Raw genomic sequence first — 1153433 nt, 5'->3', positions numbered from 1 at the left:
TAATTCACTTTCAGTTGATAGATATATAATTATTCAAATAAAAGAGAAAATTAATGGTTCAGAATCCACCAAAAGCTGTTCTTCTTCAGTGAAATCTTGGAAAGTTCCCCAGGAGCCTCCTAATTTCACATTATGCACATGGATCATCTCGTAGTGCCACTGACATGGGCTTTCTTGCCATCACTCAATCACATTAGTCTTTTTTGTTTAACAAGAGATTTTAGATGGAGAGGAAATTCTATGATTAAATATTCTGAATGAATAATGTTAATGGTGTGAGCACATGTGTATATTTGAGAGCAGGTTATGTGCATTTTTTATACACAGGAATATCAGATATTAATAGTGAGACCTTTCAGAGTCATTCATATTTTGTGAACTTGAGTCTCTATAAAAATGTGCCTAAGGAAGTTACAGGCTTGGCTGTAGGGCTTTTGGCAGCAAAGAAGAAATTGAATTTGCCCCTAACAGGCTATTTTCTCGCAATTTTAGGAATGAGAGTAGATGATTAGGGTCATGGTGTTTCAGGTTTACTCTCTTTCCTTGGATATTATTTCTGAGAGCAGCTCGAGTTAGAACAGCAGGTGAAGAATGAGTTTGTCAAAAATCATTTTTGAGGCTATTTTATTATAAGCCTTTAAGGTGAGAAAAGCACATGGAGTATCTCAGATATCTCACACATATCTGTGTGCCAGATGTTGGCACACAGTAGGCACTAGAACATTTGATTTTCATCTGTCTTGCTTAAGTACACAAACAAATGTCTAGGGAGTGGGTGAATTTCATATGCATTGGGACGGTAAACCAGTATTAATTTTAAAAGGGTAGCTTGGTGTAAATCTCTGAAGTTCAGAAAGCATGGATTTGCAATTCTTGCCCTTGGCTTTGTTGTAGTTTAATTAAATTCTTAACCTACCTGGTGGGCTGTTCTTTTTCTGTAGCTACAGTTCTTAAAGGGTGTCAACTGTTCTTTAGAAATGTCTCAGAATACAGTAACTTTTAATCCCAGTTGAATTCTAATCTGACCAAACTAACAAAGGAAAAAAAATATCTAAGGATGTTATAAATGATCAGTAGTTTAATTTTTAAAACTAATGAAATAATTTTCATAGAAAACTTGGAATCAATTTTTAATCCATTCTCCTCATTTCTGTTGCCTCTGCACAAAAGTTTGCCTGAGTAATTCGAGGCATTCTAGAAATAAAAGAGATAAGTAACCTCAGCAAGGTCAGCCCCATTTATATCTTTTTGACAAATCCGGACCTATGTTTGTACACGTGTGTGGCATAAACACTCCCTTTGATAAGGGAATAGTTTATTTATGACAACCTTCAAAAACCTTCTATCTTCTCAGAAGGTGGTAGATTACTTAGTTAAACCAGAAGTAGAAGAATTTCTAATAAAATTATATGGAATGCCCGAAGTGGTTTGTTTCCCCCATAAAGCTGTGTGATTTTGGTTGTTAGTAACAGAAAACTTGGGAATCTATTATTTTAAATGTTCTTATTTGTCTTAACAGTCCTACTAACTGCACATTGAAGACATCAGTCATTCATAGCATATATATACACACATATAAACAGTTGGTGTGATTTGTAATCAGTGGTGACTAGTGTTTACATGACACCATTGTAACCAGTTTCGCTTCTAATTAATTGTTTCTAATTGGAGGTAACAGTAGTACCTTTTTACTCATCCTACCTCTTCTAAAAGTGTGTGTTTTCTCCTCCTCCTGTACTCATACCTCCTCCCCATTCCTCCCACTGATGACATTTAATACTCTTGTTTCTAATGGTCATGTGTTTCCTTACAGCTGGCTTAACTTTGCAGATTCCAATTTCTTGTACCCCTTAATGATATAAATTCCATGTATTTATCAGAGATTTTCTAAGAAAATTTGCCCAACTACCTGGAGTTGATTGGGGTGATGGAGCTCTGTGGTATTTGTTTCTATTATAATCCTTGAGGGATGACATTACACCTCTTGAGGTTTAGGACTTCACTTATATTGATTTCACTTACATTGGGTCTTTGGTTCCTGGCGTATAGTCAGAGCTAAATAAATTGTGTGCTCAATAAATTCGTCATTCATGATATTAAACATGCAAGCATATTTCCAAACCAGGGCCTTCACTCCTGAAATTCTCTCTGCTCAAAATGTTTCTTCCTTATGTATTCCAGTGGCTCATTTTCTCATTTTATTAAGATTTCTGCTGAAATATCACCTCCAAAGAGGAGCTGTCCTAAACAACCAAATCCTAAAATCTTAAATAGCATGCACTCACACATAAATCACACATACTCTCATCACTCCCTTGTTTTTTGTTTTTCTAATAGGATTTGCCAGTGCCTTAAATGTTATTTGTTTATTTATTGTTTATCTCATTAGAATGTGAGCCATCCCAAGGAAGGGAGATGTATTCATTGCTAACATGTAAAAGAAGTCTAGCATACTGCAGTCATTTGATAAATATTAGCTCAGTGAGTGAGGAAATTGATTAATCCCTACCTCTCCCCCCCAAACACATACACACATATACTGGACTAAACATTTCATGAAAATAAGAAACAGTATCTTTCCTGTTATCATTGTATCCAGTGTTCAAATATTTATTTGTTAGATGAGGGAATGAATGAGTGTTGTACATGTGACTAGTCAGTTGCTTTGCAGGCATGTTTTGTGCACTATTTGGGATTACAGCCTACCAGGTAGTTTCTTTTAATCATTACTGCGCTAAAAGGAAATAATTCCCTTGCTTTGCACCTTTTCTTGTTTTTGTATGTTACGATGAAATTTTACGGAGTGGAAAATTTACAGAATTGTCACACTTGACTCCCTGGGGGAATTTAGTGATTTACTTCACATTTTCTTTGTCCTTTATTACCCTGAAAATGATAATGAGATTTACAGCTTGTGTACAATCTTCAACCCCAATTCTAAAACCCACCACTGCACCCTTACTCCCTCTCCCAGTCCTGACTCAAACTTGGATTCTTACAAAACCTTATTTGCTAGGGGCAAATGGCCCAGTTCTCTTCCCCTCAGATCCTTCTCCAGTGCATCTATTTCCAGGGTCAGCTGCTGGAGGGTGGACATTTCTCTGTCATGATATAAAGAACAGGAAGCCCTGAAGTACTCCGGGTAGCTACAGGAGACACTATAACAGAATAAAGAAGAAAAAGGTCCATGAATTTTTTACTTAGTGAGCTTTCTTTCTTATTACCAATTCTCCTCCTACAACTGCATTTAAAATGATTTTAGGATTTTAGGTGACTACAACTGAAATTGGGAACTTTCTCAGACTGGTGCCTTTTTTTGTTTGTTTTTTGTTACCGTATCCTTGGTTGTTCAAATTTAACAAGTTTAGTTGGGTATACCATGCACGTTAACATCTTAGGTGCTTATAATTTTAAACGACGGACAAACAGAAATTTGATACTGGCAATTGGGGCTAGCTAGCACAAAAATGTGTGTATGTATTTTGAAACGGTAGTGTTATTTTAATTATAATTCTGCTCCAAGGCGCTTAGAAGGAGGGTGGAACGGGGGAGAGGGAGGACCACCTGCCTGTAAGACTCTGCTCTGAGTGTGGAACCGCTGGACCCCGCCGCCTGGGGGATACCTGTGCCCATCACTACGCGGAGGCGCAGGCTGCGTGCGCTGATCCGTGCAGGCGCCCGATCATTGACCGGGCGCCGCGCCTGCTCATTGCGCTCGTGCGGGTGCAGTGAGCGCAGGCGCAGGCGTACGACGTCTATAGTCCACGCGAAGACAGGGCTTCCGGCCTTGGAGACTCCACCTGAGTTTCCTGCGCGCGTGGAGCGGCTTCTCCAGGTTCTTTCCCTGGGCTAAATGTGGCCCTGCAGCTTGTCAGGGCTCTGGGCGGTGCTTGTGGCCTCGGGGAACTGGGTGCCCGCGTGTCTGTGGTACACCCGAACCAGGGGTCTGTCTAGCTTCTTTCGTCAAGTCTCCAGGTAACTTTTTTTTTTAAACATCTTTATTAGAGTATAATTGCTTTACAATAGTGTGTCAGTTTCTGCTTTATAACAAAGTGAATCAGTTATACATATACATATGTTCCCATATCTCTTCCCTCTTGCGTCTCCCTCCCTCCCACCCTCCCTATCCCACCCCTCTAGGTGGTCACAAAGCACCGAGCTGATCTCCCTGTGCTATGCAGCTGCTTCCCACTAGCTATCTATTTTACATTTGGTAGTGTATATATGTCCATGCCACTCTCTCACTTTGTCACAGCTTACCCTTCCCCCTCCCCGTGTCCTCAAGTCCATTCTCTAGTAGGTCTGCATTTTTATTCCCGTCTTGCCCCTAGGTTCTTCTGACCATTTTCTTTAAAAAAAAATTTTTTTTAAATTTAGATTCCATATAAATATGTTAGCATACGGTATTTGTTTTTCTCTTTCTGATTTACTTCACTCTGTATGACAGACTCTAGGTCCATCCACCTCACTACAAATAACTCAGTTTCGTTCCTTTTTTTTTTTTTTTGCGGTACGTGGGCCTCTCAGTGTTGTGGCCTCTCCCGTTGCGGAGCACAGGCCCCGGATGCACAGGCTCCGGACGCACAGGCTCAGTGGCCATGGCTCATGGGCCTAGCTGCTCCGCTGTATGTGGGATCTTCCCGGACCAGGGCACGAACCCGTGTCCCCTGCATCAGCAGGCAGACTCTCAACCACTGCGCCACCAAGGAAGCCCCAGTTTCGTTCCTTTTTATGGCTGAGTTATATTCCATTGTATATATGTGCCATATCTTCTTTATCCATTCATCTGTTAATGGACACTTAGGTTGCTTCTATGTCCTGGCTACTGTAAATAGAGCTGCAATGAACATTGTGGCACATGACTCTTTTTGAATTATGGTTTTCTCAGCGTATATGCCCAGTAGTGGGATTGCTGGGTCATATGGTAGTTCTATTTTTAGTTTTTAAGGAACCTCCATACTGTTCTCCATACTGGCTGTACCAATTTACATTCCCACCAACAGTGCAAGAGTGTTCCCTTTTCTCCACACCCTCTCCAGCATTTATTGTTTCTAGATTTTTTGATGATGGCCATTCTGACTGGTGTGAGATGATATCTCATTGTAGTTTTGGTTTGCATTTCTCTAATGATTAATGATGTTGAGCATTTCCAGGTAACTTTTTGATGGAGGACGTTTGATGAGGCCGCAGGTGAAATATATCTCTTGATTGAATTTATTTTATATACGTATGAATTCCCCTCAGCATATCTCTTGTAAGTGAGGCTCTGTGGAGACCGTTTATGAGAGGGTAGTGAGAGTATAGCCAGTGCATCCAACTGTCTTGAAATTGTAGTTTCAGCTAATTGAATGCAATTCTGAAAAAAATGAACTATATATGCCTTTGATTATCAGCCAAATTAGACACATTCAGTTAGTGACCTAGCATATTTGCCAATTTAAAATTGATGTTTTAATGTTCTATGAAATTTATGCAAGTTTAAGGACTAAGAATAATATGTGCCTCATAAAAAGTCACTTAATCTAGAATATACCTAATATATTTAAAATTAATATCAATGTTCTCATTATGTTTGTAATTAAAAAAACTAGCTCGTTAATGACAATTTTAAGGCTAGATGTTGCAATGAAGGCCTAGCTTTTATAGTAATAGATGAATACTTAAACACACCTTTTCCCACTTTAGTGTGAAATATGCCATCAGGCATAGACCCAGAATGTATTAATATTAATATCTCTCCTCATGAAAGAAACTTGTCTGAATTACTAAAAGTTACCTAGAATTCCCTTGAGAATTTTGAGATTTTGTTTGTTTGTTTGTTTGTTTGTTTGTTTCACTAATAAACTCTTTGATTTTTCTTAGGGAAAGCCATTTTTTGAATTCCTACAATGGAATGGCATTCATTCCACGTTCTACACCTCTGATAACCAGATGTAGAAGATATGCTTGCTCTTCAGGGCACAGTTCAGGTATGCAAGATATATTTGTGTGTATGCACATGTATAAATTTTTTGTTGTTTTTCTTATTTTAATTCTTAATTCTATCTATAATTCTTTTATAATTCTATTTATAATTCTTACATATTTTATATCTTGATTTGATATCTATTTGTAGTCTGCCAGTCTGGCAGGGTGGAAGAAATTAGAGAAATAGGTGAGGGAGATTAAAAGGTACAGACTTCCAGTTACAAAATAATTGAGTCATAGGTATGAAATGTACAGCATACAGTACTGTAGAGGGGAATGCAGTCAATAATAATGTAATATCTTTATATGATGACAGATGAGTTATTGTGGTGATCATTTTGTAATGTATAGAAATATTGAATTACTATGTTGTATACCAGGAATTAACATTGTGTTTGTAGGTCAATTATACTTCAAAAAAACCTAAACAAAGAAACAAACTCATAGCCCAGAAGGAAGGGGTGGAGGGAGGGGGAATTGGATGAAGGTGATCAAAAGGTACAAACTTCCAGTTATAAGATAAATAAGTACTAGGGATGTAATGTACAACTTGATTGATATAATTAACACTGCTGTATGTTGTACATGAAAGTTAAGAGTAAATCCTAAGAGTTCTCATCACAAGGAAATTTTTTCCTTTTTTGCTTATTTTGTATCTCATATATAGTTATATGAGATAATGGGTGTTCTCTAAACTTATTGTGATAATAATTTCACGATGTATGTCAGTCAAATCATTATGCTGTATACCTTAAACTTACATAGTGCTGTATGTCTGTTATATCTCAATAAAACTGGAAGGATTAAAAAAGAATCCCCTCTACTCTCTCTTAGGAGAGTAGAATCTTCATGTCATTGGTCCTCACAAATATCTGCATCGATGTCCATCTTCCTACCTAGTCCTTAGTCCACACAGGTCATGTCTGATACATCTCTCTTTCCTGTCCAGTTGGCCCCTTCAGTGGTCTGTGTGGACATATGGGATCCCATGCTGTGTAGAGGCACTGAACTCACCGCCATGTTGACACACATCTTTCCATATTCTCTGTGCATCTTCTTCTCTCTGGGATCTTGGTGACTCTCCAGAGATTTGTCTAGAACAGGACACAGGGCCCAGAAATCAAGGCTCATATCACTTTTCCTTGCCCCTTCCACTCTGTGTCTGATCCCTACACTCTCATCACGTCCCCTCCAACTCTCTTTCCTTTCTTTTTTTTTTTTTAATTTTTCTTTATTTTTTATTTTTTTTGCTTTATAACACATTTAATCAGTTATACATATACATATGTTCCCATATCCCCTCCCTTTTGCGTCTCCCTCCCACCCTCCCTATCCCACCCCTCCAGGCGGTCACAAAGCACCGAGCTGATCTCCCTGTGCTATGCGGCTGCTTCCCACTAGCTGTCTACCTTATGTTCGGTAGTGTATATATGTCCATGCCGCTCTTTCACTTTGTCACAGCTTACCCATCCCCCTCCCCATATCCTCAAGTCCATTCTCTAGTAGGTCTGTGTCTTTATTCCCGTCTTACCCCTATGTTCTTCATGACATTTTTTTTTCTTAAATTCCATATATATGTGTCAGCATACAGTATTTGTCTTTCTCTTTCTGACTTACTTCACTCTGTATGACAGACTCTAGGTCCATCCACCTCATTACAAATAGCTCAATTTCGTTTCTTTTTATGGCTGAGTAATATTCCATTGTATATATGTGCCACATCTTCTTTATCCATTCATCCGATGATGGACACTTAGGTTGTTTCCATCTCCGGGCTATTGTAAATAGGGCTGCTATGAACATTTTGGTACATGACTCTTTTTGAATTATGGTTTTCTCAGGGTATATGCCCAGTAGTGGGATTGCTGGGTCATATGGTAGTTCTATTTGTAGTTTTTTAAGGAACCTCCATACCGTTCTCCATAGTGGCTGTACCAATTCACATTCCCACCAGCAGTGCAAGAGTGTTCCCTTTTTTCCACACCCTCTCCAGCATTTATTGTTTGTAGATTTTTTGATGATGGCCATTCTGACTGGTGTGAGATGGTATCTCATTGTAGTTTTGATTTGCATTTCTCTAATGAGTAAAGATGTTGAGCATCCTTTCATGTGTTTGTTGGCAGTCTGTATATCTTCTGTGGAGAAATGTCTATTTAGGTCTTCTGCCCATTTTTGGATTGGGTTGTTTGTTTTTTTGTTATTGAGCTGCATGAGCTGCTTATAAATTTTGGAGATTAAGCCTTTGTCAGTTGCTTCATTTGCAAATATTTTCTCCCATTCTGAGGGTTGTCTTTTGGTCTTGTTTATGGTTTCCTTTGCTGTGCAAAAGCTTTGAAGTTTCATTAGGTCCCATGTGTTTATTTTTTGTCTTTATTTCCATTTCTCTAGGAGGTGGGTCCAAAAGGATCTTGCTGTGATTTATGTCATAGAGTGTTCTGCCTATGTTTTCCTCTAAGAGTTTGATAGTGTCTGGCCTTACATTTAGGTCTTTAATCCATTTTGAGCTTATTTTTGTGTATGGTGTTAGGGAGTGATCTAATCTCATACTTTTACATGTCCCTGTCCAGTTTTCCCAGCACCAGTTATTGAAGAGACTGTCCTTTCTCCACTGTACATTCCTGCCTCCTTTATCAAAGATAAGGTGACCATATGTGTGTGGGTTTATCTCTGGGCTTTCTATCCTGTTCCATTGATCTATCTTTCTGTTTTTGTGCCAGTACCATACTGTCTTGATTACTGTAGCTTTGTAGTATAGTCTGAAGTCAGGGAGCCTGATTCCTCCAGGTCCATTTTTCATTCTCAAGATTGCCTTGGCTATTCGGGGTCTTTTGTGTTTCCATACAAATTGTGAAGTTTTTTGTTCTAGTTCTGTGAAAAATGCCAGTGGTAGTTTGATAGGGATTGCATTGAATCTGTAGATTGCTTTGGGTAGTAGAGTCATTTTCACAATGTTGATTCTTCCAATCCAAGAACATGGTACAGCTCTCCATCTATTTGTATCATCTTTAATTTCTTCCATCAGTGTCTTATAATTTTCTGCATACAGGTCTTTTGTCTCTTTAGGTAGGTTTATTCCTAGATATTTTATTCTTTTTGTTGCAATGGTAAATGGGAGTGTTTCCTTGATTTCACTTTCAGAGTTTTCATCATTAGTATATAGGAATGCCAGAGATTTCTGTGCATTAATTTTGTATCCTGCTACTTTACCAAATTCATTGATTAGCTCTAGTAGTTTTCTGGTAGCATCTTTAGGATTCTCTATGTATAGTATCATGTCATCTGCAAACAGTGACAGCTTTACTTCTTCTTTTCCGATCTGGATTCCTTTTATTTCCTTTTCTTCTCTGATTGCTGTGGCTAAAACTTCCAAAACTATGTTGAATAAGAGTGGTGAGAGTGGGCAGCCTTGTCTTGTTCCTGATCTTAGGGGAAATGGCTTCAGTTTTTCACCATTGAGGACGATGCTGGCTGTGGGTTTGTCATATATGGCCTTTATTATGTTGAGGAAAGTTCCCTCTATGCCTACTTTCTGCAGCGTTTTTATCATAAATGGGTGTTGAATTTTGTCGAAAGCTTTCTCTGCATCTATTGAGATTATCATATGGTTTTTCTCCTTCAATTTGTTAATATGGTGTATCACATTGATTGATTTGCGTATATTGAAGAATCCTTGCATTCCTGGAATAAACCCTGCTTGATCATGGTGTATGATCCTTTTAATGTGCTGTTGGATTCTGTTTGCTAGTATTTTGTTGAGGATTTTTGCATCTATGTTCATCAGTGATATTGGCCTGTAGTTTTCTTTCTTTGTGACATCCTTGTCTGGTTTTGATATCAAGGTGATGGTGGCCTTGTAGAATGAGTTTGGGAGTGCTCCTCCCTCTGCTATATTTTGGAAGAGTTTGAGAAGGATAGGTGTTAGCTCTTCTCTGAATGCTTGATAGAATTCGCCTGTGAAGCCATCTGGTCCTGGGCTTTTGTTTGTTGGAAGATTTTTTATCACAGTTTCAATTTCAGTGCTTGTGAATGGTCTGTTCATATTTTCTATTTCTTCCTGATTCAGTCTTGGCAGGTTGTGCATTTCTAAGAATTTGTCCATTTCTTCCAGGTTGTCCATTTTATTGGCATAGAGTTTCTTGTAGTAATCTCTCATGATCTTTTGTATTTCTGCAGTGTCAGTTGTTACTTCTCCTTTTTCATTTCTAATTCTATTGATTTGAGTCTTCTCCCTTTTTTTCTTGATGAGTCTGGCTAATGGTTTATCAATTTTGTTTATCTTCTCAAAGAACCAGCTTTTAGTTTTATTGATCTTTGCTATCATTTCCTTCATTTCTTTTTCATTTATTTCTGATCTGATTTTTATGATTTCTTTCCTTCTGCTAACTTTGGGATGCTTTTGTTCTTCTTTCTCTAATTGCTTTAGGTGCAAGGTTAGGTTGTTTATTCGAGATGTTTCCTGTTTCTTAAGGTAGGATTGTATTGCTATAAACTTCCCTCTTAGAACTGCTTTTGCTGCATCCCATAGGTTTTGGGTCATCGTGTCTCCATTGTCATTTGTTTCTAGGTATTTTTAAATTTCCTCTTTGATTTCTTCAGTGATCACTTCGTTATTAAGTAGTGTATTGTTTAGCCTCCATGTGTTTGTATTTTTTACAGCTCTTTTCCTGTAATTGATATCTAGTCTCATAGCATTGTGGTCAGAAAAGATACTTGATACAATTTCAATTTTCTTAAATTTACCAAGGCTTGATTTGTGACCCAAGATATGATCTATCCTGGAGAATGTTCCATGAGCACTTGAGAAAAATGTGTATTCTGTTGTTTTTGGATGGAATGTCCTATAAATATCAATTAAGTCCATCTTGTTTAATGTATCATTTAAAGCTTGTGTTTCCTTATTTATTTTCATTTTGGATGATCTGTCCATTGGTGAAAGTGGGGTGTTAAAGTCCCCTACTATGATTGTGTTACTGTCGATTTCTCCTTTTATGGCTGTTAGTATTTGCCTTATGTATTGAGGTGCTCCTATGTTGGGTGCATAAATATTTACAATCGTTATATCTTCTTCTTGGATCGATCCCTTGATCATTATGTAGTGTCCTACTTTGTCTCTTCTAGTAGTCTTTATTTTAAAGTCTATTTTGTCTGATATGAGAATTGCTACTCCAGCTTTCTTTTGGTTTCTATTTGCATGGAATATATTTTTCCATCCCCTTACTTTCAGTCTGTATGTGTCTCTAGGTCTGAAGTGGGTCTCTTGTAGACAGCATATATATGGGTCTTGTTTTTGTATCCATTCAGCCAATCTGTGTCTTTTGGTGGGAGCATTTAGTCCATTTACATTTTAGGTAATTATCGATATGTATGTTCCTATTCCCATTTTCTTAATTGTTTTGGGTTCGTTATTGTAGGTCTTTTCCTTCTGTTGTGTTTCTTGCCTAGAGCAGTTCCTTTAGCATTTGTTGTAAAGCTGGTTTGGTGGTGCTGAACTCTCTCAGCTTTTGCTTGTCTGTAAACGTTTTAATTTCTCCATCAAATATGAATGAGATCCTTGCTGGGTAAAGTAATCTTGGTTGCAGGTTTTTCTCCTTCATCACTTTAATTATGTCCTGCCACTCCCTTCTGGCTTGTAGAGTTTCTGCTGAGAGATCAGCTGTTATCCTGATGGGGATTCCCTTGTGTGTTATTTGTTGTTTTTGCCTTGCTGCTTTTAATATGATTTCTTTGTGTTTAATTTTTGACAGTTTGATTAATACGTGTCTTGGCGTATTTCTCCTTGGATTTATTCTGTATGGGACTCTCTGTGCCTCCTGGACTTGATTAACTATTTCCTTTCCCATATTAGGGAAGTTTTCAACTATAATCTCTTCAAATATTTTCTCAGTCCCTTTCTTTTTCTCTTCTTCTTCTGGAACCCCTATAATTCGAATGTTGGTGCATTTAATGTTGTCCCAGAGGTCTCTGAGACTGTCCTCTGTTCTTTTCATTCTTTTTTCTTTATTTTGCTCTGCAGCAGTTATTTCCACTATTTTATCTTCCACCTCACTTATCCGTTCTTCTGCCTCAGTTATTCTGCTATTGATCCCATCTAGAGTATTTTTCATTTCATTTATTGTGTTTTTAATCGATGCTTGATTCATCTTTAGTTCTTCTAGGTCCTTGTTAACTGTTTCTTGCATTTTGTCTATTCTATTTCCAAGATTTTGGATCTTGGATATAGACTCTTGGATCATCTTTACTATCATTATTCTGAATTCTTTTTCAGGTAGACTGCCTATTACCTCTTCATTTGTTAGGTCTGGTGGGTTTTTATCTTGCTCCTTCTCCTGCTGTGTGTTTTTCTGTCTTCTCATTTTGCTTATGTTACTGTGTTTGGGGTCTCCTTTTTGCAGGCTGCAGGTTCATAGTTCCCGTTGTTTTTGTGTCTGTCCCCAGTGGCTAAGGTTGGTTTAGTGGGTTGTGTAGGCTTCCTGGTGGAGGGGACTAGTACCTGTGTTCTGGTGGATGAGGCTGGATCTTGTCTTTCTGGTGGGCAGGTCCACGTCTGGTGGTGTGTTTTGGGGTGTCTGCGAACTTTTATGATTTTAGGCAGCCTCTCTGCTAATGGGTGGCGTTGTGTTCCTGTCTTGCTAGTTGTTTGGCATAGGGTGTCCAGCACTGTAGCTTGCTGGTCATTGAGTGAAGCTGGGTGCTGGTGTTGAGATGGAGATCTCTGGAAGATTTTCGCCATTTGATATTATGTGGAGCTGGGAGGTCTCTTGTGGACCAGTGTCCTGAAGTTGGCTCTCCCACCTCAGAGGCACAGCACTGACTCCTGGCTCCTCAATTTGGGATGATTTGTTGTCTATTCATGTATTCCACAGATGCAGGGTACATCTAGTTGATTGTGGAGCTTTAATCCGCTGCTTCTGAGGCTGCTGGGAGAGATTTCCCTTTCTCTTCTTTGTTCTCACAGCTCCCGGGTCTCAGCTTTGGATTTGGCCCCGTCTCTGCGTGTAGGTCGCCGGAGGGCGTCTGTTCTTTGCTCAGACAGGACAGGGTTAAAGGAGCAGCCGCTTCGGGGACTCTGGCTCACTCAGGCCGGGGGGGGAGGGAGTGGCACGGAGTGCGGGGCGAGCCTGCAGCGGCAGAGGCTGGCGTGACGTTGCACCAGTCCGAGGCGCGCCATGCGTTCTCCCAGGGAAGCCGTCCCTGGATCCCGGGACCCTGGCAGTGGCGGGCTGCACAGGCTCCCGGAAGGGCGGCCTGGACAGTGACCCGCGCTCGCACACAGGCCTCTTGGCGGCGGCAGCAGCTGCCCCAGTGTCCCACGCCCGTCTCTGGGCTCCATGCTTTCAGCCGCGACTTGCGCCCATCTGTGGAGCTCCTTTAAGCAGCGCTCTTAATCCCCTCTCCTCGGGCACCAGGAAACCAAGAGGGAAGAAAAAGTCTCTTGCCTCTTCGGCAGCTCCAGAGTTTTCCCGGACTCCCTCCTGGCTAGCTGTGGCGCGTTAGCCCCCTTCAGGCTGAGTTCTCGCCGCCAGCCCCAGTCCTCTCCCTGCGCTCTGACTGAAGCCCGAGCCTCAGCTTCCAGCGCCGCCCGCCCCGGCAGGCGAGCAGACAAGCCTCTCGGGCTGGTGAGTGCCGGTCGGCACTGATCCCCTGTGTGGGAGTCTCTCCGCTTTGCCCTACCCAGGTACGTGGGGAGTTTCTTGCCTTTTGGGAGGTCTGAGGTCTTCTGCCAGCATTCAGTAGGTGTTCTGTAGGAGTTGTTCCACATGTAGCTGTATTTCTGGTGTATCTGTGGGGAGGAAGGTGATCTCCGTGTCTTACTCTTCCGCCATCTTCCCCGGAAGTCTCTCTTTTCTTTCTTTAACAGAGGAATGTTTTCTGTCTAGTGACTAGAGGCAGAATTCTTGTCTATTATTGTTTCTCTGAGTTTTGAGATTAGGAATAGTCTCCTTAATTCACCAGCTCCCGTCAGGACCTTAGGCTTTTGGAAAGCAGAGTTGGGGAGAGACTTTGTTTTTCCCTTAGCCCTGCCATATCCCTCTACTTAGTCATTGTGGAGGAAGATGGGGCAGGGGACCAAAATGGAAGAAAAACATGACTTAATATTTCAAATATATTAGTCTACTCAAAGTTACTAATAAAATGAAGGTCCTGGATTTGAGACTGACTTGACCCAGTTCGTGTCCCATGGTATGTAAAGTCTGTAGCAACACAGGAACCAGCTCTACACGATTAACAGTTCTATCACAGACAAAGATCAATAAGACCAGTGTAATTAGGGAAGGAACCTGGGATATGACAGCATAAATCAACAAAAAATTACAAAAAATAACAGTACATTCTCTGCCAAATTGCCCTACTAACCTTAGCCCTCATTACTCTGGGCCTCTTCCTTGGCCCTATATTTTTGTAAAAATTATAAAATTAAGTTTTTTTTTAAACCATCATCATATATCTCATTTTCCTCTCTGACAAGTGACATTAGAGTGGCTGCAGGCATTGCTGGGGTCCAGCTAAGGGGAAGTTGAGTTGGGCATACAATTGATATTCGTGGAATGGAGGAGCAGGGTTCATATGAGTGTGTCTCACAGCGCTTGAAACAGGAATTATGAGGGTAGTCGGGAAGAAACAATGTTTGAGATATAAAGCACCAGAAGCTAATTTATGGAAAAGTATTTTAATCACCAGATTATAAAATTGTAACTGGAGGATGTGGTTTCCATGGATGACTAATTAGAATAGAAATGCTGTCTTATCAGGAATATACTTGATAATACATCATATAACAATTACATAATAAAAAGTCTGTCTTTTCTGATGGGAGTTATGTAAAATAGACTTATTATATTTTCTGTGTTTCAGCAAGAAACTTATAATATGCTACAAAAATTTATATGACATTACCAATAATGAGCTGTGAAGTTGAAATAAACATTTCTAGATAACCAATAATAGTGAAAAAAAATCCACAAATTTTGATCAACCATGTCAGAGGAAAACCTGAATTAAAACTTTTTGCATATAGAAAACATGGCCAAATAATACAAAATAATTTTCATAGTTGTTAGAGTATGTAGTCAAAAGATATAGTAAAGAATGGGGCTTCCCTGGTGGCGCAGTGGTTGAGAGTCCGCCTGCCGATGCAGGGGACACGGGTTCGTGCCCCGGTCTGGGAAGATCCCACATGCCGCGGAGCGGCTAGGCCCGTGAGCCATGGCCACTAAGCCTGCGCGTCCGGAGCCTGTACTACGCAACGGGAGAGGCCCCAACAGTGAGAGGCCCGCGTACCGCAAAAAATATATATATATAGTAAAGAATGAATTGTAGAGGGACTTCCCTGGTCGTGCAGTGGTTAAGAATCCGCCTGCCAATGCAAGGGACACGGGTTCGAGCTCTGGTCTGGGAAGATCCCACATGCCGTGGAGCAACTAAGCCTGTGTGCCACAAGTACTGAGCTTGCTCTCTGGAGCCTGCGAACCACAACTACTGAGCCTGTGTCCCACAGCTACTGAAGCCCGCATGCCTAGAGGCCATGCTCTGCAACAAGAGAAGCCACCGCAATGAGAAGCCTGCACACCCAAGGAAGAGTAGCCCCTGCGCACCATAGCTCGAGAAAGCCCGCGTGCGGCAACGAAGACCCAAGGCAGCCAAAAATAAATAAAAAAATAAATAAAGAAAGAATGAATTGTAGAATGTGTTAGGAAGTTAATTAACAAAAAGATTATGGCATTTTCCTGAATTTTGTGATTTTTTGAGTGTCAGCTTTGTAAGATTTATTTATTTTTCCATTCTAAATAAGTATTAATAGGCATCTAATTTTTAAATTTGTTTATAATAATATTAAGGTTTCCTTTACTCCAAGTAATAAGTATTATCCATTGTATATAAAAGTTCATTCTACTGTTTTAAGGAAAGGCAGTTATTCTTTTAATAAGCATATTTTTGAAAAGAAAGAAAAAGAATTTATTAGTATTACTCAGCTTGTGTAAACTCATTACGAAGAAATTTGAATTTTCATTTTTAGTACAGGGAAGACATATTTCTTCAATGGCATCAGTTTAGTCCTCACTTGAATCCAGTGAGATACCAGAATTTCAGTATTTTATGGATATTACCATGAAATTTAAAGTACCTCCAATTTTTCTTTGTTACTAATGTGAAATCAGAGAAGATTTGCCTTTTAAAGATGATAGAAATGAGAGTTTTGCATATGTCTAACATTGAAAGGCATAGATTTCTTACTAGATACATGTGCTCTCACCATTACCAGAACTTGGAGAATTATTTAAGGGCAAGTCCATGGAAGCTTTTCTTTGTCCTTATTAAGAAGCACCCTCCATGCTATGCTATGTGAAAAGTTCAAAATCTCTAACCCAGGTCATCTTTGGTAGTGTGCACAGGCAATGTGTATCCAATTTCGTATTGATCGGTTTTGTGTGTTTTATTTTACTTTTTAAAATGAGGGCCATGAAAAATTTTGGGCCCAGAGTTATTGAATCTGCCCATATTAACTGATATTTTTGTATGTTGAACTGTTCACATGTATTAAACTGTTCACATGTTTCTTTTGTCACCTTCCACATATGTATCCTCTATACATGCAGAAACTTTGTTTTTTCCTTAACTGTATCTCCAGCACATGGAACCATGATAGCACACAGAAGGCACTTGATAAATATTTATTGAATGAATGGATGAATTATACCATTGACTTCAAAGGATGGGTTATACTATTTTTTCAGTTATTTTGATAATTCTTATTGATGGCTTATACTATGAATTTGAAATAGCCTGCTTCCATTAAACATACTAAATTAAAATAAGAGTATTTTTTGTGTTCCTTTCATAAAGAACCATTTAGTGTGTATTTAATAGAAAAAGAGGTGAGAAAAACAATGTTGCTATTAACTCAATTCTTGCTTCCCATCAGATCATTTTATGCAGACAAAACTGTACTCATCAAACCTGTTTAGTGCTCAAATCAATCATAATCAAATTGAGTAGAAATTAGCCAAGACCACCAATTATTTCTTTAAGTGTTTATTGTATATCTGTTTATGTATATAGCACAGAGGCAGGCATTTGGGAAGATAGGAAATTATTATATTTACATAAGCCTTGATTTCTTCTTTAAGAGCAGGAATCATGTCAGTTATGTCCTACATACCACATGTTCAGTGTGATGGCTTTTTGATGTTAATTTGGCTTGACTGAACTACAGTCCCCAGAATTCTCTATCTCGTATGTGTCTGGGTAGGGCAGTTTGCAAAAGATATCCCCTCATGAGAATATGAAGACAGTGGTCATTTTGTAGCATATGCATAACTTCTAGTCATTAAAATGCTAATCTGGGTGTTGCTGTGAAGGGATTTTGCAGATGTGGTTAAGGTCCCTAATCATTAGAATTTAAATTAATAAAAAGGAAGAATACCTGGGGTAGGCCTAAATTAATCTGAGTGAAAGCCTTTAAAAGAGGACTTAGGATTTCCCTAAAGCCAGGACTCCACATAGCTTCTGGCTCTGTAATTGCTCCCTTCCTTCTGGATCTTCCTTCCTGACCACCACCTGTGAACAGAGAGCTTCAGTTTGTGCCGGTGGAGTTCCCGCCTGCCTGTCATCTTCCCTTCCTGACTGCCTGTCTTATGCACTTTGGACTTGCTTAGCCAGCCCTCACAATTGTACTAGCCAATCCCTTGTAATAAAATTGAAAAAAAAAAATCTCATGGGAGAACTGGTCCATGAAGATGAAAGCATAGGCAATAATTCAGTGTCATCTTTAGTTATAAGGTAAAATGTGTGATACCAATAGGAAGCGCTGTAAGATGGCAGGATCGTGAGAGGTCAGTGTGGCCAAAAATTAGTGATAAAATGTAAATGATAAAAAAAAAGAGAAAACATTTTGTCTAGTGTTAGCAGAATTATTGAGAATATATGTGGATGCAGAGGATGGTAAAGTGATTTCACTTTCAACCAATAGCCCACTTAAACTTTCACCTTAGTTGTTCCTCTACAAACAGCTAGAAAATCTAATAATGTCTTTAAATTATTGTGAACTATTACCAAGAAAATGTCAAGTATTCAACCTTAACAATCTTTAGTTAAATAGCACTGTTAATTTTTACTGTAATTTTTCAGAGTAAAGTCAAGAATCCTGGGTAAAATGGGGTCTTTTGTAAAAGAAAAAAAGCTCAGGAGCAAAGCAACAAAAACAAAGATTTCCCTCCTTGCCCCTTCAAAATAATCTTTAGCTTGAGGACAGCCCTTCAAAGTCTCTGGGGCATGAGTTTGTTGAAGAATGAGCCAGCACATGTTTATTGAAAGGATCAGGAGAGACAAAGATGTCAGGCGTGTGTGTGGCTTGTGTGTGTGCATGTGGGAAGGGTCGTGGCAGAGAAGGAGCATCTGTCTACTAATATTTGAGGAAAGGTGTTTCCAGAAGATAAGAGTTTATTCTGATAGAAATCCTGGAGGTGTTAAGGTTGCCGTGCTAGTTCAAGAAAGATTAGCTTTGTTTACTGAGAATACGTTTGAAGAATCACTTAGAGCATATGTTCTTGCTGTAAATATATTTTTTCATTCTTGTTTGTGAGCATGAAACAGTTCTTTGGGGTAAAACGGAAAAAAGGGTCTAAAGTTTTCTAGTAATTTCTTAATTTTAGGAAGCAAGCACCATGCTGGCAGTTGTACGAGAAGTAATAACATATTTAACATAATAAATAGTATGTGTATAGCATTTTGTAGCTTATAAAGCACTGACATATTTGCCACATAATTTCCTTCTAGGGTCAATAGAAGCTCTTGGCAGGTCACAGCAACTCTGTGGTATATATACTGAGACTGTATTTTACACATACGGAGTTTAAGACTTTCATCTCTCTGATTAGAATGCTTTCTTCCTGGGATGGTTTACCAACTGTTAAACCCTTGAAATACTTCTGTGTCAATTCATAAATAGTTTCAACCCCTAACCTACTGAGTATTCCCCACCTCTCATAGCACCAAATTATATAACTGGGGCTTTTGACTCTCCACCAGCCATCAGTGAAAGTGTTACTTTCTAGCCCAGTGGGGGGCTACCAAGACCTAGCTCTAAACTTTCCTGGTTTCTCCTCTGATTGGCTATTGCCCAGGTCATGCTAATTGTTAAATGTCTTAAATCATATTCCCTAGTTACTGATTTTACATTTATTATCCATCTTTTAAAACTGTTAAAATCTGTCATCTCTGATGTTTTTCTTTCTAGTTCCTTTAGTTTTGGGGGCTTGTGCTTGAAAAATTCCAATCTGGTGATTTCAGTAGAGTGTCAGGAGGGAGAAGAGATAAATGCGTTCGTCAGTATGCTTCATTTAACCGTTCGATTAATAATCTTGAAGGATGCTGAAAACATGCGCTGGAATAGGGTTTATATAAAAGCTCACTGTGGAACCTTGTTAAGAAGTGCTACATGAAAAGAAAAAGAACTCTTTGATCCGATAAGTGTGGAAGTGTTGAATTAAATAAAGTCAAACATGTTTTTCCCTCCTCAGCTTTTAAGTGCCTTTTCTATGCTATCGTTCATTGTTAATTTCCAAAGCCAGCGTTAAAATATGCTGTGTTTCTCACACTTTTTTTCTCCTCAGAATCCTCTTCCCTTTTAAATAGAACACAAATGTCCTTTTAAGGCAGTAACACTTTATCATGAGCATTATTTTAGAAAGTGATGCATAATTTGAGGGGGACTTATGCTGTACCATCTGCAGTCCACTGGGCATCGGACACTCCTGTCTAAAGTCGCATCTGAATTTAAGCAAAGAAGCTGGGAACCATATTTCCCAGAATCCTCTTCCTTGTGGAGTCCCAGATTTGAGCTTTCCCATGAAAGGACATATTCCCATGAAAGCTCTTGAGAACCACCAGCTAAGTGGATTCACTCAAAGTCAATTCATAGGACCTTCTCGGAGATACTATAGTATTGCAGCAACTTCTAGGCAAAACCTTTTATCAGTAGCTTTAATGCTTTGGGCTGAGACAACCTCTCTAATTTTCAGAGGCAGCTCTCTTAACTTTTTTTTTTAAAAGATTTATTTATTTTTGGTTGTGTTGGGTCTTTATTGCTGTGCGTGGGCTTTCTCTAGTTGTGGTGAGTGGGGGCTACTTTTCATTGCGGTGCGTGGGCTTCTCCTTGTGGTGGCTTCTCTTGTTGTGGAGCACGGGGTCTAGGCATGTGGGCTTCAGTAGTTGTGGTGCACGAGCTCAGTAGTTGTGGCTCACGGGCTCTAGAGTTCAGGCTCAGTAGTTGTGACACACTGGCGTAGTTGCTTCACAGCATGTGGGATCTTCCTGGACCAGGGATCAAACCAGTGTCCCCTGCATTGGCAGGTGGATTCTTATCCACTGAGCCACCAGGGAAGTCCTTCTCTTAACTTTCGGTGGAATCTTCCCTGACCTCTGTTCTCCCATTTCTTCTAAGAAAAGTGTAAGTCCCTGATTCTTCATAAAACCCTTTAGATCCATGATTCATAGGGTGGCTTCTGTTTTCCCGATGAACAACAACTGATTCAATACTAATCAAGAGTGTCAGTGAGTTAATCAGAAATGGCCAAGTAGCTACCTCTTCAGATATTAGAATAACCACTTAGGATTTCATGACATTTACTCAATTTCATGAAGCCAATGTTGTGAGGATTTCTCTATAGCCTTTTCCAATTTGGTGCTGACCAGTGTGACCAAAAATAAAGCTGTTATTCATGTAGGCAAGTCTTTTTCCAAAGGGTTTGAGTACAACTTAAATCACCAAGATCTTGGCCAGTCTATGTAAATTGGACATTAAAAAGGAAAATTATCTAATATAATAACCTGCAGATGCTATATCAAGTTCAGATGATTTTATTGAATTGGTGAGCTTTCTTGTTGGAAGAAGATCCCTTTTTGAAAACTGGTAGAGTATGAGGACTAAACTGAGATTAAAGGGCAAAAACAAAATAAGCAAAGCCAAAACAAAACAACATTTAGAAAAACACAACAACTTCATCTTCCCTACATCAGGGTACATAAACAAGTTCCCTGACCTCTCTCTCCCTATCCACTTCAATCATGCATTCATTCAGCTTCAACCCAAAGCACATTCGCCTTTGACCATTGTATATTACTATCACCTTATTCTTTAATAGTTTTGATTCCAGAGACCAGAATTCAGTGTACTGTAATCTCCTATAGGGCCAGGACCAGGCCCCCCTTTTTTTCCTTTGTATAGAAACTTGAACAACATACAGTTTAGTGCTATAAATGCTTCTTTGTGTAGATTTTGGGGGTTAGATGTTGACTTGTCATTTCTGTTGTGTACGTATCTTGCTTCTGCTTCATTTGTATTATGGAAGGTCAGGTGTACAGAACTGCTGATTAGTTAAATCTAAGTTACATAGCCTGTCTCTCAAGCCAAAGAAGGATGGACAGAACAATCAAGCTGGACATTTAGGCACTAATCTTTTAGTTCTTGGTCGAATGAATAATGTGTTTCCTGAACTATCCAACCTGTAAAATATAAAGAATCACACAGTTCATTTACATGTCCGTCAATCGATGAGAATGTATTGGACACTAGCATTGTATCTAGCATTGTAATAATTACATATTATTTTCATTGTCAATAAGTAATGATATTTTTTTGGCCCTCACATAGAATAAAGTATATGAAAGATTCAATTCTTTCCCTAGCAGAGTCAAAAATATATTGCTCTGAGTGAAGTTTTAATGCATATCAGGTCATCATAAATTTTTGAATAGATTTTTTAAATTGAAGTATAGTTAATTTACAGTGTTGTGTTAGTTTCAAGTGTGCAGCAAAGTGATTCAGTTATACATACATATATATATGTTCTTTTTCAGGTTCTTTTCTATTATAGGTTATTACAAGATACTGAGTATAGTTCCCTGTGCTGTACAGTAGGTCCTTATTGTTTACCCATTTTATATATAGTAGTGTGTTTATGTTAATCCCAAACTCCTAATTTATCTCTCCCCCACCCTTATCCCCTGGTAACCACAAGTTTGTTTTCTGTGTCTGTGACTCTATTTTTGCTTTGGAAATAAGTTCATTGGTATCATTTTGTTTTAGATTCCACATATAAGTTATATCATGTGATATTTGTCTTTGTCTGACTGACTTCACTTAATATGATGATCTTTAGATCCATCCATGTTGCTGCAAATGGCATTATTTCATTCCTTTTTATGGCTGAGTAATAGTCCATTGTATGTACATATATACCCCATCTTCTTTATCCATTCATCTGTTGAGGGACATTTAGGTTGCTTCCATGTCTTGGCTATTATAGATAGTGTTCTGTGAACATTGGGGTGCATGTATCTTTTGAATTAGAGTTTTCTCCATATATATGCCCAGGAGTGGGATTACAGGATCATATGGTAGTTCTATTTTTAGTTTTTTAAGGAACCTTCATAGTGTTCTCCATAGTGGCTGTACCAATTTTACATTCCCACCAACAGTGCAGGAGGGTTCCTTTTTCTTCACACTCTCTCCAGCAATTATTATTTGAAGACTTTTAATAATAGTTATTCTGACTCGTGTGAGGTGATACCTCATTGTATCAATAGTTTTGATTTGCATTTCTCTAATAATTAGCAATATTGGGCACCTTTTCAGGTGCCTGTTGGCCATTGAACAGATTTGTTTTAATCTAGCATGGGGCATAGCAGGCTCAATATAACACATCATTTCTCATCACAAAAATATGTCTGGTCTTGTTTTCAAGGATAGCCTGGGAAATTCTACAGTCTCAAAACGTGGATGACATATGGTAGCTGAAATGCCACCAACCACCCGAACAAAGAAGAGACCTTTGCAAGGCCAGAAATCAGTTGTTTGTTCAGTTTTCCAAGCGCAGAAATGATTTAGCTCTGAAAAGCAGTCAGGGAGAAGTTAGTTTAAAATGCAGCCTAGAAAGAGATTTCAATTTTCCCAAGTTCTCAATCAGCTTAGGGAGGTTGTTAACAAGACTTTCAGACTCCTAAACCTCTAATAATCAACATTTTCTAGTAAAGCCTGGGATTGACAAGCCTCATAAATGGTGTCTGGCTCAGAGTTGGGGGCCTGGCTCTGAATGATTTCTACTTGGTCTTTTTATTCTTCTAGTCACTCACTACCAAACACCCTAATGAGAAAAACAAAACAGAAGAAAGCAAGCTGTCTTTGTTACTCAGTGGAATAGTTTTGTGTAGATTGAAAAAAAGGGAGAAACTCGTAAAACAGACAGTAAGTTTTATTAAAGGAATATAGAAGCATAATATTTAAGCAGTTTCAGAGAATTCATTGCTTCAATTTGGGGGTTGAGTTTAATGGAGAAATGAGCAAAGATAAATTTTGAAAGTGGAGTTCAAATTGACTGCCATTTATAAAAAGATTGAATTTTTACCTCACTGTAAAATAATCCATTTGTTGTTTAAAGTGATATGAACCTATGTGAGGTTACTAGCTGATATGATTACTAAGGAGTATATATTATATGTTATTGCTGGTTTGTTTATAAATACATGTTTCTGATTACACAGCTGAAGAATCTCAGAACACAGACAGGTCTGAAAGTCTGTTACTGAAACTGAATCAACAATTCAAAATTCATGTTCTGTTAAGAACATGTCATCTCAAAGATACGAAAGTCAGTGCATATTCAGGATGAATGAATTTAAGTAGAGTGTTTTTATATTTACATATATGGTCCCGGAGGTTTTCTGTGCTACTCTGGCATGTCACATCAGTCAGTGTGTTCTTGGTCAAATGATTCAGAGCAGATTTAAAACCAAACTTTGTTACTGATTTTTACCATACTTAAAATGAATAAAGTACAGTAATCTTGAGTGTCAGTTCAAGGAAAATTTTACACACATATCCAAGTGATTACCACTTAGATCAAGATATAACATGGCCATCACCCAAAGCTTCCCTTATACCCTCCTCAATCAAATCTCAGCCTTCTCAAGTTACCACTATTATGATTTCTGTTATCAGTTTTGCCTGTTCATTCATTCATTTCTTTCTTTCTTTCTTTTTTTTTACTGCTATGTAGTACTCCATTGTATGAACTTTCACAGCTTATGTATCCATTCCCCTATTGATGGATAGTTCAGTTGTTTCTAGTTGGGGGATATTATGAAAAAAGCTTCTGTGGACATTCTTGTACACATCATTTGGTGTAATCAGATTTACTCTCTTATTAATGCTTACTTAGGCAAGATATTTATAATTATTCCTCCTTTATAAACAAACTCAGGGTACCTAGTCAATTGTGAACCATGCAGCTTCCTCCAGACCAGGGTGCTTCTAGCCCTATAGCTGAGCTTAGCAAGGATATCATTTGTACTACCCCAGAGAGAACAAGTCACATATCCTGGGCTCTAGGGGCCACATAGAATAGTGCAGTGAGACCAGCCTGATACCATTACTCTTGGCCCCATTGATAGACTGACAACAATTTTCAGGTCCATAATTTATTCATTGTTACTTTGAGCAATTTGCTTTACCTATACTATGTACAGTTGTTACTTATAAATATAGGATAATAATAATCTACTAGGATTTAAAATGTGCTTTGTCTGTTGTGCTTTGTGGTTATTAAATTTTAGTACTATACTTTATTTTCCATCCTTCCGTTTTTGAAAATTGGCATTTCAAATAGAAACTCTAAGTGATATGTATGACTGTTTTCAAGATTCCTCCCACTGGGTGTTTTCTTTATTCACATGGTTGCTGTATGTATTTAGATAATCAAGTGTCAAAAAAACCATCCCTCAAGGCTGCTTATAAACTATATAGTATGTTGGAAATAGACTCACCTGCCTGTCAGTTGTGAAGGCATGTTAAGCCTTCTGTATAATTTATTGCTTTTACTATTCTTACTTATCTACTGGGCTTTACAGCCAGATAAGAGGCCATCTATTCGTTATGCCCATAATGTTTTTTTTAACAGTATTTTAAGAGCTGGGCAGATGTTCCCTGGGAAATGGTTAAAAACCAAGTACCTTGTAGAGGTAAATGGTCATAATGATCAATGTTTTCTCATAATTGAATCAGGAATAGAAGAGACTAAGCCCAACATTAGCTTTTTGGGACAGACCATGGTGGAATGAAATTCTGTTTCTTTCATAGATATTCATAGTTGATCTTCATTTTTAAATAAATTCAGTAGTCTTTGTATTTTGTCAATCAAGAATATCTAGTTGTAAGTGATAGAAATATATTTAAAATCGCCTATGCACAATACAGGTAGGATCAATAATAATAATTTAAGTTTGCTGACTTCCAAAACCACAAAGTCCAGGAGTCTGTTTGGCTTTAGGCATGGATTCAGGTGTAATGTGGAGCTCAAATGATGTCATCAGTATCGGTTTCACTCTATCACTTGGAAGTGCTGGACAAATGATGGCTAGGGGTCCAACAATCTCACCATTTGCTTAGCAGCAGTCACAGGTTGCATTCTGCATAAGGAGATACAAAGATGGAGTTTGTGGTACATGCTGTTTATTAGGAATCAACACCTGTGAGAGGAAGAGGGGGAAACAGGATTGGGCAGAGGGAGCTGTCAAGCTGAAATTCAGCTCTGGCAAAGCCTCAACCAGTCTGTTGAGGAAATTTGGAGTGAGTATTGTCTTCCAGAGTTGTCTCACATCAGGCCCCAATAGCCGGGCCTTTATACCTCAGCCTCACTCCGTTACTGGAAGCATGCTGCCCTGGAAACTGTGTGACCTCTGGCAAGGTGGATCTCTGTGGCTAGAGAGCTGCATCAGACCCTGAAGGGGCTGACGGCTGGAAGATGTCTACTGACTGTACTTTGTACAATCGGGCAGAATTTTTGCCCTCAGAGGGGATCTTCATGTCTGCTACACTTTGCCTGTTGTCCAGCTCAGCTCTGCTTCTTAAACCTACATTTGGGAGAGTGTTTAGTGGGAAGAACCACAGCCCCTGCCACTGACATTGGTCTCGGGGGGTCATAATTGGTCCTTATTTCTCCCTCCTCTAGTATCCAACCTAAATTCTTCTTAATCTTAGATACCATCTGTGCTCACCTTAATGGCCTGCCTATAGTCGTGAGCCAGACCTTCGATCTAAGGGGTCTGGGTCGTGGGTTGCCATGTTGTTTTTAGTCAAACTAGGATTCATGCCTGATAAAGCCTCAAGCCTACTGAGAACTAAGAAACATAGTTTGTCAGTTTCCCACTTTCAGTCAAAATGAATGAGCCTTTATACCCCCCACCTTGCTCAGTCACTGGATGTAGGCTGTCTGGGAAGTACATAACCTCAGGTGGAGGTGAGTTTAAAAACTTAGGTAAGATCCTGAAAGAACTGGTAACTCAAGGCTGTTTGCAGACCACAGACCTTGTGCAAATGTTTTTCTCACAGTAGGATCTGAGCAGTGCATCTTCAGGTCTGCCATAGCAGATCCATTGGAAGAGGCCGTCTTTTCCAATAGCTATGGCAGTCATAATAGTCCAGCATGGGGATAGGATTATGGGCTCTGACTAGCCTGCTTGTTAAATTTGCCAGTGTCTTACCCAATCACTGTGGTCAGAGTATGGGCTTTTCCCACTGGCCTAGTTCACGTAATATGACCACCATTGTGGTCAGGAGAGGAGGAGTGGTTCTTCCATTCAGCATATGGGATCAGTTCACTATAGAAAACCTATCTTTAGTTACCAGACTCTAGGGGAAAGAATTTTGGTCAGCCAAACATAACTGAAGTCCACTGTTTGTAGGAATCAGTAAGAATTGTCGAAGCTGTAAAACATCTACAAAAGCAAGCTAGTATTAAAGTCAAAGGCTCTAGGAAATCCTGGGATCAACATTTTTAGGTCTTTCAGTTCAAACCTGCAGGTTAGAACAAAAATAAGAGAAGCACAGTTTCCTTTTAGCAAGTGCAGAGTCCATAGCAGTGGAAGTGAAAACTATGAACAAACCCCACAAACGTCATCTAAAGGGAGTACTCTCACTATGTGCTGATGAAAAATAAGCCTTTTGCTTAGCAGGAAACTCCCAGAATTTCTTTCTTTCTTTTTTTTTTTTTTTTTTTTGTGGTACGCGGGCCTCTCACTGTTGTGGCCTCTCCCGTTGTGCAGCACAGGCTCCGGACGCGCAGGCTCAGCAGCCATGGCTCATGGGCCCAGCTGCTCCGTGGCATGTGGGATCTTCCCGGACTGGGGCACAAACCCGTGTCCCCTGCATTGGCAGGCGGACTCTCAACCACTGTGCCGCCAGGCAAGCCCCAGAATTTCATTTTGTTGTGTATTTTTCTTATGTAGAATGATTGTCAGAGTCCATCTAGGAAAATAGAAACCTGTCCAAGTGTTTAAATTAGAAGTAGTATATGCAGGGCATCCATTAAACATGGGATAGAAGGCAGACGGGATGGTGAGTCAACTTAGGTGCGTAGTAGGAGGAAGCCACAACCACCAGTATTAGGGTAGAGCAGTAAGGGGAGGCAGCAGGATTAAAGGGGTCAGAGGGTTGGAGTCACCCAGTTAAACCCCTGCAGACCTGTTTGATGAGAGCTGAAGCCACATAGGAGATGCAGTTAATGCCAGAGACATTACCCAAGTTTGAGTGGGAAGGGGATGGAGCAATATCCTGGCTTTCCCTTCTATTACCTTTCCAGTTTCCCTGGTGCCTCTGAATAGCATAGCTGAGCCACACCAGCTGATTTTAATCAATAAATGGATGCAATGCATCCTGTTGTAATCGGTCCTGCCTCCATGTATTGCAGAGGCTGGAAAGGATGAAGAATGCCCTGGAGGGCAAGGCTCAGGAATGACATTTTTAGCCAGGATGAAAACGCTATCAGTGTTAGACTAAATGCCTTAAATTTGAGGTGAAGCAAAGAAAAGGTGGTTCAGAGACTGAAATAGATGCTCTCTCCTTTCTTGAGTAATTCTTATCCTTCAAAGTCCCCAAGACCAGTAAACTGGTCTTGATAGTTATTTCTCCAGGTCTCTTATTTGTGACAAAATAAGTCTCTTTTCACTTTCCACAAGATTTATAACCTGGAAAACCAGCTATGTATTAGTGTTCTTGACTTCTTTATCTCATAGGGGTTGGGGAATGCAAGCAGTGGAACAGTTTAGAAGTACAGCATACTAAAAGCAAAATTTACAACTGAGGAGGTTTATTGGAAGAGCAACTGCTGGTTTATCTGGAAATGAATCCTACAGCTTAAACTCAGTCGTTCCTTAGAAATCACATGTATTTTAATCTATGAAATTGTAACACATAAAAGACCTGATGGAGATAAAGCTCATTAAAGCTGAATTCTGTAAAGGGAGCATTTTGACCATTCTTTGCCCATCTGAACTCTAGACACTATTGGCTACTAAGGGTCTACTGGATCTCAGTGTAGCAACATCCAGAGAGTGCTTCAGTTGAAGAAGGGACTTGCTGAGATGGCTTAAAATCATGCTTTATAATGAAAATTATATATTGTTTTCTATGTATACTTATACAAAATTGGTCTTGAACCTAGCTTCCAGTTTCTATTCTCTAAGTAACTATTATTCCCTGCAAATCATGTGAGCTAGTTCTGTTTGGACTTTCTTTAGAGTATTCATCATTGTTCTGCTTGATGATGGAATGTCCCTTTCTCACAACAAGGTCTTATTACTTAGATTGTTTTAATAACTGTGGTTTCATTGGATATTCTTTAGGTGTAGTAGATTACATTGATTTTTAAATTTGAGCCAACCTTGCATTCCTGGGATAAAGCCCATTTGTCATAAAATATCACTCTGTTAATATATTTCTGGGTTTGGTTTGCTAATATTTTGTTGAGGATTTTTGTATTTATATTAATGAAATATATTTGTATATGATTATTTTGTCCTGTAAAGTCTTTATCTACTTTCTATAAAAGGACTGCCACACTCTGCTTGGGTTGCTCCTTTTTATACCATTGTCAGAAAGTTGTTCCTGGGCAGAGAGCTGGGACATAAGTGGGATTTTACGTTCTTTCAGAGATTGTGACATGTCACTATCTTTTGTACAATGTCTGAAAACATTTACCTTATTTATTTGTTCCACTTTCATAGTTGTTTATGGTGGGAGTACTAGTCTGGAATATGTTACTCAGTTATGGTAGGTAGTGGATAACCTCATGGAATATTCTGATATATGATAGGCTGTTATTCATTTTCAAAAGTATGTAGGCTCTTGTTACATACTTATTACAGATTACAGATAATTACTTGGATTGTATTCATTTATTTATTCAATCAATTTATAGTTATCAGTCAAGGGCTAGTTATGTGCTACCAGCAATACCAAGTACTAAATATAGGGTGAAGAGTGAAAGAGAAGTGATACTTGATTTCATGTGGTCTACATACACTTTAGAACTGACTTATAACATTAAAAATAAACTTTATATTTTAATGGATTTACTTCTATTTATAGATTAATTTGGGGAAGATATCTTTGCAATATTTCTTCTTACATTCCACAGAGATAATTTCAAATCACCTTTCTGTCCTTGAAAAAGTTTTATAAATTTTGTCTGTCTTTTTTCTTAGATATAGGACTTGCATATTTCTTGTTTAGTTAACCCTAGCTATTTTAGGGGATGGGTATTGTTGCTATTGTCAGTGTGCTATTTTTCCCCCCATTACACTCTGGTGGTTATTGCTTGTATAAAGGCAAGCTGTTGCTTTTTGTATGAATCATTTACTGATCTCTCTATGAAATCCTAATAGTTGTTTCCTTGGGATTTGCCAGTAGAGCTTACTGGATCTTTATTTCCATGAAATATGCTCTGGAAATTACTGGTTATTGCTGTGAATTAGTATAGTGTGTGTGTTTATCTAATGTGAGCAGGCTGTATATGCATTTTCTGTGCAGGGATTTGTGTTCAGTGTAGTGTGGCCATAGGAGATTTAAACTTCTCTTGGAAAGATCAGCCACTTCCTGCTTAGAGTCAGTGTTGAAAAAATAGAATTCCCATACATTCAGCATCATGTCCTACCCTGTGAAATACCAGTAAACATCCTCCTGGCCATGGTCCCTTAGGACAGGCCTGCTTAACCGTGTAAAGCTACATGGTGGTCAGGCTAGATAATTTTCATCCGGCTGTGAAAGTATAGGAAGAAGCCACATTTCACCATAAAATATGTATATTTTGTATGTCCATCTGCAAACTCATGCTAGCCTTTAATAACATATATTTTAAATTCTGAAATGTTGACATAAATACCATGTCCAACCATCATATTTTTCCAAACATTAATAAAAATATAGTTGAAATCATCAGTAATTGGATGAAACATCATTATTGTATATAGTATTCCATCACCTCAAAACACTGTATTTCTTTTTATTTTTAAAATATATTTTCATATATTACATTCTTTCTTTTTATTTATTTATTTATTTATTTATTTATTTATTTATTATTATTATTTTTTGTGGTACGCAGGCCTCTCACTGTTGTGGCCTCTCCCGTTGCGGAGCACAGTCTCCAGACGCGCAGGCTCAGCAGCCATGGCTCACGGGCCCAGCTACTCCGCAGCATGTGGGATCTTCCCGGACCGGGTCATGAACCCGCGTCCCCTGCATCGGCAGGCAGACTCTCAACCACTGCGCCACCAGGGAAACCCTACATTCTTTATTTAAGACTGTTAATGGCACTCTTAACGTCACCCAGATTTTATTTATTTAAACGTAGTTTCTAATAGATTTTGTTGTTGATACTTATTGAATTTCCCTACCTGATAGCATTAAAATAATTTAAAATTAAACTAAAGAAAATACACGCACATCATAGGGAATTTTCATTCTCGAAATATATGAACACGTTTTGCAGCTGAATTGGATAAAATGACTTTTCTTATTGTCTGGGTTGTTTTAGAAGATAAGAGAAAAGAGAATGTTGATTGGCTAGTCTAAGTACACCAGCTATGGTTTAAAAAATACTGTGAAAAACTGATAAAGGATGACTCTTCTTCCTAAGAAAAACGTACATACACAGAGAATTTTATTTTATTTTATTTTATTTTTTTAAAGTCTTTATTGAATTTGTTACAATATTGCTACTGTTTTTTAATTAATTAATTAATTAATTAATTAATTTTTGGCTGCGTTTGGTCTTCATTGCGGTGTATGGGCTTCTCATTGTGGTGGCTTCTTGTGTTGTGGAACACCGGTGCTAGGTGTGCGGGTTTCAGTAGTTGTGGCACGCGGGCTCAGTAGTTGTGGCACACAGGCTTAGTTGCTCCACGGCATGTGGGATCTTCCCAGACCAGGGCTCGAACCCGTGTCCCCTGCGTTGGCAGGTGGATTCTTAACCACTGTGCCACCAGGGAAGTCCCACACACAATTTAACATTCAACTTTGATTTGGTCCAGCCTCCTCATTTTGCAGGTAGTAAACAGATACAGGGAGGAAGTAAGCCACATGATTACATAGAGGTAAATTCTGGCTTAGAATGCCTTCTGATCTAGTCTAATGCTTTCATGATGCTATAGAATAGCTAAATGAGAAAGGGGCAAAGGGGAATAAGCAGAAGTGAAGTGGACAGATATGAAAGGGATGCAAACAGAAGTAAAGAAATACTTAACAAAGGTATTTGACTGCCTAAGTGAATGACAAAAAAGGAAGTAATATACAAGTGACAATATAACAAATAAAATAATTTTTTCCTACTTGAGTATAAGACCTCTTTAGTGCTAATGTTAAAAACAAACAAGAGGCAAGTTCTATCACTAAGACACTTAAAACAAGTAGACTATTAATATATTTACATAGCTAATTGTTAGAGATTAAATGTTCAAGGGGAAAGTTGTCTGTGGCTCTAGAACTTGAAGGTTAATGTATGTGGGTTGGACCATGCCCTGAATGTGTGTACATATATATTATATACACATAATAAATAAGTGTTTACGTAGTAAACTAAGTGTTTACTTATTTATTATGTGTATATAATATATATATACACACACTCAGGGCCTGACTTTTATTATTAAATTTGTTAATAGCAGTAACAACTAGGTATTAATAAAGGGTCTCCAGTACGGACTGTATTCTGTTTTGCAACCAGCTGGAGGACAGACAGATTCTCTTTGAAAGATAAGAGTAAAACATCTAAAAGACAAATTTATGTGGCAGCAGCTTAATGAAGACAAGATCTGATAAGGCAGATTTACCATGCATAGACACAAAGGAAGGCAAACCTGTTTTCAACTTATCACCCAGCAGTATTTGATGTTTGCATGCCAAGGTTAGTACAGAAATCTGATTTCAGCCTAGGATCAAGTTCATGGACAACAGTTGCTCTTTTTCTTTTTTCTTTAATGGTTTTACTCTCACATTACCAGTTACATGTTCAACTTCTAGAAACACATCAGTTGGTCTTAAGGAAGCCTCATGACTAATGTCTTTAACAAGAACAGGGTTTAAAAAAAATGTGGTACCTAATTCCAGTGTTATAAGAACACTTCAGCTCTGGGAAAAGTTCTTGCTATTCCAGGCTGGTCATTTGCCCCCAGCGTAATCCTCATCATTTCTGCTGGGAGCAAATTCGTGGCCTGGAACTTGGGGAGGTCAAGTACTGCCAAGTTCAGGTCAGGGCACAATGGGAGTGGGGTGGTTGGGGATGAGGAGTAAGAGCAGCACTCTAGCACACCATACTACTCCCCATGAGGGCTTCCTCTGTGTATCTAATTAATGCAGCCTAATTAATAAGAGCTCTTTCCTGGAGTTGCCAGCTATCTGTTGGTCAGAGGAGTGCAATAGATTTTAGTTTCTCTTGTTTAATTTTACCTTTTTCAGTTGCTGTTCTGAGGGACAAAATGGTGTGTCACTGGCTTCTCAGATGGAGTTGAAGTATGTTTGCAAAGATCTTCAATTGACTATACAGTGACTCAATAGGATTTTATAAATCATAAAACCTTTTAGAAAATAGTACAACCAATAAATTTTTATTCAAACCTGTACTGTTTTCAAAACTATGGCTAATAAATGAAAGATAAGGAAGTATGTTTGCTAAGTTATAAAGAAATATAAGGAAAGGTTAATATCTGGAAACTAACATCAAAGAGCTTGTTGACTAGTTAGGGAGAAAAAATTGATTCTCACTCATTCATTCATTTATTTCATCCATTTTTTCACTTTTTCAGGTAACAAAGCTCTTTCAAATACTTCCGATGAATTAGGAATCATGATATGTGTTGAAGACGCAATTGTAAATAATGAACAAATAAGTGGCACAAATTGTAAGAGCTTTTGGAGTTCAAGGTGCGCCTGTGAAAGGGTACATAGAGAATGGGAGAATGAATTTATGAAAGGGAGCATCATTATAGTGAATAGCCATAGTGGATTATATTTTTGTTTGATTTTTTCTCTCCTTCCTTGCTCTAGATGAGCCTAGGTAAAGGAGCAGCACAGAGAACTAAGTTAAAAAATGAGTAAGAAGCTTTAAGTCAATCTGCGTCTGCAGTGGAAGAGATGTATCATCTATAATGGATTTGTTGTACAGAATCTGGTTGACTTTGTGAGAGGATGGAAAAAGCAATTGTCACATCTCCGCTCCCCTCTCGACTCTTTTTATTTCTTGAATAAAGGGAGCTATTTGTTTATACTCACCTGCTAGAATTTAACAGCTAAGAATATGCTGGAACATCAGCAGTTTTGCCCTGGCAAAGAACATTCTGTGAGTGACCCTGCTGACACACTTGTGTTGTCCTGACTGTAGCACAGCTTGCATTTGTCACAGGTGAATGGGCTCAATTAGTAAGAGAGAGAGAGAGTGTTTCAATCGTTAACAAAAATAAAAGGCAAACAAAGAAGAAAACATTTTCCTCTTTATGAGTTCTAAAAGAGAGGTGACATTGTAGCATATAATTTTTTTCTTCTTGGGTTTTACAAAGAAAGCAACTGAAGCAAGAAAACAGCACATTATTTAGCACTGGCAAAGTTATTTGAAACAAAACTGCAGGACAGAATCCTCAAAAGACATTAATAAGGAGTATGGTTTTCCGTGGTTATTAATGTTGTTCTTACACATCATAAACTTATATGCCTCCCTGTTATACTTATTAAAATCTCAGGGGAAGTATTAGGCATTTGCTATGATCTATATAATGAAGCAGATAACCCCAGTTTTGCTTGAACTTATGCAATTTCCTAAGAGGCATTACTTCCTTCAGCTTATGGGATACTATTTCGTACAATGAAAAAATTAACTTTTTAGATAGTATCGTGATGGGTTGATTGAAAATCTCAGCCTAGCCACTAACCAGTTAGGTGAGTTATGTGTGCCTTAACTGTAGTGATGACTATCAATTCCCAGAGTGTTGTGATCCAAATTAGATAGAACTATGAAAACAGTGTGACAGACACCTCAATATTAGGAAAGGGGATAAATTGGCATTTAAAATGAAACTGACTATATACTATCTCAAGAAGAGTTGAGTATTAAACTTAGAATTAAATTATGAAGAGTAAGGAAAATCAGTGTTCTAGAAAATAGTACAGAGATGGAAAGAAAAGGGAAAAGATCGGAAAAGAAAAACCAAAATGTTGACTGTGGAACCAGCTTCCAAGGAGAAGTATCAAGATCTCCTTGCTTCTCTGTAACCTCTAGTTCATTTATCCATTTATTTAATCATTTAATAAACAAGCCTTCATGGAACTCTTCGTAAGTGTCAGGAAACAGAGTAGGTGTTGGTGATATAATAATATGTAAGACATAAACCTGTCTAAAGAAATGTTGATCTAATAGCAGAGATAGATGTTTAAACAAAGAAATACAAGGTTAAGATAGGTTGGGTTCTAAAGGTAAGTAGAAGTATGTAAGGAGCAGAAAGAACAGGGTGAATAACTTTGCCTAGGTCTAAATGATGCATAGTGTTGAGCAAGGGACACCTCTTACTGCCTCCAGAGGAGGGGTCCTGCTGTGTGGAGGACAGTAAAGAACTCAACAGTGCCCGCCACCAGGAGAAGCAGCCCCCAGATGTCAACGCACTGCATGGTTTGTGGGTGTTGAGGTGGTAGGAAAGACCCAGCTCACACAGGCACTGGATGGAGGAGCACTACTCACAGAGAGGAGAGGCAGAGCAAGGTCAGCTTCAGCTGACCCATCCCCCGGGGCCAGCGGGTCTCCCCCCCCCAGGGGGATGGTCTGCAGGCACACCTCTGTGCTTCAGGTGAAGGACTTCATTTCCTCCCACCTGTTGGGAACAGATAGTTGGCCAGGCCCCATGTGACACACACACTTAAGCAGAACAAAGAAGTACACATCAAGCCTGGAATGGGGAAAGATATGTCCAAGCAAGGAGACATGTCCAGCTGTGAAGGCTCATTATCTCTTTGTAAGGAAATGTTCCGGGCCCAAGGCTGCTCGGTGCAAGGGGTGACAAGATGTACATGACTGCCTTTCCCAACAAGTAGAGAACTTGTGTGGCAGACAAAGTGGAGAAGAGATTTTCGATAAAAGGAACAACGTATGCAAAGTCATAGAAGAATGAAAGAGCAGAGCATGTTTGGGGGTCTGTATATGGTAATTGTTTGTTTATTTCCCACATATAAAGTACAGAGTCACCTTAAAAATTACTTCAAGAAAAAATGTCCAGGTAGAAGGACAAGAGGCAATGTGTAAGGCACTTGGTCCTGTATAGTTAATAACATTTAGCTAAATTTTTGGTTATCTGATAGTCAAAACAAATGGAGCAATGTAATAAGTTACAGTGCTGTCCGTTGTCCTCCCAAGAGAAAACTGCAATTTCTTCAGAGGAAAAAAACCTTTGCTTAAGGAAGGAGGAGGGGACATCTCTGTTTTTTGTTTGTTTGTTTGTTTTGTTTGTTTATTGGTCTGATTACTGATTTATTGCTTCTGTCACTCAATCTGATTGGTGGGAATGTTAATTGTGTGTTCTCACTTCTTCTTACCATAGAGGGTGGGGCATGTTGTGACCCAAACTAATCACATAATTTCTTTCAGAAATTGGATTTTTTTTTTCAGGTCATTACATTTCTTTTTTTTTTTTCATTTTTATTGGAGTATAATTGCTTTACAATGTTGTGTTGGTTTCTGCTGTACGACAAAGCTATATGTATACATATATCCTCATATCCCCTCCCTCTTGCGTTTCCCTCACACCCTCCCTATCCCACCTCTCTAGGTGGCCACAAAGCACCAAGCTGATCTCCCTGTGCTATGCAGCAGCTTCCCACTAGCTATCTATTTTACATTTGGTAGTGTATATATGTCAATGCTACTCTCTCACTTCGTCCCCGATTCCCCTTCCCGCCCTGTGTCCTCAAGTCTGTTCTCTGTGTCTGCATCTTTATTCCTTCCCTGCCACTAGGTTTGTCAGTACCGTTTTTTTAGATTTCATATACATATGTTAGCATACGGTATTTGTTTTTCTCTTTTTGACTTACTTCACTCTGTATGACAGACTCTAGGTCCATCCACCTCACTACAAATAACTCAGTTTCATTCTGAGTTATTTTTAGGAATTTGATTTTTAAAACGTGCAGAATATGAAATGGCTCATCAAACATGCTGATTAATTCCACGTCAGAATCAGAAAGTGGCTCTTCAAGGGTCCATGCTGTTGAGATCCCCATACTCATCTTTCCTGAGATTTGACTACTCACCTCTTTCTTCAATTCTGTGAACTCCCCACTGTGCTTCCAAGAAGTACCCATTCCCCCAACCCCACCACCAACTTTCATTACCTCGAGTTAGTGTGTTCTAATTTGAACGAAATATCATGAACCTTCTGGGTCAGAAACAAATGACTTTAATACTCATGACAAAGAAGCATCATGAATATTGTTATTTGTGTCAGTTCACCTTGCCCCCAGGTCCCACAGATGCAGTGTGAAGATAACCAGGTAGATGCTGCAGACAGAGTGGGTGTATGTCACAGCTGAGTTACCCTGAGTTTAGGGAACCTGAAGCTTGTATGATAGGCAGTAAACAAACTTGCCTTTGCTCTGGAGAGAGACATTGTCTTCCAAGGCTGTTCATTATACAAACACCTCTGAAAAAATATCCAGATAGAACGTCAGTTACATCCTCTGCTCATATGATATGCAGCAGCATGAGAGGCCATGATGAATTATCATCTCTCAGTACAGTATTATTAGGACTTCAAGGTTGAAATGTTATAGATAAGTGGCTACTTATATATAAACTCACTCTTTTTAAATACTACTTGTCTTTATTCAGTATTATGCTATTTCTGCTTGGCTGATATTGTTCCTCAGATTCAATGGTGCACTCAGTGAAAATCTGAAAATTTGTCTCCAAGTGTCAACCTCCCCTTCTCTGTTCTGTTCTGCTGTTATTATTGTTGCTATCATTATTATTTTGCTCAGCCACATCGTGAACTACTACAAAAATACTGGATAAAAGACAGTAAATGGAAGATGGGTCAGCAGAATATATTAAATAAGAATAAATAGCCATAATTATGATATATGCTGATAATGTTTTGTTCCAATACTAATAAATTTAAGTTACAATATCCAACTATTCGTCTATTGGGAAGTTACTTTGCCTAAGACGGTGATACTGATATAAGCAGACCTTTAAGTCACAGGACGTATTCTCAATAAATTCACATCTAGAAGGAAAGATAAGACATGTATACAAAAATCAAAATGCAATATAATGCTAAGTGCCATTTAAAGAGATACGGATGAAGTGTATCCTTGAAGAGTTTATAGGAGAGGTTCCTTCTGATGATATCAGGAGGAAACATTTGAAAAATGTGTGGAATTTTTATGCCTAGAAGTTGAATGTGGGTGTAAGGAGAGGGAAAGAATGTCCAGTTTACAGGAAATACATGAACAATGACAAGGAGGCAGGGAAACAGTGTGTGTGTGGTGGAGAGCAAGTGGTCATGATTTGCTCTAGAATAGTAAGGCTGTAAAGATACTAGAGGACTTTGAACGTCAGATGTAGAGCCTAGGGTAGTAACAGTGGGATCAATGGGAGAGCCACGGCTGTTGAACATGAAGGGAAAAAGTATGAGAATATAAAAACTCAATGAGAACTTAACAAAACTTAAGATAAAAAATTAAGCAGAATGAGTCTTCATGGCCAGTCTTTCTACACTCTCCTCTTCCACTGGGAGCTCCAAACCTGAGAAACAGAGTGGTACCCCTGCTTCAGACCCCTCCATTTGTTCTACACTCCTGATAGACTTTTACTTCTTCCCTTGGTTGGTCCATGTGAAAGAGACCTCTTGCATCATACAGCCTGCCTTTTTTGTACCAGGTACAGCACAGGTCTCTCTTACCTTCTTTCCTGTTCTTGGAACTAAATGTAGTACCAGTTCAGATGGAGTGGCTGGCTCCACCCTTAGCTGCAGCCCAGGTTCCTAGTAAATGTATTGTTAAGTACTTTCTTTTTTATAAATTGAAGTATAGTTGATATGCAATATTATGTTAGTTTCAGGTGTACTACATAATGATTTGATAATTACATATATTATAAAATTATCACCATGATAAGTCTACTTACCATCTGTCCCCATATGAAGTTATTACAATATTATTGACCATATCCCTTATGCAGTATATTATATCCCTGTGACTTATTTATTATATAACTGGAGGTTTGTACCTGTTAATCCCCTTTACCTATTTTACCCACCCCACCCACTTCCCCTCTGTATCTGTGAGTCTGTTTTTATTTGCTTGTTTTGTTTTTTAGATTCTGCATATAAGTGAGATCATGTGGTATTTCTCTTTCTCTGCTTGACTTATTTGCTTAACATAATACCCTTTAGATCCATCCATGTTGTTGCAAATGGCAAGATTTCTTTTTTTTATGTCTGAGTAATATTCCATTGTGTATATATGTGCCATACCTTCTTTATACATTTGCCTGTTGATGCACACTTCAACATGATATAGTTGCTTCCATATCTTAGTTATTCTAAATAATGTCACAGTGAACATAGGGCTGTATATATCCTTCTGAATTACCATTTTTGTTTTCTTTGGGTAATTACCAAGAAGTGAAATTGCTGGATCATATGGCAGTTTTATTTTCAGTTTTTTGAGGAACCTCCATACAGATTTCCATACAGGCTACACCAGTTTACAATCTCACCAACATGAGATTATGCATCAGGGTTCCCTTTTCTCCACATTTTCCCCAACACTTGTTATTTGTTACCTTTTTTTTTAATTTTTGAATTTAATTTAATTAATTTATTTATACAGCAGGTTCTTATTCGTCATCAATTTTATACACATCAGTGTATACATGTCAATCCTAATTGCCCAATTCATCACACCACCACCACCACCACCCGCGCCGCTTTCCCCCCTTGGTGTCTATATGTTTGTTCTCTACATCTGTGTCTCAATTTCTGGCCTGCAAACCAGTTCATCTGTACCATTTTGCTAGGTTCCACATATATGCGTTAGTATACGATATTTGCTTATCTCTTTCTGACTTACTTCACTCTGTATGACAGTCTCTAGATCCATCCACGTCTCCACAAATGACCCAATTTCGTTCTTTTTTATGGCTGAATAATATTCCACTGTATATATGTACCACATCTTCTTTATCCATCCGTCTGTCGATGGGCATTTAGGTTGCTTCCATGACCTGGCTATTGTAAATAGTGCTGCAATGAACATTGGGGTGCATGTGTCTTTTTGAATTATGGTTTTCTCTGGGTATATGCCCAGTAGTGGGATTGCTGGGTCATATGGTAATTCTGTTTTTAGTTTTTTAAGGAACCTCTATACTGTTCTCCATAGTGGCTGCATCAATTTACATTTCCACCAACAGTGCAAGAGGGTTCCCTTTTCTCTGTACCTTCTCCAGCATTTGTTGTTTGTAGATTTTCTGATGATGCCCATTCTAACTGGTGTGAGGTGATACCTCATTGTAGTTTTGATTTACATTTCTCTAATAATTACTGATGTTGAGCAGCTTTTCATGTACTTCTTGGCCATCTGTATGTCTTCCTTGGAGAAATGTCTATTTAGGGCTTCTGCCCATTTTTGGATTTGTTTGTTTTTTTAATATTGAGCTGCATGAGCCGTTTATATATTTTGGAGATTAATCCTTTGTCCATTGATTTGTTTGCAAACATTTTATCCCATTCTGAGGGTTGTCTTTTCGTCTTGTTTATGGCTTCCTTTGCTGTGCAAAGGCTTTGAAGTTTCATTAGGTCCCATTTGTTTATTTATTTTTTTTATTTCCATTATCCTAGGAGGTGGATCAAAAAAGATCTTGCTGTGATTTATGTCAAAGAGTGTTCTTCCTATGTTTTCCTCTAAGAGTTTTGTAGTGTCCGGTCTTACATTTAGATCTCTAATCCATTTTGAGTTTATTTTTGTGTATGGTGTTAGGGAGTGTTCTAATTTCATTCTTTTACATGTGGCTCTCCAGTTTTCCCAGCACCACTTATTGAAGAGACTGTCTTTTCTCCATTGTATATCCTTGCCTCCTTTGTCATAGATTAGTTGACCGTAGGTGTGTGGGTTTGTCTCTGGGCTTTCTATCTTGTTCCATTAATCTGTGTTTCTGTTTTTCTGCAAGTACCATATTGTCTTGATTACTATAGCTTTGTAGTATCGTCTGAAGTCAGGGAGTCTGAGTCCTCCAGCTCCGTTTTTTTCCCTCAAGACTGCTTTGGCTATTGGGGGTCTTTTGTGTCTCCATACAAATTTTAAGATTTTTTGTTCTAGTTCTGTAAAAAATACCATTGGTAATTTGATAGGGATTGCATTGAATCTGTAGATTGCTTTGGGTAGTATAGTCATTTTCACAATATTGATTCTTCCCATCTAAGAAAATGGTATATCTCTCTGTCTGTTGGTATCATCTTTAATTTCTTTCATCAGTGTCTTATACTTTCCTGCATACAGGTCTTTTGTCTCCCTAGGTAGGTTTAATCCCAGGTATTTTATTCTTTTTGTTGCAGTGGTAAATGTGAGTGTTTCCTTAATTTCTCTTTCAGACTTTTCATCATTAGAATATAGGAACACAAGAGATTTCTGTGCATTACTTTTGTATCCTGCAACTTTACCCAATTCATTGATTAGCTCTAGTAGTTTTCTGGTAGCATCTTTAGGATTCTCTATGTATAGTATCATGTCATCTGTAAACAGTGACAGTTTTACTTCTTCTTTTCCAGTTAGTATTCCTTTTATTTCTTTTTCTTCTCTGATTGCTGTGGCTAGGACTTCCAAAACTATGTTGAATAATAGTGGTGAGAGTGGACATCCTTGTCTTGTTCCTGATCTTAGAGGAAATGCTTTCAGTTTTTCACCATTGAGAATGTTTGCTGTGGGTTTGCCGTATATGGCCTTTATTATGTTGAGATAGGTTCCCTGTGTGCCTGCTTTCTGGAGAGTTTTTATCATAAATGGGTGTTGAATTTTTTCAAAAGCTTTTTCTGCATCTATTTAGATGATCCTATGGTTTTTATTCTTCAATTTGTTAATATGGTGTATCACATTGATTGATTTGCGTATATTGAAGAATCCTTGCATCCCTGGGATAAATCCCACTTGATCATGGTGTATGATCCATTTAATGTGTTGTTGGATTCTCTTTGCTAGTATTTTGTTGAGGATTTTTGCATCTGTATTCATCAGTAATATTGGTCTGTAATTTTTCTTTTTATGGTATCTTTGTCTGGTTTTGGTATCAGGGTGATGGTGGCCTCACAGAATGAGTTTGGGAGTGTTCCTTCCTCTGCAATTTTTTGGAAGAGTTTGAAAAGGATGGGTGTTAGCTGTTCTCTAAATGTTTGATAGAATTCACCTGTGAAGCCATCTTGTCCTGGACTTTTGTTTGTTGGAAGATTTTTAATCACAGTTTCAATTTTATTCCTTGTGATTGGTCTGTTCATATTTTCTATTTCTTCCTGGTTCAGTCTTGGAAGGTTATACCTTTGTAAGAATTTGTCCATTTCTTCCAGGTTGTCCATTTTATTGGCATAGAGTTGCTTGTAGTAGCCTCTTAGGGTGCCCTGTATTTCTGTGGTGTCTGTTGTATCTTCTCCTTTTCCATTTCTAATTTTATTGATTTGAGTCCTCTCCCTCTTTTTCTTGATGAGTCTGGCTAATGGTTTATCAATTTTGTTTATCTTCTCAAAGAACCAGCTTTTAGTTTTATTGATCTTTGCTATTGTTTTCTTTGTTTCTATTTCATTTATTTTTGCTCGATCTTTATGATTTCTTTCCTTCTGCCAACTTCGGGTTTTTTTTGTTCTTGTTTCTCTAGTTCCTTTAAATGTAAGGTTAGATTGCGTATTTGAAATTTTTCCTCTTTCTTGAGGTAGGCTTGTATAGCTATAAACTTCCATCTTAGAACTGCTTTTGGTGCATCCCGTAGGTTTTGGATCGTCGTGTTTTCATTGTCATTTGTCTCTAGGTAGTTTTTGATTTCCTCTTTGATTTCTTCAGTGATCTTTTGGTTATTTAGTAATGTATTGTTTAGCCTCCATGTGTTTGTGTGTTTTACATATTTTTCTGAGTAATTCATTTCTAATCTCATTGCGTTGTGTTCAGAAAATATGCTTGACATGATGTCAATTTTCTTAAATTTACTGAGCCTTGATTTGTGACCCAAGATATGATCTATCCTGGAGGATGTTCCATGCGCACTTGAGAAGAAAGTGTAATCTGCTGTTTTTGGATGGAATGTCCTATTAATATCAATTAAATCTATCTCGTCTATTGAGTCATTTAAAGCTTCTGTTTCCTTATTTATTTTCATTTTGGATGATCTGTCCATTGGTGTAAGTGAGGTGTTAGAGTCCCCCACTATTATTGTGTTACTGTCGATTTCCTCTTTTATAGCTGTTAGCAGTTGCCTTATGTATTGAGGTGCTCCTATGTTGGGTGCATATATATTTATAATTGTTATCTCTTCTTCTTGGACTGATCCCTTGATCATTATGTAGTATCCTTCTTGTCTCTTGTAACATTGTTTTCTTTAAAGTCTATTTTATTTGATATGAGTATTGCTACTCCAGCTTTCTTTTGATTTCCGTTTGCATGGAATATCTTTTTGCATCTCCTCACTTTCAGTCTGTATGTGTCCCTAGGTCTGAAGTGGGTCTCTTATAGACAGCATATATATGGATCTTGTTTTTGTATCCATTCAGCAAGCCTGTGTCTTTTGGTTGGGTCATTTAATCCATCCATGTTTAAGGTAATTATCAATATGTATGTTCCTATGACCATTTTCTTAATTGTTTTGTGTTTGTTTTTGTAGTTCCTTTTCTTCTCTTGCATTTCCCACTTAGAGAAGTTCCTTTAGCATTTGTTGTAGAGCTGGTTTGGTGATGCTCAATTCTCTTAGCTTTTGCTTGTCTGTAAACTTTTGATTTCTCCATCGAATCTGAATGAGATCCTTGCCGGGTAGAGTAATCTTGGTTCTAGGTTCTTCCCTTTCATCGCTTTAAGTATATCATGCCACTCCCTTCTGGCTTGTAGAGTTTCTGCTGAGAAGTTACCTGTTAACTTTATGGGAGTTCCCTTGTATGTTATTTGTCATTTTTCCCTTGTTGCTTTCAATAATTTTTCTTTGTCTTCAATTTTTGTCAGTTTGATTACTATGTGTCTCGGCGTGTTTCTCCTTGTGTTTATCCTGTATGGGACCCACTGTGCTTCTTGGACTTGGGTGGCTATTTCCTTTCCCATGTTAGGGAAGTTTTCTACTATAATCTCTTCAAATATTTTCTCTGGTCCTTTCTCTCTCTCTTCTCCTTCTCGGATCCCTATAATGCGAATGTTGTTGTGTTTAATGTTGTCCCAGAGGTCTCTTAGGCTGTCTTCATTTGTTTCCATTCTTTTTTCTTTATTCTGTTCCACAGCAGTGAATTCCACCATTCTGTCTTCCAGGTCATTTATCCGTTCTTCTGCCTCAGTTATTCTGCTATTGATTCCTTCTAGTGTAGTTTTCATTTCAGTTATTGTATTGTTCCTCTCTGCTTGTTTGTTCTTTAATTCTTGTAGTTCTTTGTTAAACATTTCTTGCATCCTCTCGATCTTTGCCTCCATTCTTTTTCCGAGGTTGTGGATCATCTTCACTGTCATTAATCTGAATTCTTTTTGTGGAAGGTTGCCAATCTCCACTTCATTTAGTTGGTTTTCTGGAGTTTTATCTTGTTCCTTCATCTGGTACATGGCCCTCTGCCTTTTCATCTTGTCTGTCTTTCTGTGAATGTGGTTTTTGTTCCACATGCTGCAGGATTGTAGTTCTTCTTGCTTCTGTTGTCTGCCCTCTGGTGGATGAGGCTATCTAAGAGGCTTGTGCAAGTTTCCTGATGGGAGGAACTGGTGGTGGGTAGAGCTGACTGTTGCTCTGGTGGGCAGAGCTCAGTAAAACTTTAATCTTCTTGACTGCTGTTGGTGGGGCTGGGTTCCCTCCCTGTTTGTTGTTTGGCCTGAGGCAACCCCACACTAGAGGCTACCTGGTCTCTTTGATGGGGCTCATGGCAGACTCTGGGAGGGCTCACGCTAAGGAGTACTTCCCAGAACTTTTGCTGCCAGTGTCCTTGTCCCCACGGTGAGCCACAGCCAACCCCCACCTCTGCAGGAGATCCTCCAACAGTAGCAGGTGTGTCTGGTTCAGTCTCCCCTGGGGTCACTGCTCCTTCCCCTGGGTCCCGTTGCGAACACTACTTGGTGTGTGCCCTCCAAGAGTGGAGTCCCTGTTTCCCCTAGTCCTGTCAAAGTCCTGCAATCAAATCCCACTAGCCTTCAAAGTCTGATTCTCTAGGAATTCCTCCTCCCATTATGGACCCCCAGGTTAGGAAGCCTGACTTGGGGCTCAGAATCTTCAGTCTAGTGGGTGGACTTCCGTCATATAAGTGTTCTCCAGTCTGTGAGTCACCCGCCCAGCAGTTATGGGATTTGATTTTATTGTGATTGCACCCCTCCTACCGTCTCATTGTGGCTTCTCCTTTGTCTTTGGATGTGGGGTATCTTTTTTGGTGAGTTCCATTTTCTTCCTGTCGATGATTGTCTAGCAGGTAGTTGTGATTCTGGTGTTCTCACAAGAGGGAGTGAGAGCATGTCCTTCTACTCTGCCATCTTGGTTCAGGGCCCTATTTGTTACCTTTTTGTTGATGGCCATTCTGACGGGTCTGAGATGGTACCTCATTGTGGTTTTGATTTGCGTTTTTGTGATGGTGAGTGATATTGAGCATCTTTTCATTGTCTGTTGGCCATCTGTATGTCTTCTTTGAAAAATATCTGTTTGGGATCTCTGTTCATTATTTAATTGGGTTGTTTGTTTTTTTAGATGTTGAGTTGCATAAGTTCTTTGTATATTTGGATATTAACCCCTTATCAGATATATTGTTTGCAAATATCTTTTCCTGTTCAGTAGGCTGCTTTTATATTCTGTTGATAGTTTCCTTCCTGGTTCCAAAGCTTTTTAGTTTGATGTAGTCTCATTTTTTCCCAGAAGAGATGTATTTTTGAGATGTATTTTATTTTTTTAATTTAATTTTCATTGGAGTATTGTTGATTTACAATGTTGTATTAGTTTCTACTGTATAGCAAAGTGAATCAGTTATACATATACATATATCCACTGTTTTTTAGATTCTTTTCCCATATGGTTCATTACAGAGTATTGAGTAGAGTTCCCTATACAGTAGGTCCTTATTAGTTACCTATGTTATATATAGTAGTGTATATGTTATATATAGTAGTGTATATGTTATATATAGTAGTGTATAGTAGTGTAGTAGTATATGTCAATCCCAATCTCCCAATTTATCCCTCTCCCCATTTTCTCCCTTAGTAACCATAAGTTTGTTTTCTACATCTGTGACTCTCTTTCTGTTTTGTTGACAAATTCATTTGTAGCCTTTTTTTAGATTCCACATATAAGCGATATCATATGATATTTGTCTTTCTCTGTCTGACTGACTTCACTTAGTATGATAATCTCTAGGTCCATCCATGTTGCTGCAAATGGCATTATTTAGTTCTTTTTTATGGCTGAGTAACATTCCATTGTATAAAAGTACCACATCTTCTTTTTGCTTTTGTTTCCCCTGCCTGAGGAAACAGGCCTGCTGGTGAGTGGTGCTAGGTCCTCCACTAATTTGGAGGACTCCAAAATAGTGCTCTTGTGTCCTCTTGGTCCAGTGTCCTCCTGGTAGAATGAGCTCCCCAAAATGGCTGCCACCAGTGTTTATATTGCTGCCATCAGTGTTTATATTCCCTGGGGAAGTCCAGTTGCCTCCTACCTTTCCAGGAGGCTCTTCAGGATCAGCAAGTGGGTCTGACCCAGGCTCCTCTCAAATTATTGCCTCTGTGCTGGGATTCTCAGTATGTGATTTTGCACTCCCCCTTTAAGAGCAAAGCGTCTATTTCATACAGCCCTCCACCTGTCCAGAAAGCAAGCCATGCTGGCCTTCAAAGCCGACATTCTGGGGACTGTATTCTTGGTTCAGGATCTCTGGGCTGGGGAGTCCAATGTGGGGCTCAGACCCATTGCTTCTTGGGGAAGACCTCTATAATTGTGTTTATCATCCCATTTGTGGGCCACCTACTGGGGGTGTGGGTCTTGACTGTTCTATACTGTGTCCTCCTAATGGTCTCATTGTGGCTTCTTCTTTATATTTTTAGTCATGGAAAGTCTTTTCTGCCTATTTTCAGGTTGTTTTCATAGAGATTTGCTCTATAAATAGTTGCAGTTTTGGTGTGCCCATGGGAGGAGGTGAGCTCAGGGTCTTACTACTTCACCATCCTGGCCACACCTCTCATACTAACTTTCATATAAAATTATCTTGGGGGATTATATATATTGACCTATAAACTGCTTTTTGATTATTGTTATATGGATATATTATGATGTGATAGAGGTATAGAAGAGCACATACTTGATACATGGAAAGATATATTTTCTTTATCACCATCATAAGCTAAACATGGCAAATCTGATCCAACTAAACGAAGGGCAGTTATCAAGCAAAGAAACAATCACAATTTTTGTTTAATATAAAGCTTACTCCCCAATAATAAAAGTGTTTCACCTAATTTATTTATAAATCACAGGCAGAGTAGAGGAATATGATTTATGCATATGATCTCTCACTTCTGAGGATCAGTGGAAAGAAAAGGGACATACTCATTCAGATACTAAACACTTTTTGTCTCCTCACAGGTATAAAATTCTGGCTAAGAACTGCAAAGCCTTTAATAATGACTCCCAAAGATGACTCCTATATAACAAATATCTAGGATCCTTGGAATTTCAGTGAGTCTAATAAGAAGTGAAGTCATGAACTTTGGACCTTTATGATGTATAGAGATATCTAGACTTTAAGTGTACAGCCTTTGGGGAAGAGTATTATAGGATTGAAGCTGTCAGAAGAGATCAAGCACTGCCTGATGAACATAAAAAGCTGTGCTAAAGCTTACACAGATTAAGTGTCTAGGAACAGTCTACTCTTCCATAATAACTTGAGCCAAAAATAGTTAGCAGAAGTAGATAATATAATGAAGTTAAATGTAAAGTAAAATTGGCTTATAGCAACTAGACCTTTTTCATTATCACCAAGTATTTTTTGAGTAGCTGCTTGAATAAGGTACATGGGTTGCAAATAATGAAACTGCACTCTTCCCTTCTCTAGATGATGAGACAATCCAGTTAGGCTTCTAACATCCTGCAGTATATCAACAAAAATAATAAAGGCCCATACTAAAGGTCAGAAGAAGACAATCCTATAACTTGTTGAGGGGGCAAACCAAAAATCAGACTCTAGCATTTCTACCTATTTTTCTCAGTGTAGTATCCTTTTCTGTTCTCTGGAAAGAAAAACACCACCATTTTCTGAGGAACTCATACTTCTTCACACATTAGGTTTAAGGTGGGGCTGGTATTCAGTGATTTCTCCCTTTCTCATCACACTCAAAATCATAGGAGAGTGAATTTAACCCAGTTTTTAAATCTGATCACAGTGACTGAGGTAGTTAGAATCCTTTCTGAGCCAGGTAGAGTCTTCCTGGGATTTTATATGTAAAAGTCGGGTGAAAGAAATGTCTCTTTCTCTGAGTCATAATCTAGGATGATATAATGTTGGAGTTACTTCTGGGCATACACCACCCATCTGTTCTCATGTTGGAAGCCATCTGAAGTAGGAGAAAATAGTCAGAACCCAGAGAGCGGCCAGGATTTGAGAGTGAAAGATCAGAGAGCATCGTTTAAGTCCTTGGACTCATGTTGTCCTTCCTGGTTATATTATACCTCTCCCACTCCCTCTCCTTTTTTTCATTAACTAGTTTGGGTTGAGTCCTGTCTAACATATAGGCAGTGATCCATTAATTGTTTAATTTCAATTTTGATGAGTAATGCAGAAGTTAAAAGTGATACCATACAATGATTTGATATTGTGCACAATCCTATATAAGTTAGACGCAAGTGTCCCCAAAAAAGAAAATGTTTGAGAGGGGGATTTTTAAAATGCCTATTTTAAGTGCTTCATTGCATAAATGGGTAAAGTTATGGACAACAGTGTATCTCCTATCGTCAAACAGCAAGTCAATAGAAGACCTGAAATCCAAATCTGCTTGTAGTTCAATAACCTTTTTCCTGCATTGCTATGCCAGTGATGAATTTCAACACTGTCTAAGAAACTGTATTGGAATTGCAGCCTTCAGTTATGTCTAGACCAAATTATAACAATAAATTCAGTATTTAGATTACTGAAGGGCAGAAACAGATAAAGTCTTCTTCAGTGGACTTGTCTCTTAAATACAGGTCAACAGGAAAGTAAAGGAAAAGTGGTTTGATGGAAAGAATACCTGGGATTTAAATGTTTGTTAGTTGCAAAAAAAAAAATGACATTCACTTTTTCTGATGTTCAGCTCATCATTAGTCTTATTGTTTCTATTAAAAGCTGTGATGACAAATAGACAATATTATCCATAGAATGTTCTGCCAGTTTTGGGTTTGCTGAACCTCAGTGTCATTCAGTCAGTCAAATTAAGGGAGAGGGGGAGTCCCTTAATAAGGATGAGCCGGTATAATGTACTTATTAAAGTAATTTGAAAACTCACAGTTTGATTCTCTGGAGATAGCTAGTTGAAAACTTGAGAGATGTAACATACAAATTGATCATAGACAGTGATTAAAATACTTGCACAGCAAACACTAAAAATGTTATGAAACAGATTTTAATCACCACGGAGTGGTGCTCAGTTAGAAATGGATTTTTATCAAGTAGTCAAATACCTCCTAATATAATTGGGGATAATGAACAGTACCTCAATATTCTTTGTCAAATTGATTATTGAAATAATAGACTTAGGAATCAGCTGGGAAAGAGCATGACTTTCTCTTAATACCATCATGGCCTTTTCTTCTAAATGAATGGTCACCAGCCTCTCCTACCCCAGCCCTAACATAGGCAGGAATAAACTGCCCAAGTGTGACATGAGCGAGGATGGCAGGCATAGGCAGCTGGAGAAAGAACATTAGTGCTGAATCCAGAATTTCCACCCCCACTGTCACCAGTGCCTCCTGAGCTATATCCACGTAGAAGAGAACAGAACATGCACAGGGAAGAAACTTCTTTTTTCTCTCTGCATTAGATAAGAGGCAAATAGATATGAATTATGTTTTTTTAAAAAAGCCTTAAATAAAAGGAATTTGGGTGGAATAGAGGAGAGAGAGAGGCACGTTGGGAGAGGTTTAGTAGCTGAAAGGAATTTTACCCATTGGAAACATGGAATTCATTCTTGATGCCTGTCTGGTTATCTCCTACATTTAATTCATAATTAAGTCCTGTTTTCTCTCTCTTTCTCTCTCTCTCTCTCTCTCTCTTTTTTTTTTTTTTTTTTTGGCTGCACCACGTGGCTTGCGGGATCTTAGTTCCCTGACCAGGGGTTGAACCCTGGGCCCTCAGCAGTGAAAGTGCAGAGTCCTAATCACTGGACCACCAGGGAATCCCCTATTTTCTCTTAAACTTCTTAAATTTGTCCATTTCTTTTAAATACATCTGCAATCACCTGTTCTATTCCACCAGGCCACCATCTGTCTTGCCTGGACAGCTACTGAAGCCTCTTGACTTTTTTTCCTGTTTCCACTCCTGTTGCCCTACAATCAGTGGTATGTGTTACAGCTGCCTTTTTCAGGCTCTCAAGAGCCAGTCGTATACATCACTTTCCAATTCCACCTTTAGTGATACATTGGCAGCTTGAAATTGACCATAGTGGGAATATTTACACAAAGAAATTGGAATATGCTATAAATCAGGACTTTTATTTATTATTTTTTATTTTTTTTGGCTGCAGTGGGTCTTCATTGGTATGTGTGGGCTTTCTCTAGTTGTGGCGAGCGAGGGCTACTCTTCGTTGTGGTGTGCGTGCTTCTCATTGTGGTGGCTTCTCTTGGTGTAGAGCATGGGCTCTAGGCACGCAGGCTTCAGTAGTTGCAGCACGTGGGCTCAGTAGTTGCAGCACGTGGGCCCTAGAGGGTGCAGGCTTCAGTAGTTGCGATGCATAGGCTCAGTAGTTGTGGTGCATGTGCTCAGTAGTTGTGGCTCGTGGGCTCTAGAGTGCAGGCTCAGTAGTTGTAGTGCGTGGGCTTAGTTGCTCCGTGGCATGTGGGATCTTCCTGGACCAGGACTCAAACCCGTGTCCCCTCCATTGGCAGGCAGATTCTTAACCACTGCGTCACCAGGGGAGTCCAGGACTTTTAAATATATATTTTCCAGCCATCTAGTTGAAACATTTACTGGCACACCGCTGCCTACAAGTAGGCATATTCTCCTATATAGCTGCAAAATGATATTTTAAAAACATAAATTATATCATGTCTGTCATCCTCCTGCTTTAAAGTCTGTAGTGACATCCTATAAAATCCAAATTACTTACTGGATTCTCTAGACCCTAAGATATTCTGACCTCAGCCTAACCTGTACCCTTGTTTTCTTCAATAACCAATCTCACTACAGTCCAGCAACGCTTGTGTCGCTTCTGTCCTTCCAGCATACCAAGTCCATGGTATTTGCATGGTAGGGCTGCTCTTTTCCTGGATCTTTGCGTAACTGAATCATTCTCATTCAGGTCTCAGGATAAAACTTACCTCCTCAGAGAGGTCTTCCATGACCATCCAAACTTCATATTATATTGTCTTCTTTTCTTCATAATACTTATGTGAAATGTTATGTATTTCTTTTCTATCTCCCCTATTATATAAACAAGGGTCATGCTTTTTAGATCCTTTGCTGTATTCCCAGTGCCTAAAAAATGCCTGGTTCAAAGTAGCAATTCAACACATTTATTGAATTAATTATTAATTGGATGTATGTATGTAATTCACAACTGCACAGCATAGTGTCTGATGTAACTATTTATTTGAATAAATGAATGAGTGAATCATTAAATATATTAAGTTAAGAACTAATGATTGAAGTCTTATTTGAATCTTATCCCATTCTCTACTTATATATCTATCAAACCCTAAAGAGGAGAAACCATGCCCAGTGATAATAGTGAGACACTTATGGTCTGAAGCTCAGGAAATAGCTCTCAATTTCCTGGAGGAAAATCTAAAGATAGCCCCAGAGCTTTAATCTCATGTTATTGATTCTGCAGACTTGTAAGTTGTAGAGGCTGAAACGATCTATGCCCTAAGTTTAGATTGTTTTGTTCCCTAAAACATTATATTTTAAGAACTCTCTTTTAATTTTGATTTAAGAAATGAGATATCAAAAAAAACCTTTTTTACAGAGTATTTATTTATTATAAGCATTTAGAATCTCTATAAGATTTCCTGACATTCATGCCGTTTTGACTGCTTCTAATGAGTTTGACAAAAACTAAAAATGAGAATCACAGTAAGTTTTGAAATATATATGCACGATCCTATAAGCCATCCAGATATACAGAGGTTACACCAGCATCTGGGCATATGGCTCTCTCCCCCCACTCTAAGGTACATCCCGTATGTTGGCCACTTTTGAGCCTGGAGTGCTCACCCTCTCATGCACTGCTTACTCACTGTTCCTCTGTTAGGAGGGTGCCCTTCTGACCTGCACCTTTAGCTGGGCTCACTCTCCACTGCCACCTGCCACCTTCACATTGAAGAAAGTAAACTCCACACCCTCAGGGTGCTTGCTACTCCTCTTTCTCAGAGACCAAGAGTGGTGCCACTTCACTTCACTAATTTTAATATGGAAAGCCTTTGGCGTTGAGACCTCTGGAGGCTACCACAGAGTTGGTCACAGTTACTAATACCATTTTCATTATTTAGAAATCACAAAATAGAAGAGGAAACATCTTCTTTGGAACAGATGGGCATTCTAGTATTTAGTTTGAAGGTCTGCAGAAAGTACTAAAATCTTGCAGGCTTTTCTGAAATTTTTCCAGTGATATAGATCAACTTTTGTAATTGGGATACAGATCGGAGTTAGCAAGACATTGGCATATAAGGCATCTTTCTTTGTATATCTGATCACTTATTTCTCCCCAGTCCTATGCCTTTGAAATGAAAGTCATGACAGAAGACGTCAACTTCTTAATCTCTAAAAATTGGTGCTCAATACTAAGTGCTCATGCATGCAGACATTGCCTATCAGGGAAGCTAGAATATCGGTTTCAAGATTTTTGAAGTTCAGTTATCTGTGATACTCTTTTCCTGTATTTCTGTGACTAAAGGTAGCAGTGATAGTAAGTGCTTAGATAGTGTTTACTATAATGCCAGTCCATTGTTTTAAGTGCTTTGCATGGATTTATTTTATCCTCCCAATAACTCCGTGAGGTAGGTAATATTATTGTTCGTATTTGCAAGTGGGAAACCCAAGAACCGCAGAATTTAAGTAGCTTGCCCTAAGTTACACAGTTAGGAGATGGGGTAGCTGGAATTTGAACCTCGACAGTAGGGATTCAGAGCCACTGCTCCCCTGCTAATCTCTATGCAATCTTGCCTCTTAAAAATTGTCCATGGTGCCTAGTGAAAAATAGAGCGGAAAATTGCGGACTCTTATACTTCTTCACTTTTGCAACCTGGATATAAGGGAGGTTGCTTGTACTCTTAGGAATCAAGAATACAGTGGAAAAAGCATTTGACTGAGAATAAAAGGACCAGGATTCTACTCTTGATGTTTTTACTAATTTACCTTCTGACCTGTATAATCAGCGAGTAAGCGAGTAATCTGTGAAGTGATACGCTTGGACTAGAGCTGCAGTGTTCAAACTCTGCTCCTATCTGCTTTTGGGATTCTGCACAGGGGTAGCGGGGCTGGCTTTGGGGTAAGGGAGTGCCAAGGATGCAGAGTTCCTTCTTGGCACTGAGAAGTGTTTCTTCCTTTTGCCTTCTGCCATGTTTTACCTTGTTGAATTGGTTCAAAATAGATCTTGAAGAAGGCAGGATTCAACTTTGAAGCCACTTCCTTGCTATCCCTTCTAGCGGTCTTGCCTTACTTTCCTGTGTCTGTTATTTAATCTGATGATTTTATCACCTTCCAGAGAGAGTTAAGGGTGGCTTCAAAATAACATGCCTTTCTATTGACTTTTGGAGGGAGGCAGTGTTCTTATTTTCTTTGACGCTAATGATGAAATTTTAAGCCACATGGCATGGGAAAGTATTTTCAAAGCAGGCAAGAAGTGCCTTCCAAATTATAGCACATAAATGGCCAGTCATATTCAGTCTGTGCATGTTCCAATTGTGTGTGCACACACACAATGCTAGTAATACTTTTCAACTAAGTATTGCTACTTATTACTCATATTGAGGGATGCATGTGCACGCGCGTGCACGCCCACACACACACACTTTTTTGTTCCTACCAGCTCATGGTGATCCCACCTTCCTCTTCCCGTAACACTCAGCAGGTGAACCCACCCTAACTAGATTCAGGTACGAAGCACTTGGATATCTGCTCTAGGCTCTAACAAAAGGCAAATCAGTTATACAACAAATATGTATTTAGTATTCAGTACTCTAGTACTCAGACCCCTTGGGAGTTTACAAAGAAACTCAGGACACCCATGTTCTCTAGGATCTTAAAACACATGAAGAATTAGCAGACAGCATATAATAAAGGGTTAAAATGTCTGACATAGGCTGTTAAGTGTAGTGGGAATTTCAGAGAAGAGGAAGAGAAATGAGAGCTAGTAAAGTCAAGTAAGACTTTAGGGGAGGTGAAACTTGAGCTAGATCTTTAAGGGTAGGTGTCATTTTAGTTGGCAGAAAGAAGGTGAGGCGGAAGTTCCTGTTCTGGATCTGTCTATTATAGTAACTTTAATGACTTGATGTACACCATAGGGAATATAATTTGAGAGGCAAACAGAAAGTTCTCTGTCTCATAACATATGAAAAGATTCTACTCTTAGATATAATGTAATGTTTGTCTTCTAAAATATAAATATTTGGGGCCATTTAAATACATCAGGATGGGTTACTTTTCTTTTATACCTTAGCTAAATACAATTAGGATAATTTATTTCCACTGAATACTTAACTGTAGCATAACAAGGACTTGATGTCCCATGTCTTAGTGTCTCCTCTAGAGAGGCCTATCGAGATTTGTTTTTATGTTCCAAGACTCAGTGATCAGAAACAATTGGTTTTCCAAGATGAGCTGCTTTTGTCTCCTTATGAGAAAGAAGAAACATATATCTGATTAGTTTGGTAGTGGTGGAAACTTTAGCTTGCATTTCTGCCTTCTAACTTTCCCATAAGTTTTGGCCTCCTATGTATATACAGCCCAATCATCAGACTCCTCTTACCCATTTCCAGGTTCACCGTCTTATGGTATATTATAGAGTTGAAGGGAAAATTAGTCTCATTATTCTTCTGAGTCATCCAGGCATTAGTTGTTCCTCACCATCATGCTCTCCTCAGGATCAGGTTTGACACACCCTTCCCATGGCAAAGACTGCTGGTTGTCCCCTGTTTGTTTCCTCTCCTTCCTCAGTATTAGAACCTTTGGGTTTTAGCTACGTAGATGTCTGTGTATAATAAAGGCCACTTTCCCAGACTTCCTTGCTGCAGGTATACCCATGTGATGAAATCCTAGACAATGGGCTGTAAGCAGAAGTAGTGTGTGCAGTTTACAAGAAGTATTCCTAAAGGAAGCAGGCATGCCCTTCTTTGTTGCTTCATTCTTGTTAGAATATAATTGTATAATCAGGGTTTTTAGCAGCCATCAGGGACAGTGGGATGACCCTGGGAATGTGGGTCACCTGTGGAGAGCAGTAAGAAAATATAGTACCTCTCTCAAAAATGGACATAAAGAATAATGAAAAGAATGCATTTTTTAAATTTTAAATTATACATATTTATTTCAGTTCAAATTTTCACAGATTAAAAGACCGCATGTCATTAGAGTCAATCTGCAGCAATTATTTCTCATGAAAAAAAAAGACAACAATCATTCATATTTCAGAGGTGAACGAAACCTCTTCCTGCAAAAACAAAGCACATGGAGATATTCCCACCAATCCAGAAGCAGCATCTCGATGATGAGTTGAATCAAGACATGACACCTGACGTCATGCCCAAGGTAGGGTAAGGCTTGAGGCTGCAGGCAGCACATGTTCTGGTAAAGGCGAGATGCAGGTGCTGCTCACGCAGCCCTCCACAGGCACACCACGATGAGTCAGTGGTTCCCTACTCTCCAGTGTGGCAACGATGGACACAGGGTGCTCTCGTTATAAGTGAATGCATTCAGGTTCGGGAGACTCTTTACAGACATGACAGGGTTCAAAATAAGTTTGTTTAGGCAGTGTTTATCACATTAAAAATTGCTCAATAAACATATGTTGATTTCAGTTTAGGTTGAATTCTGACTTCTGTGGAAGGGCTGTGTGTGTGTGTTTTTTCCAACACTTAACCTGTTGGGTATCAGAATAATGTAAATCAGGCTTGCACTCAAAAGGAGCCAGACTTGGAAAGACCACATCCACTGCACTGTGCCAGTGTTGGTTCCAGGACATTCAACTAGATTGTCTAGGTCAGATTCAGAGAAATGTGCTGCAGAGGAATAGAGGTGGATCTGGAGAGAGACCAACCTCTGAGACTGGAAGGGCTAAGTTAAGCTTCAAGTAATAAGGACTCAGAATAACACAGAGCTTAAAAAAAGACAGCCATTTGTTTCTCTTTCATCCGAGGATTAGTGTAGCCACTTTAAAAAACCTGATGAGGTTTTTGGACAGGCCGCTTTTTCCTGTCTCTGGGGAAATTGCAGTAGGGGTGTCATTCTTGCAATTAAGTACATTTTTTGGGGGGGTCTGATTATTAATTTTTTTTCTACTTCTGAAAACGTACTTTCATAAGCCTCCTTAAATCATTGGTGGACTAAGGTGGGAGGATAACAATAAAAATGGAATTAGAACTGAGGAACTGTAGGATTTAATGGGGAGAGAGGGCAGGAAAAAGCCTCTCTAAAAGCTGAAGTCGTAACACGTGATCACTGAGACTGGCTGGAGTGCCCTGAGGAAGCATGAAGGCATTGGCCTAGGTGTCGTCAGGAGGCCTGAGACATGAAGGGGACCAGGACCCTCCATAAGCTCTGCCTGTCTCCCTATCACTTCTCCGGATTGGGCTGTTGATGGCTGTTAGATTTTTTTATTTGTTTATTTTTTTGTATTAATGAGAATTTCCTTAGTACAATATCTGTGAGAGATTTTCAACACTTACCGAGTGCCAGCATGGTACACATGTACAGGTATGTTCCAAAGGAAAGAAAAGGTTTTCCTAATCCTCTATTGTGAAGGTCAGTTCATTTGTTTAGACTTAAGGAAAAATAATGATGCATCCTTTAACAAGCTTTCTCTTCAGAATCAATGTGCAGTGTGCGAGTTCTAGTGAGCATTTAAGGACTAAGAAAAATAGTAAAAATAGGAAGGGAAAGCATAAACATGAAGCAGGTTCATTAGCTAATAAAAATCATTGTGTTTACTTAGTCCCTTATGGAGAATAAGACAGGCCAGCCCTATTCTTCTATGCTCAGCAAAGTACTGAGAATCTAATGTGTTTTTCCCAATTTTACTCTCTGTAAAATAAAATGGAAACTAAGGATAGTCTGAAAGTGAAAAGAATTTGTGGGTGGAGATAGAGGAGGAATCTGCAACCCCCCATGACGTGGCTTAGTGAAAGCAGCCTAGTTCAAGTCCCTGCTTTTCACATATATTGAAGACTCTTCTTTTTAATATCCATTGGCCTCCTTTGTATTAGGTAAGAGTATCAGAAACTAAATTAAGCTAGATTAAGAAAAAAAGGAGGTTTATTCTGAGAAAGCCAGGGCCATTAAGGACAGGGATGAAGCTGGGCTTCAGGAAACACTGGGAAGCAGGAAAGGCAAGGCATCAGGGTCAGTGCAGAGCCTGCTTCTCTTCTTGACTTGACCGCTCCTGTCTGAGCTCGTGCTCTGGTCTCCCCTTCTCCATCACATGGCAGAATAGGCCACCCCAGTGGCTCCTATGTTTCTGTGTCACAGTTCTTGCACTTGTGGGTGGCTGCTTCATTGACTGAATTAGGAATCTGGGAGAGAAGTTAAGCAGTTTGAAACAAGGTCCACCTTTGGTCCAAACAGCTATGGGTAGAGGTGAGGGACATTAAGGTCATATAGTAAAATAGAGCTGCCAGGGGCTCACCTCATTATATTCATGGGGTTACTCTCAAAGAAGGTGACTTGGCCCAAGGTCTAGGCAGACACTTTATAAGGTAAACTGTGTTTATTTAGTGCTCAGCGCCTAAGAAACTGCTTAACCCCTTGTATGCTGTTCTGAAACAAAGTGGTAAATAAAAATAGAGTTTTCCATTTACCTCTTTGTATTGACCTCAAATAACATCTAGCTATTCTAAGTCAGTGTAAAGGAATAGTTAGCTTCTATTAATTTGGCATATTTGCTTTGGAGAGTAAATTCTGAACTACCTGATCTCCCCATGTTTGAAGATAACACTCTAGGTAAATTTAAAGCAAATGGATAACTGAAGATAGGCAATTTATTTCATAGATGTTTTTAAGCAGTTGGGCCTGTGATGCATGTATTTATAACCCATTATTGATACCCAGGGATGGGTGTAGGATCTCCTATAGCAATTTCCCTGTCATCAAACAACTTCTCAGACCATATTGAAAGAGAAAAGAAAACTGGCAGACAGCATCTAGTCACCTTGCGGGTGTGTTTACAAAAAAGAATGCAGTGATGGGCCTTTGTTTGCGGAATGCACATTTTGCCAAAGAATTCCTCTGAAGTCTTTGGATTGTCTGTATTTGGTACTGAAGACTCAGAGTCAGTCTCTAGTGAGGTTAGTCAAAATGAGGAAAGCAACTGCAGAGCCATTATTTGGATACTGGATCATGTCAACAGTCTTCTGGGATCTGAAGGAATGACATTGTGCACAGAACCAGCATCTTCAGGCAAGCAGGGAGCAAATCTCAAGGGAGATACTGCTTAGTCTTCAGAAGAAGATTGCCACTCACAGATCATTCCTGGATGTGAGACCCCCTCCCCTCCCAACTATTAAGACTGAAAGAGTTTCCATTAACCAAGGTTTTTTTTTTAAAAATAGGGGGTTGGTGGTGATGGTCTAAGTTAATTGCACATGGGACAACCAAGATACTGTAGATATACTGAAACCTTAGAAATGCATCTTGGGGGGCTCTTTATGTCTCAGCACATAAAGTATTCAGCGAGAGGCAAAGTGTTAGATAACGAGTTATTAGAATAGAATGCTTGTGAGGTTTACAAGTGGGCTGGCAGGAGGGTGCAGCCCCAAGAACTTAGTGGGCTACAGTTTTATAATCAAAGAAAAAGTGGGGAGGGGGAGAAGACCACCTTCTTCCTCATTCTTGAGTAGATGTCAAGCTTCCATCATCAACTCCTACATGTCAGGTGGGGGAGTTTTCTTGTCCCTACATGGTCCAACTGGCCCTGTCCTGGTGCATTGAAAATGAGCAAAAAGGTGGTAACATATACTAAAATGCGGTCAATTATCTCAGATTTCAGTATAATATCACCTTTTCCTTATATTTTTGCTTTTATTGTGTGCAGAGAAGCATGTCCTAGGAATCATTAACTGACTGACCTCACTGGGCAGGATGTGGGTCTCATTCCACCATTGTTTTATTGTTTTGGGGCATGTCTCATGCTTCTGTTGCATGGTTTTGTTGCTAAGCAAGGCTGCTTGTTTTTTTTGTTTTTTTTTTTTTAAACAGGTAATCTCTCTGAATAGTTCCCAAATACAAGCATATGGAAATGTACAATTTTAGACTTTCTTACTAATGAGACACAGAGTTTCGACTAATATTCCTAATGTTCTTTTTCCCCCCATAAATTTATTTATTTATTTACTTATGGCTGTGTTGGGTCTTTGTTACTGTGTGCGGGCTTCTCGTTGTGGTGGCTTCTCTTGTTGCGGAGCACGGGCTCTAGGCGCGTGGGCTTCAGTAGTTGTGGCTCGCAGGCTCTACAGTGCAGGCTCAGTAGTTGTGGCACACGGGCTTAGTTGCTCCGTGGCATGTGGGATCTTCCCAGACCAGGGATCGAACCCGTGTCCCCTGCACTGACAGGCGGATTCTTAACCACTGCACCACCAGGGAAGTCCCTGCTTGGCTTTTGAGGTTAAGCAAACCTGCTTTCTTGAGTGAAGTATGGGTCTCCCATACTTTTTCCTTTCTTTATGATCCCTTAGTGGGATTAACTATTTAATCACCTACTTTGTCCCTTTACTCTGTTCCTATCAATACCACTTTAAATTTGGACAAATTATTATGCATCAATAAATATTATATAGCCAGTCTCTCCAACCCCCAAATAAATTAAAAGGTATCAGTTCAAAAAACCAACTTGGTGATTTCTAAAAACAATATAAATCTTTAAATAATAACGAGCTAGCTGATATGAGTTTGCTTTAGAGTAATGCAAGAAGTTACTGGAGGATTCACATAAAACAACCTTTTCTTCTACCCACCCCCTGAACTGATAGAGGCCACTTGATTTTTTAAAAAATGTTTATTTATTTATTTTTGAGCTGTGTATGGGAGTTAAAACATTTTAAACCACTTTACTGAGGTATGACTGAAATATAAAACGTGGTACGTATTTAATGTATATGACTTGATGGTTTTGGAGCGCTTGATTTTTTTTCTTTCAAAGCACACCCATTTAAGGAAGAAAGTATGGTTGTTTTTGAAATATTGCTTTTTGGATTCTATTTTTTTTTTAAAGCACATAAAGTGTTAAAAGTTGCATGGAAAATAGGATTTTACTGGATCTCAGCCTGATGAAATGACAGTCAAAATTCACTAGATTGACAAGACACAAGGAAAGGATAAAAATGCATTCATGGGTAACACGAGGAACAGTGTGGTGAGGTAGTCAGGAATGATTCTAAAGCTATTGCCTAGAGTGTGTGTGGTGGTGGAGGATATATGTTTTTCTGAACCTAAATGGCAAATAAGAATAAAAGTTTTTTTCATTTCTGTGTATTGACTTAAAATAATATCTTGACTCTCCTGCTATTCTGAGTCAGAGTAACAAAATAGCATGATTTTATTTATTTTGATATATTCTCTTTGATACTAAATTTATGGCACGACATTTATTATCCTACTCTATTAAGAATTTTTGGTATGAGGTGTTCTGAAACCTTTACCTTTCTTCTGAGACAGGGCTCTTAAATTAAAAAATGACTAATTTCATATATGTTCAGAATCCATTTTTACTTTGAAATTTCTCTACATAATATTTTCCATTCTCTTTCTCTCTCTTCCTCTGCATATTTCCCTTTTCTTCCTTCAACTCATACATCATTAGGAAACTTATAAAGCTCAGATGAACAAGTGTCTGGCTTTACATGCAAGTGAGAATTCCTGTTTTTTCTTGACTTTATACATATGTGTATCCTGTCATCAGGGTGTGATTTCATCATATTGATTGCCTGCAAAATTTACAGTACTCTTACAAATTTGTGGTTGGCTCAGCATGGTTTGTGGAATGAAAATGCTTTGTGTTCTAATTCCAGATATTGATTGACAATGTGTTACTTTGCGAACAAGAGCTGACTTGTTTCCTTAGCAGGATAACGAGAAAATTACTGACCTCCTCTCAAGACAGGTTTGGCAAATAGAGAATTACAAAATGCTTTGCATTAGAAGGGCTAAGTATTCTTCTAAGTGCTTTCATTCTTCTTGGCATAGCAATGTTCATTTGTGGACTGTTTTAGGGAAAGACTTTAACCAGGAAGTACGTGTGACTTTGCTTTAGCCACTGAAAACATCTGTATATTGAAGAGGACCTGACCAAAAAGAGAGTTCTAGAACTATAAAAATGCCCAGACAGAGTCTGACCATGTGCCCATAAATGAGGACACTAAGAGCTGCCATGCCATATTTTCCAGATGGATTCACTGTAATGCCTTCAACTTAGCCAATCTGAATCCTTGCCTACTCACTTTTAGACAGTCTCCTAATTGGGTCATTACTGGGAAAGGTAGAGAACAGTGTAATGGAGATTAGATGGGACTCTGAGCACAGTGAAGGGGATCTCAATGCTGCTGGTGGCGTGGCAGTCCAACACAACCAGGGCTGTTAGTATTGGCAGACAATTTAAAAATGAAATAAATGGGGGATCAACCAGCATTTCATTTGTCACTGTCTCAACAGCTCAAGGCAGAGCTCTGATTTGCCAGCTATATTTTTAGATGGAAGCATGCATTTCAGTCGCATTTGTTTTCCTGACACTTCAGGTAGTGTAAGGTTCCACAGGCCAGCCTTGGCTTGCTTGCCCTCGGCTGGCTCACTGCTTCTCTATGGTGCATCTTCACAGCCATTTCCTCATAGCTTAGAGTTTCCAAGCACGCTGGGAATTTATGTTTATAAAATATTTAGTTGCCCTAGAATGTGAGACCTGCAAGGGTCCCTAGGGAGAACTGAGCAGAAATCATTCTAAAGAGATAGCTGCTTACCCTCTTGTAAAAGAAACACACACACATACACAGACGTACGCATGCACACATGCACACATGCACGCACGCACAGTAAACTAGAGAATTGCCATAGCCTCACAGTCTACATGTGAAGGCTGTAGCTGTCAGTATACTTAGCTCCCCCATCCTCACTCTCACACCATATGTAAGTAAGTTCTGGCCTCAGTTCTAAGACCAGGCATATATTCTTTTTTTTGACAGGCATCTATTCTTGGGCAAGTCATCATCTCTGAAAGACACAGAGTCCTATGACTAAAATAAAAATTAAAACCTCTCCTCTGGTCCACATTGATCTCAGGTATTTTTGAGATTTGATTAAAATTATACAGTCTTTGGGGGCGGGTGTGTGTGTGTGTGTGTGTGTGGAATTGACTTCAGCTGATAATTGTTGAAGTTGGGTGATTGGTACATGAGGGTTCCTTATGATATCCTCCATATGTGTATTTGTTTAAAGTCTTCTATAATACAAAGTTTAAAAAAATATATAGTAGTTGAAAATAAAAACCTGCTCTACCTACTTCTCAGCAGAGTTATAGGTGAGAATCATAGGAGACACTATATAAAAGTGTTTTGTGAATAGTAAAGCATTAGATCAGGTATATCTCAAAAAGTATATCTTCAAGGTGAGTATATCAGACTCACCTTGTATACTAATTAAAAATATCGTTGCAGAGTTCCACAGACCTATGGAATCAGACATGATGGCAGTCTATCCCAGAGGAATCTCTGTTTTTTGTTTTTTTTTTAGCTGCGTTGGGTCTTCGTTTTTGCGCGTGGGCTTTCTCTAGTTGTGGCGAGCAGGGACTACTCTTCTTTGTGGTGCGTCAGCTTCCCACTGAAATGGCTTCCCTTGTTGTGAAGCATGGGCTCTAGGCATGCGGGCTTCAGCAGTTGTGACATGTGGGCTCAGTAGCTGTGGCTCGCGGGCTCTAGAGTGCAGGCTCCGTAGTTGCGGTGCATGGGCTTAGTTGCTCCGCGGCATGTGGGAACTTCCCGGACCAGGTCTCGAACCCGTGTCCCCTGCATTGGGAGGCAGATTCTTAACCACTGTGCCACCAGGGAAATCCCAGAATCTCCATTTTTAATTAGTCCTTTATACCTCCCATCTCAGATGATGTTTCTACATTATGAAATTTGAAAACCACATACTACACGAGTCCTTCTTGACATTAGTAAGGTCTTTTTAATGGATGGAGAAATTGCTTCTAGTGGGGTTGAGGATCTGTTTCCTATAAAGCCCAGGAATCTCTGTGCTAACCCCTCCCCCACTTACAATTTGTTATTTGAACCCTTCTTTTTTTTGAAATTTTTTGTTTTGTTTTGAATTTTATTTTATTTTTTATACAGCAGGTTCTTATTAGTCATCCATTTTATACACATCAGTGTATACATGTCAATCCCAATCTCCCAATTCATCACACACACACCCCACCACTTTCCCCCCTTGGTATCCATATGCTTTGAACCCTTATTTCTAACTGTTGATTAAACCTCAAGTTCATGCTCTCTGCTGTCCCTACCTTGGCCCCACTTGGTTACTGAACCTTAAGCAGGAGTTGTCCATTACATGCTGGGCTCTCTTGCTTATATATCAGTTTTTGGCCTCAGTCTCATCATCACATGATTCTGCGTAGACTTCGGTCTGCCCAACTACACCTTTTGCCCAGACACTGCCAAGGCACTTCCTGGGTTCATTCAGCCTCAATTCTTTGTTGAACACCTTTTATGTAATAGCACTCCTCTAGGTGCTAGCGAACAATATAGTTAAAATCCCTTGTCTCATGTAATTTGTTCTGTAGATTTGGAGATTTGTCTTTCAGCAACTAACTAAATAATACAACTTCAGATAGTGCTAAGTACCAAGAATAAAATAAACTGGGGGAAAAGGGTTTAGAGTTACAGTTGTCAGGGAAGGTCTCTCTAAAAAGGAAATATTTAAACAGAGACCTAAGATGAGGAGAATGTGGTAAAATGAAGTGGCGGAAGAGATGAAATAGTAAGTGCAAAGGCTCTGTGGCAGCAGTGAACTTATTACTTGAACTTAGAAGTTCAAGTAATAGCAAGGAGGTCACCGTGACTGCATCATAATGGTCAAGGGTCAAAGTGGCAAGAGGTGAGGCTGGAGAGGGAGGGCCAGTGGCTAGATCCTGTAAGACTTTGGAGAACGTGATAAAGAGTTTGGATTTTAAATACTGGTTGTGGCTACTGAGCATGTTTTCATCAGTCCCATCAGGTGTTGCCATCTCACCTGAGGCCAGATAACCCTACAGAAGCTGCATCTCATTCCACAGTCCCCTATAGTGCTCCAAAGAAGGGCAGTCATAGTATGTAAATTGTTTCTATTTCCCATAATTCATACTCAGGAAAAACAGAGAAAAGCTGCTTTTTCCATGTTCTCCATCATACTGACGGCTATTTTTCACTGAACATAATCCTTAAAATCACCAGGAAACGATGTTAAAAATGTTGCCCTCACCCCCAACTGTGCAAGCTTGTGGTTACCATATTTGACCACTAGATGGTGGCTGTATATCAGTACCTAGAAACAATGAGTTTTCTATTTGACAAAAGGTATTAAAGTATAAATTAATGTGTTAAAGACACAAACAAAATATATGTGCATTTAAAATTCCTTTGGTTGAAAAGATCAACAGAAAAAGAAATAGAAAAGGAGTCAGGTCCTGCAGCCTGCTTTTTGTTCAGTTATATTTTTCCTTGGGTGGATTTTCAGTTTCTTTGAGAATGGTCTTGGGACATGGAATACTTATATATGTAAGACAGGAACCCCATGGGTCGTGGCTGTGACTATGGAACAGATTCCTCCTACTCCTCATTCACCCTACTCCTTATTTGGGGTTCTCTGGAATGTTTTCTTCTTGCCCTCTTATATTTTCTCTGGATGATTTCATTCACTCCCATGGCTTCAACTATGAAGTGTTTATGCTAATGATGTTCCAATTAATATCTTCATCAAGTATTCTGTAGACCTCCAGACCTATAATTCCAACTGATTTTAGATAGCAGATAGATGGCTTTCGGTACTTGAAACTTAATAAACTTCAAACCAAACTCATAATCTTTCTTCTTGACTACTTCCTTCCCTTGAAATATTTTTCTTCTTATCTCAGTTAATGGTATTGCAACTTCATCAGTTGTCTCGAAGAAAAATCTCTGAGTTATTGATTTTCACCTACTGCTCACTCTCTGTATTCACTTTGCTTTGAGGTACTGTTGATTTTACCTCTGAAATGTCTTGCAAATGCACTTGTTTCTTTTTATTTTCTCACCTCCATCATGGTTTCCATTCCTGTAATAAATCCTTAACTAAAGTATGTTTCCATTTTGCAGTCCATTGTCCATATATCCTAAGGAAAAATCCTGTCAAAACTTAGATTTGAACTAGTCACTTCCTTGCATGAAATTCTTCTGCTCAGAGAATAAACTCCAAACCCCATATTCTACTATTCAAAGCTTTCAAGTTGTGGCTCCACTGACTTCCCAACCTCTTTCTGGCTCGTCCCAGCCACACAGCCCTGTTGAGTGTTCAGAGTCCTTGGTGGGGCATGGATTCTCATGTGTCCATGGGAGTGTGTCCCTTTTCACGTGCTTCTTGTCCTAGAACTTCTCTATCCTCCCCTGTGGGCCTCTAATTTCCCATTTTAGTATGCTTGTTGTAAAGCATTATCCCTTCCTTCCATAAAACTCTAAGAAGCAGGAGATTTTCTTGTCAGTGCTCGCATTGTACCAACATCCATTGTACACACATCGATTATAATGTTTGTTTAATGGACTGTACTTATTCATTTATATGTCTGCACCCCACCACTGAACGGAGACTTGCTTTCCAGCAGATAGTGTTCTTTTTCCATCTTTATGTGTCTAGCAACTTGATTAAGTCTTGGAATATCTTAGATGCTCAATAACTCTTGTTTTTTGCGGTACGCCCTCACTGCTGTGGCCTCTCCCGCTGCGGAGCACAGGCTCCGGACGCTCAGGCCCAGCGGCCATGGCTCACGGGCCTAGCTGCTCCGCGGCATGTGGGACCTTCCTGGACCGGGGCACGAACCCATGTCCCCTGCATCGGCAGGCAGACTCTCAACCACTGTGCCACCATGGAAGCCCACTCTTGTTTTAATGAATGGAAAAATGAACAAATTCTGATATCCTCTGCATCTTCTCCAGAAGGCAGGAAAGGCCTTTCCCTGTTCCTCTTTCTCTTCCAGTTGTGCTTATGAATAATTTCACATGAGAAAGGAAGGAAAAAGGATGTCTGGAGATACTAGCTTCCAGACACAGAAAACAGACCATCCTAGAAAAGGTAATCTTTAGGAAGAGGTGGGGGATGGAGCCATAGCTAGAATCATCAAAACCCAGAATCCCAAAAGGGTCCCCCAGTGCCACACCATTCCATAGTCATAGCCATAATAATCATGACTATTATATAAGCAAGTGATTATTATAAGCAGTGGAATTAGGTTCAGATGTTAATTTACAGATTCCCCATGTCTTTTTCTACCCACACTGTTACTCACCTGTGCTAATATCAGTTCATTAAAAAAGGTGGCTTTTGGGTGAGAGCTAGTTCCATAGTCATAGCCATGACCTGTGGGGTTCCTGTCTTACATATATGAGTATTCCTTGTTACAAGACCATTCTCAAAGAAGCTAAAAATCCTCCCAAGGGAAAATGTAACTGGACAGAAAGCAGGCTGCAGGCTGTGATGCCTCTTCTATTTCTTCTTCTGTTGCTGATCTTTTAAACCAAAGGAATTTTAAATGCACATATATTCTGCTTGTGTTTAATACATTAATTTATTCTCCCTCCCTTACTGCACACGTGATGGTGGCACTGATGGAGGATGAACCTTGTGAACTGGTCAACTAGGAGGTTACCTGAGGCTAAGGTACCTGACTGTATGGTTCACCTCTCTCTTCTCAGTAATTGGTACTCTGGCTGGCATAGAGCAGGTGCCTCATAAGGGATCGAATCCCCACTGTTTATTTTCTTACTGGCAGACTTCAGTCTTTAGTTAATGTGTTATCTAGAACTGTTCATAACTTTGGGGGTAAAAGGTGCAAATATGAGCAACTCTGACGGTATTGAGGTGTCTGTGGAGGAGCTCATAGCCAGACTTTGCTTCATTAGATAATCTGAATGTCTGTGGATAGAAATCTGTGCATTACATACATGCCCTTCGCTTGAAATGTGTGGCTCAGTCTGGATGCTCACTGTGTTTCTTTATTGCTTCACACAGAAGGAACAGAAAAGTAACTTCAAAAGTAACAAGTTAGGTCTTCCCTGGTGGTGCAGTGGTTGGGAGTCCGCCTGCCGATGCAGGGGACGTGGGTTCGTGCCCCGGTCCGGGAAGATCCCACATGCCGCGGAGCGGCTGGGCCCGTGAGCCATGGCCACTGAGCCTGCGCGTCCGGAGCCTGTGCTCTGCAATGGGAGAGGCCACAACAGTGAGAGGACCGCGTACCACAAAAAAAAAAAAAAAAAAAAGTTAGAATTTCTTTCTCTTTTTATGGCCAGAAAAAGTATATATTTCTGTCTCTAGTCCAACAGGTACGTCTGTTTGGTAAGAGGTAATAATAGCCGCACATGGATTTCATTCATATTTAAATTTTATTGAAACAAATTTCAAGCTCTTTAGCGTGGATAGACATTCTTTGTAGGGCTTCTCAGATATTTCTTTAAACATGTGAACCACCTCAAATACCCAAAGATTCCTGCTGTGATGGTGTTATTTTTGGACAGGAAGTTACCTGAACCGTCATCTGTCTCCCTGCTCTTTGTGACTCCTGGGAGGAGGATAGTTACCTTATTCTCTGCCAGCAGTGCCCTTCTAGCTGTCCTTCTTTACAAACTCTATCTCCAAGTGTCAATATAAGAATAATAATTACTTATGTTTGTATATGGCTTTGTATTGTTCCAAGTATTATATACAGTTGTACTCATTTGATCCTCATAACCATAAATTATGAAGTACTATGGATTCACTTTAAAGATGAGAAAACTGAGGCTGAGAGATATTTTTAAGCCGAGTTCATACCAATAACAATATAAGTGATGGAAGTAGGTTCATGTTTCAGTTTTCAGATTCCCCATCTCTTTTTAACCCACACTGTTGCTCACTTTTGCTAATGTCAGTTCATTAGAAAAGGTGGCTTTTGGGTGAGAGCTAGTTTTATTTAGCACATCTGGAAATGGCATCCTAATAACAATATTCCTGCTAATAACCTTTTTTCTTATTCACGGAATAGAGAAGCTCTTATAATTATTAGCCAGTGTCTGCTCTGTACTCCAGGCCCCTGACAATGAGCACATGGGCACGGGTGTACTATTCTTGGGAAGAGCATTAATAATTAGATATTACTTGGGGAAAAGGGCAATACTTCATCAAAAGACAAAGTGCTAGCTTTGATATCTCTCTGTGCAGTTGCTGGAACACTCCTAGTGCTTGCTTCTAATCTGAAGACTACCTGGCAGCTGAGCCCTTTTTCTTGTGAAATATCTGTTCTTACGGGAAACCAGTACCAACACATATTGAGAATTTTTATGTCTTATTAAAGGTTGTTAACTGATATTTGTGGGATTCTGCAGCACCTACCACATTATTACCAGGCAAATTCTAAATTTACTCAGAGAGAAATAATATTATGAAAAGAGTTTTTCAAAATTATAAGGGATTGCACTACGGGGTGACCATCTTTGCCACTGAAAAAGTCTCCTGTGACACTTTTTTATTGCTTTGAAGTGGCTTGGAGTGGGCCTTGCCTCAGAGCTGGTATTTTAAGAGGAAAGCCTTTAATATCACTGTTGCAGTATATTCAGACAAAACTGGGCATGGATCATGTAGCATCAGAAGACTGAGTAATGGGAGGGTCAGTTCACATTTGGGGCAAGAGGAGGGATACATATCTCTGCAGATACTCAAAGCTGTCTGATCCTGCAAAAAACAAAACAACCCCTCCCCCGCAAAACTCCACATTACTGCACAGATTCTGCATACCCCTTGGTGTCCAAACGATTGTTCTCTATATATGTGTCTCTATTTCTGCCCTGCAAACTGGTTCATCTGTACCATTTTTCTAGGTTACATATATATGCATTAATATATATTTGTTTTTCTCTTTCTGACTTACTTCATTCTGTATGACCGTCTCTAGATCCATCCACGTCTCTACCAATGACCCAATTTTGTTCCTTCGTATGGCTGAATAATATTCCATTGTATATATGTACCACATCTTCTTTATCCATTTGTCTGTTGATGGGCATTTAGGTTACTTCCATGACCTGGCTGTTGTAAATAGTGCTGCAATGAACATTGGAGTGCAAGTGTCTTTTTGAATTATGGTTTTCTCTGGGTATATGCCCAGTAGTGGGATTGCTGGGTCATATAGTAATTCTATTTTTAGTTTCTTAAGGAAACTCCATACTGTTCTCCATAATGGCTCTATCAATTTACATTCCCACCAACAGTGCAAAAGGATTCCCTTTTCTCCATACCCTCTCCAGCATTTGTTGTTTGTAGATTTTCTGATGATGCCCATTCTGACTGGTGTGAGTTGATACCTCATTGTAGTTTTGATTTGCATTTCTCTAATAATTAGGGATGCTGAGCAGCGTTTCACATGCTTCTTGGCCATCTGTATGTCTTCTTTGGAGAAATGTCTATTTAGGGCTTCTGCCCATTTTTGGGTTGGGTTGTTTTTTTTTTTAATATTGGGATGCAAGAGCTGCTTATATATATATATAATCCTTTGTCCATTGATGTGTTTGCAAATATTTTCTCCCAATCTGAGGGTTGTCTTTTTGTCTTGTTTGTAGTTTCCTTTGCTTTCCAAAAGCTTTTAAGTTTCATTAGGTCCCATTTGTTTATTTTTGTTTTTATTTCCATTACTCTAGGAGGTGGATCAAAAAAGATCTTGCTGTGATTTACGTCAAAGAGTGTTCTTCCTATGTTTTCCTTAAGAGTTTTATAGTGTCTGGTCTTACATTTAGGTCTCTGCTCCTAGAGAAAAAATCTTGAGTTTATTTTTGTGTATCATGTTAAGGAGTGTTCTAATTTCATTCTTTTCCATGTAGCTGTCCAGTTTTCTCAGCACCATTTATTGAAGAGACTGTCTTTTCTCCATTGTATATCCTTGCTTCCTTTGTCATAGATTAGTTGACCATAGGTGTGTGGGTTTATCTCGGGGCTTTCTATCCTGTTCCGTTGATCTATATTTCTCTTTTTGTGCCAGTACCATACTGTCTTTACTACTGTAGCTTTGTAGTATAGTCTGAAGTCAGGGAGTCTGATACCTCCAGCTACATTTTTTCCCTCAAGACTGCTTTGGCTATTTGGGGTCTTTTGTGTCTCCATACAAATTTTAAGATTTTTTGTTCTAGTTCTGTAAAAAATGCCATTGGTAATTTGATAGGGATTGCACTGAATCTGTAGATTGCTTTTGGTAGTGTAGTCATTTTCACAATATTGATTCTTTCAGTCCAAGAACACGGTATATCTCTCCATCTGTTGGAATCATCTTTAATTTCTCTAATCAGTGTCTGACAGTTTTCTGCATACAAGTCTTTTGTCTCCCTAGGTAGATTTATTCCTAGGTATTTTAATCTTTTTGTTGCAGTGGTAAATGGAAGTGTTTCCTTAATTTCTCTTTCAGATTTTTTCATCGTTAGTGTATAGAAATGCAAGATATTTCTGTGCATTACTTTTGTGTCTTGAAACTTTACCAAATTCATTGATTAGCTCTAGTAGTTTTCTGGTGGTATCTTAGGATTCTCTATGTATAGTATCATGTCATCTGCAAACAGTGACAGTTTTACTTCTTCTTTACCATTTTGTATTCCTTTTATTTCTTTTTCTTGTCTGATTGCCATGGCTAGGACTTCCAAAACTATGTTGAATAATAGTGGTGAGAGAGTTGACATCCTTGTCTTATTCCTGATCTTAGAGGAAATGCTTTCAGTTTTTCACCATTGAGAACAATGTTTGCTGTGGGTTTGTCGTATATGGCCTTTATTATGTTGGGGTAGCTTCCCTTTATGCCCACTTTCTGGAGAGTTTTTATCATAAATGGGTGTTGACTTTTGTCAAAAGCTTTTTCTGCATCTATTGAGATGATCATATGGTTTTTCTTCTTCAAGTTGTTAATATGGTTTATCACATTGATTGATTTATGTATATTGAATAATCCTTGCATCCCTGGGATAAATCCGACTTGATCATGGTGTATGATCCTTTTAATGTATTGTTGGATTCTGTTTGCTAGTATTTTGTTGAGGATTTTTGCATCTATATTCGTCAGTGATATTGGTGTGTAATTTTCTTTTTTTGTAGTATCTTTGTCTGGTTTTGGTATCAAGGTGATGAAGGCCTCACAGAATGAGTTTGCAAGTGTTCCTTCCTCTGCAGTTGCTTGGAAGAGTTTGAGAAGGATGGGTGTTAGCTCTTGTCTAAATGTTTGATAGAATTTACCTTTGAAGCCATCTGGTCCTGGACTTTTGTTTGTTGGAAGATTTTTTAATCACAGTTTCAATTTCATTACTTGTGATTGGTCTGTTCATATTTTCTATTTCTTCCTGGTTCAGTCTTGGAAGGTTATACCTTTCTAAGAATTTGTCCACTACTTCCAGGTTGTCCATTTTATTGGCATAGTGTTGCTTGTAGTAGTCTCTTAGGATGCTTTGTATTTCTGCCGTGTCTGTTGTAACTTCTCCTTTTCCATTTCTAATTTTATTGATTTGAGTCCTCTCCCTCTTTTTCTTGATGAGTCTGGCTAATGGTTCATCAATTTTGTTTATCGTCTCAAAGAACCAGCTTTTAATTTTATTGATCTTTGCTATTGTTGTTTTTTGTTTCTATTTCATTTATTTCTGCTCTGATTTTTATGATTTCTTTCCTTCTGCTAACTTTGGATTTTGTTTGTTCTTCTTTCTCTAGTTCCTTTAGGTGTAAGGTTAGGTTGTTTATTTGCAATTTTTCTTGCTTCTTTTTTTTTTTGCGGTACGCGGGCCCCTCACTTTTGTGGCCTCGCCCGTTGCGGAGCACAGGCTCCAGACGCGCAGGCTCAGCGGCCATGGCTCACGGGCCTAGCCGCTCCGCGGCATGTGGGATCTTCCCGGACCGGGGCACGAACCCGTGTCCCCTGCATCGGCAGGCGGACTCTCAACCACTGCGCCACCAGGGAAGCCCTTTCTTGCTTCTTGAGGTAGACTTGTATTGCTGTAAACTTCCCTCTTATTCTCCACACCCTCTCCAGCATTTATTGTTTCTAGATTTTTTGATGATGGCCATTCTGACTGGTGTGAGATGATATCTCATTGTAGTTTTGATTTGCATTTCTCTAATGATTAATGATGTTGAGCATTCTTTCATGTATTTGTTGGCAGTCTGTATATCTTCTTTGGAGACATGTGTATTTAGGTCTTCTGCCCATTTTTGGATTGGGTTGTTTGTTTTTTTGTTATTGAGCTGCATGAGCTGCTTATAAATTTTGGAGATTAAGCCTTTGTCAGTTGCTTCATTTGCAAATATTTTTCCCATTCTGAAGGTTGTCTTTTGGTCTTGTTTATGGTTTCCTTTGCTGTGCAGAAGCTTTGAAGTTTCATTAGGTCCCATTTGTTTATTTTTGTTTTTATTTCCATTTCTCTAGGAGGTGGGTCAAAAAGGATCTTGCTGTGATTTATGTCATAGAGTGTTCTGCCTATGTTTTCCTCTAAGAGTTTGATAGTGTCTGGCCTTACATTTAGGTCTTTAATCCATTTTGAGCTTATTTTTGTGTATGGTGTTAGGGAGTGATCTAATCTCATACTTTTACATGTCCCTGTCCAGTTTTCCCAGCACCACTTATTGAAGAGGCTGTCCTTTCTCCACTGTACATTCCTGCCTCCTTTATCAAAGATAAGGTGACCATATGTGTGTGGGTTTATCTCTGGGCTTTCTATCCTGTTCCATTGATCTATCTTTCTGTTTTTGTGCCAGTACCATACTGTCTTGATTACTGTAGCTTTGTAGTAGAGTCTGAAATCAGGGAGCCTGATTCCTCCAGCTCTGTTTTTCGTTCTCAAGATTGCTTTGACTATTTGGGGTCTTTTGTGTTTCCATACAAATTGTGAAATTTTCTGTTCTAGTTCTGTGAAGGATGCCAGTGGTAGTTTGATAGGGATTGCATTGAATCTGTAGATTGCTTTGGGAAACAGTCTTGCACTGCTGGTGGGAATGTGAATTGGTATAGCCACTATGGAGAACAGTATGGAGGTTCCTTAAAAAACTACACATAAAACTACTATATGACCCAGCAATCCCACTACTGGACATATACCCTGAGAAAACCATAATTCAAAAGGAGTCTTGTACCAAAATGTTCATTGCAGCTCTACTTACAACAGCCCAGAGATGGAAACAACCTAAGTGTCCATCATCGGATGAATGGATAAATTAGATGTGGCACATATATACAATGGAATATTACTCAGCCATAAAAAGAAACGAAATTGAGCTATTTGTAATGAGGTGGATAGACCTAGAGTCTGTCATACAGAGTGAAGTAAGTCAGAAAGAGAAAGACAAATACTGTATGCTAGCACATATATATGGAATTTAAGAAAAAAAAAAGTCATGAAGAACCTAGGGGTAAAACAGGAATAAAGACACTGACCTACTTGAGAATGGACTTGAGGATATGGGGAGGGGGAAGGGTAAGCTGTGACAAAGCGAGAGAGAGGCATGGTCATATATACACTACCAAACGTAAGGTAGATAGCTAGTGGGAAGCAGCTGCATAGCACAGGGAGATCAGCTCGGTGCTTTGTGACCACCTAGAGGGGTGGGATAGGGAGGGTGGGAGGGAGGGAGACGCAAGAGGGAAGGGATATGGGAACAGATGTATATGTATAACTGATTCACTTTGTTATAAAGCAGAAACTACCAAAAAAACAAAACAAACAAAAAATAACTTGCCTTTTAGAACTGCTTTTGCTTCATCCCATAGGTTTTGGATCATTGTGTTGTAATTTGTCTCTAGGTATTTTTTGATTTCCTCTTTGATTTCTGCAGTGATCTCTTGCTTGTTTAGTAACTTATTGTTTAGCCTCCACGTGTTTTTTTTTAATGTTTTTTCCTTTAACTGATTTCTGATCTCATAGCGTTGTGATCAGAAAAGATGCTTGACATGATTTCTATTTTCTTAAATTTACTGAGGCTTGATTTGTGACCCAAGATGTGATATATCCTGGAGAATGTTCCCTGTGCACTTGAGAAGAAAGTGTAATCTGCTGTTTTTGGATGGAATATCCTATAAACATCAATTAAGTCTATCTGGTCTACTGTGTCATTTAAAGCTTGTGTTTCCTTATTAATTTTCTGTTTGGATGATCTGTCCATTGGTGTAAGTGAGGTGTTAGCATCCCCCACTATTATTGTGTTACTGTTGATTTCCTCTTTTATAGCTGTTAGCAGTTGCCTTATGTATTGTGGTGCTCCTATGTTGGGTGCATATATATTTATAATTGTTATATCTTCTTCTTGGATCGATCCCTTGATCATTATGTAGTGTCCTTCCTTGTCTCTTTTAACAGTCTTTATTTTAATGTGTATTTTATCTGATATGAGTATTGCTACTCCAGCTTTCTTTTGATTTCCATTTGCATGGAATATCTTTTTCCATCCCCTCACTTTCAGTCTGTATGTGTCCCTAGGTCTGAAGTGGGTCCCTTGTAGACAGCATATATATGGGTCTTGCTTTTGTTTCCATTCAGTGAGCCTGTGTCTTTTGGATGGGGCATTTAATCCATTCACGTTTTAGGTAGTTATTGATATGTATGTTCTTATGACCATTTTCTTAATTGTTATGGGTTTGTTTTTGTAGGTCCTTTTCTTCTCTTGTGTTTCCCACTTAGAGAAGTTCCTTTAGCATTTATTATAGAGCTGGTTTGGTGGTGCTGAATTCTCCTAGCTTTTGCTTGTCTGTAAAGCTTTTGATTTCTCGTATCTGAATGAGATCTTTGCCAGGTAGAGTGATCTTGGTTGTAGTTTCTTCCCTTTCATCACTTTAAATATGTCATGCCACTCCCATCTGGCTTGTAGAGTTTCTGCTGAGAAATCAGCTGTTAACCTTATTGGAGGTCCCTTGTATGTTATTTGTCGTTTTTCCCTTGTTGCTGTCAGTAATTTTTTGTTGTCTTTAATTTTTGTCAATTTGATTACTATGTGTCTTGATGTGTTTCTCCTTGGGTTTTTCCTGCCTGGGACTCTCTGCACTTCCTGGACTTAGGTGGCTATTTCCTTTCCCATGTTAGGGAAGTTTTCGACTATAATCTTTTCAAATACTTTCTCGGGTCCTTTCTCTCTCTCTTCTCCTTCTCGGACCCCTATAATGCAAATGTTGTTGCGTTTAATATTGTCCCAGAGGTTCCTTAGGTTATCTTCATTTCTTTTCATTCTTTTTTCTTTATTCTGTTCCAGGGTAGTGAATTCCATTATTCTGTCTTCCAGGTCACTTATCCATTCTTCTGCCTCAGTTATTCTGCTATTGATTCCTTCTAGTGTATTTTTCATTTCAGTTATTTTATTGTTCATCTCTGTTTGTTTGTTCTTTACTTCTTCTAGGTCTTTATTAAACATTTCTTGCATCTTCTCGATCTTTGCCTCCATTCTTTTTCCGAGTCCTGGATCATCTTCGCTATCATTATTCTGAATTCTTTTTCTGGAAGGTTTCCTATCTCCACTTCGTTTAGTTGTTTTTGTGTGGTTTTATCTTGTTCCTTCATCTGGTACATGGCCCTCTGCCTTTTCATCTTGTCTGTCTTTCTGTGAACGTGGTTTTTGTTCCACAGGCTGTAGGATTTTAGTTCTTCTTGCTTCTGCTGTCTGCCCTCTGGTGGGTGAGGCTATCTCAGAGGCTTGTGCAAGTTTCCTGATGGGAGGGACTGGTTGTGGGTGGAGGTGGGTGTTGCTCTGGTGGGCAGAGCTCAGTAAAACTTTAATCTGCTCGACTGCTGATGGGTGGGGCTGGGTTCCCTCCTTGCTGATTGTTTGGCCTGAGGCAATCCAATACTGGAGACTACCTGGCTCTTTGGTGGGGCTAATGCTGGACTATGGGAGGGCTCATGCCAAGGAGTACTTCCCAGAACTTCTGCAGCCAGTGTCCTTGTCCTCATGGTGAGCCATAACCACCCCCTGCCCCTGAAGGAGACCCTCCCACACTAGCTGGTAGGTCTGGTTCAGTGTCCTATGGGGTTACTGCTCCTTCCCCTGGGTCCTGATGCACACCCTACTTTGTTTGTGCCCTCCAAGAGTGGAGTTTCTGTTTCCCCCAATCCTGTTGCAGTCCTGCAATCAAATCCTGCTAGCCTTCAAAGTCTGATTCTCTAGGAATTCCTCCTCCCATTGCCGGACCCCACGTTGGGAAGCCTGCCGTGAGACTCAGAACCTTCAGTCCAATGGGTGGATTTGTGTGGTATAACTGTTCTCTAGTTTGTGAGTCAGCCACCCACCAGTTATGGGATTTGATTTTATTGTGATTGAGCCCCTCATAGCGTCTCACTGTGGCTTCTCCTTTGTCTTTGGATGTGGGGTATCTTTTTTGGTGAGTTCCAGTGTCTTCCTGTCCATGATTGTTCAGCAGTTAGTTTTGATTCCAGTGCTCTCGCAACAGGGAGTGAGCTCACGTCCTTCTACTCCACCATCTTGAACCAATCTCCCACAAGTAATGTATTTGAAGGGGCTTTGAGTATTATAAAACACCAAATAGTCATTGTTCATATGTTCATCTGATGACTAGTAAGGATTTATTTTCCAAATGCTGCACCTTTTATGGTCAGTAATGCTCTTTTGTCCTGCCTGTGTCTCTAGATGTCCATTTTGAGTGCACACTCCCATGCTGCCATGGAACAGTCCAAAACTTTTGGTCTAGGAGTTGCTGAATAAAGTGCTTCATCTAGCTTAGTCACACTGAACTGTTCCCACATGGAGAGAGAAATTGTGGAGGAATTTGCTGGCCCCCATTCCCTTCAGTGTGTGTGTAGGGGGCCAGGATTTAGCTGTAGTTTGAGAAATAAATGCCTGAAGCTTAGAGAAAGAAAGAATGCCAGGACAGAGCGAGTTTTAGGTTATTCTTGCAGCTCAGGTATAATTTTAACTACAAGGAAAAATGGGGAAGAAGCAGAGTGACCTCATTCCAAGTGAGAATTTTTATGCAAAGGCAGTAGCTCTCCAAACAGAGGATACACATAAAGAGGGAAGCCTTATAGACTGAGCTAGAGGATCTGCAGTGGAGCTGTAATTATTGATCAGGCATATTCACCTTCTCCTACCAGTCCCATTTACACAGGCATATCCAAAGCTGATCTTTGGCTAGGGAGAGCACGGGCAAGGGGTGACACCAGCGAAGAGGGGACCAGACCACCAGGGCTGCCCCTCCAGAAGGAGGTAAAGCAGACCTGAGGGGACAGTCTCCAGGAGCTTCCTAGAGACTTATCCCCAGGGAATACTTGTAAGGCATTTAAAGACTTGGGGACATCATGAGCTTTTTGGCTATTTCAGTTTTGATGTTTGTCAGTTACTTTTCCTTCTTTTTGGAAGCATGCTTGCAAGAACTACTTGGTTTGTATTGATTTGACTGTCCAAAGAATAGGTTTTTTTGGGTCTTTGAATGTGGGTTTAAGACAAAAGAGATATGACAGCCTAAAGTAATATAGATTTTCATTATTGTCATTGTTTTGGTTTTCATTTTTTTCCTGGTTCCATCTCCCACACTAGGCTTGTATGTGTTAATCAGTAGTCTGGTTCTGAATGTCTGTTGAATTAATGTTGATTGCCCAATAGGTATTCATTGATGTGTTAAGTGCTACCAGGAACTTTTTAAAAAATGAAAAAAAAATATGACTCTGTCATTCAAAGAGCTGGGAAAACAAAGCATAAGGAATGATAATTTACAAAAAATTAAAAAGAAAGAAATATAGATCTTTATATGATTAAAAAGTCCCATGTCATCTCTTCCCTTCTCTTATTTATATTTTGTTGAATTTCCTGTCACAACACACACACATACACAGAGTCACTCAAGAAAGTTCCAGTAACTATGGACACAGTAAAACAGTAAAACTCTTAAGAGGCCAGCTTCAATATTAATAGATCTATGATAAGGTAGTGAATAATTAATTCTAAAATTAGTAAGATGAACACAATACTGGATGAAAACAGGGGAGGATGAATAATGGCTAAAATATTTTAGGACCATTTTATAGAAGAGGTAGAATTTAAGCTAAGCAGTAAATAATGGATAGAATTTGGTTAGGAGGAAGGAAATGAGAACAGTGTGAACAATGGTGTGGAGAAGGAAAAGGCCAATAAATAAATAGATGAGCAGGGGTAGAATGGAGAAGATTAATACTTGGAAATGAAATTGAAGGAGTGTGAGGCTTGCTTTTGGAGGGTCTTAATACCAGTTTAGGAAGAAAGCAAAGATTTATGAACGTGATACCCTTATTGCCATTGTAAAGAAAATTTTTCCTAAACATGTGAGTATGTGTGCATGTTCACAGGCACAAGGGTGCACATGTCGATAACTGTTGTAGTAACACGAGCTACTACCACCCATGTTGAAAAATACCAGAATAGTTATTTTTCACTGATGAAGTAAACTGGAGCTGTCTTAAAAGAGGATGGGTGGATGTTGACCAAAAGTGTTTCAAGTTGGTCTTAGACATGCCCCTAGTGCCAGCACATCCTAGTCAACACTGTGATATGATATGGTTCATGTAATAATCAACAAGCAATGATGCCAGCTAAATGTTAAGAAGTGCTTTCAAATGTTAACATAATTTTGAAGATGAACGTGCTTCACAGTAGAATTCTAGCTTGTCTGCTAGTTGATGAGGTTTGTAAACTCTTAAGAGAAAATGATTAACCTAATTAATTATTTAATACCTAAGGATGAAAAGGGAGGGCTCTAAATTGTCCTGCCTTCAATATTATTATATGCATCATATGTATTATTACAATATACTTTGTGTTGCATTTCTGTATATATTTAACCAAAAATACTATCTTCTTTTATGATTATTAAATTATCTTGGGCTGTGGATATTAGCTAGATAACTATTCTATATTAGAATCAACACTTGTCCCTGAGTTATACCTATTATCAAAAATGAAGCCTAGATTTGTGCCCTTCAGTATATATTTATAAACCGTCATTTGAAAATAAGTCTTTAAGGTTCATTGAATGACATGCTGTCGTATAGGCTTTTAAATGCAGAAGGCTGACTTTTCCTTTCTTCTCTGTTCAGAAAGCCATTTGGTAACTTTTTCATCCCCTTACAGGAAGTATGCCTGCCTTGTTTGTGGTTTTCAGTCACTAATTTTTTTTTAAAGGGGAATTAAATGTAAAAGGCCACATCCTTAGAGATTAATGTGACTTATGAGAGTCAAGTAAAAATCTAAGGCTACTTCTGCCCCTGGGTTCCTTTTGACTGCAGGTAAACTAAGAAACACACTTAATCTGTGAAATAGTAATTGTACAGTCACCTTAGTCAATTTGTTTTCCTAATACTGCTTGAAACTTTCCCTTTAATTTTCCACCCCTCACACATTCCTTTTATAATGGCTCATCCTTCCAACACTATTTCTTATTGAATAGTCTATATTTCTTTGCTGTTTTAAAAGTGCATTCTTATCATATTTATACATGGGCTTCTTCTCATCTCTTTATTCTCATATTCTCTCCCTCTCCCTCCCTCCTTCCCTTCCTCTCCCCCCTCACCACCCCCACACCCATCTCAGAAGAGGAGGGGGTGTTTGTCTTTGGGTCTCACATCCCCGTCTCTTCTCAAAGCTTGACTCCCCTGACTGGGGGCACTGAGAGGGCACCTGAGAAAAAGGGAAAATGGTCTCTTCATTTAACTCCTCATGTTTGAGGTTTCTGTGTTTCTCTGCCAACATCCGTGGGCCACAGATGTTCTCTTTTCAACATCTATGTCAGTCAGATTCTCACTAGAAAAGAGAGGTCACACTGAAATTGAGACCAGGAAGAAGAGAAAAAACAGATTTTGGTGAGGAGCTATAAATTTCTGCAACATAGGGTACATACATTTTGAAAACCGAAGTCAGGTAAATCAATCAGTCATTGAGATTACAATTTACATAAAATAACCTGGGGAAGAAACAGCCACCATGAAACAAGTTGTACAGGATTCTAGATGACACCAAATGCCAGTGCCCAAAGGGATTGTGATCTTTTAGCTGCTATTTCTGAAAATGTTTTTTTGCACCTTTAGAACTCCTGAAAGCTAAAATTTCCTTCAGATATCTCAACCCCTGAAGGACTAGTGAGGCACTTGTTTGGGGGCCACATGGTGATCATGCTCTGATTTAGTTCTGGCTTTTCGCAATGTAACAGGACCAGCTGCTTTAGGGGTTTTTGCTGGTTATTTGTGATGGTGCAGCTCAACCAACTGTACCATCCACCAGTGCCCGCCTGTGCCTGGCTGCCAGGCCAACGTCACCCCATTCTAATCTTGGAGATGCTTTAGATGAGATACTGAGTAATGCTGGGCCAATTACAAAAGATAAATCAAGTGCCGAGAGGTCAGATACACATTTCAGAAGCAATATAGAGGAAATTAGAGAAAAATATAGAGAGGAAATGGAGGCAGTTCTAAATTATGATCAGTAAATGTTATTATAAGTTATTTCAGTATACTGCCAGTCTCTGTGAGGTTACTTTTTAAAGATCAGGCTTTTTTCTAGCGATGTTAATTGATACATGTTGTGGATGCCACTAAAAACTGAATTAAGAAGGTGGTTTATGGTATCCATGGAGGCCACAAGAAACTGCTGATGTCCAGGATTACATCAGTGCTTGAGAGACCCATGGTATCCTCTCTTCATTCATGCCATTCTCTTTCTTGCCCACTTCTGCCTTCTACTGGAACAGAAATTACTGGGAAGTATACAAAATGATAAGCAATGTGACTTTAAATCTCACTTGACAGAATTTCTCCAAGTCATCTCACCCATTGCTGTGCTAACATTTAGAACCAGACATACTTACAGATCAGTAACACCAACAGACAGGAGGCAGGAGCCCAGCATCTTAGTCCTGGCTTTGCTGCTGCTTCACCAAGTGGTGAATCTTGGACAGTTGTTTCCCGTCTCAGTTTCCATGTATTAACTCAGGCGTTGGATATAGATGCTTTTAAAGACCCTTGTATTCTGTGATGTGAACTAACAATTCACTAATGCAAAGTTAGGGAAACAAACTCAAGTCACACTGCTTTTCCCATCTGTCTCTTTCATGATTTTCTTTCATTCATTCTGGCAGAATATATTTTTGCCTAACAATATGGCCAACAAGACAAGGCAAGAGGATGAGGCAGGGGGTGGACCTATCCTTTACACCAACATAATGTGCCCGGAAAACTGGGTGACAGGAGTCTATAACTGGTATAGATCTCATAGTTTACCTTGGCCATATTGTAAGATTCAAATAAAGAAAAAGTGGCTCAGGAAAGTGAAGTGACTAGCTTAATGTGAAACACTGGCAAACTCAAGAGCAGTGTCCTTTTTTTTTTTTTTTCCTTTGAGTGCATCTTATTTTTTATCGTGGTACAATGTATATAACATAAAATTTACCATTTTAACAGTTTTATGTGTGACATTCAGTGGCATTACATATACTCACATTGTCTTAAGAGCAGCGTCTTGTCTGTTCAGGCCGCTATAACAAAATACCTCAGGGTGGGTGGCTTATAAGTAACAGGAATTTATTTCTTACAGTTCTAGAGGCTGGAAGTCTGAGATCAGGGTGCCAGTATGGTCAAGTGAAGGCCATCTTCTGGGTGGCGGACTTCTCCTTGTGTCGTCACATGGTGGAAGGGGAGAGGGAGCTCTTTTGGGCCTCTTTTATAAGGGCACTAATTCCATTCATGAGGACTATGCCTCATGACTAAATCACCTCACAAAGGCCCCATCCCCTAATATCATCAGGTTGTGCATTAGGATTTCAACATGAGAATTTAGGAGGAACACAAATATTTAGCCTATAGCAAGCAGGAAATACAGCCCATGTCTTTTAACTATTAATTCTGTGATGTCTTTCTTTATGTCTTACTCTGCTGGCTTTCTTCCCTATATTGAAAACATTATAGTAAATTAAGAGCCAAGTGTGGAAGCAAGGGACGCAGATCATACATATGGTAACTTCGTCTGCAGACAGATATAGCAAAACTTGCTAAAATTATTAAATTTTATACAAGAGCAGAGTTTTAGATTGTTGTAATTGTTGAGAGTTAAGTGTTAATTAACCACAAAGTGACTCAAGCTATTGCTATACAGTTTTCATTAGTTTATAGTCAGAAGGTGATAGTTCTTTTAGAAAAATAAGATGCTGATTGTTACCATTTACACATAGAATTCAAAATTATTTTCAAAATATGAAAAACTCATAAAATCCTTAGACTATATTAAAATGTTTTAAATATTGTTTACAATGTGGCAATAGCAAAAAGTTCAGAGTGCCTCTTTTTTTTTTTTTTTTTTTTTTTTTGTGGTACGCAGGCCTCTCACTGCTGTGGCCTCTCCCGTTGCGGAGCACAGGCTCCGGATGCACAGGCCCAGCGGCCATGGCTCACGGGCCCAGTCGCTCCGTGGCATGTGGGATCCTCCCAGACCAGGGCACGAACCTGTGTCCCCTGCATCGGCAGGCGGACTCTCAATGACTGCGCCACCAGGGAAGACCCCAGAGTGCCTCTTTACAAAATTATATTTTCTTCTTCCATAGGTACTTTTTACACATGTATCAGCACTGCATGATTGCAAATATTTAGATATAAAGAAAAACCCTGTAGAGCCAACAGCACAATTATGTTTTAAAACCATGTCTCTTTTACTGCTCTTAAATGAATTGTAAATGTTTAATTGCAGCTTACACAGAATGACTCTGTGTTGGAAGAAGCATGTAATCAAAGTACTAAAATGCTTCCCCTCTTGTAATGCACAGCGATGCCTTGAATCACAGATCCTCTGAGAATAAAGTTGGTCTTGGAATCTGGCCATGTCAGTGTTGGGTTGGGAGCAGTGATGGATGAAAAGGAGGATGCAGCAGAATAATTTTAAATATATTTTTTGTGTGGGAGCGCCAGAGCTTGAAGAAAAATAAGAGGAGGACTACATTCCCCTCCACTCCAATTTTAAGATCCTGTTACCTGAAAATGGAGGAACTGCCTATCTCTTTGGCCATTAGCAACTATAGATTCTGTTTTATTGAGCAAAGGATCATCTCAGGGTAGAAAAGAATGTCTCCCAGGCAAGCCAAGTATTCTAAGTAAACTTGATTGGAGGGGAATAAATAATAATAACAGCTACCCCTTTTGAGCACATACTCTGTGTCAAGCACTGTGAAATAAGGTTTATTATTCCCAAAAAACTTATGTGGATGTTATTGTCTCCCATTTTATTATAAAGTCAGAACAATTCATTGAGGTTGAATAAATTGTCCTAGCTCTCAAAACTATAAGTAAACTGGGAATTTATCCTAGGTCTGTGTGGTTCAAGAACTCTTGCTTCTGTACTGTGTACTGTGTACATGGCGCTGAGGTTTAGAATATATTATTAAACTAAATATTATTTTTACTCTCAGTAGTTTTCTGAAACTGAGGGGTAGCATTGGTATATAATTTTTATAATGACTTTTCTGATTCTATCATATAGTACAGTATAGTAAATATCTCACTTGTCTTCCAACCTTGACTTTTAATTATATTCACCTTTGGGACTGCTATTACCGTACACTAAGACCAGAGACCTTGGTGAGTTAATTATGATCCTTTCTGCCTTATGCACCTTAGAGAGAAAAATAATCTTCTTGTCATCAAGGCTTTAAAATTGCTTTTATATTTACAAATGGAAGCCTTGAGAAATTTCCTATCTTCAGGTCTGTTGTGCAAAGTGAGGAAGCCTTGGTCATTCCTGCCACACTGTGTATCTTCAAGGGATTTCAGTAATCCTCATAACCTGATATCTTATCATCACTACTCCTTTTCCTCATCTGACACCCCTAGGCATTTTCTAACAGGGATAGATGCACTTTATAACATGCTATTCAACATCTTTCAGCTGTGCCTCATGGGATTCCTAATTAGAACTTCCCTTCTTACTGTATAAAGCTAAGAAAAAGTTACAAGAAGTCCCATACACTCAGCTAGCAAAATCATAGATCATTTCTGTGTACTGACAAGGGTCAAACAGGCGCAGGAAACCCAGATATAACCCTGCCAATTAGGGAAGGGACATTCATACACGAAGATCTGTGGGATTTAGATGATGACTGAATAGCCAAATTTCAAGGTCTGTTAAGAAATTGAAAAACAAAGAACTTGATCTTGTCAAAAAAGAGCAAGATCTTGTCACTTACAAAGAAAGAATTTGAGATGAAATAATATCAGTAATATAGAGCTGCTGAGAAGAGGAGGTTATTTTCACCTGCCCGACCCCTTATTTTATATTGTTCTATTGATGAACCGCACGTCAAGATGTCTGGAGGCAGATGCTGGCTATTGCCTTGAAGTCTGAGGTCGTAGGTTTAGGTCTTAGCTCTGTCATGTATTTAACTTTGTGAAACAAATGTCTTATCTTCTTTGAGCCTCCATTTACATAGCTGTAAGACAGAGACAGTAAAACCTGCCTTACCTACTTCACAGGTATTTGTGAGAATAATGTGAGGTAGTGGATTGGTAATGTATGGGAATTAACTTTGTTAATTGTAAGATAGTATTAACATAACTGGCTGCATAATTTTTGGGGTCCAGTGCAAAATAAAAATGCTGGCCCCTTGTTCAGAAACTATTAAAAATTTCAAGATGTCGATACCAAAGCCTTAAATCGAAGACAGGGTTCTTCTAAGCACAGGGCCCTGTGTGACTACATAGGTTGTATGCCCATGTAGCCAGTCCTGAGTGTTCATAGTAGTATAGGATACTCCTCCTTGCTTCACTCGTCCTACTGCAGCTGTAAGAATTGAGAGAGTGCTCACTTTTATTATTGTAGCAAGACTGCTTTGTCTTTCTGATGTCCTGCTGCTTGTAATGCATTTGCCCTTGGAAGCAGGTGCTTAGGAATGATATAAGTGCATAGGAACTTAGACTTAGTTACCATCACACTTCTGGTACAGTAGGGGTTAAACAAGCTTGATCCAGGCAATACTTCTCTGATGATAGTTAATTATTGTTAATGGTTAAAATCTTTCCACGGGGAACTGGAATTTATGAATTTTCACTCTGCAGCTTTTAGAACACAGCCTACTCTTCAGTTGGGAACTTTCTGTACTTTTCTCCAGCAGACTGGCTGCCACATTAGGAGAGAATATGATAGTTGCCTGAAAAATTCCAGTTCAGCTTTCTCTCCAAGGATATTTGATCCTTCCACAGGGAAATCATTAGTTATCCATTTGTGCCCAGAGCTGCCAAGAGCACTAAAAAAGTCTCTGGAAAGTTGTGGTATAGACAACAGAAGGAAGTAAATAAGAAATGGAAAAAATCCAATAAGTTGATTCCCCTATGGGATGGTACAGAATTGTATACCGTAACCTCGGTCTCTTTCTAGTCTACTTTTATATAAAATTTCATAAGCTTCTTCTAGGTCATGAAGTTTTTTTCTTGCCATTCAGCAAAAAAAAAAAAATTATTTATTTTAAAAAGTATTTCATTGCACAGACTTACATCGCTTGCATTTCTACAAATCTTGTTTTCTTCCTTAGTATTTTACATCCCATGTATTTACAGACTTCTTTTGGCCCTTCTCAGTAACTGTAAAGACTAGATACTGTGCAAATTAGATCTTTTTTCTTTCTCCATCAGTCAGTCCTGCCATATTCATCACCATTACTCATCTGGGAACACGTTCCTGTCTATCACCTGCTCTATGTTGCTGAGCTGGTCCAAAGAGAATGAAAACTTTTGGTTCTTTAGCTATAGAAAGCTGCGCATATCTCTGGATTTTATTTTGAAATGGCACCTAAATAATTTTGGCCATTTTTTTCTGTCAAGGTTACTGCTATGAAGTAGTATACATACTGGGTACAGTCTGGATTAGCTAGAAGGGATTGATCGGCAGTATCCACATCAGAAAGTTCAAGCAAGAAAACCATGCCTTGAATTTTACAATTAGGGAATCAGTCTCATCAAATTCTCTTCAATTAGCCGCTGTTGAGGCAAGGTCTCTGTAGGTGTGGGAGTCGTGGAGGTGCCCTGCTTGTATCTCCCTTCAGGAAGAAACTTATTTTTAAGCTGTGAGACATGTGGTTAGCTAACAGCAACCAACTATAGCACCTTTGGGATCCGCCATGGCATTGGGCCAAGATAACCATCCTCTTAGGTGGCTTTCAGCGTGTCACTGAACATGTTAGGGGTACTAGGGTTTGGCTATTTCTGCCTAATGTGGGACTCCTCCAGTGGGCAGTCTTTGTTCCACAGCATCCTATGGGAGTTGGCTTAGGCTTTGTCAGACCTGCATCATATCCTGAGGCTTAGCTGGACCAGTCCTGCTTCCTTCCTTCTTTCCTTCCACAGGTATCAAATCTGCTGAATGGCTGAAGACTTTTCCTACTCAGTTTGCTTCCTCTTGTTTTATCTTTATATTTCATTAGCCTTATCACAAAATAATCCACTTATTTCTGAACAGACGTGGAAGGGATTCTATGACTGACTCGGCATGGACCTCACTTAGCCACCTGTTGTGGTAAAACTCCATTGTTTCAGTGACCACCTTCATGATGCCTGTGAGATCCATTACCACAAATAAGGATCTGGCTCCTCTCACCACCTCCTGCCTCGAAGCACCCAGGTGACGGGCATAGGATCTGGCTTCCCCAGCATTTGCTGAAGGGGCAGGTGATGCCCCCAAGATGTGGGGCATTAATTTCCCATGGTGTGAACATTGACTCTTCAGGTGACAGGAGTCAGGAGGGAACAGCAAAGAAATTCCTTCTTATCCCTGTTCTGTGGACTGTTTGGAAACACAGTAGTCTTACACACCTCTCTAAGGCTGCTATCCCCCGAGCCTGAACAATCAGTGGACCATGCTACAAAGCTGTGACCAGTTCAGTAGTATACTCCCTTATATGTTCTCTCCCTCATTTAGTACCTTTTTGTTTTACCCATGCTTCTCTGGAATTGGTCTTTCTAATAAGTTGTTAGCAGTAAGCTTTTGACTTAGTCTTTCTAGGGAAATTACACTGAGACAGGCATTCCTGAATAGTTGCTATTATTATTGGTATTATTCTGTCTACCTGAGACTCTGTAAGTCACTACTTTATTCATACCATCTTGCTATGCAGCCCAGCATAACCTCTCTACTTGTTGTAAAAGAGCATAATGCTCATAATATTTTAGAGACAATCTAACAGAGCAGGATTCAAAGACATCTGCTACTGACTAGCTGTATGTTTGTGTAACAGATTCTCAATCTGATTAGGCAAAGAATATCGTACTGTGGTTTATAATTTGTATTAGTAGATTTTGATCATCATTTTAATTGCAGATTTTTCATTTTTATTCCATCCACATGTGTATATTGAGAGTGGAGGGTCTTCAGGGTCCTAGCTTAGAATTTGAACATTTTCCGTGGGCACTTAGGAGTCACTGGAGGTTATAGAGAAGTGAAGTGACATGATCAGAGTAAAGCTTTATGGGTATTTGTCTGGAGGTGCATGGGATTCAAAAGGGAAGAGTAGATGTCACATGTGAAAGGCTATGGACAGCTGGACATTAGTATTAAAACAAATCCCTGTAGAGATGGGGAGGATGCCAAACAATCCTCTAACTTGGAAGTAAGTAAGAGAAGGGAAGCTGGAAGAATTTAGTGATTGAACCCCAAGGAGTCACCGTAATAGTACAAATCTTCACTCTTCATTCCTTAGTGGTGAGATGAAGACAATCGTATATTTATTTGAACATTTATTAAATACCAGCCATGTGACTGTGAAAGGAATTGTACATGTATATTCACATTTAGCCCTCTTAATCTGTAAAGTATGCATTCTTACTCCTTTTCATAGATGAGGAAAAGTCATACTCAAAGTGTTAAGAGCTCAATGTTGCATACCTCCTATGCGGCCAGGCCAGAGTTTAACCCAGAGTTTACTGACTCTGATGCCTGTGCTGTCAATACCACACCACACTCCCTGTCACATATACTGTCCTGTGTGGTTGAAGACCCAATGAATGATAGACACAGTAGAGGACCATACAAGGTGGTCTAAAGTCAAGATGTCAGAGTTGGCTAAAGATTTTCTTCTATCTTCTCTTCTCTTCTTCTAGGTATAAGAAATGTCTACCTTTGATATGTGAAAAATAGGTTATTTTCCAGAGCCTCCATGAAGACTGACAGCATGTTTATGGCGATGGTTTCATACTTTAGGACCAACACATCTGAGCAACGTTGGTCTAAAATATAAGAAGAAATTATTGTAGCTCTAACATGCAGTTTCCAGATGTAAAGCTCATTCCTTACCATGTTGTATTTACTGTCTTCTACCTTGGTAATTTTTTTTTCAGTAAGTTTATAACAGAGTTTACTTAGCCACTTCTTCTGCAGCAGCAGAGATGCTGCTGTGTAGGACACTCATGGTGTCATTACTTTAGCTATCATGTGACTCTCTTGAATTTAGGAAATATTCTAAGAATGAGTGAAATTGTTTATAGGCATTCCAGTGCAGCTGCAGTGGAGTTGAAGTAATTTCCCATAGCATCGTACTAAATGCGTTTTTACTAAAGTAAGCACACAGTTAATAGAATTAAACTGTATTCCTTTTTATTCTGTCAGGAAAAATTATCATAATTCTATAAGCTAGCATTTATATTCAGGCTGATACTAGCGTGCTATTCCACAGTGTGCTCATACTTTCAGAAGAGTGAGGAAAACATCCATCTCTGGGAGGGAGCCAAATTCTCTCAACTTTTGCTGAAACACATTACAAGCTTCCTCTAATTCTTGCCTTTAACAATTCACTACATTATTATTTAATTGCATTACAGATTCATCTTACTCTGAATAAACCATAAAGATAAGTTATGAAACTGATGAGAGACTACGACTCCTTACTTTGCATGAATGTTCGCTATATAATGAGTTAAAGAGTTTACTGAAAATAGATTCTCTTTGTAAAAACATCTGTTTTGATGTCTTACTGGGAATACTAGCCATCCTTGACATATCAGTGATCCATGTATATGAATTGGTGTCCATAGCTTCAGGAGCCACTGGGGAAAGTACCAAAGTAGGCAGGAGGTCTGCTCACTCTTTCACTCTTGTCTTTGCTGCTGGATTCCATATTGGATCTTCCTATCCCTACAAATCATTATCCCCTTACAGAACTCAGTTGGCTGTGTGTGTGTGTGTGTGCACATGCGTGCATATGTGCACAGTGTGTCTGCCTTTCTTCCTCACTAGAATATAAACTCCATAAGAGTAGAGTCTATGAATGGATTTGCTGATTGTGGTGTCCCTAGAACCTAGTCCAGTATCAGATACATGGAATATATTCAGTAGAGTTCTGTTAAGTCCATTAGTTTGTTTGGTTACTCATTTGGTCATTTATTCTGTAATTTATCAAACATGTATTGAGTGCCTTGTATAAAATATTCACTGGTTTAGGCATTGGAGTTAAATGCGGTATTAAAATATATATATGTATGTATGTTTGTGTATATATATTTTCTACAGCTCCAGATTCAGGTGCTTCTGAGGAATCTGTAGCATTGATCCTAAAGGCAACAGCGTAGGAACATGTGGTAGCTCAAGTCACCGATGGAGTTGTTATCACTGATAAACTATGGGTGAGGGAGCCTCTTTTCTGGTACCAGTGGGGATAGTCTTTGGATTAGAAGGTTAAATGTATTCTTAGAATCTAATTTTAAAGTATAAATTAGTCCTTTTTTTAGAAATAACATTTAAAATTGCACTTGAATATTTTAAGCCTAGTAATAGCAGGGTAAGCTCGCAACACACTACTCTCCAAAGGGAGTTCCAGGTATGGTGCTAGAAGCAAAGGGTCAGAGGTTCGGGCACACAGGAGCTGTGGAAGGGATTGGCGAGGATCTGGACTGAGTGACCACAGAGTCCCTGTATCAGGACTCTTGTTATTATCACAGAAACGTATGGCAGGGGTGAAGAGAAAATGAGCCTATCTCTATTAAGATAGGGGCCTAGAGAAGCTTAATTTAGTTAATAAATGGGCCATAGCCTTATTCTGATACTTCAAGACAAATATTTGCTAGACTGAACTACTAGAACTCAACTGATTCATACAATGGAGGCTGTTTGCTTTTCTATTTTGTAAAGTGAGGCTCACCTTAACAGTTTACATGTTTACAGTAGCACTTTAACAAATGGAATAGTGAAAGCGCCCTTCTTTCTTCTTGATATAACCATCTAGAGTTAGGAATTCATTGTCATAGACAAACAGTCTGTTATATGTAGGACTAGATTTTCTTTTCTATGCCTCATTCTAATGGTGTTTGATGAAATTTACTTTTGCTTAGCAGGCATCAAAATAACTGAACACTTGGACTTATGCAGAAAAAATTCAGGCAGAGGGTTGTTTGGTGTAGGGAGATGAGCCCTTATCACGCAGGATATGTATTCTATGAGAACAGGGACACAGTAGAAGTGTAAGCCTGTGAATCCAGTGTATGAACATTTATTGGAGCAGAAGCCACTAAGGTGACAATTAGCTGTAAACAGACTGTGTGTTTAACTGGAAAAGGAGCATGCAATTTAGCATTTACAAGATAAAAGCTATTCTTCCTTGCTAAACTAAAGAATATCTTCAACTGTGGAATTCGTTTTAAGTTTTCACCAAGGTTATTAATGATCAACCTGCCTGCTCTCTTTATTGGCCTTAGACATTATGTGGGAGAGAAAAGAAGTGGGAAGCTCAGTTTTTGTCCCTAAGAAACCCACAGTACAGGTGAGGACAAACATGATGTACAACATGGATCATCAGTTGTTTGGTGGGTCTGCTCTGTGCCAAGCATTGTACTAGATGTTTTGCTCCTAGGATAAAATTTAATACTCACCACAGAACTGAATTATTATTCTCATTTTTAAAATGAGGCTCAGAGAGACAAAATAGTTTGGTTATGGTAAAACAGCTTGTTAGTGTTCTGTTAAGGATTCACATCTGAACCAAAGCTGTCTTTTTACTAAACTGAGCTGCTTGTTAAGAAAAGTGTCAAAAAGTTTAAAATCCAAATTGATCTGAGACTAGCAGAAGCATGCAAATACTGTCAGAAATGCATTTTTAAAAAGCTGTGTTTGAGGAAAAAGATCAGTAAGTAACAGTGTGTTGATTAGGGCCAACATTACAATATTGATAAGAAATACAGAGAAGCAGAAACCCTCAACTTTTGTTTTGCTTTTGTCTTCTCTGTCACATAGAATGATCCTCACACCATAGGGTAAAACAAATATTGGTTCCAGGGGAATTTAAATCTATATGGGTGAAGATTTTATGAGACAGCACCTAATGGATCTAAATTAACTCAGGTCTCCTACTAGATGAAATAGGCCCTTGAAGACTAGGACAACTTCAAAAAGATCCATACACCTGTTATATTCTCTCATAGCACCCTGTAAGGCAGTGTATGTTATGATTTGTAAGTATATGTTTGTGGCCATTCCAATGATTACTTTTCTATCTAAACTCCAAGTGCTGTGTCTGTTGGTCTCCCTGCTGTTTGCCTGGTGGCTAGTACAGTGCCTGGGATGTAGTTGGGACTTAGCACACCTTCAAGGAAGAAAGGAGTTTACTACGTCCTTGTAGATGACCTCTGAGGAATCACTGGGAACTGAAGAGGATGATGACATTCTGATTTTGAAAAGGGTGTGATGGCAAATAGGGGCACTTTTGATAAGAAGTCACAATCTGGTTGCCCATAGGACAAATAAAGCTGGCAAGAATCTGTTGACTGGTACAGAAAAAGTTATTAAATCTGAATACTAAGTTAGGGGATATGTGTTTCATAGTTTATTACAGTTTCCACCTCCTCTGCTCTCCTCTGTGTTCCCCAGTTTTATTCCCTGGTTAGTTCTTGGAAGCATTTGTGCTTTAGAGTGCAACAGATTGTTGACATGGATCCTATGCAAAGTTCTAGAATATATCATTGCAAAGATTAATGGTTTGTAAATAATTGGAGAGAAAAGAGTGAACAGTGAACTCTAAGCCATAGGACAAAATCTTTTCAATTAACACCTTTCTTTGACACTATTTAACCGAAAAATACAATAAATTGAGACAGTGGAAAGCTAAAGGATTCTGTCAGCACTGTAACCTGTTCAATCTGTTTATTAATAATTAGTGGCATTGATGAATCATGTTCAAATGGAATTTTCCAGCATCTTTCTAAATAAAATACTTGTATGGCTATTTTTAATTAATTAATTTTAGCTCCTGTTTTTAGGCTTTCTGTTTCTGCAGGTGAGGATCTAGTACTCTGAACAGAATCCAGGATAACATTCATGATCTAATATATTACATGATTGGGGCAATGAGCTTCTTAAAACAGAGTAAAGATAGAAGTTATCCTCCCACAAAAAAGATGTCTTAAAAAATAAAACAACTCTCCTACATAAAATATGGACATGTTTAAAAATTTCTCTAGATTATCACAATCATTTCCACTCCTACTCAGTTTTTCCCATTCAATCTGTTTAAGGAGAGTTTAGAGCATCTTAAGTTCCAAAGCAAAAGGGCATATATTTCCTCATCTTTTTGCCACACTCTGTATAAAATTAGTATACACAGGATAGGATGCTAAGGGTCTGATCACTATGTATGGTTCTAACTATAACTTAGGATGAATTTGATGATTCTGTTGGTATTGTATAAAGACCTTTGAAAGGCACTGGTCTGTGTGATCTTGAGAAAAAGGTGTCTGTGAGCCTTTTCCTCCTTGGGAAACATGGCGTTAATATTGCCTACCTTAAAGGGTTGTTCGAGAAGTGCATGAGATTATATATACATCTGCCTTATACTGAATGCCTTATACTGAATGTGCCAACATTGTGTTAAGCTTAGCAGGTGCATTATTTTGTATATAATCAACAGTAAATCAGGATACTTTGCTGCCCCTCTAAGTTCTAGAAAAAATCAAATTTCTAAATCCAAAATCTTTCTAAGATTTCTGCTCATTTTTAAGGAGCTTGTTTTCTAAGGACTAACTCAGTCTATGGGTTCTTTCATCATTTGATACCAGCTATGTTTGAAAGAATGACAATTCCTTCTTCATTTTTTTTTTTTGTTTGTTTTTGGTCAGAGATCACTCACTGATCTCCGGGTGTAGAATATGTTACTGATGGTTTTGCAGTGTCACAGGGAAGAATTATGTAATGTGTGGCACAAAATGTTACCGTTTTGCTGGCTACTGCCCATGACTTCTCTCTGCTGTCTCCATCTTTTTACTTTCATTTTTGTTAGATTTCCCTGGAAACTTCAAATTGGTTGTCTTCTATCATGCAAAACTAAAGTTTTGATATCTGTTATCCAGGCTCTTGAGATCCCACTTTCTACACCATCACTTACCAAAATTATTTTCTTTTAAAAAAAATTCTACATTTATCAATGTATTGCATTCACATAGTTAAAAATCAAAAAGGACTAAAGGGCATATTTTGAATAAAATATAGACTCCTGTCCCATACTTCCTCATTCTCAAGTCTTGCTCTCCTAATGTATCAACTTCAGCTCTTTTACAGATATCTTGTAGATATCTTCTGCAGTTTTCCAACATCTTTATAAATATTTATATTTGTGCTGCTGTTCATTAGTCTTTCAATCTTAGTGTTTTTAGGCTTCCTGTTATGGTAATTCAGGATTTATCATTCTTAATACATGCCCCTCCACATGTGCACATGGGTTCTCTCCGTGTAATTTAGCATATATTTAATTAACTCAGTACTCAGTTTTTATGTTACTGAGTAGTTAAATATTATTTACTACTGAGCCAAGTAGTATACCATGTTTCTTCTTTCCCAAATTTACTCTATTGTTTTACTATATTTATTATTGCTTATATTTCTCTATTTTGCATTTCTTCCAAAAGCGCCAACAAAACTGTCAAACACTTACTAATATATTTTCAAATGTTAAGATGTAAGAGATAATAAATCAGTTTCTTCATTTTTTTTTTTTTTTGCACTAGAAAGCCCTCCTCCCATTTGTCTATCATCCTTCTCTGGTCTCAGCTGGTTACACTTTAGGCATCATGATCAGATGTCCTCCTGGAATTCCCTTCATTCTTTTTCAGTGTTTGATCCTGTGTCTGGGATGCCATGTATTACTCTCTTGGTTTATTCCCTTATTTTGTGGAGCTCATCTTCTAGCATCTCTCTAAGAAAGGGTGATGGCACTTATTTGAATTTGCTGCATGTCTGAAAATATTTTTATTGTACTCTCACATTTGATTGATAATTTATGGAATAGTACACATCTCTCATTTGATGGGAATAATGGCTGCTGAGTTTCTCTCAAACATTCTCCTTATATTTTTATGACTTCCCGTTCTGTGAATTCTGTCTCTACAAGGTACAATCCAGAATACTCCTTTCACCAACCTCCTTTGCAGTTATGGTGCACTTATGTGAGTTCATCTTATCAGACAGTCCTTACCGGTACAGGATTACATTCAGAAGCAAGTAGCTTTAGTGTTATAGGAAGAAACCATTTTGCTGGTGAAGGTTCAGAGGCATGTGGATTTTAGGGGCACTAGTGTCACTGGTGTCATGGGAGGAGAAATTGCAGTGCATGGTTGGCGCAGTAGTAAAATAAAATGGCTCTTCCATCAGGGTGGTTCTGCAGTGTAGTTCTGGGTCTTGGTACTGGAACCCTGATCTTGAGCTTATTTCTCCAGCGTTCCCAATGATTCAGTGAGCTGTCTACTATCCTTTAAAAAACTCAGTTTTCTTTGCTTACAGGGTACATCCTCTTGTTTGCAATGAAGACTGATACAGTTAGTTTGGAATTCTAGATTAAGAATAATTTTGTATCAGAAGTTGAGAGGTTCAGCTTTGCTGTCATTTAATATCTAGTGTTGCTCTGATGTATGTAATGCTTATTATTTTATAAAGCCGGTGTATGTGCTATCTTATAAACTTTCAAAATCTTCCCTTACATCTTGATAAAATTTCTAATGGTGTTTCTTATTGTTCTGGGCAATCCTGAGCACCCTCTTTCAGGAAAATTATTTATTTCAGTTCAAGGAAAACTAATATTATTTCTTTGATAATATCTGTATTCAGGATTTCTGGAATTCCTATTAAATGTCAGAAAGCACAGTGCAATGCTCTTATTTTGTTATGTCTTTCCTATATCTATGTCATTTTACATTTTAGTCTACTTTCCTGGATTTCCCAACTATAACTTCCATCTCTGCTTTTGATTAAAAAAATCAGTTATAATATCTTTCATTTTCAGGAGCTCTTTTAAAATTTTTTTTTACATCGTTATTGGAGTATAAATGCTTTACAGTGTTGTGTTAGTTTCTGCTGTACAACAAAGTGAATCATCTATATGTATACATATATCGCCATATCCCCTCCCCCTTGAGCCTCCCTCCCACCCTCCCTATCCCATCCCTCTAGGTCATCACAAAGCACCAAACTGATCTCCATGTGCTATGCAGCGGCTTCCCACTAGCCATCTATTTTACGTTTGGTAGTGTATATATGTCAATGCTACTTTCTCACTTCATCCCAGCTTCTCCTTTCCCCCCGTGCCCTTGAGTCTGTTCTCTACATCTGTGTCTTTATTCCTTCCCTTCCACTAGGTTCATCAGTACTGCTTTTTTTAATTCCATATATATTCATTAGCATATGGTATTTGTTTTTCTCCTTCTGACTTACTTCACTCTGTATGACAGATTCTAGGTCCATCCATCTCACTACAAATAACTCAATTTCGTTCCTGTTTATGGCTGAGTAATAGTCCATTGTATATATATATATATATATGTGCCATATCTTTATGCAGTCATCTGTTGATGGTTGCTTCCATGTCCTGGCTATTGTAAATAGAGCTTCAATGAACATTGTAGTACATGTCTCTTTCTGAATTATGGTTTTCTCAGGGTATAGGCCCAGTAGTGGGATTGCTGGGTCATATGGTAGTTCTATTTTTAGTTTTTTAAGGAACCTCCAAACTGTTCTCCATAGTGGCTGTATCAATTTACATTCCCAGTAACAGTTCACAAGGGTTCCCTTTTCTCCACACCCTCTCCAGCCTTTATTGTTTGTAGATTTTTTTGACGATGGCCATTTTGACCGGTGTGAGGTGATACCTCACTGTGGTTTTGATTTGCATTTCTCTAATGATTAGTGATGTTGAGTATCCTTTCATGTGTTGGCCATCTGTATATCTTCTTTGGAGAAGTGTTTATTTAGGTCATCTGCCCATTTTTGGACTGGGTGGTTTGTTTTTGTGATACTGAGCTACATGAGCTGCTTGTATATTTTGGAGATTAATCCTTTGTCAGTTGCTTCCTTTGAAAATGTTTTCTCCCATTCTGACGGTTGTCTTTTCGTCTTGTTTATGGTTTCCTTTGCTGTGCAAAAGCTTTGAAGTTTCATTAGGTGCCATGTGTTTATTTTTGTCTTTATTTCCATTTCTCTAGGAGGTGGGTCAAAAAGGATCTTGCTGTGATTTATGTCATAGAGTGTCCTGCCTCTGTTTTCCTCTAAGAGTTTGATAGTATCTGGCCTTACATTTAGGTCTTTCATCCATTTTGAGTTTATTTTTGTGTATGGTGTTAGGGACTGTTCTAATTTCATTCTTTTACATGTAGCTGTCCAGTTTTCCCAAAAGCACTTATTGAAGAGGCTGTCTTTCCTCATTGTATATTCTTGCCTCCTTTATCAAAGAGAAGATGACCAGGCTCCCTGACTTCAGACTATACTACAAAGCTACAGTAATCAAGACAGTATGGTACTGGCACAAAAACAGAAAGATAGATCAATGGAACAGGATAGAAAGCCCAGAGATAAACCCACACACATATGGTCACCTTATCTTTGATACAGGAGGCAGGAATGTACAGTGGAGAAAGGACAGCCTCTTCAATAAGTGGTGCTGGGAAAACTGGACAGGGACATGTAAAAGTATGAGATTAGATCACTCCCTAACACCATACACAAAAAGAAACTCAAAATGGATTAAAGACCTAAATGTAAGGCCAGACACTATCAAACTCTTAGAGGAAAACACAGGCAGGACACTCTATGACATAAATCACAGCAAGATCCTTTTTGACCCACCTCCTAGAGAAATGGAAATAAAGACAAAAATAAACACATGGGACCTAATGAAACTTCAAAGCTTTTGCACAGCAAAGGAAACCATAAACAAGACCAAAAGACAACCCTCAGAATGGGAGAAAATATTTGCAAATGAAGCAACTGACAAAGGCTTAATCTCCAAAATTTATAAGCAGCTCATGCAGCTCAATAACAAAAAAACAAACAACCCAATCCAAAAATGGGCAGAAGACCTAAATAGACATTTCTCCACAGAAGATATACAGGCTGCCAACAAACACATGAAAGAATGCTCAACATCTTTAATCATTAGAGAAATGCAAATCAACACTACAATGAGATATCATCTCACACCAGTCAGAATGGCCATCATCAAAAAATCTAGAAACAATAAATGCTGGAGAGGGTGTGGAAAAAAGGGAACACTCTTGCACTGCTGGTGGGAATGTGAATTGGTACAGCCACTATGGAGAACAGTATGGAGGTTCCTTAAAAAACTACAAATAGAACTACCATATGACCCAGCAATCCCACTACTGGGCATATACCCTGAGAAAACCATAATTCAAAAAGAGTCATGTACCAAAATATTCATAGCAGCCCTATTTACAATAGCCCGGAGATGGAAACAACCTAAGTGTCCATCATCAGATGAATGGATAAAGAAGATGTGGCACATATATACAGTGGAATATTACTAGCCATAAAAAGAAATGAAATTGAACTATTTGTAATGAGGTAGATAGACCTAGAATCTGTCATACAGAGTGAAGTAAGTCAGAAAGAGAAAGACAAATACTGTATGCTGACACATATATATGGAATTTAAGAAGAAAAAAAAATGTCATGAAGAACCTAGGTGTAAGATGGGAATAAAGACACAGACCTACTACAGAATGGACTTGAGGATATGGGGAGGGGGAGGGGTAAGCTGTGACAAGGTGAAAGAGAGGCATGGACATATATACACTACCAAACGTAAGGTAGATAGCTAGTGGGAAGCAGCTGCATAGCACAGGGAGATCAGCTCGGTGCTTTGTGACCGCCTGGAGGGGGGGGATAGGGAGGGTGGGAGGGAGATGCAAGAGGGAGGGGATATGGGAACATATGTATATGTATAACTGACTCATTTTGTTATAAAGCAGAAACTAACACACCATTGTTAAGCAATTATACTCCAATAAAGATGTAAAACAAAAAGAGATACAAACAGTAAACATTTTCAAATAAAACATATAAATAAAAAAAAAAGAGAAGATGACCATAAGTGTGTGGGTTTATCTCTGGGTTTTCTATCCTGTTCCACTGATCTATATTTCTGTTTTTGTGCCAGTACCATATTGTCTTGATTACTGTAGCTTTGTAGTATAGTATGAAGTCTGGGAGCCTGATTCCTCCAGCTCTGCTTTTCTATCTCAAGATTGCATTGGCTATTCGGGGTCTTTTGTGTTTCCATTCAAATTGTGAAATTTTTTGTTCTATTTCTGTGAAAAATGCCAGTGGTAGTTTGATAGGGATTACACTGAATCTGTAGGTTCTTTGGGTAGTATAGTCATTTTCACAATGTTGATTCTTCCAGTCCGGGAGCATGGTATATCTCTCCATCTGTTTATGTTATCTTTGATTTATTTCATCAGTATTTTACAGTTTTCTGTGTACAGGTCTTTTGTCTCCTTAGGTAGGTTTATTCCTAGGTATTTTATTCTTTTTGTTGCAATGGTAAATGGGATTGTTTCCTTAATTTCTCTTTCTGATCTTTCATTGTTAGTGTATAGGAATGCAAGAGATTTCTGTGCACTAATTTTGTATCCTCCAACCTTACCAAATTCATTGATTAGTTCTAGTAATTTTCTGGTGGCATCTTTAACATTTTCTATGTATAGTATCATGTCATCAGCAAAAAGTGACAGTTTTACTTCTTCTTTTCTAACTTGTATTTCTATTCCTTTTATTTCTTTTTCTTCTCTGATTGCTGTGGCTAGGACATCCAATACTATGTTGAATAGTAGTGGCGAGAGTGGACATCCTTGTCTTGTTCCAGATCTTAGAGGAAATACTTTCACTTTTTCACCATTGAGAATGATGTTTGCTGTGGGTTTGTTGTATCTGGCTTTTATTATGTTGAGGTAGGTTCCCTCAATGCCCACTTTCTGGAGATTTTTTAATCATAAATGGCTGTTGAATTTTGTCAGAAGGTTTCTCTGCATCTATTGAGATGATCATATGGTTTTTAATTCTTTAATTTGTTGATATGATATATCACATTGATTGTTTTACATATATTGAAGAATCTTTGCAGCCCTGGGGTAAATCCCACTTGATCATGGTATATGATCCTTTTAATGTGTTGTTAGGTTCTGCTTGCTAGTATTTTGTTGAGGATTTTTGCATATATTTTGATCAGTGATATTGGTCTATAATTTTCTTTTTTTGTGATATCTTTTGTCTGGTTTTGGTATCAGGGTGATGGTGGCCTCCTAGAACGATTTTGGGAGGGTTCCTCCCTCTGCAATTTTTTGGAAGAGTTTGAGTAGTATAGGTGTTAACTCTTCTCTAAATGTTTGATAGAATTCGCCTGTGAAGCCATCTGGTCCTGGACTTTTGTTTGTTGGGAGATTTTTAACTACAGTTTCTATTGCATTACCTGTGATTGGTCTGTTTCTATTTTTAATTCTTCCTGGTTAAATCTTGGAAGGTTGTACTTTTCCAAGAATTTGTCCATTTCTTTCAGATTGTCCATTTTATTGACATATAGTTGCTTGTAGTAGTCTCTTATGATCTTTTGTGTTTCTGCAGTGTCAGTTATAATCTCTCCTTTTTCATTTCTAATTTTATTGATTTACATCCTCTCCCTTTTTTCTTGATGAATCTGGCTAATGGTTTATCAATTTTTTTTATCTTCTCAAATAACCAGCTTTTAATTTTATTGATCTTTGCTATTTTCTTTGTTTCTATTTCATTTATTTCTGCTCTGATCTTTATGATTTCTTTCCTTCTACTAATTTTGGGTTTTCTTTTTTCTTCATTTTCTAGTTGCTTTAGGTGTAAGGTTAGATTGTTTATTTGAGATTTGTCTTGTTTCTTGAGGTAAGCTTGAATTGCTATGAATTTCCCTGTTAGAACTGCTTTTGCTGTGTCCCATAGGTTTTGGATCATGTTTTTGTTGCCATTTGTTTCTAGGTATTTTTTGATTTCTTCTTTGATTTCTTCAGTGATCTCTTGGTTATTTAGCAGCACACTCTTTAGCCTCCATGTATTTGTGTTTTTTACTGTTTTTCCTGTAATTGATTTCTCATAGCATTGTGATTGGAAAAGATGCTTGGTACGATTTCAGTTTTCTTAAATTTTCCACGGTTTGATTTGTGACCCGAAATGTGATCTATTCTGGAGAATGTTCCATGTGCACTTGAGGAGAAAGTGTATTCTTCCACTTTCAAGTGGAATGTCCGAAAAATATCAATTAAGTCTCTGTGGTCTCTTGTGTCATTTAAAGCTTGTGTTTCCTTATTTGTTTTCTGTCTGGATGATCTGTCTATTGGTGTAAGTGGGGTGTTAAATTCCCCCACTATTATTGTGTTACTGTTGATTTCTCCTTTTATGGCTGCTAGCGTTTGCCTTATGTACTGAGGTGCTCCTGTGTTGGGTGCATAAATATTTATAATTGCTACGTTTTCTTTTTGGATTGATCCCTTGATCATTACGTAGTGTCCTTCCTTATCTCTTGTAACAGTCTTTATTTTAAAGTCTAATTTATCTGATATGAGTATTGCTACTCCAATTTCTTGTGATTTCCATTTGCATGGAATATCTTTTTCCATCCCCTTACTGTGTCTGTATGTATCCCTAGGTCTGAAGTTGGTCTCTTGTAGACAGTGTATATAAGGGTCATGTTTTTGTATCCATTCAGCTGGTCTGTGTCTCTTGGTTGGAGCATTTAATCCATTTTCATTCAAGGTGATTATCGATATGTATGTTCCTATTACCATTTTCTTAATTGATTTGGGTTTGTTTTTGTGGGTCTTTTTCTTCTCTTGTGTTTCCCACTTAGAGAAGTTCCTTTAGCATTTGTTGTAAAGCTGGTTTGTTGGTGCTGAATTCTCGTACCTTTTGCTTGTCTGTAAAGGTTTTAATTTCTCCGTGGAATCTGAAGGAGATCCTTGCTGGGTAGAATAATCTTGGTTGTAGGTTTTTTCCTTTCATCACTTTAAATATATTCTGCTACTCCCTTCTGGCTTGCAGAGTTTCTGCTGAAAGATCAGCTATTAACCTTATGGGGATTCTCTTGTATGTTATTTGTTGCTTTTCCCTTGCTGCTTTTAATATTTTTTCTTTGTATTTAATTTCTGATAGCTTGATTAACATGTGTCTTGGCGTGTTTCTCTTTGGATTTATCCTGTATGGGACTCTGCACTTTCTGAACTTGATTGACTATTTCCTTTCCCATGTTAGGGAAATTTTTGACTATAACATCTTCTAATATTTTCTCAGACCCTTTCTTTTTCTCTTCTTCTTCTGGGACCCCCCATAATTCGAATGTTGGTGTGTTTACTGTTGTCCCAGAGTTCTCTGAGACTGTCCTCAATTCTTTTCATTTTTTTCTTTATTCTGCTCCCTGACAGTTATTTCCACCATTTTATCTTCTGACTCATTTGTCCATTCCTCTGCCTCAGTTATTCTGCTATTGATTCCTTCTAGAGTATTTTTAATTTCAATTATTGTGTTGTTCATCACTGTTTGTTTGCTCTTTAGTTCTTCTGGATCCTTGTTGAATGTTTCTTGTATTTTCTCCATTCTGTTTCTGAGGTTTTGGATCATCTTTACTATCATTACTCTAAATTGTTTTTCAGGTACGCTGCCTGTTTCGTCTTCATTTATTTGGTCTTGTAGGTTTTTATGTTGCTCCTTCATCTGTTACAAATTATTTTGTCATTTCATTTTTTTTTTTTTATATATATGTGGGGCTGTATTCCTGTTGTTTGGCTGGAGACGTCCAGCACTGGAGTTTGCAGGCAGTTGGATAGAGCCGGGTCTTGGTGCTGAGATGAGGAACTTGGGGAGGCCTCACTCTGATTAGTATTCCCTGGGATCTGAGGTTCTCTGTTAGTCCAGCAGTTTGGACTTGGAGTTCCCACCACAGGAGCTCGGGCCTGACCTCTGGCCTGGAAACCAAGGTCCCACAAGCTGTGTGGCATGGAGAAAAAAAAAGCAAGGAGCAATACAATAACAAAGAATAAAAAACAAAATAAAATTAGAAAGATAAAAAATATATTAGGAAAAGTAAAAATATAATTGAAACAACTGCAACAAGGTAAAATAAAACCACAATAGAAAAGAAAAAAAGCCTTGGCTATAGGGGGCAGAGTTTAGGTGGAGGTGGAACTTCTACAGGGGCGTTGTTTAGGGTGGGACGGGATCTAGGTGGGTGGGGGGTGACGTTTGAGCCTGGGGTGGGGCCTAGGCCCAGGATCCATGCAGCTCGGAAAGGCCTTGGGGGCGGGGGCCTAGGCGGGGCAACATTGAAGTGTGGGGTGGGGCCTCTGCTTAGGACCTGCTGGGAAGGGGAGAGGCAGCCTTGAAAGGGGGGCCTCTGGAGTGTGGAGTTTTGGAGTTTGGAGGTAAGGCCCTGGGTGAGGGTGTGTGGGTGGGGTTTAGGCCCAGCACGGTTGGAGGGGGTCTCAGAGGGGTTCTCCGAGTGTAGAGGTAGGGCCTTGGGTGGGGGTGTAATGGTGGGGCTTGGGCTCTGCACAGCAGCAGGGAGGCTCCAAGGGCAGAGGATTAGGCCTGGGAGCCCAATAGGCTCCCTGGCGCCTAAGTGGACAGGAAAAGCGCAGGCTATGTTCCCTTCTGTTCTTTTGCACCCCTCCCCCACCATATCCCCCAGTGTCTCCCCCATCCCCTCTGGACCCCTAACCATGGGTGGGTCCTGCTAGGTGTAGGAACTCCTCCCCTCCCCCAGCCCCCCCTCAGGGGTGCCGGTCCCGGAGGTCCAGCCTTTATTTTTCCTCCCCCTTTCCTCCCCCCCACTCCCTCAGGACCCGCACGGCTGGAGTGGGCCTCGGTGCTTAGAGGATCAGGCCCGGTATCTCAGCAGGCTCCTGGGGGCCCAAGTGGGCAGGGGAAACCTGGCCACTCTCCCTTTTGATCCTCTGCCCTCCCAATGGTCCCCCAATTTCACCCTTTGGGTGTGGGATCCCTTTCCCTCCCCCAGCCGCCCCTCAGGGACACCAGTCCCATCCTGCCTCCACTCCTCCTCCCTGCCACACCTCACATCCTACCCAGTCGCTGGGGTTTCCTCCCATCCCTTAGTTGTCCGTGGTCCCCCACTGTGCCTGGCAGGTGCCCTAGTTGTGAGGAGATGCAAATTCTGCATCCTCCTAGTCCACCATCTTGACTCTGCCCCCAGGAGCTCTTTTTTTTCAAATTCTAAGACAGTCCTTTTTTCATTGCATTATTTTTCAGTTCTAGAGAAAGAGTTATGTCTCTCTGAATATCTTGCATGTTGTGTTGATTTTCTTCTTCATTGCCTTCTATCCTCTTTTTTGGTTTCTGTTTGTTTTGATCTTTCACTTTGGATACCTACTCAAATGTCCAGTAACCTTTAACTTTCCATTGATATTTGTCACTAAAATTCTGGTCAGAAGTTCTGTTTAATGGTAGATGGACTTGTTGCCTGATGGCCTTCAATAGAAAGCCAGTTATTTCATTGAGGGTCAGTCAAAGGTCAATATGTGAACTGTTTAGTTACCTAAACAAAAATCGTCTAGTTTTCTTCCTGATGAGGATTGAGTTCTAACACTCCTGTAGTTCAGTATGTGAACTTATGCATAGTCCCTGCTTTTCAGTACCATGAATCATCCCCTTTTCCATGTGTCTCTTGTTCCCACATTAGGAGGACCCTTACTGACTCCATTTCTCCACAGGAAAACATATCCCCTCTCTCACAGAGCTGAGGTTGAGGAACAGTTGCCTGGGTACACAGAGTGAAAAAGAGAACCTGGGTGGAAAGGTCTCCATGCCACTTACTATGAGTATAGATCTTAGCCATTTTCTCTTTGTTCACCCCAGCCCTTCCAGTTTTAGTGCTGACTGGTTCCAAAGGCTGAGCTTCCAGACGTTTTGCTGGGTAAATTGGCTAGCTTCTTTTTTGGTACCCTCTGATGCTGATGTAGACTTTAGCTTCCTGTATTCTGATATGTCAGTTACCACACCATTTATTTGTCATCTCTCAAATATTTGTTGAAGTGATTCTTCTCACTGTTTCCTCCTCTCTCATTCTCAACGTTATGGGTTACCAACATGCTAACTTCTCATTTGTCATTTTGGATTAATTTTGGGAGGATTAAAAGGTAAAAACATGAGGTAATCCTTTATGTAATCAAATATTCTTCTCAATTTTTCCAAACAATGACAAATCTTACAATAAGGAATTCTCGTGTCAGTTAAAATAATAAAGTGATCAAATCATCACTATGAAGGAGGTATACTGTCTCTTTAACATTTGATGGAATGAGATTCAAAGGGGTTAATTAACTTGTCCAGAGTGATATCTATTTAGTAGGTGGCAGAGTACAACTTGAATTCCAGACCATTGTAATTCTGAAGGCCATGCTGTAACTATTAAACATTGTTTAGTACATCAAATGCGTGACACATCATAGGTTCTGAATGATGGCAACTATTGGTAATGCATAGTATTCAGTGTTTTAGATGGATGTTGTTTCTAGAGTGAGTGGGGTAATAGGATCATCCTTATAGACAGCATCTAGAATAATTTAGGTCTGACAGCAGTAAGTAACATAATTAGCATTTTTAAACTTATTGTGATTGGTAGAATAATGCCCCCACCTCCCAAAGATGTCTATATCCCAATTAGAAACTGTGGACATGTTAGTTTATATGGCAAAGGGAATTAAGGTTACAGATGTAATTAAAGTTGCTAGTAAGCTGACTTTGAGATATGTGGGTGGGCCCGATGTAGTCAAAAAGGTCCTTATAAGTGGAAGAGGAAGACAGAAGAGAGAGAATTTAGAGGATGGCAGCATGAGAAGGACTTACTTTAATGATGCTGGCTTTGCAAATGGAGGAATGGGGCCACTAGCTAAGGAATGCAGAGTCTCTGGAAGCTGGAAAAGGCAAGAAAACTGGTTCTCCCATAATGTCTCCAAAAGAAATGCAGCCCTACCAACACTTTGATTTTAGCCCTGTGAGACTTGTTTCAGATTTCTCATCTCCAGATCTGTAAGGTTGTTTTTGTTGTTTTATGCCACTAAATTTATGATGATTTATTATAGTAACAGCAATAATAAATGAACACATTTATAAGTAAAATAAAAGTGTGTGTGTATGCATGTAGCTTACAAGAGGAAAAAGATAGTAAATGCTTACTTGAGAGGACTAGGCAAAAGGACATGGTGGCCTGCAGCTTGTCAAGGAAGGAGTGATTGGAGTTGCAAAGGCACCACTCAGTGGTTAGGGTGGAGGGAATCCATTTTCATCCTGGACACAGACAGGACAGTGACTCTTCTTGCCCTAAGGAATTTAAAAGGCCCCTAATTGTGCTACAGTGTTCAGAGTAGAGACCTTGTCACAGGACACCCAGGTTAGGGAGAACCGATGAATGGAGGAAATAAGCAGAAGCCAGTCCTGGTGGGATGAGAGAGTTAGGAGCTGGCATTTTTCTCTGCAGAGTGGAGGAGGTAAATCTCCAAAGTATCACCTAATAAGCACTGTTCTTAAAGTGGCCTTTTCTCTATTCTAGGCTTCAGGGCTGGAGGTCAGATGTGAGGCAGTCCCAGTAGTACCAATAGGGAAGTGAGACAGAGAAGGGAGGGAAGCTGATATTCTAATGAGACGATCATTGCAGTGACACAGCAGGGCTTAGTCCTATTTGGCACCTCCGGGGAGTGAGTGCAGGACACACCTCTCTTTGTCAGCTTTTGAAGGCTGCTCCAGAGACATCACCTTTCTGCCACCTCTGGACTCCCCTGTGCATGGGCTGAGCATTTTTGGCAAGTAGATAAAGCCCTCTATTAAGAGCTGCAAATGCTTTAAGTAAGAAGCCTGCAGCAGGTTTGGGAATGGTGGACGCCAAGGATTTATGTTCTGCTTTCCCACCTATCATGACACAGAGAGCATGACATGTAAGGCATAAGAATCTATGAGATATCTGGAATCTAGACACCAGTGAGATCTAGGAGAAGGAAAATCAGACTTTCCACAATGGAAACAATTTTTTCTTGGCCACACTGATTAATAGTCAGTGGAGAAGAGGGATTCAAAATTGATATAAAAAACTCTTTTTGTTCACATTGCATAGCGATGTTAACTATATAGGAATCTGTATATAGAGATGTAGATATGTAGACTCAAACTTGAGTGTTGTAGCCAATATGTTGGTGCCCAAAGGAGTCAAACAAGATAAAAAGCACCAAGTGTGCATTCCAGCAAGGTTTACTGTGTTATGCATGTATCCCACATTTCACTTTTCTAAACACACAAAAAAATCAAGGCCCCAGTAGGCACACTTCCCAAAATATGCAAATTGCAGGTCCACAATATGTGGTTGAGAACAGAAGTCAAGGAATTGGTTGTACCCACCTTCTTTCTCTGAAGGTAGAACCGTTGGGAGCATCATCTTCATGCACTAAGAACTACCATTTAAAGTAATAGCAGTCTCAGACTGTACAGGTTCACAGCAGGCTTAACTAACCATGGCAGATGTAATGGCTCAGAAATGAACCATGTAAAAAATAAGTCAAAAAACAAACATTTGAACATAACTTATATTTGAGGACTATAGTCAGTTATATACCAAGATCTGGCAAAACACAGATGAAAAACTGTTCCTTTTTTGCATGTTGTATTCTCTGATCTCCAGGAAAGAAGCATTAAAAAGAAAAAATTTCAAGAGCTCTAGCTTTGGAATCAGATGGGGGTGAAAATGCTCTTATTTTAATGTTTGCTAGCTTTGATTTTGACCAAGTTATTTGAGTCTCGATTCCTTCATCTCCCAGAAGGATGATACCTTCCTCAGGTAGTTTTAGTGAGGGGGAATTGGGTTAATACATAAAGCTTCTCTTTATTTTAGACTTTGAATTGAGTTTTCATCCTCATTTCTCCTTGTGCAGTCCTGGGCTTTCTCAGAGTAGAGGATATTTGTGTCGTTGTGATTAAGTTCAAGATTATTTACTGATGCTCTTTTGAGTTATAGGTACTCTACTAGCTACTGGTGATACCAAAAAGAATGGAACACAGATCCTGTCTTTGAGGAGTTCAAAATATAGCGGAGGTATAGACAATAAATCATCTCAGTACATTGTGTGTTACATACTACAGTAGAAGAATATACAAAATATTAAAAGACCTCAGATAATGGGGTAATTGATTCTCCCATGGAAATGGAAGAGAAAAGAGAATGCCAAAGAGGGGAAGTAATATTTGAGCCGTGCCTTGAAGAATAAGTAAGATTGTTTATTTTAAAAGGGAAAAGAGAGAGCCAACTCCAAGCATAAGGACATCTTAAGAACTGTGTTTCAAGTATGTTTATAAGCAGCTGCGTGAACAATCTCTGGGGCACATGGTTGCTCTGGGCTTTTGGAAAAACCTTCACAGACTATAGCCTGAATCATTTTGTAGAGAAAGCCAACACTTGTTTTTCATAACTATTATATGGGTGACATGACTGATTTTTTTTTTTTTTTTGCTGATTATCATTTTGAATGTATTTGGACTCTACACAAGGGTGCACTGAGTCAGAGACCCAACTTCAAACAAGTTTAACCATCTAGAATTAGCCACATAATAGAAAATGGTGAAAACTTATAGAAAGCCTGAGTAGGGAAAGAACCGTCATGGATTCCATGGGTTTAATTTTAAATTTATTTTTAAGTTACAGAAAATATACAAGTCAATTATCAATATATAAGAATTTAGAATAAGAAATGAAAGTTGAGATTTTTGACTAAATATAGCAGATTTTTGGCTAAGTATAGCACGAACATTTGAACTCACGATTCCTCTTAAAACCCCAGTTTTAGAACAATAAGGTGATTTTTTTAAAGTTTTAAATCCACAGTGTCAAGGAAACCATAGAGGAGGTGGCAACATAGTAGATGGACGAAAGCTGAAATCAGCAGACCAAAGGAAGTTGAAATGTAGTTTGGGTAGGGAGTGGAGCTCAGTAGCAAGGCAGTGTGGGTCACATGGAGACATGAGAAATCTTTGAAATAGGACTGTGAGTAGGACTGAAAAGCAGGATTATTATTAGAAAAGCTGTTTAAGAACTTGACCCCTAGATTTCCTCCTTCAGCCCACACTGTCAGGTACCCACTGCTCCCTTCCCTTGAATGAAGGCAGGTGGATTTTCTGGAGAGGTGGAGTCAATGAAATTCTTTTTTTTTTTTTTTTTTTTTTTGCGGTACGCGGGCCTCTCACTGTTGTGGTCTCTCCCGTTGCGGAGCCCAGGCTCCGGACGCGCAGGCTCAGCGGCCATGGCTCACGGGCCCAGCTGCTCTGTGGCATGTGGGATCTTCCCGGACCGGGGCATGAACCCGTGTCCCCTGCATCGGCAGGCGGACTCTCAACCACTGCGCCACCAGGGAAGCCCGAGTCAATGAAATTCTGAGTTTAAGACACTTCAGTGTCAGGGAAGGAAGGTGTGAATGTGTATGTGGGAGGAGGATCAGAGGTCTGTTGAATTTGTTTTTTTTTTAAGTCTCGTAGAATTGTTTAACAACATAAATAACTATGTAAAAGAAAAAAAATTAAGGGATGTTTCCTCTCTCCTCACTGAAGGACTTGATGATTAAGAGATTCTCTCAGGCCCTCACATGGAATCAAATTTATTTTGGGTCCATATGAGTATTACAGTGTAATTTATATTCGAGTATTACTTCAGTATTCTGGAGAGAAGGGAAGGATTTGTATGATAAAAAGGAGATGCATGAAAAAAAGTTTTTTTCTTTTGATCATTTTATAATATATTTTTTTCAATAAAATATCAAAATAATCAAAATTCAATTTATTACAAACACTGTTCTGATTCTAGGTGTCAGAAGTCTTAGAATAGAACCAGGGATTTAAAAAGGCTCATCCTATCTCTGATTCAGCCTCCTGCAAATAATTCAATGCCTTATGCTCAGTTTTCTGAAATGTAAATAAGGTTTGTGTCTTGTTCTTTCAGACACATAACAATGTTGATTTAGTGCCCAGCAGTGAGCTGAGCAGTGAACAGATCCTTCCTTGCACGTAATGGCATCTTATTCTGAGGCCTAATGTGAAGTGTTTTCTTATCACCAAAGCATTCCTTACTCCCAAGATGAACTTGGCATATTGAATGTATGACTGAAAATAATCTAATATTTTTCTTAATCTAGAATTTTTAGTTTCAAATGAGTGCTGTTTTTTTTTCACAGTATTTACCTTGGAAAATTAGATACTAATAGTTAAGTCATGTTATTTTAGAATTCTTCCTTTGAATTTCTTTCCTCTGGAACCTGAAGCATGGTTTTTATCCTTATCTTAAGAATAAACCAAAAGCATTTAAAATTAAGTCCAGGGAATAAGTTAGATTAGAAAGTCATTAAGTTCCATTTTGGGAAATAAAGTTGAGGAGGGGCAATATAGAAATGCCTCTGAGTTTAGTGTGTGACCACTGAACAATTCTAACAGCTGAACATTTTTCTCTAGGTGACTATTTCAAAAGAGATTATCCATTAGATATATAGATATTAATAGATCATATAGTTCATGGCTAAACACTCAATAGCTTCCATCTTACTGGTCAGATGTGTTTTAATTTAATGTTTTTTATTCTTTTTTTGTATGTGTAGATGCATTCATGGCGGCTTCATTTATCTTAATTTGTTAACTCCTGTGAAGTCATTACTCTGTAGACTTAGTGCAGTATCATAATCAATCAGGTAATTAAACTATTTTTTTTGGTAGGTGATGAATTTAATAATAGAGATAATGTACATGCATTCAGGGACTGCTGGAGTTTGCATAGAACATGAAGCAAAACACAACACATCTTCAGACTGTGTGGACAAGCACACAGTTAAAATCCTGAGGATTATAGCAATGATGGGGGTGGTTAGAGCGATGGTTAGAAGGCAAATTAGATGAAGAAGGATTCATGAAATCAAGGGATGTGGGCTTTTCAGATCCTTTAGTCAAATTCCCTGATTTTATAGAGGAGTAAACAGAGGCCCAGGGAGGTGATTTTCCTAATACAAATGGAAGAGCAGGACTCTAATTCCAGGATTCGGGACTCTTTTTTTCTTTATGGTCTCCCTCCCTACTCCAAGCTTCAGGATAAGTTTGAAGTATGTAGTTTGTCTTTAATGGTTTCTTACCTAAAATCTCATCCCTCTTCTTTTTTCTCTTTCTTTTCTAAGCCTCTGTACTAAAAATTTCCCCTCACATTTCTTTCCTCTCAACATGAAGTTCTTTTATATAAAAGGGGGAAGGTTCTGAAAGCCTCTGATCTAAGCTGGCATACAGCTGCTTTGGAGTGAGATGAAAAGCTAAGAGGAATTTGCCTTCAAACCTTGATGGCAGAAACCACTGTCAGTGAAATTTCTAGCGTTCATTTCTTTTGGAGAGGTCTTCCCAGCCCCTTGGTGTAATAGAACTGCAGTAAAAATATTGAAAGGTAAGTGATGAGACCCTTTCTCCTCTGTTATCAGGAGCATTCATTATGCTATTTGGATCATGGTTCTTTATTGTCTGATTAGAGTCATGGATGGAGAAGATAACTGGAGGAAAGTGAGCAAACTTTATTTACATTCTCAGCCTACACTTAGGCTTGGAAGAAGAGAAAAAGTTCAGAAGCAAGAAGAGGGCAGCAGGAAAGGGGATGGAGTAGTGAAACCAAGAAAGTTTGGAGGAATTTTGAGGTTGGGTGAGAAGAGTTTTACCAGCTCCTTCCTCTACTGGAAATCCAGGGAGAGGCAGATATGGGTAGAGATTTTAAGACTTTTTTTTTTTTTTTTTGTATGAGTCATTAGATACAGTTCGTCTTTTTTTCCCTCTACAGGAGACTTCCCTGTAGGCATACTGCTTTTCAAGTCTTTGAGGAGTTGGATTTTTGTTTTATTGGGTTCATCACCATGCTAAAGATGGGCCTCAAAGTTGGAGCAAAAAAAACCCCAAAAACAGTTTCATTTGGAAAATTCAGGTATCCATTTTTGACACCTTCCTTCTTTCCCACAATGCCTAGCCCAATTTTTTCACAATCTGCATTAATAGGAAAAATGACTGTGTGTCAGGAACCAAAAGGATGAGATCAGATATAAATTTAATTGATGCTTATAAACAGCTGAGGGGAAGAAATGGCGACCAACATGCTAAGTGCTTCTGCTGTCGTCTCTTTTTTGGAAATGTTATAAAGATTAACTATGGCCAATGAAATCTGTTGACTCACTGGGTAGTTAACAAGTCCAGTCCATGACCAATGACATTAAATTTTCCAATAGCACTTTCAAGACACTGTCATTAGTAGATTATCCCATAATCTGGCTATTTTATTTGTAAGTGAAGATAAGTCCTAAATGCGCTTATTATACAACCTTAATAAATACCTGGGGCAGCATTGGAGATAAAGAACACCTTTCACTCTTCTTGGGGTCCCTTTTCCAATCATAACTCTACCCCCCATTATCTCCTGGTCTAGAGTGTGACACTAATCTAGAGGACTGTTTCATTGCGGCCTTGTTTTTTTAGTCACAACACAAACAGAAGTGGCAGGATATTAGAGACAAAATGGATAGTGCTAAAAAAATTACAGTTTAACTTCTCATTTATCAATGTAATTGAAAGTTACTAGCAGGGTGTGTGGTGCCAGTGTTTCTATCAGGGCATGAGTAATCTATTTATGCTGCATAATTCATCCTTCTGAGGTTCTAATGAGAACTGCTTAATTCAGGTTTTAATCAAACCTGACAAATCATCGTTGAAGTTGGCAATAGGCTTCTTCACAGGTGCCATTTTCCTGCTAGTTTGACATAGCTTAGATTCATCTTCCTCTCTGCATGGTCCTTTCAGGCTTCACTTATTATCACAACAAAAAAGGACCGGTTTTCCTTCAACACCAAAATGCCAAATGTTTCTGGTCCTTTTTTGGACTCTTCAGTGCCATTAGTAGCAAGCTATTTTTATTTATTTTATTTTTAATATTGGAAATAATGAAGAGGAAAAAATGATTTTTTCACATACACATTTATCCTGTTTTACTAAATATATTCATTCCTTGAGCATATATTCTTTGAACAGGTTCATGTCCCAAATCTTGCTCTTATCCAGTAATCCAAATCACTTAGACAAGATCCATCTGCTGATGACGGGTGGTGGAGGATGCACCAGCTCAGATGCACTTAGGAGCTCCAGAGCCTGAAATCTGACATATACTTTGAAAAATAACACCAGTCTCTTTCTGGGAGAGACTACAAAACAGATGGGAGATTCATAGCACACAAAAAAATGGTGGCTTTAATGTATGGATCTTAATATTGCAAAAATGAATGTCGGAGCCTATAATCTTTGCTGTTAACATGTGACATGGAAAAGATGTTTAATCAGTTAGCTCCTTGCCCCAGAATAGGATTATGACCTCTGTAAAGAGTTCATATTCTGCCTACTTAAGTTTCCCCCTAAAAACAGCTTTATAATTACATGTAGCCTTTCTGTTTCCAAATTCCTTTGACATGTATTAAATCATTTTTCTTCATAATAACCTTTTGAAGCAGGTAATACACATAACAACATCCCATTTTATAGCTAAACCAACAAAATCAGAGAGGGTAATTTATTTGCCTAAGGACATACAGTTGGAAGTAATGGAATCTGACCTCCAATCCAGTTATGTCAACTCTGAGATTTGTGTCCTTTACACTGTTACACAGTACCTCATGGACATCAGGGAAGACCAGCCTTTGAAAGAATTCTTGCTGTACCCAAAATGATCTTCACCATGATCTGGGAAATAAGACTCTTTATTTAGGCCACCTGTAATTCTTTGGAAGGTTGTATAAATGAGACAACCCCTAAGGCTTTATTTGTAATTCCAAACCATTTGCTATTTATCAAGCCTGTCTTTCATTATAGACTATATCAAATGTTGACACTTTTGACTTACATGGATACTAAGTCCTCACTATGGATACCAAACACACTGCTCTATTATCAGATGTTTCCCTTCAAGCATTATGGCAAATCTCAGTCTCATTCTTTTGCTGTAGCTCATAGAAATATTTATCTGGGAGGACCTAAGAGAACACACAGAAAAACATAGTTATTTAAAGCAAAAGAACTGAGGACCAGTGAGTTTAAGTATTTTATTTAAGAGTGATAACTATGAACTGCCAGAGTCTCTCACTTTTTAGATCGTCTGTGTCAACAATCATTGCCTCTGTGGATGCATTTAAAAGATTATTTACCAAAGTTCTACTGTAGGCATTGAAGGTGGTTTCGCTCAGAACTGGGACGGGGAACTCTCTGGATGGACTTGCTCAAGCATTGGAGGTTGAGAATCAGAGCTAATTAGAGATTAAGCTGGGCTACAGCCTCATCTTCTGCATCTGGCGTTGTCCTTATCCATTAAACAACATCACCCAGAAAAACTGTTTCTTTAATAAAAAAAAAAGTTGCCTTCATTTTTATCAAGGATACGGGTAGGATCTTAATAACTTGGCTGCTAGCCTATTAATGCTGGACACAGGAGAAAGTCCATGAGCTATGATGTAGAGTTGAGTAACGTATGGAGGAGGTAGACTGGGCACAGTGAAGTCAGGCAGTCTCAAAGTTTGGAGCAAAGGCTCCAGTGCTTATCTGACTTTTCCTGATATTATCCCTCATTACCATGACTTTGGGAGAATGCTAAAACAAGGAAGGGATGGTGAAGTGTGGAAATCAGAGAAGGTATTTTAAAACTGCACGTTTTATTTATTTTTTTATTTAAAATATAGTTGATTTACAGTGTGTTAATTTTTGCTGTACAGCAAAGTGATACGGTTGTGTGTGTGTATATATATATGTATGTGTATATATATGTGTGTATATATATATATATATATTCTTTTTAATTTTTTTTCCATTATGGTTTATCACAGGGTATTAAATATACTTCCTTGTAGGACCTTGTTGTTTATGCATTCTATATATAATAGTTTGCATCTTCTAATCCCAAACTCCCAATCCATCCCTCCCCTACCCCTCCTTGGCAACCACAAGTCTTTTCTCTATGTCTGTGAGTCTGTTTCTCTTTTTTAGGTAGTTTCATTTGTGTCATATTTTAGATTCCACATATAAGTGATATCACATGGTATTTATCTTTTTCTGACTATATATTCTTGCCTTCTTGTCATATATTAATTGCCCATATAAGTTTGGATTCATTTCTGGGCTCTCTATTCTGTTCCATTGATCTATGTGTCTGTTTTTGTGCCAGTACCATACTATTTTGATTACTGTGGCTTTGTAGTATAGTTGGAAATCAGGGAGCATGATACCTCCTGTTTTGTTTTACTTTCTTAAAATTGTTTTGGCTATTTAGGGTCTTTTGTGTTTTCATAAACATTTTAGAATTATTTTTTCTTGTTTTGTGAAAAATGCCATTAGTATTTTGATAGGGAATGGATTGAATATGTAGATTGCCTTGCATATGTAGATTACCTTGCATAGTATGGTCATTTTAACAATATTGATTCTTCCAATCCAAGAACACTGTGGATCTTTCCATCTGTTTGTGTGGTCTTCAATTTCTTTCCTCATTGTCTTATAGTTTACCGAGTTCAGGTCTTTCACCTTCTTAGTTAGATTTATTTCTATGTGTTTTGTTCCTTTTGATGCAATTTTAACTGAGATTATTTTATTAATTTCTCTTTCTGCTAGTTCACTGTTAGTGTATAGAAACACAACAGATTTCTGTATCCTGAAACTTTACTGAGTTCATTTATTAATTCTAAGTTTTTTGGTGGTGTCTTTAGGATTTTCTATATAGAGTAGCATGTTGTCTGTTAACACTGACAGTGTTACCTCTTCTTTTCCAATTTGGAGTATTTTTACTTTTTTTTTTTTTCTGATTGTGGGGCTAGGACTTGAATACTTTGTTAATAAAAAGTGGTAAAGTGAGCAACCTTGTCATGTTCCTGACCTTAGAGGAAATGCTTTCAGCTTTTCAGTGTTGAGAATGATGTTGGCTCTGTGTTTGTCATATATGGTCTTTATTATGTTGAGGTACATTTCCTCTGTGTACCCACTTCATTGAGTGTTTTTATCATAATTGGATGTTGAATTTTGTCAAAAGCCTTTTCTGCTCTATTGAGATGATCATATGATTTTTATCCTTCAATTTGTTGATGTGCTGTATCATAATTTTGTTTTGTGGGTATTGGAACATTCTTGCATCCCTGAGATAAATCCCACTTGATCATGCTGTGTGATCATTAAATGTATTGTTGAATTTGTTTTGCTTATATATTGTCGAGGAGTTGTTGCATCTATGTTCATCATAGATGTTGGCTTGTAATTCTCTTTTTTTGGTGGTGTCTTGGTCTGATTTTGGTATCAGGATCATGCTGGCCTTGTAAAGTGAGTTTGGAAGCATTCCTTCCTCTTCAGTTTTTTGTAATATTTTGATAAGAATAGGTATTTAACTCATTTTTAAAGTTTGGTAGAATTCACCTGTGAAGCCATCTGGTCCTGAACTTTTGTATGTGGGGAGTTTTATTTTTTTATTACTCATTCAGTTTCATTACTTTTAATCTGTCTCTTCATTTTCTGTTTCTTCCTGATCAGTTTTAGGAGATTGTATGGTTCTAGGGATTTATCCATTTCTTCAGGTTGTCTGGTTTATTGACATATAAGGTCATGGTAATTTCCTATGATATTTTGTATTCCTGTGGTGTTCATTGTAATGTTTCCTCTTTCATTTCTGATTTTATTTGGGCTCTCTCTCTTTTTTCTTTTTTTTTTTTAATTTTTTGCTTTATAACAAATTTAATCAGTTATACATATACATATGTTTCCATATCCCCTCCCTTTTGCGTCTCCCACCCACCCTCCCTATCCCACCCCTCCAGGCGGTCACAAAGCACTGAGCTGATCTCCCTGTGCTATGCGGCTGCTTCCCACTAGCTATCTGTTTTACGTTTGGTACTGTATATATGTCCATGCCACTCTTTCACTTTGTCACAGCTTACCCTTCCCCCTCCCCATATCCTCAAGTCCATTCTCTAGTAGGTCTGTGTCTTTATTCCTGTCTTACCCCTATGTTCTTCATGACATTTTTTTTCTTAAATTCCATATATATGTGTTAGCATACAGTATTTGTCTTTCTCTTTCTGACTTACTTCACTCTGTATGACAGACTCTAGGTCTATCCACCTCATTACAAATAGCTCAGTTTCATTTCTTTTTATGGCTGAGTAATATTCCATTGTATATATGTGCCACATCTTCTTTATCCATTCATCCGATGATGGACACTTAAGTTGTTTCCATCTCCGGGCTATTGTAAATAGGGCTGCTATGAACATTTTGGTACATGACTCTTTTTGAATTATGGTTTTCTCAGGGTATATGCCCAGTAGTGGGATTGCTGGGTCATATGGTAGTTTTATTTGTAGTTTTAAGGAACCTCCATACCGTTCTCCATAGCGGCTGTACCAATTCACATTCCCACCAGCAGTGCAAGAGTGTTCCCTTTTCTACACACCCTCTCCAGCATTTATTGTTTCTAGATTTTTGGATGATGGCCATTCTGACTGGTGTCAGATGATATCTCATTGTAGTTTTGATTTGCATTTCTCTAATGAGTAAAGATGTTGAGCATCCTTTCATGTGTTTGTTGGCAGTCTGTATATCTTCTGTGGAGAAATGTCTATTTAGGTCTTCTGCCCATTTTTGGATTGGGTTGTTTGTTTTTTTGCTATTGAGCTGCATGAGCTGCTTATAAATTTTGGAGATTAATCCTTTGTCAGTTGCTTCATTTGCAAATATTTTCTCCCATTCGGAGGGTTGTCTTTTGGTCTTGTTTATGGTTTCCTTTGCTGTGCAAAAGCTTTTAAGTTTCATTAGGTCCCATGTGTTTATTTTTGTCTTTATTTCCATTTCTCTAGGAGGTGGGTCAAAAAGGATCTTGCTGTGATTTATGTCATAGAGTGTTCTGCCTATGTTTTCCTCTAAGAGTTTGATAGTGTCTGGCCTTACATTTAGGTCTTTAATCCATTTTGAGCTTATTTTTGTGTATGGTGTTAGGGAGTGATCTAATCTCATACTTTTACATGTCCCTATCCAGTTTTCCCAGCACCACTTATTGAAGAGACTGTCCTTTCTCCACTGTACATTCCTGCCTCCTTTATCAAAGATAAGGTGACCATATGTCCGTGGGTTTATCTCTGGGCTTTCTATCCTGTTCCATTGATCTATCTTTCTGTTTTTGTGCCAGTACCATACTGTCTTGATTACTGTATCTTTGTAGTATAGTCTGAAGTCAGGGAGCCTGATTCCTCCAGCTCCATTTTTCGTTCTCAAGATTGCTTTGGCTATTCGGGATCTTTTGTGTTTCCATACAAATTGTGAAATTTTTTGTTCTAGTTCTGTGAAAAATGCCAGTGGTAGTTTGATAGGGATTGCATTGAATCTGTAGATTGTTTTGGGTAGTAGAGTCATTTTCACAATGTTGATTCTTCCAATCCAAGAACATGGTACATCTCTCCATCTATTTGTATCATCTTTAATTTCTTTCATCAGTGTCTTATAATTTTCTGCATACAGGTCTTTTGTCTCCTTAGGTAGGTTTATTCCTAGATATTTTATTCTTTTTGTTGCAATGGTAAATGGGAGTGTTTCCTTGATTTCACTTTCAGATTTTTCATCATTAGTATATAGGAATGCCAGAGATTTCTGTGCATTAATTTTGTATCCTGCAACTTTACCAAATTCATTGATTAGCTCTAGTAGTTTTCTGGTAGCATCTTTAGGATTCTCTATGTATAGTATCATGTCATCTGCAAACAGTGACAGCTTTACTTCTTCTTTTCCGATTTGGATTCCTTTTATTTCCTTTTCTTCTCTGATTGCTGTGGCTAAAACTTCCAAAACTAGGTTGAATAAGAGTGGTGAGAGTGGGCAACCTTGTCTTGTTCCTGATCTTAGTGGAAATGGTTTCAGTTTTTCACCATTGAGGACGATGCTGGCTGTGGGTTTGTCATATATGGCCTTTATTATGTTGAGGAAAGTTCCCTCTATGCCTACTTTCTGCAGGGTTTTTATCATAAATGGGTGTTGAATTTTGTCGAAAGCTTTCTCTGCATCTATTGAGATGATCATATGGTTTTTCTCCTTCAATTTGTTAATATGGTGTATCACGTTGATTGATTTGCGTATATTGAAGAATCCTTGCATTCCTGGAATAAACCCCACTTGGTCATGGTGTATGATCCTTTTAATGTGCTGTTGGATTCTGTTTGCTAGTATTTTGTTGAGGATTTTTGCATCTATGTTCATCAGTGATATTGGCCTGTAGTTTTCTTTCTTTGTGACATCCTTGTCTGGTTTGGGTATCAAGGTGATGGTGGCCTCGTAGAATGAGTTTGGGAGTGTTCCTCCCTCTGCTATATTTTGGAAGAGTTTCAGAAGGATAGGTGTTAGCTCTTCCCTAAATGCTTGATAGAATTCGCCTGTGAAGCCATCTGGTCCTGGGCTTTTGTTTGTTGGAAGATTTTTTATCACAGTTTCAATTTCAGTGCTTGTGATTGGTCTGTTCATATTTTCTGTTTCTTCCTGGTTCAGTCTCGGCAGGTTGTGCATTTCTAAGAATTTGTCCATTTCTTCCAGGTTGTCCATTTTATTGGCATAGAGTTGCTTATAGTAATCTCTCATGATCTTTTGTATTTCTGCAGTGTCAGTTGTTACTTCTCCTTTTTCATTTCTAATTCTATTGATTTGAGTCTTCTTTTTTTCTTGATGAGTCTGGCTAATGGTTTATCAATTTTGTTTATCTTCTCAAAGAACCAGCTTTTAGTTTTATTGATCTTTGCTATCGTTTCCTTCATTTCTTTTTCATTTATTTCTGATCTGATTTTTATGATTTCTTTCCTTCTGCTAACTTTGGGATGTTTTTGTTCTTCTTTCTCTAATTGCTTTAGGTGCAAGGTTAGGTTGTTTATTCGAGATGTTTCCTGTTTCTTAAGGTGGGATTGTATTGCTATAAACTTCCCTCTTAGAACTGCTTTTGCTGCATCCCATAGGTTTTGGGTCGTCGTGTCTCCATTGTCATTTGTTTCTAGGTATTTTTTAATTTCCTCTTTGATTTCTTCAGTGATCACTTCATTATTAAGTAGCGTATTGTTTAGCCTCCATGTGTTTGTATTTTTTACAGCTCTTTTCCTGTAATTGATATCTAGTCTCATAGCACTGTGGTCGGAAAAGATACTTGATACAATTTCAATTTTCTTAAATTTACCAAGGCTTGATTTGTGACCCAAGATATGATCTATCCTGGAGAATGTTCCATGAGCACTTGAGAAAAATGTGTATTCTGTTGTTTTTGGATGGAATGTCCTATAAATATCAATTAAGTCCATCTTGTTTAATGTATCATTTAAAGCTTGTGTTTCCTTATTTATTTTCATTTTGGATGATCTGTCCATTGGTGAAAGTGGGGTGTTAAAGTCCCCTACTATGAGTGTGTTACTGTCGATTTCCCCTTTTATGGCTGTTAGTATTTGCCTTATTTATTGAGGTGCTCCTATGTTGGGTGCATAAATATTTACAATTGTTATATCTTCTTCTTGGATCGATCCCTTGATCATTATGTAGTGTCCTTCTTTGTCTCTTCTAATAGTCTTTATTTTAAAGTCTATTTTGTCTGATATGAGAATTGCTACTCCAGCTTTCTTTTGATTTCCATTTGCCTGGAATATCTTTTTCCATTCCCTTACTTTCAGTCTGTATGTGTCTCTAGGTCTGAAGTGGGTCTCTTGTAGACAGCATATATATGGGTCTTGTTTTTGTATCCATTCAGCCACTCTGTGTCTTTTGGTGGGAGCATTTAGTCCATTTACATTTAAGGTAATTATTGATATGTATGTTCCTATTCCCATTTTCTTAATTGTTTTGGGTTCGTTATTGTAGGTCTTTTACTTCTGTTGTGTTTCTTGCCAAGAGAAGTTCCTTTAGCAATTGTTGTAAAGCTGGTTTGGTGGTGGTGAACTCTCTCAGCTTTTGCTTGTCTGTAAACGTTTTAATTTCTCCATCAAATCTGAATGAGATCCTTGCTGGGTAGAGTAATCTTGGTTGAAGGTTTTTCTCCTTCATCACTTTAATTATGTCCTGCCACTCCCTTCTGGCTTGTAGAGTTTCTGCTGAGAGATCAGCTGTTATCCTGATGGGGATTCCCTTGTGTGTTATTTGTTGTTTTTGCCTTGCTGCTTTTAATATGATTTCTTTGTGTTTAATTTTTGACAGTTTGATTAATATGTGTCTTGGCGTATTTCTCCTTGGATTTATTCTGTATGGGACTCTCTGTGCCTCCTGGACTTGATTAACTATTTCCTTCCCCATATTAGGGAAGTTTTCAACTATAATCTCTTCAAATATTTTCTCAGTCCCTTTCTTTTTCTCTTCTTCTTCTGGAACCCCTACAATTCGAATGTTGGTGTGTTTAATGTTGTCCCAGAGGTCTCTGAGACTGTCCTCTGTTCTTTTCATTCTTTTTTCTTTATTTTGCTCTGCAGCAGTTATTTCCACTATTTTATCTTCCACCTCACTTATCCGTTCTTCTGCCTCAGTTATTCTGCTATTGATCCCGTCTAGAGTATTTTTTATTTCATGTATTGTGTTTTTAATCGATGCTTGATTCATCTTTAGTTCTTCTAGGTCCTTGTTAACTGTTTCTTGCATTTTGTCTATTCTATTTCCAAGATTTTGGATCTGGGAAATAGAATCTTGGATCATCTTTACCATCATTATTCTGAATTCTTTTTCAGGTAGACTGCCTATTACCTCTTCATTTGTTAGATCTGGTGGGTTTTTATCTTGCTCCTTCTCCTGCTGTGTGTTTTTCTGTCTTCTCATTTTGCTTATGTTACTGTGTTTGGGGTCTCCTTTTTGCAGGCTGCCGGTTCATAGTTCCCGTTGTTTTTGGTGTCTGTCCCCAGTGGCTAAGGTTGGTTTAGTGGGTTGTGTAGGCTTCCTTGTGGAGGGGACTAGTGCCTGTGTTCTGGTGGATGAGGCTGGGTCTTGTCTTTCTTGTGGGCAGGTCCACGTCTGGTGGTGTGTTTTGGGGTGTCTGCGGACTTTTTATGATTTTAGGCCACCTCTCTGCTAATGGGTGGCGTTGTGTTCCTGTCTTGCTAGTTGTTTGGCATAGGGTGTCCAGCACTGTAGCTTGCTGGTCGTTGAGTGAAGCTGGGTGCTGGTGTTGAGATGGAGATCTCTGGAAGATTTTTGCCGTTTGATATTATGTGGAGCTGGGAGGTCTCTTGTGGACCAGTGTCCTGAAGTTGGCTCTCCCACCTCAGAGGCACAGCACTGACTCCGGGCTCCTCAATTTGGGATGATGTGTTGTCTATTCATGTATTCCACAGATGCAGGGTACATCAAGTTGATTGTGGAGCTTTAATCCGCTGCTTCTGAGGCTGCTGGGAGAGGTTTCCCTTTCTCTTCTTTGTTCTCACAGCTCCTGGGTCTCAGCTTTGGATTTGGCCCCGCCTCTGCGTGTAGGTCGCCGGAGGGCGTCTGTTCTTCGCTCAGACAGGACAGGGTTAAAGGAGCAGCCGCTTCGGGGACTCTTGCTCACTCAGGCTGGGCGGGAGGGAGGGGCGTGGAGTGCGGGGCGAGCCTGCAGCGGCAGAGGTCGGCGTGACGTTGCACCAGCCCAAGGCGCGCCGTGCATTCTCCCAGGGAAGCCGCCCCTGGATCCCGGGACCCCGGCAGTGGCGGGCTGCACAGGCTCCCGGAAGGGCGGTGTGGGCAGTGACCTGCGCTCGCACACAGGCTTCTTGGCGGCAGCAGCAGCAGCCCCAGCGTCCCACGCCCGTCACTGGGCTCCGCGCTTTGAGTCGCGACTCGCGCCCGTCTGTGGAGCCCCTTTAAGCAGCGCTCTTAATCCCCTCTCCTCGCGCACCAGGAAACCAAGAGGGAAGAAAAAGTCTCTTGCCTCTTCGGCAGCTCCAGAGTTTTCCCGGACTCCCTGCCGGCTAGCTGTGGCACATTAGCCCCCTTCACGCTGAGTTCTCGCCGCCAGCCCCAGTCCTCTCTCTGCGCTCTGACCGAAGCCCGAGCCTCAGCTTCCAGCGCTGCGCGCCCCGGCGGGCGAGCAGACAAGCCTCTCGGGCTGGTGAGTGCCGCTCGGCACCGATCCTCTGTGTGGGGATCTCTCCGCTTTGCCCTACCCAGGTATGTGGGGAGTTTCTTGCCTTTTGGGAGGTCTGGGGTCTTATGCCAGCGTTCAGTAGGTGTTCTGTAGGAGTTGTTCCACGTGTAGCTGTATTTCTGGTGTATCCGTGGGGAGGAAGGTGATCTCCGCGTCTTACTCTTCCGCCATCTTACCCGGAAGTCCTCCGCCATCTTACCCGGAAGTCCTCTCTCTCTCTTTTTTCTTGATGAGTCTGGCTAAAGTTTCATCATTTTGTTTATCTTTTTTTTTTTTTTTTTTTGGATTCGTGGGCCTCTCACTGTTGTGGCCTCTCCCGTTGCGGAGCACAGGCTCCGGACGTGCAGGCTCAGCGACCATGGCTCATGGGCCTAGCCGCTCCGCAGCATGTGGGATCTTCCCAGGCCGGGGCACTAACCCGTGTCCCCTGCATCGGCAGGCAGACTCTCAACCACTGCACCACCAGGGAAGCCCTTTTGTTTATCTTTTTAAAGTTCTCAGTTCCATTGATCTTTTCTTTTTTTTGGTTTCTGTTTTATTTGTTTTGCTCTAATTTTTATTCTTTCTTTCTACTAACTTTGGGTTTTGTTTTTCTTTTGTAGTTCCTTTATGTTTAAGGTTAAATTGCTTATTTCAGATTTTTCTTGTTTCCTGAGATAGGCTTTTCTAAACTTCCTTATTACAACTGGTTTGCTGTGCCCCTTAGATTTTAGATTGTTGAATTTCTGTTTTCTTCATCTCTGTGCCTTTTAAAAAAATTTCCTCTTTGACCTTCAATACCCATTGGTTGTTTAGTAGCATATTGTTTATTCTACATGTGTTTGTGCGTTTTGCAGTTTTTTTCTTGTAGTTGATTTCCAGTCCCATAGTGTTGTGGTAGGAAAAGATGCTTGATATGATTTCAGTCTTCTTAAATTTACTGAGACTTGTTTTGGGGCCTAGCACGTGATCTATCCGTGAGAATGTTCCATGTGTACTTGAAAAGAATGTATTCTACTGCTTTAGTTTCTTTTTTTTAAAACAGTATTTTATTTATTTTTAAAACTTATTTATTTATTTTTTGCGGTATGCGGGCCTCTCACTGTTGCGGCCTCTCCTGTTGTGGAGCACAGGCTCCAGACACGCAGGCTCAGTGGCCATGGCTCACGGGCCTAGCCACTCTGCGGCATGTGGGATCCTCCTGGACCGGGGCGCGAACCCGTGTCCCCTGCATCGGCAGGTGGACTCTCAACCACTGAGCCACCAGGGAAACCCTAATTTATTTATTTTATTTATTTTTGGCTGTGTTGGGTCTTTGTTGCTGCACGTGGGGGCAGTGGTAAGCCCCCTGGCTCTCTGGTTGTGGCGAGCGGGGGCTACTCTTCATTGCAGTGTGCGGGCTTCTCATTGCAGTGGCTTCTCTTGTTGTGGAGCATGAGCTCTAGGTGCGTGGGCTTCAGTAGTTGTGGCATGCAGTCTCAGTAGTTGTTGCTCATGGTCTCTAGAGCGCAGGCTCAGTAGTTGTGGCACACGGGCTTAGTTGCTCTGCAGCATGTGGAATCTTCCCAGACTGGGGATCGAACATATGTCCCTTGAATTAGCAGGTGGATTCTTAACCACTGTGCCACCAGGGAAGTCGCTCTACTGCTTTTGGATGGACTGTTCTTTAGATACGTATTAAGTCCATCTGATCTAATGTATTGTTTAGGGCAGTGTTTCCTCATTGATTTTCTTTCTATATGATCTGTCCATTGATGTAAGTGAGATGATAAAGCCACCTACTGTTATTGTGTTACTGTTAATTTATCGCTTTATGTAATATTTGCTTTATGTATTTAGGTGCTCCTATTTTGGGTGCATACATATTTACAATTGTTATATCTTCTTGCTGGATTGATCCTTTTATTATTATGTAATGTTGCTCTTTGCCTCTTGTTGCAGTCTTTGTTTTAAAATATATTTTAATATTTTTGTTTATGTATATTATTATTTTAAGGTGATGATCTCTTAAGTTTGAATGCATTCGAACAAACCTGTTTTTACTCCACCTTTTTATGTTTTACTCACTTTTAATGTTTTGACATCATATTTTACATCTTTCTTCATGTATATCCTTTAACTTTTTATTTTGAATATAGATAATTATAATACATTTGTCTTTTAACCTTCTTACTAGTTTTATAAGTGACTACCTTTACTGTATGTTTGCCTTTACCAGTGATATTTTTCCTTTTGCGAATTTCCTATTTCTAGTTGTGGTCTTTTCTTTTCTGCTTGGAGAAGTCTCTTTAACATTTATGTAAAGCCAGCTTAGTGGTGCTGAAATCTTTCAGCTTTTGCTTGTCTGTAAAACATTTTATCTGTCCTTCAAACCTGAATGATAACCTTGCCTGGTAGAATATTCTTGGTTGTAGTGTTTTTTTTTTTTTCCTTTCATTGTTTTGAATATATCATGCCACTCCCATTTACCCTGCAAAATTTCTGCTGAAAAGTCAGCTGATAGCTATGGGAGTTCTGTTGTACATAGCTAGTTGTTTTTCTCTTACTGCTATTAAGATTATCTCTTTATCTTTAATTTTTGCCATTTTAATTATAATGTGTCTTGGTGTGGACTTATTTGAGGAATCTTGTTTGGGACTCTGTACTTCCTGGACCTGGAAGTCTGTTTCCTCTTCTACATTAGGGAAGTTTTCAGCTATTTTTTTTCTTCATATAAGTTGTCTGTCACTTTCTTTCTCTTTTCTACTTCTGGGACCCTTACAATGCAAATGTTAGTAAACTTGATGTTGTCCCTGAAGTCTCTTAAATTATCCTTATTTTAAAAAATTCTTTTGTCTTTTTTGTCTTTAGTTTGAGTGATTTTTGCTATTCTGTCTTCCAGTTCACTGATCCATTCCCCTCTATCATCTAATCTACTGTTGATTCCTTCTAGTATATTTTTTACTTCACTTATTGTATTCTTCAGTTTTATTTGGTTCTTCTTTATATTTTCTAACTTTGTTAAAATTCTCACTGTTTTCATTCTTCTTTTCTGTTTTTTGAGCATCTTTATGATCATTATTTTGAATTCTTTATCTGTTAAATTGCTCATCTCCTTGTCATTTACTTCTTTTCTGAGGTTTTGTCTTGTTCCTTTGCTTAAAACATATTTTACTATCTCCTCACTTTGCCTAAGTCTCTGTGTTTTTTTTTTTCCCATGTATTAGGTAGGTGGGTTACATTTCCTGATCTTGAAGAAGTGGCCTTCTGTAGGAGATGTTCTGTAGGGCCCAGCAGCACATGCCTCTCTGGTCACCAGGGCTACATGTGCAGGGTTGCCCTCTATGTGGGCTGCATGGACCTTATTTTGTGGCACTGACTAATGTGAGTCTGTTGGTAGGCAGGGTTGGGCCCTGACCTGGTTGGCTGCCAGGCTCTGCCTTGTACAGTTCTCTTTGCCCATTGGTGGGCATATCTGGGTTTCGGTTCAGCTGGCTACATTCCCTGGGCAGTCTCAGGGCTGGTGCCAGCCTTCTGGTAGGCAGGACCATGTCCTTGGCTGACTTGCTCTGTGGCTGAGGGGTCCTGTGTCTGGTACCTGACCACTGGCTGTGAGGCTGGGCCATGGGGATGCTGGCTGTAGCATTCGAGAGGTCTTGGATCTGGTGCTGGCCTGCTGGTATGTGGGTCCAGGTTCTGGGGCAATTGCCTGCAGGGCCTATGGGGGCTAAGGGCTGGTGCTGGCCCACTCATGGGCAGGGTTGGGGCCTGAGAAGCTACCTGTAGGACCTGGGGGAGGGGCTGGGACTGGTGCTGACCCACTGGTGTTGGGGCTGGGTCCATGGGGTGCCTACTGTGGGGCCCAAGTGTGTTCCCTGGTGCTGGTGCTAGCCCACTGTTGTGTGGGGCTGTGTCCTGAGGTGGGCCCTGGAGCTGGTATTGGCCTGCCCCTGGCCCTAACAGACTAGAGGGAAGACTCCAAAATGGCACATGCCAGCATCAGTGTCTTCATGGTAGAATGAGCTCCCCAAATTGTCTCTCATCAAATCTATGTCCCAGGGGGAGTCCCAGTTGCCTCTCACCTTTCCAGGAGGACTCCAAGATCAGCAAGTGGGTCTGACCCAAGCTCCTTACAAATTACTGCCTCTGTGTTGGAACTTAAGCATGTGAGTTTGTGCATGAGCCTTTAAGAGAGGAGTCTCTTTTTCCTACAGACGTTTAGCTCTCTCATATGCAAGCCTTGGCAGCCTTTAAAGTCAGACATTCTGGGGTCTCATCTTCCCGGTGCAGGACCCCTGGGCTGGAGAACCCAGTGTGGGACTTGGACCCCTTGCTTCCTGGGGAGAACGTCTGCAGTTGTGTTTATCCTCCCATTGTGGGTCACCGGCTCAGGGGTGTGGGTCTTGACTCTACCTCCTCTCTACCTCTCCTATGCATCTTGTTGTGGTTCCTTCTTTATATGTTTAGTTGTAGAAAATCTTTTCTTCTAGTCTTCAGGTCATTCTCATAGATAGTTGCCCTGTAAATATTTTAAATTTTGGTGTGCCCATGGGAGGAGGTGAGGTCTTCTTACTTTGCCATTTTGGCCACACTGCTCCATGTTAATTTGTTAAAGTGTACCTTAGGTAACATTCTTCCCCTTAGTTCTTCACATCCCTCCTTTTATGGAGCTTCTCGGTTTAGAATTTGCTCTAGGACAATGTGCTAAGAATGCCTTACCAATTAACAGGCTCTGCATATAGACATAGTTCTTATATTAAATACTGAGGATGAACAGAGAATCAAGGTAGACCCTCAGGTAACTAGACTTTTGTAATAGGTAGATAAGGAAAAAACTGCAGCTTCTTTTAGACATAAAATATACCAATATTTGTCACTTCCTCAGAACTCTCCTTACATGGCAAACTTGGGAGTACTTAGCCTGCCTAGGCACACTAAGGGGAGTTTATCAAGTAGCTCACCCTATGCATTTCTAGAGAACCTATAGTTAGCACCCTTTCCTACCATAGAAGACAGGAGAAACATCAGAACCACAAAGTAATCTCAAATTGCGTCCTTAGATTAACTAATCTAGATCTTTGCATATAAATAGGAATAGAAAATGAAAAATCATCAAGCATCTGAGATAAATCAATAGTATAGAAAGGAGGACAATATGAAAAAACAGGACCAACTTAAGTAAAAACAGGTAATTTTGGAAATAGGTTATAACCTCACACAAACTTATTTTTTAGTAATTGCAGAGATTGGGAATAATTTAAAATTCATAAACAAGACCAAGAGACTATGAAAAATGAGTAATGAGAAGAGAAATAACAACAAAAAAATCAAGGGAAAGGCTAAAAATTTGGATGGCTATTGGTGAAGAATAAGTTGTTGATCTGAAAGTTAAATTTGAAGTTTAATGTAAGACCAGAAAGAAGGCAGGAAATAATCAAAGAAATGTAGATGAAAATTTTCCTGAGCTATAGAAAGACTCAAGTCTTTAATTTGTAAAAACTCACTGTATACTAAGATGGGAAAAATAAAAATATACATCTACATAAGTTCTGGTTAAATTTCTGGACTGTAAAGAAAAGGATAAAACCTCTAAAAGGCTCCAGGGAAGATGACAACAACAAAGTTACTTTGTTTTTTTTTTTTTTTGAAAACATGATTAATTATTTTTGTGATATCCATGAGCCACTTCAACTCCTCATATTCCCAGAAGGGACTGATCTCACAGAAAATAGCATGGCTTGAAGTAATGAATTTGCTAAGAAGAATGGACTTCAGAAATATGAAAATGTCTTAACATCCAAGAACTACAGGCTTTACTTTTGTAGTAGACCGTCTAAGAGAAGGTAAGAGCCTGGACGCTGTCCATGACGTCACGGTGGCATACCCTCATAACATTCCTGAGCCAGAGAGGCACGTCCTCCTCAAGGACTTTTCCAAGGAAATCCACTTCCATGTCCACTGATACCCAGTGGACACCCTCCCCACATCCAAGGAGGACCTCCAGCTCTGGTACCACAAGTGGTGGGAGGAGAAAGAAGAGAGGCTGTGCTGCTTCTGCTGGGGGAGAAGACTTTTTACTTTATGGGACAGACTGTAATTCCACCTTGCAAGTCTGAGCCCAAGATCCTTCTGGTCAAATTGCTCCCTATACCATACTGGACCCTGTTCAGCCCTGCAGTGTGCCTGCTCATCTATTTGTACAGTCTTGTTAGGTGGTATTTTATAATCATCATTATCATCTTCATGCCACAGGAGAGAGTATTTGGTGGACTAGAGATCACGGAACTTGCATGTTAACATTTTTTAGACAAACAGCCACATTTAAATGCAAAGAAAAATGGGTAAGATTGTAAGGTTCACAGTCTAAAAACCTAGGGGATATTTTGTAAATGTTCTAAGCCTTTGTAAAATGAGATGCAATTTTGCATGACTACGTCTAATATTTCTTACTACCATCATTATTTGTTAAAGATATTTTACACTTAGTTTTGTGGAAAAATATTGCTACACACACAATTTCTTTTTAAAATCTCTGAATGTAATTTCAACACTATGTAGCAGGGAGCAATCCCTGTGAAATAACTTAGGCCAGAGTATTAGTAACAAGAGATATTGTGGGTTTAGTTCCAGACCAACACAATAAGCAAATACTGCAATAAAGTGAGTCACAGGAATTTTTTGGTTTCCCAGTGTATATAAAAGTTTTGTTAACACTATACTGTAGTCTAAGTGTACAATGCATTATGTCTAAAAAACGTACATGCCTTAATTAAAAAATATTTTATTGCTAAAAAAATGCTAGCCATTGTCTGAGTCTTCAGTGAGTCCTAGTAGTAACATCAAAAATCACTGATCACAGATCACCATAACAAATGTAATAATAATGAAAATGTTTGAAATGTTGTGAGAATTACCAAAATGTGCCACAGAGACATGAAGTGAGCAAATGCTGTTGGAAAAATGGTGCTGATAGACTTGCTGGACATAGGGTTGCCACAAATCTTCAGTTTGTAAAAAATGAATTATCTGTGAAGTGCAATAAAGTAAAGCACAATAAAGCATGGTATACTTGTGTACTAAACTCTTAACGTTGATTTGCCTCTGAAGAGGTTAATAGGAGTCATGGTTTTGTGAAAAGGAATTTGTATTTTTGGTAATCTTTATTATTTAAAAAATATGTTATAGTACATTATAAAGTACTGTTGACTACTGTATCCCCAGTGTCCAAAGTGTGTGATACATAGAGTAGGTGTTCAATAATTAAATGTTGAATGAATCAAAGAAAAAAAGATATTTTAAAATGACCCATAGTCTACTGTAAAGGTATCCCTGGTTATTTTTGCTCTGTTGGGTCTCGTTTCTGTGCGAGGGCTTTCTCTAGTTGTGGCAATCGGGGGCCACTCTTCATCGCAGTGCATGGGCCTCTCACCATCGCGGCCTCTCCTGTTGAGGAGCACAGGCTCCAGACGCGCAGGCTCAGTAGTTGTGGCTCACGGGCCCAGCCGCTCTGTGGTATGTGGGATCCTCCTAGACCAGGGCTCGAACCCGTGTCCCCTGCACTAGCAGGCAGATTCTCAACCACTGTGCCACCAGGGAAGCCCCCCAATATTCTTTTATCTAAAGGTATTCACTAAGAGTTTATTTGTACAAAAATGTAGCTTTACTCAGTGCCTTATTGATGCATTTTTTCTTTTGTTTTATTGTTGTAAACAAGGCTTTGATGACTATTTTTAGATTGGAATTCTGACTACTGGAATATGCATAGGGTTAACTTTTAGTAGATGAATTAGTAGATCATATGACATAAACATTTAAAATTTGATAGTTATTGCCAAACTGCTTGCTAGAAAGGCATTCCAATGGTATATGAGAATGCTGAGTTGTCAGTATCGTCTGTGGAGTCATCAGGGTTTTCCAATTTAAAACATCCTGTGGCTGTTTTAATTGGGATTATATAAAATAGTTGAGTAAATTATGGAGAACTCATAATCTCAACAATACTGAGCATTTCTATCCAAGAGCATGAAATATCTTACTTTAATTTTTTTTCTTCATTTCCACCAGTTGATTTTTATAGTAGTTTTCTTATGGGACCAGCACCTTTCTTAAATATATTTCCATCTGTTTATTGCTATCATAAAGGATTCTTTTTCTTTTCATATATTTTGTGACAAATTCTTTGCATATTTGATGTTATTGATTTTTATATATTAATTTTGTAATCAATTGCTTTACTGAATTCTTTTTATTTCCTATATAGTTGATTCTCTCAGTTTTCTACATATGTAATCCTACCACCATTAAACAATGATGATATTCCCCAATATTTTTAATCTAATTTTCTTTGATAACTTAATTGGATAGGATTTGAGAACAAGGTTATAATAATATTTAAAATAATGATCATTCTTGCCTTGGCTTTAACTTTTTACTCCGTACATATTGCTTGAGTCAGTACAAAAGCTGTGCATTGCTTTTACGTTTAAAAGAATACTTAAAATTTTAAAAAACATTTTCTTGTCTCCAAAATTATATCTTTGACTAAGCCTAAGAAATCATAGCTTTCATGCTTTACAACCAAACATTGTAACACTGAGTAAATATCATAAATAGCATTCTGCAAACCATTCCAGTCTTCGCTTTTTTTGTTGTTGTTGTTACCACCAAATCCTGACACTAGCAATGGGCATTATAGTAAAGATTAAAAAAGGTAATCACCTCCTGGGGAACAGGATATAATTAAAATAGTATATTGTTGTTAACATACCTACTGTCAGTGTAAGAACTGCAAGAAGTGGAAGTTACTGCCATGGTTCAGAAGTGATCAAATATGGGCATTAAGTGGATGGCCATTAGCAAAAGATGAGTAAAAGGGTAGAAAAATGGAGAGCGCTTAACTCCAGTGTTCATGCGTTCTGTAAAATAGTTGCCCAGGTTTGTTTCAGTATTTTGGGTGCTAAAATCAGAGCCATTACCAAACCTGCATCCCAGAGAGAAGATGGGCCTAAAGAGTGTAAGTAATTCCATCATGGAGAAAAACATTCTAAAGCTCTGGATTGGAAAGTTGATTTAGTTTATTACTTTGACTATCAAACATTTTAGTTTAAGAAATACTACATTTGAGGTAAAAAACACATGTTCCTCTTATACTTAGTCATTCACAGTGGCACTCAGTATTCCAAAATATTCAAGCACTTTTTATCCATCTTTTCTTCCATTACCTGACCACTTTATTTTGCCCTGCAATATAATGGAAGATGTAGGGAAAACTTGAGAATCAAGTTTGGCTCAGAAGGTGTTTTAGACAGAATGGAATAATATTCCTTAGGAATTTATCCTTACAGAATTGTACAATTACTTAAAGATAGTAAGATACAATGTTTAGATACCAAATCATAATTTGCAGGACTATTTTCAAGAAGTGATGTTTTTGATTTTGTTCTTCAGGATAAAGTAACAAGCCAGTCTTTATCAGATAAACTTAAATAAAGGCTGCTAACTACATTCTGCTATAAACAGATTATTATGTCTCTAATTTATTCTCGAGCTGTAGGTGTGCAGAAAAATAATTAGTAATAATTATATTGGAGAATTCTTTATCCATTTTTGTTAGAAACTAATTTGTCTCTCCAAGTACCTCTTAATTGTGTTTTGAATACAAAACTGTTTCAGTTTATTACCTAGGACTTCATACAAGAATAAAGGAATAGAAGACTGCCATCAAAATTCTTCACTGTGAATTTCATGTGTGTCCATGAAGGAGTCCTGTCCGTCCTCACCTGGAACTCATAGGTCCTTTAGCACTACTTGGCATCTCATTGGTGCTTCCTGCTGAAACTCTTCTGCTTTCAGACCTACCACAACCAGCTGTGTGAGTGCTGGCCATCGAGCTGATTTTTCCTGGGTTCCTCTACCTCTAATCAGGCACTGTTTGCACTCTGCATGGTGATCACTATGCTGTTGCTGACTTCTTTGGAGACCACAGTGCACCGAAGCCACCTTGCTTTCCATGCAGAGGTTGGGAAAATGCTCCTTTCCCACCTTTCCCTTCTTTCAGTTCAACTTTGTTACTAATACCAAGCAGATCTCTTTGTTCCCCGTATTTGTTTCAAGTTGCTGCCGTAACAAACTTAGTGCCTTTATAACAACACAAATTAATTTTCTTCTAGGTTTGTAAATTAGAAGTCTGATCCAGGTCTCCCTGAGCTCAAGCCAAGGTGTTGTCAGGGCCATGTTCTATTCTTAGGACTAGGGAAGCAACGTTTCCTTGCATTTTCTGGCATCTAGAGGTTGCCCACATTCCTTGACATGTGACCCCCTTCCTCCATCTCCAAAGGCAGCAACATTGCATCTTCGATCATTTTTCCATAGTCACATCCCTCTCTGACCACACAAGGAAGTATTCTTTACTTCTGAGAACACACGTGATTAGATTTGACCCACCTGGATGATCCAGGATAACCTCTCTATCTCATGGTCCTTCATCTTAATCATATCTGTGAAGTCTCTTTTGTTATTTGTTGTTTTTCCCTTGCTGCTGTCAATAATTTTTCTTTGTCTTTAATTTTTGCCACTTTGAGTACTGTGTGTCTCGGTGTGTTTCTCCTTGGGTTCATCCTGTATGGGACTCTCTGCACTTCCTGAACTTGGGTGGCTATTTCCTTTCCCATGTTAGGGAACTTTTCAACTATAATCTCTTCAAATATTTTTTTGGGTCCTTTCTCTCTCTCTTCTGCTTCTGGGACCCTTATAATACAAATGTTGTTGCATTTAATGTTGTCCCAGAGGTCTCTTAGGCTGTCTTCATTTGTTTTCATTCTTTTTTCTTTATTCTGTTCCACAGCAGTGAAGTCCACCATTCTGTCTTCCAGGTCACTTATCCGTTCTTCTGCCTCAGTTATTCTGCTATTGATTCCTTCTAGTGTAGTTTTCATTTCAGTTATTGTATTTTTCATCTCGGTTTGTTCTTTAATTCTTCTAGGTCTTTGTTAAACATTTCTTGCATCTTCTCGATCTTTTTCTCCATTCTTTTTCCGAGGTCCTGGATCATCTTCACTATCATTATTGTGAATTCTTTTTTTTTTTTTTTTTTTTTTTTTTTGCGGTACACGGGCCTCCCTCTGCTGTGGCCTCTCCCGTTGTGGAGCACAGACTCCGGGTGCACAGGCTCAGCAGCCATGGCTCATGGGCCCAGATGCTCCGCGGCATTTGGGATCTTCCCAGACCAGGGCACGAACCCGTGTCCCCTGCATCGGCAGGCGGACTCTCAACCACTGCACCACCAGGGAAGCCCCATTATTGTGAATTCTTTTTCTGGAAGGTTGCTTATCTCCACTTCATTTAGTTGTTTTTCTGGGGTTTTATCTTGTGCCTCGTTTGGTACATAGCCCTCTGCCTTTTCATCTTGTCTATCTTTCTGTGAATGTGGTTTTTGTTCCACAGGCTGCAGGATTGTAGTTCTTCTTGCTTTTGCTGTCTGCCCTCTGGTTGATGAGGCTATCTAAGAGGCTTGTGCAAATTTCCTGATGGGAGGGACTGGTGGTAGGTAGAGCTGAGTGTTGGTCTGGTGTGCAGAGCTCAGTAAAAGTTTAATCCGCTTGTCTGCTGATGGGTGGGGCTGGGTTTCCTCCCTGTCGGTTGTTTGGCCTGAGGCAACGCAACACTGGAGACTACCTGGGCTCTTTGGTGGGGCTAATGACAGACTCTGAGAGTGCTCATGCTAACAGTACTTTCCAGAACTTCTGCTGTCAGTGTCCTTGTCCCCACTGTGAGCCACAGCCACTCCTCGCCTCTGCAGGAGACCCTCCAACACTAGCAAGTAGGTCTGGTTCAGTCTCCCCTGGGGTCACTGCTCCTTCCCCAGGGTCCCGTTGTGAACACTACTTTGTGTATGCCCTCCAAGAGTGGAGTCTCTGTTTCCCCCAGTCCTGTCGAAGTCCTGCAGTCAAATCTTACTAGCCTTCAAAGTCTGATTCTCTAGGAATACCTCCTCCCATTGCTGGACCCCCAGTTTGGGAAGCCTGACGTGGGGCTCACAACCTTCACTCCAGTGGGTGGACTTCTGTTGTATAAGTGTTCTCCAGTCTGTGAGTCACCCACCCTGCAGTTATGGGATTTGATTTTACTGTGATTGCATGCCTCCTACCATCTCATTTTGGCTTCTCCTTTGTCTTTGGATGTGGGGTATCTTTTTTGGTGAGTTCCAGTGTCTTCCTATTGATTGTCCAGCAGCTAGTTGTGATTCTGTGGTTCTCACAAGAGGTAGTGGGAGCACATCCTTCTACTCTGCCATCTTGGTTCAGGCCCCCAATAAGCTTTTAAAGTGAGGAGCTGAGTCATAAACACAGGAAATTTTTAGATAGTTGTAGAAGTAAAGCTGTGATAATCAGTTAATAAATAATAAAGTAATTGGTTACAGAGCTTCAGAAATTGCAACTTGACATCATTAAGACACTCTTGTGGCAGAAACAACTACATACGCAACAAGAAGTAATATAATTCAGTCAGAACAGCACTCAAACATTGGTTAGAATTTTGCGTGAGTTCAGGGTCAACCTGTGTTGGATTTCCATTACTACTTAAGAATTTGCCCTTGCTCTCCTGTACCTGACCTGCTTTGTTTTCCATATTTTTGGATTAAGTTTTTTGTTACCCACCTGGTAAAGTTATAGAAGATACAATTCATAGTGATAGCAATGGCTACTGTCTACTTAGCACATATTTGCCTCGCTCTCTGCTATGTGAGTTATATTATTCTTACAGTTATCCTGAAAGAAAAACATTATTTACATTTTATAAGTTAAGAAAATGATCATTTTAAAAATGAAGAAAATGGGGATCAAGGTGTTAAGTAAATCTCTCTAGGACACAGAGCTAAGCGAGTGGTGAAAGTGAGATTCACACAATCCTGTGTTGAGTTTCAACGCCTACAGTCTTGGCACTGTACTTGGTGGAATTTAAAAGATGGAGAGGTTACCATTGTTTGGGGATGACTAAAAAGAGGTGGCATTACTGTCATCCTTTGAATGAAGAGTAGCTTTTTGACAGGTGAGGTGGATGGAATTCCAGGTGGAGGGAATATAATGGATAACTTACTATACAATGTTTGGAATGAATTTGAGAAATAATGCCCACTTCAGTAATTCTACGGGCAGTAAAGTGAGATAAGACTTGTGTACATATATGGTAGAAATTCTTTGTGATCATTTTGTTTTCTTAATTTTGTGCATGATGGGAAAGTTTTGAGCAATAAGACATGGTGATATGAGGATTACTTTAAAATTTTGAAAGAGCTTATTGGAGATTTTGTTTTTCCTGACATTAATTAGAAAGGTGTTAGAGAAAAACTCCACTTTGAAGACATTGAAGGCAAGATCCTATTGAAGATTAGCTGGGGTACTCAGAGGGCTTCACTTAAAAGGGAAAAACTTGGAGCTACTGGGTTAGTCTCCCTCAGAGAAGGAAGGTGAAGGCACCCTTGAAGCTTTTGAGAGGGCCTTCACGTGCATAGCTCTAGATTTGGAAATGGGTGTCATTTGTACTTTTAGAGTGCCCGAATGCAGACGTAGTCAGGAAATTGACCAGGGAAGGAGGTCAAGGTTTTGGGTTTATAAGGTGGCAGTTGCTAAGTCCACATTGATCTCAGGTCTCATGGCTGGGGCCAAGCATATGACCTGCGAGATAGGTGAGCATTAAGACCGTTCATAGAATGGGTAGATCATTTAGCTCTGTTAGCTCTTTGAGCTCACATTAGCGTCTTTAGGCAGTGTCTGCAGCACGTCTTCAAAAGCAGCCTGCTTAGTGAGCTGCTGTATCTGTTGCTAGTGCTCACTCCCTGCTCTCAGCTGAACATTTTCCTCTTCTCTGCACTTACCACTAGAGGTTGCCCCAACAATCAGGAAATTCTGTGAGGCTGAAATAGTATCATTGTCATCTAGTGTCTAGAATTGCCCGTTAAGCAGCCCTTCATTACTGCTATGACTGTGTGGTGTTGTTATAACCAAGTCCTTTGAGAATCACCTTTGGCACTGCGTGTCTATAGTATTAGGGGAAATGTGTGCAAGTAGTAATAGTAGGCCACTTAGTGTTCAAAAATACCAACCAAATGGGGATGGCTTCATGTAATTTTTATTTTCTTCTGGTAGAGGAAGACCTCTGCTCTTAGTTCCTTCTACTCTAAGAGCATACATAAAATTGGCATTCATTTTCTGTTTAAAAAGAATTGTTGGATAAGCAGCTAGAGGTTCATGAGTGGATAACAGAAGAAAAAAGAGGGGTAGAGCTGGATTTGGATCATCCATATTAGGCTGCCACGTAAAAGTTGATAGGTTTGCAGGGCATGTGGACTACAGTGTAAGTGGGCCATGAGAGTTGTGCACTGCACAATCTGACCAAACTCATGCAGGGGCTGTATGCCACAAGAGGGATGGTTCTGTTCAGGGACATTTACCGAGGGAGAGAGTACAGAGAAGGAATTTTGAGAAATGCTCACATTTAGAGGGTAAAAGGAAAAAGAAGATAAGCCAGCAAGGAAAAGAGGAAGGAGAAATCAGAGAAACACAACTGGTCCAGAAGAGTACAGTTGCCATTGTCCTGTCTGTTCCTCTACGTGATGTCCAAACCTTTCAAAGAGAAGGCAGTTTGTTGCCTTCTACTCATGATGTAAAGTCAGTCTCTCTCTGTGACTCTCTGTCCCTCTCTGTGTCTGTGTGTCTCTTTCACACACTTGTTCATTAGTATTTGTCACTCTCTCTGTCAGTTCAGATCAGTTTATCAGAGCTGAACTATCTTTGACAAATCATTGTTTACCCACGGAAGTGGTGGCTCCCACTTAAATTGATGGTAGGAAACTTCATTCCCATTCCCCGTCTGTATAAAAGATTGATCTTAAAGCCTGATCCTCCACTGAGGAATTACATCAAACCATTGAAATGTTATGAGGAGACTATTTTGTAGTCATTCCACAGCCATGTCTACTTATGTTATCTCTGTAAAGGATTATAGGTATTTAAAATGTTTATCCTTATTTTAAAGTTTAAAACTATCCTATCAGCAACCAATCATCATAATTTGATTCACTGTGTTGAGGTCTTTGGTTCAGAAGTTGTATTTCAAAAACTCTGTCCTTAGGGACATTTTCTTTCTGAAGGAATGAAATAATTCGTTCCTAAGAAATAACGCAGTCACACGTTGTCAAGATGATTAAGGGTGCTGCTGCCAAAGTCAGACGGGCCTGCACTCCTGTCCTCCTGCCTGACACCAGACCCAACATGTGTGTTGCTTATCATTTTACAATCACCACTGAGAGAAGCTCAAGGAAGCTACTTGAATCCCAGGAAAACCGTAAAATAAGACTGCCTACCATCCTGGCCATGACCCCGATATTAAACCATAGTTATTTAGTCCGCCCCTACCACTTGTCTTTTGGAGCAATGTACAATTACATAGGAATTCATGTTTTCTAAAAAAAAAAAAAAAAAAAAAAAATCAGAAGAGCATTTTCTGTGGTTTGGACCTGTAATCAGTGATGATGTATAATAATGTGGATCATCATCAGTGAAAACCAAATTTGATCAGCATCTTCTGTTTTTAAGCTAAGCCCTAAGCAAATGGTGAATAGATTTGTATTGTGTATCCTTGGCTCATCTTCATCCACCTTTACTCATCTCTGTTATGGTGTGGGATAGTTATTTTGGGCTGCACATAACAGTGTTTCCATCATTGCCTCTCTTCTGGTATCAGACTTCACCCTCATGGTGACTGGATGGTATGGGGGGGTATGACCAAGCATAGTGACCCCAATTCCTGGACAGCAGTGATTGTGATGGGAGCTTGACCCAAGTATGTAGGGTTGCCAGATAAAATGCAGGATTCCCACTTAAATGTGAATTTTAGATAAACAATGACTAGGAGCCTAGGTTATGCCTTTTTTTCACATCTGTAGAAATTTTGTCAGGTATTGAATGGGACGTATTCATACCGATACAGGCTTACACTCAAGTAATATTCATTGTTTATCTGAAGTTCAGTTTTAACTAGGTGTCCTGTATTTTTGTTGGCTAAATCTGGCAACCCTAAAAGTAGAATCAGAGCCCTCTCTTTTTTTTTTTTTTTTTTTAATGAATGCCAGGAGAGAGAATTTTTTTTCTGTTTGGAGGTAGGGAAGAGGGTTAAAGACAGACCCATCTGACAACCAGTTGCCCTAATGAATAAGAGGGAAGAGTCTTTTTAGAAAAGTAAGCCAAGTAGAGGGAAGCAATATTTGAGTGGCATAAGAGATAATGGCCTCTGAGTTCTAGCTTCCATCTACTGGCCCTGGTTCTAAACTTTTCTTTTATGCTATGCACTATCCCCAGCATCCTTCCAGATATGTGAGCTAATGAATTACTTTTTCTTGCATGAGCAAGTGTGCGTTGGGTGCTGTCACTTTTAGCCTCTGTATTTTCCACACTCCATTAGAGTATGTGGCACTCTCACACTGCCCCCCTTGCCTCCTCCGGCTTTTGCTAGAGAATGTACATTCTGTGCTGCTCTCATGTTTGCTGGTGTACGATAGATCCCCTGATACCTCAGCACCACAAAGGCCTTCACTGGCAGAGTCCTTCGTGAATAAAACTGGAAGCTGGAATACACTTTCTTTTACTTACTGCATGGAGAAACAGTGGTATCTGCAAGGAAAGTAGTCTTTATTTAGGAAAACAGTGGAGTCCAAATTTACCAAAGTATGAACACTGGAAGGCAAAAACGTGCAGAGGTATAGGAAACATAAAACTGGACACTTTGCTTCATGCATATATCAAGTAATGTTAAAAATCAAAGAAGAACTAAAATTGTCAGTAGGGGTCCCCTAGTCAAGAAAGAAATCCTCTTAAAAGATGCCTTAAATAAGGAGAGTAAACAAGTAAAATTGAATGAGAAAACAAGTAAAGTGTATACTTTCTTGTAGGTTTTGAGCCCCTTTTGGATTAACTGTCAAGCTCAGTCTCCCATGAGTAAGTGGGTGTACATGGCAAGGGTCTAGCACATGGGATTTCCTACCCATCAATAGTTTCAGCTTCTTGGAACATTAGTCATAAATGTGAAAGCAGTGTTTTAAATTGGCCATAGGTTGCTCATAAAACTCACTTAAAAAATTTTGCCATCCCCTCCTGGAGAAAATAGGAGATACAACAGGATGAATTAATAGGCTAGGCTAAGGCCAAATACCAAGGGTCCTGGTGTTTCACAGAGTTACCTCATTAGGCAGGTCTAGAGTAGGTAACAAAGGCACAGATCAGTATCTGAGTCTCATAAGACCGGACAGATTCGAGAAATCAACCCTTCTGGGCCAGAGACTTCCATAGTGTGAAGTAAATAACTGCCCTTGACAGCTAATATAGAGACCAGAACCCACTACTCAGGGTCATGACAAAGAGAATAAGAATGAGGTTGATCTCTACAGTTTACCCTGAGCAGAATCTAACATAAACCGACTTCTTTTGTTTACATTTTCTATTCACTTCGTTATGTAAGAACATTGTAGTCAAGATGGAGGCAGTTAGAGGGGATGTGAGGTGAGGAAGAGGTGGAGAAGGAAACATGGAGATAAGGGTAAACAATATTTGTTGAATGCTTTCTAGGAGGGTTCAAAAACACTGGGAATAATAATACATAATATGCATTACTTTTTCTTTAAAAACAATTTTATAGACTTAAAAGTATTCTGTATCTAAAATCTTCACAAGATTCTTAACAAAAATATATGAAGTAAGGTACATTTGATGAAATTGGTCCTCAAGAGATTGAGTGACATGTTAAAGTCACCTGAATAATAAAAAGCACAGCCTGGACTCCAACCCAGAGTATCTTGAGTGTTTTTATAGGAGTCTTTTCACTGTTGTGCCTACTTAATTTTAATATCTCATTCCTCTGGAGACATGTGATGTGACCTTATGTTTATTACCATATGTCTGGTCTTCTCTTTAAAATAAAGAGTAGCAGAGAGATGGGAAAAGGGAGTATCCAGAATGCCAGTATTAAATTAGGCATCAGTAGAGGCAATTATACAGATGATTGGAAAAGACACTGGGACCTTAGAAATGGCATTTTAGATGTTACCAAACAAGACCACTTAAAGTGAATTTTCAAAGAGTTGTGGAACCAAAGAGAACATTAGAAAGTCACATAAATATAAACACCTTCAGTAATGGTTAAGATAAATGAGATTGTTCTTGGCAATGGCTATGAACTAAATCTGACTGGAGAGAAAAATAAAACAACACACGAGGTTGTCAATAAATTCTACAGATGCATCTCTTAATATGGAAGGTAGTTACAAACCAGGTAACTCTCCTTAATTTCTGTCATTTTAAGTTCTATAACATTGTACATTTACTTATATTCTCTATTGCATATATGCCCAGACACAATTAATGGTTAAAATCTTGAAAATGTTAAGATTGTAACTCAAAAAAGTGATCACTCACAGTTGGGAAGCATACACTTTTGTCAACAAAACAGGAACAAATTTGTTGGAAATTAGTTTTAATTGGGATTGTTTAAAGGAACTCTGTAGGGTCGCATTGCCTTACATATGAGGAAAATACTACTCTAGCTTGTGGCTTTAATGCTTGTTTTTCTATGGACTTGTTGCCAATGATTCTGGCCCATGAGACACACATAGAAGTCTGTTGTTGGTATTTTTCTTCCTTCTTTCCTTTTTCTGCTTTGAAGCCAAAAATAAACAATGTTGTATTGGACTTAGGAGGGAAAGGCCAAGATAATTTTTAACTTAATTTTGACATTGCTGAGCTACTGAGTTAAGACAAGCAACTTCTTACTTTCAGATTTTGTATAATGTGATAAAACACCCTTTATTGTTTAAATTACTCCTAGTCAGATATTTTATTACTTGCAGCCAAAAGCACTCCAAACCAAATCCTGAATTGCTATCTATTTTGTTTTCTTTCTTTCAGCTTATTATTGGTCTGTTGTGGAAATTTTTAAGTCTTTTCAGCAGTTTAGCATTTGAATCCCCTTCCTATGTGAAATGAGTCTTAATGGGAGACAGAGCCAATTTTAAACTATAGAAACTAAAATTGCCAGATACCTTCTCAGCCTCATTTGAAGCTAGGGCTTAGGCAAATAAAGCTTTCTCAACTGGATGTATGCACGCCAGGTTTTGAGTGCAGACCTAGTGATGCAGAGAAACATGCAAAGTGGATAATTCCCTTATAAAGAAAGTGGGTTTAGCAAAATTGCGCTCCTGGCATATCAGTGACAGTAGTATCGAGGACATTCAGTATTCTAGTCCTTCCAGAGACAGAAGTCATGTCTTCATAAGCCCAGTTTTGCAGCCTAATTTGTGGTGGTGTTTCAAGATGCACAGTTATAAGCAAGACGGTCCAGATCTCCTGGTGACTCAGAGAGCTACCCAATAGCCTTTTAAATAAATTCTTCTTTTCCTTCCCATTTAATCTGTCATGGTTAGTTTCTCTTGCTTGCAACTAAAAACCCGGCCTGATACATTTTCTATCTCTTATGCCAAAAGAATAGAGGTCAGAGGAGATGCAGACTAATCAGTAGAAACACTTCACATTTTTTGCTGGAGTAATTGGTCACCTTTCACGAATGAAGTAGAACAGTAAATAAGCTGATGCGAGAAAAGAAGAGGAACAGGAGAACCTCACCCACATTTTCTGAATTAAAAAAATCACAAAATTTATGGCTTTAAGAGTCTGTATAAAAACTATTGGAAATGTTTCAGGCTAACTTTTTTTTTGAGTTTATTTTTGTGTATGGTGTTAGGGAATGTTCTAATTTCATTCTTTTACATGATTAGTGATGTTGAGCATCCTTTCATGTGTTGGCCATCTGTATATCTTCTTTGGAGAAGTGTCTATTTAGGTCATCTGCCCATTTTTGGACTGGGTTGTTTGTTTTTGTGATACTGAGCTGCATGAGCTGCTTGTATATTTTGGAGATTAATCCTTTGTCAGTTGCTTCCTTTGAAAATATTTTCTCCCATTCTGAGGGTTGTCTTTTCATCTTGTTTATGGTTTTCCTTGCTGTGCAAAAACTTTTAAGTTTCATTAGGTCCCACTTGTTTATTTTTATTTTTATTTCCCTTACTCTAGGAGGTGGGTCAAAAGGGATCTTGCTGTGATTTATGTCATAGAGTGTTCTGCCTATGTTTTCCTCTAAGAGTTTGATAGTGTCTGGCCTTACATTTAGGTCTTTAATCCATTTTGAGTTTATTTTTGTGTATGGTGTTAGGGACTGTTCTAATTTCATTCTTTTAAATGTAGCTGTCCAGTTTTCCCAGCACCACTTATTGAAGAGGCTGTCTTTCCTCATTGTATATTCTTGCCTCCTTTATCAAAGAGAAGATGACCATATGTTTGTGGGATTATATCTGGGCTTTCTATCCTGTTCCATCGATCTATATTTCTGTTTTTGTGTGAGTACCATACTGTCTTGATTACTGTAGTTTTGCAGTATAGTCTGAAGTCAGGGAGCCTGATTCCTCCAGTTCTGTTTTCTTTCTCAAGATTGCTTTGGCTATTCAGGATCTATTGTGTTTCCATACAAATTGTGAAATTTTTTGTTCTAGTTCTGTGAAAAATGCCAATGGTAGTTTGCTAGGGATTACACTGAATGTATAGAGTGCTTTGGGTAGTATAGTCATTTTCACAATGTTGATTCTTCCAATCCAAGAACATGGTACATCTCTCCATCTATTTGTATCATCTTTAATTTCTTTCATCAGTGTCTTATAATTTTCTGCATACAGGTCTTTTGTCTCCTTAGGTAGGTTTATTCCTAGATATTTTATTCTTTTTGTTGCAATGTAAATGGGAGTGTTTTCTTAATTTCACTTTCAGGTTTTTCATCACTAGTGTATAGGAATGAAAGAGATTTCTGTGCATTAATTTTGTATCCTGCTACTTTACCAAATTCATTGATTAGCTCTAGTAGTTTTCTAGTAGCATATTTAGGATTCTGTATACAGTATCATGTCATCTGCAAACAGTGACAGCTTTACTTCTTTTCCTATTTGGATTCCATATATTTCTTTTCCTTTTCTGATTGTTGTGGCGAAAACTTCCAAAACTATGTTGAATAATAGTAGTGAGAGTGGGAAACCTTGTCTTGTTCCTGATCTTAGTGGAAATGGTTTCAGGTTTTCACCATTGAGGACAATGTTGGCTGTGGGTTTGTCATATATGGCCTTTACTATGTTGAGGAAAGTTCCCTCTATGCCTTCTTTCTGCAGGGTTTTTATCATAAATGGGTGTTGAATTTTGTTGAAAGCTTTTTCTGCATTTTTTGAGATGATCATATGGTTTTTCTCCTTCAATTTGTTAATATGGTGTATCACATTGATTGATTTGCGTATATTGAAGAATCCTTGCATTCCTGGGATAAACCCCACTTGATCATGGTGTTTGATCCTTTTAATGTGCTGTTGGATTCTGTTTGCTAGTATTTTTTGAGGATTCTTGCATCTATGGTCATCAAAGGTATTGGCCTGTAGTTTTCTTTATTTGTGACATCTTTGTCTGGTTTTGGTATCAGGGTGATGGTGGCCTTGTAGAATGAGTTTGGGAGTGTTTCTCTCTCTGCTATATTTTGGAAGAGTTTGAGAAGGATAGGTGTTAGCTCTTCTCTAAATGTTTGGTAGAGTTTGCCTGTGAAGCCATCTGGTCCTGGGCTTTTTTTGTTGGAAGAATTTTAATCAGTTTCAATTTCATTACTTGTGATTGGTCTGTTTATATTTTCTATTTCTTCCCGGTTCAGTCTCGGAAAGTTGTGCATTTCTAAGAATTTGTCCATTTCTTCCAGGTTGTCCATTTTATTGGCATAGAGTTGCTTGTAGTAATCTCTCATGATAGTGTGTTTTTCTGCAGTGTCAGTTGTTACTTCTTTTTCATTTCTAATTTTCTTGATTTGAGTCTTCTCCCTTTTTTTCTTGGTGAGTCTCACTAATGGTTTATCAATTTTGTTTCTCTTCTCAAGAACCAGCTTTTAGCTTTATTGATCTTTGCTATTGTTTCCTTCATTTCTTTTTCATTTATTTCTAATATGATCTTTATTATTTATTTTCTTCTGCTAACTTTGGGGTCTTTTTGTTCTTCTTTCTCTAATTGATTTAGGTGTAAGTTTAGGTTGTTTATTTGAGATGTTTTGTGTTTCTTCAGGTAAGATTGTGTTGCTATAAACTTCCCTCTAAGAACTATTTTTGCTTCATCTCATAGGCTTTGGGTCATTGTGCTTTCATTGTCATTTGTTTCTAGGTATTTTTTGATTTCCGCTTTGATTTCTTCAGTGATCTCTTGGTTATTAAGTAGTGTATTGTTTAGCCTCCATGTGTTTGTATTTTTTACAGATATTTTCCTGTAATTGATATCTAGTCTCATAGTGTTGTGGTTGGAAAGGTGCTTGATATGATTTCAAATTTCTAAAATTTAGGAAGGCTTGATTTATAACCCAAGATATGATCTATGCTGGAGAATGTTTCATGAGCACTTGAGAAGAATGTGTGTTCTATTATTTTTGGATGGAATGTCCTATAAATATTAATTAAGTCCATCTTGTTTAATGTATCATTTAAAGCTTGTGTTTCTTTATATATTTTCAATTTGGATAATCTGTCCATTGGTGAAAGTGGGATGTTAAAGTCCCCTAGTATGATTGTGTTACTGTCGATTTCTCCTTTTATGGCTGTTAGTATTTGGCTTATATATTGAGGTGCTCCTATGCTGGGTGCATAAATATTTACAATTGTTGTATCTTCTTCTTGGATTGGTCCATTGATCATTATGTTGTGTCCTTCTTTGTCTCTTGTAATAGTCTTTGTTTTAAAGTCTTTTGTCTGATATGAGAATTGCTAGTCCAGCTTTCTTTTGATTTCTATTTGCATGGAATATCTTTTTCCATCCCCTCACTTTCAGTCTCTATGTATCCCTAGGTCTGAAAGGGGTCTCTTGTAGACAGCATATATACATGTCTTCTTTTTGTATCCATTCAGCCAGTCTGCGTGTTTTGGTTGGAGCATTGAATCCATTTACATTTAAGGTAGTTATCGATATGTATGTTCCTATTCCCATTTTCTTAATTGTTTTGGGTTTGTTATTGTAGGTCTTTTCCTTCTCTTGTGTTTCCTGCCTAGAGAAGTCCCTGTAGCATTTGTTGTAAAGCTGGTTTGGTGGTGCTGAATTATCTTAGTTTTTTCTTGTCTGTAAAGGTTTTAATTTCTCCATCAAATCTGAATGAGATCCTTGCTGGGTAGAGTAATCTTGTTTGTAGACTTTTCCCTTTCATCACTTTAAATATGTTTTGCCACTCCCTTCTGGCTTGCAGAGTTTCTGCTGAAAGATCAGCTGTTAACATTATGGGGAATCCCGTGTATGTTATTTGTTGTTTTTCTCTTCCTGCTTTTAATATAATTTTTTTATTATTTTTTTATTTTTTTATTTTTTGCGGTACATGGGCCTCTCACTGTTGTGGCCTCTCCCATTGCGGAGCACAGGCTCCAGACGCGCAATCTCATTGGCCATGGCTCATGGGCCCAGCTGCTCCGCTGCATGAGGGATCTTCCTGGACCAGGACACGAACCCGTGTCCCCTGCATCGGCACTCTCAACCACTGCGCCACCAGGGAGGCCCTATTTTTTTAAATTTTTGATAGTTTGATTAATATGTGTCTTGGCATGTTTCTCCTTTGATTTATCCTGTATGGGACTCTCTGTGCTTCGTGGACTTGATTGACTATTTCTTTTCCCATATTAGGGACGTTTTCAACTATAATCTGTTAACATATTTTCTCAGTCCCTTTTTTTTTTTCTCTACTTCTTCTGGGACCCCTGTAATTCGAATGTTGGTGCATTTATTGTTGTCACAGAGGTCTCTGAGACTGTCCTCAATTCTTTTCATTCTTTTTTCTTTGTTCTGCTCTGCAGTAGTTATTTCCACTATTTTATCTTCCAGGTCGCTTTTTCGTTCTTCTGCCTCTGTTATTCTACTATTGATTCCTTCTAGAAAATTTTTTATTTCATTTATTGTGTTGTTCATCATTGTCTGTTTGCTCTTTAGTTCTTCTAGGTCCTTGTTAAACGTTTCTTGTATTTTCTCCATTCTGTTTCCAAGATTTTGCATCATCTTTACTATCATTACTCTGAATTCTTTTTCAGGTAGACTGCCTATTTCCTCTTTCTTTGTTTGGTCTGTTGGGTTTTTTCCTTGCTCCTTCATCTGCTGTGTGTTTCTCGGTCTTCTCATTTTACTTAACTTACTGTGTTTGGGGTCTCCTTTTTGCAGGCTGCAGGTTCGTAGTTCCCATTGTTTTTGGTGTCTGCCCCCAGTGGGTAAGCTTTGTTCAGTGAGTTTTGTGGGCTTCCTGTTGTAGGGGACTGGTGCCTGTGTTCTGGTGGATGAGGCTGGATCTTGCCTTTGTGTTGTGCAGGCCCTCATCTGGTGGTGTGTTTTGCGGTGTCTGTGACCTTGTTATGATTTTAGGCAGCCTGTCTGCTAATGGGTGGGGTTTGTTGTTGTCTTTCTAGTTATTTGGCATAGGGTGTCCAGCACTGTACCTTGCTGGTCGTTGAGTGGAGCTGAGTCTTAGCATTGAGATGGAGATCTCTGGGAGAGCTTTCACTCTTTTATATTATGTGGAGCTGGGAGGTCTCTGTTGGACCAATGTCCTGAACTCGGCTCTGCCACCTCAGAGGCACAGGCCTGACACCTGGCTGGAGCACCAAAACCCTGTTAGACTCATGGCTTTTTGGAAGTCTGAGGTCTTCTGCCAGCGTTCAGTAGGTGTTCTGTAGTTGTTCCACATGTAAATGTATCTCTGATGTATTTGTGAGGAGAAGGTGATCGGCACGTCTTACTCCTCTGCCATGTTGAAGGTCTCTCCAGGCTAACTTTTAAGATGTTAACCTAATGTGTTTTTCTCTAGTTTTCCATTTATATCCTCATTCAAGTAGGTAGCCAGGCTCTGTGCTTTCTTGTCTCAAGGAAAATTTGGGTATGATAAAACTGAAGTTTCACTTTCACCCAGATTTTTGTTTTCTAACAATCTAGGTCTTTTGATGAGATTATGCTTGATGCTCTTGAAGGAGAGGAGGGTGAATGCCTCATGAGAGAGGTGAAGGGAAAATGATTAATTTTCCTCCTACTACAATGAATATACTACTTACAGGGGTGCAAGGGAGGGATTATTATAAGGATACCTCAAGGGTCACATGAGACACCCTGCTCACTGTCAGTGCTGTGGGTAAGGAAGCAAGACCTCTGGGAGGAATGTTGTACAGATCCCAGGCTTGCATATGTTCCTACCTCCCCACTGTGGTAGACAGAAGCAGCAGGTGGGAAGAAGGCTGGACCCAGAGGGACCATGTGGAATATGTCTAGGTAGTATCCAGAGAGGTTACTCTTTGTCACACATCCTCCTAATGTTGGGATGATCCCCAGGAATTGCTGAGATTTACACTGTCTTGGCAAGGGGTGGGGAAGAAATCAACAGTAGGGACATTTATAGGAAATAAAGAAATTCACTGTTGTGTTAGTTTGCTAGAGCTGCCGTAGCAAAGTACCAAAGACTGGGTGACTTAAGTAACAGAAATTTATTTTATCACAGTTCTGGAAGGTAGAAGTCTGAGCTCAAGGTGACAGCTGAGTGGGTTTTTCCTGAAGCCTCTCTTCTTAGCTTATAAATAGCTGTCTTTTTCCTGTGTCTTCACATGGTCTTCTCTCTGTGTATGTCTGTGTCCTAATCTCTTCTTCTTGCAAGGACACTAGACATATTGGATTAGGGCCCATCCATATAACCTCATTTTACCTTAATTACCTCTTTAAATGCCCTGTCTCTAAATGCAATCACATTCTGAGGTACTAGAGGTTAAGACTTCAGCATATGAATTTTGGCAGGAGAGTAGAGACATACAGTTCAGCTCATCACAACTATCTTTTGTCCAAATGACTGAAATTGTGTGAAATAAATTTCTCTGTATGATGGTGTTACTAATAATGATAATGTTGCTAGTAATATAAATAATAATAGTAAATGTTCCCCATATAATTGCTTATATAGGATTAGGCAATTTCTAAACACTGTATGTGATAACCTATTTAATCCCTACAGTAGACTAATATAAGAGATAGCGTTATTCCCATTTTATTAATGAGGAAGCTAAAGAATAAAACATTTTTATAACATTTATAAGCACTATGCTATGCTGCTTCTCAATAATAAAAATAATACAATAATTATTAAGCCTGGAAATCATAGCATAATTGATCCTCCATTTGGGCCAGGGTGAGGATTTTTGCTTATGATATCCTTCCACATTTTGTCCTTGGTTCTTGAAGGCTCTGTTTTATCATTTAACATGGGTAGCAGTCAGAAATGCCAAAACTGGCTGGCTAGGAACCATTGCTGAGGTGAAGCCTTTGGAATTATCTCCATTTTTATTCTATAGATATGTGTCTCTCTACTGTCTAGGTTATAGATTAAATACAACGAAATACCGTGAGTCTGTAGTCTTAGTTTTCATTTAATGGGCCTAGATTTGTTTCTGTAGTAAAAATATCCCCTGTTCTAGCTCAGTAATGGTGTGAAGTCCTTTCTTTTGAAGTATTTTGAAGTCTTATTCCTTGGCTTTTGGACCCATCCTCCTTGCTCAGTTGGTTTGGTTGTTTCTTATGCTCTTTAGGTTTTGGGTTACTTTGTTGGCAATTCTGAGAATCAGGGTCTACAAGAGATTGATTTAGGACTCAATTTTTTTCTCTAATCACTACAGGAAAAAGCTCTATCCTAGTCTCTGGCCCCTGTGGAGGAAGAGCTGGACTGTGCCAGCTTATTTTAGAGCTTAGGACAGATCAAAGAACTGAGCATAGTGGTGATGTAACTGAACAAGGCTGGTACCAAATCCAAGTTCGCCTCCTCACTGCTCAAAAGGCCAGTACTCGAGAGAGATGTGTTGGTGGAAAAGGAAATGTTGCTTTATTCAGGAGGCGGGCAATCTGTGAAGATGGTAGACTAATGTCCTAAGACCATCTCCAAGTTAACGGTTGGGAGACAGATGTTTTAACGGTTGTGTGAGGTAGGTGACTGTAGGGTGTGTGAGCAGCTTGTGCATAATTCTCAGATAGGTTGGCATCAAGGTCAAGTTGTGAGTGTCACCAGTTTTCTGCTTTCAACCGGTCTGGGGTTTATATGCTTGTGGTCAGCAGTTTTCATCTGGTGGGGGCTGCTTCCTGTAAAAACAACTTAAGAGTGTGTGTCAGACCTTTATCTGTATCTTTCAGGAACTGAGAGTTTGCTTTAAGTCTGGCTAATAGTCTAAGTTATTGCCAGTTTCCTGGCCCATGTCCTTGAGGTTGGTATCTGGAATTAAGCAAGTAAGGTTAGTTCTTTCATAGTCAATTAGTCATTGTTTAAAATAGTTTTAAGTCATGTGTGGGTCAGCAGGAATGGAAAATAAATGTTTCAAATTTTGTGCTTTTCAAATTGGGGCAGCTTATGCTCTTGCTACAGTGAGTCATTTTGACCAGAGACCTAACCAAGGATGGTCTATCATCTTAGTGGGAGGTCTCATCATCTGCAAAGCGGAAAAGCAATCAAAACTTTCTTAATAGAGTTGGTTGTTATATGAAAACACTGTAAGGTACAAATAATAGGCAAATAGAGTTTGTTTCTATTATTATTACTTTTTATTATTCTACTTCTTTGGTATAATCCAAGGATTACAGATGTAAGAGTCATTGGATAAAAACTGAGACCAAAAAATGATAACTATTTATTTGGAAAAATGATACAAAAACATTTAACAAAAAAGCTTACAGCAGTTCTTCTCAATTCTGGCTACATGTTTGAAGTGCTAGGAGGCTTCTAAGTAATAATGTCTGGCTCTAGTAAGTCAGTTAAATCAGTAGCCCTGGAGGTGAGGCCCAAGAATTAGTAGTTATTGAAAGTTTTTCAGGTGATTCTAACATAAATTTAGGACTAGAAACTAGTGAGCTATAGGAAGGGACATCAGGATTAGTCAACTACCAGATACATAGAAGTAAAACAGGATTAGTCAACTACCAGATGTAAAACTCTTGAGTAGCAGTGTATTAAATAAGAACGTTTTTTTTCTGTCACTGCAAAGAAGTCTGGAAGTAGGCAATCCAGTGTTGGTGTGGTGGCTCTGTGGTGTTATCAAGTACCTAGGATCATAGAATCTTTTTCTCATATATGGATTCATTCATAAGGTCACCTCATGGCAAGCCTTACTATATATTTATTCAGCCAGTATTTATTGGGCACCTACCTTGTGTCAGGAATTGTTCTAAGATCTGATTGCATTTTAGATGGTGTGGCTACAAAATATCTTGCCAAGAAGGTGATATTTGAGTAGAAAACTAAAGAGCAGACATCAAGGAGTAAGTGATAGATATCTGAAGCAAAAGTGTTCCAAGCAGAGAAAAGAAACATCGAAGTCCCTAAGGTAGGAATGAGCCTGATGTGTGTATTTGAGAAAAAGCAAAGAAGTGAATGTGGGTGAATGGGTGCAGCAGTAAGCAGGATGTGAGAGAGATTGTGGGTGGGTTAACATACTGAGTACGCTTTATAGGCTACTATAAAGATTTTCAATTTAGCCTGAGGGCAGGGAGGGACATTAAGCAGAAAAGTGACATGATATGATTTATATTTTAGTTTAATCAAGATCACTTCTTCTTGCTGTGTTAGAGAACAGACCCACTAATTGACCAGGTGGAAGCAGGGGAACCAGTCAGAATGCTGTTGTAATTGTCAGGGTGAGAGATGATGGTGACTTGGATCACTATGGTAGTTATAAATTTGATAAGAAGTAGATTGATTTCAGATTTAATCTGAAGATAGAGGCAACATCGTTTGTTAATATAATGAGTGTGGCATGAGAGCAAAAGACCAGAGTCAGTATGGGTACAAAGGTTTTGGGCTGATGAACTGGAAGAATGGAGTTGGCATTTACTGAGATGGGGAAGACTGAAAGTGAAGAAGGTTTGGGTCAAAATCAGGAGTTTGGACATGTCAAGTTAAAATGCTGTTTAGACATTTGCTTCTGTTTGCTTCTCAGTTCCAATATATGCTCTGTGATAAACAACAAAATTTTTCTAAGCATTTCTCCTTTAAAGTAAGCACAGTGTTAAGCTTTCTTAGTAGAGGGCACTGGTGGGACATTGCAGGAGGAAGAGGCATTTCCTCCTGGCGTTTCTGGTGGAGACTGGACATTGGCATTATGGATGTGAGGACATCCAGTGGAGTTGCTTCCCCCTTGGGACCAGGATTTGACCGCTATATGACTTTGGAGCCTCGGCCTGGCAAGAACTATTTTGTAGCCCTCTTGAAGTGAAAACCAGAGCCCCCACACTCTCTGAAGGCCTTTTTCATCTGCCCACACCCTGACTCCCTTTGCATGTCAGTGGTGCTGATGACTTGTTCCCATCTGCACCTCAAAGAGTAGCCTGTTACTTGTCCAGCAACTCCAGACTCGTTCTGGCTTTCTCTACTATCTGGTAGGCTGAGCCACATCTTCTCCAACAAGGTCTGAACCTCTTCTAAGTTTGCCTTTCCTTGGGTACCCTCCCTACGCCCTATGGTACCACATGTGTCATAGTTACTGTTTTATAATAGGTCATAATTTTTATTTTAAACTTCCCCATTTAACCTGCTACATGGTTTCTCTCTTCTGGTTGGACACAGACTGCTGTAAGCTCCAAGTGGAGAGGTGTGGAGGCAATTGGTTATGTAAGTTAGGAGCTCACAGGAGAGGTCTAAGATGGGGATACAAATTTGGAACCATAAACACAAAGGTAATGATAAAAGCCATGAGACATGAGTAGCTTGTGAAGGGAATTAATATAGAGATAAAAGATACAAGACTGAACCAAAATTTAGAGGAAGAGGAAATAAGGAGAAAATAGCAAAGGAGGCTGAGGCATCCTAAGGGGAAGGAGAGAGGATGGGAGGGAGGGAAGGGGGGATGAAGGGATGAGGAGAGAGAGAGAGATGGGAAGGAAGGGGGGAAGGAAGGAAGAAAGGAAGGAAAGAAGGAAGGAAGGGAGGGAGGGATGAAGATGGATGCAGGAGGAGAATATGATCAACTGTGTTAGATGTAGCTGGTTGGTCAGTTAGAAAAATGGTGGATAATTGGCCATTGAGTTAGGCAGTGTGAAGGTCTTTGATGATAACAATAGTTTTGGTAGAATGGAAGGAGTTAAATTCTAATTGGAGAGGGTTTGTGGGAGAAGGTGACCATGAAATTATAGACAGTGAGTACATAAACTCTTTTAAAGAGTTTTTCTTTGAAACAAAGGAAAAAATAAAGGTTAATGGATGGAGGAGAGTGTGGGGTCAAGGGGAGGGTTCTCTTCCTTTAAGTGATAAATTAAAATACCATATTTTTAATGCTAATTGGAAAGTTCCAGTATGAGGAAAAAAAGTGATGATGGAGGAGAAAAAGGGAAGAACTCCTAGATTCTGGAGCAATGTCTGAGAGAAGAGAGGGGATGGAACACAGTATGCCAGTGGTAGGGCTCATCTATAGTAACAGAGGAGAAGACAAAATACCTAGGGACAGATGCTACTGCATAAGCAGATACAGTGGTGGAAGAATGTAGAATTATTCTTTTGATTAAATACATTGAATATTTTGTTAGTGAAATAAGAAGTGAAGTCATTAGCTGAGATTAAAGATGTACTGGCAGAATCTGTTTGATGAACCTATTTTGGAACTCTGGAGTGTATTGAAAGCTTGAAACTTCCAGAGGATGGGTTATACAGCAAATCATGGTTATTTTAAGTCAATTTTAGCTCTTAGTTCAGTAGTGGCTCTCCATCTGTCACCCCTAGCCCCGTGGCAGACAGCTGCACACAAATTCTTGGAGCAACTTGCATGCTGCTTGCAGGAGCCAGTGTGGGCCCTGTCCACCATAGCAAGTATTTATGCTCTGATGCTGATTGCTGCTTCTGATTGCAGAGGCACAGGTGCAAAGTCAGGAAGCCATTGTTGCACTCCCACTCCCCCATTGTTGTAAGTACCTTTCCTAACAGCTGAAGTGACTACCAGGGCATTGAAGAAATTGTCCCCCTTCATTTTTTACTTTGTACCCTTTTGGGGACCATATATGTTTGTTCAAAAGCATCAATATATAATGGGAGGTTTAGAAGGTCACCATGTATGCCCAGGAAAGCACAGACTCAGAAGAGACCTAGGAAGACCTTAAATCTACACCTCAGGCTGATTACTGGCACAGAGACACCATAAAACAATCAAAAGTGAAACGAAACAAAATAGCAAACCCTGGAGAAAAGGGAGAATCTGATCTTCAGAGTTACCACATTATAGGATTCAAATGTCCATATTTTAAAGAAATCACAAGGCTTATAAAGAAATAGGAGAAAAATAAATCAATAGAAACTATCCCTGAAAAAGAGCAGATGGCTGACTTACTAGGCAAAGACTTTCAAACAACTATCTTAAAGATGCTCAAAGAGCTAAAAGAAGATGTGGATAAAGTCAAGATAATGATGTATGAACAAAATGGAAGTATTAATAAAGAATAAAAATATAAAAAGCTAAAAGCTTATCCTGTAAAATCAGGAACAAGATAAGGATGCCCACTCTTGCGACTTCTGTTAACATCGTATTGGACATCTTAGCCACAGCAATCAGAAAGAAAAATCAAAGGCATCCAAAGTGGAAGGGAAGAAGTAAAACTGTCACTATTTGCAGATGACATGAAACTATGTATAGAAAATCCTCAAGTCTCCACCAAAAAACTATTAGAACTAATAAATGAATTCAGTAAAGTTGCAGGATACATGATTAATATACATGTTTATTATTGTTGCTTTTCTATACACTAATAATGAACTATCAGAAAGAGAAAGCCAGAGAACAATTCCATTTAAAATTGCATCAGAAAGAATAATATACCTAGAGATAAACTTAAGCAAGGAGGTGAAAGACCTATACTCTGAAAACTATAAAACATTGATGAAGTAAATTAAAGATGATACAAAGAAATGGAAAGATATCCAGTGTTCATGGACTGGAGTAATTAATATTGTTAAAATTACCACAGTACCCAAAGCAAGCGACAGGTTTAATGCAATACCTGTTAAAATAAATGTGACATTCTTCACAGAGTTAGAACAAATAATCCTAAAATTTATGTGGGACCACAAAAGACCCTGAATAGCCAAAGCAATCCTAAGAAAAAAGAATGAACCGAGGTATTATGGTCCCTTCAGACTATACTGCAAAGCTACAATAATCAAAACAGTATGGTATTGGCACAAAGCAGACACATAGATCAGTGAACAGAATAGAGAGCCCCAAAATAAACCCATACCCTTATGGTCAATTAATCTATGACAAAGGAGGCAAGAATATGCAATGAGGAAATGACAGTCTTTTCAATAAGTGGTGCTGGGAAAACTGGACAGCTACATGTAAAAGAATGAAACTGGAACATTTTCTCACAGCATATACAAAAAGTAAACTCAAAATGGATTAAAGATGTATATAAATATAAGACCAGAAACCATAAAACTCCTAGAAGAAAACATAGGCAGGATACTCTTTGACATAAATTGTAGCGATATTTTTTTGGATCTGTGTCAGGTAAAGGAAACAAAAGCAACAATAAACAATTGGGACCAGATAAACGTAACAAGCTTTTGCACAGAAAACTACTGACAAAATGAAAAGGCAACCTACTGAATGGGAGAAAAATATTTGCAAATGATATGACTGAGAAGGGGTTAATACCCAAAATATATAAACAGCTCATACAACTCAATATCAAATAATTTTTTGTCTATTTGATTATTATGTATCTTGGTGTGTTCCTCCTTGGTTTATCCTGCCTGGGACTCTCTGAGCTTCCTGGACTTTGGTGATTGTTTCCTTTGTTTCCTTTCCCATGTTAGGGAATTTTTCAGCTAATATCTCTTCAAATATTTTCTCAGGTCCTTTCTCTCTCTCCTTCTGTGCTCTCTGTTATGCAAATGTTGGTATTTTAATGTTGTCCCAGATGTCTCTTAGACTGTCTTCATTTCTTTTCATTTTTGTTCTTTATTCTGTTCCATGGCAGTGATTTCCACCATTCTGTCTTCCAGCTCTCTTATCTGTTCTTCTGCCTCAGTTACTCTTCTATTGATTCCTTCTAGTGTATTTTTCATTTCAGTTATTGTATTGTTCACCTCCGTTTGTTTGTTCTTTAGCCTTCTAGGTCTTTGTTAAACATTTCTTGTATCTTCTCGATCTGTGCCCTCATTCTTTATTCTGAGATCTTGGATCATCTTCACTATTATTACTCTGAATTCTTTTTCTGGAAGATTGCCTATCTCCACTTCACTTAGTTGTTGTTCTGGGGTTTTATCTTGTTCCTTCATCTGGGACATATTCCTCTGCCATCTCATTTTGTCTGACTTTTTGTGACTGTGGTTTCTGTTCTGCAGGCTGCAGGATTGTAGTTCTTCTTGCTTCTGCTGTCTGCCCTCTGGTGGATGAGGCTGTCTAAGAGGCTTGTGCAGGCTTCCTGGTGGGAGGGACTAGTTCCTGCCCACTGGTGAGTGGAGCTGGAACTTGTCCCTCTGGTGGGCAGGGCTGTGCTCAGGAAGACTTTAAGCAGCCTGTCTGCTGATGGGTGGGGCTGTGTTCCCACCCTGTTGGTTGTTTGGCCTGAGGCTTCCCAGCACTGGATCCTTTAGGCTGTTGGATGGGGCTAGGTCTTGGGGAGGAATTGGCAGCCTCCAAGAAGGCTCACTCCAATGAGTGCTCACCAGAACTGCCACTGCCAGTGTCTGTCCCCACAGTGAGCCACAGCCTCCCCCTGCCTCTGCAGGAGACCCTCTAATACTAGCAGGTAGGTCTGGCCTAGTCTCCTATGAGGTCACTGCTTTTTTCCCTAGGTCTTGGTGCACACAAGACCTTGTGTGCACCCTCCAAGAGTAGAGTTTCTGTTTCCCCCAGTCCTGTGGAATTCCTGCAATCTAACCCTGCTGATCTTCAAAGCCAGATTCTCTGGGGTCTCCTCCTTCTGTTGCCAGACCCCCAGGCTGGGAAGTCTGATGTGGGGCTCAGGACTTTCACTCCTGTGGGAGAACTTCTGTGGTATAATTATTTTCGAGTTTGTGGGTCACGCACCTGGCAGGTATGGGATTTGTTTTTATTGGGATTGTGCCCCTCCTACCATCTGCCTGTGGCTTCTTCTTTGTCTTTGGATGTAGGGAATCTTTTTTGGTAGGTTCCAGTGGGTTTTTTGTCAATGATTGTAAAGCAGTTAGTTGTGATTTTGGTGTTTTATAAGAAGGGATGAGCTCATGTCCTTCTACTCTGCTATCTTGCAACTTCCTCTCAATATCAAATAAACAACCTGATTGAAAGATGGGCAGAAGACCTGAATATCCATTTTTCCGAAGAAGACTACAGATGTCTAACAGACACATGAAAAGATGCTCAGTATCCCTAATCATCAGAGAAACACAAATCAGAACCACAATGAGATAGAACTTCACACCTGTCAGAATGGCTATCATCAAAAAGTCTACAAATAACAAATGTTGATGAGGATGTGGAGATAAGGGAACTCTAGTACACTGTTGGTGGGAATGTAAATTGGTGCAGTCACTATGGAAAACAGCATGGAGTTTCCTCAAGAAAACTAAAAATAGAACTACCATATGATCCAGCAGTTCCACTCCTGGGTATATATCCAAAGGAATTGAAAACGCTAATTTTAAAAGATGCATGCATCCCAATGTTCATAGCAGCATTACTTATAACATCCAAGACACGGAAGCAACATGTGTTCATTAACAGAAGAGTGGATAAAGAAGATATGCCATATGTGTGTGTGCGTGTGTATACACACACACACATACATACACACAATGGAATATTACTCAGCCATGAAGAAGAATGAAGTTTTAGGGACTTCTCTGGTGGTTCAGTGTTTGAGACTTTGTCTTCCAATGCAGGTGGTGTGGGTTCGATCCCTGGTCAGGTAGCTAAGACATGCCTCACGGCCAAAAAACCAAAGCATAAAACAGAAGCAATGTTGTAACAAATTCAATAATGACTTTAAAAATGGTCCACATCAAAAAAAAAAAAAAGTTTTGCCATTTGCAACAACATGGGTGGACCTAGACGTATTATGCTTAGTGAAATAAGTCAGACAGAGAAAGATAAATACTCTATGTTATCACTTACATGTGAAATCTCAAAAGAGAAACGAATTAATGTAACAAAACATAAACAGACTCACAGGTATAGAGAACAAACTAGTGGTTATCAGTGGGGAGATGTAAGAGGGGAGGGGTTAGACAGAGGTAGGAGATTAAGAGATACATACTACTACGTATAAAATGAATAAGCTACAAAGACATATTGTACAGCACAGGGAATATAACTAATATTTTTATAATAACTTTAAAAGTACAATGTATAAAAATATAGAATCATAGAATTGCTATGTTGTACACCTGAAACTAATATAATATTATAAATCAACTATACTTTAGTTAAAAATATAAAGATAAATATTCTAGGACATTGCCACAAAATTCAGAAACACCAAAATTTTAGTGTTCGTTTTCTCAGGTGAAATATCAGAGGGATTTATATTTTTTTTGTTAAAAATTTCAATTTTGTTTGATTTTTTAACAACAAACATCATGTAAGTAATAAACATTTTTTTAAAAAGAGATAAAAACATAAAAAGGAACTAGAAAGAAATTCTGGAGCTGAAAATTACAATAACTGAAATGAAAATCTCAGTAGATGGATTCATAAGCAGATTTGAAAACCCAGAAAAATCATAGAACTTGATGATAGGGTGGACAATTGAAATGATCAAGTTTGAGGTACAGAGAAAAAAAAAAGATTGAAGAAAAATGAACGGAACCTGAAGGACCTTTGGTACACCATCAAGCAGACCAACATGCACATTGTGGGAGTCCCAGGAAGAGAAAGAGAGAGGAATGGGAAGAGAAAAAATAATGTCCCCCAACTCCCCAAACTCCGTGAAAGGCGTGAATATAAACATCCAAGGAATTCAACAGATTCTAAGCAGGGTAGATTCAAAGAGACCTACGCTGAAGCACATTGTAATCAAACAGTTGCAAGCCAAAGCCAAAGAGAGAATCTTGAAAGCCACAGAGAGTTACATACAATGGAATCCCCAAAAAGGTTATCAGCAGATTGTTATCTGAAACCTTGGCGGTCAGGTGGCAATGCATTGACGTATTTAAATTGTGGAAGGATAAAAGCTATCAATCAAGAATGGAGCAAAACTATCCCTCAAAAATGAGGGAAAAATTAAGACATTCCCAGATAAACAAAAGCTCAGGGAGTTCATTACCACTAGACCTGCCCTTGCAAGAAATGCTAAAGGGAGATCTTCAGTTTGAAATGAAAGGACTCTAGACAGTAACTCAAAGTTGTATAAAAAAATAAGGGTCTTTGGTAAATGTATTCACATGGACAATTAAATATTATTAATTTGATTTGTAACTGTATTTTTTGTTTTCTGTGTTATTTAATGAATAAAAACAATAATTATTAGTTTATGTTTTTGGACACACAATGTGTAAAGATGTAGTTTGTCACATCAATAACAGAAAGGGGGTAGGGATAGAGCTGTATTGGAAGAGTTTTTGTATGTTATTGAAGTTAAGCTGGTATAAACTCAAATTAGAATGTTGTAACTTTAGAATGTTAAATATAATCTCCATGGTAACTATAAAGACAGAAAGTAGAATAATGGTTGCCTGGGGCTGGGGAGAGTGGAGAATGGGGAATTATTGTTTAATGGGTAGAGAGTTTCAGTTTTGCAAGTTGAAACAAATTCTGGAGATGGAAGGTAGTGATGATGGTTGTATTAACAGTGTGAATATACTTAATGCCACTGAACTGTACTCTCAAAAATGGTTAAAATGGTAAACTTTAAGTTATGTATATTTTACCCCAATTTAAAAAATAAAAAATTAAAATAGAGTTGGTAATATGAATTTAAGATGAGAACATTCATTATGGTTTTGTGTCTTTTGTGTACTCCAGTTTATTTGTGTGGATGCAGGCACAGATTCAGTGAAGATCTGAGTTTCTCAAGGTGTAAGACAATGAGGTTATGTGAGAAAAGGGTCAAAGAGTTTTAAGAGTATGCTAAGGATGATGTTAGTTACTGATCGTGGAGTATAAGCTGATCACTAAAACTCTAGCCAGGCTGGTAACAGGAGGAAGTAGGAAACAGCAAAGAGGCGATGACCCCAGTGAATCCACTTCCTTTAAAAAGTCTTCCTGGAAGTCCCAAATACTTACATTTTAATGGCCAGACTTAAGCATGTGCTATACATAGCTGTAAGGGATTCAGGAAAATCTATTTTTTTATTCTGAGGAGCAATGTGTCCTGCTAAAGCTCCTGCTATTTAGTAGGGAAGAAAGGGAGAATGCATGTAGAAAGCCACCAGCCTCTTCTGTCACAGTATGAAATAGTGTCCTGCTTAATGAGTCTCTTTGGGAAAAAGGATTACAGACACAGTTGATTTAGCTTGGGGGGAAGGGGATATTCTCCTTTAATCAAAGCTAGGCACAAGGCCATTTAGGCAAAAAATGTGAGTTACAGTTATACAACAGCATGTTTTTTGCTCATCCATTTGTCATCTTCTCCCTCAGGCATATTTGTCTTTCAAGTTATAAGTGTCTTCATGTATTTCTTATCTCTTTATTTATAGAAGTTTCTTTCAGGAAAATATCTGATAGACCCAATTTCATTATAGCTTAAATGACCTGTAAAGTTTAGAGTCACTCATCTGAACAATTAAACATTTTGAAAGGGGATGAAACCTTAAGCTAAAAGGTATGACATCTCACTAGAGTGGGTCCCTAGCTTAGGAAGTAGGAACAGTTTAAGAGATATGGGGAGCTTCCTGTACCCTATGTAATGATGCCACCTTGGCCATTCCCTGTCTGAATGTTCCTATGGATATCACTGGCCAGAGCTACATGGTTCCATCTTTCAGACTGTCAGCCTGGCAACAGCTATTAAATTCAGTCTGAGACCAAATAAAATGGAGTATTTTGCCTTTAGATTTAGTAAAGGTTAATGGCATGAAAGATTCAGAACTCAACTATCAGATAGCTGTGGGACCCAGACTTTTCACAACTCAATCAGTGAGTGCTGGGTAGTTGAGTTAACCTCAAGGTATCCAGCAGAATTAGCTTAGGACAAGTTTTTGCTTGTGACAGAAGCACATTTCCTTTTCTGCTCATTGAATAGCCAAATAGAATTGACTGATGGTTTGCCACATGCCACCAAGAGATATCTTAGTACATCTGATAGACTACAGAATAGGAATGGTGCTTAACATGAATTTTATTGCATCTCAGCACCTGCTCCAGCCAACAGTTATTACTGTCAAGGGGAGGCTGTGCTCAGATAATCATTATTCCTGTATCTTTGCATTTGTGTTCTGCAGACCACTGTGCAAGGTAAAATTGATAAATGGAGGCACTGATTGTGAGTGGCAGAAACCTGTGGCTGCAAGTCCTTTGCAAGCCTGGAATATTAGGAGAGGTTGGGAGGGGGGCATTGTTTATGTAATTGGAATCATTGTCTAGATACACCAGCCTTTCTCTCTCCTCTCTGATTCAACCTTCTTCCCTCCCATCTTCCCTCCCCCATCTCTCTCTCTGTCTCTCTTCTCCCTTAATTTTCAGCAAGATCTTTTATTTTAATAAGAGACAGGGAAAATAGGTAATAACCAGAACCAAAACCACTAGGTCCAAAATCCAAATCTCCAGTCAATAGGATAAGTGCTAGAATTGTATCAATAGAATCCCATGTATTAGACACAGGGATAATATTCACTCAGATAACCAGAACCGTTGTTAAGATAATGAAATTCCTCCTTACCAAATGGTATATATCTGCTGACCCAAGCCTTCCAAACATATCCTTGCCACAAAGTCTCTTGTTGGGTCCTAAGACACTTGAGACTGCCTCTTTATCTAGAAACTAAAGAGTTAGACCTTGGCATGGCTGGGGGCCCGCAGGAAGGAGCTTCCGCTGTCTAATCTGATTGTTCCAAACCCATGTTATATCGGTTGTTAACTGCCAGAATTTTTAACTGCTCGAATGCCCTCCAAAGACTCGAACAGAGAAGCTGCTGTGGGGTAGGAAAAATGAAATGAATTGCTCCTATGTAATGCATGGGCTTTTTGTTCTTCGGTGCAAAACCAGGCATTTAGCTCTCTTGGGCCTTTGGTGAGGAGCTGAATCAGTATTCTCTCACTTATCACACTGTTTTTAGGCAAAGAATAGCAACTCTGTCTGAGTACATGAGATAAAGCAAAAGGACATGCTCAATTCATGGGTCAGGGATGCCTGCAGATCATTTTGTGTAGCCTATTGTAACCCTTGCACCCTTGGCTTATTAATCTGTAAAGTGGATTTACTACTACATATCATTATTTGTAGGTGTCCTCTTATTGAGAAGGTCCCAGGGGCTTCCAGAGGAATTCAAATTTTACCTGTTGCATATTTCTTTCCTCCAAAATTCAATAGGTGTAAAAATGTATCCTATCTATTTAGCAAGATCCATGTCTTTTCAATCACAGTTAACAATGCTATTCTTGACAGAAACTGCATCCTCAGCCGTGTTATAATGTGCATATCTTTGAACCATTTGTATGTTGTGTGTAATTGGGTCTGTACAGATTAAAATAACACTGAGAGAGCCAATTTAAGCCCTGAGATGAGTGAGCCTGAGCATGAGAGACATTCTGGCACACACACACACCTAGTAAATACCGTTGTTCACAGTGGTTGTGATGGAATGTGCAGCTCAGGCACTTTACCCTCGTTAGTGCAAAAGTAAATTGTCAGGGCTCTCACACAGCTCCAAGGGGATTAAAGGAGAGGGAATGGAAAAGACTTTGTGAAATCTGATAGCTACCCCCCTTGGTACCCTGAGATGCAAATATACCAGTAAAAAAGGCTAACATCTTTGCTGATTTTAGCCTTGTATGCTAATTAAATACATGCAGTTGTTTAGTGAAAGGAAATCAGAAAGGCTTTCAGCATGTTCAAAATGGGATAGGACTAGAAACAAGTCTGCTATAAATAGTTCATGGATAAGATATGGTCAATGACAGGAAATTGCTGAAGATTAGGCTCATGATGTCATCATGGTAATTAGATATGTATTTTCCTCAAAAATTCATATTAAGTAACAAACATATTAGCATGATATGCTCATCTGTTAGAGCAGTTGTTCTCAATTTTGTAGGGACAATCTCCTGAGGAGCCTTAAAAATTACTGACACCTTAGTCCTACCCAAAGAGATTCTGATTTATTTGGTCTGGAGTGGTCTGTGTATCCGAATTTTAAAAATCTCCCTGGCAAATTAAAAAAAGATTTTTTCCGCCTTTATCAAGGTTGTCACTGACAAAGCTGATACATTTAAAGTACAATGTAATGATTTGGCATATGTATACACTGTGAAAAGATTGGCACAAATTAATATATCCATCACCTCACATAGTTTTTGTTGGTTTCTTTGTGTTTTTCTGTTGAGAATGCTTAAGCAAATTTCAGTTATACAATAACAGTATTCTCAACTATATTCACCATGCTATACATGAGCTCCTCAGAATTTATTCATTTTATAACTGACAGCTTATAAACTGTCAGTTTACCAACCTCTCCCCATTTCCCCCAAACTCCAGCCCCTGGCAACGACCATCCTAATGTCTATTTCTATGAGTTCCTGTAAGTGATACCATGCAGTATTTGCCTTTCTTTGTCTGGCTTATTTCACTCAGCATAATGCCCTTGAGGTTCATCCATGTTGTGCAGTCTGGGTTGAGAACCACTGGGTGAGAACCACATTGAACGATTTAGTTCAGAATAAGGTGTCTTATTGACACAAATGCTTTAAAAAGTATATTATAAATATACATATATTTTTATATTATATAGTTGCATCTTATACATATGTTTTTCAAGCTATAAGTGACTCAGAAAATAATTGTTTAAAACTTTTAAGGCTTAGAAACATTTGAATTCAAAGATTGAATTTTTAATGGAAAATATCTAGAAATATTTTCATAGCTTAGTTTAAAATTATAGTGCATAAAGTTTATAGAAATTCAGAACTGTATCTATTTTGGATTTTATAGTATCTTTAAGAAAGCAAAATTTCTGAGCACACACAGTTAGTTATTTTAATGAGGAATGTTCTCCTGCCGGCACTTAGCAAAAGCAAAAGTATTTCTATGTAACAAAGTCATATTTGCTTCTCATTGGAAGAGAGGCAGTAATCGAGATACATTGAAGATAATAGCAGATGAATGCTGATGAAGGTTTGACTGATTTAATTACAGTTAATTAAGAGCACATTTTTTCTGAGATTCAAACCTGTTCTATCTCAGAGGTGATGGTGATCATTTTGACACATCAAAAAGTCTGAGTTGAGTGAAGTATATTGGAACTTTGACGTCAGAGAAAGGCTTTGATGTGATTATCATTGCTTGGCTCCTGGCCTAAAGAATAAAGTCACTTCATTAGCAACTTAAAACGCTATTGGTGGGGCCTATTTAAAATGTCTATTAAAAAACATTGTAAGACACTTTTTTTCATCCAGAAATAAAATCAACTTTCTCACCATTCTTGAACAATCTGAGTAGCAAAAATGTGAGTATGTATGTATTTATTTGTTTACTTTTTAAATTTTCACAAATTAATCTTTTTTATTGAAGTATAGTTGATGTATAGTATATAAATTACAGGTGTGCAGTATAGTGATTCACAATTTTTAAAGGTTATACTCCATTTATAGTTATTATAAAATATTTGCTATATTACCTGTGTTGTACAATATATCCTTGCTAGCTTATTTTAAACCTAATGGTTTGAATATTTATTTAAATTTTTTCTTCTTTTTTATCTAAGTATAGTTGACATATAATATGTTAGTTTCAGGTATACAATATAGTGGTACAACATTTATATTCATTATGAATTGATCATCACAATAAGTCTATTAACGATCTGTCACCATACAAAGCTATTTCAATGTTATTGACTATATACCCTATGTTGTACATTACGTCCCTGTATTTTATAACTGGAAGCTTGTACCTCCTAATTCCTTTTACTTATTTTACCTAACCTCCACCACTCTCTCCTCTGGTGATAACCAGTTTATTCTCTATATCTATGAATCTATTTCTGTTTTATTTGTGTCTTTTGTAGATTCCACATATATGTGAAATCATATGGTAATTGTGTATCTCTGTCTGACTTATTTCACTTAGCATAATACCCTCTAGGTCCGTTCATCATTCATGTTGCCATAAATGGCAAGATTTAATTCTTTATGGCTGAGTAATATTCCATTGTGTGTGTGTGTGTGTGTGTGTGTGTGTGTGTGTGTATGTATAACATTTTCTTTATCCATTCATCTATCAATAGACTACTTAGGTTGTTTCCATATCTTGGCTGTTGTAAATAACGCTGCAGTGAGTGTATAGATGCATGTATCTTTTCTAATTAGTGTTTTTATTTTCTTTGGATAATTGCCCAGAAGTGGAATTGCTGAATCATATGGAAATTCTATTTTTAATTTTTTGAGGAACCTCCATATTGTTTTCTATAGTGGCTACACCAGTTTACATTCCCACCAACAGTGCACTAGGGTTTCCTTTTCTCCATATCCTCGTTAACACTTGTTATTTCTTGTCTTTTTGATAATAGTCATTCTGACAGGTATCAGGTGGCATTTCCCTGATGATTAGTGATGTTGTGCATCTTTTTATGTGCCTGTTGGCCATCTGTATGTCTTCTTTGGAAAAATGTCTATTCAAGTCCTCTGCCCATTTTTTTTAATGAGGTTGTTTGTGTTTTGATTTTGAGATGTACAGTTTCTATGTATATTTTGGATGTTAACCTCTTATCAGATATATCATTTGCAAATATCTTCTCCCGTAGGTTGCCTTTTCATTTCGTTGATGGTTTCCTTCACTGTTCAGAAGCATTTTTAGTTTGAGGTAGTTCCACTTGTTTATTTTTTACTTTGTTGCCCTTGCCTGAGGGGACAGATCAAAAAAAATACTGCTAAGATCAGTGTCAGAGAACATGCTGCCTGTGTTTTCTTCTAGGAGTTTTATGGTTTCAGGTTGTACATTGAAGTCTTTAATACATTTTGAGTTTATTCTTGTATATGTTGTGAGAAAGTAGTCCAGTTTTTTTCATTTATTCATTTTATTCATTCAGTCCAGTAGTCCAGTTTGCTGTGTACAAACTAGACAGCATGTGGCTGTCTAGTTTTCCAAATGGTATTTATTGAAGAGACTATCTTTTCTACACTGTATATTTTTGGCTTCATGGTTGTAAATTAATTGAGCATAAAAGCATTTATTTCCTGACTCTGTATTCTGATCCATTGATCTATGGGTCTGTTTTTGTACCAGTACCATACTGTTTTGATTACTGTAGCTTTGTAGTATAGTTGGAAATCAGGGAGCATGATACCTCCAGCTTTGTTCCTCTTTCTTAAGATTTCTTTAACTATTCAGAGTCTTTTCTGTTTCCATACAAATTTTAGAATTATTCTAGTTCTGTGAAAATGCCATTGGTATTTTCATAGGGATTGCATTGAATCTGTAGATTAACTTGGGTATTATGGTCATTTTAACAATATTAATTCTTCCAGTCCGAGCTCCTTTCAAATTACTGCTTCTACCCTGGGTCCTGGAGTGTGTAAGATTTTGTGTACATCCTTTAAGAGTGGAGTCTCTATTTCCCACAGCCCTCTGGGTCACCTAAAAGTAAGACCCCACTGGTCTTCAAAGCAAACGTTCTAGGAGCTCAACTTCCTGGTCCAGGACCCCCAGGCTAAGGAGCCCGATGCAGGGCTCAGACCCATTGTTCCTTGGGGAGAACATCTGCAATTCTTATTATCCTCCTGTTTGTGGGTCACCCACCTGGGGGTATGGGTCTTGAGTATATTCACCTCCACCCCTCCTACCTGTCTCGTTATAGTTCCTTCTTTATATCTTTAGTTGTAGAAGATCTTTTATGGTAGTTTTGGTCTTTCTCATCAATAGTTGCTCTGTACATAGTTACAATTTTGGTATGCCCATGGAAGTGAGTCCAGCATCTTCCTACTCTGCCATCTTGATGAGGCCTTTTTATTTTTGTATATCTGTTATAAGTTTCTGGTTTGTGGTTACCATTAGCAATTCCACTCCTGGGTATATATCAGGAGAAAACCATAATTCGAAAAGATACATGCACCCCAGTGTTCATTGCAGCACTATTTACAGTAGCCAGGACATGGAAGCAACCTAAATGTCCATCGATAGATGAATGGATAAAGAAGATGTGGGACATATATACAATGGAATATTACTCTGCCATAGAAAAGAACAAAATAATGCCATTTTCAGCAACATGGATGGACCTAGAGATTGTCATACTAAGTGAGGTAAGTCAGACAGAGAAAGACAGATATATGATATCACTTACATGTGGAATCTATAAAAAGGGTACAAATGAACTTATCTACAAAACAGAAATAGAGTTACACATGTAGAAAACAAACTTATGGTTACCAGGGGGTAAAGGGGGGGGATAAATTGGGACATATACACACTACTATATATAAAATAGATAACTAATGAGGACCTACTATATAGCACAGGGAACTCTACTCAATTCTCTACTTATACTCTGTAATGGTCTATATGGGAAAAGAATCTAAAAAAAGGGATATATGTCTACGTATAACTGATTCACTTTGCTGTAAACCTGAAACTAACACAACATTGTAAATCAACTATACTCCAATAAAAATTAAAGAAAAAAAAGTCTGGAGCTGCTAGGTGCCATGATCCTTTCTGCATGCAGAGAGCTACTTTGGGAATGAAGCCATCCCAGAAGAATGCAGGGTCTAGAGACAGAATGTGAGACATAGTTCATGATGATCTTGTTTGATTACCTGCATCCAGCCATTTCTGAATCTTAATATAGCCATGAAATTTTCAGTTATGTGAACCAATAAAGTCCCTTTTTATTTCTAAAAGAAAAAAACATATGTATATAGCTGTCTATTTTAAGTTGCTACTCACTTAAGTTTGAGTTCATTCCAAAAGCACTACATTTTTACTGTCTGCCACACCCATTATATATATATATATATATATATATATATATATATATATAGTTTTTATTGAAGTACCATTGGTTTACAATGTCATGTTAGTTTCAGGTGTACAGCACAGTGATTCAGTTATACATATATATGTATATACATGTAAAAGAATATATATATATTCTTTTTTCAGATTCTTTTCCCTTGTAGGTTATTACAAAATACTGAGTATAGTTCCCTGTGCTATACAGTAGGTCCTTGTTGATTATCTACTTTATATGTAGTAGTGTGTATATATTAGTCCCAGCCTCTTAATTTATTCCCCCTGCTTTCCCCTTTGGTAACCATAAGTGAGTCTCTTTCTGTTTTGTAAATAACTTCATTTATATCTTAAAAAGTTTTTTAAAGAGTCCACATGTAAGTGATATCATATGATACTTGTCTTTCTCTGTCTTGCTTACTTCACTTAGTATCATAATCCGTAGGTCCATCTATATTGCTGCAAAAGGCATTATTTCATTCTTTTTTATGGCTGAGTGATATTTCACTGTATATATGTATACACCACATCTTTTTCTATTCATCTGTTGGTGGACATTCAGGTTGCTTCCATGTCTTGGCTATTGTAAGTAGTGCTGCAATGAACATTGGGGTGCATGTATCTTTTTGAATTATAGTTTTCTCTGGATATATGTTCAAGAGTGGGATTCTAGGATCATATCATGGTAACTCTATTTTTAGTTCTTTAAGAAACCCCCATACTGTTCTCCATAGTGCCTGTACCAATTTACATTCCCACCAATGGTGTAGGAGGGTTCCTTTTTCTCGACACCCTCTCCAACATTTATTATTTGTAGACTTTTTGATAATGGACATTCTGAGTGGTGTGAGGTGATTCCTCACTGTAGTTTTGATTTGCATTTCTCTAATAATTAGTGATGTGGGCCATTTTTTTCGTGTGCCTATTGGCCATCTGTATGTTTTCTATGAAGAAATGTCTGTTTAGAGCTTCTGCCCATTCATTTCTTGATTGGATTGTTTGTTTTTTGATATTGATTTGTATGAACTGTTTGTGTATTTTGGATATTAAGCCCTTTTTGGCCACATTGTTTGAAAGTATTTTCTCCCATTCTGCAGATTGTCTTTTCTATCTTGTTTATGGTTTCCTTTGATGTGCAAAAGCTTTTAAGTTTAACAAGGTATCATTTGTTTATTTTTGTTTTTATTTCCATTACTCTAGAAGATGGATCTGAAAAGATATTGCTGCAATTTATGTCAAAGGGTGTTCTGCCTATGTTTTCTTCTAGGAGTTTTATCGTATCTGGTCTTACATTTAGGTCTTTAATCCGGTTTGAGTTTATTTTTGTACATGGTGTTAGAGAATGTTCTAATTTCAATCTTTTACATGAAGCTATCCAGTTTTCTCAGCACTACTTATTGAAGAGACTGTCTTTTCTCCGTTGTATATTCTTGCCTCCTTTGTGTTAGATTAATTGACCATAGGTGTGTAGGTTTATTTCTGGGCTTTCTATCCTATTCCATTGATCTGTATTTCTGTTTTTGTGCCAGTACCATACTGTTTTGATGACTGTAGCTTTGTAGTCTGAAGTCAGGGAGCCTGATTCCTCCAGTTCTGTTTTTCTTTCTCCAAGATTGCTTTGGCTATTCGGGGTCTTTTGTGTTTGCATACAAATTGTAATTTTTTTTGTTCTAGTTCTGTGAAAAATCCCATTGGTAATTTGATAGGGATTGCATTGAATCTGTAGATTGCCTTAGGTAGTATACTAATTTTAACAGTATTGATTCTTCCAATCCAAGAACATGGTATATCTTTCCAACTATTTGTATCGTCTTCAGTTTCTTTCATCAGCATCTTATAGTCTTCTGAATACAGGTCTTTTGCCTCCTTAGGTAGGTTTATTTCTAGGTATTTTATTCTTCTTGATATGATGGTAAATGGGATTGTTTTCTTAATTTCTCTTTCTGATCTTTCACTGTTACTGTATAGAAATGAAGCAGATTTCTGTCTATTAATTTAGTATCCTGCAACTTTACCTAATTCATTGATGAGCTCTAGTAGTTTTCTGGCCCCATTTTATATTTTTGATGTCATATTTTACATCTGTTTATTTCATGTATATTTTACTATTTATTTTAGATATAGATGGTTTGACTACTCTTGTCTTTTAACCTTTTATAGGTGGTTTATTCACTATATTTTGTATATATTTGTGTTTACAAGTGAGATTTATTTCTTTCATATTTTGCTGTTTCTAGTTATGGCCTTTTCTTTTTCATGTAAGGAAGTACCTCTAACATTTCCTGTAAGGCTAGGTTAGTGGTGAATTCCTTTAGCCTTTGCTTGTCTGGGAAACACTCTATCGCTCTTTCAATTCTGAATGATAACCTTGTTGAGTAGAGTATTTTTGGATGTAAGTTTTTTTTTCCTTTCAGTACTTTGAATTTATCATGCTATTCCCTTCTGGTCTATAATGTTTCTGCTGAAAATCAGCTGATAGTTTTAAGGGGTTTTCTTCAAATGTAACTAATTGTTTATCTCTTGGTGCTTTTAAGATTCTCTCTTTATCTTTCACTTTTGGAATTTAAATTATAATGTGTCTTGGTGTGGGTCTCTTTGGGTTCATCTTTTTGGGACTAGGTGCATCCTGGACTTGTATGTCTGTTTCCTTCACCAGGTTAGGGAAGTCTTCAGCCATTATTTCTTCAAATAGTTTTTCTCTCTTTTTCTCTCTCTTTTCTCATTCTGGGACACCCATAATGCAAATGTTAGTACATTTAGCCTTGTCCTAGATGTCTTTCAAATTCTCCTTATTTAAATTTCTTTCTTTTGCTGTTTGGAGTAATTTTCGGCATCATGTCTTCCAGATTGCTGATCAGTCCTTCTGCATCCTTTAATCTGCTGTTGGTTTTCTCTAGTGTATTTTTTATTTTACTTCAGTTATATATTCTTCAGTTCTGATTTTTTTAAAACACATTTTCTATCTCTTTGTTGAAATTCTCATTGACTTCACACAATCTTCTGAGTTCAGTGAGTATCTTTGTGACTATTACTTTGAACTCTTTTTTTTTTTTTTTTTTTTTTTTTTTTGCTGTACGCGGGCCTCTCACTGTTGTGGCCTCTCCCCTTGCGGAGCACAGGCTCCGGACGCACAGGCCCAGCAGCCATGGCTCACGGGCCCAGCCGCTCCGCGGCACATGGGATCCTCCCAGACCGGGGCACGAACCCGTATCCCCTGCATCGGCAGGCGGACTCTCAACCACTGCGCCACCAGGGAGGCCCACTTTGAACTCTTTATCTGGTAAATTATTATCTCCATTTTGAGTAATATTTTTCCTGAGGTTTTGTCTTATTTTTCCATTCAGAACATATTCCTTTGTCTCCTCATTTTGCCTAACTCTTGGTGTTTCTTTTTTTGTGTTTATTAAGTAGATCATCTCCATCTCCTAGTCTTGAAAGAGTGGTGTTATGTAGAAGGTGTCCTGTGGGGCCCAGTGGTACAATCCCCCTGGTCACCAGAGTCAGGTGCTCCAGGGGTTTCCCCTGTGTGGGCTGTGTGTGCCCTGCTGTTGTTGTTGGGCCGCAGTTGCTGTGGGTGTGTTGGTGGGCAAGGTTGGCTCCTAGGCCAGCTGGCTGTGAGGCCCAGCTGCAATTGTTTTGAGTGCTTTGGTGTGTTGTGCTGACCCCCTGGAGCAGGAGTTTCTTTGAAGAGGTACCAGTGCTGGTCAGGGCTGCTTGCCTAGTGGGGTGGCCTGTAAGCCACCTTGGAGGAGGGCCAGTGTGGGCAGGTTGGGTGGGGCTGGTACTCAGGGGAATACAAGGGCAAGGTGCACCATCATGTTAGCTATGTTGATAGAGAGTGACAGAAATAGCACCAGCCAGTGCCAGGTGAGCTAGGTAGGAGTGTAAAAATATGGCACCTACCTTATAAATTCACAACCTGTCATTGAGCTTTGTCTTAAAATTCCAAAGAAGTTGAAGGTCGATAATCTCTTTGATTTGTGGAAATTACTAGTATGTGAGGAATTAGAAATTGTACAGTCTATTGTATTAAATATTTTTTTCTGAATGTATAATAACTTCATATTGATCGTGGAAGAAAAATGGCACCTACCAGTACTTTTGACTCCAGAGGAAGTTCCACTAGATTTCTGCCCCTCTAGCACATGCTTTAAAATTTGTCAGTGAATCTTCTCATATGACCTAGCTGCCTTTCAAGCTGCTGCCTCTGTACTAGAACCTGGAGCAAGTGTGTTGTATGTGACCCTTCAAGAGCAGGTTCTTGGTTTCCCACAGCCATCCAGCTCTCCTGGATGTAAGCCTTGCTGGTTTCCAAAGCCAGACGTTATGGGGGCTCATCTTCCCAATGAAGGTCCCCTGGACTGGGGAGTTGAACATGTGGCTGGGACCCCTTGCTCCTCACCTTGGTTGTGTTATATTTCATGCTTGTGGGCTGCCGCACCCAGGGTGTGGGTTCTGACCAGATTGTGTCTCTGCTCCTCTTACCTATCTTGATATGGCCTTTTCTTTATATCCTTAGTTGTAGAAAATTTGTTCTTCTAGTCTTTAGGTCATTCTCAGGGATAGTTATTCTATATGTTGTTGTAGTTTGGTGTGTCTGTGGGAGGAGGTGACTTAAGGATTTTCCTACTCTGCTATCTTGATTTGGTCCTCCAAAAGTGTGAATATTTAAATTGCATTTTCATTCTCCATTAAGACAGTAAATTCCAAGGCTAAGCATTCCTAGGCAGCCCTCATCTGCCAGGGATCTACTTCCATCCCAGCATTGCTGAGCAAAAACTTTATTAAGGGAAAACTATATACCACTTTACACTGTGGAATGGCCTGATGGTTGATGGACAGTACTCTTTCAATGTTGTCTACAAACATGTGTTTTAGAGCTAAAAATAGCTCAGTTTTTTAGAGTGCCATTCCCTAATACAAGAGGTTTTTGATTTATGGGTAGTTTTGAAACAAACTCTTGATTTTACAAGTCTCAGTATGGGGTGTTGCAAGGCATTTTTGTAAAGCTTATATTATTGTCTCCAAAGTGAATCCATAAGGACAAAGTGAATCCCTAAGGATTTCAGTTTTTTCTTTCTTTCTCATAATAAAATTCTACATTTTATTTCCTCAGCTTATGTGAAGGTTAATTTTAGGTGTCAGCCTGCCTGGGCTAAGGGATGCCCAGATAGCTGGGAAGCCAATATTCCTGGGTGTGGCTGAGAGGCGTTTCTGGGAGAGGTTAGCATTTGAATCTGTAGACTGAATGAAGATCGCCCTCACCACTGCAGGTGGGCATTATCTAATACACTGGGATCCTGAATAGTGACAAAGGACAGAGAAAGGGTGAATTTACTCACTTTGGTTGAGCTGGGACTTCCGTCTTCTTTTGCCCATAGACATCAGCCCTGGCTCTCAGACCTTTGGACTAAGACTGGGAATTCTACCATTGGTTCTTCTGGTTTCATAAGCCTTCAGACTCTGAATGAATTACACCACTGGTTTCCTGGTTCTCCAACTTGCAGATGGCAGATTGTGGGACTTCTCATTCTCCATAATCCAATTCCTATAGTAAATTTCCCATATATATCCACCTATAAGATATTTGTTCTATCTCTCTGGAGAACTCTAACTAATACAACTTACACACCATAAAAAAATCAGGACCCTTGAACATCATTCTGAATTATCTCTTGGTTCTAGACTGACAGCATCTAAGCCTTGCACATTGTAGGTTCTCAACAGAGATCTCTTTGAATAAAGAGAAGGAGGAGTAAGCCAAGATTTACAGAAATAAAGAGGGAAAATTTGTGATTATCAATAAGGGACCTTCATCAACCTATTACCATTTCTTTTTCTTCTTTTAATGAATTCCAATCCTCATTATTCTTAACTGGACCATTCCTGAGACATAGCAAGTGCTATTTCTCTGTTTCCCTGTACTTCTAAACATTACTCAACACTAATTTATTTTATTCCTTCTTGTAGTCTCATGTGAGGATTTTTATTTGGCCACTCTGCACAGACCTTAGTTCCCCAATGAGGGGTCAAACCCGTGCCCTCTGCAGTGGAAGTGCTGAGTCCTAACCACTGGACCACCTGGTAATTCCCTCATATGAGGATGTTTAAATGTCTTTACTCAGCATCAAAATGTTAGAAGTTAGGCTTAGGAGAAAATCATGAGATAAGTTTTTAAAGAATGTAGTACAGATGATCTTCAAGATGGCAGAGGAGTAAGACGTGGAGATCACCTTCCTCCCCACAAATACATCAAAAATACATCTATGTATGGACAACTCCTAAGTAACACCTACTGAACACTGGCAGAAGACCTCACACTTCCCAAAAGGAACAGATACCTGAGAGCGACCTACATGCAGAAGTGGGGCCAAAACCAAAGCTGAACCCCAGGCACTGTGCGAACAAAGAAGAGAAAGGGAAATTTCTCCATGCAGCCTCAAGAGCAGCAGATGAAATTCCCACAGTCAACTTCATGTACCCTACATCTGTGGAATACATGAATAGACAGCAAATCATCCCAAAATTGAGGCAGTGGATTGTGCGAGCAACTGTAGACTTGTGGTTTGCTCTCTGTGACTGGTTTGTTTCTGATTTTTATCTTCATCTTAGTATAGTTTTTAGTGCTTGTTATCATTGGTGGATTTGTTTATTGGTTTGGTTGCTCTCTTTCTTTTATTATTACTTTTTAATTTTTTATTTTAATACTTTTCTTTTAATAATTAAAAAAAGTTTTTTTCTTTCTTTTTTTCTCCCTTTTCTTCTGAGCCATGTGGCTGACAGGGTCTTGGTGCTCTGGCCTGGTGTCAGGCCTGAGCCTCTGAGGTGGGAGAGCCAAGGTCAGGACACTGGACTACCAGAGACCTCCGAGCACCTAGTAATATCAGTCAGTGAGAGCTCTCCAAGAGATCTCTGTCTCAACGTTAACCCAGCTCCACCTAATGGCCAGCAAGCTCCAGTGCTGGATGCCCAATGCCAAACAACTAGCAAGACAGGAACACAACCCCACCCATTAGCAGAGAGGCTCCCTAAAATCATACTAAGTTCACAGACACCCCAAACACACCGCCAGGTGTGGTACTACCCACCAGAAAGACAAGATCCAGCTCCAACCACCAGAACACGAGCACCAGTCCCCTGTACCAGGAAGCCTACACAAGCCACTGAACCAACCTAACCCACTGGGGGAAGACACCAAAAACAACTGGAACTATGAACCTGAAGCTTGGGAAAAGGAGACCCCAAACACAGTAGGTTAAGCAAAATGAGAAGACAGAAAAACACACAGCAGATGAAGGAGCAAGATAAAAAGCCACCAGACCTAACAAATGAAGAGGAAGTAGGCAGTCTACCTGAAAAAGAATTCAGAGTAATGATAGTAAAGATGATCCAAAATCTTGGAAGTAGAATGGAGAAAAACAAGAAACGTTTAACAAGGACCTAGAAGAACTAAAGAGCAAACAAACAATGATGAACAACACAATAAATGAAATTAAAAATTCTCTAGAAGGAATCAGTAGCAGAATAACTGAGGCAGAAGAATGGATAAGTAACCTGGAAGATAAAATTGTGGAAATAAGTACTGCAGAGCAGAATAAAGAAAAAAAAATGAAAAGAATTGAGGATAGTCTCAGAGACCTCTGGGACAGCATTACACGCACCAACATTCGAATTGTAGGCGTCCCAGAAGAAGAAGAGAAAACGAAAGGGTCGAGAAAATATTTGAAGAGATTATAGTTGAAAGCTTCTCTAATATGGGAAAGGAAATAGTCAAACAAGTTTAAGAAGGGCAAAGAGTCCCATACAGGATAAATCCAAGGAGAAACACAAAAACACATATTAATCAAACTATCAAAAATTAAATACAAAGAAATAATATTAAAAGCAGCAAGGGAAAAACAAAAAATAACATACAAGGGAATCCCCATAATGTTAACAGCTGATCTTTCAGCAGAAACTCTGCAAGCCAGAAGGGAGTGGCAAGACATATTTAAAGTGATAAAAGGGAAAAAACTACAACCAAGATTACTCTACCCAGCAAGGATCTCATTCAGATTTGACGGAGAAATTAAAACCTTTACAGACAAGCAAAAGTTAAGAGAATTCAGCACCACAAAACCAGCTTTACAACAAATACTAAAGGAACTTCTCTAGGCAGGAAATGCAAGAAAAAGAAAAGACCTACAATAACCCAAATCAATTAAGAAAATGGAAGTAGGAACATACATATCAATAACTACCTTAAATGTAAATGGATTAAATGCTCTGACCAAAAGACGTAGACTGGCTGAATGGATACAAAAACAAGGCGTGTATATATGCTGTCTACAAGAGACCCATTTCAGACCTAGGGACACATACAGACTGAAAGTGAGGGGATGGAAAAGGTATACCATGTAAATGGAAATCAAAAGAAAGCTGGAGTAGCAGTTCTCATATCAGGAAATATAGACTTTAAAATAAAGTCTATTACAAGAGAAAAAGAAGGATACTACACTTCCTAACACCATACACAAAAATAAACTCAAAATGGATTAAAGACCTAAATGTAAGGCCAGACACTCTTAAACTCTTAGAGGAAAACATAGGCAGAACACTGTATGACATAAATCACAGCAAGATCCTTTTTGACCCACCTCCTAGAGCAATAGAAATAAAAACAAAAATAAACAAATGGGACCTAATGAAACTTAAAAGATTTACACAGCAAAGGAAACTATAAATAAGACAAGAAGACAACCCTCAGAATGGGAGTAATTATCTCAAAATGAAACAGCTGACAAAGGATTAATCTCCAAACTTTACAAGCAGCTCATGCAGCTCAATATCAGAAAAACAAGCAACCCAATCCAAAAATGGGCAGAAAACCTAAATAGACATTTCTCCAAAGAAGATATACAGATTGCCAACAAACTCATGAAAGAATGCTCAACATCATTAATCATTAGAGAAATGCAAATCAAAACTACCATGAGGTATCACCTCACACCAGTCAGAATGGCCATCATCAAAAAATTTACAAACAACAAATGCTGGAGAGGATGTGGAGAAAAGGGAACCCTCTTGCTCTGTTGGTGGGAATGTAAATTGATACAGCCACTATGGAGGACAATATGGAGGTTCCTTAAAAAAATAAAAATAGAACTACCATATGACCCAGCAATCCCACTACTGGGCATATACCCAGAGAAAACCATAATTCCAAAAGAGTCATGTACCAAAATGTTCATTGCAGCTCTATTTACGATAGCCAGGTCATGGAAGCAACCTAAGTGTCCATCGACAGGTGAATGGATAAAGAAGATGTGGCACATATATACAATGGAATAGTACTCAGGCATTAAAAAAATGAATTTGAGTTATTTGTAGTGAGGTGGATGGACTTGGAGTCTGTCATACCAAGTGAAGTAAGTGAGAAATAGAAAAACAAATATCATATGCTAACACATATATATGTAATCTAAGAAAATGGTTCTGAAGAACCTAGAGGCAGGTCATGAATAAAGAGGCAGACGTAGAGAATTGACTTGAGGACACGGGGATGGGGAAGTGTAAGCTGGGACGAAATGAGAGTGGCATGGACTTATATATACTACCAAGTGTAAAATTGATAGCTAGTGGGAAGCAGCTGCATAGCCCAGGGAGATCAGCTTGGTGCTTTGTGACCACCTAGAGGGGTGGGATAGGGAAGGTGGGAGGGAGATGCAAGAGGGAGGTGATATGGGGAGATATATATATATATATATATATATATATATATATATATATATATATATATATATATATATATATATATATATATCTGCTTCACTTGTTATACAACAGAAGCTAACACAGCATTGTAAAGCAATTAAGCTCCAATAAAGATGTTAAGAAAAGAAACAAAAATAAAAATAAAGAATGTAGTACAGCATATGCAGGTGGCAAACCCTTAGTAAATAGTTATTATTATCATATGTGATATCACCATAGTTTGATCAGTCTCTTACTTTATAGCCAAGTAAACTGATGTCGTGTGAGTTAACAGAGTTGCCCAAAGTAAAATTATGAGCTATTCTCAGAAGTAGGATCAAATATAGGTCTCCTCAAACTTTTCCCTATGCTTTTTTAAAACGTGTTCCAACAACTTCTTTCTTAGCCACATGCTAACTTGTGACAGAGACAGTGTTATGACTCTTAGCAGATTCGGTTTGATATTCTAGGCACACAGACTATATTTTTCAGTGTTCTAGATTGGGAGCATGGATTAACTTTTGGACAGTGGGGTATGGTCAGAATTGATTTAAGCTAGTTTCAGGACTTATACTTAAAATACCCTGTATGATCTTATCCCCAAGCTTCCTTTTCTTCTGTGGTGACCTTAGACACTGTGTCTTTCAGATGGTTTAGCTACATTATGGCAGGGACCCACATCCCCGAGTTACAACGTGAAGGAGAGCCATTGAGAAGAACAACCTAGATTTCACTGGTAATAAAAGAAAAATAAAGTGTGTTGTGTTAAACCACTAAGATTTCAGTATTTCTTTGTTATTTCAGCATAGCCTCTTGTATCTACACAGCCTGTGATAAGATGTGGTTTTCAATCCAAGTGTATTTTTATCTACTATATAAAACTTTTTTGTCCCCTTTGCTTTCAGTAGTGAAACAACCCATGATTACTTTTAATTATAAAGAACCCTGATTACTTTGCTCCCTGTTTCTTTATTTTTCTGTCTTTTCTTTATTTAACTTAGCTATAGATAAACTCTGACCTTGGGCAAATTTCTCATGGACTCTTTGCCTCAGTTTCCTCAATATGAAATAGAAATAATGTTTCCCTACTCAAGACTGTCAAAAAGTGAATGAGTTGATAATTATTAGAAAAGAAGTGTATAAGCATAGAGCATTATGTTATTATTGTGTTAGTCTCATAAGAATAGTGAAGTGTTCTGTGCTATAGATCTGGAAAATGTTATGAAGGAAAGATTTATTATTTGTTCAGTGATTTGTTTTTCTTTGTAAAATTAGAATAATTCCTTTAGGTTACATAAATAATCTACTTAAAACTTGAAGGCATCTAAACATGTCCACATGAATATTTAAAATGCTTCAGGGCACTGATATTTAAAATGTTCCATGAGATAAAGTGACTGATATAAAGAAATGCATGGGTAGCTTTTCATGCAGTTTCATATTGCAGTACAAATGTTCAATTGTTTCTAGCCTAGACATAAATGAAAAATAGTTACAATCCCTAGGGGCTTAGTGAACCTTGTTAAAAGATAATATGAATAATGGTTGATCTTACAAGGAGATCAGACTTTAAAAAATTTAATTCTTAATAAAGCATATGTTACATTTTAAAGCAATGTTAATATTTAACCATAAACTTAGTCTTTAAACTTAGGTGATTATTGTAAAGCATCCTTTAAGATCTTTTGAACCATAACTTAATTATGCAAGCTATATTTATTTTTAACTTCGAGACACTCTTTAAGTGTCCTCAAATATATTTAATCTATAATATATTTAACCATATTAGTCCGGGGTTAAAAATAGAGTAATAGGATTAACCACAAAATAATAGTTCCCTTGTTTCATGCATCCACCTGATTTGTAGAGGAACTAACTTTCCTATAATTTCATGCAAATGATTCTTTTAATCCTTACAAAGTGGCCAATATATGCTCCACTGACCCCTGTGCTTGGCAACCCCATGACATTGGCCTTTCCTCCTCTTCATCATTGGCTCACTTGGTGATGTGTCCTGTCTTGTTGGTATCCAAAGTAGGAGCCATGCTACTAATAGCCTCAAGGTGCCACCTGTTCTGGTACTGATGCCTGTCAACATGCTCTGAGGTTGCTAATGCATGATGCTTAGGCCACTAATGTTTGTACCAATGGTCTTTGTGTCCAGTGAACCTTGGTATGAAGAGGCTTCTGCAGCCAGTGCTGCTCAAAGTCTCATGATGGCAAGAGTTTCATTACTGTGGGTGACAGCCAGGATCTCCACTTAGGCTGATAATGGCTAATATTGAAGGTATCACTTTTACTACAGAGACTGTGGTAAAACAGCAAAACAGCTCATTCAGATTTCCCCCCTTTTTGCTATAGTTCCCATTATTGACAATTCAGGAATGAGTCCTTAGGACAGGGCCCGGGCAGAGAACAAATCTAATTGGTAATAACCATGCTTTCTTCAGAATCCCTCCTTCAGTCTGACTCTCACTCTTCATCATGTGAGCAACCTCAGTTCTCTCTTCCTTTTGGGGAATTCATAGTTTACTATTCAACCTTCTTTATTTTTGGAGACCTGAAAATGATGTGGATATGTAATGATTACTAGGCAAATGGGAAATCGAATGTATTAATCTTGATAAGCATTTAAGCCTCCTCCTGACCTTCAGGAAAACTACGATGAAGAATGTAAATTAGCTAGAATCTCAAGTGGGGCTTCCCACCTTTCACCCTATACATGTCTCTTAGGATGTACACTTTCTTGTAGAAGTAGATGGGGGGCTACTAGAGGAGTGTAGGAGCCAAGGAACATTTGTTTTGGTGTGCTTTAAAGATGGGTTATGTGAAACCATATTTGAATGTTAATGGGAATTACTCAGTAAAATAGTCAAGGCTGAAGGTGCAAGAGGGAGACTGGAGAGCCGTTGGAGTACATTCCTCGAGACTGGGGAATAAAAGTGAATGACAGTCAAACTCAAAAGATGGATATGTGCAAAACAGAGCATCTAGATCATTAAAAAAACATAAACACAAAGGAATTCAGTTATCAGTAACCTTTACAAGTAAGTACAAGAACAAAAATAATCACTAGTTTCAAAAAAATGCCAAATGACAATGCCAGCTATCATAATTATGGAATTAGGGCAAAGGAAAAGAAGATTACACAAGTGAGCTTTTTTATTGTTACAATGACATTGTTATTCAATGATTGGGTTAAAGAAGTTGCTTAGAAGTGGCAGTAAAAAATAAGGAGGTTAAACCCAATAAAATTACTTGGTTTTAATGAATTGGACTGATTTTTGGAAAAATAAGGTATTATTTCACAATTTTATAGTACGTTCTTCAATTTTTATTTTGACAAACATGAAGCTTGAAAGTTAGCTATAATATTTTGAACTCAATGGTGTTTCTGATGGCATCATATTTACTGCAGTTTTTTTAAAAAAGCGTGAGTTTCCTAAGTATCATAGGTGTATTTGAAGTAATAAATGAATGACAATAGGAAACTCCTTCCAGAACAACAAACTCCTGTTGGCATTGGTAGAAGCTTGCCTCCTCTCTTCCACTATGCCTGAGGTTAAGAGAGGAATGCGTATTGGCATTAAGGCTGCAGTGTTAACTCAGCTTTTCTAGAATACAGGTTAAATCTCTTGAGATATGTAGAGAAAAAAGTAATCTAAAGCAAGGTGTCAGTTTTCAGTGATAAAGCTCAGTCATGTGAAATTGGCCTATGTTCCCAATGATGAGATAAGAAAATCTGGTCAAAGAAGGTCGGAGTACTAGTGGGGAAAGAAAATATTCCCAGCAAGGTGATACAAATATATGGTTTCAACCTGATGCCCTCCAGTTACACAGAGTTGTTTTCATAATGCAAAATGATGCTTTTAAAATTTAGAAAACTATGTAAGTCTATACTATGAGAAATTATTTAGACCATTTACTAGTATTAAATAATAACCTAGAAGTAACAGGTAATGTTGAGATGCTGGGTTTTAAATGATAGGGTGGGTTTTAGTTCTGTTGCTTACCAGCTGTGAGACTCAGGCTATGATCTTTAACTTTTCTGGGTTTTAGTGTTATTTTCTATGAAGTGAAGAGATTAAGCTAGATAAATGAAGAAACCCCAAAGTTCTATAAAGCTGTGAAATTTATAAACAGAGCAGGCATTAAACTGGTATTTCTTCCTTGCATCAACTTCATCAGGGTTTGGAAGTGGTATAAGGTGTACAATATTGAGCCTACTGTATTGCCTCAAAGTCACACGTTGTATATATTCCAAGTGATTTCTGCTTTGTACATCTGGCCCATAAAATATTGAGTTATCAACTTTGATAAACACACTTAGATTCATTAGATGAGCTCACATACTAAGACATATGGTAGAATTGAGTTCTGTTTTTCTTGGTCTGAGCGACAATTTATATTGCAAATATTAAACACTTTTCTTCCCAAAGATAATGAGAATTAATTTATTTACCCCCAATCAAACTTTTAAGTTCCAGGAGAGGAACTTTGAAAAAAAATTGTTTTTAAATCTTGAAGTCTTTCTGAGTCCCCAAGGGTAAAAAGGTATAATGCCATTTAAGTGATGGAAAACCATGTACATTTCATTTTACTCTTATGTGTACGTAAATACTACTTCAGGGACCTTAAACTTTAAGCAAAAGATTTATCTCAATTTTTGCCTGAGTAATGTTTATAAAGATTGAACATAGGGCAGACTGCATTTGGAAAATCTTGAGCAATTTTACACAGGACACCAAAGTTTGTTTTTTTTTTAAATTAAAATCTACACTCTCTCTCTCTTTTTTAAATTATGGTTTTAAATTGTTACCATTATGCCACTCAAAGTTCCTTATTTTGTAGATCTCTGTTTGAGTTAAATGGTAAGTAGCCTGGAGATGAATATGTATGCATTTTGTTTTTAGAAAGCCCTAACAGACTTCTCTTTTGCCTTAACTATTGGAACATGTAAAACCAAATTTAGTGTCCATTTGAATTGCATTTATTGCCCTTTCTCTGTAATGATATATAACTTAGCTTTTCTAACCATACGTGTAGTTTTTGTCCTATAAAAAATGGGATTTTCTTTCCTTACTTTGTTTCAATAACTTAAACTAGTCCTTGAAACTTGTGACTTGCCAACTTGTCATGTAATGAATGCTTGTGTCTTCCCTAAATTCATATGTTGAAACCCTACCCTCCCATCCCCAATGTGATGGTATTAGGAGGAAAGGCCTTTGGGGGGTAATTAGGATTGGATGAGGTCATGAGGGCTCCACCCTCGTGAGTAAGGTTAATGTCTTTATAAGAGTCATGAGAGAGCACCTTCTGTGTCCTAGGCTCTGTGCAAAATTCCAAGAATATCATGTATAACAGATAAGAGAAATTATCTTTATGCTCTTGAAACTTAGAGTCTAATAGGGAATTAGGTAGTTATAAAACATTTTTTGAAACTAAAGAAAGTGGAAACAAGTATTGTGAGGTTTCAGCAATTGGTATATAACTTTTTCTAATTAGTTATTTTCCCTTTTATCTACTAATCTATTTTTGTTATACAGAAGTAAAACTAGCATTAGGGTCTGCCTAAATATAGCCCTTTTAAATGCAAAATAACTGAGTAATGTGTAACATCACATGTATATTTAACCAAACTTTTTACAAACAAGATAATATGGCTATACTATAAACTAGTCAGTGTAGAGTCTATTGCTTGCTTTCTAAATCGAGTGATATTTACATGTAGCACAAATTAACGTATTAGCACACAAAACAGTTCTCCAAATGAAAGAAGGTTTGCTGCCTAAGTGGTTGTAAAACAAATGTTACCTTTAATGTTATAAATAAAAAAATACAGTTGCTTGCATTAAGCTACCTTATGTTTATACAAAGTGGAGATAATTGACTTCTATTTAAGGGATCATAAGGATTACAAAAGATTATACTGACACTCTTGTAAGCTATAATTATCACCTTTCATTAATGATAACATGAGTTTACGTAAGTATATTTCTCTGCTAATTACCTATAAGTGACATAATAATCCATGGGATAAATGGATTTTTTTGTTAAATCCCATACAGCTCCTCAATACATACTTTTTCATTTTATAGTATAAGCTCATTGACTGGTTTATGTACTAACTACAGCAAGAACTGATTTTTTCATTAAGCACTAGTGACTGCTTTCTGGAGTGAGGCAAACAGGAAGCAGAGCTGGGGATCCCAGCTCTTGGGGAGGCCCATCTGTTCAGCAAAAAGGGTGAGATGGACAGTGACTCTTAAGGAAAAGGCATATGGATATATTCACAAGCTAGAGTGCTAACTAATCTAAGGGCGGGCAAGCTCATCAGAATTAACTTCTTTGAAACCCCCAGTTGGATTATAAGCATTTCCTTTTCCTTTGATACTCAAGTTACCTACATCTGCAGTGTTGTCCACCTGAAGAAATCAGTTTTCAAGTTATTTCTCCAGCAACTGGGGTGTTTTGTTTTGTTTTGTTTAAACCGTTTTCCTCAGAAAAATCTAACCATGTATTGGCCAAGATAAAAATAAATAAATAAAGGTTTATAAGGTTTATAGTGTGAAGGTGATAAGAATTAATGATGTAGCAGACTCTCAGTTATCGCAAAACAATTATTATTCCAACTGTGAATTCATATGGTCTCTCAATAGCAAAGGGAAGATCTGGAATGATCATAATGGATGATATTAAACATTAAAGAGATGAATAGTCATGAATTTCTTAGAATTGGTTGAGAGGAGAAAATTGGCTGAAAAAGGCCAGTTATGGTATTTTCAGATAATTTGGGAAAGCATGCCAGGTTTTCTGGCTAGAAAATACAGAGTGTCCTTAGGATATTAATCTAGAAGGGCTAATGTCAGGGCATGTAGATATGGTCCTGATGGTAGATGATGGCAGAGAGATTCTTGCCATCTCTGCAGATTGCTGTAATTTTCTGAGTTTCTGTTGTTTGCTAGGCGGGTTATTGTTAATCCTCAGAAAAGTCCTTATGTTGAGAGGCTCAGAGAGGTCAAGTTGCGCATACAAGTTCTCATATATAGGATATGGGGAAGCTAAGATTGGCTCCAACCAATATACTTAAAACCTATGAGTGCTCCTTCTACCATAGTACATAGTATCTTTTGATCAGTTCCACCTAAGGCTCAACCAACTTCTGTCATTACTTATGTATATGTACTGGGCATTTGTAATATTTTTGACTGAAGAGTAAATATTCAATCCTGTAAGCCTAATATCCTGATCTCCCTTTGGGGTACACTTTTATTTGTTTATAATCTTAGAGTGATATTTAGTTCTTTCCATTCCTTGTCCTTGCATGGATGGAGGAAGAGGTCATATTAGGTACATACTTGGGCTTAGTAAAGTGAATGCTTCCTTATAGGACTTTGAATCTTAGGAGAGCAATGCTAGCAATAGTTGGGGGCTCTTTGCCCACAGTGGGGTTCAGATTAGACTGATCCCTCTGGTTTGCCTTTGCTGCCCTAGCCTCCAGGGTTTCCTTGATTCCTGACTGTTATCCAAGACTAGTTTCCAAGCCTCCTTTGGATTCAGGTGAGTTCATAGCCTTCCAGTACATTCTAACTGTGCATAGGCTTGTTAGTCAGTCTGACTAATATTATGACATATGGGAACTTCCTAATCTCTCTATTCAAAGCAGGAGGCAACAGCAAAATGAAAAAAAAAAATTAAAAAGATTAAATCTTAAAAATCAAGGGATAATTTCTTTAAGCAAAAGTCACATTGAAATTGCTTCATCTAAAATTCCTCAGTAGATTATAAATGGCAGCAAGAAAACAACTGAATTCAGAGATTGTAAGTATTAGCCTAAGTCCATCTCTAAGGGTCAGAGACAAAAGCCATCTAAAGGGAACTTTCTGAATGAACAGAATAAGCACATCAATATCACTTACAAAATTAAGACTCTCTAAATATTTTTCTAAAACTCAATTTGACATTTCATCTTCCTACTTTCCTATCTTTCGCTTAGGTTCTTTCCCACCCATTTAAACAGCATTATTGCTCCTTTAGTAATGCATTTTTTCACAGATAACTTATTTTTAGTAAATAAAGATCTAGACCTTTTTAATAAGTCATATTATTGGCTATGCCTCCAATGTACATATAATATTCTAATTAAACAGTAGAGTCAGGGTGATGATTTTGGTTTGAGATGAATAAATTTCAGTGAGGGTTCCAGGGTGATGACCAAGAAAAAACTGGAGAAACAGCTTCTTTCATGACTTTTAAAAACATATTACTTTTGACCTCTGATTTTTATGTACAAAGTGATTTCAACATGACTTCATTTGAGAACAGCTTCACAACCGGCAGAGGAAAGAGTTGTTGATAATCTTCTAAAATCTCTGGGGAAAAAATATTAAAATGACTTCTGCCAGAATAAAACCTTTTGGGCATGAGTGGATGGCTGGTATTAACTCTTTTATTGTTGCATTTAAAATTTAACTATTTTCTTGGTGAAATTGTCCTAAAATTGTGGTGTACCTTTCTCCAACCTCTTAGGCAAAATATACCTCACCAAGAGTACCTTCTTCTACATTCAGCTCCACAAAGCTGTCTCTGGAAGCTGTAATTTTATGATAGCTCTAGTAGGTTTCAAGAACTAGAGGGCTTAATCAGATCTCTAGGACTAGTTATCCTATATCCCTTTTAGCTTATTAGGTTTAAAGAATGATAGTAGAGAAGAGGGGGATAAGTATGCAAGCCCTTGGAGTCAAATTGGGTTGGTTAAAAACCAGTTTTATTATGTAATAACCATGTGTTGTTGGCCATGTTAGTTGATTTTTCTGTGTCTCAGTTATCTTACCTGTAAATTGTACTACATCTAACTTATAAGATTATTCATTCATTATTTATTGAGCACATATTTATTATGAGCTATTAATACTGAATACTGAAGATACAGAAATGAAAAAAAAAGGAGTAAAAAAATCCCTGCCTTCATGGAGCTCACATTCTACTGAATAACAACCAACACTTATTCAACACTTACAGACACTCTTCTAAATGCAGTATATGTATTTACCTGATACTGGCAACTACATCATGGGACAGATACAATTGATATTTCTATTACTTTACTCACAGGATCATTAAGTAACTTGCTCAAATCACACAGGACTAAAAGAACAAATGTGAAGGGCTCAGAGAAGTACATATCATAAAGGAAACACTAGATAGATTTGTAGATAAATAGATTATTTAGATAGATTAGACAGATATTAGTGCTTGTATACTGTTCATGAATATATATTTATTCTTCATCACAAATGTAGTAGTATTCAAATAACACATAAATATGTAAAGTAAAAATAAGAGACCCTATAATATCTTCCCATACTATCAAGAGTTTGGCTTATAATTTACTTGATAGACTTCTCTTCCTAAGGCATGTGTGAAATTAAGTCCCAGAATTGAATAAGCCAAAATTTCTGGTTATAATCTGTGTTCATCTTGGAAACATCAAGTGGTTTCTAATACCAAAGAAAATCGCTAGTAGGTAAGAAGTAGATTGCAGAAGGCACAATATAAGGAATTTCTAAGCAATTCCATAATTTGCATTTTTTCATTCACCTTCTCATAAGGCCAATAATATGAAATATCTCTTTTCTCTGTAGTACAGAAAAGAACGGTCTGTTTTTGCCTAATTTGACTGACCGCCAACCAGTTGCAAACTTTAAATATCAGTAGTTATTTAGGGTTACAACATACTTCAGGGCATACGCTCATTTTTATGTATGAGGAGTCACAATCATAACTCTCCTGGAACCAAAAGAAGAATTATTCTCTGCATTTTTTACACATTTAAACCCAAATTGCTTGAAAAACGTAGATTCAATCTTTATTTTCTTTCTTTCATTTTGTTTCAGCCCAACTGAAAGGCTCTAAATCTCATTTTATAGAAAGTAGTGTTTTACTATTGTAATTACTAAGAAAATACTCTTGGTAACCTGATTGACTAATAAAATTTCCCTTAGTCTTTCATACACTAATGGTATATCTCTATGTTTTAAGAAAGTAAAAGTTTATTGAAGAACCATAAAACTAAAGTGTCGCCTTTCAAGGTGAGATAATACTTAATAGGTACCATATGGACCTACACAGAATTGTGTACAGATGTGAACTGTCATATTCCAGATGTTGCCTAGTCAAAAAGAGAGTATAATCTTAGGCAACATGGGACTTATATAATAAGGGGTATACAAAGCAATCAGGGCAGAAATTAAAAAACTTCTATTAGTATATATAATAAGGGGTATACAAAGCAATCAGGGCAGAAATTTAAAAACTTCTATTAGTATTTTTTAGTTTAAAATTGGGGAGATAAAAGGCTTTGCTAACATTTGTTACTTTAATAAAATTAAGAAACGGCTGAAAAGATTCCTATGAGCAAATTTGCATTGAAGATACACATAAGCAAAGATAAAATAGAGAAAATGATGTCTCTCCTATTTCAATGTCCTCTTCATCAGCCACATTAAGAGGTAGAACAGTAATCACCTAATCATCTGTCATGAAACTCTTTAAAAAAATGAAATTATGAGAAAGATTATTTAAAGTGTGGATTCATATCACATCATTAATGATGAACTTCACTCTAGATGCATCTTGTGCCTTGAGGTGTTAACAGTATATATAACGTATAATATATATCTAACATTCTCTTAAACATGCATGAGGAGGGCTTCTTCATATTTTTTCCTGAACAATAAAAAATGTTCGGGGAACATGTATCCTGTAGTATCTTGTGAAGGCAGTAACCACTTCATCTCTTTATTGAAGGGTGAATTTATCACAGGAAAAGTACCATATACACCAGAGATTTTGCAAACACATTTTCTTTGAGCCAAATCTAGTTCACAGAAATGTTTTATGTAGCTTACACGGTGTTATTTATTTATTTTTTACCTAGTTGCTGACTTTTAAAACTCATGAGATTTCACATTTTAAAAATACATATTTTTTTTCTCTATTGCAAAACTCTGCCAATAATGTGCATGTTTTTCTGCCTGGGAACCATCTTGCCTCTTTAGTCAGAGAGTATTCTTTCAGATTCCCTACAGTTTCTTCTACTCTCTATGTATTATATTCAGACTCCTTCGCTCATTAATGTCCCTGTTTGCATTTGAGTCTGTGAACTGTGGTATATATGGTAACTGTGGTAAAGAGAGCTAGCTGTCCTGAAAATGTCCAGATTCTCTCTACACTAAAGAGTACACAGCGAGGGCTGAGAAGCAGCTGCTGAACAGGAACTATTCCTTCATTTCTTTCTCATCTTACTGGGACACTGTGACTAGTTCTCTCAGTAGAATCTGAATGGAAGTGATGTGTGTCCCAAAGAGTTTTTTTTTACCACCTGCCAAGGAGACCTTGAGAAAGGATAATACCATCAGACAGTAGAAGTCTTGTACCTGAAATACCACATGGAAGGCATCCTACAGATCGGGAACATACTTCTACTGTGATAAGCTAGTAAAATTTGTGGGCTTATTTGTTGCAGCAGCAAGCCATACAATGACTAATACACACTAATACTTATGAAATACTTATATCCTAATCAATTTAGAAAGCACTGTCACGTTTACTGATAAATGTCATGGAGAAATAATTAAACTGAAATTAAGGCTGCAGATACAGTTTGTTCACATTTTACAAAAAGCTAGATTTGGAGAAAAAAAGTTCTTTTTTTCTGTCAATTAGTTTAATATATGTCTATAGGTAGTTCATATGAATGCTTAAATTACAAAATTAGCTGCCATGGTCCAAATGTGTGGGACTTTAAGAAAGCTTTTATTAAGCAAAAGACAGCTAAGCATGTCAACTTTGATTTCTAAAATGCACGTTAAAGGTTTGAAAAACAAGGTTTATTCCTGAATTATATAGCATTAAGGTAATTAAATTTAATGCTATTTTTGTTATTTTAATAACTTAATTTCATGAACTGAAAAAAAAATATTATGTTTGAATCTCCCAGTTTACACATTTCTGCATTAACCTAGAGAAAAACCCACATGAAAAGTTTCCATGCAGGGCTTCCCTGGTGGCGCAGTGGTTGAGAGTCCACCTACCGATGCAGGGGACACGGGTTCGTGCCCCAGTCCGGGAAGATCCCACATGCCACGGAGAGGCTGGGCCCATGGGCCATGGCCGCTGGGCCTGCGCGTCCAGAGCCTGTGCTCTGCAATGGGAGAGGCCACAACAGTGACAAAGGCAGCAGCACATGCTGTTTTCACAGCAACTCGTTATTGCCTTGGAACACACCTGCACCTAAAGCATCAGCAAAAAAAACCCACCCACGCCTCTCCCACCAAAAAACCCAACCCTTTCCCATCCCAGCAAAAATTCCTTGGTACAGGCAGTGACTTAAAAAATGCTTTCTGGACTCCCCTGGTGGTCCAGTGGTTGAGGCTCTGCACTTCCACTGCATGGGACATGGGTTTGATCCCTGGTCAGTGAAGTTCAACATACCACGAGGTGTGGCCAAAAAAAAAAAGCATTCTTAGTAGGAAGCATTTATTAAATGCAGATATCTGAACAAGCTAAATGCTCGTGCAGATAGATGGACCTCTCCCCCAAGAGTTCCTTCCTCAAGAGTCAGAAAGAACTCTCAATAGTTTAGGAAAGCTCACTTTTAAAAGTATATTTATGCATATTCATGGCTATTTCTTTGAAAGAATATATCCAGCCTCAACTGTGGAAGAGATAAAGGCATAAGGAGAAGCAAAGGGACACAGCCATAACACAGAGAACAGAGCTTATCTATGAACATCCAATAGGTTGCAGCAGCCACAAAGGAAAACATTTGTGACTTCACATAGACCACTGATCTCATCTAGTTGAAGCAGTTAATTTTTCATGCATTTGTTACTTAGGAAAACATACAGCCATTTAAATCAGTTACTTTTTTATTGTTAAAAAATAAAACTAAGTGATGTTAGTACATATAACTAATTAACAGTGTCAGGTTAAATTGTGACTCTACTTCTCATATCAGAGTCATAGATTAAAAGCAAACAACCAAACAAACAAACTTAAGACGAGGTGTTAAATTTTGAAACTAATAAAAACTTCTATAACTGGAGTGTCAAAATCATTTCAACTTCTACTCTTAGATTTTTACCCTCTTTTGTTTTAAGCATCCATATATGCTGCACCCTATCAAACATAGAGGAGAAAGAATATAACGTTTTTTTCCTAGACTAAATAAATTAAAAAGATGTATTTTTCAGGGACAGGGCTTAAGAAAAATTCTAAGCTGCAGATGATGATGATTATTATTTACATCTTTACTGGAGTATAATTGCTTTACAATGTTGTATTAGTTTCTGCTGTATAACAGTGAATCAGCTATATATATACATATATCCCCATATCCCCTCCCTCTTGCGTCTTCCTCCCACCCTCCCTCTCCCACCCCTGTAAGTGGTCACAAAGCACCGTAAGCTGTAGATTATTGTCAAACACACTTTATTCCAAAATAACATATGAAGTGAAATTAAAAAAAAAAAAACCTCCTCACGGGTTGACTTGAAGGGGGAATAAATAGGTTAGAATAGAGCTGTCCCAACACATACGCTATGTCTTGGGTGGGAGAGATAGCCTTGATCTTACTTTGGGGAGATTTGTGTATTGACTGTTTTCAATATGGCATGTAATATGTGTTCATGTTTGTGCATGTGTGTACATGTGTCTTTGGTATGAACAAAGGGATAGGTATGAGGTCAGTCTGTGACTCCAAAGGCCAGAGTAGAGTTGGTCAGTCTCGGAAACCAGACAGACCAAGGAGAAAAGTCAGATGAGCAGGAGAGAGGAATTGGCATGGGACATTAAAGCAGGAATTCTGGATGAGACTTGCTGCCGATCTCATCTCATCATAAAGTTGCTTATTAGAGAAGAATCATTCAGAGCCTGAGGCAGCATTGGACCTGCAGGTAGGAGTTATGGAGTTCTGATCTCCCAAATCAGATGCATAAAAGGGACACATAGCTAAAGGAACACTGTAGTAAATCAGTACTTTGGCACCTTTGACTTTGTTCACTGCCTGTCTGAACCACTGATTTTTGCTTCCCTGAAGCACCAATGATTTCCCAGCCCTAACAAAAACAGGGTGATTGCTTGGTCTAATATACTCTAGACCCCCAACCGGGAAAAATTCATAGGATCTCTACAGTAATAGAATGCCACAAATTGAGACAAAATTGTTATTTAACCCATAATTTATAACTTGTTCCATTTTGTCTTTCTGAGCATAATCTTGAATTAAAAAATGGCAAAATCCATAGGATTTAGAGTAGTTCTACAAATTGGAGTGGGTTTCCCGCTTGTTGAGCTGTACTTCAGCTAATCTCTGATATCCTTTGTACTCAGATAACTCTATATTTCTACACAGAAATCTATTTCATTGTAGAAGATGGATTAAGTTATTTCAGTATTTTCCTTGCAGCTTGCAAATTTAATGAGTTTAGAGTAAGGGAATTATTTTTTCATATTTTAAAGTTTCTAAAACTTCAGTACTTTTTAAAAATTCCCTTCTTTATTTGCTCATTTGTTCACTAATTTAACAGATATTTTTAACTGATATACATTACTCTAGGTACTGGGGGTTCCAAAGTGAGTAAGGTATAATAGCTAACCCCTAAGAACCTACAGGATTAAATCACCTGAGACTTATGAGTTAGGTTTACAGATGAAGCAAAATAACAACAACAGCAACAACAGAACAACAACAATTGACTTTATCAGGGTATTACTTGGATTTTAATCTGGATAATATTTCTTAAAATGTTTACTTTTAAACCAGCATTCTGAGTTTATCGCTCTTTTTTCTTATTGGTTAAAACAGTCACTTAAACATATCGAATCTTGAATGCATATGGGTTGACTTGATTGGTCAGCATTCCAAACATTTGAAAATGTTTTCACGTATTTTTACTGTTAGAGAAGTGATACCCTGTGGCAAGGGCTGCAGGAACATTGGAATAGGAAGGATTGTCAAAAATATCCCCACAATAAGGTTTAAAAGTGCTTTCTCCAACTGATGATTTTTTGCTAGTAAATGATGAGTCATTGATAAAAGTCAGCTCCTCGTATGCCATCTCATTAGTCAAAAAATCATTAACTCTTCAGTCATATGATTTCAGAACAGTTCCAGGAATGATGTGAGTAACCCTATTAATCCTGTTATATGACCACATTGGAGTTTCATAAAATTTACTCAACATGTCTTCAACATTGCTTGAGGAAAGATTCTACTAAACGTTTTTTGTTTGCTTGGAAATTTGAATATAATCTTGGAAGGAATAATACATGTAATCATGACCACTAATATACGTTAGGAGTAAGGGCAAAGAAGGAGAGGTTGTATACACATAAAGGAAATATATTTAACATCTATCACAAGAATAAGTCCAGGTAGTTTGAAGGAGAATGTATTTATATACATCTTAATAAACAGATCATCATTAATGATACTTTAAAAATAGACTATATTTGCATTAAAGTTAGATTTAAGAGAGCATACAAAAGTGTATCACATAGGAATTTATATTAAAAGAAACAGCATATTGTCACAAATGTTAATCATTTCAAACTAAAATTTTATAGATATTTTTTGCCCTCAAATTGGATTTTATTTCTATAATGTCATAAAACAAAGATAAAGAGAAATACATGATTGATTTCACATATTTGTTCTCGTAATACACATTGTGCTTAAAAGCAGCTTTACAGAGTTATAGTCACAAAGTGGGTAGGGAGACACAAACTTAGACCAGCAGACTTAACGGAAGAGAGCAATGGAGTGTAGTGATTAAAGGATAGGCTCTGGAGTCATGCTGCCTAGATTCAGACACCAGCTCTTCCACTTTCTAACTGTGGAACTTTGGGCAAAAAGCGCACCCTCCCTGTGCCTTGGTTTATTCATCTATATTCCTCATATCCCTCTGGCCTATTGTAAAATAAAATGAATTTGTTACTACTCTTACCATTACTATAACTGCTACCACTACCACCTTTGCCATGACGACCCCAAGAAAGAACTGAATTTTGTGGAAGTCAGCTAGGCCAGAAGTTGTTGCATGGACACCATATTTCTAAAGCAATAGAGTACAGAGCCTAATGCAGTTACAGTTTCAGGAACAGTGAAGAGCAGTTGAAGTGGTCAGCCATACCAGAGGCTCTTATTTGTATGCTCTAGTTTATATTCTGCCAGGGTACTCTAGTCCCTGTGATGTTTTAGTTGTGATTGGGGGTTAAGTGGTTAACTGACTGGGGGAGAGTAGAAGTATTGAGATCACTGGATAGTCTACATCCAGTTCTTATCAAAGGAGCTTGTTTACTGCAAAACTTAGTTTCTTCATCTTTAAGATTAGAATGTTATAAAGGCCTAAAAAGTCTGTTTGAGTTTTAATACTGAGAATTCTTAGGAAGTACATGACCTGTTAAAGTCTACATCATTTCTTAGTGGTAGAGTTATAGCTCAAACCCACATGCAGAAAAAAATGTTATAAATGTATTCAAACAGTATTAACGTTAATTCACTTTAATGTAAGGATGTCTAAAAACCCAAGTAAGAATATAAAATAACAAACATCTGATAGTCATGAGATGATCAAGAGTCCAGTGGTTTGGATTCTCCCTTAGACTGTGTAGTGTTTCAAAGTTGGGGCTCTGAATACAGATGATTGCCTTGACTTCGAAAAAAAATGGAGCATCATTTCTGCTGGGTTCAGTAAATAGCTTCAAAAGGGAAAAGCAAAACACCGTTTCTTAAGGTTTTCACCTTTGTGTGCCTTGACTTCTAGGGCAGCGGTCCCCAACCTTTTTGGCACCAGTGACAGGTTTTGTGGAAAACGATTTTTCCCCAGACTGGGGTGGGTGGGTATGGTTCAGGCGGTAATGTGAGCGATGGGGAGTGATGGGGAGTGGCAGTTGAAGCTTTGCTCCCTCACCTGCTGTCACCTCCTGCTGTGCGGTTCCCAAGAGGCCACCAGAGGAAGTTTTAGCAGAACGTTTGGGAACGGATGTATATGTATGACTGATTCACTTTGTTATAAAGCAGAAACTAATAAAAATAAATAAAATTTAAAAAAAAAAAAAGAAGAGGTATGCCAAAAAAAAAAAAAGGTATGCATTTGAATGGAAGTTAGCTCAACATATTCACAGGGAATTTAGGGTTGACAGAGATAAATTTGGAGTCAGGCTACTAGTCAGGCTACAAGCTTCATAACAGGCATGGCAGTCCAGCTGAAACCTCAACAATTGAGAAATGATTAGGTGAAAAATACCTTTTGAGTAGAATTTAGTATTGTTTCCAATTAGTTGCTGCCTCTCCCTGTGAGAAGATATTTTCCCCACTCTGTTGACAGATTTGACCATGTGTCTTGCTCTGTTCAGTGAGTCTGAGTAAAGTGATATGTATCGTTTTAGAGCAGAAGATTTGAAAGCCCTCACATGGTTCAAGCACAGCTTTTTTTCCCTCTCCCAAGAGAATAGCATGTCCTTGAAGATCCTCCTGAAATGTGGGACCCAAAATGGAGCAAATCCAAAGCTGACCAGTAACATAAATCAACATGAACAAGGTATAAATCTTTTTGTTGAAAGTCATTGAGATTTGGGGATTGTCTGTCATTACAGCATAAGCTAATAAAGACAGGTTAATACATTCCTCCTTCCTCCAGCAAAAATACTTTTACCTGGTTACATTTGAATGTATTATTAATCTCATAGTGGGCAATGTCTGTGCCAATTTGAATTAACTGTTAAATTTTACCTAAAATATGTCTGTGTTCTCTAAATCAAAACCATTTGTTGATTAGACAGAATCAGACATGATAATTTTTTTCACCATAGCCAAAGGTTAATTATAAATAGTAATAATAGTTTCTTTGGCATAGTATGGGTCTTAGAAATGGAAAAGCAATTTCATTTTTTTCTTAGGAAAAAATGAAGCCTTTATTTTTAAAGTTAAACATTCTTAAATGCTATGGAACTCATAGTGATGCTTAGAATGAATTGACATTTGATTTGTGTTCTGTCTTCAATGGCTGTTCCATCACTTTTTGAGAAGACAGATTGGCATTCTATATGACCTTTGAACACAAAGGGAAAACATTTTCAGTATGTTAAGTGACAGCTGTAAATGGAATGGCTCAGCAAAAGTAAATCCAATTTATTTTCTTTGGAAGTACAAATTATATGAATAACCTCAATTTCTACAATTATGTTGGCAAATCTATGAATCTGAGTTACTCTTCCCATGTTGCTTCTTTGTTGAATCTGGGGCGTTATTTCAGAGACACAATTCCAAGGAGTAATGGATTAGTTCTAAACCAGAAAAGCAACCAGGACTTCAGAAGAAAAATAAGAGAAATTCAGGACTAGAAAACATGAGTGAACAAAGAATTTGCTGTCACAGGTGCCTTTGAAGATAATTAGGTACCTTCCTGGCACCCATCGATGGCACCCATTTATACTATTTTAGAGGAAGATAAAAAGAAGCAGTGAGCTGTGGTATCTATAGTTTCAACTTTACGGTTTGACCTTTGGGGATTTTTAGGTCTGTTTCATAGAGGAGGATGAAACATACTGTTTCCTGAAAAAAGAATAAAGCTGTGAGCAACTTGGTTTACCACTAACACTGCCTCTGATCCCAAAACAAAAAGGATATATTAGTCAGGTTAGGTTAGGCTTACGTCGAAAATCTCTATTTCTTATTCATGCTACTATCACCTGCAGATCAGAGGGGCTTCTGTTCCACATAGTCACTCAGGGACCCAGATTGTTGAGGGCTCTACTATCTATCTTATAGCTATTCTGTCTGGAAGACAAGACTTACTAGTTTCTCAGTTAGTGTAGCAAGAGGGAAAAAATGCTGGAGAGTCTTTCACTAGCAGTTAAAATACTTTAGTCCAGAAGAGATGCATAACACAAACTACGGGCCAGAGCTAGTCACATGGCCTTGCCTAATTCCAGGGAGTTAGGGAAGTAAAATCTTCCTCCCATTTACTTAGCAGGACAAGAAAACTAGTTATGAATAAGCTTGACTACTGATGTGTTCAACTACAGAAGTGAACAGAGACCAATCTTAAAAAACCTACTGGGAGCCCTGCAATGAAAAGACACAATTTTCAGACAAATATAAAGAAGTATCATACCACTGTAAGTAGAATTTCAGAAAACCTATAAACCAGAATAGAATTTTTCCTTTGGAGAATTGTCTTTTCACCTGTATGTTAAAAACTTGTCATCCATTCATTGTTTCATAACTGTTTTGGTCATAAAATATTTTAAATGTTGCTATTAAACTGGGAAACAGATTATGGTCTTTTAGAAAATAGCAGCCTATAACCATAGTTAACCTTTTTAAACTAGAAGGAATTGTAATAATAACAGTAATAAAAAAGAATAGTTTCCCAATATATGGATTTTGGCAGATAAAGAATAAGGAACAAGTTGGTGCCAGGGAAGTTTTTACTGAATAAAAGACAGTCATGAAGGTTGAGAGAGACCAGTTGCATCATGCTGAGTAATTTGTTTTTCTCTTTCTGTTATGAAACCAGACAAGAGCAGAGAGAGGACCATCTGCAAAAATTTCACTATCTTCTAATTGATCAAGAATGCTAGTTGCATATGCTACTTACAATGGGAAATAGTAGCAGAATGAGTTAGTTTAACTCTTGCTTGCTGGTAAAAGATTAGATCATGGACCTGGGCATCAGTAAATTTTAACCTCCCTCAGGTGAGTCTAAGGTAGAATCTTAGCAGTGGAACCACTGCTGTAGGTGAAGCAGGGATCATGACTTGTTTTGTGTGCCATTCCATTTCCACAGTCTAGTGTTATCCCTAGCGTATAGTAGGTACACAGTAAATATTTGCTGAATAAATGACTGTTGAGTATATTTGAAAAAAAACTTTGTAAAATATAAAGCACTATGTAGATAGTGCTGGGAAAAGGCTTAAAGTGAGAAGCGTAGTTTAAAAAATGAAGATGAGTTAAAGTAAATGTTAGTCAACCTCTCTTTTGCACTGATTGGATGCACAGGATTATGGGAGATATGTCTTAATTCCTGTGATAAACACAATTAGGTAATTAAATGGAGGGTTGTTCTCCCTCTTTCTGAGAGGCGTGGTATAGCAGCTGTTAGCTCTCAAGTAAGTATGGCCCACTGTTCATTTACATGCCTGAGTTTCCACAGAATGCAGTTACATCTGTCTTGAAAGAGCTATAGTTAAACAACACTTTATAAGAGTAATTAAATATAATGGCCACTATGATAACATATTTGGTACTCCTTTAGTTTAACACATAATTTATTGACACTTGTCAATTTTGACTCTTTTCAAGCATTTCTGACTAATATTTCTACTACCTTTGTAAGAGAAACTTAGAAAAAATGGTGCTGTCTTGGGTAGATTCCCTCTTAACTCAAGATACTTAAAAAATCATTTATCTCTAGTTCGATCTGATTCAAATTTCCCACTATATTTCTCATAAAAGATTTCCTTTTTCTTGTCTTCATTCACTTTCCCACATTCTGTCAATTCTATTATTTCTTAAATCAGCCTCCGATCTGTGTCTCAGAGGCTTCATTTTCTGCTTCATTTTAGGGTCTATGATTCCATAGACAGTGAGACAGAGAGTTTCTTAGCATAATAGAGAAGGCCCTTCAGGGTTTAACTTTAACCTATATTTTCAGACTCAGGCATCTTTTCTCTCATCATTCACTCTTCCAAATTTCCTCTCTCCAAAATATGTCCTTAGTTATAAATGGCATTTTGACTGTTTCCCAAATACATAATACATTTTTACACCACACTAATTAAGATGTTTTCAGAAAAATTGATTTAAGTGGCTTAAAGAACATTTATTATTTCATATAAAAAAATCCCAGAGAGAGAGAGTGATTCCAGTGTTGTTAGCTGGTTCAGTGGCATAATGAAGTCATCAGAAATCTGGTTCTTTTCTTTTTCCTCTCTGCCATTTTCAGCTTGTTTCTGTTCTCTTCATGATCGCACGTTGGCTGAACCAGCTCCATAAATCACATTTTCAAACAACAGCATCTGTAGGCAGTAAAAAGGAGTTTTTCTGTTCTATGTAGCTTTTTTAGAGTGAGAGAGCTTTATTGGAAGTCTTCAGGCATCTATTCTTGTCCCATTGGCCAAAATTGCTTCTCATGCTCTTGTCCATCTATTGGTTGAAGCCAATTGGTTGAAAGATTGGTTTAACCCAGTCATCATTTGCCCACTGTGGTTGAGGAGAGACTTTATCTCCTTGGAAGAACTGACTGGAGAAGACTGAACAAAACTGAGGTTTTCTTGATAAGAAAGAAGTTGGGAAATAGCTGTTCAATGGGAAACTATGTCTTTCATAAACATGACTTTACTTTTCTATTTGCGATGTTCTCTGCCTGTTTCCACTTCCCTTCAGGTAAATTACAACTCAATCACCAATAATCTCTTTCAATGTCATGTCCTCTGTGCAGCTTTATTCAACTCTCTGTAGAAAGAGTTAGCTGTTTTTTTCTTTACTTCCAAAGCTGTTTGTCCATATGTCTATTAAATCAATTAGCAAACTATATTGCATATACCGATATACATATCTGTTCCTTCTGTTAGATGGCAAGATCCTGGAAATGAAGTGTTTATTTGACACTGAATTCCTAGTACTCAACATTTTACCTGGCCCAGAGTAGATGCTGAGTAAATGTTTGCAAGATTGAATGATCAAAATCAAACTATATCAGAATATCTCAAAACATGTTTTTTTGTTTGTGTGTGTGGCTTATATAACTAACTCATAACAAGTACTATTTTCTTTTTTTCGGTACGCGGGCCTCTCACCTCTCACTGTTGTGGCCTCTCCCCTTGCGGAGCACAGGCTCCGGATGTGCAGGCCCAGTGGCCATGGCCCACGGGCCCAGCCACTCTGCGGCATGTGGTATCCTCCCAGACCGGGGCACGAACCCGTGTCCCCTGCATCGGCAGGCGGACTCTCAACCACTGCGCCACCAGGGAAGCCCACGAGTACTATTTTCTAAGGATGGTTGCTCTCTTCTAATTTATAGCTGGACTGGAAATAATGGATTTCCTATGTTTTTTTTTTTTCTTCACATCTTTATTAGAGTATAAATGCTTTACAATGTTGTATTAGTTTCTACTGTACAGCAAAGTGAATCGGCTATATGTATACATATATCCCCTCCCTCTTGAGGCTCCCTCCCACCCTCCCTATCCCATCCCTCTACGTTGTCAGAAAGCACCGAGCTGATGTCCCTGTGCTATGCACCTGCTTCCCACTAGCCATCCGTTTTACATTTGGTAGTGTATATACGTCAGTGCTACTCTCTCACTTCGTCCCAGCTTCCCCTTCCTCCCCATGCCCTCAAGTTTGTTTTCTACATCTGCATCTTTATTCCTGCCCTGCCACTAGGTTCATCAGTACCACTTTTTAAAATTCCATATGTATGCATTAGCATACGGTATTTTTCTTTCTGACTTACTTCATTCTGTATGACAGATTCTAGGCTTTCCTATCTTTTGAAAACGTTTTTGGGTGCTTTAGATATTTAGAAGCCAAACTAACCTGGACATATAAATTCAAAATGTGTATGTTTAACACTGTCCTAGGCTCTTGGGATACACAATAACACAGGTACAGACACTGTTCTCAGGGAGCCCAGAATCTTACGGAGGAGATAGGCTTTTTAAATAAGTAATTACAATTCAGTGTATACTTGGAGAAATACATCCTGACCCAAAGTAGGAACTCCAAGGAAGAAAATGATGAGACAGATGATCCTCTTGGATATCCTCTTTGATTAACCCCTATCCATAGTGGAAGTGGTGCCTAACTTTGGTCTGGGAGGATATTAAGAACTTTTCCAGGTGAACCAGGGAGGGAAGGCATTCCAAGATGAGGCAGAAGAATATACAAAGATACAGAATCATATAATCATATGCATAATTAGAAAGTGCAAGTAGTTCTACAATCTTAGAAGATGTATTTTGAGAAGAACAATACCAGGAGAGGAAACTTCACAGGGAAACAAAGCATTGTTTTGTGTCATGGGAAGGATCTAGAGCTTCTCTGAAGGCTTTTACTGGGAGCTGGTTAGCTCATTTTGCATTACGGCAAAGGGAATACGCCCTTTAAATAACAAATGCACTCTGAGCTCTCATTGGATAGATGGTGGTAAAGCCTTTTATTGGAAAATTAGAGAACCTCAGCAGACTAAATTGATATAAAATGACCCACTTTCTGTTTTACTTTTAAAATAATAAGAAATTTGAAATGGATCTTCTCCCCATGAGCATTTTTCATCCTCTTATTGTCACCTGGGGGATGTTAATGCTTTTGGACTGCTGCCTGCAGCCTTGGCCTTGCCCCCTAAGTGGATATTCGGTGATGGCTGCACACCCTCATAAAGATAGACTGCTGATTACATTTCCATTAAAGACCAGAGCCATATCTGTCTGCTAATTTCCCTGCCAATAAGAGTTAGAGTTTTACAGTGGCCAGTTTACTGTGGAGAAGAACCACTTTTCTTGTCAGAGTGCAAAGAGATAGCATAAGAAATTTAAGACCATGGCCTTCATCAACAAATATCCAAAGTAGAGTTTCTAAAATATTATAAATTTTTCTGTGTGTCATATGCCATTCTTTGTGACAAGTTATATTATTGTCTGCCCTTTCAGATTCTATTTTTTCACTGCAGGCATATTGGATATAGAGAGTGTAATTCCAGATACCCATTCATCAAACATCTATGAAACATTAATAATGTGCCACACGTTGTGCTAGGTGTCATGGCTTAGAAAATGAATGTGACATGTCTGTTGCCCTCAAGAAGGTTACAATCCAACCTGACCCACCTTGAGTGTAAGGTGTTTTGATGGCAAATACAAAAACAAAATTCTTATGAAAGAAAGGAAAGCTGTCATAACACTGTGGTTAGCAAAAAGAAACTATAAGTAAAATTCTGGGATCCAGATTATCATTAGTAGTAGATTTAATTATAATAAAGTCTCTGTAACAAAAATGGTTATATCATATTTTTTTCTCTCTTTTTGATTACCCATTGTTATGGACTAAATGTTTATTTACCCATAAAATTCATATGTTGAAGCTGTAACTCCCAATGTGATGGTATTTTGAGTTTGGGACTTTGTGAGGTAATTAGGGTTAAATGAGGACATGAAGGTGGGGCCTTCATGATAGAATTAGCATGTTTAAAAGAAGAGACAGGGCTTCCCTAGTGGCGCAGTGGTTAAGAATCCACCTGCCAATGCAGGGGAAACAGGTTCGAGCCCTGGTCCAGGAAGATCCCACATGGCCATGGAGCAACAAAACCCGTGTGCCATAACTACTGAGCCTTCACTCTAGGGCCCACGAGCCACAACTACTGAAGCCCGTGCACCTAGAGCCCATGCTTTGCAACAAGAGAAGCCACGCAATGAGAAGCCAGGGCACCACGAGGAAGAGTAGCCCCTGCTCGCAACTTGAGAAAGCCTGCGTGCAGCAACGAAGACCCAATGCAGCCAAAAATAAATCAGTACATAAATTTATAGAAAAAGAAAAAGAAGAGACACCAGAGAGCAGACTTTCCCACCCGCCTTCTCTTTCTCTTTCTCTCACTCTCTTCAAGTGCATGTACTGAGGAAAGGCCATGTGAGCACATAGCAAGCAGGCAGCTGCCTACATGCCAGAAAGAGAGCTCTTACCAGAATAAACCATGCTGGCACCCTGATTTAGGACTTGTAGCCTCCAGAACTGTGAGAAAATACATTTGTATTGTTTAAACCACCTAGTCCATGTTGGTTTGTAATGCCAGCCTAAGCTAATATCTACCATCCTATAGTGGGCACCATGCCTGGTACTTTCCTTTTATTTTTCCATAATGCTCACCATGACCCTGAAGGCAGTGATTATTGTCCTTTTTTTGTTGGTATGTAAACTGAGGCCAGGGGCTTAAATAATTTTCCTGGGATGATAGAGCTAATAAGTGGCAAGTCAGGATTTGAGCCCATATCCATGTTATGTCCACTACCAAATGATACCACTATATAGCATAGATTCATTAATCTCTGTTCCTATAAAGTGCAAAGTATGCTACTCAGATATTTATATTCTAACCACCCAAATCTCCACGTCTTTTCACCTCATAATTTAGTAATAATCACACAAACTAATTTGTCCTTGTTCCTAAACATTCAAAATGCTTGACAATAGTGTATCATCTATGGTTCCCACCTTTCCCAGAGACCCCAGGCGGCGGCGGCGGGGCCCGGGAGGCACAGAGGCTGGGGCAGATGCCTCACCACCGCTGCCTCGGTGAATAGCAATGTGCTGTCCACCCAGATTGGAGCAATCTCAGGAGCTGTGCGAACAAAGAAGAGAAAGGGAAATCTCTCCAAGCAGCATCAGAAGCAGCGGATTAAATCTCCACAATCAACTTGATGTACCCTGCATCTGTGGAATACCTGAATAGACAATGAATCATCCCACATTGAGGAGGTGGACTTTGGGAGCAGCGATATATATATATTTTTGTCCCTTTTTCTCTTTTTGTGAGTGTGTATGCATGTGCTTCTGTGTGTGGTTTTGTCTGTATAGCTTTGCTTTTAACATTTTTCCTAGGGTTCTGTCTGTCCTTTTTTTTTTTTTTTAAGTATAGTTTTCAGCACTTGTTATCATTGGTGGATTTGGTTTTTGGTTAAGTTGTTCTTTCTTTTTTTTTTTAGTTAAAAAATTTTTTAATAATTATTTTTGGTTTTTTATTTTAATAACTTTTTAATTTTATCTTATTTTATATCTTTCTTTCTTTTTCCTTTCTTTCTTTCTTTCTTTCTTTCTTTCTTTCTTTCTTTCTTTCTTTCTTTTCTTTCTTTTCTTTCTTTTCTTTCCTCCCTTTTATTCTGAGCCATGTGGATGACAGGCTCTTCGTGCTCCAGCCAGGCATCAAGGCTGTGCCTCTGAGGTGGGAGAGCCAAGGTCAGAACATTGGTCCACCAGAGACCTCCCAGCTTCACGTAATATCAAATGGCGAAAATCTGCCAGAGATCTCCATCTCAATGCCAAGACCCAACTCCACTCAACGACCAGCAAGCTACAGTGCTGGACACCCTATGCCAAAAACTAGCAAGACAGGAACACAACCTCACCCATTAGCAGAGAGGCTGCCTAAAATCATAATAAGGTCACAGACACCCCAAAACACACCACCAGACGTGGACATATATACACTACCAAATGTAAAATAGATAGCTAGTGGGAAGCAGTTGCATAGCACAGGGAGATCAGCTCAGTGCTTTGTGACCAGCTAGAAGGGTGGGATAGGGAGGCTGGGAGGGACGGAGACACAAGAGGGAAGAGATATGGGGATATGTGTATATGTATAACTGATTCACTTTGTTATAAAGCAGAAAGTAACACACCATTTTAAAGCAATTATACTCCAATAAAAACGTTAAAAAAATGTATCATCTATATACTGATTTCAGGAGGCATAGAAGCAGGAGAAGTTTTTTTTTTTTTTTTCTGAGATCCAAGTATCATCTTCTTCAGTAACTATTTAATGTTGTAATGATGAAGAAAAGCAATATAACAGTTGTCTGCCACAATATGATAGCACATTCATCATGTTATTACTGAGATTCTTTGGCTCTGTTTTTATTTATTTTGGAAATTATGTGACAATGTGAGTCAATGGCAGGTGGGACTGTTAGGTACATCATTTAGGAAATCATACAGGTGTTCTGATTTGGATCATTTATTTCCTTGTCAGTTCTGGCCTACCTCTTAAAATATGGAGAGTATATAAATATGGTACTATTTTCTTTTTCCAGTATGTTTTGAACTTGTGTATTTTTTTCAGTGGCTGAAATAATGTACATTTATTCCTGAGCCAATATCTTTTGAGGGAGGTCTGAATGTATTCATGTTACTGCCTCATTGCTCTTTTCCTTTATAGGAAAATTCCTGAGAGAGTGGTTTGTACTCACTGATTCTAATTTCTCTCCTCCCAAGCTTTTTAAAGCTAGCTTAAATCAGATTTGCTCCAAACTGCTCTTATCAAGGTAACTTGTGACCTTTATATTGCTAAATCTAATGCTAATTCTCATCCTTCTTGACCCCGCAGCAGTATATGACACCACTGATCATTCCTCTTCTTTGAAGCACTTTTTTCTTGGTTTCCAGGATATTACATTCGCCTGGTTTTCTCTCTATCTCTGTAGCCACTGCCTCAAGTTTACTTTGCTGATTTACCATTATCCATTGGATTCCTGCATGTTGAAGTGTCTCTCATATCAGTCTTTGGACCTCTTCTCTTTCCTCTATATTTTTCTACCCTTAGTGATTTCACATAGTCTCATGCCTATTTAAATATTCTGTTTTATGTATCTATTCCTGTGTAACAAATCACCCCAACATTTAGTGGTTAAAAATAATAATAGTCATTTGTTATCTCTCACGGTTTCTCAGTCGAGTGGTTCTGATTTGGGGTATCTTATGAGGTTACAGTCAGATGTCATTTTGAAGGCTTTACTGGGGCTAGAGGATTCACTTCCAGGGTGGCTCATTTGTTTAGCTGGTGAGTTGGCCCTCCTGTTGGCCAGAGGCCTCATTTACTCTCCATAGATCTCTGTAGATAGAAAGTCATGCACTTTGACTTCCATTGCCTGTCATATTGAACCAGTCCTGCTTCAATATGGAAATGGACTACATAAAGACATAACGACCAGGAGATGTGGATCATTAGGGGCCCTCTTTGAAGCTAGCTACCATAGTCTACCTTGTGATGTCCCTCACACATACAAAATACATTCACTCTTCCCCCAAGTACCCTCTAAAATTGCATATTTTATGCGTCAGGTGCAGGCTGTAGTCAAGCATCTCCTCATCTAAATCAAGTCTAGATATGACTGAAGTGGCTCAGGTTAAGTTCATGGAGTACGTCTTCAAGTGAAATTCCTATTGATCTAAAGACCCATGAGCTAAAGAGACAAGTTATCTGTGTCGAACACACCCAATATATGTTGGTGGGATAGACATAAGATAAGTGCCCCAAATGTTCCATTTCATAAAGGAGGTAAATAGGAGGCTCACAGGAACAACTTCTCTCAAGCAATTCCAGAATCCAGCTAGGCAAATGCCTACTCTTGGTTAAGGCACATGCCTTTTGCCTGGAGATTATTCATTTTGATACTTAACTCTGCCATTTGGGTGTTGATTCCATATTCTGAATCATTCCTTCTTTTTCATAATAAATGGTTTGTGTTTGAGTAGTTTTTCAGCCTGCTTCCAGCCCACAGTAATTTCCAAGTTCAAAATCATCCTTTTATTTTTTCCTTTTTTTTTGGTATTGTCTCTGCTCCTATTAGTCCAAGCTAGCAGTGTTTCCACAAATATAATTCACTTAAAAAACTTTTTGGGTCTCCTATGAATCATATTGAGGGTTCATTCAATTAGCAAAAATCCACGTTGATCAACAACTCTTGTTATAATGAACCCTCTTCACCTTGGGCTTCCTATAAGGCTGCTATAAGAAAACACACCAAAGAATCATAGACATCCTACTGTTTAATGGAGAGGTTCTGTGAGGCTTGCCTCTAAGATACTTAAAGCCCACCCACTTCCCTTTTTCTGTTTTGAGATACCATTTTAAATATTTCTGAGGTCTTGACAAAGGACTTTACAGTCACACCCTTCATCTTTAGCCAAAGTTTTCCTGACAATGCCTTGGATTTTATCTTTTCCTAGAAGCTATTTTCTTATTTTTAGCATTGTTTGCCACCAGAAGAGGCAAGACTTAGGTACAGTTTTATTTTGAACACAGAAAGCTGTGGATAATTTATATCGTTAATCATGATTCTTTTTGCCTAACTTTTAAATATTCATTTTAATATAGGAAGCCAGAAGAAGCCAGGTGATACCTTCAATACTCTGCCTAGAAATATCTTTAAGTAAATAATGCTGTTTATTAAGTATATTTTATATTTCCCATGTCATTACAGGCGATGATGTTGCTAAACTTTCTGTACTATATAACAGCAATCCCTCTTTCTCCGTCTTCCAATAACATTTCATCACTTTTCTTTAAGCCCTAGTTCACAGTCTTTTTATAAATGTGTTTATTTATTTATTTATTGGCTGCATTGGGTCTTCGTTGCTGCATGTGGGCTTTCTCTAGTTGTGGCGAGTGGAGGCTACTCTTTGTTGTGGTGTGCAGGCTTCTCATTGCAGTGGCTTCTCTTGTTGTGGAGCAAGGCTCTAGGCACGTGGGCTTCAGTAGTTGTGGCGCACGGGCTTAGTTGCTCCGCAACTTGTGGGATCTTCCCAGACCAGGGCTTGAACCCGTGTACCCTACATTGGCAGGTGGATTCTTAACCACTGCACCACCAGGGAAGTCCCTCATAGTCTTTTTAGAGCTGTTGGGATTTGTTGACATTTTCTAAGCCCCTTAGAATTTCACTAATATCCCCCTGAGATTCTTCCAGCTTCTGTCTGTTGCTCAATCACAGATTAACATTTTTAGGTTTTATTACTGTGGCACCCTAACCCTAGTACCAAAATTCATATTTTTACTTTGACTTTATAAAACAAATCACTCCAAAACGAAGTTGCTTGAAACTACAAAAATAATTGATCTTTTATGTTTTTTACAGGGGGGTCAGTAATCAAGAGTGCTTTAGTTGTATAGTTCTGGCTCAGGCTGTCTCATGAAGTTCCTATCAGATACTATCAGGCTGGGGCTGACGGGCCTAATACCAAGGTGGCTTATTCAAATGGATAGCACATTGGTGCTGGCTATTTTCCAGAGGCTTTAGTTTCTCTCTTCATGAGCTTCTCCACAGGGCTGGTTGAATGTCCTCATGGCATGGAGATGGCTTCCCTCAGAACAACCAATTCAGGATACCAAGACAGGACTGTAATACCTTTTTATGACCTAGCCAGAGGAATCACACATTCTCATTTCTACTGTATTCTGCTAGTCACACAAGGTTTGCTCTAATTCAGTGTGGGAGTAGATACATAAGGGCTCATATACCAGAAAGTATGTCCCTGCAGGTCATCTTGCTGGCTGGCTACAGCACTATCACTATACAATGCCTCCCAAGTGTGTATCATCTCCAGTTTGGACTTCTCACCTAAATCCAGCTGCTTGATCAATATCCAGTTACTTGATCAATATCCAGCTACTTGATCATTATATACAACTGCTTGATCAACATCTCTACCTGCAAGTCTAATAGGCATCTCAACATACCACATAGAAAACTGAGCATTTCATGTCTTTGTTCTTGCCCTTCAAATCTGTATCTTTTACTATCACCCCCATTTCAGAAAATGACAACTGCATTCTTCTAGTTGCTCCGGCCAAGGTTACTGAAGTTATCCTTTACTCACACTCTCTATCAAAATTCTATACATATAATCTGTGTACAGAAAACATTCTTTCAGCACATTTTAAGGACACACTTTTTAGACTTCCTTAGAGAAGAGGGCTGCTTAGGAATCCTAATTGCATTGTCCCAGAGCACACTGACTCTTAGCCTAAGGGAGAGAGGGTATAGCTCAAAAAAAATTTGTAGGTGTGGTGATCCTCCAATGGAATGGATTGTAACTTGTTACAAAATATGAGCTCATTTAAAAACATGGAATTAATACAACTTGGATTGAAAGAGAGAGAGATACTCAACGTGGAAAAAAGGCACAGTGCTGGTTCAGAATGAGTGGGTATTCAAAAATTGAATATTTACTTTATTCTGGGAAAATTGCAAGGGTTCTTCAAATATTCTCATTGGATTTCAGTCATGTGAAGTAGATACTATTATACCTAATTCAGAAGTGAGAAAACAGAGGCTTAGAAGGATTAAATAATTCACCTTTTTTTTTTATCATTAGCAAGTGGCAGAATTAAGAATTAAACCCAGGTGTTCCGAAGCAAGTTCAGTATTTTTTTTGACGATGCGCCAGCAAGTTCACATTTTGAGATCTGTGAATAATTAAAAAAAAAAACAGTTTTGTCCTATTGAAACACAGTTTAACATGAGGTCAAAATATATCCTCAAGCAGTGGACAATGAAGCAAAAATTGTGTAAGGAAGATGGTGAGGAGGAGCTTGGGAAGTACAAGAGTGACGGGGATGTAATGTCAATAAAGAAAGACTTATTTGGTACAATCAGGTCTAGGGCTGGTTGGTAGAAAGGACAAGAGTGCAGTACACACAGGAGTAAAGGAATAGAAGCAGAGTGACAGAAGCTGTTATAGGCTCTTGCTCTGGTTCGAGTGGTGGGATGCAGTGGAACTTTCAGGTCTTGATTGAAAGCTGAGAAAAGAGCATCAGGAAAAGGGAGATTTTGTGGGGTTTTTTTTGACATTTGGTAAATTCTTTAGATTTTAGCATTTCTAAAACAATTCTATGAATAAAGCGTGAAATGCAATTAAGACAGCTCTTCCACATGTCACACTGAATAGGCAGTGTTTTTTGTCCAAGTTGGAAGGAGTATGCAGAGGCAAGAATGTACACAAGATGGAAAGGTGATGAGCTCATTGTATAGAAGGTCTGCTTTCTTCTGGTAAAAGAAGGTCTGTTTTCTTCAATTGAGTGCACCTCAGAATCCCTTCCAAAAAGTCAATCAAGTAATAGAGAAGAGTGCATTTCAGCAACAGTAATAAGAAAAGCTCATATTCTTCTTGCTCAATATAAACAAGGAAAAAAAGATAACAGCAGAAAGTTGAGGAGCCAAGTATAGTTAACTACAGATACTTTCATAGTCTGTACGAGCTGAGCACAATGCGTGAGGAGGAGAGTTTCCTTGGGGAGCCAGGGAATTGACTTTGAGTGCTGATACATTAATCCTACTTAGAAACACTTATCATTGTAAATAATTAAAAAGTTTGATTTGAGGAGACAGTCTATGCTAAAGGAAGTTCCAGGAAGAGAAACCAAACAAGATAATGCTCTCTATGGAATAATCTGAGGATGGAGAAGTAGAGAAATCATTCTGATATTATTGCTATTAAAAAAGACAGTGTACCAATCTCTCTAACATAGACTTTCAGAAAAATGAATGAGGACATGTTCTTCAACAGACACTCAATGAATTGAACAAAGTTGGACTTCAGTGAATACTGAATTACAGCAAGGAGGTGGAGGGGAGCATGCATGTAGTTGCAGATGAGCCTCAAGTATAAGTGGCCTATAAACACAGAGGCTTATAATACAACATGGAATAATAGAAGGTTAGGATGTGTTTAATTTGCACGTCCTTTAGCACATCTACCAAAAGTCCCTCAAGTAATAAATGGGAAAACATGTAAACATGTACATTATTCTTACTGTAAATGTAAAAAGTTAAAATTGATAAATAGCTCAGTTTTTTAATAAGGGAAAAGCTGGTTTATATTTTCCCCTAAGTGTAGTCTTTTTCCTAGAGCCAGGATCAGTAGTGGAACAGATTTGTGCACAGTTGATGCATGTGGTCAAAAAGGGAATTGAGTTATAATAATAAAGGAATAGGGCTTCCCTGGTGGCGCAGTGGTTGAGAGTCCGCCTGCCGATGCAGGGGACACGGGTTCGTGACCCGGTCCGGGAGGACCCTGCGTGACGCGGAGCGGCTGGGCCCGTGAGCCATGGCCGCTGGGCCTGCGCATCCTGAGCCTGTGCTCTGCAACGGGAGAGGCCATAGCAGTGAGAGGCCCATGTACCGCAAAAATAATAATAATAATAATAATAATAATAATAATAATAATAATAATAAAAGGAATATAAGAGATAAGAAAAACTCAGTTTAGTTTTGGATAGCCCATCTTTTTATGCATTCATGGCATTACTAAAGTCTGACCTTTTTCTATAGGAAACCACCTCCTTTAATTGTATGCTTGACAAAATGACCTCTTACTTGTGAGATCTTCAGCACCTGAAAAATCAAGTATGAAAGTTAACATTCATTGGTCCCTTATGTCATTATGGTGGAAGAGACAATCTGATAGAATCCCTAGTTCCAAGCTATTAAAGGAGAATAACAGTAAAACAAAAACCAGGATCTCTTGTCACCCAACAGGCAATTCTTCACTGATTTAGGAAAGCTCAGATGACAATGTTAGGTTCTTCTTCTGAGCTTTATATGTGGTTCTCTAAAATCTGATCTATGATGAATAATTGTTTATAAACCTCTAATTCATATGAATGGTACTACAGTTTAAAATCTGAATTTAACATTTTTAATGTTTTCTCAAGCAAGGGATTGCTACTGTTTATGATGCCTTGAATTGTATTTAGGCTTAGTAATGACAATGAACATGTATACATTAATTATTCTTTTCATTTGCTCATTCTAAACCATAAAAGGGATTACATGAGATCCTAGATAAGAGCATATTTATTTACAACTTATAACACAGCCTTGAGCAGTTGCTATTGTGGTCTGCATTTACAAATGAAGAAATGAAGAAACTGAATCAAGAGCAGTGTTATCTTGAACAGTTTCCTTAATCCAGATATTTCAGCTCACAAGTAAGAATTCAAACTCATGGGTGTCTGACTATAAATAGCTCTTTTCTCTAAAAAATACCACCTCCTATGAGGACGGGAACATTCACATATTCAATGCCAGGTAGGATGAAGATTTTTTTTAACAATGGGAACTACTATGAAATACACTCTCTGGTTTGAGAGAGTATATTTCATAGTATTTCATGAGGCCTGGTTTCTTCCCTCTGCATGACATTCAGTAGGTAGGTGAGGAGGTGGAGTATATCTTGGATTCTACTCAGTCACTGTGACTAAAGGGAGAGACCACTGATGGCACCTCAGAGCAAGCTATTGAGTGGGGAGCATTGGCCACTTCTGGGCTTATTCAGCCTCTATGTCTGGTCAAAGATCATAGTTTCTGGTTTTACTAAGTAAAAGTAAAAGTTCTTAATACTTTACTAAGTACCTATCCTCTGAACCTGGTACAGATCACAATTCAATGAAGAAAAGAAAGAATGACAACATCTAGACTTTCCATAATATTACTGGTGTTTTTGACCCTTGGGTTTTAAATGGTTTTATTTATTTGATAACTATCATTCAACATATTAATGATCTTAAAGGCATTTCTGAGGTTGTGGCTTTCTTAATACTTGAGTAAAATTATACCTTATTTTTTAATTACTTGCAATATTCAGAGAATATTTAATGTGTTTCTTTTTTAATTAATTAATTATGTTTTTGGCTGCATTGGGTCTTTGTTGTTGCGTGCGGGCTTTCTCTAGTTGTGGTGAGCAGGGGGCTACTCTTCGTTGCGGAGCGCGGGCTGTAGGTGCACGTGCTCTAGAGCGCAAGCTCAGTAGTTGTGGTGCACAGGCTTAGCTGTTCTGCAGCATTTAGGATCTTCCTGGACCAGGGCTCAGACCCGTGTCCCCTGAATTGGCAGGCAGATTCTTAACTGCTGCGCCACCAGGGAAGTCCAATGTGTTTCTTATTACACTTTTAATTATAGAATCAATTCATTTGATTGGTTAAAAAAATTCATGCTATATAGTGAATTAAATAAAATATAAAATCTAGTTGGCTTATCCCCTTTCCAGTATCCATCCCCAGCCAATTTCATTATCCAAAGGAAACTGTAAACTGTTTGCTTTTCTTTTTATTGTCCCTCAAATTTCAAATAACAAATTCACTTGATATATGATTTACTGACTTGTCAAATTAATATAGTGCCTAATGAATCTCCGCCATAAAAATAAGAACTTGTGCATACTAACTTTTCTTTCAATTCTTCATTTACCTTCAATTTTTGTTAGTTATTACCATTTTTATGTTGCCAAACTTATAGCATTTCATTCTGTTCTTTAAACATTAAGTCTTCTTGCTATGTTTAGATTGATTCCAAATAATCAAAGGCTAAGGGGCAGCATTTACAATATGTTTTTCTAAATATTTTGTGCTACAAAGTCAAGAATGTGAGTGGACCCATAGAAAAGAAAATATGATCCTAAGGAATTAAAAATTCACGTTTTACAAAAGACCCTTCCAACTGTTAATGTCAAATAAACTTTTTTATTTTCTGTCCAGTCTCCTGCAAGCCTTCTGGGTCATATATGGTACAGGGATTGTAAATTTTCTGAGTTCTGGCATTATAAAACTAGAATCTAAAACTGATTTTGTATTGTTCTCACATTTTCTTACTAGTTTGGCAGTGTAGAGAGTGTAATATTCCAGATATTTCTCACCCAGAATTTGAAAACATTCTTTCACCCCTTGTTTCATTCTAAGAAAATCTGTGTCAGTGGTATATGATTTTCACTTAAGTGATACAGAAGTATTTAGTGAACACCCCACTTATGTAGGTAACTTTTACTTCTCTGTAGAAGTTTTCAGATTTTTTTCTTTAACCTCAGAATTCACAGTGCTGTGTCTAGAAGTTGGTCTTTTTTCTAACAAATCCTTCAGGTCTTTTCAATCTGAAACTTCTTCCAGATAGGGGGATATTCTATTGCATTCTGATTGGACCCTCTCTCCACTGTTTCTGCTTTCTCCTTTGAAAATATTTTTAGAAGGCTGTCAGACTTTCTGCAGCCTTCATAATTTCCTCCTCAATTTCTGTGTGTTTGTTTTACTTTATCATCTTACAATTGGTCTTTAAAATCACAAACTTTATTTTCAATCATATTTCCTTTTCTATCATTCACTCCATATTTATAAAAAGTCACAATGATTGCCGTGTTTTCTGATTGTTCTTTTCTTTGTCACCTGTGATAGTAATTTAAGATGTTATTCAAAGTGATTAAAAGTTTTCTACGGGGATCCTTTATTTTACATTTCCTACTTCACTCTGTTGATACTCTTTAAATATCTTGTGATGCAAATATCTTGTGACTATTATATGTATATATATTTGAATAAACTCGTGACTTAAAAAAACTATAATGGTTAGAATAAGTAGATGTTTTCTCTGACTTTGGGTAAGCATTTTCTAAACAGATCTTTCCCTTGAATAAGGGTTGGGGAACAGTGGCCTGTGCACGTCGGGAGAGCATGTAGGCAAAACAGCATCCCCATAAGATGTGTGAAGGAAATTTATCTGAAGACATTGCAGATCACTGTAATATAGAAGGAGAAAAATGATCTAAGATAAACTATTTATTGGTGACTCCACTGGGAATTCATGGTGTAATGAAACTTGGATTTTCCCTATTCTTCAACAGAATCATTTTCTAGTAACCTTACTAAACTTTTAAGTCCTTGTGTCTCTTCTCAGAACTTCTTTTTCCATATTCATTTTAATATTTATTTATTTGTTTGTTTGTTTATTTATTTATTTATGCTGGGTCTTAGTTGCAGCAGGCGGGCTCCTTAGTTTGGGCTCGCGGCCTCCTTAGTTGCAGCATGTGGCCTCCTTAATTGTGGCATGCGAACTCAGTTGCAGCATTCATGTGGGATCTAGTTCCCTGACCAGGTATCGAACCCGGGCCCCCTGCATTGGGAGCATGGAGTCTTAACCACTGCACTACCAGGGAAGTCCCCATATTCATTTTAAATGAATCTCTGATAATTAACCTTTATTAAGAAGGCTTTTTGTCTTGCTGCTCCTTTGATAAACATTCTGTTGTGAATGGAAGTGTTATTTTATATACTACATGAAGTTCTTATTGATATTTCGAATCTTCAGTATGGGAAACAAGAAGGACCAAGAATAAAATAGAGATGATAGAGAAGTGGTACATTCCCAGGAAAAGAAGAGTAGTACCAGGCTTCCCTGGTGGCACAGTGGTTAAGAATCTGCCTGTCAATGTAGGGAACACAGGTTTGAGCCCCGGTCCAGGAAGATCCCACATGCTGCAGAGCAACTGAGCCCGTGCACCACAGCTACTGAGCCTGCTCTCTGGAGCCTGCGAGCCACAACTACTGAGCCCGTGTACCACAACTACTGAAGCCCCTGCACCTAGAGCCCGTGCTCCGCAACAAGAGAAGCCGCGACAATAAGAAGCCTGCACACCTCAATGAAGAGTAGCCCCCGCTCACCCCAACTAGAGAAAGTCCGCATGCAGCAACGAAGACCCAGCACAGCCAAAGATAAATAAGTAAAATAAATAAATTAAAAAAGAAGGGGGGTACCATCTCACAGTGAAATGTTTCACAGCTTGTTGAAAAGCATTTGAGAGAATTAAAGGAAGTTTAAAAACATATGAAATATAGATGAGGCAGAGTAATGCTTCCTGGATGGATAGACTGAAAAAAGTTCTTAATGGCAAATGGAAAAGCATGTTTAAAAATTCTAAACGCTTGTTTTTGTTCTTTCTAGATTTCTTGTAATGAATGAGTGCTATACAAATAAATGAGACAAGGTGATGTTTGTACTTCACAGGGAATGCTTGATGAGAAATCCTGATGAACTCTTTTGAAATACACCTCATAGCCATCTAGGGCACTGATTTGAAGGCCAGTCTTCTGCTCAGTTCAGTGTCAGAATATCGATGCTTGCTTGAGTAGAAGAGGACTTTTATTTATTTTCATTTTATTCTTCTTCCAAAAAGAAATCACATACTTTCCCAGCTTGTATTAATTTATGATTAGGAAAAGTGATTTTCAGGTTAAAAAAGAAACAAAATCTGGGTTTTAATATATAGGATGGGATTAATATGAAAAGTATTGTCTAGTTTCTAAATTAACTCCAATATTATTTTATTACTATTATTTTCCATTATTATTGCCGTGCTGTACTACAGAAGCAGCAGTCGGTCTGTTTACCAAATAAAAAATTATTTCACTATTAGAAAAACCAACTGACACATCCTAAGAACTCATGTTTTTAGTGACAAATAGAAGGTACAACCTAAGGTAAGAATGTCAAACAATTGAGCTGGAATGAATTCACTTTATCGTCAAAGATCTAACATGTTGTTTTGATGTTCTATAGCTCCTGATGCCCAAATGTATAGGTTTTCATTTGTTTAAGGTCAATGATTTTTTCATAGACATGGGGTCAGAGAAAAATAAAGTTGCTGACCTTCTGTAATGTGTGTGTGTATGTGTGTGTGTGTGTTTATGGGAAATGTTTTGGGAGAGATCTGTCAACCCTTGCTAGGTAGGTTCATTTTGTCATTGACACTTTATCTTGAAAGATGCATGCTGGCATGCAAGGATGCAAGATTTAGTCAATAGAGTCTTTGTTCTTTGACAGACCTTATTACCACTATGCTGACCAACTGAGTGAATATGCCACAGAACTAAAACCATGACTACAATGTTTGTGTTTGTTGGACTGAGCTATATATATATATATATATATATATATATATATATATATATACACCCCAGATTATAGATTATAACAGTTTTGGTCTAAGAGTCCAGTTATTTTATGATGTTTATTCTATAGCTATAAGAAAAATAGTATGGAAAGTGTCATTCAAAGTAAAAATAAGAGAAATTTCATGCTATTCCCTTGGCTGATGTCAGCTGCAGTTAGACTGCACCTGGGAAGGATGAATTTGCTTTATGCACCTCTTCAAAATTCAATATTAACAACTGAATGACCCTAAGGAGCCAAAAGAGGAGAATATTCACACATTGTTATTATTTTATGGTTCTAGGCAATGCTGATCTTTTAGTAAACTGATAAAAGGAGTTTTGAATCATATTTTAAAAATTCAGTAAACCCTATTATTCTGAGTGGTCCTGTCTCCTGGGAATGCATCACACACTACAGCTGTAGTTTACCATGTGTGCAGTACAGAAGCTCCAGTTGACTGTGGCTACCTGGACTATTATTGACTAATAGTCTCTGTGGACCTAGAGCCTCTCTGTGGTGTCCAGTGAAGCTTCCAAAGCTAACTTTTATTTAAAGGTATAGTAAATGTTAACGAATTTGGAGTTAAGTTTTATTTGTCTTATATAAATTGGTTGCCTGTATTTGAAATATCCACCATTTTGTTTTTGCACTGGCATATTCAAAACGTCATGATTTAGGTTAACCTCAAATATTAAATACAGTAAACCATTAGCTCTGCAAGAACTTGGGAAATATGGGTCATTCTTGCATGGATTACTGCAAACTTCCATTAAAATATGGCACACAGACACAGCTTGTGTCTGCTCTCCAATCTGTAAGTTTACCTGTGTAAGTCTAATCAAGATTCTACTCAGGGCCTAGTCTTGGAATTTTAAAGTTCCTGCTCAGTACTGGTGACTGTAAACATGATTGGAAGGTCCAATGCATAAATACAAAAGCATTTTTTTTTTTTTTTTTTTTTGCGGTACGCGGGCCTCTCTGTTGTGGCCTCTCCCGTTGCGGAGCACAGGCTCTGGACGCTCAGGCTCAGCGGCCGTGGCTCACGGGCCCAGCCGCTCCACGGCATGTGGGATCTTCCTGGATCGGGGCACAAACCCGTGTCCCCTGCATCAGCAGGCGGACTCTCAACCACTGCGCCACCAGGGAAGCCCACATTTTATATTAAGTAATAATAATTAGAAGTGGCCCCTATGGAATATATATGTAAAATATGCATGTATAACATTACAAAATGCATTTAGCTCATTTCAGTGTGGGAACATAGAGACTTTATCTCTCCTAGTATCAGTAGGGACATAGATTCATGACACACCATCTTGCATCAAAAGTACAGTTTTCAAGCCATAGCTTAGTAAAAACCTTTTCATAAATTCTATTCATACTGTCCTTGCCAATGTCCTTACCAATGTCCTAATTAACTCAGTCACACTTGAGTTTTAGTACTTTTAAGGAAGTTCATTCAGCCACCCTGAAATTGAAAAAAGACGCCCACATATAAACATCACTAATATAGACATTTAAATGAAACTTTTCAAAGAGACTGAGAGAGATTGCAGAATAGGAAGGCATACAGCCTTCAACTAAGTATGTTATTTTCAAGGTATTTTACCTCCTTGAAGTGTATAGCTAATGAAGGTTACAAGGGTTCATATGGAGAGATAAAAGAATATTCCTGGTGTGATATGCATGATATCAACAAGGTTAGCTATGAAACAAAGAAGGTGTTTTTGAAAAGTATATTGTATTTATTGAATACACGATCACATATATTGTGATACACTTCTTTAAGTGTGTTTTCAAAACCCACAGAATAAATCAAATTGATACCATGTTTCTTTTTAACAGAACCCAGCATGTTTCTATGCTATTATATTTGAAACTTTAAAATTTGCTTGTTGCATAGAAGGATAAAACATGACTCCTACCTTGAGTATCTTTGTAAGAAAAAAAGATGCATTTCACAAAGATAATTTCATATTTTCAAGTTTGGGAAGTCTTGTTCAATAAAATACTAAATTTCACCTTTTCTTTTACTGTTACCGCATCAAGAGTCTATAGATGAAGCAGGAAAAATTAAGATCTCATGAAGGGAGTGAAAGAAAAAAAAAACACAGTGTGCTTTGCAAGTAAAAGATAGGAGTTTTAACAAATGATATGACAAGAAATCATTGGGAATTCATGGGTACAATCTCTAAAACATCATGTAGAAAAGCTTTATTCTGAGGGTCAAAACTGAAACTGAAGGGAATGTAGATGCTGAAAAGGAGTAATAGAATTATTTAGGATATGTTTACAGAAAAATAAAAACTAAAAAAAATTAAATTTTCTGTTTTGCCCTGAAAACATGACCAGGTAAGTCAAAGACTTAAAAGGAAAAAGAATGACTCAAAGGATGATTATTTCAAAAGATATATCAAAATAAAGCACATTATATAACTAAAGGCCATGCATTTGTACTCTTGGCATATTTATATAATGAAAAATATATTTAATGTTTGTATAATTGTTTAATTTGTTTTGGAGGAAGAGACAGTCAGCTGCTAGTGGATGCATTCTAAGTTCTAGAAACTTTGCCTGGTGCTTCTGGTACTTCTCATCTAAATATTATGAAACTCCAAGAGGAAACCATTTAAGTTCCCCTTTTATGAATGAGGCTTAAATGATTTGGAAACTTGCTCAATTTCAGTTTCATCCCCCTATACAGGGCCAGAATGTCACTACAAACCCTGGTCACTCTGACTTGAAGATTGATGTTCCTCCTACTCTACTATGCTGACACCTTACATTTTCAAGCCTTATTATTTTTTATGTTATCTCATTTGATTCTTATGAGAACTCTATAAGATTGATAGAAAATAAACAAATATCCTTATTTTAGAAATAAGGAAATGAAAATCACAATAGAAAAACTGACAGCCTATTTCTGTTTTGTGATGAAGGTGGTTTTGGGGGGTCCAAGTTTCAAATACCAGATGAATGTCTTTTCCATATTCTATTATGCTTCTAATGACCCCAGGATGGATGATAAGATGCTTATATAGAGAGAATTCAGAGTCAGGGTTCTAAGCTGTATATGTATTCAGAATTTGTGCGTATCCAGGATTGTTTGGGCAGTGTTGACTCCAGTGTCATTTACCAGAGGGGTCCTTGTAACCTGATAGGACAAACCCTGATGAGATGGTCTCTGGGTATAAGCTGGGCCCAGGGCTAAGACCATCTAACATTTTAAAACAGTGGCCTCCCATTTTTCCCAGTCAGGGCTGAGGAAGAATTCAAGGAAACAAGATAGATGTGGGAAACCCAGTTTGTGAATGAGGAAAGGACTCTATTTGAGGGCATGGCATTGCACCATCACTCAGTTATGTTCTGACCAACATTCCCTTTATGTATTATCTGCTCCCAGAACTGATAGAAGGTCAAAAAATATTAAAGCATAAATTAAATAAAAAAGTAATATCACTAGAGGCACAGAAAAAATTGAGAAGTGTAAAGCCATTGTGTCTTGTGGCCTAACAACAGAGTTTAACTAAGATTAGGGGAAAGTATTTCCTCAGATTTTAGCATTGTAACTTATAGAGCAGGACCAAGAAGTAGAGACTATATGTATGATGGCCCAGCATGAGAACAGGACCAGCCTGTGAGAGTCCTGAGGAGAGAGGCCAGCTCAGCAAGAATTTTCACAGTTTATATTTCAGTTTTTGGGTTTTCTGGGTAATACATATAACATCTGCAAATAGTACGGTGGACATTTACTGATTATACCAATGGTCAAGTGATACTAATATTTATTGAATGTTTAAGTTATGTATAAGAGACAGAATTATATGTTTTCCATGTGATAGAAGACATTTTCATATATTGAGGTATGTGGAAGTCATGCTGGCCTATACAGGATTTAAGTTAAACTTTATGCTAACTAGAAGAGCCTGTTTTGTGGCTTATTAAATGTACATGGTACATCTGCTTTAACCATTGAAGAAAAGGGTGCACTGTCCATAAGCAAGGAATGTCCCTTTCAAAGATAGAGAAAAATGCCTCCCTTCCTGGGACATCAGTGCCAGGAATCTTTCTATATAAGGCTCCCTTCCCAGGCACAAAGGCCATACTGACTCACTGTGTACGTGCTGATTTGTCTTTTTTGGGGGGAAACTTTGAAGGGATGTATCCTGTCATGGTTGATATTCTTTGTTCTGACAAGATATAAGACTGTGCTGACGAGAGATTAATGATTAGACCTCAGGACTTTACTCTCTCGGAATACATTTCTGTCACAAAGATATGTAGGAATAGAGGTGGTGTTCTCTATGTCTACCACAACTCTTCTAAGCAAGGTGTTCCAGGAACTGTCTATTGTCTGTTGTTCTAAGTAAGAAAATTGTAGCCAGTAAACATTTTATCCTTTGAATCTTCAGGTGTTTGTGGTTTATCTTTTTTCTACATTTGGAATTTCCAATTTGGCAACTATTTCTCTTTTCTCCTTGGAACTTAAAGTACTGATCATTAAAAACGATGACTTGGCTTCCGTATTTGAAAAGAATGGTTTGGATGAAAAAGAATAATTATTAAATTGCAGATGGTTTGGTCTTTTCACTAAGGCAGCATTAAATTAAAAGTACCTCTTTTTGTAACCCTCCCCTACCCCCAAAAAAAGACTATGCTGAAAACCATGCTCCTTTGGAATAGTTCCTCAGAGCTATTTTAGAGGCTGTCTCCTGGGCTATAATCCTCAGTTTGGATTGAATACAACTCTCTTCTATTCTTATTATAGACTGGTTATTGATTATTTCTGTCAATACGTGTATAACTTCATTTAATTCTTATAAAATCTGTGTCAGGTACCATTATTATTTTTGCTTTATGGGTGAAAAAATAGAGGCATAAAGAAGCTAAATAATTAGTCAAAAATCAAACAGCCATTAGATGGTAGACCCAGTTTCAACCCAGACAGTCTCTCTAGAGGCTACACGCTTAACCACTATGTGTTACTCCCTTTCCAGTAAGACCTTTTATCAGAGATTAATTTTTTATTAGTATGTCAAAGGCCATTAAAAGAAACGTACCTGATTTTTAAAAACAAATTAGCAGATGTTGAAATATTGCAAGATTATTTTCAATGTAAACTCTAAAATAGCCAAAGTGTGAATTTTGAGAAGGTATGGAAATGATAAACAATCTATTTTAAAATCTCACTTAGCAGTTTTAAATATTTTGTGGTATTTCAAGTGAAATAAAGAAAACAAAATTATTCTGGCTGCCTAGGTCAAAACTAAAGTTTGGGCTTTGGTTTGTTTAATTGACTTTTATTTCAAAAGCTAGTATCTCTCACATGTTTTCCAAAGTCTAACTTTAATTCCAGTCACCATTAAATTGTTCACCCATTATTCTTTCACTCTATTACTAATCATTTATTAAGTACTTACCAAGAGCCTTAACTCTCTATTGATTGCAGGTATGCAAAGTGTGAAAAGTCACAGACCTTGTGTTTAAGTAGTTAACAGCTTAATGAGAAAAATGAAAAATAGTTAAGTCCTGTGACAGAGGGGAAGAAACCTCTGAGAGCAGTGGAAGCCAAGCTCACGGCTGCTGAGAAGGCGGTACCGAAGCTGAGAGATGCTGGCTCCTTGCCAGCCTAGGAAGGAAGAGTATTCCAGATGGTGGGAATAATGATGATGAGATTTGTCCTCAGTGGTTTTCCTAAACAGCTTTCATTTAGTTAGAATATGCTAAAAAATCTTGATCCTCACTGAAAGGTTTCCAGATATCATGGTATCCTTTATTTTCAGACTTCCAGGGTTCCTTCTTGACCCGTTCCTTGACCAGGTTTCAAATATCATGCTTTACTATACTTTCTTTTTCTTCTTGTTATTGCGCTCAAGCTTGCTAATTTAGACTTCCGTTGCTCACTTAAGTTGCATAAAATTGTGATTCTGTCTGCCAGAACTGATATGATTGGCAAATGTATGGACACATGGGCTTAAGTTACGTGACTGTTCCACGTAGTTATATCTTGAAATTTTTGCTTTAGCTTGATCGTTAAAACAGAGTACCCAGTTACACAAGTGTTCTTCATTATATTATTCCTTGCACAGTGATCAAAGTAACCTTGGCAAAGAATTTTCATATCATGCTGTAAACTGTTTCTACTATTCCTTTGTTGCACACACATTTCTCTTTAATTTTACTGATCTCTAAGGTTCTCCTGGCATTTGAAACTTAGCATCTTGCTCAATTTCTCTTCATTGTATTAATTTTAAATTTCCCAAGCTGAATCACATTTTTTTTTTCCTGCGGTATGCGGGCCTCTCACTGTTGGGGCCTCTCCCGTTGCGGAGCACAGGCTCCGGACGCGCAGGGGTGGCCATGGCTCACGTGCCCAGCTGCTCTGCAGCATGTGGGATCTTCCTGGACCGGGGCACGAACCCGTGTCCCCTGCATCGGCAGGCGGACTCTCAACCACTGTGCCACCAGGGAAGCCCTGAATCACATTTTAAAGTCCTCTTTAGACTCTCTGTTAGAGCCTTCCTGTCCTTTACAATTTGTCTCACTTTCCGATTTTGTATCATTTCAGAGCTTATTACATTTATTTAAGGACTGATGTAAAGAGAATTGAATTCCTGGAGTAAGGGGTCAGTCTGATTCACAGACACTTCAAGAGATTCTGGCACGGTCAAAATTTGGGAGCCATCAGCTGGGATGTTGAGTTAAAGCCTAAGTGAAAGAGAAAAGAGAGGTTAAGAGTAAAGCAGTAGCATCTGTGCACCCCTTCTCCTCACCTCTCACACCCAGGTCAAATCTGAACAGGAAAGTAGAAAGGTGTCCTCTTTTGAGGTGGTCATATAACACAAGCCCTTATTTTCGTATTTCCAGAGACTACTTTTATCAAGCCTAATAATTTGCTTGTGAATCCCTTAGAACTTCCTTCCACTTACATCACAAGGAAGGTTATCTTTATTATTCTGTCAGACAATACAGTCCTATTGAATACTTCCTCAAATAGATTCTCCAAAACACTGTTCTGGGAAATGTCAATAGTGTATCATGAAAAGTTAACAAGCATTTAAGTAGATTTTTTAAATGCCAAATGCTATATATCCCTTTGAGTATTCCCTGTAACTATTCCCATATTAAAGGATGAGAAAAATTCTAGACTGATGATATTTGTTTAACACTTTTAAGTCAAGATTTCCAAAATGTGTTTTATTAAGGAACCTTTTTGATATGGTACAACTACCACCTTCTTGTGCAAAAGCATTCAGAAATCTAGATCCAAGTGAATTACTAGTTTCCTCTTGGATCCAACTCACTGAGTCCCATTATCTTTCAGCTATTATAGGTATAGTGTTGAGTATGGAAAGTTTAGTACTTATAGACAGGTGATCCTAAGGAGAAGCTGATTTTCCACATCCACCCAAAACCTGTCCTTTGGTGCAACTGTGACATTAGCTGTGGCCCTGGTAGACAGCTCCTTTGCGCACTGACCACATTGCATTCCAAGTTCTTGCCTGCCTTGTCCATGCCTCAGGACTTTTTGTGTAGTCTGCTAGGTCACTCACCCCAAACACAGGACATTCTGAAAGTGCTGAGGTAGAGGGCTTGGGAGGAGGCATTAACCTCTGAGTGGCAACTCTCAGCCAATAAGGTGAAAGATGAACGCCCCAGACTCTGTCCATTGGATAGATGATCCTGAGGTGCAGACTACACCATTCCACAGAGGGTCCTCAGTGAGACTGAGTTCAGTAGAACCAGTTCAATAACTTACAACCTAATAAACTTTATTAGGTTTCTTCCCATTCCTTTCTCACCTTCACTTCTGTTTCCTGAGATCATCTCCCAAATAAGCTGAATCCTCATCTCAGGATCCTCTTTTTGGGAAAACCAAATTAAGACAATTTTTGTTTTCTTTTCCAAGATGGCAAAAATAGAAAAGGGTTATGTTGACAGCTGGAAGGATATATGTCCCTGGTTCCCTGATTCTCACGAGTCCATGTCATGTTTTGAGCTGATTCTTTCCTATGGGACAGGGTTATTTTAAGGGGATATAGTCAGATGGCCTCTTAGTTCTGCCATTTTGGCCTAAATCTTATCACTGAATTTTTGCTTTGTTCTTAAAGACATCTCCAACTTATAAAACAATAGTAATAATACGTTATTATTTATAAAGCAATTTTTGCAAAAAAATGTACAATATGCTTACAAATTATTCCATTCTCACAACTGCTTATGTAGATATTATTGTCCTCATTTTACAGGTACAAAACAACCCCCTGCGAGCTAGAAAAGTTAAATGATTTGCAGAAGATCATACTACTGGTAATCAGTGGAGCCGGGATCAGAACTCACATCTGTGTGACTCTGTGTTCCAAGCTCCAAGCCATTGTGCTCCACTACTTAAATTCTGCATTGAACAACTGCCTATCAGGCATTTTCACAGAGATAACTTCATCTTTAAAATGAGGATAATGGTACTACTTTCCTCATAGTGTCATCAGAATGTATCAAATAACTTATGTGAACATAAAACAATGCCTTACAGTCTCTATAAAAAGGTTTACTTTATTATCATCATTATTATTATGACTAATATTACTAGAATTAAATGGGGTCCATTTCTTTTCTTGGAGTCTTTGAGGAGATCCTCTGCAACCTCTGGTAGATGAGGAAAGAGTGCCAGCAGATGGAAGAGTATGTGGAATTGTTTTCAAAGCTAAGGCTAGAAGTGCTGTATATCAGCTCTACCTTCATTCCACTAACCAGTATCCAGTCACATGACCCAACCTGATTGCAGGGGAAATTGGGAAATACAGTTTAGCTGTGTGTCAGGATGAAAAATAAGGGAAGTAAGGTGACTGTATAGCAGTATCTCATGTCATCATTATTTTAATTTCATTCAAATTTAACATGTTCAGAAATGAACTCCATCCCCAAGATATATCCAGAATCCCGTCATGTCTCACTACAGCTCCATCACAACCTTTCTAGTTCAAGCCATTATTTCTCTCCCTGATTTCTGCAATAACTATCGAATGGTTTGCCTCTTCCACTCTTACCTTTCTAAAAATGCATTCCTCAGTCAGAAAACAGATCAGTCTCTCTCAAATCATGTCTCCGCCTGCTCAAAACTCTCCAGTGAACTTCCATCACACTTAGGATAAATTACAGATGCTCCATAATCTTTCTTGTCTATATCTTTGATGACCTCTCCTATCACACTTCTTCCTGCCTGTCCAGGACTGTAGACTTCTTCTTTCCTCTTCATGAAATTCTCTTCCCCTGCATCTATGCAATGATGCAGGGGAAGAGAATGTCATGAATTTCCTTCCTCGTTTCATTCAAGGCTCTCCCTAGTATCATCTCCTCAAAGAGGAGATCACTTAAAATATGCCTCAGTTATTCTCAAACTCCTTTATTTATTTTTCTTCATAACACTTAAAATGCCTAATAATATATTGTATATTTATTTATTTACCAGTTACATTGGGCTTACCCCATTAGATTAAGTTTCTGGGAACAATGACTTTGTATAGTTCACTTCTGAATTGCTAACATTAGGGTGGTCTCTGGCATGCAGGAAGTGTTTAATACGTATTTGTTAAAAGGATGAATGACTGTTTGACTCCCTGCTATGACAGGTTTAACTCTTGCTAGTCCTCAAAGGGCTCATTTGTATCTTCCATCAATTATGGTGTTTTCTCTGTACCCCACACTTCCTTTCATTTGTTTTTCTTTTTCTTTATTTCTTTTTCATTTCTGAAGCTCCATAAACTGAGGTCAATTTCCCATGGTGCTCATGTCTCAACTGTCTGGATGTCTGAATATGTTTGTTTTCCCCATACTAGATATAAAGAGAAATACTCTCTAGGGTTCCTATTCTGATTTCTTCATAATAATCCAATTCTGCCTATTGTTTATAATACCAGTTCAAAGCATTAATGCAAACTTACAAGGTTGGTTCACATCCTCTCTCTTTCCCTCTCTCCCTTCCTTCCTCATGGAATAGCCATTCAATCAGAAAATACAGTTTGGTATAATCTGTATGAATAGCTAGTAAATGGACAATCATCATATTTGAATTTTTACCATGTGTTTCCCATTATTATTTTCACATAGGAAGGAAGCACAGTGGGTGATATTGTTCATGTGGGCATTACCATTACTATTGCTATGATGCATACCTGTAACCTACAACAGCTGTTGTCTACAAGAATTTGTTACTGTGCCCCTTCGATTCCAAAGTACTATAAAGAATCATCAACTAGCTGTTACCCTCTCACTCCTCCATACTAAACATGCTCTTCAGAGATACCTCTGTTTAGAGAAGACATGACCATAATTCTAAGGATGTTTCTTTTAACAATCTCTTAGGTTCTGAGAAACATGTTTGTGCTAAATTCCCCTAGAGGAAAAGGAATAAAAGCTTGATGCATTAAATTTTCTGGTTCTAAAATGACTGGTTATGTGGTTGCCATTGTAAATTAACTTGTTAATCTTGGTTTTACCACATATAAGATATAAAAATGCAAAAAATTATTTTCCAATTTGTATTTTAGTTCTTGGCTGTAAATAATCCAGGTACACCTAAACATAACTTTAAAGGATAACATATATAAAGCATTCTATTTTTCAGTTAAATTTTTATAAATAGATTGATTTTGCCCAATTTTTTAAAAGAAACAATGTGCCAAGATTGTGACTTGATCTACAATGAAAGATATAGAAACAGGAATCAGAATTTACAGTTCTAGATTTGTTTTAGTTCATAACAGCTGAGACTTCTCCCCAAATTCAGAAAAATTCCTCCACATACTTCTCAAGTGTTTCTTGCATTATATCATAAGAAACATATTAATTTTAGCTCTACTGTTTCAATAAACATCAATAGAGATTTTCTTAGCTTAAAACAAGTCTATGCAAATTTGAAAAATAAGACTTTGATAGCATTGCAGAATTAATACCAAATAAGGTTATTTGCTTTGTGCTCTCTCTCCTTCCATTATTTAGTTCCTAAAGCAAAGATATGTAGGCTAAAAACAAAGGTATTGTTACCAGTTCCCTAAATACCATTATGAAGTGTCTCAACTTTATATCTTTAATAAAAATGTCATTTGCAGCATAGTCAATGAGAGCCTAATGTTTACCAGGTCTGACGTAGATGCGTCTTTCTATTTTAGAACTGGAACTTAAACCAGAGCCTATTCTTAACTCTTCAAGACAAGCAAAATAATTTCCATCTGTAAAGGAACTTCATTAGGAAAAAAATAATATAATGACATATTAGCAGGTATTCAAGATCGTACTTCATTATTCGACTTTGTATAACATCCATCTGTTAGAAGCCAGAAAGAGAAAATGTACATAAAAAAGCTTTGAAAGTCACAAAACCTTGTTTAAATGTAAAGCAGCAGTCAGACCTAAGACATATAGATAAAGGGGGCCCAAGGACTAATTTTCAGTAGCATTGGGCTCTCTTCTTCATCACCTCTGAAAACCTCACCTATTAATCCCTCCCTTAACAGCTCCACCAGCTCGCGAGTGTTGGCGGTCTCTCCACTGTCCTCTCTACTCTTTTTCATTCTATCATGAAATACCAGAACAAAAAAGCAGCAGTAATACATTACCTACCCTACTAAATATGGCCTGCTGTCCATTGAAGGCAAATTCTCTTGAAAATTACTATCACTTAAAAAATATTTATGAAATCTTTAAGTAAGAATACAAAGTCAAAAAGTCAGAATAAGAAAATTGATAGGGTACAAAGACTCTTGGATGAATAAGGGTGTTGCACAAAGAAAATTGTACAGACGGAAGTGTTTTCACAGAGATTAGGAGAAAATAAAACCAATATTCCCTTTTCTCAAATACAGTTGGGTCAGATTATTGGTAGGTTGCCTAAATTTCTGAGACCAGGAAAGACAGTTGTTCAAGACTGCAGACCAACTGCATAACTGACAAAGTCCTAGAGGACAGCAAGAGACCTCCTGTCAAAAGTCTTTTTCAACTTCACCAGATAGTGAAACAATACTTAAGTAAACTAGGGGTGATCAATATTTGAATTAATATAACAGCTAAGTGGAGGTGTGAAAATATTATAAATATAGTGATAAAATTATAAAATATATAGTTTGGATCTTCCAAGCCAACAATAAGATAAATATAATATTATACTTGAAAATAATTCAGTAGCTGCAGCATAATACAACTGGTGGACTATCTACCATTTACAAAACACTGTGTCAGACACTAGGTGGCGGCGACAAAGACAAATGAAGTATGAACTTGGACTTTAGTAAAAAATCTTTTAACTTAGTGAATTTATGAATCTACATTCTAGAAGTCATCATACATTCTACCAAGTGATCCATTTCCCTGCCTTCCAACACATATGTTCAAAATATCCAAATAAATATTGATGAAAATATTTATAAAAATATGAATGTTTTGTCTGAAGATCATTTCCAGGGAAAACCTTTGTGACTTTGTAATTTGTTTCCAGAGCTCACCTAGAAGATAGCATACACATCTTCCTTAGACTAATTTTCTGTAGGGGAAGCAGAATGTGCCATGATTAAGTTGGATAAGCACTTAATAAATAGTTAAGAACTTAGACAGCGGTGAAAGAGCCATCTACAGACTTTGCCTAATGACTGTAATGCCTGAGAAAGCTGTTGAGTTCATTTCAGGGAAAGCTGCAAAAATCACAAAATTTATGCTATCAAAGAACTGCTACTGGATTCATCGTGGAGAAATGCCACAGGGATCAGCACAAATAAACCTTTACCACCATTCAACTTTTGTTTTCTAGGGTTCCTTATACTTTAGCATTACAGCAATGGTATATTAACTTAAATTTAAAAAATATATCAATCTAGAAGGTGAAGAGTAAGCAAGGAAAGAAAAGCATCATTTATCATCTTGTGAGTGTAAAAATAAAGTTAAAAACATCGGGTTCTCTAATGCTTGCTCTTTTGCCTCTTTCTAGTCTGATCTTTTCCTAGATGCCTTGTAAATTTTGACATCCCCATGTTTCTGTGTGCACACTTTTCATAGAATTTCATTTATTCTTGTTATTTTATTTTTTATTTTAAATGTCTTCTATTATTTTAAAAAATGAAAATAAATTTGGTGTGTTTTTCCCCCTGAGTCCAAAAGCAACCAGGGCTGTGAATAAAAAGAAATGATGCAGATCTCACCTGTAAAATAGAAAAGTAAATTCTTCCTGAAATTCCATCCCCTGACTTTGATATTTATCTATTATTTGTTTACTGATGATTTATATACCCAGCACTGATTCTTGCTTGAGCTTTAGCCATGCATTTAAATGTTGAACTAGATTTCTAACAGGTTACATGAAAGTCAAAATATCCAAGACTGAACTTAGTGTATTTTGCCTCTATTATCCTAAGAAAGTACCAACATAACCTGCTTCTTCTTCTGAACTCTTTATTTCAGCTAATCACAGGGACATTTAAATAGTCATCTAACCTGAAAGTCTGTAGCCATCCTTAGCTTCTCCTTCAACATCAGCTAGTAGACTCATAGATTATACCTGCAAATATTTCCTGGACACATTCCTGCCCTCTAGCTTCACTGCCATTATCACTACTTTAGTTCAGGTCCTCATCTCTTCCAGATTTCTTTGCTCCTATCTTTACTTCTCTAATTCATCCTGCATCATGGCTGAAGTGATATATCTGTCTCAGAGGATATGGTTTAGATTTCTCAACAGAGCATATGAAACCCTCCATGATTTAGACCAGTATCTCACATATGCTTCCACTTCCTGACTCAAAGCTTTAGTAATACTGAATTGCTTGCAATCCTCTCTGCTTTATGCACCCACCCTCCCCTACACAAACACATGATGTTTTACACTTTGTTTTTCTTCCTTGGCTGCCCTGCCCTCATTCATTTGGTAACTTTACTCCCCTTACTTGGGGCTCTTAACTCCTCCTCGCTTAGGACTCAATTTTCATTCACTTCCTCAGGGAAACCTTCTTGGCCTTCATCTGCTGGCCTTGTCGTTGTGCTTCTGGGGTTCCATAGCAATGATGAATTTAAGTTTGTCATCCTCACCATACTGGAAATTCATTGAAAACTGGAACCATTCCTATCTCACCAGTGCTTTTCCAGGGCTCCACAGAATCTGGAAAATAATGGATCAGCATTTGTTTGAACAGTGAGTACCAAAGAGGATAAATGGCAGTGACCAAGAAAGGAATGGACAAAACTAGTCAATTATAGAATCCAACCCTTAAGACTCTACTATACTCTTTACATTCACCACCATAATAAGTATAGCTTCTCACTTCTCAGCTGGTGATTCCCGGTTTTATAGATGCAGCTTTAATCTTTCTGCAAAATCTGCTTGGGTGCTGGACATCTTCCGCTTGGATGTGGGACGTTTATTTTCTTTGCAATAGCATTACCATTCTTCCATACTGATCCTTTACTCTGAATCCAGTCTACTTTTCTTATTTATTTATTTTTTTACATCTCCAGTAAATAAACTTTCTTTCCCTAAAAAAGATGGTCATTCTAAACTGTCCAAAACTGTCTTTCCTAAACTCTTTCACTAAATAATGGATACTGTATAATTCATTCCCCCCCCGTCCCTCCCTCTGTCCCTTTCTCCCTCTTTTCCTCTCTCTTTTCCTCTTTCTCATCTGTCAAGAACTCATACTTGAATTTTACACACAGCTGTAAAAGTAATATGAGTGTAAATAATCGTTAATGAATGAATGAATAATTGTTAATGAATGAATGGAAAAACCCCATTCTTGGTTCTCTCTTGGGGTCAGTACCCCTGGCTCTCTGATATACACCATATTCATTCCTGTTCTTTTGCCTCTGCTTGTATGAGCATACCTTAAGCACATCACAATACTTGATAATTAACAAAAGGTTACTTTGAGCTTTATTACACTTAATTTAAGGAGTTAAGTGAATATGAAAGGGTTGCCATTAAAGAAGTTGAAAAAAAATTAGAAATCCCTTAGATAATAGGGTCTTGAAAAATTTACAGTTTGGAATAATACTGATATTTTTTCTGTATAATAAATTATAACTATGCCAACTGTACTCTTTTGAACATATTGATTAATATTCAATATTAGGGAAAAAGTTTGACCTTGATTTTAGTAGATGGATTTATTGTAAATCTTTTGAAAATGACTTAATGTCCACCAGGTTAAAATAATACTGACTGGGATAGCTCCACAAGGAAGAGAAAATTCACATTTTAAAGTATTAAAACTTTTTAAAGAGCTTTAGTTAAATTCAAGACTAAGCCAGAGGTCCGAAATAGAAGTTCTCTCAGCCCACTTACTACCTTTTGCTGATGCTTTCTCTGTGGTTACTCTGTCTATGCGAGAAGATTCTAAAGCTAGAATGAATATTTGTTTTTTAATAGCTAGTTGTCCAGACCACCAATTGCTTTACGATGCTGTGGCTCTGAATTCAGTGTAGAGTATTAGATTAATGGCTTTTGCTTTGACCAGCAAGCACAGGAGAGTCAGGGAATAAAAAGCAGGACCCCTGTTTTCCCCATTGCAGGATTCTTTGTTCCCTGAACCACAGGGAGGATTAGTTTGAACAGTAGTGTGTAAAATGGATTCAGTCTCATAGATCCTATCACCTTTTATCACTCTGGTAAGGAAGGCTTCAATTTAATAAGACATGGTATTAGCTGTATTTGCTTTGTTTAGAACTTTTATATAGATTAGCAACCCCGGACTCTTTTTCTGGTTTTCTTTTTTTCTTTTTTCTTTTTTGACTCATGATAGTGTGATTAGCACTAAAAAGAGGTGATGGCAGCAGCGGTGGAGGGGATTTTGAAGGTGCAGCTTTGATAAATATCGGGTATTTGGGACTCACAGGAAGACACTGTGTCCCATGTTCTTTGTTCGGAAATCTCCATGATCAGGATCTGTCAGGGAAGTCTCAGTGGTTTTTAGTTTCTGCCTAATGGAAAACAAGCAAAAAAGATCTCTCTCTCTCTGGTTGCACTCTGCTGTTAAGCTATCAGTCAATCTGCAGACTCACAGACAGAAATTGAATGAACACAAAAGCCATTTTCCTAGTTGGGATTCTGGCCTCCACCATCAGCGGCAACAACCACCTTTCCCCCGCATACTCACAATCTCAATCTGTTTAGTATTTAATTTCCTTTCAACAAACATTTATTGGGTGTCAGGCATTGCATTAGGTGTTGAAGGGGGAGAGAAGATGAATATAAAACCTGGCCTCTGCTCTTGTTTGCATCACCTTGAAAACACAATTGTATCTCGTAGAGTGATTTATTTGTTTAGTAATCTAGATTAGTAACTAGCCACACAAAATACACCTGGAGGCATAGCTAAAAAAGACATTAAAAATAGCAAGTCATGAGATACAGGGTCAGGTTACAGCATAAGGTAGATAAATAGGGTCCTGAGCAACACCTGGATACCAGAGAACTATAGTGAAGGTGTTATCATGTGGATCTTCCCAGATGACTAGTTCTTTGTGCCACTCAGAGTTAACACACACACACACACTCACACTCACACACTCTGCTTCTCTCTGCAACCAGACGTACATGCACAAAAAATATCCAGGTGACTTGATCGGCATCTGACATTTAGTAATTAGCAGTTTCAGAACTTCTTTTCTTGTTAATTTAAATTTAGATAAGCTGTGAATATCAATATTGGAATGAATTGAACCTGTTTTATTCTTTTGTCTAGTAATAATGGTGAAGGGCTTCCCTGGTGGCGCAGGGTTGAAAGTCCGCCTGCCGATGCAGGGAAAACGGGTTCGTGCCCTGGTCCGGGAGGATCCCACATGCCGCGGAGCGGCTGGGCCCGAGAGCCATGGCCGCTGGGCCTGCGCGTCCGGAGCCTGTGCTCCGCAACGGGAGAGGCCACAACAGTGAGAGGCCCGCGTACCACACACACACAAAAAATAATGGTGATGATGATGATGATTTACATAAATCATCCTTTTCTCTTAAAGAGGTTTAGAGAATGCATTGTACAGATATTTTCTTTTCTGCTCCTGTGTAAGTGTTATAGAACACACAAATATTACTGTCTTTATTTTAGAGATTGAGAAACTGAGACATTGAACAGAGTAATGACTTCAAAAAGCCAGGAAACCTGGATTAGAATTCCTAATTTTAGGCCCAGAATCTACATGGGAGGCAGAAATAGATTGTCCAAAAGACACTTTCACTACTATTCTTTGGTCTTGATCAGCTTATTTGCTTTCCAGCTGAATTTTAACACCCTCAAGAAATCACAAGAGCAAAGTGACTGTACTGGGCCAGGGAGAAAGGGGGAAAGTGCCTTCTGCTTTTGCTTTGTTTTGTTTGGCAGAGCTAGTTTGATAAAAAAGGGAGTTTGGGAGTAAGAGGAAATCTTCTTTAATACAAATTTGTACATGTTGCTGCTGCTTTTTTTTTTTTTTTTTTTTTTTTTTGTGGGTCAAACCAAAAATAAATTGTTCTGAGGAAGCAAAGCTTCTAAATGGCAGATTTCATGGCCATGGTCTTTGCTTTTTTCCCCAGTTCATTGCAATGGGAAGATAACATAAAGTGGTCACCCCTGGCAACCAAGCCCAGCTTCTTTAGTCTTCTGATGATTTGGAATCTAGTCTTTTTTAATTTAACATTCCTTGTACTTTAATTTTAAAAGACACACAAGTTTTTAAATAGCTATGTTTCTAAGATGCTGAAAGTTTTGTAAATTTCATGAGTTGTTTACACTCTTCCCTTTCATACTTCCAGTTTGCAAATAGGTCAGAAATTCACTGTGACAGTTTAAGCAGCCTGCTGTTGATGCAGTGTCTAACATGTTTTGACAGACATGGGAGCTTTCCAACACGTAAATTGCTATTGTGTTTCAGTATAACTCAAGTTTGAACCCCCTGCATTAGAAACAAATGCAAGATATATTCTTGGCAACTGCTACTGCTTTTGGCTTTTTAAGAGGAACTTTGGTGGTCTCACCACTAGATGAGGGAAGGAGTGGTTATATCTAAACACACACACACACACAACCGTGCACATGCACACACACACACATAAATTCTTAGGCTTGAGAAGAATTTCAAATAATACCCAGTCACACACCCCCTGTCCCCCAGTTCCCAAACAGAATTATACCAACTCCTGAGAGACGTTCATTTCTATGTCATGGCAACAACCATTTCACCAGCAGAGCCTCATCTCTTGGTTTATGTATTATTTGTAAAGATATTCTTTTAAAATCTAAATAGCTGTGAGATAAGGTAAAGTTTAATGGAAAGAGAAAAGGATCAGGAATCAGAAGGACTTAGTTTCATGTCCCAACTTCATCTCTGACCCTGTGTATAATTTGTAATATATTTTTTAATCATTCTGAACCACACTTTCCTCATCTGCAAAATGGGGATGATAATAACTTCATAAATTATTGTAAGAATTAAGTGATGTAACCTATGTAAAGTTCCTAGCACAGTATTTGGCACCAGATATGGTTTTTTAATTTTATTTCCTCCTCATATAAGCAGTATGAGAAAGATATCTCTATTTCATTAAAGAAGACTCTGAAGTTCAGAGTGGTGATGTGATTTCTCCAAGTTCTTATGTTAAGTAAAAAAAAATAATAATCAAAAGGGCCAAATAACCCCTTACTTATCAAAGAAAATTAACTTTGGAATCTTCACATCTTTTCCAACATTTCAAATCCGTATCTCAGTCACCTTTAGGGTAGATACGGTATCCATTTTTTCATAGTTCATACGTCAGAAGTAAAGGAAGTAAATAAAAATTGAACGTTGACAAATAGCTCTTTATCATTATTGAATGGACATTAATGGCAAGTATTAGTTGAGTTTTAAACTTTGAGTGATGTTTTTCATGATTATGTAATAAATGCCTGTCTTTCCCATAAGACTAAAAGCTTCACGAGGTCAGGGACCACATATATATGCTGTATCCCCAGTGCCTGGCACATAGTAGTTATGTATAAATATTTAAATGAATTCTCTTAATTGAGTAACAATGTTTTTACAATGGTATAATTTCCAGGTTTTTTTTCAGTATATTCTTGTTTCTATATCTGGATTTTTTCTTTATAATCTACATTTTCTTTCTTTTATAAGTAAAATAAATTCTCATTGTTAAGGAAGATTTAGAAAATATGAACAAGATAAACAACAAAAAAATCATCCATCATGCTTTTGTTTGCTGTTTGCATTTGAAAAAGGAGATGAAAATCAATTTTGGTTGGACTTCAGAAAGTGTAGATGCTTCCCTTGGGATTTCTTGTTCTGTCCACAGAGCTCTTGCTATTACAAGAGATAAAGCTTAAAAGAACTTTTTGCTTTTAAGTTTCAGCCAGATGTCTCAGGGAAAGGTGGCAAAAACCCCTCCATATTTTTTCAGTTTTGGTATCATTTTGGTAAGATTTGTTTAGGGAGCCACTCCCCTCAGGAGTCTTATAATTAATTTTCATTCTGCCTATTACTGTTCCCACAGTGAAGCAAGAATATTTTATTAATACGTAGCACCACTATTCTGTTCAGATTAATTCTGAGTCATTTATGGACTATCTGAAAACTTCAAGCAATTTCTTTTAAAAATGCTACATAGGTAGCTAATATTTTAGTTCTGAACACTTTAAACTTTGACTGAAAATGTATTTAATTTGCTTTCAAACATGGCACAAGAATTTGTTTCAGTATTAAATTATTGACTTATAGTCTTTACCTTCAAAGTTCCATAATATCTTATATATGTATTTTTTGGCTTGGAGACTTGAGATTTTTTTTTTTTTTTTTTTTTTTTTTTTGCGGTACACGGACCTCTCACTATTGTGGCCTCTCCCATTGCAGAGCACAGGCTCTGGACGCGCAGGCTCAGCGGCCATGGCTCACGGGCCCAGCCGCTCCGCGGCATGTGGGATCTTCCCAGACCAGGGCACGAACCTGCATCCCCTGCATCGGCAGGCAGACTCTCAACCACTGTGCCACCAGGGAAGCCCGAGACTTGAGATTTTTTAAAACTTGTTAATTAAAATATTTTTCCATGGTGTATTTAAGGAAGAATTTATTTTAAATAATTTTGCCTTGTTCTCTCTACCTACTTTTTTAATCATAGAATTTTTTTCACTTATGTTTTTGATTGTCTTTTGACCCCATTCAGTTTTTCTCAATTCTTTCTTGGAACATCTAAACATCTTTTTATAATGTTGATTTTCTTAAAAAAATAAAGTGGTACAAGTATACAGTTAAAAATATCAAATCTAAAGGATTTACATTAAAAATCAGCAGTTCCTTGCCTCTCATCCTTTCCATCTCTTTCTATACACAGCTCTGCTCTCATTTAACTCTACCAGCTGTTAAGTTCTGTTTTATACTTCTGTATGTTACAGTAGTGTTTTTATTCTGTTCTCTGTTGATGTATCCATTTTAAATATGATCTACTGACTAGTTGAACTTTAGGCTCTTATTACTACCATCCTTCCTCTCCCTCTGTCTTGCAAAAATGATTTTATCACAACTTTGATTAAATCAACAGTCCGTGTTTACATTATGATTATATAAGTATTACTCATTACTGAGATGAAGAATACACTATTATTTCAATAGTATACTAGCTTTAGTTTGTCCTAGATTTGGTAATTGCTTTTTGTTTTGCTTAGTTTTCTATGTGCCTATCAATAGTCCTTTAATAAATGTTCCAACAGATCTGGGAAATGCTTAGTAACAATTTTCGCCAAACACTCAAAGCTATCAGATAGTGTTTAGTTCCATTTGTTATTCTTCTTGGAAACTGCCCTATTCCAACTCTCTAACCTCATGTTCTGACAAGGACTATTGCTTTCCAGGCCTGCTGCACAGCTGCTTCCCTGGAACTTCTTGGTAAATTTCCTACATTGAACCCCCAGTTTTCTGTGTATCATGCCTACTTCTCTCTTTCATTTATTTTGCTGAAATATGTCCTCCAGTACCCTCTCAAGAAGAGGAAGATGAGTAGTAACCTTTTGAATTACTGAGTGTCTGAAAATAACTTTATCCTCCCATTTGACTGGTAGTTTGGATAGGGTAAAAATCATTTTCCCTGGCAAGTTGTGTCAACCAAAAAAAATATATATATATTGCAGGAGGCTGCAAAAAAGAAAATAATTTATTTGGGGGTTTAAGAATGCAGTTTGGGAGACACAGATTTGAGTAACCCTGAAAGAGTGTCCCGAGGAAGAGGAAGAGTCAGGGGCTTATAAAGACAGAGTCCCATGGTTGCTGAAAGTTACCTGGTAAGAATTGTGCTTGATTCTGATCAGAGAGTCAGAAAATATTTGTCGTTAAGGAATCTGAGTTGTTTTAGGGTGGGGGTCTGAGAAGTAGATAGACTGTCATGAGTTATATTAGAGTAAGGGTCCAGTAAGTGTCTTGAGTTTCTGGCAGGTGTTCTGGATGACCTCATCAGGTCAGTGGTCAGATTCCATCCAGGCTGAGATAGGTGCGTAAGTCACACTTCCTTAATGGCCTCCTGGCTCTATCTCAGCGAGCTCTCTTAGCAGACTCCGTTTTAATTTTTCTCTCACAGTTGGAAGGCATCATTCCTCAGTCTTTTGGCATCCAGTGTGACTGATAAAAATTCCAAATGCTATCATGATTCCTTTTCCTTTGATTGTGTTTTGGTACTTGTTTTTACATTATTTTTCTGGAAGCTTTTAGAGTTTCCTTTTATGCCTGTTCTGAAATTTTTTATTTCAGTCATTAGCCTAGTCATTCTGAGAAATTTTCATATGCGTAACTTACTTCTCTCTGATTTTTCAGTTCTTTATTTCAGAGGTGGTATGGGGGTGAAATTTCATAATTGTTGGATTTTGTACTTTCCAGATTGATTTTCAAAATTATCATAGTTTATCTGTTCTCTTTCATGTTCTTTTCTGAGAGATTTACTTGGCTTTAGGTAGTAGCACTTCTGATTTTTAATTTCAAATATGTTTTAATTTAAAGGCTTGTTTATTATTTTTTTCTTAATAACAGTTATGTTTATTTGTTTTAAATTTATTGTTTACTTTGTAGACACTGTTTTCTCTTGATTCTGAGTATATATAATATGTATACAGTTTTCATCTGTTCTCTTCTCTGCACTAGGGTTTTCCTCCCTCCCTCCCTTCCTTCCTTCCGTTCGTTTTGTTTTGAATCCCTTTGATTTCTCTTTTTGACATTGAAAACACTTTTTAAATAGCAGCTGATCTTGATCTGTCCATTCATATTCCAGAGGCATCAAAAAGCTCATTGGAAGCTGAGTGCCTTTGTGGAAGAGTGGGCTTCTTAGTTGGAAGATTAGTTAACTATATTGTGAGCAGGAAGAAAGCCAGCCTTTTGATTGAGGGACCACAAAATGCCACAATGAGGATTTTTTTTGGGCTGTAGAGTTACACCCAGGAAGCTCCCTTTTCCCGCTTCTTGTGGCGGAAAGAGGGGAGATGATCTTTACATATAGTTTCTAGGCAAGAGAAGGAGAGGGATTCCCAAGAATGTGCAGTATGTTGACTTCATTCTATCTCGTTTTCACTCCTATATACGCTGCTTCTCTCCACTGTGCTCCTGGCACAATCTAGAGTCTTTCAGAGAGTCGGCAACTGTTGTCCTGCCAGTGCAGGGGGATGTGGGGAATAATTTTCTACTACAGGCATGGAGAAAGAGACCTGGGATGTTCCAGCTGCCCTGTATAAAGTTTTTCAATTAATCTCTCTCTTTTCAGTCCTCATCCACCCCACTTCTTTGGTAACCTGTGTCTCCAATAGTAAAGCCTCTCAAAGGCTTTGGGGAGAGAGGCTTTGGGGCAAGTTGCCTCCAATGCAGATTTTTAAAGAAAAATGGAGGTAGTCCTTTCATGAAGAATGTCTAAATTGTCTTCTACCTAAAGAATAGGGGAAACATTCCTAACTCATAATTGCATGGATAATTTATCTATATCTGTAGCCTTCATCTGTATTTAATATTGAACAGGGAGGTCTGGAGATACCTGATAATCCTTAAGCAGTATCCAGATATTCTACAGGTTAAACTTAAGTGGTTCTAATAAATAAAGAAGTCATGTTTTAATTTTTGGTATTAATTAATTAAACAAATATTTATTATGCACTCACAATATTCCAAGAATTAGGCATATAAAGCTCATTGCTGTATAATCAAATCAACATCATGTCCTTTATTAGTGCTAGTGAGCAAGTAAAGAACAAGTAGTCCATATAACATTGGCTAACCAACCTGATGAAAGGGAGACACATTTATTATAGTCACACATCCAAATCTATGAAAAGAAAAATTTCTCAGAGTATTAATCCATAGAATTTATTTTTTACAAAATCCTGCCCCATTTTAAAAGTATTGTGCACCAAGCACAATATTCTGTGCATTTTGAAAAGGAGAAAACTGAGCATCAGACACCTTAAATAACTTGTGCAATATTAACACTAAGGTGTTGTCTGCTCTTAGCTACTGCACCATAATACTGGTACTTATTATTCCAACACAGTCAATGAAAACAACTGTCAGAGATACTGTCTGCTAAAGCTTTCCTATTAGGTATTTCTTGTTTACATCTTTATGAGGCATAATTTGCTCTCTATTTTAATTTTCTTTTTGCCTATAATAGCAGTGACAGCCTTAACTAGCTGAAAAGTATACTCAAAAAGACCCTAGGGGAATTTAAAAATAAAACTTTAATGTATTTTCTTTATACCTATTCCCTTTTTCCTTCTAACCACCTAATTTCACAGATGCTGAGTTTTCTTTTTACAGAGCTTTGAAGCTGATATTTTGCTCTAGGAGTATTGCACAACATTAGAGTTTTGAAGGAAAAATGTCAGAAAGTATTGTTTTGTTCTTCTTAAAACATAGTAAACAATGACCACCCAATTATTTTTGTATTATATTAGGAATAATCTCCAAAATCTTACTTCACTCGTGTCAAACAGAGCTTACTATACTTGGTTAATAAATGAAACTATTGTACATAACATTACTGTTTTAAATTTAAATAAAACTATGTGAAGTTACTATTTAAAATGGTGTCTTGTAAAAGAGAAAAAGATCTCCCGACTTCCCCCTAAAAATATTTAGTAAGACATAAAGATGACCAGAATTTGAAATAACACTGAAAATTAAGCAAGAAATCACCATTGCCAACATTCATTGGAAAGTCCCCTAACTGTAAAGTTTTTATATATGTTTAAATTTGATGTCCAGTAGGTGATATTCAAGATACTGGGCCCATTGAGGGGTTTAAAGACCTACAACACTTAACTCCCTGTCTCTGAAAGCCTATAAGACATTTGGAGTATAAGCTGTAGAACTCAAAAGCTTTCAGTGCGTTAACAAGGATAGTACACACAAACTCTACAGATAGAAGAGATAGGGTTGGACAAGGAATATTTTATAAAGAAATTGAGACTTGGGTTGGACTTTGAAGGAAAGGTAGCATTGACTATATTTTAGTAAAGGTGAATGGGAAGAAGAGGAGAGAGTGAACAAGGTAGAGGAGACAGGAATAGGTCTCATACATTCAAAGATCTTGAAGTTACTGTGAATCTGTTACAGGTTGAAAATGGGCATTGGTTTCTTCTTACATGAAGTTTGTTAGCAGTGATTGTATTTTAATTTGGTGGTGTTTCTGTGGAATGATATGAATATATTGCCATTAAAAAATGGGAGGAAAACCTTGATAACACCTGTGAAAGAAACAAAACTAGAATCTAGGTATATCCAGGTGTTCAGGAAATTTTTATTTTTCCCTCCTGGCTTTCCTTCTAATTTTTGGATTAGGCTGTATTCACAACATTTTTTTCCCTGTAGTATTTTATTGGAAACCCACTTTAAACCACACAAAAAAATAAAACTAAAGGTGATTCTGATGAGGGGAGTTACAGGTTGGGTTCTCTAGGAAGCAGATTTTGATGTGAAGGTAAGCCTGGAAAAAGTTTATTGTGAAGTGCTCTTGGAATCAACACCTGTTGAAGAGAAAGAAAGGACAGAGGGTTCAGCTGGGGGAGAAGTTTGGTCCTGATGCAGCCTTGTTGAATGTCTCAGCCAACCGCACAGGTTGCTCTGAAGTGAGGATGACATTTCTTAGTCCCTGATGTGGTGAGGGGCTAGGATGAAAGCTGGGGCCTTACTGAGACAGCTTTCTCCAGATGAGGGCAGTTTATTGAAAGTGCTGAGATCTGAGAGCTGTTAACCCTTTTCTAGTTTCTGGAGGAGTAAATTTTTCAGTACTGAAGGAGGAGCTGGCTGGTACATCAAAGCATCTACTGCAGGAGGTCAAGCCATTTGGTGGATGCCAAAAACATTGTTTTGCCTGAATGCAAATTCAGGTGAAGATATGGATCATCCATGCAACATCACCAGTGTCAGTCTCCAAGGGCCACTACTACTTCACTGGGTAAAGAGGAGACGTGGAGCCTGTATTAGCTTGCTTGGCCTGCCATAATAGAATATCTCAGACTAAGTGGCTTAAACAACACAATCCTACCATTTTTGAGGCTAAAAGCCCAAGATCAGGGTTTCAGTTTCTGGTGAATGCTCTCTTTCTGGCTTGCAGGTAGCCACCTTCTAGCTATGTCCTTACATGGCCTCTCCTCAGTATTTGCGTGTGGAGAAAGAGCTCTCTGATGCCTCTTATAAGAACACTAATCCTATCAGATTAGGGCCCCACTCTTGTGACCTCATTTAAACTTACTTACTCCCGTAGGAGTCCCAACTCCAAATATAGCCACACTGGGGAATAGAGTTTCAACACAAATCTGAGGAAGGGTTGGAGAAGTGTCACACAAACATCTGTAGCAAGGTCAGTTAACTCAGATTTTCACATTTCCTTAAAAAAATGGAGAATTATAAATTATAAATTATTTCTCTTCCCTAAAGTAGTGGGTTTTTCCCCAGCCTTTTGGTACTGGTACTGGGACACCTCAGGCCAAGCAACTAGCCAGGTGGACACACAGCCCCACACACTGCAGGTCAGCTTCCCTAGAACCCCCTGAACCCCAGATGCCCCAGGACCTGGCCTTATCAACCAGCAGATGGACAACAGCCCCAGGACCACTGGAGCCCCACAGCCTGCAGTGTCAGGAACTGGCCCATCCAACAGCAAGCTGGCTCCAGCCCAAAGAACTCCTGTGCCCCAGCCCTGCTCATCAACCTGTCAACACCATGTCTAAGAAACTATGGCCCCTTCAGCCATCCATCCCAGGGTATGGCCCCACCCACCAGTGGGTTGAAACCAGATTTGGGACACCATGGACCACATGCCAGCCATGTGAGGAACTGACCTTACCCACAAGTGGGCTGACTCCAGCTCTGAGATCCCCAGGGCCCTGCAGTCAGAGATCCCAGTGCATAGCAGCGGGTTGGAACTAGCCCTAGAACCCTCTAGGCCCAGACCCCATTCACTAGCAGGATGAAACCTCCTCCAAGACATCTTGGGCCCCTCAGCCAGCTGACTGGGATCTGGCCCCATTCACCAGCAGACTGACACCAGCTTTGGGACACCATGGATCCCGCAGCTATCCATGTCAGGAACCAGCTCCATCCACCATCAGGGCAACTCTAGTCTGGGACCACTGGCCCCACGATCAGCCACCCCGGGACCTGACTCCATCCACCAGTGGGCCAGCACTAGCCCTCGTATCCCCTGAAGCTCCACAGCCAGCTGTCTCATGGCCAAACCAGGCTCACCAGCAGCTGACAACCTCTAAACAAGGCAAGGCCTGGCAACCAGAGGGACCGGGGGTCAGCCATGCCTACCAGACCAACTACAGTAGTCAACCCACCACAACAGAAGGGCCCACACAGCCCACATAGGGGACACCCCCAGAGCATATAGCTCTGGTGACCAGAGGGGAGTGCATTGCTGGGACATGTAGAATGTCTCCTATGTAAGGCCACTTCTCCAAGATCAGGAAACATAACCAACCTACCAAATATACATAGAAATAAAAACAACAAATTAAGTGAAATGAGGCAACAAAGGAATATGTTCCAAATGAAGGAATAAGATAAGAACTAAGTGAAATGGAGATAAACAATCTACTTGATAAAGAGTTCAACTTAATGATCATAAAGATACTCAGAGAACTCAGGAGAAGAATGAACAAACACAGTGAGAAGTTTAACAAAGTGTTAGAAAATATGAAGAAGAACCAAACAAAGCTGAAGAATACAATGACTGAAATAAAAAATACACTGGGAGGAATCAACAGTATATTAGGTAATACAGAGGAATGGATCAGTGAACTGAAAATAAGAGTAGTGGAAATCACTCAAGTAGACACAAAAAAAGAAAAAAGAATTTAAAAAATGAGGAGTGTTTAAGAGATGTCTGGGCAACATTAAGCACACTCACATTCACATTACAGGGGTCCCTGAAGGAGAAGAGAGAGAGAAAGGGACAGAGAACATATTTAAAGACATAATTGCTGAAACTTCCCTAACTTGGGAAAGGACACAAACATCCAGGTCCAGGAATCAAAGAGAGTTCTGAACAGGATCAACCCAAAGAGGACCACACCAAGACACATCATAATTAAAATGGAAAAAAATAAAGAGAATATTAAAAGCAGCAAGGGAAAAGCAGCATGTTACATACAAGGGAACTCCCATAAGATAATCAGCTGACTTTTGAGCAGAAGCTTTGCTGTTCAGAAGAGAGTGGCATGGCATATTTAAAGTGAGGAAAGAGAAAAAAAAAAAAAAAAAAAACAACCTACAACCAAGAATACCAAGGCTATCACTTAGATATGAAGGGGAAATGAAAAGTTTTGCAGACAAGCAAAAGCTAAAATAGTTCAGCACCACAAACCAACTTTACAAGAAATGTTAAAGGGACTTCTCTAAGTGAAAAAGGCCACAACTATAAATATGAAAATTATGAAAGGAAAAATCTCATTGCTAAAGGCAAATATACAGTACAGGTAGTAAGTCAACCATTTATAAAGCTAGTAGGAAGGTTAAAAGACAAAAGGGGTAAAATCATGTATATCCACAATAAGTAGTTGAGTGATACATAAAAGGATGTAAAACATGGTGTCACAAACAGTAAACATCAGGGCAGGCAATAAAAATACAGGGTTGTTAAAATGTGTTCATGCTTAGATCAGCAACTTAAAATAATTATATATATATATTTTCCTATAATAGCATGGTATATTACAAACCAAACATCTATGATATATAGACAAAAAAGAGAAAGGTATCCAAGTATAACAATAAAGATAGTCATTAAATCACAAGGGAAGATAGCAAAAGAAGAAAGGAACAAAACAGAACTATAGAAACAACCAGAAAACAGTTAACAAAATTACAATAACATACTATCAATAATTACTTTAAATGTAAATGGACTAAATGCTCCAGTCAAAATAAATAGAGTGGCTGAATGAATACTAAAAGAAGACACATATATGTATGCTGCCACTTCAGGTCCAAATACACACAGAGACTGAAGTGAGAGGATGGAAAATTATTCTATGCAAGTGGAAACAAAAAGAAAGCTGGGTAACAATACTTATATCAGACAGAATAAACTATAAAACAAAGAGTATAACAAGAGACAAAGAAGGACATTATGTAATGATCAAGGGATTGATCCAAGAAGAAGATATAACAAGTGTAAATATGCACTCAATACAGGAGGACCTAAGTACATAAAGCAAATATTAACAGACATAAAGAGAGAAATTGACAGTAACACAGTAATAATAGGGGATTTTTAACACCCACTTACAACAAGGGACAGATTATCCAGACAAAATTAAAGGTAACACTGGCCTTAAAGGACAAATTGGATCATATGGCTTAATAGATATAAATAGAACATTCCATCCAGAAGCAACAGAATATGCATTATTTCCAAGTGCACATAACATTCTCTAGATAACATGCTGGTCCACAAAACAAGTCTCAGTGAATTTAAGAGAATTGAAATCATATTGAACATGTTTTCTAACTACAATGCTATGAGATAAGAAATCAACTATAAGGAAAAGAAAACTTCAAAAAACAGAAACATGTTGAGGCTAAACAATGTTATTAAAGGACCAATGGCTTACTGAAGAATTCAAAGAGGAAATTAAAAATTACCTGGAGACAAATGAAAATGAAGACACAACAATCCAAATTCTATGGGGTACAGTAAAAGTATTTCTAAGAGGGTAGTTTATAGTGATACAAGTCTACCTCAGGAAACAAGAAATATCTCAAATAATCTAAGCATATATTTAAAGGAACTAGAAAGAGAAGAACAAACAAAACTGAAGGTGTGTAGAAGGAAAGAAGTCATAAAGATCAGAGCAGAAATAGATAAAATAAAGACTGAAAAATAATACAAAAGATGAATGAAACAAAGGGCTGGTTCTTTGAAAATACTTTTAAAAAATTGATAAACCTTTAGCCAGTATCATCTAGAAAAAAGAGAGAATGCCCAAATAGATAAAATCAGACATGAAAAAGAAGTTACAACTGACATCACAGAAATACAAAAGATTATAAGTGATTGCTATAAACAATTATATACCAATAAAATGAACAACCTAGAAGAAATGGACAAATTCCCAGGAATGTACAATCTCCCAAGACTGAATCAGGAAGAAATAGAAAATATGAACAGACCAATCAGCAGTAGTGAAGTTGAATTGGTAATGAAAAAAACTCCCAAAAAACAAGAGTTCAGGACCAGACAGCTTCACAGGTGAGTTCTACCAAACATTTAGAGAAGAGTTAACACCCATCCTTCTCAAACTATTCCAAAAATTTACAGAAGAAGGAGTGCTTCTGAACTCATTTTACAAAGCCAGCATCATCCTGGTACCAAAACCAGACAAAGATATTAAAGAAAAAGACAGTTACAGGCCAGTATCACTGATGAACATAAATGTAAAAATTCTCAATAAAATATAAGAAGCTGAATTCAACAATGCATTAAAAGGATCATACACCATAATCAAGTGGCATTTATCCCAGGGTTGCAAGGATGGTTCAGTATCCACAAATCAATCAGTGTGATATACCACATTAACAAATTGAAGAATAAAAATCACATAATCATCTCAATAGATGCAGAAAAAGCTTTTGACAAAATTCAACAGTGATTTATGACAAAAATTCTAAGCAAAGTGGGTATAGAGAGAACATACCTCAACATAATAAAGGCCATATATGACAAGCCCACAGCAAACATCATACTAATGGTGAAAAGAGAAAGGAAATCTTTAAGATTAGGAACAAGACAAGGATTCCCACCCTCGCCACTTTAATTCAATGTAATATTGGAAGTCCTAAAGCATCAATCAGCCAAGAAAAAGAAGTAAAAGTCATCCAAATTGGCATGGAAGAAGTAAACTGTCACTGTTTGCAGATAACATGATACTATACATAGAAAATCCTAAATATGCCACCAAAAAATAGCAGAACTCATCAGTGATTTTGGTAAAGATGCAGAATACAAAACAGAAATATGTTGCATTTCTATATACTATCAGAACTATCAGAAAGAGAAATTGAAAAATAGTCCCATTTACAATCACATAAAAAGAGTAAAGTACCTAGGAATAAATCTAATTAAGGAGATGAAAACTCTGTCCTCTAAAAACTATATGATATTTATGTAAGAAATTAAAGACAACACAACCAGATGGAAACATATACCTTGCTCATGGATTGGAAATATTAGTATTATTAAAGTGGCCATATTACTGAAGACAGCCTACAGATTCAATGCAATCCTTATAAAGGTACTAAGGGCATTTTTCACAGAACTAGAACAAATAATTCTAAAATTTATATAACACAGAAGACCTTGAATAACCAAAACAATCTTGAGAAAAAAAGAACAAACTGGAGGTTTCATGCTACCTGATTTCCAACTATACTACAAAGCTACAATAATCAAAACAATGTCATACTTGCACAAAAACAGACACATAGATCAATGGGACAGAATAGAGAGCACAGAAATTAGCCCACACTTATATGGGCAATTAATCTACAACAAAGGAGGCAAGAATACAAAATGGGGAAAAGATAGCCTCTGCAATAAATGGTGCTGAGAAAACTGGACAGCTACCTGCAAAAGAATTAAAGTGGACTACTTTCTCACGCCATATACAAAAGTAAAGTGAAAATGGATTAAATACCTAAATGTAAGACCTAAAATTATAAAACTTCTAGAATAGGCAGTGTACTCTCTGACATCATCTTAGTGATATTTTTTTGCATATGTCTCCCCAGGCAAGGGACACAAAAGCAAAAATAAACGAATGGGACTACATCAAACTAGAAAGCTTTTGCACAGCAAAGAAAACTACTAACAAAATGTATGGGAGAATATATTTTCAAATTATATATCTGATAAGGGCTTAATATCCAAAATATACAGAGAACTCATACAGCTCAACATCATGAAAACAAACAATGCAATTAAAAAATGGAAGACTTGAATAGACATTTTTCTCGAGAAGATACACAGATGGCCAACAGACACATGAAAATATTCTCAACATCACTAATCATCAGGGAAATGCAAGTCAAAACCACAATGAGATATCATCACACACGTGTCTGAATGCTTGTTATCAAACAGAAAACAAATACCAAGTGTTAGCCAGGATATGGTGAAGGGGGAATCCTTGTGCACAGTTGTTAATGTAAATTGGTGTAGCCATAGTTGAAGACATTTCCTCAAAAAATTAGAAATAGTGCTACCATATGATCCCACAATTTCATTCCTGAGTATTTATCCAGAGAAAATGAAAACACTAATTTGAAAATATATATGCACCTATGTGTTCATTACAACATTATGTAAAATAGCCAAGATATGGAAGCAACCTAAGTGTCCATCAACAGATGAATAGATAAAGGAGGTACATATAAAATGGAATATTACTCAGCCATAAAAATGAATAAAATCTTGCCATTTGCATCAACATGGATGAACTTAGAGGGTATTATGCTAAGTGAAATAAGTCAGACAGAGAAAGAAAAATACTTTATGATTTCACTTTTATGTGGAATCTAAAAACAAAACAAATGAACAAACATAACAAAACAGAAACAGAGTCATAGATACAGAGAAGAAACAAGTGGTTGCTAAAGAAGAAGAGGGGGTGTGGTGGAGGAGAATAATAGGTGAGGAAGATTAAGAAGTAAAAACTTCCAGTTGAAAAATAAATGAGTCACCAGTATGAAATGTATAGTGTGGGGAATATAGTCAATGATTAGGTAATATGTTTGTATGGTGACAAATGGTAATTAGACTTAGTGTGTTGATCATTTTGAAATATATAGAATTACTGAATCACTATGTTGTGTAACGGGAACTAACATGGTGTTGTAGGTCAATTATGCTTCAAAAGCAAACAAGCAAACTCATAGAAAAAGATCAGATTTGTGGTTACCAGAGGCAGGGGTAGGAGGAGGGGGAATTGGACAAAGGTAGTCAAAAGGTACAAACTTCCAGTTATAAGATAAATAAGGGATGTAATGTACAACATGATAAATATGATTAACACTGCTGTATGTTGTATATGAAGTTAAGAGAGTAGATCCTAAGAGTTCTCATCACAAGGGAAAAATATTTTTTTGTACTGCTTTAATTTTGTATTTGTATTAGATGATGGATGTTCACTAAACTTATTGTGATAATCATTTCATGATGTATGTAAGGCAAATCATTATGCTGTATACCTTAAACTTACAAGTGCTGTATGTCAATTATATCTCAATAAAACTGGAAGAAATAAAAAAGTGGGAGTTTTGGTTTGTTTCTTTGTTTTCTTACCCTTGAATAGAAACCAAACAGATAAGGACCCCAAAATAACACTACCTCCCATTTCAATCAATCTCATATAAATTTTTCCTGCACTGCCCTTTTGCAAGTTGTCTAGGATGGCCTGGCATCAGCTGTTGCTGATGATTACGTGCCTAGTTAAAGAATTGCCATGCTTGGGGCTGAATTCTATGCAAGGAAGGCACATTTTCTTTCAGGAGGAATAGAGGGAAGCAAACAAATTTGTTTGGGATAACTTCAACACTACCAGAGAATTTTACTCCAATTTTATTCCCATCAGTATTTTCAGTTATTGAAAATAGTAAGTATACATTTTACTCAATAAGTATATTTTAAGTGACTACCGTGTACCCCATGCATTTCAATTTATGTCTATTTTACCACCCATCCCACTCACAATTACTGATATACCTTATAAATTTAGAACAGTCTTAAATAGTTCTTATGTTTAATTTCTAATTAAAAATGAACTCATTATTAATCAGTGCCAATATTAAAAAGCCTTTTTTTTGTTATGTATAACTTGAAAATTCCTAGAGTTGTAATTAGAAATAACAGTAATTTGCTCTACTTTTCAGAGAGGAGTATAGGTTACAAAACATTCAGTTGGATTGATTGATTCCTGTGGAAAATGAATTTTGTGATTACAAATGGTTGGATTAAATGGAATCTTTTATAATTGTATACATCACAGTATGCCTCCATAACATTTGACCTTTTGATAACTCTCAAGCAAATTCTCTGCTCAACTCTTAATGGACTTAGGAGAAATTCAGTGCTTAAAAGAATGTAAAATTCTCTTTCTTCCTTTTGAGTGTTCGTTTGACAGTGCAATGTGGACAGACAGCAATTCCACTGATATTTCATATAACAGAAAAAGAGATTGAAAAATCTTACCCTGTAAATATTGAGGACATATTTTGTAGGCTTTTAGGGAGGTGAGGGGAGTGTTCAGATAGTGGATGGGAAACTGAGATGAAGAAGTGGAGTAAAATTTTTTGCACTACAAAAGTCTCAGTATTTTTTCAGCTTTCCATGTCCTATTTAACTTTACTTCCTCTTTTGTGTTCAGCAGTTTATAGGTAATGATGATAGATGAGGTTTTGAGATTATCTCCGAAGCCTGACCCTCCTGGCAAGTTGCTCATAAAACCCACAGTACACTTTCTTTCAGGCATAGCATGGAGGATCAAATCACATTTTAATCTCCTGTTTCTGGAATATTTCAGCTGGAGGGTAGAGAACAGTTCCATTGTTCTCCTCTGTGACAGCTTTATGTGTTCTTTAGAGGATGATGAGCAGTAGAATTTCTTTTCTTCTCTTTTCTTTATTCCTTTATATGCCAGCTTTCAAAACTTCACAGTTGAAATATGTGACTTGTCACATCCCATCACTAATAATATCCTCCCATTGAACGTGGGACATAGCTAGTCATACTTCTTAAGTGGATTCTGACCTGAAGGATAAAACAATCACTTTAAGTTCATCTTTTGTGGTGCTCATATGAACTAGTTGGAATTCAGTCCTGCTGAGGGTGTTTCAAAGACACTGTCGATTGTAAACACTCATCTTTATTTGCCATGTAAATGGATATTTGGAAAACCACATGTTATGCATGATATCTGTATATCAATGATTCTGTGTATGTTCTTTCAGGTGATATATCAGTCAGAGAGTAACACATTATAAATCAAGGGCTAAACTTTGTGAAACAAAGCAATTACTTGGAGCCAGAATAATAAGGAGATTCAGAGAAGAGATAGATTAAGGGTAAATCATTGAACAATAGAATTATTTTTTCTGAGAATGAGGGCACAAACCAAGTGTGAGAGTAGGACTAATTAGACTATATTTCAGAAGCCATGAGAAGATTGTCCTAATTTCCAAGAAGTGGACAACTGCTGGTATATTGTATGCCAAATGCCAAATTGCAAGCTGATACTAGAAGTTGCCACATGGATTATCTCAACTGTAACTAAGGAAGAAGATAGAGGAAACACGATATCCTAAGAGGATGTCTGCAAACTGTATTCTACTCAATTTAGTAATTATTCCAAGAGAAGCACCACTTCTCCAGAGAAGGTACACTAATAATCATAAGGCTAGCTCCTAGACATCAAGGGAGGGTTTAAATATATTGTGTTTAATATCCTTACTAAGTTTAGGAAGCGTGCAACCTTTTTAAGGTTTTCATATCAAATTAACTATTAGAAATATTTTGGAAAAAGCAAAGATTAGGCTAAAAATGCTCAAAAGCTCATTTTACAGCATCAAATTCTGTCAACTTTTCGGACTATGTCCCATTTTATTTGTTACGTTGAACAAAAATAAATCTTATTAAAGCAACATTCCATAAAGGGTAGAACTTACCTCTTTTGTCCCACTCTAGGCAAAACACTTTTTTTTTGCTTTATAACAAATTTAATCAATTATACATATACATATGTTTCCATATCCCCTCCCTTTTGCATCTCCCTCCCAACCTCCCTATCCCACCCCTCCAGGCGGTCACAAAGCACCGAGCTGATCTCCCTGTGCTATGCAGCTGCTTCCCACTAGCTATCTACCTTATGTTTGGTAGTGTATATATGTCCATGCCACTCTTTCACTTTGTCACAGCTTACCCTTCCCCCTCCCCATATCCTCAAGTCCATTCTCTAGTAGGTCTGTGTCTTTATTCCTGTCTTACCCCTATGTTCTTCATGACATTTTTTTCTTAAATTCCATATATATGTGTTAGCATACAGTATTTGTCTTTCTCTTTCTGACTTACTTCACTCTGTATGACAGACTCTAGGTCTATCCACCTCATTACAAATAGCTCAATTTCATTTCTTTTTATGGCTGAGTAATATTCCATTGTATATATGTGCCACATCTTCTTTATCCATTCATCCGATGATGGACACTTAAGTTGTTTCCATCTCCGGGCTATTGTAAATAGGGCTGCTATGAACATTTTGGTACATGTCTCTTTTTGAATTATGGTTTTCTCAGGGTATATGCCCAGTAGTGGGATTGCTGGGTCATATGGTAGTTCTATTTGTAGTTTTTTAAGGAACCTCCATACCGTTCTCCATAGCGGCTGTACCAATTCACATTCCCACCAGCAGTGCAAGAGTGTTCCCTTTTTTCCACACCCTCTCCAGCATTTATTGTTTCTAGATTTTTTGATGATGGCCATTCTGACTGGTGTGAGATGATATCTCATTGTAGTTTTGATTTGCATTTCTCTAATGAGTAAAGATGTTGAGCATCCTTTCATGTGTTTGTTGGCAGTCTGTATATCTTCTGTGGAGAAATGTCTATTTAGGTCTTCTGCCCATTTTTGGATTGGGTTGTTTGTTTTTTTGCTATTGAGCTGCATGAGCTGCTTATAAATTTTGGAGATTAAGCCTTTGTCAGTTGCTTCATTTGCAAATATTTTCTCCCATTCTGAGGGTTGTCTTTTGGTCTTGTTTATGGTTTCCTTTGCTGTGCAAAAGCTTTTAAGTTTCATTAGGTCCCATGTGTTTATTTTTGTCTTTATTTCCATTTCTCTAGGAGGTGGGTCAAAAAGGATTTTGCTCTGATTGATGTCATAGAGTGTTCTGCCTATGTTTTCCTCTAAGAGTTTGATAGTGTCTGGCCTTACATTTAGGTCTTTAATCCATTTTGAGCTTATTTTTGTGTATGGTGTTAGGGAGTGATCTAATCTCATACTTTTACATGTCCCTATCCAGTTTTCCCAGCACCATTTATTGAAGAGACTGTCCTTTCTCCACTGTACATTCCTGCCTCCTTTATCAAAGATAAGGTGACCATATGTCCGTGGGTTTATCTCTGGGCTTTCTGTCCTGTTCCATTGATCTATCTTTCTGTTTTTGTGCCAGTACCATACTGTCTTGATTACTGTAGCTTTGTAGTATAGTCTGAAGTCAGGGAGCCTGATTCCTGCAGCTCCATTTTTCGTTCTCAAGATTGCTTTGGCTATTCGGGGTCTTTTGTGTTTCCATACAAATTGTGAAATTTTTTGTTCTAGTTCTGTGAAAAATGCAAGTGGTAGTTTGATAGGGATTGCATTGAATCTGTAGATTGCTTTGGGTAGTAGAGTCATTTTCACAATGTTGATTCTTCCAATCCAAGAACATGGTACATCTCTCCATCTATTTGTATCATCTTTAATTTCTTTCATCAGTGTCTTATAATTTTCTGCATACAGGTCTTCTGTCTCCTTAGGTAGGTTTATTCCTAGATATTTTATTCTTTTTGTTGCAATGGTAAATGGGAGTGTTTCCTTGATTTCACTTTCAGATTTTTCATCAGTAGTATATAGGAATGCCAGAGATTTCTGTGCATTAATTTTGTATCCTGCAACTTTACCAAATTCATTGATTAACTCTAGTAGTTTTCTGGTAGCATCTTTAGGATTCTCTATGTATAGTATCATGTCATCTGCAAACAGTGACAGCTTTACTTCTTCTTTTCCAATTTGGATTCCTTTTATTTCCTTTTCTTCTCTGATTGCTGTGGCTAAAACTTCCAAAACTAGGTTGAATAAGAGTGGTGAGAGTGGGCAACCTTGTCTTGTTCCTGATCTTAGTGGAAATGGTTTCAGTTTTTCACCATTGAGGACGATGCTGGCTGTGGGTTTGACATATATGGCTTTTATTATGTTGAGGAAAGTTCCCTCTATGCCTACTTTCTGCAGGGTTTTTATCATAAATGGGTGTTGAATTTTGTTGAAAGCTTTCTCTGCATCTATTGAGATGATCATATGGTTTTTCTCCTTCAATTTGTTAATATGGTGTATCACGTTGATTGATTTGCGTATATTGAAGAATCCTTGCATTCCTGGAATAAACCCCACTTGATCATGGTGTATGATCCTTTTAATGTGCTGTTGGATTCTGTTTGCTAGTATTTTGTTGAGGATTTTTGCATCTATGTTCATCAGTGATATTGGCCTGTAGTTTTCTTTCTTTGTGACATCCTTGTCTGGTTTTGGTATCAAGGTGATGGTGGCCTTGTAGAATGAGTTTGGGAGTGTTCCTTCCTCTGCTATATTTTGGAAGAGTTTGAGAAGGATAGGTGTTAGCTCTTCTCTAAATGCTTGATAGAATTCGCCTGTGAAGCCATCTGGTCCTGGGCTTTTGTTTGTTGGAAGATTTTTTATCACAGTTTCAATTTCAGTGCTTGTGATTGGTCTGTTCATATTTTCTATTTCTTCCTGATTCAGTCTTGGCAGGTTGTGCATTTCTAAGAATTTGTCCATTTCTTCCAGGTTGTCCATTTTATTGGCATAGAGTTGCTTATAGTAATCTCTCATGATCTTTTGTATTTCTGCAGTGTCAGTTGTTACTTCTCCTTTTTCATTTCTAACTCTATTGATTTGAGTCTTCTCCCTTTTTTTCTTGATGAGTCTGGCTAATGGTTTATCAATTTTGTTTATCTTCTCAAAGAACCAGCTTTTAGTTTGATTGATCTTTGCTATCGTTTCCTTCATTTCTTTTTCATTTATTTCTGATCTGATTTTTATGATTTCTTTCCTTCTGCTAACTTTGGGATGTTTTTGTTCTTCTTTCTCTAATTGCTTTAGGTGCAAGGTTAGGTTGTTTATTCGAGATGTTTCCTGCTTCTTAAGGTGGGATTGTATTGCTATAAACTTCCCTCTTAGAACTGCCTTTGCTGCATCCCATAGGTTTTCGGCCGTCGTGTCTCCATTGTCATTTGTTTCTAGGTATTTTTTAATTTTCTCTTTGATTTCTTCAGTGATCACTTCATTATTCAGTAGTGTATTGTTTAGCCTCCATGTGTTTGTATTTTTTACAGCTCTTTTCCTGTAATTGATATCTAGTCTCATAGCACTGTGGTCGGAAAAGATACTTGATACAATTTCAATTTTCTTAAATTTACTAAGGCTTGATTTGGGACCCAAGATATGATCTATCCTGGAGAATGTTCCATGAGCACTTGAGAAAAATGTGTATTCTGTTGTTTTTGGATGGAATGTCCTATAAATATCAATTAAGTCCATCTTGTTTAATGTATCATTTAAAGCTTGTGTTTCCTTATTTATTTTCATTTTGGATGATCTGTCCATTGGTGAAAGTGGGGTGTTAAAGTCCCCTACTATGATTGTGTTACTGTCGATTTCTCCTTTTATGGCTGTTAGTATTTGCCTTATGTATTGAGGTGCTCCTTTGTTGGGTGCATAAATATTTACAATTGTTATATCTTCTTCTTGGATCGATCCCTTGATCATTAGGTAGTGTCCTTCTTTGTCTCTTCTAGTAGTCTTTATTTTAAAGTCTATTTTGTCTGATATGAGAATTGCTACTCCAGCTTTCTTTTGGTTTCCATTTGCATGGAATATCTGTTTCCATCCCCTTACTTTCAGTCTGTATGTGTCTCTAGGTCTGAAGTGGGTCTCTTGTAGACAGCATATATATGGGTCTTGCTTTTGTATCCATTCAGCCAATCTGTGTCTTTTGGTGGGAGCATTTAGTCCATTTACACTTAAGGTAATTATTGATATGTATGTTCCTATTCCCATTTTCTTAATTGTTTTGGGTTCATTATTGTAGGTCATTTACTTCTGTTGTGTTTCTTGCCTAGAGAAGTTCCTTTAGCATTTGTTGTATAGCTGGTTTGGTGGTGCTGAACTCTCTCAGCTTTTGCTTGTCTGTAAACGTTTTAATTTCTCCATCAAATCTGAATGAGATCCTTGCTGGGTAGAGTAATCTTGGTTGCAGGTTTTTCTCCTTCATCACTTTAATTATGTCCTGCCACTCCCTTCTGGCTTGTAGAGTTTCTGCTGAGAGATCAGCTGTTATCCTGATGGGGATTCCGTTGTGTGTTATTTGTTGTTTTTCCCTTGCTGCTTTTAATATGATTTCTTTGTGTTTAATTTTTGACAGTTTGATTAATATGTGTCTTGGAGTATTTCTCCTTGGATTTATTCTGTATGGGACTCTCTGTGCCTCCTGGACTTGATTAACTATTTCCTTTCCCATATTAGGGAAGTTTTCAACTATAATCTCTTCAAATATTTTCTCAGTGCCTTTCTTTTTCTCTTCTTCTTCTGGAACCCCTATAATTCAAATGTTGGTGCGTTTAATGTTGTCCCAGAGGTCTCTGTGACTGTCCTCTGTTCTTTTCATTCTTTTTTCTTTATTTTGCTCTGCAGCAGTTATTTCCACTATTTTATCTTCCACCTCACTTATCCGTTCTTCTGCCTCAGTTATTCTGCTATTGATCCCATCTAGAGTATTTTTTATTTCATGTATTGTGTTTTTAATCGATGCTTGATTCATCTTTAGTTCTTCTAGGTCCTTGTTAACTGTTTCTTGCATTTTGTCTATTCTATTTCCAAGATTTTGGATCTGGGAAATAGAATCTTGGATCATCTTTACCATCATTATTCTGAATTCTTTTTCAGGTAGACTGCCTATTACCTCTTCATTTGTTAGATCTGGTGGGTTTTTATCTTGCTCCTTCTCCTGCTGTGTGTTTTTGTGTCTTCTCATTTTGCTTATGTTACTGTGTTTGGGGTCTCCTTTTTGCAGGCTGCAGGTTCGTAGTTCCCGTTGTTTTTGGTGTCTGTCCCCAGTGGCTAAGGTTGGTTTAGTGGGTTGTGTAGGCTTCCTGGTGGAGGGGACTAGTGTCTGTGTTCTGGTGGATGAGGCTGGATCTTGTCTTTCTGGTGGGCAGGTCCACGTCTGGTGGTGTGTTTTGGGGTGTCTGCGGACTTTTTATGATTTTAGGCCACCTCTCTTCTAATGGGTGGCGTTGTGTTCCTGTCTTGCTAGTTGTTTGGCATAGGGTGTCCAGCACTGTAGCTTGCTGGTCGTTGAGTGAAGCTGGGTGCTGGTGTTGAGATGGAGATCTCTGGAAGATTTTTGCCGTTTGATATTATGTGGAGCTGGGAGGTCTCTTGTGGACCAGTGTCCTGAAGTTGGCTCTCCCACCTCAGAGGCACAGCACTGACTCCTGGCTCCTCAATTTGGGATGATGTGTTGTCTATTCATGTATTCCACAGATGCAGGGTACATCAAGTTGATTGTGGAGCTTTAATCCGCTGCTTCTGAGGCTGCTGGGAGAGGTTTCCCTTTCTCTTCTTTGTTCTCACAGCTCCTGGGTCTCAGCTTTGGATTTGGCCCCGCCTCTGCGTGTAGGTCGCCGGAGGGCGTCTGTTCTTCGCTCAGACAGGACAGGGTTAAAGGAGCAGCCTCTTCGGGGACTCTGGCCCACTCAGGTCGGGCGGGAGGGAGGGGCACGGAGTGCGGGGCGAGCCTGCAGCGGCAGAGGTCGGTGTGACGTTGCACCAGCCCGAGGCGTACCGTGCTATCTCCCAGGGAAGCCGCCCCTGGATCCCGGGACCCTGGCAGTGGCGGGCTGCACAGGCTCCCGGAAGGGCGGTGTGGACAGTGACCTGCGCTCGCACACAGGCTTCTTGGCGGCGGCAGCAGCAGCCCCAGCGTCCCACGCCCGTCACTGGGCTCCGCGCTTTGAGTCGCGACTCGCGCCCGTCTGTGGAGCCCCTTTAAGCAGCGCTCTTAATCCCCTCTCCTCGCGCACCAGGAAACCAAGAGGGAAGAAAAAGTCTGTTGCCTCTTCGGCAGCTCCAGAGTTTTCCCGGACTCCCTCCCGGCTAGCTGTGGCACATTACCCCCCTGCAGGCTGAGTTCTCGCCGCCAGCCCCAGTCCTCTCCCTGCACTCTGACTGAAGCCCGAGCCTCAGCTTCCAGCGCTGCGCGCCCCGGCGGGCGAGCAGACAAGCCTCTCGGGCTGGTGAGTGCCGCTCGGCACCGATCCTCTGTGTGGGGATCTCTCCGCTTTGCCCTACCCAGGTATGTGGGGAGTTTCTTGCCTTTTGGGAGGTCTGGGGTCTTCTGCCAGCGTTCAGTAGGTGTTCTGTAGGAGTTGTTCCACGTGTAGCTGTATTTCTGGTGTATCCGTGGGGAGGAAGGTGATCTCCGCGTCTTACTCTTCCGCCATCTTACCCGGAAGTCCCATAGGCAAAACACTCTTGTTTGCAGTAGTCCCACGGAGTCCAGCAAGCTAGTAACTTTTTCTACATATTTTAAAGGCTACTTCAACGTGGGAGTTTAAAAACACAGCAAAAGAATCTATTGCAAATGATTGAGCACAGACCCTGGAATGATTCTATGTATGTTTATTATGAAGATTACATTGGTATAAATGTATTTTATAAACTAATGGGTAAGTAAAGTAGTTTGCTATAAAGTTTTCATTCCTCATCACCAAGGAACAGATAGAAATACCTCATGAGCTGTGGTTAAGAAAGTAATCATTGTTATAATTCATTCTAGATTCACACCATTTGTGTATCATGCTGATTTATGCTGTGATGTATTTTTCTTTGAAAAAAATATTCTAAGGCCCTGTTACTTAGTCTTTGAACGCTTTATAATCAAAGTACTCAAAGAAGTCTTTATTCAGTTAACTAGTGTGCTTCCTCTTCTATATTTTGTAAGATTCTATTGATTGCTTTACACACCCTAGCAACACATGCTCTAACCAGTTAATACTGTAGCTCCCTCTCTAACTTCATTGTTCTCTGACTGTAGCCATTTTATTTTCTTCTCAATCAGCATTCATTCTCTGAATCAGGGAGAAAGTAGATGTTTTAGATATTTTATGGCAGGAAGAGTAATTTCCTCTTTAGGATTTGAGATACCTAGCAGGTAGCTGATGCTATTTCTGCAGTCTGGTTTCCCACTCCACCCCATCCTACCCCAGTCTACAGCAGTTCAGTAAAGTGATACTACCAGATTTTCTTTATACGTTCATAAGTATTGCTTTTTATTTTGAACATAATAGTAATTATGGCCATATAACATATTTTTATTCTTTCTCTTTCCACTTAACATTTTATTATACCCCAAATATTTTTATACTTCCCATAACAGAATGAACTGAAGGTATATTAACTTTTTCCTTTCCTTTTAAAATTAATATAAGTCCATTAAAGCAAATTGCAAAGTAAAGGGGAGAAAACAAAATTCCACCACTCTGTCTTCTTTATACAATATGTATATAAAATATACATATCTTTGTATTTTGCCATTTACTTTGCACCAGAAATTATAAGTATATGGGTAAATATCAATAAATTTTTTCTTATTATATAAATATTTTTAAAAGATAATTTTTGCTTACAGCAAATATAACAATGTATTGTGGAGTTTAAATCATATGCAGAAGTAAAATGTATGACAACAATAGTACTAAATCAAGGATATGGAAGAATACTGTTATAAATTTGTTATATAGATCTGAAATGGGATTATTTCACTTGAAGGCAGACTGTTAAAGATAAGTTAAAGATGTACATTATATATGTGAAAGCAAGCAATAAAATAGCACAGAGTTATAGCTAATAATCCAACTAAGAACAGATAATTGAATCACTAAATAGAATCAATCCAGAAGACAGCAAAAGAGGGAAAAGGGAACTAAGAAGAGATGAAACAAATAGAAAAGAAATCACAAGCTGATAGATTTAAACCTAAATGTAACAATAATCACATTAAATGTCAGTGGTCTAAACACCCCAATTTAAAAGGGAGAGTGAGACTGGATAATAATTTAAAAAAAGACCCAACTATCTGTTGCTTGGAAAAAAGTTTTGGAAAACAGAAGTAATATCACTCACTCATAATGCCAGTACAATCATTGCGGTACTGGCATTATGAGTGAGTGTATTTGTATTTATTCCTTTCTAGTCTTTTTTCTTAGGTATATTTTCTTGCTTGCTACTGTGGCGTGTATACAGCTTTCTTTCTATTTTTCTCACTTAAAGAATCTCGCTATATGGAAATGGGTTTAAACCTCGATGGTTCACAATAGTCCATTCTCTAGCAGTTATGAATTCAGAACCAAGTTTCTACGTTAGCCAAATAAAAACTTGTCAAAGGTGTCCTATATGATCAGCAATAGGATACAAAATAAGAAGACATCCTATTCCCAGAAATTAAAAATATCTTTCCTTAAAATGGCCTATTCTGGGGTAGATGGATCATGGTAGTAGTCAACAGTAAATGTTGATGATTCATTGTCTAGTTAGATCACATATTCTTAAATATGTAACTATTTGAACTAACTGTAATCTTTCTGTGATGACTTAGAAAGTTCTTTTGAAATATGTTTATTATGTTTAGGATTATCTTACAGCATCATTTATCCCTGAATTATGAAAACACAAAATTGCCTAGTAATAAAGATTTCTGGTTCATAGACTACTGAATCAACCACTTTTGGATGAGCTTCTATATGTATAGCTTTTAGCTCAGCACTTCACATACAGTATTCACTTAGGAAATACTATTGATATTTTTTTAAGTGTGCTGTCTTTATATTTTTATTTTAGTATAAATATTTATAATAAGCTTTTTAAAAAACATCTTCATTGAAGTATAATTGCTTTACAATGGTGTGTTAGTTTCTGCTTTATAAAAAAGTGAATCAGCTATACATATACATATATCCCCATATCTCCTCCCTCTTGCGTCTCCCTCCCATCTTCCCTATCCCACTCCTCTGGGAGGTCACAAAGCACTGAGCTGATCTCCCTGCGTTATGCAGCTGCTTCCCACAGCTCTGTATTTTACATTCGATAGTATATATAAGTCCATGCCACTCTCTCACTTCGTCCCAGCATACCATTCCCCCTACCTGTATCCTCAAGTCCATTCTGTACGTCTGTGTCTTTATTCCTGTCCTGCCCCTAGGTTCTTCAGAACCATTTTTTCCCTTAAATTCCATATATATGTGTTAGCATATGATATTTGTTTTTCTCTTTCTGACTTACTTCACTCTGAGTGACAAAATCTAGGTCCATCCACCTCACTACAAATAACTCAATTTCGTTTCTTTTTATGGCTGAGTAATATTCCATTGTATATATGTGCCACATCTTCTTTATCCATTCATCTGTTGATGGACAATTAGGTTGCTTCCATGTCCGGGCTATTGTAAATAGAGCTGCAATGAACATTGTGGTACATGACTCTTTTGGAATTATGGTTTTCTCAGGGTATATGCCCAGGAATCAGATTGCTGGGTCGTATGGTAGTTCTATTTTTAGTTTTTTAAGGAACCTCCATACTGTTCTCCATAGTGGCTGTATCAATTTACATTCCCACCAACAGTGAAAGAAGGTTCTCTTTTATCCACACCCACTCAAGGATTAATTGTTTGTAGATTTTTTGATGATGCCCATTCTGACTGGTGTGAGGTGATAGCTATTGTAGTTTTGATTTGATTTTCTGTAATGATTAGTGATGTTGAGCATCCTTTCATGTGTTTCTTGGCAATTTGTATATCTTCTTTGGAGAAATGTCTATTTAGATGTTCTGCCCATTTTTGGATTGGGTTGTTTGCTTTTGTGATATTGATATGCATGCGCTGCTTGTAAATTTTGGAGATTAATCCTTTGTCAGTTGCTTCATTTGCAAATATTTTCTCCCATTCTGAGGGTTATCTTTTTGTCTTGTTTATGGTTTCCTTTGTTCTGCAAAAGCTTTTAAGTTTCATTAGGTCCCATTTGTTTATTTTTGTTTTTATTTCCATTTCTCTAGGAGGTGGGTCAAAAAGGACCTTGCTGTGTTGTATGTCATGGAGTATTCTGCCTATGTTTTCCTCTAAGAGTTTGATAGTATCTGGCTTTACATTTAGGTCTTTAATCCATTTTGAGTTTATTTTTATGTGTGGTGTTACGGAGTGTTCTAATTTTATTCTTTTACACGTAGCTGTCCAGTTTTCCCATCACCACTTATTTCAGAGGCTGTCTTTTCTTCATTGTATATTCTTGCCTCCTTTATCAAAAATAAGATAACCATATGTGTGTGGGTTTATCTCTGGGCTTTCTATCCTTTCCCATTGATCTATTTTTGTGTTTTTGTGCGAGTACCATACTGTCTTGATTACTGTAGCTTTGTAGTATAGTCTGAAGTCAGGGAGCCTGATTCCTCCAGCTCCATTTTTCTTTCTCAAGATTTCTTTGGCTATTCAGAGTCTTTGTGTTTCCATACAAATTGTGAATTTCTTTGTTCTAGTTCTGTGAAGAATTCCATTGGTAGTTTGATAGTGATTGCATTGAATCTGTAGATTGCTTTGGGTAGTATAGTCATTTTCACAATGTTAATTTTTCCAATCCAAGAACCTGGTATATCTCTCCATCTGTTTGTATCATCTTTAATTTCTTTAATCAGTCTTATAGATTTCTGCATACAGGTCATCTGTCCCCTTAGGTAGGTTTATTCTTCCTAGGTGTTTTTTGTTGTTGTTGTTGCAGTGGTAAATGGGAGTGCTTCCTTAAATTCACTTTCAGATTTTTCATCATTAGTGTATAGGAATGCAAGAGATTTCTGTACAGTAATTTTGTATACTGCTACTTTACCAAATTCATTGATTAGCTCTAGTAGTTTTCTGGTAGCATCTTTAGGACTCTCTATGTATAGCGTCATATTATCTGCAAATTGTGACAGCTTTACTTCTTTTCCTTCTTGGATTCCTTTTATTGCTTTTTCGTCTCTCATTGCTGTACCTAAAACTTCCAAAACGATGTTGAATAACAGTGATGAGAGTGGGCAACCTTGTCTTGTTCCTAATCTTAGAGGAAATGGTTTCAGTTTTTCACCATTGAGAATGATGTTGGCTGTGGGTTTGTTATATATGGCGTTTGTCATGTTGAGGTAATTTCCCTCTGTGCCTACTTTCTGGAGGGTTTTTAACATAAATGGGTTTTGAATTTTGTCAGAAGCTTTTCTACATCTATTGAGATGATCATATGGTTTTTCTCCTTCAATTTGTTAATATGGTGTATCACATTGATTGATTTGCGTATATTGAAGAATCCTTGCATTCCTGGGATAAACCCCGCTTGATCATGGTGTATGATCCTTTTAATATGCTGTTGGATTCTGTTTGCTAGTATTTTGTTGAGGATTTTTGCATCTGTGTTCATCAATGTTATTGGCCTGTAGTTTTCTTTCTTTGTGACATCTTTATCTGGTTTTGGTATCAGGGTGATGGTGGCCTTGTAGAATGAGTTTGGGAGTGTTCCTTCCTCTACTATATTTTGGAAGAGTTTGAGAAGGATAGGTGTTAGCTCTTCTCTCAATGTTTGATAGAATTCGCCTGTGAAGCCATCTGGTCCTGGGCTTTTGTTTGTTGGAAGGTTTTTAATCACAGTTTCAATTTCAGGGCTTGTGATTGGTCTGTTTATATTTTGTATTTCTTCCTGGTTCAGTCTCGGAAGGTTGAGCTTTTCTAAGAATTTGTCCATTTCTTCCAGGTTGTCCATTTTATTGGCATATAGTTTCTTGTAGTAATCTCTCATGATCCTTTACATTTCCGCAGTGTCAGTTGTTACTTCTCCTTTTTCATTTCTAATTCTATTGATTTGAGTCTTCTCCCTTTTTTTCTTGATGTGTCTGACTAATGGTTTATCAATTTTGTTTATCAGCTCAAAGAACCAATTTTTAGTTTTATTGATCTTTGCTATTGTTTCTTACATTTCTTTTTCATTTATTTCTCATCTGATCTTTATGATTTCTTTCCTTCTGCTAACTTTGTTTTTTTTTTTAAATTCTTGTTTCTCTAATTGCTTTAGGTGGAAGATTAAGTTGTTTATTTGAGATGTTTCTTGTTTCTTAAGGTAGGATTATATTGCTATAAACTTCCCTCTTAGAACTGATTTTGCTATATCCCATAGGTTTTGGTTCGTCATGTTTTCATTGTCATTTGTTTCTAGGTATTTTTTTATTTCCTCTTTGATTTTTCAGTGATCTGTTGGTTATTAAGTAGTGTATTGTTTAGCCTCCATGTTTTTATATTTTTTACAGATTTTTTCCTGTAATTGATATGTAGTCTCCTAGTGTTGTGGTCAGAAAAGATACTTGATACAATTTCAATTTTCTTAAAATTACCAAGACTTGATTTGTGACCCAAGGTACAATCTATCCTGGAGAATGTTCCATGAGCAGTTGAGAAGAAAGTATATTCTGTTGTTTTTGGATGGAATGTCCTATAAATTTCAATTAAGTCCATCTTGTTTAATGTATCATTTAAAGTTTGTTGTTCCTTATTTATTTTCATTTTGGATGGTCTGTCCATTGGTGAAAGCGAGGTGTTAAAGTCCCCTACTATGACTGTGTTACTGTCATTTTCCCCCTTTTTGGTAGTTAGTATTTACGTTATGCATTGAGGTGCTCCTATGTTGGTTTCATAAATATTTACAACTGTTATATATTCTTCTTGGATTGGTCCCTTGATCATTATGTAGTGTCCTTCTTTGTCTCTTGTAATAGTCATTATTTTAAAGTCTATTTTTTCTGATATAGGAATTGCTACTCCAGCTTTCTTTTGATTTCCATTTGCATGGAATATCTTTTTCCCTCCCCTCACTTTCAGTCTGTATGTGTCCCTCGGACTGAAGTGGGTCTTTTGTAGACAGCATATATATGGGTCTTGTTTTTGTATCTGTTCAGCCAGTCTATGTCTTTTGGTTGGAACATTTAGTCCATTTACATTTAAGGTAGTTATCGATATGTACGGTCCTATTACCATTTTCTTAAATCGTTTTGGGTTTGTTATTGTAGGCCTTTTCCTTCTCTTGTGTTTCCTGCCTAGAGAAGTTCCTTTAACATTTGTTGTAAAGCTCGTTTGGTGGTGCTGAACTCTCTTAGCTTTTGCTTCTCTGTGAAGGTTGTAATTTTCCGTTGAATCTGAATGAGATCCTTGCTGGGTAGAGTAATCTGGGTTGTAAGTTTTTCCCTTTCATCACTTTAAATATGTCCTGCCACTCCCTTCAGAGTATCTGCTGAAATATCAGCTATTAACTTTATGGGGATTCCCTTGTATGTTATTTGTTGTTTTTCCCTTGCTGCTTTTAATATTTTTCTTTGTATTTAATTTTTGATAATTTGATTAATATGTGTCTTGGCATGTTTATCCTTGGATTTATCCTGTATGGGACTCTCTGTGCTTCTTGTACTTGATTTAGTATTTCCTTTCCCATATTAGGGACATTTTCAACTATAATCTCTTCAAATATTTTCTCAGTCCCTTTCTTTTTCTCTTCTTCCCTGGGACCCTGATAATTCTAATGTTGGTCTGTTTAATGTTGTCACAGAGGTCTCTGAGACTGTCCTCATTTCTTTTCATTCTTTTTTCTTTATTCTGCTCTGCAGTAGTTATTTCCACTATTTTTTCTTCCAGGTCACTTATCCGTTCTTCTGCCTCAGTTATTCTGCTATTGATTCCTTCTAGAGAATTTTTAATTTCATTTATTGTGTTGTTCTTCATTGTTTGTTAGATCTTTAGTTTTTCTAGGTCCTTGTTAAATGTTTCTTGCATTTTCTCCATTCTATTTCCAAGATTTTCGATCATATTTACTATCATTATTTTGAATTCTTTTTCAGGTAGACTACCTATTTTCTCTTCATTTTTTTCGTCTGGTGGGTCTTTACCTTGCTCCTTCATCTTTTGTTTCTCTGTCTTCTCATTTTCCTTAACTTACTGTGTCTGGGGTCTCCTTTTTGCAGACTGCAGTTTCATAGTTCCCACTGTTTTTGGTGTCTGTCCCCAGTTGCTCTCATTGGTTCAGTGGGTTGTTTAGGTTTCCTGGTTGAGGGGACTAGTGCCTGTGTTCTGGTGGATGAGGCTGGACCTTGTTTTTCTGGTGTGCAGGTCCATGTCTGGTGGTGTGTTTTGGGGTGTCTGTGACCTTATTATGATTTTAGGCAGCCTCTCTGCTAATGGGTGGGGTTGTTTTCCTGTCTTCCTAGTTTTTTGGCATAGGGTGTCCAGCACTGTAGCTTGCTGGTCATTGAGTGGAGCTAGGTCTTGGCGTTGAGATGGAAATCTCTGGGAGATTTTCTCCATTTATTATTACATGCAGCTCAGAGGTCTCGGGTGGACCAGTGTCATGAGCTCAGCTCTGCCACCTCAGAGCACAGCCCTGATGCCCAGCTAGGGGAGGCGGGAGAGGGAGAGGGAGAAGGAAAGGGAGAGGGAGAGGGAGAGGGAGAGAGAGAGAGAGAAAAGAAGGAAAAGAATAAAATAAACTTATTAAAATAGAAAATAATTATTAAAAAAAATTTTTAAGTAATTTAAAAAAAAGAAGGAAAGAAAGAAGAGAGCAACCAAACCACAAAACAAATCCACTAATGATAACAAGCGCTAAAAACTATTCTTAAAAAAAAAAACAAATGGACAGTCAGAGCCCTAAGACAAATGTTAAAGCAAAGCTATACAGACAAAATCTCACACAGACATACCCATACACACTCACAAAAAGAGATAAAGGGAAAAAATATATATATTGTTGTTCCCCAAGTCCACCTCCCCAATTTGGGATGATTTGTTGTCTGTTCAGGTATTCCACAGATGCAGGGTACATCAAGTTGTTTGTGGAGCTTTAATCCGCTGCTCCTGAGGCTGCTGGGAGAAATTTCCCTTTCTCTTCCTTGTTCTCACAGCTCCTGGGGTTCCGCTTTGGATTTGGCCCCGCCTCTTGCGTTTAGGTCACCTGAGGGCATCTGTTCTTTGCTCAGACAGGACGGGGTTAAAGGAGCAGGTGATTCGGGGGCTCTGGTTCACTCAGGCCCGGGGGAAGGAGGGGCACGGAGCACGGAGCGAGCCTGCGGTGTCAGAGGACGGTGTGACGTTGCAGCAGCCTGAGGCGCGCTGTGCGTTTTCCCATGGAAGTTGTCCCTGGATCACGGGACCCTGGCAGTGGCGGGCTGCACAGGCTCCCGGGAGGGGAGGTGTGGATAGTGACCTGCGCTTGCACACAGGCTTCTTGGTGGCTCCAGCAGCAGCCTTAGTGTCTCATGCCTGTCTCTGGGGTCCTTGCTGATGGCCGTGGCTCACGCCTGTCCCTGGAGCTGGTTTAGGCAGTCCTCTTAATCCCCTCTCCTTGCGCACCAGGAAACAGAGATAAGAAAAAGTCTCTTGCCTCTTTGGCAGCTCCAGACTTACCCAGACTCCCTCCCGTCTAGCTGTGGTGCACTAGCCCACCTCAGGCTGTGTTCACACTGCCAACCCCAGTCCTCTCCCTGGGATCCGACTGAAGCCCGAGCCTCAGCTCCCAGTCCCTGCCCACCCCGGCGGGTGCGCAGACAAGCCTCTCGGGCTAGTGAGTGCTGGTGGGCACCGATCCTCTGTGTGGGAATCTCTCTGCTTTGCCCTCCGCACCCCTGTTGCTGCACTCTCCTCCATGGCTCCGAAGCTTCCCCCTTCCGCCACCCGCCGTGTCTGCCCTCGAAGGGGCTTCCTAGTGTGTGGAAACCTTTCCTGCTTCACAGCTCCCTCCCACTGGTGCAGTCCTGTCCCTCTTCTTTTGTCTCTGTTTTTTCTTTTTTCTTTTGTCCTACCCAGGTACGTGGGGAGTTTCTTGCCTTGTGGTAAGTCTGAGGTCTTCTGCCAGCGTTCAGTGGGTGTTCTGTAGGGGTTGTTCCACATGTGGATGTATTTCTGATGTATCTGTGGGGATGAAGGTGATCTCCACGTCTTACTCTTCTGCCATCTTGAAGTTCCTCTTCTCAGTTACTTCTTATTATCATTCTCTTATTCCTAAATGCCATCATAAGTAGAATATTCTTACTCCAATTGCTAACTATGATACTTGATTCTTTCCACATTTTCTGCGTCGAACTGTAGGTACCATTTATAAGGACATGTAACAAGAAAGCATGTAATGTGTATGATATATGTAAAGAGTAAACTTGGGATACTATTCATAAATAGGAAGTAATTCTCAGCAAATTCATCAATTAGGGTCATCCTAGTGTTTCTATTGTGATGGATAATGAAGGATGGCAATTTACTTTCTGTTTTTATCCTGTATCTTAAGACCCTCATTAATGGAGTGATTGATTCATGGAAATCAATCCATGGTACAGTGGAAATTTTCAATTGATTTTTCCATGATACCAGGAAATTTGCAGTTGATTTATATTTGTGTGGGGTTTTTTTTCTCAAAAATATTGTCTCAGTTAAGTAGTAATTCCTGGAATAAAGGAACACTTTATCACAAGAAACTAAATAAATATGGGAGAATGATCCCAATTAATGAATGCATTAAATACTGTATCTTTTCCAAATCTAAAACTCAGCTCCTCTCTAGCTTTCTTACGTTGCCATGCTAAAAGTAATAGTAATTCTACTGTTTAAGAATAAATGTGTACATTATAAAACTTGTAAATACAAAGATATGCCTCCTATGGAATGAGTCTGAATTCTGTTGAGAATATTCTGGAACATGCTGAATCAGGGAAGGAGAAGGAGAAGGAGGCAGTGGTAAGGAAGCCATAGAACACAGGTTTTGACATCCACATATTAGCACATATTTTTGGATGAATAAACATGAATTTATAGGGGACAGAATATTTAAAATAATGCCTGTCATTGAAACTGTGAAACATAAGTATATAATTTTTCTTTTTTGCCTTTATAATTTTCTGTAACAAATCTGAAACCATTACATGTAAAAAATGCCACAGAAGTCTCTTTTTGCTTAAATAATTATTTTAATAATAAACATGTCTGTTTAATGAGCATCACTTTACTAATCAAAATGATACATATGCTCAAGAAAAGGTATTTGTATGCCAGCTTGCAAAGAGGAATATTACTCAATTTTATGTCTTGTTGTTTATTCAATAATTATTAAATTTCAACTGCATTTTGGAATGAGGTGGGGCATCCAAGTAATGTATAGCTCAGGCCATATAACAGGCTACTGGTGACAATAAGACAGATTAATAGAAAGGGTCTTGGTCACAAGGAGTAGCAGTTTCCTCAATGACTTACAGTGAATTTTATAGGTTACCTATCAGTTTGTGTTATTAGAGGTAAAATGTCGAAGATCCTGACACCAAGTAGTCCTAAGGCCTACTTGAGAAAGGCCTTTGTGTTTCAGACAAATTCCTTGGTGTTGAATAGCGGTGAAGAATGTTTCTTTTAACACTTAGTCTGGTGTCCAGCATACAGTGGTCAGTCAGTTAATGTCAAATAAAAGAGTGGATGTGTGAACAGCTGTCAGAGTGAGGCATGAGGAACAGTGCTTGACATTAGAGAGAAATGTTACAGTTCTTCCTTGATGGTTGTAAACCTACTTTGTCTCTCAGTTTCTGAATAGTTGCAAACAATCGTAAGGAACCTCAGCCACGTTAATTTCTGCCTTTATTCATATTTTATGTAATAGCTGATATATTTAGAAAATGGGGCATGAAAATAAAGTAAACACCCATGAATTCACCATTGGACCTAAAGAACCTAAGGGCCAGAACTTGATTTCTAATGTCGAAGCTAGTTTTGTTTGTTGTTAATTAATCCATCCTTGTGTCACTCCTGTGTGGGTAGCCATTATGTCTTTTCACCACATATTTTAAACCACATATTGATAGTTTTACCACATATTTATGTTTTTAAATGTTTGTCTTACCTTGTTTTTTTTGAACTTTATAAATATTCTATCATACTACAAATGATAATTTTGGCCTAAATTGTTGCCTATAGCTGAGTATATTTACTTTTACCACTGTATAATATTCATAAAGTGATTATGACATTTGATTTGCCTATGGCTGCTTTCTTTTCTCTATTTAATTTATTTTTTTCTATTAACGTGCTGGTATCAATATGCTCCTAAAGTATAAACTCCACCTGGACAGGGATGTTTGTCTATTGATTTTTTTTTTTTTTTTTTTTACTTAGAAAGGGGCCTGATGTAATGAGCACTCAATAAATGCTTGTCACTGTTGAGAGGAAAAAAGAACAAAAAATATTGTATGTGGTTCCTAAATGTACCTGTGCAAGAGGTTTCCTCATGTATATATTTATGTATATATAGTGTTCAAAATTTTGCTCACATATCCTCCAACAGAATTTTGAAAACTTGTGTGATTCTTCACACATTTTTAAGTTGGTACTTAATTTTTTTAAATCAACTGTTTAAGTGATTGCAAATGATGTAATTTCTGGTATATTTGTATATTGACATTTTAAACTGACACTGTAATATCCTTTTTAAAAGTAGATCGAATGGGATACAAATACCATTGTACTTTTTTTTTTTTTTTTTTTTTGCTGTACGCTGGCCTCTCACTGCCGCAGCCTCTCCCGCTGCGGAGCACAGGCTCTGACCGCGCAGGCCCAGCAGCCATGGGTCACGGGCCCAGCCACTCCACGGCACGTGGGATCCTCCTGGACCAGGGCACGAACCCGCGCCCCCTGCACCGGCAGGCGGACTCTCAACCACTGTGCCACCAGGGAAGCCCTACCATTGTACTTTTTAACCCATTACCATTTACTTATAAAATGCAGATGAAAAGGTCTTTTTTAAAAGCCAGAAATTTTATTTTTTTCTCCTGGAGTCCTATTTTCATTTCACTACCCCCACAGAATTTTATCCAAATGCAGTATATATTTGCACTTATATTTTCATTAGTCACCCTATTATACTTTATAATAAAAATTATGTATGTAAACTTGATTTTAAAAAAATTGTGCCTTTAAAACTCTTAAATGTTAATTATTTTCTGGATTTAGTTACCATAACAATTGTTATTAGTGCACAGTTGGTTAAAGCCATTTTGAAAAATAATTATTGAACATACATTAAAACTTTATTTGGAAATGCATCTCTTTACATGGATCTGACTGTTATTTTTCTATTTGTTCCTAGTTCTAAGATGACTATCATCAACTGCTGGAATGAGACAGATCCAGTGGAAATTCATGGTAAGAGAAAGTATTAGGCCACCAGTAAGTGTAGGGCTTACCCAAAGTATTGGAGTAATCATTGCTAAGTATGTATTGTGCATAGTAGAATTTTCTCTTCCCATAGGAAGGAATCAAAAAGTAGAGAAATGGTTGACAAGTGCAGAAAGGATATTTATTACTGAGTCAAAACCAAGTATGTTTTTAAAGTGTCTGATGATTTTTTCTTGGTAAAATTCAGGGAAATGTTTCTCTTATGAATAGTAAATGTTGAAGAAAATACAAAACACTTTTTACCTCCAATATATGTTCCATTTTCTTGAAGATGTGATGCTGAGATGTCAGAAATAACATAAACATTTTCATTTAAAATTTTTGAAATCATGTAAAATATCCGATTGAAAAACAGTTCTAGAAAAAGTCAGGGCATGAGATTTGAAGTACACTGTTTTAATTCTAGGGTGCATTTCTAAACATTCTGAATATTTTAATTATATGATAGATAGAGTGGTAAGGCAGGTAACCTTATCTCGTGTTTGTGCTGTCTTTGATATTTCTTACCTTCACCCTTTTTTGCTCTCCTCTCATGAACAAGGGTCTTTCCCTCAGGTACAATGTCTTTTCCCACAGTTACAGGGCAAGAGAATGTGAGGCTATTAAATGGAAGTAGTCATTAGTCCCAAAATCCCACTCTACAATATATATGTATTCACTGCAGCCTAATATAGTATGTGTGTGTGTGTGTGGGGGGGTATTTCTAATGTCCATGATAGAAACACATTTATATATAAGACTGGGAAAGATGTAAAGCTATATGATCAAAAAAGGCATTGTGGATGATACCATCATTAAAAGAGAATTCTCTGTTACCAGTATTTTGAATTGTTACCATTATTTGGCTTCCTTGGAATTTATACTATTTAGGATAATGCATTATTATGAAATTGAAGATGGGTGAGAGCTATTTTTTTTTAATAAAATGGAAGAAAGGATGATTTTTGTGAAAAGAGAGATGAAAAGTAATTGTCATGAAATGTCTACCCTCTAATGAAGGTACATTCTCAGATCACTTCAGTGTATATACATTTCATATGGATGCTGGAAATCTAACAGTTTATTCCTTTAAATGTATCTGTGTCTGTAAGAGACTCCTCATGTACCCCAAGGTTACACATGCACAATTTGCAGACTTCTGGCATATACCTGTGAGTACATTGCTCAGTCATGGGATATAACTCTTTTCATCTTTACAAAATAACTGCTAACTTGTTTACCCAAATAATTGTTCAAATTAATACTCCAACTAGAGAGTATGAGAATTTTCATTTTCTCTGCATATTTGCCAATACTTATTTCCAGATTTACTAATTGTAGGCAATCTAGTAGATATAAAATTATATTACACTTTGGTATTAAACAGCATTTCAGTGATACTAATTTACTAATGAGACTGTACATCCTTCCTTATGTTTACTTGCGATTTGTGATTCCTCTTCTGTGCAATGCTAATGCATACCTTTTTGCCCATTTTCTACCGGATTGTTTGCCTTTATTATTATTTTGTAGAATTTTAAAAATACATTTTGAATTTTAATTTATTTGTTAAATATGTTGCAAATATCTTCTAGTTTTTGCCTTGTCTTTTTACGTTCCTTATGAAATCTTTTGATGAACACAAGTTCTCAATTAAATACAGTCTAACTGATATTTTTCCTTTATGATTAGAGCTTTTTGTATTTAGTTGAAAAATTCTTTTTTACCCAAAGTTTATAAAGATATCTTCCTCCTATACTTTTCCTAAAAGTTTTAAAGTTTCTTGTTTCACCTTCAAGTCTTTAATTCATCTGGAATTGATTTTTGCATGTGGTTTGAAGTAGAGATTCAATTTCAGTTTTTCACACCATTAGCCAGTGCTGTTTATTGTTCAGTGCATCTCTTGTCTAAAGATCTGCAGTGCCATCTCTACTATATATCAAATTTCATGTCTGTGCAAGTCTGTTTCTGGACTTTTTATTTTCCTTTACTTATTTTCTGTCCATGCTAATACCACATTCTCTTTACTACTGTAGTTTTATAATGTCTGGATGTTTGTGGAAGATTTTAATCTTTTTAGTGGCAAAAAAATTTTGACACGTTTCCCATCAGATGGTAGAGTCTCTTCTCCTCCACTTGTTGTGCTGCCCTGTGATTGCTTTGACCATGGAATACGGCTCCAGATCTAGACTTTTAAGATATCTGGCCGTTTCCAGTGAGGTTCAAGGGATTGCTGTGCCACCAAGTAAGAAGTCTGCCTGCCCTGCTGTTGATGCCACATGATGAGACCTTTATGACTACAGACAGAGGGAGAGGGGCCAGCTAAATTCACTCTGCTGGCTGTTCCTGTCAAGATCCCAGCATTTGAGTGAAGTTGTCTGGGGCCCTCCAGACTAGTTAGCATCCAACTGAGTACCATTGAATGAACCCAAGAGACACCACACAGGGTCGAGAGAAAAACCCTAGCTGTGGTGCCTTCCTGATATGTCAACTTTCCATTTTTAGGTCAAGTACTAATCTGGGAGTTGCCATGGAAGGATTTTGCAGATGCAGCTAAAGCCCCTAATCAGTGGACTTTAAATAAGGACAGTTATTTCAGTGCGCCTAATTAAATTGGTTGGATGGCCTTAAAAGCAGGCTTGAATGTTTTCTGAGGAAGAGAAGAAATTCTGCCTTTGGACAGCAGCTTCTGCTTATGCCCATGGAATTTAGACTGTATATAATCTTCCCTTCCTGATGCCCCGCCCTACAGACTTACTTAGCTAGCCCCCTCAGTTCCTTGAAGTACATAATTCTTTGTAATAAATCCTACTGATTTTGCTTCTTTGATTGAACATTTATGGATAGACTAGCTAAACCCTGCCCAAATTCCTGATTCATAGAGTCATGAAATTAATAGATAAATGTTGTTTTAAGCCACTGCAATTTGGGATAGTTTTCTACAAAGCAGGTGATAACCAAAACAATAATTAATAGGTTAAGTTGTCACATCTTTAATTTTTTTAAAAAAATTTATTATCTTAACTATTACTAGTTTTTGCTTTTCCATACAAGTTTTAAAATCAACTTTTACAGTTTCTTTGCAAACTCTATCGGTATGTTGGTGGGACTTGAATTACATCTGTAGACCAATTTTAGGTGAATGACATGGTTATGATATTGAATCTTCTTATACATCTATTTATTTCTTTGTTTATTTAATTCTTAAAGTTACTCAATAATGTTTTAAAATCTCCTCCATATGGTCTTATATATTTTTGCCATATTTTCTAGATACTTTATATCTTTAATGTTATTATATGTAAGTAATTTACTAAAATGAAGATTTCTCTTTGTTGCTGTGGGTGGGGAATGGTTTTATATACTGATCTTAAATTTCTGCTATCATGCTAAACTCTCTTCCCAGTTTTAATACTTTGCCTGAAGAATCTTTTAGGCTTTCATTTTCTGCCTTGTGTTTATCCCATCCCATTGCCCCATGACTTTCCTTTAGAAACTCTAAGCGGAAGGTGGATGGAGACACAAAGCTGAGCTCAAGTTTACCCACGGCCATATTATAGATATTGTGATTTGTAGCATATGTGCTTTTAGGATACTGATGTATGTTCTTCTGTTGGGCCTTTACAATTTAACTGTGTGCTTGAGAAAAATTAGAGTTAAAAAGAAAACGTGGAAAGTGGAATAGTTACAGTATACTTAGAGGTCAAGATCCCAGTTTTGCCATTAACAAGCTATATGACCTTGGACTGTGACTTAACCTTTTTAGACTAGCTTTTCTCACCTGTAAGATGGGGATTAAAATAAGCCTGCATCATAGGGTCTTAAGGACAAAGTGTAATGAGTGTATGCATGCAAAGTTCTCATCACTTTGAAAGCTCAATAATCACTTAGTAAGTGTTGGTTAATATGATTGAAAGCAAGTAACTATCTGTATTTAATTAAAAGTGTTTACTAAGTATTTACATATAATTTTTCTATGATTCAATTTACACTTTATTGTGAGATGTTAACATTTTAATGGTATATTCTCATCTACATGCTTTGGGAGGGCTGGCCAAAAGCAGGTGAAAGTCTTTCATTACCTTTCCTTCTTTAGATTCCTTGTACTTCCTTTCAGTCATTTCCCTTTTATGTGTTCCATGTTCTCATGCAAAGACCCCTTCATAAAATTTATACTAAAGAATTTGTGATTTATGTGATGTCCATGGCAGATCACTTCTTCAAAGATTGCTAAATAAATATGTGTGTGCGTGTGTGTGTATCCCATTCAATATGCTTTTCTCAAAATTCGATATTGACATGCCTTCATCAAGTGGTGGAGGGTATTTATTACCTCCCTTTGAAACTGGGTGGGCTTTTGTAAATGTCCTGATCAGTAGAATATGGTGAAGTGATGCAGATTAACTTCTGCAGCTAGATCACTAAATTCATTATGGCTTCTGCTTGGCTCTTCTCTGGACACTTGCCCTTGGAACCAGCCACCATGTTGTGAGGAAGCCCAGGCCACATAGAAAAGGTTTAACAGTTTCTTTGGGTCTTCATTTCGTTGTGAAGTTTCCTGTCATATAAAACTTAAATACATTTGCATGCTTTTCTCTTGCTAATCTGTCTTTTGTTACCGAGATCTCAGTTGAGAACTTAAAAGGGTAGAAGCAAAGAGATATCTTTTCTTCCTCTACACCTGTTTATTTCTTGATGGTGTTTTTTGATGAGCAGAATCTTTTAGTTTAGATTAAGACCAATTTTCCATTCAATCTTATACTGACAATAAGCAGTAGAAGGAAGGAAAACTAGGTAAATTTGTCAGCCTAATTTGCAAAGATGTCATTGCATGAAAGACCAAAGACAAGACCTTTGTGTTTGCTTTCTGTTATTTAATGTTTCCAAGAATAGATACATGATGTAACCATTCTTCAAAAATATGTTTGGAAGCACAAAAGGACTCAGTTCTTCTTCTTAGCTTTGATGAAAAGTTTTTGTAAATAAAACTAGCATTTCTTTTAAAATGTGGATTTCCAAAATTATACCCTTAGTGACTTTTCAAAAATAGGAGTACAGCAAGCTGAGAGAAATAAAAACACCTCAAAGAAAACATTTTGGAACTGAACTAAAAATATATATGTAAAGTAAAATTAAAGTGAAAAATCAAGGATTTTAAGAAATTCTTCCCCAGGGAAGTTTGAGTGTGTGTGTGTGTGTGTGTGTATTTTCATGTGTGTGCATGTGTGTGTGTGTGTTTGCATTTGAACAGAAATCATCCTGGCACTGTTTTTCCTTTCAAATTGTCCTAACCTTCAGACAACAGAGAACCAGTAAAATATGCCTGTGTCTCTTTCTAAAGCCAACTCTTAAAGGAAAACATTAAAGAAAAATAAAGTCTTAATTTGGATTTGTCTCTTTCCATGGTTATGCACTTGTCTTTTAATCAGACCAGTGTCTCCCATGGTTTTATTTCACGATTAAGAATACACAAGTTATCATATGTGGACCTTGTGTTAAAGAAAAGGTTATCATCTTGGAGCAAAACTCTTCTGGTCTGACTATAATAATGCTAGGTTAGGCTTACAATTCAAAAGTGATTATTTGAATGATGTTTTAGGTGTTTTCCCTCTTGACTGCTTTACAGTATTTAAAGCCTGAAACCAGTATCTCTGTTCTAATAACAAGGTTATGCCAAAGGTGGGAAAGAAAACAAGACCCAAGCAAGGAGTTAATAGCAGATACCACTGGCATCTTTAGTGAGAATATTCAAATTTGATCTTACTTATACATGCATTAAATGGTTCATCTGCATTTTCTGTTGAGTGTCAGAGCAGCATATAATTAAGTGAAATTGTAATTGCAGAGTACCCCATCATAGCTTAATAATTTTCTTATGCTTTGTTTAATGTTATTTAAAATCTTTCATTCTGTGGAAAGGGTCATGCTCCCTTTCAAGGAGGGCTAGCTGTGTCTAAAGACAGGTTTCAAAATTATAGGGGGTTGTTTTTATGTAGTTATTATAAATTAGTAAATAATTATTAGCTGGTTATCTAATAAAAGGAGAATAGATTATAATAATTTATACAGTTGGAGAAAGGGAAACCTGCTGAGAGAAAGAAACAAAACGAGATTTTTTTTTTCTTATTTTTCATCTGTATCACTGCTATCTGCTGCTCTAAGTACCTTTCCATCTGTATTTGGCCTGAAAAATTAAAGAAAAGCACGAAGCAGTCATAAAGGAGATTTAAACAGAAAGACAGGAAGATGTCTCTTAGGGACTGAATTGTGTTCCCTCAAAATCCATATGTTGAAGCTCTAATACCCAATGCAGCTGTATTGGAGATAGAGCCTTTAAGGAGTTAATTAAGGTTAAATGAGGTCATAATGGTGGGGACCTAATCAAATAGGACTGGTATCCTTATAAGGAGTAGAAGAGATACCAGAAGTATACCTACAAAGAGGAAAAGCCATGTGAGGAGAGGACAGTGAAAAGGCGGCCATGTGAGGACATAGTGAAAAGGCAGCCATCTACAAGTCAGGAAGAGAAGTCTCACCAGAGACCAGCCTTGCTGATACCTCGATCCTAACCTAGCAGTCTCCAGAGCTGGGAGAAAATATATTTCTGCTGTTTAAGCCGCACAGTCTGTGGTATTCTGTTATGGTAGCCCAAGCCCACTAATACCAGAACTGAGTAGGATCTATCCCCAGAAGTTTTAACATCAACTCTGTAAATTAGTATAAATAAAATCTGTATCAGCTGGACAAAGACAACCTTGATTTACCTTTACATTTATAAGTAATTATTATGTTATTCAAATATGTATCAACATTTAAAACAAACCAATACATACATACATACATACATATATACATAAGAAAGACATACGATACCATCTAACATACTACCCTCGTCCAAAATGCTAGAGGCTCAGTAGCCTGGAATTTATTATATTCCATTTAAAGATATTCCTGTTGCTTTAGCATGAAACTCTGACACTGTGCCAAGTTGTTGAGTGAGCACTGATTTTCCCAAGTGGGATGGATTGTGCATCTCATGACTGGTAATTTGGATCTCTGAATACCATTGCTCCATTGCTTTACAGTGTGCTTGGCTTATTGATCAGTGGTGTCTAGCTAGCTACTGGATTGCTTGTCTGTTGTTATCAGGTAGCAAATTGCAGGTATCTCAGTAACAAAATCTGTGTCTCTGTTTACAGTGATATTCAAAATCTAATTACCCTAAGCTTTATGAAGACAGAGATTTCAAATCTGAGATTTTATTTCATCTTGGGAGAATTATCAAATGCAATTTGGACATTTGTTGCTCCTTTATCCTAGGATGGCTGAGGTACTATCTAGGTGTCATTAACTCTAAGTGTTTTCTTTCAGGTATACTTATATGCAGGCAGTTACAGGCTGCTAGCATGATATTAGAAATCCGCCAGTGAAGGAGGTGTTATCTCATGCCTCATAAGAGTGCATAAATTCTAACATTTATGCAGCGATTCTGGCTTGTCCTTGGGAAAGGTAATTTTATCTCACTGAAGATAAGGGTATTTTGTAAGGACTTTGGATTTTTAGAAATGTTAGGAAATAATGGCAGTCGGTGACACTTATTAACTTACATAGTTAATCAAGTGCTAGACCTAAAGGCTGGGAAAGGAGATAGGTAAACACTACAGTTTACAAGTGGTTAATGCTTTATTGCTGCTTCTTTTAGCTTGTGCCTGGAAAGGGCTCTGGAATTCATGTCATTCAGATAAGGCTGTGAAAAGAAGGATATTTAATAAGACAGAGAGACTCGGCTTTGAATTCTAGCTCTGCCTTTGACTGTTTCTCTTGGACATTTCATATAAGCTCTTTAAACTCAATTTCCTCACCTAATCCCAGTCACCACACAGTGTATTATTAAGGATGAAATGGGACAACCCGGGTTTAGTACACAACAAGTGTAAAAAGTGCTCCACAAGTGTTCATTCCCTCTGTGTTTCTGTAGAATCTACAAGACATCCTCTGACTTCACTTTGTCCTCGGTTGTCACAGAAGTGGTGACAGGGCAGGATTTCATACTTGCTATAGGAAAGAAGGTCCAGAGCAATGTCTTCAAAGCCAATGTGAGGGCTGTGCTGGGGGAGCACTCCCTTCCGGGCTCCTGTTAGCAACAATTTCTTCTTACTCTTCTATAAGTAACGTTCCAGCTGCGTCATGGTGAGCCACTTCTCTGATCAGGCTTGTACAACAAATATTCGTAATGGAGGTAGGGGGATGGATGACTGACATACTAGGTCCTAAAACATTCTAGCTAGTAAGGTACACATTTTTGTTTTGTTATTTCCCTCATTTTCTGTCTCTGCTTTTCCCTAAGATTCCTGGAAAGATAATGGGTGCATGTACATAAGGATATACACACACACAAACACATGTGTGTGTGTGTGTGTATATATATGTGTGTGTCATTTAATTTAATTAAACATTTATAAAAGCTAACATAAACTGCTGTAAATTACCATGATTATGCACACCTTTTTGTCTCCATCAGAGCCTGACTTATAACCAACCTAGAATTTTCTGTGGCCTTTAATTTCATTGCTAACAATTCTCCACTGCCATATTCCTGCTCCCTTCTTAATGATTACCCCACAGTTCCCTGAAAAACTGAATACTCTAGCCCTTCTGCTCTCTGACATCACTGTAAAACTTGCTGGCTCTTTCTTTTCTTGGTTCCTGACTGTGGGCATCCTATTACAAAGTTTTAGCATACTCTTGTTCTCAAAAGGCCTACCTTTTAAATCTCTCATGACTTGTCCACATCCTTGTTTTGAGTCTTAAGTTAACCCATATTCCTAATTGCTATACCCATATTCCTAACTGCTTGCAGGGCATCTCAGATTCTTCAAATGTAAAACCAAACCCATCTTATTGCAATGCCCTCCTCATTTCTAGTCTCTATTTATTTCCCATAACATATTCACAAAAATGTCTTTGGCTTTTAAAATTTTTAAGTTATCTTTTATTTTCTTCTCTTGTTTATTAATAGCACTAGTCATTACCTGAAAACCTTGGAGATTTATATTAGAGCGATTCCATATATCATATCCAATTTTTGATTCTTACTTCAAATACCTTCCTAGGATTAGAAGTTCAGTATCTCAGTTTTTAAGGCTAAATTACTATATTTACCTCTTCGTGGAATCTCTGCTCACTCAAATCTGTTTAGCAATTATCCACACAACTCGTTCGTTTTTTTTTAAGGTATACTGTCTAACATTGTCATGCTGTTATATACCTGTTCTCCAAAACTAGGTGCTGAACTCTTCAGTGGCATTGTTTATGACCCAATGGACCAAGGTTCCTCAAATCTAGTGATACCCTGCATCCAAAACAGGGCATTTTCTGCTGCTTCTCTCACATAGGAGATAACTGTGCCACCTTTCTTTATATTTTTGAGTTGGGCTGGTCTCAAAGTATTGTTAATTAAATAGTAAATCTCATCGATGCTATGGGATCTGCTGACTAAATTCAGTGTGTGGCTACTTTAGTCAGATATTTTATGTATTTTACATCCCAGTCAATTTTACATATTTTCATTTTCTCTTATTTAGTATATCTTACATGCTAATTAATAAGAAATATCATACCTAGTTTGTTTATCATATCTAGTTTATCCTTATAACATGTCTAGCATAGAAATGGGCTTGTAACTTGAGATCAAAATGTCAAAGCAATATTCTGTTTGGCAAGTTGGGTTTTTGCTCAATACCTAAATGAGAAATTAACACAGTTTGCTTCTTTTTGTCTTATCAAGAGCATTCTCGAAGTCAGACATACAGTAGGAACTCTATCAAAGTTTGTTGAATAAATGAGTAAATGAGTGAAGAAACAAATTCAAATCAAATATTCAGAGTAAGCATAACTGATGTTCTTCAACAAATTACTTTAACAACAAGGTAATTTTCTCACTTGGGGGTGAGTTTCTGGAGTTAAATTCAATCATAAAGATAAATTATATTCACTTGAGAATAAATGAACCTTTCTCATATATGTTAGTATGAACTTTCACTGTCATTAGTTTCACAAAAACATCCATGGGCAATTTTAACATCCTTAATACTTTAAGGATTATGCTCTCTGCATAGTACTGGCCATTAGGATCAACTACAAAACCTATAAGTGGTAGGGGTCATGTTGCCTTTTAAAGCTACAGCAGTCATTTTTGTGGAGGAATGATCTAACCTGCAATGGTATTCCTCACTATTAATGCCAATGCTGAGAATTACACCAGGCATAATCATGAGCCACTGGTTGTACTGTATGCAACATTCTTTCTTACTTGTCCAACTGAATTGCAAAGTGCATCTTGATCAAGATGCATATTATACATGGGATACTTACCTCTGCAGATTTTACTTTGCCTGTATCCCTAGTACTTTAGGTGTGTCAGTTCAACTTTCACACACTCATATCTGCATTAGTCCCACTCATCTTTTGCTTCAGTTTATTAAATGGCTATCGTAAAATATAAAACACAGGTGAGAAGAAATGAGATATAATTTTACATATAACTGTAGAATTAATTTCATTTCCTTAATACTAGGAACCAACATATGAGGTAAAGTTGTGGAAAGTATGTGAAACATCTGTGCCTATGTTTAGGAAATTAATTTCAATTGAGGTTATTTTCTAGTTCTTTGGGGACAATAACTTGCTTCTGATTTTACTTCCTCTCATCTTCAAGCTTTGTTTGCCTCATCCCCCATGTTAGAGCAGATTTGTGTCATTTTTATTTTCATTCTCATCTAATATATACTTGTAATTATAAATCTTCCCCCATATAAAATTTTTTTTCATTTTCAAATTTTTTTGGAGGAGGTATTTTTCTTCAGTAATCATAACGGGAGGGCTTTCAAATTTAAGATTCTCTAATACTTTCTAATTCTATTTCATCCATTCTTAAGAAACTAAATTTTTTTTTTTTTTCGATACGCGGGCCTCTCACCGCTGTGGCCTCTCCCATTGTGGAGCACAGCCTCCGGACACGCAGGCTCAGCGGCCATGGCTCATGGGCCCAGCCGCTCTGTGGCATGTGGGATCTTCCTGGACTGGGGCACGAACCCGTTTCCCCTGCATCGGCAGGCGGACTCTCAACCACTGCACCACCAGGGAAGCCCTAAATTCATTTTTGTTGTCAATAAAGTTACCATGTTGTCAAGGGCCAACTATTTGACCCCTAATTTATATACATTATCTCATTTATTTTTCTCATTTAGTTCTAGGTATTATTATCTAATTTTATAAATGAGTAAAAGCAAGACTCAGGAAAGCTGTATAGCTTGTCTTAAGTAAAGCAGTCCGAGTCACTCCAGGTCTGATTCCAAAATTCCCTGCTTTTTAAACTATTCCAGCATTTCATAGATGCCTACAGAAATAGACAAATTCCAGCATTTCATAGATGCCTGTAGTTGTTCTTAAATGTTTGACAAGATTCCATGCCAAGTTTAATAAGTTTGACTCACTGCTGCCATGTGTTAACTCTTGTAAAAGATAAAGATTTCAAAAAACGTTAACTTTCTTTAGTAGTTTCAATCTTTTGATGTGTTTTACCAGGTAGTTTAATTATGGTGGCCACTGTCTCTGAGTAGTTAGTTGGGCAGTGTCTGGGAAAAGAACAGAATCAACTACCACAATGACATCCATGAATCCAGGTCTTAGGAAATTGCACTACTGATATGTAAAATAAGGCCAAAATTCATTAATTATCGTTATTTATAAATAATGTTGGCATGAGTTAGCCAATGGACAAGAGACCTTGATATTGGGTTCTCATAAAGGATAACATTGATAGGATCTTTGCAAATATAATCTTAGAGAATTGTAGGTGTTCCATAGACTTACCACACTGAAAAACATCTTTAAAGCCATCTCTGTGTTCTAAAAGAACACGCTTTACCTCAGATGTAAAATGGGAATTTTATTTGTGTTCTAAAGGTAATCAGCACAGTGACTAGGAGGGGAACATTCTGGCAGATGAGTAAAGAAATCCTTGGTATTATGTTCTGGTTAAGAGCACCCAAGTACCATTTAGTATTTTTGACCAAAAAAAAAAAAAAATACAGAAGTCAAATATAATTGTCATAGTACAAGTGAAGTATGTTTTGGCCCATCAGGATTCTTAGAAGATTTATTGCAAATGAGAAGATATGTGAACTGATTCTCTGCTAAGTGTTACACAATGAGTAAATGTGAAGCAAGTATTTTTATCCGAAATGAGGTTGACTTGTACTATGTAGTCATGAATCTTTCTCAAACAATAAAATAAGAACCCTACTAACATTCACACTCTTGTCTGAACTCTTGAGATTCTTTTCAGATTTAGTAAACTGATAAATCCTTATGCTTCTATGAATGAAAATGACACAATTGGTGTTTTAAAGAAGGTTATCAGAACATAAAGATATGTGTGTGTCTATGCACATACATATGTGTATGTATAGGTATATATGTGTGTATGTGTGTGTATATGCGTTCTCTCTTCTTTAAAAAATCATCAGGAAATATTACTTATTTTTCAGCACATGCCAAGAACAAAAATCCTACCTAAAAGGAATAGTTTTCTTTTCTCCAGACAGTAAAAGTAAGTGTCTGACAATAAGGACTGTAATAGAATTGCTTTCTCCAACAGAATTATAGCATAATTACTGAGGGGCCATAATATATTTTATACTGCTCTGTTAGAACTTTCTACTATTTTTTATCCTTTAGAAGATTTTACTACACTGAACTCAGAACAGAGGTCACAGTCCACACATCTGACAAATAAGTAAAAAAGTAATAACCCTAAATAGAAAATGCTTATAACTACATTCCACAGAGTTAATGCTCTACCACCTTTAACCCTTACTTTAGTTATGCTAATTCATCACCTAACCCATTCAAGGTTTAATTAAATAAAGTATTCAGTAATGTACAGTGCAAAGCTACCTTCTCCCATAAAAAAATGTGTTTATATTTAGTTATAGGTTCATAGACTCTTCTGGATCTTTATATTTCCTAGTCTTTTCATAGAAGCAAAGTGAATAAATATACCTATCCCATCTAAATATTTGTAGTTGAATAGAAGTATGCTTAGTATTAAAAACAATTGATTATATATCTCAAGCAAAATTTTACTTTATAGAGCCTTTTGCCATCCAGTGAAAAGAGAAAAATGCCATTTTAAAGAATTAATTATATGACCCAGCAATCCCACTACTGGGCGTATACCCTGAGAAAACCATAATTCAAAAAGAGTCATGTACCACAATGTTCATTGCAGCTCTATTTACAATAGCCAGGACATGGAAGCAACCTACGTGTCCATCGACAGATGAATGGATAAAGAAGGTGTGGTATATACATACAATGGAATATTACTCAGCCATAAAAAGAAACGAAATTGAGTTATTTGTAGTGAGGTGTATGGACCTTGAGTCTGTCATACAGAGTGAAGTAAGTCAGAAAGAGAAAAACAAATACCGTATGCTAACACATATATATGGAATCTAAAAAAAACAAAAACAAAAAAGGTTCTGATGAACCTAGGGGCAGGATGGGAATAAAGACGCAGACCTACTAGTAGAGAATGGACTTGAGGACACGGGGAGGGGGAAGGGTAAGCTGGGACAAAGTGAGAGAGTGGCATGGACATATATACACTACCAAATGTAAAATAGATAGCTAGTGGGAAGCAGCCGCCTAGCACGGGGAGATCAGCTCAGTGCTTTGTGACCACCTAGAGGGGTGGGATAGGGAGGGTGGGAGGGAGGGAGACGCAAGAGGGAAGAGATATGGGAATATATGTATATGTATAGCTGATTCACTTTGTTAAAAAGCAGAAGCTAACACACCATTGTAAAGCAATAATACTCCAATAAAGATGTTAACCACCACCCCCCCAAAAAAAGAATTAATTACATCTTTATTTTATATCTCTAAGTAAATGCTTTCAGGAAAAATTAAAAATACTAGTGATTAAAAAATTAAATATCTGTACTTCAACATTCAGTTTCTTTTCTGAAAAATCATTTCTATGTTCACTGTCCTATGTATCTAAATTGGAATGGTTTGGTTTGTACTATCTTTAGTGGGAATTTAAAACTTAAGTGTGGGTAAAAGTCTATGTGGATATTTATTATACCAGAAAATTTATAACTCAAACTTGTGGGAATTATTATTTTATTTTAAATTAATTAATTAATTTATGTATTAGCTGTGTTGGGTCTTCCTTGCTGCACGCGGGCTTTCTGTAATTGCGGCGAGCATGGGCTACTCTTCGTTGTGGTGTGCAGGCTTCTCATTGTGGTGGCTTCTCTTGTTGCAGAGCACAGGCTCTAGGTGCACAGGCTTCAGTAGTTGTGGCGCATGGGCTTAGTTGCTCTGCGGCATGTGATATCTTCTTGGACTAGGGCTCAAACCTGTGTCCCCTGCATTGGCGGGCGGATTCTTAACCACTGTGCCACCAGGGAAGCCCAGACTTGTGAGAATTATTAAACTTTGGGCTTTTATTTTATGCTTTTGGAAGTTCTTAATCTCCTTTGTCTTCTGGCTTCTGTAACTGTGTGACATAAATTCCAATTTCCAAACAAATTAATAAGCAAAATGTATTCTTATATTCTAAAAGCTCTCTGTTCATTAACTATTTAATAGTAGAGACATCACTCATCTATGTTCCCACAACTAGTGTTAAACTTATATTGGTTTCCTAATTTTGTGTTGAGTAAGGAGGGGTTTTTAATTATTTTCAAGAATAAGACAAAAATTCTCCCATTCTAACACAACTTGATAACTATTACTCATACCTTCAAATTTGTCTTTTTAACTGTGTATTGCATTATGATACTAATTTTATGAAATAGCCTATGTAAAATGAATATATTTACCTAACATATATGTTCGGTTTATAAAGGTTAGTAAATGAAACCAGAGGCACCACTGCTTATCTTCAAATACCAGTGTAACCACCGCTGCTGCCCCACCTTTCATTCTAGAACTGGTCACTATGCTGAAGTTTCTGGTTATCTTTCCCTCAGATCTCTTTATAATTTTACCTATATGGATGTATTAGGTATTTACACGTTTAGAAAGGTTATGTTTCTTTATGTAGCAACAGTCTTTATCCCTAGTTGCTCATTTTTGTCTTGAAGTCCATGTTTAAAGTTTTTATGTAGCTATACCAGCTCGAGCTTGCTCTAGGCATTTTCCATTGTGCCTCTACCTTTTTTCTCATCTCTCTATGCTCTTTTTATAACTATACCTCTTGTGTATGGCATGTAACTGGATTTTGTTTTAATAAGGCTTTTCTGATATTATTTTAAATTGTAAATTTTAGTTTATTTACTTTGATTACAGATATGCTTGCATTTATTCTAACATTTTGTTTTGTTCTTTTTTTTTTTTGTCTAGATTTTTCTATATCATTTCCCCCCTATATTTCATTTGCCTTCTTTTGGATTGACTTTAAGATTATATTTCATTTTCCTTTTTTGCTCCATTAGTGCTTTGGAAGTTATGTACTTGATTGTTATTCCTTTAGTAGTTACTTTAGAAATTTCAACAGGTTTATTTAACTTAGAATTAGAAATAGTTAATCTATATTTAGAGAATAAATTCCCCAAAGTAAGATTCTAAAATCAAGGAATATGAGTGCTTTCATGGCTTCAAAAAATATACTGCTAAATTGTCATCCAAAAATGTTGTGAATGTATACTACCACTGACAATGCATAAATGTATGCTTTTCACATTCTTGCAGATGTTGAGTATTGTGATTATTTATTTATTTGTTTGTTTTTTATGCTAATTTGATTGCAGAGAGGTTTTCTTTATTGTTAGTATTTCTATACATTGCCTAAATAATATTTTCATGTGTGAGTTATATTTTTCCAATTTAGCTATATAATTACCAAATTTTATGTGCTCATTATAAAATGAATCATTTATTTGAGACTGGCATTTTTCATTGTCTATGTAACAGTCTTGTGTTTGTTGGTTAATTTATCTTATAAATTTTCTACATCATTATGATCATAGTTCTATTATAGAATATACTATTTAAACAGATATTTGTTTATGTTTCTTTATCTTCCCCAGATTGGAGCAATATTATATTCAAATCTCTACTTACATTACCTGACAGGATGTTCATGAGGGTAATCCTAAATGCCAGATACAGAGGTCCTTTTTTCTGAGCTGACAATGCTATCTTTAAGTGTATAAATCATGCCAGGTTGTTACTATATTTCAAGGATAGCTTCCAAAGGGAACAGAAGGGAATGTATTTTTCCCAGTCAATTTGTCATATTTAACTAGAAGTTGACTGCTTCATTTTAACATTTTTTGTGCTATAACATGTTGCTTTACTGAATGAACTTGAGGATGGAGGAAGATTGCATATGTTCCTTCCATCTCCTGAATTTTTCTGTAATTTGATAGTTGCTACTTAAATGTTCATTTCCATTAAATTCAATCATGTATACAAGAAGTTTATACCAAATAACAGCTACTCTAATAAGTATTAGGAATTAAAAGTTAAGATACTGTTCTATATCCCTTTATAATTACTTGTAGTGGATTCTGAAAACATCTATTTCTATTTAGTTACTTCATTGATTTATTGAGATATGACTAGGTAACAGTACTGAGGTGAGCCTACTTTTGACATTTTTTTGTTTATGTACATACGTGTGTGTGTGTGTATGTATATTTTTAAATAACATTTTTTTCTTCACATGCTTTTTATTTTATTCTTAATTTCAGCTCTTTTGAGGATTAATTGACACATAAAATTTTAAGTATTTAAAGTGTAAATCATGGTGATTTGATGTATGTATACATTGTGAAAGCAAACCCCCCTTTTAGTTAATTCATCACCTCACATATTTATCTTTTTTTGTGTGAGAACATTTACGTTCTACTCTCTTAGCAACTTTCAGTTACACAGTACAGTACTGTCAACTATAATCACCATGTTTTACATTAGATCCTCAGACCTTATTCCTTATAACTGAAAGTTGGTGCACTTTTTTGGGGGGGGGGGTTCTCACTGTTGTGGCCTCTCCCGTTGCGGAGCACAGGCTCCAGACATGCAGGCTCAGCGGCCATGGCTCACAGGCCCAGCCGCTCCGTGGCATGTGGGATCCTCCCGGACTGGGACACGAACCCACGTCCCCTGCATCGGCAGGCGGACTCACAACCACTGCGCCACCAGGGAAGCCCAAGTTGGTACACTTTTGCTAATCTCTCCTTCTTTCACCCACCCTTCAGTCCCTGACAAAACCACTTTTCTATTCGATGAATCTGACTTTAAAAAAATTTTTCTTTTAGATTCTACATGTAAGTGCTACATGCAGTATTTGTCTTTTCTGTCTGGTTTAGTATTTCACTTAGCATGGGGTCCTCAAGGTCCATCCACATTGTTGCAAATGCCAGGATTTTCTTCTTTCTCATGGCTGAATAATATTCCATTGTGTATGTGTGTGTGTGTGTGTGTGTGTGTGTGTGTGAATCACATCTTTATCCATTCATCTGTTGATGGACATTTGGGTTGTATCCATATCTTGGTTGTTGTGAATAATGCTGCAATGAATATGGAATTACAGATATCTCTTCAAGATTCTGTTTTCATTTCCATTAGATATATACCTAGAAGTGGGCTTGCAGGATCAGATAGTAGTTCCTTTTTTAAGTTTTTGAAGAACTTCCACACTGCCTTCCAATTTACATTCTCACCAAAATGCATAAGGGTTCCCTTTTCTCCACATCCTCACCAATACTTATCTCTTGTCTTTTAAAAAAATTTTTATTGGAGTATAGTTGATTTACAATGTGTTCGTTTCTGCTCTACAGCAAAGTGAATCAGTTATACATATACATATGTCCCCATATCTCTTCCCTCTTGCATCTCCCTCCCTCCCACCCTCGCTATCCTACCCCTCTAGGTGGTCACAAAGCACCGAGCTGATCTCCCTGTGCTAGGCAGCTGCTTCCCACTAGCTATCTATTTTACATTTGGTAGTGTATATATGTCCATGCCATTCTCTCACTTTGTCCCAGCTTACCCTTCCCCATCCCCGTATCCTCCAGTCCATTCTCTAGTAGTCCTGTGTCTTGATTCCCATCTTGCCCCTAGGTTCTTCATGACCATTTTTTTTTTTAGATTCCATATATATGTGTTAGCATACGGTATTTGTTTTTCTCTTTCTGACTGACTTCACTCTGTATGACAGACTCTAGATCCATCCACCTCATTACAAATAACTCAATTTCATTTCTTTTTATGGCTGAGTAATATTCCATTGTATATATGTACCACTTCTTCTTTATTCATTCATCTGTTGATGGACACTTAGGTTGCTTCCATGTCATGGGTATTGTAAATAGAGCTGCAGTGAACATTGTGGTACATGACTCTTTTTGAATTATGGTTTTCTCAGGGTTTATACCCAGTAGTGGGATTGCTGGGTCGTGTGGTAGTTCTATTTGTAGTTTTTTAGGGAACCTCCATACTGTTCTCCATAGTGGCTGTATCAATTTACATTCCCACCAACAGTGCAAGAGGGTTTCCTTTTCTCCACACCCTCTCCAGCATTTATTGTTTCTAGATTTTTTGATGATGGCCCTTCTGACCGGTGTGAGATGATATCTCATTGTAGTTTTGATTTGCATTTCTCTAATGATTAGCGATGTTGAGCATTCTTTCATGTGTTTGTTGGCAATCTGTATATCTTCTTTGGAGAAATGTCTATTTAGGTCTTCTGCCCATTTTTTTATTGGGTTGTTTGTTTTTTATATATTGAACTGCATGAGCTGCTTGTAAATTTTGGAGATTAATCCTTTGTCAGTTGCTCCATTTGCAAATATTTTCTCCCATTCTGAGGGTTGTCTTTTCGTCTTGTTTATGGTTTCCTTTGCTGTGCAAAAGCTTTTAAGTTTCATTAGGTCTGATTTGTTTATTTTTGTTTTTATTTCCATTTCTCTAGGAGGTGGGTCAAAAAGGATCTTGCTGTGATTTATGTCATAGAGTGTTCTGCCTATGTTTTCCTCTAAGAGTTTGATAGTGTCTGGCCTTACATTTAGGTTTTTAATCCATTTTGAGTTTATTTTTTGTGTGTGGTGTTAGGGAATGTTCTAATTTCATTCTTTTACATGTAGCTGTCCAGTTTTCCCAGCACCACTTACTGAAGAGGCTGTCCTTTCTCCACTGTAAATTCCTGCCTCCTTTATCAAAGATAAGGTGACCATTTGTGCGTGGGTTTATCTCTGGGCTTTCTATCCTGTTCCATTGATTTATATTTCTGTTTTTGTGCCAGTACCATACTTTTTGTTTATTTTGGTTTTTAGGTTCCACATGTAAGTGAGATCATGCAGTTATTGTTTTTTTCTGTCTGACTTATTTCGCTTAGTGTAATACCCCCTAGATGCATCCATGCTGTCACAAATTATAAGTTTTCATTCTTCTTTATGGCTGAATAGTATTCCGTTGTGTGTCTGTCTGTGTGTATATATATGCCACATCTTCTGTGTTATCCATTTATTTTTTGATGGATACTTAGGTTGTTTCTGTATTGTGGCTATTGTAAATAATGCTACAATAAACATAGGTGTGTACATATCTTTTTGAGTTAGTTTTTTAAATTTTCCTTGGATAAATACCCAGAAGCAGAATTGCTTAATCCAATGGTAGTTTTATTTTTAATTTTTTTGAGGAAACTCCATACTGTTTTCCAAAGTGGCAATGCTAACCATACATTCCAAAGAGAATGTTAAAAAATTTACATTCTCACCAACTGTGCATAAGGATTTTCTCTTCCCCACATCCTTGCCAACACTTGGTATTTGTTGGTTTTTTGATCATAACTATTCTGACAAATGTGAGGTGGCATCTCACTGTGGTTTGAATTTGCATTTCCCTGATGATTGGTGATGCTGAGCATCACAAGCTTACATATAAGTCTTTAGTCTAGTTTGAGTTTATTTTTGTGTTTGGTGGAGAAAGTAGTACAGTTTGGTTCTTTTGCATGTACTGTACACCATTTATTGAAAATACTGTATTTTCCCTATTTTGTATTTTTGCCTCCTTAGTTGTAGAGTATTTGACTACATAAGTGTGGGTTTATTTCTGGACTCTCTGTTCTGTTCCATTGATCTATCTCTTCTGTGTCCATTTTGGTGCCAGTTGCTTTGATTACTGTAGCTTTGTAGTATAATTTGAAATCAGGGAATGTGATATCTCAGATTTATTCTTCATTTCAAATTTGTTTTGGCTATTTGGTTTTCTGTGTGTGTGTGTGTGTGTGTTTCCATATAAATTTTAGAATTATTTGTTCTAGTTCTTTGAAAGATTCATTTGGTATTTTCATAGGGATTGCACTGAATATGTAGATTGCCTTGGGTAATATGATCATTTTAACAGTATTAAATCTTCCAATCCATGAGCATGCTATATTTTACCATGTGTTTGTGTCAACTTCAATTTCTTTCATCAGGGAGCACAAGTCTTTTGCCTCCTTGGTTAGATTTGTTCCAGGTATTTTATTCTTTTTGATGAAATTGTAAATGGGATTATTTTCTTAATTTCTCTTTCTAATAGTTCTTTGCTAATGACAGAAAAGAAATAGATTTCTGTATATTAAGCTTGTATCCTGCAACCTTATTGAATTCATTTATTGAGTCTCACTGGTGGAGACTTTAGAGTTTTTATATATAGTATCATGTCATCTGCAAATAGTGACAGTTTTACTTCTTCCCTTCCAATTTGAATGCCTTTTATTTCTTTTTCTTGTGATTGCTGTGGCTAGGACTTACAGTACTATGTTAAATAGAAGTGGCAAGTGTAAGAATCCCTGTCTTGTTCCTGACTTTACAAGCTTTCAGCTTTTCACCATTGAGTATGGTGTTAGCTGTGGGTTTTTCATAAATGGCCTTTAGTGTGTTGAAATATGTTCCCTACACAAACTTTGATGAGAATTTTTGTTTTTTATGAATGGATGTTGAATTTTGTCAGATGCTTTTGCTGTGTCTATGGAGATGATTACGTGATGTGTATCCTTCATTTTGTTAATGTGATGTATCTCATTGATTGATGTGCAGATATTGAACCATCCTCACATCCCTGGAATAAATCCCACTTGAAAATGTCATATGATCCTTTCTGTATATTGTCAAATTCAGTTTGGTAATATTTTGTGAGGATTTTTGCAGCCTTATTCCTCACAGTTATTAGACTATAATAGTTCATTTATATTTAAAATAGATATTGATGGGTATGTACTCATTGCCGGTTTGTTAATTGTTTTCTGGTTGTTTTTGTAGTTACTTTTGTTTCTCTCTTATTCTTATGCTGTCTTCCCTTGTGATTTGATGACTCCTCTTTAGTTTTATGTTTGGATTTCTTTCTCTTCTTTGTGCGTGTATCTAATATAGGCTTTTGGTTTGTGGTTACCATGAGGTTCATATATATATATATACACACACACATACATACATATATACATGTTTATATATTGCATATATTATCTATAATAGTTATCTTAAGTTGATAATCTCTTAAGTCCAAACACATTTTAACAACCCTGCATTTTTACACACTCCCATGTTTAATATTTTTACATCATATTTTACATCTTTTGTTTTGTGCATTCTTTACATACTTATATCCTTTAATACATACTGTGGATAATAGATGATTTCACTACTTTTGTCTTAACTTTTCTGCTAGTTGTGTAAGTGGTTGATTGACTACCTTTTATGTATGTTTGCCTTTACCAACGAGATTTTTCCTTTAAAATTTTTATATTTAGAGTTGTATTCTTTTGTTTTCTGCTTAGAGAAGTTGCTTTTACATTTTCTGTAAAGCCAGTTTAGAGGTGCTGAACTCTGTTAGCTTTTGCTTGTCTGTAAAACTCTCTACCTCTCCTTCAAATCTGAATGATAGCTTTGCTAGGCTGATTATACTTGGTTTAGGTTTTCCCCTTTTATCACTTTGAATATATCATACCACTCCCTTCTGACCTACAAAGTTTCTGCTGAAAAGTCAGTTCATTGTCTTATGGGAGTTTTCTTGTACATAACTCATTGCTTTTCTCTTACTGCTCTTAAGATTCTCTTTAAATTTAATTTTTGACATTTTAGTTATAATGTGTCTTGTTGTGCACCTATTTGGGTTCATCTTGTTTGAGAGTCTCTGAAGTTCCCATTCCTGGATGTCTGTTTCTTTTCCCAGGTTACAAAAGTTTATAGCTATTATGTCTTCAAATATTTTCTCTGCCCCTTTCTTTTTTTTTTAAATTTATTTTTGGCTGCGTTTTGGGTCTTTGTTGATGCACACGGGCTTTCTCTAGTTGCAATGAGTGGGGGCTACTCTTCCTTTTGGTGTGCAGGCTTCTCAATGCAGTGGCTTCTCTTGTTGTGGAGCATGGGCTTTAGGTACACAGGCTTCAGTAGTTGTGGCACACAGGCTTAGTTGCTCCGTGGCATGTATGATCTTCCCAGAACAGAGACTGAACCCATGTCTTCTGCACTGGCAGGTGGATTCTTAACTACTGCACCACCAGGGAAGTCCCTCTCTGCCCCTTTCTATGTCTCTTCTTCTGGGACCCCTGTAATGAAAATGTTAGTATGCTTGATGTTGTCTCAGAAGTCTCTTAAACTGTCCTCATTAATTTTTTATTTTCTTTTTTCTGCTCAACTTGGGTGATTTCCACTATTCTGTCTTCCAGTTCACTGATCTGTTGCTCTGTATCATCTAATCTACTGTTGATTCCTTCTAGTGTAATTTTTATTTAAGATATTGCATTATTAACCTCTGACTTGTTCTTCTTTATATTTTCTAATGCTTTGCTAAACTCACTGTGTTCATCTATTCTTTTCCCAATTGACTGGGCATCTTTATGATTATTAATTACTTTGAATTCTTAATGGATATATTGCTTATCTTCACTTTGACTAGTTCATTTTTGAGGTTTTGTCTTGTTCCTTCATTTGGAGCATACTCCTCTGTCTCCTCATTTTGCACAAATCTCTGTGTTTACTTTTATGTGTTAGGTCAGTCAGTTATGTTTTCTGACTTTGCAGAAGTAGGAGACATCCTATGGGGCCCAGCAGCACACTCCTGTCTGGTCACCAAAACTAAACACTCTAGGTGTGCCTTCTGTGTAGGCTGTGTGGCATCTTCTCTTGTGGTGGGTCTGACTACTATGGGTGTGATGTTAGCTGGGGCTGACATTAGCCTGGTTGGCAGCCTGGTCTTGCCTCATGCAGTGGCTGCCATCCCCCTGTTATGGGGGTCTGGGACTCTGTTCTGCTGGCTCCATGACCTGTGGATTGCTGGATCTGATGCTGGCCTGCTGTTGGGCAGGTAAGCTCCCAGCACTAGTAGGCTAGCGGGAGGACTTCAAAATGGCTCTTTCCAACACTAGTTTTCTTGTGACAGAATGAGCTTTCCAAAATGGCTTCTGCTAGCATCTGTGTCCCTAGGTGTAGTCCCAGTTGCCTCCTGCCTTTTTGGAAGGCTCTCTAAGATTAGCAAGTGTACCTGACCCAGGCTTTTTTAAAATTACTGCCTCTGTGTGTGGTCTTTGAGTATGTGAGATTTTGCACCAGCCCTTTAAGAGCAGAGTCTATATTTTCTATAGCCCTTCAGTCTCTCCCATACGCAAGTCCCACCCACTGGCCTTCAATGCCAGATGTTCTAGATACTTGTCTTCCTGGTGTAGGACTCCTGGGCTGGTATGCCTGACGTGGGGCTTGAATCATTCTCTCTTTGCAAGAACCTCTGCAATTGTGATTATTCTCCCATTTGTGGGTTGCATACTCTGTGTTGTGGGTCTTGACTACACCATGTCTGTACCCCTCCTCCCATCTTGTTGTGTGGCTTTTTTTAATATAGTAAATTGTGGAAAATCTATTATGCCAGTTTTCATGTGGTTCTCATAGATAGTCGTGCTTTAAATAGTTGTAATTTGGTGTACCTGTGGAAGAAAGTGATCTCAGGGTCTTAACTACCTCACTATCTTGGTCACACCTCCCCAGATATCAATATTTCCTCTGGTTCATCCAGCTAAGCTTGACTCAGGAAGATACTTCCACAGAGATGACAAGAGAATGAGAGAACCATGCATTCTGCACCTACTAAGTGTATAAATTTCCCCAATGGTACTTTAGGCCATGTATTCCTAGTGGTCAGTGTGTCAGTGCACCATTAAACAACTTGATTACATTTATGCTGTCCATTTACACTGGAATAGTCACTTTTGCAGGAGCTTAATTGTATTGGTTTACTGACCATTGTGTGTCTGATGAAAATGGTTACATAAATGTTACAACTTGAAATAATATTATAAATGATAATAGTTTGTTGTTACAGTGTAAATAGAGAATACTAATTTTTATGTACTGGGATAAATAAATCTATAAGCATTAAGCGAAAGGAGAGTGAACATAGGAAAACCTCATAAAAGACTGAAAACTGTAATTTAATGGGCTTATAATCTTTTTGCTTTTACTATTAAGTGTATTTTATAATATAAAATTCTATCAATTAGTGGCATGTCCTTTTCTAATATAGCAGAATAACCTCTGGGCAAAACTTCAGGTTTTTCAAGAACAAAGGAAATTAATTATTAGACACAAAAAAGCAGGGGATAGACCAAAAAACACAAAAACATAATTCCAAGATATACTCTTGAGGTGAAAAAGTTGTCACAAGTCAAATGACTGCTGAGGACATTAAAAAAATACACAGTTAATATTATGGTAAAAATAAAGCAATCCTTTATCAGGTTACAATATTGGAAATCATACAATATCAAAATATGATATAAAATGTGAAAGGATAATTACTATCATATATTTTACTTAAATTTGAATAAAGCTATTGACTTATTGATAATGAATCAGTTCACATCTGTGTTTACAGGAGTGAGAATTGCTTGACCACTTTTTGTCTGTTTATCACAGAAAGTCTGTAACGCAAGAGAATTTTTCTCTTAATTGATCCACTTAATGATTATTTTGTGAGCCATTGGGTGGACTAGAACAAGTGCAATGGCATCAAACTAATAGAGAATCAGCTATTCTCTAGAATGGGCACATTCTGTTCCAGTTTTTCCAATTCAGAAGTGTTGAAAGCAAGATCACAAAGAGATATTTGTATACACATGTTCACAGCAACATTAATCACAATAGTCAAAAGGTGGAAGTGGGGCTTCCCTGGTGGCGCAGTGGTTGAGAGTCCACCTGCCGATGCAGGGGACACGGGCTCATGCCCCGGTCTGGGAAGATCCCACATGCCACGGAGCGGCTGGACCCATGAGCCATGGCCACTGAGCCTGCGTGTCCAGAGCCTGTGCTCTGCAACAGGAGAGGCCACAGCAGTGAGAGGCCCACGTACCAGAAAAAAAAAAAAATGGTGGAAGCAACCCATGTGTCTGTCAACAGATAAATGGATAAACAAAATATGGTGTATATGTACAATAGCATATGATTCAATTTTAAAAAGGAAGACAATCCTGACACATGCTACAACATGGGTGAACCTTGAGAACATTAGCCAGTCACAAAAAGACAAATACTGTATGATTCCATTTATATGAAGTATATAGAATAGTCAAATTCATAGAGACAGAAATTAGAATGGTAATTGCCAGGGGCTAAGGGTAAGGGAGAAGGGGGAGTTGTTTAAGGGCTACAGAGTTTCAGTTTTGCAAAATGAAAGAGCTCTTCTGGAGATTGGTTGCACAACAGCATGAATATACTTAATACTACTGAACTGCACACTTAAAAAAATGTTTAAGGTGGTAAATTTTATGTTATGTATATTTTACCACAATTAAAAATAAATAAAAAAACACAAGGGAAGAAAAAAAGTCATCCCAGATGACTATAGTGTTGAAACCAGAGTTTAGAAAAACTTTGCTTGTCTATACCATGGTCTCAAAGTGTGATTAGCAACAGCATTATCATCACCTGGGGACTTCAAAACATTTTTATTCAATGTTTTATTCACCCTACTTAATAGGAAAAAGCAGATTTATATTGGGCTATCTCTAGTCCTCACTAAAATAAAATTAATACTCTAGTGACTTTTGTAAAATGAATAAAATTAGTATAAGAATTCAAAAAGTGTTCAATACTACTTTATGTTTCCCTTATAAGATATTTATGAATAGGGTAAATAATTTCACTTTAAAAAATTTGTTCAAGCCAATAGTAATATAAATAAAATTTAGAAGAAATGATCACTATAAACAAATATAAGAAACAGATTGATTTATGTGGACAAGTGGGCATTCCCCAGGTACTATTCAAAATATTTTTTCTTCCACTTTTGTTGAGATATAATTGATAGATGATATTAATAAGTTTAAGGTGTGCAGCAAAATGATTTGATATAAGTATATATTACAAAATGATTTCTATGGTAAGTTTAGTTAACATTCATCACCTCATACAGTTACATTTTTTTTCCCTGTGATGAGAACTTTTAAGATCTGTTCCCTTAACAGCTTTCAAATATACAGTACAGTATTGTGACTCATGGGCGTCTTTGGAGACACTGGCCATGGTGCTGATCTTGAATTCTGGAGGCGCTTTGGTGTTCCAAGCCTGACCTCTTTAGTTTCTGGATAGTAAGAGTTCAAAGGAGGGATACTGACAGGGCATCGGGTTTGGCAAAGACCACAGTGAAAAGATCACAGTGAGAAATTTGAAAGGGTTCAGAGCTCCAGCTAAGTATCACGTAGAATGGAAATATCTCAATATTTTAACAACTGTTCTGGATGTACTGCTGTGTATTGATGACCCTGGCAATACTTTATTGGTTTGTTTTGAAAAGTTTGTGATCATATATGTCTGCTCAGTGACTTTACTTAGTTTTAACACATTACTCTGAAAATATGGAAATGTCATAAAATGTAACATCTGGGCTTGAATTAGATCAAGCCTCTGGAAAGTTGGAGGTATTAATAATGGGGACTGAATTGTAGAATCTCAGAATAAAAATCAGAAAGGGTCAAGAGTGATCCAAGATAAGCATGTAATCTTGAAAGATTATAGTTCAGTAGTTTGCACACTCTACTATTTAAACTGTGTTAAATGGGCCAAGAAAAAGGGATGGAAAATGCTTAATTCCTTTGTGGAGGAGACTAAGTTAAAAAGCTGGCTAAATAAAACCTAAGAAAATAATAATTCACAATAATTACTTTCACAATAATTATGAGGGTTTTGAACCTCCTGGTGAATACTGTTTAAATAATGATTTCTGTGTAGTATATATATAGTATTATCTTTCCAGTCATGTTTGATAATTACTGTTAGCTTTACATTGACACACAGAATTTACCTTCCATATGCATTTTGTAAGGATAACTTTATTCTGTATCTGGTAAAAATGGATATATGATTTTTATCAGGCTGGTGAAATGTTAGTTTCTTCATTTTATGGCTCTAATGAACCCTCTTAAGAACTTAGTAAAATATAACCAAAAATAGTACTGAGAGTTTTTTTTTCAACAAATTTAATCAGTTATACATATACATATGTTCCCATATCCCCTCCCTTTTGCGTCTCCCTCCCACCCTCCCTATCCCACCCCTCCAGGCGGTCACAAAGCACCGAACTGATCTCCCTGTGCTATGCGGCTGCTTCCCACTAGCTATCTACCTTACGTTTGGTAGTGTATATATGTCCATGCCGCTCTTTCACTTTGTCACAGCTTACACTTCCCCTCCCCATATCCCCAAGTCCATTCTCTAGTAGGTCTGTGTCTTTATTCCTGTCTTACCCCTATGTTCTTCATGACATTTTTTTCTTAAATTCCATATATATGTGTCAGCATACAGTATTTGTCTTTCTCTTTCTGACTTACTTCACTCTGTATGACAGACTCTAGGTCCATCCACCTCATTACAAATAGCTCAATTTCATTTCTTTTTATGGCTGAGTAATATTCCATTGTATATATGTGCCACATCTTCTTTACCCATTCATCCGATGATGGACACTTAGGTTGTTTCCATCTCCAGGCTATTGTAAATAGGGCTGCTATGAACATTTTGGTACATGTCTCTTTTTGAATTATGGTTTTCTCAGGGTATATGCCCAGTAGTGGGATTGCTGGGTCGTATGGTAGTTCTATTTGTAGTTTTTTAAGGAACCTCCATACCGTTCTCCATAGTGGCAGTACCAATTCACATTCCCACCAGCAGTGCAAGAGTGTTCCCTTTTTTCCACACCCTCTCCAGCATTTATTGTTTCTAGATTTTTTGATGATGGCCATTCTGACTGGTGTGAGATGATATCTCATTGTAGTTTTGATTTGCATTTCTCTAATGAGTAAAGATGTTGAGCATCCTTTCATGTGTTTGTTGGCAGTCTGTATATCTTCTGTGGAGAAATGTCTTTTTAGATCTTCTGCCCATTTTTGGATTGGGTTGTTTGTTTTTTTTGTTATTGAGCTGCATGAGCTGCTTATAAATTTTGGAGATTAAGCCTTTGTCAGTTGCTTCATTTGCAAATATTTTCTCCCATTCTGAGGGTTGTCTTTTGGTCTTGTTTATGGTTTCCTTTGCTGTGCAAAAGCTTTTAAGTTTCATTAGGTCCCATGTGTTTATTTTTGTCTTTATTTCCATTTCTCTAGGAGGTGGGTCAAAAAGGATCTTGCTGTGATTTATGTCATAGAGTGTTCTGCCTATGTTTTCCTCTAAGAGTTTGATAGTGTCTGGCCTTACATTTAGGTCTTTAATCCATTTTGAGCTTATTTTTGTGTATGGTGTTAGGGAGTGATCTAATCTCATACTTTTACATGTCCCTGTCCAGTTTTCCCAGCACCAGTTATTGAAGAGACTGTCCTTTCTCCACTGTACATTCCTGCCTCCTTTATCAAAGATAAGGTGACCATATGTGTGTGGGTTTATCTCTGGGCTTTCTATCCTGTTCCATTGATCTATCTTTCTGTTTTTGTGCCAGTACCATACTGTCTTGATTACTGTAGCTTTGTAGTATAGTCTGAAGTCAGGGAGCCTGATTCCTCCAGCTCCATTTTTCGTTCTCAAGATTGCTTTGGCTATTCGGAGTCTTTTGTGTTTCCATACAAATTGTGAAATTTTTGGTTCTAGTTCTGTGAAAAATGCCAGTGGTAGTTTGATAGGGATTTATTGAATCTGTAGATTGCTTTGGGTAGTAGAGTCATTTTCACAATGTTGATTCTTCCAATCCAAGAACATGGTACATCTCTCCATCTATTTGTATCATCTTTAATTTCTTTCATCAGTGTCTTATAATTTTCTGCATACAGGTCTTTTGTCTCCTTAGGTAGGTTTATTCCTAGATATTTTATTCTTTTTGTTGCAATGGTAAATGGGAGTGTTTCCTTGATTTCACTTTCAGATTTTTCATCAGTAGTATATAGGAATGCCAGAGTTTTCTCTGCATTAATTTTGTATCCTGCAACTTTACCAAATTCATTAATTAGCTCTAGTAGTTTTCTGGTAGCATCTTTAGGATTCTCTATGTATAGTATCATGTCATCTGCAAACAGTGACAGCTTTACTTCTTCTTTTCCGATTTGGATTCCTTTTATTTCCTTTTCTTCTCTGATTGCTGTGGCTAAAACTTCCAAAACTATGTTGAATAAGAGTGGTGAGAGTGGGCAACCTTGTCTTGTTCCTGATCTTAGTGGAAATGGTTTCAGTTTTTCACCATTGAGGACGATGCTGGCTGTGGGTTTGTCATATATGGCCTTTATTATGTTGAGGAAAGTTCCCTCTATGCCTACTTTCTGCAGGGTTTTTATCATAAATGGATGTTGAATTTTGTCGAAAGCTTTCTCTGCATCTATTGAGATGATCATATGGTTTTTCTCCTTCAATTTGTTAATATGGTGTATCACATTGATTGATTTGCGTATATTGAAGAATCCTTGCATTCCTGGAATAAACCCCACTTGATCATGGTGTATGATCCTTTTAATGTGCTGTTGGATTCTGTTTGCTAGTATTTTGTTGAGGATTTTTGCATCTATGTTCATCAGTGATATTGGTCTGTAGTTTTCTTTCTTTGTGACATCCTTGTCTGGTTTTGGTATCAAGGTGATGGTGGCCTCGTAGAATGAGTTTGGGAGTGTTCCTCCCTCTGCTATATTTTGGAAGAGTTTCAGAAGGATAGGTATTAGCTCTTCTCTAAATGCTTGATAGAATTCGCCTGTGAAGCCATCTGGTGCTGGGCTTTTGTTTGTTGGAAGATTTTTTATCACAGTTTCAATTTCAGTGCTTGTGAATGGTCTGTTCATATGTTCTATTTCTTCCTGATTCAGTCTTGGCAGGTTGTGCATTTCTAAGAATTTGTCCATTTCTTCCAGGTTGTCCGTTTTTTTGGCATAGAGTTGCTTATAGTAATCTCTCATGATCTTTTGTATTTCTGCAGTGTCAGTTGTTACTTCTCCTTTTTCATTTCTAATTCTATTGATTTGAGTCTTCTCCCTTTTTTTCTTGATGAGTCTGGCTAATGGTTTATCAATTTTGTTTATCTTCTCAAAGAACCAGCTTTTAGTTTGATTGATCTTTGCTATCGTTTCCTTCATTTCTTTTTCATTTATTTCTGATCTGATTTTTTTGATTTCTTTCCTTCTGCTAACTTTGGGATGCTTTTGTTCTTCTTTCTCTAATTGCTTTAGGTGCAAGGTTAGGTTGTTTATTCGAGATGTTTCCTGTTTCTTAAGGTGGGATTGTATTGCTATAAACTTCCCTCTCAGAACTGCTTTTGCTGCATCCCATAGGTTTTGGGTCGTCGTGTCTCCATTGTCATTTGTTTCTAGGTATTTTTTAATTTCCTCTTTGATTTCTTCAGTGATCACTTCGTTATTAAGTAGTGTATTATTTAGCCTCCATGTGTTTGTATTTTTTACAGCTCTTTTCCTGTAATTGATATCTAGTCTCACAGCACTGTGTTCGGAAAAGATACTTGATACAATTTCAATTTTCTTAAATTTACCAAGCCTTGATTTGTGACCCAAGATATGATCTATCCTGGAGAATGTTCCATGAGCACTTGAGAAAAATGTGTATTCTGTTGTTTTTGGATGGAATGTCCTATAAATTTCAATTAAGTCCATCTTGTTTAATGTATCATTTAAAGCTTGTGTTTCCTTAGTTATTTTCATTTTGGATGATCTGTCCATTGGTGAAAGTGGGGTGTTAAAGTCCCCTACTATGATTGTGTTACTGTCGATTTCTCCTTTTATGGCTGTTAGTATTTGCCTTATGTATTGAGGTGCTCCTATGTTGGGTGCATAAATATTTACAATTGTTATATCTTCTTCTTGGATCGATCCCTTGATCATTATGTAGTGTCCTTCTTTGTCTCTTCTAATAGTCTTTATTTTAAAGTCTATTTTGTCTGATATGAGAATTGCTACTCCAGCTTTCTTTTGGTTTCCATTTGCATGGAATATCTTTTTCCATTCCCTTACTTTCAGTCTGTATGTGTCTCTAGGTCTGAAGTGGGTCTCTTGTAGACAGCATATATATGGGTCTTGTTTCTGTATCCATTCAGCCAATCTGTGTCTTTTGGTGGGAGCATTTAGTCCATTTACATTTAAGGTAATTATTGATATGTATGTTCCTATTCCCATTTTCTTAATTGTTTTGGGTTCATTATTGTAGTACTTTTCCTTCTGTTGTGTTTCTTGCCTAGAGAAGTTCCTTTAGCATTTGTTGTAAAGCTGGTTTGGTGGTGCTGAACTCTCTCAGCTTTTGCTTGTCTGTAAACGTTTTAATTTCTCCATCAAATCTGAATGAGATCCTTGCTGGTTAGAGTAATCTTGGTTGCAGGTTCCTCTCCTTCATCACTTTAATTATGTCCTGCCACTCCCTTCTGGCTTGTAGAATTTCTGCTGAGAGATCAGCTGTTATCCTGATGGGGATTCCCTTGTGTGTTATTTGTTGTTTTTCCCTTGCTGCTTTTAATATGATTTCTTTGTTTTTAATTTTTGACAGTTTGATTAATATGTGTCTTGGCGTATTTCTCCTTGGATTTATTCTGTATGGGACTCTCTGTGCCTCCTAGACTTGATTAACTATTTCCTTTCCCATATTAGGGAAGTTTTCAACTATAATCTCTTCAAATATTTTCTCAGTCCCTTTCTTTTTCTCTTCTTCCCTGGGACCCTGATAATTCTAATGTTGGTGTGTTTAATGTTGTCCCAGAGGTCTCTGAGACTGTCCTCTGTTCTTTTCATTCTTTTTTCTTTATTTTGCTCTGCAGCAGTTATTTCCACTATTTTATCTTCCACCTCACTTATCCGTTCTTCTGCCTCAGTTATTCTGTTATTGATCCCATCTAGAGTATTTTTCATTTCATTTATTGTGTTTTTAAATGATGCTTGATTCATCTTTAGTTCTTCTAGGTCCTTGTTAACTGTTTCTTGCATTTTGTCTATTCTATTTCCAAGATTTTGGATCTGGGAAATAGAATCTTGGATCATCTTTACCATCATTATTCTGAATTCTTTTTCAGGTAGACTGCCTATTACCTCTTCATTTGTTAGGTCTGGTGGGTTTTTGTCTTACTCCTTCACCTGCTGTGTGTTTTTCTGTCTTCTCATTTTGCTTATGTTACTGTGTTTGGGGTCTCCTTTTTGCAGGCTGCAGGTTCGTAGTTCCCGTTGTTTTTGGTGTCTGTCCCCAGTGGCTAAGGTTGGTTTAGTGGGTTGTGTAGGCTTCCTGGTGGAGGGGACTAGTGCCTGTGTTCTGGTGGATGAGGCTGGATCTTGTCTTTCTGGTGGGCAGGTCCACGTCTGGTGGTGTGTTTTGGGGTGTCTGCGGACTTTTTATTATTTTAGGCAGCCTCTCTGCTAATGGGTGGCGTTGTGTTCCTGTCTTGCTAGTTGTTTGGCATAGGGTGTCCAGCACTGTAGCTTGCTGGTCGTTGAGTGAAGCTGGGTGCTGGTGTTGAGATGGAGATCTCTGGAAGATTTTCGCCATTTGATATTATGTGGAGCTGGGAGGTCTGTTGTGGACCAGTGTCCTGAAGTTGGCTCTCCCACCTCAGAGGCACAGCACTGACTCCTGGCTCCTCAATTTGGGATGATTTGTTGTCTATTCATGTATTCCGCAGATGCAGGGTACATCAAGTTGATTGTGGAGCTTTAATCCGCTGCTTCTGAGGCTGCTGGGAGAGGTTTCCCTTTCTCTTCTTTGTTCTCACAGCTCCTGGGTCTCAGCTTTGGATTTGGCCCCGCCTCTGCATGTAGGTCGCTGGAGGGCGTCTGTTCTTTGCTCAGACAGGACAGGGTTAAAGGAGCAGCCGCTTCGGGGACTCTTGCTCACTCAGGCCGGGCGGGAGGGAGGGGCATGGAGTGCGGGGCAAGCCTGCAGCGGCAGAGGTCGGCGTGACGTTGCACCAGCCCGAGGCGCGCTGTGCGTTCTGCCAGGGAAGCCGCCCCTGGATCCCGGGACCCCGGCAGTGGCGGGCTGCACAGGCTCCCGGAAGGGCGGTGTGGACAGTGACCTGCGCTCGCACACAGGCTTCTTGGCGGCGGCAGCAGCAGCCCCAGCGTCCCACGCCCGTCACTGGACTCCGCGCTTTCAGTCGCGACTCGCGCCCGTCTGTGGAGCCCCTTTAAGCAGCGCTCTTAATCCCCTCTCGTCGCACACCAGGAAACCAAGAGGGAAGAAAAAGTCTCTTGCCTCTTCGGCAGCTCCAGAGTTTTCCCGGACTCCCTCCCGGCTAGCTGTGGCACATTAGCCTCCTTCCGGCTGAGTTCTTGCCGCCAGCCCCAGTCCTCTCCCTGCGCTCTGACCGAAGCCCGAGCCTCAGCTTCCAGCGCCACCCGCCCCGGCGGGCGAGCAGACAAGCCTCTCGGGCTGGTGAGTGCCGCTCAGCACCAATTCTCTGTGCGGGGATCTCTCTGCTTTGCCCTACCCAGGTATGTGGGGAATTTCTTGCCTTCTGGGAGGTCTGGGGTCTTCTGCCAATGTTCAGTAGGTGTTCTGTAGGAGTTGTTCCACGTGTAGCTGTATTTCTGGTGTATCCGTGGGGAGGAAGATGATCTCCGCGTCTTACTCTTCAACCATCTTACCCGGAAGTCCTCTTTTCCTTTATTCTTGAATCATTTGAGAGTAAGTTAACTGACACGGTATGCCAGCATTTCAGAATACTCTAGAATATATTTTCTTGAAACAGGATTTCTCTTATATAACCAGACTACAACCATCAGAATTAGGAAATTAACAGTGATACATGCTATTATCTGATAAGCAGATCCCTCTCAAGTGTTGCCAGTTGTCCCAGTAATGTCCTTTTATCAAATAATCCAATCAACGTTCATGTGTTTCATTTATTTGTCATGCTTCTTTAGATTCCTCCAGTAATTTTGTAAATGTTTCTTAACTTGCATTTGTTTTATGTTTCCTCAGAATTAGATTCAGGGTGTGCACTTTTGCCAGCAATATCCCAGAAATGAAGCTTTGTTTTTATTGTATCTTTCCAGGTAGTACACAATTCGTTAACCTTCCTCACTTAAAATAGGGTTTGTAAACATGTTTCTCCACTCTAAATCACTTTCTTTCCTATGTATTCAATATGTATTTTATTCGGAGGTGTTTGAAAACATGGAAATATCACGTTGCTCACCAGACATTTACCTACTAATTTTAACATCTATTGATGTTTCTTGGCTGAATTAATTATTTCAAATAACGTTTCCAAATGGTGATTTTCTAGATTCCTTCTGTATTTAGACATTGACATTCTACTGTGAGTTTCTCTACTCTTAATTAATTACTTAATGTCAGTGTAGGCTCTTGGATTGCTATATTATTTAATGAGCTACAATTAGTTACTATTGTTATTTATTTAACTATATATTTTGCTTTAAAATCAACTTTTTACAAATATAATTTACCTACAATGAAATGAAACTATTTTAAGTATATTCTTCTGAGTTTTGACAAAGGTACTGATATATGTATGTGTAAACAGCAAGCCAATCAAGATATAGAATATTTATTTCACCTCAGAACGTTTCCTCATGTTCCTTTGCAGTCAGTCTCTCCACCCACATCACATGGTTCCAGGCAACTTATTTTGTTTTTAGTCACTGAAGTGAAGTTTTGCCTATTGTAGAATTTTGTAGAAATGGAACCCTGCTATATATGTACCCTTTTGTGTCTGCATTATTTTGCTGATTATAATGTTTTGGGTATTTATCAAAGCAGTTTTACTTGTGTGAATTTTTCCAGTTACCTACCAAAATTTGTTTATCCATTCATCGATTTATTGACATTTTGGTTTTCTTTAGTTTGGGAATAAAAATGCTATGAACATCAATATATAAGTCTTTCGTGGACTGGATATATGATTTTATTTCTCTTGGACAAATACTTATATGTAGAATTGCTGAGTATTATGATTAGTGTATATTTAACTCTATAATAAACCACCCAACTTTTTCAAAGTGGCCATACCATTTAATATTTCTTTCAGGAATATGTAAGAGTTCCAGATGTTTCACATCCTCCTCAATACTTGGTATTGTCGGGCTTCTTAATTTTTGCCACTTTAGAGGGTGTGTAATGGTATCACATTATGTTTTTAATTTGCATTTCTCTGATGACTAAAGCATTTTTAATGTATTTATTGGCTATACATTTATCTCCCTTTGTGTTATATCCATTCAAGTATTTTGTTCATTTTTTAAAGATTTGTTTTTATTTATTTATTTATTCATTTTGGCTGTGCTGGGTCTTAGTTGCGGCACATGGGCTCTTTGTTGCAGCATGTGGGATCATTTTTAGTTGTGGTATGCGAACTCTTAGTTGCAGCATGTATGTGGGATCTAGTTCCCTGACCAGGGATCGAACCCTGGCCCCCTGCATTGGGAGCGTGGAATCTTACCCACTGGACCACCAGGGAAGTCCCTTTTGTTCATTTTTTATTGTGTTCTTCATTTTCTTCTTATTGAGCTGTAAGAATTCTTTTTATTTGGGGTACAGTTTCTTCATCATGTATATGCAAGTATTTTCTCCCATTTTGTAGCCTTTTAATTTTCTTTTAGGTGTTTTTGGAAAAGCAGAAGTTTCTGACTTTGATGAAATCTAATTCAATTTTTTTTCTTTTATGTTTGTTGATTTTTTTGTCTTTACTGAAAAATCTTTTAATAATCAACAATGTCAATGGGATTCCCATGCAAAATTCTGGAGCATGTCCTCTGGTGTTCTCTCCTGTGAAGAGCTCTGCCCTCTAAATTCCAGCAGCTTCTGCCTTCCTGAACTCCAATCTTTATCCTTTCAAGAGTTTTTGTTCTTTTTTTAAAAAAAAAATCTTAAATCACTTGAGCATTAGTTACTGCCAAGGTGCCTCCACTACTTCTGAACACTCTTGTGTATTCACTGTGAAACTTTCATGTTCTCCTTAGATTCCAGTCCAGAAAATGTCCTCAGTCTAGAAAGTGTCTCCACACGGAAAGTCTGGGAGAGTTTTGGGCTCACCTAACTGATTTCCCTTCTCTCAGGGATCACAGCCATTTGCTGCTTGTTGTCCAATGTATCAAAACAGTGATTATATGTATATTTTATCCAGTTTGTAGATGTTGCAGTTAAGAGGACAGGTCCAGTGCAAGTTACTCCATCAGGGTTCAGGTGGAAGCTCTCCAGTAGACTAACAAATTTAATTTTGAAATAGATATTTAAAAAGTAAAATGTAGGCTATATCATCATTCTTTCTTAGTGATTTCATTTTATAAAATTAAATCCCTGTACCACTAAATCTCTAAAGTATACTCTTAAAAATCCTACCAAACACTGCCCAGTTCTAGTTGGAGCTCTTTGTCTGTTTCTTCTCAAGTCAGAGTACAGTCTTTCAGCATATGGTGTTCAGAATAAGAGTAACTAGAATGAACACGTCAATAGTCCTTCAAACATCATGATGTTAAATACATATGTACATGCATACATCCATCTATACATGCATATAAAATGTGTAGGAGAATCCCAAATGACAATTAGAAGTACATACTCATCCTTAGAAAGATGTAGCAAATGACTTAATGCCTTCACCCATAATCCTGAGCAAACCTCGTGCTAAAAATAAAAATTTGAAGATATATTGAAGTATAATAAGAGGCAAGGAATAAGCTAGTCTTCAAAAGATAAACATTTGTTTCTATGAAACTTTTTTGACTTATACATTTCCCATTTCTTTCCATACACTCACTTGCCATATTCCTCTGTTAGCAAAAGCAGCTTTAAAAAAAATTTTTTTTTATTTTTTTATTTTTGTGGTATGTGGGCCTCTCTCACTGCCGTGGACTCTCCTGCCTTGGAGCACAGGCTCCGGGCACGCAGGCCCAGTGGCCATGGCTCACGGGTCCAGCCGCTTTGCAGCATGTGGGATCCTCCCGGACCAGGGCACGAACCCGCGTCGCCTGAACCGGCAGGCGGACTCCCAACCACTGTACCACCAGGGAAGTCCCCAAAAGCAGCTTTTTTAAAGGCTACAAGTCACTTTCCCTTTGAACCATAAAAACAATTCAATGTAGATTGTTTGCCTTCTCTTTTTCTAGTAGAAGTACCACATGATGCTGAACTCCGACTGTGATTATAAAGGTTTCTTATATGCCACATAGTTACTATTGGAAAAAACAATGTAGATTGGTAAGAGTTTGGAACGAGGAATTCTACTGTCACACAGAAATTGATGTCACTTTTTTCTAGATTCTCTTACTAGGTAGTCTCATAAGATTCTTGGCCTCATTGTTCCTGTCCAGGTATATATATTATGGATAGACACACAAGGAAGTGCTTGAAGGAAGCTTAAGGTTACTTAACTTTCACTTTATATAGCAGAAGAAATAAATTTAGATGAACTCAAGTTCACTGCCCTCTTTGCCTCCATTCCTTGGCCAGCTTAATGGGATTTATACGATGAAGTGAGGGGATGGGATATTTGGCTGAAAACAAGGCTTAATGTCTGGTATGTAGCATGTCATCTGCACATATTTTATCTCACTGAAGTGTTGACTATTGTTTGGCAATGATAAGCTTCTTAGTTATTTCATATAGTAAAAAACTTTGAAAATCTAAAGAAATATCTTTATCTTTCTAGCGATTTCAGTAGAATCTTTTGAAGCTTGTTAAGAAATATAAGTATGAAATCTAGTACGTACTGGTTTCATGATGACAGAATAGAGTTATTATCCAATTTCTCTACTGTATTACTAAGCTATTTCCTCTCAAATTTTCATGTGCATGAGAATCACGTGGAAGGCGGGCTTTCCCCCAAATTTTCTGATTCAATTGGTCTGGGGTGGGGTCATAATTTGCATTTCTAAGAAGTTCCCAGGTGGTACTGATGCTGCTTGGAGAAACACTGACTCAGGAAACCTCATATCATAAAAGAACTGCTTTCTTCAGGCAGAATTTTTCTCAAGTGTTAAATATATTTGCTAACTTGGATAACTGCCTGCCCTTGAATATGAACTATAAATAGTATTATTTTTCTATTATGTTTAAGTGTTTTAATTCCTGTATTTGTAATAATGCTATTTGTTGCAATGATGCAAGTACATTTATTATAATTCCTTCCACAACTGAAGAGCTTCTTCGTTCTAAAAAACACCAGGCTTTTGTATTTGGATACAAGTTTTATGTTTATTTGTTTTCCTTGTCAGATCAGGTCTAATTTATGAATTTGCTCTGAATACATGCCTGCATTTCTGATATGTAAATTGCTTTAGACTGTAAGTGAGTAATTCAATTCAACTCTACAGTGCACCAATAACTTCTTTTTTTTCCCTTTTCTCTACTATGCAGTATAAGATTTTCACACTATATGCCTTTCTTTCACACATAGATCATGATGTACTATTCTCTACTGCTAAATGGAAGTAAATTCAAATGCAGATTAATTACAGCCTTTTCATCCAGTACACAACTTATTATTTTATAAGATCACTTCCTTTAACACATTCAATATAATTATATTCCAGTTTAGACTTCTTCAATTCCTTTATGTCTTTCTTCATTGTCTTCTCCTTCCTAACAGACATAAGTCTTTGTGTGAGCGTGCACACACACACACCACTGTTAAATCATCATAGTATATCAGTATATTTAGGTAACACTTGTGGTTATAAGTATACTGTAAAATGTCCTAACATTTATATAAACAAGAGATATGAGGTGTGGAATTCCCTCTATATTACACACAGGAAATCTGCATGGCTTAGTTTTATGGGAAATCTGTTGTTTCTTTGGGTTCAGTTCTTAAGCATGAAGAATATCAATCACACAACAGTCCCTTTCACACTCCATGAATACACAATAATATGCATTCAGCCCTCTGTTTTCCAAAAGCAAGTCTTATTGATGGTGATTGTATGTCTTTTTACCTTTCAAAAATGAGTATTTTAATGTCGATTGTCAATAAAATGATTTTTAGAAAGATTGAGGAAACAAGTCAAAGTCAACTATTACATACTAAGTATCAATTTCAAAATGAAATTTTTTGTTTAGGTTCATAAGAACCTAGGTTCAAGAATTTAGGAAAGGTATTCAAGCTAATTATAGAATATAAATGAAATGAAAAAAAATTTATAGAGTGAAACATCCAGTTTACCGATGAGGAAATTGAATTTCAGAAGCTCTAAATGACATTTGCCACACATTCAGTTTGGCAGAAATTCTGGATTAGAACCATGGCATTGAGATTTCTAGAACTGTATTCTTTCCAATACTCATTCCAGAAGCATAAATTCAAAAAGAAAGGTGACCAGTAAAAATGATGTAACTTTTGTATTGGAAACAACATAGAAATGTTCTCTTCTTATCTGTAGCTTCCATGTGGTAACCGTCTCATCTTTATGCTTAGACAATGAATAGTTGAAACCTTAAAAGGAGCTGTTAGCATTGTTGACTTTGGTTGTTGGTTGATAACAGTATATAGCAATGGTTTATCAAGTTACCATTGTAAGTCCAACATGAATAATCATCAAAGCATAGTAATAAATAGAGACATCTGTAGAATATAGCTCCCATCAATACAAGAAATCATGTATTACATCATCTACCTTGCCGAATATTTTTAATGGATTCATCACATTATACTAAGTACTGAACTCTCAAAAATACAATGTTCTTGCAGAATAATTCATGTATAGAATTTCTGCATTGTTTAAAAATCCAGCCCATGAAATAGCACCATGACACATTTTCCTAAGTGTAAGACAAAACCAAAAACCAGACAATCAAATCAGACTAGATAAGTAGCTTGATTTGAAGAACAATCACAAACATTTTTTTAAAAATAAGTTTATTTTATTTATTTATTTTTGGCTGCATTGGGTCTTTGTTGCTGCACGTGGGCTTTCTCTAGTTGTGGCAAGCGGGAGCTACTTTTCGTTGTGGTGAGTGGGCTTCTCATTGTGGTGGCCTCTCTTGTTGCAGAGCACAGGCTTTAGAGCACAGGCTCAGTAGTTGTGGCGCATGTACTTTGTTGCTCCACGGCATGTGGGATCTTCGTGGACCAGGGTTTGACCCCATGTCCCCTTCATTGGCAGGCGATTCTTAACCACTGCGCCACCAGGGAAGACCCCATCACAAACATTTAATCAAAATGAAATGATGCCTAGAGTCTGACAAATACTCCCTTAGCAATACCAGCCCTACTCATGGGGAAAAATAAATTTTTAAAGGGCTACACGTCTGCAGTTGTATACTTCCAACTTCCATGATACTATTTTTTCCACCTTGTTTAATCACTACTGAGATCTTTTTATTTTTTTTAATTAATCAATATTTTTTTAATTGAAGTATAGTCAATTTACAATGTTGTGTTAATTTCTGCTGTAGAGCAAAGTGATTCAGTTATATATACATATACATTCTCTTTTATAAATATTCTTTTCCATTATGGTTTCATAGGATATTGAATATAGTCATTTGTGCTATACAGTAGGACCTTGTTGTTTATCCATTCTCTATATAAAAGTTTACATCTACTTGGCAGCTCTCCCCCTTGACAATCACTGGTCTGTTCTCTATGTCTGTGATTCTGTTTCTGTTTCATAGACAGTTTCATTTATGTCATATTTTAGATACCACATATAAGTGATATCATATGGCATTTGTCTTTCTCTTTCTGACTTACTTCACATAGTATTATAATCTCTAGTTGTACCCATGTTGCTGCAAATGGCAATATTTCATTCTTTTTTATGGCTGAGTAGTATTCCATTGTATATATGTTCCTCTGTTGATGGACATTTAGGTTGTTTCCATGTCTTGGCTATTGTGAATAGTGCTGCTGTGAACACAGGGGTGCATGTATCTTTTTGAATTATAGTTTTGTCTAGATCTATGCCCAGGAGTGGGATTGCTGGATCATATCGTAATTCTATTTTTGGTTTTCTGAGGAACCTCCCTACTGTTTTCCACAGTGGCTGCAGCAACTTACATTCCCACCAACAGTGTAGGAGGGTTCCCTTTTCTCTACACCCTCTACAGCACTTGTTATTTGTAGACTTTTTAATGCTGGCCATTCTGACCAGCGTGAAGTGGTACCTCACTGTAGTTTTTATTTGATTTCTCTAATAATTAGCGATGTTGAGCATCTTTTCATGTGCCTATTAGACATCTGTATTTCTTCTTTGGAGAAATGTCTATTTAGGTCTTCTGCCCATTTTTCGACTGGGTTGTTTGTTTCTTTTGTTGTTGAGTTGTGTGAGCTGTTTGTATATTTTGGAAATTAAGCCCTTGTCAGTCACATCATTTGCAAATATTTTTTCCCATTCTGTAGATTGTCTTTTCATTTTGTTTATGGTTACCTTTGCTGTACAAAAGCTTGTAAGTTTGATTAGGTCCCATTTGTTTATTACTGAGATCTTTTGAAATTGCTCTCTTCATAAGCATTTGGGATCTTAAAATATTAACACTGCAAGGAATCTTAGAGTCCTTATGTATCAATTTTCACTTTACAGATGAAGGAAACCAAGGCCCAGAGGAAAGCATGTCCTTGAAAAGGTTACACAGTGATTCATAGGAAAACTGGGATTGGAACCTCTGCAGATGACTTCCAGACCATTATGTATCAATTTCTAGGTCAAGACAAACGGAATTGCTGGTGCTCTGGGCTCCATGGTTACCTATTCTTTGTTTATTCCTCTGCGTCACTCTGACAGTCACTATTCACAGTAAGTTAAATTCCTTGAGCCCTGAGGCCAGGGGGTTTAGATTGTTCTATAACTTTCAATTCAATTGAAGCATTACCTTGTTTATTATAGCAGTAGCTCAAAAGGAAACTTCTTTTAATACTATAAAAAAAAAGTCATGAAAATTATTGTTCAGTTTGGAGTGTTAAAGAAAGTGAATTAATTGGTATCTATAAAAAGCTGCTTCCTATTGGGTTAACACAAAGAGTGAACTTTGAAGAAGTCTATAATTAAAATCAAAATTCTCACTTAGTTTTCATATTAGGGGGCCAGGATTCCTGCTTTTAAAAGATGACTTTGTAAAACAATGACTTATCTTGTTCAGTCCAACTTCTTTTTACCCCTTCTTCCATAAAGCCACTGACCTCATACTTTCAAGTCATTAACTCAAACCTTGGGGCTTTGCCATGTTGTGAAGCAAAGGTTGGGAAAGGAGCTAACAATGATCTAAATGTTAACACCTGAATTCAAAGAAAGTGCACACAGACAATAGCTAAGGAAATGTATTTCTTTAATTGAGTAAACACCAATGGGCAAGATCATGCATTTTAGAAAGGTAAAGACAAGTTCATCTGCTATTCTTTTTTTTTTTTTTTTTTTGCGGTATGCGGGCCTCTCACCGCTGTGGCCTCCCCCGTTGTGGAGCACAGGCTCCGGACGCGCAGGCTCAGCGGCCATGGCTCACAGGCCCAGCCGCTCCGCGGCATGTGGGATCTTCCCGGACCGGGGCACGAACCCGTATCCCCTGCATCGGCAGGCGGACTCTCAACCACTGCGCCACCAGGGAAGCCCCATCTGCTATTCTTTATTATCGATATCACAGTAAGAGGGAGGTTAGAAAGTAGAGGAGGAGGTCATAGACTTGGAGTGAGAAAATCTGGATTTAAATTGTTAATATGTCTCTTACCAACAGAGTAACTTTAGGTAAATCACAAAACCTCCCTGAATCTCAGTTTACTCATCTAGAACATGGAGACAATTATATCTATCTTCTCTGTGTACTCAAGCATACATACACACAGAGTTATTGTGATTATTAAAGATGATAATGAATTTGAAAATGCTTAGAGTATAAAGTATCATGTAATTGTTAAAATGTACCTGAAATTCAATGGGTAGGACTTATGAATGATGTAAACTCATATCTGGATATTACAGACTAAGTATTCTGAGTATCTGTGTCCTGTAATATGAATATCAGTATTTCAACTCACTGAGGGAATAGCTTTGAGATTTTGGCCAAGACATAGAACATATTTTAGTGAGATGAATGAAGACAGTCTTTTCAGCAGATGATATAGGTGCTTTATAAAACAGACATATCCTAAGAAGAAAAGGTAAAAAGAGAGTATCTTTTTTTTTCATAAATTTTTTTGAAATTTTAATTTTTAAATTTTTGGCTGTGTTGGGTCTTCGTTGCTGCTCACTGGCTTTCTCAAGTTGCAGTGAGTGGGCTTCTTATTGTGATGGCTTCTCTATTATTTGAATCATTTTCTGATTAGCTTCTACCAGTTTTTAAAATGTGTTCCCAAGAGGGAAAATGGCTCTGGGATCTAATGAAAGTCAGACAAAGGGAAAAGTATTGTGAAATAAGCATAAAATTTTCTCTGCTTTGCAGTGAGCTGTGCCAGTTCCAGGACTGACAATGTACTCTGTGGATGAGAGCAGAGGTACTGTGGCTGGCTCTCACAGCATCCCTGGCAGAGCTGAATCACCTAAAGCCACGTGCAGGTAAGAATGTCATCCTGGGACTGGAAGTTCCTTTTTGGGCATCTATTTACAGGCTTGTGATTTCATGGCAAATGAAGAGGTGAGATGAGACCAATTCATGCTGTTCATTCTGACACTTCATGGTTAAACAATGTCAGGAGACAACAGATGGGGAGTGAATGTCATACGTTTCCAGAAGATTCTAGTCTGTCAGCAAGGCTACCCACTGATAATGTGGATATATATGTCAGAAAACACTTATTGGTTTTCTCAATTTTCTGTTGTACTTATAGTGAATTCTCACAAGTATGTTTTGAAACATGGAGTCCAGTTCCATAGTAAACACTGCATTTTATGACTCAGGTGTTAAAAGGAGCCCCCAAATATTTTTAGTATGCCCAGATTCAGGATCATACTTAGATAAATGCATTATCTGAACAAAACTGTCTTTTCCATTGATTCCCCTCAAACACATGAAATGTGTAAGTGATCTCGGTCAAATTCTGAAAAGACCTTTGCAAAATATGTTGTTATCCTACTTCCCTACAATGCTGAACTAACACTGAATGTCTCTCATGTTCTTATATCATTTGAAAATGATGATAATGATAATCTAATGATATCATTAATATACTATGATTAAATGATAATAATGGACTCTGGAGCCAGACTGCCTGGTGTACAATCCCAACTTTGACACTTACTCACTGTGTGACTTTAAAAATGTTACTTAACTTCTCTATGTCTCAATTTCCTCATCTGTAAAATTGGAACAAAGTACCTACCTTATAAGGTTGTTTTGAGCATTAAATGAGTTAATATTTGTAAAAGGTTTGAATAATACCAGTAGAAAATAGGTTCATATGCATTAATTTAAAAGAAAGAAAAAGGAGGGAGGAATTGCCCTACATGTCATACTTCAGTTAAGGCAGAATGATGCTGCTGTGAGGAGAAGACAAAATCAACCACAGGGACAAAAGAGAGATCCAAGGAAAGACTCAGCTTTAAGTTGAACTTCAATGGATGACTGAGGTACTTGGACAGATCACTGAAAAAGAGAAGAAATATTCAATAGATAGAGCTAGAGATGGTTCGTTAATAAAGAAAAAAATAAGATTGGTTTTCTACCTCACACAGTATATAAAAATTAGCTTTGTATGGATTAAAATTTTTAAAGAGCAAAAGCTAAACTTTAAAAATTTCAGAAGAAAATACAGGTACATGTCTTTCTGACCTTTGGTCAGTATGACTCAAAAGCACAAAAATTAAAAAAAGAACCAACAGATGGTGTGCAAATTAAATTAAACATTTGTTTCTCAAAAGGCACTTTAAAGACAGTGAAGAGGGTATGAAAATTTACTTGAAATTCTTTTTTTAAATTAGTTTCTGCTTTATAGCAAAGTGAATCACTTATATATATACATCTGTTCCCATATCCCTTCCCTCTTGAGTCTCCCTCCCTCCCACCCTCACTTGAAATTCTTATAGTCAGCAAAGACTATAATGAAGTATACATAGAGAGATCCCATACATTAAAATAGAAAAATGTTAACAATAAAAATGGTCAAAAATATTAATAGACATGTCACAAAATATGTATATAGCTAATAAAAATACGAAGAGTCACCAAACTTTACTAGTAATTGGAACAACGTCAATAAAAGAACACAGTGAGATACTATTATTCATCACTCATCACTGGAATTTAAGAAATTTGATGGAACTGTGGTTTGGAGAGGATATGGATCTTTTACACATTGCTGTAAGAGTTTAAAATGATAAAACCATTTTAGAAATCAATTTAACATTGTTTTCTAGAGTTGAACATACCTGGACATATGATTCTTCCATGTATGTGCTGGAAGACATAACAAAAATATTCATTGTGTCACTGTTTATAGTAGCAAAAAGAAAAAAAAACCTTAGAAACAACAAAAATGTCTATAAACAGTGGAATGGATGACTACATTATGGAATTTTCGTAAAATGGAATACCATATAGCAATAAAAAAATATCTGTAATTAAAAATCATGGATGAATCTTAGCCTCATAATCTGAAGTGAATAAAGCAAGTCTTAGAAGACTACATAGTATATGACACCCTTTTTAAAAAGTTCAAAATCAAGTAAAGTCAAACAATGAATTGTGCAGGTATGCATATGTGTGTCATAAAACTATAAAATCTGGTATCAACAAACAAAATTACATGTGATGGTTAGAATTCCTTTTTTTTTTTTTTTTTTTTTTTTTTTTTTTTTGCTGTACGCGGGCCTCTCACTGCTGTGGCCTCTCCCGTTGCGGAGCACAGGCTCCGGACACACAGGCTCCGCGGCCATGGCTCGCGGGCCCAGCCGCTCCGCGGCATGTGGGATCCTCCGGGATCGGGGCACGAACCCGTGTCCCCTGCATCAGCAGGCGGACTCCCAACCACTGCGCCACCAGGGAAGCCCAGAATTCCTTTTTTAATTTATCAAACATGCAGTTGCACTAACCCCTCTTCAGACCTCTTATAGGCTGTCCTTTTAATAATAGCTTCAACTATTTCGTTTATGCAGACAACAGGAACATCTTGGATTCGTTGAATTTTGTAGATTGCAAAACACTTTTAATCTCCATTTCTAACAGTGAATAAAATGATGCTCAAAGAGCTTGTGACACATCTAAGGACATACAAGTTAGAAGATCCAGGATTTGATACCAAGTCTTATAACTCCAACTCTTATACTCTTTACAATCTTTTTTAAGGTCTAAATCATAATTCAGAAGCCAAATGTTCAAGGAGGTACTTTAATCTCAACATTTTCATAAAAGCATATATCACTTCCCTGCTCCTAAAATCATCGCATTATCCTATCTTGCTTCTTTCTTTAAATAAAACCACCTTTACACACGTAGGTTTTAAATCACAAATTTATTTTTATTTTTTCCTTCTACACTATCAGCTACCAAGTCCTATAAATGATTACTAATGCCTTTTTAATTTTATCACCTATCTGACCTATGCTCTCTACTCTTCAAAGAATGTGAACATACCTGTATTCTGTACTTTCTCACTTTTCTCCCTTCCCTTCCTGCTCTCTAAAATCCCTTCCTTCCTTCCTTCCTTCCTTTCTTACTTGTCAAAGTCCCTTAAAATTAATCTTAAACACCTCCTCATTCAGGAAGTTTCTTACAGCTACCCCAGACTTATTTTCTCTCTTTGCCTCTGTCTCTCTATACATCTAGATTATTCTTTACTTGGATTTTTCTTAAGCCATTTACCTTCTTTGCTTTGTATTTTGTGTATCTATCTTATTATTCCTACCATTACCAGATTGTAAACTTTGTGCTGGTAGATATCATATTTCACTTATCTTTTTAATCCCTGTATAGCAAAGTCATGGAGTAGGTAATCAATAAATGTGCAATGACTTTTAGATGTGAAGGCAACCTATAGGCTGAATGAAGCCTTAAGATAGGGAATTACAGCAAAGTTTAGATTTGACATGAGACCCAAGAAATGAGTATATCAACTATTTCTAACTGTAACCATCTTTATTTATTGCAGTTTTTAATCAATTTATTTCTCCTTAAGGTTTTTCCCAAGAAAGTTTTAATATTGTTCCATATGTGTTTGATCTAAGGGCACAGGATATCAGATCATTTGGATGGACTCCTAGCAAAAAAATAGTTCTTCAAAATGTAAAGGTCTTTCAACTTGCAAGACCAGGTAGAAAGCCTGGGGTTTAAGTGAGTCATGAATCCTGAATTATCTTTTCAAAGAAGCTGGTCACCTACTTTAGAGAAGTTCAGGCCATTCCTTTCTCACTAATACAGATAATGTATGCAAATAATGGAAATGCAGTCTTCTCCCAATGAGAAGGAATAAGGAACCCTATAACCATCTGTGAACCCGGTGACAGGAGCAAGCTGGTGCTGAGGAAGTATGGCTTTACTTTATATCCTCGCATTCTGGGCAAAGAGAAAATTTCACTGTAATACTTAAATATTTGATGATGAAACACTGTGATTTCATGCTTTCACATGAAAATCATATACGTACATCAAAATTGAGTGATCCTCTATTAATTATCATTGTGAGAGTTAATGATTTTCTCTGAGCTTCTCCTAAAATTACAGAGACAAAATCCTGAACAGCCTGCATTTTGAGGGCTTAAAAAATGGAAAGTAAGTCAATCAGGCCAAAGTGAGATTTTGACTTTTGAATTCTCTAATGCAAATTTATTTCTCCTCTTTATTTCTTATAAATGCTTTTCTGTTCTTTTTTAATTGAAGTTTAGTTGATTTACAGTATTTTGTTAGGTTCAGGTGTTCAGCAAAGTGATTGTTATATAGAAATGTATACTTTTCAGATTATTTTCCAGTATAGGTTATTACAAGATATTGATTATACTTCCCTGTGCTATACAGTAAATCCTTGTTGCTTAGCTATTTTATGTATAGTAGTTTGTATCTGTTAATTCCATACTCCTAATTTATCCCTCTCCCTTCCGTTTCTCCTTTGGTAACCATAAGTTTGTTTTTTTATGTCTGTGAGTCTGTGTCTGTTTTATATATAGATTCATTTGAATTAATTTTTAGATTCCACATATAAATGATATCATATATATTTGTCTTTCTCCATCTGACTTACTTCACTTAGTATGATATTCTCTAGGTGTATCTATTTTGCTGCAAATGGCATTATTTCATTATGTCTGAATTATATCCCATTGTATCAGTGTGTGTGTGTGTATCACATCTTCTTTAACCAACTATCTGCTGGTGGTCACTTGGGTTATTTCCATGTCTTGGCTATTGTAAATAGTGCTGATATGAACATTGGGGTGCATGTATCTTTTAGAATTAGACTTTTCATCTTTTCCAGATTTATGCCCAGGAATGAGATATCTAGATCACATGGTAGCTCTATTTTTAGTTTTTTTAAGGAAGCTCCATACTGTTTTCCATAGTGAACTGCACCAATTTACATTCCCACCAACAGTGTAGGAGGGTTCCCTTTTACATACCCTCCAGAACTTATTATTTGTAGACTTTTTGATGACAGCCATTCTGACTGGTGTGAGATGATACCTCACTATGGTTTTGATTTGCATATAAATGCCTTTCTTTCTCCATTTCTCCACATTCCTTTTTATCTTTAATTTGCCTGAAGAAACTAACAAAAATGTCTGATTTTTAAAGTTATCTTTCCCCTAACAAGCCCAAAATTTAAAAATTTTGAATCTGGTGAACCCAAAACTCATGAGTTTAGGTACCATGATTGTACCCATCATAAGTACACTTGCTTCTTTGGTGAAGAAAAGGTATCTTTAACATGTTTCTTATGAAGACAATCTTTGTCGTCAGATTATCTTCACTCAAATATCAACTCTGATGCTTTAATGATGTGCAACTCTGGGAAGTTTCCCCTAACTCTCCAAGTTCAATCCCTCTTCTGTAAAACTGCCATCATAATGATATTCATCTCATTGTGATTTTGTGAGAATTAATTGAGACAATGTACTTAAAGTTTTCAGCTTTGTTATGTCACATAGTTGTGTTAAAATAAATAGATAACTATCAATACTATTAATAAGCAGGCAGATCACTTTTATAGTAAAGCCAGGATGGATGTAGTTTGTAAATGGGTTACATAAGCAAATCATCCTGCTACTTCTGGTTAACACACATGCAGTGTAGGTAAAGATTGGCCGTAAGACTTTTTGCTGTAATCAGTTGTGTATATGAATGCTGGAAGTTTGCCATGCCCCAAAGAGTAAGCGTTCATCTACAAGTTTCAATGAAGAATTCTATAAAAGTTACTCTCTTCATCCCTGTTATAGACTTCTCTCACCTTAATATTCAGCAGTGACAGTCAACTGAGGGTTTCAGGTAAAATAAAATATTCCTTTTTTAATGTTTCTATAGTGTCTTCTGCATAACTCTATTATCACACTTTCTGTATTATAATTGTCTGTAATGTCTTTTCCAATAAAACTAGAGAGGAGAGAAGGAAGGAAGGGAGGGAGAGGGAAGGGAAAGAATGAGTGAGAATAGCAAGAACAGATTCAGAAACACCCTACATTTTCCTGGAATCTTTTGCAGGTGTTTGGGGTTCTTCTTCCCCTCAAAATAGAATATTTATTCTCTTAAATTTAGACACAGATGTTTGGAGCTTTTTGGATTTCTATGTAGACTTCAAAAATTATTTAGGCATTATTTATATTGCAAGCATTTGTAATGCCTATAATTATATAATTATAGGTGTTATTCATAACCGTTGAAAATTTCTTCATGCTCAATTATTGTTAGTTATTAACAATTCTTGCCTAATAGAATGCTAACAATATCTGTATCTCTCTCCAAAAGGTAATGTATTTGTTGAGATAGTTTATAATAGTAAATAATACTCATTTCAAATATGCTAAATAAAGTGACATAAGACCAAGCTGACAATGGCCAAAAGATCCATTTAAAAATAGAAATGGTTCACATTGTTACAAAGCAGAAACTAATAATAAAAAATAAATAAATAAATAAATAAATAAAATAAATAAAAATAGAAATGGTATACACAGCAAATATTTAGAAGAAACCTATAAAGCATAATAGGCTATTGAAAAAGGAAAGATACTACATAGTCATGCTATAGTTTAGGTGAACTAAGCTAACTTTCTTTTATGACATGGCTCCTAAAATCATTGGATGTGTTTTCTTAAAAGCTGAGTTTCTTGAAAAACACCGTCACTTTAGTGTTTTAAAAAATTGCCTAGAGTGTGTTAAGCATAGGTGAAGTTGAATAATTAAGTAGTGTTTCTTCACCAGAAGGAAATAAGAATATTAAAATATTTTTTCCTTAAATGTCATTTTCTATTCCAAGGAAGACATATTTTAACAGTACAAACAAGTAAAAACAGCAAAGCAGAATAAAATAGTAGAAGATAGATATATCAAAAAGCTTTATTTTGATTTACCTTGTTTTAAGAATGGAATAAATGAGACAGCATCATTTCTGTGGTGTTTTTGCACCCCTAAAAATTATGACCTGATTTTAGTTACGACAAAATATCAGACAAACCTAACTTGAGGAACACTGTACAAAATAAATAATGAGTACTCTTCCAAGATGCCAAGATTGTGAAAGAAAAGGAATAAGAAAGCAAAGTCACACATTGGAGAGGAGCAAAGAGAAATAACAACTAAATGCAGTGTGGGGTTAAGATAGGTTTCTTGAGTAAAAAGAAGACATGGAAAAACATAATGGGAAAAAAAGGCCTAGTAAAAAACTGGTGGAATTTGAATAAAATCTGCAATGTAGTTAATAATATTGTACCAATATTTCCTGGTTTTTAAAATTATATTATGGTTACATGTGGTGCTTGCATTAGGAAAAGCAGAATGGGGAATATACAGGAATCCTCTGTACTATTTTTGCAAGTTTTGTCTAAGCCTAAATTTAACATGTAAAGTAGAAAAATAAAAAGTTTGTTAACTTTCACCAGTTCCATAAGTTGATTAACAGAAACGTTTTGATTGGAGCTAAGGTCCCTTTTTTTTTCTCCACAGCACAGTACATTTCCATCAAAATGGATATTCTCTAGTTTAGTCAACAAAGCAAGTTAAGTTCCAGTATCTCATTTTATATTATCCTGAAATATTTGCAGTTGTCTAAATAAATATTCTAATCTTAATATTTAATAATATTAATGGTCCTAAGCAGAAAAGATTCCGAAGACTGGTAATGAATTAAATTAAGTCAATCACTTGAATTGTTGTTTAGAAAGATTATATCTAATCAGCAACAGAACTCATATACAAATTTGCATTAGATATTTCCAATAAGCATGAGCTTTTGACCATACTCTATCAAGACAAGAAGGTATTTTGGTATTAAAATAGCATTAAAAAGGTCACATTTATCCAATTATGACCTAGCAACCCTAACTTGCAACAACTGGAGAAGAGAAATTGTGAGAAAATGTGAAATTCCATTACAGCTATATATAAATCTGTGGATTAAGATGAAAGTACACATGGAAAGAGAGGCTTTCTGAAAGAAAAGTCTAAATGAGACATAGCCTGAGGCTTAGAAACCTAAGCCTCATTAGAATCTAATGGCATCTGGGAAATACAATCCTTCCTAAGTAAGAGTGAGATAAATTAACAACAACAAAAAGACTATCAAGGCATGAATTTGGGCTAAAGCCATTTCACAAATAATCTAGGAAATAAATATTTTTGAAACAGACTGTGAGTCAGGCATTGTGTTTTGCCTCAAGTTGATACTGATTCACCTCTACAACTTTGGGCAATTACATACCTTAGTCCTCTAATGCCTAAAAGTGGGATAATCCTTTTTAAAATTTATTTATTATTATTATTTTTTCATTAGAGGAGTTTTTGATAAATACATGGTTAACATGTGGAAACATTTTACATTCTTGGATGGAAGGCATAAATATTTCCTTAGTTGCTGTTTTCAGTAGGAAGATGTCATTTGGTTTGCTGGAGAAAGCAAAGAAATATGGTATAAGCACTATTTTTGAGCTTTGCGAACTAAAGTCTTTACCAGGTAAGAGAAAAATCTGAAAATACTCTTCAGGATAGCAAATTGGAAGGACTTTTTCCTCTTATCGAATAATAAAATGACATAATAAATGGGAACTTAAGGTATTGGTTCTCTGCTCAGAATTCTTGCCTTTAGTCTGAGAGATCCTTTTAAAGTAAAATGGGCAAGTTGAGAATCCTAGTAAGTACTCTGAATACCTTTAAACCATGATAGTCCTTGTGAGTTCATAGGCAACACCTCTGTGTGCTTTTTCCCCCAATAACGTTACTAAGACAGTGAGTGAAAAATTGTAAGAGCACAAGAATGGCCCCGGAGGACATAGAAACATGGCCCTTAATAGAAGAGGATTTTTTACAAAGAGGCTGATTTCACTCAGGATCTCTTGGGTTGTCACATTTTTCTCTCTAAGGAGGAATCTGATCATCTCAGAGTGAGGCAAAAAACAAAACAGAAATCTCTTGTCAAATCATATTTCAAACTCCATTAACTTTGCACTGTGAGGATAGTGCTTGAGTCACAGCATAAGTGTATCTATGGCTTCTGAAGCGGAATGAATGGATCCCCAAATCCAAGGAATATACATGTTTATATATTTCAGTTAACAGATGAGCAGTTATTAGTTCTGGACAGAGAATTTACCCCCCTACAACTTCATGAAAACAGAATACTCTGAGTTCTCTTAGTGTTAAAATGCTAGCCAAGTTCACTAGCAGTCTATTTTTCTCTGTTTTAGTAATGTATCCCTTTCTATATTGTCACAGGAGATTTGTCATTAAACAGGGATCTTTTAACAAAACCCCTCTGGTGGGAAAGCTGAGTGACAACATACACAAACTTGGGAAGAGAAGTGACTGTGCTTCTGCAGGAGAAGCAGCTGTTCAGTGAGAACTATGATCAGCTTAGGTTGCTTTGATACATTTCTGGGCTTTCTGTGTCTCTGATGCTGATCCAAATTTCCTTATCAAAATTAAAAGCCAAGTAGAAGATCTATAGGGAAATCACTCAAATAAGTCACAAGGTGAATTGTCAAAAGCATTTATTTTCTGGATACAAGCTAATCTGTGACCACTTTTCTTGTGATGGAAAGGAGGTCTCTCCTATAAGAATGGATCCACCCACAGTTTTTTATTGTTGTTTGTCGGTTGGTTGGTTTGTATTCCCTTCTTTCTTAACATATTTTCAATAGGATTTAGCAATTTCTTTATCCAGATAAGCAAAAAGAGTTCCCACCTCTGAACTTCTTAGTTTCCAAATCAATAGTCATTACCCAAATATCAAGCCACTGTGTGGTCCTGTCTCAGCAGCACTGACATAATCTTTGAGCTAATAAGAAATTCAGAGTCTCAGGCCATCCTCCAGCCCTACTGAGTCTGCCTTTTAATAAGATCCTGAGCTGATCTATTGCACATTAAAAGTTTAGAAGCACTATCTCATCCTATTAGACTAGCAGATGTCTGTTTTCCACTTCAGAGTTGGTAATTATAATTGTCCTTTGAGTCTGACAAATTGGAAGCTGAGTTATTATGTTTATGTACAACTGTATTTCTAAGGTTTTTTATCATTTTGAAATACACTAGAGAGACCTATGTAAAAATTAAGGCTCCAATTAGATGTGTATAAATTTTACTTTAAATATTCTATATTATACAAGTATGTAAAAATTTGTCAGGAATTTTCTTTTGTTAGAAACAAGGCTTTCAATTGACAGATTATATAGTCTCTTCATAGATTGTAACAGGTAAAATCAACATCCTTTACTTATGCTAGCCATTATAATTAGCTGAAAACTGAGCAAAGGAAAATGCAGATGATAAGCAAAGTTATGCATTCCTTCAGGGCAGGAATTATGCCTCATGATATCACCGAAATACTAGACATATAATAATAAATAATATATAAATTCTAAAAAAAAATTGTTGAATAAATGACTATGGGCAAGTATAGCTCTTACTTGTTCAGATCACAAGGTGATAAAATGCCTTTTCCTCTAAGTCCCCATCTAGTGAAATCATTATGAACTTTTGGGCCTGTTTTTCCCCAGTAGGGTCTTGATTGTTTATGATTTCTCCTTGATTGCCATTATCTTTCACCTCTCCCATCATATGTAACACTCTAAATTCATAAGGTTGTATTTCCATATGCAATTGCTACCGACTTTGCTACTATAATTAAAAAATAAATGAGGCATAGCTACTGGGATCTGATGTGGTATCATCTCTGTGTACATTGACTCAAGTATTGTACCTACAGAGGAGGCAGAGGACTTTCCCCTCAAGAGCTTTATTCATGTTTATTTGTCTCCCAAAAAAAGACTTAAAGCCCTTTCTTTTTTTTTTTAACATCTTTATTAGAGTATTATTGCTTTACAATGGTATGTCAGTTTCTGCTTTATAACAAAGTGAATCAGTTATACATATACATATGTCCCCATATCTCTTCCCTCTTGCATCTCCCTCCCTCCCACCCTCCCTATCACACCCCCTAGGTGGTCACAAAGCACCCAGCTGATCTCCCTGTGCTATGTGGCTGCTTCCCACTAGCTATCTATTTTATGTTTGGTAGTGTATATATGTCCATGCCACTCTCTCACTTCGTCCCAACTTACCCTTCCCCCTCCCCGTGTCATCAAGTCCATTCTCTAGTAGGTCTGTGTCTTTATTCCTGTCTTATGCCTAGTTCTTCATGACCTGTTTTTTTTTTTTCTTAGATTCCATGTATATGTGTTAGCATACGGTATTTGTTTTTCTCTTTCTGACTTACTTCACTTTGTGTGACAGACTCTAGATCCATCCACCTCATTACAAATAACTCAATTTCATTTCTTTTTATGGCTGAGTAATATTCCATTGTATATATGTGCCACATCTTTATCCATTCATCTGCTGATGGACACTTAGGTTGCTTCCATGTCCTGACTATTATAAATAGAGCTGCAGTGAACATTGTGGTACATGACTCTTTTGGAATTATGGTTTTCTCAGGGTATATGCCCAGGAATCAGATTGCTGGGTCGTATGGTAGTTCTATTTTTAGTGTTTTAAGGAACCTCCATACTGTTCTCCATAGTGGCTGTATCAATTTACATTCCCACCAACAGTGCAAGAGTGTTCCCTTTTCTCCACACCCTCTCCAGCATTTATTGTTTGAAGATTTTTTGATGATGGCCCTTCTGACCGGTGTGAGATGATATCTCATTGTAGTTTTGATTTGCATTTCTCTAATGATTAACGATGTTGAGCATTCTTTCATGGGTTTGTTGGCAATCTGTATATCTTCTTTGGAGAAATGTCTATTTAGGTCTTCTGCCCATTTTTGGATTGGGTTGTTTGTTTTTTTGATATTGAGCTGCATGAGTTGCTTGTATGTTTTGGAGATTAATCCTTTGTCAGTTGCTTCATTTGCAAATATTTTCTCCCATTCTGAGGCTTGATTTTTGTCTTGTTTATGGATTCCTTTGCTGTGCAAAAGCTTTTAAGTTTCATTAGGTCCGATTTGTTTATTTTTGTTTTTATTTCCATTTCTCTAGGAGTTTGGGTCAAAAAGGATCTTGCTGTGATTTATGTCATAGAGTGTTCTGCCTATGTTTTCCTCTTTGAGTTTGATAGTGTATGGCCTTACATTTAGGTCTTTAATCCATTTTGAGCTTATTTTTGTGTATGGTGTTAGGGAGTGTTCTAATTTCATTCTGTTACATGTAGCTGTCCAGTTTTCCCAGCACCACTTATTGAAGAGGCTGTCTTTTCTCCACTGTAATTCTTGCTTCCTTTATCAAAGATAAGTTGACCATATGTGCATGGGTTTATCTCTGGGCTTCCTATCCTGTTCCATTGATCTATATTTCTGTTTTTTGTGCCAGTACCATACCGTCTTGATTACTGTCACTTTGTAGTATAGTCTGAAACCTGGGAGCCTGATTCCTCCAGCTCCGTTTTTCTTTATCAAGATTGGTTTGGCTATTCAGAATCTTTTGTGTTTCCATATAAATTGTGAAAGTTTTTGTTCTAGTTCTGTAAAAATTGCCAGTGGTAGTTTGATAGGGAATGCATTGAATCTCTATATTGCTTTGGGTAGCAGAGTCATTTTTGCGATGTTGATTCTTCCAATCCAAGAACATTGTATATCTGTCCATCTATTTGTATCATCTTTAATTTCTTTCATCAGTGTTTTATAATTTTCTGCATAGAGGTCTTTTGTCTCCTTAGGTAGGTTTAATCCTAGATGTTTTATTCTTTTTGTTGCAATGGTAAATGGGAGTGTTTTCTTAATTTCACTTTCAGATTTTTCATCATTAATGTATAGGAATGCAACAGATTTCTGTGCATTAATTTTGTATCCTGCTACTTTACCAAATTCATTGATTAGCTTTAGTAGTTTTCTGGTAGCATCTTTAGGATCCTCTATGTATAGCATCATGTCATCTGCAAACAGTGACAGCTTTACTTCTTCTCTTCCAGTTTGGATTCCTTTTATTTCTTTTTCTTCTCTGTTTGCTGTGGCTAAAACTTCCAATACTATGTTGAATAATAGTAGTGAGAGTGGGCAACCTTGTCTTGTTCCTGATCTTAGAGGAAATGGTTTCAGTTTTTCACCATTGAGGATGATGTTGGCTGTGGGTTTGTCATATATGACCTTTATTATGTTGAGGAAAGTTCCCTCTGTGCCTACTTTCTGGAGGGTTTTTATCATAAATGGGTGTTGGATTTTGTCAAAAGCTTTCTCTGCATCTATTGAGATGATCATATGTTTTTTCTCCTTCAATTTGTTAATATGGTGTATCATATTGATTGATTTGCATATTCTGAAGAATCCTTGCATTCCTGGGATAAACCACACTTGATCGTAATGTATGATCCTTTTAATGTGCTGTTGGATTCTGTTTGCTAGTATTTTGTTGAGGATTTTTGCATCTATGTTCATCAGTGATATTGGCCTGTAGTTTTCTTTCTTTGTGACATCGTTGTCTGGTTTTGGTATCAGAGTGATGGTGGCCTCGTAGAATGAGTTTGGGAGTGTTCCTCCCTTGCTATATTTTGGAAGAGTTTGAGAAGGATAGGTGTTGGCTCTTCTCTAAATGTTTGATAGAATTCACCTGTGAAGCCATCTGGTCCTGGACTTTCCTTAAAGCCCTTTCTTAAAGAACTTGAAACTTTGAGACATCTAGTGAAAATATTCAGTAAATAAATATGTATACATTAGCCATAATACTTAAATTTGTGTTTAGGTCACTTTGGGGAATATGGACATGAACAAGAACAAACATGATACTGACAGATGGTGATAAAAATTAGAAGGAAATATATAAACAAAGAGATGTGATGGAAATAAATTGAGAGTGAGAGGCTATTCTAGGTCAGGGTGATGACTGAAGGTCCCTTGAGGAGGTGGTGATATTTGAAGTGAGTAGAGGTAGAAACTGGAAAAGTGAATGCAAGGGAAAGGTGAGGGAAAGATAGGAATCAGGAATGGTACCTAGGTTTTTAGCTTGGGTAACTGTATAATTTGTTTTGTGATCTACTGAGACAATGGATTCACAATAAAAATGAGTGAGTGAATGAATAAATGAATGGCATTATTAATGGAGAAGTTAATGAACTTATGAAAGTTTTTTTGTATCTGGATATGAGGATATTTGAGTGATACCCTGACATCATCACAGTGTCCCATTCAATATTACTCCTCATAGATTCTACCAGGATGGAGCTAAAGCACCTTGATTCTCTCCTACATCAGGATGTGTTCCCCCACCCTACCATTCCCCTCCAATCTGGGGCATTCTCTGAGAGGTTGGCAGTGGCCTCATCCTCTTTCTTAATTCCCATAACCTGGCATCCATTCTAGTAGGCACAGCTAGTTCTGACAGTCCAAACTGTAGGTATGATGAGACATTTTTTGGATACTTATTTCACAAGATAATACCTGAAAAGTTGTTTGAAAAATGTGTGAGAAATGTCTCGCAAATTTAATAATGCAGCAACACATTTTCAATTCTTTGAGCACATATGGAGCCACAGTGCTGTCCATCTCCAGCATCACTTGTGCTATGTGCTCCATTTGTAGTGACATGTATTGGTTTCAGATGAAAGGAGTAGCTATGTGCTCATATCCTGTAGTTCATGCATAGAATACAAAGGCTTAGTTCTTACTTGCAGAAAATTGTAGGAAAAGTGTTGAGAAAAAGTGGTATAAAGGTATGTGAATTGTGGCTTTCCAGTACACCAGATGAAAGAACCAAATTCTTTGGCCACAATGCTTTTCTCCAAGTACAGTTGTATCTGAATGTCTTTTGATTCCTGTGATCTCTTAACACCAGTCATTGTCCCATCAATTTTTGCATATTTGGTATTTAGAATTGCTTTGTCAATTATGCTGATGATTCTTAAAGTTGAGCCCATGTGGACAATCATATGATATAGCATTTCTTACACAGGATGTTTTAATTGCTCTTTGATTAGGACACAGGTAAATCAGCTGTGAAGTTGTCAGAGCTTGGAATCAATGACATAATTTAAAAAATATGCTACCAAATACTTATAGTATGCGGCACACTTGTGGCATTACTCACTCTCTTTTAAAATTTGGTTGATTGCTTTATCCTTGAGATTTCTTAAAGGGGGTTTTATCCACCTTGAAAATAACAGAATAATAAGGTCCTAATCGGTTTCTAACTCTGAGAGAAGAGAGACTATTTGTGTATTTCTCACACAGAATGGGCCTAGAATGGTGTTGGTTAGATGTATTTAAGTTTCTGTAGCTTTTCAGGATATACTAGAGATTTATCATAGCTAAGAACTATATTTCCCCACTTTATGATTTATAACTGCAACTTTCATATAATATTATATAAGTTATTAATAATTTTTAGTCTAAATGATGGAAATGAGATATGTGTCTGTTAGAAGAAAACACACGATAAGAAAAGAGATAAGTGAACACATATGACTCCTACAAAATCTTAGTTTCTAACATAGCAGTGGTCACTCAGATTTGTTTCCAGGCCCAAATCTATATGGACTTTTGTTTTAGTCTTATGTGCCAAAAGAAAGATTCCACTAAGAATTTCTAACAATAATAGGGCATAGCAATATGCTTTGGATATCCTGCCTGGCAGTAACAATGTCTGGAAGAGGAGGTGCTAGTGGCACTCAACAGGCAGGCAGACCCTGCTGGGAATAGAAATAGGCAGTACAAGTGGTTTATGATTAAGTTCTTCCCAGTGATAGTGGTAGGAGAATGGCAAGGTGAGATGAACAAACTGACCAGTATGTAACCTGAGTTTGAATGTTGTTTTATCCGCTTAATAAATATATAGTTTGGATAAAATATATTTTTGAGACTGAGATTTTAATCCTTGTTTATATATTATATATTCAGATATGTACTGTATATTTCATATGTTTGCTGTGAAAATTAAATTGCTCAATAGATATAAAGCACCTAACATAGTGCCCTGCTGGTTGAATGAGTTCAGAATGTTGGTTCTCTTTTTCTCCTCCCCTTCTTCTCTATAGCAACTGAGAAGTAAAGAGAAGAAACATAAGGCAAATGATAGGTACTAGAAATAGAATATAAATGAAAAAATGAACAAGAGAACATTAGCTACATGAAAAAAATGGGAAGAGATAGATGATCTAAAGATAGGGATGAGCTATTGAACACATTATGCCTTATATAAATCAGATTAGAGAAGTAAGAGTTAGCAAAAGGAATAATTGATTAATGGTAAAGAAAAGTAATTGGGACAGGAAAAATGCTAAATGCAGAAGGAGAATAAAAGAACTGTTGTGAGAAGTTACATTGTATTGAAAAACACTTGCTGTTAGTTTGCTAAGAACATTTAGAAACACTGTATAGGATACTGTCAAGAGTTGTATTAAGTCATTTGGAAATGACGTTATTCTTCTCTCTTTTGATTAAGTCCTCCCAGAAACTTGGAGTCCAACAAGTATAACAAATCTACCAAAGTTAGAAACTGCATCAGAGAATCTGTGAAAGAAAAACAAAACAAAACAAAAACAGAAACACCCCAGCGGGTTGTCTGGGAAAAAAAAAAAATGGACCCTTATGACACCATATATACTACTGGTGATTGAAGTCAATCCAATATTTTTGAAAACAGGTATATAAACAGATATTGAAATTATGGGTTATGTGTTACAAATATAATTTATAGTGAAGAGCTCTAATACATATTTTAGGACCGATGTAGAATAAACACCACCACATACACAGTAAATATAATTAATCCTGATGGTTCCCAGAGTCATACATTGATATGGCCTATCAAAATAATGATGAATTTATCTTGATAGCAGATTAGCATCTAAATGGAATTATTAAATATTTCTTCAAATTACAGTTAGGTACATTTAGATACTTTACTGCTCTCTGATCATAGCTTAGCCAAGAGTCTCAGAGTAGATATTTAAAACACAATGTTTGAAAGGTCACTGATAATTCATAGGTGTTTTATGTAAATGTAAAAGTGTTTTCCTCTTTTGACTCAACTCACTGTGGGGTAAATTTCTTTAAATCTTTTTCTGAACTTCAATTTTTTTATATTACTTATTTGAACTTTTAAAAAATACCAGTAGTGTAAGATTAAAGGTAAGTAATGGGCCAGTATAAGTCAAGTTTTACCTTCTCTGTCATTAATAACTATAGATTGAATACTTAATTATATGTCATATTCAGTCATCCACATCTATATGCAATAATTAAGCTAAAAAACTGGCAAAAATGAATAGCGATGGAATTAGAGTATTTTCCATCCTCCTGCTATTAGACCAATCGTTTAAGAATATGCAAATGTAAGGAGGTAAAGAGAATTTAACAGATACATTTCATTTCTTTATAGCTCTCAGTAATGAGGATGCATATTATTTCTCTCCTTAGAGCAAATTGTTTGAACTTGGAGCATAATAGTGGTTTGCGGTAAGGATCTCGGGCCAAAGACCATAACCTTCTCCAAAAAAGCTTAAAGAAACTTTAAAAAAATTTTACAGTATAGAAGATCATCTTTCAGTTCTACATTTAGCAAAATGGCTGTTTTGTACACCCAGAAAATACACTTTTCTTAAATTGAGGACAAAAATGTCCACAATTATTTCAAGCTATCCAGTCACTTCGAAGGGAAGATTTATTTTATGTAGGTTGTTTCATAGGAAATAGTGGCTGTATTTGCTTCTGAAATGTATTTTGCATATAAAAATAATGAATTTTGTCTACATCTTCACTTTTTGAACAATGCTAAAATTGGATAATTCCCATTGGCAGTTGAAGTTACTTCTGAGGTCAGAGGAGTTAAACCCCATGTTGTTAATAGTATGAATAAATAAAACAGCACAGCATCTGTCTCAGGTTATAATGCTACTTTGATACTTTCTGCCAACATGACTAACACTGAAAAAAAGAGAATTTTAAAAAAAAATTTTTTTGGCTGCACTGGGTCTTCATTGTGACACTACGAGGGATCAAACCCATGGCTCCTGCATTGGAAGGCAAATTTGTAACCACTGGACCACCAGGGAAGTCTCAAGAGAACTTTATTGAAGGGACACCTCCTGTTGAGCAGCAATGTCTCCCCTAATGTTATTTTCCTGCCTTCTTTGTTATGTTCAACTTAAGCAGCCATTGCCAGGTACCCTGTGTTCATCCCCTGTTGGAAGTTGCTACTGTTGAAAAGACTGCAGAGTCAGAGATTTAAGAGGGCTTCCTGGTACTTATGGCTGAATTCCAATATTGCTGTAGATCCTCTGTTGCTACACTTCCCAGTGAGGATATTTACTACCAAAAGACCTAATACATTCAAGTTCTTTAGAAAAATGTTAAAGGGATTTAAAACTAGAGTGGGTGAGGAAAACAACAACAACAACAAACACACAGGTTTAGCAATACAGTCAGTGCCAAACTGTTATGGGAGCAAAAGGAAAACCAGAAGTGTTGCCTTATGTGTTGAGGTCAAATAGTTCTCTTCCTTACAGGGTGTCCTTTCTTTCTATCTTGCTGGAAAATTCAAGGCATTGAACTCCTACCACCACATCTACTCTCCTACCAACATCCAAACCTATATACTTGGACTTTGCTCCTGTTATTATCAACTCTCTCTGTTACTCTTTAAGGGTAGATTCTCCACTGAAGTACAAGATCCCATCCCTCTCTCTTACTCAAGGATCTTGCTTGTGCAGTCTTTCTCCTATATCAGCAAAATCCTCTCTTCCTGGATCAAGCCCATCAACATTCAAACAGGCCAATATTTATATCTTAAAAAAATTGTTTTGATCCCAAGCCCATTGTAGTTACCATCCATTTCACTGTTTGTCCTTATAGAAAAATGACCCCAAAGTAATCAGTACTCACTACTACCAATTCCTTTCTTTCCAGACTCTCTTAAATTCACTCCAATAGACATTTCATTCCCATCACTCCACTGAAACTAATACATATAACCAAAGACCTCCATGTTACTTAATTCAGTCATTCATGCTCAGTCATTATCTTACTTAGACTTCTAGCAAGTAATACTTTTTTTTTTCAATGTTGTACATTCCTGGTTTTCTACTACCAACTGGTCCCTCCTTTACATTTTCCTTTAGTTGTTCTTTTTCTTTTTCCTGATCTCTAAACTTCTTCAGAATGGCCTGAGATTAAGTCCTTTGACCTTTTCACTTCTCAGTCTACACTCAGTTATCCAGTGCTGTGATCTTAAATAATGGCCCTATGCTGCTGACGACCCCTAAAATTTCATCTCCAGCTTGACCTTCTCCTGAACACCAAATCTGTATATTCAACTTCCTACTTTTCATCTCTGTTCGATATCTAATAGACATCTCAAACTCAACATATCAAAAAAGAAACTCTCATAGCTCACATTGAACCCACTAGAAAGTCCTTTCAGCTTTACTTTCAAAATATGTCTTAAATTGTACCACTTGTCACCACCCTCACTGCCATCTCCATGGGCTCCCTCCTTTATTTCTCAATGAAAGCACTGCCTTTAGCCTCCTTCTTTCTCCTCAATTTCTGTCTTGTAGCCTATGCTCAACAAAGAAGCCAGAGTGATGCTATTAAATATAAATGTGGTTATGTCTCTCATTCAAAACTCTCTGATGTCTCTTCATCTCATTCAGAGTAAAAATCAAAGCCCTTTTTATGCTCTACACACCGTGTAATATCTGTCTCCCCATTACCTTTCAGGCCCTATCTATTCCAGTTGTGCCCCTGGCCGTTTCTGCTCCTTCCATGCTGGTCCCCCAGCACCTTGAACATGCCTGGCATTCTCCCCCATCAGTGCCTTTGTCTTAATGTTTCCTCTGCCTTAAGTACCCTTCCTCCCAGTGCTTCTAAAGCTTGCTCCATCATTTCCAAGTTTTTGCTTAAATGGCATGTTTTATAAGGTTGTTCCAGACTACCCTACTTAGAATGTAATTCCTCATCACTCCTCCCTACTATTTTTCTTTTCTCTATAAAATTTACTACCTTCTAACTTATCATAATATCTGTCTTTCTCCAGTAGAATGTCACTTTACAAAGGCAGGGACTTTTGCCTATTTATTCACTACTCTATCCCAAGTACCTAGAATAGTGTGTGGTATGTGTTAGGTTCAAAAAATATATTTGTTGAATAAATGAAGATATTTTTATTGTACTGAGTGGAAGCTACACAACTTTTTTTTTTTTTTTTTGCTGTACGCGGGCCTCTCACTGCTGTGGCCTCTCCCGTTGCGGAGCACAGGCTCCGGACACACAGGCTCCGCGGCCATGGCTCGTGGGCCCAGCCGCTCCGCGGCATGTGGGATCTTCCGGGATCGGGGCACGAACCCGTGTCCCCTGCATCGGCAGGCGGACTCTCAACCACTGCGCCACCAGGGAAGACCTTTTTTTTTTTTTTTGAGAAGAAAACTTCTTGTATTTCTTTCAGATCTTCTTCTTAAGTACACCACATAACTGAAAGGGCCAAAAACTTTTTAGGCTTTGGTAAATCATTTCATTAACCATCTCATCTCTTTTCAGGTTGTTTTAAAAATTGATTGTGATATTTTCAAATTAGTAGAGTGGTGGAGTCAGAATTTTGAAGTCATATTTCCAGGGTTTGATCTCAGCTCATGAACTTCCTAGATGTGGGATCTTGGACAAGTCATTCAGTGCCTCTCTGTTCAGTAGTCTGTTAAACAGGGATAGTAAGTAATAAATCATTTACATCTTTGTAATTAATCTTCCAAATAACAATAAGATATAAAGTTTGTATCCAATACTTAGCACATAAGATTAATTAAGTTATAAATTTTAGTATTATATTATTGTCTTTGCCATCGCTTGATGTGTTTCTTGCCCTTCTCTCTGGCTCACAGTTGCCCTGAGTCCTACTTGCTGAAAGTGCTTGGTAGATAGAAGAGAGGGAGTATGGAGGTGGGAGAAGCGGTGGCCATGAAGAAGGGGCCTGACTTGTTTTAGGCCATCAGAATAGATGAATAGAATAGTGGAGAGCACTATTCTAAAGTCAGTCATTCCCTAAGTTTAGTTATACTGATGGTAAACTGAAATTTAGGCAGCAGGAATTTGTCCTAAGTGGACAAAGATTACAGAGTTATTTCCCTCTTGTGACTATTTTGCTGTTTAATGCATGACTTCAGACCTTTCCAATCTCCATTGAGATGGAGTTGATTTTTAAAGATAGTTGCACTGATTTTTAATGTTGTTTCCAAATCAGTATGACAAACAGTGAAAATTAGAGAAGGCTATTTAGAAATGACAAAAAAACTTGTGTTATAACTTACACTTTAACACTTAGTTATAGCACCATTACTTTAGTTGAATCTTGTTTATAGAATATGATGTTATTCTCTGGGTTCATTCATTCTCCAATGGTGAAGAAAGTAGAAATTACCGCATTCTTGTCTCAAAATAGAAATTCACAATTACATTATAAGGAATGTAATTAATTGTGACCACACTCATGAGCATATTGAAATAGAACATGCATTTTATTTTAAAAGTGAACCTACTTAGAAACTATATTAAATAGCCCTTTTCGACATCAATTTGGCTAATTAGGATCCAGCCCTGAACTAACATCAAAGAATGTGATTAACTTTTGAATCCTGAAATATTCTTGCTAGTCATATTTGAAAAACTCTAATCCCGTCTCCGATTCCAGAAGCACAATATAGATCTCTTAACACTCTATTACTTAAAAATCTGATGAACATGTATAATCTGCTTCTGTGTTTTGTCCTGTATTCTCTCCACTGTGTTGGAATCTCTGCTTCTGACACAAAAATTGTGAACCCATATAAACAGAGAGGCTTAGTTTAGTGTGTGTGTGTTTGTTTATATATATGTATAAAATTATAAATCCCTGATTGCTGGTGTATATGTGGTGTCTGCTAATCTAATTCTTGCAACAGAACATTTCTTGCTCTGTAGTTTTATTGTCTGCTTCTGTATTCCCTGCTTTGTCATTTCTAAAGCATAAAAGATCTTAAATATCTTCATATTTAAGTCAACAGGGTACTTTTAAATTATGTTTATAATTAGGAATTTCTTTTCCCCTGCAAATGAGAAAGAGATTCTGGATGTTTCTAACCTTTCAAAGTCAAATGTGTTTATGTTCTTTTAGATAACTATCATTCCCCAAGCCTGTGGTGTTATTGAGAGAGATTACTTTCCGTTGCACAGCTGAGTCCAAATGCTTTTCTCTTGAAAGTGAGTTGCTCATTCATCTGAGGGTTTATTATGTCAGTGTGCTATAATTATTCTTTAATTAAATAATGGCACACAGTAATATACTAGTAAAGATATTAAGGAGCTTAACATACAAATGAATTGTAGGATGATAATACCTAAAGCAGAATCTAGAGCAGGGAGTGCATAAGGAAATAGGATGTTACAGAAGAATGAAAGCTTATTTTTTTCAATCCTATTTTTTTCTAAGGTAAACTCATGTAAGGTAAGATCTGAGAAAGTTAATTGAAGGTCTTTTCAGTCCAAGGTTTCCAATTCTACTTGAGAAACCTCTTCAGAATATCAAAACAATTCTACTTTTAGATTTTTCTTCTGTTGTTTTTGTTGAGTATCTGGGGCTGTTAATGTTTGAAATTTTTTACTGTGTTTATATGGCACAATTCACTGCAGTTAAAAGAGGTGTTCTCTTTCACTGGATATTCAACTTCTGTTTATTTCAGCCCTCTCCTGCTGGTTGGCTTTTCAATATTAATTGATTAATTAAAAATAATAAACTGTTGTGTCTCTAGGTGTCCCTATCAGCTTTCCTATGTTTCAGAAACATATGAAAATCCTTCTTCTAAATAGCCAGGGAGGAAGACAACCGTTCGCTTTTCAAACATGTTGTGTACAATGCCTACCAAGGGATTTTTATTAAAAGGAAAGACACTCAGAGTATATCCCATTTTTCCCCAGCAACACTAAAGCCATGGGCAGAGGTTCTGCTCTTGTCAGCCCCCAGGTTGGTATAACGGCTTCCCTGAAACTCACAGACCTATGATCATCTCTCCACTAAGCTTACATGACTTTGCCATTGCTGGCCTTGGGTCTAGGACCCTACTCCTCCATGAGATTCCTCCATGAGCATCTTTGGAACCAAGCAAGTTCAGGATGTCTGAGACTCTAAGATGTCTAAGACTAAGAGTGGCTTTTTACTCTACTCCACTTTTTGGTATTTTAAAAAATGAGAATTTAACCCTGCCCATTTAGTTATAGATTTTCAGCTGAAAGTTTTCAGAAAAGTTGTTCTGCTATGAAATTTTCAAAGCCAGGATTTTCCCCTAGGTTTATCTGATGACACCCCAGTACTGGGAGGGAGGGGGGTTCAATAATAAGAAGGCTGGCATGCATGCTTTTTGAATGTGAAGAAAAGGCTCATTAGTATATGTTCAACAGGAAGGGTGGTCAATGAACTGCAATTCACTGACCACCTAATAGGCACCGTTTCCCTACTATTTGCTTTAAGTATATTATTTCTACATTCATGATATTTCTGTGAGGTAATTATTATCTCTATTGACAGTCAGTAAAACTTGGGCTCACTGGGTTTAATTACTTGACCAGGATCACACAGTAACTTTCAAAGTATGGCTCTGAATCTAAGTTTTTCAGACCTTTTCCACAAAATCACACTGCCATTGTCTAATTATCACTGATTGTATTATTAAAGCTTCACTCTGGCCATGAAAAATTTATCCAAGCTATTTAATCTTTCTGTGTCTCTGGTATATTTTCTTTAAAAGGGAAAAAATAATCCTTATCCACCTCAATGAACCCAAGTGAAGACAAAATCATTTATGTAAACAGCTCTGTAGATTATAAAACACTATTAATACATATCTTAATAGTATCATGATATTTAAAGAACATTATTTCTTAAATGATTGCTGTAGTGGAAGTAATGGAGGTCACGAATAAATTTAAATCACATTCCCCTCAAATCAGGTGAAAACATGGCACAAAGTTTTTTAGTGTAGATTTATTTCATTAAAATTAAACCTTGTATTTAAAAACACACAGAAAACGTTTTCACAGACATTACCCAAAAAGGTAAAAATTAAAAGAAATACAGTAGTTAAGGAACACTAAAGATAACATAAAGTCCGTTTATGAACAATGAACAAAAATTACGCTCACTTTGTTAAACTATTTTCCACACATAGGAAAAATTTTCACAATAATAGAATTCTAATTTTTCCACATTAGAATGGGTTAACAAGACTGAGCCCAGCTCTCTCTCTTGTCCCTTCTTCACCCACACTTACAACATCTATGACAGATGCAATTACAACCATAAGTTCTATGCCGCGTCCCTGTCATCCCACACCCAGTCCCCAAATGGCTTTTGCCAAAAGGAAGCGAGCATTCTTCCTGGGGATTGCAGGCCTTATAAACCTACATAGTAACCAATGTAGAAGAGTACACTGTCCTCACTTCAACATGTGAAGGTTTTCCAGTCGTCAGATAGGAGATACCTTTCCATAGATAGATGTGTTCCAAAAGGACTTTGCTGCTTTTCCTCCCCTCTACCCCATGACTCACTCTGTATACATCATAGGTGAATCTACATTTCAAGCACCTTTGAATATTATTTGGGATTTTTTTTTGTCTATAATTATCTTAATAGTTTAAGATTTTTTTTTTTTTTTTTTTTTTTTGCGGTGTGTGGGCCTCTCACTGTTGTGGCCTCTCCCGTTGCGGAGCAAAGGCTCCGGACGCGCAGGCTCAGCGGCCATGGCTCACGGGCCCAGCCACTCCGTAGCATGTGGGGTCTTCCCAGACCGGGGCACGAACCTGTGTCCCCTGCATCGGCAGGCAGACTCTCAACCACTGCTCCACCAGGGAAGCCCCAATAATAAATATCTTAATCCCTCTGTCTCTCTGTATGTCTTCTCTTTCTCTCTTCCTGTCCCACCCTCCCTCTCAATAGATAGATAAATACCATAGAGAGATAGCTGAGAGAGAGATTATATAGATACACACACATACACACACACACACACACACACACACACTTCCACCCACCCCAGATATAATAACAGTATGTAGTTTGACTTCCAATCCTAACTTTTCTGTTTCTTGAACCTAGTTAATCTCAAAGTAATTTTATAGCACAAGACAGTCAAACACTGGCAATGAGAGAACAGTGGGTGATGGGAGCATGAAGAATGGATACTCAGAGTCAGAGAAAGAGGTGAAGCTTTATAGGGCATTAGAGAGATTATGAGGCAGAGCTTCTACCTAGATTCCTAACCCCCACCACTGCCACATTCACACTACCCTGCTGAATGAGGGTTAAAATATAGTGAACATGAACTAATAAGACTATATTCCTACATAGCTAAAAACTGAAACTGAACCTTTCAGTAATCCATTGGATTGCCCTCTCTAGTACATTGACATTGCTGTTTTACAGTACTTCCACTCCTACAGGTGACTGTAGTCTCTTATATTTATTTGGTATGTAAGGCATATTTTACAAAGAAAAAGTATATTCTTGGAAACAATATTCTAAGCCTTTAGTGTTTGTAACAGCTCATTGGTGGAAGCTTCATTGAAATGTTTATAAAGTATAACAAAGAGAGAACTTGATTGGAACTCAGATTTGCGAGTCAAAGAATGGGTCACACATCCTAGTGAGACACAGTTTAGTAGCCTATATTAAAGAGAAAGGGATAGAAATTCAAGAGATGCACAGGTTGCATCAAGTCTTAAAGGGATGGAATATCTGCCTGTGCATTATAGAAAAATCTTACGTAAAAATTGCAATAAAGTCAAAAACCTGTGGGTCATCTTAAATAACTCATTATCAATTACTATTCAGAAAAAAATTCCTCATTTTTAAAATATCTCAATTCACAGTTATCTTTTTAATGTATTTTTCAATTTAGAAAGAGAAATAAAATGAATTTTATAATTTAAAGTATCATTTTTCTGTTTTAGCTTCTTTAAAACTACATAAAATACAACTAAAATTTAACTTTTATTTAAAATACGTTTATATTTTAAGCAAATAAGAATGTTGAGAATATTGGCAAAATCAAATGCTTGGAATAGCCTGTCTATTTTCTTAAATATCTTTTGATGATATTGTACTAAATTATGAGTTATTCATGATTATAAACCTATCATGAGGATGCCAACTTTTAATGTCTTAATGTCTAAACTTTTAATATTTAAATGTTAAAAATGTAGATCTTTACCCCAAATAATTTGGTCTTAAAAATCAAAGTCTGAAAATAAAGTCTTTAAGTGTCTCCACACTATAATGAGGACCCTAAAAGATCCACTGAACAGTGATTGAGTCACAGAAACCATCCTTTAAAACTTTGTACAGTATTTAAAACTAAAAATTACTGGTGCTTATACCCTGAGAAAATCATAATTCAAAAGGAGTCATGTACCACAATGTTCATTGCAGCACTATTTACAATAGCCAGGACATGGAAGCAACCTAAGTGTCCATCGACAGATGAATGGATAAAGAAGATGTGCCACATATATACAAAGGAATATTACTCAGCCATAAAAAGAAACAAAATTGAGTTATTTGTAGTGAGGTAGATGGACCTAGAGTCTGTCATACAGAGTGAAGTAAGTCAGAAAGAGAAAAAAAATACCATATGCTAACACATATATATGGAATCTAAAAGAAAAAAATGGTCATGAAGAACATAGGGGCAAGATGGGAATCAAGACACAGACCTACTAGAGAATGGACTTGAGGATACGGGGATGGGGAAGGGTAAGCTGTGACAAAGTGAGAGAGTGGCATGGACATATATACACTACCAAACGTAAAATAGGTAGCTACTGGGAAGCAGGTGCATAGCACAGGGAGATCAGCTTGGTGCTTTGTGACCACCTAGAGGGGTGGGATAGGGAGGGTGGGAGGGAGGGAGATGCAAGAGGGAAGAGATATGGGGACATATGTATATGTATAACTGATTCACTTTGTTATAAAGCAGAAACTAACACACCATTGTAAAGCAATTATACTCCAATAAAGATGTTTAAAAAAAAGAATTAAAGGAGAGTATGTAAATAAGCATCTTGCTTGGTGTCCCATTAAATGAGTGCATGATAAATGTTACTTTCCTTCCTTCTTCCTCTCCTGTCAAACCCATTATTTCCCTTCAAATCCAGCTCACATGTCACCTCTTTTCTGAAATCTTCCTATCTGTGTAGCAGGAGCATTTATTTTGGTGTATTATGGTGCATACTTCATTGAAATACTACAACAATTTATTTTCATTATTTATTTATATATTTATCATTGCCACTAAATTATGAGTCCTTGAGAGCAAAGCCAATGTTTAATTCATTTGAAACTCCCATGTATAACATAGAGTATGTAAAAGTTTAAGCCCACAAGAAACACTTGTTAAATGAATGGACTTTTATTTTCAAAACTCAGTTCTCATCTCAGAGGTTCCATTTTACAGTTATTTCACACCTCCCGCAGAAACATCTAGACCCTTATATCATATTTCTGAGGATTCAAGATCCTTGTCTTATTTTCATATCAGCAACTTCATCAAGAAATCTCTCCCAATACAGAGAGTGCTTTAAATGGCCATCATCACCCCCATTACGGAGTGATTCTTTATTAGTCTCACTATAATTCCTGTCACTGAAAGGTTACCCTGGATAACAGAAACTAAATCTTCTAATTAGTGCTTGGGAAACATTTTTTTTTTCTACATTCTGAACCTGTAAAAATTAAGGGTCTTTCCATGGAATGTATGTTTATTTGTTAAATAGAAAATACTGAGCTGCACTTAGCAGTAAAGCTAGCAAAATACAAGAAGGTATATACTTTATTCTCCTTTGTTTCCACAACATTTATAATTTCTGCAAAGCAGAAAACAGCTGCTACACTGGCAATCTGCAGTATATTTTGGGCAAGTAGGACAGCAGGGTGACTAATGTGCACTGTAATGGCATTATAAGTGAGTCACTAGAGTGCAATTATCAGTATAGTTGCTGCATGCTTGGTTTATGATTGGGTTAATCAGTTCCTTAGCAGGTTTCACTCTGTGTCCTCTTCTGGTACACTTGAACATTTTATTCTCTTGTTTGGGGGACCTAGGCATAGCCTTTATTTTAGGTTGTTCCTTGGTTAAATTTCATATGTCACCTTTGCTGCAAGTTGCTATTTTCCCTGGGTCCTGTTTGACCCCACAGACCAATTTGCAAACATCACCACTGTACAAAATTCAGTCAACACTGAATTTCTCAAGGCATTGTGCATCTTAGCAACTAGGAGTCTCTCAAGGGAGCATGCTAGTTTTCTTTATTGCTTTTCTCACCCTTATTATTCATGGCCATGAGGGCACACTGGGAGGAGATGGTATTAATTCTTCACGTGGAGTGGGCATCTCATAGGCAACTCATGGGCCTCTCAACTTGTAAATGACCAGAAGAGAGTGGTTTCTGGAGCACTCTGTGAACTATGGCCTAACATTTGAAAGGCAATACCTTCAAGACAATACCTTCAAGTTCTGTTTCCTTAATACTCCTGTTTCTATTTGAAAGCAAAGCTGAATTTTCTCCTTATTTTAGCACAACTCTGATTATTTCCCTCCCCTACTCAAAAATCTTTAATGAATTCCTGATTGTATCAGATGGGGTTTAAATATTCTACACATGGCAATCATGGTGGATAGGCTCTAGGGTGGCTCTATTTATCCCCACCTCTGGGTGTTTATGCCTTGTATTATCCTCTCCACTTGAACGTGGGAAGAATCTGTAACTTGCTCCTTATCAATAGGATTACATAGCAAGAAACTTTGGTGGGTCTCTAGGAACTTTGAACAGCAGCGAGGAGGTGAGGGTTGCTTATAACTCAACAGCCAGCAAAAGCAGCTAATGCTCAGTCTTACAGCTGCAAGAAACTAAATTGCACCAACTCTTTGAGCAGAAAAGTGGGCTGTTTCCCAGTTGAGCCTCCAGATGAGAATACAGCTGACCAACACCTTGATTGCAGCCTGTGAGACCCTAAACAGAGAACTCAGTTAAACTGTGCCCAGATTCCTGAACCAGAGAAATTAGGAAATAATGAAGCACTAAAGTTGTTTTAAGCACTAAAGTTGTGGCAATTGATTACACAGCCATAGAAAACTAATACAAAAATCAAAGGTTTTATCTATAATTTAGTTACCTTTTTAGCTGCTTCTTATATTCATGTGTGTGTTGTAAATTCCTGTCACACAAGACTATTTTCTAAATAGTCAGGATTCTTATCTACAGAATGCAGATATTAAGGAACTGACGTGTACAACCATCTTCACCATTGGCAGGGATGATGATACTTGGAAAGTTTTTGTGAGTATTAAATTATGACACACAGAAGCACTTATTACAATTTTTGGAACATTGTAGGTACTCAGTAAATACTAATTTCATTTCTTTTTCACTTGCCTTCCCTTTCCAAATAATCATTTTGGTCACCAGTCTCTATGCCTTCAGTTTTGCTATTCCTTCTTTCCAGAGTGCCCTTCACATTCATCTCCATTCCCCACTTTAAACTTCAGGTCAGATTTAACTTCTCTATGAAACATTTCTCCGCAAGAATCATAACCTTACTGTATCTATATCCCTTCAGTACTTAAAAATCTGATAAAAGCTCTGATTAAGGTATAAAGTGATAACGATTCTGCTTCTATAAGAAGACATGTCTGTCATAATTATATTTACACTGTAGGTCTTCGTGGAATATGGTTCTTCCCCCCGGTCCCATCTGTTATCAAGCCCCATCATTAGAGTCCAGCACAGGTCAGACACTGGTAACAGATCCTGGAGATCTGGAATTTCTGTCATAGGCTTACTCTGTTCCCTCCAAATGCACAACCTTCATTGTACAGGCCCTGCTTTTCTTTGCAACTATCTCACTTTTTTTTTCACTTTGTCACAACATTACACTAAAAATGGATGAGGAGATATGAGGTGTTTATTATTTATTTTTTTAGAAAAGAAATATGAGGATAGGAATAATACTAATAAGCAGGATTGTTACCTGGTGAGGGGAAGGGTGAAGGGTATTTTTTATTGTCGTTGTCTAATCACAATATTCCCTCCACACACAGTTACAAATTCCATAACCCTCCTTGTGATTATGCTTTATCTGTATTGCTTTCTATCGTGTGATTTACATGAGTTTTTTCATCCATAAAATAGGCAGTCAAGCCTGGAACAAAAATAAGACAAAAACAGCATTTGTAGAATCAAAATGTCCCATTGAATGGAAGTAGAAATACCAGTTCTTTAACCCTGATAAAATCTCTTTTTTGCCCCCTGTTGTATTTGCCTTTAGAATTTGAGAGAGGGCTTTGGCATTGAAAATGATCATATTAAACATTATTCTCCTCATTCCTCAATGTATACAGCTGTTAGTTTTTCATGAGAGTCCTGTAATGTAGCTGGCAAAGTAGTAGTTATATTAAGAGAGATTAACTTTGGAGAGAAAAGAAATGCCTCTACTTTTTTTTTTTTTTTTACTCACTAACATTTTTAGGATCATATTTTATTTTATTTAGATAATTTCCCTTTTGTTGCAATCTGTTGCATATTGGCTGAGTGCAGGTTTTTCCATAAATGTTGCACATGCATATGCATTAAATTGAATGGCTGTCTAGCCATGACAGGCGAGAAGATGTTCCACTGAATGTTCAGTTGGTCCCAAGGGCTTTCCGGGCTGTTGCCACGATTCTGTAGCCCGTAATCTGGTTGGTTATGTCTTTGTAAATGTACATATAACTCAATCACAATATTTTTTTTAATAAATGTTATACTGATGTTTGGCTCCTGAAGCTATGACTTGTCTGGTTATATCTCTATCATGAAATATAAACACACATGAAATATTAAATATAAAAGGATATAAGATTCAGTCCTGTTCAAAAAAGTAATATAAGATATAGTCTAGTTAAACTTCTAATTATACTATTCTCCTGATGTATAGCTAGCTTGAAGTTATGGGTTGAAGGCTACCAATAAGAGAAACATACGAGACCCTCTTAGCTATGTTAGAAAGGGGCAGTGCTCATTCAGTGGGAGGCATGTTTTTATTCTAAGTTAATCTTTAGAACATTTGGAACATTTATTTACAATTAAATCCTATTAGAGGTGTTATCTTCCATGTGAAAAAGCACATACAAGATACTATTATTCAACAGCTCCTTTTAACCTAGAGAAAATTTCTTCTGAATAATTAAATACTGGCAAAGATGCCCTTTTGAGTTTCAGCTGAAGTATTTCGTATTTCCCTGTAGGAGCTACCTTTCTCCCACACTTTGTCCTGTATCTGCCACTATTGTCTGTCAGGGAAAATAAACTAGAATGCATCTATAATGCCAAAAGTTTTGTATACATAATCCCATTCAATACTAAGAAGAAATTTTGTCCACATCCCTTAGATTTAGTATCAGAAAAGCATTCGTAGGACTGTTCTCTTATAAAACCTAAACGTGTGACAGAAATCCACAGTCCATCAGACCACATTGAGAAGAACATTTTTGGTAGCTGAGAAACTGGGAATACTTGGCTGCCTTATCTCTTTTTAATCTTCTTCAGATTGTCTATAAATATTTGAACATTTGAAAATAAAGATTATATTTATGTATCTCAAAAGTAAAAGTAGAGTCAATGGAGAAAAGGAGATGAATTTTACTGTATTACCAGATTTCCCATAGGGTGGCTGTCATTAAGCATGATAAGCAGAGTCTTAGAAAAGATGTTATAGACAGAATTCAAGTACCAGATGAAATATTAGACCAGTATACCTTTAAAGCTCCTTAAAAACTTAAGATTCTATCAGTAGAATATTTTAAGGACCAAGCCTCCAAGTTTCTAAAACTCTGATCTGGTCATTAAATGGTTTCAGGATGGCCTTTCTTCCTCTGTGATATTTTTCACTGACAATATTCATCATTCTTTGAAATTTATCAGTAATATGATAGAATAGAATGTCTGTGAAAAATGTAAAAAATGTAAAAAAGCAATAATGTCCAAAGGGATGAGAAAGTGCTATCCCTCATGATCCACCACTGATTGGATCATCTTCTTGAATAAAAACCACTCACTATGAATATCCTAAGGAAATAAACATATAACCCAACATGGAGGATGGGTGCTGTTTCAATTTTAGTCTTAAAATTACTCCTTTCCTCTGATGAGTAGTATTTTCCCTGCCTATAAGCCTTATTTTTGCCACATGTTTTCTGAGTACGTACAAGAAAGTGATTTTAATGACTTATTAAATTATGTTTAATTGAGCTATATATTATAAATAGAGAATAAAATTATAATTCTAGGTATATTAGTCAAGGCTCTCCAGAGAACAGAAACAATATATATATTGAGAGAGAGAGATAGAGATTGATTTAAGGAATTGTCTCATGTAATAATGGACATCCAAAATCTGCAGAGTCGGCTGGCAGTCTGGAGACCCAGGGAAAAGCTGGTGTTGCAGTTCAAGTCCAAACACCATCTGCTGGAGCATTCCTTCTTGCTAGGTCAGTCTTTGATTGTATTCAGACCTTTAACTGATTGGATGAGGCCCACCCACTTTATGGAGAGCAATCTGCTTTAGTCAAAGTCAACTGATTTAAATGTTAATTTCATCCAAAAACATTCTCATAGAAACAATAATGTTTGATCAAATATCTGGACACTGTGGCCCAGCCAAATTGACACATAAAGTTAACCATCACAATAGGAATATATCCACTGAAGTCTTCCACTGTTTGAGTTTCTTTGTCTAGAAGCTGATCCTTCAGGATTTCTCCCCTTTCCTTTCTCTGGACTATGTTATTTGTAATGTTATGCATCATAGTAGTATTATATAAGCATATATGTGTATATATATGCACTGTAATTCAGGGTTTTGTTTTATGAAAGTTTCACTGACTTGTCACTGTTTTCTTTAGGTTATTTTTCACATTGTAATTATTGAATAAAAACATACCCAAGTCTATCAGAAACAAACTTAAGTTTTAACCTTATCTAGGTACTTTCAACTACCTTTTAAAACCTGTGCTATTCAAAGTGTGGTCTGTGGATCACTGACTGAGTAGCACTGATTTAATCCTCTCATGCTGCCACTTAGAGTGAATATTTTAAGCCTTGGCATATAATTATTTCTATATTTTGGCTACATGAAATTTCTGAAATCCCATTTTATGCAAATAAGTATTTGTAAATAGCAGTGATTATTTACAGACCACATTATAATATCAGCATTTAATTAAACTGATTTGGAAGCTTATAAAGATTATAACATTTTTTCAAATTTTAATTACTAAAATTATCTGACAATTATTATAATTGCTTACCTGTTAAATGGTCACTTTGGTAGAAATTAGTGAGTATATCACTTATAATGTGTGTATTATTTGGCAGAAAATAATTTTTGAATGTATATTTTAGCATTATGAGACAATGATTTTATATATTTTTTAATCTTAAATACTTCAGTACTTACTTCTGGGAGACATTATTCAAAAGTTAAAAAGTGGACCCCAGGGCTTCCCTGGTGGCGCAGTGGTTGAGAGTCCGCCTGCCGATGCAGGGGACACAGGTTCGTGCTCCGGTCCGGGAAGATCCCACATGCCACGGAGCAGCTGAGCCTGTGAGCCATGGCTGCTGAGCCTGTGAGTCTGGAGCCTGTGCTCCGCAACGGGAGAGGCCACAACAGTGAGAGGCCTGTGTACCGCAAAAAAATAAATAAATAAATAAAAGAACAACAATTACATCAGTGAATCTACTGATTTCCAGAGATACTCTTCCATGCCTCAATTAGGTAAGAGCAACATTAATATATTAATATTAATTATTATTAATATATTGATATTAGTTATTAATATATATTATATATAATATGATTTGTCATATATATGGATATATCTATCTATATATCTTCAGTATATACTTTAAACAGAAAGTTTTACTTCTGTCCACTTCTCCACCTAGGTCAAAATAATGAACAAGTATACTTTTCTACTTTCTGAGAGGACTTTTTCTCAACTGCTGTCCTTAGAGTATGTATCTGTCTACCCACAAGTGAAGCTGACTGAAGCAGCTGTATACTTTTATTCACACCGTCATATAGAGATGACTCATTTATGAACCAGGCCAGAGTTTTATTCTTCTCCATCCATTGCTTGAAGATACCTTCCTACCACCTTCACCATTCACTCTCCATGAAGCCTTAAGTGTATGCTGAATGAGACATTATATGCAACAGTGGTGGACAGCTTGGTTAGTTTGGGCCAACTGTGTAATTTACTCTTGTCTTCTGGACTTGCACAGATTCTATGCTAAATGTATAATTTCTAGCATATTGTAGGTTGGTGCTGCTCCTGTTCAACAATGTGAGTTGGAAGGTCTGACAATACCAACTTACTGTGGACAGCTTCTAGTTACAGTCAGTTGGTGTCTCAGTCAGGCGCTTAGGCTCTACCAGGCCCCAGGAGCACACCGGGAACTGCTTTTCAAGCATCTATAAAAGAAACAAAATTACACCAAAACTCTTCAAGAGTCCATGTTGCAAATCTGTTGGGATTTGCCACAGAGGCATCTTTTTTTTTTTTTTAATTGGGGTATAGTTGATTTACAATGTTGTGTTAGTTTCAGGTGTGCAGTAAAGTGAATCAGTTATACATATATACACTCATTTTTAGATTCTTTTCCCATATAGGCCATTAAAGACTATTTAATGAATAGAGTTCCCTGTGCTATACAGTAGGTCCTCATTAGTTATCTATTTTATATATAGTAGTGCGTATATGTCAATCCCAATCTCCCAGTTCATCCCTCCCTCCCCTTTTACACCCTGATAACCATAAGTTTGTTTTCTACATCTGTAACTCTATTTCTGTACACAAGTTCATTTGTAGCCTTTTTTAGATTTCACATATAAGCGATATCATATGATATTTGTCTTTCTTTGTCTAACTTACTTCACTCAGTGTGACAGTCTCAGTCCATCCATGTTGCTGCAAATGGCATTATTTTGTTCTTTTTTATGTCTGAGTAATATTCCATTGTATATATGTACCACATCTTCTTTACCCATTCCTCTGTTGATGGACATTTAGGTTGCTTCCATGTCCTGGCTATTGTAAAGAGTGCTGCAATGAACACTGGGGTGCATGTATCTTTTCCAATTATGGTTTTCTCCAGAAATATACCCAGGAGTGGGAGTGCTGGATCATATGGTAGCTCTGTTTTTAGTTTTTTAAGGAACCTCCATACTGTTCTCCATAGTGGCTCTACCAATTTACATTTCCACTAACAGTGTAGGAGGGTTCCCTTTTCTCCACACCCTCTCCAGCATTTACTGTTTGTAGATTTTTTGATGATGGTCATTCTGACCAGTGTGAAGTGATACCTTGTTATAGTTTTGATTTGCATTTCTCTAATAATTATTGATGTTGAGCATCTTTTCATATGCTTTTTGTCCATCTGTATGTCTTCTTTGAAGAAATGTCTATTTAGATCTTCCACCTCTTTTTTGATTGGATTGTCTGTTTTTATGATATTGAGCTGAATGAGCTCTTTGTATATTTTGGAGATGAATCCCATCAGCTGCTTCATTTGCAAATATTTTGTCCCATTCTGAGGGTTGTCTTTTTTTTTTTTTTTTTTTTTTGTGGTACACGGGCCTCTCACTGTTGTGGCCTCTCCCGTTGCGGAGCACAGGCTCTGGACACGCAGGCTCAGCGGCCATGGCTCACAGGCCCAGCCGCTCTGTGGCATGTGGGATCTTCCCGGACCGGGGCACGAACCTGTGTCCCCTGCATTAGCAGGTGGACTCTCAACCACTGCGCCACCAGGGAAGCCCGGTTGTCTTTTTATTTATGGTTTCCTTCGCTGTGGAAAAGCTTTTAAGCTTAATTAGGTCCCATTTGTTTATTTTTGTTTCTATTTTCATTACTCTAAGAGGTGGATCAAAAAAAGATCTTGCTGGGATTTATGTCAGAGTGTTCTGCCTATATTTTCCTCTAAGAGATTTATAGTGTCTTGCCTTAGATTTAGGCCTTTAATCCATTTTGAGTTTACTTTTGTGTATGCTTTTAGAGGGTATTCTATTTTCATTTGTTTACATGTAGCTGTCCAGTTTTCCCAACACTGCATCTTCTTCTACAATAAGAACCTCTAGGTCAGTTGGATCTACTGGGTTATATGGCCTGAGTGGTAGGACAGTTTTCACTGCAGCCTGATGCTGAGCCCTCTCTTGCTCTAGGTCTCACCTAAATCTGGAAACCTTCCGAGTCACACAGTAAAAGGGTCAGAGCACTAGTCCCAAACGTGGTATACGCTATCTCTTAAATCACAAGGGGTACACCTAGAGCTGTGCTCATGATAGGAGATATAGGGTGTAATAACATGTCCCTTTCATAGAGATGACATCCCTAGATGATTGGACCCTTAAAACTTCACTGATATGGCAGACTCTGAACATTTGTAGGGTCTACCTCCAAATGTCTGGCATGCAATGTGTCTTTCTAGGACATCCAGAGTATTGCTACTCACTGCTCCCCAGATCCAATTAACATGATATCATTGGTAGAGTGGACAAATGTGATAGTGTACAGACTGTCAGGACAATTGAGGTCCTTGCAGATCAGATCATGTGTTTCCAGAGGGCAGGAAAGTTATTATGTCCCTGGGACATGGTAGTGAGCTGTAACCTCCTTATAAAAACAAACTCCTTTACTCCGTTTTACTTATCAATACAGGAAAGAACACACTTGCCATAGTAGCTACACACAGAGTTCCTGAACTATATTGATCTGCTCCAGTAGAGATACCACATCTCACAGAGCAACTGTTATTGGGGCTACCACTTATTAAATATTTGTTCTACCCTTCTATGATCTATCTGTTTTTTGCCACACAGGGAAACATGGCAGGTGTTGGGAACCTTAACCCTTGTATACTTCAACTATTTGAGGGGATGATAACCTGTGAAATTTACCCAAGATAGAATAGTGATTGTGATTTACTATGTTAGCTGTAGATAGCATTTTACACAGTCCTTCCTACATGAACGCTTCTTACTCCAAGTCAGAGAAGACATTTTGAGGAAATGGGTACATACTGAATACATGAACGTACTGGGCCTCATATAAAAGAAACCTGGACCAGGATTTCATTTACAGTGGTTTTCATAAACTCCAGTCTTACTGGGGGCCAAGTGGTCTCTCAGGTCTGGACATCTTCCTTATTATAGTGTATAACTACTCTTGTAAATGGCTGCAGATTTCATTGGGGGAAGTATTGCAGGAGTGTTCATCATATAAAGTTGTGATGGCATTACAAGGTCCTACCTCAAGGAAATCTGGCCTCCCCTTAACTGATGAGTTCTGTGTATGACAGCCAACTCAGATCAGGAAACAGGGTGAGGGATCAAATTTTTCCATTGTAGTATGTGAAAGAAGGTCCCTCCCTCAACTGCCCTCAAATAATCTGAAACAAATAAACATAAAAGCCAAATTTATTGCTTACTAAACAAGGGATAGCTGGTCCTGGAAAGAACTATGTCTGCAAACAATGATTCTCTATAGGATTTTGAGAAGCATAGAATTCAGGGATCAGCTAACATTCAGCCAAGGAAGCATTTAGGGAGTGGTTATTTTTCAGCCAAGGAAGCACAACTACTGGAGCATCCCTTGTTGACTGTCTCGCTTTAAGAATCATGGGCTGCTACTAATTGGCTGACTTCAGAGGCATAAGTACTGAGGCGTAAGTCACTGATCAATTGGGATGGGTTTTAACTGGCTATAGCAATAACTTGTCCATGGATAGGGCTATAACTAAAGAAGAATCAATATCTTTCTTTTATGAAGTTTGAGAAGGGAACTGGTTTTCACAAGCAGCTGACAACAATGTTTAGCTCCCCACACCTTGATTTGTTTTTTCTGGTTACATAAGCTAAAGTATGCACAAGTTGCTGTCCGTTTCTCTTGCCCTAAGAACACTATGGCCTATTAGCCATTGTCAGTGACCCCATGGTCAATACATCCTGGTTATCTGGTACCTGTTATGGAAATTATATCCACTTTGGTTCTGCTATTCTATAACCTCGTCATCCTTATCAAAACTAGCATATTCAGTTCCATGGTAGCACATGTAATTGTCAAACTTGACCTTTAGATGATTTCTACTGAGATTTTCAAAGATACCAGTGACCTCCCTCACCAAGGAACTCCTCAAGGCTTTAATGAAGGGAATTTCCTCTGCCCCTCACAAGGAATAGAGTCAAGTGGTAGTTCTCCATACTGTGTAAATTTCTTCGACTGTGCTTAATCCCTGAGTCTTTTGACCCTTTTTAAATACTTTGCAAAGGTAATCCAGAATTATCACATTATTTAGTAGGGTTATTGTCATTTCCAAGTTTTAACAAGTCCATATCAGGAGTATATCATGACAGGTTCCAAGTGTCTCTGCTAGGACGCTAAGTCCTGAATCATAAGAGAGTGTTCCCATGTCAGTAAGTTCTCCCCTATCCAGCATTGTAGTCCACACCCATCCTGGTCAAGCATAGTCAACACCACATTCCTGTATGTTCTGCTAGTTCCTGTTGGTATATTTTAGTCAAGTCCTGTGGTTCTTTTGGTAGGTAAAGCAGAGACCAAATTTTCCCTCTCAAGAAATGCTAAGCAGTGGCTGTAGTTACTGGACTGGAGGTAAAGGGGAAAGGCAGGGGAGGATCTTGGGGAAGATGAGCATCATGTTGTAAGGCAGCTACCTGCGGTAAAGTCCTTCTTTCAGAAGGTTAGACAACTCTAGCAAGGGGAAAAAGGTGCTTCTTTTACCCACAAGGGTCTAGCTAATATGGGGTTCAAGGATATGAGGCATATTCACTCAAATGCCTCTATCCAAAGTCTCAGGGGCTACTTCTTCTTTGTGAAGTCCTTGACTTGAGGGAAGAAATTATTTGACTTTTGTGGAGGCAGAGAACTAGAGATATTTAAGAGTACAGTAGTATAAGTTAGAGGTGTTTAAGAGATTATGTGTGTGAGGAGAATATTATTGATGGTGGAAATTTTGGGAGAGTATAAAAATAAGTGCTTAAATCATAAAGTAAAAGATGTATTTTCACAACACTGACAAACAGACCTTCTTTCAAAGAAGAAGAAATGAAACGAAAAACAACAACAACAAAACAAAGAAGCATTTGTCAGTGATGAGGTCTAAAGAACAAGGAAGATCAGAGTTTGAGCCAGAAAATCTGGATCATCTCAACTAGGATGGCAGTTAAAGCTGTGGAGGAAAACTGCAGAATGAGGGACTCATCAAGGAGTATGCAAAAGTTTTGGAGCAAATGACTTAAATTATATGATAGAGAGACATTAAATTATAGTCAGCCTAAACCCCCACTAAATCTAAGGGTTAGAAGAACATCATAAATAATTTATTGGTTCATTCATTCAAGGTATGTTTACAAACTAAGCACTGTGCTACACTCTGGGCTTATAAAGGATAATCAAGCTAAGAGATCTGCTATTACAGGAAATATTTAAGGTACATAAACCTGCAGGTGCCATTTGTTCATTCAATCAACATGTATTTACTTAGTGTCTTTAATGTGACAGTTAACTATTTAATCCTGATATTTTTATAGACTGTTTGACAGACTGCAATGTTTGGGGGATAAAAAGGAGCATAAGAATCACATTCAATTCTTAGATAATTCCTACTCTGGTATGAGAGGCATATGAATATGAACAAAGTAAAATGACTATTGATACTACACAGATTTGGAAATTATGTTTTGGGAGCTTAGAACAAAGATTAAGTCTGCTCTGGTAGCAAGGAAACTTTATCCAAAAAAAAAAAAAAAGGGAAAAAAGAAATTCTGGGTAGAAAGAAACATGTGCTAAGGTAAAGAACACAAGGGACTTGAACTGTTGAAAAAATGATGAGATATTTGGTGTGGCCAAAGCTTAAGTCTCATGGGGAATGAGGAGAGAGGAGTGGAATAAGATCAAAAACCCTAAGAAGGGTTGATTGTGAATAAATTGTGGGAGACTTTATATTTTTTCTACAGTTCTTAAGGAACTAGTATGGGTTCTGAAGCAGGGAGATAGCAAGCCACATTGTTTTCTACACACTATGGGATTTGGTAGCAGTGTGGATAGGGGATAGGAGGAGCAAGCAGGTCTAATGATAGGAATACCAGCTAGTATCTAATGGTAGGAATACCAGCTAGTAGTACATTAAAGTTATCCAAAGCAGAAAGAATGAGTGTCAAACTAAGTTAGAATAAACTGAAATGAGAAGCTGGATTTATGAGTCATTGTTGGGGCATTTATAACTAGATTTTAAAATCTAAATTCTTCAACATATCAAACCAAAATCCTGATTTAAAAAGAAGAGGAAGGAGGAGAAGGTAGAGGAGGAGGAAGAGGAAAAAAGAATTTTGTTGTGAGTATTAAGATCTGTGACCTAGATCCGTATGTTTGTGAAGTTGAAGAAAGAAATGGAAGAATATTATTCAATGAAAAGAGACAAGCCATATGAGCATATTGGCTATTCAGTTAATGACTGATTTTATTATTTCCATAGATTTTGGAAAGCTGTTTATTAAAATTTGACATCTATTCTTAATTAAAACACACAATAAAGTAGGAATCCAATGTGTGTGCACGTGCATGCACACACACACACCAAGCATCATGCTTTATGGTGGAGCAGAGGTGAGGGAATAAATAGAAGCATTCTCACCAAAGTTAAAAATAAGACGGAATCGCCTTTATCACAACTATTTTTTTACCATTGCTCAAGTGAATCCAAACAACACAATTAGGTAGAATAAAGAAGTAAGAAGCATACAATTGAAAAATAAGACAAAATATGGTTTGTACATGACAAGTTTTTGACCTGGAAAACCCCAGAGAGTTAATTAGAGCATTCTTATGCATGCTGATAAGTTAAAATGTGTCAGTTCTATAAGATTATTATTAAAAGCACTATCCTTCATCTTTTTAAACTGAAGAAATAGTTTGAAAATATAATGAAGGAAAAAGCTTTATTATAGCATTATGTAATTAAAACATCTAGGAATAAAATTTTAAAATGTGCTGGATCTATATACAAAATGTTTGAATATTTTAAAACACAAAGTGTCATGATTCAAACATACAAAAATAAGCAAAATAATAGGTGAATCTCTGTACACTTATCATCCAATCACAACAATATTGTTTTGTCTATACTCCACCATCATATTATTTTGAATAATTCCAGATAGGAAATTATTTCATCCACAATTGTTTTTGTATTCCTTAATATCATCAAATATTCAATTTTCCTTTAATTATTTGCCATATTGCAATATCATCAAATATACAATTGTTCTTTAAAATATCCAATTTATATATATAAGCATATAATATTTAAAACATATATTATACATGTTTAAAGTGTGTGTGTATATATATATATATACATAAAACAAATACATTACATATTTGTTTTATATAAATACAAGTATATTTTTTTAAAGAAACTAGAAACTGGGTCATTTATGCTGTGTAGTTTCATACAATGTAGTTTAACTTATTTTTCTGACATCTCTATTTCCTGTAAATTGGATCTACAGCTTTGATCTGATTTGAGTTCAATTTTTTGGCAAGAATATATGTAACGTAATGTTCTTCCATCTGAAGACACATGAAGTCTTGTTGTCTCTATTTCTGTAATATTAACAGCTGTTCATGCTCAATGACTAGAGTTAGTTAATAAGAATTGTAAAATGGTGATGTTCTAAATCTAACATTAATCCTCAGCTTACCAGCTGAGATATTTCTGTAAAGAGGAACTTTCCTCTTCTCCAAAGGTAGAATGTGTATAGGAAAGCAGGATAAGGTTAAATTTTTCCCTTAGTTAGCAGTTTGCAAAATAATGTATTTTTTCCCTAGCATCTTCCAAAGGGAAGCAAATAGAACTTTCAAAACAATATTTTACTTACTAACTCAAGGATTTAATAATATATGATGTGTTGCATCTATTGTGGTTATTATTGCTATTAACATCAGTTAGAGACTCTTCACCAGGAAAGAAAGAATTAGAATATTGTATAATTATTCATTTGTTTTATGCTAAATTACATGCAGGAGCCTCAAATAACAATACCATTAATGACATCACCATCAACAATATGATTACTACAATTTTTTTTAAACATCTATATTGGAGTATAATTGCTTTACAGTGGTTTGTTAGTTTCTGCTTTGTAACAAAGTGAATCAGCTATGCATATACATATATCCCCATATCTCCTCCCTCTTGTGTCTCCCTCCCACCCTCCCTATCCCACCCCTCTAGGTGGTCACAAAGCACCAAGCTGATCTTCCTGTGCTATGTGGCTGCTTCCCACTAGCTATCTATTTTACATTTGCTAGTATATATAAGTCCATGACACTGTCTCACTTCGTCCCAGCTTACCTTCCTGCTCCCATGTCCTCAAGTCCATTCTCTACATCTGCATATCATTCCTGTCCCCTTGGTTCTTCATAACATTTTTTTTGATTCCATATATATGTGTTACCATATGGTATTTATTTTTTTCTTTCTGACATACTTCACTCCGTATGACAGACTCTAGGTCCATCCACCTCACTACTAATAACTCAGTTTCGTTTCTTGTTAGGGCTGAGTAATATTCCATTGTATATATGTGCCACATCTTCTTTATCCATTCATCTGTTGATGGACACTTAGGTTGCTTCTGTGTCCTGGCTATTGTAAATAGAGCTGCAATAAACATTGTAGTACATGTCTCTTTTTGAATTATGGTTTTCTCAGGGTATATGTCCAGTATTGGGATTGCTGGGTCATATGGTAGTTCTATTTGTAGTTTTTAAGGAACCACCATACTGTTCTCCATAGTGGCTGTACCAATTCACATTCCCACCAACAGTGCAAGAGCGTTCCCGTTGCTCCACACCATCTCCAGCATTTATTGTTTGTAGATTTTTTGATGATGGCCATTCTGACTGGTGTGAGTTGATACCTCATTGTAGTTTTGATTTGCATTTCTCTAATGATTAGTGATGTTGAGCATTCTTTCATGTGTTTCTTGGCTGTCTGTATATCTTCTTTGGAGAAGTATCTATTTAGATCTTCTGCCCATTTTTGGACTGGGTTGTTTGTTTTTTTCATATTGAGCTGCATGAGCTGCTTGTAAATTTCGGAGATTAGTCCTTTGTCAGTTGTTTCGATGGCAAATATTTTCTCCCATTCTGAGGGTTGTCTTTTCATCTTGCTTATGGTTTCCTTTGCTGTGCAAAAGCTTTGAAGTTTCATTAGGTCCCATTTGTTTATTTTTGTTTTTATTTCCATTTCTCTAGGAGGTAGGTCAAAATGGATCTTGCTGTGATGTATGACATGGAATGTTCTGCCTATGTTTTCCTCTAAGAGTTTTATAGTGTGTGGCCTTACAGTTAGGTCTTTAATCTATTTTGAGGGGTTTTTTTATGTATGGTGTTAGGGAGTGTTCTAATTTCATTCTTTTACATGTAGCTGACTAGTTTTTCCAGCACCACTTATTGAAGAGGCTGTCTTTTTGCCATTGTATATTCTTGCCTCCTTTATCAAAAATAAGGTGACCATATGTGCGTGGGTTTATCTCTGAGCTTTCTATCCTGTTCCATTGATTTATATTTCTGTTTTTCTGCCAGTACCATACTGTCTTGATGACTGTAGCTTGGTAGTATAGTCTGAAGGTCAGGAGCCTGATTCATCCAGCTTTGTTTTTCTTTCTCAAGATTGCTTTGGCTATTTGGGGTCTTTTGTGTTTCCATACAAATTGTGAAATATTTTGTTCTAGTTCTGTGAAGAATGCCATTAGTAGTTTGATAGGGATTGCATTGAACCTGTAGATTGCTTTGGGTAGTATAGTCATTTTCACACTGTTGTTACTTCCAATCCAAGAACATGGTATATTTCTCCATCTGTTTGTATCATCTTTAATTTCTTTCATCAGTGTCTTATAATTTTCTGCATACAGGTCTTTTTTTTCCTTAGGTAGGTTTATCCTAGGTATTTTATTCTCTTTGTTGCAGTGGCAAATGGGAGTTTTTCCTTAATTTCTCTTTCACATTTTTCATCTTTGGTGTATAGGAATGCAAGAGATTTCTGTCCATTAATTTTGTATCCTGCTACTTTACCAAATTCTTTGATTAGCTTTAGTGGTTTTCTGGTAGAGTCTTTAGGATTCTCTATGTATACTATCATGTCATCTGCAAACAGTGACAGCTTTTTTTCTTCTTTTCCAATTTGGATTCCTTTTATTTCTTTTTCTTCTCTGATTGCTGTGGCTAAAATTTCCAAAACTATGTTGAATAATAGTGGTGAGAGTGGGCAACCTTGTCTTTTTCCTGATTTTAGTGGAAGTGGTTTCAGGTTTTCACCATTGAGAATGATGTTGGCTGTCGGTTTGTCATATATGGCCTTTATTATGTTGAGGTAAGTTCCCTCTATGACTACTTTCTGAAGGGTTTTTATCATAAATGAGTGTTGAATTTTTTCGAAAGCCTTTTCTGCATCTATTGAGATTATTGTATAGTTTTTCTCCTTAAATTTGTTAATATGGTGTATCACATTGATTTATTTGCATATATTGAAGAATCCTTGCATTCCTGTGATTAACCCCACTTGGTCATGGTGTATGATCCTTTTCATGTGCAGTTGAATTCTGTTTGCTAGTATTTTATGGAGGATTTTTGCATCTATGTTCATCAATGATATTGGCCCTTAGTTCTCTTTCTTTGTGACATCTTTGTCTGGTTTTCATATCAGGGTGATGGTGGCCTTGTAGAATGAGTTTGGGAGTGTTCCTCCCTCTGCTATATTTTGGAAGAGTTTGAGAAGGATAGGTGTTAGTTCTTCTGTAAATGTTTGATAAAATTCACCTGTGAAGCCATCTGATCCTGAGCTTTGTTTGTTGCAAGATTTTTAATCACAGTCTCAATTGCAGTGCTTGTGATTGGTCTGTTCATATTTTCTATTTCTTCCTGGTTCACTCTCGCAAGGTTGTGCTTTTCTAAGAATTTGTCCATATCTTCCAGGTTGTCCATGTTATTGGCATAGAGTTGCTTATAGTAATCTCTCATAATCCTTTGTATTTCTGCAGTGTCAATTGTTACATCTCCTTTTTCTTTTCTAATGCTATTGATTTGAGATTTCTCCTATTTTTTCGTGATGAATCCGGCTAAAGGTTTATCAATTTTGTTTATCTTCTCAAAGAACCAGCTTTTAGCTTTATTGATCTTTGCTATTGTTTCCTTCATTTCTTTTTCACTTGTTTCTCATCTGATCTTTATGATTTCTTTCCTTCTGCTAACTTTGGGATTTTTTTTTTTGTTCTTCTTTCTCCAGTTGCTTTAGGTGTAAGTTTAGCTTGTTTATTTGAGATGTTTCTTGTTTCTTCAGGTAGGATTGTATTGCTATAAACTTCCATGTTAGAACTGCTTTTGCTGCATCCCATAGGTTTTGGGTTGTTGTGTATTCATTGTCATATGTTTCTAGGTGTTTTTTGATTCCCTCTTTGATTCCTTCAGTGATCTCTTGGTTATTAAGTAGTGTATTGTTTAGCCTCCATGTGTTTGTATTTTTTACAGATTTTTTCCTGTAATTGATATCTAGTCTCATAGCATTGTGGTTGAAAAGATACTTGATATGATTTCAATTTTCTTAAATTTACCAAGGCTTGATTTGTGACCCAAGATATGATCTATCCTGGAGAATGTTCCTTGAGCACTTGAGAAGAAAGTGTATTGTGTTGTTTTTGGTTGGAATGTCCTATAAATATCAATTAAATCTATCTTGTTTAATGTGTCATTTAAAGCTTGTGTTTCCTTATTTATTTTCATTTTGGATGATCTGTTTATTGGTGAAAGGGGGGTGTTAAAGTCCCCTACTATGATTGTGTTACTCTCGATGTCCCCTTTTATGACTGTTAGCATTTACCTTATGTATTGAGGTGCCACTATGTTGGGTGCATGAATTTCTACAATTGTTATATCTTTTCTTGGATTCATCCCTTGATCATTATGTAGTGTCCTTCTTTGTCTCTTATAATAGTCTTTATTTTAAAGTCTATTTTGTCAGATATGAGAATTGCTACTCGAGCTTTCTTTTGATTTCCATTTGCATGGAATATCTTTTTCCATCCCCTCACTTTCAATCTGTGTGTGTCCCTACATCTGAAATGGGTCTCTCATAGACACCACATATATTGGTCTTGTTTTTGTGTCCATTCAGCCAGTCTGTGTCTTTTGGTTGGAGCATTTAATCCATTTACATTTAAGGTAGTTATTGATATGTATGTTCCTATTACCATTTTCTTAATTGTTTTGGGTTTGTTATTGTACGTCTTTTCCTTCTCTTGCATATCCTTCCTAAGGAAGTTCCTTTAGCATTTGTTGTAAAGCTGGTTTGGTGGTGCTGAATTCTCTTAGATTCTGCTTGTCTGTAAAAGTTTTAATTTCTCCATTGAATCTGACTGATATCCTTGCTGTGTAGAGTAATCTTGATTGTAGTTTCTTCTCTTTCATCACTTTAATTATGTCCTGCCCCTCCCTTCTGGCTTGCAGAATTTCTGCTGAGCCATCAGCTGTTAACGTTATGGGGATTCCCTTGTATGCTATTTGTTGTTTTTCTCTTGCTGATTTTAATATTTTTTCTTTGTATTTAATATTTGAATATTTGATTAATATGTGTTTTGTTGTGTTTCTCCTCTGATTTATCCTTATGGGACTCTGTGTTCTTCCTGGACTTGATTAACTATTTCCTTTCTCATATTAGAGAAGTTTTCAACTATAATCTCTTCAAATATTTTCTCCGACCCTTTCTTTTTCTCCTATTCTTCTGGGACCCCTATAATTTGAATGGTGGTGCATTTAATATTGTCCCAGAGGTCTCTGAGACTGTCCTCATTCTTTTCTCTTTATCCTGCTCTGCAGTAGTTATGTCCAATATTTTATCTTCCAGGTCACTTCTCCATTCTTTTGCGTTAGTTATTTTGCTGTTGATTCCTTCTAGAATTTTTAAATTTCATTTATTGTGTTGTTCATCATTGTTTCTTTGCTCTTTAGTTCTTCTAGGTCCTTGTTAAATGTTTCTTGTATTTTCTCCATTCTATTTCCAAGATTTTGGAAGATGTTTATTCTCATTACTCTGAATTCTTTATCAGGTAGACTGCCTATTTCCTGTTCATTTGTTTGGTCTGGTGTGGTTTTATCTTGCTTCTTCATCTCCTTTTTGTTTCTCTGTCTTCTCATTTTCCTTACCTTACTGTGTTTGGAGTCTGCTTTTCGCAGGCTGCAGTTTCATCATTCTTGTTGTTTTTGGTGTCTGCCCCCAGTGGCTAAGGTTGGTTCAGTGGTTTGTGTAGGCTTCTTGGTGGAGGGAACTAGTGCCTGTGTTCTGGTGGATGAGGCTGGACCTTGTTTTTCTGGTGTGCATGTCCGCGTCTGGTGGTGTGTTTTGGCATGTCTGTGACCTTATTATGATTTTACGCAGCCTCTCTGCTAATGGGTGGGGTTGTGATTCTGTCTTGCTAGTTGTTTGGCATAGGGTGTCCAGCACTGTAACTTGATGGTTGTTGAGTGGAACTGGGTCTTAGCATTGAGATGGAGATCGCTGGGAGAGCTTTTGCCATTTAATATTACATGGAGCTGGGAGGTGTCTGGTGGACCAGTGTCCTGAACTTGGTTCTCCCACCTCAGAGGCACAGGCCTGACACCTGGCCAGAACACCAAGACCCTGTCAGCCACACGGAAAAAGAGAAAAGGGAAAAATATATATATTTCATTGCTCCCAAAGTCCACCACCTCAATTTTGGGATAGTTCTTTGTCTTTTCAGGTATTCACAGATGCATGGTACATCAAGTCGATTGTGAAGATTTAATCCACTGCTCCTGAGGCTGCTGGAAGAGATTTCCCTTTCTCTTCTTTGTTAGCACAGCTCCTGGGGTTCATCTTTGCATTTGGCCCCACCTCTGCATGTAGGTCACCTGAGGACGTCTGTTCTTTGCTCACACAGGATGGGGTTAAAGGAGCAGCTGACTGGGGGCTCTGGCTCACTCAGGCTGGTGGGAGGGAGGGGTACGGAATGCCGGGTGAGCCTGCGGCAGGAGCTGGTGGCATGACATTGCAACAGCCTGAGGTGCCCCGTGTGTTCTCCTGGGGATGTTGTCCCTAGATCACGGGACCCTGGCAGTGGCGGGCTGCACAGGCTCCCGAGAGGGGAGGTGTGGATAGTGACCTGTGCTTGCACACAGGCTTCTTGGTGGCGGCAGCAGCAGCCTTAGCATCTCTTGCCCGTCTTTGGTGTCCGTGCTGATAGCCACAGCTCACGCCCGTTTCTGGAGCTCGTTCAAGCAGTGCTCTGAATCCCCTCGCATTGTGCACCCTGAAACAATGGTCTCTTGCCTCTTAGGCAGGGCCAGACTTCTTCACGGGCTCCCTCTCGGCTAGCTGTGGTGCACTAGCCCCCTTCAGGCTCAGGCTGTGTTCAAGCAGCCAACCCTAGTCCTCTCCCTGGGATCCGACCTCCGAAGCCCAAGCCTCAGCTCCCAGCCTCCGCCCGCCCCGGCGGGTGAGCAGACTAATCTCTTGGGCTGGTGAGTGCTGATCGGCAGCGATCCTCTGTGCGGGAATCTCTCCATTTTGCCCTCTGCATCCCTGTTGCTGCGCTCTCCTCCATGGCTCTGAAGCTTCCCCCCTTGCCCACCCCTTCTCCACCCGCGAAGGGGCTTCCTAGTGTGTGGAAACCTTTTCCTCCTTCTCAGCTCCTTCCCACTGGTGCAGGTCCCATCCCTATTCTTTTGTCTCTGTTTTTTCTTTTTTCTTTTGCCCTACCCAGGTATGTGGGTTGTTTCTTGCCTTTTGGGAGGTCTGAGTTCTTTTGCCTGCATTTAGTAGGTGTTTGTAGGAGTTGTTCCACATGTAGATGTGTTTCTGATGTATTTGTGGGGAGTAAGGAGATCTCCACGTCTCACTCCTCTACCATCTTGAAGGTTTCCTCCAGTTTTTTTTTTTTTTTTAGTTTTTTTCTGTCTTTATGCTATAATCCACTGAGGATATGCAGTCAAATTACCATGTTCTCTTAAATCTCTTGGAATAGATCCTCTGTACTGGTATGCCACCAACTAGATATAAAGTGCATTTGTTTTATTTCAACTTTTAGAGATTTCTTTCTTTTAAAAACATAATTTTTTTGTGTGATTATATAAATATTTATATAACATTTTTGTTTTTAAAAAATCATTTGGAATTTTATACCATTTTAATTCATAATACTGAAATACATCATATTTTAATGTATTTAGAATGGGGTATACCATTTTTACACAAAATTTTTCTTTTTTTAATTAATTATTCTAAGTGTGAGGACTATGTTTGCATATATAACTACATAACCGTTCTTAAGAAAATGTATTTAATTCTAAGATCATTAAAGAACAGGTTCTTCTCAAAACTAGAATTATTTTTTTAGATTATCATCTCAATTTGCCAAAGAATAGGGCCTTCTTAAAATTATAAGATACTCAGTGACAAAATATTTTACAACCATATTGCTATGTATTTTTCCTTTCATTTATCCCATTACTGAAAATAAAAATCATTCTTTAGAAAAGCAGAAAGTGTTATTAGAGATTTCTTTTGTGAAGCCCTCTATTTTATAGATGAAGAAACAAGTTCCAGCCATGAAGATGAAAATACAAATGTAATTTGTAAATTGATTAAAAAGAGAGTTGATATTTAAGTTAGATTTTCTTTTTTTGTCGTTGTTCCAGTCAGAGATTTTACTTATCCTTCGGTATAATAGGTGCTATATTAGAAGCAGAAAGTAAATAATATCAGACCGATTTATCATATGGAAAAATAGGTAAGCATTTGAAGCTTGATGTCAGAAGTAATTCTCTCCAGAAACCGAAAATAGTATATGAACTTTATCCACAGTGCATTCATAGAGCTGTTGTGGAATCTTCCAGAGAGATTTTATATTATCATGAGTCTCACCCTTCAGAGAAGAGTAAGAGCCCCAAAAAACTAAATGGCTTTGGAAATAAATGAAATAATAAGAATGAGACAATCATAGAATTTTAGTGATGGAAGAATGTCAGAAGCACTGTCACCATTCTGACTTTCAAAGCTGTGCAGCCTCCTTCACAAGCATCCAGAATGACCTGAAGCACACAGATCTTGTCGGCTGTGTGCACTGAAAGACACTTTATTGATGTGCTTGAATAGAGCAAAGACCTCACCTATTCACCTTTGAGCATTTAGCATAATGCCTGGCATATATTGGAGCCACTAAAGTGTTTATTCAGCAAATGCATACCCCAAATGAATATCAGTAGAAGGAACAAATAATTACAATATCATTCAGTGAATATTTTCTCTAATAATCATTTTTACAAAAAACAACAATGGATTCCTCTATACTCTAAAAATCTTTTAACAGGTAAAACACTTTTTGTGTTATAAAATGTCCTTAGGTGTATTAGAAGAGCTGACATCTATATGTTTTGTGATGTTATGGCAGCCTAAGTATATTCTTTGAGTAGTCCGAACACAGATTTTTCTAAATAAAAATATTTATGAAAAATAATTTTTAGAGGCACATATTAGGACAGAGAGACCTATTTCTGAAATAGGAATTCTGTAATATAACATATAAATACTTAATACCTAGTTAGAGGTAGTTATAATATGTCATAATTATATATCCTTTTTATTACTGTTAGAGAGTCTCAGGAACTATAATAAATATAGAAATAACTTATGCTTTGTATGATGAGTCTCACTAGTCTTGAATTTAATTTTTTTTTTACTTTTTAATATGTTATCACATTTTGTGAGAGACTTTCTGCTGAGAAAGTTACATGTGTAATCTTTAAATGGAGGTAATCATGATGGATGGGACTAGTGGGGCTAAAATCAATGTTGATTCATCTGCCCTTAATCTGGATGATACTGATGTATCCTTGGAATGTGTAACCTAATGAAGATATTCTTGGAGATTCTCAGAGTGGAGAGGATCTGGGATTAAATCCAGATGGATTCTGGCACCTAAAAATAAATGCAGTCAGAAGTACTTGAAGGTCAAATGTTTTTGAGTATGTGATAAGCCATTGGAGTTTTCAAAGCAAATGGATAGGATGAATTCTAAATGGGAGAGTATGTAATTTTCAAGATTGATTTATTAAGATAAGTACTTTATCTCTGTTTTTACATTGCTTCTTTTACATACATAGTAGAATGGCATTTTTGAATTTTAACTGAGGTAATTTTTTTCCTATTATATTCTTGGCTCATTGAACTCTGGTATGTGTCCATGTTCAACGATGACATGATACAGTAAAAATACAGAGAGAGAGGGAAAAAAGTAAAGTACTGTTGCTTTTGAATTTAAAATTCTAAGACTTCAGTGAAATGGGAAGCATTCGTGCACATAGACAGTTACTGTCAGAGAATATATGGAAAGAGAGAAAAGATTCTCACTCTGGAGTACAGAGACATCCTAGATTTGGAAGGATTGTGAGAAAAGAAAGAAAACGTGACAAGTGACAGGCCTGTCCCAGGATGAGGGACCAGATGTGAAGGTACCAGGTGTATCAGAAAGAGTCAGCATTCAGGGTGCTCCAGCCACTATCCACTAGCAGCCACTTCATTAGCCGCATCTGGGAGTTAAATTCTCAGCCATGAGTAACTCCTAGGCTATAGTAATTGGACACCAAACTTCACCTGTGCCAAATATTAAATATAATTTTACTTTCCATTGGCAGAGAAGACTTTTCTAGGCAGCAGCCAGGGTGCTTCCTTTAGACTTTCCAGGAACAGTGAAGCCATTTGACTCTCCTTATATTTTACTGACTTACCTTGGGTACGAAGCTTACTTTTGATTTGCCAGAATAAGGAAAAACTCTGTGATGGAAAGCAGCACCCTGGATATTGTCAAAGAAAAATTGCACAGGACAGAGTTAAACAGGCAAGGGAGACTTTATTCAAGACTATTGCAATAGGAGAGGACAATTGAACTCAACCTTGAATATAAGAGGGTCAGGTGGGATTTATAAATGCCCATAGGCAGGTGAAGAAGTGGATGATAACTACTAAGAACTTGGTTAGGTATCAGGTGTGGGGAGAAAGAGGAACTTGATTGGATATCAAGGGTTGAGGTAGTGTCTCTAAACTGGATTAGCAGGATTCTTTATGAAAATTCGGTTCAGCGACCAAAGATGGGGCCAAGGACAAGGCCTAGTTGAAAAAAGTGCTCAGAGGACCCTGAGCAAAGTTCGGTTAAAGTTGTAGCCCTTGTCAACATCTAGAGGAAGAGAGCGCCATGGAGGAAGAAGCACCATTCTTCCCCACCAACCCTGCTTGCCAATCTCTGTCACCCCATACTTTCACAGCCTTCCTGCCCCCATTACATATATAATCATACTTTTTGGACCAGAGCAATCTGAGGAACAAACTGCCTCAATAATGTATCCATTTGCATAAATTATTTGTGCTACCTGAAGCCACCATGCCTAGGGCAGAGCTTCTTGCCGCTGGCCTGTACTGTGAGGGAGAATCATCAGGTTAAATGTTCGGGGAATTAAAATCTTCCAGCCCACATTTCTTTAGCTTGACATTCCAGCATTCTGCATGATACTTAAAATAGGTCTGTATTTTAAAGTAGCAACCTCTACTTAGTGTTTGATGAATCTATACTAATGGTTCTAATCTCATGGAATTACCTGGGGAACTTTGTAAATATATACACAGAGACTGTACTGGACAAACTTAATCAGAACTTACACAGTACAGGTTGAGGACAGAGGCAGCTTTCTGTATTTTTACAGTTTCCAGGCAATTGTGATAACCATATGTATTTTGGAAACGGTGATCTTGACAACTGTCCTCCAGGGCAGTCCTCCCACACCCTGGAGCTCACAATGAGTATGCTGGGCCATCAAAATACTGTAAAAGGAAGGGAATGGATCACCTTGGTGTTTGCTTTGGACACTACGAAATAACTGTAATAATTGTACAATTGCAATTGTAGCTAGCAATTATCGAGTGCATTCTATTCAACAAGCTCTGTATTATTAGCCTATGAAATCCTTACATGGCAACTGCGATATTACTCTCTTTACTTTGAAATGAGAAAAGTGAGGCTTTAGAAGTTAAGTAATGTGACCAAGGTCATGCAGTGTAAGTGACAGTGCCAGGAATCACAGTCAGATCTGCAAAAGTCACGTCCTTATTCTTAACTATTTTATAATACAGCCTCAATATTTTATTTCCTAGATTATTTTTAATTAGCAGTTACAGTTACCTAATGAGGTTGGAAGCAAAAGAAAGGTAAAATAAAAAAATAAATACATATTCCCATCATGTAGTTAGCTACTGTTAATAATTTAAAGTAGTTTTATATTTCTTTGCATATTTTTATGTGATCTTTGTAGCCTATTTTTCTGATATGCATACAGGAATATGTTCAACTTAAAAAAAGCAAACCTATTTCTAGCAAACATTTCCCCATATCATATAATATCTATAAAAATCTTACCCTCAATGGTTGCCTAATCTATTAGCTTTATGTAACCAGTCACCTAGTTTTGGACTTGTTAATTATTTCTAAATCTTTGCTATTATAAATAACATTGAATACCTCAATAAACTTATCAAACACTAAATAATATTGTGAAAAACATACACACATATGCACACGCATGCACTCACACATATATATATAGGTATCCGTATTTGTCCAAGTATCTATTTCTTCAGGATATATTCCTAAAAGTTATTTTATTAAAAAAGCAAATGATTTAAAAATCTAAACACATGATGCCAAATTCCTTACTAGAAAGACATATAAACATATGTCTTACTATAAAGACATAAAACTTATAACTAGCAGTATGTGAAGTGACTTTAATTATATTTATTCCCTCATTGAATGGTACCATTTTTCATCTTTGCTAATGTGATAAAGTGATATCTTGAAATTATAAATTTTATACCCCTTTTAACCATTTTTTTATATTTTCTTGGGTAAATAGTATGTATCCTTTGTTTTTCCTCAGAATTTGCATCTAATAACAACAGCAACAGTTTAAATTCTATGAATCACTAGCTATATGCCAGACACCATTTAAAAGCTTTATATGAGTTACCTAATATGCTCCCAACAACAGGCCAGTAAATAAACACTCTTACTTAATATTTCCATTTTATGTGTTAGGAAACTGAAGAGAGATGAAGTGAAGACATCTGCTGAAGACTGCAAAGCTAGTACATTCTCTTTTTAGGTTACAGTGATCAATAATTTTTCTGTAATAGGTTTTTTGCAAATAATTTGCCAATTTTGTTATTTACCTTTCCATTTTATCCATGTTTTTATTGTGCAGAAATCAGAAGTTTGTATATGGTCAGATCATCAATTTATTTAATGATTTCTTCCTTTGCTTCAAAGATTACAAAGTAACACCTCTATTTCAATAACAAATGTTCTCCCATAATTCTAGTTCTTAATATTTTCTTTATTTTTTTACATACTTGGAATATATAAATGATATGAGATGGGAATCTAAATATAAGTTGAGTTTTTCCACAAATAATGAATACTTTAAAATTTACTGAACAATCCTTTATTTTCCTGTTGGTTTGTGATAGCCCTTATTATATGCTACATTCATATATATGCATTCTATTAAATTATTTTATTTCCTCTGGAAGTCATAACATCATTTCATTATTATATATTGTAAAACTTTTAAATGTGATAAAGGTTTTAAACCTTTTATTTCTTTTTATTCTATCTTTTTTAAAGTATTATTTTTATTGAGGTTACATTGATTTATAGTATATAAGTTTCATGTATACAACATTATATTTCTACTTCTGTATACCGTATAGTGTGCTCACCACCAAAACTTTAGTTTGTTTTATTCATTTATTTTGTTTTTTTGTTTGTTTACTAGTGTTTATATTCCACATATGAATGAAATCATATGGTATTTGTCTCTTTCTCTTTGATTTATTTCACTTAGCATGATACCCTCATGTTCCATCCATGTTGTCACAAATGGCAAGATTTCATCTTATTTTATAGCTCTGTAGTATTCCATATTTATAGTATGTATACCACATCTTCTTTATCCATTCATCCCTTGATGGGCACTTAGGTTGTTTCCATATCTTGGCTATTGTAAATAATGCTGCAATGAATATGGGGGTGCAGACATCCTTTCAAATTAGTGTTTAAATACCCAGAAGTGGGATAGGTGGACCATATTGTAGTTATATCCTCAATTTTTTGAGGAATCCTCATACTGTCTTCCATAGTGGCTGTACCAATTTACATTTCCACTAACAGTGTGCTAGGATTCCCTTTTCTTCAAGTTTTCACCAACACTTGTTATTTGTTGTCTTTCTGATACCATTCTGACAGGTGTGAAGTGATATCTCATTGTGGTTTTGATTTGCATTTCGCTGATGTTAAGCACCTTTTCACTTGTCTGTTGGCCATCTGTATGTCTTCTTTGGAAAAATGTTTATCAGGTGCTCTGGCCATTTTTTAATTGGGTTGTTTATTTTTTGTTGAGTTGTATTAGTTGTTTGTTTGTTTGTTTTGTTTTGTTTTGCGGTACGTGGGCCTCTCACTGTTGTGGCCTCTCCTGTTGTGGAGCACAGGCTCTGGACGTGCCGGCTCAGTGGCCATGGCTCACGGGACCAGCCGCTCCGTGGCATGTGGGATCTTCCCGGACCAGGGCACGAACCTGTGTCCCCTGCATTGGCAGGCAGACTCTCAACCACTGCACCACCAGGGAAGCCCATTAGTTATTTTTATGTATTTCATATTTTATATATTTTGTATTAACCCCTTATCAGGTATATCATTTGCAAATATCTTCTCCCATTTGGTACATTGTATTTTTATTTTATTAATGGTTTCCTTTGCTGTGAAGAAGCTTTTTAGCTTGATGTAATCCCATTTGTGTATTTTTGCTTTTGTTTCCCTTGCCTGAGAAGGCATAGCTAGAAAATTTTTGCTAAGACCTATGTCAAAGAGTGTATACTGCCTGTGTTTTCTTCTAGGAGTTTTATGGTTTCAGATCTTGCATTCAAGTCTTCAATACACTTTAACTTTTGTGTATGGTGTAAGATAGTAATTTAGTTTCATTTTTTTTTGCATGTGGCTGTCCAGTTTTCCCAGCACCATTTATTGAAGAGACTGTCCTTTCTTCACTGTATATTCTTTGATCCTTTGTCATGAATTTTCTGCATATGCATGGGTTTATTTCTGGGATCTCAATTCTGTTCCATTGATCTTTGTGTCTGTTTTTCTGCCAATACCATGCTGTTTTTACTACTATGGCTTTGTAATATAGTTTCAAACCAGGGCATATGAACCTCCAGCTTTATTATTTTTTCACAGAATTGCTTTGGCTATTTGAGGTCTTTTGCAGTTCCATATAAATTTTATTTTTTTTGTTCTATTTCTGTGAAAAATGTCCTTGTAATTTGATACAGATTGCATTGAATCTGTAGATTGTTTTAGGTAATATGGACATTTTGATAATGTTAATTCTTCCAATCCATGAGCATGGAATATATTTGCATTTACTTGTGTCTTCTTCAGTTTCTTTCAACAGTGTCTTATAGTTTTCAGTGTACAGTTCTTCACCTCCTTAAATATACTCCTAGGTTTAAGAACCTTTTAGAGTAATCTCTAGGATTCTGACCATTGGTCCATCTGGCAGAATATTCTCTTGAAAGTAGAAAAAAGAAGAAAATGAAGTTATAGGAAACAGCAAATGAGAGAGAACAAACAAACAAACAAAATCTGTGACATTGAGGTTAATATTACTTAAAATCTATGATGTCTCACTCTAAACATACTCACATGCACACATGTACTACAGATAGGTACACAACCTATATAAAGAAAAATATTTTGTAGCTATTCCTGGAAACAAACTTGTAATGGTACACAGAAATTATATTTCTTTGCTTAGGAGCTATAAAGTGTGAAAGCCATTTTGAGAAAAATGTTAAATGAAGGCATTCCAAATTTTCATGCACATGAACCACAATATATTCTGAATATGCTTTTGTCATTAGCTGGGCACAATATTGTGTGTGCTTATTCACAGAAAAATAATTCATATTTTTTAATCACATTATCAAAATTTTTGGTTCTAATAGGGAAAAATCACTTTATCTTTAAAAATATATATTGAGAACATATTATTCTAAGTATTAAGAATACAAAGACAAATGAGTCATGGCTCTTGCCTTCAAAAACTCAGTTTCAAAAGCCTAGAAAACATGTTAAACATAATTATAACACACTATGGTCAACTAATAATAATGGATTAAAAGAACAGGTACAAAGGAGGAAACATCCAGTTAAGGGAAAGGTGAAATCTTGTTGGAAGCAGTGATATTAGAGTAAACAGAGTACAAATTCACAAATAATATCATTGTGTATTATTATGTACTGTGCATCTGAAAATAAGTTTCAATACTGTAATATCTTTTCAGATTTGAATACCTTAACTTAAGAATTTCATTGGCCAATAAACAGTGTTTTTGAACAAAATACATGTCAGAAGTCATCACAATTGCATTTCCTGATTTTCTGTCATTACAACCTTACTTACTCAGATTTTTCTAGCATTTGAAATTTTTGGCATCTTGCAATACTTTAATCTTGCATGTTGATATGTTCCAGCTACAAAAATAATATACTACATCATGGCACCCTATGAGGTGCCATGAAGGGAAGAAGGGAAACATTTTTCCACCCCTACACAGCCCAGTTTCCTCTTACACTTCCTTGTCAACATAGCTCCTCTCTCTTTCCCTCCCTTTTCTTCTCTTTCCCTCTTTCCTTTTTTTCCTCCTTCCCTCTCTTTCTCTCTCTCCCTCTCATTTTGCAGATTAGTTCTTTCTTTTTCAGTATAGGTGTACCACCTCACATCCAGCCCTCTGGGGCTTCTCAGGTAAAGCTATCAGCTGAGACTTGTCCAGTTGCTCTAACTCATACATATTCCAAATACTAGGTAGAATGTAATTGGACAAGCTTGGGTAAAGTATCCCTTTCAGATTCAACCAATCCAAGATGATATGAGAGGTTCATGTGAGAATGTTTATTGCTGTAAAGCAGAAACAAAAGGATTGACAGATGAAATAGTTGGCCGCTTTGTGTGATGCTCTTATTGACAGTGTCAAATCTGAGTACAATAAAACCTCTTCAGTAGTCATGTTTTAAAACCAGGAGACTGGACTAAGTAACTCTAAGGTTGATTCCTAGAGAAGAGGGAAAGCCATAAAATCCACAGTGATACAATGCTAATAATAATAGTATTAAAGAATTACTAAATTATTCATCAATAAAATATTTAATGAAATGACATTGCACAATGAATCCTTGTTTTGATATAAAAGGCACTTTATGTCATTTAATACTTCTAAATAAATATATTTTACATCACATATTATAATGCTATTATACATTAAGTATATTATATTAAACATATCACATTATACCATATTTTAAATATACTGTATAATATTTAAAACTATTCTATGAGATGGGTGTAAAATTATCATCAATAAACAAGAAGAAAACTGATATTTAGAAAGTCTAACTTGCTTAAGCCTACTGCTGTAGACTGAATGTTTGTGTCCCTTCAAAATTCGTACGTTGAAACCTAATCCCCCCTGTAATGGTATTTGGAGGTAAGGTCTTTGGGAGGTGACTAGTTCCCTCATGAATGAGATTAGTGCCCTTATAGAAGAGGCCCCAGAGAGCTCCCTTACTCCTTCCACTATGTGCAGTTACAGTGAGAAAATGGCCATCTGTGAACCAAGAGAGGTGCCCTCACCAGACACTGAATCTTCTGGAACCTTGATCTTGGACTTCCCTGCCTCCAGAACTGTCAGAAATAAATGTTTGTTGCTTAATCCACCCAGTCTATGGTATTTTAAAAAAATATTGAAATACAGTTGAAGTACAATATTATATTAGTTTCAGATATAATACACAATGATTTGACATGCTCATATATTGTAAAATGATCACCATGATAAGTATAGTAACAATCTGTCCCATACAAGTTATTATATTATTCTTGGCCATATTCCTTATGCTGTATATTACATCCCCATGGCTTATTCATTTTGTAATTAGAGGTTTGTACCTATTAATTCACTTCACCTATTTTCACCTACCTTCACACCCCTTCCCTCTGGCAACCACCCATTTGTTCTTTGTATCTATCTGTAAGACGACTGTTTTCATTTTGTTTTGTTTGTTTGTTGTTTCATTTTTTAGATTCTACATACAATTGAGTTCGTATGATATTTGACTTTCTCTGGCATTTTACTTATCTGGTATACCATTTATCTTTTATCAGTTTCATGGATCTCTAGATCCATCAATGCTATTGCAAATGGCAAAACTTCATTTTTTGATGGCTGAGTAACATTCCATTGTGTGTGTTTATATATATGTGTACATATATACATATGTGTGTATATATATTTGTATATATACATATATGTATATATATAAGTGTGTGTGTGTGTGTGTGTGTGTGTGTATATATATATGCAGTACATTTTTATCCATTCATCTATCTGTAGACACTTAGGTTACTTCCATATCTTGCCTATTGTAAATAATGTTGCAATGAACATACATCTTTTCAAATTAATGATTTTGTTTTCTTTGGGTAATCATATAGTGGTTTTATTTTTAATTTTTTGAGGAAACTCCATACTTCTCCATAGTGACTACACCAATTTAAAATCCTACCAAGTGCAAGAGGATTTCCTTTTCTCCAAATCCTTGCCAAACTTGTTATCTATTGTCTTTTTGATGATAGCCATTCTGATAGGTATGAAGTTAAATCTCATTGTGGTTTTGATTTGCATATCCCTGAGCATCTTTTCGTATCCTTGTTGACCACCTGTATGTCTTCTTTGGAACAACGTGTATACGAGTTCTCTGCCCAATTTTTAATCAGGCTGTTTGTTTCTTTATGTTAAGTTGTATGAGTTCTTTTTATATTTTGGATATTAACCCCTTATCAGATATATCATTTGCAAATATCTCCCATTCTGGTGGTGGCCTTTATGTTGTTTGATAGTTTCCTTTTCTGAACAAAAGCTTTTTAGTTTAATGTAGTTTAATTTGTTTATTTTTGCTTTTGTTTCTCTTGACTGAGGAGGCAGATCCAAAAAAATATTGCTTAAGCTGATGTCTAAGAGCAGACTGCCCGTATTTTCTTCTAGGAGTTTTATGCTGTCAGGTCTTACATTTAGGTTGTTCATTCATTTTGAGTTTATTTTTGTATATGGTGTGAGAAAGTATTTCAGTCTGATGCTTTTTCATGTAGCTATTCAGTTTTCCCAACACCATTTATTGAAGTGACTGTCCCCTCCCCATTATATATTCTTACCTCCTTTTTGACTGTCCATTTAAGCATGGGTTTATTTCTGTGCTCTCGATTCTGTTCCATCCATCTATGTGACTGTCTTTGTTCCAGTATCATACAGTTTTCATTACTGTAAGTAACATTATAGTATAGTTTGAAATCAGTGAGTGTGATACCTCCAGATTTGTTCTTCTTTTTCAAGATTGTTTTGGATATTTGGGGTCTTTTCTGCCATACAATTTTTGGAATTCCCTATTCTAGTTCTGTGAAAAATGCCACTGGTATTTTGATAGGATTACATTGAATCTGTAGATTGCCTAGGGCAGTATGGTCGTCTTAACAATTTTGATTCTTCCAATACATGAGTACGGTATATCTTTCTATTTTTGTGTCATCTTCAGTTTCTTTCATCAATGTCTTACAGTTTTCAGAGTACAAGTCTTTTACCTACTTGGTTAGGTTTATTCCTAGGTATTTTATTCTTTTTGATGCAGTTGTAAATGGGGTTGTTTTCATAATTTTTTTTGATAGTTCATTATTAGTGTATAAAAATGCAACAGAGTTCTGGATATTAACTTTGTATCCTACAACTTTACTGAATTTATTTAAAAATTCTAATAGTTTTATTGGTGGTATATTTAGCATTTTGTATATATAGTATCATGTCATCTGCAAACAGTGACAGTTTTACTTCTTCCTTTCCAATTTGTTTGTCTTTTATTTCTTTCTGTTTTCTGATTGCTGTAGCTAGGACATCCAATACCATGCTGAATAAAAGTGGTGAGATTGGGCATCCTTGCCTTATTCCTAGTCTTAGAGGAAATGCTGTCAGCTTTTCAGCATTGAGTATGAGGTGGGCTGTGGATTTGTCATACATAGTCTTTATTGTGTTGGAGTATGTTCCCTGTATACTTATTTTGTTGAGCATTTTAATCATAAATGGATGTTGAAATTATCAAAAGCTTTTTTTTTGCATTTATTGAGATGATCATATGACTTTTATTCTTGAATTTGTTAATATGGTGTATCTCATTGATTGATTTGCAGATATTGAATGATTCTTGCATCCCTCGGATAAATCCCACTTGATCATGGTTCTGATCCTTTTAATGTATTGTTGAATTCAGTTTGCTAATATCATGTTGAAGTTCCCTGCATCTGTGTTCATCAAGGATATTGTCCTGTAATTTTCTTTTATGTGGTGTATTTGTCTGGTTTTGGCATCAAGGTGGTGCTGGCCTCAGAGGATGAGTTTGGAAGTGTTTCTTCCTCTTAAACTTTTTTGAATAGTTTGAAAAGGATACACATTAACTTTTTAAAATGTTTGGTAGAATTCACCTGAGAAGCCATCTGGTCCTGGACTTTTGTTTGTTCAGATAATTTTTATTACTGATTCAATTTTATCACTGATAATTGGTCTGTGCATATTTTCTATTTCTTCCTGATTCAGTCTTGGGTGGTTGTACGTTTCTAGGAATTTATCCATTTCTTCTAGGTTATTTCTCTTTATTAGCATATAATTGTAGTAATCTCTTATGAGCCTTTGCATTTCTGTAGTGTTGGTTGTAACTTCTCCTTTTTCATTTCCGATTTTATTTATATGGGTACTCTTTTCTGCTTGATATGTCTGGCTAAAAGTTTTGTCAAATTTATTTATCTTTTCAAAGAACCAGTTATTTGTTTCATTTATCTTTATTATTATTATTATTATAACTTTATGTTTTGTTTATTCTTCTTTTTCTAGTTCTTTAGGTGTAAGTTTAGATTGTTTACTTGAGATTTTTCTTATTCATGAAGTAGCCTTGTGTGGCTATAAACTTCCTTCTTATAACTGCTTTTGCTGCAGCCAATAGGTTTTAGATCATTGCATTTTCATTTTCATTTGTCTCCAGATATTTTATAATGTACTTTTTATTTCTTCAGTGGCCCATTGATTGTTTAGTAGCATGTTGTTTAGGCCCCATGTTTTTTGTAATTTTTTCTTGTAGTTGATTTATAATCTCATACAATTTTGGTCAGAAAAGATGCTTGATGTGATTTCAATCTTTTAAATTTATTTATACTTTTTTATGGCTTACCGTATGATCTCACCTGGAGAATATTCTGTGTGCACTTGAAAAACATAGGAATTGTGTTGTATTTGGATTGTCATTTGAGGCCAGTGTTTCCTTATCAATTTTCTGTCTGGAAAATATGCCCTTTGTTGTAAGTGAGGTATTAAAGTCCTCTACTGTCATTCTATTACTGTCAATTTCTCTCTTTTTCTTTGCTAATATTTGCTTTATGAATTTAGGTGCTCTCAGGTGTTGGGTGCACATACATTTACAGTTGTTATATCTTCTTGTTTGATTGATCCCTTCAACATTATATAATGTCCTTCTTTGTCTCTTGTTACAGGCTTTGCTTTAAAGTTTATTTTATCCAGTATAAGTATTGCTACTCAAGATATTTTTTTTTTCATTTGCATGAAGTATCTTTTTCCATTCCCTCACTTTAGTCTGCATGTGCCTTTAGATCTGAAGTGTGTCTCTTGCAGGCAGTATATATATGAGTCTTGTTTTTTTATCCACTCATCTATTCTGTCCTCTGATTGGAGCATTTAATCCCTTTACATTTAATGCAGTTATTGCTAGGTATGTATCTATTGCCATTTTCTTGAGTGTTTGCTCATTGTTTTTGTAGTTCTTCTCTTCTTTTGCTCTTTTCCTCTGTGATACATTGATTATCACAATAATGTTACGTTTGGATACCTTTCACTTTTTGTGTGTGTGTATCTATTATAGATTTTCGGTTTGTGGTTACCATGACGGTCATATATAACAAACTACATAGGTAGATTGATAGATAAAGTTGGTAATCTCTCTTTTTTTTTTTTTTTGTAGTACACAGGCCTCTCACTGTTTTGGCCTCTCCCATTGCAGAGCACAGGCTCTGGACAAGCAGGCTCAGCAGCCATGGCTCATGGGCCCAACCGCTCCGCGGCATGTGGGATCTTCCCAGACCAGGGCACGAACCCCTGTCTCCTGCATCAGCAGGTGGACTCTTAACCACTGTGCCACCAGGGAAGCCCTCTTTTTTTTTTAATTTAATTTAATTAATTTTTTTAAACAGAAGGTTCTTGTTAGTCATCAATTTTATACACATTAGTGTATACATGTCAATCCCAATCGCCCAATTCATCACACCACGACCCCCACCCCCCTGCCGCTTTCCCCCCTTGGTGTCCATAAGTTTGTTCTCTACATCTCTGTCTCAGTTTCTGCCCTGAAAACTGGTTCATCTGTACCATTTTTCTAGGTTCTACATATATGCATGGATATACGATATTTGTTTTTCTGTTTCTGACTTAGCTCACTCTTTATGACAGTCTCTAGATCCATCTACATCTCAACAAATGACCCAGTTTCATTCTTTTTTATGGCTGAGTAATATTCCATTGTATATATGTACCACATCTTCTTTATCCAGTCATCTGTCAATGGGCATCTAGGTTGCTTCCATGTCCTGGATATTGTAAATAGTGCTGCAATGAACATTGGGGGTGCATGTTTCTTTTTGAATTATGGTTTTCTCTGGGTATATGTCCAGTAGTGGGATTGCTGGGTCATATGGTAATTCTATTTTTAGTTCTGTAAGGAACCTCCATACTGTTCTCCATAGTGGATATATCAATTTACACTCCCACCAACAGTGTGAGAGGGTTCCCTTTTCTCCACACCCTCTCCAGCATTTGTTGTTTGTAGATTTTCTGATGGTGCCCATTCTAACTGGTGTGAGGTGATACCTCGTTGTAGTTTTGATTTGCATTTCTCTAATAACTAGTGATGTTGAGCAGATTTTCATGTGCTTCTTGGCCATCTGTATGTCTTCTTTGGAGAAATGTCTATTTAGGTCTTCTGCCCATTTTTTGATTGGGTTGTTTGTTTTTTTAATATTGAGCTGCATGAGCTGTTCATATATTTTGGAGATTAATCCTTTGTCCATTGATTCCTTTGCAAATACTTTCTCCCATTCTGAGGGTTGTCTTTTCGTCTTGTTTATGGTTTCCTTTGCTGTGCAAAAGCTTTGAAGTTTCATTACGTCCCATTTGTTTATTTTTGTTTTTATTTCCATTACTCTAGGAGGTGGATCAAGAAAGATCTTGCTGTGATTTATGTCAGAGTGTTCTTCCTATGTTTTCCTCTAAGAGTTTTAAAGTGTCCAGTCTTACATTTAGGTCTCTAATTCATTTTGAGTTTATTTTTGTGTATGGTGTTAGGGAGTGTTCTAATGTCACTCTTTTACATGTAGCTGTCTAGTTTTCCCAGCACCACTTATTGAAGAGACTGTCTTTTCTCCATTGTATATCCTTGCCTCCTTTTTCATAGATTAGTTGACCATAGGTGCGTGGGTTTATCTCTGGGCTTTCTATCTTTTGCCATTGATCTGTGTTTCTGTTTTTGAGCCAGTAGCATATTGTCTTGATTACTGTAGCTTTGTAGTATAGTCTGAGGTCAGGGAGTCTGATTCCTCCAGTTTCGTTTTTTTCCTTCAAGACTCCTTTGGCTATTTGGGGTCTTTTGTGTCTCCATACAAATTTTAAGATGATTTGTTCTAGTTCTGTAAAAAATGCCATTGGTAATTTGATAGGGATTGCATTGAATCTGTATATTGCTTTGGGTAATATAGTCATTTTCACAATATTGATTCTTCCAATCCAAGAACATGGTATATCTCTCCATCTGTTTGTATCATCTTTAATTTCTTTCATCAGTGTCTTATAATTTTCTGCATACAGGTCTTTTGTCTCCCTAGGTAGGTTTATTCCTAGGTATTTTATTCTTTTTGTTGCAATAGTAAATGGGAGTGTTTCCTAAATTCTCTTTCAGATTTTGCATCATTAGTGTATAAGAATGCAAGAGATTTCTGTGCATTAATTTTGTATCTTGCACCTTTACCAAACTCATTGATTAGCTTTAGTAGTTTTCTGGTGGCATCTTTTGGATTCCCTATCATGTCATCAGCAAACAGTGACAGTTTTACTTCTTCTTTTCCAGTTTGGATTCCTTTTATTTCTTTTTCTTGTCTGATTGCCATGGCTAGGACTTCCAAAACTATGTTGAATGATAGTGGTGGGAGTGGATATCCTTGTCTTGTTCCTGATCTTAGAGGAAATGCTTTCAGGTTTTCACCATTGAGAATGATGTTTGTTGTGGTTTTGTCATATATGGCCTTTATTATGTTGAGGTAGGTTCCCTCTATGCCCACTTTCTGGAGAGTTTTTATCATAAATATGTGTTGAATTTTGTCAAAAGCTTTTTCTGCATCTATTGAGATGATCGTATGGTTTTTATTCTTCAACTTGTTAATATGGTGTATCACATTGATTGATTTGCATATATTGAAGAATCCTTACATCCCTGGGATAAATCCCACTTGATCATGGTGTATGATCCTTTTAATGTGTTGTTGGATTCTGTTTGCTAGTATTTTGTTGAGGATTTTTGCATCTATATTCATCAGTGATATTGGTCTGTTATTTTCTTTTTTTGTACTATCTTTGTCTGGTTTTGGTATCAGGGTGATGGTGCCCTCATAGAATGAGTTTGGGAGTGTTCCTTCCTCCTCAATTATTTGCAAGAGATTGAGAAGGATGGGTGTTGGCTCTTCTCTAAATGTTTGATAGAATTCACGTGTGAAGCCATCTGGTCCTGGACTTTTGTTTTTTGGAAGATTTTTAATCACAGTTTCAATTTCATTACTTGTGATTGGTCTGTTTCTATTTTCTATTTCTTCCTGGTTCAGTCTCAGAGGGTTGTGCTTTTCTAAGAATTTGTCCATTTCTTCCAGGTTGTCCATTTTATTGGCATAGAGTTGCTTGTAGTAGTCTGTTAGGATGCTTTGTATTTCTGCGGTGTCTGTTGTAACTTCTCCTTTTTCATTTCAAGTTATATTAATTTGAGTCCTCTCCCTCTTTTTCTTGATGAGTCTGGCTAATGGTTTATCCCTTTTGTTTATCTTGTCAAAGAACCAGATTTTAGTTTTATTGATCTTTGCTATTGTTTTCTTTGTTTCTATTTCATTTATTTCTGCTCTGATCTTTATGATTTCTTTCCTTTTGCTAACTTTGGGTTTTGTTTGTTCTTCTCTCTCTAGTTCCTTTAGGTGTAAGCTTAGATTGTTTATTTGAGATTTTTCTTGTTTCTTGAGGTAGGCTTGTATAGGTATAAACTTCCCTCTTAGAACTGCTTTTGCTGCATCCCATAGGTTTTGGATTGTTGTGTTTTCATTGTCATGTGTCTCTAGGTATTTTTTTTATTTCTTCAGTGATCTCTTGGTTATTTAGTAACATATTATTTAGCCTCCATGTGTTTGTGTTTTTTACGCCTTTTTCCCTGTAATTCTTTTCAACTCTCATAGTGTTGTGGTCAGAAAAGGTGGTTGGTATGATTTCAATTTTCTTAAACTTACTGAGGCATGATTTGTGACCCAAGATGTGATCTATCCTGGAGAATGTTCTGCGCGCACTTGAGAAGAAAATGTAATCTGCTGGTTTTAAATGGAATGTCCTATAAATATTAATTAAGTCTATCTGCTCTATTGTGTCATTTAAAGTTTCTGTTTCCTTATTTATGTTCATCTTGGAAGATCTGTCCATTGGTGTAAATGAGGTGTTAAAGTCTTCCACTGTTATTCTGTTACTGACAATTTCCTCTTTTATAGCTATTAGCAGTTGCCTTATGTATTGAGGTGCTCCTATGTTGGGTGCATATATATTTATAACTGTTATATCTTCTTCTTGGATTGATCCCTTGATCATTATGTAGTGTCCTTCCTTGTCTCTTGTAACATTCTTTATTTTAAAGTCTATTTTATCTGATATGAGTATTGCTACTCCAGCTTTCTTTTGATTTTCATTTGCATGGAATACCTTTTTCCATCCCCTCACTTTCAGTCTGTATGTGTCCCTAGGTCTGAAGTGGGTCTCTTGTAGACAGCATATATATGCGTCTTGTTTTTGTATCCATTCAGCAAGCCTGTGTCTTTTGTTTGGAGCATTTAGTCCATTCACGTTTAGGGTAATTATCAATATGTGTGTTCCTATGACCACTTTCTTAATTGTTTTGTGTTTGTTTTTGTAAGTCCTTTTCTCCTCTTGTGTTTCCCACTTAGAGAAGTTCCTTCAGCATTTGTTATAAAGCTGGTTTGGTGGTGCTGAATTCTCTTTGCTTTTTCTTGTCTGTAAAGCTTTTGATTTCTCCATCGAATCTGAATGAGATCCTTCCAGGTAGAGTAATCTTGGTTTTAGGTTCTTCCCTTTCATCACTTTAAGTATATCATGCCACTCCCTTCTGGCTTGTAGAGTGTCTGCTGAGAAATCTGCTGTTAACCTTATGGGAGTTCCCTTGTATGTTATTTTTCATTTTTCTCTTGCTGCTTTCAATAATTTTTCTTTGTCTTTAATTTTTGCCAGTTTGATTACTGTGTGTCTTGATGTGTTTCTCCTTGGGTTTATCCTGTATGGGACTCTCTGTGCTTCCTGGACTTGGGTGGCTATTTCCTTTCCCATATTAGGGAAGTTTTCCACTATAATCTCTTCAAATATTTTCTCGGTTCCTTTCTCTCTCTCTTCTCCTTCTGCGACCCCTATAATATGAATATTGTTGTGTTTGATGTGGTCCCAGAGGTCTCTTAGGCTGTCTTCATTTCTTTTAATCATTTTTTCTTTATTCTGTTCCTCAGCAGTGAATTCCACCATTCTGTCTTCCAGGTCACTTATATGTTCTTCTTCCTCAGTTATTCTGCTATTGATTCCTTCTAGTGTAGTTTTTTTTTCAGTTATTGTATTGTTCATATCTGTTTGTTTGTTCTTTAATTCTTCTAGGTCTTTGTTAAACATTTCTTGCATCTTCTCGATCTTTGCCTCCATTCTTTTTCTGAGGTCCTGGATCATCTTCACTATCATTATTGTGAATTCTTTTTCTGGAAGGTTGCCTATCATCAGTTCATTTAGTTGTTTTTCTGTGGTTTTATCTTGTTCCTTCATCTGGTACATAGCCCTCTGCCTTTTCATCTTGTCTGTCTTTCTGTGAATATGTTTTTTGTTCCACAGGCTACAGGGTTGTAGTTCTTTTTTCTTCTGCTGTCTGCCCTCTGGTGGATGAGGCTATCTAAGGGACTTGTGCAAGTTCCCTGATGGGAGGGACTGGTGGTGGGTAGAGCTGGCTGTTGCTGTGGTGGGCGGAGCTCAATAAAACTTTAATCTGCTTGTCTGCTGATGGGTGGGGCTGTGTTTCCTTCCTGTTGTTGTTTGACCTGAGGCAACCCAACAGTGTAACCTGCCTGGGCTCCTTGGTAGGGCTAATGGCAGACTCTGGGAGGCCTCACGCTAAGGAGTACTTTTCAGAACTTCTGCTGCCAGTGTCCTTGTCCTCACGATGAGCCACAGCCACCCCCCGCCTCTGCAAGAGACCCTCCAACACTAGCAGGTAGGTCTGTTTCAGTCTTCCCTGGGGTCACTGCTCCTTTCCCTGAGTCCCGATGCGCACACAACTTTGTGTGTGCCCTCCAAGAGTGGAGTCTCTGTTTCCCCCCATCCTGTCGAAATTCTGTAATCAAATCCCGCTATCCTTCAAGGTCTGATTCTTTGGGAATTCCTCCTCCCGTTGCCTGACCCCCAGGTTCAGAGTCCTGACGTGGGGCTCAGAACCTTCACTTCAGTGGATGAACTTCTGTGGTATAAGTGTTCTCCAGTTTGTGGGTCACTCACCCAGCAGTTATGGGATTTGATTTTATTGTGATTGCACCCCTCCTACCGTATCATTGTGGCTTCTCCTTTGTCTTTGGATGTGGGGTATATTTTTTGGTGAGTTCCAGTGTCCTCCTGTCAATGATTGTTCAGCAGTTAGTTGTGATTCTGGTGTTCTCACAAGAGGGAGTGAGAGCACATCATTCTACTCCACCATCTTGGTTCAGGGCCCCTGGTGTTCTCTTAAGTTTGAATATATTCTAACAATCCTGCGTTTTTACTCTCCCCACCCATGTTTAATGTTTTTGACATTGTATATTATATTTTTTTATTTTGCATATTCCATCAGTACTTATTGTGGATATAGATGATTTCACTACTTTTTTCATTTAATCTTTCTACTAGCTTTATAAGCAGTTGATCTATTTTTACTGTATATTTGCCTTTACCAAAATTTTCTTCATAATTTTCTTATTTCTGGTTGTGGCCTTTTCTTTTGTGCTGAGAAAAGTCCCTTTAACATTTCTTGTAGAACTGATTTAGTGGTGCTGAACTCTTTTATCTTTAGCTTGTCTGTAAAACTCTTTATCTGTCCTTGAAATCTGAATTACAGCCTTATCTGGTAGTATACTCTTGACTCTAGGTTATTTCCTTTCATTACTTTGAATATATATTTCCTTTTCTTTCTGGCCAGAAAACTTTCTGCTGAGAAGTAAGCTAGTTGTGTTCTTGGAGTCCCCTTATATGTAACTAGTTGTTTTTCTTTTGCTCTTTTTAGGCTTCTCTCTTTATCTTTAATTTTTGCCACTTTAATTGTAATAACCTGTATTGGTTTAGACCTCTTGGGTTTGTCTTGTTTGGAACTCTCTGTGCTTCCTGGACCTGAATGTCTGTTTCATTTTCCAGATTAGGGAATTCTTTTACATCTTATTTCTTCAAATAATTTATCTGCCCTTTTCTTTCTCTCTTTTTCTTCTTGGACCCCTATAGTATGGAAATTAGTATATTAGATATTGTCCTAGAGGTCTCATAAGGTATACTCATTTATTTTCATTCTGTTTTCTTTTTTCTGTTCATCTTGGGTGATTCCCACTACTCTGTCTTACAGATCACTGATTTGGTCTTCTGTGTCATCTACTCTGTTTGATTCCTTCTAGTGTACATTTTATTTCAGTTATTATATTTATACCTCTGTTTCCTGCTTCTTTATATTTCTTCTTTATATTTATGTTCATACGTTCTTCTCCTGAGCTCAGTGAGCACCTTTATGATTATTACCTTGAACTCTCTACTTATTAGATTGCTTGTCTCTACTTCGTTTAGTTCTTCTGAGGATTTGCCTTGTTTTTTCATCTGGAATGTATTCCTCTGTTTCCTTATTTTGCCTAGTTCTCTGTGTTTATTTCTATGCATTAGATAGGATGGTAATGTTTCCCAACTCTTGGAGCAGTGGCCTTATGTAGGAGACATCCTATGGGACCCAGGAGCATCCTCTCCTCTGGTCACCAGAGCTGTATGCTCTAGGTGTGCCCCCTGTGTAGCCTGTGTAGGCCCTTATAGTGTGGCCTGTGTAGGCCCTTCCATTATGATAGGGTCAACTACTGTGGTTGTGCTGGTAGGTGGGGCTGGCCGCCGGCCCAGTTAGCTGCAAGGCCTTGCATTGTGTGGTGGCTACTGGTCTGCTGGATGGTGGGGCTAGGTGCCTGTGTACCTGGTTGCACAGGTTGAGGGACCAAAGAGCCATGGGGCTGGTGTCCACCTCCTGGGTAATGAGGCCAGGCCCTTGTGGCTGGCTCTGTGGCCAGAGGGCTGCAGTGTTGGTGCCAGTCTGCTGGTAGGTGGTTAAGCCCCCAGCACTAGTAGGCTAGAAGGAGGACTGCAAAATGGCACTTGTCAGTACTAGTGTTCATGTGGTTGAACAAGCTTTTAAAAATGCCTGTGGCCGCTTCCCTGGTGGCGCAGTGGTTGAGAGTCTGCCTGCCGATGCAGGGGACATGGGTTCGTGCCCTGGTCCGGGAAGGTCCCACATGCCGCGGAGCAGCTGCGCCCATGAGCCATGGCCGCTGGGCCTGTGCGTCCAGAGCCTGTGCTCCTCAACGGGAGAGGCCACCTCAGTGAGAGGCCCGTGTACTGCAAAAAAAAAAAAAAAAAAAAAAAAAAAATGGCTGCTGCCAATGTCTCTGTCCCCAGGCAGAATACCAGTTGCCTCCTAACTCTCTGGGAGGCTCTCCAAGATCAGCAAGTGGGTCTGACCTAGGTTTCTTTCAGACTACTGCCTCTGCACTGATACTTGGAATGTGTGAGGTTTTGCACATGTTCTTTAGAAACAAAGTCTCTGTTCCTATAGCCCTCTTGCTCTCTCAGACATAAGTCCCACTAGTTTCCAAGCCAGACATTCTATGGGCTCATCTCCCTGGTGTAACACCCCAAGGATGGGGAGCCTCATGTGGGGCTCAGACCCCTTGCTTCTTGGGGAGGACCTCTGCAATTGTGATTATCTTCCCATTTGTGGGTTGCTGACCCAGGGGTGTGAATCCTTACTATACTATGTCTCTGCCCCTCTTACCCATCTTGTTGTGGTTCCTTCTTTTTATCTTTAGTTGTGGAAAGCCTTTTCTGCTAGTCTTTGGGTTGTACTCATAGATAGTTGCTCTGTGAGTAGTTGTGATTTTGGTGTTCCTGTGGGAGAAGTTGTGTTCAAGGTATTTCTAGTCTGCCATCTTGGCTATGCCCCTTAGCCAGTCTATGTCTTTGTTTTTGTTTTGTTTTGTTTGTTTGTATGTTTGTTACAGCAGCCTGAATGAACTAAGACAGAAACTGAGACAAAAAGTGGGGATATTACTGTAACAAATGCCATGGAAGAGGCTTTGGAACTGGGTATTGGAAAGAGGACGGAAGAGTTTTGAGACGCATACTAGAAAAAACCCACATTACTGTGAACCAACCATTAAGGGCAATTTTGGTGAGAGCTCAGAAAGAAAAGAGTAGAGTTGGAAAGAAAGTCTCAATTTTCTGAGAGAATAGCTAAGTAATCCAGAACATGACTTGGTAGAACTATGACAGTTAAGGGTCATTTTGGTGATATGTCAGTTAGAAATGAGGAACATGTTATTGGAAACAGAAGGAAAGGCCATCCTTGTTACAAAGTAGCAAAGAACTTGGCTGAATTATGTTCCTATTCTAGTGTTTTTTAGAAGGTAGAACTTGCAATTGATGAAATTGGTTATTTATCTAAAGCTGTTTCTGAGCAAATTGTTGAAGATGTGCCTTGGCTCCACCTGATTGCATATAGTAAAACATGAGCAGAGAGAAATAACTTATAGACAGAATTGTTAAGCAAAAAAGCAAGCAAAATGTAAGGATTTGGAAAATTCTTAGCCTATCCATATTATAAAAAATAGAATGCTGTGGGTGTGGCCAGCTGACCATTTGATAAGAAGATTAGTATGTATCAGCCATCTCAACAGAAGCTAGGAGCTATTCTCCAAGACAATGAAAGAATGCCACCAAAGGTGATTTGGAGATCATCAGAGCTGCCACTCATGTCACTGGCCCAGAGTGCAAGGACCCAGAGGGCAGAGCAATTTCAAAAGAGGGCTTGTGGGTATCTGTGGGACCTAGGCTTGCACTGCCTGATACTATGTAATTCACCTCTCCCTACACCTCAGTGCTGCACTCCTCATCTGCCCCAGGTTTGGTTCTGGTGAGCTCTAGTATAGCACACAGCCCCTCCCCAGGTTGCAGACAGCTAACTTTGTCAGCATCTGTGTGGGGCAATCTCTGCCAATGACAGAGTGCACAAGCTCACGGGGCATGGCTACCTCTACCTAGCTTTCAAAAAATAGAGCTGCCTGGAACCAAGGTGGGTACAGGACCCCTACCCTGGAGAGCCACAGGCACAGCCCCTGTAGGGAGCCACCCCAGGGTAGGGCCCAAGCAGATTTGATGTGAAGCTGTTCTGTTGAGCCTTGGGGATGATGTTACCACTCCACTAGGCCTGGTAGGGCCTAATGGAATTTTCCTCATTAGGTTTTGGACTTACTTGGGGCCTGTCATTTATAGAAGAGACCCAAGACCCTTATCCTGGCCACCATGTGAGGACACAGGGAGAAGATAGCAACTTATGAAGTGAGCTCTCTCAACTTGCACTAAATTTGCAGATGCCTTGATCTTGGACTTCTTAGCCTCCAGAACTGTGAGAAATGTTTGTTGTTTAAGCTACCCAGTCTTTGATATTTTTGTTATAGCAACCTGAGCAGAGTAAGACAGCTACCCAGATAGTAAGTTTTAGAGGCTAGGCCCCAAAGTAAGTTTGAAGATAAAGTATACCTTACTGGCTCATTTTAAAATAATTATCAAATTTGTTCCAAGGTTGTTTTTTTCAACACTTACTGTTAAAATATAATGGTCAGTGAAATAAAGTTCATAGTTATGAGCCCAATTTTACTTTACTTCTACCACTTTTTGTTTAAAATTTATGTGTATAAATATATATACACACATTAATATATACACATATATGTTTATAAGTACATACATACATTCAAAATATGTATACACACCACACAAATACACACATACATGTATAGAAAAGTTTTTAAATTTACCTTCTATCATTTGAAGGATTTTATCCTAGGCATTGCTATGATTTGTAAGTATATAAATTATTTTTTTATTCTTATAAAGATGTTTATCTAAAGACAGCATTCAAAACTCTCAAAATGAAGAGGCAGCCTGTCTTCTTTTTTTCTTCTAAATGAAAATGTGCTTCTATTTTCCAATTATCGATTCTGTAGGATTATGGCATGATTACCAGCTATGAACCAGAAGCTTTCTTGAGTGATGATTGTCTCTGACAGTTCTTTTGGTACTCATTGAAATAATATGGTATACTGTTATTTTTATGTGTGTAAGTTCTGTCTTTCAAGCAGATTCTAAGTTTCTTGATAATGTATCCCCTCATCAACCCCCCTTCCCAGAGACTATTATGGGAATGGGCTCATTGTCTCCACTGGGTAATGTTTGACCATGAGAACAGAAGGTCACAGAAATTGGTAAAGTAAGTAGTTGGTTTATTTTAATACTATGTCTCACAGAAACCAAGGACAGGAAATACAGCCGGTTCTCATAAGAAAAGAAGCTTAAACAGTAGAGTCAGTGTAAATGATATAGAATGAGACATTTTCTGATATTTTGGAATTGCAGTTAAACCTAATTGTAAATTAAGCTTACAACAGACTCCTGGTGCTTTATATTCCAAAGAGAATTCCAATGAACAACTCATAATGGTGGCCAGATTTCTCTCCACAGAGCTTACCAATGATTACTCCACCACGCTCTCCCTAGAGAAGAAAAAGAGAGACTTGAGGGTATATAGAAGAGTCAGATTGTCTTGGCACTGCACGTGGGCAGAGTGTACCAAAAATGGTAAGAGGCTGCTAAGTATCCTCTTGCATCTCTCCCTTCTTCTCAACTATGGAAGAGAGAAATTAAGAGCTACTTACCAGTAGCATAGCCAAGTTTGAGGGATGGTTGAAGAGAATCACTAGGAGAGATTGGGTATACCTCTAAGAAATGGAATTGGGCATCTCATTACCTGAGTGGATGTTGGTCAAATTGCAGAACTTGAAAGCCCATTCTTGTGATCATGAGAGAAGAGAATAATGAGGAAGCTCTTGAAGACCTTGATTTGTATGCTCTGAATTTGGGGTGATGTGCATTTATTGTCTACAGCGTTTGGCAGGCTGAGGATTATCTGGAGAATCCCATGCTATTAGGATTTGGAGAAAGCATGATGAAAGGTGTTGGGAAGAAGATGGAGGCAACCTCTATTCCATCCTTATTGTCTTTGACCCTCAGTTGATGAGAGAGCAAATCTCAGCAGTCACTGGGCATTTGATTGAAGGAGAAAGGGAATTAATGAAGGGACAGAAGACAGAGCTGACCAGACAGCTGCCAGGCAAAACAATGGGATGCCTAACATTACAAAAAAAGGATCAGAAATTGGACTTCAAGCAGGATCACTTAGGGACAAAGCTGCCTCTGTCTGAGAGGATAATCTACAATGGAATGGTCTAGGATCGAGGTGATGCCCATTCTAAGAAAATCACACTTATCGTCTACTCGGGGACATCCAGAATCAGATAGAATCAGATTGAACCAAAATGTCCAGGGATATTTATCACCAGAGATAACCTTACCAAGTTAAGTATGGGAACATTTTCTCATGTCTTTCCACCCACAAGCTATTAAAAGAACAAGTGACTAGAAGGAGTGAATGGGAGTGGGGCAGGGTTGGGAGTAAGTTCTTTGAATCAGATATGTGACTGGAATATTAAACTAGACTGAATTAAATTTTAATGATGGACAGTGACCAAAGCATCTTTCTAAGGCAAAGGAAGGGATCTAGTGGGGCACATTTGAAAGGAATAATTAAAAACTAAAACCAACCAATGTTAATAAAATCTAATCTCTTTAAAGTCAATGTCTACTTCTCTCATGGGTGGTTTATCTTTTGCCTCTTTCAATTACAGGTGTGATACAGTCTCTCTCATTTTCTTCTTTTCTTTACCTTTATCTCCTCCCTATCTACATAAGTTTGTCCTGCCTGAATATAACTTAACATGGCCCCAAGGTTATATGACCCCAGTGCAAATCACCATCTGACTATGTGTCTTCTAATATGCATTTTCAAGAGAAGATATTAACTTGCTTAACTCATCTAGCAAATTGATTCTCCTTAGGTGTGTCATTGGTCCAATTAGCTTTGGACATGGTGTGGACATATGGTACAAATGGCAGCAAAAATGGAGGATCGTTGTAAATTTTCTTAGGAAGGGACGTAGCAAGTAGGTAGTCATTACTTAGAGTGAGTGTTCACTTAATGTTTTGTGGATTGTGATACCTTTTGGATGAGTCAATGTCTTGAACATATATCTGTAACTTTCTCAAATCACAGAGTGGCTCTCTGGTATTATGTCAGAGTAAATCATAATAGATCTATTAACCTACCTATTGCTTCTGAACAAAGAGGAAGTTTAAGCAGGTCAAATCTGACATCTGTTCTCCATCAGGAAGAATGAAACAAGCAAGATAATCTTCCTTCAAATTACTTGCTCACGATTAAGCACAGAGCTTCAAGTAAATGAAAAGTGTAGTTGCATTAGTAATGTACTTGTTCCTCAAAGTGGAGTATAAAAAATTATATATACAGCTGAATATCACTGTTAGAGAAGCACTGAACTTCTTGGGGTCAGATGGGCTCGGAACTCCTGTATCGCAGTGTTCTGAATATCTCACACCATGTCCTTGAGAGCAGCAGAGGGTTTTGCATTTGATATGCAACTGAGGAAACACACATATATGCTGGACAATGTATTTTCTTGTTACTTGGCAACAGTTTCTTTTTCCTCTTAGCAACAGTAGAGAGAAGAGCTTTTAGAAAACTTTAAAAAAAGAGAAAACAGAAAAAGTCAAAGCCTTTCATATTGCCTTTGGCTGGAGGGCGTATTAGAAGGAACTGGATTCAGCTGTGGATAAAATGAAGTATATTTGTTACCTAGTTATGGTTATGTCCCTATTGAAATGTAACCAAAAGTTTTAATTTCTTAGTCATATAATTATTTCACTCCTATACTACAGTTCGTTAAGTATTATAAATCATAGCCCTCTTAGTCAATTTATATTCATGTCGGTTTTCCCAGTATGTGTTACTCACACTGAAAAGAAACATAGCAGGAAAGGTAATGATTTTCAGGTGACCTGTTATTATTGGTTAACCAGCCACTGCCTGGATTTCTCACTTATACTAAAATTCTTTCTTTTATATTTATAGAAACCTTGTTTCTATTTATATATTAAAAAGGTGACTTTTTAATTACTGAATTTGAGTTATGTAATGTTTCCACATATACATGTATGTGTATATGCACATATACACATACATGTGCCTTGACAATGCCCATTTTTTTTCAGCTTTTCAAATGCCTCATTATCCCTTCATGACACTTCATATTCTGTAAAGACCACCATCACCTCTTCTTAAAAGGCAGTATAGTATTGTAGAAGACCATGGACTCTAGGAGCAGACAGCTGAGTTCAAACACTAATTCTGCTCCTTATTGGCCCTGTGCCTCAATTTCCTCACTTGTAAAATGGAGATGATGATAACATCTTTAGGGTTACTGTAAAGATTAAACGAGTTAAAGTATGTAATAAAACATTTAGAACAAATTGTACCACATTATGAGCACATATATACTAACTACACCATATTGTTTCCAGGCTCTGCTCCAGTAACACCTCCACTAGGAAGCCTTTTTTAGTGCTTCCTATCTGGGTAAGAGTCACCTCCAAAGTTTGCACATGGTACTCCTACCCCCAGTGTGCTAGCATACATCTACCATTTCCCCTAACATAAAACAGATATAAAATACAAAACCCTGAGACCTGTCTCAGCAGCACTAGTGAAAGAGATATACAGTTCAATATTTGAGTCTCGGCAGTAGGTATAGCTTTTGCTTAATCTCTGCTCTCACCCTCCACAAACTGGCATTGCCTTTTATTAGTGTGTATGTGAGGAAGATCTCTGCTCCCTCTCTGCTTCTTGTTTCTATTATTCTCTTATTTTTTTTCTCCCCAAGCACACAAAAGGAGCAATTAATAAAATTGTTGGTCAGATGCCCAAAAAATTGATTAGACCACTTTCTCTAATGGGCAACTTCGTGTAATAGCTCACTCTGTGTGCACCCACTCTTCTACTCCGGGCAATGGTGAACCAATTCAGAGTCCTCTTAGGACTCATCCATCTTGCTCTCCACTCTTCCTTCCAACTGACTCGAAGAACGTTCATGAATACTTACATCTCCTCTACTAACAAACAATTCAGCCCAAGATTGGTAAAATGCCAGAATTTAATTTTGTACATTTAGTTTTGTACATCTCTTAGGCATCTATGCTTGCCCATAGTTTCTAACTGGGCTTTACCAAGCCTCTGCTTTGAGCATCTCAAACACGAGACTAATTAATGTCAAATTGACATTTTATACTTATTCCTTATATATAGAATGAGTCTTATAAGAAATTTATAAGAAAGGGTGCCTTGTCAAGACAGGGTTAGTGTATTCCTAGATTTCTTTAGGATATTGGGATGAAGCTTTATTCCCAGCTTTTCTTTTAAGTTAAATTTTATATTGAATTCAGTGTGATACAGAAATTACTATTTTGTAAAATAGGGGTAAATGCAGTTAGCATTCACAGATCAAATTTGTAGAATCATATAATTCTCTGTTGGAGACCTGGGCTCTAAGTTCAACTCCACAAGCAAGAACCTAGTATAATATTGTGTGACATTAGGCAAATCATTTAACCTGTGACATATTTCCCTCAAAGAAAGAGATATAAAATACATTCTACTGGGCTTCCCTGGTGGCGCAGTGGTTGAGTCCACCTGCTGATGCAGGGGACACGGGTTCGTGCCCCGGTCCAGGAAGATCCCACATGCTGCGGAGCAGCTGGGCCCATGAGCCATGGCCGCTGAGCCTGCGCGTCTGGAGCCTGTGCTCTGCAACGGGAGAGGCCACAACAGTGAGAGGCCCACGTACCGCAAACAAACAAACAAACAAAAACATTCTACTTACTTTAGTATGTTGTAGTGGTTGTTTAAATATACATATATGTGATATATATATATGTATATATATATATATAAAATAAATGTTTATGGCATTATTTTCTAGATGAAGAAACTGGAAAGTTAACTAAATTGTTTAAAGACATGGTTTTTCAGTGGAAGGAACTAAATTTCAGGCCATTACTCCTTGCATCCATTTCCTTATCCTTCTTCAAAATGAAGAAAATTCCATAATGTGAGGGAATTCAGGGCAGCCAGGAATTCTGTCTTGTAATTCTCTATCATCTTAAGAGTGGGAACCATAGTATACAAAAGTTTTTGATTGAAGGTTTTTACTTCCAGAATTAGAGAAACACCCAAGCAACACCACTGATGAGTCTGAGTACCAGTTATATCACCTACTCACCTACACAGTGACGTATCTGGTTGGCTGTGTTATGGGTTGCCCTAATCTCTCAATCTCATGACTTCCTTCTTGTGTCCGCCCCAGAACAACTATCTCCTCTGCACCTGTACCAGTACTCCCATGACTATGCTCTGTACCTTGAGGTGAGTGAGTTCTGAGATGGAACAGTTCTCAGTGATGAATGTGGCCTCTGGACTCCAGGCCCTTTGCCTGTTAATCTCATTATATACAGGTCAGGCCTCTCATCACTCCTGAGAGTCAGTGGAATAGCAACCTCAAAGCCAGAGCCACACAGTCTGTCTAGACAGAAAAGGACCCTTTCCAGAGAGGATAGAGTCTCATCCATCAGAGCCCCCAAATTCCTCAAAACTGGAATCCACCCAGGCTGTAGCAGTCTTGTAATATTCTCTTTCCATCAAACAGAAAACAGCCCGGGCTATTTTGGCAGCTTGTCAGGACCTCACTGTCCTGGCTAATCCGTCCATCCTTACCCTCATTCCATTTGTATCTTTCCTCTGGAAAACTCACTCACCACTTCTTCCAAAACTTTTTCCAAACTTATGTCCCCCAGATTCCATGTTCTACATTGTATAATCTCCTTTGTATACTTAATCATCGAAATGGCTGATATTTACAAACTTCTTGGTCTCACATCATTATTCTTGAATTTTATCATCATCCTGGGTAATTTTCACGTTTGTGTGAAAGACTTGTATAAAACCCTAACCTCTCAATTTCTCGACCTCCTTTTCCCCTGGATTATTACCTTCCCTTCATTTGTATTAGTACTCCCACAGCTACTCTCTGCACCTCTTGATCAAATGTTGAAACATTTAGCTTCCAGAGCTCTGAGATGGAACAGTTGTCAATGATGAAAGCTCCTATACTTCCAATTATCTAACTCAGCTATGCTCATTTTACATGTTTAAGGTGTAAGTCAGAAGGAGGTGAGAAAAAGGTAAGTAAAGGACACCAGGAATTAGAGGCTTTACTGAACTCAACTTTCATGGTTTAGCATCTCTTAGACTATATCGTAGACTTAAATAAATATATGTTCAAGTATATTTTACTTGGTTTCACACTGCTTTCAGAAAGCCATTTTTGAATGCTTACCCTCTTCCCTCTCTCTCTTTCTCTCTCTCTCTAATATATGTAAATATACAAAATACAATAATAAAGTAACACATAATATTAGTTTTAACTTATTTTATTAAATAATTAAATATATTAAATAATTATTTAAATTACTTTAAAATAATTGGAAAATTGGCAAGATAAAATTTATAAAAAAGTACAAATTTAAAAATTTTCTTGTGACACCACAATAAATCAACCCGTACTTTGGAGACAGTGCTCTACTTTTTGTCCCATTTTCCTTACATAAAACCCATCTAGAAGACTCTGATTCTGAATCTGATCACCAGGCCATTGAGCTCTCCTAGAGTAAGAACCACAAATGCAAATCTTGCTCTCTGTTATAGGCATGCTCTCCATTTAACTGAGTGCTCAATACCACCAATTAATGTTTCCATTCTAGTTAGCGTTCTCTCATTTCACACAGCTGGCAGTTCCATGCTTTTCTACTCTCTGAACTCTACCCTATCTACTCACCTTTCTTTTCACTAAATGACTTTATCTCAGCTTTCAATCTCACTAGATGACTATATACTTCACAGAAGGTATAGAAACCATCAAGTAGATTCTCTCAGCTTTCTGCCACCTTATCCACAACATGTCTCTGCACCCATTTTTTTCTTTCTCGTTATTAGGAAAGCCCAGTTTTCCCAGAACAATCTCATTTTATGCAAGTCATCCCAGGATAAATATTAATAATGCCTCCTTACATTATTGAAATGTTACCCTAACTATACTGGAAGCTCCCCTCCCCTCTACTTCTCTCTTAATATCAGGATATTATCACCTTTTCATTATCTGTTAATTATACCATCCTTTTCTTGTATCTTCCACATTTGAGTATCCTCTGGCTTTCTTCCATCAGTATTAATGTTTTCCCCATAGTAAAAATTAAAACTCTTTTTTTTAATTGGAGTGTAATTGCTTTACAATGTTGTGTTAGTTTCTTCCATGGTTTCTTTAACTGCTTCTCTTTCTCAGCTCACACCTCTTGAAAGAGACTTCAGATTAAATATAAACTGCTTATAGTTTACAGTATATAAACTGCTTGAAAAAGCTTCCCTGATTCTACAGATAGAGAAGTTTGGGCATCCTTCCTATGTGCTTTTCTTATAATACTTTTTCCAGGGAAACAGAGATGATAATAATAATAGTAATAATATAAATATATGTATACACACACACACACACACACACACGTAAAAAAATAAGGCGTTGGCTCATGCAGTTATGGAGGCTGAGAAGTTCCAAGATCTGCAAGAGGCAAACAGGAGACTCTGGAAAGATGATGATACAGCCCTAGTCTGAGTCTGAAAGCCTGAGAACCAGGAGAGCCAACAGTGTAAGTTCCAATCCAAGTCCGAGTCTGAGGGCAGAAGAAGAATAATGTCCCAGCTTGAAGGCAGTCATGCAGAGAGAATGAATTCTCCCTTAGTATTTCTGCACTATTCAGGCCTTCCATGGAGTGAATGAGGCTCACTCACATTGGGGAGGGCAACCTGCTTTCCTCAGTCTACTGATTCAAATGTTAATCTCATCTAGAAACACCTTCACAGATACAGTCAGAATAACGTTTAAGCAAATATCTGGGCCACCCATGACCTAGTAAATTTGACGTATAAAGTTAACCATCACAAGTCTATTCCTTGTCAACTTGGCACCCATATGCATCCCCTTTAACTATACTTAATTTCCAAATAAAAAAATAACAAGGCCACAATTCTACCTAACATGATACAACTATGCTATATATAACCAAACATGCACTAACCTCTTCCCCAGAAGATTGATGTTTACTTTTCTCCTTGATACCCCATAACTTAAATACTATGATGTAAAGTTAACAATACTTAAATACTGTGATATAAAGTCAGGACATCTTATGTTCCATGATAAGGAAATAAGACAGAGAAGAAAACAAAGACATTTGCTGTACATTCACACAAACACATTCATAACAAAAGAAGGAGGAAATACTCATGACAGTTACAGTCTTCATTTTTCTAACAGGTCATGTGGTTGAAGCTGATATTTATAACTAGTTTTTTTCCACTATTCATTCTGCATTCCCTTTGCTTCATCAAGTACCTCAACTGGTTGTGGTTCTTTGCCTCGTGGGGTGGGCAACTAGTAGTCCTGTCTGGATTGGATTATTATAGTTTAACATTGACCTTAATCACAAGTCATGGTATTCCTAAGAGATGCCCTATGGGATCTCCTATATTCCAGACATACTCTTCCTTACCTCCATTGTGGAGGAGCAGTCCAGTTTCCCCTTTGTAGTCATAATCAATCACTCCAGTCAACACAGTAACAACCTTTGTTGATTCAGAAGCACAGGAGTCCAAAGTGTCTGGGGAGCCTTAACTTCCAGTTCAATACAGTTATTGTTGTGTCTCCAGGTTGAAGCATTCCTCCCTTTGGAACCAATACCTCTGGGTCAGCAGAGCATAAGATTACAGTAACAGCAAGCAAAACTTTTGCTAGAGCATCATTAGGGGTAGTAGGGAGTGGTGTCACTCCCATTTTTGCACCTTTATTCCTGGACATGTGAATCCTGGCTATGATAGAAATAGCACCAAATATTGGATGCTGATTCAGCTAAGAAGCTTGTCCCAACCCTGCAAGGCATTGTCACCTAGCTGGCACTGAATCTTCAAAAGGCCATTCTACCATTCCGTAAAACCAGCTGCTTCAGGATTGTGGGAAACATTGAAAGACCAGTGAATTCCATGAGCGTATACCCATTGCACTCACTTCATTTGCTGTGAAGTGAGTTCCTTGATCAGAAACAATGCTGTGTAGAATAACATGATGGTGGATAAGGCATTCTGTAAGTCCACAGATGATATTTTGTCAGAAGCATTATATGCAGGGAAGTCAAGTCCATATCCAGAGTAAGTGTCTATTCCAATAACAACAAAACACTGCCTCTTCCATGATGGAAGTTGTTCAAGATAATCAACCTGCCATTAGGTAGTTGGCAACTCAACCCATGGAATGGTACCATATTGATGACTTAGTGTTGATGTCTGCTGTTGGCTGATTGGGCACTTAGAATTAGCCATAGTCAGGTAAGTTTTGGTGAGTGAAAGTCTATGTGGCTGAGCTCATGTGTAGCCTCCATCTTTGCCACTGTGGTCACTTTGATAAGGAGCCCCCATTGGGCAATGACAGGGATGGCTCAGGAAAAAGGCTGATAGGTACACACAGAACAGGTTATCCTATCCACTTGATAATTAAGTAAAATTGTCTTCTGCTGAGGTCACCTTTTAGTGAGTATTCATATCGGAGACAAATAGCTTCATGTTTTTTACCCACTTATGATACTTCTTCCCCAAATTTGCTTGTCATCAATTTTCTAATCATGTTCCATTTAGTTCCCTTACCATCCAGCCAAACCATTGGCTACAGCCCATGAATTCAGTATATTATTGCACATCTGGCCATTTATCCTTCAAAGCAAAGTGAACAACTAGGTATACTACTTGACATTCTGCCCACTGGGAGAATTTCCTTTTACTACTGACTTTCAGGGATGTCCCATAAAGGTGCTACAGTGCTATAGCTGTGCACTTTCTGCTGGTGCATGTTTATTGTGCAGAACCATCTGTAAACCAGGCCTGAGTCTTCTCTTCCTTGGTCCAGTGATCATAGGGAACTACCTATGAGGCAATAGGTTCAGGCTGGGAGAGAGACCCCTGTGTGGCAGTGTAGCAGGAGTGGGGACCATGGACATTTAGGCTACTTCTCCATGTAACTTGCATGAGCCTTCAGGGCCTGTTTAGGCCTAATCACTTATATCCCACTTCCATTTGATGATGGCATGCTGCTGTGCAATCCATCTTTATGGCTTGATGGGTCACGTAGTGTCTAGTTCATGATGGGCAGCTCAAGACACATGGTAACTAAGTGGCCTGTCATTAATCATTCAGTTTTTACTAGGGCCTGACAGGAGGACAGGAGCTACTTCTCAAAAGGAGAGTAGTCATCCACAGAGAATGACAGGGCTTTTCTCCAAAATCCTAAGGATCTGCACTGTGATTCATCTAAAGAGACCTGCCAAAGGTAGCAAACACTTATCTAAATCTGCCACTGACACTTCAAACACCACTGGATCTGCTGGATCATTTGACCAAGAAGCAGAGCAATTTGTATGGAAACCTGCACCTGTTATTGAGTCTTCTCTTGTTTTGGACCCCACTCAAAACTAGCAACTTTTTGGGACACTTGGTAAATGAGCCAGAGTAGCACACCCTAGTGATTAATCAGTTGCCTCCAAAATCCAGGGAGGTCTACTAGGTAGTGTGCCTCTTTTTTTTTCTGGAGGACGGGACTGATGCAACAACTTAATCTTCACCTTGAAAAGGATATCTCAGCATGTCTCACATCACTGGACCCTAGACATTTTGCTGAGGTAGAAGGCTTCCTAAATTTTTGTTGCATTTATTTCCCATCCTCTGACACAAAAATGTCTTACCAATAAGTCTAGAGTAGTTGCTACTTCTGCTCACTAGGCCCAATCAGCATAAGTAATGTAATGGACCAGTGTAATGTCATGTGGAAAGGAAAGGTGATCAAGATCCCTGGAAGCTAAATTATGACACATCAGATTGGAGAGTTTGTACACCCCTGAGGTAGGACAGTGAAAGTGTATTTCTGGCCCTGCCAGCTGAAATCAAACTGCTTCTGATGGGTCTTATTGGCAGGAATGGGGGAGGGAAGGCATTTGCCAGACCAGTAGCTACTTACCAGGTACTGGGGGTTTGTTGATTTGCTCAAGCAATGAAACTACATTGGATACAGTAGCTGAAATTGCTGCAGTTGGAGTCAACACCTAATGAAGCTTACAGTAATACACTGTCACTCTCAAGATCCTTCTGTATTTTACACAAGCCAAATGGGAGACTTGGATCAATTTATTGATAGTAAACCAAAAGCAAAACTGAAATCCCCTGAAGAGCTTTCAAGTACTGGAGGCAGAAGACTAATACCCCAACTCAAAGACAGGTAGAGACAGCAAATTCTTCCTTATTCAGTTTTTTGTTCTATTCAGGCCTCCAATGGATTGGATGAGGCACACCCACATTGGGGAGGGCAATCTTCTTTACTCAGTCTACCAATTCCAATGTTAATCTCATCTAGAAACATCCTCATGGATCCACCCAAAATGTTTAACCAAATATCTGGGTACCCTGTGGCCCAATCAAACTGACACATAAAATTAACTGTCTCAACATTAAACTGAATTGATGGGTAACATGCGATTCACATACATGATGAGAAAACCAGTATCCATTCCAATATCCATATCTCCACTAAATGGTTGATGCTGATTTTGTGTTGGCTCTTTGATGTGTGGTTCTTTTTTCTCCAGCATTGCACTGCTGGATACCACCCAAGTCCTGTATATGTGATTATATATGCATTCCCCACCTTTTCTTCCTGATGTATCACTGATTCAAGACTGTATGACTGAATTAAGATATGAAGAAACTAAGTGAATTTAAATTATAGCCAGCACAGAACAGCAACAAATTAAAAATTAATCAGACATTCCTGAATGTTAAAGTTCTCTCACTTGTGCACACTTCTAGAGAAACTGACTGGTTTAAAGTTCTAGTCCCCTCTCATATTCTCAAACCCTTCCTCAATCCCATCTCCTTTCTATTCTTTCTTCATCCTTCTAACTGTCCAGTGTTTAACATTTCAACTGTCTCTGATGCCTAGCCAATTCCAACTATGATTTGAAGTTTATTTCTCCGTAAGGTATTTTGCTAAGCAAAATAGTCTGCTTTTTAAAAAGGAATTCTAATAAAAAAAAAAAGCAGAAAAGAAAAAATGAATTTTGTTGCCAATAGTAGTTTAGACTAGTTTCTTTTTTTTTTTTTCTAAACCACTCTTGTCTATATTTTCCACATAAACATAAGCTATTTCAGAGCTGGGTCCATATCCTGCTTTGCCATTGATTTCACAAACAGCTTTCTTAGTGTCTGGCCTGTTTTAAACAGTAAATAAATATGTGCACAGTGAGTGTAGAAACCTGAAAAATCTTAATACTAAGACAATATGACTACAGCAAAATACATACATATATACATATGTAAGTGGGTTATTTTTTACGTTTTTTAAAATTCTTTCTTTGATAACACAACTTAGACCACCTGACATTTTCAAGCAGTCATCTCACTGAGTCACCTTTAAGGTTAAATGAGAACCATAAAAGGGCAAGAGTTCTCATATCAAGCTCTGGTGACATAGAAGAATGGCAGCACATGTCTAAGCATGATCCTTATTGGTTAGCCCTAGACTAAGATTGTATGAACATAAATATTTTTGATTTACTCTATTAAGAGTATTCATGCTTACTCAAGTCTGAGTACTCTGCAGCCAATACTGACTTCCATGATCCATTTCCCCCAATTGTTACTTCTTCCTACCTTTACAGTTAGTAGCATATCTATCAACCACAGCTCGGTGAATCCCTTCTACTCAAAATAACAAGCTTATCAAAGATGTAAATAGCTAATTATAATTTATAAACATGGCCTGGGTATTTGAGCTGGAAATATAGATATTACATCTGATCTAAAAGAGTTCTTGGACTATCATTACATTTTGTATATCTCAAATGTTGCATATAATGGCCTATTCTCTTATTATCTCAATTATATAAAAATTTTATGGTAATTAGAATTTTGGTTTTACATTTACTTAGGTTTTATATTACATTTTTGTGTTATGTAGGATTTGTCATATGTCTATTCATTTTTCACTATGTTCTTATATATTCTGTAGATTTAAAACAAAAAACTTCTTAATTTAATGTTTTCAAATATCCCTTTATTTTAATTTTTATTTAGGCTTTAGTTTAATATTACTTAATGACAGCAACTTCTAAATATTTCCTGAAAAAGAAAATCTGAAATACATCTGCAAACTGCAGTATGGAATGATTAATACAATGAAACTGCATAGTTTGTACATTAGAGTGTTTCCTCTCCTACCAGGAGGAATCTCTCAACGTTTTTGGAGAGGAGTGACATTTACGATAAAGACATTTCTCAAAAAAAGTGATCCCAATAGTCTTCTGTCAAACAAACCAATAATGTTTCAGAAATTTGGTAACTTCATCAAAGTTTACAAACTTTTTTTAGTGGTTATTTTTATGTACGTTTTTATGTAGTTCTGCACAGAAACATCCTGTTGCAGTGAGAAAAGTAAGGTCTTAAAAATTAGCTGGATTCAATCAGTTGAAATCCCAACATTAAACTCCCTGGCTATAAGAATTTGTACAAGTAACTTATGCAGAAGTTTTCAGATTTATAAAGTTAGAATATCTCATCTTGTTGTCTTAAACGTTTGGAAATAATATATGTAAAACATTTACCCAGTGTCCAGGACTGAGTATATTATTACATTCTTGCCAAAATATAACTAATTTTTCTCCTATAGCATGTTCTTTTGCCTGTGGTGGCCTCCAGTAACTGCCTGGTTTAATCATAGCTGAGGTCTGTAGCTCTTAGAGCTGCATGCATAACACTGGCCATGCAGCCCTCACAGCAACTATCTTCCAGAATTATAACCAAGATGCTGCTTTGAATACCAAGAGACCCTTTTCATTCAGCAGCCATGCCTCCCTCTATCAGCTGAAACTAATTCAAGTAATATTTCTTCTCTTTGCACTTATTTCTTTTATTCATCAGGAATGCTGATTTTACTGAATGCTAAATTGACCTTCAATATCCTCAAGCTCAAATTTGGTATCTTATATCTGGCCTCCAATTTCAGGATGAAGTGCTTCATGAAACATTGACTTTAAATTCTAAATGAGGATTCTTAGTTTGGCATCCTTGGACACATCTTCAATATCTATGAAAGTGTGTTTTAAATAGTATTAGAAAGTAGAATGTTGAAGGAAACAATTTCTTTGTTCAATGTTATCAACACATGTTGGGTTAGTGAATTTTTATTTTTAATTTCAATTTATTTTATTTAATTTCTAATATAAAGTTTATTTTTATTTCAATTTATTTTATTTCATTTTTAATTAAGAAAAACTTTTATTGAAGTATAATTTACCCACAACAAAGTATACCCATTTAAAACATACACTTTAGTTAAGTTTCTACAGATGTATAAACTCATGAAACCATCACCACAATCAAGATACAGACTCTTTCCATCATTCAAAAATTTGAGTGAAACACCTCTAAGAGTTTTCTTGTGCTACTTTGCAGGTCCTCCTTTTCTCCTTCCCTCCCCTGTCCCAGGCAACCACTGATCTGCTTTCCATCATTATAGATTAGGTTGTATTTTCTAGAATTTTATGTAAATTAAATCATAGAGTATATACTCTTTTGCCTCTGGCTTCTTTCTCTCAGCATAATATTTTTGAGATCCATATTATTTTATCAGTAGTTCATGTCTTTTTATTGCTGGGTAATATTTCACTGAATACTAAGGCAATATGCCACGACTGAACACAAAGGACATACCATAATTTATCATTTCACCTGTTGATAGACATTTGAGTAGTTTCCAGGTTTTGGCTTTGTGAAATAACTTACTGTGAACATTTGTGTACAAGTCTTTGTATGGATACATGATTTGGGGCTTAAATACTTAGGAGTATAATTGCTGAGTTATATGGTAAGTATATGTTTAACTCACAGAAACTGCTAGTTTGCCCGAGTAGTTGTAGTATTTTAACTTCCCACCAGCAGTGTGTGAGTTCTAGTTGTTCCACATCCTTGTCAACATTTTGAATTTCTAAACTTTAGCTATTCTGGTAAGTGTGCAGTGGTATTTCTGTGTGTGTTTTTTCCCCTGTTTTTTTTTTTTTTTGCTTTTGATTTTTGAGGTATAATTTACATATACTAAAATTCATTCTTTAATTTAGCATATAGTTTTTAAAAAAGAGATAGCATTTTTAATCATTAAAAAGTAAATTAGATAACCAAAGTTTTAACTCTTGATCAGTCTCATAAAACATTGATTAATTCCATATCAACATATATGATTCAACATCACACTTTAATGTTTGCTTTTAGTTATATGGGGGATAAAAAAGTTTTATTTGAAATTTCAAATACTGATTTTTTTAAAGCACTTTACTGAAGTATGAATGACAAGCTGTACACATTTAAAACTTGATAAATTTGGAGATAAGTAGATATCTATGAAACCATCACCACAATCTATGCCATAAATATATCTATCATCTCCAAAAGTTTTTACTCACTCTATTTATTATTATTGTTATTAATTTTTCTAATAAGAACACAAGATCTACACTTTTAGCAGTTTTTAAGCATACAATACAGTATTGTTAACTATAAGCACAGTGCTGTACAGTATATCTATAAGACTTATTTACCTTGTATAACTGAAACATTGTGCCATTTGATTGACAATCTCTCCATTTTTTCCTCTCCTCTGCCCCTGGCAACTACCAATCTACTCTCTGCTTCTAAAAGTTTGACTTTTTTTTTTTTTTTTGCGGTACGCAGGCCTCTCACTGTTGTGGCCTCTCCCATTGCGGAGCACAGGCTCCGGACGCACAGGCTCAGTGGCCATGGCTCACGGGCCCAGCCGCTCCGCGGCATGTGGGGTCTTCCCGGACCGGGGCACGAACCCGTGTCCCCTGCATTGGCAGGCAGACTCACAACCACTGCGCCACCAGGGAAGCCCTAAAAGTTTGACTATTTTAGATGCCTCATGTGAGTGGTGTCATGTAGTATTTCTCCTTCGGTATTTGCTCATTTCATTTAGCTTAATGTCCTTCAGGTTTATCCATATTGTCACATACAGCAGGATTTCCTTCTTTTTTAAGGCTAAATAATATTCCATTTGTTGTATATACGACATTTTCTTTATCTGTTTATCCATCAATGGACATTTATGTTGCTTCCTCCATGTGTCAGCTGTTGTGAATAATTCTGCAATTAACATGGTTGTGCAGATATCTTTTTGAGATTCTTACTTCAGTTCCTTTGGATATATACTCAGAGGTGGGATTTCTGGATTATATGGTAATTCTATTTTTAATTTTTAAAGGAACCTTCATACTGTTTTCTAAAGCAGCTCCACCAATTTACACTCCTACAAAGGAATGTAAAAGGGTTCCCTTTTCTCTGCATCCTCACCAGCATTTGTTATCTTTTTAAAAAATAAGTCATTCTAATAAGTATGATCTTGGCACACTGTGGTTTTGACTTGCATTTCCCTGGTGTTTAGTGATGTTGAGCACCTTTTCATAAACCTGTTGGTATATCATCTTTGGAGAAATGTTTATTCAAGTCCTTTGCCATTTTTAGTTATTTGTTTTTTGCTATTGAGTTATAGGAGTTCCTTATATATTTAAGGTATTAATCCTTTATCAAATATATGGTTTGCAGATATTTTCACCTGTTCTCTAAGTTTCCTTTTCAGTTTGATATTTTTTTTTACTGTGCAGAATCTTTTTAGTTTAATGTAATCCTACTTGTCTATTTTTGCTTTTGTTGCCTGTGCTTTTGGTAACATAGCCAAGAAATCATTACCAAGACCAATGTCAAGAAGATTTTTCCTGTTTTCTTCTAGAAGTTTTATGGTTTCAGTTGTTAACATTTAAGTCTTTAATCTCTTTTGAATTGTTTTTGTGTATGGTGTAAAATAAGAGTCCCATTTTATTATTTTGTATGTGGATATTCAGTTTTCCCAACACCATTTATTAAAGGGAATATCCTTCCCCATTGTCTATTCTTAGCATCCTTGTTGAAGATCAGTTGACTGTATATGTGTGGTTTATTTCTGGGCTCTCTGTTCTGTTCCATGGTTTGTATGTCTGTTTTTATGCCAGTTCCATACTGTTCTGACTACTGTAGTTTTGTAATATATTTATATGTCACGTATTATTTTCCTGATTTTGTTTAGTTGCTCATGTTCTCTTGTAGTTCACTGAGCATCTTTAAGATGACTACTTGAATTCTTTGTCAGGCAGTTTGTAGATCTCTATTTCTCTAGGGTTGGTTATAGGAGCTTTATTTTGTTTCTTTGGTGATGTCATGTTTCCCTAATTCTTTGCAATTCTTTTGGCCATGCATTGATATCTGCACATTTGAAGAAGCAATCCACCTCTTCTAGTCTTTATAGACTGGCTTCAGCAGAGAAAGCCCTTCACAAATCAGCCTGGCCAGAGCATGGTGTGTGGGTGGGCTCACTCCCAGGATCTAGATGTGGGCAGGCCCAGGGCCAGATTCCCAGAATGGATGGGCCTGCTTCCTGCAGGGGTTGAGGGAGGAGGGATAGGCCAGCTGTTGAGATCCTCACTCTAGCTATTGAGAGTGCCCCACCTCTTTCCTTTGTTCTTAGATAACCCCAAGTGATCTAGTCATGCTGATTCCCACAGTGTCCTGGGTGAGGCTTTGAGAGAAGCAGGTCTTGGAAGGTCTGGGATAGTTAGATGCTCATTTTACTCTCTCTTTCTCTCATGGGGCTGTGCTGTGCTGCCTTAGGGGAGGGGTAAAGCAATACTGTTTTTCTTACCCTTTTTGATGAATCTTTTCTTATTTCTGTGCTTCTCCAGGGTGCTGTAGTCTCACCTGGATTCTGGAGTTTTCATGAAGGCATTTTTGTCCAAGGACGATTGTTAAATAGGTGTTTCTTTGGGAAGGGCTGGAACTTCCTATACTTCTATCTTGCTGACATCACTCCCTCTGGTCAATTTAATATATGTTAATCAGAGATGACTATGTGATCAACTGAACCACTCATGATTAATATCAGTTTAACTATATTCAATAGTTTAGTATTATAAGTAAAGCTATGGTGAATCTTTTGCTAAATTAGTAGTCATTTTAAACATAAGTAAAATTTTAATTATCTGATATATGGATTTTTTGCAGATTAGATAATATTAAAGTGATCTTAAACCTGAATTTTGAGTAGCTCTACCCATTTCCAAATATTTGTTGTTTCTTGAAGCAAACTGCATTGCTTTGATATCTACTCACATTCCTCTTTGAAATTAAACAACTAAAAACTTGGAACTTACCCATGGGATAAAGGGTTAATTAACAATATAGATTTACATTTCTCTTTGATTGCACAAAATTCTTATTTTACCTGGCTTACATCAAAGATAAAGTGTTTATGTTCATTTATGTTAGTTGTTGACCTTTTCTTTTGATTAACTAAGCCTGTAACCAATTAGAATTGGAGACATATTTCATGTTCACCTAACATGGTGTACATCTAGTCTAAATGTGGAAATGAATGTCTTATGTAGGTAGCATAAAACAGGCACATAAAGGAGAGATTTTCAACGAACAGTTCTTCATTGTGAGAGCAATTGTTTTAGCATTCTAATTCACTACAAAATAAAACTGTGAGAATTTTGAGAAATGAACAGAAATTAACATTGATCAAGTGTTCCAGGCATACTCAACCAAAGGACTAACAATCTAATTGTTGAATATGCAATTCTAAGACCCTTTAGGACCAAATTGTGAAAATATAGAATTGTCATAGTTTAGGGAGATGATCTTCTCAGTATATTTAATACCATAAAGGCCAAACTGTAAGCATTGTGTTTAGTTCTGGACATCACCCTTGAGAGGGGTTATTCATATGCTGGAGCTTGTCTAAACAACACATTGATTGTTGGGACCTCAGACCACATGATTAACTATTGGAGTAACTGGGGTATTTAACTTGGAAAAAAAAACAATCAAAAAACAAAACAAAAAACAAACTTGATAGTGGTCTTCAAATATTTGAGAGACTTTTATGTTACACATCAATTAGGATTGTTTTTTCAGGGTTTCAGGGGGTGGGGGGTAGGTAAAAATTAAGACTATAAATTTCACTTTAACATTAAAAAAAAACCTCCTAATATTCAGAACCACTTAAAAAGCTATAATGGTTTGCTTTAACAAGAAGGATATTATCATTGGAAATAGTCAAGGATACTAAACTGTCATTGAGTTGTGAGGATATAGAGTAGATTCGAAGATCCAATAGATACTTGGCTTAACTCTATAAGTGGGTTAGGCCTATCAATGTCCCCTCTAAATTTGATTATTTCTGAATATATGGTATAAAAATGATTGTAGAACCTAATTTGAAAAGGAATGACACAGTAAAAACATGAAATAGATAGAGAAACATTTATCAAAAGACATTAGTCCTACACACAATAAAATACAAAATAATGCTGAGAGAAACAAAAGGAGCCATAAATAAATGGTGAGATATGTCAAGTTCATGTATTGGGAGATTCAGTGTTGATAAAGTGTTAATTTTCCCTGAAGTTACTTATTAATTCATTGCAATCCAAATAAAGATGCCAAAGGATATATTCTGATAGAAATTGACATGCTTGATTTTAAAATTTATATGAAAACCCAAGCAACCTAAAATAGTTAAACAGTTTTGTAAAATAAGAACAAAGCTGGAGAACAAGCACTATCATGATTTCAAAACTTGACATAGATATATTTATATAATCTATATGTATATTATGTAGAGAGGTAGATACAGATATATAGATGTAGAAGTATCACAGAATGAAAAATAAATCAATGCAGTGGTAAATGGGCAAAATCAAAATAGTGGAACAGACAGTTCACAAAATAAGGTATATGAATATGAAGTAAGTATTGAAAGGATACTCAGCATCATTAGTTATTAGGAAAATCCAGTTAAAATCACAATTAGGTGCAATACCCCACCTAGTAGGATGGCTACCATTGAAAAGACAACAAATGTTGGCAAGGATGCAGAGCAACTTGAACACTTATACATTATAGGTGAGAATGTAAAATGATAGAACCACTTTTGAAAACTATTTGGCAGTATCTTATAAATGTAAATGTATACCTGTTATACTGCCCAACATTTTCACTGTTATCAAAGAGATGTGAAAACATTTGTCCATTAAAAAGACTTGTACAGTTATATTCGTAGGTTTATTCATAAGGGTCAAGAACTGAAAACAACCCAAATATTTACTAGCAAGTAAATTAACAAACATGTTTTTATAAATTCATAAAACGGGATACTTCTAAACGATAAAAAGAAACAAACTACTGACATAGGTGATAACATGGATGAATATAAAAAAAATATGTTGTAGGAAATAAGCCAGATGAATATAAGTTCATACTGTATGAATCCATTTATGTGAAATGTTAGAAAGTCAAAATAATCTCTAGTAACAGAAAGTAAGTCAGAGATTTTCAGGGATGCATTGCACTGGCTGCAAAGAGGCACTCAGGAAACTTTGGGGGTGAAAGAAATGCTTTATATCTTAATTTTCATGGTGGTTAAACAGGTTTATTTATTATGCAAATTCATTAATTGTATGCTTAAAAATAAAGATGGTGAAAAAACATACATGTTAAAAGTAATCAGAATGTAAAGAGCTAAATATTATAGAAACATCTTAAGAGTGATTGTTTTAGGAATAAGCACAATAAAAACATGGCCCAAAATACTATTGAATGATCAAAAGTCACTAAAGAAAAAGAAGATACTCACAGAATAGAAAAAGAAAAAAAAGGAGGTGGAAAAGAAAGGAGAGAACCGTTTATATTAATTGATACTTTTCCATGTAAACAATGACTAAATATGTTGATGTAGACATAAAATCTGATTATAAAGGAAAAGGGTAATATTCTCTTGGTGGTTTCAGGAAATGATGTTTTTGTAAGTAATATAATTTAGAACAGGCTTGAAAGAATGTTCTCCTTCTACATCATCCCAAACTGCCTTTTCAATAAAAAAGACATATGGCATTAATTATAGGATGGCAATGTGAAAGGCACATGTTAATTTTCATGTGAAAGAAATTTCATGAAATATTTTTATGACTATCATCATCGTTATAATAACACTTCCAAAATACTTGCCCAGCCCTGAAAGGAATATTCGAATTTTATGTCAATTGCAGCAGGCTAAATCAAAGATGTTGATGTTATCATATTAAGAATAATAGTCCTGGGCTTCCCTGGTGTTGCAGTGATTGAGAGTCCGCCTGCCAATGCAGGGGATGCGGGTTCGTGCCCCGGTCCAGGAGGATCCCACATGCCATGGAGCGGCTGGGCCAGTGAGCCATGGCCACTGAGCCTGCACGTCCCGAGCCTGTGCTCTGCAACGGGAAAGGCCACAGCAGTGGGAGGCCCGCGTACCGCAAAAAAAAAAAAAAAAAAAAGAATAATAGTTCTTTTTCTTTAATATTTGCATAGAAAATAACAGGGAAATGAAATGCACCTGTTGATATTTTTGAATTTTTCTAGGTTACACACACACTGGAGTGTGTGGGTGTATAGCAGATCCTCATTTTATATATATATATATATATATATATATTTTATATATGAATTATATATGAATATATGTATGTATATATACACAGTAGATCCTCATTATTTACAGATTTCATATTTAGGAATTCATCTACTTGCTGAAATTTATTTGTAAACCCAAAAATCAATATTCATAACACTTTTGCAGTCGTTCGTGAGCATGTGCAGAGAAGCAAAGGTCTTAGTTCATGCATTGTGCACGTTTCCATCTAAGGTCAAAGCACATTCTCAGCTGACTTGGAACAAAGTGATTCTCTGCCTTCTTGTTTCAGCTCTCATACTGTGAACAAATGTCCTTTCTGTGATCTATTTAGTGCCACATCTCTCACATTTTCGTGCTTTTGGTTGGTGATTTCATTGTTTAAAATGACTTCTAAGCATAGTGCAAGTGTGTTCTAGTGTCCCTAACTGCAAAAAAGCTGTGATGTGCCTTATAGAGAAAGTACATATGTTAGATAAGCTTCATTCAGGTGTGAGTTAACAGTTCTGTTGGCCATGAGTTCAATGTTAATGAATCAACAATGTCTACTCAATAAGGTGTCTGTAAATAGAAATACATATAAAACAAGACTATATATCAATCTGTTGATGAAAATGTTGTGACCAGAGGCTCCTAAGAACCTAACCCTGTATTTCTCCTGGGATCAATGGTTCAGTATTTGCTAATGCAGTGTTCATGGTGACTCTATAGAGCATAACAACTATGAATAATGGGAATGGACTATACAGATTAAGGAAGTAGACACTGACTTCTTTTCAGTAATCTCTCATTCAGATTACTTAAAGCAGTGACCATGAAATTGTCAGGCAAGAATCATTTGGGGGACTTTCTGGGGATCTTATTATTATTGTCCCTGTCTCTAAATGGGTGCAATATTTCCCTGCTCAGTTCTGGCAACAGTTAGCTCTTGAGGATCCAATGAGCAGACAGAAGCTTCGGACATAGGTTCAGACTGACTTATCAGTGTTCTTTTCTCTCATAGCCGTATTTTGTGAGCATCTGCTTTTTGTGATCTAGGCTCTACCTTTCTGCATGAATTTCTAATACCTACTAGTTCTCTGCTACTTTGGCGGTTTTCTCTAAACTCCAACTCGAGCTTTATAGTTAAGGTACCCACCATGGCTGAGTAGCTCCTAAGACTCCTGCTCTGGTTTTTTCCTAGATGACTGACACCATGGCTAGAGAAAGTATCAAGGCAAGATGTTTTTATGTAAGTATCTGAGAAAGAGACTGCCCTATTTGGTATAACAAAGTTATACATGCACATGGTAATACATAAATAAAACAACAGAAAGCCTACAATAAAAATCTAGCCACCTCCAGCTCCAGCTTATTCCTTTAAATTCCCAGTGCCTTCCCCTGGAAGAAATCATTTTTAACCATTTCTATTTTTATTCCTATTGCTGACTATTCCTCAAAAAATAAGTCATAGGCATATAACATTATCTAGACATTATTTATTGACTATGAAAAATGAAGACTTTGCATTCATATACTCTCTTACCTACCATTCTCACCCCTCCATTATTTATACTTATGTGATTATTTTTAATTTATTCTTTGATATCCTTGGTTGACTTCCAATAATTAATAGTTATTTTAACGTTTGACTTTGTACCATGTCTCTTTTCCTTCTTAAACTTTACAACTCTGTTAGCTGTGTTTTACTTTATGAATTCCACCTTTTCCCCCACATCTCTCTTTCTTTTCTAAACCTTCCAACTTCTGTCAGCTGTTTTACTAAATTTTCAGAATAGATAGTATTTATATTTTGTTTTTAAACATTATTTATTTATTATTTTACCTTTTTTCCCCTTCCAGCATTACTGAGACATAATTGACACATAGCACTGTACAAATTTGTGTACAGCATAATGATTTAACTTACATACATCATGAAATGATTATCACAATAAGTTTAGTGAACATCCATCATCTCACAGAGATACAAAATTAAAGAAATGGGAAAAAAATTATTTCCCTTGTGGTGAGAACTCTTAGGATTAACTCTCTTAACAACTGTCATATATTACCTACAACAGTGTTAATTATATTTATGATGTACATTATATCCCTAGAACTGATTTATTTTACAACTGGAAGTTTGTACCTTTTGACTCCCTTCATCCAATCCCCCCTCCTCCCACTCCCTCCCTGCCTCTGGTAACTGCAAATCTGATCTCTTTTTCTATGAGTTTGTTTGTTGAACCCTATTTAAACTTCCTTGTTTGATCTCAAGGTCAATTCTAAATGTTTAAAAGCAAATAACAGGATTTACTTTACTGTAATATTACTCAGTACAGAGGCAAGCTGAGTGGTAGGGTTTTGTTTCTAATAGATTCATTATAACCTTGTGCCATTGAAAACACATGGTCCTAGAGTAAAATTTAATCTTTTCCTACATCCTATCAGTGGTTTAAGATTAGGGAAATCACTTTACTTTATATTTGGATCACAACTCTGTTGTTTTTCTTTCCACTGATTATTATTATACTATATATAATAATATATATTACATATACAATAATATATATTATATATACTTATATATTATATTATTGAGATTTTAAATTGCTTTTGTTTTTTTCTTAGAAAAAATACAAATGTCTTCTTTAAGTTGTGGCTAATGGATTTTAGGTTTTTATTCTGTTACTTGAACTTGGAGGGTATTGATTTCCTGATTTATTTTGGATGGTTTCTCTTCAGGTCTATCACAAACTGTCATTCTGAACTTTATTTGTATCAAAGTTTTGGAGTAATTCCATTGTTTTCCTCTTTGTAGACTTCACACTTACTTCACTAAAGTACATTCCCAGGTAACTTCCTTAGAATAGGTGTATTGAATGTGAACTTTCTGAATCTTTGCCTGTCTAAAATTACCAATTCAGTCAGGTACAGAAATTTCATAGGCTAAAATTGTTTTCTCAGAACTTATAAGTTATTGAACCCCATACCACTGCTGCTGCTGAAAAGATGACATGGATCCTTGTTTCTAGCCTTTCCTTCCTCCCTCCCTTCCTCCCTCTCTTCCTTCCTTCCTTCCTTCTCTAAATATATATATATATATATATATATATATCTGAACACCCAAGAGCCAGGGGCTCTGATATCTGAGGGCAGGAGTAGAAGGATGTATTAGCTCAAGAAGAGAAAGAAAATTCACCTCCACTTTTGTGTTCTATTGGGTCCCTCAGCAGTTTGGATGATGCCAACCCACACTGGTGAGGGTGGATCTTCTTTACTCAGTCTACTGATTCAAATGTATATCTCTTCCAGAAACACCCTAATAGACACACCCAGAAATAATGTTTTACCAGCTATCTGAGCATCCCTTAGCCTAGTGAAGTTGACATATAAAATTAGCCATCACATCTGTGTTTTCTTGGTTTATATTTTCAGACCATCCTAGATTTTACTCTGTTGACAGTATCTTCAACTCACCTTTTCTGTTGTCTTTCTGTGGTAAATCCAGGTGGGAAAAAATCAACCCTGGATGATTTCAACTGGCTATCTTCAGTTCTCTATTCCCAGGTAGCTAAATTGAGCTGGAGAAAAATCAACAAACCACCCAGACTAATGCTAATACAAAAGTATGATCCACAATTGAAACAGGATTTAAATTGTCTTATATTACTTATACATTTCCCTGCTCTATTATTTTGCCCATTCTCCATAGCTATTATTTAAAATTTTATTCTCTTATATTTCACACCCTCACATCTTCCCTTGACTTTCTGAGGCAAATGACTTCCTAACCTATTTGCAAAGACACCAGAAGTCACAAACAAGGACTTGTCTCAACTCCTATATTATTGACTATACACTTACCTACATTTTTACTCACCCATGGTTTCTTTCCTTCCGTACAACAGAAAAGGGTTCTCTGTAGATACCTTTTCGATGGCTTGCTTTGATTCCTGTGTTGAGACTACACAGCAGCGAAGAGATGCTAACATAGAAACCCACTAGGAGACTATAGTTTAGGTGACAAATTATTGTAGCTTGGTCTGCGGAGATAGCAGTAGAAATTATCTGAGAAATGACCAAATTCTTGATGTAAAGGTAAAGCTAGTTATATTTGCTTAAGGAATAGATGGAATGTGTGAGAAAAAGGGGAGTCAAGGACATCTCCAAGATTTTTTAACAATTGAAGAATAGAGTTACCAGTTGCTGAGCTGGATTGGACTGTAGAAGTAGAAGGATTTGGGATAAAGATCAAATCAATTTGACACATTAAGTTTGAGACATTCGTTAGACATCCAAGTGGATGTGTTAAGTAGGTGATTGTATCTATAATTCTGAAATTCAGGGAAAACTCCAGGTTGGGGATTTACATTTGCAATCCGTAAGCATGCACATGTACTGAAAACATATGTCCAAATGAGACCACTAAAGAAATATGTCTAAGAAGAAAGGAAAGTCCACCCAATAACTGAATTCTGGGGCATTTTGGTTAGGAAGTTTTGTTTTGGTTAGGAAGATGAGGAAGAGCTATAAAGTGAGACTGAGAATGAGATGGGATGAGTTACTGTCCTGGGAGCCAAGTGACGGAATTGTTTCCAGCAGAAAAGAGTGCTAAAAACAGTGTTAAATTTACAGAGAGATGAAAAAGATGAGAATTTAAAATTGTCTGTTAGGTTTAACAGTGTAGATGGAGATTATTTGTGACCTTGTCAAGAGCAGTTTCAGTGGAACAAACGTGAGAAATGGGATTAGAGAGAACACTTATATTGCCAGGTATTTTAAAAAGATATAAAATATTATATAGAAACATTAGCATGTTTGTATTGTGATAACAGTAATGTTGTACAGAGACAAAAATTGTTACTGTTTTTGCAAGGAGACAATTGCTGGGTCAAATATCCTTGAGTAAGTGATTGGACTTTGTTAGGAGCAAGGAAAGCTCTGTCTGTCTGTCTATGTATCTATCCATCTATCTATTGGTCATATTGTAGAAGAGAAGCCAGAATATATAGACAGGTAGATGGTAGACATTTTGGAGACTTATAAAATGATATGTTAATTACATCTATTTTCTCAGAGAAATGTGAAGCAAGGTCATCAGTCAAGAGTGCAAATGGTGGAGGAGGTTTTTGATATTTGAGGAGAGACGACATGAAGTAATCATTTAGGAAAGTGGGAGAGCAATTGACTCTAGAAGAAAATAATTAGTTACACGATGTTAAGTTTATGCTATGAGAAATATGCAATTTCTATTTAAGTTCAGTAAACAATGGCTGAAAATCATAGTTTCTGTTTGCTTTGTCTTTTCTTAACAATCTAAGTTTTTCTGCCCTCATTAATTATTTCTCACTCATTTCTTTAATATTTTTTTGCTGACTAGTCACATCTCTTATTAAGCCCATTGTGGCTATAAAGTTGGACTTATGGGATTAAAAGAAAATTTGAAGCATGAAACCATTTAAATTTAATTCTTTTAATAAAAAAGTAATCCATGGTTTGTCAAAATCCATAGAAATATATACCACAAAAATAATTTTATGGTATATAAATTTTAAAAAGCCAACCTGAATATGGGAAACCCAAAAGGGAATGCAACCTGTAACAAAAATTTTATCACAAGTAACTTATTACAAATGAATGACAAGTTATTAAATAACTGATTACAAATGAATGACATAACAATAATGACAGAGAAGAAAAGGACAAACCTAACAAACTTTGGAAAACAGTATTATGACTGGATACAGGTAAAAGACAAGAGGAATGGTACACAAATAATGTGCTATATTTGGGTTTCTCATGGAGGCATGGGTTAGCCACTCAAAAACTACTTTATTTGTGTACCATGGTGGAACAAAGAAGCTCATGTATTGTAGATAATGAAAGCCAGTTTCTCCTTGTCAGAAAAATAAGTTACAAATAAATAAGGAAAAGGTAAAGGCTAGAATAGACCTTGTGGTATGAGATTAGAATCAGAAGTACCAGTAAGAGCCATGGTTTTAAAAATACATATGCAGATAGATAGACAAAGAAATCGGTGTAGATGGTATGTCATTGTAGGAAGGATGTTTGTGTGTGTGTGTGTGTGTGTGTGTGTGAGTGAGTGTGATCTTCTAGCACTGTCCCCAGAGAGGGCTTAAAATAATTGGCATCCTAGTAGGAATGAACACACCTATCATTCTGATATTGGTTTCTAAAGACCATGCTACAATAAAAGGAACCCAGGCTCCTTGGAGAAGTAGTTGATACCAGAGATGGAGCAGGGAAAATACAGGATGAGCCTATAGAGCATTTTGTAATTCCAGAAAGTAAAGAAGTGCTCAAAAAAAGAAGGGGACACATTAAAAGGGCAAAGGAGCCAACCTGAAAGATGATTTAATTGTAAAGTTGGAGCAGATTGAGTAACAAAATAAATAACAATAGTATTCAATTATAACCTCTACAATAAAATAATACTCATGATAGAAATAAATAATGAATAAATAAATACATGGAGAAGGGACAATGTTTTCTTACCAAATTATAATATATGTAGAAGAAACAAGAGATATAGAAAACCACCATTAGTAAAACACAGTAATTGTTGTTGCATCATGGATGCTAGAAGCAGTGGGTGAAAGTTTGTGGAAATACAGGATATTTACATAGTCCCAAAGGATGCCCCCCAAGATATTTTTTAATAACAAAGGGAAAATAGTAATTTTATAATAGAAAACCTGGTGACACCACTTTGACCAAGTAGTTAAGGACAGCATCACCAATAAAAAGATGTATCAGCATCATATACTCCTAATATAACACTCTTATGATACTCTTGCTTAAAATGCATAAACTCAGTCTACTCGTGAGAAAACATCAGACAAACCCAAAATGAGGGGCATTACAAAATATTTTATCAGTACTCTTCAAGAGTGTCAAGGTTATGAAAGACAAAGTGAGATAGGAGAACTGTTGAAAATTGGAGAGGCTGAGGAGACACAAGAACTAAATGCATTATGGGATTCTGGATTGGATCGGATAACAGAAAAGGACCTTAACGAAAAACTAATAAAATTCAAGTATGTCTGCAGTTTAGTTTAAAAAAATAACAAATCGGGCTTCCCTGGTGGCGCAGTGGTTGAGAGTCCGCCTGCCGATGCAGGGGACACGGGTTCGTGCCCCGGTCCGGGAGGATCCCACATGCCACAGAGTGGCTGGGCCCATGAGCCATGGCCACTGGGCCTGTGCGTCTGGAGCCTGTGCTCCGCAACGGGAGAGGCCACAACAGTGAGAAGTCCGCGTACCGCAAAAAAAAAAAAAAAAAAAAAAAAAAAAATCAAAAAATTAAATATTTATTTTTAGGCAGAGCACACAATGTTTGAGCTGTCTCCTCTGCCCCACTCTAAGCCCCAGAAGGTCAAGGCCTGTGCACACTGTAGTGGATCATGAAGTTTTTGTTGAATGACTACATCAAAATTGAATTTTGTCTGTGACACTGTGTTATAATGATCTGTTATGAATTTTAAGTTCTCTCTCTACTGTGAGGTTCTTAAAGCCAATGATCTTATATATAAAAACTAGATCTGGGACACAAAGATAAATGTTTGCTAAATGTGTAAGTGAATATTGTTGAATATCTAAATTTAAATAGGACCCCTCCCTGTAAGGATAACTATAAGCTATTAAAAATTTCCTGAATTGTGTTAAGTACTTCTGAGTGCAAATATATTGTGGTCATATGATTTCATTATGTGTGTGCATGTTTTTTTGTGTTTTATTTTTCATCATACTCTGGCACAGAAAAATGGAGGATAGAAGAATGCCCTTTACTAGTATAAATGATATATAATTCTTATTAACAAAATAACAACACAAATAGAGATTTGATGATATTTTTATAATTTTGTGTTCTCCCGCAATATGATCAGCAGCAACAGTAATTCTTAACTTTGAAATAGTGAAAACTTTATTCTCTTGCTGTTTTGGTATTTTATATATAATATTTGTGATGGGCTGAGAATTAACACAAAAGGTAGTAGCAATTCACAGTGAAATTTAGAATTGACTTTCATACTTACATGCTTACTCATAGATTGTTACAACAAACAAAAAAGAACAAATAAAATTTTAATAATGCTTTTACTGGAATACACTGAAATATGTAAATTAAGATAAAACTGTATTTGTTAAAATTTATATTCTCTAAAATAAATCTTTTTGATTATTAATTTCCTTTAAATAAGAATGAAAATCATATCCTAAAAAGTATCAAGATTTAAATTAATTTTAATTTGAAAAAATGAAGTTCATAGGAGGAAAATAATTAACATTTATAAATAAAAACACTGAAGATGGCATTTTCAACCTAACATCATTTTAATGGAAAATTCCCATATTACTTTAATTTTAAAGAGAGAGAATATCTTCACAATTTATTATAAACCTATTTTTAAAAAGGAGTAAGAGCACTAAACAATGGAAAAGAAATGAATTTTCTAAAAATTAATGGATCAATTCTTTCTAGTTAATGTAAACAATTTAATCTGGTTTTTACATGTCAGATAAAAGAATCATAGGTAATACATAACACTAGGTGCTCAAAAATCTAATCGAAATCTCTAAAAATGAGTTATTTACCAACACTGGAGTATTCAATAACAGAAAATGAGATATATTGAATAGCGTTTTGTTTGTTTGTTTTTTACCATTAGGTTTCTTTATTTCCTCAAAGCACAAACTTCATTTTCTTTCTGTATGCCCCAAAGCCATTGCATGGATAATATTTTGTTAAATTATAGACAATGAAATAGATTTCTAGATTACTCATAGGTTTTCTTTTCAAAATTTAATGGTATTTCCTGAGCAAGTTCTGAATTAGATTTTGCCTCTAAATGAAACCAACACACATTGGAAAAGAAAAAGCCATTTTATCAACAAAGAGTAAGAAGAAGAGACTGGCATAACTTGTGATTTCTAGAGTTAAAAGTACTTTTAGGGTCTCTGGCATATTGGTGACCAAAAAAAGCAATAAAAAAATGGTAAAACATGGTAGGTTAATTGATAGGAGACTTTAAATGGCAGTGAGATGAATATCCATAGGGTTAGGGAGTGAACTGAATTTAGAAATTTACTATCAGCAAATGAAACACATATTCAGAAGGCCTGGATCTGTGTGATTGCATGGTGATCTCTTGAGATATGTCACTGAAGGCTAATGGACCTGCCTCAAAGGGGTTGAGTTATGTGGTAATGGGAGCTCAACTTCAATAGAAAGAAAGCTTTAGAAAACAAGGGGAAATGGAGGATGTTAATCCCATAAATGTTATTCATTGATTTATGCATTAATATATTCAGCAAACAAATACTTTTCCTGGCAGTATGATCTAAGACAGTGTGATTTTAATTCTAAGATTAAAAAAAATCTCCCTTAAATTATTATCCCAAACGTAAAATTAAGGTTTTGGGGACTATTTTGGAGATGGAAATTGCATACATTCTAATTACATGAAAATATAAATGATAAAACATTGCTAAAAACCCATCCATAGGAAAAAACATAATTAACTGTAGGGGTTATTTTAAGATGAAAAGTATAAATGAATGACTTTTTCTTTAAATTTCTCCCTTTCTTTATTCTTACCTATTGCTGCTCTTTCCTTCCTTCCAGCACTACCACCACTGCCTCCTCCAGCCTCAATTACTCTAAAAGTTACCACCTGTTAGATCTTTGGTTCTCAACGCTCACTGTACATTAGAATCACCTGAGGTCTGCACCCACTCAGGCAAATTAAATCAGAATCTCAAGGAGAGTGAAGTCTTGATGTTTGCTTTTTAAGGAGCTCCCGTGTTGATCTTAATGTACAGCCAAGTTTGAAAAACTGTCTTCTTAGGTGGAATTAACAAGGTAAGTCAGAAAGTTTTCACCAATTAAACACCTACCAGTACTCAGCAACTGCCCTAGCATGATGGGCATATGATGGCATAAACACTAGGCTGTGTATCCACATTGTTTACAAATTTACTGTGGTGAATAGTCATTTCTAAATTTAAGTTAGTAACTCTGGACTTATATGTCTTAATTTATCAGTTACATGCTATATGTAAGAAAGTTTTTATTAATAAAAATTAAATTATCTAAGGCTTTGAATTATTTATTTATTTCATATATTAAAATCTTTACAATAATATTATCTCAATTGTAATCTGATATGTTTTCTGATGGGAAAGAAACAGTTTGAGTTACAGCTGGCAAGGCCTAGAAATTGTGCTCACAATGCAAAAGTGAACTCAGTTGAAACCATGGGCTAAGGAGTCAGGTTGCATAAATTCAAGTCAGCTTTGTGGTTTACTAGTTCTGTTTTCTTCGGCCAGTCATTTAACTTATTTGTACTTTTATTTTCTCATCTGTAAAATAGGGATAATACTATTCCTACTTTATCAAGTTGTTGTGAGGAATAAACAACTTAGAGTTCCTGACATATGGCAAGTACTATGGAAGTGTTAGCTATGACTATTATGTTTCAGGCTTCCATGTTTTACCATTTTGAGAGGCTATTACTATTTATTCATATGTTGTAGATATTCTTATGCATTCTATGTGCAAAATGTTTGTAACCTTTTGCTTTACATTGTTGAAAAATATTTTGGGGATATTAAAATATGAGTATATCTAGGGGGAATAGGTTGTAAATGCAGATGTCTGTTATTTCTTGGATAAAAATAGACTGAGAATCATTGGCTCAGACCTAAAGACATTTGAGAAAGGAGAAATTGGTATGGCATACTCCATTGAATACTAATCAAAGAAGCAAAGAGTTGAGCAAGACATTGAAAGTATGTGGAATTTGAATAGTCAAGGAGGAAGTGGGAAGGGGGTTGCTGATGAGTCTCAGAAGTAGACTTGAGTATGAAACATGATATGAATTAGACCAGGTGTCATAGTTGTCCCTATTACCTTAGCCTAATATTCTGTTTTTGTTTTTACCTTGGATAATATAGAAAATATCCACATTACGTATTCATCTGCAAAGACACAGAGTTCTTCAGCATATGCGCAAATTTTTCTTTACACCCCAGGATACTGCAATGGACAAAACATCAAAATATTTGGAGTCAGTCAGCCATATTGTTATGAAATGAATTACTACTAATAGATTTCCTATATTATGACATTCAAAAGAGCATTCTTTATAATTAAAAAAATATATATGTGAGCATCATGATTATTATCATCATTTTTTACCATAATGAGGAAAGTATCCTTTGTTTAACAGCCTAGAAGCTTGAATTTTCTGTTATCCTAAAACATTATTTATTTTTTGCTGCAGTGAAGTTTATGGAGAAGAGCCCAGTCCAGGACACCAGGGGTTCTACCTGGCCACAACTCCTCTATCTCCAAATAGATATGTAATTTTGAATAAATTACTAATGTCAGTTCCCTTATTTGAAAAATGGAGGAAATAAGATTTACAAACAACTCACAGGGTTGTTAGAAAGGACCACATATATAGTGCTGTAAGATGCTCTGTAAAAACTAATAAATATTTACATATGTATATATTTCTGTTGAGTTTAGAGAGAGTCATATTTTATTATTTCTAGTTTTGGTAACATTTTGTATGCAATGAATGCATTCTTTATTGTAAACATTTATTTGAAATGGTCTGTGCCTTTACTCTCTGAATCCCTAGCACCTAGGACAGTGTGTAGTATACACCATTTTTTTTAAGTTGCTATTTGAATAAATGTTAAAACATGTACTGTAGTATATTAGATATTTCCTGCACTTGGAAGCAGAAAGACTAGGTTTAAACCCTAGTCTGCCTGCTTACTGCCTCAATGACTTTGAGAAGAATCTTAAACCCTCTGAATCTTCATTGTCCTCAGTCTATATTTTTAAAACATTGGTGCACATTTAACAGAAACTATTGCTTCTTTTCTCTTAAAATATACTCCCACACAACTGTATGAAATTTAAATAGGTTCATTGACTCAACGAAGCCCATTCATTAACTTATTTTGCATAAATATCTTTTTTAATTCACATGATAAATATATATTAAGTACCTACTGTGTGGCCAGAACTCTGCTAGGCAATGGATTCCAGCCGGGAAAAGTAAAGACATGCTTTATGCTTTCGTGATGTTTATAATCTGTGGAGGGTAAATAACCACTAATAACTAATGGATAAGAATTGTCATGAGGGAAAGGAACATAAGGTCTTTGAGAGTACTGAAAAATTGATGATCAGGAAAGATTTCCTTGAGAACATAATAATTGAACTGAAATTTTAGGAATGAGTTATAGTTAATAGTCAACGGGATACGAGTGGGAAGAAAGGAGTCTAGGAGGAGGGAATAAGATGTTCAAAGGACTAATGGCTAGAGAGGGTATGATCTACAAGAGGAAATGTTAAAAGGCTGTTTTCCTGGAGAGCAGAAAGAAAAGAAGACCGAGAGACGAGAATGGAGAGCAAGAATGTCCTTGTATGATGCATTAAGGATTTTAGTCTCTATCCTAAGAGAACTGGAAAAAAAAAATCTCTAAAGCTTTTCCTCATGCCAAATTTACATAGTAAATGAGATTTTAAAAATTAATGAAGCTGGGCTTCCCTGGTGGCAGGGGACACGGGTTCGTGCCCCGGTCCGGGAAGATCCCACATGCCGCGGAGCGGCTGGGCCCGTGAGCCATGGCCGCTGAGCCTGCGCGTCCGGAGCCTGTGCTCCGCAACGGGAGAGGCCACAGCAGTGAGAGGCCCGCATACCACACACACACACAAAAAAAGTAATGAAGCTGTCTGAGACCTTCAAAAAATTTATGTATTGTTTCATTACAAAATATTTCCTATGCTGTTTTCAACATCTTTCATGATAGTAATACTTAAAATGAAGTTTATCTGAATGAATGTTATTTTTATGAGCTATTTGCAAGCTCCAAAATAGAAAGAAAATATTTTTACTTTCTAGAATAGTCATTTTCAAACCAGTAACTACAGGAAAATAGATTAGAAAGTTTTAAAAAATTAAAAATACAACTTTGGTCCAGAATCCATCTCTTTTACCACTTTCTTCTTATTTTATATAACTGTGATTTTCTTTTACATAAATCCACTAGAGAAATGCACACAAATTTAGTCATAGTATAAAAATATTCACTAATTAAGCCACCACTTATTTAATTAGTCCCCACTCAGACATCCCTCTTAGTTTAGCATAACATTTATCTTAACCCATTACACCAATTAATTTGTCAACATCTGAATAAATTTCTTGCTAATGTGTATGCACACATATCTATAATTATCATCTATCCATCTACCCTGAAAAACCAAACTATTATTAAAAATGCAACTCAACTGCAAATTTAAACTGTAAAATTTGCAACTCATGAATGGTTTCAAGAAGTCCAAGGAAATGATATTAGGGATATTCTGACACCTCAGACAAAGTATTATCAAATAAAAATTATGATAGCAGTTTACACTTATTGAACACTTGCTATGTGTCAGGCACTGTTCCAAGATATATACATATTTAGTCCTCTCAACAAACTTATGAAGGAGGTTCTTCAAGTATCTTCATTTTTAGGTGGAGAAAAAAATTCACACAGAGTAACTTGTCTCTGCAACTTAGCTCAAAGGTGATGAGCTAGCAAGGGCAACAAGTGCAAGCAGTCTGAACCAGAGCTCAGAGCACTCTGTCTCTTGGATTGGCAAAGTTAAACCAGTTAAAATTAAAGTAAAAGAATAATGATATGATTGGCATTTCAAAGAGAATGACTCAAATATCAAAGGATTAAAGGAAGCTATTAGGAAAATTGATAAGATCCTTGAATAATTTGCAGATGTGAGTTAAATTTTACAAATACTATATTGGGCTAATATGAAATTTGGCTGGAATAATCACAGATAAACAGTTCATGATTTCTAAAGGTTAATGTACAGCCTACTTTCTGTCAAATATATAGCAGATATATTATGCTCTTTTTAAAATAAAATTTAGTAAAATTTTTGAAGTCCTAATTAAAGCATGTTTTCATTATTTACCAAAAAATTTTGGTCTCCACTTGCTGTGAATGCTTTTGTTTGGTTTGCTTTCAAATGTCTGATGTTCCACTTATTTCATTTAGCTTCTTATTACATGAAATATTTGTGGAATGCAATACACTGCCTTCCTCTAGAATAATCTAAAGAACAACATTTCCTTTTTCTTTCACTGGCAGCCCAGACACATATTCAGGCTCAGCTAATCATTCACTACTTCCTGTGACTTTGAATCTTTGAGGGAGTCATGTGAAATACAAGTACAATTGAGAAAATATTTATTATGATGCGGGTGGTTTCAGAAGAGACAGTAGCAGGAGTCTGACCGCAGCACTCGTGACTGTTTCTGATGATGATATAGAGCAAAGCAGCGACAGTGTTTGACCTGGCTCTTCCTCTGGGGTGAACATGGTGGTGGTTTTGTGGTTCAGTCCCTCTCCCTTGGTTTTTGTCCATTTAAAAAACCTTGGTAGCCTCCAAGAAGCATACACCATATGGATTAAGATGAGAAAAAGATTTAATAGGGGGAAATGCGTGAAGAGGATGAAGAAAGGGGAGGAAGCAGCAATAAACCAGGAAAGCCTTCAGACTGTGTTGCAGGTCTGACACCCATGAAAGGAGAGGGATGAGAAGGACAGGACTGTGCATTTTTGAGAGTTTTGGTCAGGTCACTGGGATGTCTCTAAGAAAAAGTTGCACATTAGTGAAATCGCACATAGGGCAGAAGTAGCCCAGCTTATCTGTAGTACTTTGCTGTGCTCAGTCATTGGGGCTGCGAGTGGCTTGGAAAAAGCAGTGTCTGCTGTGAATATTGGGGTGTCTCCAAAGGTACATTTTCATGGCCACCACATTGAGTTTCTAGAATTTTCAATTCTATAAACTGTTGATATTATTCCAAAGATATTCTTTTCCTGCTTTATTTAGTCAAGGTGATTATTTTTTCTTGCTGCTAGGAAGATCAACCTGTATCTTTTTTTTTTTTTTTTTTTTTTTTTTGCGGTATGCGGGCCTCTCACTGTTGTGGCCTCTCCCGTTGCGGAGCACAGGCTCCGGACGCGCAGGCTCAGCGGCCATGGCTCACAGGCCCAGCCGCTTCGCGGCATGTGGGGTCTTCCTGGACCGGGGCACGAACCCGTGTCCCCTGCATCGGCAGGCAGACTCTCAACCACTGCGCCACCAGGGAAGTCCTAACCTATACCATTTTAAGAAGCCTTTCTTTATTTGGCTTTTTAATGACACAGATTGTTTTTGGAGTTTGGTGGCTTGTTATCATTTATGGACTTAGCAGCTCAGGTTTGCTGTTGTATTTCCCTATAGTTCATTGTAGAAACTCTAGCTGAAGAAAAATATACAAATGTATGCTTCTTGCCAGTGTTTACATTCAAACAATCCTGAAGTGTTCATATTTCAAGTAAACATTTCATTACAGGGTTTCTTTTGCATTGTCTTCTTAGAGAGGTTTCTCATTTTTCTTAGGGTAAAGATCAAAATACAAAACAGAAGTCCTTACATAGTCTAGTGATCTGGGTCTACTTGCATCTGCGGTCTAATCTGGCATCATGCCTCCCCTCACTCTTTTCCCACTGCATTGTTGTTTCAGTTTCTCTCAAGTGCTGTGTTAGCTCAGGTCCTCCAGGAAGCAGTTGCCAAGACAGGAGTAAATGTGCAAGTTATGCTTACCCTTGCAAAGGTTAAAGGGCAGGAGGTCAGACGAGAAAAAGAGAGCCTTTGGGTTGCAGTGCAGGTGTGATATCTGTGAAGGAAAGGCAGAGGAAGGAAGAGTCAACTGCTGAACAACTACAAGGTTTCAGCCAGGTTGATAAGGAATTCTTGAGCCAGTTTCCTGTTAAAAGAGTTCTATGTCTTGCAGGAATGGGCCTGTGTTAGTACTCCCAACTGTGCTTAGAACTTGGCCAGGATCAAGAAGAGAAAGTAGTAGACCTAAGATGCTCTTTTTTTATAGCTACCATGTCCACCCCTTGCTCCAAAGAGATCTATTTCTTCATGCAGGTTTGGAGAACAGCTTCTTCATAGTTCCTTTGGGCTTTTATCTGAGGGATAACATAAAAGAGGGAGTTTAGTGGGAAGAACTATAGCCCATGCTTCTTAGTTGGTCTCAGGGATTTAGTTGATACTTAGCCTCTCCTTGCTGTTCTCCATTCTATATTCCTCTCGCCTTCAACTATCACCTGGGCATGTCATTGAGACTTACCTTGTAGTGTGATCCAAACTTTTCTTCTTCAGCAGTCTGAACCTTTGGCAGTCACACTATTTTCAAACCAGAGTTGCTACACATGTTCATTCACAGTCAACATGGGCAAAGCACTACCAGGAGATGCCCAAGTGGGTGACCTGGATCTATACAGAGACCTCCATGACTAAACTGTGTAAAGGCATTCCTCCCTCCTCCTACTAATGATGTTTAATTCCTCAGGATGGTGACGACTCTTCCTACTTGTTGGTCCATGTATACAAGGAGCCTCAAAAACTTGGTGGTAAACTTTGATGGTCCTGGTCCCCATCTTCCATAGCCATTATATCCTAGAATTCCAGACACAGATTCTTTATCTATCCCATGCTTTCACAACTTGATACCAACACACTTGACTCAGACAGTTCTTTTCCACTCATTAATTGTTTTAATGGGATGACTAATTCCTGCAGCTTCATACACTTTCATCCTGTGATATCCTATATGTCTATCTTGATGAATGAACTGTGTGTTTTTGAAAAGACTTTTATATAATTTGTGAATGCAGCATTCTACAAATGTTAACTAGATCATGGGATATCAGGACATCCAACCTCCTACTGACTATTCAGTTAACTGCTACACTAGGGGGACCAGGACCACCAACCATGCAGATCCCAGAGGTATGGTGCTGGGAAGTCCAAAATTTCCCAGTGAGTCATTGAGAGTGATAGCCAATGGAGTCAGTCTTCCTATTCACAGTTCCCTATGGATGTCATGACAAAGTACCACAAACTGAGTGTCTTAAAACAGCAGAAATTTATTATCTCACAGGTCTAGATGCTAGAAGTCTGATATCAAGGTGTCAGGAGGATCAATTCCTTCTGGAGGCTCTGAGGGAGAAACCATCCCATGCCTTTTCCTTCATTTCTGTTGGTGGCCAGCAGTCCTTACCATTTTTTGGCCGTTGGACACATGAATCCAATCTCTGCCTCTGTCTTCATATTACCTTCTGTCTCTGTATCTTCACCTCATCTTCCTTCTGTGTGCGTCTTTGTGTTCAATTTCTCTCTTCTTATAAGGACACCGGTCATCAGATCAAGGCCCATCCTAATACAGTATAATCTCATCTTAAGTTCATTACATTTATAGAGACCCTATTTTCAAGTAATGTCACTTTCTAAGGTTCTAGGTGGGTATGAATTTTGGTGGGACACTATTCAACCCAGTATATACCCCTTTCTCCCTCTGGCCTAGCTAACTCCCAGTCTTTCTTCAGATTCAGGCTGTCGTCACTTCCATGACTTCGCTGTTGTCACTTCCATTTTTCCTGTTTATACAGCTTCATAACATTATATACTCTTTGTAGCACTTATCTCAGGACAGTATTATTGAATATGTTTATGTGTGTGATTCTTTTCTTGGTGTCCACCTTCCCATGCTAAGCTAGCTGTATGCTTAAAGGGCACAAAGAATTTCTCTTATTTTTTACTCATTACTGTATCCCTAGAGTCTAGCACATTTCCTAACACATATAATATATACAAAGAATAAAATATGAATAAGTAAACAAATAGCTCAGATTCTGAAATAAAGAACAAAAGAGGGATGGTGGAGGAGGGTGGTAATGAACACTTCTGCCCTCAATTGTAAGAAAAAGGAACACCGAGTAAGTAACCCTTCATCTGTTCACAATTCACATGTGAATTCTGCTGCGAAAGATTCTGCCCTAGATTGGCCTTGAACTTTATGAGAGAAGTTAGAAAACTGATTATTGGAGATATACAGGCTCCTAAGGCAAAAGGGAGCAAAGAAGAGGAGGAGGAGAAATTGCAGGGAGAAACAGTGCACTGGCTAAGGTGGATTGGACTGCCCTTCAGAGTGATGATTACAGTGGTGGCAACCATAAGTTAGGGGTAAGTAAGGCAGGCCGTGACTGCATGACAGTAAGGATGGGTTAATGTCTACCTATAATCAAAAATAGGTTACAAGTTTCTTTTTCCAGACAACATAAAGCTGCACACTATTAGCCCCACAGTATAATGAAGTATACCTCTTGTTCTGTGTAGAAGTCTCTATTTTGTCAGTGTGGAAAAAAAAAAGTGACACTGGTGAAATTGTATGCAACCAGAATGGGAGTGGAACAAAGGGAATTTTCAGTGGCAGTATTAGCAGACAGAAGACACTATCCACAGGTGGCATCTCCATTTAGAGACTTAAAAATGTCATCCAACCAAGAAACAGGTACAAAGATATAACGTCGGAAGAAAACGGAGGAAATAGATAACCAAATGGAACTTAGATGAAGGAAGCTGATGATGCACCAAAAAAAAAAATTGTTTTATAAATTCACCCACTAGCCAAGCTGTGTCTGTTTCAAACTCATGGAAGTTTTGCAAAGTTCAAACCTCTATGGTTTCATTGCTTTAAGTGTGAAGTCATTCTTGCTAGTACAGATAGAAGAGTACAGGAGGTCACATAATTCCTTCCTTAGCAGAACTGGGTGGGGAGGGGAAGCAGTGGATGCTCATTCAAGTCTGAGTTCAGTGTCCTGAAGAATTCAGAAGGCTTTGCAAGCCAGGTAGGTTTGAAAGTGATAAATAAATTTACTTTAAGTTCCTGTTCTCTTGCAAACGTTAAACTTCTGATAAAATTCAGTTGAAATCCTCCCAGTCTCACATGTTTTCAACTAAGAAAAGCTGATAAAGAGAGAAAACCTTTTGACAGTTATCCTTGTGACCACTAATAATTACCACCCTCTTATTGGCAAGTTTTGGTAATATTTGATTCAGAAAGTGCTAAAAAAGCACAGTTCTTATCCTTAGGACTTGTGAATGTAAATGAATGTTACACATCTGTGCCCAAATCTCCACTCTGAAAATGGTTTGGGGAGTTAGTTTAAGCTTTAAGAAGGCTTAGAAATAGTTGGTTAAAATATTCATAACACTACCAAAGGGAAAGCAGTTATTTTTGCCACTCAGACTTTAGAAATGCTTCCATTTAAGGTATATTTTGACATGCAATTTTTAATTTATTTTATAGCAGCTCAGTGGTTCTCAGGTGTCATTATATTTTGTACCCCTCAAGTAATCAATTAGAAAACATCTTTCTAAATCAGAACATCTAGATCCGTGTTTTGAAATCTTCAGTGCTATATGTAGCTTGTTGGTCAGATATTCCATGTTGCATGTATGTGGATTAATGGTTCAGTAACTTGTTCTTTTACTAAACTCTCACATGGTTTGGAATGTGTTGTTTTGATTAACTTTTAGTAAGTGTTCAGTGTTGTGTATCAGAAAGGCATGGTCTCGGGCATCAGATAGAAATGGCTGCAAATACCAAGTCTGCATTTTTACTAGCTGTGTAAATGTGGGTGAGACACTTTGCATTTCTGAACCTCAGTTACCTTATTTTGAAAGATGCTTTAGCATTGTTCAAGCATTATTGAGAATACACTATTATGAAATAGATGAATGTAAAATAAGCAACCAATACATTTGTTTCCTTCCTTCCTATTTCTAAGTGTTCAGCCTACAGTTCTTCAAACACTACTCAACAATTATTTGTTGATGATATCACAGAATTTCAGATAAGAGTTGTATTGGCAGCTGGATTCCTACTGCTGCCTGTTTCCACTTGCCCTTTTTCAGTTACCCTGATATTAACACCATCATTGTATTTCCCATTGGCACATATTTATTGGCTTTTACATGAGGGAAATAGTCTAAACAACTATTCTCTGATTTTCATTGACAGTTTCTTAACTTGCTTTTGAAGCTTTGTACCCTTTTGCTCCTGGGGGCCAGGAGTCAGAGTCTAAGAAAAAAGATAAAATCGAGAAGAAATATTCTAGCCACTAAAAATTATTGAATGAGAAACTCAAATAAATAGAAAGAGTGAAACTAGCATAGAAAATGAGAATATCCAAACACAGCTTCAAGCAGAGAAATTTATTAGTTTAACCTATAGGGATAATGATACATTAGCTTCTTAGAAAAGAAAAAGAGGCATCTTACTATGCTAGTTATGAAGAATGGAAGTCATTAAAGAGCTAAAGAACTACAGGGATATAATTATGAGGAAGGGCTAACCCAGTAGATCAATAATCAACCTTAATAAAAAAGAATCTGAAGGAAGGGTTAAGAAAATTGGATGACACTTAAATACTAGGAATAGTCCTAGTATTTAACTTTAACAAAGGAAAAGACAATATATCATGAAAGTACACACACACACACACACACACACACACATCAAATGAAATGGGGGAAAATGGAAAGAGAAAGAAGAAAACGTCTAAAGCAAACTTGAAGTATCCACGTATGTCTTAGAAAATTGATCTTATAGTCTATCTCAATAGTTCATCAGCAAATATTCCCATCCTATTAACATCCCTCCCTTGACTGAAGCACTACAATGTCAATGGATGAAATGCTGTCTTTTCAAACTGTGTTGAATGTTGTGTAGGGTTAGCTTCTTATTGCCATGAGTCATTTACTCAGAAGCCCAGAGACCTTGGTTTCAGTGATCACATACATGCACACAGACACACTCACACAGCATGGATTAACTTTGTACATGTGATGTCTAGAGGATCCAGAAAGAAATAACATGAAGAGGTAAGGAACTCACAAAGATTTAAAGTCAAGTGCTGAGCTGTTGCCATTGTGGATTTTTAAACCTTGAGCACAAGAGCAATTAGTAGCCTTGATGTTATCATAAAGGACAGTTCCCAAACCATATGATGATAAAGCCTCAGCAGAAATAATCTCTTCAGAAATGGCTGCCACTAATTCAAGGTCTTCTCTAGCAATAAATGATGTGTTGATTTGAGTTGTGTTAGCAAAATAAAGAAGAATAGATACAAAACAAGAAGCAAATATTTCCATGGAAGTTCACTGAAATATAATTAATGAGACCCTGTAAATTATTGCTTAAAGAGATGATGAAATATATCATTTTTTGGCAAGTGGTTTATAATCCAAACATTATCTAAGAGGAATACTAATATAAAAAAATAGCCATAGTAAGATGAACAGAGGTGTAATCAGCTATCTTTCTATAGTCTGTTTCTATTCTAACTATTAAAAGGGGGTGACTTTAAATTTGCATACTTAGAATGCTGATGGAAGGATCAGTCACACTTTTTTTTCTCCTATCTCTGAGTTAACAGAGAGGAAGAAAGGAAAATGGTTAGAGCATTGTAATTATTAGTAACTTTGCCAGTAAAAAAAATAAATAAATTACTCCTAAAAAGGAAAAAAATAAGGTAGAAAAGTGTAAGAAAATAAGATAACTTTAAGCCATAACTCTTCTTAAGGAAGACATAGCTAGTACAAGCCCTCTCTCATGTAGGTATAGAGATATATGATATGTGAATGTACCTGGCCTCCATGGAAAAAATGTATTTTATAAATCCAAGAATGGAGATTGACTAAAATATCTTAACCAGTCCGCCCTTTAAGGAAACTATCAATTTTAAAATCCAGAGACCTTAAGGCATAGAATAAAACAGGCTCAGGATCATAATGGAAAGTACATAAAAGTTCCTTCTTTTCTTGAGGTGCCACACTGACATGACTATCTTTGATATTTTCCGAAGAAATAGAATTGTAAAAAGTGCCAGGCTCATAGCAGTTTAACACTCTTCCTGAAGCCCTAGAAAAATTAGAATAATATTAAGAGGAAAGAAACACAAAACTCACCCAGAGCTGCAGCAAACTTGCTTCACTGAAGCTGATAATGTTCAGCATGAATGGACTTGAGAAGCAGTTTTACCAAACTTTTCAAAGCACGTTTTCTAATAACTAAATTCCTCATTCTTTGAAAATTAGTAAGATAGTGGACTAATTATCACAATCATAGGATTTCACCACCTTCGATCAGTTCTAGGTGGAAGTTCTAGGTGGCACCTCTTCCCTCTTGGCCATAAGCCATTTTTAACAAACCCATGGCTGTTTCTCTCCAGGATTATGGATCTCAGTAGAGAAATATTCTCAAGAAATCATTTTCTGTTTAAGAAAGATGTCTCAAAATTCACTTCCTGTGTGCTATATTATGATTATTTCTCTTTTGCCTTTGAGCATATTTGTGTGGCTGGTCTTTCTAATATTGCTGTTTTTGAGTTTCCACTTCCGTGAACTTCTGTGTTACAAATTATATACAACATCACCTGTCTAGCCTGCAGCTCATTTGTGATTTATTAATTAGGTGCCCATGAGTTCTAAGGGATTAATGGCTTAGTACATCTCTTGTCTCCTGAGGTATCCTCAGTTCTTCATAATTGATCACTAAATGTTTGCCAAACACTTGCTTATCACCACTTCTGCATCCCGCAGATGTTCATTACTTAACTTGTCGAAATGTTTATATTACTTCACTAGTTAAATATCTCTGTACTATCTCATCTTAAGAAATGATGAAGAAAAAATTTGAGACAGAAATAATTTAATACTTACCTCAAAATGATCACTCATCACCTAAAATGAGGTACAGGACATTTTAGTTTTAAATGTCATTTTTTAATCCCTTGGAAATTAGAAACAGGTGTAATCTGAATCAAGCCAATTTAGTTAATTAACTACAGTATCCTCTGACACAAATGCTAGCTATAAACAAGTCTTATGATTCAAGTCACATGTTATAATCTACAGCAAGAAGAACCATTTATGAAATTAACTGACTACATGAAGAATACCACTACAGCTTCATAGAGATATTTAAAATGCTATTTGTTTATTTGTGTACTTAGACATTTTAGAAAAGTGAAATTCATCACCTAATTGTAATCGTGGATTCATAGATACTTTCTAGAATTTTAGAACAATAACTAACTGCTTCCTATGTACTATGAACTGTTGTAAGATCTGAGGATTCAGCAGTAGAGAAGATACACATAGTTATTATTCTCAAGAGCTTACATTCTAGAAAGGAAACACAATACATAAGCAAATAACTGGACAAGGAAATTTCAGAGGCTGGTAAATGTTATTAATTAGTTAATTCAATGAAGATTTATTTAACTTCAAACATGCACTAGGTTCTAGATGCTAGGGACATAGCTGTGAAAAAAAAGTCCAACTCTATTCTCAAATTTTTATTTTGTGAGAGAGGCAGATAATAAACATCATACTTCTATGTGTATATTGCTATAGATAGTAATGAGTATTTTTAAAGTAAAAATGAAATGGGAAGTTGTGATTGAGAGACTGGAGAAGAGTAAAAGAGGTTTCTTTAGATATATGGTGGCCAAGTAAAGGTCAAATTTGATGTGAGACCTGCTGAAAGTGAGGCAGAGAGCTTTGAGAGTATCTGGGAGGGAAGAGTTCCTGTCAAATACAAAGGAATCCATATTTCATATGCTCTATTGTTCAACATTAGGAAATCAAATGATTCAACCAGTATAGGTTATTTTTACCACCAATTTATTGGAAAACTAATTTCATTGGGAATTATGTAACAGCATATAAAAATGGGCATCTTCCTTAACTTCCATTCTGAAGATTTCACAGGGTGTATGTTACATCAGACATCAAGTTGAGTGTGAAACTAAACTCCATATGATAATTTATTTAAAACAAAAGAGTTAGCTCTATGGCTTTTCACTCACTTTGAGAATGTAAAGGGTTCTTGAGAGGGAAGAGCATGTGTGAGATCTTCCTGAGAAAGGAAGAGCTGTTGCTATTCCATGGGATCGCTTCAGTTTCCTGGGAAGTTTTTTTTGTTTGTTTAAAACTTTAATTTACAAATTTTCAACATATACAAACATTATTGATTTTATTATATCAACCTTATATCCTATGACCTTTTTAGATTTCTTGGGATTTTTAATGTAGATGATTATATTGTCTACAAATAGAGATCTTTATCCATTACTTTGCAATTTTTAATGTTTTTGGTGTTTTTTTTCTTGCCTTATTATGTGGACTAGGACCACCAGTATAATGTGGAATAGTTATTTACGTTGTGTTAAGGACCTTTTGTCTCTAAGTTCATAAGAGATATTGGTCTGTAGTTTTTCTTCTCTTTCTTCTTCTTTTGAGTAATGTCTGCCTGCTTTTTTTTTTTTTCAGGGTAATGCTGAACTTAAAAAATAAGTTGGAAAATATTTTCTCTTTTCTATTTTCTGGTAATATTAGTGTAGAAATTGTATTGTTTCTTCCTTGAATATTCTGCAGAATTCACAAGCAATGCAATCTGGGTCTGGGTGTTAAACTTTGTGTAAGGTTATTAACCTTAATTTCTACTTCATTAAGAGGGATAGGAGCGTAAATCATAGTATGTATTTATTTACTGATGAATTTTATCAGTTGGTTCTTTTGAAGAATTTATTTTCATCTGTATTATCAAATTTATCAGCACATTTGTTTATAATATTCCCTTATCATACTTTTACTGTCTGTCAGATCTCTAGTGATGTACCCTTATTTGTGCTTCTTCCTTTCTTTCTTTTTTCTTGACCACTATGACTAAGAGTTTATTAATTTTATTGATCTTTTCCTAGTGTCATTAATTTTTCTGTTTTAAATGTCATTGGTTTCTGCTCTTTTTTTTTTTTTTTTTTTTCTTCTGCCGGCTTTGGGTTTTAATTTGCTCTTTTTTAAAAAGATATTAATGGTATGAAATTAGATCACAGATTTAGGATCTTTCATTGTTTCTAACATAAGCATTTAACACTATAAATTTCCCAATAATAACTGTATCTCACAAATTTTCATATGTTCATAATTTTCACATGAATCCTTTTTTTTCAATGTATTTGTTTACAATTCAAAGTACTTTCTATTTTTCCTTGTTATTTTTTTATTTAACCAAAGGATTATTTAGAAGTATATAGTTTAATTTATAAATATTTAGGAATTTTCATAGATCTTTATGTTATTGATTTCTAGTTTAATTCTATTATGATCAGAGAACATTTTATTTGATTTCAATCTTTTGAATTTGTTGAGATTTCTTTATAATTCAGAATATGATCTACTGTGGTATATGTTCTATGTGCACTTGAGAAGGATGTGTATTTCCTAATACTGGATGGGATATTCTAAATGGCAATTAGGTCAATTATATTGATAGTGTTGTTCAAATCCTCTATATTCTTACTGCTTTAATATCTATCTGTTCTGTCTGTTCCTGAGAGAGGAGTGTTGAAGACTCTAACAATAAATGTGAATTAGTCTATTTCTCTTTTCAGTTGTATCAGTTTTTTCTTCATGTGTTAAAGCCCTGTCATTAGCTGTATACACATTTAAGATTGGTATAACTTCCTAACTAATCCAATTGTTGTGTGTGTGTGTGTGTGTGCGTCTCCATATCTATATATCTATATTTTCTTTACCTCTGGTATTAACTCTTGTTCTGAAGCCTACTTTGTCATAATAATATAGCTTCTCCTGATCTCTTTTGATCAATATTTGCACTGTATATAATTTTCCATTCTTTTCTTTTAACTTAAGTCTTTACATTTAAACTGTATTTTTTTTTTACATAGTATATAGTTTGGGTCTTTAGTTATTATACAGACTGATAATCTCTGTCTTTTAATTGACTATTTACAACATTTCATGCAAATTTTATATAGTTGGGTTTAAAGTTACCATCTTACATTTTGTTTTTCAGTTGGGGAATCTGTTTCTTGTTCTCTTTGTTCTTCTTTTTCTGACTTCTTTTAAATTACTTGAATTTTTATTATTTTATATCTATTATTGGCTTATTAGTTATAATTATTTTATTTTTTATTGGTTTCTAGGGTTTATATTATACAACTTTAACTTGTCATTGTCTACCTCCCAATCATTTCAGTTCACATATATAGTATAAATAGATGCAACCTTACCTTATATTGTTATACACTTTAATTCTACATATGTTATAAACCACATAGTACAATGTTTCTATATTTACCTTAGACATTCAATTATCTTATAAAGAGATTAAATTTTTTTTAAAAAATGCTGTTTACACTTGCCCACAATTTTACCATTTCCAGTGCTCTTTATTTTTTTTTAATTTTTAATTAGTTAATTTTTTAAATTAGTTAATTAATTTATTTTTGGCTGTGTTGGGTCTTTATTAGAATCAGCTAAGTGATTATATGCTAATCAGCAAAATATTCTTAACTGTCCTTCTGAAAGTTGTGTCAATTCCTTTCCTGTGAGTCACTCAAACTCTTTTTTTAAAAGTTAAATTTGAGCACACTGAACAGAGATGGTAAGAAGTTTCATGTGCTATGTAGACACTCACAGGTTTTTTTTTTTTATTAATTTAATTTATTTTATTTTTGGCTGTGTTGGGTCTTTGTTGCTGCGCACAGGCTTTTCTCTAGTTGCGGTGAGTGGGGGCTACTCTTTGTTGCAATGCGTGGGCTTCTCTTTGTGGTGGCTTCTCTTTGTTTTTAAGCACAGGCTCTAGGCGCATGGGCCTGAGTAGTTGCAGCACATGGGCTCAGTAGTTGTGGCTCATAGGCTCCAGAGCGCAGGCTCAGTAGTTGTGATGCACGGGCTTAGTTGCTCTGCAGCCTGTGGGATCTTCCTGGGCCAGGGCTTGAACCCGTGTCCCCTGCATTGGCAGGCAGATTCCTAACCACTGTGCCACCAGAGAAGCCCTCCAGTGCTCTTTATTATATACATCTTTGTATTGTGTGTGTGAGTGTGTGTATGTGTGTGTGTGTTTGTGTTTTTGCATACATGCATGGTATCTAAGTTTCTGTCTGGTATCATACTCCTTCTGTTTAAAGAACTTCTTTAAGTATTTATCATCTTCCAGCAGGGAATTCTTGTCAGTTTTTGACCAAAAAGGTCTTTATTTTATCTTCATTTTGAAAGTGTGTTTCTTTTGGCTTTCAGTACCATAAATGTGTCATTGTATTATCTTCTGGCTTGCATAATTTCTGATTAGAAGTCTGCTGTAATTCTTATCTTTGTTCCTCTATACATTATAGTTCCTCCTGCATTCCCCTGGCTGCTTTAAGAGTTTATCTTTCATTTTCAGCAGTCCAGCTATCATGTATATAGATGGATTTTTGTTTGATTTTTATCCTGCTGAGCTTCCTGAATTGGTGATTAGTTTTTGTAATGGGTTGAATGGTGCCCCTCCCCTGAAAAGATATGTCCATTCTAATCTTTGAGACCTTTGAACGTGACCATATTTGGAAGGAAAGCCTTTGCAAGTGTAATTAAGTAAAAGATTTCAAGATATTATCATCTTGGATTATCAGGTGTCCTTATAAGTGTCCTTATAAGAGACACACAGAGATTAGGCCAGGTGAAAATGTAGACAGAGATTTAGGTTGTTCAACCACAAGCCAGGGAACACCTGGAGCTACAAGAAACTGGAAGAGACAAGGAAATATTCTCTCCTAGAACACATAGAGAGAGTGTGACCCTGGATACACCTTGATTTCAGACTTCTGGCCTCTAGAACTGTGATAGAATGAATTTCTATAAAAACAGAAAGCCACAAAATTTGCAGTAATTTATTACATCAGCCCAAGAAAACTAATGCAGTTGTTTTTTATTCTTTTGCGGAAACTCTGCTTTCATTTCTTCAAATATTTCCTGAGCTAATATGCTCATGAATGGAATGCATCATCGATCCATTTTTTGTTTTTTTATAGCATTTCTACATATTTTACATGTTATCCTCTCTGCTGAAATTGCCCAGTTTCCTGTATTTTGTCTGTCTATTCCAACAGATGGGTTTTGCTTATACCTTGCTGCATGAACAATTGATCCTAGACTGAGCCCTGTGGGTGAGAGAGTTTGTTGACCTTCTTTCAGAGGCTTAAGTTTTATTCTTTGTAGGAGAGAAAGATCCAGAGAAGCATATGGGGTTTTGTTCTGTCCTTCATCAATCATTGATCACCTCCTAAAGGCCTATGCCACCAAGTAGGTCTCTTTATCTTCTGTTCAGGTCTTGATCTTTCTCATAAGCACCTGATCTTTCTCATTGGCCTGTAAAAAAAGCCAATGAGTGTGTATAGATTCACCTTGACATGCTAGCACACATGACCTTTAAGAATTTTTTAAAAATTTAATTGTTCTTATTTACTTTAATGACTGCCACTTTTTCTTCCTGTGTTCTTCCAAATGTGAAACAGTCCATTGGTCTTATCTCTCCCCAGAGGGACTTGGAATTTTTACAGTTCAGTTTTCTTACAACTTCAGGTGTATTTTTGGCTCAAATAAAAAAAAGTAATATTTTGTAAATTATTTGACTCTTTATTGTCAGGTGGAAACACTGTTCTGTTGTGACTTTCTGCATCCTAAGGAGAAACAAAGCTCTTCTATTACTTTTTCAATCATGATGAGATTTTTGCCACTATTTCTCCTTTTTATTCTACTCAGTATTTTGTTGGTTTATTTTTCTTTCAGTCATGATTTTTTTTGCCGTAGATTTCTCTATGTTATTTGTATTTTCAAGGAACCAATTTTTGGTGTTGTTAATGTTGATTTTATTATTCGTTTTTTCTATATTATTGATTTCTGCCCTCATCTATATTATTTATTTTCTTATTTTTTATTTATAGTTATTAGATTGCTACCCTTCCAAGTTTTATTTTTTATTGTTTTCTAATAAATGTATTTTAGTAAAGTTCTAAGTATTGCTTCAGCTGTTTACCACAAATTTTGACATACGTTTGCACTATTTTCAGTTTCATTTAAAAATATTTTTATTGTCCACGTGACTTTTTTTGTGTTTAAGATAATGGGCTTATGGTACTTATCTTAACTATTTGAATATTACTAACTTGAGGTATCTGTTCTTTGTGATTAGCAGTACTCTTTTCCCAAGGTGTATGCATGACAATATATATTTCTTAGTCAGAAAAATCATATATATATACTAGATTCTTCCCATACTTCTATGCACCAGTTCACTCAGAGCTTCTGAGTGCTTTTCTCCCAGTAAGACCCTGAATAAAACCTAATCTCATAACTCTCATGTTGTACATTTTTCTTTGGTAGTTTTGGCAACCATGAACGGACCCAGAGCAGATTGCTCTCCTTCTCCTAAGCTCTACAGGGGTCTAGAGCCTAGTGCCCCTTGTGCCTGTCCACCTCCTCAGCGAGTCCAGATGACTGAGTAAGTCTCCTCAGGAAGGGATACCTGAATTCTCAGTTGAAAGACACTGAGAAGGTTGTTCAGTTGAAAGACACTGGGAAGCTTTGAACTGGGTAATTAGGTAAGGGATGACCTGGCATCTTTCCTTGACTTGACTACTTTAACAGAGTTTGTCAGAATAAAAGTAAAGATACCAAATGAAAGCTTTCAACTCCAAAGATAAGGGACACTGTTCCCCCTAGCCTGTTACAGCTTTCTTAGACAACTGAGAAATTTACAGGAGTGGTAGAGGCAAGTCCTCATACCATGTAGCAGTCTCATAGGGAAGCCTCATTAATTAAAAAAAAAATCACTCATCCGAGGATACACATGTATGAATTGGCCGTAGAGTTTTCTGAGAGCCCATGAGGTTTTAGAGGGAGAAACCGAGATAGTAAAAGAGCTAAAACAACTCTAACGTGACACTGAGAAGAGTTAAGCTCATAAACAGCCCACCACACACTTTTTAATAGTAATTTTATCCTGACAAACCAACTTTAAAATGGGAAATCAAGCCTCCCAAGCAGAAGAAAAAGGGCCACCAGATAACTTACCTCTGACTAACACCCCAGCTGGGTTTATGTATGTATGGAGATTATACTTGGAAGTACTTGCTTAAATAGGAACTGAAGGAGATCTCACCCTGAAATGGCAAAGACGGGGCTCTTTTGACATTCCAAATTTTTTTTTCCTACACAACTAGAGAAAGCTGGCTATAAGATCAGACAAATTGAATGAAAAACTTATTTTGATTGGTATATAGGTGCTTCTAAAAGAGGAAATAGTAACTTCTTTACAGGAAATCAATAAAATATTGCTTGAAACCATATCAAAATTTAAAAATGCCACTGATGCTGGTCCAGTCTTTCCCTCTGCTCCTCCCTGTTTCTCTAAATGTGCACCACAATGCTCTCCTCCTTGTTATCTGTCTCTCTCTGAACTTCCTCTTATAACACCAAAATTGATTTCCCACAGAAGGCAACAGTAATTCTAAAAGCTGATAAAAATGTGTTTCATTATTATGGCCATTTTGAAAAAAAATTTTTTTTTCTTCAAAATTCTGATCTTACGGGAACCAAAGCTTTTCTAGGAGCAACTTGCATTACCTTTGCATGCCTTAGATATAAATGTTCTGCCTGTTCTTCTTAGGTATCTTGTTCTGTGTCTTGAGAGCTTGGTGTAGTGACCAGTGAGAAAACTCTCTCTGGTCTCTGCCATCTGGAAGATGCACATATGGTATTTGGCAGCCAGTCAAATACCTCTGTCTGGCCATGCCAGTTCTCAGGGACGTTTATCATCTCAAACTTCATTGTGTCTGCCTGAACAATGAAGGCTTTTACTTTCTGGACTTTTTTGGTGGGGAGCAAACTTTCAAGATCTTGTGAGGACTGCATCCTTTGCACTCTCTTGTGGGATGCATCTTGCATTGTATTGGTTTAAGTGGCTATTAAGATCCTACTTGTCAATGGCCAGATGATGGATCCTTTAAATAGGAAAATCTTCTAAATTGGTAAATTTTTTTAGAAAGCTCTCATCATAAACAGCTGTTTTATTGGTACCTATGGAAAGACTAAATTGGGAGCGAGAGCTGGGAGGGATCAGGGTGAGCTGGTTCCCACCACTGCTTGAATAAGCATGGACAGTGGCCACCATTGTCTCTTCTTAGCTAGACCAGAGTCTTTTCCCAGGTTCTGGCTGGCCCAGATACTGTGCCAAGCTGTGGTGTGTAGTGAGCAGGGCCGAGGTGTTTGCCCCACTCAGACTGGGGAGTGTGGCAAGGTGGCAGCTGCCAGTGCAGAGCTTTCTCTGCCCCGATTTTTGTCAAACCAGCACCATGCACTCTTTGTGAGTAGAGCCTAGGCTTCTCCAGCCTTATATCTGTCCCACCAGTTCTCCCATCAGGCAAGGGGGCTTGTCTCCTCTGCATAGGACCCCAGAACTAGGATGCCCAGTCTGTGACTGGATCTGCTCACTCCTTAGGATGAGGGTCCACCCATGTGGACCTTCTCTTCTTTTCAGATGCCTCCCAGGGGCTCAGGTCCCGACCTGATGCCTTTTTTCCATCCTACTCAGTTACATGGAAATCTTTCTTGCAGCTTTGGTTGTATAGGAGTTATTCTGCTGTTTTCCAGTTAGTCTTCTGTGAGAATTGTTCCACATATAGTTGTATTTTTGATGTGTCCGTGGGGAGGAGGTGAGCTCCAAGTCCTACTCTGCCATCTTGATCTGATCTCCTATTGGCTTTTAATCTTTGTCTTCCAGATACAAGGGAACCTTTCTTCCTATGATAACTATGACTTAAAATAAGTTGGTAAAGTATACCTTTTAAACAAAGGTGAAACATTTATCTTTTTCTTTCTATCTGGTCCCTCCAGAATTTGGTTTCTTCATCTGGCTCCCCTCTTAGACTTGGTGTCTTATTACAATCCAGATTGAAACTAGTTATACTCGTCATTGTCCTAATTTGTTCTTTCATTTTGTGTTTAAACTGTTTATGTTTTGTGTCTTTTGCTGCTGTATCATGACCTTATTAATGTTGTTACTGGTATTACCATTGTTTCTTGCATTACCCAATGTATAACCAGATCTCTGACAAAATTAATGATGGCTAAATGTCTTGAGGCAATCAATCACATATATAGTTCTATATAAAATTATTTTTAATAATGCAACTCTAGATATTGGAAGAAGCAACAAGAGAAAAATATTTCCTGGATCATAATAGACCAGTAAGACAGATGACCTAGATAATTTTTAGCGCATGAAAGGCCTATCAAGAACCTTACCTGACCTAGGAATGAGCCTTCCTAGTGCTGTGGGACAAATTGGTCATAAAATGCCTCCCAAATCTTGGCTGGATTTATGACCAAAACAGGGGAGACTGTGAACAAAAAAGAGCAAAGAATATTCCACACAGACCAGTTATACAAGGGGTGAATTGCAACTCACTGCAATTGCCTACCAACGGTACACCCTGCGAGGAATGGAGTATGAAAAACAGGATGAAGCACTTTGTGCTTTGGATAAACGCACCCCTAGATAGTTAAATACATATCTTAGGAAGAGTTTCAGTGACCCCAGATTCTTGCATCTTCCCATACATAGAAAAGCACTGAAATCATTAACTTGAGATAGCTGTTCTTTGTGATTAGCAATAATCTTTTACCAAGATATATGCCTTGACTACATGTATTTCCTAGCCAAAAACAGTCATATATATATCTGGCTTCTCCCCTACCTCTGTGGAGCAGTTTTCTTGGAGCTACTGATTGTCTGTCTCCCAGGCTATAGTACTTCATTAGGACTCTGAGTAAACCTTAAACTCACAACTCTCATGTTGTGCATTTTTCTTTAAGTTGACAAGGTTTAACAGTAAAAATGCTGAAATCCAAAGACAAGGAGAAAGTTGGGTTTTTTTGTTTGTTTGTTTTTGTTTTTGCTTTTGTTTTATGTGCAATGCCCAGGGAAGGCAAGACAAAATAGATTAGTGGTTGTTTAGGGTTGGAAAGGGATAAACAGAGATAGGGAGGTGATAGCTAATGGGAGCAGGGTTTCTTTTTCAAGGTGATGAGAATGTTCTAAATTGCAGTGATGGTTGAACATATCTGTGAATATGCTAAATAATACCCTACCTTTAAATGGTTACATTGTACATTTTATGGATTATATCTAAATAAATGGTTTAAAAGGAATTACATTTATAGAAGACCCATACATAAATGTTTATATAAACTTCGTAATTTATAATATTGAAATATTCTGAAGGAGTGAATCCATGTGTTATTGAACAAGATTAGTTTACACTGTACCTGCAGGACTCCCTCATATCAGAAGTAAAATGCCAAATATTTCAGGACTATGTCAGGAGTTCCAGGTGCATTATAGGACTAAGAGAACTGGGCATACAGGAAACTGCTGATTTACACCAAATTGAGAAAGGCTGTTCCTGCTTGTCAGCGGTCACACTTCAGTGAAGTGTATTGTTAATCAGAAGGCCACCTGCACCAATCAGTGAGTCATCAGTGAGGATAGATATACTTGTGGGTGGAAACATCTTAATTTTATAAGTACTCATTGAAATTTTCTAAGACATTTTCAGCCTCTTGTGAACAGGCACAGTTTCTCTTGAAGAGCAAAGCATACACAGTTAATAATAGAAGAAAAGCAAATAACACCTAAGCATCAGTGTTCTACATTCAAGGTGCCATATTTCCATCCCCCTTTCAACTTAATTCTCTTGGAATTATAGAGCTCTTGTAAATATCAAAAGGACCATTCACTGTCTTTGAGGAGAAATGTGCTCAGTTGGAGCATTACACTTAGGTACAAAAAATCAACACCTTTTTATGCTTCAACTTTCCCATCAAGAAAATAGAAACAGCTGAGAAAATGGTTGTCTTCTGGGGTCTTATTAGTAAAGTGTAAAATTCTTTGACTCTTATAGAAGAAAATATGCACATTATTGTATGAATAAAAGGAGGACAAATTAGCCATTTATGCAGCGTACCCAGAACACATCCACCAACTTCACTAGCTAGAGTTAAATAAAATGCTCTCAGGAAGTTATCATCACAGGATCTACAGAGTAGACGTACTATGGCTTAGAAGAGGTTTGTGCCTCTAGACACTGAAGGGATACAATTTAATTCTGAAGTACTGAAGTGGTCAGGAAATGGAGTTAATAGATGTTACCTTAATGAGTTATTTTTCATTTGTACTTTTCAAATCCTGTTGAACAACAAAAATTCCCACTGCACATTTAGTTGTATCTTCCTGATGCTCAGACCATGGGTATAAATGTTACTGCAAGTTATTTCTTTAATCCACTGTCCCAGAGGTAGAAGCACAAAAAAGATAAGGCTGTAAAAAGTTGGCGCAGATCTAATAGTAAGCAATACTGTTTTGTGTTTCATGCCAAAAGCTGGAATTTTTGCTGCTATTATAAGAAAGGGGAAAACAAGTGGCAAAGAGCTTTCTTTGGAAATGAATACACCACTGGCCCCAGGGTGGATGTGAAATCACCACCATCAACGGACAATATTACACAAAGAAAGCATATTGAATGAGCCCACCTTTGTAATAGGAAGTAAGAAGCCATGTGGAAAAAGGCTTTTCAACAGTGGATTACAACTATATCGAAATCAAGAACTTAAAGTGTAAGAGAATCATATCTGTCTGGGGGAAAGAGTTCCTGTTACTTGCTGGGATGCAGGGCCAGGATGTGCTAGGTTGAGTCATCTTTCCAGCAAAAAAAACTTGGAGTAAAATAGTGGGACTAATTTTTTTTTTGTATTTTACTTAACATATATTTTTATTACAAATGATATCCATCCTCTTTTAGAATTTTTTAAGCAAGCATGAGAAGAGGCCACTGGTTATGGCTAAGGCCTGACAGAAACCAGAGATCTAAAAGAGCAAGCAGTAAAGCAGAATAAAGTCCTGTATCTTTTCTTCCTAAAACTTTCTTACCATGTGTCTATAGTGTGGCTATGTTACAAACAAGAAGCTCATGTCTATTGGGGGCTTTTGCCTGAGCCTAACACTGACAGACACCTTTATAACAGAGTACTAAGTAAAATTCAGATCTAAGTTTAGAGAATCTAAAGCATAGATTGAATGGAATGTCATTCTTATTGATCTGTATCAACTTTTACTCTGTTGCCCCATATATATTTTATAGCTCTCATTTCTCTCTTTTTTTTCCCCACATCTTATTTTATTTTACTCCTTTTATCTGACCCAAATTGAACCACTGTATCATTTGCTATATTGGTTAGGATTGCCTTCAATTGCCTGAAATGACAGTGACTTCACCAAATAAGAGTTTACTTTTGAAGTCTGAAGATAAACTCTGCTGGGCCTGTAAAGTGGTGCTCATGATGTCAAAAATGTCTCAGCCAGCTGCAATTTTTCTTCCACACCAGCCTCAGCACAAAACTTTCATCATCATAGTGCCAAGATATTGCTGTACCTATAGGCAACCGATCTACATGCCAGGGGAGAAAAAGGAAGAAGGAGGGAATAAAAAGTAAAAACAGAAAAGCAAAGCAAACAAAAAAATGTCAGCTGAATCTTTATGCTTTTAAAGATGTTTACATCTGTTTATATCACATTGGCCAGAACTGGTTAACATGGCCACCCTCTATGATGGACTGAAAAAAAAAAAAAGGGGGATTCTCTTTAGTAAAGATGAATGGGTTTGGAGTAGACAACTAATGTTTAGTGCAGTGGCCCTACTGCAGTTAATACTTTTTTCTGCCTCCTGTTTTAACAGTAATTGTACAGTTAGACTGCAATCTCTTAATTAATTAAATCAATTGATTTGTTATAAAGCTCCTTTCTGATACTAACTCATTAAAATGGTGATTTTCAACGTTTAGTGGATATTGGCAGCACCTAGAGGGCTTGTTAAAACACAGATTGCTGGGCCCCACCCTCAGAGTTTCTGACCCAGGAGGTTTGGGATGGAGTCTAGGAATTGAGATAATTTAAAAAGTTCCCTGGTGATGATTATGCAGCTAATCCAAGGGCCACACTTTAAAGGAAGCAGTTTGGTCATTTTGTAGGGAGAATTTTACAGAGTTCTCATAGTCTCTCAAAGCCAAACTTTTGTGGGTCATGCTTTCTGCATCTTTACAGGTTACAACATGTTCTTTATCTTTTGAATGAGATTATGGGAGGGCCCCAAAATGATACTTTATTCTATGTATTATGCTTAATAACATAAAAAAATAAATACTTATACTCTTAATACAAAAATGTCAAACAACAAAGAGGCCTGTTGACCACTGACCCAGGCCCAGTGCCTCAGCCTCTTCCATAGAGATGACTACTTTTAGTAATTTGATGTGTATTTTTCCACAGCTTTTAAATTCATCTGTATTGTAATTGAATATCTATGTATTTACTTAAAATTTATTACATAGGGTTTTAAAAAATATAAATATTATTGGATTACATGCATTTTTCATGGGATTGCTTTTGACTGCTTAACAATATCTTAAATTTTTTCCTAAAATTTGACTTTTAAAAATTAAAAATGTAGGCTTTGTAAAATAATTAGAAGTATTCAGCCACCTATTGAATGTGAGCCACATTACTCTAGAAGTACAGGTGACATAAATTGTAATATAAAAAGTATAAAAACCATTCTCAGTTCATATAGAAAATGTCAGATTTCTCCACTGTAAAGTTACCCTTTTTTTCCCCTCTCCAATAGAGGAATATCCTATAAATTTTTGACCAATACTCCTCAAAATTGTCAAGGTCATTAAAGGAAAAATCTCAGAAACTGTCATAGCCAAGAGGAGCTGAAGCAGACATGAAAACTAAATGTAAGAGGGATGAAAGTTAATATGCACAGCCCACACTTAAGGAAGTTATGATCCACCTTCTTGAGGGTACATTATCTATATAAATTATCCAGTTGCCTATAAATGTCCATAAAACAGTGAATGTTTCCTTATAGTACCAATATTATTCAAACTGGATAAAGTGACAGTTCCTTGCTTTTTGAAAATGCATTTAATCTCTTGTCAGTGAGAGGATTTATGAGCCATCATGACCTTTACAGAATAAAAAGCACACAATATGAGGCTCAGAGAAAGGAAAAGAAATGATGAATGAAGACATATGCATCACTTAGATTTATAGGCTTGTATAGGGCATGTCTTTATGTTTACTTAGCAATATTTGAAGATAAATTATCCTACACATTTGAATAATAAGACTAAAAGATTGCAAGATGCAAGTTATTAAAATTTCAAAATGAGGAAGTGTGCTGAAGAGCACTTCAGAATGCATCCTTCCTTTGCCTAAGTTGTGTTTTATTTAGTTACTAACAAAATATCTGTTTTTATTTGTGTGTGGTGCCCATTCCATCAAAGCAATGACATGAAAAGCAAATTTTTGACCTAAATATAACATGTAGAAAAACACTTCATAATTATACAGCTTAATGTTTTACAAATGAATATGCCCATGTTACCAGCATGCAGATCAAGAAATATTACATTACCAACACCACGAGACCTCCAATGCCCCTCTTCAGTCACTACCCTCAAAAGCAAACAGTAACCTGACTTCTAGCACCATAGATCTTTTTTTTTCTTTTTTACACTTCATACAAATTAAATCATATACATGCTATATATTTTTTAATACCAGACTTCTTTTACTCAGTGTTATATCCATGAGTTTCAACTATTTTGTTTTGCACATTTATAGTTCCTGTATTAAAACTGTCACATAATATTCTATTTGGAAATACACTACAATTAACTTATTCATTCTATTGTTGGATATTTGGGTAGATTCCAGTATTGGGAGAGTATGAATTGTGCTGCTATGAACATTACTGTGTGTATCTTCTGGTGAATATATATGTATGTATATATATATATATATATATATATATATATATATATATATATATATAGCACATATATGAAGGAGTTGAATTGTTGGATCACAGAGTAAACCTATGTTCACCTTTAGAAGATATTGCCAAACAATTTCCCAAAATAGTTGTATCAATTTGCCCTATAATGAGCAGTGTAGGAGAGTGAATTCTGACTGCTCCACATTCCTACCAACAATTTTTGGGGGTCTTTTTCAATTTTGCAATTCTTGTTTATATATAGGGGTATATTATTGTTGTAATCTGTAGTTCCTCACTAAATAACAGAATTGAATAATACTTTTAAATAAATTCATTGAACAGTTGGATATCCTCTTTTGTGAAAAATCTGTTTATGTCTTTTGCTCAATTTTCTTAAAAAGTCACCTTTTTCTTACTGATTTATAGAAGTTTTAAAAATATATTTTGGATGAAAGTCAATTGTTGGACATAAATGTATTGCAAATGTCTTCTTCCAGTGAGTAGGTTAATTTACAATTTTTAATGGTGACTTTTAATAAAGAGAAGTTTTAAGTCAATATAGATGTGTGTACGTGTGCACGCATACACATGCACATTTGCTTTATGTTGGTGTTTCTTTATGCCTTCTTAAGAAATCTTTGCTTACACATAGGTCAAGAAAATGTTTTTCTCCACTTCCTTCTAAATCCTTATAGTTTAAATTCTGTATTTATATCTATAATCTATCTGGAATTGTGTTTTGTGTTGGATGTGAAAGAGAGGTCAAGGTCCTTTTTTCCCTTTATGGACATCTAGTTAACCCAGCATCACTTTTTAAAAAATGATCATCCTTTCACAACTGCACTGAAGTGATCTTGCATATGTTAATTTGATTTGTCTATAGTTATATCAATTTGACACTATAATAATACATCTTTGTTCTAAGGCAGTATGGTACTGATATTTAGTAGTTTAAGTCTTCCAGCATTGTGTGTCTTTAAGATTGCTGTGGCTAATCTTGGACCTTTGTCTTTTCATGTAAAATCATCTTATCAGGTCACACATATGCATGCCTGCATGTATACACACACACACACACACACACACACATAAAGATTCTGAGATATTGATTAGGATTACAATAAATTATGAAGATTAATTTGGAAAGAATCACTACATTTGCAATATTAAATTTTGCAACCCATTACCATGACATATTCCTCCATTTATTTAGAAAAATGGCATATCTATCATTTATTCAAAGATTTAAAATCTTTCTCTAATTCTATATTTATGTTTATTTACACACACATTTGTAATTTCCATACATAAATAAAAATATGTAATGAATTACATTTTATTATATAAACATGATATATAAACTTAAATATATATGTATCTGTGTTACTTAGAATTTTTGCACAAATTTTATTAAATTTATTTATTAGATTCTAATAAATCTATTAAATTTATTGCACATTATTAGATTTATTCCTAGGCATTTGATGTTTTCTGATACAATCATAAATAGCGACTTTCATAAATTTTATTTTCTATACATTAATATTGATATATAGAAATAAACAGATACATTAAATTAAACCATAAAATATTCAATATTATTTTTGACCTATGAAATTATTGATTTTGTATTATCGAACATAATACATTTACCTTGAATACAGTGACCTGGTTATATTTGCATACTGATTTTAATAGTTGATGTGTTGATTTTTAGGATTTTCTTTATAATCATTTTCTCTATAACAATACTATTTTTCTAGTTTTTATTTTTTCCTATTTTTCTTGCCTCTTTGCATTGGCTAGGATCTTAATGCTACTTTTAAGAGTTACTATATTTACTCAGCTACTGCCAATGAGCTGTGAATCTATTTAAGTATTCAGTGTTAGGATTTTGACTATATGCATGCAAAGATATAGCCAGATAATGATTTTTATCAGGAGCCATTTAGACTTCTGATTTCTTATACAGTAAATAATATTGTGTACTATTCAAAAGAGCAATGCTGTGAAATGACTATAACATCACCACAGTGATGAATAGTTTATATAACTTTATATAATATATATGCATATTTAATTGTATTCTCTCTTTCTTATCTGTACCTGCTCAATAATGTGTGTTAGTTTTAGCATCTCAGTTAGACTAACTCTATTTGTGGGTAGGAAATATGTCTTACTTTTTTTCATTCCCTTCAGTTCTAATTGGGTAAAAACAAATCAGACCATTGTAAGCATATTAATTGGCTAATTGTGCTGTACTAATTTCAATAACTTGAGTATTCTTTTGCCTTTAGATATGGAAGAAACAATGTGTAATGTAAGTACTATTAGAACTTCTAGTATCACCTCACAGCTGGAGAACACTTAAGATTATTCACAAAACAATTTCAATATGTTATCTCACTTTAACCTTACATTTTTGAGGTAAGATTTTCAAAAGCTTTAGTAAATAAACACATGATATGCACATAATATTTCATGCAATGACATATAATTTTAACTTTACTACCATCTGCTGGGACAGACTACTTGACACAGTAATAAAACAAGCTATATTGAGCATTGTGTAAACTACTGTACCTTAAAGAGATTTGAAGAGATCACAATCTGTTCATTCAAAGGGTTCTGGTGGCTGACTTGAGAAGAGAAACCAAATTCCCACTTGGCAGAAGAGGGAGAATCCCATGGGTTAAAATTTTCTTTACAGAGATTTTTATCCAGATGGTTTCAACCTAATTTCATGCCTCAATGCACTGGAAAGAAAACAACATATGGCATAATCTATACAGATTATTGTAAGAGCTTCCTAGTTTGGTACTCTGCCCTGGAGCCTCACCCTATAATCCCTCTGGCACAGTGTTCTTAGATCAGATTAATGTTTCCCAAACACAAAATATGACTTTTTTTCTCAAAGCTTCCATCTTTACCCCATCCCATCCCTGCCTACATTATACCCCCTTTTCCTCTTTCTTTTTCTGGATAAAATGAAAATTCATCAATCTAGCTATTCATAGTCACCTTTATTAATTTCTACCATACCTACCCAGTTACTCCCATGATGCATACCCTCAATTCCTCCACGTGCATCACTAAATATGGACATGTTCATGATAAATCTGAAACTTCGTCTTAACAAGCCCCAATTTCCCAATTGAAATAACCTTTTAAATCCTTTCCAATCTATTCCAGTGATACCTTAGTTCTTCATCATTATGGACTTTTCTAAGATTTTGACTAAAGCTATGTGCTCCCCTGAAATTCATCTATGCACTAGTCAGTAAGAAAACTTGATATAGTCTAACCCTAATTACCAAAATGCCCAACTTGTCTTGTTATTAATGAGTGTATTTGACCCATGACCATTTTACCTTTTTTCTATGTTAGTCCAAATATTTGCAGCCTTCTGCTCATAGACATATTTAATCTCATCATATTTATATTATTTGTTTGAAATTTTCATTAGAGCAATTATAGAGCAGGTTATTTTTTATAAGCAGAACTATCTTTTCTGTCTTCCCCTCTACCTTTGTACCTTCTTTCCTTCTGTCTTAGTATGACCCTACATCACAAAGATATAATTTATAAGGTCATGCAGATTAATTCCAAGCAACATTTGGCAAATAGCTTTGTCATCCATCACTGATGGGTATACACATGTGAAATTCAGTGGAAGGCAGCAATTTATGTGAACACTAAAGTGAGTTACATACAATACTATTAATTCTGGCAGGCAAGAAAAGAAAAAGAAGTCTTACCAAGAACTTCAGATTCCTTGTCCGTGGTGAATAGATCACTGTGATATCTGTTTAATAGCTCTTAAATTTTGTGTCCTTGTAGGTGAGCCTTGGCTTATTTTTATACAAGGGAACTTTCACCTTATTAGATTTCATTGGCTTCATCAGCATCTGTTTTTGAACTGATATTCAAACTAAACCCAAGTGTATTTTTGAACAATTCAGGTATTTTTTGCATTAATTTTGTACTGTTAGATTTTACTGGTTTACCTAAATTGAATTCAGGGCTCTTAGCTACAGGTAGAACACTTCCCCATATAACAAGCAGGAAACTCAATCTTGGAACTTTGGCTGATGTTGGATAGGCTAATGTGCAAACTGGATCTCAGACCCCCCCTATTCATTTACATGAATCTATAGCTCCATGAAAACTTCTGAGTCTTTAATTACTTTGTATTTGCTCATACCAGCACTTTTGTTCATGCTTACTTCACCTAAAACTAGTTCTCCTCTACTTAGTATGTAAGACCTGACTCAAATCTTAGGTCATCCAAGAAGATGCCTCTGATCACACTTATTCAGTGAACTTTTATTCCTATTAATTCCTATAGTCCTTACTCTTGACATAACATAATCAGAAATTGTATACAGATTTTGCTCAATTTATGTTACATCCAGATAAACCCATCTTAAATTGAAAATACTGCATTTGAAAATGCATTTAATACACCTACCTTACTGAACATCATAGCTTAGCCTGGCCTACCTTGAACTTGTTCAGAACACTTCTTTTAGCCTTAAGTTGGGAAAAATCATCTAACACAAAGACACTTTTTATAATAAAGTGTTGAATATCTCATGTAATTTATTGAATACTGTACTGAAAGTGAAAAACAGAATGGTTGCCTGGGTACAAAGTGGTTGTGAATGTATTGGTTGTTCACCCTCATGATCAAGTGGCTGACTGGGAGCTACCCAGTATCACCAGAGAGTATCATACCACATATTTCTAGCCAGGGGAAAAAATAAAAAATTCAAAATTGGAAGTATGGTTTCTTCTGAATGTGTATAACTTTCATATCATTGTAAAGTTGAAAACTTCTAGGTCAAACCAGTATAAGTCAGGGCCATCTGTACTCTAATACTGAAGTTATCTTACCTTTTTGCTTACACTGCTTTGCTGTTTCTATTTCTAGTCTTTGAACACAAGGTTTTTTATAGTTAATATTTCTTTGGATTCTTCTTAATATCAGGCATAGTATCATTCCCATGAAGGTTAATTAACATGTGTTGGATGATCCACATTTGGTGGTAAATAACATCAAGTTCAGTTTGTAACTTCTGGATCAAAACTGCCCAATATTTACATAGTCCCATGCTTGAGAAACATTTCTGCAATTCTAAATGTAAGCAGATCCTCTGTTCTGATCCCCTTTTCTGTGAAAACCCTGAGTGGTTCATTACCCACAAGCTGTAGTGTAATAATAATATGCTCTATAACAAAAGTAGGATCCAGTTATGGAAATTAGAATTGGCAAAAAATTGTGGTTCTGCAAATATGTGTTCATAAAACACATTAAAATTTCAACAGTGATTTAGTTAGAATTTTCTAACTAGCTAAAAGTAATTTACATTCCCATTCCCAAAAATAGCCTTGAAATGGTATGTGTTGGAACTATCTAATATCAAGAAACCAACTTGTGTTAATGAATTAAGCTGTATCAAATTACTGTGATCCAAGCATCAATCAGTCATTTTCCAGATTTTGTGAATTTGGCACCATCAGAATTTGGCTGAAGGCATCCAAATCATAAAGACAAAGCAATTTGCTGCCAGAGTTGTAATTTAAACTTACTATCATGCCACTAATTTCTTTTACAACAAGTTACCCTGTTAGTTGCTCCCACATACATAAATAAACTTTGATATTTTAAGAGATCACAGCTATGAGGTAAAGGTTCATTGTAGACAACGTATCATTTATATCACTGAGTAGGCTTAGGGGAAAAAATGGTTGAGGAAAACAGTCTTAGCAAGAGTAAAATTAAATCATGGATTAGTTCTCTGGTTTACTAATGTACTTAAAGCCTGACACTGTTTATGATTTTGAGTTTAAAATAATCCTAACATCACCATATTATGTTGTTTAAAGTTAGAAGAGAGTGTCCTTTCAGTGGTGATAAAAATCATATTGAAACTCTAGGAAATGGTAAGAATAATGACTCTGAAAAACGGACATGTCTCATCAAATCCAAAGTCATTGCCTTTATATATCTTTAGTGCTTTCTATTAAAGATCTGGCTAACTATTTTCAACATGAAACAGCTTCTTTGGACTCATGTACAAGCAGTGGGCTTCTTAAGTGTCTCATGCCAACACCAGCATGAAGCATTAAAAAAGAAAAAAAAAAACTAAGCATAGTGGGAGTGGCAAAACCTCCAAGATTCAAATGTACATATATGGCATTGTCTGAGACTGTGAATGAAGCCCCCATATAATTTATCTTATCAAGTTTCCACAGTCTGGAACAGCTGCATTTTAAGATCTAGAATGAAAGGCTCTTTCAATAATTGTTGGTGAAAATTAAGGCATGATCATTGTACTGAAAAATCACTTAACTGGTTAGAACACTTGCAAAGATGTAAAACATTCTACAAAGAATAAATCTAGAACTGATATTCTAAAACCAGTTTACATAAACCAAGTAGTTTTTTATGTTTCTATCATTCATTGTCCTTTAAGGTTAACTGTTTATATTTTTATTAGCAATAGAATTAGCAAATTTAAAGCAATATAACAAAATCAAACTTGATTCTAGAGGTGCAAATTAGAAATATTTCAAGAGTATACATTTGTATAAAAGACCAATGTTACATGTTGTAATAATGTCACTTTAAGGTAAAATAATATTTTAGAAACATAAGTAATGTACAGTGAGTTTTTCTTTTTGCTTTTGGTCTCTATATTTTGGTGATGATTCATAGAAAGTTTAAGGGACTTGCTCCAGGACTCACAAAATATTCAAACTGATGCTTATAGCAGTTAGCAATACTACATCATTTTGAGCAAAGAATATTTTTTATAGAAGGAACCTGTGGTGCTTGGTTCAAGCTCTTGCATAACGAGGACTTGCCATGTTCCAAGACATGTTTATTTAATATGACAAACTTAAATTGAACCATCGCATACTCTTCAATAGCTTTCCATTTGGAATATATCCAGTAGCCACCCAGAAAGCTGCCATACATATCTAGATTGGCATATATCTCACTACAACACAGTGAACTCTAACACGATAAGCATATCACAGTGCTGCTGCAGTAGTTCATCAGTGTAGCATGTAATGGAAAAGCAATGAGAAAATCCACAGTTATGAAAACAGTGCAATAAAATAATTTAGACCAAGTTAGTCCCTAAAAAATGTTGAGAAATGGGCTTCACGTCCTTTGGGTATGTATATTTTCAGGCTTTGCAGTTTAGTAGCAGAACATCCTAGCTGTGAAAATGGTGCTTTAAAAAAATATAGAGTATAATGGTTAAGAACTCAGGCTCTGCAGTGAGACAAACTTCACGTTGGTTCTTAGTGGTGACTTAAAATCGCCATGAGTTTGGGCAAATTACTTAAACTTGATAAGTCTTCATTTCTTTTGATAAATTGAGAAATTTAGTAATAATTCAATCTCACAGAGGGGTTCTAAGACTTAAGAGGACTAAGTAATGTAAAGTGCTTCACACAACTTCTGGAGAACAGTATGTGTTTGATAAGTGCTAAATATTTTTAATACGGTCCATGAAAAGAAGTTCACAACTGGCATAGTGGTAGAACCAGCATAATGATACTAACTCACTAAACTCAGTCTTCTTGATTCAGTAATGTTATGTTTGACTCTGCTTATTACAATAGAAACAAGCAAATTATAGGTTATTTTCAATCATTATCCATGTACGTAGGTGTTTTTCACAGCCCACCAAGTAAAATGTGTGGTGATTTAAGCATAAATACTTCCAAGAAGACCATATTAAGTTCATTTTTAGGACTGCCCCAAAATATTAACTTATGTTATGGACCATTTGTACTAAAGTAATTTAACCATCTTGATTTGGTTTCTCGTATGAGGAAAAAAAGATATATGTTTATTTCAGCATGCAAATGTAATACCTAAAATTATATCAAATATTGCTTTGAAGAAAAGATTTAGTTTATTAATATTTTAAATGGTTTAAAGTATTTGTTGTTCCTAACCAAATTTCTTTTTTCAAATTTCTATGGAACTACACATAGTAAATATACAATCTAAGGAGTGTCATATGTTAATGAAGAAAATGAATTAGTGAAAGTTAAGGAATCAAATTCAAGTAAAGTTGTGTCACAAGTTAGTGTATTTGGTAGCTATGATAAAAATTGTTGTATGAGATTTTAAATCTTAAGTATTGATATTTTTTTAAAAATGTGAATATACTAAGACTCATATAATAAGATGATTTTTGATAATGTTCCATGAGAGTCCAGTTGCAACTTATTTATTTTGAGGTAGATATTTTTGGTAGAAAATGATAAGAATGCCTGTAATTTCCTCTGCAAACAGTTGCTAATTTGAGAGGAAGAGTGGTGATTAGACTCTATAGTCATGTTATCAGATGATGCATTTTAATGAAAATGATTTAAGTGGATAAAACATTTAATCTGAATAAATTGGCTTAGACTGTTGGAGGCCAAATGCATTGGAGTTGGAACTGACTAGAGAAAAGTGTGCATAAGAACATCTGAGGAGAGTGTGTGGGTCATGTCCAGGCTCTCAGTGGAAGTGAGTGATTTAATCTGTGTTTGGGAGCTGTGCTGGGAGAATAGAGCCTATACCACAGGTTGCTGGGGTAGGAAATCTTATAGAAAAATCTGCTTATGATTCACTTGTGTGTCTAATAGTCATGTTTTCTCCAATGTCTTTTTATTTTGTTGAAGCAATAATCAAGTGAATATATGATCTATTTCTTTACAACATTTTTAGATGTATATTTTAGTGTGAGCATATGCTCCCCCTGTTCCCCTCATTTTTGGTTGGTTTTGGGGCATAGGTGCATGTCATTTAATGCCAGTCTAAATAACCAAGATAAATTTTATACCTGTATTTTTTTTACCTCTCGTATCTAGAATGGAATTATAGATTATTAATAATCCTTGATTCAAAGCATATACTCATCATTGGCACATGCATGGCCTATTTCTATTTGTTCATTTAACTATTTAGTAATTAATTTTAAGTAATGCTTATCTATAAAGTATTTATCCAAAGAAAGAACTACAACTCTGAAAATAATTTACAGGAAGCTATATCTCTCCCTATCTTCTCTCCCTCTCTCCTTTACCCCAAGTAACCATAGATTGAATCTTGTGTTCATAGTTCCCTTAATTTTGCATTAAAATGAACTTTATTTTTACCCTAATAGCATTTAGCAAACATGACCATTCAAAATTTCAGAACATTAGTATTTCCTTTTTCTTGAAGACTTTTTTTTTTAAACAGTTTTAGTATCACAGTAAAATGGAGAGGAAGACACAGAGATTGCCCATGTAACCCCTGCCCCACCACATGCATAACTTTCCCCAGTATCAACAGACTCCAGAGTGGTACATTTGTTACAATTGATAAAGCTCTATCATAATTGCCCAAATCCTGTAGTTTACATTAGGGTTCACCCTTGGGATTGTACAGTCTATGGATTTGGATAAATGTATAATGCCATGTATCCATCATTAATTACAACACAGAGTATTTTCACTGCCCTAAAAATCCTATGTGGTGCTTTGGTTCATCCATTCCCATCTGCCCACACCCTGGTAACCACAGATCTTTATACTATCTCCATAGTTTTGCCTTTTCAAGTATGTCCTAGAGTTGGAATCATACAGTATTTAGCCTTTTCAGATTGGCTTCTTTCACTTAGTAATATGCATTTACACTTCCTCTGTGTCTTTTCATGGCTTCATAGCTCTTTTTTCAGCTTTACTGTGGTATAATTGACAAAAAAAATTGTTATCTATTTAATGTGTACAGTGTGATAATTTGATGTACATATAAATTGGGAACACATTCCCCCATCTAGTTAATAAGCACAGCCATCACCTAACATATTTACCTTTCTGTTTTTTTCTTTTACATAGAGAACCCTTAAGTTCTACTCTCTTAGCAGATTTCAAATATACAATATAATGTTAAAAACTATAGTCATCATATTATATATTAGATCCTCAGAACTTATTCATCTAATAAATGAAAACTTGTACTCTTTTACCAGCTTCTCTGTATTTCCCTTGCTGCCCAGCTGTTGGCAACAACTATCCTACTCTCTGTTGTTTCCATGAGTTTGATTACTACTGCTTCTGTTCCCCCTCCCCTCCCCCTTCTCCTCATCCTTCTCCTCCTTCAACTCCTCCTTCTTCTTCTTATTTTAGATTACACATGTAAGTGATACCATGCAGTATTTGTCTTTCTCTTTCTGGCTTATTTTACTCAGTATAGTGCCCTCCATGTTCTTCCATATTGTAGGAAAATGGCAGGATTTCCTTCTTTTTAAAGTCTGAATAAATAATATTCCTTTGTGTAAGTATGTGTATATGTAATAATCATTTATATAAGATAACATTATTAAGATGTCCTATCTTGTTCTGTAATATTATTTCAAAAACATAGTATTTCAGTAAAGTTTGATCCCAACAGGAGGATAATTTATGAACCTCACATGAAAAGACAGCTCATTATGCAACTGTGCTAAGAATGTGACCTCTTTTCATATTCATATAAATATGAAGTTCATCTATCATTTACAATTTTTAAGGATTCTGCATTTTCCAGATGTTCATGTTTGTGATTTTAATAATATGCTTAGTAATTCTGTGTATGTTTCTTCCGGAGTTTGATAACATTGCTTGCAACAGATTTTTTTTTTTTAAAGAATGAACAGTGACAAGCCTACATAAGAAAAAAAAAAGTATAACATTTTCTTTATCCATTCATCTATTGACAGATACTTGGTTGTTTCCATACCTTGGCTATTGTGAATAATACTGCAGTGAACATGACAGTACAGATACGTTTTCCAGATAATAGTTTCTTTTCCTTTGGATATATACAAGGAAGTGGGATTGCTAGTTCTATTTTTAATTCCTTGAGGAACCTCCATACTGTTTTCCATAGTGAGCGGCTGTACCAGTTTACATTCCAACCAACAGTGTACAACTGTTCTCTTTTTTTCACATCTTTGCTAGCATTTCTTATCTCTTGTCTTTTTGATAATAGCCATCCTAACAGATGTGAGATGATATTTCATTGTGGTTTTGATTTTAATTTCCCTTATGATTCGTGACGTTGAGCACCTTTTCATGTTTCTCCACTGTGTATTATTGGGTCCCCTGTCAAAAATTAATTGATCGTATATGCATGGGTTTACTTCTGAGCTTTCTACTCTGTCCACTGATCTATGTGTTTGTTTTTATACTGATACCATATGGTTTTTATTACTATAGTTTGTAATGTAGTGTGAAATCAGGAACTGTGATGCCTCCAATTTTCTTCTTCTTTCTCAAGAATGTTGGCTATTTGGGGTGGTTTGTGGTTCCATACAAATTTTAGACATGTTAATTCTATTTATGAAAAATGCCCATGGAATTTTGATAGAGATTGCATTGAATTTTACATCACATTGGGTAGCATGGAAATTTTAACAATATTAAGTTTTCCAGTTCATGAACATGGAATACCTTTTCATTTATTTGTGTCTTCTTCAATTTCTTTCATCAGTGTGCTGTATTTTTCAGTGTACAAATTTTTTACCTTCTTTTTAAAATTTATTCCTCAGTATTTTATTATCCAGAACACTGACATCATCAAATACTGGTAAGGATGTGGAGGAATGAATGAGAGTTCCAATTGTTCTACAACCTTACCAGCATTTGGTGTTGTCATTGTTCTGGATTTTGACTGTTCTAATAGGTGTGTGGTGATATCTCATTGTTGTATTAATTTGCATTTCCCTGATGACATATGATTTGAAGCATCTTTTTAAATGCGTATTTGCTATCTCTGTGTTTTCTTTCATGAGTTGACGTCTTAGATGAGGTGACATTTTAGATACAATAACAAAGATACAGTCAATACAAGAAGGAATAGATAAGCTTTGGTGAGATACAGTCTTTCACCCTTTTTAAATTGGGGTGATTGTTTTCTGTTTTTTTAATTCAATTTAATTTAATTTATTTTTTTATACAACCGGTTCTTATTAGTTATTGATTTTATACATATTAGTGTATACATGTCAATCCCAATCTCCCAATTCATCCCACCACCCCCACCCCCCACCCCCCACTTTACCCCCCTTGGTGTCCATACGTTTGTTCTCTACATCTGTGTCTCAATTTCTGCCCTGCAAACCGTTTCATCTGTACCATTTTTCTAGATTCCATATATATATGTTAATATACGATATTTGTTTTTCTCTTTCTGACTTACTTCACTCTGTATGACAGTCGCTAGGTCCATCCATGTCTCTAAAACTGACCCAGTTTCATTCTTTTTATGGCTGAGTAATATTCCATTGTATATATGTATCACATTTTCTTTATCCATTCATCTGTCAATGGGCATTTAGCTTGCTTCCATGACCTGGCTATTGTAAATAGTGCTGCAATGAACATTGGTGTGCATGTGTCTTTTTGAATTATGGTTTCCTCTGGGTATATGCCCAGTAGTGGGATTGCTGGGTCATATAGTAATTCTATTTTTAGTTTCTTAAGGAAACTCCATACTGTTCTCCATAATGACTGTATCAATTTACATTCCCACCAACAGTGCAAGAGGGTTCCCTTTATTCCACACCCTCTCCAGCGTTTGTTGTTTGTAGATTTTCTGATGATGGCCATTCTATGTGGTGTGAGTTGATACCTCATTGTAGTTTTGATTTGCATTTCTCTAATAATTAGTGATGTTGAACAGCTTTTCATGTGCCTCTTGGCCATTGCTATGTCTTCTTTGGAGAAATGTCTATTTAGGTCTTCTGCCCATTTTTGGATTGGGTTGTTTGTTTTTTGATATTGAGATACATGAGCTGTTTATATATTTTGGAGATTAATCCTTTGTCCGTTAATTTGTTTGCAAATATTTTCTCCCATTCTCAGGGTTGTCTTTAGGTTTTTTATAGTATCCTTTGCTGGGCAAAAGATTTAAAGTTTCATTAGGTCCCATTTGTTTATTTTTGTTTTTATGTCCATCACTCTGGGAGGTGGGTCAAAAAAGATCTTGCTTTGATATATGTCAAAGAGTGTTCTTCATATGTTTACCTCTAAGAATTTTATAGTGTCCGGTCTTACATTTAGTTACTTAATCCATTTTGAGTTTATATTTGTGTATGGTGTTAGGGAGTGTTCTAATTTCATTCTTTTACATATAGCTGTCCAATTTTCACAGCACCACTTATTGAAGTGGCTGTCTTTTCTCCTTTGCATATTCTTGTCTCCCTTATCAAAAATAAGGTGACCATATGTGTGTGGGTTTATCTCTGGACTGTCTATCCTGTTCCATTGATCTATATTTCTGTTTTTGTGCTGGTACCATATTGTCTTCACTACTGTAGCTTTGTAGTATAGTCTGAAATCAGGGAGTCTGATTCCTCCAGCTCCGTTTTTTTCCCTCAAGACTGCTTTGGCTATTTGTGGTCTTTTCTGTCCACATAGAAATTTTAAGATTTTTTTGTTCTAGTTCTATAAAAAATGCCACTGGTAATTTGATAGGGATTGCATTGAATCTGTAGGTTGCTTTGGGTAGTATAGTCATTTTCACAATCTTCCAATCCAAGAACATGGTATATCTCTCCATCTGTTTCTGTCATCTTTGATTTCTTTCATCAGAGTCTTATAGTTTTCTGAGTACAGGTCTTTTACCTCCTTATGTAGGTTTATTCCTAGATATTTTATTCTTTTGTTGCAATGGTAAATGGGAGTGTTTCCTTAATTTCTCTTCCAGAGTTTTCATCATTAGTGTATAGGAATGCAAGAAATTTCTGTGCATTAATTTTGTATCTTGCAACTTTACCAAATTCACTGATGAGCTCTAGTAGTTTTCTGGTGGCACTTTAGGATTCTCTATGTATAGTATCACGTCACCTGCAAACAGTGACAGTTTTACGTCTTTTTTTCTGATTTATATTCCTTTTATTTCTTTTTCTTCTCTGATTGCTGTGGCTAGGACTTCCAAAACTGTGTTGAATAATAGTGGCAAGAGTGGTCATCCTTGTCTTGTTCCTGATCTTAGAGGAAATGCTTTCAGTTTTTCACCATTGAGAATGATGTTGGCTGTGGGTTTGTCGTATATGGCCTTAATTATGTTGAGGTAGGTTCCCTCTGTGCCCACTTTCTGGAGAGTTTTTTCATAAATAGGTGTTGAATTTTGTCAAAAGATTTTTCTGCATCTATTGAGATAATCCTAAGGTTTTAATTGTTCAGTTTTTAATATGCTGTTTCACATTGATTGATTTGCATATATATATGTATATATATATATATATATATATATATATATATTTTTGCGGTACACGGGCCTCTCACTGTTGTGGCCTCTCCTGTTGTGGAGCACAGGCTCTGGACGCACAGGCTCAGTGGCCATGGGTCACAGGCCCAGCTGCTCCACAGCACGTGGGATCTTCCTGGACTGGGGCACGAACCCATGTACCCTGCATTGGCAAGTGGACTCTCAACCACTGTGCCACCAGGGAAGCCCTGATTTGCATATATTGAAGAACCTTTCATCCCTGGGATAAATGCCACTTGATCATGGTGTATGATCTTTTTAATGTGTTGTTGGATTCTGTTTGCTAGTATTTTGTTGAGGATTTTTTCATCTATATTCATCAGTGATATTGGTCTGTAATTTCTTCTTTTGTAGTATCTTTGGTTTTGGTATCAGTGTGATGGTGGCCTCATAGAATGAGTTTGGGAGTGTTCCTTCCTCTGCTATTTTTTGGAAGAGTTTGATAAGCATGGGTATTAGCTCTTCTCTAAATTTTTGATAGAATTCACCTGTGAAGCCATCCGGTCCTGGACTTTTGTTTGCTGGAATAAATTAATCACAGTTTCAATTTCATTTCTTGGCATTGGTGTGTTCATATTTTCTGTTTCTTCCTGATTCAGTCTTGGAAGGTTTTACCTTTCTAAGAATTTGTCCTTTTCTTCCAGGTTGTCCATTTTATTGCCATAGAGTTGCTTATAGTAGTCTCTTAGGATGCTTTGTATTTCTGTGGTGTCCATTGTAACTTCTCCTTTTTCATTTCTAATTTTATTGATTTGAGTACTCTCCCTCTTTCTCTTGATGAGTCTGGTTAAAGGTTGATCAATTTTGTTTATCTTCTCAAAGAGCCAGCTTTTAGTTTTATTGGTCTTTGCTATTGTTTTGTTTGTTTCTATTTCATTTATTTCTGCTCTGATCTTTATGATTTCTTTCCTTCTACTAACCTTGGGTTCTGCTTGTTCTTCTTTCTCTAGTTCCTTTAGGTATAAGGTTAGACTGTTTATTTGAGATTTTTCTTGTTTCTTGAGATAGGATTGTATTGCTGTAAACTTCCCTCTTAGAACTGCTTTTGCTGCATCCCATAGGTTTTGGATCATTGTGTTTTCATTGTCATTTGTCTCTAGGTATTTTTTGATTTACTGTTTGATTTCTTCAGTGATCTCTTGGTTATTTAGTAACATATTGTGTAGCCTTCATGTGTTTGTGTTTTTACCTTTTTTTTCCCTGTAATTTATTTCTAATTTCATAGCATTGTGGTCGGAAAAGATGCTTGATATGATGTCAGTTTTGTTAAATTTACTGAGGCTTGATCTGTAACCCAAGATGTGATCTATCCTGGAGAATGTTCCATGTGCTCTTGTGGAGAAAGTGTAATCTGGTGTTTTTGGATGGAATGTCCTATAAATATCAATTAAATCTGTCTGGTCTATTGTGTCATTTAAAGCTTGTGTTTCCCTATTAATTTTCTGTCTGATGATCTGTCCATTGGTGTAACTGAGATGTTTTGAAGTCCCCCACTATAATTGTGTTACTTTCGTTTTTCTTTTTTTTTTATTAGTTTCTGCTTTATAACAAAGTGAATCAGTCATACATATACATCTGTTCCCACATCCCTTCCCTCATGCATCTCCCTCCCTCCCACCCTCCCCATCCCACCCCTCCAGGCGGTCACAAAGCACCGAGCTGATCTCCTTGTGCTCTGTGGCTGCTTCCCACTATCTATCTACCTTACGTTTGGTAGTGTATATATGTCCATGCCTCTCTTTCGCTTTGTCACAGCTTACCCTTCCCCCTCCCCATATCCTCAAGTCCATTCTCAAGTAGGTCGATGTCTTTATTCCCGTTTTTTTTTTTGCTTTATAAGAAATTTAATCAGTTATACATATATATATGTTCCCATATCCCCTCCCTTTTGCGTCTCCCTCCCACGCTCCCCATCCCACCCCTCCAGGCGGTCACAAAGCACCGAGCTGATCTCCCTGTGCTATGCGGCTGCTTCCCACTATCTATCTACCTTACGTTTGGTAGTGTATATACGTCCATGCCTCTCTTTCGCTTTATCACAGCTTACCCTTCCCCCTCCCCATATCCTCAAGTCCATTCTCAAGTAGGTCTGTGTCTTTATTCCCGTTTTACCCCTAGGTTCTTCATGACATTTTTTTTTTAAATTCTATATATATGTGTTAGCATACAGTATTTGTCTTTCTCTTTCTGACTTACTTCACTCTGTATGACAGGCTCTAGGTCTATCCACCTCATTACAAATAGCTCAGTTTCGTTTCTTTTTATGGCTGAGTAATATTCCATTGTATATATGTGCCACATCTTCTTTATCCATTCATCCGATGATGGACACTTAGGTTGTTTCCAGCTCCGGGCTATTGTGAATAGAGCTGCAATGAACATTTTGGTACATGTCTCTTTTTGAATTATGGTTTTCTCAGGGTATATGCCTAGTAGTGGGATTGCTAGGTCATATGGTAGTTCTATTTTTAGTTTTTTAAGGAACCTCCATACTGTTCTCCATAGTGGCTGTACCAATTCACATTCCCACCAGCAGTGCAAGAGTGTAACCTTTTCTCCACACCCTCTCCAGCATTTATTGTTTCTAGATTTCTTGATGATGGCCATTCTGACTGGTGTGAGATGATATCTCATTGTAGTTTTGATTTGCATTTCTCTAATGATTAACGATGTTGAGCATTCTTTCATGGGTTTGTTGGCAGTCTGTATATCTTATTTGGAGAAATGCGTATTTAAGTCTTCTTCCCATTTTTGGATTAGGCTCTTTGTTTTTTTGCTATTGAGCTGCATGAGCTGTTTATAAATTTTGGAGATTAATCCTTTGTCAGTTGCTTCATTTGCAAATATTTTCTCCCATTCTGAGGGTTGTCTTTTCGTCTTGTTTATGGTTTCCTTTGCTGTGCAAAAGCTTTGAAGTTTCATTAGGTCCCATTTGTTTATCTTTGTTTTTATTTCCATTTCTCTAGGAGGTGGGTCAAAAAGGAACTTGCTGTGATTTATGTCATAGAGTGTTCTGCCTATGTTTTCCTCTAAGAGTTTGATAGTGTCTGGCCTTACATTTAGGTCTTTAATCCATTTTGAGCTTATTTTTGTGTATGGTGTTAGGGAATGATCTAATCTCATTCTTTTATATGTAGCTGTTCAGTTTTCCCAGCACCACTTATTGAAGAGGCTGTCCTTTCTCCACTGTATATTCTTTCCTCCTTTATCAAAGATATGTTGACCATATGTGCGTGGGTTTACCTCTGGCTTTCTATCCTGTTCCATTGATCTATCTTTCTGTTTTTGTGTCAGTACCACATTGTCTTGATTACGGTAGCTTTGTAGTATAGTCTGAAGTCAGGGAGCCTGATTCCTCCAGCTCCATTTTTCGTTCTCAAGATTGCTTTGGCTATTCGGGGTCTTTTGTTTTTCCAAACAAATTGTGAAATTTTTTGTTCTAGTTCTGTGAAAAATGCAAGTGGTAGTTTGATAGGGATTGCATTGAATCTGTAGATTGCTTTGGGTAGTAGAGTCATTTTCACAATATTGATTCTTCCAATCCAGGAGCATGGTATATCTCTCCATCTATTTGTATCATCTTTAATTTCTTTCATCAGTGTCTTATAATTTTCTGCATACAGGTCTTTTGTCTCCTTAGGTAGGTTTATTCCTAGATATTTTATTCTTTTTGTTGCAATGGTAAATGGGGGTGTTTTCTTGATTTCATTTTCAGATTTTTCATCATTAGTGTACAGGAATGCCAGAGATTTCTGTGCATTAATTCTGTATCCTGCTACTTTACCAAATTCATTGATTAGCTCTAGTAGTTTTCTGGTAGCATCTTTAGGATTCTCTATGTATAGTATCATGTCATCTGCAAACAGTGACAGCTTTACTTCTTCTTTTCCAATTTGGATTCGTTTTATTTCCTTTTCTTCTCTGATTGCTGTGGCTAAAACTTCCAAAACTATGTTGAATAAGAGTGGTGAGAGTGGGCAGCCTTGTCTTGTTCCTGATCTTAGTGGAAATGGTTTCAGTTTTTCACCATTGAGGACAATGTTGGCTGAGGGTTTGTCATATATAGCCTTTATTATGTTGAGGAAAGTTCCCTCTATGCCTACTTTCTGCAGCGTTTTTATCATAAATGGGTGTTGAATTTTGTCGAAAGCTTTCTCTGCATCTATTGAGATGATCATATGGTTTTTCTCCTTCACTTTGTTAATATGGTGTGTCACATTGATTGATTTGCATATATTGAAGAATCCTTGCATTCCTGGAATAAACCCCACTTGATCATGGTGTATGATCCTTTTAATGTGCTGTTGGATTCTGTTTGCTAGTATTTTGTTGAGGATTTTTGCATCTACGTTCATCAGTGATATTGGCCTGTAGTTTTCTTTCTTTGTGACATCCTTGTCTGGTTTTGGTATCAAGGTGATGGTGGCCTCGTAGAATGAGTTTGGGAGTGTTCCTTCCTCTGAAATTGTTTGGAAGAGTTTGAGAAGTATGGGTGTTAGCTCTTCTCTAAATGTCTGATAGAATTTGCCTGTGAAGCCATCTGGTCCTGGGCTTTTGTTTGTTGGAAGATTTTTAATCACAGTTTCAATTTCAGTACTTGTGATTGGTCTATGCATATTTTCTATTTCTTCCTGATTCAGTCTTGGCAGGTTGTGCATTTCTAAGAATTTTTCCATTTCTTCCAGGTTGTCCATTTTATTGGCATAGAGTTGCTTGTAGTAATGTCTCATGATATTTTGTATTTCTGCAGTGTCAGTTGTTACTTCTCCTTTTTCATTTCTAATTCTATTGATTTGAGTCTTCTCCCTTTTTTTCTTGATGAATCTGGCTAATGGTTTGTCAATTTTGTTTATCTTCTCAAAGAACCAGCTTTTAGTTTTATTGATCTTTGCTATCGTTTCCTTCATTTCTTTTTCATTTATTTCTGATCTGATCTTTATGATTTCTTACTTTCTGCTAGCTTTGGGGTTTTTTTTGTTCTTCTTTCTCTAATTGCTTTAGGTGCAGGGTCAGGTTGTTTACACGAGATGTTTCCTGTTTCTTAAGGTGGGATTGTATTGCTATAAACTTCCCCCTTAGAACTGCTTTTGCTGCGTCCCATAGGTTTTGGGTCGTCGTGTCTCCATTGTCATTTGTTTCTAGGTATTTTTTTATTTCCTCTTTGATTTCTTCAGTGATCACTTCGTTATTGAGTAATGTATTGTTTAGCCTCCATGTATTTGTATTTTTTACAGATCTTTTCCTGTAATTGATGTCTAGTCTCATAGCATTGTGGTCGGAAAAGATACTTGATACAATTTCAATTTTCTTAAATTTACCAAGGCTTGATTTGTGACCCAAGATATGATCTATCCTGGAGAATGTTCCATGAGCACTTGAGAAAAATGTGTATTCTGTTGTTTTTGGATGGAATGTCCTATAAATATCAATTAAGTCCATCTTGTTTAATGTATCATTTAAAGCTTGTGCTTCCTTATTTATTTTCATTTTGGATGATCTGTCCATTGGTGAAAGTGGGGTGTTAAAGTCCCCTACTATGATTGTGTTACTGTTGATTTCCCCTTTTATGGCTGTTAGTATTTGCCTTATGTATTGAGGTGCTCCTATGTTGGGTGCATAAATATTTACAATTGTGATATCTTCTTCTTGGATCGATCCCTTGATCATTATGTAGTGTCCTTCTTTGTCTCTTTTAGTAGTCTTTATTTTAAAGTCTATTTTGTCTGATATGAGAATTGCTATTCCAGCTTTCTTTTGATTTCCATTTGCATGGAATATCTTTTTCCATCCCCTTACTTTCAATCTGTATGTGTCTCTAGGTCTGAAGTGGGTCTCTTGTAGACAGCATATATATGGGTCTTATTTTTGTATCCATTCAGCCAATCTGTGTCTTTTGGTGGGAGCATTTAGTCCATTTACATTTAAGGTAATTAGTGATATGTATGTTCCTATTCCCATTTCCTTAATTGCTTTGTGTTTGTTATTGTAGGTATATTCCTTCTGTTGTGTTTCTTGCCTAGAGAAGTTCCTTTAGCATTTGTTGTAAAGCTGGTTTGGTGGTGCTGAACTCTCTCAGCTTTTGCTTGTCTGTAAACGTTTTAATTTCTCCATCAAATCTGAATGAGAATCTTGCTGGGTAGAGTAGTCTTGGTTGCAGGTTTCTCTCCTTCATCACTTTAATTATGTCCTGCCACTCCCTTCTGGTTTTAGAGGTTCTGCTGAGAGATCAGCTGTTAACCTGATGGGGATTCCCTTGTGTGTTATTTATTTTTTTTCCCTTGCTGCTTTTAATATGATTTCTTTGTGTTTAATTTTTGACAGTTTGATTAATATGTGTCTTGGTGTATTTCTCCTTAGATTTATTCTGTGTGGGACTCTCTGTGCCTCCTGGACTTGATTAACTATTTCCTTTCCTATATTAGGGAAGTTTTCAACTATAATCTCTTCAAATATTTTCTCAGTCCCTTTCTTTTTCTCTTCTTCTTCTGGAACCCCTATAATTCAAATGTTGGTGCGTTTAATGTTGTCCCAGAGGTCTCCGAGACTGTCCTCTGTTCTTTTCATTCTTTTTTCTTTATTTTGCTCTGCAGCAGTTATTTCCACTATTTTATCTCCCACCTCACTTATCCGTTCTTCTGCCTCAGTTATTCTGCTATTGATCCCATCTAGAGTATTTTTCATTTCATTTATTGTGTTTTTAATCGATGCTTGATTCATCTTTAGTTCTTCTAGGTCCTTGTTAACTGTTTCTTGCATTTTGTCTATTCTATTTCCAAGATTTTGGATCTTGGAAATAGACTCTTGGATCATCTTTATAATCATTATTCTGAATTCTTTTTCAGGTAGACTGCCTATTACCTCTTCATTTGTTAGGTCTGGTAGGTTTTTATCTTGCTCCTTCACCTGCTGTGTGTTTTTTCTGTCTTCTCATTTTGCTTATGTTACTGTGTTTGGGGTCTCCTTTTTGCAGGCTGCAGGTTCATAGTTCCCGTTGTTTTTGGTGTCTGTCCCCAGTGGCTAACGTTGTTTCAGTAGGTTGTGTAGGCTTCCTGGTGGAGGGGACTAGTGCCTGTGTTCTGGTGGTTGAGCCTCGATCTTGTCTTTCTGGTGGACAGGTCCATGTCTGGTGGTGTGTTTTGGGGTGCCTGTGGCCTTATTATGTTTTTAGGCAGCCTCTCTGCTAATGGGTGGGGTTGTGTTCCTGCCTTGCTAGTTGCTTGGCATAGGGTGACCAGCACTGTAGCTTGCTGGTCGTTGACTGAAGCTGGGTGCTGGTGTTGAGATGGAGATCTCTGGGAGATTTTCGCTGCTTGATATTATGTGGAGCTGGGAGGTCTCTTGTCGACCTGTGTCCTGAAGCTGGCTCTCCCACTTCAGAGGCACAGCACTGACTCCTGCCTGCAGCACCAAGAGCCTTTCATCTACCCGCTCAGAATAAAAGGGAGAAAAAGTAGAGAGAAAGAATTAGTAGAAGAAAGAAAGAGAGAGAGAAAGAAAGGAAGAAGGAAAGAAAGGAAGGAAGAAAGAAAGAAAGGAGGGAGGGAGGGAGGGAGGAAGGATGGAAAGAAAGAAATAAAGAAAGGAGGGAGGGAGGGAGGAATGAAAGAAAAAAAAGAGTGAATGGAAGAAGGGTTTGAGGGAGGGAGGAAGGAAAGAAAGACAGGAGGCAGGGAGAGAGGGAGGAAGGAAAGAAAAAGAAAGCGTGAAAGGAAGAAGGGAGGGAGGAAGGAAAGAAAGAGAGAAAGAAGGAAAGGAAGGGCGGAGGGAGGAAGGGAAGGTGGGAAAAAAGAAAGAGCAGGTAAAGTAAAATAGAATAAAGTATGAAATATAGTAGCGTTATTTAAATTAAAAAGTAAGTATTGAAAAAAAAACGGACAGATAGAACCCTGGGACATATGGTGGAAGCAAAGCTATACAGAGAGAATCTTACACAGAAGAATACACATACACATTCACAAAAAGAGAGCAGGGGGAAAAATCAAAAATCTTGCTCTCCAAGTCCAACTCCTCAATTTGGGATAATTCGTTGTAAAAAGAGGAAAAGGGGGGAAAGTCTTAAATCTTGTCCTCAAAGTCCACTTCCTCAATTTGGGATGATTCGCTGTCCATTCATGCACTCCACAGACGCAGGGCACATCAAGTGGACCGTGGAGCTTTAATCTGCTGCCTCCGAGGCTGCACAGAGAGATTTCCATGTCTCTGCTCTCACAGCTCCCGGGTCTCAGCCTTGGACCTGGCCCCGCCTCTGTGCGTAGGTCACCGGAGGGCGTCCGTTCTTCGCTCAGACAGGACGGGTTTAAAGGAGCCGCTGATTCGGGGGCTCTGGCTCACTCAGGCAGAGGGGAGGGAGGGGTGCCCAGTGTGGGACGGGCCTGCGGTGGCAGAGGCCAGCGTGACGTTGCACCAGACCGAGGCACTCCGTGCGCTTTCCCGGGAAAGCCGTCCCTGGGTCCCGGGACCCCGGCAGTGGCGGGGTGCACAGGACCCCCGGAAGGCGGGGCGGACAGTGACTTGCGCTCGCACACAGGCCCCGCGGCGGCGGCAGCAGCAGCCCCAGCGTCCCATGCCCGTCTCCGGGGTCCGCGCCTTTAGCCACGGCTCACACCCGTCTCCAGTGCTTCCGCAAGCAGCCCCCTTAATGCCCTCTCTTTGCGCACCAGGAAACAAAAGGGAAGAAAATGTCTCTTGCCTCTTTGGCAGCTCCAGACCCTTTCCCCGGACTCCCTCTGGGCTAGCCGTGGTACACTAACCCCTTCAGGCTCTCTTCCTGCCGCCAGCCCCAGTCCTCTCTCGTTTTTCTCTTTTATAGCGGTTAGTATTTGCCTTATGTATTCAGGTGCTCCTATGTTGGGTGCATATATATTTGCAATTGTTATATCTTCTTCTTGGATTGATCCCTTGATCATTATGTAGTGTCCTTCCTTGTCTCTTCTAACATTCTTTATTTTAAAGTCATTTTATCTGATATGAGTATTGCTACTCCCACTTTCTTTTGATTTCCATTTGCATGGAATATCTTTTTCCATCCTCTCACTTTTAGTCTGTATGTGTCCTAGGTCTGAAGTGGGTCTCTTGTAGACAGCATATATATGGGTCTTGTTTCTGTATCTGTTCAGCGAGCCTGTGTCTTTTGGTTGGAGCATTTCATCCATTCATATTTAAGGTAATTATCAATATGTATGTTCCTATTACCATTTTCTTAATTGTGTTGGGTTTTTTTTTGTAGATCCTTTTCTTCTTTTTTTTTTCTTTTTTTTGCGGTACATGGGCCTCTCACTCTTGTGGCCTCTCGCATTGCAGAGCACAGGCTCCGGATGCACAGGCTCAGCGGCCATGGCTCACGGGCCTAGCCGCTCTGCGGCATGTGTGATCTTCCTGGACCGGGGCACAAACCCATGTCCCCTGCATCAGCAGGCAGACTCTCAACCATTGTGCCACCAGGAAAGCCTGTAGATCCTTTTCTTTTCTTGTGTTTCCCACTTAGAAAATTTCCTTTAGCGTTTGTTGTGGAGCTCGTTTGTTGGTGCTGAATTCTCTTCCTCTTGCTTGTCTGTAAACCTTTTCATTTCTCCATCAAATCTGAATGAGTTCCTTGCTTGGTAGAGTAATCTTGGTTGTAGTTTCTTCACTTTTATCACTCTAAATATATCATGCCACTCCCTTCTGGTTTGTGGAGTTTTTGCTGAGAAATCAGCTGTTAACCTTATGGGAGTTCCTTTCTGTTATTTGTTGCTTTTCCCTTGTTGGTTTTAATAATTTTTCTCTGTCTTTAATTTTTGTCACTTTGATTACTATGCATCTTGGTGTGTTTCTCCTTGGATTTATCCTGACTGGGGCTCTCTGTGCTTCCTGGACTTGGGTGGCTATTTTCTTTCCCATGTTTGGGAAGTTTTCCACTATAATGTCTTCAAATATTCTCTGAGGTCCTTTCTCTCTCTCTCTTCCCCTTCGGAGAACCCTATAGTGTGAATGTTGGTGTGTTTAATGTTGTCCCAGAGGTCCCTTAGGTTGTCTTCATTTCTTTTCATTCTTTTCTCTTTATTCTGTTCCATGGCAGTGAATTCCACCATTCTGTCTTCCAGGTCATTTATCTTTTCTTCTGCCTCAGTTATTCTGCTATTGCTTCTTTCTAGTGTGTTTTCATTTCAGTTATTGTATTGTTCATTTCTGCTTGTTTGTTCTTTAATTTTTCTAGGTGTTTGTTCTTTAATTCTTCTAAGTCTTCGTTAAACATTTTTTGCATCTTCTTGATCTTTGCCTACATTCTTTTTCTGAGGTCCCGGATATACTTCACTATCGTTATTCTGAATTCTTTTTGTGGAAGGTTGCCTATCTCCACTTCATTTAATTGTTTTTCTTGGGTTTTATCTTGTTCCTTCATCTGGTACATAGCCCTCTGCCTTTCATTTTGTCTATCTTTCTGTGAATGTGGTTTTCGTTCCACAGGCTCTATGATTCAGCATATAGTTTTAAATAATATTGCCACTCTCATTTGAATAAAGGATGCATCAAGTTTACAATTTCCTGTTCCAGAGATGATAATAATAGTGAAAGCTTCAGAAATAAATATCCTCAAATTCACCATGAATGATTTGATTTGCAATTTCTGGAAGGCTTTCAACAATGGAAGAAGACAAACGTTGCATGTGAAATTTCACTTGACCCAGAAGCCCTGTTCTTAATTCTCACACATCTTCTGACATGTGTCACAGTATCCTAGGATTGATGGTGATTTGTGAAGGTCATCTCTTCATTCCATGTCTGCTATTGTAGGAGGGTCTCCTGCAGAGCTGGGGGTTTGCTGTGGCTCACCACAAAGACAAGGACACTGGCAGCAGAATTTCTGGGAAGTACTCCTTGGTGTGAGCCCTCCGAAATTCTGCCATTAGCCCCACTCTGGGTTGCTGGTTTTCTTATTATTGAGTTTAAGAATTCTTTTTTTCTTTTTTGGATAAGAGTTCTTTATCAGATGTGTCTTTTGCAAATATTTTCTCCCAGTCTGTGGTTTGTCTTCTAATTCTCTTAATATTGCTTTCAACAATGCAGAAATATTTAATTTTAATGAAGTTCAGCTTATCCATTCTTACTCATTTGGACTGTGTCTTTGATGTTGTATTTAAAATGTCACTGCTAGGGCTTCCCTGGTGGTGCAGTGGTTGAGAGTCCGCCTGCCGATGCAGGGGACATGGGTTCATGCCCCGGTCTGGGAAGATCCCACATACTGTGGAGCGGCTAGGCCCATGAGCCATGGCTGCTGGGCCTGCACGTCCAGAGCCTGTGCTCCACAACGGGAGAGGCCACAGCAGTGAGAAGCCCACGTAATGCAAAAAAAAAAAAAAAAAAAAAGCCACTGCTATACCCAAGTTTATCTATGTTTTCTCCTATGTTATCTTCTAGGAATTTTATTGTTTTGTGTTCTACCCTTACATATGATGCATTGCAAGTTAGTTTTTGTGAAGGGTGTAAGGTCTGTGTCTACACTCATTTTTTTCCATGTGGATGTCCAGTTTTTCCAGCACCATTTGTTGAAGAGAATATCTTTGTTCCATTATATTTTCTTTACTATTCTGTCAAATATCAGTTGACTATATTTAGTGTAGGTCTATTTCTGGGCTCTCTATTCTGTTCCATTGATGTATTTGTCTATTATTTTGCCATTATATATTGTCTTGATTACTGTAGCTTTATACTAAGTCTTGAAGTCTTGTAGGACAGTGCAGTCCTCCAACTGTTTTCTTCTCTTTCAATATTGTCTTGCCACTGTGTCTTTTGTTTGTTCACATAAAATTTAGAATCAGCTTGTCAATATCCACAAAATAACTTGTTGAGATTTTACTCTTTTTTTTTTTTTTTTTGTGGTACGCGGGCCTCTCACTGTTGTGGCCTCTCCCAGTGCAGAGCACAGGCTCTGGTCGCTCAGGCTCAGCAGCCATGACTCACGGGCCCAGCCGCTTTGTGGCATGTGGGATCTTCCCAGACCGGGGCATGAACCCGTGTCCCCTGCATCGGCAGGCGGACTCTCAACCACTGCGCCACCAGGGAAGCCCAACTTGTTGAGATTTTGATTGGGATTGCATTGAGTCTTTAGATCAAGTTGGGAACAGAACTGGCATCTTGAATATATTTAGTTTTCCTATCCATGAACAGAGATGCAATACATTTCCATTTACTTAGTTTTTTTATTTCTTTCATCAGAGTTCTGTAGTTTTCCTCATGTAGATTTTGTATATATTTTGTTATGTTTATACATAAATAGTTCTTTTTTTCATGCTAATGTAAATGGTATTATGTTTTTAATTTAAAATTCCACTTGTTTGTTGATGGTATATAGGAATGTGATTGACTTTTGTATATTAACCTTCTATTCCACAATCTTGATTCAATCACTTTTTGTTCCAGGAATTTTTTTTGTCTATTCTTTTGGATTTTCTACATACACCATCATGTCACCTGCAAACAAGGTCAGTTTAAGTTCTTTCTCTCAATATATATACCTTCTGTATTATTTTCTTGTCTTGTTGCATTAGCTTGTATTTCCAGTACAGTGTTGAAAAAGAAAGATAAAGGGAGACATTCTTGACTTGTTCTTGATCTTAGCAGGAAAGCTTCTAGATTCTTGCACTATTAAGTATGATGTTAGCTGTAGGATTTTGTGGATATTCATTATCAAGTTGAGGAAGCTCCCCTCAGTTCCTAGTTTACTGAGAATTCAAGTGATCTTTTAAATTCCAACACATCGCATCTCTTTATGTCTGTAGATATATCACTGGAATATAAAATGTTAAGCTAATTGAACTATTCATAATATTATTTAAATCTCAGGAATTGGTACATAATGGGTACTAAAAATAAAATTTTTGAGTGACTGACAATTCATCTTACAAAAAAAATAATGCTAAAATACATTAAAGGGGCTTCCCTGGTGGTGCAGTTGTTGAGAGTCCGCCTGCTAAAATACGTTAAAGGGGCTTCCCTGGTGGCTCAGTGGTTGAGAGTCTGCCTGCCAATGCAGGGGACACAGGTTCATGCCCTGGTCCAGTAGGATCCCCCATGCCATGGAGTGGCTGGGCCTGTGAGCCATGGCCGCTGAGCCTGCATGTCCGAAGCCTGTGCTCCACAATGGGAGAGGCCACAGCAGTGGGAGGCCCACACACCAGAAAAAAAAAAAAGAAAGAAAAAAAACATTAAAAATGTGCTTCAATCCACTTGCAATTACAATAAAAAATTGGAAAACTCCACCCTAATGGCAAAGTTAAGTTTACTAATAATTCAAGTTATGTGTAAATGATATCAAATTACTCAATGGAGCAACTTTATTTAGTGTAATAATATTGTAATAAGTTTTTATCTGCATATTTGAAATAATTTCTTCTCAAAGCAGATGACTTTGATAGCAATAATTATTAATTCTTATAATGTGCTAACAGCTAACTTCTAAAAATATTATTAAATTTTCAAATTTTAAATCATTTTAACTACTGAAAATTGAAAACTATTTAAATGGTAACATGGCCAAGTGAAACAAGATTTATCTTTAGGAATAAAAAATATATAGGCTTCAGTCCTGATGCTGTGAAGAAACAGTCATTTAACAAATAATCATCATTATATGTAGGATATTTAATCTAGTTCTTTAGCAGTGCAAATTTAATTTTAAATATTGCATAGTATTTTTAAGTTATAGGAAGTTAAGACATTTTTCTGGGGAAGCACTATTCAATAGAACTGCGTGTAATGATGGAAATGTGCTGTATTTCACTGCCCACCATGATAATGCCTAGTGACATGTCAATTAAGCACTTGAAATTGTCAAGAGTGACTGAAAAAGTAAAATTTTAAATTGTATTTGATTTTTATTAATTTAAATTTTAATTCAGATAACCACATATGGCTAAAGTTGAATCCAGGAGATTGAATTTCCTCAATTGATAGATATTAAATTAATGGACAGGAAAAGTTAACTCTCTCAAGGTCTTATCTTACAACTAAGCCAAAAATCCAGCCATTTGGTATTTGAAAATTTCTCATTAAGTAACTTTTATGAAATTTGCGATATTTTGTGGTACTGTTAATACAGTGGGAATTCATAGAAGGGAAAAACTGTGTCAATTGTGAAAAATTATGTGTCACTTATGGTTGAGTGAGGGATTCACAGAATTTTGAAGAATACCTGAGAAGAATGAATCTTGGACATTTAGGAAAGATTTATTAAAATAATTTTTGTGGGTTTTTTGTTGCTCTTGTTGTTGAAAGTGGCTACTTTGGAGATGAGCTCCATTTTTAAAAAGTGATAGCATTCTGACAAACCAAGAACTAAATAAATATATTTCTTGTATTAGCCAAAATGTTAATGGCTTAAATCAACATTTATTTATTATTGATACTTCACTGTTTCTGTAGGTCAGGAATCTGAGCATGACTTAGCTGAGTCCTCTGCTTCAGGGTCTCTCACAAGGCTGCAGTAATGGTGTTGGAGAGAGAAGCAATATCATCTAAGGGCTCAATCAGGGGTGGGTCCAAGGATCTGCCTCTAAGCTCAGTCATGTGATTATTTCCAGTATTCAGTTTCTCAAGAACTGTTGGAATGGTAGTTTCCATTTCTTGCTGACTGTTGGCTAGATGCCACCCTTAGTGTCTTCCCGTCTGGGTCCCTCCCTCGGGAAGCTCACAACATGGCATCTTGCTTCATTAGATCAAAAGCTCAAAATGCCAAAGAGATAACAAATGCAAGTAAGATGGGTATTACATATTTAGTGGCCTAATTTCAGAGGTGGCATCCTGTAACTTTTATTTTACAAGCAAGTCATTAGGTCCAGTGCACACAAAAACAGAGAGGAATTACAAAAGGGCATAGATATCAGTAGAGGGGGATGAATGAGGGTCATTTCATAAGTTTCCCATCACATTAATTAACCAAAATGTCAAAAAAAAATTTAAGAAATGTGATACTTTCCAATACCATTTATCAGAAGTCCTACAAAGAAACCTCTGCCTTAAATACTAAACATAAATGGAAGTCTATGAAGCCATGAGTATGATTTTTTATGGTATATTCACGCTAACAACCTAAATTTTGCAAATATAAGTTCTTAATACTGTCAGCTGTGTTTTATATAGTGTCACTTGCTGAATGAAAAGTGAAAGCTGGAAAAGTTCTACTAGACAAAGTTTTAGTTATTTAGTCCTGAGCACCATTTTTATTTAGCATTGTCATGTAACTCCATTGTTTGCAAACTTTACTTATTGCTATGGTGATGGTATGTGGTCTTTACCACAAATTGCACACAATTCTATAAAGATTACTTGTCTCAAAAGAAGACTAGCTTCTAAGTTAAGAATGGACAAGGTAATCTAGTATGAGGAAAGTAATTTATCATAATCCAATAGCCTAGGAGACTGCTCATACATACAAAGTGGTCATTAATTACAAAAGTCATCCATACATTCTATTCCTGTGAATTACAGTTAGGGATTTTCTAAAGTGTTAAAGATTATGCATCCCCAAAAGGATAAAATTTAACTCTGATTACAGGCTACTAACTGTATGTTGTATTATTCTAAAAAGATGACAGATTTAAGTAGAAAATGTGTGTGACATAAGATGCAAATCTTGTATCCGTTTCTACAGGATAGAATTGTAAAGTAATTACAATCAAATACCTGAAGAGACATAATTCTAATACCACTCATTCCCTCTTTCTTTTAAAGCCAGTCATTTCCCTTAGAGTTTTCAGTTTCCTTAATCTCTCTGCAGCATTTCAGCCTACTTTACACATTATCCTGTTTTTTTTTTCCTTCTGTTTACAGTAAACTTCCATCAGCAGTGGTGAAAGCTTGTCATCTTCTTTTCCTCATTAGACACTTACTCTTAACTTTCCATGTCCCATATAAACATGCTATGCCAAAGGTTACCAATAATATACAAATAAAATTAAATCCTCTGAATATTTACCTTTTCTAGCATTGAATCCCTCTTATCTTTTAGCCCTTCTTGCAGCTCTTCCACTTCTTCTGCCTCAGGCTCATCTCTCCATGACCAACGTGTATTCCTTGATCTTGATTCTTTCTCTGGATTCTTAAATTTAGGAGTGTCTTGAGATTAAGACTTCAGCTTTTTGCTCTTCTTTGTCTAGATTCTGTTTAGTCACTGGCTCTTGAAGAAATTATCCACTTGAGCGATCATATCTGAGTTGGTGACTCCTACCTCTACATCTCCAGCATATTTCCTGAGTATAAGTTCTGCTTGTGCAGCTGCTTGCTGAGCATTTGCACTTGGACAAACCTGTGTTATCTCAATCAAAATATAATTGCACTGAATTATATTATTTACTAAGATAAACAAACTTTTCTTTAACCTTTTATATTCTCTGTCGAATTTAGCAATTTTCTCTCAGTTAGCCAGGCTTAAAATAAAAGTTATCTTTGACTCTTGACTTGAAATATTGAGATTACTTGACCTCTCTAATTTCAGCTTTTATCACCTGAAAATGAGTATGATAATAAGTCCTATCTCTTAGTATTGTTCTAAAGATTAAGTTATATAAAGCATTCAAAGTACTTAGCACAGTGCCTGACATGTAAAAAGCCCCTTTTGTTGTTATTGTATCATATTCTAGAATGGAATGATTTAGTATTTGAATACATACTTCTTTAAAATTTTATAGTATTACTGAAATTACAATCAAAATATCTATGAAATATTTTTCAGAGCTTGACAAAATATATCTAAGTAGACAAGATTAGCCTAGCAAATTCTGAAATAGAGCAATGGTAGGGACATGCCATATATGCTGTTGTAGCTGTTTTTATAGTTTAGTTTAATATATGATAAACACCTATTTGTATTATAAGAAAACAACTTATATATAAATAAAATAACTAATTGAGGAAATTGTAAAAGCATGTATTGCCTGGATTACAAGAAAATTTAGAATTTTGTCCATAAAAAATTAAGACCATATTAAAAAGGCAAATAATTTACTAAAAATGAAAAATTTTCAGTGGTAGTTTAAATACTATACAAAACTGTATACACTATATAATAATCAAAGTGTGTAGATACTGTATATAAAATGCTGGTGAAATATTTTTCAATAGTATTTTAAATGCTATATCAACAACATATGAGAGTGCCTCCTTTATAGCAACATCACCAGTATTGATTATGGCCATTAATAAAAACTAAGAAAAGACAAACTACATAATTTGACAAGTAAAACTTAGGATCTCATTGATGTTTAAATTCCAGTTTCTGTTACATGTAATTTGAATGTTTTTCCTTTCTGTTTACCATCTTTATTTTTTTGTAAAAGTCACTTTTAAAAAACATTGAGAAAATGCAATGATGATGGAGGACTGTAGTTTGAGCAAATCTACCTCCTGCTTAAACACTTAGAGCAGATGGTGTATTTTAAAGGTACACTGTTGATAAGTAGATTGAGAAAAGATTACTCCATGCCCAATTAAGTTCTCACCTGCAGAACTGTCTAAAGAAAGTTGAACAACTTAGAGACAAACATACTCTATATTTTTCTGGAATAGAATAGAGCTGTGGTGAGAGAGTTGGGTTTTCTAACATGGTCCAGAATTTAACCACATCTTGTAAGCTAATATGCACAATAGTAATACTCTGAATACGCTGTATTAACTCAGAGAAGCATAGAGGCTCAGTAGATAAAGACTATCTCAACATATTTGCTGTTTATAGGAAAAGAACCCAAGGGGATTCAGAAATGACATAAGGGAAATAGACATGAAATAAAATATGACTGTCATGTATATATTGTTGAGCAACAACTAATATTTTCATATGTAAGCACAATTAGGGCTTTCTAAGAAAAAATTACTGGCAACCAGGATTAGAGGATATTTGTCTGGTGAACATGCCTTGAATGTTGGAGACCTCCAAAGAGATTTACAGCCCTGTCTCCCGTGGAGCCTTTTATTTCATTCCAAAGGGTTGCAAACATCCAAGGACCTTCCTGTCTTCTCCAAGAGAGGATTTGTTTATGTTAGAAACTTAATGTCTTTTCCTCTCTCTGGAGGGAAAGGGGGGCTGCTGTGCAGCCGTTTCTATGTAAACTCCAAAATTCTTAATCTCTGGGTTCTTCATCTGTCATAGAGACTCTCCATTTTCCCTCATCACATCACCTCAAGGAAGAGAAGGGGGCATGAAGAACTATACGGTTATTGCTTTAAATAATAATGATCTCTGACCCAGAAACCTTGAATTTTCTTACCTTGTATTGAAAACATATCGTTTGTCATTTGTGGATATTAAAAGCTACACACGTCTAAAGAGAGGAGTTGGATTCTCTCTCTTGTTAATAACTGTGTTCTAAATAATTATTGTATTCTTGTAGCCACAAAGTGTGTAAATAGTACTAGTTATTTGCATAGCACTGTGGGCACTCTGGGCCTCATAAGTCTTTAGGGACCATGGAGTTTTGAGAAAGGGGAATTGCTAGCAAATGTGCAGGCAAATGAGACCAAATAAGACAACAAAAACAGTAACAATACTTCTGGGTCTTGAATCCATGATACTTACCAACATTTAATGAGCTGAACTTTCAAAGTCCACAGAAAGGTGGTTCCTAAATAGAGCTTAAAAACTATTCAGAGATGAGGGCTCCCCTGGTGGCGCAGTGCTTGAGAGTCTGCCTGACGATGCAGGGGATATGGGTTCGTGCCCCGGTCCGGGAGGATCCCACATGCCGCGGAGCGGCTGGGCCCGTGAGCCATGGCTGCTGAGCCTGTACGTCCGGAGCCTGTGCTCCACAATGGGAGAGGCCACAACAGTGAGAGGCCTGCGTACCGCAAAAAAAAAAAAAAAAAAAAAAAAAAAAAAAAAAACTATTCAGAGTTGAAAAGAGAGAGATAAAGGCAAATGCGTTATAGTGAGTTTTTTTCCATAATGAGAAATTCACTCGCCCTAAAGGACTGGCCTTTTTTTTCTGAGATTTGCTTCCTACCTTTTGAAGTTAAAATATTGCTTTAAACAGTAATGATAATGGCAAGTTATATTTTATCTGTTGGTTCATTACATGATGGTAAAATGTCACTATTATTGTTTTGAAATTTTATTAACAATGAAAGTGCAGTCTTAGTCCCATGGCTTTAAATGATTTGTATTTCTTACTGGTTATGAAATCTATAGTTCTACCAGCAGCTTTGGATGAAAGTGGTTGCCTTGAGTTAGGATGTGGTAGGATGAACCCCAGGTTTGGATAACTCAAAGACACAAACAACTAAGTCATTAAATTTTAAAGTAGAAAATGTATTGCTTTATTATCTGCATATATATTTAAATATACATATTTAATATATATGCATATATATTTAATATTTCTATAAGAAGTGAGAGACAGGAAAAGTTTTATATATATACAACATCAAGACAAATCAAATTCCTTCCTCTGTAAGTTTCTTCATAAGAGGTATTACTCATTTCCTCCTAAAATTGTAAAACCCACTTAAACAGATGATATTATTACTGAACATAGTTTTATGAAAATTCCTAAGAAAACCTCAAACTTTAACTTAGTTCTATGATGAATTTTCCAGGATTGATAAACATCAGTCCCAGATGCAGATGCTTGGGAGCATAGGACTTTGGAATATTTAACTATTAACCAAATCTTATCTGTTGAGTTTACTATCTTTGTGACTCGTCACTGAGTTGGAGGGAAAAGTAGTTTAATTTTGACACAGGATTCTACTTTTACTATTTTACTCATTAATTAACCTCTATTCTAGGGGGTGTGCACTATGTTTATTCATATTGCATCTCTCCTAAGCAATCCTGCTCTGCTCACTGTATGTGCTCAACAGGGAGAACAAATGTCCACCCTATCAATGGTGGTACCCATGTCAAACCATAAGGCTCTGGATTTGAGGCCACATTTCTAGTTCCAATTGTGGTCCACGTGGATTCTGCTGTCTTAGGATTCACCCCAGTCGGTAAATGGAAAAATCATGAGGCAATAGTAAAATAATTCCAGAGTTCATTTTAACAAGCTCAAGATAGAGATCATAATATGAGGATAATATCATCCAGAATGTTTCCATCCTTTTAAATTTTTATCAGTTTTAATTACATTCCCAATAGCTTCTCTCAATATGGGTCCCTGACCTGTGAGAGATCTCTTGTAGCTCTCAAAGTATAGCTCTTAATATAAAGAAAAGGGCATATGTGCTATCCTAATAATAATGGCAAATGTTAAACTTTTGTACATGTGTGTAGAAGTCTATGAAAGATGCCTGCTGACTACTATAGGTATAAAAAGTGTATAAATGGTGATTTAATCTTGTAAAATGTTGTTTAAATATATACACCTGTGTATATATTTATGTATATCAAAGCAATACACTAAACATTCAACAAAATGATATTCTAAATCATTTTAATTTTGTTCTTTTAACTTTATAAATGAATTTGATCTTAAGATATACAAATAAACCTTGAACAATTCTGAAACTACATTGTTCTAATTATATCTGGGATTAGTTCAATATCATGAACTTGACAAAATGGATTGCAAGAGGGAACAATTGAGATAAATTATTTACAAACAAGGTAGTAAGAAGGATGATCATGATACAAGGAGAACTGGAGAAATATTGGAGAAGACAATGTGTGTGAGAAAGTATATATAGTGAAATGCTGTTTTAAAAAGCTATCTTCAAATTTCAGAAGGGCTATCATATTGAAGTTATCTATATTTGTATCTATGCTTATGTGCATGTGTCCTGGGTTACTTCAGAGGACAAAGACTAAGGTCAACGGGGGAAGATAGAGCAAAGTAAATTTCTGTATAATTCATTAAAAATCTAAAAATTTTAACTGTTTAAAATTTGAATAGGTGATCTTATGAAGTAGTAATACTCCTTCCTTTCTCTCTACTCCCTCCAAAAATTTCAAGTAGAGGCCAGAACGTTTGAGTAACTGTGTATTCCAAATCAGAGATTCTAGGACAGTAATAATTAAACATAATTATTTTCCTGGTTATGTGTCTATCATAAATTCTTATTAATTTTAATTTCTGATTTAATTAATTTAATTTAAAATTCAATTAATTTTAATTTCTTAATAATTTTACAGTATTTTGTTTATCATTAAGCTAGAACACTGATTTTAATAGTTACAAAATTTGGCTTATTTTAAAAACTGTTCAAGGTAGGGGATGCAAATAGAAAACTAAATTTCTTCAAAATGTATTCATTAGTCTGGCCTTTGAAGGAATTATCCCAATTCCTAGTATAATGAAACCTAAACTTTTGTTTGATCATTCCTCAACCTCCACCAAAACTTGAGTGACTTATTTCATTGCTTCTTAAAACTTACCTCTGACTCTTTCCAATTTTCTTCATACAGAGAGATAGTAGAATATAAAAATATATTTAAAAACAAAGGTTAGCGTCTGGCTTGGCAACTTACTAGCTTTGTAACCATGAATAAACTCATAACCTCACTGGGATATTAATGCTTACCCCATTCACTTACCTACTATGAGTATTAAATGGTATAATGTAGAATATGTAATGTGTACCAAGGAGCCTGGCCTGGAATATTACCTACTAATATTTTCAAAATTCAAATAAATTGATTTCCCTGAGAACAAGTATGGTATATACTCTCTAAGTATTGCATAACTTTTGGGTTTTCAAGTCTTGAATATTTTCTAAGTTTTCAGTGTGTGTTTTTCATTGGAAGATCTATTTACCCATCCTACAAATATTCATTCAATACATATAATGTGCCATTCTGTTAGGTACTATTATCAATAAATACAAATATATGATAGAAATAAAAATAAACACAATGTATTTTATTTATTTTAAATAAAATAAATGAGGACCTAGCCTTCATAGAGTTTATAGACAAAGACAGATAAATAATTATGATAAATATTAGTATTACTGTGATAAGGAGGGTGATCACATAGTTTACTGTCCCACTAGGATAATAAACAAACAAACACAGTATAAATAAACATTATTGAACTTAAAGGAGCATTTCACTTTAGGTATTTTCTTAATCCATAAATGCGAGAAATACAATCACCATAATATCAGGAAGGGGAGGAGTCCATGTAATTTCTTAACTTTAATAAATTGGTTTCAAGGATCTATAGTATAAAACTTTAATGAAATGAGTAGGTAATTCTATATAATACTTAAACATATATCCAAAAAAACCTATCAATTTCCAGTATTCATATAACTATGTGAATAATGATATTCAGAAATAGTGTATAATGGTCATTTAAAGATGAATATTGTTCCAAGTTTCTTTTCACATTTTGAGGGTAGGTAAAACCAGAAATAAAAAAGAGAGGGGAACCCTTCCCAGAACCTCATTAGTCTCTGTATAATCCTTAATATCTACCTGTCTTCTCTCCATTGTAATTGAGTCACTCCAGTCAAACTCAATCAGCTAATAATGTTTTTATATTTCTGTATCATGATTTTGGTTTGATTTAGTATCATTAAATATTTAGGAGAAAAGCAGACTGAGTTTGTGCAGAAATCCAGTGCACTTGTAGCTATTTCCTCCTCTTCCAGTATTTCTGCTTTTATTCCTTGAATTGACTCCAATGATCTTACACTTGAAGTTGCATTTATAGCACTCTCTGGGGAAATTTTTTACAACTATGTTCTGAAGCAGGCAGCACATGAAGAAAATAGTTGCTCAGGTATGTGTGAAAAGAAATAGATATGCCAAGATAGTTGGGGGGAAATGTGTGAAAGCTGAATTTCTTTAGATGGAATGTGAGTTAGGTCAACTATACTTAGGGTTTCACCTGATTGTACCTATTTCATTCAGTTAAACTGAAATCAAAGTCTTATTTATCCAAAAGAAGTTTGGGTAAATTCGATGAATTCTTTACAGCCACTAGGTGATATTTACTTCCCAAAGTAAAAAGCAGTGTAGATTTGTTATATAAAGACACCATGTCTAGCACTAAATTTCTGCTCACAAATTTAGCTGAATGAAAAGAAGAATGTAGTCATCCTTATTAGTTATATGTCAAAGACTCAAATACATTTATGTTCTATTGTAGAATAGGAATAAATAAGGGAAAAAAGGAGCTTAACTTGAGAAGTAGATTTGCTTGGATTTCAGTCTGTTTCGTCACTTGCTGGTTAGTGAGATATTGGACTAAGCATGTGAATTCCTGTTTGCTTTATTAAAATAGCTAGGAGTCTTCTGGTTGCAAGTGACCAAAAGCCAATAAAAATTGTTTTTTGGCAGTTCAGATAATGTATTGGCTGACATAATCAAATTGAATCAAAGGCAGTGATGAAGCTCAGGGATGCCCAGAACCAGACTCCAATCCTGTCAGGATTTCTCTCTTCATTTCCCTTCATTTCCTTTCCCTTATATCAGCTTTCTCAACTTTTCCACTAGAAAGCACAGACCTGTGTCTCTCTTTTTTATTTATTTATTTATTTATTTTTGCAGTACGCGGGCCTCTCACTGTTGTGGCCTCTCCCGTTGCGGAGCACAGGCTCCGGACGCGCAGGCTCAGTGGCCATGGCTCACGGGCCCAGCCACTCTGCAGCATGTGGGATCTTCCTGGACCAGGGCACGAACCCATGTCCCCTGCATCGGCAGGCGGACTCTCAACCACTGTGCCACCAGGGAAGCCCAAGACCTGTGTCTCTTGGATCTAACTGGAAACGTCTCATGGAAGAACTTTGATTAAACTGGCCTATATCAATTGTTTACATATAAATCCAGGGAGATGGAATAGCGTAATTGACAGCAGCCACTGGAGTGTCGGTGTAAGGGAGAAGTGATGAGCATAGGAAAAAGTAGATGTCAACTATGGTAACAAGGTCATTGTAGGAATTACAAATATAAAGCCAAGCCTGGCACATATTAATTACTTAATACGTATAGATTTTCTTTTCCTTTCATTTCCTCCCTTAGAGATGGCAGAATGCCTGAAATGACTCCAACATCTTAGTTCTACTGGATTTCCTGTTTCTTTAATCAAACTGGACTTACTTTATCTTTTCAAGAATTCCTTTGAAATCCAAGTGTCTCTAAGGAAGAATATAGCATGATGTCATGGTAAATAAGCACACATTTTTAGGGACTTCTCCGACAGTCCAGTGGTTAAGACTCTGTGCTTCCAGTGCAGGGGTCACGGGTTCGAGCTCTGGTCGGGGAACTAAGATCCAGCATGCCGCATGGTGCATCCAAAAAAAAAAAGCACACATTTTTAGTCATACAGACTTGGGTTCTAATCTCACTTCTGCCACTTGCTAGTTCTGTGCCCCTGGGCAATTAATTTTTCTCTAGCCCGGTTTCCTCATCTATAAAATAAGGATGAGGTCATTTTAAGAATGTGATAATATTTATGAATTGCTTAGCAGAGTATTTGGAAACCAATAAGTAAAATAATAGTTACTGTTAGGGTTGTTCTCGAACTCCTTTATTTTCCAAGTGATCCTTGCATATCAACTTGTCCCATCCAGGAGAACCTGATGCCATGAAGATGACCAGCAGATATTCATTGAGCATCACCACTTAGTGTTTTTGATGTTTCAATATTTTTTGTATACAGAAACACAGAATTTTTTTTAAGAAAGAAAGACAGCAGCAGTGTAAATCAATGAGAAGAGCAAATGAAAAGTTCATCAGCTGTGAATCCTAATTTCAGTTTTTCCATTCATGTATTTTGTGATTTTCAAGAAGTCCTTAGCTTCTTCCTTCAACTCTATCTGGCCCAATCTTCTATCTGTAAATCTGAAATGAAACGCTATATCTCAATATCATAGCTTGCTTTCAAAGAAGTAAATGATAAAAGATACTATAAAGAGTCAATGTTTAATAGTGACCTATAATTAACCTGTGGAACAAGGTTATATGCTATACTGAATGTTTTCATTACTCATATAAGCTAAATGAGGTCTTAAATATTTCAATGAACCTGAAAGTTCTGATGCATATTAAATTTTAAAACTACAGAAACTATTTTCATTGTGAGGAAATCACCCACTGCTACACCAAGGCAGCTCATAAATATAACCTTTTTAACATGTGTAGAACCTTTTAACCACTATATCCCCTACCTTAGGTGAGGCATATGCAGGAAAGAACAAAGGTGTATATGTTACTTGATTTTGTGGTGTTTATAGTCTGTTGAGGAGAAGATATTAAAGAGAATAGTAAGAGCCAGTGGCAGAGGCAATCATGAGAATGTACTGTTCAGATCTTCTCTGATGAGAGAACTTACTAAAAGGAGTAGCTAAGTGACAGCCTGCATTGCAGTGTACATGCTGAGGCTACTGTCTCCTCAAGATCCTATCAGGTAATAACTGTGCATGGTAGGGGTACTCCAGCCTTTGCATTGCCCACTGAGTGAGTTTTCTAATGGAAAATTTTGTTCTGGGGCTCCCCATCAGCCAGAGAAAACCATCAAGGCATTTTCAGAACTGCACTGTAGTCTGAGACTCTTCTTACACAATCTTCCTTTCTTCTTATTTTCTTTAACAGGAGTCAAACCTGCATTGAGGTCGGTAGGCTCCTCCCACTCTCCTGCTCCTTCCCCGTTTATTTTTTTATTTTAAAATTTTATTTATTTATTTATTTATTTGTTTATTTATTTATGGCTGCGTTGGGTCTTTGTTGCTGCGTGCTGGCTTTCTCTAGTTGCGGCAAGGGGGGGCTACTCTTCGTTGCGGTATGTGAGTTTCTTGTTGCGGTGGCTTCTCTTTGTTGCAGAGCACGGACTCTAGGCACACGGGCTTCAGTAGTTGTGGTACACGGGTTCAGTAGTTGTGGCTCGTGGGCTCTAAAGCACAGGCTCAGTAGTTGTGGTGCACGGGCTTAGTTGTTCCGCGGCATGTGGGATCTTCCCGTACCAGGGCTTGAACCCGTGTCCCCTGCATTGGCAGGCCGGTTCTTAACCACTGTGCCACCAGGGAAATCCCTCCTTTATTTTTCACAAGTGTTTCATCCAATAAATCTCTTGAATGATGAATTTCATTCTGGTATCTGCTTCTCTGAGGAAATACACAGACACAGTATCCAAACGAGCATTACTATCAATGATTTTAAAATTAGATACCTAGTTGTATAGGGATACTAAAATCATAATAGGGTCATTTAGTTCTTTTCAAAAAGCCTAATGTAACTATATGTTTAACCTAACTAGTTCTGCATACATTATTTACTAGTCACAATTAGTTTGCTAGAAGAAAAATGAAGTAGTCAGTGTTTTGTGCTGCCTTCCTGTTCACAATCTTGTTTTTGGAATGGATTTTCACCTTCAGCCCCACAGCCTCTTGTCCCAGTCAAAGGTGATTAGATCAAGGGACCTCCAGTCCTTGGAAAGACAGTCCTTGCCCATGGCTAAGATAATAAAATTTCCTTTAGGAAGAATATGTACAGTAAACATAAAGTTCGTAGTCCATGCATGGTGTATCCTAGAGCTGGAAGAATATATAGACATGTGTTGGGCAGTTGGTTTGAGTTCTCTACAAAAGGATGGCAATTATGAGTGGAAAAGATAAAAGCAAAGAAGAGATCATAAAGCCCCTGAGAGGTAGAGAGAACAACCTTGTTTTCATTTTCCATTTTTGTCTCAGGTCACTAAGTTGTCATCAATCAGGAAAAGGAAGGAAACTAATTTATTTATTCTACAAATATTTATTAAATATTTGCTATGACCAGGCACTCTTCCAGGTGATGGGGATACAATAATGAAAAAAATACAGAAGTGCATTCCCCTGTAAATTTTACATTCAAGGAGAGAGCCAGACAACAACAACAAAAATGCATTAATAAGCAATTAATGCATACATTACATAAATATGTAAATAATTTTATTTGAAATTGGTAAGTACAATGTACAGCAGGGGAAAAGGGGTGGAAAGACTGGAGAACAGGAAGAAATTGTTCTTTTAGATAAAGAGGAAGGCACCATTAAGAAGATAACATTTGAGCCTGTGTGAATGGAGTGTAAGAATGAACCATGTGAACATCTAGAAAAAGTGCATTCTAGCAGAGAAAATGCCAGTGTTGCCACCAGAGTGACAGCTGGACAGAGAGGTAAAGTGAAACAGAATAATCTCTATTGCTGCCACTGGTCCTAAGATTATAATAGGTATTCATCATTTCCCTTCTCCACCACACATTCTGTATATCCCCCACCTTAGACCAGTACCACAGCTAGCCTGGGTTGCTTGTGTGCCTTCTGGTGTGACCTAGACCATCCCCAAGAGTTTAAATCCTTAATTAACATTCCTTCTTGGGCCATGCTTGCTGAAACTGCCCATTTACTGTTATCACTGGGCACAGATACACCAAGTTATTCCGCGGTAAAGCCTCTGTCTTACTGACATAGTCCCCCCTACTCCCATTGCGTAGGAGCTACCCTTGCTCTTGAGGATGACTAGAAGCAGTAACCCTCTTTTCCCGATAGTGCAGTTGGTTTCAGTGGCGTGAAGAAACCAGAGAGATGTGGGGCTAATTGTAGCTTCAGGTTCATTGGGACCCTAGTTATGTCTCCTAGCTGAATTATTCCTGCTAAAAACCAGTACTTCTAACCAACCACAGCCTTAAGGTCTGTCTTGGGAATGGAAAGACAAATTCTGTAATCAGTTCACTGGAAGTGAAAGTAAAAGAGTCAATTTACTTGTACCTCTTGGTTCCCAGATTTATGTATTCAGTCTATAGATGGCAAAGTACCATATATCAATTGGTAGTCCAAAGTAAATATATACTTTATCCTGGAAGACAGGACTCCAGTCTGGAGAGTGTTGTCCCTAATCTGGTACATTACCTAAGCCTTTAACAGACCATTCTACTGTGCAGTTTAGTCAACTGCTTCTGAGCAATGGGTTATAGAAGACTGGTGAATCCCATGCTGTGCACCCAATATCGCCCCAATATGCTTTAAAATGTATGCAGTGCTCTGCAGCAATATTGTATGGAATGCCATGTTAATAGATCGGCTATTCTATAAACCCTCAGTTAGTGGTGCTATCAGTGGCATTGTGGACAGAAAATGGACAGAAAAGCAAACCCATAGCCATGGTATGAATCAATTCAAATAGGAACAAATCACTATTACCTCTAGGAAATGATCCAGTATCATTCCCCTCCCACCAAAAAAACAAAAAAAAAAGCTGTGTATAATGGTGCTGTGTCAATTACTCAGCATCAGTCTCTTGGGTGGCAGGTGGGGCATTCTACAGTGTCATTAGCTAAACAAGGATTTGAAGTAAGAGGCGCTAATGGTGTTGGGTCCATATGTATTCTTCACCTCTATCTTCATGGTTGCTTTCCCCTCTGTACCAGCATCAGGTGACTGAAGAGAAATAGGCTGACATCCATTGGATGAGTTATTCTTTTCATCTAATATTTTTTTAGAATTTCTTTTGTGTACGTACTCATTAGTAGCCATATGCTCTGTATCTTCTCATAGATATATGTATACATCTTTTCTCCAGAGCTTTTTGTTTCTAATTTTCAAATCTTGTTCTTTCCAGAGCCTTAATTAATCAGCAAAAGCTGCTCTCCCACAGCTGAGGAGTCCATGTATTGATATACCCATACTTCAAACAACTTTTCTCCTTGTAATAATTGCTTGCCTACTGGAACACTATTCTCTTATGACTGTCATTAAAGCAACCACTGAGTAGCTTTATAATGACAGTTACAACAGCTAGAATAACAGTGCCCCTATATATTAATTATTTCTCTTGTTTTCTCCTGCCTTGTCAGTTGATAATATGAATTTCTTCATAAGGTTATAGTTTACCATGAGGAAGAAGCACAGGTACAATAGAAGCAGATAACATGAGTTTGAGTCACCTGTATATATAATTTATTCATGCTTTTTGGAGCTTCTTGGGCCCAATACAAAATATACCATTTGCATTATCAATGGCTACTGTGCCTATCTGATTGCATGATTCAGTGGATCTGATAATATCAAGCTCATGGTGGATAACTTCAATTCCATAGTCATTTGATGTTCCTGATAAGACATTAGTAATGTTGAACTCCATCTAAGCCCTTTGCTCCAAGAAAACATCAACGGTTAAGAAATCTTACCCTCCTTTTGTGTCTAGGATATATCTAATGACCTTGGATTGTTCTGCTCTTGCATAGTCTAAGACTCATCTTCACCTTTCCTGAATTTCTTGGGAAAGACCTATCTTTAAACTTTCTCATGACAATCTTAAGACCCACACATAACTCATTTGTCTCCCTGTATTTATCTAATCTCAGGTTCCTTCCATTTCTTCAAGACATTTCTGATTAATGAATATCTCCCCACTGCAATCACCTGAATAAAACCATCTCCTAAGTGTTGCATTTTGTCTTCTAGGGCTTTCTATCTTTTTCGGACCCCATGATATGCCAGCAGCTGTTTTACAAATGGTGAGTAGTTTCTGTTGTACTCTAAAAATGTTGTATTATGACTTTAAATTATTTTTAATTTTTAGATTATCGGTTGGTTTTGATATTAAGAATGATGCCAAATTACATTTGAAAAATCTTTTCTACATCTATCAAGATATTGGTTTTCTACTGCTAATGTGATATATAGTACATGAAAACAATTTCTAATATTAAACCAACAATATAAGGATATATTTTACTTGATTGTGTAGATTAACCTTTCATGATATTATTTTTTTTCATTTTTATTGAAGTATAGTTGATTTACAATGTTGTATTAGTTTCAGCTGTACAGCAAAGTGAATCAGTTATACATATACATATATCCACTCTTTTTTTAGATTCTTTTCCCTATAGGCCATTACAGAGTATTGAGTAGAGTTCCCTGCTCTATACAGTAGGTCCTTATTAGTTATCTATTTTATATATAGTAATGTGTATATGTCAATCCCAGTCTCCCAATTTATCCCTGCCCCTCCTTATCCCCTGGTAACCATAAGTTTATTTTCTATATCTGTGACTCTACTTCTGTTTTGTAAATAAGTTCATTTGTACCCTTTTTCTAGATTCTACATATAAGCAAAATCATATGATATTTGTCTTTCTGTATCTGACTTACTTCACTCAGTATGTGATATTTAATTTTAATGCTTATTCTTATATTCTTGCGTTCATGCATCTGTCAGTAATTTTTTGGGAAACTTAGCAGAATTTTTTGTCAGATAAATGCATTAGAATTATTTCACTAGATTCATAAAGTGAATTGTGAAGTGTACCATATTTTTATGCTCTAAAATATCTTTATAATGTGGAAATTATCAATTTCCTAATATTTTGAAAGAATCAATAAAAGTGAATCTTACTTATTCTTTTTTATTGGTAAATATAACTTTAATATCAGTAACATTTTAATTATGCTTCTTGCCTAGCTATTACATATTGAGTCAATTTTGAACATTTATTTTACAGAAAATAAGATATTTTAGTGAAATTTAAAAAAATTGTTAGTAATCATTTGCATACTATTTTATTATAATTAATAACTATATATATATTTGTATTTTCTTCTCCATCTCAAGGAGTTATGGTTACAAAACACGGTGCAAATATTATGGATCGTACGAAGTAATGATCATAACACAGCTAACACTTTGGACGGTTCAGTGAGAGAAAGGGAGAAAGTGTTAGGCTATTTTTAAGAAATATTTCATAGATTTTACATATTTCATAGATTTTATAGATTTGGCATAAGATATTTTAAGTAATTTAAAAATACAAATTCAAATGCTTAATGCTTTACATAAATTTTATTATAAGAGTTTGAAAGCAGATGCATCTGATATTTATCAAGTTTTTCAAAGAGAGAAGAAAATTTTACTTACTCTTACCTAAATCCTATCTCCTGAGTTCTCTTACCCACCCCCTTGGGGGGAAGGAGAAGATTATTTGAATTATCCAAGGATAATTGAAAATGGAACAGTCCATTGCACTGAGAGGCTAAGCCTGCTCTTGTACAGGACTGCAGCCTGATCTTCTGACCTCAACCACAATCATACAAGAGTGTTGCAGCAATATAGCTTCCATAACTGGGGCAGCAACAGTGCAATCTCAATGGGTCAGACAAAAGTCGGTTCATCTTTTTCATACTCCCAATCAAGATTCAAATAACATGGGTGTTCAATCTCATTCCGGTGTCATTTTGTTATAGAAAAATAGACACCAGTATGTTAGCAGTGGTTATATCTTGATTTGGGGTTTCCAGATTGTTTTATTGATTTTTGTTTTCATTATTTCTATCTTCTGTATTTCTATGATGATTGTATATTATCTGTGTATTAAAACAGTAAGGAGAGATATAAAATAAGCAAAATACTACTGGAAGTATATCTGCTAAAATATTTATGGAGATTTAATCTGAAAATTGAATTATTGGTGATTTTTTCCTTTCTTCAAAAAATAGTAGTTAGGAAAAAAGTTAGATTTTAAAAAGAGCTTATTAAAAAAAAAAGCTACCAAAGGTGGAATGAATGTGATAAATTTGTTGTGAACAGAAAGAGAAAAATATCCCACTCTACTCTTGACATTTGTCAGCAACCTTCCTACGCTGAGAATTTCTAAGCTTTCTCTATCCTGGGTTTTTGCTCATGATTTCAAGTATTAATGCTGCCTTTTATTTTGGCTTTGAATGTTATTTTTCTTTTTCCTAAGCCCCTATCTCTTTTTATTTGTATTCAACTTTCAGGATATCTAGCTCCGAAACTCTCTATGACCACTGCTCACTTGATGGATGTTCCCCTTTCCCAATTTATTCATCACTGTCACTTTAAGATCTTTTAAAATAAGGCTTAGTCTTTCACACTCTCAAAGTAGAGTGTGTCTGGGGATTACTGCAACTAATCAATTAGCAGTTGAGCAATCTTGTTATAAATAATCTCAAATGCATTATAAAGTATGAGCTAATTGAAATAAATAGTAGAGTTTAAACCAATGTTTACAATAATGCTTCAGAGTAAACAAGTGGTGAAATCACTAATACAGGACTAGGAAGGGCAAGCTTCTTCTTTCAACTTGTATTTAAGAAGTGGTTAACCAGGCTGTTTCCATGAATTGAGAAATGTAGGTCATTTAAAGAGGAATGAACTGTTTTCTAAAATCAATAAATTATGGAATGAGGAGAAAATATTTTTAGGTGTCCTCTGTGGGCACATTAATGCTTTTCTAGAGACTGCATAATTACTTTGCTCAATTATTTGAAGAAAAGATTGGAATGCCTCCTTTGAAAGGAAACCAAATTAGAACTGTGTCAAACTCCACAGCAGCCAATCTCCAGGGGCTTTTGTGCAACAGTCACTCCTTGGGTGCTTAGAATGTTTCTTGAGCAGCCGTTAAATTGATTCCATTGCATCTTTCAGAAATCAAAGATGAGTGCTCATGTATTTCTGTAATTTTGACCACTGGATTGTCTGGATATAGGTATGGATTAGACATTGTCACCAGATTCTCTATCTATATTTTACTCATTTTCTTTTATGTGTATTGGGCAGCATATAAATGCAAGTGAATATATATATATAGCCAAATTATTTTTGTGTGTGTGTGTGTGTGTGTGTGTGTGTTATTTGTAGGTCAAATGAGAATGCCAGACAAACCCAAGCACTTTTATAAAATGGAGCTGCTCCAAGGTTTATTTATTCTACTATGACCACTAGAATCATGAATGTAAGAGACAGAGATAGGCACCTTGTCCAGGTTCCTAGTTATTGTAACAAGACCAGCCATGTTTTTGGTTGCTTTTTTTTACCCAAGACTTACTGAAAATAGCAGAGACTTTTGGTGGGAATAGGTGAAGCCCATCCTATACTGTTGTACAGTTAACTTTACACAGCTATGAGCTACAGAGTATAAACAGTGGGCTGGTTACTTTCTACTTTCTATTTCATCTTATGATATGTTTGGTGAGAGTATCAAGAGGAGCTAATGGATGTGAGACACCTGAATCCTTCATAACACTGTTTCTCAGGGATAGAATTTCTCACAGATTCATGCCTAGTAGAATCACCTGGTCAAGAAAGCTTTTACAGTCAGGAGGAATAAAAGGCTACTAGGCTAGGGCCACCTTAACAAAGATCATAATTTAATTATTTATGGTGGTATCTTGTTAATGGTATGTTTTTAAAACCACCTTATAGTAGAGAATCATTGTATTGGAGTTCAGACTTACAAAGTTCCTGTTGCATTTGCCAAATCCAATTTGACCCCATTTCCCTGGCACCCATGAAACACCTGTACGGTGACTTGCACTCATTATTTTCTTCCTGTAGCTGATTGTGGATATACAGATTTTTGTGTGTGTTTGGCATATTTAGGAGTTCTGCAGTGAAATAAGTAAAAAAAAAAAAAAAAAAGACAACATCAGAATCAATTTTTAATGTATGTTTTAGGAAACTCAGTATACTTTATTTAATTTTTAACTGGGCCAGCTGACTTTACCATTCCCACTTCCCTTTTCCCCTGAAAAAAGGAAATGTATTTTACATTAATAGGGCAAGTTGAATTTTTGACCATTTCTTTTATTTTGTCTTAATATCCTAATTCTAAATGGGTTGGCTGTCAGCTGGTATCTGTTTATAAATGTGAAAATGCCACCAGTCACATTTCTCAAGTTGCACCATGGTATGCCTTTTTAAGTAAGAGTAATAGTTATAAAAGTTTTACTTCTTACTAATTACATATAGATAACTCCAGATGGTCCAAAATTTATTACAGAGTCCAGAAACTGGATTGAATCAATCTACCATTACTAGCACCTAGAATCCTCATCTATACTTGTGAGTCAGTAATGCCTAATGGTTAAGGAGATAAGCTCTTAGGTTGGGTATATGTAACCAGCTCTTAGCTCTGTCACATACTTGCCTTTGTCCCTGGATGTTTTTATTGTCTCTGTGCTTCTCATTCCTCACCTATAAAATTAGGATAATTATAATCTTCTCATGCACAGGATTGATACTATGCATATGACACATAATGAATGCTCAGTGAGTTAGCTGTTATTTAATATTTTTGATGTGGGCTCCTTTCATATTCAGGTTAGACTTATGTGAAATACCCTAACTGCCTAACTGAAAGGCCACCTCCAATGCCTCTCCTGTATCCCAAAGTCAAGTGTGATCTATAATATAAATATTGATACATCTATATTATGCACCTTCAATGTGGTGAGTTGCTAATATCATCAGAGACCCTGCGACTATTTTACCTAAATTATCTTAATATGAAAAAAATCCAAATTGCAGCTTTAACTCTCCAGATTGAAATGCCTGCACTGAAATATATTGAAATTATTTAAATAGATTTAAGTCAAGAACACATTTTTCTCTGGAAAGATTTATATCAGTGTATTATAAATGGTTATTTCTGGGTGAATATTATGGACATTAAATTTTTTCTTCTTTTATCTTATATTCATTTTCTTATTATTCTAAACTAGTTATTTTTAAATAAAAATTTTTAATTAGTAACACACCGCTTTCACATTGATATCATAACTTCATTTATTATACCATTAAATCTCCTTTATATAGTGATTAAACCACATAATTTTGAAAGGTATAAAGTACTTCAGTAAGTCAGTTTTAGACTAATAGAAAATATTACATAAATCCAAGCAAGTATGCATAACTAGGTAAAACATGATTGATGGAAAATGAAAATATTATATCTAGCTGTCTGTCTAGAACATAGCCTTATGATTTACTATAAAATATATAAAGCACCTCCTCATCCAAATCTCACTATGTCTCTCAAAAAATGAATGAAATATAGCTTATATAATTTCTTTTCTTTGGGCACTGAAATATATTTTCTGAAATTCTGTTGAGAAAAGTTAAAACTACTGTTTTAGAGCTTATAGATCTTATTGATGTTAATTTGATATGTATTAAATGAACATACCTTGGGTAAATTTAATGTTCAAATTTTGAAAGGAAAATTTTTCTTGAGTCTGAAAACTTTAAATACTAAACAAGACTTAAAAACGATTTTATTCCTGGAAGGAAAAATATAATACCTAGAAGCTGCCACTAGGCTTTTTTTTAAGGCTTTATTTAATCACATGAATTGGACATTTGTTCCAAATTAATTGCTTCTTTTCAGTTTTTATACAATGCGTGTGTATTTTATGTCTCCCTTGTTTTGAGGGTTTTAAAACGGATGAATGTAATAGACTGCTTTGGATAAGATTCAAACTTTTTGGCAGCCTCCTAAGTAACAGAAGCCAGTACTTAATCAAATAGTATGTTTTAGTCTCTTAGCTATTTTTTCAAGGTTTGAACCAATGCTCTTTATTTTTTTAAATTTTTTCAACGTTTATTGGAGTATAATTTCTCTACAATGGTGCATTAGCTTCTTCTTTATAACAAAGTGAATCAGCCATACGTATACACATATCCCCATATCCCCTGCCTCTTGAGTCTCCCTCCTACCCTCCCTAACCCACCCCTCTAGGTGGTCACAAATCACTAAGCTGATCTCCCTGTGCTATGCAGCTACTTCCCACCAGCCATCCATTCTACATTTGGTAGTGTATATATGTCCATGCCACTCTCCCACCTCTTCCCAGCCCACCCCTCCCCCTCCTCGTGTCCTCAAGTCCACTCTCCGTGTCTGCGTCTTTATTCCTGTCCTGCCCTAAGGTTTTTCAGAAACATTTTATTTTTTGTAAATCCCATATATATGTCTTAGCATACGGTATTTGCTTTTCCCTTTCTGACTTACTTCACTCTGTATGACAGACTGTAGCTCTATCCACTTCACTACAAATAACTCAGTTTCATTTCTTTATATGGCCGAATAATATTCCATTGTAAATATGTGCCATATCTTTTTTATCCATTCATTTGTCAGTGGACACTTAGGTGGCTTCCACGTCCTGGCTATTGTAAATAGTGCTGCAATGAACACTGTGGTACATGACTCTTTTTGAAGTATGGTTTTCTCAGGGTATATGCCCAGTAGTGGGATTGCTGCGTCATATGGTAGTTCTGTTTTTAGTTTTTCAAGGAACCTCCATACTGTTCTCCATAGTGGCTGTATGTATCAATTTACATTCCCACCAACAGTGCAAGAGAGCTCCCTTTTCTACACACCTTCTCCAGCATTTATTTTTTGTAGACTTTTTGATGATGGCGATTCTGACTGGAGTGAGGTGATACCTCTTGTAGTTTTGATTTGCTTTTCTCTAATGATTAGTGATGCTGAGCAAACTTTCATGTGTTTATTGGCAATCTGTATATCTTCTTTGGAGAAATGTCTATTTAGTTCTTCTGCCCATTTTTGGATTGGGTTGTTTCTTTCGTGATATTGAGTTGCATGACCTGCTTGTATATTTTGGAGATTAATCCTTTGTCAGTTGCATCATTTAAAAATGTTTTCTCCCATTCTGAAGGCTGTCTTTTCATTTTGCTTATGGTTTCGTTAGCTCTGCAAAAGTTTTTAAGTCTCATTAGGTCCCATTTATTTATTTCTGTTTATATTTCCCTTTCTCTATGAGGTGGGTCAAAAAAGATCTTGCTGTGATCTATGTCATAGAGTGTTCTACTTATGTTTTCCTCTAAGAGTTTTATAGAGTCTGGCCTTACATTTAAGTCTTTAATCCATTTTGACTTGATTTTTGTGTATGGTGTTACGGAGTGTTCTAATTTCATTCTTTTACATGTAACTGTCCAGTTTTCCCAGCACCACTTATTGAAAAGGCTGTCTTTTCACCATTGTATATTCTTGCCTCCTTTATCAAAGATAAGGTGACCATATGTGTGTGAGTTTAACTCTGGGCTCTCTGTCCTGTTCCATTGATCTATATTTCTGTTTTTGTGCCAGTACCATACTGTCTTGATTACTGTAACTTTGTAATATAGTCTGAAGTCAGAGAGCCTAATTCCTCCAGCTCCATATTTCTCTCTCAAGATTCCTTTGGCTATGCGGGGACCTTTGTGTTTCCATACAAATTGTGAAATTTTTAGTTCTAGTTTTGTTAAAAATGCCATTGGTAGTTTGATAGGGACTGCACTGAATCTGTAGATTGCTTTGGGTAGTATAGTCATTTTCACAATGTTGGTTCTCCCAATCCAAGAACATGGTATGTCTCTCCATCTGTTTGTATCATCTTTAATTTTTTCATCAGTGTCTTATAGTTTTCTGCACAGGTCTTCTGTCTCCTTAGGTAGGGTTATTCCTAGGTATTTTATTTATTTATTTATTTATTTTGCAGTGGTAAATGGGAGTGTTTCCTTAATTTCTCTTTCAGATTTTTCATCATTAATGTATAAGAATGCAAGAGATTTCTGTGCATTAATTTTGTATCCTGCTAATTTACCAAATTCATTGATTAGCTGTAGTAGTTTTCTGGTAGCGTCTTGAGGACTCTCTATGTATAGTATCATGTCATCTACATACAGCGACAGTTTTACTTCTTCTTTTCCAATTTGGATTCCTTTTATTTCTTTTTCTTCTCTGATTGCTATGGCTAAAATTTCTAAAACTATGTTGAATAATAGTGGTGAGAGTGGGCAACCTTGTCTTGTTCCTGATCTTAGTGGAAATGGTTTTAGTTTTTCACCATTGAGGATGATGTTGCCTGTGGATTTGTCATATATGGCCTTTATTATGCTGAGGAAGGTTCCCTCTATGCCTACTTTCTAGAGAGTTTTTATCATAAATTGGTATTGAATTTTGTCGAAAGCTTTTTCTGCATCTATTGAGATGATCATATGGTTTTTCTCCTTCACTTTGTTAATATGGTGTATCACATTGCTTGATTTGCATATATTGAAGAATCCTTGCATCCCTGGGATAAACCCCACTTGATCATGGTGTATGATCCTTTTAATGTGCTGTTGGATTCTGTTTGCTAGTATTTTGTTGAGGATTTTTGCCACTATATTCATCAGTGATATTAGCCTGTAGTTTTCTTTCTTTGTGACACCTTTGTCTGGTTTTGGTATCAGGGTGATGGTGGCCTCATAGAATGAGTTTGAGAGTGTTCCTCCCTCTGCTGTATTTTGAAAAAATTTGAGAAGGATAGGTAGTAGCTCTTTCTAAATGTTTGAAAGAATTTGCCTGTGAAGCCATCTGGTCCTGGGCTTTTATTTGTTGGAAGATTTTTAATCACAGTTTCAATTTCAGTGCTTGTGATTGGTCTATTCATATTTTCTATTTCTTCCTGGTTCAGTCTCAGAAGGTTGTGCTTTACTAAGAATTTATCCATTTCTTCCAGGTTGTCCATTTTATTGGCATAGAGTTGCTTGTAGTAATCTCTCATGATCCTTTGTATTTCTGCAGTTTCAGTTGTTACTTCTCCTTTTTCATTTCTAATTCTATTGATTTGAGTCTTCTCCCTTTTTTTCTTGATGACTCTGGCTAATGGTTTATCAATTTTGTTTATCTTCTTAAAGAACCAGCTTTTAGTTTTCCTGATATTTGCTATTGTTTCCTTCATTTCTTTTTCATTTATTTCTGATATGATCTTTATGATTTCTTTCCTTCTGTTAACTTTTGGGTTTTTTTTTTGTTGTTGTTCTTTTTTCTCTAATTGCTTTAGGCGTAAGGTTAGGTTGTTTATCTGAGATTTTTCTTGGTTCTTAAGGTAGGATTGCATTGCTATAAACTTCCCTCTTTGAACTGCTTTTGCTGCATCCCATAGGTTTTGGGTCATCGTGTTTTCATTGTCATTTGTTTCTAGGTATTTATTGATTTCCTCTTTCATTTCTTTAGTGATATCTTGGTTATTAAGTAGTGTGTTATTTAGCCTTCATATGTTTGTATTTTTTACAGATTTTTTCCTGTAGTTGACATCTAGTCTCATAGAGTTCTGTTTGGAAAAGAAGCTTGATACAAATTCAATTTTCTTAAATTTACCAAGGCTTGATTTGTGACACAAGATATGATCTATCCTGGAGAATGTTCCATGAGCACTTGAGAAGAAAATATAATCTGCTGTTTTTGGATGTAATGTCCTATAAGTATCAATTAAGTCCATCGTATTAAATGTATCATTTAAAGCTTGTGTTTCCTTATTTATTTTCCTTTTGGATGATCTGTCCATTAGTGAAAGTGGGGTGTTACAGTCCCCTACTATGATTGTGTTACTGTCGATTTCCCTTTTTATGGCTGTTAGTATTTGCCTTATATAATGAGGTGCTCCTATATTGGGTGCATAAATATTTACAACTGTTATATCTTCTTCTTGGATTGATCCCTTGTTCATTATGTAGTGTCCTTCTTTGTCTCTTGTAATAGTCTTTGTTTTAAAGTCTACTTTGTCTGATATGAGAATTGCTACTGCAGCTTTCTTTTGATTTCCATTTGCATGTAATATCTTTTTCCATCCCCCCACTTTCAGTCTGTATGTGTCCCTAGGTCTGAAGTGGGTCTCTTGTAGACAGCACATATATGGGTTTTATTTTTGTATCCATTCAGCCAGTCTATGTCTTTTGGTTGGAGCATTTAATCCATTTACATTTAAGGTAGTTATTGATATGTATGTTCCTATTACCATTTTCTTAATTGTTTTGGGTTTGTTATTGTAGGTCTCTTCCTTCTCTTGTGTTTCCTGCCCAGAGAAGTTCCTTTAGCATTTGTTGTAAAACTGGTTTGGTGGTGCTGAACTCTCTTTGCTTTTGCTTGTCTGTAACGGTTTTAATTTCTCCATCAAATCTGAATGAGATCCTTGCTGGGTAGAGTAATCTTGGTTGTAGGTTTTTCTCCTTCATCACTTTAAATATGTCCTGCCTCTCCCTTCTGGCTTGCAGAGTTTCTGCTGAAAGATCAGCTGTTAACCATATTGGGATTCCCTTGTGTGTTATTTGTTGTTTTTTCCTTGCTGCTTTTAATATTTTTTCTTTGTATTTAATTTTTGATAGTTTGATTAATATGTGTCTTGGCATGTTTCTGCTTGGATTTTTCCTATATGGGACTCTCTGTGCTTCCTGGACTTGAATAATTATTTCCTTTCCCACGTTAGGGAAGTTTTCAACTATAATCTCTTCAAATATTTTCTCAGTCCCTTTCTTCACCTCTTCTTTCTCTGGAACCCCTTTAATTCAAATGTAGGTGTGTTTAATGTTATCCCAGACGTCTCTGAGACTGTCCTCAATTCTCTTCATTCTTTTTTCTTTATTCTGGTCCACAGTCGGTATTTCCACTATTTTATCTTCCAGGTAACTTATCCGTTCTTCTCCCTCAGTTATTCTGCTATTGATCCCTTCTATAGAACTTTAAATTTCATTTATTGTGTTGTTCATCACTGTTTGTTTGCTCTTTAGTTCTTCTAGGTCCTTGTTAAACGTTTCTTGTATTTTCTCCATTCTATTTCCAAGATTTTGCATCATCTTTACTATCATTATTCTGAATTCTTTTTCAGGTAGACTGCCTATTTCCTCTTCATTTGTTAGGTCTGGTGAGTTTTTGCCTTTCTCCAAGTGCTGTGTGTTTCTCTGTCTTCTCATTTTGCTTAACTTACTGTTTTTGTGGTCTCCTTTTCTCAACCTGCAGGTTTGTAGTTCCCATTGTTTTTGGTGTCTGTCCCCAGGGCTAAAGTTGGTTCAGTGGGGTGTGTAGGCTTCCTCGTTGAGGGGACTAGTGCCCATTTTCTGTTGGATGAGGCTGGATCTTGTCTTTCTTGTGGGCAGGTCCACATCTGATGGTGTGTTTTGTGGTGTCTGTGGCCTTACTATGATTTTAGGCAGCATCTCTGCTAATGGGTTGTGTTGTGTTCCTATCTTGCTAGTTGTTTGGCATAGGGTGTCCAGCAGTGTAGCTTGGTGGTCGTTGAGTGAAGTTGGGTCTTGGCGTTGAGATGGAGATCTCTGGGAGATTTTTGCCATTTGATATTACCTGGATCTGGGAAGTCTCTTGTGGACCAGTGTCCTGAAGTTGGCTCTCCCACCTCAGAGCCACAGCCCTGATGCCTGACTGGAGCACCAAGATCTTGTCATCCTCACAGCTCAGAATAAAACGGAGAAAAGATAGAAAGGAAGGAAGGAAGGAAGGAAGGAAGGAAGGAAGAAAGAGAGAAGGAAGGAGGGAGGGAGGGAGGAAGGAAGGAAGAAAGAAAGAAAGAGAAGGAAGGAGAGAGGGAGGAAGGAAGGAAGGAAGGGGAAGATAAAATAAAATAAAGTAAAATAAAATAAAATAAAGTTATTAAAATAAAGAATAAAATTTATTATGAAGGAAAAATTTTTAAAGTAATTTAAAAAAAAAACAAAAAAACGGACAGACCGAAGCTTAGGACAAATGGTAAAAACAAAGCTATACAGACAAAATCACACACAGAAACATACACATACACACTCAGAAAATGAAAAAAATGGAAAAAAATATTTATATATATTGTTGCTCCCAAAGTCCACCTCCTCAATTTGGGATTATTCGTTGTCTATTCACGTATTCCACAGATGCAGGGTACATCAATTTGATTGTGGAGATTTAATCCACTGCTCTTGAGGCTGCTGGGAGAAATTTCCCTTTCTCTTCTGTGATCGCACAGCTCCCAGGATTCAGCTTTGGATTTGGACCCGCCTCTGTGTGTAGGTCACCTGAGGGCATCTGTTCTTTGCTCAGACAGGATGGCATTAAAGGAGCAGCTGATTCGGGGGCTCTCGCTCATTCATTCCAGGGGGACGGAGGTGTACGGTTGTGGGCCGAGCCTGTAGCGGCAGAGGCTGGCGTGATGTTGCACCAGCCTGAGGTGTGCCGTGTGTTCTCCCGGGGAAGTTGTCCCTGGTTCCTGGCACCCCGGCAGTGGCGGGCTGCACAGGCTCCCCAGAAGGGGGGTGTGGATAGTGACCTGTGCTCACACACAGGCTTCTTGGTGGCTCCAGCAGCAGCCTTAGCATCTCATGCCCGTCTCTGGGGTCTGCACTGATAGCCGCGACTCACGTCCATCTCTGGAGCTCCTTTAAGCAGCAGTCTTAATGCCCCCTCCTCGTGCACCAGGAAAAAAGGGGCAAGAAAATTCTTACCTCTTCGGCAGCTGTGGCACACTGTCCCCCTTCAGGCTGTGCTCAGGCAGCCAACCCCAGTCCTCTCCCTGGTATCCAACCGAAGCCTGAGCCTCAGTTCCTCCCCACCCCGCCCTGGCTGGTTGGCACCAATCCTCTATGCGGGAATCTCTGCACTTTGCCCTACGCACCCCTGTTGCTGCACTCTCCTCCATGGCTCCGAAGCTTCCCCCCTCCGCCCCCTGCAGTCTCCACCCACGAACGGGCTTCCTAGTGTGCAGAAACCTTTCCTCCTTCACAGCTCCTTCCCACTGGTGCAGGTCCTTTTGTCTCTGTTTTTTCTTTTTTCTTTTGCCCTACCCAGGTACATGAGGAGTTTCTTGCCTTTTGGGAGGTCTGAGGTCTTATGCCAGTGTTCAGTAGGTGTTCTGTAGGAGTTGTTCCACATGTAGATGTACTTCTGATGTATTTGTGGCGAGGAAAGTGATCTCTGTGTCTTACTCTTCCACCATCTTGAAGCTCCTCTGTCCTAGTGAATTTTATCAAACATTTCTGGAAGAAATATCACCAATCTTTCACCAATTCTTTCAGAATATAGAGGAGCATTAATGAGTCTGGAATAACTCTAACACCAAAACATATCAATGTCATTATAATATTAGGAAGACACAGTGAGGATTTGGTGATCTTAAAGTTTTTCTGAATTTTTGGATAGTAAACATATTGCTCAACTTTAGATGTGGCTAAGGAAGTAATCAAGTTAAAGGTTTAAGTTTAACCCTTATAATAATAGAAATAAAAAGATGAAAATACCACCCAAGCTAGTAAAGAAGGAAAAATAGTGAGAAAAAATTTTTTTAAAGAATTGCAAACAATTCCAGAAGAATTTAAAAGATAGATAGATAAATATATAGATAGGCATAAAGTAAAAAATTAGAAAACATAAATTAGCATTGTAGAAACAAATCCAAATACATCAATAATCATAATCATTAAAAAATAGACCAACTCATCAAAGAGACTAAATATTGTCAGATAAATTAAAATACTTAGTAATATTAAGTTTATATGAAATATATCTAAATTTAAGGTAGAGAAAGTTTAAGAATAAAAGGACAAAAAATACTGAGAAAATGCAAACAAAAGAAGGCAAGTAAGCAAAAGAAAAATTTGGCAAAATATAATTTAGAGTAGGATTTAAGTCAAAAAGCACTGATAGAAATATAGAGTTTTACTATTTATGGATAAAATGATTTCATTTACTAGGAAGAAATTCTGAAGTGAAATAGCTGCTAACAAATCTCTAAGATAAAGAAAAATTGAAATCAGCAAAATCTCCTAAAACTGAATGAGACTGCAACATACCTTTCTCAGCAATTGATAGATCCAGCACACAAAAAGACAGTAGGATCTAGACTATTTAAACAATATAACTAACAGGAGTTATCTAATCTGTATATGTGTAATACCATAATTTAAAAAAATACATACTCTTTTCAGAACAAAGCCATATCAGATCTTGGTGATATTTAAATAATTTATAGCATAATGTACTCTCTGACTACAATGCACTTAACCTGTAAATCAATAATAGAATAGCAAAACCCAGCAAGTTAGAAAAATTTGAAAATCAGAAAAACGCAATTAGAAAATTTAACAAAATCACCTTAATAGCTCATATGTGAAAAAATAAATCAAAATGGACATTTTTAAGTGCTAAGATTTAGTGATAACAAAAATATTATATCTAAATTTGTATAAAGCTAAAGTTGTCTACTTAAAGGCAACTCTGTAGCATTAAACATTTTATGTTAGGAAAGAAGAAAGGCTAAAAAATGGGTGTCTGACATCTGAAGTCAGCAAAATAAAAACAAAAACAAAATAAAATTATAATTAAGTGAAATAATAAAGATGAGTTAATATTAGTGAAACAGGAAAAGTAAAAACTACTTTAGAAAGATCAATAAAGACTTGGTTTTTTGAAAAATGATAAAATTAGCCAAGCACTGGCAAAATTTTTCAGACAAAAACAAACAAAAACAGAGAGAGAGAGAAGACATGAATAAATAACAGTAGGAGTGAAAAATGGAAATGAGACTATAGTAGCATAAATGAGTAAAAAGATAAGAAAAATTAAGAACATTATGCCAATCAATTTGAAAATGTGGGAAATGTTACTTTTCTATATAAATATAACATACTGAAACTGAATCAAGAGAGAAATCTCTTTGTCTTTCTTTACATTACATGGTCAGTCAGTAGTTGAACACCGTCTCACAATAAAAAGACCAAGCCTAAGTGAATTTATAGAAAGTTCTGTTAAACATTCATATGGGAGATATTTCTAAATTATACAGGTATCTTCAGAGAAGAGAAAGATTAGCTATCTGAATGCATCAGTGTATAAAAAAGTACTGTATCATGGACAATGTTGGCTTATTCTAGGAATATGTTTTTTATATTAAAAATATTTTAAGATATCTTAATGTAATTAATCTCATAAAATAGTTAAAGGACAAAAACTATGTCATCTAAATAGTTACAGAAAATACCATATTTGATAGTAGATGTTACCTTTTCATGAAATAAAAAATTAGCTTTTTGGTAAGGAGCCATTAGAACAGAGGAAAACAGGCCTGTGAAGTCTTAGCTGGGAGGAAGCCCAAACATATATGCTAATAATTCTGGCCATAATGCCTCATAATGCCTCATAACTGTTACCTTCTTCCTGGCAAGGGGAGAAGACACACCACTGAAACACAGATATACACCAGAGAAGAGTAAGGGTCTGAAAAGTGATGTTCCTAGAGGCCTAAAAGAGGAACAAAAGAAACAGCTGTGAAGGGAAGACAAGTGATTCATGTTAGAAAAGAAAAAGAAAAAAAAAAAAAACACAAAAGGAAACAACCTGATCATGAAGAAGGCAGAATGTAGGAAGAAATGAAAGTCCTGAGGTTGAAGAGTGAAAGAAACTTGGGGAGGAAGGGAAGGTACACTGTTAAAGCAGTGACTTGTTTAGCTTGTACACACTAGGGGTGGCAGTGTAGGTAATACATCACACTGAAAATACTGGAATGGTAGTGATGGTGGATGGAGTCATGCTTCTCAAGGTGTAACCCACAAAAGACCTACATCAGATTTACCTGGAGGCAGCATTCAACACACCCTTCCCATTCCCTCAATATACCCTTCCCATTCCCTCCAACGTGACTGAGTCTGAACCCTGGGCAAGAAGGATCTCAGAGAATGTGCTTATTTAACAGACACCCAGGGTAATGCTGAGATTGATAAAATTTTGATAAGCCCTGGCCTAGATATTCCCAATGAAAGCATATCTCTTCTTATCATCCATCCACATTTGAGGTGATAACATGGACAATAAATGTCAGGAACTTGAGAAAGGACAAATGGAGGTTATCCAGTTTCCTATGTTATCCATTGACTTAAAGTTAAAATTTTTATTGTCTATTTATTAAATCTGTTAACTTTCCTCTAGAGCTTAAACAATACACATGGTTTGATATCGCACTTCAGTTGTTTTTTTTTAAACAATTTTTCACAAGTACAGGACAGAAAAATGTGAAATATTTATATAATTCATATTGTATAACATCTGGCCTGATTTTTTAAAAAGGGGAAAGTTAATACAATAAAGATTCAGTAGCTATTATAAATTGCTGTGTATACTATATTTATACACTATTTAATAATGAAGAAAGCCTGAAGTTAAATGTTATTGTTTATATAATATTTTGCTTTATAAAACATCCTTTAAGATTAATAGAAGTACAAATAGACAAAATGATAGGGGTGTTTTTATTGGGAAGATAATTATTGCCCAGGAAAAAAAATTATAGTTTTAAAATTAAAGAGGGTGTGTAAACATATACCAGAGCAAGAGGAGGAATGAAAAATAGCTATAGATATTAGTTAAATACATATTTAATAAGTTGTTACAGGGTAATGTATTAACATTTATGGAAATTTAAAATACAGGCGAGAAAGAATGATGATATCCTTGTTCTGTTTCTGTCCTGGTCAGATTACACCCGGAGTGTTATATGTGGATCCTAGTGCTTTGGAATGGGCATACACAAATCAGGTATTAAGGGCTATTTGATGGTACACTCCAGGAATATTCCATATTATAGTTAGGGTTTTAGGCAGAATAAGAACAGAGACATAGTGTTTATTTTCAAGTAGTTTGAAAGCCACTGTACAGAGTTTACCCTATGTACACTCAAGATGTAGAACCAGGTCCTACCGTGTAGCACAGGGGACTATATTCAATATTCTGTGATAAACTATAATGGAAAAGAATATTAAAAATGTATATATATGTATAACTGAATCACTTTGCTGTAGAGCAGAAATTATGCAACATTGTAAAACAACTATACTTCAATAAAATAAATTTTAAAAAGATGTAGACCAGAGATAAAGTGAGGAAGTAATAAGAACACAAGAACACAGATTACAGGACAGTTAGCAAGGTAGGATGATTTACGTTGGTCAATATAGTCACCACTGAAAGTCTTCAAATATAGGCTAGATGACCTTGGCAATTTTAAAATATGACCCAAAAATCTATTGAGAGGTGGGTCATGACTCCTTCCCCTTGAATCTGGGTTTTGTGACTGCTTGACTAGTGGAATATGGAGAAAGTGATGCTATGGCAGTCTTTAGGCCCTGGCCCTTAGGAAGCTGAGAGCTTCTATTTTCTATCTCTTGTTACACTTGCTTTTGGAACTCAACTACCATGTGGTGCAGGAGCTGAAGCCATCTGTGGGGAGCCCTATGCAGAGAAGAATTGACAGTTGGCAGCAACTTTTAAGCCTCGTAATTGAACCATCTTGGAAGTGGATCCTCCAGCCCCAATCTAGGTGCCCAAGAATCCCCTCGTATACTTTCCCCTAGTATCCCTGTCATCAAAAAAATCGAAAGTTTTCTTTATGATTTATTTCAGTCTTAACCATTATTTCATCTCAGGCTGCATCCTACACTAAGGCTGTCTCCTATCATCTCCTAGGAGGTCTGAGGCAATTCCTAACATTTCTTTCTTGGATGAGCAGCACTTACTCAAAATGTCTTTCTCTCATGTGTTTCCTTGTTACTATTTAAACCTTGATGAAATTATGCTGTTTCTCTTTATTATTCTTAGTGTCTTTCAAGGCACTATCACATGCCTGTTATTTTCAGCTTTTCCATAACCCAATTTAAAAGCTTCCTTTTTTCATTTTATACCTCTTCCCTTTCTATAGAAAGAGCAGCAGAAAAAAAATAAAATATAGTGGGAAACTGTAAAAAAAAAAAAAAAAAAAAAAAGAGCAGGCCCTTGGCTTGCTTAACCAAAATCCAACCTGTCAAAAATTCCATTTAGTACAAATATTGGCAGATCAAAATCCTACATATCTCTTTTCAATTACTACTGTTATAACATCTAAGGCTTTGCCTTAGAGAAAGGGGGATATTTCTTCTGATGGTTTTAATTTTCTTATAAAGAAACACTTCTTGTATAGAGGTAGCATGGTTATGGTACCGTAGTCGGTAATTTATTCATTTAGAAAGCTAGTATGGTATTGTGGGAAGAAAATAGACTCTGATTCAGACAGAACTTGGTTTAATTCTAGCTTTTCCACTAACTAGCTATATTGTTTCTGGATTTCTGTTAAGTCTGTTGCCTCCTACATAAATTGTGGATAACATAATCACTTTGTCAGATAAATGAAAACTGATTGAGGTAATGTATCTAAAGCTCTGAGTGCAGTTTTTAAGTCAGTTGATATTTTAACTATCACAATAATCCTGTCACTGTTTGATAAAGCTGGGACAGTTTGATATGGAAAGTTATGAGAACATCATATATGCTCAAAATAAAGTTATTAATTTCAATATAGAATGTTGAGTTGTCTAAGAGACAGGTAGAGAATGATAAAGATTAAGGAACTTCTCATTTTAACACTTTTATAAGGGAATTTTGGACTCCTGGAATTTTGTGTATAGAGCAATGAGTGTTAGAAAATTACTGATATAAAGATTAGACTTATGGGATCTCTTAAAAGAAAAAATATGTGAAATGATGCAGAATACATTGAGAGATAATCTTGAGGGATGTGAGAATTAAATAGGTATAAAAGCAACAAGCCAATCAGCAAGAAAGATGCCACACAATTTAGAATAAGGAAGAAAAAAAGAGTAAGAAGGAGAAAGAATGAGTTTTGGTTTAAGGGAGACATTCTCGAGAAAAAATATTACTTGCAATGAAAAATATATTAACTTTCTTATTTTGACAGAATTAAACATTTTGATTCATCTTTGACCAAAGAATAACTTGTTGTAGCTAATTAGACAGTCCAATATCTATTAAATTAAATGTGGATTTAAATATTATTTTCAGTAACTTTGGAATTGGCTATTAATTCCAGAGTGTTTGTAAATTACTTTGAAATTAAGTTTTATTTTATGAGTATTACTTTGAGGAAGAGCAAACATTTTGCAAGAGCAAACACAGGTAGACTCATAACTCACATTTAATCTCACCCTTATTGTAATCACCTGTGAACAGCAGAATCACCCACAGTGCCTCCTACATACATGTATACTGTCTTGCTTATAAATAATAAGTACCAGAATGAAGCACACTCATGAAAAATGAAGTACTAGCAAAATTATACCATCTGGTATAATGACTCAGTTCAATGGATGGGTAATAAACTGTGAAATATATAGTAAAACATACATTGATCATCTATAACAGATTATGATAGGAATAAAGATGTAAAATTTTGAGGACAAATATAAGAAACCTTTTCAAAACACATCTTTATTACAAAATTTAAAACTTTATATTAAAGTTTTATACCTTTAGATGTTTTCATAAACATCTGGAATTCATAAAATGGAATCAACAACAGAAATTCATACTGTATCTTTAGTCTACATAGTGCGTGCAGTGCTATACTACAGTCAAACAATTGTTAAAGTTTTTAGGAATTTTGTGAGCTGATGAACATCACTTTAGTAGCTTGAAATGAGCCATAGAGGGAGTATTTACACCACAGACATTGGTAAAACACTACAAATGAGAACTTGTGCTTCCCCGGAGAGCCAGTTGTCAAATATTTACCAGCACTTGATTGGTTATGGAAATAATACTTTCTGTGCTTTAACTGATTAACATTTTCAGAGTTTCCTGTTGGGAAAATCCTTCAGCATGTATGTTAATTTTTAGGTGCTGTTTTATGAGTGATTGATTATTATTATTAATATTTTAATTAAAATATTAAAAAGAGACTGCCTTTTAAGAAAAGTCAGTGACAGTTTGTCCCATTTTCTTTCTCTCAAACTATCAGATGGGGAAATTAATATCTGAGAGACTTTTGGCAGAAGTGTCCCTAAATTTTATTTTCTAAAAAGTTCAACTTAAAAAAATAATAATTTCCACAGAAATCTTGTACTTAGAAGCATAACATTTTGTTCTAAAAACAAATGTTGACTATTCCTTTAATATAGGGAGCTGTTTTAGGAAAACAGCATAAGGTAAAATTGTTTTGGTTGACATACATTTATATGTGTTAAAAATTTAAAAAGGAAACAATTACTGCTTCATATAAATTTTATTGATATTCTGGTACCTAAAAAGTAATTTTAATTTTAACTAAATGGTATTAACTGCATCTATTTATATAAGAACCAAAAAATGTTTCCAAGAAGGAAATACGGATCCAAAATCCTGTGTGTCCATGAGAAACATTTACTGTTAGCCTCAGTGGAATTCGACCACTTTTCTATTTGCCAACTTAGCACTTAAAAAATCTAAGCAAATTTTCTTTTGACCTGGGTTTTGGGAATTAACACTTGATTTGACTGATGGGTGGATTGATTGGCATCTGATTAAATACAAAAATTCAGAGAATGCATGTGGCCAAAGCAGCAGTTACTTGTGTAGGAATGACACTTTGTCTGAAACTCTGTAATTTATAGGATGAAAAAAGTTAAATTATGTTTTTTTACCAATTTCCTCCTTACCCCGACTGCACCCATTCCTCAATAATGTGTTAACATCATCTGCTCTGCTATGCTATGATAGAAAACTTTCTGCTAGATTCTTCAGCAGCTTTCTTGAGTTGATGGCAGACATTGACATACTCATGTCTTCGGCCCCTTTCTTCTCTCTTTCTTCTCTCTCCTCTTCTGTAATTCAAGGTGCATATACATTATCTTAGGAGCACATTGTTTCTTGATTCCTACTCAACCAAAACCATTCATTAAAACTCCATTTATAGCTATTGGTGGCAATTTTATGCTAAATATTCATTTAAAAGTTTAAGATATTTTTATAAGGCTATAAGTTACTCCGATAAATCTATGAAGCCAAAGTCAGCATCTCTTACCAATTGGAGAAGAAGTTATGGACAAAATCACTAACTTAGAAAACAATATTGGTTCTATTGTAAAAATGAATCTTTAATATTTATTTCATATTGTCCTAAGTGTTTTATATGTTTAAATTAATCAGATTTTCATAACATCTCTATAGAGAAATTTTCAGTGGCATTCCTGAAATGAGGAATGATGAATTTGAGGCACAGAGAAGACAAATACTTGCTTTAGTTATTAAGCAGATGTGCGAGAATGCAAAACTAGGAATCTAGCTTTATAACTCATGCTCTTAACCACTATGTTATACAGTTTATCTCAAAAGGGCAGATTATCTCAGTGAATTTTAGAGAAAGAACATTTCATAAGCACAAACTAAACAATCTAAACTGACATATTTTAATTAAAATATACTTCCTATGGCAGTTATTCATGCTGAATCTGTGCTTTTGTAGCTCTTCTAGGGAGGCTAACCTGTTTTATTCTAGTATGAGCTATAGTTATCCCAATATACTGCTCTTACTTGGAAGCTGGACAAGTTATAGTCATAGCAAAAATCCTTAGTATGTCCAGAGAAACAGGTGCAAATGAGAGAAAAAGAACAAAAGCCCAATGAAGTGCTAGATTCTAAGGAAAATTACTGCTGATTAGGTTTCCTCTTAGTGCTTCATATTCTTTAGTGAGAGACTATACTGTACCCATTTTATTTTCTGTTGCTACTTATGGGGAATTAGATGTTTAGATAAGAGGCTGACCCAAGACTAATTAGAAATCTATCTCTAAATTTTAAGTTGGCAAACTAAAGAAGTTTCTTCCTTCTCCTCCCATAAATTAATATCCCCCAGTTCCTCACTTCCAACCTGTGACTGTTTACCTGATAATTCACAAAAACGTTAACTGAACCAGAATGTTTCCAGACTTGGAGATGCAAAAAAAGGGATGAGCAGCTGGGGACACCTGATAAGCAGGCAGTTTTGGAGAAACTTTACATTGATTAGAGTGACCTTAACACCTTATCCAAAAAGCCAGAAAACAAGCTTATAACCACACAGGCAGGAGAGAAGAGCATCTTTATTTCTGGAGAAATGAAAATGTCCTAGAGTAGAGCAAAATAAAATTTGAAGCATCCCAAGTACAAAATATATCTCACTGCCTAATTGATCACTCTGCAGTGAACTCTAGCAACTGATGAATTGTACCTATTCAGAAAGACCAGAAAATCAACTTTTCAGTGCCTCACTACTAAGTATAAATATATAACCAAGAATAAACAGACATTTATGGAAAACCTCTAACAGAGGATTAGAGAGCAAAATCAATAAGCTTAAAGTGGAAACTTAAAAGAAACAGAGACAATGTAGGAAAAAAACCTCTATATAGGAAGCTTAACTCATATTCTCAGTGAAATAAAAGAATGTATTTCAACCTTGAAATGAAAACATGATGTGAGAATTAAGGGACAGTTAGGCAACAATGAAAGCTTTTAGAAATTAGAAATGTGATGGCTAAAATATAAAAGTTAGTAATAGGATTGGGAGATATGATTAAAGAAATTTCATAGGAAATAAGGAGATGAACAAACAAAGAAACAAAGAAAAGAAAACTGTGGATCAGTCCAGTGGGTCCAATATCTGACAAATAGGCATTCCAGGAAGAGAGGAGAAAACAGGAGAAAAATGATCAAAAGCATTATGAGAAAATCAGATGTATGTTTCCATTTGAAATGTCTTAATGAGAACACAATGAATAAACAAGATAGATATTGGGTAAAATTTTGGGATATACAGGATAAAACAAAGATCCTAAAAGCATCAAGGGAGAAAAAGAAGCACATAAAATGAAATAGGAATCGTAATGGGAATTGTAATGGAATCAAACTTCTCAATAGTTTCAGTAGCAATTTGAGATTATAGAGGACAGTGGAACAATACCTTGAAAGTTTTCTAAATAGAATTTGATAACTGGCCAACCCATGTGTGGACACGTAGAGTATAACATTTTGGGGGAGGAAAGGACTGAAAATATTTCTGTATCTTGCATACCTTCTCAGAAAGCTACCAGGGAATGGGTTCTGCCAAAGCAAATAAGAAGACCAAGAAAGAGGGAAAAATAGGGTCCATGGTAAAGTACCTTAAACACAACAGACAAGAGGAGAGAATTTCCAGTGTGTCATCTGTCTAGAGAATAAAGATCCAGATTGGTTCATGAAGAGAATATTCTTTGGGAGGGAGGTCTCTACAGAACCAACAGAATGAGTACATTCAACATAGTTTGTTCATATGGAAAATTATATGACTGTGGAATGACTTAGATATACCAAATGAAAATGTAAACAATTATTAATTAAGGAAAATAGAAAGGTACATGGGTAAAGAAATGTAATCACAGACATTACTTGGTTATGTTATAATTATATATACACTGATTATAATTTAAAACTACTACATTGAGAGAATGGGAGAAGAGAATAGGTATGTAAGAGAGCTAAAGGTGCATATTCCATAATAGGAAGTAAAAAGAGAAAAAATACTGATACATCAAAGGAAATCTTGGTTTCCAATCAGCTGTTTTTACTGGTCTGAAGTGATAAACCCCGTTTAGATCTTGCTAATAACCTATTCACTGTTTGTGCCTCCAATGGTGGAACAGATATGTTGCTTCCTTCCCTTTCCTGGTGGTATGTTGATACCACCAGCCCTGAGCTGAACCTACTTCTTTTCTTTCAATAGACCCAGGTGAAAGGCTCATTTTAGGACCAGTGATGGGGCTGTCCTGTCAAATAGTACCTGCTTTTGATGATGCTATAGGCAGCAAATTCCATACAAATTTCTCTGCCTTACAGTGTGACAGATCTAGTCAAGGAGCCATAATAAATAGTATGTAATAAACCAGTTATTTATTATGATTGCTGGCACAAACTTCAGTAAAAAAAGGAGCTTCAGTGGAGGGAAAGTAATTTCCAAATAGAATGAGTGCTAGTTGAGGATGAAAAGAGAAATCTGAAGTGGTATATTTTGCATCACACTCAAGAACAGTAGTGCTCAGTAGTAGAGGAAGGAAAATAAATTGTGGATGCCACCAAGACCAGCAGGATAATAGATTGAGGATAAATACAAGAGGGAGGTATATGTGTTTTGAAGTGTCCTTAGTTAAAGGAATCTAAGGAGCATCTGTCAGGATTAAATATGTTTAAGTCCTTTCCTAGAACGGTCATCATTACAATTACTATTATTGTTATTAGGCAAGGCTGAAACAGAAATGTTAATATTGTATGTGGAGAAGTTCCTGGAATGGGAGCTGGAAAGCTAAGTTTGGCTTGATCACCAATCAATGAAAAATTTTTAGCTGATAAACTTGCTTCACTATGCCTATTTTTCCCTCTTCAAATAATCGAGAACACCATATAGAAGAAGGTGTTTGGAATCAACATTTAAATCACAGATCCATAAGAATCTAAAGTATATCAGTGATGAATGAGTATATAACTGTATTCAAAACTGTTCCTCAGTAATATCTTTCTTTGTAAAATAATTACAACAGAAATTATTTGTGATTCTCACACTCATTGCTCTCACTTAAATCCATTCTTATTTATACTGAATGGCTTTCATTTCAAAACATGTTCCCCAGAAGATTTATTAGTCAGAACTCAGTCCATTCTATTCCACTATATTAAAGGATTCCTGCCTCAAATCCATTTTTTGGAATAAAGGAAAATGGCAATAAAATATTTCAGGATTCAGCAAATCCCTTAAAATGATGAATAAAACAAGAAAAACCTTTAGATTATATATTATTGATGGTTTACCAAATATTAGCAATAATAAAACATTTAAAAATCTATGTTTTTGTAAAAAATGAATCACATAATAAAGTCAGTGGAACCGAAGGCTTTATTAAAAATATTCTCTCAGCATGACATTTCTAAGTTTGCTTGCTCTCATATTCCTCCTGTGGAGATGATCAATCCCTAAAGCTTTAACAATTCTGCTTTTGTTCTTAATTATTTTAGACAATCTTAAAATCTTTAACTTTTTGGCCAAGGTAAGCCTTTTATGATTTTTTTTCCCAATTCAGTTAAATTTACTGAAGTTCAATGAATATGTACATATATACATATACATTTAAGTACCCATATACATATATATTATAAATTTATATATGTGTGTATTTAGAGACTGAGCAAGCATGTGTGTCTGGAAGGGAGGATTCATCCTGCAATGTAGTAGGAAATGTGACTCAAGCTATATTTGTTCATTAGTAATAATAACTCATTGTTTAGTCAGTTAATGTGTGGGAGGCATTCTACCACGAACTTTACTTACATTATCTATTTTAGTTTTTATAACAATACTAGGGACTATGTATTTTTTAAAATACTTAAGCATGGAGTGGGAAGAATCTTATTCATGATCTCACTTAGCATTAAATGTTATAGGGTTTTTTTTTTGTTTTGTTTTGTTTTGTTTTTTTTCTTTTTGCGGTATGTGGACCTCTCAATGTTGTGGCCTCTCCCGTTGCGGAGCACAGGCTCCGGATGCGCAGGTCCAGCGGCCATGGCTCACGGGCCCAGCCGCTCCGTGGCATATGGGATCCTCCCAGACCGGGGCACGAACCCGTATCCCCTGCATCGGCAGGCGGACTCTCAACCACTGCGCCACCAGGGAGGCCCTGTTATAGGGGTTTTAAAGCCAGTCTATCTGATCAAAAACTGACTTCTTAAGCACTTCGATATACTGCTTTATTCAAGGTGAAGCAGCAATAAAACAAGTGAATATGGAGTCTTTAAAAAAGCAAATTTATGTCTATGAAAAAGGAAAATAGGAAAGGAAGTATCGTATATCCATTAAATGTTGTTATTATAAGATTTGGACTACCTTTCTGAAAAACATCTGGATCACTTCCCACAAGGGAAGAATTTGTTATGAGGAATTAACGTATAGCAGTATTACAGTAACTTCCTTTGAATACAACAAATCAGAAAGCCTTGTGCTGATACAACCAAATTAAATATGAAAAATAATAAAACAGGTTGACCCAATGCTACTGTCACTTATCTATGGCAGCCATGGCAATGCTGTTTTAGAATATAAAATGGAGTTTTTTGCTATGTGGGGGAAATTCTTTGCTGTCTTTGTTGCATCTGCTTCAACTGACATTGCTTATTTCTTATCACTATCATGATAAACATTATAAAATATTTCAAAATCTTTAGCCGTGTAAGTTCCTAGGTGAATTTAGGAAAGCTTTCCAATTGCCACTCACTCTATAGCCTAAAAATATACACTTAGCTCATAATGAGGAAACGTATCATTTTTCTACAGCTTCACAGATTGAAGGACAGCAACAGAGACCTCAGGTGCCATTTTGGTCGTCTTCCTTTCACTGTGATCATCATACAAAATCCTTCTATGGCCCTAAACCTAACTTAGGTACTTAAAAATCAAAAAGTGGTGAAAGAATTATCAAGTAAAATGGAAACTAATAATAATTGGGACAGATGTTCTCAATTCTATGTCTACCCTCAACTAGGAAAACTCTTATAGAGAAGGTTGAGAATGTGATACTTTTATGACTAATTAATAATTTTAGATTAAACCTGAGACTTCCATTTATGAACATTATTGATGAGCTGGTATCAGATGAATTATTCTGCCAAGAACAATTAGAAAAGTTGAATAAAATGCAAAATATGTTTGAAGATATTGAAGACCTACCTGAACAAATAGGACTTGAAGAAGCCAGAGCTTTGAGTGTAGTGTTACGAGTTGAATGGTGCCCCCCCATTCATATTTTAAAATCTTAACCCTCAGTGCCTCAGAATATGACCTTATTTGGACATAGGGTCATTGCAGTTGTAATTAAGTTAGGAGGAGGTCATATTGGAGTAGGTGGGTCCCAAATCCAATATGACTGGTGTCCTTTTGGAAAAGGGGAAACTTGGGGACAGATGCACACAAAGAGGATGACTTGTGAAAATGAAGGCACAGATTAGGGTGATACATTTACACACCAGGAACATCAAAGATTTCCAGCAGACAACAAGAAGTTAAGAGAGAGATCTGGAATGAATCCTTTCCTCACAGTTCTCAGAAGGAACCAACCCTGCCAACACCTTGATTTTGGTCTACTAGTCTCCAAAATTGTAAGACAATAAATTTCTGTTTTTTAGGCCACCCAATTTGTGGCACTTTGTTACAGAAGTCCTAACAAACTAATACAAGTAGGGAAACACATTGAGGTATCATGTTTTGCCTCAAAGCATTTTCTGATAAATAAATAGTGTAAAGCCAAAAAGATAAATAAAAAGCTAAGCAGAAAACAGAAAATAAGAGATTGGAAAACTGAGCCAAGTGTTTGATACATTCATGTGACTAGGGAGACAAACTTTGGTATTCAGGTCTTCCAAATGAGCCAAGCTTGACGGGCCAAAATTCAGGAGAGAAAGGAAAAACATTGATCTTACCTAATGCTTTTCCTTCAAAGGCAATTTGAGATTTGTAAATGGGGCAAGAGAAAAGAAGAAAGAGGCAGCACAGTTGCTAGAATCCAAGCAGGGCTATTGACAATCTTACAGTGCTGGAGAGATCTAAAAAATGGAGTTTAGGATCCTCAGTGGAGAAGTACTGTGGAAAACACACCGAATTTTCAATTAGAGATGTAGCACAGAAATAAGTTAAACAGGAAATAGAAAAGTCCTCAAGTTTCAAATTAGCTCAATTCCAGATGAAAATTACTGTGATTTCCCCTATTTTAATCATCTGTCAAAAATAAAAGTACATCCTCTTTGGAAGAATATATCATTGAACAGAGTCTCCATAATTTTGTATACAGCACACCTAGCATTCAGTTAAAATTAAACAGGAAAGCCAGAAGACAAGAAAAAAATGACCAAAAACCAAGAGATTAACCAACAATAGAAATAGACCCAGAACTGAACTAGATATTGGAATTATGAGATATAGACTTTTATAAAACCTTGATTAGTAATTTTTTAAAATAATAAGATAAAAATGTCACCAGAGAATTTTATCCATGGAAAAGAATCAAAAGAAAATTCTTAATAAGGGGAAATAAAATGCTTAGGAAATATGGCAGCAAGAGATCAGAAGGAAAGGTGACATAGGGTTCAGAGCCCCCTAATTAAGACTGAATAAAAAATACTTTTTAAATCATCTATCTTCGGTATGCTTTTTTTTAAAAAAAATTAAAGTATAGTTGATTTACAATATTGTGTTAGTTTCAGGTGTACAGCAAAGTGATTCAGTTATATATATTTTTTTCAGATTATTTTCCATTATAGGTTGTAATAAGATATTGAATATATTTCCTGTGCTATACAATAAATCCTTGCTGCTTATCGATTTTATTTTTTTTTAAAGAAAATTCTTAACAGAAAATGTAATAATTGAAACTATGGAGTCAATAGATGGCTTTACTGTGACAAAGTGGGAGAGTGGCATGGACATATATACACTACGTAAAACAGATAGCTAGTGGGAAGCAGCCGCATAGCACAGGGAGATCAGCTTGGTGCTTTGTGACCACCTAGAGAGGTGGGATAGGGCGGGTGGGAGGGAGGGAGACGCAAGAGGGAAGAGATATGGGAACATATGTATATGTATAACTGATTCACTTTGTTACAAAGCAGAAACTAACACACCATTGTAAAGCAATTATACTCCAATAAAGATGTTAAAAAAAAAAAGAATTAAAACCTAAAAAAAAAAAGATGGCTTTACCACTTTATTAGATATAGCAGAGGAAGGTATTAGTAAAGTAGGAAAATACATACATAAAATATTCAAAATAAAGCATAAAGAAGAAGAAAATGAAATATTGATGAAAGGCCATAGATGACAAATCAGAAAATGAGAAACTTAATATATGGTCACAAAATAAACAGATCAAAACGAGGCCAAAACAATATTTGCAGAGATAATGATGAAGAATTATCTAAATGAGAGATGAAAGACTTCAATTCACAGATTCAAGAGATTTTATGAACCGAAAGCAAAGTAAATACAAAGAAAACCAGAAGTGCATAATAGGGTATCTGATAGAAATCAACAAGAGAGAATAAATTGTAAAATCAGTGGAGGTAGGAGATGCAAGATGGCTTGGTAGCTGAGAAGCACATTGCCATCGAAGGAGATCCAATGAAAATTACAACTCCTCCTCAGTCAAAACTATGAAAGTGAGAAGACTGTGGTTTGACATCATCAATTAGCTGACAGAAGTAGCGGCCTAGAATTCTATACCCAGAAAAAATACTCTTCAAAGATGAAGGAAAAATAAAAACATGTATAGAAAAACACATATTGAGAAATTGTAACTGATGAGAATGTTAACTAAAATATTAGTGAAAAGACCCTAATACTACAGTTAAGAAAATAATACACTATGACCTACTAAGGTTTAAGCCAGGACTGGAAGGATGTTTCAATATTAGAAAAATCTGTTAATACGATGCACCGTATTAATAGATCTAAGGAAAAATTCACATGTTTAACTCCATTTAGTGTAATTATTGATGTTAGAGGTTACATCTACCACTTTTCTGTTTGTTTTATATTTGATACACCTGTTCTTTTAATCTCTTTTTTTGCCCTATTTCAGAGTAAGCAAGTGGTTTTATCATTCTAATTGCCTCTCCTATTAACTTGTTAGTTACATATTATTTTATTCATCTATTGTTGGTAACCAAAGATTATAATATTCATTCTTGGCATAATAGATTCTATATGAATTATTACCTTTACCACTTCATGTATCAAAGTGAAACGATCTTAGAAAACTTTTGCTTTTATTTCTTTCTACATTTTGTGTTATTATTCTCCTGTGTTTTAATTCTACATATACTTTGAAATAATCTGGACTATATTACTTTGTTTGATACAGCTAGCAGTCATTTATATTTACCCACATATTTACTCTTTCTCTTGCTCTTCATTCTTTCCTGCATTTCTGTATTTTCATCCGGAAAAAGTTTCTTCTGTGGTTTCATCACGAATAATATTTTTTTTCTTTTGAAAGAATTCCTTTAGTATATTTTTAGTGCATGTCTCCTGGAGGTTAATTTCTGTTTTTATTTTAATTTTTATTTGTAAATAATTTCAAAGTTACAGAAGAGTTGCAAGAAATTGTAAAAAAAATATTATTCTTTATCCAGATTATTATTTATTCTTTCCCTCTCTATTTGCTTTTGCTTTTTCTCTTTTGCTTACACACACACACACGCAAACATTTTTTCCTGAATCATTTGAGGTTAAATTACATACATTATGGTTGCTTGCTCCTAAACATTTCTGTGTGTATTTCCTAAGAATAGTTATATTCTTGTTTTAAAAAAACACTGTACAGTTATCACCTCTAATATATTCAATAATGATGCCCTACTTTAATCTAGAATTTGTTTTCCAATTTTGTCATTTGAACCAATGATACCATTTTATAGGAATGTTTTTCCCTTTAGTACAAGATTCGGTCTAGCAACAGGTATTGCACTTAGGTGTCGTGTCGCTTTAGTCTCCTTTCACCTGACACATTTCTACAGCCCTTCTTTGTCTTTTATGATTCCTGGTTTTTGATGGATACAGTCAGAACCCATCCTGATTTTAAATTTTACTCACCCCCTTTGCATCAATCATATCTTTTCCTGTGGGGGAATGTGTAAGAGTCCCGGGGTTGCAGGTGATGATGGGGTAGGTAAAGATCGAATCCATTTTTTATTCCACCTACCATCTTGCTGATACATAAACGCAAAATCCTCACAGCCATCCTAAGAAATAGGTATTTTCTATCTCTATCTCACGTAGTAAATGCTAGACAGAGGAATCCAACAATGTGTAACTAGTAGGAAGTTACAGTGCTATTGCTGAGATCAGTCTTCCTGGGGTAGGAAGGCTGCTCACTCAGAAAACAGGAACAATCTAAGTGCTTTCATTTCATTTATATGCTGCCACGGCCAATTGCCAAACTGTATGTTACAAGTAGAATAAGTTCAATTCCTTACAGCTAGAATTATAAACACTGTTTTCTAATATACCAAAGTAACATCTTTCCATAGTTTTATGAGAAGAAATTTATAAATTTTTTTTTCCTCAAAAGTCAAGTTCTCTAGTAAATTAAGGCAACTATGATATACAACAAGTTAGATACCAAGGAAGCATATATAATTTTCTTGTTATTCTAAAAAGGATAATTTTTAGTGGTCTAAAGAATATTTTTTATTGCTCTAAAATACCTTTGTAATATTATAAATTGGGGCTTTAATACTAACTTTATTGAAACATAATTCACGTTTTAATCTTCTCATTTTGTTGCTGATTATTTGAATTTTACCTCATCTTCCTTTTATTTCATCTTTCCCCAAGAGAAAAAAATAAACAAACAATATTATTTGATAAAGAAAGGAGAAAGATAAAACAGTCTGCCTAAATTCTTCCACGTTTATTTGGGAAACATGAAATAGACTTATCAAATACTAAAGTTTATAATTTCAACTTTATAACAGAAATTTTTCAGAGACAACACATTTATGTGTTTTGTCATATAAGTATAGGACCATTACTTTATTTTATTTTATAAAGAATATAGTGAGGTACATTTGTTTAAATTATACTTTTCTTTTTCAAGCATTTCTTTAGCTATATCTCTATTGAGATATATCAGAAACATTAGGTACTCAATACATACATGCCCAATTAATGAATGGATGAATGACATTACACTGTAATATTTGTCAAGGTTCAGAATAATTAATGGTATTGGAAACCATCTTTTAAAAGGGAGAGGAGAAAATCCCTAAAGAAAGTAAGAAGGAAATGGTGAGTTTCCAAGAAAATGCATTTTAATTCCATCTTAGGCCTAAATTAAGACAAGAGCTGCCTTCAGTCTCAAAAAGTCACTTGTAGATTATAGCAACCAGAATTTACTTGTTAGTCTGGGCATTCTGAACAGGACTGTTGGTTAACATTCTGCACCCTATGCTTTGTTCCCCCTGTCTACCCTTGTGTCCATTTCTCTCTAAGAGTGCCATTCCTGTCAGCAGCTTCACGAAACCTGGAACTGACCACTTAAACCACCCATTCGTCAATGACCAAACCAAAATGCAGGTCCATCAGGAAGCTCTCCTTGATCTTCCCAACTACAACTGACCTCTCCTTCATCTGAATATTCCTGGCTCTTTGTTCCTCTATCGAGCTGCTGAATCCATTGCCATTTCCTCCACTTCCTTTTCTAGTTCTGATCTTGGAGAGACAGCAGTGAATGGTCCTGAAGAGAGATCTTAGTTCCCTGCCCAGGAATTAGACCTGGGGAGCCTGGATGAAAACCAGCAATCCTAACCACTAGATCCCCAGGGGCTAGAAGATAGAAGCAAAGTGACCCTGGCTCTTTACCCTGTTTGAAATCAAGAATATTTCAAGGAGGCAAAAACTGTAAAAACAGGTACAAAATTTATTATGAGAGACACAGCATAACATGTGAGAGAGCACACAGAGAAACAGTTTATTTATTTAAGTCAGAAGCTAGGTAGAAACACACAACCAGAGAGAAAGGGTATGGGTGTCCCTTCTAATGAAGAGGAGTGTGGGCGTCCTGAATGAGGAGCACAGTAAAGAGGTGATTTAAATCACTTATATAGGACAGTCCTTCTGGGTCTTTGTCTACATTTGGCCAGTTGTCTTGTTTCTTTTTTTTTACACCTGACTAGTCCCAGGACCCTCCCCAAGATGCGTGCAAACTTTTTTGCTAAGATGGATCCCACCCCAGCAGCCTGTGGGTGCATGTCCACACTTATTATGCAGTGGCGCCCCCCCCCCCCCCGCTTTTTGACCCCCAATGAGACTTCCTGCGCATGTGCAGACAAGGAAGTTTTCCTTGACCTCAGGAGTGGGCACCATATCTCTTTACTTCAGCAGAGCTTAGCTTCTGCCACTAGCTTTGTCCTTGGAGTGTCTGGACGAGAACAAAGCTTCAGTTTTACTCCAGTTGACAAACACTGGCTGTCCAGTCCAGGGACCCATCTATCCCCTACCTCAGTTCAACCTTAAAAAGGACCACTGCTTCAGAAGAAAGGTCACTCTTTGGTATCTAACTTGTAATATATCAGAGTTGGAGAGGAAAGAATTTTGCTAGTGAAGAATATTTTAGTATTCTTAATTTAATTCTAAAACTATTTTTAGAGTGTTGCATACAAAGCTAGAAATGGAGAATTGCAAAGGACAGGGATATGCATTTGCTTTTCATTGGAAAGTTAATCAATTTGTTAATTTAGTGCAAGAGCCTCAAGAGTTCAAAAGTGTGAACAAGATAAAAATTATGAAAAGAAGAGATATATACAAAGGATAAGAGAAATTTGGGAGGTTGTGGTAATGGTGGTGAAGATAGTGATGTAGTAGGCCATTCAAGAAAGAGAGTAACTACATTCATGGAATGGTAAGTGTGTGATTAAGAAGAGAAGGCTGAGTATTCAAAATATATCCAAGTTGAGTCTTTTGTGGTCTAGCCCTTAATTTTCTACATTCAGTATATTGATAATTTCTAAAGGCAGAGGCAACTAAGAAAAGCAGATGTTAGAATAGAATGGCAAAACAGAATAATACACACAACTCTTAAGAGGAAAAATGAAAAGGGAGAAATATTACTATTTCATGAGAAGTCTTCACAAACTTTAATCTATTTAGTTTTTAGTTCTTTGTTCTGTCAAAGTTATTTTTATGGATCAGGAAAAAGCTGAGCAAAGAAGCATGGAAACAAGATCAAACTTCTCTTTTTAACGTCAGGAAAATAGACAGTTGATTTTGACCCAAATCCTAGCAGACGCTGCACAGTAGCAGGACTTTATCTCTCAGGGAGCAAAGGTCTTGCTCTGAGTCTGAAGGCCTAAAAAACTCATCCTATATGATGGACAATGAATATGGCTTCATCCTTCTCCCAGAAATTCAGGACACATCCGTGCTCTTTTTAATATAAATTAGATTAATCAGAGATTCATTTATTCCAAGTAAACTGTTCTGAGGCCCTGTGAAGGAGCAACTACCTGGGGATCTGAAGGTCTTCAGTTCAAATCCCAGCAGAAGGAAATCTGTTTCATTTTAAACAGTGAAAAGTGTTCCTTTCTAAGAGAAAAAAAAACAAGAGCAGAATTCTCAGTCTCCATCATTATAAGGTATGGACTGGTATTTGAATATTTTCAGTTTTTTCCACTCTCAAGTATAATTTTAATAAATGGTTCTGGAAGTAACAACTATTATAAGGAATTATAAAGAACAGCACAAAAGCATAGCTAAAAACAAAATTCAAAACAAAACAAGAAACAGAAACATAAAGAGAGACAAAACTTGACAGAAATTAAAAATATACAATATATGAGATTTGTTTAAGGGGCCATCTCCTGTTTTTACTCCCTACCTTTACTGCCATGCACGTGTTAATATATAAATTGTTCTGTATTTTTAAGATGGCTGTGTGGGAAGAATGATTCTCTAGAGGTAAGCACCTTGGCCCTTTCATACATGCCTTCCTGCTCCATCATCTCCTGTCTACCATACGTCCATCTCTGCCTGACTTCCCAATCAGGAAACTCGGAAGACATGTTGAAATGCTCAATGAGAACCTAGCTCTTGAACCTGGTGTTTACAGATCATACACTGCTGTGTAAACCTCTCTGCTCCAGTGCTCATCTTTCCTCTGAGGGAACTTAAGACCTGTCCCTTTGTTTCGCCTTCCCTAGGCTCTGGGCCACCCATCACCTGGTACCATGAAATGAAACATCAGAAATCACTTGCTTCGTTTAGGCTTCCTACTGATTTTGTTTTAGAGATGGGGGTACAGTTGTCTCTGAGTCATTAAGTAAGAATGTTAAGGGTATGTGTGTCTGCCCTCCCAAAGCATGTTCCAGTGATGACAGAAAATCAGGAGGGCCAAGCCCAGAAGTTAGTTTTCGAAGTCTAGGAGGTTGTTATTGGAACAAAGTCTCTCATTCCACCAAAAAAACTGGTAATCATAGCACTTTAAAGGGAGTTTTCACAGCTTTGAGAGTGCAGAGCCCATTTTCAGAGGAAACCAAAAGAAATAACAAAGCTGAGTCCCAGTTTGTGCTCTCAATCAGATTGCCCCAGCCAGGGTGTCACCAGGGCTACTTTCAAGATGTTTACAAAGAGTATTTAGAACACCTTTGCATGTGCCTCTTGCTGTCTTTCAGGGGAAACAGTCATTTCCAATTGAACCCATAAAGTACCTGTCAAAACCTGATTTTCTATAGAATGTTGATAAACACTGGAGCACCAATGCAGCAACGAATATTTTACCAACATATCCATATGTGAACTACTTTGGAATTATTCTTGTTCAGCGCTAAAAATGTTTCTTGTTGGAAAAGAGCATACAATGAAATGGGCTGAGTCTCACATTCTTAGTGAAAAGTACACAGCATGATGAGCTTATGGGGATGAGAAAGTGAAAAGGCACTATGGTCGAGTGTCACTTGTGAGGAAGAAAAGTGCCCTTAGCCTTTCATTATCTTTTCTTCAACCATGGTTAGGAATTCTGATGGATGTTGGGTACATGGACTTTTTCTTCTGTGCAAGAGAAACAAAGCAACAAGTATAAACAAACTGGCAAAAAAAAAAATCAAGGAAATAAAATAACAATGGGACTTAGATAGTTGTTTGCCACTGCTACTTAGCATAGAGGCCAATGGTGGCTCACAGGTCATGATGATATTTGCAACCAAAAATTTCAGCTATGTGTCTCCATGTCTTAAGCCATGTTGTTCCTTTTCCCAAAGTGTTTTATCTCTCCACCTGTGACATCCATGGGCATGCACTTCTCAGATCTCCCTTGAAGAGAGAACTTGAGGTTCTCTCTGGCTGTCACCCCTTTGGGAACCAGCACAACACTCACACCAAGCCATACTCTTCTTGGGCTGCTCCCAGCCAGTACCTGATTGCAGCTGTCCTGTAATGAACAGTCTTTGCTCTGAACGTTCCCTTTCACCCTGACTGAGACTTTCTCAGGGCTTCACTGCAATTTGTAGCTGTTCCTACTCAATCCTCTAATGTACCCTCTCTCCTTTCATAGGTCTCTTCTCTGAATCATTTTCTAGAGCTTCTTTCTACCTACTCTTGCTACCTTTCCCTCCGTCCTTCATAGGCATTTGCCCAATAAATCTCTCGCACATTTAATTCCCTCTTGATGTTGCTTCTCAGAGTAGCACACACTCTGAACTAGCACACACTCTATAACAGATTGCGTTACTCATGAAAAGTCAAGGCCAAGCTCAAATGCCACTACTACCTTCATGAACTTTCTTCTAATCCTTCTAATTGGTTCTAATATCTTATTCCTTGAAACCCTTCCCACAAGAAAAATTTATATTTTTTATAAGTGTTATAAAACTATCTTAATTTATCCATTGCTTTATTTCTCTGATTAGAAGACAGACACTCTTGTGCCACTTTTAAAATATTTATTCTTTCACACTGTTTACCTCACTACCTGACATATAGGAGGCATTCATCACCTCTTTGTTCAGTTTAATCAAATGGATTTTTATCTTACTTAATATGGTCCTTACACTACTAGAAAGTAACTTGGATGGCCTGCTGGTTTTCTTCAATGCACATCATTTTCAATAGGCAAACTCTCTCCCTTTATTACTTCTGCGGTATCTTCTTAATGTCCCAACTTAATTGTTTTTCAGTAAGGATTAGAAGATTCAGAATTATTTTTTGCAATATGTCCACTCATCCTTCTATGTGCTTGGTCCTGTGCTAGGTAAAAACACCAAGATGAAAAAGACATGGCCCCTATCTTCAAATAGCGTAGAGTATAGTAGTAAAGACTAGTATGCAAAGAAATATGATAATAAAATATTTGAAGTTTCATGACATGTCTGTAAAAAAATCAGCAGTTGCATAAATAGGGGATGGCCAATCCTACATGTGAAATCAGGGAAGTCTTCATAGATATGATAATATTTTACATGAGTCTTAGAAAATCTGTGGGAACTCATAGAAAAGAGGAGCATTATGCAGTGAATGCTGTGAATAGCCCCCTCTCCTCATACCCCCTTGAATAAGGTAGGACTTGCTCCCCCCACTGCCAAGAGTTCTGCAAGATGGCCCTCAGCTGACAGTCCTGTTTGCAATGACCTCCAATTAAAAACATAAAGAAAAACCAAAAACTGCCTTGCCTAAAGTTGTGTCTCCTGTAGGGATAACGTAGAGCTGACAACTGTTCAGTGTGTGGGTTTAAAGGCCTAGACTTCTCACCCTTAGCTCGGGACAACTCTGAAGATCCATTCCAACTAAAGAAATCCCTGTGGGGTTGGCTGACAACTTTGCTGGGACTGAATCACAAACTATTTCCCTCTTCCTAGTCCTTCCTTCCATAGGTTTTAAAACCAAGAAGAATCCTGCATGCTAATTGCATCTCAGAATCTGCTTTTCAGAGAACCCAAACTATAACAAGTACATTCAGTCCAAGCAGGGGCAAGCAGGGCAAGCCGAGCATGGTTATAAAATGGTAGTTTGGAGTACCACAATATTCTGGAAATGGCCTCCCAGCTCCCTGCATGTTATATATATATATATATTTTTTTGCTTTGTTCGTTTTTAACTTTTTTTCTGAGATAATAAACACATATACAGAAAAGTGTCTTTATCAGCATTAAAATCTTTTCCTTTTCATATGTATATTTTCTACTGTTATGTGGCAAGGAATATTCTAGGAAGGTCCTGCGAATCATCTAGTATTTTGTATTGTCCATACTACTTTCACATTCTGTGAATGGAACGTTTGAGTAAGTAGAAAATGATGCAGCAAAACTTCTTCCATTGATTTTAGTAACATCCCAATAGAACTAAATACATAATTACTCCATTGGTTTTTATTCTCTCAATGATTCATTAAAAAAACAAACAAACAAACAAAAACAGATCCCTGTAATGCAAACAATTAAACTGAATTAGAGTTGCCCAGCTAGACACATGCTCATAGATCAGCTCAGTCCACCAACCTCATGAAACTATAACCTCAGAGAAGAGAATTCGCCTACTTGGAAAACTACTACAGTGTGTTCATCTCTACTTTGTACCTCATCACTCATTTTAGTAAAAATACAACTCTAGGAACACCACACATCAAAAATTGCAGCAGTCCAACTTGGGGCAATGCTGACATAAAATTCCTGAGTAGAAGAGGCACATGGATCACAGGACAATATAATGTGACATACCTTTTTTTTTTTTTTAATCCCTCCTATGTTATAATGTCTTATGCTAACATCATTATTTGAAGTTGCACCTATTGAAACAGGAAGAGCATTGCTTTTCAAAGCAAGGTGAAAGTTGAGCAAGTGATTATACTGAAAGCTGGTGGGAGGCTCATTTTGGCTGAAACAGGAGAAATAGGAGAGTCGGTCACTTTATTGGACTCTGAAAGTCACAAAGATGTCCTCAAATAACGATATATTTTTATTTCCTTTAAAAAAAAGCCTCAATTTATTATTTTTTAATTACTAAAGCTATTTGAAGGTGATGAAGTACAATAAATAAAAAATACATTCAATGCATTTTCTCAAAACCAGTGAGGTCAGCAAAATATTTTTTCAGGGAAATTACATATATGGGTAATTTCTATACCTATTTTTGTTATCATTATGAGTCCTAGGTTATAAGAACTGAGACCTATAGCCTATCATTGGCTGAATATTTCCTAAAAGTACTATTTTTCAATTTCAGAAATATAACCAGATACACCCCCAGATTTACATATGTAAAATAACATTTCCTTAGGGAAATTCTCTGGTATATTTCTCCTCTCATCCTTTTTGCTTCTTTTAAGAAAAAAATTTCCCCTCTGCATGCTATAGAAGTTTTTTGGCTAGTTTTTTTACTCAAAAGTAGATTTCAATCTACTATTAGAATTTTTCCCCTTGAAATCCATTCTTTTTTTTTTTTTAACAGCTTTACTGGAGTATAATTGCTTTACATTGTTGTTAGTTTCTGCTGTATAACAAAGTGAAGCAGCTATACATATACATATATTAATTGTAGGTTACCTTTTTGTTCCCATTTTTCTTTTTTCTCTTCCTCTCAACTATATTTATATATCTTTAAATCAGCAACATCCTTGAATTGTGTTCATTTCCTACAGTTGGGATTTGATTCTTGAAAATCAAACTGATTGCAGGCTCAGCCCTGGAGATGTATTCTGGCATCATCATTTTACATAATGTTAGAGAAATGTGGGAAAGAAAGATGCATTTTGGGGGTGGTATGTACACAAGATGCAAATGAAGGAGATCTAGGCAAAGCAAAACAGGGTGATTCTAATTTAGTGCTCCAATTAGTTTTGCAGATAGCTAGACACTTGTCTCTCATTTTCAATCACTCCTCTGTTTGTAGAGCACTTTGATGGGCTGTCTTGATAGCAAAATTATAGGCAATTAAATTTAGAGGGCTAATTTTTCCAATGATTTCAACTTCAGAAAAATAAAATGGGAGATCACTTAAATATATCTTATAAAATGAAACAGTATTGTTTCAATGGATCAAAAGCTTTGTCTGTTAGAGAGTAAAGGGGCCAGCCTTCGGCATCAATCACATTTTTTATGAGAAAGAGAACTTTTCAGCTCTTGAGGCTTCATCACAGAAAAATGATGCCACCTCTCTGCTTTAAGGCTTGCTTCAAGACGTGAGGATGGAGAGGTATTTGGCAGCAGCTGCTAACCCACCTGCAGAGAAAACTTCTGTCTCATTTCATCTATTGAATTGTTCACACGATCTAGACTAGTGTTTAGTTGTTCACAATTAAAGAGCACCTGGCCTTCAGAGACTGTTCCAAAAAAGATGGTCAGAGAGCCTGCAGGGTCTGAATGTTAAGCTCTTCTTCCTGATTAAATACTATCTCACCATATACAAGATGCTCTTCCAAGAACATTCAGTTGACTAACGGAGGCAAAGTTAAAAGCTCGAGTTAAGAAAACTTGGCCATCTTCCCACACCTATCTCTGTAGTGACAGCCCTAAATGCCGTATTTATTTGCTTTTCATTGTCTACACATTTTCCAGTGCTGGAAAACCAGCACTGCAGCATTTGAGATGTACATCTAAATCTGTACTTTCATGGGTTTCATCTGTCCTAAGGAATGTGGATCATAATACCTGCTTATACTAAAATGTTTTGGAAAGAGGCTCTTTTATCCTAGGAATCAATTGCATCTCCTTAGAATGCATGGATGCCAACAATGTATTCTGGCTTTTACACCAGAAAGTAATGCGATTGAAATGACTGAAAGTAAAGCCTATTAGAGAACAGCACATGTTTGAAAACTGAAATATAGCAATACCAGCACAAATCAATGTCTGGATGGCCATAGTAGCCAATACTATGACTTACAATTATTTAAATTATAAGGGAGAGGAAATAGGTTTTTAATCATAAAGGAATATATTTAAATAAGCTTTTTAAGGGAGTGCTTAAAGTGAAGATATCTTAGAAGTTCCAAGTTAAGTTTCCTGGCAGATATCCTGGCTAGAATCATGAGTAATTTTACTCTAAGAGACATATGAAAATCTTAATACTAGGTTTCTTAGTTATTTTAGTTGAAGTTGAATTTTTAAGGGGATTGAAGTACATTTTTGACATTTAGTACCTATTACAGTTCTCTATAAAAGAATATAATTCTTTTGTGTCAGGATGGTAAAGATTACACTGTTTGCTTGAGAGGCAGCCGTTTAGCCTCTTAGATAAATATAGTATAAGAAAAACTTGGATTTCTACACATCCGGTTATGTTTGTAACCATTCATTTCAGCCTGGGAAAGTTATATTTTCATGATTTTATGTTTAAAGCATGCATAAAAGGGACAAATTATTGATAAAATAAAAACATGCAGTATTAGAAATGTGACTTAAGAATAAACAAGGTAACAGAAATACAACCAGTAATAGCCTTGAATTTAAGTACTCAATAAGCATTCACATTCCAACAACACAGAGAGATTGAGTTAACAAAAATCACAGTGAAATAAAATAAGGGTAAAATTACAAATTGAAATGTAATATAACCACAAGACTAGTCCTCCATGATTTTAAGCTACAAAATGAACATTGCCATTGGATTCATCATTAAAATGTGGCAGATGTGGGAAAAATGGGTTATTTTGCCGGGCAGAGGATGTTTGAACCACTTCTTTTTTAATATACTAGAGGCACATGATCTTGACTTATTGATTCCTTTGTTACATATAATGTGATTTGAAATTGTGTCAGTCTTGACAAATGCTTAATGCATTGAAACTATTAAAACTAATTGAATGTATGGGGAGTAAATTATTCTTTCCTATTAGTTGTATGGACATGGACAGGCCATTTTACAGCTTTCTATCTTGCTTTTCTCATCTGCGTTAAGTAATAGTTGGATTTAGCTGATTGCCAGGGTTCTTTCCAACTCTAAAAAGTTATCACTCAGTAAGTTCACATTACTTTTTCAGGGAGGTCACAAATATGTCATTCTGATTAAGTAATAATTTACAAAATAATATATATGCTGATATATTATCTTTTTTTACAAAGTGGAAGGTATATCCTATGTGATGGAATTAGCAACGATAGTCAAATGGTCATGTACATGACAATGTGCACGTTCTGTCAATTGCTTCAACCACTGCTTTGGGAAGGATGGGACAGAAGTAAAGGGACAGAAACCCTAGGAAAGAAGAATTATGCCAGCCTAACTCAACATATAAGCTGGAACCACAAAAGCTCAGTATCAACCCTGATACTTCTACTTAGTAAAATGTGACCTTAGGCAAGTTATATAACCCATCTGTGCTTGAGTTTCCTTATCTGTTCAATGAGCCAATAGTAGTTCATATTTTTACTCGGTTGATGTGCAGAATAAGAAACTTTCCAAATAAAATGCATTTAAAACAGCATCTGTCACATAATAGGGCAGTCAATTAGTATTAGCAACAATATTATTATTATTTATTATTGTTTAGAATCTACTTCTATACTTATTCATGTGTCTCTAATAGCAACTCAGTGAGGTAATTTTTACTATCCACATTATGTAGATAAAGAAACTGAGAACTTATATGTGGAATCTAAAATATGACACAAATGAACCTATCTATGAAACAGAAACAAAATCAGGGACATAGAGAATAGACTGGTGGTTGCCAAGGGGGAGGCGGGTGGGAGAGGGTAGGACTGGGAGTTTCGGATTAGCAGAAGCAAAGTGGTATATATAGAAAGGATAAACAACAAGACAACAAGGTCGTACTATAGCACAGGGAACTATATTCAATATCCTGTGGTAAACTATAATGGAAAAGAATATGAAAAAGAATGTGTGTGTGTGTGTATATATATAAAGCTGAGTCACTTTGCTGTACAGCAGTAATTAACATTGTAATTCAACTTTACTTCAGTAAACAATAAAAAAAAAAAGAAAGTGAGAATCAGAAACCTTATGTAACTCACCCAGAGGTCACACAAATTGTAAGTGGCAGAGTGAAGGTTTAAACCCAGTCCCTTTTTGGCTCAAATCTTCTTTTCCCTCCATCAAGTGGAGCATACTGCCTGCCATATTTTCTCTAGTTATCCTACCTGCCTATCACCCTTCCCCCTCCTCTAATCTGTGTAGAATTTTCCACCAGTAGTTGTGCTGCTAATTATTTAAACCTGTGGACTTTCCTTCATGAATTTGAAATTTGAATCTTTATAAGAGACTTAGGGATTATTCTTTCCTCGGGACATTTGACCCTGAATCCTCAAGACCTTCTTTCTGGAGTCCACAGCCTCTCGAAATCATGGCAGCACATAAGATCTTCACAAAATCCTTGATATCTCAACATGTTTGACTTATTTAGATGTAGTAATTAAGTAGCTAGCTAACACTATTAAATAGTGTTATGTGGGAACACATTTTTATCAGCAATTCTTCTGAGATGATTGCATTAAGCAAATAATAGTCCAACACTATGACTATCTATAAAACTAAAGGAAAAGAATTCAATAATGTGTACCCCACATCAAACCTCATTAACCTATTTACAGTGTAATTATACATTGTATCCTAAAAGATACACTTCTAACCATAAATATAAAAGGGATGCAGTATCATAAGAAACTAGATCTTCTGGTTATGAAGAAAAAGAAGAATCAAGGCTGGAAAAGGTAAATGATATTATGCAATTAAGAGTCAGTATTGGAAATAAAAGAAAGAAGCATGTTAGATATTTAGGTATTGAATCTTTTCAATTAAAAACATTAAACAAATTCCTTGCTCTTTGTGACTAGTTCCAAAAAATCAAACAGAACCCATTTTAGCTTTAAATGATTTCTAAGCTTCTTTTAGTCCCACCCACATTAACCAATATTTTCAGGCCGAAACATTTGTGAGTCAGAAATGTAGAGTCATATTTCATCCTTCAACTTTTTCCCTTATTTACACCCCACCCCCATCAAATCCCCCAGAAACTCCTATTTTTTGTCTCCTCCACTCCTCTTCATCCCCATTGCTTATACTCTCCCCCAAGCTACCATTTTATTTCCTTTGGATATTCTAATGTTTTCCTAACTGTTTTTTTTAGTCTCACCCTTGCCCATATATAAAGAATCTATCCTCCTCACAGCAACCAGACTGATTTTAAAAATCGGTTCCCCAGTGTAAACATACATTGAACAAACATGTCTCATGCTTTCTCTGTGGGATGGCAAAACCAAGAGCCTATAGTGCCAAGAAGGAAGTGTAAATGAGTGAAGTAGATTGGAACTGAGACAGTATGGGATAGTAGGTACTGTGGCAAAGTGGAATGTGACTTCCCTATCTAAATGGCATGATTTTTGTGGATAAAAGTGGGGACATTGTTTCCAGATGATCTGATTTTTGAAGAGGAACTTTCAACCCACAGTTTTATGTAAAATCTCCTAATCTTTGAATATTGAAAAGCATTTAAATTTATTTTCTAAAATACTATGCAAGCCGAATAAAACACAAATATAGACCAGCTCCAATCCCTAAGCCAAGACTTAGCACTTCTACCCTATAAGTGATTGGGATCACACCTAGGTCAGTAGTAGTTTACCGAAGGTGATGTTTATATGTATATGTGACTGTGTAAGGGGAGGCAATCCACCCCCCCCACCCCCCGTCCCTGCCCCTGCCAGGTGCAGGCAGCAAGGGGCTGTATTGTCTGTAGATAACTTAATAATGAAACCAGCTAAAAGTCCATCTACTTTTTGTTATCGTCATGCACCAGCAATGCTAAACCATGTCCTCTGCTCCAGGACAGACCAATCCCACACCTTTCCACCTTGGTGTCCCCGTGTTCCATACCTCTCCTCATACCTTTCCATCGCTCACGCATCATGCTCCAGTCTCCTGGTCTTCTTTCTGTTCCTGAAAGAAACCAAATGTCTTCTTTCATAGGGACTTTTAAATTGGGTTAACATGTCAATTAGAATGTTCTTCTTTTGTTCCTTCCAATTATTGACTTATCCTCATTTTTCAGATGGCAGCTTAAATTTATTTTCTTCAGTAAGACCTTTCTGAATCTCACAGTAACCCCCCCATTCATTCTCTTTACAGCACCCCATTTTATCTTGTCACATCTGACATTGTTTGAAATTATTTTGTTTACTTGTTGTATTTTGTATTGTCTCCCTCACCGTCTCTCCTGCCCCCCACTCATGCTGGAATGTAAATTCAATGAGAATAGGAATGTTGTCTTTTTAAATATTCACTGATTTATCCCCAGTGACTAATGCATTGCCTGGTACACAGTTGGCCAATAAATATCTCTTAAATGAATGCAAATGTTAACATTCCCAAAGATCAATCTAAACTATATGTAAAAACACATGTACTAGAGAAAGCAACTTTGGTACAGTTTACCATATAGCCTAGATGAGTCTCTCTGGAAGTAACTACATTTTATTCTGATGAATGTCTCCCATGCTGGTTTCATATAATATATGAAAAAAGTTAATATACAGTAAATAACACTATCAAGAAGTGAAAACTTATGTATATATTTGGTCTCAGAGCATGCAAGTCCATAGGATCTGAGTAATATTGGAACAGTTGCATCATTATCCATCAGAGTTAATAGGGTTAAGTAAAGGTATTATTTGCCAAAAAATGATAATGACATTTTTCAGATTTTTAAAAAAATTTTAAGTGATTACCGCCACCTTTACTATTCCTTTTTGATTTCTATAAAATGTAGATGTGAATAATATAGCAAATTTAATCATCTCCACAGTATTCGTGTTTAACATTGAAATTTAAATTTACTTTTTTTTGTTTCATACCTGTTTTTATTGGAAATCAATAATAAATGTCAAAAATAATCAAAACTCTAAATATGTTAGCTAGGCATCAAAGACAATTTCATTATACCTTAACATATTAGAAATGCTATATATTGCATAAATAGTTTCTGCAAGGTAATGATAATAATAAATATATTCACAGGCAAAATGTCAATACTAGGTACAACTGTGAGAATTCCAGCGTAGTTTCATTAATAATATTTTTATTACAGTAATGATGAGTCCCTATTGACGCTATCTTATAATACAGAAGAAACCTACAATGACACATAGGCAGGAGCCATGTTTGACACTTGGTGCCTCTCTGGTCTAGCCCAAATTCTCAGAAATAGCCTGAAGATGATATTTCACAAGAAAATGTGGAATAGTATGAAAGATGCAGGAGGACAGGAGTTCATGTGGCGTGTTTCTAATCGGCATCAGGATCCCTATTTTTGTCTCTCCTTTTTGAACCCAAGCCAATTTGTAATTGTTCTGTGTTTCAGTGCTTTATTTGTATTCCATTGTTTACTCTCTCTTTAGGTCCTTCCTACCCCTCCTTTAATACTAGTGCTGTTTTGTTATTGTATTTAATAAAAGCTTTGCTTTACACATGTGTTTTTTTTTTTTTTTTTAATTTTTAAAAAATATATATTATTAATAGACTTTATTTATTATTTTCTTTGCTGTACGCGGGCCTCCCACTGCTGTGGCCTCTCCCATTGCGGGGCACAGGCTTCAGACGCGCAGGCTCAGCAGCTATGGCTCACGGGCCCAGCCGCTCCGCGGCACGCGGGATCCTCCCGGACCGGGGCACGAGCCCGCGCCCCCTGCATCGGCAGGCGGACTCCCAACCACTGCGCCACCAGGGAAGCCCCTACACATGTGTTTTAAATATAACAAATATAAACTCTTCAAAAATATTTAATGCACTAAAATTATTACATTTCATTCATATACATATAATATTTGTGTAAATGTATATATTTTCTAAATTGCACAAAATCTAGCTCTGAGACCACACTTACTAGTGTCATCAAAAAATGTGGTCAGACATTTTTTGGTGAAGGTCTTCCCCTCTCAGTGCAAGAATGTGGAGACAAGGCCTGTGGTCAGCAGTCTGCCATAGTCTCAGCTAAAATTCTTATTTTCCAGGTCTAGGTTCAAATATCCTACAACTGAGCATGGTAGATTTTGCTGGCTGTTTTCACAGTCCATGCCAAGAACAGCAACAGGGACCATTGCCTTTGGGTCCCAAAGTGTAGCTCAAACGCAGGTCTGCCTCTCTAAATTCTGTTGATTTTCCTATAGCATGCTGTGCACCTGCTCCTGACCCCCATAATCTAGCGAATTTGAAAAACAAAACAGTACAAAAATGAATATCAGTTCTAAACAGCATTTCTAAAGTGTGTTCCATGGAGAGCTGCTTCTTCACCGTTACAGATGTTATCTTTAAAAAAGTTTTGTTTACCAAATAAGTACAGGAAATAGCGAATTGAACAAATGTAAAGAGATTTCTTTATGGTAGGATTTCTTATATCCTTTGTATGGTAATATTGTATTTGAAATCTCCAAGAGGAGAAAATAATGAACATTTCCTGAAATTTTGTGACAACCAAAACCTTTTTTGTAAACCACATTTAACTAGATTTTATAGAATCCTCTTTAGGACTCTTTAAAATAGGATGATTGCTTAATTCTGAAATCTAAGAATAATTGCACATTTAAAAAAATTTAACATTTAATTGAAGTATAATTCATCTACAATATTATGTTAGTTTCAGATGTACAGCAAAGTGATTCGTTTATACACATATGTATGTCTATTCTTTTTCAGATTCTTTTTCACTATAGGTATTACAAGATATTAAATATAGTTCCCTGTGCTATACAGGTCCTTGTTGTTTATCTATTTCATATATAGTAGTGTGTATATGTTAATCTTAAACTTGCACATTTTTTTAAGGAACACATATGGTCTGTTACCTTGCTACTCAAAGTCTTTTCTGAGGACCAGAACTGAACAAGTCCCAAAGTGATTCCTATGCCTGTTCAGTTTGAGGCACTCTTCTATAATCCTACGTCATTAGTTTCCAGTGGGACTTTAATCTGTAGTAAGTAGAAGTCTTTCCTTGGGGCACATCCCTCATACCTGTTTGTATAAGATGCCTCACTCTGAGGAAAGAGAGGGAAGATTTATGTACCTTACCTCCTGATCTCTCATCTTCAATAGAACTCAACCCCAGCAAACACACACACACACACACACACACACACACACACACTCAGAGTCCAAACACTCCTTTATTGGGGGCTGGAGAGAAGTGAAAATTGGATCCAAACTGAGACTTATTTCCTCTGGAGATGAAGGGAAAAATGGGCCACAATAGCATCAACAGAGGGCAGGGTTGGGGAACTAATTCATCAATTCATTAAGTAAGTGACTTCATTCCTAGAAGGCAGCCTAGGAGATTGACACTATATATTTCAGTAGACTAGATAATCAACAATTATTTTTTTCCTTTTTAAGGAGGTTGGTAGAGATGTGTGCATTTGCATTTAAGGGTTATGCTGGGTCAGTAACAAGGGGTAGAAACAAGAATATAATCTCATAACAACTCAAAAAAATACTCAACATCACTTTACTTGTTATTCCTCACCTTCTTCATTTCCCATAAGAAAAATGAAAATTATGGCATTCACACCAGTCCTGATGAGGACTGCCATCAAGACAAACATGTATTTTCTGACACCTTTGAAATATGATACATGAGCTGACAGCCTTCTCTTGAGAAAAATTCCTTCTTAGAAGTTGAAAATTCAATAAGTGATGCATTTTGACCTTTTAAAATGGTGAGCTATAAAAATCAAGGTTTTCTACCAACCTTTTCAACCAAGTTGGACTGCTTCCCAGTGTATTTCCCCTGTTGGAAGAGCAGAGGAGGCCAGTTGTATCTATGTGCTTTTCAGATGCCAGAATACTCCCTCTGACCTGGAGATGTCTGTTCTTGCATTTATGGGAGTGGCATTTTCTGGGTCATCTAGCGTGCCCTTCAAATTTGCTGAAATGTCAGCTCTTTGTTGGGCCTCCTCCAGCGCTACTTTGCTTCCCTAGCCACCTTGTTGGGAAACAGCTGGGCAATGTTGGATTTATCCAAATGTGTCAAATTGAATATTGAATCAACAAGGTCTGCAAATGTTTATTATTGAATTCCAGCATATCTCACAGGATTTGATTCTGTCCAGGGTAGGGATTCCTCACCACGTTTCTTAGATTGAGCATGTAGGATTTTGTGTCACTGTATAACATAAGCCAGAAGACTGCTATGCACACAAGATTAAGTTGTGGCCCCTTGATATACAGGGGTTTTTTTTGTTTTGTTTTGTTTTTTCCTGAATACTACATATTCTGGGATTGTTACATTACATCCCTCCCAAGGCATATGAAAATGTTCAAGGGCATCATAAAATCCCTGCATAGCAGAAACAAAGCATCTTTCTGATTCATGATTGATCTGACAGTGTCACATTGCTTGCTTGCTCTTCTCTGAGAATATCTTCAATGTGGCAGAACTTCCTAGTTCATATCAAAACTGTGAAAGGGGTTAGTAAAAAGTTCTTTGACAAAACAAATTATAGTGAACATGCATAAAATCAGACCATTAATTGTACTGTTGTTCTCTATGACAAATATTTGGCAAATAGAGTTTTTAATTAAAAAGTTTCTTGAGAACCCAGTGCTTATCGTTTCCTATTTGTTTTCTTTGAATCGGTTCCTGCAATTTCCACTGAACAGTGCTAAAAAAAGTAGAGATGAGTCAGTGAATAAGGATAAATCTTTCTAAGAGAGGCTTATGTGAAATCTTTTCAAGAATCACTAAAACAGAAGGTCATCTTGCTTTACACAAAAGCACAATTTTGTTTTTCATCTGCTTTATCAAGGAAGCAAAGAGCTTTGGAAGTGATTTGCAGTATGCTTTTGGTGAATAATAAAACCTTTCTCTTTTCTCTCTTTTTCTCTGTCATAGTGACAAACATTTTGACACCATTCTTCAAATTATGGAAAATAATCAGAAAGGGAAAAGAGAGACGCTATGTCACACTGTCAAAAATCCCTGGGCATTTCAAATTTTAGCTCTGCATGAAGGAGTGTGTATTTATCTAATTTCACACTTGGGTAGTGAATCATTAATCCAGAATGAAAATGGACATTTCACTTTTCCGGATTCCTCTTCCCGTTTAAAGTAGCCAATCAAACAGCTTAATTTTTCATTACTTAAACAAAGAAAGAATATTTGGAAATTATTTCTTGTACATCTCATTTATCCACAAGCACTCTAATTAGCCCACATGAAATTTGAAGCTATTTACATACCTGCCTAATACAACTGTTTTTATTCTCCTATTTGACCTTACTTCTGTTTCTATTGCTATTTACTCCCTACTGCCCCTGGCTTTTTTTTTTTTTTTTTTTCCTTTTGGATTTTGCTACTATATTGCTTTCAGGTCTTCTAGATTTATACTTATTTGAAATAAGGTGAGCAAGTTTGGTGTTGCTTCCTTTACATGATGAGAATATGTATAACCAGACGATGGCATGATATATGCTAATAACTATCCTTTCGTAAGTACTTATTTTGTTTTTTTTATATTATCACATTTATCCTTACAACAAATCCTTGAATAATAAAGTTACCATTTTTCAAATGAATAAAATGGTGTTTGCATAACTTCCCCAAGATCAAAGAGCTAAAACATGTTGTATAAGGATTCAAACCCAGTGTTAGCCACACATATTGTCTTTGAAGTCAGATAGATTTCATTTAATAATGACTTTGTGAGCCCAGAGTTGTTAATTCACCTAAGCCCTGAAGAGCAGCCATCCTGATGTTTCCTATCATGCTCCCCCAACCTGTTGCTTTTAGTCAGGCTCCCTCTTCCTCATTACTTTTCCCTATCTCCTCTATTTTAAAATGTTTCTCGATCTTAAAACCTGCTAGAAGAGTCTCTTATTCAGATTTTCACTGTTCACTTCTCCTGGAATTCACCTCTCTCAAACAGCTATAGAATTTTACTTTGTGATACTATTCTGGTAGCCTAAGTCTGTCCTTTCTTCTTCTGTGGTCCTTATCTTTCATATGTATTGTAGTTGCTGCAGTACTTAAGAGACTTTGTCTACCATATATTAAATTCCTTGAGATCAGGTATTTACCCTTATATCTTGAATGTATGAGTGTTCAATTAATGTTTGCTCGAGACTAAAGGTTGGTAAATGATATCAGCAATTGAGTACAGAATCAACCCATGACTTATTCTTCTGGCCTGACTAGTTGCCTACACTCACTTTCTAATGTAATATCTGCAATGGGGGTGGGTGAAATAATGAAGAGGGGTCAAAAGGTACAAATTTCCAATTATAAAATAAATAAGTCATGGGAATGTAATGTACAGCATGGTGACAGTTAATAATACTGTATTTGAAAGTTGCTAAGAGAGTAGATCTTGAAAGTGCTCATCACAGGAAATAAAAAGTTTTGTAACTATATATGGTAACGGGTGTTAACTAAATTTATTGTGCTGATCATTTTGCAAAATATGCAAATATCAAATCATCAAATTGTATACCTGAAACTAATATGTCAATTATGCCTCAATAAAAAAAAATTTTTTTTAAAGAGTAAGAATGGGTACTTTAACCAACAGCACTCTTTGCCGCTAAATATGATTCATTCATGGGTCATCTTTTTTTTTTTTTTTTTTGCAGTAGGCGGGCCTCTCACTGTGTGGCCTCTCGCGTTGTGGAGCACAGGCTCCGGGCGCGCAGGCTCAGCGGCCATGGCTCACGGGCCTAGCCGCTCTGCGGCATGTGGGATCTTCCTGGACCGGGGCATGAACCCGTGTCCCCTGCATTGGCAGGCGGACTCTCAACCACTGCACCACCAGGGAAGCCCCATGGGTCATCTTGATGCTCCCTTGGATCCAGGTGTCAATCTTCTAATTTTTGGTTTCTGGATCAGGCACATCTTTACAGACTTTTCAAAATAAAATTACCTCCATCAGTGTGTACTGTTCAAATGACATCCTTTTACAGCCAGCGTTTGCTCTGGGTCCTGTCATTGACATAAGCCACTGGTTCAGTCAACACCTCTCATTATCAGGGGCCTGGCTTCTTTTAGACCCTGGGACACTGTTGGAAGGAACCTCAGAGACAAAATCATAATCCTTCCTCCTCACTTTAAAATAATGGTAGTACTAAGGCCCAGAGAAGGACAACAACTTTCGTTTTCACATTATGACACATTATGACATAGTTAGATCTAGACCCAAGCATCCTTGATCTGAGTCCTAAGTACCATTTTGGGAATATATCAATGCTTTTCTTTTCTGTTTCTTTCTTTTTTTATTCCTTGTGAACACTGGGACAAGCCCAAGCAGCAGGGCTATTTCCATGGCCAAATATCCAGGCCTTCATTTTACATCTCACTGACTCTCCTCAGAACTCCTTCTCTTCAAAAAGAAGGGAAAGAGGCTGCTCCTCCACTCTTCCTGTTTTCACCAGCACATTTAAGCTCAGATCCAGTAGAATATCTCCCCAACATGCACACACACACACACACACACACATGGCTTGATTTAAACTAAGACTTGAGATCTATTGAATAACCCTCTAAATATAGACACAAATGGGAAAAAAATGTGCTATGTTTTTTGAAGGGAAACAATGAATCTATCACCCTTTTTGATGAGATTCAAGACTATGTGAGCAGCCAAATTCACATCACCCTCTCCTCCATGAGCACTTGTTGTGGTCTGTATTTAATTTCTATTTAGTATGCTGGCACCTGTTACACTCCTTTCTGCAAATGATGTTATTTCCCCTTCTTACTCCCAATTCTCAATCCATACCCTTTATATTCACTCAGAGGAAGTGAGAGTAACCTCACACACTAACACTTCATGTCTGACAGAAGTACCTTTAGATCAAATGTCTCCGCCACCTGAAATGCCAAGGAAGCCTTTGGGTGCCTTTGAACTTTCAGGGACGGGTGATTGCAAGGAATGCCTCCCTCACAGAGGGGGGTGGCACCACTGTTCACCATACTGGTGACGGGTACGGCTGAGGGTGAGTCCCTTTTGTCTCTTGAACAACCTGCCAGATAGTCAGCCTTTTAAGCTTGTATGAAAAATAAATTCAAAGGTCACCTTCAGAATACATGGTTAAGAGAATCTCCACCCCAATCAATCACTCATAAACCTCAGCTGATAAATTTATGAGACACCACCTCAGGTGATAAAGTGAAGCCAGAGGATGTTCACACTGCAGCACCTGGGTGACTTGCTTTTAGACACAATTCTTGCTGATAACTCATGAAAAAGAGCTTTCCTCTAATAAGGGAAAAAGGAAAGAAGTCTCTCTTGGGCTTAAGATTGGAGCCACAAATACATTTATATGCTATTTAAGAGGAGTCAGCTAATTCATTTCAATAATCATTTATTGAAACCCTAACATAAGTTACACACTATGCTAGCACCCAGAGTCACAAAGATGATTGAGACCCAGTTCCCTGACTTGAAGAAGTTAACTGTATAATTGGGAACATCACAGCTTCAACACTGAGGTTCTGGAACCAGCCTGCTAAAGTCTCCTCCCTCTCTGTTTATATGCCACTGGCATTTCCACTGTCCTGTGAATGATACTGCTCCCATGGAAGGTTCCTGACCAGCCCCATCCCCTTTGCCTGTTAAAACTCTAGGATTTATTAATCCATTCATTATGTATTTATTACATCCGGTAACTAAGCAGGGGAGATGGAGAAGAACAGAACATGCACAGCTTCTCTCTTACAGCTAGTGAGCCAAGACACGTAATGAACAAGCAAATAAATGAATAATGTAATTCAAATAGTGCTATGAAAAAAGAAATTAAAGGTATGATGTAATAGAGAGTAACTGAAATGGGTTAAATGAGACAAAATGATCAAGGAAAGTTCCCAGGAAGGTGACATTTGGATCAAAATCTAGATGTTGGGTTTCCCTGGTGGCGCAGTGGTTGAGAGTCCGCCTGCTGATGCAGGCCACACGGGTTCGTGCCCCGGTCCGGGAAGATCCCACATGCCACGGAGCGGCTGGGCCCGTGAGCCATGGCCGCTGAGCCTGTGCGTCCAGAGCCTGTGCTCCGCAATGGGAGAGGCCACAGCAGTGAGAGGCCCGCGTACCAAAAAATACAAAACAAAACAAAACAAAAAAACCCCCTAGATGTTAAAAAGGAGCTGGCCATGTGGAAATCTGTGATAAGAACTTTCTAGGCAGAAAAACTATGAGGACAAAGGCCTTGAGTCAGGCACCAAGTTGAGGTATCTGAGGGACAGAAAGATGGCCAGTGGAACTGAGAAATTACAAGCCCATTAAGTAAAACAGAAAACAGTAGGAGATAAATTCTGAGAGGTAAGTAGGAGCAGCTCGGGTAGGAGCTTCTGAGCCATGGTGAGGATTATGGATTATATACCTGCAATATCATTAGATGCTTTATAAGTCCTGGAATGGTGTAAAACGATGTATCTTTTAAAAATATCACACTGGCTCCTGTGTGATCAGTAACTCCTATTAGTGATTCTTACTGCATGATCTCTAGAATTCTGTGTCTCAAGTGAAATGACCATCTGTAGACTTCAGGGTGAATCCTATATATCACACGTGTAAGAAGATACCATTCACAATATATAACTTGTAATCTTAGTAACTACCATCTGCACCAATGATGAAACTTTGCATTATAAAAAACACCACTTGTTTACCCTCAGCTTTCATTCAATAATTTCACACTCTTTGTGTTTTTTGGAAAAAATAGGAAATAAATTACTTTGAATATTTTATGGCATTTGTTAGACATTTATTTGTTCATCTTCATCAAATGTTTATTGAATGTTAGTTATGCACTAGGTCCTATTCTAGGTGCTATGATTACAGCAGTGACCATAGTTACATAGTTTGTGCCTTCACAGAGATTTCACTCGAATAAGGAAGAGAGAGTTGGGGGAAAAAAAGTAATAAAACTTCAGATAGGGATGCTTGCTATGAAGAAGAACAAGTAGGCAAGAGAATGGTTAGGGACTAGGAAAGATGGGTATCTGATCCTAAGGAAAGTAAATTTGCAGGTCCAGGTGATATGACTAATTGAAAGAAATTTCTCTCTGAGTTGGCATTTATGTGATCACCCATGCTGCTTGCTTTGCTCCATCCTTATGCAGGTTAATCAGTTGGGAGAGATTCTTGACAGACGTTTGGCTGTGAATGTTTGCATTCATTTATTACTCTTATTTTTAAGAGGAAAATCCTTAGATGAATGGTTGAGTCAAGTAAGTTTTCATCTATTTCAGATGGATATTTCTGTCTTGCTCTAGGTTGAATAGAGATTTGGAAAACATTTTCATGGACGATAGAGAAAGGAGGTTTAGATCTGCCCTTGGAACCCGGGTTTCTCAATTGAAAAAATCTAAAAGTTCCTTTTCTCTGAGACAAAATGTGTAATTTCATGAAGGTCACCGTAATTCTCATCTACCTCCTGGAGAAAATTCTTGACATCAGCTTGAAGGTGCTTTTATAACAGACTCACTATAGAAATGTTCATTTCTTTTCAGTGTGTTTAATTCCCTACTCTGACACTGGCTAGTTAAGCGACCTTGGGCAAATTTCTTTCTCTCACAAAACTTTTGATTCTCCCTGACAAATTCCCTTTTCTTCATCACTCACACAGGTCTTGAAATCTCATCTCCCACAGGAAGCAGTTCTAATAAATTAGAGAAGAAATGATTAATTCCAGTATGTCACTTCCATTGTGTTCTGCTTCTATTCTGTGTCCCTACTAAATGCACTCATCCCCTACCCCAGTTTATAGCTAATAAAAAGACACTTTGGTTTTAATTTCATTATTTATTTAAAACTAATTACTTATGTTGTCATCCCATCTACATACTTACCTATTTCGTAGGTTATATTCTAAAGTAATTAACTTATCCTTTCAGCTTCATTGAAAATGGTCTTTACCCTCTACCTTTAATTCCTCTTAACAAAAGAGAGGATATTTTTTTCAGGAGTACAACTTCTTCCAGACACATCTGAAAATATCAGATGGCCCTGGGTGTCAGAGTATGGCCTAACATAGAGACTACTCTGAACACAGAGCCTCAATATGGCTTTTATATCTGTATTCTTAGTCTTACATCCAGTGTCTTGCACACTGTAAGTGCTCAGTATTAGCTGGTCAAATGTTGGTAGCAAAACACATCTTAGTACTGCCTAAGAAACCAGGATGCATCTCTTAGGATCTAAGGTTTCCATAGAGTTTAGTCATGGCTTTGGCAGTCTGGTCTCTGGAAAGCTTGGGGTGGGGGGTAAAGGGGCAGGGAATTCTGGAAATCCAGCTTGCCACCATCTCTGACACTAATTAGCTGGATGATCTTGGGAAAATCACCTACTCTCCTTAGCACTCATATACCTATATGAAATTGAATGAGATTATCTCTAGAGTAATTTAGATGTAGGAGTTCATGATTCTATTCATAATATCTCAAATAAACCAAAGCTTCTCCTAGGGACTATAGCTAAAACTATGTTATACTGTGGTCAGAAGTAATGTCTGGGTGATTGTGATCCTTCCCAGTAAGAGGTTGGTATAATGGTTATGCTTGCAAGTGTATCAAGGAAGGAATTATCTCCTAAGCATTGGCATGTCCAGTGCAGCAGGAAACTAACACCGGACTTCAATCAACTGGGAGCCTGAGATGAGAGAATTTTGATGTCGCCAACAGGCACATGAAAAATGCTCAATTATCAGAGAAATTGTTAGAAAATTATTAGAGAAATGCAAATCAAAACTACAATGAGGTATCAGAATGGGCATCATCAAAAAGTCTACAAATAATAAATGTTGGAGAGGGTGTGAAGAAAACAGACGCTTCCTACACTGTTGGTGGGAATGTAAATTGGTGCAGCAACTATGGCGAACAGTATGGAGGTTCCTTAAAAAACTAAAAATAGAGCTACAATATGATCCAGCAATTCCACTCCTGGGCTTCCAGAGAAAACTCTAATTCAAAAAGATACATGAACCCCAATGTTCATAGCAGCACTATTTACAATAGCCAAGACATGGAAGCAACCTAAATGTCCATCAACAGACGGATAAAGAAGATGCGGTATATTTATGCAATGGAATATTACTCAACCATAAAAAAGAATGAACTAATGCCGTTTGCAGCAACACAGATGGACCTAAAGATTATCATACTAAGTGATGTAAGTCAGACAGAGAATGACAAATATCATATCATATCGCTTGTATGTGGAATCTGAAAGAAGGAAACAAATGAAATTATTCACAAAACAGAAATAGATCCACAGACATAGAAAACAAATTTATGGTTACCAAAGGGGAAAGGAGGGGAGGGATAAATTTGGAATTTAGGATTAAAAGATACATACTACTATATATAAAATAGATAAACAATGAGGACCTACCATATAGCACAGGGAACTGTATTCAATATCTTGTAATAATCTATAATGGAAAAGAATCTGAAAAAGAATGCATATATATATGTATAACTGAATCACTTTGCTGGACACCTGAAACATCGTAAATCAACTATACTTTAATAAAAATTTTAAAAGACGAAGTTTGATGTCTAGCAGGTAACTGGGTCTATTATTTAGCAAAGAAGGCTACACACATAGCAGGGTACTGCGAAATACTTCTTCTAGTGCTGCTGCAGCTATGAATATAATCTGCTTCACACTCAAGAGCACCGTAAGAATTAATGAGTGCAAAGTGCTATTGTGAAGGAGTGAAACTTCCAGAGCCTGGTCTATGCCTGTGAAATGGGCTGACACTAAATAACCCAAAGGTCCCCTAAGCAGGGTGCCTTAAGTATTAACATATGTATTACAGTGCATTAACAGTAGGGGCAATTAAAGTAACTCTGACCTAAACATAACAATGGCTAAATCATCCCTACTAGGCAGAGCAGAAAATTGTACACAGCTTTTGGGTATGGGGCAGTGAGTGATAGTGAGGCAGGGGCAGCACTAAACGAAAGCTGTGGGAGTCACAAGATACCCTGGCTCATCTCCAGGGAACACTTCCCCTGCAATTAAACATCAAGAGGGCATTCGTGTACCCTGCACTAACTCAGTGCTGTGGTGTTTATTTATCCCTTTGAAGACACATATAGGAAAAAAGAACACTATTATCACACGTGGACATAGGGGCAACATCTCAGCTGACTAATAAACTGCATTTTTTCCTTTACATTGCAAGTCTCCAGCTTTGAGGGTCTCCCTGCTGCTCGCATAAGAGAGCGCAGAGAGATGTCACCACCGGTGCTGTCTCGAGCATCGTTCATGGGGATTACAGTATGACTTTCCGGGGTGGGCATTCTTTAGAGGAAAGAAAACTTCTGTGAGAACTGACAGAGCACATTGTAGTCTTAAGAGCTCCTTATTCAATGGCCTGTCCTAATCATGGCTGGGGAAAAATAATCTTTTTATTTTTTTGCTCAAATAATAAGAACTCCTGAGCCACTCTTCGGTTATCAAAGGCTCACTATGTGGTCTTTGTCCTCTTTGGCCACTGTGTCTGCTCCCAAGGACGCCTGTGATTTTGAAGTTACCCTCACCTTCTGCTACTTGAGCTTTCTCTTTCCCCGTCTCTGTTCTGTTAAACAGGAGCTTTGTGTGAGCAAGTTGCTACGGATGTTGCTGCTGCTTCAATGAAAAGTGTTATGAATAAAGCCGCATTTTCCTAAAGGCTTCAGAAAACAAAACAGTTGGTTGGTTTAACAACCATCCTTGCCAAGAGTTTTCTGCATGATTAGGAATATAAGAATACTGCTTATAATCTGAGAACTCCCCCTCTTTTCTTCAGAAAATAGAACAGAATAGAACAAAACTTTTTTGCTACTTCCTGAAAAATAGCTACTTGATAAGAAATAAGTACAAATGGTGAGGCTATTTCTCAAAGCCTGGCTCTGTTTGGGGTTCTGAGACCATAGGACCAGGCTATGTCTTCGCTCATGGATTTCAACTTTCCATGTGTTGCAGTGGGAATCTGGCCTATAGGACACAGTTACACATGCTTATAAATTACAGTCCTCTGTTCTGTTCTCACACTGGTAGAGGACAGATTCTTAAAGGTACAGAGGTTAAGCAGTGGAATCATTAACATCAAGATGGTTAATCCTCAGAATTACCTTCTGCATTATGAAAAATTATAAATACTCTGTGTTACAATGGGACTTATAATGTGACTTTTTCTGTTACTGTTTTAGTTTTGGTTTCGTTTGGTTTTGATTTTTAACAGTAATTTGCTGGGGATTCTGTCTGGTTAGGAAATAATCTTTGGGAAAAATGATGTATGGAACCCTTCTATTTCAAAACATAAGTTATAAATAAGATTTATTTGTGTTGAAAAAAAATCAGAATTACTTAACAAATAATCATTTTTACTTGCACATTTCCTCCTTTTTCTATCCGGATTCCATCAACCCAGGCCTGGCTTTATGTGACCTATGTGACCCTGTTAAAATGCTTAAATGTTAAAAAATGATTAAAGAGGATAGTCAAGGTGATAGAAACAAACTTCATCTAACATTTCATGAAGCAGTCCGTCTCTATTCCCAAGGGTCCAGAGAATTGCAAAATGGGGTGGAAGGCAGGAAGCTTTTATAGGATAAAGAATAAGGAACAAAGAAGAGAGAAATAGAAAATGAATAAGGAACAGGAAATATGTAACAGAGCCCACATGCAATGGCTCATTCTTTTCCTGCTCCTGAATTGACTCTGTACCACTTATTTCCTATCTCAAAGACCTCATCTTTCCAGCTGCTCAAGGAGACACATAAGAATGTTCATCCTCTTCCCTTTCCCTCCTGCATCACATCTAGTGGCTCCTAGATTTCTCTTTTCACAGTTCGTGACTGATTTCAGAATAAAATAAATTCTCTGTAATATGGCATGCAAGATCTTCCTGATCTGGCCCCTAAGTATTTTCCAAATTCATTCTGTGTTGTCTTTACTGTTTCCCACCCCCCAAATCACTTTTAAACTACTTACAATTCCTCAAATGAAATGTCCTCTTTCTCATTTTCATAGTTTCCCACATTCTACTCTTCTTCCATAACACAAACACATCGTATTTGCCTTCCTAGTAACATTTATCACAAAGCATTGCTGTTGTTTATTTATGTGGTTTTTCCAATAGGTTTTGAACTTCTTGAAGGCAGACACCATGTTTCAGTTTTTGTATCCCCTATAACTAGCAGAGAATTTAGTATAAGATATATATTAAATATAATTCATGGATATAAGCACATGCCCCATATTTTAAAAGTTTCAATGACCTCGCATTGTTTTCAGTATAAAGTACACACTCTTCAGCACCTCTCCTGTATCATCTTTTCCCACTTTTCTATTTTATGTTTCAACAATAGGAAGTACTTCTGGCTAGTCATTGTCTCATACTGATTTATGTCTCTTCGCTTCTGTATACGATGTTGCTCATGCCCAGAACAGCTCCCCCTCCCCATTTTCTGCCCAGTGAACTTCTACTCATTCTCAAAAATTTAACTCAAGCATCAGCTTCTTTGGAAGTCACTGTGCTCTCTCTCCTTTCCCTTTCCTGCAATTTAGGCTCCCTCTCCTTTAGCATCTTAGAACTTCTTTCTCCATTATTGTACTTTTCATATTATATTATACCTTTTGCTTTCATTGTCTTGCTCTTCAGAGAAAGGAAACAGATCCTTTTTACATCCTCAGTATGTAACAAGACACATGGTGGGGGGCTCAATAAATATTGAAAAAGGGAAAACATTATATACCTAGAACTAAGTCCTAGATATCTGTCCTGCTTTTCTGAATAATTTACATTGCATCATGACACTTTCCATGAAAAGAGTTCCCTCCAAGATAGATCACACAGTATTTCAACGATGCCATCATTGTGTAACACATTATTAGTTCTGTATTAGATAGGAAACAGATTAAGAGACTGTAAGAAAGATACCTAAAATATAAAGTAAAATTAAAGTTTCTGGCTCTCTCTTGTAACATTCTAGAGATACTTGGCTTTAGGCTGCTATTAACTCCCCGCACCACCACCCCCACCAACCAGTTCTCCAATTATCTGACACCAACCTGGTGTCCTACAATTCAATTCAATTCTGACTCTGACTAACCAGAATTAGTGTCAGACTCCACAGATTAAGGGCTTAATCCCACAAGAATGTCCTCACTTCAGATGCCAGTCTCAAGTAACAGGCCCGCAGGTTGCCCACACTTCTGTTTGACATGGTTATAAAATTGGGGGTTCCCATAAGCTCTTCTCCATGTTTGATAATTTGCTGGAACTACTCGCAGAACTCTGAAAAATGCTATACACTCTGTTATAGTTTATTACAAAGGCTATAAATGAACAGCCAGATGAAGAGTGAAAGAACAACCTAACTAACCGATAGGTATGCTCTATATATTAAACAACTCAAGAAATAAATATTTTTATATCCTATGTTCAATTTTCATAAATGTCTGCCTTTATCCTCACTTTGAGATTCTCAATTATTACTTTTTATACTATCAGTGTATCTTCCTCTAGAAGGCTTCTCTTTCTAATTTACAGGTTATAGTATCTGTAAGTTTTTCCACCAGGTAATTGAACTTATTAAGGCTGTGTGTGAAATAGAATTAAATAGGCTCTGGGAGATAACCTAAGGGACATTTTTATGATGTAAAGTAAGCATACATTTTAGTACCTGTGCTTGCAAATCTTTTTTTATTATTCAAGTATATTTTCATTTATTTCCTATGTTTATAGATAGCTTCAGCAAATACCTCTCTCTGGAGAAGTTAGTTAGGAAGTTTGATTTACTCATACACATAGAGATAATTACCAAAAACTTAATAAAGTTTTGAAATGTGAAGTATAAAGGGAATTTAAAAAAAAACAGTAAGTATCACAACATGTTGAATTGAATGAAAAGTTATTTTACTCTCTGAAAAACAAAAACACAAAGAAAACAGAAACCTCATTAGAGTTTATTGGTAAAAGTATGCATGACAAGGTCATCCTCTGGTTTATAGATTGCAAGAAATTAGAGGATTCCCAAGTAGATATGTGGCATGTACTAAGAGACACCTTTTTGAAGTCACTTCCTCTGATGCTGTCTGAGTAAGAAGAATCTCTCTCTCCTTCTATGTCTTTTTTAAAATCCCCTGGTCTGTATTCTGGCCAGAGCTAAGCCATTTTTTATCCTTAGTCTGCTTTATTGCAATTGGGAAGCAAAACAGTGATAGTGACATTATTAGGGAAGACAGGAAATTTTGGAAGCAGCTAAAATTGAAGTGCAACAGGATGCGTGTGTGTGTGTATGTGTGTGTGTGTGTGTGTGTGGTTTGATGTTGCATTTATAGCTGTTGCCTGCCCAGCCCCCAACATCTCCTAGACATCCAAAAAGCCAGAGATCCTGGTTGTTGAACCTGAACAATTGTATGACAATTGGGTAATGAAAGTATCAGTTGTCTTAATTGCTGCTTTTTTCTAACTTGCTGAGATAACCATAAATAAAGGCAGTGACCCTGATTGGATAAGGTAAAACCACATCTTTCTTCAGAATTTTTTGGTGGAAGTCAGTATATCTGAGTATGAAGGTGCTAAGCTTTTTAGGATGGAAAAAATGATGGAACAGCCTGTCACCTCTATGTCATTCATTTAACCCCATTTCCCCCAAGAAATACCTCCAATCATGAACAGCAGCAACTCTTTAGATGGTGATTGAATTCTAAACACTCATCACACAAAGAATAGTCTACAGATTTAAGGATATCAAATTCCTAATTTGATTTCTATGTGTGGCTGAATAATTTTAGCAAAGGGCTAATGGAACCTTTTTTCTTTTTTTAAAATCATTTTGTAAAATCTTTAAAATGGATAATTAACAACATAATGATTATTTAAAATATTCAGAGATCCTAATACCCATAGTCTTCTTTTTTACCTGCCAGGAGAGCACAAAATTTTGTCCCTTGGTCCCCTTCAAATATTTTCTTCCTTGCTTTTTACACAATGTAAAGTCCCCTTCCTTCTCTCACTACAGTTGTTATATAATAGAGAAATGACACAGAGGTGTTAGTCTGTGAGGTTAAAACTAGAGCTAGGAGACAAAATAAAGCATATAATGCAGAAAACAAAAAGGTTAGTCGATCGTGCTTCAGCAATAGCTGTCATCTATGGATAAAGAACTGGAATTCTCTACATCTACCGTGAGTGACCAGAACAAGAGCAAGTTTGTGTTGTACATCCTATTACATACCACATACTGAGTTTCTTTATTATGAATGCTAATGAACCAACCAAAACTATAAAAAGAGGCCAAAAGAATAAGGAAAAAATAAGATTTGAGTCATAAAAATGCAGTATTTTTTTTTCCTTTTCATAGAATCTTAGGCAAAGGAGTTTCTTAGTAGACCTAGCGTCTTGAAATAAAAAGAAATACTAATGAAATGCAAAAAAATAAAACAGAAAAAAATCAAACTTTTATGTTCTGTATTCACACTTTATTTAACAAACTTTCTTATGGAGTAATCTATTATTGTATGTATCATTGAAATGTTAAAAAAAAAAGATAAATCAAGCTCTCTCTTTTTTTCTCTAAACATCTGCCTCTGTATCTGTATATCTCTATATCTATCTCCAGCCATAGCCAATGTGAACTTCGCATGCTGAATACACCTTCAGCCTCTTAGAGTTCCACACTCCAGAGTATGCAGTGCAGTCATTTTTGTTTATTCTACTCTAAGCTCTTCTGCCATTTATTTTGTGTTCTCATGAATAATTTTGGACTCATATAAGCATGTTAGTGGTGGTAATGTACCTCCCAAAAGAAACAAAGGGAAAGTACCATGCAAGCTCAAGACTTGAAGCAACTTCAAGGAGAGGGTCAAGGAAGCAGAGTGTGAATGGGAGTGTGAAGGTAGGGAATGACATTGTAAAGGATGTCATAACAACCTCTGTGGCAGGGGAGGACTGACCCATGATCACATGAGCTGGAGCTGGAAGAAACTAAGGCCTGAGGCAAATCACATCTTTAAGGAATATGAGAACCACAATCATCACCACTCTAAAATTCAATAATGCAAATCCTTAAAATTTTTGCACTAAGAAATCTGTATTTGTGCTCCTCCAACTCAATATGTTCCTGTATTAGTCTGCCTGGGCTGCCATAACAAAATACCATAAACTAGGTGACTTAAACAACAGAAATTTATTTGCTCACAGTTCTGGAGGCCAGAAGTCCTACATCAGTGTTCCAGCATGGCTGGGTTCTGGTGAGGGCTATCTTTCTGACTTGCAAACATCCTCCTTACCGTGTCCTCACATCATGGAGGTAGAGTGAGGTCTCTGGTTTCTCTTCTTAGGGCACTAATCCTGTCAGGGCCCCATCCTTATGACCTTTTCAAATCTTAATTACTTCCTTACACCAAGTACTGTCACACTGAAAGCTAGAGCTTCAAAATATGAATTTTGGGGGGACAAGGTTCCGTCCACAGCAATGACATTTCTAGAAATTTTTCTTGCACTCTCCAACAAAGTGTGCGTATGCAACTGTACTGGCATATTCTTTAATAGCCAGACTGCCAAGAGTACAATAAGCAGAAACAAAATCCAAGCAGGCCTTCCTTATCTAAACATAATTGGCAATGTTCAATTGAGTCTTTTCCACATTTCATCACTCTGAAATAACTTTTCTCCTTCTATCTTCCATCTCTTAAGATCCTTTGTGATTATATTGGACCCACTAAGGTAATTGGGGGAAATCTACCAATTTAAAGTCATCTGATAAGAAACATTAATTTTACCTGCAACATTAACTTCCCTATCCATGTAACATAACATTGTCACAAGTTCCAGGGATTAGAATGTAGACATCTTTGGAGGACCATTCTTCTTTTTGTTCCTGCCTACCACCATAGTCATATAATTATATTAGAACACGTAACTTCTTGTACCTGTAATCTAACAAGGTAAAGGACAAGTAAATTAAATCATTAAGTTTGGAACCGGGATTTGACCTAAATATTACGACTATCCTGGGCATTTTAATTTCTGGCTTCCTAAAAACGGGCCTTTTAAAATTGGATAATACTCAAATCAGATTATGGATATAAATTAAAGTGCATTTAATCAACAGTACACAATTCAATTGTCCTCCACTTCTCTTTAGCATTCAGTCAGCTGACACTCACAAATTTTCACACAGTTTAATAAAGAGAAACACATAAACTTTGCTATAGGGAATACACTGAATTTGAAATTAAGATTTAACGTATTCCAATTTCAAACTATAAAAGATTTTAGAAAGTGTGAGCAAAGAAATGCCCACATTTACAATGGATTTGGAAATATAAAATTGTTTTATTACTGTCAATGCACAATATCAGTTTTACAAACAATTAGTATTTCAGTTATATTTTATACAGGGCAAACATTAAAAAAATAACAATGTTAATTTGATGATCTTGGAAAATGCTCAAATATATGTTACTTGAAACAATAATGTACTCTTTCCAAGTAGTATGGAAAGTAATATGAAAGATATTAAAGTAATATCTTTAATTAAGATATTTACTGTGCTTATTTTATACATTTGGAAGAATACAAAATTTTAAAAGGATACAGACTCCTAGAATTTATATATCTGGTAAAGGAGAGAATAAAAACAAAATTATATTAAATATTACCTTTATATCACCTTATGTTTTACTTTAATACAAATAATATAAAATATAACTTTTCTTTTTTTTAATTTTTGTAAACCAATGCAATTTGGTCAATTGGACTAGCATCTTCTTGAGAGAACAGGACAGGTAGTGAAAAAACTCTATTTTTGTTTCAATTATTTTAGTTGAATCAACATAGCTGATTGTTCGCTTTGAGTTCTGTACACAAACTTACAGTGATCAAAAGTCAGAGTAAAAAGTTAAAGCACCAAAAGAGTCAGCACATGCTCGCTACACACACACACAGACACACACACACACACACACACAACTTGTTCTTTTTATGCATCATGTTAAAAGAACCAAGATAATAAAGCCACATTGTGCATATATTTCATATTTGTCCTACCATATACAAATACCAAATAAATACTTGCCAAATGAATGAGTGAACAGTTGTCCTCAATGAATTTATTCAACATATTAAAGTCTTTAAGTTTGCAAAGAAGAGACAGACTCATTCAAAATTGAAATTTATTGAAAAAGAAAATGGGAATTTAGGAATAGAAAATTTCATCTTTTAAGTATATGGCCACTCTGCGTCCTAGGATTTCTCACCCTGGATATAGCAGAGCTTCCATGGAGTACTAGAGCATTATTTCAGTACCTTGTAAGCTATGTCCTGATTTTCTTAACTGAAGATTTTTCTTGATTTCCTTAATACTTATCATGGAAAATTTTAATACATAAAACTAGTTCAGTGGCCCCATATCTCCACCACACAGCTGCAACAGTCATCATTTCATTGCCACTCTTCTTTAATTTCTGTTACCTCTACTGGCCCTTACCTCACTGGATTATTTTGAAGCAAATCCCAGACATCATGTCATTTCATCTATACATATTTATAGATGTGTCACATTTTTAAGTTGACAGGTTGGATGTGATATTTTGAAAGTGCCACATTAAATCAATATATTGCCAATTTCTTTCTACTGGGTTGTCTTTTATAATGGAATTACAGGAACACATTATACGCTGTATGTGTGAGTCCTTTGCTTTTATGTGTTTGTGTCTATATTTAAACAATATGTTCTCCCACTCTATGTCTTTTGAGTTACTTTATGGTGTATTTGGAGAAATAGAATTTCTCATTTTTATTGCAGGCTGTTTAACATCTTTATTGGAGTATAATTGCTTTACAATCTTCTGTTAGTTTCTGCTGTATAACAAAGTGAATCAGATGTACGTATACATATATCCCCAAATACCCTTGCTCTTGCGTCTCCCTCCAATCCTCCCTATCCCACCCCTCTAGGTGGTCACAAAGGACAGAGCTGATCTCCCTGTGTTATGCAGTTGCTTCCCACTAGCTATCTATTTTATATTTGGTACTGTTTATATGTCCATGACACTCTCTTACTTCATCCCAGCTTACCCTTCCCCCCTCCCCGTGTCCTCAAGTCCATTCTCTATGTCTGTGTCTTTATTCCTGTCCTGCCCCTAGGATCTTCAGAACAATTTTTTTTAGATTCCATATATATGTGTTAGCATACGGTATTTGTTTTTCTCTTTCTGACTTACTTCACTCTGTATGACAGACTCTAAGTCCATCCGCCTCACTACAAATAACTCAATTTCGTTTCCTTTTATGGCTGAGGAATATTCCATTGTATATATGTGCCACATCTTCTTTATCCATTCATCTGTCGATGGACACTTAGGTTGCTTCCATGCCCTGGCTATTGTAAGTAGAGCTGCAATGAACTTTGTGGTACATGACTCTTTTTGAATTATGGTTTTCTCAGGGTATATGCCCAGTAGTGGGATTGCTGGGTTGTATGGTATTTCTATTTTTAGTTTTTTACGGAACCCCCAAAATGTTCTTCATAGTGGCTGTATCAATTTACATTCCCACCAACAGTGCAAGAGGGTTCCCTTTTCTCCAAACCCTCTCCAGCATTTATTGCTTGTAGATTTTTTGATGATGGCCATTCTGACTGGTTTTGAGGTGATACCTCATTGTAGTTTTGATTTGCATTTCTCTAATGATTAGTGATATTGGACATCCTTTCATGTGTTTATTGGCAAGCTGTATATCTTTGGAGAAATGTCTACTTAAGTCTTCTGCCCATTTTTGGATTGGCTTGTTTGTTATATTGATATTGAGCTGCATGAGCTGCTTGTAAATTTTGGAGATTAATCCTTTGTCAGCTGCTTCATTTGCAAGTATTTTCTCCCATTCTGAGGGCTGTCTTTTCATCTTCTTTCTGTTTTCCTTTGCTGTGCAAAAGCTTTTAAGTTTCATTCGGTCCCACTTGTTTATTTTTGGTTTTATTTCCATTACTCTAGGAGGTGGGTCAAAAAGGATATTGCTGTGATGTATGTCATGGACTGTTCTGCCTATATTTTCCTCTATGTGTTTGATAGTGTCTGGCCTTACATTTAGGTCTTTAATCCATTTTGACTTTATTTTTGTGTATGCTGTTAGGGAGTGATCTAATTTCATTCTTTTACATGTAGCTGTCCAGTTTTCACAGCACCACGTATTGAAGAGGCTGTCTTTTCTCCATTGTATATTCTTGCCTCCTTTATCAAAAAAAAGGTGACCGTATGTGCGTGGGTTTATCTCTGGGCCTTCTAGCCTGTTCCATTGATCTGTATGTCTGTTTTTGTGCCAGTATCATACTGTCTTGATTACTGTAGCTTTGCAGTTTTGTCTGAAGTCCGGAATCCTGATTCCTCCAGCTCCATTTTTCTTTCTCAAGATTGCTTTGGGGCTTCCCTGGTGGCGCAGTGGTTGAGAGTCCGCCTGCCGATGCAGGGGACACGGGTTCGTGCCCCGGTCCAGGAAGATCCCACATGCCGTGGAGCGGCTGGGCCCGTGAGCCATGGCAGTTGAGCCTGCACGTCCGGAGCCTGTGCTCCGCAATGGGAGAGGCCACAACAGTGAGAGGCCCGCGTACCACACACACACACACACAAAAAAAGATTGCTTTGGCTATTCAGGGTCTTTTGTGTCTCCATACAGATTGTGAAATTTTTTGTTCTACTTCTGTGAAAAATGCCACTGGTAGTTTGATAAGGATTGCATTGAATCAGTAGATTGCTTTGAGTAGTAGCGTCTTTTCACAGTGTTGATTCTTCCAATCCAAGAACATGGTATATCTCTCCATCTGTTTGTATCATCTTTAATTTCTTCCATCAGTGTCTAATAGTTTTCTGCATACAGGTCTTTTGTCTCCTTAGGTAGGGTTATTCCTAGGTATTTTATTCTGTTTGTTGCAATGGTAAGTGGGAGTGTTTCTTCAGTTTCTCTTTCAGATATTTAATCATTAGTGAATAGGAATGCAAGAGATTTCTGTGCATTAATTTTGTATCCTGCTACTTTACCGAGTTCATTGATTAGCTCTGTTAGTTTCCTGGTAGCATCTTTAGGATTCTGTATGTATACTATTATGTCATCAGCAAACAGTGACAGCTTTACTTCTTCTTTTCTGATTTGGATTCCTTTTAATTCTTTTTCTTCTCTGATGCTGTAGCTAAAACTTCCAAAACTATGTTGAATAAGAGTGGTGAGAGTGGACAACCTTGTCTTGCTCCTGATCTTAGAGGAAATGGTTTCAGGTTTTCCCTATTGAGAATGATGTTGGCTGTGGGTTTGTCATATATGGCCTTTAATATGTTGAGGTAAGTTCCCTCTATGCCTACTTTCTGGAGGATTTTTATTATAAATGGATGTTGAATTTCGTTGAAAGCTTTTCCTGCATCTATTGAGATGATAATATGGTTTTTCTCCTTCAATTTGTTAATATGGTGTATCACATTGATTGATTTGCGTATATTGAAGAATCCTTGCATTCCTGGGGTAAACCCCACTTGATCATGGTGTATGATCCTTTTAATGTGCTGTTGGATTCTGTTTGCTAATATTTTGTTGAGGATTTTTGCATCTATGTTCATCAGTGATTTGGGCCTGTAGTTTTCTTTCTTTGTGACATCTTTTTCTGGTTTTGCTATGAGGGTGATGGTGGCCTCCTAGAATGAGTTTGGGAGTGTTCCTCCCTCTGCTATATTTTGAAAGAGTTTGAGAAGGATAAGTGTTAACTCTTCTCCAAATGTTTGATAGAATTCGCCTGTGAAGCCATCTGGTCATGGGGTTTTTGTTTGTTGGAAGATTTTTAATCACAGTCTCAATTACAGTGCTTGTGATTGGTCTGTTTATATTTTCTAATTCTTCCTGGTTCAGTCTCAGAAGGTTGTGCTTTTCTAAGCATTTGTCCATTTCTTCCAGGTTTCCATTTTATTGGCATAAAGTTGCTTGTAGTAATCTCTCATGATTCTTTGTATTTCTGCAGCATCAGTTACTTCTCTTTTTTCATTTCTAATTCTGTTGATTTGTCTTCTCCCATTTTTTCTTGATGGGTCTGGCTAATGGTTTATCAATTTTGTTTATCTTCTCAAAGAACCAGCTTTTAGTTTTATTGATCTTTGCTATTGTTTCCTTCATTTCTTTTTCATTTATTTCTCATCTGATCTTTATGATTTCTTTCCTTCTGCTAATTTTGGAGCTTTCAGGTTAGGTTGTTTATTTGAGATGTTTCTTGTTTCTTTAGTTAGGGTTGTATTGCTATAAACTTCCCTCTTTGAACTGCTTTTCCTGCATCCTATAAGATTTGGGTCATCGTGTTTTCATTGTCATTTATTTCTAGGTATTTTTTGATTTCCTCTTTGATTTCTTCAGTGATCTCTTGGTTATTTAGTAGTGTATTGTTTAGCCTCCATGTGTTTGTATTTTTTACAGATTTTTTCCTGTAATTGATATCTAGTCTCATAGCCTTGTGGTCAGAAAAGATACTTGATATGATTTCAATTTTCTTAAATTTACCAAGGCTTGATTTGTGACCCAAGATATGATCTATCCTTGAGAATGTTCCTCGAGTACTTGAGAAGAAAGTGTATTCTGTTGTTTTTTGTCTATCAATTTTTGTCCTTTATGTATTTAGTAATTTTTTTGTCCAGTGGAAGAAAGTTTCACCTACACCAAAGTCATGGACGTGTTACTGTATGTTGCTATGATCTGAATGCTTGTGTCCCCCCCAAAATTCATATGTTAAAATCCTTATGCTCCATGTGGTGGTATTAAAAGGTGGTCTTTCTGGGAGGTGCTTAGGTCATGATCATTGAGGTCTCATGAATGGGATTAGTGCTCATGTAAAAGAGACCCCACAGAGCTCCATATCCCCTTCCACCACGTGAGGACACAGCGAGAAGTCAGAAGTCTGCAACCTTGGAAGATGGCCACTGCCATAACCTGAACATGCTGACACCCTGATGTAGTTCTTCCAGCCTTCAGACCTATGAGAAATAAATTTCTGTTCCTTATAAGCTACCCAGTCTGTGACATTATGTTATTGCAGCCCAAGCAGACTAAGACATATGTTGTTTTCTTTCTTAAAAAATTTTATTTATTTAATTTATTTATTTATTATTTTTGGCTGTGTTGTGTCTTCATTGCTGCGCACAGGCTTTCTCTAGTTGTGGCGAGCAGGGCTACTCTTTGTTGTCATGCGTGGGCTGCTCTTGTTATGGAGCATGAGCTCTAGGTGTGTGGGCTTCAGTAGTTGTGGCATGCGGGCTTCAGTACTTGTGGCTCGCGGGCTCTAGAGCGCAGGCTCAGTAGTTGTGGCACATGGGCTTAGTTGCTCCATGGCATGTGGAATCTTCCCAGATCAGGGCTCAAACCTGTGTCCCCTGCTTTGGCAGGCGGATTCTTAAGCACTGTGCCACCAGTGAAGCCTGACATATATTTTTTTTATAAAAACTTTAGTTTTTAACTTTCACATTTATCTTCAATCTAACTGAAATTTAAATTTGTATACTATGAAAGGCAGGTGCCAAATTTCACTTTTTTTATGTGGGTATTTAATTATTCTAGCACCATCTATTAACTACAGCATCCTCCTTCACAATGCAATGGAACTGTTGTCTTTTATTAAGTGGACTGTGTGTGTATGCATCTTCATCAGCACTATGGTACTGTAAAATTGTAAGTTCTCTGGAAATTTTCTTCTAGTTTGTTTTAGCTCACTCCTTTGCCTTTCCATATACATTTTAGAATATACTTGTAAAATTCCACTAGAAATTAAAAAACAAAAGGCTGCTGGGACTTCCCTGGCAGTCCAGTGGTTGGGATTTTGCCTTCCAATGCAGGTGGTGGGGGTTCAATCCCTGGTCAGGGAGGTAGGATCCCACATGTCTCATGGCCAAAAAAACCAAGGCATAAAACAGGAGCAATATTGTGACAAATTCATTTGAGACTTTAATAATGTTCCACATCAAAAAATCTTTAAAAAAAAGGATATCTTTATAATAGTGAATCTTCTAATCCAAGAATATAGTATATCTCTCCATTTATTTAATTACTCTCAATAATATTCTGTACTATTTTTGTAGAGATTTCCTCTGCAGAAATTTAACATCATTCATTAGTTTACCCCCTCCTATTTTTTATTATTTTATTTCTTTGTAAATGGTATGAGTTTTAAATTTAATTTCCTATTTGCTGTTGGTAGATAGAAATGCAATTGATATTTGGTATTAAACTTGTACCTTGTGACCTTGCTAAATTTATTTATTAATTCTAATATATATGTGTGGACTCTTTTGAATTTTATATTTTACAAATGATAGTTCTGTTTTTTTCTCCAAAGCCATGTATTTTTAATTTATTTTCCTTGCTTTACTGCATTGGTTAGAATGTCTAGTGTGGGGTTGAATAAAAGTAATACTAGCATCTTAATCTTGTTCTCAATCTCAGTAAGAAAGCTCTCCATATCCACTTCTAAGTTTGATGGTGTTTGGGGGCTTTTGTAGATGGTTTTTATCATAATAAAAAATTATTCTATCCCTAGTTTTATTATGAATGGATTATTGACAAGATCAATGATGACTGTCCTTCTTTCTGTTAATGTGGTGAGTTGTATTGATTTTCTAATGTTGAATCAATTCAGCATTCTTGAAATAAGCCCAATTTGGTCAAGGTAGAACTATTTTTTATAATAAAGGATGTGGTTTCCTAGTTGTTTATTTAGAATCTTTGCATCTATGTTTATAATGTAGACTGTCCAGTAATGATTTTTTCCTTAAATTTTAGTGACTTTTTCAACTTTTGATATCAAGTTTATGCTGGCCTCATAAAATGAGTTAGAAAGTATGCCTTTTTTCTTAATTTCTTGAGTCATTTTGTATATTATTGGGATTTTTTTTCAGTAAAGTCTTTGGAAGAACATTAGGAAAATTATCTAAGCCTAAAGTTTTCTTTGTGGAAAGATCTATAAATTAAGGATCAAATTACTTTAATAGATATAAGATTATTTAGATTTTCTATTTCTATTGGATTCAGTTTTGCTAAGTTGTATTTTCCCAGTTCATCTCCATTTTCAAGTTTACTTGCACACATCTTGTTTATAATATCTATTTATTAATATTTTATTAAGTTTAGGATCTCTTGCTGTTGCCTTTTTCATTGCTGATACTACAAATGTATTTCCACTTTTTTATTTATCATTGATCAATCTTAATATAAATGTTTAATTTTTATTAGTTTTGTCAAAAGACCCAAATTTGTTGTTTTCTTTTTATATAAATAATTTTTCTGTTTAATTTGTACCTGTTCTTTGTATTTTTATTATCTGTATTTTACTGTCTTTGGGTTTAGTTTGATATTCCTTTGTTAATTCTTTGAGATGGAATTTTAGGTCATTAAATATCAGATTTTTTAGTTTTCTAATCTATGCATTTTGTATTATAGATTTCTCTTTAAGCATATCTTTCAGTATATCCAATATTTTTTTCATTATCACATTTATTTCAAATTAAATTCTAATTTCCTTTGTGATATCTATTCTTATTCATGTTTCATTTTAGAATAATATTGTTTAGCTTCCAACATTTGGGTGTTGTTTAGACTTTTCTTTATTTAAATTGATTTCTAGCATAATTCCTTTTTGGTCAAAAAATGCTTTGAAATAATTTAAAAATGTGGGGGCCTTACTTTAGGGTTCAGCATATCATCATTTTGATAAATATTGCATATGCACTTGAAGAAAATGTCTTTTTAGGTCATTAGTGGGTTTAGTGTTCTTTATATGACAGATAGGTTAATTTTGTTAATTTAGTTTATGTCTTCTATATCTTTCTGATGTTTTTGTTTGTATACACCATCAGCTATGAAGAAAGGTTTATTTTAAAGTCTCATATGCAACATGGATTTTCTGTTCCTTTTTTTAGTTCTGTCAATTTTTGCTTCATGTCCTTTGAAGCTCTGATATGGGAACATGGATTGTACCTTGTGATATCTTTCTTTTGGGTTGACCCTTTTATTATCATAAAATATATCTCTTTATTTCTTATAAGTCTTCTGAATTTAAAGTCAACTTTGTCTGTTTTTGGTATAGTTTCACCAATTTTATTTTGTTTACTGTGTATATGATATGTCTTTCTGTACTTCTAATTCCAACCTTATTTTTTATTTCAGATGTGTTCTTATATTTAAGGTATATCTCTGGTAAGCAGAATGTACTTGAATTATTTTATGAAATTATTGATACATTTAGGTTTATATTTACAGTCTCATGATTTGTTTTCTGTTTGCCTCATCTTTTTCATAGTCCCTTTTCCTCTTCATTTTGCCTGCTTTTGAATTAAACTACTTTTATTACGTGGCTTTTTCCTTTAAAGGGAAAAGTTAAAGGGAAAGTTAAGTGACACTCCTTTACTCTTCTCATTAGTGTCTATTCTAAAGAATACAAAATGCATTTTTGAGTCAGAATAATAAAATCTAACATAAATTATATATATATTTTAATGAATATAAAATATGAAGTCTAATATAAAATATTACTTTTCCCACTTTCATTGAAATGTTCAACTGTTAAGTTTCTATAGGTTGCTTCACTCTTTTGTTGAAGCAAAACTCTTTGTTCACTTTACTATAGAGTTTCTTTTAAGCATTTTGCAGATTGAACTCTCTGTTGTCATTTAATATGTTCTGCTATCCCCTGTGTTACTTTTCAATTAGTAATTGAATCTAGAGGCTTGATCCACTCTAGTCTTGATATTTCTTTATCAGGTACACTTCATAATGGTGTTGTGTACTTCCATGAGATGGTATGTAATGTATAATTATCTTTTTTAATGATATAAGTGGCCATGAGAGTAATTTCAGACATGATAATATGTAGAAAACCTAAAAAAAAATAATGGGAAACTTACCTCAAATAATATGAGAATAAAAATATGTTATAAAAATCCCACATATAAAAATTGATAGCCTTCACATATACATACAAATATGAATTCAGTGATATAATGGAAGAAAAGATGCCATTGCTATAACAATAAATAAATGGAAAGAAAAATAAGTAAATATAAAATACCTAGATGAAATTTAACAAAACACAAAATTGACTTGAATAAATGGAATGGCATATTACTTCTTGAGTAAGGAATCTCAATATTATAAAGAAGTCAATATCCCTATGATAAAATATAAAATTAAAGCAATTACAGAGTAAAACCCATCAGTTTCCCCCTTCCCCTTTGTCTCCCTAAACTTAATAAATTGATTGTAAAGTTTGGTTGGAAAACCAAACTAGAATGAATAGCCAGGAAAAAAAAAACTGAAAAATAAAAGCAGTGGTATGTGGGGATGAGGGGATTGAGGGGTGGATTGTCTCTGCAGATTTTAGAACACATTGTAAAACCTCTGCAAATAAAATAGAATTGTATTAGCTCATGAATAGAAAGATAAATTAATAGAGGAGGAAAAAAGCCCATTTGAATATGGACCTTTAATATTTGATAAAGGTGACAAATTAGGGGGGAAAATATGGAAGTTTTAATAAGTGATACTCTTCCAACTAAATAACTTTATGGAAAACAATAAAATTGAAACCTGATCTTAAATCACCTGTGTTTGTGTGTGTGTGTGTGTGTGTTTAGTGATTAGATCTGTTGGCCATCATCCAAACTTTTCTACTATATGAACTGTCATGTCCAGCTTTCCCTGATGTAGCCAGCCAGCTTTTGTCCAATCTTATTGAGTCTGTCTAGCTCTGGTACTGATTCCTACCTGAGTTTATTAGAGCAGATGTATATATGTTTACATCCAGATATCAATTTACATTTCACTGTAAAATATGTACAAAAAATATTTTAAGTCACTTTCTTTAAAAGGCATCTACATTTATTATAGCCACAATAGCTTCAAAATCTTTTATTATAGTGAGTCAACTACAGTGTAATGAAATTATATGATTATTAATGTATATTATACATAATGCACATATTTAAAAGCAGTAGTGTGACTGATTATTCAAAAAAACTAAATGTTCATTGTTTCAGACTTTCTATTTCTCAACTAAATGATTTCCTCTGAAGTCTTTTGCAACTGACTTTCCTTTGCATAGTTCATTTGGCTTGGAATCTGATGAAAGTATTCTGACTTCTTGGTAAGCTCTTGGAACAAGCCTCTATTGCTATGGGAAGGTATCCAAAATTTATGGATCAGTAATCTAATCCAGACTGGCAACTCCTATGGAATGAACTGAATTTCCCTTTTACTGTGTTCACCCTCTCACGTGGAGCACCTGGTCACAAGCCCTATTCATCACCTCAGCCCAATTCTCAAAATCACCTTCACAAGCCATGTTCCTGCCTTTTATATAGCATCCAAGTTTCCATGCCTGTGCTAATAAATTGGATGACATGAATGATTGTGTATATGCCATGTCTGACAGTTTTTGCAGTTCAGTGTATTCCTTCTGTACCATAGATTTTAGGCTTTCTGAGTAGGTAAGACTCAATATAGAATGTCATTTTATGCCACAGGAAGTGGTAAGTCCCATCCCTAATATGATCATGTATATATAGAGAGGAGTCTCGGTTGGGAACAAACAGTGTAATAAATTCCAAAAGAGGCGTAACATTGGGAAGAATATCATAAATGTTCTTTCAGTCATTCAGGAAAATATATTGAGAAAAACGTAGAGGGTGTGATAGTACCAGATAAAAACTGAACTTTTGAGATCATAGGAAGATTTTCAGGGTAATGGAAAGAGTCACAATGGTACTTAGGTTCTAGTCTCAGCTTTTTCAGTTTTGTGACTTTGAACAATACTTCAGTTTAAGATCCCTGTCTATATCATTGAAGGATTGGTGCAAGTAACCATTAACAGCCTTTCAAAGTTTGACTTTGGTGAATCTGAACCTTGATACCTTGATATCTATACTTTGAGAGATAGATAGGACTGGATTTTCAAGTGACTAAACCTAACTACTTTGACTTGAGGTACGTGGAGACTCCCTTTGAAGAAAACATCTACCTACTCTATGCTCTGGATCTGAAAATAAATGTATGGCACCTCTTTTTGATCATGAAAGCTTTTTAGTTATCAGGAGAAATGATTTCTTAGGGCTTACCAACCTATGAATCATGACTTCTTAGAATAAATGTTATTCTCTATGAATAGAGTACAAGAAAGGGACACAGATGGAGGAGGAAAGTACTTTAAAATGAGGAAAAAGAAACCTTACTTTGAAACCAACCTTCAGTCAACTTTTTTGATAAATAGCAGTTAACCTCCAGTGAATTTTGAATAGGCTTTGCCCTTTGGTTCCCACAGGTATGCTAAACAGAAGCCCAGGAAGGAAAAAATCCACTTGATTAAAAATTGTCTATGAGAGGAGATATGGCAGAAACATCATCCTTTTTAGATTTCTGATCTTCAGAGATAATTGTATTATATAAAGCTCATAAGATGTTCAGATCAATACCAGACATTGATAGAAGATATATATGCTGTGGTGAAGGAATATATGTGTTAATATATACAAATATATCTTACAGAACTATAAAACAAATGGATCAATGAACAGCCCATTGTGATGTAATATTTGTGTATCCATCTATCCTGACATTCCTACATAAGTATCAACAAAGTTATGCGAAAAAAAGCTGTAAAATGCTGAACACATACCCATTTATTACATGTAATGTAATAAATTCCAAAGGAGGCATAACTTTAAGAAAATAGTATACATGATCCTCCAATAATTCTAGAACATTTACTGATGAAGAGGCAGAGGTTGGGGTTATATAACATAAAAGCTTCAAAGTTCTGGGGTCCAAGGAAAATTCTCAGCGTAGTAGAGAATGTTCTTAAAAACTGATCCCACAAGGAGCACATAGCATTTGACCTCTTGAAATTAGCGCCAGTCTCACAACAGATGTGAGCTGAAAGTGGGGACAATAAATAAGTAAATAAAGGCCCTAGCCAACTCCAACTGCAGGGGGATCATTTTTACAGGCAGAAAGTAATTATCCTGCTGGAAGTTAGCCAGAACACCAGAGAGAGTGAACATCCTTATCCCATCTCAAAATTCTGTGGGATTTTTAATGAACACAAATGGTCATGACCTTGAGTTTTATGCTCCATCCACAAAAAGAACTTCTTAACAGCAATGCCTGTGTGTTTCCTCCATCAACCCAAGCTGCAGGGCACTGATTCAGAACCAAAGATTAAGTCTGTGAACGCTGGGAAGATAATGAGGACCCCTACAAAAATTACTCAGTTCAATTAAATGACTAATTTTACAAAATAGTAACAGTAGTGTTTGGCTGCCAGTAGCAAACTGCAAAACTGCTTAACAAATTTCTATAGAGGAATTTAGTATTTTAATGACAAAGTGGAAATCATCTATAAGGGCTTAATGCTACTTCTGCTGCCACGTAGAACAGCTCTCTTATCCTCCCCAACACCAGTTTTACTTTTGTTCATTAGTCATGGTTTCCCGGTCTTGGACTAATTTTGCACACATGTATTTGATTTGCAGTGAATGGATGACAGATTAGCCAGATTGCAAATCATAATTGAGCAGAGATCCATGTAATGTAAATCACATAGCCCAGCATCCACTTCTGTTTGCCAAGACAGCATTCTTGGAAGTTGCCAGATAAAATGACAGCCCTCAGGTTGAATACCAAGCATCATTTATGAGATGGTAGACTTTTTTGAGAGCTTCTTAACATGAACCAAGCTCTGACTTTGTAGCTACAGCCCATGAATAACCACAAAGAGAAAGCCTGTAGGAGGATATTGGTATAATGGGATCACAAGGTAAAAATGGGAAAGTATCACTTTTGATCACTTACTATGTGCCAGACCTTGTACTAGGAATTTTACACATAGTACTTCATTAAATTTTCTCAATAATGGAATGGGTACTATTAATGGCATTTAACACATAAGGCATAGAGATATCATTTCTGTAGAGGAATGTAAGCAACTAACACCTCTGTCTTCACCTCCCTGAGCTTCTTGCAAATAAAAATAATTTAGTCCTTTAAAAATGCAAAACACACACACACACACACACACACACTCAGGCTAGAAGTTCATGTTATTTATATAGATCTGGGAAGGGAAACATTATGGCATGAATAGTCCATATAATGATATTGTGTCTATTGTAAAACCATGACAACTAAATTGTAGTTTATATGCCTAACACTAGAAGATGATGTTGTATTGTGCCAGGCATTTATTTTCCCATTTCCTCTTAAATGCATCCCTTCACACTTCATGTGTTGCAATCTATTGGAGGGAACCAGTCTTTCAAACAATTTCCCAGGTTCACTTGCTACCGTGGGAGTACAGCTAATGGGAGGGAACTGGTATGACATTGCAGGACAGGATAAATAAAAAGCCAGGGTACGTATCCTCTTCTCTCTGCCTCAAGCAGTGAGCAGTGGCTTTGTTCTTCCCTGGCTCCAGCTCCTACCAAACTTGTCCTTCCTCCCTGGTCCCAGATGCTGTTATCAGTTACATTATTTTCTTAATTTCATTTTCAAGTTGTTTACTGTTGCTTTACAGAAATAAAATGGATTTTTCTATTGATCTGGTATCCTGCAACCCTAATGAACTCTTTTACTACTTATAATCATTGTTATTTGTGGCTTCCTTAAGATTTCTGTGTATAAGATCATATCTTCTGCAAACAGAAGTGGTTTATTTCTTCCTTTCCAAACTGGTTGCCTTTTATTTCTTTTCCTTGCCTAATTACCCCAGCTAGAACAACAGTACAATGTTGAATAAATGTAGTGAGAGCAAAGATCATTGTTCTTCTATCACTAATTTTAAGGTGCAAACATTGCCTTTGTCATTACATATGAGGTTAGCTGTGTGTTTCTTGTAGGTGCACTTTATCAGGTTAAGGAATTCTTTTCTATTTCTAATCTGTTTGTTTTTATGTAAAAGGGTGTTGGATAAGTTCAATTGCTTTTTCTGTGCTTTTTGAGATAATCATGTGTTTTTAGTCCTTTAATCTATTAATATGATGTATTACATTGAATGAATTTTGGATGTTAAACAAATGTTGTGTTCCTGGCTAAATTCCACTTGGCCAGGGGGTATAATCCTTTCCATATTTTATGGATTCAGTTTGCTAGTATTTTGTTGAGAATTTTTGCATCTATTGGGTGGGCCAAAATGTTCGTTTGTTTTTTTTCTGTAAGATGGCTCTAGTAGCACTTATTTGCCTTTAATTTCATTCGAAACAACTTTTTAAAATTGTATGTGACATCTGTCATATCAGTGTGCATTTAAAAAGACTTATCAATTCTTTTTCATTTATTTCTGATCTGATCTTTATGATTTCTTCCCTTCTGCTAACTTTGGGGTTTTTTGTTCTTCTTTCTCTAATTGCATTAGGTGTAAGGTTAGGTTGTTTATTTTAGATGTTTCTTGTTTCTTGAGGTAGGATTCTATTGCTATAAAATGAAGGAAGCAATATAAAAATTGATAAAACTAAAATCTGGTTCTTTGAGAAGATAAAAAAATTGATAAACCTTTAGCCAGACTCATCAAGAAAAACAGGTAGAAGACTCATATCAATAGAATTAGAAATGAAAAAGGAGAAGTAACAATTGACACTGCAGAAATACAAAGGATCATGAGAGATTACTACAAGCAACTCTATGCCAATAAAATGGACAACCCGGAAGAAATGGACAGATTCTTAGAAAAGCACAACCTTCTGAAACTGAACCAGGAAGAAACAGAAAATATAAACAGACCAATCACAAACAATGAAATTGAGACTGTGATTAAAAATCTTCCAATAAACAAAACCCCATGACCAGATGGCTTCACAGGCGAATTCTATCAAACATTGAGAGAAGAGCTAACACCTATCCTTCTCAAACTCTTCCAAAACATAGCAGAGGGAGGAACACTCCCAAACTCATTCTATAAGGCCACCATCACCATGATACCAAAACCAGAAAAAGGTGTCACAAAGAAAGAAAACTACAAGCCAAAATCACTGATGAACATAGACACAAAAATCCTCAACAAAATACTAGCAAACAGAATCCAACAGCACATTAAAAGGATCATACACCATGATTAATTGGGGTTTACCCCAGGAATACAAGGATTCTTCCATATACACAAATCAATCAATGTGATAAACCATATTAAAAAAGTGAAGGAGAAAAACCATATGATCATCTCAATAGATGCAGAAAAAGCTTTCAACAAAATTCAACACCCATTTATGATAAAAACCCTCCAGAAAGTAGGAATAGAGGGAACTTACCTCAACATAATAAAGGCCATATATGACAAATCCACAGCCAACATCATTCTCAATGGTGAAAAACTGAAACCATTTCCACTAAGATCAGGAGCAAGACAAGGTTGCCCACTCTTACCACTATTATTCAACATAGTTTTGGAAGTTTTAGCCACACCAATCAGAAAAGGAAAAGAAATAAAAGGAATTCAAATTGGGAAAGAAGAAGTAAAGCTGTCACTGTTTGCCGATGACATAATAGTATACATAGAGAATCCTAAAGATGCTACCAGAAAACTACTAGAGCTAATCAATGAATTTGGTAAAGTAGCAGGATACAAAATTAATGCACAGAAATATCTTGCATTCCTATACACTAATGATTAAATACCTGAAAGAGAAATTAAGGCAACGCTCCCACTTACCATTGCAACAAACAGAATAAAATAACTAGGAATAAAACTACCTAAGGAGATAAAAGACCTGTATGCAGAAAACTATAAGACACTGATGAAAGATATTAAAGATGACACAAACAGATGGAGAGACATACCATGTTCTTGGATTGGAAGAATCAACATTGTGAAAATGACTATACTACCCAAAGCAATCTACAGATTCAATGCAATCCCTATCAAACTACTAATGGCATTTTTTCACAATTTTTATGGAAAAACAAGAGACCCGGAATAGCCAAAGCAATCTTGAGAAAGAAAAACGGAGCTGGAGGAATCAGGCTCCTGGACTTCAGACTATACTACAAAGCTACAGTAATCAAGACAGTATGTTACTGGCACAAAAAGAGAAATATAGATCAGTGGAACAGGATAGAAAGCTCAGAAATAAACCCATGCACATATGGTCACCTTATTTTTGATAAAGGAGGCAAGAATATATAGTAGAGAAAAGACAGCCTCTTCAATAAGTGGTGCTGGGAAAACTGGACAGCTACATGTAAAAGAATGAAATTAGAACACTACATAACATCATACACAAAAATAAACTCAAAATGCATTAAAGACCTAAATGTAAGGCCAGACACTATCAATCTCATAGAGGAAAACATACTCAGAACACTGTATGACATATATCACAGCAAGATCCTTTTTGACCCACCTCCTAGAGAAATGGAAATAAAAACAAAAATAAACAAATGGGACCTACTGAAACTTAAAAGCTTTTGCACAGCAAAGGAAAACATGAACAAGATGAAAAGACAACCCTCAGACTGGGAGAAAATATTTGTAAGTTAACCAACTGACAAAGGGTTAATCTCCAAAGTTTACAAGCAGCTCATGCAGTTCAATATCAAAAAAAGAAATAACCCAATCCAAAAATGGACAGAAGACCTAAATAGACATTTCTCCAAAAAAGATATACAGATAGCCAACAAACACATGAAAGAATGCGCAACATCACTAATCGTTAGAGAAATGCAAATCAAAACTACCTCACACCAGTCAGAATGGCCATCATCAAAATCTACAAACAATGTTGGAGAGGGTGTGGAGAAAAGGGAACCCTCTTGCACTGTTTGGGGGAATGTAAATTGATACAGTCACTATGGAGAACAGTATGGAGGTTCCTTAAAAAACTAAAATAGAGCTACCATATGACCCAACAATCCCACTACTGGGCATATACCCTGAGAAAACCATAATTCAAAAAGAGTCATGTACCACAATGTTCATTGCAGCTCTATTTACAATAGTCAGGACATGGAAGCAACCTAAGTGTCCATCGACAGATGAATGGATAACGAAGGTGTGGCATATGTATACAATGGAATATTCCTCAGCCATAAAAAGAAGTGAAATTGAGTTATTTGTAGTGAGGTGGATGGACCTACAGTTTGTCATACAAAGTGAAGTAAGAGAAAAACAAATACCGTATGCTAACACATATATATGGAATCAAAAAAAAAAAAAGGTTATGAAGAACCTAGGGGCAGGACAGGAATAAAGACGCATATGTAGAGAATGGACTTGAGGACATGGGAGGGGGAAGGGTAAGCTGGGACGAAGTGAGAGAGTGGCATGGACTAATATATACTACCAAATGTAAAATAGATAGCTAGTGGGAAACAGCTGCATAGCACAGGGAGATCAGCTTGGTGCTTTGTGACCACCTAGAGGGGTGGGTTAGGGAGGGTGGGAGGGAGGGAGACACATAAGGGAAGAGATATGGGAACATATGTATATGTATAACTGATTCACTTTGTTATAAAGCAGAAAACTAACACACCATTTTAAAGCAATTATACTCCAATAAAGATGTTTTTTAAAATAAAAAGAGAAGGGGGAGGAGATACAGGGATATAGGTATATGTATAGCTGATTCACTTTGTTATAAAGCAGAAACTAACATACCGTTTTAAAGCAATTATACTCCAATAAAGATGTTTAAAAAAAAAGACATCAAAATTGGTGAATTTTTAACGTAGCCATTTTAACATTGAAGATGGAAGAAAAAAACAACATTTTTGTTATATTATGTTTTATTATTTCAAGAAAGGTAAGAACTCAACTGAAACACAAAAAACAAGATTTGTGGAGTGTATGGATAAGGTGCTGTGACGGATTGAAGATGTCAGAAGTGGTTTGTGAATTTTCGTACTGGAGATTTCTGGCTGGATGATGCTCCACAGTCGGGTAGACTAATTGAAGTTGATGGCGATCTAATCAAGACATTAATTGGGAACAATCAACATTATACCAAGAGGGAGAGCACCTATATATTCAAAATATCCAAATCAAGCGTTAAAAATCATTTGCACTAGCTTTGTTATGTTAATCCCTTTGATGCCTGGGTTACACACAAGTTAAGTGAAAAAAACCTTCTTGACCATATTTCCACATGCTATTCTCTACTGAAATGTAATGAAAATGTTCCATTTTCAAAACAAATTGTGATGGGCAATGAAAAGTGGGTACCGTACAATAACGTGGAATGGAAGAGATCGTGGAGCAAGTGAAATGAACCGCCACTAACCACACCAAAGGCCAGTCTTCATCCAAAGAAGGTGATGTTGTGTATATGGTAGGATTGGAAGGGAGTTCTCTATCATGAGCTCTTTCCGGAAAACTAAACGATTAATTCCAACAAGTACTGCTCCCAATTAGACCAACTGAGAGCGGCACTAGACCAAAAGCATCTGGAATTAGTCGACAGAAGATGCATAATCTTCCACCAGGATAACGCAAGACCACATGTTTCTTTGATGACCAGGCAAAAACTGTTACAGCTTGTCTAGGAAGTTCTGATTCATCCACCGTAATTCACTAGACATTGCACCTTCAGATTTCCATTTATTTCGGTCTTTACAAAATCCTCTTAATGGAAAACATTTCAATTCCCTGAAAGACTGTAAAAGGCACCTGGAACAGTTCTTTGCTTTGAAAGATAAAAAGTTTGGGGAAGATGGAATTATGAAGTTGCCTGTTAAATGGCAGAAGGTAGTGGAACAAAAGGGTGAATATGTTGTTCAATAAAGTTCTTGGTGAAAATTAAAAATGTATCTTTTATTTTTGCTTAAAAAACTGAAGGCATTCTTTGGCCCACCCAATATATTCATAAGGGATATTAGTGTGTAGTTTTCTTTCTTGTTTTATCTTTGTCTGGTTTTGTTATCAAGGTATTATTAGCCTCATAGAAAGAATTGAAAAGAGATTTTCCTCTTCAGTGTTTTATAAGATTTTGTGAAAGATGTGCTCTAAATATTGGTAGAATCCAACAATGAAACCATCTTACCTGGAATTTCTTTGTGGCAAATTTTAAAATTACTAATTCTATCTCTTTATTTGTTTTGAATATTCAGATTTTTTATTTCTTCTTGTATCAGTAATTTGTGTCTTTCTTGGATTTATTCATCTAGGTTTTCTAATTTTTTGGTGTACAATTACTTATAGTATTTTTATAATCATTTTTATTCCTGTAAGTTCAATAGTAATATTCCCTCTCTCATTTCTGATTTTGGTTATTGTGTCTTCTCTCTTATTTTCTTGGTCATTCTAACTAAAGGTTTTTCAATTTTATTGATCTTTTCAAAGAACTAACTTTTGGTATCATTGATTTTTCTCTATTGCTTTTAAATTATCTATATCACCTATTTTTGCTCTAATCTTTATTATTTTTTCTTTTGTTTGATTTAGATATGCTTTGTTCTTTCATTTCTAGTCTCTTATGGTGGAATGTTAAATTATTTCAGATATTTCTACTTTATAGGCTTTTATAGGTAAAAATATCCCTCTAAGGGCTGTTTTAGCTCATTCTACAAGTTTTGGTATGTTAAAATTATTTTTTTTTTCATCTTAAAGCATTTTCTAATTTTCCTTGTTATTTTTCTTTGACCCACTGGTTATTCAAGACAGTATTTTTTTTATTTTCACATATTTGTGAATTCCTAAATTTTCTTCTTTATTTCTAATACTATTCAATTTTGGTCAAAAACATACTTCGTATGATCTTAATCCTTTTAAATTTTATTGAGACTTGTATTATGTCCTAATGTATAGTATATCTTGGATAATGTCCTATATGCACTTGAGAAGAATGCATATTCTGCTGTTAATAGGTGAAGGAGTCTATAACTGTAGAGTTTATAGAATTATAGTTATATATTAGATATAGATATAGATGTAGATATAGATATAGATATAGATGTAGTTGGTTAACGATGTTACCCATGTCTTCTATTCACTTGTTGCTTTTTTGCCTGGTTGTTCTATACATTATTGAAAGTTGGGTAGTGAAATCTACTATGATTGTGAATTATATATTTCTCCCTTCAATACTGTCAGTTTTTGCTTCATCTTTTTGATATTATGTTATTAGATATATGTTTATAATTGTTATGCCTTGCTTGTGGAATGACCCCTTACCATATAAATTGTCCTCCTTCGTAGGTATTAAAATTTTTGCTTTAAAATCATTTTGCCTGACATTAATCATGCCAATCCAGACCTCTTTTGGTCACTGTTTGCATAGTATATCTCTTTTTTCATCCTTTTCTTTCAACATATTTGTTTCTTTTCATCTAAAGTATGTTTTTTATAGCTAGCTTATGGTTGTATCATTTTTTAAACTATTCTGCCAATTGCTGCCCTTTGATTCTCAGATTAGTGTTTTCATTTATATTTAATGCACTTACTGGTAAGGTAGGACTTACATCTGTCATTTTACTATTATTTTCTATATGTCTTATATCTTTGCTTCTCTCTTCCTCCATTACTGCTTTATTTTGTGTTAAATAGATCTTTCCTAGTGTACCATTTTAATCATCTTGTGTTTGCTATGTTTTTTCGTTATTTTCTTAATGGCAACCCTAGAGTCTAAAATTATTATCTTAATTTAAAGCAACCTAGTTTGGATTTGGATTAGTGCTAACTTTGTTTCAATAGTATATAGGAACTTTGTTCCATAATACATCCATTCCCTCCACCCTCTTTTGTACATATGTATGTATGTATATAATATGTGTGTGTATGTATTTTCACTGTTTCCATCCTTTATTATTAGTTGGAAACAAACCTAACAAACTGGAGGTGATGACATTCCACAATCCCAAGAGGTAAGGGAAATAGCTTTGCATTTTGTCCCTGTTTTAAAAAATTAAATACATCTTAGCAAAAGTTAAAAAAGAAAAAGTGAAAGCCCCAGATGTCAGTAGGGAGAGGGAGGGGATCCAGGGGAGCAACAGGTCCCCTGTACCATAGTCTTCCTTGAATAAATGTTCCTCAAATTTTTGCAAACAAGTGTTTGCTAATTTAAAGAATTCCAAAAAAGCTGTGTTTTTGTTGCTTTCTCACATGAGAAGATATAAGAGGGACCTCATTCTGCCCTTCCAGAAGTCCTTGAGTCACAAATACAAGCCACATATATTAATTTAAATATTTAATGGTTATATTAACATAAGTAAAAAGAAACAAGTGAACTAAACTTTAATAAGCTATTTAACCCTATATATCCAAATTATTATCTGTTCAACATGCAGTCATTAGAAAACATTGAGATACTTCATATTCTTTTTTTCACACTAAGTCTTTGAAATCTGGTGTGTATTTTAACTTATATCATAATTAAATTCAGACTAGCCATATTTAAAGTACTCAAGAGCCACATAAATCTAGTGACTACCATGTCTTAGAGCACAGTTATGGAACATACTACTTGGTTTAATCACCATTCTGCCAGTTGCAAGTTGAATTACCTGTGCTGTTTACTTATTTGTGTCTCCTTTAAATTTTCTCAACTTGTAAAATATGAACTTAAAATGACTTTTACTTTACAGTTTGCTTGTCAAACTAGGGCCTGTTAGCTAAGCCTAATTCACTGTTTTCATAAAAACAGTTTTATTGGAATTCATCCATATTCATTCATTTATGTGTTGCCTATGGCTGCATTTGAGCTACAATGGCAGAATTCAATAGTTGAGACAGAGTCTATATGGCTTGCAAAGCCTAGGATATTTATCATCCAGCCCTTTATATAAACAGTGTGCTGGATCTTGCTTTATACAGTTGTAAGGATTAAGTGATTTAACAAATGTAAAATACTTACAATAAAGGCCAATATGTAAGTATTTCTCATATATTAGCTAAAATTATTATGAATAGACACAGCCTAATAAGAAATGTATCTGCTAATACACTAATACTTTGCACCTGAAAATACTGCAAATAACAGAAAAGAACAGTTTTTCCCAATTAACATAGTTAGCCAAAGTATGTTGTTCTTAACTTTTCATGAATTTTAAGATAAAAACAGATACAATAGTTTTTATTTGGGGACACAATAATCCTCATCGTGTAAAGCATATTAAGAAACTATATTATGCCAATACATTCCAAATTATGGTTCTTTACCTAAAACAATTTTTTGGCATTTTCTTCACACCTGATTTTTTTCAATGATAAAATGAAAGGCTAGCTATAGGAGCATTTTACCAAATTTTCCATCCAAATCCTTGATCCATGAGATGCTACATATGGCTGACCCAATGGAATATTTTTGTGCTATCTCGAATGTTGGCAAATATGCCATCAGGTTGTTATCTAAGCTAATAGTCTTCTCACAGCAGCCTGTTCTTTAAGGGGGAAGAGGAGTCTAGAGGAAACTTGTCATGAGGGAATTTCCAGTCTTGATTCCATACAGTACTTATTGTCATTAACTCCCAGTACTTGTTAGTCACAGAATGTAACTTGTTTAACTAAAACAAACATCATATGAAATACATGTTAGAACTACATTAACAAGTAACTACTTCCTTCCCCCTTCTCATTAGGACAATTTATTTATTTTTTAAAAAAAATTTATTTATTTTATTTATTTATTTTTGGCTGAGTTGGGTCTTCGTTGCTGTGTGTGGGCTTTCTCTAGTTGCAGCAGGCGGGGGTAATCTTTGTTGTGGTGCGCGGGCTTCTCATTGAGGTGGCTTCTCTTGTTGTGCAGCACGGGCTCTAGGCATGTGGGCTTCAGTAGTTGTGGCTCGCGAGCTGTAGAGCGCAGGCTCAGTAGTTGTGACGCATGGGCTTAGTTGCTTCGCGGCATACGGGATCTTCCCGGACCAGAGCTCGAGCCCATGTCCCCTGCACTGGCAGGAGGATTCTTAACCACTGCACCACCAGGGAAGCCAAGGACAATTTATTTTTATGTAAGTTCCAAACTGATAGAAAACTTAATTGAAGTACACTGGTTGTTTGTATCCTCTCCTATTTCTGTTATATGCATCTAATGTTTAACCAACGTTAGAGAGTACGTACTCTGCCAGATGCTGTGGCACACACAAATTAACAACTGAGACTTTGTTCTCTAGGAGTTAAAATTAAACAATGAAGTATAATACAAAGCAGTACCAGTATTCAGTACCAAGTTAAAGCAGTCATATTGTGCTGTGGGACAACAGAAGGAAAAGAGGCCAGTCTGATCGACAGGGCCTGAAAATTCTGCACAGACATGATGCCCTTTGATTTGAGCCTTGACTGATGACTTGGCATTTCCTGGCTTCAAAACAATCCCAGGTGAATTAAACCTTAAGAAAACTGTATCAATATATAATATAGCCAGGAAAAGGCCGTAAGTTTAGTATGAATGAGTGATGGAATAGCCAAATACAGGTAACAGCCAATGAGTTTAAAGAAATAAGATGGGGGACTTCCCTGGTGGCACAGTGGATAAGACTCCATGCTCCCAATACAGGGGGCCTGGTTTCGATCCCTGGTCAGGGAACTAGATCCCACATGCATGCTTCAACTAAGAGTTCACATGCTGCAACTAAGACCCAGTGCAGCCAAATAAATAAATAGATAAATATTTTTAAAAAAAGAAAGAAAGAAGATGGTACAAATGAACCTATTTACTAAACAGAGTCACAGATGTAGAAAACAAACTTATGGTTACCAAGGGGAAAGTTGGAGGGAGGGATAAATTGGGAGACTGGGATTGACATATACACACTACTGTATATAAAATAGATAACTAATAAGAACCTACTGTATAGCACAGGGAACTCTACTGAATACTCTGTAATGACCTATATGGGAACAGAATCTAAAAAAGAGTGGATATATGTATATGTATATGTATAACTGCTTCACTTTGCTGTACAGCAGAAACTAACACAACATTGTAAATCAACTATACTCCAATAAAAATTAGTTATAAAAAAGAAATAAGAAAGGATTGTTTATGGAATATTTCTCATACTGTATTAAAGAGTTTTGATCATATACTATAGGAAAACTTGAATCAAGAACAAGTTTTCTGCTAGGAATAAAATATATTTAAATCCTCAAAATTCTTTCCAATGGGTAATAAAAAATAAAAGGTACAAATTGATCTTTTGGGAGAGGCAAATTTCCCTTTACTCCATCTTTAGGTCTTAGTTAGAGGGATAGATATTTCTGTATTTTTAGGAAAGAGGAAAGAAATTCTGAGCCTTCATAGGAGTAAACTCTCTCCCTTTATTGTCCTGTTTAATATTCTCTATAATGATTCTGTCTCTGATTGAGTCTTTGTTTCTGGAAGCTGGTACAATAAGACAGGCTGAGGTGACCTAGTAGAGGAAGCTTAAACCTCTGGCTGTGGGGCTAAGGGTAAAAACAGACCCCTCTTTTCTTGTCCTATTTGTTCTTGGACTTATTGGAGGAGCTCGTATTTCAGTGTGAGCTTGGAAAAGAATTTCTCAAACTCACCATTATTGATATTTTGGCCAGATAATTCTTTGCTGTGGGGAGTCTGTCCTATGCATTATAGGATGTCTAGCAACTTCTATGACCTCTATCCACTAGATGCCGAAGCACTCCCCAGTTGTGATAACTAAAATATCTCCAGACATTGCCAGATATCCCCTGGGAAAGGAAAATTGTTCCCAGCTGAGAACCACTGGCTTAGAGACAAAGCAGGACAAGGAGGCTTTCAGTCTGTTGGGTTCTAAATACGAATCCTGTCTCTTACAAACAGGAGAATGTTAACGGTTCCTCATAATCCAATTAAGTACACAATGCATATACATTAATGAATATGGTTTTAAAACTTATCATAGGGCCTCCCTGGTGGCGCAGTGGTTGAGAGTCCGCCTGCCGATGCAGGGGATACGGGTTCGTGCCCCGGTCTGGGAGGATCCCATATGCCGCGGAGCGGCTGGGCCCGTGAGCCATGGCCGCTGGGCCTGCGCATCCGGAGCCTGTGCTCCGCAACGGGAGAGGCCACAACAGTGAGAGGCCCGCATACCGCAAAAAAAAAAAAAAAAAAAAAGAAAAAACTTATCATAAAGATTATAAAGTTTCCTACAGCATCCTCTCTTCCAATTCCCATTAGAAACCTTACACTAAGTAACCCTTCAAGAATTCAGATGTTGCTCTTTTATTTAGTGTAATTTGTTTTTTAGTGCAGTGTTTTTGAGATTCAAGGATTTTTTGAATGTTCCATTTACACACACATCTTCATGGACACTATTTCGATTCATTGAGCTGTATGTCTATCCTTAAGCCACTACCACACTGTTTTGATAACTATAGCTTTTTAGTAAGTCTTGAAATCAGATAGTGTAGATCTTCCAATCTTGTTTTTCTTTTCCAGAGTTGTTTTAACTATTTTAGATTTCAAATTTTTCAATAGAAGTTTTCATCATTAACTTGTCAGTTTCTTCAAAAAGCCTGTTAGGATTTTAATTGGGATTGCATTGAATCTATAGTACAATTTGGGGAGAATTGTCATTTTAATAATATTGAATCTTCTAATCTATTAACAAGGTATATATCTCTATTATTTAATTTCTTTTTGCAGTGTTTTATAGTTTTCAGTGTACAGGTATTCCATATCTTTGGTTAAATTTATTCATAAATATATATTTTTTTGATTTGTATGTAAATGGAACATTGAAAAAATCATTTTCTAATTGTTTATTGCTGATGTGGAAGGGAAAAAAAGAATTCAGATGTTGAGAATGCTAAGGTCATAGGTTACTGTCAAATATAATAATCTTATTTCAATTCAATTTATAATTTTAACTGTTTTTTTCAATAATACAACAGACTTAAGGTTTAAAATAGTTTCTGGCTCCCTGTCACCAAAATAAATAAATAAATAAAATTGGAAACAATTTTCACTTACCAATAATTCAAGTTGGATTGAGAGAAAATGTAGATTTAACTTATGGCATACACTGACTGTTTTCCTGAACAAGAGGACAATAAGAAACTTTAAAAACCTGGGGTATATGGCATCACAAGAAATTGCTCTCTGAGGGGAACAAAGTAATATTTTCATCTTCCTGACCCATCTAAAGCAATATTCTTTCTTTTACCGAGAGAGAACTGTAGAAAATAACTGAGTAGAACAAGGTTAATTCAGGGTAAAACTAATGCTCTTGGGGGATGAAGGAGGGTAGTGTGTAAATAAGAGCCCTAGTAATTGGGTATGGTGGAAATTATATTAGTTAATGTACAAATATAAGCTGAAAGTGTATGTGTTCAGAGTTCAGCATATCAGAGAGCCAACCTTCGAAATAGAAGGAGATGTCATGTCATTATAGCAGACACATGTTAGTTTCTGGGACTTGAATGGGCTGCTGTACACAACACCAACCTCCACTGGTAAATTTTATTTTATTTATTTAATATTTATTTATTTATTTATTTATTTTGCGGTATGCAGGTCTCTCACTGTTGTGGCCTCTCCCATTGCGGAGCACAGGCTCCGGATGCACAGGCTCAGCAGCCATGGCTCACGGGCCTAGCTGCTCTGTGGCATGTGGGATCTTCCCGGACCAGGGCACGAACCCGTGTCCCCTGCATCGGCAGGTGGACTCTCAACCACTGCGCCACCAGGGAAGCCCTCTACTGGTAGATTTTAAAAGGAGATTTGGCCATGACAGACATGAACAGAAAGCTGGGCCAGGATCAAGCTGTACACCCTGTACTTGTATGCTGAGCTAATGAAATCTCACTTTACCAATATCAAGCAAGGTTCATAAAAAATTGAACAGAACAAAGGAAAGAAGAGAGCATCCACTAGAACTGAATGCAGAATATGCTGCTGAAAATGATCTAATGCACAATTCATAACATTGACTGACTACTTCAATAGAATTCAGTGAGGTGAGGCCACTAAAAATTAATGCAGGAATCCATATGGAGAGAAAAGACTAAGCTGAAAAGACAACGAAGTAAGAAGAAAACCAGGTGTATTAGAAAAGATGATAGCCTAGATAATAAAGAATACCACTGGGGGACTCCAGCTCCTGCTTATGATGTAGAAATCTAGAAAGAGCATCATTCCCACCCTAACAGCGTGAAAAACCTGGATACTATACAAAATCACATTTTCTTTAAAGAATTGATGGCACAAAGTAACCAAATACCCTGAATCCTATGTAAAGACGGGTGTCTTCACGGAGAGACAGAACACCAGTGCTGGCTCAACACCAGAAAAGTGAGTAAGAAGAACTCAACTGTTGTGAAATTTTTAAATTATTTTTGAAAAAACTGAGACTGGGCTACCAATGTGTGATTGGCACCCCTAGAAGCCACAGACATAAGGAGAGTTTGCACCTGTTCACAAACTGCTGCACAGACCTCCACTAGGTATTCACAAGGAAGATTGGGGTTGTTGTGGAGGACTGGAGAAAGCTCCCCTCAGTGGTGCAGGCCTGGTAGAGGGGAGTGGCTGCTGCTATAGAAAAGGCAGAAAGCACTACAGAGAGCATTGTCCCCAAAGAACAGCAAGCCCTGTCATCCCTGGGGGCACAGGAGAAAAACCTTTGTGCCTGGGGGAAGGGAAACGAAAACCTTTATCCCTAGAGGAGTGGCAGGATTATGAAATTTACATAGAAAGATAAAGAAAGTAGAATATCCAGAACAGCTTTGAAAGAAGGACAACAAAGGAGCTTTCAATCTACTTGATATCAAAGTTTACCGTAAAGCAGCATTACTCAAGACAGTGTGGTATTGGCAAAGGATTGGAATAGATTAGAATAGAATATTGGGATAGAATAGGAAGTTCAGAAATAGGCCCACACAAATAGGGTTAATTTTCAACAAATGTTCAAAATAAACTCAGTGGAGAAAGGATCATCTTTAAACTGTTACTGCTACTACCACTGCCAGTATTATTGTCTAACGTTTATTGATTTTTGATTTGCACTATGGTAAACCATTTACCTGAGTTATTTGACTTAATCTTAAAACTTGTTTTCTTTATTTAATAGGTAAGAAAACTAAAGTTTAGAAAGGTCATATTATATGATAAAGTCATAAAAATAGTAATTGGCAGAGTTAGAAAATATATGGACATATATTCTTACCAAGTAAGAATTGAAAGAAAAAGAAGAGCTTTAAGAAAGATGGTCATGGTGCAAATAGATGGGTGATTAGTACTAAAATCAGTAATATTATAACTAATCTCAACCCCAAATTGGTTTTAAATTTAAAAATAAATTTTATAATAGAAAATATCTAACGTAAAATGTACTAACACTAAATGTAAATAGACTAAGCAGTCAAATGAAAGGAAAATGACAGTAGAAAATAACCACTCCAAATTAAAATCTCACTTTCTCTAGTTTAGATTATGACCTTGTAATATATATTTAATATATACTCCAGTGGAGTTCAAGTTAATTTCCTTTTTAGTATTCTTCCATTTCACATTTTTCTTAGCTATTTCCTCATGTATTTTTTCAGTTTACTGTTTCAAAAATGTAACAATTTCCAGAACAAAAGATCATTGAGATTTTTATTAGAAGCATATTTAATTTATCATTCAATTTGGAAAGAATTGGCTTTCTTATTTTTTGGTGTTTCCACTTAAAACAAGTTTTGATTTCTCTTTAGTGTGTGTTGCACAGTTCTAGTTACTGATATTTCTTGTGTTTTCTCTTGTTTTAGGTTTTTCTTTTCTTATTATTGTTGTCATTGAAAAAAATTTATATCCTAATTTCTATGCTGTTACAGAACTATTATTGTATTAAAGACCTCTAGAAAATGGTTCCATTATTAACATATTTTAATGTTATACTTCAATAGCACATTGGTTTCATTTTACCATAAAATCTACAACCAAGAGCCAGCACATACTGATGACATTCGAACCTACATCAACTACTGACTGAATTCTCTGATGCTACTTTTGACTAGTATTTAACTCCATTTTCAGTGAGAATGTATTTTAAATTCTTAAAGAAAGATAATGAGTATTTTTTTTTTTTTTTTTTTTTTTTTTTGCGGTACGTGGGCCTCTCACTGTTGTGGCCTCTCCCATTGCAGAGCACAGGCTCCAGATGCGCAGGCTCAGTGGCCATGGCTTACGGGCCCAGCCGCTCTGCGGCATGTGGGATCCTCCCGGACCAGGGCACGAACCCGTGCCCCCTGCGTTGGCAGGCGGACTCTCAACCACTGCACCACCAGGGAAGCCCCCATGAGTATGTTTTAAATTCTGAGAAACCTCTTCCTACACTCCTTACACAGTACTTGAGAATATACAGAAAACAACTTTTTAAAACTTTTCCCAAGTGTGTGCCTTTTACATTTTTTCAGATGGATTTCTTAGGTTGGCTTTTGTGTGGCATTTGAATACTGAGCAACATGTTCTTTACATTATCCTTTACATAGAGCAGTGGAGTTTTCTCTCAACAGCATTCAGTCAGCAAGAGAGAAAACTACAGTCCATGGAAGTACTTATAAGACTGCAAGGGAAGTTCAGTCAAATGAAATGTGACCCTTGAAAAGCTTGAATATTCTGAACTTTCATCTAAAAAACAAAGTAGATGAAATTCACAGTGACACAGCAAGTTGAATCCCAGGGAAAGAGAATAATTCAGAGTTCCCTATTTCTGCCAAAGGCAGAAACAGCTCTTAAAGAGCTGTTTCCCATCTTTTAATATTTTGTTGTTTTCAGGGACATCGATCTTTACCCCAAAATGAGGTCACTTAATGACTATTTATTTAGTCACCCAGATTCAAATACAGGTTTCTTTGAAAGAAGATATGTTTTGCCTCATTGTGCTGTTTAGGATGGCAGCAGCCAGACTTTGAAAATCTCCAGCTCTGAGCCACTTTCACAAGGCTACCAACTGCTCATCCAGAATGGCGTTCCTGCTTCTTCCAAAAAGTGGGGTTAGGGGACTGTGCAGGAATCACTAAAGATAATTACCATAGTTCTACTACAAAGACCCAATTCGGTAGGTGTAGAGTGTGTGTGTGTGTGTGTGTGTGTGTGTGTGTGAGAGAGAGAGAGAGAGAGAGAATAAGATAGTGATTGGATTCAACTGTAGTTAGGAATTACAAACCTTGCACTGTAAAGTCAATTTTTGCCTTCTAGAGTGAAACTGATTATTTTATTAAGCTATCCAAACAGGAAATATTTTTCTTCAGTGTGTTTAATCATGCTTCAAGAATAGTTGACAAAAAGACACTATGTATGATCAATGAGGTCCATGAATAAAGAAAGGGTATTCACTCATTGAATTCTTTATTTAATTACTCAACCAATATTTTGAACATCTGTGAAATACAAAACATGATGCTAGCTGTTGTCCATACAGGTGTGAACATGACAGGAGGTCAGACACTAAACAAATAATTCAAAAGTGAATTATGCATTTGCAATTTTGGTAAGAGTCATAGGGAGGAGAAAGACAACAAGGGGACCTGTTACAGGAGGCATCTTTTATTCCCTCTTAATAACTCTTGTAAGTGTGTGTGTGTGTGTGTGTGTGTGTGTGTGTGTGTGTGTGTGTGTAATCCTGGATGCCAATCAATAGCAAGCACCTTGTTTACCATGCCAGGGGTATGGCATCTGACATGTTGGAGGAAAAAGCAGAAAAAAACATCAGCTTGTCTCTTTTTCTGCACTTCTAGGATTATTGCGTTACTTCTTGTGCTATTTACTGTTGGATGATTAAGTACTACTTTAAAGTTTGCAGTCTCTATCAGAATTCCTAATTCTGCACTAATCTGGCAGTTAGTCAATGATTTCTCTAAGTTGGGATGCAATTATTAAAAATAAACAGAAACTGTGGTAAATAGGGATTAAGAGGTATAAGCTACTAGGTATAAAATAAATAAGTTACAAGGATATAATACAGCACAGGGAATATAGTCAATATTTTATAATAACCTTGGAGTATAATCTATAAAAATATCAAATTACTATGTTGTACACCTGAAACTAATGTAATATTGGAAGTCAACTATACCTAGATAAAAAAATTAAAATGGGAAATAAATAGAAACTGTGAAACAACTAATCTGTGTCCTGGTTCTGGAGAATAGCCGTGAAGTTTTGCTGGCACACTCTGTTCTCCCTTAGAATGACTGAAAGTAGAATGACCTCCGTGGTCCGTCATCTCACAGAGCAGCTTATTATACTGTTCCCAGAATCATGGCATTTAGAACAACGGGCAAAGTAATTTTGTATGTTAGATATAATTTGGGCATGATATTTTAGGATGTACATACCCAAGTGGGTTGCTTAAAATGCTGAAATAAGTCAATGTAGCGTTATTTCTCCGGACCTGAGAGATTATCTGGTAAATATGACCTTTTTTTCCTAGCAAAAAAAGACCATAGCTATTAGACAGATTAAATGACTGACTTGACATCAAAATTGTGTTATTTACAAGGGCAACTTGATCTTTTGGTTTGTATTTTGTTTTCGGACTAAATAATCTCAGTCCTTTCCAACAGTTCTCATTGGATTTTTTTCAATTCTCTTACTAATTCAAAAACATCCTTTGATAAGAATAAAATGTTAATGTATAAAATAAAAATAAGTAAGGAGAAGCAAACATTCTGTTGGAAATAATCAATTTTGCTTGCTTTTTTTTTTTCCCCCCTCGCTGCTTCTTAGGGCTGCAGCCATCAAATTTTCCTCGTGGAAAAGTGAATGCTACAGCTTTCAGCCTCTGTTCATTTTCTGAGTGCTGCTGTTCTTGGTTTCATTAGGGAGCATTTGGGGAGAGAAGCATATCTGGCAGTGGCCATTAGGCTATCACTAGCAGAGTGGTTAGAGACTACAGATGAAATGTTCTTATTAGCATTACAGCAGCTGCACATCATACCATCTAAGCCTAAACCGGAAGTCTACAGTTCATCCTTCTGGAAAATACACACACACACACATGATTGCTGAAGTGACAGATACAATTAAATCTCCAACAGCAGGTGTCTGGTGGGAAGGGGCTGGAAAGTGAGAACATGGCTGTGGCCAATGATGCTGGGTTGGACGTTGTAGTTTAAAAAAGAAAGCAACTAATCTTTATCTGATTTTCTATGTCAACTCTTTTGTTCCTATGGTACCAGAGATGAAGATTCAGTTTCTTCCACATTAGCTCTTACAGAATTTTATGTTTTCTTTGAAAGGGGCAAATGTCCTAAGAATGACCAAACTTGGGATGGATGTAACTGCCTTAAATTTGGAGTTTTTATACATCCCGTCATTGTCTAACCTACCATGGCTGCAAAATATGATTTGGCCATGCAGTTACCTCATTTTATTTCTTTTTTAAGTCCATTGCCCTCTTCCTAGTCCTGGTATATGAATTAAATATAAAGCTAACCATTCTCTGTAATAGATAGGTTCAAAAACTCCCATGAAGATTTGACATGTTTTTAGAAAACTCTTCCAGACTCTAAACTTACACTTTGACTTATTTTGTTTTGAAATTCATTCACAGGTAACCATTGTTTCTTTTTTTTTCTTAATCTGTTAATAATTCCCTTAGGAGATTATTTGGTTTGTTTAGAAATTTATTTATTTATTTTATTTATTATTTTTGGCTGTGTTGGGTCTTCGTTGCTGTGCGCGGGCTTTCTCTAGTTGTGGCGAGTGGGGGCTACTCTTCATTGCAGTGTGCAGGCTTCTCATGGTGGTGGCTTCTCTTGTTGCGGAGCATGGGCTCTAGGTGTGCAGGCTTCAGTAGTTGTGGTACGTGGGCTCAGTAGCTGTGGCTCACGGACTCTAGAGTGCAGGCTCAGTAGTTGTGGTGCACGGGCTTAGTTGCTCCACGGCATGTGGGATCTTCCTGGACCAGGGCTCGAACTCATTTCCCTTGCATTGGCAGGTGGATTCTTAACCACTGCACCACCAGGGAAGTCCCAGGAGATTATTTTGATAATTAAAGAAATATCTAAAAGTGTTCCCAGCATGTAGTAGGTGTTTGATGATTGACAGCTGTTGCATGGAAAATGTGGAAAGATCTGGATTTTACTTTCATGTAAACCTGGGTTGATAGTATATTTCCACGGCTTGTGAGCTGTACAGTTTTAGTGGAATATCCTAGCCTCTTCAAGCATCGATTTCCTCTATGAGTAGGAAATAAAACCTAACTTGACATGATAATTTGAGGATTGCTGGTAACATCTCCAGCAGAAATGGGGGGCTCTGTAAATCATAGTGATATCATCATCACCATCATCATTCTTAGCTGCTCACTTCAGGAGCCTGAAATCTTTGAATTGTCTGTTAAAATATGTTTTCTTAGTTTTCCACACAAGAAATTAGATGGTAAACTCAGAGCCTCATTTCGAGTTTGAAATAACTAAAATCAGTGGAAAATAACATAGTACAGGGATTATGGGCAGGACCGCTGGAGAGAGAAAACTTGACATGAGTGTGAACTCTAGGCCCAGTGGTACAAACTTGAGCCGGATGTATCAGGCTCTAAGTCTCTGTCCCCTATTCTAAAAAAAAGAGAGTTTTCTGTATTAATTCACCAAATATTTAAGACTACTACACATGGGCCTGTTCCATGGCCTGGGGATATATGACATAAATTTCCCCTGTCCTCATGGACTTTACTTGGGGAGAAATGGACAATAAGCAATCAAATGCATGGTTAGCTTATTTGTTTTTTAATTGAAACTATGAATGCTACAAAGGAAAAGTACAGAATGCCATGACAGCATTTAATGAGCACCCAACCTAGCCTAGGAGAGCATTGTGGAATATAACAGTACTTTCTGCAATATAGTCGTGAGGATTAACTGTTACAATAAGGGAGGATTAGTGAGGATTAGCTGTTACAAAGTGCTTAGCAAGATGACCTGGCACAGAATAAAGGCTCAGTAATTGTTTGCTATTAAAGCGATGTTTATTGAGGTCCTAATGGATAGTTTGCACAGGAATGAAAACTCTAAACAAAAAAGTGTGAGTTAGGTTGCAAAACTTGACCCCTATGGATTATACAATCCCACTGAAGACACAATAGGTCATGTAAATATGGGACTAAATGCCCAAGCAATAACCCTCCAGCAATTCATATTAGGCAAATTATCAGTGGGAGTGATTGAAAAATGATCCCAGAGGAGGTGGAACTTCATCTAGGTCTTAAAAAAAGAGTAGGTTTTGTAAAGTTGGAGAGTATAGAGAAGGGGTTAATATTAATGTGGGCCTTCCCTCTTTATCCTCTATATAAGTGAGATCGATTTAAATATATCACTCGGTGGGTGATTCTGGATTGGTGCAGCAGTTCAGTGATGTCATCAAGGACCAAGGTTCTTTCCGTACTCCTCCATCACTCTCAGAGCGTTTGGGATATCTCCCAAACAACAAAGCAACAGCACCTTCAAACATACACAAGTAGTTTCAAAGCCAAAGCCAGTGGGGGAAAAAAAAAGGCTTTTACCCCAGCAGCCATATTTTTTTTAAGTCAAAGAGGAAAATATTTTCCATAAGTACCCCCAACAGATTTCTTCTCACACATCATTGGACAGAACGGATTGCATGCCTGTCCCTAATCCAGCATTTGAGAACAAAAGAATGAGAGTACCATGAATGGATTAGATGGACCATGATTCATCCCTTTATAGGGCCTCTGGTGTTTAAGAACAACAGAAACAAAAAAGAGCTCTTCAATCCAAGGACCACGGGGAAAGTTGCCTCCTTGGGCAACTAACAGCCACCCTTCCTTTCCCTCATCCTTTATATGCAAATTCTCCTCTCACATTCATCTCATTTAAGATCCCAAAGAAGAGCTCATTCGAAGTGTATTACACCCCTGCTCCCCACAAGCTGACTATATTTGCTCCTCCAAGAAAGATGTAGGTTCTCCTCCTTCCTCTGTTACCCACAAGATACAATCAGCTAGAATTTCTTCTCAAAGAGCTTTCAGGTACATGATGTTACATAGGAGTAGTCTGAGAGATGGAACACATGGGTAGAGCCAAGGAAATCTTTTACAGAGGCATGTGATAAAGTCAAGGACAAGAGTGCCTGACTGCTGTAGACTTAGATCCAGAAATTTTCTTGGAGGAGTGATAATTAAATAGCCTATGGCATCAGGAGGACTGGTGAGACAGTGAGCACAGACTACAAATTGACATAGTGATGGACTTCCCTGGTGGCGCAGTGGTTGAGAGTCCGCCTGCCGATGCAGGGGACACGGGTTCGTGCCCTGGTCTGGGAAGATCCCACATGCCGCGGAGCGGCTGAGCCCATGAGCCATGGCCACTGAGCCTGTGCGTGCAGAGCCTGTGCTCTGCAACGGGAGAGGCCACAACAGTGAGAGGCCCGCATACCGCAAAAAAAAAAAAAAAAAGTTAACATAGTGAGACACAAAGAAACAAAAATGTACACTTGTGTAAAAACATTGGTAATTAGCCAGGTGTGCAAACCCCTTCCACTGATCACAGATTACCACTCAGTACAATATTTGATTGTGCATGTCATGAAATATGATTTTGATGATCTTCTTTGCAAGTCTCCTAGTCTTATCATAGAAAATTCTGCGTACCTCTGTGTTTTGTCTTCATGGTGAGCTGCCTACACAGCAAGTCCATCTGTTCACAGCATTAAACGTTTAGAAGGTATATTTGTAAAACAAGAACTGTTATTCCCCTGACCCTCTAAACTGAGGTTGTTCTAGCACAGCACAGCATATGGTACAGAAAGGCCCTGATCGATTGAATCCAGTAAGGGGCATGGAAGCCGGGAGTTCACAGGCAACATATAAGCATAACTATGATGCAAGAAGCAGAAAAACAGAAATGGGAAATTTCAAACATTTTACAGAGAAGAGGGAAGTAAAAGTTGTTAGGAAGAAAGATTTAAGAAGTTAAAGGCAGAAGAAGAAGGAAAAAAAGTTTAGGAATTTGTAGAAACTGAATGAATTCTGGCCTTGCTGAGTAGTTTCATTTCTGTAGCTGTCATGCTCTTCTGTAGCCGTCCACTACCAACTAGAGAAAAGCTCCAGTTACTTCTCATTTTAATATTTTATATTTTTCATAAGTTGCCATATATTTAGCATCTAAAACAATGGCCAGTCTTTTGTGTCTGAATTTGTGCCAGAGGGCTAAAGAAAAGGAATGGTGGCGTGAATCCCGGTATCTGCAGTAGAAGGAGGGCTGGGAGGCATGTGAGTTTCATAAAGAGAGTTGAGTCCCAACATCCTAGGCAAATTGGAATAGTCTTTGTTTTGGTCCTTCTTCTTTGAATTATTTAATCTGCCCTTCCAGTGTCTGTCATCAGGAACTCAGCATTCTTGTGCTGTCTTCTCCTCTTCATCAAATACACACAAGAGTAGGTTGCTCAGGACTATGATCTCTGCAGTACAATGTTTGGTTCCGCTGAGAGAAGTTAGAGAATCAAAAGTAATGGGACAGGTATTTTATAAAGGGAAGCAGAAAGCAAACAAGGCCACTGGAAACCAAGAAGCGTCATGTCTTTCCCAGTGCTTTGTGGAGATTTGAAGTTTTAATCCAGGTGACTTGTTCCAAAAGACTTGGGCACCCTGCATAGCCCAGAGATGGTGGTGGAGAAAGAGAAGCTCAGGATGTAGAGACTGGACCAGTCCCCACTGCCCAGTGACGCCAGTCCTCAGGGACAGAGGTCACCACCGTGCTGCCCTTATGAGCTGGACTTGCCACAGCGATGTAGCCTCACTTCCCTGAGACTGGGCACTGGGTACCTAGGGGCAAAACAATGAAGATATGGGAGTAAGAGTGACTTCTCTGACATCTGAAAGTGTGTTTGACCCTGCATGAGAAAAAGCAAATAGGTAGCATGTTTTAAACGAAAGTACAGAAATCACCTTCAGGCACTCAGGTAAGAAGGAACCAAGGAGGAAAACCAAAAAGGCAGAAACCTAACTATTGCAGGCTCCCTTCTGTCTGCCCAAACAGTGAGCACCTGTTGTTTATTTGAATGCTGATGTTTGAACTTGCCGATGTTTTTATAAAACTCAGGCTGAGATTTGATGGCACATTTTAGTGTCAGAGTAAATTCTGGGAAGTAGACTTTGTTATGATTTGAGCTATACAGGTGTGGTTTGCTTTTCGAAGCATTCTGTCTAGCACCTCGCATGTTGGTACTTCATATTTACATGTTAAAAATCTGTGGCCATGTACGTGGTCTAAATTCAGACTGATATCCATGAATGCACAAGGATGGATGGGATCGATTTTAAATCAGTGAGCCGGGCTTCCCTGGTGGCGCAGTGGTTGAGAGTCCACCTGCCGATGCAGGGGACACGGGTTCGTGCCCCAGTCCAGGAAGATCCCACATGCCACAGAGCAGCTAGGCCCGTGAGCCATGGACGCTGAGCCTGCACGTCCGGAGCCTCTTGCTCCGCAACGGGAGAGGCCACAACAGTGAGAGGCCCACGTACCGAAAAAAAAAAAAAAAAAAAAAAAATCAGTGAGCCAAATTGCAGGAATTTAAATATAAGCTCTCATCGTGCAGAGTTGGCTCAAGAAAACCAGGTCCTTAAGAAGCAGCGTGTGATTTCAGTGGGTCTTCCGGTGAATAAATAAGCTACTGCTGCTTAAATATGCGTTTACAATACACATGACAGTAAAGGGGGAGAGAGACAACTGATGCTCTTACAAATAAAAACAGCTACTATCAGAAAAGGTGAGATATCCTGGCAAGTCAGTGTCCATTCTGCATCCTCACATAGAGCATATATAGCAGTAGTTTGCTAATAATAATAGTTTGTGTGTATTGAGCAATTACTTTGTGCCAAGAAGTTTACATTGATTATCTGGTGGAATCCTCAAAACATACCTGTGATATTAGTACTGTTAGTGTCATCATTTTACATATAAGATAACTTATAAGGGTGTCCAAGGTCACAGAGTCCTTCGGTGATAGAGCTGGAATTTGAATGCAGATATGTCTAACCTGGAACCAACACTCTCAACCACTAGGGTAGGTAAAATATCTAGAACATCTCCTGGCTTTTGCTGAATAGTAATAAATGTATAATCTGTAGTGCCTTGGTTTTTTCTGTACATATCACCTGCAGTTATCCATACCAGAGTCCTGACAGATGGGTGAAAAGATTTATTGACTGTAGTCATTTAGTGAGTGTCACCAAAGCAGATTTCTAGGTCCTCTTGGCTCTGTATCCATGGTCATGCCTATATTTCACTCTGTGTCTTAGTCTGTTCAGGCTGCTATAACAAAATACCACAGACTGGGCAGCTTATAAACAACAGAATTTTTTTCTCACAGTGCTGGAGGCTGGATAGTCCAAGATCAAGATACCAACATGGCGGGTGAGAGCCCTCTCCTTGGTTCATAGCCAACAACTTCTCACTGTGTCTTCACTTGGTGAAAAGAGCCGTAGAACTCTATGGAGCCTCTTTTATTAGACACTAATCTCATTCATGAAAGTTCCACCTCCTAACGTGAGCGCCTCCCGAAGTCCCCATCTGCTAAATACCATCACCTTGAGGATTAGGATTTGAACATAAGAATTTTGGCGAGACACAAACATTCAGACCACAGCACTCCTTAACAGACCTAACCAATGCTTGTAACAATTCTGGCAATTTAGAATAATATTTAATATCATCTTCTACCCTTTCTTCATTCCAACTGGAACACACTGTAACTCACACTTTCTTACTAATATAAAGCAAGGTATATTCTCTTTGGTCTGGAACGTTCACACTGCTTGCTGACTTTTCAGAATTTCAGAATCAAACACCTCTACTCTATCCTTTCTAACGAAAGCAAGTTAAAAGTATTCAATTTAAGTAGTTTAAAGATAATACTGACTTTCAGATGGATTGCCAAGCCCTTTGAGGGCCAGGAAAATGTCAGAGAAATCCTTTGTGCCCAAGTCCCCTTCCCCAAGTTTGATTAGATAAAAGCAGAGGCAACTGCCCTTTCAGTTACTATTCCCACCATAGCCGCTTGAGATATTCTTCAAATGCTCTGTTGTTATATCTAAAATAGTTACCATTTCTGCTAACCAATAATTCATTTTAACTACATGGACTAAATACTAAACGACTGTCTTGAGGGTCTAAGAGCAAACTACTAGATCAGGCTCAACCAATTCTAATTTATTTTTCCAAAGGTCACAAGATTTTCAACCAATAATAAAAATAAAGCTGCCGATGTGGTCCTATGGCAGTGACAAAGAACATGGTGATTTAGGAAAATAAGTAAAATTAGTATTTCTGAATGGCCAAGGTATGGCCAGGTATGGAGGGAGAGGAAAGAAAGGGACAGATCATGAAGGGCCTTATGTGCCAAGATTTTGGATTTTCATATTCAAAATAAATTTACTGAGAGGTCAAAAGATAAAAAGATTTTTTTAACTCAAGAAAAAATAAAATAAATAAATTTTCAGAGTGCCAGTTCTACTCCAGGGTACCATTTGAAGCATGGAATACACAACAATTACCATAACAGGAATGATTCCTGCCCTCATGGAGCTTAGTGTCTCACAGACAAGGCACACAATAATCCCCAAAGGGGAGGCATTTGAAGAGTTTCACATAGGTAAGTCGTGGTATCAGTTTTACTCTAATTTTTCAAAAATCAGCTCTCCAAGCCTAATTTTTTTCTTGAATGGAGAAGTGAAGATGCATGATAAGCTTCTAACAAAACTTCTGGATGTTAGAAAGCAGAATCAAAAATCATCTTTCCCTGTACTTGGGACACACAAACAAGAGGTGGCTGGTGGCAGTGACCCTGTGGGAGGTCACGCCATACACCAAGCTCTTCCAGGCTCAGTTGGGTCAGGCTCCTAGGGGGAGCCATGAAGTCCTTGGGCTTTTTGTATAGAAACAAATGCAACAGAATCTACAGAATATTTGCCTATATAAAACAGTGGCTTTCAGAGGTTTTAAACTTTTTCTAAATGCTGACATTGGGGGATGCTTTGGAACTACTTTTAAAACCAATTTTGAAATACAAAATAAAATCAGGACAATTATTTTAAGATTGTATATTATTTCAGTGATGCTCAAAAGGCAGTCCCTAGACTAGCAACATCAGTATCACTTGGAAACTTGTTAGAAATGCCAGTTTTTAGGTCCTTCCCCAGACCGACTGGATCAGAACCTCTGAGGGTGAGACCACCTACCCTCCAGGGGATTCTGATGCTACTTATCTTGGAATCACACTTTGAGAATCACTACGATTTGACCAAATCAATATTATTCAGTTTAATCATTTTTTCATCGTATCCTCTAACCATCCTTAAATGATTGCATAGCTTCTAGAAAGCCACCCTCAGAAGATGAAATGCCCTCATCATTGAGGTTTTCCAAGGAAATATGCTGAAGGATGTTAAGGTAACTATAAAAACAAAACCACAACAAAAAAGTGCAAGAACAGCACAAGATTCTATAACAAGTTTGTTGAGAAGGAGATAACACTTCTTTGAATAAATATATACTCAAGCTGTCTGACAACATGGTTAGGGAAAAATCTGTTACCTTATAATTCAAACTTAACAGAATTGAAGTCATATTTCTCTCTTCTGACTTATTTTCTGTCATCTCTCCATGATATGTGTACTAATCAATTCATCAACTGGAGCATGTAAGCAGCTGGAATGTTCCATTTTGCACTTCATCGTTGGGCCTAAGGACACTCTTTCACCCCCATTATCTTATCAGTTTATCTCCTTAATAACGTTGCTAATCACAGTACCTGATAGACACACATTCCTCAAGTGCTTCACCAGCTGGTGGGTGACGTTTCTATCTTCCACAGCACAGGGGGCCTCCAGTGGGGAGTACTACAGGTTTGCATGGCTGTAAATTGAAGAGAGGAGTACCGGCTCTTGTAGGCTTTAATTTGCCAATTCTCTTAGTATGCTCTTTTACTAGTGAAGAAACTCATAAGCATTTTTTTTTACTACCCAATATAAATTTATATTTTCTCTGTAGAAAGGTGAAATTGTTTTTTTTAATTTTTATTGAAATATAGTTGATTTACAATATTGGGTTAGTTCCAAATGTATAGCAAAGTGATTCAATTATACATGTAAATCTATATATTCTTTTTTTACATTCTCTTCTATTATAGGTTATGACAAGATACTGAGTATAGTTCTCTGTGCTATACAGTAGGTCCTTGCTGGTTATCTATTTTATATGTAGTAGTGAATATATTTTAATCCCACACTCTTAATTTATCCCTCCCCCACCCCTTTGGTAACCATAAGTTTGTTTTCTATGTCTGTGAGTCTGTTTCTGTTTTGTAAATAAATTCATTTGTATTATTTGTTTAGATTCTACATATAAGCAATATCATATGATATTTGGCTTTCTCTGTCTGGCTTACTTCACTTAGTATGATAATCTCTAGGTCCATCCATGTTGCTGCAAGTCTGAGTAGTACTCCACTGTGTATATATACCACATCTTCTTTATCCATTCATCTATCAGTGGACACTTAAGTTGCTTCCATATCTTGGCTATTGTAAATAGTGCTGCTATGAACATTGGGGTGCATGTATCTTTTCAAATTATGTTTTTCTCCAGAAACTCATAGGCATTTGTAGAATGATAATTTTTTTTAAAGAAACGACTGACTTATTTTGAAATCCATCTTTAGGTACATTGCTCCTTTTTTCAGACACACAAATTCAGGATAATACAAAGGAAGACAGTTGTGGTTTTACTAAATGAGTGAATTCATGGCAACATTACATAGTCAAAGGGGTTTCTGTCTTAACACAAGTGGTTAGAATTCTAAATAGCTCTAAAGCTCTCTTTCTGTTGATTTATATTCAGACAAAAAAACCCCAAAAACCAAGAAAACAAAACAAAAAAGCCCCCTGCTCTATAAACCAGGGAAGAACATCATGTAGACAGATTATATAGATATCTTAGCTGCTGTGTCAGCAGTTTTCCATACTCAGATTAACAGACGAAGAGACTCTCTCCTGACATCTGTGTTTATGTGCAGCAAGACAGACAGACAAAGACAGTCCCACTAACTAGCATGAGTTGTATGTACATTTCTTGTCACTTATTACCAAATGGATTATTGCCGCCCTCAGAGAAATGCAAAAGCTTTTTTCTTTAATGGAACAAAAGTCTGGACACACTTAATAAACTCCTTTTGAAATGAAGAAGTGATGTATTTTATAGCATGTCTTTTAGACTTTATTTCAATTACTTCTTTTTAAATTCCCTACTCTCTGGTGTCTTGGTGCCAGGGGAGACATTTACCATGACCTCTCACTTACTCTTCATTAAATTCTAGTAGATGGTAGAAGAGTGTGCAAGACACAGAGCTTTAATTGGTAAAAGAGAATCAGACCTCTGTTCTCCTCCTTCCAACAGTCAAAGTGTTTTCTCATTAGGAAATCAGAAGGGTAGGCCTCTCACGTCAGACATGCTTTATTGCTGGTAAAATCCACGGTACCTGTTCTACTTTCTCTCACCCTGCAAATGAAAAAAAAAATTGCCAAATAGGATGACAGCTACAAAGAAGTTCTGGAAAAGTCTGTCTGCTGTCAGGGCTGAGACAGATTTCTAGGGCACTGCATTGTTCCTTCCCATCCTAGGAAAATGTAGAAGGCCACAGTTATTCCACAGGGAAACACTAAGTTACCAGCTCGAATAACCTGGGTTTCATGCCAAGCCTGCCCCCCATTTAGATATTGATAACATATATATTTAAAAGAGCTCTTTGGTTACAATAACCAGATGACTTGGAGGAATCTGGTTGTCTTTAGATATAGCCTAGCAAGCAACCCACTGGGTTAATTTTACTTCCAAACTTCAGTCAGGAAGTATTGAGTATCTGGGTCCTGGTGTTAAGAAAGAGCCTGAGCTTCATTAAGCTAGGAGGAACGAAGGACATTTTGATTGAGATGTCTGTCTTGGATGGGAGAAGGGGAGGGTGGTCTTGGACCAGAGGTTCCCATTCCTTACGGGAAGAGAAGATTGTATCCAAGTGCCACGCAGGTGTCCAATGAGCATCTCAAACTCATCCTTCCCATTGCTGAAGTTCTCATCCTCTCCCCACCCCCTCTGCCTCACACACTCTTCCCTATACCAGCTGAAGACAGCCTCATCCTTCCGGCTGCTCACGCCAAAGACCTTAGAGGCATCTCTGGCCCCTCTCTTCCTTCCACCCCTTTCATCCAGTCTCTCAGGGTATCCAGTTGACTCTACCTTCAAAATAAACTCAGGGTCCACGGATATCACTCTGGTAGTAGCTACCACCATCTCTTCTAGGAAACCTAGACACTCCACCCATCCCACGCACACATGCAGTCTATTTGCAACATAAAAATCAAAGTGAATCTTTTAAAAACTTAAGTCAGATTATGTCATATGCTTTGTCCTTCTGCCTATGGCAGCCTTTGCATGGGCTGTTCCCTCATCTGCTCCAGGAATATGCAAGGAAATACCCTTTGCTCCTTCAAGTCTTTTTCAGATTTCACTCTCGCAATCAGGCTTACTCTGGCCTCATGACACTTGTCCTCAGTACTCCTAAATCCTCTTTAACCTGATCTGTTCTTCAATGGTATTTATATATTAACACACCATGTCTTTTACTTATCCATTACAGTTTTTTGTTTGTTGCCTTTCTTCTTTCACTAGGATATATACTTCACAGTGACTGGGATTTGGGGCTATTGTGTTTACTAATGGATCCCAAGTGCCTGGAATAGTGCCTAGAATATATTAAGCTTTTAATAAATATCACTGAATGAGTGAATAAATTATGTTCACATGTGAATGTGGAGGACTATATTCAAGTGTTACTATGGATATTAAAACTCTGAAAACAAAACATCGAATACACATACACACATATATGGAAATCTAGATTTTCATGATAATTATTTTTTAGGTGTTTCTCCCTACTCAGTTTATGAAACTATGCATGGAGAAATGAAACCTTAATAGGCTTATATGGAATGATCTATGTAAGTACTTAAAATGGAAAAAAAAAAGAGATTACATTAAACCCTTGAATTTCTACAGCTGTCTAAGATGAATTCTTCTCCTTGTTAGGAGTTTATTAAATGATAAGTCAATTTCCTTTTTTTCTATAAAGCTTTCTCTCAAATTTTTGTTGTGGCATATGTTTTTAATCCACAGTTACAATAATATAGTTATTAAATTAAATGAGTGCATTTAGCATAATTATCTTAAGTCGATGAAAACTGTATTTTCAGCCACTTGGTTCCAAACTGCATTCTTTATTCAATTTCATGTTGATGATCAAATTCCTCTTTGCTGTGAGCAAAAGCTCTTGATCTATCCATCTTCCAGCTCTACAGAACTTGCTGGCAGACTCTAGGAAAAAGCTACTAAAAAAGAAAGTCTCATTTAAAAGTAGCTAAACTGTATTGTGTTAGATGATTATGGTGTTTTTTAGTACCCACCCTGGAAACAGCCTTTCTAAAACCATGTTATTTTCGTGGAATGTGCCAGTGATGCAGTTAAGCATAACAAGCAGAGAACTGAACTGTCAGACCTTTGTAACACACTGGAAAAGTTGTAGCGAGGTTAAACTCCCAAATCCAGCCATCACTCTAGACCAAGCAACACATTTCAAAGTAAGACACTTTCCCCACGGAAAAAGAAAGGTGCAGCCTCCTTTGTCTTTAGCGAGCGCCCCCTTGTGGCCGTGCTGTGAATAACCACTTGGACCGTGGTTCTGGTGGACTAGAACTTGCTCAAGGTCCAATAGCAATACCTGCACCTAATTGGTCATGAGCTCCTCCACGCAGGGTAACCTGAGTGCGGGGAAAACTTAATTTACATAATCAGTAAATTTTAATCACAATTTTTAACAATAATGTGTGCCCATCCCACAGCTAATTGGAATAGCTTTTAAGAGACCAGGGTCTGGAGGCAGGCTTCTCCCGCAGCTACCAGTCATTTGAAGTGAGGATAGGAATCACACCTCTCTCAGAGAGTGATGTGAGGATTAAATGTGAAGCACCCAGCACAGTGCAGGATGTGTCAATGCTTAACAAATGTTCACTGTTAATATTATCTCATTCCTACATCCAGCTTGTAAGAAAAGTGCCTTCTTAGAAAACCCTCTGGACTGGTGCCTACTCATCAAAAAAACAGTTTCAGACTAACTGAAATTCGTGGAAAATAGGCTTCTGATACAGAAACAAGAAAAATGCATTTACTTTGGGGTAAAATCCATTAAAATTTTCTGCAAATGAAATCTTATCTGGATCAGGTAAAGTTGCTGGAACCCCAAAGACAGTAAAAGTCTGTAACATCAGCTGGTGCTATCAAAAATTTATGCATCAGATCACAGGGAGGTATATTGCTCTTTTATCTCACTTAAATTTATTAGGCACTTAAAAAATCATAACTAAATATCCAGGCCTACTTAGCAATTTCATTTGCTTTATTTTAAGATTATACTAATTATACTGATTTAAATACAAGTCAAGTCTGCTGCATTGTTTGATGAACTAATAAAAATCTATCTGGACTCCAGGCATGATAAGAAAATAAAAGATACATATCAATGTTGGAATGAGCACCTAGGTACCAGAAGATTAATATCTTCCAATTCCTGACATATCAAATTGTTCACAACTCTGTTGTCTTTTTTTATAATTCCTTAAAGCCTTAAACATGTTTAATAGTTGAGGATAATACATGTGAAGGATTGAAATAATTCAAATATGCATCTCTCACTTTATAACCAACAATCCTGCTATGTTCAATTCACCAAACGTTTACGACAGAATACTATGCACTAAGCTCTATGCTAAAGGGACAACTGGGAACACAGAGATGAATAGGAGATGGTCCCTGCCTTCAAGGAGATGAGAGAAACATACAAAGATATCATTAAAATTGCAAGTGGCGGGGCTTCCCTGGTGGCGCAGTGGTTGAGAGTCCGCCTGCCGATGCAGGGGACACGGGTTCGTGCCCCGATCCCGGAAGATCCCACATGCCGCGGAGCGGCTGGGCCCGCGAGCCATGGCCGCGGAGCCTGTGTGTCCGGAGCCTGTGCTCCGCAACGGGAGAGGCCACAGCAGTGAGAGGCCCGCGTACAGCAAAAAAAAAAAAAAATTGCAAGTGGCATATGCAGTCAGAGAAATATTTGCAAGGTGCCTAAGCTGTAAAATGGTTGGGTGAGAAGGAACACACATTTGGGCAGAAGAAAGGTGGTTCATGGTAAGAATAAAACAATTTTAGAATGATAAAGGGAAAAGAGCTTTCTAGGAAATGAGACTAACACGTGGGGAAGTGCAGGTACATTCAGAAATCCTGCATGTTCCATTCAGCTATGACATAGCTTGGTGTTTTTGCCATTATCATACCTTTGGATTTTGCCCTAACTGAAATCATTCTTTTGATCCTTAGTTCTGGCGTTTTTCCAGAATATCGCTTCATTAAGTCTTGTTACTTTATACCCAAAATAAAGCATAAACAGATTCTAATGTTCAACCCCAAACAGTCCAAAAACAAATAAACACATCACTATTGCACAATATTGCCCAGGTCCTTTAAATTTGAATAGTCATTTGTTCTGTTTCTCTCTGATAAATACTATGAAATTTGGACTTTTTAATAAGCTTTTTTTCTATAGCACCCATTCTACATCTACATAGAATTCTACATTGAATTCATCCCACTGAATACTGAATGAGTCCAGTGGTTGTGGGCAAAGGAATAGGATATTCTGGATGGGGAAAGCAGTTTGCCATGGGGTTCTTTTCTCTATAAATAAATCCTCTTATCTTCAGGGCAACTCCGTAGGACCTGAACTTCACTTTTATAGAAAGAGAAGAAAAAAATAAAGGAAAGGAGAGAGGGAGGGAGGGAAGGAAAAAGGAGAGTAGGATAGGCTAATATGAAGTTTGGGCCCCAAAAAGAGCTCTTTTACAAGGAGAATTGTGAAATAGGGGAATGTTAGCACTTCAGCTACCCTAAATGGCAAGGTGGAAAAAAAGAACTCTCCCCACGAGTCCTCAGAACTCGGTTTGGCCCTGGGGCTGACAAAAACTAGGGTAAGGGTAGTATACTTGTATACCCCACAAGGCTTTACAGCTTTGGAAGAACAAGGAATTAATACCTGACTGAAAAGATCAACAGTCCCAAGGATGTCAAAAGCTGCAAGGATGATAAGTATTCCTGAAATGCCTCATGGGCAACAGATAAATATAGGTTGGAAGCAACAAAAATGTCCTTCTGAAGGTGAATGGATAAACTGTGGTACCTCCAGACTATGGAATTTTATTCAGTGTTAAAAAGAAATGGGCTGGGACTTCCCTGGTGGCGCAGTGGTTAAGAATCCGCCTGCCGGTGCGGGGGACACGGGTTCGAGCCCTGGTCCGGGAAGATCCCGCGTGCCGCGGAGGAACTGAGCCCGTGCGCCGCGGCTGCTGAGCCTGCGCTCTAGAGTCCACGAGCCACAACTGCTGAGGCCCGCGTGCCTGGGGCCCGTGCTCCGCAACGGGAGAGGCCACCACAATGAGAAGCCTGCGCACCACTACGGAGAGTAGCTCCCGCTCGCCGCACCTAGAGAAAACCCGCGCGCAGCAACAAACACCCAACGCAGCCAAAAATAAATAAAATAAATAAATACATTTAAAAAAAAAAAAAAAAAAAAAAGAAATGGGCTATCAAGCCATGAAAAGGCATGTAGAAACCTTAAATGCATGTAAACAAGTGAAAGAAGACAATTTGAAAGGCTACACACTGTATAATTCCAACTATATGACATTCTGGAAAAGACAAACTATATAGAGAGTAGACAGATCACTGACTGTGGGGGGAGTGGGGGTGGAGATGAATAGGCAAAGCACACAGAATATTTAAGGCAGTGATAATATTCTGTATGATATTACAGTGATGGATGGATGTCATTATACATTTGTCCAAACCCATGGAATGTACAGCACCAAGAGTGAATCCTGATGTAAACTATGGACTTTGGTTGGTTATGATGCTTTAATGCAGGTTCATCCTTGGTAAAAACTGTACCACTCTGACATATAAACAATGGAATATTACTCAGCAATAAAAAGGAACAACATTGTGCCATTTGCAGAGATGTGGATGGACCTAGAGACTGTCATACAGAGTGAAGTTAAGTCAGAAAGACAAAAACAAATATGGTATATTAACGCATATATGTGGAATCTAGAAAAATGGTATAGATGAACTTATTTGCAAAGCAGAAATAGAGACACCGACGTAGAGAACAAATGTATGGATACCAAGGAAGGAAGGGAGGGGGTGGGATGGATTGGGAAATTGGGATTGACATATATACTCCACTGTGTATAAAACAGATACCAATGAGAACCAACTGTATAGCACAGGGAACTCTACTCGGTGTGCTGTGGTGACCTAAGTGTGAAGGAAACCCAAAAAAGAGGGGATTATATGTATATATATATAGCTGATTCACTTTGCTGTACAGCAGAAACTAACACACGTTGTAAAGCAACTGTACTCCAATTTTTTAAAAAGTACCACTCTGATGAGTGATGTTGATAATTGGGAAGGTTATGTATGTCTGTGGGCAATGGGTAAATGGGAAATCCTTTTCAATTTATTGTAAACCTAAAACTGCTTTAAAAATATCAAATCCTAAAAAGTAGGCTGGAGAGGGAAAATATAAGGGAACAATTTTCAAGAACATGTGAGTACTTTGCTCCTGGTCATACAGATAGTAAATAGCAGAGCTAAGTTGGAAACTAGTCTATTTTACCTCAAAGCCTCTCCTTATTTTCATAAGATAAGGAAGCTCAGTTGTTACTTGGTTTACACTTTAAAGTGGAGTCCAAAGAAATGAGGCCTCCATTCCCCCAAAACAATAGGGAAGAGAATATTCTCAATTCTTCTCAAGGCCCCCAAATTGTTTGCCAGATTTAGCAAATGAAAATACAGATGCCCAGTTAAAATTGAATTTCATATAAGGAATAAATATTTTTTAGTTTAAATAGGTACCAAATATTTTACACTAAATATTTATTTGTTGTTCATCTGAAATGCAAATTTAACTCAGTCCTGTATTTTATCTAGCCAACCATATTCAGTACACTACATTGTGGCACTCTCAGCATTAGTTTGTATTATACAAATTAAAAATGAAGAAAACTCAAAAGTCAGTATTCTAGTGCATATGATTATTTCCTCAAAGCATTAGAGAAAAGCTATGTGCTCTATGCTGTTTTCACTGAAGCAGCCAGCAAATATGCTCAGAATTTTCTCTGAATTGTTGAGTAGATCTGCAAAACAACAAATACTGACAAAAAGCCTTCAGGGAAGCTTTAGTTATCCTGTGTACCTCATTGTAAGCGATTCCGGGGATTCTCTAGCATATGATTCACTCTGGAAACAAAAACAAGAGAAATAATTTGTGTTTACTGAGACTAGTGTCTGTCAACTCATATCTAGCTACCATTGTCACTTTATTCCCACAGGGAAACCCAGTTCCTTTTTAACATACTGGACAAAAGATGAAATCATCTTTTGATGACGCTATAGCAACAGGGAAACTTTATGCTTTTGGAACGTAAAATTACTAAATTTGACATGTAATTAAGAAATTGGGGTTCACATTGACTTCCTAAAATTTAAGGATGTTTAATGTACTCAGAGCCCTAATTTAGATCCCATGCAGTCAGCCTCTTTATTTGCCTGCAGTTTGGGGGTCTGAACACACTTAAGGAAGAGTTGAGTCATTCCAGAACCACGACAACATCTGCCATGAGTGTGAGTTCCCTGGGTATGTGATTGTAAGCTGCATTCCCTACTTGAATTTGCTTTATGATCATGTGCAAGTTCTGTGGCCTCTCTGTACCAGACTGTCTGATATGAAGCCTGATTAGGCCATGCCATGTTTGTGTAACCAAAGCAAATTTTGGTTCTACCTCACCAGGATTGTTGGGAGGCATCAAAGAACATGTAGAAGAGTGCTAGGCACTTAGTAATTCTCAACCCATGCTATTTCTTTAATTTTTTTAGCAAAAGTAGTCCTATTACATACACTATCGTACAAAGATAAATGCCAGTCATTGGCATAGCAGCATATGAAACAAGTCTGGATCTCAGTGTCCTTAAAGATGAGATGAGGAAATGTGAGAAACCATCATTAAATAGTGATATGTAAAATAATCTATGATAATTACTTACAAGTGGTACTGATCGCTGTTACAAGGCACCTTTGGCAGATGTTTCAGATGGCCAAAAACAAAACCAAAAATAATTCAGCCGTCCCTTTTGGGTAGTAAAGTCAACTTTTCCCATTCACTGACTATGCGTCTGTCCAAGTCCTCCAGTATCTAATCATTCTCCATTATATTATCATCTGTGAGAGCCCAAATTGATGTAGAAGGGGTTATACAGGAAAATCCCTAAACTTGAAAGAACAGGAAGACTCCAAGAGGCATAGTCCCTTGCTCACGTTCAGTCAGCAAGTTGGTGGCTGTGATAAGCACTACCCCAAATGGCCCTTATTGATCCCTGCCTCCTGGTATTCATACCCTTACATGAGCCCCTCTTGTGGTGTGGGCTGGATTTAGTGATTTGCTTCTATGAATTTAGTAAGCAGGCGTGATGGTGTGTGACTCTGAGATGTAGGTCATAACAGGCAGCATTTCCTCTCTCAATCTCTCTCTCTCTCTCTCCCTCTCTGTCTCTCTCTGGTCTCTATCTCTCCCCACAATCACTCTGTTGGAAGCCAGCTTCCAAGTCATGAGCTGCCAAATAGAGAGGCTCACTTGGCTAGGAAGTGAAGTCTTCTGCCAACAGCCATGTGAGTGAGTTTGAGGGTAGAATCTCCATCCACAGTCAAGTCTTTGTATGAATGGTGCCGTGAGCAGCAGCTTGACCACAGCCTCATGAGTGACTGAGTCAGCAACATCCGGCTAAGCTTCCAGGACCTGGCCCTTATAAACGGGCTGAGATAATAATTTGTTGTTTTAAGCTGCTAATATTTGAGCAAACATGTTCTGCATCAACAGATAAATAATAGAGACAGAGCTATTACCAGAGCATAACGTTCTTGCCGAGCAGATAGCAATGTTATCTGAGTAAAGTGTGGAATCAGAATCATTTGTTCCTAAATTTTCACAACAGACCTCAGCAATCATATAAAGGGAGTTGAAATGATTAGTTTAAGCAATGCTATTATTAGTTCAAAGTTGAAATTATTTTTTCAAATGGGCTCATTATTCAGCTATAAAGAATTGAAAGTACTATAGCATTCTTTTTTTGCAGTATGAGGGCCTCTCACTGGTGTGGCCTCTCCCGCCGCGGAGCACAGGCTCCAGACGCGCAGGCTCAGCGGCCATGGCTCACGGGCCCAGCCACTTCGCGGCATGTGGGATATTCCCGTACTGGGGCACGAACCCGTGTCCCCTGCATCGGCAGGTGGACTCTCAACCACTGCGCCACCAGGGAAGCCCTATAGCATTCTTTATTTACCAACCATCCTTGGCCTCAGTTAGCATTTCTGGCTTTTTACTCTGGCTCAAACTAACCAGGGCAGACCTCAAATCCACCTCTCCTGTTTAAGGTGGATAAACATTTCTTACAATTCCTGCAGGTGATGACAACTCTTGCAAACACAGTGAGCACAGGTGGATTGGATTTTTTATATTGCGACAACAAAACCAAGAACCGAGGACTTAAAATAGATTATATTTTTCAGACACAACATTATTTACATAGCAATCATTTCAAGTAGTTTAATCCTGGCTTTACCCCGTGAGAAAAACATACTAAACAGTCGCTCCCAGGTCATTAAAAATATATCAGGCTTAGGTAAGCATAAAAGTGGAGGTAAAGCTGAATCCATGCTAACTCCAAGAGGCATTATGTCATAACTGTCAGTTATCTCTAGTTGCTTTTAAGGTTCTCTTTTTATCCTTAACTTTCACCATTTTAATGATAATGTGTCTTGGTGTGTTTGTCTGAGTTCATCTTATTTGGAACTTTCTGGGCTTCCTGGAGCTGGATGTCTGTTTCCTTCCCCAGATTAGGGAATTTTTCAGCCATTAGTTATTCAAATAATTTTTCTGGCCCTTTATCTTTCTCTTCTCCTTCCGGGACCCCTATAATGTGAATGTTATTCTGCTTGATGTTTTCCCAGAGATCCTTTAGAGTATCCTCACTTTTTAAAGTTCTTTTTTCATTGTGCTGCTCTGTCCAGTCTGGGTATTTTCATTGCTTTGTTTTTCAGCTCACTGATTCATGCTTCTCTTTCACCCATTCTGCTGTTGAACCCCTCTCTTGTATTTCTGAGTTCAGTTATAATTTCTGTTTGGTACTTTCTTGTATTTTCTGTCTCTTTGTTGAGGTTTTCACTGTGTTCATCTATTCTTCTCCTGAGATGAGTGATCATTCTTATGACCATTACTTTGAACTCTATCAGATAGCTTCTTTCTCTCTGTTTCATTAAGGTCTCTTTCTGGGATTTGCCTTGGTTTGGATCATATTCGTCTGTCTGCTCATCTTGCCTGTCTCTCTGTGTTTGTCTATATGTATTGGACAAAATCGCTACCTCCCTCCATGTTGAAAGGGCGGGCATGTGTAGGAGCTGATCCTTGTGACCCACAAACACAATCTCCCCTGGCCACCAGAGACAGGCTTTCCATGCACACCCCTTGTTCACTGTGTGTGCCCACTGACTGTTGTAGGGCCCTGGCTGCTGTTAAGGGGAGAGGGGTTTGAATGGCTTGCTAGTCCCAGTTGTGGCTTGGTTTCTGTGCAGAGTGGGCAAAGTTGTGGGTCAGCTGCTACGCAGGGATGGCTGGGCTCAAAGTGCTTGCCCAGCCTGGTGGTGGCTCAGGAGCCATGTGGGGTGGGTGGGACTCAGGGCACCCACAAATGTCTATTATGGCTCAGCTGCTGTGAGGCTAGGGTGGGGCTTAGGGGACTCACCCCTCTCAGCTCTGTGTGGGGAGTGCAGGGCTCAGGGCACTTGCCCAGTCCAGCCGTGGTTCAGTTTCCTCATAAGGTGGGTGGGGCTTGTGGTGCTCACCCAGCCTGATGTGGCACGAAAGCTGTGTGGGGTGGGTGGGATGCAAGATGCTCACCCAGCCCACTTATGGCACAAGGTGAGCAGAGCATGCCCTTTGGTGCTAGAAGTCTTGGGGAGGGGGCACCGAAAATGGTGCCCATCAGTGCCATCACCAGCAAGTTAGGATGAGATTGCAAAAATGGTATTCATCAGTGTTTCCATCCCTGGATAAAGTTCCTGCAGGTTCCTGCCTCTCTAGCAGCTGCTTTAAAATTAGTAAATGGGTCTCCTTCACTTATGGTCTAGCTGCATTTCAATCGGTTGCTTTTGCACTGGATTTCAGGGCCAGTGTGTTTGCGCTCGAGCACATTAAGGGCAGGAGTTCCATTTCCTACATTTCTATGATTCACCTGGTCTTAAACCCATTGATTTTCAAAGCCACATGTTTTGGGGACTTGTCTTTCCAGTCCAGCACTCAGGGGAGAGTTCTGTATTTTGGAATTTCTCCTGACTGTGGGGTCACTACATCTGGAATGGGGTCCCAGGCAGGACTATGTCTCCTCCTCTCCTACCCTTTTGGATGTGTCTTTTTCTGTCCTTTGTTGTGGAGGCACTGTTCATCTAGTTCTTGGGTCCTTTTCCGAGGAAAATTATTCTCTGCATAGCTGTAAATTTATGTCCATGGGAGGAGGTGAATTCAGGGTTTTCCTACTCCGCCATCTTGAACCCTTCCAAATCTCAAGATTCTTAACCTAATCACATCTGCAAAGTTCCTTTTACCATGTAAGATAACATGTTCTCAGGTTCTAGGGATTAGGAAATTAACATCTTTGGGGGTCATTATTCAGCCTACCACATGCATGTATAGGAGCCATAAATTAATACCTCGTAACAAATTCTGTTCTCTTCCATTTTCTTCTCTTTTCCAGGGTAAAAATTTTCTTGTCTTCTTATCTTACTTTGCTTTAAATACTTGGACTTTTTATAGAAATTTCACTAAGTTCAAAGTTGTCATATTTGGATTTATCTTACATAGAAGGAGATTTGTTAAGCTGGCCCCTGGTGAGAGTATTCAACAGCGTTCGTTCAATAAGCAACTTTTGATTACAATTTGTATAGCAGACAAAGTGGTCAGCCTTAGAGATACAGAACGTAAATGCTAGGATTCTCCATCTCCTGGAGCCTTATCAGGCTCAGAGCACCAAGGAGAACATCTGAGAGAACAAGAAGAATCATTAGATGAAGTTGATGATCACAAATGTAATAACAATAAAAGTACACACTTATATGGCATCTTCTATGTGTCGGGCACTATTCTATGTGCTTATGTGTTAGTTTATTTAATAGAAAAGATGATAATCCTGAGACTGTGAATTTAATTCTCTGAAGCTACCCATCTGGACATCTTGTAGACTTTATTACAGACTGTCTTTGCGTAATATCTCATGACGTGGATAGCCTGGAATTTTCCAGGTCTTTAAAAGTAAGTTGTGCAATTTTAGTAATAGACCTGATTCCTAAACATCTTAAGTTTTTAAAAATACACTCATTCCTCTCTATTTACATGCAGTGCTAGCAAGTTCAAGGAAAGGATAATCCTTAGATAACAAATTAGAGGACAGCTGCTGCTTCATAAGGAAAACTATTATTGTTTTTCCCCAATGAGACATCTAAAAAAAAGTTTTCCCTTTATTTCACCTAAAAATTCTTAAAAGTCTTTACCTTAAAAAGCCAGTTTGAATGATCCCTGATCTATGCAACTAGAATCTTGGGATTTAGCTCTCTTTTACTAACTAGCTATTGTGATCTTGGATGAGTAACCACTGTGGGTTTGAGTCTCTTCATTGGAAATATCAAAATGGTCTCTTTTAGCTCTAAATCAGTCATTGGCCTATTTCTTGCTACTGCCTATATAGTCTGGCTGAGAATTTCAAGTTAAAGCTCGTTCTTAAACACTATACCTGATTTAACTTCTAGCTCAGTGATTTTCTGAGGGTTTTCACTGGTATAGAAAAAAAGAATAATTCTGAGTTATGAAATGCCATGAGAATCATCTATATCAAATCAATGAGTATACAACTGTATGGCTCCTACTGATGAGACAACATTTCAAACTCGCCATGATTGCTCTTGTTAAATGTGGCTTCCCTGTATCACTGCTTTCTGAATATAATAACATCATCATCATTAATTATAATTACACCTAATCTGCCAGCTGGTGATTATTTTTCATTCTTGACTTTTTATATTTTGGATTTTTTTCTTTTTAAATTAACCTTCCCATCTGCAGTATATGTAAAACTTATAATTGCCTTCTTATTGCAAAAAGTCTCTACAGGCCCCACTTTCAAAGAGACACATATGTAAGACGAAAGAAAATCAAAATCTCATGTTTTTACTACTTGAATCTCATTGTAGCACTTCCACTTCTGTTCAAGCCAACCAGTCCTTAAAGCATTTCTATCTCTCTCATCCCAATAAAGCCATACAAAAGGAATCCCCTCTTTAGTCGTCTGGCTGTGCTTCATAAACTTTTTACAAAAGATCATGCTCTAATCTGCTATCACTAAGGTAACTACATAACATTACTGTGGATGAGAATCTGGCCAATTACACAATTTCACAGTCCTGCTATTAAGTTTCAAGTAATTGCTCAACTCTTGCATAACATGAGCTATTAACATAGCTTATCATGTAGCATGCCAGTATTGAATTTCCATCTGAGGGGTTATTTAATAATGGCATTGAAATAAAAAATGAAATCTGTAGACTCTGAGCAACATCACTGCTTTTACATGCTCTGCAGTCTGTAATAGGCTATTAGATAAAAGACAGTAATGTATTCTGGAAGAGCAGGCCCATTGACAATGAATAAAGGGCATGATTTTATTCTTGCTTCACAAAGAATGATGTCTGTATCTTTCTTAAAAGAATTATAGTCTTCAAAATCTCCCAGACTTATATTCTTCTGTAGCTGGTATATAGCTCTTGTTCTATACAATATCTTAAGAAGGAAAGCCAGGAATATTTTAGAATATATAGAAAGATATCTAAGAACATAGATGTTTTGAAGTGTTATTAAAGTCACTGAAAATTGTAATATCAACATCTACATATCTAATGAAGAATAAGGAAGAAGGAAAATATTTCTTTAATAACATTTGTAAGAGTTAGTATATATAATTTTAAAAATATATTTTCCACTAATAAAACAAATATTTACAATGTGGATGTTTTAAATTCTTAGCCTTATATGCATGTATATTTCTTAGTTTCTCAAATATTTAACACTGGGACAATTTCTACATAAATATTGATAAATTTTACTATTTTAAATGCTTTAAAAAATACATGAGTAATTCTCAAAGGAGTTGATGATCTCTGATTTCTCTGTGATCAGCCAAGCACTCCAGGGCAATGCAAATGGAATTTTCAAAACCTCCAAGAGCCAGAGCCATCAGAACTCAAGCTGAGCATACTCCAGTTCTGTGGCTGTTTTTACCCTACAGCAACTCTGTATAAGAGGGAATTGGAAAAAGACACAACTTTTGTTTAAAAATAGTAATGTAACCTTAAATTACTATAGTGATACTCTGGTGACTTGTAGGGATTTCAAAGTGTCATGAGCTCCCTTCTTATGCTGTTTATACTGATCCTTTAAAATTCCTATCTGATGAAGGGAAAATCATTGAACACAGTTGAAAATTTTGGCAAGTATTTGAAATATTGAGCAAAAAGGAGAAAAAAAAAAAGTGAAGAAACTTTCCATGCCCTTTACAGGTCCGGAAACAATTCTGAGTGTGATATTCCCCTTTGATTTGCAAAAAACGTTTAGAATTCTAAATATTGAATTACACTACAGCTTAGTGATGTTTTTCAGTTTATGCTATTATAGGGCAATCTGCCTTTGACAGTTTGAAACAGCAAGTATTGGCAAGTCAATATTTTTAACTGGATCTAAAGAAGAAACATACGTATTGATAGGAAAAAGAACTATCTTGCTTATTTGAAGAGAGATCATTGGGGCCGTTAGAACACAGTCCACTAGTTTGAGAACTAAACTTCATTAAAAAACAAAGAAAGGCATTATTACAGCAACTGTTTTAAAACAAAAGAAAGGTCTCTTTTATTAAGGCATCACACAGACTACAAAATAAGAAAACCCACTGACCGAAAAAAGAGGATCTGTCTGAATCTTAAAAGGAAAATTAAGCACAGGATCATGGTTTGCCCATCTATCATAGCAAAAATGTTATTTTAGCACTGTAATGGAGACAATGGCCTTGTTTCCATGCAAAACCTGGAGTGAGTTACTTTGTAAATTCAGTCAGCTCCATTAACTGCAGCAACTACAAAAAGTTTGAAAATGTATTCAACAAACTTCTTGAAGTTGACTGATCCATCTTATACATAAACAGTGTATTTGGTTTGGAAATATTATATGTATTATGGATGCAAGGACAGAGCAAAAGCAATTTTTAAAAGTTGGAAATTAAGATCTATTTGTTCTTTTGCAGTTTTAGCCTATAGCGGGGATATGCTAAAGCTCTTGATTTATAGAATTTGTTCCAAGGGATTGTTTGTATGGAAGGTAAGGAGCTATCAATTTCCTTTTCCTTTTTTTCCTTTTGGATCCACATAAAGGGCATTATCATCACAACCAGCAAACTCACTGTGAAGGCTCATTTCAGGTATAAAGAACCAATTTTTTTAAATGTAAATTTATATATATATGTGTGTGTGTGTGTGTGTGTGTGTGTGTGTGTGTGTATGTATCACTCATCACATGATGTGCCCCATGTGTTCATAATAGATTACTTCATTATTATTATTCAGAAAGGAGTATTTTTATTTTATAATGAGACAGTTATTAGAAATGACAATTGGCACAGACCTAATTCTGGGCACTAATCCCAGCACTGGTACCAGCTTGTTTCATTATATGGGAGAAAGTCATTCTGCCTCTCTAGGTTTTAATTTCTTCATCTGTAAAAAAACAAATTTAGCAGGGTGTTTTATCTTAGAAGAAACCAAATTTAGAATTTTGTATTTGTTTGTTTATGGAACTAGAGGCCAATAACCCCTGTGGACATCTACTATATACGTGGTTATGGCTGGGGGCTTTGTGTTTGGTGGTTTCACTAAAGGGAGAAAGAGCTGTTGATTTTTTATTATGTTTTATTTGATCCCACCCCACACGGGCATCTGACAGCTGAGTTTTCACTTCCCCTTCACCCTCACCATCTTCCCCTGGTCTGCCCTACCAGGCTTGAGTGACTGATTTGGAACTCCTTAGAGTTCCAAAAGAGAGAAGAAAAGCTCAGCAGCTAAATCAGGTGTGTCCTAAAATGCTGGGTGAATCTGCCATGGGACGTACCATGGGAAAGTTCTCCTTTGATGAGAGGGAGATTTTGCCACCTTACCGCCAGCACCGCGCTGTGAGCTCCATGCTCACAAGCCCACTCATGCCTTCCCCCGCAGACCTCAGTGCAACAGGAGTGAGCAGGACAAGAACAGCCACATCAGATGGGAGCGCATTGCCTGGAAAACGCCCGAAGAAAGATACCCTGATGAGGAACAATGTAGAACATGAGCGTCCCACAATGTGTGACTATGGGAATGCTCCAAGTAACTGAAGCATGTGTTGAGGAAGGAGAGAGGGTAGACTAAGGTCTTGCATCAGGAGCTAGGGGTCTAATAACCAATCTTAAGGATCAGTTTAATGAGACCTCCTTTGTACCTCAGAGAGTAATGGGATACAGTACAGATTATAAAATGATGCTCAATTGGCCATGCAAACGCTCATGACTTACCAACACAATGCCCCTAAAGGTGTCAGAACAGAGGGATACTAGTTTTAGAGCATGTCACAGAGTTCAGAACAATGTCCTGCTCTGACAATGTTAGTTATCTAGTGCCTGTGGAGAGAAGAAGTCCTGGATGACATGGAGACCTGAGCTGTGGCTTTGAGTCTGTCATTGGGTGAGATCAGAACTGTCCCTTCCTCCCTGTGGGCCTCCTCCTACACGGCCTCAAGACCTTAGCTTCCTTCTGTGTTACATGAGCAGCCAAATAAAGATAAAATATAGATCCTTTCATTGCTATAATTTTATTACTTCACTGAATACATAAGACCTCATAGAATAGAACAGAATTTTTGGTATAGACAGAAAATAGCAAGCAACAATGCAAAGCTGCATATGATGAATGTTAAATTGTGTGCTGAAGATTAAGAGTTTTTATAAGAATTCAAATCAGTTTACCAGGTTAGGAGCTCTTTGAAGGCAGGAACTATGTCGAAGTTATCTTTCCATCACTACTACCTAACCCTGGTACCTGGCAAGTAGCATCTACTTAATTAAATTATTTTAAGAACACAAGAGGATCAATGAGATTAATGTGTTCTCATAATTATTTTTAACAAAGTAAATTTAAAAATTAAATCCAATAAAAACACACTAACATATATTAAGTACTTACCATGTTCCAGGCACTGTGCTAAATATTTTTATGTAACTTGAAGCTTCACAGCTTCCTTAAAAGTTAGGTACTATTGTTAGTATCTGTATTAGGTTATCCAGAGAAACAGAATCAAAAGAAAAAAAAAAAATATATATATATATATAAGGAGATTTATTTTAGGAACTAGCTCACATACTTACAGAGGCCAAGTCCTATAATCTGTTGTTTGCAAGCTGGAGAACCAGGAAAGCCAGTGGTGCAATTGCAGTTTGAGTCCAAAGGCCTGAGAATGAAGGTAACTGATAGTGTGACTCCCAGTCCAAAGCCAAAGGCCTAAGACCCAGGAGTTCCAATGTCCAAATGTTATCGAATGAATCGGGTCCCACTGCTCACGACTTAAAAAATCAATTACATACTTACAAGTGTCAGTAGAAAGGAAAGGTGACTTTAATCAGAATGCTGGCAATCTGGGGAGATGGTGGACTCAGCATCCTCCAAAAACCGCCTTCAAAGATTCAGTTCGGCCAAGAAAGCTTTTAAAGGGAAACAGAGAAGTAATCTCAGTTAATGATTGAGATAAGGGGTCAGAGTTGTCACCATCCCCGACTTCATCCAGGCTTGTTGACTCCTAGTGATCTTCCTCTAGCTGGTGTCTTGTTCACGCAATTTAGTCACATGGTTTGTTCAGGAGATTACTGAAGGGGAAGTTAGGGAAGAGATCTGGTCATCTGTTAATTACTTATTCTTTATTTCTACTTCTTTGATCTATGGAAAGAACCGACAAGTTAGGCAAGGTATTAACTCTTTGTTAAAGTGGTTGACCAGAGGTAAAGCAACTTAAAATACACTAGGCAACAATAATCTTATACTGATCTCTAATTAATCTGGTCTCTTTATACTCATACAAAATGAAATGACTTGATTGGCTTATTAAAAAATTTATGATTAAAATATGTATGAACACCCTGACAAGGGTTTTGTATGGAAACATCTTTTTTACATAGCTAGGAATTCACTTATACTGTTATATTATATAGAGAGAAATGTAACCATTCTCAAAATTATATCCAATGCATGAAGTAGCTTTAAAATATTAATATTCCCAGAAGTATTCACAGATCATTTCTATTTTTAAAATATGTGGACTAAGGAAATAATCAGAGATTAGGTCAATCAATTATGTACACATGTATATCTTCAATGGGGTTCATGCTTAAAGACACTTAGCTTAATAAATCCACTTACCTCTGCGTCAATTTTGCTTAGATGTCTCACAGGTTTCTCAAATTTATTATGTTCAAAACTTGACTTTTGATATTTCCCTTACAAATTTCTCTTCCTTTAACACTTTTATCTTACTCCTAACACATTGTTTTCTTACTTTCTTAAGATAGTAAACTGGAAAGTTTCCTTTCACTTCTCTCACCCACACTCTCCACATCTGACACAAGTACTGTTGTTTCTGTCTTAAGATAAGGTTGGCCCTGTCTCTTTCTTTCCATCTCCACTGCCACTACTCTAGTGTAAGCTGCTGTCATTTTTCTACCTATCATCTGACTTCTATTGCCCTCCTCAAAATTATTTTCCACTTACAAGCCAGAGCAAACTTGCACAGTTTGAAGAGTACCTTCTTATTTAAGTCTCTTTACATTTAATAAAATATGCAAAATCTTAAAAAAAAAAAGAAGAAGAAGCTTAAGAAGTCCTGTAGGAACTTCTATCTGATGACCTTTCTGAGCTTATCTGACGCCAGTCCCCACTACCAACTCTCGCACCATATCAACCACATGTCTTCTTTTGGTTACAGAAACGTTTTTTCCTGCCCCAGGGCCATTGTACTTGCTGTTTTCTCTCCCTGAGATTCCTTTTCCTTCCTTTTTTCCTGTTAATTTTTTAAAATCTCTTTTAGAATATTTTCATTTATATATATTTATTTGTTGAAATTAGTAAAATTAAAATTTTATATTAAAAAATTTAAATTAAAAAATGATATCTTGTTATTTTAGATTCACTAATTTTTTCAGCTTTGTTGAAGTATGACTGAAATACAATAAACCACACATATTTAAAGATACATGCACCCCAATGTTCATTGCAGCACTATTTATAATAGCCAAGACATAGAAGCAACCTAAATGTCCATGGACAGATGAATGGATAAAGAAGATGTGAGATATATATATATATATATATACACACACACAATGGAATATAACTCAGCCATAAAAGAATGAAATAATGCTATTTGCAGCAACATGGATGGACCTAAAGATTATCATAGTAAGTGGAGTAAGCCAGACAAAGACAAATGTCATATGACAGCGCTTATATGCAGAATCTAAAAAAAAAAAAAAAAAATGATACAAATGAACTTATATACAAAGCAGAAATAGACCCACAAATATAAAAAACAAACTTTATGGTCACGATGAGGGGGGGATAAATTAGGAGTTGGGGATTAACATATACACACTACCATATATAAAATAAACCAGTGAGGAACTATTGTATAACACAAGGACCTCTACTCAATAATTTGTAATAAGCTATAAGGGAAAAGAATCTGAAAAAAAAATTTATATATATGTATAACTGAATCACTTTGCTGTATACCTGAAACTAACACAACATTGTAAATCAACTATGCCTCAGTAAAAAAAAAAAAAAAATATGCAAACAAATAAATAAATAAAATGTCCAAAAAATAAAGTGAACATCATGATGACTTTTGACATGTGTATTCACTCATGAAACCATCACCATCACTGCATAATGCACATATCCATTACTTCCAGAAGTCTCGTTGTGGCCCTCTGTAATCCCTCCCTTTCTCTTCTCTTTGCCCTTATCACTCTCGTCCTCAGGCAACCCATGTTCTGCTTTTTGTAGTTATAGATTCGTTTGCAGTTTTTAGAATTTTATATACATGAAATCTTACAGTATATAAATTTGGTAACAAGGGTGGGAGGGTTCAGGCTTCTCTCCCTCAGTGTAACTGTTACATCCATGTTGTTGCATGTAAGAAGAGTTCATTCCTTTTTATTGCTGAGTGCCATCCCATTGTATGGATGCACCAAAATTTGTTTATTCATTTATGTGTTGATAGATATGAGAACTGTTTCCTGTTTTTGGCTATTAAAAATAAAGTTGCAAAAAAAAGTTACTACGAACATTTATTTACAAGTCTTTTTCTCCAGCTTTATTGAGATAAAATTGGTATACACATAATCTGCACAAAATTAATTTATAATATTTGATGATTTTGCACATATATACACTCATGTTACCATCACTGCAATCAAGGTAATAAACATAGAAATTACCTCCAGAAGTTTCCTTTTGCCCTTTGCTGTTTGTATGTGTACGTGTGTGTGTGTACTTTTTGTGGTGAGAAAACTTAACATAAGATTTACTCTTTTAACAAATTTTTAAGTACACAATACCTTATCATTAACTATAAACTGTGTGTTGCACTGCAGGTCTTTGGAATTTACTAGGCTTGTATAACTGTACCTTTATACCCATTGAACAACTATCTTTCTCATATCTTCCTCATCCCATCCCCTCGTAATCATCATTCTATTGTTTGCTTCTATACATTTGACTATTTTAGGTCTTCACAGAAGAAAGATCATGTAGTATTTGTCCTTGTGACCAACTTATTTCTTTTTTTTGGTGGGGGGGGAGGCAGGTTCAGCATTGACAGTATATGATTTATTGTGGTTTAAAGAGCATCATTCAATGGATCAGTGAGTGGTTGCAAGCTTTTTAATTTAAACAAATTCTGATACTGGTTGTCCTTCCTTCTTTCATCTCTTTCAAGATTATATGTAGCTCCTCCAATGATATTGGTGTCCAGATTTGTCAATTTATTTAAGCAATTTAACCAGACTAGTGTAGGCTTTTCCACTGAGTCAGACAACAGACCTCATTTGTGCCTTGGTCATAAATCCTGATAAAAGGGGTTTCAGAGCAAAAGCAAATTTGATATCTACCATTTAACAAGTAGTCTGGGAAGACTTTTACTTAGAAATCAAAATTTTAATGAAATATTTCAATTCACTATTGCATTTCTGAAGATGAACTAGTCTGATGTAATTCTCTTCTTTCAAAGTTCTTTACTGAACTTTCTGTAATTGCTTTTCATGCAAGATTTCAAACATTTGGCCAGATATACACACTGACACAGAAACTAGCATTTTGAAGTTGATATGCATATACATAGTGGACAACCTCCCCGATTAACATTTAGGATATACAATTCTCCCAAAATAGAACTGAAAATACCATAGTGTTTTTTGTTTATGTTTTTGTCTTTGCTTTCAAATACTCCACTTGTGGCCCTTCACTTCCTCATTTATTCCCTTTCCTTCTTCTGCCAACCAGATGTGAGTACTGGCTAGGAATCTGTCTTGGCCTCCTGTATTTTTTTCTTCCTGTTTTTCTCTTCCAAGAGCTTTCTCCTTATATAGGTTCAGTTCTCACCTTTATGTGTGTAACAGCTCAATCTATGGTGACTAACTTATTTCACTTCACTTCTGCCTTCCAGATCCTTAATGTCTTCCAGGACCATCCATATTGTCACAAATGGTAGGATTTCCTTCCTTATTAGGTATTTCATTGCATGTATATACACCGCTTTTTCTTAATCCATTCATCTGTCGATGGACATTTGGGTTGTTTCCATATCTTTGCTATTGTGATGCCAAAAAATAAAAATAAGGCTGCAATATGGGAAGGCAGATAGCTCTTTGAGATTCTGATTTCAGTACTTTTGGATATAAAACCAGAAGTGGGATTGTTGGATCATGTAGCATTTCTATTTTTAATCTTTTGAGGAGCCTCCATACTGTTTTCTGTGTCAACTACATCAATCTACACTCCCACCAACCATGCACAGGGATTCCAGTTTCTCCACAACCTATCCAGTACACACACACAAACACATACACACACACACACACACACATATATATAAAAGCTATCCTATTAGATGTGAGGTGATATCTTACTTTGCTTTTGATTTTGCATTTCCCTGATGATTAGTTATATTCAGCACATTTTTGTATACCTATTGGCCATTTGTATTTCTTTGAAAAAATATTTATTCAGGTCCTTTGCTCATTTTTTTTTTTTTTTTTTTTTTGTACACGGGCCTCTCACTGTTGGGGCCTCTCCCGTTGCGGAGCACAGGCTCGGGACGCACAGGCTCAGCGGCCATGGCTCACGGGCCTAGCCGCTCCGCGGCATGTGGGATCCTCCCGGACTGGGGCACGAACCCATGTCCCCTGCATCGGCAGGCGGACTCTCAACCACTGCGCCACCAGGGAAGCCCCTTTGCCCATTTTTTAAAGAAAGGTTGAGCTCTGAATTTTTAAAAACTAAACAGTATTTTTAGAACAGTTTTAGGTTTACAATAAAATTGAGAGAAAGAAACAGATTTCCCATATATCCCAGCCCCACACATGCATACCACACAGCACATTACCACCAGAATGGTACTTTTTTTTTTTTTTTTTACAAAGGAAGAACCTACATTGACACATCATAATTACCCAAACTCCATAGTTTACCTTAGGGTTCACTCTTGATGTTGTACAGTCTATGGGTTTGGACAACTTTATAATGACATCTATCCATTATTGTAATATCATACAGAGTATTTTCACTGCCCTAAAATTCCTTTGTATTCAGCTTATTCATAACTCCCCCACTCTTACCCCTGGCAACCACTGATCTTTTTACTATCTCCATAGTTTTGTCTTTTCCAGATTTCCATATAATTGGAATAATGCAGTATGTAACCTTTTAACACTGGCTTCTTTAACATAGTAGCAGGCATCTAAGTTTCCATCATGTCTTATCATGGCTTGATAGCTCACATTTTTAGCACTGAATAGTATCCCATTGTCTGGATATACCACAGTTTACTTATCCATTCACCTACTAAAAGACATTTTTGGTTGCTTCCAGATTTTAGCAATTATGAATAAAGCTACTATAAACTTATCTGTATGTTGTGTGGTCATAGTTTTCAATTCCTTTGCTCCTAAACATCAAGAAGCACAATTTCTGGATCGTATGATAAGATTAAGTTTAGTTTTGTAAGAAATTGCCAAACTCTCTTTCAACGTGGCAGTTCCATTTTGCATTCCCACTAACAATGAATGAGAGTTCCTGTTGCTCCATATCCTTTTCAAAATTTGGTATTATCAGCATTCTGGATTTTGGCCATTCTAATACGTGTGTAGTGGTATCTCACTGTTTTTATTTTTTTGCCCATTTTTCATCAGATTATTTTGTGTTTTATTTTTGAGTTGTAGGAATTCCTTATAATAAAACCCAATCTGAGGGTTGCATTCTACAAGATAACTGGCCTGTACTCTAAAAATACCAGGGCTGTGAAATACAAAGATGGACTAAAATGCTTTCAAGTTTAAAGGATTAAAGGCTAGGGAGAACTAAACAGAATGTATGAACCTGGATGAAATCCAGAGCAGAGTTTCTTCTGGAATTTCTTCTACAATTTTTGCTATAAATGACATTATTGGGGCAATATGCAAAATTTGAATATGATCTGTACATTAGATAATAGTACTATATCAATGTTAGTTTCTTAATTTTCATAATTTACTATGGATAAACATCCAATTTCCTTGTTCTCAGAAAACACATACACACTCACAGAAAAGCAACAATAAGACAAATATGGTTAAATATTAACAATTGAGAAATCTAGTGAATAACTAGAGTACTTTGTAGTATTTTTATAACTTTTCTATAGACTGGAAATTATTTCAATGTATGAACTTATAGGAAAATGTCATGATGCCAAAGAATGGTAAATGGAAGAAGAAAGATTAATTATATACTAGTTTTAGTTTTAAAAAATGTTTAAAACTATATATAATGTATCAGTATATATTTACTTAAAATGCTAGAAAGAAAAAAATATTGATAATATTTAGCTCTAAAGGATGGGATTGTGTGTGATTATAACTTTTCTTCTTTGTATATTTCAATATTATCCAAATACTACAATAGATATTCATTATTTTTATCATTAGGAAAAAAATTAAACATATTTTATAAGTAATTATATATCTTAAGGCCAAATATCCATCTCTTGAAAGTTAACATGCATTGTATTCTTTTTTTCCCTTTTCCTCTGATAATTAACATGTACTTGAGTTCCACAGAAGACTGTTTTAACTCTTAAAATAACTTGCTTCTTTGACTATAGTCCTAGGCAGTGAAGCTTTTAGTTCCTTATAACTGTAATTGTCTGAAAGCAAGAATAGCTAATAAGAGTAGGGACTACAAGTAAAATGGACTTGGGTTCTAATCTTTTTACTGGCCATGTGATCCAAGATAAATCATCTCATTTTTTAGTTTCTTTATTTTTCAAATAAGGAAAATACTAGTAAAGTATTTCATGAGGTTTGCTATGGGCTGAATTGTGTCCTTACCTAATTCATATGTTGAAATCCTAATTCTCAGTACCTTAGAATATTTGGAGACAGGATTTTTACAGAGGTAATTAAGTTAAATAAGATTATTAAGGTTGGCCCTAATACAATATGACTTGTGTTTTTGTAAGAGGCAATTTGAACACAGACAGATACGGAGAGAATTCAATGGGAAGAAGCACAGGGAGAAGGCGGCCATCTACAAGTTACAGAAAGAAGCTTAGAACAGATCCTTCCCTCAGGGCTCTCAGAAGGAACCAATATTGCCAATACCTTAATCTTGGACTTCCAGCCTCTGGAACTGTGAGAAAATGAATTTCTCTTGTTTAAGCCCTTCAGTCTTTGTTATGGCAGCACTAGCAAACTATTACAAGGTTATAAGGAACATTAAAAGAGACCATATGAGTAAAATTTTAGCAAGTGCCTGGTACAAAATATACTTAATAAATGGGATTTATCATTATTGTTTTTAAAATATAGAAGTTCTCGTGATTAACTACAGATTTTTTTCTGTATAGTTAATCCTAAAATAAAATGCAATTGCTATTCGTTCATCAATTCTTAAATCAGAGACTGTGACCTGAAAAATAACTATTATAATTATATATTAAAAGTGACTTTGGAGTTAAACTAGTCTAGCTCTTCCCCTTTTATTTTACTGAGAACAGAGAGATTATATAATTTTTGTCCAGGTAGAAAGCAAGTCAGAGGCAAAACTATTTTTATTGTATAAACCTCCAGACTTTTATGCAAGAATTATTTTATACCACAGTATGTTACTTATAGCTATGTTTGTTTTATCTTTTAAAATTGTCACTTTCCTATATAAAAGATATATTTTCTCTTTCTCCTGTTTTCTACTCTTCAAAATTAATTTGTGTCTCCCTATTTCTGTGTAACAGGATATACCTTAATTGTCCAAATTACTTTTTATTATATAGGGACTATTTCTGTCTTTTGACTAGGAAGATCATATCCATGAGACCTCTTTATATTCCAGGAAGCATTAGGATCCACCCTATAAAGCTGGCATCATTACTTTTATTGCCATGGAGTCTGTTGGAATCCTATTTGGAAAGCTGCGGTAAAAGCAGTTGGCCGCATTGGAGGAGTACTGAAGTAAAGGTTCATGAGCCCAGACTGACTATGAAGCTGAAGCTGTGCATGGGGGTGGCGGTATACTCAAAGTAATTGGGAGACAACCAAGGTCATACATATCTGGGAACAATGCATTGTTTGTGGGTCACTCAGAAACAGGTGCTTAAAAGAAACATATAGGGTTGGAAAGAACCATACATATCAGGATGAACAAGTGAGGATCTGGTCAAGCTATAGTTGGAATATAGATACACTTTCCTTTCACATCTGTGGAAGGAGGAGAGAGATGTGAACTCAGAAAATTGCATGTGGAGTGATTTTTGCCTCAAGAGTTGAGAGATGGTTTAGAATTCAGGAATTTCTTCTTCCCCTTTCCAGTGTTAATTGATCATTATTTTCAAAGTCACCTTAGAACACCCTGACAAGGAAATCCTGAGTGGCCAAAACTTGCACAGCATGCCTATAGTAAGTAATAAATAAGACAAATCAGAAATGTAAATATGTTAGTGTACATCAAATTTATCATTTTATTTTTGCAAGAGTAATTTTGAAGACTTTCCAAGAATCAGAAAACCACATGTTAGAGCTTTGCAATTTCTCTGTACTTTGACCAATTCGACAAATAGAGTAAATTGAGAAATAACAACTCAATGCTGAATTATATTGGAGCAGCTCCTTAAGAAAAGCTGTGGTTTACCTGAGCCAGAGTTTATCGAAATGAATCTAACATTATAAATCCTCTTTGTGATGAATTCTTTGCTTAATACCATGTTTAAAAGAGATGTGAAGGACAATAAAACAACCCACCATCCTGAAACTCTGATGTGTTTCTCACTATTTAGACCCTTTTCTTATGTATCATCCCAGGAACCTCACATTCCCAGTACATTTGTACCACATTACTTGTGTATGCAGTATTGCCATCCTCCCCCCGCCCCCCTCAAAATACCTCTGCTCCATTTCTTCAATCATTTAAGGCTTTCTTTCACAGCTCACATAAAATTCTAGTTACTCTCGGGAATTCCCTGGAAGTCCAGTGGTTAGGACTCAGTGCTTTCACTGCAGCAACCAGATTCAGTCCCTTGTCGGGGAACTAAGATGCTGCAAGCCGTGCGGGGCGCAGTCAGAAAAAATTATATCACTCTCATTGTTTTCCACTACCAGCCCCAACAATCTGACCTTTCTGAAGAGCTCTTATCAAGGTCATTAATGGACCCAGATACTACTTATTTCATCCATGCTATGGCATCCATCATTTGCCAAAGGACCTTAAAGTCACAAGGGGGTTAATGAGTAAGATACTAGCTTCATTCAAGGGATTGAGTTCAGGCATTGAAATTATGGATCCCATCAACATGGGCAACCCGACTTCAAAACCAGCAGGCTGTAAAGTTGAGAGGCAGCTAAAATATCCATGCTCATAAGGGATAACTGTGTTTGATACCTAGTTCTTAGCATAATGTCTAGTATATAATATATGCTCTCTACTCAATGAATATTTGTTGAACAATAGAATCAACTCCATTAGTTTCTATACAAAAATTCCATTAAAATGCAAATTTACTGAGGACATTTCATCAAAACTAAATTTAAGATGGCTTCTTTTTTTGGTAAACCAGTAATAACTCCTTCTGGCAAGCTTATCACTGTGTGAACACCAAGTTGTAGTAAATGTAGACTGATTGTATGTGGAAAATTAGAATGTTGTGATTAACAAATCAGTTAAATGCGCATTCTGTGTGTATGGGTGATTTGCCTTAAATGTCTTACGTGAGATTTCCTGATTATAAAGTAGTTTATCAATTATCTTCTCAACTAGATTGGAACCAGTAAGGTGAGAACTTCATCTTCTCTCCCCTGGAATGCCCAATTCCACACATTTGGCTGTTGATGAAAAATGTGAGACGTAGAGAGAAGCAAGTTGACATAAAGCAACTGTATGATTGCCCATGATTGAAAGGACTTAGAAATTTTTGATCAATCATAGTAACATCAAGGGACAATTTTGAAGCAAGAATCTTTCTCTTGCCAGTTTTCTAGGGGTACTTTCCATTCCTTGCTTTGAACTTGGAGATGAGTCAGTAGAGCAAAAGAAATCAGAGTATTTGGGCAAGGCCCCAACCAAACCACCTTCTCCTCATTGATTTTTCCAAAGCTAACTCCTAGAGGCTAGCCTACTGGCACTCATGACTAGCTCCATGTTATCATCCACTTAGGGCCCTACAGTCCAGCAGTTTGGCCACATATTATTACCAACCATCATTCTGATGTAACAATCCTTCTGCTGTAACAATCATTCTGCTGAGTACAGTAGACTGTACTTGGTTTTCACCAGGCAAGAGTTAACCTAATTTGTTTCTAATCTAGTTATGTTTAATGATATAGTCACATTACATGCAAAAGTTCAGTGGGGGAACTTTATTACTTGTTAATAATGTCGAATCATAACCAAATCAATTTCAAGTAGCAATGCCTGATATGAGGAAAAGTCCCTTTCATTTCAGTCATTGCTGAGTAAAAATTTGACAGTGGTTTAAATTCATACTGTTAGTGCAAAAACGGTTTTTAGAGAATATCTGGTCCAGATTTCTCATTTTCAAACAAGAGATGAGCAGCTTGGGGAAGTTGAGCTCCCTCAGTGCATTTGTGACTCTGTGATAGAAGTAAAAATAGAAGGTATATCTCCCAACTCCTTCAGTTCTACAAGTACTGATTTTTTTCCTATACTATACCATACTTTCTAGCAACAAAATTAAATGGCACAATTGTGATCATTTAAAGAAGAAAATGTGTGAACACATTATTTTAATTTGCTTATGTATACTATTTCCAGTTATACTGAAAAGTAAAATGCAAGCATATTAAGAGAAAAATGAAACAGAATGTTTTTTGCTTTCACGATAATGTTTAGTGTTTCATAATTTTGATATTACTGTTTCGAAAAGAATTTAAGGGGGCTTATTCTTAAACTGTCAGTTATTAAAATGTGTATACAATTTCTATTACAGCATTAATAGAAAAGGCTGGTCTCTAAATGTTGGTGATAAAGATGAATAATTCTCATAACTAATTTCTGAACCATGTGTTTCTTTCAAATTTCATGGGTGTACTAATATAGTTCTCTGCATGTTATACTTCAGAGGTGTATCTTAGAATAATTGTTTCATGTATGTTCAAGACACACAAGCAAAATTCAGTATAATAAAGAAATTCTTATAGCACAGATACATTAGACAAGCAAGTCTCTTATAGGTAAGGACAGGGTGAATTCAGTTGAAATTATGATTCACCATTCCATTCATAAACACTTATCAGTGCTAACATGCTTTCTAAGCTTCAGTAGTCTGAATAGTTTATAGCAGTCATTGCAAAAGAATCATTTCTTCTTTAAATGGAGAAATATTGTAGACTCAAGAGTTCTTTTCCTTCTGGAACTGTTACTCTTACGAGATAAATATAAATGTCTTTCTTTAATGATGCACACAAGCAATTTCAAATAAAATGGGAGTTATTCAGAGAGATTGAACAGAAAGTAGACCCTATCATGGTTTAACTAAATGGAGCTCAGTATCTGAAAAGATGTCACTCTTATGATCAGTATGAACTTGAACAGATATTCAACTTTTGCAAAATAATATAACCCAAGACATTACCCAGTTAACAGGGAGTTTTCTAGCAGTCAGTATATACACCATAATAATTTTGTATCTCTGGGCCTCCCTGGTGGCGCAGTGGTTGAGAGTCCGCCTGCCGATGCAGGGGATACGGGTTCGTGCCCCGGTCTGGGAGGATCCCATATGCCGCGGAGCGGCTGGGCCCGTGAGCCATGGCCGCTGGGCCTGCGCATCCGGAGCCTGTGCTCCGCAACGGGGGAGGCCACAACAGTGAGAGGCCCGCATACCGCAAAAACAAACAAAAAAAAAAAAAAAACAAAAAAAAAAAAATAATTTTGTATCTCTACTCAAAGATGGAAGATGGTCCCTGTTCCCATGCCTGATGTAAACTGCAGAAAATAAGATCATTCACTATGAAGAGAAGTTTGGTGATATGTTAGGAGGAAAAAGCCATGTTGGGTAAAATTAACTCTGACAAATAATAGAAATAACTTCTATCAGGAGACTACTCAGGGCAAAGTGCCAATGAAGAAAAAAATTTAACTAGAAAAACATTTCTTATTATAACAACAAAAAAGAGAGATAATTTTCACCTGCTGTGAAAATACAAAGTTAAAGAACTCTATTAAGACATAGCATGTGTAGTGCAGTGGTTCACATCCATTAAGTCTGGACTCCCAATCATTGTAGTATGATTATCATACTTAGTTCCTATACATAAAATATTTTGAGGATATTATTATCCTCTTTTTTGAGATTAGAAATCTGAGTCGTAGGGAGTGTAAATCTTTTACTTAAGGCCATGCAGCTATTGACTGTAAGAGGTGAGGTTCAAATCCACAGAATCAGATGCCACTGCCAACCACTTGATCTCTAAAATTAACTGGTTTCCACAATTTTTAAATGATTAAATGGAGACCCATATGCTAAAAATGTTGGGAACTACAGACTGGGAAGAAAACCTTTAGAGTCAGAGAAACCTGGGCTTGAATTCCATTTCCGTCACTTGCTAGAACATATTGAGGAACTTAATTAATTATTGGACTCTCAGTTTCTTCCTGTATGGATTAACTCCTGGTTATCAATATTTATTCTCAGTGCACTCTAGGAAATGTGAATGATCACTTTTAGATCAAGAAAGGATGTAGACACAAATGTTGAAGCTGCAAAAATAATATGCTTCAGAGCATGAAAGATGTAGGTAGAGTTGAATTTATATTTCACAAGGATTTAAAAAAATTGGCTATGGACTAGATTTTCATTCTTCTCTCCTGCTTACATTTATATTTTATGTTAAAATAATTTTGCATTAACTTTTTATATGAAAGTTTTTTTAAATTCTGATTTTTTAACTGCCTTCTTAGGATTTTGCCCTGTTCCATTATTTTTTATCTTCGTTTTATTGAATATAGACAAAATAAAATGACAGATAATATTTTTTAACATCTTTATTGGAGTATAATTGCTTTACAATGGTGTGTTAGTTTCTGCTTAATAACAAAGTGAATCAGCTATATATCCCCATATCTCCTCCCTCTTATGTCTCCCTCCCACCTTCCCTATCCCACCGCTCTAGGTGAATACAAAGCACCAAGCTGATCTCCCTGTGCTATGCAGCTGCTTCCCACTAGCTATCTATTTTACATTCGGTGTGTATATATGTCCATGCCACTCTTTCACTTCGTCCCAGCTTACCCTTCCCTGTCCCCGTACCCTCAAGTCCATTCTCTATGTCTGCGTCTATACTCCTGTCCTGCCCCTCAGTTCTTCAGAACCTTGTTTTTTTCTTTAGATTCCATATATATGTGTTAGCATATGGTATTTGTTTTTCTCTTTCTGACTTACTTCACTCTATATGACAGTTTCTAGGTCCATCCATCTCAATATAAATAATTCAGTTTCTTTTTATGGCTGGGTGATATTCCATTGTATATAGGTGCCACATCTTCTTTATCCATTCATCTGTCGATGGGCACTTAGTTACCTTCCATGTCCTGGTTATTGTAAATAGTGCTGCAATGAACATTGTGGTACATGACTCTTTTTGAATTATGGTTTCCTCTGGGTATATACCCAGTAGTGGGATTGCTGGGTTGTATGGTAGTTCTATTTTTGGTTTTCTGAGGAACCTCCATACTGTTCTCCATAGTGGCTGTATCAATTTACATTCACACCAGCAGTGCAAGAGGGTTCCCTTTTCTCCACACCCTCTCCAGCATTTATCGTTTGTAGATTTTTTTGATGATGGCCATTCTGACTGGTGTGAGATGATAATTCATTGTAGTTTTGATTTGCATTTCTCTAATAATTAGTGATGTTGAGCATCCTTTCATGTGTTGCTTGACAATCTGTATATCTTTGGAGAAATATCTATTTAGGTCTTCTGCCCATTTTTGGATTGGGTTTTTTTTTTTTATATTGAGATGTATGAGCTGCTTGTATATTTTGGAGACTAATCCTTTGTCAGTTGCTTTGTTTGCAAATATTTTCTCCCATTCTGAGGGTTGTCTTTTCATCTCGTTAATGGTTTCCTTTGCTGTGCAAAAGCCTTTAAGTTTCATTAGGTCCCATTTGTTTATTTGTGGTTTTATTTCCATTTCTCTAAGAGGTGGGTCAAAAAGAATCTTGCTGTGATTTATGTAATAGTGTTCTGCCTATGTTTTCCTGTAAAGAGTTTCATAGTGTCTGGCCTTACATTTAGGTCTCTAATCCATTTTAATTTTATTTTTGTGTATGGTGTTAGGGAGTGGTCTAATTTCATTATTTTACATGTAGCTGTCCAGTTTTCCCAGCACCACTTATTGAAGAGACTGTCTTTCCTCCATTGTATATCCTTGCCTCCTTTGTCATAGATTAGTTGACCATAGGTGTGTGGGCTTATCTCTGGGCTTTCTATCCTGTTCCATTGACCTATATTTCTGTTTTTGTGCCAGTACCATACTTTCTTGATTAATATAGTTTTGTAGTATAGTCTGAAGTCAGGGAGTCTGATTCCTCCAGATCCGTTTTTTTCCCTCAAGATTACTTTGGCTATTTGGGGTCTTTATTGTCTCCATACAAATTTTAAGATTTTTTGTTCTAGCTCTGTAAAAAAATGCCATTGGTATTTTGATAGGGATTGCATTGAATCTGTAGATTGTTTGGGTATAGTCATTTTCACAATATTGATTCTTTCAGTCCAAGGACATGGTATATCTCTCATCTGTTTGTATCATCTTTAATTACCTTCATCAGTGTCTTATAGTTTTCTTCATACAGGTCTTTTGTCTCTTTATGTAGGTTTATTTCTAGGTATTTGATTCTTTTTGTCACAATGGTAAATGGGAGTGTTTCCTTGATTTCTCCTTCAGATATTTAATCATTAGTGTAGAGGAATGCAAGAAACTTCTGTGCATTAATTTTATATCCTGCTACTTTACCAAATTCATTGATTAGCTCTAGTAGTTTCCTGGTAGCATCTTTAGGATTCCCTATGTATAGTATCATGTCATCTGCAAACAGTGACCGTTTTATTTCTTTTTTCCAATTTGGATTCCCTTTATTCCTCTTTCTTCTCTGATCCACGTGGATAAAACTTCCCAAACTACGTTGAATATTAGTGGTGAGAGTGGGCAACCTTGTCTTGTTCCTGATCTTAGTGGAACTGGTTTCAGTTTTTCACTGAGAACGATGTTGGCTGTGGGTTTGTCATATGTGGCCTTTATTATGTTGAGGTAAGTCTCCTTTATGCCTACTTTCTGGAGGGTTTTTATCATAAATGGGTGTTGAATTTTGTCAAAAGCTTTTTCTGCATTTATTGAGATGATCATTTGGTTTTTATCATTCGATTTGTTAATGTGGTGTATCACACTGATTGATTTGCGTATATTGAAGAATCCTTGCATTCCTGGGATAAACCCCACTTGATCATGGTGTATGATCCTTTTCATGTGCTGTTGGATACTGTTTGCTAGTATTTTGTTGAGGATTTTTGCATCTATGTTCATCAAGGATATTGGCCTGTAGTTTTCTTTCTTTGTGACATCTTTATCTGGTTTTGGTATCAGGGTGATGGTGGCCTCGTAGAATGAGTTTGGGAGTGTTCCTCCCTCTACTATATTTTGGAAGAGTTTGAGAAGGATAGGTGTTACCTCTTCTCTAAATGTTTGATAGAATTTGCCTGTGGAGCCACCTGGTCCTGGGCTTTTGTTTGTTGGAATATTTTTAATCACAGTTTCAATTTCAGTACTTGTGATTGGTCTGTTTATGTTTTCTAATTCTTCCTGGTTCAGTCTTGGAAGGTTGTGCTTTTCTAAGAATTTGTCCCTTTCTTCCAAGTTGTCCATTTTATTGGCATAGAGTTGCTTGTAGTAAGGATGTCTCATGATCCTTTGTATTTTTGCAGTGTCAGTTGTTACTTTTGCTTTTTTCATTTCTAATTCTATTGATTTGAGTCTTCTTTTTTTCTTGATGAGTCTGCCTAGTGGTTTATCAATTTTGTTTATCTTCTCAAAGAACCACCTTCTAATTTTATTGATCTTTGCTATTGTTTCCTTCCTTTATTTTTCATTTATTTCTGATCTGATCTTAATGATTTCTTTCCTTCTGCTAACTTTGGGGATTTTTTGTTATTCTTTCTCTAATTGCTTTAGGTGTAAGGTTAGGTTGTTTATTTGAGTTGTTTCTTATTTCTTGAGTTAGGATTCTATTGCTATAAACTTCCCTCTTAGAACTGCTTTCACTGCATCCCATAAGTTTTGGGTTGTTGTGTTTTCACTGTCATTTGTTTCTAGGTATTTTTTGATTTCCTCTTTAATTTCTTCAGTGATCTCTTGGTTATTTATTAGTGTATTGGTTAGCCTCCATGTGTTCGTATTTTTTACAGATTTTTTTTCCTGTAATTGATATCTAGTCTCATAGCGTTGTGGTCAGAAAAGGTATTTGATATGATTTCAATTTTCTTAAATTTACCAAGGCTTGATTTGTGACCCAAGATATGATCTATCCTGGAGAATGTTCCATGAGCACTTGAGAAGAAAATATAATCTGCTGTTTTTGGATGTAATGTCCTATAAATATCAATTAAGTCCATCATATTTAATGTATCATTTAAAGCTTGTGTTTCCTTATTTATTTTCATTTTGGATGACCTGTCCATTGGTGAAAGTGGGGTGTCAAAGTCCCCTACTATGATTGTGTTACTGTCAACCTCCTCTTTTATGGCTCTTAACATTTTCCTTATGTATTGAAGTGCTCCTATGTTGGGTGCATAAATATTTACAATTGTTGTATCTTCTTCTTGGATTGATCCCTTGATCATTATGTAGTGTCCTTCCTTGTCTCTTGTAACAGTCTTTATTTTAAAGTCTATTTTATCTGATATGAGTATTGCTACTCCAGCTTTCTTTTGATTTCTATTTGCATGGAATATCTTTTTCCATCCCTTCACCTTCAGTCTGTATGTGTCCCTAGGTCTGAAGTGGGTCTCTTGTAGACAGCATATATACATGTCTTGTTTTTGTATCCATTCAGCCAGTGTATGTCTTTTGGTTGGTGCATTTAATCCATTTACATTTAAGGTAGTTATCAATATGTATGTTCCCATTACCATTTTCTTAATTGCTTTGGGTTTGTTATTATAAGTCTTTTCCTTCTCTTGTGTTTCCTGCCTAGAGAAGTGTCTTTAGCATTTGTTGTAGAGCTGGTTTGGTGCTGCTGAATTCTCTTAGCATTTACTTGCCTGTAAAGGTTTTAATTTCTCCATCGAATCTGAATGAGATCCTTTCTGGGTAGAGTAATCTTATGTCCTGCCACTCCCTTCTGGCTTGCAGAGTTTCTGCTGAAATATCAGCTATTAACCTTATGGGGATTCCCTTGTATGTGAATTGTTCTTTTCCCTTGCTGCTTTTAATATGTTTTTTGTATATAATTTTTTATAGTTTGATTAATATGTTTCTTGGCATGTTTCTCCTTGGATTTATCCTGTATGGGACTCTCTGCGCTTCCTGAACTTGATTGACTATTTCCTTACCCATATTAGGGCAGTTTTCAACTATAATCACTCAAATATTTTCTCAGTCCCTTTTTTTTTTTCTCTTCTTTTCCAGGACCCCTATAATTCAGATGTTGGTGTGTTTAATGTTTTCCCAGAGGTCTCTGAGATAGTCCTCAATTCTTTTCATTTTTTTTTCTTTATTCTGCTCTGCAGTAGTTATTTTCACTATTTTATCTTCCAGGTCACTTATCAGTTCTTCTGACTCAGTTATTTTGTTATTGATTCCTTCTAGGGAATTTTTAATTTCATTTATTGTGTTTTTCATCATTGTTTGCTCTTTAGTTCTTCTAGGTCCTTGTTAAACGTTTCTTGTGTTTTCTCCATTTTATTTCCAAGATTTTGGATCATTTTTTTTATTATTACTCTGAATTCTTTTTCAGGTAGACTGCCTATTTCCTCTTCATTTGTTTGGTCTGGTGGGTTTTTACCTTGCTCCTTCATCTGCTGTGTATTTCTCTGTCTTCTCATTTTGCTTAACTTACTGTGTTTGGGGTCTCCTTTTCACAGGCTGCAGGTCTGTAGTTCCTGTTGTTTTTGGTGTCTGCTCCCAGTGGGTAAGGTTGGTTCAGTGGGTTGTCTAGGCTTCCTGATGGAGAGGACTGGGTGTGTATTCTGGTAGATGAGGCTGGATCTCGTCCTTCTGGTGGGCAGCACCAGGTCTGGTGGTGTGTTTTAGGTGTCTGTGAACTTATTATGATTTTACGCAGCCTCTCTGCTAATGGATGTGGTTTTGACCCTGTCTTGCTAGTTGTTTGGCATAGGGTGTGCAGCACTATAACTTGCTGGTCATTGAGTGGAGCTGGGTCTTAGCATTGAGATGGAGATCTCTGGGTGAGCTTTCACCATTTGATATTATGTCGAGCTTGGAGGTCTCATGTGGACCAATGTCCTGATGTCGACTCTCCCATGTCAGAGGCTCAGGCCTGACACCCGGCCAGAGCACCAAGACCCTGTCAGCCACATGGCTCAGAAGGAAAGGGAGAAAAAAAATGAAAGAAAGAAAAAAAATAAAATGAAGTTATTAAAATGGAAAGAATTATTAAAAATAAAAAAATTAAAAAGTAATAAAAATCTAGAAAGAGAGAAAGAAAGAAGAGAGCAACTAAACCAAAAAATAAATACACCAGTGATAAGAAGTGCTAAAAACTATACTATAAAAAAAAAACAAAAAAGAACCGACAGTCAGAACCCTGGGACAAATGGTAAAAGCAAAGCTATACAGACAAAATCACACAACGAAGTGTACACATACACACTCCCAAAAAGAGAAAAAGAAAAAAATATATATATATATATAAAAGGAAGAGAGCAACCAAATCAGTAAACAATTCTACCAATGATAATAAGCTCTAAATACTAAACTAAGGTAAACATAAAACCAGAAACAAATTAGATGCAGAAAGGGAACCCCAAGTCTACAGTTGCTCCCAAAGTCCATTGCCTCAATTTTGGGATGATTTGCTGTCTATTCAGGTATTCCACAGATGCAGGGTACATCAAGTTGACTGTGGAGATTTAATCTGCTGCTCTGGAGGCTGCTGGGAGAGATTTCCCTTTCTCTTCTTTGTTCCCACAGCTCCCGGGGTTCAGCTTTGGATTTGGCCCCACCTCTGCGTGTAGGTCGCCTGACAGTGTCTGTTTCCCTCCCAGACAGGATGGGACTAAAGGAGCAGATGATTAGGGGGCTCTGGCTCACTCAGGCCAGGGGAGGGAGGGGTGTGGATTGTGGGGTGAGCCTCCGACGGCCGAGGCTGGCATGATATTGCGACAGCCTGATGCATGCCATGTGTTCTCCCAGCGATGTTGTCCCTGGATCACGAGACCCTGGCAGTGGTGGGCTGCACAGGCTCCGGGGAGGGAAGGTGTATCCACCTGTGCTTGCACAGAGGCTTCTTGGTGGCTGCAGCAGCAGCCTTAGCATCTCATGCCCGTCTCTGGGGTCCACGCTGATAGCCACAGCTCGCGCCCATCTCTGGAGCTCATTTAGGCGGTGCTATGAATCCCCTCTCCTCGCGCACCTGAAACAATGGTCTCTTGCCTCTTCGGCAGCTCCAGACTTTTTCCCGGACTCCCTCCTGGCTAGCCATGGCACACTAGCCCCCTTCAGGCTGTGTTCAAGCAGCCAACCCCAGTCCTCTCCCTGGGATCTGATCTCCGAAGCCCGAGCCTCAGCTCCCAGCCCCGCCCGCCCCGGCGGGTAAGCAGACAAGCCTCTCGGGCTGGTGAGTGCTGCTCGGCACTGATCCTCTGTGCAGGAATCTCTCCGCTTTACCCTCCACACCCCTGTTGCTGTGCTCTCCTCCACGGCTCTGAAGCTCCCCACTCCGCCACCCGCAGTCTCCACCAGTGAAGGGGCTTCCTAGTGTGTGGAATCTTTTCCTCCTTCACAGCTCCCTTGCTGAGGTGCAGGTCCCATCCCTATTCTTTTGTCTCTGTTTTTCCTTTTTTCTTTTACCCTACGCTGGTACGTGGGGAGTTTATTGCCTTTTGGGCAGTCTGAGGTCTTCTGCCAGTGTTCAGTAGGTGTTCTGTAGGAATTGTTCCACACTTAGATGTATTTCTGATGTATTTGTGGAGAGGAAGGTGATCTCCATGTCTTACTCCTCCACCATCCTGAAGGCGTCCCCTGACATATAATTATTATAGACGTGAAACTGCTAAGTGTCCATGAAGCAATCTCTTTTTATTATCTACATTATAGTGGAAGGAAAAATGTTCATATATAACCTGAGTATAAGTCAATGACATACAAGCTTATTACAGTAGAGTCAACAAACTAAAAATTTGCTTCCATATATTATACTTTAATTTTGTTTTGGTTCCATCTATTTTGTCTCATGATGTATAAATGACTTACCTTTATCCTAAATCTAAGAAAAACTTTTTCAGATTTTTTTTTTATGATCTGAAGAGAGCAGTGGTTTGAATATCTTATTTTGCTTGTTAAATTACAAAACTTGCAAAATTAAATCAAATGTCTCACATCTAAATAATTATTTGTGATTTTACTTTATAAACACAATAATTTTTTTTTAATTGTGACTCTTTATAGGTCACAATAAGATGCAACAATCTTTGAAATTATTTTGGAAGGTTACATATAACTTTATTGAAATAAAATGACAGAAATAAAATAAAATAAATGATTTTTCCCAGATCAGGAAATTTTCTAATATAAGTTTAATTGGTTTGACATTGAATTCTGCCAATGAAAGTCTTATATTAAATTAAAGAATTTTATTTCTTTCAAATTTATTCTAAACTTTTGTATATGTGTATACCAAACATACACAGACATATGCATTTATATATATTTTTTCCCTTGGAGAAAATATATTTATTTCCATGATATAGATATTATATATATATATATATATATATATATATATATATATATGAAATAGTTGTCCAGTTCTGATCTGAAAATAAATTGAAAAGAGAATGGTGAAAACTTTCAGAAATCTGTAACTAGGCTTTGAACAGCTCTTCCGTAGCTGCTCAAGGCAAATAATGCTTGTGTTAGTATCTAAGTCATATGTAACAAAGGAGAAATTCTCAAAATACTATGATGTTGTTACAATTTGTTACAACAAAAGGGAAACTTCACATCTTTTTAGCTTTATGAAAAAAGCCAAATAAAACAAAAATGCTGAAGTTAGACTTAAAAACAAGAACACAGCCCTTCCCTACAATCATATAAGAGAGGCATTATGAAAGCAGGTGTTCAGTGGCTTGGATTTACCTAAATTTGGTTCAGTCAATGACTCACTGTTGAGAAAAGTTGACCTAGTCAGTTTTAAAAATAGTGCCTTTTGAATACTAGCACCCAGGGTGAAGTTGACCAGATAGCACACATTAATGGCATAGTTTTGTTATTTAAGTTTTTTTTCTATGACTTGCTCAGTTATTGCAAAAAGCAGCAAATACATCTAAATTTTACTTATCCACCCTCCTTTATCCACAACTTCTCTAACGTTTTCTGTGCTTATTCAGTTGGCTACAAGACTGTGTGTGTCCGTATGGCTGCATGATGATAGCAGATTGGTTGTTGCATCATCACCTTTGTTTTCTCAGTGATTTCAGTGTTTAAGCCACCAGTGATATCCACTGTCTCCCCGTGGTCATGTGTTGGAGTGGTAACCAGAATAGCTGATTTGTATTAACTGCAACAAAGGATGTTTTCTAGAACATGCTTGGTGGCCTTTCAGTTGTTTTATTGACTGGACCTCGTAATGTTTTATTCTAGCACAGAGTGCACAATTTCTCACCATCCCAGACCACTGTACATATAAACAACAGACTGATCTACTGTCATCCGTAGAGCAGCCAAAGTACATCCATGCATTACATCAACTGTTTCACCACCCTTAATTCTAACCCATCTGCCTTTCATTACTTTTTCTCTGAGTCCACACCTACTTGGTTTCTTGCTTCTCCTCCCTTTCAGGATGGATGGATATTCCTCCTCTTCTAAGGTGTTTCTCATTTCTAACCCAGTGATTAGCATTTTAATACCTGTCCCCTTGATGCATTCATTTCTTGTACAGCTCTGCCTCTCAATTTATTAATCTGTTCTCTGAAACATTTCTTTTCTCTTTATTGGGTTTGTGCTCTTCAAGTTCATTAAGTTATATCCAGAGCCATGAAAATAGACTCTCACTCTTCTTCCAGAGAACATTCTGGAAAAGGGTGTGTCCTTTTTTTTAAAAATAGGAACCACAGCCCACTAGACTGCAATAGCAGGGTCTATTTCTCACTGATCTCTTCAGCTTTCCTATGTTACGCTAATAAGGGAATTCTGCCTGTAAGCTCATCTGAATCTATGACTTGTGCTCCTCTTTCCTCTCTAAATATCTACAATTATTTAACAAAAACCAAACTGCCAATTCATAAAATATTCATTAGCAACTTCCACACAGTCCAACATCCTTCAATTCTCTTTTGTAGACACATATACAGTTATACTAATCATGTTCTTTTTATTAGTTGTTTCCATTCAGGAGAAACCTATGTTAAGCATACCCTTTTAGTTGCTATTGCTTTCTGAGCAATTGCTTCATGCATCATGCCAGACGTTTTGATAAGTGCTTTATAAAAATAATCATATTTAATTTTCTCAATAGTCCTACAAGATAGGTTGTAGTAGTAGTAGCAGGAGTACTTCCTTTTTCATGAGATGAAGACTGAAACTAATGTGATTAAATATTTTGCCCAAAGTTACACTACCAGTAAGGAGACATGCCAAGCCTCTAGTTCAAGAGTGTATAATTTTGCAACATTAATCAATAATGTATGTGACCTAAATAATATATGTGACCTAAGCTCTATTTTGAAAGTGTAAAAACCTGTCTGGGATTGCAAGAATGAATATCAGTAAGACTGAAAAAAGGAAAAGGCAGTTCTGCCATTAATCAGGGTGGGTAGGAGGTTGGACACAGACAAAGGTAATCCCCAAATTAACAGAAAAATTATTTCCCTGAGGCCATGCAGTAAAATGCCATAACAAGCCTCTCTTTGTATAACTTTTGCCTGCATACCAGTGATGCTCCCAGAGTTCTCTGTTTTCCTCATCTATTACTGAGGACATCTAATTGCTAAAATGCTGTCATCTCATGACAGCACCCAATTCCTAGTGAATCCTCCTTCTCTTAATCTCACCTAAAACCAGCAGCTAATCCGGAATTAATGCCCTCTTCCCTTAGACACTTTTCAAAATAATTCAGCAGTAATCAAAACCTTTCAAAAGATGCTTCCTTGCTCCCTCTTGTCGTGTGGCATTTCAGAGCTCCTCTGGAGTGCCCTCCTTTGCTGCATCAAGTTAATACATCTGATTTTATCAGACTTCAAATTTGTGCCTGGTGGTCTTTGGCTGATTAAGCTTTTAACAATGCATAGTGAATTAATACGCATAAGTAATTCCCAGAGGAAGAAAAACAAATAGCCATTAAATATTAGAAAGAATGCTTAGTGCCTCTTTTAATAAAAATACAAGTTAAAATGGTATGCCACTCTATCAATTTGGTAAAGACACTTAAAACTTTTAAAGATTCTGTATTATCAAGAGAAGACAGGTACGTAGTACAAGTACAGGGTAGTAAAGGAGAGGAGGCCTGGATACTGTCACACAGGCAGGTGGAGTTATATGTTACTTCAAATTCCTTCAAATTTTCTGGAATGAACTTTGGACTTAAAATATTCATTTGTAATCTAACTTTTAATATGTTATTGAAAAAAATAATAAAGGTACAGAAAAAACTTACTAGGATATTCATGGCAGCACTTGCAGAAAACAATGATATAAATGCCCCCAAAGAGACACTTAGTTAAACAAGTGATGGTACATGTGTAAAACAGAATTCTGTGCCAACAAAAAGCCTTTTGTAAATTAATATTTAGTGACATAATATGCTGCTAAATTAAAAAGGTAACATTAAGCAATACATACAGGAGATCAAAATTTCATTAAGAATTTTAGATGTGTGCATGCGTAATAGGTATATATAGAAAAGATATTAATCAAAATGCTCTTAAAGGCTTGGGTGGCAGAATAATAGGTGTCATTCTCTTTCTTGTACTTTGTGCACACATATTCCTTTATAAAGCAAAATATGAATATGGTGTGTAATGAATCTGAAATCCATAAACATTGTCATTGTTTCAGGCAAAAGAATGTTAGTAGCCAATATTTTCACTATTTCTTATTGGCTTGCAATTGGCTATAGTTAATAATACTTATATCATAAGCCTGATACTTCATTCCACAAATCCGATACCCTCGATACATCAGACTACATTTTTTATGTGAAAAGAAGGAAAAAGAATGGAGTAAGTTAACAGACAAAGGTCAGTGAAGTTCAAGCCCTTTAACCCAAAGCTAATCCATAGATTAGAGCAAATACATTCCTTTCCATAGACTTGATTTAAGACCTCAGATGACCAGAGAAATGGGTTAAACATGGTACAAAACATACATTGCTGGATAACTTCCTCCTGTTTACCCTCTCCACCTACACACCCACTTCCCCAGGGGAGACCAGACCACCTAGACACAAGTTATCAGTAGAGGCTGACATGAAAGCTAAAGCCCTCTGTGTCTGCCTGTCCTATAACAACAAAGAATAACTGAAGTACCTTTGGTTAAATACAGATGACTCTCCTCAATTTCTCATGAAAACATCCTTCTTGAGTTACTCCTTCACAAAGAAAGATGACAGGTGTGGATGGCCTGAAGATGTCCCTGACAACTGAAGATATAGAATTTCTGACTGTCATTTAGCTACAACCCTTTAATGACTGCTAACTCAACCATGGCATTCAACAGTACTGAAGACATTTTAATATATTTCATCTCACTTTTGAGTATTTAATAGTATTAATATTGATTGAAGAATATAGTTATAAAATACTAGATAATAGATAAATAATATTTTTATGTTATTCCCTACCAAACTGTGTCCATGAGCCCATATTACTCACTGGATATGAATAAATATAGCCATGTGCCTATAATTACTACTTCTCCTATGTTAGCACATGACAGCCACTCAATAAAGTTTATTTTAATGAATTTAGTTATGTTCATATCTCATGCATGATTTGTCATGGTAAATAATTTGTAATATATTTAATTTGTAGGCATGTCATTCTCAGTTTACAATAAATGCTTTTATTCTCATTATAATATATACATAATTGTATTGTTTAATACATGGAAAATATAGAAAATTATGAGACCAAAACTTTTCCACAATCCCATTAACCCCTACTTTCCCCAAAATCTGCAATTAACTTTTGAAATATTTTCTATTTGTATGCAAATTTTACCTAGTTGAGATCAATGTGAGTGTGTGTATTGGTTTGGCCAAAAAGGTCGTTCAGGTTTTTCATAAGATGTTACAGAAAAACCCGAACAAATTTTTGGCCAACCCAATATGTATCCTTAATAGATTTGTTGTCCCAGTTTTTCATTATAACATTATAACATAATTCTACTTAGGACACAAAAGTGTCTTAATAAGTCATTATGATTCATATGTACCCACTTAATTGATACATCTAGAGATAGTAACAAGTTCTATTTAATTGTTAGAGCTACCCATCCAGCAGAAGAGCCTCTAACAGCCCTTGGACCTCGAATATTTTATAAATTGTATATAAAATGTGTATTCAGATCTCTCTCATGATATAGCCATGATTAAAAAGTATCTACATCAATGATTCCCTTTTTCTCACTGTACCTTCACAGCTGGAGGGAGCTTATAACTGTAGCCTCCTCTCTTTTTCCCCCATAAATCTGACTTTAAAGTGCTCCTTTTTCATTTGACAATAGTAGGTGTATATTTCACAGATGTCATAGTGGAATTACAAAGCTAAACTCAGAAATATTCTGTTTTTAACATGCAGCTTCCTTTTGTAATTCGTTTTTTTTATTTTGAAAATGTCACAACTTATATACATATGGGAAAATATTTGATATGATTTCTCCCTCTGTTGAAATTCAACAACTTATATTGTTACAGATTGGAATAATATGGCAGGAACTGATGACATAAATCTGAGTCTATTAGTTTTGCTAACTACTCAACATGATTGCCAAGTCTTCAGAGCTGGTAATACTTATGATGAGGAAACCAAACACTCCACAATGCAGATCTCTCATCTGAGGGTAAACATGTAAGAAGCAAAAATACTACATTATACTTTAACTTAAAATTCATTCATCATCTATATGATAGGCTCTAGGTTACAGTTCCCTTGACCTTGAGGACCTCACTGTTGAATGGGCATGTCAGATATGTCAAGAAATGTCTGTAATGCAATAGTAAGTCATATAAGGATTTTTCAAAGAGTATAATGGAAGCAGGTGTAAACTCCTTCCCTTATGATTAGTAATCTCAGATGACACATAAGAGAAGGAAGACGTTTAGTGATTTGAGGGCCTATCTGCTAATCTCTGAGATCCTTGACCAATCTTCAGGCAAAGTTGTTTTCTTTTCTTCTCTCTGTTTTGACCCACCAGCTGTCTCTTCAGCTAATCTTATAAGAACATTAGGGGGAGAGTGGAGTTTGAAGAGGGGGAGAGTGGAGATCAGAAAAAAATGCACACATTCTCTAAACCATCCTCTTTCAAAAGAGACAGGTACTTGGACATTTCAACAGGATATAACAAAATCTATACACTAACAATTTCTTTGTCATCTGAGAAAGGCATTTCAGTACAAGTCCATTTGCTGCTAAGAATTCGTTCAGAAAGCAAAAATGTAAATTGGTATTTCTTGGGTAATGTTGTATTTTCAGTGAAAATGTGATATGCATATGTTTTTTATCCCCCCAAAAAAAGTCATTATGACTTTTCAACCTAAAATGAACGGAGACTTTACTCTTTAGAGACAAAAATAAACAACAGATTAAACGAGGGAAAAAGAAAGAAAGAAAGAAAGGAAAGGAAATCATACTCCTTTGGGATAAAAGATACTAAGAATCGTAGTTGTTTTTCTTTCCATTCTATGTCAGTTCAAGCATATCCAACCAGAGATTAAAGATCTATCCTGACAATATATTCAGAAGGAGATAATGAAACAAAGAACTGAGAGATACAACTTTGAATTACATTATCGAGTCTATTAATGAATTTTACTTACTAACTAGCTTCTGCAGTTCCAATATTTCTACTGAGTTCTTTATTTGCATGGAAACTTTTTCATATAATAGAGCTTCATATAGAAGAAATACAGAAGAATAATATAGAAGAAATAAACATATAAAATCATAAATAATCTCAGTAGTTGGAAGTGTCATGGAGAAAATAAATCAGGATAATATGATAGGAAGTGATTTAGGTTTTATTGAAAGTTTCTCTGTGGCAGTGACATAAAATTTGAGCCTTAAATGAGAGAGAAATATTCATGTGACTAGAAAGAGTTTTCCATGCAGAGACAGCTAATGCAGAGGACATGAGGAAAGTCCTTGCAAGTCATTCATAACCTGATCTGGAATAGCATAACCTGATTTACATTTTTTAAAAAGATCACTGTCTACTCTCTAGGAAACTGATTATCAAAGGACAATAGCTGAAGATGTGAGGTCAGGAAAAGTGCTGTTGCATTGGTCAACATGAAAAGTGAGGGTGGTGTAAACTAAAGTGTTGATAGTAGAGGTGGAGAGAAGCAGTAGTTGTCAGGGTATATTTGGAGAATTACTAGAAAGTAGAGTTGTTCAGAAATACAAATGCATTGTTTATGGGGTCAAAGGAGTAGAGGAATCAAGCATAACCTGTATTTGGAGACTTGAACCACTAGACGGAATCTGGTGTAATTTGCTGAGATGGGAAATTCTGGGGAAGAAACAGGTGAGAAGAGATGGGGGAGAGGATTAGTTAAGGGTAATCAAGAATTCTGTTGCAAACGTGTTAAATTTGAAATGCCTATACAATACTCAAGTAGAGATGCTATGTGGGGGGTTATATATACATTTTGTGACCTAAGGGAAAACCTACATCGAGCATAAAATTTTGAGTATCATAAGCATAAAGATGAATTTTAAAGTCAGAGCTTGAAGAATATCACTTTGTATCACTTTGAGAATGTGTAGATAGAAGAGAAAGAGGCCCTGGGATTCTCCAAAAGGTAAAAGCTGAGAAGAATGAAAAGATTCAGGAAATGAGCTTGAGGAAGACTAGCACACAGGGTAGGAGGAAGACAGACACTCATGCCATGGGAGCCTAGTAAAGTGTTTGAAAGTGAAGGAGAGCAGTTTATACACACCGGCAATGTTGCCAAGAGAATGAGTAAGATGAAGACAGAGAAGTGACCAATAAAATTGGTAACATGGAGATCATTGGTTACCTGGAGAAGAGCAGTTTCAGAGGTACAGTAGAGAAGAAAGCTGGGTGAGAGGGAACAGAGGTATGACTGGAAGGTGAAGAAGTAGTGAAAGAAATGAAAGATGAAGATAGTAAAGGAAGAATAGGGACGACTATTTTTAAGTTTATAATGAGTTTGTGATGATTAATGGAAAAATGGTTTGCAACAGGGAGGTGAATGTGAGATAAAAGGGAGGTTTGTTTTTTATTATGTTGGACCACTTTTTGCATATCGATAGGAATGATTCACAGAAAGGAGTTAGGGAGAAATAAGATGCAGATGGTGGTGGCAGGAACTATAAGAGCCAAGCCCTTAAAAAAGTTACAGGGAATGAGATGCAAGAGAAAATAGAGAGAATAGGTCTTCAATACAACCTATGATTTTTTTTTTTTTTTTTGCAGTACGCGGGCCTCTCACTGTTGTGTCCTCTCCCGTTGCAGAGCACAGGCTCCGGACGCGCAGGCTCAGTGGCCATGGCTCACGGGCCTAGCTGCTCCATGGCATGTGGGATCTTCCCGGACCAGGGCATGAACCCGTGTCCCCTGCATCGGCAGGCGGACTCTCAACCACTGCGCCACTAGGGAAGCCCCCAACCTATGATTTTTAATTGACAAGAATAAAGAAATAGACTGATTCACTTTGTTGTAAAGCAGAGACTAATAAAAAAAAAAGAAATAGAATACAGATATAGATACAAGTAAGTTAGGAGATTTGGAGGCAAGATGAGGGAATTCCAGTCTAAATGGTCAATGGCAGTGATGTAATAGGTGTGACTATTTGCTCTGTGTGTGTGTGTCTGTGTGTGTGTTTAGGTATAAAGAGTGGAAGTTTGATGAGAAAGAAAGAGAATAGTAAATTAGTTATCTTGAGATTAGAGCAAATATAGGGTGGAAAAATCTCATTAAACCTCATATTTAATTTTACAAATTGATTTAAATATAGGACTTATGAAGATAAAACAGAATCAAGTATGTAAAGTCCTTGGATGCAGTGTCTGAGATAAAATAGAAGCTCTAAAATGATAACTTTATTACCCATACATTTTGTAGCCCCGGCCTTTTGATTGATTATTAGAAAAAAATAATTAGAGAAAATTAACAAAAATGGGAAGAAAGGGTAAATGAATATTCCTCTAAGTTCTTTTTTTTAATTATTGAGGTATAATTAACATACAAAAACTTTACGTTTAAAGCATACACTTTGATAAGTTATATATATATGTATGTATGTATGTATATATACACACATATATATATAATCTGTAAAACCGTTACCATAATCAGTCAAGGTAGTGAACATAAGTATCATCATCAAAATATTCTCTGTGCCCCTTTGTAAACCATTCCATCTGCTCCTCTCTGCCCCCCATCTCAAGGGAACCATGGATTCTATCAGTAAAATTACTAGAACTTTATATAATTGGAATCATATAGTAAGCATTCTCTTTTAATCTGGCTTCTTTCACTCAGTGTAATTACTTGAGATTTTTTATGTTGTATGGATTGATAGTTTCTTCTTTTATTTCTGAGTAGTATACCACGGTTTTTCCATTCACCTGAAATGATCTCACCTGAGATTGAGTTGTTTCCAGTTTGGGGCTGTTATAAAGAAAGTTTTTATGAACATCTCCCTACAAGACTTCATATGAGCATATGCTTTCATTTCTTTTGGATCAATACTTAAGACTAAAATAGCTGGGTCTTATGGTAGGTGTATGTTTAACTTTTTAAGCAACTGTTGAACTGTTTTCCAAAGGGTTTGTACCATTTTACATTTTCGCCAGCAGTGTTTGAGAGTTCCTGTTGCTCTACATCCTCACCAGTATTTGGAATACTCAGTAGTTTTCATTTTAGACATTCCAATAGGTGTGAAATGGTTTCCACTTGTGATTTTAATTTTCACGTCCCCAGTAACTAATAGTGTCGAACATTTTTTCATGTTTATTTGTCATCAATGTATCTTCTTTGGTAAAGTTCAAATATTTTCCTCATTAAAAAAAATTGGGTTGTTTGTTTTCTTATTGTTGATTTTTGAGAGTTCTTTACATGTTCTGGATACAACTCCTTCATCATATGTGATCTGCATGTATTTATCCCCTGTCTGTGGCTTGTCTTTTCATTGTCTTCAGTGTCTTTTGAAGAGCAGAAATTCTTAAATTTGATAAAGTTCAATTTATCTTTCTTTTCTTTTATGGATCATACTTTGGCATGGAATCTAAAAACTAATTTCCCTAATTCCAGTTCATAAAACTTCTATCCTGGGCCTCCCTGGTGGTGCAGTAGTTGGGAGTCTGCCTGCCAGTGCAGGGGACATGGCTTTGAGCCCTGGTCTGGGAGGATCCCACATGCTGCGGAGCGACTAAGCCCTTGCACCACAGCTGCTGAGCCGGCGAGCCACAACTGCTGAGGCCCGCGTGCCTGGAGCCCGTGCTCTGTGGCGGGGGAGGCCACCACAATGAGGGACCCACACCCCGTGGCAGGGAGTGTCCCCCACTTGCTGCAGCTGGAGGGAGCCCATGTGCAGCAGTGGTGACCCAATGCAGCCAAAAATAAATAAATAAAATAAATAAGTTTATTTTAAAAATGTATAAAAATTATTTTTAAAAAGTTCTATCCTATATTTTTTCTAGAAGTGTTATAGTTTGGGAATCCCCTCTCATATTTGTTGAATCAAGAAATGCAAGTCACATCGATACAATTTAAATATTTAGCAGTGGAAATCAGAACAACAGTACATTGAATCAGCCCAATGGGCCATATTGAATGGTTACTTCAGCTTCTGTTCCCCACTTAGAAGCTTGTCCAAACCCCATCAGTTAAATCCAACATCTCCTCCTGCTATGGGACAGGGTAGAATGATGACTTTGGCTTATATCCAAGAAAGGAGCTGCTCTTTTCCCCAAAGTTCTGCAGCACAACTGGACAGTTGCATATGGTCTTCACTTCTCTTGGGGACAGACAGATGTTGGTCCCACCCCTCATCATCATCTTCTTTAAAACGACTGTGTTTGGGACAGCAGGGGAGGGAGGAATGACATGGTACAAGTGAGCAGCTCCATAGCAGGCAGCAAGGCACATTTACTTTTGGATTCCTGTGATGCAGCTCAACCAACTAACAGCATAATATTTTCACTCCACCCAACGGTCTATATGGAAGAACAAAGGTCTTATTGCAGATACCACTTACTTCAGCTTTGGGAAACTCTCGATTCTGCAGCCACAGCCAGATGGCATTCAGTATGGGGCTGAAGGTTTTGCTCCTTTGCCTGAGTCGATTTGATTTGCAGTGAGACAGCATTATAAAGGAGTTCAGTTTGATACCTGACTTCTACTACTCCATTCTCATGATAACATCTTAAGTTTTCATGTGATTTTATCATAAGACCTAAAAGAGTTTTCCAGGTGGTAGAGATAACAACAAAAATTTATCTAGATTCCTTTGAGTCAGTTTCTCTTTCTCCAGGGGATCACTCTCATGAGCAAACCTGATCTATAATGATGACTCAAACATTATTCAATGCCTCATTCATGGCTCCCTGTGGAACTTTTTGTGTATTAGGGATATCTCCCCAAGAGGGCCAAAGTACCCATATAGCAGCCAGAATCCACTGGGAAAAACAACTCTGAGACTTTCACTGTCATCCTTGAATGAATCTAAAGTTAGCACATAGACTGCAGAACAGGCTGAACCATAAAATGATGTATTTGTTGTCATTCTTCTTTAACAAACATTTATGAACATCACCCCCTCATCTCCCAATGGAATCAGCCAAGCTGTTAACCTTTTGCCTGTTTGAACCATACTAATGACTAATTTCCCTCCTTTTATCCTAAGTATAGCTGCCCATCTCTGTATCTCTTATCTAAAAAGGGCTAAACCTTCTGTCTACTCAGAATGAATCTGAATACCAGTTACAATGTATACACCTGAGGTTGACTGTCAAGTTATCAAAGAAGTCACTTGGAGGAGAATTAGGACACCATTTGGTCAGCGGTTTTTTTAATCTAATGCCTGGTACTCAGTTTTCAACCACATCCTCAATCACCCCCTCATTTAGCAGACATTAACATGGAGGAGCATTTATTGCCTAATACCCATGTAATTTGCTCAATACATTTGTTATTGACTCTATGGTCTTTCCTTAAATCTTGATAACTGGCATATGAAGCTGTCAAATTTCCTTTTTTGGAAAACCATGTCTTTGTCAACGTCCCAGCCTTATCACAAAGTTGTCAAGAACTGTGAAGGATCTGAGATTTTATCCAACTTACAAGCTAACATGTTAGCCTGCTATTTTTCATAGATATTGTTAGAAAGCATGAGATTCATGGGTCTGAGACAAAGGACAATGTATTGCTTATACCAATAGCAGCATCCAGACTATCAGCATTTTTGTGCCAGTCCCTGAGCCTCGATTGTCACAAGGTGATGTGAAGAGTGAGAGGTAACAGCTTCACATGCTGTGCATTGCATTATAGCAGAGGAACCCTGAGCTTAGGGAATCCAAATCTTTGATAATGAGTATTAAACATGACTTCTCTTTGCTCTGTAGGGAGACAAAGCTGTTCACTATATGAACATTTTTGAAAAAATAGTCCATAATAAAAGGGAATTAATACCTTGCTTATGAAATGTGAGAGACCCATTAAGAATTATTTCCAAACAGTAAAGTGTTCTTTTACCTTGATTGCTTTTTATCACTGGTTTTAAACAATTTGATCATGATGTGCCTTGTAGTAATTTTCTTCATATCTCTTGTACTTGGATTTTGTTCAGTTTCTTGATCTATGAGTATATAGTTTTTATTGAATTCGAAAACTACTTGGTTGTTATTTATTCAACTCTTTTTTGCTGTCTCCCCTCCGTTCTCTTATCATTTGGAGACTCCAGTTCCATATATATTTGGCCATTTGAAGTTGTCTCAACTCTCACAGATGTTTTGCTTGTGTGTTTGTTCTTTTTAGTCTTTTTTATCTCTGTGTCTCTTTGTGGATAGCTTTTATTACATCGTCAGATTCATGAGCTGTTTTTTCTGTAATGTCTAATTCAATGTTAATCCCAAATAGTGTATTTTTTATCTCCAACATTGAACTTTTCATCTCTAGAAGTTTTTGAAATACATATCTTCTATGTCTCTCTAACATTATCAATCTTTCCTCTGTTTGCTTTCACACACAGTATATATGTTTAATGACTTTTTAATGTCCTTGCTGCTAATTCTCATATCTATTTCAGTTCTAGATTGGTTTTAATTAATTAATTTGCAATTGATTTTTTTTAAAAAATTAAGGCTATGTTTTAGATCTGTTTAACATTCACAGCATAATTGAGGGGAAGGTACAGAGATTTCCCATGTATCTCCAACTCTCACACATGCATAGCCTCCCCCATTATCAATACCCTCTACCAAAGTGCCATATTTGTTATAACTGATGAACTTAACATTGACACATCATAATCACTCAAAGTCCACCGTTTTCCTTATGGTTCATTCCTAGAGTTGTACATTCTGTGGGTTTGTATAAATGTATAGTAGCATGTATCCACTATTATGGTATCATACAGAGTATGTCACTATCCTAAAAACCCTTTGTGCTCTGCCTATTCATCCCGCCTCTGGCCCCTGCCCCTGTAAATCACTGATCTATGTGTTGTCTCCATAATTTTAACTTATCCAGAGTGTCATATAGTTAGAATCATACAATATGTTGATTGGCTTATTTCATTTAGTAATAGGCATTTAAGATTTCTCCATGTGTTTCTATGGCTCATTTAATTTTAGCACTGAATAATATTCCATTGTCTGGATATTCCATAGCTTAGGTACCCATTCATCTGTTGAAGGATATCTTGGTTGCTTTCAAGTTTTGGCAATTACAAATAAAGTTGCTGTAAATATCCATATTTAGGTTTTTGTGTTAACAAAATTTTTGAGTTCATATGGGTAAATACTAAGTAGCATGATTGCTGGATCCTATGGTAAGTGTATGTTTAGTTTTGTAAGTAACCATCAAATTACCTTCCAAAGTGATTGTACCATTTTGCATTCCCACCAGCAGTGAATAAGCATTTCTATTGTTCCACATTCTTATCAGCATTTAGTATCCTCAGTGTTCTGGATTTTGGCCATTCTTTGTAGTGCTTTCTTGTTTTAATTTGCATTTCCCCGATGACATATGATGTGGAGAGTCTCCATTCGTATACTTATCTGCCATCTTCTTCTATGAGATATCTGTTAAGGTCTTTGTTCCTTTTTTTTTTTTTTTTTTTTTTTGCAGTACGCAGACCTCTCCCTGTTGTGGCCTCTCCCGTTGCGGAGCACAGGCTCCAGATGCGCAGGCTCAGCGGCCATGGCTCACGGGCCCAGCCGCTCTGTGGCATGTGGGATCTTCCCAGACTGGGGCACGAACCTGCGTCCCCTACATCGGCAGGCGGACCCTCAACCACTGTACTACCAGGGAAGCCCCTTTGTTCCATTTTTTAATCATGATATTTATTTTCTTACTGTTGAGTTTTAAGAGTTCTTTGTACATTTTGGATTGACAATCCTTTAACAGATGTGCTTTTTGCAAATATTTTTTCTCAGTCTGTGGCTGCTTCTTCTCATTCCCTTGACTTTGTCTTTCACATAGCAGAAATTTTTAATTTTAATAAAGTCCACCTTATCAATTATTTCTTTCATGGGTCGTGTCTCTGGTGCCTAAGAATTATAACTGCCTTCGCCTTCAGACTTCTAGCTTCATCGCCTCAAATCAGGAGGACTGTGGACTTTGCCTGGATTCTTTCTTACTCTGGTATAGCCTGGAAACTGTCTCCAGAGAGTTAGCTAAGGAAATTGTGGGGTTCACTTTATTTGTTTCTCATCTCTCAGAGATCACTGGATTTCATTGCTTTATGTCCAATATCTTCAAAATTATTGCTTCATAGGTTTGGGGGGGTGGTTTTTCAGTGGAAGGGTAAATCTGGCTTCTATTAATCCATTTTGATCATAACTGATGTCAGTAGTTTTGATCTTTAATATGAATAAGATGCTTCTCTTCACATTAACTCATATTTGGGTTCTATTAGCATTAAAATGCAATTTCTTGTGGCTAGGAGCCAAACATTTCTTTGAATCTACTTTCTCATATATATGTATATATGACATATAGAGAATACATATAGAATACATATAAGAGATTGGAACTCTGGCATCTTGGAGAAAGAAGTTATTGAGAGCACCTATTCCACTCCCCACATTTGGAAAACTGAGACTGGAATAATTAAGGAAGTTAGCCTAGGAAGTTAGCCTATGGCTACCTAATTGATGGTAGTATGAAACTAGAACCTGTATCTCGCAACTACAGGTATACTGTATTTCATTACTTAAATCCTATAAGAAATGTTTTAGACGTGAATTTCCTGGAATTCCAGCCCTATTCATGGCCAGGCAAGTCTCCATCCTGTGGTTTCTTGATTTCATCCCTCTAGCTCTGTGTGCACTTGCCATCTGTCAACTACTTGAGACTTCAATGAATTGACTAACATGTGTTTACAGAACACAGAAGAACAAATCACTATTAATAAGTCAAAGTTTGAATGTTAATACCTGCCAGTCAGTGCTATTGTGAGATTTAATTATGGTTTGTAAAACAATTTGTCATCGGCAGCTGAAAATCAATTGAGAAAGTTAGTGTTACAGTGATTACAGGGGAACCTCATAAATACAGCTGTATCCTTAAAACATAAATTGAAATTTTATCCATTTAAAAACATACAATTAATGTCTCACTGGTATATTATGGCAGCATTTGAACTCTCATTTAAGTATTTTAAATAATTGAGCATTAGATAACAATAAAAGCAAAATAGCAGTTTCATGGTGATGCTGATGTCAACAAGGTCTTAACTCAGGGTTTTGCTCCTTATGAAAGCATGCCTTTCTTCCTCTTCTCAGCATTTGCCAGTAAATTGTTCTTAATAACAAATGTAAATCCCACCGTCCAAAATACTAAATTGCTATCACACAGATTCTACCATTCCTAGGGGAAGCTAACATTATCAACTTCTACTGCTGTCTGTTAATGTGTTCTGGCTTTCCAGACCCTGTAAGATTTGCCATTCATTTGTAGATCATAACTTTTTACAATGCCAAACTTGGCTGTCTCTGCATTGATATTGGGGACATTTGTTGAGATGGTGTGGAAAATATGTTAGAGAAAGAGAGATAATGAAGCCATCTATTAAGCCAGATGATGAATTTTAAGTCATTGAACCATTCTTTTGTTTCAAGAACAGGTTCAGGATCACTCACTGTATGGCAACTCAGCAAGATGTTATAAGGAGTTGTCTTGAAACCTCTGGGCTTCAAGCAGATATATGATGAGGTCCTTTACAAATGTAAAGGCTGGGAAAATAAGAAATTATTATTGGCTCTTTAAAAAAAAGAAATATATTCATGATATGATGCTTAAAATTAACCTTGTAATGCAGAGGTTTAAAAACATTATAAAATTTCTAATCATAATTGCATAACTTTGTTAGCTGAAAAACTATTCATATAACTAAAGTTTATGATGCTGACTTTCTTTTTTCATTTCCTCTTCTCTGATCTTTGATAATATTCCTTCCTCAGAGAATGAATATTAAAAAATAAAATACAAGGTTTTTACCCAGTGTAGGAACTGGGTTCTTCACAGATTATTTTTCTCATCACTTGGGGGTATGTTCTCACCTCTTCATTTTTACTTCTATTTAAGTTTGCTTTTTCATTTCTTTTTCTTTTTCTTTTTGCTGAATTGAGTCTTTGTTGCTGTGCACAGGCTTTCTCTAGTTGCAGCGAGGGGGGGCTACTCTTCGTTTTGGTGCGTGGGCTTCTCATTGTGGTGGCTTCTCTTGTTGCAGAGCCCGGGCTCTAGGTGCATGGGCTTCAGTAGTTGTGGTGTGCAGGCTCAGTAGTTGTGGCTCATGGGCTTTAGGCTCGCTGGCTTCTGTAGTTGTGGCACATGGGCTTAGTTGCTCTGCGACATGTGGGGTCTTCCCAGACCAGGGATCGAACTCATGTCTCCTGCATTGGCAGGCATATTCTTAACCACTGTGCCACCAGGGAAGTTCTCTTTTTCATTTCTATTTGTACTACTTCTCTCTCAAAAATGGTGTAGAATGAGATCTCACTGTCATAATTTTCTGGAAGGTGAAAAAAGGAAAAAAATAATAGGAAAGTCCATATCAATTAATTAAATAGAACATTGTTTTTTGTATTTTAATTATAACAATGATATAGTAGTTTTCAAGCTTGTGTAAAATGTACCTTGTAGCTGCCAAAAAAGCTAATAAAATATGAAGCTGTCTTAACAGAATAGAAATATAATGTCTTAAAAAATAGGAGTTCCTTTTCCCTATGCGAGTCATACCTTGGAGCACTGTATTCAGTCCTGAAAGTTACACTTAGATAAAATTGACAAGCTGGAATGAAGTCAGAAGATAGTAACCAGACTATGATGGCATTAAAACTAGACCACATAACAGTAGTTGGAGTGAGGGGATGGGGGTGTGTGTGCACAATTTAAGAGTCATCTTTGTACATCTGAAGCACTTTCATTAGAATTTGATCTATGTATATGATTCTTCATGTCAGAAGTAGGGGAAAATGTAAAAGTGACAGGAAGGCAGAGTCTGCTCAACAAGAAGGGAATTTTTTTCAAAATGATCAGACTACTGAAACTGGAAATCAGTATTCCAACAGTGCACATGTCCTGAGATGTGAGGAACATGCTACCAATAAGGTTCAAGGTTCTACTCAAGAATTTTACTAGATGATTTCTCAATCATTTCCAACTACAAGTAAGTCTATGACTTTTATTTATCTTAAACACTGTTGGTACTTTCCCAAATAGAGACTCATTTGACCTAGTAAAGTTTCCAGATTAGCCAAAAATTAGGTTTGGTAGAGGAGAAATCTCTACAATATTGATTCCAAACTTGGGAGGTTGGTAAGGATCTGTCATGCACTGTTCCCAGCTATCAACCTCTTTGAAAATTGCCTCTAATAAAAGAGATATACATTGTCCAAGATCATGCTGCCCCATCACCCAAAAAACCTGCGACTAAATTGGGGTTGCAAATACCCAGCCCTCTTGCCTCACCTCAGGACAACCCTAAAAGGTCATTCCAGCTTCAGATTTCCTTGCAAAGTGAGCTAAAGTTGTATTTTGGCTGCGCTATAACCCATATTCACAAGTTACCAGAACTTCTTTCTTGCCTTTACCCTAAAAGTATTGATCCTTAGTGCACTTACTAATGAAAATTCCTGCAAGCTGTTCTCCATCTCAGAGTCTGCTTTCTGGAGAGATTTGAGAAGAAAGAAGCTACAATTAGATTTTAAAGCTAGATTATCTACTCTCCTGGTAATAAGGACCCTATCGATGGTAGTGGGTGAATTTATAGTACAAGGTAGCTATGCAACTATAAAACATGATGAGGACATCTGGGATTGATGAACTTGAAAATCTTGGCTCCCTAAATCCAGTGAATCCTGTGAGCCTGACAAGGTGAATTACTCTTTCTGGTTAAGGTCAATGTTTCACCCTTTCCAGAAAACATTTGGCTGTCCCCACAAGATAACTCTTGCCCTCTCAAGAACTTCCTTAATTTTCCTTCCTGACCTTTAGACCAACAAGTAGATCAAATCACCATGTAACAAGTCCAGAGATGTCGTAGGCTTCCTGAGAGAGGAAAGAGATAATACCATGAAAAAAACTATAGGACTTAGAATATATTTAATGGCAGAATTCAGGAGGAAATAGATAGAGGTAGATTTTGCAGTGTTGGATATTGGATGTTGGTTCTGCATCCAGAAGAACATCTCATTGGTCCACTATATTGATGGCATTATACTAATCAGACAAGATAAACAACAAATAGCAAGTATGTTGGAGTCCTTGGGAAGGCCCATGAACTTCAGGGGGTGAGATATAAACTATAAAAAGTTAAGATAATTTTATTATGATTAATAAAATTTTTAGGGATCCAGTGGTTTGTGGCATTCCAAGAAATACCTTCCAAAATAAAGACCAATTAATGCATCTCATACCTCCTACCACAAAGGAGGAAGTTCCATGTCTGGTGGGTCATACCTGGAGAGTCTTAGCCATTATGCAGAGTGATATGAAAAGCTGCAAAATTTCAGAAGCACACAGAGCAGGAAAAGGCTTTGTAGCAGGTCTAGATTTCCAGATTTTGGTGTAAGAGGCCCTAATGTTTGGATCATTTAATCTGACAGACCCTATGGTCTTAAGTATATCTATGATAAGAAAAGATGCTATGTAAGGTTTATGTAAAGCTTAGTGAGAAAATTATAATGAAGTCCCCTGGGGTTCTGGAGTAAGGCTATACCATCTGCAAAGACTTAAACATCTTTTAAATAATAGTTCCTGGTGTGATACTAGCCATGCTAGAGATGCATTATAAGATACCAAATGACATATAGCCAGAAATGCCCTACCAAATCTGGATTCTGTCAAACACACTATTTGAAGGCTTATGGCAAAGGCAAGGATAGAAACAGGGAGTCCCGTTAGGAAGCAATTATAACTCATGGAGGTGGAACTGGTAGTGGTGAGCAGTGCTCAGATTCTGAATCTATCTTGAAGATAGAGTTGACACCATTTATTGTTGGATTGGACATGGAGTGTGATGGAAAACAGAGGGACCAGGAATGACTAGAGACTTGGAGCCTGAGAAAAAGGGGGAAAATGGTTGGCCACTGAGATGTCAAAGATTATGAAAGGAGGTTTTCAAAAGACCAGGGCCAGGGTGGGGTGAAGTTATTCAAAGCTCAGTTTTGGACATGTTAAATTTGAGATATATCTTAGACATTCAAGTAGAGATGTCAAATAGGCAGTTAATATACAAGTCTAGATTCCAGGGGAGAGGTCCAAGCTGGAGAAATACATTTGGGAATTATTAGCATATAGATGATATTTAAAGCCATGAGTCTATATGAGATCATTAAAGGAGGATATGTAGATGGAAAAGAGGGTCAATGACTGAGTGCTGGAACACTCTTACATTTGGAAGTCAGGGAGATGAGGGAGAGCCAGCAATAGAACTAAGATAACATAGGCAGAGATGAAAGGAATACAACCAGGCAAATGTTTTCTCTTGAAATCAAAGGAAGGAAAGCGTTTTGAAGAGAGTGATGAACACCATGCCATACATAGCTACTAACTAAGATGACCCTATCTCATTGTTCTGTTTCTTCAAATCTGCTTTACTTCAGTATTTTCTGCTTCCACTCTTTCTACTTAGGTCCCAGTATTTCCCTCTTTCCATCAGTCCCTGTGTCTTTGTCCACTCTTCTTTCCTCATAACAATAACTCTTCAAATAACAGTAATGAGTTCTTGGCAACTCACACCCTATGAGGTAGAAAAGACATTTTTCTAGTTTATAAACACAAGCATAACTGCTGACACAACTTGGACTCTGACCTTGTATGTCCTCCAAAGAATTCACAGTTCTTTTTAGACATTACCTCATTAGTCCCAAGATAAACTATAAGTATGTAAACTATAAGACATTAAAATTTATTTGGAAGCACATGTGAAGAATTGCCTAAAATAGTCCATGCAGAACATTTAAATTAAATAAAATAAATTTATCTGTAGATAAGATCTTATTTTCCTCATAAGTTCTTATAAGTAAATATTCATGGAAATCACATAGAATGGAGCATTGAAATACAAGTTCAGATAACACAACAAGAAAAAGATCCAAAATGTTGTGTCTGATTTAAATAGGCACAATAGGGACTTCCCTGGTGGTCCAGTGGTTGAGACTTCGCCTTCCAATGCAGGAGGTGCGGGTTTGATCCCTGGTCAGGGAACTAAGATTCCACATGCCTCGAGGCCAAAGAACCAAAACATAAAAGAGAAGTAATATTGTAACAAATTCAATAAAGACTTTAAAAATATTCCACATCAAAAAAAAAAGTTTAAATAGACACAATATCATATGGTTAACATAATTATCAACTTCATCATCATCATCACCATTATATGAGAAACTTTTATCAGTGTCAGCACTGTGCTAAGCACTTTAAATTATTATTTTAATTGTCATAGCCACTCTATAAGTACTAGAGTTATCTATCTTAAGATGAAGAGCTGTAGGCTTAGAGACTATCAGAGAGTTGCCCAAGGTCACACAGATGAAAGTGATGGGCATAAAATGTGTGACTATAAAATATAATAATAATAATAATGGTGATACTTAAATCTTGGTTTTAAAGCAATAACTAAGATTATTGCCAACAGTATCATGGAAGCTGAATGAGAAATCTAGAGGATAGCTTAAGCATAGGGAACAGGAAACAGAACCCAACAAAAATTATCAAAATTAAAAGTTGGTTCTTTGGAAAAAAACTATAAAATGGATAAATGTCTAGCAAGACTAAGCAAGGTAATAAATTAGATAAAATATCTATATTTCTATTTTATCTATCTATCTATCTATCGAAACTAATATAAATTTTAAAAGGAAAATTGGCCCAGGGTAAGAAAAGAAAATTAAAGACCAATTTCAGTTGTTAAAATAGATGCAAAAATTCTACCAAAATAAAGATAAAATTAGTAAAATAAGTGATTAATTATTCATATTTGAATTAATGCCTTGAATTCATGGTGCTTGAGTCATTTTCACCCTGTTTTCATATAACTCAAAACAGTCTTCTTGCCTGTTTCTTACTTCTAAGTAATATTTTGCTTTGGTTTTGTTTGGTTGGTTATTCCTTTGTTGAAAGCAGTTCACAGACAGTATTTTTTACGTCAATGGTAAACCACAGAATGATGTTGAGTAAGAGAGTGACTTGACCACATTTGAGCTTTACCAGGGTTATGCTGTCCTTGGTATGTACTTGGTATGTAGAATGTATTACACTAGAAGAAAACATAGAAGGAACCAGCTGGAATGCTCTTACTATATACATGGATGGCTATAGTGTATGTGATTAAGCTGAAATAAGGTGAACTGTAGATTTAACTGTTCAGTTAAGATTAAAGCTCTCCTCTATAGTACAGATGTTTAAGGATCTATAAAAATAAATGTAATGTCCTAAATTAGAGAAATTGATTAAGCCAATAGTATTAATATTTTTGTGTTATAGAGCAATATTAATTGTGCTTATAATTATTAGATATAATTACTAGGTGAGCACAGATACACAAGTACAAAATAAAGACTGAAGATTTTTTCTATATGATAATAACTAGTTGTAAGATATTGTTAAAAGATACACTAAAAAACAAATTTTACATCTATATAAATATTAGAAAGATATAAGAAAATATTAAATTTAAAGTAATAAAACTAGGGTTTTTAATAAAATAAAATTTAAAAGAAAGTACAAACCTTATATAAATAAAATGACACAATTTTATTCAAGGACATAAAAATATTTTAATAAGCAGAGACAAGCAAAGATTTTTGATACAAAATTTTCCTTAAGAATGGGATGTTTGATACTTTATGCATATTTGTTCTATCATATCTCAGTATTGTTTCAAATTGTTCCTGCAGGGAAATCTTTGCTCTTTATTTGAAGGAAATATTAACAATAAAATTGTGATGGAAAATCCTGAAAAAAAAAAAAAGAATGGGATGTTTGTGTTTGTAGCAGCAGAAACAACTGAAGTTTTTATGTAAAAAAGTCATTTAATTTCTTAAAAAATAAATATTATATTTATAATTCAAAAGAGTTAAAATTCAAGCATTCACTTTTTGAAACAGTTATCTGTGTGTTTTTCCAGTAGTATCTAAATTATGTATTTATTATTAAAAATAGATTATTTTGTTTTGATCATTGCCATGGTCATTAATAATTTAGTTAACTAGGGCTTCCCTGGTAGCTCAGTGGTTGAGAGTCCATCTGCCGATGCAGGGGACACGGGTTCGTGCCCCAGTCCGGGAAGATCCCGCATGCCGTGGAGCGGCTGGGCCCATGAGCCATGGCCGCTGAGCCTTTGCGTTTGGAGCCTACTCCGCAACGGGAGAGGCCACAACAGTGAGAGGCCTGCATACCACAAAAATAAATAAATAATAATAATAATAATTTAGTTAACTAGTAGAACTGAAGGTGACTCAAGTTTTGTATGATGCATGGAACAGAATGGTTAAAAACGTGGGCTTTGGAGTCAGATAAGTCTGTGTTCAAATACTTACAGTTCCATTAACGAGCTAAATGTCCTTGGTAATGTTGTAGGTCAAAATGTGTCCCCCCCTCCCAAAATATTATGTTGAAGCCATAACTTCAGGTACATCTGAATGTGACCTCTTTTGAAAACAGGCTCTCTGAAGAAGTAATTAAGATGAAGTTACTAGGGTGGTCCCTAATGCAATATGACTGATGTCCTTATAAAAAGAGACACAGAGACAGACACACAGAGAGAGTAATGCCAGGTGATGATGGAGGCAGAGATTGGAGTGATGTGTCTACAAGCCAAGGAATACCAAGGATTGCCAGCAACACCGGCCACTTAAGAGAAAGGCATTAAATAGATTCTCCCCTAGAGTATTCAGCATGGGTCTGCAGACACCTTGATTTCAGACTTCCAGCCTTCAGAACTGTGAGAGAATAAATTTTCTGTTTTAAGTCACCCAGTTTTTGGTCATTTGTCACAGCAACCTTAGGAAACTAATACAGGTAAGTAACAACTTATTCAAATTTCAAATTTTCCCCTCCTTCAAATAGACATGATAATTCCCATTAAGGACTTAATTTCCCTGTAGTCTGAGCTTCCTCATCTGTAAAATAGGAATGATAACGGTGTCCCCATCATAATGTTAAAAGGATTAAATGAGTGTTATATGTAAAGCACTTACTCCTGAACCGTGAAATAGAAGGAAAGGTTCATAAGTAGTTTCCATTTTATTATTAGATTTGATAATTCTTGTAATGTGTTTAATATAGTGCTTAAAAATGGTACTGGTTATATATTACTTACTATTCTGATTAAATAATAAAGATATATAAAATACCCGCAAGGTGCCACAAACGTAGCAAGCTTTCAAAAAATTTATGCCATTATAATTAATTAGTTTTGTAAATAAAGTAATTAATTTATCCTTTAAGTTATTATTTAATTTTCTGATGAAGCTGTAATTTAATCTAAAATGCTAAAATAAATTGCTTCAAATAGAGTAGTTTATGCTTTGATGAACTCTGAGGTCTGTATGAATTCTGAACTTAAAATGAGAAACAGACAAGTACTCCTAGAAGAAGAGATATACTATTTGAAAAAAATGAATTTGGAATAAAGCAAAAGAGAGCGATTTCCTAATCTATGTAACTATTGCAATTATGAAAAGAATTGCCCTGTTTTTAGAAAATGAACATTGAAGTATTTATGAAGAAAGGGCATACTATACCTGCAACTTACTTTGAACTAGCTCAGTAAAATATTCTATTTATCTATCATCTGTCTATCTATCTATCTATGTCTATCATATATAAATAGAAGTGGATAAAAATGTAGGTAAAATATTAATAATACAGGAAATCTAGGGAAGGTCACACAAGAAATATTAGTACTATTTTTGCAATTATTATGTAAATCTAAAATTAAGTAAAAATAAAAGTTAGAAAAAAGAATGTCAAAAAAGAACAAGTAGAAAATTAATATAAAAGAGATGATCTGATTAGCCACTTAGATCACAAAGTTATTTTGTTGAATGATTTTCCAGCCTTAAAGACTTTTTCATTGTACATAGCAAGTTTCAAATTGGAAAGCAGCCAAATTGACTCTAATTTAAGCTTTGATATTGCAAATGAATCTCTTCATAAGTCATAAATCATCCTGTAAAAATATCAATGCACCTAAAAGCCATACCAAACCAATTTCAGGTCCAAAGGATCACTGTGCTATATTGAACAAAAAGTTTAATCAGTCAGTAGATCAAAGCAAGCTTCAGTTATCTTCAGATAAATTCAACTACATTTTTAAAAATATGTGCATCATTCATCCACAGAGTAAGTTTTCCATCATTGGTATATATTTGCACCCATTTATTAAAGGTATTTTGTGACCAATAACTCTGCCTTGTATACAGTGCCACTCACGCAAAGACCTATCATAAGCTGAAGTCAAACCTTCCCAATTTATGCAGCAAGGAACTAGCCTACCTCTGCAATAACAGTGTATTTAATTGGTGGTGACAGTATACAGCAAGTGAGGACTTTTTTCTAAGCAACAGTGAAACACCTCCATTCAGGTAAATTAATACCCTTAACTGAGTCGTTTGGTAAGAGGTATAAGAAGAATTACAGGGCTTCCCTGGTGGCGCAGTGGTTGGGAGTCCGCCTGCCGATGCAGAGGACACGGCTTCGTGTCCTGCTCCAGGAAGATCCCACATGCCGCAGAGCAGCTGGGCCCGTGAGCCATGGCCGCTGGGCCTGTGCGTCTGGAGCCTGTGCTCTGCAACGGGAGAGGCCACAACAGTGAGAGGCCCGCACACCACAAAAAAAAAAAAAGAAGAAGAAGAAGAATTACAAATTAATTTTTAAATTTATCAACTGTATTAATTATTTATTTCTGAGTATTTTACCACCCTAAAACTTAGTGGCTTAAAACAACCACCATTTATTTGCTCACAATACTGGGGATTAGCAACCATGGACTCAACCATGCTGTTGCGGTCAGTTGGCAGGTCAACTGGTTGGTCCTGGATGGCTTCACTTACCTTGCTGGCAACTGGCTGGGACTGTTGGCCAGAGCATGTGGCAGCTCCAGCAGGCTGCCTCAGGCTTTCTTGTACAGTATCTGATTTCTAAGAGGACAAGAACAGAAGCTGGACATCCTCTTATGTTACTCTACCAAATGTTGGCCAAAGCAAGTTACAAGGCCAGCCCGTATTAAAGGGAAGGGAAATAGTCTCCTCCTCTTCATGGGAGGAATTGCAAAGTCACATTGAAAAAAAGCACAGAATAAAGATGAGAGAAATTGTTGTGGCTATCTTTGCAAACAGCCCAGCACATTGATATATAAATATTGAAATTTCTTCTTTCTTTAAAAAATGGGTCTAAGAATAATTTTGCAAAATTTTCAACAAACTCTTCCCTCTTCTTCACATTGTTATTGCTTCTAATAGATTCATTTTAAATGCTTCCAAATATTTGTCCTGAATTCAGGCCACTTGTTTTCCTTAAGATTATAGTGACTTTTCCTTAAAACATAATGACCCTTCCCTAGCTCCAAGTAATCAGATATTTATCTTCCCACAGAGAGTAAATGCTGTTGTATGTGGATCTATTCATAGACCATATCTGTACCCGAACATTATTTGTAAACATCCCAGTGTTGGGCCTTTCTTTCACTAAGTTTTTTAATTGCTATTTCTCTCTAGTCAACTTCTTTTAAAATTGATCTGTTATTACACATGACCTGGATATTTTAAGTGTAGCCCATTATCTATTATCACTTATTCCTTTCAGTGCTCTTTTTGACAGGCATGCTGAAACCAGAGTGATGGGCTCCTTGAGAACAATTGGGGATAGATGAGAGGCTTTTCTTATTTCATGTATTTTATGGATGGTCTCATTGGTATGTTCCAGGAGCCGGAATATGGAACAGTCTAAAGAACATGTAGCCAGAATAATTCAACTTTAGGTCCCAAAACTTTATCAAACAAAAACCTTCATAACCGAGATATTAGGAGAGAAACTCTGGAGGTAGAGGAGCAATCCCCGCCAACCTCAGGCACAGGGTGAATTTTCTTCATATCCTCATTTTTGACATGTTGGACTTCAGCAACCACTGTATCACTTATAGCCACAGGCATAAAGTATGTCCTGCTGGAGGACAACTGTAAAGCTGATGGCACAAATACGTGGGTTTCAGGAAAATAAGTAGCTTTCAGAGACGTATCATTACTTTCCCCCTTCTCATTACCATTCTGCTTCAAATTTCCAAAGATTTTAGGTTTGTCCACTGGAGTAGTTATATTATTTAGGGTACTAGTTGGGCTAATTTAACATTGATTTACACCAAGATAGAATGTCTATTTCACTCTCATATAAATGTCTGAGAGGTAGGGCAGTCCTGTTCCACGAACTGGCTCTGAGACGTGGGATACTCCTCTCTTGTGGTTCCATCATTCCCAGGTCTGCTTGGTCCACAATGGCTCCCCGTAACTAAGCTGAGCCCTGGGAGGAGGAAAAGAGGGTGTGGAGGGCAAGTGGCTTCCTTTTAGGGACATGGCCCAGCAGTTGCCTATATCACTTGGTGTACATGTCACTTGCCAGAATTAAATCATATGATCAATCTGATTCTAAGGAAGGATGAGAATATAGTTCCTACCTGGGTAGCCAAGATCAAGCTATAACTCAATGGGGAAGGTTCTATTACTAAAGAAAACATTGAGACAAATGGATTCTATAGGACAACTAACCATCTCGGCCACATAATTCAAATTAAGTTGTGAACACAGGAATTAGTCACCTCCAGGAAACAGTTTGCCATTGCATATCAAAAGCCTTAAATATGTACTCATCAGCACAACAATTATATTGCTAGGAATAGCCCAAGAAAATAACTATGGATATGCGTGAAGATTTTGCTGCAATTATAATCATTGCAATATTAATAAAGTGAGAGGAAAAAACCCTACAGAGTTAACAATAAGTGATGGGTTAATATAGATTATTGAAGAGCGGTATTAAACTGTAGGTTTGCCCACTGGAGTGGTTATATTATTTAGAATATTGGATCAGTTGTTTTCATGGAAACTGAAACAACAATGGATGACATAGAATTTTCCCATGCATTATTGAGTAAAAAATGTTCAGCATAACATAAATGTGGTTTCATTTTATATAATCTTATATATAAATGTATATAATTTTACTGTCAAAATTAAATCTTAATATTGATTATCTCTCTAAATGGTCACATTCTTTGCTCTTAGGAATATGGGATACTTTTATAAGAAATAAAATGTTTTTTAACCCTCATTCTTTTAATGATAGAAAGTAAATATATTGAAAGATTACTGCAAAACATGGAATTCTAATAGACTATCAATCTCACATTTTATAAAGCAATCCTTTATCTTGGCTATACTTTGAATTCAGCACAGGATTAATGACTGGGGAGTATTAGACTCTTCATTTTCCTCAGAAGGTTTTTTGGTTGGGTTGTGCTGCAATGAAAGAAGGAATATGTTTTGGCTGCTGCAATCTCCTTAACTGCAGCAGATTTTAGAATGTAATCCATCAATTTGGATATTCAGAATCCAAACAAATTGGCTTAGAGCTGCTCACTCCTTTCTTGGGGTATCTTATCTCCTTTAACATAGGTTCCCACTAAGGATTTGCTGTATTTTTGAAAAGGCAACAGAGAGTTAAAATACAATTGGCTTGCAATAGGAAAACAACATATCAGCTCGCCCCCTAGATCTAATTTAAATGGGAAAATATTTCTGAGCAAGGACTGCATAAAGCAGGAAGTTGAGAGAATTGCCAGGAGTGGATAAAAAAAAAAAAAAAAAATCTGCTTGTTAAAAAGATCTGGCCAGAATCAAAAAAGTGACTTTTCTGGCTGGGTTCTTTTAATGTACACAATGATGGAACCCCATGATACCCATTTATTCGACCATCAGATTTCATTAAAGCAGGAAATGTGATCTCCTGATAGATTTCTTTCTTTACCAACTGCTTAATTATGATAACTTCATCATGTTAATAAAATGGATTACATTTGTTTTCCTTGCTCTCACCAGGACCTAACTGGTAAATAGTCTATCAACATTTCCATTTCAACCCTAGTGTTTCAAAGGGACATGATTTGACTAAAAATAAGCTGCAGGCATCCACTTGCTCAGCCCCAAATTATTGTTATGTTGTTTAAGCCAAATAGTTCTGTAGCAGTTTAACCTTTCTTAAGGAAAGGAGGAAAATTTGGCCCTTGTCTGCACTCACCAGCAGGTTTCTTTCTCTTCCTCGAATATTCTTGGAAGCTCCAATTAGTATTTTAAAGTTTCTATGAATTCGTAATGATTTAGAGTCTGTTTTTCATGGCACCCAGTAGCCAGCTAAGACCCTAGGACTAGATTTTGTCTGTTCTTGCTGAGAATGTAATAGTAGAGTCAGGCTCATACTTGAATGGCTATCTCCCTTGGAATAAATTATGGTTGTGCATTTTTAGGCAAAATGTAACTGAAAGACATCTTTCTCTCCTTTTGTGTGCTGTAAGATAACTGATCTCATTTCCCCTGCTAAGATAACTCAGCATCATCTTGTACATACCTGCAGATTAGCAGTATGAGAAAGACCTCAAACATCAACCAAGATGGAAGAAACACCAGCTGGAAACTATCTCAGCTTCTATACAAATACCATGGGTTCGTGGGTGGAACAGGCATATTGAGGGATAATAATGATAACAGTAAGCAAAAGGATGTTTTTATTAAGTCTGGGAATGTATCTTGATGGTAAAATATTTGTAGAATGAGTCCAGGTGATTATAGAGGTTTTATTTTGAGAACTGCAAAACTTGTAAGCAATGATATGCACTCACACTCTTTTCACTGAAATTCAACAAAGCAGTATGCTTACATAAGAAATTTCCAAATGATTTAGAGATGTAGTTTATGTTTTTCTTTCTTCCTATCATATGTATTGTTAAAATTTGCTCCTCTTTTTTTTTTTTTTTTTTTTTTTTTTTTTGCGGTATGCGGGCCTCTCACTGTTGTGGCCTCTCCCGTTGCGGAGCACAGGCTCCGGATGCGCAGGCCCAGCGGCCATGGCTCACGGGCCCAGCCGCTCCGCGGCATATGGGATCCTCCCAGACCGGGGCACGAACCCGTATCCCCTGCATCGGCAGGCGGACTCTCAACCACTGCGCCACCAGGGAGGCCCCTGCTCCTCTTTTTAATCTACACTTTTAGTCTAAATTTTTTCTCTATTTGGCAACTGTGTATATTTGTATGCTGGATAAATTTCCCCATGAAAATACTGAGCTATCCTAGAAATGCATGGCCATTCCAATTTGAAAATATAATTAAAAATATGTCGCTTTAACGGAATATAAAAGAATAATTGTATAACTATCTCAATAGATGAAGAAAAGTCATTTGATAATAACAAATTCCTGGGCCTCCCTGGTGGCGCAGTGGTTGAGAGTCCGCCTGCCGATGCAGGGGATACGGGTTCGTGCCCCGGTCTGGGAGGATCCCATATGCCGCGGAGCGGCTGGGCCCGTGAGCCATGGCCGCTGGGCCTGCGTGTCCGGAGCCTGTGCTCCGCAACGGGAGGGGCCACAACAGTGAGAGGCCCGCATACAGCAAAAAAAAGAAAAAAAAAAAAAAAAAAAAAAAAAACAAATTCCTAATTTTTAAAAAAATGTAGCAAAATCAGAATAGAAGGGAATAGAGAATAGCTATTAAAAACCTATGTCGGGGAGTGGCTTCCCTCACAGCACAGTGGTTAAGAATCTGCCTGCCAATGCAGGGGACACAGGTTCAATCCCTGGTCTGGGAAGATCCATCATGCCACGGAGCAACTAAGCCCATGCGCCACAACTACTGAGCCTGTGCTCTAGAGCCCGTGAGCCACAACTACTGAGCCTGCGTGCTGCAACTACTGAAGTCTGCGCGCCTAGAGCCCGTGCTCTGCAACAAGAGAAGCCACTGCAGTGAGAAGCCCATGCACCACAATGAAGAGTAGCCCTGCTTGCTACAACGAGAGAAAGGCCGCGCACAGCAATGAAGACCCAACGCAGCCAAAGAAATAAAAATAAATAAAATAAATAAATTAAAAAAAAATCTATGGGATTGCATAACTGTATGCTTAAAAATGGTTGAATTGGTTGGTAAGTTTTACATTATGTCTATTTTAGTGCAATAAAAATATACATACATTTAAAAAAATTAAGTGTGGGAAGATACAAATAATTATGTCATATCAGTAGCATATACTCAAATTATTTACAAAGCTATTTTGAATACTTCAACACAAATTCAATTATTAATACTACCATGTTTAAGCACTACAATACTGCTAGACATGTGTTTTACTGACCGTATTTGTTTTCTAGACATGGTACCAAGAACTTCCTATTATCTCATTTAATTTTTACAATAATCCTATGAGATAGAAATTATCATGTGCATTTTATTGATGAGGCATCTGATATTCAGAGAGTTGAAATTAGTTGCCTAATGCCATACAGCTAGAAGGTGTTGAAGCTGCAATTCAGACCCAGGTCCGTCTGACTCTGACAGATGTTTATAGCACTTTTGCTCTAGTGCCTCCTTTGTTTACATTCATTAAATCTCACTGGACTGAACACAAAAGGAAATTTTTAAAAATAACCTAAACAAAATTGGCCACCCAAAAATGTGTCTACATCTTAATTCCTGGAACCAGTGACCGTTAGCTTGCTATTTTTTTTTTTTTTAAAAAGGGTCTTTTCAGATATAATTAAATTAAGGATTTTGAAATGAAAAGATTATCCTGGATTATCCAGTGGATGCTAAATCCAATGACAAGTGTCCTTATAAGAGATACACAGGGGGTATTTGATAGAGAGAAGAGGAAGAGGCGGTGTTACCAGGGAGGCAGAGATTGGAGTGATGCTGTCACAAGCTAAGGAATGCCTGGAGTCACCAGGAGCTAGAAGAAGCAAGGAAAAGAATCTTCTCTCAAGGCTTTGGAGGAAGTGTGGCCCTGCCACACCTTGATTTTGGGCTTCTGGCTTCCAGACTGAGAAAATAATTCCTGTGTTAAGAAAAAAAACAAAACAAAACAAAACTGTGGGAAGCATCAAATTTAATAGTGAAAATTTAGAAGCATGATCATTAGGTGAGAAAAAGACAGAAATGCCTACTGTCATTATTTCTATTCAACTTTGTTACCGGAAGTCCTAACTAATCCAAGAAAGCAACAGAAGTCAGGAAAGAAAAGCCCAAAATGTCCTTGTTTGGAATCAACAGGTAAAGATGTCACAGTAATCACAATTCATCATTGTTTTTAGTGAGTTGGGGATCTATGCTGCCTTTGCTCAAATTTGTCTGTAGGACTAGAATACCTAAGAATCCTGGGGAACACAGACCTTTTGCTTTTCCACTTTTTTTTTGGCTTCTCTTTTCTATTCCCATGGCATGTTTTCCCCATCATTCATGTCACTCTGACTTCAGTTCCCCTGACTAGAAAAAATTATAAAGTTCTATGACCATTGGAATTGGCATTCTTCTGTTAAATTATTGTATTTGGCAGACTTAGGAATCGTTGCTTTAATTTACTATGTCATTGGAGTAAATATAAGTACATTAAATCAACACTTCACATTTCTGAAAGTAATTTATTTTTAAAATGTAGTATGTTTATGACTTCAGATATTAAAGGTATATTTATATTCCCATTTTAATCAAATTATAGCACAGAAAATCTCTTCAGTAGCTCAGATGACCACAGAATAAATCTAAGTTCATAACTTGGCAATAATTAACTTAAAGAGTAGGAATTAAGTTTTGAATAATACTCAGAAACTGGATGTTGAGCTATTGAAGGCCATGTGTACTCAAACTGTGACTACCCTTACTCTTTTCCTTAAGTATAGAGAAGGAACTAGAATATGTATATGATACTTTGGATGCTTCAGATATATCCAAGTATGTCCAGGTATGGCCATATTGTTCTGGAGTTTGGTAATTGGTAGAAACTAGATCTACCTCTGTGATTAACTTTGTGGTATTGGTCAACTCATTTCACTTATCTGGCCCTCAGTTTCCTCCCCCTACAAATGATTAGATTGAATTAGGTCTTCTCTCAAATGGTTTCCATTTCTGGCATTCCTTGAGTGTTTAGACACAAAATGATGATGTCTGCTATTCATCAAATAGGTTTTATGTATCTATCATGATGCTAAATATTTTACCTGCATTATTTTATTAAATCATCATAGCACTTCTCTGAGGAAGAAGTAATAAGTCCAACTTTATAGATGAGGGAACAAAGGCATAGAGAGAGAAAATAACTGGCCAAAGTCAGTTACAAAATTACGAAGGCAGAATTTGAACCATGGTCATCTTGAGTCTAAAATCTTTGGTCTTTATCACTATGTTGTACTATAAATATTCAGCTTTAACTGTGATGATTTAGTAAATGTAATTATCCCATTTATCCACTTATTCTAAAGTGTCCCATCCAGGTCTGTACCATCTCCCCAAAAGGCAATAACTTTAATAGTGTTGCCACAACCAATGGTCAGTATTAATCTTCCCAGCCCTGACCAAAACAGAAGTGATGGTGATACACACATCCAAGCCTGAACATGCCTATTTCCCTTTACAGTAGACCTAAATGTCACTATCATGCTATACATATACCAGCTAACATACTATGTAATGCACTTATTTACTGTGCTTATTGTTTATTATCTGTATGTCCTATAAAATGTAAGTTTGACAGGGTAAAGTTAGTTCCCTGTCTTGTTTACTGAATCCCTAGTACTCAGAAAAATACCTCGTACATAATAGATGCTCAATAGATATTTAATGAATAAAAGAACAAATAATCAGGGATAGATGTTTATATCAAAATTTATATGCATACATGACTGAATTAGAGTTACACATATGTTTGCTGTTTTACAACAATGTAAGTAGTTTTCTCTCCAACAATTTTCAATAAATCCTGTCTTATCTGCAAGTCTTGAGTTAAATTGTAAAGACATAGAAATAAGTTCTGATGTCTAGGCTGTTGAACATTTTTGATAATAGTCATCAAGTCTCTCTGGGTAGATCATGCAAGCAGACCTCTTACATCAGAGTGTTTACTTAGGTATAAGGATTGTCTTTTCTGTCTGCTTGTTGTGTTGCACCTGGACCTCACACAGTTTAAAAGTTATGATTAGTGGCCAAGCAGACTTAGAAATATCCCATTCAGATGATTTACGCTAATCACGTAATAAACATTTAATGCGTTTTTGTTGATTGATTCTAAATTGGAGTCAACTTATTTCAAATTATCTCTCTGCCAGTGAAGCTTCATGTGTGATTCAGTACTACAGGTTTTCAGTTTCCCTATTTAGTCACAACATTGCCTATGATTCCTGTTATCTAATTAAATACACTTGAGCCAAAACAAATACAGTCTTTTTTTTTTTTGCAGGCATAACCATGCTGCTTGTTGAGGCACAAAGAAAAAACTTCTTTAAATTGCAGCTGTTTTAGTTTGGAAACTAATGACAACCAATGAAAAATAACCAGTATGAGTCACTGTCTTTACCATCAGCCTATACCTTCCTAGAGATTAAAATCTGTAATTTTCTTGTAAACTTTATTTTCCCACTTTAATTTGGATTATTTCTGAGCATTTGATTTTTCCTTTACCAGAGGCTTGATATATAACCATGAAAACCCAATTGATGTTAGTTTAATTGTATGGATTGAGTTAAATTTTCTATAGCAAATGTGTTTCACTAACATAGATGAACACAGAGAAAGGAGACAGGAAATGGCTACATGCTTAGGGACTTAAGAGGCACATGTAGAGTTGTGGTGTTGTGTAATACCTATGGTTGGAGAAGCCCTTGCCACAAGGAGCCTGAGTTACTCTATGATCTCTTTATTTTTCATAAACCTTCACCAAGTACATTTGAAAAATAGACCATACTAGATAGCCTAAAATCTGCAGCCATTCTCATCACCAGAGCATGAAAGACATTTAGTTATGAGAAAAGGATACAAAAAATTTCAACTCCATTTCTCTTGACTATTTTCAATAGGAATGCCACCCCCAATTCTCTCATAAGTGGTATAAAAAAGAAGGTAGAAAAGTACCTGTACCTGGTCTAATAAGACTTCTGGTGCCATCTTAGAAGCTGGATTCTATGTCTTTATTTGCTCTTGGTTTAGGCTCAAAGGCTTGACTCATTGCAAGTTTACCATTTTAGGGTTTTCTCATTGCCAGTAACTTCATTAGTAAGTCCCTTAAAAATTCACACACACACACACACACACACACACACACACGTCTATTGTGTTTATTCTTAAAGCACGGCTAACCCACCAAATACAGGGTTAAAAAAACATGGTGTAAATACATCAAACATTGGACATAGGGCTTCCCTGGTGGCGCAGTGGTTGAGAGTCCGCCTGCCAATGCAGGGGACATGGGTTCGTGCCCCGGTCTGGGAAGATCCCACATGCTGTGGAGTGGCTAGGCCTGTGAGCCATGGCCGCTGAGCCTGCGCGTCTGAAGCCTGTGCTCCGCAATGGGAGAGGCCACAACAGTGAGAGGCCTGCGTACCGAAAGAAAAAAAAAAAAAATTGGACATAAAGACTCTCCAACCATTCATTGGGGCTTCTCTGATGGCGCAGTGGTTAAGAATCTGCCTGCCAATGCAGGGGACATGGGTTCGAGCCCTGGTCCAGGAAGATCCCACATGCTGCGGAGCAACTAAGCCTGTGTGCCACAACTACTGAGCCTGCGCTCTAGAGCCCGTGAGCCACAACTACTGAGCCCGTGTGCCACAACTACTGAAGCTCTCCTGCCTGGAGCCCATGCTCCACAACAAGAGAAACCATCGCAATAAGAAGCCTGCGCACCAGAAGGAAGAGTAGCCCCTGCTCACCACAACTAGAGGAAGCCCGTGCACAGCAGCAAAGACCCAACACGGCCAAAAAAATTTTTTTTTTTTTTTAAATTAATTTTTATTGGAGTATAGTTGATTTACAATGTTGTATTAGTTTCAGGTGTACAGCAAAGTGAATCAGTTATACATATACATTCATCCACTCTTTTTAAGATTCTTTTCCCATAGGCCATCACAGAGTATTTTTTTTTTTACACAATTTTTTTTATTCGTTTCTGCTTTATAACAAAGTGAATCAGTCATACACATACATCTGTTCCCACATCCCTTCCCTCATGCATCTCCCTCCCTCCCACCCTCCCCATCCCACCCCTCCAGGCAGTCACAAAGCACCGAGCTGATCTCCCTGTGCCATGCGGCCGCTTCCCACCATCTATCTACCCCACGTTTGGTAGTGTATATATGTCCATGCCTCTCTTTCGCTTTGTCACAGCTTACCCTTCCCCCTCCCCATATCCTCAAGTCCATTCTCAAGTAGGTCTGTGTCTTTATACCCGTTTTACCCCTAGGTTCTTCATGCCATTTTTTTTTTTTAAATTCCGTATATGTGTGTTAGCATACGGTATTTGTCTTTCTCTTTCTGACTTACTTCACTCTGTATGACAGACTCTAGGTCTATCCACCTCATTACAAATAGCTCAGTTTCGTTTCTTTTTATGGCTGAGTAATATTCCATTGTATATATGTGCCACATCTTCTTTATCCATTCATCCGATGATGGACACTTAGGTTGTTTCCAGCTCCGGGCTATTGTGAATAGAGCTGCAATGAACATTTTGGTACATGTCTCTTTTTGAATTATGGTTTCCTCAGGGTATATGCCTAGTAGTGGGATTGCTGGGTCTTATGGTAGTTCTATTTTTAGTTTTTTAAGGAACCTCCATACTGTTCTCCATAGTGGCTGTACCAATTCACATTCCCACCAGCAGTGCAAGAGTGTTCCCTTTTCTCCACACCCTCTCCAGCATTTATTGTTTCTAGATTTCTTGATGATGGCCATTCTGACTGGTGTGAGATGATATCTCATTGTAGTTTTGATTTGCATTTCTCTGATGATTAATGATGTTGAGCATTCTTTCATGTGTTTGTTGGCAGTCTGTATATCTTCTTTGGAGAAATGCCTATTTAAGTCTTCTGCCCATTTTTGGATTGGGTTGTTTGTTTTTTTGCTATTGAGCTGCATGAGCTGTTTATAAATTTTGGAGATTAATCCTTTGTCAGTTGCTTCATTTGCAAATATTTTCTCCCATTCTGAGGGTTGTCTTTTGGTCTTGTTTATGGTTTCCTTTGCTGTGCAAAAGCTTTGAAGTTTCATTAGGTCCCATTTGTTTATCTTTGTTTTTATTTCCATTTCTCTAGGAGGTGGGTCCAAAAGGATCTTGCTGTGATTTATGTCATAGAGTGTTCTACCTATGTTTTCCTCTAAGAGTTTGATAGTTTCTGGCCTTACATTTAAGTCTTTAATCCATTTTGACCTTATTTTTGTGTATGGTGTTAGGGAATGATCTAATCTCAAACTTTTACATGTCCTTGTCCAGTTTTCCCAGCACCACTTATTGAAGAGGCTGTCCTTTCTCCACTGTACATTCCTGCCTCCTTTATCAAAGATAAGTTGGCCATATGTGCGTGGGTTTATCTCTGGGCTTTCTATCCTGATCCACTGATCTATCTTTCTGTTTTTATGCCAGTACCACACTGTCTTAATTACTGTAGCTTTGTAGTATAGTCTGAAGTCAGGGAGCCTGATTCCTCCAGCTCCGTTTTTCGTTCTCAAGATTGCTTTGGCTATTCGGGGTCTTTTGTTTTTCCAAACAAATTTTGAAATTTTTTGTTCTAGTTCTGTGAAAAATGCCAGTGGTAGTTTGATAGGGATTGCATTGAATCTGTAGATTGCTTTGGGTAGTACAGTCATTTTCACAATATTGATTCTTCCAATCCAGGAGCATGGTATATCTCTCCATCTATTTGTATCTTCTTTAATTTCTTTCATCAGTGTCTTATAATTTCCTGCATACAGGTCTTTTGTCTCCTTAGGTAGGTTTATTCCTAGATATTTTATTCTTTTTGTTGCAATGGTAAATGGGAGTGTTTTCTTGATTTCATTTTCAGATTTTTCATCATTAGTGTACAGGAATGCCAGAGATTTCTGTACATTAATTTTGTATCCTGCTACTTTACCAAATTCATTGATTAGCTCTAGTAGTTTTTCGGTAGCATCTTTAGGATTCTCTATGTACAGTATCATGTCATCTGCAAACAGTGACAGCTTTACTTCTTCTTTTCCGATTTGGATTCCTTTTATTTCCTTTTCTTCTCTGATTGCTGTGGCTAAAACTTCCAAAACTATGTTGAATAAGAGTGGTGAGAGTGGGCAACCTTGTCTTGTTCCTGATCTTAGTGGAAATGGTTTCAGTTTTTCACCATTGAGGACAATGTTGGCTGTGGGTTTGTCATATATGGCCTTTATTATGTTGAGGAAAGATCCCTCTATGCCTACTTTCTGCAGGGTTTTTATCATAAATGGGTGTTGAATTTTGTCGAAAGCTTTCTCTGCATCTATTGAGATGATCATATGGTTTTTCTCCTTCAACTTGTTAATATGGTGTATCACGTTGATTGATTTGCGTATATTGAAGAATCCTTGCATTCCTGGAATAAACCCCACTTGATCATGGTGTATGATCCTTTTAATATGCTGTTGGATTCTGTTTGCTAGTATTTTATTGAGGATTTTTGCATCTATGTTCATCAGTGATATTGGCCTGTAGTTTTCTTTCTTTGTGACATCCTTGCCTGGTTTTGGTATCAAGGTGATGGTGGCCTCGTAGAATGAGTTTGGGAGTGTTCCTTCCTCTGATATTGTTTGGAAGAGTTTGAGAAGGATAGGTGTTAGCTCTTCTCTAAATGTTTGATAGAATTCGCCTGTGAAGCCATCTGGTCCTGGGCTTTTGTTTGATGGAAGATTTTTAATCACAGTTTCAATTTCAGTGCTTGTGATTGGTCTATTCATATTTTCTATTTCTTCCTGAGTCAGTCTTGGCAGGTTGTGGATTTCTAAGAATTTGTCCATTTCTTCCAGGTTGTCCATTTTATTGGCATAGAGTTGCTTATAGTAATCTCTCATGATCTTTTGTATTTCTGCAGTGTCAGTTGTTACTTCTCCTTTTTCATTTCTAATTCTATTGATTTGAGTCTTCTCCCTTCTTTTCTTGATGAGTCTGGCTAATGGTTTGTCAATTTTGTTTATCTTCTCAAAGAACCAGCTTTTAGTTTGGTTGATCTTTGCTATCGTTTCCTTCATTTCTTTTTCATTTATTTCTGATCTGATCTTTATGATTTCTTTCCTTCTGCTAGCTTTGGGGGTTTTTTGTTCTTCTTTCTCTAATTGCTTTAGGTGCAGGGTCAGGTTGTTTACTCGAAATGTTTCCTGTTTCTTAAGGTGGGATTGTATTGCTATAAACTTCCCCCTTAGAACTGCTTTTGCTGCGTCCCATAGGTTTTGGGTCGTCGTGTCTCCATTGTCATTTGTTTCTAGGTATTTTTTAATTTCCTCTTTGATTTCTTCAGTGATCACTTCGTTATTGAGTAGTGTATTGTTTAGCCTCCATGTGTTTGTATTTTTTACAGATCTTTTCCTGTAATTGATGTCTAGTCTCATAGCATTGTGGTCGGAAAAGATACTTGATACAATTTCAATTTTCTTAAATTTACCAAGGCTTGATTTGTGACCCAAGATATGATCTATCCTGGAGAATGTTCCATGAGCACTTGAGAAAAATGTGTATTCTGTTGTTTTTGGATGGAATGTCCTATAAATATCAACTAAGTCCATCTTGTTTAATGTATCATTTAAAGCTTGTGTTTCCTTATTTATTTTCATTTTGGATGATCTGTCCATTGGTGAAAGTGGGGTGTTAAAGTCCCGTACTATGATTGTGTTACTGTCGATTTCCCCTTTTATGGCTGTTAGTATTTGCCGTATGTATTGAGGTGCTCCTATGTTGGGTGCATAAATATTTACAATTGTTATATCTTCTTCTTGGATCGATCCCTTTATCGTTATGTAGTGTCCTTCTTTGTCTCTTCTAATAGTCTTTATTTTAAAGTCTATTTTGTCTGATATGAGAATTGCTACTCCAGCTTTCTTTTGATTTCCATTTGCATGGAATATCTTTTTCCATCCCCTTACTTTCAATCTGTATGTGTCTCGAGGTCTGAAGTGGGTCTCTTGTAGACAGCATATATATGGGTCTTGTTTTTGTATCCATTCAGCCACTCTGTGTCTTTTGGTGGGAGCATTTAGTCCATTTACATTTAAGGTAATTATTGATATGTATGTTCCTATTCCCATTTCCTTAATTGCTTTGGGTTGTTATTGTAGGTATATTCCTTCTGTTGTGCTTCTTGCCTAGAGAAGTTCCTTTAGCATTTGTTGTAGAGCTGGTTTGGTGGTGCTGAACTCTCTCAGCTTTTGCTTGTCTGTAAAGGTTTTAATTTCTCCATCAAATCTGAATGAGATCCTTGCTGGGTAGAGTAATCTTGGTTGCAGGTTTCTCTCCTTCATCACTTTAATTATGTCCTGCCACTCCCTTCTGGCTTGTAGAGTTTCTGCTGAGAGATCAGCTGTTAACCTGATGGGGATTCCCTTGTGTGTTATTTGTTGTTTTTGCCTTGCTGCTTTTAATATGATTTCTTTGTGTTTAATTTTTGACAGTTTGATTAATATGTGTCTTGGTGTATTTCTCCTTGGATTTATTCTGTATGGAACTCTCTGTGCCTCCTGGACTTGATTAACTATTTCCTTTCCCATATTGGGGAAGTTTTCAACTATAATCTCTTCAAATATTTTCTCAGTCCCTTTCTTTTTCTCTTCTTCTTCTGGAACCCCTATAATTCGAATGTTGGTGCGTTTAATGTTGTCCCAGAGGTCTCTGAGACTGTCCTCTGTTCTTTTCATTCTTTTGTCTTTATTTTGCTCTGCATCAGTTATTTCCACTATTTTATCTTCCACCTCACTTATCCGTTCTTCTGCCTCAGTTATTCTGCTATTGATCCCATCTAGAGTATTTTTCATTTCATTTATTGTGTTTTTAATCGATGCTTGATTCATCTTTAGTTCTTCTAGGTCCTTGTTAACTGTTTCTTGCATTTTGTCTATTCTATTTCCAAGATTATGGATCTTGGAAATAGAATCTTGGATCAGCTTTACTATCATTATTCTGAATTCTTTTTCAGGTAGACTGCCTATTACCTCTTCATTTGTTAGGTCTGGTAGGCTTTTATCTTGCTCCTTCACCTGCTGTGTGTTTTTCTGTCTTCTCATTTTGCTTATGTTACTGTGTTTGGGGTCTCCTTTTTGCAGGCTGTAGATTCGTAGTTCCCGTTGTTTTTGGTGTCTAACCCCAGTGGCTAAGGTTGTTTCAGTAGGTTGTGTAGGCTTCCTGGTGGGGGGGACTAATGCCTGTGTTCTGGTGGTTGAGGCTCGATCTTGTCTTTCTGGGGGACAGGTCCCCGTCTGGTGGTGTGTTTTGGGGTGCCTACTGCCTTATTATATTTTTAGGTAGCCTCTCTGCTAATGGGTGGGGTTGTGTTCCTGCCTTGCTAGTTGCTTTGCATAGGGTGACCAGCACTGTAGCTTGCTGGTCGTTGACTGAAGCTGGGTGCTGGTGTTGGGATGGAGATCTCTGGGAGATTTTCGCTGCTTGATATTATGTGGAGCTGGGAGGTCTCTTGTGGACCCGTGTCCTGAAGTTGGCTCTCCCACTTCAGAGGCACAGCACTGGCTCCTGGCTGCAGCACCAAGAGCCTTTCATCCACCTGGACTCACACACTGTTGGTCCTTTTGTGACTGAGCATGATGCCCTCGAGGTCCAAAAAAATTTTTTAATAAATAAATAAATTTATAAAAAAATAATCTCCAGCCATTCATCACCATGAATTAGCAGCAAGCAACAATAACAACCAAAGCCACTTATTAAGCCCTTTATTCTGAGCTAAACCTTGCTGGCAAAGAATTGAAACTTTATATGGAACTTTAATGAAATATGGAACAATAAAAATGTTATGCCCAAAACTGTGCTAATGTGTACTAAAAATAATGCTACAAGTCAAAATTAATTTTTGACCCCAACCAATTAATGCAGTATAGTAGCAAGAGGGTCTGAGCCAGCTGTATTAAATAAGGGCTGTGCCATCTTATGCAAAAATCTTTCTGAGTCTTGGTTTCCTCAAATGGAAAATGGAAATACTAAACCTACCTGTCAAGGTTACTGTAAAAAAAAAACAAATTTAAAGACCATAGATGAGATGCAATAAATCTACCTAATGTTACTAATCAAATGAAATTTGACGTAAAAAAAAATTCATATATTGTGAAATTGAGTAAATATAGGTAAATCATTCATAGAACTTAACACACTTCCCAGTGGAATTTCATATAAAGGACTCCAATAAGCTCATCCTTCTGAGAACACTTTCTCATGCTGTTTTTTCTCACATACCTTTCCTCTCACACCACTATTTTTACATTGTGTGGGCACAAAACCACCATTATCTGTATTTTCTATAACTAGTCCTTCTAGTTACTATTACAAATAGTTTATGACTGCGTGACTGGGAGACTCTCAAGACAAAATAGAGAACATTAATTGCAGGCTTATCATGTGTGAAAAACTATCATAAGAGCTTATTGTTTATATAGCACCTTTCATTATGTACCTCGTATTTATAGACAAAGGTGGTTAAGAATGACACAAAAAATTCCTTAGTCACCATGGGCTAGATGAAACATATGATCTCAATGTTATAACTGAAGACATGAGAGATGAAAAATGGGGAAAGATAGGATAGTTCCTCTGGTTAAAGAGACACGATCTGGCCACTTACAGAGATGTTTTCTCTAAATCATGTGCCTGAGTACAGAGATGACTCTCAGCCATCATTAGTGCCTTGCTAGCATGTGCCATGGAGTATTCAGTGAATATTAGCAAATGAAAAAATAAGTGAAGACTGATCATTAGATTCTGAAGGAAGGGTTATAGACTTACACTAGTACCAAAACAGAAGTTATACGTAGTCAGCGGGCATCAAAAAATTTTCCTGGGAATTCAAATGTTAAATACCCCAGGACCCATTCAACCTCTCTGCCTCTCTGCTTTTACATAGTCTGGAACAGGAATTGCACACAGTGGGTGTTGCATGAAAGTTCTCAGCTTCTGTGTATTTTTAGAAGGAAAAAGAGAACAGCAAGGTGCAAAGACAAAATGTTTTTATTCAGGTTTTCTTAAGGGCTTATAGAAAGGTCACATTCATTTGGGAGCAGTACAAGCTTCTAGAGATAATAGCTCATGTTACCATTAGGAAAAGCCACATAAGAAAAATATATTCAGGAAAAGAAAAAAAGTCTTGCCTATGGCAATCCTTTCAAAATCTGATAACAGATGTCATAGTACTATTGGACTAGTGGGATATGCCATATTTTGAAGTGCTAAAAAAAGAGGACTAGAATTAGAAGTGAGTCACAGAGGTAGACTCATTATTTATATACTTAACCTGAGGATTTTCACTTGTAAAATAACATGTCAGCTTCTCCAATCACTAGGAAGCCCAGAGATTTTCTACTGAATAACTAAAACACATTTTTAGGTGCCCCAAATCACAGAAACCCTCCACAAAGAAAGGCATGAATACAACAGTAGATTTGTAAGCCCATGTTCACAGACTGAGCCCAAGTGATTTTGATTGGTCAGAATTAAAAAGCACAATCATTTCAGTCCTGCAAACCATGATGTCTCAGTGCTTGATGATTTATCTAAATCAAGGAGGGCAATAGAAAAGAGAACTCTTTTTCAAGGAAGCATTTCCGGCATATCAGGAGCAGCCCCACAGGTCAAGTGTAAATTCCCATAGTAGTTCTTGCTAAGGGATTACGCATGCTGCCTCATGAACTTAATTACATTTTAAAATACTACATAAAGGAAACATGATGGTGGGGAATTTTTGTACCTCTTACACAGAGCGTAGCATCTACAGCAGCTTGCTTCTTTGGTTTTCATCACAACCTGCCATGGAAGGGGCCCCTCAGGTGGTGTAGACAGGGAACTCCTGCCCTGCAGGATCCAAGAGGCAACAATATCCACCCATGCCCTGGTGCCAACTCCCAACTCCGTAGTGCCCTCGCTGTGATTCAGCCCCCAGAGACTTAGCTTAAAATGGGCAGACTCTGGTGTGATGTTAAAATCCCTTCTGTCAAGTTTAATGAAGTTTAAAATCACCCCCTAAATTGTGAAAATCTAAGATTCTCAGCAAAGACATGTAAGTCTTTTGCCTATCCCTCAACCATGATTTTAAAAACCTAGAAGTAATTGTCTACAAAGGTCTCAGTTTTCAGCAAGGTCCTTCACAGTCCATGAGCTGATAGATATAACACACATACACATAGGAAGCAGTAGTTGGAGTGAAGAAAATTAGATTTTTTTCTAAATACTATATGGTATATTTTTTAAAGTTTACTCCCTCCCTCAAACAAACCAACTTTTAAAAAGTTAGCTGGTCATTTACTTTAAAAACCGTGTATGAAAGAAATTCTATGCCATGGAAAGTAGAGTCACTTAGTTGGAAGAAGTAGGAAGAACATGTAGATTGAATAAGTAGTTTGACGACTGTGTATACTGTATATGCACACACACACAAGCGTGTTCATAACAAAATAAATAATATTCATAATATCATTTCTCATTTCTATGACTGAATGCATAGTCAGAGGTTATATTTATAACTACATTCTTCCACTATCCATTCCATATTCCCTTTGCCCTCAGCAAGCGTCAGAGTTGGTTATGGTTTTTTGCCTGTTGGGGTGACCAAAACCTTCCTTCCTGAAGGGTCTGGGTCACTAGCAGTCCTGTCTGAATTGGGTTGTTGTTTCCAACTAATTTAATCACAGGTCATGGTAGTACTAAAAGACCCCCGAAGGGTTCTGCTGTATATCAGACATACTCCTCCTTACCACAATTTTGTAGTAGCAGCCCAGTTTTCCCTTGGTACTCAGGATCAATTATCCCAGCAAGCATAGTAATTCCCTTCTTTGCCTATTGGTTCAGAGACATGAAGAGCTCAAAGTGACCAGGTGGCAGTCTTAATTTCCAGTACAATGGAATCATTGTGTCTCCTTGTAGGAGCATTCCTCTCTTTGAAATGAACACTGCTAGACCAGCAGAGAATAAGGCCATGGGAAAAAGAAACAAAAATTTTGCTTGGGGATCAGTTAGGGGAATAGTGAATGGTGCTCCTTCCATTACACATCTTGATTCCTAATCCTGTGAATCCTGTCTATATGGGGGAGAGTATCATACATTAGCCATTGATTTAGAGTAAACTTGCAAGGTATACCTAATAGCACTGAAATTGAGTCTTCCAAAGGTCATACCATCACTTTACCATCTTCATACCATCATTAAGCCAGCTGCTTCAGGATGCTGGGGAACATGGTAAGATCAGTGAATTCCATGAACATGGGCCCATTGCCACACTCTATTTGCTATGAAGTGAGTTCCTTGATCAGAAGCAATGCTGTGTGGGTTACCATGATGGTGGATAAGGCATTCTGTAAGTGCACAGATGGTAACTTGGCAGAAGCATTGCATTCAAGGAAAGGAAATTTGTATGCAGAGTACATGTCTCTTCCAGTAAGAACAAGGTGTTGTCCCTTCCATGATGGAAGAGGCTCAGTGTAATTCACATGCCCCCAACTGGGTGGCTGATCACTCCAGGAAATAGTGCCAACAGGGGCTCAGTTTTAATTCCTGCTGTTGGCAGACTGAGTATGCAACAGCAGCCATAGCCAGGTCAATCTTGGTGAATGGAAGTCCATGTTGCTGAGCTAATGCATAGCCTCCATCCCTGCCACCATGGCCACTTTCTTCGTGAGCCCACTGGGTGATGACAGGAGTATCTAGGGAAAGAGCCTCACTCGATGAGTCATGCTATCCACTTGAGGATTAAAGTCATCTCTGCTAAGGTTACTCTTTAGTGAACATTCACATGGGACAAAATATCTTCACTTTTTTTGCTCATTCAGGGAGGTCTACTCGCATAATTCTCCATAGACCTCCTTGTCACCAATTTCCCAATTATATTCCTTCTAAGTCCCTGACTATCCAGCCAAACCATTGACAACAGCTTAATAAGCTGTATAGACTTGTACTTCTGGCCATTTTTTCCTTCCAAACAAAATGAACAACAAGGCACACTGCTCAAAGCTCTGCCCACTGGGAGAATTTCACCTAACCACTGTCCTTCAGGGATGTCCCAGAAAGGAACTGTAGTGCCACAGCTGTTCACTTTCAGGTGGTGCCTGCATGTTGTATACAACCACCTGTAAACCAGGCCCAAGTGTTCTCTTTCTCAGTTGACTTGTAGTAGGTAACTCTCCATGGGGCCATAGAACTGGGCTGGGATAGAAAGAGTAATGTAGCAGGAGTAGGTACCATGGCATTTGGGCCACTTTCTCATGTTACTTCTTGTGCCTTCAGTGCCTGCTCAAGCCTAATCTTCTATATACTTCTTCCATTTGATAATCCAGTGATGCTGTGAACACCCAACTTTATGTTTAGTGGATCAGACAATACCCAGCTTATGATGGGAAGTTCAAGTCGCATGTTAATTTGGTGGTCCGTGGCTAAGTGTTCAGTCTCTAATAAGGCCCAGGATCAAACCAAAAGCTGCTTCTCAAAAGGAGAGTAGTTATCCACCAAGGATAGCAAGGCTTTCCTCCAAAGTCTAAGGGTCTGAGCTGTGACACATCTACAGAGACCTGCCAAAGGCTCCAAACAGCATCTCAGTATGCCAGTGACACTTCAAGAACTATCTGATCTATTGGATCCTTTGGCCAAGTGATAGAGCATCTTGCATGACATCCCGGACCTGTTGCTGATCCTTCTCTTCTTCAGAGCCCACTCAAAACTGGCAGCTTTTAGGGTCACTGGGTAAGTAGGCCAGAGTAGCACACCCAAATGAGGAATACGTTGCCTCCAAATCCAAAGATGTCCACTTGGCATTGTGCCTTGATTATTAGTTTTACAAGGGGCTAAATGTAGCAGCTTGTCCTTCATGTTAAAAGAAATATTTCAACAGACCCCACCCAACTGTATCCCCTAGATATTTCACTGAGGTAGAAGACCCTAGAACTCTCTTGGATTAATCTCCAACCCTCTGACACACAGATGACTTGCCAATATGCTAGAGTAGTTGCTACTTCTGCTCACTAGGTCCAGTTAGCATAACAATGTGGTGGATGATTATGTTGTCTTGTGAAAGGGAAAGACGATCAAGGTCTCTGGAAATTAAACTATGACATAGGATGGAGGGTTGATTTACTTTTTTTTTTTTTTACATCTTTATTGGAGTATAATTGGTTTACAATCGTGTGTTAGTTTCTGCTTTATAACAAAGTGAATCAGTTATACATATACATATGTTCCCATATCTCTTCCCTCTTGCATCTCCCTCCCTCCCACCCTCCCTATCCCACCCCTCTATGTGATCACAAAGCACCGAGCTGATCTCCTTGTGCTATGCAACTGCTTCCCACTAGCTATCTATTTTATGTTTGGTAGTTTATATATGTCCATGCCTCTCTTTCTCTGTCACAGCTTACACTTCCCCCTCCCCATATCCTCAAGTCCATTCTCTAGTAGGTCTGTGCCTTTATTCCTGTCTTACCCCTAGTTTCTTCATGACATTTTTTTTTCTTAAATTCCATATATATGTGTTAGCATAGGGTATTTGTCTTTCTCTTTCTGACTTACTTCACTCTGTATGACAGACTCTAGGTCCATCCACCTCACTACAAATAACTCAATTTAGTTTCTTTTTATGGCTGAGTAATATTCCATTGTATATATGTGCCACATCTTCTTTATCCATTCATCTGTTGATGGACACTTAGGTTGCTTCCATGTCCTGGCTGTTGTAAATAGAGCTGCAATGAACATTTTGGTACATGACTCTTTTTGAATTATGGTTTTCTCAGGGTATATGCCCAGTAGTGGGATTGCTGTGTCGTATGGTAGTTCTATTTTTAGTTTTTTAAGGAACCTCCATACTGTTCTCCATAGTGTCTGTATCAATTTACATTCCCACCAACAGTGCAAGAGTGTTCCCTTTTCCCCACACCCTCTCCAGCATTTATTGTTTCTAGATATTTTGTTGATGGCCCTTCTGACCAGTGTGAGATGATATCTCAATGTAGTTTTGCAATCTTGAGAACGAAAAATTCAGCTGGAGGAATCAGGCTCCATGACTTCGGACTATACTACAAAGCTATAGTAATCAAGACAGTATGGTACTGGCACAAAAGCAGAAATAATAGATCAATGGAACAGGATAGAAAGCCCAGAGATAAACCCACGCACATATGGTCAACTTATCTTTGATAAAGGAGGCAAGAATATACAGTGGAGAAAAGACAGCCTCTTCAATAAGTGGTGCTGGGAAAACTGGACAGCTACATGTAAAAGTATGAAATTAGAACACTCCCTAACACCATACACAAAAATAAATTCCAAATGGATTAAAGACCTAAATGTAAGGCTAGACACTATCAAACTCTTAGAGGAAAACATAGGCAGAACACTCTATGATATAAATCACAGCAAGATCCTTTTTGACCCTCCTCCTACAGAAATGGAAATAAAAACAAAAATAAACAAATGGAACCTAATGAAACTTAAAAGCTTTTGCACATCAAAGGAAACCATAAACAAGACCAAAAGACAACCCTCAGAATGGGAGAAAATATTTGCCAATGAAGCAACTGACAAAGGATTAATCTCCAAAATTTACAAGCAGCTCATGCAGCTCAATAACAAAAAAACAAACAACCCAATCCAAAAATGGGCAGAAGACCTAAATAGACATTTCTCCAATGAAGATATACAGATTGCCAACAAACACATGAAAGAATGCTCAACATCATTAATCATTAGAGAAATGCAAATCAAAACTACATTGTTCCACAGTTCTTGTATATTCTTTTTTTCTCTCTCTTTTTCTCTTTGCTTTTCAATTTTGGAAGTTTCTGTTGTCATCTTCAAACTCAGACATTCCTTCTTCATCTGTTTCCAGTCTACTAATGCGCACATCAAAGTCATTCTTTATTTCCATTACGGTGTTTTTGAACTGTAGCATTTCGTTTTTATTCTTTCTTAGGATTTCTATCTCTCTGCTTACATTATCCATCTAGTTCTTTCATGTTTTCTACTTTATACATTAAAGTCCTTTGCACATTAATAATACAGTAGTTTTAAAAATCCCTGTTCTGATAATTCCAGTATTCCTGCCTTATATGACTCTGGTTACGGTGCTTATTTATCTCTTCAGATTGTATTTTTTGCCTTTTAGTATGCCTTGCAATTTTTTGTTGAAATGCAGACATGATATACTGTATAAAAGAAATTGTGGTAAATGGACCTTTAGTAATGTAGTGGTAAGGTGTGGGGGAAGAGAAAGTGTTCTATGGTCCTATTGGATCTCAGTCTTTTGATGAACCTGTGCCTCTGGATTGTGAACTTTACTGGTGCTTCTCAGCTCCCTCCCCCCTTAGGTTGACAGGAGGACTAGAGGGAGTTAAGAGTTGTTTATTTCCCTTCCCCCAGTTAGAAGCCAGCTGGAGCTAGGTATTTCCCTTCCCCCAGGTAGGTTAGGCTCTAATAAAACCCCTACTGGTTAGCCCCTGGGAAAATAGTTTCTCCTGAGGCCAGGTCTTTTAAGACAAACAGAATGCTCTGGCATATGTCAAAATGGTTTAGTTTTTTCTCCCCCTGATAGAAGCACCAAAAAGTTTACTTGGTTGTTCACTGTGAGGACTTAGTAGAACTCCTAGAAGTAAAATTCACAAAAGTACTCTCTCCTCATACCTGGATCTTAGAGTTTTTCATTCTCAGAGCTGTCCGTACTGAGCCTCTAGCAATTCATTATTTACAGTTCAAGTTTTCCTGTCCTAGTACTGGTTCCTGTGGGTGTTTCTGCTCCTGGATTTCTGCTCTGGTAAGCTGCAATTCTCTGTGTCTGTCTGTCCCTCCAATATGGGAGGCAGCAGTTTGCCCTGTGGCCTCATTTCTCTGATGAATCTAAGGATAGTTGTTGATTTTTCAGTTTATTCAGATTTTTCTTGTTGTTAGGATGGAGTGGCACCTTCTAATCTCTGTCATGCTGGACTAGAAAACAGAAGTCCCCCTGGTTAGTTTTAATAGAACAAATTATCAGTTTCTAAATTTTCTATTCTGTATTTATTTCACATCCATAGACAATGAAGTATTTCCTTTTCTATCTCATGTTCCCCTTCATACTCATTCTCTTTCCACTGTATAGAAGAAAAGTATGCTTCTCCATCATTCTATATTTTACAATGACTACTTGAGGTTATAGAAGTCTCTATATACCACATTAATAAATAGTTCAAATTATTAGTGGCAGTCCAATATCTTTTGATTAAAGCACCATAGTGCTTCATGTCTTTTGCAATCTTATACATAGTTATGTTTGGGTGATAATGGGATATTAGAAACTGTACTATGGCTCATGTTGGGGTATTATAAATTAAGACATAGTGTAGAGTGGGCAGCATGACTAATTTTTATTTCACAACCTTGGATTATTGGTAAAGAATTAAGGGAGCAAGAATATGCAAAGCAAAGAGAATATACATAGAAAATATCAGATGTAGTGCAATAGCAATTTGCTCCCCACTCTGCATTTGCACCACTCTGGGAAATGAGGAAAAGCTTGGTGAATACTCCCATACATGCTTGTCTCAGCTGTGTCTGCAGCTACAAAGTATACTTAAAGTGCCTGTTAAGATAGAACCATGATATTAAAAAAATTACTGTCAAAGATATATTTAAATTTATGATTGTAATTTTTTACAACTTTGCATATATCATATTAAATAACATATATCCAAGTGAAAAACTAAAATGCACCTAAATAGTCATTTAACAACTTTTGATAACGTTTTTAGTTTACTTTCCAGAAATCTAATGACTATGTAATAAATTATTTTGTAAAACTAGATTATATATAATTCTTTGCTGCCTAAAAATGTGCAGGAAGACTTAATGTATAGTTCTTGATGTTGATAAATCACTAAAAATTATTCTGATGCTAGATCATAATGTGAATTTTAAAATATAAAGGAGTTTTAAGAATTAAGGACACTGTTTTTGTAAAACCACCTTCAAATTCCCATTTACTTTTTTATATGAATAAGTTTTCATATATGTATATAGAAAAATTAGAATAAATTTGACATTGCCTCAATATAGCAATAATTAGTTATTAATTCATATATAAGTGAACTAATTATTAAGAAATATATTTCTAATAATATTTTACTGTATATGTTTCTTACTAGTAAAAATCTGGGTTATATTATTCTGTTTTGAATAATTCTGCACTAACAAATAATAATTGTAACATAGCTCAATCAAAAAGAAAAAAATAACAGAAATTTATAATTACCAGAACTTTTAAAAATTAGGATTAATTAATATACAAATTTTCCTGCAGAGTAATATTGTTAGGTGATCAAAAACAGTACTTAGAGATAATATTCTGTTTGTACATGGAATAGAAATATAAGTTCAAGAAGAGAAAGAACATTTCTGATTAAGGAAAAACAGTTTGTGTATTTTTAAGCAAATCAAGGGCAATGTGAACTTGCTAAGTGTTTAGAGGACTGAAATAATTTAGAAAAGCAATATAACTGTTTTACTTTAAAAACTTTAATAAGTACAATGTGTGGAATAGTACAGCATTTGGAATTATATAAATTTAAGATGAAAATCTTTAGAAGTCAGTTTATAAATATACAAGAAGTTTCATAATTTAAAAAAATGACAGTACAGGAGCAAAGTTTTTGGAAGTCATCAGCATAACTTGTAAAGGATTATTCTCTAAGAATTCTTTATCTAATGCAAATATACTGAAGCCATAATAAACTTTTTCTTACCCTTATTATTTGTCAATTTTTTCCAATTTCATTCAGAGTCAGTAGTGGTTACTTAGTAATAATCATCAGCTTTCTTCATTCTTGTCATTGGCTCATTGACTATGCAAGAATATCTGATTAGCATAATTTGTAACTTAGACTGACCTCTGGAGAATTTTGAATAGCCAGGTGCCATGGTCTTGCCTAAGGAAAGTTGAGGCAGCTGCATCTCATTAGTTAGCCCCCTAAGGGGCCTAAAAATACTAAAGAACACTTTTTGGTTGTTTTATATATTGGGCACATCTGTTGATGACAATTTTCAGAAGCAAAATGCATTTTTATTGATACATTTCCATAATTTTGTATTAATAATAATACTGTTTTTATTAACAACCAGTATTAATTCTGAGCTAAATAATATATTATCTCAGTTAACAATCTAGAAACATAAATTAGCTAATATATTTTAACATCAGTCCAATTTATAACAGGGGAAAAGTCTCAGAGATATTGAGTAATGTGTGCAATCTTATACCTCTAGGAAATGGTAGAGCTGGGATTTGAATGCTCGAATTTGCCTGATGGCTGTCCTACTGTATTGTCTACTGGGGAAGGCATACATAATGTTAGACCTTGGACAACACATCCTAGATCATTTCTGGTGTTGACTTGGAGCAAAAGTTCTGTCTAGACAGAATTAAAATGTATATTTTCTTGCTGTACTAAAATAGTACCTTGGAAATGGCTAAAGAGAAATTGCATCTATCAGCACACTTATGATAGAAAATAAACAAAATTTAAGCAACATTTTCTAACCCTTGCCATGATAAAAAAAAATTCTGAGTACCGTGCAAAGAAATAATGCTAACAAGACATGCTCTGGATGGAAACTATCTGGTTAGAAAACTTGATTTACGGCACTTATAAAATAAGTACTGAAGCAGATCTTGTTATCTGGCATTGGAAACTAATGCTGAAAATATCTACCCAATTTCATGGATTTCTGTATTGAAAGCTATAGGTTCAGATTCCTAGATAAAGAGCTCGCTTTGGTAATGTTAGTCTTTTAACAGAAAAACACATCAGGAAGCCACTGTATTGGTTTGATGTAGCATCATCTCCATATATCCTCCTTTAAGAGCTAGGAGGCTAGACCCCGTTGAGAACATGATAGCTCCTAATTAAGGATAGCAAGATTTTGCATGGAACAATAGAATGGGAGTGGTTAAAAGGACTGGAGAGCCTCATTTTCAAATTCCTTTATTTATATATTGAAAACGAAAGCCTAGAGAATTCAAATGTTTTATATATATTCATACATGTCATATAAAAATCACTCTCACACGTAATATCTAAGTTACTTTCTCTGTTAAATATAGTTTCCATTAAACTATTTCTGATTGAGGGGGAACAGAGTGCTTTTATTTTTTCTGGAAATTGTCACTTTCAGTGAGTTCCTAGTTTCAAGTTGACTGCTTGCCTAACACTTCTTGGTTCCTTTTATGTACGTGGGAGAGCAGTATGCCAGTACGCATCTCTACTTAACCCTCTGGTTTTGAAATTTTGTGATTAGACCAAAGGGAACCCTGTTATCAGCTAGACATACACATCAGTCTTAACAGCCTTTGACTTCCCCTCGGAAGCAGACAGCACTGCAAACCAAGAGAAACTGTAAACAAATCACTATAGGGGCCTAGCAGGTAATGACTATGAGTGAAGTGGGCTGGGTAGGGAAAGTGAGGAATATGGACAATCAGAGACCACATGCCTCATCTGGCGGGTAGCATCTACTTGGCTCTAGCCAGTTTTTGCAAGATAGAAATAGAGCCCCAGTGTTGCCAGTTATTCCCATGTCTCATAAAAAATCCAAAATCCAGATTTCTCCATGAAGTCTCCCGATATTTAAATACTGGAAACTAAGTTTTAATTTTGCTTAAACTCTGTAGTGTTAGATGGAATGTAGACCCCAGGCCACCAATATGTGAGTTGAGAGATTTAGCCATGCTAGAATCCCAAGCCAAGAATCCTTTTTCCATCAGTGAAATCTAAGGCTGGTACCCAATGTACATGGCTAACTGGAAACTACTTGGAACCCTGCCATATTTGGTGAGCTTAAAACCGCCTTCGACTTCTGATTAGTTCTCTACTATACTCTCTAGGGGCTGGGTCAATGTCTTGAACTGCAGATGTTCACCTTTTGCAAGAATCTTCTACTGAGATGAATGATCATATTTACACATAACCTATGGCACTCATTGAAAACATGCTCCAGATTAAACTCATCACCTAGATCAAAGGCAGTCACCTATTTTTCTCCAAATACTCCTGCTCACTGAAGATTCATGCTGCCTTTCAGCACCAGCCAGATTAGACTCCTTTGAAATTGGCATGCACTTGAATCAAGCCCCCATGTGTATAACGTATGTTAGGCATCATACTTGGAATTACTGACTGCCTGTATTGGGAACAAATTGCCTGTATTGGCCCAAATCTCCAGCAGCCATGGTATTTTGTACCCTCAACATCACGACAGTTCCTGGTTTATAATCTAATTCAACTGACTGTGGAAATTTTAGAAATTGGTTGAACAAATTTAAGTACTATGCCAAGACCTCTCAAGCACCAAGAAAGTGGGAGTTTTCATGTTTGCATCATATTTTATATACTTGGCACTTTATTCATACTTCATTTAATCCTTACAGTAGTCCTGTGAGGTATGCTGACTTACCCAGTTATACAGAAGAGTGAGAATACATAAAAGCTATCAAACTTCAAAACCTGGAGTCAGGGGGCTTCCCTGGTGGTGCAGTGGTTGAGAGTCCACCTGCCGATGCAGGGGACACGGGTTCGTGCCCCGGTCCGGGAAGATCCCACATGCCGCGGAGCGGCTAGGCCCGTGAGCCATGGATGCTGAGCCTTTGTGTCCGGAGCCTGTGCGTCCGGAGCCTGTGCATCCGGAGCCTGTGCTCCGCAACGGGAGAGGCCATAGAACTCTTAGAAAATTCAGAAGCAAACAAAATAAGAAAAAGATATCTACAAGTTTACTAGCCAAATATGATCATTTTATTTAATTATTGCATAGCCCTCAATTTTAAAATATTTTTCATTTTATAATATTGGAATATTACTGTGTGATTTTTTTAATTTAACAATTTATTGGGAACATTTTCTTACTATTAAATAGTCTTCTAAATGTAATTTTTAATGTCTGCATAGAAACACGTTTTACACATTTAACATAATTTATTTACTCCCCTATTGTTAGTCATTTAACTGACTAAGGTTTTATTCTCTCTTTTATTCATTACAATGCTGTAATGAATATAATTGATGTTAAAACTTTGAACCAGTCAACCACAATACAGTGAGTGGATTGAAGCAAAGGCACTATTTTAAGATTTGTTTTCCAGAAAGTTTGGACCTATTTCTTACCAGCAATTTATGAAAGTCCCTTTTACTCAATTCTTCATATTGTTACTGGTATATAAAGTTCCCAATTTAATCAACCAAGTCTTGCACCTTATTATGTTTATTTGTTGTTAACAAGGTGAAGTATTTTCCCCAACATCATTACAGCATCAAGGGATTGCCGAGCTTTTAAGTGTATGAGCTGTTAGATTCGATTGTCTGGGTTTAAATCCAGGCTCCACTACTACTGTGAGATTTGGGGAAAGTTACTTAACCTCTCTGTGACTCAGTTTCCTCTTCTGTAAGATAAATAAGAGAATAATAATAGCATCTAACTCATTAGTTCATTTTGAGAATTAATGGGTTAACACTGTAAATTGCTTAGCACATGCTTAACACAATTGTAAACACAATAAACATTCACTGGTTGGTATTCACTACATATATTTATCTGTCATTTGTGTTTCTTCCTCTGCAATATACATTTCATATTATGGTGTACTTTTCTAGTGAAGGATTTGTTTCTCTCATATCGATATTTAAGAGCTTTAAAAAATTTTTATGGATATTTTACCACTTATTTGATACAGATTGCAAATATTTTCCCCCAACTTGTCAGTTGGCTTCCAATATAGTTGATGGTGTTTTTTGTTACTGCCATATATTTCTTCTTTTTATGCTAACTGACCTATAATCAATTGCTTTATTGATAATGTATACATCTGCTTGTAGGCTTTGATAGGCTTTCCCATGCCAAAAACAGATGGATATTTATCCTTTGTTAGTTGTTTAGCAAATTTGTTCTGTATATTTAAATATTCAGTCCATTTGGAAGTTGTTATTTGTGTACTGAATGATTATTTTTCATTCACTTGTTCAGGCATAAGTCCTGGATTCTTGAGCAGTAAACCTGATGGGGCTTACAGTCTAATGGGGAACACAGACAAATGAACAAGTAATTAAATAGAGTGTGATAAGTGCTAAGGCAAAGAAATTCATGGTGACATGGAAAGCCATTGGAAGGACATTGAAAGCTAAAGAGTTTTTCCATAGGAATTAATGTCTAAGGTGAAAGCTAAAGGGTAAAGAGAAGACCCTTAGAAGGAAAAAGAGTACATAGAAAGGCTCATAGTAAAGAAGAACATGTTGCATTAAAAGAAGTTCAATATGACCAGAGCTTAGAGGAAAGGGGATGGGGGTGAGGAATAGAGAGAAGTGAGGTTGGCAATATTGGCAGGCACCAGATAGTAGAGGACCTCATAAACCAAAGGATTTTGAGCCCTATTCTGAAAGAAGAAGGATTGACTCTGATGTTTTAAGCAGCATTAACATTATGTGATTTATAGTTTTAAAAATCTCATTTCAGCTTCAGTGTGGAGAAAGGTTTGTAAAGGGGAAAGTGGAGGTGCAAGGACCAATTGAACACGATTGCTATTATCTGGGCAAAATGGAGGCCAGTGGTAACTTTACCAAGCGGATAAATTTCACAGCATGTTACCAGGCTAGTGCAAGTTTATAGGAGGTTGAGGAAATGGAGATAATGAGTGTGGAAATAACAAATTCAGTGTGTGTGTGTGTGTGTGTGAGAGAGAGAGAGAGAGAGAGAGAGAGAGACACAGACAGAGAGACAGAGACAGAAAGAGACAGAGACAGGGAGGCTAAAAGAGAGAGGTGTAATATGGTAGAAGATGAGATAACTACGGTTTAATTTTTGTTAGTATTTTACCAAGGAGCCAATATGACAGACCTTAAATACTGATAGGACAGAGCCAATGAATAAGACATTGGACATACAAGGCAGATAGTGCATGGTTAACAGTGCAAGGATCACGATGAAGCAAAAAAATGATGAGACCAGAGCACCAGTGGAGAGATCGGACTCAGAATGGGGAGGGGCATGTCTATTGTAACAAAGAGGAGGGCGGTAGGATGGACTGATGTAAATGAATATATATTTATAAATTTGAAGGCAGGAAATTTATACTTGATGATATCTAATTCCTCTGTGAAGTAAAACTTGAAATTATCTCAGTTTATTTGGGTAACTAGCTGCTAAGGAGGATGGAAAGAGAAAGAAAGCTAAATGTGAAAAGAGAAAAGACTTGTGAAAAAGAGTTAAGGGTTTGTTTCATTTTGAAGACAATAAATTTATAGTGTAATATAGGAATTATGTTTGCTTTTCCCCAAAACAACCAATTGCCTACTAGCCTTTTTTTTTTTTTTTTTTTTTGCGATACGCGGGCCTCTCACTGTTGTGGCCTCTCCCGTTGTGGAGCACAGGCTCTGGATGCACAGGCTCAGCAGCCATGGCTCACGGGCCTAGCCGCTCCACGGCATGTGGAATCTTCCCGGACTGGGGCACGAACCCATGTCCCCTGCATCGGCAGGAGGACTCTCAACCACTGCGCCACCAGGGAAGCCCCCTACTAGCCTTTAATTGCATAATTCATCCTTCATTCTAATTTGAAATGCATGCTTTAGAGCATCCAAAAGCGTTTAAGCCATTCTTCTTACTAAACAACATGGGGAGTGTTAAGAAGCAGGCGTTTGGTCTTATACAGGTGCTCAGTCAGCATTTGTTGAATGATTGAATAAATAAGAACATAAGTGAATGAGTGATGGATCAATTTGCAAACCAGGAAGAAGTATCATGTCATATTTTTTCAGATATGTGTCAAAGTATTATAAGAAAATATGGGATACATGTGAAATTATATTTTCCTAAGCTATCAGTCATACTTGACTACTGTTGTAGACCAGCTGCCCACAGACCTTCCCTGGGTCTGGGCTTGGTGGATAACTACCTGTCATTCACCTAAGTGGTGACGTGTAATGCACGTGTGTGATGTTTCCTCATTTTTATATAACCTGTGGATTATATAGCAAATTGACTCTGGTGGCACAGTGAAATATTGTGCCTGAAACCTCAGTGTTGTATTCAAATGACATAGCTTGGTAAACGTGGTTTCCGCAACTATACAAATATGATATGATTTTAGGGAATATGGTGAGGTATGTAAATTCTTAGCAAGTTCTCTATTGGGCTGGTCCAAGGATCAGCAGGACCTTACCTTGGACACATAGAAAACCACCACCACCAACCCAAGCTCTCCTTCTTGAAACACTGGGGTTTTTCAACCAGCCAAGCTCATCAATCACCCCCAGCCCAATATCTGTTAGGCCCTATATCTCCATGGAAGGACTGTGACATGTTTTAAAGTCACTGTTGTAGTCTGTTCAGACTGCTATATTAAAATACCACAAACAAAAATTTATTTCTCACAGATATGGAGGCTGGAGCTCCAAGATTACGGTGCCAGCATGACCTAGTGAGGGCATTTTGGGGGGTTGCAGACTTCAAACTTCCTGCTGTGGCCTCACATGGTAGAAGGGGTAGGGGAGCTGTCACAGGCCCCTTTTGCGGAGCACTAATCTTATATCACCTCCAAAGGCTCCACCTCCTAATACCATCACATTGGGCATTAGGACTTCAACATGAGAATTTGGGCTGGGGGGGACACAAACATTCAGACCATTAGCAGTCACCACAGCAATAAAATGTAATAACTACCAATTTGAAAATCATTCTTAATAGGATAGAGCGGAATTACAGGTTCATGCTTAATAAACAGCTTTGGAATTTTTAGTAATGTGAAGCCACTTTTGAAGAAAATCAACTAGAAATATAGAATACAGGATAACTGCAGATACTTTGGCCATGCAGAGAAATTGAGATTTCTTTATAGGATTCTACACTATCCTTTGTGTCACTGTAAAGTGATGTATAACTTTCTTAGACATTTTGCCAAATCAATCCCTAACATTGAAAAGATTTGTCTGAGTGCTATTAATGAGATCATCCCTACTTCTGCAGTCTAACTAGTTCAATATTCCATCTAGGAATAATAGTAATTACCAACCCTATAACATTTATAAAAATTATATTTGACAAATATCTGACTACCAAGCTTAAAATTCCAAATTAAAGATGTGATAAAACATTGAAAGGGAATGTAATTTTGTGATTATATACGTGAACTCTGAAGTCATACGTTTGGGGGTTCAAATCTTAACTCCTTTAATGTACGAGCTGTTTGACTTTAGTTACTTATCTTGTGTAAGCTTCAGGTTCATCACTGGAAAAGGAGAATGATAATAAGTCCTCATAGCTCTGTTGTAAAAATCAAATAAGATAATACATGTAGGGCCTCCCTGGTGGCGCAGTGGTTGAGAGTCCGCCTGCCGATGCAGGGGATACGGGTTCGTGCCCCGGTCTGGGAGGATCCCATATGCCGCGGAGCGGCTGGGCCCGTGAGCCATGGCCGCTGGGCCTGCGCATCCGGAGCCTGTGCTCCGCAACGGGAGAGGCCACAACAGTGAGAGGCCCGCATACCGCAAAAAGAAAAAAAAAAAAAAAAAAAAGATAATACATGTAAAACAACTAGCATTTTATATAAATATTAGCTAAAAATGTCTTTAGGAATTACATCTATATCATTAGAATTGCTAGGTTTACTCTTAGAGTATATTATTTACCTTGTCAAAAAATTGATAAAAAATAGTTGAGTTGTTTAATTGATTAACTGATCTAAGACCCAATTCACTAAAAGATTTCTTATGTCTAAATAAGGGTAGATTCTACCTATGCATATCTGTTTTTAAAATTCTCCATTAGCCCAACAACTAAACATACCACATAAGTACCAAATCTCTTCGTATTAATTCCTTAAATTATAATAGACTGTAAGTGGGGAGAAAGAAAGGGCCCTTGGGTGAAAAGCAGAAGTAAGACTACTTATTTGGACAATGTCTGTTTTATAAACTAACTTCAAAAATTATACTTGATGTTACTGACTCAAATTCATAGCTAAGAGATTCATTATACTGCATGCAGAAACACGGGGATATTTAATGGAAATATTTTTCATGGCAAATCAAAGAGAAATGTTTTTATTACAGCACTGAAAGTATTTCTCTGTAAACACAGATTTAAATATGTGACATATAAAACATTTGTACAATATCAAAGTTTAATTGGCAAAAGTGGGTTTTTTTGTTGTCCTGAATTGCTCACAAATGACAAAGCTTTGGCAAAGATAGCAGATCATGGCAAGAAAATGCCAATTGGATATTTGAATTTCTCTCTCATAATCTTAAAGTTTAGAGAAATAACCTCTAACATCTTTTTACTTCAAAATACAAATGATACATTTGCACTTACTTATACATTTTACTGAGAAAGTGCATTTTTTCCTAATCTCTTTTCATTTATCCATCATGTATTCTTATAAGTCAAGAGAATAGAAAAAAAGTGAATGTAGCTTCATATAAGTGCTTATACCCAAGAATCATAATAAATTATTCAAGGAGTAATATACAACACATTTAAAGGAATGAGAAAATGTAAACAGAAATTATGACCAGTGGCATTAATACAATTGAGCCATGAGACCTCAGGGAAGTAGCTTAAACCAGCCTTAATTTTGTCAGTTAAAAATTGAGAGGATTGGACCACATAATAGCAGTTCCTTTGAGCTCATTTCTGCTTAAATTAGTTCGGGTCTATTTCTCTTGGTTGCAACCAAGAATTCTGAGTGATTCAACCTCCCATCTACTTGGTTCCTCCTTCTGTTCAAGACTGATTTTATTAACTTTCTTGTATATATGTCCTTTGTTATGGGCTGTTTCAAAATCATTGAGTAAGAGGTGGGATGTGACTAAAATACAGTATACCACAATGGCTCTACCAAACCTTCCTTATTTTGCTGAAGACATTTTGTCTCCTAGAAACTTCTCTTGTTTCAAATACTTATATATGTTCAATTCAGTTTCCACATGGCATTATGTTTTCTGTTCCATAGTCATCATAATCTGAAGTACTCCCCCAACACAATCACTGCACATCATTACTCCTCACAGTTATTTGTTTCAGACTTATGAAGAATAAGTTAGATTTTCGCTTACAGAGCTCATACCCACATGGCACTAAAGCGCCTAAGTGTATTCTGCTCTGTCTCATTTCATTCAGTTCCACAATTCTGAATTACATTCCCTTATTGAACTCAGGTTAATACATCGTTGGAACCAATCATGCATATGCAACTTATTTCACATCATCTCCCAGACTTTGCTTTAGGAACACATTCATACACACAATACTGTTGGGGGCCAGGTCTTGTGAAACATAAAGTACGCAGGCTTATGCAGTCCTGAAAGCCACGTAGTAAAGTTTTAAAGCATTTTAGTTTAGTTTTTTTTTTTTTTTTTAACTACACAAGGACATGATGAAGATTCAATTTTAAGTGAATTTATCTGGGCTTCATTTATTCAATAAATTTATTGAGAGACTTCTATGTACTATACACACTTATAGCCATTACTAATATGTCATTGAATAAGATAAATTATATTTCTGCCTCATGGAGATAATTTACATATATATGTATATATCTTTAGATATTTATACATATATATAGATATAGATATCATAAATACAAATGAATATGTAATTGTTGATTGGAAAAGTGCTAAAGAGAGATACAGAATAGTAGTAGAGCAAGTGTGTATGTGTTGCAGGGAAGGTGGATGTGATGTGGGGAAGGCTCTCTTGATGAAGTGACATTTAAGGTAAGAATTCAGGGATGAAGGGAAGTACATAAAACAAGGAGGGTGTAGAAGCGTGTCCCAGGAAAATGAGGTGCATAGGGAAGAGTTCTGACATAGGAAGATCATGGAACTTTTGAGAGCTAAATGAAGTCCAAGGCCAAGAGAAAGAGTAAGGGTGTGGTATGAGCAGAAAATAGTCAAGGGCTATATTACATGATGCAAAGCCTTGTAAAGCCATGTTAAGAATATTGCTCGTTATTGCAGAACAATGAAGAACTAATGAAAGAATTCATGTGAGAAACGACCTGAAACACTTGTTTTAAAAAATGCTCTGTGAAAAGAGGTAAAAAGAGTGGACATGAGGAAACCAGTTTGGAGGCCATTTCAGTAATACCAGCAAGAGATGATGTTGGCTTAGACTACAAATGGTTGTGGAACTCTTTAAGAGATATTTAAGAGATAAAGAAGACTGGGTATAGAAGGAAAGTGAGTGCTTGAAAGCAAGTGTGAGATTCAGGATTTCAACTTGAGCAACTGGATGGTGGTGATATTGCTTACTATAAGAAACTCTAGAGGAGGCGTAAGTGAGGGGTGGGAGATAATTCACATTAAGACATGCTAATTTTGAGGTGTATTTGAGTTAAATAGCAGTGTTGAGTAGCAACTGTATGCATGGTTATGGGATAAGAGGAGAGAACTGAACTAGAGAAATAAATTTGAGAAAGTCAATGTAGCAATCCTAATTAGAGTCAGGGGCATGGACTTTAGTAGGTAGTGTGCATGGGGTCTGAAGAGAGGAATTGAGGGGCAGTCTTTGAAGGGGCAGCATTTAAAGCCCAATAGAGAAGGAAGAATCAGTAAAAGAAACTGATAAGCAAGAGAGAGAAAAGCAGAGGGAAAGCTATGTGGTTATTGAATCCAAAGGGAGAGAGTTTCCCACAAAAGGGAATGACTAATAATACACAAAATTTTTGAGATTCTTTTTTTTTTTAAAGAAATTTATTTATTTATTTATTTTTGGCTGCCTTGGGTCTTCGTTGCTGCACATGGGCTTTCTCTAGTTGCAGCGAGTGGGAGCTACTGTTTGTTGCAGTGCCTGGACTTCTCATTGCGGTGGCTTCTCTTGTTTCAGAGCATGGGTTCTAGGCACACAGGCTTCAGTAGTTGTGGCTCACAGGTTCTAGAGCACAAGCTCAGTAGTTGTGGTGCACGGGCTCATTGGTTTTTGAGATTCTGAGTAAGAAAATGTGTAGACAGGGTAGGTTGGAGGTGGAGGAGGTTGGGGAAGGGCAAGTGAGTGGCTGTAACTGCCATTCAAAAGACTAGTTAGGAGGCCAAAATCAGGCCCTTTTGTGTTACCTTCAATTAGGTCCGAAAATCAATGAATGGAAATTGAGGGTCTCAGACAAGAAAAAATTTGGAAATCTGGGGGAGATGGCTAGGTAAGAGATATTATATATATGAGGTAAAGGAGGAAAAAGATTAGAGAAGCATCTGAGACTTTTATTCTGGCACCCTGGAAAATTTAAGGAGTGAAAGAAGTAAGGGTGTTTGGAAGAGAACTGCATTTGAAAGAATATGATGAGTTCCACTTTACTGGCAACACCCATGTCACTCTCCACAGTCATGCAAATTTCTATTTTCCTTTCCTATAATCCATTTTTAAAATTGGTGTTGGAAATATTAGAGTTATCACAAATTTGATGACATGAGTGAAAGATGGAAAGTCTCAGGACAAAAACTTGGCCTCAAATTTGGCATTAGGCATTGATTAATTTATTCACTACATAGATAATAAAGACATATAATTATGATCTCTCCACATATGTTTTCATATAAATGAAACCTTTAGTTTCTTTGATGATGTGAAATGTCTGGAGAGCTATAGCTGAATCTTATTCCATAAGTAATTTTAAGCTGCCAAATGATTTCTATATAAAGGAATTGACAAATGAGTATAGAGCAGGGGTCCCCAACCTTTTTGGCACCAGGGACCAGTTTCATGGGAGACAATTTTTCCACGGATGGGGAGGGTATGGTTTTGGGATGATTCAAGCACATTACATTTATTGTGCACTTTATTTCTATTATTATTACATTGTAGTATATAATGAAATAATTATACAGCTCACCATAATGCTGAAAGGAGACAGAGCTCTGGTGGTAATGCGAGCGATGGGGAGCGGCTGTAAATACAGATGAAGCTTCGTTTACTTGCCCACTGCTCACCTCCTGCTGTTCCCAATTCCTAACAGGACACAGATGGGTACTGGTCCATGGCTTGAGGGTTGGGGACTCCCGATATAGAGGACTTCTGATGCTCTTGCAAAATTTTTCCTGTAAACTATGTTTTAGTTGAATTTGTTTCATCGTTTCATGCTTGCTAATAAGACATCTCTTTGGCTGAGAATGGCTTTTGGCTCATCGAAGTAAAACTCACCTGCTGTGCTGTTGCAGACATGAATCAAGCCTTGTCATCCTGTTCTCTTCAACAGAATATGACATGCAAGTAGTGAGCTCAGCATGCAGAATGGTGAAGCCAGCAGAGGGAGACTTAAAGAAAGGGTTTATCACTGTGCTTGGACTGCACAAGGGGTTTTACTTCCTGAGGATCCGCATGATGTGCCAAATTAAATATTTTCATCCCCTTGGTTATTAACAGTTTAGTGACTCTTTCTGACATCCCACGTATCTTATGACATGGTAGATGTCAAAAGAACTATGTATTTTTATTAGTCATATTTTGGAAACACAGTATGTGTAGCACAGATTGTTTGGTCTAAAAGATGTGACCAATCACTGTGCTAGGTTAGGCGGTCATCAAATTGGGCAAACATCAATATTTGTTACTAGCATGTTTCACAAATTGGCATTGTTATGCCACCTCTAAAATTGTTTCCTTTCACTCAGGGTTTTGTTTCATATAAATTTAACGCTGGCCTCAAAGCCATGCTGGCAAACCCATGAGATTCTCCTATGTTGCAGAATTGCCTCAGAGGAAATGAATCACTTTGGAGGAATGAAGAACATTTTCACTTCTTATCCAAGGAAGGAAACAAAGCTAGGAAGCTTAGGAAATAGTCAAGGGGAAAAGAGTTCTACTCTTTTTAATAAAGCCAGATTCTATTACTTTTGGACAGCAAATCCATTCCTTTTAGATTCTAACAGTTTCATGGAACCAGTATGAGAGTACTTCAGAGAAGCATTTGTTATAGAAGTTATCTGACTAATCCTGATCTCAGGCTATATGGGCCCAGTTGAGGCATCTGCCAGGTAAACTTGTGTCCCAAGGCCAGAGCTACAGTGGATTTTCCTTCTGGACACAGCCATGGTTGAAATAACTAGAGGGATGAGTTGGAACCTGATTCCTTATGAGTGACAAGTATTGACCTGTATGTCAAAAATACAAGAAGAGCCAAAATCACTTAACAAGCTAAAGTTTAGGAATCAATTAAAATAGGAACAGTTAATCAATTAAAATTGGGGTGCAGCCAATTAGGGGACGCTTAGCTGGAGTACCTGAGGTTTATCTTTAGTCATTCAATTAATTTACAATCTTTATTAAGCACCTACTATATGCCAAGCACTATTACCAGCACTTGGGATAATTCAGTGAAAAAAACAATCTCAGGTTTCTTAGAACCTAACTTCTAGGTTGAGGGCCAGGAGAAGATAATGCCCTGTGGACATAATAAATAAGTAAATTATATAATTATAAGAAAGTGATTAGTGCTATGGAAAAATTTTAACTGGAACAGGGTAATGTGGATTAGACATTCGAGGAGGAGGACAGTTTGCAATTTTAAAATGATCAGTGCAAACTTCATTGAGAAAATGACATTTAAACAAATATTTGAAGAAAGTAACGGGATTAGCATGTGAATATCTGAGGAAATACTGTCCCAGGCAGAAGAGGCCTCCAGTGTATGCCCTGTGGCAGAAGCACGGCCTTAACCTTAAGAGGCTCGATGTGCTTTTGTGTTGAATTGGCCTCAGGGTTAAAGAATATGTGTGCATTATCAAGGCTTCCTGAGTCCTCTGATTTCTCAGTGGCTGCCCCTAGTGCTTACTTTAGTCATCTGTGTTATGTCCATTAATCCCCTAGAGCTTTTGCAGTATCTGTCCCTTTGTATGGCTCAGATGCTATAATTCCCAGTAGACAACTGGGAATCTGCTTTCATCCAACTGAAGGTCCTCTAACAACTTACCAAATACCATTTCTGGAAGTAGGGTGGATCCAGATGGACCAGTATATGTAGTAGACAGAATAAAGGCCCCCAAACATGCCTACATCCTAATCCCCAGAACCTCTGAATATGTTACCTTACATGGGAAAAGGGACTTTGCAGATGTGATTAAGGATGTAGAGTTGGAAGATTATCCTGGATATTCTGGGTGGGCCCAATATAATCACAAGGGTCCTGTTAAGAGGGTTGTAGGAGGGTCAGAATCAGAAAGAGAGAAATTTGAAGTGCATGTTGCTGGCTTTGAAGACGAAAGAAGGAGCCAAGAACCAAGGGATGCAGGCAGCTTCTAGAAGTTGAGAAAGGCAAGGAAATGGATTCTCCCTTAAAGCCTCCAGAAGGAACCTTGATTTTGGAACTTTGACCCCTATAGCTGTAAGAGAATAAATCTGTGTTGTTTTAAGCTGCAAATTTTTGGGTAATTGTTACAATAGCAAGTTGGAAGAGGTCATCAAGAAGAGGTGACCACCAGTTGACCCCTGAGCTGGACGCAGGCAATTAGAGGCTGCTTACCCATTCCTCGTCCTTGGAATGTGTGTTTTTTGCCTTCCCCATTCCAAGAAGCTTTTTTAAGGATACAGCCTTGAAATGGAAATGTAGAGTTGAGGCTATCTGGACTGTGTATGTGACTGAACCGAGTTAAGACCTCTATATAAACTTTTAAGATTCTGGCAGGCAGGCAGGCACAAAATCTTCAAGTTTTGTGGCTGCCCATGAAAAGTCTCACAACCAAGCTCCCTTTCTTATAAACCTGCCACCTACCAATCTGAAGTGGTCTTCCCTTTTCTTCTGTCTCTCCCCGTCCTCTGTGTATGGGGGACCAGTTTCAGATTACACCTGGGAAGCTCCAGAGGAGGTTGCAAAGCAACACAACAATAGAACACTTATGCAGTATGTCATTAGTCTGGATTTATTTGCCCCGGGGAGACCCAATCCTAGGATTTCTGCTGGTCCCAAAGATGATGGAAGATTCTGACCTCTGCATATTTGGATGAAAGTTAGAGACCAAAGTTTTCTCAGTGTCTCATTGACTTTTCTGAAGATCAACCAAACAGCTCATAGAAACTGTTTCCCAAATTGATCAAAAAACCTCAGTACCTCATTCCAAGTGCAACAAGTTTCCCAGGAAGCCCAAACCCAGCCCAGACCCCTAATGTAACTCGAAAAGTTTGATTGCGTATAGATTGACCTTGGTTTATAGGATGACAAAGAGTTATTCACATCATTGCTTTGTCTTCTGTATACTACACTGTTCTCCTATTACCTTGACAAGGCTGATACTTTTAATATGCATTGGCAGATTTGAAAAGACTCTTCTATTTCTAAGACTTATAGTTTTAGAACGTGGGTAATATTTTGAGAACATTTGTATTCTAGTTTATACATTCAATGTAGGATGCATCATTATCTGTTGATAAAATAGCAAAGTGAATACAACAGAATAGATTCCAGTCTTAGCCTTTTTGAAGATCGTGTAGCCTTGAACACTTGGCCTTGCTGTACCACTCTCTAGCCTCTTAAAAATGTAATAATCCTCAAGGTTATTGAGAGAATAAATGTTCTGAGATACCTGGAAGAAAATCTCAGAGGTAGAATTTCATAAATATTTAAAATATAAATGTTGGAACTGAAAAGCACTTTAGAAATGAAATGGTCCGAGACTCATTCCATAAGCAAGGAGAAACATTCGGACAGAGAAATACAAGTGAGTTACACAACATCATATAGCTGGTGAGGTACAGGCACAGTGTCACATAGCCAGCGGAGCACAGCTCTCTTAGTGCCATCCCAGGCTACATTCATTTTAACATATACATTTTTTCAAAAAAATCCAAGTTTTCAAAAGAATAAGCAGAATTCTTTGTCTTCATTACAACTTGCTAATACCTCACCAACTCTCAGTAACCAAATAAATTGCCACTTCACTAAGACTAAAAGTGGGGATAGTACCCTTTGGGTTAGCAGTTTCTTGTAATGAGCCTGGATGAATAAGGAAGTAGAAACAGGAAGACTTTGAATAAGCAACTTGTTAAGTATATGAAAACTATGGTTTCCCTCAATTTTTGTTTCCTTGTTTCTGACTTGGAAAAGTTTATATGTTATCCAGCTGTTGTAAATATCATGTAACAAATGGTCACTCATCTATCTATGCATACATTTTTTCCTCTAATTTCTCCTAACCTACCTTCTTCAGAAACTTCAAAATAATTTTGGCTTTGTTACCTGATGGTTATTCCTCTTTCAAAAAACAGGGAGAACGCCAAGAAGCTTAAGGATGTTGACAGAGAAGGAAATTGTTCCATAAATAACAAATAAGCAATAAAGAGGTTTTCCTGAATGCCTTAACTCATGCCATTTTCCTTCTTCAAGGTGGCTTAGTGCAGAAAAAAAGGACTTCTGAGAATGCTAGAAGACATGTATTGGGTACAGCTGAGTAGATGTGAGCCTTGGGTCCAGAGTCAAGTAAAGGAAGGAAGCCACCATCAAAGCTACAAAACAATAGATGTGAAATAGGAGAATCACCAGGTCATGTAACTAAACCTGCCACAAGGATGCAAAATCACACAGTATACAAGTAGGAATCAAGGTCTAATTATTGAGATACTCCAGTAAAGAGAAAATCATTGTTGGAATATCATTTGAGTTAGACACATGAGATTTTTCTACCTTCTATACTAAGCTTAGTTTGATTCCACAGCTTATCTGCCTTAAAGCAACATTGGGGGTGTACTTGACACCATTCAGTCCTCCATTTCTAATATGACAGAAGTAAGACATATTTCTTTTTTTGTAATAAGTAGTCATATCAATAAAAGTTTCTCAGCCTCTTTTGGTACATAGTACAGACTCTTGCTTCAGTATTAAGAAATGTAAAGAAAGTATCCTGCCCTTTGGGAAATTCACAATTGGTCACTCAGTAAATGTGTGCTTTATTGCTTTCCCTGAGAGAAGATTTCTATGGTTTACAAGACCCTGAAACCTCTGAGATAGGGGATTTTTATTTTTATTAATATTGAGAAATGTCACCACTATTGTGTTTTTATGGTTGGATCCCTGGTGATTATCTATTATCACTAAGGACAACAATTCTACACTGTGCCACTAACATTTTCAAATACCTGAATTAAAAAAGGAGTTGAATGAGGTCCTGAGGACCACAGGAAAATGTGTTTCTTTTTTTGTTTGCCTTGTAACTGTAATTTTATATTTTAAAAAAGTAATGTGAAAGCTAGGTGTTTAAAAACAAGGCACAGTGTATAGAATTAATAAAATCTTGGCAAACGGGGCATTAGGACCCCATTCACAAGGGTAGTGAAGACAGTAGGATAAATTTTCAAAATAGCATTTTAGAAACTTTATTCTAACTCGGTTTTTTTAAGGTTTAACCACCCATGGTAAGTGCCATATGTTGTGAATTTCAAGCATCCCTTATACCTTTACTTCTTGGAATTCTTCAATTCTGAATTGCAACAATCCAACTGAACCATCATTGCACTGTTCTTTAGAAATGGAAGGAGGGAGGGAGAGAGGGAGGGAGGGAGGGAGGAAGGAAGGAAATTGCAAATGCCTTACCCTTTTTCCATAGCAAAATCAGGTTTTCCTTTGAATTAGAAAAATTGACAGAAGAATTTACACCTTTCTCACAATTGCAAAAACTTTTAATTTAAAAAAAATGAAACTTGTATTACAAAGAACTTCTGCTGATAGAACCACTCATGGTAACCAGATATGTGTTATTCAGGATTCTCCAAAGAAATAGAACCAACAGAGTGAGAGACAGAGAGACACAGAGAGAGAGAGAGAGAGATTGATTTTAATTGGCTTGTGCAATTGTGGAGGCTTGGTAAGTCCAAACTCTCAAAATCTGATGGAGTAGGCCAGCAGGCTGGATTCTCAGGGAAGTCTTATGGTTCAAGTCCAAAGGCAATACTCTGGCAGACCTCCTTCTTGCTCAAGAGGAGATCAGTCTTTGTTCTATTAAGACTTTCAAGGAAATGAGTGAGGCCCACTCACATTATGAAGGGTAATCTGCTTTACACAAAGTCCACTGATTTAAGTGTTAATCTCACCCAAGAAACATCTTTGCAGAAAACATTTAGGATAATATTTTTCCAAATATCTGGTCACCATGGCCCAGCCAAGTTGACACATAAAGTTAACAGTTACAAACATATAGGTTTAAAATCAGAGTTATTAATAGAAAAAAAGATCCGAGAGGGAAAAAAGCACTTTTATTTCACATTTAGGGCAAGGTACACATTACCCTCCTCACCTTGGCTCAGATACGCCCGCAATCTATCTGGGAAAGCCCATATCTCACCTTAACCAAAACAACTCTGAAAACTGTGTGTGTGCTATGTTCACATGTGTACACACATCTTAACAGAGAAGTATCATTCCCATGATAGAAACTTTAAGCATTATGGAATAGTACTTTAAATATGCCAGCCCTGAAATTTCACCATGTAGCCAATGATCTTCTCTGTAGATAATACAGTAGTCTCCATTCACCATCCCCTAGGAGATAAATATTTTCTACTTCATCATTCAGTTTCCTCTCTTGGATATGGCTGGCTTATTAGATTATTTTGGATATGTATTATTGGATATCTGATTTGGATATGGATTGTTTTCTGGACAATAATATTAAATGCCTTTCTTCTTTGTAAATATATCTCTCCATTAATGCCCTATAATGTGTTAGATTTATGAGAATTCAAAAGCAGAGTGTGTCAAACCTTTTAATAAAATTCATATGTATATCATTTGAGTCAACCATCTCAAAGGACAATAGGAAATAGAAAAACAGTTCATTCACACATTCTACACTTGGATTTTCTGAGCTTTAGTAGTGCACTGAGAATAGTCAGTTAGAGACAGTAATGATAATGGTGATAGATGGTGAGAGTGATGACAATGGGCTGATGAGGTGGGGTCAGAAGGGCAATCATGTTAATTATCTCTAAGCCAACAAGAATGAACATAAAGTAGCATGAGTCAACTCCAATTCCACCATTTAAGATAACATTATTTACTATTTTTATTTTAATCATCTAAATTCACTTTTTCTCTGTCCATAGCTTGCTCTGAAAACATGGAAAACAAGGTTTTTAAAAATTGATTTTAAGATGACATTTAAAACATTTCTAGCAAAAAAACTCCTATAGGTTTTAGAAAAATCTTGTTGCAAGTGAAATGCTTATTCTTTGAAAAGCTTAACAGAGGGTCAAAGACTTAGTTTTTCAATTCTTTGGTTCCTAAATTTCCGATCTTACCTGTTGCAATGAAATGAATATTTACGTCTCCCCACCCCCCAAATTCACATGTTGAAATCCCAACTCTCAATTTGAAGATATTAGGAGGTGGGGCCTTTGGGAGGTAATTGGGTCATGAAGGTGAAGCCCTCCCAAATGGGATTAGTGCCCTTATAAGTGAGAACCCAGTCCTCTCTCCCTTGTTCTGCCTTGTTAGAATATAACAATAAGTTGGCCATCCACAACCAGGAAAAGGACTCTCATCAGACACCAAATCTGCCTACACCTTGATCTTAGACTTCCAGCTCCCAGACCTGTGAGAAATAAATGTTTGTTGTTTAAACAACCCTATCTATGGTATTCTGTTATAGCAGTCTAAACTGACTAAGACAAATGTCTGTATCAGTGAAGATTACCTTAAGGAATCCCTGCTAATTGAGCAAACTTAGTTTATTCTTGAAGATATTTATCTAAGTAAGGATAAATTGCTTACATACCTCACCTTATAACAAAGCACAAAGGGCTTTACATAAAGGCAACATCAAATGTTTTTCTATGTTTTTCCCCAGGTTAAACCTTTAATTAAATAATTTAAAAATAAGTGTGATTATACAAAGTTGCTAATATCTGATTGTTTTTGTCCTATATAAAAACAAATTTTTATGCTTCAAACTAATCACTGTATTCTCAATTTTAAAATCCCTTTAGTAGTTTCTTTATAGACATGGCTCCTAACTTTAAGATTTCAATTTAGATTTTTTAAAAAAGAAGTCAAATGCATACCCTTACCTCTTCATGTACCACCTTTAGCACTTTCTTGATTTTAGAAGAGATATGTGACATAAAACTAATTCAACCTATGCTTTACTTCAAGACAATAGCATCAATAAACTAAAATCCACAAAGATATTAAGTAGAGAGCTTGCTATTAAAAACACATATACTGTGTAAAAGAATGAAATTAGAACACTCTCTAACACCATACACAAAAGTAAACTCAAAATGGATTAAAGACCTAAATGTAAGGCCAGACACTATCAAACTCTTAGAGGAAAACATAGGCAGAATACTCTATGACATAAATCACAGCAAGATCCTTTTTGACCCACCTCCTAAAGAAATGGAAATAAAAACAAAAATAAGCAAATGGGACCTAATGAAACTTAAAAGCTTTTGCACAGCAAAGGAAACCATAAACAAGATGAAAAGACAACTCTCAGAATGGGAGAAAATATTTGCAAATGAAGCAACTGACAAAGGATTAATCTCCAAAATATACAAGCAGCTCATGCAGCTCAATATCAAATAAACAAGCAACCCAATCCAAAAATGGGCAGAAGACCTAAATAGACATTTCTTCAAAGAAGATATACAGATTGCCAACAAACACATGAAAGGATGTTCAACATCAGTAATCACTAGAGAAATGCAAATCAAAACTACAGTGACATATCACCTCACACCAGTCAGAATGGCCATCATCAAAAAATCTAGAAACAATAAATGCTGAAGAGGGTGTGGAGAAAAGGGAACCCTCTTGCACTGTTGGTGGGAATGTAAATTGGTAAAGCCAGTATGGAGAACAGTATGGAGGTTCCTTAAAAAACTAAAAATGGAACTACCATATGACCCAGCAATCCCACTACTGGGCATATACCCTGAGAAAACCTTAATTCAAAAAGAGTCATGTACCACAATATTCATTGCAGCTCTATTTACAATAGCCAGGACATGGAAGCAACCGAAGTGTCCATCAACAGATGAATGGAAAAAGAAGATGTGGCACATTTATACAATGGAATATTACTCAGCCATAAAAAGAAACGAAATTGAGTCATTTGTAGTGAGGTGGATGGACCTAGAGTCTGTCATACAGAGTGAAATAAGTCAGAAAGAGAAAAACAAATACCATATGCTAACACATGTATATGGAATCTAAAAAACAAAAATAAAATGATCATGAAGAACCTAGGGGCAAGATGGGAAAAAGACACAGACCTTCTAGAGGATGGACTTGAGGATACGGGGAGGCAGAAGGGTATGCTGGGACAAAGTGAGAGAGTGGCATGAACATATATACACTACCAAATGTACAATAGATAGCTAGTGGGAAGCAGCCGCATAGCACAGGGAGATCAGCTCGGTGCTTTGTGACCACCTAGAGGGGTGGGATAAGGAGGGTGGGAGGGAAGGAGATGAAAGAGGGAAGAGATATGGGGATATGTGTATATGTATAACTGATTCACTTTGTTATAAAGCAGAAACTAACACACCACTGTAAAGCAATTATACTCCAATAAAGATGTTAAAAAAAAATGCTATGCCCCAAATTTGCTAGGTTGTTTTCTGTGATAAAATGTGGTTGTCTGTCAAAAACAAAAAAAACACATATACTGACTCCTATTCTGTGACTCTCTACAAAACACATTGAGCAATGTAGCCATAATGGATTTCATTAGCTAGTTCTCCAGTAATGGACACTAACTTGGTAATTCGTAAAGTGAGAAAGCAGTAGTCAGTGCCTCTTTAACTAAATCAGTCACTAAATACTTTAGTAAAGGACTACCTTTCTGTTCTAGTTTTCAGTGATAATTTCTAAATGTTGACCCAAAACAAATAGACTGCCAGATATTTCTCCAGCACAGATGGGTTTATTTGCGATCAGCAGAGAATTGCAATTCAGGGTCTGCAACCAGGGGGAGCCACATGCAAGTCCCCCGCACAGCAAGGGAAGGCTAGCACTTTTATGGGGAGGAAAAGGAAGCTGGGAGGGCTGTAGTAAACAGAGTCCATGGCTTTTCATTGGCTGAGTCTTTGCCGGGAAAGAAGAGGAGTCTTTCTTCTTCCTGTTGGGCTCTGCTATAGTCACAAGGCATGAGAGCTCCCCCTTCTGTCTCCCAACTCTATTTAATTGGAGTTCTGTTTATTAACTTTTTACATAAATAAAAAAAGAAATAAAGAAGTTACCAAGTGAAGCAAAATGTAGTGAACGCTGCTTCTTTCAGGGAGGGTAGCAACCTGAGATTCACAGTGCAGTGTGGGTCGAATTCACTTAGGGTGGGGAGCCTTTGTTACCAGGCACGGAAAGAAGTGGAACTACATTTGGCAGAGTTAAGCCAGGGTTAGTATCTCTCAAGGAATAGAATCAAAGTCATGCTGATTGGAGGAATATGCATTCTCCATACAGACTTGACTAGATATTTTTAGGAAAAAATGATGCTCAAAATAATGAGGTACATTATTAAGACTCCAGTAATCATACAGTAGGTTAAAATATATTCATGAGACCCAAAGTGAAGTGGGTGAATTCATGAAGTGAATTACAACCAAAAAGTTTTAAATGAGATAAAATAGAGAAACAGAAACTATGAAAGTACCCCACATGTAAAAAATATTGCTTCATTAAATTTTCTTACAGTTTTATATAGAGAAAGGTAACTGTTTCATAATTTTTATTCTAGATTGTGGGTGGTTTTTTTTTCCTAGACTCAGAAACTCTTGAGGATTTGAGGATTCATCAATTTACCTTATAACATTAACTCCTTGAATTTATAGGAGGATATGATACTATATCTAAGATAACTAGAAAGTGGTCAAGAGACATGTACCAGACCAAGCACCTGTAGCTTGCTGTCAAGACTGATTAATGAGAACTGGCATTGTTGAGATACAAGTGCTCCAGAGAATGGTCACTAGTCATGCACCCCTCAGGGGTCCACATGATTAGCTAGTCACCTGCACCTGAGGGGCTACGCGACTAAGCTAGTTAAAAAAACCTTAAGAAACTTCAGGTCTGATGCCTTCCCTAAGTTCTTCTGTACACATTCAGCCTTATCTCTCTTAACTTTGCCTGCCCCATGCATGGAATAATTATGATAATAGAAGTTGGGCCTAGGGACCCAAAGACTGCCACTTTGCCATTCCTGTGCATATTGTGTTTGGTCCCATTCGGTATCCTTTCTTACATATAAGTAGACAATGCTGAGTGAAACCTCACTGGTGCCTCCTGAGTTGACTATCAATCTGAATTCAAGACAACCACTGCCAGTAAAGTGAGCACTCCATATATATAGGTATCTGGGGGCTGAATCTGAATGTGGGTCATGATCAAAAAAGGCTGAAAGCTACTTATTGCTATAGCATTGCTGGTGATGAAATAACTATATTTTAAGAACGAACTGTTTCTATTAACACATCCTCATGCAGAGAAAAGAAATAGAGCTCACTGTCACCCATATCAGTATCCTAAGAAGACTAAGCAATAGACAAAGTGAAACTGCATTAACATTAGCTGACCTCCATGGTTGTAGAAGTTGCAAGAACATGATGGAACAGGGACTCTGTTATCCTTGCAGAGGTTGTGTGTCCTGTAGAAAAAGAGTACAACATAGAAAGAGCTTTCAAAAGGACTTTAGGAGAAAACCAATGAGAAAATGTGGCGAGAGATTGAGTTTGAGCAAAGAAGTATTCGTGTGCTTGTCAATCGCCCATCACTACACACACATGCATGTACCTATGTACACACACATACACACACACACACACAGATTGTACCCTGTTCCAGCTCTGAACTAACAAGTTGTCTCTGGAGAAGTAAGACAATGTGGAAATTCTTATCCATAGGTGTTTGACAGGGTATGGTGTGATGCAGAACCAGAAAGAAAGGAACATGGGCATGGAGATAAATGTCCATCCTCAGACCATGAGCAAATGGATACATTTCCACAGGATAGATAGAAACTTCCCTTGGGCATAGACAGAAGTTTACTCACTTAGTTGCACAAACAAGTCTTTGTGATGTTAGTCTAAAATGTTTAAATCCTATAGCAGTTGTGGAACTCAGAATACTAAATTAGCAACTTTGTAAGTTTGAGAATTGAGAAGTGTTATGGGCTGAATTGTGACCCGCCCGCAAATTCATAGGTTGAAGTCCTAGGACCTCAGAAGGTTACTGTTTTTGGCGATAGTGTCTTTAAAGCGATAGTTGAGGCTCAATGAGGTTATATGTATAGGCCCTAATCCGTGTGACTGCATTTGGAGATAGAGCCTTCAAAGAAATGATTAAATTAAAATGAGGCCAATAGAGTGGGGTCCTAATCTAATATGACTGCAGTTTTTATAAGAAGAGAAAAAGACACCAGGAATACACATGCACAGAGAAAAGGCCATGTGAGGATACAGTAAAAAGTCAGCTATCAGCAATCCAAGGAGAGATACCTCAGGAGAACCAACAAACCGGCCTTGATCTTGGACTTCCAGTCACCAGAACTATGAGAAAATTAACTTCTGTTGTTTAAACCACCCAGTCTGTAGTATTTTTTTTATGACAACCTCAGCAAACTAATGCAAGACAATAAGGAAAAGAAAAAGATGGAGACAGTATGAAAAGTGAACATTGTAATATTAAAAATATAGAACATAGTTATTTGACCATTGAAATATTATGTTTCACATTCTTGAAAAAATGTTTGCTTTTAATTTTTTTTACCTTCTACACAAAATAAAAAATTTGAAATAGCAACCATTTTTTTCATAGTTGGAGGTATTTTCACACTATGCCAGTAAACCATTAAGTGTTTTCAAGGTTAAGAGTTAATGTACTGTGTGTTAATTGTATTTAGTCTATATATTTCTTATTAAGTGTTTAAAAGCACTTAGGAGTAACAAAGTTAAATCAATTTCTTGTATTGGCTCATGTTGACATTTTTGACATAGATAAATTGGCTCCTTTTTATTAATGAAAACATTTTCAAAGTAAATAAAATAATCATGGTGCTTGTGCAGCATCGATAGGATATGCAAGGAGAAGTGTTAGTGACTTCCAAAAGCCTTTCCGAAAGTGTCAGGGTGGATCAGGCACTTTAGAGTTTTGTTTCATTTTATCTTATTTCTTTCATTGGCAAATAAGAGAAAGACTTTCAATATATACTTTTAAAATGAAATTAATATCCATTAAAATGTTCATTCAAGAGTATGTATAGACATGTTTCACATTTTTCTTCAAGGCCACAGCTCCATTTTTTCTGTAGTTCCCATTGTAAGACTATATATGAAATAGGAAAATCAGTATTTTGCCATCCAGACAAATGGTTATCAGCCACCAACTTTTTATTAATAGAGCAGCTGTTATAATGTGTTTGATGTCATGCCACTGTCCTTCTAATAAATAAATAAACTGACAAACAGGAAAATGAGGATCTGGGTGGTCCAAGGCCTTTCATCTACATTGATCAACTTCTAGATTTTCCTGTGCTCCAATCCAGGTCTACTATGACATTATGTGAGGCAAAATTAAAACTAATTGGGAGAAGGAAGTTAACAGTTTTCAAGTTTTTAATATGACCCTGCAACAATAGGTGGTATTATATATCTTCTAATTTAATTCTCAGGACAAGCATTAGGAGGTAGGGTCTATACTGTTATTTTACAAATGAAAAGACTAAAGAGGAGCTAACACACTTGGACCTTGATCTGTTGGCCTCTAAATTTATGCTCTTTATGCCATTTTCAAAGGTGAGATATGCCATTATAAACTCAGGAGCACTAAATTAAACAATAGTTACATTAATCTATTTAACAATATTGTTTAACACTCAACACTGTGGTATACACAAGACAGCTCTGAATTTCCTCACCCTTAGAGTGAGGAGGGAATGCTCTATCAGTGCCCCATCTCCGCCACACCCTGAAGTCTGTGACTTTCATGGAGTTGCCTTAGGGTAGACAGTGTGCAGTAGTGGTACCCCCAGATTTTAAACAGAATAGCTCCTCTTTGGTTTGCTTTATGTTTGATCTTCCTGGTGAAAAAATATATAGTTCACTGATTTTAAGAAAATCAGGTTTGAAATGAGATGATTTCTAGAAGGTTCTCCATTTGTGATATGAATAAATCCGTGTGAATAACATATGGCAGCTGACTTTAAGTACAAATTTTCCTTAAGGGCAGGACATGACCAAGTATCATATAAATGCTCATAGTGGCTGGGAAAGCAGCTTCCCCACCCAGCCTGAGTCCTACCTGGCACAGTACATGTGACTCTGTCTGGTCTGGGGAATGTGGGAGGCTTCTCTTTAGTTTTACTGCCAACTAAGTGCATACCCTGGATTTTCCTTGCTTTAAACAGATTGTTAGAGCCCAATGTCCTGACATTTAAAATTTAATAAATATAGATATAGACTATGATTTTTGCATAATTTAAATCCCCATCTTATTAAAAATAAAATTTTAAATAGGGAAAGGAAAGGAAAGATACACCCAACCACCTACAAGATAATAATGAAAGAAACAAAATGAATTATCAGCTGCTTTTTCTCATAAATTACTCTTCTGATACAAAATCATCTTTTTGAAGAAAATATAAATCTTTACTTTCCATTTTGTGAGTTATGTGGATTTGAGGGGCTAATGATAAGACCCCACGTTAGGAACCAAAGGCGAGATGGGCATAAGGGTCAGGCAGATGGAAATAAACTATTGTTTCTTTACTGATAGAGTTGTTGAAGTGTGTGTCTTTAGGCTCATTAGCCAAATGGGCCTGCTAAGAGCTTCCTCCTAAATTAGCCATTTATTTTCAATCACAGTCGTTGGTATCTCAGAGCACTCCACTTCCCCATTGCCTCACCCCACAAAATCATTTGATACTGGAAAACTTACTGCCTGGTCCAGAGCAGGAGAGTTATACATGTTTTCTTCAGGCAGACTGATCTTTCTCCCAAACTCACCCATCAGAATCACTATTTCCTCTTTAGAAGGAAGGCGGGAGAAGGCCACTGACAAGGACTGATTGATGTCAACTGGTCAAGTCATTTGTCTACTCGGTTTTTCAGTGCCTCTTCCATGGTGGGTGCTTTTGGTGGGTGTTATATGTGTACTAAAATGTTCACACTTTGTGTGCACTCCTGTGTATCCATCCACATTACTCTCCCACACCTCCTTAACATCAGTCTTCCAATTTTTGCCTTCCAGGCCCCTGAAGAGTTAACTAGGTCTTTGACCCCTGTTCAGGAATCCATATATATTCTCACCTCCGGCCATTTTTTTTCCAAAGTGGGGTGAACCCTGTGAGCCATTTTCAGCTTTGCTCATTGGGGAAATTCTCCCTGCTCTATTCTTTTTCAACACCATCCCTCAATATTACTGCAATCAGGGGGACTTCCCTGGTGGTTCAGTGGGACTTCCCTGGTGGTCTAGTGGTTAAGACTTTGCCTTCCAATGCAGGGGGTGTGGGTTCAATCCCTGGTCGGGGAGCTAAGATCCCACAAGCCTCGTGGCCAAGAAACCAAAACATAAAACAGAAGCAATATTGTAACAAATTCAATGAAGACTTTAAAAATGGTCCACATCAAAAAAATCTTTAAAAAAATTACTGCAATGAAGACACAACTCATTTTTGGCTTGTGTGCACATAATGCATTCTTAACAATGCATTCTTAAACAAAGCAGGGATTTCTTTCCTTTCCTTTAACCTCCTTCAGCTGGTTTTCTGAAACTCTTTTTCCATATAGCTATAGGGAAGAGGTAGGTGTGTTCTGATGATGGGTAGTGTGAGGGTCTATACCACCTGTTGTGCAGCTCACTTGTACCCTCTAGTCCTGAGTGCAATGGAAGATGTACCATTTCCATCTTAAGATGGACTGCTGGTATGGCTGTGTGTCTTTATGATATAGCAAGGCCAGCTTAAGATGATAGGCTTTCTGATGGACATTCTAGAAGCACAATCACTTCACATGGTTATGTGTCCCATCTCTACAAGGACCCAGTTAAAGGCCGGAAGCTGGTTCTCAAAAGTCATATAATTCTGTTACGAATTGTATTTCTTCCTTCTGAACTCAGGGGCCTGGGTGGGGATTCTTTCATTGGGGGCTGTCTCCCAGGCCATAGTACTCAGTCAGTAAGCCCCAAATAAAACAGAAATCACAGCTCTCATGTTGTGTGTGTGTGTGTTTTTCTTAGTTGACATGGGTTTTCTGGTCTCACGGAATATATTCAAATCAGCATGACCACTTTCCTCAAGCTTTTTATTCTTTCTTCTTCTGTATGCCAGGGAAACCCAGGCTTTTCCACTTCTCTCAGCATGAGCCATGCTTTCTTTAGGCTCTGAAGAGCTACCACAGTACCCTGTCACCCAATCCCCTGTGATTCCTGCAAGGTTATTAAATCCTATGTCCCCAAAACCAGTCCCCTAAATCAATGAATCTTTATTAGTTCAGTCTTATGTTCAAGGCACCTGATCAAGTGCTGTCAAAATCAAATCCAAGGGATATCACCATGGCTTCTGTAGGAAGGCAACACACTGCACACCTAAAAATTGTGATCAGACCCATATACCAAGTGACACAAAAGACATCTTAACAAGAGAAAAACAAACAGAAGTTTATTAACATGTGCCTAGGTATACACATGGAAGTACCCAGTGATGAGTAACTCAAGGGGTGGTTACAACTTGGGCTTATATACTATCTTAGGCTAAAGAGAAAAAAAGGAATTTTGGGGTTCTGGGCAAGTGAAGCCAGCTATGGTAAGGTGACTGGGAAAAGTATGGTAAACAAGAGTTGTTCTGTTTAGCAACATTTGTTACTTTAAGCTGGTACCTTCTCCATTGATAAGAGTTGTTAAGAATCCTCCTCTTCCTGGTACTGAAGAGGGAGATACCTTTACAAATGGAAATTTCCCTTATTAATATAAATTTCTTTTATAAAAGGAAAACACGTGTCCTGTTTGTAGAGCTTTTCCTGAATCTGCTGGTTCTCAGTGGCCTTTAGTTCAAAATAATCCGTATGCCAAAATGTATACCTTGTTGTGGTATATTCTTGTACCCTTATGGGGAAGCAGTGTCTACAAGGACAGTGAGCATGGCTGTTTATTACTAAGTTTTACTGATGCCAGGCAGAGGGATAATGAAAAACTGAGGGCTGTTAACAAGAATCAAAGGCTGACCATGAGAGCTAAGGGCTTCTTTAGGTGACAAAAATGTCCTTATTTCCTGTAGTGGAAGAGGGCGACAGTTGATGAGAAACCTCAGATGTGATCGTTGGGGTCACAGAACTTAGTAAATGCTTAGCTAAGGCAGGATTGTTATGCCAAGGCTTGTTGTCTGGGTGTGTGCACTGAGGTTTTTGGCTCTGCGGGCCCCTATAAACTTTCAAAGCTTTCAGAGATGTCTCACCACTTGGTACTATGAGCTGGAATGTGAGAAGACAATTAGCAACCTCTCTCCCTCTCTCAAGGCAACAGGTTTCTGCTATGGGAACTGTTCTGTTTATTTTTCTCAAAACCAGGCCAATACCTAGGGTTAAATCTCAGCATAATTGGGAACATACAGACCCTACGAAGAGATTATGCCGTGAAGAAGCTGCAAGAATTAGCTGGCAAGAGTGTTCTCCTCTACTAGGACATTTTTTCTAATCACAGTGATGAAATCTTCAGCAACCAGATCATTGCCTCATGTTAAGAACTAACCACACCCCATTTTGCACTCAAAATGTGGTCCTTCTGGGCTTCCATTGTGGCGCAGTGGTTGGGAGTTTGCCTGCCAATGCAGGGGACATGGGTTCGTGCCCCGGTCCGGGAAGATCCCACATGCTGAGGAGCAGCTGGGCACGTGAGCCATGGCCGCTGAGCCTGCACGTCTGGAGCCTGTGCTCCGCAAAGGGAGAGGCCACAACAGTGAGAGGCCCGCGTACCGCAAAAAAAAAAAAAAAAAAAAAAGTGGTCCTCCTTACTACTTGGATGGTGAGTGAGAAATTTCTACATCCCATCTTACCATTTCTTTCCTTAGACTACTACAAGTACCATCTGCATCTGTCAGGGTACTCCAAGAAGCAGATGCAAAACCTGGATTTAGATGTGCAAACAATTTATCGGGGAAACACTTGTGAAGGATTAAGGGGGAGAGAGTAAGAGTGGGAAGGGGGAACATCCTGACTTTGATGCACACCTGACGCCTGTGAGAGAAGAGGGGAAGGAAGGATTGGATAGAAAGAGCCTCAGATCGTAGCATGGTTCTGGTCAATGTTTTGACCCCTTACAGTCGTGTCACATGCAGTGGTAATGGTCCAGCTCTAAAATCCCCTACTGTGCTCTGTCATTGGCTGGAAACAGCCTGGGTAGCCTTGATGAGTGCTTTGGGGTTAATATTGAGGTATGGCCGCCAGGGTTGTCACCCACATCAGGTTCTCCTGAGAGCACACGTGAAGAACAAAACCATGTCCCCCACATTCAACATAAACTTTTTAACTCTTAGAAATTCCATTATAGAGTCATTCTCAGAACAGGCCATAAAATATAAGGTCAGTAACAGATAGATTAGGGGATACAGTTTAAGATGATAGAAAAACATCAGACGGGAAGTCAGGAAAACTGTGCTTTGCTTGTTACCAGTTGTCCAAGCCACTCAGCTCCTCTGCAACTCCACTTCTTCAGTCAATTAAATGAGGATATTAGAGTTGAAAATCTCTTATTTAAAGCTATGGTACTGGTCATTAAAGAAAAATCCCTAAAGGGAAAAAATTGCAATGATTTATTTATGTCCTATATATTTTATTTTTATGTAAAAAGAAAACCCAACAAAAAAGGCACATACAGGGCTTCCCTGGTGGCGCAGTGGTTGAGAGTCCGCCTGCCAATGCAGGGGACACGGGTTCGTGCCCCGGTCCGGGAAGATCCCACGTGCCGCGGAGCGGCTGGGCCCGTGAGCCATGGCCGCTGGGCCTGCACATCCAGAGCCTGTGCTCTGCAACGGGAGAGGCCACAACAGTGAGAGGCCCGCGTACCGCAAAAAAAAAAAAAAAAAAAAAAAAACCTAGAAGATTTTAAAATTAGATTACAAATTAAAAATCAGTCAAAAGACCATATTTCACACTTTATTTATAATATGAACTAGTTAAGTTTGTTTATTTCAAACTTAATAATGACAAGTGAAGTCTGATTATTTTTCTTTTGGAAAAGATTTCCCTGAGGAAAATCTTTTAAAAAGATGAGTCTCCCTGACACCTTTAAAATCTGAATCAGCTGAATAAAATCCACTTCAAAATCAACAAAGAAAATATTTAAAAGCCCACAATGGCTCCATACATTTCATGCCTTCTCAGAACATTTAGGGCTGGTCCTCACCTGACCTCCGCCTACCTTTTAGCCCTAGGAATCGTCCTTCTCTCCAATGCATGTTACCGTCTTACTATTTCTGGAGGGTACCTGAACTTTCCTGCCCTGGCCCTTGCATTTGCCTCTTCACCCCCAGAAAGCTCTCCTTTGCTCTATTCATAAACATAACAGCAGACCATCTCTCTGCCCTAAGGGTTTCTCCCTGAGCTCTTGGCATTCGTTTCATTCCCATTCTCTTATCTCAGCTCAAACATCACAGCCACAGAGAGCTCTTCCCTGACCACCTTGGCCAAAGTGGCTTCACCAATTTCACCTCCATCTCACTGTCCAATTATTATCTCTGTGGTAATAACAATTTTCAATTTTTTTCAATTTTTCAATAAATGTGCTTATTTATTTGTTTATATGTTTATTGTTGGATTGCCCATGTAAATATTAGTTCTTTGAGATCTTGTTTGTCTTGCTCTGTTGTCCTAAATTTCCCCAATTCCTGTTACATAGGCTACCCTCATAAGAAGTGGAATGGGTTTTGTAATGTTCTGTATTACCAGTGTGAAAAGCAGCAGGTTGGTGTCAAGGTGAGAAGCAGGAGACATTTGAGATGGTCTGGAATTTGGAAAGCTGAAGGAAGACCATCAGACCAGACTTTGCTTCTGGCTTTCCCACTGAGCTAGCCATGAGATCTGCAGTGGGTGACTTTGGATGATACATCTGAGACAATTTTAAGATTTTAAGCTCTATAGTTCTGTGATTTACTGGCTTTGCTTTAGATTCTAATGACTACATTGTGCTACTTTCCCTAAGATAATCAATAGCCTACACTTAATTTTCTTTTGTTTTAATTTTTTTTTTCTGTCTGACTTCACTCTGGTGACTTAACTTTTTTTTTGGCACGGGGGTGCAGGGGGCGTTTATATGTGTCATTTTCTTCATCTATAAATTGAGAGGGCAGGAGGAGGGACAGTCACTAAAGTTTTCTGGGGCTTTTTTGTTTTTGCTTTTTATTTGTTTGTTTTGCTTTTATGGTATAGAATGGTATGAAGGAGAAACCAAGGGAAAGAGAAGGACCCAAAAACCTACCTTGGGGAGAGTTTTCCATAGGCTGCTAGCAAGCACAGTGCTACTTGCTGATTATTGAAGCCAACTTCTTTCTATTACTTGCAGGTAGAAATGTGCATATTTCCTGCTTCTCTTGCAACATAACATTCAGTAAGTTTCCAAGTGTCATTAGCTGGTTGTAGACAATTGGTATGGCATTTGTCACATAGTAAGACATAACTAAACGTTTACACACATGGTCTTTAAAATAAAAGCTTTAAATCATAGTTTTTTTTTATTTCCCAGAGTGATAAAGCATGGAGACAATTGTAGAGGTGGAATCAGCACACATGCTGGCAGAGTGGGCATGTTTCCAGAGTTTTAGGATTTTCTAATGTCTTAGTCATTGACACTTGTAGAATCCTATTTTCCTTTTCCCACTAAATTTTGCCCAATACAAGCATCCCCATTTCTCTCTGTTTTGAACTGGTAACCTGATGCAACAGATGGGTTACTCAGAGTAGCACGTGGCTTTAGGAGCATCCACCTCTGCGTTCACTTGGAAGATCCATCAATGGAAAACCAAGGTCTACATCTGCTGAAGGGCTGCTGGCAACTGTCACCAATTTTACATGTCTGAATGTGCCCTGAGCTAAATGGCCATGTCTTCCATGGCTTTGCCCTGCCCCATCCTAAAATAAGCCTAGGGCTCACCTAATAAAATCCTATTGATTTAAAAGTAACCATGCTGTTAATTAGAGTAAAAATAGTTGACTCATTAAATGTAGTGATTAGGAGTTGCCTGGACATGTATCCTAGCCCTGCCACTTATTATCTGAATTTTGGAAGTTTATTTAACATCATTGTGCCTACTGCAGCATCTGTTAAGCTGATGTAATATAGTACCAGGTGCTGTAATAAATATTTTCCATCCATTTTCTATTTAAGGAAACATCTTTTTAAAATGGGAATGTTTGAGCAATCACATGGCTTTGGGAGGGATACATTTGGAAAAGTGAGAAAAAAAAAGGGTGCTTACACTTAACCATAACTCAACCAGGTTAATCCTGGTGATAACTGGTGCAACAGGGTTACTTTCTGAAACAAAAGAGCCTGGTGAAAAGGAGAAAGTCTTCCATAACCCATTAACTAAAAGAAAATTATGTCACCACTAATTATCATTTTTAAGCATTTTATAAATATCAGAGTGTCTAGCTCCTGAAAATAGGATTTTTAAATTTTAGGCATATGTGAAGAACTTTCTTAAACTTGTTGACTGATAATGTGAATCATCAGAAATACTGAGTAGGAGGGGGAGAGTCAGATGAGAGAGATTGATTTTCCATCTCTCCATCTCATTTATGAGGCAATATAAGCATATTGTAATGTGATGATAAATAAAATACATTATCTTGTTATTAATTATTTCAAGTAGCTTTCCAGAAGTGAGCAATTAATACTAAAATTTTAAAGGGAGAAATAAGCTAATGAAATATATGTTTTTACACGGTTTCTTTGAATTATCTCTTTTGGGAATACCATTAGTTTTAGTTCTCCATGCTTTTCCAACTGGAAATAGTGTGAAAGTCAAAATTATAATATAGGTACTTTTAAGAATTTGTTAAACATTTTATGGTGCTTGTGTTCAATTTTCTGCTATTTCGTCTGTGAATAGACTCTCTTTGGTTTGGTTTCAGTTAGTTTGAATTACTCTAGTCTGGCTTAGTTTGGTTAAATTATTTTTTGTTTGGTTCAATTTTGCTATTGGACTTTAGTTATTAAAGTCTATTAGTGAAAAAGTAAATTGTCATCCAGCACATCCAATATATTTATGAACCTTGTGTATGTACTAGTATATTAGGTCACTGCTAAATCCAAGAAAGGCAAAATTCCTTGTTTGCTATGGTTTTAAAATAGGTCTTAACAGAAATAAACACATCTTCTCTTATATTCAAATTAGAATTTGTGGAATGTTTCAGAGCTGAAATAGTGCATTTAGGAGCATTATCTTGAATTGTGTTTTTCTTTTGACTCTAAACAAGGATACTTCGTCTTAACTAGTATCCAACACCAACCATTGTTAGGATGTGTCATCATGATCACATGTCAGCAAGTAACATTGTTTTATTAAAATAATTACTATGCACCAGGCACTGTGTTTAGTATTTTTCAAGTATTATCTGACTTAATACTTACAGCAGACTTCATAAGTATCATTATTTCAGGAAACTAAGTAACTTGACAAAAGGTTCATAGTTACTGAAGTAGTGAAACTAGACCTTTAACTTGGGTTGATTTGACAGAAAGACTGAATATCAGTCTTCACTTTTAAATTAGCCAGTACTTTATTCTTATTCTGCTAAATATGTTTATTAAAATAAACATTCTCAACACTAAATTTAATACATTTAAGATCTTTATTACTTGTGCTTGCTCTCTCCTTTCTCTTTCTTTACCTCTCGCTTTCTCTTCTTTAAAATTTTTGTGAAAAATAAGGCCATTAAATTTATCAGTATATTCTATATTCTCAACAAAGTGTTTGCATTATATTTTTAGTTTAATGTATTTCCATTTAAGTCAAGGTAGTTTTAGAAAAGTTATACAAACAGGTTATATATTTTGAAAGAATTCTTTACCTACACCATTTATTTAATTCAACAGATTAAAGAAGATTTAACAGAATAAACTTAGCCATAATATCTGTAAATTCAGATTTCTTTTTAGCACAACAACCATCCTTGAAAATCTTCAACATTCAGCAAATGAATTCGGCAGAGTGATTATATTATCTTGAGTTGAATTACCTGTAAGCAAATTGAAAATGAAGAAAATTAAATGTATGTGCTGTGTAGACTTCAATACAAATTTTGCAATAACTGTAGTTAACTTTCGAATTCTTGCTTAACTTAACAATGGCATCCCTGTGAGAATTATTGGGAGAACTGTGAAGGAAAAAAGTAGATATACAATTTCTAAACAAAAGGAAGTTATTTGAAAAGCTTTGGAATTTAGCTGCATATTGAAACACAGAAGTGTTTACAGTTAATAAATGAAAGCCATTTGTTTTAAATAGTCTAAAAGCCCCTCATTATACGATATGCCTTGAATTTGAGCTCAAAACTTGATGCTTAACGGGTTATGGGAATAGCAGGTGGGGTTGAGGGTGGAAGATGGACAGATTATAGGGCTGCATAATCTGGTTTTTGGTAGATGTCAGAAGATAGCCTAAAGAATTCCATACCATCCTCAAATTGTTTCATCTTGCTGACTTGAATGAAAAAAAAATCTACTAATAGAAATATGGTTTGATTCACAATAAGAAAGAATTCAGTTGAAATTGCGTAAGCTCATAAATCAACACAAAATGTCAAATTAAGAGGACTCAATAACCCAGACTGGCCTTGAGTTCTCACTGGAGGTATAGTCATTCTTTTAGCCCAGTGTTTTTTGAAAATATGGTCCATAGACTATTAATATCATAATGCCCCAAAGGAATTAAAAATATATATAGATTCCACGACTGCCAGACTGCTAAATCAAAATACCTAGGACAGAGCGCAGGAATCTCTATTTTAGTAAGTATTCCAAGCGTGCTTTTTTTTTTTTTTTTTGGAAATTGCTTCTCTTTATGAGATGAAATTTTATTATAATACATTTTTAAAATTTTTATTGGAGTATAGTTGATTTACAATGTGTTAGTTTCAGTATAACAGTAAAGTACAGAAATCTGAAGTATGTCTGGATGAATATTTACATAAGAATATACCCACATAACCTCCATTCAGAATCAAGGTATAGTAAATTTCCATTTGTTGGGTATTTCTTTGTTTTTCTAACCAAAGAATATTTCATGCCCCCTTTCAGGTAATAACACACCCAGGGGAAAAAGACCACTATGTCTCTCTTTTTAAACATTGTACAAATGGAATAAATGGTATCTTTTTGAAGCTGATTGACTTCAGCATTGTATATTTTAGACTCATCCAGTTGTTGAGTGTACGAATAATGTATTCTGTTTTAATTGTTTTATAGTTGTGTAATGGATATTTGGGTAGTTTTCCAGGCGATTCTTATGAGCTATAACATTAAAAAATCTTTCATTTAGATCTTTCAAGAAGTATTCTGTGGTTGATCAGGGCAGCCTGCAACCAAAATAATAACTTACAAGAGTGTGATCTCCTAATCATTTTACTATGGGGTTTCAACTTTGAATCATTTCCTTGGTTAAAATTTAGTCAAAGAGGTTGAATTTATATTTATATAAATGTTATCTGAGAGAACCTAATATGCATAAACCACATAAAATGCTTTATCATATTACCATGTGTAGGTTTATTAGACTGGTTGGATTAGATTAGTTGGAAGGTTGATAGGAACAAACTAACAGAAAAAAAAAAAACAATGAAATAGGTAAAAGGTACAGGTACATAGGTAAATAGGTAAAGGTACAGGAAATACTATTTTAGTGATAGAAACAAGGAATGGAGAGTTAGGGAAGAGAGAAAGGGACTGAAGTGGTTTGTAGCACCGTTGGCCACTTTCTCAAATACATGGTGTCCCTTTTCAGTCTCTCTCATTTCTTCCCATGCTGTAGTCCCTTACCTCTCACTACTTCTTGTTGAACTCATCCTGGATGAGGTGGAGCACCACACTCTCTTCCCATGAGTTCTGGGAAAAATACCAACATCACATACACAGGCTTATCTCTTAAGCTCTCCTTTCCCAGGTCCAGGCAACAAGACCTAGATTTACAAGAAAACCCTCAGTGCAGTGGCTGTGGTTGCCTCATCCAACATGGCATCAGGCGTTATCGCTGCCAGACAGTAAACACAGAAACTTCCAGTGATGGTCTGTGAATATAGATGCTTCTCAAACTTTACCCTTCACTCAGCATGGTGCTGGATCCAGGCTAAGGAAGCTTAGAGAATAGGACCATCCTTAGTTACAATTAAAACCACATTCAAATTTACTTTTGAACAGCAGACATATTTCTTATATAATTTCAGTGGGAACTTACTGAATATGCCTTCCATTTGACTGGGGAATTGGCTTCTTGTTGGGTCTCTGAGTATCTGAAACAAGAGTAAGTGAAGAAGATTTCTGCTGGATTTATGGCAGCAGTCTAAAGCTTTTTGCAGTCTTCCATGTGAAATTATCTGTGTATAATTATATGTGTGTATGTGTGCATGTATAAATATAAATGGTTTCTGAACAGGTTCTCTACAATGTGCTGTACTGGACTATGGCTCCTTATTGTATTTCAACTTAATGCCTCATATTGCAGGCATCATTGTCAAAATTTGGTCAAAAGCTGAATATCTAGCATATTCTTCGGTCACTTTGGAAAATACCCAGTATTCATGAGAAGACATGTTTATTTTAGTGACTCCCTAGCATATTGCATATCTTGCATGGGATAATTCATAAAACTTTTCCCCCTTATATCTTTTTTTTTTTTTTTTTTTTTTTTTTTTGCGGTACGCGGGCCTCTCACTGTTGTGGCCTCTCCCGTTGCGGAGTACGCACAGGCTCCGGACGCACAGGCTCAGCGGCCATGGCTCACGGGCCCAGCCGCTCCGTGGCATGCGGGATCTTCCCGGACCGGGGCACGAACCCGTTTCCCCTGCATCAGCAGGCGGACTCTCAACCACTGCGCCACCATGGAAGCCCTCCCCCTTATATCTTAATTATTCTGCCACAGTAGCAAGAGCCCATTTGTTGGGTATTTCTTTGTTTTTCTAACCATCTATAGCCATTTACATAATAACTTCTGAAAGCTGAAAATTTTTAGAGGTTTAGTGTTTTCAAAATAATGCATGCTCAAGGATTAAGAAAGCTTTTGAGACTTTTACAAGGTGGGTCAGAACAGAGTTTTTATTTACTTTTGAGAAATTGGGCAACTGAGGCAAGGTGAAGAAATAAATGATTCATTGGAGTGAATCAAGAAAAGATGTTAGCTATAAACCTTACCGTTAGGTCATTACCTACGTTTTCTCACAAATTTATGCTAGACAGAGAATAGCTAATCCTAGAAGGCTCTTGCAAAATCTTTTATGAATTTTCGAGTTCAATATCACTGAAGTAAGGAAATCACATGTCAAAATTGAAAGAAAGTCTGTATAAAGAACACACTTTTCAAGGCTAATTTCTAGAGCACACTTGCCTTTCATTATGGAAAAATGCACCATTCATATTATTATAAGGACTGGAAATTGTCTCCTTTCAGCAATTTAATGTTCACTTCTTCTCAAACATTGGAAAAGACTCCTGGATGCCTGTCTCTCTCGCTTCCATACATGCAGGTCACACTAGCACAATTCAACTTCTATTCTCAACATGCAGTTTGACCTGTGAACATGTAAGTCAGCTCTTATCACTTTGCCAGAACCTTCAGGGGCTTCTTATCTCACCCAGAAAATAATCTAAAGCCTAAAAATAAAATAAAATAAAATAATTCAAATTCCTTACATTGGTCTATAAGACTGTAGATTATCTGTTGCTTCTCTAACTTCATCTCCTACCCTTCTCTTCCACGCTTTTTCTTTTTCCTAGCCATGTTGGCTTCCTTACTGTTCATCACACACACAAAGCACACACCTGGCTCAGGGCCTTGGCCCTCACTGAGGCTTCAACCTGAATTGCTCTTTCCAGAGCTATTCCCACGGCTTGTTCTCTCACTTCTTTCGAATACCTACTCAAATGTCATATGATCAGGTAGGGCTCTTCCTGACTCTGCTATACAAAAGGGCATCTTCTTTCCACCTTGGCACTCCCTAGCCTCTAGACATACTATATATTAATTTTTTTAAACTTTTATTGCCTATTTCTCCCAACTACAAGCTGAGCTCCATAAGGTCATACCTGCCCTGTTCCCTACAGTTTTCCCAAGAATGGAGACCAGCACATAGTTGATGCTCAAAACATATTTTTAATACATGAAAAAATAGGGATAAATAATAATATAGTAAAACTTAAATTGTGAAACAGCTGAGTTGGGGATCAATTTTGTTCATCTTTTATTAGCAAAGACATTATTGTAAAGACATTGCAGCTGGCCTAACAGGTGCCAACACAAATGTCTGAAGCTCACACACAAAAGATTTTGGGGTGGCATGTGTGTGTCAAAGAGGTGGAGTATATTTATGTCCCATTTCTACAGAACTATGTCTCTGCAGCATGCCCTCAGAGGTCACACAGACATAAATCATGAACCACACTCCATGCAACAGGTGTGACCTGGGACTCTTAGCCTCCATTTGGAGCTTCAGTTGGCAGCAAAATTACCATACACCAATAAAGAGCAAGGACTCACAACTGGTTTTGAGATTCTGTTACCTTTCAGTTATATATTTTAATCCCTATCCCCTCTTCTTCCTTGACTTCCCAATTCTTTTTCACTTCACCTACATCATCTTTTCTACCGCTCTGAAAAGTGCCGATTTTCCCAGTTCTAGAATACCTCCACTATGGTTTCTGTGTTCTCGCTGTATGCCATTTGGTGAGCAAAGAGGCTTTACCTTGCCTCACAGTTTCTGAAACGACTTCTGCTCAACACCAACTTGGATGCTCTGTTCTTAAGAGGAAGCAAATGATCTGTTGGAGGCTTCAATTCAGAGTCAGTGGGAGCAAGCTTTTCTGTTGGTACCAGCTCCACTCTGCATCTCACACAGAAATTCCTTCTGGAAGCATGTGCTCTAAACCCAGCAGGAAGAGCAATGGAGGAGGCCTGGAGGATGGGAGTTGGAAACATCTTACTGACTGACAGTAGCAACAGGAATAACACTCAGCTCATCTATAGATTTTCTAACTGCATATACCACGAAAATGGTCCCATGATGTGATGAGAAGCGGGGAGAAAATGACGTTTGATTTTTTAAAAATTACAATTACCATTTTGTAAGAGAATGTGGAGCCCAACAGAACAGAGAACATAGAAAGAGTAAATGTATTAGGATAGGGAAATGATAGGTAAATTTTTTCCTTGAATTTTATGATTGTTTTATTATTAGGAAGATGCATTAATGATCATTGAAAAGTTGGGAACTAAGTAGGTATAGTATTGAGGGTTTGTTGGTACTAAATCTAGGGACTGTATCTCAATTCTTAAAATAAGATTCATAATGATACCCATAAATAGCTTTCCATTCACACCCAGCAAATAGCAATACATCAAAGTATGGAAGAATTAGAATTACAGGTGGCTATAGCCCCCATCTTACAAATCGATTACTAAAGATAATTTCACCATGACATAGAAGGCCAAACAGGAGCAACTAATACATGGCAGGCATTCTCAGGTTATCTCATTCACCGCCACAGCAATCCTGGGGGGCAGCTGTATTACCCCATTTTAGAGAGGAGCAAATGGAGTTTTGGAATGATTGTGTAACATCTAAAACCACAGAGCCAGAGAACCTGATTCAAACCTGTGTCTACCTGTGCTTGAAATAAGAGCCTGTGACAATTAATATTCACTTGACCCTCGTGGAATTAATGACTTTTGTATTAACAGAGTATTTTTGTGTTCACGTTTGAATAATCTGGAGCCTCTGGGCAGCTGGGTTCTTGAGTGCTAATATTATTTTACTCTAATTTTGATGAATCTTCATACAGCAATAAAAATGGTATTGATAATTACATATGTCTGTATTTATTAGAAAGCCTTCTAACCTACCTCCACTTCATTTACTTGCCAAATATAAGTAAAAGTTTATGTACTAAGTGTCATTCTTCATTCCCTCTATAATATCCTCTTTCTGAGATCCACAGCATACTGAACACCAACAGGGTGCTGTGATATGTACTTCTACTAAGTTAAATGCAAACCAGTATCTGTGTCTCTTTCAAAACCCGTTTATACTAGCTTCATATGTTACTAAAAATAAATTTAATCAGCTATGATATAAAATGCTGAAATAACAGTAGAGAAAAAGGTTGGACTGATGAAAATTAAGTTGATTGTTTTCAAAAGACTTAATAAAGATAAATCTTTAAATGATCACTGTGGAACTAGGTGTGACCCAGATAACTTGAAAGATTGGGGGGCAGGAGTGAGAGCAGAATCACAGCATTTAGAGTGATTCTGTAAGACCATAACACAACCGCCTTTAAGATCTCTCTCCACTTTAAAGAACACAAAACTAGAAAATATAGAGGAAGCATTGTAAGTGTGATTTATATAAAAAGACGATTGAAATTTTAATTGCAGAATTCATTTGTCCTACAACAAAAATCAGAAAGTTAATTAACAAATGCATTTAGTTTTAAAAAATTTAAATATGTCTAAATCACATTTCATGACTATTTGCTTTAAATAAAGATTTTGATTAATAAAAATGAATCTTCTTAAATAATAAAAATTAACCAACTCATCTTTTTTTTTGTGGTACACGGGCCTCTCACTGTTGTGGCCTCTCCCGGTTGCAGAGCACAGGCTCCAGACGCGCAGGCTCAGCGGCCATGGCTCACGGGCCCAGCCGCTCCAAGGCATGTGGGATCTTCCCGGACCGGGGCACGAACCCGTGTCCCCTGCATCGGCAGGCGGACTCTCAACCACTGCGCCACCAGGGAAGCCCAACCAACTCATCCTGATTGCTTCACTCTATTAGTTTTCTATTAGCAAGTTAAAATAATACAAATTTATTATTTCAGTTTCTGCAGGTCAGAAGTCTGAGTGTGGTGTGGCTGGATTCTCTGCTCAGGGTCCCATGGGTTCCAGTCATGTGGAGCTGCCATCTGGGGCTTGGAGTCCCTTCCAATCCCACTGGTTGTTGGCAGAATCCATTTCCTTGGAATTCTAAGATGGAGGTCTCCAGTTTTCTGCTGGTTGTTAGCCAGGGACCACTCTCAGCTCCTAGAGACTGCCCCAGTTCCTTGCCATGTGGCCTGCACTGGCAGGTCACAACAAGGGATGTTTGCTTTTTTCCTGGTCAGTCAGAGCTGTCTCTGACTTCCTCTTCTGTGACCAGCTGGAGAAAGTGTTCTACTTTTAAAGGTCCCATGTGACTAAGTTAGACCCACCTGAATAATCTCTCTTTCTTAAAGTAAACTCTACCATATTGCATAACTTAATCACCAGAGTGAAATGAATTATAGTCACAGTGCCTGGAATTATACAGGACACGTGCACCAGGGTGCTCAGAATCTTAGGGGGCATTTAGGTTTCTGCACCACAGTCACATAAGAGGCTGATGCATGGCCACCGTGGACTCCAGTATACCCCAGTCAACCTTATATAAGCAAACCTCAACTGGAACCAAATGGCTACTTGTAACCTCTAAGTTTTGCTTTCATTCCTACTTCACCCTTTTGTCCTTTCCAAAACAAACTAATGTTTCCAGGATAATAAAAGGCTCATGATAATATTAGCAAGGAGTGGTTGCTGTATCTAGAGAAAGTGAAATTCTGATTTTATTAACAAAAACACTTAAGGAAAAATTCTCAGACAGCCTCCTACTCTCTGATACCCACATCATTTTCCCTTAAAGAAAAACTTACTTTAAAAAGAAAATGCATTTACTTGTAATATTATTAGTTTGGGTTGGTGAGAGTAGATTAAAATCATGATTCCTAAACTAACCATTTGTTGTCTCCAAGGAGAAAATACTTCACAATAAAAAATTAAGATAATAACAAAGTAAAACAATAGCAACAATGCAGTATCTGAGAACTGGAGAGTGGGCTGTATCCAGTCAGCAGTAAGTGTAGGATGCAGTCAGTGAGACTTTGTTGATGACCACTACACACTCGGAAATCTCAGAAAGGAGGCATTTTGGTGGCTGTGGCATTGTGGGCTGTAGGTGCAGACAGCATGGTGCTTTCCAGCTGTGTTAATCTGTGCTTTCTACTTTGAAAGGCATCAAATAGCCTCCCCTTTTTTATGACCATTAGTACCAGGTAGGAAGTGTGCCTTTTGTCATCACACACTCTCCATGTTCTCTTTTGTCTTGGAATAAAAAAAAAAGAAAAGAAGAAGAAGCATAACTGATACGAGTGAGGAACTAATGACAAAACCCACTTCCAGTCCTTAAATAGATATTCCCTCGACCTTCTTCATGCCCAAGGAAGCAAATCTTTCTGCTGTTGAAGGTAAACAACAACTGGAGAAATGATTTAGTGGAAATTTAAGCATCAAATAGAAAGCTTTGACTAGATGGTTTTTTTTTTGTTTTTTTTTTTTTGCGGTACGCGGGCCTCTCACTGTTGTGGCCTCTCCCGTTGCAGAGCACAGGCTCCAGACGCGCAGGCTCAGCGGCCATGGCTCACGGGCCCAGCCGCTGCACGGCATGTGGGATCCTCCCAGACCGGGGCACGAACCCGTGTCCCCCGCATCAGCAGGCGGACTCCCAACCACTGCACCACCAGGGAAGCCTGACTAGATGTTTTTAAAACTCTCCCCTATCGTTACCATTACATTCACTTATGAATAGAAAATATATCATAAAATGTTGAGAAGATTTTAGAAGTCAAGCAAAGGGGATATGAGTGACTCAGTAACAGCGTCTACATATTCTCCTTCTGTCTACTAAGCCCCCCACTGAAAAAAATCAGTGGACCCTTCTTCAACCTACCCATATCTTATTCCATGGGTAACCATTCTCTCATATAAAACATAAACATGTGACTAAATACTCATGAATAAATGACCTTCCAAAACATACATGTTTTTAAAACGCTTCAAGAGAACTGCCTGAAATGTTATCAGCCAAGGTACAATGCAAATAGTCCAGATTTAAATAATATTTAGAAGCACTGTAAGAATACCATGGAGTTTCAATTTATAAATTAAAAATAAAAATTTTCTGCTTTCAGTATCCAATCTCTTATTGTCATTCAATACCTGCCACTTTAATATAGAAGAGAAATATGAATTTCCAGAATAACTACCAATTCAATACAGGAATGAACCAGACTACAAATTTTGTATTTTTGTGGTTTAAAAAAATTTTTTAAACATCTTTCTTGGAGTATAATTGCCTTACAATGGTGTGTTAGTTTCTGCTTTATAACAAAGTGAATCAGCTATACATATACATATATCCCCATAACTCCTCCCACTTGTGTCTCCCTCCCACCCTCCTTATCCCACCCCTCTAGGTGGTCACAAAGCACTGAGCTGATCTCCCTGTGCTATGCAGCTGCTTCCCACTAGCTATCTATTTTACATTTGGTAGTGTATATATGTCCATGCCTCTCTCTCACTTCATCCCAGCTTACCCTTCCCCCTCCCCATGTCCTCAAATCCATTCTCTATGTCTGCTTCTTTATTCCTATCCTGCCCCTAGGTTCTTCATAACTTTTTTTTTTTTTTAGATTCCATGTATATGTGCTAGCATATGGTATTTGTTTTTCTCTTTCTGACTTACTTCACTCTGTATGACAGACTCTAGGTCCATCCACCTCACTACAAATAACTCAATTTCATTTCTTTTTATGGCTGAGTAATATTCCATTGTATATATGAGAACCATAATTCAAAGAGTCATGTACCACAATGTTCACTGCAGCTCTATTTACAATAGCCAGAACATGGAAGCAATGTAAGTGCCCATCGACAGATGAATGGATAAAGAAGATGTGGCACATATATACAACAGACTAGAAATTTTGCACCAGCTTTTGTAACTTAACTGAAGAATGTTTTGTGATGAAACTCTATAGAAATACGAAGAAATACCTAAAATTTCTCAGCCACCAGAAATCAATTATACCTTAAAAAACTTTGAGTCGTGAATAGAACAAACTCAAGAAATATAGCTGAATTTCTCTGAATCAGACCTTGCAAAAGTATGTTCCTATTTTCTCATCTCTCTTGACCATACCCATTTCTGTAATAACCGCATCAGCATTTCACACTGTATACTTCAGTCTGTTACCAAGTGTCTGACAAAAAAACACAAAATTTTTCTATTGTCAGAAATCCTCATACACTGCAGGAGTGTAAAATTGTGCTACCAATTTGGATAACAAATTTGCATTTTTGTACAACGTTAAACATACATTTACCCTATGGCCCATAAAATCCTCTCCTAGGGATTCATTCAAAAGAAAGGAAAGCATATGTCTACAGAAAGCTTGTGCAAAAATGCTCATAACAGGTTTATTAATAATAGCCAAAAAGTGGAAACAATCTTTGTGTCCATCAAGAGGAGAATTAATAGAAAAACTAAGATATACAATAAAATACTATTGAGAAGTAGAAAGGATTGAGTTACTAAAATACACAACTTGACTGAATCTCAAAAACAAATGCTGACCAAAAGAGGCAGGTACAAAAGAATGTATATGTCTGAGTTCATTTATATGAAAAAGTCTGAAATAATATTCAATGGAAGAACACAGACTTATGGATTCAGCAGGACTCTCAAAGATTGACTGGGGAGCAGAGGGCACTATATGCAGTGATGAAATATTTTATATTTTGATGGGGAGATATGGGTTACATACATGTTTGCATTTGTCAAAGCTACACAAACTATAAACTTGAGATTGGGGCACACACCGTATAAAAATACTACTTTCATAAGGAATAATTTTTTTTAATATTTAAAAATTTGGGGCTTCCCTGTGGCACAGTGGTTAAGAATCCACCTGCCAAGGCAGGGGACACGAGTTCAAGCCCTGGTCCAGGAAGATCCCACATGCTGCGGAGCAACTAAGCCCATGTGCCACAGCTACTGAGCCCTTGTGCCACAACTACAGAAGCCCGCATGCCTAGAGCCTGTGCTCCACAACAAGAGAAGCCACTGCAATGAGAAGCCCACGCACCACAACGAAGAGTAGCCCCTGCTCTCCGCAGCTAGAGAAAGCCTGCGTGCAGCAATGAAGAACCAATGCAGCCAAAAATAAAATAAATAAATTTATATTATAAAAAATATATATATTTAAAAATTTTGTCTTGGTTAATGTTTGAAAAACATAGGATTAAATAAAGTAAGACTTCTTTAATAGTACGAAGAGTAATATTTCTTTGATAGTACTAATATGTACTATTAATCTCCAAGAGCTGTAGTAAGTAAACTTTTTGCCATAGACCACCTTTAGAGACTAAGCATCCTCAGGACACAACACAAGGGTAATATTTTATCATAATGCATGCCAAAAAATACTGAGAAAAAGTGTGTATGTGTGTGTGTGTTAGCAGTATATTAATAATAGGAGGGCAACCAAATTAAGAAGACATCAATTTCCATGGCACAATGACACATATCATCTCTTTGGTACCACCTGTTAATAAGGTCAAGAAAAAATGGAAATTGTTACTGAGCCTGCCGAGTAGATTAAAGGAGACAGCTGAAGAGTACAGCAAGGGGAGATACCAGGACAATAAAAGAACAGTGTATTGGGACTTTGATTCAGAGAAGCAAGGCAGTTGTATGGGAAGAGTCAGGAGTTTTATTTTCAGCTCAGTTGCAGACTTAGCCAGGGGCCCCTGGCAATTCACACATGCAATTTATGACACTCTGGTTGGCTTACTACATCTGACCTGAGAGTTTGTAATTGTCTGTGACTGGTGGCAGATGTCACTGGAGTACAGTAAGGAAGGTGATTCCTCTGTGCTCCATGTTTTAGGAGACACCAAACCTACAATAGAAAATCTGCTAGTAAAGAAAATGAAATATTCAAGATCAACTGTAAACAGATCATTTTGTGAATACTATTTATGAATTGCAGTCCTCACTGTAAGAGTGCCCAGGTGTTTCAGAGCTTTCAGAGAACTGCAAAATACACTCCCAGGGCTGGAGGCAGAGACTGGGGTGAGGGTGACTCGGGTGGTAGTCTGATGCCAAGAGAGAACTTAAGGGCGTCTACATAATCACCATCACCAAAGCCAGTAAGTGGAAGGCCTTTGAAGCTTTCACATCGATCTTCTGTGCACATGTTTACCTTTCACAAATAACCTTCTTTTTTAAAAAAGTGTTTGTGGCTTATTTATAAACAGATATTATGCATATCAATAAACCCAATAATGATTTGTCTTTTTTTCTCCTATGTGGAACATAATTCGTTTTTTTCAATGATGTCTCCTACAGTAAAGTGTGGACTTGTCCAGGGGCTGATTAGCTTGGGTAGTCATGTTTCCCATCCCATGCCCCAGGTGCCTCCAGAATAGTACCTCACACCTATTCCACACACACCAAATGTATTGTGGATAAAAGGATGGTATGAAGGAAGAATAAACAGATGGATGGGTGTATGGATGGATGGATGACACAATTCAACATTACGTGTCAACTGAATGGAATAATGTTATAAAATAAACTTAAAGATGAATGCCAGGATTTCTGGTTCTGGCCAGAATGGGATAGCTCATTGTTGGCTAGTCTTCTTTCACACACCCAGAAAATCCTGGACATAGTACAGGAAGCAAACATAGAAAGAGTCTGAAAGTTAAAAGAACATAGACTGGATAAGAATTATAGGACTTGAAAAATAATATGTTGACGAGGGTGAGAGTTCTGTAGGTTTTCTTTTTGCCTTTCATGTATCCTGGGTGGGGCACTGGAGAAACCTATGACCTAGAGCAGCCAAGAGGCACAGACAAGCAACAAAGCCCAAAGAAAAGCCTATACACTCTAACCAAAGGACAAGTGAAGGATGACCTAGAAGTATAGAACACCTTTTTAATAATACATACCTTAGTCCAGCCAAACACCAAGGGAAAACTTCACCCACCCCTGCAGAATCAGTGGGGCTCTTGGGGGCTGAAGTTCTGGCCCCACCTAAAAACAGCAAGGCTGAGCAAATTGGCCTCCCCCTTCCCCTCACCTGATTGGTGTCAGTGGGACCAAATGCAAAACATAACTTCTACCCACACATAGAAGCAAAGAGGTGGAATGAGATGGTGCAGGGAGATGCCAGTTGGCATTCTGTTTCCCTCACTGTGGTACTATATGGTAAAATAAAATTTCACTTCTGCTAGATCTTAACTCCACACAAAACAGTGACTTTCTCACAAAAGAAGAAGAAGAAGAAGAAGATTAAATAAGATTCAGGTTCTCATAAAACAAAACCCCAAATTCCAAATTCTTAGGGTCAGAATAAGAAATCTTCCATCATACTAAGAACAAGGAAAATCTCAACTTGTATGAGGAAAGTCAATCAACAGATATCAATACCAACATATCACCGATGTTGAAAATATCTGACAAGGATTTTAAAGCAGTCATCATAGAAATTATTCAGCAAACAGTTTCAAAAACACAAACGAAAAAAATGGAAAGTCTCAGCAAAGAAAAAGAAGATATGAAGAAGGATCAAATGAAAATTTTACAAAGGAAAAACAAAATAATCAAAATAAAGAGCTCAATGATGGGATCAGCAGAAGAATGGAAGGGACAGAGGAAAGAATTCATAAACTCAAAGACAGTACAATAGATATTACCTAATCTGAACAACTGAGGAAAAGTAGATTGGAAAAAACAAAGAATAGGGCCCCAGGGACATATGGGACTATAACAAAAGGCGTAACATTTTGTGTTATGAGTCCTGGAAGGAAAGGAGAAAGAAAGAAAGGCTTAAAAAGTAATCAAATTCTCTCAATTTTGCTGTGAATTAAAAACTTCTCTAAAAAACTTGTCTTAATTTAAAAAAAAGTATTCAAAGAAATAATGGCTGATGAACTAAAACTTTGGCAGAAAGGAAAAAACTTATATATTCTAGAAACTGAGAAAACCCTAAACAGTATAAACTCAAATAAATTCAGAAGAAAACAGAAGCCAAACTTCTGAAATTTAAAGACAAATGAAATATCTTGAAAGCACCCAGAAAAAAAAAAAAAATGATGCACTATCTACGGAAGAACAACACTTCGAATGCCAGCAAATTTCTCACCAGAAACCATGAAGGCCAGAAGGAAATAGCACATCTTCATTGCTCAAAGAAGTCAATGCAAATTCTATAACTAGCAAAAATATCCTTTAGAAATGAAAGTGAAATCAAGACATTCTCAGGTGAAGGAAGTTAAGAGAATTTGATATCAGCAAGCTTATCCTAAAATAATGTCTAAAGGGAATTCTTCAAACAGAAATAAAATAATAAAGAAAGGAAACTTGTAGCATCAGATATGAAAAAAGAACTATTTGAAAATGGGAAGAGTAGAAATATGAATAAAGTTAATATACTACCCTCAGGTTGAGTTTTCTAAATTGTTAGGGGGTAAAGCAGAACGTTTAACAGTGTCTGATGTAGTTTCTAATGTATACAGAGGAAATATTTAAGACAATTGTAATATAAAGGGGTAAAGGTAACTGAATGAAAAGTGTGGTAAGTTCTCTATGTTTTACTTGAACTGGTGAAATGTTAAAAGCAGTATATACCATTGGATATTATGGAAAGAAATTATTTAAAGAAAATATTTAAAGATATTATTTAAAGAGAATTAAAACTGTGATGAGATGTCACTCCATCCATATTAAAACAGCTAAAATTTTTAAAGAATGTCAATAGCAAAAGTTGGTGAAGATGTAGAGACACTGAGTCTCACATACATCCCTGGTGGGAAGGTAAAATGGTACAGCCACTCTGGAAAATAGTTTACAGTTTTTTAAAGACTAAACAATCACTCAATGTATGCCCAGAAATTGCACTTCTGGGAATATTTCCTAGAGAAATGAAAAATTATGCCCACACAAAGCATTTTACACAGAATGATGGGCTCCAGAAGTCCTATCCTCTAAATCTGAATAATTAGAATAAAAACCCACCCTTTTCCAGGATGATAATCATGAATCTGTTTTCTACAAAATTTCATTCTGAACAGCTGTGGACTGGTGAATACTAGGTGTAGTGATGAGCTGGGATGAAGAATTGGAAAAAAAATTAAGTGGAAGTTGATATATTGAACTGTGTGACTCTTAAACTTCTTTCTCTACTAGAAGAGGAAGATTTTAACATACATCTTCCTACCACCCTACTGCCTAATCACTCCCCATCACAGGTGAGGAGTAGATGATTCTTCTCTGGATAACGTAATTAAACCTAGAGGGAAAGTTATTAAGCCCTTAACATAAGAAAAAATGTGTCTTTCTCTTCCTCTGATTTCTGGTGATGCCTAGTGCTGTTAAGCCTGCCATGACCATGATGGAAGGTACAAAAAGTGAAAGTGTACAGACAGGGCCCAAAATTTGGGTCCAGGATGATGTTGTTGATCCACTGAATTAACCAGACATGGAGTCAAACTACTGCAGGACTTCTCATTACATAAGATTTTATATAATCATTTAAATTCTGCATGTCCTAGGGTACCTTGGGTTATAAGTAACAGAAAACTGAACTCAAAAGTAAATAGTAAATAATAAAAAATAATTACACAAAGAAATGCAAGATCAGCCACCAATGAAAAATAAGAGAAAATTGATTTGGATAGTTCAGTAGGAAATATGAAATCCCAATAAAAAAAGAGAAGAAAGCCACGTAACAAGAGATTCAACACAGATGGTTAGCAAAATGGCACAAAAAGCTGCCTGCTGAAGGACAGTAGGCCTGAAAAGCAAGAGTCTCACTGAATAAGAAAGACAGAAAAGACTAGGGGCAGTAAATGATAAGTGATACAGATGGGCATTAAACAGGGATACAGAAGTGTTTGGGAAAATATTAACCACAGTTGTATCCATCACAAGCCAGGCATATGAAGAATAAGACAGTTATTAATTTTAGAGAATTAAATCATGCAAAAAATTTAGTTATTATGAATATTATTTGCATAGTCAAAATAATATAAAAAGTGACAATCAACTTAACCAAATATTCTAACATTACTGTACTAGGGGACAAGGGAAGATAAATGGGATGGGGCTGGCATGAGACAGAGAGCCAATGACTCATATATTTGTGGGATTCAATAGAACATAGCTAATATTAATAAACCCTATTGATTGATTACCTATGTAGAAATGTTTTAGGGGGACATGAATAACTGAGTTTGTTTGAGTCACCAGGCACACTGCTGCCTCAGGGTCTTTGCATGTGTTGCTCAGAAACCCTGCCTCTAGATATCCTCTTGACTAACTCACTGACTTCCCTAAGGTAACAAAAATCACTGCTCAATAAAGTCTTCTCTGGACAATCTATCTAGTGTTTCACTCCCTCTGAATATTTCATATATTCTTCCTTGCTCCATTATATTTTCTGAGCACATATCACATCCAATGGATAATCTATTATTTATTATTCATTTATTAGTTGTCTTCCTATTGTACATATTGTACACTCCATATTGGAAAGGACTTTTATGTGCTTTCTCACTGCTAATTCACAGCACTTAGAACACTGTCTGGTACATTGTAGGCCTTCATTAGCTATCTGGTGAGTAAATAAGTAAACTTCTGTTGAATGTTATTATATCTGAAGAGCAAGAGGCTGATTGGGTTTTTTTAATTATTATTATTATAAGCCTTGTACTGACTTTAATGAGCACACACTCTCATTGAAAAGTGTATTTTTTATAAAAATATGAACTAGGTCAAATATAAAGAAAAAAACTTTCAAAAATGATATTGAATTTGGAAAATATTTGGATAGTCCCTTGGAGGTTCCAAAATAGGTTTTAACCTATTTTGACAGCTGATTGGAAGACATAAGTACTAAATAACGAAGAAGCTGGGAAGACTATCTATTGGACCAGTTACTTAAGACAAGATTGATTGCTTCTCAGAGGAGTTACTGGCCAAAGCATTTTAAAGACTGGATCTAAAGAGATAGACATGTGGAGAAAAATGATACGATTATCTTTTAGTTCTATAAAAATCAAGCCTGAGGAAAATGTTTTAATTTTTTTCTCCTAACAAAAAAGAATGTACTTCATTGTGTAACATTTAGAAAATAGGAATTGGCAAAAAGATGAAATTTAATTCATAATCCTACTGTTCAAAAACATTTTTAATATATGTGTGAACATCGTCCAGTTCTATTCCCTTATGTGTATGTATGTGGGTGGGTTTGTGTATTTATGCATGCTTGTATATGTGTATAAATCCCCTCTTATTTTCAAACTGGGATTTGTGATACAAGTACATTTGAAGAGCAAGGTTGGGACGCCTTCTTTCTTTGTCCTAGCATACTGGCCATTTGTATTCTAATGACTTCCCAGCTACTATTGACTAGGGGTAGATTGGAGCTTTTGACCTTGAGGTTAAAGTTTCCATGTCATCTGTTACTAATCTCTTGAGACAGCTTGTCCCCAGACATTGTTTCTTTTGGGCATGTTTTTATCTAAATTCCTTCTAACAATAAACCACTAAGAACCTCTCAGTCTGAGACTAGTGAAAGTGGATCCTGGGAAAAACCATACCGTGCTTCTCAAAGTACATGCTGAACTTTGATCTTCTTGTAGAAATTTCATGGTTGGTATGAACTACCCTATCAGGAAAATTTCCCTCTGTTGTTGATAAAGAAGAACAGTTCAGAGAAGAATAGTTTTTTTTCAGGTAACAGTGTGGGTCCCAAACAGATAAGGAGCACACCAAGCAAAAGCTCTCCAGACAGAAATCCATTTTTTCCCCAGGTATCATTCTCTATTTTTATAAATAATCAGGGAACTATTTTCTCCCTTTTTTGTTTTGGTTCCTTCATTCTCTCTTACAGATTCTGCACAGAGGACCTCATCCCATCATGACATAGTCAAAGAGTCATTCACTTCCAAACCCATGTGTAAAGAGAGAAAACAAAAACTCATAGAATTTGCCTCACATGTATCATTTTTTGACATTCATTCATCATAGAATATGAAATAGTTACCAAACTGAAGCCAAGAAAAAGAAAAATTCCTTGTGACACAACTGAGATTGAAATACCAAAGTGAATTCCCATTGGCCTCAGAATAGCATTAAACTATTGCTGCATAGAAGAGCTTTACATTACAAGTGCATATATTAGTCTAACAAAAAGTAAATTCCCTTACCACTATAGGAAATTATGCACTTGTTTTGCTGCCTTTTCAGCACAACGCTTAGTACATGATAATATATAAACCTTTGAGTACCAATTGAGTTCTTTACTTGCAATTGAATTTGTTTAAATAGCTACTTTTAACAAAACTGATCCTCTAATTCCTTAAAGTATCTACAGTCTGAAATCCAGTTAAGTGTTAAATTCACTGTATGCTTAAAAATGCTCAATGCCAGCATTTTTATTGACCAAATTATTGGCATTTATCGGCTGCAATGACATTTTTTTCTTTGTGCATTTCTAATTGGAGAAAAATGCATACATTTGAATTGGATTGGAAACCTAATCTTAATAAAGGGGGATGAAACTATTCCTTTGTCTTTCTGAAATAATATTTTTTTAGCATAGCTTAGATCTAAATGTATATGTTAACTTCCAAAATTTAAATGGTGGAAAAAATGGTCCTGTCCCATTCTCTTCCTGAAAAGCATGTCAGGAAGAAGAAGAAACAGAAGTAAAAGTCTCATCTTAAGCGAAGTGGAAGACATTCATAATCCAAACTACAATGTGTGGAAAACTATGTAGTGGAGGTAAAAGAGGTATGAAAAGATGACAAGAGCGAATGATTTCAAGATCTCAAGCTATCAACTTATGCACAGCTGTCCTCAGAAGATGGTACACCTTAAGGGAAACACCCAGAATCCATGAGAGGAACAATAAAAATATTGCATGGCACTGGTGTTACATTCTTCCCCGGGCTCTGAAGTGGCACCCTGAGCAGCAAGGGCGATGAGGCTGAAGCCTGCTGTTTCCACAGGGAACAGTTTTGCATATGTCTTATGGGAAGAGATTCTGAATCATGATGATCCCTGTAACTGCAAATCCTGCTGGCTGAAGAGAAGAGAAACAGTTTACAAAACGTATACAGCTCTGGCATAAGGAACTTTCATGTGAATTGGGGAGAATCCCTGTCATCTGGGAATGTGTGCTCTGCTGCTCACTTTTCTAATGACTATTCTGTAATGAAATCATCTTGTTAAAACTCATCACATTCAGAGATGAGAAATCATAAAAAATAAACTGGAAACCATTAGAAAATACAATAATGGAAAGAACAAGAAAAATAAACCATAGATGAAGAAAAATATTGCTACAGAGTAGTATGATTCCATGAGTTTGAATAATTTAACAAATCAAGAAAAGTCACAGCAGAGACAATAACTCAGGGTAGCAACAATGAGACAGGAAAACATAAAATATAAGCTAACAGAACTCTGTAGAAAAAGTATAAAAGAAAGACAAATCATAACACAAATAAAAGCAATATATATGCAGAAATGGGTAAAAACACCACATTAAGAAGAGTAAGCAAAATAAAAATGTAAAGGATTATAAAGCAAATATGAGATCTGGAGGACAGTCAAAGGAGGTACTGCATGAATATAAATACGTCTGAAGAAGAAAACCAAACTTCCAAGAGAAAAAATATATTTAATCATGTAAATTTAGACGTTTTCTAGAAATAAAAAAGTTGAATTTACAAATTGAAAGAACATACTGCACCTTAGAAAAGGTCATTTTATGTAGAATAATGGGCACCAACATGTATCCTAGTAAAACTACAGAACTTCAAAACTAAAGATGAATAGGGACTTCCCTGGTGGCACAGTGGTTAAGAATCTGCCTGCCAATGCAGGGGATATGGGTTTGAGCCCTGGTGTGGGAAGATCCCACATGCCACAGAGCAACTAAGCCCATGTGCCACAACTAGTGAGTCCGTGTGCCACAACTACTGAAGCCCGCACTCCTAGAGCCCGTGCTCCGCAACAAGAGAAGCCACCACAATAAGCCTGCACACTGCAATGAAGAGTAGCCCCTGCTCGCCCCAACTAAAGAAAGCCCACGCAAAGCAATGAAGACCCAATGCAGCCCAAAATAAATAATAGATAAATAAATAAACAAAATAAAGGTGAATAAAAAATAAGTTGAGTATCCATGAAAAAACAAAAGACCTGAGTCACCCAGAGGAAAACATTCAGATTGTCCTTAGACACACTGTCAGCAACAATATTCAGCACTTGAATTCAGTGGAGAAATATATCCAAAAGTCTTAAGGGGCAAAAACATTGAGATACAAGAACATTATACCCAACAAAGTGTTGGGCTCTTTGGCTGAACAGTGCTCTTGAGCCAAGCACAGTGTCTGGAAAACAACAAATAGATAAAAAAAAAAAAAATGAATGACCTTAGTGATGGCATATGAGTTTGAGTCCCTGTTGGACATCCACCAGAGTGTTCTGGCAAACTGAAAGACATGAGAGTAGAGCCCAGGAGGAAAGAGGTCACACTTGTGAACCATGATAAGTTAGCTAAAAGTGTAAACCAGGAAGGAGATACAAAACTCAAGGAAAATAACTTTTCAGAACAATAGCTTTTCAGAACTAAACTTCACTAAATACAGTAAAATCACAATCTAGAGTAAGATAATACTAGGCACTGTCATAAGCCCTTGACACGAATCAACTCATTTAATTCTCAAGAGCACCATGTAGCCACAATTATTAATATTATTGCATCTATTTTACAGACAGAGAATCTGAGGCACAAATTTTTTAAGTAACTTGCCCAAAGTCACATAGCTTTTGAACACAGTCTGGCTCCACATGCATAGCTGCTTCAGTTAGAGAAGAGGGAGGACCATCACAAGAAAGCAAAGGAGGGAAAAAGCATTTCAAGGCAATCACATTGACAACAAAGTCAGACACTACAGAGAGGTCGAGTGGTATCTGGCAATTAGGTGGGCTTTTCTGACAGTTGAGAAAACAATCACAGCAAGTATTGAAGGCAGAAGCCAGACTAGGGTGAAAAGAGTAAGTGTAGGCCAGAAAAATGAAACAGTGACTATAGATCAATATGTAGACACATTTGATAGGGAAGAAAAGATATGGGTATCTCCTAAAACATTCTGGACCTTTTTTTGGTCTTCTCTCCGTAAGGAAGTCTGAACTTGAGACCATTACTGTTGCCTAATTTGAGAACAACGTCTCAGTAATGTACCTATATGAGGCATTTAGATTTTATTTCTCTGTCTTAAATATTGTTATGTCAACTTGTAAACCACACAGCTTACAGGGGAGAGCTGCAAAATGGATAATCAGACAATAAGTCACAAAGAGTTGTAGAAAATATGAAGAGCTATCTGGTTTGACATAAATTTGTCTTGCTTTTAGGTAAATCCATTAAAGGGCTATTTCACATCCTAGTTTAAAGCTTTGGGGATTTGTTCTTGTCAGTGTTATAGTTCATGGTATTCTTTACTTAGAATAGTGATCTCAGTAACTAAATAGCTAAAAAAAAAAAAAAGCACTTTTGATAAAGAGCATACAATGCAAGTAACAGGTTGCAGAACAATTGTGTTTTTACCTAAATAAGAAAAGGAGTTTTGAACACTGTCGCCCCCCCTTTGGTTACCTAGTGATATTGCCCAGTAACAGCCTGTCTTCCCAAGCTGAGGCAAATAAAGCAGGTCTGCATATGCTGCAGATCTTAAAATCGCAAATTTACACTGTAGAGTAGGCCCCTCGAGGCTCGAGGCCACATATAAATAGTGATGACACACTCAGGATGTTTGGGTACATCTCTCCAATAGTACAAAGGGAGCTTTTTTTTTTATTACAAAAATAGTTGGCCAGCTGTTGCAGCGTTTCCCTGACTAGTTTCAAGACAATTTCTCTCTTTCCTTTGATGGAAACAGCCAGCTACCTTTCCCTTTTCTATCTCCTCTTTTATGCCTTGTACAGTATCTGGGATTTGATGAAGGAGAGATTTTATGTTTGTGCTGTCACAAAACAGTCTGTCACTACTCAGAAGCAGAAAATGTGTATATAAAGCATTATATATAAAAGGAGGCTGTCCTACACTTGGCAGGAGAGAGATGTGTGAACAGACAGAAACGAGACTGTGTTACTCATGCTAGTGCTGGAAGACATGTGGATCCTTACAGACACGAGCTATAAGCAAAGATTTCACGCCACACAAACTGGTAACCAAGGTTCTAAATCGGAACAAGGTCCATAATGACTTTGGGCTCTTGATAGTTTGGCATTCACCCATGCAGTCCATTCTAAATAAATAGATATTCTTTGCTATGAGTTTTCTACAAGAGCTAAAATAGCTCATTAGACTTTCTGGAAAGTAAGAATACCATCCTAAGCACCTAAGCATCTTTTTTTTTTTTAATATCCAGCATATCACACAGTCTGGCATATGTATTTCATAAACAAATGAAAGCTAAACATTCCTCAACTCCCTCTGCTACTATATGTGCACTTGGTGTTCATTCTCTTTTAATTGCACCAAAAGTAATGTCTCTTTTGTGGTCATGAGTGACCTAATCTACAGAGAAACCCCCAAACATGTTAGAAGATGTACATTTATAAATTACTTCCCATTAAGACCTTCATGCTTTATAAATACAGAATCTACCCCTTTTTCCAGCTTCTAGTCATTCTCTTCACTTGCCTCCACATTTCCTCCCCCATATGTACAGAAACTCAAGCAACTGTCTGACCCTCTCATTTTTAAGGCACTACTGTTAGTTTCTGCAATGCTCTCTCCTCTGTCTCCCGGACAGTCAGACCAGGGGCTAGGACAGCTGAGGAGGGCACCGTTGAGGCTCATTCCTGAGAGCAGTACATAATTAGCATCTGCTTATTTGAGATCGTGGTCATTCTGTCACCCTTACAGGGACTCATTAAAGGTCACTGCATGTACTACTTGGGTAGATGGATTTACACCTAAAGAAATAGAGTTCAATGTGGGCCTAATAGTACCAGCCTCTGCCCATCAACTATAAGCATTATAAAATCACCACAGTCTTTGTGGATTAACAGCAATATTAGCCTAGAAGAACATCAAGGATTCTCTTTTTCTGTAGTCATTGATTTATTAGTTGGTTTCCCATGTAGCTCCTTTCCTATCAGTCCTAAACTCAGAGACTGGAGCTACATCATAAGATGGTAATGTCATTACACATTTGTATGTCATATTACAATTTTCTACTTATGCATTACCTTATTTGAACTTGGTATCACACCAAGTGATATTATTGAATTGTTTTCTCTTTTAGAAAAAATCAGAAGTTTACTTGGCAGAACTTGTACATATAAAAAATTATGGGGCATTTTAAAACTTGGTATTCTAGGAAAGTTATTTGAGCTCTCTAAGGCTCAGTTTCCTGTTCTATAAAAGAGATGTAACAATAGTACCAAATGCATAAGGCTGTTTGAAGATTAAACAAGTTAATATGTGATGGTTAATTAGAAGAGTATCTGGCACATAGAGATGTTAGCTATTATTGTTTTGTAGCATTAGTGTCATTATTAATATTATTATTTTCAAATGAATCATCCTAGAGAATTACCATTGCTTCAGCTTTAAAATACAGACTTTAATGGTGATGTCTATATAAAAAGTTTTTATTTTAAACCCAAGTTGAAACAAGATTAAATAGGGTATTTCATTGTGCTTTTGCTGCTATCTGTAAAGGGCTATTTTTATAAAAGACCTTTCCTGTAGGCAGGTGAACAAAATCTAAAAATCTCAGCTGTCTCTGTCCCCCAACTAGGCTAGTTATTGTTGAGTCATGGGCTTTGAACATTTTCTTCATAGCATTCTCAGGTAAGACTCACTATATTTTAAGATTTCTCAGTCATTTAATTTTTGTGATTACCCAAAACCAAGTGTATCCTAGTGGTAGGAAGCATACTCAATTTTATATCCCCTCTTTTTATAATTTAACACATAATTACTAGTGAAAGAATGCAGTATGAATTGTATGTCAAAAGGTGGTACTATATCCCGAGAGAACATTTAAATTTTTTTTTTGAATTTTTGAATTTTATTTAATTTATTTTTTATAAAGCAGGTTCTTATTAGTTATCTATTTTATACATATTAGTGTATATATGTCAATCCCAATCTCCCAATTCATCCCCCCCTTTCCCCCCTTGGTGTCCATTTGTTCTCTACATCCGTGTCTCTATTTCTGCCTTGCAAACTGGTTCATCTGTACCATTTTTCTAGATTCCACATATATGCGTTAATATATGATATTTGTTTTTCTCTTTCTGACTTACTTCACTCTGTATGACAGTCTCTAGATCCATACACATCTCTATAAATGACCCAATTTCATTCCTTTTTATGGCTGAGTAATAGTCCATTGTATATATGTACCACATCCTCTTTATCCATTCGTCTGTCGATGGGCATTTAGGTTGATTCCATGACCTGGCTATTGTAAACAGTGTTGCAATGAGAACATTTAAATTTAAGTTTTATATTTTTAATTCCAAATAATTGCATCTCCTTAAGAGATTAAATTTGGGGCAAAAGATAGCATTTTCAAACTGTTTTATGACTCTGTATTCTTCAAAATTTGATGTCCTGTCCTTAGCAGGGAAAAGGCAGCCACAAGCTCTTCATCTTAGCCTATCCTTAACTCTGCCCACTAAACTCTTCATAAGAGGAGGATCGTCCTGATTTTAAAAGTCAGCCTATGAAAGTATGTCTTCAGGGCCCTATATGTTCTGTTTCATCTGTTTGGGCAAACTTTCCATCTACGTTTATACATTTGCAACTTTGGCTGCTCTGGTCCTTGGCCATAAGCCAAGAATTCCGGGCATGCACAGTGCTGTAAAATCCTCCCAGGGATTTTAAAATCCTTTCTGAGAGCCCCCAGGCAGGTCTCACATGTGCACTGCACAGGTGCTCTCCCTGGGAATCTGCCTTGACTTCCTGGGCTGGTCACTGATTCCATGGGCTCTGGACCCTCCTGATCTTGGACAATGCCCATTCATTCCCCTCCACTGCTGCCGCCTGTGAGGGACACTGTCTCTCACAGTGCTAAGCTGTTGTGGTTTTCCAGCCCTTCCAGTCTTCTTGAAACATGTTTACGGTCAGCTTCCCTTCATCTGGCACACAAACAATGCCCAGGCAGCCTTTGTCCTGACAATTCTGGAAGTGCAGACTGCCCGTGTGTTAAGCCCTCTTCAGACTGCCATCAGAGTAGTTACATGGCCTCTTATCCTTTAGATTTATCAGATGCGAGTCAGACGCTAGTCCACCAAGCTCCAGGGAACACATATAATTCTTGATGTGGGGGACAATGGCCCCCCACCCCTCCTCCATGGGTAGGGCACTAGGGGAGAGAGAAAATTGAAAGCATACTGACAGTTCTCTGCAAAAATCCTCTTCCAACATCCAACCTGACATTTAGGAATTTAGACCTAAATGTGGATGAGGAATTGATTCACAAACTGGAATTGGCCACCTCCCGGGCAACATTTGCACAATGGCCTCTCACCTAATCTTGGAATGTTTAGGGGGTTCCAACACAATTGAGTCTAAAATAGTTGCATTTCAAAATAATATTACTGCTGTGTGAAATAATACAGAAATATTGGTAAGAGGAGATTTCATTTTTGCTAGATGAAACTTGACAACCGTGCTGATCAAATTGCCACTATTGTATAGAAGATCTCGCAAAATATGAAATTTGTTACCCATCAGGAATCAATGCATTTTAAATGAGGAAGCTATGGAGAGGCTAGTGATGAATATAAGAAGAAATAATTCTAAATTTTAAAAATATCAGTTGGGAGCATTATTTTAAAAGCAGACCTTCTAAGCTTTGCTCAGATTTCTACACATTCCTACCCCCATAATAAGGAAAGTCCAAGTTTAGCAAGATAGGGCTCAAAACTGTGAACTTCTTTAGGTTTTGATTGTTAGTTCCATACACTGAAAATTTCCATAGGATATAAATTCAAAATAGACTCAGCAGGGACTTCCCCGGTGGTCCAGTGGTTAAGATTCTGCCTTCCAAGGCAGGAGGCGCGGGTTCGATCCCTGGTGGGGGAACTAAGATCCCACATGCCACAGGATGTGACCAAAAACTTAAAAAAAAGGCTCAGCATATGGACAGAGGATCAAAGGAGAGAGAAAGCAACAAGAGGAAAAAGATACAAAATACTTGTGGCTCAAACAAAACTGCACCTTCATTCAAGCAGCAGTCTGCTCTTCAAAGCAGGAGTTCTCTTAGCAACATTATTGTTCTATGCTGTGGAAGTAATGTTGTTTGCTCTTCATTCATGTGTTTCCCACTACAGATTAGGAGCTGTATTTACACCCTTTGAATCATTTTCATGAAGGATTTAAAAAAAATTTTTCTCCACAAACGATCTTCACGCTTTTTCTTTCTCTTTCCTCTCTTCTTTTTCTCCCCCTCCCTCTCCTCTCCCTCTCTCTTTCTTTCCTTCTTTCTTTCTTCCTCATTTTTTAAATAAAAATTTCTCTCTTCCCATTACTGCATGAACTTTCATGCTTTCAGTTTCCCTCCTTGCAATTTTCAGGTAGTTTCCCGAATTGAGCCCTACACATATCCTAGTAATCCATCCTTCCCCCTGTCTTTACCTTTCTCCTGTGATGTAGCCAAATGCCCTTTGAGGTTTCAAACTGTCAGGCTAGGCAAAACTGGAACATTGGCACGTAGTAAATACTCACCAAGAAATTTTTACAGGTATGACAAACTAAATCCTGCTATTTACTTAAAAAAGAAAATGAAGAAAAATATACTTCCCTTTATTTCTGGCAGCATCCGACAAATTTATTATTTTATATTGTCTGACAAACTTTATGTCACATCACTTTATGAATTGCATTAGAAAAATAATTTTATACTGGGCACCACCTGCAGAAAACATAAAAGTGTTCAAGCTATCCTTGACCTGGTGAATAACCTGTGGCAAAAATGTCCAGTAAAATCAATCTTCAATAGTTGAGCCTGTCACTAATTCTAGAATGACTGTCTTGGCCTGTCTAAAACTGCATTTTTTCCATCTCTCATCATGTTTAGGTCAGCGTTACTTATAGTCACAAAATCATTACTTTATGTAATTTCACAAATAAGAAAGGTAATAACTTTAATTTTAATAATAGTAATGAGAATAATACAAGCTTAAGAATAGGCTATTTTATGTACTAAAATTAAATAATCATGTTGAATGCAAAATAAGAATTTTAAAATGCAAATAAAATTACTACTGAAAGGAGAGACTTAAATCATGAGCTTGATCCACAGCAATAACAAATAAGTAGGGAAAAACTAATAAATACACAGGCTACTTTTAAATAAATTCAAAATATAATAATCAGAAAACACTTGTTAACCTTTCTAGGGTATAAGTTAGTGTAAACTTTTGCAAGGCTATTTGAAAATGAATCAAGTGATGCAGATGATGGAGAAAACAATCAATTGAATAATAATTGGAAGGAATGGAGAGGAAAAGGGAAATGAAAGGAGAGAGAAAGAGGAGAAGGGGATAGGGAAGGAGGAAGAGGACATTGGATACGCTCAGGAGAAGCTCCAGAATGTCCATCTAGGAAAGGCTTAGAATAGCAATCTGCCTGGAAACAGGTAAACTTAATTCTCTAGTTGTTAGATAAAATTATGACAATAGTGTATTTGAACTTCCCTTCCCTTCTAGAATTATTAACAGACTTTTGAATACTATGTAAAGCACAGGAAAGAGAATTACCATTTTCATACCCTATTACCTTTTCTTAAACTGGTTATTTTTAATGATTTAAGTATTAACAGAGATACTTCTTCCCAAATCAACAAGGATTAATGGTGAGAAGAAATTAGCACCCTTTTCTAAGAAAAGGGCATATGTTGAACTCATACTTTAATTTTGACAGTCATAGCTAGGTGTTTTGCAACAACCATATAATGAAGGGATTATTATCCCCATTTTATAGTTTATTAAACTGAAACTCAGAGAATTTAATTCATTTGCTAGGGTCACACAATTTGGAATTCATGAGTCATAATATATCCCTAGTTTCTCGGACTAGTCCTCCTCACCACAATGCCTTTACTTAATGAGCTTGCTTGCTGATGACTCTTCCTGGTCTGCAGGCATCCTCCACATGTGCTCTTACTGAGCCATCACAAAAATTTAAATGTTGGCTTAATATATTTTCTATGTTATTATCTGCACCCCATAACAAAGATGACTATCTCGATTAACTGTGAAAAGTTATCTAAGAATCATTCAGTGGCAGCCCAAACAATTGCAGTGGATCCCATTATGCATCACCTGGATCTCCTGTGCAGACTGAAACATTCTCCCAGCTGCTCAGAGTGCTGGTGGCTAAGAGTGCTTAGGTGAGTATATCTTCAGGACTTACCCCAAATCATGCTCCATTTCCAGAAGCAGTGTGCATCTAATGACTGATTGATATAAGAATATAAAGACCTTTGCATAGATCTCAGATAACTTTCAAGGGTTATCTCAATAAGAGGGCTCTTAGTAGGATTGGCTGAGGCCTGTTACTTAACTTCATTGCAGTTAACTCTCTTCCTCCACTTTCTTTTTTTTTTTTCTTTTTTTTTCTTTTTTTGTGGTATGCGGGTCTCTCACTGTTGTGGCCTCTCCCGTTGCAGAGCACAGGCTCCGGACGCACAGGCTCAGCGGCCATGGCTCACGGGCTTAGCCGCTCTGCGGCATGTGGGATCTTCCCAGACAGGGGCAAGAACCCGTGTCCCCTGCATTGGCAGGTGGACTCTCAACCACTGCACCACCAGGGAAGACCTCCCTCCACTTTCTTGATCCTACTTTCTTCACTCCCTTCCTAGGTGTTGATTCTGGGAGAACTTCTCAGTAAATGTCCTCAGTGCAAAGGTTTGTCTCAAAGGCTGCCTCCTGGGGAACTCAATATGAAATAGTTGGTGCTGGAGTGGTCTGAAAACACAACCCTAAAATGAGATTTTGAAGCTGGTACTATATAACATTAGCTCTCATTGTTGTTTCTATGACTTATACCCAAATTTCATTGCCCACATTTTTGAAAAGGATATTGTACTTTCATTCCACTAGTGACTTGTCACATTTTCAATATCTTTTTTTTCTTTTACGTTTTGTTGCTAGGGGACTTATTTTCACCTTATGGATTTGTGCAACTAAAATACGACTTTCAGAGACAAGTAATATATTTCTAGGCACTGCTCCTCAATTCAGCTGAATACCACCACATTAATGGTGGATGCTAGCTGTGGTTGTCATCTGGTTAGCTAAATTCTAAGTATTATTGATGGAGAACACAAAGGCCAGGAAGATTATTTTCTAAATTTTCCCATTAAGAACCAAAAAGTACAAAGTATACCTTGATTTTGCTAATCATGGTGAGGATTTTCTACCTTATGATTATGCAACTCTTCATATACCATATATATCTGAAAACTGCATGTGATAGTTTACAGTTTTGATGGCCTAAATATTAGGCAAGCACTATTTCCTAGATCACTAGATCTCAAATGGAAGATCAGCATGTATAAGAATCCTAAGGAAATATTATTAAGCTCCAACCTCGCTCCATTTTATATAATAACCATTCCCACCTTGGGATAGGTGAGAATGTTGGACACGGGCAATTGGACAAATCCCCCAGGGAATTCTAACAACTCCCCATGGCCAGCACCCACTCCTCACTTTTCTGATTAAGAATTCTGGTTCAGGGCCTTTTCTTTCATTCTGTTCCTAATTCTCTTCCCACGAAAGTTATTCAAACTGTTTAAAGCTACTACATCTGTACAGTTTGTCATCCATATTTCTTGAGACTTTTCTTTCTGCATTAGAGGCAATATGATCTTCTCACTATCTGTAATGTTTCAAATCTGGCTGTTTCTCAAGAACTTGACTCAGAACTTCCCATTTTATTATCCCTAGGGAGTCCTTTTCTGATAAACAAAAACTTACTTTCTCTTTTCTCTATCCCTTGATAGAACTTTATTCAAAAAGTCATTGAAATATATAGATAGTTGACCATTGGTCTGTCATTTTTAGGTATTCCTTGAAGACAGATCTCTGCCTTATTCAATCATATGTCCCCTATATCTACTCTAATGCCTGGGACATAAGAAAAGCATACTTATATTTTTTCCATTTTTCTTTGTGGAGTCAACATAATAGGGTGTGGTAATTCTTGCCCTTTTGTATACATAAGAATCACCAGGAGAATCTGTTTAAAAGTAAATTCCTAGCCTGTTCCAGAAGAAAATTTTATTCAACAGATCAGGGAAGGACCTAAGTAATCTGCCTTTTCTGTAGAAACCCCAGGTGATTCTAATAATCATGGCCATTAGAACAGTGGAAGAAACAGCAGTCTAGCATCAACCCATAGCTTTACAAATCTAGAAACTAGATTTTGCCAGTAAACTTAAAGATGATCTGGATCAGAGCAACTAATTCACAATAAACCTGACCATAATGTTAATATATAAACTTAAAATGAGAAATAAAACTATAGAAAGACTTATCAACTAGTCAGTTAATTTTCTCCTGTAGGGAAAATAACATGACATATTATAAAATTATAAGTCAGAAAATTGGGCTGTGAGCCAGGTCAGTTATGTGGGTGATGTTCCAATAAATGGCCTATTTGAACTTGCTTTATAAATAAAGTGGTATCATACAATATGTCATAATGATTTTTATAAAGTTCCTTTAAGCAAAGAAGTATATGGAGTTATAATTTTGCTGAAGAGTTTGGTCTTTTGTTTCTATCAGGTTGCAATATCTGGAAGGGTACTATGCATTTTCACTTGGAAGATGAAGGAATTTTATGTGCATATACACACATGCTAAAAACCCATGCCAAAGTTAGAAAAGATGAAACAGGATGCCTTTACAAATTTCAGGGGCAACTACAGAAATACAAAAAAGAGGCTGTCTGTCCTAGCACCATCATCATCAGGGGCTACATGGTCAACTCAAATATCCATTGGCAAATGACCCAAAAAAAGGCGTCAAGCTTCTGCCTAAGAACAAAACAAGAAACCTCCAGGAGAACCATCCCAAAAAGCAGCAGAATACACTTGCAAAAAATCAAGGAGAAAACAACAGATTTGAGCAAGAAGAAAATAGAGTAAAACTCTAGGCGAAGGCTCAAAGAAAGCAGCTTTATTCCCCAGGAAATTCACATAAATAAGCTTCTAGAAAACACCTTTTTCTTCTCTTTTCTTCCCCCCCAAACAAACCAGTTTAAAATAAATGTATGGAGCTTAAAGTGCTAACATTTCAACTTCTGCTTATTGAGATTTAAGAGGATTTTCATGAGTAATATATATTAAATAGCCAAACCTTTGCAATGTCTACTTGACATTACAGTTTAATTTTCAGAAGATAAGGGCAAACAGCAATTCCAGTCTGCAGAATCAGTAGGATAAAATCACCACTGAGAAAATTATATGTGCAGTACCTTTTTGTAACATGTCTCTAAAACATTAGAGACTAGAAATTAGGAGATCTGGAGATGGAAAAAGAAAATATTTCATTTGCACAAAAGCTACCAATGCACATAAACAAGAATCTTTAAAATGTCATTCTGGTAGATTTTAACACTAAGGATATATTATTCACTTTAAAAACACTCTGCAACTGGAGGATATGCTATTTAAAGAATTAAGGGATTTATGTATAATTCTTTACACTTCTCTGTCACTAATTTGCTGAAGGACCTTGAGAGCAAGTCTCTTAAATGCTCCAAATCTCAGTTTCTTTCTCATTTTCAAAAGATAAAAGAATTCTACAAATCTGGGGCTTTAGATAAACAATTAGTATATGGTAGATAAAAGATAGTCATAGAATCTTTGTTTTTCCTCCCACTGAGAGGTGGAGCCAAATTCCCTTCCAGTTGAATGTTAGCTGGCCTTAGGAATTGCTTAGTGAGGAGGCCTAAGATAGCCACGTGGTCACAGGGAGAGCAAAGACAGCCAGCCAACTCCCATGTGTTCCAGCCATCCCAGGCCACCTGCCAGATATGTGATTGAAGAAAACTTCAGATGCCTCCAGCCCAGCTACCATTCGACTGTAATCACAGGAGATCCCAAGCAAGAACTGCCCAGCTGATCCAGTCATCCAAGAAATGTGAGGAAGGATAATAAACTGTTTGAAGCTACTAAGTTTTGATGTATTCTATTACATAGCAATAGATAACTGGAAAAGCATAAAAGCCATGCAGAACTCTGGTTTCCTAGAGTAGGTTTCACAACTAGGTTCTGTAAAACTCTAGAGTACTATGAGATGTTGCTAAAGGGTTCTACAATAGACAGCAATTTTTTTTGAACAAGCATAATTTTTGAGCTTTGAACTACAATGCTTGTGCTCACAGTGATGGACAGTGACCATGCAGTTCTGTTATGAATTTCATTATTGACCCCATATGGAAGCAAATGGTAGAGCTGTGTATTTGGTTGATTCCATTCTCCATTTTGGCGTGAAAGGCTGTTGACAATTAGTGTTTTCTGTACTGCAAGAAGGGGATGATGTTAGGTTTGTGATAATAACCTCTCCTTCCCAAATTATTTTCCTCAATTTCCTGTTATACATAACTGCCAGATTTATGGGCATGAACAAGCTCTATTAGTATAATGGAATTAGCAGGGAAATTTTCATTATAAAGAAAAAATTATGATACACTCAGCTTTATCTGCCTCTTTTTTATTGTTGCAAGACATTGCAATACATGACTTGTATAGAGTAGAAATTAATTGTAATGGGAAAATTTTTAACATTTTTGCAATTTTTTTCATTTAGTTATTTTTATGTCTTTCTATTTTATATTTCACTAATATTTTCTAATTTACCAACATTTCTGAAGATCCAGTGTGGTTATTTTTGATGATAAAGTATATAGGGGTAGAGGAGAATTTTAGATCTGTCCTAACAGAAAATTCTGATAAAGTTCATGATGAAGAAATTGAAGATTCCAATCACAAACTGTATAAGCCAGCTTATTGATGACAAGTCACATGATGTTGAAAAGATTTTGTGTAATCAACTGAAAACCAATGGCTTCTCCATATATGTTGAGTTGTCCACAGGTTTCACCAGTAAATGTCCTATTTTAGCCTTTGCAAGAGTTGAAAATTATTGTGAAATTTATAAATTTTTTTCTGTTGTAAAACACGGCCCCCCAAAAGAAAACATCAAATATTTTTCTCTTAATTTTTGGAAACTTGTCTTGGAGAAACTGACTTGGTATCTGTACTGATGGTACTCTGTCAGAGATTTTTGTCTCTCTTAGGAAAAAAGAAAATACTGAATGTGATCATAACATACTATTTTTGTCACATCAGAAAGGTGCTACTGTCAAATAGTCTTGGAGATGGAAGGATAGAAGCTCTGGATAATGGTCCAAAAAATGGTTAGTTTTAGTGAACAAAAAATATTTCACTTAAGAATATTCTAGGAAACTGTGTGAAGGCTTTTCAACAGGATGTTTTAACTGAAAGGATAACTGCAGAAGTGCTATCAAGAAATTTTGCTGAAATGCTTTGAAGATGAAGCATGGCTACACAACCCTGGTCTGCAGAACTTTGTGGGCACTTTGCATCCCAGGAACCAGTTGTACATAACTCAGCAAGGTCCTGGAGAAAATGTTTTGACTTCAAGTGATGTGATTCTTAGATATCAAAGGAAATGGAATATTTGTAAAGATTATTTTGCAAAAAAAAACATAAAATGTTTCATTTGCTACTTGGGCTTGAGAGTAAGGAAAAAGATCAGCAAGTTTCAAATCCTATTGAAAACTCTTTTTCTTTTTGGCCACATCCCTTGGCTTGTGGGATCTTAGTTCCCCAACCAGGGATTGAACCTGGGCCACAGCAGTGAAAGCGCCGAGTCCTAACTACTGGACCACCAGGGAACTCCCCAAGAACTCTTGAGAATACAGTAAACTCTACTGAACAGTCTTTATGTATGACTGTGTGAAGGAATCTATCTTTGAACAGTCTTCTCAGCCACAGAATGTGAATTTGAGAGACAAGGAAGAACTTATTGAGCTACATCTGATCATATACTGAAGATAAATTGACTGATCTCTAGAAAAGTTCTGTATTTCTGAAAACAAAACAAAATAAAACAAAAGTATCCTGCCATTATAAGAAAGCAATGAACATTTTGCTGTACTTTTCAATTTCTTACGTATGTGTGTAAGCTTTTTCTTGTTGATCAAACATCAAGAGCAAGGGTAGAAATTGTCTCATTTTGTTGAAAATGTTAGCTCTGGGTATTTATATAATTTTTAATCATAAAGTGAGAATTTTGGCAGCAAAACACAAAACAAAGCAAAAAAAAAGCACATAAGTTTTAGATTAAAGAGGTAAAATTTTACTTTTTCACAGTTAGTTTCAAATATTATATTTATACCATATGTAGGCACATGAATAAGATCAAATAATCAACTCATGCATACATTTTGATAATTCTAAACCTATATCTGAGTCTTATATCACTGATTAGAAAATGTACTTTTAAAATTTATATAAAATTTGTGTCATATGTTGTATTTTCACTCAGTGCTTTGGATTATGACTTTAGAGTTTTATTATTCATATTGTTAACAGATTTTCATATTGCAAAGAGCCTTAATTCAATCAGTTTGCAGTTTGTATTGCAAATTGAAGTCTACCAAGCCTTCTTTTGGAAGAAATAAATATGATTTTTTCTTGAGACAGTTGTTTAACAGAAATTTGTTATGTATACCTTATGTGTATGTAAAACTTACGAAATGGAAAGAAAAAAATTAACTTTATGAATAGTAAAATTAACCTATTATTTTTTCCAAAAAACTTGGCTAAAATATCCTCTCACTTTTAAACAAAAAATGCTATTCTTGCATCTACCATACACCTTATCTCATTAGCAAACCACATTGAAGGAACATGCAATGAGACTTTTAGGCTAATATGGATCAGGTTAAAAAAATTAAGTGGGACTTTTAAAGAAAAGAAAAATTGAAGTTTCTTTCACCTACAATATCTACTTGTTTTAGCAATTATAATCTTGGTGAAGGGGCAAACTGTACATAAAGAACAGGTTAATAAGTTAGCTATAATAAATAGAACTGTATTTGGAAATGCCATCTTGATTCAAAGGAACACTGGCATTTATTATTGGATTTTTAGATCTATAACTGACTGATCAATCAAATATACTGTGAGATATAGATATCACAGTTTTGTGCAGGACTTCCCTGAGACCTGAACATAAGTTTGCATGTTCTTCCAGGTTAAAAAGATTAAGAGAGCCTGATTTACAGTGATGAGTTAAAAAAAATAGCATGATGGCAAAGCTTTATAATAAGAATTAAGGTCTAGTAGTATGTTGTTCCCTGGTGCCAAACAAATTTAACACTGTAACTTGATGAGCTACTCCAAAATAGTTGCTCCTGCTGATTACTCAGCCAAACAAAAGTGAGAAATATAAGATGCTGTGGTGACTTTATGACAACAACAACAACAAAACCCTGAGCTGAACAATTACTGTGCCACAGTTTGTGTTTTATCAAAGGACATATACACATTCATACTTATATAGTCATGAAATATTCCTAGAAAGATACTCAGTTCAGTGTTTACCTAAAGGGAGAGAGTCTGGTGGTTTGGGGTCCAAGAAGATCTATTTTTCATTTCTACATCTCCACTGTTTGGAGTATTTTTCAGGAGTGTGTATTTTTCCCACAAAAATCTAGTTAATAATAGTAAGTACCCTTGAGTAATGGCTAAGCCTCTAAGCCCCTACTCCTAGGCTTAAGATGAAGAAAGACATCACTCTGAACATTTGGGCTCAGGGGCGAACAAGGAATCCATAGATGAAGGATTAAGGAGGAGAGAAATTGAGTGAGAAAGGGGTAAAAATTTAGGAGATGAAAGAATACTACAGATTGTACAGTATGACTCCTCACTCCCAATTCTCTCCAATCCTAAGGAAAGTTTATTTTGAACATGACTGAATTTCTTGTAAAATCTGAAAGAGATTTGACATGAGATCATGAGATGATGTTGGGAAGAAGTGGGAAAAACACAGCTGATATCTTGTTTGTCTGAATAAAATAATCAAGACTATATTTCATACTTACAGAGAGACAAACATTGAAGGAAGGAAGGAAGAGGGGGAGAGAGGGAAGGAAGGAGGGAAGGAAGGAAGGAAGGAAGGAAAAAAGACAAGAAAAAGAAAGGGGAGGGAGGAAAAGAGTGAGGGAGAGAGGGAGGGAGGTAAATAGAAATCAGAAGAGAAAAAGAAAATAAAAGAATGGAAGAAAATGAAAGAGAGAAAGAAAGAAAGGAGAAAAGAAGGCAACAAGGAAGGAAAGCCAGAAGGAAAAAATTAAGTGATTTGAGAGAAATCCAGAGCCTGGTCAAAGCTAATCAAAATGCAAATATGCTCATGTTCTATAAAGAAAGGATCTGGAGGAACTAGAAATCAGGGAACTGGTAGTACTTGACATCTTAGGAACTAAGGAAGAGAGGAGTGAGTCAGCCCAGAGATTAGAAGATCCAAATGGGAAGAAGGGGGGATGTAGAGAAATGTAGATGCTGCTAACTACTCCTTCAGAAAAACAAGTTATGCCGCTAACTACTCCTTCAGAAAAACAAGTTTGGAGAAAATGTGAGAAAGAAGGTGTTGGACAGTGGGAGAGAAAGTGACATAGAAGAAAGAAGCATGTAGAGATATTAGCTGAGGCTGAGGTGAGCCAGTTTTCATGGAATAAGCATGATGAATAAGAGGAAGGGAGGAGACACAGAAACATGCTGGTAAAGCTGATCATCCGCAAAATATGGCGTAGACTGGATGTAAAGGAGATTCCCCAGAGAGGAATAGTATGGAGTAACAGAGATCCTCTTACATTATCTGAAATATATTCTTATTTGAATGAAACAGTGCAGAAATTTTAGCACTTCCACCTTCAAAGAACTGAGAAGCCCTTATTTAGGCCAGGGACAGGCAGAAAAATAAAGTGGTAAACAAGGAAGTGAAACTAAAGACTACTATTCAAATCCAAATTCGTGCACAAAGTAGAAAGCTTAAATGAAGTGCCAGGGTACATGTAATGAGTAGGAGTATTTTTAGTACTGTTGGTCAACTCTAACTGAATGACTGAGCATGTGCAGGGCTAAAGAAAGCTTGTAGGTGAAGGGAACAAGAAGAAGGTGAAAATGAACCTCCAAAGTCCCAAGACCAGTGACTTGGGAGAATAAGCTTATTGGTACTTCATTTTGTGGTGCCGTTAAGAGTTACCCAATCATGGAATGGGAGGACACTCTGCTTGGCCCCGTCTCACCACACCTTTACTACCTATAAGTATAGAGCCGACTTTGCCCTTTTTCTTTCTCTATGGACACAGATTCCTGATAAATATTGAAATGAATGGATAGGAGAAAAACCCTACACAACTGCTACTTGTTTCTGCTCCTTAGCAAAAAATATTATTATCTAAAGTTTGGTTTAAGATGAATTTAACATTATATTTCAACTGGTCATATGTACTCTATTCCTATATTTGAGGTAGTAATCACATACTCATAAGGTAAAAGTCTAAAGCCTGAAACCCATTAATTTCCATGTGAAAAGTCTTGAAAGTAAAATGCCCAACAATAATATATTAAATTGAAAATGCCCTAATGGTAGAAATTGGCTTTAATTGGCTGTTTCTTTTTCCGTATATACTTCCATTTCTCTACTACAGCATGGCCACATGAATTTTTGGCATTAACAGCTTTCCAAAATAGCAAAATATCTTATTGATATTTTATAAATGCTCTTACTAGGTCATATTTTCTTAATTACTTTTAGGTCTGTAATTTTAGAACTCTGGTAGTTCCTATATTAACTTATATCGATGGCAAAATGCTAGTGTTTTGTACATCTTAGAAACATTTCTAATCCTGAATATATCAGCCACAGTGGACTAGAGAGTATCTTTAATTTTGCGTTGTCACTTCATTCTGTGTCACTCAGTTTCTACCTCTGTCATCACTCAAGTTTGCCTAACTTATATTTGCTAAGTTTCCTTGGCAATTACCCTCTCTGAAGGGCCATGCCAGATCCTTTAATCTTTCCAAAAGATTGCCTTTCCTAAGTCATAATTAAATGATAATTTCAAACCCCTCCATGATCCTAACTAAGAAGGTATGGGTAATAAAATGAATGTTTTTTTCTTCTGATATCTGAACTTCATGCTGGACTGCTTATAAATTAAGAAGACTAAAAGTATCTTTTTGCTGATAAATTTATAAAATATAGTAATCTAGAACAAAATAATTTTTTGAAGATAATCACAGCTTTCCTACTTGTTTCTGAAGTTAAAATTTCATGGAGAAAATTTTGTTTTTTCGATAGGAGACATATAATCTCTACATATATGGGTGACCTGGATCTCACTTCCTGTAGTTTTGACCCAGTCATTTTGGGTTTTTCTGAAAAATACTGGAGCAAGGCTTACTGTCAATAGGGACCCAACACATTCAAATTGTTTAAAACTTCATTGTTTAGTTGAGCACTATATGACCAGAAGTCACATCACACAATACTCTAAAGACAGTGTTATTGCCCTTTGACGATGATGTAAATTTAGTAAGTATTGGTGAGCCCTTTGGGTTCAGCATGAACTAAAAAGAAGGTTATAGACTTAAATAGAATCTGGGTTGTTTGGATTTTTACCAGACTGTAGACTGTGGCACACAGCTAAGACTTCCAACACACTCCAGACATTCCTTGCGGGTGACTCATCTAGTTTTAAGTATCACTGACTATCCGCCTCACTGCTTTTCACTTCTATATAGAAAGCCTATGGATCTTTGGGCAAAAGTGAAAAATGAATTTCAAAGGAGGCTTTAACAAATGAATAAAGTTTGCACCGTGGATGAAGAAATGAATGGCATAGAGTTGCAGTGGGGGAAGTAATTAAAGTATTTAGAGATTCATTGAATTTAGCAAGCTAAATAAAGGAGCTATGGGTTGGGCTGCATCATGGTTAATATTATGCAGAAATACCACTATTTCCTTTCATTCTTCTCTGGAAATGAATTTAAATCATATTCTTCCAGTTGCTTTACAGAAGGTGGTGCTTGTGAGAAATTACATGTCATTGAGATCTGGTGCATTGTCATTGAGATGTGTGATTTGATCTGAAGTAAAGGAACTCACAAAGAGCTTTCCACCTGGTTATGACTTAGTCATTCTGACAGGGGAGTTTGTGTAGCTGGAGATGAGACCTACGCCTCTCCTTGTTGGCCTGTCTATTGGCAAGGCGATTCACATGGAGCTTGGGTCAGGCTGTTCTTTACACTGTGCATATCTGGTCATATCCTTCAGTGTTTCCATTCCATTTACTGGATAGAGTCCAAAGTTCTTAGTATGACCTAAAAAGCCCTTCACAGTATGGCTTCTGGTTCCTCCATCCAGCCTTATTGCTTGCCACTCTCCACAATGCAGACCCCAGGTTTTGTCATTCAGGATGCCTGCAGCTCCTGCAAGGCTCTCAGGCACACGCTGGAAGGTGCTTTGTCTCTGGTCTATCAGGCTGGTCCCTCCTCTTCAACACAAAGCCCAGGCTTTACCTCCTTTGTGAAGGCAACATTTTTTACATCTTATAAAGTTCTCCTTGTTCCCACAATTCCCACAGCTTTTACAGCACTGATCACATTTATCCAGTTCTACCTCTTGAACCAACCACCAGCTCCAGGAAGACAGGAATTGTGTTATATTTATCTTTCTATCCCTTAGAGTATAGCAGTGCCTGAAATAAGATGAGGTCCATTTTTTTGTATTTAAATTTTTGATGCTTCTCATTTTCCCTGTAAGGAAAATGTTGCAGACAGATTCTAAGATGACTTCTAATAAACTTTACCTCCAATAATTTTACTCCTGTTTAATCCTTTCCACTTGGACTGAATTCACTGACTCGCTTCTAATGAAGATAATGCAGCAGACGTGATGGGATGGCTCGAAGGTTAGGTTACAAAAAGACTGTGACTCCCACCCTGGTGGCTCTCTTGCTCTTTTCACTCACCCTCTCTGAGGACAGTCAGATACAGAGAGACCCACATGGTAAGGAACTGAAAAAGGATCTGGTCAACAGACAGAGAGAAAATGAGGCCCTCTGTCCCGCATGCTGTGAGGAACTGAAATTCAACCAATAATCATGATGTAACTAAACTTGAAAGCAGATTCTCCACTACAGTCCCAGCTGACATATTGACTGCTACTTCATGAGGGACCTTGACCCAGAGGCACTCAGCTAAGCTGTGCCTGCATTCCTGACCCATGAAATTGTGAGAAAATAAATATTTGTTGTTTTAAACTTCTATGTTATGGAGTAATCTGTTACCTAGCAAAATATAACTAATACAGGGAGTAAAGAATTACACTAAATTATAAACTCTAAATTACGTGGTAGGTAGTATGCTGTGAGTTGGTTTGGTCTTAGAACAAAATAGTTTAAAATCTAGGCTTTACTCTGTCTGTGTACCTGATGAAAAAAAAAAGTTCTTCTCAGGCTCCCATAACAAAATACCACTAACTGAAAGGCTTAAAGAACCAATATTTATTTCTCACAGTTTTGGAGGCTGAGAAGGCCAAGACTAAGGTGTTGGCCAACTCAGTTCCTGGTGAGAGCGCTCTTTCTGACTTGCAGATGCCCGATTTCTTACTGTGTCCTCTCATGACTAGGAGAGAGACAATGCTCGCTAATGTCTCTTCTTATAAGGACACACTAATCCTACTGAATCAGGGCACCACCTTTCTACCTTCATTTAACCTTAATAACCTCCTTATAGGTCCTGTCTTCAAATATAGTCACATTGGGAGTTAAGCCTTCAACATATGAAATTTGATGGGACACAATTCAGACCATAACACTCAGCTTTTTCAAAGTATTGTACTTTTTAAAAATTATTGTTAATTTAATTCCAAAAATATAAAAAGAACTGTTAAAGTATCTGGGAATAAAACAGTGAAAAAAGCAGGAATCTATTCCTGTTCCAGTTAACAGTGAATTAGTACGTATTGACTAATCTTTCTATAGATAACAATGATAAAGTCTGAAGAAAAAGAAATGTTTGAAGTTATTTAAAAGCATAGGGGAGTAACTGAAAATGGACAGAAACTGGAGAAGATTTGAGCCTTGAAAGAAAGAGATCCATGTTTATATGCTCTTTACCCCAAGGAAATTTCTTAGTCAGCTGTGAACACAGGGCTTCTAGAATTTAAAGAGAGAGCAGAATTCTCACTGATCTAATGTTGAAGGATAGAGTTCAGGCTGACAACTTGTGGGAAGAGGAGTGAACCTGGAAGAGGGGTGGTCACAAAATATATGTATCCAGAATAATTACTCAAGTCTGTTGTCAAAAAGACAAATCACCCAATAAAAAGCAATTGGAAAAACATTTGAGAGACACTCAAACATCACATTATACATAAAAGATCTGTGTGTTCCACTGTATGTAATTTTTACAAAATTTTAAAAAAGAGAAAAGGAAAGCTTGCACTTTTGCTATTCACATGGGGCTTACACTTTAGACTAATGTGATTTTATTTCTAACTGGCTAAATCAGTTTAGGAGGGAAATTTGAGTATAAGAATGGACAGGATCTAGAAGGGTAGGTGTAGAATAGAAGAGAGTGGGAATAGGCAAACAGATGCAGTCAATCTCAAAATAACAACTGAAATACTTAACAGGGAGTTTGCCACTATGAGATAGTGCCTGGGTCTAGGGAGTGAGATGATTTATCAGACTCTGATTACAGTCATCCAGATTCATGTAGATTTTATTCCATGATTTGGGTTTAGTCTTGCAGACAGGGAAGCAGATGACAGTTTTCCTCCACCATCTGAAAGTAGAGTATTCCTACTAAGAAACCTTTCTTAAGCCAAAATGGCATAAAGCAAAAAAGCAATTAACTTAGCACACATCTTGCTAACGGATGCACAAAATAAATCGAGATTAATAAAGCAAGATGCTCACAGAGACAGTTCAAAGCTATGGCAGCTTGATGTGGAGGCTGAGTGTCGTTCCTGGGGAAAGAGCTTGGTGGTGCCACTCTTGCTGCTCTGGATGTGCACTGCCTCTATAACATGCTCGCTGCAAAACAAATGTTGAGAGCTATTGTCACTTTTTTCGTAAAAGCAAAAATCCTTTTCAGATTTCTTTCCTTTAAGGAAAATAGTTTCTGATGTAGGTCTTTCGTAAAATCAAAGTGACAGAAAGCAACCTTTTGAAAATCAGGGGATCCCTGTACATGCCTTTTCCAAATGGAAATCTTCACTGGCACACCAAAGATGGGGAAATGATAGAAAGGTTAGTCTCAGCAGGGAAGAGGATTTTATCATGGACATTGTTTAGATTCACCGGTGCCTGATAATAACAACAGCAGTTTAACTTTAAGTCAATTCTATTGTTGCTTTTAAATTCTCCAGGAAATAATCCATCCTCCTGCTCCCACTGCCCTTTTTCCTTTGGCAAAGCATTGGATGTCACCATTTGTTTGACCAGGGTACCTTAAAGGACACTTTACTTAGCAACCGTGGTTTACCAAATCCCTAACAATTCTGGGTCTTTTGCTCTACTTTCCTCCATTCACATAATAGAAAGAATGCAAAACTGAGACTCAAGAGACCTAGGAGTTATAATTCTGCCTTCGCCATATAATCAGTGTTAAATGACATAAGTATATGGAATTGAGCCCTCACTCTCCTTTGAAATTTAAATGAAATTGTTCAAGCTTACTAACCTACAATTTTGTGATTTTTGTGAATTCCTAGGCATTTAGTTCCTCATAATGACAACTGGCTCTGAGTTGCTGGTTCCCTTCACTTCCTTGTTTCAATCTCCTCTTTACTTCAAAGTCAGTCTCTTTACTATCTTCTTTCTGACTCAGGTGTGGAACACAACTTCTTTTCCTGGATTTCACCAAATCCACTCATCCAATAATTATTATGTGCAGAAGACTCTGTTAAAAGTTTGGGTCAGGAAAGAAGTCTATACTCCAATAACGTACATAATTAAAACAATCCAAGACCATGAATCTGTTCAGCAGCAGCAGTTTTTTCATCAAATACCAGCTCAAAACATGTTTCCTGATTCTTCCTTTCTTTTTCAAACTCTCTCCCTAGAAAGCCTATCTTTTATCTAGAAGGATTTATTTATGTGCTTTTCTAAGCAGAAGTGCATCTTCTCTGGATCTTAAATTTAAGTAGCCCAGAAAAATAGGCAGAAACAAGACATTCTCTTCTGTCTTTTCTCTGACTCCCATGACACTCTAAAATAAAAAGGATGATGATATTTTTCCCCACTGGTATGCTTTGTGTCATCCCTCAGAAGTAAAAAGCTATAACAATTAGCTTTTTAAAAAATATATAAATGTTTTTTCCAGCAATGTATATTTACAAAATTAAGCACATTAAAAGACATTTAATTAACTTTTGTTTTCATTCTTTCTTTAATAACTATTGGTCAAGTGACTTCATCTCCCTTGATATTGCTACACATTTTAGCAATATTCAACTGTTTTTGAACCCATATTATGTACCAGAAAAAAATGGTAAAATGGTAAAATGATAAATAATGTAACCTTGTCACTCAAGCTATTTATTTCTCACTATAATACATACTGACTGGCCTTTGTAGATACAAATAAGTATGACTCTGTCTCCATGTGGGTTTTTTTTTTTTTTTTTTTTTTTTTTTGCGGTACGCGGGCCTCTAACTGTTGTGGTCTCTCCCATTGCAGAGCACAGGCTCCGGACGCACAGGCTCAGCGGCCGTGGCTCATGGGCCCAGCCGCTCCGCGGCATGTGGGATCTTCCCGGACCGGGGCACTAACCCGTGTCCCCTGCATCAGCAGGCGGACTCTCAACCACTGTGCCCCCAGGGAAGCCCTGTCTCCATGTGTTTTTTGGGAATGTTCTCCCATACTATTTCTGCATGCAGAAGTCTAATGTTATCTACTTCATAACAAGTCTTTGATTTTCCATTTTGCAGTTTTGTTTCTTAACTTCCATAGCACTTTGTTTTTCTTTTATGTATTTCCATATTCAGTCATTTTCCCCAAATCTGTAAATGTCTTCTACCTCCTTTTCAATTAATGGCAAATTGAATGAAGTCTCTCCATTTGATTTCTTTTTATATCCCTCACAGTGTCTGTTATAATGCTTGCCCCTTTTAGATACTCAGCAAATATTTGTAGAAATGATACATTTCAGTGGACATTGACATTTTATCATCTGTCTCCCAACTTGGAATTTAAGAATCTTCTTTGACTGTGCCTATTACTTACTGCATCATTTGAACCAAACTTCATGTTTCTTTTTTCCATTGCATATTTAAAACTCTACCCTTCCCCTCTTTCATCAATAAAATCAAATATTTAGTCTCTCCCTGTCCAATCTTGGTAAACTTAAGAATATTTTCTGAGAATTCATACTAGATTCTGTGACCAAAATGATTTTCTTCTTGCTCTCTTAAAAACCTCAACCACCTCCTTGAAACAACTCATTGTTTCCTTCTCAACCTTGCATTAAGAAAAAGAAATTCTTTACCTTAGCTTCTTAGTTATCAATCTCAGCTACATTTATTCTACATTTATTCAGCTATTAGTTATTCTTATTAATATAGATATAAACTACACAGTAAGATATCTGTTTTGCTAATTACTTTTTAGATTTATTTTTATCTCTTTTATTACATGTTTCACTCTCCAAGCAAAGAGAAAGGAAAAGGGAAGAATAAAATCTGGAGCTCAAAATTATAATAGAGATATGAAATACTATAACCATTACTTTAAAAACTAACAGAAAGTCTAACGGTGTGCACTGGATTATTATGATTTTTCTGTTTCTATGTATAGATAATGTTAAATAGTTTCAGAGTTATCATGATCATATTTTAGGATTTGTATATATAAATATGTATATGGTAATGGCACTAAAATATGTCCTAATTGATGGCATTTCTGAAGAAGTCATCTGAATTGTTAAAAATAGCATCAGTATAAATCTGATAAAACACAAGAGGATATGAGACTTCTCAGAAAACATTTCATGCTGAACAACCCCAAATTCCCTGGGTACGTTGTAGCCATTGAAATACTATGCCCTTAACTCAAGAGCAGCATTAGGGGTGGGAGGTGGTGATAAAAACTAGAAGATAACCTGAAATAATATTCATGGGAGAGGTTTATATCAATCAGTTCATGTGGCTTTATATTAAACCAGAAAAAAGAGTACTAGACTCCCTAACATCCAATTAGAATTTCCCAGAAACTTCTTAGATCATTGCTTTTTCTCAGGGAAAAAGAATTTTCTATATTTTCCTGATACTGGAAATATAGTAATCATATATCCTAGATTATACAGGACCATATCTATTTTTTAAAGCCTTCTCCATAGCTAGATCATGTATCAAAATACCTGCCCCAAAACATAATTCTGAAAATAAAAATTGAACCCTAGAAATTTCAGAACCATTGTTTTATTCTGGTGTTTTAAATTTGTTTTAAGTTTTTTCTTTGAGGCAGCTCTCTCCTCTGGTAACATGTGGGATTGGCTGACTGAAATAAAACTTCACCTCCAGTCACTGGAAAACCAGAATTGATCCTGTAGCCTTACAGACCAATCCATCAACCGCTCAATGATCAGATTCTGTCTCTCTGAGATGAATAAAGAGACACAGAGGCCCTGATACAAAAGTTTGGGTACGTGAAATGAAAGTTCATTTAGGGTCAGATTTACCCACGTGTACAATTGTGAGAAGCAGACAAAGCTGGTCTCTTCTCTTGGCTTGAAGAACAGAACAGACATACAAAAAAAAGTCCTTGTCCCGAAGGTCTCCAGGTTCTCAAAGGTTGTCTCCCACGGGGACTGGCTGAGGTTTGCTTCTTTATTCTTCAATATAGCTTTCTATTTAAGTCAGCCTAAAGGGGACCCTTATTACCAAAGCACATTGAGTAAAACACTAGTGTTTGAGCTATAAGTTGCTACTTACTAAGGAAGACACATTGTGCAATTGAGGCAGATTTCTGCGTCATTCCAATTAAAATATATTTTAAGGGGAGATACTCCATGGAAGATAAATTCTTTTTTTCCTTATCAATATTACTTTTCTTCCTTATCTACCATAACAAATACTTTGACAGAACTTTCCTTAAACATCGTTCCCTTAAAAAAATTGGAAAGATCATTCAAATTACCAACTATTTTAACAAATCAAAGAGTGCAAGAAATAGCCTAATTATATTCTCTTGTCCTAACTTTCAATAGACTAGCTACATGGCTACAGGCAGGTTACTTTCTCACAGCCATCAAGGGACTCAAGGCCCAGTTCCCTCAACTAAAAACAGAGGTTATTTTAGATGCCATCAAAGATTTCTTAAAGCATAAAAAATATTGTAGTTCTAAGTTCATAGGAAGTGGTGCCCAAGAAAAATTAAAAATAGCCACAATTAGGTTTTTTTAATTAACTTGCTCAGCTGTGAGCATTGTGATAAAAATGCAATGTAATTGTGATTAATGTTGTAATTGTTATGATAATTTTTATCATAATGAATCAGGAGGAGATATGCCACAGCTACAAAGGCAACAGTACAGTACAGACTGCTGCTAATATTAATGCTTTTCATTTATGTAGAGTTTTATAGCTTAAGAAAACATTTTGTATGCATTATCTCATTTGATCTCACACCTACTCTATGAAATATGCCTTGATAAAATATGCTCACAGAAATTTTAAGGTGGAATCATGGAAGCTCATAAAAAGATGATTTTCAACTTAGGGGGGATTAGTATAATTTATTAAGGCAGATAAAACTGTAATTCCCAACATTTTAAGCAGGTAGGTCAAAGATCACTTTAGAATCTGAAGAGATCCATGAATCTTTACCCAAAACATGTATATACCTACAACTATTGACACTTAAAGTCCATCTATGGAACCCCTAGGAGTTCATGAATCCTTCATTATTTACCTCTGATTCTAGGATAGAATGCTGCACATTTTGGGAACTCATCAATGAGAAAAGTAAAATAAATTTTTCTTTTAGGTCTATAAGTGTAGGTAAAAGAAGAAAGAATATTTAATATTTACTGAATATTAAATTCTTTACATTCTTATCCTATTTATCCTATTTAAATATCCTATTTATCCTATTTAAATAAATATAAATTTAAAAAATTAACTTTAAAAGAATTTAAAGTGAAGGGTCTCTGGTCCATAGAAAAGATGTATTCTTTCTACTACATGTTAACACATTGTTCAGGAAAAGAAAACAAAAATTTTTGTTTGACAGCCTTTGTGGTAGTTGGGCTTAAGAATTTAGATAAGCATCTTTGCATAACTCCATCCTTATAGTTCTAAACAAGAGGTGAGGAGAGATGATGTAGTGCATGAAGAAGTGCTGATGTTGTATCACATTTGAGAAATTTTATGTTGTGAAGGTACTTGAGGTAAATAGAGCAGACTAGAGATATAGCAAGACTAGATATAAGCACATCTTAGGCCAAACAGGAAAGAGGCTTTACCTGTGGCACCAGAAGCAATGAAAAGAATGCCCATGAGAGTGAAGTGGGACTGCCACGGAGCATCAGGTGGAGTCATAGCTGTCACCTATCTTCAGGTGTACAAGCACTGCTTCAGGGCTGGAGCAGTCCCCACCACATTTGGATGGAACACTTTCCGGTTATCTTTGGAGAGACACCCTTACCATGGTCACACATTATCAAAGGTGTGATCCTTGGGCACAACCTTTCTATGCATTTATTGGGCCAATCCTCTAATTCCTTGCCCTGCTTTTAGTGACCCCAAAACATTGTCCTTAATACTTTTGGGGGGTTATCTATAATAGCCTATTAGGGAAAAAGAAGCACTTTAGCTCTCTGGGCCCTTGTTTCCCTTCAGCTCATCTGCCCTATAGTAACTTCCAACACAAGGCTCTACCAGAACAATTCCTATGGGAGCTTCTCCTGGGAAGTTACTGCTGCCACCACTGGACAAAGAGATGGTCATTTCTCTAGAGATTAAGCTCCTAGAAATCTCAGGTCTACCCTTTTCTTTTTGTTTATAGGTAACATGCTTCTCTCACAATCTCCATGACAATGCCACATGACTCTCCAACTTGGACAAGTGTCAGAATCATCTGGAAAGTTTTTACATATATTTATTCCAGGACTCTATTCTTATGGCTTGGAATACAGTAAATCTGAGGAAAGATCCAGAAATCTACCTATTTATCCACACATCCATCTATCATTCCATCTGTCTCCCTCCCTAGGTAACTCTGGCAATCAGTTTGGAGTACCTCTGTACTACAGATCATACAGGAACAGGTACACAGTTCAGAGCTTTTATTTGGAATTACCCAGAAACAAATACTGAAAAAATAATTCAGAGGCTAGAATAGGTTATAAGACCTTTTTGTATGCATAATAATTTTTATTAGAGCAGCTTAGAATGAAAACTGCATGATTTTTGGAAAGATGTAAATACATAGCCTTGTTATTCAAGTTTGGCACCAGTTGCATCTGCCAAAAAGGCATTAGTTAACAGACCCACCTCTAGGCTTGAGCCTTCTTTTCCAAACCCCCTCTTGGTGTCATGGCATCCAGAGAGCAAGGCACTCTTCTCTTTGAAACTCTGATTTATCCCCTGAGCTTCATGTCTAAATTGTCCTTCTCAAAGTCACTTGAACTATGATTCAATCAGATCTTCTCTGCTTTAATCACAATCTCAGTGAGCACATCCCAGATTTACCTCTATCTTAATTATCTTTTTCAATAATGAGCTTAACTTTATTCACATCCTTTTATAGCTCGCATTTACCTGGTAGGTGCTGCTGTAACAGATTCTCCTTTCAGTTACACTGCCTCAAGATCATGATTTCCTCTGGCACTCTCAGCGTTACTCCTATACATTTTTATTTTATCACATGAAACCTGTTAAACAGGGACAATCCAACTTGATTTGTAAGAAGGAGTAGTTTCTACAAGTCTGTAAAGTGCAAAGAAATGGCTGTGCTTCTTAATTTAAGAAGCGTTGTGGCGGAGTTAGCGTCTCCCCACAACTAGGACACCTGCCAGCCGCTGGTGGGGAACTCTGGTGCCCAAGGAGACGGGAGAAACCCCAAAGTGAACCTGCAGGATGTAGGGGGACTGAGGGGGGAGGAGAAGTGGAGGCCAGACAGGATCGGCACCCCTGAGGCCAGGGAGATCAGGAGAGGCAGGCGGGAAGGACTCTCTGGGAAGAGCCGGAGAGGAGCGGAGGGCGATTTCCCTGCCCACTAGGGCACGGGGAGCCTGCTGAGCTCCCAGGTCAATCCCCTGCCCTCCAAGGCCCCCCCTCCCCCCGGCCAGAAAATGGGCATAGAGGGAACCTACCTCAACATAACAAAGGTCATATATGACAAACCCACAGCAAGCATCATACTCAATGGTAAAAAACTGAAAGCATTTCCACTAAGATCAGGAACAAGACAAGGATGTCCACTCTTGCCACTCTTATTCAACACAGTTTTGGAAGTCCTAGTCACAGTAATCAGAGAAGAAAAAGAAATAAAAGGAATACAAATTGGAAAAGAAGAAGTAAAACTGTCACTGTTTGCTTAGGACACGAAACTATACATAGAAAATCCTAAAGATGCCACCAGGAAACTACTAGAACTAATCAATGAATTTGGTAAGGTTGCAGGATACAAAATTAATGCACAGAAATCTCTGGCATTCCTATACACCAACAATGAAAAAATCAGAAAGAGAAATTAAGGAAACTCCTCCATTTACCATTGTAACAAAAAGAAAAAAATACCTAGGAATAAACCTGCCTAAGGAGGCAAAAGACTTGTACTCAGAAAACTGTAAGACACTGATGAAAGAAATCAAAGATGACATAAACAGATGGAGAAACATACCATGTTCTTGGATTGGAAGAATCAATATTGTGAAAAAGACTACACTACCCAAAGCAATCTACATATTCAATGGAATCCCTATCAAATTACCAATGGCATTCTTCACAGAATTAGAACAAAAAATCTTACAATTGATAGGGAAACACAAAAGACCCCAAATAGCCAAAGCGCTCTTGAGAAAGAAAAACAGAGTTTCAGGAATCAGGCTCTCCGACTTCAAGCTATACCACAAAGCTACAGTAATCAAAACAGTATGGTACTGGCACAAAAACAGAAATATAGATCAATGGTACAGGACAGAATGCCCAGAGATAAACCCACACACGTATGGGCACCTAATTTACAAAAAAGGAGGCAAGAACATACATGGTGAAAAGACAGCCTCTTCAATAAGTGTTGCTGGGAAAACTGGACAGCTACATGTAAAAGAATGAAATTAGAACACTCCTTAACACCATACACAAAAACAAACTCCAAATAGATTAAAGACTTAAATGTAAGACCAGACACTATAAAACTCTTAGAGGAAAACATAGGAAAAACACTCTTTGACAAAAACCACAGCAAGATCTTTTTTGACCCACCTCCTAGAGTAATGGAAATAAAAACAAAAATAAACAAATGGGACTTAATTTAACTTAAAAGCTTTTGCACATCAAAGGAAGCCATAAACAAGACAAAAAGACAACCCTCAGAATGGGAGAAAATATTTGCAAATGAAACAACAGACAGAGGATTAATCTCCAAAATATACAAATAGCTCATGGAGCTCAATATCAAAAAAACAAATAATCCAGTTAAAAAATGGGTGGAAGACCTAAATAGACATTTCACCAACGAAGACATACAGATGGCCAAGAGGAAAATATGCTCAACATCACTAATTATTAGAGAAATCAAAACTACAATGAAGTATCACCTCACGCCAGTCAGAACAGCCATTATCAAAAAATCCAGAAACAATAAATGCTGGAAAGGGTATGGTGAAAAGGGAACTCTCCTGCATTGTTGGTGGGAATGTAAACTGATACAACCACTATGGAAAACAGTATGGAGGTTCCTTAAAAAACTAAAAATAGAACTACCATATGACCCAGCAATCCCACTCCTGGGCATATACCCTGAGAAAACCATAATTCAAAAAGAGACATGCACCCCAATGTTCACTGCAGCACTATTTACAATAGCCAGGACATGGAACCAACCTAAATGTCCATCTACAGATGAGTGGATAAAGAAGATGTGGCACATATATACAATGGAATATTACTCAGGCATAAAAATAAATGAAACTGAGTTATTTGTAGTAAGGTGGATGGACCTAGAGTCTGTCATACAGAGTGAAGTAAGTCAGAAAGAGAAAGACAAATACCCTATGCTAACGGATATATATGACATCTAAAAAAAACACAAATGGTACTGATGAACCTAGTTGCAGGGCAGGAATAAAGAGGCAGACATAGAGAATGGACTTGAGGACATGGGATGGGAGGGCAAAGCTGGGGTGAACTGAGAGTAGCATTGACATATATACACTACCGAATGTAAAATAGTTGGCTGGTGGGAAGCAGCTGCATAGCACAGGGAGATCGCCTCGGTGGTTTGCGATGACCTAGAGGGGGTGGGATAGGGAGGATGGGAGGGAGGCTCAAGAGGAAGAGGATATAGGGACATGTGTATGCATATGGCTGATTCACTTTTTTGTGCAACAGAAACTAATAGAGTAAAGCAATTATACTCCAATAAAGATCTATTAAAAAAAAAAAAAAGAACAGTTGTGTGGCTAACAGTGCTATGGGGCTTAGAAAACTCCAAATGGAAAACTAAAGAATAAAAATTCTAGAACTTGCCATTTTAAGTTCTTGAGATGCTGGAGATAAGGCAAAAGGATAGAGGAAGTCAAAGAAGTAAAAGAATAAAAGGAAGAAAGTAAAATTATAAGGTCACTGACAGCATAGGAATTAAAAATAAAAAGAAATAAGAGCAGAATGCTAAAGATGCAGGCTGTGACTCCACATCTCAGTTAATTCAGTTTAGTTATCCCAGCTTATGTTTATAAGATTTTTGTCCATTCTGGATTCATATGGATTACCACATGGAGCCTCCTCATTTCCTTTGTGAGACTCAAATCTGCTATTTCCTGATCTTGCTAACACATTCACTTTAATTTTCCTTGCAATTTCCAGCGATTTCAACTTCAGTTTAATGCTAGCAATAATTGACTTCTGGTTAATTCTGAGCTTCATTTACAGGAAAGAGCTCAATATTGTGTGCTGTAGTTTCTGAGAGCCACCCTGACAGTGCTCAGAGGGAGCCAGACCTAGCATTTTCAAGACAGAAATCACGGGATTTATTGAACACAGTGAAGCAAACGTCACAAAATAGAAGTTAGAAGTCAGCTCAACTCTGTAGGGTTTGAGGCAAACTCTACAGGAGCAGCGTTTCTGACTCAAAAAAAAAAATCCCAAAGAGAATCTCTTACGTTTTTGTTTATTAAATAATCATAATTCAGGCAGAAGAAGGTGTATTTTACAGTGATTCAGAACAGTGTGTAGACTATCTTCTCAGAGTTTGTGTGAAAAATAACCTTTCATATTAAAACAGCAAAATAAACATTCTATATTATAACATTCTAAATAATTGTGTTATTCAGTGTGTTTCCAAATACCTTCCATTGTTTTATCTTCAGAGCAGGAGGTAGGTAGATTTGATCCACTGTGTTTTATAGTGAGAAGCCAATATTTAGAATAATGAAAGGTCTTGCCACAAATCATTCAGTAGGGCATTGGTGGAGACGAGATCAGAAATCAGGTCGCATTCTGAGGCCTTGGATAGTGTCATTATCTACTCTGTTATCCCTAATTAATTTATAGCAACGTTTAAGATGTATTCTTAGATAAAAGTGTCCCAGGAAAAAGGATAAAGGCATGCAAGCAGTATATAATATATATATATATAAAATACATGATATATGATATGATGTCTCATATGACATATGAGAACTTATTAAATTTGACAGACAATCAAGTCATGCTAAGAATACAATGGTAGCCCAAAATCTGTAATCCTGTGCTATGTTTTTGTTTCCTTGTCTGTAAATTGTAGATAATACTAGTATTTATGAAACAGAATCACTGTGCAGATTAAAAGGGTTAATTCACATAAAACAGCATATGCAATGGCATTTTACTTATAAATGATATTGGTATAGTCATAAGATATGAGAGACAATATATTAATTCACATTTAACTTTAAAAATTTTTAAACATGAAATGCTCCAAACACACACAAAAGCACAGAAAATAATATAATGGATATCTATATGTTGAAAATTCAGACATCAAATGTTAACATTTGGCTATATTTCTTCCAAATCACTCCTTTTCAATAATAAAACATTATAGATACAGCTATGACTACACTCTCTATTCCTTCTCCCTCTTTCCCCAGAGGTAACCACTACTCTGATGTTGGTGTGGATCAGTTTCAAGTATTTATCTTTTTATATGTATCATTTATATATTTTTAAATTTACATATACATCATCACACTGTGAAATATCCTTTTATCACTCAACCTAATGATGTTTATATATATAAAATATAAATATATATTTTGCTACATGAATCTCTGGTTGATTCATTTTAATTAGTAAGTAGCATTCTACTTTATCAATTAAAACTAAACTTATTGGGGCTTCCCTGGTGGCGCAGTGGTTGAGAGTCCACCTGCCGATGCAGGGGACACGGGTTCGTGCCCCGGTCCGGGAAGATCCCACATGCCGCGGAGCAGCTGGGCCTGTGAGCCATGGCCACTGAGCCTGAGCATCTGGAGCCTGTGCTCTGCAACGGGAGAGGCCACAACAGTGAGAGGCCCGCGTACCACAAAAAACTAAACTTATTAATTCCCCTATTAAGAGATGATTAGGTAGGTTGTTTTCATTTTTCTTCTATTACAGTGATACTACAATGATCTATCTGCACATTTGGGAGAATTTTTCTGAGTAGGTATCTAGATAGCCACTACTCTAGATATCAAGTCGATTCCAAGGGCATCTTTGGCTCTCTAGGTTCCGACAAATTGCTTTCCAAAGTTTTGGTAATAATTCACTCTCCTACCAGCAAGACCATCTTCCTGCACCCTTACCATATTATCAGACTCAAATTTTGCCAACTGAAAGTATATGAAATGGTATACAATTGCTTTTAATTTACATTGCTCTGATTACTAGAGGGAGAAAGCATCTTTTAAAACCTCTCTCAAGAACCTCAACAATAGCATTTATAAACAGAAAAATAATCCGTAATCACTTACACTGACTTTGTTGTGTTTGTATTACAGCACCCATTCTCATGATTCTTATGCACTTACTCTGCTCTTCTTAAAATAATCGGCAACCACAGAGAAAAACAAAATCATACAATAAGAATAACTTGGAATAATGTGATATATTTCTCTCAAAACTGAGATGAATGAGTAAACTCCCACATGCCTAACTGGGATAAAATGACCCTTTGAATATTTAAGTGAGTTATGACTCTGAAAAATTCAATTAATGAGCAACAACTAAAACACAGTAAAAGGCCAGCATGGACAAAGTCTATCAGCTGCTTCTGAGACAGGAAGACTAACATGACTATGAAATAGCTTATTTTTAATTAAAGTACCATCAATCATATAAGATTTTACTGTGGGGCATCTTTCTAGAACAAATCATCCACTGTGTCTCATGAAAAATTGAAAATGAATAATGTTAATTTCTCCATTCACTTTAATTACATTTGATATTAATTGCCATAGACTTTGTGGATACCTTGGGTGGGATGTTTCAAACAAGCACAATTACTATGACAGCTCTGCATTTTATGACATTTTCTATTTTTCCCTGATTTATATGCTTTTAGGTTATCCATTAACATGCTTTGTTGCATTCCATATAAAGTGAAATGGGATCAATACACATCTTAAACTCATTATGCTGATATTACAAATGCAAATTGCCTGCTACCTACAGAGTAGTTAAATATCATCCTGCAGTTTCCTGTTACTTATAAACAATTGAGAAATAACATCTGTAATTTTAAATATGTTTTCTTTGTCTACTCAACCTTGTACTGCTCCCAAATATATGCCATAGCTTGGAGGAAGACTTGCAAGGTCAAACAGACTACCATCCCAGAGCTTGTCAGATTATTGAGTTAAAAATAAAAGTGCAGAGTCACTTGTTTTCAAGTTGAAATACTAGGAAATTATGAATCACTTTATTGTACATCTAGCATTTCCATCTCTCTGTTGAAGTGTCAACACAAACACTTTGCTGTCCAGAGGTCACACTTTCAGGGAGGTGACTTTCAGTCTTTGGTGCCTCTCATGACAAAGCAGCAAGCACTGATTATCCCTGTGATCTCAAAGCCATGTTTTGTGAAGCTTTGCCTACAAGCAGCATCACAGAATGGTACTAATCAGGAAATGAATACCCAATTTGGCCCCAGTATATGACAGCATTTCCAGGACAAAAAAAGCATAATTACAGGACCAATTCCTGCTTGCAAATGTCATGGGAGAAGTTTGATCAATTAGTATGAAGGACATATTCAATTCTTAATCATCAGAAAATGTTTGACTCCTTTGACTCTCTTGGATCTCACCCTTTCCAAAGACTAGACTCAGGGTTCAATTATGATTTCTCTTCTCCTCTTTAGACTTGGGACTTATTAGGTTTCTCAGTGAATGAAAATTAACAGCTTCTTTTTTAAAATCTCTACTCCCTTTTTTTCTTCTGTACACATACACCACTTGTCTATTTGTACACACTCCTTCCTGGATCTCATCTCCTGACTGTTTGTGAACTTTACAGACCAGCAATTAGCTAATCTGATAAGCTCATCCATGACTCTGTTCCAATGGAAAGAGAACAAAGAAGTAAAGATACGTACTGATGGCTACATTTAAAGGTTTCTTTCTGTATTTCTTTCCTGTTGTCCAAGTAGTTAACTTTAATTGGAAATTTCAAGCCAGGAGGAAGACAAAGACAGTGAAAGAGTGGTTTAGAAATATAAGAGAAGGTGGTATTTTGGGGTAGGTTAAGCCTTAAATACAATGTGTGAGATCCCTTTCATGTCTTTGAATGCAGTATATGTAAGGGTGGTCCCACGTATAATGATAATTCAAACTGAATTATCCATTTATTTCATCATGATGAAATTTTATAATTAAATTTACAGGGTGAAATAGTAATGAGGACATTGTATTGGTTTCCCAAGGATTCCCTGACAAAACACCACAGACTGGGTGACTTAAACAACAGAAATTAATTTTCTCACAATTCTGGAATTCCAAGATCAAGGTTTCAGCAGGTTTGGTTTCTCTTGAGGCCTCTCTCCTTGGCTTACATATGGCTGCCTTTTCAGTGTCCTTACATGGCCTTCCCTCTATGTTTGCATGCCTGCTGTCTCTTCGTGTGTCCAAATTTCCTCTTTTAAAAGGACACCAGTCAGATTGGATTAGGGCCCACCCTAAAGGCCTGATTTTAACTTAATCACTTCTTTAAAGATCCTATCTCCAAATACAAGCAGATTCTGAGGTACTGGGCATTAGGGCTTCAACATTCAAAATTGGGAGGATACAATTCAGCCCATAAGAGACCTGAAAATAATTATGCTCCATTTTTAATGCTTAAAGTTTGAAGTGCTTTAAGAGGCATTTTGACAAAATGAAGTGTATGTATAGCATCATAAGACAGTTCTGAATCTACTCACTCTTGCCTTCAGAAAACAGTTACGCCAGTCGGTCATGACAAACGCTTGGCGCCAGTAATGTCACTTCTCTGTCTCATCAACCCGACTGTTGTTAGTAACTAATTAAAGCGTTCCAAGCCCAGACATAGTTTCTGAGTCTTTTCACCATATTTCTAGGCTATTGTTAATAATCAGTAAGAGTTGGTACATAAAAAGAAACTTATTTGCCCTATCCAATTCATACTTTAAACTACATGACATAAAATTAAAAAAAAATAATATAGATGAATTTTAGTTAATAGCTTGGTTTTCCCCTTCATACCTAGACACCATTCTATTAACAGAACCTATGATTGGAATTGCTCAGTTTTTCAAAGATGGCATTATAGACATTTCATGTAGAACTATTCTTCATTGTGCTAGACTTTCCTCTGCATTATCTTCTACTAAATGTATGCAATGTCCCCAGTCATTGTTAACAACCCAAATATCCCCTCACATTTCCAAATATCTCCTGAGATAAGTTCTGCTACCAGTTTTAAAACACAGACCTGAAGCAGCCACACGTTTGTAGAATAACATCGTCTAAAATTCTTTAATATTTTTCAGTGATAGTGCTTCTCACACCTGCTGTGCTTATTTAGTCTTGTAGGTGCACCTGTTAAATATCATCTTGTTGATTCCCCTGTATATATTATAATTTGAAGGAGTTTACACTTTGACCTTGTATTTTTATTTCCAAGAATTTAAAGGTACTTATAGGCAAGTACCTAGAGATGAATACACATGGATGTTTATAAAAACATTTTTTATAATGACAATAAATGTCAAGCTACTATATATTAGTAGAAGGAGATTGCCTAGTGGAGTATTATATAGCCATCATCAAGATCAATGAGATATAAATGTATTAACATGGAAAGATGACAATAAGAAAATAATAAAAAAAATTGTTACAATATGATCTCATTTTACAAAGTTTGTGTGTATGTAAATACACATAAAAATTATTAGTATATATCAAGTTTTATAATTGATGGTTTCAAGGTACAGAATAAATTAATATATATGTTAAATTAATATTTGTGTTTATATGTATGACAACTTGCATATAACTTTTTCATATGGCTCTAATTTTTTACAATAATATATATTGCATTTATAGTTATAAAAGTTTTTTTTCAAAATTATCACATTTAATCCATAATTCCACCCTAAGATCTGTGGATTCTGTTTCAATCATTTGATGTAACGATAGTCTATATTATTTCTAAATCTGAAAAAGAAAGTCTCCAAATCTTTACTTAAATTTTAGATAAAAAGACTCAACTACACAGGACTAAGGACAGAGCTTAATCTAAGCACTAGAAACATTCATTTATTAGTCAACACCCTCTCGGTAAAGTTAATCAACCATGTAGCCCACAAGGGTATCAGAAGAAATATAGTGTCTGAAATTCCTGAAATGGTATATCAATTGCATTGTTTTTATTTATTCAGAGTACTAGTTAGGAAATGTTAAAGAAGAAGAAGGAGGAGGAGGAGAATGTGGGAAGGAAGGAAGGAAGGGAAAAAGAAAGAAAGAAACCAAGAAACAGAAAAAGAAACAAGGAAATTTAGTAATTTGATTTGATTTTTTTTAATCCATGCATGCTAATCCCTAACAACACCTTCAATGAACTGTTTAAGAATCTTTTTTTTAACCCCTTAATATGTCTTTCAACTACATCATGCTCTTCTTTGCCTTCAGATCTTGGCCTATGTCATCTTTTCCTTCTGGAACGTTCTCTCAGTGTCCCTCCCCCAATTTGTCCTGCCCACTCCCCCCCTCCCACACACACAGGTCTTCACCTCTTAATCTCTTAGTGAGTCTTCTGATAAGAGAGTAAAATCTTCCTCCCACTTCAGGCTCTTTTGAATTCCATTTTGTATTACTTGTATTAATTGCCTATTTACTTGTCTGTAATCCCCATTGGATTACAAACTCTTTAAAGTAATGAAGTTTCCTGTTTATTTCTGTACCCCAACACCTAATACCATGTCTGGTACATCTGAGTTCAATAAATGATTACTCAATAACTGAATCAAAGAATCAATTAATCAGTCAATGTATTACTCACGGTAGACATCAAAGTCACTAGCAGTCTGGGGTTCATGGAACCTTCCCACTTCCCCTTTTTGTATTCTGAAATTACATCTGCTTGTTTGCAACCTTCTGGGAATCTGTTCATCCTCTAAAAGCCCTTCTAATTCCAAGTTGAACCTGCAGCATTGAATTTATTTAAGGGACCCAAAGGCTCTTTTATTTTTTCTGGCCTCAGTTCCCTTTTACCAATGTTTCTTCACATGCTTTTTATTCTGTAGAAAATCCAACTTGGAATTCATGTTTAATCAATGAAAATCATGAAAGTCAGTGATGTAATGTAAACTCCTACAAAATAAATCCTTGATTTTAATTTTTTTAAAGCAAAGTGATTTTTTCAGGATTTATAAACACAAAATGTTTGAGTATTTACATTTTGAAAAACAAAAGAAAGTTGGCAGAGAAATCTATGAACTAACCCCTGGTAAATGTTGACCAGAAATAATTAAATGATAATAGTAATAATCAGAATCATGAAAGTAACCAAGTCTGGCATCTCTTCTCACATGTAAATGCTCTCAACTGTAAAACTCATTACAGACTGTGAAATTACAATTGTTTCGTAGCAGGAGTGATCATTAATAGTGCTTTTGATCAGTTCCCAATTTAAATAGAATTTTATTATTTTTTTATTGAAGTACAGTTGATTTACAATGTTGTGCCAGTCTCTGCTGTCCAGCAAAGTGACTCAGTTTTACACATATATACACTCATTTTTAATATTCTTTTCCATTATGGTTTATCCCAGGAGATTGGGTATAGTTGCCTGCACTATACAGTAGGACCTTGTTGTTTATCCATTCTAAATGTAATAGTTTGCATCTACCAACCCCAAATTCCCACTCCATCCCTTTCCCTCACCCCCTCCCCTTGGCAATCACAAGTCTGATCTCCATGAGTCTGTTTCTGTTTTGTAAATAAGTTCATTTTATTTTTATTTTTAGAAAATTTTTATTGGAGTACAGTTGCTTTACAATGTTGTGTTAGTTTCTACTGTATAGCAAAGTGAATCACCTATATGTATACATAATCCCCTCTTTTTTGGATTTCCTTCCCATTTAGGTCACCACAGAGCACTGAGTAGAGTTCCCTGTGCTATACAGTAGGTTCTCATTAGTTATCTATTTTGTACATAGTATCAATAATGTATATATGTCAATCCCAATCTCCCAATTCATCCCACCACCACCCCTTGCCCCCTTGGTATCCATGCGTTTGTTCTCTACATCTGAGTCTCTATTTCTAATTTGTAAATAAGATCGTCGATAAACATCTGCCTCTGATTCATGATATTGGAGAAAAACAGACACACAAACTGCAGTTTTATTATGCACATTTTTCTGGCTCACAAACACTAAATTTTTTTCAAATAATTTATTTAATATGTTGACATTGTCTAATAAGTATCAACTGTTTTATTGCCCAGAGGTTATAAAAAGGGCTTATTGGGCATTAGCTCCATTTGCATTCACAATTCCAAAGACTTTTTTCCAAAGGAGATAATCCACATAGAGAGATGTCAGAAAGGAGGATGCAATGCAGAGGTGAATTAAATAAGAGGTTATACTAATGACTTTTTGAAAAAAAATAGCAAAAGCAAAAGGGAAAAAAGTTGACAAAAATGTTAGAAGCAGTCTTTTAATATAGACAAAAATAATTCATTTCCAAAGGCATGTTGTTTACCACTCTGCCGAGTGGGAAGATGAAATACTTAAATTCTGGTCCATAAATCATGGTACATATATCTCTGTAATTTGAATATATAGTCCAGTTAGTTCTGAAACACAAATGTGTAAAACTCCCTCAGGACAGACCTGAAGAGTGAATACTGTCTTCTGTAGAATTCCTGAGAGCTTTCTGGGAACTGGAGAGCTGTAAGTCTCACTTTCACTTCTATGCTAGCAAGCTGGTAGGGTCCATGACAAAGAGAAGCTTCTCAAAGCAACCAAAGAAATATGAGTTTAATAGAGTCACAATGGGATGATTTGTTTAGTCCTTTGAGAGATTTTTTAAATAAAAGAATAATTAGCTGGGGTCATGGATGACTATTAATTTTCTACCTTAAACTTTCCTCTAGTTTCCTAACTTCTCACAGTTTGCATGTATTATGCTTGCAATTGTAATCAAAATTAAATGTTTTGTTGTGGTTGTTGAGGATGAGGTGGCGCAGCCTGGCTGGAGTGCAAAAGAATAAACGTAGATTATTGAAGAGGTTTGGACTAAATCACACTAGAGATTGTTTTAAAATAGAGTCACAAGGAGATTGGGAAAAGAAAATGTCATTTGGTCAGAACAGAAGTGGCTTTTAAGAAGCAAATTACTGGTAAGGATAATTGATTACTTCTATCTATGGCAAAGGGTAAAGAGTGGGGTTCTTCACGGATAATTCTGGGATCATTTTTACTTAACATCTTATAAATGACCTGAAGCAGGAGGAGTGCAGAGTGAAATTTCACAGTTTGGGAGCACACAGCTCTTACAGAGTATAAAGTGACAAGTGAATGAAGATAACAGTAGTTTCTCGGAATCTGTGCAAGTAGATAGAAGCACAGCAGATAGAGCCCTTTGAAGGCAGAGACTACATTCATCTATGTATCTCCAGCTCCAATCACAGGGTATGGACCCCAATATTCTTGTGTGAAAAAAAGAAAAGTTTGTAAGATGAACAATTTAAAAATTAAGAAGTCAAGAACAGGAAATCTAAGACACAGGTACAAACTAAAGAGCAGTCAGCTGTTATTCACAACCTTGCAAAGGGATGTGGGAATGGATGGAAGACTTTGGCTCAGTATGCCCGGGGGACCAAGAAAGGCATCAAAATTAATTCGTTGGATTCAGCAAACATTAAGTACATAAAAAGACCCAGGCACAGATAGACCTGAAGTGAAAAGAGGCAAAGAGGACTGGATTAACTCATTCCACTCCCACTTGTGCATAATTAAACTCATTACGACTCTAATTTTAGTTAGCTATTGGTGCTTAGTGGATACTATGATAAATCCCTATACCTGTAGTAAAGTAACTTTAGCCAAGACGATGACCTAAATATGTGTTGCTACAGAGACTTTAGAACAAGAGATGAAGTTGAAAGACTTTCCAAGAATAAAGCCCTGGAGGATTTGAGTGGTGCCAGCAGAAAGGACAGCTGGGGAGATGGCTACCGCTTCTCCCTCAGTAAGCATTTAGCTTGTATTTATTAAGTCTCTATCATGTGCCCAGTATTGAAGATATGAAAGTAGAAGCAATAAAGGATTACCAAAAATTCATCTAATTAAAAAATGCACCAGAACTTTCTGTACAACAAGCATATTTAATCCAATCCAAATTAGTCACCTGTGATGGAGAGGGAAAGGATAAAAGGAAAGAAAGAGATTCCAAGAAGAAGAGGAACTGTAAAATATCTAATGCTTCTAATGCATAAAATATTTTTACAATTCCCTTTGGAAACTGGCTTCTGAGGTGGTGGGCATTGTATTGAGCATTATCCATTATGGCAGGCTCTCTTCACTTGAAGAGACATTTATTATTTTAAATTTTAATGGAAAATTTCATATATATACAAAAGAAGAGTAAAGGCATGATAAATCACCATGTACGTATCAGTCAGCTGCAACAATTATAAACCCATAGCCAATCATGCTTCATATGCCCTTGACTCATTTCTTCAACCTCAGATTATTTTGAACCCAATTCCAGGCATCATGTCATTTCATTTCTAATTTTTACAGTTTTTTGAATCACTAAAGGATAAGGACTCTTAAAAATGTAAACCACAATACCATTTTTAAAAAATAATGCCATTTGCAGCAACACGGATTGATCTAGGCATTGTCATACTGAGTGAAGTAAGTCAGACACAGAAAAACAAATATATGGTATCACTTATATGTAGAATCTAAAAAAAGGGGTACAAATGAACTTATTTACAAAACAGAAGTAGAGTTATGGATGTAGAAAACAAACTTATGGTTATTGGGGGTAAGTGGGGGGAGGGATAAATTGGGAAATTGGGATTGACATATACACACTGCTATATATAAAACAGATAATGAATAAGAACCTGCTGTATAGCACAGGGAACTCTACTCAATACTCTGTAATGGCCTATATGGGAAAAGAATCTAAAAAAAAAAGAGTGGATGTATGTATATGTATAACCGATTCATTTTGTTGTATACCTGAAACTAACACAACATTGTAAATCGAGTGTATTCCAATAAAAATTTAAAAATAAAAAAATTAAATTAAATTAAAATTAAAATAAACAATACCATTTTAATAACCATTTAATAATGGTATAATAATTCCTTAATATCATTAACTATTTAATCAGTGTTCAAATTGCCTATATTTCTCATTTTTTATAATTTGCTTAGTTAGATCAAGATTCCAAAAGATTTATGCATTGGAAATAGTTATGTTTAAGATTTTTAAAATTTCTTTGATTTATAGATTCTATCACCATCACCTTTTATTTTTTCATTGCAAATTATTTTTGGAATAATTCAAATTTTTTGTCCTGAGTCTTTTTCAGGCTGGATGTTGTGGACTGTATTCCCATGGCAACATTTAACACACATTTCTGTCCCCTTGATTTCCTGTAAATTGATAATTAGTTTTACAGATTTCAGCAGATTCGGATTCAACTTTCAGAAAGACTAGTATTTGAGGATATATTTATTTTAAAGAAATATCTAAAGGTTTTTCAGAGTCCAATGTAATGAGAAAGATGGGGTGTTCACTTAAATAATACTATTTTAAGGGTGTATCTTAGAAGAAATGTGATTCAAAGATAAAAAGATTTGGGACTTCCCTGGTGGCGCAGTGGTTGAGAGTCTGCTTGCCGATGTAGGGGACGTGGGCTCGTGCCCCGGTCCGGGAAGATCCCACATGCCGCAGAGTGGCTGGCCCCGTGAGCCATGGCCACTGAGCCTGCGCGTCCGGAGCCCGTGCTCCGCAACAGGAGAGGCCACAGCAGTGAGAGGCCCGTGTACCAAAAAAAAAAAAAAAAAAGATTTATTTATTCATTTTACTCAAAATGGCTCTACATGCAATTCCAAGAATGGTTGCAAAGACTTTTTTTTAAAGCAAAAGCAATGACATTGAAATCGATAGGAAATTATCCCAAGGTGATGTTAACTTTTTGTGAAGTATGAAGTGCCTGTATGTTTGAAAAATTAGCTCTTGTTGCTTTTGCTTTAATATGTTTTATGACTATGCCTCTCAAGAACTTAAAGCCTTTTGGGGAACACACAGTAAATACAATTAAACAATTAAAGAATACAAACTAATGCATGAGAAGTTACTATGAAATGTGTTTCAAAGAGAGAATTCTCACCAAAAAGAAGAGAGCATTTTCTATATTTGGGAAATACAACATACTATAAAAATCTTGATAATTAAGCCAAGTTGGAAAAGGTATAGTCAATGGCAAGAAGAGATGCTTAAGGATAGAGTCATTGGATGACAGAAAAAGAATGGTAGAAAGGAAAAAAACCATTAAAACTATTTGATTTTCATAAAAGCAAAAATAAACAAATGGAGCCTAGTCAAACTTATAAGCTTTTGCACAGCTAAGGAAACCATAAGCAAGATGAAAAGACAACCTATGGACTGGGAGAAAATATTTGCAAATGATAAAACTGACAAGGGATTAATTTCCTAAATACACAAATAGCTCATACAACTCAATAACAAAAAACAATCCAATCCAAAAATGGTCAGAAGACCTAAATAGACATTTCTCCAAAGAAGACATACAGATGTCCAAGAGGCACATGAAAGGATGCTCAACCTCGCTAATTATTAGAGAAATGCAAATCAAAACTACAATAAGATACCACCTCACACTGGTCAGGATAGCTGTCATTAAAAAGTCAGCAAATAACAAATGCTGAAGAGGGTGTGGAGAAAAGGGAACCCTCCTACACTGTTGGTGGGAATGTAAATTGGTGCAGCCACTATGGAAAATTATGGAGGGTCTTTAAAAAATTAAAAATACAGTTGCCATATGATCCAGCAATCCAGCTCCTGGGCATATATCCAGAGAAAACTATAATTCTAAAAGATACATGCACCCCAATGTTCATAGCAGTACTATTTACAATAGCTAAGAAACAGAAGCAACCTATATGTCCATCGACAGATGAATGGATAAAGAAAATGTGGTATATATACATAATCGAATACTACTCAGCCATAAAAGAGAATGAAATAATGCCATTTGCAGCAACATGGATGGACCTAGAGATTATCACACTAAGTGAAGTAAGTCAGAAAGAGAAAGACAAATTCCATATGACATCACTTATATATGGAATCTAAAATGTGACACAAATGAACTTATTTACCAAACAGGAACAGACTCACAGACACAGAAAACAAACTTATGGTTACCAAAGGGATAAATTAGAAGTTTGGTGTTAGCAGATACAAACTAGTATACATAAAATAGATAAACAACAAGATCCTACTTTAGCACAGGGAACTGAATTCAATATCCTGTGATAAACTATAATGGGAAAGAATATGAAAAAATATATATATATATATCTGAATCACTTTGCTGTACACCAGAAACTAATACAACATTGCAAATCAACTATACTTCAGTAACTAAAAGAAGAAAAAAACTCTTTGATTTCCCAAAATTCGATGAATATACAAATGTTTACACAAGTTACACCTGTGCTTAATTTTAGATTTCTATAGGACAGACTTCAGACAGGTGCAATCCTGTTCTGTTGAATGCAGCAAAATTAGTGGTAAATATGATTGTATTGTCTATGAATAAACAAATTCGTTGTGATTTTAATAACCCATGAGGATAAGTTAGGAAGTAGTAGGTTAGAAAACATCATTGTATGTTGATAGAGTCACTTACATTAACAGAATCAGAGTGTGCAAATGTGTTCATAGGAAGTTATCAGTAGATTAAGTTTATCAAAAAAAATTCAACAGAGCTTCTCATCCAAGGACATTTCTCTATTGAGATTTTTTATTTAGGAATTCTCACATAACACATTCTGAGAATAACAAATATGCCTTAATGAGACACGCTGATCAGTGAAATCCAAAATATACTGTATGGCAAAATATCATGCGATTCTACAGTGAGACTCACTGTGGTGAGATGTGATCCAGTGATAGTATAATGTAACTTGAAAATTGCCTAATGACAGTTTTGTGTGGGCAAAATACAAAGCATGTTTGTGCCACCCCATCTCCTTTGCTCATCATGGATCTTATGAGAAAAACCTGGATTTTGCCCACAGGAGATCACCTTACAATGTATTGTGGAGAAAGAAGAGCTCCCAGTATCAACCTACAGTAATCATAGCATTTAAAAAAATATGTGCCTGAGGCTTCCCTGGTGGCGCAGTGGTTGAGAGTCCACCTGCCGATGCAGGAGACACGGGTTCGTGCCCCGGTCCGGGAGGATCCCACATGCCACGGAGCGGCTGGGCCCGTGAGCCATGGCCACTGAGCCTGTGCGTCCGGAGCCTGTGCTCCACAACAGGAGAGGCCACAACAGTGAGAGGCCCACGTACCACACACACACACACACACACAATATATATATATATATATATGTGCCTGTACTTGTGCGTGTATGCTTGAAAATTAATTGAGATGAAACTGTGACTAATAAATTTTATGCCCCTTGGGAATTTACCTAAATGTTCTCTCTGGTATTTCACATGGCAAAAGATAGCAGATGTTTAATTTATCCTCCTGACATTTGTTCAAACATATTTCCAGTGATCAAGACAATGTATTCTAACTAATGCATCTTACTTGATCTATCAGCAGCATTTGACACATAATCATTCCCCATTTATTGAAATTCTTCTCTCCTGGCTTCCACCATCCTTCTCATTTCCCTTCTACCTCCCCGGTTGCTCCTTTTGCATTCTCCTTTTCCTGGCTTCTCATCTTTCTGATCTCAAAATATCAGTGTATCTTTTCTTTATCTACACTCAGACCCTTGGTGATCTTATTCAGTCTAGTAACTTTAAATGCCATTCCTATTCCAAAGACTCTCAAATTTAATCTTCCAGCATAGACTTTCCCAAAAAACGGCAGTCTCACATTTCCAACTGCCTCTTCAGCACCTGTGCTTGGCTATCAAATGGGCATCTCAAATGCAACATGTCACAAACTGTATTCCTGGTTTCCAGCCTCCTCCTGTTCCCCTTGTAGTCACCTCTATCTATTAAATGTGATGCCATCTTTCCAGTTGCTCAAACAGGAACATGAGAGTCAGCTTTGGTTCTTCTTTTCCTCTCAAACTCCAAATCCAGTCTCTCAGCAAATCCTGTTGGTTCTAGTTTCAAAATATGTTTAGAACTATTTCTCTCCATTTCCTGGGCCCTGGTTTATAACCACCCAGTTCCAAACCGTTGTCGTACTTCGCCTGGATTAATTCAGGAGCCTTCTAACTGGTCTCCCTGCTTCAAACTTTGGCCACCACCCCTCCCACTCCGTTTCTGTCTGTCCTAAACCCAGGGGCCAGAGAGACCCTTTTGAACCTAAGTCATGGCATGGAACTCTTTTGCTCAAACCACTTTTGATCTTACCCAGAGTAAAATCACCCTGGAAGAGTGAAAAAAAGAGATAAGGTCATAGAGGAAATGGAGTTGGGAGCAGATCATAGGGAGTCTGAAGTCCTTTGTGAGAGCTTAGGATTTTACTGTGAGAGCAGGGGAAGCTTTGCAGTTTTTTAAATAGGTGATTCTATCAGATGGTGATAGCTACTGTAAGAAAATATAAAGCAGGGAAATGGGGAAAAGGTAGTGCTAGTGGGAGAGGCTAGTTGTAATAATACACAGGGTGGGTTAGAAAAGATGCTAAAACCCATGTGGAAGCAAGTTCTATGAAGACCTGGGGGATTGTTCCAGGCAGAAAAAAACAGCAAGTGTAAAGGCCCTGATTCATGAGCATGGCTTACTTATTCAAATAAATTTCAAGGACAAGGTTTTTTGAAATCAATCACAAATCATAATCTCTTGCCCCGCCCTTAGAATGTATATTTCATGAGATTTTGGACTTTAAATTTTTCCTTTTCACGTCTATATCCTCAAGTTCTAAAAAAATACGTCATATGATATACATTTGGTAACTTGTTGAACAAATGAATAGATAATGCTATAGTACGGTGTAAATACATATGCTGATCCAAACTTAAAAATTATTTTCAGTGACCTGATTCCATAATTAATAAGGTCTCAGTGTATCCCAGAATCCACTGGCTTTTACATGGCATGAGCTAAAAAGAACAGAGAATTCTAGGAGTACACGTAAAAAAAATCCTTTCCTGACCTCCACAGTACCCCCCCAGTCTGGGTAAGGTGCCTCTTCTCTGTGTATTATTGTACTCTCTATGACACTTATTTTAACACTCATTATACTGAATGTACTTGTCTCTACTCCCACCATTGAGATTTTAGGGTTTAATAAATAAATCCTTCTTCTTTGCCCAAGAAAGATAGATAGACACAGGAATCAAACCGAGAGAGATTTTTAAATGTCAGTTTTTGTAGTGACTTATAAAAAGGAAAAACACTGAAATGAAGGATATGGCTGAGCAACTGGTCATGATAATTATTTGCCACTGGGTTTGATATACATAGTATTCACTCTACTACTCATCGCAGATGGACAACCATTGCCTTCTGCCTGCATGGAAATTGTCCCTTTTACTGCATGACAGAAAGCAGACCTGAGCACTTGCTATCTGCAAACAGAAAGCCTCAAATCTGAGTGGTTCCACAAGGGAGAAGCCAGGCATGTGCAGTATCCGACCCTAAACTCCCCATCAGATAAACCACTAAATTTCTTCTGAGAAGGAATGATAAAAAGGCAGAGAAAATCCAGGATTGATAATTTTCCTCTACTTGGAAACAGGAAAAGTAGGGAAAACTTGACCATCCCACCTCCAACACCCACTGAACTATAAATCATGAATGTGTGTCTATTGTGTTCTCCATTTAATTCCCAGTGCTTAAGAAAAAGCTTGGTAAATAGAAAATGGAAAATATATATATTTCAACTAAGTTGTTGAAAGATCATGTCTAAGAATCTAATATTATCCTCCCTTCAAAAAAAAAATCATCCAGAGGCAGAGTAGACAGAATATATGCTTAAGCATCTTGCTTGCCTTCCACTGGCCCCAGTAAAAATTTCCAGAACTCATTTTTATGTCTAGTTTAAAATTAATCAGTAGTATTGGATTTCCCATGCAGAATCACCACACACTGAGAACAATATCAATAACAACTCTTCTGCTTTGGATGAGTAGAGCCAAGGACTGGTCAGAGGGTATGGAAGGGACCATCAGGGTGATCCAACACGGCATAGATAAAAGGGATGTTCCATCCAACTGAGGAGCCATTCCAAAGAAACCAGGCAGAGGTATAAATTCAATTTTAACACAATTTAGAAGCTAGGAATACTAGAACAGAGCACAAGAGGGTAGGCAGGAAAAGTAGGAGACAATGCCTGAAGAGATTGCCACTCAGATAATCCAGGAAGTTAACGTTTATGCCTTCGACCCTTCAAATCCTTACTATCATAATCAGCAAAAATTTAGATCCACATTCACTTGCTTTTGCATGAGCAGGGATCAAGAAAATGAAAATCCACATAGAAGAAGCACGTTTCAATTGACATGATTACTGACACACAGGGAATCATTTCACATGTTTATGTGAAACTCCCTTCTACCATAAAGGATCATATTTATTACACGATGGCAGGGGTGTGCTACCTTTTTTGAGTATTATTTTTAGTTTACAGTATGTCTGATTTTAAGCACCTTAAGAAATAATTAAATAATCACCTCCTGGCATTCTTATCATTGCTTTCCTCCATGTAATACAGATGGTGCTCCCCTATTTCAACTCCTTTAAAAATTTTCCTCTCATGTTTTTCAGAATTTGGACTATGGTGTGCGTAGGTGTGGTTTTCCTTGCATTTATTCTGTTTGAAGTCTCTAGGCTTCGTGGATAAGCGGGTTGATGTTTTGATCAAATTTGGAAAAATTTTAGCTAATATTCCTTCAAAGTATGTTTTGCTCCATTGTATTACTCTTCTTCTGAAACTCAAAGTACAGATATGTAACTCTTAAAACTATCCCACAAATTTCTGAAGTTCTGTTTAATTTTTTTTCAACTTTAAAAAATCTGTTTCAATTTAAATGAATGTTATTTCCTGTTTTCAAGTTTATTGATTCTTTTATCTGCTTTTATATCTTTCAATATACTTTTTAAAATTTCAAACGGTGCATTTTTAGATCTTTGATTACATTTGATTTTTTTAAACAGTTTAAAAATACCTCCTGTCAATGTACACATTATATGATTCTTAGTTTATTTAACAGTTACTTTAAAATCCTTGACTAATAATTTTAACATCTGGGTTACCTGTCAGTCTGCTTCTGTTGATATTTTTATAATTTTTATATGTTTTGTATTCTTCTAAGTTTAATACTGAGCAATGTGTCTAAAAGGACAATAAAGATCTCTGGCAGGCAGACTTCTAGAATGGTCCCCAATTACATCTAATTTCTGGCATTCTTGCCCTTGTATAATGACCTCCTATTATGTGTGGACTAGACTTCGTGATTTGCTTCTAACCAACAGAATTTGTGAAGGTAATGGAACAGCATTTCCATGATCAGGTGACAAGAGAGTGTGACTTCCATCTAGATAGTTGACTGTTGACTTATTATCTTGCACACTTGTATGAAGCAAGCTACCTTTGGGAATGGCTGTTTGGGAGAAGCCCATGTGACAAGGAACTGAGGATTATTTTGGTGTTTGGCAATATTCTAGACTCAAATTCAACATTCAGCACACAGGCGCATCAAAAGTTCAGGTGGTTTCTCTTTCTCTGAGCAAAGACTGTCCTGCAGACTGACTCCTCTGCTTGCCATCCCCAACATCAGCAACTGGATCCAAACATGAAAGCATCTTATGTTGCTTGCTCATGTAGGGCTTTTCCCTCTGAAGTTTAAATGCTTTAGATTTATCTGTGTACACAGTTTCTCAAGGAAATTTTTAAATGTCTGATTTTTTTTGGTTTTTCCTTTGATTTTTGCTGTGTCAGCAAGAATGAAGGTGTTAACCTCCTTCTCCATTATATCCAAAAGCAAGACACTTGTATTTATTTATGAAATTATAAAATTACTAGTTAAAGTAAGTTGACTCTCTTTTATCTGTACTAACCATCTACCTATATGATCACTAACTGAAGTGAATACGCAGAACAATAATTAAAATCTTAAAATGAACATATTCTTAGGTTGCTAGAATACATGTTAGGTGTGATTATCTATTCTAGCTCAAACTTTGTATTATTTTTGCCTAAAGAAGGATGAAATGAAATGCATATTTCCATTCTTTTAAAAGGCCTTAGATAATACAGCTGAGGCTTGTGACTGGGCTTTAAACATGGAGAAGGGTCAAGAAATATCTTTTGTCTGATTAATTAATCTCACCTTCTATTTGTATAGCAGGACTAAATCAAACAGAAAATAAATTGTGCTGTTAAGATCTAGTTTCAGAATTTTGACGTATTGCATTCTCAAATCAAATTGATAAAATTCACTTCTAAAATTTCTCTACAGAATCATGAAATTATCGTGTAATCAACTTAAGATATAAATATTAGGGACTTCCCTGGTGGTCCAGTGGTTAAGACTTTGCCTCCCAATGCAGAGGGTGCAGGTTCGATCCCTGGTTGGGAAGCTAAGATCCCACATGCCTCGCAGCCAAAAAACCAAAACATAAAACAGAAGCAATATTGTAACAAATTCAATAAAGACTTTAAAAATGGTCCATATCAAGGTGGGAGGGAGGCGCAAGAGGGAGGGGATATAGGGATATATCTATACATATAGCTGATTCACTTTGTTATACAGTAGAAACTAACACAACAGTGTAAAGCAGTTATATTCCAATAAAGATTTTTTTAAAATTGTTCACATCAAAAATATCTTTAAAAAATCTTAAGATATAAATTTTAAATGATTTCCCCAAGTTCAAACATTTATATTTATAAACGAGGAAATTTTACATTTATTTACTGAGAGGCAAAGAAATTGACCACTATTTCGTATGAAAAATGTTTATATTTTCCTTTTTAATATCTTAATCCCTTTGATTTGATGTAATTACAGTGAACTTTCTTCTAAAATATAGGTTTAATTGTTAAGCCTATGATAAATCACCTACAATAACTAACCTATACTTCTAAAGTATAGGTTTTGTTTTCTTCAAAGGACATAGGAGAAGGGTAGAGAAAGGACATGATTAGGTAATTTATATTAGAAAACCATCTTTTAATTTAAAATTGAATAATTAAATTCCAACAGTGGTCAGCATTCACAAGAAAAATCTCTAATGAAATACCAAAAAATAACATTGCTTTTTTTCCCTGCATTTGAAACCACAAAAATTACAAAAAAAGTATTAGCTATTCTGAAGGTTCTAAACAAAAGAGGAGTACCCCCCTCCAATTATCAGATAATTTTATTTAACTTAATTTACTATTTCAAATCAGTACCAGTCCTTATTAAACAAACATAAAAAATACTCTGACTTGTTGATTTATATAAACAGTGATGGAGCTTATTTTATAAATATATTTTTTCAAAACTTATGCAAAACACTTCATTCAAAAATCAGTTAAATGGTGTCATAGAACATGGAAGAAACTTGAGAAAGAACAAAAACCAAACAGGGGGACTCTTTGAGAGTTGACATCTTAGTCTCTTGTGAATTCTGGAAGATTCCTTAATAGAATCGAGGCCCATTTTATTATGACCTACATTTGAACTAAGCTAACAATAACAGGAAAATATGCACAGCATTTCAAAGGTTTTGGGCCGTTGTTAAGTAAATTATTTATTTGCTTTTTTTTAATTATAATTTTTCACCAAGTGAAATAATTCATTAGGACTTTATGTCTACCAGAAAGCTCATAAGTAAAGAATACAAATGTTGTTATCTTCTTACATACATTATTTCTATAATGAGACTCAAAATGAATGCACCACATTGTTCACCTAGTTATATTAGCATTATGGGAAAGGAAAATAGCTATGGTGGGCATAAGTTGGTATTACAAATTGAGCTGAGTTCAGAACTGGCCCAGGCGGCAATTTCATAAAATGGGCTATACAGCTTTATACTAGGCAAGAGTGGCCCATTATTTCTGGGCCTCAGGTTGAAAGCAAACTTTCCAATCTTAACCTCTTAACCTTCTCTAAATTTTAAAGGATATGGTCATACTTTAGTTTTTCTGTACTCAAACAGCACTTTTAACTTACATAACTGGATAATTTTAATCTTATATCAACTATTATTTGTGGGTCGAACAGCCTTTTACTTTCATTTTCTTTTCTTTTTTAATCCTAAAACTTCCCCTAAATCCATTTCTAAGTAAAAGATAACCCCATATTGACTTTGCAAAAGAATTCCAACTTTTAAAAAAATGAATAAACATTACCTTCGAGCACAAAACAGATATGGGCAGTTTTACTGGGAGATCAATGATTTAGTTTCTAACACATCCAAGATATATGCCTTCATTATAAAGTTAGTCAGTGAAGAGAAAATGAGAAGCCAGACGACATATCTGCATACCACAATAATGAAAGCAATAATGTTTTCAAATGTCTCAGCATACCTAACTCCTGTATTCAAAATGAAGTCCTGTAGCACAGAGTGCAAAAAATCTATACTCTGCCACACTGTATTGATAGCCTTGATACAGGAAGCTACAATTTTTCTTAATGACTTCAGATTCTGAGCTCGTTGCCCACACATCAACAGTAGCGAAGATGGTATGCACTGATGAAGTAAGAGGGTAATTTTCTTTCTCAGTGGTGCTCTTGGAGCATTGTCTTATCTCCTTTAATTCTCCTATGCCATCTTTATCCTTTCCTATCTACTTTCATCTGTAAAGGCTCTTGAACTCCTGAAAATAATATATGCTTTATTTTCTATCAATATAGTTTTAACAAGATGAGATCAGGTTAAATAAAAAGGGCAGCTACTAAGGGATCCAAAATGTACAAATTGTACTGAGGGGATTTGTACTTATGAGACTCATACATAGTTTTATGCTATTGAATTAGTATGGCATAATTTTAATGCCTCAGTTAGCATTTTTGAAGCTTCCTTTGTTTCTCTCTCATCTGGCTGGTAGATCCTTTCTCTATTGCATATATTTAAGTCAGTATGGTTTAATCTCAGCTAAGTCCAGCAGAAATATATTGAACACCCACTGTATGCCACAGCTACATGATGAGCATACATCGTCTTTGTCTCAGCAATACTTAATGTTTAGCAAGACACAAAATATTATATATAAGGGAGACTTCGAGGCAAATTCAAAAACTATGAAGTTTCATCAGCAAGAGAGAGCATCTTCTTACAGATTTGACAAACTAAGATGCTATTGGATTAATTCCCTGCCAAAAACAACCATGAAACTTGGACACAATGCAAAAAACTTTCTGAGAGTACTGGAGACCAACAGAAACAGATTCTCTCAGAAGTGCATAAAAATTTGAGAAAGAAACATGGGAGCTACACTGGTAAGTAAGTCTGCAAGGCTTTTAACCTTGAACTAAATTCAGTCCACACTGTTTACACAGTGGCAACAAAGACGTATGTGTTAAGATCCACAGTCTTTCTAACCTGGGGAAGATACTGAAGCCAGAAAACAATAAATGCTGAAGAGAGCAGGGGGATCTCAAAGGAGAAAGGGTCAGAGAGGGGGAATCCCCAAACTTTTCTCAAATCTCTGACAATACCTGAACCAGGCATGTACAGAACAGACTCAAAGCAACTCAGCTAAAGACAAAAGATCAGGACTGAGATCAGAGATGCTGCCCAAGAGTCAGAGTTTACAGCTCAATTCCAGCCCAAAGAAACTGACATTATAGAACAAAGGAAACACTCAATGGAGAAAATAGCACAATCCAGAATCTCTACAACTTAACATTCATAATGTCCAAAATACCACCCAATATTAACTGAAATAAGGAGAACCAAGAAAAAGGAACCCTTTCTCAAGAGGAAAGAAAATCCACTGAGTCTGACTGCTAAATAAACCAGATATTGGAACAAATGGGCATGGATTGTAAAGCAGATATTGTTAAGTTGTTCTCAATGAACTAAAACAAAACATGTTTCCAATGAATAAAATTATAAGCAAAATCATAGAAAGCATCTGCCAAGAAACAGAAACAATGAAAAAGAACCAAATGGAAATTCTAATATAAAATTCTGAAATAAAAATTTGATGATGAACTTGAGAAAGCAACAACCCAAAAAGACAACCTCTCCACCCAAGACAGCAGAGAAAAGATTAAGTTAGATAGATGATAGATAGATAGATAGATAGATAGACAGACAATGGAATATTATTCAACCACAAAAATGAAGAAAATCTTGACATTTGCAACAACATGGATGGACCTCGAGGACACTATGCTATGTGAAATAAACCAAACAGAGAAAGATTAATACTATACAATCTCACTTATATGTGCAATCTCAAAAGCCAAACTCATAGAACCAGAGAGTATACCAGTGATTGTCAGGGGCTGGGCAGATGGGGGTGGGGGAAAATGATGAGGAGCTGTTGTTCAAAGGGTACAAATTTTCCATTATAAGATCAACAAATCCTGGGGATCTAATGTAAAACATGGTGACTATAGTTAATAATATGGCACTGTATACTTGAAATTTGCTAAGAGAGTAAATCCTAAGTGTTCTCATCCCACCAAAACAAACAAAAAAATTAATTGTGTGAGGTGACTGATATGTGAATGAACTTGATTGTGGTAACCATTTCAAGCGAAGTGTATATGTCTATCTAACTATTGCATTGTACCCTTTAAACATATACATTTTTTATTTGTCAATTGTACCTCAGTAAGCTGGGGGAAAAAAGGAGAAAAGGGAAAATAAAGGCATTTTCAGGGAATCAACAGATGCAAACCTGCACTACAAGAAAAACTAAAGGAAATTCTTCAGTCTAAAGGAACATGATACCAGATAAAAACTAAGATTCCCAGAAAAGAATGAACAAGTGGTAAAGAGCTGTATAAATGGTAAATATGGAAATGGTAAATGTCTGGATAACTGCAAGTTATTTTTCATGTTGCCTTTTACAAATTTGTTTCTTTATAAATCATGCAAAGTTTAATACAGAACTTAAAACACTTCCTTTTAGGATTTTAAAATGTATTTATGTAACATAAGTAACATTTTTATTACACAAGTTTCATATATATATCAAATAAAACAAAAAGGAAGGGAAAATGGATCTACTGTATATGTTTGCAAGATTTCTATAATTTATTTCAAGTAATATGTATTAACTATAAGTGGACTATGAAAAGTTAATGATGTATGCTGCTGTTATTCTATAAGGCAACCATTTAAAATGTAGACATATAACCCAAAATTTCACAGGGAATTTTAAGTGGAATTCTAAAAAAAAAAAATCCAAATAATAATTTTTTAAAAAATCAGGAAAAGAGGAACAGAGAAACGAAACTAAAAGAGACAAGTAAAAGAATAGTAAAATAGCAGACTCAAATTTAAAAGATAGCAATTATTACACTAAAAGTTAATTAACTAAATACTTTAATTAAAAGGTAGAGATTGTCAAAATGTTTTTTTAAAACTCATAGTCTGCCTCCAACAGACACACTTTAAAGCATAAAGTTAGATTGGCTAGAGGTAAATAAATGGAAGAGATATACCATACATACACTAAGCATAAGGAAGCTATAGTAGAATATATAATATATATATATATATCTATCAGAGAAAGTAGATATTAAGACAAAAAGAGGGGCACTTGATAATAAAGTGTCAATTCATCAGGAAAAGATAAAAATATGCAAGTACCTAATAACAGAAGTTTAAAATACATGAAGCAAAACTTAACAGAATTGAAAGAATTATAAAATTCCACAATTTTACATGACAATTTTAACACACATTTTCTAAGCAATTTATTAAATGACCAGGCAAAAATCAACAGACTTGGAAAATCTGAACAGCACTATCAAATATCTTGACTTAATTAACATTTATAAAACTCTACATCCCAAGGTAGCAGAATGAACATCCTTTTCAAATGCACTGGTATGTTTACCAGGATAATCATACTTTGAGTAATTAAAAAAAAGCATCAATAAATTTTTTAAAGTTTGAAAGCATACAGAATATATTCTCTAACTCCAATATAATTAAATTAAAACACAATAATAATAGGATTGCCAGAAAAATTCCAGATGTTTGGAAATTAAACAACATATTTCTACATAAATATTGGGTTGAATAAAAAATTAAAGATCAGTAATAAGAAAATATATCGCAATTTGTGGGCTGCAGCTAGAGCAATGCTTAGAGGGAAATGTTTAGCACTAAAAGCCTATATTAGAAAAAAAGAGGAGTCTGAAATGAATGACCTAAGCTTCTACTCTAAGAAACTAAAAAAAGAATTAAATTAAATTAAGCCCAAGTCATCCAGAAATTGGGAAATAAATCTGAGAGCAGAAATCAATGAAATAGAAAACAAAAAACAATAGATAAAATCAATGAAACTAAAATATTTGGGGGGGAATCAATAAGATGGATAAATGTTTAGCCAGAGAGAGAGAGAAAGAAGGAAGGAAAGAAGGGAGGGAAGGATAGAGGGAGGAAGGAATGAAAGAGATGACATTACAGAGCCTTCAGACTTTAACAGGATAATAAGGGAATAGAGTGAACAATTTTATGGCAATAAATATGGCAACCTGTATGAAATGGACACATTTCTTAAAGACACAAACTACCAAAACTCATCCAAGAAAAAGTAGAAAAATTGTGCTGCCCTATATAAATTTTTAAAATTGAATTCATAATTAACACTCTCCCCTACCTCCAACACACACACACATGCACAATCCCTTAGGCTCAGATTGTTCCACTGAAAATTTTTTTCCAAACATTTACAAAGGTTATAATTCCAATCCTTCACTTTCAGAAAAAAGGAAAGGGAATGATTCCCAACTCATTTTGTGAGGTTAATGTTACCTTGATTTCAAAAATACATAAAGACATCACAGGAAAAGAGAACCACAGACCAATATTCCTCATGAACATAGACATAAAAATTTCTTAAGGAAATATTAGCAAATAAAGTCCAATAAAAGTACAAAAAGAATAATACATTATGACTATGTGGAAGTCAATCCTGGGAATTCAAAGTTGGTTTAATACTTGAGAAACCAATCAATACGATTCACCACAATAATCAAATAAAGGATAAACCATATGGTCACTTCAGTGGATGCAGGAAATTGATAGCCTATTTTAAAATTTATATTGAAATTCAAAAGACCAAGAAGAACCAAATTAATTTTGGAAAATAAGCACAAAGTTGAAGCACTTACACTGTCTAATTTTAAGACTTACCCTAAAGATACAGTACTCAAGACAATATGATCTTGGTATAAGGGTAGACCAACTGATCAATGGAACAGATTAGAGAGTTGAGGAATAGACCCATATGTATACAATAAATTGATTTTTGACAAAGGTACAAAGTTAATTAATTGAGAAAAAATATATCCTTTTCAACAAAAGATGCAAGAACAACTGGATATCTTCTTTTCTTGGTTGTTTTATCTTTTTATAATTTTGTATTTATTTGTTGAGATTTTATAATTTGAAAGTGTCTTTCTCTTTGCTTTGAAATAATATTTAAAATTGGTGAGCTAGATTTATTTGTTGTTTTCTGTTGCATTTAACTTTCCTTATGTATTATCGCTGTGTTTTTTTTTCTTTCCAGTTCTGTTGAGATATAATTGACATACAGCACTATATAATGATGTGACTTACATACATCATGAAATGATTACCACAATGCTGGATATGTGTATGGAAAAAGAAAACTTTGACCCTCACTTCTCAGCATATGCAGAAATTAAGTCAAATAAGTAATAAATTAAAACTATGAAATTGCAAAAGAAAACACAGAAGAAAATCTTTGTGACATCAGGTTGGGCAATGAATTCTTAAACAGGACCCAAACAGCATAAATTTTTTAAAAGAAAAACTTGATAAAATAAACATCAAGTTTAAATCTCTTTCTTTCTGAAATCCACCATTACCAGAACCAAAAGGCAAGTGACAAAATGTGATAAAGTTTTGCAAAAATATATCCAACAAACAGCTTATCCCCAGAATATATAAAGGACACTTACAACTCAATTATAAGACAATAAAGAGATAGATGAAATAAATGAAAAGATATTTCACAAAAGAACATACACAAATGCCCAATAAGCACACAGAGTGTTGCTCATCATCACAACTATCAGAGAAATTAAAACCACAGGGAGATACCATTACACATGCATTAGAATGGTTGGAGTTAAAAAGACTGACCACACCAAGTGTTGGTGAGGATACAGAACAAATAGAACTCTCTCAAACATTGCTGGTGGGAATGCAAAATGTTACAGCCACTTTTGAAACCAATATGCAGTATCTTATATAATTAAACATATACTTATTCTAATTCTAGGTATCGACCTAAGAGAAATGAGAACACATGTTCACACAAAGACATGTACATGTATGGTCACAGCAATAATAACCAGAAATTGGAAGAAACCAAATGTTCATCAATTGGGCAATTGATGAACAAGTCGTGCTAAATCCATACTATAGAATATTGCTCAGCAACACAAACAAAATAGTAATACAGCCAACAACATGAATGCATCTCAGAAACATTTTGCTAAGTGAAAGAAGTCACACAGTGTACTTTATGGTGTTGATTATATGATATTCTAGGAAAGACAAACTTATAGTAACACCAGGTGGATCAGTGGTTACCTGGGGAGGAAATCAACAGCAAAGTGGCATGAGAATACTTCTAAGATAAAGGGAGCTGCATATATTTTTATGAAAATGGTGCTTACACAATTTTATACAATTACCAAAATTCATCCAGCTATAGCCTTAAAATGGCTTTATTGTACATAAATAATATCTTTTTAAAGAGCAAGAAAGACTACACCTTGCTCAGAGGGTCACAAGAGCTTTTATTAACAGTTTGTTGTGGAAGCTGGGGCTTGAATTATAAATGAAATGCTCTGATAGGTAAGAAAATGCCAGTCATGGGCCTCCCTGGTGGCGCGGTGGTTGGGAGTCCGCCTGCCGATGCAGGGGATGCGGGTTCGTGCCCCGGTCTGGGAGGATCCCATATGCCGCGGAGCGGCTGGGCCCGTGAGCCGTGGCCGCTGGGCCTGCGCATCCGGAGCCTGTGCTCCGCAACGGGAGAGGCCACAGCAGTGAGAGGCCCGCATACAGCAAAAAGAAAAAAAAAAAAAAAAAAAAAAAAAAGAAAATGCCAGTCATTTTCTTACCTCATTGCTTGGCACAGAACCTAGTATATATAAGAACACTAGAAATGCTTATGGAGGAAAGAAGGGGAAAAGAAAAGAAGAATAGAAAGAGATCAGCCATGGTCAAAAGAGAAGAGAAAGTCCAGGATGGCCAATTTTCTCAAGTTCCTTGATTGTTGAAGAAGAGTCCTTGATTTGGTAAAGCATTTGGATTTTACTTAGACTGTGATATAAATCCACTGGAGAGTTTGGAAAAGTGGAAAGACATTTTCTCATTTATGTTTTAAGAAGATTTTTCTGGCTGCTGGATGAATTGTATATAAAAAGGAAGACAAAAGTGGACACAGGAAGACTGAATAGAAGGCTATTATCACAGTCCACATAAGAGGTGATGTTTGGAATAGAGTGGTGGCCCTGAAAATAGAAAAGTGAATGGATATATTTTGGAAACAGATCTACAAGACTTGCTAGAGTGGTGTGCAGGAACACGAAGACTCAAGGATGATTACCTATACAAATGGTTTGAGTAACTAAGTAAGTAGTGATGCCATCTCCTTAGATGGATAAGATTTTATCTAAAAACAGAGGTGATATTGTGAAATTTTAGTATTTTAAAACTCTTCTCTTTAATATATATCTATCACTTGAATTTTCAACATTCAATTTTTATGAACAAAATATGTATGAAAATAGGGAAGACTATATTTAAAGCCGGTTTGCTATATCACACTTCACAACTGGGTGCTGACCTCTAATATTCTAAGCAGTAATTTTCTTAAATGTGAGACTTTTGATATCAAAATATAAGACTGCATGGGAAAGATATAATTTCATTAAGCATTAGGATATAAGGTATAAGATAAATATATCAGATGGAGTGACTAAGAGTTTTACAATGCTGCATAAACAATCATTGGCCGGCTCTGACCCCATTTTCCTAATTTCTCCGGAATCCTGACAAAGTATGATCTGAGACAAAAAGAAATCATTTTTCACATGGTTCCCTGGTGATATCTTGTCTGTCATAAATTACTTCATTAAAATTAAACCACTCATTGTTATGAGGATTAAGATGACTTGAAATTAAAATTAACCTCCATGGAAAAAGAATCTCCTATTACTTATATTTATGAGCACTGGAAATCCTGGGAGTTTTCAAGTCCACACAATACTGCAGAATTTAAACTAACAAACATATCTCTGAAGAGATGACTCAGATTTAAAGTTCCAAAGCTGACAGAAATTTTAATAGAATTAGTTTTTTGTAATCTATTGAAGTCCAGGAACAAGGACCCAGAGCCTATCCTCTGCCCCCAACATACCTGGCTCTGTAACTCTGAAGCTTCCCCTTCAGAAAGAAGACATACAGATGGCCAAAAGGCACATGAAAAGATGCTCAACATCACTAATTATTAGAGAAATGCAAATCAAAACTACAATCAAAACTCACCTCACACCAGTCAGAATGGCCATCATCAAAAAATCTACAATTAATAAATGCTGGAGAGGGTGTGGAGAAAATGAACCCTCCTACACTGTTGGTGGAAATGTAAATTGGTACAGCCACTAAGAAGAACAGTATAGTGGTGCCTTAAAAAACTAAAAATGGAGCTACCACATAATTCTTCAATACCACTCCTGGGCATACATTTAGAGAAAACCGTACTTCAAAAAGATAGGTACATGCAACCAAATGTTCATTGCAGCACTATTTACAGTATTCAAGACATGGAAGCAACTTAAATGTCCATGGACAGATGAATGGATAAAGAAGATGTGGTATACATATACAATGGAATATTACTCAGCCATAAAAAAGAATGAAACAATGCCATTTGCAGAAACATGGATGGACCTAGAGATTACCATACTAAGTGAAGTAAGCCAGACAGAGAAAGACAAATACCATATGATATTTCTTATATGTGATATATTTTAAAAAATACAAATGAACTTACATACAAAACAGAAATAGATCCACAGACATAGAAAACAAACTTATGGTTACCAAAGGGGGATGGGGGGAGGGATAACTTAGGAGTTTGAAATTAACATATACACACTACTATATATAAAATAGATAAGCAACAAGGACCTGAATCACTTTGCTGTATACCTGTTAACTAACACAACATTGTAAATCAACTATACTTCAATAAAAATAAATAATAAATTAATAAATAAAAATTAAAATAAATTTAAAAGGCCATTGTTTCCCCCTCCACCAAAAAATGAAGGAAATCTGTAGGGAACATGCCAGAACTAGATGGTGGTTTTACAGAGCATGATGGAAGCATTGTGAGTCAAGTACCTGTGTTTTAAGATTAAAATTTGGTGTTCAGGAACTTCTTAGTATATGAATGATCTCCTTCAGGCAAGGAAAGGTAGGGGTATAGATGGGAGCAGTCACTTCAAATGGTGCTGAGTAGACACACAGCAGGCGTTCAGTAAATTTCCGCCTACTGATATATTAATTGCAAAAAAGCATTCTAAGGGGAATGGAAAAGATACAATTCCACATCTTAAAAATACCTCACTTTACCATAATATGTACAAATAATACCATGAGTGGTGTATGTGATTCGGAAGCAGATTAGAATGTTTACAAAATAAACCACCTTTTGTTAATTCTTTGTATAACTCTTCAGGGCTTTAAAATTTTTTTTTGCATTTACATTTACACGAGGCCTTTCCTGTTCACTACAGATTATAGAACATTTTAGATAGGGAGAGTTACAGGGTTTAATTTTAAAAGCAAAAAACTCCACGTTATTTCAAATACTAATCAAATACAATTTGAAATAACTTTTGAAATAATTTGGTTTAAAGGTAAACTATTGTTTTCGCTGGTGCCCTCCATAAACGTTTGCAAAATAAATTAACTTTTTAAAATAAGGAGGCCTGTCCTCCACTCCTTGGCACCATTGCTATCGCAGCTGTACTGAGGAATATAATTTTCAATGCATTTTGAAGCGCACGTTTACCTGAATTGATGTACTCAATCCTTCCATACACAATACTGAACACCTGCTCTGTACCAGGCATCATATTAGGCTTTGAGAAATATGACATTTGTAATAAACCATTTTAATTATTCATTAAAAGATATGCCCAAATACTTTCTAGGCAACACTTTGTTAGCCTATATTAAAACAGTAATTTTGGGCTTCCCTGGTGGCGCAGTGGTTGAGAGTCCGCCTGCTGATGCGGGGGACGCGGGTTCGTGCCCCGGTCTGGGAGAATCCCACGTGCTGCGGAGCGGCTGGGCCCGTGAGTCATGGCCGTTGAGCCTGCGAGTCCGGAGCCTGTGCTCCGCAACGGGAGAGGCCACAGCAGTGAGAGGCCCACATACCGCAAAAAAAAAAAAAAAAAACAGTAATTTTGCCAATAATAAATCTGAATTTATTTTGTAATAGTTTAAAAGTCTTATAGGCCTTACTCCTATCAGGCTGAAATGACAAATGCATCTGACACCTCATGCCCTTCTCAGGGTCAGGTCTTTTCAGCACCCCCCTCCAACTGCAGTCCTTTCTGGCAACACCTTTGACAAAGTCTAACATGATAGGATCAACCCTCAGCTCTACCGTGACTTTCTCACATCTATTCTTGGGCTTTCTGACAGAGCAGCAAGCACTCACATAAATGCAATGGAAAAACTGAGGGAGCGAATACCCCCATGGAGCAGTTGTGCTCCCTTCTTCCGTCCCTTGGGTAATCATTTTGTGGAATAGCTCCTCAGAAGCACCCTATGCAGGGCCTGCTTAGTATTGGAGCTGCACTGGCTTTACCTCCTTCCCTATTTCCCTTCTCCTTGTCCCTCACTCCTGATTCCTGGGGTAACTTCTCAAAATAAACAACTTCCATGCAAGCCCTTCTCTCAGCCTCTGCTTTTATAGGGGAACAAAGCTAGGATAAGGAGGTTTCACTAGTCACAAAATCCTCAGTGAGGCACATAGCTGCAAATCCATACACCACTGAAGTCATTCTCCTCCCCTCAAGAACGACTTCATTAATATATTCTTCTATTCACAACTTGTTTAACAAAACCTAAATTTCTTGCCTAACACTAAAGGTTCTGGATAATCTTCACCTCCCCCCCAGCCACCTCCACTCTCAATATCCAGGCTTACTCCCTCCTTTTTGCTCAGTCAGAACCTCCCTCTAGATGTCCTGTCACTACTAGTCAAGCATAACCTGCCTTGACCTGTGCTCTGAACTCCCACGGCTTTCAGAGCCTGTACCACCAAGTTCAAAACAACAGTATTGTCTCAAAATCTGCTTATTTTTTTTTACTCTCTCCAATTACACTTTTAGGATCGAGGCACTAGTTATATTCTATTTTTGCATTTCACAGCACTTAGCAAAATGTGGACACATAGTAGGTCCTTAATAAATGTATACTGTTGATAGATTTTCCTTCCAGCTTACTTCACAGGACACTGCAAGCTATTCCAAAGTTGGGCAAGAAAGAGAACCTAGGTTTTCCCCACGGTCAGACTTGTTACTCTCTGCTTTTGAGAAAAATGAAGGATATGATCAAATCTGAAATTAGCATGCATAAATGCATGTACTCACCCCCCCAAAAAAAAAACTACTATGCTTCTGCTTCAGGTTAAAATGTCTTTTTTTTTTTTTTTTTTTTCAAAAGAAGTGTTTAATCAGTGTCAGTGACTCAAATTGTTAGGGAAATGTGACTCTTCAACTTTTGGGGGAAGTTTAGGGTACAGAGAAAAAGCTATCTGTGAAGAATCACTACCAGTAGGTTACTTCCAGACTCCAGTTATAGCACTGTTATTGACCCCCTTCCTACAGTCGATAGAACTTAGCAGTGTATAGAGCAGTTTGGGGGATGACCATCTCTAAAGTGCTGAACGTTCCTGGCAAGCTCTAACAACAGCGGCAAGATGTGTTTGTTTGCTGTCATCTATAGTCACTGCCTTAGTTCAAGCCCTTATTATTCCTTTTCTGGATTAGTATAAAATTTCCCAGGGACTATCCACTGAATAAAAGTCAATCTTTTTACTATGAGCTCCGAGGTCCTTCCTGGTTTGATCTCTGAATACTTCTTCAATGGGACCTCTCTCAGACTTCTACCCTTCCCAAACCTAAATTCTAATCATTCAGAATTAATTGCAGTTTTCTTTTAACTCTGCCTTTGAACATTTTGTTTCCTCTTTTTGAAATGCATCACCCTTTCTTTGCTTATTAACTCATTTTTGATGTTCAACACTCACCTCAGTCACCATTGCCTCCGGAGAGAAACCCCTGATGGTTCTACCTCAGATAAGAATTTATTGATATGTGTCCATCATTATAATTCTATGTATTACACTGAATTTTATTTAGCTGATTGTCTGTACCTGAGTTCCATTAGGGCATTAAATAGTTTATATTTGTATTGGTTTCCTCAACATATAATAAGCCATCAATAAATTTTTAAAGAATAAATAAATTAATACTAGAGGATATTGAAATAAAAGCTAGTATGTTATTGCTGTTAGAAAGTAAATGGTAAAGCAAAGGTCTTAATTATAAAGAGATATTTGGCAAAAAAATAACAGGACTAAAATGAAGCGAGAAAAGTATAGAGGAACAATGTGGAAGAGGTGGTCACAAGAATCTATCACTGGTGATCCCCAAGATACCAGGATGGCCTAGGGAGGGACAAAAGAGCTCAGATCAGAGAGATTTAAGTAAAGAGTTATGTACATGTAGTTTGCTGTATAGGATTTACAGACTGAAATTTCTGACACTGGTAAGCACCTCGTACACACTAATTGACTAAATGATGACTAAATTTGGGTTTTTGAGCTACTCTGATGGGTACAGATCCTGGATCCACCCTTTACCTGCTGTATGTGCTTAACCTTTCTGAACCTGTTTCTTCACCTACAACATAGGGCCACCTGAGTATTGGGGTTGCAGCGAGGATTAACGTGGATGTGTGCAGAGAATGTAATACAGATGCTAAGAGAGTATTTATTTAATAAATGGCAGCTATATTAGTCAGGGTTGTCCAGAGAAACAGAATATAAGGATATGAAAAAATATATATATTCATGAATATACATATATTCCAAGCTGGAGACACAGGAAAGCCGGCAGTGTCGTCTGAAGGCCTGAGAACCAGGAGCACAAAGGGCAGGCAGGAGAAGATCAATTTCCCAACTCAGAGTTAATCAGGGAGAAAATTCAATCTTTGCCTTCTTGTTCTATTCAGACCTTCAATGGATTGGATGTTGTGCACCCACATTGGGGAGGGCCATCTACTTTACTCAGTCCATCAATTCAACTCTAATCTCTTTCAGAAACACCCTTACAGACTCACCCAGAAATAATGTTTAACTACCTGTGCTGGGCATCCCTTGGCCCTGTCGATTTGACATGTAAGATTAACCACCACAGCAGCTGTTGCTCTAGTAGGAGTAGTGGTTGTTGTTTTCATTTTAGTAGTAATGACAATCATCTTATCCAAAGAAGAGATATCCTTGATTCTTTGGGTGTCAGTAGCAGAACTCGCCAAAGGTAAAGGTGGGAACTCCTATACTAAAAGTCCACTTTCATCATTGGCTCTGGACCATTTCCTCCTTTCTCAAATTTGCTGCCCTCAACAGTCTGGGCCATCTCAAGCATACCAAATTGTACTAGTACAGATTAAGTGAGAGAGAGCATCATGGCTACTCTGAGTTCTTCATTACCATATTTAACGAAGAAAATGCTTGAGTAATCCTTCTCTCCAATAGGAGCATTCCAGTAACTGAGCATCTTCTCACCCCTTCATTTCATGACCATTTTAAGACCAACAGAAAAAAGTCACAATATTGAATAGACTGGATGTAGAACTATTTTTCATTATTCTTCTACCGTGTTTTAAATTCTCTCTCAGTCCGCCTGCTAGCAGCTCCAGACACCTCTAAATCCCTGAGGCTCGGCAAGTGCATTCTCTAAAATGCCTGAAAAGCAAATTATTTTTAACAGCATCCCATCTATCTTTCCAAGCAGAGCATATGACTCAGAAACCACCCTTTCTCCTGCTGACTGCCATCCCTCTCTCATCTCAGGATAAATAGACCACTTTAGTGTTGATAACCAGTCCATTTATGTTAAGACTGACAAATTAAAGGGACCCACACTTGATGTTTGTGGGGATCCAATTATCGATAGCTATTACTAACAAACATGAGATTTGTGGGGGGTTTTTTGTTTGTTTGTTTTGATGTGCTGCAACCAGGATCTTTCTTGCAACTCACCTTTAATTCAAGTTTGAAGCAAAATATAATAATGAGACACAGGTCTACTGAACAATATTCAAATATCTGTCTGATGGCAAAATTCATTAAAAGCCACGAGCCTCGGGCTTCCCTGGTGGCGCAGTGGTTGAGAGTCCGCCTGCCAATGCAGGGGACACGAGTTCGTGCCACGGTCCGGGAAGATCCCACATGCCGCGGAGCGGCTGGGCCCGTGAGCCATGGCCGCTGAGCCTGCGCGTCCGGAGCCTGTGCTCTGCAATGAGAGAGGCCACAACAGTGACAGGCCCGCGTACTGCAAAAAAAAAAAAAAAAAAAGGGCTTCCCTGGTGGCGCAGTGGTTGAGAGTCCGCCTGCCGATGCAGGGGATACGGGTTCGTGCCCCGATCCCGGAAGATCCCACATGCCGCGGAGCGGCTGGGCCCGCGAGCCATGGCCGCGGAGCCTGTGTGTCCGGAGCCTGTGCTCCGCAACGGGAGAGGCCACAGCAGTGAGAGGCCCGCGTACAGCAAAAAAAAAAAAAAAAAAAAAAGCCACGGGCCTCCTATGATGAGCCAGTACTTTCTGCTTGGCACCAAAACAATATGTGCATGAACTTCTCAAAGAACCAGCTGGAAGTATACCTTATCAAAAAGCAGGGTCAAAATTATGAATCAGCCCAGAGAGTATACACAAAACTTACTAGCATACTGGAAGAGTCAAGAAACAACAAACCAACTGCCTGCAGTAGTATCCATTTAATGATTAAAAAGAAAATATTGGATTTCTGTGATAATCTATCTTTGCAGCTTTTACAGCCACCTAGTCCTAACATCTAGCAAATTTCAGAAATATAAAATGAATAAATTTTATCTTCAAATTTATGTAGGGTATCTTTTCCATTTCACCATATTACTTTAGTAAACAACAGAAATATTTAAAAATAAATACAAAAAGGAATAGCTTTGCAATGATGCATTTGAATGTAGTATGTATAATCACACAGAGAGGAAACTTTATAGAATTACACTCACTGCTATACAAATTAAAGCCCAAAATAGGACAACATATTATCAAAGACCTATGCTTATTACTCTATACAATTCATAACATAGCAGCTTTCAGGAAAATTACATGTTTCTATAAAAAGCCAACCCACAGTCTTTGGTTGATATTATTCCTTTGAAGCTGTGTGCTCCTAAAACTAGGAATTTGGAGTTTTAGAATGTCATACCTGTACAATCAGATACTGTTCTTCATGCTATTGTCCAACCAATTCTTATCCCAAAGTCCACTTATAGCAATAATAGCAACACATTTTTTCTGTCATTAAGTATAATCATGATTATAATAACAATGGCAAAAATGTATATACTTTTATCTCAGAAGGGCATGGAGACATTTACAGATGTGTATATTTACAGATGCATTGTCTTTGTGAAATAGGTTGAAGTAGATTATACACAGTTTTCACCTAGAAAAATGGGAGCAAAATAATTTTCCTAAGGTTGGCCTTGGTATGACTATATCATGGGTTTTTATTTATCCACTAGTTAAACACTTATTTCACTCTTTGTTCCCCTCTCTGTAATGTTAAACATCCAATCAGAAATAACTTTTTATTCATGTAATATCTATGCTTCTATGATTCTTACCAGTAGTTCCTAAATATACCCTCAAATTAAAATGAGCTTTTCTCACACGTCTACTAGTGTTTTTCCTAACCACTTTATAACACCCACTACTTTTACTTATCACATTCTTTTTTTCTAGCCATAGCAGTTCAGTGAGAAGTTCTCTGAGATATCTTTGATATGGAAGAGCCACTGAAAAAGGAAGCTTAGAAAAAAAACAGGAAATTCTATTTCTAAACACTGAAGTATAGAAATAAACACAGTCACGCACTGGTGAAGATAACATACTGTTGCTATCATAATAAGATATGGTATTTGGATTAAGTTGAAAGGAAAGCATATCTAATTATACAGCTAAGTGGCAGATGACAATTTGAACTGCTTGATATAGTTTATAGATTAAAAGTTCACAGAGCCTTTATCTAATTTTTTCTCCCCATCCTTTGATAACCTCCTAAATGGAATGTTGAGAATAGCAACCTTCAAAAGTGACTGAACACATAGGAGGCTTAACTTTTCCTAATGACCTTTTAATGCAAAGCAAAAGGTCAATAGTTAGTGCTACTCACATTGAGGCGGACAAAGAATGTGGACTAAGTCTAAATGACAAAAGCTTGTTGTTGGAGGTCACTTCTCAATTGACTTTCTTGACATTAATGCTTGTTATAACCCAGGCAACTAGTTTTCAAGTTGCTGTTCTCTCTTCAAAGCCTTGCTTACTATAGATAAGATATTTGTCAAAGACATAGTTAGCTTACTCAGTTACTTGAATAGTCTGTAGAAATAAACCTTCAAATGTTGCTCATTCTTTCACAAGAAACATATTTTAGTACATTTTCTTTAAACTAGGTTGAAATTTTAAGCTCTGTCTCTAGAACATACATGTAATGAGCTTTAGGTCTTTGGCATTCCTTGATGTGTCAGTGGTGTTAATACTGTGGGTATGTTCTCAGGGTCTTCTTGGTTTACGTGCATTTTCAGAAGGTGTGGTTCAGTGGAATGTGTACTGGATTCACTCAGCTGAGCAGAGTTGCAGTGCCCACTCTGACATTCACCAGTTTTTAAATTAGCATTGTTTGAGAAGCTGCTCTTAAACTCAGGGGCTGCCTAAAAGTTTATATGAGAGTCTAGTGGACAAGAGTCCTGTTTGAGTCTCAGTTTTCTAATTTATACATTTGGGATTTGTATAAATGATCTGTAATTTTACCTACACTGATATTGTATTTCACACGTTTGTCCTCTGTCACCTTTAGCTGAATTATAACATCTTGAACATTCAACAGCCCCATTTGTTCATATTAGATTGAACACTCTGCTCTCTACCTCTCCTTCAGTTTTGGCAAACATGTTTTTACAGTACTTTGGATGATCTGAGGCATGTTCCTCGGCCTTTTCCAACTAGGATATATTTCTTTCTCATATGGGGCACAGAAGAAAGAACTGTCCCATAACTTCAAATTCAAAGAATCATATAATTTTAGGCTAGAAGAAAGCTTAAACAAATACTTCAACTGTGTTACTCATTGATCATTCAAATTGGTTGTCCCCCTGCCAAAAGGTCTGCTAGACCTGCACTTTCCAATAAGGAGTCACTAGCCACATGTTGATGCATACATTTAAATTGATGAAAATTTTAAAGTAAATATCCAGTTCTTCAGTTGTGTTAGCCACATTTCATGTGCTCATAAGCTGCCACATGGGGCTAGTGGCTTCCCTATTGAACAGCAGAGGTATAGATCATTTCCACCACCATGGAAAATTCTATCAGGTATTGCCAATGTAAACTAAGCTTTAATACTATCATTACAGAAAACTCATCACCTCCCAAGAGTATCTATGATGCTTTTAGAATGCAATTTTGGGGGGAATTTTTTCCATATATGTAATCAAACTTCTACCCATTTGTGCTAGTTCCATTCCCTAAGATGAGCCTACAAATTACATGTTCTTCTACATGGTACCCTTTCAAATATTTCAAGAAATTTGTCACGGGCCTCCTCTTCTTTTTGTGTCCTTTTACATGACTATCTCCTGTATTTTAGGTACATAATAGAATTTGATGACTTTGCCTTAAAAATTCTGAAGTGTGAGTTTTATTGAGTCACAAATTTACAAACCTAGGGCACAAATATATAAATGCATAAACATTTTACATAAAAAGAAACAGTTATGTATCCTCCAAATTCTCCCTTCCCATCCTGACTGCCATGCATAGAATAGGCAATCAATAAATATTGGTTGAATTAATAAATGAATAAATTTAACCAGGACATGTTGCTCTTAATATATCAATAGCTTGCTCTTGACGTGTAATCTTCTCCATGTAGTAAATTTAAAACTCTTCTGATTATAAAATAATAATATTCATCATAGATAACCTTGAATATGCACAAGAAAACGTAACCAAGATGCTACCACTTAGAGATAACTACTATTAATCTTTTTGTTGCCGTGGTTTTTTCGTGAACAGATTTGGAGTATATGTTCATATTTTAGAAACAATTTTTTCATCTAATACATCATGAGTTTTGTTCTGTGTCATTGAGGAAATTCTTAACGGCTTCTATTTATTAGCTATATTATATTAAATTATTTTATATTACTTCATTTTGGATTAGTAAATATTTAATTTATGGACTGAATTGTTTCCCTTCCAAATACATGTGTTGAATCCCTAACCACCAGTATCTCAGAAGGTGACTGTATTTGGAGATAGGGTCTTTAAAAAGGTAACTAAATGGGATCCTTAGTGTGGACCCTAATTCAATATGACTTCGTAATCTTATAAAAAGTAGAAATTAGGACACAGACAACAGAGACAGTGGGGTGACCATGTGAGGACATAGATAGAAGGCAGCATCTGCAAATCTGCAAGTCAGTGAGAGAGAGAGGCCTCAGAAGAAACGAAACTGGCTGACACCTTGATCTTGGACTTCTAGCTTCTGGAATTGTGAGAATATACATTTCTGTTTTATAAGCCACCAAGTCTGTGATCTTTCCTTATGGTAGCCCTAGTAAACTAATATGCTTTATTTCCAATTTTTAATTTTCATAAGTAAAGCTATTGTTTCCAAAAAAATCTTTGTGCACATCTCTGATTATTTTCTCACATAAAAGTTTTACAAAAAATTGTTTTAAAATTTTTATGGAAAAGCCTTTAATATACATTTTCAAATGGTCTCATTAAAAATTATACTTTGAACCATGCAAAAATTTTACCAACTCAATAAACAAAGAAAAAACCACATCACTCTGTGTTTAATTTTGCATTTTTTAAAATTCAAGTGAAGTAGAACTTTTTTTCAAATGGTTATTGGCCACTGTTTTTGTGGTATTGTGATATGCAAACTTTATAGTCTTAAGGCACATGTAAGTACACAGTGATTAGTTTTGCATGTATTTGAACATATATATTTATATATATGTGTGTTCTCTGCCCTTGCTTTTATCAGTCAACATTACTTCGATATTTATTTGCAAGGTACAGTTAGTTGCATGGTATAACATTATTCTGTATGACTACATCTCAATTATTTACCTCTTATCAATGGATTTTTAGATTATTTGTTTTTTTATTGCCAACATAATTGCCATGAGCATATTTGTATCTTTGCACATTGGACAAAATTTTGCTATGATGTGTCAATAAATGAAGTTACTGGCTTTACTAGTTGGAAGGAACAGTGTAATATAATGATTAAGAGGATGAACTCTGAAGACAGACTGCCTAGATTCAATGCTGTTTGTACTAGTAATGGGCTTTTGATGTTGGCCAAGTTACCCAAACTCTCTGTGTCAATTCCCTTATACATAAAGTGATAAAAATTACAGTATGTACCTCACAGCTATAAGGATAAAATGAAATTGTATTTGTAAATTTAGGAAAATAACTGGAACATAGTAAACACTCCACAATGTTCATTGTATTTCCAACAATATAAGATAATAATAAATTATTTTCCAAAGTGGTCATATGAATTGATACTTCCACTAGTGGCACATATGAGTTCATGCACTTGATGTTGTGGGACTTTAGTCCAAGATAAATTGAAATAGCTATAATTTTCACTGTCACTGTTATACATTTTTCAAGTGTATTCATTTATTTCAGTTTAGTCACTCTCCTTTCAAAAAACTTTTAGATTGTTCTCAATCTAATCTTGTTATTACAAACATCACTGCTATGAATATTTTTGTATATGACTCTTGGTGTCTGTTGGCAAACGTTTCCCCCTGGTTTATGCAAAATGTAGGTTATCTCAAAGATAAGAATGTACACAATATTTGAGAGTGAATCAATTACAGAGCCCTAGATGATGTATCTATGTCAAAGGTTTATATTCTAATGTCCAATTCTCAAAGATTTCTAGAATTTTTTTCTCCCAAGCAGTCCTAATATGTAGTCTATTCCCAAGATATAAAAGCTGATTAGTTTTCTCCACTTGGAAGGGATTCAGTTGTGGCTGTATTTCTGGAAAGGAATGGAGAGTTTAAGAGAACTTCAGAAATGGAGTAATAAGTGCCATAGCATACCCAGAGAATATATATCATATATAAATAAATATATTTAATACCCTCAGGATTTCAGAGCTGTATCTGCCCTCCACCAGCCATAGTTTCTTACCATTGGACAGCAGCAGGAATCATCATGGAATAAAGGAAATATTCCAAGGTTATTCCAGAATGTGCAGGTGAGGCACATGCAGCCTCTGAGACTAAGAAGAAATAGTGTCTTCTGCCTTCCCTTTTTGCTGAGATGACACCAATCATCCTCAATTTCTTGCCCTCTTATTTAGTCACTTCTTTAGTATTCATCTCTAATAATGTGTAACCACAGCCTGTCATTACAATCAAAGGATAAAATCAAACATAAAATATGAATAGAGGCTACATTAAAAAATTATCTGTTTGTTTGTCACAGAACCACTAGCAGCTGCCTTAATATACAGTTGGCTCCATCATCTTATTTGCTCTTCCTCAGGCTGGGGCTCTCATCCTTCCTTCTGCAATGGCCAGAGTCATTGGTTTCATCCACCTTGTCAGCTGCAAGGTGGGAAAAAACATTAATGGGTACAAATGACCTTTTAAGTAATCACTAACCCCAGAAAAACAAGATGGTAGGAGTCTCCACTGGATTAGATTATAGTATGTCTTTCAAATTAATTCAGATCTAGAGTCCTAGGTCTTGAAATAAAGACAGAATGAAAGTGTCAAACATTGTGTTTTTACAAATATGATGAAAATGACAAACAAAGTTAGTGCTGGTTTACAAACTACTTGAGCTCAGGACTTCAAATTCCTCGTAGTTATAGTGCTAAAAGTTGTTTTAAAGAAGAAGCACCATGGTTCAGGTTAACATGGCTAAAGCAAGATGGAAAAGTGAAACAAGCACTGGAAATGAAGTCAAGAGGCATCACTGGTCTTTTACAGGCTGTGTTACTTTGTGCAAGCCACTAAATTCTCTGACTTTATATTCTTACTTTGGTAAGAATAAACATGGAATTCAATAATTATTTTCCCTCAATAACCTGAATAGTTATCTCCTTGATCCATGTAGGAAGGCAAATGGGCAGAAGTCTGGGATGTTCCTCTCCATGTTAACCAGAGTTACTTTGATCTGTTTCATATACTGGATTAGACAATCTCTGAGGTGCTTTGCATGGTCTCTAAATCACCTTAGAAAACTACAACAGTTGTTCTGAACCCTGGCTGCAATTAGAATCTTCTTGGGAACTATAACAATCCCAGTACCTGGAACACATCCTCAGAGACTGTGACTTAATTGGCCATTGTAGGGCCATGCCAGCAATAATATTTAAAAGCTCTCCAGGAGATTCTGTGCAACTAGGGTCAAGAAACCCTGCTCTCAGGGTTTATGAATACATGACTGGATTGGGACTCCTGCTTTGTCCATTTACATTAGTCCACATGCCAAACACCCAAAACCTTTCAGTCGGCAAGAAATTAGGCAGCAGACTTGAAAGAAATTGAATAAATATTTCCTCTTTTTATTAATCTCTCTGGCTAGACTTTTCATGGAGATGGATTGTTATGAGTCTGAGCAGCAACTGGTGTGTTCCTAGGCCACTGAGATGATGAGCAGGGGAGAGTCTGGGAAAAGCTAAACTAGGATGAATAGATTCAATGAACCTCAGTGCATTTACAGGAAACTTGGTAAGCCTTTCAGAAAACCAGCAGACTTCCTAAATCAATATCCTAGGGCAGGGTTTCAGCAATAACCATGCCAATCTTTCCTACTGTGTATGGGTGAAGCAGCAAGAATCCATGAATTAGTGGCAGTTCCATTCTCATTCAATATACACCTAATCTGTCCCTGGTTCAACAGTTGTGGCTACTTAGCTGACTCCTGTTGACTCTTTTCAGCTCCAAACTTTGTGACCTAGAAAATCTGTCCTTCCTACATACATAGCAACTCTGTACCCGATTCATTAGTTCCACTAACATTCTTCCCAAGACATGGGATCATTCTACATTTCATGTTTTACAGAGATGCTTTTGCAAAATTTGCATCAGAGAGCTGTATTAATTCCATTTCTATTGCCAAAAATGCAAAAATTTATTAATCTATTTTAAACACAAGTGAGAAAAACTATTAAACTTTCTTTGTAATATGAATGTACCTATTATGAACATAAGCTTGATTAAATGAAAAGTTGACTTTTATTACAATATGGCAGCATACTGATAAGTGATAAATGGGGATAATAATTTATTATTAATATGTATGACAATGCAGTAATTATTCATAACCTTAGGTATACAGTCTGAAAATAGCTTAATAAAAGTAGACAGATGATAACTAGAGATAGATACTCATAAATCAGGGAGAGTATGAAAATGGCCTAGGAAATCATTAAAAATGAATAGTCTAGGAATGGCAAAGAACAGAGTTATACCAGACACCAGTGCATCCATCCTTATTTTAAATCAGAAGCTACCTTAGGCAAGGGGATAATTGGTCCTGGTTCAAGGCTGCTAAGTACAATGTCAATTTTTAAATACTTAACATGCAAATGCTCAGATTTTAGGGTAAATGGTTGAGAGTAGAGGAAAAGATGGTCTCTCTCCTCTTTATTTGAGAATATAAGTGATAAAAAGAAACCATTAAGATGCAATAACTAAATACAATAGTAATAGGGGCTATCATTTAAAATCACTATGTGCCAGGCATTAATAGATATAATAGATGTTTTATATATTTGATCTCATTGAATCATGCAAGATGTATATTATTACCTTGTGTTACAGGTGAAGAAACTGCCTCTTAAATATTAAATAACTAGCCCAATCCATATAACTCCTAAATAACAGAGGTAAATTCAAACCCAGGTCTCTCTGTTTTAGTTCTCTGTGAGTGTCAGTGGATATAATTATTAGGATGCATAGCAACTGACATATGAAGCCAGGAACTATTTTGACTAAAGAATTGGTAAAACATCTTGGGGAAAATAAGCCATTTATTAGATATTTTCTGTGTCAGTCTCTATTTCCTCATTTCCAGAATGAATAATCGCACCTTCCTGGAATCAAGTTCTTGTTCATTTAATGAGATTCCCATAGCCCCCATTCCATGAATAGCACCTTTATTCACCCAGCTAGATACCTGAAAGTCAACCTGACCTCACACCCATGTCTAATTTGGCCAAGTCTAATTGTTTCCAATTCTAAATAGCTCTCATATCCCTCTCTTAATTTCTATCTCACTTACACACATTAGTTCAAAGACATATCAGTTCTCACCTGGATTATTCTCACTATTCTTTAATCCATTATTTTCATTGCTATGAGAAAGATCTGTCTAAAAGGCTAATTTGATCACTTTTCCATGATTCTGCAATCAAGCATATACTATAATTCAATAAATTCATCCCTATGGATATACCCAACAGAAATGCATACATGTTCACCAAATGGCATATACTAGAATGTTCATAACAATTCTATACAAAATAGTAAAAATTAGAGACCACCTAACTGCCTGCCTTTGGAATAGATAAAAACATTGTGGCATATTTACACAATGAAAAAAAAAACTGAACTACATATAAGTAAAATGTTTGTATGTACAAACATTTAAAAAAATTAAAAACATGCAAAACTAAGCTATGCTTTTAGAAGTAGGACCAAGTTTACTCATGGAGTTGGGGATAGCATCTGGAAGAGGGTGCTGGTAATGTCCCATTTTTCTGTCTAGGTCTTGGTTACATATGTGTGCTCATATGAATATTTATAAAGAGTATGAACACTTATGATACGTTCACTTTTCTTTTATGTGTGTTATATGTCAATAAAAAGTAAAACAAAAAAAGAAAAGAACAAAAAACCTTCAATCATTCTCCAATGCCTTTCAACTCTTGCTTCTCTCCTACATATATCTGTATTAGTCAGGATTCTCCAGAGAAACAGAACCATTCAGGTCCAAAGGTGGGTTAAGGAAGAATTCCCTCTTCTTCAAGGGAGGTCAGTCTTTTTCTATTAAGGCCTTCAGTTGATTGGATGAGGCTCACCCACATAATTAAAGGGAATCTGTTTTACTCAGTCTGCTGATTTAAGTGTTAATCTCATTTTAAAAATACCTTCACAGACACATCTAGAATAACACCTGATCAAGAATCTGGTTACTGTGACCTAGTCAAATTGACACATAAAATTAACCATCACAGTACTCTCTTCTAAGCCATATTGAATTACTTAGTGTTCCTCAAATGTACCCATGTCTATAATGTCTTTTTATTAGCACATCTTTATCCGCCTAGGAACTTCCCCTCAAACCTTTGTTTTATCACTTTCCCACTCTCCTTTTCTGCATCATTTACTCCCATTCATTCTTCAAACCACAGTTCAGGCATTACTTCCTTTGAAAATCCTTCCTGAACCTCCACCTTTTTAGTCTTACCTCTGCCATAAAACTTACCACTGCACCCCAGTATCATATTGATTGGTCTAGTTCTCTCCCTGTCTCTCTAAAGCACTGAGTTTCACTGAGACCAAGTCAGAACATATTTAAAATCAGAGGCATCTGGAGTGGTTATCTTGGGGTCCAATGTGCTATGCAGACACTGAAGATGATGAGATCTGGTTAAATGAAGGAATGAGTGAGGGAATGTACAAATAGAATTCACACCTTCTAATACAGATTTCCTAGACACTATTGTTGCCATACTGAGCTTTGGCCCCACTGCCTCCCCTTCCTCACTCTAGCCATTTGTGTCTCACAGCAAATGTCTGAGGTCATCTTCATACAATACCAAAACCATCACTTGTTTCAGTGTCAGTAAAATCAAACAAGAATAGTCTGATCGCTTGGTTTTAAGATGACCATATAGATTGTTACTGAGTTAACAGCCTAGGGTACTCAAAATAATTGATTACACCACTGAAGCCTCAATGTAAACTTCTAATTACTCTAATACATACCATCCAGTTAAATTGGGAAGTAATTGGTAAAAGTTCACATTAGTGGAGTTTTTTATATACAAGATGGGATTATGTCACAGGTAAAGAATAGGTGGATCAATCACCTTCTCAGGGATTCTTTTTTTCAGAAACAGTGGTTAACTATTGGTTTGTACTTTGTTCCTCACTATTTCTGAGCAATATTAAACTGGTTTAGGTCTTCCTGTCCCTCTCCCAGCACCTCATTAGTAAATCTTTTTTTGTATTTAATACAAAATGTAGCCCATAGGCATTAATGAGGAATTGTTCAAAAAGTCACAAGGTCATATTTAATAAGAAAATTCTTTTATAGATCATTGCTTCATGCCAAGTTATGCTCTGTTCTGAAAATGCCCAAACTGAAGAAAATAGTCATTTGCTTGCTGAATAAAGTTAATATTTCACTGCTTAAAAATGTAGCTTGTTAACAATTTTTGAATCCATTTCCTTTTATAAATTAATTTAAACTTTCCCAAAGTCCAAGAAAGTGTTTACCCAAAAAGGGAAATCCATACTCAAACATCTTTAATGAATGTTGTGTGCTACGATGTATCAACTTGACTAGATTCACAACAAATATGTCTTTTTAAAACCTTTGAGAAGTCTTGCTGTAAGAAAATCTGATCAACCCAGCATTTTCTAAACCTATTTGACCACAGAATTTCCCAACTTTTAAATCAAATAAACCACTGCATTCATTTATTCTCTTTTAAAATTCTATCACTATTATCACTAATTTTCAGTAACTTTTATTAATTTTATTATTGGCTTACTCCATGCAGGGCACTATCTAGGCATGGAAAATGTGGAGTGGGATAAGACATGACTCCTGAACAGAAGGTGCAATAAATTCTAGAAGAAAGAGAGAAGCTACTTAATATTACTAATAAACTGTAAGTTCAAACTGACTTGAGTTTAAACTTCAGCTCAGCCACCTAAGAATTTTGCAACCTTGGACATAATATTTTAACTATTTTTATATCAATGTCTTCATTTGTAAGATGAAGATAAATAATACTGTGTACTTCAAGTCATTATTTTAGGAATTAGATATTGGGTATAAAATATTTAATACAGTATATGAATCATAGTAAGTGCCCAATAAATGGCACCGATAATGATAGTAAAAAATGAGGAGGAGGACAGGAGGAGAAGGAGGACAATTTGATGGAGGCAAAAAGATAACATAAGAGATTTTGTTAAAGGTCAAGTTAATTATGCAATTATTCTGATCAACGGTGGAAAAGATCAACTAAGGTGGATGAAATAAATCAATCAAAAAGAACCAACTTAGAAGTTATGTAGAGATTTGTGGTTTGTATTCATACTTTGCCATATATATCTTTTCTTATTTAAATGCAATGTTAATGCTAATAATTTTCATTTTCTTTTTTATACTTATCATTATATAATTTGTTATATTGTGTGAGCCTTGAAACAGGCAGATGCTGTGATTTTATTTCTATATTAGAGATGAAGAAACTCCACAGAAGAAAACTGCCAGTTAGAAACAGACTCCAGATAAATAGAATCTTCTAGTTCCTGACAAGTTATCATCCATTAGACTTCATTAATTCCAGGATCTAGTCCTAGCCCCAGAATACAAATATGTTACTTTTCTCCTATCTGATTATCCTATCTATGAACAAAATGGCATGGCTTTCAAATCACATGCTGACAAAATTTGCTTTAAAGCATCACAACTAATTAGCTTTGTAAATAGTAAGAATATTTACAGGGGTATGGAAATGTCTTCTATAAAGAGCTAGATAGTAAATATTTTAAGCTTTGCAGGCCATATGGTCTCTGTCACAAATGCCCAACTCTGCCATTTTGGCACAAGAGCAGACATAGATACACACACACACACACACACACATACACACACACGGAGGCACACCACAAGCCATTATTATTAATATCATTTTAAGCTTTAAAAACTGGTTTAACTGTACATTCCCTTTAATTCTTTTGAGGAATATGTTATTGGTATATTGTTGCTCTTTTGAAGTTAATCAGTATTCACTACCTCTATGAATTATTTTCCTTGTTTTAGTTTCACTCATTCTATTTTAATACATATGGGTGTGATTTTATTATATTCCATTCTTTCTTCAAAACTTGCTTATTTCCATTCTCTCTGTCTATTCTGCACCTAGGATTCTACTCACATATATGTTGGATCCTTTCACACATTCTAGAGTTGCTGCTTACCTTTTCTTCTGTATTTTCTACCTTTTAATTCCTCTTTGATTTTAATACTTTCTCTGGTCCTGTACTCTCTTCTTTTATATCAGGTATGCAGTTAAATCACTTTTTTATATCAGTGCCTAATAAGTCTCAGAGATATGTTAACCAAACAAAAAATAAGCTAAATTAATCATGTATTAGCTTGTTGGCATTAGTAGTTGAGGCTACTTTGGGAGAACTGAATATTCAAAGCTTGCAGTTTTCTCATACATAAGGCAAATACACTTCACCAGGAAGAAAAAAACTCTCAGGAAGAAAGTCACACAGATTTTCAACATGTAGAAGTGAGTGCACTAAGATAACTGCTGTAGCACTAAACATGTACGCTATGAATTCTCTCTGGGATCTTGGTTCCTCAAGTTCTTTCTTCCTTGGAACATTACTTCCTTCATGGATCTTCAAGAACTTAGTGTTTTCCTGTGTCTTATAATATTTATTTCAGCATTAATAACTTTTCTTGGTGGGAAAGAAAATTTTCAGCCAAAATGACCAGAAGCAGAAGTCAACTAATTCTTCTATTTTTTTAATTTAAAATATGAACAGTGAGATATAAGCTCCAGAACACTAGAGATGAGTCCATGATGACTTCTAGTAACTAGTCCTACAAAATACTAGGTTTGAAGCTCAACAAAAATGAACACTTGGGGGAAATTCTCAAATATTTGGAAACCAAATAGCACACTACTACATAAGCCATGAGTTAAGGAAGAAATCAAAAGAGACACTAGAAAGTGTTTTGGGTTAAATGAGAATGAAAATAAACTAAAATTTGTGGAATGCAGTTAAAGCACTGTTTAGAGGGATAATATAGCACTAAATGACTATATTAGGAAAGAAGAAAGATCTCAAGCCAGTTCTTAGCTTCTACTTTAAAAATTAGAAAAGAAAATTAAAAAATTTTTTAAAGCAGAAGAAACACCAGAAAATAAATCAATGAAATAGAAAGCAGAAAAACAATAAAGAATACCAATAAAATGAAAAAACTAGTTCTTTAAAAAGATCAATAAAATTGATAAATCCTCAGTCAGACTAATTGAAAAGAAAAAAACATATATATGACCAATATCAGGAATGAGAGAAGTGACATCGCTAGATTCTATATATATTAAAAACAAAGTAAAAAAATAACATAAATAAGTTTATGCTCATAAATTTGGCAACTTATAAATAGAAAAATTCTTTGAAATACACAAATCCAAAAATAAACCAAATAGGAGATTACTACAAGCAACTCTATGCCAATAAAATGGACAAACTGGAAGAAATGGACAAATTCGTAGAAATGCACAACCTTCCAAGACTGAACCAGGAAGAAATAGAAAATATGAACAAACAAATCACAAGCACTGAAATTGAAACTGTGATTTAAAAACTTCCAAAAAACAAAAGCCCAGGACCAGACAGCTTCGCAGGCAAATTCTATCAAACATTTAGAGAAGAGTTAACACCTATCCTTCTCAAACTCTTCTAAAATATAGCAGAGGGAGGAACACTGCCAAACTCATTCTATGAAGCCACCATAACCCTGACACCAAAACTAGATAAAGATGTCACAAAGAAAGAAAACTATAGGCCAATATCACTGATGAACATAGATGCAAAAATTCTCAACAGGATACTAGGAAACAGAATCCAACAGCACATTAAAAGGATCATACACCATGATCAAGTGGGGTTTATCCCAGGAATGCAAGGATTCTTCAATATAGGCAAATCAATGAATGCGATAAACCATATTAACAAATTGAAGGAGAAGAACCATATGATCACCTCAATAGATGCAGCAAAAGCTTTTGACAAAATTCAACACCCATTTACGATAAAAAACCCCCAGAAAGTAGGCATAGAGGGAACTTACCTCAACATAATACAGGCCATATATGACAAACCCACAGCCAACATCATCCTCAATGGTGAAAAACTGAAACCATTTCCACTAAGATCAGGAAAAAGACAAGGTTGTCCACTCTCACCACTATTATTCAACATAGTTTTGGAAGTTTTAGCCACAGCAATCAGAAAAGAAAAAGAAATAAAAGGAATCCAAATCAGAAAAGAAGAAGTAAAGCTGTCACTATTTGCAAATGACATGATAATATACATAGAGAATCCTAAAGATGCTACCAGAAAACTACTAGAGCTAATCAATAAATTTGGTAAAGTAGCCAGATACAAAATTAAAGCACAGAAATCTGTTGCATTCCTATACACTAATGATGAAAAATTTGAAAGTGAAATTAAGAAAACACTCCCATTTACCACTGCAAAAAAAAGAATAAAATATCTAGGAATAAACCTACCTAAGGAGACAAATGACCTGTATGCAGAAAACTATAAGACACTGATGAAAGAAATTAAAGATGATACAAATAGATGGAGAGATATACCATGTTCTTGGATTGGAAGAATCAAGATTGTGAAAATGACTCTACTACCCCAAGCAGTCTACAGATTCAATGCAATCCCTATCAAACTACCACTGGCATTTTTCTCAGAAGTAAGACAAAAAATTTCACAGTTTGTATGGAAACACAAAAGACCCTGAATAGCCACAGCAGTCTTGAGAAAGAAAAATGGAGCTGGAAGAATCAGGCTCCCTGACTTCAGACTATACTACAAAGGTACAGTAATCAAGACAGTATGGTACTGGCACAAAAACAGAAATATAGATCAATGGACCAGGATAGAAAGCCCAGAGATAAACCCACACACATATGGTCACCTTATCTTTGATAAAGGAGGCAAGAATATACAGTGGAGAAAAGACAGACTCTTCAGTAAGTGGTGCTGGGAAAACTGGACAGCTACATGTAAAAGAATGAAATTAGAACACTCCCTAACACCATACACAAAAATAAACTCAAAATGGATTAAAGACCTAAATATAAGGCCAGACACTATCAAACTCTTAGAGGAAAACATAGGCAGAATACTCTATGACATACATCACAGCAAGATCCTTTTTGACCCACCTCCTACAGAAATGGAAATAAAAACAAAAATAAACAAATGGGACCTAATGAAACTTAAAAGCTTCTGCACAGCACAGGAAACCATAAACAAGATGAAAAGACAGCCCTCACAATGGGAGAAAATATTTGCAAATGAAGCAACTGGCAAAGGATTAATCTCCAAAATTTACAAGCAGCTCATGCAGCTCAATAACAAAAAAACAAACAACCCAATCCAAAAATGGGCAGAAGACCTAAATAGACATTTCTCCAAAGAAGATATACAGACTGCCAACAAACACATGAAAGAATGCTCAACATCATTAATCATTAGAGAAATGCAAATCAAAACTATAATGAGATATAATCTCACACTGGTCAGAATGGGCATCATCAAAAAATCTACAAACAATAAATGCTGGAGCAGGTGTGGAGAAAAGGGAACCTTCTTGCACTGTTGGTGGGAATGTATATTGGTACAGCCACTATGGAGAACAGTATGGAGCTTCCTTAAAAAACTAAAAATAGAACTACCATACGACCCAGCAATCCCATTCCTGGGCATATACCCTGAGAAAACCATAATTCAAAAAGAGTCATGTACCACAATGTTCATTGCAGCTCTATTTACAATAGCCAGGACATGGAAGCAACCGAAGTGTCCATCAACAGATGAATGGATAAAGAAGATGTGGCACATATATACAATGGAATATTACTCAGCCATAAAAAGAAATGAAATTGAGTCATTTGTAGTGAGGTAGATGGACCTAGAGTCTGTCATACAGAGTGAAGTAAGTCAGAAAGAGAAAAACAAATACCATATGCTAACACATATATATGGAATCTAAAAAATAAAAATAAAATGGTCATGAAGAATCTAGGGGCAAGATAGGAATAAAGACGCCGACCTTTTAGAGGATGGACTTGAGGATATGGGGAGGGGGAAGTGTAAGCTGGGACAAAGTGAGAGAGTGGCATGGACATATATACACTACCAAATGTAAAATAGATAGCTAGTGGGAAGTAGCTGCAAAGCACAGGGAGATCAGCTCAGTGCTTTGTGACCACCTAGAGGGGTGGGATGGGGAGGGTGGGAGGAGGGAGACACAAGAGGGAAGAGATATGGGGATATATGTATATGTATAACTGATTCAATTTGTTATAAAGCAGAAACTAACACACCATTGTAAGGCAGTTATACTCCAATAAAGATGTTAAAAAAATAAAAATAAAAAATAAACCAAATAGCCTTCTATCTATTAAATAGATTTATTTTACAGCAAAAAAAAGTGTCCATAAAGTAAATTCTAGGCCCAGATGACTTTATTAATGAATGCTATCAAATAGTTACGAAGAAAATAAGAGAAATCCTACAATGAAAAACAGCATTACCCTGAAACCAAAACCAGACAAAGACGTTAGGAGAAAGAAAACTACAGACCAATATTCTTCATGAGTATAATATAGATACTTAAATTTTTTTTTAATTTAAGAAATCAAATCCTATGATATATAAATCATGTCCAATTGAGGTTTATACCCAGAATGCAAAATATTTAAAAATAAGTCAACATAATTCACCATATTTTCAAACTAACAAAAGAAAAACCACGATATTCTTAATAAATGCAGAAGAAAGCATTTGACAAAATCCAACATATACTCCTGATAAAAATTCTTAGCACAAAGGGAAGGGAAAGAAGCCTCCCTATCTTGATATAGTGCATCTACAAAAAACATACAGCTAATAAATAAATAAAATTGTCTATGTAGAAAATTCTATGGAATGAACAAAAACACTACTACAACTAATAAGTGAGTTTGCAGAATAAAAGATTGTCATACAAAAATCAATTGTTTTTCTATGTATAGTATTAGCAAAAAATTGGAAATTTCAATTTAAAAATATCATTTACAATATCATCAAAAAACTATGAAATACTTAAGCGTAAATCTAACAAAATGTGTTCAAGACCTGTACACTGAAAACTACAATATATTGCTGAGAGAAATGAAAGATCTCTAAAAACATAGAAAGTGACATATACAAAGCTCATGTGTCAGAAATCTCAGTATTTTTAAACACCAGTTCTCCACAAATTGGTTTATATATTTTACACAATACTATACAAGATCTCAACAGTATTTTTGAAGATATTGAAAAGGTAATTTTAAAATTCATATGGAAATGCAAATGGCAGAGAATAGTTAAAACAGCTTTGAAAGGACTTTAAAAGTTCTTCAAGTTGTAGTAATCAAGAGAGGTTGAATTGGCATAAAAATAGGCAAATAGATCAATGCAACAAAACAGAGTTCAGAAATAAACATACACGTGTATAGAAAACTGACTTTTGACAAGGGAAAGATCAATTTAGTGGAAAAAATATAGCCTTTTACTAAACGGTACTCCAACAATTGGATATGCTTATGTCAAAATAAAAACAAATAAGCAAAACAAAATAAAATACAGCAGAAAAATTTTATACCTATACATTTAAAAAAACTGAAAATGGATCTTAAAACTAAATGTAAAACCTAAAACTATAAAGTTCTAGAAGAAAATCTTTATAAATTTGGATTAGGTTGATTTCTTAGAAGTAATATCAAAAGTATCATCCACACAAGAAAAGAAAACATAAATTAGACTTTAACAAAATAAAAACCTTCTGTTTTCTGTCACAATGAACAGAACAAAAACATAAGCCACAGACTGGGAGAAAATATTTGGAAATCATATATTTGCTAAAGGACTTGTGTCCAGAATATATTTTTTAAAGCTCCAAATTCCACAAAAATAAAACAAACAACTCAGTAAAAAAAAATGGACCAAAGATTTCAACAGATACTTCACCAAAATGGCAAATAAGCACATAAAAAGATGATCATCTTTTCTTTTTCTCACCTTAATTAGTCATTAAGGAAAGGCAAATTAAAACCACAATGAGATACAACTGCTCACCTGCTAGAATGGCTAAAATTAAAAGACTGACATACCAAGTACTGGCAAGAATGGAGGAACTGGAACAATTATATATAACTGGTAGGAATGTAAAATGGTTCAAGCACTTTGACAGTTTCTTTAAAAGTTAGACACACATTTAGCATATTATCTTGCCATTCCATTCTTAGGTACCTGTTAACCCAAGAGAAATAAAAGAATATCCACACAAAGACTTAAACACAAATGTATTTGTAATGTATTTGTCATGTACTTGTAATTGTAGTTGTAATACTCATGTATTTATAATTTATAAAAACTAGAAACAACCCAAAAATCTATCACAGGTAAATGGATAAACAAATTGTTGTATATTGGTACTATGGAATACTAATCAATGATGAAAAGAATGAACTGTTTATACATACAATAACATAGATGCATCTCAAGTTAAGTATACTGAGTGACAGAAACAGTTCTAAAAAATGCAAGCAGACAGCAGATCAGTTGTTGCCTGAAGACAAGGGAATGGGAAGACTAGAAGGGGACATTACAAAGGGGTATGAGGGAACTTTTGTAGGTGATGGATATGTCCACTATCTTGATGGTAGCGGTGGTTTCATGAGTGTATTCATACATCTAAATTTATAAAATTGAACATGTGAAATGTGTTCAACATCTTACCTCAATAAAACTGTTTCAGTTTTGTAAGATGAAGAAGTTCTGGAGATTAGTTGCACAACAATGTGAATATATTTAATACTACTGAACTATACACTTAGAAATGGTTAAGAGGGTAAATTTTATATTATGTGGTATTTTGTACCACAGTCTTTTAAAAATCTGCTTTTTAAAAAGTCCAAAGCATTCAGGACATCCATTTATTTATTGTTGGGGACAGACAGGATATTCTACCTGCCACACCCAAACGTGGGTCTTCACTTGTAGAGGAATGATGGGAAGTGGAAAAAAATCACTCATAACTCTGGAACACCATTTGAGGCAGTTGCAGTGGATAGACTTGTTTTAGTCTTTAGTAAAAGCATTAACAAATCTATGAAGAATAATTTCTATGAAAGAAAGCTCTCACAAAAAATGTTGATAGAATTACTCATTATAATATTTTGTTTTTAAAAAAGGGCCTACAAAGCCTCGTGCAATCCACTTCATTGTCACAAGTATTAATTCTGTTTTTCCCAAGCAAGAGAAAAAGTTATTAGTTTCATGGTGAAAGTCAAGAAGGGGATCTTTAGACTCAAAAAGGGGAATTTTACCCAAGGTTGTACCAGATTGTACCAAGAACCAAGGTGTATCGTGAACTGGGTCTTAAATGCCAAAATTTGACAAGGGAGAGGATGTTTTAGGTATAGGAAACAGAATGGTCAAATCACAGTTTTGAAATAAGATTAATGAAAAATGTAGAGTTTTTTTTCAAATATCAATTTTATTGCTTTCTCCAATTTGCAGTTATCTGCTGAAATGCCACCTCATCAGACAGGACTCCCAATACCACACTGCATATTGTCAACCCTCAACCTTCTTGCTCTATCACTTTACCCAAATTTATTTTTTTCTTCAGAGAACTGTTAGTACCTGATATTACATTATGTAGTATTGGAATACTTATTTGTTTACTCTCTTGCCTACAATAAAATAATATCCATGAATGCAGAGACATTGTCCACATGTCATTCACACTATGTCCTCAGAGCCTAAAATATTGCCTGGTGCACAGAAGACACTAATTAAATATTTGAATGAGTGGAGTTAAAATACCCATTGGATTTGTGTATCTCCCTTGTTACTACTGTGCCATGAGGGGATTAGGAGTCAATCAATGAACTAGATTCTATCCTGCCATTTCTCACCCCAAACTCAAAGCGTTTTTGGGTCACAAACATGTTCTAACATAATCATTTGGAGTCAAAGCCCATACTTTATTTTAGTTCCTTTTTTATGTGTTCTATATCCCAGTCAGGTGTAAAATTCCCTTACGACTCACATTCTAGAAAGTCTCCTCATTATAGGCTTCCTGGATATCCTTGTAAATAACAAAGGAAATCAGTAAAGAAGAGTTAAATCTGCATCTCTGGACCGGCAGATTTATTTTATTTTCTGTCATAAATGTAGCTCTTGGAAAAAAAATTCACTAAGATTTATGCAGGTCATTACCAAGAAACTTCACACTGTAAAACTCTTAGAATAAAATAAAAAGAGTCCTCATTAGTATAGCCAGATATCCCTGGGTGCTGACAAGGCTCTATAAACATAGAGACGGGCATCTGCTTGGTGGGTTTGATGAACCACTACAAAAAACAGGTACCAGGCACCCTCTCTTTAGCTCTCCTGGGTCCCATCCCTGGAGATCATAACCTCCTCCACTTTAGAGATAAAAGGTAAAAGAAAGGTGATCTTATGGTAGAATTGGGGAGATATTCCCTAACACAAAATAGCAGGGCCCCAGCTTTGGTTTTCCTATCCATAGTTGAAGATTGGAAGGAACAACTAAGAAACAATTGAAAAGTTGTTGCAATCAGTCATTAGTGCTCATAGAGCTGCTGCTCTATTACCTTCTTCTCTCTTTGGTAACCTGATCTGTCCCTACTCCTGATGCATATAGCCCTTCTGTGTGCTAACTCTCTCTTATTTAAAGCTGAAAGCAGTCACTGATACATTGATTTGAAACTATTCACTCTAATACTTACACAATCACAGTCCAATTTGCTTTATAAGGCTTTCTTTTCTCTTTAATTGTGAGATATAAGCTCCTCTCCCGTTGAACATTTCACACCGTTAGGACCAGTTTGGGGTAATCATTTAGATGACAGAACTCTAGTGTGCTCCATGACTTCCAATGACAGTGGTCACCATGTAGTGAAAAGAATGGAATAGGCACTTGAAACCTAGTAAAGAGCAATTTTTTAAAAAATGATGTCTTTTTAATAACATAAATAATGCTGGCATATATTAATGTTCTAAAAGAAAAGAAGGCTACAACAAAGACTTCAAAGTTTCCAGTCAGGATGCTTAGAGAAATAGCAGTATCACTTACAGCAATAGCTAAAGTAGAACAAGCTGGAAGGATGATTAATTGAGTATGAGATAATAGTAAATACCCCAATTGAAATGCCCAGAAATATGGAAAATTTCAAATCTGTAAAACATTCAAACTGGATTACTTGCCAAAAGATACATTAAACTTACTTATTGGTGCATCACATTCTTGCCCAGCTAATTCGTTTGTCAAATGCCTTAGATAGAAGAAAAGAAAATTCACATTAAAAGGTCCACTAAGAATTGTTTCTAATGCAACAATGAGAGGAAAGCCCAATATTTTGATTTGTTCATATAATTGACAGTAATGAACACTGGTTTTGCTCAGATAAGGTGAAGAAATTCAGGATTTTCAAAGCAGTAGCCAAGTATGATTTGCTGGCTTCATCCATAATCTTCTTCTACGTGAGAGTCTCTTTCTGAAGAAATTTACACTTCTTCCTCCTAAGGCCTTTATAAAGGAGTGGAGTGCATTTCACTTTGGCAGATTTAATTTAATTTAATTTAATTATTTATTTTATTTTTAAATTTCTTTTTAATTTATTTACTTATTATTTTTTAACATCTTTATTGGAGAATAATTGCTCTACAAAGGTGTGTTATTTTCTGCTTTATAACAAAGTGAATCAGCCATACATATACATATATCCCCATATCTCCTCCCTCTTGCATCTCCCTCCCACCCTCCCTATCCCACCCCTCTAGGCGGTCACAAAGCACCGAGCTGATCTCCCTGTGCTATGCAGCTGCTTCCCACTAGATATTGATTTTACATTTGGTAGTATATATATGTCCATGCCACTCTCTAACTTCATCCCAGCTTACCCTTCCCCCTCCCCATGTCCTCAAGTCCATTCTCATTTTATTTTATAATTAACAGTAACTAGTTTGGGAGTTACACTGTGGTGTCTCTTGGTTTTGAATGTTCATTGAGTTTTTTAAATGAAAAAATTACAAACTCATGGGAGGGACTGCTGTAGTTTGTTGCCATGGATAATTGTCTCTAAATAAACTCAGGGTAGTTAAGTGGATATGAACAGATGGAAATAAATTGATGGAAGTTGACTATTGAGTCTCTTGGCTCCTATTTATTTGTCACCAGCAGCATATTTTTTTGTCTTGTCATGCCTGGCATTTTATGCACTTGAACTTTAACAATGTCAGCTGGATTCCCCCTCAGAGCCTGTGTAAAACTGAACTCCAGGATAGAGCTCTCTGCAAACCTGGCCAGAGCCACAGTAGAGACCAATGGCCTAATCACAGTTCTCTAAGCCCTACAGAAAAGAAGGTCAGACTTATTGATATGGCTGTTTAACCACGTCCATGTTTACCTAACCTCAGTTGGAATTGCAGGCAGGCTCTGTTAAGCATCACCATTTCTCTCCCCTTATTTAACACATAAGGAAAATAAAGCCAGGGGAGAGGAAATGATTCAGCCTAGTGTTTAGTCATTCATTGAGCTAATTCCACAATTAGTTATTAGGTGCCAACCATAGACTAGCCACTATTCTGGACACTGGGAATACAATAGTGACAAGGCAGAGTCTGCCCTGGTCGAGCTCACAACCCAGTAGGGGAAAGGGACAGGTCACCAGAAAATTAAAATGTTGCATGGTAAGCATATCTCAGAGTGGTATTGGAGCTATAAGAGGGGCACTTAATGCAGTTTTGATTAGTGGAGAAATAGCTTCTTAAAGAAGGGACACCTTAGTTGTGACTTGAAAGATGAATACTAAATGGTTGATTGGGAAAATAACTCACTGCCAAACTTACTGCCCATCTAACCAAACCCCTACATATTTCAGTTTAAACCAGTAAATGCTTAGGGGGAACTTGTATGTTTCTAAATTCTAATAGAAATTTCAAGAGGATCCCAGAAAGATATAATACCAAGATGCCTGCCCTCAAAAGATTGCAATTTTGTTGGAGAAAACAGAATCAAAACACTTGAATCAATTAGGGTACAGTACAAAAGAATATTTTATTAAAAATTAAGATATATAATATAAATAATATTGTTGCATGAGAGATCCTCAGAGTAGTTCAATAGCCTTCAGTAAAAAGGTAGAACTAAGCTGAGGCTTGAAATGTGGGTGAACAGTAAGGCTGAGAATTTGTGTCTTCTTCTGATTTCATTAATCTCATCAAGTTCTTATTAGATTCTATGCCCAATATTAATTCTGAATACATTTTTTAGCCTGATTCTTTTGGAAACTACTTCTTTTTCTCAAACCAATTCTCATGGGTTGTATTGTGTTACCCAAAAATATAGGTTGAAGGCATAACCCTTGGAGCATGTGAATATGACCTTATATATAAATAGGGTCTATGCATATGTAATCAGGTTAAAATGAGGTCCTACTAGATTAAATTCTAATCCAATATACTATACTATAAGAAGAGGAAAAGGGACACAGAGAAGGAAGATGATGTGGAGGCACACAGAGAGAATGTCACATGACAAGTGATAGCATATTTAAGATCATTTAAAAATCAAAATGGAGTAACTATGGTTCAGGCATCCAAAATGGAGCCTGGTAGCCATCATGGATGTAATTTCAGACACATTTCTGCATCAGTGAGAACTTTAATTTTCTCTGAACTGTATCAAACTCAAGGACACTACTAGCCATTTTCAAAACAGCATGTACTAGAAGCTGCTAGCTGCAACTTTGTTATTTCAGAGTCCTACCACCCACTCTCCACAACTCTGTAATCATTTCAAACCCCCACCCATCCTTGCTAAACAGGCACCTTTAAGCTCCAACACTAATTCTTGACAAACAATTTATATAACCTTGCTTTTCTTTTGCCTTTATAAGCTTCCCCCATTTTGTAGTCCAGCAGAACACAATTTAAGTGATTCTTGAATCTGTGTCTCCTGGGCTGCAGTCCTAACAAACTCCAAATAAACACCTCTTTATTTCAATCAGGTCTCTGTTTCTGACGTTTTGATTAACACAACAGTGGCAGAGATTAGAATGATTTGTCTACCAGCCAAGGAATGCCAAGGATTGCTAGCAACTCAGAAGCCAAGAAAAAAGCATGGAACAGACTCAACCATAAAGCCTTCAGAAAGAACATGGCCCTGTGGTACCTTGATTTGGGATTTCTAGCTTTCAGAATTGTGAGAGAATTTTTGTTGTTTTAAGCCGCCAGGTTTGGGATACTTGGTTATGGCAGCCCCAGCCCACTAATACACCAACTAAGCATGTGGTCCCTGAAAGGAATTTGGCATCTATGAATACCCTATATGAATAATATCTTTAAGATCACTTGAAATACTAAATGATGTAAAAGACAAAGAATTCAGCAGCAGGATGCAGTTGAAGCTTACTCAGAGTAGTTACAGCAGATGGCAAGCTGCTCAACACAGGGATCAGGCCTTCCACAGCACCAGGCTCAGACATAATGACACAAGGAGCCAAAGAATATCAGCTGTCACAGCTGGTGCTGGGTTCTTTGGACCTCTGACTCTTCTCCCCCAGGAATATCATTTTAGAATGAAAGATCAAAGTATTTAAGATGTTAATATTTTGCTCAATGGGTACCAAAATTGAAATAGTATTTTGTGCAGTTTTGATTAGCTGATCAGTTTTATATCACACAGTTATTTTATAGTGTATTTTGAAAAAGAAAAACAAAAGCTGGGGTAGACAGGTAATATATGATGTATAATATTTGTAAATACTCTAAGTAAAATATGTTTTATTAGTTTAAATATGTAAAGATTTTCTGATATTTATTAGAATGGCTATAAAACTTCAAATACCTAAGTGAGCAAAGTAAGATGAAAGAGACTATCAATACAGGCAATATCTATAAATATGCAGGGCAATGTTCACACTTGTTAGTTCATGAAATTAAAAGTAAACTTTAGAATGATTTTACAATATTAGAAAATTGTTTTATATATGTGTGTGTGTGTGTGTTTCAAATGTTAGGAAGCACACATTTATATTGATGGTGGCATTGTAAACATCCTGCCAGCTCTACCTTGAAAATATATATGGAATCTGACTACTCTCCATAAACATCCCAGCTACCACCATGGTCCAAGGCACCTCCTAACTGATCTCCCTGCCTTTACTATTACCCCATAAGAATCAACACAGTTGCAAGAGTAATTCTGTTAACAAGTCAATGCATATCATTTCTCTGCTTAAAACTCTTCAATAGCTCCCTTTCTCATCTAGAGTGAAAGATAGTCAGAGCCCTTACAGAATTCCTCAAGACTGTGTAAGATCTGGACTGCATTACTTATCTGACCTCCTCTTCCACTGCTCCAGTCACATGAACTCCTTGCTCTTCTTAGGACCAGAATCATGCTGGACATTTTCCTGCCCCAAGCCAGATATTCTGTGACTTATTCCTCACTTCTTCTTTTTTTTTTTTTTTTTGCAGTACGCAGGCCTCTCACCACTGTGGCCTCTCCCGTTGTGGAGCACAGGCTCCAGACGCGCAGGCCCAGCGGCCATGGCTCACGGGCCCAGCCACTCCGTGGCATGTGGGATCTTCCTGGACTGGGGCACAAACCCGTGTCCCCTGCATCGGCAGGCAGACTCTCAACCACTGCGCCACCAGGGAAGCCCCCTCACTTCTTTAAGTCTTCTCAAGTGTCACCTTCTCAACAGGTCTCTCAGACCATCCTATTAAATGACATCTACCCTCTACATTCTCCAGCCCCTTCCCTCTTTATTTTTCTCCAATGCACTTATCATCTTCAGGTATACCACATAATATGCTCATTTAATTTATTTCCTATGTTCCTTCCCAGTGGATATAAGGTCCATGAGGGAAGGAATTTTCATCTTTTGACTCATATATTTTATTGCCTAGAATGGTACATGGGATATAGTAGGCACTTAATAAGTATTTATTCAATGATGGGATAAGCTATTTACCTTAGCATTATTTAAAATAGCAAAATACTGGAAACAAACTGGTATGTTTAACTAAGGAATGGTTAAATGAATATGGATGCTTTTCAATAGAATATTATATACCTATTAAAGTATTAATTATATTAGCTACATCCTCTGTATGAAAGTTTACAATGAAATAACTTTAAAAGTAGAACTCACTCAGGGCAACTACATCAAATTACCTATGAATATGGAACAAAGAAAAATTTTTAAATGCTTTGTTAATATGATGGGGTTATGGTACATTTTTCAGTTTTTAAATGATAATGTTTAATGCCTTTGTTACCATAAATTTTTTTAAAGTGAAGTTGAGCTATATTGGAATACTAAAAACAGAACCAGAGTTATATTTTGAGCTAGTTGGATATATTGTCACTTGGTGGAATTAAAAAACAAACAAAAAAAAGCTAACTTTTTTCTGATGACTGAAACTAATGGCTTCATTCTTTGTGAGTGGATAACTTCATTGATTTGTTCAAAATACATTGATGAAATAAAACTTCTCTGTCCTGTGATGCTTAGTTAAACTATAACAAAGTTTTTATTTTACTCTGAAAATTATGAACATAAAGTTTCCCCATTGATGCAAAAGTAGAGAGGCATCATTATGTTGACAATATAGTCCTTGGGTTTAGATTGGCTTAGAGAAATTTAGGATTTTCAAATATCTCGAAGTAGAACCATATGTAATAAAACCTGAATATCAACAGGGGAGCCCAGGGCTTTAGAAGAAACACTGTTCATGAGAAAAAAGGTCCCTCTGATGGAGAAAGGCTAATTCATTTCCAGGAAAATTTATGTCTAACACTTAGGTGAAGTTATTTTCTGGCTTTACTGTAATCACTGCCATATCGTCAACCTTTTCTAAAAGCCCGTGACACCCAACAGTCTTGTATTAATGGTGCTCTGCAGAACCTGGTGCATTCTTAGAACTGTACAGGGTGGAGAGCAGAGAACAGTCACAGGAGTTTGGAGGCAAATTGGAGCTGGTGCTGGGCAGACCACTGCACACCTGAGGAGGGTGACTCTTGGAAGGGGAAGAAGTAGGGGGACGCTGGACTCTGCTCCTTCGTGGGTGGAGACCACGCAAGTGGGGAACACTTAGGTCATACACAGCTCCTTTCCTATCCTCAAGGTTATATCTTAGGTTTTCTGAAAATTAATGGAACAACACACATGGCAGTTCATTTTTACACACACACAAAATAAGTAAAAATAAATAAGTAATAATATAAATAAATGAGTGAAAGAATTAATGAGAAGGAAGAAAAGGAAAGGGAAGAGAAAGGAGTGAAAAGAAAGAAATACCGTCTTGACTATGAAAATCAGGAAAAAGGAAAGCAAAATAAATCACTATAAAATATTGAAATGAAATAGATAAAAAAGAATCAGGAAAAGGGAAGAAATTGAACTAAGATAGGAATCTGGGAAAGGAAGCAGAAGGGGACAAAAGAAAAAAAAAAGCATGTCTAAGCTTCCTCAAAATTCTGTAGGAGTCAGACATGCAGAGGGAAGCATGACTGTCTTGGAGGAGATTGGAGAGATGCCAATGGAAAGATACATATAAAACATTGGTTTTAAGGTACCTAGTGATATTTGCTCTTTTTTCACTTCGTGTATTTGCAATCAGTCACGCTGAAAGAGTATTTCACTAATATTATGTTTATACTTACCTTGCGACAAAACACTGCATATTCCAAAAAGCACATTACATCCTGAGGCAGATATCAAAGAATTCATCAACCCTTTTATGAAGGCCATTAGTATTATTGCATTGAAAGGCTAATTAATATTTAAAATGACTCATTTTAAAGATGTTACATCTCTGATGAAAGTTAAAAGTCCTAAAAGAAAAGTTCTAGGGATTGGTTGCACAACACTGTAAATGCACTTAGCACTACTGAACTGTACACTTTAAAATGTCTAAGATGGTAATTTCTATGTTGTGTATCATATTTTACCACAACTTTTTAAAATCTAAAAACAAAAGGCTTGCCTTAGATCATAGAGCAAGATCACAATGGCTGGGGAGCAGCATGGTTAGATTATAGGAAGTCTGACATAAATTTAAATTGCAAAATCTAAACACCTATCCTGAAGCAACTTTTTTTTTTTTTTTTTACAATTTGTAAAGACCTTAAAATTAGGCAATGTGGGAAATTATGAATGTAATAAGATAGTCGCCTAGGAGATCGAACTCTGTAAAATAAAACAGAGTCTGCATCTAGAAGCCATTAACTTCTAGCAGCTTGATAAATAAATGTCCACAAGATTCCAAATCTTAAAAATTCTTTATTTTTGCTGTTTATTTCTCAGTCCCAAATGCTAGGAATTATATGCATGCATATTTTATATTCCACTATCTGACCATCCCCAGATCGTTTTATTCCCTCTTTGTTAACCTATACATATTCCCTACTTCTCTTATCGAGGGCCCAGGAGAGTGCCTATAGCTCTTTGCTTTTTTTCTGCCTTCACCATCAATAGCTGAGTTTCAGTTTAACTTCTCTGTTGCTTAAGAAAACATCACCATTCAAACACTTACTTTGGCAAAATGCCTCAGAAGCTTGCCTGTGGAGAAAAAAATTACATGCTGAATTTCAGAGCAAATCAGTGTATTATATGTGGTGAAAAAAATATGAAAATTCTCTTTTATAGAGATCCTGCGGAAAAACTGAGGTCTCAGTGCTACCCATACATTAGAGCATGAAACAGTTCAGTGCCAGTGAGGCAGAATTTCACATAATAAGGGTGGATGTTTGACAGATTTAGATAGAAAACAGCCAAATGTCAACCTTGCCCCTCTCCCTTTCAAGGATACCTGCCCTAAATAGGTCAGGGAATGCTAATAGGTGTGCCCGCCCAGACTGAGAGTGACACCTAACAGCTCCACTACCATGGAGATTTTTTTTTTTTTTTAATAAATTTATTTATTTATTTATTTATTTTTAGCTGTGTTGGGTCTTCGTTTCTGTGCGAGGGCTTTCTCTAGTTGTGGCAAGCGGGGGCCATTCTTCATTGCGGTGCGCGGGCCTCTCACTATCGCGGCCTCTCGTGTTGCAGAGCACAGGCTCCAGACGTGCAAGCTCAGTAGTCGTGGTTCACGGGCCCAGCCGCTCCGCGGCATGCGGGATCTTCCCAGACCAGGGCTCGAACCCGTGTCCCCTGCATCGGCAGGCAGACTCTCAACCACTGCGCCACCAGGGAAGCCCACCATGGAGATTTTTAAGGGGCAGACACTTGCACTTCATTTTTATGTGATGGGAGGGAACATTTAAATTATAAGTACTTAGGCTCACCCATTCAGACACCCCTCTCCCAGCATTTTAAGGAATATAGGCCCATGAATGTATCATTTATATTTAGTTGTATAAGGTGAATGCAAGCAAGAGAAGCAAAATCCAGCCTGGCCCACTTCACTACAAAGGTTGCCAATTTGAATGTCCAAGAAGTGGCCAAGTGGAAGCTGCTAACTGCCGTGAAGCATAGAGTAAAAAGTACCATAAGGGAAGAAAGCATAGGGGCACCAGATCTGGTTTGCCAAGGGAAGCCGAGATATCTGGATTCTAACATGAACTATTCTGACTTTCAAAGGTTGGCAACTAACTCAAATTTTTTAACACTCTGTAAAGGCCAAACTCCAAATACCCATGGGCTATATTCAGACTGCAGGTCATCCAGGGGTGACCTCAGCTTTACGTATCAAAGACTGAGCCTGAGCCGCCTGATGGGGTACTGGGAGGGAAAGATAAGAAAGCCAGAGCCTTAGGTAGCTCTTCTATGGAGGAAATTTGGAAGGAGATTCTTAAGGGAAAATTTCAGAGATGTTTTCAATATGAGTGGTGTAACTGAATTTGTAAACCAAAACACTTACAGTCCTTTTAAAATTGGATTTGTGTCTTTTTCCTTTGGATGTGTTAATGCGCTAATGCTGTCCTTAAAATAAGAGGGGGACAAGCCTGGCTATATGTGCTTACATTTATAAATGATAAATATTGTCCAGCCACATTTTTATAAAAAGATCATATTGGATTTCATGTCAGAGTTTATGATAAAAATATAGGTCTCAGGGATTTAGTAAGGCCTTCAAAGCCATTCAAATACAGCATCACAGTGTAATGCATTGCCAGGTTATCACTATTTCCAACCAACAGATCCACTCAATACAGAGGATCAGTGCTAAAAGATGGACTGAATGATTCTAAGACACCTGCCTGTTTTCTGATCTCCATCAGACACACATGCACACACACATCTGCTTAGCTGTCTAGTAGATACTCTGTATTTGCAACGTATCATTGAAAAAGCATTTGTAAAACATTCTTCCACTGAGTCTTCCCTGATACAACGGCAGAAATTGCCATCATCCGTTCAACCGATTAGAATAAATTTTAAAATCAGTCCTTAAATAGGGTGTCATCATGGAAGACCACATTTAACACTGTTAGCTATTTTACTCATTTAAATGCAGTTTTCAAATTTAGTTCTTGCAGTCTCCATAACACTATAAATATTACTTGTAAAATCTGCAATCCACATGATGTTAAATGAAAGAATGTAGTTTTATTTAAAGAAGACAGGCTTTGAAGTTAGCAAGACCAAAGTTAGATGGTGACTCTATCACACACTGTGTGGTATTAGCTACCTTAGTTAACTTATCTGAGACTGAGATTTCAGCTTTCTAAAATGGGGATATTATTCCCTACCTGATAGGATTTTTTTTAATGTTAAAATGAGATTTGTAAAACATCTAACACTACGGAAACCACGAAATTTATTTTACCTTTTCCTCTTAAAAATGAAGCTATGGCTTAAATCCAACTACAGTGATTTTTAGAATTGTCCTTTGTTAGTTGTAAGGGGCCAAGTTTTCCCTTGAAGCAACTGCCAATTCAGGGAGAGGTAGCTAAAAAGTCTAAGAACCTGATCAGAACTAATGGGACAAAGGGGAAAAAAATAAAAGTGAAAGGTTGGACTCTAGGGCCTGCCAGAGTCAAGATCTCTTAAAAATGCAAGTTTCAGGTTGAAACCATGAAGGACTACACACTAGGAGTAAGATTGAACCAGAGGTAGATCAGCCCTTGGTGTAACTAAAGCCCAGTATTGAAAGCCCAGTATTGAATAACTCAAACTCTGAAAATAGATGAAGGAAATTTTAGTTTTCTATTGCCCCAGATTGCCAGAAAAAAACATATATCCACTCTGAGGTAGATATTATCATTCTAGGTTGTAAATTATTTCTAAAAATTTTCACATACATTATCCAGCATTCAATCAAAAATAATAATGCCTGTGAAGAATCAAAACAATATGAAAGAAATACAAAAGCAGACAAGAGCAACAGTTCTATAAAGGCTTGAGAGACAAAGTTAAGTTACATAGAAAAAGTTTGATCTTTTCTGATCTAGCTTTTAAGCAGGGCTGCTTCTTGGGCATGTGACTTGGTCAGTCACACAGGGCCCAGTGCTTAGAGAGGTTCTAAGCTTGGTTTAGTACTCTACACTTGACCATTTGAAAGTCTTAATGATTGTGAATGAGAGGCCTGGCGTTTCCACTTTGCACTGGGTCCCACAAATTATGTACTTGGTCTTGCTTTTAAGATTTGTTAGGTGGAACCAGAGCAATGTACTCCATCCCAGTGCCCTGTCTGAACGGGATCAGATTTTCCAGTCTGAAGGGGTTGGGGCACCATTTCCATCTTGTGTGAGTACCAAGTGTTATTCCCTCTAAGATGGTTCTTTCCTCCTCCTCAGGTAGTTTCCTTGCTTGTATGTGCTGATTAGTTTTCTCCTGAGTACTCAAGGGGAACCTTCAAGATTCCCAGAGTTCTCTCTGTGCTGCCGTCTCCACTCTTACACTCCCCCTTACAAACTCAAGGAGTCTACTTGGAATCCCCTTCCTGCACCATGGACTGGAAACTCTCCAGACAGTAATCTGGGATAATCACAGGGCTACTTCATGCATTTCCATTTCATGGGGATCACTGTCCTTCATTGTCTGATGACCAACCTCTTGAAAACAGTTGTCCAGTTTTGTTGTTATTTCAGATGAAATGATTTATCCCATCCTGTTATTCCATCTTGGTTGGTAGCAGCAGTTGACAGCATTTTTTTGTAATAGCCCCAAAACCTAAAGATCCCCAATGTTCATCAGCATAAAATACATAAATAAATTGTGGTATGTTCATAAATTGAAATACTACTACAAAAATAAAAATAAATGAAATGTAACCATATTCAGTGCAAAGATGAGTCTCACAAACAATTGAACAAAAGAAATCAGATATAAACTAAGGTATGATGTGTGACTCCAAAAACAGGCAAAACTAAACTATTCTATTAGAAGTCAGGATAGTGGTTACCTTTGAAAACAAAGGAGGGAGTGTCATGATCTATAGGAGACCCACAGGAGGCTTCTGTGCCTCCTTCCTGGGTGGTAGTTGTGCAAATCATTGTGTTAATTACTGATGTATGTACAATGGTGCAGTCTTCTGTATTCATGATGAAGTATAACACAGATAATATAAAAATAATAACAGATAGTAAAAGGAAACATATATAATACACAACAATAGTACATATCATTTTCACAAAACTCAGAATTGCAATGAGCACATTTGGAAAACATTTTTGTCAAGAGGTGTGTAACATCTTTGCTGGGAATATGACAAAATTACTGAGATGCAAGCTGTAAGATGGCTTATGAAGCAGTGTGGTTTTTTGACATTGATATACATTGTTATGATGTATGTTATGTGTCAAAAAACCTTTCTGCTAAAACAAGCCACATTTCACTAAATTGCCTCCTTGTTTATGGAGTTTTTATCTGTATTTTTCAGTAATCATTTCCATTAAAATATTTAGTAAATGACTATTACCTTATTTCTAGATTACTGATAGGTGGCTTGACACTCCCTTTGAAGTTCACAGGTACTGCCAAGAATGCAATTCTGTAGCCAATGCAGCTCAAATGTCCAGATTCATCCACATCTGCAGCTTATGTGGCAGGGCTAGAGGCTAATAGAAAACATCAGCTCTGGCTTTGCTTTGTTATCAAATCATATGTGATAATGTCACGACCAGTAAGTTTTGTTTTCAGATATGTGTTTGTACTGACTTGACAGTGAACCTAAAAAGTGAAATAGATATGAAGAACAAGAGAAATTCTAAATTCTCACCCTTCAGGAGTTTTGATACTATCAATTGCCTGTGTTGTGTTTAAGAAAAAAATCATACAAAAATAAGTCTCTTCTTTCATTACCATTACCCTCAGGATAAAGAAGATTAGGACAAATACTATAGTAGCAAATTAATGACAATACTAAACCAAGTTATTTTGAACTTGATAAAATATTTTGATTTGTATTATTTGGGATCTTTTCAAAAATATAATTGTAATCCACATTGTAATCCACATTGTCTTCGCACTACAAATAGCAAAGCACTTTGAGGTGATAGAAAAGGGAGAGTATCTGAAGGTGGAAGCTCAGAATTGAACTCTTCACCCTACCACTTATGAGCTGTGCTACCTTAATTAAATCACCAAATGTGATTCCTATCTATGAAATGATGAAAATATTAATGTGTCTCACTGGGCAGTTATGGATATAAATGGAGGTGAGGAAAAGATATTCTATGTCCTAAAACTGTATGAATAGCACCTATACAACAAGCCCCTCATTTTACAGAGGGGTAAACTGAGACTCAGAGAAGTTAGGCAACCTTCTGACCAAGGTCACAACTGATAAAATCCCTTGCATTTGATGTTCCCTTTTATTGAGTAAACCGACTCCCTCCTTCACATTCCCATGTTGTGCTGTCCTCACCAGTGCTGTGAGGGCCTCGGCCAACAAGCTCAGTCCCTCAGATGTTCTGAGGGCTGTGAATGGGGAAGTCTTTCTGACGAGAAAGTGAGTGTCCCTGCAGCACAGTTTTCATTAAATAATGGGGTTGTTTCAATGCCAGTGAACATTTTAATTTTTCATCACAGCCTTTAGTCATAATTGACTTAACATGAGCAAAATCTTTTCAACTAGATTCTATCACACAATTTACTCATATTTGGTTGATGTAATTCTCAGCAATATCATGTAACAACAGTTTTTTCTGTGCCATTCCTTTTTTAAAATTAAAAAAAATTTTTTTATTTATACATGTATCCTTTTTCAAATTCTTTTCCCATTTATTACAGAATATTAAGCAGAGTTCCCTGTGCTATACAGTAGGTCCTTGTTGGTTATCTAGTTTCAATATAGCAGTGTGTACATGTCAATCCCAAACTCCCCATCCATCCCTGCCCACCCACTCTTTCCCCCCACTCTGTACCCATAAGTTTGGGTAACAACATAGTTTTTTAAAAATAGATGGTAGGGCTTCCCTGGTGGTGCAGTGGTTGAGAGTCCGCCTGCCAATGCAGGGGACACGGGTTCGTGCCCCGGTCCGGGAAGATCCCACATGCCGCGGAGCGGCTTGGCCTGTGAGCCATGGCCGCTGAGCCTGCGCGTCCGGAGCCTGTGCTCCGCAACAGGAGAGGCCACAACAGTGAGAGGCCCACGTATGGCAAAAAAAAAAAAAAAAAAAAAAAGATGGTAGAGCTTTGTCAGATTCTGAATCCCCATTGGAGTTCAGATCTACCAAAAGCTCCACTCCAGCTTTTCATCCTGTGATTCTCCCTTTATTTACAATAAACCTCCCTCAATAGGCTTCTGCCAGCAAGCTTCCCTTCATTTCACATTTGGAAAATACTTTTAGGTAATGAAGGCCACTCATTTTATTTAATCAATCAGTGTCGATTAAAAATATACATGAATGCTCTTTACAAGTTTTAAAGTGCTGTATAAATTTAAGCAGCTATTGAACTGGGGAAAGAAATCTACAGATTAGGATTGTAAAAGATTTTGTTGAACATCTAGTTCTATACTACAAGCAATGAGAGGTTGCAAAAATTAAAATAACATAAAAGAGAGTCTCTAACTTCATAGAACTCATGATCTCATTATGGAGGCAATATGGATATCCATAAAATGTCAAATAACAATACTAGGCATTTTATGATTAAAGGTAGAATTAATTAGAATAAGAACTTAAGGAATTATGGGCTGGAAGAAATGTTACTTGAACTGGGTTTTGAATAATAAGAAGTATTTCCACAGTGGGAAGGAGAGAAGAAACAGCAGGAGCAAAAGTGAGGAAGCAAAAACAAATTCCACATGCCTGCAGAGGCTGTGTCAGGAAGCTGTGGAGGAGATATAAAAAACCTTAAATTCTTCTCACTGAACAATCAGACAAGCTCTAGATAATGGAAAACCAGTGAAAGCTGTACCATCCTCTGGTAGTCAGCGACCTAAGCTCCGTGTATACTCTGTCCCAGAATTGCACTCTCAGACACCGCCATAAGTAAAATAACTTCCTTCCTAGTTTGATTCTGATGCAAACTGAAAACGTACTGAAGATACTGATAGATACATATTCTTTTTAACACTAGATTAGATATTTGAGACAGGGGACCAATAACTGATCTCCCTGTTCCCACACTTATTAAGCATCACACATGCTCTCTGCAAGCACAGATGATGATAACGATGAAGGCTGGTCAGTGTTTACCCCCTCAAACACCTGAAGCGATACCCTACAAATGGTTTAGATCATGTCCCATACTAGGTGAAGGAGAGGCATTTCCTGGTATCTACCCAAATAAGTCAGCAATAATCCCAATTGTTCTGCATAGTAAATGATGGAGAAAGGGTAGTTCGTCCAGGAACTTGTGAGTGCTCTCAGAGTTTATTAGTGTAGTAATTTAGGAACAAGATTCTGATGACTGCAAACTGTATTTGCCTAAAAATATCAACCAATGCCCAATATCTTGGGGCAACCAAGAAATTTCTTGGAATTATTATTTTTTCAATCTAAAGGCTATGTTATATGATTACAGAAAAGGGGGTAAAATTTTCTCTCTTTCTTAACAAAATATACTGAATGGAAATTACTGTCTATGGCACAGTAATAGAAAGTATATCATAATCAGAAAATACAGCTTAAATGCAGTTATCGAGAGCCCTCAAAAGCATTTGAAATTTTCAAAACAAGTGAAAATCTTTATTATCATTAACATCACTATAATCTTTATCTTCAATCAGTTATTTGTAATTTAATAAGCAGCTTTCAGTGGTGGTGTTTTGATTTGAAGCATTTCTTAAAATACATTTTTTTAAAAATTCACCCAAGACAAAGATTATAAGACCATTCAGTTAATCACTTTAGCATGTATATTCATTAGGGGAAAAAAGAGAGAAAAAAAGAAAAAGGAGAATATTTTTTTAAAAAGGAGGCACTTACCTGACTGGTTAACTAATATATGGATCCGGATAAGCCCTAGATTTCCTAAGTCTCAACTTTAGGCCACTAGCTGCATTTTCCTTCTGTCCATCTGATATTCCCAAACTGTAGAGCAATTGATGATGTTTGATGAGCAAAATAAACATTTAATAAAATTTTTTGATAATTATTTAGAAAAACTTCAGCACTGCAAGAAAAAGTTATATTCCACGTACTGCCAATATCCTAAACAGCATAGTTTGAAACATTTTGATTCCTCAAAGACCACAACCTCTAAAGTCTGCCAAAACCAGAGCCATTCACACTTTCCTGAAAGCAATCACTGGTTCAATGCAAGAGCCTAAGGAGTGGGGATGACTCCACAATTGGTTGGGGGCCAAAACCCTGGTTTACATACTGCAGTTGGTTTTAATGGACTTTGAAAACCATCATTTTCTCTAGGACACCACAGACAGAGCCATGAAACGAGATAATAGTGACAGCTGGAAGCAAATTTTTGAAATTTCAAGGCACAGGTGAGAGAAAATTAAAGACAAAAAATTCCTGTGAAGGAAGCTTAGAAATTACTTCTTATGCAACATTTCCAAGTGAAAATGTAAGAAGTAACTTTATGTAGCATAATACTAACTGGAATTTGCAAAAAAAAAAAAAAAAAAAAGCTTATCCCAAATATATCAATCTAAATAGACCTCTGAATAATTTGCTGATATATATGTATGTACATGTGTATATGTTTGTACATGTGTATATATGAATATCCATCCTATTGTTAGTATATATTATATCTATTTTTAGGGTACATACATATGGTATGCAGAATTTTAAGATAGGCCCCAAGATTTCCACACCCTAGAGTACGTATCTTATATAATACTTCCCCAATAAGTATAAGTACCATCTGTGATTATAATGGATGCCACTCCTGTGATTAAGTTGTATGGAAAAGGTGAAGAGGTTTCGCAGCTATAATTAAGGACCCAAATCAGTTCGAGTTAATCAAAAGGGTGATTGTTTTAGGTGGGCCTGACCTAACTAGGTGAGCCATTTGAAAGAGTTATCCAAGCCTTCTCTAAAAGGGAAATTCACAGTGAAAGTCTCCTGCTGGCTTTGAAGAAACAAACTGTCATGCTTTGGATAGGGCCACATGGCAGGAGGCCTATTTCCCTGAAAATGCCATCTGGCTAATAGTCAGCAAGAAATGAGAGACCTCAGTCCTACAACCACAAGGAATGGAACTCTACAAACCACTGCAGACATACCTCATTTTATTGTGCCCCACAGTTATTGCGTTTGTTAGAAATTTAAGGTTTGTGGTAACCCTGCCTGAAGCAACTCTATTGGCACCATTTTTTCAACAGCATTTTCTCACTTCATATCTCTGTGTTACATTTTGGTAACTCCTGCAATATTTCAAACTTTTCATTATTATTATTATTATATTATTATTATTATTATTATTGTATTTGTTATGGTGATCTGTGATCAGTGTTCTTTGATGTTACTGTTGAAGGTGTTTTGGGGCAGCATTAACCCATGCCCATATAAGATGGCGACCTTAATCAATAAATGTGTGTGTTCCAAATGCTCCACTGACCAGCTTTTCCCCCTTTGCTCTCCCTCTCCTCAGGCCTCTCTAAACCCTGAGACACAACAATACTGAAATTAGGTCAATTCATAACCCTACAGTGACCTCTAAGTGTTCAAATAAAAGGAAGAGTCACAGGTCTCTCACTTTAAATCAAAAGCTAGAAGTGATTAGGCTTAGTGAGGAAGGCATGTTGAAAGCTGAGACAGGCCAAAAGCTAGGCCTCTTGCACCAAACAGTTAGCCAAGTTGTAAATGCAAAGGAAAAGTTCTTGAAGGAAATTAAAAGTGCTATTCCAATGAGCATATGAATGATTAGAAAGAGAACCAGCCTTATTACCGATATAGCGGAAGTTCTGATATAGAGAAAGTTAGTTGTCTGGATAGAAGATCAAACCAGCCACTACATTTCCTTAAACCAAAGCCTAATCCAGAGCAAGGTCATAACTCTCTTCAATTCTATGAAGGCTGGTAGGGGTGAGGAAGTTGCAGAAGAAAAGTCTGAAGCTAGGAAAGGTTAGTTCATGAGGTTTAAGGAAATAAGCCATCTCCATAACATCAAAGTTCAAGGTGAAGCAGCAAGTGCTGATGTAGAAGCCACAACAAGTTATCTTGAAGATCTAGCTAAGGTAATTCATGAAGGTGTCTACGCTAAACAACAGATTTTCAAAGTAGATGAAACAGCCTTCTGTTGGAAGAAGATGCCATCTAGGATTTTCATAGCTAGGGAGGAGAAGTCAATGCTTCGCTTCAAAGCTTCAAAGGATAGGCTGACTCGGACAGGCTGACTCTCTTGTTAGGGGCTAATGCAGCTAGTGATTTTAAGTTGAAGCCAGTGCTCATTTACCATTCCAGAAATCCTAGGGCCCTTAAGAATTATACTAACTGGACTCTACCCATGTTCTGTAAATAGAACAACAAAGCCTGGATGACAGCACATCTGTTTACAACATGGTTTACTGAATATTTAAAGCCCATTATTGAGGTATACTGCTCAGAAAAAAGATTTCTTTCAAAATATTACTGCTCATTGGCAATGCCCCTAGTCTCCCGAAACTCTGATGGAGATGTACAACAGGATTCATGTTGCTTTCATGCCTGCTAACACATCCATTCTGCAGCCCATGATTCAGGGATTAATTTCAACTTTCAGGATCATTTAAGAAATACGTTTAGTGAGGCTACAGTTGCCATAGATAGTGATTCCTCTGATGGACTTGGGGAATGTAAACTAAAAACCTTCTGGAAAGAAGTCACCATTCTAGATGTCATTAAGAATGTTCATTATTCTTGGTAAGAGGTCAAAATATCAACATAAATAGGAGTTTGAAAGAAGTTGATTCCAACCCTCATGGATGATTTTGATCAAGACTTCCATGGAAAAAGTAACTGCAGATGTGGAAAAAGTAAGAGAACTAAAATTAGAAGTGGAACCTAAAGATGTGACTGAATTGCTGCAATCTCATGACAAAACTTTAAGGGATGAATAATCAATCGCTTCTTAAGGATGAGCAAAGAAAGTGGTTTCTTGAGATGGAATCTCACCCTGGTAAAGATGCTATGAAGATTGTTGAAATGACAGCAAAAGACTCAGAATATTACATAAACTTAGTTGATAAAGCAGTGGCCAGATTTGAGAGAATTGACTCCAATTTTGAAAGAAATTCTACTGTGGGTAAAATCCTTCAAATAGCATTGCACGCTACAGTGATTTTTCATGAAAGGAAGAGTCAACTGATGCAGCAAACTTCATTGTCTTCTTTTAAGAAACGGCCACAGCCACCCCAGCCTTCAGCAAACACCACCCTGATCAGTCGGCGGCGGCCATCAACAGCAAGGCAAGACCCTCCACCAGCAAAAAGATGATGACACACTGAAGCCTCAGAGGATGGTTAGCATTTTTTAGCAACGGGATATTTTTTAATCAAGGCATGTACATTGTTTTTTTTTTTAGACACAGTGATATTGCACACTTAATAGGCTACTGTAGAGTGTAAAGCTAACTTTCATATGCACGGGGAAACCAAAAAATTTGTGACTTGCTTTATTTCAGTATCCACCTTATTGCAGTGGTCTGGAACTGAACCTGCAATATCTCCTGTAGGTGGTTTTGTCAGAAGATTCTGAGCTCCAGATTAGCAGGCAGCCATAGCTGACACCCTGATTTCAGACTTGTGAGACCCTGAACAGAGAACCCTACTATGCCTCGTTCAGACTTCTGACAGAAACTGTGAGAGCATCATTAATGGGTGTATTTTAAGCTGCTGAGTCTGTGGCAATTTGTTATTCAGTGTAGAAATCTAAAACGGTAGATTCGTATTCGATAACTATAATTTTTGCCCCTTCCCTGTCTACCTACCTACCCATTACTTTTTGCCCTTGTTCTGGAAGTGAATCTCATTTCTTTTGGCAAACTAGTCCTCCCAAACTCCAACCACATGGCTGTTGCTGGAGAGGTTGCTAATCACAGTATCATTTACCTTGGACTTAAGAAAAGGGCCTGTGACTATCCAAACCAGATGCAGAATCCAGTCGTGGTGACCTGGCATGCTGAGTGGTCCAAACATAAGTAAATGGCATAAACCAGGCCAAGAGCATCCCTCTACAAGATGGTTCACAGAATAAGTAGCCAATAGAGAAAGTTCTTTTTAGTCACTAAACTGGAATTTTGCTTGTGGTTCTGTTCTCTGAGTCATGGAGAAAGTCCGATTGCAATAAGAGACTGTAAGACCAATAACTAAAGGAAAGCAAAGAGGAAAGATGGCAAGAAAGAGAGCCCTGACAGCAATGAAGTCCCCAGTTCTAATCCTTGGTGCTGCCCTTGTCCCTACCCCATTTTTCCCATTACTTATGCTCCCTTAAGAGATTTTGTTAGATTTTAGTAACCAAAAGAGTGCTGAGTTAGGTTTTGGTAACCAAGAGTGATGCTCTTTACTTCTCACTTTCTCACTCCAAAATTTCTAACACGACATCCATCATTTTTTCTCTTGCTACAAAAAATTAACCTAGAGGAGGTCAAATCTTTGCTCTTTTTTCTGTGCCAAAAGCAAACACATGCTCTTTTTTCTTGTTAAGTAGGAGGAGAGTAGAAACAACAGTCAATTCTTTAAAAAAAAATGAAAGGCAGAATCAAGACACAGTTACGTGTTCATTAAAGCTTTCTTTCTTTTTCATTCTCCACAAAGTTAGTCTTGTCAGGAAAACCACTGCTTTTTTAAGTAAGAATTTTAAATTTCTCAAATTGATGATGTTATCACACCCAAAAATGAAAACACCAATCCCTCCAGGTTACCTGCTGGGAACGGAGGTCAATACAGGCAGAGGATGACCAAGGTAATTACTCAGTTTAGACAACTCCCAATGAAAAAAAATTATGAAATCATTTCAGGAGTGTGTACCAAAGTCCTTATTACAACCTGCACATGAGGATTCTGTAACACTCTGGAGTTTGATACTTCAAAGTTTAGCTAGCTCATCTGTAAGACATACTTCTCAATGATCTCAGCCCTAAATTCTCATTGGTAATAGCACTGGGATCTTCAGTTCTTGGTGGTCTTCATAGGGTGCTGTAAAGGCCCAAGACCTTTTGAAACAGAAGTGTTCTTTATGTAAGAACTAAGGTAAATAGAACTAAGAGAAAAAAAAAAAAAAAGAGCTAAGAGGCCCTGCCTTTCTTTTAGACCAGCTTCTACTTTTGGTATCCATCTCAGTGATACAATTACTACACTTCAATATCTGCCCCCTACTCACCACACTAAAATTTGAAAAGGAGATTCATGTTTTTCTCATGTGGGATTGGAAGGACACATTATATAAATTAAGAAATATAAATGACTTCCCCTATTAAGAGTAAAGTAAGAGAGTGAACAGTGATTACTTCTTCCAGTCCTTCTTATACAAGGCCCATCTGTGAGAGTATCGTCCTGCACTCAGTGCTGATCCCCAGGGAAACTGTCAGCAATGGCATCTAGTAGAGATTTTCTCTATTTAAGTGGCAAACATGCTTATCAAAGTGGAGGGGAAATTTTTATGACTAAATATAATAATTTAATTTTATAATTACTTGTTGAATGAAAATTATTAGCTGAGTGATGTCAGGACATGAAAAAGTATGAAACACGGTTTCTACCCTCAAACCTAATATAACTGGAAAAAAGAAAAAAGCCAAACACTTAAAACTTCTAAGGAAGAATAAAAGATTGTGCATAATTAGCTTTTGGAAGAGCTTAATACATAATTATGAATGAATGTTAGCAAAATACCTTTTATAATTTTTAACTTCTCGAGGTGCCAGTGTCTTCATCAATAAGATGTAGGCAAAAACCTTCACAAAGTGAGGATTAAATGGGATAAGGTGTAAAGTGATGATGATGTACTGATATACAGCAGATCCTCAATATGTGGGACTATTGTTATTACTCTTGACTTATTTTAATAGGTTATACTGTTACCCCTTTTCTTATAGGCCAAGCAATGAAATGTGAGAGATCTAAGCCTATTAAAGTGAGAAGATTGCTAAATAGAGGAAAAGATTATCAAACTAGGTAATTTATGTCGATATAAATAAGATATAAACTCAGGTGCTTAAATATAGTCAAAAGAAATTTCTGCTGGAAGAAACAGAAAAGAGAAAGAGTTTGTAAGTTGATCTATATTTCATGGTTTAAATAACAATGACCCAAAAAATGTCAATTAACTATCAGAAGCAGATTAACTAAAAATGACTTTAAAATCTTGTGTTCAATGAATATTTGCTGTGAAAGAAAAAAGAATGAGGACAGAGATCTCTATTTATGTGAAACCTAGGATTTTGAAAGGGCTTGAATTTTAGTCCAGGCAGACGGCAAACCAGTAGCTGTAGCCTCTCACCATTTAATCCCCAGGATTCCTCCAAAGAACACAGGAACTAAGAAAAGAGAAGGTTCTTGCTCAGCAAACATGGCTTCAGAACAATAATCTAGTTCACCTTCTAACCAGGTTGACAAACCTAAGACACTTCTATCTAAAAATTCTAGCCCCACCACTGTCTGAGTGCAGGGTCCACAGAGGCCAGGCAGAAGGGACAGTGTTTGCCTCACTCACTGTCTTAGATTGTGTATATGAAGATATATATGAGAGAAGAAACTGGAAATGAAATGAGAGGTGACAGTTCAAGTCTGATCATTATTTTAAGCTCAGTGAAGCAGAATTGAATAACAAGACTGGTATTTGTCATTTTAGAGGTTTCTCTTTGCAAGATTTTGTTAGATTTGCAACAATGTGAGTGATTCTTACCAGTTGAGCACTGATCTGAACTACAGATAAAAGGTACAGATCTAAACCATGAATTTCCCTCTCATCCTTGTTAAATGAATTAGAAAATTTGATTGAAATTGCTGGAAAGATACATGAACTAGTATTACTAGACATTATGTTTAGATGAAATAAGATTTCTAAAATATGAATCTGGTATTGTTATATCATGTAATCACCAATTCAGGAGAATTGGACCTTACTTGTTTACTTATTGTCTTACTTTGCCTGTTTTAAGTAAGTAACCAAAAGAAAAAGGAGGAAAAAAAAAAGTGAGAAAAACAATCTAAATAGTGCAGATAATTCTGCTGACCACTTCATCCAGCAAGTATACACCATACCAAGAATGAGTGTGAGATGGGAGATGTGCATCTTCTGTTGTTATTTTAATCTTTTTCATTTCCCTTATGCCTCTCTTTGTGTGATCATTTTATTGTATTGAATGTGATTCAAATATTTAAAGATTACGGGCTTCCCTGGTGGTGCAGTGGTTGAGAGTCCGCCTGCCGATGCAGGGGACACGGGTTCGTGCCCCAGTCCAGGAAGATCCCACATGCTGCAGAGTGGTTGGGCCCATGAGCCATGGCCACTGAGCCTGCGAGTCTGGAGCCTGTGCTCCGCAACAGGAGAGGCCACAACAGTGAGAGGCCCGTGTACCGCAAAAAAAAAAAAAAAAAAAAAAAAAAAAATTAAAGATTACTATATATGTATAGACACACACACACATATATGTTTGCACATGCACATCTATATTTTTTTCTCACCATAGCTTTTAAACACAAGCCAACCACTCGTTCCTGCTAAAAAGGAACATCATTGTGTACATTGCATATTTATAGATGCATAATACTGTACACAGTTGCAAGTTTTAAAAAGCATGTATTCTGTACTCTGTGGACATTTCAGAGGTTGTTTTCAAGCTTAATTTGGACTCTATGCAGTTTTAACCTTATGCACAGATAGCACTACCTAACTTCTACCAAGGCTGCCTCTATGCCTATTAACTTATGTGAAGAATAAGCTTTCTGGGACACTAGAAAACTGAAGGCAGAAATACAGCTCAGCATTGACCCTCTTTGTAATCATAGACGATGAAGTGTCTCAAGAATCTGGGGGGCCCCAGATGGGGCAGAAATAACCACACAAATATCAGTTTTAGGTAAAATAATGTTTAGAAAAAAGTGAAAAGTATGATGAGAAGCCTTCAGAGAATGCTCACATAGTGATCCAAATCAAATAAATATGAGAAGGGAAAAAGAAGTTTTTAAAAGATTGACAGATCAGAAAGAAGTAGATATAAAAAGTTGTAGGGCCTGCCTTAGAGAAACTTAAAATAGAGAATTAAGAAAAGTTCGGTGAGGAGTAGGGCAGTGAAAATGGTTGTGTGAAAAAATGAAGGAAAGGAAAGGAGGGGGAGACAAATCAGAGGATCTGAACGGGGTCAGGGTGCCCCCAAATGAGAAACTATTCACGGAGACGGCTGTGAATGGAAACTGTGAGCACAATTGCTCAGGGGATCGGAAGCTGCTTTACCACAGAGGACCTCAAGGATTCATGGGAAGTAGAAGGAACCTGGGTCCAGAACTTCTCTTGATCTTTGGGTGGAGGCCAGAAGAGATACTAGGAAGTGATGATAGGAAGTTTAGGAAAAATAAAATAATATGCTTACTGGTCGGGGGGTGGTACTTTCCGTTCTAGAATGAACTAAAACCACGAGCCGACTGCAGAGGTTGAGACTGCGGGCAAAGGGAATGAGCTGCTTAATCTACGCATGAGGCTGAAAGTAGGAATGTGTAAATATCCAATTCGTGCAGAAACCAAACCAAAACAAAATGAGAACTACAAAATATGTGCTTGCTAATCCCATGTATTCAATCTGTAGTCCAAGATCCCCGGGTTGGTATGGTGCTTAGGGCGAAGAGATGGAATGACAAGCAATGGGGTCAAGCTAAAATCAGGCCAGGAAAGAGAGCTCTGTAGGTAGCTCTGCACACTGAAGATAGACCTTTGATGCCCGCCCTGCCCCTGCCCTAGGTAAGGTCAGAGCTTGTTTCTGAAGGGGGTATCTCAGACATCCTGCTCTTGATTTTCTCTGCACTAACGTTTCAGGTAATCTCAGCTACTCCAAACTGGTAAGTGGCAACAATGTTGCCATAGAGAAGAGGTACAAAGTCTTACAGAATTAGTATATTTTTTCTTTCAAAAAAATTATTGTTAGTTTTATATTGGAATATAGTTGATTAACAGTGTTGTGTTAGTTTCAGGTGTACAGCAAAGTGAGTCAGTTATACATATACGTGTATCTATTCTTTTTCAAATTCTTTTCCCATTTAGGTTATTACAGAATACTGAGCAGAGTTCCCTGCTGCAAAAATATTTTTAATGAAATAACTGATAAATGCCAAAGAAGTTACTAAATTACTTTTATCAGGTTAAATGCCTAGAACATCAATTAACCTAATAGATAGAAATCAAGTTTTAGAATCAAACAAACACAGATTTTAATCCCAGTTTTTCCACCTAGCAGATATGAGATATTTGCAAATTCTGTAAAGTCAGTGAACTTCAGTTTCCTCAGCTTTTAATCAGTGATAAAAATAGCTAGCTTGAAGAATTGTTGAGAGTACAAAATGAGATAATATATGTAAATACTTAGGAGTCTGCCAAAAAATAAGTACTTAATAGAGGTAACGATAATTATTACTTATACATCTCTTAAAATACATATTTTTAAGCTTTGTCTCTAGATCCCATCTGAGGCTAGTACAGCTCACGACAAAGACACAAACCTCCATATCCACAGTCTCAGTGACCACAGAACTCGTTAGGTACTTGAATACCTACCATGGTACAGCACCGTTACTTACTAGGCCTTACATTTTAAAAGTACTAAGTTAACACGGACAAAACAACAGTGATTTCTAACTACTGTAATCACACACTTGAGCTCTATGTAAACATAAGCAAACATGTAAATGCTGTTTCATTATCCTAAAGGGAAAAATGAGAAGTGATAAATTGAATTTTTAAAGACTTGTTTATTTTCAAATAACAAAAGATTCAAGTAATTCAATATTTAAATAACTAAGAAAATCTAATCATTTGATCATTGCATATCACATTGGATACTGTTAGACAAAATCCAAGGACATATTTTCAAGTCATAAGTATTAATAAGCCCAGTTTGACTTCAAATTTTAATGTGGTTGAATCAGCCAGATGTTCTTCCATTTATTTCTGTTATTTTGGTTTCTGCACAGGTATTCATTCTACCATAAAAATGCCTTCAAAGATTATGAAAATATCACTAGAAATTGAAAGATAAAAATAAATGGAATGTAGTGTGCTTCCTGAATCTCTTATTGGCTCATACCTACTATGGCTGTACTAATAATCCCATCCAGACATCAACATTTAATTTGAGAAGGTATATGAAACAGTAGGTCAAATAAAGGACCAGCTGAAGGATTAAATGATACTCAGTGTCTGGTTCTGCACTGTCCTTGTCTCTCTTCAGCAAGCATAGAAAATCAGCAGCTCTTGGATAAATAGTGTACCTTCCACACACATCCACACACATTGAAGGGAAAGAATGTCATTATAATATTTGTTAAAAGAAACATGACTCTCAAAACTTTGCATTAAAAGATGTGGTAATCACCTATGAACCATGTCTCCTGTGTCTTTCCTCTGCTTCATTTACGTGCAGGGACTCTGCCCTTCTAAGTTCTTGGCTGGGACTCATATAACAAAAGACAGATTAACAAGAGAAAAACACACAGAAGTACAGTAACATGTATATCCCATATATACATTAGACATACCCAGGGAAATGAGTAACTCAAAGAGGTGGCTTAGAATTCAGGCTTAAATATCATCTTCAGCTAAATCAAAGAAAGGAGGGTGTGGGCAGATGATGCCAGTTATGGGAAGGTGACCAGGAAAAAGTATGACAGAGAAGAGTTAAGTTTTTTAATGCAGATTTATATTAGTGCCTTCTCCACTGACAGGATTCTCTTATGATTTAGAATCATCCTCTTTCTGGTATAGAGAGGGAAATATCCTTACAAATGTTTATCTTTACAAATGGGAGATAGTCTTACGAAAAGATAACTTCTACTTTGCAGAGATTCTCCTGTGTCTGCTATTTCTCAAAATAATTAGCTCAAAATAATCCTCATGTCAAAGAGGTATGTTTTGAGTGGCGTACTATAGTCTTCTACAGTCATAGTCTGGGGTGGCATATTCTGGTCTCCTGCAGTACCATGAGATGGGAATCAACAACATGACAAATGGAAAAAAGCAGTGACCATAAGAAAAAGTATTGATTAAGGAGTCAGAGAAGAACCAGAAACAAATGGTTACAGCAGAAACCAGTAAACATTACAGTGACTCAGTATATATTTATAGAATGGATATTTCATTTAATCCCACAAGTAACCCAGTAAAATATGCATTTTTATTCCCCATTAATAAATAAGAAAACTGATGGTGAAATGGATTGGGTAAATTGTCCCACAGCAAAAAAGTAGCAAATCGGAATGAAAACTAACACAAGTTAGGAAGCAAAGCACACATTCTTGCCATTATACCATTCCTGCCTTCCCACTGGTCTAGGTCTATATATGTAAAGCTCTCTCTATATCCCTCTTCATTTTCATATTGTTTCCTCCTATCTCCTTTGTCTCTTTCTTCCTTAAAATAACCATACCATCATGCAGAACTTTAGAATATTTTCTGTGATTACTGGGTAACATTTTACATTCTCTGGTTCTTATTTTAAAAAGGTGTTGGGAGCATGAAGGAAAATGTTGAATTTCTTTCATGAAAGAAAGAGAGTAAGGTCAAGACCCTATAATTTTTTTTCTCCCCTGTGGACCAGGTTAATGATAAAAAAAAATGAATTTTCTCTCCCTCCCTATAACCTAAAACAACGTCTTAGGTTTTACTGCTATCAGGCAAGTAAGGCAAAATCAAAGCACCTCATATGTTTGAATGTTTATACTTGAATAACTTACAATATAAAAGGAAACACAACAGATGTAGGAGCAGAAAAGATAAAGCCATTTTTAGCTAATTACACTTTTTTTTTTTTTTTTTTTTTTTCTTTTTGCGGTATGCGGGCCTCTCACTGTTGTGGCCTCCCCCGTTGCGGAGCACAGGCTCCGGATGCGCAGGCCCAGCGGCCATGGCTCACGGGCCCAGCCGCTCCGCGGCATATGGGATCCTCCCAGACCGGGGCACGAACCCGTATCCCCTGCATCGGCAGGCGGACTCTCAACCACTTGCGCCACCAGGGAGGCCCTAATTACACTTTTTGAAGGGACATTTATTTTTAATCCCATTCTGCTGCATTTACCATGGTCACCCTGAAGTCAAGTGAAACAGGAAAAAAAAAGGCAGTGGGTGAGATCAGAAAAAGAGAGACAGCAGATAAAAGATGTTAGGGCAGCGGAGGACTGGGAGAAGAGGGAACAAGAACAAATCTTGGGTTTTTTTGTCCCTCACAAATGGATAGTAGCAAAGCCTTGTTTTTCAGTTGCTTTTTTATAAAGAAATCATAGAAAAAGCTTTTAAAGAGTATGGAGATCCCAGAAAATTGTGAAGCAGCCATGCAGCACTGGAGCCCTCTGTTCCTGATCCCCTTCCAGGCCTAATGACTATTTTCAGACATTGTAAAATGTAGGTAAATCAACAAAATCCAAATCAAGCTGCTCCACAGCAAGCACCTGACCTTGAGTCATCTACAATTTCTTTTCACTCAGATAGGATGTCTCCTTTCAAATTCTCTTCTCCATTTAATACATGCAATCTCAAGCTACATAACGTGTTCACTTTCTTGGTTCTCCTGAGAAACTTGCCCTGCTCTTGGCATGCTGGGATAACTAAATAAATTTCCCATCCAAAGGCCAAATTTTCCTAAGCTCATGGATTTATTCCAACCAGCATCCATCAATTTTTGAGTATCTGTGTGCATTTAGAGCTGTGCTAGGCACAGCGGGAGACACCAATAAAAGAACAAATCCCAGCACTTGCTCACACTGAGTTTATGATTGAGTCTGGGGAGACAAGATGAACATACATGCAACAACTGGGAAACAATTTGAGACAGTATATAATTAAGTGCTGAATGTAATACTGACTGTAAGTGCACAATTCTTCACTAATTACCAGTTGCTTGAAGGAATTAATACTTAACTTTGGGGATTTCAATCACAATTTCTCCATAAGCATTAATTCTTGTAACCAGCAATTCATTTCCAAGAGTTACAAACATACCCTAGTTTTAGCAAATTATTAGCGTTGTTCTCATAAACGTTTTTTTCCATTAAGCAATTAATTTAAATCCTGATTGTTCTGACCTCCAGGGCATTTGGAGAGGTGCTGGCACCTCAGACATAATTTAATTTTTCAAATGAATTTTTTGGTTGGTGCAGGATTCAGAGCCTGGAGGGGAAGGAACCTGCTTTCTCCCCAGGAGCAGGGGAACAGGAGACCTCTGGGTCCAGAGCAGTCTCACTCTCCCCTCTGACACAGGTAGATAAACTCCAGTACTGGGCTCCTTTCTTTACCTTGTCTTCTGTACTTCTTGTTACTCCCACTCCTTTCCCTCCTCCTGTCTCCCCTGCTTTGGTTCTCTTCTTTTCCCTCTTCTCCTACCTTTGTTTCAGTCTGACCAATAGCATCTGCAGAGAAAGTTTCCCTAGCTAGTAACCTTCAGGATGGAGGAGGATGCTAACCCAGTCTCCCCTGTCAGCAGGGTCCAGCAGGGATCATGGCCCTAGAGAACACGCTCAGTCCACCTTCTGGAGCTTTAGTCATTTTCTCATCAGCCAGCAGATGTGCTAGGAGAATTGCAAACTATCTTCGAATGTCCTTCCACAGACCTCACTGTCTTCTCACACCTGCCCTGACCCCTCCTGAGCACCTTCATGACCTTGCTCCACCTAGAACAGCATGCAGGGCTCTGGCAGACAACCACAGGTGGGCATAACCACATCCAAGCCTGCTTTTCGTTTACCTTTAACCAGGACATAATTGACCACTAATATGTGTGAGATGACACACTCTTACCTGAGCGTGGTAGAGGGTAGAAGGCAAGTTCAAGCTACTTCACTCCCCTAAGCTTCTGTTTGCCCAGTATGAGAAAGTGATATCCACCCAGTTTGCTGTTGTGGGGATTATATGGTGGTGAAGAGCCAGGTTTCCTGGCTTCAAGTCTCAATTCTGCCTCTTCCTAGCTGGGTAACCACAGCAAGTTGTGTCACTTTTCTCTGTTTCAAGTTGCTCATCTGTAAAACAGGAAGAATAAGAGAATCTACTTCAGAGACTTTATATCCCAGGATAAAATAAGTTGAATTATGTAATACACATACAAAACACTCTATAAATATCAGCTTTTATTAGATAAAGTAACTTGCATACCATGGATGCTCTATAATATCAGCTCTTTCCATTCATTTGTACCAAGTTAGTGGAGGGTAAAATGCCCAGGAGAGCAATTGCTCCACATTTGTCAACTAGGAAATGTCCCTTCCTTTGGCCAGAACTGGATAGCTTCAGCCCTGTTCCCCCACTCAAAAGCACCATATTTACCATCAGTAGAAGTAATATGTTCTATGACCTCATAAACTTCAGAAATATGCACTGAAGTCTTCCTGAATAGAACACAAAAACATTAAAGACTGGTCCAAAAAAAGCAAAAACAGGTGCCACCATTAAAAACATTTTTGCAGTGTAACATGTCCCATGAGATCTTATATAAACTGTGCAATTAGGGGATTTTGATTTGATGAAAATAAAGATTCCAAGAATAATTTAATAACCTAGAAGATGGATGTGGAGCCAAGTGGACTTGGGAAAGTTCTGTCATTATTCTACTTCCTACAAGTCAATGGAAAATAAAATTTGGGGAATAGGTGAATAAAGATAGCTTTTCTCTTAACATACAGCCCTACCACAGTTAATAGTATTCCTCTCCTTCTACCTAGGAGGAGGGTTCAAGAGTTGTTTTGACTATGAGCACATTTCTAGAGTGACCAGACTGATGGCAGGAACCTAAAAGTACAATTTCCAGTAAGTCTCCCACCCTCCAATTACTAAAGTTTGGAGGAACAATTTATTTTCAGAATTAAACTCATCAGGAGCCAAATGACTTCGATGACAATGATGACGATGGTGATGGCTGATGTTTATTGAGTGCTTGCTGTACATCAAGCACCATCCAAAACATTTTACATATATTATCTCACCTAATCCACTTATATGATCTCATTCAATCCTATCACAACCTAAGAGGCAGAAACTATACTTATTTCCATTTTACTAATGAGGAAATTGGTTCAGAGAGTTAAAGATCAAGCAGCCAAAGAAGGATGATTTTTTTCTAGTAAGAAGGCGAACAAGGCAACTCCAAATGCACTTTGCAGTGAAATTTTAAAGCAGTTGAATTAGGTCAGGCTTTGTCAACAGCAGGAGTATCATAATATAAAAATCTGAACACTCGTTAATTTTTATGGTAGCAATATTGACTTTAAATACCAACTACCTCCTTATTTGCAAAGTCATATAATTCTGCTCTTAGGAGCCAAAGACTAAGAAAACTCACAAGCTACCACCAACATACCGTCTTATTTGTACTGCACCAAATCCTTCCAATCCAGTTTATAAGCCGGGAGCCCTTTCATAATAGATAAGATCAGAATACAATTTAATCATTCTTTTCCTTTCACAAAAGAACAACTGACAAGGCTGCTGGCCAGTTTATTCGACAGGTACTATGGGCTTCAAATTCCTCACTGCCTTCTGGTTATCAAGAAAGTTAATTATTATCAAATCCCCAGCTCTCAAAAGGAAGGCAAAAGTCACCTTGCTCCAAAGCGCTTGCCAGGTAAATAATGTAGGTTAAAAAATGGTAGTTTTATTGTGAACTGAATTCTTGATGCTTTAGAATAACACAGATAACTTTAGGAAACCAGATAAAATTTTTTAGAAAAGTTGCTATATGGGACTGGGAGTAGGGGGTTAAGGGTGTGAGAGAGTGAATTACTTAAGAATCACAAAGATAGATAGTTCTGAATAGATGATCAACTATTTCTAAGGCCATATGATAGAGCTTGAGTAATGTATGTTAAAGCATTGCTTAATGAAGAACTAATCTAATAAGGTCAACTGCTCTTTTAATGTGCCTAGAATCTTAAAAGCTATCCAGGCAATGTCTGGAGGAGAAATGCCCATAAAATATCTGAATGCTTTGGAATTCATGCTCTGCAGAATCCCTTCCATGCTCAGAAGCAGTCTGAAGCATACAATAAGGGCACAGTCCACATGTCTCCATATGCAGAGTGTAGGGGGAGAGAAAGCAGAGAGGTAAAGAGAGGAAAAGAGATGACAAAGAATGAATTTCAAAGAAAAGCCCATAGTCAGAATATTTTTTAGTTTATAGAGTCATTTGAAGAGTTCAAATTCCTGTTTACATGGGGATTTTGGAAAAATTGATTTTTTCCCTAAAGCCAAATGATGAGTGAATTGTATTTTCACACAGATCAAAGTAAAAGTAATTATGGTAGCCTTTAACGTTCTCACAAGTGACTCTCTTGGCTTTGAACATATGGAGTGATGTGGATTTAATAGATTGTAAGAGAATTCTAATTTATAAACCCAATTTGTTCAGATGAATTAGGAAAAATAATAATAATCTGTGCAGGAATATTTTTTAACGTAGTTGAGCCAAAGAAGAAACAACTTTGTAGTGAAGTTGATAGTGTATGTGAAGATTTGATTAGGAAGTACTGATTCTATAAGCCATACTTAAAAAAAAAAAACTACAACACTTTAATTCATGAATTAACCATCATATCATATTATATCATGATACAGAAATAGTACAGCATCACATATAATTTATAATTCTAAAAACATGATTCTTGAATGATTGTATTCTGCCAAAAAGAACCAGTGTCAACTGGGTTTGCAGCAAGTCAATTGTCCGAATGACATGGAAAGTGTATGTATCACATTCTACACTTCCAGAGAAAAAGGCAATGCCTCCCTCTTTCAAATGGACAACTTTACAGTTATCTTCTTTCGCAACAGTGATTACATTTGGGTTTTACATTATGGGTGCAATGAAGCTGGAATTTACTGCCTGAATAATAGATCAAAGCAAATCAGAAAGTAATTAGTTTGATAGAGCAAAGGGCTGCTTATCTGAATGACTTGGTTTATAGAACATAAAGGAACAGGAAACCCTTGACTTAAAATAAAGCTTTTGAAATAAAGAAGAGGAAAAACTATATCCAAGCGCAGTTTATCAGTAGGGAGGATATCAACTATGTCTATTCTTTTCTCTTGCAAATTAGGTCCCTTTCTTACTTGGTACTAAATTTCCTAATCTGAGAATCCATTTCCCTTCATTGCATATGTTTCTCTGGAGGTTGCATATTCATTTTCTGGATATTAGATACCCTATTTTCCACAGCCTGTAGCCTGGAGACTCTTGCTGTGCAGGGTTTTTCCCCTCCCCTCTCAACACAGAATTTTACAGTAAAAATGACTGATAAAGGAAGTGAGTGACAGACCCCTGTTGGGCAGCCAGTGATCGCTATACATTTTGATTTTATATTATTATTATTATTTAGCATATTAAGTGCCCACTCTCTCATCGTGGGTGACTTCTCAGGGGGTAACACAGCACTCAGCTTTAGGAGGACAGGGTTTAATATTTGGTTGAAAATGGTTAACAGGCCGAAAGCCTAATGAAAACACATTTAGAAAGTCAACCAGAGGGATTTTTATTTTAATGAAAAAGAATAATGAAAAGCTCTCTGTAGGGAGAGCAAATTTGACAAGGTTATTTAAATATATATGTAGGCTTTAATGTTTCAAAAGAGTTTTTTTTTTTTTTTTTTCAAATAATGGGATTTAATCTAATTTGTGGGTTTGGGCCTGAGTCGCAGGGTGGTTGCAAGATAGTCTTAGAAAGCAAGACTCCCTTGCCAAGTAAGAGTTTAGAATAGATTTTAGGATGTTTGAGTTGGATGAGGACTTAGAGATGATCTAATTTGAGCTTCTCACTCATTGGACAAGATACAGAAGCCCCAAAATATGAAATGAGTTCCCCGAGGCCACGCCGTTAGTAATAGAGCTGTACTGAGGGTGACATACGGAGAGCACTTATGCAGGCCATGATGGTTATTAACCTTATTCTTGCTCTCTGTAATCCTCGCAATAGTCCGTGAGCAAGTATTATTAGTGCCAGTCTGCAGACAAAGAAATAGAAACTCAGAGGAATTACGTAATTTACCAAAGGTCACACAGCTAGAAAAAAGGTGAAACACACATTTAACCTGTATGATCCTAAAGGTGCCTTAACCGCTCACCCCAACAGGAGGCAGAGCTCTCTGTTGTTTACCACAAGGCCTTCAGCCTCCGGGACACTGGGGTTCTGTAGATCTAGCCAGGCTCTGTCTACTAAACCTACCATTTGTCCTATTTCTTAGTTACTAATGCTGTAATTCCGACATCCCTGACTTGATATCTTGAACCCGCCCTAGTTTCCACTTCAGCCCTAACTCCTCCAGATGTTAGATTCTATTCCCTTTGAACCCTGCCTGGGATCATTCCCACTCCTCCCCTCCTCCAAGTTCAGCTCCTGAGACCCCAGCTCAAGCCAATGTCCCTGGTCTAGAATCAGCTGAGAAGCAGGTCAGATGGAAGTAAAAATCTACCCAATTCCAACTACAGGTATAATGGAAGGTGAGGTAGAGGCCTAAGCCACTATCAGCGGCTGGTCAGAGCTCCAGCTGAGACACACCTGATAAGTAATTGAAGAACTAAATAAAAGGGCCAAGGCTAGTTTTTCACACAGTTACCAAGGAAAAGAGAGAAAAGGAAGACATACATATCCAAGGAAGAAAGTCAGGAGAAGGGATGGATCTGGGACAAATCTGGTAGCCCAGTGATTTAGCTACCAACCATGCCACCAGATTCTAGGTTCAGTGATAGAACATAACCCTACAGCCTGTCTCAGGCTGGGGCAGAAGCTCCTGCCTGGAGGAGAACAGCTTCAGAACACAGTCAGAGCTAGTGGCAGCAGGAACCATGCATAGCCCCAGACGCGAGGAAATGAGGAGGAACAAAGCAGGGGACCCAAGGCAGGGCCTGACATGTTGCCCCCTCTCCCCCTTGTGATGGCATGGAGAGACAGGAATTGATCAGTACCTCCCTTTATACGTCAGAGTTGTCCCTGTAATTGACTAGAGGCTTAATCTTTGGTCTAAGTTCATCTCTTTCGTTACCAGCTACCTTCTCATTTCTTTTTATTTTTTAATTGGGGAATACTTGCTTTACAATGTTCTGTTAGTTTCTGCTGTGCAAGGAAGTGAATCAGCTATATGTATACATAATGTATACATATATCCCCACCCTCGTGGACCTCCTTCCCAACCCCTCCCCCATCCCACCCATCTAGGTCATCACAGAGCACCGATCTGAGCTCCCTGTGCTATACAGCAGGTTCCCACTAGCTACCTATTTTACATATAGCAGTGCACATACATCAATCCCAATCTCCCAGTTCATCCCACCCTCCTCTCCCCATCCCCGTGTCTACACAACCATTCTCTAAGTTTGCAGCTCTATTTCTGCCCTGCAAATAGGTTCATCTGTACCATTTTTCTACATTCTACATGTATGTGTTAATATACGATATTTGTCTTTCCCCTTCTGACTTACTTCACTCTGTATGACAGACTCTAGGTCCATCCATGTCTCTACAAATGACCCAGTTTCATTCCTTTTTATGGCTGAGTAATATTCCATTGTATATATGTACCACATCTTCTTTATCCATTCATCTGTCAATGGACACTTAGTGTGCTTCCATGTCCTGGCTATTGTAAATAGTGCTGCAATGAACATTGTGGTACATGTCTCTTTTTGAATTAAGGTTTTCTCAGGGTATATGCCCAGGAGTGGGATTGCTGGATCATATGGTAATTCTATTTTTAGTTTTTTAAGACTGTTCTCCACAGTGGCTGTATTAATTTACATTCCCACCAACGGTGTATGAGAGTTCCCTTTTCTCCACACCCTCTCCAGCATTTATTGTTTGTAGATTTTTTGATGATGGCCATTCTGACCAGTGAGGTAATACCTCATTGTAGTTTTGATCACTATAGAACTCTTAGAGGAAAACATAGGAAGAATACTGTTTGACATAAATCACAGCAAGATCTTTTTTGACCCACCTCCTAGAGTAATGAAAAGAAAAAGAAAAATTAACAGATGGGACCTAATTAAACTTAAAGGCTTTTGCACAGCAAAGAAAACCATAAGTGAGACGAAAACACAACCCTCAGAATGGGAGAAAATATTTGCAAATGAAGCAACTGACAAGGGATTAATCTCCAAAATATACAAACAGCTCAAGCAGCTCAATATCAAAAAACAAGCAACCCAATCAAAAAAACAAACAACCCAATCAAAAAATGGGTGGAAGACCTAAATAGACATTTCTCCAAAGAAGACATGCAGTTGGCCAAGAGACACATGAAGAGATGCTCAACATCACTAATTATTAGAGAAATGCAGATCAAAACTACCTTCTCATTTCTTGAAGACACTGAACAAGTCACAGCAGAGTTACCATGGTCTCTGGGCCTCTTTCCTGATCAACTTGGTTGCATCCATCATGGGCCAGATCAGTTTGGTCATCGTACTTAGCTACATAAAGGCCTGTAACTCCTGTGGTCCTGTAGATAAAGCTCTCCAAAGTCCCTACTTAGGTTCTTCTTTCTCATTGCAATATTGGGTTTAGTATCATCTATCTCATTACTTGAAAAGGCACTGGGACATCAGGTAGCATGTCAGGTATAGACTACCTGATCCAGTTCAGATTCAAACTGATCTGGCCCATGGTGGATCCGTCACTGTGCCATCCCAGTTTCCCTGGAGAGCTGCCATGATTGCCTCATCTGTCTTCAGGTGAGACCTGTTGCAGATAGTCAGCACTGAGAGGACCAACCAGCCTACTTTATCCCATAGGAATGCCACCTTGGTGGGAGAATCATGGTTTTTGAATTTTCCTCCATTATATCCTGAGCCCACTCTTTACTAGCACGGCTTGGAAGAGCCTTTTAACCTCTTTCAGCCTCAGTTTTGTTGTCTCTTAAACTGTGCATACCTCAAAAGTTTTATACGAAGAATGGATGGGAATTTCATTAAAGCTTGTGGCTCCAACTCTGAGGTTCCCTACTGATAGTGCATTAGGGTTCCACAGAGAAACAGGCCAATAGGATGTGTGTGTATTTGAGTGTGGTTGGATAGATAGATAGATAGATAGATAGACAGAGAGATAGATAGATAGACTTGTCATAAGGAACTGGCTCACGCAATTATGGAGGCAAGCAAGCGCCACGATCTGCAGAGTGAGTCAGCAAGCTGCAGAGGAGAGCCAATGATACAGTTCCAGTCTGAAGGCCAGCAGACTCGAGACCCAGGAAGAGAGGATGTTTCAATTAAAGTCTGAAGGTAGGAAAAAAGCTGATGCTCCAGTTTGAACGCAGTCAGCCAGAAAGAATTTGCTCTTAGGATGGTCAGCCTTTTTATTTTATTCAAATTTTCAACTGATTGGATAAAGCTCAACTACATTAGAGAAGGCAATCTGCTTTACTCAGTCTATCTAGTTAAATGTTAATCTCATCCAAAGACACACTCACAGAAACACCCAGAATGATGTTAGACCCAATATCTGGGCACCCTGTGGCCCAGACAAACTGACATGTAAAATGAACCTTCACACCTAGCAAACTTAAACATGCTAAGCCTGAGCCAATTTAGGCCAGCAGATAAATGGGGAAAAATTCACAGATATACTTCTAGTTTTATGATGAATTTTTATGTCAGGTAAATCATATTTTGTTATCCAAACTCACAATCAATGTGCCTGAAAACCACGACTAATATGGCATATATCATAAAAATATGGGAGCTTCCAAAGGAAATTTAAGAAACCACATCCTAATAAAACTAATTTTCTTTCTTGGGTAAGTTGATTGAGAATTTAATTAAGGGCAAACCAGTATGCTTATAGTATAAAGTTTACAGAGTCAAAGAAACAACTCTCAAAAAAAAAAAAAAAGAGGTGCATCTCTAACTTATTAACCCCCTCCGTTTTAAATAAGATCTACTTAAAGCATACTATATAAGTAACCCAGTAAGTATAATTTGCTCAGCTTTTTTGAAAAGCTTTCTAAGTTTCCTTCTAACAGATTACTAAGGGAAAGAAGTCACTAGAGCATAGAGGGCAGAATACTGCCAAGAGTTGCTGTGAAAAGCCATAGAAGCAGTCGTAGTGAACAGCTGTGCCAGAGAGTGAAGTTAATAATTAGACACCCAGGGGTCTAGCACTGGTTCTGGCATTGTTCAATACAGCATATTTAATGAGGAGGAGGAGATACTGGGAGAAGAGCTGGTAGGCATATAGGGTCTGACTGCCAAATCTGCAATGATTCTGCTCTAGGTAAGCAGAGGACATCAGTCAAGAATGATGAAAGTGCCTACGTGGATTCTGTGCTTTGGGATTTCAGCAAAAATGAGAGCACTTAAAATGCAACTTGTATCAATTGTGATTCCAGCAGAAATTAAGTCAAATCTCTCTGAAATCACTTCTTAGAGATCAAACTGTTTAAAGGATGATCTAATGTCTACCCAAATAAACAAGAGACAAGACAGGAATGCAGTTATAACAAATAATGCAGTGACACAAATGCCGTTGTACAAATAAGGAATTTAACAGGTTATCTATACATTTCTGTAAAATCATGGTAGCAAAGACAATTGCTCATTGATTTTAAAAGGATTCAATACTCTTTGGTTTCAATTTGAAGGAGTCAATTTGAAGTTGGATTCAGGAAGAAAGAAAATAATTCTGTGATATTCAGAAACAAAGTCATTGGTGTAAAACCATACAGGCTTAAAGCTACTCTTAGTGATTGTTGGATAGTCTCATTAGCCTGCATTGCTCTAGGACTTACCAGCCTGTGGCACAAATGAATTCACATTAGCATTGATACACACATTTCCGTGCCTAATAGCCCTCACTTGCATAACTGCCTCAAAAACTTCAGGGTTTCCTGGAGAGCTGCATCATTCCTTTCCTGTTTCCTTATCTGGATCTCCTGTGCTGTCTTCTGCCTAAGAGCCAGGAAGAAGGCACACTGCACCATTAGAACTGGTGCCTAAACACTGTATGAGAAACCTGCATCCCTGATGTCTCCTCAGCACTTCTGAAACTGCTTAAGTGTGATGAACTTCTGCAACCGCATGAGTCTTTATGGAAGATGGTATTTTCCGAAATTGGTCACAGCATTACGTTTGGTCCCACATGCTCTTCCAGGATTTTGCCACTCCCTCATCAAGAAGTAGATTCTCTTTATCCTCCCCTTGAACCTGGGAAGCTAATGGCTGTTGAGTGCAATAGAGTAAAGCAGAGGTGATGTTGTGTGACTTCCAAGACTAGATCACAGAAAGGATACAGCTTCCTCCTGACTCTCCCCTTTAGAATCCTGGCACTTATAACCCAGCCACCATATTGTGAGGAAACACAAGCCACATGGAGAGGCCATGTGTTTCCACCAGCAGCCCTAGCTAAGGTTTCAGCCCACAACCAGCATAAATTGCTAGATGTGTAAAAAGAGAGACCTTCAGATCATTCCAGGCCCCAGCTTTAGAAAGGCCCCAGCTGACACCTTGTTGAGCAGCATTGAGTTATTCCTGCCAAACCCCACACAAAATGCAGAAAAGTGAGCAAAAGAAAGCTGTTATTGCTTTAAGTCGCTATTTTTAGGTGGTTTGTTATGCAGCACTGCATAGCTAAAACAATCCTTCATCAGACCTCACATAATTCAACACAGAACTGAGGAGGATACCAACATCCCCAATTCTATGTGGACTTTTTAACGTAAATTCCAAGCATACGCCTACCCAAATACTAAAGATGCCGTCATGATAGCAAGCCTCTAAGCTCTGTTTTAGACGCTAAATAAGAAGCAGCTGAAGATCCTTGGCCAGGCACCATGCTGTCATCTTCATCTATTTCCCCCCAAGGAACATTAACCTTAAATTTCCTCTTTGCAGCTTCCTCTCTTGAGTGCATTTTGACTCATGTAAATAGATGCCTAGAGGTTGGGGGTAGGTGTGAGGAACATAATTTCAGATGGAATAACCAGACTGACTGAAAACCCCATTTCAGGCCCATACCTACTCCCACTATTTTTTATAAACCGTTTCTGAGAAAGAAACCTTCTAAGTGGCTGTGATTTCATTTTCTGTCATGGTAATGTCATTTTTCGTGGAGTAAAGTGGCCAGGAAATACAAATAAGAACAAAAGAGATTTTGGAGAGAGAAACGCTCTTGCCAGAAATGTACTTTATGAAGGTTATAGGGCTGCAATAGAAGAAACTTCAGGTATTTTGGTAGCTCTTAGAAAGCTTCCATGCTACCAATTTAACATCTAGTTAGGTGAGATGGGAGGGTTATAGAAAAATCTCTTTATGCTTTATACAACTAAGAAAAAGCATCAGCTAAAGGGCCCTACACTAGACAATTAGAGAAGAGCTGAAAGAATATTGCAAATAAGAGATCAGGAAGGGAACAGATCTCTTACTAAGAAATGAATGGAATCTAAACTCAAATAAAAAACTCTGTAACCCTCACCCCACCTGTAAGATTGTGTAGGCTCTTTATGGCAGAGGACTTTCCAACACAAACATTGCATTTCAAGGTAGCTAACTGAGATATTCAGGATTTAAAGTAGGTACAATAATTTTATATTTTCCTTTTTGTTAACCTAATCCTGCTCACCAATACAAATTGGAGAGTTGTAAATTTATATTCAAAATAAATACAAATTTGAAGAACCTACTTAAATATAATGGTCTATAATATCTCATAAGTCCATTTTAATAGTTTTATTTGGGGCTATGTCTGGCTTTATAATTTCTAAAAAATTATGGGTTTTTAATTTTAATATCTAATTACAGCTAATAATAACTGTAGTTGTAAGCTATTTAGAACTCTACAGAGCCAGTTGCTGTACTAATTGCCAACAGTATTTCCCTTCATACTCACAACAACCCTTTGTTGTTGATATTACAAGGTAGATATTATTATTATTATTATTATTATTATTATTATTTATTATCTCTAAGCTCAAAGAACTTAAATAACTTGCCCAGTATCCCACAGCTGGTAGACGAGTCATCTAAGGCAGGTCTGTCCTATCCCAAAACCTATGTTCTGGATTCCTGCAGTAAAATCCTCCTGCACACAGTCACGTGGACTGCAACATCAAAACTTCTATGTTTAAAAACGTCCCGCACACCTCAGTTTATGGTTAGTAAAACACTACAAGCTGAGTCCAATTCTGATTGTTCTTCTTCTCTCACTGCCTCCCTCCCAGAAGCCAGTTTTCTTCTCTCTCCCCTGTAACAACCACTATAGCATTCTGCCTCAGTGGTCTTGATTTCCCTGTATACTGCAAGAGTAAGATCCAGGACCCAGAATTTAAGGTGTATCAGGAATAGGAATTTAGTTCTTAAAGAAAAGATTACTTCCATGCCAACTCTCATCACAACCACACACCTCAAAACTCTGTCAACCTCCGAACTTCTCTTTTGCTTTTTCTTTTTAATTTTCTTAACAAAATATTCAAAATTCGTTCAAGCCAATGCAATGACACTTTCTTCTAATTTAAAAGGTCAGACAATTTGGCTTTTAGAAAAGGAAGTAATGGTAGGCAAATTCCAAATATTGAAACTTCTAACTAGTTTGGGCAGAAAGGACATTCCAGTCTGTCAAGCATTAAGCTACGAAATCACTGATAGCCAGCCTTACGTGATCAGCAGTGTCAGAGACTTAATGCAAATGTACATTTTGCACTTTATCAAAGGGTGACTACTGAGTCAATCTTGTCTCTTAGCCAGAACAATTTGTCCTTAAGATACCACATATTTTAACGATTGATAATTATGTTATTTAATGTACTCTCAGACAACATTTGTAGGACTGACTTAATTATTATGATATAACTAACAATAGAGACTCACAAATAGAAGAAAGTTATCAAACAACCATCATAGATGTTCCAGGGGATGTGTCTGAGGTTGATTGTGGAAAGTGACAATAATCTTTCCCATGAACCTTTGCAATGCACCCTTGCAGCTCTTCCCATCAAGAGGAAGCATCCATTTCCTCTGTCCTTACATCTATACTGGACTTATAGCTTCTTTGACAAATAAAATGTGGCAGAAGTAAGGCTGTGTCAATTCCAAGCCTATACAACAAAAGGCTGGCAGCTTCCACTTTAACTCTTGAGATCAAGCCCAGCCACCATGAAAAATAGCTCAGGCTGGGCTACAGAATAATGAGAGACTCTATGGAAAGAAAGTTCCCAGCCTTCAGCCATCACAGACATATAGATGAAGACACATAAGACCCTCTAACTCCAACTCAGAAGACCCCTCAGAAAAGCATGAGTGATGTCAAGTAAGCATTCCACAGCCAGACCACAGAACTGTGAGACATAGTAAAACATTGTTTTAAGCCACTAAGTTTTGGGATGGTTTATTATCCAGCAAGGGATAGTCAACACAGTGAATTAAATTAATGCAAAAATAAGTTTGGCTCTTGTTGGCCTAGTCCTCAAATACCATTAATTAAAAGTGCTTCTCAAAATTTAATCATGTCAAGGATAGTTAGTCCCCAAAATTAATATACATGTTTACATTGACAGATTAATCGGCATTCTTGTTAAATGTCAGCTATAGACCAGATATTATACCTTACTCTTATCAATAGTTGATAAAGAAATAACATTGTTACCTTAACATATCGATTACCTTGCCTGAAAGAACTGGTCTATTGCTTAACCCCTTGTTTTAGTTTTGATGAAAATGATTTTTTTGCTCTGAAGCACCAATGTCAGAGTTCCCACATCTCGCCAATGGATGAAGGGGAAACCCCTTATCCTTCTAAATCCCATTCCAAGCTTAAAAGCTTCGACTCAAACTCTGGGGATGGGGAGGTTCAAAATTTTAAACTTTTAAAATAATGTCATGTTTCATGAGAAGGACAATAAATACTAAGGGGAAAAAATGTGTGTACTGAATCTAATTTACAATCCACTCACACTTGAGCTGCCAATGTCACTTAGTTCAGAACTAAACACAGCCTTGAGGGGTCACTGATTCAGTGTTTTTTAAATGCTGTTTTTAATCCATAGATGTTTTCTTTCCTTCCCTCATGCCTTACTTTTCCCCAAAACAAAAAAGTTAAAGAATTCCCCAGCTTAATAATGATTTGGTTAAGAAATATTTTATTCAAATATTCAAAATTAGAAGTGGAAGGGTAATTTTTTTTTCTTTCACGTAATCTTTTGCAGTGGTGTGTAGTAAATGTTTAACAAGCAGTTCTCAGGGGGAAATATGTGTGCATATAAACACGTACGTAATTTTCTACAAGTTTATTAAAAGATGTGTGGCACACAATTTATAAAAAGTAACATATGAAATACTATTTATTATAAATTACATGCAGCCAATTGATTGTCACAGAATGCTTCCATTAATTTTTGCCTGTCTTTTCTCCATAGCCAACCTATGGTGCAAATTCACTTATTATGTGACAAATAGAATTGCATCTCAATCCAATAATTCTTTTCCCAAAAAAATTATTGTCATTAAATATGATATGTGATGTGCAATTAAACTAATTCTCACTTTTGTATAAATTCTAAGCATAAAACTGAACCCTCTTTCAGCTTCAGCATTGGACATGACACACTTTTAAGTTTAATTTTCATTGTTAACATTTTCTTCCTCTAGGTACTTTCTTAAGTCTAGACAATCAACAAAACAATAAATCAGACCTTTATCACAACGCTTGCTGATTTCCATGGTGTAAATACTCTCACCATGGCTGGCTTCAAGCTATCAACACCACTGAATTCAGCATCACTGAATTCAGAGTTGGAAGGATGGGTGCAGAAACACTCCATTAAATGGCATTTCCACATTCTTGACGTAAGAAACCTCAAGAAGTCAGTAAATCATTAGAAAGGAATGAGGTTTGAGAATTTATTACCTTTGTTTTTAGTATAATTTATTTAATTTTAACTCTATATAATTTAATTTTAAATAGCGATTATGATTAATAGTAGGTTTGTAAAATCTTGTGAGCCTGTATCAACTGGATCCAGTATATACTGTTTAAGTGCAGTCAGGTGAAGGTTATTACTTTTGTTTCAGTTTCTAAAGAAAGAAATTCTCATCAAGGCTACCTCTATACTAAAGTTAGCCCTAAGCAGAAAGGAACAGGACAAGAAAATTAAATTTAGAGAAGGAAAATTCACAGCCTTATATGTGGTTATGAAATTCTTTTTTACATTAATCTCTTATATTCCTATTTCCTCATTCTGTTCTTTGTGGATATGAAAAATAAATGGGTTTTGACATATATACAAATATGTTCCATCATAAGCTCAATGTCTATTTGGCTATGATGACTATCATTCTTAAAATATGATTTTATTTCTCATTATCCAATGTCAAAACTCCTAAAATAAGGAGATAAAGATAAGCAATTTGAAGCAATTAGGAAGAAGAGTGATATATAAAAAGAAATCAGGGAAAATGTTTAAAATAATATATATCAACATTAAATCATCCTCATTTCAATCTAATCACAGTGTAGATCCAGGCAGTGGTCATGCCTCACAGACAAGCAGCCTCCAGTCTGACAAACCCACAAGTCCAGAAACCCTTGAACTCTTCTCGCTCCCCTGATCAGATAAAAACCTTCCTGATTCGTAATGCCAGGCTCCAGGACAGAGGTGGTTGAGATGAATGCCTTTTAAACTCCAGTACTGCAGCTATGCTCAGGAGGACTTCTAAAGAACTCATTAACGTGTCAGGTTAATATCCCATCTGTCTGCTAATGTACCCAAAGAATGCTCTTCTGCATTTACCAGTCAGATGCTCAGAACCTCCACTAAGATAGTACATATTCAAGATTGAATTTTCGCACTTAACTTTGGCCGAGTTTCTGAATGATAAGCTAAGCACTAATTGTAGGTAAATTCCTTTATTTCCTTGGCTTTTTTTTTTTTTTGACTGTAGGCAAATGGTTTCTCTGGGACCTTCTTTGAAGTAAAATGCAGTTTCTGCTTTAAAGTCATTTATGGCCTTTACCTTCATTTTCTGTGTTTTGGTCTTTGTGTGTCTTTCCAATCCTCCTTCCTAAATTGTAATCTCTTTGAGAGAAGGGAGGGTGTCTTATTCTTCCTCATGTCCTCTAAAGGTCTTAGCAAAATGTATTGCACAAATCATAATCGATGTTCTGTAAGGTATCTTACAGAATCTATGTAAGGCAAGGCCTGAGCTCTTTGTCTTATATTTTACAGGTGCACAAGACTGAAGAATGCCAAACTCATTAGTTCCTTATATGTCTAGGTAAAACAAGTACATCAATCAAGCAAATAAATGTTGTATTTATTTAAAGGATTTTTCCTATGTGAATAGAATGTTTTTTATTTGACAAGAAGGTGAAGCACAGTATCTAGAAACAGAAATTTTGAGCAGGTCAGTTACAAGTGTCAAAAATGAAGTTCAGAAAAAGCATAAACCAACTTTAGTGATAAATTAACTTAGAAGAATGAATTTTGGTGACTTCCCTGGTGGCACAGTGGTTGGGAATCCGCCTGCCAATGCAGGTGACACAGGTTCGAGCCCTGGTCTGGGAAGATCCCACATGCCGCGGAGCAACTAAGCCCGTGCGCCACAACTACTGAGCCTGCGCTCTGGAGCCAGCTAGCCACAACCACTGAGCCCGTGTGCCACAACTACTGAAGCCCGTGTGCCTAGAGCCCATGCTCCGCAACAAGAGAAGACACTGCATTGAGAAGCCTGCGCACTGCAATGAAGAGTGGCCCCCAGTCGCTGCAACTAGAGAAAGCCCGCGCAAAGCAACGAAGACCCAACGTGCCCCAAAAAATTTAAAAAAAAAAAGAACAAATTTTTTATAATCTTAGATGGTAAATATTGCAGTTGATGAAATCAAGGTATGTTAGAGATTTTTGCCTCTTTCCCTTCAGCTTGTAGAGGGCTTTCTCTATATGCTTGTCTCTTATATGAAACACTAAGGACACAAAGATTAGTAAAATATTGGTCCTATGTTTAAGGAGCCACAGTCAAAAAAGAGCTTCTTTCCTGACTGGGGAGAAACTGCCAATATTTCTGTGTCCAGCCAGGGGAAAAGCATGGAAAATATATTGAACATTTACTCTGTGCTAGACACTGGCTAGGTACTTTGTACATAGTCTCTCATTCGCTGCTGTGCTGTTGTGTGCTACATCATTACTGTGCTAGCTTATACGGCTGTGGGTCTTGTCTTTCCTGTGGGCTTATAAACTCCTGTCTTTAAATTCTTTATGCTGCCATGGTACTTTAGCAAAGTAAATAAAATCTGAATGAAACATTTTCCAAACTGAATTTTATTTCCTAGTGTTCAAAGAACTGCTTCTTTTACCTGCTTTAGATTTTTTTCTTTAGTTGTCCTTTTCTATAGTTTCCATTTCAATTCTATGCCAATTCTCCTTTCAAAGTTCCTAATATCCCACCCACCTCCTATATGCTCCTAATACTTGTATATGGATATGCACATTCATGTTTTGTCCATCATCACTCCTATAAGAGTAGGTATGTATTTATTGATTATATCTACATATCCTCCCTCTGTATATTCTTGTATTTTAAATTCAAACAATACTAAATGACAAACTATTTAAGTGGAGATTTAATGCTTGTGTGAGCCTACTACATCAGAAGTATTACATAATAAATTAGCCATCTTTTGTTACTATAATAATCTTGCATCCCAAACTACCCCAAACTCAGTGACTTATGAGTATTTGCTTTTCTTGCCAATGGGTCTGTGAGTTGTCTGGGTCATCTTTGCTTCAGGTTGAAGTTTGGATTTTCAGGATTTCCCCACATATATTCATGATAGATCATTCTAGGCTGAAGGGACAATGACTTCTCAGGGCATGTTCTTTTTATGAGAGATCATGAGAGTGAAAGAGTAAGCTCTAGGGTTTCTTAAGGCCTTAGCTTGAAACTGGCACACTATCACATCTGCCCTCATTCCATCCACCAAAATGAGCTGCATGATGAAGCCCAGATCAATGCGTAGGAAGTATACATCACTCATTCTTATGCATTGCAAGACCACATGGCGGAAGAGAATAAAGACTGGGGAACAATCCAGTCCACAACACATGGTTTATCTCATTTATTCTCCATATAGGGAGGTGTTAATATCTCCATTATAAACATAAGTAAACTGATGCTCTGAGAAATTAAATAAAAAGCCCAAAGTCACAAAGCAAGTAGTAATTTGAATAAGGTATAGTTTTCACTTTATAAACCACATATTATTTTCATGACAACAGTAATCTCTTTTATAACACTCATATTCCTGGTTTAAAAAGAATAGGAAAGTTGAGATTTTGTAGGTGGTAAAGCTCTTTTTGCTATAAAATGGATTAAGATACAAAAACAAATGGAGGTACTTATAGTCGATAGCATCAATCACTCCTTTGTTCTTAGCCCTAGAAAAGAAATGGAGTTGGCCTCAGAGTGACTCTCTTTCCATTGTTACATAAATTATGTATTGTCGCTGCAATCACTGGAGTCCACACAGCATATGCTGTTAATTAGCTATGTGTGGTGGCTTAAAATAAAGCCTTTCATGAGGCTTGTAAAGTTAATTTAACTTTCTCTTTCTAGGTAAAGAAGTACTGTAAAGAGTGACTATAGTAACAATGATAGTAATTTTAATGCAGTTCTTCAAAAACAAAGATGAGAACCAACAGAAGGTAAATTTTCATTAATGTTCCATGAATTGGGAGGTAAACTTATTATGACTGAAAGTTTATGTTCAATGACCAATTACAGTGAGAGGGTCACCTTGGGCCAACACATCCACCCAAAGCACCTCCTCTGCTTTGGCTCCTAAGCAACATGGTCTAATGCACTGTTTTCCAAATTTGTCAGATCTTAAAAATCACCTTGGTTTGCTCGTTAAAATTACAGATTACCAGGTTACTTAGCTGGAGAATCTGATTTGGTAGATAGAGTATACTCCCGAAAGCTGAATTTTTACACATTGCTCCTGATGATTTTCATGATCAAACAAATATAGGGGTTAATGCATCAAAAAACTGAGTAGTTTTAAGGAAGACACACCTATTCTCTAAAATCTCTTTCAGAGGATAGAAGCAGAGAAAATACTTCCTAACTCATTCTATGAGGCTAGTCTTACCCTAACACCAAGACCAGACAAAGACATTACAAGAAAAGAAAACTACCAATTAATATCTCTCATGAACATAAATGGAAAAATCCTCAAAAAAATATTAGCAAATCAAATCTAACAATGTATAAAAAGAATAATACAGCACAACCAAGAGGGATTTATCTCAGGCATACAAGGCTGACTCAACTTCTGAAAATCAGTTAACGTAATCCATTACATAAAGAGACAAAAAAAAAAAAAGGAAAAACTACATGATCATGTCAATAGATGCAGGAAAAACATTTGACAAGACCCAATACTATGCATGATAAAAACTCTCATTAAACTACGAATAGAAGGGAAATTTCTCAACTTCATATACACTATCTACAAAAACCCTACAGCTAGCATTATAGTTAATGATGAGAAACTCAAAGCTTCCTCACTAAGATCAGGTACAAGGCAAGGATGTTCCCTCTCACCACTCCTTTTTCAACATTGTGCTGAAAGTCCTTGCTAATTCAATAAGGCAAGAAAAGGAAATAAAATATACACAGATTGGGATGGAACATAAAACTGTCTTTGTTCATAGATGACATGATTGTCTATGTAGAAAACCCAAAAGAATTGACAAAAACAAAAACCTTCTGGAACCAATAAGTGATTATAGCAAGGTTTCAGGATACAAAGTTAATATGCAAAAGTCAGTTGCTTTTCCTATACCAACAATGAACAAGTGGAATTTGAAAATGAAAATGCAATACCACTTACATTAGAACACCCCAAAATATTTAAGTATAATTCTAACAAAACACATACAAGGTCTATATGAGGAAAACAACAAAACTCTGATGAAAGAAATCAAAGAATAAATGGAGAGATAGTCCCTGTTCATAGACAGAAAGACTCAATATTGTCAAGATGTCAGTTCTTCCCAATTTGATCTATATATTCAAGGTAGTCCTGCTCAAAATCCTAGCAAATTGCATTATGGATATTGACAAACTGATTCTAAAGTTTATATGGAATGGCAAAAGACCCAGAATAGCCAACACAACATTAAAGAAGAACAAAATCGGAGAACTGATATTACTTGACTTTAAGGCTTACTATACAGCTATGATAATGAAGACAGTATGGTAAAAAAAAAAAAAAAAAAGGCAGTATGGTATTGGCAAAAGAATAAACACATTGATCAGTGGAAAAGAATGGTGAGCCCAGAAATAGACTCACATAAATACACTCAACTGATCTTTGAAGAAAGGAACAAAGGCAATACAATGGGGCAAAGGTAGTCTCTTACAAATGGTACTAGAAAAACTGGACAAAAAAATGAATATAGACACAGACCATACATCCTTTACAAAAAAATTAACTCAAAATGGATCACAGACCTAAATTTTAAATGGAAAACTATAAAACTCCTAGAAGATAACATAGGTGAAAACCTAGAATATCTTGGGTATGGTGATGAGTTTTTGATACAACATCAAAGACAATTCATGAAAGAAATAATTCACTAAAATTAAAAACTTCTGCACAGAAAGACAATGTGAAGAGAATGAGAAGACAAGTCACAGACTGAAAGAATATATTTGCAAAAGACAAAATTATGAAAGACTCTTATCCAAAGTTTTTAACACTCAACAAAATAACAAAACAATAAAAATGGGCAAAAGACTTAACAGACACCTCACCAAAGAAAATAGATATAGAGATGAGAAAAAGTAATTAAAAAGATGCTCCACATCATATGTCATCAGGGAAATGCAAATTAAAGTAAGAATGGGATCCCGCTGCACACCTATTAGAATGGCCAAAATCCAGAACACTGACAACACCAAATGCTGTTGAGGATGTAGAGCAACAAGAACCTTTATTCATTGTCAGTAGGAGCATAAAATGATACAACCACTTTGGAAAACAATTTGCTAGTTTCTTATACAACTAAAAATACTCTTAACATATGATCCAGCAATGGTGTTACTTGGTATTTACCCAAAGGAGTTGAAAAGTTATGTTCATGCAAAAAACCTGCACACCCATGTTTACAGCAGCTTTATGTATAATTGCCAAAGCTTGGAAGCAACCAGGATGTCCTTTAGCAGGTGAATGGATAAATAAACTGTAGTACCTACAGACAGTGGAATATTAGTCGGTACTAAAAAGAAATGAGCTAGCAAGTCATGAAAAGACATGGAGGAAACATAAGTGCATATTATTAAATGAAAGAAGCCAATTTGAAAAGGCTACATACTATATTATTCCAACTATATGACATTCTGGAAAAGGCAAAACTATGGAGACAGTAAAAAGATCAGTGGTTGCCAGGGGTAGGGGCAGAAGGAGAGATGAATAGGCAAAGGATTTTTTTTTTGGCGGGGGGGGGCGGTATGCGGGCCTCTCACTGTTGCGGCCTCTCCCATTGCAGAGCACAGGATCTGGATGCGCAGGCTCAGTGGCCATGGCTCACGGGCCCAGCCGCTCCGCGGCATGTGGGATCCTCCCGGACCAGGGCACAAACCCATGTCCCCTGCATTGGCAGGCGGACCCTCAACCACTGCGCCACCGGGGAAGCCCTAGGCAAATGATTTCTAAGGCAGTGAAAATACTCTGTATGGTGTTATAATAATGGACATATGACATTGTCCATTTGTCCAAACCCAGAGTCCACAACACCAAGAGTGAACTCTAAGGTAAACAGTGGACTTTGAGTGATTATGATGTATCAATGTAGGTTCATTGTTGATAAAAACATACCATTCTGGTGGGTTATGCTAATAATGGGGGAGGCTATGTATGTGTGCGGGTAGGGGGCATATGGGAAATTTCTGTACCTTCCTTTCAATTTTACTGTAAACCTAAAACAGCTCTAAGAAAATTGTCTTTTTTAAAAACTAAAAAAACCAAAAAAACCAAAACCTAAAAACGAAAACTGATCAGTCATGATTCATGTTGGATGGTTGTTCCTCACAGCACTTGGAATTTAGATGAAAGCTGATGCTTTAAGAGTTTGTCTCACATTATTCTTAAGCACTTTCTATTTTCTAACTTCAGAATTATAATGTATATGCATTTTGAACTGTAATTACATTCTTGTAAATCTGTTTGGGGGAAGTCATGAGATTTTTTAAGTCTTGAAATTTTTTTCTTTATATCCAATTGTTTAAACTTTCTCAGACTTCTTCCTATTTTCCATTCTTCTTTTTGTTTCTTTTCCATTGCTTGATCCTTTGCATCTTGGCCCAGATTATCCTACAGCATACTTCTGACTCCTCTCCAAACTACATGGATGCAAGTAACCTCACTTGGTTACTATCTGCCCTGTGCACTGCATCCCTCCTTCAGATAACAGCAGCTGCATTTCTCTGCATTCTCTCTCAAGAGATTGGGGCAAAGCCTTCATATATTCTTTTTTTTTGAATTTTATTTTATTTATTTATTTTTTTTTATTTTTTTATTTTTTTATTTTTGCTGTATGCGGGCCTCTCACTGTTGTGGCCTCTCCCGTTGCGGAGCACAGGCTCCGGATGCGCAGGCCCAGCGGCCATGGCTCACGGGCCCAGCCGCTCCGCGGCATATGGGATCCTCCCAGACCGGGGCACGAACCCGTATCCCCTGCATCGGCAGGCGGACTCTCAACCACTGCGCCACCAGGGAGGCCCTATTTATTTTTTTATACAGCAGGTCTTATTAATTAAACATTTTATACATATTAGTGTATACATGTCAATCCCAGTCTCCCAATTTATCACACCACCACCACCCCCTCGCCACTTTCCCCCCTTGGTGTCCATATATTTGTTCTCTATATTCTTCAAAATTAATGGAGAAACAGGAAAATCTGATGGATGACAAATAGTTCTATATCTGCAAAAGGAATATCAGAAGATGTTATTACGTTGGGATTGTTATTGGGATTAAATCTAAGGTAGGGCTCAGATTGGATTTATTTTTAAACCAAATCTCTTTTTGTGGCCATTTTTGGACTGTGCGCGTGGTCCACTGAATACCAGTTTGAAATGAGATTACATATCTTTCATTAGCAGCAATTGTGTAGTGTGCTTGAATTTGGCTTTATTGTTTTACAAAATGCCTATCAAAATGATCCTTTTAGGTATGCGTCCAGCTACAACTTGATCATACCTTAGTATTTGTCATCATGAGCATATTCTGGTGAATGGCAAATTACCCTGAATGACAGAAAGCTGAAATCTATTTTCTGTCTTGGCTACTGATTGGCTGCCGCTGTGGTCAAGTCTTTCAACTTTTTCTGTCTCAAATTTGGGGCTGCAACATAAACGAGCTGAAGTAAAACACATTCCCTATAAAACAGCTGTCTTCAAAATTCTAAGTATAATCATTTGTGATTGTTATCTAGGCAGTTCAGAAGCAAATGAAAAAGTTAGTCTTTTGCAGAAGCAATACAGATTAGCGATGATATGTCCAAGAAGGGATCTCGATGGTATATCTTTTCTTTTCACTCTTCTTTTTACAATCCAAAAGATTTTTCTTTCTTTTCATTATACAAGAATTCATGGGATAAGGTATCTGCATGAAACAGATTGCTAAATCTTTGAAACCCCTCAAAGGGCATAACCCTGTATCATTGTAGTCATGGGTATATTGTGTGACAACCAGCAATGTCTACATCACTACTATGAAGTTTGTTTTTGGTTTTTCTTCTCATACTGAGTGAAACCTGCTATACTGCAGGTTTCATTCATTGGTTATTTATGTATTTGTTTATTTAATGCTCTGTATCATTATTTGAAAAATGTTCACAGTTAAATAGGACAAAATAAATTTAAATTAAACAAATGAGGAAATTAGAGAAAATAAAAGGAAAAATAAGGTAATACCAGGAACTAAATTATTACATAAAAGACTTTCCTTGATCTTGTACATTTGCTTAAAATGGGACATTAATTTGCATCCGAGATTTCTAACAGCTACCCATTGGTGTGATTTTTGCTCCCTGAAGCTACACATAATAAATCAAGTCCCTTTTCCACAAGGAAGTCCCTCAGATATCCAAAAAAGGTTCTGAGTCCTTTAGGCTAAATCGGAATGAATAATCTTACCCATTGCCCAGAAAACATTATAAATTTACTTCACCTTTGGAAGAAAATTCTAGTCTGTTCTATTGCTTCTATGCAAAAGGACTCTAGGGCATTGAATTGCCTAACTTCATTCCATTTGACTTTTAAAAATAGAACACATTTTTACATGGAATTGAGCCATTTGTAGATGAACAGTAGAACTGACAATAGCAAGTCCTTGATGGTACCAAAGTCAACCTTTAAAACTTTCTATCCCATCCTAGGTGAAGTCAGAACCCATTTTGACATTCCTTCCTACTGATCCACAATAGCCTGCATAGACTGAGAGTCATTTTAATACTAGGGACTTGAGTAGTTAATGGTTTTCCTTCCTGGCTTGATAAAATTACATTAAAACCATTTAGACCTTCTATTTTTAAAAATTTCTGGCTAAGAGGGTTATGTTCAGGCTTTGGATATTAGCATGATTTAGCTAATGTCAGCATTGTAGTTCAATCTATTTAACTGTTAGGTGTGCTAAGCCTTTCTCTCACTCTCTCTCCTGCATATGTTTCTTCTTCACCAAAGCCTGGCATTTGGTGAAGAAGAAGACATTGTCAGACAAGGACTCTCCTCAGAAAAAGCACAGAAGTGTCTGAACGCCCGTGTTCCAACTTCAGTGAACATCTCTGAGCATATTTGAGCAAAATAAACTATAAAGTCTTTTCATCTATGGTCAGTAGAATCAGATTCTGCCTCAGCTTTTAAATCGTGAAAAGTTTTAAAATATACTCAAGCACATCCACATCACCACCCACCCACTGCCACTGTAGGCAGGAAACAACCAGTGTCTCTGTCTGCAATGATCTCACAGCATATCAGTCTGAACCACATACCATCTGGCAGCTTTAATATGTTTAAATATCCCTCAAATTCAAGTGGCAATTACGCATCAGCCAGCTGTGATCTTCATCTAATTCATCACCACATTCTTCTCAGAGATCATTCGATTCGGCAATCTGGAAAGATTCAAGATGAACAAAGACCTCAGAGATGAGAGGTAAATATGTTCCCCATGGCTGCATCCAGAGTACTTAGAGTTCAAAATTCCCAAAAGACAAAAATATTGCTTCAGCTACATCATGAACCAACAATAAGCCTGCTAAGCATCTTGTTATTATTATAATCGCTGCAGAACCAAAGATTTCACAATGGTGTATCCTGGAATTTATTTTCACCTTCAACCTCTCAGAAATAAGTGGCTCAAAGTTATAAAGCCATTTTTGATAGGCAGAGTGGTGATGGTACCCCCGGCAAGTAAGGCAGTGTTCAGTCGTCTTGGCAACAAGATTCAAGAGGAGTCCAGAATTCAGGCACTGCTCTTGTATATTGTTTTTGAACCTGGCCCCCTGGCCTTCATCAGCATTCAGTTACCAGAGCAATAAAACAACAATTTTTTTCATATCATCATATAGACATATGATTTGAGAGATAGCCACCATACCTCTGCCCAAGAGGATATCAGACTTTTAATAGTCATCCAAGATACTTTGAAAAATCCTACAACTGCAAAAACTGAAAAAAATAAATAATGCAGTCAGAACTCCAGGAAAAGAAATACAACTGTGCAAGAAGGGCATGGTCCAAATGAAAGGCAAACTACAACACAGCAGCATGAGTTTGAATGATTGGTGAAATATATATCAAAAAAATAAACTTGAAATTTATACCAAGGCTAGAATATTTTGTGAGTCACAAGGATTGTGACCCTGGAACTTCAGAAAAGGATATGTTATCATTGTAAATTAGTTGGGTATATACTGAACAAACGTACTTCCCATAATGATATAAGCACATTTTTTTAAACTTTTAAGACCAATCTACGGACAAATCACAGAAGTCATCAAATTTGACTGTGCACAGTTCATTATAAGTTTCCAGATAGATGTGATAAGAATAGACAGAGGAAATACATCCTCTTCTTCCAAGGTGGAGAAGAAAGTATTCTATATGATTTATGGAATAAGAAATAAATATTTAAATTATATGAATAGAAGTTGAAGTGAAAAATGTAGAGTAGCAAAAAATATATATTAACAATAAGTTGGAGACAGAGATGGGTGAATGAGAAATTTTGCATCTCTATAGCAGGATGAAATTTTAAACAATTTCTAAAGTCAATATTTTGAGCAGTAGTTATAGTAGCATGGTTAATAGGATTATAGAGGCATCACCAGATGAACTAAGTAGAGAAATGGGAATAAGTAGTTGTTTCTGAGGAGTGGAGCTGGGAATGGAAAGGATAGAGTAGGGAGGGGGTTTCTACTTTTCCATTATAAAAAGTTCTGTATTATTTGTATTTAAACAGCCATGTAACTAAATTTTTTTTCAAAGCTATCCTTGCCTATTTCCTCTGTACATTCAACAGAAATCCAGAAAGACATCTACCATTGAAGTAGACACTGAGGGAGGGCCTAGAACTTTCCTGAGAGCCCAAGGACATGTCATAAAATTTACCTAACGTGCATGGTTATGTGGATAGAGATCACAAGAATGAAGAGAAGAAAAAAACCTTAGATTTCTGTTTTTGATAGAAACAGAGTTAACTTCAGTCTGAAGTTATAAGTGCCACTACATTTAGTAAAAAAACTTTCAAGATCTACAGATCAATTTGTGCTTCTAATCACTCCCACACAGCCTCTCTGCAATGAAATGTGACTGTGCTGCGCAGGAACCCTAAGGAAGAAATGTGTTTAAGAACATAAAGCTATGGTACTTATATACAATGGAATATTACCCAGACAGAAAAAAGAATGAAATAATGCCATTTGCAGCAAAATGGATGGACCTAGAGATTGTCATAGTGAATGAAATAAGTCTGACAAATACCATATGATATCACTTACACGTGGAATCTAAAAAAATTGGTACAAATGAATTTCTCTACAAAACAGAAATAGAGTCACAGATGTATAAACTTATGGTTACCAGGGGGTAAGAAGGGGTACAAATTGGGAGATTGGGTTTGACACATACATACTACTATATATAAAATAGATAACTAATAAGGACCTGCTGCATAGCACAGGGAACTCTAGCCAGTACTCTATAATGACCTATATGAGAAAAGAATCTAAAAAAGTGTGGATATATGTATATGTATAATCGAGTCACTGTGCTGTGCACCTGAAACTAACACAACATTGTAAATCAACTCTACTCCAATAAAAAAATTTTAAAAAAGAACATAAAGATAGGGATGATATAATGATTTCTTTGTATAGCACATGAACTCCTAAAGCCTCAGATTTTTTTGTTGTTGATATTAATTTATCTTAATTTTAAGTGGGGGAGGTTGGAAACAGTGAAGTTTTTTCTCTCAAAATTAAGTCACTTCTTATAAGGTCACCTGGTCAATGGAGAATGTAGGCCTCAAATACAAGTGATTTGACTCAAATTCAGTGTTCGATTTGCTAGGCCCATACTCACAATAATAATAGCCGCCATTTATTGAACACTAACTATGTGCTAGTTTCTGCATATGGCTCATTTATTCCTCACAAGGTACTATTATCATACTCATTTACCAGTAATAAAACTGAGGAATGGAGAAACAAATTTACCCTAGCAGGCTTGGGGCAAGTAATAAATCTAGGATTTGAACCCAGAGATCACTTGCATAACATAGGCTTAGATTGGAAGAGACGTGTGAAGTTGTTTTAGCCTTTCTTCATTTTATAATGGAGAAAAGCCTGGATCATAGAAGAAAATTAACTTGTCCAAAATTACACAGCTGGTTAGTAACAGAGCCAAGACTAGAACCCACATATTCTGGCTTCCAGTCCAATTCTTTTCAACCACAGAAGGTCAGAAAATGTTAAACTTTTTGAGACTCTGCAGCCCATCTGGGTTTCTGAAGTGCCAGTATTGTAAGTCTCAATATTAAGTTAACTTAAAATCTGAAGATATTGAATACTACCACAACGTTCACATTTGGCAGAGCCATGAGATGTCATGGAAAATCACTGCACCAAATGGTACTACAACTTTCCATATTCAATAGCACCACAAAAAAAAATCAGTTATTCCAACTTGGAAGGCATACCTCAAAAAAAATCAGATGCCTTCGGTTTTGAAGAAACATTTCTTGGAATGTACTAATGGTTGAAAACAAAAATGAAATTTGTATTTAGGGAAATTCATGTATAAGAAAATTAAAATACAATGTCAAGAATTTAATCCAGGGCATTTTCCACTGATGCTCTTAAACTGATGGTTAATTCAACAACTCAGCTCACACTTGTGGCTTTATTTACTAAAGTATGATGTTACCATGTCAATAAAATATTGTGTGGTGAAGGTTTCCATATTATACAAAAGAATTTGAAACATCAAAGGATGAAAAGGAGAAAAATGGAGAATGCAGTGGAATTAAAAGAGATGTCATGCAATTACCTCTCTATTCTGGGAAACTGACAAATGGATTAGGGGTTGGGGGAATAGCTGGAGAAGTACATAAAGAATACCTGAGACAAGTACTTGTAGTAAAAGTGCTTCCCTTTGAAAATACGTGATACACTTTGGATTATGCACTAAACATTTACAGCTCTCAGATGTCCAGGTATCTGCTGTAGATTTCTTGAAGGAAAGAAAGAAAAAGAAACTGACAAGGTTGGATATGCCTCCAAGAATGCAAAGCAAATATATTTCCAGACCTGATTCTAAAGCAGCCTCACGGAACGTGAACTATCGGATGGTGCCAAGTCGCAGTCTTAAAAAGTCCAGGTACACCTAATACTTCCAAATACTTCCCAAAACACCAGTCTTTAAAATAACATTTTATCTGTTTTACAGATATCTTACACTCTTATCTTGTCTAATCAAAATCATCTCTGAGATGTCTATGTAGAAGACTCAATAAATTACCTTAAGTTGGCTTAGTCAGTAAATCAACAAAAGGAGTCATTTACAGCTTCCTACTCTAGCCTCCAATATTGTGAATATTGACTTTTACACAGTAGGATGCCCTGTGAAGTTCTCCCTTCAGCTCAGAAAAAAAAAATCTATTGCTATTATAACTGTATTCTTCCAAAATAAAGTAATAATCATTAAAAGCAGGCATGTAGTGTAAGTAGGAATGTAAGTTGGTACAGCCGCTGTAGAGAACAGTATGGAGGTTCCTCAGAAGACTAAAAATAGAATTACCATATGATCCAGCAATCCTACTCCAGGGCATATATCTGGACAAAACTATAATTCAAAAAGATACATGCATGCCTATGTTCATAGCAGCACTAGTCACAATAGCCAAAGCATGGAAACAACCTTAATGTCCATCAACAGATGAATGGATAAAAAAGATGTGGTACATATGTACAATATAATACTACTAAGCCATAAAAATGAATGAAATAATGCCATTTGCAGCAACATGAATGCAACTAGAGATTATCATACTTAGTGAAGTAAGTCAGAAAGAGAAAGACAAATACCATATGATATCACTTATATGTGGAATCTGAAATATGACAAATGAACCTATCTATGAAATGGAAACAGAATCACGGATGTAGACAACAGACTGGTGGTTGTCAAGAGGGTGGGGGCTAGGGGAGGAATGGAGTGGGAGGTTAGAGTCAGCAGACGTAAGCCTGTATATATAGAATGGATAAACAACAAGGTCCTATTGTATAGCACAGGGAACTATATTCAATATCCTATGATAAATCATAATGGAAAAGAGTATTTTTAAAAAACTGTATATATTTGTGTAACAGAATCACTTTGCTGTATAGCAGTAATTAACACAACACTGTAAAATCAACTATACTTCAATTAAAAAAAAAGCAAGCAGTGGGAACTGATTGGTTCACCAGCTGAATTAGGTTCATAGAAAAATATTTTATTGGGTATACTGTCTCCACTTCACCACTGGTCTCACCAAGTCCAATCAACGCTTTTATGCTACCTATCAGCACTTATAGACTTTCTAATTGGTGATTTCTGCTACAGCAATTATGGACTTCCTTCCTCCAGTGCTAGATTTTAAAGCTCTTAGATAAATGTAGTTACTAAACTAAAGGTTTTTAAACTTGGGGAAAATGTTCAAGGAGAGAAAACCTTAAGCCTTTAAGTTTATGTTCCTTTTAGGTATATTTTCCTTTCTGTCTTCATCTACCTTCTTTTTTTTTTTTTTTTTTGCAGTACGCGGGCCTCTCACTGTTGTGGCCTCTCACGTTGCGGGGCACAGGCTCCGGACGCGCAGGCTCAGTGGCCATGGCTCACGGGCCCAGCCGCTCCACAGCATGTGGGATCTTCCCGGACCGGGGCACGAACCCGTGTCCCCTGCATCGGCAGGCGGACTCTCAACCGCTGTGCCACCAGGGAAGCCCCATCTACCTTCTTTATGTCCCCAAATATCCAGTTCCAAGGGTCCTTGATTTTGGCCTTCATAGGAAACCTTTCTTAACTCTTAAATTCCATATAAAACTTAAGGAACCACTGTCTTAATCTCTAAGCAAACTAAACACCCAGTTTCCCAAATCTATTCAAGTTGATAAATTAATAAACAAGATGTTAATATAGTGATGTGTTCCTCATTCAGAAAACTTTACTGAAGTAGAACAGGGAACTTTTAAAAACACACATCATTATCTCAAAGGACTATCAGAATTTCAGAAACTATGGGAGACAGAAGGAAGTATTTTGTCATAGGCAGCAAGTCTACCATTGGCCAGTCCTGCTTATGTGAAATGCAGGGAGAACATTTCCCAACAATCACTTTCTGCTAATGATGAGAGACCAGGCTAAATGGTTTGCTCATAATGAACAAAGCAGAAACTTTCTCAGAATAATTTCCTAAAAAACCTTTCTACTAGTATAACAGCTACCAAATGACTTTTTTCTAGCCTATATTTGGTGATAAGATCTCATGTATTTTCAACAAATGAAAGTTCCCTGCAATGGTTCCAATGGTATCTGTATTTTTCATAAGAGAGAAAGGGAAACATGCAGACAAGCGACTTGAGAGACATAGTTCCTTAACACCAACAGAGAAAAAACATATATATATATATATATATATATTTTTTATATACATTCTTATATATAACATATATTACATATATAATATATTAAAAATATTAAAAATATATATATACAGTGTTAAGAAGAGGGCAATGGTCAAAAGGATCAGATTCTTCAGAAAGTCAAATGAAATGACAAAATAAGTTGTGCTTCGAAGATTGGGGAAAAGAGTTATCCTAATTATATCGTAAATTATGTCCCCTGCCCCAAAGGGTATTTCCAGCCATACATCATTAGAATGCCAAACCTTCTTGCAAATAACTTTTGACTGTTCTTACCATGATCTGAGCTCAGATGGACTTACAGAGTCAATGATCTCATTGTTACCAGGATCATGGGCAGTGATTGAATTAGGAACCTGCTGGCTACCTCTTCTTGTTGGTGTCCCAATATTAAGGAGTTTAAATCATAGCCTTTCATTTTAATTACCTATGTGTATTTTAAAGCATATGCTCTAAATTGGACTTCGTATCCAAAGTATACAGAACCTAGTAGGATTGAATAGAATTAACATTAAGATCCTTGAGGTTATATGACATAACCATATTTGTAAAAACAGACTCAAGACATTCAGAAAGTATTTAACTCAATTATTAAAATAACTTTATGCTTCTATGAATAAAGTGTAAATAAAGTATAATGCTGATTAAGTTACCATTTATTAAAACATCTATATCATTATAGTCTTAAAGATACATCATTTTTGAATCTTGGTTTTGTAATTATTTAGGTATTTCACCTCTTCAACTAAACTCTTAATTTCCCTGGTGAGAGGAGTCTTCTGACTCATCTCTGAGTTGCCCACATTGCTTTGCCTCCAGACCCAAAGTCCAAAATTAGACATAAAGTGAAATGTTTCTCAATATATCATATCAACAAAATATCAACAAAAATCATTTATCCAGTTTGATGAGGTTAAATTTTACTCCTGCCTCAAAAAAAAAAAAAAATATATATATATATATATATATATATATATATATACATATACCCCAGATAGATCTTATTAGAAATGCCATGCATTTTTTTGAATAAACTATTGACCAATGAAGGAAGTGTTCACTCACAGGAGAAGAATCAAGTCTTTATAACAAGTTTCAATTTGTTTAGTACTTTTCAAATATTCCATGTTCACTAAGACAATTTGAATCTCTACTATGTGACTATATTGTGCTAGATGCTGAGGATAGGTCCTTTTCCTGGGGGAAACTACTGTCTCCCTGGAGGAACAAGATTATATTTGAAAACAGATAATTCTGTGAGTAAGTACTTATTTAGCACAGCTACGTTCTGCTGAGGTTCAAAGAAAAGATAAATTAATGTGGCCTGGAACATTCATCTATACTAAAAGTTGAGAACTGGCTCGATACAGGTATAGAGGGTGCTCAGCAACTAAAAGAAACCTTGAATCCACAACTCATGACTCATTTTTACCCAGATCCCTACCTCTACCCTAGTGACTTCCACCCCAACCAGAGGTTCTGGATTCTATTTCTCCTGGTCTCCCCTTCTCCATTTTCCATTTTCATCCTTGACACAGGCTCCAGACCTCGACGTTCACTATTTGTTGCAAACTTTAGTAAAACTAAAAGGAAGTAACTTTTATATCTAGTCACTGTACATGTATTGCAATATAATCATCCTTTACTGTATCCAATTTTATAGTTGTTGAAATATAAATAAATAAATAAACTAACTCAAGGTAATACAAATAGCTAGAGAGACTGACCTCAGATTTGAATCCACATCTCTTGATTACAAAAGATACATTCCTTCTACTCTGTCATGATGTCATCCTGTCATTATGGAAAACATTATTTCATTGCTTCTCCAAATTCTTACTCTAAAGTGCCCTTAACGTAGAAGAGAGTAAGCATAATCCAGAGAGGACTAGGACTAAAGAAGTGATGTCAAGTTTTATCTTAAAAATTCACAAGAATTTTGCTTCCTATTGCTTCCTATTTGTTTCCTATTCTTATTACAGGATGCATTCCATAATATATTCATATTTGTTTTATTATACAAATAAATTTATGTTTTTATGTAAATGGATGTCCTAGAGCATGTGATGTGTTCACGCTGTGGCTTTGCATAACTCCTAGAGAACCCCTTAGGGATTCAGATTTAAGAATTATGATTACTAGTGGTATGTGGAAATGGGAAAAAAACTATAACTCAAGGTGAAAAGAGAGCACTTTTTCATTACGACTTTTCATAGGCTAGAAACAACAAGCTTACACAAACTCTTCTGATGTTTGCAAAAGTAGAAACAATTCCTAGCTCTTTAATAGGCAAGCATAACCTCGATTCTAAAATCTGCCAAAAATGTTAAAGAAAAATCTAAATAAGCTAACTGAGTAAGCAAACTCCAGGAGCCCAAGGATAGCTCTCTGAAGAGAGTTAGTCTCAAGTACAACCATTAGAAGGAAATATACCCAGAAGCTGGGGAAGAAATGCAGGATCCAGGGGCTTCTGGACAGAGAACCAACAGTGTTCATATAGGCATTCCACCAAAGTAAATATCCAAATGGCCATCATGCATATGAAAAATTTCTCAGCCTCATAGGGAAATACAAATTAAAACCCAGTAGGATATCACTTCACACCAACCAGAATGACTAAAATTAAATAGATAAATAATACTAAGGGTCAGCCAGAATGATATGGACTGTGGCAAACACACACACTGATGCTGAGAGTGTAAATTGGGGAAACATGCCACTCCGCAGCATGTGAGATCTTCCCAGGCCGGGGCATGAACCCGTGTCCCCTGCATCGGAAGACAGACTCTCAACCACTGCGCCACCAGGGAAGTGTAAATTGGGGAAACTGGTGATACCTATGAATGCTGAACCTAGACATCCTCTTTGATCTTGTCATTGCACTCCACAGCAATTCATAAATATGTTTACCAAAAGCGTGCACCTGAATGTTCCTATCAGTGCTATTCATAGTAACACCAAACTGTACAACATTATAAATTTCCATCAAAAGTAGAATAGATGAACAAATGGGGGCATATCTACATAAGGAATACTACACAATAATAAAAATAAATGAACTGTTGCTATGCACAACCACATGGATGAACCAAACACACACAAAATTGATCAAAATAAGACAGTCAAAAATGAGTACATACAGTATGATTCTATTTATACCAAGTTCAAAAACATGCAAACCTAATTGTGGGATTAGAATTAGTGAAAACTTTTGAGAGATTTCCTTTGGAGAGTGGTGAGTAGTGACTGGGTAGGGGACCAAGAGGAATTTCTGCTATGATAGCAATGCTGTATTTCCTAATGAAAGTAGTGCTTTAATTGATATGCTCTTTTTGTGTATATTGAGATGTATACTTATGATTCATGCACTTTTCTGTATGTATGTTATCCTTCAATTAAATTTACTTAAAACTAGTAACTTTGCAGAAAACTTTAACAGGAAACAAAGTGTCGCATGTTCTAACATTCATGTAATTGACTCATGAAAACTTTAAATTATTAATTTACCAATTAAATTGTTGATTGATTAAAACTATATAGCATAAGTGGGAAGAAAAGTTTTGGGACAAAAAAAAATGAAACCTGATATTACTGAACATTAAATTTGTCTCTGTCGTGACTGCCAAGAGAGAAACGGAAAGATGATGGTTTATATAGCCACATTTTTTGGAAAATGTTCACAAAGCATACGAATTCACCAGAAAAAAATGATGGCATTAATTTTGGAACAAATTTATCATATTTATTAATATATCTTGAACATAGGGTCTTCCCAAGCTTCAAGAGTAAGATCCACTACTTTCTCACAATTAGAAATTTTCAACATTACTGATATCATATGAGATAAAGGATTCAGGAATATTCTTATCAAAATGAGCTTGAACTTGGTAACTATCAATATTCAGAAAGCAATCAATATTTCTTGAGTATCACCATATTCCAAGCATTCTATCAAAAATCATGGCAAGTGCAGATAAATGTAAGTTATCACCTTTGTCTTCCTTGGGCATTTAATTTAATTGGGCACAATTGGAATACGTTTTATAATAAAAATAGATCTTACCTGTGTTATGGTCATATTAATGTTTTTAGAAAACAACCACTAAACCTCAGCAGCATAGAGGGCACAGATTTAACTCACAAGTCTGCAAGTTAAATGGGCATTGGACGATCTGAGATGACTTTCTGGGGATGTCTGCTAATTAGTACTCAAAGATGGCCCCCCCATGAATTCCAACTCCTGACACTCTCACCCTTGTAAAAACCCTCCTCTTGCACCTGGAATGAGTCTAAAATTCTTTTTTTTTTTAATTTTTATAAATGCTTCTAGATTCATGAGAGGTTTCATAGAAATGTGCAGGGAAATCTCATGCATCCCTCTCCAGCCTACCCCAATATTAATATCCTACACAATTATATTATCAAAACCAATAAATAGTCCACTTATGAGTCCAGTCCACTGGTGAGCTTATTTTCACTAGTTGCACATGCACTGTGTATGTGTGTGTATGTGTTTATATGTGTATATAGCTCTATATAATTTTATCACATATGTGGCCTTACACAACCACCACGGTAATCAAGATAATCAACTGCAGCATTACAAGACTCCCTCAGGTTACTATGGGTACAGACCTACCCATCGCCTTTTCCCCCAGTTCCCAACCACTGTAAACCACAAGTATGTTCACCATCTCTGTAATTGTGCTACTTCACAAATAATACATCGATGGAGTCATAAAGTATTTATCCTTTTAAAATCAGCTTTTTCACTCAGCAGAATTTTCTTGAGGTCTATCCAAGTTATTGTGTGTATGAATAATTTGTTCCTTTTTATTACTGAATCATATCCCATGATATGGATATACTAGTTTCCTTAACCACTGACCCGTTAAAGGACATTTGGGTACTTTTCAGTTTGGGTTATTATGAATTAGTGGCTAGGAACATTTGTGTACAAGTTTCTGTGTGAAAATAAGTCTTCATTTCTCTTGGATAAATGTCAATAAATACAACTGCTAGGTCTAACGATAAGTCCACTTTTAGTTTTGAAAGAAACTGCCAAACTATTTTCTAGAGAGACTGTACCATTCTACCTACTATATATCATTTTCAGCAAAGTGTCTGTGCATGGGTTTTTTTTCCCATTTTGAACTGAAATTTTTTTTCTGCATTCTACTCCCCTCAACTCTTTCCCAAAGGTAACTCTCATCCTGAATTCCTTTAACAATCACAATGATTCTGATACACAGTAACATTTAAAAATTAGAGCCCAAGGAAAGGAAATTGATGGAGAGCCTGAATAGACAGCCAATGGTCTGCTCCGATCATTTAGAGAACGCCACCACCAAGGGATGGGGGAAAGGAAGATGAAAAGATGGGAAAGTGTCTCAAGAGAGAAGTGAAAAACCCCAAAGATAAATATGATTTCCTTTGCATTGTAATTCAGCCAACTGTGCTGCTACTGGAAATCACCCTTCAGAGACGGCTCCTCCAGAGTGTGCTATTGGGGGACCCTGCAAAGTGGGACCATAACTTTGCTGAAGGCAGAAACCTGAGCCAAGTAGTCTTTCCAGATCTTTTCCATCTCTGTGGCAATAACAGCTGTGGGAAAGTGGAGTAGAGGGTGTACTGAGCCAGAGCTGATGGTGAGAACAGATAGCTGACAAAACTGGCACATTAACCTTAAAGCCACTTCACACTTTGTCACTCTTTCAGCTGAAAACAGTAATGTTCCCAACTGTGAAGGCATCTAAGAGAAAGGAAGGGGCGAAACTCTGAGGTTTCCTCCAAGTATCACAGGGAACTGAGTGGAACTTTGGACTGCAAGAAGCTGAGTGAGCAAACTGTGACTCTGGTCTTGAACAATTATTAACTGAGAGAGTTCAATGCACACTTGACCTCTGCATGGCCGACTTGGTTTTTATGAAGTAGTAATAAATTGGGCAGATTCCTAGACCACTTTAGCAAAGTTTACAAGAGTCAATCTGGAGAGTCTTCTGGTGGTATTTAAAATAGTTGATGTGGACTTCATCTAAGGATGATGCTAACCTTCAGAGTTTAGGTTTCCTGCTTCCTTTATCAACTCCCTTTCTGTTTCTCTTGGAGTCTGGCAGAGTTTTATGTCCCATAGCAGATGGCACTCACCCGGGCAGGCTTGGGAGGGTCCCAGCAACTCACAGTTAAATGTTTTTCTGGAACATTTCAGTCAGGAAAGAAAAAGTGGTCTTTTAGGAGGCTAACTCTCCTAAAAATATTGTAGACCAAATGCCCCCTTTACATAGTAATCCTCAGTTGAATCAAACACACTTCAGAAGCTGTTTCAGCAGAGATTTCTAATAGAACAAATCCCCAAGCCTGACGGAATAGCATATCAAAGTTTAATGAGAAGTTAAGGCATCTTTTTTTAATTAAATTTATGGTTGAAAATGTTTTAATGAGTCAAGTTTTTTGTTATTTTTTTTTTAACAGCCTCCTGGCTTCATCCAACCAGCCATTACATTGACCAAGTTCAACATAATTGCCACGAGAGGAAAAATGTCTCCAGCCATCAGCAGTATTAATTAGCTCTGACTATAAATTTTCAAGCAAAAGTTGACATCATCATGTAGGGCAACAAGCTCTATGGTTTCTCTGTAAGGACAAAATCGGGCAGTGATTGAAGGAAACCAAAACTGAATACTCTGCTAAAGGTTTAATATCACAGGAAATATGAACCTAGTCCATTGATGTAAACATTGTTTAGTGTCAGAGAGTAGTAAAAGGGAAAGGAAAGGAAAGAGAAAGAATGCAGAAAGAAGGCAAGGGGAAAAGGAAAAGCAAAGACAAGAGACCAATTTGAACACTGGATGTTTGTGCTAAACAGATTATAAGTTTCTAGAAGCCAGGCAGATCTGCATGTATTTAAAAGATCTGTGTTATGTATCAGTAGAAAAGCATGCCCATATGATGCCAGGTATTCATTAGAATATTTGTTATTTATATTCTGCCTCCCTATAAAGAAAAAATGCACTAGTTTACCACAAACACATTAAACGCATGGATATAATTGGGGAAGGAGAGAGAGTGTTGCTTGACTGAATGGACATATTAGCTATTGAACAGAATGCAAAAAGCAATTCTCCCTCCAAGTTAAAATAGGCTGCTAGAATGATGAGCGACAATAAATGTAAGAGGCAAGGACCTCTCAACACAGTGATGTTAGGGATGGTAGTTGTACCATAAGATTCTCTGTTCAGTAGGAACAGCTACTCAACATCATGGCTTCCTGAAGACAAAATGCCAGGAGATCTGGCTCAATAAGGCAGGATCTAGGCTGTAAGTCCTAAGAGAGCAGGGGCAATGGCCTTCTGCCTTCACTACTGAATTCCTGGCACATAGAACAGGGCCTGGCATGTAATAAACACACAGTGGGAAAGAGTGAGACTGGTTTGACCCAGACAAAGCTGAGAAATAATTCCTCTAAAAGTCAGCCCATACCCATGAGTCCTGAGAAGCTTGAAAGAATGGAAGATGTAAAGAAAAGAATTCCAAGCTCTTCAGGAAAAGGAATGAAGAGTTACTAATTATGAAGTGATGAATAGATTTTGCAGACTGAAAACCTGTGCTATCATTAATGTCTATATGCAGTTGGTATATTTCAGGTAATATATATATATTATATATATATATTATATATTATATTGTATAAGTAATATTAGAGTATTTGTTTACTCATAATATAAAGTATTAGATTAGATTATTTTTGTTAATTAAACTTCTTAATATTACTCTGTGAAATGACTGCTTGCCCTGTTTCAAATTTATCCAGAGTTTTGGTAAAGTTGATTCTGTCACCCTGAAATACCCCATGGAACAAACTGTCTAAAGAAATTGATACAAAATTACATACATGAATATGATAATACAAAAGTTAAAAACTTGGAGCCAAGGAAAATTAGAGTTGAAAGTGAAGCCTGAGGTTAATACACAGAATTCCTAGGCCATGACCAGCAAATGCCCACATTCCGGCCACCTCCCTTACAGTCCCGCTGATGGGACAGTAAGAGGTAGATCACAGCACCCTTCCCTTTAAGTTTTCATGCTGCCATGTAACTTTCCAGCCAGTGTTCCAGTTATCCAAAAGGAATTGATTGCTCTGCAGGATGAAACTTCTTCACAATCCCTGACTTTGGCCATAAGATGTTATTAGCTGCTTAAAAAAAAGCAACCCAAATTTGCATTCCTAATAGCCTAAGCAAAAATGGAGTGAGTTATACAGGCTTAATTGGTAAAGTCAAAGCAGTTCTTAGAGGAAGCAACACATTTTTTAGTACTTCTTCTTATTAAAGAAATTTCTCATAAAGGCTTTTTATAAGGGCACTATATTCTCAAAATATTTGTATAGGAAATGTAACAGGTTTCATATTTTCCTGGATCATTGCTCAGTGAAACCAAGTTACATAAGAACAATGAAGCATTATTTGGTGAAGGCAAAAACTATTTAGTGAAGACAATAGTCCAAAAGGACAGCATTCTGTCCTCTGGATCTGGAGACTGTCCAAGGAGAGAGCAGAGAAAATGTAGAGAAATGACTAGCCTATGTGTCCTTCAAACACCACCTTTCTCAGCATAATTTTGATAGCGGTTTGAGCTTGCAATATCTGGAAAATGAAGCTTTCTGTGTTTTTATCCTCATTAGATATCAGGTTGCTATTCTTTTATAGAAAATAAAGGGCACAATCAAAATCACTCAAAGGATTCTTCCCTTGGAGGAAGGTGGGTGATGAAAACATTTATTGATTTTAAAACAATGATTGAATACCTACATTGTGGCAACCACTGTGGTAGTCACCACAGGAACAAAAATAAAACAAAAGTTCATGATTTTAGTGAGCTGAAGAGTGAATGGAAATGAGGAAATGGAGACCCAGTGAAACACAGACTATTCTTGCAAGACGCTGGCTCTCAAAGAAAAGGAGTGATACAGCTAACAATGAATGCAAGTCAGGCTCACTTAAATCTTATTATGGAAATGCCCGAAATATAAGACAACCAGTCTGGCCAAATTATATCCCCAATATCTGTGATGTCCAAGCTTCCACCATTACAATTTCTTGGTATTAAACCATAACACTGACAATTATTTTAAAGACAGTATTTTTAAACAAGATATCCATTGATCAGAAACTAGCTACATACAGTTGTTTATATTATAATAGTCTCAAAAGTAGCATGAGAGATTGGAACTAGAGATTATCAAAATATATTATTTAAAGAACAAAATTACAGCTGGACATTGCATTTAAAAATATATCTGTAGTTTTTTGGGCTTCCCTGGTGGCGCAGTGGTTGAGAGTCCGCCTGCCGATGCAGGGGACATGGGTTCGTGCCCCGGTCCGGGAAGACCCCACATGCCGTGGAGCGGCTGGGCCCGTGAGCCATGGCTGCTGAGCCTGCGCGTCCGGAGCCTGTGCTCCGCAATGGGAGAGGCCACAACAGTGAGAGGCCCACGTACCGCAAAAAACAAAACAAACAAACAAAAAAAACCAAAAAAAAACATTTCAATATATATATATATATCTGTAGTTTTTTAAGGAACCTCCATACTGTTTTCCATAGTGGCTGTACCAATTCACATTCCCACCAGCAGTGCAAGAGTGTTCCCTTTTCTCCATATCCTCTCCAGCATTTATTGTTTCTAGATTTTTTGATGATGGCCATTCTGACTGGTGTGAGATGATATCTCATTGTAACTCAACAATTGTAACTCAGTTTTGATTTGCATTTCTCTAATGATTAATGATGTTGAGCATTCTTTCATGTGTTTGTTGGCAGTCTGTATATCTTCTTTGGAGAAATGTCTGTTTAGGTCTTCTGCCCAGTTTTGGATTGGGTGGTTTGTTTTTTTGCTATTGAGCTGCATGAGCTGCTTATAAATTTTGGAGATTAATCCTTTGTCAGTTGCTTCATTTGCAAATATTTTCTCCCATTCTGAGGGTTGTCTTTTGGTCTTGTTTATGGTTTCCTTTGCTGTGCAAAAGCTTTGAAGTTTCATTAGGTCCCATTTGTTTATTTTTGTTTTTATTTCCATTTCTCTACAGTATGGAGGTTCCTTAAAAAACTACAAATAGAACTACCATATGACCCAGCAATCCCACTACTGGGCATATACCCTGAGAAAACCATAATTCAAAAAGAGTCCTGTACCAAAATGTTCATTGCAGCTCTATTTACAATAGCCCAGAGATGGAAACAACCTAAGTGTCCATCATCCGATGAATGGATAAAGAAGATGTGGCACATATATACAATGGAATATTACTCAGCCATAAAAAGAAACGAAACTGAGCTATTTGTAATGAGGTGGATAGACCTAGAGTCTGTCATACAGAGTGAAGTAAGTCAGAAAGAGAAAGACAAATACCGTATGCTAACACATATATATGGAATTTAAGAAAAAAAAATGTCATGAAGAACCTAGGGGTAAAACAGGAATAAAGACACAGACCTACTTGAGAATGGACTTGAGGATATGGGGAGGGGGAAAGGTAAGCTGTGACAAAGTGAGAGAGAGGCATGGACATATATACACTACCAAACGTAAGGTAGATAGCTAGTGGGAAGCAGCCGCATAGCACAGGGAGATCAGCTCGGTGCTTTATGACCGACTGGAGGGGTGGGATAGGGAGGGTGGGAGGGAGACGCAAGAGGGAAGGGATATGGGAACAGATGTATATGTATAACATTCACTTTGTTATAAAGCAGAAACTAATACACCATTGTGAAGCAATTATAGTCCAATAAAGTTGTTATATATATATATATATATATATATATATATATATATATATATATATATATATATCTGAATAAGTCATAAGGGTTATTTGATCCAATCTCTTCATTTTAAATATAATTCTTACAAAACTATTCTGCTCTATCACTTTCTGCCTTCCTTTATATTCTTTTATTCATTAAATGTTGAAGTTTCAAGGAATCTTAAGAGATAAGGTCCAAATGAACCATCCTCAGAGGAGAGAAAGAAGAATGGAGGCTAGTCCTTCAAGACTAAAAAGCAGCCTGGGAAGAATTATACAAAAAGCCCTGGGGATACTATGTAAAAATACAAAGTCTTATTTTACTGATTTCCCATTGTTGTTATAATAAATCACTACAAATTTAGTGGTTTAGAGAACACAAAATTATTCTCTTCCAGTTCTGTAGGGATGGAAATCTGAAATCAGTTTCACTTGGCTAAAGTCAAGATGCGGGCAGGGACATGGTCCCTCTGGAGGCTTTAGGGGAGAATCTGTTTCCTTGCTTTATCCATCTTCTAGAGCTGCATTTCTTGGCTCACAGCCCCTTCCTCAATCTTTAAAACCAGCAGCATAGCATCTCCAAATCTCTCTCTGCTTCCATCACGTCACCTTCTTTGTAGGAAAACCTCCCTCTTTCTCTCTCTCATAAGGACACTTGTGATTACATTTAGGTCCCATTCAGAAAGCACAGAATACTTGCCTTATCTCAAGATCTTTAACTTAAACATATCTGCAAAGTCCTTTTTGCTACATAAAGTAACAGTCACACATTCCAGAGATTAGGACCTAGGTACCTTCATGGCCAACTACAATACCATGCTTATCCAGGGAAACAATTCTTCCCAAAAGGCCATTGAGGTTGTTCTAAAGGTGCTTATACAGAACATACTCCTCTGCTCTGGTCAATAAATAAATAAATAAACATATATATATATATATATACACACACACACATATACAAATATACACACGCTTGGGAAAAAAAGTACAAACTTACAAGTAACTATTTTTTTCACTCAAAGATATAATAAACATTTTCTCCTGTCTTCTTCCACAACATAATTTTTAATAGCTACATTAATATTCCACACTGTGGATGCATTTTTGTTCTTATACACTGTTGGAATAGCATTCATGTATATGCCTGGTTATTTCCTTAGGATATTTATCGTAAGTATCCAAGAAGTAGAATTGCTGATTCACAGGATATGAACAGTTTTAAGGTTTTTAATGCACAGTCTTATCCATTCTTCAAGACTCACATCACACATCACGGCCTCTGTCATGGCTTTCTTGATGAGCCTCTACCCCAACCCAGAGGAAGCATTATTTTCTGCTCTCTTATACTATGTACTTTACAGCTGCCTCTATACATTATACATATAATACAGTATTATATAATCATTTCTTAATATGTCTGTCTTCTCCTGTAAGCTCCTTTAGTAAGTAACAACCACTCCTTATTTTTCTCTTCATCGCCAGCACAATATCTGAAACAATAAGAGCATTTAATAAATACTTCTTGGAAGGAGTGAATACATGAATAAACAAACAAAATAATAAAGGAAAGAATGAATAAAAAAAACTATGTGTCCTTTTCAATCATTGAATTTAGGTTTTCTATTATCCCTATATGGAAAATTCTTATCCCCCATTTTGTGAAGGAAAAGACAATAATTTTCCTCTCCTTTCCTCAAATTGCCCCAATTCACCTGCTCTTCTATCTTTCTTTTTTTTGTTGTTTTTTTTTGTTTTTTTGTGGTACGCAGGCCTCTCACTGTTGTGGCCTCTCCCGTTGCGGAGCACAGGCTCCGGACGTGCAGGCTCAGTGGCCATGGTTCACGGGCCCAGCAGCTCCGCGGCATGTGGGATCTTCCCTGACTGGGGCACGAACCAGTGTCTCCTGAATCAGCAGGCGGACTCTCAACCACCGCACCACCAGGGAAGCCCTCTTCTAGCTTTCTGAGTGACAGAGGTTTTCATCTCAAAGCCCAAACACTTTTCAATGCATGGGAATAGACTCAGTCCACAACCATTGTCAGTGAAGAATCTGAGCAGACATAGCCAAGTAAATAGAGATGGTGATCTCTTGCATTATTATATTATAGAATTTTCTCGGACTGCCATGGTCACCTTTGGGGGAAAAGTAGTGAGACTGCCTTGTTACTAGTCATAATCTTTTATTCACTTTCCTTAGTTGGAAAGGCACATCTTAAAAATAGATATGAAATTTAATTATTCATTAAGAAGGTATGTACCCCACTTTCACATGCATAATCTCATATAATAATTTAATCAAAACCAAGAAAATAACAAGCCAAGTGGATATTGCTCTTCCCATTTGGAAGACAAGACATAAAAGGACATCAGCTACTCAGAGCCCAAACCCATCCCCTAACACACAGACAGATTCTTCTCCTTATCATGCCAGAAGCTGTAGAAAAACAGAAACATTGGTTTTGTTCTCTGAGATCAAAAAGACAACTATATCTCTCTCTGTGATCTCCGCTGACAGAGACATCCCTGCTTCACCTCGAGATAAGGAGAGGGATGATATGGTTGGCCTCTTAATCTCTCTCCACTTTTTTTTGCATCACTAGCAGATTTCCTTGCACACTCCTGTCTCTTTTTATATGCACTGAACATGCATTAGCAACAGAATCACATAAGGAAACTTGCCATGGTCAGCAGAAGCATAAAATCAGTCCCTATGCTAAGTGGTTGTCATAGATTTCCACTTCTGTACTGTCAAATCTCCAAAGAACCGCAGTTCTGGACAGCCTATTTGCTGAACCTGGGGGTAAAAAGGGGCAGAAGTGTGAAAGTAGAAGAGGCAAATAGATAAGTAAAGTACTTCAAACCCCAGGAAGGATTAGGACTGCTGCTCCACCCCTTTATCCCTATAGTGGAATTTCAAGCATTTGAGAGATCTCACAGACTTTCCATTTCAAGGATGATTAGAACAAATGTACTTAGAGAAACGTCTAACCTTTTTAAACATCTAATTCTTCATATGAGGAAAACACTAACAATCATTGTATTTAAATTTTGTTTATTCTGGCAAAAACTGAATATTTTTCCTAACCTTAGTATTCCAGAATACAGCTACTGCAAACTGATATTTTTGATGTGATGAGTGGAAAGGGACCAGAAGCCCAAGATTAAGCATTTTTGGAAACTGCTTTGAATCAGTAAAGGAAATGCTTGGCAAAGCATATTACACCATAGTGGACCTGCTGGAAATCCTTTTTACTTGCTTTACAAGGCCCACGTGCAACCTGTTTATTCTTCTTCTCAGAACTACCTGTAAAGAGCAGTTTATCAGTCTCCATTTCAGTGAGTGTTATAACTTCTGGGGTTTATGTGTAAGTAGTTCCTGTGATACTGGGAGTGGCTCACTATTAATGGTTTCATTTTGTTTCTTCTCCCAAAGTTAATATGAGCAATACTATTATATGAGTATCATCTAAGTCCTAAAATGATGCTTAAAGAAATGACATCTGGCTTCATCTGAATTTAGAGTATACTTTAGATGCCTTTCTCAAAAGTATTCAAACCTGACTCTAAAGAAATAGGACAAAGAACATTCACTCTTTTTTCTTTATATATAGAGATATTTTGTACTCTTGGAACCTTACTACTTCTACTTCCTGAATTAAAGATTAGCTACTCAAAGCCATTTGTCACATCTATGTTTTAATTTCTCAACATAGCAGGGATATTTGTATCTCATTTCTCCCACTTTTCATTTACCAGAATGGTTTAGGATCTTCTAGAACTTTGCTACTCAGAGTGCAATCCACACATCAGCAGCATCTTGTGGACAAGGGAGGCGCCTTGTTAGAGATGCAGAAACTCAGGCCCTGTCCCCAATGATCTATTGAATCAGAATCTGCATTTTAACAAGACCACAGGGTGATTCATATGCATACTCAAATTTGAGAAGCATGCTGCAGAATAAAAATAGGTGTCTTAATCAGTTCAGGCTGCTGTAACAGAATACAATGGACTGGGTGGCTTAAAAAACATTTATTCCTCACTTCTGGAAGCTGGGAAGTCCAAGATGAAGGCATCGGCAGATCCAGTGTCTGGTGAGGTCCTGCTTCCTGGTTTGCAGATGGCCATCTTCTGGCTGTATCCTCACATGACATGACAAAGAGCAGAGAGAGAGAGAGCACAAGCTCCTCTGTCTCTTTTAAAAGGGCACTAAATCCCATTCATGAAGGCTCCACCCTCATGACCTAATTACCTCCAAGACCCCATGTACTAACACTATCATATTGGGGGTTAGGATTTCAACATATGAATTTGGAGGGGGACACAGGTATTCAGTCCATTGCAATAGGCAAGTAAATTCCACTGTCTTTTTAGTCCGGCTTCAATGATTAAAAAGCAAATATATGTAAGTCTATAAGGACAAAAAAGAACTGACTTCACAGGAAGGTGAAGTAGAAAGCAGACTATATGGTATAATTTAATACTCTCCAAAAGGAATTAAGCAACAGTGCTTCCACTGGGGCAAACCTATATTAGCAGCTCTCACTTATATTTGCCATTTCACAAACCTACTATGCCATTATGGCAGAAAACAACCAAATATGTTGTTCTAAAACTTTTCACGCCCCTTTCACATGGAATGGGGCATGAAGTCTTTCCATGTGCCTGGCTCGGTGGTAATGTTTTATATGCATTATCTCTTTTAATCTCATTCAAATAATTATTCTATGGTGCTCCACTTTCATACCTCTATTCCTTCTCAGGAGGACAAAATGTCCTAGGCCTCAGGTTCCATGTTGGCAGTTACTGTCAATAGAGATGTTACACGTTTCTGGTAAGTGACTCAGAGGGGCCCAAGGTTGTAGAAAGAGCAAACACCAATAGATCAAGCGTAAAAAACCTCCAATACCAATGGAATGTAGTAAAGATAGTGTCAATCATGGTGCCAGAAAAAGCAAGATCAAAGGAATAAGCTAGAAGAGGGACACAAATTATTTGGGAATAGCATCAGAGGCCACCTGGAAATAGGTGGAAATCCAGGTCAGAAGTATCCAGAGCACAATCTAGAAACCAAGCTGGGCAGTCCTTGCTTTGGCCTCAGCTCCCTGTTTATAACGGCCTCCATTCTGCCTTTTTGCCATAACTTAAAGATCACCATGTACAAATGCCACCATGTGATAAAAAGTGGACTCTGGGAAAATTCTATTTGCATTGTTACTCATCCTGTGTAACTTAGTTTTAATCCACATAAACCTTAGTTGCCTGGGGCTTCAGAAGTCTGAGTTTTGAACTACAATTTATGCCAAACAACATCAGAGGGCTCAAATACATATAGGTATACGCACATTTTAAAATATATAATTAATTATATTTATGTAATTATAATTTTCCTCACTTCCAGGTGCTCTCAGGAAAGTGAATGCCCAGATGATATGATAAGTATTAATGACAGCTGGGCTGGCTGACATCACTTCTATAAATGTTGCCTTCTGGTAATGCTGCTTCTCTGGGCACAAATATCTTTCCTTTCTTCCTTTCTTTCTTCCTTCCTTCCTTCCTTTCTCTCTCTCTCTCTCTCTCTCTCTCTCTCTCTCTTTCATTTGCGGTACTCGGGCCTCTCACTGCTGTGGCCTCTCCCGTTGCGGAGCCCAGGCTCCGGATGCGCAAGCTCAACGGCCGTGGCTCACGGGCCCAGCCGCTCCGTGGCATGTGGGATCTTCCCGGACCAGGGCACGAACCCGTGTCCCCTGCATTGGCAGGCGGACTCTCAACCAGTGCGCCACCAGGGAAGCCCCAAATATCATTTTTTAAAGAACTGAGGGTAAGGATTCTGGGGAAAATGTTTGTATTTTTACATGTCCTTATGGTTTTAGGTATTCGTCGTTAATAAGAAAAAGCCTTTTTATTTCTAGCAGCTATGTTTCTAAAGAGAAAATATTGAAGGTTTTTTTCCTGTCTTAACTGGATTTGGTCTGTGTTTGCTGTGCATGAAAAGAGTTTTTCTTACTATTAATGTCCTATGAACCATGAAAGTAAATATAGGAGAAAATTAATATGTTTACCTGCAAAGAAGCATCAATTAATATTGAGGGTTTTTTTTTATGGGGGGGGTGGCGGGATTGTTGCCTTGGATTAGCTCCACAGGGTAGTACGTAGATGCCAAGAAGAATCCTATTTAAAGCTCAGAATTGCAGTTTAAGTTCTATGTACATTTTGACTTATCAGCTCTCATATCCATGTAGCAATATATCCTATAATAATAATAATAATAACAGCTCTGACAAATAATTTCTATAGAATGTTTACATGACTTTCGCTAGTTGGTTTATGTAAATTATCTCATTTAATGCTTACAGTAACCCTAGGAGGAGAAACAAATGCCCTTATTTGGTGGTGCAAGATGTTGAATCACAGGCAGGATATTTCCCAGCATGACACAGGTAATAATGATGGAGACTGAATTCACATCCAGGCAGGCTGACTCCTGAGCCCAAGCTCTTAGCCATCATGCTAGCTTGACCAAAAAGGAAGAAAGGCATTTCCCAAAATCCAGTCCAGGACTTCAACTAGATGGGTAGTAGAGGAAGATTGTAGCAGGTTCACTAGAAGAGGCAGAGGGTGGGGAGTTCTCTCCAATTCCATATCCCACTAGATGCTCAGCCACTCAAAAGGGAGACCCAGGACCCAAACTACTTTTAATTTGTTGTGGGTTCAATGCCAAACAAGGGAAACAATGACAATTAACGTTCCTAAACATGGACACTGCTGTGCTAAGAATGTCCCACTCTGCAGCTCTCTGTTTCCCAGAGAGCTGAAAGAAGAAAAAAAAAAAAAAAACTTAGACCAGAATAATAGAGAAAATAATTAATTAAAAGCAGCCTTTCTGGCATCAGGAACTCAAAATGAACTGTCTAAGAAATGGAAGATGCTCTAAATCCTGCTGTTAACAGCTAAAACTCCAGGAGAGTGATTTTTTGAAAAGTGAAGCAAGACCTGAAAGTTACCCTGAGTAAGGTTTGGGGACGACTGACATCTTTATGTTACACTTGTTTTATTTTACAACCTATACACCTCCTATCTCTCTAGCTAGTTATCAGCTCCCCAAGGTCAGGGAAACAGTTGTATGCATTTTGATATCTCTCTTATGATGCCAACACATTAAAGAAAAGCACAGGAGGCAGTCTCTTCTCTCCCACCCTCCTCCCCACATTATTGTACTCATTGTTGGTAGCATATTCTGAGAAATAAAATTCATTAAACAGCACTTATGCATGAGAGCAACTTACATGGCTTTTACCATTCCAAATATCAAACGCTACTCCTAAAACTGCAGCTCTACCCCTAAAACTGGGGAATTACTGGCTCCATGGCCTTGGCAAAATAGATTACACTTATTGTAACATGTGTTCATTTTTAGAAGTCCAGATTATTCCATGTTTGCCCTAGTCTCTGTATTACATTTACTAAGATTATTAAACTAATCTTAACTTTTGCAGTTTCCAGAAGCAGAGTCATTAAGTATCTTCTATGGAACATGCTGTTTTCCTCCAATAATCTTAGAAAATGCTGGCTGATGACTTGCTTTCCTTGTTAGCTCACTTGAATAACAAAGTGAATAAGAACACAGCCTCAGACTTGCAGGCTACAAATGTCAATACTGGGTGACTGTGGAGAAGTTATTTAACTCCTCTCAGCCTGTGCCCTTATCTGAAAACATCATATGAAAATAGTTACCTCAGAGGGTCAGGTCAGTGCAAAGATAAAATGACATATCAAGCACCTGACATAATGTCTGGTATACAGTTAACACTGAATAAGTGTTGGGCATTATTATTATCTTTCTTTCTAATCCCTTAATGCTTGAGTTTCTGTTACCATGTCCTTCTTTGCCAGCATTTTGACCTTCCTGGATACCACCCTAAAATGTCACCCTGGAGTCAGTTGCTTCACACCTTCCACCAAGGTACTGGAGATTATCATTGGAGACACTGCACAGCAATTTCCCACTAAGTGTCTTTAACATGTAACTTCTCTTCACACAGAACTTTATTCACCTCCCTCCATTCTGAAGTTGACCCCACCTATCTCAATCCATGGGTTTTATTTGTGCTCAGTGCAGCTTGAAGGCAATTTCATCAACAGGTTTTAGTCTTTCTCTATCAGTATGATTTACTGTATATCTGCAGGGTCTGGATTAAAACAGTCTAAATGTGATTAGCTATGAACAGAAGCAATACACAATAAAGAATGACACAGCCACTGTTGTGTCCTTCAGGGTGTTAAGAGTGATCACATTTTCCTACTTTATTGGGGAAAACCTTGTTCTGCTGAAGGCATTAGGGCAAGGTGATTAAATGCTACTGTGTATAATTTGATATTAGGTATTACCTTTATAATACCTACGTCTTCCTGCCACTGAAGCTAAACCATTTGCAAACATTAACATGGTGCAATTGAGTACAAACCATTTTCTTTTGTGTCTCCTTGGCTGTGGTGGAGTTAAAATGATAATAATAATCATAAAATGTTTTTTGTTTGCAAGGCAAATGATTAGCAATAAAGATGAATAATAACTTTTTATTAAAAAATAGAGTAAATAACAGATGGCTGAACCCTTGGATACCCCAATAGAAAAAAATCTGTGGTGTTCTAGCTTGAGCACTTTGGGAAATGTGTATGGTACTTACTTTCTGATGAGTAACAGCATGTAGCATTGTTAAGCTTGATTAAACAAATTTAATTAGCGTTAGTCAATGCATTTTTGTAAGTGGATAAAATATATTCCAGTTTAGGCATGACTGTTAATCTTTAATTTATGAGATAAAAGTTAAAACGCAACCATAAAATATTAAAATTGCAATAAACTGCACTTAAAGGAACTGATTTTGTTAGATTTTCTCAATTATTTTTAATCCTACAATTCAAAGGAAATTGCCTTAGCGTTTCCCTGTTTCTTCAGTTTTGTTATTATATATCAGGTAGCGGAGGTAAAAATGGTTACATGAGCCCTGCCTTCCCAACTGAATATATCTAATTTCTAAATGAACTAGGACCGCATTACTCTAAAACCAGGCTTTATAACATTCTTTAAACCTGGGCTTTTTGTTGTATAGGACTTATTTAGGGTTCTGGAGACTAAAGACAGGAGGAAAATCTAAATCAAAATCTCATTTTAGAAAATAAAATGACCTTAGAAAAAAATAACAAATTAATTAATTTAAATATTCAGAAATCATTCAAACAAGATATTCTCAAGATTTCAGGAAATCACATCCCAAACTAACTTGAGACTCTTCAAGTCTCAATTAATACTTTTAACGCTAGTCACTGATAATTAAGTAGACCCTGGCAGAGTGCAGGACCTTTTGCTCCACACAACTGTTCCTGAAAAATACTGCTGCCTGATCAAGCACAGGCACAAGATTTTATGGAGTTTTCTAGAACTTGTATGTCATAGCCAACCATGATAGAAGAAAGAGTTGTAAAAAAAAATTATTTTAGAAATGTGTTTAAAATTATTATCTCTCTCTGACTCTTCTTTTCTCAGATTCTCTTGTTCTGCCTTTCTCTCTCTCTTCCAGATCAGCTGCTCTAAAGTTTAAAAAGCTGGTCAAAATAAAGCGTGTGTGTGTGTGTGTGTGTGTGTGTTCATGTACATATCTGGAGGCAGGTGGAGAGAGCATTTGAGCTTAGCCACTTTACAGGAAAATGGGAGTATCGGCCTGATCAATCTGATCCCCAAAGTTATCAAATCCCAAATCCCAGCAGGAGCTCTAAAAATGGTAGCCACATACATTGCTCCCAAGAGCATACCTGGCCACATAGAGAGACCCCTCCCCATTGGAGTAGGAGCACTGAGACTGCAGATCTCAGAAGTACGTGTTTTTTTGACTATGGATATGGGGGGAAGGGATTGTGAGAAACGGAAAAAGCTGTACAGATTCATGGTGAGGATGTGGTTATAAGGTCAGAATGGGAGACGTATCCTTATTCAGAACACTCATTTCATGTACTCATTCAGTCAATGTGCCAGGCACTATGATAACTGCTAGGGTTACAACACTGAGCAAAACTGACACAGTTATTATATTTCATGGAAACTTTACATGAACAATCTTACCAGGGCTTCCCTGGTGGCGCAGTGGTTGAGAGTCCGCCTGCCGATGCAGGGGACACGGGTTCGTGACCCGTACGGGAAGATCCCACGTGCCGCGGAGCGGCTGGGCCCATGAGCCATGGCCGCTGGGCCTGCGCGTCCGGAGCCTGTGCTCCGCAACAGGAGAGGCCACAACAGTGAGAGGCCCGCGTACCGCAAAAAACAAACAACAACAACAACAACAACAAAAAAGCTTACCAGAGGAAAGAGACAGGAAAATTCCACAAAGTCCTTCATTATCTAGCTCCTGTCCGTTTCTCTCATCTACTTCCCCTCACTCCTGACTGACCACCTTTGTCCTATCCATACAAAACTAATTGAAGCTTCACCAAAATGCATGATCATACTTCCTTGACTTTTCACCTCCTCTGAGAAGCTCTTTGATTTCTCTCTTCTGGTTTGGTGCACACCATATGATCTTATCCTCTTCCATGGTAAATACAAAAGACTATGCGTATACATATATTTTTTCTTGTCTTCCCTTAATTTCTTTAAAAGTCATATGATAGTTAAAAGCAAAAATGATTATTCTGTATTTTTTGTATAAAACTATATTGATGTTTTAGAGAATATCAATATAGAATTCTATAGCCTAATTATGTATATATATATTTATTTTACTGCAACTAATTCAATACCAACCTTTAGTATTCTGTTTTAATTTGTCTACTGTGATTTTGACTATATATCTTTACATTTTTTTTAGTGGTTGTTCTAGTAATTATAAAATACATACTTGACTGTTCATACTCTATTTAGAATCATATTTTGCCATTTGTAATGTAGAAATCATATTGTTATACAGGTGCTATTATTTTTCCTTCTTTATGTTATAGTTGTCATATATATTACAACTATAAACATTTAAATTCCCATCAGAAAATATCCTTTTTGCTTTCAAATGCCAAGTATATTTTAAAGAATTCAAAGAAGATTTCTCTACTGTATTTACTAATTTTATTTCTCTTCCTTTATTCCTGATGTTCTAAGTTTTTTCCAGTTTTTATATTTTTCAGTTCAAAATTTTCATTTCTTTGTGTTATGTATTTCCTCGTTAATCTTTCAGTTTTAACTTTTATAATAGCTGCTTTTAAAGTCTTCGTCAGGTAATTCTTATCTTGCCATTGGCATCTATTAATCATCTTTTCCCATGAAAGTTGATATTTTTTCCTTATTCTTTGTATGGAGAATAATTTCCATTGAATTCTGGATATTTTGAATATTTCCTTATGAGAATCTATATCCTGTTTAAACCCTATGGAGAATATTGATATATTTGTTTTAGCAGGCACATGACTTGGTTAGTTTCATCCCACAGGTTCCAATCCATCTTCTGTGGCCTATGATATCAAAGTTAGTTCAGTTATCAATGCCTTTGTAGTTAGGGCTACCAGATAAAATACAGGACACCAAATATTGCATGAGATATACATATACTAAAATATTTATATTTTTATCTGAATTTATATATATATGTGTGTGTGTGTGTGTGTGTGTGTATAGAGTTTATCTGAAATTCAAATTCAACTGGCATCCTGTATTTTTATTTGCTAAATCTGGCGGCCCTATTTGCAGACTGAATTTGTCCTACATGTTAGCTACCCAGTGGTGGTCCATATCTTATTTCTCAAATTAAAAAAATATATATCTATATGTCTTTATCTTAGTTCTCAAAGCCATTAGTATGCTAATAAAGATCAGACTCCAGTAAGTACAGGTCAAGGATGAGCCCAGGAGTACATTTTTTTTGTGCTTCCCCCTTTCTGAGACTTCTGCAGCAGTTTCTGATCCCCTGTGTCTCCTCTTTTACATCTCCTGGCCAGAAATTGCCCACTTCTATAATTGTACTACATCCTGGCCCATGTAGAGGGAGACCAGAGAGACAGGAAAGTGAAAACCAACAGGCTTTGGCCATGCCCTCATAGCCATAGCTGCACTAAAAGGAGAGGAAGCTGCTCTTCCTGGCATGCCACTGCCCTCATTGCACAATAGCCAGGTCCTGAGGATTTGAGAATAAGGTAAAGGGAGAGGAAAAATACTGGATGCTATGGGCTGAATGTTTGTGTGCCCCCCAGAATTCATATGTTGAAATCTTAACCTTCAAGGTGATGGTATTAGGAGATGAGGCTTTGGGGAGGTGATCTGGTCATCAGGGCAGAGCCCTCATGAATGTGATTAGTGCCCTTAAAAGAGACCCTAGAGAGAGATCCCTTACCCCTTCCACCATGTGAGGACAGAGAGAGAAGTCAGCAGTCTGCAGCCTGAAAGAGGGCCTTCATCAGACACCAAATCTACTGGTGCCTTGATCTTGGACTTCTCAGCCTCCAAAACTGTGAAAAATAAATTTTTGTTGTTTATATGTTACCCAGTCTAATGCTATTTTTGTTACAGCAGCCCAAAAGGACTGAGACACTGGGGTATTTTCCCCACTATTTCTGAGCTTTAAAATTTCCCTGTTTTACTCCTCAAGCCAGAACTGGAGGATTTCTCCTGGATCTCTTTCTGTATGTCTCACATTGCCCACGTCAGGGTTTCAGATTGCTCTTGAGTTTAGGCTGGGGGATACTGGAAGTAAAAATTGGTAAACTCTCTGCCAGTTCAGTGGTACTTCAGAATCTGGTATTCTTTCCCAATTTTCATGCCAACATTTACTTTTCAGAGTTCTTTTCAGGGAACGCTGTCTATAGTTTCTCAAGTTTTCATAGTTGCAATAGGACAGGAAGGTTGACATGTGTTTATTCCATCTTAGCCAGAGCCTACAACATTAAATCTTAGAAGAATGCAATGAGTTAAAGATACATACTATAATCCTTAGAGAAATCAATAATAAATAATGAAAACATATATAGCAACAGATTCAAAAGAGAAACTAAAATATATACTAAAAAGATTTTTTAATATAAAAAGTGCAAGAAAGGAAGAATAGAGGGACCAAAAAGACATGAGACAAATAAAAAATAAATAAATAGCAAGATGGCAGACCTAAATACAACCATATCAATAGTTACATTAAAGAAAAATGGGCTTCTATATACATTATTTTGGAAAGACTAGAGATTAGCAAAGTACATTTTGTTAGCAGCCCCTTAAAATTTAATATAGGATAGAGCTGAGAGGATGGGAGTCAAGAAAAGCCTTAAGTATTCAAGATGGTTGTCTGTGGAAAAGAGAAGGTGAGGAAGGGAAGAAGTCTGGGAAGAGAGCATGCTTACACTGGACTTGGTCATTCTTGGAAAAAATGAAATACCGATGACATTAGCTACTTCTAGATCTCTCTGTTTCACCTTCTCCTTCTCAAACAACATTTGGGCAATAGATCCTCCTTTAGATCAGACTCTTCTGAGATGTTCAAAAATCACTGAGACTAGCCAAAGTCTTCGGCAATTTGCCCCTAGTTTGAGTCAAATGCTTACACACTATCAGGTACCACACTTCAATAGATGATAGATAGATAGATGATAGATAGATAGATAGATAGATAGATAGATAGATAGATAGATACTCTTTTCATAGTCGTCAATCAGCGCAGGACACATTATAGTCCATTTTATAGTTGAAGAAGCACATGGTTTAAAAGTGTAAATAATTTGCCCTAGGTAGTACAGCCATGAAGCAGTGGGGCTCAGACATTGAATCCAGGATTGTCTTTAAATCAAATCCATGCTCTTTCCACTATACAATGCTTTCTTCTTGTCAACAGACCTTAACATCTACAACAGATAAAGTGAAGACACTTTATTGGAACAAATATTGGGAGCCTTATGTAGAACTGAAGCAAGACCAATCTAGACTGTAACAACCAGAAAATGGATGAAAAAGCATGGAGACTGAAAACCTTTTTGACTTACTACTCAATGTTGTATCATATTGCCAACTCCCCAAGGAAAGGAGAAAATGCTTGACTGATGATTGAAGAGATAAACAAGTGAAGCAAATGTCAACATTTCATGGACAACCAATCACTGAGTACATGTCAACAAGCAAAAGGCCATTTATTTGGCAATTATACAGTTGAAATGGATCATTCAAAAAAAGGCATTATTAGTGCTACAAGCACAATATTTGACATTTCTAACAAGGGTTAATAGTTAAAAGGCAAGGACCAATTTAAATAAACCTATATTCAAATCAATATCAAATTAAAATTCTAAAGATGCAGAGCACCTAGAAATTAGCTTTTCCAGAACTTTAGGTTAACAAATGGAATTCTAAGTTACTCAAATGTTTTTTACTCTTTTAATAAAAATGCTGCATTTCCTATTTTTTAAGACATAGCAAAGTATTTTTAATTCAATCAAATTGAGAGTCATTTTCTATATGTGCTGAACATGTAATAAAGCATTCTCCATTCAATTTATTTTGGGGGAACAGAACTTGAAAATATACATTCATTTAAATTTAAAAAAAGCAGGAATGATCTGACCTGTGCTCCTACATTATACATAAATGCCAGGGGAGTCCACACTTCAGGGTTAGCATTAATGCATCTTTGGCATTCCTGTACTTATATGCTGTGGTGATTTATGTTGGGGTTAAGCGAGATCATATTTACAGCGATAAAACTCTCTTTTTATTGAAGAGAGCCATCCTTTACTTCTGTTGCAGTTATTCAGTACCACCCCATGTGTTCACCAATGGGATATTGTTAAAAAGTAACTCAGCAACAGTAGGCAGTATAAATTCACTCTCAAGAACTGCTGGCACACAAATGAACATGGCCTCTAATGAAGGAATCTTGATGCTCAGCTTCTGAGCACATATGAAACAGTCAATCTGCCTGCTTTTTAAGATTCTTAAGAAGCAGGAGAAAAAAGCACTAATGTTTTATGAAGTACTTACCATGCACCATGGTCCATGAAACAATCTCATTTAAAACTTACAACTAAACCCTTTTTTTTTTACAGATGAGGAAACTGAGAATCCAATCTGTTCAGATAACACAAGATTTCCATCTGTCTTTTAAGAAAAGAAAACCAAAGGTCACTGATTGTAGTACACTGTGCTTCTATCTGCCTATGAGACTCTAATACTGCCAAAAAAAGAACTTATTCCACCTACAAATAAAACACATTGTATCAGGGTTCTGCAGAGACAAGATTAATAGGATGGATACATAGATAGATAGATAGATACATACATACATACATACAGACAGACAGACAGACAGACATAGATACATAGATAGATACATAGATAGATAGATAGATGTCTCAACTCAAAGGCAGTTGGGCAGGAGGAGTTCCCTCTTTCTCAGGCTTTTTGTTCTATTCAGGACTTCAACTGATTGAATGAAGCCCACTCGCTTTAGGGAGAGCAATCTGCTTTACTTAGCCTACTGATTCAGATATTAATCACATCCAGGAACACCCTCACAAATATACACAGAATACTGTTTGACCAAATATCTGACCACTCTGTGGCGCAGTCAAGTTGATGCATAAAATTAACCATCACACACGTGCTAGCATTGCACCTATCCTTTCAGCCACTGTCCCAAACTTGATTTTACTAACAATATTAACAACTGCTTAGAAGTATTATGAGTTACACTGCAACCTGTTTCAACACTAACATAGGGACTGTCTTAAATGTGATAGTTATCATAACCTTCAGTGGTGCCTACCAGCAGTGGTAAATTTGGCACCTAAAGACTTTAAAATCTATCCTACAGGACTACACAAGGCATAGGTACAGTATATCTGTGGACACCAGCTTTATTTGCAATGTTGGAAATTTAAAGCAAAGTAAATATCCAACAATAATAAAAGAACTAAATAAATTATAGTGCAACCATTATCATAGGATACTATTTAGTCATTAAAAATAATTCAATATGTTTTTATTGGCATATAAAATGTTTATGATGAATTTCATGATCATACTTTTCTAAATATATAAACACATGTATATATACATCTATATATATATGTGTATATGCACAGATCTGAAGTTTACAAGTCACAGTGGTTTTCCCTGAGAAGTAAGAGGTCATATGCTTTCACTGTGAGAAGAAACAATTCCTGCCACATGGCTAGGAGTTGAGGGTGACCTCTAGGAAATGAGAATGATCCACCGCTGATAGCCAGCAAGAAAATGGAAACATCATCCCTACAACCACAAGGAACTGTATTCTGCCAAGAATCTGAACTGATTTGAGAGAGCATTCTCATCTCTGGATGAAAATGCAGTCAGCTGACACCTTGATTTCTGCCTTGTGTGACCCCAAGCAGAAGACTCAGCTGTTCTGTGCCTGGACTTCGGACCTACAGATCTGTGAAGTAATAAATGTCTTTTTGAAGCCACTGTTTGTAATAATTTGTTATACAGCAATAGGAAACTACTATAATCATTTAGCATAATACAGGAATGCTGTACATTCTCAATAAAAATAACAATAATATAATAAATGGGAAAAACTGGATTTTCAAAATAATCATTTGATTTACTAAGTTGAATAATGTTATTAAAATTTTTGTAAATTTGTATGGTGACAAATGAAAGCTAGACTTACCTTGTTGATCATTTTGCAATGTATACAAATGTTAAATCATTACTGTACACCTGAAACTAATATAATGCTGTATGTCAATTATACTTCAGTTAAAAAAAAATTCCTTATCAGAGTTTTAATTTAAATATCAAGCAAAACAGAAAGTTATCAAAGCTGCATAGGTTTGAAATTACCTGCATTTTCAGTTTTTTAAATATATACAAATATCTTCAATTAAATGATATGCAGGACCAAGTAATAGATTTTAATTTAATTATGGATAGGTAAATTGCTATGGAATAAACTAAAAACTTTCAATGTTTCAAAAGCATTCATTCACTTTTATCTCAAGGCAACTGGAAATCTTCAGTGGTATCTCAATACATCAAAATAAATCGTACAATGTTTTCCACAATTGGATTCTGTTTTGTTTTTTTCCCAACTTGTGACTTAACTCCACCTTATTGACCTCATCATATTGACTGTCTACTACTGTTTTCTTCCCATTTTATGTGTCTTTGCTCAAGACCCTCCCTCAGCCTGCCTCTTAGGTGGAAGTCTTACCAGCTAGGTAAGCAAGACCCAGCTCAATTCCTCTAAGAAGTCTGCCCTCCTCCTTATTCACTACCAGTAGAACCCATTACTCCCTCCCCACACTTCCAAAGAACTTGTTGGTTTTACTATGATAAAATATATTGTCATCGGTTTTGTTTTACATTTATATACACATGTGATGTCACCGTCACTAGACTATGAGTTCCTAAATGTCAGGGACTGTCCTCTTCCTGGTCTGTAATGCCTGGTAGAGTGCTATACATTTTGTTTATGGTCAGAAAAGTGATTACTGAGTTTTTAAAAACTTCCATATTGCCAATGCACAAGAACAAGACATGAACATAAGTACATAACTTTAACTTAAGAAAGTTGGAGTCCAAATAAAGATCTAATGAGAAGCAGAGAGAGAAACTCAGGTTTTTAAAGATGAGGAGAATGATTCTGCTCAGAGATTGAACAGATCATAATAACTGACAAATAAAACTGGGAGCACAATAAAAGATTCAGAACAGGAGGAAGGTCATATTTAAGAACTAGAAATACAGCACAATATGTATAATATTCATTACACCTCTACAGTTCCTGCTGTAGCATTTTACATTATTCAAATCTTTTTATCACTGCTTATGACAATATTTGCCTCCCTATGAATTCATTTTCAGTACAGTCTAGTACTGTGGTTGAATTTGAAAGATATTCTAATTTAAGTTTATCAGAATTGGACAGAGGACCATATTGACTGAATAATAGGAAGTCTTATGCATATGAAATTCAGAATGCCTCAAACATAACTAAAATCACTACAAGCCCAAGGGAAATATTAAATACTATGTACTAGTAACTAGTTTACTATCTCTACTTCACATGCAATTATCTACACTTTCTGAAAATAATACTGATGTACTTGTATAAAATACAAATAATATAAAAGGGTGGTTGAGACGTCCACTTATTCAGTTGAATATTTATTGAGTACACAGTATATGCAAAATTTATTATTATATTCTGTAAAGGATACAAATATAAAGATATAACTATAAGGAGGAAGGAGAAGTGGAGGAAAATGGAAAGTTAATTAAACATATTTAGTACTCTATCTATGCCAAGCCCGGCCTTGGAATAATGATAATAATAGCTAATATTTGCTGACTGTTTACTATATCTAGTTATAATTCTGAGTGTTTATATTGATTGAATCATGTGATATTTAGAACAAATCTATGAGCTTAATAATATTAATTTTCCCATTTTTTTAGATGAGGAAATTGCAGCATAGGGATTAAGAAACTTGCTAAATGTTGCAAAACTAGGAATTTCAAAGGTGAAACTTGAATTTAACAGCAGACACTTTGAACCTAACCTCTACATTATATACTTCCTATTAGGTTTTATTAGCTCCATTTTGCAGAGCAAGAACTTGAGATGCAGAGCAATTAAGTGGGTTTCCCAAGATCATATTCCTGGTCAGTGACAGGGTTAGCATTCAAAATCAAATATATCTGATTCCAAATCCTTTGCCAATTCCTCTATATCACCTCCAAACTACAGGAAAGAAAATATTAATAAAATGTATTCAAACTATATTTCATCTCTTCTATTATTTAAAACTAACTGCATCTCTTCCTGGTTGAGTGACATTAGTTTAGGCAAATTACTTAATCCCTGTCTGCTTCAGTTTGCTCATTTGTAAAATGAGGATAATATAATTGTTTGGAGGGTTAACTATGATAAAGCAGTTGAATAGGAACTAGCACAAACTTATTAACATTGTTATTATTATCATTATTACTATTATTATTGTTTGTAGATTATACTTAATAGAGACAAGGAATATCTATGAATAATACTGCTAATAGGTTAAGTGCTGATCTAAACACTTTTCAGCATTATCTCACCCCAACATTCCAATTATGTAGATACTGTTGTATTATTTTACAGATGATGAAATAGGGGCTTTGGGAAATGAAGGAAGTGACCCAGAATCATACAACCAGTGAGTGGCAGGACCAGATATCAAACCTGGGTTTACTGACTACAAAGGCCACAGGGTAGTATGATATCAGTGTCAAAAGAAAGGTGCAATCCAAGTTCTGAAGATATTTAGAAAATACAGAACACTTCTTGACTAGAGATTGAGAAGGGTTTGCTTAGGTGGGTTAACATTTGAGCTAATCTCTGAAGGTAAGTAGAGTTCAATAGGTTAGAAGTACTTTTTTTTTAGCATCTTTATTGGAGTATAATTGCTTTACAATGGTGTGTTAGTTTCTGCTTTACAACAAAGTGAATCAGCTATACATATACATATATCCCCATATCTCCTCCCTCCTGTGTCTCCCTTCCATCCTCCCTATCCCACCCCTCTAGGTGGTCACAAAGCACTGAGCTGATCTAATATTACTCAATCATAAAAAGAAACAAAATTGAGTTATTTGTAGTGAGGTGGATGGACCTAGAGTCTGTCATACAGAGTGAAGTAAGTCAGAAAGAGAAAACCAAATACCGTATGCTAACACATGTATATGGAATCTTAAAAAAAAAAATTGGTTCTGAAGAACCTAGGGGCAGGACAAGAATAAAGATGCAGACATAGAGAATGGACTTGAGGACACGGGGAGGGGGAGGGGTAAGCTGGGAAGAAGTACATCTTCTGAAGGACAAAACAAGCTTACCTGGAATAGCATGAATAAAGGTCTCGAGACAGGTTTAATACATCTGCCATTGTAGGGAAGCAGTAGAAGATAGAGCTGAAAAGGTGAGTTAATGTAAACTTCATGAGTGTGGGGCCTATGCTTCTGAAACTGTGCTATTTAACATGCCGCCATGAGACACACGTAGATCGTGAAACGTGGCTATAGAGACTAAGGAACTGAGTTTCAAATTGTGTTTAATTTCAATTAAATAAAATTTAAATCTAAAAACTGATACTTGGGCTTCCCTGGTGGCGCACTGGTTGAGAGTCCGCCTGCCAATGCAGGAGACTTCGTGCCCCATTCTGGGAAGACCCCACATGCCGTGGAGCAGCTGGTCCCGTGAGCCATGGCCGCTGAGCCTGCGCTCCGCAACGGGAGAGGCCACAACAGTGAGAGGCCCGCATATCGCAAAAAATAAAAAAAATAAAAAAACTGATACTCAACCTACTTACTGAAAATTCTTAAGTATGTTTGGAACTATGTAGATATGTGGGTCTGCTTTTTCAACTGTACATCTTATGAAATCTAAATACCAATTAAGGATTTTCAATGAAAATTTGCCATCTGAATTTAGATGTGATGTAAGTGTAAAATATATATTGATACTTGAGATTTCCTAAAAATGAATGTAAAATATATCATTAGTAATATTTAATATTCTTTATATTTTTATATTTTATATATTGGATTAAATGAAATGCATTATTAATGAATAATTTTTAACGAATTATTTTTACTTTTTTAATATGGCTACTAAAAAATTTAAAATTATATATGTGAGTTGTTATATTTCTATTAGAGATGTTCTATCTTACTCCTGGCACACAGTAGTTACTCAATAAAATATTTGATAACCAACGGCAGTAAGAACCAGATTGTAACTTCAAAGGCAGACTAAGGATTTTGCATTTTCTTCAATAGACAAGAGAGTCACTGAAACCTCTCAGTGGGGAAGTGATATGCTTTCTCAGAGTACTATTTTAGGAGGCTCCATCTGGAAGAGTAACTAAAACAGAGGAGGAGCTGTTTGATTAGAAGAATATTGCAATATTAAAGTAGGACCTGAAACCCCCCAAATTCTTCCAAAGCAGCTCAGCTGAATAGCAAAACATTGCGTAAAATTTCAATATTTCTCATAAGAATGCTAAACACTCTTGCATGTAAAAGGCAATTCCTTCTTGAGTCAAGCCTTACCCCTCTGTGCTCCTAATTTCATCATTGTTACTTTTTTTTTTTTTTTTGCCGTACGCAGGCCTCTCACTGTTGTGGCCTCTCCCGCTGCGGAGCACAGGCTCCGGACGCGTAGGCTCAGCGGCCATGGCTCACGGGCCCAGCCGCTCTGCGGCACGTGGGATCTTCCCAGACCGGGGCACGAACCCGTGTCCCCTGCATCGGCAGGTGGACTCTCAACCACTGCGCCACCAGGGAAGCCCCACTGTTACTTTTAAAGAGAATCAAACCCAGAATCATCGTGGTTATCTCTGAAAAAAAAAGTCATTTGGGCCATAAGTCTCTTCATTATAGCAATCATCTGCCAAATATAGCTCCATAGCATAATTTTGAAATATGCACAAGTGTAGCTACAGGTATGAAAAAACCTGAATATATCACTCTATTCTCCACCCGGTGACCAGAGTTTTGTCTGTTTGTTTTTTCATCACATCTCTGATTGTGTCATTCCATGTTGAAAAGCTTTAACGTTATACCGTAGCTTAAAGGATGAAGTCCAAACTCAATTAGCAGCCCTTCCCCAACCAATCCTATTCAGCCTCAACTCTCTCCAAGCCTTCCTATAAACCCTCACACAGGTCTCTCTAAGTAGCAGGTGACAGGAATCCAACCCAAACTAGTCAAGGAATTTGTTGGTCTCACAATAGATAAATGTTAATAAAGAGATCGACACATGAACTGATGGGTGAATGGCTATCTTGATTCTGTTGTTCCCTAGGTGCTGGCCACATTCACCCCTGCTATAGACAGACTTGCTCCATGTGGTAGAATAAACGTCTACCCTCAGTCCCTACCTCACTTTCTTCCAACCACTTGACCAAAAATGCAAAGCACATTTTCCTCCACTCTTAGTAAATAAATGCCACCATGGAGAGTGTGTACGATGTTCCAGGCACTGTTCTCCATGCCATATATATATATATATATATATATGCCATATCACTTTATATATATATATATAAACCATATATATATATATGGTTCTCCATGCCATATATATATTATATATATATGTAATATATATAAAGTGATTTGGCCCTCACAAAAACCCTATCATCAGCCCCATTTTGGAGGTTGAGACACTTAAGCATAGAGGGGCAGAGTACTTGCCCAAGATCACTGTGGTAAGAAATGGCAGGACCGGAATTTAAAGCCAAACAGGCAGACTCTGCTATCCACGCATCTCTACAGGACTCACTGTGGTCAGAGGAAAAGGAATTTTGATTGGCTATGCCTGAGTCATTGATGAGTCCCCATGGGGAGTAGGGGAGTGCTGGGAATGACAGCCCCCACCAGAATCACAAGATACTATGGAGTAGGAGAAAGAGGGATGAATAGGCAGATCAAAGCAACAGTCTGAGATAGGTTCTATATTCCAACCATAGTGAACAGGACAGGACAGTCTTTTTCAAATTTTCCATGCACTCTTTTGTCTCTATAATTTGCCCCTCTTTCCTTCCCTACTTCCCAACCCTCTTCCTGGAGAACTGCTATTTATCAATCTATGAGGCCAATCTCAAGCAGTGAACTATCTTTTCAGCAACATTTCCTCAGTCCTTAGAGGTAGAATAAATCACTCTCTCCTCTGTGTTCCTTTGGTGTCCCATGCAATCCAGCATCCAAAGAGCAAACAGAAGTTCTGTGTGGAAGCCTTATCACTCCTGCTCCTCTAAAAGGAGTCTTGTGGCAGCACGACTCAGTCTAGTAGGATTAAAATAAATCTCCCGGACATTTTTCCTCCACTTATTCATAATTGTTTCTTTCTTTGGATCACTTCAGGGTCTTGAGAGTAGTACTGTTCCTCTACACTCCCAGGTTCTCTCTGATACCAGGCATTGGTGATGGTTTCCCTCTCTACTCTGCTCTTGCCTCTGACCGGCTTCTGCATTTGACAGTCATTTTTTTAGTATGGATGCCTGGCATGGTTTTAAGGGGCTTGTCTCTGACATACACCCTGGGCATATCCCCATTATGGTGCTCATTTCACTGATTTACAGTTCTTTGTTTCAATGTCTATCTCTCCTGTAAGACTCTGAGCTCCTTTGGGCAGGCATTAAGACCTAAATCACCTTGTTATTCCTAATGTTGAAAGAAGCTCAACATAAAGGGAAGGAAGGAGGAAAGAAGGAAGGAGAAGAAGAGAGAAAGAGACGAAAGTGTGAGATTATTCCAGTATCTACATTTTTTCTTGGGAAAAGGCAAATACAAAATAGTATACTCAATTCAAATTTAAGTCAAATAATCTTTTAAATTTATGATGGTGAAAAAAATTAAATTAATGAAACAAAGCAGTTTCTCTTGTTGGTTAAGAAAGAAAGTTCTCAGAAACAAACTTTTTCCTTAAGATCTTGAGCACGTTTGCTTTTAACTCATATGACAACTTGAACCTATGGTGATAATGCAAGAAAATTGGGTTGATTGAAGTAAATCTATCTCCTTTCAGACCCAGAGAAGTAGTTTAGAACAGAGGACTGCTCATCTGATCATTTTGTCCTAACCTCAATCTAGCCTCCAAACAGAATAGAGTTGGCATTGCCCTGTGTTTGGAATTGACACTGACCTTGGCAATGATTTTGTCACCCAGTTTCTTTCCTTGCTGTGCCCTGGACAGAGTGGTGTGTTTGGAAATGTCTGATGGCTGAATCTGAGCAAGAATGCTCACTGATTCACAAGTGTACTCTTTTTTTTTGACATGTTTCAAGAGATCCTATGTCTGACTCTACAGAACAAATATTATGAGAGGTAATTTCCTGAGGAGCAAAATCTGTATCTCTCTACAAAATGAATGAATGAATGAGTGCTAACATTTAATACACAAGAGTGGTTAAAAGCATCAGCTCTGGAGTTGGATGATTTTAGCTCAAATCTTGATCTTTCAGTTTATTGACTGTATGACCTTGGCCAAGCTACTCTAATCAATCTGTGTCTCAGTTTTCCCAACTGTACACAGAGATAACAGCACTTACCCCATATAGTTGTGGGGATTAAATTAGCTATATTTTTTAAGTACTTATATACCACTGTGTCTAGCACACAGAAAGAACTTGTGCTTGTTAAAGAAATAAAATTAATTCAGCATACAATATAAGGTATATAAACACCTTTGAAATATTACCTAAAATACTAAGAATAAAGAGAAATCCAAACAAAATAATAAATACATACATCTTATAATCTGTAGAAATATATTAAGTAATATGGAATAAACCTCAAATTTCTTGAAAATTTTAAATAATATGGGCACAAGAGTTTTATCATTTCTTTAGTCATTAGGATATTGCATTAAAATTATTCTATTGAATAAAATTCAAAAAACCTCATGCTTCCTTATATAGCCAGTGTGACTTCTCTGAAATTAAGTTTAATGTTTCCAACAACCCATAAAATATTGCTTAAAACCTTTTAAGTAAACCATTAATTGTATTTAAAGTGTTCTAGGAGAGCAGTGCCATATACTGTCACAGAAAAGAAAAATTATAAATTCTATAAATCCCACAAAAGTTTGAAAGTATCCAGAGATCAATAAGCACTATGTCCCCTAAACTCTATCACTTTCTTCTCAGGCTGTGTCTTCATCAGATGGCTGCCTATATCTAGAAACAAAAGATTGCAACACCCAATTTTTAAAGAATGAATAATCGAAGAGAGATTTTGGTGACTGTGCCTAACAGCAATCTTATTGGTTATTATTTGCGTGTTTGCTATGTTATTTTTTAAAAGTTCAAGAGACCCCAGTTTCAGAGTTACAATTAATAAAACCAATGCCAAAAAAAAGAGGGTTGGCAAGAGGACATCGCACCTACCTGCCTTAACCAAAGTATCATTTTATGTTTCAGCTGTTTACCATGCAAATTAGATATTTGGGGAAGCTCACGAAAGCCCAGAGATTTTTCTCTTCCCCGATATATTTGGGAATACATTTGAAAACATCCAAATAGTACTAAAATGAAGGAAAATCACCACATGATTAGTGAGGCCGAAAACATTATGTTGAAAAAAGCAGGGCTGTGTTATTTCGAAGGGAACAAAAAATATTTTCCATCTGTACTCTCACAAAAGCACAAAAGTAAAGAGAGTGAAATGTTCTGTACGCTTCTGCATACAATTTGAGAAAGTCCCAAATGATCACAAAGTGATCATTTCCTAACCCCATTCTCCCATCAGCATCCTTCCTTCCCCCGACAGGAATCAATTTCCTATCTAATTAATATTGTTGTCAGATATGCTATGACTGGATTTAAATGTTTAAGAGGAGAATTGTGCAGCCAAGGGAAGATGAAGCAAACTTTATGAAAGAAAGGATGTTGAATGCAAACCCTAAGCATACCTAAGGCCTAAACTCACTGACTTGGTCACAAAATGAGCTTAAGGGAAAAGGGAATTTATTGGAAGAATACAAGGTTATCTCCTGAAATCCAAGGTCAAAATATGCAGCTGGGCCTTGTGAGAGACTAACACCAAGAAAAGGAAAGTCAGTAGGAGCCAACACAGCTGTTATTTCCAACATTCCTGTTTTCTCAGGGAAGCAAGATCTAACTTTTCTCTTTCTCTCCGCTCCGCAGACTGGCTTCATTCTTGTCTTGACATGGATCAACTTCCTAAATTCTGCTTACAAATGGACCCCTGACTATTATCATCACAAATTCCTTGGGGAAAGAACCTGATTGGAGGAGACAAGCTTCCAGATTGGTTCTCTTGGTACACTGAGTGTTGGCCATTGGGGTTATGGAAATAATGCATAAGGGTCATGGCAGTAGCGTACACAAGAGTTGGTACATTTTTTTTCTGTAAAAGGCCATATAGTCAATATTTTAGGTTTTGGGAATCATATATTCCCTGTCAAAACTACTCAACTCTGCTGTTGTAGCACAGAAGCAGTCACAGGCAATACATATGAATGGGTGTAGCTGTGTTCCAATAAAAGTTTATTTACAAAAATGGGTGTTGGGCCAGATTTGTTCCACGGACTATAATTTGCTGACCCCTGGTCTACAGCTACACTATGAGCAGGAAAGACTTTTTAAGAAAGGGTTGGGGCAGGGTGATCATTAGTAAACACACCCAGCACTGAGCATTGGAAGCAGAGACCTGCAATGTGTAGGGGAACCTGAAACTTGGCCACACTGTTGGCTGCTAAGTCGCAAAGCATCAGCATCACGTTCAGAGAAAGCTTTCATTCTATCGATAAAATCCCCACCCCAGCAACATGCCTGTATCCCCTCAGGGGAGACAGGGAAGAGAAAGCTCAGAAGGAAAGTGACCATTTCAGCAGACTGGAGTTGGAATAGAGAGAACCATGCTAGTGGAGGAGGGGCAGGTTTTCAGAACTACATGCCTGACAAACTCTTATCTAGCTACAGCACTGCTGGGAATTGTATATTGTGGGGAAAGTGGTAGGTAAACTCACAAGGTGAAGTTGGAAAACATGCAGTAGGCAATTTTAAAGTCCTATTTTGAGCTAGGGAGAAGAAGAGGGTATAAATATTGCATGAGGTTGTATTCTGAAATGATATTCCATCCATTTCAGCGAACCAGATACTCAGTGCCTCATGGCAACTGAAGCAAGGTGTGATAAGGATGAAGGAGAGACAGGTGCACCACTGGAGCAGCTGCCCCAGTAGCCTTGGAAGAACTGAAAACAAGAGGTAAAAGGCGTGTTTGCTTGATACTTTTCCTAAGCTACTAGTGTGACCCAAGGGGTTCTGCAGGAATGGTTATGATTTCTTTAGCACTTGCTGCAGCCCAAATATGGTCAGCAAGACCCAGCTCTGCAATCACTGGAAGAGGACAATCAATGATGGCTGTCAGTGACCTTCTTAGTAGCAGTGTTCCTTTGTGCCTTCAATGGATTCACTGGTTTGCAGTTAGCTCCTTGGCAGGACTGTTCTTCCCCTCTCTGCCATAGAGATAGGCTGGAAAAGAGAGGGTGGTATCAACTACTGAAGCAGGTGGATATCACAAGTGTTTTAAAAATATTAACTACTTAATATTAAAAGTCAAAAACTAAAAAACAAATGGCTTCCAAATATATTTTCCACTGCCTGGAGGCAACATAACAGAAGGGCTAAAAGCAAGCCCAGTTTTTGTGTCTCAGCATGTGCCAGCTGTAGAAGTCAGTTACCTATCTTCTCTCAGCCTCATTTTCTCATCTGAAAAATGAGACTGAGCAATCACTACCTCATAGAATTGTTGTACCTCTTAAATGAGATAAAATACACAAAGAGCTGAGGTTAGCACACTTGTGCTTATCTTAAATCCTAGTTATTACTATATTATCATAAACAACTAGGTAGTTAGAAGTTAAAGAGATATGAAATTATTATTGTGATATATGTGAGACAATTAGAGCTCAGAAATGTTGAAGTGCATTTTATTATTCCTTGAGTCAGTGCTCACAAAACTCCAGGCTTGGCTACTTCCACCAGAAGGAAAACGGTGATAACTAGTTTCATTTTTCGGTGTCTTACATGCTCTCCTATATGTGATGTTTCATTTTACCATGTCACAGGATTCCTTTGGACCTAAAGAACATTGAATCACCCCTTCATTATTTAGCAAATATGCCTTCTATCAGGGCACCTCATGTTATGCACTTAAGATATAATCATGACAGAAACACTGACCCTGTCCTCCTGGGGGATTACTGTCTGATCCACAGGTATATCCTTTGCAGAGTACCTTGGAGCTCATTTGTTTACTGGGAAAAGATGTTTACTTTTTCCCAGGAAAGATGAGTAAGATGTTTACTTGCTCATCTGTTTACTGCAGAGATGTTGTAGTAGGTATGATATTTGAGGCAACAAAAGGAGATAACTTTATTTTTCTATAAATGAACTTAGTTTCTATCTTGAGACCTCATCCTGTCAGGTAGTAAAAAGGTAATCTTGGGTAGTTTGGAGTTAACTCCCCATCATCTCAGGGTTTCTTCCTTTGCTCTTTCCCATGAAGTTTCATTTCCTTCCCTGGACTACGTAGCCTTAAGCTATCTGGTCAGGAGAATTGTCTTGTCCCTGGTATTTACTGAAAGATTTATTATCACATTGTCACCTCCACCATCACTATGCTCTTAACACCAAAAACTGCAGGGTCATCCACCTTTCCATCTGATATCTAGCTGCACAGTCATCCTTGCCTCAAGACTTCATCAAGTCTATTAGGCCTCCTACCTGTCCTTTACACCCTTCCCAGATTTACAAAAAATACTGCTGACCCATTCTGAGGCTGTCTCAGGACCTCTCTGTTCAGTATCCCTTGAAACTCTCTTTCATGGAGATTTGACATAATGATAATACAGGAAAATATCTGTAAAGCTGCCATGCCCAGGGCTCCCAGAAAACAAGCGAGTACAGGGCTCCTTTACTCTCATATCCTGAATCTGTAAAAGAATGCTATTGACCTCACCAACCTGAGGAGGCAGAGGTAGGGTCTTCTCTCAGAGATCCATACCAGCAACTCCTTCTATTGTTTTTATTCCCTCAGTTTCACTGTTTATATTATACTCCTCTAGAGCTCTTCCCTTTCCCTCCAAAGCATAGAGTTTTCACCTCCACTGATGCAGGAAAAATTTGTATCAGGAAGCATTTATCCAACTCTGTTGTTTTATTCAAGGTCCTTAGCTTCTGAAGCTCAAAAGTCAATAAATAAATGTTTTCTTTATTTTACCTACTTGGCGAGTTTATGTGTTATGTCTAGATAAACCAATGAAACAACGATATGGGGCAAAATAAATTTCCAAGGGTGAAACAATGACAAACTCTTATTCTGCTATAATGTTAAGAGGAAGAGTCCTCTTTGAGAAAAGGGAGCATGTGTGATAATACCTGCAGTCAGAGGAGCCAGGTCCATATCTTCATGTCCAGATAATGATGGGATATTTTCTCAACACTTACTCTAAATCTTAAGTCTGGTCTCTATACCGAATGCTAGGGGTTGAATTGTGTCTCCCCAGGAAGATATGTTAAAGTTCTTACACTGGTACCTGTGGATAAAATCTTATTTGGAAATAGGGTCTTTGCAAATGTAATCAAGTTAAGATGAGTTCATTAGGGTGGGCCTTAATCCCAGATGACTGTTGTCCTTATAAGAAGAGAATAGACATGGAAACATAGGCACACAAGGGGAGAACACCATGCAGTAATGGAAACAGAGACTGATGAACTATAGCTGCAAGCCAAGAAATGCCAACATTTGACAGCCACCACCAGAAGCCAGGAAGAGGCAAGGAACGATTCTTCCCTAGAGCCTCTGGGGGGATCATGGCCCTCCTGACACACTGACTTTGGATTTCTGTAAGACAATACATTTCTGTTCCTTTAAGTCATCTGTTTGTGATATTTTGTTACGCCAGCCCTAGGAAGCCCATGTACCAACTAAACTCAGCACCTCAAGGGTTGCTCATTTGAAAGGATGTAAGTTTCAAAAAAAAAAAATTGGCTCATATTATTTAAGTTCTCTTGACACTTCACTTATTTCTAGAAAACTGAAAAGAGTCCTAGACAAATCCAGCAAACTAATTTTAACCATGTCTCCTCAGGCTACATTGCTTGAAATCCTGTGCTGGGTCCTAAGGCATCTGAGCAAGACAAGAGGTGAGAGAGAGGCAGCTCTAGAATTTAGTTGGAGTTGTTTTGGGGGGCCACAGTTTTGAGCCCTGTGAGAAGGTGGGGAGAGTGTGTCTGCATGAGCAAAAAAGGGCCCAAAATTCAATATAAAAGGAATGGCCAGAATCAAAAATGTACAACACATCACAGACCCTAAAGAGGAAACAGGTTTGGGAGGCAAATGCTCAAAATAAACTTTGAAGCAGATGCCAAGGAAGAAAGAAACTTCACCTGAGCCTGTGAGGTGAAGGCAGCTGTGACACACACTAAGCTCTTTCAGATACCCTCGCTTGCTGGGTTCTGCCATTCCCTGATGGGTCCTTCACTTCTCTCAGGTCCAAAACCTGGACGTTTGGCTCATAGGAGTACACCATCCTCAGAAAAATTTCTCATGCTTCCTGAGCCCCAGAGACTAATTTCTACAAAAGTGCCAATTTATTTATTAATTTTCTGTGAGAAATATACTGCTTACTGATGCCTTCTCTTCCAACTGGGAAAAACTACTTGAGAAAACTAAATAAATTTCCAAAGCTATTAGTGAAACAAAACTAAAACACAGGAAATTACATGGAATTTTTCATCAGACTGTATATTCTGATGAATCATTTCTCTCCAGAGAAGGGATACACCTGCCAAGAGAAAAGCTATGGTTGAGAGATCCCAAAGGTCCCTTCCCATAAGAGCCCTCCCCTGACTTCTACCCGGCAATACTGGATACAGAACCTACATCCTTTTAAAGTATGTTTTTCTCTCTTTCGTATATACTTCAGGGACTGGTACAGATATTTTAAAATTATATTTATTTTTACTGGCTTATATTTGAAACATACCAAACATGTAAGCATCAATAATGAGGATACATGTTTCCAGATATAGGTATGTGGTACTTTCATGACTTCATAGGTGTTCTTTAAGACCCACTTGGGACCACAGTTCTTTTTCCAAAATGTAACTATCAAATAAGAACAAAGTAAGTAAATGCTTCACTCTCAGGAGGAATTTTCATCTAGCTGCCATAGCCTGATGGGTCACCTCTTCCATTCTACAGATAATCTGTTTACAAACCAAGGCTGGTCATCAGGAATTTGAATGCTCTCTCTCCAAGACGGTTCCAAATAGACTTTGGCTAATCTTTATTTTCAGAGTCTGGACTGAGGGAGTAAATTTTTTCAGAAGAAGTAACATAACATCTAAATTATTGGTGCACCTCAAGGCTCACTCATGGGGCCCCTTTACTTTACTTTTTAAACTCTCCACCTGGGTAGTATCATAGAGTCCCATCACCTTAAATACTATCTATGTGCTGATAGATATATTGCTCTATGTCTGACCTCTCCAATAAACCCAGACTTCTATATCCAACTCTCTGCTTGACATTTCCATTTGATTGCTGCCCTGCAATTCAACTTTACATTTCCAAATCAGAAATCATGATCCACAATACTCTCCCTGCCAAAACCGTACCTACTCTGATATTCTCCATCTCAGTAAATGACACCTCCATCCATCCATTTCACCTGTCCTAAAATTAAGGTGTACCCCAGATACCATTGCTAAGCAATTCCAGTCAATTATATTTCCTAATTATATCACCCTCCTAGTTATTCCTCTGTGACACCATCATCTATCACCTAGACTTCCTACAATAACCTCTTTTTACCTTATAGTACATTTTCCACTCATTCACCAGAGTGATTTTTTTTTATTTAAAACATCATGTCATTACTAAAAAAAACTCCAGTTGCTTCCATCTGTCCATAAAATAAAATCATACTCCCATTCTCAACATATGGCATTACATGACCTGGCCTCTACCTATCTCTCTGACAGAAATCCCTTTAATTTAACTCTTCTATTCTTGGCTAAAATGAACTTGTTCCTGCCTCAGGGCAATGATACATGCTGTTTCCTTTGTCTAGAATGTCCTTGTTTACTGCTACATTGCTGAGGGTGACACACTAGTGTCAGTTTGTCTGGCAGTTCCCCAGTTTTAGCACACAAAGCCCTGTGTCTTCAGAACTGCTTCAGTCCCAGGCAGACTGGAAAGGCTGTTTACCCTATGACTGAGTGTATGTACTCAATAAGTATTTCTCAAATAAATGCATTTAGTGATGATGTCAGTAAAAATAATTTTTGAATACTGAGGACAGTAATTTCCTGTTATGGAAAAAAACTATACAACTCAACAAAAGCTCCAGGCTGCTCTAACTATTAATGAAATTTTAAAATAGTTTGCAAAGGTAAAAATTTAAACTGGTTGTCTACAGTTTCACTGAGAAATGGAGAAATTAAAGTAAGTTTAGGACAAAATATTCAAAGTTAAAATATGGTCCTGGGATTAAGGAAAACTAATGGAAAAAACAAATCAACCCATCAAAAATGTTTATATTGGAAACTATAACTACACCTGCATTTCCTAAAATGTGGTCTGATGAAATGGTCCTATAATATGCAAGAAGGGGGAAAAAGTTAGGGATGCAGAAGACAAAACATCTCCTTCATGGAAGTTCACAATACGTATTAGTGTATTTGAGGGCTCTGAGAAGTCAGAGAGCAGGGACAACTTCTCAACATTGATAAACCCAGAATTTTACATATTGGACTATAAAATTCCTTTTATTTGTAACATTTATTTATACACTACAGCATTTAGGCATACATTTTGAGAAATGCTGCCATAAACCACAGAGTCCCAACCATCAATCAGGATCCACTAAGAAACTTCAAAGTCTAACCTGGTAGATATGCAAGCTCTGTCCCAATCTGTCTCTTCGTGGTTTGCAGTGATTTGAAGCAGGCAAAGAAGTGCTAATGGCAGCACCACTCCTTTAAGATGGCCTTACTGGGACGTCCCTGGAGGTCCAGTGGCTAAGACTCTGTGTTCCCCAATGCAGGGGGCCCAGGTTCGATCCCTGGTCAGGGAACTAGATCCCACATGCATACCGCAACTAAGAGCTCGCGTGCATAAATAAAGATCTCACATGCTGCAACCAAGACCCAACACAGCCTAAATAAATAAATATTTTTAAAAAGAAAAGAAAAAAAAAACATTAAAAAAAAACAACTGGCTGGACATGGCCATGGCTCACGAGCCCAGCCGCTCCGCTGCACGTGGGATCTTCCCAGACCAGGGCACGAACCTGTATCCCCTACATCGGCAGGCGGACTCTCAACCACTGTGCCACCAGGGAAGCCCAGCTTATTCTTTAAGATAGCCTTACTGTCAGCACCTCCAGCCCTGTGATCTGAAGTCTAAAAGAAATTAAGGCAGCTCATCATGAAAAGTAGGCACAATGGAACCCTCACCATCTGGAAACAAATGATATGGAAATTATAAGCAATTTGATTATGAGGAGGCTGATGTTTAGCTAAAGCTCTATCAAAAGAAGTTAAAGGTCAGTTTGAAGATTCAAAAGAAGATTAAAAATACATAGTACACTGCTCATAATTAAGTTCAAAACCATAGTAATGTGATGGGTTATTATTATTATTATTTATTAATAGAATGATCAAGCCATATAACTGAGCATCATCAAAGATTTGTGGAGGGTCACCAAAAAAGACAGAACGACCATTTTGGAAGGACCTAGTATTCAATTTTAAAAAAGGAAGGAATCAAGATGTAATTTGAAGGTGGCATTTAGTAAATTAAGCTTTGATTAATAGAGCACACAATTCAGGGAAGTCACTTGGGATAAGGCATATTTTAAAGAATTACACATTGGAATAAAATAACATATATAATGTATAAACATTTTCTATTTCTAAAGGAAGTAGAAAAAGTATCAGTAACCTTTTTTGTCTGAAGACTGGAGAATGAAGAATAAAATGTTGGTAAACAAAAAGTGATACATAAAATGGATTGCTATTTCCAGGGAAAGCTAAGTGACTTAAAATTCAGAATGAGTAATAGACTACTGTAAATATTTTAAGGGGGAAGAAAAAGAGTCCATGTAAGCTCCTTAATAAATGAGGACTATTAAATCCATAATGGGTAAAATGCTGAGCCACTGAATTTGTTTTAATTGTCTTTTAGGTAAAAAAATAAAAGGAAGCTTTCAGGAGAGAGACGATTCAATACGAGAATTATGTGGTTCCTTTGGGAAGATGAGGGGTACATACTAAGAGGAGTAAGGTGATGGTAGGGATGGGGGAGGAGGGGGTGTATTTAGTACAAACTTCATTTATTTGGCTTCCTCAGAACTCTAACTTTTGACTGTTGAAACTGATTCTCAGTTGCCCAGTTCCCCATAAACTATGTGGAGGACAGGGTTTGCTAAGCAAATTACTAGTGTAAACACAATTTAAAAACTATTGTTTAAACAAATCTGGCAGGTTCTTTGCTTGGCAACCTTTGGGTAGCCATTAGCCGGTGTTACTTATTAACCTGCTCCATCTGCTCTTTTCTCTTCACAGTCTCTCCCTTGGAGAGTGAGTGAATCTATGCTTGTGACTCTCACTATCACCTCATTGCTAATGACTCCCAAAACTTTCCTATCTATCTCTCAATCCTTCCCAAGTGCTAGCCTCACAAGTTCAAAAGCTAAATCAAAATCTGTGTGTATAAAGCCAAATTCATTGTGCTTTTCCCCAACACTGCCACCTGCCCTAATTTCCCTGTCTTTGTCAATGGCACCATCCTTCTGCCAAAGCAATCAGTCTTAATAACTTGGAGCAACTTAGAATTACTTTTATCCTCATAGCTCACATGTAGTAAGTTCCCGAAGTCTCCATTCCAATAACCCCACCCTAGTCTATAGACCCTATAGACTCATTACTGAAATGCCACCTGGGGACTCTGATCTTACTCTTCCCCAAAATACACACTTCCCTATGTATAGCTTTAGTTGCGTCAGTCCCCTCATCGAAAACTGTCATTTCCTTCCTACACCATGCTTATGAGATAGTTACTGTAACAAAAGTAATAAAAGCGTGGATTCTGGGGGCTTCCCTGGTGGCGCAGTGGCTGAGAGTCCGCCTGTCAATGCAGGGGACAGGGGTTCGTGCCCTGGTCCGGGAGGATCCCACATGCCGTGGAGCGGCTAGGCCCGTGAGCCATGGCTGCTGGGCCTGTGCGTCAGGAGCCTGTGCTCCGCAACGGGAGAGGCCACAACAGTGAGAGGCCCGCGTACCACAGGGGAAAAAAAAAAAAAAAAAAAAGCGTGGATTCTGGAGCCAGACTACTTGAATTCAAAGGCCAGCTCTGCAACAGTTTTGCTGTAAGGCCTTTGGCAAGTGAGTCAAACCTTCTGTGCTTCCATTTCCTCCTCTGTAAAATGATAATAACTATACCATAGTCTTATAACAAGGATTAAATGGGTTATTATACTAAAAGCATTTAGAATAATGCCTGGCACACAGTTAATGTGCAATAAATATTAACTATCATTATTATAACAAAAATGTATCTGTTTCATTTTCAAGTTTCCCTAAATCAAACTTCATCTCCACCTAATAGTCTTATTTCAGGTGATTTTACAACATGAACTTCCATGCATTATGTTGGCCACTTCACTATTAGATAAGAACATGTGATTTCTTGCCTCCACGCCCTCCCTCCAGGGAACATCTTATGTTTCCCAACCCCCCCAAACCCACTGGTTCCCATCGACCCCCACCACAGCACCTCCAGCCTGATGGGTCAGTCTGCTTGCTGAGATTCCCCAAGTATTTATGGGTAACAGTTTGAATTTTAATTACACACTTGTTTATAAGAGTTCACTCTTGGTTCCCTTGTACGATTCTTGCTTTTCTTGCTTTACAGCATGGACGATGTAAAAAGGCCTGGACTGGAGTCAGACAAACTACCTTTACGACCTCAGCCAGTAATTCAAGCATGTGTTCCTTATTGCTTCTATTCACCACACAGTACCAGGCATATCATGAGCACTTGATAAATATATGATAGGTAAGTGAATGAATGAAGAAAAACAAAAAGGAAGTATCGAGGGGTATATCACCAAAAAGATGCGTTTCAACTAAGGTTCAAGAAATGCAGTCTGTAGCCTGTCTTTTCTCTTTGCTGTATCTCAGAACAGTGCTGAGAAAGCAAACGAGGAGCAGCAACAGGGAAGAAGGGATTGATCAATGACTTCCTGATAGGCAGTTTACTTATAGGATCTCATTTAATCCCCTGTGGAGTGGGTGTTAGTAACATCGTTTTATAAAGAAAGAGTTTACATTCAGAAATATGAATAAAACTGGAAAACGGGCACTTCACTGGAAAACCTATTTCTTTCAACTACCCCGTACTACTTCTCTCATACATACTTCTCAATAAGTAATTCTGTACGTTCAGTTTACTGTGTATACTTGAAAATAAAGGTCACAAGTATTTTAAAATATGCATATTTTTTCATGCTATACTATACACTTTATAATATTTAGGGAATTAATGTTTTCTGGTTCAGAAATTTTAACAACTTATTCATAATTTTCCCCAATATTATCCAAATTGGTAAATTTTCAGTGAACTTAATAAGCTAAAATGCATGTTGGTTTATGCTCTTTTGTATCCTTATCTGACTTCCTTAAACATCTGCACATCTGATTTACTAGGCATCACTAATTAGAGCAGCAGCTATCAGTTAAATAAACTGATCTTTTTTTTTGCAGTACGCGGGCCTCTCACTGCTGTGGCCTCTCCCGCTGCAGAGCACAGGCTCTGGACGCGCAGGCTCAGCGGCCATGGCTCACGGGCCCAGCCGCTCCGCGGCGTGTGGAATCCTCCCGGACCGGGGCACGAACCCGTGTCCCCTGCATCGGCAGGCGGACTCTCAACCACTGCGCCACCAGGGAAGCCCCAATAAACTGATCTTTAGGTTGCAAACCAATTTAGTGATTATTACTTAAATACAAGTTTTGAAGAAATTACATAATTCACTCTATAAGCCACCAGCAGCTTAAAATTTAGACGAAGAAACAAATGCCAATAAATTACAAAAGAGAAATTCAAATAAGCTATACAATATGTTTAAAACAAAAGCAACAGTAGCAATTACCATTAATGTAAGCAGAGATAGCATTGGACATGGAGTCAAAGAAGCCGAGCCTGCAAACTAGCTGAGCCATTCCCTGACAATGTAACATTGGACAAATGACTTTACCTCTTCCACTAAATCTCAAGTCACTCATTTACAAGATATCTTATCTAATTTGCATGTGTGCATATATGTGTGTACTATTACCCTCTTCATCTATACATAAAATAAAATAATTTACAAATATAAATATATTAATAAGATTACATTTGTAATATCCATATGTTTGATTTGTAAAGCATAAAGGGATATTAAGTAGCAAACACTAATATAAATATTAATTGAAAGGAGAATTTCTAGAAGAAAATAATATAAAAGCTTTATATATCAATAAGATTTTTTAAAACAATGCAATCAAATACAAAGAATTTTTTAAACTCATTATTTAAAGTCATTATTGGAAAGTAATACAACAAGACTTCTTGAAACAATGCTACCAGATTTTTGCAGGGAAATATTCAGTTTTACATGACTCAATATTACATAGCGTGAAAATCATTTAAAGGACATTTTCAAATGGTGAGAAACAGAATTTTTAAGAGGAGGAATTTTATAAAATAATGTGACTCATAGAGCTGGATTCAAGTTGTTTCTGACCTTCAAATAATCTTAAAGAATATTGCCAGGTTCTGTCCTCAAACACAAGGAATAGCAATGTAGATACCAAGAGAAAAATAATAAATGTCTTTTGCATGCAATGTCACAGTCAGGAAGAGCACAGAGGAGTCCCAAACTCTAAGTGCCATTTTAAGTGATGTGAACTTCAATTCAAATAGTAGGGAATTTACCAGAAGTATTTCCCATGATTCATCTTTGTGTCATTTCTCAGTATAAACCACCCTATTTAATCTCATCATCTCTTCAGCCTATTCTTTTGAATATTTCCTCCTTAAAAGTAGGGAAAAAGAAGGAAATTAACATTCATGTCTAGATCTCTTGTCTATTGTCAACGCTTGAAATTACAGTAGTCATTGAGATCCTTTCTTCATTTGCTGAACAGCAAAGACTCGTGAGAACTGAACAATTGTTGGTGGAAAGTTCACGGTCATCCGGAGTTTATAACTTACCAAAGGGGAAAGGGGGGGAAGGGAAGGATAAATTAGGAGTTTGGGATTAACAGGTACACATCATTATATACATAAAATAGATAAAAAAACAAGGATCTACCATATAGCACAGGGAACTATATTCAATATCTTGTAATAGTCTATAATGGAAAAGAATCTGAAAAATAATATATATATATATATATGTATATCTCTGAATCATTTCTACTTGCTCTGGAAGTCATACCTATGCATTTAAAAAAGATACTCAAGGAAGTCTGTTTCATAAAGGTTATGGGTATTTTTGTGAGAAAAAGAAAGAGAGGAAGATAATTTGCATTCATCAAAATATAGTCTTGATAATGTATCCTTTCAAGTTTTTGTCTCAGATTTTATTCTGAGGGGAAAAAGACTTAGCCGCCAACTCAAGCACAGTTGAGTGTTATAACTGTGCCCATAAGGGAGGACGTGAATTAAGAAGGAAAAGCACCAAATGGCCAGTCTATGAAAAATAAGGGAAAGGAAGGAACAAGGACATGAGAAATAGTTGGCAAGAGCAGAGGAGAAAGAATTGACAAAATCTCCTCCCACACATCACAGTTAGCAGCTGATGATTCCCTCTGTTTTCCTTCACAAGGAGAAGGCACATGTTGCTCATTAAATCATCTGCTAGTGGCTTGGTTGTTACTTGAAAAAAGAAAAACTTATTTGTGTTGAAAGTAACAAGATGGATTCATGCATGGCAAATAGCTTACCTGAGACTCTTTCCAAAAGACAGAGGGAAAGAAATGTTCTGGCAGAAGTAGGATACATGAGTCGATTCAATAATTCATGATTTAAAGACTTAAACGTAAAGTTTTTAGGTAGTGCCACTTGCATAAATGAGCAGGTCAATTCTGGATATCTTTTTGGAAAACAGTGATGTCTTTTTTAACTTGTATACCAGGTTGGTCTATTACAGCATCCTTCCCATCTATAGTTTTCTACCCTGCTTGAACTGTAAGTTGAAATTGTCTAGAATAGCATCCTCCTTGTCTGATCATAAGAACCCCCAGTGATACTTGTTAAAAACACAGCTTCCTCAGCCCCATTCCAAAGCTACTGAATCAGAAACTTTCCCAGAGCATTTTTAATCCCCAGGTAACTTTGATGATCAGTAAATTCTGGCTAACTGCCAGTGAACATCACTGTGACCCTCCCTGACCTTGATTCTGTATCCTCCCGTCCCTTCTCCCCAAATGTACACATCAAGGTAAAGGAGCCAAAATCATATAACTTTAATTCAAATTGGTTGTCTATGCTCTCGGAATAATTTCATCACTATTTTCTTCTCACCATATGTCAAAGAATCTTAGTATTAGAGTTATGAATATCTTTTTCTAACAGATAGAACTTATAATACCAGCAAGTATCAAATCATATGTTCTAACTCACATCCTTGAAACCGTTCAAGATAAGAGGGCATGGGGAGCAACGCATGAGGAGGAAGCAAACAATTATAGACCAGGCTTTTTTTCTCTGCCTGGCATGAGCCAGAGGTTATGAGAAGCCCATTCCATGTCACAAAGTGAAAGTATACAAGGTTGATTGAGGTTAAAGACTTGTAGAAAAAGGTCTGACCAACAACACCTTTAAAGAGAGGATACAGATCCTTGGTACACAAGTGACCATAGATGGTCCAAGAGACTAACTGCTTCAGGTGTCAGTCTGTAACCACGAAAGTTTCTAAGTCAAGATAGTAATTATCTTTCCTATGCTTAAAAATTTCCAAAAACAGGGACTTGCTGGGATTACTGTTCTATCATCTCTATATCATAACTGTTTTTTATGTATAATGGACAGTAATTTCTCACCAAAGTTCAAATTCACGAGGTTTTTCACTTGGGCATATTATCATTATAAGATGAATAGTGAGGAATTTCAGGGAAAAAATAGCCACAACCAGCTATCAAATTCAACTGCCATCTGAATTCTCCCTATAACGTTTCTTCAAAGTAAGCATTTAGCTTTGGTTTGAATGTTTCCAGCAAGGTGGCCTGTTCATCTTTTGCCACCCCGATTAGAAAGCCCCTTATTCTAAGTTATATAAGTCCATCTCCCCATAACTTTTGCCCACTGCTCCTAGTTACTCACTGAAGTCATCTCAAGAAGGTCTGATCCTTCTTCCATTTGACATTTCTTACAAATACTGGCATCAAATCAATTTGAAGCTTCTTATCTCCTGGTTAAAGTTGTCATAGCTTTGACTTTCCCATGTAAGATACCATGTTGCTTGATGCTTATCACACTATAGCTTGTCTTTGTCTTACAAACTGTGAAGACCAATAATATACCAAGAGAACAGTTGGAAGAGATCATCAAGAGGATGCGAAGGCCAGCTGACCCAGAATAACCTGGACCCAGGCAATCAGAGTCTCCTCACCCCCAACTCTGTCCTTGGAATCTCCTGCCCACTGTTCTTACAGCCAGAGCCATTTTCAAGGATACACCTAGAGAGAGCAATGTGTTGTTGAGACCATCTGGACTGGATACATGACTGAACACCATTAAGGCCTCTACATAAATGTTCAACATTTTGGCAGATGGGTGCAGAGATCTACTCTCTCATGGCTGCCCAAGACAAGCCCCCATATGTACGTTTCCTTGCTTATTAAACTTACTGCCAACTAATTGGGAGTCGCTTGCCTCTTTCTTTTGCCTCTCCTTGTGTACATGTAGTGGAGGAGTAGTTTCAGATACCACCACAGGAACTCCCCAGGTTTTGAACCAACAGGAACACACTGTCACTTTCTTCATCCTTGTACTGTGCATCTAGCAATATATCTAAAATTATAATATTATTGTGTAGCCAAATCACATTGCTGCCTCACATTGCACTTACTGTGATGCAAGATCCCTTCTTTACTCTGCTAAAGAAACAACTCCTACATTAGGTATTGTGAAGCTATCTTCGGGCCCAAAATCAAGAGCTCAAATTTGTTCATTTTGATAGACTCAGCCTTTATTTCAGCCTGTGAAGATCCTTTTGGTCCTGATTCTCTCATCTAGCATATTCACTATCATTCCCATCTTTGGGTCATCTATAAATCTAATAAAACATCATCTATATTTTAAAAGATTAAAAGCTCTGACAACACAAGGCTTAAGAAAATTAAGAGAAGCCCCACAGCAGGATAATTTGAAGCCACACTTCATTACCCTTAGTTGGTAACATAACCAGTTTCAAATCTTCTAATTATACTATCACTCTATTTTTCCATTGCATCCAGGAGGCTACCATGGAATGCCTTTTCCAGAAGGAATACAGATGGAGAAAATTTAGAGAAGCAGTAAAACATTATGATTAGCTGGGAATTTCTAAATTACCTGATATCTTTTCAGGGGGAATTTTTAAAAGCTCAAAAGCTCAAACTTCAATAATCCTATACTCTATACTCCAAATGAGTATTTAGTATTGATTCAACTCCCTTGCACTACTGCAAGTCTTCTGAAGAAAAAAATCTTAATTCAGTGTCATTTGTTCATCAAAGAAATAGACAAATTTATCTAAAAAGAATGTGAAGCCCACACAAACATCAAGCATGCAAAGCAGAAACAGATTTTGGTTGATCTTATTGGCAAAGCAAAGACTCCTGAAAGCAATATGGTGTACTTTCCAAACTTATGCCAGAGTTCTGTGTATTAGCAGTTAATTTAAGAAAGCAGGATTTCTAGATACAAATAGAATTTAGAACTAAATATTTCTCCATTTTCACATATGACAATATGACTTGTTCTCAAAACTAAGTGAAGCAAACTCCATCTGGCAGTGAGTAGAGAGCCAGGCAGGTAGAGAAGCTAATGGTTCCTTCAGGTGGGTCTCTCCCTGGAGTTCAAGTTCAGATATCCCACCTGGCTCTGAAGATTTCCCAAGCCCCTCAGAATCTGGGACTCAAATTCAGAAAGCTGGTTCATCCATTATTCATCATTACTTCACACCAAATTTCTAAATTAGTATATGACCTGGAAAAAGAAACAGCTGGCTCCTTTAAATTTGAGGAGTTGTGCAATAATGTGATGGAAGGTAACACAATGTGACAGATCAAAGGAAGGGCACCATTTGAGATTTTGAAACTCAATTTGAGATTTCTTTTATTCCACACATAAAAAATCTAGTTGCCTACCACTCCTAAACACCCTAATCTTCATCTGTCAAGATAATAACTGTCAAGGGAAAAAGCTGCATTAAAAACTGTTGTAAATTCCCACCATGCTTTCTAATACAAAGTTTGACATTCTTTCTGATGACTTCTTACTATGGACAAGAGCTGAGTTCTTATAATTTAGGTTTAAGGAGAAAGTGGTTTTACTAAGAGAAATGAAAAACGAGACCAGACCAAGCTAATCCCATGGTGCAAAGATCCCATTTCTTTCTTTTGGTCCTAAGAAGTATATTTCAAGGAAGTCTAATAGTTATAACCAATGCCATTGTGTGGTTTTCAGCTGGATTTGTTTCTATAACAGGGTCATGCTCAGCCTGTAGCTGCACAAGTAATGAGTGAAATGCATATGTTCAAGGTGTTTGCTGTTGCAAGTCAAAGAGAATCTGTTTACCGAGAGGAGAGCTGATCTGTGGAGGAGAGAGGGCTCCCTGAGCCTGTAGAACCTAAGACTTCTGTGGTCAGTTCAAATAACAGGACCACACACAACTGTGTTAATTGCCAAGAGGCAGGCCTGAGAGGTTCTCTTAATTAGAATGAATGGATTTCTACCCAAATATTTCAGACTATTGTCAGGGTTTCTATTGTCTTCCTTTCTATTGTCTTCCCTAAAGCTGCCTCATTTAAGAGCCTGGTTTGAACGTTATGTGCAGTGAATGTGAATGATCCCAAGCTGAGGGACCTCTGCAGACAAGCTCAGGTAGTCTTATTACCAATGCTAATAACACTACTTGTCAAGTGTTGGGCTGGGTTTTGACATCTCTGCATTGCTGCATGTTGTGTACAGATGTGCTAAGAGTCTTGATTCACAGGGAGAACATCAACACCAAATCTTACCAGCAGGAAGGAAAGTTATACCACTGCGCAAAAAACGTAGTGGTGTGTGCTGTGAAGACTAGTGGAAGTGTCCATTGTACCCTGTCTACCATACTAGGGCCTGCATGAATGAATAAATCACTAGAAGTCAAATGAAGAATCAGCTAAGGGGTCTACTACATAATAACTGATGGAAATAAAGCAGACCCAATGAAGTCTCTTCAACAGGAGCTTATCATAGTCTTTGAAATGAATGAATAACTATGTGAAATAAACACTGCATTTTAGTTAATAAGCAAAATTATACTGCAAAGAAAAGCTCCTTTTACACCTGATTAGTTTCACAAATTTCACCAGTTTCACCTATCCAACTTACCATTAATGTAATTAAGGACATTATATTTCTAGCATAATACTGGGTGGAATGGGTGCTATAAAATATATATTTATGACAGAATCTTTGCCTTTGAGGGGCTTAAAAATGTTATTTAGACTACATATATTGACTAAGCTGTCATGGGCAAAGCAATGTCCTGGCTTCTGGAGACAAAGAAAAAGAAAAGTTAGAAAGTAAGAGAAACCCTCTTGCTCCAAGCTCCCTCCCTGGAGGGAAAAGAGACTAATGATTACAGTTCAGTGTGAGAAGTCAGACCTGAGGTCAGGGAAGGAATGAGTCATTTGGGTTGAGGGCTAGGATTTTGTCTTTAAATAAACCAGATTTCAAATTATGACTCTGCTTCTTACTAACCAAGTCCTTTGAACAAGTTGCAGTTGTCTGATGCTTAAAATAGTGATGACAAAACCCAAATCCTAAATTGTTGTGAGGATGAGGGGAAACAATATATGTAAAAACACTTGAAAGAAGGCCTTGCCCCTGTCAATATATAGAATGTTTCCATTATCTCAGAAAAAATAACCTTCACACTCTACTCAACATTCCAGGAAAGGTTTTAAAATGATTGACCTAAACATCTCTCTGAGAAAAGAATATTGCAGGTCTCCATTGGGAAATATGATAGCACTGGAAGTCAAGAAACTCTGAGTAGGGACTTGAGACGTCCCATATACAAACCAGACCAATGCTTCCCAATCAGGAACCCTGAACCTACATTATAAATCTTTTTATAATTGTTTTTTTTGTTTTTGGTTTTGGTTTTTTTTTGCGGTACGCGGGTCTCTCACTGTTGTGGCCTCTCCCGTTGTGGAGCACAGGCTCCGGATGTGCAGGCTCAGCGGCCATGGCTCACGGGCCCAGCCGCTCCGCGGCATGTGGGATCTTCCCTGACCAGGGCACAAACCCGTGTCCCCTGCATCGGCAGGCAGACTCTCAACCACTGCGCCACCAGGGAAGCCCATAATTGTTTTATTTTGACAAAATATCATACATACAGAAAAGCCAGAAGAAACTTCTGTTCACCTTTTGCCTAGGTTTACCAATGGTTTACATTTTGTCTCATTTGCTCTATCATTCTGAACCATCTGAGAGTAAGTTGGAGATATAATGTCCCCTTGCCCCTGTATACCTCAGTCTGTATACCTTTGGACATTCTCTTGCATAGCCATAGTATAATGATCAAAATCAGGAAATTTAACATTCGTACAATACTATCCTCTAATCCACAGTCCACATTCAACTTTCAACAATTGTTTCAATAATATCTTTTACAACTTTTCTTTTTCTGGTCCAGAATACAATTCAGGATCATACATTGCATTTGTTTCTCTTTTATCGCCCTTAATCTGAGAAAGTTTTCAAGCTTTCTATTTTGAAAATGAAATAAAAATATTTTTGTTGAATGTCTCTCAATTTGGTTTGTTTGATGTTTATTCATGATTAGATTCAGGTCAGATATCTTGGGCAGGAATAAAATAGAAATGTTGTTATGTCTTCCTTAGTGTATCATTTCAGAAGGCATATGAAATATTTTTGTTCCAATATTGAACACACAATTTTAATCACTTAGTTAAGATGATATCTGCCAACATGCACCCCAGTGCTCATAGCAGCACTATTTACAATAGCCAAAACATGGAAGCAACCTAAGTGTCCATCAACAGTTGAATGGATATAAAATGAAATATTACTCAGCCATAGAAAAGAATGAAATAATGTCATTTGTAGCAACATGGATGGACCTAGAGATTATAATACTAAGTGAAGTAAGCCAGACAGAGAAAGATAAATATCATATGATATCACTTATATGTGGAATCTAAAAAAATGGTACAAATGAATTTATTTACAAAACAGAAATAAAATCACAGACATAGAAAGCAAACTTATGGTTACCAAAGGGGAAAGGGGGGGAAGGGAAGGATAAATTAGGAGTTTGGGATTAACAGGTACACATCATTATATACATAAAATAGATAAAAAACAAGGACCTACCATATAGCACAGGGAACTATATTCAATATCTTGTAATAGTCTATAATGGAAAAGAATCTGAAAAATAATATATATATGTATATCTCTGAATCACTTTGCTATACACCTGAAACTAACACAACATTCTAAATCAACTATACTTCAATTTAAAAAAAAAACAGTACATGCCAGATTTCTTCCCCCCAAGTCACTATTTTTTCTTTGTAATTAATAATTTGTGGGGAGATAATTATTCTGATCATCATTATTCTGATCAGACTTCCCCTCACTAGTTTTAGCATCCACTGATGATTTCTAACTTCATCATTCCTTCTACATTTATTAAGTGCCATTCAAGAGTCAGAAAGAGCTTTCTCTTCATCCCCTTTTATTTATTCAATTACTTATTTATGTTAATATGAACCTATGCCTTCTTATTTTATTTAATGGGCTATAGTCAATTACTATCATTATTGATTTTAATGCTCAAATTTTTCCAAGTTTGGTTAGTGGGTCTCCCTTCAAGAGAAGTTATGTGTTCTTTTAATATACCTCCACAATTCTTTTTATCATTTCCTCACTTTCTGGCACACAGACATTCCAGACTTTTCTTGTACTTTTTGTATCCCAGCCCCAGAATAAGTCATTTCTCCCAGGAGCCCTGGTTCCTGTTAATGGAGAGTTATATGAAGAAACCAATATTTGACCCTATAGTGTGTTCACTGTTACTGGCATATCATTGTTTCTAGGCTCTCTCAGCAGTGGACAATGCTAGAAAAATAAATAAATAAATATGTATATAATTATAAAATATTATAAATATACACATATTTATTCAAAATTATGAATTCATACTAATATCACCAATTCCAATCCAAAGCCATAGCATACATTCAAGTGTTAACTCTTTTAACTTTTGTAAATCTGTTATTAACTGCACAAAATCTGGCTGCCATTATTATTCTCACTGCTTTTACTCATTCGCTTAATCCTTACACAAATTTACACAAAATGGTTACAGAGTTGTTAAACCACAGCAATGCAAAAATGAAGCCTACTAATTATAATTGTGTATTTGCATAACAGTGTACAAGGTTAGGTAAAATTTATATATAATGAAATTCATAAATCTTAAGTATATAATTTGATGAGTTTTGACAAATGCATATATTCATGTAACCCTATACCTTATCAACAGACAAAATGTTTTCATCATCTCAGAAAGATCCCTTGTAATCCCCCATTCCCAGAGCAACCACTTCTCTGCTTTTATTTACCATAAATTAGTTTTCCTATTCTAGAACTTCACATAAAAGGAATCACACAATATATGTGTGCCAATATATCACATAATATATTTGTTTCCAGCTTGTTTTGTTCAGAATTTCTGTAAGATTCATACATGTGGTAGTTTATATCAGCAGTTTATTCCTGAGTAGTATTCCATCGTATGGTTATACTACAATTGCTATACTACAATTTGTTTATCAATTCTTTTAATAAGTATTTGGATCATTTCCAGTTTGGGGCTTTTATGAATAAAGCTGCTATGAATGTTCATGTACAAGTCTTATTTTGGAAATATACTTTAGTTTGTCTTGGAGAAATAGCTTTAAAATAAATTGCTAAGTCATAGAGTAGGTATACATTTAACTTCATAAGAAATCGCCAAACATTTTTGCCAAAATGATAGTAACATTGTACTCTCCCAAATGATAGTTCCATTAGTTCTATCTATTTTCTCACCAAATTCTATCTCATCTAAATTCTCACCAGCATTTTGTATAGTCAGTTCTTTTAATTTTAGCCATTAGAAAGCCTGTGTAGAATTATCTCATGTGGTTCCAATCTTCATTTCCCTAAGGGCTAATGATGTTGCTCACACTTCAGGTGCTATGTCCATTCATTTACCTTCCTTTTTGAAGCATCTGTTCAAGTCTTTTGCTTACTGTCTATTGGATTGTCTTATAATTGCATCAGAGTAATTTTATTATGTATGCTAGATATAGGTCCTCTTTGAAATATGTGTTTAGAAAATATTTTTCCCAGTGTATGGATTGTTTATTTGCTTAAATGTGTCTTTGGATGAGCATATATTTCTAAATTGGATAAAGTCTAATTTATAATTTTTTCTCAAAGTACTGATCAGTGCATGCATGTAAGGAAACTAACATAAAGCTGGATAAATTTTTCCAAAAGGATAAAACAGAACAGTCCTCAGAAGCTGCATAGGAATGACATAATGCCTCTTCCCACTAACCAGACTGTAAAACCTTCATGGGGACATTAGGTAGAGTAGGCTCTTGCTTCAGTAGTGAGAAATAATTAGCTCTATATTGAATGCTGTCCTGGTCCACTAAACAAATTTTAAAAGTAAGAATCAAAAGTATCAACCTGTTTCCAAGTAATCTAACTGCACACCAGAACAAAGTTCAAGAACATTGTTATGAAGACAAAAATATTCAGCACCCAACAAGGTAAAATTCACAATGTCTAGTATCTCATCAAAAGTTACATGACATGTACACACTGATGGGTATAAAATAGATGACTAATAAGAAACCACTGTATAAAAAAATAAATTAAATAAAATGAAAAAATTTAAAAAGTTACATGACATACAGAGAAACATAAAAATGTAAGCCATAATGAGAAGAAAGTTCAATCAAAACCAAACCAGAACTGACACTGACATTAGAATTACCAGAGAAGGATACTAAAACAGTTCTTACAACTGTATTCTATTTGTTCAAAAAGCTAGAGGAAAGACTAAGCATGATAAGTAGAAACATAGAAGATATTAAATGACCCAAATCTAACTTCTTGGGGTGAAAACTACAGTGTCTAAAATGAAAATAAACTGGATAGGATTAAAAGCAGATTATATATTGTATGAGAAAATATTAATAAACTTGAAGACATAAAAATAGAAGTTATCTAAAAGAAAACACAGTGAAAAATGATTCCAAATATGAAAGAACAGAATATCAGTGAGATGTGGGACAAATTCCAGCAGCCTAGTACAAGTGTAATTTGAGTACCAAAAAGAAAGAAGAGAGAGGAGGGGAGAAAAAATATGTGTAGAAATGGTGGCAAAAATTTTTCCAAATATTGGGTTGGCCAAAAGTTTCATTTGTTTTTTTCCATAAGATGGCTCTAGTAGCACTTAGTTGTCTTTAACTTCATTTGAAACAATTTTGTTAGACTGTATGTGACAGCTGTCATATCAGCATGCATTTAAAAAAAGACTTACCAAAATTGGTGAATTTTTGTGTAGCCATTTTATTATTGAAGATGGAAGAAAAACAGCAACACTTTCAACATATTATTTCAAAAAATGTAAAAACTCAACTGAAATGCAAGAAAAAAGATTTGTGCAGTGTATGGAGATGGTGCTGTGACTGACTGAATGTGTCAAAAGTGGTTTGTGAAGTTTCCTGCTGGAGATTTCTCACTGGACAATGCTTCACAGTCAGGTAGACCAGTTAAAGTTCATAGGGATCAAATCGAGACATTAATTGAGAACCGTCAATGTTATACCACCTGGGAGATAGCCAGCATACTCAGAATATCCAAATCAAGCACTGAAAATCATTTGCACTAGCTGGGTTATGTTCAGCGCTTTGATGTTTGGGTTCCACATTAGTTAAGCGAAAAAAACCTTCTTGACTGTATTTCCACGTGTGATTCTCTACTTAAATGTAATGAAAACATTCCATTTTTAAAACAAATTGTGACAGGCAGTAAAAAGTAGACATTGTACAATAACGTGGAATGGAAGAGATTGTGGGGCAAGTGAAATGAACCACCACCAGCCACACCAAAGGCCGATCTTCATCCAAAGAAGGTGATGTTGTGTATATGGTGGGATTGGAAGGGAGTCCTCTTGTATGAGCTCCTTCTGGAAAACCAAACGATTAATTCCAACAAGTACTGCCCCCAATTAGACCAACTGAAAGCAGCGCTTGACGAAAAGCAACCGTAATAAGTCAACAGAAAACACATAATCTTTCATCAAGACCACAAGACCACATGTTTATTTGATGACCAGGCAAAAACTGCTACAGCTTGGCTGGGAAGTTCTGATTCATCCACCATATTCACCAGACATTGCACCTTTGGATTTCCATTTATTGAGGTTTTTATTAAATCCTCTTAATGGGAAAAATTTCAATTCCCTGGATGACTGTAAAATGCAACTGGAACAGTTCTTTGCTCAAAAAAATAAAAGGTTTTGGGAAGATGGAGTTATGAAGTTGCCTGAAAAATGGCAGAAGCTAGTGGAAAAAAAGGGTGAATACGTTGTTCAATAAAGTTCTTGGTGAAAATTTTAAAAATGTGTCTTTTATTTTTACTTAAAAACTGAAGGCACTTTTTGGCCAACCCAATATATAAATTCACCAGGCTAAGAAGCTCAATGAACCTAAAACAAAAGAAACATGAAAATAACTACACTAAGTCACACATTAAACAAATTGCTCAAAAAATGACGAAGAGAAAATATTAAAATCAGCCTGAGAAAAACGACACAATACATAGAGAGGAATAACACTTAAAAAAATAAAACTGTCAATCTAGAAGTCTATATCCAGTGAAAATGCCTTTCAAGCATAGGTGCTACAGTCTAACCATGAAATACACACACACACATACACACACACCAAACAAATTTCAATAGACAGGCATTCTACAAAATACCTGACCAGTACCCCTCAACACTATTAAAGTCATCAAAATAATGAAAGCCTGAGTATCACAGCCAAGAGAGTCTAATGAGACATGACAACTAAATGTATTGTGGTATAATGGATGAGATACTGGAACAAAAATGAGCATTAGATAAAAATAAGAAAATCTGAATAAACTTTTCAGTATTGGTTCATCAGTTATAGCAAATGCACCATGCTAAGGTAAAATATTAATAATAGAAAAAATTGGATGTGAGATCCATGGGAACTCTCTATAATATCTTTTATTTTTTCTATAAGTTTAAAACTGTTCTAAAAAGTAAAGTCTATGAAATATGAAGGCAAAATCAAGACTTTCCAGACATACAAACACTGAAAGAATACATCAACAGCAGACCTATAAGACAAAAAATTTTAAAGGAATCTTCCATGAAGAAGGAAAATGATCCAAGATGGAGAAATATGAATCATGCAAAGTAATGGAAAGCACTAGAAATGATAACTCTGTGTGTAAACATACATTTCTCTTGTTATTTAAAGACATTTAAAATATAATTGACTATTTAAAAAGCTAACTGAAGAAAAATAACCATACAACATCAGGATGATAGCATAAACAGAAATAAAATGTATAAGACCAAGCTTATAGACCAAGAGGGGAGAAATGAAAATATATTATTGTAGGATTATTGGGGATCTGTTTTTCTCTTTGCTTTTCAGATTGTATAATTTCTATTGATCTCTTTTTAAGTGCACTGAACATCACTTCTGCCACCTCAGTCAGCTGTTAACCCCATCCAGTAAATTTTTCCATTTTAAATATTGCATTCTTAAATTTTAGAATTTCCATTTTATTCTTTTTTAGGCTGAAATTCCTTATCTGATCATTCATTAAGACCATGATTTCCTTTACACCCCTGTCATATTTATAAAAGCTGCTTTTAAAGTCTTAGTCTTCTAATTCCAACATCTGGTTCAGCTCATCTGTTTCTCCTAAGTTGGACTGGGGAATATCCTCAGGTGAAAAAACAAATAAAAATCAAACTGACCCAGTTCAGTGTCTGCCACAGTTTCTGTTTTTGTTGTGTTTTTGTTTTGTTTTGTCACTCTCTATTGCCTTTGAATAGTTGTGTATGTGTGTATTTATTTGCTTTTATTATTTTGTCCAAAGATTATAACTATTATTTGTGAGGATAGTCCAATACAATCTATTCTACCATTACTAATAGCATAACATCTTCAAGATGTTTTAAACTTGAAGGAAGCACAGCTTTGCTGCCATCATGTTTCATAAGAGAGCTGGAAGAACTTTCTTTTCCCTTTGAGCTGAAATTTTATGAATTATGTATGTATAATCCTTAACTATGACCTACTGATCTTATCTGTCTTCCAATATTCATTCAAAAATATTGTCAACTATGTGCCAGTCACTCCTGTGAGACGTGATATAATTGTGAATGAGGTAAAGCCCTTATCTATAAAATTTATATTTAACAACCATTATATTAAATTTTAATCTTAGAAAAACTAAGTGCTATAAGAACAAGTTAGTAGAACAAAGAGTGATCAGGTGACGGGGGGGCAGAACCATTTACACTGGATAGTTAGAGAAAGCCTCTTCTGGGTAGGTGTTGTGTGAACTACAACCTGAATGCTTTCTAAATGATTATAAAGAATTAGTTATGAGAAAATCTAAGGATGGGTTTCTCAACCTTGTAAATGTTGACGTTTGGGGCCAAATAAGAAAGAGAAGAAGGTTGTCCTGTGTACTGCAGGATGTTTAGCAGGATCCCCAGTGTCTACCCACCAGATGTCAGTAGCACCCCCCACCTCAGATTTTGATGATGAAAAAATGTCTACAGACATTGCCAAATGTCCCCTGGGGGGCAAAATCACCCCCAGTTGAGAATAACTAATCTAGATAAAGAATATTTCAGGCATAAGTTATAGCAAGGGCAAAGATTTTGAGGCAGGAACAAGTTCAGCAAGCTCAAAGAAGAAAAAGGACAGTAGAGATGACAGTCAGTGAGTAGAAACATTATCAAGATAGGCTCAGAAAAACAGAGGAAAGACCATATAATTGCTTAGTTTGAAAGAAGGAGAAAATGAATTATTATTCTTTTAATGTAGTTTGATTAAAAAAATATATATTAATATTGGTATCCATGAAGGTTGGTGTGAATTATAAGGGTCCTCAGTAACGAAACATTTGTGGGCTAATTCAGAATGCAAGAAGCTGTGGCCTGGAGGCAAGAAGTTGCAGCATAAAAACCAGAAACCTTCTGGTACATACAAGAATTTGCCTCATTTTCTATACATGACTCTGCTGTAGAAAATCCCACATGATGACATATTCTCCATAGCCAACCATACAGTGGTCACTTCCTTGGTTAGCATCAGTGTGATACCAAGTAATATAAAGACAGATTTATGGAATACCTAATTTGGATCCAAATAATTTTTGATAGGCATTATATAATAGCATATTTCTGTTTAATAAATTTGAATAAAATAGCATTAAAATGAGAGTTGAAGGAGAAAAGAAAGAATAATCTATAATTAGTATTTCTTAATCTGAAAATAATGTCAACTTCCATTCTCTACTAGAAAATGTTTCCAGTTTGTTTCCCTTTGTTTTATGTCAATAGCAGTCTTCAAGGCCAAGATTCTTTGTTTAAAAAAGAAATTCTACTTTTGGGGAACTACTGACAGATTTCAGAGATTATTTTTAGGTTAGTCAATTCTATTATAAATTTCATTCCTTGCTTTCCCTCTGTAAGATTTCAGGTTCAAGTAGTATAGATATCAGTGCATTTTCTCATTTGTTAAATGAAAAAAATTTGTTTTAGAAAATGGAAATGTTTTTAGAGCAATTCTATGGATATGTTCCAGCATGTATAGTAACAAGATATTCTTCCAAATCCCTTTATCTTATGTAGAAAGGATGACATGGATTTTTCCATGTTTTAGTGGTATTAAGATGTCAGTCAGCATGAAATGTTATTTTAAATTTCTAGTATCTATTTTCTGTCTTTAATTCCCTAATGCTGTCTATTTAGGTTGCACCTAAACATGTTCTAATCTTATAAGCTTATGACAGACTGGAAAGGAATACCATACATTTATTTATGTTTTCATCATAGTATTTAACTAGGTCAAAATACAAAATAGAATAAAAAGAATGGTTCGTGATTTGGTGAAGTCATATGCTTTGCACATAAAAGGCATCTAATTATGAATGAATGAACGAGTAGTGTTTTAGAGCTGAAAGAGATCTTAAAGACCATCCAATTCAACCCTCCCAATTTATCAAAGAAAAAACCCTAAGGCCAAAATATTTGATCAAAAGAAATTAATTTTCCCAAAGCTTACCAGATATCTGATAACCCTCTCTGACTACTTTTGCTCATATTATTTTAACATCATCATATCCAACTAGCCACACATACCCATTCATATAGTAATATATTTATCTATTTATTGATATACAAAAAATTATTGAGCATTCTCTAAGTACTAGGCATGGCCCTTAAGTAATATGGATACAGTGGGGAATAAGACATAGTCTTTATGCTTCAGGAGCTTATTATCTGGCAGAAAGAAATATATGTAAAAAGGAATTAAAGAGTAAGACATGCTATGACAAAGCATAGGAACAGTTTAATGAGCACCAGAAGAAAGATACATTGGTTCTACCTGGAAAAGCTTGAAACTGCTCCTAAAGAAGGTGAATTGTTATTGAGCCTCAGGGTTGAATAAGAGTATGATAGACTTAAAACATGAAAGCATTCTAGGAAGAGGAATGTGCATGTACAAGCCCCAAGTGTGAAAGCTCAGAACATACTTCAGGAGCATGGTACACACTGAGGAGCACCAGAGTTGAGACTAGAAATGTGCATCTAAGCTAGATTGTCGAGAGTCTGGTAAAGGGACAGACTTTAGAAAAAGTGCAAACTTCAAAGGATATATCAGCATCACAATACAAACAGATCAGTGTTTCTGAAAGACATCAGTTGGCAGTAAGAAAGATGGATTCAAGATAACAGAGATACAGAGGCAGAGAAAGGAGTTAAGAGGTTAATGCTGGAGTCCAGATGACAGAAGATGAGGGCTGGGGCTCAGATAGTGTCAGGGCTGATAGAGAAGGGAAGCTCAGCCCTTTGTAGGTGGTTGGATCAGGCAAGCAGACAAGGAGAAAAAGATGAAGTTAACAGGTCTGAGGGTTTTCTGGGACAACTAGGTGGATTAATTTTCTTTGCTGCCATTCTTAAAAATATTATAAATTGATTGCTATATTCTGCGTAAAAGCCAAAATCCTTACAATGCCCTACTAGGCCTGCATTATGTGGTTCCTATTGCCTGTTTGACCTCATCTCCCATGACTACTTAATCCCTCACTACCAGCTCTGCCCTAGCCACAGTGGCCTCTAAGCTTTCCTTCAAGAATGCAAGGTGCACTCAACCATGGGACTTCCCTGACCTAACAGCTTAAAACTGCAGCCCTCTCCTTTGCAGTTGCTCCCTATCTCTCTCCCCTGCTTTAAGTTTCCCTTTCTATGTGGCACTTATCATTCATCCCCATAATTTTATATCTGTGTGTGTATGTGTATAATGATTGCCTTTCTCTCCCTACCAGGTTGTTAACACATAAGGACCAGGGTTATTTTCAGTTTTTATTTACTTCTATCTCCCAGCACATAGAAGACTGTCCAATAGATGTTCAAAAACATTTGTTGAATACAATAATGCATGCATGCATGAATAAATGCATAATGGATTAATAGTGCCTTAAGTAGAAATATTAATTAATACTTTAACATTTTTAAGTCATGTTTCTAAATCTGACAATTTATATGTCTTTATTCCAGAAAAAGACACAGGAAGGGAAAAAATTTGCCACTTACCCTCTTCACTTAATTCTAGACAATGGGTTTGGTGAATCTGTTTTTAGTTTAGTTAAGGCTTTCATCTTCTGTTTCCTACATGGTTTTTAGAATATGAAAAATTTTTAGTAGGCTTATACTATTCATATCAAAGGATTTCATTTTTTATTGTCATGAAGTCTATCTTACATCTTCACCCTTCATAGTATTATTTAAATTATACTTCCAGTCTATATATAAATTCATACACATTTCCACCCCAGGAATTTTTCAGAAACTCATTCTCCCTCCTTTACTTCACTATCCCTATTTCTACTCTCTGGAAATTTAAAATAAGGCATATCCTCTTTTATTCTCCCACAAGTTTCTTTTTCCATCTAGATAGACCCCCATATCTGATCTTATGATTACTCTTACATCCTCAGAATAAAGGAAAGAATAAAGTACTATATATATAAAACTATTTAGATGTCACATGATATAATTAATTTAAAATTAAAATTGAAACAAAGCATATTATTGTAGAGTTAAAATAGAAGACAGAAAACACAACTATTGAGCTAATATTCTGAAGCTAAGCTACATAATACATTTGTACTTTGCACAGATCTGTAAAGATAGGTATAATTGACCCCTTTTTTTGCAGGTGAGGATACTTAGGCTAAGAGAGGTCCAATGACTTGCCCATGGTTGCTACTAAGTGGCAAGGCAAGAATTTGAATGCAATTCTGATGCTAAAATCTATACACTTCTTTCCTAAGGATAGGGAGAAATGTCCTGATAAAAGAATTAGGCTAAATGATCCCTCAGATTGCCTTGAGCAGTAATATTCTATGGGTCTAAATATCCATGCAGTGATATCAGCCTATAACTATGGTAACTTCAAAACAAAGCAACGTCAAATGAATATTTATTTTCATCTAACAATTAAGGGTAAACAAAGATAAGCAAAATCACCTGAAGATATCTAAGAAGGCTACAAAAGTATGATTTGAGGTAGAAAAGTAAAAGGTCCAACTCCTAATTACTTTTCCACCACATCCCAAGTCTATTCATAACAAGTGTTTGGAGTTTGTGACAAAATTTAGACAAATGGACAAGCCACAGTTTAACTTAATGTCGTATCAAATATCAACAGTATGCCTAGTATAAACTAGGATATTCACAGCATTCCTTGTCATCAGAAAAGCATGCTATTATTACCAAATTAAGACACATAAGTATTCCTGTGCCCTGTCCTTCAGCTTCAAAGCCGAGTGGCTGAGGATCAAAACACCAACATTATGGTCATTGGTAATCCCAGTTAAATCGTGCAGCCCAATGATCCATCCATATACGGCAATGGCATGCCCTGTGGTTCACAGCCAAGGGGCTCTGCAGAGAAAGCAGGCTCTGGGAGGCCCGCAGGTCACGAACATTGAGCTATGCATGGGCAAGAGAGCAAATGGCTCATTCTTCTCATTTGCCAAATGTGCTTATCATGAAGTAAGAGATAAGGTTCCCTCAGAGATAATGTCCACCCCATTACCACCTCTAACAGACCCCAAGGTACAGAGAAGCATGGAATGTTTGAGCTTGAAGAGCAGTTGGGCTGATGGAATACAGCCTCCCAGATTCACGTGGTCGTCAGAGAGTAAGTGACAAACACAAAGATGGAGTGAGGTTAAGGCAGAGTCGGGGTCACAGTTGTCTTTCTTTCCAATCCTTTCTGAAGGTGATATTGCAGAGTGGTTAAAAAGTCTGAATCAGACTTTGTCCTGCTTTGAAATTCTGCTTCTGTTTTATGTTAACTCTTTGTGTGAGTCTAGGTCACTTGATTTGAGCCTCATTGGTGAGGTTCAAATAGGACACTGCATGACAGGTATTGCCACCAAGCCTCACACAGGTAGGTGTTTAATAAATGCTAACTAGTTACATAAATTTTGTTATTTATCCTCAGTATCAAATATTGTATGACTTACCATTTGTAAAAAGAAGGGATAAAAATAGGAAGAGTGGGCCATTTTAAGTAGTTTATACCTTTGTTCTTTTGGGGCTTCACCTTATTCTATATAATGTGACCCCCCCCCACCCCGTGTGACTATGAATGCTTGACCCGGCACTTGTCATTAACCAGCATCACTGCTCTCTGGATGCATCTTCAGAGTCCAACCTTCACAAAGGATCCTAACTTGCCTCCAAACCTGCAGAATGTCCAATTGATGTCAATTTCAGTAATTTCTCTTTCAATTAAGTTAAATTCAATTTAAGTTAAAGTAATTGGAAGGATTTAGGTTTGTAGAATGCAGTGATTAGGTTTATCAAACAATCATAACATGTGCAAAACCTCACAGTTAGGACAAGTCCTAGTGAAGTTTGGCAAACCTGCCTCCTCTTTCCTCTTCCAAAACCCTGATCCCCTCTTCTGAGTCTGCCTCTCAATGTCTCACACTGGCCCAGGTGTCCTTATCTTCCATGAACATTTGCAGCTTCCCTGGACATATCTTATTGACTTTATACTAACAAAACTGTGGTCTGAAAAGGAGCCAATTGACTCACATTCAGATGTTATAACAGAATGATGTGTGACCCTCTTCAGGGACATTTGTATTCAAAAGGAGTTGAGAGTTTAACAAAGAAATTAACCTTCAGTCAGAGAATTTTAAGTAAGTAAAAGAGAAATATATTTTGAGGCACATGGTTTTCCCAGTTCCTCCCAGATAATGTCATTTCAAGATCCACCTACTCTGTTGATGAAAAATATTAGGTAAAAACTTCTTTTAAAATATTTGAACTTAAAGGAAATGTTTAAGCTTAGTTTGCTGTTTTAAGATTCAGTCAGCTGAGTGAAACTAAAACTAGCAGGCCCTTTTCTCAAAAACAGTCAAGTGGCCTTCTCCATCACAGCCCCACAGCAAGATGGCTCAAGTACATGCACTGACTTAGCATTAGCCCAACAATGGAACACCTGCTATGTGCAAGACATAGTACTAGACAACATGGGAATAGAAAGATTATTTTTTTAGTCAGATGCCAGGGACTCAGTCAGAATTAGTCTTATTTGTGTATTTGTCTCCAAAGTTCTTTATTTATTGCTCAACATTAGTAACTATCACTTGTCTTAATTATGTGGTTAATTGTGTTCATGACTGCCTTCATCATTCGATGAGATTTCTCTCCACAGAAGGAACAATTTTCTGGACATTTCTGGAGGCCTCAACACTTAACACAATACTTTGTCCTTAGGAAGTACCTCTAGACACCAAGGCCTGAAAATCTCAATGCTACAGCCGTTTTCTAGAGCTGATAAACGAGTTCTCTCAATTAGAAGACTCACTTCCAAAGTGAAGAAATTCAGTTACTGAAATCCAGAATGAGAGTAAAAATAGAAAGTTATCACATGGTACTTATTCTTTATATGTTTTGTTTCATGAAAAAAATTGAGATACATTGTTAAAAATATTTTCCATATCTAAATTAATATTTAAGATCATATGATAAAATTGCATCAATCAAATGACTAAATACTTTTTCCTGAAAAAATAAAATTATATGAAATGCAACACAAAACTCAATAAAATAATCACTTAAATTTAGGTGGTCACTTTAGTTATTTCACTATTAGTAAAATGGATAATATCTTATTAGATTTAGTAAAAATTTTAGTCTGGTTTTTAAAAATTTATATATTGTTTTTTCTCCTAAAAAAATTGGCAACTCCTTTGTTTCTGATGTCCAAAAGTTATTTTTTAAGGAAAACAACCTTTCTATCATAGCATCTGTACATAACAATGAGACAATGAACCCACATAATTTCTTTGCATGTGTTTCAAATCCTAATGTTCTTGTGCCAAACATCTTTATATCCTCTTAGCCATCTCTGCTCTGTAGAGTCTACTCACCTTATTCTGCTCACAAACTCTCACTAAAATATAATTTTAGAACATGTTTATTTAAAAGATTATTTATTTCCTTAAAAGTGAGAAAACCCTCCTTGAATTTACAAAAAAAGTCTCCCTTTTTCTACTTGTAAGTTAATAGAGCCTAAAATAAATCTATTTTTCTTTGTCTGTCTGAGTATATAAAGGCATATCAAATTCCCAATGCTAGCAATATATATCTCATTTCTACAATGTGTACAATATCACTTGTGATTACTGGTTATTATTTTAACTGGATATTCCTTTTACCCAGTTGCCGGAAAAGTACACAATTTCTTGACTTTTAAATTCATTTTGACATTAATATGAAATATAATTTCTTTTGAACACACTTCAAAGAATGCTAGCAATGTAGGCAAGTAACTGCCTTCAATTACACTTGGAAATATTTGTCATCCTTATCATCTTGAATCAGTGACTCAGCTTTGCCTTGCTCAGGCAGACACAGCAATTCCCCGGCATTAACATTAGGGATGTCTTCGAAGAGAGGAAGATGAGTAAAGCACATAAAATCTCCTGCATATGTTTTTGTGAACTTTCCATTTCTCTTCAACCTCTGACTTGAGTCATTCCAGTGTTATTGCCAAATTTTGGGAATTCCTGTGGCATTTTGCTGTTTTAAGACACGAGTAAGGTAGAGTGTTTAAAATCAGGACTGTCCTGGAAGTTTTTGTAATCTGATTTAAGAACAACCCAGATAGATGAATAAATAATGGTATGTAGGAATGTCTTCACAACAGAAGCTGACAATATAGCCCAGAGCTTGTCACTGACTTTAGATTCCTTTCTCAGTAAAAAAGAAGTACCATGGAGGGGCAGAGTCAAGATGGCGGACTAGGAGGACACGGATTTCATGTCTCCGCAAAACTAGGGCACCTACCAGGCACTGGTTGGGGACCACAGACACCTAAGGGGATGGGAAACCCCCCCAGTGACTGGCTTGTGCGATCCTGGTTCCCAGGCCAGAGGTCAGGCCTGAGCTCCTGTGGTGGGAGCTCCAAGTCCAAACCACTGAAATAACACAGAACCTCAGGCCCCAGGGAATATTAATTGGAGTGAGGCCTCCTGGAGGTCCTCATCTCAGCACCAAGAACCAGACCCAGGTCTGTCCAACTGCCTGCAAACTCCAGTGCTGGACACCTAAGCCAAACAACCAGTAAGACAGGAATACAGCCCCACAAATCAAAAAGGAAAAAAAAAATAGAAACAACAGAAAAATATGTTACAGACAAAGAAGCAAGGTAAAAACCTACAAGACCAAATAAATGAAGACGAAATAGGCAAGTTACCTGAAAAAGAATTCAGAGTAATGATAGTAAAGATGATCCAAAATCTTGGAAACAGAATGGAGAGAATACAAGAAACATTTAACAACGATCTAGAAGAACTAAAGAGCAAACAAACAGTGATGAACAACATGAAAACTGAAATTAAAAATACTCTAGAAGGAATCAATAACAGAATAACTGAGGCAGACGAACAGGTAAGTGACCTGGAAGATAAAATAGTAGAAATAACTGCTGCAGAGCAGAATAAAGAAAAAAGAATGAAAAGAATTGAGAACAGTGTCAGAGACCTCTGGGCCAACATGAAAGGCAGCAACATTCGAATTGTAGGGGTCCCACAAGAAGAAGAGAAAAAGAAATGGTCTGAGAAAATATTTGAAGAGATTATATTCAAAAACTTTCCTAAAATGGGAAAAGAAATGGGCAAATAAGTCCAGGAAGCATAGAGAGTCCCATACAGGATAAACCCAAAGAGAAACATGCTGAGACACATATTAATCAAACTATCAAAAACTAAATACAAAGAAAAAATATTAAAAGCAGCAAGAGAAAAACAACAAATAACACACAAGGGAATCTCCATAAGGTTAACAGAATTTCTTTCAGCAGAAACTCTGCAGGCCAGAAGGGAGGGGCAGGACATATTTAAAGTGATGAAAGGGAAAAACCTACAACCAAGATTACTCTATCCAACAAGGATCACATTCAGATTTGATGGAGAAATTAAAACCTATACAAACAAGCAAAAGTTAGGAGAATTCAGCACCAACAAACCAGCTTTACAACAAATGCTAAAGGAACTTCTCTAGGCAGGAAACACAAGAGAAGGAAAAGATCTACAAAAACAAACACAAAACAATTAAGAAAATGGTAACATGAACATACGAATTGATAACTACCTTAAATGTATATGGATTAAATACTCCAACCAAAGGACATAGACTGGCTGAATGCATACAAAAACAAGACCCATATATACACTGTCTACAAGGGACCTACTTCAGACCTAGGAACACATACCGACTGAAAGTGAGGGGAAGGGAAAAGCTGTTCCATGCAAATGGAAACCAAAAGAAAGCTGAAGTAGCAATTCTCATATCAGACAAAACAGACTTTAAAATAAAGACTATTACAAGAGACTAAGAGGGACACTACATAATGATCTAGGGATCAATCCAAGAAGAAGATATAACAATTGTAAATATTTATGCACCCAACAGAGGAGCACCTCAATACATAAGGCAAATGCTAACAGCCATAAAAGGGGAAATCAACAGCAACACAATCATAGTAGGGGACTCTAACAACCCACTTTCATCAGTGGACATATCATCCAAAATGAAAATAAATAAGGAAACACAAGCTTTAAATGACACATTAAACAAGATGGACCTAATTGATATTTATAGGACGTTCCATCTAAAAACAACAGAATACACTTTCTTCTCAAGTGCTCATAGAACATTCTCCAGGATAGACCATATCTTGGGTCACAAATCAAGCCTTCGTAAATTTAAGAAAACTGAAATCATATCAAGTATCTTTTCTGACCACAACGCTATGAGACTAGATATCAATTACAGGAAAAAACTGTAAAAAATACAAACACATGGAGGCTAAACAATACGCTACTAAATAACCAAGAGATCACTGAAGAAATCAAAGACGAAATAAAAAATGCCTAGAAACAAATGACAATGAAAACACAACAACCCAAAACCTATGAGATGCAGCAAAAGCAGTTCTAAGAGGGAAGTTTATAGCCATACAATCCTACCTCAACAAGAAAAATCTCAAATAAACAACCTAACCTTACACTTAACGCAATTACAGAAAAAAGAACAAAAATTAGAGAAAAAAGAACAAAAAAAACCCCCAAAGTTAGCAGAAGGAAAGAAACCATACAGATCAGATCAGAAATAAATGAAAAAGAAATGAAGAAAACAATAGCAAAGATCAGTAAAACTAAAAGCTGGATTTTTGAGAAGAAAAACAAAATTGATAAACCATTAGCTGGACTCATCAAGAAAAAAAGGGAGAAGACTCAAATCAACAGAATTAGAAATGAAAAAGGTGAAGTTAACAACTGACACTGCAGAAATACAAAGGATCATGAGAGATTACTACAAGCAACTATATGCCAATAAAATGGACAACCTGGAAGAAATGGACAAATTCTTACAAAAACACAACCTTCCAAAACTGAACCAGGAAGAAATAAAAAATATAAACAGACCAATCACAAGCACTGAAATTGAAACTGTGACTAAAAATCTTCCAACACACAAAAGCCCATGACCTGATGGCTTCTCAGGCAAATTCTATCAAACATTTAGAGAAGAGCTAACACCTATCCTTCTCAAACTCTTCCAAAATATAGCCGAGGGAGGAACACTCCCAAACTCATTCTCTGAGGCCATCCTCACCCTGATACCAAACCCAGACAAAGATGTCACAAAGAAAGAAAACTACAGGCCAATATCACTGATGAACACAGATGCAAAAATCCTCAACAAAATACCAGCAAACAGAATCCAACAGCACATTGAAAGGATCATACACCACGATCAAGTGGGGTTTATTCCAGGAATGCAAGGATTCTTCAATATAGGCAAATCAATCAATGTGATACATCATATTAACAAACTGAAGGAGGAAAATCATATGATCATCTCAATAGATACAGAAAAAGTTTTTGACAAAATTCAACACCCATTTATGATAAAACTCTCCAGAAAGTAGGCATAGAAGGAAACTACCTCAACATAATAAAGGCAATATACGACAAACCCACAGCCAACATCGTTCTCAATGGTGAAAAAATGAAACCATTTCCTCTAAGACAAGGAATAAGACTAGGTTGCCCACTCTCACCACTTTTATTCAACATAGTTTTGGAAGTTTTAGCCACCGCAATAAGAGAAGATAAGAAAAGAAAAGTAATCAAAATTGGAAAAGAAGAAGTAAAGCTGTCACTGTTTGCAGATGACATGATACTATACACAGAGAATCCTAAAGATGCTACCACAAAACTACCAGAGCTAATCAATGAATTTGGTAGACTAAAAGGATACAAAATTAATGCACAGAAGTCTCTGGCATTCCTATACACTAATGATGAAAAATATCAAAGAGAAATTAAGGAAACACTCCCATTTACCACTGCAACACAAAGAATAAAATACCTAGGAATAAACCTACCTAAGGAGACAAAAGACCTGTATGAAGAAAACTATAAGACACTGAGGAAAGAAATTAAAGATGATACAAATAGATGGAGAGATATACCATGTTCTTGGATTGGAAGAATCAACATTGTGAAAATAACCATACTAACCAAAGCAATCTACAGATCCAATGCAATCCCTATCAAACTACCAATGGCAGTTTTCACAGACCTAGAACAAAAAATTTCACAATTTGTATAGAAACACAAAAGACCCCGAATACCCAAAGCAATCTTGAGGAAGAAAAATGGAGCTGGAGGAATCAGGCTCCCTGGCTTCAGACTATACTACAAAGCTACAGTAATCAAGATAGTATGGTACTGGCACAGAAACAGAAATATAGATCAATGGAATAGGATAGAAAGTGCAGAGGTAAACCCATGCACATATGGTCACCTTATCTTTGATAAAGGAGGCAAGAGTATACAATGGAGAAAAGACAGCCTCTTCAATAAGTGGTGCCTGGAAAACTGGACAGCTACATGTAAAAGAATGAAATTAGAACACTTCCTAACACCATACACACAAAAAAACTCAGAATGGATTAAAGACTTAAATGTAAGGCCAGACACTATAAAACTCTTAGAGGAAAACATAGGCAGAACACTCTGTGACATAAATCACAGCAAGATCCTTTTTGACCCACCTCCTAGAGAAGTGGAAATAAAAACAAAAATAAACAAATGGGACCTAATGAAACTTCAAAGCTTTTGCATAGCAAAGGAAACCATAAACAAGACAAAGAGACAACCCTCAGAATGGGAGAAAATATTTACAAAGAAAGCAATTGACAAAGGATTAATCTCCAAAATATACAAGCACCTCATGCAGCTCAATATCAAAAAAACAAAAAACCCAATCCAAAAATGGGCAGAAGACCTAAATAGACATTTCTCCAAAGAAGACATACCGATTTCCAACAAACACATGAAAGGATGCTCAACATCACTAATCATTAGAGAAATGCAAATCAAAACTACAATGAGGTATCACCTCACAGCAGTCAGAAAGGCCTTCATCAAAAAATCTACAAACAGAAAATGCTGGAGAGGGTGTGGAGAAAAGGGAATCCTCTTGCACTGTTTGTTGGAATGTAAATTGATATAGCCACTATGGAGAACAGTATGGAGGTTCCTTGAAAAACTAAAAATAGAACTACCATATGACCCAGGAATCCTACTACTGGGCATATACCCTGAGAAAACCATAATTCAAAAAGAGCCATGTACCACAGTGTTCATTGCAGCTCTATTTACAATAGCCAGGACATGGAAGTAACCTAAGTGTCCATCGACAGATGAATGGATAAAGAAGTTGTGGCCGATATATACAATGGAATATTACTCGCCATAAAAAGAAACAAAATTGAGTTATTTGTAGTGAGATGGATGGACCTAGAATCTGTCATACAGAGTGAAGTTAAGTCAGAAAGAGAAAAACAAATACCATATGCTAACACATATATATGGAATCTAAAAAAAAAAAATGCTTCTGAAGAACCTATGGGCAGGACAGGAATAAAGAGGCAGACGTAGAGAGTGGACTTGAGCACACAGGGAGGGGGAAGGGCAAGCTGGGACAAAGTGAGAGAGTGGCATGGACATATATACACTACCAAATGTAAAATAGATAGCTAGTGGGAAGCAGCTGTATAGCACAGGGAGGTCAGCTCGGTGCTTTTTGATCATCTAGAGGGGTGGGATAGGGAGAGTGGGAAGGAGACACAAGAGGGAGGGGATATGGGGATATATGTATGCATATAGCTGATTCACTTTGTTATATAGCAGAAACTAACATCACATTATAAAGCAATTATACTCCAATAATGATGTTTAAAAAAAAGAAATAATGAAAAGAAAAGAAGAAGCACCATGAGTCCTTGAACAGTAATCAATATCCATAATTAGTGCTTATCTGCCAAACCACTATTGCCTACTGGGTATGTTATTTTGGGGGAAAGCAGGTTATTATTCAAAAGTATGAATTTGACCTTTTCAAAGGAGTATTGTCTGACCGGTTGAATGTTCTTTTTCTCTTTACTTGCAGCTATGTATCAATGAAATACAATAGAATATAAGGTGGCACATTAAAGAGGAAAATAGTACATATGTGAACATGAACTAGCTAAATCTTCTAATACCACCTCTTTACCAAAGAGCTACTATTTCCTGAAAACTCTCTGTATCACAAAATTTGAATTGAAATTTCTGTCAAAGCATATCTAAGTCTCATAAAAATCCAATAGTACATCTTTTATTAGGAGAGTCCAGGATATGCTCAGGAGACATTAGGACTAATCTGGAATTTAGGATTCAGAAATGAAGCAGAATGTAGCCATGTGGTGTGGGGTTGCTATTAAAATGAGTGAAACTAACAGCCCACATCATCTTCCACCAGAGGAGGCTGCTGCTAAATTAGAACTGTCCCAGTTTGGGCATGTAAGATTTAAAAAACCATTGGATCCTCTGCATTCTAAGATTATACAAGCAGAAGTCATGGAAGCTTGGTTTTAGATGGGGTTCTACCATAAACTAGTTTTAAAACCTTATAAATTAATTTAGTAACTTATTCACCAGTAATTTATGGACCACCAACCTGAAGCTAGACACTATGTAGTGCTGGAAATACAGGCGAAGGAAAGAGACAGGGCCTCTGCCCTCCTGAAGCTTACAATTGAGCACGGTTGACAAATATTAAATACAATCATATAATGTGCAATAAATACTATAAACAGAAAGTATAGTCAATCAGGAATTCTAACAGGAAGTGAGTCAGGGAAGGCTTCTCTGAGAAAGTGACCTTTAAGCCAGTAGTTCTAAATTTTGCACATTAAAATCACCTGGAGGAGCTTTAAAATCAATGAGTGCTTGACCCCATACCAGATCAAAGGAACTGAATCTGAGATTGAGGTCCAGGTAGTATTATTTATTAAAATCTCACCCAAATGGGCTTCCCTGGTGGCGCAGTGGCTGGGAGTCCGCCTGCTGATGCAGGGGACACGGGTTCGTGCCCCGGTCCGGGAAGATCCCACATGCCACGGAGCGGCTGGGCCCGTGAGCCATGGCCGCTGAGGCTGCGCGTCCGGAGCCTGTGCTCCGCAAGGGGAGAGGCCACAACGGTGAGAGGCTTGAGTACTGCAAAAAACAAACAAACAAAAAATCTCACCCAAGTGAATATAATTTGCAGCCAGCATTGAGACCACACATTTCAGCTGATGTCAGATGGTAGGAAGAGGCTGAGTAGAGAGTACAGGGTAAAGTTTTCAAGGCAGAAAGAATGATATTTGTCAAAGCACTGGAAAGAGCCTGCCACGTTTAGGAATTAAAAGGAATGCACTGGGAGATGCATTAGGCAGAGACATTGGATCTGGGTGTCTCTGCAAACAATCTGAAGGATTTGGGATTTTATCCTAAGTACAATGTAAAGCTATTAAACAGAACTGACATGACCAATTTTTAAAGATTGCTTTGGCTCCTCTCGTTAGAAATCACCAGAATGGTCAAAAGAGTAACAAGGGATGAAGGAGATAAGAGATAATGATGATGGCTTGCACTGGTCTTGTAGCTGTAGAGATGGAGAAGGAATTATTTTGAGCTATTTCAGAAGTAGAACTGACATTTTGATGATTGAATAAAGGAGGGTGAGGGAAAGGTATGAAAGAAGATTCCCAGGTTTCTAGCTTGAACAGCTGGGCAAAAGCATGCACATTTGCTGAGATATGTAACACTGGAGAAGATAAAATGCTTGTGCCTGTAAATTTGAGGTACCTGTGACACTCAAGTACAGGTGTCAAGTAACCAGTTGGATATGTGTCTTAGGAAAAAAGTCTAGACATTCCAGTTTGGAAGTCAGCAGCATATAGATAGTACTTGAAGCTATATGTGATATGAAAGCCTGGAGAGAGCACAGAATAAAAGGGCTGAGGTAGTCTCAGTCACCATTTTGTTATTGTAAAATGAAAGGATTGGATATGATCAGTGGTTCTCAAACTTCAGTGTGCCTCAGAATCATCCAGAGGACTTGTTAAAACATCAGTTGTTGCATTCACCTTTGAAAGTCTCTGATTTTGTGGGTCTGGGGTAGGGCCTGTGAAATTGCATCTCCAGCAAGTTTCCTGGGTGATATTAATGCCGGCAGATAGAAGCCATACTTGAAAACTAGATACTCTAAGATCTCCCTTCCTTCTCTAATATTCTACAGTAACATTGCTGTGCTATCTGCAAAAATTCACAGGAAAACATGTGCAAATGTCAGATAGAGATTTTAGTATTGCAAAATGAAAGAACTGTAAAATGAAGAGATAGATGTGAGCACAGGAATGGTTAAGAGTTGTTTCATGCCTTCACAATTTGTTTTTTTAATGTTGGGCAAATTGAGCAGTTGACAAATATTTATTGAGCACCTTCATGGAAAACATTGTATGGAAAAATAAATCTGAAATTCTCTCAAAGTTAAGTGTATACATTCTCTTGTTGGTGTTGCAGCTGTTTTTGAACAACCTATTGAAATTTAGAGAATTCAGTTCTTTAAGCATCATTCTGTCATTCGCAAAGAAACCTTGAGGTAGAGATAAGCAACACAGACCACAATATAGGCATTTTGCACCTTGCACACACACACGCACAGAGAATCAATTAAGATTGTGAGAATTGGACTGCCCTCGTGGCGCAGTGGTTAAGAATCTGGCTGCCAAGGCAGGGGACACGGGTTCAAGCCCTGGTCCAGGAAGATCCCACGTGCCATGGAGCAACTAAGCCCATGCACCACAGCTACTGAGCCTGCGCTCTGGAGCCCGCAAGCCACAACTACTGAAGCCCGCACACCTAGAGCCCAAGTTTGGCAACAAGAGAAACCACGGCAATGAAAAGCCCATGCACTGCAGTGAAGAGTAGCCCCTGCTCGCAGCAACTAGAGAAAGCCTGCACACAGCAACGAAGACCCAAAGCAGCCAAAAAAAAAAAAAAAAAAAAATTGTGCAAATAGTGTTTTATTTTACTCTTATTACTTCATCTCATTCATGCTTAACATTAAGAAGTACACAGCTCATCATCTAAAGGAAGGTTTAAGGTACATTCTTATTATTAGTTATTGGCAACCAAAAATTTAAAAATGAAAATATATTCCCTACCTAGACTTCTCAATTGCCACATCATCAAAGAATTTGGATTACACATTTTTCATAGAATTGTCAAAATAGATACATTATTCAATCTCAACCTACCTTTTCTGTGGATGGTTCCTGGATAAGTAAAGCTGATGCTTCAAAAAGGACACAGTAAACAAACTTACCAAAACCATTTGAGAGAACTCTACCTACTCTTCCAATTTCTAAAGCAGCATAGGGATATTATTTATGCAGATACAGCCACATACTCTTCCTCCAAATCCTAATTTTCTAGCAGGTTGTGTTTGTATTCAAGAGCAGTAGTTACAAGGTTGCTGACTGAGGTGAGAGCCTCATTCTGCTGAAAAAATGAAATAGATCAAAGTGTCCTAGACCGTTGCTAAAGTGAATAGCAACTCCCCTGTCTGGGCTGGGCATTTGCTGTGATTTTTTTTTTTTTTTTTTTTTTTTTTTTTTTTTTGCGGTACGCGGGTCTCTCACTGCTGTGGCCTCTCCCGTTGCGGAGCACAGGCTCCGGACGCGCAGGCTCAGCGGCCATGGCTCACGGGCCCAGCTGCTCCGCAGCATGTGGGATCTTCCTGGACCGGGGCACGAACCCGTGTCCCCTGCATTGGCAGGTGGGCTCTCAACCACTGAGCCACCAGGGAAGCCCATGCTGTGATTTTTTAATGTCACCAAATAAAAGTTTTAAGCTACCCAGGGACAAAGACCAAAAGATTTTTTTTTATTCATTGGTTTCCTACCCAAGACATTCAATTCAAATAACACTTGCATTGTTTCCAGCCCTCAACTGAAGGTGATGAGCTTTACTTCAAACATTGTAGGTCCAAGATCCTTAAGTTGATAAGCTTGTTTGGACAAAATGGTGCACCCACAGACAAGCTCTTATGCATGAAGAGCAGGTGCTTCAAAGAGAAGAGGTCACCTGCCCTCTTTCTTTACCTCTCAATGATGGAAGTCATGAGACTTGGGTAATATCCAGCCACAAATCTCACCTCATGTGAGGTGAGTTCCATGTGATATCCAAACACAACTTCCTAACCTCAGTTAAGACATAGCAGGACAGCTCCTCTCTATTCTCTGGTAGAAATGTTAAGCTCTAAGTAAGCAGAATTTCTGGACAATGAGGGTCTTCTCATGGGAGTTTTGCAAGTAACACACATCCTATTCTCTTGCTGAGTGACAAGGGAAGGGACAAAAAACCTTGGTGTGCTTTAATGTTTCTTAATCCATTTGTTCCCCAAGAGAAAGAAAAAAGTATTACTTTTTTATGGGTCTTCAGTCTATTAATTTAATTTAAGTTTTTTAATTAATTTTAATTATGGATTCTTCAGTTCCATAAAGGGGAATCTGAGGTCTCTTATTATAAAATGGCTGACAAAGGTATTAAAATATAAATACCAGAATGTTCTAAATCAAAATCATGGATGTAAGCAGAGGCACAAGAACCTATACATATGTGGTATGTGAATAGAAGTAACAATATTTTTTAAAACAACCAATTAGGTAGCTGTGTTAATTTGAGTCCTCTGAGAAACAGATGTCAAGAGAGGATTAGACATCTGAAAAAGAACAGTAATGTTCTTTCCAGCAAAACATTTCAGATGAAAAAGAAGAGTATTGATTTAGCTGCATTAATAATAATACAACTGATATTCATTGAGTTTTTATCAGGTTCCTGGCACTAGTACATATATATTTTACATGTTCTATGTCACTTAATTCTCACAGTCAACCTGTATGATGTGTGCAGGGGGTCTATTGTTACTCTCACTTAACAGATGAGGAAATTTATTTAAGCAATTTACCCAAAGTACAGCCAGTAAATGATAGGGCTGAGATTTCAGTCTAGTTAGTCTGATAACAAAGTCCTTTCCCTTAAACTGATTTGTACCCCCCAAACAAATGAAAATAATCACTAAATTGATAAACATGCATTTATTGGACATCTACTGTGTTCTCAGTGCTCTGAAGGATACTAAAGAACAGGAATCTTTGGCGTTTATGACCATACAGTGTAAAGATACAACAAGAAAGACAAATCTTTTATAGATAAATGATATGAGACTATATGCAATTAACTACTAAATTATATGGTTCATTCTGGAAGTGCTGTGGGAGTTTAGAGGAAAGATTATTAAATAAGTATTTAAGTGAGACAAAGCAGACTTCCTAAGGAGATGGGATTGGAACTGCTCTTTGGATCATGCATAAAGTTTAAATAGGCAGAGAGTCAAAAGGAAGGACTTACAGCCGAAGAGAATAACAGGAACAAAAACTTAAGGGTGGAAATGAGTGACACATTCCAAGGACCACGAGGGGTGGAAGCCACAAGACAGGTAACATATCTATCCAATTACATTGGAAGTTTTGTTTGAGAAAGTCAGGTGTTCCATAAATGTTCATAAGTCACTGAATCAATGAATAAGTGAATGAGTAAATGATGATCATATTTCCAAAATTATAGAAGGATGAAGTTAAATTATCTCTTTAAATTCAATTTCTTCTCTTTTTTTCTGTGTCTTTAAGTTTAGTGATAAAATGCCATGAAAAGGTTAAAATAGAAAACTAAATCTCTGGAGAATCCTGTAATGACAGGATTCACTTCAAAATTTACCCCTAAAAATCAGACACTTAGAATCCTAACAGAAAATGCTCCTTTCGTTATCTGTGTATTTCTATAAAATTTCTCTGATTTCAGCCACACTATGACTTTAATTTTTTAAAAAAATCATTAATAGTATCCCTTACTGAAGCTGAATCTTAAAAAGAGAAATTTTCTCAAGGCATAGACAACATCAGAGAATTATGAAAAGCATAAAGTAACAAAATAAATTACATGTTTTGAATGGGAAAAAGAAACATGAACACCTAAGTATTTTCTTTAAAATACATTGAGAAATATTTCCCAAATATACATGGGAAGTTAATGGTAACTTGATAAGTCAATTTAAAATTTCTAATGTGAAGATTTTTTCTAGGCTGGAAGGAATTGGGGTCAGAGAATAGAGACTCTTTCTTTATCAAGCAATAGATCATGCAGTGACAACCCGTGTGAACACACAGCACATCTTCAGAATCTCAAGGCTGCAGGAAGGTCAGCATGTGGCACTGTGTTCTTTGTTTCATATCTCCAGTCAAGCTTAGAATGTTTTGTGTGTAACAATGAGAGAAAAAAAAAAACTTTAAAATGACCTCTGGCATGAGGGGAAAATTCCCTTGGCTTTGTTGAAATAATCATTACCATTCAATTTATACTAATCATTTGACCAATTCTATACCCCAGCACATAAAACATCCAGCAAAAGATTGCTGTAGGTGAAAAGAAAATGCAAACCTCACCCTTCCCTACCATATGAAGTCAGCAACAGGGAACGCAATTAGTAAACTAGCAAACTGTGTTAAAAGAACTCCATGACCAATCAAGCTCAGTATTTCTAGGACTGGGATATCATCTGTGGTACTGAGGTACTGCTTTGTCAACAAGGATTCCCTTGACAACGTGAAACAGCAATTCCCAATTAAAACGTTTTAAAAATTTAAAACCATTCAAGTGCTACACAAATTATGTTTTCTCAACCAGAGAAGCTCCAGTTACTCTTTGGATTGATGGGAAGACTTATACAGGATGATACCTCCCGAAGTGTGTTAAATGAAACCTTAGTTCCAAAGGATGTTCACAGCTGTGACAGAAAGAAATGGTCCTGTGATTAAAGGCTGGATGAAACAAATGTCTTTACTACTCGGATTCCCAAACTCTTTCATATGATGATGTGCATTATTAATATGAAGGGGGAATAGTATGTGACATTTTCCCAATTTGATGGACTATAGAACTCACTTTTAATTGGGCATAGGGTAACTTTCCAGGAAGTATAATTTAAGCATTTTTTCAAGAGAAGGGGAGGAGAAAAACATGAAAACACTAAAGATGAGGCAACTCATTTTGAACCTGTTCAAACAACGTGGGCTGTTTTATGTGTGTGTGTGTGTGTGTGTGTGTGAGTTTAAAATAAAACTACAAAATTCTTCAAAGCCGAAGTACGTTTGAGTTTGGCAAAAATATGATTTTTTTAAGGTACTATGTTGTTCCAGCTTCCTTTTCAATTACCTTAAGCATTCTGCAAGTAGAAAAATGTTTTTTTTTAAGTAGAATTTTGTGTGGAAGTTAAAACATTCGAGAATTTACAGTGACATATTTTAAATTAAATTCTTTAGAAGAAAAATGCACAAAATGGAAAAAAATGTATCATAAAACATGAATAAATGAGAACTTGAAAAATCTGATAGTTTGCCACCCTTACATTTCTACTAGCATCCCTATTAAAAGCAATCATTTAAAACATATCAAAATTTTTATAATTATTTTCCATCAAATGCTAGGGAATAGAAATTAAAACTATACTTAACTATAATCTGGCCACAGATGTTTACTATTCTTTGAAAATGTTAATCTCAAAATTTGGAGCATCTTATATTTTCTACAAAATGAGATGAAACTAAATCTATGGGTACACTATTTTGAGAAATAATACACATAGCTTATAATATCTTTAAAATTTCTAATTACATTAGAAAATTTTCATGAAGAATTCTTTTGTAATAACATTTTGAATATTTTATAATCATATGCAAACATAGAGAATCAACTGCTATTTAAAAAAATAGCAATTTCCAAAATGACTTCAAAGATGAAACAGGGGAGCTGACCTACTTGAAAATAGCTGAAAGAAGAAGGATTTTATAGAAAACTGAATGGAAGAGTAAAAGAGGAAGGTGCTACTTGAACAAAGTAAAAGAGTCAGAGAAGCATGACGTGTGTGGGTCAGGGAAGAGAGTAACCCAGGCCTTAAATGTTCTGAAGCTTATTAGCAGGGGAATTAAATATAAAACTACTCTCTGGTTTAAGACAAGAAGTTACAGACAATGTGTTCCTTGTGTCAATATCAATCAAATTCAGAATACAAGATATCCCTGATGTCTTTTCCCAGATCTTCATCAGTATACAAGGAATACGTATTTATTTTGCAAAGCATAGTTATTTTTAAAAGTAAGAAAAGAAAGCACAAAGAATGTTATAGAAGCAAAGCATTTTTCTTGCATAAGTAGCCAAGGAAATAAAGAACTCAATAAATGTCCAGATGTTTGGATCTTAAAGTATCTTACAAGAGTTGGATTTGATTTTAGGACTGGTTAATTCAGCAGTTTGGAGCCTGGGTTCTTCCCTCTTCTCAGTCCAGTCACCCTCAACTATCCAACAGGATAGTTGGTTCTATCCTTAAACATAGAATAGTATGGCAACCACAGTTTCAGGAAAATATCCAGACATGACAATATTCAGCGATAGTTTTTCTTCTATGGAATTTTCTTAGAAGTGAGGAAAACTCTTTCCAGATCCTCCTAGAAGAACTGCCCTAATAATTGATTGGCCAAAGTTGGTTCACAAACCCACTCTTCAAAGAATCACTAGGACTATCCTTAATCCAATGAGTCCACTACCAAAGCTGGAATGATGATCAGCTTTTCCAGAGGCACATGGCTGGTTGAGGAAGAGGTAAGTATCTGGAAATGATTTTTTTTAAAGGATTCGCTCAGGAAGAAGAAAGAATGAAAGCTAGGTAGAAACCAACAGTGTCCTTCACACATGTACATGTTGTCTACATTTTTAAAGACAAAAGATACATAATATTTTTGGAGTGTACACAGTAACACTAAAGAAAGCTTAACTTAAATCAAATATATGAATAAACAGCCCATATTTGAATAAGTTTCCTCTTCTGAGAAAGCCAGTAAACACCTAAGAGCTCAGTTTCTGGAAACCTCATTCCTTAAACATTTACTCTGGTATACTGGTTCTTTCCTGCAAACAGCCTACTACACATATCTGTGCAATAACTCATTTAAGAATAATGACAATGCTCTCAGGCAGTTAATCTCATCTGCTTCCCAAGGAAAGACAAATTGTGACAGTGATGTTAGCGGCTCCCAGAAGTCTGCCATAGCCCTCCTCTCCCTGCATGCTCATGAGAACACCCACAAGTATCAATCCATTCAGTGTCCCATTCTTGTCCTGACGAGTTGTTTACTGTTATGAACAGATCCCTGTTAAGATGGTCATAGGTAATTAATGCGCTGGTGGGTAAATTTAGTGCTAAAAGTGAGATTTAAAGAACAACTACCTCTATGAGAGTCATATTTAAAAAGACAGAAATGAAATTATCTTTCGTTTCCACACAGCATGAAACTAGAGTGGTCACTAAGATTTGATGGATCAGAAGGGACACCAAATGGCAATGACAAACTACTATTAGAGCATGAAGAAAACCTCAATCAACCTGCCTAAGAGATAAGGAGACAGTGTTCACAGGTCTCTTCCTGCTTCAGCCTTTTGTCCTCACCCCTGGTGGGGAGGGGTATTTAAACGCAATAATTCAAAGAAGTTTTTCTATGAAAGCAGATGGTTAATAGCGAGACGAAGTGTTTCTTTATTTGGTATGTTCTCTGTTTTGAGAAATACAAGGATCACCATAAAATAGGGCTTGACAGATGGAGCACAGGGCATTGCAACAGGATTAAGTAGAGAAAGGAATAGAAAAAAGGAAAGAAAAAGGATAGGGGACTTATAGTACCTGTGAGAAGTTTGTGCAATATTGAGAAACATATACTTATGAGGAACAAATACTTGTTTCTCAATAAAGAATAAGAAAGGTTTGCACTCTGCTTTGAATCCTAGTCAGTCATAAATAACATTAGATCTTTCCTGATGATGGATAAAGTCCAGGAGCCTCTTCAGTGCATCGTAACAAGGGCACACCTATCATAGGAAAACTTCACCCAAGGTTCAAATTCCAGCTGCTCCCAAAGTTCAATTCTGGCTCCAGGATTGGGGTTAGCATGGGTCACTTGGCTTCACCTTCTCACTTTGGAAGATATTTAGCTTTTTGCTACCTCCTTCATCTAACTAGAGAATAATGTTTACTTCAAGGAAGATATTTAGCTTTTTGCTACCTCCTTCGTCTAACTAGAGAATAATGTTTACTTCAACATCTAAGAGGCAATGAAGCAAACTGCAGCTGGGTATCCCCACAGGCAACACTACAGCTCACCTTGGCTCCAGAACATTGGCCATGTGACAGCATTAGTGCAAAGCAAACCACAGCTCTATCAACTTCATCTTTTTTATAGAATAGGAAAACAGAAGTTTCCAAAGACTCTTTTTTTTTTTTTTTGCGGTATGCGGGCCTCTCACTGTTGTGGCCTCTCCCGTTGCGGAGCACAGGCTCTGGACGCGCAGGCTCAGCGGCCACAGCTCATGGGCCCAGCCGCTCCGCGGCACGTGGGATCCTCCCGGACCAGGGCACGAACCCGTGTCCCCTGCATCGGCAGGCGGACTCTCAACCACTGAGCCACCAGGGAAGCCCCTAAAGACTCCTTTTTAATAATAACTGATAGGAGGTACATGAAAGTCCAGCTATAGTGCCATGTTATAGGGGAGGACAGTGATCAGTGGGTTTAGCTGCAATTGATTGCTCCAATTAAAATAATATTTAACTTCAAATTTGTACCAAATCAGAGGTAAGGAACATTGGCTGGCATGCCTTTTGTTCATTCAATGACTAGCAAATATATATTAAGTACATATTACTATGTGCCAGTAGTTTGTTATAGGTGTTAGAGATACATTGTTAAATGAAACTGACCTTCTCTGCAACTAAATGTAGCCAAACAAAACCACAGTATTTCTGGAGTTTACATAGAAACACTAAGGAAAGCTTCACATCCACATAAGAATGACTTTATATCCGAATAACGTTTCGATCTGAATCACTCAGAACATGTTTTAGCAAAGATACCATGTTCAGTTCAGTGATAAACAAGCAGTGTAAGTGTAAACAAATAGTCCAAATGACAACATAAGTATTAGGCAGCTTTAGTAGCATATAAACAAAACTTGCTGTTAAAGGCCAGTGGGTGACTTCATGACCATCTCACCACAGCCAGACTCAGGCATTCCCATTTTACAGACAAAGACACAGAGCGGATATACTTACATAAGTTCATTCAGCTACCACATGTTGGGCCAGAATTCTTCCCAAGTCACATAGTGTGCATTTTCACTTCAGGTCATGTCCCTGTATCCCTTTACTCCTTTCCTGATTATCCCCCAATTTCTTTACCTTTGTCCATAATTGTTCTGAGCAAATTTTAGTGTATTAACACACATCTACATGAATTATAGATACCAACTTAAAACATAAAATAAAGATTGTTTGGATTTCTGAGGTTATTTGCAGTTAAGTAGCACTTGAAGTAAGTTTTGCTTCATGGCCAGTCTAAGCAGCTGCCCCTCAGAGTTCTAAGTATTTGTCATTTGTTCCCAGAACCACCGCCTAAACCCAGACCCTTGGCCCTTGGTTTTCTTTAAAGAGCTAAAGGGATAGTCATTCCTCCATGTTTTCTTCAGCCCCCAATCTCCCCATCCCAGACAGCTATTATCTACCATCAACAAGTCCATGTTTACCTCTTGATTGCATCCTTTTTTAAATTTGAGGATGTTTTCTGCTAAAACAGCTCAGTCTTGTTTTCACCTTGTAGGTGAGTGGTTCTCATACGCTAGGTTGTCTCAGAATCACCATGAGGGCTTGTTAAAATAGATTTCTGGACCCCACCCCCAGAGTTTCTGATTCTGTTGGTCTAGGGTGGGGCTTGAGAATTTGCATTTCTAACAAGTTCCCAGGTGATGCTGATGCTGTAGGTCCAGAGACCGCTCTTTGAGAACCACTGCTCTAGTTCAGTGATGCTCAATACTGACTACCTATATGAGTCCTCTGAAGAGATTTTGTTAAATGGAGATATCCAATTTCTCCAGAGATTTTGATTCAAATGTCAGACTAGGGTAGGGCCCAAGCATCATTTTTTAAAAACTTTCTTCATCTATGAGAACAGGTAAAATTTTAAATTGTGGCAATACAAAATGCTGACCATGATACAGAGAAACTGGATCTCTCATACTTTGCTGATGGGGTTGTAAATGGTGCAGCCATGAGGGAAAATGGTTTGATAGTTTCTTTAAGAACTAAACATACACTTACCATACAATCCAGTCATTGTACTCCTGGGCATTTATTCCAGAGAAATGAACACATGTTCACACAGAAACCTCTACATGATAGTTCATGGCAGTTTTATATGTAATAGCCCCAAAATGGAAACAACCAAAATGTCCTTCAAAAAGTGAATGGTTAAATAAACAGTGGTATATCTCCACCCAGTAATACTACTCAGCAATTGAAAGGAATGAACTACTGCTACAGGCAACAACTTGGATAGCTCTCAAGGGCATTATGCCAAGTTTAAAAAACAGATCTCTTGGGCTTCCCTGGTGGCGCAGTGGTTGAGAGTCCACCTGCTGATGCAGGGGACATGGGTTCGTGCCCCGGTCTGGGAAGATTCCACATGCTGCGGAGTGGCTAAGCCCGTGAGCCATGGCTGCTGAGCCTGCGCGTCCGGAGCCTGCGTGTCCAGAGCCTGTGCTCTGCAATGGGAGAGGCCACAACAGTGAGAGGCCCATGTACCACACACACACAAAAAAAACCAGATCTCAAAAAGTTACATACTGTATGATTCCATTTATACAACACTTTTGAGATGATTAAATTACAGAGATGGAAGACAAATTAGTGTTGTCAGGAGTTAGGAATTGTTGGAGAGGTGAGAGTGACTATAAAGAGAACACAAAGGAGATCTTTGTGGTGAAGGGATAGTTCCCTATCTTGATTGTGGTGGTGGTTACAGGAATCGACACGTGATAGATGACATAGAGCTATACCCAAGGATTATATCAATGTCAGTTTCCTGGCTTGGATATTGTACTATAATTATGTAAAATGTAACCATTGAGGGGGAACTGGTTGAAGTGTACACTGGTCTTCTCTCTACTTCTTTGCAACTTCCTGTGAATTTATAATTATTTCAAAATTAAAAGTTAAAAAAAAAAGAAAAAGAAAAAAGAACCTTACCCTGAGCAGCCAGGGTTTGGAAACACAAACACGGCTCTGGCTGAGCACAATCCTGATGCCCACCCCTAGGCTTCTGTTTCAAGCCTCTGTCTTTCCTGAGGCCTCTGCACTACTCTGTCCACACCTGGCTCAAATCTGTGTAGATTACTTCTTCTTTTACAATTCCCTATATTGGCTGACTTTTTCATATGCTGCTGTAGAGAATTAACTGATATTACCTATTAGGAGAGGCAACTGGGCAATATCTATCAAGACACTTAAAAATATTTATATCCTTTCAGCCAGTATTTCCCATCCTAGCAATCAATCTTAAGGAAAACACCAGAGATGCAGTCAAAAGGCTTACTGCAGTTCTAATCACAATAGCAAAAAACTGAATGCAACCTAAGTAGCTAAATAAATGTAGACACATCCACATGCTAAAATGAGGCATGCTTTTAAAATAAAATTATTGATAAATATTGCTAAATCTTATAAAGAATGATTCCAAAAACTATATGGATTTTGTCTTCAGTTACGTTAATTTGTATTTGCAAAGAAAACATGCTAAAATGTAAATGAAGATAATATTAAGTGATTGGATTTAAGTAATTTTGGTTTTCTTTTTCTAAGTTTTTCCAAATTTTCTAATTTCATATGATGAGCATGAACTTTTATCATTAAAATAATGCTTTCCAAAGCAGATATTGCTTAAGAGTCACCTCTACAGGCTTTCAGAACGCTTAAAAAGAAAACCTTGCCCCTAAACATATATAGAAACACAGTCTACTTCTGGCCACACTTTATTTCAGGCTCTCTTGTAAACCTCTGGATTCTCCCAGCTAACACAAAGTCAGACTCTTTTCCAAACGCATGACAATGGCCATTCATTCTGGCTCCCATCACCTACCTCACCCAACCTCCAGCTTATGCCCCTACCATTCTGCCATCTGATATCACCACAGTATTGCCTCCCTCCATCCCCTCAGATGTGAGAGTACTAGAGCTATTAAAAGAGACAAAGGGAGCAGTAATTTCTGTTTACATCTAATTAAAAATCTTCCATAAACACTGATAAATTGTCCTATAGCTCTTGGCTGCCAATAAAAATTCCTTTAAATGAATACTTTCAATGTTTATGACTTAGAAATACAGTTTTAAGGGCCACAGTATTGTGTTATCAATTTCTTTTTCTGTAATTAAGTTTCTCTCTGGCAGTTTGAACTAGTCCAATGAAGGGCTTTAATAACAAAAATTGTTTGTGTTTTACTTTTCCTGGATTCAAGTTTTATTTTAAAAAAGAACACAAAAATGAAGTTATCTTTATCTCTTTAATTGGATTATATTCTACCCATCAAAATGTTTATATAAATCTCATTAAAATATGAATAAGTATTTTTATGGTGCTTGATTTTACAGCACTCCCTGGGGTTCTTTTAAACATCTTCTCTTGTATATCTTCTAGATTATAGATCGCCACAGTGCTGTCCTTCACATTGCCTCATTCATCTTAATAATCTAAAGATCTTCCAGTAATTACAGTTCAGAGATATACTTTCTGTTGGAGTTTTCAGCACCACAAATCTGAATCTCTTATTTTAACCATTTGAGAAACAGATATACCCTAAAAGTGTTACAGAGTAACTACAACCACTGGAGTCCCAAATTCTAGTTCCCCTCTCACATTCACTGCATTGACTTGGCAGACCAGTAACCTCAGTGTTCTCATGTGTAAATTGAAAACACTGGATCAGATGATTTCTAAAAGCTGTCTGATGGATTCCATCTTGTTTTCTGAGCTTAAGATGCTTAGCTCTGTATAGATACAGGAAACTAGACTACTCCCGCTGTTGCAATCCATTTCCTAGCAGCATGGATCTTGGATACGCTTTTTTTAAGAAGTGAGATCAAGTAAGCGAAACCTGGGCTTCAGAAGCCAAAGCCTGATTCCTATCAACTCTAAAATGCAGAGAAACATGCACTTAAAATATTATAATTTAAGTTCAAATTTCCTCAAATCAGGTGCATAACTTCTTGGATAGATTTATACTAATGTAAAGCGTCAGGAGACCAATCTTGAGTTAGTTTTGGACTGATGGACAGTCATTTGACAAGACTCCAGTTAAACTTCAGAGAATGTTGTAAAGTCACAGGGCACTTCCATTACAAAGTGCCACAATGACTGGCTAAAGACTTTTCTTTGTTCTTATTTGTTGATGATTGAAAACCAACCATGAGAAATACGGGTTAATATAGATTGCAATCCAGAGCATACATTTTATTTACAGTGAGTTAAACTTTGAGAAATTTTAAAATGAAGAAACACAAATCAGAATTAAAATATGGGGGTTATAATTTATACAGAGCTTCATTTTGGGTTTACCTTTCTAATTATTAACATAATTAGTACTAATGAGTAATAATTTTCAGCAAGCATTGATTATCTACATTGTATATTTCTTTGTGTTAGAGTATATGTAATTAGGAGATATATATTCACTGTCATTCTTTCCACAAATATTTAGTAAATGTGTATAACACGAAAAACCTTATGCTAAAAGAAACATGAATCTTAAGTAAATAACAATAATAACAACAATAATAGCTAACAATTATGGAGTGTCATAGCACTGTTATGGCACTGTCATAAATATATATATATATATGTATTAGCTCATTAATCTTTCCAGCAACCCATGAGATTGGTAATATTATCATTTCCATTTTACAAATAAGAAACTGGAGGCATAGTTGCCTTGCCCAGGATCTGGGTTGCAGATCTATTATTTGGCATGGACTCTAAGTTCAGAGTCTCAGGATCTTCACTACTATAATGCAAGTATTAGGGGTGAAACATGAAATCGCAGGGGTTTTTTTGGTCAAAATGGTTTAATATCATCAATTTCGTATGGTTCAACCAGGTTTGCATGCATAAAATAAAAAGTCAGTTCTCCTAACAACAGGCTGTAGGAATTTAAAGGTGGTAGAAATAACCAAAGAGCTTGTGTGCTCAAACAAGATTTCATGAAGAAGCTGGAAATTGATCTCAGTTTTAAAGGGCAGAACTTAGATAAAGGAGAAAACAGGAAGTGTTTTCCAAGTGAGAAGCCAGGGAGGTAAGAATGTATGCATGTCTTCTGTAAGCACTGACCTTCACTTGGTTCTTGTTATAGAGTCTTACCCTTATCTCCTGCCTAATTTCAAGATTCCAGTGACCCCCAGTACCACCACCAACTAACTTTCCCTAAACAGGGGTGTTACGGGTTGAATTGTGTCCCCTCCCCCATCCCAAAATCAAATTTTGAAGTCCTAACCCTCAGTACCTCAGAATGTGACCTTGTTTGGAAACACAGTCACTGCAGATATAATTAGTTATGATGAGGCTATTAGGGTGGGCCTTAATCCAATATTACCAGATTCCTTAATAAAAGGGGAAATTTGCCACAGACATACACATGGGAGAACATATGTGAGGATGAAGGCAGAGACTGAAGATGAAGCACAGAAATGCTCTTTACAAACCAAGGAACACCAGAAATTTTCAGCAAACCATCAGAAGCTAGGCAAGAAACATGAAACACATTCTCTTTCACAACCCTCAGAAGTAACCAACACTGTTGACACCTAGACTTTAGACTTCTGGCATCCAGAACTGTGAAACAGTAAATTTCAGGTTGTTTAAGTCACCTGGTTATTGGTACTTTATTATGGCAGCCTTAGCAAACTATACGAGGGGAAACACAGGAGACCTTCATCTTCCACTCACTACTTGGATGTCCTTATCTTTCCTCCCCTCCCCCATCATGCACACTGGGAAGAGAGTCATAGGAATTCCTCTGGCCTCCAAATCCTGAGCCTTGATCAGCACATCAGTCCTTCTCTCTCAATGTTTTATCATTAAAAAACTTGGCCATTAACCCAAACTCTCTTCTTTGAACCTTCTGACTTTTGCATCTTCCAAGTTACATATTTTTGTGGTATAAGAATCTATTAAGATCTATTATCCCATCAGACCTGTGTCTACAGTTGTCTCTTTCTTAGTCTTAGCATTTTAATCTTCCAGTTTAAGAATTGTTATAAGCAACCTAAGGGAAAAGAATCTGAAAAAGAATTATATAACTGAATCACATTGCTGTACTCCTGAACTAACATGACATTGTAAATCAACTATACTTCAATAATGTTTTTAAAAATAAAAAATGAAATAAAAATAAAGTCCCAAATGGATTTAAACCTATGACTCTAAACTCAGAATCATCTGTTGTAATGATTATATCATTTGCTCTATATATCAGAGGCTAGCCCATTAGCTACAAAAAAAAAAAAAAAGAATTGTTATAAGTTGTACAAATATTTAAGACATTATTTTATAGTAACATTTGTCTACCCAGAAATATCCAGATCCACTTCTAAGGATAACTATTCACATTTTTAAAAAGAATGTACCACAATTTCCTGAGGCGGTTCAAAAAGAAGATAAATATATAGTGGACATCATTGAATACTTATAACAAGTACTTTTTAAAGCAAATTTACATGTATTACCTCATTTAATCCTCACAACAAGCCATGAAGTGGGTTCTACTATTACCCTGAAGAAAGTGAGGCACAGAGATCAAGGAATTTACTCTTGGCCACACAGATAGTTAGTTTTATAATCAGGTGAAAAGAAATATTTATTGAGTTCCTACTGCATATGCAACAATATGTCATCTGGTTATCTTTTAATTTCTCTTAATTTTTGGTAACTTTGACCAAAACTGTGTATTTAAGGCATTATTATATCTTTTTTCCAGATCATACAACCGAGGCTTGAAGAGTCTATCCAATATGTCTTGTTCACATTGCCAGTAATTTGGGGGACAATACTTGAGCTCACTGGCAATGTCTTTGGAATAAGTGTTTAGCCTCCCATTAATTATATTGATCAGTCTCACTACATCTTCATAAATCTTTAATTTTTCTTAATCTTTCTACTGATGTTACTTGCTCACTCCTGTAAGTATAGTCCTGCTTAGTACTTTAGAACAAAGGTGATCTCTACAAAGGGCCAATATGAAAACAGCTTCATCTGTGGTTAAGTATCTCCTCTTCGAAGCTGACTTACTGTTTTTCTTCTTTGAGCTTTTATCCTGGTTGTAGGCACCAAGCTCATTTTTTTCTTATTCTTTGTAACCCAATCCCCCATTTGAATCATGTGTTGAGTAATTAGACCCCTGACTTGATTTCTTCACTCCAGTATGTTCCTTACTGGCATGAAATTCCTTCTAAATATCAGTATTTAATATTAGTTTTTGTTGGTGATGGTTAACATTTATTCATTTTCAATCATTAGAGGTACAAACGAAGGTTTCTGAAATTCCTTAGGAGGCTTCTGTTGATTATACTATGAAGGAGACACAGTGCACATTCTTTCTGTCCTCTTCTCCTGCATGGATAGAATGAGAGAAATCCCCACCATTGAAGAAATTTGGTCCCAGAAAGAAACATAATAATTGACTCAGACACCAGAATGAGGAGGAGGAACCCAGGGCTTAATTACTCTGTATAGGATACAAACTAAGGACTGGAGGTACCATACCAGTTCTTTGCATTGCCAACTCTTTTAAAATATAGGATATTAATACAAAATTGAGTTATATTAGGGCCAACAGATCAGGAAATGATTGCCATTGAAAAAACCTAGTCTATTGCTCACAGTTCCCAAGAGGAAGGGACACACCATGCAAGACCACATGAGGAAAGAGCAGGGTTGGTCAGGAGGCAGAGGGAGAAGGGGGAACTGTAGGTAAGAGCATTTATTGTGATTTCCATAGGAATAAAATGGGTAACACAGGGTAAGCAGGCTTAGGGTTGGGTATTTTGAATAATTCCAATGGGCTCTGAGGCATAGGGATTGCCCCTAGCTATCTGGTAGCTGGGCAGGTGGATAGTAGTCCAGATTGTGAGAACTCAGTAAAGGAGGTGGTTAGATTGTAGACTCAGGATTGGTTAGTGTGTATTGGAAAAGTGCACTCACAGGTGAATTCTTTACTATTTCTAGCTATTGGCTAACCCTAGGAGGGGGTGTTCCTCCAAGGCCCCAGATGTCAAAGCATCAGAATAAAGAAAATAAAAGGCATGGTTAATACACCAACTAGATGACCACTGAGCTGTTGAATGGTATTTTTTTTCCATTTTTAACTTTAAAAAAAATTTTATTTAAAATTTTTACCTTTATCGTAATTTGCACATGTGTTTTTATTTTGCTATATTCTAATATTTTAGAAGAAAAAAATAACTTCTCATGAACAAAGAGGCTTTTAGGAATTACTAGGTGGATACAGATACTGCTTTAAGAAATAGTGAAAATTGCAGTATAAGTAACAATTATTCTACAAATTCATCATATACAGCATCATCGCAATGTTTGCACATGATACACAAATATGCAAATTGTATGGTCCATTTTTTAGGATATATGGAATTGTTGGTTACTGTGCTGCATAATAATTGCCATGAACAGTAAACATTTGGTGTAAATGCTTGAGGGTTGAACTGCATTAACTGAGACATTCTGAGATCATTCTACGGGCAATGAAAAGAAGAATGGTTTTGAGTCTGGAGAGCAACTATCATAGAGAATCTGGCCCAGCCCTACCCAAACCCCAGCCCCTAACCCCGGCCCTCCTCCCTGCTGTCAGAGAAGTCTTGTTGACAAATGCTGCTGTCCCCATGGTTGCTGCTCAGGTGGAGCCAGGAAGTGTGAATGCAAAAGGAGATTAAAGCTCCATGAGCTTGAGGAAGAGAAGGCCTTGTTCTGCGGTCTGTGTGGGCACTGCACTTTAAGTACCTGTTTTCAAGCCCCACAATCCACATTACTGTTTACAATTTTCTATTTTAGGAACTCAGAGCAGACTCACCAAGGGACCAAATGGCAGAAGCTAATTGCCAGCCAGTGCTCCTATCACATGCACTTTTCCTATGTCCCGGAAGAGAATTTATGTCCACTGACCTCAGCTGTATTTCTATGTGCTCTCTCTCTTTTTCTGACTAGATCTAATCCAAAATTTCCCCTAAATCTAGCATTTTACTCACCCAGAATTTTAGGGATGTTTCTGCAGATAGGAAACCACATGACTAGTCTCAAGCTTCCAGAAGTGATTATGCTTCTCACATTCTCCTGAATCCTGTAAAACACTATGTACTACTCAGAACCACAGATTACACTTCAAAGAAGTAGATTCCAAATTACACAAAAAAGCATATATACATCTATATCAATGAGTTTCATAATTATGAGTCAGATAGCTGGGTTCAAGTTCTAATATATAAGAGATTAATGGGCAAATCAATTACCTACCCTTGCTCCCTCTTCCTCATCTGTAAAGTGGGGGGAAATTATCACCTCCGCATTGTGATGATCAAATAAGATAAAGTATAGTTAAGTATTGCCTATACTGTAAAGAGCTGGAGAGAAAATACCCCCAAGGCAACCATTCTAGGGTTATGCTTTACCAAAGCTATTCTCTGGCCAAAATCTTAAAGAGGAAAGGGTCTGGATGTTTGTTTTTGATAGAACTGAACAAGTTAGGGTACAAGGCCAACATTCACAAGCAATCATGGGTAGAGACAACCCTGAAGAAATAGATTATATGGTGAAAATTTTAATAAGAAAGGGGGAGGATGTTGTATCTCTAAGGCAGCTGGGAAGCAAGGAAAGGGAAGAACCAGGAACTGGTCTAGGTTGTGAAGACATAACAAATAGCTGGGCCCCTGTATTTTCCCAGCAGTGCTACAAAGGTAAGGTACAGTTTTTATATTACTTTCAACAAAGAGTTCCATTTACACTAAAGGTTTTGCTTTTTGTTCACCTCATCTGCCCAGAAAAACTTTCAAAGTGTTATGCTAAGCATTGTTTCCTTATGAGTTAAAATAAGTAATTCTCTTATAAATATTTAAAAGAAATCACCATAGTATGCCTTACTATAGCAGTACACATATCAAAGGAAATTTCTACAATCACAAATATAGAAATGTATGTGTAAATGTGCTCCAAGTCCTCCAGAACTACCTAAGTGCTACAATAGCTTTAAATACATTCTATCAATTTCTGGGACAAGAATCCCATTACAAAAACACAAACTGTGTTATTTAAAACAAAGACATCACTCAACCAAAGAAATGAGTCACTTCTTCAAAAAAGTAGATCACTGACATGGAAAGCTGATACACACAGACACATACACACACACACACAAATATCTGCACATACTTGTATATTAGTTATACGTCTATATAAACACATAGATACAGATTATATATAGATATTACATAAAAATCTAAAAATTAAAGTACATTTGACCCTTCAACAACATGGGTTTGAACTGCAGGGGTCTACTTATATATGGATCTTTTTAAGTAGTAAATACTATAGTACCATACAGATGAATCTGTGGATACAGAGGGCCAAATATAAACTATAGTTGGATTAACCTCTGTGCTGTTCAACAGTCAACTCTGTACACATTTCTTTTTTCAATTCCATAATCCTTTAATGCAATTTTAAGAAAAGATGTTCCTTTTAAAGAAGCACTTGGATAGACATTAGAACAATCTGCTTGAGAAAAGGAAGCAGTAACAATTCTTAAGACAATTTATAGCCCATATTTTTTGATGCATTGAATACATAGTCTTGTTAATCTGGTGAAAAATTAGACAAATCTATGTTCCCTTAAAGCAGATGATTGTCTGAAACTAATTACAAAGTCAAGTGTTTGTGTAATTGTGTAAACATTTCTAATAAATTAGTCATTTTTCCACACTATCAAACAATTTGAGACTTAAATTTTCAGGTTTCCATCCCCTGATTGGCAAGTTATTTACCGAAACAAAACCCCCAAAACACTATACACTGTAATTAAATGCTTGCATATGCTTTGAAGATAAAGCAATGATTACAAATTATTCAAAAGCACTATTTTAGGAATAAGTCCAACAAATACACTGATGCACAGGTGTTTCAGGTAGAAATATGCCTCTTTTCCTAACCTGTCATAACAGCTGTAGTGATTACAGCTAGTTTTAAACACTTTCTGTTCTGGAAAAGGCCAACAGCAAGAGCTGGTGGCTCCTTGAAATGTAAACATATTCTAAGATTTTGTTGGTTCTGTTTTTATTATAATTGTCTTCTCTGTTCTCTCCCTCTTTCCCTTCCTCAGAACAAAATATCAAATAGGTTGGTGTGACTGGAAAAACAGTCACCTGACAATCGAAAATTCTTAAAGTTGTTGGGTAAATATTCAAATGCCGACTAATAACAGTGGGTCTCTGTTACTGATATTAGGCCTGAAGGTGTGGGGTGCTAGATTAGTTTCAGGAATCCCAAGACAGAGAGGGATGTGTAGAGAGGGCTGCTCTGTAGGATTGGACTCCTTTAATGAGGGATGCCTCCTGCCAGCAGAGAACATGCATGGAGAGAGCTAGCAGATACAAACTCTCTCCTCTCTCTCTATCGCCCTCTGATCTCTTGGCAGTGGTCCCTCTTGGCTGAAACCAGGAGGCTGAGGCACCACTGATGGAGTCCATATCTTTCTTCCTATCAAGGCACAGAAGAGAGGGGAGAAACATGAAGGCTGCATCTTGAGGGACAAATGGAAGATAGTCATCTTGAGGGACAAACAGCAAACCCTAACCCAAGGAGGCCAGAGTGTCTGGAGTCTAGTGAGTAAAAAGGAGAATGGAAATGAAAGCAGGAGGTAGTGGACCAGCTCACATAGGGTCTTGTATCCAGAATGTGGACTTTGCAGTTTATTCTAAGTGATATGTGAAGCCACAGGGTGTTTCTGAACAGAGGCAGAACATGGATAGAAGCAGGAAGACCATTTGGGAATATTGCAATTGTACAAGTGAGAGATAATGGTTGCTTGGTCTAGGGAAATTGTGGGCATGGTGGTATGAGAAAGGACCAGATTTTGGATGTATTTGGAAATTAGAGCTATTATAGTTTACTTACACTGGCTTTGAGAGATAGGATTATTAAGGAAGACACCAGGTTTGGGGTAACAGAAAGAATAGAGTTGCCAAGTTGCCATTTACTGAGATAAAGAAGACTTCAGGAAAAGTAGGTTTTGTAAGTCCATTAAGCATCTAGGTAGATGTCATTAATGTTTTCATTCACTTATTCATCTATCTATGCATTCATTCACCAAATATTTATTGAACAACTCTTACAAGTGCAAAACTATTGAGCCCAAAAAGATGTTCAGTTTTTTATCTCAATCAACTCACACTCTAGGAGGCACATAAGGGAAGAATACTATCCAATCACTGAAGAATTAAATTGATATTTAATTACTGATATTTAAAAATTAAATAATCTGGGAGAGACCTTCAAGATGGCAGAGGAATAAGATGTGGAGATCACCTTCCTCCCCACAAATACATCAGAAATACATCTACATGTGGAACAGCTCCTACAGAACACCTACTGAACGCTGGCAGAAGACCTTAGACTTCCCAAAAGGCAAGAAACTCCCCACGTACCTGGGTAGGGCAAAGGAAAAACAGAGATAAAGGAATAGGGACGGGACCTGCACCTCGGGGAAGGAGCTGTGAAGGAGGAAAAGTTTCCACACACTAGGAAGACCCTCCAATGGTGGAGACAGGGGGTGGTGGGGGGGAAGCTTCTGAGCCACAGAGGACAGCACAGCAACAGGGGTGCGGAGGGCAAAGCAGAGAGATTCCCACACAGAGGATCGGTGCCGACCAGCACTCACCAGCCTGAGAGGCTTGTCTGCTCACCCACCGGGGTGGGTGGGGGCTGGGAGCTGAGGCTTCAGCTTCTGAGGTCAGATCCCAGGGAGAGGACTGGGGTTGGCTGCCTGAACACAGCCTGAAGGGGGCTAGTGCCCCACAGCTAGCTGGGAGTCTGTCGGGAAAAGGTCTGGAGATGTTGAAGAGGCAAGAGACCTTTTCTTGCCTCTTCGTTTCCTGGTGAGCGAGGAGAGGGGATTAACAGTGCCACCTAAACGAGCTCCAGAGATGGGCGCGAGCCGTGGCTATCAGCGTGGACCCCAGAGATGGGCATGAGACGCTAAGGCTGCTGCTGCTGCAGCCACCAAGAAGCCTGTGTGCAAGCACAGGTCACTATCCACACCTCCCCTCCCAGGAGCCTGTGCAGCCCGCCACTGCCAGGGTCCCGTGATCCAGGGACAACTTCCGCGGGAGAACACACAGTGCACATCAGGCTGGTGCAACGTCATGCTGGCCTCTGCCACTGCAGGCTTGCCCCGCATTCCATACCCCTCCATCCCCCTGGCCTGAGTGACCCAGAGGCCCCTAATCAGCCGCCCCTTTAACCCCATCCTGTCTGGGCGGGGAACAGATGCCCTCAGGTGATGTACACGCAGAGGCGGGGCCAAATACAAAGCTGAACCCTGGGAGCTGTGCGAACAAAGAAGAGAAAGGGAAATCTCTCCCAACAGCCTCAGGAGCAGTGGATTAAATCTCCACAATCAATTTGATGTACCCTACATCTGTGGAATACCTGAATAGACAAAGAATCATCCCAAATTGAGGCGGTGGACTTTGAGAGCAATGGTAGGCTTGGGGCTTGCTTTCTGCATCTAATTTGTTTCTGGTTTTATGTTGATCTTAGTTTAGTAATTAGTGTTTATTATCATTGGTAGATTTGTTTATTGATTGTGGTTGCTCTCTTCCTTTTTTTCTTTTTTTTTTTTTTTTTTTTTTTGCTGTACGCGGGCCTCTCACTGCTGTGGCCTCTCCCGTTGCGGAGCACAGGCTCCGGACACACAGGCTCCGCGGCCATGGCTCGCGGGCCCAGCCGCTCCGCGGCATGTGGGATCTTCCGGGATCGGGGCACGAACCCGTGTCCCCTGCATCGGCAGGCGGACTCTCAACCACTGCGCCACCAGGGAAGCCCCTTTTTTTCTTTTATATATAGATTTTTTTTTCCTTTTTCGTGAGTGTGTATGTGTATGGTTCTTTGTGTGATTTTGTCTGTATAGCTTTGCTTTTATTGTTTGTCCTAGGGTTCTGTCTGTCCGTTTTTTGTTGTTGTTGTTGTTTTTAGTAAAGTTTTTAGCACTTGTTATCATTATTATCATTGGTGGATTTGTTTTTTGGTTTGGTTGCTCTCTTCTTTCTTTTTTTTATTACTTTTTAACTTTTTTATTTTTAATAATTTTTAATTTTAATAACTATTTTATTTATTTATTTATTTTTCTTTCTTTCTTTCTTTCTTTCTTTCTTTCTTTTTCCCTTTTCTTCTGAGCCGTGTGGCTGACAAGGTCTTCATGCTGTGGCCGGGTGTCAGGCCTGTGCCTCTGAGATCGGAGAGCTGAGTTCAGGAAACTGGTCCACCAGAGACCTCCCAGCTGCACATAATATCAAATGGTGAAAGCTCTCCCAGAGATCTCCATCTCAATGCTAAGACCCAGCTCCACTCAATGACCAGCAAGATACAGTGCTGGACACCCTATGCCAAACAACTAGCAAGACAGGAACACAACCCCACCCATTAGCAGAGAGGCTGCATAAATCATAATAAGGTCACAGACACCCCAAAACACACCACCAGACGTGGTCCTGCCCACCAGAAAGACATCCAGCCTCATCCACCAGAACACAGGCGCCAGTCCCCTCCACCAGGAAGCCTACACAACCCACTGAACCAACCTTAGCCACTGGGGGCAGACACCAAAAACAACGGGAAATACGAACCTACAGCCTGCGAAAAGGAGACCCAAACACAGTAAGTTAAGCAAATGAGAAGACAGAGAAACACACAGCAGATGAAGGAGCAAGGTAAAAACCCCACCAGATATATATTGTATATCAACTATACTTCAAGAAAAATTTTTTAAGAAATAAAAAAAAAATGAAAAAGAAATTTGCTTTTTAAAGTACACTATTAAATACTGAAAAGACAAGACAAAGACTGGGCTGAAATATATGAAAAACATACAAATCCAAAGGACTTGTGTCCATAATATATAATGAATTCTTACAACTGAATAATTATAAGATAAGTAACCCAATAAAAATGGGCAAAAAGTTAAAACATACTTCACCAAAAATGTTGTATAGATACCAAATAACTATATTAAAATGTGCTCAACATCAATGGTTATTACAGTGATGCAAATTAAAACCACAATTAAACACCCACTAGATTAACTAACATTAAAAATTTAATCACACCAAGTGATGGTGAAAATGTGGACCAATTGGAACTCTCAAACTACTGGTGGAAATGTAAAATGTTACAAGTACTTTGGAAAACAGTTTGGAAGTTTCTTTAAAAGTTAACTATACAGAGTCAGAGTCAAGATGGCATACTAGGAGGATGTGGATTTCGCATCTCCTCACAACTAGGGAACCTACCAGGCACCAGTGGGGTACCACGGACACATAACGGGACTGGAGGAAATCCCAGCAACTGGGTAGGATGTGAAGTGTGAGGGGGAGTGAAGGGAGAGGAGAACTGGAGGAGGGATGGGACTAGTGCCCCTGAAGGGCAGCTGGGAGAGAGGAAAGGATCCCATGCCCAAAGGGGGAAATTGGGAGACCATTGGGAGGGCAGAGGATCAAAAGGGATCATAGCCAGGTTTCCCCTGCCCACTTGGACCCTCAGGAACCTGTTGATATCCCGGGCCTGATCCTCTACCCACCTAGACCCCTCCAGCCACATGGGTCCTGAGGGAGTGGGCGGAAGGGAAGGGGGATGAAAAGTAAAGGCCGGACCTCCAGGACCAGCACCCCTGAGGTGTCTTGGGGAGGGAAGGAGTTCCTACACCCAATGGGACCCACCCACAGTTAGGGGTCCAGCGGTGATGGAGGAGACCCTGGGGGAGATGGTGGGGGACAGGGGCATGAAGGAATGGAAGGGAATGCAGCCAGTGCTTTCCCTGTCCACTTAGGCACCAGGAAGCCTGCTCGGCTCCTGGGCCTAATCCTCCACCCTGCAAGCCTCCCTCCTGCCACGCAGAGCTCAAGCCCCACCCCTACAACCCCACTCAGGTCCCAACTCTACACCTGGAGACCCCCCCAACGAGCTGGGCCTAAACCCCACCCACACACCCTCACACAGGGCCCTACCTCCAAACTCCAGAACTCCACACTCCAGAGGCCCTCAATTCGACATGCTGCCTCTCCCCTTTTGCACAGGTCCTAAGCAGAGGCCCCGCCCCATGCTCAAATGTCAGCCCCCACTCACCTAGGTCCTGCCCCATACAAAACCCCACCCCTGCCTAAGGTCCACTCCCAACCTAAACTCCACTCCCATATTCAAGACCTTTTTTTTTCCCCCCCGGTACACGGGCCTCTCACTGTTGTGGCCTCTCCCATTGCGGAGCACAGGCTCCGGATGCACAGGCTCAGCGGCCATGGCTCACAGGCCCAGCCGCTCCACAGCATGTGGGATCTTCCCGGACCGGGGCATGAACCCGTGTCCCCTGCATCAGCAAGCAGACTCTCAACCACTGTGCCACCAGGGAAGCCACCGAGGCCTTTTTCTTTCTTCTCTTTTTTCTTCTTTTAGATTGGGGTCCTGGTTTACCTTGTTGATTCACTGTTGTTGATCCCTTTCTATATTTATTTTCCCTAATAAATCTTTTATTTTTCTAATTTTATTCTTTATACTTTGTTATTCTTCTGTTCCTGTTAGCTTGTTACCCCCCTTTTTTTCTTCTTTTTTCTGTTCTGGTTATATTTTACATTGTTGCAGTTGTTTCAAACACAGTTTTATTTTTCCTAATGTATTATTTATCATTCTCATTTTATTTTGTTTTTTATTCTTTGATACTGTACTGCTCCTTTTTTCTATTTCTTTTTTCCTTTTTTTTTTTTTTTTTTTTAACCGTGATATGAAGCTTGTGGGATCTAGGTTCCCAGGTCGGAGGTCAGGACCGAGTTCCTGTGGTGGGAGCTCTGAGTCCAAACAGCTAGAATAACAGAGCACCTCAGAACCCAGGGAATATCAAGCAGAGTGAGGCCTCCTGGAGGTCCTCATCTCAGGACCAAAACCCAGCTCTATCCAACTATCTGTAAATTCCAGTGCTGGATGTATCAGGCCAAACAACCAGTAAGACAGGAATGCAGCCCCACACATCAAAAAAAAAAAAAAAAAAAGAAACGACAAAAAAATTTCTTAGAGACGAAGGAGCAAGGGACAAATCAACAAGATTAAATAAATGAAGACGAAATAGGCAAACTACCTGAAAAAGAATTCAGAGTAATGATAGTAAAGATAATCCAAAATCTCGGAAACAGAATGGAGAAAATACAAGAAACATTTAACAAGGATCTAGAAGAACTAAAGAGCAAACAAACAAATTGTGCTATGAACACACAATTACTGAATTTAAAAATACTATAGAAGGAATCAATAACAAAATAACTGAGGGAGAAGAACAGATAAGTAAGCTGGAAGATAAAATGGTAGAAATAACTGCCAGGGAGTAGAATAAAGAAAAAAGAATGAAAAGAATTAAGGGCAGTCTCAGAGACCTTGGGGACAACATGAAACGCAACAACATTCGAATGATAGGGGTCCAGAAGAAGAAGAGAAACAGAAAGGGTCTGAAAAAATATTTGAAGAGATTATAGTTGAAAACTTCCCTAACATAGGAAAGGAAATAGCCAATCAAGTCAAGGAAACACAGAGAGTACCATACAGATAAACCCAAAGAGAAACATGCCAAGACATATATTAATCAAACTATCAAAAATTAAATACAGAGAAAAAATATTAAAAGCAGCAAGGGAAAAGCAACAAATAACATACAAAGGAATCCCCATAATGTTAACAGCTGATCTTTCAGCAGAAACTCTGCAAGCCTGAAGAGAGTAGCAGGACAAATTTAAAGTGATGAAAGGGAAAACCTACAACCAAGATTACTCTACCCATCAAGGATCTCATTCATATTCGACAGAGAAATTAAAACCTTTACAGACAAGCAAACGTTAAGAGAATACAACACCTCCAAACCAGCTCTACAACAAATGCTAAAGGAACTTCTCTAGGCAGGAAACACAGGAGAAGGAAAAGACCTACAAAAACAAACACAAAACAATTAAGAAAATGGTAATAGGAACATACATATCAATAATTACCTTAAATGTAAATGGATTAAGTGGTCCAACCAAAAGACATGGACTGGCTGAATGGAAACAAAAACATGACCCGTATATACGCTGTCTACAAGAGACCCACTTCAGACCTAGGGACACATACAGACTGAAAGTGAGGGGATGGAAAAAGATATTCCATGCAAATGGAAACCAAAAGAAAGCTGAAGTAGCAATTCTCATATCAGGCAAAACAGACTTTAAAATAAAGACTATTACAAGAGACAAAGAAGGACATTACATAATGATCAAGGGATCAATCCAAGAAGAAGATATAACAATTATAAATATTTATGCACCCAACAGAGGAGCACCTCAATACATAAGGCAAATGCTAACAGCCATATAAAGGGAAATCAACAGTAACAAAATCATAGTAGGAGACTTTAACAACCCACTTTCACCAATGGACAGATCATCCAAAATGAAAATAAATAAGGAAACACAAGCTTTAAATGATACATTAAACAAGATGGACTTAATTGATATTTATAGGACATTACATCAAAAAACAGCAGATTACACTTTCTTCTCAAGTGCTCATGGAACATTCTCCAGGATAGATAATATCTTGGGTCACAAATCAAGCCTTGGTGAATTTAAGAAAATTGAAATCATATCAAGTATGTTTTCTGACCACAATGCTATGAGACTAGATATCAATTACAGGAAAAAAATCTGTTAAAAATACAAACACATGGAGGCTAAACAATACGCTACTAAGTAACCAAGAGATCACTGAAGAAAGCAAAGAGGAAATAAAAAAATACCTAGAAAAAAATGACAATGAAAACACGATGACCCAAAACCTATGGAAAGCAGCAAAAGCAGTTCCAAGAGGGAAGTTTATAGCAATACAATCCTACCTCAAGGAACAAGAAACACCTCAAATAAACAACCTAACCTTACGCCTAAAGCGATTAGAGAAAGAAAAACAAAAAAAACCCTCAAAGTTAGCAGAAGGAAAGAAATCATAAAGATCAGATTAGAAATAAATGAAAAAGAAATGAAGGAAACAATAGCAAAGGTCAATAAAACTAAAAGTGGGTTTTTTGAGAAGATAAACAAAATTGATAAATCATTAGCCAGACTCATCAAGAAAAGAAGGGAGAAGACTCAAATCAATAGAATTAGAAGGGAAAAAGGAGAAGTCACAACTAACACTGCAGAAATACAAAGGGTCATGAGAGATTACTACAATGCCAATAAAATGGACAAACTGGAAGAAATGGACAAATTTTTTCAAAAACACAACCTTCCGAGACTGAAACAGGAAGAAAAAAATATATAAACAGACCAATCACAAGCACTGAAATTGAAACTGTGACTAAAAATCTTCCAACACACAAAAGCCCATGACCTGATGGCTTCACAGGCAAATTCTGTCTAACATTTACAGAAGAGCTAACACCTATCCTTCTCAAACTCTTCCAAAATATAGCTGAGGGGGGAACACTCCCAAACTCATTCTCTGAGGCCATCCTCACCCTGATACCAAAACCAGACAAAGATGTCACAAAGAAAGAAAACTACAGGCCAATATCACTGATGAACATAGATGCAAAATCCTCAACAAAATACTAGCAAACAGAATCCAACAGCACATTAAAAGGATCATACACCATGATCAAGTGGGGTTTATCCCAGGAATGCAAGGATTCTTCAATATAGGCAAATCAATCAATGTGATAAGCCATATTAACAAATTGAAGGAGAAAAACCATATGATCATATCAATAGATGCAGAAAAAGCTTTTGATAAAATTCAACACACATTTATGATAAAAACCCTCCAAAAAGTAGGCATAGAGGGAACTTTCCTCAACATAATAAAGGCCATATATGACAAACCCTCAGCCAACATTGTTCTTAATGGTGAAAAACTGAAACCATTTCCACTAAGATCAGGAACAAGACAAGGTTGTCCACTCTCACCACTATTATTCAACATAGTTTTGGAAGTTTTAGCCACCACAATAAGAGAAGAAAAGAAAAGTAATCGAAATTGGAAAAGAAGAAGTAAAGCTGTCACTGTTTGCAGATGATATGATACTATACACAGAGAATCCTAAAGATGCTACCACAAAACTACTAGAGCTAATCAATGAATTCGGTAGACTAAAAGGATACAAAATTAAGGCAAAGAAATCTCTGGCATTCCTATACACTAATGATGAAAAATATCAAAGAAAAATTAAGGAAACACTCCCATTTACCACTGCAACACAAAGAATAAAATACCTAGGAATAAACCTACCTAAGGAGACAAAAGACCTGTATGAAGAAAACTATAAGACACTGAGGAAAGAAATGAAAGATGATACAAATAGATGGAGAGATATAGCATGTTCTTGGATTGGAAGAATCAACATTGTGAAAATAACCATACTAACCAAAGCAATCTACAGATCCAATGCAATCCCTATCAAACTACCAATGGCAGTTTTCACAGACCTAGAACAAAAAATTTCACAATTTGTATAGGAACACAAAAGACCCTGAATACCCAAAGCAATCTTGAGGAAGAAAAACGGAGCTGGAGGAATCAGGCTCCCTGGCTTCAGACTATACTACAAATCTGCAGTAATCAAGAGAGTATGGTACTGGCACAAAAAACAGAAATATAGATCAATGGAACAGGATAGAAAGAGCAGAGGTAAACCCATGCACATATGATCACCTTATCATTGATAAAGGAAGCAAAAGCATACAATGGAGAAAAGACAGCCTCTTCAGTAAGTGGTGCTGGGAAAACTGGACAGCTACATGTAAAAGAATGAAATTAGAACACTTTCTAACACCATACACAAAAAGAAACTCAAGGGCTTCCCTGGTGGCACAGTGGCTGAGAGTCCACCTGCCGATGCAGGGGACACGGGTTCGTGCCCGGCCCAGGAAGATGCCACATGACGCGGAGTGGCTAGGCCCATGCACCATGGCCACTGAGCCTGCACGTACAGAGGCTGTGCTCCACAACAGGAGAGGCCGTGCTCCGCAACAGGAGAGGCCACAACAGTGAGAGGCCCATGTACCGCAAAAAATAAAAAATAAAAAAAACCTCAAAATGGATTAAAGGCCTAAATATAAGGCCAGACACTATAAAATTCTTAGAGGAAAACATAGGCAGAACACTCTATGACATAAATCACAGCAAGATCCTTTTGGACCCACCTCCTAGAGAAATGGCAATAAAAACAAAAATCAACAAATGGGACTTAATAAAACTTAAAGGCTTTTTACACAGCAAAGGAAGCCATAAAAAAGACAAAAAGGCAACCCTCAGAATGGGAGAAATATTTGTAAATGAAGCAACTGACAAAGGAATAATCTCCAAAATATACAAGCACCTCATGCAGCTAAATATCAAAAAAACAAACAACCCAATCCAAAAATGCACAGAAGACCTAAATAGACATTTTTCCAAAGAAGCTATACAGATTGCCAAGAAACACATGAAAGGATGTTCAATATCACTAATCATTAGAGAAATGCAAATCAAAACCACAATGAGGTATCATCTCACACCAGTCAGAATGGCCATCATCAAAAAATCTACAAACAATAAATGCTGGAGTGGGTGTAGAGAAAAGGGAACCCTCTTGCACTGTTGGTGGGAAAATAAATTGATACAGCTACTATGGAGAACAGTATGGAGATTCCTTAAAATCTAAAAATAGAACTACCATACAATCCAGCAATTTCACTACTGGGCATATACCCGGAGAAAACCATAATTCAAAAAAGAGTCATGTACCACAATGTTCATTGCAGCTCTATTTACAATAGCCAGGACATGGAAGCAACGTAAGTGTCCATCGAGAGATGAGTGGATAATGAAGATGTGGCACATATATACAATGGAATATCACCCAGCCATAAAAAGAAATGAAATTGAGTTATTTGTAGTGAGGTGGATGGACCTAGATTCTGTCGTACAGAGTGAAGTCAGAAAGAGAAAAACAAATACCATATGTTAGCACATATATATGGAATCTAAAAAAAAAAAAAGGTTCTGAAGAACCTAGGGGCAGGACAGGAGTAAAGACCAGACATAGAGAATGGACTTGAGGACATGGGGAGGGGGAAGGGGAAGCTGGGATGAAGTGAGAGAGTGGCATGGACATATATACACAACCAAATGTAAAATAGATAGCTAGTGGGAAGCAACCACATAGCACAGGGAGATCAGCTCAGTGCTTTGTGACCACCTAGAGGGGTGGGATAGGGAGGGTGGAAGGGAGCCACAGGAGGGAGGAGATATGGGGATATACGTATATGTATAGCTGATTCACTTTGTTATAAAGCAGAAACTAACACACCATTGTAAAGCAATTATACTCTAATAAAGATATTAAAAAATAAAAAACAATAAAATCTAAGCAAAGTGTTTAAACATAGGAAAACAAAATACATAATCTGGTATTTTCTATAAGATTTACCAGTACAGGAAAAAATGATTACAAAAGCTTAAAATAACAACTTGATATTTAAATATTCTTCTTGGTGTATAATTTTATGACCTACAGATGTTAAAAACAATCCACTTACATAGGTAACAGTAATGATGTGGATCAGGACCAACTTGCCTGATAGGAGTTCAATAAGCAATCATTGTTAGGCTAATTCTGCCTTCCTTTCCATCCGCACCCCTCAAATGGCTGATATGAAAAAGATTTTTATATTAATTGGAAAGATCACCCTCTTTTCCTCTCCTGGTGACCTGGCTTTCTATCTTTAGCAATCATATTTCAAAACTAAAATTAAGACCTCTCAATATAAGTTAGAAAAAAAAATTTTTACAAAAGCAATCATTCTAGAAATTTGAAGTCACCCAGAAAGGGATATTTTGGTATCAATTTTCCACCATCCAATAGGGGAAAAAAGCTAGAGAAAAATGAACAATTTACAAGATCATCTTTGAATTATTATGTATGTATTGTAATTGCCAGATTTTAACATCATTGCCAAATCAACATAACAAATACAATATTGTATAATATGTTTGTTAAAAATTTCAAATTCTGAACCAAAATTTTCTCTTTAATTTGTTGACGTGGTGTAACTTAGTAGAGACTTGACCTCCTATTGCTGAAAATGCCTTTACAAAGATAATAGGTAATCAGTTTCTATAAATTGGGCTCTGGCTACCTAAAAGTAATGTTTCCTACTTTTCTTTATTCAGATGCTTTTATGAAACATGAAGGAATCAGAGGTGGAGTAGGGAATATGGATTTGGGAATACGTAAAGAATAGTGATTATGTGGGGCACAATAGAATGGAAGGATGCAGGGAAGGGAGAAACTGCATTAGCCTGGACATTTAATTTCCATTTGGAAGAAGGAGGAAAACAGATCATTGTGAAGTTTCCACCACATGTCAGGCCCTTTCATAATCTTACTTAATGTTCGTGGCAACTGTGTGAGAGAGTATTTTTCCCCATTTTACAAATGAAAGAACAAGGATTAAATAAAACATTCAAGATCCCATAGCGACCAACCTGGGAATAGAATCCCTGTCTGTATGATTCCAGGACCTGCCTCCATTCCCTTCTGGATAGGAGAAGAGGGATCTGAAAAGAAGAGATTATTCCAGAAAACAGGAACTATTTGTATGCTGGTACCAGAAGACTCTGAACAAACTACAGAAATGTAGTTTATTCTTCAATGATTCAGTGATGTTTTAGTCAAAATACTGGCTATTACATTGAATATTATTTTCTGCCCTGATCTTTAGGTTCTAGCATGGGAACTTTCTCAATCAATGTAACCATTGTTAAACCACCAAAGGAGTTAAGAATTCTTGTTCTATGCAAATAGCTCCTTGCTCTAACTACAAAATGCTTTTCATAGCCTGAGAAAATTCTGAGATATTAATGAGTGTATGCATGTGACATCCCTTGAGTTCCTTGCAAAAAAGGGCTAAGTATAAAAGTTATGTTATTCTCTATTTTCTCCTTTTACTTGATGTCTTGCCTAAGCTGACTGTGACTTGTTGATTCTGCTAATCTCCAGAAAAATGAAGCCACCCTTCAATGCCTAAATAAAAACAGAGGTCAGTTAATGGTTTAAGTTCTACCTCCCGGCTTCCAGGAACAAAGAAAGGTGCTTTGATTTCATTTCCATAAGTTTAATGTGTATGCATTGTCAGATTAACTTAATAAGAATTCACAAACTAGTGGTAAGAGCAGGTGATGTGAGCATTAGAGAGATTGTCCTGACAAAATTTGAGAGCTACCTTTCAAGAATCCAGGAGGGGGGCTTCCCTGGTGGCGCAGTGGTTGGGAGTCCGCCTGCTGATGCAGGGGACACGGGTTCGGGCCCTGGTCTGGGAGGATCCCACATGCCGCGGAGCAACTGGGCCCGTGAGCCACGGTTACTGAGCCTGCGCGTCTGGAGCCTGTGCTCGGCAGCGGGAGAGGCCGCGACAGTGAGAGGCCCGCGCACCGCGATGAAGAGTGGCCACCACTTGCCACAACTGGAGAAAGTCCTTGCACAGAAATGAAGACCCAACACAGCAAAAATAAATTAATTAATTAAAATCAGTTGATGATAATCTAGTGAGCTTTCCAAAAAAAAAAAAAAAAAAAAATCCTAAAGACTGACTAGCTTGTATCTTTAAAAAAAAAAAAGAATCCAGGAGGTAAACAGGGAGAGCTGGGGAAATAGCTGTTAATGGAGCCAGCAATATTCCAAGTGAACGTATTTGATTTTATAAAACATTGAAGATTTCATCAATGTGGTGACCCAGAAGACAAACTCAGAAGAAAAAATTGTCTTTTTGACAGGGAATGGGTTGTTTGTAAATGGATTTTAAGTGCACTAGATTTGTATGTATTTGTTATAATATTACTTAAAAAGATAATCATGTAATTTATAATTAGCAGGAGATAGTCCCTCGGGATCAAGAAAAGAATTTTAACTCAATATGTAGAGCCACTGATTCTATTTTTCAACTACACTCAGCCTCTTTTTATCCTGTTCTTCTCTCTGCTTTCTCACCAGGACCTTCAGCCTCTTTTTCTACTGGTTTCTTTCCATCAACATTTAAACATGATCAATGTGTCATTTGTCTAAAACAAATAAGCAAATAAAGCCCTCTCAATCCCACAACCTTCTCTACTGATTGTCCAATCTAATCTTTCATAGCCAACTTTTTCTTGAAAACATTTTCTTTGTGTTTTATACAGAGTAAAAAATATGTATTTCTCTTATGAAATAATGTTCTGCTAGTACTTGATGCATTCTTCTATTATAACCTTTATCACATTACATCATGATTGTTTCCATCTATACGATGTATCAAGATTGCTTTCATTCATACGTGGTTTGTAAATCCATAGTCCCAATCTATCCTTTTGTCCTGCAATCTAACCCAAGATATCTCTAACTACCTATTGGACATCTTTATTAGGCATCTCATAGCACTCCACACTCAGCTTGTCCAAAACTGACTCATCATCATCCCCCACCCCAAATTTATTTTTTTTCTCAAGTCTTCCCTATCTCAATGAAAGACAGCTCCATCTACTCCATTTTCCAATCCAGAAATCTAGGTATCCTTTATTTCTCCCCACACTTAGTAGTTAACCTCTACATATTGCCAATTTATCCCCTAAATACTGCTTGGAATACCCATTTTCCTCCATCTCACTATCTCTATTCTAAGGCCATATCACCACTATTTCCCTGAATTACTGGAACTGCCTCCTTACCCTCCTATCTACTTTACAACTTGCTTAGAATGATCTTTCCTTTCACTCCGCTGCCAAAATCCTTACCCATTGCCTATATAACAAATGATCGATTCTTTAAACATGGCTTGCAAGTCCCCACCTATATCTCCAGTTTCATTGCTTATTTCTACCTCCTAGACAAGCCTATTCTAGAGTGACACAGAGATTTTTTTCTCATTCTTTGACCTGCCACATTCTCATGGTGAGACCTTCATTTTTGTAGTTCCCACTCTTTAGAACATTCTCCCATTCTCCCCTCCTCCAACCTAAGAAATCCTTAACATCCTTCAGGTCTCTGCTTCTTGCTGGAAGCCACCCCTTGGTGTGTAGACAAGTTTAGGTTCTCTTCTATATGGTCCCATAAACCCTTTATTTCTTCTAAGGTACTACTCATCAGACTTTATTTTAATTCTTATGTAATTCTCTAGCTTTTCTAATAGAGTTCATATTTTTTAAGAAAAGAAAGCATGTCTCTTCCTGATCTTACTCTATCCCCAGCTTCTAGCACAGTGCCTTACAATTAGTAGGCACTTAATAAAATTTGTATGTAAAGGATCATATCCAAAATAAAAAGTAATATTATTTAAGCATACAAATTCTTGATAGTTAACTGTATCACTTTCTTATATCAGAGAACACAGATTCAGATCTCTCTGAATAGCATGACCATATAATTGTTGATCCACATCAGGACATTTTTGACAGCAAAGGGGATAATATTGATGAATTAAAGATAAACAGGGGTAAACTAAGACTGCTGCAGGCAAACCAGGACATGTGGTCACCTTCCCTTAGGAGAAAGGCTGATAACATAAATAAATAAAGCACAAGCATGTCTGTTTTGTCTGGTGGCGGGGTTTGGGAATGTTCTATTGATCTGGAGATTGCAGTAACTATGCAGCTCCTGATAATTATTGCCATGCTGCAATTTAGACCTAGTCTTAACAGATCTTCTTATTTATCAAGAAAAATAGAAAATCCTGATTTTATCTGAAATATCCTAATGTTTTAATGTAGTCAACTCATTTTAAAAGTTTTAAAACAAAACTTCTAAGTATGGACAGGAGCTAAAATCAAAATATGTAATCACCTACATAATCCAGACACACAGACATCAGTGAAAGCCACTGCATAGGAGCAGGGTACTCCAGGCGTTACACATTTAGCTGCTGAGTCGTAAGGAGGTTCAGAAAAATCCCAAGAAAGGAGCCCAGGCAACCAGGATATTAGGAGGATACTCATGAGACCTGAAAGCATCTCAATATTCTAAATCCAGTAGAGCTACACCTAACTATCATTCCTGGTATAGATATAAGAAATATTTCATGAGAATCCCTAGAATGTGTTTGTTAAAACCCAAATAACTGAGTTACTTCCACATTAGTGTGTTGATTTTTATTTTCTACTCATTCATCACAATCACCCCCTAAATGCTGTCTGTGTTTGATTTGCCCCTATATTGGGTATTAAAGGTTCAGAATTTCATGCTCCCTGCCTCTACTACAGAGTTTTACTAGACAACTGCAAAACAAGTACCATTAGTTGCCAATGCTTAAATCATCAGTTTGGTGGATATAACTTTGGTTGGAAAGATTTAGCACAGCTTCTACCTCCCCATCCACGACTCCTCACCCACAATTTGCCCATTAGTGATATCTGTCTAATATCATAGTTCAGTCTGCAAGCTTTTGCTTAGTCTGGTAATAATGCATTCAAAATGGTTTCATGATCAAGGACTGGATGAGTAATTGACCAAACAGCTTGTGCTATTTATATTCTCCAAATGTTTATAAAACAGATTTAAAAACATGATTATGCTAAGGATATAATTAAAGAATGAGCCACAAAGAATCTTTGAGATCATCTAGCCCAGCCTCTTCACTTTACAGCTGAGGAAACTTCACCTGGGAGAGGCTGCACAATTTATTGAAGTCACACAACCTGCCAGATGCAATGTTTAAGTTCTCTCAGTGTCAACAAAGAGTTCGCCAGTGACAGAAGTTTCAGCATATGGGTAGGGATGGAGGTAACAGGATTCGGGAGGGGAGTTTGGGAACCAGAAGTAGATACTAGCTGGTTACCAGATAGTATCTTTAAAGAGACAAATAAACTGCCAGTGACCTAACCACAAAGCTGAGGCATACTTCCTTCTGAGGGATTAATTCCTTCCCAGTCATCTGAGGAACAAAGTGGCATCCACCAGGAAATACTTCTGATCACAGATCCACTGGGTAGTGGAGATTTTTACTTAATTTTGTTATTTTATTTCTATCTCTAAACTTCATACTCTAGTCATTCACCTCCCCTCACAGCCTCATTTCCATTCAGTTTAAATCTCCCCTTTGCCTTTTGCTTTCTCCTTAATGATGTTTATCTCATTCCTTACCACCATGCCCTGGTATTCCAAAGAACTGTTCTAGTTCCCTTAAATTTTCCCATGGAATATTCCATTTATCTCCTCATCTCTACTGAAACCTGGATTTTCTGTAGCAGCACCACTTCCCTCAACAATTTTCCAAGTGAGCACTTTTTATTCTCCTTCTTGCTTCCTGTTCCACGGCTCACCGAGTCACCTGAAGCCCAGGTCATTCTTGAGTTATCTTGGGGTCCTGTCTTCTCTGTCTCCAAAATTGTGTTTCAAAAATAACTTCAGAGGCCATCTCCTCCTCTTCGTCTCTATAACCACTGCCTAGTTCATGCACTTAAAGTTTCTAACTCAAAACCTTGTAATTGACCCTTGAATGATCCCTCCACTTCCAGCTCCTTCATATTCAGCCCATTCTCCACAGAGCCACCAGAGTTTTCTGTCTAAAGCACAAAACTGATAAAGTCACTACAGCACATGTGTCCCATCATTTACCAGATAAAGTCAAAATGGCTTAGCAGTAAAAATGCTTATATGCTTTGACTTGGTGAATGAAATTAGAGGAACTTATTCTTAAATAATCAGATATGTGGAGAAATGTTTATTTTCAATAATAATGTTCTCTGTAGTGTTTTTAGACAAAACTCCCCCCAAATGAAATAAACCTGAATGTTCTCAAATAGAAAAACTGTTCTAAATTTTAGAATATTTATAAGGTGGATTATAATGTAACTATTAAAAATTATGTTTATAAAAATTTCTATTGCTAGCCAAACTGTATAAACCTACTATAACCTAACTCCCCAACTGATTACAGCTAAAATCTCTGGACAAAAATACAGAAAGTAATTAACTGAGGATACTGAATAGTGTACAAAAGCAGATTAGGGAGGGACAGTCAAAGCTAGAGGAAGGAATCCATATGAGTGTGAATTTCCCAGGATTTTTCTCCTCTTTTCCCTCATGATATAAATTTGTGAGTATACCCCAATCATAGAAATGTAGTGGTGACACCTAAGACGCCAAAAGAAACTTAACCTTTTGGACCAGTGACCAGGGCTAAAGGTCCTCTGCAAGACAGAAAGTGTAGAAGAACCCAATAGAAAAGGGAGTTGAAGAAGGGAATTCCTTAATTCTATGTATAAATCAGCAAAAGTCCTGAGCTCATGTCTGAGTTGTGAGTGCATAGGGAAGACCCACAGTAATGTAGAAAAAGTTTTGAGACTTGTACTATAATATAAAGCATCATCCAAGTTCCTGACTTACCCCTGCGTGGCACATAAGTGGCACAGATCCAAAGCAACGTGGCAAAGGTTTGGAAGCTAAGCTGATATTGAAACCAGTACTAAATAAGGTGAGAAAAAAAATTATGATCTGACCCTAAACAAGTTAAATGGCTGCTCAAACAACAACAAAATTAAGAACATTGTCAATAGAATTTTAACAGAACCCAGACTCTCAAAACATAATGTTCAAACGGTGCAGTAAATATCCAAAAGTACTCAATATACAAAAATTCCAGAAAATATGATGAATTAACAAAAGAAAAAACAATCAACAGTTGCCAAGCACAAAGCAACTCAAAAATTAGAATTGCACAGAATGATTATTCCTCTATTAGTTAAAAGTAAACACACTTGAAATGAATGGAAAAATAGAAGTTTTCAGTAGAGAATTAAAAACTAATAAAAATGAAAACTTTACAACTAAAAAAATACAATATGTAATCTTTTTTAAATTCACTTATGAGTTCAATAGGATGGAGACAGAAGAGAATCTGGGAACTCACAGAGATATACCAACTGAAATTATTGCATCTAAGGAATGGAGGAGATTATATTAAAAAAAAGCATAATAAAGCTTTAGATACCTGTGGGACAATATCAAAAGTTCTAACACTTTGTCCCTCAAGTCCTATAAGAAGACAGAGAAAAACAATAGTGTAGAAAACAATACTTGAAGAAATACTAGCTAAATTATCCCCAAATTAGTGAAAGACATAGATTGAGAGATTCGAGAAGTTTAGTAAACTCTAAACAAGATAAACTCAAAGGAAATTATGTTCAGACATATCATGACCAAACACAAATACCAAAGATAAAGGAAAAATCTTCAAAGTAGTGAGAGGAAAATGATAAATTATATTTAGGGAACAACAATTCAAAGGACTGTAGTTTTCTCACCAGAAAATAGTAAAACAAATATTTTACATATTGAAAGAAAAGAACTGTCCACCCCAAATTCTATTGTCAATGAAAATATCCATTAGACATGAAGGTGAAATAAAGATATTACCAGATGAAAGAAAACTAAAAGAATTTGTTGACAACAGATCTGCTCCAAATGATATACTAAAGGAATTTCTTCATATTTAAGAGAAGTAAAGCCAATCCTACACAATCTCTTCCAGAAAATAGATGAAAAGGAAACTCTTCCCAAATCATATTATGAGGCCAGAATTACCCTTATGCCAAAACCAGGCAACAACACTAAAAGAAAATTACAGACCAATATCCCTCACAAACATAGATACAGAAATTCTAAACAAAATAATATCAAATTGAATCCAGCAATATATGAAGAAGGTAATACATCATAACCAAGTGGTGTTTGTCTTGAAATGCAAGGCTGGGCAAACATCTGAAAATCTATCAGTGTAATTTACCATACCAACATTTTAAAGATTAAGAAACATGATCATATCCATAAATGTAGAAAACTCTGAAATTTTTCAACATGCATTCATGATCTCAGTAAAGAATATAAAAGAAATTCCTTAGTTTGATAAAGGACATTGTGATGGTTAATTTTGTGTTTCACAGTGACTGGGCCGAGGAATGTCCAGATTAAACATCATTTCTGGGTGTGTATGTGACTGTGTTTCCAGATAATATTAGCATTTGAATCAGTGGATTCAGTGAAGTAGATTGCTCCCCTCCCAATGTAGTGGGCATCATCAATCCATTGAGGGCCTGAATAGGACAAAAAGGTGGAGGAAGGAGGAATTTACCCTTTTTGCTTCCTGCCTGTTTTCTTGAGCTGGGAATCAGTCTCCCCTGGCCCTCAGACTGGAATTTACACTATTGGCTGCCCTGGTTCTTAGGCCTTCAGACTGGGACTGAAATTACACCACTAGCTTTCCTGGGTCTCCAACTTGGAAACAGAAGATCATGGGACTTCTCAGCCTCCTTCCCTCATAATTGTGTGAGCCAATTCCTCTAAATAAACAAATAAATAAATATGTGTGTGTCTATATATATCCTATTGATTCTGTTTCCTTGGAGACCTCAATTAATAACAGTCATCTACCAAAATACATACATACATTCATAATGTCTTCCTCCAAAATCGGGAACAAGGCAAGGATGTCCACTCTCACCGCTGCTATTCAAGGTCATACTGGAAGTCCTGGGCAGTGCAATAAAGCAATACAAAGAATTAAAGGGAGTACAGATTGGAATGGAAGAAATAAAACTTTATTTTCAGATACCATTTCCTACATAAAAAATATCAAGAAACTGACCAAAAAGCACTTATCACTAACAAGTATAACAGTCACAAAATACGAGGTCAAAAATGCCTAGGATCATCATCCTCAAAACTAAAAACACTGAAGAACGAATCAAAGATTGAATAATGGAGAGATAAATCATGTTGTTCATGAATTGGAGAAAATACCATTAGGATGTCAATTCTCCCCAGACTGATCAATAAGTTCATTACAAACTCAGTCAAATTCCCAGCAGGATTATTTTGCAGATAACTGACAAGCTGATTATAAAATGTATATGAATAAGCAAAGGAACTAGAAGAACAAACTTTTTGAAAAGAAAAACATGAAAGTTGCATATGATTTGATTTCAAGACTTACTATAAAACCACAGTAATAAAGACAGTGTAGTACTGGTGAACAGATACACACATAGGTCAATGGAATGAACAGAGAGTGCAGAAATAGGCCATACGCCTATGGGCAATTGACTTTGACAGAAGTGCAAAGCTGATTTGATGGAGAAATGATAGCCTATTGTACATATGGTGGTAGAACAATTAAATACACATATGCAAAATAATGAACCCAATACATTCCTCACACCTTATATAAAAATTAACTCAAACACATAGACCTATATATGAAAGCTAAAACTATAAAACATAGAAGAAAGTGCAAGAGAAAAACTCTGTCCTGTGGGTTTGACAAAGGAATTTTAGATACACCAAAAGCACAACCCATAAAAGAAAAAAGTTATAAATTGACCTTATCAAAATATAAACTTTACCCTGTTAAGAGAATGAAAAACAAGCCACATACTGGGAGAAAATCTTTGCCAATCACATATTTGACGAAGGACTTGACCCAGAATATCTAAAGAATTCTGAAAACTTGATAATAAGAAAACAGACAACCCCATTTAAAAAGTGGGATAGAGTCTTGAATAGACACTTCACCAAAGAATATGGATCCAAATAAGCACATGACAAAATGCTCAACATCATTACTCATCAAGGATATACATATTAAAACCACAATGATACATTACACGCCTATTAAAATGGTTTTAAAATACTGTTACTGTCAAGTGCTGATGAGGATGGACAGCAACCTAACACTCATACCTTGCTTGTGAGAATGAAAAATAGTATGGCCACTTTGGAAAACAGCTTGCCAGTTTGTTATATATCTAAATATTAATGATCCAGCCATCCCACACTTAGGTATTTATCCAAAGGAAATGAAAATTATGTTCACACAAAAACCTATATGAATGTTTTAGCATCTTTGTTCGTAATTGCTGAAAACTGGAAGCAACTCAGATGTCCTTCGGCCCATATATGGATGAGCCATCTCTGGTGCATTCATTTAATAAAATGCTAATCAGTGATAAAGAGGCAACAACATGGGTAACTCTTAGATGATGCCATTGTATGATATTATGGAAAAGGACAAAATGATAATTACTGGTTAGTGATAAATTAGTGATTGCCAGTTTGGGGGCTGGTGGAAGGATTAACCACAAAGGAGAGGTATAAGGGAATTTGCTGGGGGTTGTGAGGGAACTGCTCTGTATCTTGATTATGGTGGTGGTTGTACAACTCTATGCACTTATCAAAGCTCACAGAGCTATATATCAGAATGAGTGACTTCTACTGTACGTAATTAATAAAATATTTTAAAATAACGTGTTTGGAAGAATGTTTAATTACATGGGAAGTTGTCATTAAAAATCAAGAAACAAAAGTATTTCCCAATTGTGTGAAGAAAGAAAATCAACAGAAGAAAAATACTTTAAAACATTAGCCACAGGAGGTGTCATGTCAGAATGGACAATTTATGGATGAATGTTATTTTCTCCTTTCTCCTTATTTTTCCCCAAACTACCTACAAAGAATATATACTGCCTTTAAAATCAGAGAAAAATAGCCAATGCTATTTAAAATGAATGATCTTGGCTCATAACTGTACATTAGATTTTCCATATATCCTATAGATTTCTCAAATATGTATATGTATACATGTTTAAAGGTAAATTAATCCTCTCTCTGTCCCCAAATCTTCTCTCTTAGTCATCTCTACTATCTCAGGAAAGGCTCATCATCCATCCAGTCTCCCATTTCCCCAGACTAAAATTGACCATTGGCCCTCCCTGTTTTACATCCACCCTCCCTACTCTACCCACCTTCCAAATTTCCTGTTGCTTTAACCTCCAAAATATCCCTGAATTCACTTACTTCCACCTCTACTGGTACTGCCTAGGGCTAAATATTTTTCACTAGAACACTGCAACATTCTCCTATTACATTTCTCTTTGTTTAAAGTGACCTTTTCCCAATCAAACCTCCACTCTGCTCTCAGAGGAATCTTTCCAGAAAACAAATTTGACCATGTAGTTCTTCTTCTTAAAACATACTGGTGGCTACCTATTGCCTGTGAAATGAAGTTGAGACTTCCTAATGTATGAAGTCTTTCATTACTTTAACTATTTCATTAATGTCTTATAATTAAATTAATAAATGAATGGGCAAATAGAACATATTACACTTGGAAGATATATCTGCAGAAGACATAAAAAGAAGATTTGTTCTGGTCCCTTCAGCCCTATTCTCCCCACCCCCTCAATTTATAAGCTTCTCTTATGTTTCAGGAGGAAGCATTTAAGACCACAATATGAAATTCCTGCTAGATGAGGTTCTGTACTCAGGAAAATCAGTCAGCTCAGTACTTACTCTACACTCTGTTCTTTTCAACTTTCTCCCCTCAGGACTTTATTGGGGAAGGAGATCCAGAAACAGACCTACACATCAATTGTCCATTGTAACATTCATACGTCTCTAAGCACTCTCATGAAGGGGTAAACTAAAGAATGACAAAAATGTATCTTTATTTTCTGTGCAAAGGTAAAAATTAAGGTTGCTATGTGCTTTATAATTCTACTTATAATGATGTAGCATTTATACTTCGGTCTATTATTTTTTATAAATTTATTTATTTATTTTTGGCTGTGTTGGGACTTCGTTGCTGTGCACGGGCTTCCTCTCTAGTTGTGGTGGGAGGGGGCTACTCTTCGTTGCAGTGCACGGGCTTCTCATTGTTGTGGCTTCTCTTTGTGCTCTAGAGCCCTAGATCACGGGCTCTAGGGTACGCGGGCTTCAGTAGTTGTGGCACAGGGGCTCAGTAGTTGTGGCTTGCTGGCTCTAGAGTGCAGGCTCAGTAGTTGTGGCGCACAGGCTTAGTTACTCCACAGCATGTAGGATCTTCCCGGACCAGGGCTCGAACTCGTGTCCCCCGACTGGCAGGCAGACTCTCAACCACTGCGCCACCAGGGAAGTTCCTATACTTTCTTTGGTCTATTAAAATAGCATTTCACATACTTATTTCCCTTTGCAACCATATGATCCAATAAGACTATCATAAAAACTTGGTTATTGTAAGGTATTATATCAAATCAGGTACTGTCTCTTTGTATTATATATTTAGGTCTTGTACAAAAGATAAGCATTTATCAAAATTAGATGTGGTATCAAGACAGGAAATATGCCCAAAACAATATTCTTTCCATTAGAGTGGCATTTAGATTCTAGAATCCCCATTGTGGCATTTCCCTTACCTAACAAAAGCTGGAATAAAAGAGATTCTTGTTTATTACACATTTCTTGGAAAACTTCATGGTGGTCATCTCAAAACATGTGCTTTCCCAGGAAGTAGTGGCTTCAAAATTGTAAGTGAATATTTCATGTGTAATTCAGTAGACTTTGTTTAATTCAAACTTAATTTTATTGTGTTTTATCAACAAATAATATTTTGTTATCCAGTTAAATTACACGTGATCTTTTACCTTATGTTCCTTTGGATATTTAATTTAAAAGAAGAAATACGTAGAAGATCAACATATGCATATAGAGTGAAGATTTATTCAAGTGAATTTATTCATAATGGAATAGAATTTTAACATTTGAAGTAGGATTATAATTATGCCTTCATTATACTATTATGTCAAAATGTAGGATGCAGATAATTATTTTAATGTGTATTTCTTTAACAATGACAATTATTAGTTTTTAAGTCAGAAAAGCATAAAGAAAACAAAATGGCTCATAAGTCTAGCTAATGACTACCATAAATAAATAAATAAATAAATTTAAAACTAATACATTCACTATTGAAGAATATTCAAATACTACCAAAAAAATGTATATAATGAAATGCAAAAAAATATTTCTTTCTCCACCCAGAGTTTATTACTCAAAATATAATCACAGTTAATATCTCCAGAAACTCTCAAAATAGTATTTGTCCAAAAGAAATATACACTTTAATTTTTTTATCTCTACCATTTGGCTTATTAATATACTTCTTTGTTTTATGTTTCTAGTGGTTCTAGTATATAGCTTTAATTTTTCATAGTCTACACCAAATATTATTAGGCCATATCAAGTATATTTCTCTCATCCTGTCCTTTTTACTCTTGTCATACATTTCTTCGTATGTTATAGTTTTATTATTTTCATTTAAAATAATCAACTATCTGTCAAAGAAATTAAAAATGAGAAAAATGTCTTTTATATGTGCCCACATACATTCAGTATTCTTCATTCTAATACATCAATCCAAGTTTCCATCTGGTATAATTTTTTTAACCTGAAGTTAATGGTGGGGCAAGTTTGCTGATAATTAATTCTCTCAGCTTTTATTTGTCTAAAAAAGTATTTCCTCTTCCTTCATTTTTGAAAGATACTTTTGTCAGGTACAGAATTCTGTGTTAACAGATTTTTTTTCACTCAGAATTTTAATTATGTCACTACCTTGTCTTCTGTCTTACAAATTTCTGACAAGAAATCATTTGTAGTTTGTTCATCTGAATGCATTGAATCTTTTCCTCTGTCTCTTTCAAAGTTTTCTCTATGTTATTTGTTTTCAGCAATTTGGTTATAATGTTTGGTGTGGTTTTTCTCCTACTCAGATTCACTGAGTATTTTTAATCTGTGGGTTTATAGTTTTCACCAAATTTCAAACATTTTTAACCATTATTTCTTCAGATATTTTTCTATGTTCCCACCCAACTGCACATAAGGAAACTGCTTTATCTCATCCTACTGCTCACCTATTCTGTGTTCATTTTGTTCAATCATTTTCCTCTTTGTGTTTTATTTTAAATAGTTTCTATTGGTATATCTTCAAATTCATTGATCTTTTCTTCCACAGTGTCTTATCTCTTGTTAATCCCATCTGTAATGGACTGACTTGTGTTCCACTGAAAATTATATAGTGAAGTCCTAACCCCTAGTACCTCAGAATGCAACTGTATTGGGAGAAAGGGTCTTTAAAGAGGAAATAAAAGTTAAATGTGGTCATAGAGGTAGGCCCTAAACCAATATGACTGGTGTCCTTTTAAGATAAATTAGGACACAGAGGAAAGACTATGTGAAGATACAAGAAGAAGTTTGCTATCTGTAAGGCAAAGAGAGAGAGGCCTCAAAATGAAACCAACCTTACCAATACCTTGATCTTGGACTTCTTACCTCTTCTAAATAAATTTCTCTTGTTTAAGCCACTTTGTTATGGCAGCCCTAACAAACTAGTACGCCATCTAAACTATTTTTTTCATTTCAAATATTGTATTTTTTATCTGTAGAAGTTCTATTGTAGTCTTTTTAAAAATTTTCCATTTCTCCCCTCATCACATTACAACTTTCTTCTACATTCTTGAACATGTGGAGCATACTTATAATCCCTGTTTTGATGCCCTTGTCTCCTATTTCCATCTTCTGTGTTACTTCTGGATCTGGATCTGTTGCTTGATTTTTCTCATTATAGGTCATATTTTCCTGCTTCTTTGCATGTCTGGTAATTTTTCACTGGACAATATACATTTTGAAAGTTAATGTTACATTTTCCTGGATGTTTATATTTCTATAGTGTTTGATTTTATTGTTGCATACTGTTAACTTATTTAGAGTCATTTGTACCCACTTTGAGGCTTGTTTTTAAGGCTAGGTCAGGTCCAGAGTAGCTCATAGTCTAGGATATTTCAGCCCAAGTATAAAGCAATGCCTCCTGAGGATCTACCAAATCCCCTGCATGTTAACAGATCTTTCCACTTTGCTGCTGAAATCACAAACTCTACTCAGCCCATGTGAACTCCAAGAATTGTTAAGCCTACTGCCTTCCAGATGTTCTTTCCCCAGCCTTGGGTAATCTTCTTCCTGTGCATGTACAGATTTGTACTCAACCAAACTTAATGGAGACCCTGACAATAGATTCTAACTATGTTGACCTTATCAAACTACAATCTGCCTCCTGAACTCAGTAAAATCTCCAAGTGTTGCAAGCTGAAAATTACCTCCAACAGAAAACAAGAACTCAGGGTTCATCTACCTCATTTATTTCCCTTCTCTCAGGAATCAAAATTATGTGTGATCTACGGTCCAACTGTGGTCTGAAAACCATTGTTTCATATACTTTGTCCAGTTTTCCAACTGTTGAAGGAATGGAGGGACCATATATTCCCTATCACTTCATTATGGCTCAAGGTGGAAGTCCATGTTTTCATTCTTAATTTTTCATAATATTATATTTAAACTAATCCTTTTATAGTAGGTGTACAATATTCCATTGGATAAATGTAATGAATTGATTAATGGAGACTATATTAAATGACATTCAGGTTGTAGGTAGCATTTTGCTATTAAAAATAGTGTTGCAATAAGCATTCTTATGCTTACAACACAGAATAATTTTGTGATATTTTCTTTTTTGACCAACTTCCTAGAATAGGTTTTCTGGACTATAGGGTATGAATATTCTAAAATAAAGATTTTCAAATTCCCGTCTAAAACTTTGCAAAATTAACACTACTCCCAGTAGTGTAGGAAAGCCTGTTTTACCACACTTTCCTCAGCATAAGAAAATTAACCTTTACCAATCTGAGAGTAAAAGTATCTTTTGTTTTGGTTTTCACTTATTTGATTATGAGCAAGACTTCACATAGTTTGTATTTTATCAGCCATTTATTTTTATTTTCTCTCAATTAACCACTCATATATTTGACCATTTTCTTTTTTAATATGTATGAGCTAATTGTGTGTAAAATATTTATGTTATATTTTTGCAACTTTTTTCACAGTTTTATTTGTCTTTTAACTTTAAGTTATTTATGACATACAGACATTTTAAATATTTACGCAATTGAAAATATTTTTTAATATTTTCCATTTATAGCTTTGGGGTTTTGCGGTCTTCTCTGCAAGTCCTTCTCAAACATACACTTTTTTCACCTCTCGTAAAACTTCACAGTTTAATTTTTTAATTGTTGCTAATTTAAACTATTTTGTTGCAAAGAGTAAAACAGAAATTCCATATATTTTTTCAAATAATTATGAAGCTTTTTAACTCTATTGATCCCCTTTTCCCATCATTGATTTCACCAACCATCATGTATCATTAAAAGCAAACCCTTTTCATGGACTTTATATCTATTGATTTGTCTGGATATAATTTTCTTCCTAGTATTAGATTATTTCTATTATTGTAACTTGTTAAGTTTCAATATGAATTTTTTGAATTTATGCTCATTAATTTTCTGGATATATATTTCTTCTCTTATATAATATTTTCCACATAGCTTCATAGAAGTTTCAATATTTGATAGAACTGAGTCATGTCAACCTCTACCCACTTTTCTTTTTAAAAATTTCATGGATATTGGGACAGACTTACTTTTCCAAATGAACTTAGCTTTTAATAAAAATTTATAGCTTAATTTATGAAAATTTACACCTTGTAATTTGAGTTGTGCTATCAAAGAATATTGTGTACGTTTTCATTTACTTTAGACTTCCCTTACATTCCTCATAACATTGTAAACTGTTCTAAAATTAATGCTAAATAATAATATACTACTAATAATATATATTTTATGCTAAGCTTATTACTATACATTTTGACTTTCTGATATCTGATATCTGATATCAATCAGGGAAGGCTAACTTCTGTAACAAGAAATTCCAAATTCCCAGTGAGTTATCAGGATGAAAGCTTATTTCTTTTTCATATTACAGTACATTCCAGGATGGAGATCATCTTTCCATAAAGGGGTTCAGAGACCCAGGTTCCATTCATCTTGTGGCTCTGCCTTGGATTCATCAAATGAATCTTTGGCATTTGTCCAAGAGTTGAGGGAAGATAGGAACTCATGGGCAAACAGTTGGTTCCAGGCCTAAAAATGGCACACATCACTTCTGTGCACATTCCACTGGTTAAGACTAATCATATAGCTCCACCCAACAAAAGGATGGGAGATGTAGTCCTCCTTTGGGCCTAAGATGAAAACAAAACAATCTGATAAACATAAACATAGTGCCATTATAATTATTATAATGGGGAATTTTTCTATTTATTCTTATTTTTTAAAAATCAGGAATGGATATCAGATTTTGTCAAATAACTTCTAATATTATTTATTGAACTAATCAACAAATCAACAGGATATTGTTTTTTACCTTTATATTTAAATATATATATATATATATACATTTACCTTTATGAAGTAGAATTTATACTTAGCATAACACATATACTTAAAATATACATTTGATGAGTTTTGACATATGTACACACTGTAAAACTATCATGATAATATAGATAATGAAGGTTTCAATCACCTCTAAAAGTTTCCTCATGTCCTTTTGTAATCCATCCTCCCTCTCACATTTGTACCCAGTAATAACTGATATGTTTTCTGTCACTATTGGCTAGATTGCATTTTCTATAATTTTATATAAATGGAATCATTCAGTATATCTTCTATTTGACTAGCTTTTTGTGCTCATAAAAATTATTTTGATTTTCATCTGTATTGTTGTAGGTGTTAGTAACAGCTTCTTACTGTTTCTGAGAAGTAGTATATTGTATGAATATACCATGTCTTGTTTATCCATTCATCTTTTGTTGGACATTTGGGTTATTTCCAGGTTTGGGCTATCATGAATAATGCTGCTATGATCATTCATATACAAGTCTTTGTTTGGAAATACATTTTCATTCTCTTGGGTAAATATACAGGATAGAATGGGTCATGGAATCAATGTATATTTAATTTTTTAAAAGAGCTTTATTGATATATAATTTATATACCATACAATTCACCTATTTTAAATGTACTATTCAATTTTTTTTAGTATACTCCAAGTTTTTAGTTTACTCACAAGTCATGCAACAATGACCCTAGTGTAATTTTTTTAACATTTTCATCACGCTTTTTTTTTTTTTTTTTGCTTTATAACAAATTTAATCAGTTATACATATACATATGTTTCCATATCCCCTCCCTTTTGCGTCTCCCTCCCACCCTCCCTATCCCACCCCTCCAGGCGGTCACAAAGTACCGAGCTGATCTCCCTGTGCTATGCGGCTGCTTCCCACTAGCTATCTACCTCACATTTGGTAGTGTATATATGTCCATGCCGCTCTTTCACTTTGTCACAGCTTACCCTTCCCCCTCCCCATATCCTCAAGTCCATTCTCTAGTAGGTCTGTGTCTTTATTCCTGTCTCACCCCTATGTTCTTCATGACATTTTTTTTCTTAAATTCCATATATATGTGTTAGCATACAGTATTTGTCTTTCTCTTTCTGACTTACTTCACTCTGTATGACAGACTCTAGGTCTATCCACCTCATTACAAATAGCTCAATTTCATTTCTTTTTATGGCTGAGTAATATTCCATTGTATATATGTGCCACATCTTCTTTATCCATTCATCCGATGATGGACACTTAGGTTGTTTCCATCTCCGGGCTATTGTAAATAGGGCTGCTATGAACATTTTGGTACATGTCTCTTTTTGAATTATGGTTTTCTCAGGGTATATGCCCAGTAGTGGGATTGCTGGGTCATATGGTAGTTCTATTTGTAGTTTTTAAAGGAACCTCCATACCGTTCTCCATAGCGGCTGTACCAATTCACATTCCCACCAGCAGTGCAAGAGTGTTCCCTTTTTTCCACACCCTCTCCAGCATTTCTTGTGTCTAGATTTTTTGATGATGGCCATTCTGACTGGTGTGAGATGATATCTCATTGTAGTTTTGATTTGCATTTCTCTAATGAGTAAAGATGTTGAGCATCCTTTCATGTGTTTGTTGGCAGTCTGTATATCTTCTGTGGAGAAATGTCTATTTAGGTCTTCTGCCCATTTTTGGATTGGGTTGTTTGTTTTTTTGTTATTGAGCTGCATGAGCTGCTTATAAATTTTGGAGATTAATCCTTTGTCAGTTGCTTCATTTGCAAATATTTTCTCCCATTCTGAGGGTTGTCTTTTGGTCTTGTTTATGGTTTCCTTTGCTGTGCAAAAGCTTTTAAGTTTCATTAGGTCCCATGTGTTTATTTTTGTCTTTATTTCCATTTCTCTAGGAGGTGGGTCAAAAAGGATCTTGCTGTGATTTATGTCATAGAGTGTTCTGCCTATGTCTTCCTCTAAGAGTTTGATAGTGTCTGGCCTTACATTTAGGTCTTTAATCCATTTTGAGCTTATTTTTGTGTATGGTGTGAGGGAGTGATCTAATCTCATACTTTTACATGTCCCTATCCAGTTTTCCCAGCACCACTTATTGAAGAGACTGTCCTTTCTCCACTGTACATTCCTGCCTCCTTTATCAAAGATAAGGTGACCATATGTGCGTGGGTTTATCTCTGGGCTTTCTATCCTGTTCCATTGATCTATCTTTCTGTTTTTGTGCCAGTACCATATTGTCTTGATTACTGTAGCTTTGTAGTATAGTCTGAAGTCAGGGAGCCTGATTCCTCCAGCTCCATTTTTCGTTCTCAAGATTGCTTTGGCTATTCGGGGTCTTTTGTGTTTCCATACAAATTGTGAAATTTTTTGTTCTAGTTCTGTGAAAAATGCCAGTGGTAGTTTGATAGGGATTGCATTGAACCTGTAGATTGCTTTGGGTAGTAGAGTCATTTTCACAATGTTGATTCTTCCAATCCAAGAACATGGTACATCTCTCCATCTATTTGTATCATCTTTAATTTCTTTCATCAGTGTCTTATAATTTTCTGCATACAGGTCTTTTGTCTCCTTAGGTAGGTTTATTCCTAGATATTTTCTTTTTGTTGCAATGGTAAATGGGAGTGTTTCCTTGATTTCACTTTCAGATTTTTCATCATCAGTATATAGGAATGCCAGAGATTTCTGTGCATTAATTTTGTATCCTGCAACTTTACCAAATTCATTGATTAACTCTAGTAGTTTTCTGGTAGCATCTTTAGGATTCTCTATGTATAGTATCATGTCATCTGCAAACAGTGACAGCTTTACTTCTTCTTTTCCAATTTGGATTCCTTTTATTTCCTTTTCTTCTCTGATTGCTGTGGCTAAAACTTCCAAAACTAGGTTGAATAAGAGTGGTGAAAGTGGGCAACCTTGTCTAGTTCCTGATCTTAGTGGAAATGGTTTCAGTTTTTCACCATTGAGGACGATGCTGGCTGTGGGTTTGTCATATATGGCCTTTATTATGTTGAGGAAAGTTCCCTCTATGCCTACTTTCTGCAGGGTTTTTATCATAAATGGGTGTTGAATTTTGTCGAAAGCTTTCTCTGCATCTATTGAGATGATCATATGGTTTTTCTCCTTCCATTTTTTAATATGGTGTATCACGTTGATTGATTTGCGTATATTGAAGAATCCTTGCATTCCTGGAATAAACCCCACTTGATCATGGTGTATGATCCTTTTAATGTGCTGTTGGATTCTGTTTGCTAGTATTTTGTTGAGGATTTTTGCATCTATGTTCATCAGTGATATTGGCCTGTAGTTTTCTTTCTTTGTGACATCCTTGTCTGGTTTTGGTATCAAGGTGATGGTGGCCTCGTAGAATGAGTTTGGGAGTGTTCCTCCCTCTGCTATATTTTGGAAGAGTTTCAGAAGGATAGGTGTTAGCTCTTCTCTAAATACTTGATAGAATTCGCCTGTGAAGCCATCTGGTCCTGGGCTTTTGTTTGTTGGAAGATTTTTTATCACAGTTTCAATTTCAGTGCTTGTGATTGGTCTGTTCATATTTTCTATTTCTTCCTGATTCAGTCTTGGCAGGTTGTGCATTTCTAAGAATTTGTCCATTTCTTCCAGGTTGTCCATTTTATTGGCATAGAGTTGCTTATAGTAATCTCTCATGATATTTTGTATTTCTGTAGTGTCAGTTGTTACTTCTCCTTTTTCATTTCTAATTCTATTGATTTGAGTCTTCTCCCTTTTTTTCTTGATGAGTCTGGCTAATGGTTTATCAATTTTGTTTATCTTCTCAAAGAACCAGCTTTTAGTTTTATTGATCTTTGCTATCGTTTCCTTCATTTCTTTTTCATTTATTTCTGATCTGATTTTTATGATTTCTTTCCTTCTGCTAGCTTTGGGATGTTTTTGTTCTTCTTTCTCTAATTGCTTTAGGTGCAAGGTTAGGTTGTTTATTCGAGATGTTTCCTGTTTCTTAAGGTGGGATTGTATTGCTATAAACTTCCCTCTTAGAACTGCTTTTGCTGCATCCCATAGGTTTTGGGTCGTCGTGTCTCCATTGTCATTTGTTTCTAGGTATTTTTTAATTTCCTCTTTGATTTCTTCAGTGATCACTTCGTTATTAAGTAGTGTATTGTTTAGCCTCCATGTGTTTGTATTTTTTACAGCTCTTTTCCTGTAATTGATATCTAGTCTCATAGCATTGTGGTCGGAAAAGATACTTGATACAATTTCAATTTTCTTAAATTTACCAAGGCTTGATTTGTGACCCAAGATATGATCTATCCTGGAGAATGTTCCATGAGCACTTGAGAAAAATGTGTATTCTGTTGTTTTTGGATGGAATGTCCTATAAATATCAATTAAGTCCATCTTGTTTAATGTATCATTTAAAGCTTGTGTTTCCTTAGTTATTTTCATTTTGGATGATCTGTCCATTGGTGAAAGTGGGGTGTTAAAGTCCCCTACTATGATTGTGTTACTGTCGATTTCTCCTTTTATGGCTGTTAGTATTTGCCTTATGTATTGAGGTGCTCCTATGTTTGGTGCATAAATATTTACAATTGTTATATCTTCTTCTTGGATCGATCCCTTGATCATTATGTAGTGTCCTTCTTTGTCTCTTCTAGTAGTCCTTATTTTAAAGTCTATTTTGTCTGATATGAGAATTGCTACTCCAGCTTTCTTTTGGTTTCCATTTGCATGGAATATCTTTTTCCATTCCCTTACTTTCAGTCTGTATGTGTCTCTAGGTCTGAAGTGGGTCTCTTGTAGACAGCATATAGATGGGTCTTGTTTTTGTATCCATTCAGCCACTCTGTGTCTTTTGGTGGGAGCATTTAGTCCATTTACATTTAAGGTAATTATCGAAATGTATGTTCCTATTCCCATTTTCTTAATTGTTTTGGGTTCATTATTGTAGGTCTTTTACTTCTGTTGTGTTTCTTGCCTAGAGAAGTTCCTTTAGCATTTGTTGTAAAGCTGGTTTGGTGGTGCTGAACTCTCTCAGCTTTTGCTTGTCTGTAAACGTTTTAATTTCTCCATCAAATCTGAATGAGATCCTTGCTGGGTAGAGTAATCTTGGTTGCAGGTTTTTCTCCTTCATCACTTTAAGTAGGTCCTGCCACTCCCTTCTGGCTTGTAGAGTTTCTGCTGAGAGATCAGCTGTTATCCTGATGGGGATTCCCTTGTGTGTTATTTGTTGTTTTTGCCTTGCTGCTTTTAATATGATTTCTTTGTATTTAATTTTTCACAGTTTGATTAATATGTGTCTTGGCGTATTTCTCCTTGGATTTATTCTGTATGGGACTCTCTGTGCCTCCTGGACTTGATTAACTAGTTCCTTTCCCATATTAGGGAAGTTTTCAACTATAATCTCTTCAAATATTTTCTCAGTCCCTTTCTTTTTCTCTTCTTCTTCTGGAACCCCTATAATTCGAATGTTGGTGCGTTTAATGTTGTCCCAGAGGTCTCTGAGACTGTCCTCTGTTCTTTTCATTCTTTTTTCTTTATTTTGCTCTGCAGCAGTTATTTCCACTATTTTATCTTCCACCTCACTTATCCGTTCTTCTGCCTCAGTTATTCTGCTATTGATCCCATCTAGAGTATTTTTTATTTCATTTATTGTGTTTTTAATCGATGCTTGATTCATCTTTAGTTCTTCTAGGTCCTTGTTAACTGTTTCTTGCATTTTGTCTATTCTATTTCCAAGATTTTGGATCTGGGAAATAGAATCTTGGATCATCTTTACCATCATTATTCTGAATTCTTTTTCAGGTAGAGTGCCTATTACCTCTTCATTTGTTAGGTCTGGTGGGTTTTTATCTTGCTCCTTCTCCTGCTGTGTGTTTTTCTGTCTTCTCATTTTGCTTATGTTACTGTGTTTGGGGTCTCCTTTTTGCAGGCTGCAGGTTCGTAGTTCCTGTTGTTTTTGGTGTCTGTCCCCAGTGGCTAAGGTTGGTTTAGTGGGTTGTGTAGGCTTCCTGGTGGAGGGGACTAGTGCCTGTGTTCTGGTGGATGAGGCTGGATCTTGTCTTTCTGGTGGGCAGGTCCACGTCTGGTGGTGTGTTTTGGGGTGTCTGTGGACTTTTTATGATTTTAGGCCACCTCTCTGCTAATGGGTGGCGTTGTGTTCCTGTCTTGCTAGTTGTTTGGCTTAGGGTGTCCAGCACTGTAGCCTGCTGGTCGTTGAGTGAAGCTGGGTGCTGGTGTTGAGATGGAGATCTCTGGAAGATTTTTGCCGTTTGATATTATGTGGAGCTGGGAGGTCTCTTGTGGACCAGTGTCCTGAAGTTGGCTCTCCCACCTCAGAGGCACAGCACTGACTCCGGGCTCCTCAATTTGGGATGATGTGTTGTCTATTCATGTATTCCACAGATGCAGGGTACATCAAGTTGATTGTGGAGCTTTAATCCGCTGCTTCTGAGGCTGCTGGGAGAGGTTTCCCTTTCTCTTCTTTGTTCTCACAGCTCCTGGGTCTCAGCTTTGGATTTGGCCCCGCCTCTGCGTGTAGGTCGCCGGAGGGCGTCTGTTCTTCGCTCAGATAGGATAGGGTTAAAGGAGCAGCCTCTTCGGGGACTCTGGCTCACTCAGGCCGGGAGGGAGGGAGGGGCACGGAGTGCGGGGCGAGCCTGCAGCGGCAGAGGTCGGCGTGACGTTGCACCAGCCCGAGGCGCGCCGTGCGTTCTCCCAGGGAAGCCGCCCCTGGATCCCGGGACCCCGGCAGTGGCGGGCTGCACAGGCTCCCGGAAGGGTGGTGTGGGCAGTGACCTGCGCTCGCACACAGGCTTCTTGGCGGCGGCAGCAGCAGCCCCAGCGTCCCACGCCTGTCACTGGGCTCCGCGCTTTCAGTCGCGACTCGCGCCCGTCCGTGGAGCCCCTTTAAGCAGCGCTCTTAATCCCCTCTCCTCGCGCACCAGGAAACCAAGAGGGAAGAAAAAGTCTCTTGCCTCTTCGGCAGCTCCAGAGTTTTCCCGGACTCCCTCCCGGCTAGCTGTGGCACATTAGCCCCCTTCAGGCTGAGTTCTCGCCGCCAGCCCCAGTCCTCTCCCTGCGCTCTGACCGAAGCCCGAGCCTCAGCTTCCAGCGCTGCGCGCCCCGGCGGGCGAGCAGACAAGCCTCTCGGGCTGGTGAGTGCCGCTCGGCACCGATCCTCTGTGTGCGGATCTCTCCGCTTTGCCCTACCCAGGTATGTGGGGAGTTTCTTGCCTTTGGGGAGGTCTGGGGTCTTCTGCCAGCGTTCAGTAGGTGTTCTGTAGGAGTTGTTCCACGTGTAGCTGTATTTCTGGTGTATCCGTGGGGAGGAAGGTGATCTCCGCGTCTTACTCTTCCGCCATCTTACCCGGAAGTGAGCCATCTTACCCGGAAGTCCATCACGCTTTTTAAAAACATGCCCATTAAATCACTTCTCATTCTCCATTCCCCCATCTCATCATCCCCAGCCCTAGAAAACCACTAATGTACTTTTTCATCTCTATAGATTTGCCTTTTCTGGACATTTTATACAAATGGAATTACACAAGATGTGGGGTTTTTTTGTAACTGGCTTCCTTCACTTAGCATAAAATTTTCAAGTTTCTTTCATGCTGTAGAATGTATTAGTACTTCATTCCTTTTTATTGATGAAGAATATTTAATTCTATGATTATACCACACCTTACTTATCTATTCATCAGTTTATGGACATTGGGGTAGTTTCCACTTTTTGGCTATTATGATAACGTTGGCATGAACACCCATGTACAAGACTTTGTAGACGTGCTTCATTCTCTTGGGAATGTACATAAGAATATAATGACTGGACTCTATGCTGTTTGTATAGTTAACTTTTTTTAAAACGTCCTTATTGGAGTATAATTGCTTTATAGTGTTTTGTTAGTTTCTGCTGTATAACAAAGTGAATCAGCTACATGCATATGTATATCCCCATATCCCCTCCCTCTTGTGTATCCCTCATGCCCTCCTTATCCCACCCCTCTAGATGGTTGCAAAGCACCGAGCTGATCTCCCTGTGCCATGCAGCTGCTTCCCACTAGCTATCTATTTTACATTTGGTAGTGTATATATGTCAATGTTACTCTCTTACTTCGCCCCAGCTTACCCTTCCCCTCCCCGTGTCCCCAAGTCCATTCTCCACATCTGTGTCTTTATTCCGTCCTGCCCTAGGTTCATCAGAACCATTTTTTTTTTTAGATTCTCTATATATGTGTTAGCATACAGTATTTGTTTTTCTCTTTCTTACTTCACTCTGTATGACAGACTCTAGGTCCATCCACCTCACTACAAATAACTCAATTTCGTTTCCTTTTATGGCTGAGTAATATTCCATTGTATATATGTGCCACATCTTCTTTATCCATTCATCTGTCGATGGACACTTAGGTTGCTTCCATGTCCTGGCTATCGTAAACAGTACTGTAATGAACATTGTGGTACATGACTTTTAAATTATGGTTTTCTCAGGGTATATGCCCAGTAGTGGGATTGCTGGGTCATATGGTAGTTCTATTTTTAGTTTTTAAAGGAACCTCCATACTGTTCTCCATAGTGGCTGTATCAATTTACATTCCCACCAACAGTGCATGAGGGTTCACACCCTCTCCAGCATTTACTGTTTGTAGATTTTTTGATGATGGCCATTCTGACTGGTATGAGGTGATACCTCATTGTAGTTTTTTTTTTTTTTCCTGCAGTACGTGGGCTTCTCACTGTTGTGGCCTCTCCCGTTGCGGAGCACAGGCTCCACATGCGCAGGTTCAGCGGCCATGGCTCACGGGCCCAGCCGCTCCGCGGCATGTGGTATCTTCCCAGACCAGGGCATGAACCCGCGTCCCCTGCACCGGCAGGCGGACTCTCAACCACTGCACCACCAAGGAAGCCCCTCATTGTAGTTTTGATTTGCATTTCTCTAATGATTAGTGATGTTGAGCATCCTTTCATGTATTTGTTGGCAATCTGTATAGCTTCTTTGGAGAAATGGCTGTTTAGGTCTTCTGCCCATTTTTGGATTGTACAGGTGTACAATAAGTGATTCACAATAAAGAACAAAAGTTTTTAGTTTTGATGAAGTCTAATTCATCTTCTTTTCTCTTTTATACATCATGCCTTTTGGAGTACTATATAAGAAACTTTGTCTAAGGGCACTAAGATTTTCTTTTTGTTATCATTTTTTTCTAAAAGTTTTAAAGTTTTAACTCTCAGATTTGCATCTATTATCCCTCTGGAGCTAATTTTTGTTTATGGTGTGAGGTAAGAGTGAAGTCCACTTTTTTGCATGTGGATATCCAGTTATTTCAGCAGTATATGTTGAAAGATGTTCTTTCCCACTGAGTTGCTTCAAGCCCTTTGTCAAAAATCAGTGCACTTATATGTGTGTATTTCTGGACTCTATTCTAGTCTATTGATTTATACATCTATCTTTGTGTTAATACCACATTGTGTTTGCTGAAGACCAATAATAAATCTTGAAATCACATGGTGTAAGTCCTCCAACACTGTTTTTCTTTAAAATTGTTTTGTCTATTCTGTATCTTTCACATTTCCATATAAATTTGAAAAATAGCTTGTCATTCTTACCAAAAAAAAAAAAAGCCTGTTAGAATTTTGATGGAGACTTTTGAATCTGACAGATGAAGACTGTCAACTGGGGAGAATTGTCATCTTAATGTTGAATCTTCCAATCCCTGATCACAGTGTTCTGTCCATTTATTAGATCTTAATTTATTTCTCTCAGCTATATTTTGTAGCTTTCAGTGTATAGGTCGTGGAAAGCTGCTTTATCAAATTTATAACTTAGAATTCCATATTTTATGTTAATGTAATTGCATTTTCTGATTTTTCTTTGTTAATGTATATAGATAATACATGCTGCAACATTGCTAAAATTATCTATTAGTTTTAAGTACTTTACTTGTAGGTTTCTTAGGATTTTCTACATAGATGATAATATGTTCTGTGGATAAAGATGGCTTTTCTTCTTTCTTTACAATCTCTATATTTTTTAATTCTTCCTGACTGATTGAAATGGCTATGACATATAGTAAAATGTTAAATAGAAGAAATAAGAGTGGACAAACTATTCTTATTTTTTTTTTTTTTTTTTGGAAAAATCCCAAACCTTTCATTTTACTCCTCTCCTGGTTCAGCCCAGACGTGAGACACCTGAGCTTGGCAAACAGGATACAAATGTCCACCCAGGCCCTCAGTCAGGTTAAGTGCGTGCAAGGGCGGCCCCTCCCCAGCATCCCTCAAAGTGCATCGAGGACAGCCCTGTGTAGCCCCAAAGCGGGGCCCATCACACTCCTGACAAGTCCAGGGCCGACAGGCGGGGGGCAGCCACTGCTGGGGACCCCAGGCCAAGGGGACAGCTGTGAGGTTTGGCTTTAGTGCAAAAGGCCAAAAACTATTCTTATTCCTAATCTAGGGGAAAAGCATTCAGTCTTTCATCATTAAATATAATGTTAGCTGTAAAATTTTCAGGATACCCTTTATCAGGTTGAGAAATTTGTGTTTTACACCTAGGTTGTTGAGAGTCTCTTTATCATGAGTGGATGGTGAATTTTTTTAGAGGCTTTTTCTGCATCTATTGAAAGATCATATAGTTTTTCTTTTTTATTTAGATAATTAGGTGGATTACACTGATTGATTTTCAAATGTCGACTCCAACTTGTATTTTTGAGATAAAACCCTACTTGGTCAAACAGTTCTTGCTTCCCATGCCAATCAATATTAAACATACCCTACTACTCTAGGCCCAGGCCTGGTATAATATCTACAACTGACCTTATATAACATCTGTAAAAATCCCTGCAGGCATATTTATAAGCACTTGAGTCTATAGTTCCTTTGAATCTTTGCTTCTACTTTCATGATGGTTAAAGGAGAGAATATGGCCCTCGAGGTACAAGTGGGAGAGAAGAGGAAAAAGGAAATACACACAAGGAAGCAAGATTCTACTTTAAAATGCAACCTGCCTCAGTATATTATACAATAGCAATACATGTATTATAATCAGAATAAAATAAAATATAAACAGTATTTACATGTATTGGCCATACATAACAGACACACACACTCAGATTTATTTAGAGAAAGATCGTGAGACTGTATACAGCTTTGCCTAATAATCTCCTTTCTTGCCTTTTTATTTGCTTTGTTTCAGTTTTGTTTTTGTTTTTCTAAATAATATCAAGCATCTTTAAGTGTACAGTTCAATAATGTTAAGTATATCCACAATGCTGTGAAATATATCACTAGAACTTTTTCATCTTGCAAATCTGAAATTCCATACCCATTAAACAACTCCCTGTTCTACCCCACCCCCAACTCTTGGTAATCATCATTCTACTTTTTGTTTCTATGAATTTGAGCATTTTAGACACCTCATATATGTGAATTAAACAGTATTGGTCTTTTTGCGACTGGCTTACTTAGTATAATGTCCTAAAGATTCAACCATGTTATTCATGTTGTAGCACATATCAGAATTTCTTTCCTTTTTAGACTGAGTAGTATTCTATTGTATGCACTTACCACATTTTGTCTAATTTTTCATCCATCAATGGATATTTGACTTGCTTCCATTTCTTGGCTGTTGTGAATAATGATGCTATGAACATGGTGTGCAACCTCTCTTTTAAATACTATTATCAGGGATTTCCCTGGTGGCACAGTGGTTAGGACTCCGAGCTCCCAATTCAGGGGGCATGGGTTCGATCCCTGGTCAGAGAACTAGATCCCACATTCATGCTGCAATTAAGAGTTCACATGCCACAACTAAGAAGCCAGCAAGCTGCAACTAAGGAGCCCGCTGGCTGCAACTAAGGAGCCCGCTGGCTGCAACTAAGGAGTACACGTGCCACAACTAAGACCTGGTGCAACCAAATAAATAAATTAATTAAATTAAATTTTAAAAAGACTGTGCACATTGAACTACATACATGTCTAGTGGCCATCATTCACATCATAGTTACAACAAAATTGCATAAAAAATATTATTATAGGGCTTCCCTGGTGGCGCAGTGGTTGAGAGTCCGCCTGCCGATGCAGGGGACACGGGTTCGTGCCCCGATCCCGGAAGATCCCACATGCCGCGGAGCGGCTGGGCCCGCGAGCCATGGCCGCGGAGCCTGTGTGTCCGGAGCCTGTGCTCCGCAACGGGAGAGGCCACAGCAGTGAGAGGCCCGCGTACAGCAAAAAAAAAAAAAAAAAAAAAAAAAAAAAAAAAAAAAAAAAAAAATATTATTATAATATCTAGCTCAATGTAACAGAACTGTATTCACCTCTTTGCCAAACTTCTTCTACTGGATGGCCAGTCTCTCTAATTAAAATTTTTTATTTATAATATTTAATAGATTAATTGAGTGATTCTCAATCAAGCGTGGTTATTTATTCCTTAGGATATCTGGAATCATGAGAGGAACTTTTTGTTTTCACAATGACTAGAAAGCACTACAGGTTTTTATTGGGCAGGGCCAGGATTACTAAGCACCCTGTGATGCAAGACAGCCCTGGTGAATGAAGAATAAAGACATACCAAGAGTTCTAACAGCACTTCCCTTGAGATATATTAGCCATTAACCATGTGGACTTAAGTTCATTAAACTAAACAATGTTTAACTTTTTGCTATGTCTAATTATTCTGTTGGTAAGTTTTCAAAACTATTTTTTTAAATAACCATTATTTGCTTTGCTGGTGCACAGGTTGCTACCTGCAGGGAAGATTCTTCCTAACAACAGAACCATTTCTTTGTGAATATGTCCAGGGAAAATCATATTTGTATTATAGGAAGAAGAAAAGTATGGGACCCCTTACTTGTCACATATTTTTATAAAGGATAATTCTGGCAAAAAAAGTTAACAGCAAAGTCAGCTCTGATAACTAGAGCTGGAGCATACACTGAATATGAATTACTTACAGGTAGTAATTGCAATCTCCTTAAGAAAACAGGCCATGTTGGTTGGGATCATCACTATACCCAGAGCCTAGCCGACAGAGACACTTAAAAAATATTGAATGTTGAAATAAGGAATAAGGAAAAAGAACAAGATAAATAGCAGAATGGAAGGATTACAAGTGAGAGACGTTCCAATCAGTCACTGATGCATTCTCGTGCTGGGTCCTGGGTTCTTCAGAAACACTGATGGAGGAAGGATGGAAGTGAGACCTGATGGCCTCCATTGTCGGTATTTAAGTGCCTGGGGAAGGAGTTTCAAACAGGCAAAAACTGAAGCCTGATCCTGTGATGGAGCCTGGCACTGGTCCTGTGATCCTGTGATGGAGCCTGGCACTGGACTTCCAGGGGTGTCAGGTGGTGAGGCCCAATGGCTCCTCCTGAGGTTTCCTTAAGCCTCAGAAATGGGGATATATTTGTGAAGAGTTTATAATACTGATCTTTTGAAGATAGTTTAGGGTTCCAAAAGTTGTGCATGTTAAAGTACTTTGAAGATAACAGTGTTGGGAGACTTCAAGATTTGCAGATGACGGCAACAGGAATAACTTCTATAGGCCTGTGGATGACAGGACATTGATATTGCTACCTGAATATTCTGCAGCCATGATAATCACACTTACTTTGTAGAGAAGTACAAAAAAGAAGCTTTTCAGGGAAGCTTTTTAAAAACTGCAAAGCTCAGAGATTCTGAATGCACTGGGATGGGACCCAGGCATCTTTATTTTTTGAAATTCCCAGTTGGTCTTTAGGTTAGGTGTACTGGTGAATCCTCAGAAATAATGCATTGTGGAAATTCAGTCTTGTCCACTTACAAACTGACTCACTTTTAATAAGTTACTCAAACTCTCTCAACCTGATTTTTATCATCTGTAAAGGGGAAATAATAATTTAAAAACTGAAGAGTCACTGGGAAAGAAGGAATCACTGTAATGCCCATGCTAATGCCATTTATTGTTAAATTCTGAAAGGCCTTCCTAAGCTGAAGTCATTTTCAATTTAGGAACTTTGTCCACAGATTTAGTTCCAAAATAAGAGTAGAGATGGTCAGAAAGCATGGTGATGATGAGAGCAGAAACGAAGGGGTATGGAGGCAGGAATCTGAAGTAAGATCTCCATGATTCAAGGTTAAGGGGCCAAATAGGAGAGAAAAGTAGAATTTAGATACAAAGAGGATTTGAGACTAAAAAAAGATAACAGGACTTCCTCTGAGGCAGTTCAAAGATTAGATAAATGGAAGTTACAGAGACTAGAAGAACTGAGTCACTCCAAAGCTGGGCTTTTCCTCTTCGTGAAGTACCTTGCAGGGCCACCCTTCCCACTTACTGCCCAACTTGTGCACAAAGCTCTATATTCATAATTGAAGACCCTACGTTGGATGTTTTAAAAAGACAAAGGAACCACCATTTCCATTACAGCTTCAAATGAGGAAAAAATTTCTTTTCTAAATAACATGGCCAAAAAAATCTAAACAAGAGATTCCAGAAAATAAACAAAGAAAATATAATCTTGCCCTAATGACCAGGAAACACCCCAGCAGAGGACTAAAGAGTTTATGTTTTCCAAAAGCTTGCATTGCCAGCTTGGCTACCTTAAAAACAGGACACTGTGTCTGTGAAATTGAAAATAAAAAACAAACATTCTCTAAAAACATATTATGGCCTGTTCATTTCAGACTTCTACTTTGCACTGAAGCATTTAGTTGAAAATAATTTGACCTTCCATCTGTGAAGCTATTGTTTTCCATGGGCTTGGTCATACAACTATTCAATGGTGGCTTTAGTTTCATCACCTTCTTTATTATAGTTTAATATCAGTGTTTTATTATCTATGTAGAAAGTAGGGCTGAGAACTGTAACCACATTCATCACATTTCTACTATGAGAAAGCATTTAATGAGCTTCACATGAAATGCTACCTTGAGGAAATGTCACAGTTAAAACTGTACATATTCAAAATATGTAAAATCTCCCACCAAAAAAATAAAACCAGGTACACTTAGTGTATTGTCACTGAGGTTGGCATTATTATGACTTGTTCAGTAGCTCCACGTCCCCCATCTCCTCATGTCCACGTATTGCTCACAGCTAGCACTGCATGATCACCCACTCCGTAGATGAAAAACATTGTTTGGATGTGAAAGCTCACCCTGTGACAACAATTACACTCTTAAAGTCCTGCTTATTTATTATCTGCCTGCCACTTCTTACACTTCAAGCCCTTGACAGGGAGATCAGTTAGGTGGTTTGTGACCACCTAGAGGAGTGGAATAGGGAGGGAGATGCAAGAGGGAAGAGATATGGGAACATATGTATATGTATAACTGATTCACTTTGTTATAAAACAGAAACTCACACACTGTTGTAAAGCAATTATACTCCAATAAAGATGTTAAAAAAATAAAATAAAATAAAAATTAAATTAAATTAAAAAAAACCTTAAATGAAAGTTTTTCTATACCCCACCTTCAAGATATTTTGTGAGAGGTGATAATATTCAAGAATATTATATGATACACATTGTCTTTCTCTTCACTTGGCTAGAGGAAAACAAAAGATATAAAATAAATTTGAAGGAAAGAAAAATAAGAGAAATAGTACCATTTAAGCAGATTTCAGGTGGGCTATCATCTTGGTCTCCTGAAACAGACACCATCCCAGCCACTCCATGTGTGGGGTGTGTACAGAGCCTAGGAGCTAGCTGGGATGCTGGCACTCTGGCACAGCTTTTCCTGACTCTGATGTCAACCTGCAAAATAGGTCAGACTCTGAGGCACACCAGTAGCATGCATATAATCGTTACGGGAAATTTATGAGTTATTTACTCAGCAAGCTTGAAAATATCAAAGGATGAATTTGGCTCTTATTAGCATGAAGCCTTTTAAAATGACACTCAGGAAACTCTTCTCTGCTCTTTTATTTGCAATTCATCTCCTGAGTACCTTTGTACCACATCTTGAAATTACAGAACCACCCACAAATTTCATCCTCTCCTTTTAGACAAATATTTGTTTTGCCTGTCCTGCTATGCCCAAATATTTTGGGTGGGATGGAAATAAATGTCACATACCTCTTTCAGGCTGTAAGTACTTAATTATGAGATGCGCTCGGGAACTGTGGCACTAGCCATAGAGTCAGTCACGAATTTTGGAAGGCGGGGTCCAGATGTAGGGAGTAGCTTTATTATTTTTTAAGTTCGTGCTGGAAAACTAAGGCTCTAATGTGGCGATGTGGCATGAGGACTGGGAATGTTGTCACACTGCTGAAGAGCAAGGGCTTTCCAAGTGCTCTAGCCTCAGACAGTCTTCTGGAAAGTGAGCTGCATCAAAGGGATTCAGGCTCCACGGCAGAGGTTCTGTGTGGACTCTCCTCTGGACAGTGGCCCCAGGCATGAGAGCTGGTCAGCTCAGAGTTGAAATGGGCTTCCCCAGAGGCTCCCCACAGTAGCACCAGTTCTTCCCAGGAATCTGTACCACCTCTCCTCCCAGCTGTGAGCAATCCATAGAAGCTATGGGAAGGAAGGATACACATGTCTCGGGAATCAGCTTAGAGTTATCAGAAAGAACCCCTTCTCTTGGGAGATGGAGCATAACAAAAAGGAAAAGGCCACAGAAAGGAGAAAATATGAAAGTGAGCTAAATAAAAATATTACAATGCTAAGCAGAAGAAAAAGACTCAAATCTTGCCTGGCAAAGCAATCATTTGGAAGAATTTGAAATACTGTGGAGGGTCGAACAGAGTAAAGGAAGAAAGAACTCCAGTTCTCCTGTGACTCTGAGACCAGTTTAATCTTGGACAAATCAATTGGCTTTTCTGGGTTTCATAATGTGTTCCTTAATAACATTTGTGAAGTGCTTTAGAGCTAACAGAATGCTTTTTATACATCTTTTATCTTGTAATCATCACTATACTGCCATGGAGTGAGGATGAGAGGAGGAGAAACATCATTCAGTTGTTACTATAAATCAGGTTCTAAGTGCTTTACATGTGTTCACTTATGCAGTAGCAACTATTACTAAACCCATTTTGTAGAAGAGAAGTGGAGGTGAATGGGGTTACATAATATATTATACCTGATGACCCTCTGTGAGTCTTGATAGAATTCAAACTGAGTCAGTCTGGTTTCAGAGCCCCAAATCAAATGTATTATTATTGCTATGTTCACAGGTCAATGCTAAAAATATGATGACAGAGAAGCACTACAGAAAGAATTCTGCAGAAATTAAATCCTATTTTCTCAGCCTCCAAACTGCTTTCCTCCTGTAAATGAAGCATTGTTGAGAGCGCCATGAACTCATGTCAGTCAACCTATCTAGGAAGTGGCATCAAAGAACTCACGCACTTTCTAAAAGTACTTCATACTACCCAGAACACTGGGAAAAGTCACTGCTATTATTGTTTGGTTGATTAAACCAAGGCTTCCTATTTCTTATTCACACAAATATAATGAATGAGGTAAACAACTATAATGTAGTTAAATATTAGTGATAGTGAAACACAGTGTAATGTTCCACAAACACCTTTTGGCTGAGTTGAACCCAGAATTTCCCTCTTATTACACTCCCTGGAAATTCAACTTGTAGGAGTCATTAAAACTCTTATAAAATACTCTGATTTTCTCTTTCCTCTCACATGGTCCTTGAAGTTAGGCATAGCCATGTGACTTATTTTAGCCAAATAGGAGCATAAGTGACATATGTCTTTTCTAAGCAGAAGTTTTAAGAGTCAGTGTGTGATTAGCCATGTTCTCCTCTTTCTTTACGTCATGGAGACCAGCAAGGCTTTGCAGGGGGTGTGGTAGGACCTTAAGTAAGGAGACATGGAAGAGTATGCCTTGCTGACCTGCTTTAGATGTTTAGTGTGAATGAGAAATCATCTTTTACTCTGTTAAGTCACGGAGATTTGGGGACTGTTGTTACTGCAGTATAATCTAACCCTTCCTGACTGATACACAGCCTATTAGTCAGAGTTCAGTGCAAGAACCAGAAACCACTCTACATATTATTTTAGCATAAATGTTATTAACAAAGTGAATAAGGTGCTACAAAATCATTGGGAAGCTTTAAAGAGAAGGGTTTAGGCCAAAGGGTACCAAACTAGCCTTCAGAACAAATCCATCCCTGGCACCAGTTTTTATAAATAAAGCTTTATTAGAACACAGCCACGCCAATTTATTTATATATTGTGTATGGCTATTTTCAAGGTACAGCAGAGTTGAGTAATTGCAACAGAGATAGTATGGTCCACAAAGCCTAAAATATTTACTCTCTGTGCTTTATAGAAGTTTTCCTATCCCTTGTTTAGGCTAAGCTTTCTGGAATGGCTACCAACAAGATTCAGAACCTACCAACTTAGGAAGCTACTGACTCTGAGGCCACAGCTGAAGCTCTGCCAGAAGAAATAAGGCAATTATGCCCCAACTCCGTCTGCCCAGAAACAGAGAGGAAGCTGAAGAACAGACACTGGAAAGCTGATGTATGAAAACCTGCCTATTTGACAGAGCTGCCAAAGATAGCATCTGCTTCACTTCTGCCTCCAAAAGTGCATGCAGGTAAACCTAATTGGTGGAACCCACTTATCCAGAATTTGAGCTTTTTGGCTGCAAGAAAGTATAGAGTGAATTTTTTAGCTTTCTAATTTCTTTTCTAGAAGTACAATGAAAGAGGGATTTAATGAACCAATCCAGAGTATTTGGCTTACAGAACTGTTTACTGTTCTCCTATTTCTGGGGGAGTCCATCCCCTTTCTAACTGCACATGAATCCTTGCAATACATACTTCCTTATTTAAGCTAATTTGAGTGCATTCCTTGTCATCAATAGAAAATAACTTGAAATCAAGTTACAAAAAAAGAGTACTATCTCAATTGTATAAAAATATACATATATGTATGCTTTGCGTATTCATTTATGTTTCACAGCAGTTACTAGCTAACAAGTGGTTAATGATTGTACATTACATTAACTTGTCAAAAACCTTCTCAGTCTATCCATGTCTCTCTACATCAAATGAAATTCTCTCCATCTGAGTTTTAAGACAGTCAATCTGGCCCTATTCTATCAAACCATGTGACTATTAACTCTTAACTAGGTTTCCCTGACTCTGATCAGACTGGTCAGACTGCTTATCTTCTAAAAATTGTATCTTCCCCAATGTTTTCCTTCCTTTCCCCTTTCCTTTCCCTCCAGCCCATCTAAATTCTTCAGAGCCAATTCTTGAAGCAGCTGTCTATGTTTGTTGTCTCAGTTCCACCCTGACATCCAGTTCCATCAGTCCTTGGGACAGCAAAGTCATCCACATCATTGAATTAGTGGACATCATAGTCCTCCTAATACTTGACCCCTCAGCCACATTTGAAACTGTCAACTGCTCCTTCCTTGTGACAATACTCTTTGCCCTAAGTTTCTGTGACAACACCCTTGTCTGCTGTGCTCCACTCACCTCTGCTGGTAAGCTTGCTATCATCCTGTCTTAGTCAGAACGGGCTGCCACAACAAAATACCACAGACTCGGTGACTTAGACAACAGAAAACAGAAATTTATTTTCTCACAGTTCTGGAGGCTAAAAATTCAAGACCAAGTTGCCAGAAAATTCTACTTGTGGTAAGAGCTCTCTTCTTGGCTTGCAGACAGCTGCCTCCTTGCTGTGACCTCACATAGCCTTTTCTCTGTGCATTTTTGGAGAGAAAGCTCTGATGTCTCTTCCTCTTCTTGTAAAGATACCATTACATCATATTAGGGTCCCACTTTTATGACCTCTTTTAACCTTAATTACCTCCCTAAAGGCCCTTTATACCAACACTGTCACATTAGGGGTTAGGGTTTCACTATATGAATCGAGGGAGGAGAGACAGTACACAATCTAGTCCATAAAACTTCCATCTAAGTACTGATGGTTTCTCAAGCCTCTGACCTAGGCTCTGCCCTCTCTGTATTCTCTTCCTTAGGTGAGTTTGTCCAAGATGATAGAATCAATTACCGTCCTCACACTGATGATTCACTGTGGTTTATGGTCTAGACATGAGGAAGATTAGTCTCCCTCACTCCTTTTGTTTTCTTCCATACGGAGGATGCCCATTCATAAAACACTCCTGGCTTCTCTATAATCCCTTCTTTTTCTTCCCCAAGGAAGGAGAGATTATTTTTCAAATGCTAATTTTGAGAAGAATAAACCAGGAATGCTTAGGTCAGCATTTTTTCTTTCTTTTTAGAAAACAGACAAAAAGAGCATATATTCTGTTCTCTTCTTTGGTTCTGTAAGTTTCCAGGCATGGGGTCCACCCATGTATGGTACAGCACTACCTGGGACAGGTGGAGTAAGTTCATCTATTTGTGGGGTTCACTATTAATAAACAGTGCCCAGAGTAAGAAGCCATGTTCAGCAATATGTCTTATTAGTAAGAAAAACAGTTTAGTTCTCCATATTACCTTTAGATTTCTCTCTCACTTAAATTTGAAATTTAATAAGGAAAGTGACTCTCTATATTGGGCCAACACACAACTCTCATAGAATGAGTTCTGTTCTCAGATCATCCACCTTACACATTTCAAAAAATTTTATTGAACTATGTACAGATACTATACTATGTACTGAAAATACATACATATATTCTCAACAAATAAGAAAGCTATCTCTTGCTTATTCATTTATTCATTTGATCAACAATTATATGTTGAGCATCTCCTCTATGTGCTTGAGATACATAAATTAAAACAAATAGATTATGACAAAGAGGGGTTTTCCTATGTTTTCCTTTAAGAGTTTTATAGTATCTGGTCTTAGATTTAAGTTTTTAATCCATTTTGAGTTTATTTTTGTGTATGGCGTTAGGCAGTGTTCTAATTTCATTCTTTTACATGTAGCTGTCCAGTTTTCCCAGCACCACTTATTGAAGAGGCTGTCTTTTCTCCATTGTATGTTCTTGCATCCTTTGTCATAAATTAGGTGTCCATATGTATGTGGGTTTATCTCTGGGCATTCTATCTTGTACCATTGATCTATATTTCTGTTTTTGTGCCAGTACCATACTGTCTTGATTACTATAGCTTTGTGGTATACTTTGAAGTCGGGGAGCCTGATTCCTCCAGCTCCATTTTTCTTTCTCAAGATTGCTTTGGCTGTTTGGTGTCTTTTGTGTTTCTCTAAGAATTGACAATTTTTTATTCTAATTCTGTGAAGAATGCCTTGGTAGTTTGATAGAGATTGTACTGAATCTGTAGATTGCTTTGGGTAGTATAGTTATTTTCACAATATTGATTCTTCCAATCGGTGCTTTGTGATGACCTAGAGGGGTGGGATAGGGAGGATGGGAGGGAGGCTCAAGAGGGAGGGGATATGGGGACATGTATATGCATATAGTTGATTCACTTTGTTGTGCAACAGAAACAACACAGTATTGTGAAGCAATTATACTCCAATAAAGATGTATTAAAAAATAAAAAAAAATTTAAATGGAAACAGATGCATATACTTGTGGAACTTTATCTTATTAGGTGAAGAGAAACAACAAATATAACAAATGAACTACATGATATATTAGAAAGTGTTAGGTGAAACAACCACAGAAAAGAAACAATAGAGGAGAGTTAGGAGACCAGGATAGTTGAGACTGTGTTGTGATTTTTAATAGGTTGATCAAGGTAAGTCTTATTGAGTGGTTGACATTTGAGCAAGAAGTGGAAGGAGGTAAGGAGTTAGCCTTGTAAATACCTGGAGAAACTGTATTTAGACAGAACAGTCAGGACAAAGGCTTTGGACAATAGCATGTCTGGCATGCTGTGGGAACTGTAAGGACCTATGTAGCTGGAGTAGAGGGAGCAAAGGGGAGAAATAAAGGAGGTGTGGGTAGATACAACCTTGAGGCCAGAGCATGTCATGCCTTTCAGGCCATTATAAGGACTTTGGTATTTAATGGAATCATTCTGGCTGCTGTGTTAAGAATGACTCATTGCAGGGAAGATAGAATCTGCGACACCAGTTAGGTGGCTTTTTCTGAGAGAGGAGAGTGGTTCAGGCCAGGCTGGAAGCAGTGGAGGTGGCAAAAAAATAGTCAGATTCCGAGTATAGTTTGACATTAAAGCCAGCAGGATTCCCTGAACAACTGGATATGAGGTGTTAGAAAAAAGATATAGGTGAAATCAAAGTTGCTTTTGCTTTTGTTTTTCAATTTTTAGCGTTCCATCTTATTTTCTCTTTTGGCTTTTATTTTGCTCTATTTCTTTGAATTATTTACTGTTTTACTTGTTTCTTTAGGAATTACGATATGTATCCTTTATTTATCATAGTGTATTTAGAATACTATTGTTATCACTTCACATGAAATGTAAGAACATTTGAACAGTATAATTCCATTTACTCCCATCCTTTATACTACTGACATCATAAGTTTTACTTGTATCTACACTGTAAATGTCATAAGAAAAAAATTTTTTTTTGTTTTAAGCCATCAGTTGTCCATTAAAGAAATCACAAGAAGAAAAACATAGATAGTCATTTATACTTACCCATAGATGTACCATTTCCCAAACACATTATTCCTGCCTGTAGATCTGAATTTCCATCTGGTGTTATTTTCTTTCCTCCTGAAGAACTTCCTTGAGTATTTCATGTAGTACAGGTCTGTTGACAACAAATTCTGCCAGTTTTTCTTTATCAAAAAGAATCTTTATTTTACCCTCATTTGTGAAGGATGTTTTCAGTGACTATAGAATCTGAGTTGACAATATTTTTTTTCAGCACTTTAAGGGTGTTGTTCTTATCATTATTCCCCTGTATGCATTTTTTTCCTCCGCCTATTTTTTATGATTTCAAAGGTTTTTGAAACCTTTGGTTTCTAGAAGTTTGATTGTGATGTGCATTGGTGTGGCTTTCTTTTTATGTGTCCTGCTTGGGGTTTGCTGAGTTTCTTACATCTGTAGGTTAATGTTTTTATCAAATTTGGGGAAAGTTTGACCGTTATTTCTTTAAATATTCTTTGGTCTCCTGTTCACTCTTTCCCTTCTGGAACTCCAATTTCATGTCTATTATACTTCTTGATATTCAACAGGAATAGTTGCAATAGGTCACTGAGACTCTATTCCTTTTTGTTGTGGTTGATGATAATCTTTTTTTCCTCTCTCCTATTGCAACATTTTACATTATTATTTCCTATAAATTCTTATTAAAAATTTTTCCAAGTATATGTCATGTTTAAAAATCAATCTCAACAGCCAAACATTCCCTAGTTTCCATGGTGGTATGGAGGAAAGACTTCTAAGAAAAGCACCTAGAAAATTTTATAGCTGCTTTTGGAAGAAGATAGTTATCTCTCTCTGCCAACAATGAACTAAATTAAAGTCTAGTGTGAGAATTTTGGCAAATATGTGAAACCTTGTTGCCATGGATTTGAAGGATGCTTCAAATAGCAAATTGAAAGACATTTCTGTATTGGGTATTCTATCCAAAGTGTGGCTCAATTAGTTATACAACTGCATTCAATGATATTTTACTTATTTTGCCAGGATTTGAAGTAAGTAGCCATTAATTTGTAATCTATTATTATAGTTACAAAAACCTCAAAATACTTTCAGGGGCACATTCTGATAAATAAAACAACATTCATTAAAAAGAAAAATATTTACTTCCTACCCTCAACCACCTCCTTTCATTCTCCCAAATTGCTTCTTATGAAAGGAGTTTTTGTTGCTAGTTGTTGTAGTAGTGATGCAGGCTTGCTGCCTAATTCTCTTTTCTATTTCTCACTTGACTCTCAATCACAGGGCCCAAATAAGGTGATTAAAAATAAGACCAAAGCCCCAGTGTTTCTGATGCATTACAGAGTCACTACATGATCTAAATCAGGAGAGTGCCTCTCTGAACATTATTTATCAACAAGGCCCTGAAGATGTCATCTTGGATTTTACCTGATTTAAACAAAGTGTTGATTTGTTGCTGTAATCACAAGAGAGGATTATAAAGATGGGGATATCCAAAGGTTAGGAATGAGAGTGGAAATCTTCTCTGAAGTGAGTGTGGGAATCAGGCTGTTAATTCATTGTTGGATGATTATTGCAAATCCAAAGTATGTGAGTTGGGAACAGCGGGGCGGGGGTGGTGGGGGGAGGTGGGAGAGAGCTACTGAACTTTATATGTCATTAAGGGACTTAAAAAGTCATGAAAGGGTTTCCCTGGTGGTGCAGTGGTTGAGAGTCTGCCTGCTGATGCAGGGGACACGGGTTCGTGCCCCGGTCCGGGAAGATCCCACATGCCGCAGAGCAGCTGGGCCCGTGAGCCATGGCCGCTGAGCCTGCGCGTCCGGAGCCGGTGCTCCGCAACGGGAGAGGCCACAGCAGTGAGAGGCCCGCGTACGGCAAAAAAAAAAAAAAAAAAAAGTCATAAAAGACATGATTCTTGGCCTTAAAATTCTCAGAATCTATTAAAGGAGACAAGACACATGCAAATACACACAAGGAAAAGAGACAAAGAAAGCTATGTACAAAATCAAGAATAGAAAAATATTTTAACTGGAAAGAATAGATTAAAATTCTAGAAGAGGGCCTCCCTGGTGGCGCAGTGGTTGAGAGTCCGCCTGCCGATGCAGGGGATACGGGTTCGTGCCCCGGTCTGGGAGGATCCCATATGCCGCGGAGCGGCTGGGCCCGTGAGCCATGGCCGCTGGGCCTGCGCATCCGGAGCCTGTGCTCCTCAACGGGAGAGGCCACAACAGTGAGAGGCCCGCGTACCGCAAAAAGAAAAAAAAAAAAAAAAATTCTAGAAGAATTTGTTTTTCAGTATCAGAATTATAATTGGTGTTTTTAGCCTCTCTTCCAAATTATTAGTAATGTCTTTTATGACAGAAATAATACATTTATCAAGATTTTAAAAAATTATGAACTAATGTATTAAAAGCATACATTTGCATAATAGAAATCAATTAGTGAGTATCTGTTGCAAGTCTACTCTGTGCCTAGCATGTGCTGGACACTGAGCACTACTGAGGAGCAGAAGGGCCAATCTCTGTTCTCAAAGAGCTTACACTCTCGTAGAGCATATAAAGCTAGGAACCCCAGAGCAATAAGGCATCCTGTGCAACAAACTGTAAGTCACGGGGGTAGAAGATTCATTCATTGATTAATTTTCTCACTAATTATTATATCATTATTTATTATATACCTTCTGCAGCTTTAAAAGAGTTGCAAAACGGTTGATCCTGATTCTCATGGAGCTTATAGCCTGGTAGATGTAAACTGATGTTGACCAATTAACCATAATAGGTGAATATAAGCTCCACTTCCTCCCTTGATTTCAGTATAAAATCTTCTTAGTTGTTTTTCCCTACCTCACTGATCACTCATTTTTAATCTCCTCTCCTAATCCTTGAGCCTCTTTTCTTTAAAAAAAAAAAAAAAAAAATATATATATATATATATATATATATATATATATATGCTTGGTTCCTACTATGGGTTGAATCATGTCCCTCTAAAATTCATGTTGAAGTCCCAATCCCCAGTACCTCGGAATGTGATCTTATTTGGAAATAGGGTTGTCATAGGTGTAATTTAGTTAAGATGAGGTCATAATGGAATAGGGTGGGCTCCTAATCCAATATGACCGATGCCCTTATGAAAAGGAAAAATTTGGATGTAGACACACACACGGGGAGGATGTCATGTGAACATGAAGGCAGAGATCAGGATGATGGATCTACAAGACAAGGAACACCAAAGACCGCCAGCAAACACCAAAAACTAGGAGAGAGGCATGGAATGGATTCTCCCTTACAACATTTGAAGGAACTAACCCTGATCACACCTTGATCTTGGGCTTCCAGTCTCTAGAACTGTAAAACAATAAATATCTGTTGGTTAAGCCACCCATTTGGTGGCATTTTCTTACGGCAGCCCTAGCAAATTAAGTAAGTCTCTAAGTAATCCCATTTGTTTCACAGTTTTAAATACCAGATCTACGCCACCACTTCCCAATTTACATCTTAATCCCAGAACTTCCTTCCATCCTCCAGACTCATGTACGTAACTGCCTACTGACATTCCTACTTGGAGGTCTTAAAAACATCTCAAGTTCAACATGCGCAAAACTAAAATTTTCATCTCCTCCTACAAAATATGTTCACCCACAGCCTCCCCTGTCTTATTAGATGGCAGTACCATCCTCTTGGTTTTTCAGGACAAAACCTTGGTGTCATTTCGCTATAGACTGAATTGTTTCTCCCAAAAATTTATGTTAAAGCCCTACCCCCCAACGTGATATTATTTGGAGATGGGGCCTTTAGGAGGCAATTAAAGTTTGATGAGGTCATGGGAAAGGGCCCTCATGGTAGGATTAGTGCCCTTATAAGAAGAGACACCAGAGAGCTTGCTTGCTTTCTCTCTCCCTCTCTCTCCACGTGAGGACACAGCAAGAAGGCAGCTGTCTGCAAGCCAGGAAGAGAGCTCTCACCAGAATTCATCCATGCTGACACCCTGATCATAAACTTTTAGCATCCAGAACTGTGAGAAAATAAATTTCTGTTGTTTAAACCACCCAGTCTATGGTATTTTGTCATGTCGTCCTGAGCTAAGATACCACCCTTGGCTCCTGTCTCTCATACTTCATAGTCTATCTTCCAAAAAGTCCTGTTGGGTCCACCTTCAAAATATATCCTTCTGCTCACTACTTCCACTGCAGTCACCCTGATCTGAGCTACTGCCTCTCTACCCTGGATTCCTCCAATAGCCTCTAACTGATCTTCCTGCTTTTACCCTTAACCCCCTCAGTCCATTCAACACAGCAGCCAGAATGAACATTTTACAATGTAATTCACATGGTATTGATCCTCTGCTCAAGACCTGCAATGGCTCCTGATTTTCTTCAGTAGAAATGTCAAAGCATTTGCAATGGCCTAAGCCAGCTGTTCACACCAGACTTTTCTATGCTGGCATTTTCTCCTCTACCACATTGATTGAACAATGAATTAAAATATCTCAGATTCTAGAAAGTATTTTGAGTTAGAATTAATTGCATCGGTTGAACTGTACCTGTGAGCCTCAGTTTCTTCATCTGTAAAACAAGGAGGTTTAAATAAGCTGTAAAGATCCTTCCAGCTCTAACACTTACAATTTTTATTAGCAAAAGAATTTACTCTGCTACGTATAGTGCTGACACTGTATTGAAGGACCCCAAAATGAAGTGACTATTTTGTAATTACTGAGTTGATCTAATCAAAGCAGACAGCACACTAGGTAATATAATCCCTGAAGTGAACTTTATTCAGTGAAACTTATTCAGTTTACATTCAAACAAATCAGATAATTAGATAACCTCAGCCACTATGTAAGAAACTAGTATCTTTAGACAACATGTGTGTTCATAATGGCCTGACCACATTTCACATGGATCAAGAGGACATGCATACATGCAAGAACACCCACATGTTTATACTCATATGACTAGTATGAATATGTTAGACTTCACATCGAGAAAAAAATGGCTAAAAAAACTTGACTCGGGTCTTTTAAGACGGTAAATGTTTTTTAAAGGCACATTTAGTTAGCATTAAATTAAAAACAAGCTGATGGGGCTTCCCTGGTGGCGCAGTGGTTGAGGGTCCGCCTGCCGATGCAGGGGACGCGGGTTCGTGCCTGGGTCCAGGAGGATCCCGCGTGCCGCAGGGCGGCTGGGTCCATGGGCCCGTGGGCCGTGGCCGCTGGGCCTGTGCTTCCGGAGCCTGTGCTCCGCAGCGGGAGAGGCCGCAGCGGTGAGAGGCCCAAGTACCGCAAAAAAAAAAAAAAAAAAAAAAAAAAAAAGCTGATAAAATTCTTTTTAGTTTGCTAAAAATGTTTTCATAAATACACTTGTTTTCCATTTATTTCATCAACTTAAAGACTGTTTTTAATATTTAAGCATTTCTTTATTTCTGAACTTGAAAATTGTTTTAAAGAATCTCTATTAAACTTCTCCTTGCTCCCTCCTCTCCAGGCACACTACCTGCTTCTTATTCCTGGAGCACATCAGGCACACTCCTACACAGGGCCTTTGCACTGGCTGTCTTCGCAGCCTGGAACATTCTTCCTTCAGAAGTACATGTGACTATCTCCCTCACTGCCTTGAAGCATTTGCTAAAATGTCACTTTCTCAATGATATCTTCCTTTCATTCCACATTCATGATAACACTTATTCTCTCCTATTTTTTACCCGTAACACTAAACACCTCATAACATACAATATAATTTCTATATTTTTATGTTTTTATTTATTTTTGGTCTCCCTCTCCTGCACCAGAATGTTAGTTTAATGAGGCATAGACCTTTGTTTTCGTTCACTGATATATCCCAAATGCCTAGAATAGCACCTGGAATATAATTGGTGTTCAACAAATATTTGTTAACTGAGTGAATCTGACAATGTTCTAAAGTATTTGAATCTAGATGATGGCTAATAAAGTCTTTGAAAATAGTAAAGTACTGGAAACAAATAAATCAGTTTGTGATAGGGTGATATTTAGATTGAGAAAATATTTACAAATATTATACTAATGTATGTTTTATTTAATTTTTTATTAGAGTATAGTTGATTTACAATGTTGTGTTAGTGTCTGCTGTACAGCAAAGTGAGTCAGTTATACATACACATATATTCACTCTTTTTTAGATTCTATTCCCATATAGTTCATTACAAAGTACTGAGTAGAGATTACTGTGCTACTCAGTAGGTTCTTATTAGTTATCTATTCTATATATAGTAGTGTGTATATGTCAGTCCCAATATCCCAATTTATCCCTCCCCCTAACACTAATGTATTTTAATTGCCTCTTTAACTTGTGATTACTAATACCCTCCCACCCCAATGCTAAACCTTGAATATTATTGTCCGATGAAAAGAGTGGGCAGATAATTGACTTATTTATTAGTATGATAATAAATAGGCTTGAAAACCAATTTGGAAAAAGAAATAATTTTTTCTAAATTTCACTTGCATATTTAGCCAAGCATACTCAGACCACAGAATCTGTATCATGGAAAAGACCACTGTCCAGAAAGGAAGGCTAGGCCAAGAGTTTTGGTGCCCTAACGCAGACGGAAAGAACCTTCTCCACGCTTGACACCAGGAGGTATTTTAGATAAGGGAAAAGACACACTGAGAGCGGATACTACTTATTTATGAATTGGGAAAATCAGCCTGAAAGAGAACAGTTCTACAGCCATCCATAGCATGATTAAGAGGGTGAGACAACATGACAGGCAAAGAGAGGGTCGAGTTGGTACTCCTAAAATATCCTCAGTTTCTGTGTGGCAGTTTTTCCTTTTTTTTTTAAGATCTTTCTTTTTTACTGAAGTATAGTTAATTTACAATGTTGTGTTACTTTCAAGTATACAGCAAAGTGATTCAGCTATACATATATAATATATATAATATACATGCATATACATATATATGTATATATGTATAGTACATATAGAGACTATATATATTATACATATATACATATATAATCATATATAATCTTTTTCAGATTCTTTTCCATTATAGGTTTTTACAAGATATTGAGTATAGTTCTCTGCTATACAGTAGATCCTTGCTGTTTACCAATTTTATATATAGTAGTGTGTATGTGTTAATCCCAAACTCCTACTTTATCCCTCCTCTGCATTTCCCTTTGGTAACCATTAATTTGTTTTCTGTGTCTGTGAGTCTGTTTCTGTTTTGTAAATAAGTTCATTTGTATCATTTTTTTAGATTCCACATATAAGTGATATCATATGATATTTGTTTTTCTCTGTATGACTTACTTAATATGCTAATCTCTAGGTCCATCCATGTTGCTGCAAATGGCATTATTTCATTCTTTTTTATGGCTGAGTAATATTCCATTGTATATATATATATATATATACCACATCTTTATCCATTCCTCTGTCAATCGACGTTTAAGTTGCTTCCATGTCTTAGCTATTGTAAATAGTGCTCCTGTGACGCCTGGGGTACATGTATCTTCTCAAATTAGAGTTTTCTCTGGATATATGCCCAGGAGTGAGATTGCATTAAGGTCATACAGCTTAATATCAAAAAAAAAAAAAAAAAAACAGCGGGCTTCCCTGGTGGCGCAGTGGTTGAGAGTCCGCCTGCCGATGCAGGGGACACAGGTTCGTGCCCCGGTCCGGGAAGATCCCACATGCCGCGGAGCAGCTTGGCCCATGAGCCATGGCTGCTGAGCCTGCACATCCGGAGCCTGGGCTCTGCAATGGGAGAGGCCACAACAGTGAGAGGCCCACGTACCGCAAAAAAAAAAAAAAAAAAAAAAAAAAAAAGCAAAAACCCAATCAAAAAATGGGCAGAAGACCTAAATAGACATTTCTCCAAAGAAGACTTGCAGATGGCCAAAAGGCACATGAAAAGATGCTCAAAATCGCTAATTATTAAAAAAATGGAAATCAAAACTACAATGAGGTTTCACCTCACATAGGTCAGAATGGCCATCATTAAAAAATCTACAAATAATAAATGCTGGAGAGGGTGCGGGAAAAAAGGTGCCCACCTACACTGTTGCTGGGAATGTAAATTGGTGAAGCCACTATACAGAACAGTATGGAGGTTCCTTAAAAAACTAAAAATAGAGTTGCCATATGATCTATGTGGCATTTTTGATGAAATGAGAGAAAGTAGATCTGGGAAGATTACCGTGACCTTCACACTCAAACTAATCCTCCATGTTTTGCTGGCACTTGCCCTTACCTACATCAATTAAAAGAGAAATTCTCTGTGAAGGTGTCTCATGTATGTTCATAAATCATCCACTTCTAGGTTGCTTCCATGTCCTGGCTATTGTAAATAGTGCTGCAATGAACATTGGGGTGCATGTGTCTTTTTGAATTATGGTTTTCTCTGGGTATATGCCCAGTAGTGGGATGGTTGGGTCATATGGTAGTTCTATTTTTAGTTTTTTAAGGAACCTCCATACTGTTCTCCATAATGGCTGTAACAATTTACATTCCCACCAACAGTGCAAGAGGGTTCCCTTTTCTCCACACCCTCTCCAGCATTTATTGTTTGTAGATTTTTTGATGATGGCTATTCTGACTGGTGTGAGGTGATACCTCATTGTAGTTTTGATCTGCATTTCTCTAATCATTAGTGATGTTGAGCATCTTTTCATGTGCCTCTTGGTCATCTGTATATCTTCTTTGGAGAAATGTCTATTTAGGTCTTCTGCCCATTTTTTGATTGGATTGTTTTTTTGATACTGAGCTGCATGAGATGTTTGTATGTTTTGGATATTAATCCCTTGTCAGTTGCTTTGTTTGCGTATATCTTCTCCCATTCTGAGGGTTGTGTTTTCGTCTCTTTTATGGTTTTCTTTGCTGTGCAAAAGCTTTTAAGTTTAATTAGGTCCCATTTGTCTATTTTTGGTTTTATTTTCATTACTCTAGGAGGTGGGTCAAAAAAAGATCTGGTTGTGATTTATGTCAGAGTTTTCTTCCTATGTTTTCCTCTAAGAGTTTTATAGTGATCAAAACTACAATGAGGTATCACCTCACACCAGTCAGAATAGCCATCATCAAAAAATCTACAAACAATAAATGCTGGAGAGGGTGTGGAGAAAAGGGAACCCTCTTGCACTGTTGGTGGAAATGTAATACAGCCATTGATACTATGGAGAACAGTATGGAGGTTCCTTAAAAAACTAAAAATAGAACTACCATATGACTCAGCAATCCCACTACTGGGCATATACCCTGAGAAAACCATAATTCAAAAGGACACATGTACCCCAATGTTCATTGCAGCACTATTTACAATAGCCAGGACATGGAAGCAACCTAAATGTCCATCAACCAAGGAATGGATAAAGAAGATGTGGTACATATATACAATGGAATACAACTCAGCCATAAAAAGGAATGAAATTGGGTCATTCGTAGAGACATGGATGGATCTAGAAACTGTCATACAGAGTGAAGTAAGTCAGAAAGAGAAAAACAAATATCGTATATTAACACATACATGTGGAATTTGAAAAAATTGGTATAGACGATCTTATTTACAAAGCAGAAATAGAGACACAGACGTAAAGAACAAATGTATAGATACCAAGGGGGAAGGTGGGAAATTGGGATTGACATATATACACTACTGATACTATGTATAAAATAGGTAACTAATGAGAACCTACTGTATAGCACAGGGAACTCTACTCAGTGCTCTGTGGTGACCTAAATGAGAAGGAAATCCAAAAAAGAGGGCATATATGTATACGTATAGCTGATTCACTTTGCTGTACAGTATAAACTAACACATATTGTAAAGCAACTATACTCGAACAAAAAAATATAAATCAATCAACCAATCAATCAATCATCCACTCCTGTCCTTTCCCTCCAGCCCCCATACTGATGATCATGGCTTGCTAAGATGCTTGATGGCACCAGCTTACCACTGCCACTTCTGCCAGGAACCACCAAAGGGAATTCCAAGGGTACTTTTTCCTGATGCTCACAGAGCACCTGACCCTCAATACTCCAAAGCCTCTTCACTGAGCTAAACCATCAGCACTCCACTGTCCCCACCCTTCTCATAAATATCAAATTACTGAGATACCACTGTGTAGGCCTCAAAGTCATAGCCAAATGGCAGAAACTGAAGCAATCAAAGACATATAGTTGGTATGCATTCCCACATATTTTAAGAGTATGCTGGGATGACTGTAGTAATCATATATGCATGACTTTAATGCAGAAAGAAAACAAGGAAGAGGTGAGTTTTGAGACAAATTCTTAAGGAAGATTGTAAGGCAGGAGGGAGTTTGGACATTCCAGCCAGTGGTAATAAAACAGTGCAAGCTACGGGTCAGTTATCTGAGATGTATAAAAGGAGCACATTTGTTTTTCTGGAGTAGAAACTCCTTGTCAGATGGACATAGAATCATTATACAGTAAAAACTGAAGGGAGCTATGGAGGAATTATTTGATATACTTTCCTTAAGGCCAAATCTCCCTACCTCAGAAGAAGAGTATTTCACACCTCTGAATCAAAACTACATCCAGTATCACCTTTCATCTGAGATTATATGTAGAAGCATATTTACTTTTTAACTATTTCCTCAGAAGAATTTTAACCCTTGGGAGTATTACTAAAACTATTGTAATGAAACATCTCTACAACTGTAGCTACATTTATAATGCTTGAGTAGTGCTTAGCTGAGGTACCATGACACCAGAAAACACAACAAATCCTTTGGAGGGACAAGGAGTGGCCTCTATACTTAGCAACACTGTCACTACATATACCAGAGGTAGAAAAGCCTCCTGGAAGAAGCTCTGAATAACAAGGAATTTGATTGACCTTTGCTGAAAACTCTGATAGGGTGGCTGAGTTTGACTTGCTGGCTAAGGCAGCGAATATATTAGGACAGAAGTATGAAATATGTGTGTGTGTGCATAGAATTGATTAGATAAATTCTGTATATAAGAGCATACGCATGTGCACACACACATGTACAGACACATGCACAAACATATCTAAGTATTCGTGGGTGACAAACTCACTTTTGTTTGAGAACTTTTGGAGAGCAACTACCTCAGTGACTCTAGATCAGTCAATCAATATTTATTGAAAAATATGTATATTATGTGTTACATGAGGTGGGAGCTTAAAACACTACTTCAGACCCTCAGAGAACTATAATCTTTGTTTCCTTAGTGCAGCAAAGGCAGGAAGACAGAAGATGAAGCTTGGACCTGGCACACGTGCAGCCCGATGTTCACAGAGCTTGACAAGATCAAGCATGCTTCAGGCAATGGTTGAGCACTTTATTGCCAAGAGAAGGTCAGAAGTTTCCAACAAGTATGCGCTTTTCCACCTAGCAAATCCAAGGCAGACACACTCACAGTTTGCCTTCAGTGATGGAGGTTTATTCCAGGATACAAGAACACAAAGTCACATGAAAGTTACCCCACCAGCCTAAGAATCATACTGAGATTCAAATGTATAGTACATTCAGAAAGCCCATAGAAACCCAGAAAATATGTTCAACATCTGCTAGAGGACATCCTGAATACTGGGACTCTCCCAGAAGTTATACATCTCAAAGTAATAGATGTCATTAGGATGGTTTGCCATCATTATCTATCGTACACTCTTTGGGTTAAGTTTTACTCCAAGCCACCTTGGAGGCCCCTGAGCTCCCTCATATGCACCCTTTACATTTACCTCATGCCTCCATCTCTAACTCAATTGTATCTCATTAGTGTACCAGAGCTATTTTTGTTAAAAATCCATACTGCAGGAAAGAGCAGTTCCTGGCTACCTTCTCTTTCAAAGGTATTTGCATATGAAATAAGCCTTTGAGGCAACACGGCCTCCACCAGCCTGAAATACCGGACAGCACAGAATGAGAGGTGGGGAAGAATCCATGAGTTCACGCAGCAGGAGGTCACTTAGATAGAAGTCTGCCCATGGGTGACCTCATTCTATGAAACTGAAGGGAACGGGTATCACCTATCAGGAACCCAAGCAGAATCTCAGTCCTGGAAAGTGAAATGACAAAGCAAAGGTCATCAGTGGGGCACCAGAGCTCAGCCAGGTTATAAACAAGGTCTTGGGTAGGGAACAGTTAAATCTTCAGGGGAAAAGATGGATGAACTTAGCTGAAGAGCTGGGATGATAAAGGCAGAGGGGAAAAGATAAAATTAAAAGAAGCCAAATGGAGAAACTACAAAAACAGGTGAAAAGCTAAATAACAGTATGGGCAATAAATCACGATTCATGGCACCAGCGTGGTACTGGTGCTCTTCAGTCCTTCTCCAGTCACTGCCACTGCTGTCACCACTGGAGCCACCATCACAGATTAAGCTTAGGCTTAGTCATGAATGAATAGGCAATCGTCAGGCAGTGGGGGAAAAATCAGTGTGACTACAGCGTAGGGTGGGCGTAGCACAGTCGCAAAGATAAACCTTGTATGAAGAAACAGAAGATGAAAGTGAGTACACCACTGGAATAGACTTTAATAAAGCGTGCCTCAGCTACATGAGACCTAGGTGAGAAATTCTTACTTCATGCCCACATTTATTTGAATATTCAGGAAGAACATTCAGAAGAAATTTCATAATCACATTACATTCTTCACACTAAACTTAAAAAATACAAGACTCTCCAGATGTAGTCAGTGTTAAGTCTGCCTTAATGAGGCAAGGCAGAGTCTGTCAACTGATTCTGAAATTGAGCACTCCCTGCCCCCCGCCCCACCAGCGAGGCATGTCAGGAAAACACTGCATTAGTTGTCTCAGTTCATCAATCTAATAAATGAGTTCTCAAATGTCATTTTCCCTCCATATGCAGCAAACATTTCTCTATTATTTAGTTATGCTGTTTTAACTGGGTTAACTCTCAGTGCACCAGCACAGTTCCATCTGTGAGAGACGCTTATGCCATTTAACGTAGAGAAAGAGAGTGGCAAGAGAAAGGGGAGGACAGTTCAGAATGACATGTGGTATATGCTTGTCAGGATGGAAAAGCAGCATGCTAAATTCACATTTTTCAATTAGAGATCATAAAATCCGCTGGTGATATGCCTTTTATTTCATTAAGAGAAACATTATTCATCTAGAATATCCTTCAAAGCAAAATAAGCATTTTAATTAAAGCCTACAAACGGGATAGTTTCCTGGTCTATTTGCCATATGTAACAATTGTAATGGAGTTGTGGAGAGCATTTGAGAAAAGAGTACAAAATGATATATGTAGGGTTTAAACCTGGGTGAAGTAACTATAAGCTGGTACATGGAATTGAAGGGTAACAGTATATGCCACCACAAAGTATGCTACTTTGGTATATTGATTATTTTTAGCGAAAGACAATTGAGAAGAAGCAGACATAAGAAAATCTCTCTGCCCTTCCCATATTTGCCTAAAAGCAGGACATAAATTTGTAAAGACATTCCCCCTCCCTTCTCTACCACAAAGGATAGAAGTTAACCACTGGAGACAACTCCAGACCCTTGTCAACCCAGAGGACTCTACATAACAAACCTTGATAAAACCAGTCTTTAGCTACCACTAGTTTACCCATATGTGCCTTCCCCCAAATTTGCCATCCCTTGAAACTCAAAGTCCTGTTCCTTTGTCTTGTCACCTCTCTACAAAAATTATTTTTCGTCACTAAGATGCTATGTAAGCTCAAGTGCTAACCACCCCTTTGAGTTATTCATCACTGAGTTCTCCCATGTTTATGTGCAATCCATCTGTTATTAAATTTCTGTTGTTCTCTTGTTAATCTGCTGTGGGTTTTATTTCCAGTCTAATTTCAGGGCCTCAGACAATGAACCTAAGATGGTAGAGGAAAAATAATTTTATTCTTCCCTACGGAAACTTCTCATGTGCAGCAAAAATCCTGAATAGACACTTAAAATGATTACAAATTTAATTATTAAAACATTGTGCTACTTCAGAAATGGTTAAGTCAATAGAAAAATATTTATTATTGCAATCATAAACTAAAAAACATATTCATGTAAAGAAATTTTTGCCAAGCCCCAAAATGAATTAACTTTTTAAACTTAAATATGTTGTAAATCATTTTGCTTTATCATTATGAATCTGAATCAAGTTTTCCCGGCACTTGGTGGCTTTTCTATACATGAGCTTAATATACCCACCACTTTCACATGTATAAATATTGGGTGTGTATGATTCACATGAAATGTGGATCAATCAATTCAGAATCTACAACTTGACTGCAGATTGCTGACTTCTCACATAGGGACCATGGTTACCTAATCACACAATTTATGTGATTAATATAGACAGCCAAACTGAATAAAATTCACTTTAGGGATTGAATTACCTTGTTTGGCTGCCTGCATTGATCAGATTTACCGTAAAGTTATAAAATAGTAATTTCAATTTGCACTAGCTCAAATATATATACAATATACACAGTACATTACCTTGTTCACGAAAATTATATAATTTTTGTGCTAGAGGGAACTTAGAGATTAACCCCTTATTTGACAGATGAAGAGACTGAGGACTCAAAATTTGCCCAATGCAATTAACGTAGCTAAATCAGGAGCAGAACACTTTCTGGACTCTGAATCATCTCAGTTATATTTTTAGAACCAGTGTGGTAAAATAGCATGTTATGCCACTTCACTCCTAATCTTGAAACTACTGCTGTCATGATTTTAGGCTAGATGTTCTCATACTAGATGGCATGAATGGGTGAAGAAGTTGATCCTTTCGTCCCTAGCATGCCTGGGCAGGACCTGAGGCAGCCTGAACTCCTCGGCCAGCTGCCCAAGCAAATGTGCCTATTTATCCTAGTGAGCCAAAAAAACACTGTCATCTATTAGTGCAGTGATGTGCAAGAATTGGAAAGAACTTGATCTTTAGTACTTGAGGCAATTAAATCTAACCTATCCATACCTCAGACACCTCCCCTGTAAAGTGATGGACTTGGACTATATTACTTGCACAAATACTTACCAAACAGTTCTTTCATTTATTACATTCTGCTAGATTCTAGGGATGATGCAGTTATGAGTAAGACACAGTACACTGTATTAGTCAGAATATGCAAGGCTATGCTGTGGTAACAAATACCAAAACCTCAGGGGCTTAACCTAACTCAAACCAATGTAATTTGAGGTGCCCTCCTCTATCTGGAACATGTGGCATCTGAGATGATGGCAACAGGGGAAAAGAAAAATGCGGGAGACATACCAACTCTTAACTGCTTGACTCAGAAGTGAGGAACATTCATTTTGTTCTCATTTCATCAGCCAGAATTAATTACATGTTCCTATCCTAATTGCCAGGGTGGAAAATATAGGGAATCATATAGATATTTGGTGACCACTGAAAGCCTCTCCTTTATTCATGAAGAAAAAGATAGATGAATATACTTTATTTTATACCAATTTTATTCTAAGTTAAGATGCTGTACTTCTGTTTTTCCTTATGCAGCTTCTAATAAGCATGATATTTGTTCACCCAATGAATCCTGGTTTATCAACCTCAAAACACATGGCAGTTGGGGGGATTCCTATCATAAAAACACAGTCCTTTGATTAGATGAAATATGACACTAATAATAAAGGCTCACATCACTATAGCTCTTTGAATTTTTAAAATTCTTTCACATATATGAAAATAACACCAACCTTGTATGAATCTGCAACAATAAAAATTTAAAACATGTTTAAAACACTTAACACAGTGTCTAGCCATGAAAGGGCTAAATAAATATTAGTTATTATCACTGTCACAAGTGACATCATTATTGTTTTGTTGTTAGGTCTCATTTGATTCTCTGCAAGACATGTTTAACCTCGCTAAGGGAAGTTTGATTCAAGAGGCTGTCATTTACCCGAGAATACACAGCTTAAATACAAGAGCAGAGCTGTAAATCTAACTACTCTGATACCAAGTCCAGTCATCTCTGCACTTTTTAACAGGAAGAAGCAAAACAATTCTTTGTTTGGAGCCCTAGTTTATCTTTTTGATTGCTGAACAATATTTTAGTTGCACAAGATAGTGAGTTAACCAGGATATAGTTTGAGTCCCTTTCCTATTCTAAGATTTTAGCAATATCCAATTATTTTAGAATCATATGACTAACAGCACAAACATAACAGGTATAAAAGAAGTATTTTTTAAGGAGTAATGAACAAGAAATGGTTTCCTCCATCTTACCTGCTCATCTCTCCCATATTTGTAGAATAAAGTATTATTAGGGTGACTGTCTGGCACATAAGAGAAAATGGCCAAGGCAGCATAGGCACAAGATTGCTGGGATAACATAGAAAACAAACTTATGGTTACCAAAGGGGAAAGCTGGGGGTAGGGATAAATTGGGAATTTGAGATTAACAGATACATGTTACTATTTATAAAATGGATAAACAACAAGGACCTACTGTATAGCACAGGGAACTATACTCAATATTTTGTAATAACCTATAATGTAAAAGAATCTTAAAAAGAATATATATAAGGATATATATATTCTTAAAAAGAATATATATATATATATACATATATATGTGTGTATATCAGAATCACTTTACTGTATACCTGAAACACTCTAAATCAACTATACTTCAATCTAAAAAAAGCAAGATTGCCAGGGTAGCATTTACTGGAAAAAATTCACAAAGGCAGGAATCGCCCACTTTTTCTGGGGTAGTGAGTGGAGGCTTTGATTATGAAACACTAAGTGCATGACTACGGGTGTGTCAGTCCTTCCCTGGTGTGATCAGAACTAGAATATAATAGCACTATGATGACAGAGGATCCCTGGTCCTTGGAAGAAGCCAGGAAGCTATGTTGCTGGTCATGGTTAGCTTGTCCTCAACCTCCACATTGAGTACAGATAATGGCCCTGTTACGTTTTTCAACTAGATGCTCCAGGGCTACTCAGTCGATGGCCCTTTCCACTCTGCCTTAGATGAACATGAACTATTCTTGTCAGTTATTACTCAACCATTCCTAACTGTCCTCTAGTGTCAAACACAGTGATGCTGTGACTAGCCACACAACTCTTAGTTTAGAATGATAGATTAGGATGCCTAAACACCACTTCTTGATTTGGGGAAAGAGGAGAGAACTGAGTAAAAGGTTAACTTGACTGATCCTCTGAATGCTAGTCTCACATGAAAAGAGTTGATCTCTTGTAAAGTTCCATGGAAACTGGCCACAGCCAGTGACTGATGGCCAGATTAAGGCTATCAGTCACTGTCAACTGCAATGACTTGGTCGGGCCCAACAAGTCAGGGAAGGGACTGATACTACACCCAATCCGAAACTCACAGACATGGCAGAATAAGGCTGTAGTCAATGCGCTTCCAGGTCATGCAGCTTTTGTATCTCAGCCTCTGAACACACCAGAGGAGCTAGAACTTCACTAATCATGCAGTTTAAAAGCCCACAACACAAAGGGTGGGGATACCTCTGATGGAGTCTGATGAAGAACCCTGGTAGATTTTTGTGCACTGTTCTAAGAAGAATGGGTGTGAGAGAAGCACAGCCCACACATCTGCTATCTGTACATTGGTACAGATCCTGTACCAAGGAATTTTCCAGAATGCTACTCTGGTAGGCCTTATGTGACAGCTGTTTTGCAATTCATCTTTATTTGCACAACAGAAACATTACAATTTATCATTTATCATTGAAACAAGAACATGGTAAGGGGGAAAGAGAGCATTGTTACTATTTACACCTGGACAAAAGTACTGTCCCTGGAAATCCAGGCCATGTGGTCACCTTAGACACATTACCTTTCAGAGGAGAAAAATCAATCATTGAAAGGCCTGGAATCCTGGAAATCATATCAGCACACTGAAGACATTCAGATGGAGAGAAATCTGATGGTCCAAGGCCATTTATGTGTGTTTGTGTACATTGCAAAGGAGGACAACATACACTTAATCAAAGGGCCATCAAATGGCAGAGTGAAAGGTTTATTCTCTCCTGCTCCAAAAAGTAGAATTATGCTCAAGATGCAGATTCAGGCTCAATATAAGGAATCAAGCATCAGAGCTACTCAACAACAGAGGAGGCTGCCTCACCAGAGTACTCTCCTCATACTCTGGAAGTATTCAATCTGAGGAAGAGTGGATACCTTTCATGGGTACAGTGGGATATTTTCTACAATGAGCAAGGAACTATATACATAGCTCCTAAGACTCTTTGAAGATTGTAATTTGCAAGTGGCTACTATCATGAAAAGAATATGGGATCTTGTTGGTTTTGTAATATCAAGAATCTCATGCACTAGTAAAGAGTCTACACTCAAACCAAAGCAGAGGGATAACCTAATGCAGGAAAGGAAAAGGAGAAATTTTCCGGTGTGTGAGACTGGTCATCCAGGACAGGCCACAAAAGATAATACAATTCTGTGTCTGATTTGCATGCATGAAGGAAAATCATAGCAATATATTGTTACCAAGGATGTAATTAACTGGTATTACCTAAAAAATGTGTAAGTTCAGAATTCCATTCAAAATCTCTATTTAATTACATGAAATTAAAAGATTTAAGCACTAATTGAACAATGATGAAATTTTATTAACTCCTGAATCCTTTAGCTAAATGGAGTATTTGTATATAATATTAATTCTTTTGAAATAGGGTTGAACTTTGGCTAAACTATGAAAGTGGTAAAATTTGTCTTCAAATAAACTTCACCTCCTTATTCTCCACATTGTCCTCCTTGAGTCAACCCTTCTTCAAAACTTCCTAATGTTTCCCACTTCTCCTCTTTTCTCTTTTACTTTCAGGAAAGGATGGAATCAAATCAGGTTCCCTACAATTAAAATGACTAAAAAGGGTGACATCTATCATCTGTCAATTATCTTATATTTTAAACACATTAAACACATTAAATTCAGTGTGATAAAATTCTAATAATGGAATTCCAGGAATCAGTCTTATCAACTAAGAGCTGTTTGACGGAGAATTTTTGGCTTCTGAATTTTTGCCATGTAGGAAGTTACCAATTCTTCATACTAGTTAATCCTGTCCTACATTTATCTACTCCAGTAACACCAAAGTAAGGTTATTATGGTCTTCATTGATTAATAATAATAGCTGGGTATTTATTCAGGATTCTATGTGCTAAGCATTGCACTAATCTTATATATTATCTCATCCTTTAATCTTCACAACCATATAAATTATATATTATTGTCACAGCACCGATAAAACTAAAGAAATTTAGGTGAAAAAAAAGGTTGAGAAATGTGTTTAAAATTATATGACCAAGTGGTGTGGTTGGAACTTATCACCCGATGTGTCAAATTCCCAACTCTGGGCTCTCAACCTATGGGTTCTATGCCACATTAGCATGCTGAAATTATCCACTAGTATTTCAAATGTGGGTATTGAGAAAAATGCATAAAAATGAGAGAATGCCCTTTCTCTGTAACTTGTCCAGTGTCTCATATCTTGTTTTCTTCCGTTGATGCTTATGCCTGTGACAAACTTAATCAGAACTCAGCAGATACTGCAGGACCAATTAGAGACTATTAAGCCCCTCTCAAGTTTCAATACTTTCTCCTCCCATACCACACACCTTTCAGAAATACATGAGTTTAACATCTCATTCTTCTTTCTGATTAAATTCTTTTAGGTGAAAGTGATTTCTTTCTTCTGAAAATTGAAACCTATGATTTCCTTCCTTAACTGGTCATTTTAAATAGAAGTTTGGGTGATTTAACAGAAGAACAGAATCAGTTATCTCCATATTAACCCAGAGGGGAAGATAGTAGAAATGGAAAAGTTCTAACTGATCAGTATTGAACATCTGACCAAATTGTGTGCTCAACTAGGCACTAAATGGTCCTCCACTTTATTGCCTGGTAATGAGGAGAAATTGAAGAGATGGTTGCAGATTGAATACCAGAAAGTAAGTTTAAAGACAGATGCCCATGAGGGGAGGAGGGAGACTTGCTCATCACTCTCACAGTCTGCCTCAGGTTTTATCCCCAATGTAATAACTAGTAAAAAGATTCATCCTAGGTAAGCACAAGATGGTGTCCCCTTTTAGACAAATTACAGAGCGGCACACCCACACTGACTGTAAAAGGAGGGAAATTTGTGACCACCGTAGAGAGAAAGCAGGCAAATCTTTAGAACCTTAACTTTCTCTAAGAAAGTTTCTATAAGATTTCTTATAGAAAGAAATTTTCTATAAGATTTTCCCTAGTAAATGATGAGGCAAGCAATTCTAAGATCTTTCACAAAATATCTATTCATCTAAAATGGAGAGATGAATCCTCCTGCCTATACAAACAAGCTAGCTATTAGAGGGTGGTCGGGGTATGCTACTCTTATGATTTCAGAGTGTCTTCAAACTGAAATCTCAATGATCTCAGTATGAAAAACCTGAGATCAGATGCTTATATTGTAAGGAAAATGCTATTCGCCCAGTGGGCCAAGTGGCCAAGTGGAAGATGACGGAGGGAAACAAACAGTGCTTGGTAAGAAAGGATGGCAACAGCTGGGCTGTATATGGCTCAGCCCCTCCTGCAGTCTGATATGACAATCTTAGATCCATTCGAAGGCAACAGGAATAAGACTCAGAGATTTTTCTAGTGGATCCAGGCTGCTAAAGGGAGCTTTGGATCTTGTTAGGGAGATTTCTGTGAGACAGGCAAACATTTGTAGGAAGACATGAATGAGGCATTGACTGGTATCCAGGCTCTTAGTGCTCTGGATTGAGTTTACAATGTTGATGAAGGAAACTCACTAGACAATGAGAAACTGACCCAAAGAAATTTGGATAAATGTTTGCTGTCAGCCCTGCTGCCTTGGAAGACTCCCCTAGTTCTATGTTGAAACCAAGTGAGAACTTAAGAGAATTGGTGATGTGGCAGTAAGTACTACATTAAGGTAGACTTCTTTATAAAAACTGTCTTGGTGAGAATAAAGACCAAGCCATAAGGTCAACAGGCATAAACCCCAAGAACCACAAATAGGAATTAATTTGTCTGTGGTTGTTGAGTTAAAGGGTCTCCAAAGCTGATATTGATGTTGTTGGTTATGATGACCTTGCTGCTTGATAATGGATTTTGATTGGATCAAATACACTGGAGGTTCATTTGGTTATGTGTAGCTGCTACACCACTCAAAATGGAAAGTAAATATGACTTCTTCACTGGAGCTGAGTCATTTTCTCCCCTATAAGACCCTTGATCTTATAAGACTCTTCCTCTAATCCAAATTCAACTGTTTTAAAGAGAAAGCTGATTAGGGGTAGAGACAAAGTCTCCCTGTTCCCAAGGGGTACCAAAAGCCATATGCACCAGCCCAAGTATGCTGAGGAACAGTGGAAAGAGAAGGACCCAAAGTTGTATGCTTTGTTGGTTGCATAGAACAAGTCACCATACAATCCTTTCTAAAGAGGGGAGGAAATGCCCGGATTCAGATCATGGGGTTTGGGCAACATTCACAGAGAGGAAGGGAAGCTAATCTGACCTTGTAGGTGGGGCCCTTTGGGATGATTCAATGTACTGTCACTGTGGCTTGCACTGCAGAATGTATAATTGGTATTGATATTTTACATGCCTGTACTATGAATGCTGCTTATAAGCACCAAAAGGGATTCTCCTATTCAGGAACTACTGCATGTAAAGAAATGCTAGAGAAACATGTAAGTCACTCTCCAATCCATGTTCCCTCTCAGGTGGTTGAACAGAAACAATAGAATTCCAGGAGAAAAAGAGAAATTACTGCCCTGATTGAGGACTTAAAGGCAGCAGGTGTAGTGAAAGATGCTACATTCCTGAATGGCTAATGTGAAAGACCAACATGAGCTGGAGGTTTACAGTAGCTTCATTGTCACGAATTCAGTAGTTGCTCCCATAGCCCTGGCTGTTTCAGACACTGTGACTGGAACTGAATCTACTGCACAGACTAACGACATTTGATATGCTGCCTAGGATGTTTCCAATGCCTTATTTTCTAGTCACTGGCGCCTGATTGCCAAAACCAATTCATATTCATGTGCCCTCCAATATATATTGGTCAGGGCTAACTAAACTCTGCTGCTATTTGCCACCGATGAGTGCGTCAGGATTTAGCACAAGTGCCTCTACCTTATGGTATCCAAAGCTTTCACTCTATAGTTGATGTCCTGTGGGTTGGCAAAGCAGAAGCCTCAGTCTAAACAGCCCCGACTGCATTGTTATCATAGCTCTCCCAGTACGGGTCGCTGATAAACCCCAACGAAATTCAGGGGCTTATTCATCAAGTGAACTTTTTTAGGACTACGTGGACAGATTCAAAACACAATCTCTCGGGCAGTCAAGGAAAAACTGTTGTCTCTTTGCCTCTCCCATCCCTCCACCAAATAGAAGGCTCAGCACTTTATTTACTCTTTGAACACTGTAAACAATATGTACCTCGCTTGGTCCTTTTATCTGAGAATCTGAAAATAAATATCTTTTGAATGGGGACCAACCAATAGGCTGAACTGGAGGCTGTACATCAAGGTAGGGCACATTCTCTACTTTTGGGGCTCCCAAATAATAATGACCTCTTTGAGCTACAATTTTCGGCGACTGGTTGGAGCCTCTGGCAACGGGCATCTACAAAACTGTGGCAGGCTATCTTGCTAGCGTGCAAGTGGGGTAAAATTTTAGACCCTTTGCAGTTTATGATACCTAATTCATCTTGAATCCTCATATTAGAAGTTTGTGAAAATATACACTATACATATTTATAGTTTTGAAAAAGCATTGCTTTTGGGGGTGGAACATTCCAGTACACTATTTTTTTCAAAGCAACATTAACACAGTCACTCAATTTAAGTAAAGCTTCTATCTCAAGTCTCCTCTGGTAAGAACAGAAGTTTACGTATCAGAATGAATTGAGAAAGATGTAGAAATGGGCATTGAGGAGAACAGCAGAGATCTTCACCTTATTCTATTTTTTAAGAAGCATTACTAAAGATAAATGATTAAATATTTTATAGAAATTACCATTTTAATTAAAATGCAGACTGGAGAACTTAGTATATGAAGAGGAAACACTGGGGGCTTAAAATCCTTGAAAACATCAGAATTTAAAGCTATTAGTTTTCATATTATCCTTTGAACCATCTATTAAGTTCCTAGCTGAATATTAAAATATATTAATAAAAGAACAAAATATTGAATCCTTTCATTTAGTGTATAACTACAGATTATAAATAGAGCTGAGAATACATTTATTTCCCCAAGTCTGTTCCATTAAACGGTGCTGATGATCCAGATGAATTTCTATTTTATGTTATTTTATTTACAAACAGTGAAATTCACTTTTTTGGATGTACAGTTCTGTATGTTTTAACACATATAGATTATTTAACCATACTGCAAAAGAATGCAGAAGAATTCCAGCAACCAAAAGAGTTCCCTCAGGCTGCCACCTGTATTCAGGCCCTCCTCACTCCTAAGCTCTGGCAAACATTGATCTGTTCTATTCCTTTTTAGGGGGTGGGGGAACATTTCCAGAATGTTATGCTAATGGACTCACACAGTATATAGCCTTTTGAGTTTGAGTTCTTTGACTTAGCATAATTCTCTGGAGATTCATCCAAGTTCTGGCATGTATCAACAGTTCATTCCTTTTTATTGGTGATTAGTATTCCATATGTAGATTACCACAATTTGTTTCTTCATTCACCCACTGAAGGATATTTGTGATGTTTCTGGCTCTAGATGATCATTAATAATGCTACTATAAACATTTATGTACAGGTTTTTACATGAACATGAACTTTCATTTCTCTAATATACGTACCTAAAGGTGGGATTGCTCAGTCATATAGTAAGTGTGTGCTTAACTCTTTGAGAAACTGTCAAACTGTTTCCCGAAGTGACTGTACCATTCTACATTCCCATCGGCAATGTATGAGAGCTCCTTTTGCTCTCCATCCTTATCAATACTGGACATCATCCGTATTCTTTATTTTAGCCAAGGTAATAGGTATGTAATGCTGTCTCATGGTGGTTTTCATTTTTATTTCCCTAATGATGTAGAACATCTTTTCTATTTGTCATCCTTATGTCTTTTTTGGTGAAGTACCTGTTTAAATCTTTTGTCCATTTTTAAAAATTGGGTTCCAGTACAACATTGAATAGAAGTGGTGAGAACAGACATCCTTGCCTAATTTCTGATGTTAAGGAGAAAGGAATCAGTCTTTCACCAGTAAGTACAACGTTAGCTGTAGGTTTTTCATAAATGCCCTTTATCAGATTGCAGAACATTTCCTTCTTTCCACATGTGCTGAGAGCTTCTATCACAAATTGGATGTTGAATTTTGTCAAATGCTTTTTCTGAACATATTGATATGATCATTTGTTCTTTTTGTCGTTAAGTCTGTTAATATGGTTTCGCATATTGACTGGTTTTAGATAGTTAAACTAGGACTGGAGGACTCATCTGACATTTCTAATATCTGGGAGTTTCCCCAGGATAAACCTCACATGGCTGTGATATGTCATTCTTTTTATACATTGCTGGATTTGACTTGCTGATATTTTGTTGAAGATTTTTATGTCTCTGTTTAAGAAGAATATTGGCCTGTAATTCTCATTTCTCGTGCCATCAGGGTAATGCTGGCCTTATAAAATTAGTTGGAAAATGTTCTCTCCTTTTCCAACTCAATGAGAGGTCATTAAGAATTGATGTTATTTCCACCCTAAATATTTAGTAAAGTTTTCCAGTGAAATCATCTGGGCTTGGAAATATTTTTTGAAGGTGTTTAATTATGAAATAGATTTTTCCAATAGATGTAGGATGACATCTATTTCTTTTTAATTGAGTTTTGATATTTGTGTCTTAAGAATTGATCTATTTTGACTAAATTGTAAATTTATGTGCTTAAAGTTGTTCATAATATTCCTTTATTATCTTTTTAATGTCTATTGGGTCTTTAGTAATAGACCCTCTTTCATTCTTGATGTTGACCATTTGTGGGCTCATTTTCTTGGTCAATCACGCTATGGGTTTATCAATTTTATTGTTTATTTTTTAAGGAAGCAAATTTTGGTTACATTGATTTTTATGGTCTCAATTCCTTTGACTTCTGCCTATTTGTGTTGAGTATATTTTTCTTTTTTGAAATTTTTTAGGTAGAAGCTTAAATTATTGATTTGAGACTTTTCTTCTTTACTCATATAAACTTTTAATGCTATAAACTCCCCTCCAAGCACTGCTTTAGCTGTATCACATAAATTTGGGGTGTTTATATTTTCATTTCTTTCAGTTCAAAATCATTTCTAATTTCCCCTGAGGTTTCTGCTTTGACTCAATGATTGTTTAGTAATGTTTTGTTTAACTTCCTAATATCTAGGAGTTTTACAGACATAAATCTGTTATTTCTTTCTAGTTCTTTTTTTTATGATAGAGAACACACTGTCAATAATTTCAGTTCTTTTCAATTTAATGAGGTTTTGTTTTGTGACTCACAATATAGACTATCCTGGTAAATATTCCATTTACGCTTGATGAGAATATGTATTCTGCCGTTGTGAGGTGGCATGTCCTATAAATGTCAATTAGGTAAAGGTGGTTATGGTGTTGTTCAAGTCTTCTATAAACTTTTTGGTTTTTCTTTGTTTGCTTTTTTTTTTTTTTTTTTTTTTTTTGTGGTACACGGGCCTCTCACTGTTGGGGTCTCTCCTGTTGTGGAGCACAGGTTCCGGACATGCAGGCTCAGTGGCCATGGCTCACGGGCCTAGCCGCTCCATGGCATGTGGGACCTCCTGGACTGGGGCACAAACCTGTGTCCCCTGCATAGGCAGGCAGACTCTCAACCACTGCGCCACCAGGGAAGCCCCTTTGTTTGCTTTTTTTACACATTTTCTCTTCTTCTTTTAAAACATAAATATTAGACCTGTTGATATTGTCTCACAGGTCCCTGAGGCTCTGTTCCTCTCTCTTTCTCTCTCTTTTTAGATGGGATAATTTCTATTGCTCTATCACTGACTCCTTCCTTTCTCATCTACATTCTGCTTTTGAGCCTCCAGTGATTTAAAATTTTTTCCATTATTGTAATTTTCTGTTTGAAAATTTTCTTCTGATCTTTGGGGTATAATTTCTATTTCTTTGCGGAGAATGTCTATCAAACCATTCTTTTCAAGAGTGTTTCCCCTTACTTCTTAGAACATGGTTATAATAGCTGCTTCAGAGACTTTCTGATAATTCCAACATTTGGGTCATCTTGTGATTGGTATCTGTGATTTCCTTTTCTCCGGATAGTTGCTCAGGCTTTTATGGTTCTTTGTATGTTGAATAGTTTGAGGTTGTATCCTGGACATTTAAAATACCATATCATGAGACTGGATCCTATTTTAATCTTTTGTAGAACATCGATTTTTTGTTTTGTTTTGTTTCATATTATTTAACAGGCAGTCAACACATATCCTGGCCCACTTTCTGCCTTTCAAATGTTGACTAGTTTTCAAAAAATTTGCAATGATATATGGTGCACAGTTTGTGAGCCGCCTACAGTTCAAACTGAAACCTGAGCAGTGGTTCAGTGTTCAAAGCTTTTGCTAGCTGATTCCTTTTAGTTTTCACATATGATCATAAGATCATAAGTTAGTCCCGGACTTTAAATATAGATTTAAATGCTCATCTTCTGCAGCCACTTTCTCTCCACTATCCTTTCCCTCACTGTGGTTTCAGGGTTCCATCTTCTTGGAATTCTTGTTAAAAAGATGAGAAGTTAGCCTCCTCACACTGATGCCAAGGTGTTGCCCTACAAGGTCTGCCTCTGCCACACCAGTGAGGGGTTTTTTACCATTACACTGTAAAGCAATAGGGCTAGGCAATTGTACAAGTATGGCCCTACAGTGTTTGCTGTTGACGTGCTGTTCGCAAGGTAAAGGGGTCTCACCTCTTTGTCGCCATTCACTTGGCATATAGGGTATAGAGTAAGAAGAGTCCACAGGACTCCTCTCCTCAGAGTTTGCCACCATGAGCTGATGGGGAGGGAGAGAGGTATTGAAACTCATTGTCAGATCATTCCTCCAGTCCTGAGATCCTTACCCAGTCTGCACGCTTTTATGCATCTTTCAGTCTTACACTAGTTGCTTACTGTATTTTATTCTGGGACTTTTAGTTGTAGTTAGTGAAAGAGATAGTGTGGAGTGTGTGTACTCCACTATGTCTAGAATCAAAAGTCACATTTTTAAAAACTTTCTAAGATGTGAATAATAGAGGGAAAAAGAAACCTACTTTGTGGGAGTACGTGTAACAAAGAGAATAAATGATAGAATATGTTCTGCAAGCTATAATGCTAAAAATAGAGTAATGTATGAGAGGACAGGGTGAGGCACTTTCTTCCACTTCTGCTGTGCCCTCCCATGTAACACACATGCTTCTCTCTTCCTCTTTACCTACTACTCCCTAAGGAATTAGGAGGGAGTTAAAAATCACTGGTGAGTTTAGAAGGAAAAGCAAGGCATGCACAGCCTAGCCACATGCACATCCCCCTTCTCTTGCCCACAGAAAGCTTGTGTTCTTAATTTCTCTAAGTTACATGATAAACTTGGTGGCAAAGGCTTTGTCCCTATGGAGCAGGTATGCAATGGTGTAGCACTTATTGTGACTCACTGAGTTGGTTTCACTAATTCTGGAGTTCAGTATTGGGAAACTTACAGATATAAGCCACACTGCTTAATTTCAGTAAATTACATTGGATATTTTGGTCTCTGTATGATTTATGTGTTCATCTTGGTACTCCAGTGAGGGGAAAAAAGGGGGGTTAATTGCTGGGCCTTCTTAAACATGCCAACATACACTAGTAAAATTTAATTAAATTATTGAAATAGCTCCCTTTGAATAACAGGATACAGTTATTATGTGACTATAGGGCATGTTTCCTAATGCTTTATTTCAAAGGAGTCTAATTCACCTTTTTATCCCTAGTCCTTAGCACACTGCCAAGTCCAATGAGCACACAATAAGTGCTTAACGAGTACCTATCAAAAAACAAATAAATGATTCAATGAACAAAAGAATTCCAGTATACATAATGTTAAATGTACCATTCATAGGAACAACATTCTTATTTTAATGGTGGTGTTTCCATCTCAATTAGCTCCTACTTCCTCATAGATTTAAGACTTTGGTGAATATCGAGTATTTACTTTACCCCAATTAAAACAGTTGCCAACTCATTTAATCCATACAAAACTCTTTGGAGGCAGATACTGTCCTTTTTTTTTTTTTTTTTTTTTTTTACAAATAAAGAAGTGATGATCAGAGAGAATAAGTGACTTATCAATGGTCTGAGAGCTAGTAAGTGACAGATCTGTGATTCAAACCATGAGAGTGTGGCCCTGAAGTCTGGACAGATATAAAACACACCAAACCATCTCTGAAGGCAAACTTTACAAAGCCCTCCTCAACATCTTACTCATGTGTGGCCCGGCCCTAGGCTTACAGTCAACAAACCCACCTCTCTTTTCCTTCAGTCCTCCAACATTAGCGCACCTTGGAATCCAGCCTGGCCACATTAACTACACCATTCCTCCCCATGCTTCTACCAATCAGGGCTAAACAACCACAGCCAGCACTGCCTCCACAAACTATTAAGTCTCCATTTCAAAGGATAATCTCCCTCCCACAACTACCAGGTATGCTGCAGGGCTATTAAAAGCCCTTTGGTTCTTCGGGTCTTACCAATTAAGAATAGGACCCAGTTAAGAATAGGACGTAGGGAACTGAGAGCAAATAGCTACTTGGACAGGAACGATAAAGCATAGTGCTGATACAGCAGTAGAGAAGTTGGAGCACTATAACATAAGGCCTTAAATTTCTCAATACGATTTCTCTTGACTTAAATACCTGTATACTTACAAATTTTGTGTGTCACTATAGAAAGCTGTGATATTTTTCATCTGCTACCAAAGTCAAAAGAAATATGTAACAGCTTAAAATGAAATCATTAATAGAATTCCCAATCCTAATAATTTGGTCATTTCATAAATTAATACAAGTATAATCTAAGTCAATTTTGAATATTTTCTAGAATACTTATGCAAAAAGTGAAATGTGAACCAACTAATCCAGAAGCAAAATGGGTTTTATACATTTCATGTAGACCACAGACTCTAGATGAGCTCTGACCTTTTTAAAGGTATAAATGTTTTCCATTCAAGTGCCATGGTCTCCTTGGATATTGTATGTATATGTTATCTGCTCCAATAGCTCTCAGACTTGGTGTTTATCAGAATCACACTTGGAAAGTAGAACAAAGAATGATGTTAAAAATACTGGTTCCTGAAGCCTAGCCTCAAAAATCTTTGAGGGTAGAGCCCAAGCAAAAATATTTTGAAGAAGCTTCTCCAATGATTCTGAAACCCATAAAATTTGAGAAACACTGATACATACTTGACTTTCAATGCTGAAAGATCCAGGGATAGGTGAAATTTAAATTAATTAATCTTTATAACATCTCTACTCCAACATTAAACTCTTATTCATATTGACCTTTGTGTTGATGTCTTTCCTAATTTTCTACTACTTAAATACCTCTTTGAAGAAAAGTATAGTGTTGATTCTCCAATATATATATATGCGTTTTCTCACAGTCCTTCCTAGAACAAAATAGTATATAAAAGCATATTTAGGACTTAAAGGAGAATCTGGTTCTAATTGATACAGATAAATGTAATACTCCATTTTATTTGTTATTTATTTATTTACTTGTGATTTACAATCTTTTTCATCAATTTATTTTCTAGATATAGATATATATATATATATATGTGTGTGTGTGTATACACATGTACTTGAATACACAGGCATTTAAAAAGATTGGCATCCAGACAATTAAAAAGCTTTTCTTACCATGTAGCCTTTTTGCTTTCTATATATCATCTGCTAAAGCTCAACCAGCTAACAACAACAAAAAAACTGTGCTGAAATCATTGAAGAAATACTGAAATATGCCATGTGCATTTGTTTCAAAAACATCTTTAAGAGCTCTATTAATAGTTGTCAATCACCATGTGTTCTTGATCTTCTTGGTTATTTAAACATAATTTCCAGTTCCTTGTTGAAGTCTTTTTCTAGTATCTTTATTTATTTTTATTTATTTTTTTTTGCGGTATGTGGACCTCTCACTGTTGTGGCCTCTCCCATTGCGGAGCACAGGCTCCGGATGCGCAGGCCCAGCGGCCATGGCCCACGGGCCCAGCTGCTCCGCGGCACGCGGGATCCTCCTGGACCGGGGCACGAACCCGTGTCCCCTGCATCGGCAGGCGGACTCCCAACCATTGCGCCACCAGGGAAGCCCATCTAGTATCTTTAGTATCTTCTATATAACTGCACATTTTCCATGTTAAAACCAAAATTCCTTTCCATTTGATTTGTCTTCATAGCCCTTAAGTTGCTAAAGTTGCTACTACAATTCACAAAATATTCAAATTTCAAACTTTCTTGTCATTTGATGAATCAAAACACTCACCTGAACGCTTTTTGAATAATCTTATTGTATGTTTATTTCTGCCAGGCAAATCATTTCAGAATGCCTAACAATAAATTACCACCTGTCTAAAGAAGTCATGCTGTTTGAAGGGTTTTTCTAAGCTTAACTCCTTAAAGTAAAATTTAACAGGTTCATTTAACATTTCTTCAGAAAGAAGAGCACACACAATGTAAAACCAAACTGTTTATATAGTATGTCATATTAGTATCTTAAGACATGTTACCATGAATTTTCTGAAAGCAGTGGTAGTCACTGAAAAACAGAAATGGAACTTAGAATATAATTAATCCTGAAGAAGAGAGGCAGAACACCGAGCTTCAAAATAACTCCTTTTGGAGCATGCTTCCAAACACAATACTAAGTGCATTCAATCAGTTCCAGGTCAGAGGCTAAAGAACGTGTGGAACTCACAGAAAATGTACAAGTTTCAACTCCATAAACTGTCCTCACTACAAGGAGATGAAATAAATACTCGAAGTTTGTTTTCAATCTCTGCCTAGTGTCAGGGAGAGTAACCCCATCTGCCCAATTTCTATGCCCTGGCAGCCTCAGAAGGTATTGCAACTGAGGTGCTGTAATCAAAGCAATGCCTTTAATCCTGCATATAAAATTGTCTAGACTCCATAAGTTATCAGATACTAATCAGTAAATAGCGAGAAGGCTTAAATGACATTGGCAGTCATATGATCCGACTCCTAGGGCTCTGCCTCAACTCTCCTAGGTAAATGAGCCCACAGCTCTATTCATAGAAGTGCCCAGGTAACGAGATAAAAATCCTACTTTCATTGCATGTTCCCAATTCTTTATGTCTAGCGTTCTCCATTCTGGTCAAACTATCCCTGTCCTGACAATAGTGGTCAGACGTAAGGTACACATAGTTGTCACAAAGACATCATCATTTAACTACCCCCGATTCTTCATCAAGAGGCTAAATTATTAAACAAAAGAAAATTATGGAAGCGTACGGTATCAGTTAAAATAATATAATTGTGGAAAATGAATGATGGAGTGCTTTTCAAAGGCTAGTAGAGTAAGAGACCAATCATGATTATCCTCTCCTTTGCCAGGGCAGATTCTATCTGCCAGATTAACATTTCGTAAGGAGAAAAGAATTGCCATGTTGAATCGTAACTTGTCTTTGACAGTCTTCTTTGGGTGGAAGGAAGCAAATTGAAAGTAACAAATATATTTTGAAGAAGAAAATGTATTGTTATTGGCCTCTCTTTTCCACCCCAAATCCTAGACAGAGAAAGGATCTGGCTGTGGGGGAAGCTATCACTTGTGTGCTATTACTTCATTATACAAATCAATAGCAGTTCAGTTGTGAATAAAGCAGATGCAGGTGGAGACTATGAAAAGTCATCCAAGCCAGCTGGTATAGATTTTAGCAAACTGATTTTGCTGGGTTTCCATGCAAAGTCCTAAAATAGATCATTTTAAAAACCATTTAAATGCCTCTCCTCTGGCAGAGAGGTCAAAGCTGCTGGCATTTGATTTGTTGAATACTGCTCTCAGCTAAACTCTAATCTGCCTTGAAGGAAAACTGCAGTCATTATTTATATTTCACCTGTGAGAGCAAAATAAATATTTACTAACAAAGAATGTTGATACATATTTCAGATATAGATTTTCCTACAATTTTCCTGTCTACTTCCAATTTGGTAGGTAAGATTTTTCTGAGCCTTTAGTCATGGAAAATTTTGTTCAGTCACAGATAGAGAAAAATTAGATTTAGCTATTCACACAGTGCTGTATCAAAGGAGTCATAGCTGTAGGTCCTTGACTGTTCAGAATATCCCCTACTGGTATTAAGAGACACAAACCTCCAGTTATATAATAAATAAGTCACAGGGATGTAATATACAGCATAAGGAATGTGGTCAATAATACTGTAATAACTTTGTATGGGGACAGATGGTAACTAGACTTATCATAGTAATCATTTCATAAGGTATGCAAATATCAAATCACTATATAGTACACCTGAAACTAACATAATATTGTACATCAACTATATTTCAATTTTAAAAAAAGAACATCCTCTTCCACTGGCATCAACAGGGCAAGGTGAGGACTCCTAACTTTAGTTTTTAAATTGTTGACACTCAGCTCTTCATGCTAAATTACCTAAGCCAGCTAACGCCCCCTTCCCTTTGTCCTATTCATACTGTTGGGAACTTTCTTCAAAGGTAAGTACCATGGCACAACTTACATGTAATTGAAACTATCTTTTCCAAATCTCAACAAAAACGTCTTCTCCATTTGAGTATGACTCTTCCAGAAAATATTTCCTACATACCAGAATATTCTTGTCACTTTGGGACCTCCGAAACTTGAATTAGCATTTCTCTAAGCATTAACCATACTTTCTCCAAGGAGACCACAACAAGATCTCCCATTCCACACACTCTTCTTACAATGTGACATTGACACTCCTCCTCTGGAGCTTGGGGAGTGGGGCGGGGTGGGGTAGGGGGTGGTATGGGGAGTGTCTATATTTCTTTGAATCTGGTGGTCTATATAGAACTGACATTACCTGCTTTCTGAGACTAGATCATGAAACCTGGCATCTTCCCGGTTCTCTTGGGAAGCTCACTCTTGGATCACAGCCACCATGCTGTGATGGATGACAGTCTATGAAGAGACCCCATGTGGAAAGGAACTTCGGCCCTTGGCCCACAGCATGGCTGAGCAAGCAGATGACAGACAGCACTAATTTGCCAATTACGTGAGTGTACCATCTTGGATATGAAACCTTCAGTCAAAAATAGAGCTGCCCCAGCTATGCTGCATAGAACACGGAAGAGACTTCCCTGCCAAACCCTGACCAACTTGCAGATTCATGAACTAAAAGTATGTCATTGTTTTAAACTGCTAAGTTTTGAGGTAGCTTGTTATACAACACAACCCAAGTTAATAAAGGGATATTGTAACTGTGCTATATTTGTGTTTTGTGCCTGAGCAAGTGTGTTTGTGGGTGTGTGCACATGTGCATTTTAAAGCAAAGAACTGAGGCTATTGGAAAGAGGAATGCATTAGTTCTTCTTAATCACTGAATATAGCAGTTCTGAATCTATGTTTTTAATCAGCCTAAAGCTGATCCCATGCTCCATCCCATTTAACTGATGAAAACTTCATACTCAGTCCCTTTGGGGGATCTCCCACTATGTGTCACGATCTGAGAGTTGTCTTCAGTGCCAAACACTGCAAAAGCTATCTGAGAGAGAAACAAAATGTTGTTTGTGTGAATGGCACATTTAATTTTGCATATACTGAAATTCTCTTCTTCAGTGAATTGTCTACTCATTCACTTGACAGACATTTACTGAGAAGTTATTGTGTACTTACTGTGCTTGGCACTGTGCTGAGCACTGGGGATAAAGGATTAATTAGACTCCTTCACAATTAGATGCTAAGAAAAATACCCTATAGTCACGTAATAACTATCTTAACACAGAGAATCTCTTTAGATGTGGTGATGAGCCATGCTCAGAATGTTTGGTGAGGCTGGGAGCCTCTACAGTTAGGGTCAGACTCCCCAGGGACCTCATACAATCCTCCCCCTTTGAAACCTTAACACCTCTTCCCATGCAAATCAGTACTTTAGAAAGGATCCTGCCCATCTGATGACAACAGATGCATATTTGTTGAGCTTGCACTTTGTGTGCCAAGTTCTAAGTTCTTTAAATGTGTTATCTCATTTAATTCTCACCAAAACTCTATGATGAAGTATAATTATTCTTTTCAGATGAGCAAATCAGGGCACACACACACAAAAAAAGGAATTTGAGGTACATAGTTACTAAGTAGTAAAACCAGTAATTGAACCCAGGCTCTGTCTGCAGTGGGATTCTCAAATACTAGGTTGTACTGCTCTGTTGCTGTCACCAACAAAGCCCATTAACAATTCCCAGGAAATAAAAATAGAAACTAGATAATAAAATAAAGTCTAACCTTTTCTTTCCCTTTGTGCTTAGTCTCATTTCACTTGCTCATAGAATGCCGCGTGCAGAGGCCTTGCACCCAGCTCTTCAGCCCTGTGTTCCTCGTGTGCAACTACCGTGCCCGCACTTCAGCTCAGCGACTGCGTGCAGAAGCGCCGCGCTCCACACTGCAATTCAAGATGGTGGTGGCGGGTCACGTGCAGAGACGCTGCGCCCGCACTGCGTTCTGCAGCGTGGGCGACACACCTCTCACCAACCGGTGAGAACTCTGCCCCCTCCCCGCTGAAGGGATCCCTATAAAGCATCCCCGCCCACCAGCCTGTCAGGAGAGCCTGTGCTTTAGAGCGAGAGCTCGCACCTCTCCATTCTCTGACCCAAGAATAAAGCTTTCCTTTGTTTCTGAGCTGAACTCCATCTCCTTCTATTTGCACCAGCGACACTGGACAGAAGGACCCTTCCTGGAGACCAGCTCTGGAGGGTCAGTAACATTACCTTATGAATAATTTAGACGTTTCCTCCAAATGTATTATGTTTAATTTTTGACTAATGTAGAATGTGAAACCTAAGTCAGATCATGATTTTCTACATTCTTCATAATACAAACTACTATGTGTTTTCACATAAGCGTTCCTTTGTAAGCATTAATTTTATCTACCATTCTTACAAAAATATATTATTTGTGGGACTTCCCTGGTGGTCCAGTGGTTAAGACTTTGCCTTCCAATGCAGAGGGGGTGCAGGTTCGATCTCTGTTCAGGGAGCTAAGATCCCACGTGCCTTGTGGCCAAAAAACCAAAATATAAAACAGAAGCAATATTGTAACAAATTCAGTAAAGACAAAAAAGAAATGGTCCACATCAAAAAAATCTTTAAAAAAATTATATATATATTATTTGTAAGCAAGTGGTGAAAAACAGGCAATCATCTAGCCCAGATGTATAGTAGAAAGCAGCTAACCAAACAACATATTCTTAGAGGTCATTGCTGAATTTAGGTTAATGCCCTTGCACATCTCTACTCCCACACTTGCTCCTTCTTAGGCTTGCTAACTTGGGCAATGTTATCTCCTTAGAGAAGATCAAGAATTTACAATGGCTCTCTCTCAACTATGAATCAGAGCCAAGTATAGAATACAATAATAGGGTTCAAATGGCCCCATCTTATTTCTCATTACTTTCCACCACACATTTCTAAGCTACTCCATGTCCCCCATATATGACCTAATAATGCCACATTTGTATCTTTCTTCATGATATCCTCAATCTGAATCATCCACTTTCATCTCCTTCAATGTTATCCACCTTGTTTTCCTCTGGAGGGGACCTTCCCCCCAAAATGCTTCATGACCAACACACCATAGCCCCTTCTACTGTTCAGATAAACGTCTTAGGCCCTCCTTATTCTCTCTTTTGTGACTGCATCTGTACCATTACTGCCTTTACTCAGGGCCTAACTTTGTAGCTCTGTCTTCTGTTCCTGACCCATCTTTTAAACTGCCTACCCTTGAACAAAGGACTCATCTGTAATGGCTTCACCATTTCTGCCAGCTTTCTCTTGTATCTGGTCACACCTGTGCTCTGGCTCCATCCAGCCTCCAGGACTCCATCCAGTAAAGTAATTTTAACTTGTTTGGCTGTGGGACTTGATAAATTCTAGACCATATTCTTCCCTCAAATTCAGCTCAAAATTTACCTATTCAAAGATGGCATCTCCTATATTCCACCTTGCAATATCCTTCCAATACAAGGCATCCTATCAGTTCTTACTTAAACATTGTCAAACGCTCTCTTAAGCTCATTTGGATGCTTTTAATATTGTTTGGTAGTCACGGTGTGAGTGCTTGTCTTATTTTCTCTGAACAGTCTGAAAATTATTTGATAGGACAGACAGGTTCTTCTACTTTTTATGTATGTTTCCTTTGCTTTACTTTGAGATAAAATAGCTTCAGCTTAGGCACATATGTTCCATATATGCTTATTGAGTAGAACAAAATAAAATTTCAGATCACAAACACTGGAATCTAATGGTCCTTTATATAGTCAGTCTTGCAGTAATATTCAACAGATAGATAAAGAAAATGGTAAAGGAAGTTATTAAAATACAGGGGAGAGGGCACTTTTCCCAATGATAATGTCTCCAGAATTCTAATATAGCTGGTAGGTGTCTCTATCATCATTTCATTAAACATTCAATAATCACTGCTATAGTGAAGTATTGTTATTGACAGGATATCTCCTATCATTTAGGAGGGTTTAAGCAGAAAAAGTTAAGAACCATCACTCTATTACAGCCATTGAATAAACTGTCTTTACAATGAAGTTTTCTTAGAAAATGTTAATGACTTATAAAAAATGATGTTGCATTAAACCAGTTTATGACTAGATGAGTATCTATGCAGCCCGACCAGAAAGAATAAAGGCCCTCAAGAGGCACATGAAAAGATGCTCAACATCACTAATTATCAGAGAAATGCAAATCAAAACTACAATGAAGCATCACTTCACACCAGTTAGAATGGGCATCATCAGAAAATCTACAAACCATAAATGCTGGAAAGAGTGTGGAGAAAAGGGAACCCTCTTGCATTGTTGGTGGGAATGTAAATTGATATAGTCACTATGGAGAACAGTATGGAGGTTCCTTAAAAAACCAAAAATACAATTACCATATGACCCAGCAATCCCACTACTGGGCATATACCCAGAGAAGACCATAATTCAGAAAGACACATGCAGGACTTCCCTGGTGGCGCAGTGGTTAAGAATCTGCCTGCCAATTCAGGGGACACAGGTTCGATCCCTGGTCCAGGAAGATCCCACATGCCGCAGAGCAGCTAAGCCCATGTGCCACAACTACTGAGCCTGCACTCTAGAGCCCATGAGCCCACGAGCCCGCATGCCACAACTATTGAAGCTCACATGCCCAGAGCCCGTGCTCCACAGCAAGAGAAGCCACTGCAATGAGAAGCCCGCACACCACAATAAAGAGTAGCCCCCACTTGCCAAAACTAGAGAAAGCCCATGTGCAGCAATGAAGACCCAACAAAGCCAAAGGTAAATAAATAAAATAAATAATTTTTTTTAAAAAAGACACATACACCCCAATGTTCACTGCAGCACTATTTACAATAGCCAGGACATGGAAGCAACCTAAATGTCCACCGACAGACGAATGGATAAAGAAGATGTGGGGGCCTCCCTGGTGGCGCAGTGGTTGAGAGTCCGCCTGCCGATGCAGGGGATACGGGTTCGTGCCCCGGTCTGGGAGGATCCCATATGCCGCGGAGCGGCTGGGCCCGTGAGCCATGGCCGCTGGGCCTGCGCATCCGGAGCCTGTGCTCCGCAACGGGGGAGGCCACAACAGTGAGAGGCCCGCATACCGCAAAAAGAAAAAAAAAAAAAAAAAAAAAGATGTGGTACAGCTATACAATGGAATATTACTCAGCCATAAAAAGGAATGAAATTGGGTCATTTGTAGAGACATGGATGGACCTAGAGAGTGTCACACAGAGTGAAGTAAGTCAGAAAGAGAAAAACAAATATTGTATATTAACACATATATGTGGAGTCTAGAAAAATGGTACAGATGAACCAGTTCGCAAGGCAGAAATAGAGACACAGGTGTAGAGAACAAACGTATGGACACTAAGGGGGGGAAAGTGGGGGAATGAATTGGGAGAATGGGATTGACATATATACACTAATATGTATAAAATAGATAATTAATGAGAACCTGTTATATAGCACAGGGAACTCTACTTTACTTCGCTATATGGCAGAAACTAACACAACATTGTAACACAACTATTCCCCAAATAAAAAAAAAAACCAAAAAAAAGAATAAAGGCTGAACTAATATTGATTTCACAGATTGTAACAATAAAGGGGTTTTGACTTAAATTCTGAGATAAAAATTTTCTCAAGAGACACTCAAATTGGGAATAAAGAAATATGAAAACTATTTGCTCCACGTGGTACCCCCAGAAATGAACTTAGTTCTCTGAGAAGTAAAGATTGCCATGCATTGCTTACCCTTGTACAGCACTTAGTGAAGTTAATGTTTTGTCTTGTTTTCTAAGAATTCAATAAGCATTACAATGTCAAAAGCTTTCTACTACAAAACAGTCACTAGACTTTTTCAGAGACATTATCTCATGAAGTCCTCAAAACCACCTTTGGGGTGTTACTATCTTACATTTTTAGATGAGGAGACCAAACATTAATGAGTTTAAATAAATAGCCAAAGTTACACAATAGCAAATGGCAAAACCAGGATTCAGTATTTAAATTTTTCAACTTTTAAATCCAGATTCAGGCAGGTATTTCCCAACTACTTATTATTAATTATGTAACAGGTAGAATTAGACAACTTACAGAGTTAGATATAGACCTTTGCTTCATAATTTTAATTTTAAAATGAAACCAAATTTTAAATTAAGATGAATGGTAGCTTTTAGGAAAGGGGTTATGGGATAACCATATGGGATCTATTATCTTCTATACATAAATTTTATCCAGAGATTCTTATTGAGTATCACAGGCCAAGTAGAAGTTTTGGTACTAAATGCTGATTGAAATGTACTCTTTTCCTTATTTTTACAGTCATTATAATTCTTCTTTCTTTCCAGAAAAGGGACAGACATTAAGGGGCTATTTCTCACAGCAGTTATTAAAAATCCCAGTTACTGTTTCATCACTCTCTGTGAATGGATCTATTGTCCTGCTCACCAGAAGGGCTACCACTGTAATGAGCCAGAGCCGTGTATTTTCACAGGCATCCAAGAATCAGAATGGTGATTACAACCAGGAAAGAAGTTCACATTAGAAATCATTTGTAATAGAATCCCAGAATTCTGAATTTATCCAAAATTATGTAACTTAATAAAGATTCTTTTAATCTGTTCTGGGTTTTGTCCTCATGTAGACTATAAACCTCTATAAAAATAGTGTTCCTCTACTAAAATAGCCTTCCTTGAGTCTCTTACCAACTGCAGGACTGATTCTAAGGCACGGGGGTTGGTGGGGAGAGGCGGAACAAGGGTCCTAGTCAAAGCCTTACTTCCTCTAGCACTGTGAACCAGGAGGGTTTTAACCATGTGTCTGAGACAGTCTATCACAGAGCTTCCATGATGGGAGCAGTGCTGCAATTCTTTATAGTTGACAGAATATAGTACAAGAAATCTGTACCAATCTGATATCCCGTGTACAACAGCTGTCCTCACGACTTGAATTTGAAAAAATGAAGAACAACATTCCTTGGCCACACAGTCCAGTGGCTTGAATCTTCCAGTTTTGTTGTTCTTTCCTTTTGTCTTGAAAGAGGCCTTGTCAAATCAGAATGAAAAGAATGTTTTAAGGCGTGAGAAAATTCAAATTTCCTATTTAAAGCCTGGAGTTCATTAGCAGGAGTATACTCATTTATTTCAAGGGTCACTGGGTTACGTAGAAGAGCCTGTCTCTCTGCTACCCACGTCCCAAATCATTCACCTGAAAATGAGTTAGAAACACTCTCAAGTCTATTAGCTCTCTATGGGACATAATTCACCTTTGCTGTGCTTTATCTTGTGACCCTGTCAAGTGAAGGGCCCTGCTTTGATTGTATACTATCCCTTTTTTCCTTGATTGTTTTTCAGTTAAGTAATTGTCTAAGCTTAATTGGTTGTAATGATTAAAACTTTGTTTATATTATACTGCAGTTTTCTTTTATCAGTGATACTTAGGTTAACTATTTTATTATTTACTACCAAATACAGAAATTTTACCTGGAAGAAATAGTCACATTAATTAGACTCTTTTTATTGGATTATTTTTATTGCAGATGTATTAAGGTTAAAAATCTAAATTCTGGCAAATAAAAGAAATTGCCTGTTCTTGACATTACAGAGTTAGACTAGAAACAAAGAGATTTTATAATATTATAATACTGAGAGGTAGAATGTAATGAGTACAGGCTTTGGAGACTAATAAACCTGGGTCTGGATTTCGCATCAAGACTTATCAAGTTCTGGGACCTTTCTGAACTTAAATGATCTCATCTTTAAAATGAAAATATTAATATCAACCCTACACAGATTGCTTGAAGATCATAGATGATACATAAAAAGTACAATATTTAATCTATTAGCTATTACTTGTTTTAGCTTTGCCCCTAACCAGCTATGTCATCTTGAGAGAGCTACCTGTGTTTCAGGTTCCTTGGATAAATAGGAGGGTGGGACTAGACAATTTCTACTTTTTCTGTCAAAACTCATTTTAATAAGTAAATCAGTTAATTACAGTCTCTGTTTGTTCTTTGTACAACTTTACATCAGCCAGAGTTTTTTCATGTTAAAATTTTCCAGGTAAGTAAAGATGACATTAGTTGGAATTTGGACAGTAATGTGAGGACAAGGTGAAAAAAACAAAATGGTTAGCAGGAAGTGTTTCAGTATGGCATGCTGGAACAAGAACAGAGCAAAAGCAATCACATATAGAAAAGAAAACCATAGATTTGTGGTTAAATAATCTGTTTAAAGAACTTGTATTATGATTCCCTATCAGATTTAATGAGTGATCTTAGGAAAATCACTGGAAAAGTTTAATTGACCTGCTTAATCTCAACTTAATTGACCTATAGCAATAAGTACACCTGCCACCTACCTAGTTCTTAGAATTCCCATGAAAAAATAGGGAACTAAACACATTAAATATGATCATTTTTATACTTGTCAATTACTTCTGTTTACAACACATTAATAATATGTTTATCTGCCTTGCTGGAAAACAATTTTTAAAAATGACCCCTAAGCTTTATCTCTCATCAATAGTAGTAGATTTTATTTTTTAATTTCTTTTTACTTTGATACAGTTGTACTAACTTTCTAAATATATTTGATAAAAGCAACTTTATTAAGCCATAAACCATGCTTAATAATTCAAACAAAAAAGACAGCAACACAAAATCTGAAACCAGAGAACATGCACTTCCTCATTTACAAATGCATCAGAAGAGAGGTGGACACCCTTTCTCCTGTTTGTGAGCAAGGGGTCAAGACACATGAGCAAAAGAGTTTCAAAACTAAGTGCTTATACAGATCTTTCCTTATATGAAACCTGTCCTCTAAATTTGGAGTAAATAAACCTTACGTGAAAATCAGTATGGGAGACAGGTTGGAGATATGGCAAACTAGGCTCCAATTGATAGTTTTTCTATGATAAAACAGCTCATCCTGAAACATCTTATGATAAGAAACAATAACAGTAATAAAGTATGAATAGCAACACTAATATCTACCTTCCTTTGAGCCTTTAATAATAGGCTCTATGACTCAAGACTTTATGTACATTATGCCTTGCCTGTATTAAATTGAGAAAACATGCACATAAATATAGTTTGGATAATTTGAAATTCATATAATAGCTTGAGCCCATTTATAATGGTCTATTAACTCTATTAAAACTCCATACTTTCTAAAACAAGAAATCAATGACTTTAAAAAAAAAAATAAAGGTTTCAAAGCACGACTGACTTTAGAAATGGGCCCCATTTTACTCCAGGCACTGAGTATGACATTTAGCAAAATTCCTAATTCTAATTTGAAATCCTCAACACACCATAACACAAAAGACTTCTTCAAGGTCAATTTTTACCAATTACCTCCAAGGGAGTCTTAAGGATCTTTGCCACTGCTCTTGCAGCTCATTCTATTCCCTTCCCAACTACATTCTCTCAACAGTACAAAGCCCTGTTCCAGGAGAGAAAAGAACAAAACAAACATATTGGTCATCTTTAATTCCAATATAGTAACCATCAAGGTCAGTCTTAAGGAAGCAAGAAAATATACAACTTCCTTCCTATGCAGATCCTTTACACACTTATTGATATTTCTACTTTTATTTATTAATCTTATATGAGTTGGGAAACTGGGACAAGTAGGAAATAACAGTAGGTAATTAAAGCTACAGAGAAACTCTCAAACTCTTCTTAAACCTACTCCCTCCTCATAGGAGGGTATAAGATTAATTTAAACTCTTATTTTCTATCCTGAGAAGAGGATTAACCTAGCATACCAGAACAAGGGGGAAGTGAAATGATCTAGAACTTTTTTTTAAAGTACTTATTGTATTTGAGATTCTCAGAAGAACTCAGGATTCTGTGAGAGTAGGGCTAAAGAATGACAAGAAAGGAGCATTACCTAGTGTGACTATGTTTTCAATACAGAGAGAACACCACAGGCACACTCCAGGTATCTTACTAACAAGTAAGAAAAAGAAAACGAAACAATGCTTAGAGATGGGAGAGTAATTGTGGCATCATGTGAAAGAACAGTAATAACCACCACCCGCTGATTTGGCATAGCCAAATCAAGTAGAAAGTGGCAGAATTTTAATGAAGTACTGAAATGAAGAATGCAAAATGAATCTCTAGCTAAAGGTTAAAAAGAAAAAATGAGAGGAGCTGGGCATAAGAAATCTCCACTTGGTGATAGATATCAGGAGACATTACTCAAAAGGATGAAACTGTACAACTTCCATCCTCAGGGAGGTTAGTGAAAATTAAGCCAACTAAATACATGAGTGAAATATGCATGAATTTGGGAACCACTGCTCCAGAGTGAATCCTACTTCAGTCTAATAGGAGGAAGTAAGAAGCAATCCCACTCCTGGGCACGGTATTAAAAGCCTCAAAGTTACTTTGCTTTTACTACCTCTTTAGGCTTGAGGATCTCAACTTAAAAGCAGCTCTTTTAGATAGACAAGAGCTCAACTAACAGGAACAATGACACAGAGAAAACTATTAAACTAAACACAAGGGAAACCTAAATCAATTTCAACTTGCTACAGACTTTAGTGAGGCTGTACTTTGTTTTTGCCTAGAACCCTCAGCAGACCAGGTCTCAGAGCTTTAGCATCACCTCCTGTCTCAGCCTGCTTGGTGCCCCCTCTTCCAGGAGATTTCCTCTTCCTAGACCTTGAGAAGGTCTGGCAGACACAGCTTAAAAAACGACCAAAACAGAGTGGTGGTGATGCCGAGATGTCACTGCAGGAGAAGAGGGCCCGAGCTCCTGGGACACTGAGAGCTCACAGGGCTGGATCTGACATTCCTGATGCATCATACAGTTACCTTCATCCTGCTGACTCTGTAATCTGTTCTGCAAGTAGAAGAAAAAGTTTAAAAGCCCTCAATGCAAATGCACTATACAGAAAGAACCTGACCTTCGGAACCAGTTCTTTCATACTCTATCTGAGCCCAAGGATCCTAGTTTGTTTCTCAAGTTCCTTATCCCCAGCTCCTCCCACCCCAGGTGAAGAGTTGTCATTATTTTCCCTTCTGGAGTAACCCGGGATCCCCCATGGAAACTGCATGCTGAGGTTGGGAGAGGCACCATCAGCCTGGATCACTGAATGGCTTTGTGGTACCCACGTCCTCTTCCTTCAGCCTCCATCCTGGAACCGCTTAGAATTGTTATTTGGGAAAGAAATACATTTTTAGAGTATCGAGCCATTATACGTTTGGGTATATGCTTGGTGTGTGTGTGGCAAGCCCAGAATTTTTCTACCCCATACCTCATCCCTACCTCATTGGGAAGGTCAGGATCACTTTCCTTGGCACTGAGTAGGGTTAGCTTTTTATCTACCACCTCATCTTCTTCACTTTGTGGTGGTAACAAAGGCGTTGGAAGAATGCCAGGGCAGTGGGTTTCCACTTTCTTCTTCCTCTTGCTCTTTCTCATTCTCTTTGTCCTTATGACCTTTCTAAGATGTCTATGTTTTTTTTGGAAGTGGATCTAGCTTTCTCTTCTGGACTGGAGGCCTGACAGGATCTTGTGAAACATCACCCACATGAATTCCAGATGTCCCCTCCAATGGCTCTGATGATAATTCCAAACTTCTCTTCAGAGGGTCATTCTCCCATGGGTGGAATCTATCCTCTGTATCTTGAGTATCTGGTGATATGCTCAAGTCATCAGCAACATGGTTTGGGATGCAGACTGGAGATTCCCAACCTCTCTCATCTAGGGTTTTTTTTTGACCCACTATGCTGACCCCAGTCATCTTTGCAGAAACAAGGAGCTCACAACAAAAGGACCAACAGTCAAATGCTAATGGAAGTAGTTAGTTCCCTGACTCCAATGATTTACCCTCAGCTCTCATAGACAAACAGCTGTACTGATCTCAGATTTCCCCTCTGGACTTATCTAAAGGAGTTCAATGGCCTTCAGAAATAGAGTCCTCAGGTTGTTCTTATTGGCCTGGGAGATCTGAGATTCCCTAAAAGGAGAGAGAAAGTCACTGAAGTAATTGCTCCATGGACAGTGGAGCTCCTCCTGGTCACACAAAATCCATGATTTAATAAGACTCAGCCAAACCTAGCATAAATTCCTAGGCAGAAACTTGCCAAATTTCCAGAGCAGTATTCTCCATGTATATCAGAATCACCTGGGGTACTTTTTGAAAAAGCAGATTTCTGGGACATACCCCAGACCTACATTCAGAATCTCTAAAGCTGGGTTCCAGGAATTTACATTTTTTCCTAGTAACTTAAGTGATTTTCCTGCACTATAAAATTTGAAAACTACTACCTTAGAGGGACACTAAATCCAGTATTCTATGGAGTCATAGAGGTGACTACTCTTTAAAAACATTCCACTTTTCCCCTATAGGTTTTCCCTAATCACCTCAGCCCATATGATTTCTCTCCTCTGAACACCTTTAATAATAATCACGAAATTTGGAATGTTATCCTTTATTATTTTCTATTATAATTTAAATTCTGAACATTGTAACTATGTCTCTAACCAGATTATAAGCTTCTCAAGGGCAGGGAGTCTCTTAGACTTGTTAGTTTTCTACAGAGGCTTGCCAGGTGCCTAATGAATTGAATAAGTGAATGAAAACACGAATAGGTTTATATCCCAGTGTACAGTGATTGTATTAGATGAGGCTTTTCTGTGGGAAGAGCTATAGAGTAACAGAATGCTAAGAAAGACATGGGCCCTGGGGAAAAATCTAATCCAATTCCTAAAGTTTACAGATGGGGAAGCTGAGACTCAAGTAAGATAATGACCTGCGTAATGCTGAGCTTGGAGTCCTTTTTCCATAAAGGACCTAATAGTAACTATTTTAGGCTCTGTGGGTCATATGGCCCTGTTACAAATATTCATCTCTGCTATAGCATGAAAGCACCCACAGTCAATACGTAAACAGATAATCATGACTGTGTTCCAATAAAATTTTATTTACAAAAACAGGTGGGAGGCCAGATTAGGCAGCAGGCTGTAGCCTGCCAACCCCTGGCCTAAAGTCATACAGCTAGTCAGCACCATAGCTGGGATTAGAAATCAAGTCACCTAACTCCCAGCAAGTGCTTTTTCCACAAAAGAGTAGAAGAATATAGAAAGAGAAAGGCCTTCTTCAATTAAAAGCAGGACTTTATAGTAGGAAAATATCAAAATATGTCTGGGTATGTAGTACTTCTAAGATGGTCTCTTATGACCCTTTACACAAACAACTAGTAGCTAAATTCTGAAACTGGGTCACTTTTCAAACGGATCCATCAGTTGGGAAGTGGGGGGAGTACACTGAGTATTTTGTATCACACACTGAATATTTTGTATCACACCTGCCTAGAAAAGCATACTATTTGGTCCCTTTTTGACTGAGGAGAAAATCCTATAGAAAGATAATGGAAAATACTTTCATTATTCATTTCTTGAAATTATCGTGGCCTGATGAATATAGTTCCACAGTCCAGTGATCAAAAGCTTCAAGTAACTACCAGAGAAACATGGAGGCAAAGAGAGGAGAGGTTATCTAAGAAGCTAAAACCTCACTTTCTAAACCAAGATGCTTTTTAATAATGAAAATGACCCTAGTATTAAAGAGTAAGTTGTCCAGAATCTTGAGGTTATTTTTATATTCTGGACTTTCTGAGAACTGTGAGCTCCACCCAAATTCTGTTCTATTTTTATTTCTACCCCTAATGTGTTCCTCCTTTCATTCCTTTGCCTTCACAAAGTAGATACTCAACCAATATATGCTGACTGATGGAGTAATAGATGGATGAGTAAACGTATGAATGAATGAACCAAGTGCTTTTAGAAAGTTCCTTGCTTTATAGCTGTAAAGAACAAAGCAGTGTTGGTACATTCTGCAACAGGTCATTCAGTACTTTTTATGTTACCCTTCAGTAAAGCTAACAGTGCCTTCACATGGTAAATGTCAATAAACGTTTCATGAATGAATTAATGCATCTGGTGTAAGCCACTTAAATAACATGTCAAGTCCAAAGAATACTGCTTATCACAAAAGATGGTATCTAAGGACAGAATTTATTTACTAGTATATTAACGAAGGATTCTTTGTAATTAGCTTTAGTTCCACACTCAGGAAAGTTTGTAAAATCTTTGAGACAAGAATGCTCCATGTAATAAATGAGAGAATGTAGGCTCAAGTTCTATCTATCTGCTGTATCAGAAGCAACTATGGAGACAGCAACTATAGAAGCAGCAGCCAGAGCAGCCCCCAAAGAGATGAGGATAGAACTAAAAAAGAGGAGTCAGCTGGGCAAAGTCAAGAGTCCAAAAGTCAACCTGAGTTCTCCGCTGCCTTGAAATCGCCCTGAGTCCAACCCTCACCACGCCTCAACCGTACTTTGACAAGGTTCTACTCCCTCTAATTCACCCTCCACAAATGAGCTAGAATAATCTTTCTAAAATAAATCTGATCATGTCTCTCTCCTATTTAAAGCTCTGCCGCTCCCTATTCCCCCAGAAAGATACAGGTCCTCTGTGATCTGACTCCACATCACCTGTCCAACTTCAGGTCCACCCGTCACCCTCAGGTATCTTCTGCTACTGTGAAAATGTAACATTTGCCATTTCCTGAGAGCACTTTACTTCTTTAGACACTCGTCATTTTGCCTGCAGTGCCCCTTCCCCTCTTTGCTACCTGGCCTAGTGACAGTATCAGCTCTTCTAAGAAGACTTAGCTGACTTCCTCAGGCAGAAAAAAACTGAGTCGGGCTTCCCTGGTGGCGCAGTGATTGGGAATCCGCCTGCCAATGCAGGGGACGCGGGTTCGTGCCCCGGTCTGGGAGGATCCCACATGCCGTGGCGTGGCTGGGCCGGTGAGCCATGGCTACTGAGCCTGCACGTCCGGAGCCTGTGCCCCGCAATGGGAGAGGCCACAGCAGGGAGAAGCCCGCGTACCACAAAACAAACAAACAAACAAACAAAAAACTGAGTTGATTCAGGTAACATTCTGTGTCTACAAAAATCAACCCACTGGATGATAATAACCTGTTTAGATATCTCTCTCTTTCACTAGGCTCAGCGCTCCCTGAGGGCAGGATGTCTTGCTTGTCACTTCATCCCTAGTGTCTCCAAGGTTCTTGGCACCTGGAAGGTGTTCAGTGTTTGTGGACTTCAAAATGCAGGTCTTTACAGGCTGCCTCCCAGAACCTGGGCTCTACAGTTCAATTCTCCCCTCTCTCTGAAAGAACTGAAGTTTGGGGTACAAAACTGAGTAGTGCTGGCCAGGGCTCAGCTGTAAATCCAGCTACCAATCCAGAGCCTGTGATGTCAGTAGCTGGCTTCCCTCAGGAAAAAAAAAAAAAAGTTACTCAGGGAGTGGTTAGCACTACTCAGCACAACTTTAGACTAGCAGCATTCTCCCACCCACTTCCCCCCTAGAATCACAAGGAATGCTACCCAGGGAGGCCCTACAGTTATTCAGATCCCTGGGTCCCTGCAGGCCCATTTCCCTCCCACCCCTACCATACTTTCTCATCTTCCTGGTAGAGTGTCAGCACACCCTGGCCATCCTTACGTCCCCACCCTGCTTCATGCAGGGCCTCCCCCAAATCTCAGTGATCCCTGGACTGCAAGTTTTTACCCAGAATCTGCTCTTTCATTCCCATAGGACATATACACAATTTCAGGCCCTGACTCTCCCTTTTGATGCTCCAACCTGAGGAACCTCTCCACAAGAGCTAGATGTACTCATATGCAGGGATGCTATTCAACCCCACCCCCAGAGGGCATTTGCCTGACAAGATGCAAAAGAGGTTTGTACCACATGAATGTCACTAAATCTCAAGTCCATGATTCCTCTGGATTTCACAAATCAAAAATTATGTGGGTATATAATACACATGAATTCACATGTCACAGTATGAACCCCTTTGTCTCCATAAACCTATTGCACTTCAAAATTCTCTGTGATTGATTTTTCCTCATTTCACATATTACTTGAAGCAAAGCTGAGAGTATTAAAGCCCTTGGATGAATTTGCTGTCTAAGCAGACTCAAAGCCAACTTAGAAGTTCTAAAACAACAAATTCGTGGCCACTGAACTTCTGGCTCGTCCTGCAGAACAGATTAGAAAAAAATTCACTAATCATTATTGACAGTGAAGTGACTATCCCTCTTTAAAAATGGGGAAGAAATAATTGGCATGGGCCAACTTTGCTTCTCAGTGACTCTCCAGAGAATTAAATAACTGAAGCATCGGACAACGATTTTCTTTGAAGATAACCTTTCATATTAAATAAAAGGCTGAAGAGCTAATCTTAAAGGGAAAGAAAATGAATAATCTGAGGGCAACTACTCATTCCTGAGTATACAGTTACAAAGGGACTAAAATATGATAGTAAGCATTTATAGAATGTAGCATTACAACTTAAGTATATTTTCAGGGTAATATTTATTGAGAGCCTACTCTGAATCAGACATTGGGAAAGTCACTCTTTGATATGGTTACCAAAAAGCATACACTGATCAACATAAGTCAGTTGTTTTTTAACTTTAGCAGGCATGAAAATTACATGGAGGGCTTTTAAAACAGAATGCTGAGCCCCATCCCTAGTGGTTCTGATTCAGTAGGTCTGGATGAACAAATGAGGACATATACTTCCAACAAGTTCCTAGGTGATGCTGCTGGTCTGGAGACTGCACTTCGAGAACCTCCGAATTAAATAATCTCAGGTGTAAAATGAGACACACTGACTCATAATAAGCCAAAAAAGGGAGGGGTCACTCCTAACCACTTATTATGACTAATGAAGACATATAGACACTGAAAAGATTATTTGCTGGGTTGAATCCTCCATCCATGCTGCCTTCCCACCCACATTTTGAACTTTTAGAGGGATATGGCCAGAATGCTCTATGCTTGAAATGTGGATACTGGGTTTGCCAACAGGTCTTTTCTCTCCATGAGCACCTCTGTCCCCCTACAACTCTGCTTCCAGTTTCAACCTCAGACTAGTTACAAGCTTCAGAATGTGAACATCAAAGAAGCGAACTATTAAAAAGCTAGGAATGCACATAGAAAGTAGTCATGAAAGCTTTATTTTTCTAAGGAAAATAATTGAGTATTATCCTTCTATTAAGTTCTTGCTCTTTTCTAAAATTTCATCATCTCATTTTAAAACTTTACCCCTCTGGGCTGAAAATCAATGCAGGAAAAGAGATGTGTGACCTTTGATTTAGCCTAGTAAAACAGTAACAAATAACACACTCAGTGGGTGGTTAAATCTGATAATATTTTGTGCTGAATTTTCTGTAGTAATTCAATTAAAAATCCTAAGGCCAGCCAACAGAAAGCATACAAGAAAGCATACAAATCACCAAAGTTTTATAGAATTGCATATTTAGTCTTAAAACATATTAAGCTTATATTAATATAGTGTCTCTATTTATTAACCTAAATAATTCAAGTAGAGTTTCTCCCTAATACAATTTAGGATAACCATTTATATTTGTGCTGTTTAAAAACTTCAGCTGGCTCACATCATTATGGTGCTTAAAATTCCAATTGAAGAGGGAGAAATACTAACCAGAAAGAAAGTACATTACTAAAGCTGTATTAATATGACCACCACAATATTTCTTAAATATAAACCACCACCTGTTTCTTAAAGGTTCTGGGGAACTAATTCATGACGGCTCTTCTAAGTCCTCCTTCAAGCAGCAGGACCCCTGGAAAAGGAACACTGCCACACAAAGCAAGCTGAAGCCATTCAGGATCACTGAGTCGTTTGGCCACATCTAGTCCTGCCAGGGTTCCTAGCCAAAGAGTCAATGATCCTGGGCTGTCTTCATGCCTTCTCTAATGACAGCCTTGGAGCATTCCAGAAAACTTTAGCACTTCCTTTTTTTAACTATAAATTGCACATAACTCTTCCAAATTCTTAGTCTATAATTTCTCATAAAACTCTTTGAGATCCTCTGGTGAAGATAAATAGCAAAGAATTATTGGACTTTAAATTGTTATCCTTCAATGTTATATGCACTGGATCATAATTCTATGGCTTTGGTTCCCCCATAAAACTAAACCACGAAGCCATTCTTTTCATTTCAAGCTTAGCAGCACACAGGCCCATGGGTGAAGCAATATAAACACTCTTGAGTAATTTCTCAAAACCAAATCTCTTCTGCAGAAACAGACTTGCAACTCAATGGTGTAAAATCCTCCTGTGAAGTTTGTAGTTCTCAGGCCACCCAAGTAGACTGGTGAGAATGATGTTCCTGTGTTAAGGTGGGACAGGCCTGGGAACTGTCTGGAATTACAGAACTTAGGTGCAGTCAGTCCCAGCTCCACCACTCTGTTGCCCTAGATAAGTTACCAAGTTAGGTGATTGTTTTGGGGGAGAAAGGTGAGACCTTAGGTTTACAGAATTCTTTTTTGACTTCAGGTGCATAGAATTGATTTAATCAAAATTGCTGGTTCATGATACCCTCTCATCATTGCTCCACACGTGGCTTTTTTTTTACTTATTCTCTTAAGTGTTCAGTTTCAACATATATACTCTTAGGTATATACCTAAGAAAAGGCTATGCAAAATGTGCACTAGAAATATGCATATAAATGTTCACAGAGGAACTGCATACAATACAAAAAGCTTGAAAAAATCTAAACGACCATTGTTAGGATAACGTGGTAGAGTCTCACAATGGAATAGTAAACAATAGTCAGGTGAAGAAGCTACAGCTACCTACGACAATATGGAGTCATCTGATGTTTCTGTTTTGCCATCTTAAATGGAGACAACAATAACACTTAACTTTTTCTGAGGATTAAGCAGATATTGTATGTAAAAATCCTCGGAAAATTATAACTAGTAAACGTTAGTTATTTTCCTCCCACATTCTCTATTACTTCCCCGGTTATACAAAAATAACCTGGGGACATCTTAGTGAAGAACAGGAAAGCAGAGGATAATCCAGAGGATACAAATTTGGACCTCACTGCAGGGAAGCCTATCTCTAATCCAGCAATCATTTTGTGTGTGGAGTCAGGTAAATTAATTAACCTCTCTAAACCTCAGTTTTCTCTCATGTGAAGTGGAAACAAAATTAGTACCTAATTAAGGGGGCTTTAATGAGGTAATTCAAGTGTCCATCATACTGCCTGATCCAACATAAGTATTCATATAATTGATAACTATTAACAGGGATCCTTTTTACATTTGTCAAGTGAATGGAGTCGCTTTGCCCTGCCCTTTCTCACCGTTTACTCTCTCAAGGCGTGCGCACAGGCGCACACACACACAGCCACACTCATGCACAAATAGATTTTCTTTGCTTTTGCCTATTCGATGACTCTTCACATTTAGTTTAGGATTGAGGGCAATAGATAAGCATAATAATTAGGCCCAGGGTTCCTCCCATGGACAACAGGACAGAAATAGGCACAATTTCAATAGATCATATCACTCTTAAATATAAAGTTATTCTCGGAAGAATTTTGTTCAGAATGTCCATTAAAAGCAAGGTTCATTTGCATTTTATTATTTAAAAGACCTGCAAATAGGTAAAGGCAACCATTTTCACAATCCACATAGAATAATAAAAAAGTGTGGAAATAATTCTTTAAGTGTAACACAACCTAATTGGAGTAAAAATGATTAAACTACAGCATTTGAAACATAAACATTTTAAAGGACATATTTTACATTTGTTGAATTTGTTAAGCTCAGCCTGGGCAGGTCATAGTGGAAGAATCTGGAACCTGAAACTACACCTGCCACCAGGGAGGATGGCCCAGCTGCAGGTGCTGGTAGGATGTCCAGTCTGGCAGACAGAACAAAGTAGCTGAAGAATATGGCAAAACATAAGAGTTGATAATGCAGCCAGGGAACTGGAATCAGGAGACAAACATAAAACAGTAGAAGTTCACTCAATACAAAATTACAGCACGGTGCCGAGAGATCCAGAAGTGAAAAATGCACCAGGATTCAGGCAGGCAGCATCGTACTGCCTAATCTGTGATAGTGGAGCCTCAGTCAGCCTATGGTGCAGAGGCTGGACCCTGGTGACTGAGAAAGGGGAGGAATGGCAAGGGTAAGGTTGAGTCTTATGTGTCCTTAGAGGACTTGGGTACACCTGGCAAATTCCTAAGACAGGAACTCAGTCCTTGGTAATGAGACAAAAATCCGGGCACAAGAACATAAGTACATGGTGGATACTGAATCCAAGGAACAAAAGACATATATGATTTTAGAAATATGGCAGAAGCCAAAGGCAGACTAGAAGCCAAACTAACTTGATGCTGCGGAACAAAAGTGTTGGGTTAGAGTTCCTTGAATGCCTCCTCTCCCAGGTTAAGTCTGGCCACAGCGAGCTTAGAAGGCTCAGTCATGGTGAGAGGAGGGTGGCAGAAACTGGAGAATAGGAAGGACCTGACAATAACCAGATCAGGAAAACCAGGACCGCAGTTCGGAGATTACAATCAATATAATTACCCTGAAACTTTCTAAACAACAAGTAGCAGCACTTTAAACCAAATCCCAGTACAACAACCACAAAACAAAAATTAGGAAAGTCCATGTGAGTTTGTCTTAAAGAACTTGACCTAGAGTAAAATGATAGGCTATTTAAATTTGGTACAGCTGCCCTGCCCACAGAAAATGAAAAAGCATCTCTTTTCCTATTTTCCCTCCTTTTCATTAGTATGTGAATTTAACCTATAAGAATGAGGTACCTTTTGAATTTCTTCTCATCTCTGAGAACAAAGGCTTTTTTGTCCTTGTCCTCCTTCTAAAGAACAGTAAAGAGATTTTTCAGGTCTTGGCCATTCTTTTGAGAGAAACAGATTCTAACAAGGCCCTAAAACATTAAACTCTGATAATAAAAATGCAATATAGAAGTTATTTATGTATTTAGCACACCACTATGACCTGCTGCCTGCCACAAAGTGACAAACACACACAAATGTCTGTCACACCCATGGCCCAATTCATTTAGAAGAAGAATCACCACAAAGCCATCCTTGGAAGTCAAGAATCTCCTCTTTTAGATGTGAACGTTTGTGAAATGGAGAAAGAGTATCCCTTACAAGTGCCATGACCACCAGCAGCCTGGACCTCTAGACTATGCAGATGCAACCAATCAACAACTGGCAAATGTCTCCATAGTTGATGTCAGCATGTTCTAATGAGCAAGGGATCTTTATCTAAATAGGTGTTCATGAACAACTGCTCCTGGAATGCTCCAAAGCCTGATAATTAACAGCTGTGTGCTGCAATTAATTTTTATTTATGCCTTAGATATTCGGGCAAGATATTATTTCTTGGTTATGACAGATTCATACTTCATGCCGAGTCTCAAAGCAGCAAGAAGAAAACAACACCAATTTTGTTTTTGTTTTGATTTTCTTCTTAATTCAACTGCTCTGCCATTTTTATCTCAAAACACCATGTTGCCTTGTACTCAGCAAGCAAATTACAGAGTCCATGCAAAGGACCATGGGGGAAAGGCTGACAAAGGCATCCAAGGCTTTCCCCAGGCATTCACTAACCCTTAGAGGGTGCCAGAAGGTACCATCTAAATTAAGGCAATGACACTGAGGTCTCAGCAGTCTTAGTTCACCTCTGTGGCCCCTGAGGGCATGTTATTTCATTTAGCAATTGTTAATTGAACGTCCACTATGCACACAGTACTGTTCAAAGGTTTGCAAAATGAAGACGCTGGATAGTATTTTTCCAAGTCCTTTCCAGTTTTATGATTTCACAAGTTAGCAAATCCAGAAAACGCACAGACCAGGACCCCAAGGAGTTTACAATTCTGAATTTGAAATCAGATCACACTAACAAAAAAACCATAATACAAGGCAGGATCAAGGAACACCAAATACAAGAGGCAAGCGTCAGAAGACCGTAGAGGAGGGAGTGCTGTGAATGCCAGGCTGTCTTCAATGGCAAACTCCAGCATGCATCAGTATTTATTAAAACACACCAGTGGACCCCACTACCAGAGTTTCTAATTCGTAGGACTGAGATGGGGCCACCAAATTTACATTTCTCACAACTTTCCACGTAATGCTGATGTTGCTGATTCAAGAGCCATATCTTGAGACCCAGTGCTCCATGGGTTTACTGCACCAAAGTTTACTGCACACGAGAAAAACATGATGGAAGCAGTGTTTTTGTTAAGTTAATCTAGAAAGAGTGGGTAGGATCAACTAGAAGGAGGTTGACAGATTTACAGCAGGCCCCAGGAAGGGCAACGGTACAGACCAGAGGACTTGGATTTCAAAGAACTGACCTGACTAGCACAGAATTGACTAGACTAGCAAATGGGCTATTTGGTAACTTTAGCTCAAAAGGATTCCTGATACACAGGATGGAACCTTGAATAGGTTAATTTAGCAATGCTGTGTCCAAATCTCTCTAGGGATAAATAATCCCTTGGAAACCACATCTAGGCTTAATATGGAGCTGTCCAGATTGCCCAGATATGAGAGGTTCAGCGGCCCCAATTCAATTCCTCTCAAGCTTCTCACTTAAAATTCCCACCACAAGTCACAGCTTAGGTCAAGGTGCTGACTCCCTAAACCCTGTTTAAGTTAGTGTGTATTATCATGCAACTCAGTTAGAAACTCTTGCTCCTCTGTTGCCACCAAGGGACAAAAGTGGTTTTTCTCTTGAAACCCTAGCTTTGGGAAGGCAGATCTCCCTCATGCTATCTTTCATAGTGAGTCATTTGGATCCTCACACATTCCAGCCCATAATTTAAGATGTAAAAATCTCTGCAGCTTTACTACATGGAGAGGAATTTTGGAATACAAGTTATATGCATGTCAGCAAACTGCAGGTATGTGGTGGTTACTGAGTTGTCTTCTCTAGCTTGCCTTCGAAGGATCTTCCCTGCTTTGAAGTTTCAGGTCTGAGCACCCACCCCACACCATCCACCTCTTTTCTCAGTCTCTCCAGACCAAATGTCCCAAGAGCTTAGTTACTTGATTCCCATTTGCCCTTCCCCACACCCCAAACCCAAAGGTCATTCCTAACAGAGTTTAAGCCCAATAACAAAGGAGTTTATCTGAAGTCACACTGAGCCTCTTGTTCCCAAGGCCTGGCCCCTCCTTGTTTTGCTCACCTGTTCTGGTAATTCAGTATATGCCAAAGTCCCTGTCTCTATTTCTGGCGGAAATGGGGCCTACTGACTCTGATATTTGTCACTTTGTCAGCCCAGGCCCTGTCCTAACCCTTTCTCAAACATTTCAGAGTGAATTTACAGCTATCTGTAATCCACCCCATCCCTTCCCCCCCGCCAAAAAAAAAAAAAGCAATAAGCCAAAGAGCAAGCACAAAGCTTCCACAGTTCAGTAACAATGTGGAGGAGATCCCAGCTGGATTCCCTAGCCTCCCTCTACCAACTCCTCCCAGTTTGTCCATATTCTGACAGAGTTTACTCAGTCCCCTTTTGCCCAGGTCTCTTAGGGTTTCTCTGTCCTTTATTCAGGCATCCTTCCCTAGGGAGAAGGGAAAGGAGCTCTATTCTGTATCCTGGTCAGCTGGCTTATGGGCTTGTTTCTACCCCGTTCTATTGGTACTTACTAAACGTCAGGCCTTAAGCCAGATGCTGAGGATCCAGAGATGAATTAAGAACCGACAGACAGGCATCATTCCTACTTTCATAGAGCTTTCAGTCTAGTGGTCAGGTACCACTGCCCTGACTTCCTAAATTTAGATAAAAGACCAGAAATTAATGTGGAAGTGAGAATCTTAATACTATTTGGAAATAAGCTAGATTTTTTAAAATAATCAATGTGTATCTCAATGTATAAGAAGTCTGCTTGAAAATTACTTTTAAAAAGAAAAAGAATTTACACCTGTTGCAGTCTGTTTGCTAGCACAAACAGAAAAGTATTTCTAAAGATTCTGTCACAGTGTAATTCAATCTCCCTTGATTGTTGCCCCAGGTGCCTTTCCCTCATTGAAATCTATCATTAAAAGAGGCGCCTACATGTCAGATGAAATGAAATGGGAAGAAGAATAAAAGAAGGTCCTTTTCCCACCTTCAGGAGTTGGTGCTAGTAAAAAATGTATTCATGAAACTTTGTTTCTAATACAAACATCAACTTTTCACCAGCAGCATAGTTAAAGAACTTTGCTTTCTTTCATTTTCTTGCTAACATGTTTCTGATTACAAAAGTAATACATGAATATTGTAGAAAATTTAGAAAATACAGGGAAGTATAAAGAGAAGAAAACACCTGTAATCTCACTGACCAGAACTAATCGCTTTTATATTTTGGTTTATTTCCATCCAGTGTTCTTTATTTTTCTATTTACTCTCACCATTAGACAAAAGAACATGTCCTTGTATAATTAAATATTATTTGAAAACATCAGCAAGGCTAATCTTTATATTTATAATGAGATTATTTCTTCCATGAATCTAAGCCCCAATCTTTTGTGACAGAGAGAGACCTACTTCTCATTTACTCTAAACTTGATCTTAAGATCACACCAGAAGAAAAAGAAGAAGAGGAAAGTACTGATAATAAAATCTCTGAAATGAATTGAGGAATAAAACACTCCTGCACCTGTACTTTCCTCCCTGAAAAGAATTCCAATAAACTCAAGAGAGGTGAGGGTGGTGTCCAATTCTCTCTTCAGACCTAACAGGTAAGTCCTTAAGATTTTGTAGTAGTCCAGTCTCCTGGCTATTGACCCTCATTCTGGAAGGATGAAAGGTTTTTTGGTTTTTTTTTAAGTTCAAAATTCTAGTTTGCAAACTCAAGGTAACCTGGCTTGGCAAAAATCTATGTTAAAAAAAAAACAGGGATTTTTATTAAATTGATATGAGCTTGATATGAGCCAATGTGTGATATGTTTTTCCATAAAAGCAAGAGAAAAAAACTTTAAAAACCTAATAACTTTTATTTTATATGGAATCTTCAGGTAATAAGCCATTTTCTTTTTTTTATTTTAAAATATATCTTTTCTTTTTTTTTTTTTCAGTACACGGGCCTCTCAATGTTGTGGCCTCTCCCGTTGCGGAGCATAGGCTCCGGACACGCAGCCTCAGTGGCCATGGCTCACGGGCCCAGCTGCTCCGCGGCATGTGGGATCTTCCCGGACCGGGACACGAACCCGTGTCCCCTGCATCAGCAGGCAGACTCTCAACCACTGTGCCACCAGGGAAGCCCTTAATATATATCTTAACATTTAAATAACTATTATTTTTAACATAGCTTCATAGCTATGTTGATTTGGTCACAAAAGTAGCACATAATTATTCAGACTGCTTTCTTTTATACTTTATCCTCTGAACAATCAGAGGAGGTGAACGGGTAGACAGAGGAAGATCGCTATCCCAGTTTCAGAGATCAGTCATCCAGCATCTGGATATGCTAGATGACTCATGTAAGGTCATGCAGGAAGTCAAAGAACTGGCAAACTGGCATTAGAAACCTTTCTTTTAACTTAAGTGCATCATTCTTTTCAGATAATCTATTTTGAGCATTTTTTATAGAAATATGTTTTGTCTATATTCTGTCCTACTCAGAAATTTATAGCATTCTATCCAATTCTGTCACAAAACACATTTGAAGAGGAAACTTGGTGGTCTCAAGTTGGATCCAGAGGAGGGTGACTAAGATTGTGAGAACTATAGAAACCATGTTCTATGACCAATAATGGATGAAGGAACTTGGTATATTTAGCTTGGAAAGAGAAGATCAAGGGGAGATAAGAGAGCTCTTCTAATGTTTAAAAAGTCTGTCAAATGGACGAGTAAGTAGACTCGTTCCATGTTGCTCCAAATAGCAGGCAAGAACAATAGACAGAACTTCAAAAGAAACAGATTCCAACACAATAAGAGATTTGTCTTTTGAACCAATGGAACTGTTCAACTGTGGAGAAAACTGCTCTCTCTATAAGATGGTGAACTCCTCTTTACTGGAGGTGTTGAAAAAAATTGCCAGACATGCTGTGATGACTGGTTTGGTTCTGTATCTTCAGTCTACTTTTCCTTCATTTTTCTTGGCTCACCAATACAACATATAGTGCACAGAGTATGACAGAAAAGAAACTACTATAAGCCAGGTGCCTCCAAACTGTGTTTCCCAGATGATAAGAATCTCCTGGGGGTGGGGTGCTGGTGGTCCCCACTGCATCAGTAGGTACAGAGGCCTCAGAGGATGAGCCTGGGAAACTTTTGGTTTTAACAAGTGCCCCCAGGTGATTTTTATCATCATGGAAGTTTGAGAAACACTTTCAAAGTATCATTTTATCATTTTATCCATTTAACTCTCATAACAATCCTGGAGGGCAGAGGGGAAACTAAGGTTCAGAGACAGTTAGCAATGTGCCCAAAGTCACATGACTCTGAAGCACTCAGGGGATTGCACACTTGGAGAGTTTGATCTGGACCTTGAGATCCTTCTTACCGTCCATGAGAGTCTGAAAGAAAGACATGAAGCAAGGAAATGGGTACCTGGAAGTGGGGGTCTTATTAGATGTGCATTTTGTTTTTTTTAAAACTAAGTCATGAGTACTTGGTGTGCACGGTAAAATTAGGAGGCACATAATTGGTAGTGTTCCAATTTAGGTAAGGACTACGTTGAAATTCACATTTTTGTCTTTCATGAATAATTCTGGAAAGGGTGTACAAACCAAATAAATAATTTCAACGTGATTACAAAGAGAACAACATTTTAATGTACTGAACAGAAGCAATTTACATGCATACAATTAATGTGCTAATTTCAGTGATCTTTAGCTATTCATTAAAACAGGCCTGGCAGGTCTTGCACTTGGCAACACTTTGTTAGTCATTTCCTGCCATTATTTTATGTACTCAGAAGTAATCAGCCATCTATAATTTAAGACTTTTCACTAATTAAATAGCCCTTTCTCTAATTATGTCCAAATTAGAGAGCTTGGTATGTGGATAAATATGTTTGTATTTGGTACATGTATTCAGAGATTGTGATTTCTCTGTATGTGGCAACAGAAACCAATATGTGATCTACAGTCTTTATACACAGTAGAGGGAAATGTTAGAATGCATAAGAAAGACCTTTTGACTTAAAGTCTGAGCAGCAGAGGAGAAGTATTCTCTTTGAGATGGGCTTTATGTTCAGCCTTGTAAACCTAGCAAAGTCTGGATTTGTTGACCTTCAGGGAATAATACAAGGATCATCTGTTTTTTCAGTCCTTTGCCCGAGAGATGAAATGGAATGACGGTTCAGAGAGAAAAGGAGTTAAAGGTTGTGTTTGCAGGAATGTGTTTGCTGACATTGATCAATGGGTAATTTTGTGATTGTAGGTTTATTCACAAAGAGGGTTCAAAAAACAGATCAATAATAAAGCAGTGGTGAAAATGCCAAAGAAAAGGTGATTAATGAAAAATATGGTGGAGGTGCAATCCGCCATGCAGTATGAACACTCCTTCATTCAGCACCCTATAAATAAATATGCATCAGATGGAAAGAGAACACTCCCTTGGAATGTCATTAGCACCAGGCAGAATCTCATCAGAGCCCATGCTTCAAAGAGCAGTTCCGCATGTCCATAGAAGCAAGTTTAAATTATCTTGTGTAAAGTCTCTGTAAGCAGTTCCACTCTTGCATTATGCATGATTCTGACATCTTGTAACATGAGCAGTGTTCTAATAGTGATTTCCAATTTTATTTCCTGTGTTACATTTTAACGATGCTATTTAGGTTAGCATTTTCCTTTGGCCACATAATATCTTGTTACATTTCCTCATATAGCATTTAATTATGGTAGCAGTACTGTAACCTAGTAAGGCATGGACAAGGATTTAGTGTAGCCGTTAAAGAATTTGTTGCTTTTAAAGCCAGTGCTTTGTTCCATCATTTTCATTGTGCTAATTTAATATGTAATGATGAGCGTTAGGCAGGATCCCAGCACCTTACACCAGGGAACTGATAATAAGTAGTAACGAGCTGTGCTAAAAGTGGCTACCAAAGTCTAAGACCACCAAACATGACAGGAGGTTGTATGCCTTCCCTAGAGTGAGAACACTCAAGTTCTTAAATGTGAAACTCCAGGAATGGTCAACCCTACGTAAATCTGTGAAGAAGCCAAAAAGTTCACTCTTCCCCTTCTCGTATCTCCCTCTTCATCCTCTTTTTGCAGAAGCCCAAGCTTTTCTCCCTGTTGACCTTTGCCCTTAAAAATGATCTGAAACCAGTCTTCAGCACCTAGATGATATCACGCCAGGGAATATCCTCTCCACGTTTCATGTATCTAAGTCTTATTTATTATTTTGCAATGTCAGTCCCCTATTTATATTATTTCATCAGTCTGTAGATAAGTCATGGATGGTATATGAGTAGCAAATGTGAAACCAGTTTTCCTTCCAGATGTCATTTTTTTTTTTTTTTTTTCCGTACGCGGGCCTCTCACTGTTGTGGCCTCTCCCGTTGCGGAGCACAGGCTCCGGATGCGCAGGCCCAGCGGCCATGGCTCACGGGCCCAGCCGCTCCGCGGCACATGGGATCCTCCCAGACCGGGGCACGAACCCGTATCCCCTGCATCGGCAGGCGGACGCTCAACCACTGCGCCACCAGGGAGGCCCCAGATGTCATTTTTTAATGGTCCAGAGAGGCTAAATCTATACTGCCTGAAGGGTAAAATTAAATGATTTCAATTAACCTGTTATTTTGATCCATATATCACAGCATTGAGAAATGCGATGATTCTTCTTAAAGTTTCACTGGGCAGTTTAAGCATCTTCACTGATAACCAAATGACTACCCAGTACTATCCTCTCCATGAACTGTGACAGATACATATAAGAAGATTACGTTCACGTGTAATATGTGTTATGTATGTAATGTACTGTATAAAAAGCAACTCATGTGCCAGGTGCTTTACACACATTGTCTCGTTCAAGAACTCTGCATACACATGTGCCCTGGACAAAGGAGTCCAGAATAGCAGACAGAAGTCAGGGCTGAAATCCAGGCCAGGTTCTCCTTGCCAAATTTAGGAAGACACATGGACAATGTTTCCCAGCCCCTGACACCCCGCAGAGGGGCACCTTTTTCTAATTCACATAAAGGCACTGTGTGTGCTAGAGTTTGCCGGATCTCATTTCATACTCAGAATAACTCCATTAAGAATGTGCTTATAGGTGAACAGAAGAGTTAGAGGGGTTAAGCAACTGGTTTCAAGCCCCACAACTACTAAGACACATCAGAACTTGAAATGAGACCTTTAAACGCCTGCCTTTAAATACCATGCTTCTTTCCACAAAAGGGAAAGTGGGGGGAAACGCACACATTTCCTTTATCATTGACTGCTTAGCTCAATCGTTTGCAGCATGGTCCTTATGAAACTACAAAGGTTTAGTGAAAAGCGGTGAACTACACTTTGTTCTAAGTCATGGTTGCACGCTATGCTTAGAATGCAAAGCAAGGACAGGAGGGCGTTGGATAGCATAGTTCAGTGGTTCTCAAACTTTAGTGGGCTTCAGAAGCACCTCGGAGGGCTTGTTGAACAGAGATCACCGGGCCCCCTCCCACAGAGTTTCTGATTCAGTAGGTCTGGGATTGACCTGAGAATCTGAACTTTTGACAAGTTTCCAGGTGATGCTGATGCTGCTCATCTAGGGACTGTACTTGTATAGTGTACAGGATCTATTCATTCAAAAATATAAAACTATAACTAAAGAAAAAAGCCACTAGTCTGCAAGTCAGGAGTATTATCTAAGAACATAAAAACAGCACAGGTCTTGGGTCTCATTGTTCTCTCTGTTCAAATGAAACTGCTTGTAGGATTATAATGGCATCTCTAGCTTCCTACTTATAGCCAAATAGTATTAAAGATTGAAATAACAATAAAAGATAACAGGGTACCAAACTAACTAGTTTGAGTGCTTAATATTCTTAACTTTAGGAGAAATGGTACTGGTAGAAATCTTAGAAAATGAATAAAGAATTGGAAGCTTGCCCTACGAATTGCATATTCATTTTTGTCCCTTTACTCATTTTTCATATGTGGGCAATCACAGTTCATCACAACGCATTTCTCTCAGGATCATTCCTAAAGTGTGAAATAAATATTACAATAAAATGTTTAGTAGAGTGTATCCAGTTTCCAATTAAAGAAACATGCTTGTATGGTGTCATGAATTCCTTCCACAAAACAGTTCCTTTGTGCAGAAACACTTTATGATAAATCTGAAAATAACCCTATTTTGTCAGGATAATTTAAAGCAGAGTGTCTGGTGAATTCCCCTATTGCCACCTCCCCTGCCACACATCCTAAGAAAAAGCCTTTGCAAAATAACTTGATCTTGTCTGTACATGTAGTCAGCCAGTGAGAAAGGGACTATCAGTCATCTTAACAATCTATACGTATCACTCCATAATCAATATGGCTCATGTACCACCTGAGCGATCACGTAAACCAATTCTGTCAACACATACTGAATGGTTACCTAGGGCCACCATCCACTTGTCTACAAGAGATCCACAATAACCTTGTCCTTACTTTCTTTTCTTCTTTGTTTTTTCCTACCCTACTTCCTTTTGTCCCTTCCATATTTTTAATCTTCTTTAAAGAATCTCAATTGTCCTACTCCTACACTAGTAACATGAAACAAAACAAAAACAAAACACAAGGAGGCCATCCATTTTCTGAATGGTGGAACAGTAGATCCACAGCATTTAATTAGAGCTCATTTAAGAGTTTTCTTAGTCTTCAGGACCAAACCCCTTAAGGGAAATAGTGATGCAATTGTTTGATGTCTTTCACTCAGCTGGTTGGTTTATCTTTGGAGCTCTTAGTTACATCTGGGGAAAAAAATTCAGACAGGTGGGCTAGTCTTGATTCCCATGTAAGCAGCATTGCCCTAACAGTTTGATCACAGTTCTGAAAATCAAGTTTTTCTGGCTCTGAGTCGCTGACAAGTCTGTCTCTGGCTTTAAGGACAGCCTTGCTTGGAGAGCTGTTTTCTTTGATGAGAATGTCAAACTAACAGTGATAATTCTGTAACAACAAGGCTTTTTCTCCCTTTATTAAAGCCACAGGTAGAAGGTGGTTATCTGGTTTTCATATGAACTACGACAAATGAGAATTTCCTAAGGCTTTTTTTTTTTTTTTTTCCCAGTACGCGGGCCTCTCACTGCCGCGGCCTCTCCTATTGCAGAGCATAGGCCCCGGACGCACAGGCTCAGCGGCCATGGCTCATGGGCCCAGCCGCTCCGGGGCACGTGGGATCCTCCTGGACCAGGGCACGAACCTGAGCCCCCTGCATCGGCAGCCGGACTCCCAACCACTGCGCCACCAGGGAAGCCCCTCCTAAGGCTTTTTTAAAGGGACAAACTACTGAGAAATTTTTAATTAAAAAAAACATTATGGGGACTTCCCTGGTGGTCCAGTGGTTAAGACTCTGCCTTCTGATACAGGGGGTGCAGGCTCGATCCCTGGTCAGGGAGCTACGATCACACGTGCCTCGTGGCCAAAAAACCAAAACATAAAACAGAAGCAATACTGTAGCAAATTCAATAAAGACTTTAAAAATGGTCCACATCAAAAAAATCTTTAAAAAAAATTATAATTATGGTCAACTGATATGGACCTAAAATTCAATATATCATACAAGAAAGCCTCATTATAAGGCTAGGACATCTTCTTGTATATGACAGACCAAAGCTAGAATGGTAATTGACTTTAGTACAGGGTTTTTAAAAAATCAGACTTGCCTTTCTCTCAAGTTGTCTTCCCAAGGGGCTATTTAGCTCCTCAATTCTGAAATAACAATAATAAGAATAAAAATAATAGTGTAGAGGGATGACTGGTAAGGCAGAACTTGAAGTTTTCTAATGAGAGAATATGTATTTTAAAAACTGCCAATCCCTTCAGCTTCTACAAGGGAAGACATCAATTAGCTGTGGGAAGAACTGTTTTTCATTAAGTGGTGTAAAACAAATAGGCATCCTGTGTTATGGGGTAAAAGTATAACAGGCTTCCTTTTTCTTTTTCCCCCATGACTGAAGCTGCTCCACCATAAATCCCTTGGAATAAGGAGCTCTAAGACTGCTGAGATAGGGGCTTCCCTGGCGGTCCAGTGGTTAAGACTTCGCCTCCCAATGCAGGGGGTGCAGGTTCAATCCTTGTTCTGGGAGCTAAGATTCCACATGCCTCACAGCCAAAAAACCAAAACATAAAACAGAAGCAATACTGTTACAAATTCAATAAAGACTAAAAATGGTCCACATCAAAAAAAAAAAATCTTTAAAAAGAATTTAAAAAAAGAATGCTGAGATAGAAATGTACAAGTTGCTGAGGTGATTTCCGGGAACAAAAGAGATGGAAAACCTTACCCTTGCTCCTTTTGAGGTTGCAGGTTATTCAAACACCTCTAGCTGACTACGGCTGACATGGCTGAGGTTAGCTGGTGCTTTCGTTGCTCAGAGAAAACTTGATATGAGAAACAGATTCTGAACTAGAGAGCCAGATTCCAGACCTGGCCTGAGTTGTCTTAGACGTGTATCACTTCTGTGGAAAACTTGCCTGAACCCACCGCCCTGACACAGTGGGTTTGCCACAGGGAACAACAACAACAACAAAAAGCTGCGTGAGCAAGTTGGAGTGTGTGTGTATGCAAACCTAAATAGCTGCCTGATATTGGAGGTCCAGTCATCTGATGGCACTGGGTGACCGCCATGGCTGGGATGACCCTGGCTAGGAAGACTTTCTCTCCCTCTACAGACCTGCACCCTGAGGCACTTCAGCAGGGCACAGTGGAAAGGCAACACAGTAGTCCCTTCTTATCTGCAGTTTCACTTTTGGCAGTTTCAGCTACCCACAGTCAACCATGGTCCAAAAATATTAAATGGAAAATTCCAGAAATAAACAACTCATAAATTTAAAATTGTGTGCCATTCTGAGTAGCATGATAAAATCTTAAATCATCATCCCCTTGTCTGGCATATCCCACACGTTAGTCACTTAGTAGCCGTCTTGGTTATCATATCGACCATCACTGTACTACAGTGCTTGTGCTCAAGTAACCCTTATTTTACTGTATAATGGCTCCCAAATGCAAGAATAATGATGCTGGCAATTCTGATATGCCAAAGAGAAGCCATAAAGTGATTCCTTTAAATGAAAAGATGAAAGTTCTAGACTTACAAGAAAAAAAAAAATCGTACGCTGAGGTTGCTAAGATCTACAGTAAGAACAAATCTTCTTTCCATGAAATTTTGAAGAAGGAAAAAGAAATTCATGCGAGTTTTGCTGTCATACCTCAAACTGCAAAAGTGATGGCCATAGTGCATGATAAGTGCTTAAGATGGAAAAGATTTCAAATTTGTACAATAAGATATTTTGAGAGAGAGAGAGACAGCATTCACATAACTGTTATTATACTATATTGTTATAATTGTTGTATTTTACTATTAGTTGTTATTGTTAAGCTCTTACTGTGCCTAATTTATAAATTAAACTTTATCATGGGTATGTATGTATGGGAAAAACATACTACATATAGGGTTCAGTACTATCCATGGTTTCAGGCATCCACTGGGGGTCTTGGAATGTATCCCCCACAGATAAGGGGGGACTGCGTTACCATTTTCAACAGTGAACACCTACTCAGTGAGGCCAAAGGATGCAGACAACCAACCAATTTCCTCTTGATGGGATTTGATTATAATCCCAACTAAGCACAAGATCTAAGATAGCCTCTGGGTTCCTGGGCTCTGACGGGACAGAGTTGTTCTTACTATGCCAAAATGGCTGCTCCAGGTCATACTGAATAGGATATTTAAAGAAACATGACTTTATTTTGTTCTGGGGTTCATAATTGCTGGTGAGTCTGTGTAAAAATACATCACAACATTTATTCAAAGCTTACCAGCTTATGCCAGACACTGCAACAAGCCCTTCACACATATTAACTCACTTAATCTTCACCATGTCTTACTCTACACAGGGACCCACTTTGATAAACATCATACGGCTATTAAGTGGAGAGCAAGGATTCAAACTCAGTCCCATTTGACTCAATAACAGTTTAGCAATATAGAATTCAGCTAGCATTACCAATCTCAAATTTCAGATGCTATTATGAAAATCTCTTAGTAAAGAAAATAATAATTAGCTGAAGCCCTGTTCATTAAGGAGTTAGCTACTTAATCTTTTAAAACAAATCCTCTAGACACAGTACTGATTTATTAGAGAAAAATGAATGCAATTCCATATAAAGGTGACATTTTCAGAGAATAATTTCTAACAAATTCTGAGGGTAGTCAATGATGTCCATATACTTAATACTTTACCTAAGTGTTTTACACTGTACAACCCACTTTCACATACCTAATCTTTTTTTTTTAACATCTTTATTGGAGTATAATTGCTTTACAATGGTGTGTTAGTTTCTGCTGTATAACAAAGTGAATCAGCTATAAGTATACATATATCCCCATATCTCCTCCCTCTTGCGTCTCCCTCCCACCCCTCTAGGTGGTCACAAAACACTGAGCTGATCTCCCTGTGCTATGCGGCTGCTTCCCAGTAGCTATCTGTTTTACATTTGGTAGTGTATATATGTCCATGCCACTCTCTCACTTCGTCCCAGCTTACCCTTCCCCCTCCCCGTGTCCTCAAGTCCATTCTCTACATGTGCATCTTTATTCTTGTCCTGCCCCTAGGTTCTTCAGAACCATTTTCTTGTTTTTTAGATTCCATATATATGTGTTAGCATACGGTATTTGTTTTTCTCTTTCTGATTTACTTCACTCTGTAGGACAGACTCTAGGCCCCTCCACCTCACTACAAATAACTCAGTTTCGTTTCTTTTTATGGCTGAGTAATATTCCATTGTATATATGTGCCACATTTTCTTTATCCATTCATCTGTCGATGGACACTTAGGTTGCTTCCATGTCCTGGCTATTGTAAATAGAGCTGCAATGAACATTGCGGTACATGACTCTTTTTGAATTATGGTTTTCTCAGGGCACATACCTAATCTTAATTGCTCTCAACAGATGGCCTTTACAGGTCTTGAGATTTGTACAGAAATTAAAGTTGGCCAAGTTGAAAGATTTATTTCTAAAAAAGGACATTTAGGAAGATTTAGCAATACTCCAAGCAAAAACTCCTTTCCCCTCTTGATTTTCCCACTTTTATTATTGGTCCCACCATCATCCAAGCTTAAAACGCTGAGGTCACTTCTCATTCTCCCTCTTCCTTCATCTTTGGAGTCAGTAAGTCACCAAGGCCTGTGACCCTTTTCATATATGTTTACTTATTTAATTATTTATTCCCACATTATTGAGGAGGTTTTTCTTCCTAGATCAACCATTAGCCATTATAAATTCTAGCAAAGCTCACCCCACACAATATTCCAAGCCTCTTAACTGGCCAGCCTATTTTTAGTCTCACCTCCCTGATCCATCCCTCACAATTTCAAGATTGACTCCCCAAAACACTAGTTTGTGTATATCCAAGAAAGTACATTTCAAAGCCATCATATACCCATTGTTCAAAAAGGACTCCAATACAGAATAATCCAGGTTCAACGGTGCTCTTTTTGACTGTCTGAAAATATATAAAATCCTAAGCCTAGCACTCAGAAGAATTCATGACACAGCTTCAACCTGCATTCCCAGGCTTCCCTCCACTGCTCTCCTCCTAACTCACCCCTCTGCTCCAGCCTAAACACTCTACTAGTAGTCCCTCCCCTACCCTCCCCCCCAAAACACCTGGTATTTTCATCTTTTTTGTTTTTTGTTTTTTTACTTCATATCTCTAACAGAAGAGTTCCTTTCTTCTTACTATCAATGAATACTCACTTTTCCCATCTTTCAAAGACCAGCTTAGATCACATTTCCTATAAGAAACTCTCCTGGCCATCCCAAATAAAAGGAAGAGTCCAAACTAAGTGTCAAGTGTCTCTTCCACTTATTTGCCATGGAATTATTTCATGGAATTACCAGTTCCTTTCCATGTGTATATCTTTATTCAAACTAGACTGTAGAAAGTTGCAAGTAGGAACTAACATCATATATGTTGTTAATCTCGTGTGGCACTTCTTGTTACTTATATATTTATACTCATAATGTTCTATATCAATATTCATATTTCTGCCTCACAAAATTCTAATTAACTTATTTTGGGGAATCCACTCCTTTGTGAGGATTTGGCTCCATGACCCTAAAAGAAATAAATAGACTAATGGCAGCAGACTGGAACTAGTCTGCTAGTGTTAACATTAAGCTCTTTTTCTTAGAGCCTTAAGGTGAGTTACCTGTCTAGTGGCTAAATCAGTTCTGTTCTTCCTCATGTGCTGAGTCTGTAATTGGCATAAATGTTCATGGCACAGATGTACCAAGGGTCACCTGTTTGACTTCGTGACTCAGATAGATTTTACAGCTCATACCAGAGAAAAAAGGCTCTTTGATGACCAGTGACATCCCGTAAGCTGACAAATCACCTCCTTGTTATCCCTGGCATCTCCCACACCTAGCCCACTAGTAAGTGGCAGCTCTAAGAGATGCTGAAGGTTGAAGCCAAAAACAAGAACCAATACGAGTCCTTCAAACACTGACAGGTTTTAGGCAGACCAGATTTTTAAATTAGCCCTTCTGAGACAGATACAAGATTTTGTTGTTTAGATAAAAAGAAAGTTAAGTCTCATAGCTTTCTTGTGTGGCAGGTTTTAATGCCTAAGAGAAGTTTTAACTGTGACTCAGGTGGTGGCTGGTCACATACATTGTGCCTTACTCCCTTCCTCTTAAATGAGTTAACATCTTCTTTGACTTCACTCAGATGAGTATTACTGCTCTGAATTCTGCCATTTCAGATTAAATGGGCATTAGCACAGGTCCCACAGATGAGAGTCAAACATGCTTGGGGAAATCTTACAAACTAGAGACTTGGCTGCTAAAGCTTATTTTCCAGAGGGACTCTGGAACCTCTTGGAAGATTATTTTTTTCTAGGAAAAGAAGGAGTCAGACCCAAAGGCTCAGCTGATAAAACCAGCTTGGTTTCTGCCATTTCAGCCCTCCAAGGACTCAGATCTGGAGACGGAAGCTATGAGTAAAAATTTAAAAGACACTGGCATGCAAGTTACTACTACTTTTAAAGAATTTCTAATAAAAGATAACTCCCCCCAAAATGGGAGAGAGGCATTCCCCCCACCCCAATTCACTACAGAATAACCCCCTGCGTCAGTGGCAGCCCCCAGCAGAAGAGGCCCAGTGAAGCAGCTCCATGCAAATGTACCATATGATAAATACTCAATCTTGTTGAGACTGAGCACAAGAGAGAAATACCCTTGTTGCCTTCTCAGAAATACTGAGCTGGGGCAGTAAAGCTGTTTAGAGGGCTAGAGTCCAGCAATGACCTGTAAAAAACAGTGAAATATGGTAAAACTATCAAAGTGACTCCATTTTTACTCAGGATTCCTTGGGTAGGAAAAAATATAGTTAATGTTTACTGAGTGCCTTGAACATGCCATTGCTTTTGACTTCCTAGTTTACTTGATCCTCAAGTCAATTCTGTGAGGCAGGTACTAATATTTTCTTTTTTATAGATGAGAAACCTGGGTCTTAAAGACATTAAGGTCCCAAGGCTACAAGCTGATCAGTGATAACCTGGAGATTCAAACCCAAGCTGTGAGGTTCCAGAGCCTGATGGGTAACCACTAAGGTACACAGACTGCTTGCTTGCGCTATAGCAGGAACCAGGAGGGCTTGCTGTGAAGCTAACTGAAAGTTCTTTGTTCCAACAAAGGCCAGAATTGGTGCAGCTGTTTAACGTTAGCTGAGAATCCACTACAGCCAGGTGGGGATCAGGACCCCACTTTCTAAAGTGAACCAGGGAATCTCCAGAGCCTGACAAGAGGACATCCCAGAGCAGACAGCCTGACATCCAGCCAGACCAACAGAGGCAGGTGTGAGATTCTTGACAACTCCTGCAGCTGCTGCCACACCATCTTTGAGACTTCATGGCAAGTGCTCACAGAGGTTAGCACACGGGTAGTTCTTATCCCCTTCATTTGGACAGAGGGGGAGCGAGACAGTGTCATACTCTCTGCATGCTGGGAAGGCTCATTGCTGCTGTCCTGGGCTAGGCTTTAGGAGATTAGAATTCTTCTTCCTGATTTTTTCCTGGAAAAGCACTTCCTCACTCTGAGTATCAGTTTCCTACGTTATAAAATGAGGGAGTTGGAACAGCTTACCTCTGATTTCTCTGTTTGACTAAGACTTTGAGTTAGGAAAGTGGAAAAACAGGTTTTATATTTGTATTGTAAAATTTTACTATGTAAAAGGAAGGAGAAGGGGAAGGGGAGGAGAAGAAGAAGAAGAGCAAGAAAGAAAGAAGGAAGGAAGGAAGGAAAGAAAGAAAGAAAGAAAGAAAGAAAGAAAGAAAGAAAGAAAGAAAGAAAGAAAGAGAAAGAAAGGAAGGAAGGAAGGAATACAGGAAGGGAGAAAGAAAGAAAGAAAGGGAAAGAAAGAGAGAGAGGGAGGGAGGGAAAGGGAGGGAGGGAGGAAGGAAGAGAGAGAGAGAAAGAAAGAAAGAAAGAAAGAAAGAGAAGGAAAGAAAGAAGAAAGAAAGAGAAAGAAAGAAAGAAAGGGAGGAAGGAAGGAAGAAAGAGGGAGGGAGGGAGGGAAGAAGGAAGGAAGGAAGGAAGGAAACATTTTAAAAATAAACCAATGGAGGGAGGGCTTAGAGACTGTAAGAAAGGTAGAACAGGTAACAGAAAACAAGAGAGAGAAAGAAGGCATCCCAGGGTTAGTAGCTCTTGGAGAGGACTGAAAGGTTTCCTCCACGTTTTAACAAAAATAGATTAAACCTTTTTTCAGTGTGTTAAAACATCCTGCAGGGTATTTTAGGGGCCAAGATAAGTCAGTGCCTTCCCCATTCAAGATCCAACGTACAAAAAGAATAAGGTATGAAATACTAGGAAGTTGTGAAAGTGACTCTGTCGGCTGACAGTCAAGGACACATTTCTTGACATTGTAAACAATGGGATTTTCAGATTCATCTCCTTTAGAAAAGAGTGAAACCTTTGTTCCTTAGAATGTTTTAAACTCAGCTAGACAAAGAGTGTACTGTTTCAGAAATGTTCTGTATTGTGTCAAAGAGCCCATGGTTGAGAATGGTCTGATGGGGATCCCCAGGGAACAGAACTGGGTGACCTATAACTTCTCTACTCTTGTGGATTTCTGCTATCTTAAACCTTTTGCTGCAAGCAGCCAGGTCCCTGAGGAATGGAGAACTGAAATACAACAGGTGGCTTGGCTGGCTCTTCCCAACAGATGTAGAAGCATGCCAAATGTTTTATCACATCACCCAGTGTGCTTGCACTCCCTCCCCACCCCCGGCCCCTGGCTCTTTCTCAGACACACATAGCACACATGCACTCATCACCTACACCTTTTCGCCTGCACTGCACTTCTGGAAGGGGCCTACATAGGCCAAGTGAGGAGGAACACTTCACTGCTGTGCAGTGCTGTAGCTCCCCATAAAGCGGGGCCCAGGGAAGAAAGCAGTCATGCTTTTTATCTCATCACTGCCCTAACAATGTACCCAATTGAGATCTACCTGCAGGTGGTCATAGACAGAAACCTAACCTAAACAAGAAACCAAGGCATCCTGAAATGTAATAACAACCTAAGAATATGTTCACTTAGGAATGATTCAATTCTCTGATCCTAAGATACAAACAAAAAACAAAACAAACCACTAAGTAGACAAAATGAGTTGAGATGATGCTACTGTCTGTCACAACTTCAGTGTCATATGTATTTATAACATCAGATCTTAGAAAATGCCTACAGATGATTCTGGGTATAGAAAATTGGAAGAGGTGGGACAGAAGTATTACATAATTTCCACTTTACTAAATGCCATCATGTTTTTACTGAATGTTTAGTATGCACTAGGCTAAATAATGTCCCTGCCCTCAAGGGGCTTTCAGCTTACTACAGAAAGTGGACACATAAACACTTAATTGTAATAAAAGAGAGTACTATTTTTTTTTTTTTTTTTTTGTGGTACACGGGCCTCTCACTGTTGTGGCCTCTCCCGTTGCGGAGCACAGGCTCCAGACGTGCAGGTTCAGCGGCCATGGCTCACGGGCCCAGCTGCTCCGCGGCATGTGGGATCTTCCCGGACCGGGGCACGAACCCGTGTCCACTGCATTGGCAGGCGAGCTCTCAACCACTGCACCACCAGGGAAGCCCAAGAGAGAACTTTTATTATTGAGGCAAAACAAGTATGGTAACACATAGGAAGGAAGGACTCTCTGTGAGGTACTGATGAGGGTCATCAGAAAAAGCTTCACAAAAGAAAGAGGCTGAGGAGGAAAAGGAAAATACTTCTTTCCTCACTTAATAATCTTATATTATCCCTAATTTTCAGAAGAGGAAATTGAAGTTCAAAGGGATCCAATAACTCGCAAGAGAGCTAAGCTGTGAGAGGTAGCACTTGTGCCCAGGACTCTTTATGTCTGCCATGTCCTTCCACCACACCTAGGCAGTGACCCTTGAGGTGATCCATCAGGATGTAAAGGGTTTGAATAGATGGAGACTGAGAGACCAACATGAGTCAAGACACAGGGGAGTGAAAGTGCACTGCAAACTGGGTGAACTTCAAGAAATCTAATGAGCTTAGAGCAACAAACACAGAGGTGGATACAGAAAATGAGATAGGAAACATTTTAAAATGACAAATGGAGATGCAAAAGGTTCAAATCTTTTTAAAAAGTAGAAATTATAGGTCACTCTCCCAGCTGCTTATCTACATCTCCCTTTTCCTACGATCAATTTAAGGGAGACAATTGGTTTAAGACAATTCCCCTACATTAGCAGCATGTATGTTAGATATTCAATATGACTAAGATGGTGACTTTTTAAAAATAATCTTCTAACAATCAGATGAGAAATTAATGGGATGTTTTTAAGTTTGACTTATTATGTGACTTGAAGAAAGAGAAAGGAAGGGAAGAGGAAGATCAGAATAGGAAAATGAGAGCTTAGAGAAATCAAATCCACAGATTATCCTAAATCTACCATGTACTTATATAATCCTCAAGGCACTTGAAATTCTATCACTGGCACATGTTAACCTATTGCCAAAACTTTATAAAATGGGGTAGGAGGAAGAAAGGCATTTGGTGTACATAATTTGTACCAAAAAAATTAGAAAATGAATCTCTCTTTGGTTGCTGCCAGAAATTGAACTTTATATGGAACCTTTAAATTCAGCCTAATTCGTAGACTTCTCAAAATACTTTATCTCGTGACTCAATTTATTCTCAGGCTATGATTACACCAAATCTGTGGTCTACAAGCTGTATGTACAATGTGATCACTGTAGTAAACCATATCCACACTACATGATAAGATTCTCCTGTACATGATCATCAAATTAACTCAGCATATGTCCAATATTTCCTTTTCAAAGACTATGTTTTTATTCAAAGAATTAAATATGAATATATTTTTCCTTAGTACTACCTCACTACTACCAGAATATGGATGTTCTTGTTTATATGCTTCATTATCCTTATAAAATATGAAACAAAAGTGCTTTCTGTATTTCCCTGCCAAGTCAAAGAGAAATACAGAAATTTATTGGGTTTCTATTGACCCAGTAAATGTAAGACAGAAATCTAAATGCTCTTAACATTGTTTATGCTGAAAATGTATCAAATTCTATTCTGAAAGTACACTGACCTATAAAAAGCATTTGTCTTGCTCTGGTAAACAGGAGCCCTAGATATCTCAGCTCGAACTGAAGTTTACTTTGTTCTAATCAGAACTAATGTATCAGATCACTTAAAAATGTCCTTGTTACATAAGAGAATCATCCATTCCCTAGTTTGTTTGCACTGCCGCATAAGGTACTCCACCAAACTCAAAATGAATAAAGAAAAGAGAAATTTTTAATCCTACTAAATTGATAAATTTCTCTGAATATAGATAATAACAGAAAGATACTTTGTTGAAATTGTCACTCTCAAAAATTCATTGCTCAGAAATAAAACTAAGAAAACAACTTTCAAAATGAATTTTTTACAAACTTGTAGCCCAGAAGATCAAGAATATAAGGCATTGTGGATATTCAAACTCCAAGATTAGCAACTCTATCAAACCTGTGTGACCTTCTACAGGACTTAAAAGGGTATTAAGAATCTGCATCTTCATTTAACTTTTCAGAGTAACTTTCTTTCACTTTCTCTTGCCCTTTGCTCCATGTACACCAGAAGCGTAATGTGGATTAAGACGTCCCTTTAAGACAGCTCAAATGTCACCTCTTTGGCAAGTCCTCCTTTAACTACCAAGTTCCATTTAAACATCTCTCCTCTGTGCTCCTATAGCCCATTACACACAACTCTATAAAGGTGCAGTTACTTTCTACCCTGTAGTCTTTGACATACATATCTATTTGTCCTTAAGAACTAGAAGCATTACTTACTCAACTTTGTTTTCCCAATGCCTAGCTCAGTATATGGGACACAGTAGCTGCCCAATAAATGTTTATTTGATTGAATAAGTGACAAATGAACAATATCTACTCGTATAATAGAAAGATCATTCTGTAAATACGTCCAAAATTGCATCTTCAGCTCTATTTATTCCCTATCCTATGCAGGTATATACCTCATTTTATTGTGCTTAACTTCACTACACTTCAACAGATAGTGCATTTTCTTTTACAGATTGAAGGTTTGTGAGCAAGTCTGTCAGCACCATTTTTCCAATAGTATTTGCTCACTTCACGTCTCTGTGTCACATTTTGGTAATTTTCACAATATTTCAAATGTTTTCATTATTATTATATTTGTTATGGTGATCTGTGATCAGCGATCTTTGATTTTACTCTTGGAATTGTTTTGGGGTGCCACAAACCATGCCCATATAAGACATGAAGTTAATAGATAAATGTTGTGTGTTCTGACTATTCCACCAACTGGCCATTCCCCCATCTCTCTCCTTCTCCTCGGGCCTCCCTATTCCCCAAGACAAAACAATATTGAAATTAGGCCAATCAATAACCCTACAATGGCCTCTAGTGTTCAAGTAAAAGGAAGCGTTACACATATCTCACTTTAAAACAAAAGCTAGAAATCTTAAGGAGGAAGACATGTCGAAAGCCGCTAAGATAGGCTGAAAGCAAGGCCTCTTGCACCAAACAGTTAGCCAAGTTATAAACGCAAGGAAAAATTCTTGAAGAAAATAAAAGTGCTCCTCCAGTGAACAGAAGAATAAGGAAGCAAAATAGCCTTAATGCTGATATGGAGAAAGTTTTAGTGGTCTATATGGAAGATCAAACCAGCCACAACTGTCCCTTAAACCAAAGGCTAATCCAGAGCAAGGCCCTAACTCTCTTTAATTTTATGAAGGCTGAGAAAGGTAAGGAAGCTACAGAAGAAAAGTTGAAGGCTAACAGAGGCTGGTTCATGAGGCTTCAGGGAAGATGCCATCTCCATAACATCAAAGTGCAAGGTGAAGCAGCAAGTGCTGGTGTAGAAGCTACAGCAAGTTATCTAGAAGATCTAGCCAAGGTAATTCATGAAGGTGCCTACAGTAAACAACAGATTTTCAATGTAGACAAAACAGCCCTATATTGGAAGAAGATGTCATCTAAGACTTTCATAGTGAGAGAGGAGAAGTCAATGCCTGGCTTCAAAGCTTCAAAGGACAGGCTGACTCTCTTATTAGGGGCTAACACAGCTGGTGACTCTAAGTTGAAGCCAATGCTCATTTACCATTCTAAAAATCCTAGGGCCCTTAAGAATTATGCTAAATCTACTCTGCCTGTGCTCTATAAATGGAATAACTAAGCCTGGATGACAGCACATCTGCTTACAATATGACTTACTGAATATTTTAAGACCACTGTTGAGACCTACTGTTCAGAAAAAAAGATTCCTTTCAAAATATTACTGCTCACTGACAATGCACCTGGTTATCCAAGAGCTCTGATGGAAATGTACAAGATTCATGTTGTTTTCATGCCTGGTAACACAACATTCATTCTGCAGTCCATGGATAAAGGAGTAATTTCAACTTTCAAGTCTCATTATTAAAGAAATATATTTGTAAGGCTTATAGGTCCCACAGATAGTGATTCCTCTGATGGATCTGGGCAAAGTCAACTGAAAACCTCCTGGAAAGGATTACACCATTCTAGATGCCATTAAGAACGTCTGTGATTCATGGGAAGAGGTCAAAATATCAACATTAACAGGAGTTTGGAAGAAGTTGATTCCAAACTTCATGGATGATTTTGATGGGGTCAAGACATGTGGCAGAAGGTATATGATACCAGTCAGAATCTTGGATCTACAGAAATAAATAAAGAGCACTGGAAATTGAATATTTTAACTGCTCTAAATGATAACTGACTGCCTAAAACAATGTATTGTGTGCTTATAGCACATGTAAGCACATTGTTGTCTTATTTTAAGAAATTGCCACAGACAACCCAACCTTCAGCAACCACCATCCTGATCAGTCAGCAGCCATCAACATCTAGGCAATACCCTCCACCAGCAAAAAGATTACGACTCGCTGAAGGTAAAGCATTTTTTAGCAATAGAGTATTTTTTAATTAAGGTATATGCATTCCTTTCAGACATAATAACATTGCACACTTAATAGGCTATGGTGTAGTATAAACATAACTTTTTTATTGAAGTATAGTTGATTTACAATATTGTGTTAGTTCCAGGCGTACAGCAAAGTGATTCAGTTACATCTATATGTATATAGATATTCATTTTCAGATTCTTTTCAATTATAGGTTATTATAAGATATTGAATATAGTTCCCTGTGCTATATAGTAGGTCCTTGTTGTTTACCTACTTTATATATAGTAGTGAGCATCTGTTAATCCCAAACTTCTAATTTATCCCTTCTCCCCCTCCCTGCTCCATAAACATAACTTTTATATGCACTGGGAAACCAAAAAATTTGTGTAACTCTCTTTATTGTAAGATTTGCTTCATTGTGGTCATCTAGAACCAAATCCACAATATCTCCAAGGTATGCCTGTATTTTAACATACAAGGATATTCTAATTTTGGCTTCTGTGCATAACCTGGCTCATTTTGACTTTCGGCATTATGATTTCCATCAGGCAACATATCTCACTAAAAGTGTAACAAAAAGTTACAAAATGTACATATATTTTACCTTAATATTGCTTGAAACAATGGCATGGGCCTGTGAGCACAGTGATGAATTTATAATCTGAAACTCAGTGACTGTGTTACACTGTGACTTGGGTATATAATTCATTCTTCAGGCAAGGGGCTGTCAATAGGCAGCTTCAAAAAATAATGAATGTTTGCAGTAATAATTTCATGGGTTGACTGAAACTTAATAGACTTTATTTCCAATTTAGGCCTGTGATATGTTCCAGTAGAAACAGTCTCAAATGAAATATAGTCTATTACAATACTATTTAACCCTCTCTTATTTTGTTAATCCTTTGCTGCTCTTTTATTTGGCTTTGTGTTTACAGCTGAGGCAGACTGTGTTAGCCACCTCACTTTTCACTTTACTGCATCTGTCTCAGCCTTTTTCAGTCTACTCTCCATTACCCAGGAAATGGATGTCCAATGACTAGTTATCTGAGTGATGAGGATCCTTGCTTCAGCTCACTACTGCCAACCTCTCTCTTGGCCCTTTTATTACTCAGCATCGGGTAAAGGAGGAAATAAAAAAGACTAAATCTAGATTAGTTCATCCTGCTATCGCCAGAAGATCAAATTAGGGACAAGGTTAAGGCTCACAGATCAATAAAAGTCTTTGATATTCATAGTTATGGAAACATTTCTACCAGGAATAAATAATTCGATGACCTTGAGTTTGCAGGCCCACATGTACAGAGACAACATGTACAGAGTATAATCTTAGAATTTAAGAAAGAAAAACAATGAGACAAAAACTAGGAGAGTATTGAAACCTTTCGGTTGCTGAGTGTATGATATACACCAAAACATTCTTTAAAATAATGGCTCTTATTCAGGGGTATATATCAGGTTCACCTGATATGGTTTTTCAAAATTACATATAGCTGGTATCTACCCTAGAATAAATGAATCAAAAGCTCTAGAGGTGGCCTAGACACAAGTATTTTAAAAACAATTAGTCAAACTCCCCAAGGGGATCTGATGTGCGTTTCTGGTAATAATAAATCATTGCTTACTTATTGTCCAGTTAGTACCCAAACCAATTAACTTGATGAGAAAAAAATGAATAAAATGGTTTAGGGTAGTTAAAAATTCATTGGCAGGACTTTTCCTTTGGGTCCTCCGTCATGGTGCTCAGAGCAACAATGGCTACTATGCTTTTCATGATACTAATGCACAGAGAAGTGTCTAACACCACAGACTCATTCTGCAAAAGAACAGGCCAACTCAATAAGTATAGTAATCATCTTCAATCACCTCTTATCTAAACTAGACTTAAAAATTACATTTTTTAGGGCTTCCCTGGTGGCACAGTGGTTGAGAGTCCACCTGCCAATGCAGGGGACACAGGTTCGTACCCCTGTCTGGGAAGATCCCACATGCCGCGGAGTGGCTGGGCCCGTGAGCCACAGCCGCTGAGCCTGCGCGTCCGGAGCCTGTGCTCCGCAACGGGAGAGGCCACAACAATGAGAGGCCCGCGTACCGCAAAAAAAAAAAAAAAAAAAAAAAAAAAATTACATATTTTAACGAAATTTCACCAAGATCTTATTTTTAAACTTAATGAATACACTATAGTAGATAATGAGAATTCGTTCAAGTGTTACCCTTTGCCTGCTCTAAAGTTAAAGAGGTGCTTATACAAATCTAGTAACTAGATAATCTATAAAAGTGAAGTAATAATTACACTAAAACTACATCATTTCAAAATATTGTAGATACTAATAGGAAAGATATGGATGAACCAGGGGATGTTTCTTTTCTTCTAGAGTTGATACAAAAGTAATTGAGAGGAAAGAAATGAGAACGGCAACATCAGAAGAAAGAAATTTTCAATGGAAACATAACATCTGAAGTACGACTGACAGAAGAAAAAGGTTGGTCTCTTTGGTTCAGGTAAAATGACACCTCTGCAGAGTTAAAATATAAGGAACAAGAATGCCAAAGAGTGGACTTCTTTACCAGAATAAATGATTCCCTGAACAGAAATCAAGAATGCTTCTATGTTCTCAACAGTGCTCATCCTCTTGCTGCCTTAAGTCAGTGTTAATAACTATAGCATGTCTGTCCCTACTGTGACCTCTGAAAGAACTTATCTTCCAAATCCTTTCTCCTGAGAAGAGCATCCCTTTCCCTCTGCTCGAGGACCAGCCCACTTCCTTAGGCAGGGATGGCCCTCATCCAGATCCAGACCATTCCTGCTGGTAGCTCTTGTCTGGATCCAATTGGCCTCAGCTGGAGGTCCAGATGGCTCATTCCTTATTCCCCAGCAGGGTTTCAGCAGCATCCACCCCTTCCTGGTCTCTCTGCCATTAGTGCCACCAGGCCTTGAACGTTTTCCCTAAATCCTAACAGCAGATTAGTAAAGCATGTAGATTTTATTCCCATGGAATAGAAGTTGGCAATAGAAGGAAGACAGCTTCAGAAACAGTACAATATCTTTATACAATGTAAATGAGCAAGATCCAATTGTGAAGTATTCTGAAAGTTGGTTTTTATTCATGGCATTTCCTACATATACAACGACCTCTACATCTATATATGAATGTCTATCAACATCTATTGATCCATCTATCAATTGAAAGATAAACAGATATGTCAGAGTAATGGATGGAAATTGTTTGAAAAATACCATATATAGATAGAGATATAGACATAAAGATAGAAAGATGAGACAGATAGATATCCATATCTATAGCTGCATCTATACAGAGATATACAATTTTTCAAACAACTAGATAGACACCCTGTTTAAAAAGGTATAATAGTGCCCCGGTCTGGGAGGGTCCCATGTGCCACAGAGCAGCTGGGCCCGTGGGCCATGGCCGCTGGGCCTGCATGTCCGGAGCCTGTGCTCCACAGCGGGAGAGGCCACAGCAGTGAGAGGTCCGCGTATCACAAAAAAAAAAAAAAAAAAAAAAAAAAGTGATAATAAATAAATCTGTATCCATATTTATCTGTCTATTCTGACAATTTGTCAGTTTACCTGCAGTTGCCATACTATATGAGATTTTCACCAAATTTGAAAGGTATGATTGGGATGATCTGACTTAAAATACAGACTCTGTGTCAAATGCAAAGTTCAATCTGGGAGACTTTCTAAGGTAGCCAAAATTGAGGATATATTTTCACCTCATTTGAAGTATACATTTGGGATGGCCTGACTTAAGCCTCGGGTTATATAGGATATACAAATTTCACTTTGTGAACCCCAAAGAACCTATCTGTCATCTTCCAGAACAGGTGAATTGAAAAAATGTGTTAGCTAGGGCTCCTGTAACTTATTAGTACAATCTGAGTGGCCTAAAACAACAGAAATTTATTCTCTCACAGGCTTGGAGACTAGTGAAATCAGGGTGTTGGCAGGGCCACGTTCCCTGTAAACACACTAGGGAGGGATCCTTCCTTGCCTCTTCTAGCATTTGGTGGTTGCTGGCAATCCTTTGCATTCCTTAGTTTGTGGCAGCATAACTCCAGTCTCTGCCTCAGCATTCACATGGCCTTCTTACTGTGTTTTCTCTGTGTCTTCAAATCTCTCTCTCCTCATAAAGACACCAGTCACTGGATTTAGGGCCCACCCTAATCCAATATCACCTCATTTAACTTGATTACATCTGTAAATACCTGATTTCCAAATAAGGTACTGAGGTTAGAACATTAAACTTTCTTTTGGAGGCACAAAATTCAACAAACAACAGGAACCATTAACCAACATGGGTGGAGAACTCTGCTATGCCAGGCGCTAAATACCCATCTGGAGAGACAGGACCCAGGCTATAAGATGCTGTGAACACAGAAAACAAACAGAGCTGCAACTAGGACCCTAAAAGAATTTTTAAAAGTTTGTTGTCCAAACTAAAATACATTCGATAGTGAAAGTAGGTGCGATGGATGATTATGCCAAGACAACAGATATAAACCAGCACTATCGTGAAAAAACTGTAATATATATTTGCCTTAGTCCTAAAGGGAAAAATCACAATACCAGACTCTTGAATCACAAGTATCATTTTGCATTTGAGTTGCTTCTCAAATGGGCAGCTCCATATAATTAAGGTGCTCTGGGGTGGGGCACACAGGGATTTGTGTATTTAATGATGGATGATAATTTCTTTAGAGAAATAAACAATTGAAAGAAATTATTTATATGTTTATAAGTGTTGAGGTGTTTTAGTTTATCTAACAGCCTGTAACTTTTTGCTGTGAACTTTTTCATGCACTTATAAATAGACTTAGCTAAATTTAAGCCTGACTCTCATCTTCAATTTATGTTGGTTAGCAGCTCCCAAAGAACTTTCTCTATGTTGTCTTCCCTCAGTGTATTTGATCACAGTTGGCAGGAATGTTACTGGTTATCTTCCCTGAAGCTTGTTTCTCACACCACCAAAATTAAACCCATCGTCTAAATCCTTATGAATAGAGTAAGGGACTGTACAATAATTGCTTAGCTATCCGAAGTCACTGAAATTCAAATGCAATAACAGAGTGAGAAATTTGGGGTTTGTTTTGATCTTTCCAGAAAAAAAATGTGGGGGAAAAAAAACCCTCAACGAGCTGATAGTTTATCATAAGAAGTAGGTCAGCTCACAGAATGAAAGGATGACTGTTTAATTGACTAGAAGCTTGAAACCCCAAAGTGGGTAAACCACTGTGTTTGTCTTTTTAGAGATTAGCCTCTTCGACATCTTTTCGACATATCTGCCTGAGTCCTAGATAATAATAATCAATTACATAGTTTGGAACCCCTAGATTACCTACCCACAATGTTAGAGATTAGGGTAACTATATAAAAATAAAACGCCACAAGTCTACAGACATTTTTGTTGCATATTCAGTATATACTTACATGTATAACTAGAAAAATGCAATAATAAACCAGTGACCCCAACTAAAATTAAGAGCATTTTAAAGCAGGATGTGACTCAGTGTGGACTGGAATCATAAAGAAATTCTCACAGTGAGTGTTATAAGTGCTGTTCCTTGAAGGTGAGAAGATAGAAGAGAATATACCAAGCGGAAAAGAGAAGGTGCAAAGTCACAAGCAGAGGAGAGAGGAAGGAACTAACATTTATTGAGTAACTGCTATGTGCTGGTCAGAGTACTTCATACCTCACTTATATTATCTAATGTGACCCTCACAGCAAGCCTGGGAGGTAAGTAGAAGTGACAAATCACTATAAGTGACACAGCTAGAAGGCAGCAGAGAGAATATCTGAGCAAATATTCTCTGATTCCAGAACCTAGCCTTTTGTGCCAGGCTCCCCCAAGGCACCTATTCTACATAGTAAGGAGACTGGCCTCGCAGGAGGCAAGGCCTTAACGCCAGACAAGAGCAGGATCTCCCAAGTGAGAGGAGCCTCAGCTCTCTGGAGTCCCTCTTCAGGAGATAGTCACCGCACTGAGGTGAAGTTTCCTAATTTGGAAACTGGCACACAATTTTCATTTTCTCTACAGCTATTTAAAGGAATTACTCTAAGACTTTGTTTATTACAAGGAAATGTGTGGGGAAAACAATGACTTTACACAGCTGCCTGTGGGAGTAATTTTTAGCAGCTTGAATTTATATTAAAATAAGCTACAATGTAAGTGTAAATGTGGTAAGTCGGTATACTGCCATTTTGTACATTTCAGGGCCTTTCTTACTTTTTTGACATGAGCTACCAGATTTTTTTCCCCTTTCACGTACAAAGGACCTCGAAGGAAAAAATAATTATTTAACTATTCGAGAAGTTGTTCAGCTTGGCTACCCACTCAGGGGTCAAAGTTTCAAAAGTATTCAAATAATAATTACATGGATAGTCTACATAGGAATGACTGTCAGAAGGCAGGAAAGCCTCCTGGATAAAGAAAAGCCTTGGACTAATATAACTTCTGATGTGTATTTTCTCATTAGTGGATAAGAATCTAGGGGTTTCTTAGTTCACAATGATAAAAGGAGCTATTGATGCCATCTCTTTACCTCTACACATGGGACCTTGTTTCCGTCAGTTAATTAGTATTGATAAAGCCATGTGAAATCCTAAGATAAAAAGTCTATATATTATACACAGGAGACATTGGTGAATGTATCATCAGGAGCATTATTTGAGTTTTCTTAAAATGAAATATGAGTTCTGCAAAAGGTGCTTCATATTCCTTAGGATGAGGGTTTTAGCAAGGTAAGTTTCATACTCCTTAAACTCAAGGTTTTAAGCCAGGTAAACCCAAGTAGCTAAAAACATGTAAAGATGTTTTTCTCCCTTGGTTAAAGTGGGCAGAGGTGCAATGTATTAACTCATAGAAAGGTTAAGAGCAAAACAACTTTCCTTCCTCTGAAATTTGCTCAAGAAAACTGTCTAGGAAAAGAAAAAAGGGGAAGTGAGAAAAAGGTAAATGCTTTTGCCAGGTCGTTGGACAGAGAAAAATAAGAGCCCCCGCAATCTAGACCACTGGTTCATTGGAAGATTTTTACTATGTACCAGATTCTGCGCCAGGCGTTCAAGGTACAATCTGAACATGACAGACACAGAGCTTGCAATCTCCTCAGGACAGCACAAAAGTAAATCAGCAATAGGACAGAATACGGTAAGTGACGAGGAGATTTTTCAGACTTGGAATATCTAGGAAGATCCCTTGGAAACAGCATTGTCTAAGCTAAGACATGATATATGAGGATGAGTTATCCAGATGAAAATTTGGGGTGAACTGGGATGGGAGTTGGAGTGGGGGTAGGGTTTATATTAGGGATGCTCCAAGCACGGGAAACTGTGTGTTCAAGGACCTACGGTATATTCATACTGTATTCAAGAAACTAAAAAAAAAAGTTCAACATGCCTGTGGTACAGAGGGCTCCTTAGGTAGGGCCTGCTTCACACAACTACATTGAATGACATAGCCATGAGCCTTACCCTCAAAGACATTAAATCCACTTGGACAGACAAAACTAAACTGTGAATGAATCAAGGACCAACTACATAGAAAAGAAGTATTCTAAGAAGAGCAAATCAGTGGTGGGGGAAACGATACCTTACTTCTCTGCCTCCTCTCTTCAGTATGCCTTGTGCACGTGAAAGTTTTGTGAAAATGAAGAGGAGGATATTCATAATGGCTCCTTGGAAGAGGTTTGCCATTTGTCTGAGTATAAGCATGCTCTTTGGTTCTCTTGAAAGAGGAAGAGGTAAATCAAAAGTGCACAAGGAAATACAATTGAGTGTCAGTATTTGACTGAGGGTAGGAACATGTGGTAAAGAAGACACATGGTAAAAGCATCAGGTAACCTAGGAGAAGGCAGGAGTTGGTCAAGAATTTAGTGAGTCAATACAGATGGCCCTTTGATCTGAGTGGGAGTTCAGTAAGTGGACCAGAAAATTACAACAGGAGGTGTATACAGTACAGAGATTATTCTCTAGGGACATTCTAAGACCTAGTCACAAAACCACTGGGGAAAAAGTGAACTCCTTTGAGATGTCGAATCCCTTACAACCCTATGCAAGCTGTAGTCAGAAACTCAGCTGCTTCCATAACCAAGGAAGATGCAAATTAAGATGAGACTGAGGCAGCCACATTAATTTAACGCACTAGTCACTGCAATGGTCAATCCTCAACAAGGCTTATATATCACTCTCAAAGTGGTCATTTTCCATAAGAAGATTATTAGAGACTTGAGTTCGTCAAGAGGTTGAAGACTTCATGCTCCTTTACTTATCCTCCTTTGGTGGTGTAGACTTACTGCTCTTTTGGTACATATGGGAAGGTCCACCAGCAAGCAGATGGGTAGGGCTTGCTATGAAGGATTTTTTTTTAGTGTACAGTTTAGATAGTCATGTGCATGTGTGTGTGTGTGTGTGTGCACGCTGTAAGTAAGATAATAGCACAAGGATGAGGAAGGAGAAAAGTGAAGGGACTGGAATGAGACAGATATAAGTATAAATGAGGAGAAAGAACATGCAAGAAAAAATAAAAGGAAAGACAGGGCTACGAAAGTATAATATAGAGAGCAGGGAAATAATTAGTTAGGTAAAGTACACAAGGCTAACATTCGTGTACTTTTTACACATACAAAAAATTATATGTATCAGGGCTATATTTATAAGCAGTTTAAAGAAACTGACTGGAAGGATCACATCAGGTTCAGAAAATGGTTCTCTCTGTGAGGGAAGTAGGGAGGAAAATGGAACTGGTTAGGTGGAGGAAAGAAAGTCAACTTTATCTGTGCTTTAAGTTCAAAACAATGTGAATGAAAATGGCCCCATTTATTAATTCCAGGCAGGTACATGTGTATTTGTTATATTCTCAGCAGTTTTATCGTAATGATGGTGTGTGTAATTTTTTAAAACAGAAAAAGAAAAAAGAGAAAGATGGACAGGGTTTGGATGACAAAGTATAGAGCAGTGGTCCCCAACCTTTTTGGCATCAGGGACCAGTTTCGTGGAAGACAATTTTTCCACTGACGGGGTGGGGGCTAGGGGGAGGGTTCAGGCTGTAATGCAAGCGATGGGGAGCGGTGGGGAGCGGCAGATGAAGCTTCGCTCGCTCGCCCACCACTCACCTCCTGCTGTGCAGCCTGGTTCCTAACCAGCCGAGGACTGAGGACCATCAGCGGTCCGAGGCCCAGGGGTCGGGGACCCCTGGTGTAGAGCATTAAGGTACACTGCCTACCAGCTAATTACCAGCCATGTGAGACAGGCAAGTATTTAATGTCACAGCGTTCTGGGAGTGACTGGAGGGCAGGTGGTTTCCCACCCAGGATAAAGAGAATTATCTTTGGTGCTCCTTCTAGTCTCCGTATGAGTTTCCTAACATCACCTCTAGGAACCGCACTGGCTGCTTAGCAGTCGCTCTCTGTGGCTCAGCTTTGTTTACTTTCTGAGGTTGCTGATTAACTGATGTGTTTTCTGTCAACTGAAATTTACAGACACATTACCATGTTTGACAGGCACTGTGAGCTACAGTACAAGAATTTCCTGAGGAGAAAAGTGCAGCAAGCTTTACTGGAAGGCTTTTAATTCCCTTCTAGCTAAGGCAGTGTTTCCTAGCTCTATTAATACCATTGGTGTGAAATGTTAAAAACCCCTCACTAAAATTCTTGTTCACCAGGTGCCTACGTTTCCAAAAGGTAACTTTTCTTCTAAACCAAGGTAGGGTATAATAGATACCTGCAACACAGATTCTTAATAACAGGCTGTGTTGACCAAGCAAGAGAAGCTTTTCATAGTTTATGAAGGGGAGCAGAAGTTAAAGCTTCCAGTCAACAGGTTACCCAGGCTCTGAATAACTACAGACCTGGGAAAAGAGAAACTGAGGTGCTTTGGAAGACAAATGAATAGAAGCAAGTACACAGAAAAAAAGATTGATTTGTGTATTGTATTGTGCAGGAGCTATACTAGCCCGAAGGCGTGGACAGGTTAATGAATGTCCCGAGGTCACACAAGATGAGGTTAGTAGCATATAGAATCAATGGATAACCCTACATCTGAAGAAGAAAAAAACAATGACACGTAGAATGACTTTTAGAAATCCTTCAGGCACAAAAGGAGCCATGAACATAAAATCCAGATAATCTGAGAAAGTGTCACTGAAGGTTAGAACAAAGTAGGATTCTGTGATTTAAGAAGTACATCATATTTTTGTCTATTTATTTAATATAAGCCATGTCAATACTCACTATCAACCCACACTGGCCCCAACTTACCAAAAACGAAACTAGGCAAAAAGTAGCTGAGGGTCACAAAGCACTGCACATTATAAATGATCACTTCTAGGCCTGTGGCTTGGCTATCACACCAGCCTGTCTTCTTACCCTTATACTGCCTGCAGCAGCAGCGTTTGCAGTTATTTAATTATACTTGAGCAAATTCTGAAGTAGAGACCAAGAAATTATTATATGGATACAATTAAATGAAAAAAACTCTTGAGTGTCTAAGATAAAATCTAGGGCCTGAGCTAGAGTCTGAAAGTACTGAAAGGGTGCACTGTGGCTTTGGAGTATTTCTGGTTCATGATAGAGATTTCACTAGTAGAACTGGAAGCAAAGGAACAATTGATCATTCACCTGAAAGCAACTGCCAGACAACACTCACTCTTTGGTGGTTTTGTGCTAAAGAAGAGACCGGTTTGTTTCCTGCTTAACAGGAATTGAAAGCTAAGTTGCCAATCTTCTAACCTTGTAATAAATGTATGTTATATACATGACCATGTGCATCCATCCATGTGAAATACATACACATGGAGAAATATCACTCCCAAAAGTATTTACATCGGTATAAGTTTATTAAGGAGGTACTAGTACCTTGTTTGAGATGTTGAGAGCCGAGTATTACACAACCCTGGTGTAGTTTCTCTCATTACTAGATGAGCTGAAAAAAGAAAAGAAGAAAAGAAGCACAATGAAATTGAAGGAAGAACTGCAGCTCTGGCAGATGCTTCTCTTGTGTGAGCTTTCTTCTAAAGAGGATGAAATGCAGATGCAAATGAAAAGTGAAAGTTTAAATGTGTTTTGTATAAATGTGAGGAGTAAACATGTCGAGCAGCTAAATTAGTTGCATATGTGTTGAGAGAGAAGGGTGATATCATTTGAAGAGCTAAAATGGGAGGTGAGCAATGACAATGACCGAGAAACAAACTCTCTAGGTGTTAGTGTCAATATAGGAGATGAGAAACAGAACGGAGAGTCTAGAGAGGAAGCAGGGGAACAGTCTGATCAAATTATGTTTGGTCGGGTTTAAGAAGTATGTGCCTGAGAAACGGAAGGAAAGAGGGAGAAGTTCATACCAACATACTTTAACAAGCAACCAAATAAATACAATTTTAAATTAACTTGCAATTGTGATATTAGTACGCTGTTAAAAGGACAGATGCAAGCAGAAGATGAGATGAGGAAGAAGCATGCTATTTGGTAACTAAGAGAGAACTAAATATTTATATCATGACATCTAAGTTACCCAAAGTAGTATCCAGGAAGATGGAGGGTAGGTCATCCAAGTAAGTGAATATTTAGAATAATGAAATCTTAACCCGTTACATCTGATTACAAACAATGCAATCATTGTGTTGAAAAGCTCACTGAGATATATAGGACTCCTCCCTGCTCAAATAACATACACAATAGGATTTACCCTTTTCTTGGTAACACAGAAATCTTACCATGAGCATCCTGCTGATGTTCTGGATGTTGCATAGCAATTCAGGACTTCGGATTTCAGAATGGACTCACTGAATTCCTCCCACCTACTAATTTAGTCTAGAGGCCAATTTTTAGCATCTCTTCCTCTGTGGCAAGTCTAATGTTATGGAGGGCAGCCTCTTCACTAAATGTCCACAGACTGCTGCTCTAGTTATTTAAGCAGTTTCTTCCTTTATCCCTAGGCTGGCTTCCTAGACATCCTTTGCTCACTTTCTGGGTGGAACCTAACATGAAGAAAAGACTGATAGAGGAAAAATTAGTTTTAGTCATTTTGTGTCATACTGACTCACAAAGGAAAAATGTGGTTCTACTCGGCTAAACAGCACAATGTATGAGATTCATGCATTGGCTGATTCTGATTTAGAGAAATTTTATGCTAAATTTTGAGAGTGAAAATTATATACTACTTGACAGGTAGAGGGAGAGTGCCTTGCTATTATCATCTTGCCTTCTCTCATCTGATTTTTACCTTACACTCACGCTGTGCACACTGTCCACACTCAGCCTTTAGCCAGTTTTTCACATTGACACTTCTGTGCAAGAGCAAAAGCTCCAAAGAAGTCCCACTCTATTATGTGCTCCAAGATAAGATATACACAAAAATAGCATTTTTTTGGAAAACATGTCACCACCTTAAACACAAAATCTTTCCCAACTCCTACTTCTAGTCCATGACTCCTTCTTTCAGAAAGGAGGCAGGAGAGGTTAGATGAAATGAAGTAAGCATTTCCTCTCTTGAGAATCTGCTTGCTCAATATCTTAACCTTGCAACTATACTTAATATTTCCTTTGGATTAAATGTCATAGATATAAGATACAGCTACACTAAACATGAATGTGTACCTAAGTTTAATACAAATGACCTGGATGCCTCAAGGGGAGTTTTTAATACTTCCTTCTGAAATTAGAAGGTGTAGATAAATGACCCCTCTTATTTCAGAGGGAAAGAGAGTTCTAGGTTTGTCATTTGGCTTTTTTTATGTTTGTCTCATTATTTAAAAGAATTAATGCACTCCCCATTTGTCTGCTCTGAGAAAAAATACAGATGGCTTCTTGGAATTGTGTAGATCTAAAGTGCTTAAAAGGGAGGGAGGGGATATGGGAATATATGTATACATATAGCTGATTCACTTTGTTATAAAGCAGAAACTAACACAACATTGTAAAGCAATTATACTCCAATAAAGGTATAAAAATTTTTTTAAAAGTTTAAAAAAGTGAGTCTCATTTTGATTGAATTAACTAGAGATGTTATCTGAAAAGGATTAACTCCATCATATGTCAAATACTTAAGACAAACAAGAATAAGCTTTTCCTTCCTGCCTTTAAAAAAAAAAGGGGAGGGGCATATATCCTTCACTCAGAAATCAGAAAAGTTTCTTCACTGCTTAGGGGTGACTGGATGTAATGACAAAGAATCAGAGATAAAAAGTTAGAATGAAAAGTCTTGGGTTTTCCAGTTTAAAAATGGTGGTGTAGAAGACCTTGAACTCACCTCCTACCACAGACACAGTGAATAGACACCTACACATAAAGCAGTTCTTCCTGAAGAAGAACTGAGGGCTGATAACAGATTCTGCACAGCAAACAACAGAGGGATTACACAGAGGTGGGTAGGAAAGACAGAGACATGGTACCGATGGGAACCCCACACCCAACACAGCAATCTGCATTAGGGAGGGATATCACTGAGAAGCCAGGTGGTAGACTCACTCACCCTGGGACACAGTGAAAAAACAGTGATTTTAAAGGGCACCTAGACTATACATTAAGGAAATCCATTTACTAACCCCAGAGCATCTGCCAAAAAAGTGGGGAACTGCTGGAACTCTCTCTGTGGTCAAAGGTTCCAGAGAGCACCATATTTTGCATTCCTCCTCCACCTTGATAGCAAGGTGGAAATATGGCTCACACTCTAGGTGGTCTGCCAAGGCTGCCCCAGTGCACCCCAGGCCCTTCGACCATACCAGCTACAGCAATCCCCTAAAGGTGGCCCCAGCACAGGGCACCACAAGACCCCATGCCTGCATTTTTCCAAAGAAGACATACTAATGGTCAACAGGCACATGTAAAGGTTGTCAACATGACTGATTACCAGGAAAATGCAAGTCAAAATCACAATGAGATATCACATCACACCTGTCAGAATGGCTATTATCAAAAAAAAAAAAAAAAAAGAACAAGTGTTGGCAAGGATATGGACAAAAAGGAACCCTTGTGCATTCTTGGTGGAAATGTAAATTTGTACGACCACTATGGAAAACAGTATGAAGGTTCATCAGATTAAAAATAGAACTACTATATGATCCAGCAACTCCACATCTGGATATTTATCTGAAAGAAATGAAAACACCGATTTGAAAAGATATGTGTACCCCAGTGTTCATTATAGCATTATTTACAATAACCAGGATATGGAAGCAACCTAACTGTCCACAGAGGAATTAATGGAAAAAGAAGATGTGGTATATACATACATAGAATATTACTCAGCCATTAAAAAAGAATGAAATCTTGCCATTTGTAACAACATAGATGGACCTAGAGGGTAAGTGAAATATGTCAGACAAAGAACGATAAAAAGCATATGATTTACTTATACGTTGAATCTAAAAAACAAAACAAATGAGCAAAACTAATAAAACAGAAATAGATTCATAGGTACAGAGATCAAACTGGTGGTTGCTAGCAGGTAGGGGAGTGGAGAGATAGGCTAAATAGGCAAAAGGGATTAAGAGGTACTAACTTCCAATTACAAAATAAATAAGTCACAGGGATGTGATGTATGGCATAGGGAGTATAGTCAATAATAAGGTAATAACTTTGTATGGTGACAAATGGTAACTAGACATCATAGTGATTATTTCATAATGCATAAAAATATCAACTCACTATGTTGTACACCTGAAACTAATATAATCTTGTTAAGTCAATTTTACTTCAATTAAAAAAAGAATGAAAAGTTTTACTGCCTTAATAACTAGACATAAGAATCTGAAAGACCCTCCAACTATTGGACAACATATAACAATAAATGGACAACATGAAACTCAAGAAGAAGGCAGCATGACTGAGCAAAAAGAAGGCTAGATAACAAAAAAGCAAGAATGATATACTGACCTAGATTCAAACTGGAGAGATATTACTCATTCCTGAAGAAGCAGCTGGTGATCAAAGTATAAACTATCCTTATACGATAAGTTTATTTCCCAAATGCCTGATAACAAGATGCCTCCATCTTTAAGTTCTCCAGTTTTCTGGGGTCACTCTTCCTGTAGTTTATATTTAAGTAGGTCAAGGCTTCATCCTTCCTAATCCTTGGAGGATTTTACATATTTCACAAGAATTCTGAGAACTACTAGGGTCAAATGCTCTCATGGTCACCTCTTATGCTGCTTCATAGCAAAGTCAACAACCTGAAACCAAATATTACACATCTTTGTTTTTAAAGTCCTTCAGTCAACCTCTATTCTTCCCTCCCTACCACCATGGAAATCTCTCATTGGAAAAACTTTCCTCTCAAACAGCCCAGCTTCCTAACACATTGCTGCATCAACCAGCATAAGCATCCTTAAATCTCACCTTTCATACTGTCCCTAACTTCTATCTCCCAGGCTACCTGAGTTACCTCTAGATTCTCTTTTACGCAAAGTTATTCAGCACTCAGCTTTGCCTTCTATTTCACAACAGTGACTGTACATTGGAATCACCTGAGAAACATATAGCATACCAAAGACCAGGTCCCATCCTATACCAAATGAATTACCATCTCTGTGGGTGAGACCAGAATATCATTACATTTTAAAAGTTCTCCAAGTGATTCTAATGTACAGCCAAAGTTGAAAACTTTTCTAGCCCAGTGCCTCTTGGGCTTTAATGTACATAGAAACCACTGGGGGATCTTGTTAAAATACAGATTCTGATCAGTAGATCTGAAGTGAAGGCCCAAGATTCTGCATTTCTAATAAGCACCCCGTACTACCCTTTGAGTAGCAAGATTCTAGACCAGTAATTTCCAAACTTGTGGCACACTGAAATCATGCAGGGAGTTTTAAAAACTGATGCCTGGGCCCTCACCCCAGCCATCAGAATTTTTAGTTTTCTAGGTGTTTCCAAACCCCTGTTTTAGGCCATGAATTCAGGAAGAGTGAGTCTGTCATATCTGTTATCTCTTCCATTTCCAAAACAAAGCCATCTCTCCAATATCAATCTGGCTATTCCCCTTGTATGCAAAAGCTTTTGTAGTTGACTCTTATTTTAAACAGCATTTTTCCACCCCAGTTAAAGAATGCTGTATGTATGTCTAGGACACCTATTTATTAACCAGTATTAGTTACTGTCCACTAGGAATTTATATGCAAAGACCCAATACAATAACACCTTTGAGTATATCTTTACCTAAATAGACATTTCTCCAAAGAAGACATACAGATGGACAACAGGCACATAAAAAGATGCTCAACGTCACTAACTATTAGAGAAATGCAAATCAAAACTACACTGAGGTATCACCTTATACCAGTCAGAATGGCCATCATGAGAAAGTCCACAAATAATAAATGCTGGAGAGGGTGTGGAGAAAAGGGAACCCTCCTGCAATGTCCGTGGGAATGTAAATTGGAGCAGCCACTATGGAGAACAGTACGGAAGTTCCTTAAAAAATTAAAAATAAAGTTACCATATGATCCAACAATCCCAATCCTGGGCATATAATTCAAAAACTCTAATTTGAAAAGATACATACACCCCAAAGTTCATAGCAGCACTATTACAATAGCCAGGACATAGGAGCAACATAAATATCCATTGTTAGATAAATGGATAAAGAAGATGTGTTATATATATACAATGAAATATTACTCACCCATAAAAAAGAATTAAATAATGCCATTTGCAGCAACATTTATAGACCTAGAGATTATTGTACTAAGTGAAGTAAGTCAGAGAAAGAAAATATCATGTGGTATCACTTATATGTGGAATCTAAAAAATGATACAAATGAACTTACAAAACAGAGATAGACTCAGATATAGAAAACAAATTTATGGTCACCAAAGGGGAAGGGGGGAGAGGGATAAATTAGTAGGAATTTGGGATTAACAGATACACACTACTATATATAAACTAGATAAACAACAAGGACCTACTGTATGGCATAGGGAACTATATATATTCAATATCTTGTAATAACCTATAATGGAAAAGAATCTGAAGAAGAATATATATATATATATACACACATATATATAAAACTGAATCACTGTGCTGTAGTTTCCCTGAAACTAACACAACATTGTAAATCAACTATACTTCAATAAAAAATTGTTTGTTTGGGGGAAGAAAAAAAAGTATTATCTTTAGCAGGTATTTCTAAATCCAGGTAGACTTTATTAGCCATCAGATCTCAATAATAAGACCAACTGGACATTGCTCCATAATTGGTATCACGATATGGGCTCTTGTAAAATTGGTACTTAAGTACCAAGAGTGCCAAAATCTTACCCTGGGGGTAGTTAATGGGTTATTCATTTCATGGAAGCCCACCCGGATGTCAAGAGAAACATTGGTGAGTTTATATGGGGAGTCAGAGTCAGTGGTTGACTACACCACTAGCTTTATAGGCAGACACTCCTATGTTTAAATTCTCTCTTCAATTTTTGAGCCCATTTTTTCCCATCTATAAGAACTGGAATAATTCTAATTCTGCCTGCATTACACACACATACACAAACACCACATATATATGGAGAGAGAAGAGAGAGAATTTAAAGAGAAATATATATATATTAAATCATTGCCTGGCCATAACCCTTTGCTCAATAAAAATTAGCATCTTTCCTTTGCATATTATACTCCAACCAGTTTGCAATTATAATTGGCAAGTAAGATTTTTTCAAATGTCAGTACTTTCACAGCTTGATTTTATATCATTCTACTCCTAATTCTACTCCTAACACCATAAAGCAGAGCAGTATACTAGATGTTGTACAGAGGTGTGAAGGAAGTAGATATATTTTAGGTATCTGAAAAGCATATGACTTACTGTCTTACAGGATAAACATAAATATATGAATATATAAAAACATATACTTACACACACAGCTAGTTTCAGCTGTGCAAAGAACCAGACATGAGGTCTGCACTGTTGCTGAGAGACCAGGCCCTGGGGACATCTATCTGTGAAAGCTGCATAAAAATTATGAGTTTGTATAGAATTTTTAAGCCACAAAGGAGGGGCCTTGGTGTGACAGAAAAGTGAGAGAGAGCAGGTAGAACAAAGAACACTATTTAAACAGTGTCATTGTCAGTGTTCAGTGGCAATACAATCCCATCAAGAAAACTACAGATCAGGATTTAAGGACCTACATTTTTTAATAACTGAATATAAAATGAATTAGGTTTTTAGAGCTTAAGGTTCAAAGGTACTATGGGATTCTCCTTTGTCTTCTCTGACAATTCTGTAGTGTTTTATACAAAAGAGACATAGTTCAAGGGATTTAAAGGGTATCCTATTACCTTGAAGATCAGTCTGATCTGCAATTGCCTTGCTGTTGTGAGTTCTCTCTGCAGAAACTGGAGACCTTTGAATAGTTTTCACCTCAGAGTACTTTTAAGTCTTTTCCAGAAGTGAAATGTGTGTTTGTCATGTGTATTTGGCAGGAAGGACAGGAAAGCAGATAAAGCTTTTATTGTACTTGATACTCTGACAATTTGAGTTTCATTCACTTATAATGAGATGGCTAAATTTTGCAATAAATAATAGCTGTTCCATTCTCTGATCCAACCAGGCTCCATGCTTGTATAGTCAGATGATATAAATGAACAGACCAAAAAGTCAGCAGTCTCACCATGTATTATCAATGTTAAATTGGTCAAATACCCTTTAAGACTATCAGTAAATGGATGCCATGATATGAGAGAACTGAGATGGCCAGCAGGTTTTCCAGCACTGTTCAGCACTATTCTGAACTCAGTTGTCTTTTTACCATTGTTCTTTTTTATTTTTCTGCTTTTTTTAAAATCACCTATCAAGGATACTTGAAAACAAGGATTATAGCAAAATCCAACTCTTTTACTACATTGTTGCTACTCTAAAGAGGTCAAGAATCACTATTCCAACCTCTTAGACACAGAGCCTTAAATAGAAGTATCTTCTCTACCAGAAGAGGAACAAGAATTTTCAGTTTGGGAGCACTCCAACAGCCAAGTGCTATGAATAGAACAGTATAGATTGGCTGTCCTGCTTGAGTCCTTATGCCTTCAATACCTGCTTCAATTCTATACTCAAGGTGCGGTGGTTCAATTTTTAAGTTCCATATAATCTCACACTGAGTATGCAACAATAAAATGCTGGAAAATCTACGATACTTGAACCCATCATTTGGCTGAGGTTGCAGGGCAACAAACTAACCTGAAATCTAAAAAAAAACGCACTCCAAGGATAAATGGAAAGCAAGAACTTGATGACCCAGGGTAGATGCTCCTGGACACATGTAATAAGAATTCATCTAAAATTTGTGTGTTTTTTTTTTGCGGTACGCAGGCCTCTCACTGTTGTGGCCTCTCCCGTTGTGGAGCGCAGGCTCAGCGGCCATGGCTCACGGACCCAGCTGCTCCGCGGCATGTGGGATCTTCCCGGACCGGGGCACGAACCCGTGTCCCCTGCATCGGCAGGCGGACTCTCAACCACTGTGCCACCAGGGAAGCCCTCTTTAAATATTTTAGATGAGGACTTCCCTGGTGGCACAGTGGTTGAGAGTCCGCCTGCCGATGCAGGGGACACGGGTTCGTGCCCCGGTCCGGGAAGATCCCACATGCCGCGGAGCAGCTGGGTCCGTGAGCCATGGCCGCTGAGCCTGCGCATCCAGAGCCTGTGCTCTGCAACGGGAGAAGCCACAACAGTGAGAGGCTCACGTACTGCAAAAAATATATATATATATTTAAAGAATTTTTACAGGCTGAGTGTTGGCTAGTCGGAGAATATAGAACCCCTATGGGCTGCAAACATAAGGGGTAATTGCTCTCACTTGCAAACCCACTCTGCAGAGACCTTGCAGAATTTTCACAAAAACACTGTGTGAGTATTAAGTAAGCTTCCCTCGAGATGCACTCCTGGTGAGGGAACAGTCTGTTGGAAAAGCACACCCCTACTTGGATCCTTTTCTCCAATCTCTCCTAGGATCAAAGGCCTTCAACTGTTGAAGAAGGGAAACAAGCCCTGTCTCCCTTCCCCTAAGGCACTGTTGAAATCCACTGTAGCTAAGGGACTGGAATAGAAAAACAACTCTCTACCTTTAAAGGAGGAGCAAGAACAAGTGCTGGCCCAGACCACAGAAGCTCTTCTCCAGCTAGGTGAGCAACAATATCATGAGGTCTCACTCCTATGACGCAGTACACAGTACCTGCCTAAAACTAAATCTTAATCAAAACAACAGAGTATATGCCATCACAACCACACACACACATACCCCAACATGCAATTAGAGGTGAGTAGCAAGGAATACCAGTATGCTTTTGGGAAACAAGCAAGATCATGGAGGGAGACCCTCTCAAAGGGAAGATCTAAAGCAGAGGGTAGAGCAGCCATCAGAAAAACCTGAAAAACCAGCCTCCACTGTGGGTAGAAGGTAATGCTAAAAGATTCAAAGTTTGTGTTGCACAGAAGGTAACCATAGCAACAACAAAATGCAAATGGAGCTCAACTCCTGACTTCACTGACCCAACCTCTCTCTATACTAAAGGCCTAGCAGAAGAAAGGTGTTACATCATCCTCAAGCATAAAAATTATTTATCTCAGTCTTTGCTATCCTATACAAGATATCCAAATGCCAACAAAATATTAGAAGTCATCAAAGTAAATAAAAAACAATTCATTGTCACGAATAAAAGCAACAAACATACCCAATCTCAGATATGATATAAATGTTGAAAACAACAGACTAGGAATTAAAAATAACTGTGATTAATATATAAAAGGCTCTAGTGGAAAAGGCAGATAACATGCAAAGTCAGATGGTAATTTCAGTATAGAAACTGAAACCATAACAAAGAAAATCAAATGGAAATGCTAGAAATAAAAATATAATAACATAGATGAAGAATGCCATCAATGGGCTCAATAATAGACCTGACTCTGCAGAGAAAGAATAAGTGAAATTTAAGATAAGTCAAAAAAATTAACAAAATGAAGCACAAAAAAAAAGGAAAATGGCTGGACAAACAATGAATGGAGTATACAAGAGCCTTGGGACACTATTAGTCTAACATATGTGTAACCAAAATGCCAGAAGAAGAGAGAGAGTACAGGGCAGAAAAAAAAAAAAAAAAAAAAAACCTTAAAGAAACAATGACTGAGCAGTTTCCCAAATTAATGACAGACATCAAACTATAGATCCAAGAAGCTCAGAGATCACCAAGCAGGATAAATGCAAAAACACAAAAGAAAACAACTACATGTATAATATTAAAACTGTTGAAAAAGAAAAAGAAGAAGTCTTGAACACAACCAGAGGGAGGAAAAGATATATACAGAAGAACAGAGTTAAGAATTACAGCGAACTGCTCATCAGAAACAATACAGGGAAGAAAAAGGCTGACTGGCAACATAAAGGTGCTGAAAAAATCCCTGTTAACCCACAATTCTATACCCAGTGAAATTTCTATCAAAATAAAGGAGAAATAAAACTTTCCTCAGATAAATAAACTAAGAGAGAATTAATGGTCAGCAGACCTGCACTATACCAAATGTTAAGAAAGTTCTTCAGGCAGAAGGAATATGATACCAGTCATAAACTTGGATGGACAGAAATAAATGAAGAGCACTAGAATTTGAATAACAAATGAAAATACGAAATTTATTTGTTTCTTATTTTTAATTGCTCTAAATGATAACTGACTGCCTAAAGCAAAAATAGTAGCAATGTATTGTATGCTTACAGCATACATAAAAATAAAATGTATGACAATAGCACAGTGAGAAAGAGAAATAGGGGGTAAACTGTTGTAAGGTCCTTACACTACATGGAAAGTGCTGTAATAGAGACTCTATTTAAAAATGAACATTATAACTGCTAGGGCAACCATTAAACAATCTTTAAGAAAAATATAAAATAATAAGCCAATAGTGATTTTTAAATGGGCTTATAAAATAGTCTAAAATAAGGCAGAAAAGGGGTAAAACAATAAAAGGAAAGTAATAAATAGAAAACAACTGGCAAGATGATAGATTTTAGTCTAACCTTATAAATAATTTCACTAAATGTAAAGGGTTCAAACACATCCATTTAAAAGACAAATTGTCAAATTAAGATAAAAGAGCAAAACACAAATATATGCTGTCTAAAAGATACCACTTTAAATATAAAGCCATATATGGATTAAAAGGAAATGGAGGGCTTCCCTGGTGGTGCAGTGGTTGAGACCCCCCTGCTGGTGCAGGGGACACGGGTTCATGTCCTGCTCCGTGAGGATCCCACATGCCACAGAGCGGCTGGGCCCGTGAGCCATGGCTGCTGGGCCTGTGCGTCTGGAGCCTGTGCTCCACAGCGGGAGAGGCCACAGCAGTGAGAGGCCCACATACTGCAAAAAAAAAAAAAAGGAAATGGAAAACAAAACGATATATCATGCAAATGCTAAAGATAGAAACCTGGAATACCTATATTAATACCAGATAAAGTAGACATGAGAACAAAGAATATTGTTAGGGATGAGGAGAAACGTTAAATAACAATAAAGGGGTTAATTCTCCAAGAAGACAAATAATAATCCAAAATGTTTATGGACTTAACAACACAGCTTAAAATACATAAGGCAAAAACTAATACAAATAAAAGGAGAAATAAACGAATTCACAATTACAGTTGGAGATTTATGTCTCTCTCGTTAATTGAAAAAATAATTAGGCAAAAAATCAATACAGATATATAATAGAAGACCTATCAACCTTATTTAACTTCATTTATATTTATACAATACACTACTAAACAACAGAATACACCCGATTTTCAAGAGCACATGAAACATTCAACAAGATAAGCCATCTTCTGAGTAATCTAACAAATACTAAAGAATTGAAATTACACAGATTAGATCCTCAAACCTCACATATAATCAAAGAAACGCAATTAAAAATAAAGATAACATTTTTTACCTACTCACTTGGAAATGATTTTTTTAATACTAAAATACAATCTTGGAAAAGACTGCTAGAATACACACTGCTAATGGGAGTGTACATTGGTACAGTCGAGAGAATTTATCAGACAATTTATTACAAACCTTAAATTTTGCAAAATTTGACTTAGAAATTCACTTGTAAAAACTAATACTAAATAAATCATAAGAAACCTGCACAAAAATATGTATAAGAATTGTCTTGAAGTATTATTACAATGGTAAAAACTAGAAATAATTTAAATATGTATCAATATATTAACTCATAACAAATAAATATCCCTTCATTAAGTACTATGTACCAAGAACTGCTCTAGGCACTGAACGGGGAGGAGTAAGACAATCAAGTTCCCTACTTCCATAATAGTAGGGAAAACCAACAATTAAAAAATAAATAAATATATGATATAATTTTCAGTAGCAATAGAAAATTTGTGAATTCACCAAGTAAATTTGGTACATTTATACAATAGCATGCTATGTAGTCATTAAAATCAAATTGCAGGGGAAAAAATTGATGTAGGAAGATATTTCCACTATACTGCCATTTGTAACATGCAGTAAAAGACATGTATATAAACTGAATTGTACCACGTTTATCACAGAAACAAGGCGTAGTATGAAAAGAATGATGCAAGGATAGACCCTAAAATATTAATAATTATTATTTTTCAACTGTGAATTTTTTACTTTAAATTCTGTTTTCCAAATGTTCTAAACTGTACATACATTACTTTTGTAATCAGAAAAACATGCTCTTCAAAATAAGATTAGGCCATGAAACAAAGCAAAAATATAAAACAATTGAGGGGAATGTTTTTATGCTAGTAGTTGTTTGTAGTTCTTTGTTTATAATTTAGGATGGGGGAAATTTAATAAAATGTATAGGTCTAGGAGAAAGTAAATACAATAAAAGATGGGTAAAAAAATGCAAGAGAGAGTGGTTGTTTAGACAAGGCCCCCCAAAAGATGGAGGTTATGGCATCCTAGGCAGTCTTGAAGAGGAAAAGAAACATGTATTTTTTGAAATAGGAAAAATCAGAAGATAAATAAAACTTCAAAGACAGCATAAAAGCACAAAGATAGTTTAGAAGGAAATAAAGTTGGGAAATTTCATAATAAATATGTACAGTTTCCTTCATTAAGAGTTAATCAATTGTGTCAGCTCACACTTAAACAATCAGGGATGAGTATACAAGCCTGGCAGAACAAAAAAAGATTTACATGGCTAAATGAGATCAATGTGAAAAGGAGTCAACTTAGATGAATAAAGGATTATTGAAGAACTATGAGACACCAACTACATTCAGAGAAACCAAGTAATAGTGAGACCAACCAATATGGCCATGTGACCTTCTCCAGACTCCCTTTGTACTATGGAAACAGGTGCAGAATTGAGATTAAAAATGAACTGGTTCTCTCCACTAATCCTTGCAAAACCTTTTAAATTCATAGGTGAGTTATACCATAGGAAAGGAAATAAGGCTCTTAAGTGTTTTTTATTTTGCAACAGCATAGAAATAAACTGTTTCCTAGATGGGACTCTTCTTTTTTTTCATCTTGCCTTTAAAAAGAAAACTTTTTCTCATGTTTCTGAATGAAGCTCATCACTGATAAAAGGAGGTGTGTCACATATCTGAGATATATTTGAATTCGCATGGGTTGATTAACTCTCAGTGGAATCAGTAGAAGCCAGTGGTTTCACGTATTCATCTCTTAACTCCAAAACTTTCCCTTATCTATGGTAAGGAAAACAAGGCAGAAAAAAATATATTTCTGGGACTTCCGTAGTGGTGCAGAAGTTAAGAATCCGTCTTGCAATACAGGGGATGCTGGTTCGATCCCTGGTCAGGAAACTAAGATCCCACATGCCGTGGGACAACTAAGCCCGCATGCCACAACTACTGAGGCTGAGCACCACAACTAGAGAGTCTGCATGATGCAACTACAGAGTTCATGTGCTCTGGAGCCCATGCCCCACAACTAGAGAGAAGACCACATGTCACAACTAGAGAAAAGCCCATGTACCACAATGAAGAGCCCACGTGCCACAACAGAAGATCCCACGTGCCACAACTAATACCCAATGCATCCAAAAGAATAAATAAATAAATATTTTAAAAATATTTATATATTTCCTTCATATTACCTCAAAATATCTTTGATTAGCATAAAAACAGCTATATCAAATGTCAATGTGCTACTTTGATTCTTCTTGCTTCTACAAACACCATATTTAATCATGATGATAATTGTCATCATGGCTCTTTACTAAACCCAGATGTATCTTTCTGTTTGGAATCTTCCACTACTTCCCTATGTCTTACAAGTTCAAATTTCTTAGCTGCTATCATCTTTCTTACCTAAAGTTACCTTATGTATTCTTTGAGTCCTAGAAGAAAGCGAAGACTGTGATTTGCTTACCACGGCACAAAAGTTGGCACATGGAAAAAGCTTAAAAAACACACCATAAACAAAAATTTTAAACACCAAAGAAAATCATATGCAGGTTTATCTTCTCTTGTTTGTGTCCAAGGCTTGTATATGTTTAGCTGATAAATCTTTTCTTGGGCTCCTTCCTGGCTCTGTGAAAAAGTGGTGGTTGAAAAGTACAGCTAAGAGAAGCACATCTAGACTGGAAGAGTAAGGACCTCTGAAAATCTACTCCTCCATAAAAGTTCCTCTAAAAAAAGAACAAGAATACTGGCAAAAATTGTAAATATCAACTGTTTTGTAACTCTGGAAAGTAACAAAAGGCTTTCAACAATCTGAGGAGTGTTCCATCAAGAAAAATGGCTGAATCTCAAGAATAACAAACTTCATGACATTTTAACTTGTGCTATTCCCATGCTTCTCTCCCAGCTGCATGATAGGTTTATAAACCAGTAGTCTTAGAACCATGGTAGTTATAAAAAACCAGCAGCCTAGAAGCCACTTGGAGGAAACAAAATGGGTTTGGAGCTCCCCCAAAAGTCCCATCCCAGAGAGTTGTCAGTATTAGATTTATTTGGAAGCTCCCTAAGAAAGTCCCATTCACAGAGCTTGTCTTTATTTCATTTAATTGAAAATTTCCTCAGTGAGGAAAGCCTTATACCCTGGATATTTGTCAAAAATAAAATATTCTAAGAAAGTTGTATGAAAATCTTCTGTCAACAAATTAGACAACTTAGATGAAATGGACAAATTCCTAAAAAGATACAACCTACAAAAAACTGATCCAAGGAGAAACAGAAAATCTGAGTAGAACTGTAACAAGCAAAGACATTGAAATAGTAATTATAAAACTTCCCACAAAGAAAAGCCTGACCCAGATAGATAGCTTCAGTGATAAATTCTACTTGACAATTAGAGAAAAATTGATACCAATTCTTCACAAATCTTCCAAGAAATATGAGAATACTTCCCAACTTGTTTTATGATTCCAAAACTAGATTAAGATGCCACAATAAAACTAGATTAAGATGGAAAAAAAATAGATTAAGATGCCACAATAAAAGAAAATGACAGACCATTATTGTTAATGAATACAGATGCAAAAAGCTTCAACAATATACTAGCAAATGAATCCAGCAATACGTAAAAAAAAAAGAGATTACACACTATGGCCAAGTAGGAGTTGTTCTAGGAATGCAAGGTTGGTTCAACATCCCAAAATCAGTGTAAAACACCAGATTAATTAATTGAATGAAGATTAAAACCACAAGGAGGTCTCAACAGACACAGAAAAAGGATTTGATAAAACCCAACCACTTTCATAATTTAAAAAAAAAAAACACTTAAACTAGGAATACACGAAACTTCCTTACCTTTATGTAGGACGTTTACAGAAAACCCATAGCTGACATACTTAACAGTAGAAGACTGTTTGCTTTCCCCCTAAAAACAAGAAACAATACAAGGATATCACCACTTCTATTCAACATCATACTGGAAGTTTTATCCAGGAAAAATAGAAAAGAAAAAAAGGTGTGAGGTCTCCCAGATTTGAAAGGAAGCAATAAAGCCATCTCTGTTTGTAGATCATGCAATCTTGTATATAGAAAATCATAAAAATCCACCAAAAAAATGCAGCTAATAAACGAGTTCAGCAAAGTTATATAATACACAATCGATAAAATACCAACTGGAATTCTATACACAGCAATGAACAGTTCAAAAATGAAATGGAGAAAAAAATTCCATTGACAATAGTGTCACAAAAAATAACATAAATTAGGAATACATTTAACAAAAGAAATTAAATACGTGTACTCTGAAAACTATAAAACGTTATTAAAAGAAATTAAAGAAAACCTACGTAAATTTAAAAAAACACTTTATTTTCATGGATTGGAAGATAATATTAATAACAGCAATATTTCCCTAATTAATCTACAGATTCAATGCAATCTCTACCCAAATCACAACTGGCATTTTTGCAAGAATTGATAAGTTTATCCTAAAATTTATATAGAAATTCAAGGGGCCAAGAATAGCCAAAACAATCTTAGAGAAGAACAAAGCTGAAGGTCCCAGCAAAATGGGGGAAAGAACAATCTTTTCAACAAATGGTACTAGAACAAATGGGTATCCACACAGAAAGAAATTAATTTGGACCCCTACCTCACACCATATGCAAAAATTAACTCCAAATTGAGCACAGACCTAAATATAAGAGCTAAAGCTGTAAGACGCTTAGAAGAAAATAGGAATATATCTTTGTGATCTTGGGTAGGTCAGAGTTTCTTAAATAATGACACCAAAAGCACAAGCAACAAAGAAAATAAATTGGACTTCATTAAAATTAAAAACTTTAGTTGCAAATCACACCATCAAAAAAGTGATGTGATAACACAACCCAAAGAGTTACAGAAACTATTTGTGATTCACATATCTGATAAGGGATTTGTATTTAAAATATAAAAGAAATCTTACAACTCTACAATAAAAATACAAATAATTCAGTTGAAAAATGAGCAAAGGATCTGAATAGACACGTCTTGAAAAAAAGATATATAAATAGCCAATAAACACATGAGAAGATGTCCAACATCATTAGCCATCAGGGAAAGTTAAATCAAAACTGCAGTGAAATACCACTTCACATCCACCTGAGGGCTAAAATCAATAGGACAGATGATAACAAGAATGTGGGGAAACTGGAACTCTCATACTTTGCTTGTAGGATTATAAAATGATACAGACACTTTGGAGTACTGCTTGGTAGTTCCTCAAAAAGTTAAAGATATAGTTACTACAGGACCTACCAATTCTGCTCCTAGGTATATATCCAGTAGTAATGATAACATATGTCCATGCAATAACTCGTACACAAATGTTCATAGCAGCATTATTTGAAATCATCAAAAAGTAGAAACAACCCAAATGTCTATCAATTGATAAAGGGATAAACAAAATGTGGTATATCCATACAACAGAATATTATGTGGCCATTAATAAGAATGGAGTACCAATAGGTACCGCAACATGAATGAAAGTTTAAAAGATTATGCTGGGGGCTTCCCTGGTGGCGCAGTGGTTGAGAGTCCGCCTGCTGATTCAGGGGACACGGGTTCGCACTCCAGTCCGGGAAGATCCCACATGCCGCGGAGCGGCTAGACACATGAGCCATGGCCGCTGAGCCTGCGCGTCTGGAGCCTGTGCTCCGCAACGGGAGAGGCCACAACAGTGAGAGGCCCGCGTACCGCAAAAAAAAAAAAAAAAAGATTATGCTGTGTGAAAGAAGCCACACACAAAAGACCACTTATTGTATCATTTCATTTATATGAAATGTACAAAATAGGCAAATCCAGAGACAGAAAGTAGACTAGTAGCTGCCAAGAACTAGAAGGAAAAGCAATGCAGAATGAGTATTAAAGGATACAGGATTTCTTTATAGTGCAATAAAAGTATTCTGCATGTTGTTGAGGCAAAATTTCATTCTTTTTTACAGATGAGTAATATTCCATTGGGTGTATTTATGTCTGTATATAAAAATACAAATAACTCAATTGAAAAATGAGCAAAGGATCTGAATATATTTATGGCACATCTTCTTTACCCATTCACTTGTTGATAGACACTTAGGTTGCTTCCATATCTTGGCAATTGTAAATAGTGCTGCTATGAACATTGGTGTGCATGTATCTTTTCAAATCAGTGTTTTTGTTTTTTTCAGATATATACCCACGAGTGAATTGCATGGATAGATTTAGAGGGTATTATGCTAAGTGAAATAAGACAGAGAAAGACAAATACTATATTTCCACTTATATGTGGAACCTAAAAAATACAACAAACTAGTGAATATAACAAAAAAGAAAGAGACTCACAGATATAGAGAACAAACTAGTGGTTACCAGTGGGGAGAAGGAAGTGGGTAGGGGCAATATAGCGGTTGGTGATTAAGAGGTACAAACTATTATTTATAAAATAAACTATAAGGATATATTGTATAACACAGAGAATATAGCCAATATCTTAATAATAACTATAAATGGAGTATAACTTTTAAAAATTGTGACTCACTATGTTGTGTGCCTGCAAGTTATATAATATTGTACATCAACTATACTTCAATAAAATAGAAAACTTTTAAGTATTCTGCAAAGAGATATTGTATGGTTGCACAACCTGTGAAGATACTAAAACTCACTGAATTGCACACTTTTAAAGGATGAATTTTATGATATGGAAGTTATATATCAATTAAAGTTTTACCCAAAAAAAAGAACATCCAGTACCTGAGATAGCCAGAACCAATATGATAAAGGAGTCAAGGAAAGAAGCTGGCAGCTTGAGTGATGGGGGAACTATTGAACCATGGAAATGGTGGGGAATGGCAGGAGAGAAAACTTAAAATGTAGGATGACGGTACTTAAAGGACTATGAAGATTACTCTGTATGTGGTATAGAGTCCATAATAGAGTTCAGGTGACTTGATTTCATAAACATAATCACAAGGATAAATAATAAAATTTAATAAAACACTACAGCATGTTGGAAAGTAATATAAAGGAAATAAATTACATGTTCTCTGGCTTTAAAATTCTCCAATAACAACAAAGATAAATTAGCAACCACAGTGAAAATTGAAAAAAAAAGTTTTTCTTTTCTTTTCAATGCACTAAAGCATAGAGAGATCAGTTTGTTCATTGTTTGTAATGAACAATGTTTCATTGTTTCATGTTTTGGGACAAACTACCAAAAAAAGTCACACAAAACACATGGAACTCAAACTAGGCCTTCAAGGGTGAGTAGAATTTGCAGAGAGGAATTATCAGAGGGCAGGATATTAGAAGGTCAAGTCCATTTGTCAAGCCACAACAGATTTGGATACAGTTACGCACAAAGTCAATTTATTGGAATCCATTATTAACTTCGTTTTTCACCATCTCTGGATATGTCCATGGGAATTGTCTTTTAAGTGCTAAACCTCCATCCTACCCCATTCAAAACTACAAGGTCACCAGAGTAATATTACTAAAACATCATTACCGTAGCTTTGATGGTTCTTTCTTATCTCCATTATAATGCTCACATACCTGATAAGAAATCACAGCTCCTTAAAGATGGTCATCATTTCAACTTCCACTTTGCACTTTCTTTCCACTTTCTTCTCCCAACTCCTGTCAGCAAATCTTGCTCCTACCCCTACCCTAACCAACCCTCCTTCCAGGAACACTCAACTAGTCATCAGTCTCCAAATCTGATTTTCTTTCACATGCCTCAGTCACTGCCATTGTGCTCACTTTTACCCGTCTAAAATAATCTGCTTATCGATGTGCTACTTATTCTTTAATGCCAAGTTCAGTTACTAGCCATGGTTAAACCTTCCTAAGCCACTCTCTCTCTCTCTGTACACATGCCCAGATGGTAAAGGGCCTCTCATGGTTGCTTCCACAACACTTCCTACAAACTGCTTTGCTGTTTCTTCTTCATCTCCCTTCACTTCATCTCCAACACTTACTATTGGAGTGTCCCAAGGTTCACTCCCTTGACCTCTTCTTTATCTCACTCACTCCCTTAGTAACATAAATAGCATGTTTAAAGATGATGAAAATATGATTTGTCACCTCAATTTCCTCCAGGCGTTTACTCAGATGACGCACTATTTTAAAACTGCGATTCTCATCCCCAACCTCAACACTCAATATTCACTTTTCCTATTTTATGTTTTTCTCCATTAACACTCGTTGCCTTCTAACATACTATATATTTTACATATTTAGGGTTCATTATCTGTCTTGCCCATTAGAAAGTAATCTCATTTGTTAATTATACCTCAATAAAGCTGGAAAAAAAAAGTAATCTCCACAAGGGTAGGGGTTTTTGTTTTGCGGACTACCGTATCCCTATCATTAAAACATTGCCTGGCACACAGAAGACACTCAATTAATTTTACGTTATAAAGCACATTTGTTATATAAATCAATTTCCTTTTGTGGGTTGAAATCATTCTCTTGGGATACAATGGGAAAGTATACGGCATTTTCATCAACTTTTCACTTTACTGAATCCTCATATTCCTAACTTCCATGTTTTCCCAGAAGAACAGTGTTACTTATCTCAACTGACAACTTTTATTTACATTTTCAATATGAGTAGCTTGCAAATAAAGATTTAATTTAATCTCTTCCTTTTTTCTCGTTATATAGTTGATTTATTACACAATGCAAGGAAGTATTTTATAAGGCCATTAAATTTAGTACTTATGTAAATGGTATTTATACACTGCCACCAGGTTGACCACAGAAAATTACACAGAACTGAGAAAACCGAAGACACTACAACCAGATACCTGATAGAGTTAATGTTGAATTAGACTCAGCCCGATAAATAACTAAACTAAACAGGATAATTGGCTGATAGAACCAAAATATCCTCTTTACTACTACTGAAAGCTTGAGTAGAGGTATGGGACAACAACAGGCTTCCTAATTGCGAACAGAATAACCCCACGCGGTTACTGGCAGCACTAAATAAACGGCGACACTTCCCATTCGGGAGCCTTCCGGGTAAAAGAGAGACTCTACCTGGTAGGTCAAGGAGGCGCTGGTCTCAATTTGCTCACATTTAGAGATGAACACACCCAAGACGAGGGGAAGGAGCAGCCCAGACACGCCCTGTTCCTCCCCTCCCTCAAATCCACCAATAAGATGAAGTCTTTCTCCTTGCTAAGGGCAGAGCCAGTGGAGGGGCGGGTAGAGAATAAGGGAAGCTTTAAGAGAAATGCTTTCCTCCCGGAAACTAGAGGAGCAGGAAATGAGGGTTCCTCCCAACAGGGGTTCTCAGGCTTGCCTCTGGTAAGATGAATGCTGCCTTTACAGAGAGTATTTGGAAGAAGAGAGGACCCTCTGGGCTGATCTTTGAGATCAAAGGATGCAGGCCGGGGCTTCCCTGGTGGCGCAAGTGGTTGAGAGTCCACCTGCTGATGCAGGGGACACGGGTTCGTGACCCGATCCGCAAAGGTCCCACATGCTGCGGAGTGGCTGGGCCCGTGAGCCATGGCAGCTGAGCCTGCGCCTCCGGAGCCCGTGCTCCGCAACGGGAGAGGCCGCAACAGTGAGAGGCCCGCGTACCGCAAAAAAAAAAAAAGCATGCAGGTCTTAATGGAAGCCTCTAGTTTCCACTCCAGGCAGCATTTTAGTGTGAAAGGAGAAAAAGTGCACTCCTTTTTTCGCTCTTCCTTTAGAGTAACAGACACCTTTGGACACTTCAAACACCAAGGTAAAACGGGTTGAACCTTCTCATTGGAAGTAAATTAAATCCCAGTATTCAAAAAGTAATTGTTAATTTTTGTATTTATCCTGGAAACATGCAGAATTGAAAGGCTTGTAACAGAAAC

The 1153433-nt window shown here is 37.1% G+C and overlaps 1 protein-coding gene and 1 pseudogene across 24 annotated transcripts; one reads left to right on the top strand and one right to left on the bottom strand.

Moving 5' to 3' along the window:
* The first annotated feature begins 126510 nt into the window (after nt 1-126510).
* LOC309806540 (lysocardiolipin acyltransferase 1-like) lies at nt 126511-128824 on the top strand (annotated as a pseudogene). Its single transcript has 2 exons — nt 126511-126540; nt 128102-128824. The product of its transcript is annotated as a lysocardiolipin acyltransferase 1-like (transcript).
* Nucleotides 128825-653973: 525149 nt separating this feature from the next.
* LOC309807013 (uncharacterized protein) lies at nt 653974-1132644 on the bottom strand. 23 transcript variants are annotated; one of them, XM_082626179.1, is made up of 8 exons: nt 1132395-1132644; nt 1043461-1043575; nt 1012331-1012413; nt 887473-887595; nt 863255-863472; nt 726556-726610; nt 726141-726206; nt 724179-724342 (listed from the first exon to the last, which is right to left on the bottom strand). In XM_082626179.1, the coding sequence occupies exons 1-4, from the start codon at nt 1132426-1132428 to the stop codon at nt 887579-887581; spliced, it is 249 nt and encodes an 82-aa protein (XP_082482305.1). In that variant the 5' UTR covers nt 1132429-1132644; the 3' UTR covers nt 724179-724342; nt 726141-726206; nt 726556-726610; nt 863255-863472; nt 887473-887578. The 23 variants fall into 23 exon arrangements, 17 of the variants coding, with proteins under 17 accessions (XP_082482301.1, XP_082482305.1, XP_082482310.1 ...); XM_082626184.1 differs by lacking the exon at nt 887473-887595 and adding an exon at nt 834196-834242; XM_082626186.1 differs by lacking the exon at nt 887473-887595 and adding an exon at nt 729056-729264 and having other exon boundaries at nt 726141-726456.
* Nucleotides 1132645-1153433: the final 20789 nt, after the last annotated feature.

The sequence above is a fragment of the Mesoplodon mirus genome (assembly GCF_964341445.2).
Source record: "Mesoplodon mirus genome assembly, chromosome: 6".
Classification (NCBI taxonomy): domain Eukaryota; kingdom Metazoa; phylum Chordata; class Mammalia; order Artiodactyla; family Ziphiidae; genus Mesoplodon; species Mesoplodon mirus.
The sequence above is the reverse complement of the archived record's forward strand: the minus strand, read 5'-3'. Positions and strand labels throughout refer to the sequence as shown.

Bases quoted from the DNA above. Each gene is read 5' to 3' on its own strand.
- LOC309807013 (XM_082626172.1), bottom strand. From the start codon at position 1,132,428: ATGCAACATCCAGAACATCAGCAGGATGCTCATG. The intron at 1,012,414-1,043,460 runs GTAAGTATAAAT...TGCACTGCCCAG, and splicing joins GGGAAATGGTACATCTATGG to GACTTCCAGTATGACCTTGA. The intron at 905,954-1,012,330 runs GTATGTATGTAT...TTATTGTTTCAG, and splicing joins TGGAGGAAGACATTATGAAT to ATATTGTGCTGGCGATGAAG.